This window comes from Agelaius phoeniceus, chromosome 7 (assembly GCF_051311805.1).
Source record: "Agelaius phoeniceus isolate bAgePho1 chromosome 7, bAgePho1.hap1, whole genome shotgun sequence".
In the NCBI taxonomy this organism is placed as follows: Eukaryota; Metazoa; Chordata; class Aves; order Passeriformes; family Icteridae; genus Agelaius; species Agelaius phoeniceus.
In genome coordinates, this window is record NC_135271.1 from 24,897,992 (window position 1) to 25,981,233 (window position 1,083,242).

General features: G+C 41.0%; 14 protein-coding genes, 1 long non-coding RNA gene and 2 other non-coding genes across 47 annotated transcripts; 6 read left to right on the plus strand and 11 right to left on the minus strand.

Moving 5' to 3' along the window:
* Positions 1-48,355: 48,355 nt before the first annotated feature.
* On the plus strand, positions 48,356-114,069 carry KLF7 (KLF transcription factor 7). 2 transcript variants are annotated; one of them, XM_077181295.1, is made up of 5 exons: positions 48,356-48,440; positions 48,714-48,967; positions 79,150-79,762; positions 99,172-99,295; positions 105,565-114,069. In XM_077181295.1, exons 2-5 carry the CDS (start codon positions 48,866-48,868, stop codon positions 105,614-105,616), a joined length of 891 nt encoding a protein of 296 aa, XP_077037410.1. In that variant the 5' UTR covers positions 48,356-48,440; positions 48,714-48,865; the 3' UTR covers positions 105,617-114,069. The 2 variants fall into 2 exon arrangements, with proteins under 2 accessions (XP_077037410.1, XP_054492614.1); XM_054636639.2 differs by lacking the exon at positions 48,356-48,440 and having other exon boundaries at positions 48,524-48,967.
* A 30,026-nt stretch (positions 114,070-144,095) lies between these two features.
* CPO (carboxypeptidase O) lies at positions 144,096-166,070 on the minus strand. The gene is made up of 12 exons (XM_054636754.2): positions 166,055-166,070; positions 157,948-158,061; positions 154,667-154,742; positions 154,135-154,259; positions 151,600-151,714; positions 150,458-150,559; positions 149,542-149,646; positions 148,932-149,042; positions 147,743-147,833; positions 146,959-147,161; positions 145,930-146,014; positions 144,096-144,729 (listed from the first exon to the last, which is right to left on the minus strand). Exons 2-12 carry the CDS (start codon positions 158,025-158,027, stop codon positions 144,461-144,463), a joined length of 1,362 nt encoding a protein of 453 aa, XP_054492729.2. The 5' UTR covers positions 158,028-158,061; positions 166,055-166,070; the 3' UTR covers positions 144,096-144,460.
* A 3,873-nt stretch (positions 166,071-169,943) lies between these two features.
* FASTKD2 (FAST kinase domains 2) lies at positions 169,944-180,566 on the minus strand. 3 transcript variants are annotated; one of them, XM_054636452.2, is made up of 12 exons: positions 180,484-180,566; positions 179,115-179,890; positions 178,604-178,707; positions 177,077-177,185; positions 175,603-175,726; positions 174,335-174,474; positions 173,881-174,053; positions 173,311-173,474; positions 172,611-172,829; positions 171,679-171,763; positions 170,536-170,650; positions 169,944-170,085 (listed from the first exon to the last, which is right to left on the minus strand). In XM_054636452.2, the coding sequence occupies exons 2-12, from the start codon at positions 179,772-179,774 to the stop codon at positions 169,966-169,968; spliced, it is 2,013 nt and encodes a 670-aa protein (XP_054492427.2). In that variant the 5' UTR covers positions 179,775-179,890; positions 180,484-180,566; the 3' UTR covers positions 169,944-169,965. The 3 variants fall into 3 exon arrangements, with proteins under 3 accessions (XP_054492427.2, XP_077037431.1, XP_077037430.1); XM_077181316.1 differs by having other exon boundaries at positions 180,497-180,553; XM_077181315.1 differs by having other exon boundaries at positions 180,102-180,543.
* On the plus strand, positions 180,557-189,233 carry MDH1B (malate dehydrogenase 1B). 2 transcript variants are annotated; one of them, XM_054636661.2, is made up of 9 exons: positions 180,557-180,658; positions 181,184-181,296; positions 182,225-182,359; positions 182,509-182,651; positions 183,354-183,856; positions 184,793-184,934; positions 185,881-186,044; positions 187,176-187,315; positions 188,001-189,232. In XM_054636661.2, exons 1-9 carry the CDS (start codon positions 180,637-180,639, stop codon positions 188,055-188,057), a joined length of 1,419 nt encoding a protein of 472 aa, XP_054492636.2. In that variant the 5' UTR covers positions 180,557-180,636; the 3' UTR covers positions 188,058-189,232. The 2 variants fall into 2 exon arrangements, with proteins under 2 accessions (XP_054492636.2, XP_077037432.1); XM_077181317.1 differs by having other exon boundaries at positions 180,621-181,296; positions 188,001-189,233.
* Positions 189,234-190,741: 1,508 nt separating this feature from the next.
* Positions 190,742-268,054, plus strand: DYTN (dystrotelin). Its single transcript, XM_054636791.2, has 16 exons — positions 190,742-191,280; positions 193,845-193,891; positions 195,925-195,999; positions 196,944-197,145; positions 199,192-199,277; positions 199,843-199,931; positions 200,608-200,679; positions 201,025-201,188; positions 202,045-202,156; positions 204,276-204,421; positions 205,987-206,155; positions 207,827-207,897; positions 209,900-210,059; positions 210,678-211,149; positions 211,695-211,842; positions 267,166-268,054. Exons 2-15 carry the CDS (start codon positions 193,873-193,875, stop codon positions 211,796-211,798), a joined length of 1,941 nt encoding a protein of 646 aa, XP_054492766.2. The 5' UTR covers positions 190,742-191,280; positions 193,845-193,872; the 3' UTR covers positions 211,799-211,842; positions 267,166-268,054.
* Positions 215,609-220,099, minus strand: FAM237A (family with sequence similarity 237 member A). Its single transcript, XM_054636010.2, has 2 exons — positions 219,685-220,099; positions 215,609-215,757 (listed from the first exon to the last, which is right to left on the minus strand). The coding sequence occupies exons 1-2, from the start codon at positions 220,097-220,099 to the stop codon at positions 215,609-215,611; spliced, it is 564 nt and encodes a 187-aa protein (XP_054491985.2).
* Positions 232,586-298,690, minus strand: ADAM23 (ADAM metallopeptidase domain 23). 10 transcript variants are annotated; one of them, XM_077181307.1, is made up of 28 exons: positions 298,268-298,690; positions 297,005-297,231; positions 287,954-288,030; positions 279,047-279,110; positions 276,872-276,954; positions 276,135-276,198; positions 275,072-275,144; positions 274,502-274,575; positions 273,569-273,634; positions 270,599-270,670; positions 268,052-268,218; positions 266,055-266,139; positions 265,197-265,287; positions 263,579-263,627; positions 261,954-262,053; positions 259,365-259,436; positions 258,540-258,626; positions 258,298-258,378; positions 256,320-256,370; positions 255,784-255,847; positions 254,437-254,542; positions 252,876-252,995; positions 251,750-251,918; positions 249,809-249,920; positions 241,613-241,703; positions 239,371-239,425; positions 237,553-237,637; positions 235,651-235,788 (listed from the first exon to the last, which is right to left on the minus strand). In XM_077181307.1, the coding sequence occupies exons 1-27, from the start codon at positions 298,419-298,421 to the stop codon at positions 237,587-237,589; spliced, it is 2,505 nt and encodes an 834-aa protein (XP_077037422.1). In that variant the 5' UTR covers positions 298,422-298,690; the 3' UTR covers positions 235,651-235,788; positions 237,553-237,586. The 10 variants fall into 10 exon arrangements, 9 of the variants coding, with proteins under 9 accessions (XP_054492592.2, XP_077037425.1, XP_077037424.1 ...); XM_054636617.2 differs by lacking the exon at positions 237,553-237,637 and having other exon boundaries at positions 232,586-235,788; XR_013183021.1 differs by lacking the exon at positions 241,613-241,703 and having other exon boundaries at positions 235,758-235,788; positions 298,268-298,689.
* Positions 298,691-318,949: 20,259 nt separating this feature from the next.
* On the minus strand, positions 318,950-334,140 carry ZDBF2 (zinc finger DBF-type containing 2). Its single transcript, XM_077181297.1, has 7 exons — positions 334,088-334,140; positions 332,272-332,378; positions 331,629-331,671; positions 330,996-331,047; positions 330,329-330,434; positions 329,360-329,487; positions 318,950-326,293 (listed from the first exon to the last, which is right to left on the minus strand). The coding sequence occupies exons 2-7, from the start codon at positions 332,371-332,373 to the stop codon at positions 323,473-323,475; spliced, it is 3,252 nt and encodes a 1,083-aa protein (XP_077037412.1). The 5' UTR covers positions 332,374-332,378; positions 334,088-334,140; the 3' UTR covers positions 318,950-323,472.
* Positions 334,141-345,939: 11,799 nt separating this feature from the next.
* On the plus strand, positions 345,940-359,478 carry CMKLR2 (chemerin chemokine-like receptor 2). 2 transcript variants are annotated; one of them, XM_054636583.2, is made up of 2 exons: positions 345,940-346,102; positions 356,706-359,478. In XM_054636583.2, exon 2 carries the CDS (start codon positions 356,722-356,724, stop codon positions 357,766-357,768), a length of 1,047 nt encoding a protein of 348 aa, XP_054492558.2. In that variant the 5' UTR covers positions 345,940-346,102; positions 356,706-356,721; the 3' UTR covers positions 357,769-359,478. The 2 variants fall into 2 exon arrangements, with proteins under 2 accessions (XP_054492558.2, XP_054492559.2); XM_054636584.2 differs by lacking the exon at positions 345,940-346,102 and adding an exon at positions 355,156-355,247.
* Positions 359,479-362,037: 2,559 nt separating this feature from the next.
* On the minus strand, positions 362,038-365,776 carry EEF1B2 (eukaryotic translation elongation factor 1 beta 2). Its single transcript, XM_054636220.2, has 6 exons — positions 365,618-365,776; positions 365,311-365,433; positions 364,093-364,216; positions 363,662-363,728; positions 362,886-363,011; positions 362,038-362,411 (listed from the first exon to the last, which is right to left on the minus strand). The coding sequence occupies exons 1-6, from the start codon at positions 365,695-365,697 to the stop codon at positions 362,257-362,259; spliced, it is 675 nt and encodes a 224-aa protein (XP_054492195.2). The 5' UTR covers positions 365,698-365,776; the 3' UTR covers positions 362,038-362,256.
* On the minus strand, positions 363,239-363,372 carry LOC129122835 (small nucleolar RNA SNORA41). The gene has a single exon (XR_008534621.2). It is a non-coding gene; the product is annotated as a small nucleolar RNA SNORA41 (small nucleolar RNA).
* On the minus strand, positions 363,801-363,880 carry LOC129122832 (small nucleolar RNA SNORD51). The gene has a single exon (XR_008534618.1). It is a non-coding gene; the product is annotated as a small nucleolar RNA SNORD51 (small nucleolar RNA).
* A 152-nt stretch (positions 365,777-365,928) lies between the features above and the next one.
* On the plus strand, positions 365,929-380,946 carry NDUFS1 (NADH:ubiquinone oxidoreductase core subunit S1). 2 transcript variants are annotated; one of them, XM_054636216.2, is made up of 19 exons: positions 365,929-366,354; positions 366,838-366,905; positions 367,139-367,230; positions 368,451-368,558; positions 369,565-369,641; positions 369,728-369,809; positions 369,918-370,048; positions 370,731-370,916; positions 372,535-372,669; positions 373,069-373,183; positions 374,163-374,308; positions 374,779-374,907; positions 375,908-376,037; positions 376,523-376,683; positions 378,288-378,442; positions 379,012-379,187; positions 379,910-380,044; positions 380,240-380,312; positions 380,594-380,946. In XM_054636216.2, exons 2-19 carry the CDS (start codon positions 366,842-366,844, stop codon positions 380,683-380,685), a joined length of 2,187 nt encoding a protein of 728 aa, XP_054492191.1. In that variant the 5' UTR covers positions 365,929-366,354; positions 366,838-366,841; the 3' UTR covers positions 380,686-380,946. The 2 variants fall into 2 exon arrangements, with proteins under 2 accessions (XP_054492191.1, XP_054492192.1); XM_054636217.2 differs by having other exon boundaries at positions 365,929-366,266.
* A 9,671-nt stretch (positions 380,947-390,617) lies between these two features.
* On the plus strand, positions 390,618-436,326 carry INO80D (INO80 complex subunit D). Of its 7 annotated transcripts, XR_013183020.1 has the most exons (14): positions 390,618-390,903; positions 392,170-392,239; positions 399,927-400,022; positions 400,130-400,376; positions 405,852-406,603; positions 409,666-409,774; positions 415,790-416,014; positions 417,922-418,031; positions 419,927-420,060; positions 421,509-421,726; positions 422,116-422,273; positions 423,233-424,425; positions 430,368-434,086; positions 434,850-436,326. XR_013183020.1 is itself a non-coding variant. In XM_054636212.2 (13 exons), the coding sequence occupies exons 4-12, from the start codon at positions 400,159-400,161 to the stop codon at positions 424,399-424,401; spliced, it is 3,093 nt and encodes a 1,030-aa protein (XP_054492187.1). In that variant the 5' UTR covers positions 390,618-390,903; positions 392,170-392,239; positions 399,927-400,022; positions 400,130-400,158; the 3' UTR covers positions 424,402-424,425; positions 430,368-436,326. The 7 variants fall into 7 exon arrangements, 6 of the variants coding, with proteins under 6 accessions (XP_054492187.1, XP_054492184.1, XP_054492189.1 ...); XM_054636212.2 differs by having other exon boundaries at positions 430,368-436,326; XM_054636209.2 differs by having other exon boundaries at positions 433,887-436,326.
* A 33,661-nt stretch (positions 436,327-469,987) lies between these two features.
* Positions 469,988-559,153, minus strand: NRP2 (neuropilin 2). 7 transcript variants are annotated; one of them, XM_054636203.2, is made up of 17 exons: positions 558,713-559,153; positions 546,854-547,031; positions 530,230-530,411; positions 525,815-526,045; positions 525,124-525,279; positions 523,094-523,263; positions 521,904-522,059; positions 513,346-513,490; positions 512,701-513,050; positions 511,430-511,574; positions 507,621-507,737; positions 504,913-505,065; positions 495,105-495,367; positions 492,893-492,989; positions 490,458-490,478; positions 474,055-474,123; positions 469,988-473,431 (listed from the first exon to the last, which is right to left on the minus strand). In XM_054636203.2, the coding sequence occupies exons 1-17, from the start codon at positions 558,783-558,785 to the stop codon at positions 473,127-473,129; spliced, it is 2,811 nt and encodes a 936-aa protein (XP_054492178.2). In that variant the 5' UTR covers positions 558,786-559,153; the 3' UTR covers positions 469,988-473,126. The 7 variants fall into 7 exon arrangements, with proteins under 7 accessions (XP_054492178.2, XP_077037419.1, XP_077037417.1 ...); XM_077181304.1 differs by having other exon boundaries at positions 469,988-473,380; positions 490,437-490,478; XM_077181302.1 differs by having other exon boundaries at positions 490,437-490,478.
* Positions 559,154-564,982: 5,829 nt separating this feature from the next.
* Positions 564,983-572,031, minus strand: LOC143694456 (uncharacterized). Its single transcript, XR_013182941.1, has 4 exons — positions 571,892-572,031; positions 567,733-567,970; positions 565,543-565,635; positions 564,983-565,095 (listed from the first exon to the last, which is right to left on the minus strand). It is a non-coding gene; the product is annotated as an uncharacterized LOC143694456 (long non-coding RNA).
* An 8,445-nt stretch (positions 572,032-580,476) lies between these two features.
* On the minus strand, positions 580,477-972,824 carry PARD3B (par-3 family cell polarity regulator beta). Of its 4 annotated transcripts, none has more exons than XM_077181319.1 (24): positions 972,499-972,824; positions 947,123-947,224; positions 857,304-857,472; positions 841,937-842,040; positions 811,142-811,233; positions 801,083-801,169; positions 797,622-797,747; positions 792,774-793,129; positions 790,966-791,105; positions 790,083-790,211; positions 776,078-776,263; positions 769,998-770,168; positions 766,529-766,658; positions 761,758-761,857; positions 759,568-759,683; positions 751,730-751,750; positions 747,914-747,958; positions 719,322-719,525; positions 718,137-718,365; positions 677,811-677,921; positions 661,994-662,290; positions 631,760-631,892; positions 611,618-611,697; positions 580,477-585,080 (listed from the first exon to the last, which is right to left on the minus strand). In XM_077181319.1, the coding sequence occupies exons 1-24, from the start codon at positions 972,616-972,618 to the stop codon at positions 584,726-584,728; spliced, it is 3,603 nt and encodes a 1,200-aa protein (XP_077037434.1). In that variant the 5' UTR covers positions 972,619-972,824; the 3' UTR covers positions 580,477-584,725. The 4 variants fall into 4 exon arrangements, with proteins under 4 accessions (XP_077037434.1, XP_077037433.1, XP_054492367.2 ...); XM_077181318.1 differs by having other exon boundaries at positions 631,760-631,895; XM_054636392.2 differs by lacking the exon at positions 751,730-751,750 and having other exon boundaries at positions 631,760-631,895; positions 972,499-972,823.
* Between the last annotated feature and the right edge of the window lie 110,418 nt (positions 972,825-1,083,242).

Below are 1,083,242 nucleotides of genomic sequence, written 5' to 3' on the forward strand. Positions count from 1 at the left end.
TTAACTATTGATAAAATAGCTCAGATGGGCACAGTGTAAATGACAGTAAAATTGGCATTTACAACAGCCCTATTAGACAAAAGGGAATTGGGCTGAGAGAAGCAAATCGATTTTTTTCTACTCTGTGCTTGAAGCAAAAACTGTGTAGAGAGGAATATACTAATTTAGAAAATCTTAGTCAGTTAATTGGGGTACAAATGTTTGCTTTCTCCCTCTGCCTGTCCCTCTGGGGGTGATCTCCCTGGGCCATAGGTGAGGGCTGTGCTGGGAAGTGGCCTCTAGCCCCCCCAAGGACCCTGTCTGCCCTGGTGTCCCCTCTTTGAGATGATGACCCTCAGTCCCACTGAAGTGACCCTCACATGCCACTGCTGGGAGCACACTCAGCAGCATTTCCAGCTCTGCCTGGGGCTCCTGGTGCTGCACCTGCCTTGTCTGCTGCCCCCAGCAGCCCCAGAGAGAGCTGGGGAAACAGCCCTGGGATGTCTTCGTGAAAATCTGCACCAGAAACCAGCACCTGAAAAGCAGCTCCTCGCCTCAATTTATATGCAAAGCATCCTTTTTTTTTTTTTTTTTTTGACAGCCCCTGCTCATATCATACAGCTGTAGAAATGCTTGTTTCCTTCCCATTCTGCAGTTCCCCCAAACCCCAAGGGTACAAAGGTTTTGTGTTTCCAAGCCCTCAGCCACAACCAATGGTTGGCTGTGAGGTGCTCCATGGGTGTCCAGCCATGGGCTGTACCTGCTGCCCAGCTGTGGGTGTGGAGCCATGGGATTCACAGCACCAGCCTGGCTGGGGAACAGCGACTGGGAGCTGGCTCTGCCTGCAGGAAAAGTAGAGGCTACTCACTGCAGATCCCCTTGGCAAGATATCTATTGATTGCCCCCCTTTCCTCCTCCCTTAACTGGTAAGGTTTGATATAAATGAGTTGCCATGCAGAGCTATATACAAAAGGATATTATACAGTGGGGAAAAGGCAGAGCCAAGCATTTGGCTGAGTTTAGGCTGTTCTGTGCCTTTCCAAGCACGATAAAATTAACAGAATTATCTCTGTGTGTGCTAGTGCTTGTGGAAGGCTAATGGTGTCAAAATGGCAAAAGAAAATGAGAACAGGTTTGGGAAGGCAGCAGTGTTATCTCTAGATGAGAAGATTTGTGGTTTAATTTGAATAGCTTCACCTTGGAAAGATTCTGCTCTGAATGGAGAGTAAGTCATTCTGGGAGAGGAACTTTCCTGCCCATTTCTGTCAGTAAGAAGAGAGTAAGAAGAACAGTGGGAAGGATGCTGCTGTATCTAGATGCAGCACAAGGAGAGCTGATGTTCCTTAGCAGAGAATATTTCCTCACTTTTATTTAGCTCTGGGGCATGGATGATCTCTAGCCCTGTGCCCATCATACCTGTCCCAATCTGCCAAATACATTTAGCTCTTTTGGGAACATAAGTACACAAGTAAAACCAATTTAAAGATGTAGTTTGTTTTAATTCATGGATGCTTTTAGCAGAGGAGGAACAAATTGGACACTACCTATCCAGGTTTCTTGCCTCAATTTGGAGTTTCTGCTGGACCTCATCTGGATGAGTCTTGATTTCTGCAAAAGGGAAATGCAGTAAGAGCTTTGTAGTTTGCAAAGCTGTAGTCAGGTCTGATATTACTCCTGATGTCTCCCACCACTGATTCCCATGGTGGACATGAGGCCTGCCCTGAGTTACAGCAGTTTTTCTGTTTCTAAGCTCTGAATTTCACCCTCCTCTCATTCTCTGGGCTTGCTGTCACTGTCACTTTGGTCATGGCTACATCAACTACATGTCCAAGAAGAAGGTGGGATAAACATCCCAGAGATGCTTTTGTCTTTGAGGCTTGGCCACCCTCATTGTAACTAATTTGAGAGGAATGGGAGGGATCATGAACTGTAGAATGAGAAAACAATGCAACTCTGCACCATTTCAGTGCCAAATTTCCATGAGTTGGCTGACATAAACATCTCAGCAAGGCAGAATGTGGGAGCCATGGGAACCTGAAAATGCAAGAGAAAGCATCAAACTAGAGCACTGACTCCTAGTGAACAGAAACAAGCTGTTTCTGTAAGCACAATGCCAAAGCTCCATCAGAGAGTGCCAACCACAGTCCATGAGGAATACCCTCAGGTTGAACAGCTGCACAGGCCAGATAACCTGGGGCTGGCTTTATTGCAGAGAGCAGTGGGCTGGGTGCCAGTTACTTAAACAAGTTAAAATTTGGGTGATGGTGTCTGCTCTGTTAGGCATGCTCACATGAACTACCCCAGGTCAGACACCTCTGGGGAGGAAGTCTGGTTTTTTCCAGCACTGATTTCTTTGTGCAGGACTCCTGCTTGTTAAGGACATCTCCCTTAGCATGGACTGCTGTGCAGCCATGGGCCCATCAGTGCTCCTGCCATGCCTACATTTGGAATGATAGCAAGCTGCCAAAAATCCTGATAACACCATTCTTTGATCATTCCTTTTCCCATCATTTCTCTCATGTCATCCCTGTGGGGAGGTATCTCAGGTGATGGAAGGTTTGTAGGAAGAGGTGGTTTTTCTGATCTGAATATCTGGGCATATTTTGGTGAAGTCTTCCTCCTGTGAAGGCTTTGGTGAAGCTGCTGTGCAGGGGTGGCTGTTGAGTGGTCTGTGGGATTCCAGTGGTTCCAAAACTCCTCCATCAGCTTTTGCCACAGCAGAGGGTCTAACAGAGGATATCACCTTTCCCTGCAGATCTGATCTTGCTTTTGGGATGGAAGACTGGGTTTGTGTGGCAAAGTCTTGGTAGTGGGGAGCTACAAGGGTGGCTTCTCTGAGAAGCTGCCAGAGGCTTCCCTTGTGTCTGATGGAGACAATACCAGTTGGTTCCATGATGGACGTGCCTCTGGCCAAAGCTGAGCCCATCAGCAAAGTCTGGTAGTGCCTCTGGGATTACACATTTAATAGCTACAGAGACACAGGTGTTACTGCTACAGGGAAGAAAAACTGCTGTGGAAAAAGGTTTGGTTAATCATTAGATTTTCTTGTGACTACCTGCAAGTAAAATCAAACTCTTGGAGTCCTGTTTAAGATGGCCTTAATGCAAGAAATATTGGAGTACCATGCCCAGAAGTATGTAGGATGACATAAGTATCTGGGGTTTGGAACAGCACCATGAGAAGCTATATGTGTACTTTGAGTTACTCTGATAATTCTCTTTGAGTGTGCCACCCTGCTGGGACAACAGCATGATTTCTCTACCCAGCCTGAGACAGCTTCTGGGAGATCAAGATTGTTATTTTTTCTCTCCTTTTAAATCTTTCTGAGCAAGAACTTATGTGCAGCCTGAGCAAAAAGTCCTGAGGCTGCAAATAGCAGAGAAAGGAGCTATAATGACCATATATGTTTAATGGCAGGTTGTAAATGACTGGTGATGTTTCAGCTGGAGGTCTTCAGCAGTGGAAGACTTGATCTCAGAGTGGTAGCTGCCACCCCTTATCTGCAATGAAACAAATGGAAAGACTTCTGTGTCTTTGCTTGATGCCTTTTTTATGTCCCAGGTTTGGAGATTTCCCTTATTCCCATGAAGCAGACTGTGCTGACAAAAAGGAGAATGGCTGGCAGCCGTCTTCAGTGTGGGAGTCATGCTGCTAGTGCAGCCTGCATGTTCCCAGACTGTTCTCTGGGGCCTGCATTCTGCTGCCCTGTTCCCATTGCAGTTGGGAAAGACAGAGCCAAGCTCCTTCACCCCTTGGTCCTTCCTAATTCCTTGTGTGGACAGTCCTGTCCAAGGGGATAACACTGGCCAGCTGCTTCAACTGAATGTGGGTGCTGGTGAAGGCATCTGCTGTAACCTTGGTCAGACCAGGTCATATCTGTTCCCTTTATCTGCCTTCCTATCTTTGACCTTCTGCACCTGGATTTGTGCTCATAAAGAAAACAGTAATTTCTCACTGGGTGTTTTTTTCCCATGCAGTCTGGGGAGTCACACAATTTCTAACCAAGTCAGGAGAAAGACGTAGTTCAGATCACTCTAGATTGTTTAGCTGGTACAGACTCTCATGGAGTTATTTCACCCTTTCTAAAAAATTCCATTTCTATCCAATGCAACAGCAAAAAATTCTGTTTTGAAGAAAAAGCAAAATATTTTGATGCCTTGCTCTGTCACTGTGAATGCTTTATGAAAGACACACTTCTGGGGATTTCAGATGATTTACCTATGGAGTGTTGATTTTGGGGTGGTGTCCATCCAGTGCAGCCAGCACCCACTCCTGACAGCACCAAGTGCTCTTCCTATGAGCAGCCAGGACAGGGGTCTGTCTGCCTGTGGGAGTCTGGGGGGCTGTGGGTTACCCAGTGTGCTGCCCCTGCACAGCCCTGCTGCAATGCATTATCAGGGCAGAGCTGAAGATGGCAGCAGGAATTTGGTTTCTCTTCCTGTATTTTGTCTCCTTGGGAAGCACGGCGCAGAGCTGCTGCAAATGGGGCTGTGATATGGGTTTAATGACATTGTTCCTGGGGTCACTGCAGAGCACCACGTGGGTTTGCAGTGCACAGCTAGAAAAAGAAGAAAAAAAATTCAAGACAAATCTGCATGTGCGTGCTGGATGCCTTGCATACCCACAGGGCTGCTGGCCGAGGGGCTGGGGGCAGGTGGCTGGGGAGGGGGCACTGCCAAGGGTCCTGGGGATTGGGGCTTTGCCTTCTCTGCCAAGGGGCAATCACAGCATAAGATCTGCTTATATTCTAGCGGTAGGCAAAGGAGGGATGCTTGGTGCTCTGCCAAGTTTGCAGTCATGAGCGCTTGACTGTCAAGCCAACAAGAGAGAGGCCAAGGAAAACAGCAGGAACTTTATTCTACATCTTAATTTATTGATGTTTCCTTAATCCTCTCACAGACCTCATCTGTTTGAGAAATCAGGTTCATATGTCACCTGTAATGTCTCCTTCCAGACAAATAGCACCGCAGCATCTGCAATTTTCATAAGTGTGTTGCACTTTGAAGACGAAGATACATGGGACACTTCAGCACAGATTGCTTTTAAGTGCTGCAGGATTTGCCTCATCAACATGAAGGTCTATTCACTGTACAGTGCATGCTGGTATTAGTTTCAAGTTGCTCAGATGCATCAAAAGCAGAAGAGCCCATTGCTCCAGGCAGGCACTGTCAGCTGATGCATTGCCCAAATCCTCATTTAGAAGGCAGAAATTGAGAGGAGGCCTCAAAAAAGGAAGGGGAAAAAAGAAAAGAAAAAAAGAAAAAAAAATAGCAACCCTGTAAACTTTACATAATTTTCTGGGTTTCATTCATTTTACTGTAATTTTACAGATGTCTTCACATTAAGAGCTTATATTGTCAGAGGAGCACTCAGGATAAGTAATGTCACTCAACGAGTCACAAATGGAAGCCATGTCGGCTGGCATAGCAAAATGGATCTATAACTGGCTTTTTGTCCCTCAATTTGACATGATTTAATTCAATTTCTGTGATTTATGGCTGGGAGGAGGATGTTTGCTGTTCCCCCATTCCCTCCATGCACCCAGGCTTGATGCCTTCTCCTCTTCTGAATATCCTGGCTTTTGGAGGTAATGAGTGCCTGAAAGGGCAGTGCCTGTGTGTCTGGCCTGAACTGATTTTTAAAGCAGAAACTGGGAGAGAGAATTTTTTTACCTGTCCTCGCTGACATCCCAGGATAACACGTATCACTCATGCCAGCCCTGAATTTGGAGATTATGGCGAAACTGCATTTGTAAGAAAAATGAATGAGGTGTTTGGGGTGAGTTATGGAGACCTGCAAGAATTTACTGCCACAGCATGGAGCTGCCAGCGACAGCAGTGGCACCCGGAGCCACACCAGGCCACTGCTGCTGGGAGCCTCCTCTGTGTATTTATTTACTCACTGAGCTCTGACACAAAACCTGCCACGTTGGGGAGTTTCCATGGGCTTCAGTGGGATCAAAGCTGTGACATATAACAATAAACCCTCTGTAAAATCTCACAAGATGCTGCCTGGGCAAAGAAAGAACCATTGCTGATTTAGCAAGAGGTGTTGCATCCCAGTATCAAACACAATTAAATTCAAGATAATCATGGACATATAGCAGAGGGCCAACACATTCACCTTTGTGGACACAGTGTGTTAAGGTCCCTGCAGCCAGCTGAGGCACTCCTGTTCTTGTTGCCACTGCAGAGGCAACACCTTTGATACACCACATGCATCTGAAAGCTGGGGCTCTTTGCAGCTCACCCCGACTGGAGGCTAGAGCACCAATGTATGAAATCCATTTGCTTTAACATCACCTCTTCCCCTGTGCCCCTGCTGGCCACTGCAATTTCCTGCCCCCTGGAGAGCAGCAGTGAGCCCCTGGCTCCCAGCTACCAGGTCAGCACCAGCTGTGCCACAGCTGCTTGCAGGCTGTGTGTCGGTGTGGTGTGCAGGGCAGGGGCCAGCCATGGGCTCTGCACTCACCTGGGCACTGCTGTGTGCCCCACACCCCTACACGTGTGCCCATGGGGGCACACAAGCACTGCTGCCCCAAACTGACCCCAGCTGACAGCACTGGCACGGTAAATCCACGCGGCCAATCTAAAACCTCTCTTCCTGCTCACGCATGCAGGGCTCTCCCTCTCTTGTGCTGTGACAGGTGTGAGGATGAGCTGCTGACAGCTGCAGGTCCCAGCAATGATGATTTTGGCACACAAGGAGGTCCTGGAGCTGCTGGGGTGGAAGGCACCCCATGAAAGGAGAGGTGATTATGCCTCACCTTGCTCATCCACAGACACTCATGTCACTAGCTCTGTGAACAGCCCCAGGTAAGCTCTGTCCTGACCTTGCCAGTTAGGATTTTAGGAAGAAAACACGCAAAGCTGCTGTTGTGCACCCTGTGCCCAGGCCATCCTCCAGGCCCCCACACTACACACCTGTAATATCTGGGCAAAATTTACTGCTGGCTGTGCAGTAGTAGGACAGACAGACTCCTGCCATGACCCTGGTGGGTCATTCACGGCTTCCTGGTACCCTCTCTCCTTGCTGCATTATGCTTGAGTCATGAATATATGTATTAACTACAGAATAGTCTTAGGCAAACATTTATCTTGCGGAGCAATGGCTGTTGTTAAAGACACTGGGGATGGATGTCTAGGAAAACAAGCCCATTCGAGCATAGCTCTGGAAATGAGGACGTCCTCACAATAATTTTTTCCTTGGGTTAACAGTTTCCAAATAAGCAGGTGAAATGGTCTGAGGTGATTAAAGCAATAGAGAAGATTAGTTTTGTTATATGTAATCACCTTTGCTTCTCTTTTATGTGTGGAGTGATTTTCTCAGCAGGATGCATTATCCATTTTAGGGAATGTTAGTCTTTTTGTTATTCCTTTTTTTTTTTAATGTAAATCAGCTTTTTAATCTTTTTGTGTCAATTTGATAGACTGTAATAGCAAGTCTGTTTGGTAGTAGATTCCCCCCTTCCCCAAGCACTTCTTTGCCTTTAATTGCCTTAATTGTTCTAATTTGAATAAATCTGGGATCACACCTCGGCTTATGGAAATTTCCTGCAGATCTACGGTGTTCTGCATGGAGCCACTCTTTCATATTTCTCTGTCAGTTCTCTTGGGTGGGATGGCAGGGGATGGGGGAAGGTGGAGAACTCAGGTGATGCCTGATCTTGGCAATGAGAGGGTACAAGTGCTCCTCTAGGCTGGGCTACATCTTCATCTCAACCCTGTTTCACTCCTGCTCCTACAGCGAGTGGAGACCTCATCCTGCTCCCTGTCTGCCCCCATCTTCTCAAAGAGATGAAGTTTTGGGTTAAATTAAGCAAAGCCCAAAACACACGGGCTTTTTTACTGTTGCAACTTCTTCCAGAGTATACGCAGTGCTGGGGCCCTCGTTTCTGCAAGATTTCCTCTCCTTGTGCCTTGGAGGAAGGCATGGATTTAAAGTGCTTATTTTAAGTGACACAAAGCAGTAGCGGCCTTTTTCAACAGTGTTTAGCTCTGTTGCCTCCAACACTCTCCTCATTTTGGAGTGAGGATGCTCCTAGGGGACGTTCCTGTGCTGCTCACTGCCTCAGGAACCTGCAGACCTTGAGCTGTCGCTTCACTTTGGATCGCAGACAGAAAGAAGGGAAAGGTGTAACCTGGCATCCTTGTGCATTTCATTGGTAAGCTGAGATAATTTTACCCTGACAAAAAAAAACCCACATCTCCGTCAATCCCTAGACCTAGGTGAGGTATCCTCACTGAAAGATGCAACAAGGAGATAATGTCTCCATCAGTATGGGATCTGATCACGGTGGCGTGTGAGCTGATACAGCCTGTCAGGTACATGACAGGGTGGAGAAGAGCCTGAGAAATTATTTCTTATAGATCACTTGGAAAACAGTCCCTGGAGCAGCCCAGATGAGAAGGACTCCCTTGGGAGCACTGGGAAATGAGTATTCATCTGTCAGGGATGTCTTCAGGAGGTGGAGATGGCTCTGGGCCTCCTCCTGTGCTCCCTGGCCCAGACATGGGAATGTCGATGGGTCCCTGCGTGTGGAGTGTTGCCTGCACTGGGAAGCTCCAAAATCAGTGAGGAGACAGAGGGGCTTTATTACCAAGGGAATTGTGCCCAGAAGGCACAGGGCAGCACAGAGGAGTCAGTCCCCCTTGCTCAGTCTGTCCCCATGACATCCAGCCCGAAAGCTGCCGGGACTGGGGGCAAGTGCTCTTGGATTCAGCTGCCACAGGGGCACTCGCCAGCTGCGGGGTCACTGCCTGCTTGCATGGAGCAGTTACATGTTATGGGAAGTAAAGAAGGAAAACCTCAGTTATTACTGTGGAGAAAAAAAGGTTACAGTAAAAAAGGAATTAAGGGAAAAGTAACAAGTTGACCATTATTAGGGAGGGAGATGCAAAGAGATAATGGGGGGAACAAACATCTAGTACAGTATATTAGACTTGGGTGCGGATGTAAGTATAAAATGCTCCACAAGTCCTGTAATTGAGAAAATCCATCAAATGTCCTGACAGCTGTTCCAGCATTTCCAGAAGCGATAAAACTTGAATTTATTTCACTTCTGGAAAGGGGGCAGTATCACCTTCTGGCGGCTCTAATGAAATGCCATAAAATTTGAGGAAAAACTGTGCTGTAAAGTAATAAAAAAGGGCAGTCAGCAGCGAGTTGTTTGCTGAGACACTGTCATAGGGGATGTGGCAGGGCAGACCTGCTCCCACTGCTCACAGCACCCATGCTGGGGGATGCTCTGGGCCCTGGCCCCGGTCCCTGCACCCATGGGGCTGGCAAGTGTCCATAGCAGAGCTGAGCACCCGGGTCTGGGCCCTGCTCAGGAGGCACTGAGGTTACAGAATAACCACAGCTTGTGCCAAGCTCAGGCAGGGCTGCAGAGGAGCTGGGAGAGGCTTGTGGGCACCCACCCACCTGGCTGGCCCCAGCACCTGGGCAGATTGGGGGCAGAGGAGGGCTGCAGAGGGCAAGCACTAAGGAAATTGTCTAATTTGGGTTTTTTATTAACTGAGTCATTTGGTGACAGCAGAGAAGGTCATTGCTGTTTACCTCCTATGGTAGCTGCTAGGCAATAATCTCGTTTTCCTATTTAATTCGTTAATTGAAACTAAATTTGTAATACAATGTTTAAGTTATTTGAAGGCTCTTGAGCTCTGTAATTTAACCCTAATTTGTTGGCAGGAGAACACACCTTTTGCATACATTTTTCTTTTTGGCTCACCATCATCTCTCACGTAATTGCTGAGACGGTTTTCTTCCATTGCCTAATTTCATGTAAATGCCGCAGGCACCTTGGGAGCCAGTGTTACTACCCCCAGCTGGCAAATATTAGGGATCTAGGTGATATATTTAAACAAGAGTGGGAGGAGACATCTAAAAATGAAAAGGAAGAAAAAGAAGTGCTGGTTGTGCAGAGGCACCCCTCTCCTCCTCACCACTGTCAGGGGTTGGGCATAGGGGTGACCGGTCACACCTTGTCTTCCCTGGGTGACACAAGGGAAAAGTGGCCAGGAAAGCAGACCAAGAGCCACCAGTTTGCTCCCACATAGAGGTTAGTAATGTAAAGTCCTCCATGGCAGATGAAAAGCTTTGGATGAGGCCATAAGGATGACCTGACGAGCAGTACGAGCAGTAAAGCACTGTGTACCACTGGTTTCTGTTCTGTGAAACCCTGTGCCCAGGCACTGTGGCCATGGTCAGTTCTGGGCTTCCACCAGCATCTCCTACTCTTGGACACCTCCTGTGGCTGATGGACCTTTCAGGGGGTAACTGGGACAACTGTAAGGGATGAGAAGTCTGTACTTTGGTCAGACTGTGGTTCCCAGGAGCTCGGCTGGAGGATGAATTGTGGGAGTCATGTGGGAGCAGGAGTCTGCTCGAAGGGGCCCAAGCTGAGGGAAGCATCTCATTGCCATTGTGCTGCTTGTGCTGTGCAGCATGCTGAGCACCTCACACCACAAACCAGAACATAAAGACAAAAAGGTGATCTGTGAAAGGATTATTAAATTCCTAAGTGGGCTTGTCCTTTCACACACTGGTGCATATTGGCCAAATTGGAGAGGCTGAGCTCTGCTGATAACCTGTGTCCTCAGACCAAGCCCCTGCTTCTTACAGAGGTGATGAAATGAGCAAGGGAACGATTGTCTTCAGTCCATCATGAGAATTCAGAGCCCTTTTCTCCCAGCAGGCTGCTCATGGTCTCTGTTCTTTTGCTTGGCACCGTGTGCAGTGGGAACCAGAGGCGTCCTGTGGTGTCTGACCAGGTGGCACAGACATTTCCTAGACTGCTTGTGGAAAAGAGCTTTCTCCACAATGAGTACTCTGGGGCAGTCCAGGACTTCCAGTAGGAATTACCTGAGTGCTAGGGAGAGGATTTCTCAAAGCTTAGGTGGCAGTGTATTAGAGGCAGATACTAAAATACCCTCTGGCAGGGCAGAGCAAACCCCTTTGAAGGGAACGGTGCTGGCTCTGCATGGCGGGGAAGCCCAGCTCCTGCCCAGCCATGGGAAGGATCCTTCTGATTAACCCAAAGTCCAGATTTCTACATGAGGGTTCCCATAGCAACCAGGCTGCATAGATTAAATATTTAAAAATATGGAAGTGTGTGAGGCGAATGCAAGAACTTCAGGGCAAGTGGTATCTCTCTGTTCCATCCACGTGGATGCGTTGTGGCCCACGCCATTGTCCTGCAGCCCAGCTGCTGCCATCTCACCTGGCAAGGCTTCTCCAGGCTGGGAGCAGCCACTCTGCCCATCATCCTGCCCATCAGCATCGCTGCCCACAGCCTCTGTGGGACAACCCCTCTCTCCAAATGATTTTCCACACCAAAAACTTCAGGACACAAAGCCGGCCCCTTTTGGCAGCTGCTTCCTTTGCTACCAGAGCTCTTTAGAAAAGAAAGATGAAAAATGCAATTTAAGTGCTGAACAAACCTTCCCCAGGCTTCTGCCCAGTGAAACATTATTTGTGGAGAACTTCAAAGTGGTTGCCAATAATTTGGGGTGGGAGGGAAGAGAAGCAAAGAACACTGCTGATTTGCCTTCATTGTACAGCTGTTGGAAAGCACTTGCTGGTAAAAAGCAAATGCTCTGTGGGAAGTGATCGGCTCAATGATATTTTGATGGAAGATTTCTAATCTACTAGAAAGAAGTAATCTGCTTTGACCTTGTTTTTTTTGTTTTCCACAAAGTGCATGGCTCAGGTGGCACTGGCCCTGCTCACTGTGCTAAGATTATTCTGCCAGCTCCAGCAGCACCATCCTGTGCTGAACCAAAAAATACCAATCACAGCAACACAGGATCTTCTCTGGGAGTTGCACATTTCAAGCTCAGTGTAGCCATGTCTTTTCCCACTAGTCAATGTTAATTTATTGATCCAGCAATTGAGTACTAGTGGCAATAGGGAAGGAGGGTGGTGCCAGCACTGGGACATCCGCAGGGAGGTGCAGATGGCATCTCCAGGCACGGCGGAGCCTTAACGGCACCGCAATTCCAGCTCCCATCTTTGGAAAAGAGATATCTCATCTCTAAAATGGCTGGAAAGTTAGGGAAGTTGAGTTTTTAATGGCACCCACCATACCTATATCCACTTTTAACATTTCAGCCTTGTCTCTAAGGTAAAGAAGAGTGAGGCTCATTAGAGCCCTTTTCTTAATTAGCTGCTGCAAACAGATTTTATTTTATAAATGCCTGAATGTAAAGTTATTTGTGTACCTAATTTCTTTTTTATGTTACATTTATTTCTAAGTGTTATTCACAAAGGCTTCGCATTTATAATTCTTTCAGGGGCATTACAAACAGCGATGCACATTTATTGCAACCCCTTAATTTGCTGCATTTTATTTCCATATGCTTTTGAATTGCTATTGAGCTTGTTTCATGCTCTTCCCATCGTCAAATTGTATTTTTTTATTGTACATAAATGGTAAATAATTGATACCTGCCATCTGGAGCTAATCATCGTGCCAGCCCTATGTCTCCACCCTGTCCTTTCATTCCTTGCTAGCCCTCCCCACCAGTTCTTCCCCTTTCTTTCCCAATTTTCTCTGCATCTTCACCCCTTTGCTCCCTGGAGGTGCTTGCAGTGATGTAGTGCCAAGAAATGTGCTGCCCTTCATCTCTGCTCAGTCCAAATATTCCTGACACCTTTCAGGGGAGGCAGTTTCCCTAGGGATACCCAATCTGCCATCCCTGCTCAAGCTCCCCTCATCCTCACAGTCTGTCCAGTCCCATCACCCAGGGATCACTGCAGACCCCTCAGTTGGAGCCACTCTGACCCAGCAGCGCTGGGCTTTGCAGCATATCTCCTGTGGTGTCCATGCCACTGCTTCCTTGCCAGCATTTCCTCCTGCATTAGACACCCCAGAGATGAGCACTGACTGCCAGGCTGGGTTTCTCTCAGTATAGACTGGGCTGGGTAAAAAAGCAGCCAGACATCAGAGATTAATAGCAGCAAACCTCCAGTGCTGGTGGTTTCACAGAGAAGCAGCAAGCCACGATGCTGTGACTACCTCCTGCCCTGTCACAAAGTTCCTCTGACTCCTGAGATTGCTCAGCAGTGAGTTACATGGGCTCCAAAAATCACATTTGCAAAGTATCCAGTTGCCAAAGTAGGGAATGCCCAGAGCTACCTAAAACGAGAGAGTGCTTTCCATGAGCAAAACCATTTCTTTGTCTTAGACTGAATCTTTTTAGACATAAATAAAACCTCCTTGTAGGCAGATTCTTGGGATGGAGAATGTCTGTCTAAATGGTTAAGAGTTCAGCAGCCTTGTGAGTAACCAAAAGCAAGGCTTCAAGATGGGGAATACTTGGGAAAATGAGGAGCCAGCATTACTACCAGCCCAGCCGATAATAACAGCTGGCACTGTGCAGATATGTGACCATCCGTGCTGAGCTAATTGTTGATAAAATCCTAGGAGTTATAATTAGCCCCTGTGGGACTCCTCATGCCACTAAAATGAAGCACATGCCTCCCTGTTTGCAGGGGAGAGCTGCAGGGCAGGGGGTGGCCCAGCACCCTCAGGGCATGGGCACAGCCTGGCCGTGCAGACTCTGCTGGGCACTGCTGCCCCCAGGGCAGGGAAGGCTGGGGCTGTGGGAGGGCATTGGGAATAAATTAACCAGCACCTCCCACCTTTCCACAAGATGGCCAAAAAGGGCTGTTATAGGACACTCTTTCCCTTGCCAGAGCACAAGCCCTCCCGCTGCAGGACACAGATTTTGGGATGCTGTTCCTGTGCGCTCATGTGTGCTGGGGCTCACGGCGAGCTCTCCAAGGGGAGGGCACTGCCAGCCGTGGGTCAGTGGCAGCAGCCTCTGTTGTGATGGAAACCCAGCTGAAGGCTAAAGGCACCACTCCTGAGGGACTGATGCCTGCAGTGTATTTAGTAAAGAACCAGGCTCCTTCCATACTGCCTGTATTTTAGTGCACAGAGAACAGCCCTACTAAATGTGCCTCGAGCAACTAACACCCAGAGAGACACAGATGGGCTTTGCTCTGTCCTGAAGCCTCCTTTTTGGCAATCTCACTTCACTGGGGGACCAATCAATCAATAATTAAAACACGGGGTAATTAAAATCTCATAAAAACCTTCTCTGAGTCTTCAAAGTGAAATATATCGGTTTTCCACTAGCTACGCTGCTTGTCCTGATTTTGTGACATCCCCCACACATGGTGATCTGACCACAGTTTCTCGCTGCTGTGGAGAGCAGGAGCTGACAGCCTCCAGGAGCACCAGTGGCTCCCTCCTGGGCCCTGATGCATTTCCAGCAGTGGTTGCATCATTTGCAGCGTGGCTGCGTGCAGTGTGGGGATGTGCTCATGTGTGTGGCATGCCAGCTTTTGTATGGCAAACAGGGCAGTTTTAGCTGCTAACATCTACCAGAAACCGCAAGCTCTGGGTCCCCTTGCAGCCAAATAAAGCCCCCACCAGACCTGAACAGAGTCACTGTGGGAGCACAAAGTGAAATCCCCCCAGGACAGAGGAAGACTAAAGGCATTTTACTGCCAGGTTAAAAGGTGACCAGTCTAAGAGCTGAACTTGTTACATGGGTCTGTTTTTTTATGTGTTCATAAAGCTAGTGATGGTAGTTTTCCTACAGAAGACACAGACCTTTTCCAGGCATCTAAGGGTTAAAACACATCAAGCACACTTTGAACCCTGAAAGAAAGCCCCTCTGCCCAGGGAGCTTTCCTGGGCGAATTCAGGCCTCTGACACACTCTGCTAAATGGCATTGATTAGTTCAGAGGAATTTCTTTAGACTAAAAAACCCTGTACTGGAGCCAGGTGCTACCAACGTGTGATTAATAGCAAGTGGTGGGGTCTGTGCTCGTCAGCCGAGCAGGCGAGCATGGGGGGATAGAAATCTCTTCCCAAATGTCTTTGGCACAAGCCTCAGCAGCTCTTTCTAAGCTTTTCCTGAAATGTAGCCCACTTGTGGGATTAAAAAATGCTGCTGCATGACTAGCTCTGCTCACGGGAGCAGGCGAGACACAGCAGTGGCATTTCGAGGTTATCCAGGCAGGACAGTTCCTGACCGGAGCTTTGCCGGGATGCTAACGCTGCCTGCCCGGCCGCATCCCTGGATCCCGCAGGCACGCAGGGGAAGGAGCTGCGGGATGGGGGACTTGTCGCCCCCCTCCAGCCCCAAGGCCACTCCTGCGGGTCCCCCGGACAGCGTCCCTGGGGCCGGGTCTGCGTGCCCTGCAGGCTCCGCATCCCTGGGGCCGCGGGAATCTGAAGAAATGGCTGTGACTGCCAGAGCTGCTGGTGCCCAGAGCTGGCACGGAGGCTGCTGCCACGTCCAAATCCTCCCACGCCCCCGGCGAGGCTGCGAGGCTGGCACGGTACCCGGCGCGCTCGCTCGCTCGCTCACGGGGAGGGGACGTGCCGGCTCACGGGCCTGCATTTCTCACTTGTGTCTGATGGGCTAATTATTATTGATTGACATTTCTGGAGTTTTTGGGGCACTTTGGGGAAGCGTAGAGTGTGGGAAGAGGAATATGTTGACAACTTTTTCACATAATCCTTTCCAGCCCCCTCATTTTTCAGTCAGCCATGGAACACGTCCAAATATCTGGGATTTTAATGAAATTAAAAGCAAGTGGACCCAAAATCCCTTGAAAAATGCAACAAACCGTACACAAATTTCTGTTTCCTTCCTCTCCAGCCCCCATACCATAAGGCTGGGATGGATATCCAGGGAGGTTTGGTGGTGATCTAGGGAGGCTGCCCTGGCCCTTGCTCCCAGCTGCAAGCTGTCCTGGAGCCATGGCACTGCATGGCCACCCTACTTGGGTGATCTTGTGGTCTTTGGTGAGAGCATCTTCCCCTCCCTCCATGCTCTGCCACCAGGTCCTGTGTTAAGGACTGTACTATATTTATGTGACAGTCCTGCCCATATCAAGAACTGCACAACATCCTCAATCGTGTTCCAAGGGAAGGTCCAGCACCCCTGTGTGCTGAGCTGGCTTAAGCAACCTTTCAGGAGTTACAGCTGCTGGTGTGTACTTATCCTAAGCCCTGAGTGAAACCCCACCGGGAGCTGCACCTCAGCGCACGCTGCTCAGGATCCCCAGAGGGCTTCAAGCATGTTTGTCACAGGAAAAAAACACAGCTCTTGATATTAATAAGTAACAGTCTAGCTTAACTGAAGTGAAGAAAGCAATTTGTATGGCATGTGCTGTAACAAAGCAGTTAAAGGTGGTTACAAGGGACGAGCAATCCCAGGCTGCAGGCAGCAGTGTCAGCACGTGCAGCCTCCACCCCGGCTGCTGGAAATGCGTTCACACAGGTTTGGCCACCGCTGCGGGAGGCAGCTCTTGTACTGCCTTATGAACAATGAAAACTGCTGTAGTAAATACCTCACTGGCAAGCTGGATTTTAAACAAATTTTCCTCGGAAATGGCATCCCAAACTGCCTGCATGGCTGGGAGCATTGCTGCTTCCTCGCTGCCGTGGCTGCTGGCGCCAGGCAGAGCCAGCATGGCGACGTCTCCAAAAGATGCTCCCGTTGCGTGCTAACACTGCGAAGGTACAATCCAGACACAGCTGGAGCTCTGGCTCCTACAAGATATTCAAACCTCAGCCTGCAAACACATAGTCTCTCTATTTTCCCCGGGCAGCTTGCTTAGCCCTTAGGCTTCCTGGGTTTTGAATTGACTCTGCCTTTTGAGTGGGAGTTTTAAGAAAAAAAACAAACAGCAGGTTGAAAGCAAAGGAGCTGGCTGTGCTGACTAACCTTTTTGATTTAAGGCAAATGAGGGGAATATTGAGGGGAGAAGCAAAGCCTGTGCTTTGTGAGCAGCACAACAGCAGTGCAGCACGCACTTAAAATGGATCCCAATACCTGCTGTCCTCAGCTCAACATTATTAATGTGATTTAACCTAAACAAGACTGGACAGGAGGATTTTCCCCCAGCATGGATTAGTGAGTCAGGAGAAAAACGAAATTCAGCAGAAATCCTCTTAGTCATTTTTATCAGGGGTAGATTTTCACATCTGAATCTCAGCTGCCAATTTGCATGGATAATCTCAGATTAGCTTTAGTCCATGGTTCATTTTTTTGTTTCTCCCCTAAATAAGCCCACTTTTGCAGCAACAAAGGAGGCAAGCAATTTTTTAGGAGAACGGCTGTGACATATAAATAACAATGATAAAAAAGTCCATCTAAAACCGAGCAGCTCGGCACTTTCAGCTCCCCCCTCTTCACTATGCATTATTCATGGTAGACAACAGGACCAAATGTGTATGCTCCCTGTGCAATTACCAGGAGAACATATTCAAAGACATATGCTAGTGCCTCTTAGTGAAAGGAGATGTGCAAGTACCCATTATTTACTAGGCACTGTTATAAAATCTGCAAGTTTGACTCCAAGGTTGCAGCTTAATTGACTCCCCCTGGTAGCTCTTGTCATCCATCTAATTCAAGCCATGTGAAAGCCTGGTTGTTGTTTTGTGTGTGTACAATACACTGGCTGCTTTGGCACATGCTGGTGGAAAAAATGTGGTTTGCATCAATTAACCTTTTTTATAGCAAGGAGAGTGGCTGAATGACAGGGCTTCTGAGAAGCGTGTAAAACTTCAGCGTGTCACTCACAGCAAATCGTCACTGAGGTCATCCCTGTTATCATCATGGCTGCCTTTGGCCCCGCTCCCCACCAGCACAGAAGCCTCAATAAGGATCATCTGCTTGGTTTATTGCCTTCTTGATCCAATAAATATATTTCCTGTGAGAAAACCCTTCTGTGGGATTTATTTAAATCAGCCTCCCCAAATTCATCTCTGCAAACTTCCTTCCTCTTCCTCCCACGCTGTTTCTCTCTGTGTGCTGTAAGCTTTAAGGATCTCTGCACTGATTCCTTTCCATATCCCCTTCCCAGGCAAGCAGTAACCTCTGTGCACATGGAAATAATTTTCCTCTAATCAGACATGGCAGTCCAGCTCCTTTTCATCCCACAGTGCATCCCTTGAAGATGCATGTTCCTTTAGAAATGGTGTGCTGAGGGCAGTGGGAATGGCCCAAAAGGGAAGTACGACAGTTTTGGGAAGAGACTACAATACTGTTCCTTACCCAGTCAATTTAACAGGAGAATCTGTATGGAAACCTTCATCTTAATTCTGAATAGGAACAAATTCAAATAAACAGGTGTATTTTGGAGAATATGTGTGGAATATGCACGCTTTTTCTCAGGCAGTCCTGCTCTCTGTGAGGTGAGGCATCACTCCCAGACTGGGAGCAGTGACAGAGCAGCAATCCGGTGTTCTTTCCACACTAACCCTTAATGTGGACATGCTGCAGCACCGCAAAAGGGAATTGACTTCACTGCAAATGAAGCAAGGCCTTAAGTGCTTTGTTGAACAGCAGCCGAGCTCTTTGGTAATGAACAGCAGTGACAAAAGAAATAAAGAAGCAAGCCGTGATAGCCCAGTGTGGTTGCAGTGGAGTAGCTGTTGCGATGGCTGCTGGCGTGAGATGACATGTGAACACAATCTATCTCCACACGCTGCTGCAGCCTTTCACCAGAGGCTACTTTAAAAACCTTGAAGACTTGGCAATTAATAGGACCTCTAATTGAAACAGAACAACGGTAGCATTTTAATTGCCATGCAGCTCCCCTCCAGAGCATCTTGGTCTAGTAGAAATTCAAGGTTTCCACAAGCAGGTTTAAAAGCAGGTTTTAAAAATCATATGGAAACCATGTCATGTGTGCTTTGCCTCAAGAGCCATTTGACTCCTTGGGGAAGGGATTAGTTACTCCACAACACCACACATTGGGGTAGAAAAGACACGTTGCTTCAGTGGGTGACATGTGCTCTGGAAACCTTCTTGCTGGAGGACACAGACACCAGCTGCAAGTACTAGACAATTTAAAATGCATTAAACCATGTGCTGGAGCCCAGACTGGAGCTTCCTTTAAAAAGAACACTGGCTGATAGTGATTATCAGCTGGACAGGGAAAACTCATTGGTGTCAGTGTCATGCAAACTGGGATGGTGGTATTCTGATGTGCCCTATGGGGGTGCTGCAGAAGTTCAAGTCATATAAAAAAAACCAAAACCAAAACAAGAGAACCAGAATTCTGGATATTCCTTCTCATTACCTGGATTATCCTACAGTTTGCTGGCATTGGCACCAGGCCCTTCAAGGAAGGGACATTCATTCCTCCTATAGCTGGGAAGAGAAACACTCCAGGTAGCACTTAGAATGATAATAAATGGGATTGCAGCAGCAGTCTCACCCCAGGGCAGAGTGTGGACAGGGACTCTTTAGGGAAGGAGGGAGATGCTGGAAGTGCTGGGAGCTCTGCCAGCTTCCCCTGTGGCGGGTGCCAGGGCCCGTGCTGGGCAGGAGCCGCTGGCAAGTAGAGGTTGTAATATATATTAATATACTTTTATAATTCCTTTCATTTCCAAGAGCCCCGAGACATGCCACAGCAGATAATCCTGCTGATTAGCCAAATCAAAGCTTTGTGAGCAAACCCCACACACTCTTTAGGGAGCTGTGCAACACAAAATCAATGTATTGAAGGAGCACTCTCCACAGCAAGTGCTGCTGATTCACAGCCCTCGTGTGCTTCCCGTGTCAGGGTAGGTGACATCCAAGGAATGGTCATGGTGTTGTTTTCCATTATTAATTATATGCTGGTCCTGATCTGTTGAGACGTGAAAGACACCATCCCTTTCCCAGGGAGATGAGAACCAATGCAGAGGGAAAATCAAGGCCAGGAGTGGAGGTTTCTGCTGTGCATCTGTGTGAGACACCCGACCTAGGCTGAAGCAGCAAATGTGTGTTAGGAACAAGTCTGCAAAAAGTGGTGAGCAGGTGTCTGGCACAATGAGGAGAGGAAACACAGAACAACAGATGAAGAATAAAGGTCTTTTCTCTACCCAAAAGCTGTACGAGGACTCTAAAACCAGTCAAAGCCAAACCCCTTGCTGGGAGCTGGGCATTTGCCGCTTGTTTTTCAGGAAACCCCAGTGTCAGGTGCTCCCGCCTGCAGCTGGTTCCCAGTGCTCGCTTCAAAACTTGATCTTGGTCCTCCCTGAGGGAAACAACCGTGCTGGGGGGAGCAGCACCCTGCAGGTCCCTGACACAGCCCCCCTTTTCATCACACCTGGGGAGGCTACAGCAGAACCCTGTTTTCATCCCCCCCAGCCCTGGCAGCACGGAGGCAACCTGACGCTCCGCTGCGGGAAGGACCTATTAGATAATTGACTGCATCCCCTGCCAAGGCAGCAGGTAGTCTCCTGACAGAGGCTGTAACAGATATTAAACATACTGCTCTTGATCTCAGCAAAAAAAGGCCACTGGAGTAATTTTTTCTTTAACCCACTAAGTAAAAGCTTTCTAGCTCATCTTAATAGGTTTTATCTGATGAAAACGGTACATTCATCATGGAAAGGCTTTGCTTTTTTTTCTTCCCCATTAAACTTTCGAAGAAATGTTTTATTTTTTTTAAGCTGTCATTGATTTTTTGTAAGCAAAAATGGACATGTTGAAGCAGAAAAAAAATCCATTCCATTGTAAGCCAATTTTCATTTAGAGGAACATTTCAACATACAATTTCCACTTTGGTCTCATCACATCCTCCTTGTCCTGCTGTTACACAGGTCAAAACATTACCAGAGATTGATAAAAGTGCAAAAATGTGAGCTTGTTTTAGCAGTAATTGGTACTTTTATACTTGTTTCCAGACAGTTTTGTCTAGCTGCTTTCCTCTTTTTCTGTCAGCCCAAGAGAATAACACCCTCAGGTAGCTGTGTGTGTTGATGCCAGGCCCATGGTGGGGAGATTTGTTTCTCTCCCATTTCTAAACAACCTCCTCAACCAGACAATGGAGTATGACCTGTATTCAGGTGAGCAGACACCAGCACACCAGCAAATGTGATGGCCAGAAAGTAATTAATTTCTCTGTTAAAATCAATGCCCTTGCTGAAACACTGCCTGTCCCACACTCCCCAAAGCCTTGGTGCCCTTGGAAGCCTTGCCCTGCTCCCACTTCCCATCTGGGGTTGTGGGGGATGAAGGGTGGGGTGCGGGGCTTCGGGGTAGATCCCTGCCAGGGTCCTGCCCCCACTGTCTCAGAAGCACGAGGTCACGAGCATGGTGAACCTGGATAACATCTTCTGCTGGGCTTCTGAATATTGCAGCAGCCCCTTGGTGCTGGCAAATGCCAGCAGCGGTGCCAGTGCTGCACCTTTGAGCCCTGTGCACCTTGTGGCCTCATCAGCCCCAAATTATGTCCAGCCAGGGACATGAACAAGCCAATCTCCAGCAGCCAGGGCTTCCTGTTGCCATCTCAGCACCTCTGCCTGCAGCCTCTGACACATTCTGCAGTCGTGTCCGTTCATTACCGACTGAAGGCAAAGAGGGAAAAGGTGAAAAGCAAGGAAACGGCTCCCGCATTGTTCATCTCCAAAGGAGGGAGGGAAGCTGCTGCTACAGCCCGCAGGGGCACCATCTGTCGTGAGTCAGCAACCAGCCAGATTTACTGCCAATTGATTAAATTAACATTTGTTATAAGCCAGGGAAGGGAGGAAGGGGGGAAGAAATCCTCTTCACTGCTCTTGAATTATTTATGCCCTGGAAGCCTCCATGCCATGCTCTGGGCAGGCAGCAGGGACATGAGCTGCAAGTCCCCGTGCAGAGGGACAGCCTGGGCTACTGCAGGTCCTCCTGACCTCTGACAAATTATAGCAACCCAGGGTGGTGTGAGTTGTGCAGGAGGTGCCATTCCAGAGGGTGTTTTCCTCACGTTGTTTTGGGCACAAGCTCTGTTTTCCCAATAATGGTGTGAGGGATGCTGTCCGTGCTGCCACGCTCCTCATGCCTGTGCTGTCTTTGTGGACTGGTGCAAGAGCAAGGGCAGGTTTGTTTGGGGAGGACAGGCTGGATGGCTTCACTCCACACCCCTGGTAGGTGTGAGAGAAAAAAAACAAGCTGAATTCCCACCAATTTGATGTGGTATTTTTTTCCTGGGTGCTGAGAGTGAATCTGGATGGAGTGGACTGGGTGCTCTTAGGTCTCATTGAAACAGAAACATATTGCCTCCATGTGCAGCGTGAGGCTGAATTCAGGAAAGGCTCCTGCTGCTCTGCAGGGGCTGTCTGGGCTTGCCATGTGCCTGGCCAGGAGGGGGAGAAAACGTGGTGGAACTGCTGAGAGATGAGTTACAAGAGCCGTGCCTGAGCGGGAGGGACCTGCCAGGAGAAAACATCTGTGCAAACCTGGGCACACAAGCTGCCGAGCCAGCGAGGAACAGGGACTGCAGCTCTTCTGTTCTTGTGGCTCTGAAACGGTGGGTTTCAGAGCCAGCCTGCCCCAATGCAAGGCCATAGCCCTGACCATCTCTCTGCAGAGCTGGCAGCCAGCCTGCGTGAGAAATAAGGCAACTCTTCCCTTCCTCCCGCAGACGAATATCCTCTGCAAACACAGCAAGGATGCGCTTTATTTCTGTCGGCCGGCCTGTTGTACGGGGATGAACAGGCCCTTGTGCCCCCACAGGGTGATGGGTGAGAAGCATGCTCCCCACAGGGATTGGGACACTGAGGACAGGGGAGCTGAGGAGGGAAAGGAAGAGTTGCCAAGGGGTGAAGGCAGCAACAGGGATGACCGTGGGAGCAGTGCCACCTCCTGTCCTCACCAAGCCTTCCTAAAGCCCAGTCACTGCGCGAGCCTTTGCAAGGTCTCACCCCACAGCCCATGCTGGCATGTGAGTTCTCCTTGAGCCCCCAAGGTCCTGCACAGCCTCCCCAGACCTCCCAAATCCCACGCTGCCACACAACTCCCTGGCTGGGATCAGGGCAGCCAGTGTGCCTGTACCAGAGAATGAATTTAGGTATTTAAACTTCTTTTTACAGTCAGCCATCAAATATTCATAGTAACAAATAAACGAGGAGAGGAGGGGCAAGCCTATTGCAAAAGGGCTGAAAAGGGAAATAACTTTTTACAGCCAGACCATTAAGTTATAAATCTGGATACATCCAGGATTTATTTACGGTGCTCTCTGGATGTAAGCACGCCGAAGCCGCAGCTGCAAGCGAGGGCAGGAGGTGTGTGTGGTGTGTCCAGCCCTAGGATGAGACTCAGAGAGGGTGGGAGGAGGAGAGGAGGCCAAGGAGGAGAGGAGGCTGCTGTTGGGGGTACAGGCAGAAAGTGAGGAAATCAAGGAAAGGCATCCCTGCACAGCCTGCAAGGGGACATGGGGGTGCATGGCAGTGGGGGGTGGCTGAAGGACAGATGTCCACTGATCTGGGGCTCCAGGCAGGTCTCTCCCCTCTCACTGCCCTGCTTTCTCCAAGTTCAGGATGGTGTAGTCCTACCTGCTGGGATTTAAGCTGAGGGCTCTGGTTGCTACTGCAGCACAGAGGAAGAAAGTAGAAAAAGCTGAGACAGAGGTGCAGGCCACCAAACACCTCCCAAAGGTTCCTAAAGAGCCATTGCCCATGGACCATTTCCCACCACTCTCCCCTGGGAGGGAAAAGACCTTTCTTCCCAATTCCTGCTGCAAGAAACAGCCCTTCTATCCTGGTTTGTAATGGTGCATCTTGAAATATTGTATTGAAAAAGCCATGTTCTTGACATGAAGAGATAAAACATGGCACCAGGGAGGGACCACATCTACTGTCACCAGCCACAAGATGCCCAGGTAGCCCCTCCAGGCCCACAGGAGTGGTTTGGGTTTCCAAGCAGCTGCTCAGCCTGAGCTCACCCCGCAGTGCCTGGAGAGGCACCATCACAACCTGTTTAGCAGAGTTCCTGTTACCAGGGAGAGGGCAGTATAGGAGGGAGCTGCCTGCTCCCTGCCCTTGGAGCCACGGGCACACCCAGGTGCCCAGCAGGTACACAGCAGCCCCAGCAGTCACCAGCAGACTTTTCCCCATCACTGACAGAAGAAGGAGCAGGTGGTGTGGGCAGGCTGCTCTCTTACCACACACCCCTTCCCCTGAGCCCTCTCCCTGTCCTCGCTTCCCCCAAGGACAGCGCTCACCATGGGGGCACTGGTTGGTCCAGGAACCTCGCAACAAAGTGGGGGCTTTGCAAGGCTTATTTGTGCCCAAGGATTTTCCCTCAGCCAGGCCAGGATTTCCTAACCCTGCAAGGCCCTTGGCTGTAAAGGTCAGGGCGTATCTGAGCAGCGCAGTGCATCCGGCACGGTGAGCGGTGAGCGGATGCCGGAGCCCGCTCCCGGTGGCCGCTCTGCATTCCTGGACAATGCTGCTCCGTGAAGCTCCAGGCCCCAGGGAGCAGAGCCAGCAGGGAGGGTCAGAGGCAGGCCAGGGGGAGTTCAGTCCCTGATGAAGTTTCCAGTCATATCCTATTTTAATGTTGAGATCCTCCATTTGTTCAGTTCTTAAAGGTGACCCACAAAGGAAAGTACAATTTGGGCCCATGCCCAGTGTTTGCTTCCCTGGCTGAATAAAAAGACCTGGAAGTAGGTATTTTTGTAAAGCTACTTTTTGGCATTGGAAATGTGGATCTTTGCTTTACCTCAATACCCTGGGGAGGCAAAAAGGCTCGCCTATGGTGTGGTTACAGAAGTGATAATGATGTGAGCTGAGCTGCTGTGGCATGACTGGAGCAGGCTGTTTGCTGTCCAGTGTTTCTGTTTGTTTTGTTATTAACATCACTTAATTTCAATGACCAGCTGACATTTTGGATAAAAAGCCTTTGTTGAAGCCTCAGCATCCTGCCTTCTCCTACATTTTCCATGGGTTATCCATTTTCCATGGGCTTACCCTCCATCTGCTTCAGCAAAACTTATCTACTGTCAGTTCCAGCAGCTAAACCAACAAATGGGAAACATCTTTAATAGCTTTTTCCCTCCAGGACTTTTGTCATACAGAGAAGATACCTAAACCCAAATAAGAAAAATCCAGTCTCAGGCCCCAGGCCTGCCCTGGCTGTGCAGGGCTCTTTGCTCTTCCATGAGCTGCAGGCAAAGGCTCTTTGCTCTTCCATGAGCACAGCACAGCCACCTCCTGCACCTCATTTTGAGGCAGAATTTATGGCTGTTCTGCCATCAGAGTCTGCTCATATGAAGCCTGTATAACTCCACACAGGCCTTTGTCTCGATCTGTGTGTGTGTCCTTGGGAGCTGTATCCCTGTCACTCCTGCATGGATGCATGGACACCCCCTCTGCTCTCCTCTCACCTTTCTCTTACTTCCAGACCCACTGTTAAGGGCTGGGGTCACTTCTGAGCCTGGGTGTATGCCTATACAGTTTACAGCAAAAGCACTTAGGGAATCTAATCACTCACAGAAACCCAGTTCCCATGGGGCTGACACCACTCTGATGCAGTGAGGTTTTCCTTGCCATGGCCCCACCTTTTCCAGTCCTTGCCCCGGGCCCAGGCTGCTGCCAGCCCCCGGTGCCTGCCCTGCGTGGGGCATGCCAGGCAGGCTGCAGGCGGGATGGTGGCACTGGTGCAGGGCTGGGGACGCTGCTGCGGCTCTGCCTGTGCTGAGTCACACCCACCGGATGCTCCTGCATATCCCTGCTGGAAAGGTACCAAGAGCATTAGCATTGCAAGCCCAACCTCTGCAAAGTAAGACAGCCTGATCGTTGCAGTAGCTCCTGTTACAGCCCGTGGCTCCCTGCCCTGTGTCCTCCAGCCATCCGTCCTGGCCGGGTCAGGCAGCCTCCCTTTGGTGTGTGCTGCCTGCCTGATGTTCAAAGCTACATGCTTGGGTCCTCTCCAAAGAAAGCCTACAGACCTGCTCAGCTGCTGCAATAGCTTATTTACAGACTGCTGTTCTCCTCCCGTGCTCCAGCCCCCCAGCACAGTGATGGCTCCTGCCTTTTTGCTCCATCCCGTGGTTCTGCCTAACTGCGGGCATCTCTGCATCTGTGCAAGCACCAGACAGACACCAAAGAGGCTTCAGCAGCACCAGAGACAGGGAGGTTGGCCTTTTGTCAGCCCTTGCAAGCACAGGCGAGGCTGGGAGGGACTGGCCTGCGCCCCAGAAGGCTCACAGCCCACGAGCTCTCCTTTCCTTCAGCCACAGGCAAGTGATTTATGGCTGTGTGTCTCCATTTCCTTGCCTGGGACCCAGACAAGCATCCCTCCCTCTCAAGGCTGCTGTGATGATGGCTGTGTTTAAACCCGAGGTTCCCGGGCACTATAGCAACGTGGCCATACAAACACTTCGGGCTGAGCCACTCTTTGTTTGGCATTCCTGGAGCTCTGCTATGACTGATGAGCTCTCATCAGACCAAAACCATCTCGAGCAGGCTCTGCCGGGGCCAGGCGCTGCTCTTGACGTCAGTGGGTTTTGGAGCCAGGCCCATCTTTCAGAGCAGGAGCAGCCAAAGCTGCTTTTCAATGGTGCTGCTTCTGCCACGGCAGGGAGGACAGAGGGGCTGCAATGGCACATCCTCCAGGGATGGAGCTTGAGCAAATCCTCTCATTGAGTTGGCTGACCCTTCCCACCACCTTGCCCCCAAGGCCCTGGGACTCCTGGTGTGGGCAGCAGACCTGGCACAATCCCTGCCCTGAGATCTCCAGCTGTTTCTTAGGCAGACACGGCTTCCTCTGCCCAGCTCCTCAAGCATCATCCATCAACCCTCCATGTTTTCCTTTCCAGCAAGGTGTCCTGAGGAGACAAGGTTACTGTCACCAAACTCTGCTGACAGCTGGGGGACTGAAAAGCTGCAGGATGAGCTCTGCTTGGCATTCACACTGTGGGAGACAGTGGAGAGACAAATTGCAAGGTGCCACAATCCCAAAAATGTCTCTAAGGCAATACTGCAAATGCCAAATAACCAGTAGTTCAGGCTGTTCCAAAGGGTCTTCCCTTCCTGTTGGGTACCTAAGTGTCTCCCTCCCAGTCTGAGTCCTTATTACAGTGTCAGAGACAAGGAGAAGGTCTGCAGACAGAAAGCAATCTATTGCCCATGGCATCTCCTCCCCAGCTTGCCCTTCCCATGCCCAGGGCTCCTGGCTCTGGCTCCTGCTCCCCCATTTTTGGTCTACACGGGGCCACCATCTCTGTGCTCTCCACACCCCGAGGCTCCTGGGGCTGCCAAGCCACCAGCCCATTTCCCCAGCTGCCAGAGGGACAGTGGGTGTCCAGGGGGGTTCTGACTGACACGGCACAAAGGAAGGGGAAGGCAGGGGTGCCATCCATGGAACACCTGCCAGGATTCATCCCAGACATTCACACAGAGCCAGGCTTCAGGCTCCATGCTCCACATGCCCAGGACAGACACACAGAGCCTTTGCTGATGCTCCAACCCCAGTGCTCCAGGTGCTCTGGATGAACTGGTGTTTGCCAATGGTGGTGCTCCTCTGGGCACGGCTTCCTAGCACCTGCTGCCCAGGCTGCTCCTTTGGCTCTGGGCCTGCCACGTGCCCGGGCTCCTGCTCCAGGCTGGGGTTGCTGGGCAGGATGGAGTGTAATTAACTGCAAATCTTCCTCCTCTCCAGATTTGTTCAGCTCCACTAGGTCTCCCTGCCGCTGTTTCCAGGCACTCTGTTTTCTCCTGGCTTCTGCCTGCTCACCTTCTTCCATCCCAGGGCTGCTCTTTGAATCCACCAAAGCTGCTACATAGGTCTTACACTAATTTTAACAAAGGCTCTTGTTTACCCTGGGGATTTTGTTAGTGTCTCTGTCAAAGCTGCCTTTGAAAGCTTTGCTATTCATGCTCACTAATAATTTAGTGTTTGGCTTCTGCATGGCTTCCTACTGTTCTTCTGGCTCCACCAGTCTCCCTCCTGCTTCACTCATCTTTTTCCTCATGCAGGTTGGGAGCAGGAACCAGTTAATATTTGATTTCCCCTCTTGACTGCCATGTCTGGAAGGCATCAGGGGATCAGCACAGCCGCCCAAGGAGGGAGCAGCAGCCCCCCAGAGCTATTTTCAGCCCTCTCAGATGTCTGACTTTGCTGCCTTTGTGCCCCTTGATGCCTCATCGTCCCCTCTTCCCTCCCCACACCCACCCTCCCAAGGTCTGTTCTCCCTGTTGATAATCCATTATCTACATTTAATGCCTCTCTAAAGTCCTCCCCTTTGTCTGATGGTGAAACCCTGACCAGATGTGAAACCTCTTCTGTTACTAATGGCAAATCCTTTTGCAATAGCTGGTTAGAAAACGGGAAACCTTTTAAACAAAATAAAAATTGAATCACCAGGCTAATTTTCATTCTGTGGGTCTCATCAAGGAGCAGTGTTTTTTTAGCATTATTTTTATCTTTTTACAGAAAATCACTTTTTAGAAGCGTGGCTCAGAAGATGGGTTTGTGTTGTCAGTATGCACACCACTAAATATTTCTTTTGTTGTGCTGGTGTAGATATTATTGCTCTCATGGTCCACTCAGCTCTGGGAAAAAAACCAAGAAAGGAAACAAGAGGTGGAAGGAAAAAAAAAGCCAATACTCTGCTATGGGTTCAGACTTCAGAAAACTGAGGCTACCAGTAGCATTTCCAGAAACAAGACTGCCCTCTGTGCCTGCTGAGCACACCCAGATGGATGCACAGATAGGCTCCAGGAAGGGGGTGAAGTGTGGCTTAAAGGAGGGTCTCCACTTAACCTTCAAACTGTGTTTTTATTTGGCATAATTTCCAGAGTCCTTTTGCAAACCTGCTTGCTGCTATAAGGTGTTAGGCTGTCTCACAAATGACCATTAGAATACAGCAGAGGCAGGTGCTGTGCAGCAGCAGAGCTTTGCAGCACCAGCAGCAGAGCTGCAGTACCCACACAGCCCCTGAGAGCCCACAGACACAGCCCTGCCACAGGGACCAGCATTTGAATGGAGACCCCAAAGCTGGGGGGATAAAATAAATAAAATGTCAGCACGTGACTCTTTCTGGCAGCCAGCACTAGCACAACATTTTGGCCTTGCATTTGGGCTGCATGTGCTTGGATCTGCATCATTTTTTGCTGAGACACGTGGTAAGAGGAGATCCTGGACCACAGAAACCATGAGCACTGCCAGCAAGCTGGGACAGAGCTGTCCTCCTGACCAAATGCTTATTCCCTTTACTGCACATGTGCCTAGCTATGTTTTTCCTTCAGATGCAAGCACTCATTTTTGCATGTAGTTAGAAATGCACTGACAAATGCCAGCCTGAAATCCCGAAATGTTTCATCTCCAGCTCAATGAACTGTCACTGAACCAAAAAAAAAAAGAAAAAAATTCACAAGGACATGCCTGCACTCCTTGTGGGTCTGCCCAGAGCCAGGATTTGAGAACTCCCCAAACTCACTTACAACATTCTTCCTCTTGAGAGAAGTCTAGCTAGTTAGCTAGTTTTTAAGTTTCTGTCTAATTCAGAAAGAATTTTTGCTTTTAATTTCTGGATACAGTGGCACATTCTGTGAACTGTAAAGTTTGTGTACTAGCAAAACTGTGTGCTAGATCTGTGGAGGTTCCTGTGTCCTGTCACTTGGGATAAAGAAGTTGATGAACTCATCTGATACCCCAAAGAGCTGAAACAATAAGCAAAATATGCACAGCACAGACACACAAGGAAAACCCTGAGAAATCCAGTGGGAGCTGGTGCAACAAAGGTGCTTGGCTGTGACTGTGAAGATGTCCTGGAGCAAGAAAAGCAGGCAGACAGGAAAGCTGTGAGGAATGGCTGTGAGAAAGTGCAAGAGCAAGCTGGCAAAGGAGTCTGAAGAGAGAAGAGAAGGAGAGGTGCAGGACCACACACCAGTAAAACCAGCCCTGGAGTTGCGAGCAAAGACATTTTTCCCCACGTGATTTTTCCCTGGCGCAAAGAAGTATTTTTTTGTGAAGGTAGAGGTTGGCAGCAGAAGTGTTTCCTCTCGCCATTGTTTCCCCTTTCCAAGGCCCAGAGCTTGCCAGCCACTGCCTCTTCTCTTCCCCACCATCACCAAGGAAAGGCAGACATACAGAAAATGACTGACTTAGTGAAACCATGGCTCACTGAACCACCCAGCTAAAGGTGGTTTTGGCCAGAAGGAAAAAAACCATGGAAGGAAAAAAAACCTGGAAGGAAAAACCCTTGGTACTGGTGACAGCATCTTTGCTTGGCTTTTACCCTGAAGTTGAAAGCAGTGATAGGAACACAGGACAGCCCTACCTGGGCATGCCATCCTTCAGTCCCTTCAGCGTGGCCCATGGCTGGCTGTGTTTTGCCCTTAACAGCAGGGCTGGGGGATCTCACAGGGTGAGATGGGCACTGCTGGCTGCAGGGTGTCAGCAGGAGAAATTCTTTGTTCCCCTTGCTTTTTGCATTTCCATGTTTGATTTTTTCCTCCTGGAAACTTTAGCTGCTGAGATGCCCTGTCCGTCAGCAGCAGAGCTATCCTGCACGAACAGTGCCACCAGCACAAGGCACACACTGGGCATTGCTCCACCACTGCGGAGCGAAGAAAAGTAGGTCAGGAAAGTAGGTTTGACAGAGCCAAGGACCGGACTTGTCACCTCAGCTGCCATTGGCGTGGGAATTGAGGAGCGGCAGTGCCGGCCAGCGGGCGGAGCGGAGCAGGCAGCACCTGGGCAGAGCGGGGAGCGCTGCCCCTCCCAAAGCACGGCACTGCACGCTGCCCCACTGCCAGCTGCCTCCAGCAAAGGTGAACATCATCCCCGTGCTGCACTGCCTGACTGATAATTGAACTACACTCCTGAGCCCGGAGAGAAGGTGCTAATTGCGAATATCTACTGCTTCTCTCAGAAGGAGTGGCAGGACAGCACTCTGCAGGCTGGTGTGTCACTCCTCAAGGGAAGGGTCTGCCACTGGTCACTGACAGGAGAACAGAAATCACTGCATGGGGCCCCCAATGCCCCATTGGTGGGTCAGAAAATCACCCACCACGCTGCTGCCCGCTGCTTTGGAAGGTGTGCTCCTTTGTTTAACACACTTTGTAATGGATGTGCTGCAGTCAGCTCATGTATCTCTGTGATGCCCACTCCAAAGGTCCTCTGAACATTTGGGGACCCCAGTACACTGGGCTCTGGGCTGGGACTGGGCTGTGCTGGTCAGGGCAGCAGAGAGGATTTCTTATCCCTGAGACAGATGGGATGGTGTTAGCACACAGCAACTTCCTGAGAACAGAAGTTACCTGTGATAAACCCCACATAAGGCAGAGAAGAATCGGGCCTTGTGATCTCCAGAGCAACTCAGTGCGGACACAAGGGTTCTATTTTGGCAGGCAGGACCCTTCTGCCTGAGGTGGGGTGGCAGCGGCAGGCAGCTCAAGAAAGACAGTGCCTATGGAAGCCCCTGTCGCAGGCTGCCCCCCTCTCTGCAGCTGCCTGTGCAACTTTTGGGGGCTGTACCCAGCGTCGCTCCCCCCTCGCTGCTGGCCAATTGCTTTGATGCGCTCAGAGCTCGCAGCCGGCTCATCGCTCACGGACCGGCTGGAGCCCCGAGCCGCGCCCCGCTGGCTGTCACACCGCGGGTGGCTGATGTGGGGTGGCTGGCTGTCACCGAGAAGGGTGACATCACTTCTGTGTCGGAGCCAGGCACGCGGGGCCCGGCAAAAGGCTTAGCCCACTTATCTTCCGATGTACACCTACAATTTTCCCTTTCAATCTCCTTCCAATCTGGCTACTCCCACGTGAGTTACTAATATAGGACACGCAACGGGGCTTCTCCCTGCCTGGCCTATCCTCATCTATTTGACTAATTAGCTTGGTTTCGCTGGGGGGGGTGTGGGGGTAGAGAGGGGGAGAAGAGATGAAAGGGAAGTCTTGTCCAAAATCCACCCTTCTGCTCCATCTTCCCTAATGCCTACCCTGGTCAAGCTGAGCACAGCTCTGCTAATACTGTCCATCAGGACCCACTGCAGTGCTCAGTAGCTCTAATGCCATATATCCAGTGCAAAACTGGGGGGGTACATTGGTCCCTTTGCACTCACCCTGCCAAAACACCTGCCCAAGCAGCCCTGCAGGTGCTGGGGCGATACTGCCTCTGCTCTGGGGAAATTACAGCCCCCAGCTGGCCATCAGGGCAGGGGAGAAGGAGAGAGGGGCAAACAACAGATGGGTAGCAATTTGTTTTCCTCCTACCCCTCCTGCAGCTTGTTCCTGAAGCAGGTCTGGGACAAACAAGAGTCCTAGGGACATGTCCCCCTGGAAGGGTGTCCCTGACCTCCCAGCACTGGTCTCATCAGCACCAAAACTACCTGGAACCGGACCTGTGGCATCTGAGAAGCTTTATGAGTTGTTCGGCAGGGAATGAGTGGTAATTACCATGTGCCACTGCTGTTAACCTCTGCAAATAAGTCTAATTATCACAGATTAATGAACAGAGCGCAGGCACATCCGAGGAGCTGTCGCTGAGGGTCTTTCTGGGGCCACATTTCATTATTTTTCTGAATGCTGCTATCCTGTCTCCCACCCTGCCCCCCCAGCCATGCATCCTACTGATGCTCCAGCTGCTCCCTGAGAGATCTGGCCCCACAACTCCTGCATGGTCACAGCACTGGAGAGATCCCAGGGGTGTGCCAGGGGAGGCACAAAATCAGGGTCTGGGACAGCTGCCAGGGCTCATCCCACAGACATCAGTGTGGCCCTACAAGGGTGCTTGCACATCAGGGCCATCTCCTTGCATGGTGTTATGGGGAGCCCCATGATGTTTGGGTTGTGCCTAGCCCAGAGACCCTAGCTTTTGTGGGTAAATAATCAGATGACATCCTCCTGTCTCATCTGGGAAAGAAAAAAAAATGAAATACAAAACCTAAAGCATGTCATTAGCTCTTGTGGTTGCAGGGAAAAGCTCAAGTGAATCTCCCAGGCTGAGAAAGCAGACAAAGAGAAAACAGATCGTGGTTATTGATTTTTTGTTTCTAAAAGTCCACTCTGCCCCAACTGCTGCCTTACAAGAGCCTGTGGCTGGGAAGAGGGGGATCCTGGCACCTGCTGAGGATGGGCAGCAGCCTGGGTAGGTGGCAGGGCACAGCTGTGGGACCAGGCTGAAGATGCCAGGAATGGCAGAAGGCTGGGGATGGTACATGATGTAGCCTTAAAGCGAGAAGCATTAATAAATGATCAGATTTTACGATCATGACAGGAAAGCTTACACTTCCAGCATTAAAATAAATAATGAAACATTTTTTTTTTAGCTATTCTGGCTTATTTTCAGCACTTGCTGAATGGCTGATGCTTTCTTATGGTTGCTTACCCAGCACTCAGGAGCATCCTTTCAGATTTGGACCAATTAGCCCACACTCACTTTGACAAGCACTGCTACAACACAGGCACACGACTGCTGTACTGAGGCTCCTGTGCCAGCAAATCGATGGAGCCTTTTTTTGTTACCCTTGGGAAGCTGATAGCTCCATCTTTACGTGTCTGACACCAGGAAGGGTTTGCCAGTGGAGAAAGGAGATCCACACCTGGGCACGTGCTGCCTTTGCAAGCAGCATCTGAGTGGCCCTGCAGAGTAACCCTGCTGGCCTTGAGTGTGCTGGGCTCGATGGTGTTCCTTCCATCACCTCCCTCGTGGCAGCTTCGCAGCTGAGCAGCACAAATGTGTCCCAGCTTCGACATACTGTCACGGGGAGGAAACCAGCAGATGCAAAGGAAGCTGAATGGGCAAATGAATGTTAAAATAATTGGAGCCACCATTTCAGACTTGATGAATATGTTGCTCAAATTACAGCTCTGCCTTGAAAACAAAACAAAACAAAAGCCCTGATGAATGTAACATTAATTTAATAATAGTGAAACTTGTAAATAATGTAACGCTCATTTAAATGGTTGCTCTTGCAATATCTCTTGAGAGGAGAGTAAGAGACTTTAAAATGTTGGGGCTGGGATGACACATGTTCTGTAAGATGTGATCTTTTATTCATCAGCTCCCCCAAGAGCTGGCAGGGCAGTGGGTCAGGGCTGAGGCACTCACCAGCAGCCCCCAGCCCTGCCACTGGCCACGCTGGTGCCCCCTTCCCCTCGCCAGTCCCTTGGGTTCCGCCAGCACTGTCCTTCCTTGTGCCTGGGCACTGGCATCTTCTCCAGGGCTCCCTCATCCTGGTGCCTGTCTGCCCCCTCCAGTAGACATCAGCGACACCCACACATCTCAGACTTCTCTCCTCCCTTTGCCAAAGCATTTATTTAAATGTTTCTCTTATCCTTCACCTTCAACTATGAGGCAGAATTAAATTCACAGAAAAGCAAAAAAATGCAGTTCACGGCCAAGTCAATAAACACCATCAAACCCAAAAAAAATCAGAGCAGAGATACCCTGTTCCACTCTTTGTCCCTTCAATTTTTTTTAGTTGCCCTTTTTATTTCTCTTTTACTGCTGTAAGAGCCTATTACCAGCATCTACAACTTCCTTTCACCAAGGACCTCTGGGTTTTTCCTTGCCTGCTTCCTCTGCTTTATTTATTGACATATTCAATAATTTAGAGAAATCTTATTTTAAATGCACAGGGCAGAACTCACCCCCAGGTTTAAAAAACAAATCCTGTCACATTTGGCAAACAGCTGCACACAGAAGGCAGACATCAAATATAAATATATCCAAATATGTAAATTCAAAGAATCAATAGATATGGTGTATTATTTTAATTTTTCATCCAGAAATAAAAGCTTATTGCTGTATTGATTTCCTTGCGGTAAGGATCATCCTACAAGATGTGATAAGCTTTCCTCCTGGATTGAAGGTCAGCCTGCTGCCATGAGGACTATTCTTACATGACCAAAAATACTTGATCAAGAGCTGATTTGCAAGGCTGGGCTCTAACCTAGTGTGACCAGCCTTCCTCCTCCTCCTCCTCCTCAGCGCAGGGGGCACCTCAGTGCCAGACACGGGAAGCCCTTACACACAGGGCTCTCGGTGTGAGCCCCGTGGCACTCAGTGCTCCCCCAGCAAACACTGGGGCCTGAGCTGGTCACACAGGGGCTGAGCCTGCAGATTGGCACCACCATTCATGCGTCCCCCAGTCTATACTGATGCTGCACACTAAATTTATTCTTCTCCAGTATGCTACTTGGAAGGCTCCCTCTCCTCTTTTATAGCCTGCAGTACACATTTTTTCACCTCTCTGGTGCCCACCATGTTACACAACCTCACAGCTGATCAGCGCTCTCCAATCAACACCTGCCATCAAACTGCCCCGGTTTATTTGCACATAATTGAGAAATAAATGTAAATGCATCAGGATGATGAAGATACACCCAGGTGGTGTCACCAGAAACAGGAAAAAAGAGTGAGCATTCAGTGCATTTGAGAGTGCAGCCTGTGCTGCTTTGTACTGACTCACCCCGGACCGTCAGCATCCAGACCATGCCAAAGGCAAAGAGGCTGCCTTGCAAAACCACCGGGCTGTGCCTCTGGGATTTCTTCATGCATTATCATTTTCATCTTGCTGCTGTTGGCTATAAAATAAATGTGTACATCAATACAGCAGTGGAAAGCAAGCGTCTGTTTTGAAGAGATGTTGGCATTGTTTTATAAATGTCAGCAGCTGAACAGCAGTGGGCTCTGTCACCTGCTACTGCTTCTATCACTTCCCTTCTATTAAAAATACATATTGACAATAAAAGCTCTGGCAAAAAAAAAAAAAGGTCCTTCCCTCCCCAGAAGAAAAACCTTACTCTGCTCTTCTTGGAAAATCTTTAAACATGTGCCCTGTGAAATGACCTTACACATCTTCTCCCCTCCTGTGAATGCCATTGAAGTATCTCTTTTAAACCAGGCAGTAAAAAGTGGGGCTCCTGTAAGTGGTTTAATAGCAGTGCTTCTCACAGCTGCAGCAGCAGCAGCAAATGTCTGAGCTTTCTACAACACTGTATTTTGTCCAGCCCTGGCCAGACTGTGCTGTGTCTGTTGGTGCACACAGCCCCTGACCCTCCCCACGGGTGCTCTGTGCCACTGGGCACAGATAGGGCTTGTGCCACAGGCAGCAGGCATGGACAGGAGGTGAATTATCACATGTGACCAAGGCACTGTGGGTGGCACTGTTATTGTTTTACAATGGTACCAGTTTAAATTATTTTTTCCTTTTTGGTAGGTAGGTTAAATTTTAATTGAAAATTATTTTCAAAAGCATTTATTTCCTTTCTAGTTAATACAGGAGAGAGAATTTAGAAAAGCATCCCATGAAAACCAATGGATTTCATTTCAGCCGTCCCTGCCTAACACCTCACTATTTGAGTTTCTGTCTCTTCTTTACTGCTTTCCTTCAGCAGGAGTCTTGAGGAAAGAAGGCCAGCAATGTTTACAGCACACAGCCCACTGGCTAATCCAGACTGTCACACATCTCTCGGGTTTGCAGTGGACATGCTGTAAAACACAATGGTCATGCCTGCAGTTTGCATTCCTTTACATCTCTGCATAGGGAACTGGAAAGCAGCAAGTCCCAATGCCTTCACAGAAATCCCAAAGAAAGTACTTTGTTCAGGAACTGAGCACATGAACACTGCCATATAAATGTCAATCACCATGAATCCTACACATTGGCCATTTGTAAACTATCTGACTGCAAGTCAAATTGTTTTATGGTTAGAGGAGCATTTAATATACTATCAACAGTTTAAAGTTAACATTTCATACTCAGAGTGATTAATGGTACCATATTGTATTTCAATTACTACGCGATACTTCCCCGTAATAAACGATGACAATAATATTCACATTAAGTCAATAAAAAGCATCTCCAAAGTGTGATGTATACATGCCATTACCACAGCCCAATGTGCAAGCATCATACAAGTTACAACAGTGATAACAGAAACCCCAGCACCCAAAGCAAGCCAGATGTCTGTGCCAGGCAGAGGCACTGCCCTCTACCTCAGGAGTCTGCACCACCTTCTCCATGGCTTCTGGGCACAACTTCATAAGTGCCAGCCTGGCAGCTGCTCAGATGGTGCAGCAAGCATGGACATCCTACAGTCATTTCCTAAGCACTGCCACTGCTACACAACAGGTCACACCAAAGCCTTTCATCCTCTCTTTCTTCTTTCACGTGAAGCCTCATTAACTGAAAAGGGAGATGATTTTTTCTCATACTCTTTTTAACCTGCTTGCTTGCTTTTTAATTGCCAGCTCTGATTTGACTGCCCAAGAGCACACTGACTGAAAACAGGCGATTTCCACAGTCTCACACCTAGAATATAGCTTCCCATCATGAAGTGGAAAACTTAAAAAAAACCCCCCAAAGTAAAACAAACCCCCCTCAAATTAACAAAAAACAAAAACAAAAAACCAACCAAACACCCTCCCCAAAACAACAACAAAAACAACCGAAGAAAAACGCCAAACCTCTCTAAAAACAAAGAAAATTTTTAGTTTCAATAAACATTGAATTGCTTTGCCTTGGAATTTAAACTTAATTTTGTTTCATTTGACTAAAATAAAAAGACACTAGGCTTAGATGTCAAAACATGACAGCATATATAAAAGAACAGATATTATATTAAATAATATCTAGAAAAAGATAGAGATTAATTACTAACTGTTTTGAACAGTGTGTTTATAGTTAGCAAAAAATGTAGTAAAATGAGAAGGTGGGAATAAATTTTTTTTTTTATCATGGAAATCAAAACAAGACATTTCACCATTATCAAAACAAGAGAAAAACCCAAATAATTCACTTTGACTTTCCTGTGGAAAATTATGTCCAGATTGGCACACTCTCATAAAATGCTTCAATTAGAAAAAACCCTGCGTGTTCTTCAGATGAACATTTCCTTCTGCTGGGGACCTTTACAGCCACTGCTGGTGAAGGGCTCGGGAGAACAGGTATCTCTCATCACACCTGGCACCTTGGTCCCTCCAATTAAGGGTTTGCATCCCCTGCCTGAGACCCACACAGTCCTTCTGCTTCAGTGGGGGATCACCTCAACAGGCCCCCCGTTTCTAAGGTAAAATATCAGCAAGTTTGTCTCCCATTCGGTAAAAAGCAAGGCTCACCCTTTGGTGCAACCCTAAGAAGCAATGAGCAATGCACCAATAACAGTAGTATTTCATAAAACTCTACAAGGAATTTTAAAAAATAATAGAAAAAGACAAAGGCGAGAGACAAAGAGAAAAACATTTTTCTTTGTAGGTCAGCTTTAATGCACCTGGTATGAGGATTGCAGGAGTGAGAAAATCTCAGAGGGAGTCATTATCTGTAGATCACTGCCTGGGCAGACCCTAATGGCCTCTCCCAAGCTGTTAGAGGCAATTATTTCAATAAGCATTTGTCCTGCAGTGAATGGCAAGACACATGGCGATGCCTGTCCAGCCTCCCTGCTGGTCTAGTGGGGAGGACATGGCCACCGGCCATGGGTCCCGAGGGGAAAGGAGTCCCTGGCCTCCTCAGGATGGAGCCCCTGGCCTCCTCAGGATGGAGCCCCTGGCCTCCTCAGGATGGAACCCCTGGCCTCCTCAGGATGGAGTCCCTGGCCTCCTCAGGATGGAGCCCCTGGCCTCCTCAGGATGGAGCCCCTGGCCTCCTCAGGATGGAACCCCTGGCCTCCTCAGGATGGAGTCCCTGGCCTCCTCAGGATGGAGCCCCTGGCCTTCTCAGGATGGAGTCCCTGGCCTCCTCAGGATGGAGCCCCTGGCCTCCTCAGGATGGAGTCCCTGGCCTCCTCAGGATGGAGTCCCTGGCCTCCTCAGGATGGAGCCCCTGGCCTCCTCAGGATGCCCTGGCCGGTGAGGACTGTGCTGGTGCCTGTTGCACAGGGGGGGTCTCGCCCTGCAGGGCTTTCCATGCAGCTGCACCCGTGGTGGCCAGTGTCCTTCTGAGACTGGGCAGCTGCCAGCCATGGGCACGTCCCTTCTGCAGTCCTGCTCTCCACCAACGTGCTCTGCAAAGCACGGCTGAGCTGCCCCACACCCTGCACAGCCACAGCCCCACACTACAGACTGTGCTGTTTTATAAATCCCTGACCAGCGGCTTTTACTAAGAAGGCCGGGCTAGAGCTCCCAGCACTGCCTCCTCATGCTGCAGCAGCCAAGGTCTGCCCGGGTCCTGCACAGACACACAGGGTGACCATGTGGACTAGGCTGGGGATCACAGTTGCTCTGAAACCCTCCCACAGTGCCAGCTTCTCTGGGGGCTTGGGGACTTCAGCCACTTTCCTGCAGCCAGCAAGAGCTGAGTCTGGGGACATGCACCGTGTCAGCCCTAAGGATCAACTCATCACAGCAACAGCAACAGCAACGCCATTTTATTAACTTTACTCTGCTCTGAAGAAGAAAATAACAGCTGCTTCAACAAGCCTCTATTAAGGGATTTCTTTCCAAAAACCTCCTTTATTTGTACTCCTAGACTTTTCTACCAGCTCGTCTAAAGCAGGAACAAAATACGCGTGACAAATACAGAGGCCATAAGGCCGGACACACACTCTGTCCAAGTCCAGTTTAAAGTGGAAATTACTGGTGGAAAACAAAGAAACCTCCATAGTTTATCAGTCCTAATCCCATTAATGTTAATAATATAGGTTACTAATAATAGTATGCAGCTCTCTTTGACACAAATCAAACTTGTACAGCTTAATGTACGGCTGAGAGATGGAGGCAGATGTAGCAGTAAAACTCAAGTTGAGTCTCCAGGTCAAACCAGGCCGTGTCCTGATCACGCCACCCCTTGCTTTTCAAGTTCCACATTATTAATTTCTTGAAACACATGTTCCTACTTAAGCCAATGGGAAATTTGCCATTGACTTCAAACGGACCCAGAGAGAGCTCCTGCAGCAGTTGCCCTTCTTAAGGAGAAGGGCTGTGCATCCCCAGTTTTGGCAAGGCATGAACAATCCTGCTGGCTTATAAAATCATACTTAACACCACAAGTGCTAGGTGAAAGTTTTTTCAGGAATACTCTGCTAACCTTCATCATGGCAACTTAATGAAAACCACTCCTGAATTTGTGCAGAATTCAGCAAACAGGTTAATAAAAATTATTTTAAAATGTATATACGCATGCTGTAGTAACTCTGCCCAGAAAGGGATTTGTCGTGGTTTCTCAGGCCACTCTCTGCAGCAGAACTACATGCTGAAAAATGCAAGAGGGCAGAGGTTCAGCCCCCACAGTTGGTCTCCCTGGGTGGCCCCTGGTGAACTGGAGGGTGGAGGAGCCAAAGAGTGGAAAGTTTGTGGCCGGTGCTTTTCCTTCTTACCCGAACAGGAGAGGGGTCATTTGCCACCAGAGTGGTACTGACAGCAAGGGCATGGCAGCTTTGTATGTCACCCATCCAGGCCACGAAAGCTCTTGAGACACCCCTGTCAAAAACTCAGTGATGTCTTTGTGTGTTACCACAGAGAAAAAGTGATGTCAGAGGCTGGGGCAGCCACTGAGACAGATCACCTGTTCCAAGAGTCTGTAAGAGTTTCTGGAGAGACATGTCTCCCTCACCCTTTGCTCCTCCAAAGCTCTGTATCTCTGTCTCTCAACTCCACTCCTGGTTTTAGAAATCAGCAGGGATCCATCTGGCATGAAAGGCACCTGTCTTCTGCTTGGCAAAGCTCTGGAGGGAATGATGAGACCCAGCATCTCTAGGCTTGGCCACCCACAAACCACCTCTCAAGGCAGAGTGTTGCACAACAAGACCCAGATTTTCTTGGCTACCACTTTATCACCTGTATAACCTCTTAATTTCTTTCCTCAGAACAAGTTCTCAGCTCAGCTTCTGCAGGCAATTTCCACTTTACAAAATTATTTCCCCCACTCCTTATAAAATAATCTTGTAACATTCCCTGTGGCTTTACCAGTAAGAACAGTTACACACTGTCAGCAGGATTTGCTATGGGTGCAAAGGGCAGGGATGACAAACTGCTTGCCCCCTGCTGAGCACTGTCCCTGAAGAAAGGACAGGCCAACAGAGCTTCCTCAACTACCAAATCAAGCTGGGCAGCCAGGAATGTTCCCCAGCCAGAGAGAGCTCAGAGGGAATCAGGTATGATAGCCACTCTGCATTAATCTGCAATTTTAGAGGATATAGGTTACTTTCTGGGTTCTGATGATTTGTCACTTTGGACTAAGCTTTGTCTCGCTCATGTTTAACCTGTGAACTCTGGTGTTCTGCAACCAACACCCCAGGAATAATGGAGTGCTCCTGGAGTTACTGCCTTTTTTCCAGCAGACAGGTATCTGTCTCATACAGCAATGCAGTATTCCACAGGCTGAATGAGTATGAGATGATCTGTTAAGTGCTGCTCATGCTATAGACAGAGCCATGTAGACCCTCAAGGGAAATCAAAGCCAAGAAACAAAGATTGTAGTGGGAGAGAAGCCCAAAGACTGACTCTCCCTCTTGAACAATATCTGTTTTCCTTTCAGCAGTTCACAGTTGCCCAGCAGACAAGGACTGAGCCCCCAGGAGAGTTCATTTGTGAGGAAATTTTTTTTACGGGTTATGTGTTGCAAAGCCTTGTTCAAAGGTCCCTCTTCAAGCAGGATGGGAGTGCAGAGAGGGAGAAGCCCTGAAGATGCAGCTGCTGTTGGGATAGGAAGAGGCTGCCCAAGGGAAAAGATGTTTCCATCTTTTTTCATAACAGGAGTCCCCAGTGAGGTGCTCTTTAGAGGGGGAAATGCTGTAGTAGCCAGGTGATGCTCCCGTGGCATGCCAGCAGAGCCGGCAAAGCCCAACCCATAAAGCAGAGCCAGCAAAGCTCAACTCGTAAACCAGAGCCAGCAAAGCCCAACCCATAAAGCAGAGCAGAGTTTGACTGCAGTATCTTTGTGTGAATCTTGGACACTGCTGTGCCAAGCCAGGTACTTTACTCTTCATGCACCTCTGTTGGGGAGCATAACAAGCTGGCCAGAGGCGAGCAGCATGGGCTTGCTTCCCTGCATGCCAACATTTCCTCATTAATGCACACATCCGCACTTGACTGTGAGAGCCACACCTTCAGCAGCTTCTCGTAGGAACAGGACTCAAGGGAAACCCCAAGAGGATGTGAAAACAGAACTTGGAGTCTTGCAGCTTCCAGCCAAAGACAGGCTTTGTTCTTAATGCATTGCATCTCCTTCCTCTGCAAGAAGTCTAGAGAGAAACCCCCAGTGACGCTGCTCTAAGCTTGCTTCCAGAGAACCTTCTTCTTCCACAGGCCCGCCATGCTGTGGGTGTTTTCTGCAGTGCCACAGGAGAGCTGTGCACAGCAGGCCTCCTCTTGCTGTGTATGCCACCTCTGCTGCAATTTCAGCTCTTTTTAACAGGGCTCTTGCTGCTAAAGCCAAGTCAAACCAGCATTTGTCCAGAGTAATACCTGTAATAACATAAGCCAGTCCCCAGTTACCATCTACTGAACCATGCCAATGTTCTCATATATTATGGTAAGACTTCCTATAACCTACCAAAGTGTGATGTGACCCCTTCACTAAAAGGGCACCACTCAGAGATGCAGCACCCAAGTGTGTCTGCTGACAGCTGCACAGCATCTCCCAAGGCTTCTCGGACCCCCAGCCCAGGCCGCTCTCCAGCAGCACCACTGCACAGCAACAGCAGCCCAGGTCTGCAGAGTGGACATCTCACATGGAAGCTGTAGGAGTCCAGCCTGAACTTGAGACTCAGAGGGCTTCTTTGCAGCTCATTATTATTTATTATTTGTACTGTAGAAGCACCTGAGAGCTTACTAATATGATCAGAGACTGTTTATGTCAAGTGCTGAACACCAACAGCATAGCAATGATAACTGCCCTTGCAAGAGGTTCAGAAACATACAGATCACTTTGGGCAGAAGGGAGGACTTGAAAGACAGCAGAGAGAATTGCTAGATACAGCTGGGTTCTGAGCTCTTGGTGGGACACAAAGGAAATTGCATTTCCCACTGGTTCCACTGGGGTTGCACCTCTGCCTCTGGAAGCTTTGCCCCACCATCATACACACACAACCACAGTGCTCTTCTTCAGCATGGTTTTCTGTCCTGGATTTGAAAACTGGGAAACAGAGACTGATCCTAATGCAAACAGCCACAGCCATAAGGTTAAAGTTATTACAAGAAATACAAAAACCCTAGAGCATGTGAACAAACCACAGCAGATGAAGACTCCTTCCCCACAGTGGAAACTCAATCTTGTTACATGCTGAGCATACTCATTGCCTTTCAGGACTGGGGGGGTCAAAAAAAATCCATGACAGATCTGGATCAGACCCATTCAACTATGATTTCTAAATTTCCCTTTAAGCATCAGGTTGTTTTTTTTTTTTTTCTTTCTTTCTTTTTCCTCAGCCCAGAGAACTCAGCTGGATAGTGTTTCTGCTTCAGGATGGCATGTCGTGTTTTCCCATCAAGCATCTTCTGCATTTGGCAAGTGATCAACTTGCAAAGTCCACTGAGACTTTTGGGTATCCTAAGCTATGATTTTGGGTTAGACCCATTCCATCTCTAATCCTGGAGAGCGCTCATTAGCTGCCCTGCAATTAAGCCCATTGCAATGTCCACAGGGCACTGATTTGAAAGAGAAGGTGCGTGTTTTCCAGAAGGAGGGGAGGCACAGGAACCTGCTGTGTCATACTCTCGTGTCCCCTTTTGTTGCTGAACATCTGGGATGTTTTTGTTGCTGAACATCTGGTTGGTCACAACCTGGGAACAGGTTGTGACTCACTAGAGACCAGGAGGAACCTCCACCCATTCATGCCCAGCACAGAGATGCCACCACCCTGCTTCAGTGTGTCCCATCCAGGCAGAGTCAAGTGCCACTGATGGCTGCAAGCTACAGCCATGCTGCTCCCCAGCATGGAGACAGGAAGGGCAACAACCTCTGTTCCCTGTGTCTTGGGCTGCACCTGCCAGAAGGAACAATGAAATACTGAACAGCCCTCCACGTCACTGAAATGTTGCTGTGCAGGCATGGGGCCAACAGCACTGACCTTTCGCCAGGAATATGAGGTCTGAAGGAGATGAGAGGTTTGGAAGGAGTGAGGTATCCAGCTGGAGGAGGAACCAGGGATTTCTGGGGTCTACAGAGAAATGTTTCACTGTAGGAATGGAAGTTGTCTCCCTTTTTGCTGCTTCATGCTTGTTTGGATTTTGTTTCTCATCAGATGTGGACATGGATACAGATGCACAGACACATTGGAGTATTGGGAAGGGGCAACACTGAACAGCAAAGTCACCTTTGAGCTCTTCCACTGTGCCTCTGACAGCCACCTGGCCATAAACCACCACCACAAACCCTCTAATTCCCCAGTAGCAGCTTTCTGCATCCACTTCTGGAGAGGCTGAACTGCGAATCCAAGCATGCTCCAGTGCATTTCTCAGTACTTTCCCCCCTCTTTGATCTTTGCAAGGCTTTACAACCAGTGGCAACCTCAACCCTACCAACCTGCAGGCACAACCTCTTCCTCTCCAGGAGGGACAGAGCCTGAAGAATCAACACCTCTAAACAACACCGTCACAGGCTCTAAGCACAGTGAAGCTGTATTAGCTCAGTCTGAGATGGAGGAGAGGAAGAGATGCAGCTGGCAGCCTAAATGCAAATGTGATGGTAGAAGGAACTGGTAGCCTGGACACCTGGGCCAATTTGTCCCTGCAGGAGAAAGTGCTTTAGCACTTCTGTTGACTATGCAGAAGGCCAAAGGGTTTACAATTGCATCATGAGCTGGGTACAGAGTTATCCAGTGTAGCTGTTGAAACATCATTGGTACCAAAGGAGGTGTATTCAGTGAAATGTTTACAGTATGAATTGATACACTCCCTGATTGCTTTATGGTATCTTGTCTCTGCCCAAGCCAAAGCAAAGAAACACAAAATCAACATCTAAAAATCACCTGCAAATCAGTGTTCTCTGGTGGGTCCCCACAAAGCATCCCTTGCCATTACTTCTGGGGCAGTAGAGACACAAATATCACAAGGGAAAGCAATCAGAGCAACCAAAATTGTGCTTCTGTGCACACCAGTGCCTTGCAGGGACCCAGCAAAGTGCTGGGAGTGATTTTACACTCCTTACTTGGAGAGGATAGAAAACATTGTTGCCAGAGGACCTATGGCAGACTGTGATAAATTCAAGCTTCTCAGAGGAAACAGTTAAGATACCTTTCCTCTTGGAGAGCAGAAGAAGCAGGGAAGTATTTTCTTTATTTTCACTAGGATTAACTACTCTCATTGCCCCTTAATGTAAAAAATATAACCACTTCCCCTTTCCAGGTGCCAAAGAGCACTGGTGCTATAGCACAAACAGCCATATCACTTCCCTGCATCTTCCTGACATTTCAGCAAATCACAGGAATGATGAAGTCTTCTCCTTGTGCAAGTTATTTTCTTTGCCTGTTACGTGACAAACCTGTGCTCTGGCTGAAATGCCCATCCTCACTCCCTGCAGGTCCAGCCTGCTCCCTTTGCCTGAATTTTTGTGTAGTCCTCTATGCCCTTGAGCCCAGCTGTGCAGCAGTGAGGAGATATGGCTCCTCCTCCACATCTGATTGCGTTGCTCTCCGTTATGGGTGGCGTGGTGGGCCAGGGCAGGGAAAGTGGCCATCTGCCAGGAGAAAGGTCAGTACAGCCTGGGAAACCAGAGCTTGGCAGAAATCGCCCTCTGCTACCTCTGGGTTAGCACAGGTAGATGCCCCCTCTGGTGCTGGACTAACAGCTTTATACCCAGCGTACCACACATTCTTTTTTTGTCTAGGCTTTTCTGCTTCTGCCAAGTGACAACCCCATTCTGCTTTCTCGACTGACCTCCAAAGCAGAGTATCTGAGACAATAAAAATGCAATGTCTGCCTGGAAACCACCCAGGCAAGCGGCCAGATCTGTAGCCCAGCTCTTCACCTCAAGGCTCACAGCCAAAATCCTGCCCTCAGACACAATTCCTCCTGAAGCCAGCCAGAGAAGCAGAGCAGCATCTGCTCATCAGATCTGGCCACCAGTTACAGTGCAGCCTGGGCACAGTCTGGGCTCTTTGCTGGTGTAGAGCAGCTGAGCTCCACAACTGAGAACAACCTCCTCCATGAGGGTGGAAAGCTGGCAGTTCCTACAGGGCATGCTTTCAGCAGAAAGTTCAGGATCAGATAGACAACTAGAAAGATTTTAATTGATTCAAATGAGAGCTTCTCAGTGGCAAGCAGAGGTGACTATCAAGCAGAGAAGACTCCTGGGCTGCCTGTACATCAAGCTTTGCAGTAAACCAAAGCATGAGCAACCCATAGCTTGCAAAGGCCAAGCTAGAGGAGAGCTTGGACATCAGACCACTAACATTTCTACATATTAAAATTGTAGTTATGCTAAACAAGGTCAGAAATAAAGCACCAAAATGTTTTTCAGCTATGGGAATTACCGAATTCAAAGACAAAAAAGCTGAAGACATTTAGATATTTAGGTAGCTGAGAGTATCAACATTCACTGCTTTTGTCCTTTATTTCTCTGCCTAGGTCAGAAAAGCCTCTGCATATGCATTCGGCCTTGTTCTGACAAGCTGTTAAGGATAAATGCTTACAGACAGCTTTTTCTGAAACAGGTATTTCTTGTGTAACCCTCTCAGTACAGGAGTGTGTTATGACACCGAAGTGCTGCTTCTTTCCACAGCTGACCACCTTTGTCAAGTTCTCTCCTCTAGAGTCTTTAAAAGTTTTCCCTTCCCAAGGTGCCCAGGGAAGGTGTTGCTTTGCCAGATTGAGGCATGCTTGGAATGGGTAACGATGGTCTGCAAGACCTCTCCAGCAGTGCTTGCTGCGCTAACCTTCCCTCTCATCTTCCCACTAACACATACATTTACACATTTATGGGTATATTTATGAGAAAGAGTAGTTTATTATTCATGTCCAGCCTCACACACAGCTTCTCTGCTAAGCTAAAGATGCCAGGAATGGTCCTGTTTGAGACAACCGATGGCTCCCCAGGTGAAGGCTGGGCATGGCATCGTTTTCACAAGCAGCTCACAGGAGACATTCAACTTCAAGGGAGCTGCCCCTGGACCATCCAGACCTACAGCCTCAGGTCAGCATCTGAGCAACAGCTCCTGCAAGTCATCCTGCTGTTTCTTCAATGCAACCACGGAGTGTTTTTGTAGTGGTGAGACCATTTATTTGAGAAAATTGCCCATGTCCGGTTCTTTCCTGATTACTGCAGTTCTTCACTAACAGCCTCATTTCCCCTTTTCCCTCTACATGTTGACTCCTCAGACTAGAGAGGTGCTTACTTTGCTTCATTCTTCACAGCATCTACAAGAACTTGGGATTGGTGCAGCCATTATCTGGGCTTTCTATAGAGGTTTATTCTGACAAGCCTTCTTCAAAATTGTTGACATAGACCCAGTTTTGGAAAAGGCAATTTGTCTTCATTGCCAAGAAACAAAACATACCATGAACTAATCAGCACTGACGAATTCTGTGGCCTCATACTTTCACATCAGTCTGACTGGGACAGCTGGGAAGAGATGCGTCTGTGCTAGTGGCATTTCCCCAATTAACACCAGCCAAAGCCTGGCCCTGGCACATTCATCCAGGTGCAAAGGGAAGAGGAAAGCAAGAAGAGATATTTTAGTCATGGCAAGGCAAGTGTGATGCAACTGCTGCACAGAGATAGTTTAGCAATCCCTGGCAGCATCTGCTTGCCCTAGTACCCAGTCCAACTTAGTGTGCTGACAACCTACCATCAAAGGACACCAGAGGGACCCTCATCCTGCAGCCTGGTGGCCAGATACAACCCTGGCAATGCAACCGATGGGACCATAGGGCCCTCTGAATTTGAGAGCAACAAAGAGAACATATTTCTTTTATTACTGGAAGCCCCTCCCCACCCCCATCATCTTCAAATGAGCACTCAGTTCTGCAATCCTTCTAAAAGCAGAAATGCAACTGTCCCCGGTGCCAGAGTGATTTTGGGGAAGCACTGCGCCACACTAACCATTTAAGGTCAAACAGCTCATTAGCCGGCCCAGACAAGCACTCAGAGAGGGCTCAGCTCACATCTCAGCCTGATTAAATGCCATGATAGGTGCCTTAGTAAGCACACGTGCATTTCTGGGGACGGCCTGGCTGGATCAGCACTCAGGGGCCGGGTTCCTGCGGTCTGCCCACACGGGCACCGTGCACGTGCTCCTGAGGCCGGCGGGCGTGTATTCGCACTCCTACTCCTTCCAACACCCTCATGAGCCACACATCTTTCTCAGGCTATCCTGAGCCCCAGGAACTCGAGCACTAGAGGCTGGGTAGAGGTGCACACGGTGCGGGAAAGGCAGCTGGGGGGGTGTCCGGCAGGCACCGCCTGCGGGACAGCCCCGGGCCGGGTCGCGGCTCGGCCGGCGCCCACAGCCCGAACACGAGCGCCCCGTACCACCCCTCAGCGCGCCGCGCTCTGCCACCACCACGCGCCTTGCCGCCCTCTTATATAGCGCCCTAAAAATAGCTCGCCGCGCGCCGCCTCGCGAGCCTCGGGGAAGGGGCGGGAGCAGCGCTCCCGGCCAATCGCCGCCGGCGTCTGCGCTCCGGCCCCGCCTCCCGCGCCCCTCGCGGCTCTGCCATTGGGCCACAGCGTCTTCAGGCGCGCGGCGGGCCCGCCCCTCCCGCCCCGCCGTTTACCCTACATGGCCACGCGCTGCCTGAGCGGGGCCGCGCGGCTGCGCGCGCGGGGGGGCCGGGCCGGGCTTGCTGAGGGAGGGTGAGAGGGAAGCGGGGAGGGAAGCGGGGCGAGGGGGGGCGGGATGTGGGATGTGGTGTCCCGAAAATAAAGAGGGGAGGGGGCGGCGGGGAAGGCGGTCGCGAACGCGCATGGCCGCGGCGCGGGGCTGCGCGGAGCGCGGCGGGGACGTGCCCCGGTGCGGCGGCCGCGGGGTGCTCGGTGCGCGCCGGCGCCGCTCGTCCTCCTCGGCCCGGCCCCCGAACCTCGCCGTCCCTCCGCGCTGATCCTCTTTCTCTCTCTCTTTTTTTAAAGTGTGACTGAAACAAAACAAAGCCAAAGGGACGCTGGATCTATCATTGGTTGATTTTCCTCCTCCTTTTTTTTTTTATGACCAAAAACAACCCCCCACCCGAGCAAACAAACACACACAAAAGCAGAAAGAAAGGGTCTTGCTCAGCAGCAGCATGGATGTCTTGGCTAGTTATAGTATATTCCAGGAACTCCAGCTTGTCCACGACACCGGCTACTTCTCAGCTTTGCCATCCTTGGAGGAAAACTGGCAGCAGGTGAATCATTTAAATTACTCCTGTAAATCTCTTAAGCGCAGACAGTCGATGCATTGAGGCTGCATTTCTGACTTTATTTTATTTTTGTTCTTTAATTCAGGGTTGGGTTTTTTTGGTGGTTCTTTTTTTTTTTTTTTTTTTTTTTTTTTTTTCCGCGTGGGTAGACCTTTAAATCTCTGTATTTTTTACCGTGACAAACTGAGCAGTCCATTCAAATCTGTCTGCCTTCAGTCCTTTCTGAGCACACCCGACAGTACCTGAGATCCGGTGGCATTCTTTAGGGTTTGTTTTTTATGGTGACTACTATTTATTTTATTTTTGAGCTTAGATTTTTTTTTATTTTTCTTTGTCTTGTTCTTTTAAACAATCCTACTGGCTTCTAGCCAGTGCTGACAACTGGCAGCTGGTGGAAATGGAATAGATCGTTCTTATTTTCAGGTAATTAGTATATGTCAATAAAAATCGTAGCTTAAGTCGGAGGTGGAGGGTGGGCAGGTGCCTGGAAGCACTAGCAGAAGCTTCAAGGCTAAGTTCAGTAACTAGGAATGTGACTTATTTTTCTTTTTCTTTTTTTTTCCTTTTTTTTTTTTCCTTGGAAGATGAGTAGAAACGCACACTTCTCGCTGTCTTGAAACAATGACGCCTTAGGCTGGTTCCAGTAAACCAGTGTGTTTTGAGGCACTGTAGGGTTAATATGCAGAATAAAGAGAAAGATGGAAATCAATTCTTATGAATGCATTAAAATGATGACTGGCAGCATGAATACAAGTAAGACCAAGGGGAAGAGTAGGTTACAGAGAAGAGCTGTATAAAATACACGATGCACCCAGTTGTTAACTGTAAATAGTTATCAGCTGGGATATTGAGAGAAAAGGAAAAACAGCATTTCTATTTACAACCAAATCTTGTGAGGTAGTCCTGTTTCTTGATGTGGTTTTCTGGCAGAGGTGATACACCAGGTGAAATTCTGGAAACTGGTGTCTCTTTAAAAGAAAAAAAACATCTGCTGGTGGGTAGAAATAGTGGAGTGTGGCTGGGATGACATGTGGTGCTATTGCAGCGCACGGACCGTGGCACTATCAGTGTGAGAATAATGAGCCACAGGATTTCATCTTGCCAGCCTTCACCTGAGTCTTGGCTAGTGTAAGGGTAGCCTGTCAGTTTTGGGATGTTCATTTAATTTTTCCTCAGAAGTGTGCATGGGTGGAAGCGTGGATGGCAGAGCTGCTGGGGAGTACTCGGGCTGTAGCTTTGTCAGCCAGCTGGACGGGGCTGGATCTTCAAAGCTTTACCCATAGTAGAATCATTCTGGCTTCAGCTTTGTATGAGCGTGCACACAAAGCAGAGCTTCATTGTCAGCTACAGGGTGAACACATTCAGGGTTTATTTTGCAAAATGACCGAACCAACTTTGCTTTATCCTCCAAGGGGGAGGGGATGCTTTTTGTTATTAATATTCAGCGCACACATCCATGATGGTCACATCTGCTTTCCTTTTATATTTTTAACATGCTAATTAAACTGAAGAGGTTAATATAATTTAATTTAAAAAATATTTCATAGGATCGTTCTTGGATCGGTTGCATATTACTAACAGTCCAAGCAGTCCAAAGCGACATAGTGTGTTGACATAGCCAGCATGCTTCAGGCAGTGCTGCGAGTGATACTCTGTCTCCTTCTGCCTTCTTTTATGTGTGGAAGAGCAGCAGTTTGTTTTATACAGTAGCATGTACCTACTCAATCCCACGGTTACCATTGCAGAATTTAAAGTCCTGCTCCTGGTTAAACCCCATTGATTCTCCATGTGTGTTAAAAAGAGAAGCTGAAAATAATTTGCAGCATTTTCCCTTATTTCCTCTGAAATCCTGCAACCAGTGCCCAATGTTTCATAATGCATCCTGTATTTACGGTTTGTTCCCCTGTTGCTGCCTGGACTCTCCTTGCAAACAACAGGCAGCAAAACTGATGTGTCAGTGGTGGGAGCAGCTGAAGCTGGCTGTGCAGACACCATGCTGTTACACAAGCTTGGCAGACCCACTGACACAGAGACCCCAATTCTTCTGAATCACTTGCAACGTAATCAAGTATTGGGGTTTACTTATTTTAGGCAAACTGTAGCAACTTGGAGACAAAGAATGTAAGTGTTTCTAAAATATCCTTTAAAACTAAAGGCTACAGTTGAGACTCCGAGGAAGAGAGCTGACAGGGTAGTGACTGATTCCTGTGGGATGTGTCAGGAGAGAGAAACAGCAGCTTTAATTTTGAGTAAAAACACTTGAACAAGTCCTGCCTCTGCTCCAGTGGTGCTACAGAGGCTCCAGAGCAGTGCTTCTCCCAGCAGCAGAGCAGCGCCCCAGGAGATTACTTAAGTCTCTTAAAAAGGCACGGGTTGAGGGGGAAAATAGATGTGTGGGTTAAGAGCAAGCTTCTTTATCACATTGTAAGCTCCAGTTTTGTGATTAGCAGCTACTAGTGTGTGATGTGCAGAGGTTGGTCAGTGCCAGGTCCTGCTCTGACAAACGATGCTTACTGTGGTACCATGAAAGATGCACCTGCCCCACTGAAAATCAGCGTGCCTTGGGGTGAAAGTGTTGACACAGTCCTGTCTTCCTTTTCTCCTGAGCCTGGAAAACAGTCTGGTAGCTGCTGGCTGAGGAACATACAGCTGGGCCAGTTGCTCGTATTTCAGATTGTGAAACACCCATTACTCACAGAGGGCACTGACAGCACAGGCAGGTTGGTAAATGCTTGCACACAGTCAGCTGATCTCCCGTTTTCCCTTCCCACTGCTAGAGGAACGTGAGCAAGTTTGGTATCTGTGCTTTTGACAATTAGCGTTGGAGTTGAATGAGTGCAACCCAGCAATATGTACAAAACAAACAGATTTTGTGGAGGAACAAATTGTCTCCTTTTGTGTAGGTTTCTGTTTTAGAAGGCAAAAATGCAAACAAAGAAACCCTTATTCCACCCTGGACATAATTTGCATTGTGGAAGTAGAAATACGTAAAGTGGAAGCTGGAAATGAACCTGTGATGCGTTTGATGTTTTTTAAAAACACAGTTTGGGAAGGGAGAGCTTGATTTTTAGGCAACAAAAGCTGAGCTCCTCTCTGATCTTTGGGTGTACTCCTTCAGGCGAAACACTTTTGAGGTGAGGAGGATTTTTCTTGGAGAGGGGATGTCAGAATCTAACAAGTAATCAATAGCACAATTTCATCAGGAGAGAGAACTTTGTTTAGTTTTTCCACAGTGCTGAGCCTCCATGGCAGTGAGGAGGGATTAAAGGAAGAGGTGGGCTGTGTGCATTGGGAAATGAGTCGTTTGCTCTAAGTCAGCTGGCTGGTACCTCGTGTTTCTGCCTGGTGCTTCATCCTGACTCTGACTGAACCGTCCTAGTTCTCTCTGTCCCTGTGAGCTGACTCTGCAGTTCAGGACAGGGCGGGGGGAGATTTCAGCACCTGGTGGCTGCTGCGCTGCTGCAGGAGGACCTCTGGCCACATATGCCATTGCTCTGGGGTGGCTGTCTTGTGTGATATCCCTGACATTGGAACCAGACTGCTGGGAGAGGCAGCACGAGGCTGAAGGGCACCTCATTACTCTGCAGAGGAAGGAAGTGGGTAGGAGGCTGGTTTTGAGGGAGATAACTCTGAGGAGCATAGCCTGTGCAGCTGCACGTGGTCCCACTTCGTGTGCCAGGCTGCAGAGAGGGGGAGAGCGGGGCTGAGAGTTTGGAAGGGGTGGACATGGGGCTTCCCTCTGTTCTTCCTGCTGGGCCTTCACAATGTCATTTATGGGATCATTGAAAGATCAGGGTGCAGAAGGCATCTTTTGTAATCAGATATGCCTCTTCCTAGGGGTGACATTTTAGATAGGCCTATTGTCCTCTGTAGGCCCCTTGGTGGACTCAGAACTCACTGTGCTGTTGTGAAACAGGGGTCTGATCAGGACGTTTTGGGGCTGTCTTCATATTCATGGGGAGCATAGGACAGTGTCTACCATTGCAGTTCCCATAATGTCAGAATATGGGAGCACAAAGAGCAGGTGGATGCACAGAGCCATCCTGTGTAGCTGATGCAGCTGTATGAAAGCAGCAGGGCTTAGGTGCCAAGCCCTGGTTTATTCCGGAGGAGATAGCCTTTCCCACGTGTCAGCAGGCAGCACAGGTCTAATTGGCTGGCAGAAGTGGAAATGGCATTATATTGTTTGCTGATAGCCATTGCCTGATAACATTTCCTTTTGCCTTGGCTGACCCAGCTGCTCTCAGCTGCAGCAAACAATGATCCTTTCAAGAAAGATGCACATTTCCTGTAAAGCATAGGCTCGAGGAAGCCTTTGTTTTTCTGTTGATCCTTTCATATAGCCTTCTTTGCCTGTTTTTAATCAATTCTTCAAGCCTCAGTTTCCCTCTTTTCAAAGTGACTGCCAACAGCAATGCTAAGGCCTAATGGTTTTTGTGGAGCTCAGAAGGCTGAGTTTTGACTTATCCTGGAAGAGGGCTTTGAGATCCCTGTGCTGTGTGAGAGCAGAGTATCCCAGGGTGACTAATCTAGTAGAATTCTTATATCTTAATGCTGACTTTTGTTTGGCAGACAGGGTCATTTTCAGGCCTATAGGAAAAATTTCCACTCCTACTGGAAAGGAATAAATCACACTGAAGAACATTCCTGCCTCCCCATCATCTCCATTGTTCTAGTTTAATGGCATAGTTGGCCACTACATAAACTAAACCATCTCTTTTAATATTGCTATTTCATCTTTGTTCCAGTCACAGTGTAACAGATTTCTTAAGTGCTTATAGTACATCATGCCTCTTGGGAATAACTTTCAGAAATGGTTGACTTCCAAGAATGGCCACATGTGTAATGCAGTGTATTTCAGACTCTGAACGCCGCTCCATTTATACCTGCCGTCCCTCTGCTTGTTCCATGTGCTGAAAGCATGCTCCTGTCACCTTACAGAAAGAGGTGGACAAAGAGAGGAAAGACAAGCTTGAAACTGCTGTCTCTGTTGTTACATGATTTCTTAATTATAGAATGTATTGTTAAAAGTGATTATTTTTTGGCATTCTGAAAGCATGGAGTCCTGCAATCCACGTTACAGGTCTTAAAATAGCAGATTATGTGAATGACTTGTATCAAGTGATTTTGAAATGGGGTAAATACCTTTAAGCAATGCACAATCATAATGTGGGTACTCAGCTAGAAAATATTTTCTCTTATTTGTTTGGGATGCTTAAATCTACCCTTCCCAAGCCTGTACATTTCCGTATGTCCTACTGAATAGGCAGTGCATAAATTAGAATAGGCTTCATGAAAATCATGATATATAGCTAGTCTGCAGCGTGGTACTTCCATGTAGAAATGGCAGAAGGTTTTCAGTTCCAGATAGTAATTTCATACTTAAGCTTTTCAGGGTTGAGGCAAATGGTATCTTCTGGATATTCTTAGGGGATATTTTGAGGGTTTGTCAAATGATTCTCCACTGAGAAACATCCAGCGTGTTGTTTCTCCATTCTGAGTTAGGAAACATTATAAGGAAACAAGAAGGAAGCTGCTTCTCTTTGATTGTAGCTGCATGTGAACGACCTTGATTGCAGTTGTCTTAATGAAACAAAGGGACTTTGCTCACTGACTGAGCAGTACTACTGTTTAGTACATTAAGCAATAGGTTAGTAGTACACCTTATCTCCTATCAAGTTTGTCACATTTTGCATAGGGAAGAAATATTGTAGACTTTTGATCATCATGCTCAAAACCTCACTAAAAGTTACGCTCAGGCATTGGTAATTGATGGTGGTTTTCTTTTTTGATGCTAAACCTGAATTTTTGGAGAGCTAATAAAGGTGTTTTCAAGAGTAGTCCTGAGTTCCTCTTTCTGCTTCCCTGGACTCTCAAGTGCCTCCTGTCCATTCCCTACATTTACAATGTCCCCACAGTTTCCAAACTCCTGGCAGCGCTCAGGAGCTGGGAGTGCCATTTTTGTGGTGTCTTTGAGACTGACATTGCAGGAATCACTCACCTGAATTACTGAATTTATTCTCCCCACATGGTCCTTTTTGTACTGTGGGTGCTTCTGCCCTGGTCAAAATTAGTGTGGATTCACTCAAACTGCAGAGTTCAGCGGATTCTGTAGCAAGCAAACAAAACAAACCTGCCAGCAAAAGAGCTTCCTCCCAACATTGCCACTGCGAGTTAAAAAATTGTGCCTGGTTCCCAAGACACTGAGATGGTCTTTAAAGTCACAGACCTTTTATTTTTAAATTTTATATTCTTTATACTTTCTTTGCATTTGAGCCACTGAAGACTTATTTTGTTGTCTTTTGTTATTAAAAAAAAAATCCCAAACATCCTTGGATTTCTGACTCTTCCTTGATTCCAGCAGCATTGAGAAAATGCAAGTAAGTGGCATTTATAGGTGTGTACATCAGAAAAAGCTTTGGTCACCAGGCTGTGTTTACCATTCCTGCTCTGGCAGCAGCTGGTGAGGAAGACTGCTTGGCTGCTCAGGTTGTTAGGCTGCCTGTGAGAGTAAGCTGCCTGTGAGTTCATGTTTCAGCCTTTATGCTCAAAGGTAGTTAGACATCTTGGATTTAATCAGGACACCAAACCTTTGCTTCTCAGTTCTTCAGTTACAAGATGTGTTGGCAGCTCTTGTGTTCTGATCTGCTGCTCTGGGGATTCCTGCTCTGGGTTTGTGGTGCTTAGGCACAGTGCCTGGGGCAGGGGAGGGTTGTGTGAAGCCATGGGGATGTGGGCTCCAGCCCCCCTGGAGCTGCAGGCCCAGATCCTGCCACACCAGCCACCAGGACAGCTCCTGGGCAGAGAAGCTGTTGGTGGGCTGGGGTGTTGCCTCAATGAAAAAATCAAAAGAACATTCTGGAAGGTAAACTTAAATTCCCCTTCCCAGGGTTCTGTGTTGTCTTTGTGACAACCTGTGTGTGGCACTGATTTGACCCTTCTCAAGTCTTTAATAGGGGTTTGAGTTGAGTGTAGGATGGTTGGGCAGAAGGTATTTAATTTTTGTTTCTTTTAAAGGTTTAATATATCAACTGTGATTTAGTAAGCTGCTCTGAAGCTGTTAATCCTTTTGAAGTAGGTACCCATCCACTACCTGTTCTTGTATGTGAAGGATCCTTTCCAATCCACAGCATTTCCACTCAATGCAACTGTGTATTCATTACATGTGTTACTTTTTGGAGAAGTGTTAAGAGGTATGTAATGTACTGTACAATGCACACCAAAGAGTCCCAGTCGTTTACACAGGGATGTTTACATCATTTATGCTTACTGAAGGCCCACCAACCATACTTAAATAAGTGTCATACTGGTTTTTTTGATCATGATGCTTACAGGCAGCATGTCACATGTCCTAATCCTCTTGTTATTTCCCAGCATTGTGGACCTGAGTGCAAAGCTGGAGTTTAAATCATACATGAGGTCAACAGCTCATACTCTGCAAGGGATAGAGAGGTAAACAGTGACACAGGCAAGCTTGGGAGATAGAGTGATTTATGGGAAAGGATGTGAAGGAGAAGGACACTGGCTTGTGAGAGGCTCTTCTAAGACATTCCAATTAGAGTCTTGATTTACAAATCCTGCCCTTTAAACCTGTAGCCTCAGAAGATCAGTTTTAAAGGGATGCTGACATAGGGTTGATGTTTGACCATAAAGGACCTTTGTAAGGTAGCATATTCTGACAGAAACTGCAGTCAATGGAAGTATCTTCACCTAGATAATCCAAAAAGCCCTGGAGATAGGGTTTGTGTTTTCTGGACAGGATTATCCAGCCCACCTTCTGCTTTGCAGCTCTGTCACTGCAGCCTTCTTCTGGTACCACTGAAGTGACTGGGAATCACAGTGAAAATAAATGTTTATTTAGATTGTGCAGTGAGGAAACAGGCATGTGTCAGGACAAGTAAATTAGATTTAAAAAATGCTTTCAGTACTAATAGGCTACTGTGGTGTTAGGCATTTGGTTTTAATCATGATTCTTGAGTGGGCAAAGTCAACTTCCATGTATAAGGAAAGCTCTTGGGTTCTTGGGAACATTTGCAATTTTTGCTGACTTGCCTTGCTCCAGCCCAGGAGGGGAATCAGCATTGTGCTGAATTGCTTTGTGCTGGTGGGGGTGAAGTATGGACTGCCTTTAATCGCCTGCCTTTGTTTTCCACCAGGGCTAGATGGAAAACAAAGGTTCTAGTGATCAAAGGCCACGGTGAAATTTGTTCTTTGGGTGGCAGAGTTGAAGGGGGTGAGAGATGCTGCTGTCTGCTTGCTTTTTACACCCAAAACACACATCACAGCACTTAGGTGTGGGACCCAGATTTGAGTCACTGCGTGGCTTGATTCAAGTCTGCCCTTACAGATTACATCTTGGATGTGTGACATTTCAGTGGATAACATGTTGACTCCAAAATGAATATATATTCCAATAAAAGATTGGGCAAAAATGTATTTCTTTTCTGAGAACGTTTGGTAGAAATCTTTCAATGAGTTGTACTTACTAGAATTTCCTGAGGGCCTGGCACTTTTCAGTGTGACAGACTCAGTTTGGGTGACATCTTCCACTTTGTTGTCAATTTTAGCTTTTCATTTCAGGTCTTGCACCCCTAAAAGTTGATTAATTTTTCCCAGCTATTAGCAATTTGGTTAGTCAAAGGTATCCAGACTCTCTGCATCCTGTGGCTGTTGCATCTTTGGAGAACTGCATCCACAGCATTATGTGATGCCAGGAGCAGTATCTGGATACTTCTGGTCTCTTACCTGGGTGTGTGCTCTCCCTTCCTCAGGGCAAGGCCTGTTGATACACAAGATACACAAAAGCAGTGCAGTCACACTGTTCCTTGTCTCCTGGCAGCTGCTGCTCCCTCCTCTCTCCTTTGCTCAGCTGCTGCTGCTGCTGAGGTGCTGTGCTGGTTTGGAGTCAGTGCAGTTGCCCTGCCTTGGCACCTCTGGCTTACTGCTGGATTCTGGATCTGAGGTGCTCCACATCCCTGGATGCAGGGTGGGCTGAGTGGCTCAGGGGCTTTGTTCTTTTCCTGTGCAGTGGTTTGAAGTGTGCCAAGCCTGCAGAGCTTGCTGCCTGCTCCAAGCTGGTGAAAAGTACTAAATAATTCTTGTTGGGGTTTTGTTTTTTCTTTTTTTTCTTTTTGCCTTCCCTGTCAGCCTGGAAATTTTGTGCTGCTTTGAAGAAAACATTTCGCTCATCTGCAACCTACTACAGCTGCTGTGTGAGTAATTAAGTATGGAAAGGAGGAATGCAGAGGGGAGAAGAAAGATGGGATCTAGTGTTTCATATGGAAAGCATCAGGCCAGAAGTGGCTTTGTTTCTGACACGTGGACGGTGGAGAGGCTGCATTTGCTGCGCAGTGGAAAATCAGTGCTAGTGGAAAAAGCCTCCCTCATTAGTGTCTACATCAGATGGGGGTGAACTTCAGTGTCTCTTGTTTTTATTTTTAAATTTGTCTACATTTTAAGGTAATAAGGGAGAAGCAAAGAGCAGTGGACTGATTTGAGAATACAGTCAGTTTGGGTAAAATACCTCTTTTCTGGCTCCACCTGATGCTGCTGTCCCAGTTCATTCTGATAGTGTCACAGTCCTCCCCCAATTGTTCATAAGCTATGCCAGCACCTCAGAGTGGTTGTGATCATCTGAAGGTTGCTGTCCATCAGATCCTTACCAAGGTATGTGTTTCTTCTATTTGTTTTTGCATTTTGATCTCTCAGAGTAGTGTTCAGTTATGTTTGTAGGCTTTCCTGGACAATCGAGGAAACTGGGAGCTTGGCTTTGGTGCTGAGAAAGGTGCTTCTGGTGTAGGCAGAAGTCTCTGAGAGTTGGGGTTCTAAGAAACCTGTGAAAGAGCAGGGGGGTTCAAGTCAAATAGAGAGAGTAAGGCATGTTTCTGTCTGGTCAGACCAGAGGAAGAAAGCATTTAGAGTTTTGGAGGTCTCCAGTATCTTGGAGGACAAGGCAGACTGCTTTAAGTGATGTGACCCAGTGGAAGAGCTTGTAAGGTGCTTTTCTTTCAGGGTTGAGAATCTCAGGGTAAGTGGATGTCACCTGGAGAAGTTTCCTACTTTTGACTGGAGGAAAACAGTGTAGACTTCCTTACTGGTGCTTCTCTTACCTCTCCTGTGTTTTTAAAGGACAAAGAAAGATTCTTTTAGGCAATGTTTGAAAATGGACGGACCTGGTTTCACCTGAGGGGCTTTTTTAGAGGGAATGAGTCAGTTAAGGTCAGTGGGAGCTTTGGTGCTTGTTACATTGGTTACAGATTGAAACCTTCCACACACAGGCTAAAATACCTGTCTCCAGTGCCTCCTGGATGAAGTTGTGTGCTTAAACCCCCTCAGAATCTGGGTATTTAAAAGATAGTACGAGGACCGTGGCACCACACTGTACTTCTGAGCTGGCTGCAGAGCTCATGCTTCTCTTCAGGCAGCCTTGAGTTCCTGCTCACTCAAGACAGTTTTCTGTTTTCAGGGAGTGATTTCTTTATTAATCTTTCTTGGATGCTGGCAAATAAAGGTGCCCAGTTTAAATACTCTTTACTGACTGTGCCTAGCTTGTCTTGGGCTTTCAGAGTTCTGGGGGTTTGTTTAAAACATGAATAAACCCCAGTAGTTTGAGAGAGAACAGAAGAATTCCAGTGTGGAGTTGGTTTTTGGTGTGAGAGGCTTGGTAGACAGGTGACTGTCTGGGTGACTTCCAGCATTGTTTCTGAGGGCTGAGAATGCCAGTAGGTGCAGAGAGCTCTACAAAGCTGCACTGGGATTGCTTTTTCTCACACGAGAAGTGCATTTCTTATAAGAATACATTTGAGGGAGACCAAGGGAAGCAAGGTGTGGGTGGCTTCTTACTCCCAAATACTCTAGTGTATGTGGTTCCAAGTGCTGAGTGCCCTAGCTGCACACTGAGTGGATGCTCTAGGCTGAAGGCTTCTCCTCCCTGAGACTGTCTCATGTGAATTATTTCATGCAGTGAGTGCTATGCCATATACCACTCAGTTTTGTTTGAGCAAGCTGCATCTCTGGTCAGGTGATGTTCCACTATGGTGTAAGATGGGAATTTCTGTCTCATTTCAATTTCTTTAAGTAGAAAAGGTCAGGGAGACCTTTGGCATTCAGTTGTGAATAGTTTTTCTCTTTGTAAATGGAAAGAATAGTATCCACATCACATTGGGGATTTCAGATCAGTCAGTGAGTGCAGATCTGCCAAAGTTACAGTGAGTTTGCACTGGCCCAGTGTCCACAAAGTCACTTGACACCTTTCAGGAGAATAGATTATACAAATCCCAGATCTTGTCAGGACTTGGACTAAATATCAGGATGTAGGCAGAAAACAGGACACCCATGTTAATGATCTGATTAAAAGAATCTTGCTGCTCCATAGCTCTCATAAATGTATTTTCACTGGTGTTGGGGAGGAGATACTCTCAAGTGCTGTAATGAGAATGCATTTTTAAAAATATTGCACAATAGGCCACTAAGTTGTGCTGTAGCTATATTGACTTACTCTGTTTTATAGTGAGCATGGCCTTAGGCATCCTATAAATACCATTTCTCCCCCGACCTTCAGCTAATAAATAATGGAAACTGTACAGAAAGAAATTTTCTTTCCATGAAGGAATGAGAGGTCCTGAGCTGCCCTCTATAAAACTGAAGGTGAAGCATGATTTGTTTTCACTGGTTTTATAAATGAAGAAAATGTGGGTGTGGGAGGGAACTAGAAAATGTCTCTAAGAGCTAAATGTGGCCTCCCCAACAGTGCAAGGTAGGATAATGTCTGGTGTAGGCACAGCTTCCCCCAGGACAGTCATACCCATCTGTGAAATGATGACAGGTGAGAGAAGTCTCTTGAAAGTCTCAATGCATGGATAGAAGGAAGGTTCCCATTCTGATTTTTTCCCATTCTGAAGGTTCCCAGACTTTCATATCTAACAGGGGAAACCAACCTGAAAGTGGTTATAAATGAGTGTTCAAGGCAGCTCTTTGTGCACTTCAGTGAACTATGTCATCCAGAGGTGAGACTAAATTACCAGAGTGGCCTTTTTTGACATTAAAATCCACTTCTGTACACAAGTCCTTTTTGAGGCCTTTTTGCTCTGTTTTAATGATGTTGAAGTGCTGCAGTATAAACATGAGTCATGAAGGGTCCCTCTGTGTGCACACAAGGATGGCCAGACATGTTTCATTTTGAGAACCCATCTCATGTGTGCTCTGTGTCAGGTTGGAAACGTGTCTCAGAGGAGAGACCAGGTTCATGGAAGTGGGGTCTTCCTCCTCCCCTGGCTGGAATCCAGCATGAGTCTGTGTCATGTTATGGTATATCATGGGGAAAAGGACACATTCACACTGCAGCTTGGTCTCTAAGGTTAGAGAAGGGTCAGAGAAGACCTTGTGTTCAGCACATGGGTTTTACTGGCTAATTTTGAAGGCAAATGAGATTCAAGAGCAGGGTGCACATGATGAAAAGCATTTTTGGTCTGTCTTCATCCAGCAGCAATAAACTGCATATAAGCAGATCTCATCCAGAAAAAACCAACCAAATTCTGGGAATTGGCATTGTTAGATCATGAAATTCTGCCCAGGTAGCATTTCTTAATGTATGTCTCAGTGGTGCTTTCCAATGTCCTTTGAAATCTACCTGGTGTGAAGCCTTGTATTCCTTGGAAGCCTGTGCTAAAACCTAATTTAGGGGAGGGATATCTAACAGACTCTTGTCTTTTGCTGCCCAAGTCTTTTCCCTCACATATTCTCTCTGTTCTCCATGAGCAAGTCCGTTGCTTTGTTGGATTCACTGTGTTTATAGTTGCACAAAGCTGTGATGCTTTTTCCCATCATCATCTATATCACCTATTTAATGGATTTTTTATCTAAATGTGAAATGAGACCCCTACTCATTGACTGGAGATTACAACTCTGACTGCAGAACAGATGTGATAAATAGTAATAAAGGTGCATGTCCCTTGGAGTTTTGTCATACTTTCCATCTCTCTGTTCCCTCCAGTTTTCCTGTGTATCAGATGCTTAGAATGTGTCCTCGAAGCTATATTGGTCTTCTCCGTGTTTTATCTGTTCTAGGACTCTTGTCAGCCTTACTGGATCTCTCCTTTGTGTTAGGGGTGCATGTTGTGTTGCTGTTTCTTCTATAAATGCATTAATTTGTGTTTTTCCAAATTCAGTCTCAAGGATTTATTTCCTGCCACTATGTGGTTTTCTTTATAAACTGCCTCTTTCTGCTGGCATCACAGAAAAATGTAGCATTTCCTCCTTAAGCCCTTTTCCCTGCTTTTCTTCATAATCAGAGCTTTTTATGAGTTTCCTTAGTTTTCCAATTTGTTTTTATTAAGCATGTTTTTATAACAAGGGCTGTGATCCATCAGAGTAAAGGGAAACAAAAAAAAATTATGCCAAATTTGTGTTTGTTTGTTTAATGAAACAGAATTTAAATGGGATGAAGTCAAATTGGTGTTGATGACTTGACTTGATGGTAGCTGGTTCTAAGTGCTGGCTTTTGAGAGTGAGTCATGAAAGATCTCAGCATTTCAAAGCACAAATATAACTGTGGGGTGGTATTAGTATTGGGGAAAACTGTTGGGGCGGCTGTGCATTGTTGACCTTTGTTTGGGAAAAAGTATCTGTGTGTTGGTTAGTTAGTTAAACAGCACAGGCTTTGTGGTGGATAGATTTGAAACAGTGTTTAACCTGGACCATAGTTGAAGAGTAAAGGCCCCTTGAATTTGGGTGCCCATCCAGCACACCTCTACCCTTCTCTTCACAGAATGACAGAGTGGGTGAGGTTGCAAGGGACCACAGTCTGTCATCTGGTTAATCCAGGGTCATCCTGGAGCACATAGCACAGGACTATGTCCAGGTGGTTCTTGAATATCTCCAGTGAGGGAGGCTCCCCAACCCCGAACTCCCTCAGCCTTTCCTCATAATAGAGATGTTCCAGTTCCTTGATCATCTTTGTTGCCATCCTCTGGACTGGCTCCTGGAGCTCCCTGTCTCTTGTGCTGAGGAGCCCAGAACTGGACACAGCACTCCAGATGTGCCTCACCAGGGCTGAGCAGCGGGGCAGGATCACCTCCTGTGACCTGCTGGCAATGCTCTTCCTAATGCACCCAGGATCCCATTGGCCTTCTCAGCCACAGGGGCTCACTGATGGCTCAGGAACAGCTCGTTGTCCACCAGGACCCCAAGGTCCTTTTCCACAGAGCTGCTCCAGCAGGCAGTCCCCAGCCTGTGCTGGTATGTGGGGCTGTTCCTCCCCAGGTGCAGGACCTTGCCTTTGTTGAACTTCTGATTGTTCTTCACTCATTTGAAATGCTGAGATCTTTATTGAACTTCTGATTGTTCTCCACCTCTCCAGCCTGTCCAGGTCCTTCCAAGGGCTGCACAGCTCTTCAGAAAGGGAGTTGCTCCAATGTGGGCAGGGAGCAGCCTGCCTGAAATGCTGTGTGGTCAGTAGTGGGGTCCCACTCTTGTCCCTCTGGAGGGTCCCCCCACTCTGCCACTGTGCACTGTAGTGGCCTTGAGCAGTGTGGCTCCCAGTGCCCTGGCCATGCATGTTAAAAGAGGGTTTGCCAAAGCCCCTCACATAAGGCAGAGGAGCCTGCCTGAGCCAGGGCAGGGATAGAAAGGGGACCCATGAACCTCAGCTGCTCTGGGCTGTGAGGTGCTCTCCATTTGCTTGTCAGGACACCCTGGACTCTGGGCCTTCCTGCTGTGTTTGTCAACTGTGCTTATCCTTTGAATCAGATTGGGCTGCTTGCATGACACAGAAATATTTTCCTGGTGTTTCAGAACCTTCCTGGTGTTTCTTTCCTGTGTGGAGGGAAGCTGCTGACTCCATGCAGGATCTGCTGGGGTTATAACAAAACAATGGGGCCTCGTCAAACAGCAGGGAGGCACACAGCTGGCTGCAGGCACCAGGGCTCTCTGGGTTCTTGGTTCTGCCTCTGTGAAAACTTTTCTCAAAAACTGTAGTCTACCTCCCCTTTATTCTAAAAGCTCTTAAGCTGCGGGTATCTGTGAGGGATTTTTGTGTGGAACATAAGGACTGTAAAAATACAGGTCCTAAGCCATGTGCCATTGCTAATGATTCTGCAGGCCTGTAAAAAGCCAAATATTTTAACAGAAATTGAGGAGTGAAAACAAAGGACCTGCTACAATGAGAGATCACATGGCACCATCCTTATGACTTGATCATGTGATTGCACTGGTCTGCATCCTGGGTATATTTTTTCATCTAATGGCTTCCTGAAAGAGTTGAATATGCAGAAAATTCACTGTCCTCCCAGATGCTAATCAGAACAAAAGTGGGAATTCAGAAATATGAATGACAAAATTGTGGGAAAGCAGTACTCTCTGCCTAACTCTTACTTCAGTACCAGAACTGTGCTGGCAAGTTTGAGCAGTCTGTAGCAGCAAAAAATCCTCAGCAGTACCCCAATAAGTCGGAGAGCCTGACACCTACAGTCTTGGAAGCAAAACTTGCAAGTTGACTTTTTAAAGATCACATTTTCCAAGAGCAATGGCAGAGCTGTTTCAGCAGAGAAAAATACATGCCCTTTCATCCAAGAGCTGGTGGTTAGAGCATTCAGATATCTGTTTGATTTGATGGCTGGGCTTTGAATAGATAGGATGCTTCACAGCCATTGTCCTCAGAAAGCAGAGAAGCTGTAGCATGCTGATTTTACAGGCTGGGAAACTAGGACACCCAAGCTCTCAGTTGTTGGAGAGATGAAGTCAAGAGCAGAGCTTGAAAAGGATACCAGCTCCCTGATATCCATTTTAATTAAATTATTTCTGCAATTGTCTTCCCTGGCAGTTTGACTGGTGGAATGTGGTCTAGCAGAGGAATTTTTGGCTGCAAAGTTTACAGGAATATTTTTCTGCGCCAGATCCTTGCCCAGTGTAAATTAAGATGACTCCACTAGCTACGATTATGGCACCAGCTATTTACTCCTCCCTCTGAGAATCTGTCCTGCTGTGCAGACAGTGGGCAGTGTCATATAAGTTGTTCTTTTTACTTTTAGTCTGTCTAGACACTTCTGCAGCACCCCTTTCTGGAAGAACTTTATGCCAGTAGCTCTAAGCAGCACCACACTTCTCTGGTGAGAAACACTTAGCAGATACAATGTGGAGGTGCTCTGGTGTGCTCAAACTCAGCATTTTTAACCTTCATGGATCTGATGGTCTCAGTGTATTTTGGTGGAGAGGTGGCAGAGGGAAAGAACAGCAGGATTTCAGAGGGAGCGAGTCTGTTGTTTTCTGGTTTTGACAATGTGTTGTCCCAGATGAGTGCTGGAGAAAGATGGCTGGTGCAGATGCACCATTCCTATGGCAGGTTTTTCCCAGCAGTGGGTGACACCTCTGTGGGTAAGAAGGTCTTTTTCATGGTTTTAAAGGCTATTTACTGGCCTTTTTTTATTATTAGTCAGTTCTTCCTCCCATGCAATTTACTACCATTTAACCTTCAGCTTCTCTGATACAGTTTGAGTCACCTGGCATATGGGGGTGGTACCTCTCCAGCTTTCTGCAAACTTGTCACCAGGCACACACAGGACCTAGTTTGTACAAAATTCTCAGGTTTGTTGGCTGTGGTGAAGCAGGTGATAGGCTAGGACTGTTTTTCTTTGCCTTCTCATTCTCTTGTCATTCCCAAAGTACCAGAACTGTCTATAAATGTGTTTCTCAAGAGCCAAACACAGAAAGGCCATGACTCTGGCTGGGGCTCAGAAGCAGCAGCAAGACATATGTATATGGATCTATATATGTATCTATATATATAGAGATATGCCTTTTTGCTACTAATACTTCTGCTTGAATCCAAATGAACTTAATTGCTAATTCTCATAATAATTTAAAAATATTTGCTAACCATTAAGTCCTACCTTCTGTTGTTAACCACCTACATTTGTGTCTGTACCCAGCCCCCACAATGGAGGGTATTCATGGCTGCAGAAACAAAAGCCTGAAGATAGAGATCCTAAGTTGTTGAAAACAAAATTTCTTTTTGAGAAAACCATAAAGCACATACTATTTCTAGGATTCCACCCGAGCTTGATCAATACTAGTGAAGCAGAAAAGCAAAAAAAGCAGCTCCCAAAAAAGCAGCTTCCATGAAAATGGGTAAGAGATTCTTTGTGCAGGCTTAATGATTTTGAGAGAGACGTTTCCCCTGTGAATTGTTGTAGGAGTTTGCACCCCTTCCCCCACTCTCAGCAGAGGCAAGAACATATGACTATCCTCATGTAAGGCAGTGCAGTGTTAATAATGCTGCTGTATTGATCAAATTGGGCTGCTTTGTCACCAGGGACATCTGGAAGGATTTATTCTGACTCCTAAGGCTGTGCCTCCTAAAGTGCATTTTCCAGGCCTTTCACTAGTAAAGGGTGTGCTGTGCTTGTTGTCTAAGCCTGCAGGAGCAACATTTTCAAAAGATTTCATGGTGTCCCGTCATCCACTGCCTCTATCACAGGGCTCCCACCTCACTCCCACTCACAGCTGGATGTGGCTCAAGTTCAAAATTGCATTGTGGCAAGATCCAGTTGTTGTTTGCCCTTGGAGAGCCCCTGGAGGAGCAGCCACTGATTGCTGGAATGTGGATAAACACGGGGTGATGGGAACAGGAGAGGCTTCCTCTTTGCTTAGAAAGTGAGCAAAACCTCACTAAAAAAACAGCACAGAAGGGAAAACATGTGCAGGATGGTTTTATTTCTCCTCCTGTGCCCTCAGCTGATATCCATGACCTTGTTGAAAAGATCACGCTGCTTCAGAGACTGCACGTGGTCATTTTTAAGTGTAGGGAGAAACCGAATGTGGCTTTTATTTTTCCATCTGATAAATTGCCAATTGCAGGTTTTACTTACAGAACACTCTTGAGTAGTCTGAGAAGAACACAATCACCTTGATATTATATTTATGAGTAAAAATGGTATGAGACAAAGAAAGCTCTTAGCTCACATGTAAAGAGGACTTTTAATGCAGTTTTTGCTTCCAGGAATGCATCATTACTCGTGGCAGAGAAGGGACACATTAGCAAGCTTGACAGGAGGACTGAAATGCCTGGGGGTACTCAGAGGCCTGGAGGAGCAATTTGCTATCATGCTTCTTTGACAGGTGTTGGGAGCTTGATGCTGGGGAGTGATGGGACATCTGCAGAGCAGGGAAGGGTTAGAGACACTTGAAATGGAGGAAGTCCCTTGTAGATGTGGTCATGGTCAGAGCACCTCCAAGGTGTTCAGAATTGCTGCCATGTATCCTGCAGGGGCTCAGGATGACAAAAGGCGTGCCTGGAAAATTATCCTGAATGCATAGGCTGCCAGTAGTGCTGGCTATAGCTAAAGAAACACACTTTGAGAGTGTTTCTGTCTCTCTCTGAGTTCCAGTTCCTGGACTACAGGATCTGAAGCAGATCACTCCAGCAGACTAGGCCACCACAAGGCTTTCCCTTGAGCTGTAATATAATGCAGCTGCTTGGGAAGTGCAACTGCTTGGGAAGCTAAGCACTTGGGAAGCAGAGCTGTTTGGAGGTGAAGCAGTAGAGTACTCCCAGGAATGTTCCTGTGATGCAAAGACTCAGCCTGTGGTCTCACATGTGGCTCCTCTCCCACCATAAAGGCTACCTTTGTATGTTTATAACCAAAATAAAATTGCAGTTCCTGAAAGCTGTAATTTGTACTTGGAGGAACATAATGTTTATGTTTGCAACTGCAGGGATTGTACCAAAGCATGGGGACAGAGGTCTGCAGTGTTTGGGATGACAGGAGCTGGCTGCAGACTCCACCTTTGAGGGCTACTAAAAAACAGCTTTAGATACACAGTGTTAATGATAAACAAAATGCCAGGAAGCATTGGCTGTACCATGAGAGGACCCCTCCTGCAGCTGGATAGAGGCTGTCCTTCCTCGGTTCCCACCCATCCCCTTCCTGCAAACCATGCCAAGGAACCTGGCTGTAGTCTTCCAAGTTGTGACATTGGAGACTTCCATCACATCTCAGAAAGACAATAGAGGGAAGGAGTGATATAAAGCCAACCCACAAAGGCAGGCTTATCTTGGGAGATGCTGTATGGACTTAAGTAGACTAGAAAAAGGAAACTAGGAAAAATAGGACACTTAAGGTAAACTAGCTACATTTTTTAAATGTCCGAGTTGGAAATAAGCCAGATAACATGTCCACTGCTGGGCTTATAATGACTACAATATGTTTCCTCTTTTCCTTGTTGCTAAGTGGGTTTTGTTTGTTTCCTTTTTTGAGTGTAGTGGGGGACTGCAGTTCCTTGCAATGCATTTTCAGTAGTGAGCTGGAGCTCTCTATGGTGGTTTAGTGGGTAATGCTGTAGTGCTGTGAACATGACAACTTCCAATTCCTGGCATCATCATCTGGTCCTTTTCCTCTTAGGGAAAGATGCAATGCTGAGTTTCATTCGGTTTGCTCAAGGAGGATACTTAAGGATGGGGCTGGAAAGCTGAAAGCCATACAGAGAGCCTCTCAGCTGTGTGGGTGCAGGCAGAAGGGATGCCAAGAGCCTTGCCTGTGGAGAGATGCCTTCCTGTGGTATCATTCCTGCAAGGTGTTGCTGAGTGTTGTGCTCAGTGATGCACCTGGAATTAATTTGGACCCTCCCATTTAATTTTAGGGGGAAAATTGCTAACACAAACGAGTCGGGGTCTGGTGTTTTCCACAGTATTTTTCAATACATTTCCAAGGATATTTTTCTAGGAGAAACAGAATCTTTAAAAGAGAACATGAGAGGGGACGGTGACTTGCCTTGACTATGAAACTCCTGCCCAAGTAAAGAGTGTTGTTGAGGAAATGCAGTATGAATAAACAAGGAAAGGAAAGAGTGCTGATAGGGAAAGAGAGGTTGAAAATTAAGAGTCTTTCTGAGGTCCTGGAGGCAACCAGGTTTCTGAGAAGGGCTTAAACAGGTCCTGTTCCATTCTTGTCCTTCCGGAAGAGTAGAGCTTTTCCTAACCTGTTCCTACTGATGCTTTGTAACAGCACCCAGCCTCTGCTTTTCACCAGCCTACTTAAAGTAACAAAGTACCAGCTTTTGGGCCTTTCTGCATTGTAGTCTCTGTGGACTGCTGCAGCGTGCAGGTCCTATGAAATTATGTCATGATGGCTTATCATGCAGTGACAAAAGACAGGCTTGTGAATAGGAAGATCTTGAATTAACCCTGATGGGTTCTTGGATGCTGGGAAGTCATCCTATCTTCCAGGAATGCCAAAACATTGCATTCCTTCTAGACTATTTTCTGGCTGCTTTGCTATTAATAACTTTGCCCTGAAATAGCACTTTCATATTGCAGCATATTAAAATCATAACAACTGGGTGGGTGTCCACAGTCAACAGACTGAAGCAAGTGAGCCAGAGTGCAAGCTGTGGTTGTGTCAATTGGCTCACAGAGGTGTGCTGACTCTGAGCAGCGGGGCTCTGACCTGCTGAGCTTTCTCCAGGCAGCAAATGGCAGGGCCCTCAATGGGATCTCCTGGCTTCCCGTGCCATCTGCAGCCGGTACCGTACAGCCTGCTGGGAGCTGAGCGAGGCTGAGCTGTGATCCTTCCACGGGGACTGAGCAGTGCCTCGTCTGGTTCTGACAGCACACCTTGTGATGCTAGTGATATCCACAAAAGGCTGTGCCAGATCCCCTCTCTTTTTTGGATCTAATGCATTTTGGGGATACAGATCTCAGATGCCTGTGAGCGGCTGCCTGGGTTGCTGTTGAGCATTTGAGCCAATACTGGCAGGCTCTTAACCAGTGTGCTCTCACAGATTGCTGTTAAAGAGGACCATGCTGCTTTTATCAGGGTGTGTAACAGCCTGAATCCATTGCTTGTGAGATTTCAAGGCTGATCAAAATCACTGGTGGCTAAGGGTTTTGGAACAAGAGCCTTGGCAGAACAGTGTAGAAATGAAAAGCAATGGAAAAACACCTTTGACTAATGTAGTATCCTTTGGAAGGTACCAGGCTTTAAAGTGAGATGCACCTTTACCTGCAATGGGATATTCAAGCATGGAGGCTGTTATTTCTGTGCACAGATGATGAAAACTCTGGCCTAGAAGTGGCAGAAACCAGTTTGTGAATACCTCTTAAAGAGGACCCAAACTTTAAAAAAAAGAGAGAGACAAGAAACAAATCCAAGCATCAGGATGTCTGAGAGTTGTTGTTTTTAAATTCTTCCTATTTTTCCATTTAGGTCACACTGTCCCTAATAAAGTAGACAAGATTTGTAATAGAAAATAACCATCTCCAGCCATCAAAAAACATGTTGAATTCTTTTTAATGTAAGCCACAGAGTTAAGTGGTGCTAACCAAGAGCAGCATTTCATGGATTTTGAGTGTTGGCAAGGTCCCAAGCTGATGTAAACAGGAACCATGAAATCGGGGCTGCTCTGTGCTGATTTACCCCAACTGAGAATCCGGTTGTGCTTTCCATCACTTTGTTTCTAGTCTGAATTTTTTTTTTCTTGGTGCAACAGCAAAACTCAAGTCTGTTGTCTTCTCTTTTCCTTGCCCAGATTGGCGTATTTATCACAGTAGCACACGCATCTTCTTGCTCTTGTAAGATAACAAATTGCCCAAATGATTAAAAGGAAATCAAAGAAAAAGGCAGCAAATGACTTTTTGTAAATGCACTTGGACAGTTGCTGTGCTCCCAATAAAGTCTAAACTTCAGGCAAACAGCCCACTGCTCCCCACATGGCTGGAGGCAGGCTTTAGTCCTATATGTTTATTATCATTTAGAAATGGTATAAATGCTCCTTTATTCTTTCTTGTTTGGCCCTTATTCTCCAACGCATTCCCCTCCTGCTTCCTGTTTCCCAGACAGGTCCCCACCTCTTCCTCCCCACAGCCAAAAATAATACAAAAGGGAACATACAAAAGATTTTTTGAGCCCTGAGATGTGATAATGAATGGGCAGGGTAGACACAGTAGTCCCAGCACAAAAATGTTGATCACGCAAAGTCAGTATGAGGAATTGCACGTTTGGGGTTAGGAATTCAGTGTTATGCATCCTCTTGTTTAATATATTTTTAGGTCAGAGCAGACGAGATGACTCACAACCCAGGGCTCTTAGGAAATGTGTGTGTACTGAGTGTATTGATCACATCTCCAGGTTTGGTTTAATAAGCTCATTGTGACAGACTGTGCTTATGAACATGCTGTTGTTGCCTGAGAGTGCGTGAACGCAACTGCTGTGTACGTTTGTGTCAGCTGTTGGGAAAGAAATGTTAAGATACCTCTGGATGTTAATAAAATGTCTCTAAAGAATACATTTTTTCATTCATGAACCTAACCAGAGTAATTACAAGGAATCCAATTCTGCTGTGTAACCTCCTTGCAATACTTTCTAAGGATGAATCTTAATTGAGGATCGAGACCTAAAATATTGCTCTTGCTTTGTACATTCCACAGTCGTCAGCATTTGCTCTTGCGTATCCATTTCCTGTGAGAAGTTTACCACACTCTGGGGCATGCTTTGAACCTGATCCTTTGATTTCAGTGGGAGCTAGGATTGACAATTCAAGGAACTAATTGTGGTTTTTTGCTGTTTATAATGCTAAACCAAAGCTGCTTCCAAACTGGATGACAACAGGTTAAATACAGGCTTGATGAAGTTTGGAGAAAAGTTTGCAGTGAGGGCCACTAGCCAGCTCACTGAAAGCCATCCAAGGTTGTTATATAAATAAATGCTCTCTTCAGAAACATTTTGAAACATTCTTACTTTATATATAATTTTTCAAATGGTCATTATATGGCTACTTGCTGTCTTGACTGTATGGCAGCATGCAGGGTATGTGATGGTGTGCCAGCACACATGGCTTTTATCATATTTTGATACTAGCACAATGGATTGCTTGCACTTTTGAATTCTTGATTTGGCTATCCTTAATCATTTGCTGACATTGATGCTATTTTTTGTTGTTGTGACTGGTCGCAGATATTTTTTCTGTCTTTTTTAAACGATCAAAAAAACCCAACAAAAGCCCTCCAAAGCCCTGGTTCAGTGTTTGCAGATTTCTTTCATCCTTTTTTTTTTTCCTATCTAGATGCCTATCAAATTCAGCCACGCTTAGCTGCAGTCCTTTGTTCAGTATCTCATAACCAGTGCACTGCCATTCTCTATGCTTAAGGCCCAAATACCACAGATTTTTATTGAAAAAATTCAGCTTGTCCATTCAAAAGAATATTAGTTAGATAAAGCTGCATTTCATTATCACCAAGTTAGGGAACAAAGCCTGATTTTTACTCCTTGGTCAGAGTTATGGGTTCAGACTTTTTTCCTATTTGAGACATTTGTTACCTCCCATTTCTGCTGGTGAAAATTGGTAATTTCTGGTAAAGTTGATTTTGATCTTTTGATCTTTAGAGTCTGATTAAAATCTTTGATAACCCTGGTTACATCATGCTCCAGAGCAACAGGAAAATGAGTCATGTTTATATGAAAGTAGTGATTCTGTCCTTTATATCCACATTTTTACTTTAAAATTATCTTTGCTGAATGCAGTTGAGGCTTCTGATTTCAGAATTTCTAACACACTGAAGAAGTATAAGAGGAGAAGATCCAGGGACAAAGCCATCTGGGTCATGGTAGGAGGGTTTATTGAGAGTGCTGTTGTGCATGAATAACAGTGAATGGGCTGGTTTGGCTAAATACACTTCCTTAACGGTTCATTCTTTGGGCTGAGACCAGGAGGGAAAATGGGCACAGGCCATTATTGTATTGAAGAAATTAGCACACAGAGACTTCAGTCCTGTGTAGAGGAGTCAAGAATTAATAGACTTGTCCATTTCAGACTGGTGGCTGGTGTGACCCATTCGGACAGTGTTAGGGAGGACTGGCCTGATGCCTGAGGCATATGTTGAAGTTACGACAGGAAAACAAGTCTTTCATATCATATGATCTTTCCTTGCTGACTGTGCCTGTGCCTGCTTTTTGCACTTGGCAAAAGCCTGTTTGCTGAGCATCCAGTTAACTTGATTTCCTTAGTATATACAAGGGATTAGGAACATGCATACAAAAATGTACCACAAGTGAGCTGTCAATAAGTATCTTATTGTGGTACCTGAAAAGTGGTTTTAGCTCTCTTTTTTTTCAATGAACTATACAACACATAGACAAGATGTGCTGTGAAGACATGTGACATGCAAGACATGCAAGACATGTGAATAGTTTTGTCTTAAAACGTTTGCAATAGAAATTATTTGCTATCGCCTGAAACTTTCTTATATATTTTCATTTCAGGCTGCAGTTTTCCATTTTTTCCCCAAGTGTATTTTGCAAAACTACTTATTTTAATACTAAAACTCTGTTTATTTTATTCTGTCCCAAATGTTAAGCTTCTGATGTGCTGCAGCTTTTTCATGACTAGCAACTGCCCAGTAAAAGTTGCCAAGAGGAAAAGCTGGAGGTTTTGGCAGCTGGGTGGGAACAGATGACAATCTTGGAATAGATGGGCAAGAGTACTGGGCTTTGTTGTTGTTGTTCAGGAAGCAATGAAGGCCTTTGGCAGTGGGAAGAAGATCTATCGTTCAAATCTTGTTTTAGGGTTAAGGATGAAAAATAGCACGGCATTTCAGGGGAGGCAGGTAAGTTTTGAATGTTTTATTCCTCTTAACTTCAGGGCTGCCCCACAACATCCAGTTCAATTTCTGCCTGTGGTATCAGCAATGGAAGTGTTGGTGTCGCTCAGAGCTTTTGCTGTTTTAGTGCACAATGAAACACTGATACTGGCACTGAAGCTGGTGCCACTGTTTGCTCTGAGCCTGAGTGAACAGCAGTGGCACTGACCTTACTGTTACTGTTTTGGGTTGTCTTCAGTTGGAGACACTTTATCCTCCAATGCAGTCTTGATATTTTCACCATTTTTTTACAGATGAAGCCCCTTTTTTACATGCCAGTGGAAAGCAATGGGGTCATGATGGAAGTTGAAATTTGACCTTCGCTATTGCATTTGTAACTCTGCTTTGCTTGTGTAAATTACAAAGAGAATCCTTTCAAGTATTGTAAACAGACCTGGTAGATCAGACTTGCTTGTCAGCCACATTAGACATTTTCATTTTCTGTCACAGCCTGATCTAAGTATCCAACTTCCTAATTAGGTTTTGGATAGCTTCCAAGTTCAGTGCTTGATGTCCAATTATATCTGCAGTAAAATGGCACTTAGAAGTAACTAGCACTTCCAGATAGGAACTTCTGATGATCTGCTAGAAAAATTCAGAAACAAGACATTATAAAATACTTCAGCATCAATAAAACAGAGGAAGCCAATGAACATATTGATACAGTGCCTTCCCTGATGTGTCTGTCCTCAAATTATTATAAGTGCTTGGCCTTTTTTTTTACCCTTGACAGAACTTTACTGTTGCTATATTGTCCTATCTTTACCTGTGCAAAGCACCCAGAAGTTTGAGTGTTTTAAAGGCTTCACAACATGGGCAGGTGCTTATCAAGCGACCTGTTATTTTTCAAAAGTCTGGATGGATGGATGAAATTCCAGTACATAACATGGCTGTCAACCAAGACTAGTTCTTTGCATTTCATTGGAGCAAGTTTAGATTCATAGCCTGAGAACTAGGTGTATATTTTGGTTCATCGGGTGGAATTAGGTTTTCCAGAGCTGTCTGGACCTGAACCTAGATGCCAAATTTGTGTCCCTGCCAAAGCTCCTGGCCTTTGGGCATGTCTTTCCCCTGTCATTCTCTAAAGGGGAGATACACTGCCTTGAGACTTGGCACATTGGTAATGCTGGTGGTCCCAGCTAGAACTTTCCTTCTGGTTCCTCTCTGGGGGAGAGAGATGAAGTCAAACATCAGCATCATGAGTGGTGACTCCAGTTCCTTCATGTCTGGATTTTGAATGTTCTGGATCAACTTTAAACTGGATAGCTGATAGACATCTTAAAATACAGACTCTGAACCAAGTCAAGTATCTGCAAGTCTGGGAGGGATGCAGAGTCTGAGGTTTGTTTTCCTTGTTGCAGTTAGTGGCAAAACAATCTTGATTTCTGCTGGCTGTAGAGTTAGGTGAGTACTAAGCTCTGCTGAAAATGGTACACATGTATCACATCTCTGCTGTCAGAGGCACACACTGGATTTCTCTTGAGTTGTATTTCATAGTGGTGAGCATACTCAATGTGTTTCATAAATAATCTTTACTTTCATTCTATGAGCTTTAGAGGTAAGAATCCAACTAGATTAGAGCTCATACCTTTCTCAATTGACAAACGTACTGAGCACTGAATTTTCCTGGACCAGTGACTGCCATCTCTGAAAGGACTAACAAGTAGGTCCTTAGCAGGCATAGGATAGCTCTACAGTGCCTGTCCTGTGTGAAGGATCTGGTACTGCACATGGAAGTGTCATGGTATGCAGTTCATGTGTATTCTGCCACTACATGTGCCCCAGAGGACTTGGATGATAGTGTAATATGGGGAGCAAAGAGATGTTTTGAATTACTGGGAGGGAACACACATTTCTTGCAGGTGATGGAAATGTTCCTTTGTTGGGGAAGTGAGACTTTTTGCAACTGTATCTGAAACTGAAAAATCAGACAAAGGCCTTGACAGGATTGTCCACATGCCAAACTGTTGGCCTTTTCTATCTGGCTTACTTCAAGTATGTGGGGTCTCACAAAGTCACATCCTATTATTTGTCAGCCATGAATCATCATTTCTTTTAACTGGTTAAACTGAGGAGCAAGGTGCAAGGAGAATGACCCTCATTAATCAGGGCAGATGGGTTGAATTAGTGGGTCACACTTTTTTATCCCTAGCCAGAGGAACTGGCTTGACAGCCAACAGTAGTCTTATGGCTCTTCCTCTTTTGTTCCTGAAGGGAGCCATTTTCTTCTTCCCTTGGCAATTTTTAGAGTCTTTATTGCTGTGTATCATACAGGCATTGGATAAAAAGTTTAATACCCACCACATTGCCTGCAGTGTAGCAACTAAAGGGCAGTGGGAATGCCTGTCCTGTGTGGTGTACTCCATCCTTACACAAAGCTCCCTCGCTTGCACCACTGGTGAGGAGAAGCTGGATGTCCAGCAGAACTTTGATAAGAGCATGACAAGAGCAGCTCACTCCTGTCTGAGATATTCTTGAACTATTTTCCTACCAGGCTGGTAGTGGAAGTGGAGATCTATAGGGATTCACCATCATTCAGCAGTTTCGGTTCCTGTCTCTGTAGATAGTGGTCCTGCTCCTCCCACAAAAAAAAAAAAAAGAAAAAAAAAATCCAAAACAAAACAACAGCTACAACAACAACAACAAAAAAACCCAACCCAGTAGCTTTTTATTGCTCAGTAGCAAAAAGCTTTGTGAGAATGATGACCAAAGAACTTTTCTGCCCCTCCTGCTGGTCTACCAGCCTGGAGTGGGGACCTTGGTGGTCTCAGCCTGACTGGTTTCTCTAGGTCAGTGCTCAAGACAAGGTGGTGGGCTTAGTTGGCCTAAAAATTGTCATGCCAGGGCAAGGAGTGAAGAAAGCAGGCTGGTTTCTAAACCCTTCCTCACCACTCCCTGGGAGATTGGGACCACAAGAAGAGAAGGTCACATAAGGTACTTGGAATAAACTGGGAAGTGCATATAGGGAAAGATTCTTTGTTTCTGCCACCAAAAAAAAGGTGCAGCAGCAGGTAGGGCCCTGGCGGGAGGTGAGGGAAGGGCTGTGGCCATAGCCCCTCGCCAGGCTTTGTCTGCCATGCAGATTAGGTGCGGGGCTTTTCTGGCTCAGCAGTTGCTAGGCTCTTCCCTGCTATTGACTTGGTGGAGAGGCTGAGGGGGGTGGGTGGGAGGGACTGCATTACATTGTTTCTTTGAGTTGTTTTTCTCCCCCCTTCTATGGGGAGATGGGCTTGATCCTCTGGTTTTGGATTTCAGAGGCAGAAGGCAAGACATGACCAGCTGGTGTCTTGAAATGGCACAGGTGCAGTGGCTGCGGGAGGGGGGAGCCAGGAATAATTACAGGTTTGTGAAGCATCAGGCTCTGCCTGAAAAGGGCTCATCGAGAAACCGCTCTTTATGGAAAATTAATGGTGAAGCTGGAAAAACTGTCAGGCCCACTATTGTTGTCATGGGGTAGTGATGCCTTAAAGGAGCAGCACCTCCTGCTCGCCTCCCCTCCATGGGCAGCCCAGAGCTGGCATGCAGCTTTCTGATCCCACAGCAATTGAAATTTCATGTCACTGTCATCAGATTTAATGGCCTTGAGTCCTTGTCTCTTCTCCCTGCTGCTGCCCTCCCCCTTTCCACCCCTAATTTGTGATTATGCTTGCTCTTTCCTTTGGAAGCCTTTTATTTATTTGGCCCCTAAACCTGTTTCTGCCCCATTGGATGAAGGCTAAGTGGACCAGAAAGCCCAAATTACATGATGTGAAGAACTCAAAAGCATTGCCTCTCCTGGTGGTGGGGGTTATTACTGAAAGACTATATGGCATGTTGGAAAGCTTCTCCCAAAACCCATTAGGATTTATCTGGAGAGAGACCAGACTCCCAGCTAAACCTCTTTCTCATAGTCCCAGAAATGCACCTTATAAAGAAAACAGAAAGGTTGCTGAGGCAAGTACAATTGATTGTGTCCCACACCCAGGCCTGTGTACAGACAGTCTCATACCTCTGACTATAACATACATGCTAAAGTGTAGCATGTCTCACCTGCATATCTTCTGTTCTCTTGCTTTTTGTCCATCTCTACAGATCAGATCTATAATCAGCTATTATTTAAAAAAGAAACAACAGTGTGGCAGATATTGTGGTGAACTTGAAAGCCATCCCACCACATTGTATCTCTGCAACCAATAGTGCTGTTTGTGGGAGCTTTGAAAGTAATAATCTCAAATTACCTGCCAGTTCCTAGAGAGCTGTCAGTGGGGCCTCCTTACATTCCTGTTGATGAGACCTTTGTACTCAGAAGGCAGAAGTCTCTGTCTCTCCTCTGGTCATATGAAGCTTTTATTTCTTGATCAGATGCTGGACTCTCCAGATTGAGATGTAGTTGGGTCACCAGCTCCCATAGATTAAAAATTTTCTACTAAAACCCCTTTCTTAATATTGGTAGAAGTGTTCTCTGAGGAGTAGTTTTTAGAGGTTTCTAAAATGTATTAGTTAGAATGTCTCTTTCTCCAAGCCCTGTGAAATCACAGTGGTGGTATTAAACCAGCTATCCTTTCAAGCTGCAAGAAATGAAAAACAGTGCTAATAAACTCCATTAAAAGCTCCTGAAACTACAGCAAATGGTTCTCTATAAACAATAAAAGTTTCTAGTGTTGGCTGTGGAGGACACTGGGGCAGTGCTTTGGTGGCTGAAGGTTTTATTGGAGCAAGCTCAGGACACTTCATAATAAGACACATTCACATAGGAGGTTCATCCCATCCTTGTGCTGATGATCACTGCTGTGGAGGTGCAGGAGCACATTTTTATGTGAAAGCATCTTTGACTGCAACTTCACCTACTTTTTAATAAAGGGGTGAGTGTGTGTTTGTGTGCAAGTCTGGTGTCCTGTACACAGGAAGCTCCGTTTGACCAGATGTGCCAAAACTCCCTCTAAAACTGACAGAAGTTAGGATTTTTTTCTGTCACCTTTCCTTCTCTCAGGCCCTTTAAACAAGCTGTGGTCTCACTGGAAGCTTTTCTACCTCCTGTCTTAAAATGTCACACTTCAGAATTGTGTTGTTCAAGGATGATTAGGTCCCAGCCAACTACACTGAGTTAAATTTGGAGAGAAAGTTAATGTTTGTGAAGGAAGAGGAAGCAGTTATTTGGAAAGGTGACTTTTTTGTTTGTAAGTGCCAAATGATGAGTCTATTAGGATAGTTTCATATGGAATTGACAGATTATACTTTAAGTTGGGAAGGCCCTGGTGCCCATGGACCAACAATGTACAGACTTTAATGAAAATGTAGTGGATACTTTCTGGTTGTTGATCTTCACTTCTAGTATAATACCTGCTAGCATATGTGGTTATTCCCAGACTATCTCTGAGCAGCCTCAAAGGAGTGCCAAATCTTCATGTCTCCCAGGGTGTGACTATCTCACTGGAAGATGCTGCTGTTGATGAGTTCTGTCTTGGAATGCCTCTGGACCATGTTCTGCCCTCAGTGGCAGCTAAGCTGCAATCTCTCTCTAACAGCGATTTCTCTCCCTCCCATCTCCCTTTCTCTTCTGCAGACATGCCTGGAGTTGGAGCGATACCTTCAGACTGAGCCACGGAAGATCTCTGAGACCTTTGGTGAGGAGTTGGACTGTTTCCTTCATGCCTCCTCAGCCCCAGATGCAGAGGACAATATACGGCGGCTGGAGCCCATCCTTTTACCAGTGGAGACGAGTACATGTGACAAAAGCGCCAACATGGACATCATCTTGTCCCGTGACAAGCTGCTGTCTGAGACGTGCCTCAGCTCACAGTCCACCAGCTCTTCCACAGAAGGCTACACAGCCGTCAACCAGGCCCAGCTCAATGCAGTGACCTCATTAACCCCCCCTTCCTCTCCGGAGCTCAGCCGCCACCTCGTCAAAACCCCACAGACTCTCTCAGCGGTGGATGGCACAGTGACGTTGAAACTGGTAGCCAAGAAAACTTCACTCAGCTCTGTGAAAGTGGGTGTAGCAACAGCAACTGCGGGGACAATAAAAAGTGGGCAAAGTGACAGTGAGCAAGGAGGTGCAGGGACAGAAGCATCCCCAGAAAACAAGAAGAGGGTTCATCGCTGTCAATTTAATGGGTGCCGGAAAGTTTATACAAAGAGCTCCCACTTAAAGGCTCACCAGAGGACTCATACAGGTACTTATGCAGGATGCTTCTCTCATCTTGTCCTGTCACCTACCCGTAACCATCTCTTTTTATTCTCATTTAGAAAAGAAAAAAAAAATCTCTTCTGAAAGTCCAAGCTTTTGTCTATGAAACAGAACAGTGGAAAATATGGTAGTCCAGCAAATGTACCCATTATTCAATAGAACAGAGGAGTTCACCATCTACCATTGACCTGTTGGGGTTTCATATGTCTTATGGGGCTTGATACAGAGTAATTTTAGGATACTTAAGGGATGTAGATGTATCATTCATGTTAAAACTATGTGCATGTCACTTCGGGTTTTTGGCACTCACTTCCCCAAGACAACTTTAAAAATGTAGAGTTTAGTCAAGTGTTATTTTCTTCAAATAGAAAATAGCGTGGGTAGGTTTTTGGTGCCTTTTGTATGGGAGAAAGAGAAATGTGTTTCAGATCTTAAATATGTGGTTGAGGAATAATCTGTGCATGAGGCAGCGTGTGCATATTCAGATGTGTAGGCATGCAGAGACACATACCCTTCAGACACTCATGATCTTGGACTTCTCCAGTGCTAAAATATAGTGAGAACAAATAAAAGAATGACATGGAGTTTGAATGAAATAGTGTAGGTAGAGAGGGAATGGGCTGTATGGATAGACGTGAGGCTGTTATTTTGGGTAACATTTACAAATGTTATATATATATCTGTGTGTAAGCTGGTTGAAGCATACCAAATTGGCTTAGGCTGGCTGTTCAGGTTCCCTCCTCTCATTTGTTCATAGTCCCCAGCAGCTCTTCAGCTGGTATTCATTGGCATTAATAGCTATGCAGTTCACACACGTTGCTGCTTTGTTCTAAGCTTCACACGTGATGAGAGATGATAAATTCCCATTAGCACTGTCTTATCATGTGATTATTCTTGTTTCCAGAGGGATTGCTATAATCAGTTTTCTCAATTTTACTGTAAAATGTGTGGTCTCTTACAATAACTGCACATTTAGTTCACGATCTTATCATGCAGGCAGATTCCTAGAAGCAAGGTTGTTCTTGCAAGGTAGAAAATAACACGTTGGACCAACACAGTAAATCAGATAAATATGTGGGTTGTTAAGAGAGCTGCATCCATCACATACTAGGCAGCACTGTAAAAGTTACATGGTCTGAAGTATAAATCATAGTAAGACATAAAAGGCATTGATCTTTTTATATGGGCTTTCTAGTGCTTTTACTGGGGATAGCTGCCTTGCCAGGAGTGACCTCACCTGTGATTCAGTGATCTGAAAGCAGTGAAAGTAGTGCAATAATTTTAAAATCAGCATCAACATGGTCAGAATGCTGGTTCCTTGTAGCGCCGATGCTGCTGTGAGGGCTTCTTCCTGCTGGGGCTGGCCAGTGGGACATCCCAGCCAAGGCCTTCCAGCAGACAATGGAGCTTCCATGAAAGCACAAATGAAGAGTGTGAGAGCTGTTGACCCGGTGATCTTGTCTCTTCAGATATGACCCGCATGTTCGTTCTCAGGCTGGAAGTGATGGGTCTTACACAGCTTTTCCTGAAGTTAGTCAGGGATATTTTACACAATAGTGTGGAAAGGGTGAACTTGTGAAGTTTTACAGGTGTAGTCATGCAAATGGGGATATGGACAAGGAATCATGAGGAGCACTTAAAATAACTTCTAATCTCTCAGCACCTCAACCCTTGCTGTCAAAATCTTGTAAGAGTTTGCATGCTTTTGATCCCAGCCTTAGGCCTGGTTGAATTTTCTGAGGCCCAAACCTTTCCCCTCTAACATTACCATATGAAATCTTACATTTTACAATTAATCCACAATGAGAAACGTTTCTCACTGGCCCTGTGATCTTTCTGTTGAATAGCCTTGGATTGTAGGTGGTGTCATGACGTGCTGAGCCTGCCCATCCACAGCAGTGTTTCATGTGGTGAGAGAGACACGTCTGCCTTTCCTTGGCAGAGAGGGAAGACCTTTATCAGATGATGAGACTGCAGCTGCCTGGGTGCAGAGCCCAGGCCTCCCATTCCCAGCACTTCACCTGGTGGGATCAGCTAGCTCTGATATTGCCAATTAAACTGTCAGTGGTTTAAACAGCCCCAAATTATGGCAGTGTTTCTGTTTCCATTCACCATGTCCTGAGCTGATAGCTTAGGTTGTTAGGAAAGCAGGAAGGCAAAAAACAAGAGGGAATACAAGCTTGGAATTATGTCTTCTCCTCTCCTAACGGCTGTAAAACCACCCTGCCCCTACCCATGTCCTAGATGTGCACGGCTTTGTGGAAAGCATGGTGATGAGGACTGAATGCAGCCTTGTTGTTAAAACACATCTCTGATGCAGAACCTGGGAGCAGGAAACCTGTCTCATTTTGTCTGTGGAAAGCAGGTTGTCTAAATACCTGTGAACATTTACGTCCTGGGAGCAACCTGGGTAAATTGAGGGAAGGAGTGTGATAGGCTTACCTAAACAGCTTATTTGAGTCTGGAGCACAAAGTCATTCAGACTCCTTCATACTGCTTGCGTGCTCTGTTCCCTAAAAACACACTGACTGCTGGATGCCTTAAACGAGAGCTGGTACAATCAAGACATCTAATGTGTTCACACTGACCTCTTCAGTGGGGTTCCCCACAGGCAGCTCCTGTCTCTGGTGAAAACATGGGACAGAGAGGAGTAGCTATGGATATTTGGGACTGAATTATAAATATCAGAGCTGTGTCCTTTCCCATGCAGCCTTCAGGGCATGGGACAAGGGACAAGGAGCCCTTTTTTCCATGGGTGCTTTGTTTTTTTCACGCCTGAACTGAGTGTGCTGTGGGTTGCAAATGCACCCAGCAGTGCCAATGGCTAGTAGCCACTTGGCTTAGTCAGTGGCTGAGCCAGAGGGCCTGAAATGATTGCAAGATATTTTCCTTTGGCTGGTGGTTTGTTAGTGTGTCATGCGAGAGCAGTGTGCCAGTGTGGGCTCTGTGGAACGAGTGTGAGCGCCCCACACACAAAGAGCTCCCAGTGTGGGGCTCCCAGGCACAGAGGCAGATGTGGGCTGGTCACTCAGCTTGCACGTGCGAAGTCCACTTGCTGGATCAAAGGGATTTACTGCAGTGCATGAAAACAAGCAGCCATGGGCTGGGGAGCGGCTGAGGGGTGGAAGGCAGCGGAAGGAGGCTGCATTCCTTTCATTCATATGTAAGGCTGACCAGACAGACGCTGGCTGCTGTTCCTGCTGCTGCGGGATGAGCCAGGCTGGGCTGCAGGCAATGCGGGCTGATAGCAGCTTGCTAGGTTGGGAACAATCCTCTCTTGGGGTTTTACTTTGCTGGGAAGCCCAGGGACCATCAAACCCCACATTTCACTTGGTGCATCTTCCACGTTACTTTTCCCACATGTCATCTGCAAGAGAATCAGGACAGCACTCTAAGGCCCATCAGTGGTCGAACTGGTTATGAAACCACCTTCTGGATGACCTTTGGAGAGGGAAAAACAATCATCTGTGTGGGAGAGAATTTAATCTGGAAGGGAAAGGGAAAAACATTGTCTGTATGGAAAGGGAAATGAAAATATTTGACTGAACTCAAAGCAAGCTGGGGCATCTAAAGTTAAGGGTGTGTGAAGGAACTAAGAGCAGTGGTGGGACTGACTGTCAGAGTGCAGTAAAGAAGCCCCTCGGGGAAGAAACAGTAGCTGGGCCTGTAAACAGGAAGAAAAGGTGAGCTAGAGGTTTGGGAAAACCACACTGCTAGTGTAAGGGTGCAGTAAAAATATCTAAAGAAGGAGCAACCAGGACTGTCATGGTAATTCAACTCCGGCACATTCTCTCACAGTTATTTGGGGAGCAGACATCAGTGCAAACAATGGCATTTTCTCTCTTTTGAGAGAGGAAAATTTTCATCCTGCCTTCACACATGCATGGAGATGAATTGTCAATGTAATGGAGAGTGGAGAGGAAAGGAATTCCAATGAGCCAAACCCCATGTATAATCGTCAGTACTTCCTAAATTAGAAAACAGGATATTGCTGGAGAGTGTTGAATGCAAATAAGTCTAAGGGTGAGCTGGCCTGTGACCTATGGAAAGATTAGTCATGGGATGTGACTGTCTCCCAGATCAGAGACTGCTGGAGATTTCTATCTCCTGACAAAACCATTCCTATCAGCCTTCCTTGCAGTAATTTGCAGGGAAAGGTATAAGATGGCATGGGTACTTTCTAACTGGGGATGATGCAGCACGTAAAAACTGGCCAGGAAATCCTTAAGATTGGGACTATGATTAAAAAAATTACCCTTATGGGGTTCTGCTAGGATTTGCATTTTACAAGTATCAGAAGGTTTGCTTTTTTTTTTTTTCTTTATCCATCCAAAACCAGGATTGGATACAACTGGAGCTTAAGTCTGAGAAACAACAGTTGGGCACCACAGATCTGTATTTAGGTTTCTAAGGGCTAAACAAGTGGGAAATACCCATGTAAATAGATGTTACTAGTCTACATGTGATCTTAAGATAGCGCTTCTTAAGTGGGGTTTGTTTCACATTGTCAGGACATCTTATTTTAAATTATAGAGTTCTTTGATCCAAAATGCTGGGTGAGAGTAACTAAAACAAACAAATCCACCCTGCAGGAAAACAAAGTACTACATTTGCAAGAAAAAGATGAGACACAAGAGATTAGAAAGAGCATTTACCAACAGAAGGTTTTTGAGATGGTGTATCAAATAATAGAGAAGAACTTTCACCAAGTGTTGGAGATGAAAGAGAAAATATCTGGAATCTGAAAATTATTGGAGGGGACAAAGTTGAGGAGAGTAGTCTGGGTGATAGGAAAGAAGATTAATACAAAGGAAAGGAATAACAGAGAAAATAAAGACTCTGTGTCAGTGATAGCACATGAATGGAAGCTGCATTGCTGTATTGTTTTAGTGTAGTAGCATCTGTGAACAGAAAGCCAATGAAGAGAAGGAAAAAGCAAGTAGCCAAGCACAGCACCAATTCTGCAGGATTCAAGACTGAATAATGACTTAGGGAAAAGCATTTGGGAGAACAGTATTGGTGACATAGGAGAAATTAAGGCCAAAGCCCAAGGTGTTTTGTTGTACAGAGACCCATGGCTTTGTGGTGAGTCCACAGCTCTGTGTGCAGGACTGAAACCTCCAAGGGGACATGGAGGGACATGGAGGATCCTGAAGCTCCAATGGCAGCAGCTGAAGCAACAGATGAATACACTGCTGGAAGTGAGAGACAGGGAATTGAAGGAGGAAGGGTATGTGAAAGACCTTCATTCAGGGCTGCATTTCTTGGGGAGTATGGTTGCTTAGCCACTTTGGAAAGATTTGTTGTGATGTTGGACTTTTAAAAAGGTTTTTTTTGTGTAAAAACATAACAAGTCTTTATCAAAGCTGATTAAAATAAGCCCAGCTTGATCCTAAACTCCCTATAACTTTCTGATCTTGAAACCTTTTAGCCATTTGGCAAGTTTGGAGGGGAGTGTTGTGACTTTGTTGTGGAGAGTCAGAGCCTCACTTCATTATTACAGCAAGAGCTTAGACTTAAAAAAATTATCTTTGAGAACCACCCAGGCAGCAGGAGGATGGCCCCTGCCAAAAGCAGCCCTTGCCATTTAAAACACCATTGGTGTTCATCCATAGGTTAGTTGTCAATACCTGAATTCTCACTCCTGTGTTTCTGCTCCATCATTTGCCAAATCAATAGCATGGGACAATCTTAGTGTTTGGGTTTGAAAATGTAAATAGGTGTTATTTGTTTGCCATGTGAGAAGATTTCTGGCACAAGGTAGACCTAGAAATTGATATTTTCTGTCTGTTCGGCTGCAGGAGGGCAAGTGCAGGTGCCTCCAAGTGTTACGGCAGTCTACCTTGGTAAGACACAGAGAAGCCTTCTTGAATTTGTAATTTGGTGTTTTCTTTATACTCATCCACCTGCTCCTGAGCCACTGTGAAGCACCCAGCCAGTGGGCAAATGATAGAGATCACAAAAAGAGACTCAAAGAAAAACCCACCAATTTGTCATCTGCCAGTTTCCCTTTGTGTTGCTGCTGTCCCGCACTGGTTAGAATTGGCAAGTTAACAAGGAGAAGCTATGATTTTCTTGTCCATTTGTCCAAAAGCACTGTCATTTCTAAACTATTTGAGGTCACACCAGGGATGAATTGGAGATGTGTCCTCAGAAATGCTGTTTTAGGCTGAGGTGGGCATGACTGGGAGACCTGAAGTGCTCTGGGCAGGAAAAGCCAAGTGTGCTACCTCTCATCTTAAAGGCAGGTGCTGGGTTAGAGGCTTTTCCTAAGCACAGTGTGGGTGTTTGAGTCTGGGTCATATCTGGGCAGATAGTAGCCAGCAGCCTGGATGGACCTCTCCCAGTGCAGAGCCTGTCTTTCCCACCCCATGTGGACACAGTCCCACACACCTGCATACCAGCAGCAGCAACTTGAAAGCAGGAGCAGATGGACTACAAGGCTTCATGGAAGCTGACCTAAATACAGCAGAAGTGTCCATGCTTTTGCCAAGGATGACAGGGTCCCAAATAAAACCATGGGCACAATGGCATAAGCAGTGCCCACCTTACGGCAAAAAACAGCTGCAGGCAGAGAACCAGCCTGATAGGGATAGGGAATGTGAGATACCCATTCAGTCCCATGCTCTCTGGTCAGGTGTCTGTGAGGCTATTTCTGAAATAAGTTCCATTGTCTGAGTCGGGTTCCATGCCACCACAGGACTTGCTTTTCAATGCCCAGGATGGTGTTCTGGGTAGTGGTGTGAGGCACAGGGTACGTCTCCAGCCATCCAGTGGTTGTATCCATCACTGTCAGCATCTAGTGCCTGGCTTGGTGGGTTTGTGGGAGTGTGATGTAATTGATCTGCCAGGCCTCCCCATACTTATATTTCAGCCATTGTGCCCTTATCACAAGGGCTTTATGCTTGGCCTGCTTGATTGCAGCACATGTTTCATAGTTACTGTCTGTGGTTAAGTTCACCCCTTGGTCATGAGCTCACCATGTTGCATCTCTTCCCTGATGACCTGAGCCATCATGGACCCACCAAGCCAAAACTAATTCACCTTTATGTTGCCAGTCCAGATCCATCTGAGACACTTTCATCTTGGCAGCCTGATCCACCTGTTCATTGTTGCAATATTCTTCAGTAGCCTGGCTCTTGGGTATGTGGACATCTGCATGGGGTACTTTTACAGGCAGCTTCTCTACCTGTGGCAGTGTCTTGCCACAATTCAGCAGCCTACATGCATGGGTTTACCTCTACGCGGCCAGTTGTCTAGGCAGTCCCACAGAACATTTGACAGGAACAAGGCATTAAAATTCCTTGGCTACAAGACATAGTTAATATTATTAATTAATTATTATTCAATCTTCTTTTGGTTAAATTATTTGTTCCTTTTGCACAGTCTTCTCCTTTTGAGTTCTTGAACCTGTGCACCGTGAGTCGATGATCATAATCTCCTTCTGCTAAAATTATCCTTTCCCTAGTTTGATGAGTTGGCATTGTTTTTTCCTTGTAATCTGGTCTTATCTTGGTTGTTTTGTCAATTGTCTTTGGTTCCTTGATTTAGAAGAGCACTTTCATGTAGAGGTGGTAGAAAAGCCTCATGGCCCTGTGGGGCAGGCTGGTTTTGGCCTCCACCCTGTAGAACAGTTTGGACCACCTCAAGGTGCTCTTTTCCCAGCAGTCTGTCCGTACTGAAGATGAGGACGTCCATCACCTTCCTTGTCCCTGAGGTTTCTTCACATTTCTCCAGATGCAGAAGGCAATACAACCCATGCTGAGCAGTCCCACAGGTTGCCAGGCTGTACAGAGCAACCAGCTCATGTCAAGGGGGAAGGTGGTTCCAAAACTGGCACAAAGGATAGGGCAGGCTGGAGGCGGCACTCTCTGGGATAATGGGCGATTGCTTCAGTCACTCAGGAGCGATGTCCAGCCTCTCCCTGACCTGGTGCTGGCATTTGCAAAGGCCAGTGGTGCTGGTCCATGCAGCAGTCATGCTCTTGGTGACAGCAGGCGGTTTCTTTGGACCCTCGGGAATGATGCCCATCCTGAACCTCACCCAGTCTGTGGGATTGCAGGGGTCTAGGCTGCTGGTGCATTCCTTGGCCGTACATGTGGAGGCAGTGAATGACAGAGACAGCCTGTGGAGCACTATGGTCAGGAAAACCACCAGGATGAGCCTCATTCGGGTCCTTTGCAAGGGTGACACCTTGACACGTGAGCTGCCTTGGCGTGCCATGTTGGTCGCAGCTCAGGCTGTGATGTTCCAGGCTGCCCAGTCTCCATGTGCTTGCATGTGTTGGCATTGTGACATCATGGGCCGCTGTCACACAGGGCTCCATGATGTCACAACACATTTTTCGCCTGGCTGGCAGGCAATGAAAGCCAAAATGGAGCTGGGAAGCACCTGAGCGGATGGATTTGGAAGCCTGTCCCACTGCTATGACTGCTGGCAGGCACTGAGCCCAGCAGGGGAGTGGCACTGTGTCCCACAGGATTTGCACTGTGAGCTGTGCCCAGCCTCCATCCAAGCTGCATTCAGTGCTGTGCCCCAGCTGGGCAGCCATGATATGTTTCCACACAAAATCCTCTTGAGGGCAAAGTGTCAACCCATCTTAAGAGGAAAGCCAGATTTCATGCATTTTGACAAAACACCTTAACCCCTCTTGAGCAGGGTCTTGGACCAACTGACCTGTAAGAGGAATAACAGATCATTCTCAACCTGCCATTACCTTTTACCCCACAATGTCAATTGGATACAGTCTACCATATAAAATTTCAAAGGGGCTTACTCCCTTCATAACACATGTTATGATTCAGATTCTCACTAAAGCAATAGGTAACACATTTACACTCTCCTTTGTGGATTTGCCACCCAGCACCCCTTTCTGCACAGAACTGTAAATAAGTACCTTGACTCTGTGTGTGGATCAACTTCTTGCACAGTGGGTGAAGCCACCTGTTTCAGGACAATGACAGCAGAACCAAAATCTTTCCACTGGTCAGCTTTAGACATGATAAGAAGGCTTAATAAGAATCAAAGTCTTTAAAATACTGCAGGCCAGTTTGCAATCCCAGAAGTCCCCATTTGCAGATAAGCACACACATGTTGTGTTAGGTAGATTTGTTCCTGAAGATGTCTGGCTTTCAAAACTCAGAACTGAAAATTGTGGCTGCAAAAACTGAATGCTGAAAAAACATTTGCAAGCATGCTAGCTAAGCTAATGATGACAAACATGAGTTTCAAGATAAAAGCTGATGCCCAGCTGAGTTCTGAAAGAAAGGTGTACTCAACTGTATGGCCGTGCACATTCAGAGGCTTAGTGGGGATTTATTCCTTCCTCCTGTACATCTGGACTCTCACCACACACAGAGAAGTCTTAATAGCTTAGTTAATATAAACTTCCATTTGTACATCTTGTAAAGTTTGCAAAGCCTTTCCTTCTTCAGAGTGAAATTTTCCACATTTGGGTTTTTTCCAGTATGGTTGTTGTTTGTTATTTTAGAAATTGGAGCATGTGTGTTGGAGAGAGATAGGGAGAAAAGAACTGTGCACAGTGTAAAAAGTTTAGCTAAAAACTTGGCCCATGTGGTTGAAAATAATAGAAGATTTCTATCTGTGAATATCTGGGTAAAAATTAATTTGAATTGATTAAGCTGTGATCCGTTGTAAACTGACTTCCATATGAGTGATATTTTATCTTCAATTCTTTGTGAGACCGGTACAAAAGATGATTTTTTTCTTGGGCTTTGCTTGGCTTTGAATGTGTGTTAGTAAACATGTTTCATACAGAAAACCTCTTTATTTTTTGATTTTTCTCCCTGAAGACACAGTGTCACCCAGCAACGGAATGTTGTAATACATTTGTGTTCTCCTTTGGTTACTTGCACTTACCTGGCAGCATAAATGATCTGGGTGCTTTCCAGGTGGTTGCATGTAACCCCCTTTAGAGCTAAGGACAGGTAATCCTTTGTGCCTTTTCTGAAATCCAGATGGGGAATCTTCCTAGCTGGTAAAATTAATTATCTTTACTCGCTGCCTTGTGCTCTTGAGATTAGTCTGCTTGGTTCACCAAGGGCTGCCCAGCAGCTCTGCCAAGGCCTTTCTGCTGAGCCCTGCTCAGTGTGGAGCAGCTGGGTGCCCCCTGCCAGCTGTGCCCAAGGACAGAGAAAGCACCAGGAAGGGTGGGATCTCCTTCAGCCCGTGCCTGCCAGCATGTAGGTAGCTCTGCCTTGGCACCAGAGCAGCCTTTAGTGAGAGAACTTGCCAGTGTATCCTTTAAACCCAGGTACATTATTTCCCATTTGCATCTATCCTTAAATCAGATTCAGTATCTGAATGATTGAGATCCTGGATCTTTTTCCATTTTTGTTGTTGACAAAAGTGGGAAATCAGAAGGAATGTATGTTCTTTTCCCCTCGTGTTTTATTCCTGTGCTGTCTCTGCCAGTCTGCATCATCTTTTGGGCATCTTTTCTCTGATTTTCTAGTGACTAAAGGAAGAAGATGGTAAATGCTGAAAAACATCATCACTGCAATAATTTGAATAAGCAAACTCATATTCATTAGCAAAAATATGGAGCAAAACCATTAAAAATGTTAGCATCTGGAAAAGGGGAGTCTGTTCCTCTTAAATTTTTTATCATTTCTCAACACAGTCCATGGTACATGCATCTCATATTTTTCCTGGTCTATTTGCCTTTATCTATAGTCTGGAATTTCTCAGAAACTCTTGACCTAAACTATAGGTTTCCAAGGAGCACATCTTTGATACACTGCTCTGGATTATGTAAATATGCACCATGTCCCTTAAAGGCTATCTCATTGTCCACCCTCTAAGATGAGTTACAGAAAACAAAGGGAAAAGAACATGTTTCAGAGTGCTGGAAAAATCTGATCCAGTGAGCTGCTGAATTTTTTTCCTTTTTCATCTGTTCCTTCTGCCGCTGCCACCTTGCTTTGCATCTTTGAGCTTGCAGAGCTCCACAGAATCTGAAACTAGACGCCCTTATTAGAGGACATTTTAAAAAATTTCTTGCTGCTCCTCTGGGGACCGAAGTAATGGCAGCTTGAAGCAGCAGAGAATGTGTAATTAGGGCAAACAGCGGTGCCTCGCGTGATCGGGAGGAACAGGAGGAGAGGAGGGGAAGCGCAACAGCGCGGCGTGCACAGGCTGTTACTAGGAGACCCCGGCACGAAATGCAGGAGATGCGGGGCGCTAATGGGCCGGCCCCGCCGCCTGGGTACCAGCCGGACCTGCTGCACAGCTGCCTCTGCCTGCCTGTTGCCAAGCAACTCAATTCCTTTTCCTTTTCCTTTTCCTTTTCCTTTTCCTTTTCCTTTTCCTTTTCCTTTTCCTTTTCCTTTTCCTTTTCCTTTTCCTTTTCCTTTTCCTTTTCCTTTTCCTTTTCCTTTTCCTTTCCCTTTCCCTTTCCCTTTCCCTTTCCCTTTCCCTTCCTTCTTTTTTTTCTTTTTTAAAATTTTCCTTCCCCTCCCCACTCACTTACTCTGGAGGTTTAATTGGGTAGTGTTGCTGCTGGTGTTGCTGCCGGGTGCTTGAATGTCCCTATTGCTCTGCTTCTGTCCCCAGGGCCCGGCCCAGGGGAGGATGTGCTGGCAATTAATGGGGCACAAGCTGGGCTTGTGTGCTCAGGCTGGCACCAGCAACTGTACACCAGCCCTGCTCCCCACCATGGAGGAGCTTCTTTCAAAGAGGAGCTGTGGAGAGGGGTTTGAACGGGGAGCACATTGCAAAGGCTTTATCACTCTCAATGGGAGTCGTGCTCAGACCCAAAGAGATAAAGCCGGGCGCTCCTCCCTTCCTTCAGGGCTCAGTATGGAGGGCAATGTGTGCTTGTTAAATGCAGCCTCTTGAGTAGAAAATGGAACATTTCCATTTCTTTGAATGTTGCTACATGCTTTGCTTTTCTCTGCTTTTCAGCTAGGCAAGTGGGCTTTGTGGATGTGTGTTAGGTGCTTGTGTGTGTGTAAGACATAATGCTGCAAAAATTGGATTCTTTTTGTGTCCTGAATGGCTACATGCTGAAAACTGCTGCTGGCTTGGTAGACGAGCCTTGGCAAGGCCCTTAGGAACTAATCCGGAGCTTTGAAGTTTGTAGAAAGACTGATTGGACATTGGGTCTCCTTCTTAACCTCTTTTCCCCCATCTCTAATATAAATATAATCAGAGTCACCTCTCTATAAGGGCATTTCTGACCTTTTTGGATTAAAGGAGCTGTACATCATTCATGGAAATGTACTGCTTTTACACTTGATCATCCCTGCCCTTCTAAAAATAGGTACAACCTTCTCACATTGTGTATTTCACAATCCTGTCACATTCCTCTTCTGCCCCATACTGTCTTCTGCCAGCTTTTCTCTTGTGCTTTGTCATCCTTTCAAAGGCTTTTCCATTTTTCCAGCAGGTGGCAAAACTGAATAAAATGCCAATTTTAATTTTTTTTTCTCTTTTTTTTTGTGTAGAAAACATTGGCGGACCAGTTAAGCACTCACCATTGCCCCCTCCTTTGCATTCCTTTTAAATAATAAAAATATTAATTAGGCTTTCTATTCTCCAACAAAAATCAATTAGGAGTATATTGAGGAATGAAAGGCTCAGAAAAGTATCTGAAATTGATTTTTGTAATTAGTTTTACTGGTTGATGGGTTGCATGCGCATACACTTAGATATTAGCATTGATCTCCAGAGGATGTGTGTATTAAATAGCCTGCTCTTCCTTTTTGCTAAAGAAATGAACTTATTAATCTTAAAAAGAGGCTGATATTGTTGTGCTCTGGACTGCAGCTGCTCACCAGCTTTTTGGTAACCTCCCCAGCAGAGCAGCTGCCTGAGCCATGTGATGGTAATGTGCTGAATGTGGTGTGAAAGTGGGGAGCAGGTCTGGGGCAGCTCCTCTTCTGTGTCTCATATTTGACAAAGTGTGTATATGTAATGAGGGAAGACAGGCACTGGTGTTAAGGAGACCTGTCCTGTTAGACTTCATTTTTCAGTGGTCCTTAACCCCAAATGTCCTTCTGAGATATGTTTCTATTAAATCTCATATAGCACTTGACATGGGAAGAGAGGAGTGACCAGTAACATTTTCTGTTGTGCCATGTGCTGTGTGCTGATGTTCAGCTAATTAGAAGAATTATGGCTTGGCTTCATTGGTATGCCATGTATGCAGCTTGTAAAGCTCTCAGGGACCCTTGGAGATGAAGAGTGCTACATAAATATAAAATATTGGTAATGTGAAGTTCCACATTAGGGTTCTCATTGTGCTGAGGCAGACTTTCATCATAAACTGCAGAGCAGCTAGGAATGCCTGCCTGGCATTTCTCTGCTCTGGGGGGCTGCTTCTCCCCCAAAACCACACCAGCTTCTGGCACTTCTGAGTGACTCCTGTTTGCAGCAGCAGCAGCATCCCCACAGGCACTGGCCTCTGAAGGATGCCTGGGTTCATCCTGCAGTGACACTGCTGCTCCTGCAACAGCATGGTCTCACTCCCCAGCCCAGGAGAACTCCCAAAGGAGTTTCTCAGGAAGGGTAGCAAGAAAAATCATTAAAACACTCTTAGGGTAGCATACAAAGTTATTAAAACACTCTTAAAAAGCACTTGATTCTTCACACATATCAGACCCCCAGAGCTTCCTTATAGGAAAAATACATGCAAGAAATCTTGCATTTAATCCCTTTTTTCAGTTATAATTTTATAATTTGTCTAGTTCTCTGGGAACATCAATCTTGAAACATGTGTAGCTAAAAGTGTCTTTCAATACATACTTTTAGAAATTGAGACTTTTAGAACTAGTTTCATTTTAAATGGTTTTTAAATTACAGATTATAAAAAGGAAGGAAATATTTGTGTTTCTTTCAGACAACTTCTTCTTGGATTTTGAAACTATATATGAAAAATTCTCAGTGGATTATAACACATGCTAGTTTTTTCCTCTTGTTTTCTTAAATCCACTTTCACATGCTAGCTTTGTGTAGCTGTGTAATATTACTCTTCATAATTTGAGCTCTTCAAACATAGTACAACTAATGTTTGCTTTGAATAGCCTTCAAAATATGCATATAGGCAGAATTTGGGGGTTTCCCTTCAGTTTCCTTAAACATTTTTGGCTGAATCAAAAAGGAGTGTCAAGGGACTAAAGGAGTCCCATGACACTACCACATTTTAGCACAGAGAAGTATCAGCAAGGATTTTGACTGTGATTCTCCTCTGAAGCTCACTGCAGGACTGGGAGCTTAAACTACTTGATTGTTTTACTAAGTGCCCTGCAGGAGAGTGCCCGGGAGGGTAAGGAAATAGATATGGATGGATGGATGGATGGATGGATGGATGGATGGATGGATGGATGGATGGATGGATGGATGGATGGATAATCATAATATCTTTGTTTCAATTCCATAAAGATACAGGGTGAAACTTGAGCCTAATGAATATTTTTCCAATGACTTGGATGGAGCCAGGGTTTCACCCCATCACACTGGAACTCTGTGATCTTATTGTGCACATCCCTAAATCTGGAGGGTTTTCTTTTTAAAGTCCCTGCTGTTGAAATTTGGGGAATAGAGAGCAAATTTCTTCCTCTGTATTTCAAAATAAATGTTCCTAGCCTGCAGGGCTGCAAAGAGAGGTTTAAAACCATGGCCCTAGGTTATCTACAAAGCAGAAGGCAAATGATGTCTGAATATTATTGTTTTCTTCTTTAAAATCTCATTATTTCTGTAGAAGAGTGCACTTGACTTTTTAACCCTTGGGACTGGCAATAAATAATGCAGCTATAAGAAGTATAATGTGCCCATTATGTGCTGTAGTTTTGTGGTTGTGTCCTCAGCTGATCTTGAGCAGGTACCTCTGTGTCCTGTAACCTAATGTTTCTACTAATCACTCTGCTGAAACAGCCTCTCTGAGATGTCTTAGCAAACACTGTCTTACTTCTTGGACAAGAAAAATCTGTCTGGGACCTAGAGGGTGCCTGTGGGATGTAGGTGGCAAGGTCAGGGGGTCTCTGGATCTTGAGAAGAGAAAACATCTCCATTGCTGTGTTTTGTGAGGAAATATTTGTTGGGAAGGTTTGTACAGGGTTTATAATTTAAATATGTGTTGGAGCAAAAACTTGATGTTCTCTGGTTTGTGGCTGGAGAGCAAAGATACCGGTGCACGCAGCTGAGCTGCTTGCCTGGCCCCCTGCACCATCAAAGCAGAGAAATTCACCTCCAATTCCAGACTGCCTGGGTATGATGTGTCACAGCCCACCCATGCCTTTGCCTCCCCATTAACTTGAAAAAGAATGTCATAGGTGGCAGTATCAGATGTTGGCTTTCAATATCTAGAGCTGCATGAGACAAAACTCACCAAGAATTTCTGAGGCTGGAAAACGGAGAGAGAAGGTCCAAATTCCGCTGTGGTGGTCATTAGAGAACCAGCCCTGCTATATCCATTGTGTTTTGCTAGAAACCTAGTGGGTGTTTGCCACAGGAGTGTAAATGGGATTGTGTGCTTGGCTTTTCATACTTCCAAATGATAAATATTTGGCTTTCAAGAAAAAGCTGTACCAATAATTTATTTCTGTAACTAGATGCCTAATATTTAGTCTTGCATTCATCTTAGTCACAAAAGGAACAGTGACCCGATTTCAGGGCTGCCAAAGTCTGATGGACTTTTTGTTATGATTTTATATAATTTTAGCTTCGCTATTGTGTGTTTCCCATAAATTTTCAAAGGTCTTTGTCCCCCAGTTACCAGATTGGACCAGGCTGGATGAAATAGAAGATAGAGGGCCAGACTGTACTGAAGTGTGCTTTGGGGGTACTTTAGAAGAAGAGCTCAGTTGGGTGAGGTGCCATAAACAGAAGTGGATCAGAGAGCCTACTCCCCAGGCATCCCAGTCTCAGGGTATAAAATGTACTCTAGGAACATGAAAAGGTTAAAATGAGGTATGGACCACAGGACATAGCCACAGGGAAGAGAGGCTGCTTCACAGAAGTGTGCAGTCATGATGGACTGAAACCCTAAAGTATATCTGAAGGGCTAATAGCATTTCTGTAGGACTGTTTTGGGGAGTGTGTTTGTAGAAATGTGGATTTATGGATTTGTTTAAGGACTGCATAGATCTTTGTGTTAGATAAAGGTGACTTAAGGAGTAGAGCCTCCTTCCTGGGAGTGGCTTGCAGGCACAAGTTTTGAATATGGTTTTTAATTTGAGAAATTAGAAAAAAGTCAGTGTGGCACAACTCCGTGATGTTCCTATTTTAATTGGATTTGCAGCTCATAATTAATTTCTTAAAAAGAGGGAGATCCTGGCCCTGTAGAAGTGAGTAGGAGTTTGCCATTCCCTTCAGCAGATTTCATCATCTATCTTTTTAGTATCACTAATCCTCTGAACAGGAGAAGAGCAGCCTAACACATGGAAAGGATCCTTCCCATTTTTCCTCCCTGCTATTGCCAGTAGTGAGGTAGGAGGACCCTCCCCCCTTTTTCATTCCTATGCTTTCTACATATGTGCACCTTGGCAAGACACACTTCCATTTCATCTTCATGTAAGGTGACAGCAGCCATTGAAGGAGCAGTTTGTTTTTAGTCTTCACATGCAGAGACAGGCAGGTCTCTCTTCTCCTTCCCTCTTGTGTTTTTGAGTAGCTGCAGGAGGGCAGGAAATTGAACCTCTTGGAGGTCTCTGGGTCAAGGAGCTGTCTGACATGGCTTTAAAGGTCACCGTGCTCCTTTGCATTTACCTTGTGCACTGGCAGCCCTGCTATGGCAGTGTGCAGTCTGCAGCCCTGAGAGGTACTGTCTGATGTTTTGCTGAACAGGGCTTGGGTTACAAAGGAGAAACAAAACTCAGCTCAGGGCTGTGCAAGGCCAAAGCTGGAACACTTGGGAGAGGAGCCCCTGCAGCAAGTAACAGAGATATGTGTCATTCTGTGGGTTCACCAGTAATTGTGCTTGGCTTTTCTGTCTCTTGTAACCTATACATATATATATATATATATATATATATATATAGCACTGTCTAGTTTCAAAGCTCTTGACAAATTTTAACAAGCCAAACTCCACTTCTGTCCTAGTAGCCTATATAGTTTCCCAGAAAGCCCAGGATGCTTTTTCTTCACTCTTCTGCTCTGTAGATGACTGTATCCTTCAGACAGGCTGTACCTGCCAGATTTGGCTGAGCAGTCATCTTCTGCATTTGCTTTGCAGCATGTGTGTGGCAAATGTGCTGCAAGGCAGTTTCCCTGCCTGGCTGTCTCCACTCTAAGGTAGGCACTAGAGAGCGTCAGAGAACCAAGGAACTACATTATCATCGAGGCTTGTTTACTGACAGCTTTTTAAAATAATCCATGAAATGTTCAGACAAACTGGTGCTCCATCACAGGCACAGGCACAGGCCTGAGAAATCCCTTTTTTCTGAGGAGAGCAGATGCTGCTTGACAGGTAGGGTGCAAAGGGCCCGGGGAGACTGCTGCAACTGTAGCTCCTGTGCATGGGGCCAGCACTGGTGACAGTGTTTAAGGTACAGTTGAGTAACCAGCCCAGAAACAAGACACCAGCACCCTGCTCACTAAGAACATTCTAACTTCTTATTTTCCTGAAGAAATCCTGTCCAAAGAATAAAGGAACAAGAGGTGAGTCTGCAGAAATGACCAAGCAGGCGCATTCAAAGTGGGGCAGTGTTATTGTTGGCTCAGTTCCTTGTCCTGTTGGGCATTTTCCCATGGGGGACTGTGACTCACAGCAGGGACATCCAGGATGGCCTTCAGGGACTGTGGGATAAATGGATATTTTGGTCTAGTCTTGCCAGTTGCTGCCCCTTCTTCACAACTTCATCCCAATGAATCCTTTAATTGAACTACTGAGCCAAATAAACTTCTCAAAGGCCAATAAAATGGCTCAACTTCAATTGAGTTCTCAGCCCATTCTGCTGTTCTTTCTGGGGCAGATGACCACTGTGCAGCAGAGCTGCCTGTGCAACACGAAGTCTGCAGAAACTCACAAACCAGAGAACAGCACTTTTTCATGTATTTTGATGCAATTTTCTTTCCCTTTTCACTTTTCTTGCTCTTTTTGCCTCTCCAGTTCATCATCATGATATACATAGGTTTCCCATATCCAGATCTCACTCTTATACTTGCTGAATAGACACACTAAATATAGCAATCTGTGTCTTTGCTGTGGTCAACTGATTGTTTCATGTGACTGGCCTAGAGATTGCAGCCTCAGTGTGGTCTGTGGTGGGTTTTTTAAGATTACCTTCTTAGCAATTTTAAGAACAAATAAATAAGTAATAATCCACTTAAAAGCTTGGTAGCGAAAGTGATTTCTGTCTGACTTTTATCTCAACTGACTGCATGGGGAAGAGTGACATGGAGTTTCTATAGGAGGAGATGCACTGGAGCATTTCTTGTGTGGGGAGATGTTAAATTTGAATGCACACCAATGCATGCGCACTGAAAAGGAAAAGGGAGTCATGATTTGGGATTCTTCAACAGAAAGTGTTAATGACTCCACAGATGTTACACCACGCAGACTTTGATCTGCAGAGACTGATGTGCATTAGGAGATAGTTAGATATGAGCACAGAATTATGAAATATCCTGAGTTGGAAGGGACCCACAAGAATCATTGAGTCCAACTCCTACCAGCAGACTAGAATCTCTCTTGTCTTACCACTACACCATTTCACTGCCTTCAATGGTATTGTTAATATTTTAGGGCAGAATAACAGCTGATGAAGGTGTAGTGCAAGAAGCCTGAAGGACCAGCCAATTCAAAGAAATAAAAATGTATCCTCTCACATAATTTCTTGGTCCCAGGAGTAGATTTTGTTGTCAGAAGCAAGTAAAAAAGGTGCAGTCCTTGGGGACAGCAGGCATGAATGCTTGAGGGGAGCAGATGTGAGGCTGGCCACACAAGGGGTAAACAGAATCACAAGGGGTAAATAGAATCGGGGTAAAGCGTGTGATGCAGTAGTGGTGGTCACTCAGCAGTAGTGCACTCAGTCACTCAGTGTCCAGGTGTTAATACAATCACTCAAATACTGCAGTAATACATCTGACAAGGTTGGAGTGAGCTGAAAAGCTGTTTGAAAATCAAGCTTCAACCACACAGCTGCTTAGACATTTGAGGACACTCTTAAGGCTTCTTCAAAGACCAGCTGGCTGGTTTTGTTAGAAACAAGATAAAAGGTTGTGCGAGAATTTTAGCTGTGGTAAAATCTGGACTGGAACTATCCCTAGTATACAAGCCCTAAGTTATTTGCATGCCACGATGACCATGAATTGTGTGAAGGGCTAACTGACTCGAATGGGTTAGAGGCAGGGTGGGAGGACACGGGGCTTTGAAGTTGAGTGCTCAGTAATGCTGCTGCTGCCGCGCTGACTGTTCTCTCCTCCCCCCTGCAGGTGAGAAGCCTTACAAGTGCTCGTGGGAAGGGTGCGAGTGGCGTTTTGCACGGAGCGACGAGCTCACGAGGCATTACAGAAAGCACACGGGTGCAAAGCCCTTTAAATGCAACCATTGTGACAGGTAATGCAGCTCCTAGCATGGTGTTCAAGAAACCTGTGGACTTTTGTGACTAGCATGGAGCTGCCAGCTCCTAGAGACAAGAGACCTGGCTCCCAGCAGAGCGGCCCCTTCTGTCCCACTGCCTGGACCCCTGAACCATGGAGGGACCCTCTGCTCAGCTCCTGTCCTCTCTGCCTTAGTGGCCAGGCAGGCTGGCAGATGGGGAATTCTTCCTAAGCAGTCTAATCCCCCAGCACACAACAACATGTAGGACCAGGTGTAGGCCTGACTGAACCCTGCTGGTGTCTGTTGTGGGCACAGGATTCAGTTCATAGGGCAGGTCTTGTTAATACTCTTAAAGCAGAGAAGACATCCAGAGGGCCTTAGACCATTTCAGTGATGGACCTCTCCACAAAGCATCTCCCCAGCTTTCTGTCTCCTGATCCTGTAAGCCTGCTGTGCTCACAAAGGCAAAGCTCCCTCTATTTGCTCTGCTTCAAGGACTACCCCAAGCACCACTGCTGGCTACCCACATTTTGGCAGGGTGGGCCTCACAAAAACATTGGTATATGGCAGGAGGAATGGGGAGTGTGTGGCTGTGTGCCACAAGTGGCCCAAATCTATAAGAAACCTTTAGGGAAAAAGCATTCAGTTTCCATAACATGGTTGTCTTCTCTCAGCACTGACTCCAGGGCTCCTAAAGAAAAGACAACAAAGGGCACCATTCTCAAAAGCCCAAGAGCGATTTAGACACATTTTACCGTTCAAGTTCAGGGGGTTGTTTTGTGAAGATCAATGATCTCTGCACATTCCTGCTAATTAGTGAATCTTTTCCTACAGTTTTAAATCTCACTCTTGACATCTCTTTGAAGTGGGAGATACTCTGCACCTTCATTGTGAGAGGGCCCAGATGTGAAAGCCTGACAGGTGCACGGGCCGAGGTTCCCGAGGAGCCTGTCAGCAGCAGCAGCAGCGCTCTGGGACTCGGAAATGTGGTGTGAGCTGAGCAGCTCCTGCCAGAGCCGCCCTTGCAGCTCCCACCGCGGCTCGTTGCTGCAGCCTCACCGCTCCAGCTGCTTCAGTAAATACTGAGCTGCTCTGAAAAATCTGCTCGTCCTTGCTTGGTGCTGAGCGTTTTTGAAAGCTGGGTTCTTTCAATTTAGAAACAAAACCAAAAGAACACCCTTTTCCACATCCCCAATCCCAACTGATAAGAAATCAGGGTGGAGCAAAAGCAATTACCCCTGTAATGACTCTTGACAGCACTGACAGCATCGAACAATGAGCACTTCTCCCCCACTCACCCCCCCAGCTGAAGATTGGCAGTGCCCTGGGTGAAACCTGGATCCACTACTGAGTAATCAAATAATGTGCTTGCATCTGAACATGTTATCCAGCTAATCCTATTTATATATATTTTTAAAAGAGGCTTAAGAAAATTACCCATCTTTTTAATGCAGCACTAAGGTTCTCGACTGTGATAAGGAAACGTTTTGTAATACAATAAAGCCTTTAGGAAGCCTGTGGGTTCACCAGACCAACAGAGAATATGCGTGGAGAGAGGATGTGTGGGACATAAACAAGGGACCCCATCCTTTTATGGGAAGGAAATTTGATCATTTTCACATCCTGTCTTTCCAAGAGCTTCATCTCCTTAAGTGCTCTTCTGCCCTTGTCTCCCCTCTTCCCGTCCCCCTTCCCCCAGGGAGGGCTTCCTCTTGGATTATCTTTTGTTTTATCCCTGGATCATCTTTTGTTTGCTTAGAATGAGGGACAGGATAAGCCAAGTAGGGACCTCTGCAGTTCTGCTTTTGTTTAAGCACTTCTGTGAATGAGAACAATTATATCCTCTGTTTTAAATGTAAAGCATTGCCTTTCTCTTTTCTTTCCTCGAGTGGCCCCACAAACACACACACACATACAGCCCTAGGGTTTCTGTGTCAGGACAAACAATATTTTTAGCAGAGATCTAGAGAAATACAGCTGGTATTTTCAACTCCTTGGTCTCTTTCAGCCATTTGTTAAGTGTTCATTATTCTCCCTCCACATATTATCCCTTTCTACCTGGCTTTTCTCTTTGGCAGCAAACTCAGTCACTGCAGTCAAGAGATATATTCCTGTAATCATCTAATGCATTTTTGCTCTTCTGCTGAATCTGTAGATGAAGGGAAAACATTATTAATAAAATTTAGAGTGCTGGGGATTGTGCACTGTTAAACGCTATGCCCGTACTATTTGTGTGTGGTGATAGGAGGCAGATTTGTCCTTATTCCCCCAGTTAATTGTTACAAGCTTTTAGAATGACAGTGCCTGTTCTTTTACCCCACTCTGCCATACTACTGTTTTTCATTTTTTTCTCATTCTCAGGCCTCTTTGCTACCACCTACTGCAGAGGTCACCTCAAGCAAGCACTGAAACATGAGCCCAAAACTGCCTTTAGCCATTTAGGCAGGCTTTTAAAGATGTGCCTTCCTGAGCCAGGGTTCCAGCTGGAGAACAGTTTCTCTGTATTTGAACTGCTACTCTTTATTGCACTCCCTGTTATCAGCAGAAGCTGTGACCACTCTCTCAGACATGCTGCCTTGTTAGGTTTTAAGGAGCTGATTGGAGCTGTTTTAACAACACTGATGTAGCACAAATCCTGTGCCTGTTGTTCAGAGCTGAAGGCTGTATCTTGGCAAACAGAGCATGGAAGGGGTGATTCAGATAGCAGAGGGGCATGATGTTCACACAGTCTGGCTGCAGTTCCCTTCCAAGACTGTTTTTAGATGTGCTTGTGTCTCTCACCCTCTGACCAATGTCAAAGGAGTATTAATGTCCTCTGTGTATAAGTAAATTTTATAACAAAAGAGATAAGATGAGATTCTCTTCTGCTGTCCCAACACCATGCAGCCCACAGATCACATTGTTAGTCACAGCTGGCAAACTACCACTGCTTTGAGTAACATCATATGTACTGCAAGTGGTGTGTGGCTTTGTGGCAGCAGGAGAGAAAAAAGAAAAGGCTAAAGTGGTGTGGAAGGCACCCCAGGAAAGTCCTTAGTGCCTTCCAGACGCCAGGGTTATGCTGGTTGTTAGCATTCCCCAGGAATTTTGCTCTTCAGAAATGCAGGCTAGGGTTGTTCCTCACACAGTGCAAGCCCTCAGCACTTCAAGGGGAAGAGTTTGACAGGGTAGTGGCACTTGCTGGTTCTGGATAAATAGGTGTTTAGGAGACAGCAGCTTAGTGCCAGACTGTTGGGATGCATATTCTTCTCTGCATATGTGCACATGTGCTCATGGTTTCCTTGTTGATAGCAAGCTGAGAGTGCACTTAGCTGGAATGAACACATCCCACAGTGGAAAATCTACAGCTGGTAGGAAAGATGGCTGAGCAATATATTCTCTCTCATTGTACTTACCTTCCCTTTTTCCTCCTTCAGAGGCTTCAGTGCCAAGCAGTATTGTGTTGCTAAGGAGATACAGCAAAAAGAGAAAGGAAGGAATCATGTCTGGGAGCAGGGAATTTGTGTATCACACATCCCTGCATGAGTTTTATAATTAGAGTGTCTTATTCTAGCATAAACTGTTCTTTCTAGGAAGAGCTAGACTGAGGGGGGATGATAGAGAAGGCTGTGATGGGCCCACGTGTGATGTGCAGAGCTGGTCTGGAACTGAAAGAGGTGTAGAGCCAGAGGTGCAGAGCAAAGTCTCATGCCATGGGCAGGACTAGAGACCAGCAAGCCCCTGTTCCTTGATTTCTGAAGAGTAGTTTCCTTTGACAGCTTATCCTGTGGAGCCTCTTCCACTGCTGCCTCTAGTCCCAGAAAGAAAAAAAAAGAAGTGTGTCCAGTAATCAATAGGATTTTTGACAGTGTGATTTAGCTGCAAAAATTTTGTATGGACTGTTTTACAGTTGAAAATAAATATCCACATCCACCAGCCTTACCAAGAGATAGAAATAATCAAATTAGTCAGCGGGAGAATGTGAAGAATTAGTATTGTACCACTTTATTAGCTATAAACTAGCAAATATGGCACCATTTTATTACCTATAAAAATATTATGGGTGCTAATATGGTAGTTACTGATGTGAAGCAATGTACTGAATCTATAATTTTAACAGATCTGGCTGTGGTGTGACTCAGCATACACTTTCCTGGGTTGCATCTGTAAAACAGACAACTGGAGAGGAAAAGCTGTACTTGGGTGGGGGTCTTATGACTAGTCCTAGGCTGAAGTGCCAGCTGGTGCATGTCTTTTTGGCAGCCACTCAAGCTGTTGTTTTGTTTTGGCAGCCCTTGTAGCCAGAGCATGCTGCTTTCTCAGTTTAAGACTGATGAGAGAGACATTGGCCCAAGGATGTATTTTGTCACTCTAGGGCTAGAAAATTCTCGCTGTGCAGAGCCTGCCGTGTTGAAAGCCCAGTGTCCAGTGTCAGATTCACGTGTGCCTTGCTGTACCTCATGTAGGACCTTGGGGGAATGCCTCCTCCATCCTATTTGAAGTCTCATTTTTGCCATTCTGAAGGTATTAACTCCCTTGCAAGCCCTGCAAGTAGAGAAGAGATGACTTGAGCAGAGCTATGCTCATTGCTCATTCACAGAAGATGAGTAAATGACTTTTCTTGTGGAAGTTGTCTTGTTTTAAGGTTTCTTTGTCTTAAAAATGTACCTCTTGATCACCCATTTCTGTATGTAGATGCTGATTGATCAAATGTGCAGTGGAATACTTCAGCAGGACAGAAATGAAACTATTTAAAATAGTTTCATTTTTATAGTTCTCTTTCTCAGCCTTTCTCTGCTTAGGTTGTTTATCCTTTGGGTGTTTAGATTGACTGTTCTTTTTTTAATCTATCATTATTAGCTTTTGGGGGGGGTTGTTCACTTTGTTCTTCTGCTTCTTCTTTCTGAAAACTACAAAACACTCAACTACTGCTTTTTAAAAAATGCACTTGGTGCCCATATATGAGCTATCTTGATTCTTACAATAAGCCATTTGGATATTCTTCAGACCATTATTGGTGGCTGCTTTATACTCTAGTTCTGTGGAGCACTGAAAAGACATGCCAGGCAAATCAGTTCTGTAAGTAGCTTTTCCTAGTGTTTTTGGAGCCTACAGAACCAGTTTACTCAAAAGCCACAGGTATATGGGGGTTGGTGTGATATTTGTAGTAAATGTTTTTAAAATAAATAAGCCAGTATCTTGTGGCTTAAGGTGGAAAGAAGGTAAGCCAGAATTTGCAGGGAACTTGAAAACCTCCTGATTTTAAATGCTCAGCTGAAGTTTCTAGTAGAAGTTTAATTTCTGAGTGTGTCTGAGTCCTGCCACTGTGACAGGCTCCATTTTAGAGCTGTGGGGTAGGAGCCAGAACCACTGCCTGCTTCTCCTGTGGTTTGCTGCCGGTGCTGTACTATCTGAAATGGCACTGTGATGGTGGGTGTAATGGATTGGTGCTTTCAATCCCATATCTAATGGCCATGGAGTCTATCTCATCAGGATCCAGCTACATGTTCAGAATTACAAAACATTTTGTTTTATTATGAGATGGGAAAGTCTTTGTGGATAAAGAACAGAAGTTGAAATCTCAAGTCCTGGCTTTCTTTTTTTTCCTCTGGTTTTACCACACCTGTGTGATTTACAGCTTCCTTGCCTTCTCTGTCTTTCAATTGTCACTCTTATAAAATAGGCATAATATTCTCTGTCAACATCCTTCAGGGAGATAATATTCATCAGAATCCACATATTACCACCCAGATTCCCAGCTGAGAGGAAGGGAGAGATATGAACCCTGATGGATTGTTAGCCTCCAAACTCTGAGAGACAGATTTCCTTCCAGTTTGGAGTTAGAAATGAGAATTCAGCTTTCAAAACTAGCATCATTCTTTGGTGCTTTTTGCAAGGAGTGGGCACTTGAGAAAGCATTCTTAAAAATGGTGTTGCTGAATTAAAGTGATTTGTTTTAATTATTTTTTTAATATGCAAACATATGCATGCTGAATATTTGGTTTTATAGTACAGCTGCATAGATGAGCACTCTTCCCTGATATCTGACTCAGTGAAAGAAGTGAGAGGGAGAGGAACAGGGAAGGTATAAAAGTCATCTCTTTAGGTGCTGAAGAGCCAGGATAGTTGCCTATCTGTGGTCACAGTGGTCGATCACACAGGTTTTGGTGGCAATCCATGGAAAGCTCCAGGAATGTCTCTAAACTGGGATATGTGTTTTCTTCTGTACATAACAAGGAAGAAGCAGAATCCCTGTTTTCCAGAATCCTATACTTATTTCATTTCCTGCTTGCTTTATGTTGCAGATGTTTTTCCAGGTCGGATCACCTCGCCCTCCACATGAAGAGACACATCTAAATATCAGTCAGCTTGGCATGGATGTCATCTGGGCTAAGTGTTGTGAGATGAAAGTGGAACTCAAGTTACAACGTGCTACCTTACAGGAGAAGAGAACTTGATCCCGTGTAACCCTCTGTACAGGGACCACATGCTCACAGTGTCATGTTCCCAGTTACACTTCAGTACCTACATCGGTTCTTTTATGCCTTGCCCCAGCTGGATGGGAGAAGATGCAGGCAAGGAAATGGTATAGAGGTGAAGTCAGTGAAAAAGAACAATTACTTACAGTACTTCATCCCTCTTGGATTTGTTTCCTGTTTTTGCCAGTGGAAATCAAAGAAAACAGAGGAGGCTTCCCTGCAGGTGGACGGCAGTAAGAGGGGCTTATCTAACTTGCTTCTCAGTGCAACTCAGTAGAAGAATATGTCGTCTTGAAGTTGCATATTTGTAGCACTAACTTTCTTTTTAAATAGATGGGGTGAAAACAATGACCTAGAAAACCAAATCCCAGTTTGGTAGCCAAAATTAACCTCTTGGTTTTTTTGTTCTTTCTCTGAGAATTCCTAATTTTCAGTGCATCAGACTTCTCACAGACACTTTGACCTGTCTTGGTTTTGGTTCTTCTTCCCAGAACTGAGCTGTTGAGATCCTTTTAAGTCAATACCAGTGGCCTTAATGGCAGTAGACTGTGGAGTGACACTTGTGACACAAACATCCTCTTTTTGGCCTGAGTTTATGTAGACTTCATGGAGGATTATATTTTTGTTGGTTGTTTTTATTTTTTTTTTTTTTTTTTTGGCAATTGCACAACATATGCACTAGGGACTCTGGAAGCTGCTGCCACGATGGCTAAGTAGCCAAGGGATAAACCCCTGAGATACAGCACCTAATATCTCTGTAAGCCTCACCTTATTGCCATAGCTAGGACTTCTTGTTTATTTTTTGAACAAAAAACTTTAAAAACTTGTTTGGAAGCTTAAACCTTTTTTCTCTTTTCTCCACAAACAAGTGATCTTCAGAACTCCTTGTCTTCACCTGGATATCAGTCTGGGACTGGCCACACAGGCATGACTACAGGATTCTTTCCACATCATGTGAGCAGATTAGCCACAACCCACGATGATTTAGTGGTGAATTATGTTGCTTTTTCTTGCAGTTCTTCTATTGACCAATTTAAAACATTAGCCTTTTGTTTCTGTAAAGAGCACCTGCAGATGTTTTAATTTAAATCTGTTTGTTGAGCATCTTACACACAAAAAACAACCCCCAAGCCAAAAATCCTACTCCAGTCTCTGAGTAGGAAATCAAGAACCTCTTCCAAGTACAATGGCTTCATTCAGCATTAGCCCGTTAAAGAAAATATCAAAGTCCTGCTTTTCTGTTCATCAAGTTGATGCTGTAGCCCACTCCTATATGAAAAAATGTAACCATGTGAGCGGTGAAGGAAGGGATTGGATTTTACATACAGCAGTGAGGCATTTCCAAATGATTGGTCCAAAGTATTACTAACCTAGAGGTCCATTTTGGCCTACGGTGTGAATCATCAAGGAGAAGTGGAGGTCTCATGCTCACCCTTCCGTCATATTGATAATTTGATTTCTTTGGCTCAAAGTGGATTAAAGTCTTCATTACAAAAGGAAAAAAAAACCCTAAAAAAATGTATTGCCATAACTTGTATTTGAACCTATTTGGCACTGGCCCTGACTCCAAAGACTGCATTTAGGACCATGGAAATGGCCTATGCAAGCAGGCAGGCGGTCATTAGGTTGTATATTTTGTATATTCTCGGACCATCCCTACAAGATGTGTCTAGAAATGAAACAAAATAGCGTGTGGTCCACAAATGGTTGCTGCTCTTTTATAATGTATTAGCCAACTGCCCTTCTTTGACTGTTTTGACTCATTGACTGTTAAATATTTCCCTTAATTTATGTTTTGGGAGGTAAAATTGTACTCCAAGGGGAAAAAAGAGCAAACAAGAAACTCAATAGATGTTTTTAAGAGCCGTCACCGGGATCCTTGGCACTTGAATTCTCAGCATTTTGCAACCTTTGGTTCCAGTGAGAGATTGAATTTATTCAAAAGATGCTGGTTTTCCTCACAGTTTTCACAAAACACTGTGACTGTCAACTGAACACTTTGGGGACAGGGGGGAAATACGATGTCTGGCCCATATGGCATGAAATATGGACCAAAATCTAACCATCTTTTAGGGGCAATGATGTAATATTCATGATAAGAGCATGAGAGAGAGTGAAAGAAAGTCAGAAAGAAAGAGAGAGAAGAAAAATTTGAATTTATTCCAAAGATTTAAAACTAACTATACTCTATATGTGTATATATATATGCTTATATATATATATATGTATACATTTAAAAATTGCAGAGCACTGCTTGCTGACAATCTCGTATTTCTCTACTTCTGTATTTGCATACTTCCTATGGCCATTCCACCCAGCTGTTCCACTGGGACTGAGGGCCCTAGAATCCAATTTGTGTTGGAACAAATAGAGCATCCTGCCAGATCACAGAACCACAGAGTGTCCTGAGTTGTAAGGGACCCACAAGGATCATCAAGTCCAACTTCTGGCCCTGTGCAGGACATCCCAAGAATCCCACCATGTGCCTGAGAGTGTTGTCCAAATGCTCCTTGAGCTCTGGCTGGCTTGGGGCTGTGACCACTTCCCTGGGGAGCCTTTTCTGGTGTCTGACCACCTTCTGGGAGAACTTTTTCCTAATGTCCAGCCTGAACCTCCCCTGACACAGCTTCATCCCATTCCCTTGGATCCTGTCACTGGTCACCAGAGAGCAGAGATTAGTGCTGCACCTCTGCTGCCCCTCAGGAAGATGTCTAATGGGAACTGAAACCTCAGCTGTGTGAAACTGTAGAGCATCCAGTGAGTGCATTAGATTAAAAAAAGTATAAGAGAATCCTTGAATTTCTTTACTGTAGTGTCCTAAAATTTATGCTCTCAAATTCTCCACTAGGATATTCATTGGCTGTGAACCTGTATAAATATCCTCCTTTGCTCTCTGAACACACCTGCCTTTAGGCGTGCTATCAGTAGTATACAACCTTAATTATTAAGTGATGCTTTAAGCGCCAGACTCTATTTAAATTGGAAAAAGTCAAGCAAGACTGTTTTTTAGTTCCAGTTGTCATTTACAGTCTTGTTGGCATCTTATTTAAATATACCAGAACAAGGGCCCCAAGGGAAAAAATGCTGAAATATATCTTTACTTTGTTCAAAAGGCAGGCCTACATCTAAATCCTGGATACAAATAGCCTAAAAAATGTAGAAAAAAGGGGGGTAAAAGGCAGATTTCAGGTTTCTCAGGCTTTGTAGCAGGTCTTCAACTCTGAAGCCAAAATTTGAGCTTTGAAACCACCTCTTATGTTTGAAAAGGGTGATATTTTTCAGCTGTATATATGGTGTACCCAGTCAATCTCTTGACTTTAGTTTTTGGGTGCTTATATGCAAGTGTTGTATTCATTATTAAAATTTTGAACCATAACTTCGGTATTTTATAGAAGGAGTCTCCATTTTGGAAAGGCATAAAGAGTGACACATTCCAGGATTGGGTTTTTTTTTTTGCAATGACAAGTTTTGTTTCTTTGCAGATATTTTAAGCTGTACACTTCAAACTTGTGTAGTCTGTTATAGCTAGTTCCTTTTTGGGCCTGTGTCTCCTTGCTAAAGTTGTACAGTTGTTCTCTCTCTGTAAATTATGAGTAGAATCAGGCTAAAGAGGAAAGGCTCTGTGTAAGGCTTCTTGAAAGCAAACCCATAAATTTGGTGACAGTTGAGGACAGTTATCCAGCTGTAGAAAGGAGAACCTTTACCTTGTTTCCTTCAATGTGAGATTTATGCCTATTTGCAAAAGAGGAGCCATTATAAGAAAATCAGATAGTAGTTTCCAAGGTTATGGAACTATAGGATGAAAACAGATTGACCTGAAAGTCTCCCAAAATAGTGTACACAGAGGAAGCAACTAAAATAAATGTGAGTTTTTGTGATTAGCTAAATAATATTTTGGATCAGAACAGTCAATCATAGAATCCTGCATGTGGAAAGGGGCCTCCAGAGGCCATCTTAGCCAACCTCCAACTTGAGCTGGTTGCTCATGACTGTATTCAGCTGAGTTTTAAATATCCTCAAGAATGGAAATTCTGCAATCTGTCTGTCCAAGCTGTTCCAATATTTAACCACTTTCATGGTAAAAGAAAAAAAATAATTCCAAAAATCTGTGTGTCAAGTAGGAATTTTTCATGTTCAAACCTGTTTTCAGGCCTCTTCCACTGTGCACCTCCAAGAAGAGTCTGGCTTCTTCTCTACAGTCTTGGTTAGGTATTTGGAGATAGCAATAAGATCTACACTTACCCTTCTCTTCCTAAGGCTGCATCATGTCTCTCAGCCTCTCTTCATCCATCATGTGTTCCACTGCCTTCGTGGTGAATCTCTGCTAGACTTGCTCCCATATGTCAATCATTTTAGTGACTGGGGAGACCAAGACAGAATATTCCAGGTCAATATATGCTTTGTATGTGACAGTGTTGATAAAATATATTTATTCTGGATTTTTCCATTATGTGAGACAACTTAAAGTCAAGATTCTATTTTGAAAACTGACCAATAAAAAATAATTTAGGAAGCACTGTTATAAGTAGTTTTCTAATCAAATTTGCCAAATCTGTGCATAAAAATATGCTTATAAAAATATACTTCTGTACCACCAGCTTGAGCCCTAGCTAGCAAGATTCAGTTTTTCTCGACATGATCATTGATGGTTCACTTTGAACTAAAAAAAAATATTGTTTCATTTTTACTATATCAAATATGAAGACGTGATGCTGTATTTTAGTCACTTCTTACACTAAAACTGCACTTCAGTGCATCTTTGTTCTGTTTGGTTTTCCCCTTAGGAGATAAAGAGCAACATAAAATATCAGATATATTTTATGGAGATTGGTCTAAAAGTGGATGGCAGAATCCAGAGTATTTTTCATTATCTCTGAGTTGTTCTTTTTCAGTAGCTAGTACTCAGTCTAGACAATTACATTACCTGGCTAAACTAGCAACTGAAGTGAAATTCTAGATTCTTTCAGTGTCTTGGACGAGGCCCTGAGCAGTCTGATCTCACTAAACAAAGGATTGAATGTTGGATTTGGTGACCTCCAGAAGTACCTTCCAATTTTATTTTTTCTGTATTTCTATGATTCATTTCACAGCTTTTACTTATTAAATGTTTTCTGGTTCTATTTCTTCATAGTCTTGTGCTGATGAAACAGACTGTAGGGCAGATCTGTAGGTTTTTTCTCGAATTCTGAGAGTTTCATCCTTGTTAAACTTTATAAGGTTTCTTCATGAGGGAGACCTAGAGAGGAAGAAATCTAAAAAGAACCCAAATCCTTAGCAAATCAGTTTGAAGCAATATCCTACCTTGATATGTGTCACAGCCAGATATTATGGAAACAAGTTTGCTAGACTGGAAGACCCATGTGATGTCTCAGAAATGGTTTCCAGGACCTGAAATCTGAAAGCCAACATATTTCTACAAGGGTGAACATTTTTTTTTTCATTCATTCTTCTTTTCCTCAGACTTTTTGGAATTGCTGTTTTTCTTGGGGTAGCACATTTTCACTTAATGCATGGGAAGCACTGACAAAACACAGGGAAGAAGAATCTGAATGCAAGAGGATCCCTCAGTCCTTGCTTTCGGAATTGTTTTAACTTCAGGCATAAAAAAGTAACTAATCACCAGGGTGTATAGCTAAAATGGAGTTGATCAATATGCTTGTTGCAGTGACTGAGTATATCTTAGTTGTGACCTTTCTGATATCTACAGAATCAGGCTTTCTCCCTTGTTTTTATCTGACCCTAGACAGTTTGGGGTTTGTATCTAATATAAAGGTTGCTCCTCCTATTTAACACACTATTTGTCGGTATACGAAAGAGGTGGTAATTGGTACTTTTGGCAAAGCTGATGAAGTCCAACTTCCTTAAGTGTTTCCCTTCCTCTTCTCTTAATGTATGTCAAAATCTTTAAATTAAAAAAAAAAAAAAGAGGAGAATTTTGTAAATAATTTAATGTTACAAGGCCAGCACTCAGTGGATCAAGGGCTTTTACTCTTGATTTCATTCAGGACTTGGCACTGTCAAGTGCAAGTCACACAATGACAATTCTGTCATTCCATCCAGTGAGACTGTTTTTGAGCTTTCATATCCTGGGCGATGCTCTAACCCAGAACTTCTGAACAACTTTTTGCTGATTTCAGATAGAATTGCACTTGTAAAAATATCTACATACCAAGAAAGAAAAACAATGCTTGACAGTAACTATTTAACTTTGTCTTGAAAAAAACAGAAATATTTTTCTCCCAACATTGACAAGTCTTGCCTGCCTTTCATTAGCATTTAAACTACACTTTAATGAATGATCTTTTCCAGATCAAGCTTGGATATTTTTCTTCCTTCTGTCACACTTGAGTCTCTTTTTATTAATAGTTTAGGGATGACTACTGCAGTCTTTCTTCTCCACAGCTCTGCGCAGCCTTCAGTGGCAAGATTTAGCATTGTGAGGACTGTAGAATCTGGCCTACCAGGTACTCAGATCTGTGTTGTAAAGCTGAGAATTTCCTCCTCCCTTAGAGTCCTCCCTTAGAGGAAGAAGTCTTGAGAATACTTGTGCTATATAAGTTATATATATAATGATATAGTTGTATATATAAATTATATACATAAAAATGTCGAGATAGGGAGTAGACTGCCTTTATCACCTCAAGAATGAGTTTCCCTACCTGAAAACTTTCAAATGCAGGCGTCATTTTAGAAACAGGGTTTTATAGTTTTCTTTAATGCTTGTTGATGGCATTTTTGGTGTAATAATTGAAGTTGCAATCTGTGATTTTCAAAATGAAAGCTTTGATTACCTTTTTTTTTAAAGTGCTTTGGTCCTAACTTCTATATACTGCCAGAAAACAGGTTCTCCACCCTATCTCTGTGTGGGTGTGGATGTACAACAGTATACTGTATATACCTACACAGAAGAGCAAACTGAGCTACTGACTTACAGTTTTTAGTAGCCAACTGTGCCTATTGCTTTCATTTAAGGAGGGCACTAGCTGTTGCCACTGCATTTGGGGAATCATGTCAGCTTCTGTAGGAAAGTTTTCAACAGTGCTGGGAAATACATGTTGCTGTGTACTGTGAATGAGTAGGCTGCAAATTTGGGGATTGGGAGGGGAGGTGGGAAGGGAGGGGGATAAGGGCTTCGCATGTACACACTAAAGGGAACTAGAATGGACAGAAACATGGGAATTTTAGCCTTTATTGTTGGGCTCTCGGGGAAATGAAAAGCTAACATGCAGTCCCTGGAAGGCCTGAATGGCTGAAGGGCTGATCTTTGTTTTGCAACATATGTTTTACCCATCACTCTGTATTTAAATCCCCAGACCTGTCAGATTCTGGAAGTAGATCAAAACACTGGTTTAAACACTACTTTGTTACCAAGGCCATGTCTCTACCAGGGAAGCTGTCCTGCATTAAAATCAGTCTAGCTAAATCACTTTGTAGCTGCACCTGTTATGTGATTGCCTGGATCAAGTTTGCATTGGCATCCTATGCAGTTAAGCTGAAGTGTAAGAAATGCTTCAACTAATTAAGATACCTCTACAGGATGGTTCTTGCACCAGTTTAAGTACCTGGTTTTGAAATCATATAAACCATAATAGCTTTTCTCTTAGAAACAAGGCCTTAGTTTGGCATGTCTGCTCATCTAGTTGAAAAAATAATAATGCAGGCTGAGATTTTTTTTTTTTTTGCTTTTCAAAGTGATTTGTTTTCCCTTTTGTTCTTTGAAACTTTTCTTGCTCTCTACCACACATTAGATTTTTGTTTGCGGAAATTTTGTTTAACAACAAAAACAACAAAATGTATGAATGCTCCCTATTAAAAAGAAAACCAAAAAAAAAAAAAAAGAAACAAAAACAAAAAAACAAACAACATTGCTTGAAGGACTTTCATTTTGCACTATAATTTTTCTTTTACCAGATGTGTCTGACAAGTGCATTTTGGAGATGCCCTCGGTCACGTTCTCTCAGGCCTACTCTGGTATTTCTAATATATCACAGAAGTACCCAATCTTGTAGCCCTCAGTTCTGCCTTTTTTTGACATTTTATTTTTTTTAAGCTTTTTATATATATATATATATATATAAATATATTACTTTGTCAGTTTTTTTGCTGTACAAAAAGTCTTAAGATTTAAAAATATTATTTGTATTATATGATGGTGGTATGTTAATGTTACAAAATTATTAATGAAGAAAAAATTTATTTTTGTTACTGGTCTGTTTCATAATTCTTTTTTAAATTGGTATATTGTAAGATATCTATGCAAAAATGTTATGTGACGCATTTTTATTTAAGAATGTAATATGTGTAATAAACTGTAGAATGTGTTTGGCCCAACAGTGTTTAGTGTGCCTTGTACATTATTTCTTTATGAAAACTTCTGTGAAGAGTGAAATGGCTTTTGGAGTTAAGGCTATGGTCCTGTAAACAGTTACTGACATATAAATACAACTTCTAAGTGTGCTTTAGCCCATCAGAATAATATTTCTGGATTTAAGTAATTTATTTTTTAATGTATTTTGTAACAGTTCAAGTGTTGCTTATATTCATGCTGTTTCACATGTTGCTTTTGGAAAAGATGCTCAGGAAGGAAGTTCTTATTCTTAAAAGCTGACCGAATTTGGCTTGTAATCCTGCTTCTTTTGGAGTCAGTGATTTCTGTTATTTGATAGTTTACACTTGTTGAAGACTTCAGCCAGTATTATTTTTGTAAAAGACACAGAGAACAGTTGTGTTTTATTTTCCATGCTTAGCTTTACAACATATGTCAGTCAGTGGTCAAAACAGGTCTAGACTTTGAGGCTCCCGAGAGCTTGTGCTGCGCTCTGGTCCGTGTGTCAGGCTGTCTCCCAGGAGTGCAGCATTGTTCTCTTTCCCCGCCTCGGTCATTTAGTCTCCCTCGTTAATGTCTGCAAAATTGCAAGCACAATTGAATCCACCTGGATGCTCAAGTACTAAAAACATATTTAGGCAGTAAAACCAGTTATTTTGAGCACAATTACTTTGCAGTGTCATGACATAAAATGAAATTACTTTTTCAAGACGAGCCAATATCCCTTTAGGTTTTTGCTGCTTGTGCTCACACACTGCAGCAGTGTCAATGGGGATGCAGCAGGACATTCTGTAGGGCCCATCTGATGCCAGCTGGCTGAGTTTCCTTTCTGGGGCAACATGCCTCACTTGCCCTGTTGGGGAACCTGCTAGGATTGCTTATGTCAGACAGACAGAGGGTAGGATTCCCCTCCTGACACCTGCCTCTAGAAGTCAGATGATCACTCTAGCCTGCCCATTTATACTTCCCTGTAGCTAATGAAGAGAGACATATCCAGAGGTAACTCACTCCAGGGGATGAGTTGAAGGCAAAAGGAACTGGGGTGTTGTTAAGCATTTCTGAAAAACCATATGGTCAAGTTGGAAGACAGTGAAGAAGTGATGCCCATGGCTGCTTTGGTTGCTCAGGTTGTACCAGGTGTTTAACGATGGATGTAATTTGTAGTATTTTGGTATATGTTAAGAAACAGCTCTTGAGCACTGAAAAAGGGCTCAGCACAGGTCCAAATTTTGGGCCTGTGTTACAAATGGTCAAAAGTGGATCATGTTCTGTCTGCTTCAGTGTAACAGTGCCATCCTCGTGTCACAGAGTTTGAGTGATTGAAAAGTTGTCATAGCTGAAAAAAATGATCTCTTTGTTGTGGATCAATTGGTATGATGTAGGTATGAATGGAGTTATGTTTGACAGAATTATTTCTGCAAATAGAATTTTCACATTATAACTTTTTTCCTTTTAAAGACAAGGTCTAGGTTCCTTTACTTTCTCTTTTCCTTGAAAACTTCTGCAAGCTTTTAGCATCTCACTACCTTGATCTGTCTGACAGTTACATATGTCTGTACATCTAGACAAAAATACTTCTAGTGTAATTTAGTCCTTTGCTCTCCACCTGTGAGAGGAACATCCAAAGACCTTTTGAAGGGCAGCACAGTGTGAAACCCAGCTGGAGGGATGATTATCAATTACAGGTAAGCATTTAAACTGGTTGTTTTCCAGGAAGTTTCAGAAAATACGATGCTTTGCTATCAAACACGTCCTCTTAGAAGCAAGTAGGTTATTAATCTGCAGGAGTAGCTGTCAGACACTCCCTGGGCTGAAGGCCAGGGAAAGGACAGAAAGTGAATGAACTCCTCCTCTTTGAAATTTTTCAGTAGCACACAGTCACACACCTTGGGCAACTCCTGATGTTGGGTACAGAGTTTTCTGAGGAAAGAAAAATTCATTTACTTCTAGGGTTAAACTGTACTTGAGCCTTCTGTTGAGCTCATCTGATGCAAACTCACCATGTGCAAACTTAGCACGACATAGAGTCATAGAATATGGTGGGCTGAAAAGGACCTTAAGGATCAACTGGTTCCAATCCCCCTGCCATTGGAGAGGATGTCACCCTCTAGGTCAGGTTAGTCAGAGCCCCATCCAGCCTGTCTTGAACACTGCCAAGCATCCAGATGGGGCATCCAGGCCTCCCAGGGCAACCTGTTCCAGTGCTTCACGACCTTCTGAGTAAAGAATTTCTTCCTAATACCTAATTTAAGCCTGCTCAATTTTAGTTTAAAACCATTACTGCTTGACCTGTCACTATCTGCCTGTATGAAAAGTCCCACCATGCTTTTTATGAGTCCTACCAGCTTTTTAAGGTACTAAAAGGCTGCAGTGAGGTCTCCCCCAAGGTCTTTTCCATGCTGAACAACCCCAGGTCTCTCAGGTTTTTCTCCCCTCTTTTTTAAATTTTTTTTTTTTTAATTATGATTTTTATTTTTGACTTTACTGACCTTTTTCCAATGAATGTAAACAAGGAGAGAAACATTAAATGTGAATGAAAGCAAAGGTTTGCCACCAGAATAATGTTATTTTACCTTTTTACAAATATTTGTAATACTTCTGGGTTTAATTGGTTTTTTAAGATGTCAGTTTTGATATGAAATAAACAGTTTTTCATTAACAGTTACTGACCACCTGGCTGGAAATCTTTCCAAAGGCCTAGTCACAAGCCATATCTACTGACTGAGAGCTCGAGTGCCTCATCATGTGCCTCTGTGGTACTGAGAGCTAACAAAGACCATTGGAACAATTACTTCCAGGGGCCTTCTGTGTCCGTGGCTTGTCCATAGACTTCACTTTCCTGGAAATCTCTTGTCTGAAATCATAACAGCCACATCCTCTTTTCACAGAGCTTTCCTCATGTACCTCTGTGCATGGTTTCAGATTCATTATCTGCTTCTGTTCTGTCAGTTTAATGTTTGCTGATGAGAGGCAATAAAACTGAACAAGACAAAGATGCTGCAGCTAATTAGTCTTGAGGTTAAAATCCTTCAGGGCTTTGAATCCTCTTCCAAACTCAGTCAAATTTACCTTTATCTGCTGAATTTCTGCTGGGCTTTTTGGAGGTGCAGACTGAACAAAAGTACCTCAAACAGGTAGAACAAGAATTCAGCTTGAGATTCCCAAGTAACATAGAGTGTGGGAGCTGGGAAGCAGAGTCCCACTCCAAGCAAATGTTTGCCTTCTAGTTTGAAGATCTTATCTAGTATTTCTAATTTACTGAGGTAATCAGGAGGCCCTTCTCTTCTCAGGATTCAGTCCAGGTGATGTCATGAAACCTAGGACTAGTACTAAGTCCACAAGTAAAGAGAAGTGTAGTTGAGTGACAATACCATTTTAAAAGTGTTCTGGAATATTAAGGAAGTATCTTTGAGAAATGGGAACTTTCCTGCCCTTCAACGAAAGCTTCTTACCCTTGCAAAATAAATACAAGTACCTAAAATTCACCAATGATAACCTTGGCCTTCTCAGGTGAATATTTTGGTCCCAAAAATAAATGTTACTTTCCACCTCCTTCCTGTGACCCTGAAATAGTGTGGCTGGCTTATGGTGCAGAAGGAACTGCTAGAAAGAAGATAGTTTGGAATAGGAAGGAGGGCGCAGCCCTCATGATCAAAGAAGAACACCTGATGCTCTGGGAAACAGTGAAAGCTGTAACCTAAATACAGTTCATGAGCTGTGGCACAGAACAGAAGGACTCAGCTACAGATCTTTGTCTCCATGTAAAGTCACGTACGGAGCAGCCAGGCATCACCTCAAACACCCTGCGATCCCAAGTAATGGTAATTAATAAACCTTAACTCTTTCCATTCTGTTTTTATTTTCTGATGCTTGTCTTGCTAGCGTTTCCCCAAATCGTCTCAGCCCACTCCTCATTTCTCTCCTTTTCCATATTTTCATGCTGCCAGAGGACAGTTTCCTGTCCCAGCCCTGCGGAGAGTGGGGCCCACGGCGGGGCCCCTCAGGCGCCTCACGGCCGGGCCCTGTGGGGAGCCCGGGCCCTCAGAATGGCGCCTGTCTCCCCTCAGGTGTCCTGGCACAGCCAGCCTGTCCTGTCGGGCACCTTTTGGCATTGACTGCGGGAGCCAGCCCTGCTCAGGGCCTCAGCAGCTGGAAGTGGTGCCAGCAGCAGCAGGAGCATTGAGGTGGAAGGGAAGCACAGGATGACATGTCCTCCTGTCAGGTGGGTCCTTTCCCGGTACACGGGAGCCATGCTGCCCTCTCTCGGCACAGTGATTCTGTCACCCCTCTTCTGCCACCCCTTACCTCACTCTTTTGGGGTCCCCATTGCAAAGCTTTCTACAGAAAGCATTATAGGCTTTTCGTAGAGCCCGGAGGGGGTTTATTTTCACCAAAGTATAAAATGTAACCAAAGAATTATAAAATGTTGCCATGTTCTTGGTGGCGGGCCTTGCTATTACCTGCTTGTCTACTTTTCTATCAGCATTCCTGATACTGGGTGCCTGTTCTCCTGAGCCATGGTATGGATTGATGTATGGCTGCCATCTAGGCATCCACAAGTCACATTTTCATTAATAAACAACACAGAGCCATAGTCTGGTTTTCACTACTGTTAAATTGTTGGTATGGCCCTGTCAGACAAACCCCAAATCCTGGGTGGGACCGAGGGCCAGTGGGTGCTCAAAGGCAGAGACATGGGTGCTGTTTTAGGAGATTGTGTGGGGAAAGATAAGAGATTTCAGTGGTGTGAGTTGTAAGCTGTGCTGAGCAGGCAGCCCCAGGAGGCTCCAGGTGTGTTTCTGTGTCCACATGAGCACTGCCAACTCTGCCACACAGCGCCATTCCCTCCAGCAGCTGCGTTCAGGCTCTCCTGATGACCACAGCTGTCTGTGAGGGGAGCGCCAGGAGATCACAGGAACTGTGTCATTGTGACCAGGTATTACCAAAATTAACTGATCTGAAGTGTGAGAGGTAGCTGCTCTGCTTTCTGAATGCAGCCCCAACAGCAACAGCTGGGCCACCTCAGCTTGGAGCCTCAGATGTCCAACATGGCGCTTCCAGGCGTTAGCTGTGCCAGCTGGGATGGCCGCCAGGCTGGGCAGGCCTCCTCCTTCCCCTGCCACTGCCTGCACTGGGTGTTCCTGGCAGCAAGAACTACTCACATGCTCCAGAAGGAAGCTGAGCTGCAGCAGTGGGCAGGTGAAAGAAACATCCAGAGGCTGAGCAATTCTGTTCAGCCCCTCAGCAAAAGACCAGCCCCTGGGGAGGTGCTGCCTGACAAACTTAAGGAGGGCAGCTTTCTCTTTGACATAAGTGGAGTTACTTATAGAGAGATCAAGAGGAGAATGTGCCCCTAATTAATCAGAAATCACTGTCAGTGAGTCACTATGTCAAAAGGATTTTGGCCGATTATCCTCCACTTTTCAGAAGTGTCCTACTTCTACATAGGGAAGAACTTTTCTGGAAGCTGCTTAAACAAATGAAAAGTAATCAACAGCTCTGAGAAAATTGCTTATATGTTTGTGTCAATTTAATAGAGAAATGTACACTCAGATTTAAATGCCTTACTGATTTTTGTATGTATATATTATTTTTACAGAAGAGAAAAGGAGGAAGAGGACAAAACATTCAGAGAAAACCTCAGCTCAAGTTTGATTTTGAGTAGAGCAAGATGCTATGAGGAGCTGTATGGTCGAGAAGTGTACGAGGATGTGGAAGAACCAGATTGTACCCATGCCACTGCAGATATTTTAGGTAAATATAAATAGCATAATTACAGAATGCCCATGGAATTCACTTGCTCCATGGCTCTAGCAGACACACAAAAAGGTGTTAATATCTGTGCAGACATTTTGCCTGGGTGATTCTGCTTTCCATGGCGAGACTAGAGATGGTACACTTAACAGAAGTTCAGGCATTCACAATAAGCAGTGGGGAAAGGGTTTCTACTGACAGTAGCCAAGCTCAAGAGGATGGTTTCAACTGTCATTTGTTAATTACTGAATTGTATTCTAAATCCACTTTCTAGGCATTTACAGCCTAGTCTGCAGGGGACTTGAGTTGACTTTGGCATCAAGTTGGGAATAGCATCTCTCCTTGACCAAAACCAATTCCATGTAACTCTAGCCATAGGTGCAATACCCTTTGTTATAAGTACAGCAACTAATTTTTCAGTAAGGCCTAGAAAAATTAAATTTTTCTTTGTGTTGATTTGTCTGAAAGGGATTTGTAACTGGTTTCAGAAAAATCCAGTAAAAGGATGTGACCCTCAGACTGTGCCATAATTTTTATCCATCTCATTATGGTGCCAATTGTCTTACAGTGTGATGGGACTGAAAACAAGGAGAGTCTGATGCTAGAATCACTTTATGAAGTTTTTTCTTTTGCTTTGTTTGGTGAAGAATTATGGCTGGTGAAAGCACTTGATAGGTCAAGGATGTTTATGGTTCTTCCTTTCTGATGATTCTGCCTTATGCCCCACAGCTGACCCAGAAGAAGTATTTGAAGTGGGACTAAACCACTTTCTGTACCACTTAAATTTAAGGCTCATTGATTGTAGCTGCTCTTAGCTATGCCTTGCATCTCCAGCTGTGGTGCAAGGGGGTACAAACCTATTAGGAACCAGACTGGCATGTATTTTGTGTGCTGGCAACTGTCAAAGTGGGCAGCTAGTCCCCATCAGCACCATCAGTGCTTTCTGTGTGACCCACATACACATATATGTATTTATAGACATGTGCACACACAGGTACTTAGGAATATTAAAGTTTTTATGTTCCCTCCTTACCTTTCTGGTGGTACCACAATCCTTAAGAACATTCTCCTACCCTACCCCTGTAGTTAAGCAATGTCAGTGAGGAGAGGAACAAAGCCCTCCTGAGTGTAATACAAGTGTGGTGTTAAGAAACCTTGTGTGTCAAGCCAGATACTCCTGTGCCTCTGTAAACCTGTCACTTTGGTCCAAATTCACAGTAGTGTTCAATACCTAAATATTTTTATTGGTATTTGGAGTCTTTAGCCTCCCATTAACTTCCTAAACCAGGGATGATAGCATTCCTCTACCAGACAGGGGTACCTGCATTAAAGAAATTATCAGATTCCAAAGACACAGAGGCTACAGACTGATTTCCCTGGTCTCACCTGTCTGCTAATCTGTTTACACTGCAATGTCATTCCTGGTTTGTATTGCCTTCCATCAAGGTACATCCTGTTAAACACCAAGTTCTCCCTAGCTGGCTGCCAAAGTGCCACACTGATTGCTTTAGTGGCAGCCGAGCCTCAGTCCCAGTGGGCTACAGCTGTGGAAAGCGGGTGAGCAGCATTGAAAGCAATGAGAGCTGGAGTGCCCAGGGGCACTGACCAATCACCAAAGGGAGCAGAGGGCACACAGGTGCCATACATGAGCATGAGGGTACAAAAAGCTGGGCTAAAAAGCAAGGAGAGCAGATGCTTGTGGTCCTCTGAAGTGGTGTGATGGTCCCCTGTACGGGCAGCTACCTGAAGCCTTCTGAAATGGTAAGGTGTTACTCTGTATGGGTTGGAGCTTTTGGAAATGGTATGGCAATACTCTGTGTATTGTGGCTGTCTCAACTGTGGCATGTGCTGTGACAAACTGCTGATACTGTAGGTGAAAGTATGGCTTGCTATGGTTCTCTCTTCTCCCTGCCTTGTTCTCTCTGCTGTGTTTTTTGTTGGAATTGTGTAATGCATCACTCGGGTACCACCTGTAACCTGGGAAGGGCCAAGCATGTACTTGTGAGTTGATGAGCTCTCTGTCTCAGTCATGCTTACTTCTTGTCACACAAAGACACATGAATATCAGGGTGCATATGTATTCAGTCTTGGCTGAGGCCATGCTGATGTGATACTGATATGTATTTTGTGATGCTAGTGAACCTCTGCTCAATCATCTGGAAAGGAAGCTGTGCTAAGAATTCTCTGTCAAAGGTGGCTGTGCAGATCAAACATTTTGAGGACAGGGCAAGTAATACTAAGAGTTGGGTTTTGGGGGTGTTTTTTTTGTTTGTTTGTTTGGTTTTTTTTTTTTTTGTTTGGTAGCAAGCAGATATTTTTTGCTGTATCTTTGAATTTCTGTTGCCATAAAAGACAAAAAAGTACCATGGCTATGTAGCTAACTGTGAGTTAATACACTATGACCCACTTAAGAAAAAAAAAGAGGGTATGTATGGAAGAGACTGTATGTGATACATCTTTGGGAGTGCTTAAGGGCATCAGGGCAAACTCCAGTCTCTTCCTTTGAAGAACTGTAAGGGTGCAGGTGTTAAAGTTTGTGGTCCATATATATTTAAGGAAAGAAAAAGGACTTTATTTAGGTAGCAGTTATCCAATCTGATGTTTATGGAAAGAGAGATTGCTTTCAAAGAGATGAAGATGTTAAGTTCCAATGTGGCTGAGTAGATAGATTTTTATGGAGCACTCTTCAGGGCTGAATGCAGAAAGAAATTCCTTTTTCTGAAGAGTCATCTCTAACCTGGTGTCTGAACTAAAGACCACTAAAGCTACTAGGTAGGTTTTCAACTTAAGTAGCACTTAAACTGCAACCTTAATTCTCAGTTGTGAGTGTGGACATCTTTTGATTCATACAGAACCTTTTGTGTTTTGCCATACTACAAGAAATATATAATTTTTTTTAAAGGGCACCAGCAAAAGTGCTAGAAGACAGCCAGTACAGTTTTAATACTTCTGTTGGCACCAATTCTTTTTGTCCCTTAAGTAGCAGGCTCCTGCTGTGGTTCTGCTCTTCCACATAGTTCTGATTTTAATAACAGGAGGAGGCATGTAGAGAACATAACATTTTTTGAAGGGGACCAGTCCATGCCTCAGCATTATAAATGTAGCAAATTAACAGCCTTCTCCAAGAACTGCTCCCTTGCCTGATGGCAGCCCAAAGTGCTTTATTTGCTACAAAACCATAGTTTATGAGCAATGTGCTGGTCAGATGTTACATGTACATTCATTTCAGTGATGGCAGTAGCAATGGAGACATTTTCCAAGCTTTACACAGACCTTTTCTTTCCATTTATTTTTTTTGAAAAATGAATTATCGGTTCATCTCAAGTACTTATTTGTTCCTCATCTAACTGTCCCCTGCCCCCTCCATGGCCGTTAAGCTGTGTGAAGTCTCTCCAACAAGACTTAGAAGCATGTGATATCCTCTTGGATTCATGTTTCATGTGGAATCTCAAGCTGAGAGAGGCCTCAGGATAGAGGCCTTACTGACAGGGGGGTGTCAAGGCAGTCAGGATTGTGTAGGCGTGCAGAAGTGAGGGACCAGGCCTTTCCAATATGTTTTTAATGAAACTAATAAATACAGCCATTGAATGAATAGAGCTGATTGATATGGGGAGTTCCTGGTTCTCCCCTTCCATCTGCAGTCTTTTCAGTAGCAGAACAGAATAAAGACGTTTAAAAGGAAATTGGGACATGTATTTTCAAAGAAACATTATACAAAATTGAAGCAAAATCCTGGATAAAAGAAAAATTGTTCTTTTGCTATAAAAAGCCTAGTAAGGTTTTTTCCATGTTCTTTCCACAGAAAAGAGTCAAATCCTCTCTCGCAGTTTCCAGTGAGCCAATGGAAGGTTCAGTAATGGAATAGCTAAAAAAAATTCAAAGTAGAAATTGTTTTTCATTATCATTTTCCTGACATGGAAAAACTTGCTGGGATAAATCAGCTGTCCCATTGCCTTAAAAAAATTAAAAAGGGGAAAAAAGAGAAAATGAGCTTTTGAGCTTTGAAATGTCTTGATGATAAATAGGGGCATTTCCAAAGGAAAATGCAGCCCTTGTCTAATTATGGAAAGGGGTCTGTGGCCACACAGCTCTGATCTCATTGCAGCATGCGGGATCAGGCAGTGAATTGTCTGCACTGGGTAGGATGTGGGTAGTCATGTCTTTGGGTAAAAGAATGCCTCCATCTCCACATATCTTCCCCCCATTAGCATCTTAACTCTGTATCCAGTTCTAAAAGGTGGGAACAGGGATGATGGATGACATTGAGGATAACTAAACTGAAATCACAGCAGTATATTCTGAAGCAGGGAGCTAAGCAGAGGAGTTGCTTAAAAATAGGTACATGGCTAAAAATAAGTAATATCAATGTCTGCATACCACAAGCTTAAAAATAATAACAGGTGAAGGCAGAGTGTATGACCATGGAAGGAGAACTTGATGTAATAGGTGCTCCTCAAGAAGGAGGGAGTGTTAAAATACAAGGGAATATTGTAACACTATAATATCTGGAGTGAGGACATGTTAGGGCCTGGAGGGAAGGGTAGGAAGAGGACTCTGCAGCTGCTGGACCCTTCTACGTTGATAAGATTTTAGTAGATGAATAAAACCAGATAGTAACATATTTATCTATTAATGGCTGACCAGAAACAACTGAAGTTAAGAGTAAATAAGAGGGACCACAGCATTGCTGAGCGACCTCCTCTGTGTAAGCAGCATGCCAAAGAGTAGCTTTCAAGTATTCATAAAGGAAGAATTTTCTGATGAAAAGTAAAAAATCAAATGGAGAAGTTAGTGAATAAGCTATGGAACTGCAAATAAGGATAGTCAAACCTTAGGTTGCACAAGGAAGTTTTTTCTGAGTAACTTGTAGTGATCACAAATAGCATACAGTAGGTTTTAAACTCCAGATGAAACTCTAATGAGGGCTTCTCTTTCCCATGATGTACCCTCACTTTACATGGAAATATTTTCTAAGATCTTCTTCTTTCTCCTAGTGCTTTTTATCTTCCTCACACAAAGCTATTATGACAATAATCCAGCTGTGTTCTTGCTACTGTGGGTATCTACAGAAGACTCCCACATCACTCTGTGGGTGATAGTCCAGAATGCCTCAATTGAGCATCCTTAAGCTGCTTAATCTTATACCTTGCACATCCTGAAATGAAGGAATTAAATCTGGGAGGTTTAGAAGGCTACTCCACGAAGTTTAAGGTCAAATATTGGACCAGTTCTTTGTAGGAACAGATGTCCAAATGTCATGGGAAAGTTAAAAAAAAAAGAAAAAGGCAAACCCTGTTTATTCATAGTCACACCAGAGATGATTTGCATTTGAAAAATTGTGGCATGGACCTGATGGACAATGGCTAATATTCTTGTTCCATAACTAGGTTAGTCTTGCTGGCTCTCCACTGAATCCCACCAATATCCACATTAAACTGCCGTAGTTCAGAACAGATTTTCTGCGACTCTCACTTCTCATTCTGCATCCTAAATAAATAGGTGCATGGTGTGCATCACATGAAGTGGACAGCAAAGTTGATCTCCAGCCAGTCAATGAGAAAAGCATATTTCAGGGTAAAATTCAGTGATGTCAATGTAAGATTTCTCTTAACAGTGAGAGTGGATCAGAGTCCACTCTGTTGTGAATGCTTGTGCTATTGATAGACTATTCTAGGATGATGAAGTTTTTTTAAAGAGCAGGAAAAGGAGTCAGGAAGAAAAGAGTAGTAGTAGCTTGAAAGAACACTTGATTCATTAACCCCCCTTCCCCCTTTCTTACTTCTTTTTGTTCCAGTGAACCATCTATTTAATCAGGGAGTGTTCATCAGATGAGTGGTTTTTGCAAACATAGGCACTTAGTTCACTGCTTGTCAGAAATTTGGCTATCAAATCTTGATGGTCTTCAAGATTTATTCCTCCTATGGACAAACAAGCTGGAAACCTTGTGATAAAAGGAATCTTTGTGAGTAACCCATATAAAAACATGAGATTATCTTTAAGGAAGTGACTAGATTCCTTTCAAGTATTGCAAGTGAAATACACCCGAAGTGAATCCTCCAGTTAATGAATTACATTTCTAGAATTTTGTTCCCTGGAACTCAGATCCAAAAAGCACCACTACAGCCAATGCTAGGGCTCTTTTTGTGCTGATCAGAATCATTGCATGGGCTTTACAGGCAACACACATGGGCTCTAAATGTCTGATTAAAATATGTGTGTTCTATTCAAATATTTTTAAAATATTGGCAATATTTTCCACGTTTGCAACATGTGGCTGCATTTTTGCCATGATCACAAACATTTAAAATTAGATGGGTATTCAAAAGATGTCCCAGAGACTTGGGAAGGGTAAAGTTTTTCATGGTAGTTTTATTTCTTCTTTTCTTTCGATTGCAGTTTTTGCAGCTTCTTGGTGCTTATTTGTGGTTTTCAGAAAGTGATGTAATTCATTTATAGAAGATAAACAATTAATTTAAAAGCTGGGTTCAGTCTTATGTGTACTTAGTCCTCAGGCCTCCAGAGAACTTTTATGTTTCAGAAATAAAAATTCCTGTTAAAAAGTTAGGAATATGCTGCTATTTTTATGACTTATTCCCCCACCATATAATTCAAATAATTTTCTCCTTTGCCCACCCACCATGTTTTGGAAAGAAAACTTTGCACAGTTGCATTACATATGACAGGGAAAAAAGAATAGAGGAAATGTTCATTAAAAAAAATAAAAGAAAAAAGGGAAAAAAAAAAATGTACAGCCACACAAGTATGGAACTGGAGAAAAGAAGATGTAATCTCCAATTCCAGAAAAACTTCCTGTTGCTAAAGAGGTGATTAATTGTGCTTGAAGATAAGCACACGCTTATGTGTCTTGCAAATTTGGGTTTTAGGAGGAAATTGTGTGCTGAGTAAAACATCCTGATCTTATTTCTTGAAAGGTCTTCTTGTTTTTGAGATCGACTGTTCTGTCTGATGGGAGAATTGATAATCACAGGGCAAAATCGATCAAGGCTCTGGAGCAACTGATTACCAGCAAGTCAGCTGAAGCATATCCTGCACTGAGGACTAATTGATGGAGTTTTCCAGTTGCTAAGGGAGCTGCTGGAGAAGACTGAAACCCAGCATGTGTATTTCAGACTCTATTAGTACTGGGGCAGAAATTGGGAACAGATCCTTGTTCTTTATGGCCATCCATACCTGCAAATGTCGGGGTGCTAGAAAAAATATTTATGGACAGATTCTTATTTACATTCTGGTACCTTTGTATAGCTGGGTAGTAGAGCTTTTATGTAAAATTAAGGGGGGGGAAAAAAAGGGCACTGAATTATAAAGTGGTATTAATAGCTTTTCTGTAAATGTGACTCTGACCTCAAGTATTAGGAGCTCCAGAGTGAAAGAATAGCATTGTTAAAAGATAACAGGGCAGAGAGGCTGAAATTCAGATACCGAATTGCTTTGCAGACATTAGGCATGCAAAAATACAAGGCAAAAACTTGTTAGGATGAGTAAGACAGTCTGATACATAAAGACATTTGCCTCCAGGTAAATCAGTAGTTCTCCTGTAATCAACACATTGGTGTAAATTGATCCTGGAGCAAGATAGGACTCTAAGATAACTTCTCAAATAACTTCCCCTAATAGTGGAAGGATTGTCAGCTCACCACTGCAGCACAAGAGGATAAAAGGAGAATGCTTGAGAACTAATTAACAAGTTACCAGCTGAGAGGGTCTCATTATTTTGAAATGTAAATACTTCTGTTGATTAAATCTGGATCATTAACTCTGGTCTTTGATAGAGGAAGTTCCATCAGAAGTGAAAAATGAGGATGCAAGGAACTTTGTGGTATTATTGAAATATCTGATCCTTTGGGAAGTGTCCCAAGAATGTCCAGAGAGCTGAACATATTGGCTTTAATATTTGAACTATCCTGTGTTGCTGGAGCTGTGAGAGGCTCCTGCTCTCTTCAGACTATGCACAAAGAAAGACATGACTTATGCTGACCAGCAGCTACCAAGCAGTTTAATGACAAAACAAATTCCTGTTTGGCAGGATCTTGGTAATGTTTCATGTAAATGTAAGCTCTAGCATAAACACACAAAAGTTTCTGGTCAGGTCCTTACCATAGATTTTTGTCTACTTCAGATGCTTGAAGTTCCTGTTCATGAAATCCAATTTCTGCACATGTAAAAGGATATATTTTGGATTTAAACACCTTCCCAATTGACTTTCATAATTAAATTAATTTCAACACCTACTGAAAGGCACAGTTTTTTGTATGCAAGGTCAAACTGTATCCTGATTATAGAGCAGGGTAGAGGAAAAACATTGAAGTGAGCAAAACAACCATGAGTAACAAAGCTGTCTTTTCAAAACTTCTGGTGCTGTGCTATGCATTTCTAGATCTGAGATATGCATTCAACTTCCAAACAGCCCTATGTCAGGGAGCCAAGACCATAGTATTTTGATTTTGCAATCCACTTTTCCTCTGTCTTCTTTCTGAGCACAGCAGGAGACTCCCCAGACCTATTATTACCAAAAATCACAGTGAACTTCCATCTGCCTTGGGGGGCTGTTATATGAAATACAGTTACCTATGTATATGGGATGAACTGAAGTATTGCACAGCTCTGCAGCTCAGTCACCCCATCAATTACCACGCTCTGGGTACTGCAACTTAATGCAAATAGTGAGCAGTGTTTTTCTTGAAGTTTGTGGAGAAGGCTTTGGGTAAGCTGACCAAACTTGCAATTATGGATTTATCTCCAGCTCCACTATTACTAATTATTGCTCATGTTCTGGATTTATCATGTGACTAGCAGTTGTTTTCACTGCAAAGTAAAATACAATGAAAATAGCACAAAGTAGGCATACAAGATGATTTTTATCTGGGAGTTAGTTAATACTTCTCAAGTAGAGTATTATCCAAAATGTCTTATACCCTCTCAAACAACAATACTCTAGAAAAAAAGCAAATATTGGCACTCCCATAATGTTTGCCCAGCAATCAATGAGTGGTATATACATCATTCAGGATGTCTTTGTTGCAAGTAGCTATTAGGAAAATGGAGAACTGAGGTTCTCCAGTTAAGATATATAATAAATGCCAACACAGAAGATGTCCACTCAGTGAATCCTTCTTAAGTTATGCATTTATCTTATTCTCAGTCAGTACTACTCCTATTCCAGTTGACTACCTCCTAGTATTCATACCTTCCATTTTAATGTTATCTCCCACATGTGAAATAAATAGATGTGTGACACCCTAAGTCCATAAAGCATCTGCTGCTTCTGACTCCAAAAATGATCAGTACCAGTTTTATCACAGGATATAGTCCTGCATCTGGGGAGATATTGGAAATATGCTGCCATGGAATGTTTCCTCCTATTCCTTTTAATTGCATGGTGTTCTGATATAGACTTCATATTCTTTGATTACATTACATCCATCTTCCTGTAAAGACTTGTTTCCTTCTCGCTGCTTGACTGAGAGTAGGATTTGTCTTCCTATGTACCAAAATGTTGAGATTTGAAAATAAAGGGCTGGAGTCTTGAGTGAGTTCTCCTTTACTGCTTTATGCTGCTGGGTAGGCAAGGGAGTCAACAGCACTCTTCAGACAGTGAGGGCTGGGTTTCCAGTTCTTTTATGTCTCTGGGGAACACAAAGCAGTCATGCTAGGGCTGCAAACCCCTCATGTTCAGTGAATGAAACCTGGTTCCAGTTGTTTGTGTTTGCAGTGCATGGGGTTTAGAACCTCCTACAGGAGAGATTCAGCAACCACTTTAAGCAGCTCCATCAAGGGCAGATTGTTTGTCTATTTCCTGTATGCTGTTTTCTGATTTTATTAGCATCCAGAAATGTCTCAATATCCAGCATTTTTCCATTAAAACCTGTATAATTTTTCACTGCTTCTCTCAGGACAAATACTTGCTGTGGAAAGATTAATCTGACTGGCTTTTCTTTTTTTAAAGATTGTAGCCTTTTCCTTTCCTTCTTTTCTTATAGCTTCGTTATTGTTTTTAGTATCTGAGTCACAAAAAGATGTTACACAAAGGGTATTTACAGTATAATGAGGTTCAATGGTATTGAGGTTCATTAGCCTCACATTTAAGACTATTAGAGCAGAGAGGCTGTAGTGAAGCATTGTCATTTGCACAATGTTTTTGAAGAGCAAACAGCACACATTCTCTGGACACTTACTGCCTTCCTTGCTATCCTTGGAGCTCATCCTCGTTGGCAATAGCGTCCGGTACTGCAGAATGGAGATTGATGGAACCACTCAGCACAGTGTCACAAGTGCACATCACCTCTGCTCTGACCATTGCCAAAGTCACCAGGGCATGAGTCAGAAAGGAATTAAGCAAAAGATGTTGTCGGTACCATAGTGACCACGCAGTTGCTAAGGATGTGATTAGCACTCCGATTGCAGGAATGGGAGAGTTAATTGCTGTGTCCTCATTCCATTTCTCTAGGGGAATACCTGTTTGCCAGTTCTACAAGACAAAAACCCCTCTGCCTCTTGATTTTACAGCATCTGAAGCCAGCACCTGGTTGACCCTGAACATTGCCATTATGAAACTGGAATATATAACTGTTATCCTAAGTACAGTACATGCAATGCCAACAATTGTCCTTTTACTCCATTTTTATTTGCTGCATTTCTCCTTCTCATGCAAAACATTCACTTACATTCATTCCCCTCTGGAAGTTTGATAGCTTTTTTTTTTTCCCTCTAAGTCTGAAATGCAGCTATTAAGCTGAAGAAGGCTCAGGGAAATGAACTAAAATGTCTAGTGGGAAGAAAAATGGCACTGTAAGGAAGGGATAAAAAAAAGCTCAGTGTAATAGAGATTGATCACTCAATCTGTCCATGCCCTCAAATAAAACTGAGTGAATTTAACATGTTAGGTTACAGTTAAGAAGCTGAGTTGTTTAGGTGGATAAAATATAGTTTCAGATTATCATGGGGATCCATTTATTTATTTTTGCATATGTGAGTTATTTAGGCAGTCCCTTTATGTGAGTGAAAATATGTTTATTTTCCTGCTCCCTGCTGGTGTGTGTTCTATTAATATCAGACTAGTTGCAATAGATGGATACACAAGAAACTATTTGGTGTTGAGTTTGTTTTTCATGTTGCTTTTTCTCTTATTTTTTTTCCTTCAGGCAGCTACTTTTATAAACCAGTTCAAAAACCTCCAGGCACTTTTCATACAAGTTTTCCTCCATTTTTAAAACAGGGCTTAACCCCACAAAAACAATCCACAAGGAAGCAGTAGCCTGTGTAAAGTCTGAGATGTTTTCTATCCCTTTCAAACAAGGTGAAGGTGATGGTGCCCAAGCAAAGCATTGGGTACTCAGAAGTGCCTGCACTTCCAACTGCTTCTATTTGATTAAAATAAAGGGGGGAAAAGGTAGAAGCTATCAAAAGATATGCTAAAATGAATGAAAAAAGGAATGGTGTTGTGAGATACACAACACATATCCTCACTAAGAAGATTCCTGATAGCTGCTGCCACAGCTGTTGCCCCTTTCCTCATGGCAGAAGGTAATGGGACATTGATAATTTATTTTCCTTTTTATGCTCCCCATAGCCTCTTGGAGTTGCTTTCTTTTTCCTCTGCCCTTCCTATAGCTCTGTTTGGATTTTTAGTAAATTATGGACACTCCAAGAAGGGATCTGGTGCCATGTCATGCTTGGTGCTGTATGTACAGAATACAATGAGGACACCGAAGAACTTATTATCTAATGAACTGAGGCACAACAGGTTTACAAAGGAAATCAGTGAAGAAAATGGATGTGAAGTGTTCCCAGCTGAGGGAGGTCACTGACAGATGAGAGCTCAAAGTCCAGGAGCTAGAGCCAGAAACCTGACTTTCAGATCTGACTCAGCTGTTCTTGCTTATGTTAAAATGAGGGGGGAATTAAGGCAACCATACTTGAGGAAAATTCCCTCCCTGTGATGGGGGCAAGGGGGTTGTACTGTCACTTCCAGGCAGTTATCTGTGGGCTCCTGAAGTCACATTGTGGTATTCTGCTGCCTGTAGCAAAGCAGGATGGCAATGAAAATGAAATCTGCTTCACATGCTCCACCAGCATGACCCAGTTAGCTTGCAGCAGACATCAATCAGGATGTTTGCCTCTGGCTGTGACTGAGCAATAAACCTGCTCTAGCGTCCCTGGCTTGGCTCTTGCTTTGCCCCCCATATGTCTCCCATTTGCAATGTGTCACTCTCCTTGTGCTGCACACTGTCTAGGTTGCAAGGTGTGTGCTATCTATAGGGAAGAGGAACTATCTTTGTTTTTAAATGTCACTATACCTTTTATAGCATGGCCCTGACCTCTTGGTATTGGTCTTAAGAGCTACAGAAATAGAAATTAATACATAAATTCTCCCACCTAACAATAAAGAAAGGGAGGGCTGGTCATGACCCTGAGGCTCCAAGGGTTGACCCAGAGGTTGTCACTCCACAATGGAGCACCCATTTTTAATGTAACCTCATCTGCTTTCTTCTTTTGGGAGAGTGCTTTTGTCTCTTTGTTTTTTCTTGATCATATATTTTGGTTCACATACAACCCATCTATGTCCTTGCCCCTGCCAATGGGAGGACAGTAATTTTGAAATGGCATTAACAGTCTTACAGTTTTGTCCATGCTTCAGATAGATCAATGAAAGTGCCAGCTCTTCCAAAGATACCACTGGATCATAAGCAAATGTTGTATAAAGGAGAAGAGCTACACTGGCTTAGGCAAACAGATAGGAAGACATGAACAAACTTTCTGGAGAGGGAATCTAAAGACAAGTCACAGGGAGCTACAGATAGGAAGAATGCATAGACAAGAAAGCAGGAAATTAAGAACAACTATATTGGTGTCAGTCCTACTTTCCTGAAGTCCAAGGGAGATGTGTCAGCATCTACAAATAAGAGCAAGATCAAGACATAAGAACTTTTCCCCTCACTGCCTGCTGCTTGCATTGGATGTGCTGATATTATCTGCTTTCTCAGTCACTTCATTCAGCTAAGGAAATAATCATGGTAAAATGTGTCATATGCCTTCCCCAGGAACAAGTTCACAACATCTGAGTTTTTTTTGATCTAGGACATAATTTTCCTCTGGTGTTACTAGTGAAATCAGTGGTATAACCTTATGAGTCATCTTGTACAGCAGAAGTTTTTGAACGTGTTCTGCTTCCTAATGCTGCATAACTTTTAATAAGTCTTTTTCCAAAGTCCTCAGGCCCTAGGAAGCCAATTTATAATACATCCTTTTTTAAATGCATGTGCCAGAAACCCACACTTTCAGCATGTCAAGAACAGGAGCCTGACGTTGATTTCTTAAACCTAAAATTAGAACTGAAGTTTTCAAGAGATTTGAAATCTAAAGAGCTTCAACCCATTATCAAGATATTACATATTTGGTCTTTTTAAAAAAGAGAAAATAACAAAAGACAGGGCTTGTAATGCAGGATTCATATTCTACCATATGTGAAGTGTTATACAGCATTTTTCACTGATTTCTTTTTAGAGTGATAGCCATGACTCTAGTCATTAGAAGACTGGACCAGAATCCAGGAGTTTTCAGCATCTCTTATTGTTGACCAGAGCTCATGGCTGCAGTTTCACCTTCTATAAAGTGAGATGTGGGAAGGGAGGATAAAAAATGTAAGGGGAAGGAAGGAAATTATGATGACCAGTCTTAGAAAGCAGGTTGAGATCTCCTGATGAAAACATGGCAGAAAAGTTATTGTGGGGCTTCATAATCATACTGAACTAGAATGTGTACTAAACAACCTCCCTAGGAAAAGAATTTGTTCTCATATTTATGTAGGGAAGTAAGAATAATCATTATAGGACTCCATAGTCCTAATGTATTGACAGGGAAATTGCTGCTCTGTTTTATGACTGTCTTCCAACCAACCCTCTGCCACAGAAGTCAGTGCCCAGTTACGTGAGTCAGCTGGAGAAACTTCTGTTACTGCTCCAAAGATGCAAAAAATAAACCTGTACCTGACTTTTGGAGACCAAACTCTATCTGTGCTAGAAAAATTACTTCCTTGGCAGCTATTTATACTAATACAGCAAGTTCCTTCTGTGCAGGCAGATCCCAGGAGGCAAAAGCATTCAGCATTCGATAAGTTGGATAGCAGTGTCATGAATGAGCCTTGCTGGTTTTTGGTTTGTTTGGGTTTTGTTATGTTTTGGCTTGTTTTTGGGTTTTTGTTTTGGTTTGTTTGTTTTGGGGTTTTTTTTTTTGTGATTTTGTTTTTAAATTTTGTTTTCTTGGTGGGGTGTTTTGTGACTAGGAATCTCCTAAGCAACAAAATGGGTAGGAGGAAAAATAGTAACTAGGCTAATAACAAAAAGGGAAATCCTCGCATGAGTCATTGTAGGAAAGGGAATCAGCAGTCCCTTTGAGCCTTGTGACACAGAAAAAGTTGTTCAAATTATCATCCTGTCATCTGATGAAGATATGGGGTATGTGTTTAACGGTTCTTCCTTATTGTTTATTCCCGCCTTGCCTTCTGTTTGCTTTTTATGAAGCTGTAGTTTAACATTTGACGAGTGAGACAGTCTTTTCAGCAGGAGCTAAACTTGTAAAAACTGGGTTTTATTTCCAGATTGCCTTTACATTGCCCATCATTTCTACAAGCTTGCTCTTTCTTTTCAAACCACAAATGGGAGCAGAATCTGACTCTTCAGTCATTTCCATAAGGGCAGCTCTTGTGTAGCTTATAGCTTCCTCATTTCTCACAGGCCTCATCTCAGATCTGTCTGAAGGATGTGGTTCCTTAGGGCTGATGCTTGCTTCATCTCTAAGCATTTATCTTGATGCTCTAAGCATATTCCTACAAAACTGAAACTTGCTACAGTGTTTTTCTACAGCATGCAATGGTCAGCTCTGAGTTAACTCTTCCACAGGAAGCCACAGTGCAATGCATGAGTTCTTTGAGTTTGTCCAACTTCCCAAGGGATCAAAGACCTCTCAGAATAACCTTTGGCTGAACTCAGGTATGTCCAAAAACATATACCAATTTATGAAGGTGCCACCCTTACTCTAAATGCCCTGCAGGCTCGCTCCTGTTTTTGAGGACTTTCAGCACATACATTACTTTAGTCAACCTACAGTGTAAGTCGTATGTTGATCTTGGCTCCTCTTCTGTATGACATTTTGCACAGTTTCTCAGTATTGGAGCTTCTTTTCTCATCATCCCCTTGTGGCTTTGTTAAGGCCTTTTCATGTTGGTAATGCAATTACCAGCTATGTCTAATAATCCTCATCATTTTTACAGAAAACAATAATACAACCAAGCAGCAGAATTAATGAAGTCTAGTTTTCTCAGAAATTGTGTCCCTGCCCACACACAGTCTGTAACCCACTTCTCTTCAGTTTCCATCAGAAGTGTGCCAAAAGGCAACCCGCAATTTCCTCCGCTCTTCTCTTGAAGAGTGCCCCCCCCCAGCTCTTTTCAAATGGGTCCTAATTACTGACCTCAGGGTGCACCCCTTTCCCTCTTAAAGGCACAAACATGGGGCTTGTGCTTCATGCAGCCACCTTTTCTTATGCAGCTTGCAAGAACTTCTTGCTTTTGTGACCTCTTTCACATTGCCAGTTTGGCTGAAAGCAGCCAGCTGGTTCACGAGTTATTAAGGAGAGGCTGAGAGTTAGACAGTATGATCTCTCAGGCCTTATTTCTTGAGGAAAAGAGGATAAAAACAGAAGGTGATTAGAGTCTAAGTGTTTATGTCTATGGCCCTGTGCTTTTAGAGGCATCTTTATAACCACAGACCTGGTGATTTTGTTGAGTAGTTATTATGTGAACTCCTGCATATTATCTAATCATTACATTTTATCATCATCCACTAAGGACAATATAAATGTTTTAGTATAATGGTTGATTTGTCTAGTTGGCTGTGAGAGACTGGGAATTTCACTAACCAAGACAACAATTCCCTTCTCTTTAAAATGGCTTGGAAGTTTCCAGGGACCTTGTCTGACTCCTGATTCTCCTCCCTTACTGTTCCCCGTCCTCTAAATTGGCACATGTTGCCAAAAGTGCTGCTGCCCAAGGAGTGGATGGCATGGCTTCCTGTAGGGCTGTCAACACAGTTCTTTTAATCAGTCAGGGATTTGTTGTTGAATGAAAGAAATCTCCCTCGGACATCTTTCAAGTGAATGGTTTCCACAGAATTCCCTACCCAATTTACCGTGGGAAAGTGGGTAAAAAAGTGTTTAGAAATCAAGCTGTGGACTCAAGTATGTTAGGATTTTTAGGGTCAGATCCAGCATTGCTAAGGCCAGGAGAAGTCTGACTACAGACTCAATGAGTGCAGGATTAAGCCCATTGCCACTCAGCTACCATGGTGACAGAAACCTTAGAAATTTCTTAGACACTGTTGGCGTGCTGGACAAATTTCAAGCTTAAATTTGGAATAGTACAGCAAGTTTAACATTGCCTTTTAAGTTATAGTCAGCTGTCTTGTGTTCTTGAACATATTAAACAATACTTATTTACAATATTTACATCTTGGAGGTACATTGTTGTTCCACAAATTATCTTCCTTTGCATGTAAAAAAAAATGACTAATCAACAAAGAGGATGATTTCTTCTTAAGTAGCTTCTGCTTCCACTCCTGGTATAGAAAACACTGTTCTTTAGTGAAGAGTCCTCTGAGAGACTTTGGATTTCTATGAGGTCAAAACTCCTTACCAGCTCACTGCAGCCTCCTCCTGACACAGCATCATAGTAATGCTCCTGCTGGGTTTCTCTCAAGTATTTGTGTGTTTTAAGCTGAGAAGGAGGTGGAGTCAGTAATTTCAAAGAATAATATGGCACCATGCCCATGTTTGGGTTTAGTCCTTTAAGTAAAACCTGCTGCACTGCATAGAAATCTAAGGTCTTTCAAAAAACAAGTGATCTTTAAGTAGGGTGTATTTCACTGGAATACCTGTTAAACATTCTATTAAATACTTTTCATGTGTTTTCTTTAGAAAAGCAGAATACAAAATTTGCACTACATTACTGAAAATACTTTGTGGAAGAACTGAGATAGGCAGAAAATGTTGATTTGCTCTAGGATGCTATGTATTTTCAGAGCAGATCCGAGCTTGGAAACAATTTCTTTTCCTTTGAAACCCTTTTCCATTTTAAAGTTTTGTGTCTCAGTTTGCTCCATTGTCCATGTTGCCAGGTACCTTATGTAAGTGGGATCTCTTTCCCTTCTGTTCACATGTGCTTTGTTGAGTAGTTTCACTTTCTACTAAGAGTAACACTTCCAGTAGCCATGTGGGCTTCACTGTGTTGGCCTCACTGGAGGTACTGAAGTCCCATGAAAAGAATATTTTTGCTGTTTAAATAGAACCCAGAAATAGTTCTGCAGTTGGTGTTGTTATATTTGATGTACAGGATGGTAAAATAAATGGTGTCTATCCCTGAAACTTTAGACCATGGGAAAGTGCCATGTTAGCTGATTCAGAAAATAAATAACTTGTTCTTTTCTCGTGAGTTTTCCCTCAACATAGATCCTCTAAGAAAACCTTCACCTGGGCTGAAGAATAACATCAGTGGGACTGACAAGACTGCCCAATTTGAGTGATCTTGCACCACTAGGTGTGGGGTTAGAATAATCATTGTCTCAACGGCTAGCTTAGTTAGAGAACTCAAATGGAGTTCCTGATTTTTCTTTGGCAGATAGTTGAAGAACTCAATCTTATGATATTATAAAGCCTACAGTAGATAAATATCAGATTGCTAGTAGGCTGGACAAAACCTATGTATTACTACTGAAAAAACCTTCATGACCCATCTTATCCATGCAGTCTAATGGAAGTGATAATTCCTGTAACTTATTCATTTTTAATCCATGGGACACTGTGTCACAAGATAATCAACAGGTGAAGCCAGTGGCTGTCCTGGATCTTTGGAAGTCCATGAAATCCACAGAAGTAACTAAGACAAGCAAACCTTGCTGAATGAACAAAACAAGTATAGAGATGAAAACTGTGTCTGCTGAACAGAGTCAGATGCATTGGAAAAGGTTGAAAACTGAAGAGCAAATGTACAACTCCACAGTTTGAAGGAGAACACAGAGGAGGAAAGCTTGAGACTTTGACTCAAGTAGACAACCACATCCAGGAATGTACCCCAAAGAGCAATCCTAGGAGATAGTCTTACATTTTCCATTTCTAACTTCTTTGATTCCACACATTTCCTTGTCCTTTAAATAGAACAGGACTCCTATCAATTTCTTGATCTGTTCTGCTGGCACACACAATGACAGTCCTATGTGCAGATGAAGCCATAAGGGTTTTACTGACATTTTTTCCCTAAAAAAATGTGTCCAAACTGCTTTTGGATTCACTGCTCCTCCACCTCATCATTCTGCTACTTCCCGTTTCTTTGCTGATTACCTTGTATGACTTCTCTCTCACTTGCAAGATATATGCTTTACTTTATAAAGTTTCTTATGCTCTAAAAAAACCCTCAGTCAAGCAGTTATCAGAGTGGGAAGGTCTTGCCTTCCTCCAACTGGCATAGCCATCATGTTAACTTTCAGTACAGATTATTGTTATGGAACTTGTATTACCTTGGCTGTTTGCCCAGCATGTCCTTGATAACTCAAAAAGTCACAAAAAGTGAGTTATACTCTGGTCCTACTCAATAAGACACAGGATCATCATGATGGAGATGGCCTTAGTGTTCAAGAATCCTTTAAATTTGGCACTCTATATGACAAAATGGTTTAGATTGCTTTCCATGAATAACTGCTATAAAACTGTATTCTTCATCTTGCTCTTCAAGACTGGTATTGATTGTCAGTTGCTTGGATGCTAAGAATATCCTTGGATAATATTTTGGGAGTTTAAGGCACTAACAAGTTTCTGAAATGAATGGGATTTTCTGGATAGCAGACAAAATACATCACGATAGATTTTTCCATGCACAAGTGGCTTACTACCTGTCTCCGAGATGGGAGCAATGCCAAGTAATGCATTTTGGCTATGTAGTCTTATGCAATCATGTCCCGAGTAGAATTATATTCTTCTGGTGTGGGATGGTTTGTTATCCCTGTGTGTGACCGTTTAATGATATTTCCTAGTCAAGTGTTTGATACAGAGCTGGCTTTTCCAGATTTCTACGTCTAGATAATGATGTGTTTTCACAATCACACTGTGATTGGTTCAGAGCAATGCCACAAGTAACTGGTGAAGCAAACACCAACAAATTCATAAGCAGTTCCAGTATCACAAGTGGTCAACAGCAAGGGACATTGTTAATCCAAGTGAAACTCATTTTTCAAGTGGAAGCTAAAGCATAAGCCCCCACAAAACCTGAGTAAAAAATATCTCTTTCATTTGTTTTTAACTGGGTAGTTCAGGGAAAAAACCTCCCAAGATGCAAATCTAAAGACTTTGCAGAAACAGTGACTGAAATGCGAAGATAAAATTTGGAGTAAAGTGGCCTTTTCATAGATTCATACATTGATCTTTTGTGTTTAGAAACTAGGAACACAGGCATAAACCACAAACGTGTTTTTTTGTGTGTTAGGTGCTGGCAGTGGATGGGGAATACTTGCTGCAGTCAGTTGATTGACCTGCCCTGGCACAAGCAGTAAATGACATAAAGGCAGTCTCAGGATGGGAACTTCTGTTATCTGTCTCTGGCAAATAGACTTTTACACCTAATTATCACAGAGTGTGTTACCTACTTGTGTGTTCCTTGCTGTCTGGTTATTGCTTGTGCTCAGTATCTCCTTCATTAATTTTACCCTTCTTCCGCCCTATGCCTCACTAATCAGAGATAAGTAACAATCATCAGTAATCCTTTCCCTCCTCAGAACTCTCCCAGGTAAAGCTGTATGGGTGTTTGAGAACAGGAAGAGTTTGCGCTTTAAGAACAAGGACTGTCTTTTCTAGACACTCATGCATAAGAAGCTGAAGCTAGGAACATAGCATGATTAGTCTGTCTGTGAGCTATCCATTTCCTCATTCCCGCAGCTAAAGCCATTGTACTTACATCTATGTCATCACAAGAAATATCCAACATTTCCACAAATGCTATCCCTCCTCTAGGGATTTTCCTTTGCAGTTGATTCTATGCAATCTTAACACCTCTCCCTAAATTACGTTGCCTTCATTTGAGGCATTCCCACACAGCAGAGTGCAGCTGTGATGGAATGGGCCTTAGGTTAGAGTACTGAGGTGAATGAAAAGGTGTGATGATGACATTGCACTTACTCTTTCTTCTGGCCACTTCTGAATAGTGCACTCATATTATTTACCAGCTTGCAGAAAGTAAATGAGTTTTATGAATGCCTACCATGCATATAAACAGACCCTGTGAGATTTGGCAGGCAGGAGCAAGTGATGACAGGTTGTTATCAAATTATTCCTTTATATTTTATACCAACAAGGATCATAAAGATTTGTTGGGAGACAGATACAAGAAATATAAAATGTGTTCTAGTCAACATCATTAAGAGTACCCAAGTTTACTAATCCTGATGCCCAATCATAACCCCTGGTAATTTTATCTTATTATTTGTCCCCTCTCAGCTTAGTGGTAATGAAAACAAAGCAGCCTTGGCCAGCCATTTATGAGGAAGGAAATTGTTAAAACAGCATGTCTCAATAAAGCAATGGGCTCTGCTGTTGTTTTTGTGTATGATACAACTGGACATCCCGGACATTCCCAGTCAAGGAAACCCAGCCAGAAGAGGACACGGGCAATGAGATAAAGCTTATCAGGACCATGTGTACATACAGATTGTTGCCTAAACGGAGCCCCAAACCAGCTCAGTATACTTTGATTTTCAATCAGACTCTGACCTTTCTGTCTGAAGTACGCCCCCAGACTACGTTTGGAAAATTGTCTGGAACACACTGAGAACTTTTGTGTTTCTGAGCAGGTTTGTTCTGGTTAAGACTCCTCCCAATTTTCATACACAGTGTAAGATATTTAAGTCTGAGAGTTTTTAACTTGGAATAGAATCTGCATGAAAGGATGATATTTGGAACATAAGCAGCTTATCAGGAAGTAACAACTTGAATTGCAAATGCTTCCCCGGAAGGTGATTTGCCAGAGGTGTTTTCGACCATCCTCTCAAAACTGTAGGTTTTTGCTCTTCTATCATGTGATGCTCTAAGAAATGAGGCTACACACATTCATTTAATAATATAGCTCCCTTGTGATATGTTCACTTTCCTTAATGAGGGCAGTGTTGCTAACTTGTTAGAGCCTGAGGACTGTATCAAATTAACATAGCATGGAGGAAAAATTAGCAGAGAGAGGAGCTCCTTGTGTGAAATGGAATGAGATCACTGATGGTCCTTTTGTCAATCTTTATTTTTGTACTACAGACAAAATGTTAACAAGAATAATATAGAACACTATTACTCGTAACTGGGATGCCCTTGTTTTTTTTCAATAACCTGAATGACCAAAAGTAATTAAACTTTCACAGTACTGATTATATAATAAAGCAGGCACAATACAGGTGCTTAACTGTGAGAAAGAAAGGGAAGGAGCATGGATCTTGGTAAAGTCATTGGGGAGAAATGACAGTGAATAGATGGATTTTCTAGTTTTTCATGACAACCTTTTGTTTTGCATGTGTTTTCATGAGTGAATCTACAGTCCCACTATAGTCTCAGTAGAATAATGCTGTGCTTCTGCTAATATACAAGAAACCAGAATGCAGCTCTTTCCATACTTCATCATAAAGCAAAACTCTCAAGGGCCAGAGAAGGCAACAAAGAAATGCAGGAGAGAGAAAGCTAGGATTCATGAAGTAAGGGGAGTTTCAGTAGAGACATCCACACTACATTTTTCTTTAAAATTTTCCTTTAAAAAACATGGTTGGTAAAATACACTGGCTCTGCAGTGATTTTTGTCATCTATATGTGTTGCTCTTGTACAAGCTCAACAGATACACAGAAGTCAGCAAACTGGGAGGGTATGTGAAATATAGAGCCCGTGTAAGATTTTAAACATCAGTTTGCTGCATCTTTTGCCTTTCAGTGATTGTGCCTTGCTTGTGCAATGATAATTCCTAAGAGGGGCTGTGAGCACTCCTGTGGGATGTCTGTTCTGCAGTGGCACTGGGGGCAAGGTGCTGCTTCCACACAACATTCATTTGGGGTTTCCCTGTGCAAAGGGGGTGAGCCATTGCTAACAGATGTAAGGAGCTGTACACCCAGGCATAATCAGCAGACATTCTTTTAGGTAATGATTATTGCCAAATATATATTTTTTTAATTTTTTTTTTTTCTGGCAAAGGCTTCCCCTCCACTTCTATAATTATTGAATGCTGGCAATGCTGGAGGTAAAATCCCCCTGTATTCTCTTGCCTCAGTGCGTGTTCAGGGATATCTTCCCATGCCTGATGGATGTTATTACAACAAGACCTAGTGAGGGACAGAGCCGTTCCACAAAAGCCTGCTAGTTAACTTTAGGACACACCTGGTTGTATCTTTCAGTGATAAGCATTTCTATCAAAAGATACAATCAGCAAAACTAGCTCACTTCCTCTCTGGCTCTAGGCATAGAAGCTGTGCAATATCTCTGAATCCAGAAAAGAAGCCCTGACTGGCAGCATTTTTCTACCAGTGTAATCATGGGTTAGGTTTGGAAAGCGTTTGGTGGCAACCCAGGCCGGGGTTGGCTTTGGCAAGGTCAGCGTGTGGGCATGGTTTCCCAGAGGGCACTGCCATCTGCTGCTGGTGGCACCAGGGAGCTTCACTGCAGCTCACCAGCAAATGGCTATGAACACTTGTGGTCAAGCCTCACTTGCTTAAAGATGGCTCACAGTCATGGGCCAGATGGACTTGTTTGGTTTCTTACAGTTCCAAAGACAGATTATACAAATATAAAGACTTACAAGTCACATCCTAAACTAAAAAGAAGTTTAGGGAATGCAGCTTCTGTGGGGAGAGGTGCTAATTAGTGACACCTACTCCAGTGCCCAGCAACAGACAGGTCTTACTGTAAATGAGTGGTGGGTCTGGAAGGACAATGCTCTGGGGAACCCACAGGAGTTAGGCAGATTTAGTTACACCAGTTGGTAATAATCTGTGGATGATGAACGCAGGAGTAAGACTTGTCAACTGTTAATACACACAAAATGACTAGAGGATGTGCTTTGGAAATATGACTGCAAGGTTGTATTTTTTAAAATTTTTTTAAAATGGTATAATGGTGAAGTGATACATATCCTTCTCTTGGCAACATTGGAAGAGAATTGGACAATATTCTCTTCCCTAAAGCTGGAAATTTTATTGAAAAATCTCTGGTTAGCACACTTTCCATTTTCAAGCACAATCTTGACATTTGCTAAGAAAATAATTTTTTTTTTTCCCTATTCTGGATTCTTCATTTTCTATCACAACAACCCCCCCCCCCCCCCCCATCTGTTATCTGTAGTAGCCAAGCCTGGTGGATTTCTGGAATGTAGGACTCCTGGATTCCAAAGCAGACTACAGGTTAAAATAGGCTTCCCCTATTTCAGTGAATGCCCTGCACCCTCTGGTGTTGGCTGTAACAACACAGAAGCTCTTACCTTGGCATTCCCTTTTGACTAGCTCAATTGGAGAGTCCCTACTCAATGGGCTGAAATATTTCCTTTCCTCTGCATTCCACTGAACTTCCAGTTTTGCATGAGGATCCCAGGAAAATCCCTGAAGGTTGCAGGCTCTCTCAAATGATGGAGAGCAGACAACAGAACCCACTTCTCTACAGTCAGCCCCAAAGGATTAAGGTGGTTGGTAAGAAAGAAACCTCTTTGTAAATAGACTTTCTTTATGTACAATCTTTAATGAAATCCCTTAGGAGTCTAAATCAAGGATGATAATTGTCACCATCAGTCAATTTTGGAAGTTGAAAATGCAAAAAAAATTTCTCTGGTCTGCTCTGTAGGAATAGCACCCCATCCTTATCTTTCTTTTCCCTTTTGCTTTCAAATTTTTGGAGGATCTGGGCACCTTCTATCTTCAGTAATCTGACTGTGTCTAAGTGACAGGGCCACACCTCTTCTCTGTCCCTATGTGCTTGCACCAATTCAACTCTTCAGCTTGCTTCAGACTGTTGTAGATGGTTTCCTGATCATGGCCTTTCACCACCTTTTGAGGCCCTGTATTTTCTAGTGGCAGACTAGGGAAGGAAAGTGGAGGACAAGGAAGCCATTCAGTTTTCTGTAGTGGGATTTTTGGACTTCTAAGTCTCACAGTTATCCTGCTAAGACCAGCAACACACAGAGGAGTCAGCAGGTTCAGGCAGTAAGGAATATTGTGACAGATCTGGACTGTGGCTGACAGAAGGGCTACACAGGCCCAGGTGAGCCTCTAAAAACATGCTCCAAAGAACCAGGGAGTAATAGTGCTCTGTCCCCATGGTTAGTTGTCATGAGTTGATTTTTTAAGGTCATTTAAAGACTAAGCAGAGCCAGCAAGTGAAACTTGGGGAATTGCCACAGCTCTTTATCTTTTCCTTCTCCCCAAAAACATAGCTATCAAACCACAAGTCCTTTTATTTTATGGGATGAGCTTTTATTGAAATACTTGACATTTAATTCCTTTGCTGATGTAACTTTTTATTTTTGAGAGGACATTATATTTTTCATGTGAGTCTCTTGCTGGGTCTCTAACCTGTTTTTAAGAAACAGACCATGTAAGTACAATACCCAGACAAAGGCTCAGGCCCAAGCTGCTGGAGGTCAGCACCACATCTCCATTTGTGAAGTACTTCTTATCAACATAGTCTATGATCATTGTCACAGCCAGCATAGTCTCCTCACACGTGGGCTGGATTTGGTCAGCGGGGAGAACGAATCCATGAGTGCCCGTGTCTCGCAGTTCAAATGTGTAGGAGAGTGGAATGCCAATCGTGTGCGCCCAGTCCCGAGAGGAGCCTGAGTTACTGTCTGTGAATTTAAAAATAGAGAGGAGATATTTGTATTAAGCATGGTTCTTTAAAATTACTTCTTGTTAGAGTTAATACAAGTTTATACCAGAATCCCTGAACTAAGCAGTAACCATATATCACTGTGACATGGAGAACAGTTTTTAGGTGCTGTAATTCTTAGCTATACTAAACGTATATGGAGTTTCCTAAGTGACACAGTTCTTCATAAGATGGCACTGTACAATAACAAGAGATGAGTTTCAGGGATTCTGTGTTTTTAGCATTTTACTATGACTAGTGTGGGGTACGAGGTGGATTGGACATTTATCTTGTTTTGTACTTAATTTTCTACATGGATACTGACTAGAATTTATACATATATATATTTTAAAGCATAATTTTGGTCAAATCTGAAAAATTTCTGGCTTCTCCCTATATCTCTGTTCATCTTCCTTGTGGATTGTTTTTCTTACCTGTTCAGTGTAAGTACAAACCCTGGCAAGTTGCATTACACTTACACTGCATTGCTCATGCAGTCTGTGCCTCTGGGACTGGCGCTTGGGGACTGGCAGAGACAGCCAATGGAATATGCAAACCACATGGGTTCTGGAGCCAGCTGCTTACTGTTCTCACTGACTAGCATGACTTATTGCTTACTGGGAAAATATTGGGTTTACCAGGCAGTCTCTAGGGCCCTCAATCCTCTTGTTAAGGCTGTCAACTTTTGTAAAGGCTGTCAACTCATATTAGCTATGATGTGTTTGTGATGTGGCCATCCAGTCTACTAGGAACAGGGCTGAAACAGATATACTTCACACAGAATTGTAAGCAGCTGCCATGTGATCATGTCTGATGAAGTAACTGTAGACCTGATTGGGATTTTAATTTTTGCTTGATTCCAGTGAAGACAAATAGGAGTTTTGCTGCTGACTTCAGCAAGGTGAGGATGATCTATCACCAATCTCCTTCTGTCCCCTGTGATGGATCTGTGAGGAATCCATGTAGGAACTAGCTTCTGATCAATGCTTCGTCCGTTCCTACAGTCAGCTTTATAACTTAGAGTTATCTTGTATTCAAATGACTGCTGCTGACATGTTGCACTGAACCAGCCCTTTAAATATTACTCAAAGTAGAAATTCAGCAAAACAGCACTTGCTGATGCATGTGACACAATTCTTTGAAACACAGAGCAGTCAAAGGGAAACATAAAAAAACTTACATAAAATTAAAGCAGTTGATCCTACTCTGTAGCTGGTCCCATACTTTCCTTTCAATGCAGCAGCTGCTTCCTTTGCAACTTGCATCTGGAAATTCAAAATAGGAACAGCCTTGGCATCAGTGGCACTACCTTTGGCAATTAGTTTGAGTGGACCAAAATTTTTGTCTATTTCAGCTTTACATTTACATATGATCGGCTTTAAGTTTTGATATTACTTCAGGTCTTTAGAGGAACCCATTAGAAACATTTGAACAAATTGTCCTTGATTCTTTTAATGCAAATTGTGTTAAAATTTTAAAGATGACTCTGCTACTAGATAGAGATCCTATTTGCTTTACTGTAAAGCTGCAGCCTGTATTTTGGAGAATTTAGAGTCTATGCTATATAACACACTGGTACTGACTACAGCAGTGATTGACCTCTTACTTGTTTTATTACCATAGACTCTGTATCCAACCATCCTTAGAAACTGATCTATAGACAAAATAAACGACTTTGCCAATGACTCATAAGAAGTCCAAACCCAAATCCCTCATGCTCTTGGACTAGTGCTGTACTGGAATCTTCATAAATACACACATAAGTGGACTTAAATCAGAACACTCAGAAACTGAGAGAAGAAATAACCAAGAAATAGGTATTTGGATCCCATTTTTCTGAGCATGTTTGGAATACTCTTTCTGGACACAATCATGATAACCATATGTGTATAATGTGCTAGCATCCTAAAGTGCAAATTCATTCTTGTATCCAGTGAAAGTTGGTGCTCTTCTCCACTTACCTTGCTTTGCATTAACCCTATCTGTAGTAGTTCAGTTTTCCTGATTTAAGATGAAGAATTAGGATTTCTGAGGCAAATAAACCTTACTGATGCTAAACAGAGAAGCAGTAACTCTGTTCAAGCCAAGTCCCTGAACAAGCTCAGCTCCTCTGAAGGAAAGGCAAGGCAAGAGTGCAAGTACAGTTGCACCATGTGCTACTGCCTGTATTTACTCTCTACAAAGGTAGAAGATAAATGTTTTGCCCTACCAGTTCTTCATTGTTACTTGGAGGTTTAGTTGTGGAACCATATGGGGTGAGGATGAGCTGTCCATAGGAGTGAATTGTTAAATAGCACAAAATGTCACTCTTCTTGCTTTTGATAAACTGAGCCACAGCTCTTGTCTCAGGCTCTGATTCTGGTCCAGATCCGCAGAAGACATCACTGCTGCAGTTAAAGGACACACCAACACCTGGGGAGGAATACAAACACTGAATCAATGGAGAAATATAGAACACCAGTTCAGAGGGAACTGGGAAATTTACCTTGGAGTGTTAAGGCATGTGTTTATGTGGGCAGGGGACTAGACAGCTCAGTGGGACTTTAGCATTACACTCAGTAGGTAGCAACTAAAATTTGATGCAAGACTAAAATATTTATTGCACATTTTCAGGATGGCTGCAATGAAAACACTCTGACACCACCACAGTGTACCACACTCCAGGGAAGCTTTGGAGGCTCCTTGAAATTCATGGCAAATGTAAATACTGGCTGTTAAGTGACTAACTCTTAACATTCCTGCCTAGAGCCGATGCTTGCTCCTGCAGTGAGTTAGAGGTATAGTTACATAAGAGAAATTTTCTGCTCACAAAAATAAGTGCTGGTGGAAAGTCAATGAGTTAGTACTTTGACAAACCAGGATTTTATTTTTACATATGTCTTGATGACAACAAGGTGAATATTCCTTTGTTATAGGACTACATTTTACTTCAGAAACTAGTTATTACTCTTGCTTTACTCTTGTGTTCATGATCTGAAATACTTCAAACTTACTGCCCCAGGATGAATTGAAGTTTCGGTTCAGATCAGTGCCATAGCAGGTGCCATTCTCATATGGAGAACGGCTTTTCCTCCACAAACGATCCTGAAGAAAAGTAACTTCTGTTACATAGTAAAAACTCAATGATCCATATGGCCCAGTAATTATATGGTGTAAATATCCCCCTTTTTTTTTTTTTTGACCTCAGCATTCTAACTAACCCTGGTATTGTAAGAGTACAACTCCGTGTACAAGGCTGATAAAGCTCAGTGACAGAACAATTAATTGGCTACAGCCAGGCTGTCATCAGCCACAAACCTGTGTGCACCCTAAAATAAGCCTCTGATCTTTTTATTTTTATTTAAGTATGCTTTTTCTGTAGTGCTCAACTGCTTCTGTGCAGTGTGGCACTGCTAAGCAAGGCATTGTGAGGGATAAGAGAGTATGTTTCAGATTCAGGAAGATAAATTCTTTTTTGTCAGCTAATCTTGCTATTGCTCCCTGGTTCCCTGCTACACTCCCAGCTCTACAGGTTCTGTGCAGACCTCACTGCACCACCTGCATGAGCTTCCCAGCTGAATTACCTGTGCATCCAAGTGCAGTGTTTGCTATGCCCCACACCTGCCTGGGAGCAAGGTGGGAGAGAGCCCAATCCACATGGTGGTAGCCATGGGCCATCCAAAGGTCCTGCATTAAACGGTGCTTCAACTGGGCATGGTGAGTGTGGCTGAAGACCAACATTTTGCATTATTCTCCATATCAGAATATTATTTGGGAGGGCACACCTCTTTCATAACTGAATAGCCTGATATTTGACCAATTCTCCTCCTCTGCTGTGCAAAGGTTCTAGGACCCATCTGCTACTTGACATCATTTATGAAAAATGAATAACTTCCAGACATACTGAAGTCCACCAACCAAACCTTGAGCTGTTATCAAAGAAGTAATCCCATCCTTAGAAACCTAAAAACAATTGATCTTGTGGTTTTGTCTTCCCAAGTCTTGTGATGTTTGCTAACAATATTTAGTTCATTTCAAGTGATCATTGATTTGCCAAAAGAAACAAAATCTCTGCCATGAGAGGATTTATGTGAATATCACTGTTTTCTGTTTAAGTATAATTGCTATGACCCTATCTAAAAGTAACAAAACATGCTGGGCACATCTAACTTTCAGTCTAGTTCCTGGATTTTCACTACTTACTTCTTCCCAGGAATAGATGTAGCCATCAATATTGAGGACTGGCAAGACATAGAAGTCCAAATTCTGCAGAAATCTGCTTATCTTTGGGTCAGTTTTATAATTTTGAAGAATCTGAAAAGAAAACATACAGAGTACTGAGCAGAGAATTTGGTGGTAATCACAGCAAAAAGTGAGTTTAGAACTATCATCAGGTGATTACTCACTCCTGGATATTACCATGGTACCCAACATCTACTTGATCCCTAGGTACTTTTTCTATACACATGGAACATTGCTATATCATAGATTAGGATTTCTTTATTTCAGGAGGACTGTGACTTTTTGATAGAGAGGCTTGATCTAACAGCCACTGTGAGAAAAGGAGAGGTTGATACCAAGTTTTGGGAAGCTTTGGAAACATTTAGGTGGAGGAATTGGCACACTAATATTGTCCCATATATCAAACCATGATTTGGACTTTGGTCTCCACAGATATCTGTACTATATACTAATTTTGCAAATCATATTTTAAGAGAAAAGCTTAATATTTGGTGCCACAATAGAAAAGATAACAGAAGCATCCAAAGTGATATGGTTTGGTTATTATCTAAATGGAAGAGTAAGGACTCACTTCTTTCACAAACCACTGACAGAAGGCTGGAGAGATCCATTCTCTGGCATGAATCCCACAGTCCATCCAAATTATCTTTTTGGTTTTATTTGATGGTTGGCTGATCTAAGAGAATGAAAATGTGACCATTTAAAAATTGTAACATTACAATAAAATAGCTGAATGTAATACAAGAAAGTAAAACATGTGCCATGATATGCCATTGACCCATCTGAGATTATTATTATTATTATTATTGGCATTTTTATGACAAGCTCTTTTTCCTTATAACCCCATCTTTATAGTATTACAAGGCATGAGTTTTAAAGTGTCTGTTGAGCAGAAGTGTCAATAGAACAGTTAATAGAATAGTTTCTTTCTTTCCTTTTCCATTTGTATTCATTATTCACAGGAGTGGTTGCTCTTAGTTGAAGATTTTTAAATTTTTTGTTTTTAGAAGGGGAGTAACAAAAAGGCAGGGTGTCTAATACTACTCAGTGATAGGAACAGATTAGGCAATAACTAACCCAGATATTAAGACTGTGGTTTTTGCTAGTGTGCCCAATAAAAAAATCATGGAATACTGCTAGCAGAAAGGCTATCTGCTGTAAAAAGTAATAAAAATAACAAACTAAAAGTCTTTATCCTCACACACAGCTGTTGCTAAGCTAGTTTCAGCTTGATTTGTATTTCTAAACAAGGCTTCAGTTAAATTTGTTGTTTTCAGTACATAATAGCAATAGCAAGCTCATAATGATAGTGTCTGTGAAAGCTGGCAAATCTTACCATAACATAGGGGAGTAAAACCATCTCCTGTTATTTCAGTGGGTTGGGATGAACGCTATCTTAGGAAACATCTGAATCCTCTCTTCTCCTGAGTACTTTTCTTTTTTTTGTTAAGATATGTTTTATTATTAAGGGAAATTTCCTCCCTTACCTGTAGGTAATACATTGTTCGATTCTCAAATGTCTTCCCCAGGATGTGCTGAGTCACCAGCTCACTGTTGTTCTTCTGGATCTGAGTCATCCATTGATAAATCTGAAATAGTTGCAAAGAATTCTTGTCCAAAGTGGGAGTTTCCTTCTCTTTCCCACTTCCATTTCCAGATTAAAGCATTTTCTTTTGTTTAGACAAGAAACATTTTCCTCAGAGTTTATTTCAGTCTGTGATGTCACTTACAGACATGGCAGGTGTTTCACATGCCTCTGTGCATGGCTGTATCTCACTGGGTGTTAAAAGGGGACATTGCTGCAATGCAACACAGATTCTCCATTCTGGATGTCATTCAACATGCCCATCCTATTGGGCATCCTCCTGGTGAGCTCACCAGACATGAAGCCACACCATCAACTCTTCAAAACAGTATTACAATCTCTTCTCTATCAGCACTGATTTTCCACATCTGGGTCAGCAGTGGTCATCCACAATGGGTAGCTCAAGCAAAACCTACATGAGGGTTGACTTTGTTCTCTCATTTTTATTATGCAGCTAGGAGAAAGAATTGCCACCACGCACTGCTTTTGTCCAGGTTTGCCAACTGGTGTGTGAAACATGGCACCAAGGAGTCATCACTGCCCACTCCTAAGACATTGTTTTCTCCTGAAGTGTCAAAACCCTGCCCTTAAATTACTTCTTTATACAGATCTCCCACTGTTCACCTCTTCTTCCCCACTGGGATTCCAGACACCACAATAGTCATTGCACTTCACAATTGCCTCAGCACCAAACAATCTGGGACTTAAATGAATAAATGCTAAATAATAAAGAATGACAGGGTAGAAAGGTAGCAAACCAGCCAAATGAAACACAGAATGTTATCTGCAAAACACTGCAGCTGCTTCGCACAGAGCATTTATATTTTGCTCAGTTAAGAATTGCAGATTTAATACAAATCAATGGCAAATCCATATTCAGTTCAACCAGGCTAGGATTCTAGTCAAAGAGTAAGGACTGATTCTTTAAAGAAGAAAGTTAGAAAGAGGTTCCCTGACTTTAGCTGAGCTTTCTGCAAACACCGAATTGCCTTTACAGAACAGAAAACAACAAAGTACACAAGCAGACTTAGGCTTTTTCTTTACCTCTTCCATTGGATGGTATTCAGTGTAGACATAACCTCCTGAGACCTGTCTGTGGCTGCTCCTCTCCCTTGGCATGCTCTGATCCACAAGTTTCTGCACATCAGGTATTAGGACTCTGAAGGATGGAAAAAGGGAAGATAGAAAACAATTCTGAACAGTTGCTGCAGAACTGTCATGGTGGGTTCATTGCTTACATCAGAAAATGAAAGGATTTAACTCTTCTGTTGTGATTTGCCTGGCAAGATCATCACCATCAGTATTATAGGTGCTTTCATGTAAAGCAAAGTTCCAAGTACTGAGATTTTCACAGGGTTTTAACAATAATTATTTTTACCAGATTGTTAAAGTTCCAATTTTCTACCAAGAAAAAAAGGTCAAGATTTATTTTCTTCACCACTTCTATTTTTGAGCAAAATTCCAAAAATACCACCTTTGGGAAAAGGAAGTGAAAGAGAAAAATTTAAGATTTTATGCTGTTTTATTGAGACATTTTGAATTTGCAAAATTTCCACAGAAATATTCATTGCAATTTGCAAAAATCAGAACAAACTCCTTATTTCCTTCAAATAGCTTTTTTTTGCTTTTTTAGCTACAAAAACAGCTCAGAAACTAGTATAAACAAAGCCATGATTCAGGGAGTCAATAAAACCTTTTCCTTGGCTTTAGTGGACTTTGGATGAGAGGCCATTCTCACTGCAATCTGCCCCTTGTAACTGCTGCAAATCTGTGCTCATTGTAAACCATTGTGATAAGACAATGGCAAAGGTAGCTTCAACCCTGTTCATCTCGAATGCTGGAAATGCTAACAGGCTTTTCTGCTGACAGTCGCACTTATAAGCATTTCTGGGAACCGCATGTAAGAAACTTTTTAAACTTTCACTCTGAGCTTTGATGTTTATTCACATCTAAACTTCAAACTAAAATTCAGACAGTGAAAATTTCCATGAAGTGAAACCACACACACAAAATACCTTATCAGTGCTCTGGAGAATTCAAACCACAGAGTCTGGCACAGTTGGAATATTGATGTCCTTATTATAGTTTGTCATTTATGTCTCTATCATTATATACCTGACTGCCATCCTGCCTTCCCTGCATTCCAGCTGCCTTCTAAAGGGTGGTTCCTGCTTTGAATTTGTTATAGGAACTTTGACTCTGTTATTGTTGTACTCATCTCAGCCTCTTTGCAATACACACCCAAAATTTTCATCATGACTAATAATTGCTACTCTTTCTTTAAAACTCTATATAAGGTAGATACAGTTCTGGCCAAGGGAAAACAAAGTTGAGAGGCTAATTTCAGTTTAGTATTTAAATTTCCACTAGAATTGGTTGAAACCATTAAAAAATGAAGAGTCTTGACATAAAAAAGTGGTTAAATATCTTCTGGAATGTTGTCTAAGTATCGAATAGCTAGATAATTTTTACTGGCTCCAACCTTGTATCTCTTCATCTCTGGTTGGCAGGGCATCACACTTACTAAAGGAACTTGTCAGGCAAGATGCAGGATGTCAAGATCAGCTTTAACTCAAAACAGCTTTGAAGTGACACCAATCCTTCTTAAACTCATCTTTGATTGGTAAATGTCAGTGTATGTCCATAGGCCATTTGTCATCAGCCCTGAATGACTACAGCATTATTTATATTAAATACAGCTAAATTAAATTAGATACTGGTTACTTGAAAAAGTCAGTTCCAAAAGGGAACAGGACTGTGTGAGGAATAGCTCTTATTTAATCCCATTTTCCTTTATAAACACTGTTTGTATCTGGATTAGATCTTCTGGTTCTAAGTAAGGGAAGACGTGGCTGCATAGGTGGTGGGTCCCAGTTGGGTGCATAGTGCCCACCTGCCACTGGGATCTTTGTCCCAAGCTGGGATGTGTCTCTTTGGGTGGATGGTGCCAGGAAATTTGCACCAGCCTGGTGAAGGGGATAGGGGTAGAAAAATGAAGCTTTTGAAGAAAGTGGCTGCATACTCACTTCAAAAGATCTCTTCTCCAAACTAGAGGAGTAACAAGAGACAGGAAAGGGAAAAGGGGAGCTAGACACTGTTTCCCTGCTGTGACACCAATTAAACCTTTGGGCTCTCCAGAAGTGGAAGGAACTTCCATTCAGATATCCATGCTTTCCAAGAGCAAAGCATGCTCTTAAAAGTAGTGGTTACACCGAGTTTGGCCTCTTGAGTTCAGACTAAAAAATTGAGTCATATATCTGAGTGCCATCCTCTCAGTGGCCACTGAGAAGGCCACAGCAGGAGACAAGAGAGATTGGGCTGTCTCAGGTTCCAGCTCCAGATTCACAGTCCAGGCTAGGTGGAAGGTAAATACATGGGGCAGAGGGGAATGGGCTTCTGAAGGTTCAATACAGCATCTCTGTGTTTGGCTGGTCAAGGTAAGTTGGAGGCATTTGGAACAAAGGTTGGGTCCTATTGCCAGTACTATCTGACTGTTTATCAGATGGGGCTTGGTCCTGTTCTGATAACAAGGAAGATTATTAAAGTCAGCCTTCCCCATCAAGGTATTAGAGATTGTACCTGTAAGAGATCATATGCTGAGCTAAGCTGTCTTTCATCTCCTGCACCAGAGGGGCTGGGACCCTTATGTGCAGGTCCTCCCCAGCCCTAATGTCTTCAGGCAGCAGGGGTTTCCACAAGTCCAGCTGTGCAGAGAAGAAAGAAATGCACAAATGAAGCTCTGTTTTCAGAATGAGAACTATATTAGAGTAGTTGCATATCAACAAATGAAAAAATATTTCCTTCAAATTGTCCTGGTAACTCTCCAGTCATCTGTTCATAGAGCACAGAGCACAGGCTTAGTGCCTTTATTGACTCAGGCACCACTGATAAAGAGCAGCATTTTCACACAGCCATGCAAAGAAACTAACGTTTTTCATATAAATTCCTTCAGGTGGTAGAAGGGCAATTCCACACTACATTAAAAAAAAGTTAAATAAAGCTTTTTCTAGTTTACTTTAACCTTCACTCCTATCAAAAGCTACATGCATATCTGTTTTACAGCCCAAGACTCCACTTTGCTTTTTGGGCACATGTAGTTATTTTTACCTACCATGAAAGTACTGCAAAGAAGTTGAAGATGCTGGACTTGCTGAATTGTTTCTGGTACAATATGCAAAACCTGATCCCTGGAAATTCAGTAGAGAAACAAGATTAATTTTAAGGTCTGTTAAAGTATCCATTATTTCAGAAGTCAAAAGAACATAATTTGTTATGTAGAAGGAAGACAGAGCATGTAACAGTGCTTTTAAGCATTTAACAAAACTCTAAATTATGAATTTGTGGAATGTTTCAGCTGCAAACAGGACTAAGTGATGTGACTTTTCTGTTGCTAGAGCATTAGCCACTCTGCTTCCTTGCCAGTGGCAGTGCTTTATTCACCATACCAGCTTTGCAGAAGCCAACTGCTTGCAGGAGCCCTCATGTGTGTTTCTGCCTGTGCAGGACCAGGGCCAGAATAAGGGCATTGGTAATACATGATAAAATGTTTATTTGATAAGATGTCACTTTTTTCCCCTCACATTCGGGATTTATTCAATTATTCCAGATTAACTTTGTGCTTGGCCAGTCTATTTCAGCATGCAGAAACTTTTGATAGTCATGATAAATGAACATTGATAAGAACTTGAGATGTCTACAAACTGCTTTTCATGAGAATAGCCAATTTATTCCAGAATAGCAAATATTGTTGTCTCCAGAACTGCATATTCTTAGTCAATTCACAAGAAGTAAAAAATTTCTAGTACAGAATCTATCATTTCACATTTCTAGAAAAGACACAGAATCCAGTGTCTATGTTTTCATAAGATCCCGTGAAACTTTCATCTACTACAAGCTATATCTGATGAAAATATTGAAAGTTTACAAAGAACAAATTAAAATGGATGGAAAAATGCAGAAAAGGCAAATCAATACATTCTGTTAAAAATGCCCTTGGAAGGTTTTTTTATAATATTTTTTCAGTGTTCCTTCAGATCAGCTTTCCAGGATTGACAGTAAGTGTAATGTTTCTAGTGAAAGGGCTTCAGAGTGAGGAGTGGATGTTGATACTACATTGCATTACTCAAAGGTGGAAGTCCAGGTATCCACTACTGATGAGAACAGAATAGAATGGGGAATATTAGAAACTTTCCTATTTGCTAGCAACCAGAAACTGCTTCACAGTCTCTTGTAGTGACTTCAATGTAGTCTTTACCAGACAAGAATAAAAAATGAACATTTTACATTTTAAAGCTTTTGTAGCAGAAATTCTTATTGCAAAAGTAAGCCATGGTCATTATAGTCATCAACATAATATGTTCTTATCATCTGAACTGCAACTGCCATCTTTTGTGCTTCCATGCAGGAATGTACAATTATCAGCTTAATATACATACAAATAGAATTCACTATTCATTCTCTTTATCCCCAGAGAAATAGAGGGATTTGTGGGTTTTTTTACATCTCTCTTGAACATATCACCTTTTCTGAGTAAGAACTTGATAGTTAAAACAGGCAGCTTACTACTGCTTTATGAGATGCCAATAGCCCCATATCTGTGGGGGAAAATGATTACACTAGTATTGCTCACAGGAATGGTGCAACAGTCATGTTGTACAGATTGGTACAACAGTCATGATGTCTTTAATAAACCTTGTAGATGCAGGATAAACATCTTTGCTAGCAGAATAAACATCTCAGCTGCAGTTCAGAGTTTATTCTCTCTAAATGCCTAGGCTTGCTATGTTCTTTGTCTATCAGGAAGGGAAACAATATTCTGTAATATCTTTCTATCCTCATTGACATTATGTCTTAATTACACCAAATCAGAGAAATTCCAGACAGTCAGATTGCTGCCAGATGGCCAGCTCTTATTTACTGATAAACCTTTCACAATAGCCAGTGTGGAGACAAACCATTTTTAATAGTAAATTAAGATTAGAAAGCATATATTTGTTTATGATTATCAACTGAGTTTCTCAGTGGAGAAGTGCAAAGTCAGCCTATGTGACCCCAGAGAACTACAGTTTTTAAAATTCTACAATTAAGCTTGCTTAACAAATTAAAGGACTGTTCTCAGCACAAGCTGTATGTCCTTGGATGCTCATAGATTGGATGTTTCATTTCATTGTTAAACAGAGCAGAGGACAATGAAAATGGGCTTTACTAATAATTTGGTGTTCGTGCAGGTGCTGCCCACCCAAAGTCACACTGACCATTCAGTACCTGTTTTTAAATTCCATGCAAGTACTAGACAGGTTCAATTCTGGACAATAATTAGAAACAGAAATGAAAAATACATTACCAGGGATCTGCTGAATTCTATTCACTGAAATCAGGCTCTAACTGCATCTCTGATACAAATCTAAAGACTAAATATTATCCAAGGGAATAATACATTTGAAGTAGTGACTCCATATGCTCTGCTAGGAGATTTTCCAGGAGAGCTGCTGAATGGGTACACTATGAGGGAACTTACTTGCTGTAGGTATTGCTTGATTTTCTGTTCTTTTCATAACTATATTCTAGGAATATAATTCATCTAGAGACATTCAGCACCAGACTACTTTCTCTGTTTGCTTTAGAAAATTCCATGTATAAACTTATATGGGAATAGGCGGCGTTCATGTTACGTTCATGCCCACCCTGCAAATCCCAGCTGCCACCATGGCTGCTACCTAGCTCCTTGAAAGTTGAGGGTGAATAAAACCAAAACAGTTTAGATAGGCAAACAGAATAATTTTACATCACTCATTTTCTGAAGTGCAACTGAAAATGGAAAATAAAGCATAACTAAAGATTTCATACTTTTCAAAACATTAATCAATAATTAAAAAATGTGATAATCTCATTAGCTGAACACCTTGGAGTGAAGGTTGTCTGGAATAACTACCTTAGCTTTTTTTTTTGTACTTGTTACAGATTTCCAACAGGTCATCATTATCTTTTTCATATAACCTAATCTGTCTTTTATTAATAGATATAATTTTGCTCAGTCATACCCCTTGCTTTATACTCAGAAAAGGCATTTTACTCCTGCAGCATCTGGTTTCAAAGTTCATTATGAAAGAGGCTAAGCCAAATGCATTTCAACTAATGGAAACAGGGCATCCTGAGATGCATTTGAGGACCATTCTGTGGCTCCTACAGCTGTAGCTATGTCTCTTTCGGCTTGGATTAAATTCACTCATTCTTCATTTCCCGTCTTCATGTTTTCTTTCCCACTCTTACCAAGCTTACAGCTTAGTAACCCTGTGTCCAGTTTTCCAGCTCATAATTGTTATTATTATTCTTACAGAGTTTCTGGGACTTCCACTGCATTCACAATTCTTCATGAAACCTGTTCACACTCACCTGTCATATTGCAATTTCAAGCTGAATTTTCCAGGAATTAGTATCCCCAGAGAAAAGATGATCCCAAGAGAAAGCCACATCTTTGTGCAAAGAATTCAGCACTGACAGTGCAGCCTAAAAAGGAGGAAGATAGATCTGGACTGAACACGTGATTTATATAATTATAATATACAACTAGACTTATCCTGTAAGGCAACCTGCGTTTATGAATCATTAGCTTCATTTGTAAATAGTTCTAGATGAATCATTAACTTCATTTGTAAAGAGTTCTACTTTTTCTTAATTCTTAAAAATCTCTTCCACACCCCAAAACACAAACACAATTAGCAACATTCTTACTGAAACACTTTTTCTAAGAACTAAGAACATTTTTCTTCATGTCACCTTTCTATCTTTGAAAATGTTTTGTGACAGAATTGGTAGAATTTAGAGAAAGTGTTACCTGCAAGATCTACAGCAAATCATGATGGTTAGCTTATAACAATCATAGAGATAGGGAAGTACAGGTAGTAAAACAAGCTCTATCCTTACTCCCTTTCTTTTTATGTTTGTGCCTTTATGGAACACTTCTGTGACCTCTTAAGTGCAGTTCTAATCACTTACCTAACTTAAAAGAGGACCTGAAAGAGCAACCAATGCTCCATAAAAGGAAATATTGGGACATCAGAGCCTCATCTAAACCACTCTCAGTTGGCCCAGATCAGTCTCTAGCCACAGACTTACAACTCTACACTGTCATAAAAAGTGGTTTTGTTATATACTTTTAAAAAGTGGGCTGGTTACTATCTGAAATATTTAATTTCTTATTTAGTTCACATGGCAAGTGTTAGCATTTGTAGAATGCAGTTAGACATATAGCACAGTTCTTCAGAAAGAAATTGTTTCCCTCATCCTCTCTCTTGGATTAAAACTATCTTGTGGTGATTTGATGAAGAAAACTTCACAGATTTGGGATGCAGAGATTCCAGTAAGTCAGTTTTTGTATACATATAATGGACAGGATACCATCCATTTATTGCTATAACTGTGGGATATTTATAGATTCTTCTCATCAAAGTACACAGTCCTCTTACATTTTTACAAAGGCTGTTATCAAGGAAACAAGCAGCAGAACTGTCCCAGTATAAAAGAGGAACAGCTAAGCTAAAAAGTATTTTCTCACAAAACCAGGATGCAGGCAGGAGAAGAATATGCTCTTCTTCATAAATCACACTAGACCCTTTCTGTTTTATTGCAACCTTCTCAACAGCCTGGGCCTGAAAATGTTGAGTATTCTCTCCATGTAGATATCCAGCCCACAATGACTTCCAGAAGAGCTGAAAGAAGTCAAGTTTACAGGATTAGATGCAGCTTCATTTGTGAGGAGTCAGCAAAATAAATTCATGTTGGAAGTTCATGTTAACACTCAGGACAGATAACCTTTGCTTTTGTTTCCTTTGTCTCCACCACTGCTATGAGGCAGTCTAATGATTTTAAGACTTCTGTAGTGTTGTCTGTGCCCTTTTAATAGACTTGGCTTTGAACTGGGGTTCAGTCCTTTGACAGGGACTCAGAATCTAGGGGGGAAAAAAATGGAGGCATAAAGAGAAATGGAGAAAATTATGATAAGTGCTAAAATTCAACTCCAGCCCAAAGTTTCCACCTTCACATTGAAAGCAGAAGCTATTTATTCTGTGGTGAAAACATCACTCCTATGATGCCAAATAGTTATGAAGATAGATAGGCAGGCAGACAGAGATAGTCATTTTGCTTAATGAATATAGAATTCAGAAGAAATGACAGTTGCTTGCTAGGTCTTTGATTCGGATTCTTTTGAAGTCTAGTTGATTTTAATGGCCTTTGGATGAAAGTCCTGTGCAAATAATTATGGACATTTCTCTGATTTAAGAAATGGACTTATTTTGGGGGATTTCAGCAGAAGATTTATTTGTAAAAGACAATACTTCATTTTCTACTTGCGTTGAGCTGGCAAGCAGTACTTCTGAATTCGAAATAAAAGCCATTAGAGACATTATTCTGCCACCAATGCAAAAAAAATCTTGGGATGAACAGTAAACTTCAGCAAGCCTATTGCCCTCTTGGGCATAAATAATGTGTCTCTCAGTAATAAAGTCTGTTCTTTGGTCAGGTTCTTACTGGCAGCTGCTTATCTTTATAGCAAATGTGGGAGGCAGCTTAATCCATTTATTCCCTCCTTGAAAATAGTGGGCAAAAAGGCATGGGACTTTCTGGGGAGAGGAAGGGTCATAAATATGTGGCACAAACATGCCACATGAAACCATGTGGTGTCCTTTTTTCCAAACAAGTTTACTTTGCACATCTTCTTTACATTCTTCTCAGAGCTTCAGAGCATATTTTTTCAGCATCAGTTTAGCCTCTCAACTGCCCTGTTAGACAAGAAAATATTATTTCCACTACTTAAAAGATTAAGAAAAAAAGGGGGAAAAAAGTGACTCCCCAAGGTGACATAGGAACATTGCTGCAGAGCCAGGAATAGAATTTGGATCTCCTGACTCCCTGTCTGGTGCTTCCTTAAAAATATATGACCATCTGCTCTACTGCTGGAAGTATAGATGCTATATGCTGACTCCAACAAGCTGGCTGCTAAGCCTGTTAGTTTATCCTCTTTTTATCCCATACTGATATCATCTCCAGCTAAGCTTTTGGCCTGGAGTCAAAGTGATTTCCAGTGTTTGAATGATTCGACCTGCTTGTTATTGTTTTAACCTTGCACCACACATATGCTCAGCTATTTGTGACTTATCTGCATACAGTCTGTGTAGCAACAGCCACAAGCTAGAACTGTTTTGTTTAAAGATTGCATACTGAAGCACACCACATGTTTTAAACAACTATCATATAGCAGGGAGTTTGATCCTGGTAGCTTCCTGCACCCAGATTTCCTACTGAGCTGCGTGTTACTTTCAAGGACAAAGAGCTTGCTAAAAAGATGACAAAATGTACGCACGTGTGTCTCTGCAAACATCAGTTCTTCATGTTAAGGTTTCCCACTTCACAGCTAAATCCCACACTGAAACCAAAAACCTAACTAAACTAGATAGAATTCAACATGATCAACATTTTTTAAATCATCACTGGGATTCAGAGAAAATCGTGCTCCATTTAATTTTCTTCTCTCTCTCATTGCTGCAGAAAACTCACTGTATGTGTCCAAAACAGAATCATCACTCAGTGGGGTCAAAACAGTAGCAGACAAATGTGCTTTAAATCCTAGACTTGTGCTCCACTGAAGAGGGGGGTAGATAATTCATCTATTTTACTAAAATATCCTCTGCTTATCACTGTAATTTTACTTGGGGGAAGAACACAATGAATTGACAGTTCTGTTTCCCATTGTCTTGTCAGAGGAGATAGGATGCTCTACAGGTACTGTCTTTTTCTGAGGCATTTATATAGTAAGCAATATGTTGTGTGGTCTGCAATGTGAATCATTGTTCCCCTCAGTATTCTAAGCCTTCAGCTTCCACAGCTCTGTTATAGAAAGGTTTTATTGAAAGTCTTTGGACTCCATTGTGATTTGACAGTGCTAAGTGTTCTCAAACCTCATTAGTTCCAGCAACAATCTTAGGATAAATGGGAATGAATATACTGTAAACTACGCTTACAATAATTTTGTTCTAGTCATCTTGCTGATATTTCCTTGCTCTCTCTATGTCTCAGCTATTATAGTGAAAACACCCCATTAACCTTACATTTGGGATTTAAAACAATCACAAACCAGGAAGAATTCCAGCCAACATACACTAGATTAGAATGACATTACTAGTAAACCTTAAAATTAGTTCCATCAAGCTAACTTAAATGTCCTGCAGATCATCAAGTGACACAGGATGCATAAGCTTTATCTTAGTGGAACTAATTTGACTATTGGCACGTGATCTAGCAATTGCAAGAAATACACATTTACAGACGCTTTCAAGGATGTCTCAATAGATTGTACAGCATTTGTGTACATGCATACTCACATATTTGAGCACAACCATAAAAACCTGTGTGTTGTGTCAGTGTGGGAAATTACACCTGCCTTTTCTCCACAAGTCCTGTGATGCAGCTTTTAGACAGCTCTCCTATCAGAGAGGAGCTTCAAGTACCCATTCAGCAAGCAGCTCCTTACTGAAATGGATGACACCAAGGTGACAAAACTTGTACTGGTCTAATTAGCCTGGCAGACCAACTTCCTCATTTTCCTTAACCAGGAAAGAAAAATATTAGTACTGAATTGTCTTTCCTTAACAATAGGTGGTCTGAATGGTTTTTCTTACTTCATCCTTTAGACAGCAGAATATCACTGCTTAAGGATCTTGAGCTTTAGCATACAGTCTGAATTCAAGATGATATTTGCCACGTGTTACTCAAAAGTAAAAACTCTTTTGGTTCTGATCTAGGGGTTAAGGGTGATCATGTTTACAAGGAGATGTGCACAAAACCCTGTAATCCTTATGTAAACATAATTCCTACAGGAAATTATTCTGCACAAGGACTGTACAATTAAACTTTAAGAAGTATTAGCAGTGGTTTTCAGGTGCAATGGTAAATTGCTAAACCCCAAGTCCACACATACAAGGCTGGCTGCAGAATATTGTTCTTGCAGTTTGATCAAAGATTCAGTTTGCTCAAAGATTTTAGTGTGCTTGGATCAACTGTCAGGAAAAGAAGTTTGGTTTTTTTTTAACTCACCTTCTTCAGTCCTAAAAACTTTGCTTTATAAGAATACCTTCTGATGACATGATTAGATCTCATGATTTCAAAGGTATTGCTCTAGGAGGAAAGAATTTGCCAAAGTGTTTGATCCGGTGTTGTTGTTCTGAGTGGGCAAGAATTAGGCAAAAATCCTCTATTTTGTGAAGATACAAAACTTCTTGTAAAGCTTTAGCTGTCAAAGTTATGCACTGTTTGTTTTAATTAGGCCTTTTTACTGAAGATATCATGTAACATTAAAAACATGGCTTGTATTTTTAAATAAAACAATTATCTATGTAGGTAAATAAATTAGTATTATATTATTCCTACTAGCAGAACTGTAAAGGACAGCACATAAGTCTCCATTATTGCTTAATGGTTAAACAACAAACTTACTGCACTGTATCCTAGAATAGCCAGGATTTTTTTTAATGATTTCTGTTACAAGCACTAAAATACTTTATGATTAGATGTGAATATGCTTGCATATGATTTCTTAAACACAAACAATACACACTGTATAGTAAGTAATTAGCTTTTACAGCTATAAAACATGTTCATATTAACCTTTGTCCTTCATTCTATCTACAATGACAGACACACTGAGCTTTCTGTGCAATGCCATCATCGTGGAGTGTAAATGTAATTTTTGCGGCCATGTAGTTATGTATGTGTGCCCATGAAAGGGGAGTAATGCTCCAGACCCTTCCAACCACTGTGAGAAACTGTTAAAATGCTTATGATATCCTTGAAGAATCTCAGGGATCATTAATGAGGTCAATGGTACCTGACAGAAGACCTCAAAGTGGATCTTGCCTGAGTCAAACAAGTCCATTCTGCGTAACTTACAGTAGAATTTCCAGCATAGTTTTGCAAATGAGCCTTAAAGAATTTGTAATCCACGTTTGAGGTGTGTATGTATGGGTGTGATATGCAGTAGAAACAGCTTGTATTTTGGTGAGTGATAGTGTTAAAAATAGTTGCTGCCAATATTATCTGAGTAAGGGACTGGGTAGTGTAGCTTTAAAGTGCTTGTGTGACATGACTGGGTAGGTTTGCAGTAAGGCTGTTGACGTGGCTTGCATTGGTCGCAAGCTTTGGGATTCTTCAGCAAAGGCAGCCAAGACTCTCTCCACTCTCATGTCTGAACTGTTCCTACTCTTTGTACAAGGAGTAGATCTGAAATATCAGCCAACTGTGCCTGGGAGAGCTTATAAATCCAAACAACTGAACATGGGGGCATCCCCAATATACAGACATGGAACACAGACACCTGGAACTGTGTCTCTGCTGCCAAACAAGGCATTCCTTGGAGTCATGCACTAATGAGATGGGCGCAGAACAGCAGGAATCTGGGTGTGCCCCAAGGACCTTCTCAGGGCCTTTCCTGTGAGAAGACAGATAAGCAGTGGCAAGCAGGGAGCTGAAGTCAGATTCCCTAGGTCTCTGACTACTACCTTAAAGTCAGATCATTTTATCTCTGTTCAGAGAGAGTGGTTTTGTGATACCTTCACTGTTCTCTTTTTCCCCCTTCAAATATTGAGTTATTAGGTTTAGCAAATTAATATCAAGCCTACAGTAGAAATTTTGGAAAGTTCTTTCTTTTTTCTGCATCAGCAGAAACCGAAACCACCGTCCTCAGTACTATCTTTTGGGGGGATTACTGCCTTCTGAGAAGAAACTGTTCTTGCTGCCCTCAGGGAGGCATTCACCATTTTGTACTGCTCCTTGAGCACAGACTGATACAGAGCAAATCTCCAAACACACTTTTTTTTTTTTGTCTGCTTTATGTTTCATATCTCCATCATGTTCCTTACATTTATACAGAAGTGACCCAGACTGAAGATTCATTTAGAAGTTGGCATGTCCCTGGGACAAATCCCTCATTGGCAAAATGAAGCATATTCTAAGGCAAGAAGTACAAATGCATCATCTTTGACCTCTTCCTGCCCCATACAATGCAGTGTGTAAGGGGTGTAGTTTTCTTTTGTATTTTCTGGAGAGTTTTGTGTGTTGAGGAACTGCTGTTCTGATAAAGCTGATATCTAACTGCTGAGCAATCACAAAGGGACCATACAGTATTGGTTTTCAATATATGTCTTTTTAAAGACTAAATAGTCTTTTATCATGTGAATGACATTTCAAATGTGGGCTCCTCCACAACAGGCCATTGTATATTTCCTGAATCACATCTCATCTGTGTCACCACAAATCAAGACTTTAGTGACAATTGTTGCTATTTACACCAGTGTCTGTGCAGTCAGAGGCCAATTCACCAGCTGCTCCCTACTGCAGAACGAGAAAACTGTGTTCACTTAACACTTGAAGTTTTTTGCTTTGAAGTTGTAGAGCCACTCCCTCAGCTGGTGTATATTTGCTGTAGCGCACTGACTTTAATCAAACCAGCTGAGGAGCCACTCCCCCTTTCCCCACAGTCCCCACATATTTCCCCACCTTTCTAAACTGTGATTGAATACAGGTGACATCTTATGTGCAGCAAAATCTGTACCATGAAAATCAAATGGGGAAATACAGATTTCAGAAGTGCCCTTTGTGGATTGAACTGATAAGAATAAACTATGGCACCCCCTCAAGAATCAGAAATGTTCAGTAAAAAATGCCCCTGTCTGTAAGCATGGATAGAGTCCCTTACCTATAGCAGTGCAAAGTGAAAATAAATTCTCCTGTTTATACAAAAAAAAAAAAAATCATCTTGCTTCATAAAGCAAGAGTTTATCTAGGTTTTAATAGGTGCCATGGCAACAATGTTACCAAGTACTCATAGGAGCATTTTTTGAGAGAGGAAATAGGATGAAACAAAAACCTCACTGGTTATCTGTGGACACAAGGACCTGCTGCAGACAAATACAAATTCTCCTCCTTATTATTTCTGGGTGGCTATTTACAATTGCCACCACATTCATATATTTTCACTTTGTTGCCCAGAAATACTGAAAAAAGGGGAAAACCTGCTACAACGAGGACTGATTTTAAACATAGTTCAGAATTCCATAGTATTTACATCAGTTAAAAGAGATGAAGAACTACTAAAGCCACTGTAGTTACTATAGCAAAAAACCCAATACCACAAGATTTACATGTGCAGTAAAACCTACACTTAACTACCACAGTCCCTTTAAAATTATGCATGTCACAACCATCAGATAACTATGGCTCTGGTTTTGTTCTAAAATAACTAATTTCAGCACATTTCACCTAGGAGTGAATGTTCCACCTTTTTTGAGCTCTGCAAAACACCTGCAGTTCTATTTTAATTCCAATATTCTCATGTCAGTAATGGGATATTGAAACTGGAACCTCGTTCATGCAAGCTTTCATGCACTGATATTTGTGTGCAAAGAGAATAGCTCAATATTAACAAATGGCAATGTACAATAATACTTACTGCAATGACCAGAAAGGGAGAGAGGGGGAGGGAGGGAGGAGCCAATTAGAGGGAAGTCTTAGTACTTTCTTCACTTTTGCAATTAACCAGAGCCACATCTTTAGCTCTCTGCCTACAAAGCATTACTCAACCTCTTGTCTATGCAGAAACTGTTGCACTACCTGAGAAACAGTCTTTAAATCAAGACCCAGTTTATTTAGATTCTGATTTCTTGACAAAAATCACACTCTTGCAATGAACTTTTAGTTCCTTTTCTCCAGTCACTTATTAATATGTTTATCATTTTGAGACCAAGGTGGAAATTTTAAAGAGAGTTCCTGTATGTTTGTTATGAAATACGTAGCCAGAATATTTAATACCCTGAGAAGGCTGGAGTTAGGGTTCAAAAGTAGTTTTAAACATGAAGAAATCCAAACTGGAGAGGACTACAGATCATCAGGGCCTGTAAATCCAGCTGTTTGTGGAGGAAATTTGTTTTTCCAAACACTCACTGTTCTTGTTTTACATTATTTCATAAAATTTGTTTCATTTTTGCTCAGATCATACTAGTTTATTTTTTGTTAATGCAAGAACCTTTGTGACCTTTGCAGCCCACATCTTCTGCCTGTTTCTTTCATTTTAGATCTGTTCACACATTCTGCAATGCTTAACATGGATCCTTGGGCCTGTGAAATTTGCTATATAACTTACATTTGTAAATCTTTCTCTCAATGTTTTCTTTTTGATTGTGTGATATATGAAAATGATGTAACCTTGTCACCCTTTTGCATGTATAGCCTTCTGATGACGTGGAGATTTCACAGGATGAACAGTATATGCATTATTCTCAAGGAAAAAAATACCAGATAATCCAGCTTTATCGTGGCATTTTATTGTTTTAGAATAAGACAAGATTTAGGAATGAAATAATGTCTAACAGCAAGCAGCATGTAAAAACCAGAAATCATAAAAGGCAGTATCTGTTTCTTTGAGATTGGCAGGACCAATAACGAAGTCCAATATTTCATAGCTCAGAATGAAGGAATGACATGCTTCTACTTTTCTGACTTCTTTGTGGCCCAGGAATAAAATATAGTGCCTTCCTATGAGAGTCTGGTTGAATAGATGGTTGCTTAGTGCAGCTGAGTCCCTTGTCCTTAAGTCGTAGATATATAATTACTCTAAGCCCTATACTTTCTTTAACAAGCCTTCAATTCATTGAAAATCTTCCCCTGCTTCAGCAATCTAGTTTACTTAATGAATTACTTATTTTCATTTCCCATTTGAGAACCTTGGCTTGCTACAGATGCAATACACCCTTGAAATACCTTCAGTCAGTCAAACATCACAGCAAATCTGGTTCCATCCATTCATAAGATACACCCATGGGCTGTATGAAATAAATCCATATGCAGCTTCCTTGTTTCTCACTCCTCATTGAGAAACAATTTCCAGCCACTGCACTTAAAAAGTGTTCCAAGTGTGAATAAAGGTTAGAAACACGTTCCTGAATCTGCAGGCAGACTGTAAAAATTGTAGGAAAAGACGCAGCTTACATCTCCAGTTAGCCTCACTGACAGGTCAGCTAAAATCATCCATTTTGTACCTGCTTGGCCTAAAAAGGGGATTTTGCACCTTTCACACCAAGCACTCCATGCAGTGACAAACCCCATAATTACAGATGCAAAATAATTATTGTTGATCTTCATTGTGAGTCTCCCACTAATTTTAATAATGATTCAGGAGAGGAGAATGGTATTCTAAATATAGATTGTAATGCACAAAACAGGGTATTAGATCTTCCTTACTACATGAATTGGACACCTGAAAAACCTGGATTTATTTTCAGCAGACTACCTTTTTAGCATATGTAAAGATCCAAGAAACCCACAGCTCTGAAGTCTCTGGCAGCAGCTTCATACAGCTTGGAACTCTGAATCAGTGTAGATAACATAAATTATTGAGAGAGCATAGAGCAAGAAACTTCAGTAAGCAAGGTGATCCATATGGAATAGTACTACACTTCCACCCTGCTTGTGTAAGTTTCTACCTACTCACAGGGAGTTTAAGAAAGAATATATAGTAATTAACTAATTTAATAACATGCTGTACCATTTTGTGCCCACTGCTGGTTAGTTCTGTCCAGGCTGCTGGCACCCCTGCCTGTGTTCTGTCCCTGAATTTTCACACCTATAACTGAGGACCTGACTGAAAAGGTCAGAGAAGCTGGAGGAAGCAGCTCCCCAGCCCACCCAAGAGCCATGGCTGACACCACAGCATTGGTTTGCAGGTTTCCAGCTTGAACAGCACCGAGTACCATCTCAAACACAGCTCTGGGTGCTACCTGGCCCCCCAGCACAGAATATTTTAGACACCCTTCAGTGCAGGCTGGGACCATGAGTCCAGCTCAGAACAACAGAATAGCACTGACCAGCCTGTTTCACTGTCAGTGCTTCCTTAAAGCAGAAGGTCCAAAAAAGGGAGCATAACAAACTCCTCATTGAGTCAAGCAAATGACCCCTGCTCTGGCTCTTAAGTTTTACAATTGCCTCAAATCTGTTTTTCTGCATGTGCTGCATTTCAGAGACTGAAATGCCGAACAGCTCTCTGCTTTTTATGCTGGAGAGAGGCAACCATGCTGCTTTGGTTACACTGCTTCCTTCATAAATATGCACTATATTCTATCTACATGTTCCACAAAAAAGTTGGGCAGTGAAGTTTTCTAAGCATATTGTTTCTTTCCACATTATCTCATTACCATAATGCCTTTTTAATATCATCATCGTAGTACCTTAACCATGTGTCCGCGCTACTTCAGAAAGACAAAGAACACAGTGCTTGTAGCTTAGCAAGTGAAGCAAGGGCTCCACGGTTAGGTGGCACACAGGCACTGTAGCAAGTATGGCTGTTTCCCTGCTTCCCTTCATCCCATGGGCCTGTGACTGTGCTACAGCAAAATAGTGAATGAAGATCTGATTACAGGGCAGAAACCAGCAAGCTGTTAGCAACCTGAGCAACTCCAGCAGAACAAAATGTGTTTTGTCAGTTACATGTTATCAAGAACAGAAAAGGTGTATCAGTTCTCTCTGCTCCTTCCTATCAAAGGTCCAAAGCTGCTTTGCAGCTCTGGAACTGCCAACATCATCAATTGCACCAGTACATAACAGGTCTGTGGAGATGCATGGCAGGGTATAATGAACAAATCTGAGTATTGCAACACCTCTATGAATAGTGGTGGAGCTGCTTATATCAGAAACAGACAGAAGGAGTCAGCTTATAAAGACACAGTAGATCTATGTTCTTGCACTGAGAAGCATCAAAATCTATTACAGTAGCAGTGAAGCAAAGGGCTCAAAAGAAAAAGCATAAAGGCAAACAGGACCATTACTGGCCTAAAGTTCTGAAAACTGAGCAAGATTGATTTTTTCAGGAAGTTTCCACATGACTGGATCTTTTAATATACCACTTAGGCTTAGTTATTTACTGATTTACCATATCTAGTTCTGCACAAAGAACTACATAGTTGAGAGGAAATCCTCCTAGTGCCTAGCTGTGAGCTAGGTAGCAACAGCACTTGAAACAGTTAAACTTGTATCTTTTCCCAAGCCCAGCTCTAGAGAAGAGAGAAATTTAACTAGGGGCATGCAGGAGGGGAAGCAAAGTACAGATTAATCTAAGACATTGTAACAGCAATAGATGTCAGGGTGCTTTCTGGATCAATTATTTCCTTCCATTAAAGAAAATCAGCTGCCACCTCACAAAAGAGAGCCCCTACTATCAGCAGGCAGTATTCATTTCACAACCATTTCTTACTCAGTAATACGGGTGGAGCAGGTGGTTGTATATAAAACTATTTATCTCTTCTGTTAAAATCCTTACAGAAATTACACAAGAAAAAGAGAAATCAGGAGACCCGAAACTCTTAGTTTATTTTAATTATTATCCTGCACAGTTGCTTCAGGAAAAGAGGAAGGATCTTCTGAATAAATTTTTCTTTTCAAAAACTCAACTGCATCTTCATTTTTCATTTCCTGAAACTTCTTGTTCTGGATCTGCAAGAAAGTAAAAGGACAGGGTACATTATTTCTATTGTCCAAACTACCCTGTCCTACAAACCAAGTGCTCAGCAATGAGAAGGCCACAGGAAGTTGTATTCTGAAAACAAGTTCACTTGAATCATTGTGTCTATAAAAATCAGAGAAATATGCCGAAGACACATAGGTTTCTCAGGTACAAAGCAATTTGTGGCTTGAATTTTTTTTTCCTTAACTAATAATTTACTGATAATGGTGTAGTAGCTTGTCTTTTAGAGTTCCTCTCTCTTTTCTCCCTAGTGACAGCACCACTATCCTCTAACTAGAAATTATACACAATTACCACTGTGGAGATAGCCCACCATTCCTGGTGAACCTTCATGCTTTGTAGAACAAGGCCTGATCTACCAAACATACTCATCACTGTGCTGCTAACAGAAACAGAGATAGTAGCAGGGCTCTTCTTACCAGAATCACATGATAGCCCAGTTTATTTAGATGCCTCTTCTTCATTGCCAGCTTCCCCTGGGGGTGTGTTGTACCCAGACAGAAGGCAGACACAGGAGCAAACAGAAAAGCCAACCTGCAACCAAGGAAAGTAGGGAAGACTTCACTGTACAAATGCAAAATAATAATTTATGAGACAACGATTCCATGATGTCCATTAGCACTGCAGAATATACATGTGTCATTCCGGTAGGCAAAAGTATCAGGACTGCACAAATTTCATTATCTTCTTCTTTCTTCAGGTTTAAGTAATTTAGACTCTTTTCTTCCATGAGCTTCACACAAGCACCAGCATCTACCCAAATACCTACAGCAGAATTAGGCACTTAGATCTCCACTTCTCCCACAATGAGAAGGAAATAGATCATTCAACATTCTCCATTAATTTGACAGGTTCTGCATTTACTTTGATCCTTTGTTAATGACATTCATAATCAGTCACTTCCTGCCATAATAACCTATTTGGAAGGCTGAGGAAAGCTGAATGCCTTGGAACACTGAGTTTCTGTTACACAATTCACTAGCTCTCCTTTAATCAAAAAGCAAACTGTACAAAATACATTGCTGTGCAGTGATCCAGCACATAAATGTTAAGCATTACCCAATTCTGCTTAAGCATTACTTAAATGATATATGTCCTGCTTCAGTTACTGAGAGGTCAGTCTTCTACACAAGATTAAATTGATCATCTAAAAGGTGGATATCATGATCCTTTTTATTCAAATTATATTTCAGTAGCTGAATTAACTAACATATCACTGAGATGCAAATTTTTGAGACTTGAGAGAATAACTGAATGTTTAATTGGACAAACACTTTAAAAAAATTGCTACCTGCATTCATTACAGGAGTATCAGATCACTGTGATGTTTCCTGCCTCTTTCTCTGAAATGTTAAGTGTTAGCCTCTGTTAGAAGAAGGTATCGAGCTGGATGAATTGTTGCTCTGCACTGGCATGGCAACTTTTGGATATTCTGGTGGGCACAAATAACAACTGAGCCACCTACTTTACTTCTGCAAATCAGTGAACCAAAGAAGTAATTGGACAGGATACATGCAAATAAAAAGCATGCTAGAAAAAATATGCAGTAAAAAAAATACCACCTCTGAACACGTGAGTCAGGATGATCATCTGTTGCAGTTATGGGGAGCACCTTCTTTCTGTCTGAATCCATTCTGATTTCAAAATCTGAAAACAAAACAACAAAACATTTAACTCTGCAAGAGGTTAAAATTAATGTTGTCATTTGAACCCATTAATTGTTCAAATTGTTCTCAAATGAACAGCTCATTTGAAAAAGTTAATAGACACCATCACTGGTCTACTGGTCTGTTTCTAATTGCTCATCTCTAATAATTGAATTATTACTGATAGCTTTCCCTCCCAACAATGAATATAAAGCTATGGCTTACCCATCTCAAGAAAAAAAGTATTTGTTTCTGGAAACTGCAGATTTGACCTTAAAGAGTGAAATCATTATTTAAAGGAACTACTCTTGATCGCAGTCTGTCATGCCTACTCAGATTTTCCCAAAATCCAATTCCTCATTAGAAATATTTAGGAATACAAAACCAAAAGAAGTCATATCCCATTTTAGAAATGAAAGTAGAGCCTACATCTTAGCCAGAACTCCAGAGAAGAAACAAGAGAACAAAAGAGAAGAGAAGAGCAAATAAGGCAGCTGCTGTTTGGCTTTCTTTCTAACATAATTTGGTACTAACATGTCAACTCTGTCAAAGCTGGCCACATTGGATTTATGTACAATTAACATCTGCTTGCTGATGCCTAAAAAAAAAGTCCAAAGCAGCTTTGTAAACAAGAGAAATCATAAAAGTTTTAGTAAATTGACTTAAAAACTTTAATAGAAGCATCCTTAGAAGTAGATTCATCAATCAATGACATCATTTGTTAAATTACTGTCTTCAAAGTGTTAAACTTTTAATCACTTGCACCCTATTCAAATTTATTTCCATCTCATCAGTTTGAGGATTATTAATCTGTATTAAAATAATATGACATTAATATCACTTCATACCAATATGATATCTGTATGGCAGCCGAACATTCTGCAGAAACATGTTCTCATCTCCCAGAAGTTCTATCAGTGCCTCCTGAGCCTTTTTGAGATTAAGAGATACTAATGAGGACATATTCTCAGTCAGCACAAAGGCAGGCTTTGTGAAAGAAGGGCTGTCAAGTTCCATACACGTTTTCACACAGCGAAGCATCATTGTGTTTTGTTCCTTAAGATCATCTGAAAAAGGATACAAAAAATATTACATGCAATATATTATCCCACAGAATTTTTCATTTCATTATCATCTATAGTCTAGCATAGCAAAATCCACTTGGCTACTCTAATAGCTGTACAAAATTGTAATGTGGAAACTAAATTCTCCTACAAACCACTGTAGCTCAGAGCATTCCAAATCCCACTTTTACTCATGACTCAGGTACTAAAGTTAGTTTGCAATGGTTAAGACTGCCTTTGTTTAAGTGCACACCTACTGTTAAACTGTTGCCACCATGGGGCCAAGACAATAAGCCTGATTCCCTAGAGCAGATCCAGATCACTCAGATCACCATCACTACATTAGCTTGTCTTGAGGACTTCAAATTTAATATTAATCATGCTTATGTTCTTTAATTTCTAATCTGCTGATACAATTACAACAAATTACATACACAGGCAGACATCCTGTTTAAAAGAAGAACATGACAAAGTAAGGTCTGACCTGGCAGTATAAGTTCATCCTTGCTGTCCTTTTTCAGCAGCTCATCAAGGGCATGCTGGGGAAGATATCCTAAGATGCCAAGTGAATACACTGCCTTCAGCAGCTCTGTGCTGGAAATCTGAGGCAGGCACTTGTTCAAGCAGCGATGAAGAATCTCAAAAAACCTTTTCCAAAAGAAGAAGAAAAGTATCTAAGTACACAAATAAGGCTATATGAAGTACATTTTTCTAACAAAAATACAACTTAGGAATCTTTATTATCTTGTATAATTGTATTTTGTGTTATCTAACATTAGTATTTGATTCTTATTTTGAGGATACAGCTACCTATCTCTAGGTAATTAGAATCTCTAGGATTTAGTAACCTGGTCAGTCTAGAACCTGTTTAGTCTTTCAGTTAAAGAAAAAAAATCATATTTAGAAAAAATACAAAAAGACACAGCAATTTACCTTACAGATGAATGAAACAGGATTATGAGCTCTTTCACAAATAAAATTAAATACTAGATGCCATGCATTACTCTGTAATGACTATCTAACATATTATCAGGCACTCTAAATGAAAACTTACAGATGCTTTTGGACTCTGGGAACATGGTTGAGTCGTGAATACACTCGAAGAACAGTCAAAAGGTTTTTCAAGTTAAGGAAATCAGGGTCTTCTGTCACCTTCTCAGCAAAAATATCCAGCAACTCAGTAGGCTGAAAGCCAAGTGCCTCACAGGCAGAGAGAAAAAGGATAATCTAAAATAAAAGATAGTTTTATAAGTCAAAAACCCAGTGAAGTTGATCCTACCTGTTGATTTCATAGAAGACATTTTTAATGAAAGCAAATTTTTCAAAACTTTTGTTTCTTTACTTATCAATAAATAGAACAGCATTTAAAAAATGCAACAGCTTCATCAGATTGGTATTCATAAACATTTGTTCTCCAAAGATCAAGCACAAACATAAAAAAAGGTAAGATGGAAGCATCAAATACTCTATTAGTACTGCTATAAATTATTTGGTCTCAAAAAATTTACCTGTCTTTTGTCCCAAAGGTAGGCAGTAGAATTAACATAGTCTGCTAATGCTGAAAACAGTTTCACATTACGGTACTGGAGAGTGTGACAAACTTCCAGAATGAGAATTAACTGCCGAAATGGAACATCATGGATGTTTTCTGTAACAGAAGATCAAAGAAGGACAAATGATAAAAAGCAATGGGAGCTGTAGGTTGGAGAGACTGAGACATTGTAGGAACAGTTTGGTTAAGGGATGGAGGAAGGGAAATATATGATAAGACACTGTGCAAGACTGTGACTAGCTAGGCAAAACTCAAATGAGCTAAAACATATTAAGAAACTGAGAGACAGAAGAAACCAAACTAAGCCAGAATCAAGCTACAATACATCAATCAGCTAAGGGGACAAATTAACAAAATAAGTAAGAAGATTGTGTTCCCAGGATGTCTTCTATTCCGGGATTTTTGATTTTCAGCATGCATCAAAAAAATGCTGCAGAAAGTCACTGCTCCCTCTGTGTATGCCACCTGGCCTATGTGCTGAGTGCAGTGGAAGTCCTATGGGAGAAGGCAGGATGTGCAATTAAACATTGTGTCCTAACATATATGAATGACCAGGACAAATAAAGACTGTACAAGCAGCCTCAATGCTTCTGGGTCATTTCTATTAAGAATGCTGTTTTGCTACCTTTGTGCTTTTTGAGACACAAATTCTTATGTATTTTAAGCATGAATCAAAACATACTGACCACATATGCTTAAGCAATGTACTGGAAAGCTATAGAGAGAGGTGAAAGCATTAGCTTTCATTTAATATTTTTGTGGGATACAGCATGAGGCTATTAAGCAGTACTCAATAATTAAATCCAGTAATCAAGGAAACACTATTTTTCCTTTAGTTTACCAACTAATTACACTAAGTCACCAATCCACCCTGTAAGCTGCCAATTTCCAATTCAGATTTGTTATAAAATTTTATTTGAAATCTCTTTTCCTTGCTAAAATGAAATTCTTTTTCTTAAATCCTGTGTACAGAAAAAATTAAAGAAAAATATGTAATCCAGATAAATGTTAAGAAGGGCAGAGATGACAAGAGCTATTTGCTTTTATTATTGATCAGTAATTTTCTGTTCTGCTGCTTGTCAAATGGCTCCACATAACTAAAATATCCTGTAAAACAAAAACGTTTCCTGAATTTTAAAGGAAATCAGAAAAGGGAGATGAGACAATAATTAGGAAGAATTTGGTATAAGGAAGGGAAATTTAATTAACATATTTTTTTCTTACCCTGGATCTTTTTACTGCAGGAATTCAGGATTGGAAGGGAACAATAATTCATTGCAGCAAGAGCCAAAAACATACGCAGCGCATTCGGAAAAGTCAAACCATCTATTTCTCTCAGAACTGCCATCTAAAGTGAACCAGAGTTTATTAAATCCTTCATTCTTCAGGTATATTATCATTGCTTTCTGGTGAAGACATTATCACCAAAACTTTCCCAAAGTCCTTAGTTCAGATTTATAGGAAAGAAAAAGAAGCAAAAACCAGTAAAAACACATAATAACTACTGTCAATTTCTTAATACACAATTATAGCAGGTCAAGTGCTCCAGAAATGTGTCACTACACAAGTTCACAGCAATTTGCCTTTATAAGGTTATTTTAAAAGAAAAAAGCCTCATTAAAGGTAATTTCCAAATACAGTGAATACACATCTTCTACCAACTTTTAAGAAAGAAGCAGAAATAAATTAGACAGAGTTAACTTAAAAGTTCATAGCAGTCCAATTATGGTTTTGCATGTGCATGAAAACTGTAAGCCTCCAAAGTGATTTAATAGTATGTGAGTGGCCTGTATTTTACATAAACACCCAGCTACGAATATGGACTGAGGCAGAGAGTCAGCTCTGATGCCAGAAAGGAGATTTCATTTATCAAAGCCATCATTAGCTTGATATAAATGACAGTAAAAATGAAACTACAAGTTATATTGACTGTTAAAATACAATATTTTCACTCACTGTATAGATATCAGAGGTTAAATACAAAATGCATCTCTAAGAAATTGCCCTGTAAAAAAATAGCACCCTGTGGGCTCAGAATATTAAGTGCTCCCTGTAGTTAACAAGTGCAAATGTTATTCTCCTCTCAGTTTTATAATGTTTCATGAATGCTATTAAAACCTCTGACGTCAGAACCCTACAGTTATGTGATGAAAACACCAGTAGGCCCTGTTTGAAAGAAGGTTTCCAAAAGGGTTTTTAAATCAGGGGACAAAACCCAGTAACCCTGCCATAATACCTACAGCCTGCTCCCAGCCATTGTACTTCCCGGGGGACCTACCACATACACAGGAAAGCAAGACCATGAGCTTGGGGAGTTCTGGCATCTCACTGCCACCAGTCCTCCTGCCCTGTACAGTTACTGGACACAGCCCCATCACAGACCAGTTTTCTGTCACCTCATCTTCAGCCACAGGCTGGGCAAGGGAACCAGGAAAGAGCCTGTGAGTGCTTCCAATGAAACACCATGTGGCCAACCCAAAGAGGTGAGGGCATTGCTGTTTCACTGCCTCAATTTGTTTTATTACCAGCCTCCAAATATAAGTTCCTCCTACAGATATAGCTGGACTCTGATGCATATAGCAAATACAGTTGCCTTTCCATTACATTTTCAGTGTCTGCAAAGAACCATACACAATTTATCAACTACACAAGAGCAGAGGCTTTGTGGGAGTAAAAATGAGCCTCCAACTAACTTTACCTCTAATTTCTTTTTCAGAAAAACTGGAGCATCTTTTCCCAGGCATTTCATCAGGTTTTGCAGAATAAAGATGTCTCTGATGCTTGAAATGCGCTGCTCCACTAGTAACCTGATGGAGAAATACACACAAGAGCTCTCCTCATTTCAGCACAAACAGGTAAGTACCCCCATTCTTCTTCACTGATGCAGCCCCCAGGTGAAAGCTATAATTCCTTGCTCTTCTCCTACCTTCCTTTTTTTGAAATGCTGACAAGTCTACATGACACAGCTGCGACACAGATATTTTACACATGGAAACAATTATAAATGCTTTCTTAGTGTTAATCCTGATAGATGAATTGTTGTTGCTGATACACTTAACAGCAGGGACACCAGAGCAGACTGCACAAGCGACAGTGCAAATATGAGTGCTGTTAAGCCTCAAGGAATTAACAATCTTCTGCAGAAAATTGCGCATTTTTATCTTTAAATCATCGATGCGCAGGCAAGTTCTGAAACAGACAGGAAACTCAGGAATGGACACAGACAACAACTGGATGCAAGTGAGGAACAAAACCAAACAAACAGTGCTGTGGGCTGAACAGGAGATAACAGAGACTGTCTGCACAAGATGAAGGTGCACCCCTAGCACCTCCTCTTCTGGCTCAGTGGGTGGTACTGTAATTGTTAGGTCTGAACCACCCTTAAATATACCTGCACAGGTAAACATACCTACAAAAATATTAAGTGTCACTTTCTAAGGCAGTGCACTGCCCTGAAACTCATCCCTGCAAATGGGCCAGAGCTCCAGACATCAGGACAGAAAAGTGTAGATGGCACTCCTGCTTTCCACCAACTTTTAAGAACTGTGTACCTGTGCTTCCAGGAGAACTGGTTTTTGGGTATCACATCCACTTTCTCAAAGCAGAACGTAATACAGGGTCAAAAGTACTAATCCATGGCAAGTTTTGTGATAGCCTCAGTAAAATCAATCTCATGGGAAAAGAGCATTTTTGGTTGCACACATAAATCACACAGGCCCAGAAAAAAAGCCAAAGAAGTTATTCTGATAAATCACTACACAGAGGGCTTGCTGGACACAACTAGTCTTCATCTAAGTTTTCAATTACTAAACTGCAAGAAAATATTCCCAGGCTGCTAAACAATGCTTTTCATCATGAAAAATCAGACAGGTCCCTAAATAAGATGGTCTCATTATCTCCCGTCTGCATACAGATGAAAAAGGGATAGATATGTGAAGGGACTTGATCAACATCACAAAAAAACTGCACTGGTGGAGCTGCAGTCAGAACACAATCCCCTGTGACCAGTCTAGCACCCTTTACCTCTGAAAAGCCTTCCTCCTTGAAACTGCAAAGACAGTGCCAAAATTCACTGTCCAACACAGCTCTAATGTCATGGGATCATTTAAATCCTAAAACCACAGAACATATTTTATGTGCAGACATACCCTGGATGATTTCTAACAGACAAGCATTTCAACAACATTTAAATATGAAGGACACGTGAAAGATATATTTTTCTCACTGTAATCCAGCTTGAAGAGCGCTCACATTCTTGTCTTTATCCATTCCTGCTAAAGTAGTTGCCAAAACTGAGATACATCGATTATCAAGTTGATTGAGCTTCTCCTGTTAAAAGTTTAGACAATGTCGCATTACTTCAAACCAGCAAAAGTTTCAGAAAAGAAAAACTGACCACTTTTACTCTGTAACTGCCATTTTCTTTTTCCCCCTGAAAAGTCAGTTTACAATCTTTATTTCTGCAGAACCCACAAGGTCTCACATCAGTCAAACTTAGTTGATTTGGAAGAGGTAATGATTTTTGAGATTTCTGCTCTCTTTTAAATCCGAAATCAGGCAGCGGTTTCAAAAGTTAAGGAAATTAGCAGCACACACAAATGAATTATGGGAACTGTTTCCATGGAACATCAGACTAAACCAGGGATGTAACCCAACTCTCTTTGATGCTGCACAGCTTCCCAGAATTACCTGCTGGTCATTCATCCCAAACTGAGGAGCGGGGTTTTCACACGTACCTGGCACACCCTCACCAGGGTCTGGAGCAGGAGCGTGTTCTGCGGCACGCCAAGGTTTACCAGGGCGTGCAGGCTGAACACCAGGTCCCCGCGCGTCATCCTGCGCGCGTCGCGCAGCAGCTGCTGGCACAACTTCACGAAAGCCGGGTGCTCAAAGATCAGCTGCTTCTCGTAGCGCTGCTGCTCTTCCGACAGGTTCTTGTAGAGCCTCCAGGCCATGGTCAGAGAGTTTGTGTAGTGCTTGATGGAAACAGCTGCCTCTGCAGCCAGGTCCAGCGCGTCGCAAGGACAGGAGCACTTCTGGAGGCTGGCAAAGAACGGGTCACTATGATCCACTGCATGCTTCGCTTTGAAGCTCCCAGAATCATCCAACTTTTCAACTTCCAAGGAGCTCTGGGAAGCCTTCTCACTCACCAAAGCCTCTGCACCTGTGCTATAAACATCTGTCTTTTGAGATACAAATCGAAGGGATGATCCATGCAGAGAAGGCAAAATATTTAAAAGTAATTTCCTGAAGTTCACATTTCCTAAGGGATCCCTGTATCTGCCAATCCATAAAACGTGTTTCCTTGTTGTGGCTGAAGATTTGAGAGTGAGCATGGAACTGTACCTATGCACACATCTGACAGTATTTAACAAATAACTTATTTTATTATTCATTTCTGCTAATGCCTCATGGACAGATTTGAAACGCCAACTCAAAGTAAGGGATCCGAGGATCCGATGACATTCTACCAGTGGAAACAGTCTTGCAGAAACTGCACAAGATCACACATCTGTAGAAACAATTGAAAATTATGGATTAGTTACCAGACCTTCAACTCCCACAGTTTCAATTGCCAAATCTGCACACTTTTACAGGAAGGGAGAAGATTTGGTAAAAGACCCCCGGAAAATGATTTGCAGAGAGGCTTTTATTTGGTCTCCTACATTTCAGTCAAATATCTCAGCACAAGGACAACTCTTGCTTCCTCCTTGCTGCGCTACCTGCCAGCTCTGCCAGGAAGCAGAGTCTTTTCCCAAAGGACCTTTCCCCAGGCACACGCGTCTCCCGACAGGGCTCTAGAGGGTCCCTGCAAGGCTTCAGCAGCGGGTAACGGGATCCCACCCGCCAGCCTGTCCCAGTCCGCCTGCCATCCCACGGGACAGCCGCCTTCCCGGCACAGCCGCGGGCGCTCGCTCTCCCGGTGCCAGGGAGAAGCCGCTGGCTTTCGGGATCACTTCCCGCTGGCCCTGGGAGCGCTGCCCAGCAGGGCGGGACAGTACACGGGTACAGAGGTCTTTCGGCGGCTCCGCAGCGGCTCGGAGTACGCCGGAGTAACGGCGGGGCTGGCGCCGGGCAGGGCCGGTCTCCCGCGGCCGCGGTTACCTCGCACACGCACCGCCGAGACACCGGGCCCGGCGCGCCGCCAACTCCCGGCAGGCCGCGCGGGACGGACGGCACGGGCCGAGGGACAAACTGCCACGGCGCGCGGCGCGTTGCTGAGCAACGCCAAAGCGACCGTTGGAGGGCGGTGCGCGCATGGCCAAGTTCGTGGTGGCGGGTGAGGGGAGAGCCGGGAGCCGGGCAGGGCCGCACCGGCGGCGGCGGCACCTTGTACCGGGACCCGGGCAGGCAGCTCCGGCAGCAGCACTTTGTACCGGGAGCCGGGCGGGGACGCACCGGCAGCAGTACTTTGTACCGGGAGCCGGGCGGGGCAGCTCCGGCAGCGGCACCTTGTACCGGGAGCCGGGCAGGGCAGCTCTCCGTGCTTGCAGCAGTGGCCCCTGTCTGCGGGCTCACCCCCGTGCTCCTTTGCGGCTCTCCGGGAGCCGTGTCCGCACGGAGCGCAGCCTCAGGCGGTCCCGGGTCAGCGCTCCCCCTCATCCCGCCGGTCAGGCGTCAGCATCTCTGCTGCTGTGTCCCCAGGAGTGGCCTCCTCGGCCCCTTGGACGCTGGCTCGGGAGTCTTTTTCAGCTGCAGAATTACTCTTCCTTAGCTGGCTCACAATAAACAATGTTTAGTCCTTTAAGCCCTTATCAGTGAATGACAAAACCATCCAATTGTGCTGCTGTTGCTATGTTTACAGGTAAGGCAAACTGCCCTTACTATGCCAAAGCTGAACTCCTGGCTGACTATCTCCAGACTAACTTACCCAACTTCAGGGTTCACAAGATTACTCAGCACCCTGACAAGTGGGAGGTAAGAGATTGTAAGTCAAGTCGCTGGTAGATGCTCCAGTGCTCTACAAACCAAGAAATATGCTTATCTGCCGTATGTTTCTTCTTCTCCTGTATTAGTGGTTTGCTGTGTAGATAGAGGTGCTGCAGAAGCATCTCTGGCTGTGAGAGCCAGCCAGAGGAAAGGTTACAATGTTTTGAGCAATTGACATCTCTGAGTTTTACTACAGAAAATGGGCACAAAGTGTGGACCAGCCTCAACTGTATTATGTCAATAAAAAGTTCAAGGTGTTTTTGCTTGCTTGCTTGGTTTTCTGGGGTATTTTTTAAAGTATAAATGGCTGTTCAGCCTGTAAATCTTTTGCTCACTGTGATTACATATACCTTCAGGGTTCTTACTTGTCAAGGGCCTTTGTGGAATTCAAGGGCTTTGAATTACAGTGGAAGTATGAAGTTAAATATCACATATTTGTTCACAGTGTGGATGGGCCTGAGTACTTATGTCATAGACATGCTGCCTATAAGGCTCTGAAAAAAACTGCAGCCTTACTCCATGAAATAGCCAGTACTGTGGTGTTTATTACTTTGTGTATTTTGCTTTACACCTCCACCAAGTAATTCAAGCAGTTAAGTGAAAAGCAATTAACCTGTTCACCTTACTTACCTTCCGTGGCTGACTAAGAATCCTCAGATTACTCTCTGCTTCACAACATTGCTGTCTTCTGTACCACTAAGACAACTAAGTGAAATCCAGACCTTGAGGTGAGCTATCCCACTGTATCACCATACCTTGCTTTGTGTTATTCCTGCATTTTCTACCCACTGGTAATTAAATTCTGGAGCACTTTGTAATTATATATTGAGAGGAAATAGTAAGAAATGCTTGTAGTTTTAATGTTTAAATGTTACCAAATGTGATGTATTAAAACATCTGGTGGGGATGTCATCAGCAGTGGCTTCATGACATTTGTGAAACAAATGGATGGGAACACAGTCAGTCTCCTATCATTTGGAGAGAACTGTTGGACCGTGGAGGGAAGGGTCAGCTTCTGGGAGGACTTAATGATTTTCTGGAATATGCTCAGGTAATAAGCTGCCTTTAATACTGTAAGCCCATGTTTTACAAAATTGTTGTTCCTTTTACCTCCTTCAAATGTAAAATAAAGCAATTGTTAATGTTACCTTGATGGGCTTGGACTGCCATTTGCTTAGAGATCATCCTTTTTGTTCTTAGAAGTATTATGGCATCACTTCAATGATGCTGAGTGAGGAAATGTTAGCCATTGCTGAGGAGAACCTGCAGGCACATCTTGAAATTGTAAAAGAGGATGAAGAGATTAAAAGTCTTATCAAGCCTATGCAGATCTGGATTACCAGGTGAGAGTGAAGAGAGTATCTGTGAACTTTTACTCTGTTCAGGAGAATACACTTTTTCTTATCACATATAACAGGTGTAACCATCTGAAGTTAATCACAAATCCCTGTAATTTCATGAATTGACTTGGTTCTGCACCCTCACTATTAGTATTTAACTTAGCAATTAGTATATGGCTTAGAAATAATTTATGGTTTTGTTATGTTCTACACCAGTTCAAAATGAGGGGTATGAACAGGCATCATTTAGCCCTCAGATCAGTTTAGGGAAAAGCAAGTACTTACAAAATAAGCTAGAAGTTTTATAGTGCAACTATCTTGCATTAAATGTTGTTGGAAATATTAGAGTAGGTAAAGAGTAGGTCTTTACTTATAGAAATTCCTGTATATTCCTGTAATTTCTAGTGGTCCTAATAGAGCACCTTAAAAATTGTGGTTCTATAAAGACATACATTTTAAGTGGTGGCGTTGACTGAAATGCACAGGATGGAGAAGCCTTCAAATGAAAGGCTTCAGAAATGAAAGGAGGACCCAACTCTTAATTCTTAACCTGTTAAAATGACAAAAAGAGCAGTAAAGGATACAAGCTAATGGTATCTTTAAGTGTAATCTAGTACAAAATAAACACCTTTGTGTTTATGTAATACTTCCAAACAAGCAGTGGTTCATTGTTAACTGTAACTTTTCTACATCCTCTCTTACCAGTGCATCAGTTCCAATCTGTTATCATCTGATCCCGCTGTTGGCAAATGGAGAAGTGTTTGGGATGACCACAGAAATCAGTATCCATTTGCTTGACACTGAGCAGTTTAAGGAGATGCTTCGTAGTATTGTAATGGAAGCTGAAGACATGGCATTCCCACTTCTCCGCAGTATTTCAGAGCACACAAAAACAGATCAGGCTTTTATTGATGCTGATATTATCATTGTTCTTGATGATGTCCTCTTAAACCTTGAAGTCCAATCCCTTGAGAACTACATCAGAGAAGTGAGTGAGATCTGCCAAGTGTATGCTCCCTTGATTGAGAAGAATGCCAAGAGTGAGGTCAAAGTCATTTCATCAGGAAAAACCTTTGCAAACCTTAAGGCAACAATGTTAAGGATATATGGCCCATCCATTAGGCCTGAAAATATAATCGCCATTTCAACATCCTGGGAAAGTGCAGCTAAAGCCATGCTGGCCAGGAAGCTGAATATGAATACAGCAGGTGAATGTTTATGTAGCATTTGGGGAATTCAGTGCACCTTCAAGAGTAGATATTTAATTCCAGAACAGTTGATGTGCATGCAGAAATGCACAGTGGTGCACCCACTGAATTTCTTGGCTGTACAGAATGCTGGAGTCTTTGCTTGCTCTGAGATGCAGCCCTGCCACTCTGGTGTGTATTTCATACTGCAAATATGCTAAGGAAGACAATTGTTTTGCAGATTGGGAGCTAGGACTTCAGGATTGCATTTGCACTCTGTAGTGCGTTGTTGTTTTGGAGCTGTGAATAAACATGACAACATACTGCTGTGCAGATAATGAGAGTAAAGTAGAAGTGTGTTCTAGTATTATTTTGAGGTTAATTAACTTTCATTTTCAGGTCAATTGTTATAGCTTCGTTTTATTTGCACAGTTCTGCACTGCATAGCAAAGGGGTGCTCTGACAGTCTGCTCAGCATCAAGATTCTGTAAGTGTTGCATAGCTAGAACTGGTCATTGATGACAAGTCTAGATATTTTGGAGCCTAATAAAATAAAAAAGCAAGTTAAGAGACTGAATAGTTTATCAGCAGGTTATTTGAGAAATCTTTTTGCACCAAAGCAGGTAGGTTTTTTAATGATAGTTTTTACTGATCTTATATTTATTTTTAGAGGATTTTAGAAGGAACATAACTGTATGTTTGCTATATGATTTGTTACTGTTTTAAGAGTTAAATATTTTCTAGATTTTGTCTATTATTTACAGTAACATGATATAAATTAAAGCTTTTTCAGCTTGTGATAAGGTTTCATATGTTAGGGATAACTTGGTTGCATTTTTTAGATCAAATAATTTCTGCTAGCAAGGCAGGGCACAGATTTAAATAATTCATTTTGAAAAGGATTTATGAAGCTCATTTTTCTGAAAGTATTTGTCTTTTCACTTTCCTTTGTTACAGGAGTTAAAGATGTGATTGTTTGGGGCAATATTACTGGGTCTAACTACATTGATTTGTCGCATGCAAAACTTTATGGATATGACTGTGCTATTCGGGGCCCTCCTAATTTTCAACGTCCTTTGTTGAGTATGATTTATGATAGGTACAGTACAGATTTATTTCTTTCAAGTAAAATTAAAGAACTGCTTTTAATCCATGCTTATCTGGATTGTCTAATAAAACATCAATACATGTTTTTGTTTTCAAGATTTGTCTTTACTGATTGGCACTGTACATAAAGGAAAACACAAATTGAGGTACTCCATCTGCAAAAGAAGTTGGGTATCTCCTAGTGCTGTGCTGTTGCACTCTCCTGCTAACTCTGTCTTTAATTATATTTTTCCTACATTTTAAATGTGTTTCTCTTATATCATGAGCAGTTTATAAGAAGTGATGGATGTCCAGGTAGTGATTTAGATGTCTAGTTTGCATGAAGGAACTTTGAAATAGTATTAAAAGATTTCTGAACCTGAATTTCATGGAATAGGCTTGAGCATACTAATGTTGTCAGTTTCCCAAAATAGATGATTTGGTAATATATGTGAAAAGGATATCTAGCAGCTAGATAGCTCCCTGTGGAAAGAACAGTAGCAGAGAAAGGGTGGGTGCAGTGAGAGGGCAGCAGATATTACGTACACCCAAGCCTGGCTATCTGGAGCTCCCACCCTAGTCTAGACTTAGCATTTACTGGAGAGCAGACATTTCTATGTTCTAGGCTCACAAAGGCAGACTGGTTAGTAGATAGGTTCTTACAGAAGACAGTAATATATAAATTACATATAAAATATTAAATTACTTATAAAATATAAATTACAATAATAATAAGTTAAGACTTGAGTAAATGACCTAACTTTCACAGGACTTGTAACTTTTAAAGCTACTTTTTGTTAGACTTTTTTCTCTGTCTGTAGAAATGCCTTGCTTTCAGCAGTGATGTTTGAGTAAGTTTTGACTATTTTCTTTAGTTTAGTTCTTTTTTCTCTAGGAAACTACTCTTCCTGCAGTCATCTTAGTTTGTCATGCTTTGTCTCTCCATGTTGTGTTGGTAGCGAATGGATCCATTCAGAGCTCGTGTCGGCACAGAGCACGCTGAGTTCCCGGGTGTCCCGTGGCACAGGAATGTTACCTGCGCATGCCGTAGCCACAGTGCTGCGGTACTGGTACCATGGCTCTCCTTCTGAGGAGATCATTTCTGTGGGAATACTTAGTGAAGGTAAAGCTAGCTGTGCTTCACATGTTCTCTTGTAGCTTTGCCCTGCATACAATAGCTTTTCCCCATCTATAATGTTATTTTTAATCAATATTTTTCATTTAATAAAATCTTGTAAAACAAATCATGTGAGGCTAAGAGTTTGTTTCATCATGAGAACTTCCAAATCTAACAGAGCTTGTGATAATGCTCACTTTTTAGAGGCATTTCTTGGGTTAATGTTGTCTTTTTGCAGATGATCTCTTAGTCTTTTCGTTTAAATGCTTTTCTGATGTGTTTTGTGCAAGAACTCTTTATAATTCTTAGAGCCTAGCCTATGAAAGTGTGTTCTTCTTGTGTAGTTATGTAAACCAATTAATGGAATATTTCACAGCAGCCATTTAACCCTTATGAAATCAATAATTTTCCCCCTTTTTTAAGATGTACACCTGATACACAATCGTGTAATTACAACACAGGAAAGACACCTGTTGGAGATGGTCCAGAGGAGGGCCTCACAAAATGATCAGGGGTGAATGCCTCTCTTATGAAAACAGGCTGAGAGAGTTGAGATTGTCCAGCCTAGAAAAGAAAAGGCTCTGGAGAAGAAAAGGTTCTGGAGAGACCTTATAGCACCTTCCAGTGCTTAAAAGTTCTTATAAGGAAGATGGGGACAAATGTTTTAGCAGGGCCTGTTGCAATAGGACAAGGGGCAATGGATTTAAAGTGAAGGACGGTCAATTTAGATTAGATATAATTAAGTTTTTTACCATGAATGTGATAAGACACTGTAACAAGCTAACCAGAGAGGTGGGAGACGCCTCAACCCTGGAAACATTCAAGGTCAAGCTGGATGGGGCTCAGATACATTTGAAGATGTCCCTGTCCATGGCAGAAGGGTTGAACTAGAGACCTTTAAAGGTCCCTTGCAGCCCAAACCCATCTGATGCTATGGTTCATGCACATCTAACTAAAGTACAAAGTTACAATAAAAGGGACATTCTTTTTTGAACTGTAGATTGGAAAAGATAGTCTCTGTTTATAATGAGATCTTACAGTTGTAGACATTTGCAAGTCTGTAGGATTTAGTGTTGACACTGGTGAGGATGTAATCAGAAATAACATGTTTTGTCCTTTTTTCCCCCTCTTCTTCAGGTCAGTTTTGCATTCCTGAAGGAATTATCTTCTCTATGCCAGTGAGGCTCCAGAATGGTAACTGGGAAGCCATGACAGAATTAGAAATTAATGAAACGACCCAAAAAGTTCTAGGGCGCTTAGCCCACGAGCTGGTTCAGGTGAGGGTTACTTGAGTCTCGTGTATGCACATTCTGCCACCTATGGGCACGTTGTGATACAACTTTGAGCACAGACCTTTAAGTGTTAGATGTACAAACTGCACACGTGCACTTAGGCATTGTAAAGAGCAGGTATTTATAAGTGTAAGGTAGTGTTTGTGTATTGAAATGAACAGACAACTGTTCTGCCCAAAAAGAGATGATAAAATGAGTTTGTCTATGTACATGTAGAATTTGCACTCCAAAGTTCTGTAGGCTTTGTGCAAAACAGAAATATTGCCTTTCATTTAATGTTTCTACATTCTATGTTGATTTTTTTATATGGTATTCAGAGTATTTCTATGCTAGAAGACATATCTTTTGGCATTTTATGGCTGTGATTTGCATGAATGAAGACCAGACCTTACTAGAATTAGGGATTTTTCAGAAAATATAAAATCATTGAGTACTATTTTCATAATGAACTTCTTGTCACTTAATGAGACAGAAAGAATTTATTTGTACTATTGAAATATTTAAAAAGACTGGTCCCAAACTCTACATTCCAGCTTTAATCAGGTTTTGTGATCTTCAAACTACTAATGTGTAAGAATTATTTTGTTTTAACGTATTTTAAGTTTGTGCTAGAAATTGGAGCAGATTAAAAGAATGGGTGATATTAAAATATGCTTTTTCTTCCATTTAGGAAAAGCTCGTTGCACTGAAGGAAATAAACGAAATGCATCCATATGAAGCAGAGTAAAAACTCCACATCTTCTCCCAAGTGTTTCTCTGCTGCTTTTCCTATTATATTGCTTTTCAAGTTCTGTCCTCATTCATCAAAATAAGAACAAATGAATACTAAAGGATGTTATAATTGTTTTTTCACTTTTTCTCTATTTTCAGGTTGTGAAATTCCTGCACTTTTCCAATGTTCTCACCATTTCTTTCTAATTTTCATTCCTACAGACCTTTTCCCTACTTTGTTTTCTTTCTCCCTTCCTTCAGATTCTTTCTAGTGCTTTTATATCAGCCTATTCCTTACTATGAGCTGTTCTTTGCCATTAAGGAAGGGCTGAAGAATGGGGAAACTATTCCAAGTTAGAGCCTCTACTGAGCACAAAGCCTTTTGGTTATCCATGCTTGGATTTTGGGAAAGGACTAAAGACACAGTAAGATATTCTTGATGAATGCAGAATTTAATTATTTTGCTAACCATGACCTTGTTTAACCCAGACAGGGAGTTCCCAATGAGATAAGAGCGTCGTTCCCTGTCTGCTCTCTAACTGTATGGCACTGCTGTTCTGTAGAGCTGTCCTGTTCCTCTTGTGTCAGCGTTCAGTGCTAAGCAGAGTCCTTCCCACTGCTAGCAGCAATGTGCTTAGTTGTGGCCTTCTCCTGTGACATCAGTATCAGGTGTTCAAGTATTCCCAAAGTGCCCTGCTTTATCTCCTTGCATGTGGAAGTATTTTAGGAGGCTAGGAAAAATAGCTCATGTTTTGCCTTTTTTTTCAACAGAAATGGAAACCTTACCTACTGGGTCACTTTAGCTAGAGTTTTCTGGAGGAGAAAATGCTGGAAATTCTCATATTAAATAAGGTTTCCATTGCCCAAAAGAGGAAACTACAAAGAAAGTCTAAGCATTGCTGTAGCTTTTGCAGTATTTTCCTCATTAAAAAAAAATCCGTGAAATCTCTAGGTGGAAAAAAATTTCAAAACCAGCATGAATGTAACATTTTTAACCTGTAGACCAAAGTAAAATTTCTACTGATCTTAATGAATCTAAGATTTCATTTGCATCTAACCACATGTTTCTTCAGACCAATAAACTATTGCAAAAACATAGTTTAATGCCTAAAATGTTCACATGAAAATTCTGACCACTGTCACATACAGAGTAGAAGTTTTGTAATTCCAAATATTTTTTTTCAGAGGTACAGAAACACAGTATTTTTGTAATAAAATATCTTCTTAGGAAAAATTGATTTTTAAACAAAAAATATGTTTATACATCTCCTTAGTGACAAGTTCATCTTTGTTTCCATGTTTTTCTTATTTAATGAGTTTCAAGAGAATACTCATGTGTTTTAAGTCAAACATAATTAAATTCTTGTTTAAACAGAATTGTTGAGGAACCACTTTTACTTGCATCTTTGGTGTCTTAAATGATGAAGATTGTGTTAATGACATTCCTGTACTTGCTAATTTTTTATCAGATATGTTTAAAACAAAATAGAAAGCTTCCTGTTCTTTGAATCAGTTACATATATTTACAATAAATTCATTATTTCTGTTCAAATGGAGGTTCAAGCTCTGAATAGGGGCAGACTTCCTATCTGAGGAAACGAAGATAATTTACTGGCTGATTAGGACAGGACTGGGAGGGATGTCTCACTGGTCTTAGAAAGAAGAGCTCAGAATGCTGGGGTATCACAAGGGGTCTGGAAAAATCTGGGGTTCTATGCAAAGTGTATATGGGAAAAGCAACATTTAGAGGAATTGAGATATTATTGTAAGTATCTTCATGGAAGAGTTCACATGGAAATTGTAGAGGTAGGTGTTGTAAAAAGTCTTGAAGAGAAGGGTTAGGAACCATTCATTTCATGGGAAGTAGTCGCCAGGGAATTAGTTTCCAGTAGTGTATGCACAGAAGATTGGCTGAGTTTCTGAGGAGCATCTGGAGGCAGATGTCTCAGGAGAAAATAGCAGGGAGGGATGCTACCACTAGTCTCTACAAACTGCCTGGTTTTTCTGTAATTCAATTTCCAAGATAGAAAAGTTAGCTTCTCTAATGTGTATTTACATTTGGGCTTTTTCTATATGAATAGGCTTTAGTAATCTTACTCTTTGAATTCCTTTATTCTGCCAGTGGAGATAGTTCAAACAACCTGCAGGTCAAGCACCAGCACTGCACAGCTGTTAATGAGAGGGAAAATAACTCTTCCTGCAATATATAAGTAGACCTATCTGACTTCTGAGTCACCAGCTGAAAACCTCTCTTCTCAGAAACTGGGAGCAGAAAGAAAAAGCTGCTTGGGATGTCTCACGTATCCTAAATTATTCTGACTGGATTTGCCTAGTGGTGTGCAGGGAAATTCAGGTCTTTCCTCATGGAAGCATTAGTGAATGGAAAAGCTTTTTTTCCTAGCTTTTGTTTAGGAGAAAAAGAAAGAAAAAAATAATAGGAAAGCTAAAATATGGTAGCATATTCAAAGTTGGTTACAGCTGTAAAACAGCAATTGACTTAGTCATCAGTAAGTTTGGGTTTTCTATAAGTAATAAGCAATTTCTGGGACACATTTTTTCCCAAGTCCCTAAGTCATGTTATGTATGCTGGATATTCATGGTATTGATGACTCCTACTACCTAGCTGTTATGGTAACCATTGAAAAATTTATGAAAAGGGCTTTAAGTTGTATGTGTCTTACAAATGTTATATATAGATTCCTCATAAACCCTAGCATTTGGGTGTACTGAAGAGCTTTGTGGTTAGTCTGAACAATTCTAGTTCTAGGACATTACCACTAGGGCTTACTATTTTTCTTCTTTGTGTAGCTGCCCCAACTCTTTGTTACAGCACACTGTGCTTTCTACCTTACTGTGTCAGCTTCTACCTCATTTTCAGTCTCTATAGCAACAGTTTCTCAGCAACTGAGAGATGCTTGGTAAAGGCCTCTCAATTTAGAAATATTGCACTCCAGCCATAAAAAAAAAAAAAGCTTTGAAACAAAGATCAAAGAAGTTTTATCTTTAATAATTCAGGATATTTATTACTAATTAATTAGTGTTCTCTGTTTTGACTGCTTAGACAATTACCTGATACTTTGATCTGGGCCTTTGCTAGGCATTTGTTGTGAGCAGCTTTAATTTAAAAGCAAAACCTTTAGAACTGTGTCTTGAAGTCAACTTTTAAGTGCTGTAAAACTACTGGACTTCTCTGGCGGTGTCATCTGACTTCTGGACCTTCAGTAAGTAATGAGAAGAAGGTAAGTGCAGCTACTGTATTTAAGAGGAGAAAATAATTTTGGCCTTTGAATAAAACATAGAATGTCTTCACCCTTCACAGGAAACAAAAGTAACTGTAGGTTCTTTTATGCATATTTAAGATGCTGATCATATGTTGTCTGATTTCAAAAGAAAAGTCTCTGTGATAAAGTTGATTGATCTGCTGGGGGGTTTCTGCCTTACTTCACGTGGCTCGTCTTCCTCTGTACTTTAATTTAATTATGTAGCATGCTTCAAAATGCATTTTATTTGCTAAAGTTAATATTCTAAGAACCTGTATGTCAAACAAAGCACATATAAGTAATCAAGTGTAACTTTTCTTTCACATTCCACTAAGAGTCAAGAAAAAGGCTATCCTTGTTCTGCACATAAGAGTCTTCATGTTAATGGGACCAGGACTGTTAACTGTAACAATTTCCTTCCTGAGTATTTGTACATAATTTTGTTTGTTTGTTTTCTTAAGTGTTTTTCACTATTAAAGCACACATGTAACTGAAATATAACACATTGGCTGAAATAGTGTATCAATGGGCAAAGTTTCTTCAGGTTTCATGGGCAGCAGATACTGCTTCTGCTTTCACATTGTGTTCATGTGCTAACACTGCAGTAGATTCTCTTTGTTTCACCCAGGCACTCCTACTGCAGTCAAGATCTGGACTGTCCAAAGAGTTTTGTATATGAAAATGTATACTGTACATACATTAATAATGTTTTCTGTAACTTTTTGGAAGGAGGGTTCATAGATATGATGTAATTTGGTAAAACACAGAAACACATGGTTGACTTTGAGACTATCAATACCCTAGTACAAGACTATAGAGTTTTTTTCCATATGGGTAATTTAAATGTTAGACATTGTGTTGTACTGGACAGAGATCTGGTCATCTTACAGTAAGTATCAAGCGCTCATATATTATGCATGCTGTATAACTCAGTAATTCAGTGGATGTGTTCTTATTTGAGTGAGCAAATTCTAATGAGTTCTAATTTAAGTGAGTTTAACCTGAATATTTTTACATTAATCCGTACATTCATTGTCCACTTTCTTTATTTTATGTACCTCTGGTACAGAGAAAATAAAGGAGGTAAGCTATGCATTTGTAAGTCTACCTTCTAGATTGCTACATGTAGCTTTCACCAAACACTTATGTTTAATTCATTGCTCTGTGTCTTCTGATTTCACTGATTTCCGTACATGAACTTTTCTGTCAAGTTATGCAGAGACTCCTACTACTGCAGCTATTTTAGGAACAGTTGTATCATATTTTCATATATATTGCATATGAATATATATCTATAGGCAAACTTATGTGCCTGTGTGAATGCTGGGCAGTGCTGTTGTTTTGCAGAACCTGTAGTAAGAATGAAAAAAATGCCATTATGCTTCTTTTCCACTATTATATTTTCTAAGAAGGACTACAGTAAAAACTGTGCCATTGTAGTTTTGAATGAAAAAGACTATCAAAACAAATCTGTATCTCAGTATTTTAAGCATCTAAATTCAGGTTATGGCTGAAATTTAGGGACTGAAACACAAAGTTGCAGGTTTCACCAATTAAAATGGTGAGGAGCATATTTATGGTAGACTAAATAATTTTAGATCATTGAATATTTATGCTTCATAAATGTCCAGTATTCTGTCATGTTTATGAAAAATGATCAATGATTCTAACTGAAAAAATGTAAGAAGTGAACATTTGTTTAAGTTCAGATTTAACACCAAATTTATTATTTAAGTTTTAAATAATTTCCAACTATTTAATTTTTATTTATTTTAGCAAACTTTCCCTTTGTTCTCCACAATAAACCATATAGATGGCCTTTGGAATCTTGTGTGACTTAGATCCATTATACCTAGTGCTTTGCAATTGCAGTGTTATCTGAAAGATAGTTACTACTAGTTAATTCATACTTACATTTCTGTGATTGGAAATACAATGCAGTACAGAGCATTAGTGAAATAAATCCTGAGGGAAGACATTCAGTTTCCACTATTACAGGGACATAACTACTTTTGCTTTCACAGTTGTTAATGTAAGTATGTACATGGTTAAGCTTTGTTTTCCCCTTCCATAGCAGCTCAATAAGAAACAATGTTAGCTCAGCCTAAAACTTTAGTTTTGCTTGAAAATTTTAGAAAATACTTTTAAGTAATTGCAATCAGTGAATCTGAGGAAGAGTCTGGTGCCCTCTGTGACCTGAAATTGTACACTGAACCATGTAGTAATCCTGCATGTAAACACTGAGATCTTAATAGTGAAAGATCTCATTTCCTGTACTTAAAACTGTTTTGAGGATTGGTTTTGCCCTGCTACAGTTTTGCAGTTACTTGAATTACTCCTATTTTATGCTGAGCAGAGAGCTTGCCATTTGCTGGCATTTCTCTGCATGTGGCACCAGAACTATTTTGTTTAATGTAATTCTGTTTAATTTAATTTCTGAAATGCATCCAGTGAATTGTTCAGATTAAAAGGTTTAATTTGAATGGTTCAATATGTCTCTGTCTAGAATATGTGGTTTTACACTTTGGTTTGTTTTGTTATAGAATGCCTAATGCCATCTGGTAATTTCAAATGGATCCAGACTTGCAGGGTAAGGATTTTTCTTATTTTTCCCCAACTTTTCTCAAAAGGCATTTCTGTGTCTTTTTGAACAGAAACTACTGAATTTTAATGAAATCATGCCACCTTGAGAATCTCTGTGCTTTAGCACGTAAATGACAAATTACAGAGCTGTGATGTCCTACCTTTATTGTTGGATGTGTCCGGGCACCTTCCTTGCCACTATCACATTGGCTTATGGAATGGTCAGGCACACAGGGCCATGATCCCTAATTTATAATAAATGCTAAGGTGCTTTGCATACTTTGAGATAGGCATGAAGATGGCCATACACTCCCTTTTTGAGTGCAAAATTTCAGCGGACACCTCATCTGCCACAGAGCACCTCAAAATGCAGAATAGCAGGTAATCAGCTGAAGATGTCAGGAATCAGCCCACTTCTCGATGTGCAGGAGCTCCTTTGTCAGCTTCTCTACAAAGGGCATTTATATTTCTTGAGGTGAAATTTGACCCACAGCAGAATGATTACATGCTGGTTTTCTGTCCAGAGGGGAAGCCCCTTTCCTACGAGAAATGAAAGATTTTAATGTCCCTAAATAGCCTCTCATCAGTAATAATTCTAAAATGATTTGCTATTTTACTTATGTGTCCCCACAAGTTAATTCTGGAACTGTGCTTGACAGGCACAGAATACCCTGCTTTGAAGCCACATTTTGTTTGTAAGGGTGGACTAGAATTAAGTAGCAGATGGCTACTAAAACAGATTCTCTTCAATTTGAAAATCATCTTGTGCATGGAAGGTGTTTGAGTTGAATCATGTGTATATTTCCAACATTTGTATTTGAGAATAAGCATTTGGAACTTAATCCATAGCCTAATGAAAACTGTGGGAGTTCTTCTGTTTCTTTCAAAAAGGCTTTGGATCAGTTTATTGAGGAAAGAGATCTGATGATGCGTGGAAGTCAAAACTCATTTTTTACATTCTATGACATGCTACACTGCATCGCCAAATAATATCACAAAACATAGTATGACAAGAGCAGGACTAAACAGATGGTATAGCAGTTATTGGCATCTTTCTATAGCTTAGGCAGCATCTGGGAACCAGAAGAGCCCATAATTTGCTGACTATTAATATTAATCTGTGGTATTTCTTGGAAACCATTGCACACAGATTGGCACCTTTCCAGACTGAACAGGTGAAGTATTTTGTGAGTTATTTCTACTCATTTATATATATTTATTGCTTATCTTTAGCCTTAATCAACTGTGTGTAACTCTCTCTGAAGTACAGGGAGAAAAGAGTCTCTGAGGACAGAAGGATAACTGATAAATCCCTTTCTAGTTTCTGAAGTTTAGTGAACAAGCCTTGTTTTTTGGTCTTGAAGTTCTAGGTATATCGGGTATAGGTCATGGTCAGCATCTCTTACTTTCCACTCAGAACAACATCCTTTCTTGATGTGAAATAAATAAGCTGAAATCATATAAGGGTATGGGATTTAGTCAAGCAGATTTAGTGGGTTTGCTAAACAGAGATGTCAAAAGTAATTTGCTCTGGTAAAGGGCTTGTCTTCTTCTGCAAGAGTCCCACATGTTGATCTTGACAGAAGATTTGTTTGGTGCTTGAAACAATACGCATCCAAAACAATAACCCTGTTGTGCAAACTGACAAACTGTTCCTTGAAGAAGAGCATCTCTGATCAAAAAACCAATTTGTTTGAAGAAATATTATTTCATTACGATCTTGGCTAAAAGTTTGTGCAGTGCATAACCCTCATAGGCCTTGTTCTGATATATGAATAAAGTTGATTCCCAAAGAAACAGATGTGCTCTCTATGTTAAATTCTGATTTTACAAGAGATGGTGTTACTGTTTACAAGAAGACTGTTCACCCCACAAAATTATTTTTAAAAAAAGAAAATGTTTTCTATTTGTTTTCTTTTTTCCCCCCAAATATTCCTTCAGAGTGTTGATCAACTTGAAACTCTAAATTTTGTTGTTTTGATTTTTAGTTAGTTTTGAATGAACCACTCCATTGTAATGTGTGTTTGCTTTCTTTCACAGAGGCCTTCAATGATGTTGAGAGCTCCGTATACAGAACAGCCCTAAAACTACGCTCAGTACAAAGTCTTTGCCAGTGTTAGTAGCCAAAGAGAACCCTATGCTTTTACAGGGAGGAGAATCTGTATCAAATTTGCATTGCTGTCACCATGAGTTATTATGCTACTTTGCTCTCTCATTTTCCATCTTGGAGTTTCAGAATGGATTATGAACACTTAAGTTCTAGATAGTGCTTCATATACAAATTGATTTTTTTTTCTTTTTGAATGTCAATGGACATACATTAGTGAAATTCTAAAATTATGAGAGAATCAAAGTATTTTTACAATCTGCAGCAATACTATGTAGATACAACTGACAATTATTAATCTATCTGTATATTATTATGGTCATGAAAAGTCAAATTCTAATGTGTTTCTTAGGAGCTGATTTATTGGAAATAATCATGGCTTATTGAAAACGCATTGACTGGACTATAAGAATTAATGAGAACAAAATAGAACATGATAGACCAGAAAACTCCTGGTTAGTATTTATTCTCCCTGTCTTTGAAATTAGGGAGAATTCAGTGCAAGCAACAGTGTTGCACGAAAGAGTTGTGCAACAAAGCCCTGGTCACCTAGCTCACTTTGAAATTACTGGATGTAAATTCCATATTGAGCTAAACTTCATGGAAATCTTGAATTTTTTATTTGTGCTGAAAATGCACAACATTGGAAATGAGGTCTTCAGGGTAACATATAGAAGGTGACTAGTTTGTTGGCCTTGGACATATTTTTCATTTGGGGATGATTTTCTATGAATACATTTAGTCTGGTCTCAGTCCTGATGGGGTTTATCTACCTGATGCTCTGTGTCAATGTGGAAGTACCACAGGTACTGGTTTTCTTTTTATGTGGTTACTGTTTTAGGCTTCATTTTACAGACCTGTCTTAGCTAGGGATTTCTGATGAAAAATAGTCATGCTTCCATTCATGAAAAGGCAGGGGCCCTCATTAATTTCTTCCTTCATTTTCCCACAGTGGATTTGATTGACGTTTCTCTGATTCAGCACATCCTATCAAGTGAACAAAGCCAGAGGGAAGAGCGGATTTCTCTGAACATGCAGCAAATCTCTACAATGCTGATGAAGTTGTTCCAAAGGGCAAGGTTAGAAAAACCAGGCCAGGTAGATCCAAGAGGTGCTGAATTTACATTGGGCCTGCTGATTGCCATGTATGACAGGTGAGAAGAAGAGGAAGAAATGTAGATCCATTGTGCAGTACCGTAGAGTCAAAGAATGTGTTTTTTGACAGGACCCTAAAGATCATATAGCTCCCACCCAAAGTATTGCTAGACTATCTGTTTCTACCACTCTCACACCATTTCTGTGTGAAATCTTCCCGTTTTGATTGGTTTTGCTTTGTATAAAAACTAGGAGTAGTTCAGCAGTAGGAATATAAGACAGAAAACTGCGTCAGAAACACGGTGCTCAAATGCTCCCAAAACTATCTGGAAATCCAGACTTTTACCAGTCCATGCTGGCTTTTTCTCTGAACAGCTTTACAGAGTAGCTTTTCTTCTGACTTCCAAGATATTTTGGTACACTCCTAAAAATGAATCCATATTTGCCTCTGGAGAACAGTAGCCATGCACAGGTCAGGAATTTGCCAGTCACTTTTTGTTAATCGTTTTCCTCAAGCTTAAAAAGTTAATCTACCAATTATGAAACAAAATTGATGCCTCATAACTAAGCTGAGCAGCTCAGTGAATAGCAAAGTTTCTGAAAATAATAAGGAAACACCTCAGAGAGTGTATTTTTATGTATTGTTTGTAAAGAATGAGTTAGTTCACTAAAGGCAGGATTAGTTTGGGATTGTATCAGATTTAAAAGACAGATTAAGTTCATTGTACAAGTTATTTACCACAGGTGAAATTTTTCCCTTCTACATCACAGCAAAGTTTTTACTGAAAGTAAATGAGATATAAGTGGTCTGCAGGACTTTTTCTTGAATCATTATTCATTACTCATATGATCACTACTTCTTACAATCCCACTTTATCAATTTTTTTTGTAAAAAATCAGTTAAGGCTAAGAATAAATGCTGAAGTAAGAAACAAAACTAGAAACATCAAGAGTATTTTGCAATTTTTGTGTGCTGTAGGGATATTATTTAGAAGAATCTTCTTAACAGTACTATCTTAGTCTTTTAGTCTGTTTTCTTAGGACTGTCTTGGAGTATCCTTTTATTTTTGCTGCTATTTTTTTTTAAAGGAATTCCACAACTTTCTTGACATGCATATAAGACAGAAAAAGCTTCTTGTAATTTTCTAATCATGCTTTCTCTATAGAGTGCTTTTCTCCACTATTAGCACTGGAAGGTATTTAATAGGAGGAGCACATAGGAATTTTCCATGTTTTTGTGGTATTTACTTAATAAGCTCACATAAACATCTTAAGGGTGTTTGATTGTGTACTTCAGCTTTAGTCTTGGACTTTTTTCTTTGAAATTTCTGGAAAAACAACAATTTCCCATGCAGTTCATACTTTAGAGTCTGTATTGCACCTTTACACTGTGTGGGTTTATCTAAAGACTCTTGAAGACACTTATGTAATGATATTTTGAATCTTTGCAAAAGTAATATCTTGAATATAGATTTCCTGATTTGTGGTTTCTGATTAATGTCTGCATTGTCTACACAAAAAAATTAGTGTTTTTCATTAGGTGCCCATGTCAAAAAATTTGGTTCTAAATCAATCTACATTATTATTATCTAACGGTCAAGACTAAATGTCCTGCTCCTGCATAGATCCTTTTGATTAAATTGATTTTCAGTGAAATTAAATGTAATCAGCCCAAGAGAAGCTTAGTGCAGATCTGAGGCCACAGTGGAGCTGCTTGATGATATATGCAAAATTTAGATTGTATCCTTTATTCAGTACTGTATTTGGGAAGGCTTCCCACAATAAAAAGAGCAGATTTTTTTTTAGGACATACATTGTAAATGTAAAATTATATTTTACTTGTAATGTGAAGTCTCTGAAAGAGATGTTTTCTTTTTGTTTTATGATTGCATGTTATCTTGGAACAGTTAACTCTGCAGTTATTTTCAGTTACAAAGCTTCTAGACATAAAATATTACTGAAATGTTACTTTGGTTACATTTATACATATAAAAGGATACATATTTTGAAGTTTTCTTCCTACATAGTAGTATTCCATTCTTTAGATGTTTCAGTCTTTATATTCTCTGTGAATGAGAATAGTGTAACTTATTTCATTTTCCTAGATCTGGAACAGGGTATGTCAGAACTAGATCTGCTGCAGCTGCCCTAATTTCCCTTTCAGGAGATACTCTACTGGCTAAATACAGAGGTAGGAAATGTATGATTTTATACACTATCTGAAACACTGAATACTGAGGAAAACTTCCATTGTAATTTTTTTTTATTTTAAAATAAAAGCTCTGCCATGAAAAAAGTAAATTATATTGACTGCTTAGTTGTAGAGAAAGCATTATTCTGCATCAGCCTTTCCAATCACAATCTGTAGCCATCTTTGCAATAGAGAGCCTCAGAAGAGGTTGTAGTGACATTTAAGTAGAGCTTCTATTTGCCTAGCAGAAAATAACAGAAACCCCATGGTTTTAAATTAGCAAATCACAATTTAAATAGAGCACATCTTGTATAAACATATTTAAATATTTTTCCTAATGTTGTAAGAATGAGTTCATTGCTTTTTTCCTTGCTTTCCTTCTCTTTCCCTCACTGTAAGGAGAACTATGGTCACAGCAGTCACTGAGAGCCTGTTAGGTACAAAATATAGTGAAACTTTCTGGAAGGGTTTCTTTGTTAGACTGCAATTACCATAGCAGTTTGAAGATAGCTTGAAGACAGTTCAGGCTCTGCCAGGCTTCCAGGGTTTTTTTCCTTGTTTTCAGCTTTCTTCCAGTTTTATGCTGTCCCTGATGGGAAGGAGACCTTGATTACCCGAAGTGCCCTGAGAAGCCTTCTAACAGACTTAAATCAGGTAATGTCAGTGCAGTCTGTTACTCAACAGATTTTGTAGGAGTGTGCTGATCTAGCAGAAGAAAACCCCTCATGGTTGATACCTTTTATGTTTGATTACCTTATGGGACTGAAGTTAATAGGACACTGTGGACATAGGGAGCTATCTTGCAAAGTAGGTAAGAGAATCAAATTCTGTCCTTTTTTTCAAAATAACCACTTTCATTAGTGAATGCCTCTGTGCATTCCTGTTGCCTGAGCTTACAGATCCTGGAAACAGCTGGATACAACTGTTCCTAAAGCAACTCCAAACTTCAGATGTCTGTACTCACTAGAATAGCTTGCAGTTGCAGCAAGTTGCCTTAGCATACAGGTATTTCCAGCTGAAATGGTGCTGAAAATGGGATCTGAAAATGACCTCTGGGATTTAAACTCAGTGTCCTTCAGGAGTATAGTGTGGAAATATAGTATGTTTATCCATTACAGTAAGTGAGTTGGAAACAAATCATTCTGACACACCCTGAACTGTGAAACTGCATACTGATGGCATAAATATGAACGGGCTTTCCTCAGAATAGTGTGTAAAATGGCATTGCTATAGATACTTCACCATCTGTGTGCTGTCACCATCGCAGCAGAGCATGATGGGAACATCTGTTTTTTATTGAGGTGTTTCTGAGCCTTTCTTCTTGATGTAGATCCCAGCCATTGTGGGAGAAGGCTGCACTCTGTCTTGTGTGGAAATTGCGATTCATGACTGTTTCCATGGGGTGAGTGAAATTCTGATGTCCTGGGAAATTATTCTGAATGTTGCTGATTGATTAAAACTTCAAGTGTATCACCACATAACATCCCCAAGTATCTACTTTTAAGAAGCAGGGCTGATTATCAGTCTCACAGTATGGGAGGATTTGTATAGATAGAAAAGATGCTCAGTAAGATACTACTGAGGACTCTCGCATTTATTCCACAACCTTTAGAACCCAGTAACATTTTACATGAATGGAAAATTTATGCCAGCAAAATCCAATATCAGAGCTTTTATTAGAGATTGTAGATGCACCACCAGTTTTTTTCAAGTGAATGTATGAGCTTGAGACATGTATTTTTTCTAGGTTCTGAATGCAGCTATTGTGGAAGAAAAATTCCTGTCTTGGCTGAGATCAGAGCCTGCTGTTCTCCTGTGGCTCCCTACTTGTTACAGATTATCAGTCACGGAAATGGTTTCTCACCAAGCTAGGTGCAGAGTCTGCAAAGTTTTCCCCATTACAGGCATCAGGTGTGTCAGTGGTCTTTAGCATCCACACAATTAGTTCTTACCATTGTTTGCATACCTTACAGGCTGTAACTGATGTACTAAGTAACAAGCTTTGGATGTAATCTAATTTAACCAGGAAAAGAAGGATAGAGAGAACCACTGTAGTCTAATGCTCAAGCCTTCATCCTACTTCTCTTTAGCTCACTAGCACAAACATCAAAACTGGCCACAGGTAAACTGGCAGTCCAAAGGTAAAGTCAATTAAACCTGTGTATCTCATTTCTTAGTTACTTTTCCTGTAACCAATTGTATTAACTGGCTTGTTAAGTTTTCCATCTTAGCATCTTTGTCATCTAATTAATGTTATATAATGGCAGAGTGGTGTAAAAAGAACACTATCCATTACCATCTGACCAGAATGCTCAGAAAAGCATTTTACTATTACTATATTCTCGCTAATTGTAAGCTTGCAGGTTTAGTTTCTTGCAATTTTAGTTTTTTGTTTATGCATCCTATGTCATTATTACAGTTCCATGGAAGCAGCAAATAGAGCTAAGTTGGTATGTAAGAAGCATGTGAAGCTGTAACTGCATTATGAAAAATGGGAAATGGTGCTAGAATAACAGTTTCTTCCATGGACTGTATTTCAATGCAGCAAACAAATAAGATCAAAACCACTGGTCGGTTTGGAGAAAAGTCCCCAATCATTTGGGAAAAATAACTTGAATTCAGAAAATGCTGAGGAAAGTCATTATTCTAACAAAGATGTTTCTTTGAATTTCAGAGCCTAGGGATCTGGGTTTCCAGTAATCAAGCTTACTTACACCAAGTTCTTATTTGTGAGGAGGTAAAGAAATCCTTTTATTTTCCCTCACAGGTATCGCTGTTTAAAATGCCTCAATTTTGACCTTTGCCAAGCTTGCTTTTTCACTGGCCGTCTCTGCAAACCACATAAGAGATCACATCCTGTTGTGGAACACTGTGTGCAGGTAGACTCCTATTGTACTGATTCATTTCCCTGTTGAGGTTCTTCATGGAGGCAAATAGGCAGTGGATTCTTGAACTACAAGCATTTCAAAGTTATCTGTGTATTAGCCATAATGGCCATGACATATTAGCATTATTAGTTTGGGAACAGGGAGATAGGGAAAGGACAAAAGAAGGCTTCTAACTTTAGAATGAGTACTCTGTTCTGAAGTAACTGAATAGAGCTATGAATATCCAAGTGCAAGTCTTCATCTTAAGAAGTTTTATGGCAAATTTTCTGTTAGCAGATAATCCTTAAACCTATGAAAATTCCCCTCAATGTCCCAATGTTCCTTCATCTCAATCCCAATGCAGACTCATCCAGAAATTCATTAATCCTAAAGTTATACAAACTCCTGCATGAAATGTCTTTCTTTTCTATCTTTTCTGAATGTCTTCATTTCCACTTTACTGTAAACATTTCTGACTCATTTGTCTCTGTCAGTTAGGGATACAGCACAAAGAGGCAACACGTGCCCAACTAAGATCACATGCCTGGACTCTGTTACAGGGGCAACTTGTGCTATCATCACACTAGTGGCAAAGTACACCACTAGGAATTTGTATTTGGAAGACCAGCTTCTCCTTTGAGGAGGAGATTCCAGATCTTGCACACAGCAGCAGATGGGCTTTTTGTGGATCTGTATAACTGTATCCTTCTGTTCCAGTAAATGAGCTGAAAAGTATTTAGGAAAGTTTCCCTAGAAACCTGTACTTCCTGTTCTCCTTCCCAATCCTCTGCAGTTAATGTGAAAGATACCTGGGTAGCCAGTGTTTGCACTAAAACTAAAGACTGTTAGACTGCTCTTGTAATCACCCTTTGTCTGGGGTAGCATTAAACTCTTGCCACTTCATTGCTCTCTTTCTGAAAACAAAACCCTGTTGCTAACATTGTGAGAAATTATATCTGGATGCTCAATATCTGCATTAAAAATAACAGTTCAGTCCTTCAAATATTCTTTCTCATACTCCATCTGTGAGAAAGTAGGGAAATCAAAAGTTAACTAAACTCCTCATGAAGAGATTTCTAAGTAGAGACCTTAAAATTAGTGTGGATTGAGAGTGAATGGGAATGTGTGTTTGTAGAAGCACCAGAAGGAAGGACGAGAGATAAACCAAGGCAGGAGATGTTGCAGCCTGGATTGCAGCCACATTGTTGCTGCAGAATTGCAATTGAATCACTGAATTTAGATTTCCTTTATGAAGCCCTACTCTAACACAAACTCTGTAAATATTACTTTATAGGCCAAATATTACAATACCGGCCAAAATTGATACCAAAGTTTAAAAGATAAGCTACTCACTATGACAGATACCATTTTTGTATCTGTTGTATGGGACATAAAATAATCAGCAGTAAGTTGCCATCCCCATACCTTCCACTCTTAGCGGACGCCGTCTTGTCTGGGTAAGTTTTCACACTGTCTTTATCAGAGATTGAGCTGCTGAGTGGGGGTTTGAAATACCATCAGTTTTTCCTTACCGTGCTGACACCTTGTGGTAATGTTACTACCACGTTGAGAAGCACTAGGAGGCATGCAGTGTGTTTTCTTTGTTTTCCTGTTCAGCCTGTCAGGGCTCACCCCATGTTCTGCAGCAGTCACCTGGGGCAGAACTGGTTGGTGCCCTCCAATAATACAGCTACTGAGCTTAGTTGTTATACATGAGCCTGACACTCCTGTGATAAATGGATGTGTATTTTACTGTATTCTGTGTGAGGAGGATGTGAGCCATGGAAGACTATATCTACAAATGCTTTCTACAAGTATAAAAGTATTTCTTCCTTTGATACTAGTCAGCAGAATTATTGTTGTGACTGTGAGCTTAATCATTGTAAGTGTTTAGGCATTTCCAGGCTGCCTGACTTTGATCCAGTCAGTATTTTGCCTAAAAGAATTGGAGCTGCTCTTGCCTGTGGTCCTGCAAGCATTACCCACCTCAGCTCCCCTTCTAGGGCTCAGATAGCAGCCATGAGCCTCATCAGATGATGAACAGATGGACCTTTGCTTTGGAATATGTCTGTTTCTGGGCAGCATCTGTTTGAAAAGTCACTTTCTTCTTTATTATCCCTTGTTCCAATAGATGTCCGCAAAGGCAAATGCAAAGCACTTTCTGCGCACCATCAGGAACAACCTGTTCCAAGAGTGCTGCAGAAGAAAAGAGGCTCAGAGAAGGACAGCTCTGGAGTCAGTGGAGGAGAGGCCCTTCCCTGCTCCCAAAAAGACTTTGTGAGTTTTGGTGTCAGATGAATTTATAATCTCTGAATGTCAGGCTGTGGGATATTGCTTGATTATGTCCTTTGAGTAAGGGATCTTGTTATGACAGATACCATGTCATGATTTTTCTATTAAAAAGGGAAAGAATAACTGAGAAGTTGCTGCACATTGTTCTGTAGCTTAACCTAATGATCAGTTGTCTTATAAAATATAACAGGCTTGTATTGTGCTTCCCTCCTTCCTCATGTTGTATTTTTCACTCTGTTCCATTTCTTATACTCAGTCTAGGGCCAAGCATTGCAAATATTTACTACCTTTACAACTGCATGGGTTCTTAAGCACCTCCTCTGTGACAAATCCATTGGAAATTAACTGTGAATACTTCCCGCATGTGACCCACAGTGCATTTACTGGCAGGCATTCTACTCAAGTCCCTCTAAATTGCAGACCTGTGGAATCGCTCACAATAGCGCATAGATGATCTCACCATTCCTCTTCTTTCAGACCAGTTTTTTTGTGTGCTTTGGTTAATATTTAAAGTCATTACTGTATTTCCACTCATAACAGTGGTTAATAATGAGCATTGAAGGTTATGTTGAGATTTTTCCCAATAACTTCTCTTTCCTTGCTATGAGATTTTGATTGATACTTCAGTATAGAAACTGAAGGGAATTATTATAGAAACATACAAAGGGTGAGATTCCTTCCTATTTGTTTAAAGATCTAGCAACTGTCTTGCATCTTTTGTTCTCCCAGTGAGGCTACAGTGAGGCTGAAATAGGGAAAAAATGGTCAGTCCTCTCTAAAATAATTAATTTCATCTTTATGTGAAGGAGGAGAAAAATCTATTCATTAATCTGGATTGTGCTACTCTGGTAGGTTTTCTGTTAGAAAACAATTTTTTATATACTATAAGACCAATGGATGATAGTTACAGTGATCCTCAGGGAGAATATTATTTCAGTGTTTGTTTTTAGAACGTGGTGAAATGCAAAACATCTTTTGTTGCTAATACTTCCTCTCCTGTATTCAGCAACAAAACAATATTTAATCATTTTGAATGTAATTTAATCTTTCTGGAATCAATTGAGATTTCTCTTAAATTCTGTGGGGGTTTGCTTACCTACTGCTTGGGTAGCAATGAGACAAAGAAGAATTTGAGGCTTCTGGTTACAGGTGTCACTGTGGGGCTGATAAATATCTAGGCTTTTCCTAGCATATGATGGACTCAACAGCAGGATACTTTGTTATTTTTTTGTAGTTGAATTTCCTAATATATTTAACTCTTGGCTAAATGGAGCAAAAAACAAAGCAGCAAATTGCACTGAGAATAAATGGGTGGAAAGAACAACCTGTTGTTGAGATTCTGTTGGGAGAGTGGAATTTGTTTTCAGGAATTTCATTCTTTTAAACAAAATATGCCAGCGGGCATAGCTAAACTTTACTTCTTGCTTAGTCAATAGCACATCTGTCTGTCTATTTAGACTGCATTCATTTTCTGCATTTGGGTCTTCCTGGGTAGAAAAACAATGAGTCCTGATCCCTTCCTTACTCATTACTTCTCTGTTGGTATACAGTCCTCCTGTGGAATTCAGTGCTTCATCACTACCTGGTCCTGAAAAGATGTCTTTCACCATGGACAGTTGTGTCCCAGAGTCACCCAGGTTCATACTTGAAAACAGAACTGTAATGCAGAAGAGCGAGAATAACAAGATGACACCAGAGCAAGGCAAGACAATAGCTCAGGTGAGCAAAACACGAAGCAGTAATAGTGCTAAAGCTGTGAAGGAGAGCTAGCAAGTTAATTATCTAATTGCCTTCTAATTTCAGTGAAAATGTAATGGGCAGCTTCACCTTTCTGTTAATTCCTCACTTACAGTGAAAAATGTGGAATTGGAAAACTTAGTGAAATTTGAATTTGTTGTCTTCCAAAGATTAGTGACTAACTCCTTGACTTTCATGACCTTCAGAAGCACCTGTAAGAATATTTGCTTTGGGGTTTTTTGAGATGTCGTAGAGTAGCATGCTAAAGTCTAGACGAGTCTGGAGTCCTCTCGCTATTCTGACAGTAAGAAAGGCCATCATGTCTTCTGACTGCAAGCAAATGTCAAAGAAGAATGCCTGAATTCTTATCAGACTCAGGCCATTTTTGTTACCATGGAAATAGCAAGAGGACAGAATGGGCCCTCTTAGGATAAACTCAGAGCAGTGTCCACTCCAACTAAAATAGCTAAAGCACAAAAGGTCTCTATTAATCCATTCCCAGCTTTCCTCCAAAGAAACAATGTTAAAAGAGTGGGTAGGACAGTGTAGCTAAAAAAAAGTACATACCAATTTTTTGTTTCTATATTTTTGAGAGGTTGGTAGCTGTGCACTTACTCAGAATACAGGCAACACTGGGTTGTGTTCAAACTAGTTTGTGTCATCCACTCATCTTGTTCTTCCCAGGAGCCAAGGGGTGCAGTAACACAATACTAGCCTGTGTGTATCAGGTCACTCCTTTGGCTGCTAATCCTGTGCTGCCCTTTGGAAGACCTGTCTTTTAGAATTCTGCTGCCCAGCTCAAGGTACAGTGCCAGCCAGCAGATATCTACACGAGATGTTGTGGGCAGACGTTTCTTAAACATAGAATTTTGACGGTTGGCATTTGTCATTTTAGAAAACAGCAGGACAGGACTTGCATCCCTGTGCTGGGATTCTGTCAGATGATTTGCTCTCTTGTTTATTTTCTATCTGGGCTGAGAATTCTTTTTGAGCAGTCTTATACTGATTTCTGGGATCTTATAGTGCAGATGATTTCCACTTTGATTGAAAAGATGTGGACAGTAAGTCCAATGATCGCTTTTAATAGAATCTATGAGTGTGGAGGTCCTGGGTGATCCAGCTCTTAATTTCCTGGCAGCCCTGATTCCTGCCCAACTTATATCATGGCTCAAAAGTAACCTAGCTGGAAAGTGTTTGTCTCCCTGACTTCTGGGCTACTGTTCTCTGCATGGTCCAGAGAATGCTACTTCCATTTAAAGACCAGGAGTTTCTCTTTTCTCTTCTACATACAGTCTCTTTCAACATCTTCTTGTCTCAAAGCAGCTGTGGGACTTGAGAGAGATTGTTCCCAAATCAGAATATTTGATTTTGCAGAAATCAGGAATATGGATTTTGTTCTATTTTCAAACAAATTCTCATACACTTAAATTTGTCATAGAACAAAGAATTTGTTCTATAGAATAAATTTTCCAGCCATTTGAAATACTTTAATGCATCAGTTGATTACAATACAATAATTAAAAAGGTTAACTAGTAAATCTGTAGATCCGCCAGATCCAAAATTTGCCATGCACTCCTATAATAAAACTTGCATATAAAAATGAAATGCTATTGCTGATAAAGTTATGAACAGATACTTCCTTTCGTTTTTAGGCAATAGCCTCTTTTGAAGCAGATGTGTTAAAAATGCATGAATCCATTAAAAGCATTCACAGCGATAGCAGGTAGGTAAATGCTGTAGTAAATTCACTGAAGACTGGTGGGCATTGCTGCGCCAGCTGGAGGACTAGAAGATAGATGACTTTTCCATACTCTGGAGATTTTTAGGCTTAAAAAATCCTATCAAATGAGGATGAATAATGAAACCTCAGCAATTAAAATTTTAGATGAAGATCACTGGAAAAACAATGGCAAAACAAAACATTTTTTGTTTCATCAGTGTTTCTGCAATTGCTAGTTTACATTTCTAAAAGGAATTTTTAGACAAAAAGATTCATCCAGATAAAAATGTCAGAATAGCATACTTTTTCAAATTTTTCTCTGAATACGGCTTAATCAAAACAAATTTCATAATTTGCATGAAGCTTTTAAATCAAAGTAGAATTTATTTCTAAAAAATATGCTGTACAACAAATAGAGATTAATAGGATGAATACAATACTATAGGTATGGAAGTTCCCTCTGATAGTCAAATCTTTGACACTGTAAAATATTAATTCCTAAATTAAAAATCTCTTGGGAGACTTGTTTGCTTGGGTGGCATGGCAGGGGGGAAGTTGGTGTGTGAGCTATGATGCTTACCTTTGACTTGCATTTTTGCCTTCCCCCTGTTCATTTTTGTAGTTGTATATAAATGTGCTCTATATAACCATGCCTATGACCACTGAAAATGATGGAATTACAGTAAAGTGTAGAATTCAATCCTGAATTTATTCTCTTTATTTCCTTCAGTATGTTCAGTTCTCTCTGTTCCTGTTCTGTTTCATTCCAAGTACAATTCCTGCTCCAAGTTCACAAAAGAGCACTCCAAGATTAGAGCTAAACAATTTCAATTTCATTGTGGGTCTGTTCTCACTTGGGAAAATAAAGAGATATGGCAAAGATCTTCAGCTTTCCTTTAGATTAGGAATCGCTGAGAGGATATTTGGGATGCCTGCTCCTATAATGCTGCTCTGACCCAGAGCTTATCATAGGACTGGGTAAATGAATCACATTACTCATGGGAAACTCCTTATTCTTGTCTGTCTTCCAGCATTCACCTGTCTGTTTTCAGAACTAGACTCTGAGTTAGTCAAAGGATGACAGCATTTTACAGTGAGGACCCCTTAAATGTTGTTATAAGGGACCACTGTAGTATTAATTTTAATTTTAAATGGTCTGACTTGCTGTCCTATTCAGAAAAATCTTGCATAATTCAAGTGATGGGGCTGTTGTCTCTAAGCCAAAGCATTACCACAGAAAGTGGATCAGGTGAACTTCTGAATGTAACTAAACATGCCAGATAACTATTTCAGATCTGTGTTGGTTCATTACTGTAGTGTTAACAAACTTTACTGTCTGCACCTCAGCTGTGAGGAAAGCAAAACTATTTCTACCCTGACTTCTTAGAGAAATCACAACTAGAACAGAATTATGGGTGGTATTTCTGTCGTAGTGTGCTCTGAGTAGGTAATTTCTAAATCTCTGTTGTACATAGGAGGGTGGCACTTCTGATTGCAAAAATTAGAGTGTTTTTTCAAAATGGCCTGTGCTTGAAAGCTATTGGAATCATTGAAGAAACTGCAGAGAATACCACCAGCAAGAAGAAATTCTATCAAAGGGGCAGAACCTGCTTTTACTTCATTGTTGCCCATGCATGTAATGGGAATCTTTTGCAGGTCAGGGAGTTGCTATAAGTAGTTTGCTTCTATGCAGAGAAACTGCTATTGTTTCTCCTGTTGCAGCCACCTTTGTGGGAAAGGTAAAACCCCAAGATGCAATGTTCAGATGTGGCCACAGTTCTACTCAGCTCCCATATTTCCTCATTTGGAATACTCATGTTCTTGCTAATTCCATGGATACAGTCCAGCTTCTGAAATATTGGCCTCTAACACCAAAGCTGACAAAATTTTCCTGAACTAGTAAAGGGGATAAAGTTTGTGCTAAAGTGTTTGCTCATTTCCATGAATGTATATATTTGTGTATGTCTGGTCTAGCAAAAATCCCACCCTCCTGTATCTCTGGTAGGCATATGAAAAAGAAGTTCAACAAATGGAAGGACAAAATGCAATTTCTTCATAACTGCCAGGAAGAAAAAAGCTGCAAAATAGAGGCAAAACTGCAAAGCCTGATTGTAAGCCATGAAAACCTGCAAATGACGCTGCAGCACATGAAGGAAGAAGTAAAGGTATAGTGATATATATATCAAGAATTGTCACAGCTATGAGCCATTACTGAACACTAACAACTGCTTTTCCTGTAGACCAGCACTCTTAATACCATTTCATACACCTTCCAATTGTATTTTCAGTCATCTTAGGCTCTTCTCTTCAGAGAAAGCAGATAAGGTCTTGGCAGTATGTATGTTCTTGTCATTCTGTGCATATCTGGCAACTAGCACAGATATCCATATTAGCACATTTAAATACTACTGCAATGAAAATAATGAATATTCCAGTAAGAGTTTCCAACAGAAGTGTTAGATACTTCATTGCAGTCTGTTCTTTAGAGAAGAGTCAAAGTGCTGGCATTGAATAAATATAATGTCATTCCTAATTGCTGTCTTTTACTGGGATGTAATACAGACATCTTATAGAAAATATTTTATTTGTTTTCAATTATAGTGATTCTTATCATTATAATTATTTCTGAGATTCTTAAAAGGCTCTTGTTTCACAGAAAATGTTTACATACTTTCCTCCTACAGCTTTTTTGTAGCATTTTCTGCAATACTATTTTAGTACTACTGGCAAACTGAAATACCAATTATTTTTACAATTTATTTTCTGTGTTTTGTCTATTGTAGACCATGTTGCAGTCATCAGAACATCCTTTTGCACAGTGTCATAATACAATGCCAAGAAATCCACATGTTCTGTTGGAAAGGAGAATGCAGAGTGAATTAAATCCTGTCCAAATAAGGCCTATTTTCAGAACATGTGCAGAATGGAAATCTTTGAATCCCCCAAACTCTGTGAATAGAAGGCAGCTTTTACAGACACCTGAGGTTCCTGCTGCAGTGGACTTCACATTCTCAGATGACCCACTGGAGTCAGTGTCCCTGCAGAGTGACAAACCCTTTATGGGACAGCATAAACAAGCAAAAGAGAAACAAACATATCTGCCTAAACTGACAGAAAACTCTCTTGGTGGAATGGGGAATACAGTTCTTATTCCCACTGCAATGCAGATACCACCTGATGAGAAGGAAGTGAGAAAGGAATTGGAACTACTAATGATGAAACTGAAGGACACGTTGTCTCTCCAAACTCAACCAGGTATAAGTTCTCCAGTCATCTTGTCACTGTGTTTTCTTACCTTCATCCCATTTATTCCATAATATTGTTCATAGTCATGTAACCCTCAGAGGAAACTCAGAATCTTCCTTTAGCCTATGTAGTATTATTCTATATAGTAAGGTAGAGCATATTCCAAATATAGCCCCTAATTTCAGACTGATTTGGAATTGGATGAGTCAAAGCTCCTAAGAGATAATGAGTCTTGGCAGTCAGTTAAGGAGCAAACTTAAACTGGTGAGGGCATGAGAGGTTTTTGCTCTTGCCACTTCTGTGACCTGTAACTATAACTCTAGTCCTAGGAGACTTCCAGCAGTACAAAATCCCTTCGTAATCAAAGGTCTTACACAGCAGAGCTTTGTTCAACATTCAGGATGCCTCACTTTTGATAATGAGGATGTAACATGGAATATGACAAAAAAAGCTGGTGCTTTTACAGAGTTATGTTAGAGATTCATTAAGAGTTTTCTAGTGCTCTGTCAGCATCCAAAAGCTTCGAAAGACTTAAAATTTATTCTGCTTTTCAGCCCAACAAACTGCTTTGCACCAGGAGTTGTTCTCTACAGCTGAGCATGTTTGCAGATCCTTTTCTGACCTCATCAACCAAGTAATTTCACCAGCTTGTAAGTGATGGAAACTACCATTCACCTTACAACTTCACTGAACTACTTAAAGGTAATTGATCCTGTGTCTCTTAAAAGAGATTCTTTAAAGTGTCTCAGATGTTGCCTGTAATAACACAGCATGACAGGTTTCTGCATTTAGAGCCTTCACCTGGAGGATTCTGGGGAGCTATATTCCTTTTCTGTTGGTGATTTCCAGCTGCTGTGCTGTGACTTCCTCAGCAGTGCAAACAATTGCCCATTTCTCTCTCTTTAGCTGTTGATATCACATAGTTGAGTTACTTCCTTGGAATGGCGCTCTATTTCTTGTTGATGCCAGCAACAAGGAAAACACTTTTTCCTGTAGTGTACAGAAGGATTTTAAAGACCTGAGAAATTGAAATTATTCAGTACCACTTCGGAGAGAAAAAAATGTACAGTCAGTTATTTACTATGGTTCTTTGGCAGGAGGTGCATAAAAATAGTAAATAACTATGTTTGTATATGCTCAAAACCAGTTAGGGTTCAAGAAAATTTGCATACCTTTAAGGATTTTAATTATGTCACTGAAACGATACCAGCTTGCCAAGAAAGAAAATAGCCCAAGTTTTTACAGGATTTTTTCTGTGATGACAAAGAAAATAAATTTCATTTGGGTAAAACCAAAATATTTTTGGAAGCTCTGGGACAAAAATTAGGTAAATTTTCTGAAGCTTTGTTTCATATATAATCAAAGAGTGTTTAGGCCGATGTGATTGAAAAGGCTAATGAAAAGCATAGGGCTTAAGAAAAGCTGCTTAGCAGAACTCTACACAGATTTTCCACATAGATTTTCCTTGTGTTGTATTTTTCAGAATGAGTTATAATCATCAAGATAAAGGGGCTGCCTGACTCATTAAAGAGGCTAGAAATCTTCTTTTCTGTTGGTAGCAGCTCAGCCATTTTCTTGAAAGACCTTACACTGTGGTAGTGAGATTAATGAACATTCCTCATTCTTTCTGCTAGTTTTGGTCAAAGGAGGCCTGAATTACATGTACTGCAAATACTCGAGAATTTGCAGCAAGAAATAATGGTATGCTATTGGAAGCTAACAAGTGGTTTGTCTGTAGCAAAGGTAGTGTAAAGAGGGTGAAAATTAAAAAAAAAGAAACTTATTGAGGGAGGAGGGAGGACCCAGAGAACAAATAGTGATGAGGTAAATAGAAAGTGGATATACTCATATCATAACATAAATAAATATACCGTGAGATAGAAGCTTGTAGCTTTTGCAATATGCCAGTGCCCAGAGACACACACAACAATCCAAGGAACCTACTTGTTGATTATGGTCAGCTTCTGATGAGGCTTTAAATCTCCTTCTAGTGTGTGCATCTGAATTCAACTTGGTTGGAAACAGTAGCAACTGACAAATGCTGGTTTGGTGTGAAGCACCATTAAACAGACCTGGAGCACAAATTCTTACAAATAGATACTCCTGAACTACCATGAATTGTTTTTTCATGTCATTATGTAAAGACTTAAAGAATTGTTTTCCATGCTAAGAAGCAGTTGTTTAGCTCACAGATCCCTGTAAGATGAAGGGGACAAAATCACAAGGTCTTTATTTTGCTGTTATTCAGTTCAGATGACAGTGAAGGAATTTCAGTCAGACATGTTCATCCCATCCTTCTTCTGACACACTCTCACTGAAAAACAGTAAGCCAGGAACAATATCTGTAAAAACAATCCTAGTTCACACAAAGATCTGCCATGAATTTGATAAGGAACAGTGGTAGGAGGTAATATCCTGTCTTTAAGCACAGTGACATTTTTAAATGTACCTGTATAGCAGATCTACTTTCATCTCAAACTGAGAGCTCTTGGTTTTTTTTTTTTAATATAGACACTCTTTTATCGCTTGCACTCTATCACTTGCAGGTTTACATGTAGTCAGTTGCATCCCCTTTTTTATTTCAGCACAATTAATAACACAGATTGCCTCTTTACATCAGCAATTTCCAAATGTTCTCCATAGTGTGATTATCCTAGAGATTGATCTGTTTTGTCAGTCTTGCCTCCACATCCTTTCCTGCCCATTGCCTCAAAGGCTGAATTTTGCTACAGCCTATTCATTAAGAAGCTTACTGAAGCAGAGAAGTATTGTGAATTCATTTAAGCTAAACATTGTCTTGGCCCATAGTGGTATTTCTGTCTGAAGAGAGGAAGAAAGCTGACATGAGCCATTTTCTAAAGGATCCTGTTGTTGCAGGTGGGACCTATCTAAAGTGGAATCACTAAGAGGTGCCCAAAGGGCCCTGTGGAAATGCATCTCAGTTAAACAGGACCTGTTCAGATAATCTGTCTGCTTTCACATTTGCTAGAGCTTGGGAGTGTATGGCAAGAGGTAACATCTGCTCTACTCCAATACCAATCCTCCTGGGCTGAGCATCCAGCCCTTCACACTCTTTGTCAGGTGCTGGTCTTGGTAGCTGTAGGGACTGAGTGAAGACTCTCTTCTATTGATACAGATTTGCAACAATAAGGCTTTTAGAGACAATAATATAATTAATGAACACCATCAGTAGAGGAGAGAGCAGATCTGTTGTAACAATGCTGCTGCTCTCCCACATGGCAGCAAAGCACTCTCATAGGCTGTGGCTGCAACTGGGGGTCTGTTGTTGAGTACAATAAACTGTGTGTTCCTGTGTTTATCCTGCTTTAGTGTTCTCTCAAACATTGAAATGGTTTGCTGCATGCTTAACTTGAAGCACAAATTCAGTGCCATTGAAGCTGCTAGCCTTCATACAGTTTTTTATTTTCTTCCTTAAGTCAGGATTTCCTCAATGGGACTGTGATTAAGCCTTATTTGTTCATGCCAGTAACCATTTCAATATTTCTTTACGTTTTGTGACTCGAACTTATTTCTGCAAGTTGAAGAACAACCAGGAAGCCCATTTTTCTGTGGGCATTTTGGAAAAAAAAAAGAAAAAACAAACCACCAAATATTGCTACATGCTCAAGAAAAGAAACATTGAATGAACAACTAAATGTAATAGCTCTGGAAAGATGAAATTCATGGTTTCATCCAGCCAATCTGGCAATGGAAATAATTTATACCATAAAAGCAATCAAATGTTACCAGCCATAAGTTGTTTTGCATTAGTTTAATCTCAAATTGCCTGCTAGGGTCATCAATAAGAGTCAGGAGAAGCTGGTTTTTCTACAAAGAACTTATAAACTAAAAAAGAAGCAAATGCAAGTTAAGTATGAGAATTTTTGTGATTAAACGTTTTAAGTGTGAAAGCAGAGGAGCTGATAAAATCTGTTAACCCTTTTACTGCAAAACTGAAAACATTCACGGAAGGTATTTTTCATGTAGAAATATGTACCATTTTTCTTCAGTAAGATGGTGTCTCTTGTAGTCTCTGAGCAGGAGTTGCTCTGTACAAGTGTACAGCTCTGCATACAACCAAACATCACCATCGCTTCTCTAATCCTGTCTTGTAGCCAGTGGAGGTTTTTTGACAACTTCCTTCTCTGCTTGTCTATGTTTTATTGAAGAATCAGTTATTTCCTATTTTGGCACCCAACAGACATTAGTTTGAACAGATCACATGTATTACAAGAAGCCCGATATACACACAGATTCAAGTAGGCAACTGCTTATAAATCATGCAGTTTAGTAAGGAGACTTAATTCATAGGTGATTAAGAAAACCCATAAGTCCAAATTAATCAGAGATGTCGTGCTTGAGGTTACATGCCTTTTTCCACCACATGAATTGACATCAATGGGGATTTTTTAAAATACAAAAAATAAATAGAAATAGTTTAAAATTATCCACAAATCAAAATCTTAGACTAAATGTGTAATTTCCTCTTTTTTCCTAGCTTTCCAATGACTCTTCCAAGTAATATAGATCTACTCTTATGTATATGGATGCTTATTAAATCTTCAAATGAGTCTTTCTTCTTCAGAACTGGTGACCTCTGAATATGAGAAAACATCCCTGAAAAGTGACATAAAAATGCATATAAGTAAATAATTTCCAAACAGCAAAGAGCAGCTGAATACTCAGTTTCCCACACCTTACATTTCCTCTGCATTTAGCTTCTGCTGGTTGTACTTTATCAGCATTGCCCCCAAGCCTCTTGCCCTGATGATAGCCATATCCCTCCCTTTGCATGTTGCCTTTCAGTGTCATGTCACTTTGATCTTTTCCCAGTATGGGCCTTTTCCTGTGGTCTTCCTATAGAACTCTTCTACTTGTAATTAGCAGAATCAAAGTGCTTAAGTCTGCTCAGAATCCTACTACCACACTGGCCTGTTATCAACCTCTCTGCGCAGTGGGTGAGATCCCTCACACTGCCTAGCAGCACATTTGATATTTCCTTGAGGAACTATGGGGTGTTTTCTTTGCAATGATCTCTAAAAGGCAGCTGGTTGCTTTTCTTTCTTTTAAACATATTTGTCTTCTGAAAAAGTAACTGATTAACACAATACCTGCTTATTTAGCAGACCTCAATTGTTCAATAGCATTTGCCCCACTACCCCACCCTGACACCCTGCAGAGTTGGGCCAGGTGCAAAGGGTGATCTGAGCCTAACCGTCTGCACCTGTGAGGGAGCTGGGCACAGCTGAGGTCACTGAGTGGTAAGGGGCAGTGGGACTGCTGGGTGAAAAGAGAAAGAAAAAAAGGAAAGCAAGAAAGGAGAAAAGAAGCAGAGGGTTTGTATCTGTAGTCTTCAGATGTTTCTAGGGAGGATGTGCAATGTGGCTTCTTGAGGAGGATCTCCTTGTACAGCTGCTCTTCAGGAAGATTGCTGTGAGTACAAAAGCTATGTTTTCTTGGTGGTTTTAAAGTCTTATTTTGGTTAGAGTTGTTGTAACTGTGGTGTAACTACAGTGTTGTCATAGATTGGAAATGCATTTATGAAACCTGCTTTTTCATGTTTTTTTTAGGGAAAAGGGATGAGTTACTAAAGATAGCTTGGCCAGGTATCTGAAAAACTTTCCCTACTTGTCTCTACTTACAGCTGATTAAGAATTCTCTGCAGAATATCTAGGGAAGTTGAAATGCTGCTGGGTAAAGTGTGATTTTAGGTTGATTGAGACAGTTTGTCAGATTACTCATATTCAACTGTTCTGATTTTGTAGTCTTTTTCATGGGTTGTGTAGAGTTTAAGAGTATCTTCAGACTGTGAATACAGTCTGAAGATAAAAGCCTGGACGGACTAGACTGATCCAGAAAACAGTGTTTGAATCTGTAAGTCTGGAACTGGGCTACTTCTCCCACTTCTTGGTGCACACTAGAAGAGAATTGTTTCCCAGGAGGATCAAGTATGGGTAACTTGATGATGAAAGTGCCTCTAAGATGTGACAAAGTAGGGGTTTTTTCTCCTTAGAAAGTTCCTGATTCTCAATCTTCACAAGTAGGGATTTATCCATTAGTTCTGAAATGTAAGGCTCATAATAACATCTTAACATCAGTATTTCTGTGCCAAGTTCAGATATCTGTCTTGCTTTTCCAATTCATTGATATGTTTAAGGAAAAACAGAGAATGCAGGTTGCTCCTCATTACTGATTTATGATCCTGTTTGCAATTAAAACAACAAAACAAACCCCAAATGTATTGAAATTTTAACTATTTAAGAGGAGTAAGATAAAAAACTTGAGTATGAAGCAATAAAGTTACCAACTGTTGCAAAAGTAACAGAATAAAACAAGAAAATTTTGCTTTATTTTTGGAATTCTGGAACAAGCCTACTGAAAGCTATTTATACCTGCTCATGTAGATGTGAAGTACACGAGGTAATTTAAGTGCTGTTAGTGCTGCTCCTGGGGCTGAGGAAACAGGCTTGTACCTCTATGCATAAGTGCAAATTCTATTCCTCATCATTTGCTATGGCATTTCTAGCTGCAATTATTACCAATTGATTTCTACTTGCACTGGTGAAATAAAGCAGTTGGACCACAGGTTACAAAGATTAAAACAGCTGGCTTTGTTAAGAAACTGTGAGACTTGGATGAGAAGTTAGATAGCTCCTCTAAAAAAAAAATAGGCTGTCACTGCTATAAGCTGCCTGTGACAAACTGATGTTAATCAGCTGTACAGAGAAACCAGATTAACTGATAACAATGCACAAAACAGAGGGTGTGAATACTTAGTAGTGCTTAAAATCCCTTTGTATAAGAGATAAGAATAGTCAGAATTTATCATAAACCCCTTAATTTGATTCTTCAAAATACATCTAACTGTTACTCTTTAATCTTGACTAGAACAAAAGCTCTTTGTATAGGAAAATCACAGTGTGATATAGATATGTAGAACCAGATGTAAGCAAAAGGCTAAGTGGGAGTTTAGACAGTGATATTCAAAGCTGCAATCCCAAACAAAAAATAATCTAGTGCTTTAACCTGAAGGGTTATCTCAGTTTTTGACAATACTACCACCGTGTGTGTCTAAAGCTGGATTCTATTTGCACCCAGAAGCACGTCAGTCTAGTAAGGACTGAGCAACTTGTTGCCTGTGTGATGTCCAAGACCACTTGGAAACCAGAAGTAGGCTCTGTGCTGCATGCCAACACAGTAAAGATCCAGTCAGAGCTCAGATTCTTTGCAGAGCAGGATAGGATCCAGTCCTTGCTTTTAAATTGCAGGTAGTGGTTGTTTGACTCATAGATTAGAAATTGACCCTGTGGGTGTGAGTTTTTCAGTCTGAGGGGATTGATTCAAGTTCAACTCCTATCTCAAAGTTCAGGATACTGCCTGTAGGTAATAGAGTAAGGACCTCTCAGTCCTTCCTATCCCAGATTCTAGCTTTCAATACTCAAAAAATGTTTAAGGTTTGTGGGCAAGAGTGGGATGGTCCAGTGGTGTATTGTCCCTGAGGTGCAAGAACCCTGAGATCAAGTCCAATTTTTAGAGACACTCTAATGGGTACTTGCTCAGAGAGGCTCTTCATTATTCCATGAACATTCCCCCTAAGCATCTTAATAATTAAGACACTGCCCTAGGAAGTGGAGACAAGGGTCTCAATCCATTGAAGTGTAAAGGCAGTTCTGCCTCTCACTGTGGGCTCATGCACTACACTGTTGGTGATGGAAACAGCACTTCTACCTCTCCATCAAAGTATAGCACCTACCTCTATCTGAAAGTGGTTATTCTCCAGGGAAGGATATATCTGTTGGTAGCAGGATCAGAACTGAAGCCTTGGAAGAGATTGAGATTTAGGAAAAGCTATACTGTGTCTCCCTTTTGGGAATGAGGATGGTAGTTGACAGGCATATGGAGAGGGGCCTGGGAACCTGGAGACAAGGAATTGCAGCACTTAGTGTCACAGGTAGTGATGTTCTTCCTGGAGCTGTAGTTGTGTCTGAAAGCCTGCATGAATCTAAACCTGAGATCTGTTTCCATTGTTTGTTGGGTGAAGTTACTGGTATGGAAATGAAAAATAGTGACTGGCTGCTAGATGGCAAGTAGACACACCTTTACCCTTCTGCTAAAAGGCTGCCACTCTCCCCAACAGCCCAGTGCAGTGCATTCCTCTCAGAATGGGGAATCCAGAGCTAGCCTGTTCGTAGCACAACTGTGGTAAAAATGCTGCTATGGAAGAATATATTGGTATATTCAGTTGCTGAGCTGCCTTCTTTGTTTGAAGCCTCCTGTATCACACTTTCTGCTGCTTTTCCTACCCTATCAAACTGAAACGTAAAAGCTGTTGTTAGAGGTCAGATTGTTTGGAGGTAAAATTTTTACTGAGATCACATTGAACATAAACACAGCTCTACGCTTCACTGGGAGGAGTTGGGGGTTTTTGCACGCACTGTCCTCTGTTTCTGTGTTATTACCACATAGCACAATAGGCCTCAATCTCTTTTCTTTCCACTAGACTCTAATTATTGCCCATGAGATGCATATTAAAGGAGTAGTGACCTTGGTTTCTCCCTGTGAACTGAGAACGTAGAGTAGCCGTCTTGGGGCTTCTGACAGCTTCTGACAGCTGCCTTCTCCCCAGCCCATGGGTTCTGGAGAGCACACAGTCCACATAGATATCCCAGAAGAGCTGAGCCAAGTCCCAGAACAAAGCCCCATGTTTCAAGTTCTCTGAGGATTTCAGAAAGATCATGAAGTCCCAAAAGCCACTGACAGAGTCAGAAATGCGAGGCTTCCTCATCTCCAGTAAAACAGCTGAGGAGGATTCCCAGCATTGGGGGTCTGCCCGCCCAAGAGCCAGTGGATCAACTTGACTGTGGCAGAGGAAAGGTGTCACACAGAACACTGCCATGAGTAGGAGAGAGCAGGTGAATCTCATGGTGCAGTGGATTCTTCCTCTGCTGCCAAGATCCATTATGTCACTGAAATATAAGAAAACCAAGAAAAGCTGAAAAAGTCTCACTCTTAGTTGCAGGAATAAAATCCTGTTGCTTTACATGATACGCAAGGCACTTAAATACTGTTTCTCTGCTCTTTAAAGATTTGTGTATGCTTTTTGTATGTACATAAATACTAGAGGAGTAACAATGCTCTGTGCAGCAGAAGCATGTGTAAAAATTTTTAATCATCTTCAGATCTGAATGATGAACTGTCTTATCTGGAAGTACTTAATACTGAAAGTTTTTTTGCCATTTTTGCTTTACAGATCCCAAATATTTTTCAGTAAAAATCCATTCCTTTTTACATAATTTAAGCTTTTAGCCAGTCTTGCTTTTCTCAACATTTTATGAGCCCTTTAAAGTAGTCTTCAGAATCACAAGGATCAGTGGATAGCAGGTGGAAAAATGTTGTTGAAAATGTGTTTTAATGGTTCTAATTATTGCAGGTTTCAGATTCATCCACTGACCAGGAATGGTTTAGGTGCCAAAGGACAGGACAGTTCTGAGAAGAGGGTATAGCAAAGCCATCACATAGCAGCTGTACTGTACAACATGTACCCATGCATATAGAATCATAGAACAGTTCAGGTTGCAAGGGACCTTTAAAGGTCTCTAGTCCAACCCTTCTGCCTTTGGCAGGAACATCTTCAACCACATCAGATTGCCCAGAGTCCTGTCCAACATGACTTTGAACTGTTTTCAGGAATAGGGCATCTTCCACTTCTCTGAACAGCCTGTTCCAGTGTCTCACCACCCTCATTGTAGAAGATTTTTTTTTCTTTATATCTAATCTAAATTGGTCCTCCTTCAGTTTGAAGCCATCGCTCTTTGTCCTCTTGCAGCAGGCCCTGCTAAAAAGCCTGTCCCCATCTTTCTTATAGGCCTTCTTTAAGTACTGGAAGGCTGCAACAAGGTCTCCCTGGAGCCTGCTCTTCTCCAGCCCCAGCTTTCTCAGGCTGTCTTTTCCGGAGAGCTGCTTCACCTTCCTCATCATTTTTGTGGCTCTTCTCTGGACTTGCTCTAACAAGTCCATGTCTTTCCTGTGCTGAGATGTCTTTGTATATATTTAAAAGTATAAATGTGTATTGCAGATCACTGAGAATTAACTGTTAAAACTCTGAAATTTGCTAAGTAGTATCAATAATGGATAGGTAGAAATTCTGAGAATGATTGTTTTGTGGACAGAAAGGCCCAGTTGTCTCCATCAGATTTCATTTCTACTACATACTTCTCTGTTGCATTTTCTAACAATCTTCTAGCTTTTCTGATATTGAACAAGTTTGAGGGGTTGTTTTTTAGTGTAGCTCATGATATATGGAGAACTTCCCATTTGTGGAAATCAGCTATCTCTGAGATCAGCATTTAGGACAAAATTCTGCTTAATGCATGTGCTGATCTGCTGAGTATTCATGCTTGAATGTTTTCAGTTTGGTTGTTGGGGGTGGGAAGCCACTTCTCTTAATGAGCTTGATAAGCAATTGGCTTTTTGTGTAGAAAGTCTCTTCTATGAGTGATCCTGAAGAAGTTTTCCTTTGCTATGTGAAGAAAAATGCCAAAGGCAGGATATTGATGTGCAGAGGAATTGTACATGAAAAGTAGCCTGTGTGTGAGACTAGGGAAGAGTAGTCTGCTTTGTGGAGTATATTTCTTTATAGAGCTAAAGGACTCTTCAGAGACTTCAGTCCTAGAAATGTTATTCTTACCTAGCCCCCTGTCTGGCTACCTGGTCAGGTTCTGGGAACGTTTTTGAGGTATTCAGACTATTCAGACTTTGTCCCCCAGCTGCCTACAGCCACTTTTCATTCCAAGTTCGGGTGTTGTGAGAAGAGCTGGCAATGTTCAGCCCTGGAGCTGAACATTGCATTTAAGGAACAAAAGAGGGACAGCTTGCTCTTCCCACACTGCACTGCCTAGTGGATGTCACTTATGACAGTGGTGGTAGTAATAGGGCTGTCCTCCTGCCGCTTCCAAGATCCCCAAGAAACATCATTCTTCTGTACCCTACTCCACAAGGCAGGCTTTGATTACTTTCTCAGAAGCAAGGCAAAAACATCCTGTGAGTCACTACTTTATTCTTATTTGTGCATCAGAGCCCTTCCACTGGGCACAGACACCTGTGTGCCATGCAGTATGCACGTATGTCTGTTTACCGAGACTTTTTCAAGGGACATAGTTAACTTTATCAAGTTTCTGGTTTTCAGAGCAGTTTAGCAGTCTCAAATATGACCATGAGGGTGAGGAGACAGACATGGGACAGTGGGTGGGGAGCCCCAAAAAATTGTTCAAGCAAAGGAATAATAGTAAAAGAAGCTAATAATACTAAAATCCTTTAAATGATGGTTCTGTGACTTTGACAGAGCCCATCTCACTTGTACAGGTTAAAAATGGAACTGGTTGCTTTGTATTTTCTGCTCTCCCGCACCTATTCTAAACTTTATATGTTACAAAACTGGCTAAGACAAGGGTTCTGGATTTGTCAAAGCAAGGGGACAGTCCTGGGCAAGGAGTTCATAGGGCATTAATATGAGAATCGGTGCCCTTGAAAATGTGATGTGCATGGCATTAGTAAGGGTCATTAGCAAAGGCCACTAGTCCTTATGGTCAAACTGGTCAAACTCAGGCAGCACTGTGCTGTTAGTCTTCCACAAGGTTCAAGATTTTGGTTTTTTAGATAATTGAGAGCTGGAAGGGATGCCCAGGAAATTGGAGATTTCATTAATCTCTTACCTGTGCATGTGGTGAATGCTTCCATGCAATTCCTCCTTACACCCTCCAATCTCTTGTTATTTCTGTCCATTCATTGAAGTTTGTGTGTGTGTGAGTGCTATTTACACTTCCTAGTTCTGACTTTTCCCACCCTCCCCCCTATCCTTGCTTCCCCTTGCAGTGTAGTCTCCTGCTCCACTCCCCGTCATGGATAATGCCTTACAATAATAATTTAACAGTTAATCAATTAATGTGTTACTATAATCTGACTTGAAGCTCTCGTTACGGCAGTCCCTCGGCCGTGCAGCTGCCGCAGCCGATCCCGGGCCGGGTGCCCGCTCCGGTGCAGCATCCCCGGGCGGTCCCGCGCGGCTCCCGAGGCTCCGGGCAGCGCCCGACTCCGCCGCCGCTCCCGTCCCGCTCCGCGCCCGCCCGCCCCGCGCCGCCCCCGGCTCTCAGCGCTTACCTCGGGCAGGCTCCGGCCAGGGCAGGGCTCTCTGAGACCGCTGCCGCCGCCGCCGCGCTCCTTAAGAAGCCGGAGCGGGCAGCCCCGCTTAGTTTTTACGTCAGGGCTCGAGAGCAGCCCCCACCCCCGGGCCCGGCCGCTGCTCCCGGGCACCCGGAGCTCCCGCTTTCTCTGAGCGGAGCTGTCCTTGCTGCAAGTCCGCTCCGCTTCTCCGTCCCGCCTGTTCTCCTCTGTTTGCGGACCCCGGTTCTCCCGGGGCAGCCTGGTGGCCGTGCTGCCTCTGGCCGAGGGGAAGGGGTGCACAGTGGGGTGGAAGAGTAACAGACCTGGCAAAGCTGCGGCCCTCCCCTTGCTGCACCGGCGGAGGGCAGGAGGGGAAGAGTAGAAAGCAAATCTGCCCTTGGAGTTCATATTGCCCAGAGCTGGCTCAGACCTCAGGTATCTTGCTTTATGTACTTGGCTGTTTCAGATCCTTCCATCCCAGAGCAGGAATCTGTGCGGCACAACTAGAGCTATTTGCTGGCTAGGGCTCAGCTCACATGGTGCAGCTCATATAAGTTGAAGCAGAGAGCCAGAGAAGAGCCACAGAAGGGCTCCAATTAAAGGCATTAGTTGAAGTAGTTGGGGTGTGCTGCCCACTGCAGCTCAATTTACACAACTTTATCTTAAGAGCTAACTTGGAGGGCTGTACGTTCTCCAGCAGAAGGGGATGGTCTGGCTCCATTTTCCCTTCCAAGAACTATAATGTGGTCTGTTGTTGTTGCATTTTCCCTCTGTGAAGTTCTCAGCTGGATTTTGACTTCTGTGTAGCAACTGGAAAACCTCTATGTGTTAGAGAAATGGGTTAAGCTAGTAGGGAAGCAAAAGGAAAGCACTGATGAAAAGGCTGTCTCCTGTTATGTGCAGCATGGAGAAAAAAGCCTGAGCACAACTCTGCAACTGACAAGTCTGCCTGTGCTCACTGTGCCTGCTGTGATCCCCTCACATACAGAAAACATACCACTCAAAGAGCTGGGGCTCTGTGACCGTGCTGACAACCAGTGGTGGGCAGAACTTGCTTAACACCAGCTATTTGAAGCGATAGGCAGATGAGAACATGCTTTTTTCTTTGTTCTGTAGTTTCTAGGCCAAATCGTGTAGCACCTTGCTGCATGTCTGAAGCCAGTGCAGCTCCACCAGTCCATACAGCTGGGCAGCAAATTATTTGTTTTTCCAAGGCTTCCACTGGCAGCTCACTTTTATCTCTGCATGTGGAATCACAATCCCTTCCCCAGAAGGGATTCAATAGCATAAGGCTTATCTTTGTTGAAGACAGTGGGGCTGCGCTGGTCACCTCAGCTGGAAAGTTGGCTTGAGACTCTGATTTCTCTGATGTTCATCAATACCTTTATAGTTTGCATTCTTTCTGTGCATCCAGTCCATGTAAATGGAGAAGGAACTTCTTTTACAAACCCTTGGTCTTGCAACATGCCTATGACAATAAACACTGCTTTTCTTTTGATATTTTATCTCCTCAATAAGCAATCCCTGTCCAAGTGTATTTTGTGTAAGTAATGCTACTGTTTAACAAAAGTGGAAGGAACTTTTTGGGGATGAGAGAACATTGGCTAGAACCCTTGTAAATAGCTGTACTGTACGACTTTGGCCAACTTGCAAGTGTTCCATTTATTTGGCTAGAAGTGTGAGTTTGGGAATGGCGGGAATAGTGGTCCTCAGCTGCTGAAACAGACTTCAGGATGAAATGAAGAGTGTAATACCTTGCAAGGGGCCCTTGCAACATGGTGGAGGAAACCTCTCTTATGTAGGATCTCCAATATTTCTTCTCTGTGCTATGGAATACAGGCTATTCCAGTAGACTTTCTTCTGGGTTCTAGAGCTGAAATGATCCTTAAAGATCAGGTTTTGGTTTTATTTGTTTCTTTTTAAAATCTGCTCTGTACCTGATTCTGGACCCATGTGCAATTTGGAGACCCCTTGGCAAGTGGGTAGCCAGTGTACTTCTCCTTGCCTCTGTATTTGGGGGTTGAACCAGGCAAAGGAGAGAAGGAAAGTGTGCAGGTAAGATCTGGGTGTTGCGATGGCAGTTCCTGGGTAGAAAAAGCTCTGGGGCTGCTTGTGTTCATGGTTGGCCTGGCTGCCCAGGCCAGAGCTGAGCAAGATTAAAACACCACAGAAGTGGTTTTTGCTGCTGTTTCTGTATCTGTGGTGTGTTGTTAAGGGTAGAGCCAAATGGAAAGGAAATGATAAAATGTTTCTTGTGAGTTGATAAATTTCTGTCAACCTGCAACCTTTGTGGAATCATTGTTAAGAAGTGAGTTTGAGTCCCATTCTGGGGTGCACTTTATCTGGTTTTGGATCAAGAACAACATTGGTTTCATTCCACTCAGAATCCTGGCAGACCCAAGGGTATTGAACCAGGGGCTCTCACAGAAATGAGAGTTGCTGCTCAAGGGAAATGCTGCTACAGATAAAATAGTTGCCTCCACAAATACTTCCTGAGCCTACTACATTCTGCTCCCTCTGAACCAGAGCACTTACATTCTATTTCTGGGAAAGAGGTTTTTGATAATTAGATTGATCACCTCAGCCTCCTAGTGGAGAAGAAATGTACCAGGATTGGCCATCTCATTCAGTTCCACATACTCCCTCAGTCAAGCTTTCTGTGTCCTTCTTAAGCTATCAATAATCTCTTTCATTGCAGCATATGATGTAGTCCCCTGGCAGCCAGTGTTCATATCTTCTGTGGGTCTCCATATCTTATGAATATAATTCACATGAACTGTAGATCATATCCAGAGTCATTTACAGAAGGATATTTTTATCAAGAAAAGTTGATTATTTACTCACAGATGAGACCGAGATTATTTACTCATAGATGAGACAGAGGTTTCAGATCATGTAACACTACAAAAAGGATGCTATTTCTACCAGAAAAAAACGCATAAAAATATAAAAATAAAACAAAAATTATCAGGATAAAGGGATAAGTAAGAAAAGTAGGAGGCCATTTCACTGGTATTTGCATTTTGAATAGAGCAAAGGTATAACTAACTAAATACAGAGTTGCTTTCTTCCTGCATTTGCTCCTGGCAAAACTTCTGGTGGTTTAAAATTAATTTTTAAGTTAATAGGCAGTGGCTTATGGTTGCTTGAGCTAAGTAAGCATTTACACATAAAAAAAGAGATTCAGCACTGAGGTTGAGAGACAGTAACATGTGATGGGATGCACAGCTTGCCTCTTACTTTCAGGTGTGGCTGCTTATGGAAGTAGTATTAAGCTTTTTAAACTGTCCCACATGATGAAAGACACCTGTTTTAGGCTTACTAAAAAAAAACCTTTACAGACATATTCTTAGCTGAAAGTTTGGGTTTTGCTGAGTTGGGTTCCAAATTATTCCAGCTTTGTGAAACTTGGCTAAGTGATGGCAAAGGCAAAATTTGTGATTCTCAGAGTGGGGGATACCCAAAGGTCTGTTAGCTTTAAATTCATAGTACCTGGAAGAGGCTTGATTTTTCTTCAAAATCCACAAAGGAAGAGTGTGGAATCCTACTTCCATTTTTAACTTTTCCAGTTCTCCTCTTTTAAGCAGAAGATTAAACTGTCCTTAAAACTGGCTCCCTGACTTGCAAGAGCTTCTTGGAAATGAAATTAAATACTTGATCCAAAGTCTGCAGCTATATTTTGCTAATTTTTAAAATTATATGTAGAGAGCTTTGACTATTTAAACCTGTTGGTTTTGGTTTTTTTTTAACTTTTGATATCAAGTTGTCTTCTTTTTTTTCTTTTGGTGGATTGAATCTCTATTCCCAAAGTGTTTGATGACCCCACACTGCTCTAAACAACCTTCTAGGTCTATTCTCTGTTGAAATGGCCAGCAGGAAAGTCACTGGGTGTGATGCAACACTTAAGCAGTTCTAACCCGTGGAAATATATAGTTACCTAAACATACAGTTCTTCAGTGCTGTACACTATTGCTGGTTACCTGAAACATTTCCATGGAGCTGAGAGACAAGACATGGGACAGGCGGGAGCCCAGGGTATTTCTGTGCCAGGAGCTGGAGCCCTGTGGACACCCTGGCATGTCTCTGGCCAATACTGAGAAGTGGCCTTCTGCTAGAAGGTTTGAGGAACTGCAGCTCCCCACTAGACTAGATTTGTCTTGCTGTAATAATGTCTGTGCCTACCAGCTGTTGGTGTGAGAGGCTCTGTCTCCAGTGCCATATTCATAGTGTTTCCCCAAGAGTAAATTTAGGCGACATGTCAGAAGTGTGAGCTGGTTTCATTGTTGAAGCCACTTTTTTAAATGAATGTGTGGAAGAGGTAACACTTCTCCTGGCAAATGTATTTAACACAAGCTTTGAAAAGACATGTGGGGCAGGTATTTTTACAAGTGTAAGCTAAGCAATGTTGGTTAAAAAATTAATATATATTTTTGAAAACATAATCTGATATGTGACACTATAAATGCAAATGACCTTTATAAAGGATGTGACCACATTTTTCTCTAGACTTAAGCATTCCAAGAAAATAAGAAAGAACCCCGAACTGATAGCATAGTACATTAAATATTAATCCGTGTCTTTTGGGCAAGTTGTCTCACATTAACCATTCAGTTAGAGAGCTTTTGATTAATTTTAATGGCATTCTGAGTATTTATAGCCAGACAACTATTAGTTTTTTAATTAAGGGATTCATTGCCATTTGGGTGCTGGACTGATATCAACATGTTCCAGAATAAAGTTGTTGGTTTTTCCTGACTCAGCCCTCCTGCTTCCTCATGTTCCCACAGACAATGGGGAAGCCCTTCTCACCTTCAGCACTCCAGGCAGACAGGAGAGTCACCCTGGCTATGTCACAGCTAGAAGAGCAGTTCAGTGAAACATGTTTTCATAAAACTGCCACTAACATCCAAGAAAGCAAGGCTGTTACAGGATCAGTTTCTCCCAGGGAGAAAAGCACTTCCACTGTGCATTCTTTCCTGAGGCTGAGCAGGATTGCAATGTGGAAGCTCCTACGTTTTCTCTTTCTCCGAGAGTGTTTCTTTCCTTGGGAGAAAAGGGTGTTGGAGCATGCTTGCCTCAGGGCAGCTCCTGGGCTATGCCAGTGGGCCACCAAGGAGGGGTCCAGCCCTGCCACTGTCACACTCATCCCACAGCACAGACACTCCCCTGGCAGCTGGGACCCCTTGCAGGGAGCCTGCATGTTCCCACTCAAAGTTGTCTGGGGATAATAGTCTTCAAGAAGAAATTGGAGAAGGGGATAGCAAATTATTTAGGGCCAAGAAATAGGGCACAGGAGATTCTGGAGAGGAATGAGGATATTCTGTCTCATGTGAAAGGGAACTGGGGGCTCTTTGGTTCTCCGTGGTTGCCTGCTCATTCTCAGATTCTTTGCTGGACCATCTGCTTTGTTCTGTGTTTTGCTGGTAGCTCCTACTAGGGTTCTTTGGCACTTGTAAAGAACTTCCAACTCTTCCAACCACAGATGTGAAGCCTTATAAGTACACTACTGCTGTTGTCAGAGGAGAAAGTTGGGGGTTTTTAATGTGCAAGATCTGTCACGAATAATTTATTGGCTGACAAATCTGCCTTCTTGATTTTCCTGAATGAAGTAGTACAAGTTCTGTCATTTAGAACAAATGAATAAAACCCATACATTATCAGTAAGGAACCATGTGATAGAGGCAGATAGAACACTGTTTTTTTTTTAAATTAAGTATATAGTTTATTTATTTTTTAACAGGTCAGGCCACTCAGCCTTTGAAACTCCCATTTTTATTTCACAAATGTACCCTTTGAAACCTATTCCCAAAGGAGATGTTACAAAGGTGATACTAGAGTGAATTTTTATGTAGTGAGTTTAATTTGGAACTTCTGTAAAAGATTATAGTTTAATTTAACAAGGTCCTTTATTTTATTTATTACTGCTGAGAGACAGCTGAAAAGTTGTATATTTCATGAAGATTTTAATTTTTTTGAATACCTGGGGAGGGGGTTTGTCTCAAACTTATCAGCTAACCAGCTCTGCCTAAAACCAGTGCTCCCTGGCCTGGGTGTAAATGTCACCTTTGTGCACAACAGTTCCTGCCCTAGAGATCATGTGTTTGAAGTCAAAGTGCCCAGCCAAATCAGAGGAAGGAAAACTGAAACAAAAATGTAATGGGACCTGAATCTTTTACCTACCTGCCCAGCCCTCTGGTCCAACAGCACACAGAGAGGGTTCTGTAATGTAAGGCAATTGTTTCTTTCCTTCTGCAAATGAGGCAATTTTCAGTCTTACGTTCAGGACCTCCTCATTACACAAAGCAGGAGTTAAAATCTTTAATTTCCTGAAGCTTTTCAGTGAATGCTGGAGGGCACTAGAATAGTTCTGTTTCTTGGAACTGCTTTCTCATGGCACAGAAATCCTGGTCAAGCATTCATTGTCTGTCAACTATGTTATTGTTAACAATATCTGTAAGAGTAACTTCATAATGGAGCAGGCCTTGAAATAGCAATACAGAGTTCAGATGTACATGAAAGGAAATAGGGGAGAAGTGACTGACTCCAAAGGAGACAGGCTTGCTTGTGTACCTTGCCTCCATCTGATTTCATTGTTGTGCCGCTCTCAGAGTGGGGCATGTTGACAAGGGAAAAGGTATGGGGAGGAAATGGATGGTCAGAATACGTAAAATCTCAACAAAAATATATTAATGGAGTATGGAGGTTTAGACTGTGGTCCTTGTACTTACTTTTAGAAGTAACATGAGCCTTCTCTTTGAAAGAACAGATTGAGACTGCTTAACAAAACCACGAGCACTGCTACTGCAAGTTCTGTCCATTTATTCTCTAATTATACAGTTATTAGTGTGCTTTGGAGCAAACCAGAGGGCTAGAAATCATGTTTTGGGAGGAGGTCCTTGGTAGGGAGATGAACATCTCTGTTTACATAAGCTCAAGAGAGGAGTGGAAGCATCTTTGTGTGACTGCACTAAGGCTGAAAGTCAGGCTTTGCTATAGACAGGTGGAACTTTAGGCGTCCCCAGTGCTGCAGCCACACAGCTGGGACCACTGCACAACAGGGCTGTGCTGTGCTGGTAGGGTCTGGGCACTTCCTTCAGCTTGACAGCACAAGGTGCTGTTCAGTACAGCTCCCATCAAGGGTCCTTAGGACCTTGTCAAAGCTGCAGGCTCACAGGAATATCAGCTGGTGCTGCTGGTGCCATTTTCTTCTGTAACCCTCAGGTGGATTTGAGATATTTAGACATTTTCCTTCATGAGAATAAACTGATCACCATCTCAGCTGGAGATAGGAAACCAGTCAAAAGCAGTTTGCCTGTGTCCAGGTTAGAGTGCAGGGAAGCAGCACGTGTTATGTGTGGGGACATTTTCTTTCTGCACAAGAGGCAAAGCAATGTTATAACCCACAGTATATTACTGGTGTGTAATGTAAGGGGTGTGTCATGCTCGTGCCTCTGTCACCAGTTAAATACAGCTGCAAGAACCAGCCCTTCTCTCAGCTGCTCTGTGTAGTGCAGGTGCAAACACTGCTTCACAGTCTCCAAAGGAAACTCAAAGCCTCCAGCAGCTGGACTGATGGCTGAGGAAATCTGTGAATGTATGATATACAGTGGAGCAGTGTTGTGCTCATGAAGTCTGACAACTGAACTTAGACCATGTAAAAAATACATTTAAGTTCCTCCATGCTCTGAGCTACCAGCTTTGATGGGGGGAATTCTTATACTGGCTCACAAAGTGCCACACTAAAGCATGGCCTGTTACAGTATTAGTGGTAAAGATGAGGGCTATCCCCATGACTTATTACAAAACCAAGCTTTTTTTAGAAGAACATTTTAATAAGAAAAAATCAGCTGACACTTGATTATGGGTTTTCTACAAATTAGAGCATTCATAATTACACTGCCCTCAGCAGTTTGTGGTTGCTCAGAAATAACACATCAAGTGGCTGGGGATGCTGGTCTGATGTGGAGTCCTTGTACTTATCTAGGGGTTATGTCACCTCTTGTGTTACCTGTTCCCACTAAATAACTTATTCCACAAACCTACAAGAATGTGCTTGCTGAGTTGTGAACAATAAATCACTGAACTGAATTAGAGTGTGTGTAGCTTTAAGATAATGTTTTTGTGACCTTTTGCTTTCAATTGTACTGGTTTGAGCATCTCTGCTGTTAAAATTCTCAAGTACTTATTTAATTTAAGCTTTCCATGGACACTTAGTCTCTGTGATATTACTGATGGATGATTTATGTTAACTTTTCAGCTCTTGTAGGTAGGAATCCATAGGAAGTATATTTGGAACAAAAGAGGCTTTTTTGGGTTTGTACAATGTGGCTTGGTGTTGTGTTGGTTTTGTTCATGATAGTAAGTGTCCCAGCAAGATCAATCTTCAGTGTTTGTGCTGGAACTGAGAATGTTTTCAAAAACAATTCTAAGAATTTTTTCTTGTGAAATCAAAAGCAGGTATGCATCTGTCTTTATATTGCTTTTCTATTCATATGCTGCAAAAGACAACTCCTGTTTTAAGGAATGTCTATTCTAATTATAGCTAAAATGCATGTTTATATTGAGTTTATGGATAAATCCTATATTTAAATGACAGGAAATAGATGTGGACAATAGTGGATCCATTAGTGAGAGTGTTCCCTCACTCTATCATTCTAAATGAGAAAGATGTTTTCATACGGGGTCTTGGGAGATACTAACACAAACGTGTATTTTGTTTCCCTGTCTGGAGCTGGAGAAAGCAAAACAATATCAGTAGTTATCTGGTAACTGTGGCATGCATGCATTTAACTTTCCCAGGCTGGCTTCACTAGAGTTAGTCTAAAAAAAGAAAAGGGAGATGGAGTTTCATACAGTATTCCATTAAAGTGATGGCCATAGTTTCTGGTTGTTATGATCTAATTATTTAAAGAATACTTCAAGGGTCTTATTTTGGACTTCTTGTAATTATATAATTCAGATTTTTGAGCTGGAAAAGGCTTCCCTCCACTAACAAAAACCTCCATGTGTCACTGAACTCAGTGTAGCCAGCAGCTGGGACTGAAGCAGGCTGGGCCCAACCTGGGTGCAGGGGCGCTGGTTCCATGCACGGCAGAGAGGCTGCGTGCAACGTCCTCCCACAGACACAGCCTCACTGTGAGATTTGACACAGTTTGAGATCTTTCATAAAAGAAAACTCCATTCAGTTTCCACTACTACAAAGGTGATGATTCTTTGAACACAGAAATTAAATTAAACTGAGAGAATAAATAAGAAAAAAAACAACTGAAAATTAAAAACTACTCCATTCCATGTTCATGACATTTTTAATACTCATCTTGCTAAGATGCAGAACAAGGACTATTGAATTTCCATTCATTAGCAGCCAACAGGATATGAATGAGTATTAACTTCAAACAAAAACTTGATTTATAACAACATCGAGTTGTGCACTTAAAAAAATAATTACAAAACATTTTTAAAAGGAAGAGTAACAGTGGAAGCAGTAATGAATATAAAACATGACTGATTAGGCTTAAAACATAACTTCAAGTATTCTATGGCATTTCCTCAGACATTTGTCTCATCTGTTTGTGCAATATCCATCTTTGCATAGTAAAGAAAAATTGGTTAGACTCCAGCCTTAAGTAATCTGTTTCTTGACCATGCACCTATACAGCTGTTAATTGGCCTGGCAGACTTCTCTTTTAGGAGTATCAGATCAAATCAGTGAGATCATGCAGCAGACTGGAATGAGCTATACAGTTACCACAGCTTCTTGTCCAGCTGAATAGGTAAATAATGGAGCAAATGTAGAGTGGATGAAATGGAGGCAGAGTCAACCTGGTCTTCGTTTGGTGATGCTTTGCGATGAACAAGTTACTGCTAAATGGATATGCACTTCCCAAAGCACAGCGAGGGCATGTACAAAATCAACACCTATCAAATCCAGCTTTTAAACTGTCTACCAGCACAGGAAGCACTTCAGCCTGTACCTACTCTGAGCTGTATTGTCACTTGTGTTGTGTGCACACAGGGCAGAAAGTGTGTTCTTCCCATACACACAATGGCTGAGGACTGGAGCATAAATTCAGTCAAGAAATCCTAATTGCTATGAAACTGCTGGTGTAAATAAAAAAGTTACTCCAGCACTGAACATATATACATAGTAGTTGGGGACCACTGTGGTCTGATTTAAAACATCACATCACACACTAACAATGTTGTTTGTGAAATGCTTCTCTAAGGTTTATTACACAGGTAGTTTATGTATATCCAGTTGACTTTACTTATTATAATTTTTGATAGCACTGGTGGTTCTGTTGTGGGTTATGTTTGCTTTGGAAACAGAACCTGAAAAAAGTTAGATGTTGTGTTCCCAATCACAGCATTTTTAGAGAAACATAATACAGTTGCAAGTATTTTTGGTTTGTCATCAGAGAAACGTCACTAATTTAACTCTGCTTAAAGCCAAGTAGGAAATTTTCAGAATAAGGTTTGTAATTTCTATTAATGTCAACTACCTGTGTGTGCAGCACCTTTAACTTATAATGTAGTAAGTGTAAATGTGATTATGTTAAAGCTGATTGAAAATATTTAGTAACAACTGTGAATCAAAACCAATATATTGAGACTGTTGAATTGAACATTATCATAATAAGAAAAATAACTGAAATGAGGTTTTCTAACTCACAGGAAAATGTCTGCAGCATTTTTTTTATGTTTTGGCTCTTAAAGCTAACTTGGGAAATGGATTTCCTCTGAACAAAGATGCAGGAAGTAGTGTAACTAGGCTTCTGTTCTTACTAAACTACAACTTTTAAAATATTTTGGATCTAATTCTGATTATCAGACACAGCAATTAAATTTTCAGTTACTTCACTTACCAAATGATTTAAGTCAAGATTAAAAGGATGAGCCAGACTGTCCAGCTCTGTACTTTGAAGGAGCCCTAAACTAGACCTCTTCACAAACTTTTCTCAAGGCAGCTGCAGCCAGGTGCTTCCTAGGGACACGGGACTGCTGCCTGGGACTACTCTGTAAAAATCAGTGTTGGTGCAGAAGGTGTCTCTAAAAGTAATGACAGCACACCTGAAATTACCTGGGATTTTGCACATATTGTGGTGGTGACTGGCTATCAGTAGCCAAGGGTCAAAGTATTAATCTTGCATTAAACTTTGAAAAGTGACATGCATCAAAGAGATACAGGGAGTGAGTTAAAAAGGTCAGTCACTTTTGCAAGCTGCTTTGAGTGGATGGGCAGAAGGCAAGAGAATAATAGCTCGTTCCAAGCTTTAACATCTTTTGAGTATTTTAAGGCTTATTTAAGTTTTTATTTTACAGGATCTAGGCAGGAAAAAAAGTAGCTTTTCTTAAAAGAAAAAAAAAGAGCTTGGCACTTCTGTGATTAGTTTGAGCATGTGTTACTTATATCATGGAAAAGTCTGTATAACAGCCAAAAGAAGTAATTCAGACTTATAGTCAATACATAGATATGCATTTATACATTTTAATTGTTTTTGGTTTCAAGCATACAAACTTTAGATCACATCTGTTTGGTGTCAGAACTCCCTGCATCTGCATGCTGTTATCTGCCTTTTTTGAGCAAGCCCAGAACATCTGCTGTACAACATGCTACAGAAAAAAAGGGGAAGAAAAAAAACCCAAAACCAAACCCAACATCAAAAATAGATTTACATAAAGAATAGAACCTTTTTATATGGAAATTCTTTTCTCTTGTATATATATATTTATATATAATCTGTGAAAATGATACATCAAAATCTTATTTCCATATTTACACTTTTTCCTTCTTGGAAGAATTCCATCCATCATTCTCTAGCTTCCATACCCAAGAGGCTCCTGTCCAAGGTGGACAGTGAGCTTGTGGAGCAGGGAACCCTCAAGTCCAGCAGCAGCATGCACTGCGTGGCTGGAAAAGCTGTTGAAGCCTGGCACTGGCTTCCCAGTGGTTTGTATTTATTGGGCTGCAGATTCTGCTTAGGGTCAGCTTGCTAATTTGGTTGTTTGTATGTGAGCCATGCAGGTTACCCTTTCAAAATTAGCTCCTCATGCCACTGGAGTTTGATAAGAAAAAGGAAGTCATGCGAACTCAAGTGAAGTTAGAGTGCCAGCAGGCTGGGAAAGAATCTTTTGCAACTCCGTTATTTTGGAACAGTTCTCTTATTGCACTTGGTCTGTGTGTCTCCTTCTTAATTTGAGAAAAGGAAAAATACACCTGATTTTTTTGAAGCAGTTTGCTTGTACCACTTGTCAGTTAATGTTAACAAGAGAAAGGTGAATAGAGGAAGTATTTCCAACTTATCTCAACATCCCAACTTTGTGTTTATAGTTACTGTTCTCATGTTCTTCCGTACTGATTTAGTTCCTGTGTAGCTACAGCAAAGACATCATACCCAAAATCCAGTAGTGCAAGAAGCAGCTTTTTGAATGGCATTTCTTCAGATAGGGCCTTGCTGAGTTGGATCGAACCTTCGTTTTTTGACATTTCTTCCAGGTTGCATCAAAAGGAGATGGAAAGAGAAAAGTGCAAGACATTAGTTAGGTATAACAGGAACAAAGCCATTGCTAAGGTCATAGTAAAGTAAAAGGCTCACACTGACAGCTTAACCAGGAACTTTTTCAAGGGGTAATTATTTAAGGAATTTGGTTGCATGATTTCTACAGCACGATACCAAGTACAGGTTTCCTTGTGCAGTTTAAAGATCATGCTGGCACACAGAAATCAAGTATTTCTGTAGTATTTCAAGTGGTGCTCTAAATTTGTACAACTTTTCAGCTCCCAGTAACACATGTGTGCGCTAGGCCAAGAATGCACGTTTACCTAAAGAGAATGAGTCACAAGTGCCAGGAATGGCAACACTTCAGCCAGCAGAGGCTTGAGTTCTCAGAGCAAGTGCCCAGCTCTGGCTACACCAGAATTTAGTTTGTATAATCCAGTGTGACAAAAGTGTGTGTGCCTTTGTGAGCTCTTACCACACTATTGACCATAAGTGCTGTGAATCTTAGTAAGGAGCAAAAGACAGCTGAGACATTGCATTCGAAGGAGACTGGACAGCTTTGTCAGTTGTGTGATTAGAACTGAATGTTAACAGTGGCAGCAAGCTGGGGACATCCAATCTCCTGCGATGTTGATGTCCTATGTCACACAGCAAGACATTAGGAAGCAACAACAAAAGTTGGGTGCGACCTCCCCAGTATCTGGCTTTATGTGGGGCATCAAGCAAGGGGCTCATGCATTTCGTTTTACCATTGGGCATACACACCACTACCACCACCAAACCAACATGCAAAAAATACAGAACAGGAATTCATATATTCCCTAAAGCTACAGACCAACCCCTGGATTTTTAATCTTCTGCAGCCCTGCTAACTTCTACCACTGCTACAATATTTATTCTATACATAAGGTTTAACTGGTGGTTTGGGACTAATGCAAAGGCAACTTCTTTTTGAGAGGGCTTCCAGAGGCTGGTAATTCTTGGGAATCCTTGACTTTGGTTTGTGATTGGATTTGTGCAAGATGAGTGCTTAAGAACTGCTAGTTTCTGAAAGAAGATTACTGTATTCATCTTTCAGTCTTTTCCCCTCCAGGATTACTGTACTAATGCTCCTTTGGAATAAGGCTGACATTATGTCAGTATCTCAATTCCTTGTCCTCTAAACTACAGGTAAATTTGAGATAAGGAAAATAATTTTAAGGCCAACTTGCAAAACTGCCAGATAGGAAGCATGAATATTACAGAACTTGGTTAAATGTGAGTTAAAGGCTGCTGTGTATCTGCTTGTCCTACCAGTTTCAATGGGAAAAGGACATGTCTGCTTCTTTTCCCCCATCTCCTTTTAAATACTGTCTAGCATACTTGAATTCAAGTACTACTGATAAACAACTAATTACTCAGTCCTTTTAAATCAACAATGCCGATGAAAAATCCAGGTGACATAACTTGTCCTTGAAGAGGACAAGTCCTTAAAACAGACACTGAATTACGTTGTTACCTGAGCTTATTTTAATTAAAGAAATAGACTTTATAAAGTCTTAGAACATGGTACAGAGGACAGATGCTATGCTAGCTTCCCAGTACAATCTAACAAAACTTTTGACTTTTATCTTATCTGCTCTCTTCTAACCTGTTCTTCACTGGTGTAGTGTTCTAGTACAAACCTCATCATGCATTCTGTCCAAACCACATATTTACTTATTTCCTAGTTTTATTCAGCAGAAATACAGCCTTTGAGGAACAAGATACTGACCAAACCACTGCCTTTCTTCACTTAGGATATTCTGCTAACAATGTTGTATGAGGGAGAGAAACATGTGAAGAACTAAAATAAGAGCCTGAAATAGGGAACATGAGGTACAGTGTCAATAAGGAAACAGTACACACATGCAAAGCTTTAACAAGAGCTGCCATTGTAGCACTTCAGAGGTGAGCAGGGAGGTGTTACCCTGCAGGAACTGAAATTCTGTTCTGATTACCTGACCTGCTTTAACAACTTCAGCCTGAATTACCAAGCATTATAATACTAAAATGAAGACAATTAGTCTAACTTAAATTGGCAAATAGAACAAGTTTCCCTCTTCCCCAAGAAAATTACAATAAAGTAGAGTAGGTGAGTAGCGGGTTCTGGATATTTCCTCCAGTTCTAGCTTTGAGTTATAGCAGTACAAGATTCCTTCTGCTATGCTTCAGTTAAATGGTAAGGGGGCAGAAGTGTCCTCTAGGGAAGGACACACCCTAAGAATGATGCTGCTTCCTAGTCCTTTGTTGGTTTATGTGGAAGATCTTAGAACATCAAAGTCTTTGCATTTCAAGTTTTAATGCCTCTTTACATAATGAGGGTCATTTCTGTCTGTAATCCAACCAGAAAAAGGGTCTCAAACAAAAAGAAAAGAAAGAAAAGTATAGGTTATTTTTAGTCAAAAAAGCACTCCATGCCATAGAACACCACTGCCTAACATGGTCATGTTTACATTTAAAAAAAATCAGAAAAGAAAAACTCCCTCATTATCAAGAAAAGCTCCTCCCATTATTAAAATGAGGGACTAAAAAAAGCAACTTATTTTAAGTTGACCTGACTGACCTCCCATTTCTTCCAGTAGTTTGGGGAAAATTTAGAAAATACCTCACATTTGATTCTAGCTGCTGTTTGTGCAGTGATGACTGGATTTTGGTCCACAATTCATGCTTGATGGAAATGCTGGTAAGGGACCCAAACCTCTTCCTCACGAAATTGCCACCAGCATTCCACTGCTTTAACTTGTGGAAACCTTTGGGGTCTAAATGCAACAGCCCAGACCAGTTCAACCTCAGCATCGGTTATAGCTGGGTAAGTCTTTGGTTCCTCCATGAATTTTCTGTTAAAGAAACAGAAAACCTTGCAGCTCTTTAGCTAAGAACAATTTCTGGAAATAGAATTGTGCCTACAATCAATTCTCTATCTGTAACTTTTGTATTCTGCTATAACAAGCAGCAGCTCTTCATGTACATTTCCACATCCCTCTTATTAGTATTACCTCTTAGCAGTGTTTTCTTACCAAAACTACTGTTAAAGTCAGTAACAAAAGCATTAATTGACTTGTATTACTGCAGTAGCTTAGCAGATGTGAGTGAATACATGCTAGGAAAAAAATTGTAGGCCCCTGAGCTACTCTAATGGTAAAAATGTCCTTCCTATGTTAAACACTGCATGTTAAAAGCTTGCACAGACTTGCTGCACCAAAATCAAGTTCTTACTGCTGTACTTAGATTTAAAAGTATGATGCAAGGCTCAACTGAGTAAAATCTACTTCTTAACAAGGTTTCTACCCACAGCCTTTAAGCCACCTGAAATGTCTCATGAGATTCTATATTCTGTAAAATTGTCAGTTAATATTTTCTTTCCTATTCTGTCCACACATTAACTTGATTTAAAATTAACCTTGGATTCATTCTTGAAACTGGAATTTGTTTGTTGAGCTGTTTTTCCTTTTTTCTCTCTGAACTTGCATCAATGTTTCTTTAACACTTCCCCTCCAACCACCACCCCCCACCTCAGTTCATGAACAAAGTTTGCTTAGTTGCAGCTTACGTTTGATATGGACTTGACACCACAGTACCGTATGTTCATATGAACATCTGATAACCTGTGAAACAGAAATCACATCTCCCAGTTTGTAAAGCATTAGCTACCTTCTCTCATAGTTGCAGAGACTAAATATATCACTTGCTTAAAAAAAGGAAAAGTTAAAATCTCTTTATTATCCTCATCTGTCCCTCCAGATCTATCTGAATCCAAATATCGGGGGTCTACATGTGCTAGCCCTCTTTGTGTACAAGCTGAAAAGCCTCTTCTGTTCCCCTCTGGCCCCCAGAAGAAACATGCACTTCAAGCTGTGAGCTAGGCCAGGCCAGTGTCTTTGAGGTTCTGCTACAGAATAAACAGTTGTATCTTGCTCCTGTGACAGGAGGAGCTCAGGAGGCATTTCCAGTGCACATCCTCTATAGGCAGAACAAGCTTCTTCCTTTGGGCAAACAAATGACACCAGGGTGCAAAGCTGATCACTTGTGAGAGCAGTTTGAGAAGTGTGAAACACAAAGAATAAATAATCAGTTACATGCTGTATTGTTTTAGAGAGGGAGGGATTGTTCTACTCCTTTCTTTCATGTAAGTTCTCAAGCTCTGTGTCTGTTGGGAGGCAGGGGCTGCAGTGCTGATAGCAAAGGGCAAAGATGGCCAGGGCACAAGACAGCTTGAAAAGACTCAGAGGAAGAACTGACTAATTATTTTATATTTTCATGACCTGTAGTTTGCTGAAAACAAAATATCTTATGCAATACAACCCTATCATCTAGGGATGCACACCCTGTTTCTGCAAAATCTGTGAATTGCTAAGTAATGGGCAAATGTCTCTTACTGTAGAAAACTCATCCAAAAGGGTAAGCAGACTTTTTTTCCCCCAACAGAATCTTGCTCGGTTAATTCCCATAGGCACCCTCCAAACAAGCACTGAGAGAAAAATGAATGTGGCCGAGTCTGAGAACACCAACAGTGACAGCCAAGGTAACAGGGACTAATTGCCTTGTCCAGGAGAAAGGGCAAAGCCTGATTTGCTGCTTTCAGCAGGCCTGAAAGAGATTTTGAAATATTTTCCTTCTATATGCATAGTTAATTAAGGCCAGCTGAAACTTCAAAAATACAAGAGTATAAACCAGAAGTAAAACATTTTCAGGTGACCTCTGAAAGTGAATTACAAGGTAAGACCTAATCACTAGCCTCTACTTTGATAACTGCCTTAATCAATTAGGGAATAATTTTTTCTTCTTAACTTTGACATGAAATATGAATAGAGGCCATAGAAAATTTTCTTTGAATTATTATTATTATTACTAATTATTCTTCTTGAAGAATTATGGCTTATTGTTGTATCATGGCTTAACCTTGATTCATATTATTGAAAAGAAACAGCAACTTTAAATGCCATGAGAAATCATTTCTACTTAATTACTTCCATGATCTGTTAGGTTATAAACACTGTGAGAGAGTTCTCCCTTCTAAAGGGAAAACTTTTTTACCAAATACAGGCTGTGCATCTGGGCAAAATGGACACTACAGAAAGGGTAGGAATTAAGTACCTTTGTACAAGACTCTCTGTTTGCTTTAACAGAGTAGTCAAGTGGAATGACTAATCTGTTTGTCCTTAGAGTTACAAAACACATCAAACTAGAATTGGGAGAGAAATGCTTTCATCTTTCAGGAAATAGCTCAAGATTTCAAAATGGTCTCTCTAAACCTGAATTTGTTTTTTAAAAAAAAAAAACCAAACTAAAAAAAAAGTCAGTAACCACAAACAAGTTAGGTCTACTATTCCAGAGTCAACTACGTCAACACAGTTGCTGCTGAAAACGACTCTGCTCCTTCCACCACTGACCATTTATATGACATCTCTTGTTGTCAAAAAGTTGAGTAGTTTGAAAGTACTACTACATTCAAAATATGACATGTATCTTTTGGGGGCTTTTAACCAATACAATCAGCTTTAATGCTAGGGACAGGAGGTGAAAAAAGACCTTGTTCCTTAAGTGTTAATTTAATTTTCATGAATTCACCTAATTCTTTTATTGTTATTCAACTTTGCACCCTGCTAACATTTGCTATTTTCAGATCCATTTCCTTCGCTTGTTTACTGCATGTATAATTTCTTGTTCAAAGCAGTGTGTTAGAGTCTGGGGGTTAAATTGGAACTCTTGTAGCAGGAACTCAAAACTGAGTGATGTAAGCAAGAAATAGAAATGCCAGAGCCACCGAGGAGAAGACATGCGGCATTGCTTACTTAAAGCCCCATCCTGTCCCCCCAAGGACAATTGCTGCTACCAGGATGGCACCAGCGATGGAGCCTATTATAAGATTGGTGGCACTAGGACCTGTGATAAAGGATTAGGGTAAGACAACATAAGAACCAACGACTTCATTCACATTTTGTGAAGCATCTGAAGGGTAGTCAAACAATTCAGGGAATATGGACAGCACACAAGGTGATGCCTCTAGACAGTCTCAACAAGCCCAACTTAGCTTACTTTTCTTTAACAATAGGAACAAACAAAGCTGTTGGTCTCTGCATTGTGCTATGCTGACTTCTACCATAGATAAAAACCTAGTATTAGACAGTGAATTCCATTGTAGCTTACTCCATTATCTGCTTCATGAACAGTCAGCTGAGGACACTAAGATAGTTGTGAATAATTCCTTAACTTAGAGGGAAAAGGATAAATGCTGTATGTTTTAAGACTACAGAAAATGAGAAAGAAAGAAGAAATCAAAAAGCCCTCTCTTTTTTCATGGAGCTCCTGAAAGGTGCAGATATTTTAATTTGAGCTGAGAGCATCCAGGCACCACTTACTCATCAGAATCCAGATACCCTACAGTTACGTCAATGCTAAATATACAATTGTTTGACAAAAGCAAAGGATTATATAATAGGGAACGAAAGTTGAAATAAAAGTTTATTTCCACTAAGCTTTCCAAACATCAAAGCATCTCTTCATCATCCTCAAGAAGCTACTGAACAACAAAGTGGAGAGGGGTGGAGCAGAAAAAAGAGCAACAAAAAGAAGCAGCACAAAATATGTTCGCGCAATTTTCTGAAGAGGCCAAGAGAGCACCTAAAGAAGATATTAATAATTGACCCTTAAGTGCTCTGTTTACACAGGACAGAGATTTCAGTAACATTTGCTCTATACAAAAACTTCCCATTGCAGTCTTTGATGTAAAACATTGCAAAATGAAAACAACTCAACAGTTCTTCTGCAGCATATCACGCACTTTTTGTTCAACCATTTACATATTCAGGAATAGCCTTCAAAAATAGATCTTACCCCTGTCCCACTCTTCCCAAACCAACACTTCTACACAGCAATTGAAATTTTCCTAATTAATTGTTCTGAGCGGAGTTTGGAAAACTGTCACACAGCTAATATAAGGAAGAAAGAGGAGCAGCCAAAGAGCAGCAAAGAAAGAGCAAGGGCAGCTGCAACAACTGAAAGTTTTAAGCTGTTAGGTCGATATTACAAAACCTCCTGCCCAACCCCACACACTGCAATAAGCACTTGCCCTAAGTTTTAAAATTTACTGCAGCCACCTAACTTTATTACTTCCGCTACAACTTTCTCACCTCAGGGCTTCTGGACATTCTGATTAGCTAAAAGAAAACAAAGTTTTAAAAATTGCTTCCTGCAGTTCCTACACAAAGAGTACTCAGGAACATTAATAGCATAGTTGGACTGAAGAAAAATTTAATGAGCTTTAGAGACAAACAGTGGACAAATTTGACAACAAAAATCAAAAGGTAATTCTGCACAATTTGGAAGAATGTATCTTATTTGGACTTAACTTTAAGTCACACCTGGCTCAAATTAACAGGCTTGAGCATGGTGGAGGGTGCATGCCATCCTACAGGCATTGTTGTTCCAATTAAGGCTTGCTTGTAACAGCAGCCTAATGAGCCACCATATCTGACTGAGATCTACTGTTTGCTCTGGATTTTATCAAATGATCTCACAGAACAAAGGACTGAAAACACAGCAAATGATTTATCTGTAATAAAATTGCCTTGAAAATCTATAATAAATAAGCCTTGAGAAGTTCTAAAGCCAATTTCTTCCTAGCCATAGAAGGCCATCTTCTCACAAAAGAGGTACAATGATTACTTTATAATAACGTAGTCATAACTTAGATAAAGATGTGCCAAATCAAAACTTTTACATCCCTCTTCTCACTATGTTCCCTGGTTGTTAATGCCCAGGGATGTGTATCCATTTCAAAGAGCACATCTAATCACCAAACATCAGTTTATTCTTTAAATAAAGAAAACCAGTATTGGTTTTATTTACTATAAATATTAAATAATTCAATCAATTTAAACAGAAGATGATAATATACTAAAAAATTAGGCTCAGGTAATAGAAAAGTACAAATATTTAAAAAATCAAGCCTGTAGAATAGGTAATATGACTGAAGAGCAACCACTTACTTATGAGACTGGAGTACTCTAACTGTTGAATCCCAGTTTCAAAATACAGAGATCTAAGAGGATCACTGATGGGTCATTTTAAAACAGACTGTGCACATAAAAGTACTTAAAATGAAAATGAGATTACTTTTATGTGTTATACCTTACTGTAAGGATCTATGCCTTATGTTTTATTAAGCATTACCAAATAAATTGTATTATTAGTACCCCAGAATTTTGCTACCAGTAAAGGGACGTTCATGAAGAAAAATAAAAATCCATATAAACCTCTCTAGTCACTGCACTCAGATGCTTGACAAACCAGAAGTAAGAGGCAGGTCTTAATAACCACCACACTGTGGGATCATTTCCCATCCAGACTATCACAAGAGGCAACACTTTGGTATGTTGTTCTTTCCACCACAGCATTGCCATAACCTGCAGACACAGATTTGTCAGGAGGAATCTCCTGCAGATTCCTGCCTGGCACACCTTCTTTTCCTGCAAGGACACTGCCCCAGCATGGCTCTTGTACCATCCCTGGCCATCTTTTAGGACCCTGATACAAATCCTACTCAAGGTGTTAAAGCAGAACACACCTGAAACTTCAGCAGACTTCAGACTATCCCCAAAATCTTCATCATCATCCAAGAGATTCTACAAGAACGAATACACACCATTTGAAACTCTGCCAGTATTAGAAAAGGCAAGCTTACTGCAGACTGTCCTGCAGGTAACAACAACTCTGGTGATCTGATGTCCTTTCTTGCCTGTTGTTTTGCCAGCCAAATCCTCTGGTTTCAGTTATCAAAGCTAAGTGTCCATTTTAGGTATGAAAATCCATTTTATGGTATGAAATCTGGAAAAGAAACTACTGCACCACTTTGTCCCCCATGATTTCTGAAATAAGTTCATAAATCATTAAGTAATTGAAGTTATTTCAGCACTTTGAACAAGGATTTACAATTTGCAAGTGAAGTGGTGAGGAAGGAGGAAGAAGGACAGGTCCTGGCATGAGGCTGTGATGCTCACACCCTCTCCTGCAGCCACACTGGTAATGGCCAGCAGGGCATTAGGAACACAGAGGGAATTTGCATTCCCTGTGTGCTTTCTATAAACCAACAAAACGTAGCAGTGGCTTGCCTTGAATGCACATTTGTATCTGAAGAAATCAGAGGACAGAAACATTGATGAGATGCAGGAAAAAAGAATGAATAGAAACAAAAACAATGAGTCAGGTAGTGAGTGATAAAAGCAGAGGAGAGATGAAGAAAAACTGGCATTGGTATAGAAGGATACAGGAGCAAGAACAAATGGTCAGGGACACTGGTCAGAGCTGAGTGGCTTGAGACAGCAGGTGAGGGAAGAGACAAACAGAAGAGAACAAGGCAGAATGTAAGCAAAAGGCAAGTGGTCCTCAACTTGCAGGTAAATTTTCTGCTCCAGATTCTGTCCCCCAAATCTCTACAACTTTCACAGTCTTCAGTTTTTGGCAAACAGTTGTAAAAGCTACCAGTGAAACACAGATCTGATCTTTCTCAAGGAAATAACCTCTTACCTTCTTCCTTCTATTTGTTTTCTAATAACTGTCCCCTGAGAATGCAAAGGTCTCTACTCTTCTGAGAATCTTGGATCAGTTTCACGCATGGACAGGTTCCTAGGGCTGCAGAGTCAGACACACACAAAGTGCTGCCTCACTGGACTAGAACTGTGTGTGAATGCCTTTGCACTCAGCCTGACTGGAAATCACAGACTGTCCTGCTAACAAGTCCCCCTTCAGAGAGGTGCCACTGTCACATGCCAGATGTCATATATAGAACTAGAAACATGGAGAAGTTGGAAATCTCAGAGCAGCAAAATGGCAGTCATGTCATCTGTAGTTTGCACAGTGAATGCAGAATGAAAATAGCTTTTACATGGGCCTTTTTATGTATATATATACATGAACACAAATATATATAAATCATAACCATTGTTAAAATTGAGGTACTGGGATAACACTTAGGATTACCATTTTCTAGAACTATGAAAAGACAATAAAAATTGCTCATACATATTCTTTATACATGGATACTACACTCAAGCACTGTGCTATCCTGAGGTAACAGAATCTTAGCAACAGAACCTTCAGAAGCTTTACTGTAAAACTACCTGTCTGTATGACTATCACCAGCTTTCATCTGCCTAGCTTGATCATTAGACTAAAAGCCCTGCATGTAATAAAACAGTTCACATTACTCAATCTATTTTGCAAAATAATCAAGAAATCCCTTTTTTCTTCTCCTTTTCCTTTTTTTCTTTTTTTGGTAATTTGGTGTAATGGAAACATTTAAACATTTAATTTTATGGTGACAATGTAAAAATTCACAAACGTATTGTTTTATGCCCCACATTACCCCAGACAGGAGAAGGTTCAACACTGCATGAGCAAACCACATGACACAGACACAGTCAAACACATGACAAATACGTCACCACAGGACAAAGCTAGGGGAACACAGAGGGCTCAGGTGCACAGGGTTACCTCACACACCAAGGCACCAGACAGAGAACTCAAACTGAGAAAAGTGCTTACTCTATTCCCCACCCTGTGCCTCCAAAAATCACCCCCAAGGCCAGAATGGTCCCTGCCACTGCACCTATTAGCCTGTTAGCGGCCATGCTCACTGTGTGGAGGGAAAAGGGAACAATTTTTCAGGAAATCATCACGTATATGTCTGAAATGAAAACATGAAATAATTCCTCAAAGGAATACTTTAGAATATAATCCACTGTTGGATAAACAATTCAAGTCTCCTCACAAACCTTTGTTTACCAAATAGTGTAGCTTTAAAAGTTCTGAAATGAGCTCTATTTGGTTTTCTTTGAATGCTTGCAAATATTTCAATGAGAAGTTTTCCCGTAAATTCCTTTCAGCTTGTGATTGTATTATTGATTCTAAAAAGGAACATCCTCAAGCTACTGCTTATTTAAACCAGCCAAAAAGTAAATAAATTGCCAATAAAAAACTTTCTTTTTGATTACCAGAAACTTACTGTATCCATTATGTAATTAAGAATATGAAAACTGGAAACAATTCCACCTCAGGAAAAAATAAAACCCCTCAACTTTTAAAGTAATTCCTTTACTAATTAGTAATATTTTTCTTTGTTACTGTGTTTATCAATAGGACTCTGTTTATCTATATGACCTAAAACAGGTAACACCTTTTAAATGCAAAAACCTACCCTAGAAACATGCTTCAGGTAACACTCTAGAAATTTTGATATGTTCAGATAATCTCTCAAGACATCGAGGCCTTACTTTTAATCCTTAGGAAGTTCCTTAAGGGAACATTTTTCAGGAAAAAATTCTGTACATCTCCTAGGTTAGAGATTAAAAGTTTGATAGATTCATGGAGTCACAATAGACCACAAGCAAGGAGATTAATTCCCTGTCAAATGGGAACTTAAGGACAAAGATTTTATAGACTCCATGCTGAGTGAAGTGTGTTTTAAAGTATCTGGGGATTTTTTATCCTGTTTCATAAATACACACGCACAAACACACACACACACACACTTGAGACATAAGTTCTGTATTAAAATAAACAAACAGTACTCTACTAGTCAAATAAAGGCCTAATTCTGCAAATTAAATTGCAAAGAAGAATCTCATGTGTATATGGAGTCCCACTGATTTCAAAACTGCTAACCCATGCTCTAAAAGTAATTCAAAGTCTCTGCAGTAACCAAAAAGTAACAGCAGAACTCTGTCTTCCCCAAACTGCTAAATGCTGTGTACATCTGCTAGTACAGGATACAGTAGGTTGCTGAGTATAGAGTAATTCAAGAATCATTAATTAATAGCAACATAATTAAGGACCACAAATTTTTTATCCTGAAATAGAGAATGGAGCCAAAAAGCAATTGATGGATGATGGAAAAGTCTGAGAAGTGCAGCAGAATAGCAGTCAATTGTCAATTATCACAACAATACATAAATAAATAGCAACACTCCCTAACTACATATATTCTAATTGCAGCAAGAAAAACGCTTGGAGTTTTGGTGTGAAAAAGATTAAAGCTATTAGATGAATTTTCACATCATGAGTGTTTCACTTCATTCAATCTTATGGCTAAGGAAAACCAACTATTTTGGTTTCCTTGTCTTAGACTTGTAAACTGGCATATGACATAGGGAGTAATAAGGGATAAAAATTAATGGAAGCTACTCTTGTATATGTTGGGTCATTACAACAAAGGAAACTACTGCTCCACTCTTCTGAAATCTTCTCACAAAGGAATTCCTCTGTAAGCACACAGAGAGATCATAGTGTTCAGTCTCTTAAATTCATTTCTAGGTGATTCAACATCAGTAAATTACTGTAACACTGTAAGAAAAATAATCCATCTTTTGAGATCATTAAGTCACCTTGAACAAAAGCACAGTCTGCCATTTTGCAGAGGACTCCACTGAAAAATGCAGTCTAAACTTTGCCTGTACCTGCTGGCAGAAATCCATGCACATACTATCCACTTAAGGCTTTTTCCCAAAATATTTCAACATTGATGTAATGATTTTCACTAAGGTATCTCCATTCCGACCTAGATGAGGCAATCTGACTTACAGTAATTTATCAAAGATAAGTGTATCTTCTGTGTTACCCTTCCTACAGACCTTTTCACAGAGGAGGGAATCATTTCTTACCTACCAGATTTGGGAATGAACAAAGTAAAATTTATATGCTCTCAGTGTCACAGCTGTAAATCCTGCTCTCCTCATCCACACACACAGAGAATTGAACAGCTCTGCAGTGTTGGTCTCCATAATTTTTTTTTAGACTCTCTAAGCAGCATTCCACTGTCAGGAAGGTTTTTAGAGGAAATGGAATGAAAAGTGGCTTGTAAGGCAGAGTACAAACCAGGCAGCTCTACAATGAGCAATGCTGGGACTGGGAGTCCAGGAAGCACCTGTAAAAATTCCTTATACAAATCTGGACTGGTCTACAGAGCCTCCTTCACACCAGTAACTTGTTTCAAGATGATCTCTTCAAACAGATCTTGGCAAAGGTCTACTGGAACCATTCTGCCAAGGGGTAACACAAAAAGGCACACAAGACAGATGTAGAGCCATTCCAGAGGGACATACCAAAATCCTGTCCTTCCTTGGAACCTTGGTACTTTCAGAGTAATTAATTAGAGTCTGAGTCCTCAGGACTACCCTTTTGAACAACTCATCTTTTCTCCATCTACCTTGCAAATGGAGCAGAAGAACCTGGAACTGGGGACTTTGTAAATGCATAAAACTGGATGAATATAGTCTGATGTTGAACAGTGCCCTGATGACAGGAAAGACATTTAAAAAAACTGGACAGCACAACTCCCAAGACATCCAAAGATATTCTTTGGCAGAGGAGTCGGAGAGAAACCCAAATACTTTCCTTCCTCTTTGAAAAAACTTTTGGATTATTTCCTCAATACCTCCCCTTTGTATTTGTACTTCATATGTAGTTGAAATACATACCAAGTACATAAGAACAAGCAACAATGATTGTAAGAATAATTTAAATTATCAAAAATCTTAATTTCTTTTTTCTTTCATTGCAATATGATTTCAAGGAATCTGATTTTACCAGGGACATTCCAGTTTTCCCTTTTTTATGCCACAGCTCTCTTAATTAGTTGACTAAGAAAACTGAAAATCACTAGTAAAATATAAATATTCTATTATCATATTAAAAAATAAGAGCTACACTAAGTCAGATTCCAATCACAATGAAAATGATCATTAAAAAACAGAGAATAAGGGACAAAGGAAAAAAACATTACCTGTTGAAATCTTCCCCAAATTTAAGTTAGAAAAGTAAAAGTTTTATCAATTCTCAAAGTAGGAAAATCTACTTCCTCTACATGAAGCAGAATTTACTGTCTGGGTCTAAACACAGCTGTACAATAGTATTTGCTTTTTATATGCGAATTCTGTTACCATCTATCAACAGAAAAACATGAAAAAACATAAAAACTGAAACAAAACACAAACCCTTGGGTCCTTCATCCTTCTTGCCACCAGTATCCCTGACAGGATCATCAATGCTGCAGTCTGTCCCAGCCCAGGAGAAATTACAAATGCAAGTGGCTTCATTACTACAAACCTAGGGGGGAAAGAAAGTGACAGCACTTAATTTCTAACTACATTTTATTAACATGTCACATTGTATTTATTAACATGTAATTAGACATTTAAATCAAGGTACAAAACGTACCTATTGATATATTGTATATATTGCACTGAGTGTTTGGAATGCCATAACACACCTGGAAGTTTGCCTCAACCCTCCTAATACTCTCACACGCTAGGAAAAGCAGAACTGGTTTTATCATCACGGGCACACACCTGCACAGGCTGTGAAAAATGACAGCCATTTAGCTAGACTAGATAGACCTTCAGCAGCCAACTATCTGGACTTTGAGCCTGGAGGCCCAGAAGGGGTACAAACATTTGCCTTTGAAAGGTTAAGGACATGGTCACACTTTCCCACCTCTCATTTACAGCCTTCTCCCATGTAGAACAAAGTCAATATATTCTCATTGGTTTTGTCAGCATTTTTCCTAAGCAGCAATGAGGAATGCTTGTATGGCTTCCAAAAGAGAGGGAATAGTTCTTCCTCAGTTTACATTTACCTGAATGACCTCTAAAAAAGAACTTTGCACTCTAAAATTGGCAGTATATTTATTAGATACAGAAAAATCTATCCAGTGGACAAAACCTAAACCATCAAATCGATAGTAAGAGTTAATAGCTGTAAGCTTCCCATATGAAAAAGAACATGGAATGGTGCTGCTAGAAAAGGTTACTGTGGAAAAGAGCATAACACAGGAAACAGACATAATGGATGAAGTTTTGATTATAGGACTAGAAATGAAGTCAATCCTTAGACAAATAGCTAATGTCTTTTGGACACTGGAACATAATCTGAAAGAAACCCAGGAAACAACCTACCCACACAAATGATTCTAAGTAACGCGTGATTTTTTAATTCAACTTTTATCATGCTCTGCTTTTAAGAAGCACTCACTGGAGAATCTTACCTAAGAACTTGAAGATAAACACATTTTATGGCAGGTTTGATCAACTGAAATACCCTTTTAAAATTAGGAATTGTAATAATCCAAAACAAACAGGTATGATAATTCACTCACCCTTCATGTCACTCTCAAGAAGTACCAAGATGATTTATAATCTCCTAGGTACTTTACTTCCAAATTTTAAAATTTTTATTCTTGATTTTGAACCTAACCCTCTACTTTGAAACAGAGCCAAGTAGAAACAACAAGAAGAAATAATCCATTCTTGTACAAAGTCTAACCCTTTAGGCACGTATTTGTCTCACTGAATCCCACAGTGGAAAGGTTATATTGGTATTTAAAACAGTGATCTGTTCATCAAAACAGACCAAACACCTTAGACAAATGAACCTGTGGGTAGAATAACAGAACATAATGTGTCTGAATGTAAAATGATATACCTTGGATCTGTTCAAGAACTGTTTGGAACTGTTCAAGAACTCCCTCTCTACTGAGGGCCCACAGTTTGGAATTTTAATTATTTAAGCCATGGGCTATAAATCTATGAACACAAGACCAACTTCATAAAGGTGTTAGTGTGCAGGAAAAAGTGTAATTCAAGATGGCAAGTAGCTTGAAATAAGGGTAGTACATTACAGAAGTCCTTCCAATAACTAATGTCAAAGGTCTTTCTGGCTACTTACAAACCCAATCCTTTGGATATAACTGCGGAACTGATTTGAGAACTTTCCTTTCTAAAATTTTTTTTTTATGCATCACAAAATGGCAGTCTTGCCCTGAATCCAACATTTGTAGTTTCAGATTAAAAGGTCTTAGGAAGACTTTCAGGTGTTAGGATCAGGCAGAGCAGAGAGAGCTGGGGAAGCTGAGCTGCCCATTCCCAGTACAGACTCACCCCATGACCAGAGCAGACTTTTCCATTGGAACCAATGGGACAGCTGCTTATGTTCAAGGACTGGATTGGCAGGCACTTTTTGTCCAGACACATCATCTGAGGTCCACATGGAGCTCCATCCTCCACATAACCTAAATCCGTATCATCATCTAAAAGAACATGAGCACCACTGGGAGAAAAGTTTTAAGACAGTATTAGTATTATGACTGGAATCTTTTGAAAATATTAAAAGCATGTTGGTGTAGACACTGAAAGCCCCACACCTTTCTTTTATTCAGACAGGCTGAACAAAACTCTAGAGTTTTTCTGTCTGTCCACAGCAATGACAGTGTTCCAGTTGTCAAAATAAAAATAAGTCTAGATTAGGACCTAAATACTCAAGAAGGGCACCTTAGGCTTTGGGGATTTTTTAAGTCTCTAACAGACCATTTCCTTCTTGTTTCTTTTTCTCCAAGTGCTGTGAAATATTATTGCTAGAAAAAACCCTAAAAAACTAACTTCTCATGTGATTTAAATAAAAACACTAGTGGAAAAATGGAATAATGGAAGAATTAAGAACCACTGTTCACTCAGGACTCAACTATCTAAGAGAGTACTCTTAGGGTGACAAAAACTGCTATGTTGCCAATGACTTCAAAATACAAATCCAGTATTGTGGACAGACCCAGCAGTGCAGGAGATTGAAACTCATTTATCTGCTCTTTAACTGAAGATCTAACCCTGCCACAACTCTGCAGTTTCCTCCCTCTCAGCCTTCACTTCACTACAGCTGCTTCTTTCAGTATTTAACACTCAAAGTCATTCTATTTAAAATATGGGTCTTTGGCAATCACAGACTTTCTCCACCCCTAGAAAAACGTAATGCTGAGTATTAAGTTCTGACTGAAGTTCTGCTATTGGAGGGATCAAGGGAGAGATTCAGGAGTATAATGCACATTTTACTCTCTTTAAATGTGGAATATTGGACTTTTCATGTTTTGGGGATTTTTTTAAATAGAGAAATATCACTCAGAATAATGATTTTGCTGCAATTACCCTAAAATTCAGACTCTCATATTTATGTCTCTCTGAATTCAATTAGGTTTGACAGAGATAAATCATGTTGGAACACTGCATCATCTTTTACCTGCAGTCCACTATGCGTCCTTGATGATAAAAAGAATTTGGGATAATTTCTCCTTGAACTTGACCAACTCGTGGAACTCTAGTAAGATTAGTACAGAGCAAAAAGCCACAGAAAACATCACTGGAAAACAAAAACAAAAATCAAAATATTACTGACTTAATCTGAGGTAAACTTACAAAAAAGAAAGTCTGGCAATGGTGCTGCTGATCACAGTAATATATTACCATAAGCCACATGACAGACTTTCAGAGTGCAAGCCTGGAAATAAAATATTATTTTATTTAAATGACAGAAAGCAGAAACAAGTCATGGTTCACTCCAATGCACCAGGGAATGCTCACATGAGCACAGAATGTATCTGTGCTCTAAGAACAATCCAGTACAACTAGGAGGAGCCAGACTGTACAAAGCTTTGTCAAGTTAGGCTGAAATGCTTTTCTCTCTCTCTGGCAGCTTACACACCACACATTAATGTCAAGTTTGAAATCTTCATTGCATTTTATTTCCTTTGCAGGACAACAGAACCATAACAATTTTTAGTGTGAAGTTGTGTGTGCCCAAGTTTTGGTAAAGAATCTGCTTTTTTAATGTTATTTTATATCTGCATATATTTAAATATATTTTATATAGCATATACAACGTATCTTTTAAATCTTCAATAGAAGGATATTAACTAATACTGATTGTCCTAAGTCACAGAAGCAGCTGAATGAATGCTGGAAATTGACTTTGTTAAAACTGAAAAAAACATAAATAGCCCGTCAGCCAGATCATTGTCCTGCATTTCTCTACCAACAAAGAAATGCTTTTATAGAATTGAGGGGTTTAACATATACATTAGAACACACTAACCTCATCTAAATTAAACAACTCCTTTCCTTATGATCCTATCTGAAAACTAATAATATTAAAAAATCCACTATACAAGCATCAAATAGTAAAAGAAGGAAAATGCTATTCCAAAACTGAAATTTGTATGTACATAACTAAAAATTACAAAACAGAAGTAAATCAGGAGAAATTTAAGTCTATCTACTAATGATCATTTACTTGAAAAATACATTTAATCAAATATTCAGCTAGTAATGATCACATGGAAATTAATCAGGCCTTTCTCTATAGCATCCAAATGTCTAATGGTCCTCTCTGGTCAAAATAAACGTTGGAACAAACTTGACACAGCATAATCTGGTGTCAGTCCCAGAGCAAGTCAACAGAGTGTGTGTATATGTAGCCTAATTTATCCCTGCCACCTGCTGAGGTGTTTTTATGTTATGAAATTGTGACTTTTTGCTGTCTTGTCCCTCCGCTACTCTGAAATATCTGAAGTCACAGTATATTCTTCTGAAAATCTAGAATGCTTTACAAATCTATTGCTGAGTCACTTATAGAATTGTCAGAGTGCAATTTTTTCAAGATGCAAACCTCATGAAGGAAAAGAGATGCAAAATAAGGCAAAACAAGCTGCTGAAACATGGATGAAAAAGTAGAAAAAGTAGATAATATTAAACCATTACCAATCTATTTAAATTACAAATAATCTCTACCAAACTGAACTTACTGTTTGCTGCACTGAATCCATCGGTCTCCATCCTTTCCACAGTTTCCTTTTGTTGTGCCTTCTGTATTTAGCTTTTCATAACAAAATTTGTCAGATCCTGAAGACTCTGTTGATGAAGAAAAAAGAAACATGCTTTTCACTAGCAACATGACAGCTTTGAAACTTGCATAATTTATTGCAGTCGTTCTCTGAATTTTTTTTAATACAAACCATCAATTTAAATACACATGTATGTGCACAGATGGTATTTTCCAGTGACTAAAAGGGAGAGCAGGCTAAACTGAAATTCCTATAGATATGTTCAAAATTCGCTCTGAACTTCTAAAAGTTGCCTCCATGGTATCTGCATTGTATTCTGCATATGAAATTTACCTGTGGTCTAATTTTGTTCACTTCATAACAGTTGCACATAGATTTAATCTCGTCGTTTTTCACTGTAATTTTTCCTGATCTGCATTTCAGAAGATTTTATATAGGACATTTATGATAAGCATATGTTCTGACATCAACTCAATGTTAATTTTATTCTATTTTTCAGATGTTCACAGGAAACCAAACTTGAACACAGTGTAATTTTTACTTATTTTTAGGAGTAAAATTCTGAACTAATAGGTTTAAACCCATAATTATTTACTGATGACCTTATTTGTTTTTTTCTGAAAATGAATCTAAAAAAAATAAAATAGAAAAGCACAACAATTATATAGAGGAAGATAAAATAATAAGACAGAGTGATCTCAGTGGCAGTTATGATTAGACAAAATGCACAAGAGCACACTAAAAGCCAGAGCACAGGACGTCCTGGGAGTCCTACTCTGCTCAATTGTCTCCAAGTCCTTACACAGAACATTCAGCCCCTCTCTGCTACAAGCAAAGCCCATTGCAATTGCAATTCTGTTTAACTCAACACCTCTGGACTTAAATCACACTATGCATATTTCAGTTCACACCAATGTACTAACTTTCCTGACTTGGAGGATAGTATAGGAAGGAGAGGCAAGGTGGAGCAGCTTTGGTATGAACCACTGATGGGATATGAAACTGGAGACTGTCTTTAAAGAAAAGCCCAAAACATCTGGTTTTGAACTATACCCAAAAATCCTCAACCCCCTCCCCCCACCAGTAGCATTTGCTGCCCTACCCAGAACTGCAGCCACATCATCACTCCCAGATGCAGAATTCCACTTGGCAATCAAGTCATTTTCCCACTGCAGTCTACTTACTCTACTGAGCAGAAAACTTTAACTTGTAGTGACAAGAACAAAAAATAAAAACATGAAAAATCCAAAGCAAAGGCAGGAATGAACTAGAAATAAAATACATTTAAGGTAGTTAAAGTCAACCTACTAGATCCCCAGATATATTTGCACTGATTATCTCTTGTCTTGCATTCACCATTATAGCAACGACCCTAAACAAAATACAACATGTTAGGAATGAGAAATGAAAACAACTTCATCTCCTTCCCCTCCCACAACAAATGTCTCATTGCCACCCTTCACATGCATGTTGGGATGTAGATTCCATGAATTTGGGTAGATGAAGTACACATTTTAGCCCAGATTCCCAAAGCCAGTTTGTGTCCAATACCCACTGACATTTAAGCAGTTGCTTTATACGTTTACAGAGCTGGAAAGAACTTATTAACATGCAGTGTAATAAAATATCTATGTATAAAATGTAGAGATACCAAGTGGATTTCACTCAAAGTAGAAATTATTACAATTCATAGAGTGCATAAAGCACAAGCAACATTGATGTTTAAAGGATAAAATTTATGAAGAAATATGGAACACGGGATTTTAAAAAATCAATGTCAAAACAAAACAAGAATGTGTTGATTTCTATTTGCTGATGTGCAGGGATTTTAAAACACTCCATACCTGATTAGAATCACAGGCATACCCATCTTGTTTATGAAGATTTGGTGGACACTGAAAAAAATTAAGAATCTTTATTGTCATGAGTACTGTAATAATACATCAGATTATCACATATGGAATTTTCCTGTTTTTAAGAAAATCGGACAACATATATAAAGGGAGTTGAAAACATAATTAGTGCAATAATCTTCATAGCTACAAAGAGAAACGAAAAATTAACATCTTGAGCCATGAAATACAATGTTCAAGTTTAACTTCCTGCATATTCCAAGAAGAAATTAAGGAGGTGAGGCAAAATGAAAGCCAATGTGTTCAGTAAGAGGACATTTGGTAGCTAATACTGGGGCCATGTTTGCAACACTGCCACCCCATGCATTTCAGTTCCACTACAACAGTGAGGGAGCACCTGGTCACAGCCTACCAGTCTATTGCTTACAGAGCTTCAGGGGCTTAATGATCTTAATTGTTATGTTCTCTTGGCATTGGAAATTCTTTCGTACAAACAAATCACTGGGTCCAGAAACCTCAGACTATTAAAGTAAGGACTCACTTTAAACCATCTTAAGGTTTTTCCTCATCTAAAAGGGACCTGTGAAAATTTGGAAAGAGAATGCTGCTGCACTGGACTGTGTTAGCCAACACTCTGAGGGCAGCTTGAGAAAGCCCTCCTCTCTCTCATTAAGAATGCTCTATCTACAGAGCAAAAGATTTACGATAAAATATTGGCAATAGCTACCTGTCTATGTATTGATGTCTCAGATGATAAAATAAAAGGAAGTTATTGTTAATTTATTGGCATTTATAACTACAGCCCATGTCCAAAGAGATTGTGATTTGTCCTGAATCTCATTTCTTCAAGGCTAAGAACTTGATGCAGTAGATGAATGCATCAGTTATGAAGTTCTTATACAAATAGAATATATAAACATTCAATATTGAAAAGGAGTGTATGTCACCTAAAACATCAAATTTGCTGTGAAAATGGAAAATGTACAGGATGTTGACTATTTAAAAGAAATAAAATTGAAACAACATTCTGGTTGCTGTTTATTCCTGTATTTTACATTAGCCAAATGTTTTCAGGACAAATGCGTAAGATCTGCAATTTTAAAATTTTCATACACGTGCACACTCTTAGAAAACATACCACACTTTATACAAGTCTTACAAGGAGCACTTTGAGGGATCTGGGGTTGTTTAGCCTGGACAAGAGGAGGTTCAGAGGGGACCTTCTCACCCTCTACCCTCTAATTCCCTGAAAGTAGGTTGTAGAGATATAGAAGTCAGCCTCTTCTGCTCAGGTAACAAATGACAGGATGAGAGGAAATGGCCTTCAGTTGTGCTGGGGAGGTTTACGCTGGATATTAGGAAAAACTCTTTCACTAAAAGGCCTGTCAAGCATTGGAACAGGCTGCCCAGAAAATCACAGGAAAATCACCATCCCTAGAGGCATGTAAAAGTGTAAAAGACATGTAGATGTGGCATTTAGGGACGTGGTTTAGTGGTGGAGTTGGCAGTGCTGGGTTCATGGTAGCACTCAATCTAAAAGGTCTTTTCCAATCTAAATGATTCTGTGTTTCTATACTCCTTTAGTTGTAATTTTCTACAATTCTATTTTAAGCCATTTTATTTCATAAAATCTTAGTGTTATTACCTTTGAATACATTCACATTGGCAGTGTATTCTTATTTTTTAAGTTATAGACCAGGCAAAGAATAAAGAAGGATGCCTGACACAAATATTATACACAAAACCCCAAGATTTATAAAAACCAAATAAACATAGAGAAGCCATCTTTTGAGTCCACTTAGATTATTGTTTTCCTGAGTTTACAATAGTTCACACACCATTATTACATCATCATTTTGGGCACATGACTGTGCAGTTTGTTAATACAATTTTCCTGTTAAATGCACACCAAAAAAAGATTGCAAACAAACATCAGCAGTGCAAGCAGAGAACATTTCTGTACACATACCTGTCCAGAATCCCCAGTGCAGAACTCTGCAATGTCACACTCATTCACTGCGTATCGACAGTCATAACCTCGTGGGAAAAACTAGAAAATTAAAAACATAGTTCAGCACTAAGAATACACCTACATATGCTGCACCTTTTCCTTCTAACTAAAACACACTCTGAATATAACTCTATAACAGGCTGCACATGACTGCCACAGACATCTGAAAAGAACAACTGATACATGGCAGCAACACTCACAAGACATGATGTATTACAGCACGGTCCATCACTACAATGAGCTCCATTAGAAAGAGAGCACTTCTTACAACAGTCTGCATAGCATTCCTGAAGAAAAAAATAAGCAAAAAGTTTAGCTTTCCATTTTAAACAAATTTTTTTCTTCACAATCTTTCCAACATCAGATTATTACATACCAGCAGACAAAAGATTCAGTTTAGCACTGATGATTTGAAATTATCAGCTGGAAGAAGCCTTTGCAATACTCAAATACTACGGGGAAAACAGTGACATACAATGCTATAGCAATACAGGGATTCACACCTTCTGAGGCCTGTGCCAAACTTATGCTGCTTAGCTCAATAGTATTCAATGGAGAAAAAACCTCCAACCTAATTACAAGTGCAATTATACTTAAGTACTAGAACGAGAACTCAAATCTAGAGGGCAGATTTTTGCAAAAACATAATTGGAGTATTTCTGCAATAGAGAAGAAAACAACAGTTTACTTGTTCTGTCTGAAAACAGGCACCAGTCTCCAAAGTATCAGTAAGTATCCAGATATGTTATCCAGGAAAGCCAAGAGGTAAGCACTTCTCCAGTGCAACTCAAAAACTGCTGGGAAACAGCTGTACCTTGTCATTGGTGTAACAGGAGCTTTCAGAGGACACTGTCTTTGCACTCATTGTCATATTTTTTAACACAGGCTTTTAACAAAATTGTTCCCAAACAACAGGCAAAACAAATTCATTTCCACAACCTTTCCCCCCTCTCTTACCAATCACTTAATTTACCTTAATAAATTTTATAAGAAAGACTTGTGGAGCAATCTATAACTCTACTTACCATTCGGAAACCACAATCACATTCTTCTCCTGCTTCTACATATCCATTTCCACACTCGGTGGCTTCAAAGAGCTGAAAGAAAAAAGCCCCCACCCCAAAGTAAGAATAAAACTAGTGTTAAGTGACTTCTGTGTCACATTTCTGCAATGCTACACAAAAATGTGCTGTCCCAGACAATGCAGGTGCCATGCCTCAGTGAAGAAAAGGCAGCGTGGTTTTCAAATGCTGCTCATCAGAATTTTTCACACATGAAAGGCATAGAGCCAAATCACAGGAATGCTGGTCCTCTTTAGGAGATACTGATCTCAGAAAAGCATGATAAATAGAGAGATACTACAATAATATTTTAGGGGTTGACATTTGGATTTCATTCCTGTTCCATGGACTCCCAGTTTTCTGACAATTCCTTTAAGAAACCAGTCCACAATATCATTCTTGGGATTTGCTCAGGTATCCACACTTCCTCATGCAATGAGCTACTGTCTGTTCCTCTGCAATGTTTGTGCATGAGAAGAATAAGTAGAAATAAATACTGCTAAAAGGAAGTCCTATGTGCCTTATTAGTAAGTTATACACAAGCACATACAAAGACTACTAAACAGCTAATCCTAGAACCAGATACATACAATGCAGATAAATTCTGCAGCTCAGGATGATGCAGATTCTACAGTGGTTTCACACATTGTAATTTTGATTAAAGGTACTTTTCAGTCTTGTCACAGAAATAATTCTGCAAGAGGCTTGTCTGTTTTCAATATAATTCTGCTTTAAAATCATAAGAATATCAGGAATCACCAATTTAATTAGAATATTAGCAGCAGAAACACATCCACTAGAACATGGTTGAAATTAAATTAGAAGTTAACAAGCTAAAATGTGAACAGATTAATCTAAGGGTGAAAGATGTGAGTAAACCTTTCTGCATGGGCTTAGTGGGAGTAAAGCTGTGGAGAGCTAGCAAGATATGAAACACAACATAAAATACAATACAAATTATATATGAACTTGTATGGAATTCTTCTTTGGTAGTTTTGGTTGGGGCAGGGAGGGGGAATCATAATGCCAAGTAAAAAAGAAATATAACATTTCACTTTTGTTGTATAAACCATATAGGTAATCAATAGCACCTACAATTTTGGGTGCCAGAAGCAAATCAATAGTGAAGAAATATCCATATGCACTCTTCTTCACCAGTAATGTTGACAGGATTATAAAAAGCATTTAATTTTTTTCCCCCCTCTGTAAGCTCCTGTCTCTACTACACTTTGGTGCAAACAGCAAGATCTCTTACTCTGAAACTGAAATTCATTTCTCTATCAAACAAGAAAATTACAGAACACAAGCAGGCACACACAAATTTCCTATGGCAATCACGAACCATTTAATGTTCATCTACATGTCAGAGCATAACTCAGGATATAATTCTTTAAATGGCATCATGGTGACTGCTTAACAATTCTGTTTTACTTACCAAAGGATTAAACACACAGTTTTCTACCTTATCTCCTGACCTCCAAATAAAAGCATTCTAAACATGGTATGATTATTTTTCCCTCCCAAAGTACTTTAAAGCTGTAAAGCACTGGCACAGATAATATATAAAGATAATTCAACCATTTCCCCATAAGCCTTTTCCTGAAAATAAGTCAGATTTTTATCCTGTCAACTTGAGTCAAATTGACAACTTCTTCACATTACTTTGCCTGATAACTGTCACTAAAAACTGAAGCTGTGTTTTTCCATTTCCCTATTTATTCCTTTGTGTAAGAATTCTTGCATTCTTATTCTATAAGCAAAGATTGCTACCCTGGGAAAAGATTCAAAACCACTTGAACAAGCAAAATTTTTTTTAGTTAATTGTGCAAGGTGATGGTCCACCAAAGGGTATAGCATAGTAAACAGAACAGCCTAATAGCCTCATGTGGTATTAAATTCTACAAGGACAGCAGTTTGACACTATGATTCAATAGAATATTAATGCTTTGGATTGCTCTTACTTGGCAAGAAGAGCCACATGGAATATTTTTATACTGCTCAGCTTTACAGGGATGTCAGGCTAACATTGTCTTAGAAAAAATTATGACCTTGGTAAGTTTTTAGGCAAAAAAGCAATGGCAGAAGGAAACAGCTATGAATGATAGCTCGCTAGATGTGTATTTGAAATGAAATGAAGCTAACATAAATGAAGTTGAGAACAACCAAAAGTTACTACTGTCTATATGAAATCAGCTATGGATTTCTATTTCCTAATGTGGTAACTGGCATTCTTTTGAACAACCTCAGACACAAAGTCCAAGAATTGAGTATAGGTGCATACACTTCTGGATTTATTTTGCACTACTTCCAGCTTAATAAGTGGTGCATTTATACTGAATTTATCATTATTTGAGTATGAAGAATTATGGAAATCAAGTTGCATTCCTCTCAATATTATTTTCAAATGCTAAAGGGGTTGAACAGCTAACTACAACCTCAAGAAAATACCCACAGAGACATCTGAATAAATTTGAGAAGAGATGATGTCAGTGAAATGATTACATTTTCATTACAATGTGTAGCAGATGTCTTGAGTACCAAGTTATTTATTACCTTTGTTGGCCTGTTAAAAAGACAGGCACCGCCCCCACGAAGTAAAAATTCTTTGTATTCTGCAATGCTGCATTTGGAGAATTTCCTGGAATGGTATACCCTAAAATGGTAAAGAACCAGGTGAGTAAATGCCTTGAAACATCACCAGCTACTGGAAAGGGGCAAAGGGGTCACAACCTTTTTCAAATACTGTAAATCCCAGTTTCTTGCAACCACTGTGTGCAACAGTATAACAGCTTAGTCTTATTCTCAAATAATAAAATCAGAACAAAAGAAAAATTTTAAAACATTTTGCCTTTTTTATATTTCTACTTTATGTACAGTATATAAAACTGTAGGTTTTAAACTTCTTAATAAGGTAAACCCACATTATCATAGTAGCTGCTATTCACCCTTTCTATTGCATGCATAATCCAGTATCCTCTCAGGTTTTTTTTAACACCTACAAGATGCTACAGCAAGAAGTTTCACAGCTTAATACAAACTGGTAGAAGAACGATTTCATCCCATTTTCTTCTGTCATATTTGCTAATCTCGTTTCATGTCTCCTTAGTTCTTATACTAGAAGAAAGAGTAATTATTTTTGCATAATGTTACAGACTTCTCTCATATTTCCTCAACTCAATCTTTTTCCCAGACTATTGAAAATGTAGTTAATTAGTAATTTCTCACTCAGAAATTGTCTGATATGTTTATTAGTCATGTTTTGAGATCTGGGAATGAGATCTATTCACACTATGAAAGATTGGGGTAACCATGCCATAAGGAGGTTTGCCATTCCTCTCCTAACAGCTCACTGCCACTGAGCTATTTCCCCACTGAATTATTCCATACAGAAAAAATGTCTCCTGACACTGATGGAGTTAAGTGAAAAGGCTTTAAAGTGCAGCTAATTATTCCCTCATTTCATTAGTCAGTCCTTTATCAGCTTCTACATGACCATCCTGGCTCATGTTTTTGGCTCCCGGTTTTTGTTTACTGTTAACCTTTTTTCCAGAGGAGGCTTATTCCACAGCCTCTTCTTCTGATATTTCCATGCAAGACCAATACTTTGATGAGTTCACCACATGAACTATCTATTCTGATCAATGCTTTACCTTGGATTCCAGGAGCAAATTTATGGAATGGTTTTCTGCTGCACTCCCACAGTGGCTGAGAATTACAAGGCTACAGGGAAGCCACAAAGTAACTCTACTGAGGAATCAATTTCCAAATACCACACAAAGAAACTAAGTTCCTTCTGTCTCATTTGTAACTAATTTTCTCCATGATTTTTGCAATCAAGCTTCCACAGTGAGCAAGATTCTGACAGGAAGTGATTTCTAAGACTCAAACCCCTGTATTTCAGAAGTTATCCTTTTCTACTCAATTGCTTACAGTATAGAGAAAAGAATCATTGGCAGTGTGTGAGGGTGGAGGGCAATGAAATTCCTCCCATATAGATGTGCTTCCCCTTCAGACTTCACTGACCATTTATTTACCTAAGGATTGAGTTCCAACCGTTTCTGGTTTTTGGTTTATTAGCACTAAAACACATGGATAAAACTGAATGCATAAATATTTCTGCCATCGTGTAAACTATGAACTCATTCCAGAGCCCTCAATTACTGATATTTATGACATACCCTGTTTCCTCCATGATGCAACCACCCCAGGATTCAGTGCAGTCACACTCTTCTCAGACAAGACCAAAATACAACAGAAAAGGAGAGAAGTTACAAATATGCTTACAAGAAATATAAAGTACTATAAAAATGGAGCTTGACTAATTATACAAAGATTTGATGGTTGCTTGGCTGTACAAACTCTACCCCTAAAAGGAAACCAGCCCACTTGAAGACATACTAACACCTTAATACAATACTTTCAGATTACCATATCTGCAGGTTCTTAAGACTCAATACAAAATTTCAGACACTACATGAAGCTAAAAATAGTTGGCAAGGTTCTTCCCTCCATGCTCTCAAAACAGGCAGCACAAGGCTGTCTGCAGTACACATAATATTGATGATTTTAAATGTTCACATTTTCTCCTCCCTAAAAATACAGAATACCCTGAAAGAGGATTGTTACTGGACAGGCCAGGCTTTTTCCCTTTAGCACAAAATTATTAACAGTAATATGTCAATCAGCCAATCAAATATTCATCCGAAAAAGTAGTTGAATGAAAATGGATTTACAGTTTACTTACAGCTATAGCATGTAAGTCAACAGTGACCAAATTCATAACATAAAAACAAAAGATCAGCACCTTAAGGTTGGTTAAACAGAAACTGCAAACTGCCCATAAAAATGATCTACCAAAGATAGATGTACTGTAGTTACTACTGGAAATCCAGAGTTTCTCCATGGAAAATATTTAGAAACCATTTATGTGGTTATTTCTACTCTCCCCAGGTCTTTCATTAATCTTTCTCTATAAAGGGCATCCAAATGAGAACACTAAGCTATCATATCAAAAACCTCTATTTTTCAGTTTAAAAATATTCTGATTTCCAAATTGTATGAACTCTGTTTTACCTGTAAAACAATTATATAGAAAATAGTTTAGCAATTTGCTAGTTTACACAATTTAAAAGTACTGCTTTACAAAACAATATTCCTAAGCATGGTTTCCTAATTCACAGATTTTTGAAGTGATTCACAATAAAGTCAACATTATCATTCACATATTTAAAGAGGAAACAAAGAGAGCAGGTAGCCAAACTCATTATAAGATGCAAGTGAAAAACCAAACAATTTTCTTTAGCCCTGAAAAGGGGTTTGCAGCAGTTTTTGTACCAACACCCTACACATGTTAAGGTAACACAAATCTGGTCGGACTGTGAAGCAGCAAGGTAACAAGTTGAGCAAATGTCACACTAGACTGGGTTTCAATTCCTTACCATTTCTTCAATTGTAAATCAGGTATTTTTGCATTTCAAGAAGTCAGAGATTGTTCTATTGGACTGACAGATTTCATGATGATAGACAATAAGTTCTAAATTAAATTAATGGTGTTTTTACCAATATACCTTTGAATGTTGATTATGAATCTAACCTTGACACAGGACATCACTGAGGTCATGCAAAATGCCACTAAACTGGCAGCTCTTATTTTGGTGAGGCTGAAATTTCACTACATATATTTCCAAAAGCAGCAATTCTTGTTCTATAGTTACAGCAATTTTAGCATTTCTCTCAAACACAATAAAGGAAGTGTTTGCATTTAGCTAAGGAAGACAAAAGACTCCATGTACATACTTGGTTTCCTGGCAGCTGGCTCCCATTGTATTCCAAGATTCTGAGCAAGACTCTGGGCTAGTTCCTGTGCCATGGGCAAAGGGAGGCCATACTGCATTCCAAGAGAAGCACAATTATAAAAAAACAAAAACCCATTAGTTATTGTAATGAACACTACACTGGCTCATTCTGCCTTACCACATATCTACTACTTCAATAATTCAGTGCAGTCAATCACAATTCTGTCTGCATATAAAGAAAACAAACTCAAAGTACATAACAGATAAAATATTCCTCTCCTAATCTCAGGCAACCTCTCCCCACTGGTTAATCTAAAGAAAGAAGTTTATTTGATATATATGCAGTACAGTTTTGTAATAGCAGGATTTAACCCACATAAAACCAGGAGAATTTCATTATCAATTTAACACTGCACTGAGGAAAAAAATAGCAATAATAGAAAAAAAATCAATACACAGGGACAATTTGTTTTCTAATTTCAATGTTAAAAATTTCAGGAAGAATCACAAGACATTGGTACTTCAGAAGATCAAATATCTTACAGTGGTAAGACAAAGAGTATTCAGTGCTGTGTTTCAAATACTCCTGAGATTTTTGGGTCTGAATTTCTGTTAAATATAATAAAAGGCAATTTAAGTTCTCTTTAAGAGAATAATGCAGACAGGAGAAATACTTTCTAAAAAGAAAGGTATTCTGAGCAGTAGTTTGATGATGATCAAGAAGGCTGGCTGTGAGAATCCTAACTTTTTAATATGTAAATTATATTTAAAGCCCTGGATACTGAAACATATGAACTCCTAAGATTATAATGTAGAGATTCTACTTTATTTCACTTTAGTCATGGAAAAAAAAAATTACCTCATTCACTCCTACTCCTCTGGCCACAGAGCAAACACCTCCAAAGTAACTTAAGCTGCTCCTTTTGTAATGAAATGTCACATTCCTTACAAACAAATAAAAATGAAGAAATTATAACACGTTGACATTGGGCACCAAGAGCTTATTGAAAGAGCATACTCTCACACATACTATGATAGATTGCATGTACATTCATCTATTTCTAGCATAACAAGCAACTGCAAGTTTACAAACAGAATACCAACACTGAAAGAGGTGGTTTTATGTAAGCTTTGACACAAATACTATTTTTCTCTTCTAGAGTCAGAATCAGTCTTAACCCACAAACAAACCAAGCACAGAAAGCTTGAGTGCCAGACTCCTAAGATAATACAGTAATAACATTTCTTTAAAAAGTTCACAATATATTCTAATTTATGATTTGTCGTGAAGGAATTCTCTTCTGAAATGTACCAGTACTGAGGACTTTAAAAATTATTATCTCAATCCAAAGCAATTTAAGTTTTAAGTCCCAATGAAAAGACTGAGAAGTACACCTAAAGGGAAAGTAATTTAATACTGCTCTTTATTTATTTATTGTTAATAAGCTCCAAATAATTTAGTTAAGTAATGTAATCTGGAAGATCTAAATTATTCAATAAAATGCCTATAAATTACTATGAATTACACCTATTTTAACTTCATAGTCATAACAATAAATCTACACAGCCTACAAACAACCTACAGCGATCCTGCATGATGTATAAATGACCTAACCTCTGAAAATTGATGGGTTTTTTTTAAAATGACAGGTTACCCCATACAGGTATGTCTTTATTTTTCAGAACATTCTAACAGCCATCAGAACTTTCAGATTGCAGCTTAACTAAATGCTTACAGCCAGGGGCTTTACAACAGACAGGATTGCAGGCACTTTTGGAAATGTTCTATTCACCTCTCCCCAGCTCCAAGGAGGCTCAGCTGGAGCATGCCATGTTCCACTAGCTTTGGAACATCTCCAAGCATGGGCACTCCATAGTCTCTCTCTGTGCAGCCCGTTCCAGCATCTGACCAACTTCACAGTGAAAGGGGTTTTTTGCCCTATGTTTAAATGGAACTTCTTGTATTTCAGGTTGGATTTGATATCTTTCACCATGAGAAGAGCCTGTTTGCTGGCAAACTCTTCAACAGGTGACACAAAACATGCATGGAAGTCACTAAGAGTGCATGTCAGCAGCACTGAGCCTGTATTATGAAGAACAAAATCAGCGTTGTACTGTGATGCCAGTATTAAGAAAATTGGAGGAAATTATTCATCCCCTATTTTTATCTTCTTCTGCAGAAGATGAACTACAGGCAAAAATACATTCACCATGGAAGACATTAGTTACTCCATCCTTACAGTATGTCATGCTGCTGGGAGACAGCTTAAGATCTTTCCCTGTGCTGCACAGGGGAGCACACATTTCCTCCTCTTTGCTTACAATGCCATGAAGGAAAATAATCCTTGCTCAAGGCTGAAGTCGTGCCTAGTGATGCAAGTGGAATTTCCTCTCAAAATCCTTTGTGTCTCAGAACAATTCATTACAGCTCTAAAGGAGACCTTCCATTAACAAATCATCACTGCAGCCACATGTGTGAATAAATTTACTAACTGGAACACTCTTGTGGCAACGCATAATGCTGTCAGCTCTGCCCTCTCCTGATCATAACTGGAAAAGCAGCACATGACACACCTGATTAGCAAAGCTAAGTGTCCTTAAGGGCTCATCTAAAGACACTTCACACATGACACTGTCTCCAGGTTGCAAAGACATTCAAATATCATTATAGATATCTGTCCACATGACCATGGTATATTCTACACCTATTAAAAACAGGTGTTCGATTAAGCTTCCTAAGAAAGGCATATATTGATTGATACAGAGAATACCAACCAAAAAAAATAAAAGAAGAGACAAGTAGAGAAAAGCAGCAGACAGGAGCTAACACTGTAAGCCACTGCCAAGGGTACATACGAGAGCAGGTGCACAGCATCAGCGTGCTGCTTGATGTAGTGCTGCCGGTACTTGGAGAAGTCGTGCAGCATCTGCAGAGGATCGGGGTGAATGTTAATGCGGTCTCTGTCTGTCCAGGTCTCCACAGCCACCAGCACCACCCTGGTGTTCAGCTGCTCCTTGTATATCTGAGGGCAGAGACAGGACAGGCACAGGAGTAGAACACTGGGTCAAACATGCACACTTAGCCAGTAAGAGTAAAGCGGAAGGACAAGAGGGATAAAGCAGGAGGAAAACATGGGGAAACAGTTAGCTGGCAATGCCATCATTTCCTAAAACTGATATTCTGATCCACTTAAATTTTATATTTTAGAAGGAAAAGAGCAACCCTTGTTGCCCTTTTTTTTTTTTTTGAGCCACTCCATTTGCTTTAAGATTCTCATGGTAAATAATTTTGTCACTGAGTTTTGCAGAAAACCTGTGCAAAAAATCAGCAAGGAAGAAATGTAAAGGTACACTGGGTGATCTCAAAGAAAAAAAACTATCTCCAAGAGTAGCCAAAAACAATTAAAAGTTTTAATTGCAACTTTTAAAGTTGCAATTAAATAATGTCTCAGTTTTTCAATAAATCCAAATTTAATTTATGCTTGATTTCCATTTATACAGTATGATCACTTAATTCTCACATTGCATGAGTGGAATTAAGGAAAAATATTTATTTTTCTATAAATGTTAATGTTACTGTAACAATAGACAAGGAAACAACAATCGGGCATTAATAATAACAAAACAGTTTTAAAATATGCATTTTAATATTGTGCATACTTGATTCTGACATAAAACTACTGCTGTCTTTGGCTTCAGTTCAAAAAATGCCAAATTTTAATAACTAAGGTTATGCAGAACTTGTAGGTCTACAAAAGATGTATTCTTTATCTGGCCTGACCAGAAACCCAGTTTTGTATCAGGGCAGAGTTATCCTTATGAAAAAGTCAATGTATAATATTCAGCTTAAAAAAAAAAAAAAAGAGAAATATAAAACCAAGAGATAGGAACCAGCTAAGCCCAGTTTTGTCCAAGACCTTGGAAGGAAAAGAGTATTAGCGTGCTTGAATCTCAGGGAGACAGGCTGAGAACATACACAGAAAATGGTTTACAACATGAGCAAACCCAATGAAATTAAACTGCCTGGAATGACATAGGGGTGAATCAATAAAGACTTTATTTCTGTTTGCCTGGAGGAAAACTCTATTTCCTGAAGCAAACAGCAACAAAAAAATGGAAGAGGGGCCAGAGAACCTGAAAACCTCTGAAAGCCATTATCCTATTCCCAGCAATAAATCAGTAAGAAATACAGCCCACACCCTATGGACACAAGGGAATAACAAGGCAGAAAATCCTGCTCTTTTTCATGCTTTATTTAAAGAAAAAAACCAGTATGATGTCATTTTGTAAGATCTCTATGAAGGGACTGAATTCTACACAAGAATGAAGCCTGTGTTTCTGCATACACACAGATAAAAATGGAAAAACCAGACATAATAGAGAAAGAAAAGGTGGATTAAATAACTTTTGTTAAAATGCAGAAGAAAGAGAAAGAAATAATTATCAGATGAGGAAAAAATAAAGATGCCACCTTTTCTTTGGGTATGTCCAATATAAATTGCAGAAATATTACAATTATTTACATTTTATATGCTCTAGTAATTTTTCAGATCATTACAGAAAAATATTCCAAAACACTTCTGGTATTTCATGTATTATAAATATATTCACCTAAATTTTGAATATACATCCAGTACACTTAATATGTAAGAACAAATACTGCACTGTTTCCTCCAAGTCAAACTGTTGACAATGTTTTGGACTGAATCATATCACACAGTTCCACTGGTATCAATAATGTCACATGGAAAAGGGACTCGGAGTCAGCATTTGGTACCCTCGTTATTCATTCCTACTAGAAAATCTACCTGTTTTCACTACATATAGAGCTCTTAAACATGTGTGATCATTATATATGTAGCAAAAAGAGAAAAAAAAACCCTCCCAAATTAATTTTACCACAAATATTACTTTTAATTTATATGCTGTATGCAAAATTGTTTTAAATTTAGCACAGATACAAGTATGGTATCTGTGTCAGTTCCACCCATTTATAAGGTAGCACAGTGGCATTTTGTTTCTTTTTAAGATATACATAGAGACTTATAAAGCAGATTATTTTACTCACACTGGCTTTTTCTTCCAATAGATACATGTATCCCTTCTGAACTATACTTGCAGTTTCAATCACTTGTAGTTAGATACAAATTTGATTAAATCTCATTCTTAATTGGTGACAGATAATGAAATCACCCCTGCCAAAGACAAACTCTGAGAGTTGCAAGCTTTAAGAAAAATGCCATAGTTTCTTATACATTCACCCCAGGCTATTCTTCTGCAGAGAAACTAGAAGTGCACTTTAAAGTGTAATTGAAATTTGGTATCTGAAAATGACAACATTTTTAACACAGTGCTAAAGTAGAAGGTAGTGAATCAGTTTTCAGAAGAAATATTGATACTTACAGCATCTACAAGGTTTACCACAGACTTTGCAAAATTGTTTGTGTATGCAGTTGAAGAACGGTGCCTTTTGAACTAAAAGAAGAGAAAGTAGAACACAGTGAGAATTTAAATATTTATTACTAATTCTTTATTTTTACAGCATGAAAGTAAAATTAATATTTTAAGAAAGAGTAAGAGGAAAACTCAAAAAACCTTTCAGATCACACCTTATATCTCACATTCAAGAATCCCTGGAAAATAGAGGAAGCCATACATGTTAAGCAGCCCTTCCCAATTGTAAAAGGAGCATTTAGCCAGAAGAAATACTGTGTTTAGAATCAGAGATCAAATGTTTGAGACAAAATTACAGGTAAACATGAACACAAACATGAGCTCAAAATTGAGAGGATGCTTTACCCATTAAAATTGCTTAACCTGATGAGTTACATATCAGACTGTAGTAGCCACATTCTATCACTTTAATTATAAGACATGAAGATGAAGCATTTACCACTTATCCTGTGCACAGCTCTTTGCAAAGGCCTCCTTTTCTACAACAGCACAATACTTTTGTGACATGTAGCAGTAGTTATAGGAAAAGGAAAAATGGAAGGGGGAGCACATGGTAAAAGTAAATATGTGTTTGAACATTAAAACAGTTAAGCTGAATATCTTAAATCCTAACTTCACTTTCTTTTTAATAGACCTAGATCAGCTGTAATACAAGTTCTGCTTCACAATGTCTGTGCATGTCATTACAATGGTTTCATGTCTTTCCTCATCCTGCCTCAAAAGCCCCTTTCTCTTCTAAGTCAAACTTTTTAAAGATGCAGCTATGGTATCTGAACACGAATCCATATGACTTTCAAGAAACTGTAAAATTATAAACCAAGATTACATTACAGAGGATGATTTGCAGATAGAAAAAATAGCTCTTCAAAATTTCACAGAAAATGAACATGAAATTGCTTAGAACAGGGGGAAAAAGCCTTTATCAAAAAACTTACTAATTTCAGCTACTGGTTAAAAGCAACAAGTCTCATTGCCTCACAGTGTCCCATGAAAGTGTCAGTTATTCTCCCTATGAAACACAGTACCTAAAAAGAGGCCTAGGAAGAAGAAACTCTTCTGTGAGCAATTGAGTAGCTACTCTCAGGTATGGTGCTAGTAGGTGCCTAGGATGCACACTGAGAGGAGCACTATACCATGGACTGCTCCCCAGAGAACAATGACAGTGGGGAAGGGGAAAGGGTACCTTTGGCTTTTTGTTTTGAGCCAATCCCAAACCCTTCCAGAAGTGGAAAGATAAAGTAATATGCTTTGAAAAATGTTCTTGGTTTTCATGAAAGAATTAAAATGCTAAAATCAACAGTAATATACCACATAATGTGGTTAAACACAGATTCTAAAAGAAATTAACCTAAACCAGTAAAAAACACAACAACCTAATTTAATGTGTCAAGATATCTTTATTGCTAGAGGAAAGGAAACGCTGTGAAAATACACAGTATTAACCATTTAACACAATGATCAAGGAGGTTTAAGATACTTCTTCCAACGAAGACCTTTGCTGCAGGGGAAACATGCCCTCTCCTGGTAAGCAGAAAACCTTGAAAGTCTATTTAGCGACTTCCTGGACTGGCAAGCTGTGACTCCTAACTGTGAACACTTTCCTAAGTATGTCCATTTTATTCTTTGAAAAGAATTACTATCTGTTTCTAAGTCACTGATGAGTATGAAGCTAAAAATCTTGTGCTACAAGTTCTAACAAATAAAGCTTTCAAGGAGACAACAGTGTCTGCAGTAAGTGTAGTGAGCACCTTCAAGCACATCTGCAGTACAAGAGGCCAGGGGAAAGAGACAGACATAGGAATATTTTCTCTTCATAAGGAACACCAAGCATAGACAAAATAGCCATAACTTCAGTTACGGTGCCCAATTGCTAAATAACCAACAACTGAACACTCTTAAGAGCAGTTTCCTACCAGGTGGCTTTACAAATGAAAACAGCTTAAGAAATTTCTGTCCTGCTTTTTCCACCCATGCAAATTCCCTCCACAGTGCTAAATTAACACAGATAAAATATAGGCTATGTTTGCCCAGACTACTTGTATGATTTATTAGACAGGTGAGGGGAGGGTACATTATCTGTTTATTCAGCATTGGAACAAGTATGAATTACTGCATCCTGTTCTGATATCTTCAATTTCTTGTTCTTAAACATAAACCTTTAGTGTTGACAACAGAGCCCACAACTCCATAAAGCACTGGGAAACTTGCAGCAGGGTGAGAGACATGAAAAGCTCTTTACTTGCAAATAAAATAAGTGAAAACTATTGTATCAGCAAAATTTGATTAAAAAAAAAAAAAAAGTTGTGCTTACAACAAATATCACTTAGTCTGACTTTTTCCAGTCATCCCTCAAGACAAAGGGGAAAAAATTGGGCTTTCCTCCCCGCATGCATGTTGGTTTCTTTAATGACAAACAATTTCTGAATCAAACAAACAACTTACCTTGCACTCCATTATCACTCCTGTTTATAAGTATGGAGTAGCCACAAAGAACAATCAGAGTTTTGTCTACATATTTTGCTGCATTAAAATTTAGATTAGTAAAACTAAACTCAAAGTAACAAATTCTGACCTCTTTCTATATAACTTCGAAGATGGGATGTAATTTTAGAACATGTAGTATGTTTCTTCTGGACAAAAATATTTTGTTGTTTTACTTTGTTAGTGATGGGCATATTGATTTATCCATATGATACCAAAGTGCTCCAGATTCATTTTGAATATATAATTGTCCCAGAAATTCTTAGGTAACATTAAGTTTCATTAGGTATTATGGCCTACAGTGTGTCTTACTGTACAAATGTTAATAGCTGTTGATAAATAAAATCCTGGGTCTAAAAATGGTAACAATTTATAGGCTGTACATCAGCCTACAAACTGTCACCAAAAGGAAGATTATCACTGAATTGATATACTTACCATTTTATGGTCATTTACTATCATGAGCTCCAGATACTTCATTTCTTCAAAGACACCACGAGATAACTGATGAATTAAAGAAATTCTTTGAGAAATCATGAAGATGTAGTTCTTTTCAAAAATAACTGCAGCTGATCTTCATTATATATACAAATAAAATATCTATTGTTTAGGGCATGTAAATCACTAAACAACTGGGTGAGAAATGCAAGTAGGGTAAAGGATCGTAGTTCCAGTAACTTAAACACTGCCTGAGAATCTGAGCCACATCACTAGGAAAGTTCAGGGTGTATCTTTTTGCTCCAGTGCAGACACCACCACTGCTTTCCTCCTCCTTACATTATGAACTATTCACCACAGATTTAATGAGGAAGGAAGTTACTAAAAACATAAGCACCCTCAAAAATATGGCGTGGATTGTACAACTCAGTGAAGAAACTCAGAATAATCTCCTTTAACTCATTTATTCCCCTAACTGATACATACGCACATGAAGATGATGAGGACTGCCCACTTAGGTTCTCCCAGTTCTGGGTGTCCTCATCTGGATTTTTGATTTAATCATGCTACTTTAGTGAGACAAGTGACAATAAAGTCAGATATCTATAAAGTAGCAAGAGTTCATTCAAAATTATTCTTTATTCTCAAGCAGACAAAAAAACTAAAATTCTAAATTAATTTCCACAACTAAATTTCGATTTAATTGATGCATAACATTGCTGTAACTTTAGAAAGTTTATCACCTTTCTTCCAAATTTTCTATTTTTGAAGAAAAGCCTTGTTATCTCATTTGATAACTGTATTATGGGACAATATTAGGCTTCTAAAAATACTTGTTTCCTAAATCCTATATCCTCTTGACATTAAAAAATACAGAAATTAGTGAGTTTGGTATTATAAATGGTCTTACATCAGGGTCACACTTCTACTTACTGCTCTCTTTCTTCTCCTTCTCCTCAACCACTGCAGTTCAGATAGAAAAGGCCATTCAGAACTAGAGTCGGTATCTGTAAAAATTACAATTTAAGAATTATTTTAAACTACTTATGTACACTGTCCAAACCAAAAGTAGATTAAGATAACAAAAATTAGAAACACCCTTGCTATTCAAAAGCTCATTTTTAAAAAGATATAAGACATACCAAAACCCAAGTAATTCAGAAATTTTAAAGCATGCAAGGAGAGGTGAAGAAATGATAACCTGGGCTTAGAATATACAACTTCTTCTATCTCATTGCCTCAGTAACATTAATATCACTGATTAAATTCAGTGATTTTCAGAGAAAAGCTAAATACAGGTCTGGAGATGAAAGTCATACAGCTGCCTTTTGAAAAATCTATATCCTGTGGCAATAATTGTTAAAAAAGGCAGGTAAATATCTATTTTTCAAGATTTTCTAAATAATCAGCAATTTTATAAACACTGCTAGCCTAATACTCAAATTTTCCAAGTTATATATACAATTATTTCCAATATTTAAAAACTCATCAGCAAAAACATACCAAGGTCCCGCAACTGCTTGGAGGTTCGTGTTCCATAAGTTCTTTGGATGATATGTGGCCTACTTTTACTTTCCTATAAAGAAAAATATGTGAAATTTTCTTCTACTTAATAACATCACATGAAAAATGTGGCACTTCTTTCAGTATTTATAATTGTCCAGTCACTACAACGTGTTGGTTCAGCAGCATTAGTTATTTGTCACATACTATACATATACTGTCAAATACAAGCTAGAGCGAGACAAGCTTGAGAACTGTGGCACAGCATCTGCAATATATCCCACAGACCAAGCAGGATACAAACCTTGAGAATTCTCTGTCCCAATGTTGCAAAATCATTTCACAAAAAATCACTCAGAAATATACCTAGTTTTACTACTGTCTGTGAAACTCTGTCAGCTGTAATTACAGCTGAAGTTTTAGAAATGGTTGTACACATAAAACATGAAATACAAAAAAAAAAAAAAAAGCAAAATAATTGCATAAATGCAGTCCTATATGCTGATCCAGCATAATCTTATAGTTGAATATGCTGGATCACAATCATTTAAGCTATACAACGATCACTGACTTAAGACATACAAAGTTTAAGATACCCAGATGTAATTATCTATTTAAATATGCTTTTTGTGGAATCATGGCAGACCAAGAGCAATCTGATGCAGCTATTTAGAGAGGAATGTACAAATGAGTTTTAGAGATCCTTTTAATGAATTTATAAACACTTTACTTCAAGTACTAGAGCAAATTGATAAACGCTTTTTGACAGTCCATAACCATGTGCTATGGGAAAGAAAGGATTTGTTTTACTTGTCTGTTCCCAGCATCTAAATGATCGACAGCAAGTAGGAAACAAAGGATTAAAGAAAAGCAGAAAAAATTGTAGGTAAATAATAATTACATAATTGCCACCTTAAACAAATTCAAATCAAGTGTTTTAAAATATTTTTCATTTTCATATGAATGCATGAAACACATCACTTATTGTTTTATTTTAATACTTTTATTTGGTATTCCTTGAACACTCTCCCAAAACAAATAAATTAGACAAAAATAAACTTACTGCAGTGTGGGTCAGATCCATTGGTTCTATCAAGTACAAATAAGTACTGTCTTCAAACATGCCACTAGAACATGGAGAAAAAGAAGTGATATTTAGGATTACAAGGCAATCGGTTTGACTCCAGTATATGAATTTTGATAAGACAAAACCTAACTTGGCTGAAAAACTGACTGAAATATTAAATATATGTTCATTACTACCACCTGTAGCTAAAGCCAAGACTGGAGGATTATTAAGATATCTGGCACTTTTTAATGGATTAACAGTAAATGTAGTGGCAATGCAATGATAAAATACCAAAAGGGGTAAAGACTTGACCTTGGAAAAAGGAAGTCCTACAACACACCCTGAGCATGCAAAATATAATCAACAGCTGAGCTGCCCTTAGCAGGAACTAATGCTAATATCTTGCATTTTTTCCTTGTACAATCTAACAAAAAGATCCATTTTTCTATGACAGAATCATATATGAATACTGAGCATACAAACTGCCAAAATATAATTCTTTTATATGGGAAAATATTTACCAGCACTTACTGTATTCAAAGGTTTCATGAGAAAGCATCAAAACACTAAGTCCAATGATAATAAGAAAAATCTCAAAACATAAAAAATATTTGAGCCTGTAGTGTTTCAGTTCCTTCTTGTAGGAGCGTCAACACTTCTATATTAAGAGACAATATTCAAGAATAATAATTAGTTATAGCCTTGTTTAAAAAATGAGAACATGCACTTACTGAAGTCCATTACAAGTTGAAAGAGCAACTTTGGAATCCTTCACACCTCTGATATTTCCATGGTAGTAACAATGCTCTCCCCCCTAATAATTTTTAAAAACAGACACACACACAAAATTATCCTGATTTAATGTCTGTTGCATAAAACCAATGCCAAAAAAATCAAACAGTAACAATACACATGAACCTCATTTACGTACTTGTCTTTACTGTCTATCAGCAATACGCTCAAGTAAACTAAAAATAAAAAGTTTGACTAAAAACCCTGAAGTATGGTTGTCTCTCAGCCATTGTTTGAAAAATCTACTATTCATCATAAAAATACTTTTAATTCTTGTGTCATGTCATCTGAACTCCAACATACATATTAAACCCATTCTTTATGTAATGATTATAACTCGAGACAGTACAAAAAATGTAAACGCTCTTTGTCTATGACAGCATTATTTCCATTTTGCATTTTATTTAATGAGTTATTCAGATTCTGATTTAAATTCCTTACAGGTTATTATATATAATTAAATCAAAGTACTTCACAGAAAGTAATCATTCCATGTTTACCCTTCCATCATTGAGAATACATAAAACATGCTTTTTAACAGCTAAATTTGATTTTTTTTTTCTTTAAAGATGATCACCTGAGTAAAGAAATTGCTCTTTGTTCTTCAGTCATTTTTGTAATTAACTACCTCTTTCTAGAAAATACAGTACTTTTCATTGAGATCTCACTTCTCTAGATCCACATCAGGAAACAAAACAACCTTTTACTTGGGCATAAAAAGACACTGCAAAGGACCAGAACACAGTCCTTATTTGACCTCCTACACAAATTGTGCGGGGTTCTGGAGTCTTTTTATTATCTCTAACGAAGGCTTGCACACATTAACGTGTCCTCAGGAGCTCTATTATCGCTTCTAAATGCAGCAGTTCAGAAAACATCCCCTAGGAAGTTTGGATCAAGTTACTGCAGCATGCAAAGGTAGCCCATTTGCTGAGTCTGAAGTTCTAACATAATTTTCCAGTGAGATTCATGATTCAGCAACCGCAGTGCTCAATGCTAGTGCTGCAGCTGACAATTGCATGAGCTAGTCTAAATGCCAGAGGGAATTGTTTTCTTGCATCATTTAGCATTTTGGCCTATTCTGCGGAATATTGAGTCTTAATGGAACATCTTCCTTTGTATGTAACATGAAACTGTTTTTCTTCCTCATGGAAGAAAACAAAACAGCATATCTCAGTAATTACATTGCAATGGAGTTGTTTAATTCTGCCCTAATCAGCCATTTATAATTTTGAGATTCTCTACAGAAAGGGCAAAATAATGAACCAGACACCTAATACTTGGACAAACACAGTCTGGACTTTCTGAAGACATGAACACAACCAGAATGCTTGCTTCCCTCTACTCTAAATACAGATATCATTCATACATAATAAGTTTGCAAGAAATATTCTGGCATTTCTACCAAATACAAAGAAAGTAATTTCCTACAAATGTAGTTTATAACCTTCCTAGGAACCTTCCAGTCCTCATTTTGTTACTACAAACAAACAAAAAGACTGGTCTGGTTCCCTTAGGCCTGAACTACCTTGCAGAACTTCAATCTGGCTTTGGATCAATAGCCTATGGCACTGAATTCAATTTGGGAGCTAGTATGACAAACAAAATTAATTGGATGTCTAGCAATATGCTGATTTTGTAATAACTCCAGAGGTTAGGGTTTCAGTTAAATCTTTCATTTTCTGTTTCATGACTGTATAATCCTTGCAAACAAAAATCACTGAAGACTTTTGGGTTTGTTTAAATGTCTAACGTTACCATTATTTTTTCTCCTCGCACTTTGTGCTAAGGACACAAATAGTTAATAAGACTAATCTGGTGGTGACTCCAACCCCTCCACCTCCTATATTTTACATGATGTAATTGTCCTGGCAGTAATGGATCATCTTCACTACTACCCCCTACAAATGCCTACTCCTCACCCCAAAACACAGCTTTTCTTTTTTGCACAATTCCTCTTCTATCTCTGAGATATCCATACACTATGAGATCACAGTTACCTTCAGAAAAACAATTCTGAAGTTTATAAGTCTTGCAAAACATTTTTTCTCCCTCTTTATTTTAACATTTTATTGGCATTGTTCCCTCAGAATGACAATTTAAGAACACAATACCTTAGAAAATTTTGGTTTTCCATCTTCATAGTGGATCTCCACATAATTGGAAGATAACAAATCACTGTCAAAGAAAGGATAAATAAAGATGAGAAAAATCTGAGTACTCTTTCAATTGCTATGGGTAGGTTTGAGGGGTTTTGTTACCATTTTCAAAGCATTTTTATCTTGCTTGTACTTTAGTTAAGTAAAAAATAAATCAAGCAGTTTATATTTGGTAAATGGTTTGAAGGTACACTGGAAGTGAGAGTGCAGTATAGAAGGGAGAATTTCATTCTGCAATCTAATTCCCTGTATTTCAGCTTTACAATTAGATTAGCAGCCTTCTAAATATGCAAAAAAAAATACCCCTTGGCTTCAAAACTTTCCTTGCTGACAGTATATGTATTTTAGTTCATCACCATTTTCAAAGAGCTTTTCCATTCTATCTTAAAGTGTAAATAGAATGTATGTAAGGCTGAACAAATAAATACACCATTGTTATGAAGACAGGAGTGTATAATCACTTTCACAAGCTGCAAATACTCGGGTTTTTTTCAAAAGCAATAATGTTCCTTGAAAGAAAACACACAATGCAGAACCCAAAACACACTCCATACTACCCCTTTTCTTACTTTCACTTTTTATTTTCAGACACCTTTCTCAATCTTATTTCCTTTCTAACTCTGGCAAGAAAATTTCAGAAGCATAATAATTTTCCATAATGTGTAATTTACAGTTTTGTTGGCTTATTTAAACTAAGCTTAGCCAGCCTGTACATGTCCTGTAATAACCTCAGTGCCCCATTCACATCTCACCCTGCTACAATCAGGGTTGCAGCATAATGCCCAGGGAGAGCAAAGCAATTCAAGACATTAACTGGCCCCACCAAATATGCAAGACAAGCATTTTATTTAATGTGATCCAGAATTCTTAGCATTTTTGAAGCCTCTAATGTACACTTGCAACTAAAAAAAAAGATTTAAAAAGTCATTAAAAGGTCTGATACTGGTACATATATCAAAACAAAAATATCATTGCTACAAATAAAAAACACCATTATGGAAGTCTGGTGTGGCAAAATAGCTCTGATGGGAATTCATGACTAAAAACAACCTATGATAATGGGTATCTCAAACTCAGATTAGGCTATTAGCAATCCTGATAACACTTTAACTCTGGGACTCCTGGCTCCTCAAATCAATTCTTCATGCCATATTTATCAGGCATTACACTCATTAGAGAGCATCCTGCAGAAGTCAGTTACCATGGTTCTCTTAGAAGTTCTTTCTCATGAAACTGGCACAGCACACTCTGGGCCTGCAAAACCAAGGCTAATAGCCGTGAATAATTACTGAAGTCTAATAATTTGTCTTAAACATCACTGTGAAGGCATTATTAAATGATTTTTTTGATTCAGTTGCATAAAATAATTTTAACTTTGTGTCATAGTAAGGTATAAGCTTTCTGCAGAAAATACAAATGCTGTATAAATAGTGTAAGTACTTGACTACAATGCAAATATTTATTTCTTCAACATGGCAAGACTGAAGCTTGTAAAAGGCATACACATACAAAACAATTAGAGTGTTGATAATGTCCTTTTACTCTTTGCATTTTTCATACTTGTTATGAAGCATGAAGACTACTGTTCCCAGTAGGGGATGGTACAGACAAGGCTACAGGTAACTGACATAAGTAAGAAAACTGAAAACTGTAATTAGAATACAAGTATTAAAAAAATTACTGAGAATGATTAAACACAGGAACTGTGTTAACATGATAGGGTCCTGACCAGATTCCAATTTTTACAGACACTTCTGCTTTAATTCATGAAGACCATTTGGTTTCCTCAAACTAATTCCTGGATCACCACTTATGTACCTGTTGCAAAATCAAGCTCACAGTTTCACACCTTCTTTTTGCCCTCCTTTAGTAACCTTACATGACTGATCTCTGAACTTCTTTCCATGCTATCTAGTGCTATTTGCATCTCGTAAGACTTGTAGTAAGTGGTATCCCACTGTGTACTGACTCACAACTAACTATAGTTTAATTACAGCATTTCTCTCAGATTTATCTTATTTTGTGTGACATAAGAGCTGCTCAAAACTTTAGTCTACCCTTTGCAGCACATTTCCAGAGTTTAGTATTCTTTTCTTGGATTTTGGTTGAGCTTCTATTGTAACCTAGTTGGTTCCTCATCTGACAACCTTTTCCGTTCTTTAGCATCTCATTAGTTCCAACTGCCAAAGAATTCCCAGTTGGGTTTTGTCCAAATACCGTGTCCCACATGATAGGATATCTAACATGGAGTACTTATGATGGAAAACTCCAATATGTATATACACAAACACTACAAGTACAAAGCAGGGATGCAGACAGTTTCCCAGTAGACTCCACACTTTTCTCATCTCTGACTTTCCCACATGTATGGGGTCTGTGTGGCAAGGTTTTGGTAGTGGGGGAGCTATAGGAGTGGCTCTCTGAGAAGCTGCTGGGAGCTTCCCCTATGTCCAACAGAGCTGGTGCCAGCCAGCTCCAAGATGGACCTTTGGCATCTGCAGGACACAAGGCACATCAGTGAAATTCTCCATGCTGAACAAATTCCCTCCACAGAAAATTAAGGCCTGCTGTTTGTGATATACTTCCCAAATGCTATGCTATAAACAAAATGCAACTTTGATTTGTGAAGCACCCTTTTGGCAAATGTAACACAGTCTCCACCACCTAGAAGGTGGAGTGGAAAATCTTTTATAAGACTTCCAGATTCCACAAAGTTGTCTCTCATGCAAGGCTGGACTAGAGTGTTTATCTCTAGTTTCTGGTCATTATTATGCTTTTAAGCTCGCCACACATAACCACCAAGGTCATGCAAGGGCGTTTTTCTCTTAACATTTCCCTCAGGACAGCAGGAATTTTGAACATTCCATTATCAAAAAAACAGTGAGCTGTTCCTTAAACTGTATGCCTCCCCCTTGGCAAGTACCTGATTTTTGTCAGGTACCTTGTATCACTTTGTCGCATTTCAAGTATCTGCCTACACTAGCAAAACATCCAAAAGAACACCTTGCTTGCAAACATTGAGAAAGACAGGAAGGGTAAGAAAATTTGTTCTACATTTTGCTAAAACTCTGGGAATAACAACAGATGTAAAAATATACATAGAACTGCTACTGCAAATTTCCCCTACAAAACTTTTACCTGTTATTAATGCTGACAAATCTGACAAAAGACAAAGTATTAAAGGGGGAAAAAAAAAGAATGCTTAACCAAAATAACTTTCAAACATTTTTTCCTACACAGAAGAGCATTGTAATTTCACCAGGAGGTGTGATGGGGCCCTTTATGTAAGTGGCATCAAAAAGAAAGGCCTAGAATACATTGATTAAGAGCTCATGTAGAAGAGCAATTGACTGAGGAATGAGGCACAAAACTCAGGCATAAAGTAGGGGTCTCCACAGTACAAAATAATTCTTCTTCCTTCATTATCACTTACAGAAGACCTAAATTTACCTCTGAAAGGCAAACCTGAGTCTTATGAAGTACATTTTCATCTCATCTACACTGGACTGTTTTGCCACCTTTGATCCGTTTTGAGCCATACACATCTTGCTTAGGGCAGAAATGCATTCAGCACAGCAAATTTGATTTTCAGTATGACAAGCACCAGAAACAATGCAAGCTTTAACTGAAATGAGTGTCAGTCATGATCACATCAGACAAAAGTCTGTTTAGGCACATTAGTATGATCCTTTGCAATGAACACACAAAGTTGCAACATACTGAATGAACTCATGACAAAATAATTTGTCTGCTGTGTCCTTTTCTACAGTTCCTTCCACTCTGCTTTGTTTATCTCAGATAATTGTTCTTATTAAGCTGTCTTGCCCCCTGACTCTTCTACCTGAGTTACACTGAGAAATGCAAAATAAGCAGCAAAGGGATATGCCATTCCCTGTAGCTGCTGCCTTTGAAGGCACAGACCAGCTGTTAAAGCAAGCAGCAGATGCTTTCTGAAGAACTCACATCCACTTCCCTGGCATGTACTTCACTGCTGATATTTTCATTAGCAGGAGAGCTGCAGAGTAAAAGTGGCTTACCTCAGCTGGCATCTAACTATCCTGATGAAGAGAATTAATTTGGGTAGGAAAAGGCTATGAAATTACCAAAAGATATCATATACAAGTGAGCAAATTACCTTCCAGCAACCTAGCAGACAGCCTGCAGAAAATCAGAGGTCAGCAAGAATTACCTTTCTTGCATACTTCTTAAATTATCTTTATACTAACCTATTACCAGGCAATACTTTATTAACTATTCTGAAATGTTTCAAGCTCAGTACCAGTGTCTGAGCAACCTAGTTTAGTTGAATTATTTAGCAGAACATCCATCAGATGTTTTTGTCCATTTGACAGATATAGTTTAGTAGCACATAAAGATGGGAAAAACAAAGAGACCTTGCTGCAGTATTGTTTTAAGACAATCAAAGCACGATCATCTAATGCAATGCCCATCTACAGCCTTGTTTATATTAACAGTTTCAATTATATTCACAAACTTTGTTGAACTCACAGTTTTTAGGTGAATTTATTAAATTTCTGTTGTTTATTTAAGGAATGTCATAAATACTCAAAGTTTCCTTCTGAAAAACTGTGACTAGCTTTCCCATTTGCATTTTTAAAAGAATTATGGAAAAACCCCAAGAATCAAGTAGTTTCTCAAATAATTAAGTTATTGCCCTACTGTTTTTTAAATTAGGTTAACATTGTAACCTCCTCTGGGACCATTCTCCAGTTAATTCAGTCTTACAGAAACATACACCACAAAGAATAAACACCAATTATACGGTTTAAACAATTAGATAAACTTTTCTCTTATGTTGGCTGCACTTCACAAAAGAAACTAACTTTCCACCACAGTCATCATATTTTAATATCTCAAATTGTTAAGTCATGCGGTCAAATGCAGTGGGGATGTTTTTTTCAGTTCATGTCAAAGATGCCAAATATTTTTTCTATGATATCTTCATGGAAAAGAAATCCATTTTCCTGGAAACAGAGTCTCCTGGAAAGATGGACCTCTACAGAGAAAAGAAGGAAAAGCTAAAAAATACAGACTGATTTTGGTGATTTCTTTTTCCTCCCCTTTCCCAAGAATCCTAAATATTGAGGCAAGTTATCCATAGGAAGGGAGAGAAATTTTTGTCTTTGGGTTTCCCCTCTGTTTCTGTCCATATTAATTAACTAATTTCCTATTCTTAGGTGTGTCTCAGCCCACAGTCCCACTGGGTGAAGGTTCCAGTACAGCCTCAGCCCCCTGTGCTGGAACTACACCATGGCTGTAAACTGCCAGAAAATACAGCCAACTTCCCTCCTCACTAAAAAAGCAGCAAGTAGACATTTTTAATTCACTGCTTTTGGTAGTACTGCTCTTTAATGTGTTTTAGTACTACACCAGAACATAAAGCCTGCTACCTTAAAATAGGACTTAAGGAGTTAGCTGCACAAACTCCTCTCTTTCAGCAGAAAAACAGCAAGTTAAAAGCCTTTTTACATGTTGCTGGAAATGAGATCATTAAAAACTAATTTTCTAGCACCTTGCAAACATTTGTTTGCGTAAATAATGCAGCAATATAATATAAGAAACTGGTCAGATATACTCGGATCATTGATTACCCAAATACAACGTTACAACACTGCCATTTGAGGACAAAAGTGAACTTACTGAAATAAGTGAACAAAGGTTCTTTATATAAATTGTGTTTTATGACACTGCTGCATGCTACTCATTGCATAGGAAGTTTATTGGGTTTGGGCAGACAATCTTAGTTGAATTGTAAGTCTAACTTTTCCAATGGGAGTGTTACCCCACTACCACATTACAATCATCACATTACAAATACCTTACAATCCTCCATTTTCATACTAAGAGTATTAACTAAAAACATTATTTAATCCATTACAAATTAATGAATTTGAATATCCCATTTTCTTCACTTAATTGTCAAGTTAGAGTATTTGCTGTGAAAAAAGAGCATCTGCAACAAAGAAGGTAGGCAATCACAAAGTTTCCAACAGTGGTAAAGAAAACCAAAAACTAGAACCTGTTTGCATGTAACAACCATCCTTGATTTTAGCTTTAATTACTTATAGAACATTCAAAAAAACCACAGGAACAAAACCAAAATGCACAGAATACATCCAGTGTCGGTGGCACTAACTCACCTTAGACAACTGATGCAAATATATATTCATCATATACAAGGGTATTCCCAATTGTTCTGCCTTTGCTTCTGACTAGACACTAGCAGTACCAATATGCCAACTACAACCCAACATAGTAGCAAAATGCTGCTTTTTGCTGAACACATAAAAATAACTGAAACACAAGAATGGGTCTTTTTCACATCATTGTCTACAGGTATTTACAATTTATGTTACAAATTTTATGACATACAGTTTTAAAGTATTATGTCCACTCAGAAGCTAGCACAGTTTTTCAAGTCATTTTCTGGAGCAGAACCAGCTAAAGAGTCAAATGTTTATGAGACAAAAACCATTAAAGAAGCTAGGAGAAAACCTAATGTATAAAGAGGTAAGCAGTAGGGATATCAGCAAGGCATCCAAACACCCTGTGCCTTATATATAGGCAGTAAGAACATTCCTGATATCACAAGAGCAGAACTTCTTCAGTTAAGGTGCACAGCAAATTCATTCCCTCTCTCTTTTTGAAGTGATAGGCGCTGCATTTTTTGATTGCTGAGAAAGCAGCCACAATTAGAAAAAATCTGTCATTTACTTATTTTTAACAACAAATGGTTCATAAGCAAGGACAAACAGCAGGACTGGAGAAGGGGTAACATTGCCAGGATATGGGGAATGTCAATGGGCTTGTGATTTTACTTGGATAGTAGCCATCCACCATGAGACTCAGACAGGAAATGCAACGAAACCCAAATCCTAATGAACAGAAGATAAGAGTTCTGGTCTTCGTTATTGTCTCTGTTAGGCCCCTGACCAACAGGCCATGGAAGAAGCCACTCAGGCATGGTCTTGAAGAGGTCCAGCCAGAAATTTAGAACAGATAAGAAGTGGTAAACAACATAATTTGTCTCCTGGGAAGGAACAAACTTATCTCAGGATGTCTGCCCAGACTTGTGGCTATGTGCAAACAAATGTGGATATCATTTTTATGGAACATTCAGGGAATGTGCCAAGAGTAGGAAAGGTGAATCAGGACATGGCCTGTTGGAAAAAGGAGAAGATGTGGCCTAAAAAGGAGTCACTAGTGTAAGCTGCAAGACAGTCAGCTTGTTTGGCATAGCCTGGCACCTGATCACTGCTGTCTGTCCTATGTTAACTCCTACTTGTAGTACTCTCTTTGTGACCTTGCTCTCTATTCTGCATAGGTGTGATCTGCAAGGAAACTTGAGAGTCAGTCAACAGCTATAGGGTGATCTGTATCTGGAAACACTAAGGCCTAAGACAGTGACCACAGCAGAGACCTCAAGCCTAGGCATCAGTATTGAATGAACTTAAAGCCTGTGTTAACATTTGTGTCAACAGATGTTAACGCAGGCTTCCCCTGGATCACAAGAGGGCTGGAGTACCTTTCACCAGCAAACTTTCAATTCTCATCAGCTGTGGAAGAACTTTATGAGTCTGTTTTCTTCTCCTCAGTGCTGTCAGCATGTTTGCATGGTGCCAGTAAAGGCAATGTTTTTTCTTTGTCACTGTCTGTGTGACCAGCCATACCCTACGTACACTGCCAGCTTGGGAATACGTGCACACACTCACTACTCGCTGGATGTGCAGACAGGAGCAGTGGAAAGCAGACCAAGAGGAGGAATTCCCTGTAGCTTAGAGGGCACTAAATATTGGTTCCCTTCACAAACATGTCATGATTATCCATTGGAATTACTATGAACAGTCCAACCCTCATAAAACAACACAGCCTTGCAATACACTCTAATTTTTCCAGAGCCTAGAGAACATCCAGTTATATTAAAGCTTTCTTTGTCCTTCAATTGTGTGACATTCCCGTAAATCATCTTTTGCCAGACACTCAAGACTTCACAGTTTAAGACCAAAAAAAGACCTCATATGAACCTCAAGACCAGAGGACTACTTTTTAAAATTGTTTCTGTAAATTTGTTTCTCCTTTTTTAAGTATGCTTAGCCTCAAGAGAAGGGGCAAATGCACTTTTGAGCATTACATTTTACCTGTCCAGTATTTAGTATGAATTTTATACTTCTACCTTATTCTTAAACTTCCAGCGGCCAAAAACAAGTCATTACAATTTTTAGAAAATCATAGTTCCACACCTTCAGCAGTGATATAAAAGCATGTGGGATATACACAGCTAAACCACCACTGCCCTGTATTACAAGTCAGTTCTTCTAGACCAAAGAATTATGTAAAATTGTCTGTCTTACAGCAAACAGACTCGAGCTGCACCTTTCAGCACAGCCACACCATTAAGAGTCCCATCTCATTAGGAACTTCATCACTGTAGTGACAAAAACATGATTTCCAGATCACTAAAGATGAGCTATTCATACAAGTATTTACAGTATTTCTGCACACTGACTTGAGCAACTAAAACATCTCATGATAATTCATCAATTAGTTTTTAAAAAAAGCACAAGAAAATCCACACTTTGCAAACACTACCAGTACTAGAATTTCTCCATCTATCACAATTTATTTTACCATGACCAATAAAATTTTAAGGGTATCTACTTTATGGGTGTCAGCAAGCATTACTGATATCTTACATAAAAAATGTTAAATGTTGTTTTGTATTAATAAACTTGGATAACAGCATCTTTTTTCAACAGATCTTGGAATGTTACATGCCCTGACCTTGTACCACAAGATGATAATAAGAGCAGGAGTGAAAGCAACCTCAAATCATGCACTTACTTATTCAGTGTGAGGTCAAGGATGAATTTAGAGCCAAAGGCCTCAATCTGGAAACTTGCCTGGGCCAGATGTACAGCCTGTAAACAGAAACACACAGTTGTCAAAATATTCACTGAGATTTAGATAATATACAACAAATGTGACTGTGAAAAACAAAGTTATGGAAAATATGCTTATTTTGATGAATCTCATGGGCATATGAAAACTTTTGCCCTTGTACCAAATTCTCATTCGAAAGGATTTTCCTTTTTAGAGGGAAGCAAACGGTACCTGAAAAGTGTACTTTGAAATACATACTCATCACTCACAAAAAGTAAAGAAAAAAAATGTTTCACAGAAATGTCTATATTTTGCCATAAGCAGATGGCTGTGTAACATAAGCAATGTAGTATACTGTTCTTTTAATTTAGTTATTGCAATCATTCAATCATTCCCTTTAAAAGGCTGAAATAATTAAAGCATTTGTAATACACACTTTCAAATATGAAAATCACAGCAAGGCTCCTATTACATATTATGAAAAACTCCTTCAATGTTATCCCTTCACAATTAATGGCTTTGTACTTGGCATTGTAGCTAAATCAGTATAAAGAATACTGATGCTGGTCAACACACAACAGATCAACATTAGCTTGTCTTGCATAGGGAGTTAAGTTTAACTTCAGGATATTCAGTTCTTGTCAGATAAATTGTATTCTTTATTTTTCTCTACACTGTAATAACTGTAGCCAAAGATGTTTAAAACATGCTTATGTTTTCTAGAAAAATGGGGAAATGATAAGATGATCCAAGAATTTCTTTTTGTGAAGAGCTGTTCTGGCAGGGTTGAAGAGATTAGATCTGAATTTCACAGTATCTTTCCTGATAATATTCTAATAAAATCATGCTTACTTATACACTAATTTGATACAGTATAAATAATTACACAAAGCTGGAATATTATGTCTAAGCCCATTAGTCAAAAGACAAAAAAACCCCTATTTTTTATTAAATACCACAATTAACCCTCAGGTATGTCACAGAAAATATATCAAGTTCTAGCTAGTTTACAGCATAACTTAAATAGTATGAAGGTTAGCTTTTATGGTTACTTCTGTTCTCTTTTGGAAATTTCTCCACAAAGGATAAGTTTTTTATGTTTCTCTTCCATTCTTGCACTACACAAAGTAGCACTGATTTTAATCTTCCTTCTCAGCAAAGTTATTAATCATCTTTCAGAAAATTCTTCAATATAATTTTTTTTAAATTGCTATTGTGACTAAAATCAGCTGTGACATTTCCTGTAATACTTTATCATTCTTTGCTGCCAGAATTATAATTTCCCTTTCAATAGAGTCACAGAGCTTTGTTGTTAAGCTTCTTTTTTAAAAACAAAAGTCGTGTACAAAAACTTTAAATACCTTTTAATGCCATTAAACAATCTTAGCTAAAGGCTGTTTTTCTTCATTAAAAAATACAATTACACTAAACGTGAATTAAAGAAATAATATTCCTAGCTGATATCTAAAATCACATAGAAGCAAACCACTACTAAGCTTTCTCTCTGTTCTATTTTTTGGTCAATGTGTATTGTTGTCTCACCAGTTCACCAATTTTCTAACACTGGCCTGGCAGATCTGAGTTTACAGCTGCTCTGAATCAGCAGAGCAAAACAGTTTAAGTATAAACACAAACAGGTGGCATGCTCAGAAAGACTGTGCTGGCATATTCATAAAAATAAAAAAAAAAAGAGGAAATGTCGGGTTAAATACACGCCTAGTAGGAAAGGCTTTTCAACCCCAAATCCACTTTTTTTTTTTTACAAATGAAATAAAGGAATAAGTATCACAAGGAGCTTTCCAAGCACCTGTTCATGACAAAAACCTTATTATGTTTTCAAAACAAACACATGTATTATTTTTTTTTAAAGTGTGAGAATTTGTTACAGGAAAAGGGCTGCAATTACTTTTGTGCCATAAGGATTCCACTTAAGAGATACAAAAGCTACTGCTTTGAATCTCCTCCACATGTAACATTTACCTAAAAAGATGTGTCCTCATATATATGCCACAAACAACATTTCAACATTAAATATCTGCAAAATTTACATGAGAATGAACTATTCCATTAAGATAATTCTGAAACATGAGAAGTCTCTCCCCAGGCATCAGCTACTGATTTCAGTGACAGCTAGATGGATGACTAGTCTGACCTGCTACAGCTTTCCTGTTGTCCAGCCAAGACTGTTCAATGCTATCTGTGTATCACCCTTCAAGCTTCTAAGCCATGAACCATCTATTCTTTATCTTTCTGCAATTTCAAATTATTAAAAGTAATTTTTATTCTTGGTCTGCAATATCATAAAACCCCTTCATCTTGTAGAATTACATATAGCAGCATTGCTATTTCTGAAAATATTTCTGTGTATAAAAACACTACTTGCTATCTATTAGTGTGACTCACTAGCAGATGCAGCCTGTACACAAAAGCAATTGCTGCAAAGCAGCTGACACTAATTTGATGACCTGCAGCAGGGCATGTTCTCCACCAAACTCAGCTGAAACCATGGCTTACAAAAAGATTTTAAATCCCTGCAGTTTAGCAAAAGCACTGTTTTGAAGTCAGGTGAATGCAATACACTGCTGCTACAGCAAATACAGATTCTCTTAATTCAGTTTAACTATAAATAACCACTCCCAAAAGCCATAAACCAGCTGAAGGTAATGAGACTAAATATCCTATCCTGAAACATTATTTTCCTGCAATAAGTTAGCATAGAAAGCAAATTATAATCAGGTGTTTTAAGCATTACAAGCATCATGTACCACAATAATAGGAGGAAGTATTTCAGAAAAGTATCTGCAATTCTGTTATCCACCTTATAATTTCACTGTATTCTGTCATCAACTACGGTGTAATACAAATACCCGAAGAATAATCTGAAATAGTGTTCTTCTCATTGGCATAGAAATATAAATTCAAACAAGAATATAATGCCAATCAGCACATATTTTGAATATAGATATTTTTGCAGGAAAAACATTAAACATCATCCTCTCGTATGGCTTGCGCACATGCAAATGCTCGCGCATGCATGAGTATTCTTTATTTACACAAAGAGGAGACCAAGTTCCTTTGTCTGTGTTTGCTTATCATCTAAAAACCTCTGCAGAGGTTCCTGCTTTGACAGCTAGAGCCTATTCCAATGGCAAAGCTCCAAAATTATATAAAGTTTTTCTTCAGCAAAGACTTACTGATGATGTATAGCAATGCGGGTTGAAGAAAGGTCTGAGTCTCTCAAATTCTTCCTGTCCTCATACCCAAAAGACCTTTTTTTTCCCCTATTCTGGGAGTTCAAATTACTGGTATAGTCATTGTAATAAGAGATTCTTCATACTAGGGACATTCTAAGAGTGTTATAGATGCTTATGCAAAGTAGTAGCTCTCAGGGTTTTTTCCAAGCTAAAAATCCGTATGTGTAAAGAACTCCAGTTTCTTTCAAATCAGTCATTAGGTTACGGTATTTTTCAATATAAAAATGGTTGTAACAGGACTCTCAGTTCTACTGATCTACGTCACAACTTGAATCCTTTCATTGTTTTCATTATCATATGTGAGCATCCTTTGTTGATAATTCACTTTTTTCAGACTTTTGGGAAATTTACAATCATCATCACCAAAAATAAACTACTATATTAGTTTTACTTTCTTCACAGTAAAACTATGCCCAATGCAATAATGTGTTATCCCTTCAAAAATACTTTCTGTCACAAGCCTTTGAACAAAAGGAACAGCCTTATTTAACTGACTAATGGTAGCTATGAGTCTTTTGCTATATTCATGCAGATACCATCTCCAAAGGACAAGCTCACTGCTTTTAGAAATCTATTTTTTCATACAATTCTGCTGACTAAAGTAATGGCCAAAAGTTACCTCTCTGAGTTTAGAAGCTGAGCAAGAGGTTTCATCACTCTCATTATGGAAATAGAAATGTAAGTCAGATTTACAATTTATGTTACAAAGATGGAATTTACACCATCAAAACAGTTTTTTGCTCTAGACCTCCATTCTAATAATAGCCTTAGTTTTGTCACAAGTCAACATGACGTACTACACATTAGTTCCTAATCCTGCTTTCAGCTTGTTGGCCTATCCTCAGATCCCATACAGAAACCATTCCCTCTTCTAGCATTTGGTTACATTCCACTGTGTGGCACATCCACCGAAACAACCTTCCACTACTCCCTGGAAATAAAGCATTTCATATTGAAACAGAATACATAAATGTCCCAGCAGCACGTGAAAACTGATGTTTAAAACGTACAGCATTTCAGAAAACCTCTTGTTGATGATTTGTCTCTGGACTTTAACAATAGAGGAGTTACTTTGATGCACTTGAACCCCAAGCCTCGAAGACTGTTCTTTGAAAGAACAGTCATGGGCATATGAAAAAAGACCCCTGGAAGCAATGCTACTGTTGTGTATCTAAACCCCACAGGACAGAACTCACCCTTCTCTCCCACCATGGCAATACTTAGATACCCTTCCGTAGTAACACCGGCCTCCAAAGCCATATCCCCCTTGAGGATTTTTTGGTAAGACTCTACAAAGTAGTGCATCCCTCTCTTGGGCCACTTTCCTGCAGTACTCAGCTTTCTGCAAATGCTAGAAAACCTATAAACTTCATGTATTTCTATTTCAGAACAAGGCATAGCAAGTACAAGTGTTGTGCTACCTAAAACTTAGGAAATTAAACCTTTCATAGGTTGTTGTGTGAAGCTCATGAAAGAATCCAGAAATACATTTAAAAAAAAGAACTTAAGAAGTTGTAGAAATAACATGACCTGCATTTCAGCTAAGAAACAAAGATCTAAATCTAGCTGAAGTTGGCATAAGGAAAATCTACTTGGAGAAACAAAAGACTGGAAGACCAATTTCAATCCTCCTGTTAGTAACTACTGAAGACACAGAGTCAAGATAAGCCTTTTGCATTACTATAAATTCAATATAGAATAGAAAAAAAAAAGTACACACAATCTTCCATTTACAAGTAGTGCAAACTGAAGCTGCACCACAGGGAAAAAGAAAGAAAAGACAAAGCCAGCTGAAATACCACAAAGATTCTTCAACAACAACAAAAAAAACCCAAACCTGCTCTTCTTTCAATACTGCTTCCTTTTAAATAGAAAAGAGTTGTTTTCCTTCATCTTAAGGATGTTTTCCTCTCAACTTTCACATGCTGCATACAAAAATTACATAGAGGACTGAGACAGCACTGTATCTCAACCTTTAAAGCAAGGCAACATAGCAAAAATTATTGCATCCACCTGGCAGGAGTATGTTCTTTATGTAAATGACAAACACCTGACCTGATCAGAAACACCTGGAGTTCCACCCCATGAAAAATAGCTCAAAATAAATCAAACTTTTTTAGGGAAGGGGGAATATCGTCATAGTCAAAAGTACTCTTCCTTATTTTTTCCTCTTTAGGATCTGCAAAACAGCTTTCCTAACACCTCTCTCCTTCCCAAAAATCACATTAACAGCTTATAATTATGCATGAAGAGATGGTTCCTTTACAGCTCCTGAAAACTTCTGATTCAGAAACTCTCCAGCAGATACAGTCAGCCTCCATATGAATCCAGTTTGAGTTATTTTCCACTCAAAATTTGCTAAGGTTGCCCTGGGCTCTGTTTCTCCAGCAATCCTATTATCTTCAAACACCTTGCATTGCAGGATTTTTCCTTCTGCTGGCCACTGTAAGGACTTGCTCCTAGCTTTTTGTAACAAGCTGTGCCCCACGCAGTCTTCCAGCTAGCTCCTAAAATCTTGTGCATGTAGCCTATGAAAATGAACCAAAGCAGTCATCCAGTTCAATAAAGAGATTAACAGTTCCTTCAAAATACTACATCCACCTGCAGAAGCTTAAAAAGACCACAGGTGACTCAGACCTCTTCATCAATTTTATGGATTCCTGTGAGTTTCTTCAGTGTGTTTTTATAAATAGATGTTCATTTTTGAGCATTTTGCACTAAAAATAACTTCAGAAGAACTCAAAACCAGCTACTCTTAATTCGACTATGAGGAAACAGGTACACAGAATTCAGAGTTTTCAAGCATCAAGTATTTAAAATCTGCCTTTTTAAGAGCACAAAGATAAAATAAAGTATATACTCAAACTCTGCCCCCTTGGAGATAGATCACTTTGTCAAAACTGTGGTGAACATTTCTTTCTTTTAGCAGTGATAAAAAGCTTTTTCCAAGAAGGAGGAATGCGAGAGGGTCTTGATGACAAACGCCTTCTCAATATGATGACATTTCACCAAAAGGGGATAGAGAAAATCAGTACTAAGAAAGTAACTTATTATTTATGGGGGCTTTATTCTCTGCTACACTGTTTCCAGTGGTTAATTTCTACCAACATTTCATGAAGAACATTGCAGACCCTTACTTTTGGGACATGATTTTTAAAAAATATTTTAAACAATTTTACATAATTATATTTCTCCAACTTCTCCAATCTCTTTCTTCCCATATGCACATCATTTCTTCTAGTCTCATCCTCTCCTTATAGTGACTCAGCATTTCTGAGGCATTCAGGCCTAATCCCAGAAACTTGCCATATTACATTATTCTGACCACTGTAGAGAAGTTCCACAGAAAGGAGTCTACGGAATATTATCAATAGTTAGGGACTGTTTCCACATCATATGCCTATAAATGGCATATTAAGGTTGACAAGAAAATAGAGGTTAAAGTGTATAGTCCCAAGAACAGTGAAAGAACAACAAAAACATTTTTTCCTCAAAATTTTCCACTCTGTACATATAGAAGGCTGTCTTAACTTTTTTCACATGTTATTAAAAAAATCCTAAATACAGATGTCTTTCTTTACCTAACTATATTTTGTTATTTGTTATTTACCTAACTACTTCTCTTAATTACCAATAAGAGACATCAAAATCTCACAGGTAGGATTTATTACCATATATATCTTATATACCTTTATATTACCACATATACCTTTATATTACCATATATACCTTATATACCTCATATATATCTTTATTACCATATATATCTTTTAATTTTGGGAAGGATAAAAGCCAGTATTGAAAAGAATCCCCCCACTAAGTCAAAGCCAACCCCTGGGTATCTTTCATAATCAATTGCATTGTTTTGTTTATGGGTTGTTGTTTGGGTTTTCTTTTTACAACATCCAGACTTCCCCCTGCCCCGATTAATGCTCTACAGAGAAGATCATAGCAAATCTTAAACAGAAGAAGATAATATAATACCAAGGAAATGCACAAGATGCAAGCTGGGGGTGAAGACGTCAGGTACAATGACCAGAAGCAAGACATACAAAACTCCATCTAGACAATGAACATAATCAACTCTTTCCTTCAATTAAACATAAACAATAAATACAAAACAATCGAAATTTCATGCCAGAAGAATGACGTCAATATAATGTCACTCTCCATGAAGGCCCAGGACTGAGGAACCCTTCTGTGGGAAAAACTGCAGCATTAGCATTCCCTGTGCTTAAAAGGGACACAGTGAGTAGAAAGAAGATCCACTTTACACAATAGTCAGCAGCAAGCATGCCCAAGGAAATCAATACCAATTCTGTCAGCACTGATTTCTGCAGAGCTTTACTCCAACACGAAGATACAAGGTAGGGCATAGGAAGGAACAGCAACGTTCTCGTGGGCAGTGCTGGGTAAGCACAGAGATTGGTAGACATTGTCCCCAGTGGATTTCAAACCAACATACAGCAACATGGAAGAAGCATTATTCCCAAAAGCAAGTCTGCAAGCACTTTTAAATCCCTTTCTTCCCAAGAGGGGAACAGCAAGACCTTGGTGTTCTAAGTGTATTTAAAAGAGTGGAGTCACTTGAAAGAATATTAGTTGTGAATGTAGTGTTCTCTTAAGTAGCTCCAGTTTCCAATAGAAAGCTTTTCTGTGCCAACCATAACATATTCATATACTGAGATGCATCCAAAAGCACACACCAGTATCCATGTTCAAGAAGCTAGGAAGCAACCTTTCTTCCTATTAAAAAATAAAAATTATACAGGTACCTCAACCTTTTTTTTTTAAGATTATTCAGTGCCTTCTTATTAACTCCACGTCTGAAATGGCACATAATCAATATCAGCATAAGGACATACCACACGTATTAAATTCACGGTCTAAAATTTCAATGGGTGGGAACTCCATTATAGCTAAGTCCTTCAGTAATATCATACACACTGGCTTGCTCTGTTGTCTCTTCCCTACCTCTTTATATTCAAACCATCTTTACCTTCACTTTATCTTTTACCCTGTAGGAAGAAATTAATTTTTTTAATTAAGATTTATAAAAATGGGACGAAATTAATTTAAAGGGTACTAAGTGATATTGTTTAGACAGGTTTATTTCTTTACAAAGTTATTCCCAAAACCAAAGTTTGTTCAATTCCATATAATTTCAGGAGGAAAAAAACCCCAAACAACTTACTAGGTGCATCCATACAAAATGTAATACTAGATCTTGCCATAAAATATGAAGAACGCAGATACTGTTTGACAAAAAATAGTAACATTTACAGTGGTCTTCACCGGCCATGCAGTGGCAGGAAATGAATGTTGCATTTATTAGGTAGTGCATGGCACACTCAAAGCTAAGTAATTTATGCTGCAAGTTTAGGATTCCAAAGAAGCTCCCTATGCAGGTACTTCTGCAGTCTAGAGCTATTTTGGAAGAAACATTTTGTTGATGGCTGTGTATCAAAAGTGAAGACACCAGAATCTAACGCTGATTAGTCAAGTCAACCTCACATAATTCTAATTTGTTTTATCTACAGTTCAGTTTCTGAACCGTTCTGGAATTCAAAATAATTATCTTTAAGTTAACACAAGGGAAATTACATTCTTGTTTAATTACATGTACTCCCTTAATTTCTAAAAATTGTGGTAGGGACCACCATTAAGGCTTGAATATCCTACAGACCAAAACAAACACAGTTTCACGTCACATATCACAGTTTTGAAAATTCTGCAGATGAGCCTCTTTTTACTCTACCTTGTCATGTTTCTGCTGGTGCCTTGCCCTGGTATCCAGGATATGGTAAGGGGTCTCAGAGTCTCTGTTGATGTAATAGATTAGTCTTGAAGGCAGTGTGATTTCTTTCTGGATTGCATTGCTGTAGCTGTTATTTTTACTGTTACTGCTGTTACTCTGTTGAAATGTACTCTCTTCATCTGCCAGTACTTCCTCTATACCACTTGCTGTTTCATTCCAGTGCAGGCCTGGGGAAGAAAGATATGCCAGCCATAAATTCCATGGCAGAATGTGTTTATTTCCATGAAAAAGCTACATAGTTCCTTGCAGTTTTCTAACATTTTACTAATTACTCAAGCAAACAAAAAGATAGCTTACTCACTGAGCTAGATTTGATTCATTTTTTGCATATAAAATGGTTTCAGAAAGAACATTATTTATTTAATTGCATTAATCTACATTTTCATATGCATAGATTATAAATATTTTAATACTTCTCAACCTTCAGGAGGAAAAAATCCTCAACTTAATGGATATGTAGTTACCCCCTACCTCCTCTTGCATAGCTAAATTCTTTCACCAAAAAAAAAAAATCTACAAAACGCTAAGAATACTCCCAGTGTTGCTAACATACACTGAATTCAGAGTCCATGTGCACTGAATGCTAAACTTCCTATTATGTAAAGGTAATTGATTTCTACTTCTTTTAACTTTGACAAGAGCCCTTTACTTCAGTAGCAGCCTTTGAAAAGAAATCTGGTATCTTTCTTCATTGAAATTTCAAGACAGTCAATCAACGCGATGTAACAACACAACAATATTACAAGGTAACGGCAATGTACCAACAATAATAACATGATGCACAAACAGACTGCATTCAGAGCATTCCACATGTCACCTATAGACAACCAAGCGCAAATAAACAACAAAGCACACCCGAAAACCCGACCCCAAGCAGACAAATTAGCGGATCGCCGTCCACACGCACCGTGACACATCCAAAGCCCACCGGAGCTTTTTGTGTCGCATCCCTCACGGGCAGCATCCCTAACACACTGCAGCACCGGCACCGCACGTCCCTCTCCTTTGTGAAAGCAAGCAAGCCAGCGAAACCTTAACTGAGCCCCGGGTTACACACGCCGACACAGACACGTACACAAAGCTGGGAGCGGGAAGGGAGGAAGGAATGGTTGAAGGGAAATGGATGTTGCCGGGGTTTATCGCGGGGGACGACGGCCGAGGGGCCGCAGACACCTCAAGCACCCGCACCCCCGCCATACCCACCGGCGGCCGCTGCAGCCGCGCGGGCCCGGGGGACAGAGGAGCCATGGAGGAGCAGGAGCAGCGAGACGAGGCGGCCGAGGAGCGGCAGGAGCGCGGGGCGGCGGCGGCCGCCGCAGCCAGGCTGCCGCAGGGAGTTGCTGCCGGGCGGCTTCATGGCTCATAGCGCCCCGGGGCGGGGGGGCAGCGCGGCACAGCCCTCACGGCCGGCGGGCTGTGCCCGGGAGGCGCGGGCGGAGCGGCGCGGGCGGGTCCCCGCAGCGGCACCGCCCGTGCGGCTCCTGCCGCCGCCGCCGCCGCCGCCGCGAGGGACACAGCGGCACCTCAGCGCGGGGGCGGGCGGGTCCCTGCAGCGGCACCGCCCGTGCGGCTCCTGCCGCCGCCGTGAGGGACACACCGGCACCGCCTCGACACCTCAGCGCCAGCGCGGGCGGGCGGCGGCGCGCGCGCACCTTCCGCGCCCGCCCCCGGCCGCGCGGCCCCGCGCACGCGCGCTCGCGGCGGGCCGGGCCGGGCCGGGCGGGGCAGCGGCCGCTGTCCGATGTGCTGCCCGCGGGCACCGGCCGGACGCGGCTACCGCCGCTTCCCCGGCACGCCCGCGCCCCGCCGGTCGCGGGTGCCGCCGCCCGCTGGGCAGCCGAGAGTGAGGTGCTGCCTGCCGGCGGGGTGACCGCCGCCAGCTGCGCGCAGAGCTGCTCCGGGCCGGAGCGGAGGGGCGCGGCCGAAAGGGCTGAAGCGGCAGCTGGGAGCGGGTGCGCGGCTGCCCGAGGCGTAGCGCTCAGACCAGTCCCCTGACGTGGGCACAGCTGCAAACAGCTGGGTTTGGGAACTGTTTTAAAGAACTTTCACGCAGGGTGAAATTGCTTTGAAATGCATCAGCCCTGAGCAAAGTTCGGAGGAGTCTCCGGAGCCATTGACCTGCAGCTGGGGCAGCTTTGCTCTCCTGAGAGCAGGGGCAGCGCTGCAAGTGGAGGCATTTCAGAGCAGGCAGTCCCCAGCCACTGCAGAGGGATGCACGAGCAGCCCCTGCTCCACGTGTTGTGCGGAGCTTCAGGCTCCCCCCTTTCCTCCCTCCTAACGCCTCCATCTCACAGCTCTGCTCCTTGCACCCCCCCGGCGTTCTCTTTGGTCCCTGGGCCCCGCTCATCCTCACTGACTGCAGCTAACTAACCCCTGCAATGAAGGGGGATGGAGGTGAGAACCAAATGCTACCAAAAAAGTGCACAGATATTACAAAGAAAACGGATATGTGCACAATAAACTAAGAGGAGGACTGCAGGGAGATGCATGGTCAGATTCTGACCTGGTGTAAATCCACTCTGCGGTGCTGTGTTCAGCAGCAGGCAGGCTGGACTACAAGCACAAGGACTGGTGCATTTCTGTGCAGTGAATAGCATCTCTCACAGCTCCAGTCCAGCATGCCTGGGGTGAACCACCAAGATGAAGAATAGTTGCAAAGATAAAAATAACTTCAAAGAGATATGAGAAGATGAATCTGCTGTTTTGTATTCATACTGTGACTTCAGGAGTCAGAAAACCTGAGTTCAGAGACAGGTTTAGATATGGATTTCTTAGCAAACATTTTGCCCAGCAGACTTCTAATACCCAGGAGCAGATATGCTTTATTTTGGTGCAAGTCTTGCTGCTGAGGAAATAAAGATGTTTCCTTTTTTTTTTTGGTCTGGATATAGTTTTTTATTTGTCAGTTTATACCTTCTAAGCTGAGTCTGCATACCACATGGATTTCCAGAAAGATAGGTAGTGTTCTGTTTCACATAATTTCTCTACATTCCAGCCTGACTTCATTATCCTTGTTAATTTAAAAGTATAAGCAGTTTTACAGATCATTACCATGCAGACTACTTCATAACAGTAGTGTTATTAGTTTTTAAAACAATTAAATCTGAATTATCATGCCAGTTAAATAGATGCTGCTTGTGGAAACTCAAAATCTAGGTGTGTAGCAGCAGACAAACACTTTGAAAAGACAGATCCATGTATTGCCAGGGGTAAAAAAAAAAAAATAAAACTGTGGTCTAGGTCTAATGAGAAAGCTATACCCATTTTCTACATAAAATGGTCTTCCTTAAATCTCACATTTCCAGGCATTTTCCATGCAGCCCACCCAGCCCAGCTGTTCCTCATCATTAGATATCACTAGAATATTTCAAACAACAGCAGCTCATGTTTCTCCCCATAAACATATAAACAGAACAAAGGATCAGTTATGTCAATGCATTCAAATCTAAAATAAATACAATTTTAGAAAATAATTTACTAGCAAAGAGAAAAAGAGTAGAATGACCATACAATTTTAAAAAATCCAGAAACTTTCATTGCACACAAGAAACAGTCTAGCAACAATGAACACTGGAAACACCTGCTGTCTGAAACTATTTGGTCCTGAATTTGCCAGCCAGATTTTGAGGGTAGAAAATTATTTCCTTTTTGTACAAAGGTGGTCTAGGGCAAAGATTTTCTCAAGTTTTTTTAACTCATGTACAAGCCTCCAGCAGAAACAATCACCTGAAGAACCATCTAAAGCATGCATGCTTACTCTCCAAAGCCCTGATGGACATCTAACTCAAGCTGTGCCTCATAAACCTGCTAGAAACCTTCAGATGGTCATATGCAGTTCACAGAGCATAATCAGCTCAAGATGAAGTGTCCTACTACAAATGACAGCTGTTTTTTGTTTGGGTTTTTTGTTTGGTTTTGTTTTTTTAACGTGCTTTCAACTTTGAAAGACGCTATGAAATAATCCCAGATATATTGCTCTGCAGATGTCTGAAAACAAAATACCAGAAGCATGTATCATTGCAGCATCTGTATCCAGTGAAAGAAATTGAAACATCTAAGTCAGAAGCACACAGGAAACAGCTGACAGCTGGAGCCTCAAGACTGGCTGGGGAGCAAATGTGTACCATGCAAGGTACACACATACTTTCCATCAGGGGGTTAAATAGACTTTACATCACAACTTCAGATGATTGCCCAGAGGTTTCCAATTCCTTCCTCCTTTTTCAGGGCGGGGGGCAGTGAGCACACAGGATGAAATTTCGTAGTGTCACAATTCAAATAAAAAAGGCTTCAGATGCAAAACTGCTGATTATAATCTTGGCTGTTTATATTGATACTCAGGTGGAAGATGTTGGTCCAGACTCTGCTAACCCAGCCATAAAGATAACAAACTTCTAACACAATCAAATGCCTTTTCTAATGTCACCTGAAAAAAGCCACCATATCACTTGTCCTGGGAAAATCTTTATGTAAAATATGGGTTTAAAGCCTAAATAATACTTACAAAGCCTAAATAATACTGATCTTTCTGAGTGAGCACAAGACAGTATCTTACTAGGAAACAAAGATAATTTCTAGATTTCAACAGTAGTTTTTTATCTAATATTTTTTTTGAGGATCAAGTAAGCAAGTAGAATATTCCTAGATAGTCCCACAGAGAAAAACTGGTTTTTGTTTTAACAGGAAGAGGACTATTTCTGTTGCAGATGGAATATGAAGAAGACAAATTCAGCAGATGAAAACATGGGTGACTGATTTATCAAAAAGTCTTTGCAAGGATGCCATAAACACAACTCAAATTTACAACAGTGATGTTCATTAGAGAGGAGTAAAGCATGAGCATAGTCTGTCACTTTGGCAATAACAGGTGATTCCAGCTGGGCAGCTCCAGACTGAGCCTGGCAATGAAAGGTATAAAAGCCATGGAGTGCAGGCAGCACAAACAGCATGGCAGAAGCAGATATTGCTGAACTCTGTCCCCAGAGAAGAGCAGAAGTCAGGTCTGGTTCTGATTTACTCACATTATTGCCACACTAGCAGGCTCAGCTAGGGTCCTGCTTTGCTCTGTGCTGTACACACAGGACAAAATGACAGACCCCTGTAAAGAGAAATTTCCTTTTTATTTGCAATAGCAAATAGCCCAGCCAATGCTGTAAATAACAGAAGAAATCTAACAGCTCTAGGAGGGCTACCAACCATGCTGCAAGTCTAAAAAGTGGTAATTACACGGGGGACTTTGAACAATAGAACCTCATTAGCTGGCAGGTAAGTAATGCACGCAACCTGTAATCTGCATGCAAAGAGGGTGATAGCCATTCTCTATTTCTCAACAGGGGGTTAACAGTGAAGACAAAGCTGTACTGAAACTTCATGCCACCCATATTTCCTTACTTTGTATCATATGCAGTGTAAGTATGGGTAATTTATACTGAGAAGAAACCTGGTAATTGCAATGAACAATGCACTGCATTAGCATAACTGGTTTTAATCATTCATATTTGAATACTCACCAATTCTCCACGTTCAGCTATTCTTAAAGAGCTCCACAGTAAGTAGAGTGAAAGGGAATATTGTTGTTAGAATTTTTTGTAATGATATGACCATTTCTTGCTACACATCCCACCACCTAACAATGCAGCAGCAACACAGCATTTAGTCAGAAAAATCAGTACTTTTCATTTATTCTATTTATTTTAGCCTCTTTGAATACTTTTCAGTAACTGAGGGAGCAGGGAAGCATTAAGTGATACAGTAATGTGAGAAACACATAAGACATTTTCAAGAAACAGAGCACTGACTCTAGATTGTTCAGAAGCAGACATCACTTTCCAAACTGTAGATCTAACAGAAATGGGTTTCCATTACCCTTCACTTTTCCATTTTTGTTTCAACCTCATACACTTTAGAGGAAGAGCTTTCTCCTGCTACTTCCTGGTTCCACAGAGCCCAAAAAACAGTTTTCCCATCTATGTACAGTAGTGGAACTATGTAAAATATTTGGCACAAAACTATTTTAAACACAGCAATACTATAGAATAAAATACAGTAACAAATGTCACTTTTTCCTCAGAACTGTCACTCATTTATTGAGATCTGTGTGCACATCTTCATTAATAACTCTGCTCACCAGTGGTACTGCACAAATGAACTCTTTTGTGAGCACTGTATGTTCCAGCACTCCAGGGTAGAATATACACAGTAATTAGGATATACTTGCCAGCCCTCTCCCCTTAACACTGTGAAATATTAATGTTAGGTCAAGTGAAGAAAGTAAAATGATAAAAGAATATATCTTACCAGTGTTCAGCAGGGAAGGAAAGGGAACACAGATGTGCTGCTAATAGCAAAGGGGTCAGAGAGTTTATTAATTGCAATTCAAATTGCATCCAGGTGAAATTTGAAATAAATTGTTTAATTCTGGATGCAGGAAAAATTATTTTGAATAAATGTGCTAGACTAATTTCAGAATTAATTCACTGTGTCCTCCTGTACAATTAACTAAGCCTTCACAACCGAAGTATTTCACAAGCTGTTTAGTAGGATTCCTACTAATTGTACACAAGACACCGCAGTGAGAGTTTATATTCTCATACTAAAAACGCCGATTATTCACCATATTGTCCAAATTATTAATGAGAGAGAGAACAGCAGCAGAAACATGTTGGTCAATGAGGCTACCTAGAACACATTTGTCAACTCCTCTGATACACATATACTTAGCAAGTAAAACATATGCCACCAGCAGGCAAAAAAAAGGCTGCTCTTCTAATAAGCAAGCACTTCTAACTCTGGCTGTGACAGCAGCCTGCTTCTTGCTAGCTTGTTTCACTCTTGTGTGGTAAAATGTAAAAATAGTGTCAAGAAAGTAAGATGGGGTGGCAGGGGAAATCTTACTTAGATATGTACTTTGATTTATATATCCTTCAAAAAAAAATACACGGAGTCTACATCCCAAGCACTTGCCATAGCTGATCAAACATTTCCAAGGGGTAGGTTCTAAAAAAGCTAGATTGCAGCTATTCCAGTGCAGCTTTGGAAAGGGGAGGGATGATGTCATCACTCATTCCCTGACACACTTGTGCAGGGGAGAAGGGGACTGCAAGAGATTTCTGGAATCATCAAGTCCAGCCCCCGGCTATTCCACTGCACAGTTCCTTCCATACACTGCCTTCAAGATTAACTGGGGAGTTTGTCCTTCTGCTACCTCTGGAAGGCTGTTTCAGAAGCTCATGGTTAGAATCGCTAAGCAAATCCTCTTCCTTCCCCGACTAAATTCATTCATGCCCAACAGAAACCCATTTTTTCTTGTGCCCCCCTTTTGTTCCTGAGGCAACACTGGCAGTAATAGCTCATTCCCTCTACTGGTAGAAAGGACCAGGCTCTCAATGCTTACAGCATGTAAGCCCAAGTGGTAGGTGAAAATTTCATGAGACTGAAGTTGGAAATACCTTTTAGCACAGAGAGGCCCTGAATAGTAAAGGCTGCATTAGCCTAAGAAGCAGAAGGAATATGGCCATGCCAGTACAACACACACTTGAGCTACTAAACCTCACTGGGAAAAGGAACTTACTATCTATAGCTGCTGCTGCTTGGAAGATGGTTCACTGGGTGTGGACAGCATTTAAAGGTGTTACAGTTGCTTTTCCAATGCTCACCCCAAAATAGAAATATTCTTCCTTCAATAATTGGCAGGTGCTGAGGTGCTGCTCAGGTACACAGTCTTGTGTTCAAGAGAGACACCTGTGCTGCAGCTGCTGCTGTCATCACTGCTGTCATACTGTGCTGTAAAAGGTGGGTAAAAATGCTGAGAAGTGGCAATGTTCATCACATGAGGAAAATCCTGGTGTTTCCAAAAAATGCAGCTCTACGAAACAGGTGGAAAAAGCCCCAGAAACTGTTATATCCAATTAGGCATCCTGACTTTTCTTTATAGACAAATTTGGATCAGTTTCCCTGCTCTTTCCCTAATTAGGCATAGGGATGAATCAGACATGAAACATGTTACCCTAAAAGATTCCTATTTGATGCTGTATCTAGGTATTGGCACTGATTCCCCTAAAGAGCCTAAAACATTTAACCATCATTTCTCTAGAGAGATGGTCTGAATTTTTAAGAAAAATCAGTGCAGAGTATTATCAAATTGTTGCTCTAAATCCTTAGGGTGTCCCCAACACATATGAGTTACTAAAATATATTTTTTATCACAAAAATAACTTGGAATATTGGACACGGATCACAGATTGGTGTGTTATGATCCCCACACCAAAGATCTTCTAAACTAAATTCCTTATAAGTTTTATACACAACCAAAGAAAGTCCTCTTTCAGCTTGTCCCTGACAGTCATTCTGGACCTATGGATTCCCAAATCTCAGAGATTAGTCAGAGATTTGGTCATTCTCGTGACCCATCTCCCTAAGAGAGTATCAACGTAGTTGTTTTGTAACATTGCATTGAAATTATGCACAGATCTCAGTGAATGTTTTGCATAATTTCTGCTATTAATTTCTTGCTTCCTAAGGAAGCTTGAGTAAATTTTCAATCTCTTAAAGCACAGAAAGGATCATGACCCAACAATATTTTACTGCTTCACCAGACTCGAGCTGCTGGTGCCATAATGCAGCAGATAGTTCAGGGGCTTGCTTCTTCTGCTTTGTCATCTTGGTACAAATGCAAATAAGATCCAAAAAGCCTTTCCCCAATGAGTATGAACCCCCTCAGGCTTCATGTTCATTTTCTGGACAAAAATCTCAGCCACGAATCTTTAGAGCACAAAAAAACTGAAGTCCTCACAACCATGAAAGAGGATACTCCTCTTTCACACCCACAGGAGCCACACAGAGCCCTCCCATGTGGATTGTCATGTCAAGAACCCACACCTGGGGGATGTGAAATTATGTCCTTTACCCCGCTGCTTTCATTTTTCCTTTCACCCACATGAACCCATGCTTAGTCACCCTTCAAAGATCTTATTATTTCTCCATAAGCATATGTTCCCCATGGTTTTCTGGAATTGCTTATCCCACTAGTTAACCACAAGTTTAAACACACATTATTATTTGTTGTTACTATGGAAATGTAGCATGTTTTTTAAGACATCCTTGGAAATTAAAGCATCACTATTTTATCCTGCATGGAGTATCTTTGTAGCATACATGACTGGAAAAAGTGCTACTTTTCTTATACCCCCCACTACCAAGAACAGGTTTATTATTCAAAACCTATAGCTCAAAACCAACTTTTTCTATTATTACTTATAATACTGCTTCTTATGAGGAATTAATTAATTTGCTTTTCTCTCTTAAATTCCACCCGTATCTTATGACTAAGAAATGCTCCAACATTAACTACCTTTCACTTTCTCTTCTCTTCATCCTATTTTTTACCTGTGGACACCAGAAGCCCCCTAAATAAAGAAGAAGGTTGCTTCTTTTCTCAAGGTTGTTTCCTTAAGAAACCAAAGGCTTCCATGTACAATGATGCCAGAACAATTTCTTGGTGCAGGTGAGCACAAGGGATGTGGCACAGCTGTCTGTGCACACAGGTGCCAGCTACTGCTTGGAGACAGGCATCACCAAAAGCAGTCCATACCCATAGTTCAGGTTTTGTTGCACCATCTACAGTATCACAGCTAAAGAATTTCACATAAATACTAAGAAAACCATAGGAATGCATTAACTTGCAGCAGAAAATGTTTGCTTACTACAAGCAGCTCCAGAAAATTAGCTGTTCCTACTTGTAGCTGAAAAGGACCAGTCTGCTGATAATCAAAACATTGCAAGCATCAAGTACCTAAACAAAAACCAAAATTAAAAAAAAACTCACTGCTGATGAAATTGGATTTCAGACCAAATAGTATTCCCATATCAAATGCATACACAAAACTTGGATCATAGGGCTGCAAAATAAAGTATTGACTCAGAGAAACTTGAGTTCCTTAATTTTTATTACAGTTCTCATGTGCTGATACTGCATGTGGAGCTTGGATTGCAAAAGAATTTCTTAAATAAATAAACTAATATGCTTCAGCTGGCAGAGCTTGGTGGATTGGAGCATTAAACAGCAGGGGAACATGCCCAAAGGTACAAAGCAGATTAACTACACAGTCTAAAGGACAGTCTGACCTCTGCTGGCCAAAGGCATTTCAAGGCCCTTCTCACTGGACGGTGTTTTCCTGCTGTTTTTGGGTTTTTAAAAAACATTATTTCAGCCCCATCTCAAAATTTATGGTGCTTTCCAATATAGTTGCATAATCCATGAAACCTCCATTTACCAAAGAGATCCTGCTGAGCACAAAATATCTCTTTTTGCTCATTCTGCTTACAGAGAAATTGACTTTTCTTGTAGAAGAGAAAACTGCTTTTAAACAGCCTTTACCATCCATTGATTCAGGCTCTGTTTAGGCAATACAATAGTATATCACAACATTATACCACCTACAAACTCTAAGAGGGAAATAACAGTAGATGAATGGATGCAGACAAGGAGTATCACTGCAATAAAATAATAAAACAATTCCTAGATCAAAACCAACGTGATCCAATGTATTTCTTTTGCATTATTTTGCTAAGTAACAGTCACAAGAAACTCATGCAATTATTTTTCTGCTTCAGGAAGTCTGGCCTCTCAATAATTCCATTCAAAATGTCAGCCTGTTTAATGCTAGCTAAAGAATAACTTTATTTTCTTCAGCCTAATTGTTTTAAACATGACTTTAGCTATCTACACTGCAGCCCAGCAGCCAGACCAGTGTAAAAGAGCACAGGTTACCTCCTAGGAGGTACCATGCCTGAAACCTCTCTCTCTCTGGTTTTCAAGTGAATTTAGTTATTTCTATTTTGAGAACAGCCCTTACAGATATGGGCATATGGTAACAGCCCTCAGTCTGGGCTTAGATAAGATACAAATAGTCTTCCAGTAACATTTAAATGCAGGTTTCTGGAACCCTTTTTGGTCACAGACAAATGTGTTAAGGCAATCAGTTGTAGAGCCAAAACTAGAATCTGTTCTGGAAGCACTAATGTGCTTATCCAGTCAGGGTAGAAAATGTTATTTGGCTGATATGAGCTGTCATGCAGCTGAACTGAGAGCTCAAATTTAAAATATTCATAATCATAATCCTAGCAATTTTATCATCCCTTCCATTCTCCAAGAGAGCAATGAAGAAACAGCCTTACATTTCCAGAGGTAACTGTTTAACAGAGGGAACATCTTTTGTTGCCAAGCCTGAGTCATCCCTACAGACTCATTTCTTGAAGAAGCGTGCACATAGAACTGACAGCTGATCACAAGCCATCCTCCAACTTCCATAAAATCTTATCGGTTTTAAAGCAACCTAGTAAAATTAAGACACAGTAACCTTTTCTTTATAGTGGCAAACATTAATAAAACTCTCTGTTACTGTGGTTATGAAGAGGGAAGACTTTTTTATTCATAAAACTAGGTCACTGAGGAAATAATGTGCTCACATAGCAGGGGTGTGCGGATAGCATATTTGCCAGCTTGTTACCACAGCTTGGCCTGCCCCATTTGCCTCTCAGCTGCTCCCAGTGCAGTTCTGGCACTGGGCCCTGCAGGGCTCCCAGCAGCAGTGACACAGGCCAGGAGCAATGACCCCGAGCCCAAGAGCTTACCCAGGCACTGCTGTGAGCAGAAATGAGGTCTTGAGGGGCAAGTGAAAAGAGTCAGTGCAGAAGCTTTAGCAGCTGGTATGTTAGAGTAATAAGATGGTAAATAGCAGGTGGTAACAACTTAAATTTCTAAAAAGCACAGATATTGGATAAATAATAATCTCCCTTTGGGGTTTCTTTTGGCTGATGCCGCCATACCAGCCAGACCAGTCAGTATTGCCCATGTAAACTGTGAGCAGGGTGATTCTCCCAGCAGGCCTATTGCCACAGAGGAGCTCCAGACTCCAGACAAGTGCCATCAACCTTCTGGGGACAGGCTTTGGCAGTAAGTTCCTTTTACCCAGGAACTTACTCTGCTAAACTGATTCTTACCAAAAAAAGAATGCCCTGCCAAAGGGCAAGAGTAAATTCCGGGGTAAAAGACTCTGAGGATGCACAGGAAAAAGTGCTAAACACCACACCCAAGACCTGCATGGTTTGGATCTGAAGGCCTTTGCTGGAAATACAAAAAGACAAAGCACACCTTGGGTGATTGGCTCCCTCCCACCAGCCCAGAGGGCTCCCCACCACAACTCACAGGTGGGACATGGGTCAGGCACTGAGCTCCTTCTCTGGCCCATGGCCATGTTCAGGCTCTTCTTTGGAGGAAATCTCACTGCCAGTGAAGATGTCAGTCAGCACCTCTCTGAATTTCCCTGATCCTGGCCAGATCAGGCAGGAGCAGCCCCACAGCAGAATCGCTGTTGTGGCCAGGTCACCTTTCACACTCACTGCCATGCTGAGTGCTGGGGCAGGAGCAGATAGGGCTCAGTAAAAGCAGGAGTTGGGCAAGGACAGCCAGGTCTCAGCAGGTGCTAGGGCAAGTGCTGTTCCTTTTGTCTTTCTCATCCCTTGGCTTCCTGTCATGTCGCTGCTGGAAATGAGGCAGCTGCAAACAAGGACCTTGGATCAGCACTAGGGGTGCTTTTCCTATTTGTACAGCTCTGGAAGGACCTGAGGTCTCCCAGTTACTTTCATGGTGGAATGTCTCAGGTTTCATTGAGCAATTTTCCCATGCTGGGCAAGCAGTTTTTTCTGACCTCTTTCTGGCTCCTTTGCTGCAATGCTTCACTGTCAATTCAATGAAACTGCAAATAATGAGACAAGAAGTGCCAAATGCTCATCTGGTAACCCTCCTACCACATCTTTCACAGGTCTCAGATGGCTGTGTCAGGAGGAGACAGAGATATCCTTTGCTGCCTCTCCTGAAAACTGATTCTGTTTTGATGAAAGCAGTTGTAATGTCTTCCCACTTATCCTGCCAAGCCCAAGCTCCACCCAGCATGAATCCTTGGTATGATCTGCATTAGGCTGCCAGCAAGGCCTATTTATTTTCCAACTGACATTTGGAGATAGTAGAGATTTCTTAATTTTATTTCTTTTGATTTTCACAGTAAAGATGTCCTCAAAGAATTTTCATGGAGATCTTTCCATTACGTTCTCCAGCAGACATTCCTGCCCCAATAGGAAAGGCAGCTGACTATCTAGAAGGCTCTTTGCTCAAGGCACATAGTAATTAGCATTCCTTGTGCCAGGAGGGAGAGGATTAGACTCTCTCCAGCCATCTGCTGACTATGCCTTGCCAATGTCAGAAGAGCATTTTGCTATATAAACAGCACAAAGCATATATCCACACACAATTTTGAAATTTAGTAATTTTCCATGGAAAATAAAATCTGTTTTTGCACAGTGCAAAGAGGAAAAGTGGAAATACAACACAGCCTAATGAGACACTGAAAGTGATGTTATTGAATTTTAAATTTTAATTTTGGGCACACTGACACTAGTTAAAAATGGCCATGTAATGCAAGTTCTCAGAGATTTCACAAACCACCTTCATGACATCTATACTTGTTCAGTATACTTTCATGATTAACCTTTTGAATAGAATTGGAACAGGCATGTGAAATGTAAAACAGGGACTTCTAAATTTATCTGGAAAAAGTAATGTGGTAGGGCCTTGGAGGAAGAGACACCCACGTTCTCTCAACTCTAAATTGTTACATCGTCCTTCACCAAAATATTTTCAGTTACAGACAAGTTGCACTCTGCAGAAAGGTAATTCCATTTTCTGGTGGATTTTGATATATTCTTGCATTTTATTTCATTACAGTTTGGAGCAAAACAGACCTGTTTTGTTTTCAGTTGCCTGCCAAAGAGGATGGAGCTACATCTCTGGAAAAGCCTATGTCTTTCCTGTCCAGAAGCTGAGCTGCTCAGGATCTGGCAGACATCATTACAGAGACTTCTTCATGCCTGACCACACTCCACTAGCCCAGGATTTGGAATTTATGGATAACAGATACATTGCTATCCTCCAGGTAAATCATGGAGAACTTGGGAGTAAGGACTTCCAAATACTTAGTTGACAGTAATCCACTTAGCTATGCCCCTACAGCTGGACTTTTCTCCTGCCAGGCCTTCAAGCAAAACAAGATTTCAGTGCTTCTCTACCTGCAGCCTCTATTTCAAGGGATAGAAAAAGCAGAAGAGAAAGAAGATTACATGCAGCCTACTGCCAACCCATGTCTTGTGTCAGGGCAGAAAATACTTATCAGTAAATTAAGATTTAAATACCAGTTTCCCGCTTGCTTCAATATACACAGCCTACTAGCCTTATCCTGAAATATGATAAAAACTTACCAAGAGCTGCTAAACAGCCTCAACATCCACTGGTTTTAGAAGCAAAATATCAAATGCACTGCAAAAACTAAACCTGGATGGAGCTTTATGCCTAAAAAGAATGTTTTCTATCTCTAATCTTTGTAATTCCTTTAAAATCAGTACAACAGCTCTGTTAGGCTTCATGAGCCTTGTCACAAGTACAAGCCTTCACATTGGCACATTTTAAAAATAACTAGTGAGTAAGATCCTGCTCTCATTTCTATAAAAACTCCCCTACCGATGATAAAAACTGGTTAATAATTTAACAAAGTAATCCAAGTGTTCTAAAAGTGGCACAGAGCTGTTTATATTTAAAAGAAAATGCTCATTATAGGAGATTAATCTGTGAGAGATGTCTATTATTTAATGCAGAAAACCCTCCCAGAGCAATTTGCATAGACTCCTAACATCACCTACCCATGTGGGTAACCACAGTCTACTGGCTCCCCATGCTCCTACCCTCATGTTCAGAGAATGGCTCTGCAGAGAAAAAGGATGGCTGCTTTCAGACTGGAATATTATCCACAAGCCTTAGTGTAGTTCAGCCTATGTAATCCAGATCTAAATTCCACAACTTGACCAGGCCCCTACAAAGTAGTAAGAAAAGTTGAGTCCTTCCAATACTGGTATATTGATCTATAAATCAGAAAGAATTGGAGGGTTTGTGTTTCTTTTGTGGATTTGGGAAGGTTGCTTAACACCACGTAATGAAGGATCTCCATTTATGTTAAAGGCCATTTTTATTGATACTCATTGCAGGTTCCCTAGGGCCTGATCCTCATAAAAATCAAGCAAATACTTGGACCAGCATCCAGACCATTACAAACTTCTAGCATTAGTCAGCATGCATTTTGATTTGAAACTGAAAGAGGTCAAAACTAGTGAGCACATTTAAAATGTTTCTCTCAAGCATTTTACCTTACATAAACATGCATAATACCAGTTTCTTAGTAAGAAATACTTTCAAAATAAACAGCTAATTGGAAATTATGGAAAATGGAAAAAAAATATTAATAATTGTATTAGTGCCTCTGCACATTCTTCCTGATTCATCTTACAGGTAAAGTATAAAAACATTTTAAATGGTTTTTGACTGATATCTATATCCCAAAATTTAATAATTTAACAGGGTTTTTTGTTTTGGCTTTTCCAATATATTATTTTTTATTTTTCAGACAAGTTCAAATTTTATAGCCAAATCTATGTATATGGAATACTGAACTTCTGGATAGCTGGCAGTGAAGCCTGAAAGAAAAATTACAGTTCCAAGGCATTTTCTAATTTGGCTTATAAATAGATGGTTTTGACATGCCACTCACAAAAACTAAGCTATAGTTAGCTTGTCTGGAGCAGCTGCACAGCTGGGAGGAGAACATGCACTGGCAGCCCGGCTGTGCAGTCCCCTGTGTTGTGATACATACTATCAAAGCACCAGTTAAGAGCACAGGAAGAATTAGCATTTTGGCTCAAGGCAGAGAGATAGGAAGTGGTCTTTCATTCTACACCATCCAACATGTAAGCCACTGAAGAATCACAGGCTAAATAGATCCTTAATTGGAAGCAGCAGGTAAGAAACTACACAAGTCAACTTCTTGGGCTAGGCAGGTAAACTCATGGTGAAATTACTGTGTGCTATAGTTGTAAAGCTTTTCCTCTACTGATAACTGTGCATCAAAATAATTCATATATTGAAGTAACTTGAACAAATATTCTTGGAGTAGGAATAGTGAACTGGATACCTCAGGGAATGGCACATCATGCTTGGGACCTGACCCAGGCTCCTGGCTGGCGCTGAAGGTCCTTGCGTTGACACCAGCTGATTTCAGCCCCACCACATGAGGAATATTCTGCTATACCTGCAGTGCTCTGGCTCTGAATCAGCACAAAATGTTACAGATTTCAGATAAGCTCAGAAGTAGGTCCCCTTGAACTGACGGAAGCTTGCTGAACACAGAAGTTAGCTCCTAGATGATCTGGGCTGTGACTTACTGGATTAATGTCCTATTGCCCTCCCTCAACTGGAACAGATACAGCAACACTAAAGTTTCTTTTGTATTTATTAAATTCACATATTCAAACTGCAAAATTAAGATCCACATCCAAACTTTCCAAAATCTCAGTTGCTTCAATATAATTTGTTTCAAATCCATCCTTCAATTAGATTCTTCCTAGCTGACAAATAAGCCCAGTGCATGCACAAATATGAATGCATAAAACCTTGACATCACATAGTGAATGCCATCATAAAGGCCTTTCATACTACATGCAACATTTTTTTTTAATCAAGAAGAGTGTTTCCAGCCTATTAATACTTCTTCCAACACTAATTTTCAATGTTGTAGACATGTATTTTGCAATTGCAAGAGAAATTCTATGTGCCTTAAGTGACATAATACCAAGAGGCTGAAAAAGAGCACGTATCCTCCTAAGGGCTGCTAACAAAAATGACATCTGAGATGCTCCATGATCTTTGCTTGCATCAAGTCCATTAAGTTTTAAGTTTTACTTTAAATAAAAATAAAAACTACCATAACCTTTCCTCAACCTAGCAGCCACACTTAGCATACAAATACCTTCATAATTCATCATTTAGAAAGAAAATTTTTCTTCCTCAAAAGTACAAAGCTGAGACTGTGATACAAATGGTAGTCCTCTTCACTTCTAAGTGTTAAAAACATGAAAAGGAAAGTTAAAATCAAATCAACTTGTGCTTGAATTTTACTACTCAGTCCTTTCAAATCCAGTTAGAGGGTGAGAATTTTGACTGCCAAGACATTGCTAAAAGCACAAAGTAGCCCTTTAAAACTGTGCTGAAGAAAGAGAAATGAGAAAAAGAACTCAAACCCAACACAACTTAAGTATTTCACATAAAATTTAAGAGCGAGTTGCAGACTCATGCTTTCCCCACCTCTTCAGATGTAATTAAAGAATTTACTAAGTTTCACACAAACTGATCATGGGGAGCTCAGATTTACAAGTTACTTTTTGACAAATGTTAATTATTTCCTCCTAAAAAGAGAAATAAGTATTTTAACAAAGAAAAGATACGGCACTCTCATTCTATCTAAGATGGACTAAAAGAACTTAGACTGATGACAGAGACATGCCACAGTATTCACACAAAAAGAAAATGAAAACAAAATTAAAGAGAAATCTAAGCATAAAAGGAGGGACAAATATCACAAGTTCTCACATTGGGAATGTTTGCAACATCATCTGATATCTGACACAAATTTATCAAGGTTTTGTTCACAGCAAATTTAGGAGAGAGCGCAGTGGCAAAATGTGCTAATCTAATGTTACTATTCTAGCTGTTCTACAAGATTTTTAATCTACATACCTATATTTTTACAGAGTTGACATCCCTTATTCTTAATAAAGGAGATAAAGTGACAAAGTGATAAAAACCTGGGTTTTTGCACAATGCCACTAGCTTGCTTTGGAGAAGGCAATGGCAGCACAAGTCAGCTCTTTTAACTCCTGTTCCTCCAGCCCGCCTCATTAAAAGCTATTTAATTATCAGCAGTGGGAAACCAAACAGAAGCTCTTTATGAACACAGGCAAGAAAGTCCATAAAAAAAGAAAGAAGCAAAACAAACAATAAAAAACTTATAGTGTAAAAAAGCTGTAACAAAATAAGCCACAGCAAGTTACCCTGAATGCCATGTTTGTAAAATCTTTATCAAACCAAGTTAATACTGACCCAGTTAGAGCAAAATCTTGGACACAGTGTAAACCAATACAGAAGTCTCAATCAAGAGCAAATGGAGCTAAAAGCAAACAGGAAAAAAAAAGGCATTGAAAGAGCATACATAAGTGTAGAGACTTGTAACAAAATTATAATTGCAGCACATAAGTATGAAGTTTTGGATTTTCAGTCAGCAAACCCATATAACTTCAAATATTCAAGAGAATAAAGGAAACATCTAGTGGGGGGGAACCAAAAACGCAAACACCCCAACTCCTGTAGGATAAAAAGAAGGATCAAGCTTTAGAAAGTTGGCTTAGAGGACTCAATTTGCTACAGAAGCCAGGTAAACCAAGGAAAACCAAACCTCACATGGGCCCTCACTGGCACCTTCACCTTCACCAGTGGGGAGCTGGGCTGCCTGCTTGAAGAAAATCTCCCCTGGAACAGCTGGGCAAGGGTGTCAGTGCCAGCTGTTCCCCATGGCCCCTGTGGACAGTGCCAGCACACCAAGGGACACAGGGCACGAGCACTGGGCCAGCTGCCACCCAGGGAACAAACGTGCAGAGCTTGGGTGGGGAAAGGACAAGACTGAGTGAGCACAAACTGGAACACATCTGTTCAAACACAGAGATAAAACCTTTTTAACAACGAGGGTGTGGGTAGCCAGGTGCTGGAACTGGTTGCCCAGAAAGGCTGTGGAATGTCCTTGCTTGGAAATGCTCAGAATCCGTGGGATGTGGCTGGTCCTGAGCAGCCTGCTCCAGCTGAGCCTGCTGGGAGCAGGGGACTGGAGCAGATGGTCACCAGAGGTGCCTGCAAACCTCAGCCCTTCCTGCGCTTCTGGGAGCTATGGGGAGATGGTGGGAACACAAGGCTTGCCAAAATAAGAAGTCAGAATTTTGTTGTTTCACCACACATGCACTAGAATGTGAGTATTACAAGAAAAACTGGTTGAAAATAGTTTAAATTCATTTTTTTCCTGTGAATTAAAAATGGTTGTTTTCCAACATACTGTAGAGCTCAATGAAATAAAGGTAAAGAGGGGAGCTGACCCACTGGCTGCATAAGGAGCTTGAGAAGGATGGGGTGGGCAATAAAACAAGACAGAAGGACAAGGGCCAGACAGAGATCCTTGGCTCCCCTTTATAGCTTCCATGAAAAGGCAAAGATAGTTATGAAGGCATATGCAATAACTACATAATTACATAAAACCATCTTCGTGATACAGCCGAATGACACTCATCACACCCTACTCTGAGAAAATAAAGATGGAGAACTCTGCATTGCAGATGAATTCTTATTTTAAAATGGTGGAGTGTGAGGGAGGAAAACAGAAATTTGCTAAGCACAGGAAAAGTTAATAGTCGCTGTATAATTGGAAATAAAAATACGTAAAATACTGTTTCATTAGTGCTCTCCTTTGAGCTCTAAAAATAAAAAATATTGTGCTTATCCATGACAAACACACATTTCTATTCACAAAAATATAAATGTATCCATGCATTTTTAAAAATAAACTTAACACTAATGTCTAAAATAAGAATAATACAAAAGATAATTCTTGATAATATTAAACACTTAAGAGTTCTTTACATCCACAGAAAGTGCTGCATGAACAATAACTAATTGTGGTAGGTAAAAATATGCTGACTTTGACTCCATTATTACCCTGACTCCAGATTCAATCAGAACTAGAGTGTGTTGGCAATAACTCAGGAAATGACATTTTGCTAGAACAGATCGAAAAATTAAAGCACTAGATACATTTAGAAATCTATAAAATAACTGTCACCAAAAAGTCAGTATGTTTACTTTTAATTTTATGCAGATTGCAACTAATGCCAATAAAATGAAAAGTGTTTCTATCACTATTTGGGCAACTGATTTATTACTCATCATTAGACCTGAATTTTAACAAAGCTCCTTTTGGCATGTGGAGAAATCTGCTGGTAGCCATGTATTGCCTTACAACTTTTCTCTTTAGCCTTCAAAAGGATGTACATGCACAACCTTTGTTATAAACATTTCCCCCCTCTTACCAGTGGCTGAAAGTACGAAACAAGCAGCAGTAAAGAGAAATATTATCCATACATTAAGCAAATAAAAGTAACATACCAGAAGAGTGAGTGACAGATTCTGAGCTGCACCACTATAGGAGTAGATGGATTTTGACAACTGTTTGCCAAGGTTCAGATAAAATAAACATTAAAAAACCAAAACAAAACAACCCCCCCAAAGCTAAATAGTCATTGATCTAGTTCCAATCTAAAACACATATTTAAGTCTTATGCATCACTTCTACCTCTCTCTTCATCTTAAAATTTCAGTGTAATAAAAAGCAAGACATACACATGCCTTGCATCCACAGCTTCAGCTTCTCTGCTCATTCTTATAGCACAATGTCCAGGCCAGCACAGAATTTAAGCTCTCTGCATGAGCTAGCAAGGATGGATTTTGATTCTGCAACTTTTTTGTGCAATATTAATCATAATTCACTAAGCTACAACCAATATTTTCAGATGCACCAGTGCCAACATTAATGCAGTATGACACATCAAATATGAGAAGCTGACCAGCTTTAAAATATTAAAGTACAATTATACTTGAGGATGCGTGAACTGAAAAACCTGTTTATGATTCCCAGAATTTGGGAAAAGCTGTATTTCAGTTTTCCTTAAGGGTAGAACACTGACAAAAAAAGAACCTAAGTTTAGAAAGGCTGAAACTGTTAAATCACAAACTTCAATAATGATGTGTTCGTACGTTTCATGAAAAATGCTTCTGCACTTCAATAAATAATTATGACTTTCAGAACCATCAAAAGACAATAATTATAACACTAATTACTCCAGTGAATCCCAATCCAACCAAAACTGTGCTATTAATTCCATCATAACTCTCAAACACACCAATTTGGACTGGATCTCCCTTCTACACTCTATAAGCCTTTTATTTTTATGAAAAATATTTCCCATGAAAGAGCAAGCACCTGACTTAAACTTTGGTTATAGTATCATGCTTGTAACTCCATGTTTAGATGGCTGAACAATTATTTCTTCAGTTAAATCACTATTTGATAGCACAGTATTAACTTCATTCAGCCAACTACATAATACATGGATATTTTCAAGTATGGACTGAAAACTGCAAAGCATGTCCTGAAATTTTATGACTTACTAAAGCCTCAGGAAACCACATGCCTCTGCTTCTCAGCCATTTACTGATCTGACACATCTCTGTGTGTTGCTCCTGTAAAAAAATCACACTGGTTTAAACAGGCACTGCTACAAACAGCAAATGACTAACAAATTTATAGAACAAGGTATTATACTGTGCAAGGCATTCCAGTAATCTGTTTACCATACTCCTAAAAGCATTGTTGCACACAGTTTTGAAAAGAGTTCTGCCTGCCTTTATTTGGTCTATGATTACAGATGCCAAACTGTTTTGCATAAAGTAGAAAGCTGCTTAAGACTATAATATTTCTAGCCCCTGCTGTCATATAGTAAGTGCACATTCTCAAAAAACTCTTAATGAGTAAGTGCTGCAGGCATCTGGCTTGCCATGTGGTTGGGGCTTCTTGGTTTCACGCTGCCAAAATGAAGTTAGACATTTTAAATGTATCTGTCATCTTTTCAATGCCATCCTAGGGTGTCATTGCTTCAGCTGGCAGAGAATAGGATGAATCTTGGCTTCACTGAGTCAAGATATCACACCATTGTTAACAGTTGTTTAAATTATGACTGTCTGCCTTCATAGTAGTAGCTTATTCCATAGCATTCTGTTTGTGTTCTTTCCACAACAAATTATAGCAAATAGCTTCAAGGTAAAGTCCAAGAATAAATAAACTCCAAAAGCACATATTCAGTCTTTATTTTATTAAAACAAGATTTGTTCTGCTGAAGGAATGAATGAATTTATAACTGCAAAACAAACAAGGAACAAAACCTTTGCTTCTGGGCATGCTCAGAACTATGCTATTACAAATTTTTCTGAAAAATATTATCAGGAATGCTGTAATTCAGTAGATAAAACATTAAAGGCAAAAATTCAGTGATTTTAGTTACATTAGTGAAAGTGATACATTTTGCTTTTCCTATCTGTCCCCGAAACAGCAAAAGCTGAAAACCCCTTATTTCCAGTATGAGTTCAGATTACTTTGTTCTCAGGCAGAGTGACCCCAAGGGAAGAAGAAAGGAAGACTGGCAAAAGAATCAAGAATCATCATCCCACTCCTGTTTCACACTATTCAGTGAGGTAAAGCAGACTCCCAAGCACAGGAGCACCTGTGCCAACCTGCCCTCTGCACTTCAGACTGGGACAACATCCTCTTGTCACCTGTCACTGATTTATTCCAAACAGAATGTACTGCCCTGAAATTTAGCTCTTTACAACATAAAAAAAGAAATCCAAATACATGACTCAGAAAAACAATGGAAACAACAAATCTGAAATAAAATGAGCAGAAGATACAGAGAAAGAACATCCAGCAACACCACTGAACCAGCCTGTAGTATTGCTGTATCCTTACAAACCCACATTGTGTCAAATGACCACAGACAAAAGAGATAGAGAAGCAGATAAAAAAATTACAATATCAAGCAAAATTATTGCAAAATACATAATCAATAACAACATGAAAACCACAAAACACATTCTCATTTGGGCACAAGTTCAGCATGAAACTTAAAACACAATTTCAGATGAAGCCATAGGCTCATTATAAACAGAAATAACCTCATTTATCTGAGTCCCAGAGAGGGGTACTTTCATAACACAATTACCAGAACATTGGATACAAACCTGTCAGAAATAAGAAGAGAGCAAAAAAATCCTATCAGAAAATTAACTGAAGAACTACAAGGTGCGAGTGTCAGATATCTGAAGTTTTGGGGGATTACTATTTTATGTTTGGTTAGCACCTGGCACAATATGAGAGAGTCACACTCATGATTCACAATCCTAAATGAATAATAAAAATCTATCTGCTTACAATAAGACTGTTTTGAAAGGTTTAATGAGTACTTTATGTGGGGAGAGACTTTTTAAAAATTATGAAATGCATAATAAAAACTACAAACAGGTCAAAATTGCAAATGTACTGAAGAAGAAAAGGTAACATTTTTCTCAACTATTAAAAAAGGTACTGGTTCTAACTGCTGCCAATTTAATTCATAAAGCATGACTTTATTCCTCTCTACTCCAGCTCTTTTCTTGCTTCTCTATGTTAAGACATGCAAAAATACTGACAAAACCTCTTTGCCTCTTTGTCCACTGATATTAAAAGAACCCAGTCTCCCCCCACAACCAAAAAAAAATACAAAAGGGAAAAAGAAACACATACAAAAACAGAAACAATATCACCCAAAAACAACCAACCCACCCACCAATTTTGGAGACAAAGTATTTCAGTTCTCAAGTTTGCCATTGCTGTAGACTACACAACCGTGTTTTGAAGTATTGGTCACGCTGCTAATGAAACAATGTTCTATTCCATAAGGGCAGAAACTCCATTACTTATCTAACAGGAAAGTGCTTGCCTATTTCTCAAGACCCCAGAATTTTCTCCTTCTTTGCAATATTTTGTTTTGCAAATATGTTCATAATTCTCATTCCAAAGCAGTTTCTGCTTTTGCTTCTCATATCACAGTATTTCCTCTTTTTCCTAGTGGTCATCGAACATGCACAGAAGAGGCACAGATTAACATCCAAGCCTACAGTAAACCTTATTTTGACAATGTCAACCACATAAATGTTTCCAGACTTGTACCTCAAGTCATAATTCTTCTAATAAATTTTTATGTACTTTTTTTTCATTTTTCTTTTTTTTTAAGGAAAATATATAGCTACTTACACTCTTATTTGAATATAACATTTTTCTTCTAAAAATCTCACCCTGATAAGAGGGTCTATTACCAAAAACAAAAGACATTACAGTCTAAAAACATTAGTAATTTTATAGTCCTCAACACATCTTTATTACTCAAGATTTCAAGGAAAAGTTGTGCACCGGAATAAGACAAATGTACAATGAATGAGTATGGAGAACAGTATTTTGACTCTAAACAATTAGTTAGTGTTCTTAAAGTACAATGTGCATTAAAACTTATTCACACACAGAATAATTCATGCTCTTCACATGTGAAATACTGTGAAAAATAAGATGGAAGAAGTTAGATAGGAAAACATTCTTGTATCATAAAAATATGTTAGAGTGGGACTTAACTATAATTAAAGCTTTGCTTTAAAACAAACTTTATTTAAAAATCTTCTTTTGCTTTATCTAAAAATTAGCTTTCTATAAAAACCATTCCTTTAAAACTTTGCTTTAAAAACATCAGTTTTATGTTAGACAAAATATTAAATTATACAGGCACAATTAGTTGAGGGCTATAAAAATTTATATTACAGCCCTTCATTTTCCAGTGACTTGCATTACAGTCATAAGATTCTGTGTCTACTGACAACCATAGGAAAATTCGTCCAAAGAAATCAACTTTTATATAAAAAATAAAATAAATTAAAATAAAACAAATTTAAAAAAAAATCTGTCAGACCATATTTGACTTGTAAAGGAACTTACTTTCCAGTTGACACATGCACATCTTTTATTTATCTTAGGAAATATGTATATACATTAAAAACATCCTCAAAACATCCTCAAAATATTCTCTGAACATGTGGTTCATGATGACAGCTTTTATATTTCCTTCAGATACTGTATATTAAAATAAACCATTTCCAGGTCCACCTTTATCTCAGCCCAAATCTGTGACCCTTGACACTTCAGAAAGAAGTGAATGAAGAATCAAGAAGGGTTTTATTTTCTGGGGGGAACATGCACAGATATTTTCAATGCCAGAGACGGCAAGGCCTGCTCTTTTCCACGTTTTTCTTGCGTTCTGAAAAATGTACTGTACCACTAGAGAATTTATGAAGACCTTCAATGTAAAATAGATTATATAATATATCAAATTGAAGATTTGAAAAACCAAAGCCTGGATTATGATGATGTTTAACTGCGTGCTTAATTTACTGGAAATTAACCATTAATCTTAGGTTTTAAAGCACAGAAACATCCGTGAGACTCGCTTTATGTCTCCTAAGCACATCAAATAAACTGTCATCATAACAACTATCAAAAAAAGAAAAAAAACCAAGCAACTAAGCTAAAACACCATGGGTTTGGGGGTTTTTTGCCATAAAACCATAGTAGATGGAACATCAGGGACCTAACTTGAATCTCTGTGGAATATAATTTTTATTCAACCAGGTTTTTTAACCAAATATTTGAACTCTAATACTTTTAGATGGATGCTGTGTTAGGTTTATTTAAATATTTTACTGAAAATTTAGAAAGAAAGTTTGCACTCTAGTCCATAAAAATTTAACCAACACTACACCAAATAAAGCCAGAAAAGCACAGAACCCCAAACTCAAGGCTGACGTTCTGAAACAACTTGCTGCTATTTGGTTTTTTTTGCATTATAACTTTTCCATCCCCCCTCACTAAGGAATGTAAAATTCACCTACAAACTTAATCAACAAGTTATTAAAAACAAACAAAGAAGCCCCCAAACATAACCCTGTATTTCTTTTAAAATTCAAGATTTCACCTCAGCTACCACCACTGAAACAGTTCCCTAAGGAGACATATTTCCTTACCAGCATGGTCCATTATTGCTTGATGAGAGCCCACAGTGACTTTCAGTTAAAAAAAAGAAAAAAAAGCTTTGGACACGATTTCAGGAACAAAGAAGTCAATACAAAAATGTGTAAAATTATATTTCATTTCAAGAAAGCATTGATTTGATCTGAATTGTATCATACTGTATTAATTTTAATGCCATTCCACAGGCAAGTATATATTATGTGTTGAATTAGGTGCACGTATACACAAACACAAAATACATACACAGAATTCAGCCCTGATTGATGTGTCTTCATTAAATTTCTAGCATAGCAAGTGAGTCATCTTCTGCACTTTAGAATTACGTGAAAAATTTTAAATAGGCACAATTAATTAACACAGCTTCTAGATTACCTTATTATAGTGCACTGTTACGCACTGATAATACCATAATAACAATATGATACCATTCAAGGTCATTTTGCTGATGTACAGGTGAAGACTAGTAAATATAAGTGCTTTTAAATCAAATCCACAACTTCTGCAGCTTTACACAGTAGAACAGTGCAATACATTGTCCCCATATTCCAGGAACAAGAGCTGAGTTTACAGTTGTATTTATTTCACATTAGACTGGCTCTGCAATTTCTGGAGCTCTAGCATTTCAACTGCATTGTCTATGGCCTTCTTTTTTCCTCCTTCCTTCTTCCAGGTGCTGGCTATAAAAAAAAAAGAAAAAAAAAGTTCTTTTGGTAGCTAGCTCTCACCTGGTAGTACAAGACAGTTTCGAAGTAATGGTACAGCAGAGGTTCTTCTAGAGGGCCGGTTCACAGTGCCAGGATGACCCCGATCTCCACTTACTTCCCAGCTCCTGACTTTGGAGGAAGCTTGCTCTGGTTTCTTGGGAAAAGATTCTGATGTGACTTTCTGCCTTTTTTCAGGAATCCCTGTTACAACTGTTGAGTTCAGAAAGGCCCTTTTTGGTTTCCTCCTCACCTTTAATTTTTTAGCATCAGGCTTTTCTTTCTTAGGGTGCTTTCCCACTGTAGTTTTCCTTGTCTGGTACCTATGGATGGAGAAAGCAGATTTCTGGGCACAAGGCTGAAGTTGTCTTCTCATCCCCTCTTTCTGCTGTTTTTTAGTTCTGGACGTTTGTTTGCCTGTGGTTACTCTGTTTCCTCTCCTCTCAAGAGTACATCTGACAGACTTAGATCCTGCAGCCTTTCTGGAAAAAACTGGTTCTTTGTTAGTGCCTTCTTTTCTCTTCCATATTGCTTTTGGAGTCTCCCTCTCTGACCACTCACTCCTGATGGAGGTCAGAGGAGTTTTGGTAATTCTATTAAATGGGATTAATCTATAATCTCCTTCTATCACAGAGTTCAAAGGTGAAATGATTAGGTGTTTAAAAGAGTTCTCAGATACAAGACAATCTGTTTTTTCTGTGGCAACAGATGGTCCATCTGCCTTTTGACTTGAGGCTGTCTCATTCCTTTTATCTCGATCTGGTAGGAAAGATGCTGAAGAAGAACTACAGAAGTCTGACCAATTGAGTGACTTTGATGGTGTGCTTTCTCTCTGTGTATCAGCTAGTTTCTTCATGTTTGTATCAAAGCTGAGACTTCTGAAAAGCTGGCGAACATGAGAGGGCTTTTTGGCCTTTTCTCCAACTGTACTCTTAGGAGGCGTTTTCAGAATTCGATTTGTCAGTGGGTCATAATATTTGAGAGAACACTGTTTGTATTTATATCTTACAGAGTCCTTGCTATCTGTGGAGTGATGATTCTTCCTCATTTTGGGAATATCTATAGGTTTACCTTTGCACTGTTTTACTTCTGGGCACGAGAGTACATACACCACTGTCTTGGGCTGTACAGGACTCATGATCTTGCTATAGGACTCTGGAAGTTTAAGGGCACATAGTCTAGTTTTCATGTTTGGAGTTTTTTCATTCTCCAGACATGCAACGCTTGCTTTCTGATCAGCTGGATCAGATTCCCTTCTAGACATTTTCCTTTTTGCCACAGGGTAGTTCAGCAGACTTGTTTGGGTGCCATGGCTGACTTTAACCACCTGACACCTTGAAGCCAGGCGCCATGTCCTTTTCCTAGGCATTTTTACAATTTGTGGGTTGCATAGTGTATCTGAGGCCAAAGACGGGTTATCAAAATCAGAGCCACCACTTAAAGCATCATTAAATTCTGGCAGTGCCTTAACTGGTGCATTTTCTGTTCTATTACCCTCAATAATATTGATCTTTTTTTCATCCTTCTGCTTTTTTTTCTTCATTCTCTTCCCTGTACAATTGGCTGAGGATTCACTGTTAAAGTAGCAGCGAAAACGACCTTCCCTGAAATCACGCACAAGTTCTTCAATTTTTATATCATCTTCATACATTATTTGAGACCAAGTTTTTCCCACAAAAGAAGGAGGCACGTGAGGCAGGGCTGGAAGAACTGGTTCTTCGGTATGAACTACGACATCCTTTTTCACTGCTTCTATTTTCTCTAATGACTCAGTTTTTAAAACAGAAGAGAGCTGTGTTCCATAGTCCTTATCTTGCAAACATACTTGGACCTCTTTCAGGAATTCTATATCTTTTATAGCTGCCTTGGGTAAATCTGTTCCTACCTGGATTGGTGCATCACAGTCAAAACTCATTTCAGAGCCCTCTAAATTAGTATGGTCCAGAAGTGATGAAAAAGGTACGCTGGGATTATTCTCTTTTTTGAAATAAATTTCTTCAGATGTAGTTTCATGGCAGTATTTCACAATTACATCTTCAATAGTCTCATCCACTGAACTTTCATCACCTCTGTTTGTCTTTATGTTTTTGCATCTTGCTAGTTGTGGGGATGTCCCAAGATCTAAGGAGCTGCTGATACCCACAGTATCCCTGAGATGGAGATCAGACACCAAAGTTTCATCCTGAGTTCGTAAACTATCTCGCTTTGAGAGAGATTGACCTGAGGTAATAAAGGAAGAATTGCTGTGGCTATGTGTAGGATTCTGATGAGAAACTGAAGGGCATTTTGGGTGAACCAGTGCTGGAGCAGGATTCAAGCGTGGGTTCAATAACACATCCCTACTGCAGACCTCCACTGCTCTTTCATCACATCCTCTTCGCAGAAACAGATTTGATGCTGCCAAATCCCTCACATTTTTTCCTGTTTTAGGATTAACAGAGGAACTGTGGCTTGTAGGACTGAGAGAAAACTGCTGAGGTACAGGGCTCACAGCTGTAGACTGACCTTCATGGCTATGACCTGCGATTCGAGCACGTTTCAGATTTACCCATTTCTTATCACTACAAATGCCAGCAGACTGCTGGGATTTCCCTGGAACACATTCCTGGCCTCTTTGAAGTTTTTGAAAACCTGCTTCTGTAACAAAAGTTTTCTTCGTGCCCTCCCGAGACAGGCATGGAACAGAAGAGCCTATTTCACGAATGGACTCCTGGTCTTTGCTGGAAATCTCCTGTTTCTCACTATTCCTCTTTTTCTGCATCTCTTCTGAGGACGGGCAAGAAATCCTAGGGGCCTCCAGAGTGACGGGGGATGGCATGTCATCATAGGTTGGTCTAAAGGGGAGGGAAGAGAAAAGCAGCTAAGATAAATACTGTAAATATGCTAAAAATGTTTCAAACAACAGCAGTGTGGGGGTTTTTTAAGAGTCATTACCTACACTGTATCACTTCTAATGAATAAACTGAAATTACTATTTCTGTTGTTCTATCTATCTCAGAGATATTCAATTTTTTAAAATTATGGAGGCGGAAATGCTCCACAACGCTAAAGATAACAATTTGGGCATTAGTCTAGCACCCTCTTTATGCAATCATCAATTAAGAATGGCCAAACATAGATTACAATGATTTCATAAATACAGCACAGCAGAAAAAGTAAAGATATTTCCTTTGTTTGAAGTGATAAGCCTATAAAGAGGTGATTTCACTGATCATACGATCATTACTTAAAATTGAGCTTGTAAAGAAATGGAACATAATAATAGGACACAGTATAAAACCATTGTTGAGTATAAATGCCCTTTAACCTACAAAACACGGCTGCCTGATAGGAACTCTGCACATGTGGCCAAGGAATTCCATGTTTACCGTTTCTCACAGACATACCACAGCTTCTGACTCACTCCTGCAAGAAGCCAAGTTAGGATAGCTCAGTCTTGCAGTGACAACAGGTTTTTATATATTCTGTAACTGGCAGTTCTGTCTTTAAGACTGCCTCAAACACAAGGGTTTGTGTCTTCCAGAATTAACACAGGTGACAGATATGGACTATTTTTCCTATGCAACACAGGAACCCACAAGGCTTTATGTGGAGCAGCCAGGCAAATTTAATGGAAACAATTTTTAAAATACGTAAATATAACTGAAGAAGAGAATATTGTGTTTCACTCAAAAATTATAACCATCTTGTGAGACCCAAACGGATGCTTACTTTAATACATGGCAGACATCAGCTAACAGAAGTATTGTGAACAAATTTTATAGTACAGTAATTTCCTTGGTTATATAACTAAGACTACATACAGTTAAGGGATATAGGACTGAGTAAGCAAGAGAAATCTCATATAATGAAACATTTAAAAAGAACTATTACTATATGAATGCAAAGTAATCAAATACATCAGATGATCAAACAATGCTTATCATCTGAAATGCTGCTTTGCCCTTGCATGGTCACCTAAGCTTGAAATAGGACCTAAAGGGACTGCCAGAAGCAACAGAATTAATCTTTTAGCTTCCTAACTTCAGGGCTCTTCCATCTTTGTGTGAAACATCTTTGCATCCTGGCACCTGGACCTTGCTGAAAGACTGAATATAAAATTAGATAGATTTTCATATGGAGAAACTATAGCAAACTCCTAGGTCTCTAGCTCAGTTAACAGCCTACAAGCACTTCTCAAAAATTACTCTTAAGCAAATGTCCCTGGGGGATGAGAACAGAACAACAGTTTTATATAGTTAATAACTTTTGACAGTTTTGCTACAAATTATCCCCTTAAGTAGAATGAAGATTTACTTTCTAAAATGCTCAATACTATTTCCTTAGGTAAAAAAATTACATACCAAGTGTTTGGAGGAAGGAATGATTTGGTGGTTTGTGGGTGTTTGGTTTTGTTTTGTTTTTTTACTGGGGGAGAACAACAATATCCTTTGAAATTCAGTATAAGGCAAAGCTCTGATGAATTTTTCCTTTTTCCACATAACTACTAGGTATACTGGTTCTGTAAAACAAATCAAGTCTTACAAATATTTCCATAGTCTTTTTAAATTACACATAAAGATCCCTTGTATGAATTCAGCTAAACAGTAAAAACAGGTATTTAAAGAACTGTGTGAAACTGCATATAAACCCAAGTGTTTTAACATGAGAAAGAAGAGAATCAAAATCTTACCTCAAGTGTCAGTTAAGATCATAACTTTCTTTTCAGAGCACGACCACAGCATAAATCTATTAATGCTTTCTTTTCCATCTTTGCTTTACTTCCTCCAAACTCTGTCTAGATTTGGGATTACTTACCACTCCTTCCTCCAACTTAATCTAGATTTTATATATTATTTTTCTCATTCTATTCCTTCTACCAACAAATTAGAGGAATCTGGGTAGATTGTTTTTCCTTGTTAGTAGGTTTCATTCAGCAAAGGTGTATTAGTGACACCTCCAGAGAAGCCCGTCTTAAAGTGAATCCTATATTTTCTCCACAGCAAAAAATGCTGAATGTTCTTGACAGTGCGATAAAATCTATTTATTTAAGATGGGAGGACAATTTATTTACTTGTGGTGACATGTACATCATGTCCTGGGCTAGTCTGGCATAGACATGCATATTAGCTAGTTCTGGCATATCCCTGATAATACCAATGAGTGCTTTCAGACAAAACACCCTTCTGCTTGTTTGTCAAGACATATAGCAGAGTTGCATATTGAGAAACACTGTACAGTGCTGGGATCAAACTGGGATTTTTGTCTGCCTTTCAAAACATTACAAATGAGGTTTAATGGATTTTCCTTCATCTACAGAGAAAAATTTAACACACTGATCCTCTTATCACTCTTGAAACATGCAAATGATAAATAAAGGGAACACTTTCCAAAATTTGAGCATTAATGAATTGGCCAATTAATGTAATTCAAGTATTAATTGAACAGGCAAACTGGAAGGATAATGAAAAAATAAACATGTAAATACTTACCTGACATAATCAACAAACCAAAATTATAAGCTCTTTCAAAACACGCATAAAATATACTGCTAAACATAAATATATAAATATATATATATATACACATATGGCCCAGAATTAAAATATTTAGAATAAAACATATAATGCTCAAATTTTAAGAATTTGTAAATGCATGTGAGATTGTACAGTCTGCCATTGTAAGTGCTGACCTATATATTCCTTCTTTTTCAGGTCTTCATATTTAAAAGCTACTAGTGGTGTTGTTTCAAATCCATACGTAGTGAAGTTTTGTCTTCATATAAACAGCATTTGTCTCCATTGAGCAAGTTTCACCTCAAATGAGCCAAATTTACTGCTCAGCAGTAGAACAAATACAGGAATTCATAACACATGCATTCCACTAATACAGATTAAAATAAAAAGCCTTCTGTATTATACCTGCTGTCATGGTATCTGTGGGGATGATGCTGCAAAACATCTTGAAGGAAACGCTCCATCAAGCTACTGGTACCCGTACGATTCCTACAGTATGTTGTAAAATGTCTGTGCTGGGAGCTGAAAATGTGCTGGGGAAAGATGCAACAGATGATTAGTCTAATACTACTGCTAACACACAGGCCTAGTCCTAAAAATTCCTTCCCAGGTTAAACGTTACACCATTGCTATGAAAATATTTAAATAAAATCTTCTTTTACTATTTGAAAATCTTAATTGAGATTTTTTAAGTATGTTTAGGCAGTCTCAAATAATACTAAAATGTATTGAAACATCTTTCTGAGTTGGAACTTAAATTAGTGGTTCTGGTAGCTGCTGACAAATCTCTTCTAACTAGTACAAATACTCTCACAAATCCAACAGCTGCTCACAAGTCTCTTAACCAGAACAAATACTATAAATGTATGTATAAATTACTTATAATATTCTTGAACTTAACATGAGCAAACATCCTGCAATTCAGTCAAATCAACAAGAATTTTCTTAGGTGCAGAAGATTAAATAGGCTTCTACTTTCTCATTTTTCTCATTAAAAAAGTCTGTAAGACAGGAGACTGACAAAAGAACTGAAAACGGTTGATCAAATGTCTCTAGCCTTGATATCGAAGATATTACTATAACCCTAGTACTTTAAAATATATAGAGATTTCAAGATTAAAGACACAGAGAAAACCATCATGGATGCAATGTGTGGCACTTCAGAAAAGCAGCTGTGTGCCACTCCATCAGCATCTTCTACAAGAGGTAACAAATAAGCAAGGGATCTTCCTGAGGTCACATATTGTGCAATTCACAAACAGCTCATTTTTCACTCAGTATTGCTTGTTTGGTGTAGAAACTGATATTTATGAGTTGATAAAGCCTTAGGTACTCCTTGCTATCTGCTGCTAAATTATGCAGAAGCTGTCTCACCTGCTCCAGATTACTGTAGTGTACATGGCAACAGTTGCAGTATCCTTGTCTATTTTGCACAGTGGATGCTGCAGGCCGAGGATGTTCTTGTCCTCTTCTGTGTAAACTGAAAGAAGCAGGTAATTTTGTCAAGACATGTTGTGTTGTTTAATCCATGTCCTTAGCATGGAAATTCTAAATATCTATCTTCCTACACAGATGGGAAAAACTTGCAAGATAACTGTTTCCATTTTAGAACTGTAATGGTGAGACTATGTATTTTAAAGTATTCTCAAGCAAATTTCACTAAAAAATTTTTTTCTTAAATGCAGAACAAAGGATAACAGCTTGAAGGCACAGTTAGCTGAAATCTGAAAATGACTGCTTCTAAAGAAAAAGGTAATTTTTCTTTTCATTCATCTGTTTGTTAGTATTTTGAAATAAAAGAAGAAAAGACAAAAAACACTTGACACCTACAGAGTAGTTTGGGGCACTACAACATGCCTTCCCCACAGTTTTTACCAGTACATGGGTGTAAGATACAAAGGATCTCCAATCATACATTTAATCCCTTTTGTGTCACTGTCATCCATTACACAAGGTAACAGACAGGCTGAAAAGCAGATTCTTCCCATTTTACTTTGGTAAGCAGTAAGCTGGATGCCAGTTATATCATCACCTAACTTACCTGCTACTGCTGTCCTGTCGTGGAGAGCCCTCAACACCATGTCTTTGGATTCCTACAGAAAAACAAAAACAGAAAAACAAAAACAACCAAGAAATAAACCAACCAAACACATAGGTACAAAACACAAAAACCAACAGAGTAACATGAAGATGGAGCATTTTACCTGCACCTAGCTACTTCTCTTACATTGCATTTGTCAAAACTACTATTTTAAAGGAAGATAAAAGGTTTAGTAAGTTCAAAAAGGCATGAAGAGATCCTTTTGTTCGTAAAGTTCATCCAACAACTTCATAAAATAAGCTTTACTCTTTCATAGCTGAGGTGAGTGAGTTTTTCTACTGATTTGTCTGGGTTCAAGACTAGGCAATCCACATTGGTACTGCAACATCCATGATTACTGAGATAAAATGTAAAGTGTCTCAAACAGCTTACAACAGGACAAGAGAATTACACCTACATGGAAACTTGGTGGATGATTCAGAAGTCACTCCTTCCATCTAAGTTCCATAACGAAACTTAAGAAATCAAAGTAAGCAACTGAACTACAAGATAAACTAATAGTTCTATTGATAGTTATTACGTTTTTAAATGTAACTGCAACAAAAACTACTTTGAACTTTTTCAAGTTCTTACCTTGTGCTGAAGAAGCAGAATCTCGTTTGATTCTCTCAAACATCTGTAAGTAAAAGAATTTTTAAAGTCAGTCCATCCTCGTACTCACTGTATCCTGAAGCTCCTCCTCAGTCCAAGCTACAAGCTCTTTAAAAGCTCTAAACTGTTTCAGCTACAGACCAATACCTGATTTAAATGAAGCTGCATTCTAAAAAGAAACTTCTGCTTTACTAGGTTACCCTAATATTACATTTAGCAGTACGTTTTAGCTTTGATAGAAGGGGCTAACTTTTAATTAATGAAGTCAAATACTATACTTATGAGCAGAGCACACACTCTGTTAGGTTATTAAGCAGTAACCTTGTCAAATTAATTTAATTACTTAATTTCCTAAGTTGCCTTAACAATTAAGACAAGAGATATATGTAAGAAAACCCATATGAGACCTATACCACACAAAGTAATTATCTAGGCTGGAAAAGTAAGCCTTATTTCTCAAAAGATCTGCCCATCGATTTTGAATCTCACAATTTTAAATAAAAATATGACTGCAGCAACAAGCAGTTATGTGCTCTAGGGTGTCCAAACACAAAGGACTTCCAGGTGTTACACAGGCCTTCTATGCTATGGAATGTAAACATTAAATCAGCTTTCTAGTACCTACCTTAGAGTCACCAACCTTCCTCATCCACCAAAGCTGACTCCAGACTAGCAAGCAATAAATGTCAAACAGGAGGCCATTTGCAGTGCAGGACACTTCTCTCATCCCATCTGCCAACATGGAAGTTAAAGAGCCTTTTAAAATAACATTAATAATGCATGTTTTCCATGCCCTAAGGCATGTAAATTTTTCTGTACCATTTTGCAAACAGTTTAACAAATGGATAAATCTTTTTGAAGTCTACAGCACACCTTTTTTTAATATGGAAGTAATTTTGACAGTCTTTCCTATATAAATGTTGACCATTCCTTCTGGAATAACTTTGTTTCTTCTTTCTTCCTCATAGGCCTTGTGTACTAAACATTGTTGTCCTTTCTGAGACTATGCACTGCTCATGATAAAATACTTGAGCAGTTATAGCAGTTATGGTCAGAAGGAATATCTTAACAGCTCAACTTTAAACAGCCTCTAACCCCCCAAAACAAAACCATCCACCAAAACACCAAACTCCTACTTCCGATTGTGTTACAATATATGTAATAATAATAAAAAAACAAAATAAACAAGAAACCCCAGCTGTTCCAATAAACCTTTTCATTTGGCAGCTGAGAAAAGGTTTTTGGCCAGATCAACTGATCTCAATAGTCCTGTTCTATTTCCTATACACTGCCAGGAACTGAAAGAAAGTGAAGGAAAACCACAGAAAACTATCCCTCATGAGTGATGCCTTATGTAAAATCACTTGTTCTACCTGCTTGAAGTCAACTTCCTGCTATTTTAAGTCTTACTGTACACATACAATGTTATGATAAAGCTGCAAGTGTAGCAACCACAGAGGAGACAACCCCACGGGTGAGGCAGTCAGGCAGCCCCACAGCCAGCAGGGGACACCACAACCATTCATCCCCACCCACTGCGCCAAAAGGAGATTAAAGACCCTCGACACACCAGCGTTTAGTTCCATCACAAAGATGCTGAGGAGTGGTAACTGCAGTATGTTGGAGAATGGAGGAAAATCTGTTGTCTTAGAGGAATTTCTTAGAGGAAAGCCTATTCTCTTTATATCAGTGTTTTGAAAAACCACTAGTGTACAGGATATACAGCTTGCTTATCATCTGAAGTCAAGCTTAATCCCACAAGCTAATAAAATTAAGGAAATCTGCTATGTAGATGCCTTATTTATGTTGCCAAAATCTGGATTGCCCAAGATCCTTACTTTTTTAAAACAGGGACTACAGCTATAAATCCACAAAGGATTTTTCAGATGTTCAAGGAAAGACTGCATAATTCTGCCTTAGTTAAGATATTTACAGTGGGAACTATCTTAAACTGTTGGATTAAGAGTCAATAAATACTATCTATTCAAGATAAAGCTTAAATATTTTACAACTAAAAAAATCCTTTAAATTGTAACAAATGTATAAACAACCAGTTACATACAGAAATATTTGATTTCGTAAAATTCGAATAAATCTATTTTAGCAGCTGTCTCTAAAACCAAAGCTTCGTTTTGGCATTCTGATAGTATCTGGGTGTCAAAGGCATCCGATAAAGTCTCCAGAGCTTCAAGAGGGACCCTCCAGACAGTGTCACTCTTGCACCGCAACAAGTAAAATAAAAAGGGTGCAAAAGCAATAAAAACTGCTCCTCGAAATACACCCCATAAACACCTCAGCCACCCCTTCACCTGCGCTGGGCAGGCAGGGGGAGAACAAGTCCCTCCCCTAAGCAGAGGCACAGGCAAGTGCCTTCCCACAGCGCAACCACATCAGGGAGGCGGCAGCTCCGCTCAGGAGCGGCCTCTGCCCCGTGGCCTCACCGCAAGGCGCGGGTCCGGTCCCATCCCGGCTGCACCGAGCCCGCGCTGCCCGCCTGGCCTCGCCCCGTCTCCCGCCGGGCCCCCCGCCCGGGGCGGAGCCGCCCGGCAGCCGAGGGACCGGGGCCGGCTGTGCCCGCAGCAGCTCCGCCCGCCCCGCCCCGCCCCGCCCCGCCGGGAGCCGCCACCCGCGGCCGGGCGCTGAAGGGACGCTGAGGCGGCCGCGCGCTCCTCCACCCGCTCCCGTTCCCCGCTGCCGGCGCCGGCTCACCTCCATCATTCCCCGCTCGCTCTCCAGTGCCGCCCTGGGGTCAAGGGACGCCATCCTCTGCTTCCTGCTCCGGGTCGGCGGGCCGCGCCCCGCGAAGGGAATGGCGGGAGCTGCGGTTCCCGGGCCGCTGCTCCCGGCCCGGCGCGGGCGCCTCCTTCCCTCAGCGCCGCGCTCCTCCCGCCCGGGATCCCGGCCCGCAGCCGCCATGCGGCCGAGCTGTCGGAGCTGGCTCGGCGCGCCTCGCACAGAGCCCCGGAGCCTCGGAGCCCCGGAGCCTCGCTTCCTGCAGCGCAGCCGCTGCAAAACTGCCCCAGAACACCTCGGGGTGGCGTCTTTTGTCAGCCCCGGCAGGGTGGTTTTGGTTACGGAAAAGTAACCTCTTAGCTAAGTTTCATTTCAACAACTGTACTAGTCATTTTCTCCTTCAAAACACACTATTTCATGTACTTGAAAGTAAGCTAAAGCGTTACCTTATTTAATTTTATTTTCGGCCATTAAAAGTAGTTTGCTTTACACGGTATGGATTGTTCAAGTAGGTTTTATCAGAACGTTAAAGTCTGACTTTACCAGACTTAATGCTAAAGCTGCTTTGCTTATAAGTGGGCTTAAGAATGTGACCTTACCTCAGGTTCTCTTATTTTCATTTATAGGGTTTTCAACGTTTATCTCATCTCCTGTGGGAAACCAGCCATTGCATATTTCTCTCATTATGCTGAAGCAGCAGGGTGTTTTCAGTAATCCAGGCAGACACAAAGTCAACACAACACCCTTATGTGTGAAGACAGGTGCAGATACAGACTTGGATTGTGCAATGGAGGGAAAACAATCCTGAATGCACTGCAATACAGAAAATTTAAAGAAGTTGCTGTAAAAAGGCGCTGCTGTGTGGCTATGTGATTATGAAACCATTGCTTAGAAATGTCCACCCACGCTGAGCAAGTAATTCAATACAAATTTCGTATGACAGAAGAGTAGGAGAAGGCCTCTCTTTAGGAAGGCTGGATTTAGTTGCTGTTGGATTCTTTTGATACATGCATGCCTATGAATATATCTTTCTTGCTGAAAAATAAATATTTATTATAAAACAAAAGTTGCCTGATGATATTTTGTTGCTTAGTATGATACACAACTTGGGAAAACTGGAACTTTTGGCTGAGAGCATTTGCACGCATGGAAGGCTCAGGCACGTGCCCAAATAATTGCACGTCACCAGAGCTTCATTATTTAAATATGTGGCAAACACATATATAGACATGTTATCTTAGGCTAAAATAGTTTACTTTTATGGTGGTTTATGGCAGGATTAGTGAGTTACTGTGCCTGTTGTAACTCCATAGCTTACTGAAACAAAGGAAGCTTGGTTACATAGCTGAGGCACTGAAGTTTTTTTTCCAGAATGGCTCCTATGAAACAGAAGCCCTTTTTAGCTATGAGAAATTGATGCAGTCTGTCTTATAATGCCATACAACATGTCCTCAGAATATTCCTGAATATTTTTGCAAGATAGAATGTAATATTCTATCTCTTGGACTGTAACTGAAAGATATCAGAATTTTGGCTTGTGTTGCCAAGTGTTTCTTAGCTTTCAACTCTTTCTGTATTTATGAGGTAGAGGTTGCACCTTGATTCAAATTCATGTAAGGCATTGAGAGAGATTACTGTCCTTCAGTCTCCTCTTCCCAGCTAGGGAACTACTCCTCACATATGACCATTGAGTAGGGCTGACAAACTTCCCTTCCTCTTAAAGAATTATACTTTCTCTTGATGTAAGCATCAGACTTTTTTTTCTCTTTGCTGGTGTCTTTTCTCATGTATTCAGATTTTAAAAACTGCCCCATACCTTTCACTGCACTGCTTTCTACTTTTACTTTGATTTGTTGTCGGTTTCACTTCTGTTATCCAAATGTAAGTCAAAGTTGTACCTATGAAATCATATAGACAAATTAACAGACTCTTTCCTAAAGAGTGTCAAATTGCTTCCAACAGCTGTGTTCAGATTGGAAAAGAGAGAATGTGATGAAAGGAAATCAAGCTTGGTAAAACTAGCTGGCAGGAAATTCTTGGCTAGGTTTTTAGTTTGTTGCATATGTACTTTATGCATTCTGATGTTATAAGCCTAATTTATCTTAAATCGTTGTTTTGGTAAAGTTCTTCAAAGGATCTGAGCTAAGTGTTGACTGACTGGCAGCTGAAGTTCTGAGGCTTGAGCCATGCAGAGGTTACTTTTGCCAAATGTTCCCAAGGATGGGTGGCTGGTTTTAGCCTGGACTGTAACAAGGCAGTGTGACTATGTGTGTAGATTTTAGAGAACTTCACATTCTGAGTAACCTTGGGGAAGAAGTATCTTTCCAACTTTACAGTTGAGTGGCAGTTCTATAGTGCCTGGCACTGTATTAAAACCTTTAATTCCTAAGAAGTAATTGTAGTCTTTCTCTGAAAAATCTGATGTTGGCCACTGGCCAATATCAGGTATGCGACTTACGGAATAATTATCTGGTCCTCTGTGGTATTCTAGTTTTCCACTTTATTATGAATTCTGTGATATTTAGTAAGGTTTTTCAAAGTAAAAGAAAATAATTCCTCACAAGTGTAAAAGGTAAGGATAATCTCTTCACAAAACAGAGCTTCTTGTTTTCTTTGCTTTTCTCAAACAGTTTGCTGGGATTGACAGATTACTATTACACATTGATTCTTCTCTATTATAAGTATTTTTCTCATTTTTGAATGAAAAACGTATGTTTTTAAAAAAAATAATAATGGTCTTTTATTTACTTGGATATGGCACTGAAAAGAAATGAAAACCAAAGCAATTTTTTTCTCTTTTTCCTAATTGTTTAATCAACCACAAAGCTTGACAGTTGTGTAATAATTGAAACATAATTGGATAGTGACCAAGAAAAAAATCTAATATATCATTTAGAAGCTTTAAAAGACAGCTTTAAAAAATCATTTTTGAAATGCATGGGCTGATCATTTTCTCCTAAAAATATTATTTTAATTTCTTGTAATCAGGTCTTAAATTTTTAGAAGGTGACTTGAAATACAAAACAGTTTGACTCTTTTTCCAATATCTTGTTAGAAGAAAATCCTTCTCTAGTCAATTTTTAATTGATATTTAGAAGCCATGCTGCTGCATTCACAGGCTTGCCTTGTCAGTTTTTGGGTTCTATGCACTTTTTTCCACTAAAATAGCTCTCTATTTTTTTTTTTTTTTGTATACATGTACAGAATATAGAGATTTTTATTATAATAGTGCTGAGAAAAATTCTGGGATGCACTGATCCCAGAGGGTTTTATTACTGCTGTTAGGGCTGCTGTTGCTGTTCATTTGCTGGCACAAGGAACAGCTGAGGAGACAACTCTGAAAGGATTGCTTTCAAAAGTATGGCTACAAAATGTATCCAAATCCAGTGCTTTCAGAAAGTTTCTGTATGATGGGCTTCTAATTATCTTACATTAGATTTCAAATCCATACCTTAGCTCTGCTGCAGTTGTTTTGAATCTCTCCATCAGCTTAAATTAACTTGTTTTTAGGGTGTTCTGTTCTAAAAGAAAATGCAAAGAAAATAAATCAGCAGTTGAGAAGTTTGTATGCTAAAGAGAATTCTGTTTTCAGAGAACACATTTTCATCATAAAATGCGGAATAGTTTACTGTTACAGTAATTTCTGTTTTCAGTTAATGATCAGTCAGTTTATCTCTCCAAAATAACTCTGCCTGATTTTTTAGGGTAGTGACATAAAGGAAGGGTCTGAGTCAGTAATTAGGCTGTAGGTGCCTGCTCATGAATTGCTGGATATTCTTTGGCCTTAATGTTGTACATGGAGTTTTTTTATAACTTAAAAAAACTATTCCTTAGAATGTCTCTGTTCTGTTTTCCATTGCTTCATATTTGCTTCCAAATATAACACCAATTTTAAAATTATCTGATTGATGTAGTCAGATTGACCCTTGAGAATTGCAAGATTTTCTCAAGTATTATTGTTGATCACCAAAGTACTTGGAAAAATATGATAATTTCTGACATGTATGTGCTGGAAGATGCAATGGAAAGTCATAAAATGACTCCATTTCCTCCATGCTGAAAGGGACTTTGCAGCCTGAGAGCCTTCAGCTCTGAAGGGAACACAAACACCAGAGGTTCTTGTGTAACCACAGTCGGATAATATGATGGAAATACACTTACACTCAGCACTGAATTAATCTGGTCTGCATAGCACAATGTTTGCTTTGGCCTGTTTTAAACCACCCATTTTATTAGCAGATAAGGTAACAAATGAATGTGGCTTTTTAAATCAGTTGCCAATGTGAGTGTCTTGAAATATTTTGAATAAGTATAGTAGATGACTAATACTCCCTTATAGCCTACCTCACATTTTGCCATAGTAGGAACTCAAGGCATTTTTGCATAAGTAAATATTAATTCCCATTACTCCAGAAGTCAATAATGTCTTTCCGATACAAAGAGATAATTTTCTCAAAGTTGCTTGGAAGGTTATTAATTCTGTTTATCAAGAATTTTCAAGCTCCCAGAAGTTTCAAACCAGCTTTTACCCCTTGTAATATTCTGAATTAAATGTTTATATACATTCATTTTAATGGAACTTTTCTGATTTTAAATAGATGGATATGAATTTAAGGTAATCTGGAATATAAAATGCTTCTGCAGCTTCCTTGTCTGTAGTGTAATTTATACAATTTTAGGAGTTCCAAATATATACTATTATGTTGAGTCAGTGGATGTTCTGCAGTTTAAGGTGGGGTCAAAATGTATTCCCAAGGAAGTTAAGTAAGTGCTATTTTTCTCTGCTCCGGCTGTTCTAAATAATGTTAAACTTTTTTAATGTTCCTGCAACAAACCACATAAGATATTCTCTTACATCTGAGAAAAAGTGGAGTCTCTACTTTGCTTTACCATGGGAATAATTTAAAGAAAGTTTTCTTTATCCTATTCAGGAAGCAAGCAGAAAGTTAAACAAGAGAAGTCCTGGGTTTTTTTCTCCAGGACAAAACTTAATTTTAGGCTAAGAATGCTGGTATGCAAAAACATTAGCCTTTGAAAAAAGTCTCTTTCTCTTATAGTTTGAAAACACAGAGGTTTTCATAGAAACATTTTAAAAGGGAGAAAAAGAACTTTTAAACAAAAAGCCTTTCATTTGATTTGTGTTTCTTCAGCATTTCACATAGTATTACTTTGGATCAGAGTTTAGCCTCTCTCTTTTTCTGATCTATATTGTAAGATTGTCTGTTTTAACAATACTGAATTAATTGGAGTTCAGTTTCTGGTTTGCACCCAAGGTTCATACAATTAGTGTAATTTCCCTTTGCCTAGTCTTTCAACCTGAAATGTAGAAATGGCTGCTCCCTTCTCCACAAGCTTCTCTTCTCTTCTCTTCTCTTCTCTTCTCTTCTCTTCTCTTCTCTTCTCTTCTCTTCTCTTCTCTTCTCTTCTCTGAAGGGAGTCTATTTGTCTTTAAAATACAAGTAGCAATTTAAATATCCTTTACATAAAATGCTAAATCCAATCTCATGGATTTAGCATTTTATGTAAAGGATATGGACTTCCAATTAATTTAAATTCCATATTGAAGTTCCTGCTAAGTGCTGAATTTGGGTCATATAGTTTTCTTTAAAAATAGATTGCAAAGTGAGGAGGATTTCAAATTAACCTTTATGTGTCTTGATAGAGCCTAAGAATCAGAACTAGAATGGACAGATATTGGGGAGTGTTAGCTGTGTCTTTGCTTAGATTGATATCCTATGCCTCATCCCCAGAGCCCACTAAAGATTTATTAGAGATGGTGTTATGTTTGCTTTTATTGAAGGCCAAGAAAGAGGGAAGGTTATACACTGAGCCCTTAACTAGCAAAATGTTTTTCAGAGCATCTAATAATTTGCTTTGCCTCTATCACAAGTAGCAGGTTTATAGGGATTTATCAGCTCCCAACTCATTCGAGGCTGAGAACTGGGTAGGATTTAGAAGCAAAACTGTTATCAGAGAGGACAAATGCAGAGCACTAGACAGAAACTTGCATTGGCTCTCCCTATCTCACATTCTTTTCTATGGATAAATAACTTAAGTCCTTGTGGAATAAAGGTCATGTTTCACAAAATGTGTTTGCATCCACTAAACAGAAAAATAGTCTGACAAATGTAGCTGATGATAAAAACCAACTTTAAAAATAACAATTAATGTGCATTGCAACCCCCAAACCAGGAGCATCTCAGAACATCTATAGATGATTGAGTTTGGTTTAGATTTGATTTGCATCAGCTTTGTACTTGGTATTCAGGAACCATTCCTCATTGCAAGGAACTACTGTCCAATCAAAAACTTTAGCATGTTCATAATTCCTAAGGAATGTCAATGGCTGATCAAGTACTGTAAAGAGTAACCAGCAGCCTCTACAATTTCACATGTGCCCAGGTGTTTCTCTTAGTTTAGATTTTGAGCATTAATGGTGCAAAGCCACAACCTTGCTTGATCACATGTGAGTCCTGTATAGGCACCCTGACTATTAGCATATATTTTCAGGGAACTGCCCAAATTTTGTATCAACACTCCGTTTTTCTCTGTGTCTTTTTCAGGGAAATGGAATCCTTTTCAGTTTCCCTGTCCCCATTTTGTTTGTGTTTAAGACCAGCTGTGTCTCGGTGATGACAGTAGCCAAGAGCAATAGTCTAGTTGTAGAATAGTGAGGGACAGGAACTGGTGATTGTTTCCTTCATGCAAATCTGCTTGCTTTTTGCAAGCATTGTTTTTCATCATAATAGTCTTCAGCAAATTGGCTGTGAGTTGTTAATAGCTGACTGCAAAACGTGAAACAGAAGCACCTCTTGGGTCAGGAGTTTTGCCCATTGTACCATCATAGTGTAATCCTATTTGAACCGTGAATTTGGGGATTTGTGCATTTTAATGCAAAGCCACATTATATAAAAGGTGGAAACTGAGTCTTTGCACTTTAAATGGAAAATAAGATCTCTGTTGTAAGCATAGTTGTAAACAATTATGCTGGGACTTGCATGCCGAGTGGGTAGAGCAGCCCCAATCCCTAAGAGGTGTGGTTAAAGTTCATCGCGGTGCTTTGGGTTTCTTTGAACCCAGACTGGCTAGGCTTTGGGCAGATTTTGAGACATATGACTCAATCCAAGGTGCAGTAAATTCTGGCTTCCCTCCTCAGACCGGTTTGCAGAGTAACTCTGTAGTTCCAGGTAATTTATGTGAGGTGAAAAAGAGCAAGTTGGTTAATTCGTACAACCAGTCCTGAAGATATGAAAATATTTTGTGAAATACGTAGTGAAACAACTGTAGTTTGCATAGCCTTATTTTTGTGTCTCTAATCTCTGTAGATCTCTCTGAAATAATTTTTCCAAACACTGACATTCCTTTCCATGGGAGGAGACAGCACTTTTGCTAAAATGGAAAAATACTGTTGTTGAGTTGGCTGGTTAGCTATCCAATTAATACAGTCTTTAGCATTCAATGACATATATCAGAAGTTTGGTTGTCAAGACACACTCTGAAAATTCCATGGATTTCAAGTCTTATCTGAGTGGCACATATAATCTCTTATATTATTGTCATATGAATTTAGAACTTGAATACCTGTGGTCTGAAAGGTATGTAGAAATAATTCCTACTTACTTGTGGAAAATGAGAAAAAATGCACATATAAAAGCAAAATCTATGGAGTAAAAAGGCTATTTCTAATGGTATTTTCCCCAGGTATCATATAAAAATACATTATATAATAATACTTTACATACATTATGTAATAAGATATAATACATACATCACATAAATATATACTATAATAAATTATTCTCTAATATTTATTATTTCATAGAATGTAACCCCCTGCTGACTGTGTTTGCAGGAGTTATATGAAGTGCTGCACCTTGAACTGGTATGTACATACATTCATATATAGATGTATAGCAATATATGCTTGTGTGTTTTGACCTGACTGAAGTAATGAGGAAAGATTTTTTCCTTCTGCAGAATTATTGAATTTCTTCAATGTGTTATACATGAGAATCTTTCAGATCGTTAATGTCAGCATAGACAGAGCTGCAGACCTGCCTAAATGAGCCAAAGCCAAACCTTCCTTCATCGTGTGGTTTGTTCAAATGTGTCGCTGGAGAATTTTGTCACACTTGCTGATTCTGGTATATAGTGGCTAGTTAAGCCACAAGTAAACATTACAGCTTTACCTAAAGGATAGGCATGAATAGCCATTAGTTTCACAGGAAGGAAGGAAATTACCCCTTTCCTGATTGTCAGGTAGTCAAACGTGGTCTTTCCAGAGTGGATTTTAGTCGATGAGGTATTCAAACAGTGAGGACAAAGGAACACTGAAGAATTACTTTTCTAAAAAAAGAAAAAAGACCTAGCTGTAAACAACAGTAAGTAGTTGCTTTCTTGTGTTTTTCAGCTTAAATTAACCCTGAGAAAAACTAAATATCTTTTGTTTGAATTAATTTCCAAATTCATGGTTTGTGTAATTTAACTGAATTAAGGAACATTGATGGGATGTTGATTAGTGCTGAGATTATCTGCACACGCTAATAGGTAACTTGATAAGATCTGGTGGTCCCAGGAGTGGGGATAATTGTCAGAACTATCAGGCAGTTGTTGGCAATCCAGATAAAAGTTACTTTTGGGGTTTTTTTAATGCTTTGTAATTTGTGCTTTGGTTAATACCAGTAAAGCATTTCTGGAAGTTTGTCCTCTGTATATTTTTTTTTCATACATCTTGTGCTTTTGTTTAGTTTTATAGGGTTAAAAAAGCCTCCAAAGAATCAGAAGTGCTTTTAAAATTAACTTGCTTTTCACTAGACCCAGTTTATTCACGGCTGGAAGACCCAATGTCTACTATCTGTATGTAAATCCTCTACTTTGTTCTTTTTCCATCAAATATAAAGTAGTATTTCCCTGCTCTGCAAGATCCAGGTGCACTGTATGCTCATGAATGCACATCCCTCTTCAGAGCTCTCTGGCATATTGGCTTTGATAACTTACCCAGTTGAAAAAGCACAAATAACACTGCAAAATGCAAATATAACTTCCAAATAGAAAAGAAGATATGAAAGTAAACAAGTTATTCTTTTTTATTCACTAATTTTTTTCCAAGCATGTAACTTTCACAAAATTATATGCAAAGATCACACTCAAATGATGTCAGTGGTTAATGGGTTGCAAAAAAAGTGTATCTTAAAAAGCCATGTAATTTGTGACTTGCCATTCCAGTTTCACTGTGTCTGAGCATAGAAAGAACTAAAACAATGAAAGATTTAGAGCCTAAGTGTACTTTCTTTAGGGGTTTAAGATTTCCGCTGTGGTTAATCAAAACTATGTATGACTAAAATGCTGCAGTTAGATCTAAACAGAAAACAGCAGAACTAAACCCTTTCAGATTGAATGCAATTTTATCTGTAAAAATCTGTTTGTTTTGTTTTTTTTTTTTTCTCCCAGGTATGTTACTATGCTGGTTATAGTGTGCCAGTTGGGTAATTTCTCATCAAAGCAAAAGTCCTTTTCCATGGAAAAGGGAAAAATGTCAGTAGGACAGAGAGGTAGAAAATTATTTTAAATGCAGTAATCTGCTATTCTTGGAAAAAACCCCTAATTTCCTGTGAAATTAGGAATTCATTCATCCATTCATTCTAACTTCCTCTGCAAAGTGACCTCTGGGCCCTTAGTGTTTGGTATTTCATATTTGGTGCAGTGGTAAGGAAGGGTGAGGAAAATTGCTATGTGGGGTTTAATCCTCCCTTGATTCTGAAGGATGGAAGAGCTGAGGTATCAACACCAGAATATGTTTCAGTAGTCACAAACCTGTTTTTAATTCATGGTAAAGGGAACAATGCCTTAGGGACAATCCTTCACTACCCCAAACTGCAAGAATCTTTTTCACTCTCCAGAATGCTCCCTTCACTGAGAAGGTGAAGAGTATTTGGCAAATTGTGACTGTTTACTGGGGGTTTTATCTTTTTTGTGGATCATGTCTGGGGGTTATCTACTGCATAATCTTCTCTTTTGTCCTGCTGAAATAGTACTGAGCACACCTTTGAATTGACTGCCTTACAATAATTAGATTTGGCAGAATACCTAGAGAGACACAGGCTCATGTGCCATTACAGGTGAAAAAACCCTCAGCAGATCTGCTGTTAAACGGTGCCTGTATTTACCCTATCCCAGCATTTACAAAAGAAGATAATTACTATTAAAAGAGATTTTATTAGTGAAGGTTCACCAATCAGTAACTAGAGAGAACAGGAAATCTTTAAAATACAAGAAATAAACAAGTGAAGTGCTTTCCTTGGGCAACCCCCTCCGTTTGTCCCCATATATTCCCAGGAATTCTGCTCCCCTGTGCTTTCCTTATGGCCCAGGGGCTCTGTGCATAATCCCCGTCCTCCTTTCATGGAATCAGAGGCTTTCCCACTCATGTACAATGTACATGTAAAACTTTAGTATACATGTATCACTTTCAGTGTTTAAAGTTATAATGGCAGAACAAGAAAAACTGTCATGGAGGAAAGACAAAGAAGACTAGTTTTGCTAGTTTTGGAGTTTTTGGTTCCTGTTAAGACAATCTGTGGTCTGTGAACCTATAGAGAATTGCTTAAGTGCTGATAGCCTTGTTAACCAGATGCTGAAATCCCAGTTTGGCTGATCTCACTAAGCACTTGACTCTTCTGTGGTTTTTGTTTTGTTTTTTTTTTAATGCTTGGTTGGTTTGTTGGATATTTTTCTTTCTATTTTTTTTTTCACTGGAATCAATAGATTTGCTATCTGGAAAATTTGGCCTTGACTAGATTCAGTTGGTGTTGAACGTCTTACATGTTTTGCATTAGTGGCAGCAGAGTACCACTATTAAATTATTGTTTCCACTGGTAGGGTAGACTGGCAGATGCTTAGTTGATATAAAATGGTATGACTAGTGTGATACCATTAGAGTCAGGTAAGCTGTGGTAGGTAGATAGTAGGGAAATAATATTTCCATTTTACTGACTGAGAAATTGAGCAACATGGAGATCATGAGGCCTGGTCATAAAACCTCATCAGGCTCTTTACAGAACTTGGAGTCAGGCCCAGTCACCTAAAATCCAGTTCAAATTCCTGGCCAGTGTTACACTATCTGACAGAGAGGGTCACTAATTAGTGTTTTGAAGATCTTTCTTCTCTCTTACATACAAAAGGAGATTAATCTACGAATCCTAAATACCAAATGAATGTATCACACTGTACAGCTACAAAATGATGCTTTCATTGTGACTTTTTAAACATCTTTCAGCTCATTCAACATTATTTTCTATAAACCAGAGTGCTTACAAAGAAATACTGTTCAACCTCTCCTCTGCAGAACAAAAAGCAGCCCACAACTGTAAGGTCTCTTTCCATTCATCAGCCACCACATCTGTTGCTTGCTTGGACACTGACCAAAATGATTCATTCAAATGTCTAACATTTATTTTTGGTGAAATACTGGGATTATACAGCGTGGCAATATTTCAAAAATGGGTCTAGAAAACCAAGGGAAGTTGGAAACAACTTCCTCAGCTGAAAACAAACACGGCGTTATATCATTCTGCAGCTTTATTAGAGGGAAGGCAGTGGCCAAGTGAAGCAGCTGGAATCACACTGAAGTGACTCTGAACTCTGCAGATCATTTCATTCTTCCCTCTGCTACAGAGCTCAGATCCCCGATTTACTGTGCCTTTTGTTTCAAAGAACTGAGCAAGGTAGGTCAAACTGTCTAATATTTAATATCTTTCTCTCCCTTCCCTTCTAAATAGTGAGCCTCTACAGCTGCAGCAACACTTGCAGGCAAATGTTGTAAGGTGGGATAGCATATACTGACTAAAAGAACTTCTTGGAAGAAATAATGTGATACTCATTTACTTCAAAGGTTACTTTGAACCACCCAGCACCAAGAAAAGGTATGAAAATATGCCTGAATTTAATTTTTAATTACTTTTGAATATGTTAATACACACTCCAAGGAGTGTTACCCTGTCAGCGAATGGTAAGTGACCCTGACTTAAATCTCTCTCCTCTCTGTGTTCCCTAGTGTGTTTGATTTAAATTTTATTTGCTCAGGGATAATGTGTCTTCTACAGCTACAGCAATTTCCAGTATAATTAGTTAAAAATACATCAGTTCTGATCTTAACAGATTCTAGAACAGAAACTGGAAATCATTTCAACTTATATAGCAGATTAACAGAATACTTCTGAAGAATTACAGTTCTGCAGAATTGAGTAAGATTTCTGTGATCTCAGCTGGAAAGTGTGTGTGTTTTCCCTAACCATTGTGGAATAAGGTAGGATATGTATCTAGCTTTCAGTAAGTGTATTGGAAGTGACAATAAGATTTGAAGCCTTGTATGCTACCACACAATGGCATGCATTCCAGGTAGTTCCACCTGCTCTTCACACTTAGTGATAACAGTGTCATTGTCACCTGTCACCTTTCCAGATGTGATCTTGCAAGCCCAACAACATCCCAGACCTGTTTTCATGGACTTAGAAAACATGTATACATTGAACATTGTCTGTGAATTAAAACACATTTGATTTCTAGCTGAATGAAGTCATATCACTGAATAATATAAAATGCTTTTTAATTCATAGCTAAGGAGAAGAGAGTGACTAGGGTATGTCAAGGTAAAGTAGTCTGTCAGAGCAGATTTGTAGAACCTGATTTCAGGATTAACTTACTTATGATAGGTTAGCTTACTTTCACAATCATGTTTTTGTTCTGCCTCAGAACTCAGAATATGCAAATATTTTGATAACCCAATTTAATTTTGTTTGATGTTACTGTAACTTCTGGCCAAATTAAAAGCATTATCAGCAATTTATGCCAGGCAGACAGCATAGAGGTCCTATCAACTTTAATTCAATCCTAGGGATTTTTTATGTGCCATAAGTGAGTCCACTTCTCTTGAACTGAGAATCTCTTTGATTGTGGCACAGTGGAAGTTATTTGACTCTGGAGAATGAATTATGGTTTGGATTCTCTAATTGCCTTTGTGGAAAAGTCAGGGAAGCTCTGTCTAAGGATTCCTAGGCAGGATATGATTACAGATTTTTACTGCATAGGGGAGGGCAGAGGAAAAGTGCAATTTCCATGTCCTGTGCATTATACATTCTTTCTTTTAATTTTAAGAATTTCTTTTTCTGCTGACAACCAAATGAGCAACTTCTGAAATGCTTCCATTTTTGTTCATTTCTGATAGATTGATTCAAGAAGAAAACTTGAATCTGTTTCCTAATAAAGCCAGGTGCCTTAAAGAATTTTCTTCTCCTTGTGTTTTTTAACAGACACTTGAAGTTTGTGATCTGTTATTCGATATAAATTTTGTATTAATAACTCTGCTATTCCAAGCACTAAGCAGCAGCTAGGTTTCCAGGGGATGGTAATCTATTGAATGGTCTTATTATTTGCTTATTTATTTATTTTGTCTTATGGAATGTGCCAGCAGTTCAGCTGTCTCTCTTACTGTGGTGGCTGCTTGTCTGGCTAATTTGCAGTCATTATTTCTGATAGTGGTTTAATTTGTGTTCATTCAGTTTGAAGCTAGCAGTTTCCCCACAGTGCTGGGCTCTGTTGTGGCTGGCTTTGCACAAGAGAGCTGACTGTGATGGGCAGTTCCTTGTGGTCTCAGCAGAAGAAGGGGATTGCTGTGACTGGGGCAGGCAGTGTCCAAGAGACATTGCTTCTACAGGGGAGATGTCATTATGTGGACATGAACTCTCTCACAATTGCTTTTACTTTTACAGTGTGCCCGGGGCTCCTGAGACACAAAGAAAAAGTTATGTGTCCTTCCTCAAAGGTAGCATATAGTACTTCCAGGGGAGCTCAGCTACTTCTGTACTCTTTGTGTCTTCAGTATGTTCCAGGGGTTGAGGGCCTTAAAGCAGGAGCAAAAATCCATAAATTAGCCCATGGTTGCTTTTTTCCAAAAGGAATTTCTGCTGGCTTGTTGCTCCTACTTCTATTCCCCTACCCAGGCTCTCTTCTCTCTTTTTGATACTTCTTGAAGGATGTATTTCAAGAATCAAAAGGCACAAGTATGAAGAACTAGCATATTTTCCCTCTATCCACTGAAGATAGTTATCTAGATAGCCTCTTTATTCTTTTGGCAAGTTATTCTGCTCCCAACTTTACCTTCAAATTTACTGTTTGGCTTTGGGCAAGATATGCCTCTTCCTTTCCCTACTCTTGTATGTGTTTATTCTGTTTAATTATAAACAAAGCAGGAATTGTCTTTCATTACGTGCTGTAGTGCCTCGATCCTGTGAGGCTTTGATCTCAAGGACTAGGGCCTTTGGGTACTTTCCCAACATAAAATACCTGCTTCTTTCAGCAAGTGTGAGCCTGGCACACAAGTTTTATTCCCTTCTGAAGCCTTCTAGAGGAGACAGAGAAAGTGATGTGTAGTAAGTCCTGTACAGTCAATGTATTGCCACTTTCTACGCTCCCATCTCTTCTTTCTAGTGGTGCCCTTTTAATGAGTTTCAGCCCCACATCACTTTAATGAGATATTTTGGGTATGTTAAGAACCATTGCCCATTTAAGAAACCTGAGTAATGTTAACTGAGGGTGTTGTACCATATCTGGCAGAGTCAAGTGAGAAGTGATTTGTAAAGGTAATATGGGAAGCCTGTAAAACCAGTATTTCCAAGCTCCTAATTTAACACCTTGATCATAGGTGCTATCTATTCCTATCAATGCTGGGGAGTGTTCCCAATACCCTGTTAGGTAAATGAATAAATATCAAGTCCTCCTGAAACTGTGTTTAACAATTTGAATTTTTCAGTTTTGCAGGAATAAAGCCAGTACTTACTATAGACTTGATCTTAAAGTAAAAAAATACTTGGCTTTGTATGGGTAGGAAAATTAGACTAACACTGATACAGGAGTAGACCCCCTTAATCTACTGTACACAGTGATCGCAGAATATTAACTGTGAGGACATAATAAAGTATGTTATCCAAAACATTCCAGCTGATATGTACTAGCAGTATTTTGGAATTGGATGTTCTGGTATGCCCATGCAAGTGTAACATAAGCATAGCAATATTACACTTATACTAGAAGAAACTGCTGAGTTATATAAATGAGGGGTAGCATAAACCTAGGAAAACAGAGATCAATTTAGAGGGCAGTACAGAACGAAGCACACTGTAATAAGGGACTAAGAAATTAATCTGTGAAATTAAATAGGATATAAGAAGGCATATTAGAAGAATGAGTTGTGGTTCTCTGGGGTTATTTTTTGACTCTTCTTTTTAAAAGGACTGTAAATATAGCAGATTGTAACCTATTTTTTATCTGTAATTCAATAGGTATTTTGTATCTTGCTGGAGAGAGTGTTACTTTGGATGTTTTCTGTAGTGACCTGTTGTTACCCTGCAGTGCCTTTTGAATGGCTGTTGTCTAACATATGTTTAATTGGCCTTAATTAGTCTGCCGAGTCAACTGCAGAAAAAAAATCTCTTCATTTACTCTGTATCCTCTACTCTCACTTTATTATTTTTTGGTTGGAGGGAGTTGTGGTTAAAGCATGTGTTTGTTGAAACAGTACAACCATTTAAAAACATGCTCAGAGCTGCATGATCATGTAATGATCACATGAATGCTAGTAAAAATATTCTTTCATCACAAATATGTGAAACAGTTGCAAAGTAAAAATTCCAAGTAATTTTTGCACGAAAACCTTAAAAAGCCATAATTAATTAGAAATGCAAGCATTCATTATCCCATCAGTCCAGGCACTGCGAAGCCGAAGCACTTAAATTTTTAAAATCAGATATCTCTGTTGCTCAAGGTATGTAGTTATTATGGTGGCTTTTAGCCAAAGAAAATCCTGCTGGCACTTGAGGAGGACTAGAAAACATGTGAAGCTTCCATGGAACAACACTTGATCAGTGTGTTAGCTCACAGCCAGTAGGATTCATGGTGTGCCTGCTGGCTCTGAGGTGTGTCCTGGCACTGCTGAGACACAGCAGTCTGTGGGATGGCAAGCAAAGGGTGCAAATCCAGGCTGCTTTTCTCTTCCCTGCAGAGAAAACGGACCAGGAGCAGTAGGGGCTGCCCAGGTAAGTGCTGCCTTCCTCCACCACACGGAGCAAGATGGCACAGAAGGGAGCCTCCCTTCAGGAAGGGAAAGGTCTCCCAGAGGTGAAGCTGTGGTTTCTGCCCTTCACCATGAGAGAAGGGACAGTGCTAAGTTTGAGAAGGTCGGACAGGGCTGTGGTTGAGCCACTAGGCAGGGACTCTGGATTTAGCACTTGGTTTGATCAGAGACTTCCTGTAGGTCATTCTCAGCATTCTACAGCCAACCAGACTGATTATACTTCTCACCTGAACCTCATTTCAGTAAGGGTTATGAATACTGAAGCATTATGACTGGTTATGTAAATACTTTGGCAGGGCTGACATATACAATACATCAGGCAATTTTTAAATCTCAAGTGTCACTGTTTAGCTAAATGTCTATATTTTTTGTAAGAATATTAGATTTTTTTTTCTCTAAAAATGGTGCTACTTTTAAGTGTTTCACAGATGTGACCCATCATTTTCCTGACTCTGATGTACAAATTTTGTGGTTATGTGATTTGCAGTTGCTACAGCCACTCCTTACATTCCAAAGAAATATTAAAAATTATATAATTACTTTTAGCTTATATTCTTACTTATAGCTTACTTTTAGAAGGGAATAAGAGCAGAAACAAGTGCTATCGATGGAGAGCACAAGTGTCCTCCCCTTCACCAGTGCATATCCTGGGGACTTCTGGGTTTCTTTGTCATTTTTGGGAATGGAAGACTTGGTGCTTGGGATCAGCTTGAAAATAAATCAGTTTCAATGAGATGTAGTTGCTGGTTGCAGAAATTTATCAGGTCTCTGATTGTGGAAATGGGACACTGCTCAATTGCAACCATTGTCAGGAAGATATTTTATATTCAGGCCAGAACTACTGTGATACTTTTCCTACTATAGCAGCCTTATTTAGATATAAAGTTGGATTTTCCATTTTTTTGTTTAACATTTCTGTGTTGGCAAAACTGCTGGTCTGAAATTGTAGATTTACCAGTATTAACTGAGTCTGTGCTATACGAGTTTGTTAATCCTGTAGCACTCACTTTGTGTGAAGTGTTTTCAGGCTATTATCTGGTCAAAGGACTTCAATCCCACAGATGAGGTGGCGTGTTATGACTAACAGGGTCATGTTTGGCCTTGCTTGAACAAAGTTGGTTTTGGCCTAAGTTCTAGGACATGTCTTGCTAGTACATTGCAAATACATTTCTAACACTGCTTTTCTGAGACATAATGGAGAATGATTGTTATTTGCATTCCTTTCTTATCTGCTAGAACAAATACATCTATATTGTGGCTCAAAAACAACATTTCCAGTCACATGTCGTATCTGTTTGACCCATTATTGAATTCAGGATGACATATGAAGTAATTAGGGTACCATATATCTAATCACCATTAAAAGGATGGTCAAAAACAATTGTTTGTTTACATCTCTGTGAAAGAGAACATAGGCACAAGCCTTGATTCTGCTTTTGTGTATACCAGTTTAAAATGCTCCTTACCTGGTAGCTTTGTCTGCGGGGACAACTCTAGGCTTAATCTGTAGCATAGCTCTGATTTAATTTTGTAGTATGAGTATATCAGGCATCTCCTGTTATAGGAATGTTTCTGCATAAAGGTAAGTGGTTATCTTGGCTTTGTCCTTTTGAGGGAGAAATGTGAATCTATGACAGTCTGAATTTCATCAATATTCCTTGTTTTCAAATGTATCCTATGTCTTGGTAAAGTGCTTACCATAAATACATGTGTACCTCTAATGAATTTGCTCAGCCTTCTGAGTTTTGAACTTTACAGATAAACTACCAGGTGGATTTCATGTTTATGTTTTTTGAAGCTAGATAAATTCAAAATTTGTCACCTCAAAAGTTCCAAGAAAAAATTATGAGGGCTTGCAACTGAATTCAATACCTGGATAAGCTTGCTGCCACAATATGACAGGCAGGCTCTAAGTGACCTTTTGTGAAACTAGTTGTTCTCCAGCTTTTGACTCTTGCAAATGAGAGAAGTGATGCAATCAAATAAGCTTTCCTTTAGCCACAGATAATACACATGGAATGTGATGTCCTCACAATTGTTCAAAAAGACATTGATAGGAGGGTTTGTGTAATATCTTTCCTCTATGAACTGAACTGTTGAGACAGCCAACCCTCCAAACCATAATTTTCCTAGTAAGTCAGGACCCATTACTGTGACCTCTGAAACCAATTTAGCTGGCCAAAGGCTTTAACACTGTTTGTCACCCTGAAAAAATAGATTTGGGGACTACCACTCAATTATTTGTGTTAACTTTTAACTAACAGAGACAATGAATAAAGTCTTCCCTTTGACCTTTCTGTAAAATTCAAAAGTGATGAGGACCAAATGTGAGAGAGAGAGAGGTTGTGTGGGCCGAGCTTGAATTTGTGGTAAAGCCTGCCAGTGTAATTCAGTTAGGTCCTAACTTGTGTGGTGCCCAGGGAACTTTGAACCCCCAGGAGGATTTTGCTTCAAGTGAAGTGGATGGAAATTGCAACTTTTTTGTTTGTTTTCTTCTATTTTAAACTGAAAGCCCAATGTAATTTAATTCCAAAGTCGTTGCAGTGACCTCAGGACTGAGGTGTGGAGGGGTCAAACGACTTCCCCTGGCCAAACAGGATGCTTGTGGCATTGCCATGAATAGGTTCCAAAGTACTGTCCCATGTCATAACTCTAAGGCCATTCTTAGTGTGACAAGAGCTGTTCTATTTTAGGCAGATCTAACCATTTCTTGAAGCTGTCATTATGGCTTAGGTATAATAGTGGCAGAGGACATGAACTCTAAGTACTTTTAGTAGAAAGCTGTGAATATGTCCACTGAGATCCAAGTCTGTAATTCCCTGCTGAAATTCAGAGAAAGACTGTTCATGCAACATGTGATGAAGTCTCTTCTCAGCAGTTCTGTGGCTTTGTATTTTAGAAATATTTCTGATGATCTGTATTTCTTGGTAATTCTGCTTTCTGTCCTAAGATCTAAAAGTCCCAAGAGCCATCCTGTTATATTCCTATAAAGTCATTTAGAAATTAACTTCTGTTTTACAGAAGAGGACAGGAAATGAAACCTCCTGGTCAACTATTTTTATAATTAAGTGACTGAATCAAGGAAGCTCAGTTTTCAGAGCTGCTTGTGGCTCAGCAAACAGGAATGGACTCGTCAAACAACTGCTATGCGTACACTTTACACAGGGTGTTTACTATTTAAAATAAAATTTAAAAAAAAAGGACAGGATGAAATCTAAACTTGGATATATTAATCCATATGCAATAGAACACTGTTCTGTAACCTGTGGCTGCTCCCAAGGCTTATTGGCAGGCCCCTAACCACACTTTCCTGTTTATTAAAAAATGTTTTCCATGCACTGGCTCCCCAGACCGGCAGACACTGAGCCAGTGAACTGCACCAAACCTCCCTTACCCTCACTAGCACTTGCCTTAAAGCCAAGCAGAAACTGCTCTCTGAAAGTATTGTTTTCTCTACTGAGCCTCAATTTGCAAACACATTCGTGAGAATTTTCCAGCTTGGAAAGTAAGCCATTTGTCAAAGATCATACAGGAAATTAGTGACAGAATAAGGAATATAACTAGATTTCTTCACAAGACCTAGACTTGAACTGCAAGACAGTTTTGACTCTGGAAATTTATTAATTTCAGAGTCATGTATTAAGAGATAATGTGTTTCAGGACCACAGAGAAACATCCCTGCTGAATTATGGTTAATGAAAAAAATCTGTGTCCTCACTGATGTAATCCAGTATAACTCCACTGACAATCACCTAATGCTTATCTTTTTTAGGAAAGGGCTTAACACCACGAGTCTGGCTATAGAAGTGCTTCATATATGTCAATGTCAGAAGTAAAAATTTCTGGGCTTTGCAAATGTAATTGGCAGTCTTTGCTGAGCCCTAGCCATAGAGTCTAATTTCAGCATCTGTGCACTGGGAGCAGTGGTAAACAATGTTCCTTCTGCTTTTTTACTCCCACTGTTAAAGAAGACTCCCTGCATTGAAGACTAGAGTTAGAGAGAAGGACAAATATAAGCCTGGAAAAAAAATTGCATTCTAAAGGTGTGCTCTTTCATTGGAGTTTTAAACTACAGGAGGCCTGGGAAATATTTGGTATTTATTTGGGTATGTGTTTTTTGTCCTGCGATACATCATCTTTAAAATGCTAAATAAAAAATTAACATAGTTGGGCAGTAGGCAAATGTTTGTCATTATAGTTGGAAATTTTTTTTTGTTTAGTTGTATAAATTTGATTTGAAGGTAGTATTTTGTATGGGCAAACCCACTTAAAAATCCAGTTGTTAATCTGACTGTCCTCTGAAACTGTCCAAATATAATGTTCCAGATGTTAATGGTACTGCTCCATGTTTATGCTCTTCTCTCAGCAGCTGTTAAGCTGTTTGAAAAAATTACTCAGATGGGTGGTAGTGGTATTTGATGCAGAATCCACCCCCAAGGGGCATGTAATTACATAAATGCAGCCCAATAAGTATCATTTATCAGGACAGCAAACCAAATAACATTCTTTCAGCCTGATGTAAATCACAAATGCTATTATAGCCTCTTGACAGAACAGGCTGTGCTCGCTCTTACTACATATTTTTTTAATCAAGAGATATAAAATTACACAACCTTTTTTTCCTTTCCCTGTCTATCCATCTACAAATGAGAAGTCTAATCCTGCTAATGGGTGTGCACATGCGTAGCTTCACTGGTGTGAGTAATCCTTTCAAACCGAGTGAGCTACTTTTTGGAGCAAAGGTAAGTACAGGAATACGAGTTTGCAGATGTGGTTGTGCAGGCAGTGTGCTCTGGAGACCCCTCTCCTGTTGTCCCTAGCATGCTGTAATTAATGGCATTGCAGGAATGCAGGGCTGAGTTCCAGAAGCACGGGCTGAATTTTGGTGTAGGAATGGAGATAGCGCTCCGAAATTCAGCAGTAAGATAAATCATAGTAGAACTAATTGACTGCTCTCAGGCACAGGTGTTAAGTGCTGCTGAGCCCAGCCAAACTATTCAGCTTTAAATGATAACAGAGTTTTGAAGAATAGTTTTTTGTTCTTTGCAGAGAGTTTTATCTGACTGTGGCTACCTGTGATGTGCTGCAGCTTTGTCTATACTGCAAACTAAACACAGTGAAATAATACTGTGAAATATCTTCTGACTGCTTTTCTTTCTGTTGTATAAACTCTGTTTCCTGTCTGTTTTCCCATTAATTTCTTTTTCCTCCCCTCTGTTTTGGTTTAAATTGCACTTTTCCTCCCCCTCACCTTCCCTTCCACCCACAGAGAGAATTTCTATGTGAAAAAATCATGCTGTACTTGCAAGTTCCAGAAGCTTTTGGAAGAGAAGAAAACTGAGAAAATCCTATAATTGTCTTAAAAAAAGGACACACAAATATTTCCATTTATAGCTCTTACAGTGTGTTTTTTGTTCATGGGAAGCTTTACTTTCTTTCATCTATTACCTGTTTCTCAGCTCACTAGTGGAAGGTATAACACACCATGATGTGTATTATACCTGCAATATGTTCTATGTATTTCTTTCTCCACATTCTTTGATGTATTAGGGAAATCTAAGATGTTAAATGGGCCTGAAAGTCATCATTTCTTGATACAAAGACATATATGAAAGAGATGAATAAACCCATGAACTTTTAGTTTTCGGAGAAATTGCTGTCTGTCATTTTGTTAACTATAATTTGAGGCAGGGTGGTGGGTGAAATTTTATAGAAGATGGCTTTCTGACATTTTAAGTGATTTTTTTTTCCTACATAGATGTCTAATGCTCCTCTGATTTTAGACAGATATAATGCATAAAACTTGCTTCAGATAGGAACAGAGCACTAAAGTACGAAACCTGACCAGAAAAGAACAGCACAATCCTACTTCAATAAAACTTTGCATCTGGTCTCCCAGAAATTTATCAGTGATACTGTCCTCAGTGCTGTCTGTTAAGAAATTAATGTAAGGAAAGCAGTTGTTGAATATCTCAAGTTCTTTTTTGATTTGAACATTTCTTGAAATGCCTGTGACCAAATTTCTTCAGGAGTTTTGTGCTAGCAACTGACAGATAAAAGTGACAGATAAAAGTGACAGATTTGCCAGACTAAGGCAATGTTTTTGGTTCATGATCAAAAACTTGAAAGAATTCCTGTTTACTATTTACAGTGCAGTAAAACATTTCTCCTTTGACCATTTAATTTCTTTTCTTCCCCAGAAAGCCACTCTGCAACATGACATTTGAAGATTTTGAGAACTACTCTTATTTCTACGATCTGTCTGAGGAAGATGAATCACCCCAGTCCTCCCTCAGCATTGCCCATATTATTTCCCTTTTCTTTTACAGTGTGGCATTTCTGCTGGGAGTGCCAGGTAATGCCATTGTCATCTGGTTTATGGGCTTTAAGTGGGATAAATCTGTTTCCACACTCTGGTTCCTGAATCTGGCCATTGCAGATTTCATTTTTGTTCTCTTCCTGCCCCTCTATATTACATATGTGGCAATGGGCTTCCACTGGCCCTTTGGGAAGTGGCTCTGCAAAATGAACTCATTCATTGCACTACTTAATATGTTTGCCAGTGTTTTCTTCCTGACATTCATCAGCCTTGACCGCTACATCCGCCTCGTCCACCCCGTCTTTTCCTACAAGTACAGGACTGTAAAGAACACCCTCATTCTCAGTGGGGTCATTTGGATGTCAGCAGCAATTATTGGTGGCCCTGCCTTATACTTTAGAGACACAGCCACAGTCCTCAACAATGTCACCATTTGCTACAACAACTTCCATGTGCATGACAGAGAACTTATTTTGCTGACACATCACATCCTCATTTGGGTGAGGCTTGCATTTGGTTACCTCTTTCCTTTAGTGACCATGGTGATTTGCTACTCACTGCTGATTATCAAAGTGAAGAGGAGAACTGTACTGACTTCTAGCAGGCTTTTCTGGACCATCACTGCTGTAGTTGTAGCTTTTTTTGTCTGCTGGACACCATATCATATATTCAGCATTGTGGAACTGTCTGCTCACCATGATGAAAACCTGCATGACTTACTGCAGGATGGCATTCCCCTCTCCACTGGCCTTGGTTTCATCAACAGTTGCCTCAACCCAATCCTCTATGTACTGATTAGCAAGAAGTTCCAGGCTCAGGTGAAGAGCACGGTGTCTGAGGTGCTGAAGCTGGCCCTGTGGGAGGTGAGCCGCTCGGGCACGGTCAGCGAGCAGCTCTGGAGCTCGGACAACGCGCCCGCGCGCTGCTGTGAGACTGCCCAGTGACTGCTCGTGCCGGCAGCTCTCCCCAGAGGAGCTGACAGGAGATTTGGAGGTGTTCTTGACTTCACATCTGCCAGTCAGATGTGCATCTTTGCACAGACAGTTTTCTGTAAACAGCTGGCTTCATTGCATTTGCTGCTTTAATGGAAAGGTTTTTAAGGCACGCATGATTTGGATGTGTGCCCTTGCAATGCACGTACGGCCTGAACTGAAAGTTATCAGCATAGGTGGAATTACTCTAACTGGGCTTTTGCTGAGGAATGTTGTTGTGATCCTGTTGGTTTGCTGTGGTTCCATACCTCATTGATATCAAAAGAACACATAATAAAAATATTCCTCCTTGCCATTGCTGATACAACTCTTGGTTGAGGCATTCTCATCCAAGAGGCTGTGGCCATACATCACCGGGTCATGAGTCTCCTCATTGCCTACTACTGCCCCAAGGAGGAATCCCCTGGCTATATCTCACCTAAATGAAGCTGTCAGTGGCTCCGCTCTGCAGCTGGAGAAGAATCCCAAGATGGAGAACACTGAATTGCTGCCTTCTATTGTCAAAAAAAGAAAAATATGGAAATAAAACCTGTCTTCTTCCACTGCTCTTTATCTTATACTCAAAACTAGGAGACCCTGTGTTTTGGGGTCACTTACTGTATTTTTAGCACTAGCTGGGTACAAAATACTGAGCAGATGTTTCATATACATATTAGGCTCATTCAAAATGTACAAAGAATTAGTGAAAATATTTCTTACAGTTTCTGTGCCACGTTTCTTTTGCTATGTTTAAAATTTTAGTCCTACAGAGGTTTACAACTATTGATGGCTCTTTATTCCTCTTTCAAGCAAAGGTAAAGAAATAATATAACATTTTGTTTGCTTTAATGTCAAGCCTAAAAAATGGGTGGAGTGAATTCATTAGTATTCTGTTCCAAGTCTGTAGCCAAATTTGGGCTTTTTTTCCAAATTAGAGGCAAGATAGTTCATCCAGGAAATGGAGTCCACTCCCATAAGAAAGATGAAGTAGTCCCAGTTATGCTGTATTCTGTTACAACTTGTTGCTTGCTGCAGAATCACACATGCACCAATGCAAATGTATATATGCTATGTGGAGTGAACCAATTTCTGATGCAATACCACTTAATTAAAAAGTTGAATGTGGGACAAAACTCTACTGCAAGTAAAAGCATAGAGCTTTGGGTAAATTTGAACTGTTTTTTCCTAGTTATTGGCCTAGGCATATAGAAAAAAACTGCCTTTCAGATAATTTACTTAGTTTATATGGCCTGCCAACACAGTAGCATTTATGCTATGATTGAGGCCTTATATGTAAATAGATTTGCTTTTGTATAAAATATATATATATATATTCATGAGCACATCCAATATTGGTAGCTGCACAAATAGAAACAGCCTGACTGTGGTCTGTAACTATTTCTTTGGTCTCTGGTTTCAGAGTCTGAGAGTCAGGCAGGATCAGTGGAATTTCAGTGTACTTCCCTTTGGGCTGAAAAGCTGGTAAGCAGCATTCTTCCTTTGAGTCATTTGCTGCCTGGTACATAGTTGCTCATCATAATATTTTGGCATTGTGCTGCTGTATGGGCCTAAATCAAACATTTTGCAGTTTTTCTTCACATGTTCCCTGACATCTTTCTAAGAATGATGTACTCTCCTGGCTGTAGTACAAGTGAAATAATAAAATTTCCTTGTTTCCAAAGAGCATAATCATTTGCTTTTCTTAGCAGCAATGTGTGGTGACTGGCTTTTCTTATAACAGCTCCTTCCCAAAGATTTTGGAAGGTGAAATCAAGTCCTGGCCCTTTCTAGTATGGGATTTAAGGATCATGTCAGGTTTCTTCAGCTGTGTGCACACACATGTTCCTATGTACAGCACAGAGACTAGATTTTCAAATGGGGGAGCATATATGTCCCATCTTGCATAAAGGATCAAAAAGTGTGGCCTGAAGCAGACAGGAGGAAGACGGAGGGTAGAATTGAAAAAAGCCAAAATCAGCCTTGATCTATGGCATTAGGTGGATTAATAATTGTGCAGTGTAACTGCTACCGTTCACACCAAGATCAGTTACAGAACTATCTCAATCATTTCTTCAAGAGTAATTCAAGATATCTAAACAAAACAGATAATGCTCTAAGTTTCAGTTTCCAAAAAGTCTCCAAAACAATACCAACAATTCTATGCTGCTTGGACTGAGGAATGCTCATTTGACTCACCACAATGGGAAAAAAGGGCCAGAAAAAGGAAAGGAACCTGTGACATCATGCAAAGAAATACTACAGAAATAGCTATTGACACATTTCATAATGGACAGGTTCTAGTTACTTTTATCTTCTTCCTGGACAGTTTGTGTTTCTGAAGGTTTTTATGTAGATTAGTTTTGTTCAAACTGTTTTCCCAGTATTCCTGTATAGAGCATATTGAAGTAATGGAATTTTCTACTGATCCCTCTGTTATGGGGTGCACTTGGGATACTTGCCTTATTTATTCCAGGGTGCTGATTTTTCATAGGCACAATGACACAGTAATATACCAGCTCATACCCAAACACCACCCAAAAACACCTAACACAAATATATGTGCATTGAGCAGAATACTCTTGCCCACACACCTACCTATATTTTCACTGGGAACACTGTGCTCTCTAGGGTTTTTTGATTTTTTTGTTTCTTTTGTTTCTGTGCAACTTTCTTTTTAATATCAGGATAAAAAAAACCTCTGCCAAAACCCAACACACACAAGAAATTTTAAGAACCAAAGAGTTTGTGTGTGCATGTTTAGCATAAACGTAAGATACATAAATCCAGTCTGGTAGGTCACATGGATGACTCAGTGCTGCATTTTAACAAAGTTATCATCTATAAATCAAACAATTTTATCCACTTAGGGCTTTAATTTGAAAGTCAAGAAAAGAGTATCAAGGTAAGCAGCACATTGAAGGGGAGGTTAGAAAAAGTGATGGCCAAGATAATAAAACCTATATTTTTGAGGCAGAATTTTTAATAATTTGCTTGTCTGATATGGTGCTTGCCAATTTCTTGCTTTTAACAGCATCATGACAGAATTGGTGAAACTAAGCTCCATGATTTAGCAGAAACAACAGCTAGAGAATTGCCACAGAAAGGGTACTGTTCAGGAATTAGGCTTATGGAAGGTGGCAAGTGAGCCTGTAACAATACTCACTTTCAGATCTTTAATCATGCTTTAAGCCTCTAGCAAGCAGATTTTTCTCTGAGACAAATTATAAACAAAGCTCTTACATAATCTGAAGTTGGCAGACCTTTAAACAGGGAGAAAGAGGACCTGCTGTGCCAGATAACCACACAGATGCTCTGTGAAAAAAACAACAAAAAGAGTTACTTAAGATGCAGCTGTCAGACTCTGACACTGGGCATCTTCATCTCAGAGTGACCAATGTGGCACATAAAAGGATTCCATTTCATAGTCACAATAAATCCTGTCAGTCCAATGCAAGGCATAGAATTATGAATTTGTTTAGGAGCTTCACAACTTTGATAGCTTCTACATTTGTATCATTTCTATAGACAGTTTTAGGGATTTATTCCTGCTGGTTCTTCAATCACTAAATGCAATGTCCAAATCAATCTAGAAACCAATCTGGAGCTGAGTAAACAACTCAAACTGCTGTTAATTTCACTACTTTTTATATCCTTTAATGTGTTTGCATTTTCAGCTGCTTTTTCCTTGTTTAAGCCACGAGCAGGAGTTTCTCGTGTGGGTGAAGCAGAGCCTGCGGTGGCTGCAGCCCGCGCACCACTCCCGGTTGCGCACCCGCGGCACCGCTGGGCTCGCAGCGCCCCCCGGAGGCACCGCCCGCACGGCAGCGGCTCCTCGGCAGCATTCCTTGCTGTTAACTAACACACAAAACTGCACGCAATTTCATTGCTAATGTTTCCAAGCCTCAGGAAGGGAAAAAAAAAAAAGTTCCAAGTCACAGAACAGGTGAGAAAGCAGCAGGGTAGCCTCAGGCCTTATCTCTAGGGCACTGCAAGTCACTTTGAACTTAGCTTCAGCTTCGTTTCTCTCTCTCACTGGGGTTTTAGCTGTCAACAAAGGCTGTGGTATATTTGGTTACTCACCATCCTAACTAAACAAAAGGAATTTATTACTGTTTACTCACTAAAAAATGCACTTTGACTGAGCCCTGTTCCTTTCCCTTAAAACCATCCCTCCCCTCCAGAGGAATCCCAGACATTTCCAAAGCAGCAATTTCCTCTGCAGATGGAAGAAGAGCATTTCAGTATTTTAAAATCATGGTCATGTTAACTCTGAAGTGATGCTCTGCTTGTGCTCCTGGATACTGCAGTGAGGTGTCAGAGCAACCTTAAAATTCAGTTTTGGCTTTTAGTTTATCCATTAAGAAAACCTTACATTTGTGAGCTGGATTACTGTAAGATTCTGAAACAAGCGCAGACACTGCACGTTTTTTGCAACAACATTTATTCTAGGTATATCAAGACTTAAATCTTATTGAAAGCAGCTACATCCATTGATTGTACATAATCTTCAAAAGCTGTTATTCTCTCTTCCAGCATATCTGTTCCAACTTTATCATCTTCAACAACACACTGGATCTGAAGCTTTTTGATACCATAGCCAACAGGTACTAGCTTGGCTGCAAAACAAAAAAAACCACCACATTTAGTACTCCTTTATTGGTGGAATCTCTTAAAGCAATTTGCAGGAATATATAAAAACAGCCTTTGGTCCACATTATGGACCATCTAATTAACAACCCAGTATTCATTATAACTGATTGAAAAAGCTTCTTTCTGTGGACCTCCACCCCTTTCCAAACCAGTGATGTGGGCAGGTAAAGGTGTTTGTTTGCTGCATCAGGAATTGTACAGGGAGATGCAGGAAAGCAGAGCTTAAGTCCTATAGCTTTTAAAACCTGTATTTGAATCTTTACCAGCCACTGCACTAACACACCTTTTCTGACCATGTAAAGACACTGAAGTACTGCAGTTCCCCCATTACAGCTGCCTACATTTCACAGATCAGCAGTGACTCCAAGTCCCACTACTCATACTCTATCCCAAGGGCCTGCCCTCTCCCTCTCCCTGCTTTGAAATCTCCCCACACTTACAAGACCCCCAGACCAAGCCATCCGCTTGAACGCTTCGGACACACTCCTCTAGTTTGGCCATGTCTGTCTCATCATCCCAAGGTTTCACATCAAGCAGGATTGATGACTTGGCAACAACAGCTGGTTCTGGGGGAAGAAAATCACCATGAAAAGATAGGCATCTTCCAAAAACCCATGAATATACTTGCAAACTGGTTTTACTAGAGCAGCTTATTTAATTTCATGAACAAGAACCTGCTCACATTGCTGTGACAGGCCTCTGGTACCCACACAGATTTCTAAGTACTGCAGCTGTATACACCTCAAGGTTCAATATGCAGATACATTATGTATACACAGATTTAAGTAGATGGCAGTGTTTGTTACAGAGGAAGTCCTTCTCAGATCATCTGAGAAGGAGCCTAATGCTGTGTAACAGTTTATTTTCCACAGAGGGAATACTGCAACTGCTACAGTTCTGAACAGTTCCAGACCAGTAGCTGTGGAGTAACTTGTGTACTGCAGCAGTTTCTAAACTTTTATCTCCATGTATGTAGAAAGCCCAGTCTCTGGAAAGAACAAGCAGGAGTGTATGAACCATAACAAAAAGCATGTTAACATTCCTATTTGCTATGGGAAGGCTGAGCTCACTGGCAATCCAAGTGAAGCTAATTACTCCTGTCTCATTCCAGTCAAGCTGATCTATTATTATAGTTAATTAGTCTTTCTAGCCATCCTGCCCCAATGCATTAAAATTAACTCAGGCATAAAGATTAGAAAGCTCTTAGCACACATACTTTTGGATTTCTTTGATTCATACTGGGCCAGACGCTCTTCCCTCAGTTTCTTTGCTTCTTCACTTTCCTGAAAGAGAAATTTGCAGTTACAGAAAAGCACCAAACCTCCACATCTCCAAAGCACTACTAAACTGACTGGCATCTACTCAGATAAAAACAAATCATCACACCTGTCAGCCGAAAGATGGTGATTTTTTGTTTTACTCATCATGTAACCAGTCAAAGTCAGACAGTTCACCCCACTCCAGCCCATTGCTTTCTAACTTTTGAGTTTTTACCTTCCAAGCTTTCCAATTCTGCAAAGATAGCTACACTTGAGAATTGCAAGGTCAGAAACGTAAGTAATTTCAACTAGGTCAAGGTGAACATCTGCCTATGTGGTTATTTCTGAAAAGCAATAAGCAATAATAATACAAAAAGGTCACAAGTACCTCCTCATCATCAGATCCAAAAAGGTCAATGTCATCATCATCTTTGCTATCTGTGGCCGCACCTGTGGTATCCTCAACATCAGCAGGACCATATTTTCCCAAAGCCTTCTTTACTCCTGGCAAGCTGAAAGAAAAATGCAGGTAATTAGGAACCTCATCAAATCTCAATATAATCACTGCCAGTTTATCAATGCACCTACAAATGCATTTATAATGAAAAACTTGTGCTATAAAGAGCAAAAATCTAATTCTGCTACTTGAAATCAGAACTTAGTGAAAGACAGCCCCCAATGCTCCTGACATGCCAGCCAAGTAATCTGTGAATATGGGATTTGCTGTAGCTTATCAAAGCTGGTATGATCCTGCCTAGTCAAGTACATGGATAGGAAAAGCTTTCTTGTTGGAATCCTTTATCTGCACGATATTCTGCCTAGGAGGAATTACCAACTACTTGTTCCTGGGTCCCTAGAACTACTTTCACTTGTTTAAAACCTAGTAAGTTACTGAAAACACATTACTACAAGGTAACTGCTATTTTCCTATGTTTTAACCAACACTTTACCCTAAAGCCTTACTCTCAAGACAAAGGACCAGAACTCCCTGAATTTACCTGCTCTAGCAGCTCACATAGACCTGCTATCTTACAATAACCTCATAATTGTAATGCTAATGTAAATGGCTGTTACTGAAGCCATAAAACTAGCTTTGGATTTCAGGACCCCTAAACAGTTTCCAAAAAAAACCACTCTGTGAAACCACTTGAGAATCTCAGTCTCCTTTAGGATTATAAAAACTTCAGAAGCGTACTGAGCCACCCACGTTTGGAAGTGTCTCCTTCGAAGAGGACTGAGGTTCAGATGAAGCAGGGTAGCAATACTGACCCTCCCTATGCTGTACTTTTTCAGAGAAGCCTGCAGTCTTCACGGATGTCAATACAGCACCTTTCATGAACACGTAAAACCACTAAACGAGAAAAGAGATACTATTTCCTTTCATATCTCTTCCTTTTGTTTCCATGTCCTTCGGTACTGCAAATCATTAATCTTGTCCTCCGTACTGACAAAGAGATCTGGCCTGCTTCTGGAGCTGCGTGTGCTCCACAGCACAAAATGCCACGTGGTGCCACTGGAAACCAGTTTTGCTTAAACTCGAAGAAACAATTGCAGTAACTTGTAGGCTAGTTCGGGGAGATATTGCAGCTTCGGAGTTTTACCATACCTTGCCTTTTGCTTTTCATAGGACTTAATGTGATTGTACCACCGGAGAGCATGGAACAATTCTGCAGGCGGCGGGCCAGCGATCGCTTCGAAGACTGCTATATCAGCCTGGGAAGGAACGTACCTGCGGAGAACGAGCCAAGTTACCTCCCTTGCTCAAGGAACACGTGGAGCAGCGGCGGCCACCAAGCAGCGCCGCCCGTGCAGCTGCCGGGGTGACTCGGGGCCCTCCCGCGTCCCCACCGCTTGGCTCCGCCAGGCCTGACTCACGTTCCCCGCACCCCGGCACCCCCTCCGCCGCCTCTCACCCCTCGATGTAGCTCTTATCGGCCAGGAAGTCATTGAGGACGCGGAGACCCGCGGCGGACTTCAGGTCCCCGAAGCCCATGGCGGCGGCGCGCGGCCCACACGGCGCGCCAGCCCCGACCGCCACCGCCGCGGGAAAAGGCCTCGGCGCGCCTGCGCCGGCCTTATATAGGACCGGTATTCCTGCGCGGCACTGCACGCCGATGTATTCCTCCGCGAGAGCGAGCCGCGAGGTAGCTCCTCACGGATCGACTGCTACAGCGCAAGGCGGGGAGCGGACGAAACACCAGGGGTGCGGGAAAGGGTCGAAGTAATAAAAGTGAGGCTGACTATAAACCCAAGGAAGGTTTGCGGCATTATACGGGCTTTGTAACATTGTACTGTCGCCACACCCCGCCCTGCTGGCCAAGCGGAAGTTGCCGGAGTTGAGCGAAGAAAGAGGCGGAAAGGGACGGAAACTGCCGAGGGAGGGCAGTGCGTGTGACGGTGGCCGAAAAGGCTTTGGGCTAGCGGCGGAAATTACGCGCGTCATCGTTCGCCTATAGCTTGCCGGAAATACCCGAAGCAGTTCGCTCCGGAGGTTGCCGAGCGCGGACTGACCTTTACGGAGATTGCCGAAGAAGGCTCCGGAGATAGCCGAAGGAGGCTGAGGTCAGTGGCGGAAAGGCCCGAGGCCGCCGCCGCAGAGGCCTTGGCGGAGCGCAGCCGTCCCGCGGCGCCGCCGCCCGTCCCGCGCCAGGTAACGGCGGTGCCGCCGCGAGCGGCTCGGTGCGCGCGGGTGCCGCTGCCCCGGGCGCCTCCGCCGCCGCCGCTCCCGGTGTCCTTGACGGGCCGGGCGGCGGGCTGGGGGCTGCCCGGCGGGCGGCGGCGCCTCCAAGGTGACCCCCGCGCCGGGTAGCGCGGTCGCCCGCCGTGCCCTCGGCTCCGGGGACGGCGGCACTGGGCCCGCCGCCGCCGAGCTGCGCCGTCCGGCCCGTGAGGGAGCGGGGCCGGGCCGGCGGAGCGGAGAGGCCGCTCAGTGACACCCTATGTGTGATGTATAGATTGGTAGAGAATCGTATCTTGCGTTTGGAGGAGGTAACTCACCGTCCCATAACTGTACATATAGGTGTGCATACGTGCTCCTTTGCAACTGGGGTAGAAGTTTTTACTCTGCCGGTTTAAAACTCGCCAGCAAACATCTGAACTGATAACAACAGTGCTGTTTTCTCTCTTACCAAAGCATCATGTTCCGACTGCTTGCTGTCCCCAGGACCTTAGCTGGGGTCACCCAGTCCTCCAGAGTATGTGGTAAGTGTCTGTAATTTATATCTGGGTCTCTGGTGATAAATTTATGTGCATTTGGTTATTGAAGGGCACATATGCGAACGTACTTTGCAGGCTAAGGGCTGCTGTGTTGCACTCTTGGTAGAATTGGGATTTTATCAGCACTCTATATAGAGAAAATCAGGAGTGGGGGTCTGATGGTTTCCATCTAGCAGTAAGTGAAAGTTGTTTTTGTTTTCTTTTTCCGTGTCCTTCAGGGCGTACAACTGCAACAGCAGCCAGCAACCAAATAGAGGTGTTTGTGGATGGCCATCCTGTATTGGTGAACCCTGGAACCACTGTCCTGCAGGTGTGGGGAGTGGCATTCTCAATGTTCTGCAACTTCCCATCTCGCTTCTTGGCAGCATTTTCTGTTCCATACAGCAAAAAGCCACTTGTCTTTACATTGTTTCTTGCAATTCTTTAGGGGTATTTTGATTGACTGTGATGCAATTTCAAGTGACAGAAATCCTTGGAGGAATTCAGTGTTTGAAAAAGAAAAATATGCCATGGTTGCTTGAAAGAAGATGCATGCAGCATCAATCCCAGCTGCAAAACTTTATTTAATGCAATAACAGACTTCAATAAATTCTGGTTGAACTTCTGTCTCTAAACACTATGTGACCTTGTAGTCCTTCAGAACCTGTACATTTTGTATCTTATTACAGTGTGTCTTGGGTAAATGAGGGATTGTCTACTTTTAGTTATTAGTTGTTGTGATTCAGAATGCTCGTCCTTAGCTGCTTTTATTATTCTTGGTGTGGGAAGAAAGGGAATCTGGATCTCCCAGCCTATACCTCAGTACGTTGTTACTTTTCAGGTTAAAATTTCAAGTAAAGCTTTTTTTAAGAAGCCATTAAATGAAGATATGGTATAATGGGTTAGAACATTAAAATACACAGTACAGTGGTATTTCTTCTGGCAGGCATAGCTATAATGCTGTAGCCCAGATCCCATTAGCTGTGGGGGTTTTATGCAGGAAAGGCTGTTTTCATCTGGTCTCTGGAAATCTGTTGGCTCTGCCCCTCTGTCTCTTCTTATATCATGTTGTCTTTGAGTTTGGGGTCTATTGAAGATTGACTGTGCTGGAGTACCTTTATACAGAGGATCTGTTTTGTTGCATTATTAGAAATCATTATGCTTATGGTGCTCTTCTTAGGTTTTTCAATTTTTATTTTGATGCACTTTTCTGTAAAGAGCGTATGTGTTCTTAAAAAAGTAATTTGTATTGCTAGTGCCCTCTTGCAGAGAATTCTCTCTATTATTGGAGGAAAGAATGAAACAGAGGTCAGTTAGTTTTTCTAACCTTTCTAAAGGTTAGAAAAATTATATTTGTAATTGATATCCTGACTTTTTTTGCCTTGTCACAATTTTTTATTTATGGTCACTTCTTAAGATGAAAGGTCAAAGTGCACTCTGTTCTTGAGCACTGACAGTGGTACTCTTTGAGAAGCTGTATAGTGTTTTCTGAGGTGGAACTGAAAAGTCTGACTAAGATTTAATTTTCCTTTGTTTCTTATTTTTTGATAGGCCTGTGAAAAGGCTGGAGTTCAGATACCTCGTTTTTGTTACCATGATCGTCTGTCTGTCGCTGGAAACTGTAGGATGTGTCTTGTGGAAATAGAGAAAGCTCCAAAGGTATTGTTTGTGTTTCATAGGAATTGCAATGGAATATGCAATACAGAATTCAGTAGGAATTTTTTGCTGTGCTTGGGCCTAGTTTAAATCTTGTAAGTAATTGTTTTCATTATCTTGGACATGAGCATTTGATAGCTGTGTGTTTGCTGTTAGATGCATTTTATGCTTTGTAGTTCAAGCTTCAGCACGTTTTCATCTGGAGCTACATAAATAATAAACTTCAGATGCTGCATGAATTTAGTTGTAGGATTAGTACATGCAGGTTCATTCTAAGGAAAGATTGCAGTTAGTAGTTTATATTTAATGCATTGATATCTGTTGTGAAATAGTTGATTTCAGGAGTGAGCACTGTCTTCAGCAGTACTAAGAAATCTATGCACATTCTTTTGGAGTTCAGTCTTGGATTACACATTTATACTCACACATAAAATTTTTTAACTCACCCCAACTTCAATTCCATAGTTTGAGCTTTGTGTCCCTGGATATGTTGGGTTTTCGCTAAAGGTGGAAGTCATGATGTGATTGAAAAGTAAGAGGGATCTGTTTACAGAGTGGGAGTTTTTGTTATTCTTGCAGTAATCTTGAGAAGAATTTTATTCCGAGACTTTATACAAGCTTTGTGCAAATAAATGTCTTGTAAATGATTCATACTCTGAATTTCAGTTCTAGAGGTTTTTTAGATGTCTGCTGAAGCTCTTTCGTTTGCATTGTATCTATTGCAGCTGACATTCTTAATGCTGTAACTGCTCAAATTGGGACTGGAAATTGTAGAATTTTATATTTTGAATAAATCATAACTCATTTTACCTTTTTATATAGCAGATTATTAACAAATATGGCTTCTAGTGACTTTATCTGTTAGACTCTTTTTTTTTTGTCCTTGCAGACCTCTTTATTTCTATTTAACAGATACCTGTGTTAGAATTGTGGGGGAGGAGGTGGGGGTTTGTGCCCATGCTGAGAAGAAATACATTGTGTTCATGCTTGCTTTTTATGGTGATTGCAGCCAGTTGCTGCTTGTGCCATGCCAGTTATGAAGGGCTGGAATATACTGACAAACTCTGAGAAGTCCAGGAAAGCAAGGTACCTTTCTTTTAGCCTCCTTTAACTGATTGGTTGTTGACAATGAGAATGATGTTGACATTAACTTCATTCTCTGAACCTAACAGAGAGGGTGTAATGGAGTTTCTGCTGGCAAATCACCCACTGGACTGTCCTATCTGTGATCAGGGTGGAGAATGTGATCTACAGGTACAACATCCAATTAAATTATGTAGACTTCTGTGTAATGCTCTTGTCTTGGGTGAGGTTGTGCTTTCCAGCAGCCTGGATATGTGTGTGTTCTATTGTCTGTTGTAGGACCAGTCAATGATGTTTGGCAGTGATAGGAGCAGATTTAGAGAGAGCAAACGTGCTGTGGAGGACAAGAACATTGGCCCCTTAGTGAAAACCATCATGACTCGGTGTATACAGTGCACTCGATGCATCAGGTAAAGTCCTTCACTTTCACTCAGGAGAGTACTAAGCAGGCATACTTGTGTCAGTTTCTTACTAGTGAAAAATAAACCCCATGAGGGGTAGTCAGTTTTTTTTAAAATTTATTTTCTGATTGTACTTAAAAATTTTATTTCTGTTAGTGACTGATAGCTGGTTTCCTGGAGCTACCAGACAGGAAATAGAGAAAGATGGCCAGTGCATGAAAGTGAAATCAGTGTTCTGCAAGGCAGAACTGGTCCCATGGTGTTGGTGCCAGAATGGATATGTGACTTCCTCAGCCACAGTTGTAAGATTTATTTATTTTTGATAGCCTCTGGTAGCTATATTTATATTGTTCTGTAGCCCTGAGATGCCGTACTGGCCAACTTGAGCCAGATGGGAAACAGTACTATGTACCCAACTAGTTTTAGAAAGAACTTGTTACTTAGGACTAATCTTGGACTCAGTTAGTGTAATACAGTGAGTATTGAACTGCTGTGTTTTTGATATACCTCCCCCTAGTTTTTGTAGCCCTTTCTGAATGAAATTCTTCAGATAGTCCTGTATGTGATGGTGCTGACAATGCACCTAAACAATTGTTTTCTTCTTTCAGGTGTATGAACTAATGTTTTATCTTAAGGAAATGAGATGAGGGCTGAAAAATGTTGTGTTGCTCCTTCTTTGTGCACCCACCAGGTTTGCTAGTGAGGTTGCAGGGGTAGATGACTTGGGAACAACCGGAAGAGGAAATGATATGCAAGTTGGTACTTACGTTGAGAAAATGTTTATGTCTGAGTTATCAGGAAATATTATTGACATCTGCCCAGTTGGTGCTCTTACCTCCAAGCCATATGCCTTTACTGCACGCCCATGGGAGACAAGGTAGGTGTCTTAACTCCTGCTGAAGACACAGCTTTCTCTGTTTGTTGTACGCTTTATCTTAGAATATGTCCATCTGTGATACCAAGGGTTTTCTCTGTTTTTTATTTTCTGCATTTTTGTTGTAGACTTTTCCATAGACTGAATCTAACACAAATTTTGTTACTTACAGCTTATTTAAGAAAAGGAAGAACATTATAGTTTGCATTATAGTTTGTTCTTCCCTTAATTTTACCCTAAAATGTTTTGGACTTGTAGGTTGTGCTGATTGCTTAGTAAGAGATGCATATAAAGGAAAATACGCATTCATTTACTCACTAATTGTTGAGGATATTATTTAAAATATCTTGTGCAACTAAGCTTTTCAGCCTCAGAGCAGATCTCTGTGTGATTTTCTTAAGTAGTTGTTTAACCCTAAACAAGACCTGAAACACATTCAGGAGACAGAATCACAGAACATTAAGGATTGGAGTGGACCTTGAAGGTCATCTAATCACAACCACTCCTGCCATGGGCAGGGACACCTCTCACTGGATCAGGTTGGTCAAGACTTTATCCAGCCTGGCCTCGAGCATAGGAACATGCTGGTTTGACCATCCCAGAGAAATTCAAAATCCCCAGAGCTGTTGTAAGTAGTCTGGAGGAGCAGGGGAAGGCGCAGGAAGGTGTCTCCCCACAGATGGCTCTCCGGGAAGGCGGAGGGTGTAGTTACCAACCGTGTCCGCTGGACGGCGCCCGAAGCACGGAGCGGCAGCGGTGCTGAGTGCGAGAACCGGCTCGGTCTCTCCAGCAGCGATTTCGTCCTATCAGAGACGAGTGGCACTCCGTGACAGAATGACATCCTTAACCCACCTTCAAGAGATGATAAACAGCAAACAAGGAACACATTGCAAGGTGTTACATAACACAGCTCTGAGAACGTGTGCAGCAACTCCCGAGAGCAGCACCTATTAAACTAGTACAATGGGCACTTATAACAAATTTGTTTTCACACTCTCTGGTCAGATCTGTTGTTCCCTCAACTCTTTGTGCCCCACACTGGATGCTTTAAAAGACTGTTGTGATTTAACTCAGCAGGCAGCTAAATACCACCTTGCCAGTTGTTCATTTCAGCCCCCCATGTGGCATAAGAAGGTGAAAATGGGGGGGGAGAAATGTAAAATTTGTGGGCTGAAATAAGACCGTTTAATAGGACAGAAGAAGAAAATTACAATAATGATAAAAGAATTAGAATGTTCAAAGCAAGTGAGGCACACTGCAATTGCCCAGCAGCAGCCTCCAGCCAGCTTTCCCCCTCATTCACATGCTGAGCTTGTTGCTGTGTGGTGCAGAACATTCCTTTGGCCTGTTGGGGTCAGCTGTCCTGCCTGTGTCCCCACAGCTTCTTGTGCCCCGCAGCCTCCTTACTGGTGGGAGAAGCTGAAAAGTCCTTGATGTGGTGTAAATGTTGCTTAGCAACAACTAGAACATCCCTGTGTTATCACACTACTCTCACCCTAAATCCAAAATACATCTCTATACCAGTTACTAGGAAGAAAATTGTCTATATTCAGGCCAAAAATAAGACACTGGCTGCTTATATATGAAAGACTGAAAGTGGTTTATTTGTTCTTCTAAACAGGAAGGTAGAGTCAATTGATGTTCTTGATGCAGTTGGAAGCAACATTGTAGTGAGCACGAGAACTGGAGAAGTGATGAGGATTTTGCCAAGGCTGCATGAAGATATCAATGAGGAATGGATATCTGACAAAACCAGGTGTGTGGATGTGCTTGTGCCCACGTGTGCCCATGTGCATGCAATAAAGGCACAGTGTGGAGAACCAGAAATGTGCACAGTAGCACTGACTTTGGTATTCAGCTGGTAATATTGTAAAGCTACAGTGAAGAAGAATAATTGTAAAATATGTTTTTTAATTCTATAATTGAAGTTGCCAAGTTTTCTAATGTTCTGATTTTTGTAACATTTTTTCACGGTAACTTCTATTTCTATTACTGATCATTTTCCAAGTTTTTGAGAAGGAAAAGTTACACTTTCAGGGGAAATATTTCTTGGTTTTCTCTTTTCTAAAAGCCTGCAATTAGAAAACTCACTCACAGAATTATACACAATTATCATTGTCTTTGCTCTTTAATGATATTTTTGGTGTTCACTTAGGTTTGCTTATGATGGTCTGAAGCGTCAGAGACTTACTCAGCCAATGGTCAAAAATGAGAAAGGAGTATTTGTTTATGCCTCATGGGAGGATGTATTACCTCGTGTTGCTGGCGTGGTAAGAGCAGTTTTCAATATAAGTAGTCTAAAATTAATTTCTAAAACTGGATGTAGTGCAAATATTAATATCAAATTAATTCTATTTAAAAGGATTTTTTCTTTAATGTTAGAGGGGAACCATTGTGTTTCCCCTTAAATGTCTTATTTTGACTAATATTTCCTCTTTCATGGATTGGACCTTTTAAAGAACTTTTTCTTATCATGATTTCATTTGGAGCATTGGGAGAGAAATTACTTTTATTTAAATAGGAAAGTAAACTCTTTCTCCAGAAATTTAGGAGGAAGCAATTTCCCCAAATACTCTGACCTATCTGAAGACATCTTTAAATTTATTTAAACTGTGATGTCACCACTTTTGCCATCAAAGACATTGAGTCTATATTACTTATATCTGAATTGTGCTTTCCTCAGTGCTTTTTCTGTGTGGTGATTGATTCTGCAGCTCAAATGAAGTGCTGCATGACTGCTCTGGATTTTGATTAAAAATTTTATGTGGGTGAAATAGAATTGAATAACTGTAATTGAACTTTCCTCAAGGATGTTTTTGTCCATTGTACTTCAGCAGGGTTCGTTACAAAAGTTATTTCTTCTCAGATAATACTTTTAAGTTTACTACCAGAGCTTGTGTTATGGAAGTTTGTATTCTGTCTGCACTGTGGCTTCGTTAAAATAAAAACATACACCAACCTTCCTCTCTCACCACACCAAATGAGAATTAGCTACATCTGAGTGATAACTCAAGTGGGAGAGACCTGCATAGAATACAGAGACCTCTTCTTTGCTTATCATGAGTTCTGAAGGAGCTGGAGCTGCTGCCTGGCAGGAATCAGACATCACTGATCAGTTTGTGCTACTCCAGGCGAGCAGTAGCACTCTTGGCTTTGGCATGCCCTAATATAACAAATATTTACCTGGGCTAAATAAGAATTTGTTTCAGCGGTTTCTTTTGTTTATGTTTATGCTTCCTTTCTCTGCAGCTCCAGTCAGTGGAAGGTAAGGATATAGCAGCAGTTGTAGGAGGGCTGGTGGATGCAGAAGCACTAATAGCTCTGAAAGACCTACTGAATAGACTGAATTGTGATACACTCTGCACTGAAGAGATCTTTCCTACTGCTGGAGCTGGGTAAGAGGCAATGTCTGTCTATAATTAGTATGTTAAGATCCAGTCTGCAGATCATCTCATGGCAATATTCTGAAATAGCAGGAATAACAATTGGTAATGCATTAGCAGGATTTATTTGAATTTACAGTCCTCACATACAGAGAGTATTTATGGATTGTGAGTTGATTTGTAGTCTCTACTCCAGCAGGGGTTGCACACTTACCCCATGTGGTACTGAATGTATGGCTGCTGCAGTTTGAGTCAGTCACTGAAAGCCAGTTACACTCTGTTGTGAGCTGGATAAGTTAGTCTGTTTCTATTTGTGGTGTGAAAACTTTAGTACATTTATGATTAGTAATTTGGATTGAGAAATCTCTTCTTTGTCTTTTCCTGAGATGAAAAAGCATTTTGAGCATTTACAATCTTTACTATTGCTTCTTTCCTTCCCTCTACTGAATCCTTATTCTCTTTCTTACATCTTTTTGTTATAGCACAGATTTACGCTCCAACTACCTGCTGAATACCAAGATTGCTGGGGTGGAGGAGGCAGATGTCCTCCTTCTGGTTGGCACCAATCCACGCTTTGAGGCACCGCTCTTTAATGCTAGAATTCGAAAGAGGTTCGTGTTCCTTGGTGGTGAATAAGCACGTGAATCCATCTGGATTTGATACGGTGCTCGGCTGGAGCTGCAGGCAGTAACTTGAGAGCATTCATTCAGATGGGATCATTGGATTTAGTTCACCTTTTAGTAAAGGGAATGGTGATTTATGTGTGGAAAAAGGGTAGTACCCTGTAGTGTAGAGCTAGTTCATTCTCACTTTGACATTTTACATTAAGTTCACCTACTCAGACATTTATTCATTTGTTACATTACAGAGATACCTCAGATTTTCTGTTTTATAGAAGTCTGTTAAAGCATATTCCTTAAAGATTTATTTTCAGCATCAGTTTATTGCTTTTTGCACTGTAACAAATCAGATGTGCTGAGTTTAGAAGCCATCATTCCAGTTTAACATTTTCTTTGCCAAGTAGTGTGGCTTTACCAAACTTTTGAACATAGCTAATTCAATTTTAATAAGATATATCAGTACAAGGCAAATGAGGTCTGTAAAAGCTCTGTCCTTCTTAATGCTGGGATCTTTGAAAGTACATGATTTTAAACAGTAATGGCATTGAAATTTTGAAAGGAGAAAATGCAGTGAGACTTTTGAATGTGTATTTTCATTTACTTTTATAAGTCTGTGCCATGAGAAGCTGCAAAAAAGAAAAAAATTCTAACCAGCTAAATTCTTCTGCATTTATCCAAGAAATAAGTGGATTTCTAAAACTGAATTGGCAGAAGCTTGGGGGGAGGAGCGAATTGAGTTATGAACTTATCATGTAAGGTGTGTTGCTGTACTGTTTCTGGAATATATCTAGAGAAATAATCTTTCTAAAAAACCTAGAGGCTTGCTTAACTGCCAGAATAAAGCTAAACTGCATCTTACCAAAACAATGAATGCCATTTAAATTCCTTTGCAGTCCTATTTTATGTCACTGCTGAAGTTCTAATTAGTGGCTTTGGTTGAGTAAAACTCTGTATTTCTTTAATTTTTATAAAATGTGTGTTGTATTTTCAGCTGGCTTCACAATGACTTGCAAGTGGCCCTTGTCGGCTCTCCTGTGGATCTGACCTACAGATATGAACATCTGGGAGAGTCCCCACAGATACTTCTGGAGATTGCTTCTGGCAAGCATGCCTTCTCCAAGGTACACAGAACTTAAGAGTGTGACTGTTAAATTCCACGGGTATTGAGTAATAATCTGAATTCCCCAGAGACAGATTTGAAGAAAAGTACCATCTTGTAGATGGGGTTATTTGCTTTTAATCAAATGCAGAGATGAAGTAATGATTAGTGTGCACCAAGTATGTATAAACTGTGTAATATATTCAGGTGTGTAAAACTTTGCAGTGCAGGAAACTCCTGGGATATTTCTTGACATAAAACAGGCTGTTCAGGTGCTGCTGTTTCCACTTAAATGTGTGGTTATTGAGTGTACAGTTGTGTACTGACAAGGTAGTTTCCTGCTGACAGCAGTTTCTCTTGGTTTTATCTCTAAGTGAAACAATGGCCATTTTGGAACCATAGATTTACATGGAAGACTTATGGAGAAATCAGGAATTTATTACATTATCTGTCCCAAGAATTGTCTTTGTAGCTGTGGAATGAATTTCTGGTTGTTGGCTTGCACAGGTCCTCGACAATGCCAAAAAGCCAATGGTGGTGGTGGGCAGCACAGCCCTGCAGCGCAGTGACGGAGCTGCCATCCTCGCTGCTGTTTCCACCATTGCACAGAACAGCAGGGCCACGAGTGGTGCTGGTGCTGATTGGAAGGTCATGAACATCCTACACAGGTTTGCTTAAAAACTTTTTGGGAGAGCTTGCTTGCACATTGGGCTACACAGGTTACCACAATGTATGTGTACAGATTGCTTCGTGTACACATAAGCAGCCTCGTGGGTTAAAACCTGAAGGGAATGTAAAAACTAGAAATACAAGGTAGCAAAAACTTCTTAATAAAAATGGGTTCCTTGACCCATGTTTAAATTCTTTGACATGTTTAAATTCTACATTTGAATATCATAAATTAATAGAATTTCAATTTCTAGATTTAGACATGGAATATAAGAGGGCTTAATAAATGTGTGGTTATTGAGTGTACAGTTGTGTACTGACGAGGTAGTTTCAGTACCACAGTAGGATGCACAGCAGACCAGTGTCGCTTGCTAAATGACTGCATTTTATCTAGAGGAAGAAAAACAAAATGGCAAGAGTATTTAAATAATATGGTTTCTTTAAGAGTATTTAAATAATATGGTTTCTTTGTTTGGGTTTTTCTAATACTCCTTTTACTGTGCTGCTTCTCAACTGAATAGTTAACAGAAATGCTTCAAAGATTTCCATTTGAGAGCTTTTTATCTTAGCTATTCAGTTGGTCAGGATATTACTCCTTTTAATAGACAACTTCTCTTTCTAAAATTCTGTGAAATTGACCATCTCTGTAAAGGAAAAATTATTTCACCAAATGTAATGGCTCTCAATTCTGGAGACTCAAAAATTTCTTCTGCCAAAAGCAGCCTCACTGATGTTAAAATAGTATAGTTAGAGCAGGGCTTGGGCCTCTGAAGGAAACTCGAATATAACATTCTGCTGCTGAAACTGAAATATTTAGTACCAAAATAATGATGAGTTAAAGAACACTCATGATACAAGTGTGGTTTGGCAGTCTTTCATGTTGACTTCCATACTTCTGGTGCACCATCCGTTCAACCTTAAGTGTAAAAAGCAACTTAACTTACTGAAACCTCTATGTCTGACTGTGTCAGACAAAATGAGTTACATTGGAAGGTCTGTACTCTAGAGAGGATCTTTTTTCTTTTAAATAAGACTGGCACCTGATTATGGAGGATTATGCAAAACTGTTGCTTTGGAAAAGGAAGACTGCAAGAAAATGGAATTATTAATTCATTCTTTTAAAAGTATTTTTATGTGTGAATAAATGAATAGTGATGAAATTGTGGCCTTAAGTCTTTGATGTTTTTGAGTAGCTGATGGCCCCAGTCTTTCATGTTCCATATGAGTGCCCTAAATTAAAGGCCTGATGAGTTCCATTCATAGCTGAAATGTCATCTGGAGCATCAAGCTTCACCAGTGAGCTGCCTGCTGCCTGCCACTAGGTCCTGACTTTCAATATCTGACTTTATTTTTGCTATCCCATCTTAAATAGGTGAGATTCCTTGTGAAAACTTTAAATGGTGTCAGCTTGTCAAAATGCAAAACTAACTCGATACTCTGTCAAAAATTTCAGCTGCTTTTGAGCTTCATGTTTGTCTTGTTACTATTAGGAACCTCTTGTATAGTTTCAAAATATTCAGTCAGAAAAATAAGTTAGGTCTGTTCTGATGGGAGAGGGAGAATTCTGAAATTACTTAAAGTCATGATGTATTTGTTCCTACAGGGTTGCAAGCCAAGTCGCTGCTTTGGACCTGGGTTTCAAACCAGGAGTGGAGGCAATTAGGAAAAGTGCTCCCAAAGTATTGTATCTCTTGGGAGCAGATGCCGGTGCTATAACACGTCAAGACTTGCCAGAGTACTGTTTTATCATCTATCAAGGTAATTAGTAGATGTAAATTAAGAAATGTTGCTATCTTAATAGTTGGAGAAAAAGCATAAACGGTGGCATTAATCCCTTTGAGGAATTTTTGTTTTCTGTCAGGAACGGGAACTTCTAACATAACTGAGATACTGGTTACCTATTTCTTAGGGACAGATGGGAAACTATTGATGAGTAATGAGGGAATATAAACCAGTATAGGGCTTCTGAAATATAGCTTCAGACCTGGCAGACAAAACAGCATTAGTTTCCAGCTGTTCTGTCATACCAAAACATGATCTTACGTTAATCTAAGAATCCTTGCTCCAAGAACCTCCCAAATCTGAGTGACTATAGAGACTGAAGTACCATTTACTCCTGCTCGTTCCATTCATTCTCCCTAGAGTATTAGCCAAGTAAGACCTCAGAACAGCCAGCCTCCTGGGCTTCAGATTACTGGCTAAGCAAAACTTAGAAAATCCTTTTTTTTCTGGGAACACAGAAATTCTGTCTTAGTAAAGCATTTCTTTTTATTTTGACTTACTTCTGTCTCATGGTTGTGTACTGTTTCCTCTTTCTGTGTATTTAGGGCATCACGGGGATGTGGGAGCTCCCATGGCTGATATTATTCTCCCAGGAGCAGCATATACAGAGAAAGCAGCCACATATGTGAATACTGAAGGTCGGGCCCAGCAGACAAGAGTAGCAGTAACACCTCCTGGGATGGCAAGGGAAGACTGGAAAATTATTAGAGCTGTCTCTGAGGTACTGTTGCTGTTATAAGTTGCTTCTAATAAAAGTATACTGAGAGGTTAAGTTCCTTTTTGTAAACATTTTCCAATGTGAAAAAAAGGTAGATTTTCAGGAAAACACATAGTTTTAAGAAGTAATGTTCTGTATTGAATCCTAGGTTAATTCTGTGAGTTTAATCATACCGTTTCCCTTTTGAAGATAGTTCTAATGTTGCAGTTGCTGTATACTGTTGGAATGCGTAATGGGTGAAGGTTTTCAAATTTTAAAGGTATTTGTGAAGTGCTTTAGAGGAAGCTGGTGGGAGCATGCAGTTTCTTGCTTTTTAGAAAGAAAACAGCATAGACCAGGATCTGGTATCATTAGATGAGGTCAAATATACGCTCACTACTTAGAGGGAACAAGATGCATTGATAATTGCATTAACTTTTATCTCATTTGGTGGTAAGCTAAGGAAAATGCAAGTATGGAAGGAGACAAGTGCTTCCTTTTGTTTTTATCCTTTGTATAGCAAACAGGACAGCCTGGTTTTTAACAGGGGGAAGTGTTGGCTATGTAGGCATCAGAGGCCCAACAGAACACTGACTTCGCTTCAGTTTGTGCATTCTAACTGCCTGTGTTTTCAGGAGTGTAGACTTTTCCTTATTTTACTTTAGAGATGTTAATGGATTGGTAATCTAAACCACTGTGAGTTAAATCCCTAGAGTTGATGGCATTTCTTTCTGTGAATCTCTCAGTTGGCTGGTCTGACCTTGCCTTACGAGAACCTCGATGAGATACGGAAGCGTTTAGAAGAAGTATCACCCAATCTGGTTCGATATGATGACGTGGAAGAAGCAAACTACTTCATCCAGGCAAATGAGTTGGCAAAGGTAAGCAAAACTGAAGCGCCTTGGCATGATTTAGTGCTGTTATATAGCATAATGCTTTTTGAAAAATCTTCATATGTGATACAAGGAGCATTTTTTGACCTACACTGAATGCACTTAATGCAGAATTCACTAAATAAATGCTTTGGTAACAAGCTCCTATCATAGAGGTGACTTTCTTTTCCTTTCTTACCACAGTTAGCAAAGCAACAGCTTCTTGCTGATCCTCTTGTTCCACCTCAGCTCACAATAAAAGACTTTTATATGACAGGTATGTATAGTATGATCTTTCCATTCTGAAATCAGAACATTTTACTTAGCTTTACAGTAAGGTTCTTATGATTCGTTTAAAGCTTTCCACTAAGATACATAGGATTTGAGTCTTTTGGAGAAACAAAATTTTTTAGTAAAATTATTTGGAATTTACATAAAGCACAGACTGTATTTTCAACTAAGTGATTTTATTTATCCTCTTTGTATCCAGTCTTGTAATAAATTTATTTTGTCTTGTGTCTGTGCACTGACATATTTGGATATTTATTTTTTTTACAGATTCTATCAGTAGAGCATCGCAGACAATGGCCAAGTGTGTGAAAGCTGTTGTTGAAGGTGCCCATGCAGTAGAAGAGCCATCCATCTGCTAGAGACAAATTAGACTTCCACCACCTTCTCCTAGGTTTTTCTTGCAGTTAACTGCTGTGACTGATACATTTTTTCCAAAATCTATTTGACAGGCCGTTATATTTTTTTTCCTTCCTTCATTCACATTTTCATCGCTTCAAATAGCCCCATCATACTGTAGGACTGTTGTGTCTGAGGGAACATGCAGCACTCAACTTACTGTACCCAAAGGCAGGGTACATGATGATTGTATACAAATAAATTATAAATACCAAGCCACCCCATTACCTGTGTAATTCATGTAGTTCATGCTTCTTCCATGAAAAGAATTCAGTAAGCAACTCAGTAAATCTTGATTTTCTAGGAAGGGGTTTACATAGCAAAAATACTAGATTGGCACTTCCTTCCAGAGTATCCAGGTATGTTAATATTAAACCCTGGTCAGAATGTGAGCATGCTATTTTTGTAATGTACTTTTAAAGCAAGTTGTCCCTCATACCTGGTTTATGCCAATGTTCAGACCTATCTCTGCTCTGGATACTTGTGTGTTTCTTCATTTAGTTTCAGTTGAGACTACTCTTGGAGGAAATACAAATCATTTTGATGTTGTGGAAAAAAAAGCAGTCTTCACACAGCTTCCTCATACTGAACTGCTTTAAAATTAGCAGAAAGACTAAAGGCCTTTATACCAGTTCAAATACAGAAAAAAATTCTCAGAATAGTTTCTCTGTGCATTGATCTTTATATAGCAAAATGGGGGAAGGGGTTGTGTGTGGTATTTTTTGGTTGGGTGGTTGGGAGTTTTTTATGCTCTAGAATAACTTCAGAACAGTGACTCTCTCCTCTGTATTATGCTGGTTAATGTAAATTTGGAAGAAGGATAACTTCCTTTTCAACTGGCTACTAAAGTTCAGTGTAGTTCTTCCAGGAATTGTGAAAATGGGAACAGTACCATAAAGCCATCACTTCCAACTGTATTATTTGAAAAAAAAAGTATTAATTTTGCATGAGGAAAAGCTACACTATTCAGTGTAGAATAATACTGAGTGTATGGGGGTGCTGCTGTAGAAGTCTTAGTTTTATAAAATTCCTTTTTTCTTCCATGCTTAAAATTTTTCAGTAACAAACACATAACTTTTTAAAACATTGTTTTCCTTTTGCCCAGGAAGAAGACTCTTCCTGGTTATCCTGGTATATCACAGTGTCCTCACAGGAGTTAAGTGTTCAGTGTTGGACTTGGTTTTACTCAGCCTGCCATCTCCAGTTACCAACAGGGACAGGGTCAGTTCTCGTGGTGGTACAGAAAAGGGTAACTGTTCATTTTACTGAGGTACTGCTATGCATGTTAGTGAGGCAGCGAGGGAGACTGCAGTCTGGTTTTAATGTGGCAGTTCACAGGCCCAAGTACAGCATGAAACCTTCCTGCTGTCCTTGTGGAATGTTACTTCTTTAGCAGGAGCAGGGGTTTATTAGCACATAGCAAAAGAAAAATGTGTGTGACGTATGCCAAAAGTAGGAAGAAAGGGTGTAGCTGAATCCTGTATTCAGAAAAACATTTGGTTCTCTGGCTCCTAAGATGAAAATCCTTTTTTCACCCCCCTGCCCCCATGTTGTACAAACACAGAGGAGTAATTTCAGCTGTGCAACAGGTCAGTTATCACTTCAGAATTTATAAAGGTTCAAAAGCTTTAGATTATTTTCCCCTTAAATGTTGTAGCATTACTTTGGGAGCTCTGGCATGCTTTTTGGTTTTTTGACAGTTCTATGTCCTTTAATTAGTATTTATAGTAGATTCTTGTTTCTGTTCAAAAACTGTCCAGCCTTTATCAAGAAAGGCAAGAAGGGGAAGAAGTACATGTGGTGCTCTCTGTCCTGTTTCTACTCTCCCATCTAACTAGTCAAGTACAGAATTTTTCAGCCAAACTTGGTAGCAGCAACAAGGCTCTCTCTATAAATTTGACTGTTGGAAACTAGATAGGAAAGAGAAATCTAAATTAGCATTCTTAACCACTGAGTTTAGAGCGTAGCCCACCCCTTATTCCTTCTGTTTGCTCTGGTGGCTGGACAGTTGGTGCACATAAGGACTTTTACCCAGTGACAAAAGCATAATAGGGATCTGCAAAGGCAGGGAAGTGACATAGGCTGGGCAAAATATTTGAAAAAAAATTACAGAAACAGGGCTATTCACACAACTTACCTCTGTTTATTTAAGAGAAAAAGTTTAGTCAGTGCTGCTTCTTGCTGTTCCTGAAGCTGCAACCCCTCAGGTTAGAGAATTATGAAAAGGTGGTGATGAAGAGCTGGGATGGTGGGAGATAACCACGCTCTGAGTATTGTTCCTGGTGTATGGTAAGGGCTGAGCAGGCAGGTGCTAACACTGCCTGAGCTGTCAGTGTGCTGATGCAGCTCACTCCACATGGGAGGCTGGTAGGTGCCTTTATCCCGACTCTGCTGGGGTGGGCAGGGGCTTTGTTAGGCTTTGTTTTGGAGCTGAGTGCAGCCCCGGAGAGCCGCAATTCCTGCAATTCCCCGAGTGCAGCCCTGCTTCCACCTGGTGGCCAACTGGCAGAACTTCTCAGCGGGTGCATCGCCAGTTACCTTCAGGCGCAGTAACCTTCATCTCGCCAGCTCCTGTGTGCTCCTGCCTGTACAGCCTGCCAAGGAACAGCAGTGTGTCTGGGGAGAGATGGATGGGGTTGGTCATTAAGTATCCTCCTCTCTGAGCACAGCCCGGTGTAAACAAGGCTCTTGTGAGCAAACTATTAACCCCAAGCATGACTTTGATTAAACCTTGCCTTTTTGTAGTCTTGTCTTCAGCAGGTGCATGTGGGGAGTAGAGAAGGCAAAGGGTGTGTTAATTCAAGGTAAGACCAGACTATGCAGTTACACTTTCAAGCAAGTTTAGGCCAGGTGCATTCAGATTAAAGAGAAACTATAACTGCAGACAGATTAAAGCATCTAAGCCTAAAGCTGTGACTTCAAACCAAACAAAAACAACAAAAACCAACCAAACAAAAAACCCAGAAAACAAAATCCAAATCTTGTTCAATAGCCACCTTACTGAAAGCACCAGAATCCCATGGGTGCATCCCTGTAGTTCCAAAGGGAGAGTGCTTAAAACCCTGGGCAGTGTAGTGAGCTGTTCAATAAAAAGAAACATAACAGAATTCAACTCAAACAGGCACGTCCTCAGCAAGACTCTGAAATGTCCAGCAAAGTTAGGCCAGTCATAAAAATAGCTGACTTATTTTTAGTGTATTTTGAAGCATAGCTCAAGGGAGAAAAGAAGGTGTCTGTAGCATTTCCCCAAGAAGTACAAGATTTTGGACCACTACCTCTTCTGAAGCTGATGAGATTCTTGCAAGACAGTTTGCTACATGCTTGATTGGAGGATATGCTGTATTTTTACAGCATGTATTTTAACTGTTGAAACCAACAGAAAAATAGCTCAGGGTCATAGCTCTAAAGGAAAAGCAGTATGGCAGACTGGCATCAGCCTTAATCCAAAGGGGAAAGGTAATATAACTTCATCTCTGTCCCCAGAACACCGCTCCTCATAATACTCCAAACAGTGGCTAAGCCAAAACATCCTCTCCCAAAACAAGACAGTCTCCTAATAATTCATTGTGTTGTCCTTCGAATATGCAGTAAGATGAAATCACCTTAAGTGCTGAAGGGCTGGAAGATGACAGGCACTGACAGGACAAACAGAGAAAGCAAGAGAAGCAAATAGAAGAGGACTTCATGGTGACTACCAGAATGGAAAAAAAGTAATAAGTAAATGGGGAACTCTGGAGAGTGGCTAAAAGCTAAGGACTTCCCTGACAACAGCAGTAAGTTTTTTATAAGGAATACGAGAACCGCACCAAATGTCAAAATGTGTAAGTTCTCCTAGAATTACGTGAGAAGTCTGAAAATTCCGATTTAAAAACAACAAAAAATACCAGAGCCAAACACAACACACAATTTTCAATTTATTAATAGATGTTAACAGATTATTATTATTATTACTTTTCATAAAATGCCAAATGGGAACAAGTACTTCTGTGAACAGAATACTGAAGCTTACAGAGAGACACAAGGAAAACTTAGTTCAGAAATGAACACCAAATCCTTTACTGTGTGTGTGGGCTTATACAAGTCATGGTCCTTTCTGTTGTGTAAGGTTTTATCCAAAAGACACTTTACAGTAACACATATTAGTTGATGGAATGATGTCAGTGAAGTGTCCCAAAGTACCCAGGTTGCTCCAACTCTCCATAGCTCAGGACCACAGAAAAATGGCCCAGAAAGACATAAATAACATATATAAAGCCTTGTAATTCAAACAAAATGAGTGATTCCATAATCAGCAAAGCCTGCTATGCTAAACACTGTTAATAATTATGTTTTCCTCCAGCTACGTGTACACATTTATTCACAGTGCCTAATGCTGAGAAGCCTACTGAGATTTAGAGGCATAAGAGGTAGTAGAGACATCTTCTCACTCAGCCAATGCTGAATTTTGAATATAATTAACTAATATTTCAAAGAAATAGTTTTATTTCTTCTTGTCATCATCTGTACGCCTGTGTTTATGTTTGAAATGGATCAGAGATGAGAATTATGTATCAAAAAGAAACATACTAAGAGCAAATACTAAGTGTTTGTAACAAAACACTTTCAAAATCCACTGGAATCTCATGATCCTAGATGCTAATTAAGTCTTTGCTTTGATGTTAGCTCAGCTCCAACTATTTTAGAAAAATCTTGTCCTGCATGCCCTTTACTTCTCAATTACCCTTCACAGGATATTTCACACCTTTGTTGGAAGCTACTCTCAGAAGACTTAAGAGACCGTTTATTTGGTCCAGAGCGGGAATTCTCATCTTTCCATCCTGCAGTGGTGACCAAGACCCTCTGCAACCTGAATGTAAATAAATAAGGTTGGACTAATAGCAGAGAGGACTGGTGATAAAGTGTGGAGCTTCTTAACCACTCCAATTACAGTTAATGAAATATCAATAGACAGAAGCAGATAGTAAAAATACAATAGTATACTTTGAATTAACAAAGGGCTTCCCAGTAAAATGAGATGGTATTACAGCATTCTGCTGGGACAGCTTATTCCATTAATTTGTCCTCTATTTAAAGAGGTCTCCACAGATGCCCAACATACTCTGGACAACCTTCCCACAATTAACAGTCTTACTGTTTTGTCTTTGCTGAGCTTTAGGAAGACAATACCATTTATTTAATGCAGATTAAAATACACATTGATAATGAAGAACAGATTAGTGAAGTCTTAGTTAATTACTATTTTCAGTACAGTTCACTATCAATTAATTATATTATCATGTAATAGCTAGCATACATCTGTTCCCAATTGGTTAAATACTTCAGCTATACTCCTACTGAAACCCACAGGAAAATTCCCATTGCTGAAAAAAGCTTTAATGAAGCTCCTAATACAAAACAAGGAAAACAAGGTTAGTCATATGTACATCCATGTTGCTTTGCTAGCATTTGGGGCTTTAAACTAGGTAAAGCAAAGTTACTCTGTTGTATATAGGGCTTGTCCTATAGTTTCAGCTGTGTTATCTGCCACACAGGAGTGCACTAAAGCACAGGTTTGAAGGAGTTTAGCAGCTGGTGTAAGCAGCTCAATTTATGCCATAACTTGGGAATATTTCCTAGAGAAAAATCCTCAGATCATGGGCAGTGTTCTTAACATAAGGACTCTGTGGTTTGGAAAAGTGGCAAAGAGCATGTGGATTATCAAATACATACAACTGCAGCAGAGTAACTGAAACCCAGATACGCAAGAGACAACCATTGCTATAAAATTTTCATGTTAAAGAATTGGTGAAAAATTACAATAAACATTTTTCAAGAATGTTAATATGCTGGGATTTAATGGTTAGCTTGACTCTAGAACTTGCCACTATTTCACAAACTAATACCACATCACAGCTGCTCAAGACATTGCTTAGAAGAATGTATCATAACTTTGGGTTTTATTTAATTTCTCACCCTTTTCAGTCTTTAAATGCCTAAAGACAAGATCTTCTATACAAATGTGGCTCTTCAGATAAGAAAATCTTGAATTAACAGCTATACACTTAGAGTTGTTCTTCCCCTTCACAACATTCACTTGCATTTTAAATAAATTGCTAATCCCTTTAGCAAGCATTTGAAGACCTTGGAACTGTTTCCTCAGTATGTGTCTTTCAAGAAATAATACCAAGATGCCGACATTGTAACACTATTTGGGGAGAACCTGAGAGTCTTCATCACATGCACAGAGTCTAAGGCATGCTCCAGAAATTCTTGAGGTCTGCACTCGGGGTGCGCACGACCTTGGGAGAAAGTCAAGGTTCATTTCTTGATGCACCCTCCTCCAGTAAGTGGTGTACAACCTAAAGCACCTATTTCATTGCTTTATCAAACTCACAAAGCTTATTCACTGCATCACTGCCCTGTCTCACTACTAACACAAGTGAGACACATCAGCACAGAATGCCTCATTAGCCAGAAAGTATGATTTACAGAACATTAATGTTCTCTGACCACTCTGTGCTCAAGTGTACAATAAGTTTACTGGATGGAGCAGTTGGTCCAGGGATGAGACTGACTTAAATCAAGGCAGACAGACCTGTTCTGAAGAATGGAAGTTTCAGAATACAATTCTGAATGCTGTACGGGGGACCTTTTGTGCTTGGGGTTTACACATTGTCCTTGTACAGAAGTTTCAGAGTCCAATTTGTCCTCCAGTGTAATTTCAGAGCACTGCTCTACCCATCAAAATAATGTATGTCCCAGCCTAAGAGTCTTGTCCATAAAGATAAGCAAATATTTTTTAAAAAATAATTTCATTCTACATTACTAAAACTAGCAGACTGCTCCTTTAGCTTGTTACCGTGTAACATTTTATTTTCAGCAAATTAAAATAATATTTGTATCTCTTAGTAAGTTAGTGAAAAGCAAATTACTCTCAGATAAATAAAGTTTTGTTAAATAAATTTATCCATCCATGAAGTACAAATTTTTAATTTCTCTGTTGAATGATTACATAATAGTCCACACAATCAAGATCTGGCAAATTTTTCCTCTTTATTTTCTCCTCCTTAAAAAGATTGAATTAATTTTTTTTTGTACAAGACACCAGAAGTATTCCATTTCAAGTTTTCCTATTCCAAACTTCCAGATTCAAAATGTTTCTCGTTTTCTTGGCATTAAGCTTCTGGCTTCACAATTAAAACACATTAGATAGATCTTAGGATGTCACCAAAATGTGTAATGCTGTTGTGATGCATGTTTAAATTTAGGCAGGCAAGTAATCCGATTAAAATCAGTATCTGCAAAGTCAAACACATAAGCCCAAGAAAAGGTTTAATATTGTTTCTGCGCTCAGCTTCTCAAGTGCATTCATAGCTATTTCTCTAAAATGTTGAATTACCTGCATCCCATTTAAAAAATACAGTTCCAAGATACTAAGTGTGCCGTACAGATATTCTTAAGGGTTCCACAGAGAGATGTGGCAGAGATTAGTTGTTCATGGTATGCCTCTCTTCCTAAAACACAAAAACCATCTAAATAGACCAATTAAGAGAACTTGAACTGTAGTTGAATTATACTGAACTACTGAATTAAGTTGAAAGTAGCAATTCTATTGTTTAACACAATGGTTAATACAAGAAATCACTTTGTACAGAAACTTAAATTTGGTACTTAAGCAAAATCCTACCGATTTGGGAAGAGTTTTATGCCAGGAACTACAGTGATCCTTCAAGCACTTCTGAATTAGCAAGTGTTAGTAAGGCCTGCAAGCATCTGCAAAAGTGGGGTCTGAGAATTTGGCCCTTTATCTATATATTTAGAATAAAAGAAAAGGAAATACTAGTTTATGCTGCATTTGTTGAATTCCTAAATTATTTAAGATAATTTATTTGCAGTATTTCAAAGGGTTTGCGGTTTTTCAATCATCCTATACCTGACCAATGTTTCTAATCCCTGTCATTCCTATAATGAATTCTAGGTATAGAATATAAAAGTAGTTTTTGCTGAAACAGCTTACAAAGAGAATAATCATACTTCATGCTCCAAAGCATACAATAATGACTGGTAAAATTATGAAGGACCCTAATTATTGCACTACTTCTATACAAAATACAAACTCTTTTGGAATACAATATAGGAGCAACATATTTGGGTTTTTTTGTTGTTGTTGTTTTCTAACATCAGCAGAACTATCCATTTGACAGATTAATAACTGAAAAACAGAAAAAAAATCAAATAACAGAAAAACACCTCCCATGCAATAATTCCATTGAATGCAACACTCCAGATTATTAAAAATGAGCTAGGTAGACTAAGAATAATCTAAAAAACTCTGCTAAACAAAAACAGTGTGACACAAAGATCAGCTGACTTTTAATTATACTTTAATTGAAACCTATTTATCTAAATGAAAAACCCACTATGAACACACGAGCTACCCTCACCATGCAGGCTGGGCAAACTCAAAGTATGTTTTGAAATGTGGATGTACCTAAAATACGGATTTTTTTTTTTTTTTTTTTTAAGATAACAAGAACTGAACTAAACCAATATATTTCAGATTTGGCAGGGGAGAGGAGGAGGGTGATAATATACTAAGTAATTCAGTACTTCATCCGTATGACCTTAGTCTGACTGCAGTTCAATTAGTCTATACCACCTGAATAATTTTTACAATGGAAAAAACATAATGTATAGCTCATTAGTTTCCTAATTATTTCCTCTTCCTTCGGGACAAATAAAAAGGCATCTTTGCAGCTCATCTCTGAATAGGGCTGTGCATAATACTACTTCAAGAAACATTATCACAGATCTGCTGAATAGTGATCAGTGTCTTCACCTACAGATACACCACAGCATCTGACACTGTTTTGACAGCACTTAATATATTTTTTACAATCTAATAAAAGAATCTGCAACAAAGAAAAGTAATATTAATTTATATTACAAGATACTGCAGTATAAATTTATAGCATTTCTCAACTATAAGTTAGGAATAATATTCATAAATATAAAGAACAAAGCCCCTAAATCAAAACAGTAAGTTAAAAAGAACCGAAACAGATTTTTAGAAGGCTGCAAAATGCTTTGAAAATATTAAGAACAAAACTCAACTGTTGCCCCCAATTTCTTGCTATGAGTTCTGTTTTTTCACATCCCATCCTGAAGGGCAGACAATGCTAAATTTATGACAGCACAATTTCTCAGATATCTATCATAGGTTCCTCTCACTCACATTAAATCCTTCATTGTTTCTCTACATAGCCTACTCTAGAAAGAAATAAAAAAGTAAAAATTAAAAAAATATGGGTTTTTTTCCTACCTGTATATCCAATTTTATTTACAATGCCTTGAGAGAGAGAAAGACGTTATGGTACAATTGCACCAAACTATCCGACATCAATCTCAGCTGTTTACTAAGACTAAGAATACCAAAAAAAAAGTTACACAAACTTTCACAATTACACACTAATTTTTAGAACCATCACAAAATGACAAAAAAGTTATCAACTTTAAAATACAGAAAAAAAATTACACAGCTTTAAGAACAACGAAGTTACTAAAAATATTTTTTTTACCATACCTCCTTTAATTTTTTTTCCAGAGTTGATCTTTACAGATTATTAAAAAAAAAATTCTTCAGCGACGAGCCTTTGTATTTTATTTTTATTAAAAAAAAAAAAAAAAGTCACACAAATGATAAAATATTTTGTTTTGGCCATTTGTCTCCCTCCTCCAAATGGACACTTTATAAAAACCTTCTGTACTTTTTTTCCCCCTCCCTCTCTCCCTCGCTACTACCTCCAAGATGGTAGGAAAGTTGTTGTTTTGGAGGGCAGAGGAGCCGCTCTCTGATGTTATGTCCTCGCAGTGCCTGTAGTGGTGCTATAGGAGGCTGCTGGCTCTCTTCTTGAGCAGCCCCAGCAGCCCTGCCTTCTTTGCTGGAGAATATATTCAGGGATTCCCCTTAATAATCACCTACCCTCTGAGCACTTTGTAGTTTTAAAATAATAAAAGAGCCCCCAAAGCTTCCTCCCCACAAAAAGCAGGATCTTCTCAGAGACAGGGGGGCAGCAGCTCCTCAGCACAGAGCCCGAGCACATTCCCAGTCCCTCTGCTGGGGAGGAAACTCTGATCTGTCAGCCCAACAGAGGGAAAGGGGGGAGAGGAGAGAGAGGAGGGAAAAAAAAGCAGCTGGAAAGGTAAGCCAGGCCCGGCCTGCATCCCCGGGCTCGCGTAGCGCGGCAGGCGGTGCGGAGGGTGCAGGGCGGGCGGGGAGGCGGGCTACTCGAGGCCGGGGATCGGTCGGAGCGGCGTAGGCCGCGGTAGGGGGTGCGGGGAGCCAGGGGGGTTTTTGAAGCTTTCGGGCGCCGGGAGGAGCGCCGGAGGGGGGTGAGACGGCCGCCGGGGCACAGCGGGAGGGTCGGGCGCGGCGCCTTTGCCCGGGAGGTGAAGGGCGGCGGGGGAGAACGGGGGCGGGGGGGCGCTAGGCCTCGGCGCGGCGCGGCGCGGCCCGGCCGCTCCGCTCCCCGCCCCGCCGGGCCCCCCGCGCCGGGCCCCGGGCCCAGAGCGGGCCGAGCCCCGCCGCCGCCGGGGCCGGGCGGCTGGGGGGAAGCAGAGGGGGCGCCGCGGTTGGGGCCGCTCTTCCCCCCCAAGCCCCCCCGCCCCCCGCGCGGGGCGAGAGGGCCGCGGGACGGGGGGACGGGGCGGCATTAATTTGCCGAAATGACTTTTAATGAGCGGTGCCGGGGTGGGGGGGCACCCCCTCCCCCAGCCCGGTGCGGGGCCGCCGCGGCGGAGGCGGTGCCGGTCCCGCGGGGCTGCGCCGGCCGCGGCCTGGAAAGTTTCGCAGCGTTTTTGGGGTGCTTTACCCCCCCTCCGCCGCCGCCGGCCACCCCCCGCCCGCGGCCGTGGGGACGGTGCCGGCGGGGCGGGGGCACCTCAGAATGCGGCCGCAGGTTCCCCCCCGCCCGTCCCGTACCCCCTTTTCCCCCCGTCGGTGACCCCCTTCGGCCGGGCCGGCGGTGGCTGGATTCGTCGCACAACTTTTTGGGAGGTAGCGGGGGGCGGTTTTGGGGGTGCGGGGAAGCCCTCGGAGTGTCCCCCCCCACGCCCCCCAGGCTGCCGGCACGTGGGGCCCCGGGCCGGCCCCCGAGCTCGGAACGAGGGGCAGGGGCGAGGGGCTGCCCGTGGCAGCTCCTTCGGTGCGGGGCACATGCCGGGGCCGGCGGCTGCCTGAGCCCTGCCGGGGCCGGGCTGGGGTCCCTCGGCCACCCGCTGTCCCGGGACCCGTTAGTGGGACAGGAGCCACAGCCACTGGCACCTCAGCCCGGGGAGGGGAGCGCTCGGTAGCCCCTACACGGCAATTGCTGTGTCTGGCCCCCTCTCATGTCCCTGTGTGCTGGGGGTGGTCTGTGTGAGGTGCTGCTGCCCCCCAGGAATGAAAATGAAAGGATCCTTTTTTTCAGGGAAAAGAAGGTCTGGTAGTTGTGAAGTGAGTGCACTGGAAGACCCATCATCGCACTTCACCCCGCACAGGTGAAATAGCTCCGGTTTCTAATGTGGGAGGTGGCACGTTTCGGTCAAATATTCCTTAATGTGTCTTTTAGGTCAAAAGTATAGTGGCTTTGTACAAGTAACCTGAAATGAATTTTAGAAGTGACAGTGACACTCGCCTTAAAGCCTTATATTATACCATCTGATTAAAATACATAGAGTTAGTTCTAACTTAGTTACTCAACAACGTGCAATGCAGGTTTACTTTAAGGCCTTTTAGTTTTTGAGGGTTGAGAGACTTAAAAATAAAATTGACAAAATTAGGGCAATGCACTGTTCCCCCGTAGACAGGTGCCCTCCCCTATGGGCTCACCTGTAGTGGCAGTGTTCCACGCTCAGGCCATACCCACCAGGTACCACTTCTGATGGCTGAACTGGAGAGCTCGTGTTTTGTATAAAGCTGTCACTTACAAACTGATGACATTCAGCCTTTTGCATGAACTGTTTGTAGTACATACAAAGATCACACAAGTTTTATTAATTGTAAAGCTAAATTATTTACTGGAAGCAACGCTAAATTTATGTACTGGGGGTTATTTTGATGTTCAGTAGTTTTGTGATGAGTGATTGAATTTGTGTGTAGGACCTGGTCCTACAGAACTGTGTGTACTATGTTCTCATGGTATGGTAAATCATCAGGAGGTACAAATTTATTTTAGGACCACACTGAAACTCCAATAGCTTATACCTCCTGAAAGGCTCCTCTGTGAGGAGCTCTGTTGGTTTATTTATTGAGTATTCCTACTGAAGCAAGAATGATATTGTATTGTGAGAAAATAAGTTTATTTGTCTTTGTAGTATTGGGACTAAAAATAAGACAAAGGTATTTTGTTTAACCTCATCTGGAAAGGTAGGCTATGTGTTATTTGACTAAATAAAAGACTTGGACTTTTTTTTTTTCCCCAAGTATAGATGCAAGGTGTGTTATGGTATGCTTAATCTCTACTTTATCTCAGGATATTGCTTTTGGTATTTTGAGATGTTTCTAAAGTACATTTCTGCCCTGTTGCAATGTCATAAAGGGTCCATTTGTTGCTGTATCTGAAGGCTGCTCTTTGCAGCCCTGCTCATCCTTGCAAAACCCAGGCCTGTTTATAATTGCATTGAAATAACCATGCGTGACAACCTCCCTGTGAGGATGTGATAGCAGGACTGGGGCCTGGAGACCTTCTGCTCAAATAGAGAAATCCTTGTTCAAAAAACTTTCAAGATACAGAGCCCATCTTGAACCTTAGGTCAGGAATAGCCATGTTTAGGAGATTACTTTTTGAAATCTGTAGGAATGTACTCTTGACAGTAGTTACAAATTTTCCTACGTAAGTTCTTTTTTCTTTACAAATCCTCTGAAGTTTCTAAAATTTGTAGAGTCTTAAATGTTTGTTGTTTTTTAGGGTTTGGGCTATCTTTGTCAGGTTTTCTCTAAGATACTATGAGGTGCAGATGAGTGAATCAGCTGAAATTAAAATTCCTGTTAAGGTTCATGTGGTGTAGGAAAACAAAAAGAACCTGTTCAGTTTGTGAGCAAAGACTTATTTTCCTCCTCATAGTTATGTTTTCTGCTCTTGATTGTAACCAGTTACAAGTCTGTAAGTTCTCTAGCTGTTGCTATTTTTAGGAATAATGCTTAAGTTTAATTCTGTATTTATTGTGTTATATTCTAAAACATAATCTGTTTTACCAGTGTTGCCTAAAACATTCTGCTGCTTTTCTGTTAATATATTGGACATCCTTATGCAATGTAAACTGCCTTTTGCCAGAACTGAAGTAATAAGCTTTCTAAAAAGGCAGAATGAGGGCAATATTGCTTCTTTCTTCCCAGGTAGATCTTAACATATGAAAAAAAGTAGTCCAAAATACGATTCCAGGTGGTAACTAAAAATATCTTGTAAGATCTTAACATGTTGAATGCCTTGATCTGTCAGGGTACCTGCATGTGTGTTGCAGTACCTGCACTTCAGAGGCCTTCCTGAGTAAGGACTGTATTCTAGTTCATGAAAGCGTTCTGTACAGGAACTCTTGTAGCTGGTGTTGGTTGCTTCCCAGTGTCCTCTGTCTCAATTTGAGTGCTTTTACTGACAAAAAGAGTCTTGTTTCCACAATTACAGCATTCTTGGTTTGCTAGCTGAGTGTAGTAGAGAATGGAGCTGTTAAAAGACTAGAACTAAGTGAAACTTATGGCTAGATCACAGCATAGGGACAGAAGTTACAACTTCATGATGTTGATGTTGATCACAATTAGATGTGGTACAGCTTCTCTTGATAGAACAAAACATTTCAAAGAGAGGTATTACTTGCTATGAAATAGAGAAAATGAATGTTTTAGATTCATACTTAGAAGTATACTTTTTACTAATACTGATTGAAAAGTTTTGCTATAAAATAGCTTTAAGTACCTGTCTTTTTGTCATGAACTTTATGGCTTCTGTTCATCTTGGGGTGGATGAAATTCCATGTTTCCAAACATCTTGCACACCGTGTGTTTGCTCAGTTTCAGGAAATGGGTCTGACAGTGACAGGTACTTGTTCTTTCTTGGTCAAGAGGAAATGACAAAACTACTATTTATGTTATTTGTGCTTGTGGAGAAGCTGAGATTCTTGTAGATCCATGTTCTACTTCTGGACCCAAGCTGATGGTTTTGGGAACCTATGGAGATGATTGTACCTTGTCTGTGAGATGTCATGAACACACCAAGCAATTTAACATGAAATTTAGGCTAGTATTAGCAAATGCAAACAACACAATAAAGACCTCTGTAGTTGTGGATTTTGTTTGGATGCAGTGTGTGAAGCTCTGAGCTCAGTCCTCTTAATTATACATCTTTTAACCACCAGCATATAATTGCCTTGCAATTTACAATGCATTTGGGGATTCCATTGCCTAAAAGGGTCCTACGTACATTGAATGTCAAGTTCTGAGCATATGTTTAAGAATGTTTCAACCCACATGATTTAAAATACTCTAATATTTTCAGCACAGCATTTGCGCAAAATTACCGGTCGGAGTTTTGAGGCTCTGGTGCTTTGGGCTTTCTGTTAGTGAGTAAGCCATTGCCTTCCCTGTAGATTACTCACAATGTCAGGTACCAGATTTCTGTATGACATAATGCTGCTACTTGGGTATGGTTATAGTAAAGATCATCCTCCAGAGTTTGCTGCTACACTGTTTTCCAGCCTCTCTGAAGGAGTGTTTAACTCTTTTGGAAGAGGGTGTGTGGAGTGCAGAGCTACAACTGTGTTGTCTTTGGAGCTGATGTGCACTGCAAGGGAGCTGATTATGCCTGTACTGAAAAGCCAGTACTAAAAGGAAGTTGGAAGTTGGCTTCTTCCAGAGGGTGATAGTAGGTGTTGGCAGTTGGACAGGTGTGTTCCTGTGTGTATTGAAATCTTTCATTTCTCTTTTTGCAGTCACTGTGCAAACCACCTTCAGTTGTCTTATGGACAACCAGTGGCTGCACTCAGCAGGACAAATAGCTCTGCTCTTAAGTGCTGATGTCTCAGAGTGTGACTTAGCTCTGTGTCCTGCATGTCCTTGCTATAAAGCCTTGCTGGGGTGCTAAGTTTGTTACTCTTCTTCACACGTCCAGATAGGACTTTAGCCAGAGGGAGGAGATTTTCTTCTGGTCAGCTGCTCAAGAATAAAAAATGGGACAAAGGGAGAAGTGAATGTGTTATGAAGTTACAAATATTAGTGATAAACTTATAAGAATGTGAAAAATACCCTGCTGGGTCAGATTACCTTGGATCCAACCTAATGTTCTGTCTAGGGCAGTAGGAATAAGTGATGCTACTTAGGAAGGGCATTAAAGCCCAGACACTTTTTTTGTGCTTTCTTCTCTTACTCCTCCACCACCCATATTTGTTAAAATGGTCATGCTAGAGAGTGCATCACTTATGTCCCCATTGTCCATGAACTTCTCTATTGCCTTTTTGAACCTGATGGTACTGTCTGCTTCCATAGTCTCATGTGATTGCAAGCTCCAGCAGTTCACTGCCTGTGAGTAGTAAAAATGAAGAAATACTTCTTTGATATGTTTTGAGTCAATCTCTTACTAACTTCATCAGGTACCTCTAGCTGCAATATTTTGTGTCTGGTATGGCTGCTCTGTATTTACCTTATTCCGTACCATGATTTTTTATTTTGCAAGGGCACACATTTTTGGATTCCCTTCTGTTCTTTGCCCTGTTGTTTCTTAGTAGCTCAAAATCTTTTATTTAGAATCAGTTGTTTAAGGAAAATCTAGGTTCCTCACGAAGCAGCTTCTGGTTTCTCATTCACGGGTTGTGGCTAAAGTTAGTTTGAGCACATGCAGGCATAATTTTTTTTCCTGTCAAACCTTCCTACATCTTCAATGTAGAGTATAAATGCAAAACTGAAAACAGCTTCCAGAAAGTTTTGTATTCTGATATTTTTATAGTGAAGTACAGCTGCTTAAGCATTTGCTTTTTCCAGGGGAAGTCCATGTTTCCGTCATCTCTTACTGAATCCTGTGGGACAAAAATAATTTCTCCCCCACCCACTATTTAGCTAAGTGTAGTTTCAGTTCTCCTCAGTTAAGTGACATGTGCCTATTCCATGCTTGTGCTACTTTTTACGTAGCAGCAAAAAGCTCTGATAAGAACTCCTGTAAATTGTTAAAAATAAAACACTGCATTAGATGAAATCAGAATGAAGAGACTTAAGTGTCTTTGTTATTTTTATATATATATATTTATATACACACACTCTCTCTCTTATATGGTATGCCATGGAAGTAAAAAAAAAAAGCTCTTCTTAGATTAAGTCCAACTTCAGTCTCTGTTCCTGGCAATGTATCCACATAGTGACATGTCTTTTGGGGAGTCTGTTTAAGAATTTACCAATAAAGATACAATTGCAAGTTTGAGAAAATTGCTGTGTTGTTTTTTTAATATTACATTGGTTGGCTACCATGTTTGTTGGCTTTCTTGTTCCTTGCACTGTAGTTGTACTGTCAGGATTTTTAATATGGCTATTTTTGCATGAGCTTCTTTTAGTGTATGTATAGACCCAAAAACTCACGTTCATGCTTATTGGTTTCCCTGGGGATTATTGTCAGTATTTTTGTGTGAGTGTTTCAAATGGCATTGCCCTTGTGCCCTGTATCTCTCAGACAGGAGAGAAGTGAAATGCTATGCCTGCCTTGACACAGTCAAGTTAAATGCAAAAATAAGACTTAATTATGAGTTAAACCCAAAAATAAGACTGTGGCCACAAGAATAAATCTAGGATTAGTGGCTGGGAACTGTGGAGCAGTTTCCTTACAGAAGCTTAACAGAGGCACACAAGGTATGCATTTCTTACTGTTTACTTTGGAACCATACTAAGGAACTCTTTCTTTGGTCTATTGCCTGCTAACCTTCAGAAAAGAAATACAGCTGGGTTGTACAAAAGAGGAGAAAGTTAGTGATCCATCAGAAACTTTGCAAAGCATGATAGAGGTAGTTTAAAAGAAGGTGAAAAATAAACCAGAAGAAAATAGAGAGCAACATGTGGGTCACTCTAGCTGCAAGATACACTTGATCTTTCAAGTTTTATGTCCAGTCCAGTGTGCCACCTAATCCAAGCTTTGATAAACTGAGAGAAGCAGACTCTCCAGCAAAAGGCTTTCTGTCAGTGTTGTGTGTGTGGGTCACAAGTAGTTGAGACTCATTTGATTACTTTTGCTGCCATAGTAATAGAGGAGTCCATCTCTCAAGCACCTGGGATACAAGCACTGACCACAACTCCCGTATGGTCATCGTGTTCCCATGAGATTTATGCGTTTTCTTCATGTTGTTGCTGAATATTGGAGGATATATCAGTATCTGCCTGAGCCAAGGTTACTGAAAGGAATATTTGGTCCTTAACATGCTAAAGAGATTGTTCCCTTTTCCCATTCTGTCTTTTTGAAGCAAACAGTCAACAATGAGCTTTCTTGTTCTTAAGACTGACATGTTGTAGAAAGTCATACTCCAGTGATTGGTTGATTTCAAGTATATGTGTGTGTATGTATATAGTGCCTTTGAGAAAAGCTGGGAAGGGGGATTGAAATTGGTCCAGGTGACTGTGTGTATGTTGTGGCTCTCTGGTGTAAGCAAAGCATGAGGCTCCTGCCTCTGGGGCAGGCCGCTTCCCTGTGTGCTTGGAAAGGGAAAATGTGTATCAAGAGGAAATACAAAGTTACCATTATTGTCAAATGATTGTTCAGGTTGCTTGTAGTAGTTACATTCTGTAGCACCTGTCTCCATTCATATGCTCGGTAATGCTGTGTGTGTGCATGTACAGCTGTTCCAAGAATTTTAAGTTTTTAAGTGTTTGTAAGTCTTAATACTCTTCTGTCTTTCTGCATTTACAGCTAGATATATGCTAATGAAGGCCAGATTTATGTTGTTTACTCTGTGGGATAGGGTGTTTTGTTTTGCCCTAGTGACTTAAAATTGTTTTTCTAGATCCCCCAGTGCTGTAGTGCTTTGTCATTTTCTCATGGTACTTTTTTACAGCAGAAAGTGGGGGCTTGTACCTTTACAAGAGGAAAGTACATCTTTCCTGCAAAGTCTGTGTAGGTTTCCTCCTTGCAATTCTGTTCTTGCCATTTTGGGCCTCAGGAACAAGTAATTTCATTGAGGTGGTAATCTGTACATTTGTCACATGCCTCTAATTTATTACATATTTCCTGAATATCATCTCTATGAATATTCCTTTCCTTGTTGTACAACACATATGAAACTGAACTGAGTGCTCAAAAGAGTTCATTCCAGTGCTTCAGGATGACCTTCCTGAATAAAAGCTACCTTTTGCAGGTTAAGCTTAGTGTATCACAGTAGCTGCAGAATATATGTACTATTATTTTTTTTTACACTACTTTGGAATGGTTTGGGAGTTTTGTTTGGTTTTTTGAAAAGATTATTGCCAAAGACATCCATAATGTTGGGATCTGAAAAAGTACCTTGTGGCTGCATGGATTTGCACTGTAGGAACCTGCTTTGGGAACTGTAGGAACCACTGTAGGATCCCAGCCTCTTGCTGAATTGACATTTCAGCCCTTCTGGCATTCATAGGAGTACTGACTGGTATTAATGCCTGCATTTCCCTAAAATAGGTACGGTGAGGTAGGATAAACTTTGAAGAACCATGATGACCTCAGGTAGGACTGCGTATGGATGCTTGCAGAAATTGTAAGCAGCTACAAAATCCGAAAGACTGGTCATCAGGTGTGGTAAAGAAAGCTTTTCTTAAAAAAAGCTTTGTTGCACTGATTGGCAAAGTAATTTTGCAGAGCAAAGACAGTCTGTGGTGGTTTTGTAAACAAAGATACCTTGAAGTAAACCCTCTGCAATCAAATGGGTTAATCATCTTTCAGCTTGATTTATGAAAGCAAGTGATCTAATCTGACACTTAACCTTTTCCAACTTGTAGCTTCTAATCACTTTCTGGTAGATGAGTGAAGTTCTGTTAAAGTGATTTAAGTGTGGTGGCAGTAGAATTTTCTTTCCCCCAGTAATTTCTTTAGTGTTTTCCAAGATCTGTGACTACTAATTGAATACTATTGTGCTGTTGTTTTATTGGATGCTAGCTGAACCACGGGCTTGGTGACTACGCGTGCCTGTTTACTTACTGTAGTAATATCTATTTTATTCTGACTGACAGTGACCCTTTTGATGTTTTCCTCAGACAATCTGCTTCATCTTGGTTCATCATCATTCCAAGATAGTGGTGTCCTTGGGGCTCTCTCTTAACACTGACATGGTGCAGAAGATTTAAAATCAGGTATTGTTTTGGATCCTTCTTTCCGGCCTGAATGAAACACACAACCTAGAACTGAATGCAGTTTTTCTTCCCTTATGTGATTTTTCTCAATATTTTGGTTCTTTCAGCTGATGTTCACAAGGAATAGAGTCACGTGATGTATGAAGGCAAACACATACACTTCTCTGAGGTTGACAATAAGCCCTTGTGCTCCTATAGCCCCAAACTGTGCAAGCAGAGGCGACTTAACGGCTACGCCTTCTGTATCAGACACGTTCTGGAGGACAAGACTGCCCCCTTCAAGCAATGTGAATATGTGGCCAAGTACAACAGCCAACGCTGCACCAACCCCATCCCCAAGTCTGAGGACCGTAGGTGAGTTCTGCTTTCCTCTCTGCAAAGTGGGAAGCGGCTGGGACGTTTTATTTAAGTTGCTGCCTGGTTTCAGGATGAGGGAGGGACTGGGCTGAGTCAATTGTATTCCAGGATGTTCCTTTGAGAATTTTGTTTTAAGACCAGTAAACTTTATTTTATTTTTTGTGAGAGTCAAGTACTCAGTGAGAGGGCAGTGACTTAATCCCAAGGAAGTTTATGGGAGAGTACACTGCTTTTCACAAATTCACTATAAACTGTGGATCAAACCTGCTACACAATATCAGCTGTTCTAACTCATTTGCTTTGTCACTCACAGTACATGCTCTTAGAAAGGCCTGCTTGTTAAGCCAGCAGTGCCAAAAGCACACTTCCATCTGCTTTTTCAGGACAAGTAGTTGAAAATGCTTATATTCTGGACACGGGGGGCAGTGACATGTAGGGACAAATCCAGGGTTACAATTCAGTGTTGGTGATATGGTACTGATCTGTAGTATTGTTTTACTGGAATAAAATAAGTATTAGTTGATAACAGATGAGCCAGCTGGGAAAGTGCCGCATACTCCTTTTCTTCTTTGCTTCCCTTATTTCTTTCCCCCTCCCTGCCCAAATGAAGATGCCCAGATAGCCTGGGTATTAAATTCCTTGCAAAATATAGTCCTTGAACTTGTTGAAAGCTGGGAATTAAAAGCAGATTTCCTGAATTGCAGCCCATACTGTAACCACAAAGGCATTCTTCCTTGCTCCTTAAGACTTCCTGAACACCAGTCTCATTGGTCGTGCTCAGGCTGAAATAGCAGAATTTGTCTAATCTAATGTATATGCCATCAATATATTTATTTTTCAGAGTTGTCATTGCAGGTATTGCCAGCAATGCATTGTTTAATTAATATGTGTGTTAACTATCTGAGGCTTGTTCTTGTAGAAATGCTTTTTTAAACCTAAAATATGAATAAAATATGCCAAAAAAATCAAGCCACTATTCACTGACCTTTCACATTATTAGCTGCCATTCACTAACCTTTTGCATTATTAGTGGTGTTCCCACTGTGCCCTACATATAACTTCCTTCTCAGCTCACAGCTCCCTCTCTTGTCTGAAACAACAGTTGGACTGTGCTCTAAATTAACTTGCACTTCACCTGCCATTTCAGCTGAGGAGACTGATGAAGTGAGAAAAAAACATGAATGTTTGTCAAAAGCTGTAGGGCAAATGCTCAAATGGCACAAGATGAATAACTTGAAGCTGTAATTTGACAGTCAGTGAGTGTTTCTTTGCTACTGTACAATTGAGGCTCTTTGGAAATAAGCTCACAGAAATGATCATAGAAATTGTTAGCACAAATGGTATGCTGTAATTTCAGATGCAAGAGCTGACTGAGAGAGTTCCTGTTTACCAGGGGTCATACTGAAAAACAATAGAAGTAATAGTACTTAATGACACTTTTTTATGTCTCATATGTTCCCATGGAATTTGTGATTTTTCTTTACACCTTGAATTGAGTTCACACTTTGTTCTTTTTGATTTTTCTCAAGTTAAACTGAAGTGTGGTCATGACATCTGGTGTATGTTATATTAGAATAATTCAGTTGCATGTCGAGTGTCACATTACAGTACTTGAAGAGGACAGCAGGTGTCTGAAAGAGAAAATAAACTTTTAATTTCAAATGAGAGGATGTGATAGTTGAAAGAATATTTTAAAAGACTGTTTCTCAGGGCAGAGTTTAATTTTAACAATAACATTTAATGAATGCTAGTGATAAGACTGTGACTGTTCTAAACTTCTTTTTGGCAGGCAAACCTGTATCTGTTTCTTAGAAGACTTTTTTCACACTCTGTTCAATATAAAGATGTTTGTAGTGTCTGAGTTCTTCACTCATAGCTTTTCATTTTCTGTGTACAGAATTACTGTCAGATGGTCATTTTGTCACAGTTTTAGACATGGAACTGTACAGGATCAGAAGCAGGCTGTATGATGCTCTGACAGCTATCTTCTTTTATACTTTTAGAAATTGTTAAAAAAAAGTATTTAAAGACAATGCACGCATTATATGCCAAAAGCTTCATAAGTCTTTCCACAGATAATTAAGAAGAATTATCACTTGACCCCAGACAAATGAGGTGCTACCGGCCACAAAGATGGTTAATATGATGCCATATTATTACATTTCTTATTAACCATTAACATTCTACAAATTAAATCTATTAATATATGTGATTTCATTACCTTATTTAAAGTCTGATTTTTCTATTCACTATATTTTTTTAGAGAATACATATATGTGGGATGATACACACATGGGTTTTGTATCTCTCTTTTCTCTGAAGACATCTACTTATTTCTTAACCAGCTACACACAAAGATAATGAAATGCAACTTGATTTCTAAATATAGGTTTACTACAATATAGTTGAGTTAAACACTATTTCGTCTCTAATTCTCCTCACTGAAGAGAATCTTTAAATTCTTTGTTAATATACAAGCTGCTCCCCAGTTTGTTTGGGTCTTTTTTTAAGAGGTGGAAATTGATACCAAACTGGGGTGTACTAAGAAGCAGAATGCATTTGTAGGTAGAAAAGCTGACTGTCTGAATTCTTGCCTTCCCCGTGGATGCAGGAAACAGTCCAGCTGAATTCTTCAGAGCCCATCATGTTTTGTGTGCTTCACTTTATGATAATTTTAATGGATATCAACCCACCATATTTGTGGACTTAATTTGACATAACCTGCACAGAATAAGTGCCTTTGGTGCTGATTGAAGAAGGGGACAACCCCTGTATTAGATACTTATTGTGATACTGTCAGCTGAGCAAAACTCACAGACAAGTTACAGAAGTGACAAACTGAGCCTCTAAGACAGGCTTGTTGGAGTTGGCTCTTGTAGGACCAGCTTGACCCTAATGGGTTTTGTGCTCAGAGCTATGTGAAAAGCACTGTGCTACTTGCAGGTTCAGTTCTGTCTTCCCAGTAACCTGACTTCCATGGGCTTGAACTACTAATGCAAACTCTGCAGCACCGCGTGAAGTCAGAGCCACTTTAGGTCAGGGCTGACTAAAAAGCCATCCTGGAATGTGCAGGATGAGGAAATGTGGGTCCATGCCCCCCTGGCTGTGTGCAGGGCTAGCAAGAGCATGACATGGTCAAGGCTGAAGTGGTGCTAGTGAGAGCTATGCCTAGCCAAAACTGCTTGTGTGAGTCTGCTTTACCCAGAGAAGACTAAACTGCTCTTTCTGGTTTCTTCTTGCTCCTGTTAGTCCAAGCTGGAACAGCCTTGGTTATACTGGAAGACAGGGAGTTGGCAGAGCCTAAAGCACAGAGCCAAGTCAGTGTGTACTGGAATCTGAATGTTGTAGCCTGGCATCTGTGGGTTTGTGTCCAGTGGAGCCAGTTGGCTCTCAGTGATGCAGTATGGTCAGCTGAAGAGCCAAAGCTTTATTCTCTGCCATATAAAAATGATTCTGTTAGAGTTAAATGAACTAGACAAGCCCTTACTAGCCAAAACTCAGAGAATTTTAGCAAGCTTATTACCTTTCCACAGACTTATTCACCTTTTCTATTTATTTTCTTACTGTTTTTGCAATGAAAACAGACTATGCAGTTCTACCTCCTCACATCAGCACAAGCACAAGATGACAGTAATTTAATTTCTGGACATTATAAGGGAAGCATTTGTGTTGAGCAGAACACTCGTTTTATTGGCATAAGAGGGAAAAAATTCCCTTGTGTTTGTTTAGTCTGTTTATTGGTTTTTTTCCTTCTGCCATACTAAGTGCCGTGGTAACTGTTCAAACAACGTATTTAAAAAGGGCTTAATTTTAAATATGGAAACAGTGCTTGTTGACTTTAAGGGAAGCTTTATTGAGCCCTCATTATATAATTTTATTTTTAGAAGTGCATCTCTCAGTATGAATTTACAGTATTCCAGTGTGTTCTAATAAGGACTGCACAAGTTGTTGGCTTTTAGCTTTCCTCATCTAGGTTTATTTTTTACTTAAAACATAATGTAATGAAGAAATTATTTAGTCAATAATAAGTAGCAGTGCTTTTCAGTGTTTTCTGATTTGTGAAATCTTAGGAGCGTGGTTCTTGAAAGAAGCTATACATATATGGAGACCATTAAACAGCATATATGAATTTGCTTTCCCTTTTAAGGACCCTTTAGAGCTGTTCATGCATTGTTTCTTTAAAAATGGGTCGACAAGTTGAAAGTGACTAAACAGAAGTGCTAAACCTTTTTGGGGGGTTATTTTGGGCTTTTCTGCCATTTTTTGCTCCATAAAGACCAGAATAATATAATTTTAACCTATTTTTTCAACAAAATTTACTGTTCTCAGATTCATACTGATCTGATTTTAAAGAATACCTTCATGGTATTCTATTCATGATCTTGTCCATCATTACCTTGATACAGGCATCACTCTTCCCTTGTATCTTTGGTCATCCATAAGCTGTAAATTTTAGATGGGATTCTGCAAGGGCAAATTTTGATTGTTGGTGGGTTCTACAGAGGCAGGAGTGTCTGCTTGTGGCGTACAGGGAAAGGATCACATCATGGTTCCTAAATTTCTGTCACATACTGATTCCAATCAAACAAAAGTTAATTGCTTACTTTTTAGTATTTCATCTGTGGCATAAATTGTAATTATTTTTACTTTTGTGACAGATATCAAAGACCTCGCTTTCTTTTTTTTTTAATAGCATGACTTTGAAAGTTTTTCGTATTAGAAGAACTTAAAATCCATGCTTTTGGATTGTATATATACATATTTCTGGCATTGTGTAAGTGTTTTCTAGCAGCAGAGAGTTTGTTTTAAGATAGATTTTTATTGAAGAATATTCAGCTAATCCTCTGGCTTTAAAATTCATCATGTTAAACTACTAAAACAGAATTTAAGTATTTATGCTACTCGTTCAGTAAGTGGAAATAGTGATCTTTCATAGCAGATAGATATGTACTGAGATTGTCCCTATAAGAAACTGCTCCCTACTACAGTGGAATTCATCATAATAATAATAATGTTTGCATTGATGAAAATGTTAACTACTTCCACTGAAAGAATGAGCATATGAAAGGAAGTAGTCTTCAATGTACTTTTTCTTAGGAGCTTTTGAACTGATCAGTTAATGGCTTGCATTCTTGCTACTTTTTATATCAGACTGTCCATTTGTTTTGTTCACTTTGGATTTTGACTGTTTACCCTATTAGAGAATTAAGATTTTGAATGACTGTACGTGATTTTCTTATGAATAATGAATGAAGAATATTATATCTTAAGATTAGAAATAGTTGCTTGTGTAAGTTGGTTTGGGAGCACCACAGTTATCTGTTGTATTAGAAGTTGTGTACAATTCTTATAAAACCTCTTCTGTTTATATTTGCTTGAAATGTATCTGTGAGTTTCTCCTAAGTGATGCCTTGCCTTCAGATTTTACTTAGGGAAGTTTAGTTAATAACTGACTGCTCTTACTTTTCAAAGGTACTGCAACAGCCACCTGCAGGTACTTGGCTTTATACCGAAAAAGGAGAGGAAGAAAAAGAATGATCCCATAGAGGAGGTAAAGGTCAGGCATCAGATGGATGCTATGGCCTTCGGTCTGACAGTGCCCACCCTGGCCTTGAAGATGCCCAATGGACTGGATGGGATGTCCCTCTCCCCTCCAGGGGCAAGGCTTCCTCTCCACTACCTGGAGGCAGAATTAGAAGACCCCTTTGCTTTCAATGAGGAGGATGATGACCTAAAGAAAGGGGCAACAGTGAAGAAAAAGTTGCAGAGCAAGTTGGCTCACAACCGGCAGCGCCAGAGAGAGACAGAGATTTTAAAAGTTCGCCAAGAGCACTTTAGCCCCATTCCTGCACCTTTGCAGCAGCAGCCTCTGCAGCAGCAGCAGCACTCCCATCTGCCACCTTCATCAGCTTCGTTAAAGCCGACAGGGCTACCGCAGGGCATAGTCTGCAAGTCACCTCAACCTCTGAACACCAGCCTACCAATGCAGGGAGTGGCACCCACCACACACACTATAGCACAAGCGCGGCAGTTGTCCAACAAGAGACCTCTGCCTCTCCTGCCACCCGCCAGGGCTCCTGGCACGGACCCGCCAAGGACTGACCGGGTCCTGATGAAAGCCACAGCCTTCCCTCCGCACTCGTCCTGCATGAGCCGGCTCCAGAGACTGGTGAAACTGTGCACTCGAAAACAGCAGCTGGACACTGATCTGTTTCCTCACTTAGGTGAGTAGGTCACAGATGCACTGCAGCCATATGTTTTAACCTGGAACCAAAAGACTGAATGGGAATGTCCTCCTAGCCCTGTCCTGAATTCCTGTGTGGTCCTTACAAAATAACCCTGAGCTAGGTAATCTCTTGGCATCTTGTTTAGCTCTATTGTCCATGAAGGGAATGCCTGGACCCATCCCAAATGGTTTATGGCGTTTTGGTTGTTTATTCTTCTTAACATTCTGTTAACCATTTGAGAAACCAAACTGAGGTGTAGAAAACATTGTTTGGGTTATAGAGACCTCACGTAGAAGGTTTGCAACTTGAGTATTAAATGTGACACAGCAGTACCTACATGAGTGGACAAAGTTAGATTGAGACATTAGGTGTGTGATAAGTGCACGTGACATAATGAATATAAGTGAAAGTGTGGCAATTTGGCCCATCAATCTCTGCATATTTGAAATTCCAGTTGACTTAATTGGAAAATTGGAACACATGAGAATTTTTCTTGACTGGGCTATATTTATGTCTATGGATGAACAGAAGGAAAAGACCACTTCAGGAGAGCAGCATTGTTACAGAAGATAGTTGGAAGGGTGAAGTCTTGTCTCCATACCATGCAGAAATATTCTCCCCCTTACATATAATGATCAATAGCTGCTTACGAAGATATGAGCAAATATAGCCAAATTGGTGTTATGATAATAGTGCTCTGTAAGCTTTGAAAAGGCAACTGACCTTATGGCTGGTTTGTCTTGTGAATATAGACCCAGGCACACCTATCTGTCCTTTTTATCTTCCTCACCCTCCCAAGTTACTTTTCTGCTTAGTTTTAGACTGTACATTTCTAACAAGTAAAATACTGGCAGGGAAAAGGAAATGTGACTCTGTGATATAAGTAGGAACACCATTTATGATGTTTAAAACAAAAAAAGACTTCAGATAAACCTGGACATTTCCTATATAATGTCTTATTTAATTGCAAACATCTGTAATTTTTGCAATTTCAATTAACTTTTTCTTAATTTGCTGTGAAGATCTGCCCTTTGGCACTCATGGGATAGTTTGACTATTTGTTCAGGAGATAATTAGCATCCAGTATCATGTCTCCAAAGGAAATTGTTCTTCAGAAAACAGCTTTGATGGTCCTGTATATAGTGCAGGTCTTTAGAGGATTGGCAGCTCTAGAGGCATTTCTGAGTGTCACAGTCCGCAATACCTTAGAAAGTGACCTGTGTTTTGAAAGACTGTAGAAAGATCCCTTTCTGTGCTTAATGTTCAACATTCTCAACTGGTGAAGAGAATATGTGCTCCTTTAGAAGAGGCATAGTAAAACTAAAAAACAGTTAGACCTATACATGTACAGCTAGGCAGGTGCATAACTATGTGGATGCATGTAGAACAGTTTATATTTAACAAAGTTAAAAGAATTTACATATTAATTACACAAAATTTATTTGTGGAAAATTTGTTATTTATTCATTATAAGCCTTAATATTAAAGACTAGGTATGCCAGATCAGAAAATTTCAGGATTTCTTTTCTATATTTGAGCAGCACTAGAGAATCTTTCAAAAGATTAAGCCAGTTTTATGTGTACCAACATCAGAGCCATGTAATTGGATATTAATGTAACTGCAGTCTTCAGTGTCAGTACAGTTGAATCTGGATTAGATTTTATTCCTCCCTTTTTTGCAGTGCCCAGGAGAAGCAAAACAACTCAGTTTCTGATTTTGTTTTTAAACTTAGGGTTTAAACAATTTGTTATGTGGTTGTCAATTGTGGACATCTTTATGGAATGATTAAGTTGTTTTTTCATTCTTTTACGGAAGAGACAACAGGAAAAAGAAACATTTAAGTTGAAAGTATAATTCTGGCATTTTATCAAATGTCTTAAGGTATCTTAATTTAGTTCAAATATATGTCTTAAAAAATAAAAATAAAAAATAAGTTTTTTAGGATGCTTAAGTTCATGAAAATTTGGGCTTCTGGTATCAGTGGTTTATGTTAAAGTGCTGGTTCTATATGATGAAGAGTTACCTGATAATTGTACTCCAAGCTTATGTGTGTGTGTCTCTAACTCTAAAAGTGCTTGACCAAGTACTGATGCATTTCCCAGATTCAAAGCATCTGACTTCAGAATCATCTCAGATATAGTTGTTCAATTTAGTTTTAGCAAAAATGAAATGCTCCTTAACTCTATCAATTTTCAAGGAGTGCACAAGGAAATGAAAAAGCAAAGAATGCTAGCTTGTAAATACAGGAATGGGATTTTATCCCACCTGCTGCAATAAAGTGGCGAGAATTTCACTGGGTGTGTGAGAGATAATAGGAAAAAAACCAAAAGATGAAGCTCCAGATAAAATGTTCCATCTGAGAACTTACTGGCTGCTTTCTGGCCAAACTGAGGCTGCTGGAGCACACTGTAAGTTGGTCATAGTGCATCATCATTAAGTGAAAACATGCTGCTTGGTGAAAGTGCTGGAGTGTTTGTATGTCTCCCTTTAGCTCTTTCTTCACACTAATATGTGCATTTGGCAGGCAATTACAGAGACTGAGCAGAGGAACATCCTGGGTAGCTGTGTATCTATCTCTGTCCCTGCTGCTGTGTCTTCCAGTTTTCATATTCTTCCATGTTTTGGCGCAGAAAAGGGGTCAGAATATAAACAGAAATGAAATTGGCCTATTTAGATCATACAGTATTAAAATTTCCAAGTAGTCAGTTCTTCATGACAGGGACTTCTCTCTTACTTTGCACTTGGTTATGAAAACTAGTATTTCTCTGCGGGTAAGAGAGTTGGTGATTTTTCTTGCACTGTTTATGGGTAAAGAAGCCAATAAGGATTTTAAAAGGAAAATTCAGTTATGATAAAAATCAGTGCATGCTATTTGCACACTGTAGTGGAGCTGTTACTGTAGCTTTTCCTGCATAATTGAGAATGCTGCATAATTTAATCAAACATAATTATGCTTGCAACTATATTGTACATTTATCTTTTGTGCCAAAGGTTGCTCAGAGGCTTATATGAGGTGGACGCTCTTTTCATCCAGTTTCCATATTTTCAATTCCCTTAGGGCTGGATTGGTCTGAAGACAGTGGAGAAGAGTTGGAGGATTCAGAGCAAACCTCCCCTTACCAGGTCGCGTGGTCTATCCGAGAAAGCCTCGGCTATGAGAGACCTGAGTGAGTATGATTCTTTAGTATTCATGCTGGCCTTGATGGAATAAATCATGTAAATGTGAGCTTCACTTCAAGTGGAGTCAGTGGAACCTAAGCACTTGTTCAAGTGTTTTGCTGAAACAAAGGATTGTTTGAACTCATTTGTTTGTAAGAGCTATGGAACAGCTTGTCGCCTTCTGTCCCAGTTTCCAGCTAACTTAGAGACCTTTGTGCAGTCTGCTATCAGAAGGATGCATCAGGAAAGGATTTAAGCTTGTTTGCCTGAATTTAATTGAGTTTAGTGGGATTTATTCATGAACTTGTGTGCTTTGATGATTGGAGGTGCTGAATTAGAATCAAATGGGGTTGTTATTGGTTTCTTGTCTTTCCTACTGGTTGTTAATAACTTTGTCAGTAAACTTGCTACATTTTACTCATTAATTCTTGTAATAATTATGCAGGCTATTGTTTTAATGGGGATTTTAAAAGGCCATGGTATTTCTTTTCATAATTAAGTTTTGAATAAACCTCTGTCAGTACTTGTGAGCATTGGAAGGAAGCTTGTGAGCTTGGGATCAAAAGGATAAACAGAGCAGGAATTAACTGCTGGTGCAGAAAGGCTTATGATGTTCTCTATATACTGCTAAGTCATAAATCTAAACTTAGAGCAGGATATGATAATATAGGTCTACTAATGTAAATTTGAAGGTGCACAATTAAAACAAAGCATCCCAGGTGTAATATTGTAATACTGTTGTATGTCATTAACAAAGAAATTGAGGTCTCACTAGAATTTGATTATAGTTTCTGTAACATGACTCTCATTCAATGTGCAACTGGACTATTTGATTCTACAACTTTCCCCTATTTTTTTAGTTTTTAGCTATCATGCTTAGAATAATGATGTTAATGAAACCTTATTTTGTTGTTACATTCTGAAAATTCTGAAACTTACTAGAATTTCCTGCCATCTCTGAAGATTATCCTCAAGGTGAACCACAAAGCTGTATCTCTCTCATCAGAACACACACCAGGATGCTAAGTATTAAGAGCCTTCAGTGAATCAAAGCTATTAAGCAGAGTGTAGACTTCACTTTTTTAAAATAAAGGAGTCTTTTTTTATTATGAACGACCGCCATTTTTTAGGGCATCAGCAGTTTTAGAGTGACCTTTCACAAACATTACTTCTAACTTAAAAGGCAACTTTTAAATAAAATGTTCTGGGAAATCGTGGACAGACTTTCAGACTTCTAAATCATACGTAATTTTTCACAGCAGATATATCTATTAAATAACTTCCCTTATACTCTTTTTCTTTGACATTTGATTTGATTCTTCCATAGATCCCTATTTTTTTGTGAACTTATAAAGGTCATCTCTGTGTGTTTTGTCTTCTATTTGTCTTAACTTCCTTTGGATTCTTCCTACTCTTTTCACATACTGAGAGAAAATAATACCTTGTCTTGACATTTTCTTTTCCATTCTAGCACTCTGTGCACCTCAGTTAAATGCTGTCTTAACTATCCATGATGGATAAATTTTTGAATGCAACTGGCTGCTTTTGTACTTCATCAGCCTGCTCAGTGTTAGCTCTTCAACAACCTTACTAATTTTGGCCATGGATAAGCAGTCACTTGATGTCAACCTTCTAAAACTTGAGTTCCTATTCTGCAAACTTCTGTAGTGGTTTTTATTACCTGAAATGTTTCACTTTGACACTTCTGCAGTGTGGTCTGCCTGCTGCTGAAGATGAATTAGTTCAGGCTGTTCTGGGGAGATTTGATTTGTCAAAATGACTCTGTCCTGCTGATCTGGTGGTACAGACTGGTGCCTCCTAAAGTCAACCAGTGACTTGGTACAGCTCTGAATTCTGGGGACTTATTTTACCAGAAAACTAATGGAGATTATTACCCAAAACTTTTTGGTTTTGAAATCTAAACTAAAGACCTAAACTTAGGGGATTTGCTTGCTGGTTTTCATAGTAAAATTAAAGCTCTTTTTTCTGTTTGTTTGTGTCTGAGCTTGTGGTCCCCACCAGCTGACTGCATTCTGTCTTTTTCCTTTTGACTGCATGGAAGACAGTGAGAGTAATGCTTTTCAGAATAGACTATTGAAAGAAAGTGAACAGTTAATTTCTGCTTCACTGTGCAGCTGCTTCTCAGCATTTCTGCTTGTGTGATTGTGGGAGAAACCTCTGTTGAACTTCTTGTGTGATACTCTAGCTGCTCTTAAACTCCCAAAAATTCACCAGATTTGTTTAAAATTAATGTCTTAACAGTGTCCTGGTTTGGGCTGGGATAGTGTTCATTTTCTCCTTAGCAGCTGGCACAGTGCTGTGTTTTGGGTCGGGTAGGAGAACAGCGTTGATAATGCTCTGATGGTTTGGCTGGTGCTAAGTAGTGCTAGCTCTAAGTCAGGGGCACTTAATTTCCCTGGGCTCTGCCAGAGAGGGGGTGCACCAGAAGCCATGAGGCAGCACAGCTGGGACAGCTGACCCCAGCTGGCCAAGGGGATACTCCACAGCCTGGAACATCATGGCCAGGACATAAAATGGGGGGAGCCAATTGCTGCTTGAATATCAGTCAGTGGGTGCTGAGCAACTGTATAAGGCACTTGTTTTTCTTGGGGTTTATTTATTATTTTTTTTTCATTACAATAAATAGTAGTAGTCTATTTTACTTTGTTTTCATTAGTAAGCTATTCTTAGCTCAACCCACAAGGTGGTTTTTTTCTGATTCCCCTCCCCATCCCACTGGTGGAAGCAGGGAGAGTGAGCGTGCAGGAAGAGGGAGCATGCAGCACTGTGGTACTTAGTTCCTGGATGAGGTTAAACTGTGACAACAATAGTACATTTTTTGGTTCACTTGCCTTCTGGCCTTTTAATCTGTAAAATTCATACTGTTGCAATCATCTGTGGAAACGCAGGCCAAATGTTTGCTTTTATTATTCTGTGCTTTAATTTTGAAAAATTGTGTTCCTATGGTCCCAGGAGTTCAGGACACAGTGCTTCGAGGCAGGCACAAATGTTTGAGTTCCAATAGCACAGGAGTTGGCAGTGGGCACGGTGCAGGCTGGATGCTGGCAGAGAAGGTTGCTGGGGTGGGAGGAATCCCTTGTGGGAGCAGTAATTTGGAGAGCAAGCAGGGGCTGTTCCCTGCTGCAGATTACTGAAGCTTCCCCCTAGATTGTTTGATTACTGACTCTGGTATCTTAGAAAGTGCTGGAAAACATGTAACTTTATAACAAAGTATTTTTTCACTTCATACTCTGAAATATAGATAAAGCAAACGTTTCAAGTAGCAAGTTTGAAAAAGGAGTATGAGTCCCTCCTCATACCACCTCCCTCAAAGGATTAAATATCAACATTGTGTTGTCAAAAGTTGGATTTAATAACTCCCGATAAGTAAAATAACTAAAAGAAAGAAGGGAAGATTCTTCAAAACACTCTGTAAGGAGGGATTTGAAGTATAGTTGCTGGGTTGTCTCAGAATAGAGAGCATGTTCTCCTCGTTCCCTGGTGGTGCCTGGCTGCTCACCCTTTTGCTCTTCCTTTCTGCTGCTTCGTGCTGTCTTTGTTTTCTTCAGGAACACTCAGCAATAATCCCCCTGATGTTTCCACATGACAGTCTGAAAGGGAAAGGTTGGGAGAAAGCATTTTGGATTATCAAATGGCTTCTGTGCACTTTCAGAATTCTTTGTAAAAATGAAATGCCACACGTAAAGTTGAACTTCAGAAGTTCTATATGCAGCTTAGGAAAATAAACTAAATAGAATTTGGCAAACTTGCTTATGAAAGAGCAACAATAAAAGTATCTTTCATTTTCATGCCTACTGAAGAAAAAAGGTTTTATTTTGATATTTTTAGGTTTCTTTGAACCTAAACATATAAATGTTTTGGCTAATCTTACTGGCCTGGGAACAAAGTTCTGGACAGGTTTTTAGAAACTGGCTTTTAGAAATTTTGGCTCAAAATAAGCCTTTGCACACTGCAGGCATGATTTCTTTCTATACCTTTGATATATGTCTTCATCTATTTTTTAAAAAGATCTCATAAACTGAGGATCAAAAATATTTTAGCATACAATGTCATTTTTTCTGGCTCTTTCAATGTGAGAGAAGTAAAAAGTTGCAAATATTGAGAAATGTATATTAAAAAACACTCTTTCACATGAAAGTAACTTCTTTCCCCTAAGGAATACTTCTGGTATTCTTAAAGTTAATTTTTAACCATATTTAAAAATAAATCAGTTACTTTGTTTAAAAGTCTTGGCCCAGAGCAGTAATGAAATATCTAAGATATTAAACCTACCAATAAATATATATGCTATCTATGTTTTCCTCCTTTAGTAATACATTGGAAAAGGAAAATCTATATTAAATAGCCCACAGTCAATTTTTTCTAAACAGGTAGTTTTCCCCAGTAATCATTCTTTCCTAAGAGATCTTAAAAGTGTATTTTATTTTAATTTTCAATGTAAAAATATTCTAAACATTGCATATGTTAAATATTTTTAACATAGATTGTATTTGCTGCTAAGCATGTAATTGCAGAGGTTAAGTACTTGTAATTTATGCTTCTAGAAAATAAGCTGTAAATTGTTTTAACAGACAAAATACATAGTATGGTTGACTTTACATGAATCTTCACAAAAACATGCATTTGTGTCAAAGGTTTTTGTGGAAAGCCTCAGTGGACATGGCTGCAGTCTCTTCCATTTGGGCTGCGTGTAAATAGAGTCAGAGTTTGCAGAGAAGAAAGTAGGTCTTCACCATACTGCCTTTCAGGGACAGATCTGCTGTCTGCATTTCTGGATCTTACTTTATTTAGTAAATATTATGGTTGGTATTTCACGTCTCTTGTGTCTCAGTGGTGGCCTCCTTTGCTGTGTGCAGGTTTGGGTGTCAGCTCCTGCAGTCCCATGGGCTCTGAACATTGCCAGCTTTTGATTTGCTTCATTTGTTTGCATTTCTCTTCTCTCTCCTGCCCTTTTTTTTTTTTTTGTGTTACAAATAGGAAAGTTGGCAAAAAGTTTCTCTGTTCTATGGGAAAAAAATTAGAGGAAAACCTCAGAGTTTTTAAAAATTAGAGGAAAGACAGAGTCTGCTTAGATTCAGCACATGCATTTTGTTGCTCCATGAAAAAAACCTCATTCTGCAAACTAGTGCTTGTTGTGGAGAACTTCTGGGTAGCTTCATGGACCTTGTTTTAACAAGTTCCAGTGATAATTTTCTGTTTCATTTAACTGACTTTTACTTCATTTAACTGAATGTGTTGACATGGTTTGATGGTCTTGTTTATATGTGCCTGGACATTCAGAGAGCCAAGATAAATGGAGAAGGGCTTTCTTAAGCCAACACAGAGTTGGATTAGTCCTTCTTCCGGTCATTGCTTAGCCCTGGTTTGATCTTTCCCTCAGTATCTTTGAGTTAAATATGAATTTCTTCTCTATTATTGTACCGTAACTCAACTGCAGCTCTGCAGCAAGGGGAAATCAGTATCAGCTGTCAGCTGTTAATAGTGTGTATTTTGGTTTAAAAAGGAATATACCACCTGGAAGAGTAAAAGGAATTGGAAGAAGTCAGAAGCTTAGGTACTTGTTAGAATTTGACCATCTTCTCCAGCATGATCATTCCCCAATAAATTTCTACTATACAATTCCCCACCCTTGTCTTCTCCATTAATTGCACTTTGATTTAAGATTGGTCTCATTTGCTGTGACATCTACAGTAAATAAAGGTTAACAGTATAGATTTCTTTTTGAACAGCAGGCTCTAGACATTTAAATGTGTCAGACTTGATGATAAATTGATGTAATCTCTAATAATGACATACTAAGAAGGGCAAATACCTTTAGAATTTGAAAGGGATTCTGCTCTTGCTATTTCTCAAGTAACACTGCCTGATTTCAGCATTTGGATGTTTGTGCGGCTAGAAGATGAATGCCGATTTAACAATTCTATTAGAATGACAAATTAGCTTAGCAGGGAAAAAAAAAGTAGTATCTTAAAGCATATTTGTTTTTATTTTCCCTTCTTCAGGTCCGATGATGACAATGCAGATGACAGGAGTTCCAGGGTGACCAGACTTTGCACTTACTTTCAGCAGAAATACAAGCACCTGTGCCGCCTGGAGCGGGCAGAATCGCGGCAGAAGAAATGCCGGCACACGCTGCGGAAAGCGCTGCTGCAGGCGGCCAGCCGGGAGCCCGAGCGCGCGGGGCAGCTCCTGCACGAGCTCCGGAGGGCTGCGTGCGCTTGCACCAGGTTAGACCTGCCCTGCCGCTGCACGGGCCTGGGGCTGGGCAGGGGGACGCGGGCTGAGCATCCCGCAGCTGAAATGATGAGCTCTGAAACCAACAACAAGGCAGGAAAACATGACACATAAATACTCCTCAGTGGAGTAAAAGAAACGTGGCATACAGTTTTCCATGAAGACAGGCCTTCTTCAGATTTATGTTGTAAAATGGGGATGGTTTGTTCAGCAGTTTCTGGGCCCAAATATCTGGTCCTTTACTGTGCCAGTAGAAGGTGTGCAGTCTGGTCTATAGTTCACTGCTCCAATTCAGATTTTGTTTTTCAGACAGCTTTTTTTGAAAATCTGTACCTCCTCTTAATTATCCTCCCAGCAAAGTTAAGCTCATGCTTTTTGTTAGATTTAACTCAATCTAACATTAAATAAAACTTGGCAACAAAATACATAACTTCTAACAACTTTGAAGGTTATCTTCTGTGGGAATTCTTTCTAGTTAATGTCAACATCCCTCTAGCTCTCAGCATATGGAGAGTTGGTTGATTCATATTCATGCAGGAACAGACTAAGTCTGAACCCTGGTGTTACATTTAGGGTATCAGAAGCATCCTTTTGCTGTTGGGGTTTTGCTTTACAGGACGTGTGACTGTGGGGTGCAGTGTATAGTATGAGATGCAGATTGGAGCTAGGTATTGAGAGTATATTTTGTTTAATGGGGATGCTTTTGTTCCTGGTTCAGTGGGATGTGTTCATGACAATTGAAGTGTTCATTGTTGGGGAGGTGGACTGATTCTGAAGAACTGCTCTGAGGTGTAATGTAGAAGTCCATTACCAGTTTACGAAGTCGTGTATAAATTTCTCCAAACTTAAACACTACAGCAAAAGTTCACCTGAACTGACAAGCTCTTGCTGGTTTTTTTTTCCCTATTATTTTTGCCTTTTGTTGAGCAAAAAAGTTTACATTGTTTTGGGTAGACCAGCAAAGCCAGGTATGCCTGTCATCACTGCTCTGGTCAATTTAAGTAACCACCGAGTCATTTCAGATAGAAAATTTTTCACAGGAGTAATACCACTAACTAAAACTTTGCTCAGTCAAAGTGCAGTTGATGACAGAAATGGCTGAAGGAAAACAGTCAGGCTACAGACAACTTTTGTCAACCTAGAAAACAACGTGTACAGAGGTGCAAGTGAGCCCTGGAATCGCCAGCTTTATCTCCATGAAGGTGACACGTGCCTGGAGAGCAGGCCACCCGAGCGAGCTGTGTAACGCTTCAGTGCCCGTCCACACCGCTGCCTGGCGCCTGCTTGCAGCTCAGGCTCAGAGCACAGAGGCTGTGCTGGGAGAGCCCCGGGCACCTGCTGGTGGATTGGGCTGTAGCACGTTGATGAAGGAGAGCTTTTATCCATGTTGAGCACGCTCAGGCTCTGCCACTCCAGAGCTCAGTCTCAGTTTGTCTGAGCACATGCTTGCATGTAAGCTCTGGGGATGCTCGGCATGTTTGGATTTATGAACAGGCTTGGAAGTGCACTTGACTCCCATCTAGGCATACCCAGTTCATTGAATTCTAAAGACTGACCTCATTTTGAGGGTCACCTGTGTTGACACTCACCTATTGCTGCCCTTTCTGTTGCAAGGTGTTGTAATATTTACATGGTAGTAGCACATAGCACCTCTCATTACAATTAAGGCCCTGTGAAATAAGAAATAATCCTGTTACTACAGTCACACCTTCACCTGTCATTGACATCTATTCTGTGTCCCTGTGTAGAGCTTGGTAGTAGTGTGCACCCATCTGGATCATGACACACACACGTGTGTTACAATTTTTCATCCTACTGTGCTACATTCAGTATAATAATTGTGTTAAGTAACCACAAGACTGGGGGGTTGTCTGTAAACTCTTTTATGCTTTCTTTTCAGCACAAGCCAAGCAAGGCAGAGAGATGCAGAACCAACAACCTGCAGTGGGACTTCGAAGGGAGAGCAGTGCACTAACAAGGCCCTTCCATTCACCAGGCACTGTTTTCAGCGTATCCTCTTAACTCTGTTTGGGAGTGGCATTCAGGCATGGAAGCTGTTCTGTTTTAGGGGATTTTTTTGTTTGTTTGTTAGATTTGTGCATGATAATTAAGTTTTCACAAAAAAATACCTATTTGTTAGTATATCATCATACTAACAAAAGCAACTCATTTGCTTTTAATTTGTCTGTGTGACTTAGGTGTATGGACACCGAGGATAAGTAGTCTGCTACTGGCATTTGTAATAAGAACATCATTTTACTTTGTGAGCTGTATTTAGTGTGGGCAAGAAACCTTTACAAAACGATCATCCTTCACAATGACTTGGTACAAACCATGTGCTTTTCAGCCTCCTGGCTTTCATACAGCTCTTAGTAGATTCCAATAGACCACCTTCCTGTGCCAGTTTCATGGAAAAAGGTTTTTATACGTAGTATAAAAAGAGGGCTTAAACTGACTAGAAAGATGGAAATCATACTTTGCGTTGTTTAAAGAAGCAGAATAGGAGTCACAGAACCTCTTAGTCCAGATGAGGAAGGGTTCCCTGTGCTTGGAATTTCAAACAAAGCCTGGAAAGAATGTTGAAAGTCAATGGCTGAAGATCTCAGAAAGAAGGGAGCACAATAGATGTGAGTTTTGGTTCTGAAGATTATAAAAAGGCAGACTTATGACTTGTAATACTTAAAAATTCTGGAGCCTTTTTTTGTTTTTGTTTTTAGCTGAAGAATTGTAGGTGCTTTTGTTGGGGTGACTCCTATTGTTGGAACTTTTGCTTTTGGTATTAAAAGTGACTTGTGCTGATGTACTCAGCCACTGTCAGACTGCAGCACCTTTCCAATCTTTTTCCAATCTTTTTGTTTTGCAGATGCCTTGTTTTTATTGTTTGATTTTTTGCAGGCTGCTTAAAAGCAGTTTGCAGAGCAGTTCCAAACCTCTATGAGAGAGCACCATGGCATACAGCAGTATTTGGTTCTGATGGGATTTTTTTGTTTTAGTAGTTTTTAATTTTAAGTGGTCTCGCTTGTTGGTGTGTATAGAGCAGGATAGTCAAGATTAGTGATTTTGCATGTATGCCCATTTTTTCTCTCTGCATTTCCTTCTCTAAAATGAACAGGTTCTTGGTTCTGACCCATCCATCCAAGTCTGCTGTCTGGATTGTTCTGCAGGTTTTTCATTTTCTTTGTCCTTTTTCTTTGTTTTAACATTTTATAAACATACATAGTGATGTTGAGGTCTGAGAACTGTTCAAGATGGAAGGAGTGCTTCTAGTGCTGTTTGAAAAAAGACACAATGAAATATCTGTTTGATTTGCTGTAAGTCTGGAAACATTTTTACTCCTGCTAAGGATTTTCTGAAGGAAATCTCAGCAAGCTTACGTTTGGATTTACTTGACCTTTCTGTCTGCTTGCACATCTTTTTTTTCAGAGGAGCAGGAAGGATCTTGAAACTTCTTTGTCTGTGCTCTAAAGATAAATGCCAAGAATGTACCTTAAAAGATTGAATTAAGAAATACTCTTTCTTTAATGTTTCAGTATGGATTGTCATTAGTCTGTAAGGAAATAGTCCTGTTGACTACACTGTTCCAACTGCTACTATTGATCTATTGATTAAGGCTCCAGGAAAAGGCTTCTTTTTGCTAAGAACTCATTAGTGAAATAGCTGCTTTTATAAAACTATCTCAGTATATAATAAAATCATTAGAGATTCTGCATGAATGCAGTTTTTCACTTTAAAAGTTGGGTTTGAGCCTTACCTAGCTTTGAACTTGAATAGCAAATTTAAGGCACTCATTAAAAATAGTATCTATGGACAGATAGAGTTGAAGGCTCTGATCTTTATCAGATTGATAAATCAAAGGGCGTTCCTCCACCACTGTCTTGTGTTATTCCTGATGCAGAAATGCACAGATATCTTATTGAACCGTTCTCAGCAGCTCTTCTCGAGTTGCACAGCCAAGTTTGCAGATGGTCAGCAGTGCTCTGTGCCAGTTTTTGACATTACACATCAGACACCTCTGTGCGAAGAACATGCCAAAAAAATGGTAAGTACAAAGCCATCATTGTATTTATTTGTGTATTGGGATGATCAGGAGTTTTAACCCCAGTATTCTTATGAAGTCTTCCTTGACCACTAGCAAGTTTATGAACTTAAGAGCTTGTTTGCTATTATTTTTCTTAAAAGGGTAAAACTAGACAAACATTCCCAGTTAGTATAAAGTATGTTGTGAAAATCTTTTATGTAGTTTTGAGGATATAATGAAGTATACATGGGAATATTCTTCACGGGAGGAAATTTGATTGCTGTCTTAAATTGAGAAATAGAAGATCATTGTGAGAGATCCTGTGATTTATTTGGGGTCACTCCTGGTCCTTGGATCTGAATGTAATATAAGTGTGATATTAATAACACTGCATCTTAAACAGTCTCAGTACACGGGGCCCAAAGTACTTTCTAAAGGTAATGTAAATAGCAATTACAAGGATGCAAATAATGGGTTTGCTACTTTATTTACCTTTTAGTAACTATTAGAATTATCTCGAACTTCCTTCAGGGATCCATGGATCCCAGAGAAAAAGCAGTGGCCTACCTCCCTACCTCAAGCTGAGAGAATGGAGAAATGATGTCCTCTGCTCTCCTTTTTATGATACCAATCTTCCAGAACAAAACCTTTATGATAATTCACAAACCCACTTCTTCAAGGCTTCTTGTCCTACCTTCAACTAGGTGTAAAACTACTTTTTTTGTTGTTTTGTTGGGTTATTAGAAGTTTTTTGTTACTGTTTTTGTCCAGCCTCCTAAAATTGTGAATTATGGAGTTTTTTTGGCTTAAAATGTGAGGGTTTGTGCTACACAGATCTGCGTGGGGTTTCCCCCTCTTCTAGGCAATCTTCAGTTTGTCCCTCAAGGTTTACCTCTGTAACAAGTATAATCCTCTGCCATACCCAGTATGATGGCAACTGAAGACTGATGATGGTTTGATTTATTTTTTAATGTGTCAGTGATTGCTGTTTAGAAGCAAAGAGGCTTAATTGTTTACCCACATCCTTATCCTAGTCCAGCAGTATTAATTTTGTCTCCTCTATGCTGTCCCTCTGTTATGTCAGCAGGCACTTGAGGATTGTGGCTTCAGCTGCTGCCTATTATCCACATTAACACCACCTCACAACAGCGTTTTGTCTTTAATACTTACAGGAGTGCTGCTAAAGGTTACGGTTTTGCACTTTTTAGTTAGGGTTTGCTATGATCATTTTTAAAGCGAAACTGCACAATCTCCAGTTTACAATATCTCATAACTTGGTTTATGTTATTTTTGCCATTGGGGTCAGTGAGGAAGGAAACAGCTCAATTTTTGAAACTCTGTCTGTGTGTAAGCTAACAGTTCCTCTTGCCTTACATTCCACATGTATGTGGAATGACCAGGGTGAAAAAAGCTAGGAAAGTAATACTTGTTCTTAATATGCTCCCATTGGTATTGTTTTGCTCCCAAAGGATAATTTCTTGAGAGGGGACAGCTCCCGTAAAGTTCAGCACCAGCAGCAGAGGAAACCCAGGAAAAAAACGAAGCCACCTGCACTTACCAAAAAACACAAGAAGAAGAGAAGGCGAGGTCCACGCCGGCCCCAGAAACCCATTCCTCCTGCAGTGCCCCAAGGGAACCTCACCATGCCTGCCACTGTCTCACTGCCAGTAGACATACCCCACATACGGTCAGTGCTGCTCCTGCCCAGTTTCCCACTGCTGGCCTGAGCGCTGCCAGTGAGCTCTGTACAAAGCTGCCAAGCAGCATCGGGAGCAGGGCTAAAAATTCCACCTCCATGTTACTGTTGAAAAAAACCTTTAGAGTGGGTCATTTTGGATTTGAGCAATGATTGGGTTTGATGGGTAAAATATCTTGCTCCTGATGTTGCCTCTTACGTAGTTAATGAGTAGCCTAAGTGTAAGCTTCCTAAAGACACTACCTAAAAGCATTTTTTTCCCTAGATAATGGAGGAAAAAATGTGTGGGGAAGCATCCATTGTAGATGGATGTGCACTGATAGTTGTCCTTTGGAGCAAGCTGAGTAGAACACCAGGGACTAATGTTCCTTTCTGTTCAGGAGTCCCTCCACTCCAGAGCTCAGTGCCGATGAGCTGCCTGATGATATCGCCAATGAAATCACAGACATTCCACATGACTTGGAATTGAATCAGGAGGACTTCTCTGATGTCCTGCCACGGCTGCCTGATGACTTGCAAGATTTTGATTTCTTTGAAGGTACCATTCTATTTTATGCTAGCATGAACACAGTCAGTGAACTGAAGAAGTGAGTGTTTCTAAACTGCATTTTGAGGAGTTGCTTGCTTTCCTACAGAGGTAATAAATTCTAGAGAAGGAAGTGTGCGTTTGCTCTATTGTTTGGGAGCTCTGAAGTAAAGCAGACTTTAAGAAGGCTGTGTGCATAGTTCTCTGCTTGCTCATGTAATTACTGCTCTGAGAATCATAATTGGTTTAGTATTTTAATAATTCATTTTACATTTTTACTGCCTGTCAGTGTTACAGTTTAATCAGGAGTGTTCTCAGTAATGGCATCTTTCTGCCATCGAGTGGGGCTGGAATCACAGTCAATGTTGGCCTTTGATAAAAAGAGAAGAGAGTGAGAATAAAATCTTTAAATACATTTTTGAAACTAGCTTTTGATCAGAAATGTGCTTGAATTTCTGCATTCTAAAGCTCAGTACCTATAATGTATAACAAAGAAATTAGAACAGCCTGGAGTTGGGTATGTGATTTCTTCGGTCATTTTCTGATATGTGACATCAGACTGTGTTTGAATTGAAATTAACCTGAATTATACTGTCTCTGTAAATTTTAGGCCCAGGCTGCAATGTGGTATGTAGAAAGAAGACCATGTGTTATTGCAGCATTGAAGATCTTACTTCAGCATTTTTACTTTTAAGTCTAGGAAGTTTAAGAGGCATCTCCTACTATAGTATGTGGAAGAGAAGGGGAAGAGGGGGATTTCCATTGAAGAGGAAGGTGTAATTTCATGGTTTTCTTACCCTGCTTGTCTAGCGAACACTGATAAATGATACTTTCTCTGTACTGCAAACCATGCTGGAAGGTTGTCATATGCAACTCTGTACTGAACTGTCTGTACATCTTCATCCTTTGAGTGCCAGGGCCAGGCTCACCTGAGAGCAGTGCACTAATTGGTGGTGTCCCTGTTTCTGCAGGTAAAAATGGAGATCTTCTTCCAACCACAGAAGAGGCTGAAGAACTGGAACGGGCCCTGCAGGCTGTAACTTCTCTTGAGTGCCTGAGTACCATTGGAGTACTTACACAGACAGATGGCGTGCCAGTTCAGGAGCTGTCAGATAGAGCGATAGGGGTGTTCTCTACAGGTGCTGGAGCTCCAGGAATGCAGTCCTTGAGTCGAGAGGTTAACACGGATCTGGGGGAGCTGTTGAATGGGCGTATAGTACACGATAATTTCTCCGCTCTGGAGCTGGATGAGAACTTGCTCCGTTCTGCTACCTTGTCCAACCCACCTACGCCCCTGGCAGGGCAGATCCAGGGGCAGTTCTCAGCCCCAGCCAACGTTGGCCTTACTTCTGCCACTCTGATAAGCCAGAGTGGCCTTGGGGAGAGAGCCTTCCCGGGACAGTTTCATGGACTTCATGATGGCAGCCATGCCTCCCAGAGGCCCCACCCTGCCCAGCTGCTGAGCAAGGCAGATGACCTGATCACCTCACGACAGCAATACAGCAGTGACCATTCACACTCCTCACCCCATGGAAGCCATTATGATAGTGAGCATGTGCCGTCTCCCTACAGTGACCATATCACATCCCCTCACACCACATCCTTTTCTGGTGATAACTTGGCAGCTACCTTCTCAGCAGAGATGCCCATGATGGCACAGCACTTGCTCCCAACGCAGCTGGACGTGCCACTTAGCGGGGTGGTCAACCCCAGAACTCACTGGGGAAATCTTCCTGTCAATCTTGGGGACCCCTCTCCGTTTAGCAACCTTCTTGGTGCAGATGGACACCTCCTGTCCACCTCCCTGTCCACACCACCTACCACCTCGCACTCAGAGACCACACAGCCTGCCTTCGCCACTGTGACCCCCAACAGCTCCAGTGTGCTTCCGGGGTTACCGCAGACCAGTTTCAGTGGCATGGGTCCTGCCTCCGCTGAACTCATGGGCTCCACCTCCCCCAAACAACAGCTCCCTCAGTTCAGCGCAGCCTTTGGGCACCAGCTGAGCTCCCACAGTGGCATTCCCAAGGACCTGCAGCCCAGCCACAGCTCCATAGCTCCTCCCACGGGCTTCGCAGTGACCGGTGCCACCGCTACCAGTACCAATAACGCATCCGCGCCCTTCACCACCTCCAACTGAGCTTGTCTGCCTGGCTCCCTGCAGGTAGATGGGGGACCTGTGTTTTCTATCTTTCCTTTTTTCCTTTCTCTTTATTTTGTCTGTCTTCTCTTCCCTTTTTTTTAAGAGGGGGTTGAGAAGAAAACCCCTGCTTTAGTACTGACCAGGGTTAGCCCTCTGTGAACCTTGCTGTAGCATTCACATGTGCTCGTTAGGCACCGGTGCTCATTTATTGCAGGCAGGTTCACTGTTCCCCAATAATTCCTTAAGGATGCAGCACAGTTACTGGATGTAAATGATATTAGCAGTAAGACCTAGAAATGGGAAGATACCTCAGATCACTGATGCATGTTACTGATCCCTAGGGTTCGGATCAGTGCTTGTCATCCCATTAGCATCTGGTAGAAGGTTTTCCAGTGGGCAGGAATCTCTTGATTTTTTTTTTTTTTTTAATTTACTCTTTTTCCAAAGGTAGCATTTGGCATAGAAAACTTGGCTGCACACATTGATTTGAGAGTGGTGCACTGAAGTCCTAAATCAAGATCACAATTCAAGGATGAGTTTGGCAGTTTCTTGAAATAGTCTCTTGACCTCCTCTGTGTGTGTGTGTGTTTGGGGTGCAGGGAGCAGCAATTCCTTTTCTTCTTTTGGTGAAGAAGTAGTTGTCCCCTTCCAGAACTGGTCACTGTTTTTACTGCATGCTGATTTTTGGGTTTTTTTATTATCACGATTTGTAATTCATTGAGTAACAAAGAGATCAGTTGACTGGTTGCCCATAAATTTGAAGGCTGTTATGAAGTTAGCCCAGGAAAACAAAAAGAAACAGAAGGATTGAAATATAGATCATGGATTAGAGAAGATTCCTGTGAGAAATTTCCTTCCTTGCTGAATTACTGTGGCCTTGTAGCATTGATGATTTGCCTTTTCAAGTGTGTCTTTGTCCAGAACTCTTTGCCTGACAGGCTGACGGGAATTTCCCAGCTGAAACAGGAAGAATTAGGTTGGTTTTCTGCCCATCCACACAAGTCTAGGTCAGACCCATTGTAAGTTTCAAATGGATGCATTTCTCACAATATGTCTAACTAGTGAGACTTTCTTGGACAGTTTTTAATCCTCTGAGAGCCATATAGTTTTTCCAACACTTGTAGGGTTTGATGCTCTGGGAAGCTGAATGTACGTAAGGAACTAGCAGGTACCTATCAGCAGTCATGGCAAACCAAAAGAGAAATCACTAATGCAAAATAGGTAACAATTCCTTCTGTCTGCAGGATGGTTTTGTTTGTTCTGATCACCTGCTAATGACAGTATTTACTCTTTGGTAGTAATTGCAGTTCCTAAAGAAAAGAGTCAGTTAGGTTTTAGATTTCTTAAAATAATAATTATTTTTTAATTTTGTTCTTTCAACCAAGAGGTAATTGCAGCAGAAATTCTGAGGTGTTCACTTGCATCTCCTTATCAAGAAGGAATTTGTTTATGACTCTCTAGGGCTCAAACTTGCTACTGTACCCTGACTTGGACTGTAAAAGTAGATCCTGTTTAATACAAGTCTCTACTCTTCTTGGTATGTTTCAGAGATGCAGATGAGAGAAAATAGAAAATTCTACATTTCAGTCTTGTACTGTAGATGATGGATTTTATTCTACCTGTGTGAATTCTAGTCTATTTCAGGAAATTAAGAGAACCAAGCACATGTAATAGGAAGGCTTAATACGTTTTCTGAGCAAAGGATCACTGAATGGAGTTTAGTTGCTATAGAAATTCATTTTGTTAGCAGTCAGGCACACACCAAAATATCTGACTCAAACCTCTCCTTCCATCTTCCTAAGGAACAGAGTTTAAATGGGATAGGTCTTGTGTCTTCTTACTATTGTAGCAATCATATTATCCCTCTTTTCTTGAATGATCTGTCCTCTTTAAATATAAAAGAGTATGGATGATGCATATGTCTTTTTCTGAAATTGCAGGTGTATGTGGGTGGAAGAAACAAAAATTATTTTCATGCTTCTGTTGTTATGAAGTCATTATTTCATACTTGGTAAAATAGATCTTAATAATATAAGCCGAATATTTTAAGTGGTGATTTAAATATGTTTGTAACACTTAAATGTTTTTAAACCACATAAAAAGTTTAATTGAAGCCTATGAAATCCTGCTTGTGATTGTCCTGCTGATTGAGGAATGCCCAGTGATATTGTGAATGAGGCAAATCTGACAAGGCTTTTATTTATTTTTATATTATGTTACCCATACTTTGTTGAGGAGACAACTGTTTGATTTGCAGATGATTTTTGTTGTGTTCATATACCTTCTTCAATGTGCTGGGATGTCTGACTGAAAAAAAGTGGAGAACTAGTATACCAAATGGTTAATTCCTTCATCTGCTTGTGTATTCATGTAATTTTAGAGGGTGTTAATTTCCATGTATTGGTTTCAGGACTTTGGTCTTGAAATGGTTCTTGTGCCCATCAAACTTCTAATGAAGCTGCAGCTAGTGCAGAGTATATTTGCCCCACACCACATTTCTCTTTCTTAGCAAATGCTTGGGGGAAGAGAGGATAATAGGAGCTGAGAGCCAAGTTCTGCTTGGTTGTGTTGGTTTAAATTACAGAGGAGCTTTCCAGTCTAAGGTCACGGTGAGTTTGTAGTGGTCTAACTCAGAACTGAACCCAGCTCCTCATCTGTGCATTGATTTAGACAGGGAATTTCAGAAGCTGTCAGAGCAATGGAGGTCCATGATTACTGTTTGAAATCAATGGCCTTTATGTGCCTGAGTTTCTTTAAAGTAGCTTGGGACATCAAGTCTTTTCCCCACTTAGATTTCAAACTTTGTGTATTGCTTGACAACTCTTCCCTCAAAACTGACTGCATTACATTTTTCCATGAGCAAACTAAGTTTGCAATAAAACTGCACTTTCAAAAATAAACTTCAATTTGTATACAATTGAAATAGGAATCTTCCTGTCCTGTCTGCCACAGTGTTCTGAAACAGGCTACCACTCTTGCCTTTTCCTGGTTCACCTCTCATTTTTTCACTACCACCGATTCCATGGTTACATGGCTGCCGAGCAGTTACGGGTCTTGATCTTAGCTTTACAAGGTGGATCATTCCAGGTGGGTTTCTACACCCCCACAGCATGCTGACTTCAGTGCATCAGTGTCTTACTGTTGGATGCAAGAGATCTAATTGAGAGGTATGTGTAGTCAGAGATATTTCACACCTCTTCCTCTGGGAAATCCTGCTGGCCTGGTTAAGGTGGTCCTCGAGGCTGTTATTTATGTGGTTTCCAAGTAGATTCCATGCTCCCTCACAAATGTTTTTGAGTATCAGCTCTTATAGCAATTAGCATTCTTGTCACCCCTTCACCAAAGAGCCAGTGTAGCAATTTCAGATGCTCAATACCTGTTGTGCCCTTTATGTGTTGACAAATGGAATAAGGCTAGTTGAACCTAAAAGTTAATTCCTTCACATAAGATTGGAGTTTTAAAGAATGAAAAAATTAGACATAATTTACATAATTTTGGCAATAATAGCACCTCAATTAGTCTCTGTGCTAAAGTATTTAACACAAGATGAATTTTGACAATGTACAGAGGCTTATCAGGAATAGCTTCATGCTCTCTTGGTGCATAAGGCATTCTCTAAGACATGCTTTGACGTTTCCTTTCACCCAGGAAGACCTTACACCAGCTTTGAGGGGAACCATATGCACTTAGATACCTCAAAGTTGATTTGTTCTTTGGCTTCATAATTATGATACAAGAACTCTGTATCCTCCTGCCTTCCAATTCCTCTGGGTTCTTGCTTAGATCCCTTCTCATTAGTAGCATGCTTCTATGTATGGTTGAGCATAAAGGCACTAAATTGATAATGCTGGGAGGTAGCACAGTTGCAGGTCTGCCTCAGGCACTGTGGGGAAAATGGCAACAGCTAGATTTCCAACTGAAAATGGGGATTTGCAGTTCTGGTTTGGAAAGCACTGAAAGCCCTGAGAAGCTTATTGCCTGCTAGGCAAAAATCAGAGAAAAGAAATTGTCAAAGAGGAATTGTACCTAATAGTAGGGAGAAGCCAAGGGAAGTGGCCTTTTATTTATTTTTTTTTTAATAAAAGGAAGATGAGTATTGAAAAATTAGGATATTCTGCTGTGAGCTGTCACTGGCTTTAGGGGCATGGCCAAGGAAAAAGACCTAGGACTGAACCTGCAAACCAGTAGCCAAATTCAGTTTGAAGCTTTGTCTTGCTGTAACCACATATAAATGCATTCTGGGTTTGAATCTGCTTGCCAAGAGAGTCCTGCAAAGGTGTACAGTAGACAGTGGGCATTTTTCTTCCCTGAGAAGCTGGCCCTGGTGGCTACCTATGCTGCTTCTGAGCTCCAGCTGCTCCCTGAGCTCCTGCAGCCTCCTTGCTGCTGGATATCCCTGTAGGCATTGTCAGGCCTCCACGGGTATTTCTCCCTGTCTTTGTGCTGCAGTGAGCTAAATCCGCTCATGAATTCTCCAGCAGTATGAGCCTTTGGGCAGAGAAGAGGGAGTTAACCTTTCAAGACTTGCAGGACAGTGGTAGGAGGTGCTTTCAGCCAACAAACAATAGAAAAGTTACCTGCAGTGACCTTCAGCAGTGAAACATTTGTGTGGCTGTCCAGGCAGTTTCCCTGGTGGAACTGGGGTATTTTTCCTTTTGTATTTCTACATGTGAAGGAGTCTCCTGTGCAGACCTCTTGCAAGGTCCAGTAGTGGCAGAAATAGTAACTGAAGGAATAGTTTGGGGCTAGTGTGCTGGCCAGATCTTTAGGTCTTTCTCACCTTCTGACCACAAGGTCTTTCTGATCTTCTGGGTAACGTTTAATGATGGGGATCTGTGGGCTACTTCTTGTACCTTCTTTATTTCCTTCCACTCCACATTCTTCATCATTCTTGCATCTGTTTTCCCATTCTCAGACACTTACTTTCCAATGTAAGTTATGCCAGCTGGTAAGTCTTCTGTGCTTCTGAGCAAATCTGACTGTAAGATGAACAGGAGGAGAGATTTCTGCAATTCATAACATATATTTGGATGCTAGAATGACAGTGCAATAGATCAAAGTATTTTTCATATCAGTGAGTAGGGAGATGTTTCACAGCATGCTAATATGTCATGAACTAGATGCTGAGGGTACAACATTGATCATGGGAGTGCATATGCTAGCAGTGAACGTTGAGGCATTTTTAGCAAGATTTTACCTTCTGAGAAGTTCCTCTTCATTTGAGATGTGTATCAGTAGAAAGTCACGAATTAAAATTTAAATTACTCTTTCTTAATACACTCAAGCCCAAATAAAAGTAAGGAGGGTTGGTGACAAAAATCTATATTTGTGTTCACTAAACTTCAACTTGGACTTCAGGAGAGGTCATAAGAGACCTTAGTTCTGATCAGTTAAACTTTTAGTCTTGTCTTTAAAACTAGACAAAAGCACTGTTGTTGGGAAAAAAAGTTTGGGGAAGGAGAAGGAGTTAGAAAATACGCATCTTAAAACAGTTCTCTCACTTGTGTCTTCAGCCTCTTTTTAAAAAAAATCCCAAACGGTATTGACTATTTTCCCTTTGCTATCTGGTACTTTGCTTTGCCCTGTTTTACTCCGCTCCTTTTGTAGCTACTGTGAAATGAAGTAGTGTAGTGGAAGCATGAAAGGACAAAGTGAGCGTGGCTGTAAGTTGAGAGCAATAGTTGGAAAAGGCTTTCTTTATCTGTCTCCTTGAAGTAAGTGTTGGCACCTTTTCAGTCTACTCTAGGTCATAGAATTTGGTCTGAAAGTGAATAGGATGAACCTTGGGCTTTTGACCATAAAGTGTACTTGCTGTAGAAAAACGCATTCTTCCTCCTCTTCCTCTCGCTAGTCCCCCAAACACACACACAGTGAGATGTCCAGAGTTACCCATGTGTCGACCACATAGGCATGTTGAACTTGGTCCAGTGATGCTAATGTTTAACCTGCTTTCTCCTTGTCAGCTGGTGCCCACGGAGATGAACTCTGGATAGGTAACGTTCCCAGATATCCTCTGGAAAACTTTAACTTTGGTGCAGATTGCTCTGATGTAGCTAACTGCGATGGCATTGGCTTCTACCTTGGAGTGGACTGATTTACCCTGAAATGACTCTCTAACCTGCATCTTAAACAGTGTAGTTGGTTCTGGTGCAAGTAGATTCATTCTGAAGTGATGGACATTTTGATTCTCATGCAAAATAGCTACATCCTAGAAGGGGTTGAACCAGTTTCTCTGAACAGTGATGACCTTCACTGTACAGTTTTGGGTATGTCTCAGGGATTCCTTGTGGAAATAAGGGCAGTTAACAAAAAAAGAAAAAAAAGAAAAAAAAAAGAAAAAAAAAGAAAAAAAGAAAAAAGTTAATAGTTTTAAAAGTAAATAATAATTTAAGTAGAGCGTCACCTAAGTGAGAGCGCAAGAAGGAGAAATCTCTGTTCAGTTTTATAGTCAACAGTGTCTGGCTTACGGACTCTTTCTCTTCTCGGGGCTCTCATCTCAACTTCAACATACAGAATCTTTTTCATCACGCTCAGCTTTAAACTTTTTATTTAAAGATACCCTTCCCCAATGAGCTTTCAGAATACTTATTGTAGATTTTAAGAGAAATGGTATATTAATTTATGCTATTAACATCACCTCATAAATTATAAGTTTTATACTAAAGCTGTATTGAGTGTAATGAATTATGTTGCATATGTGTTTTTAATAGCTATAAAATTATATACAAGCTTTTTTTGGAAAAACAAACTAGTGAAGCACCTTTTTACACTGGATCTTTGCCGTGTCAAGGTGTACAGCTATTCTTTGCTACCTTGCAGATATCTATATCTATATATAGATATATATATAAATAAAATAAAATGGTATCCTGTATCAACAAGTATAGAACTCTTTTTAACCCTTATATTACTGTTCCTATAACTCTTTTTAAATTTTGAGTGTTACATTCTGCAATAATTTATCCGTGGTTTGTACCTATGATTAGAAATTTAGTTACAGGGTAAATAGATCAAATTTAAAAATCCAACTACTGTAGCTGGGAGTTGTGAACCAAGTTTGTAAGACCTTTTCTTTTTTAAAATGTATTTATTTCCAGTTAGCTCTGTGAGTTGGAATTTGAAAAGTTGGAACATTAGGAATCTACAGTGTCTTATTCAGGAATTTTCCCCTCCTTTCCTCACAAAGGAATTCCCACTGTGACTTCTAAATAGAATTAGACTGCTTGTGTGCATGTATGTATTATATATACACACAAAAATATGCATTGGGGGGGGATGTATGTGTGATACGAATGTGTATATTGTATGTAGGTCATAGTTTTGTAAAGAGAAAAGTAGTCAAGAGGTGATGGAATGTATTGTAGAAACGTGATTATTTAGTAGGGGGTTGTTATGTCCTCACTGTTATATAAATAACTGAAACTCTCTACTATATAATCTTCTGTTATAAGGCTAACTCTGATATCATGTCAATTTTACTGTTTTTTCAAATGAGTTGCTTTGAGCCCTGTTTAAAATGCCATGAAAATACCAAGCTCCCAAAGACAGCCTTTAAATAAAACAAATGGGGGAGGAGGAGTGATGGAAGAAAGGAGTTTTCCAGGACAAACTGAATGGGAAGGTTTGCATTCAGTGGGATGGAGAGGCATGAGAATTGTTGTATCTTTGCAAATTAATACCTGAATCTCCTACGGTCTGACTTGGAAAATGTTGTCAACCAGCGTTTTCGTGTTTTCCAATTAGATTGTAAGGGGTGCTGTTTGTGCAGTGGTCTCCTTTCCATAAAAGGATCTTGTCTCCAAAGCAGAATTTTTTTCTCTTCTGAGGATATTTGTGTGTATCAATTTTGCCCCAAAATTTCTGTTGTGGGATTGCAGAAGAAAATATGCATTCAGTCAAGGGAGTTTCATTTAGGCTGTAAAATTCTGAATTTGATTTTGACCACTTACCTTTTTTTCATAATTGGAGAAGAAAGATTTCTTTATGGGAGCTCTCACTTGAAATTGTGAGAAGTCAGAAACGTTCTTCAGATTGGCTTACTCTTCATATTTTTCTATTTAGGCTGGAGAAAGCCTAATTGTTATTTATTCATACAGTATCACTTTTATGATGATCCCAGTGACTTTAAAAACCTTTTTAGAAAAACAGAGCTTCTAGTATTGAATGGAAATTTGAAATTTTTTGCAATTTTTCTTTTATTCCCTTCCATATCACGATGTTGATGCTCCCCCAGGCATCTCTCTCCCTTTCCTTCTCTCCACAATTTGTTTCTAGCACATATGCATAGAGGCAAAAGGGTAGGGAGGTGGAAGTTGTCAGAGGCCTTTTCTTCTGCTTATTTGGTGGTAATGGGAATTAGGAGCATAAATCTTTATGCCTTTATGGAGGAGAATAGACCCATTTTTGTGTACAGAGAGGTATATCTGTATGTGAGATAACAGAAGCATTTTGCTGAATGTGGACTTGGCCTCGTAATGTACAATAAATATGTATGAATGCAATCAATCTAAATCTATATATACATGCATACAGATTGATAGGTGGAATATACCTTGTATCACACACCTGTACATTAGCTGTAACACCAGTGAGTGTGTGAGCTAAAGAGAGGGACTATCCACATAACATATGTGTAACAGGTAAGCACTTGTGCCAGACAAGTTGTTTTAAATTCTTCTGAAGGGTCTGGATGACTCGGAGACTGATCTGAGCTTGGCCACCATTGGCTTGTGTTACCTCAGCCCTCACAGTGGAGTTTCCTTTCTGTGTCTCTGCTTTTGTTTTATATTTAGTCTCGTTGAGGCCTCTCGCAAAATGCCAACTTCTTCTGCTTCTCTGCTCCATTGCCTCCATTCCAGCTCCTCCTTGTCCCTGCATCTCTGCAGTTTCTCTTGCTAGCAGCAATCAGCTTTAATGGCCCAATCCAGCTCTGCTTATGCATGAGGGAAATTCTCTTGGTGACTGGAGTGGTAGCTGAATTGGGCCCTGAGCATCTTCTTGAACTTATGCAACTTCCCCAGCTTCAATTGTGATTCAGTAGGACTGTGATTGATTTGCAGATGAATACGAACTTTTCATGGAACCTGATGCAGAGCTTCCTAGCATATTAAAAGGTTAACCCAGCATTATATTTAAATGGTCAAAATGAGAAAACTGCACCCACCAAATACTACCTTCCAATTTTCAACCCTAGGGAGAAAAAAGAGGTTTGATTTGTATCTCCCATAACACAGGAAGTAAGCAGAAGGCAGCCCTGTGCTCTGCTCTGAGCAATGGGGTTGTCATCAAACATATCAAAAGAAACACAGTTTGTTACACTTTACCATAAAACAGATTTAAAATGGCGTGCAGAGTTGACCATTAACATGCTAGCACTTTGCATCTAGTTGTGTATTGGGTAATATTGCTTATGCAAGTAAATTATGGGCTTAAGTGTTTTATTTTCTGTTTTCTGGCTAAATGGAGCTTCTATATCCTTTTAGCAGAAAGCAGCTGTCAGCAACCTGCTCAGTCACATTGAAGTGCTGTGTATCTTAGGCTTCAGTTTCAGAGGAGAATGCTGCTCCAGTTCTGTCATCGAGCCATACTGGATTCCATGTTTTCAATATGGCTATGACACAATTTTTCTTGGCCACAATTCAGCCATGGAATTTTGTCTTCCTTGCATTTCTGTTAGAAAAAGGTAACTGGTGTACTGTTCCATCTGAGCTTTCATGCAGTCACACATGGCTTCTATGATACATATGTTGGGGCGTGTGTATGGGATGTCTGTGTACTGCGTGTGGACAGTGTGGATTGATACGCACACGCCTGTTATGCTATTTCAGTTTGTGTATGTGGAGAATGTACCTGTTGGTTATCTCCTGATATATACTCATGCATACCTATATTAAATATGTATATAGAGTGTAGATGTCCTGCATATACATGTGTATATGTTACGAAAACTTGGTTGGCATTTTTTTTTCAGTTTTTTTTTTTTTTTTTTGCAAATTGCTGTCCCTTATTACTTATTCTCACTGAAGCTGCATTATATAGAAGAAATGGAGAAATGTGTTATCAAAGTTTTATTTTAAAAAGGAGACTTTTAATTATCTAAAGCCATTTGTAATTGTCTTTTGAATTTTTACTAGAAGGGTTGTTATTTTAAAAAGGAAAAGAAAAAAAAAGGAAACAAAAAAAAACAAAAGCAAGCAGACAAGCCCTTATTCCCACCCTCGTTTAGGTAAAAGAAATGGAAACACAAGTTTCTAAGTATTTATTTCCTTCAGATGTTTCTGAGGCATACAGTAATTACATTCTGCCCCATCCCCCTTTTGTCCAATTATAATAAATGATTCATGATTTTCTTTTCCCCTCATTACTTTTGTAAATCATTGTTCACCTCCTACATTCAATAGTACTGATATCACTAAGGAGATTTCGTGTCCTTCTGTCCTTTTTAGGAGAAATACCAGTGCATCACTATTGTGTTTCATTTTAACATACTTTGTGGAGGATGGATGTTTTTATTGAAGATGTCTGTAACCCGTCTAACTTATTTAATGTGAGAAGCCTTCATTGGAATCTATCGTCTGTTTGTTTCCAACAAGTTCAAGTTTCTGCAACTGTTTTTTCACCAACATGTTAAATAATTCCCTTCTTACTTTTATGCCTGAGGTTTTAAAATTTGGGTTTGTTTTTTGGGATTTTTTCCCTCTAATTCCCAAAAATATTTATCTGCAAATGGAGCAAAACAGATGTCAGAAGCTCGACCAATATCCTTTTTGCAGTTCAGGGTAAATATATTTATCCTAGACTTAAGAAAATAAGGTGGCAAATGGACAATCTGAAGTGCTTAGAAGGAATGCTCTCTCTTTTTAAGGCTGTCTCCGAGAAGTTTGTGTTTGGTGTCATTTTAAAGGTAGCTTGATCATGCTTTGATATCAGAAACAGCCTTGTAACAAAGAGCCTCATACAGTTGTTCGGTCACTAGAGTTTAAAATGTAAACAAGTTGCAGTGGGAAAGCAAAGGTGAGGCAGTGTATTTTGAACCAGTGAATTGTAGCTTGCAAATGTACCTGATTTTGAAGTAACTGCATGGTAGCAAGGATTAGCAGTCTCTTACACCCCTTCCTTCTTCCCTCTCATATCTGACACATGTGTTCAGCATACCATACATTGGGAAAAATAAGCAACTTCCTCCAGCAAGGCTAATCCACTGAATGACTGCTTAAAGGGAACATACAAACGGGCACTGCCACGTCCCGTCTCATGGTATTAGCTGGAAGCCTGGCTAATACGCACAAACAGCCCAGCCCAGCTCGCTTCTGTGCATGTGTCCCTCGGGGACAGTGTGGTGAACAAGGGCTCCTTCCTTCAGGGGCCCTGGCAGCAATGGCAACTCACACCACCTCCAGTGCTGGAGGCTCACGGACAGCATTCCAGGGGCGGGGAGGAAAGCTTGTGTTTGTACTTTCCCTTTAAATAGGAAAGGTTGGCTCACATGTTCCTCATACTTCTCAATGAATGTACTGTATTACCATTTAAAAAAAAAATCAATTAAATGATAATAGATTGGTCTCCTTTTGTTATCTGGTCCTTGTTTAATTTGTTTAAGGGTTTTTGTATACAAAAGTTTACATTTTTATGTATATTTTTCTTGTGTAAAAACTGATGTAATATGTGTATAAAACACTGTATGTATTATCTGTATATAGTGTGACAAAATGATTTTCTTTCTTTCTTTTGGATGTATTAATAAATCTTGCTGTGAAGTAGCTGTGTTTACTATGATGAAACCCTCTTCTCCAAGCCATTTTGCCAAGTCCAAGATGTATGGATATTGCCCAGGATGAAATCTACTCCATTAAGTGATTTTTTTTCCTTTTAAAACATATCGTAAGTACAGTTATTAAACTGTCCTTTGCTTAGATTGCTGTAGAGTCTGAGTCGGCTCTTGCTTATTCTCTGTTGCTTTCTAATGACATTAGCTAATTAGTTTTGCTAACAACCTGGGGTCTTCAGTCTCAGTCCTGGTTCTAATTATACTGCTTTCTAGCTCTGGATCACTGGTCTGGCAACCAGATCCTCTTCATCCTGTTTTCCAGTTTGAGGAAGTATAATTTAAGGGGTATAGAATAGAATTTTCTCATGTATGTTGTTATGTTTTTTGAGATTTAAAAAATATGTACTTGCTTCATCAACAAAACCGGTTAAGTTGGAGTTTGGCGTTATTTGGTGATTAGCATGTGGATGAGAAATGATGTTGCTGTGGGGCTCTGCTCAGCTCTCAGGCAGGCTTACCAGGCCAAGGCATGGCTATGACCTACAGTGGTCAGACACTGGGAATTGCCACCACATTGTTCGGACACAGCTGCTGTTTGTGCCACCCTCGTGCCAGCAGGGCTGCCTTGGCTGGCACTGCCCTCCCAGTGCCAAGGTTGAGCTCCCAGAGTGGCTTTTCCACAGTAGCTTGAAGGATGTCCTCTCTTTAGGCAGAACTACCCCTTGGACACTTCACAGTAAGTAGATGGCTGCTGCATCTCCCTGTCATCATTTGTTTTGTGAAGTCTTTCTTCTCTGCTTCCTGACATAAGGGTTTGTGCTTCCAGTGGTGTTTGCTTTGCTTGTCTGTCTCCATCTCCAGCGTGTTTGAGGTTGTGACTTGTGGGGGAGCAGCTGTGTCCTTGGTGAGGTCATCTCCCAGGTTCTGTTTTTCATTAGCAGTTTCAATGCTGACCTGGTCATTGGAATAACAACCAACAGAGATTGATGAGAGAGAGATTCAGTAATTTGACTTCTCTTTTAATGAACAGTGGCCCAGCTATTCTAAACAGTCTAATTAGGGCAGCATTTCACAGTACCTGGTTGTAATTCAGGCTGAGGGGTAAGTAGTGTCAGTGAATGGTGTAGTCTTTCATGCCAACATGTGCTGCAAAGGTTTCGTGGCAAAGATGAAACTGCTCTAATACCTCGTGTTCCTGGGAGATGGGAGTGCACTGGAAGTGTCACATCCAGACCTTTGTCAAGACAGAGTCATGACAGAAAAGAACAGATGCTTAAAGCCAACTAAAGGAGAGTACAGCAGTGTAAGTTCAGTGCAGTATGGCTTGAGAAAATTACCCCAAAATCTACCCCTTGTCCTTTCTTGGGAATTCTCAAGGTTATGGGCCTGACGCAATTGGACACTCTAGGAGTAAGAGAGATGAGGCAGTTCTGATCTGTTACTGATGCAATTCTGGCTGTGCATGTGGATATTACAAAGCTGATCCTTCAAAGTGCTCCATCTCAAGTAGCACTCAAGAGGGCAAGAGGAAGAATTGACTCTTATGGAGAAAATACTTGTTTAAAATCTGTTTTTAAGAAAACAGCAACAGTAAGTTGCTGTTTGGTGTAAGATTTGAGGCTGTAATGGGGACTAAGAAGGTGGAAGTAAGGAAAATGGGGGCTCTTCTCTGGGGATGACTCCCTGGCAGAAGCAAATGTGTCCACTCTGGTCCTGAGCAGGACATTCCCCAGTGTGATGAGAGACTTGATGAGAGATGGATTGAGACTCCTCTGCTGACTAAGGCAGAGACTGACTGACCTGTGACTTTTTACCCCACTATTTTCATGAGCAACACAGAAATGCTGCTCTTAGAAAATGATTGCATGACTCTCAGTCTGAAATACAAAAGCAACTGGTCATTGTTCTAGTGCCACATTTCAAAACAAAAATAGGTTTTGTTTGAAGTATCAATTCAGGAAGAATGTGGTACATTTCTCTTTGTATTTTAATAGTCCTCTCAAGCTCCAACAGTAGCTTTTTAATAGCTGGCAATTATTTTCTCAGGAAAGCTCATTTAGCTTGTACTTGAAAAGCAAGTGACATTTTGTTACAAGAGCAAGTGTTGCTCTGGTATTCGGTGAAGCAATTGGAAGGAGAAACCTTTAATAAATTTGGGAGCTGGCTTCCTGCAGAGGTGAAGACAACCTGTCTCCCACCATAGTTACAGGCAATTGTCCCATCTGCAGGAAAGAATGGTGGCCATCTTCCACAGTCTCCCCTGGACCCTACACCTCAAGCACAGGGTTGGTACTCTGCAGCTTTCAGGTCTGAACTAGAGATACAGGATGCTTGCTTTAAGGGGCTAAGAGATCAGTATCATATTTGCTGGCATGAGGTTTGGCCAAGGAATGGCTGCCTTGTTTTATTGTTATTGCTAATTTATAAATTGTGGAAGGTGCCAGTGAAGAGTCTTGGTACCACTGAACCTAGGGAAAAAATTGAAGTATTGTGCTAGAAATGTCTCTGAAGGCAAAGTATCTTTGATATTCAGGTGAATTCTTGTATTTCTGTGGGGGAACAGTGGCACAGAAGTTCTGTATCTACATCCAATACCTCCCTTGACAGATGTTGTTAGGACCAAGAGACTCAGGCCTTGTTCACTGCCCACATTTCATTGTGATGGCAAGCATCTCCTCTCCTAGAGGAGAGTCCTGCAATGTAAACTCAGTCTGGCTCTGTTTCTGCTCAGCTTGTGCACGAGTTTCAGGTTCCTGCCTGTTCAAAGTGTTTACTTTCATACTGTGCAACTGTGGTGGAAAAACCCCCTTGTAATCAGCCAGCCCCAGGGCACTACTGCAAATCTGATTTGTGGGGCCCTACTTTGGTGCCTGCCAGGCAGCTGACGCTGGCTGGGCAGCTGGTGCAGCCCTAAATGCTGCCCCATTCAGCGGTGCCTCTCACAGCTCCCGTGTGTTCAGCCAGCCCATGTTTCCTGGGAGGGTGGCATGGACTTCAAACACTTCCAGCTTCCCCATTGCAGCTGTGCTGGATGTGGTGATGGCCCTTTGCAGCAGAAGAGAAAGTGCTCTGGTGACAGGGAAGGGGAGGGTCTTCCCAGTTGCAGACCAATGCCATGAGCCTGTTCTGTGACCCAGGGAGGGCAAAGGCTTGTGTCAGGAGCTGGCATCTGATAGGGCACCCTCCTGTCTGTCTAGTCCTGTGTCAGAGCATCTACAACATAACAGTGTAGAGCTCATGCTAAAAAGAACTTCACAGATGAAAAAAATCCTGTTTTTTTCTAGGGTTTTAAGTGTGTTAAACCTTTCTTCTCAAGCTGAAGCTTTCTTGCACCAAGACTTTGCATGTGCTGAGAGTGGCAGCACTCAGGAAGGAATGCATTGGGTCCAAACTCCAGCTGAAGGGGTAGCAACAACTCTTCCTCAGCCACCTTGTGCCAAAGGAGCAGCAAGAACAGAGAGGCTGATTTATGTCAGATCTGGGCCAGTACTCTGCCAAGGTTTGATTTCAAGCTGTGAGTCTCAGTTATAATACTGCCACTTTGGCAGAGCTGGCCCACATTTGTGCCAGTGGAATTTGTGCAGAACCAGACCCTGGAATTGTTCACAGAATTTCCCAAAGTGACTGTTGTTGCCATTTCCACATGGGACATGTGGTACATGGTTACAGCTTCCCTCTGTCTCTCCATGGTGGTTCCAATCCCTTTCAGAGTTAGGAGAGCTGCCTGAGTTCCAAGGGCATTAAAAGTTCTTCCAACCAGTTTTGGATAGGTTTAAAGATAACCTTTGTTGGATTTTATTTTCCATTTGCTAGGGGAAAATGTTCTTTTCCATCACCTCATTAGGAAGAACCCAGCTGGATGGCTAGAGAAGTTTAAGGGGTGATTCTTTATGTGCCCAGAAGATAGGGATGGGTGAAATCCAAGACACGTGGGGTTCTTCTCTGCATGTTCCTATTGCCTGTGGCTGCAGACATTTAAACTTGCTGCCTGAATCAAGAGACAAGTATTAGCATCAGCAGAGGATGTGCATTTTTCTATAATGTGTGCTCTCAGCAATAGGCATACATTTGCTATGGTTGCTTTAGTAAAAGAGCTTTTTTAGTCCAGTTGAGTGTTTAAGTCAGTAAAACCACTTGACTTATTTCTGAGAGCATGTGATTATTGGGTTTTTGTTGGGTTTGGTTGGTGTTTTTTTGTTGGGTTTTTTTGGTTTTTTGGTTTTTTTGTGTTTTTTTTTTTTTTCCCAACTGGTTTAATGCCTTGTTTAATCCTGCAGAATTTAATTTTTCTGTTTACCAATGTTTGCTCAGTGGAGCCAGCCAGTTTCCTCCATTAATAATCTCATTTTTTTTCTGTCCTCCCTTGCGTCCTACTGTTTAATATAGCTTTTAGATTGTTTTTTTCTCCTCCTTTTTTCTCCCAGTGTTTTGCTCATTCTATACAATGTTTCTGTCTTGTCCTCTCCATCTCCTTTCCCCTCAGACTGCAACTAAAATTGTTGCTGAAGAGATTCTGGTAAGCAAAATTAGATTCCTAGAACTCAGAATTGTTCCCTGTCAAACCTTATCCTCATCACTCGTCTCTTTTATCTCTACCAGCTCTGCCCAGGTATGAGACCTTACTTGGCAGAGCTATTCCTAATATCCCTAATTATGAAATTAGAATCAGGCAAGGTCTCAGCTGGCCCTTTCATAGGTGATAGGGATGAGGATGTTGACAAACAATCTCAGAAAAATTCAGTAAAGCTTCTGTGATATTTTGCTTGTCCTGGTAAGCTGGCTGCCTGTAGCAAATTTTCTGTGATGCCATGCCAAAAAGATGATGTCTTTATCAGACACCATTTCCCATTAGAAATGCTTTAAAGACTACCAGTCCTGCTTGTCCTGTGATGTCTGCTGTGATGTTGGCTGCTTTCACACAGGCCTGTGCTATGGGGAGCAAAGTGTTTCACCGAGGTCGTGCTGTGTATCTTTGAGTATGTCCCTGGCTTTGGGCACACTTTGCCCACAGGCAGCACTGATGCCATCTGCCTTTGCCAGGTGACAGAGAACAGGGCTGCTGGGTGGCATCTTAAATCTCAATTAATTGAATACTTGCAGGCACTCTTTTCCTTTCTTTCACCCCAGTAACACAGGATATTTATCCACAAGCTTTCTATCTGTCTCTTCCTGCTTCTTGCTGGATTTTATTCTCTTAACCAATGCCAAAATTCCCTTCAGGCTGGTCTAAGCTGAGTATGAATGAGACAAACAATGCATAGATGTTCTCATGACTCTAAATATAATCTAAGCTGTACAGAAAATGATGGAAGATTTAAGCAGAAAAGAGCCAGTGACTCAATGTAACTCAATCTGTTCAGAATCAGTGAGTGACACAAAAAGCCTCTCTTTCAGCTATCTTTCCATTCTGGTGTCTGCATGCACTTTGGAAGTCCATCTCAGAGGCTGCCTGTTGTCCCATGCACCTCAGCATCCCTGTGACCCCTGGCAGCACAACAGGCTTCACCATCACCTTGTGTACTCTCTGCTCCATATCTGCCTCCTTGTCTTTGTTCTGTCTTTGTGCTGCTCAGTGTCTGTCTCTGGTGGACACACTGCAGATTTTGCTGCCTTAGATCCCAACTTATCCCAGTGGATCCAGCCCTTGCTTGCAGATCTCTCTTGTCCAAAGCTCCTGTTTGCAGTTCATGCAGCTGTGACAGACTTTTAATTCTCTTGCTGCCTTATTAGGCCCCCAGCCCACATCACTTACCCTGTCCTATATGGGTGGCCATCCTCTTGTGAGACCTCCTGTCTGGAAAACTGGTGGGTTTTAAGTATCATGTCCCATCTGTTACACTCTGGTCCTGTAATTGAAATGTAGCCTGTGGTGCAAAATTCTTAAAATACATCAGAACTATAAAAGAAACTCCTCTTTTTAATTTGGTCATCTCTAATGCCTAAGAAAAATCATCCATATATTTCACAATTGTGAAATATGTGGATGATTTTTGTGAAATTGTGTTTTCCTTCTGCCTCTTGTTTTTCCATCAGCTGTTTGGGACTTGATTTGCAGTGGAAGATGGTGTTCAATAGAAGGGATACACAAATGACAGCAAACAGCTTCAGCCTCTTGGAGTATTAAGTTTTATGGCTTTCCCAATGCTGTAAAACCAACACAGGCCATTTTATTTTTCATTTTGGACATAATTCTGTTTATTTTTCTTGCAAGGTTTTATACTAAGATAAGCATTCTCAAAGGTTTTTGTTTACTCTGGGAAAATGGCTTGGCAAAGGAAAATATTACTGTGCAAGGCCCACAGTGTGAAATTGCTTATTGGCTGTAATTTTAATGTGAAAGATGCCAGACTGTTAACAATCAAGAATTAAGTTTTCTCCATTTGTTTTCAAACAGGTAATTTGCTAATTATTTACCTAGGGATTGTTCCTTGATAATGGCCTATCTGAGTATATGGCATCCCTCTAATAATCCTCTGTCCCGATCTGTGCAGGAGAGAAATGCTGTTCTTCAGGGTGGAGTGCAGAATGAAGGCAGTGGCGCTCTCCTCTGCAGTCACCCCAGCAGGGTGTGGTGGAGCAGGGCCCTGGTGTCCCAAAGGATGTCATCTGATGTTAGCAGTGTTCTCTGCAGAGATCCCCCCAGCTGTGGGGCAGGGCCTGGGGATCAGTGCCTGCTGCTGAGTTGCTCTCCAGGTGGGAGCAGCCTGCTTGTGCCCACAGAGAAGGTGCAGTGGTGGAAGAGTGCAGAATGCTGTCAGCACAGACTCACTACAGCTGAGGAAGGACTGTAGGATACTCTTGTTTGAGATTCAGGCTGAATGATCCTTGCTGGCAGGGGCTCTCCTGCTTAGTCCTTCCATGCCCTGAACTATACCCAAATGGAGCTGTGTCCTCCAGACCAGTCCTGTGCCAGCCTGACAGGGCTGTTTGAAGGGGCCTCAGAAGCATGGTCCCAGTAAGTGTGTGGGTAGTGCTGCACATGATGCTGGGCCCTGGAAGAAGCAAATAATGAGAACCCAGGTGGATGGCCATGGGCTGGGCAAAGATGCTGCAGTTTGCCACAGAGTGGGACTAGACCTGCTTTGTCCATCATCTTGAGTTTTGCATTCCTGATTTCATTTCATTGCCCAAACTCTGTAAGGAGCATTGTAAGAGGTTTTTATAAATACAAGTATAGCCTGAGTTTTTAATAATCAACCCAAGGTAATTGCTATCCTGTGCTGGGTTTATTCCAGAGTGGCCACGACAGAGCTGTCAGGAAGCACCTGCTGGCAATGACAGTGACAGTATGTATGTGACCTGTAGAGCTGGGGATGCTGACAAGCACGACAGGGCTCTCAGTTCCAATTGTTCTTTTCAAACCAAGAAATTACATCCCGCAGTGTGTGGCATAGTGTATGCAGAAGCTCACTTGTGAGCAGAATCAATGCTCCCCAAGTGATGTGAGATAAGGGAGAGCATGGGGAAGTGGAATATCTTTATTACTTTTTTCAAGGGGAGATTCTTTTTCACTTTTTCATTTCCTCTTGCATTTCCTTTCTATATTTGAGCTTTAACATTAGATTTTATGCTGTCATTATAGCATTCAGGCGAAGACAAACATATTTCGTTGGGATTGTCTCTCTTGTTTTCAGGACTGAAAGTCCCAAACAATATGGAGCAGTCACAGCCGTGTACACATCTGGAGTCTTTTCATCTGCTCCAAAGAGGCACTTTCCTTTATTCCTATTCACTCTCATTACTTAATTTCCTAAAGAGGCTGCAGCTTTTCAATGCCTGAGTATGTATGTCAAAATGTCTCACTAGGCTCTTCCACTATGTGGAACAGTATATCCCCTTGCCAGAGCTGAGGAAATACATTTCCTTTATTTTAGCTCATTACTATTTAAGAAATTGTTTTTCTTCAATTATCCCGACAACCTGGATTTCGACAGCTCCAGACTCACTGAGTGAAGCTCCTGCATCTCTGCAAACACCTTTTTTCCTTGAGACATCTCTATCATCTGTCATGTCCTTCCTAAGTCCCAAACTTTTATTTGGGACTTATGTCTACCACTGGAGGCTGGGTGTCAGCACACAATTTAAACACCGATTGCGAGGTTTTAAAATACATCTGGTTTACAGGCCCCTTTCTGAAAGGTAATGTGTGGCTTTGCAGGCTCATGGCAATCTCCACAGGTGAGCTTGTACTCACCTGTCCTGTGCTAATGTAACTTCTATGGCCAAGTTTTATAAAAGGACTCATCACTTGCATTGTTTGGAACAGCATCTTAAAGGAAGCATTAGCCCTTTGCTGGTGACACTGGGTAAGATGCATTAATTTGCTGGAAACTTGCAGACAATGTTGATGCTACTTCTTTCCTAACCACTGCTCTGAACATGTATCTCATTTTCAGGTGTAATGAACCTCTCTAAGCTTTTCCTTGTCTCATCTTCCAGTATGAATATTTTTTGGCAGTTACCCATGACAGTCTGATAGGAAAGAAGAGTGTACCACTTGCTGATTATTTTTTTCCTCTTTTGTGATGAAAAAGCACCCGTTGGGTATTTATCACCTCGTCTCTTCTTCAGAAAAGAGAACAGACTGGCTAGCAGCAGCTTCAGCACTAGCAGGCTGTCAGGTAAGTGGGTCTCATGGTCCTTTTAGGGACACAGCAACTGTGCCTGCCTGGCTCCACAGGTGACAACAGCTGCCCTGTCCTGCTGGGATGGCTCTTCTGCAGGCTTCATCAGCTTGCCTGAGTTTGATTCTGGGTTTTGTAGCTGTTTTGTCACTGATTTTAAGGCAGCCTCAAAACTGCAGGTGCGCTCTCCTGTTGACAACTCTCTTGCCTCCAGTTAACACCAGACACCAAACTGTGGGGAAAATTAATGGCACCTGCAAATTCTGTGCACTTAAATACTGAGATGCTTCATTTGCAAGTACAATGAGGTATTTCGGTTTCTGAGGCCTGTGCCTCATGTATCTGCATATCTTAAGCATGTAAACAGCTGGAATGTGCTCTGCAGACCTGCTGGGCTGGCAGGCAGGCAGGCTGGTGTGGCTGTGCACAGCGTGGTGGGGACGGCTCCTCAGCATGTCCAGCAGCGTGCATGTGATACTGGTGATCCCTGCCAAAACAGCAGCCCTTGCTCTGCCCCTGTCCTCCAGTGGCTTTGGGAACAGCTCTCTATGGCTCTCTTCAGCACACCTGATTATAGCTGAGGACTCAGAATCACCTTGAACCTCGCTCCAGAGTACCCTAGCCCAGTTCAGACCCTGTACCAGAGCCAGAAGGGAAACTTTAGGCCCAGGGGACCTGCCAGGCCCTCGCTGAGTCCGGAACAGCCTTGGTGACTTATGAAGAGGACCCATGTGCCCTCAGCCAAGAGTGCAATTTTCCAGAGCCCACCAGGGCTGGGCTTTGGGCTGGGCTTTGCAGAAGGGCAGTGTGTGCGTGGTGTGCAAGCAGTTAAATCAAGCAGAGATGTGCTTTGCAATCCCTCTCTGTAGTTTCCCTCCAGCGATTCTCAAGTCATTTTGAAAGCTCATATTTTGGTCTCAGTGTATATAGAAAACACAACAGCTCCAAACCCTCATCCCGACAGCATACAGGAAGGCCATTGCTGTGCTCTCTGTCAGCACACATGGCTTTCTGTCATGTCCTGGGGCTCGGGTCAGCAGGCAGAGCTCTCCTACAATGCTCCCAGGCTGACAGGAGCTCAGGCAACTCCAACACCCTCACAGCCCAACCAGTGGGATGTCACGCTGGGGGAATATGGGTGGAGTTTGCTCCCTGGACCTTTGTGCCCCTCAGAGACAGGCAGTGACAGCAGGAGCTTCAGCAGTGGGCTGGGGCAGGGGCGCATGGCTGGCCAAGGCAGCAGATTGCTGAAGCCTTGCCCACAGCATCCCCGAGATATTGCCCTGGGGCTGCTGGGGTGAGGCCCAGGGAGCCTTCCTGGGGAAATAGAAACATTGTTCTTAGGAAACAAAATTGTATTGTAGGCACCTCGGCTGCCAGGTTGCTTTGTGGGTGGGTGGCAAGGCTCATGGTACTGGCCTGTCTCTTGGGCTCTCTGCTGCCCAGCCAGGAGCCAGAAGCCCCAGGGACACATGGAGTACAACACATGGCAAATCCTAACTTTAATTCTAACATCCTGTTGCAGGAGCAGCTGCCTGATCCCCAAGCTCCTCTGCCCTCCATCCCACAGGGGTACAGCTGAAGAAGTGCCTGCAGTTCCTCGTGCATCAGAGGCTGGCTGGCTCCTGAGCAGATCAGCCCTGTGCCTGGCCAGGGATGCCAGCTGCCCTCCTTCGCCCGCCCTCACCTCCCAGAAAGGGCTGAGGCTGCCACCTCCTCATACTCCAGCTGGGGGCGGTTGCTCCGCAGGACAGATGGACAATGTGAAGCCATTAGACAGGCAGGTGAGCTGTGTCAGATAGAGCAGAACTGCCTGCAAATGCAAAAAAATCAAGGTTGTCAGGGAAAGCAGGAATACAGAAGGGATAAAGAACTCGGCATTAACCTCCTCTTGGGAAGAGTGTCAGGGCAATAATAACTTGCCAGGGCTTTGATTTCTGGTGAATGCCTACGATGCAAGTGATTTGTTCATTGCTGGTGGAAGATTTTGTTGGGAGTAAAGAGACCAGAGGAAGCAGCCCACGCTCATTGGCTCTCTCCAGATAAGGAATTGTTTGATAATGTGGCATCTCTGCTTTCTGAGCAAGGAGTGCTCATGGACACTGTACAGGCAATTCAGTCCAGCTGGCAGCCTGCAGGGTTCTTTATTACTGTTTCTTATGATTATTGTAATTTTTGTTATTATGATTACTGTTATTTGTTATTACAGACACCTGCCAAGACACACATGCTATTTTTTCTGCCTTCCTAAACCAGTACCTATCTTGTTAGCTGTGAATCCGTGGGCACATATTTGAGCAAGCCACAGTTTCCCCTGCCAGAGTGCCAAAGTGGGGCCTTCAGAGGGGATTTCTCAGAATGAACTGAGCCAGCTGTGTTGTGGGATGTGTGTGCACATCCATAAAACAGACTGTCATTTTTTATCTGTCTTGCCCTTTTCTTCATAAGACAATGTCCAGATCACATAAAATTAAACTTCAATACATGGAGAAATGTGTTTCTCCATACACTTTTATATGTCCAAGCTTGGCTGCAGGCTGTATTCTTTTGAGTCAAGTTCTTGATACCTCCTGGGAAAGCCAGAACAAAAAGACTTTAAACTGGTGATGTTTTCAGGTGCAGAAAAGCTAACTAAGACCATTTGGCATCCTCTGTATGGACCTCTGCCCTGGAGCACCAAATGCAATTTGGGAATCAGCTGCCCAACACTATTTCTAGAGAGAGTCAGAGCCAACCCTGCTGCAACAGGTGGGCAGCCAGGGCACAGGCAGGAGCATTGCTGGCAAAGCTTTCACAGCCCCTGATTTACAATTTATTCTGTTTTTTCTGGCAGAAGATGTAGGTGATGTCTGGACTCATTTGGTTGGCCAGGTGGAAGGAGCCGGCCACGGTGTCGGCAGTGCCTGAGGTCTGTGTGCCAGCACAGCACAGCACAGCACAGCACAGCACCCTGCTGGTTTGGCCATCGGCCCTCCCTGAACCTTTCCAGGTGCAGGTGGCACCGGCTCTGAAACACAGCAGGCACCATGGCAGGGGCACTGCGAGACCACGGAAAGCCTGGGTCGTTGATGAGGCTGTTAGCACTTTCAGTCCTTTAATGTCCAAGTCCTTACCAGAAGACATTGGCGTAATCTCAGCTCAAGTGGAAAAATGCCGATGACTGGAAATGTCATCAGCTGCCTGTGGGCCAGGCTGGCCCTAAGCTGATAAGGAGCAACACAAAATAAAAATGTCAACACAGAACTGGAGAAACATAGAGGGTGGTTGCAGCTCGTCTCCATCCTCTAGGAAGCTGGGCCCCTCTGTTACCAGTCTTTCTAGGAACTGAACTTTCCCTAAAGCCTCAGTGACCAACTCTGCTCTTCCTTACAAAAGGGAAAGATGGCTGCTCTCAATGCTGCAGAGAAAAAACTGAACTCTTGCCCCATTGATTTAAATAAAGAGGGTAAGTTAACTTCTGTTGGTTTCTTTAATTTTTTTAGGGCAAATGTCATGATGTTCTCTGCTGCAACCTTGTTTTCTTTAAGCCCTGGTAAATGGTGGGGGAAGGAGACCCAGTCAAAAGGAGGGCTGATCCACCTCCCTCTCATCTGGAGTATGAGCTTTGAACACCACCTGGACACTAGGTTTGGGCAGCAGCTCCTCTCACTCCATGCCAAGTGTGCTCTCAGGACTCCACAGGAACACCAAATACTGCAACCTTTGGGCAAAAGTAAAGCTAGAAATGACTATCTAGCCTTCTTTCTTTGGTGGGAGGGACGTGTTAATTCCTCATGGAGAATGGGATGCAAAAGCTCAGACCTTGTGACTTCTGGAGCAGAGCAGTGTCTGAAAATGTCACCTAGGCCTTGAATCTGTCTGCATCCCTTCTCTAAGTTTACAGAGAAAATAAAATCTATAAAGTCTAGGGGACTATACATGAACAGCCAGCAGATTATAAATGACTTACTCATAAAAGCAACATGTGAACTTTTCCATGAGTGTTTTAGTGAGAAATCTTTGAGAGAAAGAGCTCAGTTCCCTGCTCCTTTCGGCAGCACGGGCTCTCCTCTCCTGTCATTACGGGCTCATCTTAGAGAGTAACCCCCCGAGCCATCTGCTGGCTCTGGTCTCCTCTGCACGGACACGGGCCCTGTGGGCAGCCGAGTGGCGGCGGGGGCTCTGGGCGAGGGCTGGCAGCCCCCGGAGGCAGCGGGGTCCCCGGGGGGCAGCGGTGTCCCCGGCAGCGCGGGGCTCTACAGACGGGCCCGGCCCGGCCCGGCCCTGCCGGCCCCGCTAGATGGAGCTCGGGGCTCACGCACCGAGCGGGCCCCGCGCAGGGCCCGCCGTGCCCGGCCGTGCCGGCCCCAGAGCCCGCGGGGCCCCGCCGGTGGCAGCCCCACAGCCCGCGAGACCCCGCCGGTGGCAGCCCCAGAGCCCGCGGGGCCCCGCCGGTGGCAGCCCCAGAGCCCGCGGGGCCCCGCCGGTGGCAGCCCCAGAGCCCGCGGGGCCCCGCCGGTGGCAGCCCCAGAGCCCGCCGTGCCCCCCGCGGCCCGGCCGGAGCCGGGGCTGCGCCCTGCGCTCTCCGGCTGAAGCCGGACAGTCCCAGAGCTGGCGAGCTGGAAATGTCCGTGTGGGGCTCGGGGTAGGCAGCCACGGGGGCGTGGGCAGAAGACGGGTGTCGGGACAGCAGGGGGAAGGATGCGATGCTGAAGGTCAGCGTGACAAATGTCATGCTCGCTGTCAGGCACCGCCACGTGCCTTTGAAGCGCTGTGGCAGTGATGGCTTTAAGGAGAGATGCGTCGGCGCAGGGAAAGGTGGCCTGGCAGGCACCGAGCTCCTGATGTGCAGATGTAGGAGAGAAAAAAAAAAAGCTTTGCTGAAACGCTTGCTTTTTGAATGGATAATTTAATCAGTGACACTAAGTCCTTCCAATTATTTCTTTCCATGGGTACTTCCTATTTATTAATTTACTTCATATAAATCCATCAAGCAGTTGCCACACAGCAAGTAAACAAAAGCACCCCAGAGTTTTGCTGGGAAGGCATAAAAGTAATCGAAGAGGTTAATTATCACCGTTAATTAATTGCTTAACAGATTTGGCTGTGCACAGCATCTCCCGGTGCCCTCGGGAAGCCAGGGCCATGTGCTGGGGTGATGGCAGCAGCAGGGGCACCAGGCAGGGTGCCACTGGCAGGGCACTCATGAAGGGATGGGGTGGTCGGGTATCAGCGTCTCCAGTCTGGGACAAGGAGGTTTTGTGGAAGCCTCAGGACACCAAGGGTGTGTCCATCAGCAGATTTCCTTACCTTCCAGAGTGATTTGCTTAATCAGCTTTGGCTTCCTGCTCAATTAAGCAGCTCCTTTGGTGGGGCAATGGGAATGGAGCGGTTGCCAAGGGTTGCCTTGGGAGAGAAGAAGGTTCAGAGGTTGGAAAACTCTCTCTGAAGGGAGCCATGAAGGAAGTTTAAACTAATTTAGCATAACAAAGGAAAGGTTAAGAGGTGACTGGATCATCATCTCTAAGTACTTATTTAGAAATAAGCCTTCTGGGAGCAGAATGCCTTTAATTTGGAGGACAAAAGCATAACAATATACAATGCCTGAAAGATGAAGACAGATGAAAACGGGGTGTCTCCCTTGTTAATGCTTAAGATTCCCTACTAATGTATTTGGAATGATGGAAGAATTTCCATCTTTCAGTATCTTCAAATCCAGACTGAAGATCTAAGAGATAAACCTGGGGTCAGGCAGAAATTATGGGCTTGTGTTTCTGTGGCCTGTGTCTTGGAGGAGTTCACATGAAATTATTTTATCTGATCCTTTAGCCTTCAGATCTATACATCTCCCTGCAATAACTAACACTGCCACAAATGTGCTGATTCCACCTGGTTGTTTGCAGACCATAACGTGTCACATTTTGTGTCTGCCTCTCCCCAAATTGTGGTTCTGATGTACATCCAGGGCCTCTGTGCCATTGCAGACTGCAAAGCCCCCTGTGAGCCCCCTTTCCCTCAAATGGATTTCAGTGATGCAGTATTTTGTTGTGCTGGTTTTCTGTCCAGGGATGGCAGAAAACTTGTTGCTGCATAGTGTGGTTAAAACATGTTATATAGTCCAGACTCTGTGGTTCAGTCTGCTGAGGACTACTGAGGTATGCAGTATCCCATCATCTGCACAGGCCATGTGACTTTATTTCTGCTGAGCTCTGGCTACTCTGAAAAGTGACTGTCACTGAAATAGTGGGAACAAATACCCACTTTTACAGAAAATGTTACAGTTTGGGAGAAGGAGTTCTCTTCCCCCAAAAAAGTTCAGGTTTCTGCTGCTTAAGTCTGAATTTGCCTGATGAGGACATGAAAAAGCTCTCGGCTTCCAAATCCACCTGATTTAAGACAGCTGGCTGCATGGTTTGAATTTCTTCTCCTCGGAGTCCTTGAGTTGCTCAGCTGAGCGTTGTGTTAATGCTGGGCTTTGAATTTGCTATTGCTCCCTGAGTGGCTATGCTCTGCTGCCCAACCGTGCGGTAGTTCCTCGGCTGATGTAAATCAGTTTAGCTCCACTGCCTTTGCTCCTCTGCCACATCCCCCAGCTTACAGCACAGCCTGGCGCCCCAAGGCAGCCACCGCAACAACCTCACTTGCCCCCAGGGGCCGTGCAAAGGAAGGTGAGGTTTAGCTGGAGCTCCACTTTAAGCCCAGTTGGCTGAGGCAGAATTTCGGTGGAGCGGTGCTGTTGTAATCTTGGTCCCAGGGCCAGGGCTGGACGCTCCCCTCTCCCACTCTTCGGAACAGGCGGGTGAAGTGTTGCTCTCTGTCAGCCCCCTCGGTGCTGTGAGCAATACAAAGGAAGGCAGCGTCCCTGCACTAGGACCTTGACTTCAGCAGGCTTCCTGGTGGATTCAAACTTCCAGCATGACTCAGGGTATTGCAGTGAATCTTTAAGATAACATCTTTTGCTTGCCAGCATGTAGGCTGGCTGCCAAAGGTGGGGGAGGAGATCTGTTATGAGTCTTTTGTACGTGCTCATAGTAAATAGATACATGCCAAATTGATTACACTTGCCTTTCTATCTCTCCGCTAGGAATTGAAGGAAAGGAAGAAGTAGTCCCCTGTGGTCTGCCCCAAACCACTGCCTCACACACTTGGTTTCTTAGGTGCCTGTAGCTGCTCACTGCTGCTGCTGCAGCCAGCACACACCCCAGAAACAACGGCATTGGGATCCAGATTTTGCAGCATGGGTTGAGATCTCTGACCTGCTGGGCAGGATGCTCTCCCACTCCATGTTGGGATGCTCCCCCACTCCCCAGTGTGCTGCAGGTGAGAGAGTGCTGGTGTCCCTGCTCACAGGTGAGGGGAACCAGGATGCACAAGGCCAAGTGACTGGGGGTGCTGCTGGCTGGGGTCCGAGCTGCCCATGGCAGGGACACCCTACGTGGCTCAACCCCCATTCTGCAGAGCTCAGCAGCATGCTGGGCCAGCTCAGCCCCACCTCATGCCCTTGGTCCTTGCCTGCTTGCAAAACCCCAGGACAGCGTCAGTTTTTGATCTAGTCTCTCACTGCCAAATCATTAATTTTTCCAGTTTAAATGCTTAATACAATGGCCCTGTTTTGAAGTCTGCCAGCTGAGCTGCCTCTGAGCTGCTTAGGACTATCATTTCCAACTGTTCTCTGGCAAGATGATTTCTCAAATGATTTAAAAAAAATAATCAAAGTTCTAACCACATCTGTGGCTGCCTATATCTCTGGGAGCAGGGAAGATTAGCTCAGAGGCCATCAGGTGCTTTCTGAAATGGAAGTCTTCTCCTGCAGACAACACAGCTCCTGGCGGTGGAAAGACCAGCCGCTAATGTGTCTCTTGCTGAGATTTCTGGCACCAGTTTTGTGTGTGAGTGAAAAGAGCAGCCTAAAACCACCTGATTTAGGCTGCTATGATAAATAAACTGTGGGTTCTCTTCACACAGACCATCCAGCTGTGCTGATGCATTGGCAGGCTGACCTGGTAAGGAGATCTATAGTGTTAGTGAGTGGTTTTACTTAAATGCTTCTCTATTCCTATTAGTTCTTCCTTAGACTGCAGTATTGGTCCTTCACCCTTCCCTAGCACAGCTGGCAATGGAGGCAGCAACAGAGCACATTTGGAGCCTTCTCTGTGGCATACCAATGAGGTTCTACTTGTGTACTGCAGCTGAAGCTCTGTTCCCATCATCTCTAGGAAAAGTTGATTAGGTCCAGTGGATTGCTGACTTCTTTTATGAAGAAGCTGTAAAAAGTTTTTTTCTTCTGCTAGTGCTTTTCTCCAGGGAGTTGTTGGCAGAGAGAGAGAGGCGAGTGTCTCAGCAATAATACATTTCAAAGTTATTATGCCAGCAGAAAAGAAATACAAGGGTTTGAACTTGGTAATATATATTTTTTTATGACAGGACAGAACTCTAAAGGGGCCCTCCTGCTGTGCAGACCTCCCTGGGTTTGCAGGGCTCCTGGCTGGCTGCACTGCAGCGTGACAGCGGCTGCAACTGGAATCCCATTTCAGGCTGAATCCTGGGGGAGGCTTCTGCCACTGAGCTGGCTCCCACACTGGCTGGGGAAGATGGGGATTTGGAGGGAACTTGTCTGTCCCTTGGGCATGTCCCTTCTTCTGGCTGTGGACAGACAGGGGCCCTTCTACCTACACCTACCAGTCAGGCACCTACCAGTGCCACCGAGCCCGAACCTTTGTGCTGCTGTGCTAATGGTAGTGCTTTCACATAGGAAATGAGTGTTTTGTCATCTGAGACCTCTTCTTCTTGTAATGATTAACCTTTTGCTAATGATTTGATATAATATTGGGCGACATTGAGTGCTGCGATATTGATGTTTAATGTGTTCCAAAGCAAGGGCTCAGGAAGCAATAAAGATTTACTTCAGCTAATGTGTGAGGGCTGGGTTCTCCCTGGGCCCTGCACTCACTGATGGCCTGATATGTTTGCCGTGGTGTGGCAGCATCGTCTAACAGAAGCTGAATTTCTGGCTAATAATTTAATGAAGGCTTTGCTGTATTTCCAATTACTGGAAAAAGCCATGATTCTATTCTGATATGTGTTATAAAATCAGCCCTTCGTACTGGAAGGAGCCAGGGGAGAGCACTTCCTATCTCTCTTTTGGCTCTGACCAGTGCTACAACAAAGCCTGCCTGCCCCATAACAACATGTTGGGCCATACAGAGGTGCTGCCCATGACTCTGGGAGGCAGCTCCTAAGTGGAGGAGAGTAGCAGAGGCAGAGCGCCTTACTGGGGCACCCACCCAGCCCCAGGACCCTCCATGCCCCACACATGACTGAGGTAGATGGAACTGGCACAGGCTGACACCACAAATAAGATGGCGTGGGAGGAAAACTTGGAAGGACAAATTACTGTGAGTATTGATTCCCCTGACTGCTTGCAGAGGGATTTCATTTAGCAACACTGCCAATGACATTATGTGCAGCATCTTGTCCATGGCTGGTTCAGTGGCATTAAGAGAATTACTTTGGCCTAATGAATAGGAATAAGAATATTTCAACCTTCTCCCTGGAAAGTAATGGTGGATCATCAAGTGTGCAGCCAAGTTCAGGTCTAGTCACTTGCCAAGTGAATGCAAATGACAGGTTGTTTTATTTAATGGATGCCATGGTGTGTTGGCCAAAACTGTTGTCTCTTTTCTTTGTAGATTGGTTTTCCCCCCTCTCTTCTAAATCAGACTTTGTCTCTGCTCCTGATTGGCTTTTATTTTCCAAGCAGAAGACATTTTTGCTGACTCTTGCACTGAAATCTGTCTATAGATTGCACCAAAACTCCTCTATCAGCTGTATTTTATGCTGTGCTAAGGGAGGAGGCAGAAGCTGGTGTGCTGGTAGTGGTCACTGCCAGCCTGCAGTGGGCCACAGCTCCCGTCTCCCTCCAGCTCAGAAACAGTGAGATGCTCCATCGATGTCACTGCTGCTGTCCCATCACTGGGACCACGGGGACATTGTGGAGTCCCACACTGTGACATTGGGCCATTTGCTGGCATGGTGGCCTGGGAGCAGCTGGGCTGGGGTGCAGTTGGGTTTGTGCAGAGCACTTGCTCTTGCAGTGCTCCAGCACCTCTGCTGCCAGCTGCCATTCAGCCAGTGCCCCACAGCCACTCCCCTCCAAGGCCTTCCTCCTCTGGCATGGCTTGTGGAAGTGCTGCTGGCCTCAGCTGCTGCTGTTGTCAAGAGGTTTGCAGGGGTGAGAGGCCAGCCCCTCATCTGCTGCAGGCTCACTCAGCCCAAGAGCGAGGTGGCTGCTCTGGGCTGCAGGGTCTGGGTGGTGCTAAAGCACGGCTGCATCCCCAGCAGAGAGTCCAGCCAGCCAAGGCCAGGCATCTGCAGATGGGGAGTCCCATTCCATCAGGGCCTGGATTTAGTCCTACACATACAGTGACTTTTTGAACACAGGATGTGCCTCACCACAGCTCAGAAATTAGATCAGCATGAGACAAAATACCATCACAAACTAATATTTTCAGATGGGACATAGTGTTTTGCTTCATACAACAGTGAGGATTTGCAATGGCCAAGGGTGTACCTACTCTGTAGGCACACAGTTTGTGGTAATTGGGAGTGGGGCTGCAGCAGAGCCTCAGCCCCAATGGGCTACAGGTGAGCAGCTTTGAAGGTAATGAGCCATGGAATGCTCAGGGGCACTGACCAATCACCAAAGGGAACAGAGGGCACAGAGGTGCAATGCATGAGCATGAGGTAGAAAAGGTTGGGCTAAAGAACAAGAAGGGCAGACACTTGAAGCCTTCTGAAGTGATGTGATGTTGCTCTCTATGGGCAGATGCCTGAAGCCTTCTGATGGGGTATGGTGTTACTCTGTATGGGCAAATGCTTAAAGCCTTCTGAAATTGTATGGTGATACTCTGTGTATTGTGGCAGTCTCAACTGTGACATATGCTGTGACAGGTGGGCTTTTCCCCTCTTTTGTAAAAAAAATAAAACAACAAAAAACCAGAAAAGTGTTTGCAAAGTAAACTCTGACATTTCCGCTGCAGACTAGTCACCTTTCAAGCGAAATGGCTGTTACTGCTCACTGGCAGTTAATCCTTGCATGGAGATTTTTGTTTAAAGAGCTGGAGGGAGGTGGGGTTTTTACTTATTTGTTCAGAATCAGGGTTCTATCCTAATTAATTTTTTAGTTGACAGGTTTCTGCCTTGTTTCTCCAAGTGTTTTGATGTATGAGCAGAGATGTCGCACGGGATGTGTGTTTACAAAAGAGGCTGATGGGAAAGATCAAAACTGATTTGTTTTGTTTGCAGAGAAAGAGGCTCCAGATCTGTGAAACAGAGCAGGGAGTGTCTGAAGGCCTTAGACACCAGCATTTTCAAGCTGAAAATGCGGCTGTAAGCTGATGACCAAAGCCCTGCTGACCTTGCAGAAGCCACGATTTCATGTCAGATGTCTGTCACATCCTGCTGCCTCCTCCCAACCTGCTCTGAACAAAGTAACTCAGCGCAGACTTGGGGATGAGCCCACGGGCTTCTCCATCTCCAAGACTGAGCACAGCAGGGGCTGCTGAGCAATTTAGGAATGATCTGGGCTGGGAGAAATGCTAAACAGGTCTCTGACCGTTTGCAAATAAGCTGCAAAATCGTGCTCACAATAGGGCTGCGGAGCTGCCTTTTGACTGGAACCGTGCCTGGAAAATTATTTCCCAAGTGGGGACTTCAGCCATTACAAATCCCTGACTGATGTGGTCGAGGAACATGGCAAACACATGACCCATTACCATGATCCGCCAGGCTGCATCCTGCTAATGTGCTTGTTTAACCCTCTCCAGCACCACCCAGGAGCTTCTGCCTCTGAGTGTCTCCAGTGTCAGCCCTTCGTGGTGCAAACCCCCATCCCCACAGGCACAGATGGGAGCTCCCTGGAGGAGAGCTGGCCTGGCTGCTGGGAAAGCAGAGTGGAGAGCATGGGAACAGGCAGGGAGCTGGCTGCACTGCTCCCACAGAGCCTGGGAGTGAGTGCTTCCTGTGAGGGCTCATCAGGGCAGTGGTTTCAACGCTGTGTAGGGTGGGACAGGGGATTGTCACCTCTTTCCTGACGCCTGACTTCTTCTAAAAACTGTCAGTCTCCCTGGTTCTCTTTCTTCTGCCTGGTTTGCTTGCAGCCTTTGTCCTTCGTGGCAAGCTGTTGCCAGGATGGATGGCTGTGGTATGGGGTCTATGATGGGATGGATGGAGGTAGGATGGTAGTCGTATTTGGGCTCCATAGCAAAAGCATAAAGCATAGCTTTATGGGCATGGTGTTATGCTTTTGGGGACCCTTAAGGGCATGGGCACCATGTGAGGAGCTCCCTGTCCCACCTTGAATTTTGCTAAGCATGTTCACCTCCATAGGCAGACAGTGAGCTGCTATTGTCCTTCACAAGCTGTTCTAACTTGTCTCTAGCAGGGCTCCAAGAGCACAGTTTGCCTGGAATGATTGTCATCCACAGCAGCATTGTGGCTGGGCCTGAAGTTGGAGCCAGCTGAGGTGCTTGGCTGAGATGCACAGATGTGGAGCTGGGTGCTCTTGCCTTTCCAAGGAGCTGTGGCACTGTGTCCTGATGTTAGCATAGGCTGGCATTATGCTTGGTGAATTCAGAGGATGTTTTTACACAGTGGTGGTTGGGAAGGACTGAAGAGGGTTTCTTCATCTTTTTAAACAATAGGTAACAGCAAAATCCATCTCCTGCCTCTTTTAAAGACGGCTTCTTTTCCTGATCGGTAGATAGATATAATGAGATTCTCAAACTCGTAAATCTGCTGCGACTTTATTGCCTGCATCTGTTGGAGATGATGTGAAGAGAACTTCATACAGAGAGGACTCTTGAAAGGTTACAAAGGGAACCAGCAGTCTTCAGAAAATCTTCATCTAGAGAAAACAGCCAAGAAAATCCATGTAGAAGAAAGCACTTGAGCTGGATGAATAGGTGTCAGGGATGAATGCAAGCGACACTGGCAATGGGGCACCTTGTTGTGAAAGCAAACTGAAGCTAGTCCCCCATGTGGGGCAGCTCTGGTGCAGGAGCCAGCCTGTGGCTTCTGTGCACAGCCCCCAGCCCAGCAAGGGGCTGGCCAGCACCCCTACCCTCACACCTGACACCCCTGTGCTGACAAGGGGGGCACGAGTGGGGCAGAGTGGAAATGTGTTGAGGCTTTTTTATTTGTGCTCTGGTGAATGTTGCCCCCATTTCAGCCTCTGCTCTGAGGCACTGATGGGAGGCATCCCTGTCACTTAGACCCTTCTCCAGGCTGCTGGGTCTGCCACAGTGGACAGCCCCATGGGTGGGGCTGTCCACTGGCCTCATGGCCTCACAGATGGCCTCAACACCATGGCCTCACCACATCCCAATGCTGCTCCACCCTCCCTTTGGGCTCTCACAGGGTCACCCATGAGGCCAGCGATGTGGGAAGGGAAAGGGGTGCAGGAAATGGCCACAGGCATTAACTGCATGGTTAAGCTGGTTGGTAGATCAATAGGCATCTGATCAGCACCCAGGAGAGCTGGGGGCAGCTCTGTCTTGTTGAGGAGCCCTGGTCCAAGGACTGGCAAACACTGGAAAGATTCCAGTGGCTCCTATGCATGGTGACTATTTCTCAGCTGGGACAGCTTGCTCAGTGTGGCCGTGGCCAAGAGAGTGGAAGGAAAATGAGATGTCCCAGCCTGTGCCTTGCCCCAGGACCAGTGGTCAGGGAGCTGTGGTTGCCAGGCAGGGGACTGCAAATAGTGAGAATGGGCTGGAGATGGTACCAGATGGTGCAGCCTGCTCCCAGAGCACAAGCTGTCGTGCAAGGTCATGTCTGTAGTGTGATGCAATGATGTCCTCATGATGCCATAATGCACGCTGGCAGATATTTTAGTGGCAGAGAGTTAGACTTAAACCTTCATCTTCCCGTTGCAAGGGGCAAGATATGTTTGCTGGTTTTCCTGCCTCAGGTAGCCTCTACTCCTGCACCCTTGCTGAGACAGGAAAGCAATCCCGAAAGCAGAGCTGCAAGTGGGGAGAGAGCAGATGACATCTTTAAGCTGTGATCATTGAAGAATATTAACTGCTCTTGGGCTTTCTGACTGCCAAAAAGTGATGCTTGAGCAATGTGGCGCCAGGAATCCTGAAGTCACTTTTGTAGCCTTGGAAAATGCAGCTGCTTTGGGATTTCAGCCCAAGACGGCTGTTATTATCCACTGTGCAGAATGAAGCTTCTGTTGGGAGCTTTTACAAAGGCCATCAGTCTTCCCAAATAGTGGTTGTTTTTATCACCTGGCAGTAATGATACTCTCTGGTCCCTTTAATATCTGAGTGTGTTCCCAAAGTGAGACCAGGAAGCTCATTTAGGGCTTGCCCCCTCCAAGGGAAACAGCTTACAATTTTCTGCCAGGTAGCCCTACCGTTGTGAGAATGGGCACAACTCACCTAATAAAAACCTTGCTGACAGACACGACCTCCTGGAGGTTTATCTGAGCCGTTTGTTGTAGAGCAGAGCAACATATATCAGGGCTGAAATAGGTGCCAAGCAGCAATCCTAATGCACACCGTGGCTGCTGTAATTGATTCGCAGGCAGGACAAATACCCGGTGGAGAGTGAGAGGGGCCCTGCCTACTCTCCCAGCTAAAATGTTATAACGCTGTGTGAAATCGTATTGCTGAAGCCTGTGGCTAAAATCCATCTTGTGGGCTGGCTGGCTGTAAAGCTGCATCATCCAAAATATCCCCGTCCCTGCACACACTGGCTGGGGCACTTGGGCTCCAGTTCAGAAGGAAACATATTAAAAAATGGATCAAAAGTTATGACTCTTGCCAATAATGTGTGTGCAGCATTGCGTGTGCCTTGGCTTCCATTTTTTGCCTATGCTGTTTTATTGTTCCTCCAGGTAAATGTTGAATGAAAAGAGGAAGCCACTTAAAACCATGGGGAGTTGTGAATTTTAGCCATGGCTAACGTTGATGGGGATGGCTTGGTGTGGTAGTGTGGTGGTGGCTCTAGGAACATCCCAAATTCCTCACACTAGGAAACAGCCTTAAATTTTGTTGATCGTCTGGCATCTACTATGTACATGTGGGGCCAGCTGTGGTACTGCCTTCCCATTGCTCAGCTGGGGAACTTGGTGGGAGGTGTCCTTGGAGGGGTGTGAAATGTCACTGGACACCCCTAAGCAGTCTCCCCAAAAATATAGGCTGGCTGGGGGAGCAGGCAGCAGAGACAAGCTGCCATCTCCTGCAAGCTGCTTAATTTCATCAGCTGCACAGGGCTGCTTCACAACACATCCCCCCAGCATGGGATCAGGCAGAATTAGAGATTTGATCCTTGGGAAGGGCTGGGGGAATGTCTTACAGTGCAAAACTGGAGGAGCTCAGCTTGTTTAGCTTATTAAAAAGAAGATTAAGAGGTGACTTAATTGTGCTGTGTGAGGTACCTTCATGGGGAGAGAAAGGCAGGTATTAAAAGGCTGTTTAATCTAGAGGAGAAAGGCATCGCACGAGCCCGCGCCTGGAAGCTGAAGCCAGACAAATTCAAATTGTGAATCAAACAGACCTTTTAAAAAGGGAATGTTAATAAAGATTAAACTACCCAGGAGAGCCGTGCATTCCTTTGCCTTTGATATATTTGGATGCAGACAGGACACGTTTCTGCCCTGTACACTTGAGCCAAGCAGGAGTTACCAGGCTTGGTACGGAGTAATTGAATGCCAGACGAGGCCCTGCATCAGGGAAGGTCAGGTGAGATGATCTAATGGTCTCTGCTGGCCATCAGTGCTCCCATGCCTGGAGGCTGTGATTTGTGTGCTTGTGTCCAGGCAGCTGGCAGGGACACGGCTCTACCAAGAAAAATCAGTGGAGAAACACAAGGAACGTGGCACTGTGTCAGAAGGGACAAGAAGACAAGTGAAGACTGATGTGTATGTGCAGAGTTAGAATACTAGAAAGGAAAGGCTTTCAGCCAGAAAAAGGCTTTTCATGAAAAAAACCCATATTATTTCTGGACAGTAGCAGACATGTAAATTTTTTGTGCTTAGCTACCCCTAATTTTCCTCACAATTCATTCAAAATAAAACTACCCCTCAAGTTTTATGTTGACCAGGAAATCAAGGATTTGATATGAAAGCGTTATTTGGGGAAAGACAAAGACAAGTCACATCCCAATTTTATGTAAGTACATGAAACGATGTACAGTGAAACGATACCTGAAAACCTCAGAGAGGCCCAGGAGTGGCTCAGGAACCACTGCTCACTTGGCAATGCTGGAAAATGTTGTGAATTAATTTTTCTCTTTTATTTTTATGAGCCACTCCTCAGGGCTGGCAGTTGAGTATGGATGCAGAGAGGAGCTGCTGTGGGGTATCCTTCATAATTTTTAATAATACTGAGATTCAGAAGAGCTTATCTCCTACTCTGTGCCCTGAGACACTGTCCTGGCCCTGGGGATGGCCTGCCCAGAACAGGATTCTGAGATGCAGCACAGAAGTGTGGAGGGATGCACTGAGTCTCAGCTGCTCCAGGCGAAGTGATGGGCTCCTGCAGCAAAGGATGGAGCCCAAGAGAGGATCTTGCTGAGAAGTTGTTGTTCAAGGTGCTTTTCATAATATTTAAAAAATGTGTTTGCTTCCTCTTGCAAATGTTCAAACATCTTTAAAGTGTCTGTGGTGCCAAGCTGCTTCTCGCCCTGTTTTAAGAGAAATAAGCTTTCTTTAAAGAAAAGGAGCCACAAAAAGCGCAGCGAGCCCAAAGTTAACAGCGAGCAGACCGAAACTAAATTAACACCAGCAAGATTTCAGCTGCCCCTCCGAAATATTGTGTCTCACGGCAAAGGGCCTGCGAAAAGATGGGAGAACAGATTGCTTTAGCGCATCTTCATGGTGTCTCTGCGGCACAGATGAAGCTCAGGCTGGGTCCCCTTCCCCTTGCCAAGCCTGCAGTGGGGACTCACAGCCCCCAAAAGTGGACACTGGGAGGCAGAGGCTCCGCAGTGCCATGAACACCCATGGGTCCAGCACCACAAAGGGATGCAACTTGGGACGCTGCAGCCAGAGAGTTTAGAGAAGCATCACCTGCAAAACCAGAGTGTGAGCCCAAAAAAGAAGCAGTGGAGAGAAGGCAAGGGACAGGGAAGGAGAGCCTGGCCCTTCTCCACTGCCATAAATTGGAGGCAAGAGAATGGGAGCGTTGGTCGTTGGCCATGGTGTCACAGCTCCGTGTGGATTACATTGGCCAGCTTCAGTGATGAAAATAGGCAGCCAGCAGTGAGTTCCTCTTTGTAACAGAAAATAGTCAAAACAGCTTGAAAACTATTCATAATGAGAGCTCTGAGAACAGCCAATGCTACACACACAGAGTGAATACTGTCATTAAGCACTCTTTGGATGACAGTCCCAGCAGTTCATTATCCCCCATCACTGCTTAGGGAGGGCGGTGGTGGAGAGAGAGGGGTGAACTTTTTTTTAAATGATCCTTTTCTTTCTTTTTTCTAAATTAATCTCCACTGTAAAGCAGAACACCAAAGGAGCAGTACAAAGGCAGCATCCTGCCTTGCCAGTGACCTCTGAGGCTGGAGCGTGGGGCTCTTGCAAAAATCAGTGCCATCAAAACACAATCCCAGCCTTGATTTTATTTAATTTGCTAATGGATTGTATTTATCTTTCTTTTTTTTTTTTTTTTTTAACGATATAGTTTCTGGTTGTATCTTCTTCCTCTGAAAGTGCAAACAAAAGTTTACTTGTAAGACCCTAGCTAACATTTCTGACACAGCTATTAGGCAGTGTGTCCAGCAGCTGTGAGCTCCAGCCTCACCACCCATTCACCATGAATGATGCAGCAGCTGCTGGAAGCCTCCTTCTCCATGTGAGGATATTCACCTGCAGGTTGTGACTTCTTTGTGGATGCAGGTGGGTGTCCTGGGCTGTGTCTCTGAAGCCTCTCCACGAGGGGACTGTGGGGCAGGGGAACAGCCAGGAGTAACAGGTCTCCCTGCCCTTGTCCTGCAGTGGGCCAAATCCTGTAGTTCCCTGTGCTTAGGGAAGAGGTGTAGGATGCCAGGCTGGGTATGGGCAAAGGACTGGCAGCTCTGTCCATGTTTGCAGGCCAAGCCAAAGTGTATCCTGCCTGGGCTAAATGGGGATGCCAGCTGGAGGTGGTTTATAATTAGTTCATAATTAGCAGCTGGTTTGAAGAAGTGTTTGTTTCTGTCAGGACAGTGTTACAATGCACATTGGGTCTCCTAACCAGAGGTTTTTAGGATGTGAATATCCCTGTATGCCCAGAGGAGAACTCTGTGCCCTTGCCTGGTCAGAGGAGCCCAGAACCCTATTACTGCCATCCAAATTCATCAAGGCATCCCTTGGCATCAGGAGGAACACTTGCTAAAACTTGTGCTAATATTTCCCCAGCCTGCAAAGTCACCTGGGCAGCTGTGATGAGTCACTGTGGCTGTGTGTGGCTCCCTGCACATCATCAGCATTATCTTTCCTTCATCTCCAGTATCTGAGGAAAGCATCAAATCTTATTCCCGAGTCAGAATCTCTTCAATTCCAGCAACATTGCTGTGTTCACAACCTTGTCCTCATCCTGAGGCTGAGAACTTCAGGCAGAGGTGTTAATTTTTTAAGTCATTGAGCAATGTCCTGTTTGTGACACTGGATATCCAGAAATACAAGATACAGCAGCCCTTCCCATCCTCCCAAATCACCCACCAAACCCTCCACCATTCCAGCCAGCTTCACTGTCCTCCTCAGCCCTTGAAATAGATCCTGATTTAGAGCTGCTCAGCTGCAGGTCCCATTACAGCCCCCTGCTCCTGTGCTGTGGTCTGGCATTGTTGCATGGCAGGGACTGCAGATCACTCTTGGAATGGTTTTATCCCAGAGCAGAACACTGCTTGTTCCCAAGCGTGGCACTGCTCTGTTTTAATGAGCTTTAGACATGGCACTGTCAGCAGAGCCCTGGCTGTTTGATGATGGCCACTGGGGATAATTAATCCAGTGTGTGTGCCCAGAGCCCCATGCCTGCCTGTGGCCCTGGCTGGGGCAATGCCAACAGCATGGATGGGCTGTGGCTGAGATGTGAAACTGCCTTAAAGGGGCCTCTTACCCATCTCTTCCTCTTAAATTGAGGCTAACATTGTTTCTAAGCTCAGAGTCTAACTTCTTCCTTTGGAAAAAAAGAAAAAAAGACTATTTTTGAAAAACAATTCCAAGTGGGACTCTGTGACTCACTCCATAATGCTACCAGGCCCAGATTAGGATGCTCCTTGCTGATACCCATGTGTCTATACCTGGCCTCCACAGAGCTGGTGAGGACAAGGGTGGGGCTCCTCATCCCAGGGAAGTGGGCTAATGTGCTTTGCACCATCCCCTTTCCTGAATCCCCAAGGCACACAGCTCCATGGGGAAGGGTTACCTGTGCTGCTGCCTTTGCCTTTGGCCTCTTCAGCATGTTTCCTCCATGTTTGTCCCAGCTCTCTGGAGTGTGCTGCTGCTGCAGCTGGAAGGAACTGCTTGAATGGCACTGAGTACTTGTGTACTTGAAGTTCAGCAAAGCAAGAGTTACTGAGATGGCTTTCCCTTTCCAGGAAGAAAGCCAGAACTGGAACTGGCTTTTTCTTCCTCCTTCTTTCCTCTAAACCAAAACAAACAGAAGTTTTTAGCTGCTTCAGCTGCTTCAGGTAATCACTGCCTGTGTGTCAGAAAGAGCCATGGAAAACTCTCTTTGCTTCATAAAACTGAGGTGGCACATTCATCACTCTCCTGGACACAACTGGCCTGACACGTGTTGGCAGGGAAGTGGCACCTTCCCAGCACTGGGATTTTCCTGCAGTGGCAGCAGTGGGCAGTGGTAACAGGACAGCCTGGGGCAGGAAGTGGCACAGCTTCCCTGCCTATCCCCATCCTCATCCCTGCCCAGGCTGGGAGGCCTCAGATGTGCTTTTGGCACGGGGTGTTTAGGCAGGGTCAGCACCACCTGGGAAAGCACCCCCAGAAGGCTCCAGGCCAGGCTCCCATCACCCCCTGTGTGGGTGCAGGGAGGGATGTGGGGAGCACAGGGATGGGTGCCACATGTCCTTGGCTGAAGCAGTGTGTGTCACCCATAGGGAGTGCCAGGCCTGGTTTTCTATGTGTTTGCAGAATGTCTCCTCATCCAACAAAATAAATAAATGGATAAATAAGAATTGCCGGGCGAGATGTGGTGGCAGGGTGCCAGTCCCAGCACAGCCAATTCATTTTCAGTTCTCATTAATTTGGACTGACCTTTGCTCACATTTCCACCATGAGCACGTTCAAAACAAGGCAGACATTTAACTCTGTTTTGGGCAACGTTACTCTAATGTAGCTTTTTTTTTGCATAGCTCTCTCTTTTATGGTAAGCAAATGTACTGCCAACTTTTCTCTTGCTATGTACACCAGCGAAGGGAACCAGATGCTTTGTGTTTTCCTCCGAAATGTATCTGAATGTTGTTTTTTGTTTAGTGTTTCGGAGGGAGGGCTGGCTTACAGACAGCATTTCATAAATCCAGTCCTCAGTGCACACTGTTTCCCAACTTACAGCGGGTCCTGGCTGTGGATCCTGGCTGGATTTGCGGTCTCTCCTCACACAGTGTGGCAGCAGCCCCTGAGGCGCTGAGGGGCTGATTCCCAGCTGTCCCACTCTCAGTGGGGCATGGCTGCCTCGGGGGGAGACCCCCCTGGAGGGGTCCCCAGTGAGGTGTGGTGAGGGTGTGGGGCTGGGCAGGCTCATCCCGCTGGCTGGCTTCTTGCACAATAGACCATCCACAGCCTGGCCCCATGCAATGGCCATGGCTCTCGAGATCAGCCTGGAGACACATCCCAGGGGAAAAAAATCTCCAGTTCAGGAATGGGGTTTGCTGCTTGTGGGGGGCAGGATGTGAGGATTGGCCTGGTGAGTGCTGCTCTGCCTCTGGAAATGGAGGGGTTTCACTCCCAGAGACACTGGGGCCATATGGGGCTGCCTGTGCCCACCCCTCTTTGCCCGGGGGCTCAGAGCTGCTGTTCTGCGTGGTGGGGGCTGCTCCTCCTCCTCCTGTCTGATAAGACCTGAGCTGTTGAAGCCATCCCAAGAAATTCTTGCTGTGCAAGAAAATCATGCAGTATTGGGCAAGATTGTCAAAAATACCTACGCCACCAGGGCATTTCTGGCCATTCTAAATAATTTCTCTCCTCTACCTCCATCAGTACTTCTGCTGCTATTTTTATAATCACTCTTCTGCTTTCAACTCCTTATCTTTTTTAGCTTTCCCTCTCCTTTTCACACTTCATGCCCTAAAATCTTTTCATCACCTTTTTTTTTTTTTTTTTGGGGGGTCTGATTGGGCTTTATTTCTTCTCCTCCACCAGATTTATGTGAGTTGTCAAGTCCAGCAGCCGTTTGTCTCTGCCTGATGACAGACTTGTGTCCCACCCCCCTCCGAAATCAGATTCATGGCTCTTCTTTAAGGCCCTTTAATATTTTAATGCTTTGACTATAAATTCCATTTTCTCTAAGCTTCAATCCTTCTGCGGGCCTTCCCGCGGAGGTTGGGGGCGCCCCCCCGCTCCCGGCCGTGATTTGCGGTGTGTCACAGGCGGCGTTTGCCAGGGCTTTGCTCCGCGCACGGGAGAGGAGGGCAGGGGAGGGGAGCGGAGCAGGAATTCGCTTTTCCTTAAGCTCAAACGATTCTTCAAACCTTGACAGGAATTGACTTTTTTTTTTTTTTCTTTCAAGACATGATTTGTTGTGGGCTTGTTGTGCTTTTTATTAAAATGCTCTCGTGGAGTGCTTAGAAAGGTTGGCTTTGCACAGCCTCAGCTTCCTTCTTTAATAAATGCAGCCTCGGCTTACAGTTTTTCCCTCTGATGTGTCAGCTGGGGGACTCACTCTCCATCTCAAATGCACCCAGACTACTTAAATCATCCTTATTTCTCTCAGAGGGAAGAGAGACTTTTGCTCTCCAAAACTTTTCACACCCTAAGTTAATAAAACTTCTTTGCTGAAAGGGATGGATGTGACACTCTGCTCAGGATTTCATGGCCGAGTGCTGGATTATTGCTGTGGTGTAAAAGGCTCCCCAGCCTTGGTAAGCACATTGAATGTCTTCTTAAAATATGAGGTTGAAATGCATTTGGCAACGGCTGTGTTGCTCAACACAGCCCATCACCGAGGTGTCCTGTGCCTCTGCTGAAGCCACTCTGCTTCCAGGGCTGCACAGAGAGCTGGGCTGGGAGCCAGGGCAGAGCTACTCTGTATAAACCCCAGAGACCAGGAGGCAAAAACACTGCTAGAAATTTGGACAGTTTTTGTAGAGAAATCAAGTCTGTTATTAAGCATGAGGTTGGCAGCTGATCCAAAGGGTGACAAAGCAGCCCTGCACTGTGCCAGGAGGGACCTGATAGGAAATTATCAGCAACATCTGGGACAGCTATTTCCTCCAGGTTTGTAAACATTTAACCAAGGAAATGTTAGCAAAATCTATTGCAGCAAAGAGTCGTGAGCCACCAGCATGGGCTGGCTCACCCTGCAGCCCTCCAGCCACTGCTGCAGCACAGGGAAGCAGAGCTGTATCTCTTCCCTTGATTTTTGGCACCCGGGCCGAGGCGGGGGCAGAGCTGCTGAGTGTTTAATGCAGTGCTTTCCATTTTGGATATTAGGAGTGCAACTGAGTTATGACACAGGAGCTGAGAGAGGAGTCATTCCCTCTCAACGCATTCAGGATTAGTTATTTTCCCATTAAACTGCTTTAGACATGGTGAGTTTGTTGCCTTAAATGGGTCACTGCATGTAACAGGAGTTGATAGGAAAGCCTAGTCCTACCTGATCAGTGTGAGTGACAACATGGACCTATTGAATTCGATGCAAATTTTGCTACAGATGCTTACAGACCAAAACTCAGTGTCACCCTCTGTATTTACACCACAGGGCTCTGCTGAGCAGCCACAGTAAGGCTGAAAGGACACAGCAGTGGTGGCACTGGCTGCAGTCAGGTTCCCAGCGCTCAGCTCACCAGGAGTCAGCACCTGGGGGTTCACCAATACCTCTTGTGGCCAGGTGGGTTTGTCCATTTGGGGTGTAAAGGGGGAAGAAGTGAACTATTATTTCAGTGCAGCTATTGAACAGAGCCATCCAACTTTCATGGGAAGGGGCCATTGGAAGCTTCCCAATGGAGAGAATGTGCCTTTATGGGTGTTTGTCATCAGGGTTCAGGGGGCCTAGTAATTATGGAGGCAATGGACAGGCTCCCTGTGGTCCCTTCAGGGAGGAGGTGGAGCACCAGCCTCCCTGAGTTAGCCTGTCAAAGTCATTGTCCACAGCAGAGCTGGCACCAGGCTTTGCTCAGTCCTGTAGGATGGCTGGTGATAGTGCCAGGCTCCAGGAGACAGAGGCGTTCTTCGGAGAGACAGAAGAGAGTGAGGCAACGGGAGGCTCTACTTGCACCTGCCTGCAATTAATTAATTACGAATCCACTCATTAGCTCAGCCCCATGGCTCCCCTTACTGCCAAGCCCCCAGCTGTCCAGAGAGCAAGTCATTATTTGAAAAGATTTCCCATTAAATCCAAAAGAAAAGGAATATTTGAAAGAAGAAGGGGCAAGAGAAACAGCAAGGGTGCACACACGATTGCAATCAGCTGTAGAGGATGTGCAGGAGTGGCTGGATCCCCATCTTGGAGCAGCCCAAGAATGATGAAATAGATTTCATTAGCCTGAATCAGCCCCTGATTACTCTTGTGCCATGTGAAACACCCCCCATGGCTCCCCACAGTCTGACCTCTGCTTGCAGTGGGTACCTTTGTGTGCATGGCAAATGCACCGGGGCACTCCAGGTCCCACCCCATCCTGCTAGCTCCGCAGCAGCCCTGTCCATGTGCAATCCCGGCTTGTGCGGAAAAAAAACGCCTGAAGATTTAAATTTCCTGAAGTGGGTACCTGCCTCCCCTTGGTGCCCAGGCAGCAGCTTCAGCCCAGCTCACAGGCTTCTAACCTCAGCCAGAGCACACATCAGCTTTGTGGGCCGTGTTTCTATTGCCTGCTTTCTGCTGCCTGCGTTAGCTCCCTCTCACTGCAGTGATTTACAGGCGGTGTTACGGCAGGACAGCTCTGACACTGATTGAGTCGCTTATCTGCCGTCTCCGTCCTGCTCCCTGACAGCCTCTCCCCCAGGTATCAATCTGCACATCAGTTCTTTATTCCTAGGTGAGAGGAGAGCTGTCAAGGTTGCAGCTACACTGTCATCTTCATCTAAGCTGCCAGCCACCCTTCATCACTTAAAGACCCTCTTTAACACAAACGCTTTGGGAGGGGGTCACCGTGTTGGAGATGGCAGCAAAATTTCATTTGCTCTCAAGGTGCTCAGAGCTTGATGGATTGGCTCTTATTTGTCAGGGTGCCCATAAATAAACAAGAGTTTCCAGGCTGTAGGTTCAGCCCCATAGCTTCTCCTTTGTGCAGCCCTGCAGTGGCTCCTGGCTGCCTGCTACAGGGTACCAGGACCCCTGTGAGACACGAGGCCTCCCTAGGCCTGGGGTGCCACCAGGGCAGTGTGACAGAGAAGAGGTAGGGTGGAAAAGACAAGTATGTGGAGCAAGATTTGGCGTTGGGATTTGCCAGGAGTCCTCACTGTCTTTGTGATGAACAGGGCTGAAGCTGAACTGCAGAACACCACCCCATCACTGCCCACTTTAGCAGGTTCATAGAATCAGGACAGGGACATGCTGGGATACCAGCACCTGTACCCTGAGGTAGAGAAACTGTGACAGGCTGGCCCCCACCAGTGCACTTTAGTTCTAAATAATTTTTCTAAATTATTTTTAGCCTAAAACTGCACTGGTAAGAGTGATCCTCTCTGGGATCACTGGCAGCATTAGGCCATGGCACAGGGTGATAGGAAAGGACCTGCATCCACTTTGGGGTTTGCTCTCAGATGCTGCTTTTGGGCCAGAGCAGCTTCCAGCCATCCCCAGCTCTGACAGGAGATGCTGTGTGTGTGCACTGGATCTGTGTTAAAACACCATGTAACCTTGGTGTGCCACACAGCCTGGGGTAATCCAAAGGGACAAGCTGTGCACAGCAAAGGAGAGCAGTGGGCATGGTCCTGCGTGCCTCAAGTTACACCTCATTCTGCTGGGGCCTCTGCTACCCACAGCCCTCTTCAGTTTGGTTTCCTTGTTGCTGCTCTTTCATGAATAAACAAGCCACTGAAACATAATCTCTACCATAATGTTTATTAAATAGTAATTTTAAAAGGTTTTTATACAAATCATATAAACACAGTTTTATTTTTTGTTTTGTTTTGTTTGTTACACCAAAGAATCACAGTAAAAGCTCTTTAAGTCTGTAAGTCCTGGCTCAGCCAGTAAATGGTCAAATACCTTGAACTGCAAACCTTGGAGAATTTCCATTTCTGCATATAATTTCTTAATGGTTTAATTCCCATGCTCACCTCCAGCACCTTCCCACAAAATGAAGTCACCCAGAACTACAGCCTGCCCATTAGCAACATGTCCTGCCGTGGGAAGCGTGTGGAGGCAACAGCCCATTTAAGCACAGGCATTAATGCCGATTTTCTTTTTATTTTCTGAAGTTCACAGAGGGAATTGCAATCAGCAAACCTAATCTATTTGCAGAGGAGGATGCAATGAATTGAATGCACCAATGACCTTTCCCCCCTCCCTGTTGAAGTTACAATCAAACACAGTTTTCCATAGAACAGTAAAGCACCCGGCAGAGGTAAGTGAGGTATTGGCTGTGCAGCATGATCGGCCTTCTCTCGCCTGGCGAGCTCACACGTGGGCCCTGCCCCAGCTGCCAGGGGCCAGCGGGACACACGGGCTGGGCCCGTGCCACCTTAGTGCCAAGGTCAGCAGTACTCCCCTGCCCCAGATCAAGAGATACATTAACACGAGTCAGTCCCACAGAATAAGTCACATACACGATACATACAGAGAATTCACGTGCGTGTGCAAACACACTATTTCTGAATATATCTATATATGAACTCTTCTCTCTGTACGCCTACTAGACACCATAACATCACCTTTTTAATTATATATTTTCACCTATTGTTTGCCTAAGTTGGCTTTTCTACTGTATGGTCCTTTTCCATTCATCCTTCCCCTCTCTGGTGATTTGAAGGGAATGAAATCATTGAGCAGCAGCAATCCAGCTTTGAAATGGTCTGGTACATTTCCTCTCACTGCCTCTGTTTCTTTTGTACAGTAAAATAACACCCCTGTGGAATTTGTCTGTGAAAAACGCCAAAGGAAATAAGGTGATTCGAAAGGAGAATCAGAGACACATTTACTGCTGTTTTTGTCGGGTGCACAGTGTGAATTAGAGAAATGGAGGCTTTGTGTGCGCATCTCCGCGTGTGTACACCCACCGCAGAGGGGCCGATGACGCAGCTGCTCTGCCTGCTCCCCCAGCACATGTGCACCTTTCTCACAGCAGAGAAGGGGTTTTTTCCCTAAAATCTTATTGTCCGAGGGAGCTCTTCATGAAACAGTAGTCAAATGTTCCTATTCCCACAGTGCCAAGGAGTAGCTGTGGCACTGCTCATGTGTCCATGCTCATCTCCTCTCCAGATGTTGCTTGTGTCCCCAGACACCTGGGCTCCTGCACGATGTGTTTGTGGGCCTGGGCAAACTGAGCTTCACAACACATCACATATTTGTCAATAGCAGTTGGTGAGGAAAATAATGCCATCCCCACCCCAAACTACTTGCCAGGTAAAATGTAAAAACCAGGACATGCCAGGTATTACCAAAGAGCCCCTGGAAAAGCAAACCCAGTATGACAGAAAGGTTTCTAATTTATCTATGTGCAAGCTGATAGAGGTGATCCACCTGTACTGAGCTGGAAATGAAGGCATTGCTTTGGGGTTCAGCATTTCAACTCTTTTTTTCTCCATTCAGTTATTTTCATAACACTCCTGTCCCACAGCACAGTGGTAAGAGGAGAGGTACCAGCTGCCACACAAAGTAGCCAGACCATTTGAAAGTAGAAGGACCAGATTTCTGCTGGGGTCTAACCAGCAGAGAGTGGTGAAGAAGAGCATTTTGTGGGGAAGGATGAAGGCCTCACTTGCTTTTTGCTACAGCACTGATCATCAGCTGGAGGAAAAATACTTCTAAGGCACTTGTTCAAAGTAAAAAAAACAACCAAACAGCTCACAGATAGAACTTGGGGGTTTTGCTACTAATCAGGAGCAGCGCAGCTTTGCTCCAAAGGGGATGTGGTGGCAGCTGTTTGGTCCAGCAGTGCTGATGGCACCAGCTCACACCCCCCAGCTCCAGGGACAAGGGGAGCATCAGGAAGGTGAGGGGGTGCCAGTGGGCACCATGGCCAGGCTTCCCAGGGCTGTGGGCATGGCTCCAGCCTCCTTCCCTGTTCATTTTCCCTTCCTGGCACTTTGGAGAGGCCTCAGCACTGTGCCTCAAGTCAAACCCCAAGTGAAGCCCCCTTCCCAAAGCCATTGCCTAAGCGCCACCAACCCGACAGGCTCTCTCTTTCCTTTGCTGCAATTTTCTCATTATAGCAAAAATTAAATGGCAGGCTCAAGAGGGATGGGAGATTCAAATAAAGGCCTTCCTGATGAAGGCCTCTGCTGTTGCAATCAAAGATATGGATTTAATAAATGGCTCTTATTCACAAATCACTTTAAGGCTCTTCAGCTTTTCTCAAAGAGGTGCTTCTACACATAGGGTTTCCCTTCTGTTTTCTTTCTTAATGATTTCAGAAAGCGCTGTTGTTACTGTTGACAGTAAAGCCAGTATCCCACCTTTCCCCTGCTACCAGGAGAAGAAGGAAAGTTGAAGGTAACAACATGCTTCCGTTTTCAGGACCGCAAACTGCAGCTTCCTGTTCTTAGTGTGGAGTGCACAAATCCCTACAATGATATCTGGATGGAGTCTAAAATGGACAGGGGCTCCGTGTGTGTGTGTGTTATTTCTAAAGAAATCCCTCAGCCTTCTCAGCAACTTACCAGAGAAAGGAGGTGGGAAATAACAACCAACATTTAGTTTCTCACATCCAAAAGGTAAACCAGGCTCCCTTACCACATCCAGCCACTCACATCAGCAGAATATGAAGATGAACAAACAAACAAGGGGCTCAGTCCCCCCTCGCCCGGCACAGTCTGGTTTGCAGGAAAGCCACTCGGTCCTGGTGGAGTGTGACCCAGCAGCAAGATCTGATGGCAGGAGCAGTGCCTCTCCCCACTCCTGCTCCCCTCATTCCCTGTTATGGCATTCAGTTCCCATAGAAAATGGCAAAAAAGTACAAAAGTACCCCTCTGCCAGCCCACCTCACCGGGCACAATGCCAAGGGTGATCCCCAGGCACCCATCAGGCCTCCGAGCAGCACTTCTGGTGGTTCATCTTCACCTTGTGCTTGATGCCATCGTACAGTTCGAAGTTGTAGTTCTCCAGCGTGGTGGAGCTCCGCGAGGACAGCCCGGCGTACGAGCACGTGCAGTAGAGGAGCAGACCCGCGCAGATGGCCCCAAGGAGGACACCCAGGGAGCTCATTGCTATGATGGTCACCAGGATGGGATCCAGGGTGTACAGCCAGCTTTTCTCTTTGTCCAGCTTCCCGGTTCCTGGAGAGTTAGTAGAGAACAGTGTGTCGTTCCTATCCGATCCAAAGTAATCTGCAGTGGAACGGGCACTTATTATCCAGGGATCACTTTTTACTTCCCCCTCACCTTTTTACATTTCTAACTTGGAGCTGTGATGGCTTTACAAGAGTTAAAGTATATATAGGGGATTATCTCAACAGGATTCACTAACCCAGGTCTAGAAATCATGTGAAGCACCAAACTGGCAAGAAAGTTTGACACCCTGATTCACTTTTAGACATCAGACTATTGACATAGTGTGCAAGCATTCTAACCCACCAAAACTCTGGACCTTCCAGTGCCACTAGGTTCAAATCAATCTGTCACAGGTCTCAGACTTAATTTTCTTGATTTACAAGTCAAAATGCCATGCAAGCAGCAATTAATGCTTAAAAGATCAGTTTCACTCGTCCTAACACAAATACAATACATTGACTTCGCAAGGTTGCTGGCTGTTGGAAAACAGGAAAAGAAAACCAATGCCTTTGAATGCTAAGCCATCACTTCAATGTATGTTCTCAAGTGTGCTCTAGCTCCTAACAGCACTAAAGTTGAGATTTGTGAGTAATCTGAGCATCTGATACTGAAACACAGGCTGTCACAGCTGAATTGTCCACATGCATATGGACAATGTCCATGTCCATCTGCATACCAACCTGGATCGTCGTTGTCTTCAAAGTCTTGCTCAGAGCTTGGGAATTCATCCTCCATTCTCGGGAAGTTCACTAGAACAACAAAATGGGAAGCACTGTTTGTTAAAAGAGGCCTTCTGGCAGCATCATTGTCACTGCTCACTGGACTGTGAGACCAGCCAGAAGAAAGTAATTGTTAAACTACTACAAGGCTCTTCCTTGTGGAAGGAGTAGGAACTCATTATCTTCCCTTGGCCAAAGTCAATGAAGACTCTTGCACACTTGAGAGAAGAGGATCTTCACACTATGTCACATTTCATAACCACCAGATCACCAGCTTTTAAGAAGAAAAGAGAGTGAGCAAAAAGCAAAGAAATCCGACACCTTGAATAGCACTAAAATATTGTCATTGGTGCCTCCATAATGGCCATAATTCACTATTAACATGCTCATGGGTATTACCCTTACACCTTTGAGTAGGATCTTAGTGCCTGTCATTACTTGCCGCTAATGCTGGATCCATTTAGCACACACTCTACTTTTCATATTTTCCCATATGTCTGACTGGATATAGACCTTCAATGACCCAGTTCCTCTTTGGGTTTCAGATAAATTCACAGTAATTTGAGGAATTTATGTGTCTTCATTATATGTTTTAATACAAAAGCTGGTTGAAAGGGAGAGAGAGGCAAATGGTCATATCTAGGCCCTTATGTTAACATTTCCCTGATCCAAATTCCTTTTAGTGGTGACATCTCTTTCTATTGTTCAGCACAGACCAAGGACTAGCAACCAAATGCACATATTATAATCTGAGCAGAAGTAAGTTATTTTCCTGTGCAGTCTTCCTATCATTTTCTCTGCGTACAGTTACCATGGCTCTTTTCCACTTTTCCAAAAGAAAATGTCTTTTCATTTCAATCTGTGAAGAGTTTTCAAAGCTGACTGTAACTTGGGGTACTCAACTGAGAAGGTGTCTTGAAATGATCAGGAATGCAAAAAATCAGGGACTAGAAAGCGCTAGAAGTCACACCTTGGAAGTAGTTGTGATTGGAACCAAGATTACTTTATGCCTTGTGCCAAAATGGCAAGAAGAGTTTAAAGAGGTTACTTACAAATAACCAAAACTAAAGACTGTAGCTTGTACCTAAAAAGCCACATGCTAAGAAATTACTCAAAACCTTATAAAAGAACATTTCTGCATATTTGCATGGATATTTAGGACTTGAAAAGGCCTCCTGAATTGTCAAATACATTTTTTTGCTATCCCAGACAATGTGTCAGGCAATGCATGCCAGGGACATGTCAAGGTTCACTTCCAGAGCGGGTCTCTGCTGAAATCCATGCTGCCCCAACACCACCTGACCTCTGCTGGAATAATGACACCTTCTCATTCCTCAGGCAGAATTGTATCTGCACCCAAAGAATGAAGGGATTTTTTTGAATTTGCAAGTGAACCTGGCAACAGGAAGACTCACAGCCCAACACCTGCCCCTCCTGCCGATGAGTTCTGCATCGAGTGAGTCAGTTAAGCTGACTCAAGGCTGCTGGTACCTTGTCGAAGAAACACAGGTGCACACTGCTTTCTGTAAATCCTCACTTTAGCGGTGAGTTCACATGATTTCTCAACAGTTCTCGAACTGACAGGCCCAGATGGCAACATCTTAGGGCTGGGAGAACTGCCTGAGGGCCTCTTGCAAACATTTAGATCCAAACATGTGGAAAAATAACTTGTAAAGCATTTCACACGTGGAGACGTCTGAGCTGCTAGTCACCCATTGGAAGACAAACAGTGAGATTTGCCATCCGGGTCACCCACACAACCCTACAGAAACTGTTTGTTGCTCAAAACTGTATGAGCAGAGGTCAAAATTAGATGACAGTCTGCCCAAGGAGTCTATGTGTGGAGAAAGGCTCTTGGAAGTCATTTGACATTCCATATTGTAGCTGCTCTAAATTTTGTGTGAGAACAAGCTAGCAATTTGATCCTTTTGTAATTTCCCAGGGTAGCCTTGAGGGAAAAGCCAGAAATAAAAAAGTATTGGTTAATCAACACTTTCAAAAGAACACCAGTTCTTCCAGCCTGAAAGGAAGGAGCACTGGGAAAACTTGAAAAGAGAGAACATTTATACAAAAAGCCCAGCCTAGAATCTGTTTACTCTTCTAGTGATTTGCTCAATTCCCCATGCTAATACAACTCTTAAGTCCTGCTTAAATGATATCTTCCTACTTGCCTACTTTCCTTCCTCCTCAGGCCCTCATTCTTCTGTTCCCCACATGCCATTTCATTGCTATTTGATTGTATGTTATCATGCAGGGCTCTACACCCTCCGGAAAGCTTTAGAAAAATGTAATTCGACGTTTCTTTTTCCATACTGGGGCTTCTCGAGTCATTAACTGAATCAGCTCAGGCTGTGTGGGTGTCTGTGGGAATTGAAGCTGGTGGTCTCAGTTCAGTTCCTAGTGGAGATGATTTAGAATCCAGCCTGTCACAGAATCTAGCCTGCTGTTTGTCATCAGTTAGCCTCCTTTGGGACAAGTCCCAGCAATACGTTGACAAGTAGAGCAGGCCACAGAAGGCAACTCCCTTAGAAAGTGGTCCCCAGAAAAGCCCTGCAAGCTGGTGGGCAGAATGGGAGAAACATACATCAATCTGTGTTGTGGAAAGCTGCTTCCTTAAAGGGCAGATTTCAGGCACAACTTACCTTGCATTTTAAAAGGGAAAAAGTATTCTGGAGAAAGGTAGTCAAGAAAGTTAGGGGGAAACTGTAATTAAATATGAGGAATTATTTCTCCTGAGTGAAAGGCCATTTTTAAAGCCCATGTGCCAAATGATAGCTGTGAGCACCTAGCCAGTCCTGGCCAAAAGATGATATTAGCAATGATTTTGGAAACAGCCAGATGCCAAGAAAGGCTGTTATCTGTTGGATCTGAGAGCACTGCCAGCTAAAAGGCTAATTTATGGGACCTGGAAAAAGAAAGATAAAATTCTAATCAGACAAGGGCTGATTTAATACCATGTTTGTATGAACTCACATGGAGGGAGAGCAGGAGAGAATTAGTATTTATATAGAGATTAAAGAATTTCAGTGTACATCTGTTTTAAAATAGTAGCAGGGGTGGGAGGGATTGTGCCAGGGTGGATGACAGGGGCAGGAGAGCAGTCAAGGTTCTCTGGTGTCCCACACAGACATAGACACATGCCCATGGCAGGGAAGCTCTCCAAACCTGCCCGAGGCAGCTCACCTCTCCAAAGCTGAGCTCACCATGTCTCATGGCCTGGCACATACTTCCCACCACCACAGGTGCTCAATGCCAGCCCTCCTGCATGGGTTTACCAGCAGCAGCACCACCTCTGGCACAGACCCCCATGCCAAGCCAAGAACTATTGCTTTGGAGAGAACACCCAGCCCTGATTGCTGGAACCTGGACACATTCTTCCAAGGCAAATGACAACTGTCAAGAAAAATAATTGCTGTTTCTTTCCAGCCTGACTTTGTCTGGTTTATGTCCAGGCACCAGGTGCTGCCTCCTGCCAGGTCACTGAGGGGAGCTCAATCACCCTGGGGCAGAGCTCTATCACCTGGCATCTCTCTCTGCACACAGGCATTTGCAGATTATCTGTGGTGTCTCTTGGAGTCTTTCTGGCTGAACAAAATGAGCTTCTCAGCAGGAGATGCCTTTCCCAAACAATATATCAAACTTGCAGTAATTTCCAGATCTTTTTATTGCCTGCCTAGAGCCACTCTGGCACAGGATAGCCTGGCCTGGAGAGCACGCAGGATGCACTCCCACCATCCCTGTGCTCCTGCTCCCCACTTTCTGCAGGGGTCCACAAGCTCTGGGGCTGAAAGCCATGCACCAGGGGATGGGTGCTTTGTGAGCTCTGCTCCTTACAGTCTTCCATTCCCAGTAATATCTGTGGCTGTGCCTGATGGGACAAAAAAAGCAGAGTGTGTAGGAGGAAGAAAAACAAATTGCTGGTTTTGGGGAAATAAGCAGCACATGGTTGTTTCCCCACTGTGGAAAGGACTTGAGGGCAGCCAGCTACACGCTCACCCCTCTCTCCTGCTGCTACCACATCCCTCTTGGCCAGTGCTATCCTGCCCAGTGAAGGGAGTGTAGGAGGTACACTGCTGCTCTGCTGCCAAACAAGTGCCCGTGAGGGTCTGAAACATTAAATGCAGCCAAAGCTAGGAAAACGGGGTCAGAAATTGACATTTCCCAGTCTTGGCATAACGAGACAGAGCCCCGGCTCTGCTCTCATCCTTGCTTTTCTCTCTTTGCTCATTCCCAGTCCTTTTCTCTCCACAGCAATAGTGTGACTCCAACACACATCACTTTGTTTTGACACGGCGGAGCAGCCGCCGTGGCCTCGCCTTGACACCGCTCTGCTTGGCGCAGCGCTGCTCCTCTGGCTGGGAGCCCCGGGGCTGGGGGGGCACCTCCCACCCTCGGCAAATGGAGAGGCACCGCTCACAGCAGCAGCACAGGCTCCAAGCAGAAACACTCCCTCTCAATCCCCCATTGCTCTATTTCCAGCTGAAAATCCACCTCACTTCTCTCTTTCCCACTCCTCCAGAAACACAGGACTACTTTAGTTTACAGAAGGGATAAATCCCTGCCAAATTTCAAATTAAAACAGTGCTTTGGCAACAGTTGAGCATCAAAGAAAGCAAACAAGCTGCCACTCCCTGGCTTGGCCTCCCTCTGCAGTGCAGGAACTGCTGGACCTTATTCTCAGATTGCCTTGGGGCTGCCCTGGTGGCAGCCAACTGTGCACACCTCAGACCACCACAAAACCATTGTCAAACTGAGGGGCATGGATGATCTCTTGCAATCCTTGGGCTTCCCATATGAAGATACGGTGGGAAAGTATGGCTGGGCAGCTGAAGACCCCTCCACCAAAAGCACCTGGAGACATGGAGCCAGGCTGGGTGTTTGGTGTGGAGGTGGCCATGAGCAGGCAGCTATTTCCAGCCGTGGTGCTGCCCTCCAACATCTGGCACCTGGCCCTGCTGAACGCACAGCGGGTGGCCAAGGTGGCTACCCAAAATGAGTACCCTGCCAGTCCTCCCTGCAGCAGACACATCCCCCATTGCAGCCTGACCCCTTCTCCAGCCCTGCTTTTGCACCTCCCCTCAGCAGCGGCACCGGGCCAAGGAAACAGTGATGGTGGCATGTATGTGTATGGCATGACTGTGGCATTACACGGTGAAATCCTCTCCTCTCCCCCTCTCAGCTCTGGAGAACCCAGGTAAGGAGCTGCCATGCAGGTTCTGCACTCTGTGCTGAGCTCACCTACCCCAAACCGAGCGGCTCCTCGGCGAAGGGCGGCACTCGTCCCCGCTGCCACGGAGCTGGGGGAGAAGCTGGCAGCCCTGTGGCATCCTGGTATGTTTATCACCCTCCCCGTTGTTGCTGTTTGTTTTTACAGTGCAGTGGCTAACAACACGATGCCTCAAACTGGCAGTCACGCCTGCAGTTTCTGCTCAGAGCCGCCAAAGCCTGTGATGGAGGAGCTGTGGCAGGAAGCCAAGCGGCTGTCCAAGCTCGCCTCGGGGCCTCGCCTGCTGTCTGCACGCCTCACTCTGCCCCTGACACGGGCTAAGTGGGGGCTGGCCCTGGTAAAGTCAGCAGGTTTTCACAGGGTTTCTAGAGGGACAAAAATCCAAACACAGCCCCACACACAGCCCGGTTTCTACCTTGTTCCCTTGCAGGTGGCAGCATAGGCGTTTCCACCAGGCCAGGAAAAGCCAACTTCACCCCCACAGCCCGGGGACAAGCAGCTCTGGGCACCCTGTGCCAAGTGCCATCCTGCAGGTGCCTGCCCTGGCAGGAGGCTGACCCAACTGTGCGGCTGGTGACTGAGCTCTGCAGCCTGCTCCTGCCCGATCAGCCATCTCAGGCACGCTGACATTGCCAAGGCACAGCACCGCCTTTCCCACGGCACCCTTTGCTTTGCCAGGTCAGTGCTCCCTCTCTCACATCACTGTTAGGCACTGGCTTTGCCCCAGTGCTTACAGAGAGCGCCCATGGACCCCCTCTGCTCCTTCAGCACAAAACCAACTGCAGAGATAAGATAAAAAGATTGACACCATCACAGCACATACCACTAGGGAGCCACGCCCAAAGCCTCCCCGTGGCACACAGGACACAATGCTGTTCCCTGAAAAACAGAGCCCCCACTGCTCCCCCAAAAAGTTTTCCTCTTTTTTTTTTTTAAGTAGACACATAAATGCCTAAAGTTACTGGCAGAAGAGTTTGCATCAAAATCACACTAAGCTGTATTTATTTCCTTAAACAAAGCATGCTAATTTTAGCTGCTTTCTTCCCTAGGATGTGCTGCAGCCTGAGCAGCACCCAACTCTCCGGTCAATCTGTCTGTGGCGCACGTACGGAATAATTAATCCTGAACGATTTCTCCCTTTTCGTCTGTTTACTTAACAGAATTTTTTTCTTCCTTGTTGGGAAGCCATCAGTCACTCTCTCTCCCTCCCTGTTTTTCACATGTGCATATTTGTTTTGAATTTTGCTTGAACAGTCGCTGAAGTGTACAAAATGCAAATTACAAGTGTAATTTGCTTTGCTGTACAATTACAGGGAAAAAAAACCCTCTCCCAAAAAAGCAGCATGGGTACTCAGCTTTGCTTGTGTTTGAATAGCCAGTGTGAGGGATCACATTTGAATTATTTTTTTGTTGATGGCCTGAATTCCTAGTAAAGTCAGGAAGTTTTGTTGCAAAGCTGAGCTTTATGCCAGGGTAAAGAATATGAGAGAAGGAAAATAAAGAGGGAAGGAAAAACCTCTCAAACTTGCAGCAAAATATATTTCACATGAAATGTGATGCTGCTGACTCTGCTGAAGGGGTGAAGGGTGCACATAGGGAAGATGGAAAGCAGAACTGCTGCAGCAGAGGTCCCTGTAGTAACAAGTTGGGAGGACTCAGGTGGAGGGAAAGCAGGGACCTACACCTGTCCAAACACTCACACAGGTCCCCTGCACAGTCTGACACGCAGGAACAGGGACTGCACAGAAGAGGAAAGGAAAGCATTGCTGCTTTCATTATTAATTTTGCTAATGGCTTACCCATTTTTTGCTGAGCTCAGGGAGGGAGCATGCGGCTCAGCTGAGCTGGCAGCCAGGCCAGCCCCAGGGGCCCTGGAAAGTCGGATGTCCTGTCTCCAGGGGCCCCAGCTGGAGAATTTCTGTGTAATCACACTGAGCAATTTAGCACTTAGGCAACGCTGGTGAAATCCCCAAACAATCCCAAGAGTCAGTCCAGCCTCCCCAAACTCCCATAAGGCCTGGTACAAATGTAATGGATCTAAAAGCTGCTGTTAATACCCAATCCTGAGTGCAGCGAGGCAGGGAGCCCACAGCATCTGGGCTGCTGGGAGCTGGGTCTGCACGCAGCAGGAACTGGAGCTCCACTTGGCTAAAAGGAATAGTCCTGATGCTCCAAAGAGTTTTGGAACTCTCCTTTGCTTCAACCCACAGCGTTGTCATTAGCAAAGAAAGAAGAAGAAAGAAAAACCCCAGATATTTGTATAAAAATATCATCATTTTATTACATTCCACACAATACATCTTCAAAGAATTTCAAATTTCCACAAGATATTTTTCACACACAGGCAACTGGGCAATGCTGGGGATGTCAGGGCTCAAGGAGCAGGGGAGAACTGGGAGTAAAAATTGAAGTGACCTTCTGTTTTGTCTTTGGTGATTTTGGTTTAAAAGACAGGGTGCCACATTCTCCTCTCTGACACACCAATGCACACTTGCTAAGTCTGTGGGGGTGAACCTGGTCAAAGTGAAATCGTCTGAACTAGGGAGACTGAGCTGACTTTGGAAACGGGACAATATCATCTGCTGACATGGCTTGGGCTGACTTGAAAGTAAGCACATGCCAGTATTTCACATCTGTTTTAATTTGCAGCTGACCAAGGGGGATAGGAATCCACATCCCAAACCAGATGCACTGCAACACCAGTGCTGTGTGATGAGGAGGCTCACACTGAAAGCACTCTTACCCTGGAAACTCCTCTCCAGGGACCTTTCAATGGCACTGCCTTCCAGGTGGCAGGAGCTCCCTGGGTCTGTTCTGGCCCTGTGGGACAGGCATGTCCCTGCTGCTCTCCAAAACATTGTGGGAGCCAGGCCCAGGTGCCATGAGCACCCACCATACCTAATGTGCTCACCATGGCACATCACCCTGGGCTTTTCTGCACTCCTTGCTTGTTTCAGCCACTTGCTGCTGCAGCTGAGAGGATCCCACTGAAATCTGCTGTGAAACCAGCACGGGGAACTGAAACTGGCTGCACGAAATTAAGGCAAGGATGGGGATAGAGTGACACCCCCATTGACAGAGATCCCCTTGGGATAGGGCTATGCTGCAACAGAGGCCAATACCACTTCAGCACAGTTTGTATTTTTACTTTTTTTCCCAGACCAAAAGGCAGCTCAAGACTGCAGGGAAGTTAACAGAGCTGCTCATCTTGATTCATTTTATGCAATATTAATGGGCAAAGGAGGGATGGGCACTAGCAAGTTTAGAAGGGGGGAGGGAATCTGATCAGTCATCACAGATGGACACAAACAAGATGGAGAACCTTGCTCACTGGAGGTACTTTTTTTGCCTGCAAACAGATTAGGGTTAAAAATTCAAACCACTTTTGCATGTCATCATTCAGTAATTTATATAAGGCATTTCCACTACAATACACTGGGCCATTCAACAGTCAGAGGCATGTGGAGGCTCCTCCTTGCCTCCCCAGTTAAAGCAGCAGCAATAGCTGGGCCCCCCAGGTGCACTGGCTGGGCTTGGCTTGCTAGATGTTACTGGTGCTCTAAGAAGCAGAACATTAGCAAACGCAAAACTGACATTCTAAAAAGTCAACGGGCAATTTTTATGATTCAGCAGCTATGGATTGGGCAGAAGGAAAAAAATCAAACCCAGAAAAGGGAACTATACTTCTCCCTTGAACATTTCTAGCAGAAAGACAAGGAGGAGCCCTCTCCCCCTTCCCTGTGTAAAAGCAAAACCATCAGCACCCAAAGTGAGGATACTTATTAAATAAATAAACCTTCAATTCTCAAGAAACTACAGTATTTAGCATCCACTAAGACCTGCTGAAGTCTACGTGTTACCCTAAGGCTGGCTTTAACAGATACAAACAAAACATTCATTATGAGCTTCTCTGATATAAGGCAACTTTAAATAGATTCACTTGCAGGTGGGGGAAGAGGAGGGCTTCCCCTCCCTCTTCCAAACAATGGCTGTGTTTTCATGTTGGCTGCAGAAAGAATAAAATGGAGAGATCTCTTGCTTTTTGAATGTCTATGGACCTCTCTGGATTCTTCTAGCCACCTGAGGCGGACATTCCTACTGTCCAGCCTGGCCTTTTCTCAATTTGCACCCAAGACATTAACACTATCAAACAAGAAACCCAGCCAAAGCTAGATAAGGCAACAAAAAAGCATTGCTCTCTTCCCCAGGTAAACAAATCAGGGCATTCACCATAAACACGTCCCAGACCTTCCAGAGAGGAGGTGGGAAGGAGGGAAAATTAACAACAACAAAAACAAAAATAAAAGCATTCCCTGTGCAAGTAGAAGCAACAACAAGCAAATTAAAAAGGGGCTGTTTCTAAATATACATTCAGTCAGTCAGACACACACAGTCCCATGCACACTCACACACGCAGGTTTAGCACATGCACACGAGCCTCACACACAAGCTTCCAGGCTCACCATCAGGTTCCCTTGCAGGTTGCCTACGGGGAGGAGAAAAAAATCCCAAAACCCAAAGAAGCTGACCAACAACAAAAAAAACCAACTCCCCAAACAAACACAACAAAACAAAATAAACCCCCACCTGACACCCCAGGTATCTTTGAAAAGTAATAGAAAGGGAGTGTTCACTTTTGAAGTGAAGGGGCGGTGTGTCTCTTCTGGCGATCCAAGATGCAGCATTAGTTTAGAGTTTGTAAAAGATCTGGGGAGGGCTGGGGGACGGAGAAGGGATGGAGATATCTAAGAGTTCACACGTATGCTAAGTAAGGAAAAAAGTGCAAAACTGAGGCAACGTATTTGAAGTCTTAGTTTCTGTCTGTCTGTCTGTTTTGTGTTTTGTTTGCTTTCTCGTTCCTGTTCGGCTCTCAGCAGCGCAAGCTGGGGTCTTGCTCTAGTTTTATGGTTAGGGTGGGCTCCACGGCCACAGGGGCCCCGTTGGCATAGTGGGAGGTTTTGTAGGTGATGGAGTGATCACTCTTCTTGGCCGCATAGCGGAACCGGTGGTAGTGGAGCACAAGGGCCAGCGCGACGGAGACCAGCACCACAACAGCACCTCCGGCGGCAATAACGTAATACCAGTAGGCTGGGATGGGCTGCACTGACACCGTGTCCACTGTGGGCTCGGTCCCTGGCAGGAGGGTTGCCCCTGGGAAGGAGACACAGAACAGGGTTTCTAGGTGGGAGGCATGCAGACGCACAAAAAGAAACACACATGCTTTCAAGAGTACAGCACGGAGCAACACGAGGTCCCACAGCCGCCTCCAGATACAGGGCGTGCTCCTAGGGGAGGGCACAGACTGGCATTTGCTGAGCCCACATTTTCAAGGGCCTTTCCCTTCCCTTTTAATTAATCAGGCTGCCTGGAACGCAATACAAATTCCATATGCACTATTATTACTGTTATTTTTGGCATCAATGAATGTTTTTTCCCCTTCTTTATTTTGGCCATCTCCAGATCAGCCACCTGGTTTTGTCTCCACATGGCAGATGTTGTCAAGCAGTGACAGAACACATCACGTTCGTAATTGGAAGTAAAGCATAATCTCAGATGGCTGAGGAAGTTACCACAGGAGACTGGGAAAGAGATTACAGGGAGAAGCATTTGTCATTCTTACTGCAAAGACAGAGAAGAAGTTCTCTGTCTGAAAGTGCTCTGCACACAGGTCTAGTCTCACTAGGTGCCCCATTCACAGACCTACACAGATTTCCTTACTATTTCTTGAAGCAAGAAGGGATGGTAATAATTATTAATAGGGCACGGGCTGCAAAATTCAACCCAATATTCAGACAAGAAACTTATGCTCTCTTCAGCTTCAGCAAGCCAGGACTATGAATCATGCTGATAAAGCACCACACCTCGGGAGGGCTGGAGAAGCACCAGGCTCCCTTGAACTCATGGGCAGGCAGTGCCCAGACTCAGCCCAGCCACGGCCAGCCCTTCCTGCTCTTGCAGCTGCGGCGTGTTGCAGGGCAGGGCTGCTGTCCCTGGCTGGGTCACTTGGGGACATCCTGCCCACATCTGTGGCTCAGGGGGCCCACACAGCCTGCATGCACCGGCAGCGCCCACGGCAGGACCGCTCTGCACTGCTGCTGTTGCTCCCACCTCCCCGGCAGCACTCCCGGGGGAGAGCTGCAAATAACTAGGGAGGGAGGTATTTTTGCACCATGTTTATTTACTGGTTACTTCAAGGGGGCTGCAGTGCCCAGGGAAATTCTCAGGAGGGTTTGCTCTGCTGCTGGACACATTGACCCCCTTCCTGTGCTCACCCTCTCCTCCTTCCCCTGGCTGGCTAGTGAGGGGCAGCTCCCTGACTCGGTGCTGGCCTGCAGAACTTTGGGGGCTCCTGGGTTTGGTGTCCGCACATTGCTGAGCTCTGTGCTAACCAAACTCCAGCTCGGTTTCCTCAGCAGGCTTGGAGGACGCCAAGGGGAAAACACAAAACAGTGCAGGATGCGCTCAGCTTTGCCAGCAGCAAGGGCATCTTGCAGCACAGCCTCTGCCCTCCCCTACAAACACTGCCTAACAGCAGAGTCACTGGCTGGAAATTTGGGATGGCAACGACTTTGCTGCTAGTGGCACAGGAGATGAGGCAAAATGATGGTTCCTCTGCCACTCACAAGGCTTTTCTCCTCTCCCTATTCCTCAAAAACTGGGCACAGGGACTAAAACCAAGAATGAACAGTGCACCCAGATGAATAGCTACAACAACAACAAAAAAAACCACCTCAAAAGCTAGGAAAAAACCACACAAGCAAGACAAATCCTGCTTTTATAGAGCAGGAGGCTGGGAACCACCCACATATTTGTCATTGTAGGCAAGGAACTCGGATGTCTCAGGAGAAGCCTAACTGGAGATATGCTGCTCTCAACCTGTCTCACCCCAGCTGCCCCTCACCATCAGGAGCGGGGGTGGCCCTGTCCCTGCTGCCCCCCAACAGTGCCTGCAGAAGGGGCATACAGGCTGGGCTGTGCACTGAGGATGGCAAAGGTAGGGAGCAGGCAGCCCTCTGACCTCCTTCCCTAACTCCACTGGGCATGCTGGTTTGGGGAATGAAAGCATCACACCCCTGTGCCTCCCCAGCAGCTGCTGCCCCTCACCTGTCTGCGTGGGGGTGGCAGTGTGGGACATCCCATGGGGGCTGCTGCCAGCTCCCTGGGAGGCTGAGCATGTTCAGTGCTGCCTTGAGCCTCACTGATAACCCCCCACTGTCTCTCTCCACAGATCCAGCTGGCTGAGCTGGCCCAGACCCGAATGTGACCCAGCACCATCCCCAATGGATCAGCAACACCTCTCCTGTGCCTGACAGCATGGGGGTGCTGGGCTGACCCCCAGGGAAATCGTGGGGCTGATTGCTGTATAGAGGCCACTTGTGTTTACACTTGGTGACAGTCTCTGCTTACATAGCACCTTGTTTCAGTGAGAGATTTACAAACAAACAGCCTCTCACACCACTGATATGCACCAGGTCCCATGGTGGGAGCTGGGATGGGGAGAAGGGCAGGTGTCAGGGGTGACAACAGCCCCTGAGTCTCAAGAGAGTGGGAGGAAGGCTTCCTGCTGATGGTTGTACATTGCCCAGTGGGAGGCTGAGTGTGCAAAGGGTGGGTCTGGCCAGAGAGGAGCACGTGCCATAGTGCCCAGCCTGCAGCCCTTGCCCCTTCCCTGTGCATCTCTGCCTGCCTGGGGATGGAGGGAAGCAGCATGATGTACTGAAGATGATCCTGCTTGTGGGAAAGGTCCCTTGGGGAACTCAAGCTGGCTGCAGCTTCAGGACAGCCCCTGCTTGGCCCTGACCCACCCCAGATGTCCTAGCCAGGGATTCAAGCATGAGGGTGGTGCAGAGCCCTTCCTCAACTCCCGTTTCCACACTGCATGGTCCTGCTGAGGAGATAGCAGAAGTCTGGAGAGTTCATTTAGCAACTGAAGTCATTAAGGAATCACACTCAGTTGTCTCTAAGCCCTAATGAAGCCAATTCCCAGTATTAATGATTATTCTTCCTTACATTGCCAGACACTAAATATAGCTGCCCATCCACTCAACACACAGAGCTGATGTTATCTGCTCTGTTTTTACTGGCTCTGCTGCTCTCTGGAAGTTTTCTGTTATATTAGTGGAGAAGTTCACTGCTCAGGGAGATGGAAAAAAAAAATCCATCTTCTTAACTTAATAATTTTTCCACTCCCCTTTGCCTTCTGCCACACACACACTTGCCCTTCCTCATTTATTCACTAGTGCTCTCATCTTAATAAAGAACTGCCTCCTGCTGTTGTTGTCAAGTTTGTGGCTGCTGTGTTTATGGCACAGCTTGGAACACGAGTCAGTGGAAACCTGATTTAATCCCTAGAGGGTGGATATTTTACGTGGTTGTGCTGCTGGTCCTCGCACTTCCACCCTGGCCAGGTACTGCCCCATTCCCTTTCCAGTAGGGAACACTCTATAGGGACTAGTTTTGGAGTTTTGCACTGAGAATCAAAACCCAAAGAAGGAAAAGCAATAGTCATCTAGGAAAGAAAAAGGAGAAAATCCTTTCCAGAAAGCTGCCTGGAGGGCTGCCCGCCTTGCTCTGCCGCTGCCGTGTCACAGCTCATATTCCTGCCCGAAATCACTGACATTAACTGCTGTGGACAAGCAACACAGCTGGACTTTTCATAGATGACACAGATGAAAGCAAGTATTACACTCATCTAATCTGAATGCCACAAAACCAGTGTCAGTCTCAACCCCAAAACTGCTACCTGTCATTGCTCCAGAGAGATATCTCTATCTTGACTTTAGGATACCAGCAGGGAGAGAATCCACCAGTCCCAAAGGTAAATTCTCCCTGTGGTTTTTCTCCAAGGTTTTTCTCCATGCATTATTTGGAATATATCTTTTATTTTTCACCTGGTATTTATCTAATTCCTTGTTTCCAGACACTTGTTGTACCCTTTCTTTAAGGGTGGAATGCATCAATGCTCAAGGGCAGTACAGTTGAAGCACACTTTCCTGGTCCTGTAAGGTCCCAAACTACTAGGTGAAACATACTCCACCTACACAGATTCTCTTCTTATTATTTGCTTTGTGATCCTGGAGCCTGTAAGGTGCATATTTTCAGCTTTGCTCCCAAGCCAGGAGAGGAAGGATTTGCTATTACTTTTAATGGTATCTGACTTTTTCAGTTCATCATGTAATTGCAGGAGTGGGGGCTATAGAACATCTCAGTAATTCATACATGGTTTTTCCTCTCCAGCTCCATTTTTTTTCTCCACCCAGGGACTTCTTCCCCTCATTTTACCCTCCCCTTCTGTTGGGCATGTCTGTCTCTCCCTCATTTTAATTATCATGTAATTGCCTCCAGTCTTCATCTTCACTTCTCCATCTTTTCCTTCTGCACTTTACTTTTTCTTCCCAGGTCAGTCCATCCCTCTGTGCCATCTATTCCTGCCAACCATCCAGGGGAACCTTTTCAAACTTTTGCTGCAAATTGCAATTGCTCCCCTGTTACGACCAATGCTAGGATGTCCTTGAGGGAGCCAGGAATGGGCAGGAGCTGCTGGAACAAGCTGGCAAGTGCCTGTAACAGCATCTGCCTGTGGTGCTCAGGGACCTCACTGTTTCTCCCCAGCCAGTGTGCCCTGGGGAATACGATGGGGAAGTGGAGGCACTCAGGCAGCAGGGCAGGGCAAAGGGGAAGACAAGCAATATGAATTAGCAGGACTTTAGGACAGACTTTAGAATAGAATGTGAGGACCCAGAGAGGGGTTCAAACTGTAACAAGTCTCAAAAGACAAGGATGGTGTTTGTAAAATAGATACCAGACCAGGCCTAGGAGAATGCAGAGCAATGGTGGAAGTCATGAATGGTTGTGAGGCTTTAACTGCCACCTAAGAATATCACAGCAGCTTTCCAGTAACACCACAAGCCTGAATATCAGATAAATAAGCCTATCAACAAGCAGAACTGAATTCCTAGTTGTTACACTATGGGTGTGACTGTAAAACATGGTGTTGGACCCTGCACTTGTCCCTCACATTGGTAACACTCCACAGGCTGAATCCCCAGGGACAGAGTCGTGCATGTCCCCTCAGTCTCGGCGCCTACTTTGCCATCGCTCCCAATGCACACACCCAGGAGAGACAGCTCTGCCTACATGGAAATGCAGCTGCTTCTAGGATAGAGTCCAGCCATATCTTACAGTTCACCAGCACAGTACAGACATCATGTCCCAGTGAAAGCAAAGGGCATGTTGATTCAATTGACAAAACAACTCCCAAAATTAAGGGGAACTCCAAGTTTGCTCTTCATCACAACACAACCCCCAGACATATTTCTGAAGAAGCAGGCAGGAAAACAAAATCCAAATTTCAAAAACCCGTAAACCCCTCAGACTAAACTGATGTCTGCAGAAGTAGATAGTTTTTCCCACCCCAGAACAAGACAAACAGCACCCCCCCTGAAAAGAGAGAGGCAGTTCCTTGGAGTTCCTCACCTTTTCTCCTGCCCTGCAGGTTTGATCAGAGAAGTGTTGGTTTCTATTCTCCAGGCTAGTATTAAGCTGTTAAATATACCATTTTCACCTTGTTTTCCTTTTATTCACTGTCACCTTCAGAGCTTCTGATGGCAGTTTGCTCTCTCACTTATACCTCCCAACTCCCTTCCCCTTCCCAGCAGACTCACCCCACCCTCCTTTGCCAGCACTGAACATGCCACTGCCAGAGCATCTGTGAGCTAGAGAACCACCTTCCCTCACAACAATGTGAATTACTCCCACCAGATTTCACTTTTAACTGGCTACTCTTTTTTTTTCATTTAAGTCAGTTGAGAACTACTCTTTATTCTTCAGCCTTCCAGGCTTAGCTGCTCTTCAGGAGCTAAGTGCTTCTCATGATGGCAGGTTTCCTAACGCTATTCAGTCCCAAGACGGGGGACTTGCCTGCTTGCCTGTTTTCTGTCACCTAGCAGAAGTCAGAGGATGCCATCTCCTGCTGCTGTGGTGGGGGAAGTTTAGTACACACTTGCCATTTCAGTGCTCAGAACATTTGCTGTTTGTACAAGCACACACATTGCTTTCCTTCGATGTAAAAGCCCATGCCAGCAGAACAAAACCACCGAGAGAAGTGCAGTTTTACCTGGAAAGTAGGAGTTCTCACCTGGGAAAGCTGTGATGGGTTCTGCAGAGGAAAAACAAAAACTCATGTTAGAGAGGAGAGTATTACACCAAGCCCCCAGTTCACATCCTCATTGATTTGCAGTGGCTGAGTGAAGCAGGCTTCCACAGGAGCCACTCGCTGGGAACAGCACAGGGAGCCAGCCAACCTCAGCCAGGACTGTGAGAAACCTGGCTCCAGCTGGGGACCAAACAGACACAAAAAGCTTTGACTCAAACACACTTCAGAGGAAAATATGTCTGAGGTTGAGGGTCATTTGTATTCAGCCTGGTTGGCCTGAGTCATCCAATGACAAAGCCTCACCTGGCCCAGTGATGAAACCCTGAAACCCCCTAAATTTCCAAAAGTGGTTTTGGTTCTGGCTCAACTCTGGCACTGTTTCTCACACAGGAACTGTGTTAATTCTGGGCAGTGATGCCCTGCTCCTCTCTATCTCACAGTGACAAGAAACAAAGGCAAGTGATAGTTTTCCTTCTTTCAAGATACTTTGAAGATGTAATCTATTACAAATTACTGGATCTGAAAAGCAATAATCGGTACTTACTACTGATTACTTTCTTGCAGAAGTAATAGACTTCTGATTATTTTTAGATTACTTCTGCATTATGCCTGTGAGTCACAGAAGCAGACTCTGGCTCTACTGAGTGCTATGAAATCATCATTTGGGTTCAAAATGCGAATGACACATTTGTCAAAGGAAAAAATTATTGTGACTTATTAGCATTCTTTCATGCTAAAAAGGAATCAGATTACTTCCAAGGATTATATTTGAAAAAAACAGTAGCCTGTGCTGGAGTCAGCTATTCTCTGAAAGAAAGAGAGCAGCATGGTATTGCTACCATTTCATTATTATTTTGGTGAAACTGGAAATGACCCCTAAGTTATGTTAAAGTTTGCAGTGGGAACCCTTTGCTGGAAAAGTTTGTTTCAGAGCCATCTGAAACAAACAATCCTTATGGGTTTTAAGATCCACGTTCAACTTCCTAGACAGGGTAAAATAATTTTGTATAGCAGTTAGGTGTGTTTTTTGGGCTGAAAAATGCTTGAAACTTCATAATTTATTAATGCATTTGTTTTTGAAATATTAAGCTTTAAGTTCATGAGGCCCAAGATACAATAAGACTGGAGCTAGGTGAATTGCTGAGCTCCAAAGAAGTTAGATAGGAAATACTATTAGTGTTAATCATGGCTCTTGCTTCTCTTTAATGCCATAGAAGGCAAGAGATTAAAACACCACTGTCAAGCCTTAAATACAGGGAATTTGACATCTGAAGTATTAGCTCCTTTGACAGATGGGAGACCAGCAGAGTTCAAAGCATCAAAGAAATGGGGACTGACAGTGCTTAAGAGCCTCTCTGGGACACTCCTAGTCCTGTGTTTTATTATCAGTGCTGGTTTCTGCACCATCTTTACCCTCACCTGCCCACATAGGGTGACAAGCAATGTAAGCAGCTCTTTCCAAGCATGGTTTGTCTGGTGCTTCCTCCCCTGAGAAACACCCCCTGGGACAGAGTGTTTGTCCTGCTTGGGCTGGGAGGCACTGGGATCATCCCTTGGTGGGGGTAAGGAGAGCAGCTTCACTGAATGGGGCTTTTCAAAGCCCAAAAGGGAGAGAGGCTCTTCCCTGCTTTTTTCATTGGCTTCAGGATGGGTCAGACACTTCTTAGTGAAACATGCTTCTCCCAGGACATGCACAAGAGCAGGACCTTGCTGCTCTGGGCAGCTCTCAGCACAGCTCCCACTAATTAAATACTGCTGGTCCCATGCTCAGCTGGGATACCTCTAAATACACACCCAAGCAAGACAGCAGCCAGAGCCATCAGTGTGATTGCAATTTCCTCCAGCTAGAGGAAAAGTGCAGGCAGTGGCTCCACCTGCAAACTGCTGAAACACTTTTTTGCTCCTTTTTTTTCCCCAAGTCCTTTCTGTTTTTACCTGGCTTTTGGCCTGGTTTGGGGAATGGTGAATTCTAGGGCAAAAATTTCTTTTGTTATTCTGTTAACATTGCTGTAAAACCTCTCTGCAGTTTCTTTTTTTCTTATTAGAGAAGACTCCTTTTGAACTCGTTGGCCCCTCTAAGTGTGTAATACTGACTGACAGCTGGCTTCTTTTGTTCAGCACTTTCCTTTTAAATCTGATGTATGTCCTTATCACACAGAATAGTCCTCAGTAACCCTCAGCTGCTCTTTCAGCTTTGCGTGGCAGAGACATGTGCTCCCTTCTCCTCACACCAACGCAGGCAGAGCCCTGTCCCCCAGAGGCTGAGTCGCCCTCCTTTCTTTCATGGGCAATCAAAGTCCCAGCTGAGATCCAGAAGCTCCTGCTAACTCGGCCAGGGGAGGTGTGGCCCACTGACAGCTCGCAAGGCAAGGTGCCCCCTCCCTGCCTCCCTGCCCCCAGGCGGGATGCACACGTACCCATGCAGTTCTCCAGCGGGATGTCGGTGCCCAGCCGGATGTCATCCAGGGCCAGCTCTCCCGCATGGCCGTTGCGGATAAATCCCTCAAACACGATCTGTGGGAAATCGGGACAGAAATGTCACTGCTAAGTTGGGCGCTTCCCAGCTTAGAACCACCTACGGAGAGTGGCTGCTGCTCCCAGAGGAAAGGGTGGGAAATTGCTCCAGGCTTTCCCTACAGACCTGTGGATCACCTGACACTAGTCCTGCTTCCTTGCCCTGCCTCTGCCAGCCCTTTCCCAGGGAAAACTGCTGTGCCTGGACAGTTCAACAGAGAGATCTTTGCCTGGCCTGGCAGCTCCTGGCTTGCAATTTTTTCAGTTAAGTGCCTCTCATAAGGAAAAAAGACTCAGTGAATCCCCCCTAGCCCTTGCACAGATGGTGCAATAGCATAACTCTGAGTTACTGCAGCAGCAGCTTTGGCCCATGGTATTAACTGAGCTATGATCACAAAAAGGAAGGGAAGGACACAAAATGCACAGCTACATTAACTGTAAAGTGCTGTTCCTATCAACATTACATAAGAAGTATTGAAATGTCAGGGGAGAAGGGTCAGCTTATTCCTGCTTAATCACAGGCAAAATATATTTACAAAAATAAGTAGAGTCGTTAGCTCTAAGAACTGCTGAGTGGAGACACTTGCAATATTTACATAATGACGCCATTATTCAGCATGCTGGTATATTCACGTTTAGCACACAAAGTAGTCAGCCAGTGCCCATCATTCTTATCTGTAACCATATTGTGTTTCCTGGTATTTTATTAAAAAGCCAAACCCATACAAACTAGTCAGACAGCTCCAGCTTTTGCTTTATATCCCCCTGCCTACTCTGAAGGCATTGGAATAGGCTGCCAAGTGAAGTGCTGGAATTACCATCCCTGGAAGTGTTCAGAAGGCATGTGGATGTGGCACTTGTGGATATAGTTTAGTGCTGCACATGATGATGCTGCATTAATGACTGGACTTGATGATCCTGGTGGCCTTTTCCAACCCAATCCTAGTGATACTGGGATTCTAAGGGTACAAATGATTTCCTAGGGCTACGTACTTCACAAACCTCCTCTCCCAGTATTAGGTGTCCTCTTTCATCTAAGGTGCCTGGGATCCATGCCTGCCTTCAAGGACACCTCCCTGAAGGGCTGAGCATCTGACTGCACAGGCAATGGAATGTCTGGGCTGTGGGTCCCAAGCTCGGGCCGTCAACCCATGTGGGAGGCAGCAGTTTGGAGGGATCAGTGGCCTGACAGCAGCAGCTCCCTGGGTCAGGGTCAGGGCTGGGAGCTGGCTGGAGCAAGGTTCCCCACCAGGGTGGTCACTAAATTGCTGCCTCAAGCCTGGGAGTCCATATTTCCTTCTGCCTTGGAGGGTGCTGGACGCTGTGCTGATGCTCATTAACAAGTGGCAACAGTAGCACTGTCTCCCTGGCAAACGGCACGCTGCCCAGAAGGGACAACTGTGCCAAAGACACTCCTGGAAGCAGCAGCCTCTCCATGGGATGCTGGTACAGCTGTGCCAGAGGGGCTCAGGTGGCTGTGGCAAGGCACCACAGTTCCCTTCCTCCCTCCAGCTCATCCCTTCTCTTCCCCTGATCTCTGAGAGTGGGACAGGGCCATGATCCTACAGCCCGGCACCGAGCCCTCTGATCTAGGCTAAGGTATCAGAGAAGAGGATTCACAAACGAGCCTCCATTCCCTCTTCCTTCTCCTATGTCAACACTTGCAGCTGAGGCTGGAGAATGGCTGTTTGCTGCCCACCCTTAGGAGCTGGCTGTGCTCCCTCCCAGCTTCCCACTTCTCCTGGTTGCTGGGTTTGCTCCCTGAAGCTGCCTCTGGTCAGACTATCTGATGACCTTCACTTGGAAGGGGAAGAAATGCACAAAACAAAATGAAGGGAAAAAAAAGAAGAAAAAAAAAAGAAAAAGGGAGAATATTTGCAAAATGGGAGATCTGAGGAATATGAAAGGCAACAGGCTGAACAAAGGCCCAAGTCTGTGCAGAAGACAGGCACTCTCAGAATAACAAACAGTGTAGCTTAGTTACTATGGTAACTTGAGAAACACAATGAAAACAGCCACATTTCCCAATGATGAATGGGCCTGGGCTCTGAAACACTGGGATCAAGATGCTGGACAAGTCTACCTGGTCCAGCACAGCTTCTGCAAGCATCTTACCCGGTACTCCATGTCGTAGCTTGGCAAAATGATGCGGCCTTCCCTCCACTCCTCCCCTTGGTCCTCCGTGATGACCCACAGTGCCTTGTGCTCCTGGCTGGCTTCCCGCCAGACCCGCAGCATCACCCCATTGCTGCCCCATGCCTGGTACTGGAAAACCATGCAGACAGCACTCTGGGGCAAATAGATGGTGGGGCTGATGAGCCGGGCTCGCTGGCTTTCCCGCCTTCCGCTGCTTTGCAGTTGCAGGTAATTCTTGCCATCTGTTTAGGGAGAAAAACGCCATTCTATATTTTTTCTGCAGCCACTGGCAACAAGTGTCTCACCTACTGCCAAGTGGCTTTGGCAGTGCTGCATGGCAGTGCAGCCCCATGCCTGCAAAAGTGGGGTGTCACACCAGCACCCTTTGTGTGCTCATCCAGCTGAGCCACTGCTGTACCCTGTGCAGCCCAGGCAGGGCATCAAGTTGCACACTTCCCTCACCAGCCACCACCTTCTCCCTGGGTAGGAGACCAACAGCAGAAAGTGGTTAAGAAAAAGACTGACATAATTAGAAGAAGTGAAACAGCTGGAGCAAGTTACTGTCAGAGGAAGTGATGCCATGATAATTGCATTGGCAGGGGGTATGTGTGTTTATTCTACTGGGAGCTTCCTCAGTGAAAAAGCCTGAGGTGGGTTTTTCTAAACGCCAGTGCTGAAAACTCATCTTGTTTTGAGGATACACACAACAAAATGAAACTCTGGCTCTCAGTTTTTCTGTAATGCAGCAAAACATCCTCTAAAGCACAGCGCAGAGGAAGGACATGGACCCAATGCGTGAAGCATGCATAGGTGACAACTGGGTGGTTGCAAACTTGAAGGTAGCTGGAATACATACAACAGAGGATTCACTTGCTTTAATATTATATTTTAAGTGTGCCACATTTTTTGTCAGTCCTCAGGGAGGAGAGATTTGATACACTTGATATCCCAGGAGAAGTTCAAGGCTGAGGCTGGAACTGGAGATACTTGATCTGAATACCAATAGCAGCAAAAGCACATGGATACAAATCCCGAGGCACACCTGACTTTAGCTGGAATCAGTGATTTCCAGCCCTCTCTGATGAAAAGCCTCCTCAAGGAGTTTCCCATTTGCAGCTTGGATGTCTGAAGTCCCTTAGCACAGACTGAAAGCCCAGTGTGTAGCTGAAGTGATCTTTACCTGTCTCTCCATCATGACCAATGTCAGGATGGAATCCCTTGGGTCGCTCCGGCTGCAGAGCAAGGTGACCCAGACAGGCCAGCTACAAATATTGCTAGATTTTGCATTTTGCCCAACAGAGGGATGTGCACGCTTGCTCTTGCTGCACAGTGGGCAAGTGCCACTGGTGCTTCATGCCAGCATGTGCCAGCCCAGGCACAAGAGGATTATCTCTGCCCCAGAACTACACTGAAGGGTTGGCCAGTTCCTTCCCCCACATCTTAGCCTGCTGGGCCAAGCTCTGAGCAGCAGCTTGGCCCTGCCTGCCCTGCTCCCCCTGTGGCTTCAGTGCCCACAGCAGTGACAAGAGCAGTGTCTGTACTCAGAATGTTTACAGAGTGTGCTCAAAACACCTCCAAAACTTAAACCAGAGAGACCTGAACTTGGAATCCATGGTAAGATAGGTCCCAACAGAAAACAGCAGCTGACATCACTGCTGCTCAGCAGTCAGGTGACATCACAGCCCAAGGGAGATCTATCAACAGTGCTGGCCCTGCTGCAAGATGTCAGTGCCAGAGAGCAGAAACCAACCACTGTGAGCTACGCAGCCTTCTAAAATAAATTTAGGACAAGATAACAGGAATATTTGCCATCATTCTTCTCCTACCATGTGTGATCAAAGTACTTCAAAAGCATATCCACTCCTATGAACTTTCACTGATTTTGCTGTATGAAGGACAAATCTGTTCCCAACTGGCCACATAAAGAAACAGCAACATTTTAGCAAAATTTTCCAGCCCCTGTGAAATGTCCCTGTGCCACTTGGCACTTTATGCCAGCAAACAGTAGCAGAAAAAAAGGATGAAAGTGTGTTTGCCCACTCCTGCTTGAGTGAATCACTTGAAAAAGTACCATGCCGTTTTCTAATGGAGGAGTGTTCTTGTGATTTACCTCAGAGTGGTAGTAGTGGAGGAGGAGATGTGGGAGATAAACAAGTGGAAGAATTAAAAAAAGAACAAGCTGTACTCCATGCCTAAGGAGTGATAAGGCATAATAAGTCATCAAGGTCTCCTGAATTAAAATCCTCTTTTTGTAATTCACTACAAGCCTCTTCAAATAAAAAAGCAGCAACAAGAAAAGAACAGCAGCAACAAACAAGGGAGCAAATCAGACTGCAGTCATACACTTATCTCACAGCTGAAATGGTCTCACAGTCAAATCTTAAATAAAAGCACTAGCCAGGTTGAAGAATGATCAAATCCAGATCCTCAAAGTTCAGGACCAACCTTTGGTGCCAGTACCTAAGCTGTCTGACTGAGTGCAGGGTTTTGAGCTATCCTTGGATCTACCCATAGCCCACAGCTGACTAGAGGGGACTGACTATTCTAATGGTGCAGCTGGACACCTCCCATTATCCTCACCCTGAAAGCCAGTGGTATCCAGTGTGGCTGTCTTGCCACCTCAGCAGAAGAGCCTGTGTGCCTCTGAGTCACATCCCTCCTGCCAGGATTGACACTGACCTTCTGTTTGTTCCCATTCCTATCAAACTGTGAAATCAAAGAAACTCTTAAACTGCAGCCAGAACTAATGCTCCCTTCAGCAACACAGGATCTTTCAGAGACTTGGGAACCCCCCATCTCCTGTGCTCTCTGCCCAATTCTTGCTGGGGCTCAGAGATCTCTCCAGGACCTACTGTCAGTCCCAAGGAGGCTCAGTCTTTGACTGGTGATTCCAGTTGCTCCCCTGCAAATAGCAGTGGGTTTGGGCACCGTGCACTCTTGCTCCTGCTACCAGTACCAGTTTCTGGGGTGGAAAGCCAAGTGCAAGCAGGCATGACTTTCTATGTCATTTGAAGATGAAATGGCTGGATCATCTAATGGCTAGTTGGACCTTTGGAAAAGCCCTACAAATTTGCTGAGACTGACTGAATAAGGGCACTGTGGAGGTAATTGTTGGAACAGCATGTGGAAGCCTGGTGGTTCCAGTAGTCACTCTGTTTGATACAGTAAATGGAAGCCTTTGGCACAGAAAGCATCTGAAAGGCTGATTTCCCCTGTTAAAACACTTGAAGAGAGCTTTGCAATGATGAGCTGATCAATTCTTCCAGGATCAGAAGTGCATTTTAATCTCTTTCCCAGAACTTTGCTTTGCAGGCTCTGTTTCTAACACGATAGCTACATCCTCCACAGAACTGGCACTGCTAGTTCAAAGCGCCGGCTCAAAAAAGGCAGGAAAACCCACTCAGGCATTTTACCTCTGTTTTGCAACTGATGCTATGGAATAAATCTCATGGACAATTTATGGGATCATCTGGATGTAAGGGAGCCAGTAATGTGAACATGGAACCACCCCAGCCAGATGATGGCAGAGCCCCTCCTGTGTGCATGGCAGTGAGTCCTGGATAAATCACCAGCTGGGCTCTGCAAACCAACCATCTGGGCAATGTGGTTTTCTCTTGGCACACCTGCCCCCTCCTGCTAGGAAGCCATCTGAGAGGACATTAGGGGCAATGGGGGATGAAGCCTCACAGTTTGGGTCAGACTGCAAGCACAAGCCACAGCAGCCACCCCCTCTGCAAGGTCAGCCTGCCTTGTGCTTGGGTCCTGCACATCTCACACCCTCTCTCAAGGAAAGCACCTTCCCTCACGAATCTCAGCAGCACATCTGGAGGTGTTCCAGCAAAACATGTTGGGCAGCATGTACACAAGCAATTATTGAGATTTTAAACTCCCTCTGCATTTCCCCCTCTCTGGATATTGTTGAGTTACAGCTGCTGCTCCTGTGGAGGAACCACATTAATTGCCCTCACTTACATCCCTCCAAAGGTCACTGCACTCTCCTTTGCTGCACGGTGTGCTTTAGCTGGCAGCACGGCAGCCCAGTGGCAGCCACCTCTTGTCTGTCAAATCCCAGAGGTGACCACACTACTGTGGGCACTTCTGCTGCTTGCACAGCCCCAAATGCCACCCCAAGCACACTGTGTCATGGCTAAGTGGACATCCCAGTGAGGCATGAGCCTGCTGTTCTTCTGGGGCCTGTGAGGTGGAAGCTGTATCAGCTCTTGCCATTCCTGGGGAGCAGATCAGCTCGGATGCTCTCATGACTGCAGGGTGGTCGGGTAGCAAGGGAATGGCAGCTGCATGACTATGCAGATTGAAATTTGATAGCTATCACATTTTTAAATTTTTTGGCAAATCATGCAAATTCACCTCAAAAGGCTGCCACTATAATTTCATGACAGGCCTCTCCTCAATGACAGACTTTCATTTACGATGGGAAGTCAATCCTCCATAAAACTAATATTTATATTAACTAGATCACTGCATCTACTGGAAAATCCCCTCAATTTTGATTATGTGTTAATTAGCCTGCCAAGTCCTTGCCATTTCAGTCTCTAAATCAGCCCATCAAAAGGCATAAAATCCCACACTTACCCAGAACCAGGCTCTCAGCCTGCTCTCCGGACCCCTTCTAATGGACCCACCATTACATCCTCTCAATTAAGCCTCGTGCCCTCAACAGCACAGTGCAACTGTGAGTCCTGTTACCTTCCCAGTGAGTGCAGGGAGGGCACAGTGTCCCTGACAAATCAAATGCCACTTAGATCCTGCCATTTATGCTACGTGAGCTGCCAGCCACCAAAACTTGTCCTTTGGCAGCGTGGTGGGCACCCTGCCTGCCCCTGCATGAAAGGTGTGCACAGCCCCACCAGCCCAGCATCTGTGCCTGCACAACTGCAGAGCTGAGCAGGCTGGGGCTGCATGGCTGCAGAGCTGAGCAGGCTGGGGCTGCATGGCTGCAGAGCTGAGCAGGCTGGGGCTGCATGGCTGCAGAGCTGAGCAGGCTGGGGCTGCACTGCACAGGCTGCACACACTTGCTTTCCCTAGCCCTGCTCTGTGACCCACTGCTGTGAAGCCATGGGGTGGTGCACAGCTAAGGTTTGAGAGAGGTGTCTTGCTTTGCAGAGAGCATTCCAACCTGCTTTTTTAAGCAGGAATGTCTGGTGTTTGGGTCCAAAAAGCAACTGAGGCAAGCAGTGAGCCCCAGAGAAATGGTTTCTTTTCCTCTGCCTCCAGCCCAGCCCAAGCAAGCAGGAGCTTTGCTAGAACAGACCATGGCCATACCTCCTCCTCTCATGAAAGGCAGTATGGGCACATGGACAGCCAGAGCCTGGCCCTAGCCTGCAGCCAGGGAACTCACACTGAGCAGCTGACGCTCAGCAAACCTCTTGGGACTGGGGTGCTGGGGTGTCCCAGCTCTGCCATGCTGTGGGCAGCCAGGACATGAAGGACTTTCTAGCATTTGCTGTCCTCACTGTGCAAATGAGAGTCAGGAGAGACACGTACAGCTTTGCTGAGAGGCAATCTGCCTCACACATGAGGGGAGCGAAGAGAGACAGAGATGGATATATGGTCTCCTTCCCACAGTGTGCAGCTGCTCACTCATTGCACAGAAATGCTTGACTTTCATACCACCCCACATGTAAAACTCCTTCCTACTTCAAAGGACACAGGATTGACCCTTGAGGTCAAACTGTGTCCCCAAGGCGCAAGCCCTGAGACTCATGAGAGTAAGTGCAGACCCACTTCAGTTCAGCCCTGCCCTGTTAACACCATGAAAACCTTTTTGCTAGTTTGGACACAGTAGAATCAAGGCCTTCCAACAGCAGTTCTCATGGATTGCAGGAAAAATATGAAACTTTCCCTTTTAAAGATCCCATGGGAAAAACACAGGAATGGTAAGGGGTCACCATCAGCTTAAAAACAGCTTAACGTTTGTTTCTCTTAAAAAATAAGCTCTTACGAAACTTCAGAGCACTATAAACACTCCTCCGCCGAAAACACTTTGAAACAAATAAACCTTTCCCTGCAGTGCCTGCAACGCAGTTGAGCAGCATTCCTGACCCTCCAAGCCAGCAAGGCCATGGCCCACAAGAGAAGCTCTCAGTGGGTTTTTGCAGCCCAGCCCAAGAGCTGTGTGGTCAGGAGAGCGCAAGGTTAAAAGTGCTTCCTTTTCTGTGCACACGTACAGCTGCCAACATCCGAACAACACGGGGTTCACGATACTGCCAGGGCTCTGTCTGACCCTGATGCTGTGCTCACCCGCAGGAGAAGCAATACATGGTAAAGCTGCAGATCCCACAGTTCTCTTCTAGAACCACAAGGTATTTGCTTAAGCACTGCAAGAAAAGGGAAGGGGGAAAAAGTGGGCAAAACACGGAGATTCCATCTCTTCGGTACTGGCTTATTAGTGTAGCATCAGTGAGAGCAATACAATCACACTGACCAGCTAAGGATACAACCCAGGATCTTTAGACCCTTCAGGATCAAGACCCCAGTGAAATTCAAAGATGGTGAAAAGTTGAGGTGCCCAAGTTATTAACCCAGATTTATTTTCAGGTCTTAAGACCTTTATCTTGACACCAATGGCATGCTGCCATTGCATGCAGCAGGAGGAGGGATGAAATCTCATTGAAACCTGAACTTGTTGCTCCGTGAAGCTCGCTTGGTGCAGCTAAGGGGAATCTTTCTACAGATGGGAAGCATCTGAAAGTCCATAGAGGGAAAAATCCTGACAATCTCTTATGGGGGCATGGAAAAGGGAGCCAATGGTATTTTCTAGGCTTGCAAAGGGCAGGTAGCAGTTGGAACCACGCTGGGCTTCTGCTGAGCTGGGCACTTTGGGTCCACTTTCACCAATGAGGTCCCCAGACGTGTAATGGGAGCCTGCAGGAGAGGACGTGGAGTTAATCCATGGTGCTAAGAGCCCAAGGAACACAGGGCTAAAAAAAGAAATGCAGAGCTGCCTGAAAGAGTATCTTGGAAATAAAAATAGTGGAATGAGAGCAGTGGGTGTCTTGTCAGTCTTGAGAAGTTCTCCGTGCCAAAGACAAGGAGGAATTGCATGCAGCGCATAAAATGAAATTGGGAGATATCTGAGGAATTCAGGCCTGTCTCTCAGCAGACTTTTCTAATCAAGTGCCTCACAGAGGATATTTCACCATGGTCATTTCCTTTCCTCTCTCTTATGCAGACTGAGCCAGGGCTCTTCCTTTCATTATTATTTTTTCCTTTTTAATTTTAATTTTTGTTTTGCCATTTTCAAAAGAAGTTAAACCACATTCCACATAGCTCTTAAAGGCACAGCACACTTTCTTGCTACTGTGGAGCAGCCATGGCCTCTAGCCTGGGCCAGCACCTTTAAATCAGAGCAAATAGGGCTCCAGAAGCCTTGAGTTCTCCTTAACTTTTGCCCTGCCTCTAACCAAGCACAGCTGCTCTCCTTCACCCAACTGCTCACCCCAGGGTGGGGAATTCACAAGCAAAGACCACCCTGAACAACGGCTTTTCATTCCTTGCTCCCTGGAGTCTGAGCGTGAATTTTCTAACTAGAAACAAAGTGCTGGAGGGAGCACGAGGGAAGGGCAGGGGAAGAATGGGGGAGTGTGAACCAAACAATGCTTTGATTCTGTCCCCACCAAGGAGCTGGCATTGCCTCTTTTTCATGTTTCTCCAGTTGCCTTTAAAAGCTCCTTGGGGAGGAAAAAAGCAAATAGTTGCTTCTTTTTGTGTCATGTCTTCTTAATTTCTAAGAGCAGGACCAAAGAGAGGCATAGCAGTGATGCCTTTGAATTCCAACTCCTCTGCAGCCCTGTGGGGACAAGGCAGCAGATGCCAGGATGGCACACCCTTGCCTGAACCAGACAGGAGGCAGATCCATGGCAGTGCCAATGCTGACCCCTCAGCCTGTGTTGGTGTTTGCTGCTGGCTTCCCCCGCTGCTATGGGTAAGCCACTCCAGCCCCCTGGAGCCACCACCTCCTCCTGCTGGAGTTCCTGCCTGCACCCCCTCAGTGCTACAGTGCCTGACTGCACAGCACCCTAAGGGAGAGCTCTCCACACTGGCACAAAAACAGACCACTGAACTCAGCAGGACGACATTCCCCAGCCCCAACTGTGAAACTGTGCAATTCATAACTGAGAAAAAGGAGAAAGAGGAGAAGAGGGGAAAAACAAGGACTGCATGCTGCTGTCTAAGGCAGCACCAGCCTCTCCTGGGCTACAACAGGATCTTCTAAGAAACTATGGCCAACTAATTGTAGAGAGACTCAGGGGAGAGGAAATGAAATGAAAAATTGAGTCTGAGTTATAAAAATAAGTAATTTTTATCCTACTTGCAGGAGACTTATATTAATTAAACATTATTACAGTGAATGAGATGGGGAGGGTTATTAAGTCTGGGGCTGGCTGTAAGTGTTCTCTCCTGTTGCCTGAGGCTCCACTGAGCTCCAGATATTAATCTTCTGAAGCACTCAAATGCTGAAGAGATAAACACTTGAAATATGAAAATATTTTTCTCTCTAGCAGACACTGTATCCCTATGTCACGCCAAAGAATTTTTCAGATGTCCATATGGGCTGCACTTACAGCATTACCGTGTCTCTTAGAAAAAAGCTAAGCACCTCAGGAGCTGAAGAGAGAAATGATGTGTGCATTTGTGTGGGGGTGATTTGTGTGTGGAGATGTAGCAGATTCTCCTCTTCCCATATGTTTCTGGAATACATATTTTCCTCTTTAGCACTGCCTACCAGGTGTTGGCTGCACGGCTTTCCAACTGGCTGGCGGCACTGCCAATCTGGCCAGTGACTCTGCCAGGTGGCTAACAGGTTCGCCTGCATGTTTGCATTCTGAGACTCAACCTTACCCAGGGGAGGGCGAGGAGGGACTCACAGACACTCATGGGGATGGGACTCACAGACACTGGAATCACCAGGCATCAGGGCAGAGCCCAGGACAGGTAAGATCAGCCAGCTCGCCTGCAGGAGCCTTGACTTTCACAAGTAGTGACTGAGAGTGAAGCAGTGCTACAGTGACACAGCCTACTGTTATAAGGAAATTGGCAAATGCTCTTCGTGCCAGCCATGCCACAAAGTCAATGAGGGATAAGGAAAGCACACTAGTCCTGGCGTGAGTTCCAAGATGTGAAGCTGAAGAACTTGATCTATCAACCACATTGCCAGAGGCAGGCTCCCTTGCAAGCCATGCCAGCACATCTCAGTGAGGTCCTCCATAAATTAGGCTCTGTCACACTCATGCAAATCTTCTGCTTCCAAAGCACGAAGAGAAAAAGAGCAAAAGTCAAACAGCAAGAAGCTGGCATTTCCAGCACTCTTAGGGCTTAGCTCATCCTTCACTTGGAGGAGACTGAAATCCAGCCTCTGCAAGCCCAGAGTGCAGAGTAGCTGAAGACTATAGGCAATCTGAGTAACATATGGGAGAGGAAGAAATGCACTCTGGGGAAAAAGCACTGGATCCTACAGAGGACATTTGGATCAGGATGTGGAACAAAGCCTGGGCTAGCCTTCACAGTCCCATGGGATTCAAAGCCCAGTGTCTGATTCAAGTCCATCTCAAGAGGACAGTTAGTATAATTCAGTGCCAGTGGTCACAGTCCTATAAATAAGTCATGAACCATACAATAAAGCATCTGAAAGTTTCCATAAAAGAAGTTCAGCTCTGCACAGCCCTTGCAACTCATGAAAGCTGTGCAATAATCATTCATACTGTTCACATGGACAAAGACCCATCAGCTCTCTCTTCCCTCCTTTGGTTGGTATTAATCATCTTACCAGGCACAGTGTCAGGGCTTGGATCAGAGTTGCCAATCCAGGTGCCTGAAGGCTGGAAAGACCACGTATAGCCAGTTGCCAAGTCGTGTGACCAACCACAAAGGTCTTCAGGAAGATCAAAGTTGCAATTGAAGTTCGCAGGGAGTTGGAAATCTTACAAAAAGAAATAGAAGCAAAATAAAGTCAGATTAAAAAAATGACCTACCCATGAAGGGTTGCTATTAAAAAACAACCCAAAACTAAAATAGCTGGCAAGCCATCAAAACTGAAGAAAGCATGAAATCTCACTCAGACTGATGCTTTTAACCTATCTCACATTTCCTCAGCCCCAAGGATCAGCCTTAAGTTCTGTATCATCAAAATGTTCACTCCATGTCCTGTGGCTAATCCACCAAACTAAGCAAATATAAAAGCAAGAACCAAATGCTTCCAGACTCTAATCAGCACCTTTTCTTCCTCCCCTAGAGTGGTCAAAATTAAATGCCTTTTTAAATGTCAGTGAAGAGTCCTTCCTGAGTGCCCCATGCTCAGAAATTCCTGCCTGGTTCCAAAAGGAGAATCTCAAGTGCTCCAGAAACCCAGCTCCTGAGTGACAGACCAAGCCACTTGCACCAGACGGGAGCTGTCTGTCATCCTGGAGAGCTGTCACTCACTGCTTCCTACCTTCTTGTGGAAATGTTACCAGGGAAAATGTGGGGCCACCATGAGCTCAAGCTTTTGGATTCTGAGTGAAAGAAGCCAGCCTCTATTTCTAGCTCTGCTATGGACTCACCACATGGTCGTTGGGCGAGTCCTTTAACTTTCCATCTTGAAACAGGAGCAGAGTTAATTCCCCTGTGACAACAGCTTTGAAAGCTCTGGAGAGCTTTTCTGCAGGCTGTGGGCAGGCGGGCACATGCCAGGGGCTGCATGTGGCAGTGAGGCAGCTGCTGGCTCCTTGGGCTCAGGGAATCAGTCACGTGCCATGGAGGCTGCAGAAATGGGCTGAGTCCATACCAGGCACTCAGCGGACATGCGTGTCTGAGCCTAATTATAGGCCAGGATTTTCCTGAGCAAAGAGGAAGTTTTAAATCACAGTGCCCACAAAGTGAGCCATAGCCAGAAGGAGGTGAGTGACTCAAGTGATAGGCATCAGCAGAACTTCACTGCAAGGGGCAGCGGGCTTTTTTTACATGCTCCCACTCCAAAATAAAACAATGTGGATCATGGATCCTTTTATTCCAATCTAATCTCATACCCTGGAGAGCAGCATTGTTTCTGTTTGGCTGTCATAAATCTGATTGTCCAGAGAAACACACTCATTGTTTTATGGAGTATGAGAATGAAAATTTTTGCTAAATCTGAGGGAAGCTGACAGGGAGGCTGGTTCCACGCTCCACGACATACTCTGCTTGCTCTCTTGCCCTGGATTGCACCCAGGAATTGTGTTCTTGCAGAGACTGTTACTGGCCTAAATTTCCTCTCAGCACTTTCCCAAGTGCCTCAATGGTTGCAGGGTTGCACAGGCTTACCACTAAGGCAAAGCAATGAGAATCAGGCCCTTTGAGCTACTTCTGCAACTTGCATTTCTAGAACTAAAGTACGGCAGAATCCCCATGGGAGGTGTGAAAAAGCCAATTAATGTTCTTTTATAAATTTATTTATTTAAAAACCCATTAATTTTTTTTTTATCTGGGACTGAAAGCTGAAGTGACAGAAGTCCTAGGAGATATCTCAGAGGATAGTTTTTCCTTGTGAGATTCTTCTTGAAGTCCTTGTGTACATGCTCCAGTGCTGAGGCCCAGGCTCTGCTGTTGCGCCCAGGGGAATGCATTTCCTGATCGTTGCACTGTACAACTAACCTTGCACAGCTCTGTCAAGCCCTCTCCTCTTAATCTGGACATTTCACAACCTTTAGATGCACACATCCCCCTTGCAAGAAGCAGAAGAATATGATGTCTGCTTTTACAGACAGGGATTTGAGGCAGAGAAGATTAGCCCTCCCCCAGCACTGGCCCTTAACAAGCACAGCATGGAGTCTAAACTAACATTCAGCTTCTTCCATCCTCAGAAGTAGTCAAGTGCTACTGTTACCAAACCATTTCACGTACATCTGACAGCCATCTAAGGCTAGGTAGATGAAATTCTGTGTGGAGTTAGTGTTCCCCTCTCTCTACTGCCCACACAAGGAACCCAGACTGTCCTCCTAAATTTTAAGCTGCTGGTATCAGGGAAGATGATCCTTAGGCAGATAAGTGTTCAGGACATCAGTCTTTGATACATGTTGTGATTTACTTCCACAGTTGCGACTTCTGCAAAAGGAGCCCTGCATACCAGGCAGTCTGAATCACCTTCTGAGTTTATGATTTGCAGCCAAGAGGTGATCTGGAATGGAGATGGTTCCAAACAGGGCACTAAATGAGTTTCTTCAGGTCATGTAAGGAAGCTGGGAGACCAGCTCTTCATCTCTTGTACACCAGGGACCGAATTAGTTGCTATCTCTTGCTCTTCCATCCTTCCTTGATAGAACTTATCAGATTTTGGCAGATTTGTTTATGGGTTGGTTTCTTTTTTTTTTTTTTTTTTAATCCTGGCCCATCACTAATAATATTACTCTAAGCTTTCCAGGAATCAGCCCCATGTATTGGCACTAATGGGAAGATAAGAGTATTTTCCTAGCTCTTAACCCATCAGTTATTGAGATAGAGATGTGCTGCTCTGATACATACCCTCCTCTTCTCCACAGCTGTCACCACAGTCTGTTGCTTCTGCATCAGTAGGGTAGGGAGTGGTGGTTTCTTCACTCTTCAAAGTGGGCACCAGTGTCTCTGCAGTGGGCCTGACATCTGGAAAAAATGGAGTAGAGAAGCTGTTTGCAACAGACAGAACAAGAAGCCCAGGTAGTAGAAACAAGGCAAAAATCTTTTTCTTCATGTTCTTATAATGGCAGGAAGAGATAGAACAAGTATGCCATGAGATTTCCACATGCTACAAATGTCAGCATGGTTTGAACTTCAAGTGAACTGTCTTTCCATATGGGAGTTCTATGGATTTGGAGTTCCCACTGAACAAGCCTCTTCTCTAGACATACACACTACTTTTTCTCTTAATTTTTTAATCTACAATCTAGATGGGTAGTTGGAAATCCACTTAGCTGTCATTACTGGATACGTGAGATCACAGGCAGAACATCTTTTTCTTTCATAAAGCCATATGACACATTGAAAAAACACACACAACATTCCCACCAATTGTGCCAATTTATAAAACAAGTCACTCAAACCCACAAATGATGTAACCGCAAACGGACCCAGAGGATCCCCTAGTGAGCTCTGGCTCACTGCAGAAAGCATCTGGTTTCACACTCCAGGCTCCTGACTATGCTTTCAAAGGGTCTCTGTCCAATTTCCCTTTCTCTAATGTGGCCCATGTGTAACAACCTCCAAGCAGGTGTCAGGGGAAATTTAAGCAAGAAAGGGAAGGATATTAAGATCAACAGTAAATGACATTAGGTTCCAGCAAACTCTCCTTTTATGGATGCATTAAGTGGAGTACAGCAGACTTGATTCTTTCCACTTTTAGAAAGAGGCAGCTTTTCTCAGTTATGTGTGATTGCGTTTCTTTGTCGGCACCCTTCAGGATATCATTTAATAAAGCCAGAAGCAGGAGGAAATGGCTAAATACATTGAATATTTTCCATAGGTTCCTTTATGCCCTTTTATTTTCCTGTTATTAAACATGTTGTACATAAACTCTCTGGTTTTTTTTGGTTTTTATTTTTTTTCCCAATGGCTGTCTTTTGTTCAGGATAAAATACCAAATAGCCTCAAAGTCTTTTAATTTGTAAGTTCAAATTTGTTACAACCCCATAAAACTCCAAATGCAACCAAGAAGCAAATTGCAAGCAGCCAGGCACAGAAAAATGTCATAAAAAAAGAAAAAAAAAAGCAGCAGGTGAAAGCAACATATCGAAAGCTGGAACTTATTTAGAGTGGGTACATTTTTTTAGGTTGTTGTTCCTGTATATCAAGATTTATAGCTGAAATGTGACAGTGTGGAAGGACCTTGAAAGCAAGTCCCATATGGGACACAGATGCTGAGCGGATGTAAATCACAGTGCTGCACTGCCCTGGACTAGCCGCAGAAATATATCTTGAAAAATCAGTTACCATGGTAGAGCTGCAACACGATGGTTACAAGAGGTAATGAAAATAACAGGCAGGACAGCGTCATGTGTGAAATGGAAAGTGAAAAAGAGAGGTCTTGCTTGCTCGCTTTCTCACTCCTCCCTGGCCCTGCAAGTGTCTGTTCAACTGGTGGTAACTGCTAATCAAAATGCAAAGTCACTGAGCAATTGAAACCAGATGTTTGGATCTTCAAAGGATAGAAACCCAGCTGCTAGTGAACATTCATCATTCTCCACTCTTCAGAGGAAAAATTTTGGCAGGTCTTTGAAAGAAGCCAATTGCTGACTGCCTGCTTCCCAATTTTTGAGTTAGTAGCCAGCTAGTTTGTGAGCCCAGTTGCGGCTGTTACATGTTTAACTCAGTAATTAAGATGCTTGCTGCTGATAAGAAATAGAAACACCTGGGCAGGATGAACATGGGCTTAGACCCTCTCTTGAAAATATTTTAATCATCTTGTTTTAATCTATTTCTTAATCTTGTTCCCAAGCAAGTGCAATTGGCCTGGGTTTTTGCAGCCACTTTTGTAACATGCCTGGGTCCTCCCGGCAAAGGAGGGCCCTTTCTGGGGATTGTCAAGCCTGCTGCATGTAGCCAGCCTGGATTATGCATGCAGATAATGCCATGGGCTATCTCTGCTCCCCAGGTTGCATCAGGGATATAAATGCTTTTTATAACATGGTGAATCCACAAGATTACAAGCCCTGCTCTGATTACAAAGCTGAATGCCTGTAGATTAATAAAGCTAGGGATATTTATGACCTGGCAGCTGAGTTTTAAACATTACAATGTGCAAATTATTACCCAGACTGGGAAACGACCATAAAGCACCTTGCCTGGAAAAAACATGTGCTGTTGCTACTGATATTGAAAATGAGCATGGACACACATGTAAAAGAGAATTTGGGCCAAAAATAGCACAAGGCATTAAAGATGACAAACCCCTCATTCTCTAAGCTGGAGGAGTGCAGTGGAAGGGCTGGCATGCACATGGCTGGAGGTCCTGCCTCCCTCTATGGCAGCGATGCAGTGCTGTGATGCACCATCCAGCAACGGTCTGCAGAGATCTCGCAGCTGCAGACTCCTGGGAGCTGCAGGAAGCAGCAATGTGGGAGCTGCCTGACCATGTCTGCACAAAGCCCTCAGCTCCTGCTTCTTGCACCTGCTTCTCCCACAACATCCTAAGATGTCGTAAAATTTAAATTAAGATCTAATCCGATTTAAAGTTCAGATAATTTACAATGGATTGCCAGTCCAGGGGGATATTTACTATTGACTTCAAATGTGAACAATTATCATTATTAATAGTGTGTACATGTGTTGTGTGATTTGCTGTTAAGTGTTTGCAATGCATCTTGCAGCATGTCACAGGAGGAAATGCTACTTAAGACTGCACAAGAGGGTAAAAAAAGATCTGTGTCTTTCAAGCTTCCTAGAATGGGAATTCTTACAAAATATGCTTTCTACAGATCTGTTTTAAAAAATGGAAATCATACCTCTTTATCACTGACATCTGGACTCCAGATTCATATGTAAGCAGATTATTAAAAATAAAAGATTCAAAAAGAGGATAACTAGCTGCCGGCACTGCAAAGTTAGCATCAGACCAAATGACCCTTCAGGTGAATTTTTTGCTTTTGGGAATGAAACTGTGGAGAAATCAATCACCACTGAACCTCAGAGGGTCAGAGGCACAACCTCTACTGATCCCAGTAAGTGTGTGAAGTCAGTTTTCATCTCTGTATTAAAAATGGTGGCTGAAAGGCATACCATGTGTGAAAAACAGGTGGGTAAAAGTGACCAAGTTTCCTGGGTCCTAGGGATGTTTGTAGAGATGTTGTAGAATTAACTTCCCAACCTTGTCTGCAAAAAGGTTTCCACTTGGGTTCAGTGAGAGAGGGACTGTTGTTTTTACAGCAAAGCCTTGTTGTGGCAGCTCAGGATACGAAGTATTGGTCACTGCAACTCTGCTTCTCCTCCTACTTTTTGTCATATTATTTGGACTAAAAAGCCCAAATGTCCTCTAACATAAGAGGCTGTGAAAGACTGCACAATGTCCAGGTAAAAGATCTGAAAGGAGCGTGAAGGGAGTTGAGGACAAATTCTGCATGGGGCTCTGTGTGAAAGCTTGGAGTCCAAACATTGCTGCTACATCCTGCATCAAGGCCAGTTCTTTTCAAGGTGGAAATTAAAGGTGGGGCCAAGCCACCATACAGGTGCTGTCTTCATGGCTGCAGCCTCCCTGCCACAGCATGGCTGAGGTAGGACAGGAGGAAATAACCTGAAGTTTGCACCTTGCTGGTGTAGTGCCTGGCCCCAGAGCAGGCAGTGGGCAGAGGTGTAGGGGCTCCTACCTGTCCAGTCACAGCCCAGCACCTCCAGGCGCATTCCTATTCCCGCTGGGGACCACCTCTCCGGGTGCACTCGGACATACTGGGCAGGAACAGGGTCAAACCTCCGGACTTCAGGGATGTCGTAGTGGATGTTGCCTTCAAAAAGCTACAGAGAGAAAGAGAGAGAGAGAAGGCAAGAGATGTGTGCATTGTGAGCATTTCACATGCTCTCAACCAGACTTGATGTTTTGGGTCTGGCAGAATGTGGCCACAGTCTGACTGACCCCAGGCCATTGAGCCCAGCTGAGCAGAAATTGGGCTGTTTCTTCTCGGTTTCAAGAGGAGCAGCCAGGCTATTTCTGAGAAACTTGCACAATCTCTCCTGGCCTCTGCTCAGAATCCAGGGGTTAGATTCTGATCCAAGCCATGCAGGGGAAGCCTAGGGAATATCCACTAAATTCACATATAAATGAGATCAGATTTGTCCTGTGGTAAATAAAGAAGCTACTGCATGTTCTAGGATGGTGTAAATGGTTGGTTTTCCTCACAGTCCAAGTACTGCTCTTTTTCAGCTTACATGAACAAACTAAAGTCTGTGGGGAATAAACAGAGGCCTATAGGTAGCATCAGCCCTCATTTGAAGGATCAGGAAAAATTAAAACTTCCCCAAATTTTAGGCAGAGGAGTATGCATAAAAACAGAACAGGCAGTAGCAGGGAATTTATTTATTCCTCCTTAATCCCCCTGCCACTCCCAGAGCACTAAGCAGAAAGATTATGGGGAACTCCAATGATAAAGAAAAAATATGGGGAATTTCAGGGTCACACCAGTGTGGCAAAGGGACTTCAGATATAGAAAATTTCCTAAAGAGAAGTTGTGATTATCTTCCTCTTTCAGAGGTGCACACCACAACAGCCACACCTTTCCCCTTAAAATATGTAATTAGTTCATGTAAAACATAAATGTTTTACACAAAACATAATAAAACACACCATCTTTTGGACTCTGACCTGCAGGAGCTGGGAGAAGCAGCAGGTGATGTCCACATCCCCATGCCTGGTCCACAATAGAAAGTGGAAAGAAATTGCCATCCCTGGGGAAAGGTAGAACTTCTGGCCACCAGTACAGGTTTGTAGCAGCACCAAGGGACACAACCTGGGATTTCATGGTGACAGCCCCAAGCTCCCAAGGTCTCTGTGGGAGCGGACAGCCAGCTTCCCAAGACCCCATCAGGCAGACTGAAGCTAGTCAGAAAAATATCCTGTTTCAGAGCTGCTCCAGGCAGTGCCTACCTTGGCTTGCATTGTTTTGGGGTCCTGGATGAAGTCCCAGTCCTTCCCATTCATGCTGTAGGCCACCTTAAACTTCTTCACAAAGGAACGGGACTCAGTGGTGGTCACACTGTCCCCTCCACGAGCCCCCTGGATAATGACACCTTTGATGTTCTTCGGGACACCAAGGTCCACCTGCAGCCACTCCTCCCCAGGCTGGGCTTGGGGCACACGGGGAAACCAGCCCGAGCGGCTGCTCACCAGGCGGGCCATGCTGGGAGACCAGTCATAGCCTCTGATGGAAGAGGCAGAGATCTGTGAGTCAGGAATGAGGCCAGAAAGCATTCCCAGCAAGTTGGAGCAGGGTGAATCTGCAGGGAAGGAAAGGCCATGAACAGTCAGGGTAATTGAAGGGGCATGCTCATGGTTCTCCTCACAGCATTAAGCTCTGGACACTAAACCAACACCAAAGGGCGTTTACCCCTCCCTCCAGGAGCTGCAGTCCTGTCCCTCCAAGTGCATCCCTTGCCATGGATGCCTCCATGCTAGTCACAGTGTCACCATTCCCACCGCAAGGAGCCATGAAGTGGCAAGGGACAGCCCCCTGGGACAGGCTGTTGGAGGGACAGAGGAGCACTGAAGCCAGGGCGAGGAGAAGACTCTCACCAGTGATGCGGCAGCCATACAGCTCCAGCCTCAGGGCGATGCCGTTGTGCCAGGTCTGGGGACGGATGCGCACGAAGCGTGTGAGCACTGGGCTGTGGATCTTGTTGAGAACCACCTCTGTGGCATCCTCATTGGCCTGAAATGTCTGCAAGGGAAGGGAGGCACAAATGTACACTTGCACACACTGTTACATCCTCACCAGATAAGCAGTCAAAATAATCTCAGCAGGGAAAACCAAGGAAAGGCTTTCTGGTCAGGGCCAGCCTCCAACCAGAGCAAGCACCAGAGGCTTGCAGGGACATGTGAGCCACTGTCAGGACAGCATGGTGGATGGACTCACCTACCAGGCAGGAGGGCCAAGAGCTTTCTGCCTGACTGCCTCTCACAGCACTTTGAGAACCATGAGCACCTCAGACTATCAGGCCCCAGCTGCTTCAAGCTTGCCCCCAGACCTAGATCTGCTCCAGCACAAGTGACAAGATGCCCCCAAACAGGCGGACCCCCTGATGCATCCTTACACTGAGCTCCACCCGGAAACATCACGTGCAAGCCGTGGTGTGAGCAGGAAGGGTGCCCCTCTGCCTGGGGTGACAAGCTGCTGCCTCACTCAGCCCCTTGCCTTTGCCTCTCCTGTGCACATGCAGCCTGCCACATGGAGACAGCTTTTCAGGAGTTTATGATCCCACATGGTATGAAAAGGCTGCTACCTTACCAGATGGCCATAATCAATAACTACCAGATGGATGTTAGATCCACCTCTTCTGCCCATTTTTTTAATAGGCCGGACAAGGACTGGATACATGTGTTTCTATTTTAGGCTGCAAAGCCATAGTAGGAAAGAAAAGGGAGGGAAAGAGGAAATACCCAAGGGGAGGATAATTTTCAACCCTTTCTCTGCCCCAGCATAAAGCACTAGAGCTCACTGACCAAGGCTGTAGGCATTGCCTGCTTTCACTCTAAGCACTTCAAGACAGGGCTACACTATCCTCCCATCTCAGCTAGGAACCACATCCACACTGAGATGCTGGCTGGGTTCTTCTGCAAGCTCCCACAATGTGTATGTGTACTAAGCACAAGAGTTCCCAGTAAGTTTATCTCAGGAAAGCAGGAGAACGTAATCTCTGCCCCCAGTCTCTTGTGGGAGGCAAGAGTCAAACAACTGAGGACAGAAGAAGGGGTGAGGCAGTATTCTGGCCTCTTGCCTTGAATAGCAGCTAGGAAGCATTTTGTGAGCCTCCTGTGGCTCTAGGCTTGCAGATGGCACATGTTACTTCTCTTCTCCCAGGATCCAGCACGGCAGGGTGTGCAGAGGGTGTTTACAGGGCTGTTCATGGCACCCCAGCTATCTCTGGGCTGCCCCTGCACATCACCATCCACTCCTTCAGCAGTGGATGGAGCAGCCACTCCACAGAGGGAATCACTTGCAAATCTGGCTGGTAATTGGGATGAGGGGTTGATGTGAACTTGAGCAGAAATGCTAATCTAGAGAATATATATCATGCTGCTACCGTTTAACAACACAGCATGGTTTATGTGTTTTTAATATCCTATTTTATCCTGTCTGACCTCACTTCCCATCTTTTTCCTTGCTCAGCAGACACCAAATACCCTTTTTTTCCAGCAGGAGGGCTATAAGAAGAGTGGTTACTGTGAAACACTCTCCAGGCATATGTGTGTGTGTGTCTTGTAAACCCGCAGGCACAGACACACAGACACACACACAAACAATTTTAAAGGATATATTTCCACACCACAGCAGAGCCTTCAGCTTTATGCCAACACAGAAGCTGACACACAACACCTTATCTCTGAACCTAACACCGGAGGACAGGAAATGTTTATCTGAGCCAGTGCAACTATTTTAGCATAAGGAGCAGCATGTCAGGTCAGACCAAAGGTCTCTCTGTCCCAGAGGATGGCTCCTAATGGTGGCCCCAGCAGATGTCCAAGGGCAGCAAGTCCAGTCTTCTCCTGGCAACCTCTATTTGCTTCCCACTGTCAGCAGTGTGAAGACTTCATGAGCCAAAGGTTGCATATGGACCAGCATGTTTAACAGTCACTGACGAGGTTTGCTGCTCTTTTTGATTTAACATGTTTCAAGTTTTGTTCTTTTTTAGCTCACTTCACACATACAAGCATCAGGGGCCAGAATCCAAATTTACACCAGCATAATTTGTTGCTGACTTCTGCACAGTCAAGCTTGACAGAAAGCAGAAGCAGGACTGAGCCCAAAAACTTTATCACTGCTATAGGCATCACTGAAAACATCTCTTAGATGACCTTGGTCTCAATTACTTGCTTCCAAGAAGAGCAATTTCAATTCTGCTTTAGATTAAGAAATCAGCAACTTACTCAGGCTAGATCACATTCAACAAGCTATGAACTCTGAATCTGGGCCATGACACTCCAGACTGCCAGCTTGTGAGGGCAGAATTGGCACCTGACTTCCAGCTGTGCTGTCAGCTGCTCTGGTAGGATTCCATTGAACCTCGCTTCCGAACAGCCCCAACTGATCACGGCAAGTCATCGCTTCGCACCCTGTTCAGCATAACACAGAGGGGCCACTTTCAGAGGGCATGTGCTTGGTGCTGTTAGAGACCTGAGGTATTCCCACATGCCTGCTCTTTCAGCCTCCTTCCCAAGTGGAAATGCATTGTGAGTCTGCAGGTCCTGATGCTGCTGACCAGGATCTGACCCTGACAGTCTGGTTTCCCTGTACTGAAGTCCTGACCCCAGAGCCCCAGCACACTGTGGAGAGAGGCCCATTGACTTCAACAGGCTCCACATCCTGCCTCAAATTAGCACTCACAGCATAGGAAGAACTAGCAAGAAAATGTGTGAAATTGGGAGTGCCAAGAAAGCAAAGATTTCTTCCCTCTCTACCAAAATAGAACATTGCTATTCCTCCCGTCCTATCTGCTTCCCATCCCACTCAGCACATATTTTGAGCCAAGTCTTCGAATGGTGTAAATCAACATATCACCATCGAAGTATAAGAAGTCACAGTAATTTACACCAGCAGAAAAAAAAATACCTGGCTGTGATCTAGAGAGATAGATAGATAAATAGATATACACTCAGTGGAGAGCACACATGCCTATGCACATGAACACACGCTGAAGGGTGATGGAGCCAGAAGACGAATGGGAAAACCATTAACAAATTAAAAGCACCTTCCAAGAAACAGTCAAGGGAGCTCTCTTTCACTGCTGCATCAAAGAGCTGCCCATCTTCTCCTCATACACTGTATGTTTACTTCCGTTTTAGTCCAGACAGCAGGTCTGCATGTGAAAGTAAATTGATAATCAATGAGAGCCGACCTGCTTAATTAATTTGCTGCAAGAAAGCAAGTGGTTAGGGAGAGGCTGTAAAAGTAGGGGACATGATGTCTAGGCTAGAGGAGGACTGCAAAAGTTTTCCGTGTGCATACACATGCAAGCTCCACAGCAGCATTTACAAGTTGCATTTCTGACATGTTGGAACCATCATAGGGTGATGGGGGGGATTGCTGAAGCTACATTAGTTCCAGTGGATATGGGAACTGTGCCATTGACAGCTTGGAGTGAAGGAGATGAAGGACAGGGAGTGCCATGTTGTTGAAGAGTGAAGTTGAAGAGGCAGCGAGTCAGGGAGGGGGTAAGAGGTAACCTCTCTCCTGCTTTATTTGTTATGCTGCTTGGCCACTATGCAATTTCTTGGGGTGCTGAAGAAAGTGGCTGAGGGAGGAAGAGGAGAAGGCCAAGGACAGCAGCAGCCCTGCCTTCATCCATACGTATGTGTCTCTTTGGACCCACTAGATTTACTGCAGGATTATGTTACTCCTGTGGAGACAGAGCTCTGGAACAGAGAATGCTAACAGGATTAGGGCTTCAGGATTTAGACAGAGAAGCATGAAGGAGAAAAGTAGGGGAGATTATTTTCCTTGTCAGATAGGGAAGGCATAAAATGGGGCATGTTTGATGGTGGGAGGATTCTGGCTCAAGTGGAGGGTGGATAGTTCTGGATTTATTAAATCCAGGAACAAGGAGTTAAAAGAAAAATGATACTTGGCAACACTTAACAAAGCACTGTGTCTGGGCAAGGCACACTGTGCTGGGCTGGGCTTGCCAGCTCCGTGTCTTTGAGAGGCTCCACTCAGATTTGGGAGTCATCAGGGACACGAGGAGTGGTACTATGTTAGCCTGCAAAGGAGATATCGGGCCCAGAAATACAAAGCTGCAGCCTTGCTAGGAAATTCAGGACTGTAATACTCCCCAGGTACTGCACCAAGGGTGAATGCACAAGTCTGCCTTTGGCAAAGCCTGATGTCTTTGTCCTGCCTGTGAAAGCAGCAGAAGCAAGCTGGGACCTGGATGTTTCTGGGCAAATCCTCTGCACCATGTCTCTGCACAGAAACACTTGTGGCCCTCTGGCTCATTGTGCCAGCTTTTCCTTAGTTTTCCAGATAAAAAAGCCACAGGACTTAAAGTTTTTCTCTCCTTCCTCAGGTGAGTAAATACAGGAGACCTAAGAACTGAAAAGACAGAGGAACACTCCTAAGGGAAGGCACAAGGGTCTCCAAAGAGTCATCCTCAATATTCACAGCCAGCACCAAAAACCTCTGATGTTCCCAGCTGCAGTGTACAGCTGAGACCCTGCTCCTTGCAGCAATTCAATCTTTGTGCAGCTACCACCTGAAATGCCACTCAGGAAAGTTAACTAATAACAAGCACAAAACCAAAATAAGTAAGAAATGAAAAATACACATCAGCTGGATCTTGCTGCCATTTCTCATACATTGACTTCTACAGATTCTGAAAATTTTACACACAGATCAATGGAGGCAGTGAGAGCAGCACTCATCATGGCCCAAACCCACTCCAAATCCTGAAATCCATCCCATCCCCAGTCCCTTGCCACACTAGATGATTCCTATGAGTTCATCTCCACAGTTACTAAGATGGAGCAGCTCACAGCACATGGGAGCCGGAACCCAAGATGCTACAAAGAAGGAAGAGGATCAAAATGGATGAGAGCTTGGTTTTCTGATAAAATCCTCATAGTTGAGCCTGTCCAAAGAAAGTGGACAAAAATAAAAGGTCAAATCCTGCCAGGTGAAGAAAATGGCCAAAACCAAAAGGTCAAATCCTGCCAGGTGCTCTTTTCCTTCCTTGGGTTCAAATAGAGTTGTTGTTTTCTAAAGACATTTGCAAACCATTAGATAAGATCTGGCACGCACACCAGGGCTGATGCCTGGAAGATAACCTCAAACCTCAGAGGCCATCAGCCTGGTCCCAGGACCCAGGTCACAGGAGGTGGAGGAAAACAGGGTGGGCAAGAGCCAGACCAGCTTTTCTGCAGCAGGTTTGGTTTGGCCCTGTCCTCTGGTAGGGGCATGCTGGTGAGGATGGCACGTGGTGGGGGCCATTCTCCTCCCTGCCTCCCCTCTCAGGGACAGACAAGAAGACAGCACAGAACCTCTGGCCAGGTTGCTGGGTTGGCCTCCCACCCTGGCCACATGCCTGAGGGAAAGACAGAGCACCAACCCCTGGACAGGGGGATGTCTGGGCCAGGCTTTGTAGGGACTGGGCTGCCAGGAAGGAGGAAAACCTAGCAGGGATGGGGTGGGAAGGGGAGGGAGTGTGTGTGGAGCTCCACTCCTGCCGGCTGCCCTCCCACTGCCTCCCCATCCCAGAAACACAGCAGTGTTCGGCACGGAAACAGCCCAGCCAGCCCTGTCTGCTGTGAGCACATATTAATCACATTTTCCGCTGCTCCATCCTGCCTTTCCCGTTTCCCTTGCTGCTGAGTGCCAGCAGCTGGGGACTCAAAGGTGAGCCATCACATTTGCAGGGAAACACCCTGGCCCCACTGTCATCTGAAACACCGGAGGGAGGGGAAGCAGGGGGCAAAAGAGAGGCAGTGAGAGCTTCCCATCCTCTGCAGGGAGCATCATCCCCTCTCCACCCCCCTGCACTCGCTGGTTTTCTCTTGCATTAGCTCCTCGATGAAGATGTGAATGTTAGCTGACCTGCCTACACGTGGCAGAGCACTGCTTTTGGCCCACAGAGCTGGCAGAAATTCTGAGCAGTGCTTGGTACACCCCGTATGCCTATGCGTGCATGTGCATATATATGTGTGCATGTGCAGATATATGCATGTGCATATATGTATGTGTCTATATATACATATATATATATATATGTGTGTGTGTTTGTATCTATCTGCATGTATATAGAGAGTCCCTGTCTGTCCACACCTTCCCCTCCCTCCCTGCTCTCATGGCACCAAATCAAGCTGCGGCAGACTTGATGAATCCCTTTGGCATGGTTTGCTCCAGCGCTGCAGCCTGGGCTGCACCGAGCTCCGCGCTGATGCAGGGAGGGAGCTGCACCTTGAGCACAGACATCTGGGAGCTTGTTTAGCACAGGAACAGCAGGATTAGTGTGGGCACGGAATGTGGGACCAGCGCCCCCCCGGCACCAGGTCTGTGAGCAAGTGGCCTTGGCCTGGCCCTGCTGTAGCTCAGCAGCTGGCAGCCAGTTGTTTGGCGGGGCAGGAAAGCAGTCACCCGGATGCAAGGGGTAGGCGAGCCACCAAAAAGCAATTACTTATCCTCCAGCCTTGGGAGGTGTCTGGTACATTAAGGCCAGAATGTGGGAATGAATAGATACTGAAATAGAGGAGTAAAAAAGAAGAGGTTTGATTTTTTCCACTTTTTTAATGAAAAGAGAAAACAGAGTAGAAGAAAGCTGACAGAAATCAAGGGCCAAGTCCTGAAATGGTGACAATTCAGATGGTTGTAGGATTGTTTTGGATTGACACCAGCCAGGCTTTAGGGTCTTGCTGGAGCAATGTAAATTGGCTGAGCAGCGCTGAAACCAGTCATGCTGTCCTGCTCCACCCTGGCTGAGGGTGCAGTGTCCAATGCCCAGGACTGCAAGGATGGAATATTTATTCTCCTCTGCAACTAAAACCACCCTCCAGGCCAGATTTCTGCTCCAGATAAGATTTGAAAAGATAAATTTATTGCCAGTGGTTATTTGGAACACTGAGCTGTGTACGTAGCTCATCTCTCTGTCCAGCATGACGAGTATATCCTGCCTGACTCAGCTTACAGAAAAGGTCCCAATGAGACCCCAAACTCACCTGGGGTGAGGAGAGAGATGGCCCCGGTTCACAGAAAGGTCTGCTGTGACCAGTGGGTCCTGGTAGAGCACAGAGGCTCCACACCACTGCATGGGCACTGTGTTAGGGCTATACATGAGCTCTGCCATGAGCTACTGTCCTGGAGCCAGCGCACCCAAGATCTGGGGCAGCCCAGCTGAGGACTCCCCTATGTGGTGCTGGACTGCCCTGTGCCTCCATTTCCCTACTTCTAAAATAGGACTCACACTCCCTCACTGGCACACGAGGAGCTGAAAAACTCCAAATATTGCAGGTATGAAACCCTGATAGGTACCTCTGCACAGTGAGGACTCATTCTGGGAAGCAGAGGGAATTTGAACCTAAGACTTGTGGGGAAGGGGAAATCACACAGCCCGGAAGGGAAGGAAATGTCTGGATGAATCCTGGACAAGGCAGGCTACTGCATTTCGTGCCAGCAAAGGGAAGGGACAGCTAATTTAATAGAAGTGCTGAGCAATCAAAAATGACTGGGACATGTGTGTGGGGGGAGGTGTGTGGGACCCAGCCAGAGTTCACACAGACACACTATGGCACATCAGCAGGGAGCACCTGAACACATCAGCAGTGCTGGAGGGTGCCACAGAAGAGCAGAGAAGCACTTTCTTGAGGCACCCTTAACCAGGGAACAACCACGTGACCAAAGCAATAGACAGAAAAGCCAGCCTGGCACCATGGCTACCTTAACCCTCCTCTCCATACACTTCCCATGCAGACCACTCCAAGTTTATCTTTCCTGGCCACACACCAGCATCCATATGGTGTGAAACAGATGAACACTCATACCCTCCTTCCTCCTTGCTCCCACCTCTGTGGGTGTCCCAGAAACACAGCAAGAGCACGCACAGCTCCCAGGGCTCAATGCACCCATTCTGACCATGCCTGCTTAGCGCAGATCTCACAGCTCTGGCAGCCTGAATTGTTTCTCATTATTTATTGCTCATTTTGTTCTCTGGGATGGTGCAATTGCCTCTTAGGATTTGTGCCCTTTCATTTCCAGGCCTCAGTAACTCCTGAACTACAGTTTCATGTGGTTTTGTGATTGTTAACCCAGCATGCAGACGGGTCTACGACCACAAAAGCTCAATGAATCTTATATGGCAAAACACAGGCTGTGAAAACATTTTCTCCTTCATTTGCAGTCAAAGAACATACTCTCACCACCATGAACGATGCAGCAGCAGCCAGGTTTTCCAAGGAATAGTGTTTCCTCATTGCTGTGCAGAGGAGAAAGGACTATTTCTGCTCAGAGCATCATCAGTCTTTTAGCTGCCATCAGAAAAAGGGTCCCTCACAGATTAAACCCTCTGGGCCTGCAAAATCTCTGTTCTCTTCCCTCTTGTTGGCTGCAAGACTCACCAAGGTGCAGGAAGAAGAGACAAAAAGGACATTACCTTGTGGTTTTTCCCGTGTCGGTACATCATCCAGTCCTCCCCATTGGTGCTGACCTCCAGCTTGTAGGTACGCACATAGTAGCCCTTCTGGGTTTCTCTTGAGATGGCACCCTGTGTGGCAATGGCTGTGAGCACAGTCAGGAATTGGAGGTCCACCTTGCCAGGGGAAAAAGGGACAAGAAAGAGAGTGGTGACCACCTGAGAGTCCAGAGTGGCTAATTAGTTCCTCTCTCTGTCTCTGAAAAATTAAAAGGTGCAAATTCAGCCCGTCTCACTCTCTCTGGGTGCACAGTTCAACATCCACAACCCTTGCCAGGGCTGACTTCAGCAGGATAGAACCCTGGGACAAGAGTAGCTAAGGATCTTGATGTCTGTTTATATGGGACCATCACAAAGCCTTCTTCCTGCCTCAGACCAAGCAATAGGATCTGCACAGAAGAGCGCATCCATTAAAGCAGGACAGAGACTGACTTTTTCCATGTAAAATAAAAGCATAATATCCAATTAGCAAGTGCTGCAGCTCTTGGTTTTGCCCTGCTGGTTTTTTTTCCTGTTTGTTTTACAACATGGGTTGAGAAAGGTCAGCAGAGCTGGCTTAGTAGCCCTGCCATGAATGAAGAATGAGACGTCTGCTAGAGGCAATGACATTCAGCACCTCCTGCTCGTAGTGCCCTTTAGCAAGCAGTGTCTCCCGGCGATGTGACACAGCCAGAAGCTGTGTGTGGACACACTGTGGCTCTAACCAGCTCCCAGGGAAAGCCTTTGCTCTGTCAGCCCCCCGCCTGACATCAGCCTGCTCACGCTCCCTGCATCGCTGATGAGATAAATATTATTCTAGTTGTTTTTCTATGCACCCTCTGGAGACTTTGGTCCTCAGGCCAGTGGTGGAGTCAGTGGCCCTTGTAAGTGGCAGAGGTCTCTCAGTCTCTGTCAGTCTGATGGAAAGTCCATCAAGGTTTGGGCAGAAAGGAGGGGCTGGGAGAGAGACAGCGGATGGAGTCAGTCCTTGTGCGGGCAAGCTAATGGGAGAGCCAGCCTGCCACATTTCACCGAGGCACTGCAGCTCCCCTGCTGCTTCTCCCCATGAGCCAGAGGCAATAAAAAATTCAACAGCCCTTATGGTCAAGGGTCAGTTTAAGAGCGTGACACTCCATTTGGTGGGGGAAGAGGTGAGGGGGCTGGAAAGGTACCTGGAGGTACTCTTTGTTGCTGTCTACAATGGGGGTCCAGCCGTTGTCATCACTGTTGAGCCGGCTCTGCTGAGGGGTCCATCGCCCATCCGAGTAGGTGGAGGAGGCACTGATCTGCATGTTGGAGATCCTGCCAGACTCCATCCCCAGAGGCACATTGCACTGAAAGTCTAGAGCAGAAACACACATACACAGAGATTGGTTTACACTCTCAGTACTTCACCCCCGAGTGAAAGGCAGCTCTGAACTAATCTCTCCAGCTAACCCTGAGCAAAGCTGCCTGACTGGAAAGATGAACAGATCTGCACCATCTTGCAGGTTGTGTGTTCACAGATGGCACTGAAAAATTATAGATAGGGCAGCTTTGTGTTTGCGTGGCCCTCTGAACACTAATACAGTCTGGATCTTTGTCCCTTTCTCTATCTTCTTCACCTTTGTTCAGTTTTGACACAATTCTGTCCCTTGCCTGCCTGCACTCCACCAAGATGTTCCAAGTACCCTTGCCACAAAGCTCCCATTTTGAGGGCTGTAGGTCTAAGCACTGACAAGGCAAGGAATACAGACAGACACATAAGGAGGGTGCTTACTGTTGCCGGCAGGAACATCAAGGATTGGAATGGGCAGCTCTAAAGGTTTTGTGAGCATGTGAGAGCAGGGATGCACGTGTGTTTGTGTCTGTGTCTATCTGCATGCACTGTATGCGGTATCAGGCCCATAGGGATTAACCAGACAAGATTATGAAAGACACTGTTATGCTTTTGTTTGGATCTCCTCACTTCTAAGGCTTTAGAAGTCACAATTAGCTCATTTTTATGGCACATCTCATCTATTTTAGAGCAGCTGTCCTGTAAAAACAATACCAAAGAAATCAGTGATAGAAAATACTGCATGGGTGCAAACGTGCTTCTGCTGTAAACCAACGGGGCTCCACCAAACTGCCTGTGTTTTTTAATGTGGTCAAGTCAACCTTGGATGGAAATGATGGGCCAAGTTAGGATGTCAGTGCTATTATTAAACTTTCATTTTACACCACCATAAAGGAAAACAGGCCTGGCACTTTCACAAAGGCTCTGGTGCTTGATTTCTCAAGCTTTGTGTTCAACATTTTATTCGCAAATCCAGATCAGAAAAGGGATTAAAGAACAGATCAACTGAGTGTGGCAATAGGTGATGGTGAAGAGCTCATGCTTATCTGTAACTCTCACACCTCAGCAGAACAATCCTTACTCATAGAGTAAGAGATTGTAACCCTGCTGCTCTGGTGCTGCACAACCCCTACTCTACCCTGCTCTCTGTCACAGGCTTTCAGTGGCAGGTCAGGGATTCCCTGTCTTTCTCTGGGACTGAGGGTTGTCCTGGAGGCTCCTTGTGTTGTATCAGAGGTTTGCTGTGAACAGAGGTCAAGAACAGTAGCTCTGAGGCAAAAAATATCATGGGAAAACAAATGGAATCTTTTCTTGCCTGTGTTATCATAAAAAATCAAAATGCTCTTCATTCTCAAAACACACAACTTACTTTCTCACTCCATATCAATTTGTTTTATAACCCTTATTAAGGGTTATAAAACAAAATTTGGCTTGAAATTCTTAGAGCTTTAAGCAATCTTTAATTAGACAGCCAAGAAATTCCAATTTGTGGTTTGGGACTGTGAATTTCTGGAAAACTAGAGAGAGAGAGAGAGCGCGCATATTTTTCCCCATGCTTTAATGAATCTGCTGCACATGCTGGGCTAAAGTCTTCCCCTAAATCCTTTGGGCTCAGTACATACATGAAGGATGCTAACCCAAAAGGTATTGAGAAGACTTCACAAGCAAGTGAAAAGTCAAGAAAAGGTCAGAAAGTTAAATTCTTACTTGAAATCTTACTTCTATCAAAATAGAGAAGACACCTAAGTGAAACTGCTGTCTGCACTGCTGGTGGAGAACCAGTCCCTGGACACACTTCTGCCTGCTTTACTCTCACATATGCCAAATGAAAGATGGGAAACACAGGGGACACAACTAAGTCATACATACACATTTCCAACTCACTTTCTGGGACTTCCTGGTGGATCAAGTAGTACTGAGCAGAGAAACCATCCTTAGCCACTGCCAGGTCCGTGTGGAAGGTGAGAGAGAGGACGCCGGTGGTCGAGCGGATATCCGATGGCATATTGACACCACAATACCTGCCTATCAAGGGGCCAACTGCAAAAGAAAGAGCAGCAAAGGTAATGCCTGCTTTTCCACTGGCCTCCTGGGTCACCAGCTCATTGCTGATCAGGATAAAAAAGATAGGCTTTGGGGATGGGCTATTTTTTATATCCATTGGCCTGGTGCCATGCAGTGCAGAAATATCCACTGCAGCAGGCATTGCTCTGCAATTGCTGGGAAATGCTCCAAAATGCTCTGTTTCTTGGTTTTGCTATAAGGTAGGGAAGTACTCCCATCATTGCATGAACCCACTGCCCTTCCCTGAGGGAGAACTGCTGGTGTTTGGAGTGTCCCATGGGGCTTTTCAGATCAGTGGTTACAACAGAGCAGTAGTTTGTGGTTTAATGAATGCAGCCTTCAGCAGGCACACTGTCCCCAGGCTGGCCATGGTGTGCCCTAAAGGCAGGTTGCAGGCTGCAGCCACCTTTGAGGTTAGGCACCCTTGGTGTTCAGACAGAGACTGCACAGTTTTGGAGCTTTGTGACACCAGGAAGGGCCAAGGAAAGCAGTGCAGCACCCCACGGCTTACCCTGAGGGATGCCATCCCAGATGTCTAGCCAGTCATACTTGCAGTCTCCTTCCCCCGACTGCAGTGGGTCATGCTCGAGGTCAAAAAGCAGAAAGTGGAGGAGGATTTCTGTCTTTGGCTTGGCTATGATGGTGAAGATGCAGTCCAGGTTGTGTGGATACTTGTCAGGGAAACCTGGAGACTCAATAGTGCCGTTGGAGGCAGTGAAGTTTCTGGAGCAGTCCTCGGAGCCTGTAGCAGCAGGAAAAACCCAGAGCCTTAGCAACAACGAAGCTTAATGCCAACAATTTGGCACTGTGAAAACCCCATTCTGAGTTTAGGGTTGCATATTCACTTCTGGAAAGTCCTGCAGCTCAAGAGCTGTGGGAATAACTGCAAGAAGTGAGAAGGTGATTTTCAAAGCTTTCCACAGGTGGAGAGACAAGGTCCATGAGGTACTGTAGTGGACAACATGGTTCAAAATCCCTTAGACAGCTTTGCAGACATAATCTGTAAACCACTGCTGATCCTCCTGACAATTACCTCAAAACCAGGACTAGAAGAGTGATCCTATCCAAAGCCATTGCTGTGATTTGGCAGGACAGTAATGTGCCACATCCCTCACACCGGTGGTGGTGGACAGGGAGGCCACACCATGTTGGCCTGTCTTCCCCAGCTGGCACTTTCCACTCTAACCCACCCCCAGACTGACCTGGCAGACCTGTGTGCTGCTCCAGAGCCTGCAGAGAGGCTGGCTGGCACACAGGGAGCCTCCATCCACAGTAGTCATGACACAGCTGCTACCTGCAGCCATGCAGGCAAAGGTGCCACAGCGACCCCAGGACTGGTGGAGGAGCCCCATTTGGGGAAGGAGCTGCCAGGGATGGGGCAGAGAGGAGTATTGGGATGTACTAATTTTGGAAAGGCTGTTCCCATGGGCCAGTCTCCTGCAAACTCCAGCCTTCCAGCACAGATACGTGTGCCTCAGTTTCCCCTTGAGAAAATCCGTAAGCACAAATATTTACACAGTGTAAGGGCCTGTGGGAGGGCCTGTGGGAGGGTGCCAATGTCTCCACTGTTTGCTGCAAACCCTTGGGAAGTGCACAGTTAGCCTGCAGCCCCCACTCCCGCCCCAAAGACCCACACAAGGGACAGGGGCTAGCTCCAGCATACATCCCCACAACGTGGCCACATTAATAATGGGGATAACAGAGGCCATGGCAGGGGGGGGTCTCTGCTGAGAGCAGGAACAGAGCCCTCTTTTTCACAGAATGAGCCATCCACACCAGAAATGCAAGTTATTTCTATCCTTAAGCAAGACCTTTGCGTGGTGGGGAGGACAGACAATGTTGCCCCTTATTTATTGCTGACCTCAGCACTGGCCTCGGCTGCAGCCGGGCCAGCTCGGTGCCCCCTCTCATACAGCCAAGGTGCCTCGGGCTGCTTGGGGAAAGGGGAATTTGTGTCATATTCATGCCACGGTGACTTTGAAAGCCTTGCCAGGACAATAGGCAACAGAAATCTGCAGCCTGGAGCTATCAGAGGAGAAAGAGGGTGTTAGAGAGGCTGCTGGCCACTGCTGCAACCTGGCACTAGCATTCACAAAGGTTTCTGCTTCACTTCCATGGGACACTCTCCTCCTCTACAAACCCTCTTGCTCAGGCTCTCCCAGGCAGTACCAGCCTTCCCAGGACTAATGGCAGACTTGTTATTCAATTCAGCATTAACCTACGGAGTCAGGCCAGCAGCCTGCAGTAATAGCAGGATCTTGCACTGCATTATGCAGTGCCTGGCTGGAGAGCTACTCAAGAGAGGCTCTTAATTGACTACCTAATGAACCAGCCAGCTTTTCTGGTGTGAACCTGTGGGGTAAAATGCAGAGGCAAAAAAAAAAAAGCCAAACACAAATCACAGCATAATGCCATGAGCAGGGATAAGGGTGTACTTTGTACCGAAAGACTAACAGATAAATAGTGAAAATAACACAAGCTCTGAGCTAGGGAGAAAATGAAAGGCTAAACCTAGAGTCAGGGACTGTCTTCTAGCAACAGGCAAGACCACATTAGACAACAGTTTCCTCACGTGGCGTTCTTATCACATTTGGCATCTTTGTCTACATTTTGGCTAATAGCAGCAAACACAATGATTAGCTTCTTATAAGGAAGCTGCAGATAATCAACGGGAGTCATGCTGACTTCTGCAGCACAGGCCAGCCTGAGAGGAGACTTTGATGCCCAGCGCTGGAGAGCTCAGGCCCTGCGAAACTGACTCATAAAGGGAGCAGCAGGGAGGCTGGACCAGCCAAGGCAGGCGGCTCTTGTCAGCCCACAGACTGCTGGCTGATACCCATCAGGGGATTCAAAGACTGGTATGTGGTTGTTTGTATGCAGATTGCTTCTCTCTCACACTGTGATAAGGGAAATTTAGCACAAGTTGGGGAAATAAATGCTCCATTGAAAAGAGTTGTTTTTTTAGATCACCTTTAAGACAGAAGGAATCTGCAGCCACTGCTGCTTTTACTGATGAGGACAATGACAATCCGATGACCTTTAAAGCTGGTGACACCCTTGCTGGTTACCCTGACAGCTCAGATGGAAACTTGGCCCATGCCTGCCTGCCTGCCAACAAAAGGCAGGGTTTGCTTGTGCTGCAGGAGCCCTGCAGCCAGCACTGCCCACGGCCCTCTCTGGAGCCCTGGCAGGGACTGGGGTTGGGCAGATGTGGGCTGGGAGTGCTCCCGGATCACGGGCTCACCCGCACTCCTGTGCCAGAACCTGCCTTGCCAGGCTTGATTTCGTGGGCTGTGGTTGTAAGAAAGTGTGGCTGTATCTGGAGAGGATGGCTGCCTGCAGGGGTGGGGGTGGCAAAAGGAGCCAGCGCCACTTCAGCTCCAGCCTCCATCCACTACCTGCTCTCCTCCAGATGAGCCCTTGATTCCTCTCCCTCCCTCCCAGTAACAACTTCTCCTTCCCTCACAGATTTGGTCCCTTACTGGCTCCCAGCCAGACCAACAGGGTTCCTGTCTGCCACCCCTTCCCACAGCATGGCGAGGCCACCTCAGCCAGCTGGACCAGCCCACAGTGCCTCATGCCCTGAGTCAGGGCATGGATGGAGTATGAGGTCAGGCACAACTCAGCACAGCCTGCTGGGCTCACAGGAAGTGTGAGCAGGGTGAGAGACGCAAGGGAGGCTGAGGTGGGTCTTCTCACCTGTATTCTTTGCCATCCTTACTGATGGCAACTGGCCTTAGCAAACCCCAATATCTGGCTGAATCACAAAACTTTCAGGACTAATCTGCATCTTAACCATAAAGTAACAGTGGTGGTGAGCTGGCTGCTCAGCAGCTCAATGGCCAGTTATGCAGTCCAGGCAACCACCAGCAACAGCACTTTCCTCATGCATCTGAACCTTCACACAAGTCCTGTCCTCATTGATTCACAATGAATTTAGGGAGTCTCCTTCTCTTGCAGCAAAGTCTCTACATTCACATCTATCTCCAGCCAGGTTGTGGGCTCTCTGTGCACCTCTGCCTGCTGCACAGCTGGCCCAGGGCCCCTGGGCACTGCTGCCTGGGCTCCTCATCTTTTCTTTAGAGATGCTGGATAAACAGCCCTATTGTGATCCTTTTTGATTCTTCCCATGGCACAGACTTTTTTTTTTGGTGCTGGACACAATGACTGAAAGCCACGTGTGTTGTCTTCTAACACATCACCAAAGGACTGCGGGCACAGGACAGGTGCCTGTGTGCCCACACAAAACACTCTCCTGATCCCTCAGCATGCAGGCACACCTCTCTCACATGCACACAGAGCAGAGGCTATTTTTTCAAGCCTTTCTTCCCAGGCACAAAATTCTGGCAAATATTTTGACAGAAACACTACTAAAAGGGCTTTGAGCAGATTTTTCTTTCCTCAATAGTAATTAAGAATTAAATAGTTATGAACACTTCCTCTTATATCAGCCTGGAAGGGTGCTGCCGCAGACTTTGACAGCATTGCTGACAGCAATCACTTGAAGACTAGAGTTCCCCAGTTACAAACCCCCCATCCATGGAGAGAAAACACAGCATCACTGATCAACCCTGAATCACAACTCCACAGGAGGGGGAGCTCCATGCACTTCTAACAGAGGGACAACCCCCTTTTAGCCCTATCATGCCGGAGAGTAAAGATATATGTTTCTAGTCCTCGAATACAAGAGAAGATTTAAGGAGGAACCCTGCTTTAATTGCATCCTGTGATCCAAAAATTCACTGTCATGTGCCACTAAGATCTTTACCTTCTTGGAAATGTGACGCACAGACTTGCTTCACTTAAAAAAAAAGTCCTTTATCTCTGGAAAATATGCTAGAAATCACATTGAAAAGGTGGCCAAAGCATCTACAGACAAAGATAATTGTGTCAGTCTGGGAGACAGGCACTGACTCAGACACTCACCCGTCTTGTAGATCTCATAGCGCAGAGAGAAGCCGGCACCTTGCCGTGCGTAGTCTGAGGTGAACTTGATATAGAGAGAGGGGCCAGAAGAGATGATGGTAGGAGGTGCAATGTTCCCACAGTGCTTGCCCAGCAGGTCTGCTGCTTCGCTGTCCCCATCGCGGATCTCGATGTAGTCATACCTGCGGAGGCAGGTGAAATGGCAGGGAAACCATCTGTCAGGGACGTGCTTCAGGATGCCAGGCACAAACAAAAACCACTCTCAGTATCTGCATATTTCACAGAACGTCTTCCAGATAGGTACCTGGGACTCTTATTCACAGCACACCACACCACAGACCCCAAAACACTTTTGTCTGACTACATTTAGGTCCTTTCCTCTGCTGTCATTCACGTCATTAATTTGTTGTACGTACATCCGCTCACCTTCACAGCCAACATGCAAAATTTAGAACACGCTTTACCTCCATTTCCACAAAACTCCTTTGGCATGGGAGAAGCTCAGACACAACTCTCCTGAGGCTGCTCTCCTCCCCTGAGCTCTCTTCTGGGGTGCCATTGTGCTGTTTGGCAGAGCTTGCTTTATTCCAGCATCCATGTGGGATTTGGGCAAGTACATACCAAGTGAGACTGTCAGTGTTCAATCCACGTGAGCAGGTAGCTCTTTTGTGCACTGATATCACATTGGTCCTTTAGCAAGCATGGCAAGTAAACTCACTTAGCACTTGGACATTAATATTAATCCTCTTCTATCAAGTGCTAATGAAGATTTTCCATGGATGAGAAATTTTGTGTAAGAGCTGGGTACCTACACTCATTATCGCTGATCCTGTACACCCTGCAACTGCAACCTGCCTTTGCTAAACCCTACTTGAAGATGTTCCTTCTGGCCTGGGTATCTGACTGGTCTGGGGGAGGAATGCGTAGGGTTAGAAGAATTGCCTCCTGCTGCAGAGACAAAAGCTTGTTGCAAAGCTTGGCTGGAAGGTGAAACTGCCACAGATCCCTCCATATTTTCTAGGCTATGAGTAGGCAAGGTAGTAGTATCAGGCTCTGTGTGCTGTGAAGAAACAAACAGCTTTTATGTGTACATCTTGTTCTTCAGCTGCTTTCTAACACCCACGTCCTCCCCGCCCCTCTCCTCTGTGGCCAGCACGCTGCTATTTACAGAAACTGACCATCTCTCTAGGACTGTTTATTTGCTTTGTATCAACCTGTTTGAACAACATGCTACAGCTCTTCTTAAGGGGCCAGGGAGGAAAAAAGCATTTCCAGGCTGCCAGGAATCTGCCTTTCTTCTTTGTCACAAGATCTTCTGTTTGAGAATGGAGAGTTGAAAGGAGAAGTAGCTTGCTGGTTACAGAATGATCCTCATGTGACTCATTCCCATTCTGCAAAGCACATATCGGCGAGCAACAGCCTCAAAACAAACTTACAGGGACTTAGTGTGCTCCTCCACAAAGAAAGATGGCCCAGACAGCTTTGGTTTCACTCCTTTCTGGGATTAAATCAGGCTGAGAGCCAGAAGCAAAATGCCTGCAGATAAAATCCTGTCTACGCTGGACTGAGCACTCAACTAGCTGCAATTGCCCAGCCTTTAACTTCATTACAGACTCAATTGGCTTGGCCAAGGTGAAATCCAAGCGGTCTTGAGAAGTGGCACTCGAAGAGGAAGAGCATTTGGCTTAGCTGGTGTGTGGACACAACAATGCAAATGAAGATCTGCTCCTCAGATCTTGGCCTAGCCCCTATCACCTTGTGACCCCTTGTTACCCTGACACCAGTCAGCAGCACCCTGTGTGACTCCACTAATGTCCATCATGTGTAGCTTCATCCTACCATCTCTCCAGGGAGGAGGAACATAGAAGGCAGTGTTAGTGCTTCTTCTAAGTAGAATTTTTTCCTCCTTGTTTGTCTATTTGTTTAAAGTAGTACTGAGCAAACAGCGGGGACATTTTGTTCTCTAAATAACTACTTGCTTTCAGCGTGCTTGCAGCCCTTCCACATTTGAAGTGCACATCTGTGCTGCAGAACTACTGGCTACTAGTGAAATTTGAGTATGTGGCAAAAAATTAATTTGGCAAAAACATGAATGTTGGCAAAACACAGTTAATGGAGTGGACTGTAAAAGCTGCCATTTTCATGCACAGGCAGAGGTTAGCTGCATCCCAGGGAATCACATCTGTTTGTGCCCTCATAGGGTTGTTCCTCGCCAACACAGTACATGGCTTCAGCTGCTTGACTGCAATGATCACAGCTTCTGCTGTGGCCAGCACAACAAATATCCTAGTGCTGTCCACATGGCTCCTCAAGCCACCCAGTTCTGTAGGGGCCCTGGAATTTCAGAAGCAAGTTCTGGACCAAGAAATTTTTGCTTATTGAATGGGTGACAGACTTCCAGTAATACATACAATTAGGGAATATTGCAATCTGCTCATGGGCAATCTGCAAATGGAAAATTAAAAGAATGAATCTAGTAAGTAAATCATCAGGAAATATTTGCCTTTTTAAATTAAGCCCTATTTGGCTTCATTCAAGCAGCTAACTTAGCTTTCTCACACTGGAGCTAATCCTGAATAAATCAAATGTTAAAAACAACTGAAAAAAGCCTTTAAGAGAAGGTCAGGAAATAATTTTTTGCCAAATGTAAAATGAATAGAAATGTGTAAGAATTTTCTTCCCTAGTCAAAAAATCTTGGCCCAAGTCCTCTGCTCTGCATGAGGCAAAACCTTTTCTTTGGGTCATATAAACAGAGTGTGAATTGGGGAAGTACTACACTTGGGAGAAAGCACCAGTCCAGATGAGCAGGAGCCCCTACTTCCTTCTCCATCACAGCAATTAAGCTTTAGGCTTTCAAAATGAAACACTAAAGACAGCCAATCAAAACTGTTAAACTTCCAAACTTCAGCAAGAATGCCAGCTAATCCCTACCACAGATTGTTTTGGAACCATGAGCTTTAGGCATGTCCATGCCTTGGCCCTCCATCAAACAGATAAACCCCATTCTCCTCATTCTGGGTCAAGTTACAATCCAGTTTGGCCAAATCTTCACTCCTGTTAAGCTTAAATATGGTTTCTAGACTTTCTTCTTCCCTAGTGAAAAACAAGAAGAAAAATTGGAAGAAAACCCAACCATGCTTCCTACTCCAACCATTTCATTTTCAGATAACTATGGCCTAGGGCACAGCTGAGTGGGACACATTTATGCTGCAGTGGTGTTCAAGCTGTCTCATACAGTGCCCAGCAATTTGCATTTCACTCATATAACCAAATCCGTTGTTTCAGTCAACATGCACCAACATTCTTGTGGGCTGACCTCTCTGGCATTACCTCCACTGGGAAAGCTGCCATCTCCAAGCACATTTCATGGCCACCTCTCCACACCTAGGCATCGCTCCAACGAGCCAAGCATAAACATGTGAGGGCAGGGTGCAACCTCTGTAACCCACAAGTATAATGGATTGATTAACCAACTCTTCTTTTGCAGGGAAGGTGACCACACTTGGCTGCTCCTCCAATGGCACAGTGGCAAGATCTTCTGAGCTGCCACTTGAGTGACAATGCCAGTGAGTTGGTTTGAAACCACCTCAAACTGCTTTTCACCAGGGAGTTTTGAGGCTGGGAGGCAATGCTGAAGTGCTTTTAACTGCCCAGACAATGGAGGCTGAGAAAAAGGAAATACAAGGCTTAGATGGTCTTCTTGAAGTAGTTTAACAGAATTAAATGAAAAATGTACAATGCTTATAAATATTGCTGCATTTTTATTACAGATTTTTCAGTAGAAAGTGCTTTGCTCATGTTAAGAGAGCTTTTATAAACTAATTATAAAGCACTTCTACAGCCTGTATTGTTCATGCTTGTTTGCTTGCTTTTTCCTCCAGTCAACCTCTCTGCTTCCCAGGCTTTCCTTTCTCTTTTTCCCAAGTCACTTTGCTGCTGGCTTCCCAAATGAGGTGCAACAAAAGCAAACAAGCCCCAGCTGCAGCGATTATGAGAAGACCTCCAGCTTTTCAGTCCTTTTCTGCTGCAAAATAGGCAATCTGCTCCCTGACCATTGAGCTGTGCTCCATGATCCCCTAGGGCTAGGGCAGACCTCCCAGGTGCCCACCCAGGCACTGCTGAGCTCCAGAAATGCTACAACCCATGTGGGGAGCAGCACCAGAAGCCTGTGACATTCCTCTGGGTGCTCCTCTCCAGAGGGACACAACACAAGCAGTTTAGTGACCCATACTGCTGGACACAAAATCAACAGCCCCATTGACCTTCATCCCCAGGTCCCAAGAGATGTTGAGTCCTTCCCCCCTGAAACATGCTTCAGGGCATTACAGCTTAGCACAGGGAGAAACATGAATAACAGATTATTCATATGTTCACAGCCATATCACTAGTCCTCTGAATGCATAAACTTGTGCAAGCCTTGCTTCAAAGCCTAAGGAGGACTGGCCAAGCTCTGACCTAGCTGGCAGCTTTCTCTGTCTCTCTCTAAGTCTATGATTTGAAGAGGGTGAGGATTTGCACTCAGCAAAGCCCTGTTTCCAGTGCTTGCCAGGACTGGAGAGAGAGAGGCAAGGCTCTAACCTGAACCTCCCCAATGTTTAATTTGGAGCTATTATTTATAGGCGTTTCCATGGGGCTCATGACTGCAGCTGGCAAACAGTAATGATGGGATTCTCACGAGATCCTGGGAGGTAAGAAGGCAGAGAGGAGCCTTCTGCCCCAAGGTCACACAGGAAGTTTGCAGCACGGCCAAGAATAGAAGCCAGTCTTGACTGGAGAGATTATATTCTATTGGAGAAATCTGGCCTAGAGAGACAGGGAGACAAATAGGTACAGACTGCATGCCAACAACCCTAAATTTGGGAATGCCCAGGACTGACTTGAGCCTTCAAGACCTCTGATCTGCTTGAACCATATGTCATTGTGTCTTGAATACATCTGCTGAGGAGAGGTAGAGAAACTGCAATTATAGTGAAATTCATCAGGTGTTAATATTCTGCAGGTAGCTGGGCAAGGCCTGTGCTTAGCCACAATGGCAGCTAGTAAATACAATTGTTCCCCCTTTGAAAAGGTGGTGGGAGGTTTCTCAGAAATTCTTATAAAAAGCATGAGGTTTTTTGAACATTCTCTAAGAACAGACAGTTTCTTAGAAACTAAATAGCAGTAGTAGTATAGAGATAGTTAAGAAATGGTGAACCAGCATCTCTGTCCTTGTTGTGCAATCAAGAGGTGGCTAGAATTAATGTCCATTATGTGCTAGCTGGCTTAGTAATTTTTCTGTGTCACCACTCATCTTCATGCTCTTTTGTACACCACCTTCCAACTAAATCCTTATTTCATGGGTGGTTACATTGCGAAAGACAAAAAAAACTTTTCTGTGATGTTTACACGATCTTGAGCAACAGCAGGACATGCCCTTCAAAGGTTAAATTGTTCCAGAAGCTACTGAGGACTTTTAAATGATTTTTTTTTTTACAGCCATGATAGCAGAGGCAAGTACCACTGTTGTCTGATGAAACAAGAGCAATGAAGTTTGATCTTAGCTGCCAGCCCTTAATCAGAGTAATTAATTATAAATACAGCAGATGAATTGGATTCTCCTTTGACTTGAACTGGTTTTACACATGTGTAACTCATCATTTTAAGGGTAATCACTCCTAATTTATCCTGGTGTGAGAAGAGAATCAGTCCTCATAGACACAGGCTCTGATACGGATTTGTGCACAGAACTAAAAAGCCTGTACCACATCTAGGTTTAGCCAACGAAACATCCTCTACTCTCAGTGGAAGCAGATTTCTCACACCCAGCTTGGATTGGGATTAATTGTTCTTCTGCACTGACAACAGAAGTACTTTAAATCACTCTTACTGACTAGACCTGGGCTTTGGGTGTCTGAACAATGCAGAGATGAATCTGATCCCAGTCTGAACCTTTTGGGGCCATTTTTGCCTATGTTGAGGCAAAAGATGCTCACAGAGCTTGCCCTTGTTTTGCCCTTATGGAAATAACTGACTCTGGCAACAACAGAGAGAAATGGGCTATAATTGCTCTGAATCTGAAGGGATTTCACTGGATTTCAGTGACTAAAATGACAAAAATCCAAGCAGGGGGAGAGCTAGGCTGGTGTGGGGGGAGTGGGGAGCGATGGCACAGGCAAAACTGCTTAGGATTTCTCAGAAGTTTGTTTTGAATTTGTTGTATCCAATTACATCTTGTGTAATCACAGTATTGTGGGGGTTTGTAATCATTCTACTGTGCTTTGGATTATTTTCTTATCTCCTCAAAAAATCTGACCAGAATTTCTGAGAAATGAAAAAAATCCAGTTATCCAGTTAAAGGCAAAGAAAAAAAAATTAAAAAAAGGAAAGAGGGAGAGAAAAAGAAAAATAGAGAAGGAGAGAAAATAACCCTATTGGATTGGAAAACTTTTTCAAAAAGACAGAAAAAAAAAAAGGAAACTATAAAGAGCCTCTATTTTTTACCCTTTGGGTTGTTGTTTTCATCCCCTATGAGCACTGTGGATGGGAAGAGGCTTTCAGCAGTTACTGCTAACTCATGCGGGGGGGCCAGGGGGGGAAGGCAGCCAAAATACTTCGTGCAAAGAGAGGAATAAAACCTAACTGCAAAGTGCTCCCGAGGCAAGTTCTGATTCAGGAGGGAATTTCAGCTCCTAGCATGCTGCTGCCCTCCCTTGAGACAGGAGAGCAAAGGCTCCCCCGCGCTGTGCCGCTCATCCCAGGCTGCCTGCCTCAAGCTGCGCCGCCGGATCGCTGCGAAAAGGCGCCTTGGGGTGGAGGGCTGCTCTCATCTGGGGCTTGTCTGGAAAACCGACCGTTATATAAGAAAAGAGATGTGCTAATGTGCACTTAGGGGGTTTTCTGCAGGCTGTTGTTCAGGAGTTACACATGGCTGTTTAATTTTATTTCTGTCTCCAAAACCATCTCTATAAATTCCTCACTCTTCTATTTTTAGCTACAGGGGTCTTTTGTTGCAAGATGTCTTTGGTGTTCATTGGTGAGGGAAGAATCATGGTGAAATCAGGAATAAAATATATAAAGCATGCTCAGAATAAGCCCCCTTTCCATGGCATGCTGCCTTCTGTTGCTGTTCTAAGGGAACTGAAGCAACTCACAACCCTTTCATACCCCAAAACGCAGGACACTTGAGAAAATGCATTTGCACTTTTCTCCTTCTGCTACAATCCATCTGTGGAAAAAATTAGACTTTGGTTTCGATGTCATTTTACTGTCACCACTCACAGGCACTTGATCACTAACAGAAAGAAAAAATAAATATAATAAAAGATAACAACCACAAAAGGAAAATTTACTGCCGAAAAGCAGCAGAGCAGGCAGAAGGCAAGGGCAAATGCTCACTTTGATCTCTTTGCAGTGGGGTACAGATTTCCCTTTTCTGATGGGATCCAGTGCCTGACAGCCCAAGCAATAGGTGGGGACAAGCTTAGGTCAGGCTGTCCAAATTCTAAGGTGCTGATGAGGATTAGGGACCCCTCACATGGCCTGCTGTGCCAGCCCTAGTCCCAGAGGAGGGAGTGATGTCCCATCACACCTTGCTGGTGCAGTATCATCATGGCCTTAGACACAACATGCAGTGAAAAGCAAAAGGAAAGAGTAAAAACTGGGATCAGATGAGGATCAGAACTTGGTAGCTGGACTTTCCACTATCACTCATTTGCGCTGGCTTTTTTTCAGCACAAAACTGAAATAAACACCTCGTTAAGCACCAATTGTATAAAGGAGGTTGTAAGAACAGAGCCCTGACCAGCCCACCCTCACCCTCCTGGCTGTCTATATCCCTCATTAATGATGGATGGTCACCCAGGGACTGCCCCACCATAGCATGACTTTCTGACCCCGCATTTTCTCAGACACAGCCTGTTCACAGCCCAGATCCCGCCTTAGCTGATGCACAAGTGAGTAAAGCTTTGCTGCCAAGACTGGCCTGCAGCCTCCACTATTTGGGCATTCCCACAATTTGGCTGTGCCAGCTTGTAGTAGGAGCTGTTTCTGAGGCAAACAGTGCACCAAAACCTTCTTGATCCCTCCTTGCTTGCTGCATAGCACAGCTTCTCCTACCCCCTTCTCTCCTCACAATACGGGCATTGCAGCTCAATAGCTATCTGAACCAAACGGTGCCAAGTCTGAGCACATCAATGCCTGAGTGAGGGTGAGTGCTGTGCCACACCTGTGCCACACTTTGCTGTGCACTGGCAGCAGCAGTGACCTCCCACATAGCTCTCCTTGACAGCAGTGACTATCTGGGCGTGTGGGAGGAATTAGCTGCTGGCAGGGGCTGGTTGGTACCCCTTAGGTGAGCTCAGCCCAGGACAGCAGGTCAGAGAGGCAGCCACATCAAGATAGAAGAGGGAGACAGAGGCGAGGGAATGGGATGCTGCATGAGGCTGGTAGGTACCTTTTCTCCTTAAGGTGCTCTGGGAGCAGGGGGTTGGGGCTGTCCCTGTTTCTCCCACAAACAAGGACCCTGACACTGCTTTGTTCAGAAAGATTTTCTTTCAAGCAACCCTTGTGTCACCCTCCCGTTCAGCTGTGGCAGTGTGTCTGCTTTGTCCTGCCAGCTCAGCCATGGAGTGTTTACAAGCCTCCCTCACCCTTCCAGGCTCTGGTTCAGCTCCATTGACACTGAAGGCAACAGACTCCTCTCTTGGCGTGTGATGAATCAATTACTTCCTCTGACACTCTATTACTATAGCCCTTACATCTCCAGATTGCAGATGAAAAGACAGGCTGAAATGGGGGACAGGGAAGGGGAGAGGTCTCCTGAGGTCTCCTTCAATTGAGTTGTTGGACATCTGAAGAAATCCCCATCTGCCATATTTAAAGACAGAGAGATGTTTTGCTCCGGAATGGCAGAAAAATCAGAGGGTTTTCACAAAAGAAAACCTAAGAAATCAAATGGGTCAAAAAACTACAACAAGATGCAGTGAGCATAGATCAATGGTGAGTCAGTTACCTCTGCTGATGGAGATCCCAGACCTTATTCCCACCCATGATTAACAGCCAAATATTGGTATTACCAAAGAGACTGTCATTACACCTTCCTTCTCACTGCAAAATAACAATGTAAATGAAACCTCACACCAACACTCACAGAAGAGGAAGGAAGCTGAGCACATGCCTCAAACTCTCGTGCTGCCGGTGGAGGGGGGGGCACTTCTCCTTGTTGGACATCCATCAACAACCCCAGCTCTGAGGTTTCCCTGGAGGTTTCTAACACGTGGAGCACTTCCCATGCAAACACTCTGCATGCAGCATGGCCTCAGCAGGCACGGGGCTGAGAATAGGAGCTCTCCCATCACCAGTGGATGAGTACTGCCTGTCTCAGGAAAGCACAACTCCGCCTCAAAAGATTCCTCACGCAGTATCTTCTGTACTGCTGCAAGAAGGTGGGGGCAGTCACATAACACCAGCAGCCACCCTGCTAGTTTCTGTGCCACTTGTAACAGAATGAAGTCTTTGGCAGAGGATTTCTGCTGTCAGACCCCACTGCTTCATGCTCTGCTTCTAGGAATTCATTAAACAATAATAACCTCCATGTCTGACCCAGTGTTACTTTAAAACCACACCATACCACTGTACTGTGGTTGCTCACTAAGGCTGCATGTAGATCTCAAGAATTCCTTGGGATTAGCAGTGGGGTGGGGTGAGAAACCAACAGAAAATCCCTAGGTTATTCACTCTTTCTAATGACCTAATGATCTACTCACTAAGCCAGCATAAGGAAGGCTTTCTATGTGTATTTGAACTAATATATCAAAGACATCCTAGCTGTGATTAGTGGACCATGACTGCTATTAACTTATAAGGAATTCCAGGATCACCAGACTGTGGTTTGCAACATATTATTACCATGCCATTCAATGGTGGTGTGCAGCCACTTGATTTAAAGGAAATGGAGAACTTGCCTCAGACTAAAACCTAACCTCCCCCAATTCCTTCAAATATGTTCTATGCCGAGTTCTGGCCAAAAGCAGCCACAAATTTCTTGTGTTTTTCAGTCTGCTCTTTGCAGTCTGTTCTTTTTATTTTGCATTCATATTTAATTGCAGAATTCACACCCAGCCAGAAAAGACTGAGAATAAACTGGTCGTCTTCTGCTGCACTCTGACCTACTCCTGTGTGATGCTGCTGCTCAGCAGCCTTTGGAAGGGAGCGTGCTTTGCACTCTTGCTATCTAGACTGGGTTTTATGCCTGCAGATGCCCAGATCTTCTTTTCTTTATAACACAGGGAATTTTAAGTGACTCACCAAGGCAGGAACAATAAATCAATAGCAGGAAAGGGGAAGAACCCAAATCTCACAACTCTCAGAACTGATATTTGCTGGGGAGTCTGCCAGTCCCTTGTTACAGCCTGACAACAGGGATTATATCCATTAAAAAGGCTGCAAGTAGCTAAATCAAACAGTTGCTCACTAAAAGGCTAAACTAGCTCCTATGTAAATCAAGGTAAAAATCTCACATTTCCTTTACAGAACTTTGCATCTAGTCCTTAACAAAAATATCAGTCTAGAACTCTCCTTACATTCACTAAACCTTCAAACTCCTGCATCCAGACAACAAACCCATGATGTAGAAGAGCATTGCTAAGCCCTCTGTACCACACAAAAAAAGTGACCAAGACTCATAGTCCCACAGACATTTATTTAGGCTTCTGAGACCTCTTTGGGATGAGCCTCTGTGAAGGGTGTCACCTGGTGTCACATTGTGTGCTGGAGCACTGTTGCAAAGATAGTCAAAGGCCTCAGGCTCTGCTGAAACAGCAGGAGCACCTCAACACTGTGGTTATCAGGCATTCCAGTGGGATTACCCTACTCCTATCCTACTGCCTCTACACTGAGCAGGGTCTGCAAAGATGCAAAGGATTTAGAGCTGGAGCTTGCTCAAAAAAGGCACATGTTTCTGACACTTTTAGCTGAATTCTGAACCCACTTAATCAGGAGTCACCACAGCCAGCCCTGTGCTGGCTCCCTCTCCCTTGCTGTGAGGTCCTGTTCCTTCCCTTGCTGGACCGAGAGGCTGACTAAAAAGCGAGTACACCACCACGACTACCAGTTCCTCCTCAACAGCAGGAAGGAGGGGGAGAGGTCTCTGTCTCTAATCCTATTGTTCCCAGTGTCACCAGCTGGCCCTCAATTTGTCATCATGCCAACAGGAAGCAAGGTGCAAAACAAGATTTGATTCCTATGCGCCGGATGTTAGTGAGCTGGCGGGTCATAGGAGACCCCATGAGAGCGTATTTGGGGCCATCACCTTCTGCAGAGCCTGGAGCAGGCCTGTCCCTCCAGGAAAAGGCTCTGGGGCACAGAGGAGCACAGCCACAGAGAAAGCAGAGATGGGAAGCAGAGAAGAGGGATGTGAACAACCTTGAGCTGTTAACTCATGTGGCTGGTCTCATCATCACAGCTAACCCATTCACTGATGTTCCATTTTGGAAAATGACCCAGGCTTGATGGGAATTATGAACCATACAGCGGATGCTGGATGGAGTTAAAAAACAGTAGAAGCTCATTTGAAGACAAGTTGAGCTGCAGTGTCGTGTTACCCAGACTGAATAATATCCTGTACGTTAGAAATGTTGCTTCTGGCTACCCATGCCACAAATGGGTGAGCAAGCAAATGCCTTCCTTAACATCTCATCTTTGACTTCCCCTCACTGCAAAGTTAAAGCTCAACTCCCCCAGTACTTCAGGAGATGCAGTCACTTCCCCTTGCATCCTAGCAAAGAACCCCTCCAACCCCTGGCATTCTCTAGTGCTCCAAATGTATTTCTCTTTTCTAAGCATTTTGCCAATCACTAGATGAACTGCATTGTTTCTAAAATGTTTGCTAATAAGCTACTTATGCATACTTTTCAAAGCATTTACTAATTAGCTGTCCATGATTGCTGCCTTGTCTACTCTTAACCCTCACTGATGGAAGGATGGCTTCTCCCAATATTACACTCTTGTTTGAAGGAGATGGCAAGAGAGGCAGGCTGAAAGCAGCAGCCCCCAGCTGCCTGCCTGGCTTTGGCTACTGGGTCTGGATGCAGCTCTGCCTGCCACATCAGCTCAGAGGAATTTGAGCCAGCGGTTCTGTGGCTCTCTAGGAAGAATGCAGAGCTGTTTTCTTCCAGTGCTCAGCTTTTTGGCCGCTCAGGAGATGGCCATGCTGCCATAAGAGGCCTTCAGTGGCTGTCCAAGCTGCACGTGTCACCCTTTGTGCTGTGGCATGTTGCTGCCGGTGTCCCCTGGCCAGCAGTGCTCTGTGAGATGGGCACTAGGAACGTGCTGTCTCCCCAGCCAAACCTCGGTTCACTCTGGCCTTCAAGCTGGGAGCAGACGTGTCTCCTCCTGCCATGCCTGCCCTGTACCCAGCACACATCAGGATCATTCAACTCTCTTGGCACCATTAGGGCTCTTATGAGGTCACAGTGACCACTGCATAAATTTCCTCATGATAGTGGCCCCAGTTCCTGTTTCTTGAAACCTTCTGGGTTTGACAGGGGGACCCAAAGACAGGAAAAAGAGCCTGACTGCAGCTCAATTGCCAGTTTGCCTCCTCCAGCCTATTTGGGAGTCCCCAGCCCCCTGTCTGCAGAAACTTTAGCCAGCGTTTGGCATGTGCCACCAGAGGGGGCTGCGAGCCACGGCAGCCGTCCCCTAACTCCTTCCCAGGCAGGGACCCCACCGATTGCAACCCAGTTGCAGCATGTGCTGGAAATGGCTGCAGAAAAATCCACTGGCCGTGGTCTGACTACCAGTCGGGATTTTTTAAAACACCGTTCCTCTGGAGCAGATGTTATGAGTCAGCTGGAAGGTCTTCTGCTGGCAGAGGAAGCACGAGCACGTCCACTGCAGCCTGGAGGGAGTGTGCCTCTGCTGCATGTGCATGGCCCAGCCCAACTCTCTGGTAGGGTCAGCTGAGTGTGGCTGGGGGTGGCAGAGTCAGTAGCCAAATGCAGGAGGGAGCTTTTAGTGGTCCAAGGAGAAGACCAGCAGTGGGAGGGTGGCACGAACAAAAAGGTGGTTGGTCATAAACACAATGACTCATGCATAGCTGAGGTTTTGGACTTGGATTTTCCAAGCAAGCAGAGCACACAGAACAGCACAATGGCAATTAAGAAGTAGTGGACAGCTTAGCTACATGACTGCAAAAGCTGTCCCTGTTGCCCATCTATTGCAAATGGTTCAGGTCACTCGTGGGATCCCAAAAAAACTCCAGCATGCACAAGAGTGCCCAGTAACCCCCATATTACACGGAAGTGGAAACATTTCACCACAGCAGCAGCCTGTTCTTTTTCACTGGATGCCACTTCCCTGTTCATTGAGCAGATACCAATGATGTGGGGTGCAGTACCTGAGCTCCAGCTGCACTCACAGCACAGATGGGAACAAACAGCCAGGCACTAGAATGATCATTTCTGAATAGCTCGGCAGATCTTTTATCAGAGCATCAAACTTCCCTTTTGGCTCTGGCATTACTGCTGTGGCCCCACAGCTGCAGGACAGCACAAACAATAGCCCTGGCCCCTACTCCTTGTCACAGCATGCCCACCCTCCCTGCCACAGGGATCCCTGCTGGTACACAATAGCCACAACAGCAGGAGGAGGCCAATTTTCTCAACCTAGTGTGCTCCCAAAGCAAGACACTTCCTCAGAGCACAGACACAGCACTCAGAGAGAGATGTTCTGGGGCTTCAATTACACCAAATTACTCCTTTCATGATGGTGGTGATAGAGTGCAGTTACTTAATGCAGCTGGACACAGCTGAAAAATAAAAGCGCAGATGTGCTTCCAGAAAACAATAGCAACAAGCAGCACTGAGCAGCCACCTCTGTCTGCCACCTTGGGCATCCATCCCTGGCTGATGTTTCCACCTTCCAGGCTGCCAAAGCTGTTCTCTGAAGGCAGCTCTTGCTCTGGCATCTAGGCAGCACCACTTTCACAGGCCCCTTCCAGCCAGCTGCTGGCTGAGGGGAAATCTTTGACCTTTCCTCAGAGATCCCCAGGGTGTCAGGCACAGCACAAAACACAGGAGGAAATGCCTCCTGGCCCAGAGGGAAATCCAAAGCAGATACAAGGAAGGCCAGAAGGGACACAGCAAAACTAAAAAGACTTTGGAGACATTTTTGTAGGCTTTCAAATGGGTTTTAGGAATGTAAATGTTATGCTTTATGAGGGAGAAACTTTATCCTAATAAGGTAAAATGAAATGTTGAAAGAAGAAGCAACAGAGGAAGGGGTTATGGTGTTTACCTCTGGCAGCTGGAAGCACAGACTAGCCCCATTGTTGCTCCGATAGCAGCCAGGTAGCAACACTGGAGCAGGGGACCTTGTCTGCCCAGAGAGTGAGTGCCTCCATGGAGTCCATCTGCCTGTCACCTTGATGTGAATGTGCTCTATATTAATGATGAGATGTCAAAAGGAGGGCTCTGCCCTGAGACTGTCTTTGATGCTGATCTCCTGTTCCTGTTAAGGTTCACACCTGCAGCTGCAATGAGGTCCTTGCTTCTTCATAAAAAACCCTCTGACACTCAGATGAGATTTATCACTATATGGTGACCTATTATTAATGTAATCTATTAATGCCCAAGCTTTACGCAGTGTCCATATTTGCCTCCTCCTGGTCGGTCACTTAAAATAATCTCACTCCTATCCATTTCTTTCAGGCCATGTTTATCATACACTGTTTTCATTGTTCTGTTATGCTTCCTATCAAGCACTGTCCATGAAGCTCTTTCAAACCCACTCCTCTTCAGTGCTGGCTTGAGAGAGCAGGCACCCTAAGTCAGCTTGGCTCTCAGCTCACAGCTGTGGCCGGCAGAAGCTCAAGTGGATAAATCCTATTTCCCTTTAAGAAAAGTTTCCTTGTGCACGTACACGCAAAAAGGGAAATAGTGAGACCACACAGCAGCCACTCAGAAGATTGCCACAGTAAAGCAAAAAGCAGCAAAGGCATAACCAACACCCCCAGAGCTCAGGCAGTCCTGAGCACACTACTGAACACACCACCTGCAGCCTGGGACCAGACAATGCTCTCTCACAGGCAGCAAAGCATGGCAAAAGTTGCACAAGATGATCAGAGCTAAAACTGGCACCTTCCTACAGGTGGAGGAAAAGCCTGGTGCCCATGGGGATTTCCAGCTCTCTGACCAACCTGTTTTTGCTTGCCTGAGGCCTTGAAGAGGCAGAAGCTGGAGTCCCTCTGGCCCAGTTTGATCCCTGCCTTGCACACAACACTGTCCTGGCCCGTACATATGGCACACTCTTCAGACTGCAAATACGGGCCTATACAGCTTTTATTACCATGAATTTGGGGCAACTGCATTAGCTATGAGGAGGCTGTGCAGTTCAGCCTATGCAAGCAGCAATAAAATCTGATAGCATCTATCATTCTCACCTCCACTGCAAGGCCTTGTTGTGTTCATCTATGCCCACTTTAAGCCTTTCTGTACCTTCTCCCTTCTTTATCCACAGGCCTGATCCTGCAAAGCACTAAACAACTTGCACACACGGTGACTTCAGGGAGAGTTCATGGTGTTCAAAGCCTTATTAGCCCAGACTTTATCTGTAGGGGGTGACAAAATCCCCAATGACATCAATCAGCACACCTTCATTAGAGTTAGAGGAGCTATGCTGATTTATGATAGCTGAGGATCCAGCTCTGCACTTCATAACCTTCAGTACATCATCAAACCCATGCTGAATTCTTTGTTCTCCGCAGGACTGATTCTGCAGCCCCATAAACGCTTCCCCTGTTCCTTTGTCCTTTTTTACAAACAGAATTTCCCTCTCCATATGCAACCCCCTTTTAATCAACAGGACCAGTGTATTGAGCAGGACTGTTATGTCAGGCCTGTTTTAGGAGACCCCAAGCTCCTTCACACTCAGGCATCCCTGTAGCTGGCTGTGCATTCCAGATGAAACCCACAGGTTTCTATGTCTGCTGAGACCATATTATTAACTCAGCCTTTTATGGTGCCCTTTGATGCCTTTAATTATTCTTTACTAGTTGTTAATTGTTTTTCCCAGACATCTAGTTTCTGGGTCCTTTCTTAGAAGAAAAAGGGAATAAATGGCAAAAAACCCCATCTCCCCAGTTTACCAAACATAGCAGAAAAAGCACTATGGGAAATCAGATCCAGCCCAAACAGCTCAGACCACCATGTCTCCAACCTCACATGGCCCGAATCTGGGTCTCCAGCCACAGGGCACTCTGCCATACCTCTGCCTAGTTACACAGCAGGAAATTGCTCTGCTCTCCCAGCATGGTTTAAAAGAAGAGTGAGGCTACTTCAACACAGAAGTAGCAAGATCCAACAAACAGCTGCCTTTTAACCAGTTGGATCTTGCTTTCAGGTGGTATCAGGCCAAGTTAAGAACTACAAGTTCATTGCAGAGTAGGCTCATCCTATGTGTCCAAAGCAGCATCTTACAACCTCACAGGCAACCCTTGCTCTGGAAAGGCAAAGAGATGCAGCACTGTGGGGGCTCAGAGTGATGCTTGATTTCAAGTGGAAAGAAGTACAAGACCCATACCCAAGACTAGGTAAAAGCAGGAAGAGGGGGTAACTATGTACTAGAGAGGTAGAGGAAGGCTCTTACTTGCAGTCATGTTTTTCGATTTCGAAGTGAGGGTTGAAGTTGAGGATAATCTTCTGGTTGGATTCAGGGGTGTAGATGACCCATTCACAGTTCTGGTGGGAGGGGTAGTCATTGGGGTACCCTGGTGAGGTGATGTACCCAGCATCCTTGGAGTTCAGGCGACCCCCGCATGGCTGAGCTGCAGAGACACAGAAGGGAACAAGGCATTGAGAGATGTTCTGGGCATCAGGTGTGCACAGCAGGCCTCCCTGGGCCACTGATAGGAATGGTCTGATAAAGACCATTCTCCAGCCCATTGACATCCCTTTGGTACTCCAATATTGATATTAATCTCTGGGCAAGGAGAATTATTCTGCAGAACAAACATACTCCTTTCCCCTCCACCTCCTGCCACACTTACATACCACATTTCACACAGACCAGAAAAGAGAAATGAATGCTCTTGCCAAGGCAATTACAGAGCAATAAAGTAAGAGACAGATTGATATCAGATCATCTGTAGCTGCCTCATTTTATCCCTTCTTTTGCCTCCTTTGCAAGCTGTTCTGTGTCAGTCTCCCACAGCTGCCTCAGGAGACACCAGAATTTAGACACTACAAATTCAATCCAGCTGCAGGAGGGCAGAAAGCTGTGCTGTTTCCAGGCAAGGAAACTGAGGCATGTCAGGGTTGCTGGTGAGCCCAGACCCACCCACACTGTGTGGCAGAGCTAAGGACAGCACCTGTCCTTCCTGGCCCCAGCCTGCAACCCCATGAAAGCCCCTCTCCGTTTGCTGTGTCTCCCTCCCCAACCCGCCTGCCCCAGCAAACACATCTCAGCAGACTTGCAAGCTAACCCATGCACTGGAGCTGCAGACACATATAATCAGCAGTGGTGGTTTTGTGGGACTAGCCCACAAATGGCTGGCAATGGCTGCGTGGTAAGCAGAGGAAGCTCTCTCAGCTTTGGGCTAGAGCAGGCCCTAGAGGGTGATTTTGTAATCAAAAAAACATTTAATCTCATGAATGCTGCAAATCAAATTTATTATTGCATTACTTGCTGGGAGGAAAATCTCCATCACGGGGTCACTTGATAATGCACTACAAATCCCAAAGTCCCTTTCTCCATGGGCCCCCATTGTGTGTCCTGCTTTCCCCACTCCCCTGCCACCCCCTTGTATCAGCACCCAGGCCCACAAGCTGCAACAGCTGCCTCCAGAAGACAATATTGCCTCTTCATACCCAGAAAAACACACAAACCCCACCAAAATGGGCAAAACCCAACAAAGGCCTAAGTCCCTCCATAGGGCAGGCTGGCAGGCATATGGGATTACCCCGGTCCCACATTGTGGAAAGTTGTCCTCCCTGACAATAAGCAGTGGGTACAATGTGGGAAGCAAACCCTCGTGGGATGTTCCCACTGTCAGGTTAGCCCCACAGCCCCAGAGGATCCTGGACATGCAGGAGGATGCAACTGGGTTTTCCCAAGACCCACATTTGCACACCCTGAGATGAAGGCTGCAGCACAACCCACACCCCCAAGGGAGCCAAGGCACAGAGAAGCATCACCCTTGATATAGGAGGGTAACCACACATCCCAGCAGCTCCATGAGCAAAGGGTGTGTTCCACCGTGTTCCCCATTGCCTTGGTCCTGAGCGATGTTCCTCTCCCTCCACAGCAGCACTCACTGCAATGCCCCAGGCCCACCCAGGAGAAGCAAAGCAGTGCAGATTGTGTGGCCTCAGCCCCTTGCTGTGGGTCTGGCTCTGTTCCTCTGCCATAGGGTTTGCCAGGTCCCAGGGGTGTCCCCTGCCAGGCTGTCACAAGTCTACCAGCTCTCGGTAGGGACATCCCAGTCTGAGCTCATATTGCCCTCTTGCCAGAGCCAAGGCGAGCAGCAGGAGTCAGGCAGGACCCTCAGCAGAAATGCTTCCTGGAAAAAAAGCACTTTGAATAAACAACCTGCTGCCTGCACGCTGCCTGCAGAAAATGCACGTGTCCTGTGCAAAAACAAGGGCAACAGGAGGGCCCTTCATGGGCCAGCGAGGCTTCCTTTGCCGTGAAAAAAACACTCAGTTTCCCCCATGTTTTTCATGCCCTCTAACACATTCATTCTTCAAAATAACTTTCTTCGCACACACCCAAAGGCAGATCTGCAGCCTTCCCTTTTTCTTAAAATAATCCTGTAAGTATCCTGAAAAATACGAGGGGAAAAAATGCAGCACTGCCATGAAGAGCTGAGAATACCAAAAAACATCTGGTTTTGTTCCACAGGAGAGATTGCTCAACACACAAACATTTACAAACCTACATTCTTGCACAAATATCTTCTCTCAGGAAGGCATATTTGCCCACACATGTGTTTATGTGGGCTTGGAGGGAGGGAGAGAAAGAGACATTCACGTGGAAAGAAGAAATTCATGGACTTGTTGACATCAATGTACAAATAGATGTGTAATTCACACTTCACTCATGTACGCACTTTCACACCTTCTCATAAAAATTCACACCTCGTTTGCACACATGTCCACCCCCTCCAGCAAAGAAAAATATTCAAGCTGCAGATTATTTTTCTTGGAAAGGGCAAAGTCTCCAAACAATGAAAATACAGTCAATCCTTCCACACCTCGTGATTCCCTCCCGTCTCTCCAGCTTTCACACACATGCTACCCGCTAGGCTGATACCACCAACATCACCCCCCACTCAGAAGCTGCTAGCCCCTTACTCATGCCAGATACCGTGAACACCCTGTGAGCCCTTGCAGCTCAACCACTTGGAGGGGAACTGTCATGTGAACAGAGATGTCAGCTCTTCCCCAACTAATGAACCCAGGAGCAGAAACACAGTTCTACTCTGACCTTGAAACTTCTCCTTTGCCCTGCAAGGCCATCACAGTTCAGTGGGACTGAGCTAAAGAAAATCCTACTCTTGATCCTAATTTCAGGTCAGCTTGGTGCCCAAATTAGACTGTTGGTGCCAGTGAGGACAGCCTGAGTGAGAGGGGCTGGAGCCCAGCTCCCTGCAGCTGAGACCTCTCCAGCAAAACAGGACAAGCAGGTGAACCTCCCAAGTAAACACGAGCACCAGCCACACCCCTCAGGTGTTCAGATTTCACCAGGAAAATGTCACCATCTTCCTGGAGCAGTGAAAGTCTCCCACCTGCAGGAAAGCTTATTTATGTCTCTCAGAGAAACATTTTGTCCTATCATTCATTCCTACCCAAGAAGTCCACAGAAATGAAGGGGGCTACTTCAGTACAGCACTGCCTTGCCCACATGGTGGGCAATAGCATACCAGGAACTCAAGGCTTCTTAGAGTTATCTGAAGAGGCAAAATTACTTAAATATCTATGTAAATGTTCTGTTGGGCTTTTTCTCTTTTGAGTCACAGGTATCTAGCAGGTACCTGCAATGAGAACAAAAAAATCTGTCACCATGCCCACTGATGGGCATAGGGTTTGACTCCGCAGTCATGCCAACCACTGTCTTTCTGTATAAAATATGGCCTTGCTTTGTATACAGCAGAGGCTCAAAGTTCTATGTTAATGGGTTCTTCCAAACTGATGCATTGCATCCATGCAAAAGAAAAAAAAAAGGAAAGGTTAGGGGCATGGCTACTGCTCAGTCTGTATGCATTGGAAGCAAGACGTGTTCCATAGCTAATGGGCTTCAGCAGCTTTTGCCAGCCCTGAATTCACTTAATAAAATTAAAATTAAATTCTGAAGTACAAGCCAAGTCTGCCAGGTGCATGGGACATCCCATTGCTCAGTAAGCAAAATGCAGGCATTCAAAGCAAACTGCTGGGGCCCCTGCCAGTCCACATAGTAGAGGGGCCAGTGGAGTGCTGTGCCAACAACAAGGCCACAGGAGAGCAGCAGGGCTCCTCAAGGGAGGTTAGAGAGGTCAATACTCCTTGGCAGTGTTGGAGTAGACTTATGGTCAGGTTGGGAAATCTGCAGATCCCTCTTTTCATTAAGGCTCACCATAACACAAATTATCCCTGCAACTTCCTCCATGCATGGCCACCCCAACAGGGGAACTACATCAGAGGATGACAACCAAGCCACAGGAATGGGAAAAGAAGACCTGGAGAAGGTCATGAGGTGCAAAATTCTGCAAATGCTGCACTGCACAGTGCGCAGCTCCAAAGTTTCCCATGGAGATGGGTGTCAGCAGCTGAGCTCCTCACCCTTTACAAGGCAGACACCTCTTTCTGTGCCTTGACCTGCTGGAGACACCCAGCCTGATGAAGTCTCCTCCTGCCTCCACAGGCCACAAAAAGCGATCATTACTCAGAGGATCCAAAAAAAAAATAGCTAGGCCCCAAGAACCTTCACCTATACTTGGGGTTTTTCAGCTCTGCAGCTCATCAGGCACATCTGAAACCTTAGGCCGGGAGCAGGGCATTCTCCTACTTGAATTTCCTGCCGATTAAACCCCTCTGGATTTCCCTCACCCCAGGAGAGCAGGGCTCACTGTTATTGTTGGACCTTCCACACAGAAACTAAAGCCAACTCTGTCTGTAACAAAAATAATCATCACCAGAGAGGCCCGTTTCACAACAAACATACATACTACAGCCTCTCAGAGCTTGTAGTGTCCAGCACAAAACTACCATGTGTTTTGACCTGCTGAGGTCAGTTTACTTTTGGGATAGCTTTCAGGGCTACACACAAAAATTAGGGTGTTCTGGATGCCTTACAAGCAGCAGCAGCATCACTTACTGTGCTGCTGGAAAAGAGCAGCCTTTGAGGACAGCAAAGGAACAAGGGAGTGAGACGTGGGCGTTCCACAGCACGCAGATGAACTGCCTAGCCTTGTAATTTCTCTTCCTGGCATGAGGCCCTCCAGCCCAACTTCACACTCTTGTTCAACCACTGCAGAAGATTTCCATGTCCCAGGATTCAGCACTGATTCAGCACTGTCCCAGGATTCAGCACTGAGCAGAGGAGATTTGCCCTGTCAATCCCCTCACAGCACAGCAAAATACAGGTGCTGGCATACATGACCCACTTCTCTCAGAGCTGCTGCACTTGGCTCAAGCCCTTGTGCAGGAAACCCATGTTTCAGTTCTGTTCATCACACAGCTCTTCAGAGTTTTTCAAGGTCCATGCGTGTCCAAGCACTTTGCCAAACCCTGGTATGGAGGAGACAAACAGATCTCCTCTGCCAAGGATTCATTACCATTAACGCTTATCCTGCCTCCTTCCCTGAGCTCTGACCCTGGCTGGGCACAGCTAACATAGCAGGGGATCTCACCCCAAACCACAGAGCACAACTTTCACAGGAAGCAGAAACACAACATATGAACTCTCAGACTTAAATCATACAGTTTAACCATTGGCCAAGGAGAGAGACAAAGTGCAGGGGAAGCTAATAAGATTAGATGTTTTATCCCCAGTAGCATAGATCATTTTAGCAGAAGCGTGTTTGCTTTGGATTGCAAGATAAAGCTTCAAAGGCTTCCTGAACAAATTAATGGACAAACACACCCAAACAACACAAGGCTCTTACATGCACATTTCATTCCGGAGCACTACCCACATCCACATCTTGAGACTTCACACAATCAGGGAGAGTCTCCAGAACATTTAATGGAGGAATTTTACCAGGTTAAGCAAAATTTCACTTAAAAGTAGAGACACAGCAAAGTAGAATTTAAAGACTGCTTTTGTGATTTGAACTAGGATTGTGTTCGATTCAAAGTGTCTCAAGCCTGTCATGAGACAAGCTCATAAAACACTGTCTGGGCTTAAGCAAGAAAGGAACGCGCCAATCCATCAGTTGAGGAATGCAGCCATTTGACTGCTTCCTAAGGCAACAGGGAAGGGATGCAATATATTCATTTTATAGCACTGGACAGCAGTGAAAGGGGAACACTAGAAAGCTCAGCAAATGGAAGATTTTAGCTCTGAGCCTTTGCAAAAAAAAAGATAATTTCAAATTATTTTTAAATAAGAAGGGAATGTTGGAGGGAGGAAGAGAGAGAAGATTTGGAGACTTCTGATAATCGCATTTTTTCCCCCATGTTAATCCACAAAAGAATTAAGTAGAAACCTTGAAATAGAGACCTACTCAAACTTCACCATGGAAAATGAGAGGGCCAAATCTTGCCTGCAAATCCAGGTAATTTGCTTTGAAATCACTGGAGTTCAGCTGATTTCTACCCCTGGGGTTCTGAATAGCCGCCTTCCAGGGGCTGACATCGCTCTGTACACTTGAGCCAGTGACAACCCTGACCTTTAAATGTCCATCCTGTCCAACCCCTCTCTTATATCTTTGATGAGATTTTATATCCTGTTTATCCACCTTCACTAACTATTATTTTTCATCTTATATCAGAGGCAAATGCAATTCCAACAGCGTAACCAACTTAATAGCGATAGTCTCCCTATAGAGATGTGTACACACAATTCTCCCAGCTTGCCTGCAAGTATAATCTGTGGGTCTGGAATTACAACTCCTGGCTGCTCCAGTAATCATCCTGGGGAGCATGCCAGTGTGTGTGTACACATGCAAGGGAGGCAGATAACTGCATTTTGAACTTGGAGAAATCTTGCCTGCCTCTCTGTTAGGCTCTCAGGGGCTTGAAATCTCATGGAAACACACTGCCATCTCCCAGAAATAGGTGGCAGCTTTAGGAGACCCTCAAGCTGCAGGTCAGACAGTTTCTGAGTAAAACTCCCCAGTACTGCAGGCAGGGAAACAGAAGCTTGAACCTTCCTGCATGGCAGCCTGCCACCCTACCTATAGGCTACATAAGGAAAAAATATGATGGTGAAAATCTGCTGAGCCACCCCCATTAATGCTGTCAATAACAAACTCGTTCAAGGGCCATGGAGACAAGAGACATTTCTAGTTGTACACATGGAAAAAAGATTCCCCTAGGATTTGTCTCTAAAGAGCTCCAGGCTTGATGAAAGGTGTTCAATGCCTCTGAAATACTAATTAGTATTATTATTACAAAAATTCCAACAAGAAAAAAAAGCTTATCTCATCTCTCATCTCCCCCACACCCTCCCAGCTTCCTCACACCTTTTGAACTCATCTGTCAGGGTCCATTCTGAAACTGAATCCTTTTTTCCCCATCAGGCAGTGGCAGTTTACCCCTGACTCTTTCCCACAGCAGCTGGCAGAGCCTCTCAATCTCACAACACCCCTGGCTTGGCCCTCCCTCCCAGAGGCCCTGCTGGAGCCTCAGAGCACAATGCAGTGCCTTGGCTGCAAAGAGCCCCACAGATGGGAGAGGAGGGGAGCAGCCCCTCCTGAGCCACTCAGAGAGCCCCACCATGGGTGCCCCTGTGCACACTGCTGAGCAGTAGTGGCTTCAGCCTTTGGTGCTGGTGGTGAGGCTCAGCAGCAGCTGGATTTGAGCACGCTGTCAAAGTTATTGCACATTCTGGTGAATGTCTTAAACACATTGTTACCTGCTGAGCACATATTCAGCAGTCAAACAGAAAGGGAGAAAAGCTGCAGTGAGTTTGGGGTGTGCATGAGGGTGAAAGTTGTCAAGGGGCTCTGGGTTTGTGAGGGATGGCACAGAGAAGGGATGGATGCAGAAGTGTGCGTGTGTGGCAGCAGCAAGGCTGGTGTGACTCTGTGTGTAAGAGGGAAGGTAGAGACCTGTGTGCCTGTGAAGAGAGAGGAGGAATCAGGGAGATTATAAGTGTATGTGTCTACATGCAGATGGGGTTTTCCTCCTTCCTCTTTCTGCATGTGTTCCTTTAAAAAAAGGGGGTTCAAAGAAGCCTTTCAATAAAACATAAGCAGAATAAAAGGAGAGCATCCTTTTGGCTTCACCATCTTCCTAGAAGGGACATAGAAAAGGGCAAGCATTCAAGCCCTACACAGACAGCATTTCACAGTGACCGGGTGACCCACGAGAACAGCTGGGCAGATGTCTTGCCTTTGTCCCAAATGCACAGGGAGAAATGAGGGTAGGTTTCAAAGACTGGAACCCAGTACTTTATCTCTGGAGCCCATTTTCTTTGATTCATCAAGTGCGAAGACGGGGGAAGACACAGTCAGACATAAAGTCCTTACAGCTATCCACCCCTGCAAGTTATACTTCAGGCTATTTTGCATGCCAACCTGTTGCTTGTACCCCTTTTCCCAAACTGCTTGGAAAGAGGTCACCTCACCAAGGCTGTAGCTGGAGCCCAGCCTGCCAGCATTACTCTAGCTGTCCTCCCTGATTCACGGGCACTGCTTGCACACAGAAAGGGTTACAGATCCAAGTTGTGATTTTGAGTGTTTGGCCCCGTGCCTGCTGACCTCGTGCTGACAAACCTCTCCTCCGTGTCTGAGTTTGTGTCTTTTCACTGCACAGGCATCAAGCCTGGCTCAGGATCCGGCCTTCCGAGCTTGCGCTTTGGCTCAGGCAGGGAGCAGGCTGACCCTTTGATTCTGAGTGTGATTAAACCCATGCTACTGTAGCGCTAAGCCGTGTGCAACACTGTTAGCAACAGCCCTGATTTATGTTGTTGCTAGTATTGCGGTTTCCACCAGGGTGTAGACAGGGATTTCGAAAATAGCCCAGCTACCTCTTTGTCTCTGTGTGTGTATTATAATTAGAAATGTGTCAAAGGGCTGTTACAGAGTGAGGATGGAGCTGGAAACGTTTACACCCCACTTCTGCCCCCACCCCGTGCTGACACCATCAGCCCCAGCTTGGGTGTGTGCAGGCACATCAGCTCTCTGCACTTCCCGGATTAGACAACTGTATTCCCAAGGCTCCATGGGGGCACGGTGGTGGTGACTTCACCATACAATGGTGAACAAGTTTAACAGCTTCCAGTTTGCTCTCAGGTTGCTGCAATCTGCCCCCACCACTGTGGCTAAATGACAACTTTTTTCTATTTTGATTTCAGATAGGATCACGGGTCTCAGATGTAGACAATTTATTTTCCTAGCACAGCTGGTCTGTCAGAGGTCATATAATTTGGCAGCAATCCCAGTGCTTAAAAATTAATTTTTCCTTATTAATACAACTGGGGGTCCCACAGGATAGGATCCCAGCCTTATCTGAACCTGACAGCTTCCTAAACCCCATGAAGGATGCTTTCTCCTCTCAAGCTATCTGCAGTACAAGGCCACCATGTCCTGGTGCCTGGCAGCACTGGAGGTTTCTGCTAGGAAACCAACCCACCCTCCTGCCGGGACGGGAAGTGCTGCCTGCTCCAGCCCAGCAAAGTGGGGGGCTTTCTCTTTTTGACCTTCTAAAGCCACACACAAGGTACCAAACACAGAGAAGATACTGGTAAGGAGGATGGGGGGGGCAGAAGGAGCAAGGCAGGGAGATGGGAAGCACCTCCATAGAGCCTTCTGGGACCAATATGCATGCCTGTCACTCCAGACGCCACACACCATGATTTTCTGTAGCAGTAAAACTAGGAAAACAAAATGCAGCATCCTAACCTGGGTCAGAGCCCCCCACCGAGCTTTTATCAGTGGTTTTCAGTGATGCTCCGACAACTATCTGATTCCTAGCCTAAAAAAGCTTTTGTTTCCAGTAAGAGCCGAGTTAACAGCACACAGGCATAAGGCACTACACTCAGTGTTGTGTGGGTGTGTGTGTGCATGTTTGTATGTGTGGCCGTGCGCTTGCTTGGCAGCAATTTGTTTTGGTCCCCCTCCCCACCTTGCTACATCTCCTAAGTCGCTACTAAAAATAATAGCTTTTAAGTAAACTATTTTGAAGGCTTCAGAGTGAGCTTTGCTCAGAGCTGCATAAACATCATCTGAACGGCTCAGTACTTGGGTCACTCAAATCTGTTACTTTCTTACTTCATTGCTTTTTACGGGAAAATGAAAAACACACAGCCATCCAACCTTCAGATTTATCTTCACGGGTCTCCCACCCACTCTCCTCCATGGTTATCTCAGGGTTTGCTTGGCTACATACAAATTGGCAGCTGCACTGTTTATCTCTTACTGTAGAAATATTGCATGAGGTTTTTTTCCATGTGGATTATCATATTATTGTCTATTAAAAACGTCTCCCCTCTCTACTAACCTCCCTTAGGGAACCTAAAGAGGGACTTCCATAATGGGGGAAGGCTTTCAGATACACCAGACTGAAACATAAATCCATCTACCTCTGGCATGTTTCCCTTACTAGGCTGGCTAATTTACTGAAACTGAATGTAGCCTGATCGAGGTTTGCATCCCATTACCCCATACCTTTGCTCACTGTGTTGGCAATAAAGTCATTTGACCGGACTTGCAGCCACACATCATCATCTCAGCAAACCACCGCTGGTGTCGGCCACAGAGAGACAACTTCCTTGCTGGTTCCAACACCATGTGATGCTCTGCTTAGCCGGGAAAACCCCGCATTCAAATAAACACTGCTTACAGCGCCTGAATGGCCTGAGAGACACGGTTTGCTCAAACCTCTTCCTAGCTAACAGTCCTGATGCAGAGCTCACTCCAGGATAGAAGGAGGTGAACACATGGACGCAGGCACACATTCGGGCTCAGCGGCCACAGGGATCACAACCAGACCGGCCAGTGCACCCTCAGGAGCCAGCCTCAGGTTACAGCCCGATCTGCCACAGCACAAAACCTGCTCCAGGAGATCAGACACTGCTTCTGCAACGGGGTTCATCTGAAAAGATTGTTGCACTCAGCAAGGGCCTCCCAGGACACTGCCCTTTCTCTTCATCCCATCATGTGCCTATTCGCTTTCCTGCTTGAACAAAAGATGGGATTTTTTTTTTCTTTCCTTTATAACCGTAAGGAAGGAGGTGATGCCAACCGGCAGCTGAATGTTTATCGGCAGTGTCTGTGCTTCGCGCTGCAAAAGAGAGGGATTTTCTCAGGCATCAGAGACTCTCTCACTTCCCCTTTCCAAGGGGAAGCTGGGTGGCCACACAGCTCCGGGGTAGGAGAAGGGAGAATGCACTCTGCCATCATCTAACGCTGCTCGGGTCAGACCACAGCTCAGGGCCCTGAGCCACGTCCCGAGGCCCCGACTAACGGGAAGGCAAAGCCACAGCGCAGCAGCTGCTGGCTTGGCACTACCGTTCTGTGCCAGGCAGCTCCTGAGCACAGAAGGAGCCCCGAGAGAGCACTGGACGGCAAATCCTTTTCCTCCAGAGACTATTCCAGATAGGGACCCTGTTGCCCCCAGTAGCGAGATTCAAACCCAGTGGCCGGGGAGCATGGGGCCCAGCGTCAGCCTGCCCCACTCCTGTCTCCATGCCGAAGCAACGCAAAGACGGGTTTCATCCCTCCACCTCCTGACAGTCCAGCCTAGCCCGTCAGCGAGGAGCAGAAAAAGACACTCGCGTCCCAATACATGAACCCGCCTTGTCCCGGGACAGCCCAGCGTTTGGGAAGTGCGTACAGGTCCCGCACGTACCGCGGGCAGCCTTTCCTGAGAGTGCCGCCGCCACCGCAGCGCTTCGTCCGCTCCCAGCTCTGCACGGCCCCGGCTGCCTGCTCCCGCCAGACAATTTTAATTTCTCACCTAAAGTTTCCCGAGGTTGCAACCGGCGCGGGGCAGCGGATATTCGGATGCGGGTGTTCGACATGTGGCTGGTCCCTACCGCTTCCCCTCCCTTCCCCGCAGCTCCCCAAAAAACCAGCACGCAACTTTCCAGTGCGGCTCCATCCCCTCGCCCCTCCACGCCGGGCGCTGGGAGCCGCGCGGCTGCAAGCGCTGCGCTCCTTGCCGGGGGTGCGCCATCCCCGCCCCGCCACACGCATGAGCCCCTCCAAAACCCGTGCTGCGAAAGCTGCGTGGCGCGGCCGATCGCTCACGCATTCCCTAAATTTATTCCCACGCAAAGCATCTCTGCGTGAGACCGGGACCGCGCCCGGGAACCCGAAAGTTGGGCGGACGGGGACATCCCCCGTTCCTGAGGGCGCCTTACCTGTCTCCGCTGTGCCTCCAGAGCCGGACAAGCACAGCCCTAGAAATCCCCAGGCGAGAAGAAACGTATCCATCCTCCGGAACAAATTATAAAAAAACCCGAAACCCACAACGCAAGACCCGAGGCTGCGGGGCCGGGCTTCGCCTCCCTACCCCGGGAGCGCCGCGCCCCGTGTGGGCGCCCCACTCGCGACCAGCTCCGGCGGGGCTCAGCGAGGGGCGGCGGCGTTCCCCGCACCGGGGCTGCGGGGCGGGCGGTGCCGGCGGAGCGCCTCTCCCCTAGGGCGACCCGCGGGGCCGGCGCCTCGGCATCCCCCGGGGCGCGGCGGCGGTGGTGCGGGCTGGGGCGCCGTCTGCGCCTCCTCTCCCTCCCCGCCGGCGCCTCGCAGCCTTTTCAGGCAGGGCGGCATGTGGCTGTCAGCGCCGAGCGCCGGCGCCGCCCCCCGCGCCCCCCCGCCCGCCCGCGCACCGCCCCGCGCACCGCGCCGCCCCTGCGCCCCGCCCGCCCGCCCCGCCCGTGGGCAGCGCTGGGGGCCGGGGCAGCGCGGGGGCCGCGGCAGCGCGGGGCGCGGAGTGGCCCCGCGGAGCCGCCCCGCGGAGCCGGGCGCGCCCCCACCGCGCTGCCGTGCCGCGGGTGCCGGCCGGCCCCCGCCCGGGCGCTGACGGCCCCGCAGCGCGGGCAGGAACCAAACCCGATGGAAATAACGGCAAAAGAGTCGGCTGTGCGAAGGGAGACACCCAGAAATTGTCGGATGGGGGAGCATCAGGACAAGGATTGTCCCTGCTCGTGGGCTTCCGCCGCTGCCGGCCGAGACCCAGAAGCGCCGAGGCTCGACCAGAGCCGCCTGCGAGAGCGGAGGGAGGCGGCGGGAAGCTCACGCTGCCTCGCTCCTGGCACCCACGGTGCGGTGCAAAGTCTTCTGCAAGGGACAAATACAAATCCCCTCCGGGACTGCACCACAGTTGACTTCCACGCTCCAAACCCGTTTTCTCCGAGATGCTCTTTAAAAACACAAACCGAGAGCAGCGTTCACATAAGTCATCCTAGCATTGCTCCTAAAGTTTCGCCTTTGCCTCGTGAGGGTGGGGAGTCTCTGCCCTAGCTGGAACTGCTGGGACCATGCGTTTACTTGTTGCTTATATTCACAGACCACAACAGGCTTAAAAGCTGGTATCTGGGCTAACTCACACCTCCATCCTCTTTGAGAGGTGAAATTTCAAAGCGAGTGAAAAGACCCCTAAAATCCTGCACCAAAAAGCTATTTAAAAACAATTCCTTTATGTTGTTGATGAGTCCCTAGACTTTAGATTCCAACTTCCAAATAAACAGTAGACAAAACTATTAAAGCTATATTATCTCAGTTTTTTAAGTTGGTAATTAGTGAAAAGATACTGGCATGTGGCAGAAGTGAGATACATCATTGTGTGGGTGAGAGGGAAAGTAAGAACATTTCACTGGTATTCATTTAGGGTGATGAGACTAATTATTTTGTACTCTGCTGTCTATCAGTTACGAGTAGCATTACCAGCTCACGTCAATGAAATCACGATGCCAACCTGTTTAAGCACATTCACACAACACAAACGCTTAGAGTTCCTCTGAGGCCAGTGGAAGTTCATTGACAGCAACAGATTTGGCCTGACAGATAGATCTGATATTTCAGCCGTTACCCTTAGGGCTGTAGCATCCTTCTTCCTTCTGTGTGTTTTGATACCTGATTTTGCATCTTCTGTGGCTCAAATGTGCTCCAAAACCCGCTGAAGTCAATGCAAAGCCAGTGGCAACAGAGTCTCCTGTATTTTTTATTGTATTTTGGTGTGGAATTATGCAACTATTATTTACTACTCGCTTATAGTTAGACTACTATCAAGCTAGCGAAGTGCGATTTTTTGCGTGTATAAATAGCCTTTGCAAAACATAACACAGATATCAGAGTGTAATATAAACCCACAGCATGAATCATTCCTTTCTTAAGACATGCATGGAAAAGGAAGAGGTTACCAAGCCCTAATCAGAGACAGCCCAATCTCACGTACCATATGGCACAGGGGCAATTTTTCTTCCATTATGTTCCGTTTCCACTGGTTAAGGTCAATAGAAGAGGGCAAACAAAACCTTGAACTGATAACAGCTCTGATCTGTTACTGAATGAAGAGAAGATAACCCCAGGAAAGAAAATGGTGATGGGAAATGAAGTTACCTGCTGCTCCACAGAGGTTTCTCTCAGTTGCTTTTCAATTGCTCTCCACAAATCCAGCCCTGTGTTTAGTGTTGGATCTCAAGTCTCCTCTCCCCAACATGCCACTGTCAGGAAAAAAGAAAGGCACAACTAAAGAACCAGGCAGCACTACTGTAGTTTCTACCACTGCAAGTGTTCAGGACAGGATGATAATACAGATGGTGATACCTATTACTCCAGCTCAGGTAGAAGAATGTCAAAAATACTTAGTTTGGGAGCATGTAATACTCTGACCCTCTCTCAGGTTTGAAGGCACTGAGCACAAGGTGATGCTATGTACTGTGAGCTTACCTCTGCCTGTTTCCAGGGGCAGTTGCTGCCGCTGCTGCTGCTGTGGGTATTGCTCTGTGCTCCAAGGGAAGCTGGACTTCATCAACTCTCCATGCTGGGAAGTCCTCATTCTGCCAAAGGGCTCAGGGCTCTGCTCTGTCCTCCTGTGGGTTTTTAAAACCCACAAGTAAGCACTCACCAAACCCATTGGGAACTGCAGCGTTTTTCCATGTCTGCATGTCAGAAACATCCACAAAACCTCACTGAAAATGAGACAATATGTAATTTAATGGTACTGTAATATTTAACGTACCATCTGCATTAAATTTGGTTGAAGGAATTTTGCAGCCCAAGCATTAGTCAGAGCTGTGATGCAGTGAAATTTCCCCCATCTCTCCTCCCCTCCAGCAGAAAGCCTCCTCAGACACTGCCTAGTTCCCTGCTGCTGACCTGAGGGCCTGTGTACCTAGGGTTTTCCCTGGCACTCTGCAGATCTGCTCTTCTCCTCCCTCTAATTGCAGCTCCTTTTAAACATTGATCATGCAGCCTCATTTATTTTCAATCACAGCTTCCTCTTTCTAAATGAGTCCTTCTCTCCCCATGAACTGACCATCAGGAGGTGTCTGTAACGCAGGAAATCCCCAAGTTTTTCCTTAGACCCTTTCTCAATCCTGCTTTAAAAGAAAATAAAATTCAAACCAAGGCATCATGTATTCCTGTAACCTTCTCTGGGCTCCAGAGTAGTTGGACAAACAGGGTTTCTCCCCCAGTTTTATGTCAAAACATATTATTTCCAATGCAGATCTTGACAGCCTTCCAGAGAAAACAACACGGCAGGACTGAAAGAGGGCTAGGAATGAGAGAGGGGAAAAATGATACCCAGCCTAGATAAAACCATAAGTATTGTCAGTCAGCAGGAGAGCAGGGACTCAAACATTTTTGGCAGGGTATCCAAGGAGCAGGAGCGCAGGGCATGGGGGCAGACGGCGTGGGTTGTCTCCCAGTTCCTCACAGAAATGCAGACTTCTTGTTGCACTTTTCCTCCTCCAGACAGTGCTTTGAGATCCTCAGCTAAAAAGCTCTAAGTGCATAATATAAAATGTTTTTATTAGTCTATCAGGTGCATGATTACGAGATCTCGTTTTATAGCCACAAATAGCTGATAATTACCTTAGCATCCCATTAGCCATAGCCTTCAACCAGACTGTTTGCTGAGGAATTTGTCCATACTCAAAAAAAGCAGGCCACTACCACAACTTGGACAAAGCAGTTTGGCACATTGCATTCAAGTCCATAAACTTTCAGTCTAGAGGTGGCTTAATTAGGAAGCTGGCCTGTTAATTTTTCATGGGGAGTACCACGTCTGCTAATCTGCTAAGCAGCGGCTGCAGAGCAAGCCCAGAGGCTGCCCCTTCAGCTCCTGGGTGCTGTAGCAGGCAAGTCCTTGATCATCCCATTACTGCCCTCCCACCCCACTCCTGCCCTGATATTGCCCACTCACTCACCCTGTTATTTCTCACTTCCTTCTAACATGTCCCCCCCCATTTTTCCAGCTGCCAGCCTATCTTCCTGGCGGCAGGGAGCTGCTTTCTCCCCCTGCCTCTCCTGCACACGGATATTTGATACAGGGGGAGCACTGCTGGCGTGCAGTTCTCCCTCTGCCCGGCTGTGGTGTGGCCTGAAGCTCAGGCAGCCCCGCGGGTCCTGCCCTGCTGCGGTGCCAAGAGCTCTGGGCAGAGTACGGGAGCAGCACTGACTGCTGCAGGGGAAATGAGGGGAGTGCCGAGGCAGCCTGGAAAGGAGAAATGAGATGAAAGAGGGAAAAAAGCAGAGGTAAAAGAAGAGTGGAGAAGGAGGGAGGTGAAAGAAACAAAGATACAAAACAAGGGGATGGGGGGGGGAAAATGCATAAACAGGAAACAGGGAGGAAGAAAAACAGTGGAGTTAAAATCCATCATGGGATTAGCAGAGAGAGGGAGGGCGATTCCTGCCGGGTCAGGAGGTGCTGAGCCACGGGAGGGGTGCAGAGGTGCTGCTGGGGGCCTGCTCCGTGCAGCAGACCATGCAGGGGGGCAGTGGCACTGGCACGGGGGAGGAAATACCCTGCATCTTCAGAGTTAATAAAGAAAGCTTTCAGACCTCAGCAAGCTGACTAAATTAGGCAGAATATAAAGGTGCTGTATTATTTCTCAATACAGCAGTGGTATGAAAGGAGGCAGTGGGTTCTTTTGAAGCAGCTGCTGTGTAATCCTGGGCTTTCAGGTATACTTCAACCAAATGCTCTCCCGGTTTCAGCAGGTTAACTTCATTAAAGGCTCCATCTACCACTTTAATGTTCACTGAAATCCCACTGGGTGGGTATATTAGGCAGAAATAACCCCCACAAGATGATTGCATGCTGTTGTTCAGCACAGTGAATGGACCTGGAGGAGAAAATGGAGGAGGGGAGAGGGGCACACAGTGACCCAGGCTGGAAGGACAGATCCTGAATTGCTGTAGTGTAGCAGCAGGCATGTCGCTTTGCTAAGGGCATCAGAAGCCACTGCAGCAAAACCCCAAGCCTGAAGGGAGCCATCCCTCCTGACCCCATCTCCACACATAACCTACTTGTTTCCTCTCTGCTTTGGCATGCTCCTTCCCCAAACACCCATTGGTCCCCCAGCTTCTGAGGAGGCTGATGATTTCCACAACTTCTCCTCAGTTGCAAAGAGACCATGGAGCTGTAAAGGCCATCTGTTCCTCCAACAGACCCTGGAAATTCAGTGGGCTTTGCTACTGTGAGGTTTGACTGGGGCTTGAGTATCTTACCCCACTGTAACTGTTGGGTGCAATTAAGACTCTTGAAAAATCAAAAAGTTTCTGGTGTGAGGTGACTCTATATGTTCACCTGCTAAAAGCCCCCAAAATGGCCCACTGACTGTGGTTCCTACCCACAGAGCAGCACATGGGCATTCTGGAGAAGCTCCACTTGGACTGCACTCCAGTTAGGGTCAACAGCAAATTTTCCATAGACAGCATTAGAGGGGCAGATTTGTGGACCTCTACCTGCAAACCAAGGGCCTCATTTAAAGTCTGCTGAAGCTGGTGCGAGTTCATCCATCACCTTCCCTGATGGCTGGATGTGACCCAAGTGGCTGAGCCCTGCAAAGCCAGCATGATGTCTTTTACTGTAAGTGCTGCCGTTGCCTTTGCTGGGCTGGCTTCCATGGTGTGTCACGGTCTGCAGTGAGCACTCACAGGGCTGTGTGCTCAGTGTTAGAAAGGGCCACCCCACCAGTCTTACTAAAATGCCTCCTCAAAAATACACAAATTCTTAAACCAGCAAGTCACTTAGACACTCTCCGCCCCCCCTTTGCCTGAAACTTGGCAAAAAAAAAATTTTCTTAGCACAGAAGCTATTTCTCTTTTCATATAAACAAAATGCCATTACCATGCTTTGGCTGTTGGCTTGATAGATTCTGGCAAGAAAACACATGTGTGTATTTTAAAGGGATTTCTCTTTTTCTTATCATGGTTTAGCTTTTGACCTCACCCTTCTTCCCCCCCCTCCCTCCCTCCCTCCCTCCCTCCCCATCCCAGGCACATTCTGGCGTGACTTCAGTGGTGATACGTCACACAGCCCTCCCAGCAACTGGGGTTAGCAGTTAGCTCCCTCCAGCAGATAGCACATTTTTCTGGAGCACTGTCATGGGGGAAAGCCTTGAGCTGTGAAAGGTTTTCTTTCCCTTTTAATCTTTTATTTTCTTTGATGTTCGTTTTAAAATAAATTATTGTGCCTTGTATTTATTATAGTACCTGGCTGTGCAAGGACCAGGACCTCTCTTCTGTCCAAACACAGACTCAGAGACAGTTCTTGCCTCAAACAGTTTACAATCTGAAGAGACAAAGCAGACAAAAACCAAGAGCCAGATACAACATGGATGACAAGCTGGTGGATTACTTTAGCATTTAGTTACGTTGTAAACTGTTGAGGGCGAGATTGCCATTTGACTATGTCTGTGCAATATCAGAAGTAAGAACTTCTGATGCTGCTGAATTGTTGTTTGGAGATGGTTTTTAACACAGAACACTTAGGTGAGGATGTCAAGGGAACCATTGCTTTTTGCTTGACTTCACCTAGCATATGTCAGTGACCTCAAAAAGCAATCTCATAACAGAAAAAGCCGTGCATAATCTGCTAAGAAAAGACAGATCAGAACAGATCTAGAGGATCCCAGCTGATAGCTGTAAGCCATGCTGAGCTATGTTTTCACCACAGCCAAACACTCCTGTGTTTTGAGAGCATTTCAAAACATGTCTGGCACAGAATTTATGTACATACTTCCCCTCCTCCAAAGTTCTTAGTGGCACTATGGTCTTGCTGGAGACAGCTCTGCTGGATGTATCAGGCTGAAGATCATCTTCATAATCCTCCCTGCGACATAAGTGCACACCTCAAGTCAAACCTCGCATTTATGCCACTTCCTAGACAAGAAATCCATAATCTTGGGGGAGCCCTACTCTGCTTCCCTTCCCTTTCTGTGAATGTTTGGTGTCACAGTCATTACCCTTTCCTTCTAGGGATGGGGCTGCTTCCTTATCATTGCAGAGTAGATATTTTTTCCAAAGAAGGGTCACCTCTCTCTCCCCAGGATCCTTCACACAGACCCTATTGATTTTTTAGTGCAACTTCTTCTGGAAATCAATGGTGCTAAGGCTGCTTCACAGTCAATAAGGTGGCCATGAAGCCCATGCCTCAAATAACTGCACCAGATGGTCCTCCAGGGAACTGGGACTGCAGAACAACAGTCAGGAAGCAGATAATTTTCTGTCCAGCTTCTACAGCAGGGCAGTGAAAACACTCTTGTGCTCAGCTGCCTTCACAGGACATTAGGAGCACGTGGCTCCTCTGCAAATTCAGGGTGTGCTTCTCAGAAGTTCAAACCTAGGGCCTAGCAGCAAGAATCTGCTGAAGAGAAAAGGCACCCTGAAATGAGAGGTGCTTTTGTGGCCATGCAGCTTCAGATTTGGAGAGTCAGTGGGGTCTTTTGGTCATTCTGAGCCAGACAAGTGACCCAAGAGCTACCCCAGTGTAACCCTGTGGGTAGTACCATACTTTGTTTCCTTTCCATGTCAGAAAAATGGGACAGCTGATACCTTTTTCCTCCCACCCCTTGTCTGACTTTGCTTGATGTCGCACACCTGACTGGTCTCTCCCCATGCACAGCACAGTGGATCCAGTGGTTACTGTAATACAGACAATCCTCAGGTGCAGGCTTTTCTTTTGCCTCCTCAGTGTGCTGCATTTATCAGCATCAACCATGAGCCCAGCACAGTCAGGCTTCCCTTGCTCTCAGCACCTGAGAGCATTTGGGTTCACAAACCTTGCTATTAATAATACATTGTGCAAAGTTGGTACAGAGCTCAAAGTTTTCCATGTGTGTGCTGCAGTTTGATTTTAACTGTGGGTATCATTATCATCAAAGAGACTGAGGAATGGCAGCTTTTAGTTAAACAAATGGAAAGCTGTATTTAGTTTCTTTTGCCACATTGTGATAGGAAAGAATAAAGGCTTTTAAATATATTTTACAGCTGCTGTTTCTTAGGTTTTTCTATCTTACTACAATCTCTGTGGTTCTGACTGGGAAGTTGTTGCAAAACCTTTTTGTTTTTAAGGCTCCTATTGAAACAATACATATTTATTGTCTCATTCCTGAGTTTTTTGTTATGATGGGAATTTCAGAGTGGGGGTGGTGGAGGGACAAGCTGTAAAGCATCAACAGTTGAGAGAGGATGTTGTGGGTGACTAATGAGAGAGGGGGTCTAGATATCACACACACCTGCTAGCAAGGTGTGAAGGAGAAGAGGTGTCTCCCTGGAGAGTGAGAAGACAGCTGGCAGAGGACCCCATGACTCTTTGTAGGAAGTAGGGCAGAGGCAGAGCTGGGAAGGGGAGCTGAAAGTGCTCAGCAAGGAAGCCAAGTGAGAGCAGGGACAATGCTAGAAAAGAGCAGTATGAAACTGTAGTCTTTGACAAGAAGAGCTGGACTCCTCCTACTGTGGCCACCAGAAATGAAAATCAATGAAGCAATTAGTTGTGTGAGCAATGGAACAAATGAGTGCTGCTTTCCTAGAGGTGCTTAGCATGTGGCTGGATTCATGGATGTATAATAAAGGTCAAGCTCAGGTGTTTTCTGCCATGGTGGCACTAACATGGTCCCTTTATCTCCCCATCTGTTTTTAGAAATCTTGCTGGAGAATTCTATTTCTGATGAAATGGTTCAAAAGGTGCTGTGACAGCAGCAGAGAAACACATGGTCTTATACCACATATAAGCCTCTTCCTTACACACTTAACTAAATGTATATAGGTATATCCTAGCACTTGCAACACAGTGCTATCCCTAAGGGCTACAGGTAGTTTGGGAAAGCCATAGTGATTGCAATTACCCCCATTTTACATGACCCAACACAGAAATACTAGACCCATTGCAAGCAGAGCAGAGGTCCCCATCCTCCTCATCACCACTCACCTCAATCTTAGGTGCTCTAGGAAATATTTTGGCCTTTCACCTGCTGAAAACATGAAAGCAGTGGCTTTCTCTTCCAAGTGCTCTGACATGTTTGAATCAAAGGTGCCTAGAGATGTCCATGTGAGATCCCCCCTTCTCTTGGCTCAGTCCCCCAGCACAGCCACAGGTGGCTGTCACCCAGTGGAGACTGGTTACAGTGTTGGTACCAAACAGAAGGTGAGCAGCAGAGAAGCCCCATCTGTTAAACACATGAAAGGTGCATTGACGTGAGTTCAAGCCAAGTAGTGAAATGTAGCTGTGAATCTGAAAACTTTGTTCCAAAGAAACAAAGCCCCACTTTAAAATAAGTCCAAAAAAATCCCATCCTGCTTCTATTGAAGTCAATGGCAAAATTCCCACCGCTTTAACCAGGAACAGAATCAGGCCACTTCCAGACAGATTTACAGCCAACACATGCTGTAACGCTTGCATACTGCATGTGCTTACTTCTATTTCCAGCCATGTTAAAAAATTATAGCAAATGCCTATGGATTTGTGTGTATGAGTTATTGTGCTGCTAATGAGAGGAAGAATTACCCGAACATGGTTTAGATGGTCATCCGTTGCCAGCACAGATGAAATTGCTGGGTCACCCACTGGCCTCATATTGCTGTTCATCCCATTAGCATTTCCATTAGAATTATTGCAAAATGTAACTCTTTTTTTTTTTTTTTTTTTTTTTTTTTGCGGATGTGGGGAGTGACACAGACTGTGTTTGCAATTAGTGCTGCTAAGGAATTAGAGCTGGAGCCGAAGGCACAGTCCTGTGCCACACTGCAGCCACTAACATGACACTGCTCTGACAGGAGCATTTCTGCTTAACTGGGGCAGTAGGAGAGCCTCTAAGTATAGAAACAGACATAAAATTACTCCTTCCAGCTGAAGGCCTCTACACATAATGCATACATGCTTGTGCACTAGAAAGCTTTGCCTAATTCATTCCCACATGCTCCTTGCTTTGAATCCATCTGAATCCATCCCTCATAAATGTTAAGAAGTTTGGAAAAAAAAGATCTGTGTGAGGTTTAGACTGCTAAGTGCTGCCTGCAACCAGTGGGTTTCTCAGAAGCTGCCGTTTGCCAGCCTCTTTGGTAGCTAGACCCCATATTCTTTGAAGCTATCATTACAAAAAAGAATAAAATCATCTCATGGCTGAAGCCTCCCTCCCCTCACTCCTCCCACTTGGACAAAAACACCATCTATTGTTTTCCTGTAATTGATCAAGCATAAACATTCAGCTCTACAGTTTTACGACTAATCACTCTACTTCTAAGACACGTGTTTGCAGCTATGCAAGGCACCAGCTGCTGTCATTCCAATGGATATTAATTTATATTGTCTCCCACTCCCATCCTCCCTGTGAGGAAGCACAAAGGGAGTGGGGTGGTGGCGGGGGCTTTAGATGAAGACATCTGCTTGAAAGGCAGACAGTAGCCGTGCTGCCGAGATTGCACCTGGACTTTCACTGCAAAATCAGACACACTAGTTGCTTCCTAGCACTCCAGGCTTTGGTACTCACACAGGGCTTTGACTGCTGTTATTTACTTATTTACCTGTCTCCAAGGGAAATGAAATGTCTGGACAGAGGGAGTGAGGCAGATTTCAGAAGCAAAACAAAGCTGATTGAAATAAAATACTTCAGATGTGTGATGCAGCAGCAGGGGGGGAAGGTGGGTGAGGAGGGGGAAGAGGAAAGCTGGAGCCTCTAATTTTGTCCCCTAAAAAGATTCTTTCATGATGGTTGGCTATCCTGAGTTCCTCCCTAGAGAGGCTAGCAAGTGTCCGTGCTCTTGTGCTGGACAAACTCACGATCTGCAGCCTTGGGAGGAGGAGGTGAAGGAGAAGAAGACTTGTTGGTTGTCCTCCTGTTAGACCCCACAGAGAAAAATGGAGCTCAACACGGGTGGCTTGGGCTGGTGACCCTGCAGCAGCACACAAATTTTGTGTTCCCCTTACCTGCCAGTCACCTTCAATAACCAAACTAAAAAGCCTGGCACACAAATTCACAAGCTCTCCCTCTCTACAGTGTGATGGTCTCAGCCCTGCACACAGTGGGCACTTGGGAGGCTCCCAAGCCACCAGAGTCTGGCACAGATCTCCTAGGGACTGCTGCAGGCTGCTTCTCCTTCATCTGGCCCCGCTGGAGAAAGTCCTGTGCACAGGGACACACAGGGGGCAACGTGCCCTCGGAGAACAGCCCGTTCTGCTGAAGCATTCAGATGCCATCTCCCTGATAAAACAAAGCTGAGGGCTTGATTGTAGGGGATATGAAAGATTTCTTTCTCCTAAGAGCAGGGCTGTTTCCCAGTCGTGTTTGCTAATCAAATACCAATGTGACTGGGGTCACATTACACTATGGCTGTCAGCTCTAAGTGCATTCTGTATTTTTCATGTCCCATCCTGGTCTGCTGTGTTGTCTTGCTGTTTCACCCCAAGAGGCAGCACTAGAAGACTTTTCCTTGCTGATTGCTTTGTGATTTTGCTTGGACACCCTGATTGAGGCTCGATCTGGTGCTGTCACATCCCATGCAAATGACTAAGGAAATGTTTATTAAGCAAAGTCGTTGGTTAAGCATTTAATGCAGCATTTAATTACACAAGAACTGAGGAACAGTAATGTGCTGTTCAGATGTGAGGTGCTGTTTGCCCATGTTTACTGCAGTAATTTTTCAAAATAGACAGCTCTTCTCAAACTGGAGACATATTTCATTCTCTTTAAGGAACTTTTACTCTTGTCTTGTGTTCACAGAGATATAAAAGTTTGGCATTCTTTTTTATAATGTCTGAGCTAGCAGGGTTTCTGAGACAAATCTAAAAATCCTTTCTTGTTATTACATTACATGCCTGAATTCCCACTGCTATATACCACAAGAAGTCATTTACCCTCTGTGAGTTGGTATAAAATACTACTTCTGGCACAGAATTCATATCTAGGCATGTTTTATTTTTGCCCAAGGTAAATGAGAATGTGGGTGCAGGTTGGAAAGGACAACTTTCTTCCCTGTTTTTTTCATTAACTTAAGCTGAACCTAGTGATTCTTCTGGCAATCACCTTAGACCTGGTAGTTATGGGAGGTTACACAAGCATCTCTTTTTGCTTTGCAAAATTTTCTTTGCTCCCTGAGGTCATGGTTTCACTCCTCTACTCTCTTTGCAGGCTTCCAGAGATCTCTGTTTCCCCAGGGGTGTGCTGGTTGCAGAGCACCAGCCACGTGAAGTATTAGTGTTCCCTTTACATATAGACCCTCAAATAAGTCAAAATATTTTGGGACAGAAAAGTTATTTGCAGCATCCCTGTTCCTTTGCCACAGCCACTGCGAGGAGCACTGACCGCTGTGCCATTAGACAGTTTTGATTGACAAGTCCCAGTAAAAGACATGACTCCTCAAAGATGAAGGCAGGAAGTTACACATTTTAACAGACGCTCACCACCCCCTTCTTTTCTATAAACAGAGAAGACATCTCGGAGGGGCAGGCTGCAGATGGGATTGTTTGTCTCTTAGTGATACTCATATCCCAGGTTGAAGTTTCATGGGTAATTGTACCCAGGCCACTGGTAAGTCAATATCTCTGATGTGGCATCCATTTAAGGGACTGCTTTCTAGCTGCACTCTTGGGCAGAGACCTAAGGTCTTGTGGCAGATCAGGGAAGACTTGTACCTTGTGGTCTCATGTTCCCTAAAACTCTTCTGTTGGATTTCCCAGCCCATTACCCACACTTTCTGTCAAGGTTGTCCAGATTTCTAAGAGCTCTGAGCCAGATGATCCTGGGATGATTTACTGAGGGTGTGAGATGACAAACAGACTGGCAAGCATTTCCTTGTGGCCTTGGCCACTCAGACAGCTTGAAAAGTGCTTGGGGTCTGAGAGAAGCTATGAAGCATGCACAGCACAACTTCCAGTGCTCCAGCCTATTCCATCTATGTCTGCACAGAAATTGTCACAGAGCATACATATCGAAGGGAGAAGGAGATTTTTTTCATATATTAAATAAACTCTTAGATATAACCTAGGACCAGAATCTCAGAGCTTGCCCACCAATTGATCTGTATACTGCATCTATGCAATACAACTCTGTGTAGAAACCTGTATTTGAAATAAGTTTTTTTTCTTTGCTTACCTTGCTTTTTGGAGTACCAGTGATTTTTTGTTCAGCCAGTGCTCCCCCCTATATGGGAGATCAGCAAGGGTCTCTCCCACTTGAAAGGGTTGTGTTGTGTTTGTAAAGATCTTGGAGAACTCCAGTCTCCAAGTGCAAAATCATCTCTTTCTTGCTCTCACTTCCAAGCACTACAGCTCTGTGGGCCAAATACAAGTTACTTTTATGCATCAAACAGTCCAAGGGAAAGTAAAAGTACAGCTCAGATCTTCAAGCCCTTTTCTATACATACAGAGCCTTCCTGCTCTGGGGCTCTTCTGCAGGAGGGACTCATGTGGGTCAAGCTACTGGGGCACCAAGGTTTGGGGCCACCTGTCTTATGAAGGCACAGAACAGCTGTAAAACATCTACACTGAACACTTTATGCAGCCTCCATCCAGGACCATCAGTTCATCACAGGATGTACAGTTGCTGGCACCATTAAGAACCATCCCTTTAAATGCAGAGTCCCCAGGGTCTCTTATGGCAGGATGAAAGGGGGCAGCCCAACCTTCCAGGAGCCAGGAAAATCCCCAGGTGCCCATGACTATGGCCAGACCATCCAAGTATAAGTCCAGGAGAAATGGAACTGGAAAATTACCTTCTCTGCCCTTCTAACAATCTCCTGTCTTCCAACTGCTGCATCTCAGCATCCCTCTGCTTGCACCATGGCAAAAGGCATGCCATGAGACCAAGCCTCTTTCACTGGTTTATCCCAGACATGCAGATGAGCAAGGGGCAGAAGTAGAGCGATGTGCTGTGATGCTTGGCACTGAGAAGCTCAGAGTGGACATGGCCTTGCTGAAGCCAGGAGATGTTGCAAGGCAGGATCTGTCTCAGGAGGCTCCCACATTGCTTCCTAGACAGGGGTGAAAGACTGCAGAAAAGACAAGTGGAGGGCTGGGAGAGGGCTAGGCACTGTCCTGCAGTGGGACCACTGCCTGAACCTCTTCAGCCATGTTAGCTTGTATGCTTGACCCTGGCTGATCAAAGCCTCAATAGGACATTGCCCTCATCTTCCTGCCCTGCCATTGCCAGCGGGAGCACAAGTTATTTGTCTTTTGTGTGTGAGGACCTCCTCCTGGGGACCTTGTCTTCCCTCTAATCAAATAATCAGATGTGTTTATTGTTGTGGAAATCATGCCCTCCCCTGAAATGCCTGACCAGCAACAGCTTCCTGACTTTGTCCAAAGGCCTGCTGCCTGGATCCCACCTCTCTCCTGGTGTGGCCTGGGGGCTGCATGGGGGCAGCCAGCCACTTGCTCAGCCAGTCCTGTGTGTGCTGTGTCTCTGACAGAGGGGACCTCTGAGGGGACCCCCGCAGACAAAAGTAAAAATTCACCCACACCAGGGTTAACTCTCCAGGTTACTCTCTGTCGGGGGGGGGGGGGGGGGGGGGGGGGGGGGGGAATTGGCTACATCTCAAGAGGTGGTTTGCATTTGGAGCAGATACTATGTCACTGGGACACATGAGTAAGGGGAGAGGATGTTCACAACCATGGAGCTTCCCCTGCCTGTGTGGAAGTTGCCTGAGGAGGCTGGAGGTTCTCCTTACCAGCCCACAGTCATGGGGCATAACATGCCATCCATCCCCCGTGTCCCCAAGTGTGAGGAAAGTGTTTGCTCATGGCAATTGTACCCACCATGTGGGGCTGCCCATGTGGGGCTGCCCCTGAGGCCGGCTGGCACCGTGCCTGCGGGGCAGCAGCTCTGTGGGGCCATTGCCCACAGCTGCCCTGGGCCCTGGCTGTGGGTGGCCCTGCAGCCCGGCCCAGCCTCACCTCAGCCGGGCCTGCGCGGCCTCCTCGCCCACCTGCAGCCATGGCTTCAGGGACATGCTGGCACCTGCTGCTGAACTGTCTCCTCTCTCAGCCTCTCCTGCCCAGCCAACAATGGGCTTGATTTCTCTACTGACCCCCTTGCCCCCAACACACATCTCATAATGCATATTTTTAAACTCTGATCCCATATCCTGTCAGGAAAAGGAATGTCCTTACTGCACAGCACCAGCCTGAATTTTTGGGTGTTTTTTTTCTAGTCGAGTTCTTTTCCTGTGTTTACACTCTTACAGAGCAGAATTTATTAATTTGAGGATAAGGACAACTTAAAACATCTTGGCTTATGAAGGCTGACAGCAGGAGTAAAAGTAAACTGAGCCCATGCTCTGCTTAATAATCTTCCAGTGCTGACACAAAGTGCCAGGGCAACTCCATGGGGCCTGGGACCCCAGCACACAGCCCCTGGCAACCCCACTGCCCTCCCCTGCACACAGACCTGGCAGGAGCCTGCATGTTTGTCTGCCTGCCGCTGAATCACTGTCTCTGGAGCCTGCCTGCCCTGTACAGGCACCCACTCAATGTGCCTGTCTGTGCTTGGCAGCTGTTGGGACTATTTTGTATTTTATATTTGCACCCTGACTGGTGTTCCGGCTTGTGAGCTGAGGCTCCTGATATAGGATGTGTGGGAGAAGGGCAAGAAAGGAGCAGAGTGAACTAATTGGAAATGTGCAGTTTTTAAATAAATAAAGGATTTCTTAAAAATAAAAAGTCTTAGCAAATTAAAGCAGACAAGCAGGTTACTTGGCAGCTAGAGGATAAACTTGAACATCCTGGGCACACAATGCATCAAAGCATTCCCCAATACAGAGAGCCCCAAGAGCTGCCCTCTGGGCTTGGTACCCAGACCCATTCCAGTGAGGGTGTTTGCAAATTGTGTTTTCATTCCTGCTCCTGAGAGCACACTGACAGCAGGGTGTGCCCAGGCCAGTGCTGGCCCCAGGCTCTCTCTGCATGGGGCTGCTGATGGGGGTATTTGTTGGCACTCTACACCTAAAGCACAAATCCAGCTGGACTCAAGCTCATTGAAGTCGGTGAGAGAACAAGTGCCTTTTGTTCAGCATAAACATCCAAGAGGAGACGTGTAACCAAACAGCCAAAACAAAAACTACACTCCTTGAAACACTGCCCCAAACAACTACCCATGTGTGCCAAGGGTTCCTATTGTTCTCCCAGAGTTTGCAGGGCCAGGGAGGACCTGAAACTCAGCTGGCAGACATGCTCCCCTCTCATCTCCAAGGCTGGGGGAGCATTAGCTGAATGTCACTGCTGCTGGCCAAACCCATGACTGATACAAACCATGTTACAGGGTGACTTGAATTATTTGCTGGCATCCCTGAGCAGGCCCCTGCCAGCAGGACAAAAAAGTCCTACAGAAAATCCACTGTGACAGAGCTGGGGCTGTGACAGTGAGCACCCTGACCACGCTTTGGGACCTGCTGGTTGCACCCTTGCTGACCCCTGTCCCCCTCTCACAGGAATCCTTGGGAGCAGCTGTCCTGAGCTGAGGAAGCCCAAGTACATGGAAATCTCAGTGTGCCCTCCATAACTGAGCCCATGACTGCCCTGCTTCCTGGGCACCCCTATTCCAGACCATCGAGGTGAGTGATGTGTGTGTTACCCCTGACCTGGCAAGGGGTCCCAGGGCTCCCTGCTGCCTCCATGTGCAAGTAATCCCCAGGAAGGGGAAAATCCACAACCTATGTGAAGCCTCAAGATTTCCCATCTTTTCCTAATGCTAAACACAGAACAAAATCCACAAGAGAGAGCCTAAAGAAATCAAACTCAGTGAAGGCTGCCTCTGCTCTCAGGAAATTTGGCCAAAAGTAAATGTGCAGAGGAATGTAACCCTTGCAGAAGATGGTGCGTGACTTTTTAAATTCAAGCCCCTAATACACTGTGCTTTGGCTGTGACTTAGCATTTTTCTTTTTTTCTTTTCTTTCTTTTCTTTTCTCTTCTCTCTTTTTTTTTCCTTCCTCTTTTCTTTTCTTTTCTTTTCTTTTCTTTTCTTTTCTTTTCTTTTCTTTTCTTTTCTTTTCTTTTCTTTTCTTTTCTTTTCTTTTTTCTTTTCTCTTCTCTTTTTTCTTTTCTTCCTCTTCTCTTTCTTATTTTCTTTTTTCTTTCCCTTTTCTGTTTTGTAGCAACAGCAGCCTAACCACTCTCCAACCCATCCTGACCCCCAGCCTGGTTCCCTCACTGCTCCATCCACTCTGTTGTGCCATCAAAGCAATCTGAGGAACTGAGTTGGGAAATGATCCATGTCAAAAACAGCCCAGCAAAGAAAAAACAAATCAGTCTTTTTTTCAATAGCAGCTCAGTTTCCATTGTCCTTTCACAACAATGAAAATCCCTACAACTGGGGAAGGAGAAAGGACATGGGGATGGGGTGGGACCAAGTGCTAGGAGGGAGGGATGGGGCAGGAGTGCATTAAATGCCCACTGGACTGAGGCCTTACTGTTCTCTTGCTATATATAAAGAAAAATAACTGGCCTGGAGGGCTTATTTTCAACAGAGAGGAGAGAGGCACAAAGAAGGAGGGTAGGAAAGACATCCTTCATGGTGAGGAGGATGTGTGCATGTGCCTCTGTGAAGAGGTAAGAAACACCCTTCTTGAACCTAACACTCCACTAACTGAATTAGTTGTGATTAATTTGGCTAAATGTGAATGCAGAGTGGAAACTGAGCTTGCTTAGAGTGCCTTTGATTTCCTCTGCTTGCTGAATTAACCAACAGACTGTCAGGCAGCTTCAGTCTTAAGAGCAGCCCCACAACTCATACTCTGGTTTCAATGTTCTGGAAGTGCCACCCACCCTGCCCATCCTGGCTGGGCCTTGAGCGCTGCGGCTGCCCCATGGCCCTGGTGCCCACCCAGGAGCCCTCACCCACTGCAGCAGCCCTGCCAATCCTTTCCACACCTGGGGCAGGGGCTGCCCTGCAAACACAGCCCACCTCTGCAAATTGTCACTTACAGGGAGGCAGGCACTGGAGCGACAAGCAGCACGAGGAAATGCTGCTCTGAGAGCTGCCTCCTCGTTTTGCTTGCAGGGCTCAGCCGCTCTGCACATCCAGCCACTCATGAACCAAGTGCTTACCATTTATACTGCCTTCCTCTCATACATACATTGCTGTAAATACTGACTCCTTCAGGGAGAGCCTAGAAATAAAGTAAACTTGCTTTTAGATCAAAAGCAGCAATACCTAAGTGTGTGTACATATTCATATACATATACATTATGCATATCTATACCTAGGAGGAAGGGAAGGAAGGTTTATTTATTTTTATTTACCTATAAACAAATCTCTTCATATTTGCGCTGTTTTTTCTTCTCTTTTCATTCCTAGAAAAAATATGGCAAATCAAACCTCTTAACATCATAGCTTGCTGGTTTGAAAATCTAGGTTGCAATTTTTAAGTTTTTTTTTCCTTTTGTACTCTGGATTGAAGGATGTGATGCATGGAAACTCCAGTTTAACAGAGCCTAGAGACTAAATCAGATTGTGTAGGTAAGGTTTTGGCTGAGAAGCAGACACTTCCTAGTCAGTACCAAGAATTCAGAGAAGAACAGGATAGGTTTTAATGTAAGTTTACTTTCCTTGCCATGAATTTTAATGACAGTTTTCACGACTGCTTCTGCAATTCGTAAGAGAAAATTAAAAACCTACACCTTGAAACTTATACGACAAAGCTGCTAACATCTCGCAGCTTCTGGCATTATCTTTGAGAACCCTTCAGTCCTTTTTCTGTGCCACATTGTTTTCCACACAAATGTATTTTAAATATAAAACATTGAATGTTCATTGCTTCTTTATATCATTTGTATTCATTATCCACTAGAGGCAAAGGGCACAGCTTTATATAGAAGCCTCATTGAATGTCTCATTTTGCTATTTTACTGTACTGTACATATTTCCCAATAAATTATTTCTTTCAAATGCAGATATTCTTCTGGAAAAGCAAAACATCCTCTGCACAGAGGTTTCCTTTTACCATGAGCACAGCCAACTCATCTGGCTTGGGTTAGTTTGTCAGGCATATTTTGGGAACAGTTTGAGAATTAATTCTCCTTTAAAGACTATAATCACCTTTTTGGCCCTTGAAACTGGTTCAGGATTTTTGTACCAGGCCAGCAATAAAATAGCTTTTGCACATGTCAAAGGTTTGTTCTAGATGAGCAAAAAAGCAGATGAAATCTTTGTCTTTCTTACAGTCTATACCCACAAAGCACTGACTCAGAAATGACTTGTCCCTGTATGTAATGAAGGCACAGTCCCACCCCATACCATGTGGGGTGGTCCTGGGGACCACATACTTCGACTCTTTCAGGTGCCAGCAAAATTACTGGTGTTGGTTAGCTACACTCGCAGATGGCATGTGAGGCTTCTCAGCAGTGAAGGCAAAAGTTGTACTGAAGGTCAACGTGGCTTTGGGGACATCAGTGATCAGGGGGAACCACTGGATGAAAGAGGCAGTCAGGAAAGGAGACTGTGATGTTGGTGGTACCCAGGGAGATGAAGGGAAGCATGTGTGGAACAGGCTGTGAGATCTGGGTACCAGCATGTGATCTAGGGAGGGAGCAGGGATGTGTGATGGGTGTCTCTCTCCCCATACTGATTGATGGGTTTCCTCACAATCCCTACTTGCCCTTCGCTTTCTTGCTCAGGCACAAGGTAGCTTTGTGCTGCTTTGTCCCTGGTCTTGACTCTGGACACAGTGGAGGGATGTTACAAGTCTGGGATGCAAAGCAGAAATTGGGGAGTATTATCACAGAGTTCCACCTTCCTTGTTGGTTTGTGCATTTCACACACTGGGGACAATCCCCTCTCTTTCCCACCTATTTCCTGTTCAGGTCTGACACCTCCTGCCCCCTTTTTCAACCTATTTTAATTTCTCATCCCCTTTCCTTTGCTCCATTTGACTCTTCTTATAATTTCCCACTCTCCACTCCCTCACCTCTCCTTATCCATTCCCAGAGCAATCCTATCTCTCTGGTTGCCTGTGTCAGATCACTGAGAAAACCATCAGCTAAGATGTCCCCCCTGGAGCAGACCCCACACTTAGGAATTAGGATCCCTTCTGTCTTGTTTCCATCCTTTTCCAAGGCATGCCTCAGCACCTACATAACCTTCTCTGTAGGGATGAGCACACCAAGCAAAGGGAGCCTGAGTACCCTCCTCAGGAGACTTCCAGAGCCTTTGAGCCAGAATCCTCTGGGACTTACCAGAAGCCCTGAATGTCTTCTGGGAGGCTGCAGGAGCCGCTCAGCTCCACTTCAATCTTGATAATGGCATTTTGCTTCCCGAGAGCCTCCCAAGCAGCCCAGCTGCCACGTTCCTCATTCCTGAGAGGCTGTGATGCTCTGCCGTGGGTAGAGCACATTGCAGCAGGTCACTGCACTGCTGCTGGGGCAGCGCAGCTCCGAGAGCCTCCGTGCGGAAAGGCGCTGCGTCCCACTCTGCTTACAGCAGGACACCGGTCTCAGGAGGGCGCGGTCTTGTTCGTTACAATTAATGAACAGTCGAATGGCTCCACGTACTTCCTTACACAGATAGAGCAGTCTGAAAAACAGATTTTAACTTGAGCCCAGGTCCCGGGGAGCACTGTTGAGTGCTGTTGTGGGGAAACCACAGGAGACCACCAAGGCAGAAGGACTATGATCTCAAACTGTGGTCACCCAGTTTCCAGCTCTCAGTACACTCCTACTTTGTCTTTTGCTACTCTGTACAGCTCCAGCAGGAGAAACTGAGGTATCCTTTTTATTTGTTCAGTTTTCAGCTGTGAGTGCAAGTTATGACCTGACTGGGTCTAAAAATGGCATCTATGTGGTTTATAATTTAATACATGCTAAAATTGACTGACATTATCCATGAGCTGTCTTGGCTGTAAACACTAAGATCTGCATTCAAAATGTTTTGGAATGCAGTACACATGTATTTTTATTGACTCATTCCTGCCCTTTCTATTACACCTTTCTGTCTATTTTGTTCTTTTATTTTTTCCTTTTTCTTCACAGTAACCTGTAATTTCCATCTTAGGCTTCATTATTCCTTCTCCCTGTACTAATGCCTTTTCACTGAAGTATCTATTTTGAAAATTATTCCACCTAACATAACACTCTTGCCCAGATCTCACTGCAACCCACAGCCTGATCCTACAAAGATCTATCTTGTGCATAATGTGTGAAAATAAGAGTTACCAGCTTCAGTTAAATGACCAACGTACCTCATGTGAAGAGCTGTGCAGAACTTTCAAGGCATCCTAAATCTCTGGCAGGGGTCTCCAGCCCTCTCAGCCCTCTGGCAACTGCTACAGGCTGCAGAACACCTCAGCTGGTACCAACAGCATGAAAACAGCTCCATGTTGAGATGAAAGTGCCTGGGGAACTTCAGCCATAAACAAGCAGCTGCCTAAGCTGAAATTCTCTGAGTTGACAAGGGACTTTTTCTTGCTTCTCCTCTCAATCCTAGGGTATGGAATCAAGATTCAGGCAATACAGCTGAAGACAATGCAGATTTGAGACAGAATCAAGTTAAGCCCTGGGATGCCTTTTTTTTCCCTACAAAGTAGCACATGGCTGCTGTGGTTTTGTTTTTTTGTTAAAAAAAGTTATCTTACCAATTCTGATCCAGCTTGATCATGTATCATCCTCTAATATCAAATCATATCCACGGCTGAGGATGACTTTGTAGACACAAAGAAGGGAAAAACTCTACATACAAGTACATAATCATATATAGTCTTAAAGCCTTTATTTTAATGCAAAATAAACCAGGTAAAATTTATATAGCCATATGTAACAAAAGATCAAAATCTTTGACGTGGTACTAGAAAAAACCTGTCAAATTACGTGTTGAATTTCTCCCCCAAAACAATCACACATGATTTTTAAATCAGTTTCACTTAAACACACAGATATTGTCAGGATCACAAGTACCTCTCTCTCCCTCACAGTAACACAATAGTGTCTTACAAAGCCTTCTTTCCTATGCAGAGATAGTGAATAGCACTTCTGATTTTGCATGTAAGGCTTAAGGACCCTGCAGGACAACTGCAATGGGGAGCACAGGTGTGGGGCCTTTTGAAAGTGCAAAGCAGCCCCTGCTCAGAGCAGTGTCAGGATATGGCCCTGGCAGAGCAGTCGCTAGGATTCACTCGCAGCACTAACTCTGATAAACAAATCTGTGATGGCTGGGAGCAAGAGGTAGCACAATTCATCTGTAAAAAAATTAGGCAGCATGTGAAGCTATTTCTAGATCAGGAAGCTGGAGTGAATTGGAATTCAGGACTGTATGCACTTTTTCAAGGCAAGAGCCTTTTTTTTCTTCTCTATGCTTAGTTTCCCCCACAAAGGGCAGTTGATGATTCTTTACGCATTTGAGGGGTGCCTAGAGACTCCTGCATCATAATATATCACAGTGGTAATGTCGGCTCACAGGCCAAAATCATGGCTCACTAGTGGGTGGTCACTCAGAAAATCCACAGGCTCTTTTTTCTATCTCTTAATCTTTCAACTGCTGGGCCTGGCTGGCCCTGTGCCAGAGCCAGAAATGCAGGCTGCACACCACCAGCTCAGGAAATCAAAGCTTCAGCTTCACGTGAGTGCGGGCCTCTCTCCCTCGGTCTTGATGCCTGCTCACACACACACTTAGGGCTGCTCCCGTGGCAAACCCAGCTCTCCCTTCACACCCACTACGTCAGTGACTCTGCTGCTGGACTGGCACATTTTGGATGAGGGAGTGTGAGGCAATTACGTGTCAAGAGCATTTCAGACTCATAATTTTCCCAAACATATGGACATATGGGAAAAGAACAACTTGTTACTTAACGGCTCTTTTGGATTTTGCAAGTGTGTATTTTCAACCGTCAGTTGTAGCACCTCGTGAATTCTGCACGGTACATATTTTTCCACAATATGGTGCTAAAATCATACATTTTATACTGCAGAAAAGCTGACTATATATACTGTAGTTACACATTATACTTTTGAAAATACTGTACCTCTACCAGATATTAAATCAGGAAATGGCAATTTTCTCCCAGAACAATGGCACCAGAGATTGATGAGATGCTCTGTAATACTTTTTGGTCTTGCTCCCCCAGTTAGGTCACACTGTTTTTCCTCCTTAGCTCCTTACCTGTAGGATGCATCCATATATTATACTTACATCTTTTTTTTTTTTTTTTTTTTGATTGGAAGAAGCTCTCTACTGATTTCTGCTTACTGAGCAGAAGCATCATTTAATAACCTGTTGGGTAAGGTAAGATTAACAGCTTAGAAGGTGTTTGTTTGATTTGTCTGCCTCAACTGAGTGGAGCCAATACCATCAAGGGGAGCTCTTAAGGAAAGATTCAGGTTATGAGGAGACATTGGGCAGGTCCCTCAAAGGCTATAAATAATCTAGGAGCTGTTTCCATCCAGATTTTATTTGGCCCTGGCTCATGAAATACTGTAAATAAGTTCTGTTCACTGTGCTGTGATGCCATTTGAAGGGTTAGTTGAGAGTGATTTACAAAGGCAGTAGCTTATATTCAGAGCTGTTCTTAATTGTGGCCTGGCTTGATAAAGCCACTGTCGCAAACATTAGTTTCTTTGCAGCTGGATCAAATGTATCAGGGGTTATATTTCAAGGAGGGAAAGGAAAGTATTTTAATTTGTTTTTGCTTCGATTTCAACAGGCCTTTATAACACCAGCGGCTATCCTGTGGCTGCCAAGTCCTGGCTGAGTATCCTACAGCATCTAAAGCTTTCAGAGAGAAGTACAGGGCTGTGCAGAGCACGTACATGACAGGCACAGTTTCCTTGGGGAATGTGCCTTATTTATGGAAGGTACTGAGAGACATCCAGCTTTACACCCAACACTCCCTCCAGAGGTTTTTCCCTCCTACATTACTAGGGAAGAGAGCAGAAAGAAATGGAATAAGAAGCAAAGACTCTTGCTTCATAATCAGTTGCATTCCTCTTCCTCTCTCCCTCCCACCAATGCTTCCTCCTGACTGGATTTAGAGCTGTGCCTGCCCCTGCCCCAGGGAGTCCAGCCCTCTATCTGAATCATGGAGGTGCTCCTCTGCCATGGAAAACTGTCTCCTCTCTCCTGCTTCCCAGCCTGTGGTGGGTGGAGGCTGATGGGAATGCAAGCACTAGAGCCTGCCAGCCACTCAGACAGCTGCAAGTGCTCCTTGTGCCTGAGTGTTGTGCCAGGCTCTAACCAGCACCATCAGTGGGGAAGAAAGTAGGCTGGGATTAAATGCTGCTTCTCGTCAGGGCCATTACCTGCTAGCAGGACATACTCCTAGCAGAAACCCTCCTGATGGTATTTAACACCTGGGGAGTGATCTATGTGATTTAATATGTTGCATACCAAATGTGTCAAAATGACATCAAAGAAATCCTTTTGCTTAATCCTTGGCCAGGTCACAGTCTTTTCCTGATGAGGAGAAGAGGCCTAGTGGTTTAGTGACACTTCCAAAAGGCAGAAGTCGAGGAATTAAGGACACTTGGAAATAACATATTTCTAGGTCACAATACTGCATGGTTTCCTCCTGACAAAATCCTTGAGACAGATCTCTAAATGCTCAGAGCCCTCCTGGGTCAGGTCGCACAGGTCCCTGTGGCTGGGGACACACATTTCTGGCTGCAGAGCAAACTCAGGCTGTTTGGGGCAAATGACTGTGCATGTACCCCACTACCCTGTCCCCCCACCATGGCTCTGCTGTGCTGCTGACACCCCTTCACCACCCACACCTTCTCTCTTCCTATGCACAGCTGCAAATAACTTCCTACAAACAGCTCTTCTCACATCTTCCTCCTGGGCCCCAGGGTCTTGAAGCCCTTCCTGTTACTTTCCTTGTCTTTTCCCTCACCCCTTGCTGTGAAAAGCGCCTTTCCCCACAGACTTCATGGCCTCTGGTTGCAGGAACTCGAGTAGTTTGGCACTTGGGGCCCGGTGCTGCCCAAGGCTGAGCTTCCCTCGTGCACGGAAGGCGGCCCCCAAGTGCTGGCAGGCACTTGGCTCCAACACCGCATGGAGTGGGCCAGGAATGGGCTGCCTTGATGGAGCCAAGGCAGCACCTGACACAGTAACTTAATATGAATGATGGAGTCCATGCCCATAGTCACCCCCCTGGTCACTTCCTTATAGGCCAGCTCCACTGAAACCCCTCAAGCGACACTTCCTGACAGCAGCTGAGGATCTGTTCTCCAGGGTTTACATTTAAAGACTGCACACTGTATAACTAACCAACACTCACAAGCACACACTCCCCCCTCTACAGACACGGTTCTCAGGTGGATGCCTGTCCTCTGAGAGCCTGCCCAAGCATAGGGGATAAGGCTTTTTACCCTACTCCAACTGCAGCAGGTGCAATAAGAGAAGACTCTCAATACACAGACTGCAAAAAATGAAGGCAGCAAGGTAAATGCTGCCACCACCAAAAAGACAGAGGAAGACAGAGGCCAAATCACAAATCTGGAACTGCAGCATCCTTAAAGCAGAGCTTTGGTCAGGACGTGCCTGGAATGTGGCCACCATCTCTGTGGCAGTCCCTTGTCATGATCACACACTAGATACACAAGATGCCCAGCTCTGCAAGAAGTCCGTACTGCATGCTGTGTTCTCACTTAAAAGGCTCTACAACAGCACTCTGAAGTAAACTCTGGTGACTCCGCTGCCCTTACACAGACAGCTATGTACTGTAAAGGTGTAACTGGATTCAGTAAATAGCCCTGAGGTGTATTAAGTGTTGTGTTTCATTCCCAGCAGCCACTTTCTATTTTTAAAAGGAATTAAAAAACACTCAACTGTCTGGTACCTCACATACTCAAAACACATCGTACCTCACGTGGCTTTAGTTCGCCTGTTAGAAAGCACCTAGGCTGAGTCCAGCTCAGTAAGAACGACTCCAGGTCTCGTGTGCCATTCTTACAGGCAGCTACGCTTAGGAACAACTCTACAAGAATGATGTGCCCGAGTCCAGTGTACGGCTATACAGCTGCAGTCATGGGGTTCTTGTGCCTGGGATCCTGTTGCCTGTACTGGTACTGGTCTGGGCTGGTCCCACGGTGTCGGACCATTTCGCTGTAAGCTGGTGCTCGGTGGGACTGCGGAGGGGAAGGCGGCACGTCCTGCCGGAGGGGTCCTTTATGCTGGTTTGCCATGGGCTGGGCTGGGTAATACTGAGGATACCTCAGTTCTGCCACTCTTGTGTCCGGCACACGGATGTAGTTCCCCTTGGATGGGTGGATAACAGGCTGTCCGCCGTGGTAGTAGGGAAGATCTCTCTCTTTGTACGTTACTCGTGGCCCTGTTAAATATTCTAGTGGCTCTGCAGGTCCACGCCTGAGGAGGAAAAAACATAATAAAGCACATTAAAAGGCAGTCTACTAGCCCAGTGATACATTATTGTACATACAATCTATGTTTACTTTGGGAGAGGAAATGCCACCTCAAGCATGACAAGTCCTGATGAATGAAAAGAACTTCTGAAGGATAACAAGCTTCCCACCTGCATGCTACAAAAGTCTGTAACATCCAGGACACTTGAGGAAGGGTCCAGTACACATCACAGCCCTTTTACAATGGGGGAGCACTGGAGCCCTTCAGCTTCCAAAGTCAGTCTCCTGTGATCCATTTGCCATAATGGAAACAAAGCTCCTTTAAACAATGCATATTTGACTGAATCTTATCTAGCCTGAGGATAAACAGATGAGTTGGGTCTGCAAGTCTGCAAATCCCATAAGCTTTACATGCACAAATATTCATGCTTTCCAGGCCATTTCCCACTATTCTCTCCCAATATGTCAGCCTGTAAAACTTTCCAAACACCATAGTTGGAAAAACTGGGAAAGAAACACTGGGGATGTAAGGCTACAATACCTGTGTTTAATGGGCAAGTTGCCAACAAGGTTTCAAAAAACCTGTGATCTAAAAGGCCTGATATTACAACAGTCCTGTAACTTGTCTGCATCAGTATGGGTCTCACAAGCCCTAGTTCACGTGAAAAGCAACGTGTGAATATGTCATCCCCGAGGATGCGACATGGAGTCCTCTCTGTAGCCTTCTGCATCTTAATTTCATGATTTTCACTAATGAAGCATTGATATTTTTTCCTATTACAACTTAACTTGTGATACTTTTGAAATGGCAAAAATAATTGTTCTCACAGACATGTCACCAGAGCATCCCCAAAAGTTCAATTTAATTAGGAATTTTTGCCAGGCTGACTGCAAATGTCTTTGCACTTTGGACAAAACCCCTCATTGACTGCACAGGAAGCTTCTCTCCAAATGAGAGCTTAGGGAAGAAGACAGAGGTTTGACCCAAAAGAGGGGCTGGAAGTTGATCAATTATATAGATCAATTACACCTGCTCTGTGTCTTTGGGACTGAACTCATCAACTGTTTAAATATTCTTTGCATAGATTATGAAAAAAAGTCATCATTTTGGTACAGCAGATCAGGTGTTCAAAATTTGTCAATGACTCTCTTGTTCACACAGAGATTTTACAAGCATGCTCCTTCTTTCTTAACCTGGGCTCCCAGACTCCGCTGGAACTTGTTTAACATGTAGTAAAACAAAACATGTGGTTTTCTGCTGCACTCGTTTAAGCCCATGGGGTAAATCACGGACATAGGCAATGAACAAACATTATCTGCCTTGAAATGAACCTACAATTCTCCTCCTGGAATAACTTAGTGCAAATGTTTCCTGTTTAAAATGGAAAGAGCAAAAGGAAGCATTCCAGGCCATGGACTTTTAGGACCCTATGCTCCCCAGAGACTTTCTGCTTTAAAAACAGAACATTATAAAAGACAGGCACTCCTAGCTTCCCCCCCCACCTCCTGGTGAGACAGTCCAGACAAAGTGCTGAAGGGCCTGAAGCCACTCTCTGAGATACCAAACCACTCTTAACCGTACGTACTGAGACAATTACCGTCACTGCTCACACACCTACACCTTGCAGCAAAGCCTCATTTCCAGGGCAGGCCAAAGAGCTGCTCCACGTTTTTTTCCACATGCATGAAGGCTTGTTCACTAGTCAGTTCCATCACACTCAGCTTTAATGCCTCTGTGCACAAAAACATACTTCCAATCATAAAAGGTTCTGCTATGGTAGGAACTGCTTTGTGTCAAGCAGCACACCAAGAGGAACAAATGTCAAACCTACACCCATCACCTTTTAATAAAAGGATCATGCTCAAAATCCTGTACATTGGTTTTATAAGGTGTTCTCATCAGCAGCTATAATCAATGAAATTCTTGTGAATTACATTAAAAAAGGACTGAGCTTGGAACCTGACCCAGAATTCACTGAAAACCCAGCGGTAGCTTTTGGACAGAGCTCTAACTGTAAATTGAATTACTCTAAAAAAACAAATTCAAGATGAATTGGCACCAAAATGATGGCTGACAATGGGACTGAGCCACCAGCATGACATACTGAGCCTTCAGCACACAACTCATGCCTCAACTGACACCAGAGGCCTGCAAGATGCAGGAAAAAAGAGGGGTGCTTTGCCATCCAGTCAAAAGAACTGTTTCCAGGAAAATTCAGCCAGTCCAGTTTTAGGAATGAGTGTTACACTGCTGCCACAGAAGCTGTGACTGTGCAGAGGGTTGTGCACCCAGGCTGCTCTGGCCCAGGACAGTGCAGTGAAGATGGGCCTGGGCAATCAAAGCATGCCAGACCTGAGAAATGGCCCCAAGCTGCCTGAACTAATGCCATCAGATCCCCACTGCTGTTCCCTCTCCTAGCGACCTAAATCCACCATCGCTTCACGTACAGCTAACACCATCTGTGGCTGGGTAGACAAGCTGCAGAGCAACGTGTGGGAAGAGCAAAATCTTTCTTTAAAAGATAGAACCCCAAGTTGCTCACTGTCAGCACCAGTTTCCTTTCTCTGAGGGCAAAACACCCATAGCTGGTATAATTCTTGAGCGTCTTGCCCAGAGTCATGACTTAGCAGCTGGAAGGACAGTTTGTACACAGAGACCTGACGGGAATCCACTTCACACAAACCTTTTAGGAAAGCCCCAGGAAGACAAGGGTATATGAGTTATTTTAGCAGCCTTGGGGATAATACAAGCAGTAATATAGCCAACAATTAGCAGAATTTTTGCCTGAGTAAAACCTTGGGAAACACTGGTAACTGTCCAAAAGGCTGACTCTGGGCAGCATGACTGAAGGAGGTTTCCCAGAAGATATCCTCATGGCTGCTCCACACTCTCCAGCTCCCTTTCCCTAGAGATCCCAGCAGGTGTTACACTCACAGGTACACAAGCTACAATGACAACACTTTTTTTCCCTTTTATGGCAAGCACAGCGTGTTGAAGCCAGATTATTTCCCGAGGATTCATTCTTCCTCACCTACCACCCATGCCTGGTGAAGTTCATTCTCAGAGAGCTGCTCACACTGCAACCAACCAGCCTACAGAGTCTCCACAAACCTCTATCTGACCAGTCTTAAAAAACAGCAAAAAACTGCCCTTCCCTCCTCAAGCATGACAAATTAACCATCAGAAAGTTAATCTTTCTAAGGTAAAAGAAACAACTGCAAATACCAAGCTCTGCCTGCAGAAATGCTGTCACCATTAGCAGTAAGTCTGGGACACTGAGGGCAGTTCCCAGCAGGAAGAGGGCAGCTCCTCTGAACCAACAACCTTCTCACTCGATAGCTCACGGTGTAAAAGTACATGCTGTTGTTTATCCTTAAAGAAATTGCCAAAACAAACCAAACCAAACACTTTCTACATGGCAGTTCCTTGTAGATGCTGTGCTTGTTTCTGCAAGAAGGAAAACAACTCCTACCTTTTCCCTCAGCAGACACTGCCACCTCTGAGGAGGTCCTAATGAAATTCTTCTCCTCTCTGTACTGTTTTTGTTGGCTTCTGATGAGTTCAGAGTTCACAGGGCCATATCACACCTCCCCAGTGACCCATGGTGTGGGGGTCAAAACAATAATCTCAAGTGGAAAATCAGTGACCCAGGGGAGTGATCAAAAATCCACAAATTGGGTCAAGCAGGTCCAGCCACTCAAAAGGACCAGGCCAGGACCGTGCCCTCTGAGAGGACATGCTGAGTAGGAGCTGCTCTGACTGTCAGCTGTTTTCCAGATTTTTGGCCATTTGTTTGACCTGGGGATGCAGTGCAATTAATGGCAGGCAGAAGGCAGGGAAGCTGACACAACATCCTGGGAAGGAACTGATCTCAGAGCTCAAAACCTGGTTTTGCTGATAGTTCAGCTCTGCTGGGTCCCACTGGAAAGTGCATTATGGATGTGGGCCTAGCTAAAAGCAGAGGCTGCTGCTGCAGGAAGCAATTGAATGAAGGGAGAGAGAAGCACCAGGCTCCACAAAGGACTGAAACTGGTGGGGTAGAGTGAAAACACTTGTCAAAAATGTCAGGAGCAAGGTCCCCGTTAAAATGGTGCCCCTTCTGCTTTGAGGAAGCAAAGTCTCATCTTCTTTCCCCTGCAGAGAAATTACACATCACATACAGGCAGTTGTGAATGTGTTTCACTTCATATGCTGGTTTGCAGCTCTACCAGTTTATCTTTTAAAACGATTCACCAGTTAACAACTGTGATCCATTTTGAGCATTAGGAGCACAAAGTAGACTTGTCCAAGAAAAGCAGGTAATTTGTGACTGATATTCAATTAATGTGTTGTTATTTTCTCTATGACAGGTAAAGCCCAAACCAGGTTTGTTTTTCTATCTCTGCTTTATTTATCTTCCAAGCACAAAAAATAGAGTATCTTCTAGCTTTACTGCAGAATTTTTAAGAGCTTCTGGGTTTATTTAAAACTGAGCCACAGGATTTGGAACACTTAGGAAAGACTTCTTTTACCCAAAATATTATTTAGTCACAGGTATTTGAAGGTTTCCTCTTTTTTTTTTTTTTTAACCTCCATTTTAGTAATTCTTCAACTGTGGAAAATCTCACAGAGTAGACTGGCATAAATACCTGATGCTTCAAAAACCTAATCAGAAAAAAAAATTACATTTCAGGTTTACTGCATTTCATTGATAACCTCCATTTGCAGGTCACCTTTAACATCCTTGGAGACATGTGCTTGGGCTATCTAAAAGGAAAGGAAAGCAAAATGAAGGTCTAACTGCTGGTGCTGTGCCCCATCACGTTGGGGGTTTGGATTTCATTGTGACAAAGGGTTTTTCTTCCCTCTGTTCTATAGGGAAAGTCACAGAGGTCACCCTCTTAGTGCCTGGTAAAAAGCAAGGAAGGGAATGCTCTCTTCTTACATCACTATCTCCTCCTTGCTGCTGAGGGAGTATTTTGCAAGGGATATAATCTCACAAGAAAACCTGCCTTCTTACTTTGTTAGAGAGTACTTCTTGAAATAAACTTCAAAGACAGCCACAGACTAAGTAGCAAATGGAAAGCCCACATTTGGCTGCAGTCTCTTTCATGTCTAAGCAAGACATACAGAGACTTTGGGTGATGGCATCAGACAGCCCAGGCTGTGATTAAAGAACAGGAGAAAGCAACAAGATCCTATCTGTGTCCAAATTCTCAGTGAAGAACTCCACTGTATGCAGTGTGATTGTGTGATGTTTGTTCTCAGCCAGGAGGATCTACTTTTAAAGAAGAAAAGAGAAGCTGATGTAAGAATTAAATTATGCAAACAATCTTGAAGTATCAAATACATTACACTGTGTCTTTTTAAAGCTCTTCTCAACAAACACTAAAAACAATTAACTGAAAAGATCACGTAGTGCCTATCTCTCCAGATAAAGTATTAAAGATACTGCAGTGCTGTTTGTAGTCAGTGGCTCTAAGAACTCCTGTTGCTTAATATTCAACATGCATATAACATAAATAAATTAATGAAATTTCAAATCACTGCAGATTTCAAAGAAATCACTGAGATGCATTAAGGTGGGTCTCTGTATCTTAATAGGTGAGATAATCCTATAATAAATATTCTTTGCCCTTTCAGATCAATACTTCCCACAGCCAAATAAAGGGTTTGCATTTAAAATTCACTGGGAATCAAATTTGGTATCTTAGTGCTGGGAAGAATCTGCAGCACAAGGAAGTGCTCAGTGGCTGCTGTCTGTGAGAGAGGCTTGTACCCCACAGAAGAAGGCAGATGTCTTGCAGTGTCATACTAACCTCTAACACACCATACACACTTTATTTATGGGCTGAGCTGGTGGAGGTGCTTCCTTCTCCTGTTCTTTTATCAACAATACAAGGCTGAAAAATCAGATAACATAAACGAATACAATCCCTGGCTCTCATGTAGCACATGCCATGCAGAGAGAGCTGTTTTTAGTTTGAGGACTGTGTTTGGAATTCCTTCAGTGTCAGGTTTCCAGTTACCAGACCCTCTTCCCTGGGCCAGGCACGACTGCGGTCGGACTGGATTAGCAGAACACTCCACAATGTATATTACACAGCTCTGACTTCCACAGGCTTTGCAGACCCATAAAAATAATGATCATTTAATGACCTGCATTTCAAGGTGGGGGGGGGTGTGTGTGTGTGTGAGTGGTGGGTGTAAGAGTGGAAGAATCTCTCTACCCTTTTTAAAGAATTCCTATTTGGTTTTGGTTTGGAGAAGGACGAGTCCAGATAAGTTTGTTTGAAATTTGAGCAATACATTCCAGATGCAATGCAGACAGGCCTGATTCTCTTCTCTTGCATACACTTTTGCAAAGTCTAAAGTGGTGCTAAGTGGCCTGAATATAAGAGTTTATATGCACAGTTTCTCTCTCCCTTCAATATCACAGCTTAAAATATTTAGAAACAGTTAAAGCACCACAATCCCAGCAGGTAAGTGCAGAGAGGTGTTTATATTTCTCTAGTTGAAGTCCAGCCTTAAAGCAGCTGGAGAACTAAGTCCTTTATTGTTTGCAGAGGGCCACACCACAGAGGTGTTGGGCCCCAGCTGCTCCCTGGGCCATTTTTAGCAATTGGAGACATTCAGGTGTCACACTTGCTTTTACATCTAAGACCAAGTGTACAATTAAATCACATACCAGCTTTTCATGCAGGGGAGCAGACTGCAGAAACAATGGTAAGATAGGCAAGCAGTGTCTGACAGGCTTAAAACTTTACTGTAAGATTAGGTATGACTTCTTATGACAGCATGAACAACTTATTTTGTCTGCAAGAAAATAGATTGTTCTCAATCCCTAATGGAGCAAACTATGTCACAGATTGGTTAACATCAGAATTTAGAGTGCCATTTATTTAAACTCCCTCCCATCAGCAACCAAACCATAAGACAGTGTTGCTGCTTTGCTCCAGCATTAGTTTATTTTCCACAGCAAATCTCAGACCAGTTTCTGATAATCTCATCCTGCAGGCAAAGCTCCCCTTTCTCTCCTTCCCTAAATCCAACCTACAGATATAGGAACTGTGACAACCAGGATTAAAATCCCTGAAATCAACAAAAACAAAACTTGAAATGGTGCTGGTGCTCTATAAATGCCTAAAAAGCATTCACAACAACTAGTGCAATAATCCTTCCTACTCAATTCCTCACTTATTTTGTTCATATGCTCTCAGGCGTGGTACATCTCTTCTACCAGAAGGCATAAAATAAAGTAGCACCTATTGAACAAGACATTGCTATTCTGTGATCTCCTCAAGCTTAAAGGGATCTTAAGTAGATTGGTACTTTAAGTAGCGAGTCATTACAACATGTGTCATTTCAGATGTTCCTCATTATTCAGCACAACATAATGCCGTGTGAGTCATTAACCTCTGGGCACTGGTAACCCACTCTCAATGCTAAGCAGTCATGCTTGTTGCTCAGGAACCCCCATGCTCCGTTGGGGAGAGACCTGGTTGAGATTTCAAGGTCCCTTTGGTCTTTTGTTTTGCAGATCAGTGGGGACCAAAAGCTCTTCCTATAGACTAAAAGAGTTCTTGGCCTTTGGTCTTCTGAGTCACATTTCTGAGAAGATGCTGACCAAGTTACTTTGGAGGGGAGAAAACTTCTTTTTAAAGGACATATGCTTCTTAAGCCAGCAAGAGAAGCAACTGTTTAGGCTTCTCAGTTGAATTTTGCATTTAAATGCAAATTCAAACTAATAAAAAAAGTATTGCCACTACTGGAGCAAGATGCTGAAGTGAAAACTGTGCTATGGTAATACTTGCCCTGTCTTACCGTGTAGCAACTCCCAACAGGACCCTGCACCCCCTGCCCTGAGAACAGGCAGCTGCCTTCCTCAAGAGCAGGCAGTCTGGGAGAGGGCAGCAAGATGCAGAGGTGAGACTCCAACACGAGCTTCAGTGCAGCAGCAGCACAAAAGGCAGAAATACCACCCGGATCCCTTTGCCTCATCCTGACCCTTCTAGAGGTCTCTGCTTTTTTGAAGGCTAACAGAGTAGAAATTAAGGAGTCTGTGGTGGTTTAGGAGCTTTTAATTTGATTTAAAAGAAATTCTGTTGCCATAGTCAAAATTGTTTTTCAGAAGGAATTGATCACACTCCAGAAGAGCTCCTCCCCAGCAGGGAAACCTCTGCCCTTTGCCTGCCCATTCAGAGCACAACTGCTATCCATGCTGGTTTTGTGGAGTGCTTTCAGAAATGCATAAACCCAAATTCTACCCTGTTCTCATTTTTCATTCAAAATGAATTTAAAGCATGGTGATCATTCAGCTGTACTATTCAAATGATTTTCAACTAATAACAGAAATCATTAAAAGAATCTTCCTAAGTAATAATAACCTGTGCCCAGGTCTTTACTATTCAGCCACTGGGACCTTAACATGATGTCTGATCTTTAGTGGGCTAGTAAAAATCTGTAAGAAGTGGTTATTAATGTTATTACCAAGCTTTTAGGCTTTTTTTTTCCTCTTAGTGCATTTCTCATTTAAATTAAAGCACTCCTTGCAGCACTTTCTCCCATTGCCATGATGAAGCATGGCTGTCAATTCTGCCTCCAATGGCACAAACTGGGTAGTAAAACCATGCTTCAGTAAAAAAGGAATACGTAGCTGGTTATTTTTTCCTTCAATGTTTCTTTCAGGTCCAGACATTCTGTTAAACTCACTGTGTCATATCATTCTTTTTTTTTTTTCCCTTTGTAACAAAGGCAAAGCTCAAGACCCAGAGAAGAAGGATGGCTGTTTGGAGGGGGGGGGCAAGAGGGACCTTAAAAACAAGCAGCTCTTATTTCTTTCTTCAGGCAGTATTTCAGTCCCCATTGTTTCCCTACTGCTCATGTACTGATTTTCTCCTAAACAGCACAAACAGCCTGTAAGTACATCCTCCCCCCAATATTTTCTTTTGTTAGAACCTTTCATTTCTATACAGGCATTAGATTATACATTTCCTGGCTTGCCGCACTCCATTAACACTCTGGTAACCACCCATTTTCCAGCTAGCCATTAAACACCACCTTTCATAATTGAGATTTAAAGGCTCGGGGTATGATAAACAGCTGAAGTTATAACTTTACAGCTGCCTCTATAGAAGTGTGTAAATCTCCAGATTTGGATAGGCAAATCAGTTAATTAGACTTGCATTAAGCCACAAACTTTGCGGGTGCTCTGACAGCAGATGTCCTGAAGTTGTGCTTTAAATAACAAGGGTCAAACCCTCAATCCCAGGGGGCTGGGACAGACGGAAACGTCCCACCCGGTGCCCAGGGAGCGGTAGCGCTGAGCGCAGCTGCTGTGACTCGCAGCCGGCCCCAGCGCCCATTCCAGCTGTGTTTGTGCTGGCTCCTTCCTGCAGAGCTCCTGCACTTACACCAGCAGCAGCAACTCCCGGCTGCACCCGCTCTACCTGCTGCCTCTGCTGGAGGCAGCCCTGGGCTTATCACCCCACCTTTTCTGCCTGTCAGCCCACAGGCTGCTCTCAAAGCAGGACCCACGAGTTCTGGGACTGAGCAGAGCTTCCCCCTGCCCCTACCTGCGGCTGAGGACACTTCACTTGCATGACCCTGAGTCACTGCTGGCCAGTAAAAGCTCAGAACTGGTGACATTTGGAGCTGCAGCCACCGGTCTCTTTAGGGGCATGGGCAGTAAGAGGTTAATCTTCGGTCGTGAGGCCCAAGGGCCTGTGCTCCACCTCTGGAGTTATCTCTAGGTTGCTGCATTTAAAAATACTGTATGTAATTAACTGTTATCAGGTTGTTAAGCAGCGTGCTGAAGTGTGAACTTATCATTCAATTGTTTCCTTTATTTACGAAGCCCTGCCATTCTCTTAGGCAGCAGCCTGGGACAGGCTGTTGACTTGCTCAGATGAGGAGGGTTTGGCACGCCAGATCCTGGGAGCAGAAGCAGATTCTGGAGAAGTGAGACACAGACGAGAATCTGCAAACACCCCCTCAAGATGTCCTGTAGAACAGCTGTGCTTGAAAGAAACACGCACACATGGCACCACTGCCAAATACATCACTCTGAGGTTGCTTTGAGACCTGAACCACTGAGTATGGAGGAAACACACAATATAGCTCCCAACTGCTTTACGGGCACAGGTGGAGTTTTTACTCATGTATATGCTATTAGCTGTAATGCCTATAGATATACACAAATATGTTCCATTCCCACATGAAAACAATATAACTGCTGACTTTCATACACATCTGAGCTCAGTTCTTCCCTATTTAATTTGCTGGACATTGTTTCCTTAAGCAAATCTGGAAGTCAGAGGTCATCATGTTAGACCACAAGATGGAGGTGGGTGGACAGGACAACAGCACAAGATGCCACAGCCCCTGCTGTCCTCTCTGCCTCCTTCAGCAAAGCCTAGGCTTGGATTCCTAGAACCCATCACATTTTTTACCACTATCCCCTCCTGGCCTGGCTACTGTTTTCTTCACTTTCCATGCCTGCAGCACCAGCCCTGACAGCACCAGCCAGGTGTCCCAAATGACATGAGACATCATTAGATCTGTGTGATTTTCTTCCATGCATTCCTGGCCTGGGGCAGCACCATGCACCCACAGCAGGATTTACTTGCATGGTCCCTGGGCACGCAGCATCCTTTGCTCTTTAGGAACTGGTACAACCACCAATGTTGCTGATTGGTGCAATCCTACATGCATCCTCCCCAACACTTCCAATAAATGAGATGTGCAGCTTCTAAACAAACTTCTGTGCCATCTGCACACTGTGCTGCATGACAGACAACAAGATAAATTTTGCAACAGCAAAGACCTTAGAGCAAAACAACCTTTTAGAGAGAGCAAGTACAGGCTGTTGTAACAGTTCTATCAGCTTAGTCATGTATCTAGAACAGAAAACATCAGGATCCTGAAGCTGAAAGAGGAGCGCACAGCTTTAAAAAATGCTTTAAAGACACACCAAAACACTGCATCCTTGGCAAAGAGATGTCAATAGCTGGGAGTTAGTGATACCTGAGAGAGGTGACAGCATAGCACTTGGAATGCAGGGTAGAGGCAAGCCAGCATTGAGACAGAGAGAGGTTTTGGACAGCACTACCTGGTATAGACTTCAACTTATTTTGAAAGGACACATACATCATGTATCAAAGATCTGCAACAAAGTCTTACATGCAGGACTCTGTGGAGGCAGCAGCTTCAGCTGACATTACAAGGAACAGCACCACAATCATAAGAGGCATCCCCACCCCCCCAGGAAGGCTGCTGTGTGCCATCAGTGAGAAACAGAGAAGCAATAGTGTTTCCGGATATGAACCTGGTAAGAACCTGGCCAAGATTCTAGACAGCATGTCTCAATTTAGCTGGGAGAAAAAAAAATAAATAAAACCACCCTCTAACTTGAAACAATCTTTTACATAATGAATCAATCAATTATCTTTGCTCTAGTATGTTCAAATCAAGGGAATCATCATTGAAAATAACAACCAATTTATATAGCTCATTTAAAGCCACAGTAAGCTAGGCTGCTGATTCACTAATGAACAATAAAGGTCACTACTATAATATCTCTCCAAGTACTTTCAGATTGTGTGGTGTGATAGACTTGAAGTGGCAAGTTCATAAAAAACCCATCAAGATGCTTTGCAGGGGGAAGTAAAGACGGAAAAACATCTGTGCTTTGCCTGGATACCAGACTGAGAAAAGGGAATAACTTCAGTGCAATGAAGAACTTTGTGCCCCAGAGTCATCCAGCCCCAGCTAAAGCCTCTGGATGTCAATGGATGCATTTCAATGATCTTTGGATTGAGCTTTTGTATAGAATGGTATCTGCAAGGGGAGGAAAGGGCAGGGAGAGAATGAAACATCTGTATCCTGGAATGAAATCAGGAAGTTAAGGCTTGACAGCCTTAGACAGCAAATAAATTGTACCTTGGGTACTAAACGTAGGTTGCTGAAATGCCTCACTTCAAGTGGAAACATTCCTTTTCAGTTGTGTCTTTCAGGTATTCAGAGAAAAGCCTGACCAGAATGCTGCTAATTTATGTTTTACTTTTTCAGTGCCCATGATCTAGAAAATGGTACATACCTGCAATTACAAAGAAAGAAGATATTCTGCCAAGATGAACAACACACCTCTGCTCTGTGGATGTTAGATCCATGATCATTAACAGTGTGGCAACTGGGGCAATGTAGTGGAGTGTGCCCTAATCTGCAACATCATGTGTGGGACTATTACCAGAACCAGATGTTTCAGAGGAAGCTGCAATTCGTGGAAAATTAATAGTTTGCAAAGGTCTTACAGCATAAAAGAACCTCACCCTTCCTCCTCAGATGTTAACTCAAACAAAAGCAACTGTTGGTCTAAGCTTGGGTTTGCAGAAAGGTGAAGGTTTCAGAAACACAAAACACTTCATGACATTTCTATACTTGCAGATGTTGATATTAAAAACCCCCAAACATGATAATATTTAACCTTCACAGACCTACTATTTGAAGCCTATAGGAAAAAAGCACAATGGAGTAGAGAGAGCCTGTGGTGAGTTGAGAAAGATGTCTTTTCCAAATCCCAATGTTAAATCTTTAATGCTGACTTGGATTCCTCTTGAAAAAAAAAAAAAGAAAAAAAAAGATGTGTAATTCTACTGCCAGTAAAATAGGATTTTCTTTAAAAGAACTTTGCAACATTTCAAAGGCCCCCCTTTTTAATGAACAAAAAGTAAAAGAGAGAAACATCATATTATATCAAGCAGCTACAATATAACCTATTACTCAAGAACATCATAACAATTTCTAAATCAGAAAAGCACAAAGTAGCAATGTCATTTTGAGGATGCAAAATCATCTCTGTATACTATAAGTCCCTTGAAAAACTTATAAAACTTGTGGTATAAACTAGCACAACTGAAAATGAAATATCTAAGGAGGAAAAGACCAGGGTTAAGGGTTCTGTATTGATTTTTTCCCCCTCACATTGGGATTAAAGCGATTTCAGCTGGGACCCAGAATTACAGATGTAATTATAATTTCCATTTATATTTTTAGACTGTGTACAAAGAAGTGTAATAATGGACAGCTGAACATTTTCCATTGTTCATTAAAAATGAAATGTTTCTGATGAAATCTCTGTAAGACCAAGTACCACTGCAGCAATCTCTCAGTAACAGATCTTGCTTCAGATGTTTGGTGAGGAGAGACAAGGGAGAGTTGCCACCCCCTCATACAAAGAAATCAAACCAAAATGACATTAGGTTGTTGTTCCCCTCAATAATACTAAAGAGATTTCACGTTAAGATTAGTAACAAGTCTTTTCAAAGAAAAAGTCAAATTATCATTAAATAACCTTTGCTGACATTATTTACAGAGTAGGTAACACAAAGCATTGCATTAAGGAGGCATTATTTAAACCACATAAGGTGTAAGGAGTGAAAAAGAGGAATTTCTCCAAGTACCACTGCCTGTCTGCCATCCTTCTTTCATCCTTTACAATGTCCATTTAAGCCCAGGTTTCCTGGAGCTTTCTGATAGCAAATAACTGCTATTGAAAAGCCAATTGTATTCAAGGTAAAGCAGGTGCTTAAGTGCTCTGATGGATCTGGGCCTAAAAATTCAAGTTGTAAACCCCAACTCAATTTCAAATGACTAATTGAATTTGCCTTTCTTTTTTTTTTTTCTAATTCCCTTTTGTTTTAAACCGATCTGCTCTGTGCTTTCTGCCACAAAGCGGGGTGCAGTCAGTACCACAGCACAGCCCGTCCCACCACGCTGCTCCCTCTTGCCATTCCAGAGGGGCATCCATACAGAAACACTCAAAAATGCTCAAATCCAGCACTGGCATGTTCAGGCAGCCTAAATTCAGTCTAATTCCCAAGTCAGTGAGAAACCCAGATGCCTTCAGAGACCTGTACAAAGCTAATTAGAAGACTACCAGAAGTCTACACACAGCGAAGTCACATGGGTTTTCTGAGCACGGCTACTGGGATCCTCAAAGCTTTTAACTGATTCTGGAAATCTTTAATCGCTGAATGTACAGCTGTAAAGTGTGTTTGCTGTTTGAGCATCTTTGGAGGAAGGACTGTTAGCATCCTTTTTCCTACATGCTTTGTCCCAGCTATTGTGCTGGCTGGTTGAATTCAGTTCAAGACCATATCACTATTATCTCCTTAAAAAAGCAAAACAAGGGGAGAAACTGTGGCCATACCATGCTTCTAAAAATACGTTCTTTCTATACTGAAGACAAGTCAGTTCTCAGTAAACAAACATGCCTTTTCTTTAAAGCATAGGATCTCAGATTGAACAAAAACTCATAGCAAAAATGTTAAATGAGGGTCCAAAACCTGAAGACACATGGGTATATATATAGCAGTGCACTAACTAGCCCCTAGATCCAAGCAAAAATCCAGTCACATGAATTTTCACTGTGAAATCATCCTGAGATTGGTTTTTCTTGCCAGATTTTGCCATGATCTATGACAGACTGCTCTCAAAGCATCTCCCTTCACCTGTAAAACAAGAGCTATTTTTCTTCCTTAAATGAAGGAAAGTGCCAGCTACTCAATATCCAAGGACCCCTGTTGGCTTGGGGTTTTACTTGATAACCTGGGCTGGGTTTTGTTCGCACATTTCCTGCCCTCTGGATGGAACTCTGACTGCCAATTTCCAAGGCACTGTCTCAGACTATCTAGTGCACAGATCCAATCTCCTTGCTGAATTACATCTGGGGTGGAACAAAAATGGCAGATAATTCACTTTCTATTACAGTTAACACTCTCCTCCACTTGCTTCCCACGTATGTTATACAGTAGATGTGTTTGCATGTTCTGCTCTATTTTTTCAGCTGTTGCAAGCACATAAGCTATCAATTACACTCTATGCAGAGAGAAGATAGTGATTTGAGGAACGGCTTCCCGTTTATATAACTCCTCACCTCATCACTGCTCAAACATTTAAATGAATGCTTTTGGGCAAGAGGCCTGAAGTAGAGAGATTCCTTAGGTGCTCTCTCCCCTGCCATTTCCCCCCTCATTGAATGGTTAATCAGAGCAGCATAATTCTTTAAAACTAATATTTATTCAAACAGCTGCAGGATCCCATCTGCTCACACAGAACAGAGGACAGAAGCAGTGGAGGCCACAGCAATACCAGGCAGAAGCCAGCAGAAGTTGTGTCAATATCTCTATATCCAGCCTAAGTTATGTTTGGCAGACAAAGATTTCGAGTACAGTAAAGACATTACCATTACCCTAAAGATGTGGTTAAGTTTTTAGCATATGCATAATGGTATTTAATATATTTTCAAAATAAAGCTTGCTGAAAGTCTGACTAGTGGCCTATGTGTTATTTAAGACCAACCACACGCCTACAAAGCTTTGCCACTGTGTTTCTGGCATATCCATGACATGCTCAATAGCTCATGCATATTTTTCCAAATAAGCATCCACAAAAGAACAGTATCACTGTGCATCTTATGCTTTGTTTATGCCATATTTGAAAGAACTGTTCCAGCAGAAAATTTTGCACAGGTGCTAAATGACAAAATCAGTGCTAATTTACATAACTATTAAATGCTAGAACAATGCAATCTTTTCCAAGCCTGGAAATGAGGGTAAAGATTCTTAAGAAAGCAGGAATTAATCTTCTCTAACAGGGTAGAATAGGAATTTTAGCTCTATGCTTGCTCTTAACAAAGTTACTGTTCCATAACCACTAGTGATCTGAATGTTTGCAATTCTTCAACAACCTTGAATCACATTCATTTTTAAGGACTACTTTTATTTCACTTATATCTGTGATAAGATTGGATGGGCTGAAGAACCCATAGAGCAGGAAAAGATGAATTTCTTTTGCTAGGATATCCAAAATCTGGAGAAAAACTGCTAACATTGGTGGGCAGAATTCTGGGGGAAAACAACAAGTAACCTAATCAGTTTGTCAAATTACTACCAGATTGACCCAGACAGCAAAGAAATCAAAAAGTATGCTTCAGCAGTGGTTGCATTTCAGCCTAAACTGACTGCAATCATTAGGAACATCCACAGATTGCAGTGGTTCTGGACCAGGCTCATACCAGCTTCTAGTAGTAAATTTCTGGCTGTTCTCAAGCTGGATCAACACATCCAAAGCATGACTTTCTAAAGCATCACACTTGAAGAGCAACAAAAAAGCCTTTGGTGAATATGAGCAAAGGCATTTGGACAAAGCCCTCTAAAATTGAGCATTTTCTCCTGATATATTTAAGACTTCTGTGAAGAGAAATTAAATATGTCACCTACTTATGAAATGGAAGCAGTTTGGCTGCCAATTGTCTGAACTGTGTTGAAACAGCTGCTCTAGCAACTGTTTTTACTATTAAATTCTTCAGCAACTCTCTTAATCCCAAATTAGATACCTCTTTCCTTTAATCACCAGTTTATATAAAAGCTCTCTCCTCACAAGGCAGGGTTTCAGCAAGGATAACAAACAAGGGCAGGTCTGCTCAGTGCGCTGCCCTTGTGTTTCTGCACTCCTCACATCTCCCCCACCCTGCTTCTCATTTCTTGGTGGGTGGCACACGGAGTGCTCACGACTCTGTCCCCTACATGTTTGTAAAAGAACACAGAACTAGATTTGAGGTCTTAGGATTTCACAGCTTGTGATTATTTGCAGCATGCAATTAAGACTGTCCACATACAATCCACTTTCCTACTTCATCATAATCTTTCCTCTTTCCTAAACATGCACATAGGAATACCTGTAACTGACTCTCTTTAAATGGCATGCTATTAGAAGCTTGAAACTTGCCATTGTGACAACACACTGTCATGTAGGGCTGTGATTCTGGTGTGGGGTTTTTCTGGTTGTTCTTTTTTTATTTTCTTTTTCTTTTTTTCTGAGTCTGCCATGCAAAGCAAAGACTGGATGGAGACAAAGGAATTGAGACCTAACATGGAGAACTAAGTGCACTCTGCCACCGCAAAGCTGCCGTTTGCTCACAGGAACATAGCTGAGCAACGACACAGCATACAGGAGGTTCACACACAAAAATGAGAGCTGCAGGAAGCTGGCTCAAAAATTCCTAACCCAACATCCTCAAAAATAATACATATTTACACCTGATACTGTTGGCTTCCTAATTTTTCCTTTGTTAGGTGTTTTTAAAGCACGTTTGCTGACAGCCATCTTTCAGCTACACCTCCGGACGTGTTTATCAAGGGAAAGCCGAAGCCAAGAACTGCAGCAGAGTTGTCTTATTTCACAATGCTCTTTCTCACCTTTGCAGCCTAGAGCCCACACTTTTTGATGAGTTCTGAATTACAACTCAGCATAAGCAGCAACATTTTTATTCCAAATATCCATACCTACAAAGCAGCCAGCTGAGCTTCCCAGTCTGCTGGTCTCCTGAGCCATTTCAATATCCATCTAACAATGCAATGGATGTATTTGCATTTTGGAGCACACATCTTATTCCCCAGGTTTCACTCAGCACATCACTCTGTTGATGCATTCTATGGGATATATGCTTTTGGTTTTTAATTTAATCTTCTTCCTAATTTGCATTCACTTATCTTTTTTCCACAGATCCTTCATCTCAACATAACCATTCTGTACTGACACTTTTTTTCTTTCATTAATATTTTGTTCCCTAACATTTGTTTTGTTCTTTTACTCACTGGAGGCATAGTTAATACAGCTTTCTTTTCTGAGGCAATGTCTCCAAGACTTCATTAAATTTTATAATATTAATTCAAGCCCTTTTGTTCAAATGCAATATTTTCCTCCATCTCCCATATTTTTAAGCATAATTTGGAGCTCTTAGTTTGAGTGGGAGGTCCTTATGCCTGATTATACACTAAAATTCATACCAGATCCATGTTTTCTGTAAATGTGACACTCGAAAGTATTTTTATTTAGTCGGCATAGTATCTCCTTGCAAAAAGGCTGGCTGCTTAGTTTCAAAATATTAATTGACTTTTAAACTATTCCATATTGCATTAACTGGCTTTTTGCTATGAGGAGTTGACTGACTTATTAAGAAAATTGACAAACCCCATCCCTGTCTGCCTCCTTCTACACTTCCAAAGTATTCTTCTGAGACATCTGGCTTTTAGTGTTTTTTTTTCAAGCTATGTCCCAGTTGTTACAGACATTTTCTTTAGTCAATTTTCTTTAGTTATTCCCATGGAAATTATAGAGGTGGCCTGCCAGCTGCAACCATGATTTGATGTCACGAACCTTGACCTTTCTGACTTTCTAAAGTATACTTTTTCATTATTTAGACTTAATTTGGCTTGGATGGAGGCATCATGTTCATTTCAAGTGATATTTCTATTTTATTAGAAAGCTGGAGGTATGTTTTACAACTAAATCTCCTTCCTTTTCTATTCACCACAGAGATTTCTGAAATTGTGATCCTGTTTACAAATTTCTTTCCTCCTTTCAGTCAAGTCTTTAAAGACACATGACTATTTTTTGAAAGGTCTGTAGTACACTGACCCTTTTCCTACCTGCTCTGCCTTTTAATGCCTGAGATTCTCCCTGTAGAAGGTGTACACGGGTTATTTATGAACTCTCCACATTTTTGGACAAATGTATTTTGACATGATATATGAAATAAAATCTTCACACTTCACACATGGCACTGAGGTGATATTAGGTACCATGGCACACCTGAGCAAAGGGATTGAAACTGAGGTGGAACAGAAAAAGTTGCAACAGAGCACTTGCAGCTCTCTGCTGCATGTATGTGTCACAAATCTGCTGTCCTGCTAGTGATTTAGGCTCTGGCCTTGAAGTACAATGATTTCCCTGACACCTCCTAGAGGCCTGGGTAGTTTCTACAGTGATCAGTTATAGTACCTTCCAGAGTTAAGAAATGCTAGTTAGCTAAATCTTAAAACACTTTGAAATTGGATTTAAGCTAATCTTTTAATGAGCACCTCAGCTTGGTTCCCAAGCTTGGGCTCTAGCATATAAGAATGATCTCTTTTCTTTGCCTGTATTTCATCCTGGCTGGTTTATTGCAACGTATCTTGGAGGTCCTTGATCGTTATTTCCATTAAAACTGATTCTAAATTCACCTGCCAGCACTTAAAATCCATCTAAAACCATACATATATTTCATTTATAATGAGATCACCACACTGGAAGATACAGACAGACAAGATTTTGCTGCATTTTCAATAAAAGCACAGCTGTCAAGATAAAAATCATATTAAAAATATCCCTGAATTACTGATATCACTTTAGATGATTAAAACAGAAGAGAAAGTTAATAATCAAGTATACTGCAGAATATACTGTTTGAATATTATTTATATTTCACATGACTAGGGTGATGAAGTTAGTTGGGCCATTCATTTTAAGTTCACCCTACTTATTTCCAATCCTGTTTAAGACACCAAATTATTAAGTCTTCTTAGTTTTGAAGTTATGCCATGGGAATATTAAAAAATAGATGATTTATGTCAAAAATTAAAAAAGACCATTTACAATTGGTTCTCAAATATTCCTCTTGACCATCTCCTCTTATTTTAATCAGTATAAGAAACAAGGGAGATACAGACTTTATTCAGGCACTGTATTTTCCCATCAACTGCTTTTCACCCCTTTGGAGGGAAAATCCTGGGCATTACTAAAAATCCTGGGCATTATATTATGCACCAGAGGTTAACACGCTCACCTTGTAGTTGTGTACTGTATGTCCAATAACATGGTTTCACTGACAGACTAAGATGTGGGTGACTCTGGGCAGGGTTGATAAATTATTTCACTGCCATTAAAATTTTGGCACCCCTGGCCCCTTCCAAGAGACAGTAACTGCAGATGCTCTTTTTAGCCAGGTGAACAATGCTCCAATTTAAGCAGTATTGCAAGGCAGCAATGGTATTTATTCCCTGCAGTCTGCATCAGCATTGTCACTCTGTGTGCCATAAAGGACCATGTTGGGCCAATAAAACCTGGAGGAAATCACAGTTTCAGTAGACCCATGTAACACAGCCAACTGGTGAGAGAGCAGTGAGACACAGAGCAAGTCTGCTTCCAAGGAGTGTCCGAGCACCGAGAAGGTGTCTGGAAGACAGCCTGGCAGAAGAGCAGCTGTGTGATGGGACAGAGCAACACTGTCACTGAGAGCCCCTGGGCTACCACATGGCACTTGTCAACAGCAGCACCGGCAGGACGTGCCTCAGCTGATGGCCAGAACCATGGCTGCACTGCAGGGTCAGTGCTGTGACACAAACTGCTGTATGCCAGGCAGGAATGTAAATGAAGTATACAAAATAAGAAAGAGGACAGATTTTCAAGTGATGGAGTAGGTTCAATCAAAGGGGTTCCAAGCGAAAAAAAAAAAAACAAAACACCAAAAAACCCCAAAAAACCCCACAAAAACAAAACCAACCAACCAACCAACAAACAAACAAAAAACAAACCAACCCCCCCCCCCCCCCCAAAAAAAAAAAACCAAAACCCTGTGATTTAAACCAGCAAACAGGGAATTTTGATTTAAAGAATTCATTTTAAACCTTGCTTTTTCATCTGTGGTCCTTGGCTAGTCAATTCCCAGAGGCTGGGAATGCTCTGACAAGTTGATTTACAGCTAATTATAGTCTGCACTAAAACTGTGATTTCTTTTTTGTTAACCAAGAGAATACACTATATACATATTTAAGTAATGTCAGTATATTAATTTCAGATTCTGCTAGACAATGGTGAATGATGAGTCTTATTTAATAGACAATTAACTTTTTCTCGTGATTTGTGTCAAGTCACTTTCTGATGATGTTTTCAGGATTCAATTAAATTACAGAAATCTTGCATTTTGAAATAAACTCAGTAAAATAAAGGCAAGAACATTCAAGTGCAAGAAGCAGCTAATGAAACATGCTAAATAATCCATTTCTTCTGTTGGAGGAATCTTATCTGTTGAGGACACAGATATTACCAAAACTTTACTTTTGATTTGGAGGGCTCAAAATGTTTTTGCTCAACTCTAGAGGCTACCTCCTAAATTGACTGCATGGCTACTCTGGCCCCTTGAGTCAATGCTATTTTCTTGCTCTACAGTGTAAGACCTATGTGCTCAATCTATTTAATTTATTGAAAGGGAGGTGAAAACATAACATAAATGATCTCTGCACAGAAATACTCCAAGGAAGGAATTTTACAGGCTTGGCTCTTAAAATCTAGCAGAAAAAATATTTACCATAGTATCTAGAAACTGAAATTGGGTAATGTCAGACTTTGAGGGAAAAAATAGACATAATCTCTTTAAGAGGTAAAATAATTAACCTCCAAAGAATGTAATGAATTCTCCACAATGTGACATTCTAATTCCAGGTTAGATGCTTCTCTAAAGACATTTACAAAAGTAATGGGATGGATCAAAATTGAAATTTAGTTTGACGCAGAAATGTAGAAAGTCTTGGAGGGCTCAGACAAGGTGACCAAAAATATGTCCTTTCTGGCATCATACCTAGAAATGGAGAGTGTTCTGCTTTCAGCTACTGCTTTAAGAAGTGTGTTGGAAAATCCCAGCTCTACAGAGACAGGGCAACAGAGAGGCATTTGAAAAGATTTTATTCTGTTATCAGAATAAAGGGTGAGGCATAAGAGATGTAAAACTCAATGCCATTCTATCAGAAGCCAACCTATTTCCTGGTTATAATACCTTATAAATGCTTTTCAGCCTATTAGCTTTTGCCACACAATGCTGCTAATACTTCTTCCACCAATCCTCTATTATTTTACCCCACGTGGTCTTGCTACAATGCATCTTTAACAGTTCTAATTCTCCAAAATATCCAGTCTTTTTGCAAGGCCATCATTTGAAACTTGTTTCTAGTTCAATCTCTCTCCCAACAATGCCATCTCTATTCCACAGCCTTTCTAAGTCAGCACACTTTATCTCAGAGTTTGCATACAAATGTACAAGACTCTGAGAGCTTTCAGTCATATTTTGAGAATCCTTTACAAATCCATTTCTCACATCATGCAAGTTGCATGGTCAACCTGAAGAGAAGCTTCCAGCATGGGAAAACTACCCATTGCCACTGTATGGCAAGGCTGGCTCCTTAATCCATTTCCAAGCTTCCCAGTTTCAGGATGCATGTTACATTTAAGACAGACTTGTGAGCAAATTAGCAGTTTGCTCAGCAGTCTCGTCCCAGCCACAGCAACACAGCTGAACCCACCTACACAGCCTGAACTCATTTTTCCATGCTAGCAGTTATTTTCTAATGTTCTCACAGCCTTTCTGGCTCCCCCTGTTTTCTTGACATAAATGTGTTCTTCAATAATACGAGAATTCCAGAGAAAGTCTGAAGTACTACTTTTCCATTGGAATCAGCATTTCTTATTGGAAAGATGGCTGAGCTTTCTAATCCCCACTCATCTTGTCAACCAGCTGCCGTCCCAGTGCCTGTCAGTCTGCTTTTGGTCACAGCCAGCTTTTCCACCACCACAGAAAAGAACGTGTCCTTGAACACGAGGCTTCTCCAAACAAGGCTGCCATTAGCAAAACTGTGATTTACATTAAGACAGACTTCCATAAATGCAAGCTCAAAAATAGAACTATGAACAAACAGAGCAGCTTCAGCTTCATATCTGCTCCATAGCTCCATCAGGAAAATATTCTGAATTACATCAAGAAAGTATGCATTAAAAATAGTTTAAAAGATACAAATGTTTTTCTGGCTCCCACAACCTTGCCCTGCTCTTCTTCCCAAAAGAAGAGGTTAAGATGTGTAAGAATCAAGCCATTCTCCTAAGCAGGAGGATTTAATATTGCTTAATACTACTACTCAGCACTACTTAGCAATAGCCTCAGGGCAACACATAAGTATTGAGTGCAAAGAACTGTATCTCTCTTGCAAAGCCTCCCATTTCTGTCTCTCCCACTTCGCTACTTTTCTGCAGACAGCACAGCGCAATGCAATGAGAGATGAAGACCTGCCACTCTGCTGCCACAGCCACTTATCATTTAATTCAGATGTTTGCCTCTGTAGACATTTCCAAAGTAAGCCTACAGGCTGGAATTATTTTATGTAGAAACTTAACTATGTAGCTCAGCTCACCACTCCTTAGACCAGTCAGACAGAAAGCCTTTCTCCAAAGGCTGCTGCCTCCTGTTTCCCCTTTTAATTAAACATGTAACCTTACACAGGAACAGATCCTCCACTCAAAGGAAAAAAGGACATCACTGACTTCAGTGAGACCAGGACAGTAATTTGCTGCTGCACCTACTGAAAAGACAAGCACACTTGACAGCTTTCCTCAAATAGTGTTGATACAGACTTGTATCACTTAATTTGGCCCACAATATCTAGACTTAAATTAAGAGCTTCAGAGAAAAAACAGAAAAAAGAAAAAAAAAAAAAAAAAAGACAAAGCCACAAGGACGTTTCAAAGCTTAGAATTCTTCAAGCCAGCAGCAGGTATGTTCAGATCTGACTTCATGCAGGATGCATGCCATTGCAAAGGAATGGGACAGTGTCTTAGGGGCATCAAACACTGATAAAGATTTTGCTAGGTGAACATTCCTCCTTCTTGTCTGGTGGGGAGGAAGACCAAAGCTCTCTTACTTAATTTTTCCATGCCCACACACACTGGCATGAGTCCTGGTGGCTTTCAGGTGAGCAGAACCGTTTCACTGTGCTGGTCCCAGCTACTCTTGACACAGCATAGATCCCCTCCTCCCTCCTCATCCCGTGAAACTGGCTGCAGTCCAAGCACTTTCCTCCTTCCTCGTGTGTGCCACACCAGAGCGGCAGGCAAAGGTCATATCCTCCTGGACTCAACATAATATTGCAACAGGAGTTTGTTTCCCAGCATCTACAACCCTCATCTGAAGCCTCTGTAAGTATCTCTTATTAAACTGGGCTTAAATGGCTAAGTATGCAGACAGCTCCATATGGCATCTGTACCAATGTGGCTCAGTGGCCTCACCACACTGAGGACAGCACAAAAGAAGGGGAATAAATCCAAGGGCAGGAAACTGTGAACTAATACTAAAATGCTTGAGAGAAGAAAGCTATTCTTTTGAGGAAATACTACCTCTTCATTTCTTTCTACATATCTGTTTCTTCATTTCTTTTCCTTTTTTTTTTGGTTAATAATGCTGCTCATTACAGTAGTTTTCATAGATCCTCCACAGCCAAGAATTGGTTGGCAAATGGGTGGCTTTTACCTGGATTCCTCTATACTCCTGGGCAGTCAGCCATGAGAACAAAAGAAATCACTCATTTCCATTAGTGGCTGGCAATGAGACTGCATCCCCTTCATCTGGATTTAGACTTCACTGTACAATCTAGTCATTTGTGACTGCCAGGGCTTAATTACTGCAGTAACATGAAACTGCAAAACTTACAAAACTGAAGTATAAAAAGCAGCAGCCGATTGCTGAATTGTAGGCACGCCCAAGGGTGTGTGATATCCCAAAGCTCTGCTCCTGCCAGGGTGGAAACCCTCTGGAGACACAGCTTGGCCTGCGTGCAGCAGTGTAAATGTTTGGGTTGAGAAGCACGAACAGCCCTGCTGAAGTGCAGGTCTTCTCGCTCTCCAGCATAATCTCCTTAGGCACAGAGAGAAAGGACACTTTCACAGTGATCTTCAAAAGCTTAGGGAATATTTGGATGACTTTCTCATTGGAGATTTCCCACCAGTTAAATACTCAAATGTGTTCTAAGAGCTGGAGAGTTGTGTTTCCAGCAAGTTAAATGGAGGTTTGGGGAACAGTACTGTAAAATTCATTATCTTATTCAGATACATTTACTTAAAAAAAATACCCAAAAAAACCCCCAAAATAAAAACCCCAAAACCAACCAAACCCCACATAAGCACAGGTTGTAGAGATGAGCAGTATATACACCTAGGGAGCATGCTGAGGATGCAGCAGTTTGGAAAGGAACAGGACAGAAGGGATACAGAGAATGCTTACTACATAAAACAAGGGCATGTCTACAGCTGCACTGTAGTGCTCACTTCTGGTCATTCCCCTTGAAAGGAATACTGGGGAAATCAAAATAATTCTGGCTTATGGAAGTTACTTCACTGGGAAATTTTCAGTTTACAACACCTGAAAAAATATGGTTAATTTTCTTAAAGGGAAAATTAATAAAAGAAGACATGATATACAAATATAAAAATTGCTGTAGAGAGTTACACTGAGCATCAATTATGAATTTACTTTCTTGTAATCCACAAGGAAGTATTCAACAAAATGGATGTTCAAAATAAATAAAAAAGGAGTGTGCAAAATAGAAGTAGGCCTAACTAACACGCAAAAATCACTGGTAGAAGCATGATGGGGAAACGTGAGTGTTGGAGGACTGTAATAAAAGATGGCCATTTACCCAGAAGAGTAAATACCCACCATCAGCCAGGAAATACATGCAAAACACACTGTTGGAAAGCAGGACTCTGTCAGAAAAGCCAGTTACTACACAGGATGAATCTCCAAGAAAAAATGGCTGACAAATATAATTTGAAGGCAGGAAGTAAACTGCAGAAACATCCTTTGGTTTAGAAATCATATACATTAAAAATGCCTACAGACATCCAACAGTGCCTTGTGAGACAGTCTTTATATTCTGGTTAACAAAAGTAAAATATTCTTTGTATTTTCATCTGGAATTGGACACAGCATTACATATTTATCAATCAATCTTTCAGCGTTCACCTTTGAATGTAAATAGACGAGTAGAAAAAGAAGCAGCAAAAAGAAACAATGCACTGATTCCCTAAATGCCAGCACTACTTCACAATAAAAAAATCTCTTCTTGCTTATAGATACCCATTTTTGCTTTTCTTTTACAATTCAGCCTGCCTGTAGGTCCAAGAAGTGGACAGGACCATGTTTCCTAGGACTTGCCCAGCCCTCTAATGCTAAAGGGAGAATATTTTTCTGTTTTTGTTTTCTTCTCCCTGCTTCCTACTGTCTCTTCTAGCATCCTCTCACTCTCCTTTCTGGCTTGATTTGTGTTACACTCTGCTATTAAAACTCCCATAGAAATGGGGCTGAAATCCCTGAAATGCTTCCTTTTTGTTATACCCCACTGGTTTCAGACTAGAATTACTCTTCATTCAGTTGATAAGGATTAAAAATTAAAAAAAGCCCTCAGAGAATTCACTCACATTTCCAGAGCATTCAGTAAAAGCACAGAGATGTTCTCATGGAATAGACTGCAGTCAGACAGCCCTTGTAGCAACAGTGGGACTTCAGTAGCTGTGGCTGCTGTAGTGGAAGCTTTCCACAGCAATGTTCTGTCAATGCCAGCTGGGATTATATCACTACAAACTCAGTCATTTATGCCCTGCTACGACCTGTTATAACTCTTGCAGAGGCAGCTCCCTCAATGTCATGTTATATAGGTATGGATCATGACTCTTGCTGACATGTTCAATGAGAGACCTGTTTTTTAAAAATTCAGAAGTCCAAATTAATAGTACAGGTATAAAATGGCAGTAAATCAGCAGCAAAAGATGACAAGACAAAAGTGCAGAATAATCTCTCATATTAGAGCCGGACATTAGCTGTGGGCTGCCCTCCCCCCCCATGGGAAGGAGGCTTGGCGCTGTACCTGGGTAAGGATGCATACTGCCTTTCCACCCCTTCGAAGTGAAGATTGTAGGAGCTCCCATCTGGACCTTTTCCAGGCACCTGTGGAGAGGAGAGTAATTAGAAATGAAGATCAATTATGCAGCCCAGCTACTAACAATGCATCTCAAAATGATAAGCAGAGAACACATGATGCTACAACATGCCAAAATCAACAAAAGAAAGGCAGGGGCTCAAAGAAGCTTCAAATCCCATACATAATCTTATCACTGCTAACAAGAAAAGCTTCTGTATCAAAGAAGTGTTTAGAGCAGGTACAATCTTTATCACCTTTCCCTCATCTGCCTACTAGCTGGGATACTCTCTATTCTTCCCTGGCTGGCCTTTCTCCTGGAATCCAGTAACATGAGGACATCATTTAACTAAGCACACCACTTCTGATTACTGTGGCAAAACTACCTGAATCAAAGCTAACATCTTAGTACCAAGTCTGCTTTTTTTCCCCTCCACTAGCTTGTTTTGCTTAAGCATAAAATATGATACAAACAGGTTTTCTTTCATTCTTAACACGAATCCAGAAACTTTCCCGAACGCCCCTGCAAAGCTAAGTATCCAGCTGGGAGTTAAGTGCATTTATGATGCTCTGGTGCCATTTCAAAAGTGCAGCGTTAGTGCACTCAGTCAAAATGCCAGCGCTACTTGGTTTGTGTTCAAGATGGCAACGGGCATTGGCTGGGGAGCACAATTCTATCAGGAAGGCTCCAACCGGGTACAAACGGTGAACTTCAATGCTTTTAGCACACAGGAGCTCTCCCAATTTCACTCAATGCCTGCTGATGGCCCAAAGTGTTAAGAGCCTTGTTAAAATGGAGCTATTAGTCTTTTCTTCCATAAATGGAGGAGGCTCTGACTGCCTTCAGTGTTTCCTACATTAGTATGTATTCCTATTCCGGTGCTGCTAGAATCAGCAGTTTTATAAAGCAATATACTAAGAGGCCATTTAAAATCCCCTTCCCCTTTTACAGATTAATAGCAGAAAGGAAGATTTAATGCCTTTTCAAACATTTTTAACAATTCATTAAAAAGAAAGTGATAAATCACACCAAGCTTTTGGCAAATGCCTGATTAGAAGAAAGAGAAAACAAAAATTAACATGTTTTTTGCATTCTGCAGGTTAAAGTACATTTCTGTCAGTCCTGTAATTTATGCACAATACACCATTTTCACTGAACAGATGTATAAACCACTGCAATGAGAAAAGTTGTGCATTCAGGTGTATTAAGTGTTACCTACCTTTACAAAGCATTTCTGCGTACATTACATAAACCAAGTCCTATCCAAAGAGAGGAAGTATCATTTGCAGCTGCTAGGCAGGCTCAGAAATTATTCCAGACAAATTCTGTTATGCACCTTGGCACTCATCAAACATGCAAGATACTTGTAAATGAAAAAAATTATTAAGTACAGGCCTCTTGCAAGCTTCCTTTATCTCATTCAAAACAGAAAGGCACCCTCACAGAACTGTTGGCCACAAGAAAGAACCATCTCTGATTTGAAATGACCCATGCTTTAGCAGTGCCTGACTTTGGATGAGCAAAAAACAACAATAATTGCCCTACATTTCAAAAAGAGGGCAGTAGGCTAAAGGGATCATTCATTCATTTTTTTCCACGAGAAAAAGTAACATGCAGAGAGACTTTACAGAGTCACTTAGGTGAAGAGTCACAGCCACTTTGGCTGCTCTTACACTACTAATTTCATCAGGTTCATAATTTCCCTTAAGTTCCCAGGTACACTGGTAAGAGAAGACCCTCCAGATTTCTCCTGTTTTATGAAGAAGAATGAGGGGAAAAGAAACAAATGTATAATCTGGTCTCTCACCATAAAAACATGCAGTTTTTGATGGTCTACCTGTACAGCTGTAGAAAGGTTATTAATTATGTGCATGAGTCTGGTAGTGGTGTGAGTTTCCTGCACTCTCACACCTAAAGGGAGTAACAGCAGCCAGGCAACATGAAAAAACACAAACACTCAGAATTGTGCCAGCATCAAGCAGTAATCCCAAAACTTATACCAACCACCAAAAGTAAAAAATATTTATATCACAAGGCCTTTTTTCAGCCTGAAAACACCCTTTTTTTGATGATTTCCTGCAGACCAAATAGAAGGCAATAGCCCCTGCCAGGTCTGTTTGTATATATGATTTGAGAGACAGTTACCATAGAAACACCCTGGTGGCGGATACACAATTTTGCTAATTTGGATCCATCGAGCGGCTGAGTCTCCACACCCTATATAAAACCCCCAATGCACTGGAAAAGCATGCTCTGGCTCTGCACAGCTAATTAAAGGCTCAGCCATTTCTTCTGATTTTCCTTCTCCATCTGTCCATGCGACAGTAAAAGCGTATCATCACTCAGCCTGGAGTGCCAAAATGGTGCCTGGAATAAAATACTACCCTGGTGAAAAGAGAAATTGTGAAAATAGAAACACCTCCTCAGTAGAAGTTATTTATGTTTCAGAAAGAGTCAAAGCAAAGGGTTCCTTTGCTGCCTTCTACAACAAACTAAGCTAAAAATCGGTGTGAAATGTACTAATTAGTAAGATCAAAATATTCCAACTTCTCCTCCTTTCCTAAACAGGACATATGCAGCTGGCCCTCAGACCAGGTGTGAAAGTTTTAACACACAGTTAATAATCACAACATATTTAGGTGAAAAAACAGTTATCTGAATAAAACAGGATTAAAACCTGGAAGTGCTGTCAAAGCCAAATGGGTGGTGACCACAAGGTGACCAGCAAGGGAGCTGACAGAAGGTGCAGTGCTCAGCTGAGTCCCTACTGGAAGAGCTTAGGAGACCAACACCCCAATCAATAGAGAACACAGCAGCAGGTGAAATACACATTTCACAAATGTATGGTAAGTCATAACAGAAAAAATGAGCCAAAATATGCTCCTGTATTTTTAGGGTTTAAATAAACAACATCAACTTAAATAAGTGGCATCATTATGAACAGTTCATCTCTTAAGAGCGGCCTCAACTAACAAGCAAAACATGAATATGCAAAAATAATGGGCAGAGATAAACACAGAAACAGCCATCATCCTATCAGCGCAATTAAAAGAGCAGCACGCTTAAATCGAGGAAAGAAAACACTATCTTCATCAAAAAACAACAGCAAACAATTCCTGAAATGTAACTGTTGCAAAGTATTGGTATGGCCAAGGCCCTTGTGGAATGCAAAACAAATAAATACAAATATGAATCAAACCAACTAACATCTGGTTAGCAGGAGACAGTGAAGTCCTTGGCAGGTGGAAGAAAGGCAAGGCCTTGGAGAGCTGAATGGGAGAGCAGAACTTCTGCACCAGCAGGTTGTTCTCCTAATTGCCCCTTTGGGAATCCCAGTCACAGCAGTGGCCACACTCAGAGACAAGATACCAGAAAAACTGGCAAGACACTTGTAAGTCAATGCCTTCATGGTCAGGATTTTCTGTGCGACAGAGAGGTGTTTTTCACACGAGGCTAGTTAGTGTTTCTGTTGTTTAAGCCTCTCTTTTTAGAAACAATAATTTTCACTAGCTAACAAGATTTCTGTCATAGAAAGGTACCTCTTCAGAAAATATCCTGTAACACCTCTTCATTCTTAATTAAACCCCTGCCTGTTCCCAGCAGAAGAACCAGGCTGGTAGAAGTGTAGACTGAAGGACAGCATAGATCAAGCCAGAATCAAATATCTTAGAGCATTCAAAAACCTGCAAATAAATTTTAAGCTATAAATAGAGTATACCTGTGAGCAGGTGTCTTGAGTAAGTATGGAATTTGCCTACAGGAGAATTCTGGGGTTGCAGAATAACAATTCTTTAAGGGAAGAGAAAGCTGTACAGAAAAGTGCATGTGACTGTTTTTTCCCTGGGAGATCCTGCATTTCATTCCCTCTCACCTGTCTTACACTGCCTTCCTCTTGGAGCCTTTGCTAAAGGCTACAATTCTAGCTGCTAGCAGAAAAGCCTCCCTTGTCCCTTCCTTATGGGTCAAGGTGTTAGGGGCTGGATAGATGCTGCGGTACCAAAAATAACAACTATAGCAATCTTTTTTGAAGTTTAAGCTTCATGAAACCAGAATTGACTTTTTTTTGTGCATCCACACACAGCTCAAGGTGAGAGCTACCACACTGCAAATAGAAATCAGCAACAACTCCTTACCCCTACCAGCAGAATTCAGCAGGACAGTGTGTTTTAGCCTGGGGCTCTACTTCTTCTCACGGATTCCCACCTGACTCCCTGCTCAGTGTCCATCCTGAGTGAAGCCAGCACAGTGAAAACCCAAGACCATGGATACTGCTTATAAGGAAAATAAATGATGCAGAGACATTTTTAGGTTGGCTGTCTCATACAGTTGCAGTTCCCTTTCCTGCAGGTATTTAGACTTGCATATAGAAAACTTCATCATCATTGCAGAGGTCAGTTGGTTAAAAAAAATCTTTCAAAACTTCTTAACCAGCTACTCCTCTGCTCAGAGTCAAAAGTTTCCTACTGTTAAAAAAGAAAAATATACAGTGGGTGTTGTATTCAGGAGTATTAATTCTTCATATGCTAAGCATCACTATCCTTTTACTTTTCAGCCCTTTTTTCCTGACTTCTGAACAATAAGCCTCCTCCAAACATTTCAACTATCATTAAGATCAGAAAGAAAATTTGGACAGTGTTCCACCCACTAAGTAATATATAATATAACTTCCTCAAGGCTGATGGCATTTTAGCTACATGTTTGTGAATCCAGGGCAAAACACTGCTGACTCCACTTGAGCCACAAGTGACTTATTTAAAATGATGGGATATCAGAAAAAGCTTATGAAGATAGGAGTCCTGGGACTCCTAGCTTTTTCACTTATTCACTCTGTATGCTCAGAAAAGTCACTTGAGCTTGCGCACTGTGGTTTTCTACCCATAAAAATGGCAGGATACTACCACTGTATTTTATACGACTGACATGCACTATAAGACAGGAGACACCCCAGGAAGGCTGCAGATTGAAGCTTCTGCTCTGCCATCAATCCAAATGCTTTGAAAATGCCACCCACTTCTGCTTTTTGCCTGTGTATAAACATGACACATAGAACTGCTGCATTGCTTAGTGCATTTTTCAATAGTCTTGTGATCATCTGCTAAAGGACTTGATTCAGATGCTGTTTTGACCTCTGTTCTCAAAGCTCTTCTTTTGTCTGTGAGCGTTTCTAATCACATGGGTTGAGATTCAGCATGCCAAAAAGAGCTGTGGTATAACGGAATTTGCCCTTTAACCCTCAGGTCTCCCCTCTGCTGAGACACAGTTGGTTTTTGTTTTCAATTAAGTGAAAACTGAAGAAAAATGGAGAGGTAAAAGTGGATTTATTCCCCACCCTGGTCTCAATGTTTCATACACAGGTGAAGCATCAAAATTAACCCACTTATTTTTTGCATTTCAACTGTTCCTGGTTCTGGGAACTGCAAGTGAAATTTAAGAGCACAATTTGACTTGCTAACACTTTCTTTAGCTGCTGAAACAGAGGCAGGTGATGTAAGGCAGTGAACTGGATGGTCCATGTGAAATGGAGGAAATTGATCAATGGGGTCTTCTTAATTCCTCACTGCTGTGAAATCCTCATTACCCCACCCTTGGAGAGCTCCAGCATTTCTATAGAAAGCAAAGTTTCTTCCATCCAGGTTTTTTTTTTTTTTGTTTTGCATCAAAAGGTAAAGATTAAAAATTCTACCACTGTCTACAATTCAAAAGAATTTTCCTGATGTTTTCCATACATACACAAAGAGGGATATATTTTGCTTTCCTAGTTTTGCAATGAAAGTTGAAACAGTGATTTTGCGTTATTATAACACTCATCATTTCTCCCTCTAATTTAGATGGTTTTTAATAAAGCTCCATTGATTCCTCTGAAAGAAATCCCTCCTGGCAAAAGCAGAACACACACGCTGATTGCTAAATATGCAGCAATTATCATATTCAGCGGCGCACTTTAATATCTTATTTATAGATGTATCTATCTATAATTTGCTTTAATTAAGTTGCATTGATTTTAATGGCAGAAGTAGTCCTCGAAGAGGAGTCTAATGTTCTATGAGCCCATTGGTACTGCTCTACCATTGTTTGGATATAAGACAGCACCTTTAATACTTCTTTTTGATATTCTTGTGCTTTTCCTCTTGGCTGCAATGGCAAGCCAAGATGATGTTCCACAGGAGCTCTTAAAAGCACGTCCACCAATGAAGAGAAAGAGCACTTTCAACTTCTCTGTTACAAACTTGTTTGTTACAAACAAACTTATTCCCAAGAATAAGGAAGGAAGCAGTATCTTCCCAGCAGATCCTGAGACACCTTGTTTTTCTGTTCCTGCTCCATTTTACAGATATCTCAGGACTACAATTGTCAGAGCTTCTCAAATCATGGTCCAATGTCCTCAATTTGCTTTGGGTAGTGTGGCAAATGAACATTTTATATTTGTGTCAACAGAAAACACAGGTTAAATAATTTGGAAAGGTGAATCAATGGATGGCTCTAGATGCCTGTTCATGGCCCAATTACCAAGTCATGACCTTGCAGTCTCCTAAAGTTCTGCTTTTTGGGCTCAGTCCCAGGGAATGTTGTGCTTTCTTTTTTTAAGCACACACTCACTTTAAGCATTTTACACTAATCTGGTTTTGAGATTATTCCAAAGAACACTTGATAGTATTAGAACCATGACGAAGTTGGTCAAAAAACACCTTGAAGACCAAAAGCAAGTTGTTGCTCACTAGGAGAGTCACACAGCCTTGGTTTTTGCTGGGTGCCACCACATACCCTGGCCATGATTCAGAAAAGCATGCTTAATACTGAGGGGGGTTTTGTTTTAACTTCAACAGCATCTGATTCCTCTTGGAGGCATTCCTAAAGCTAACATATACCTGCATCTCTCAGTGCCTCCATCTCCTTTTTGAGCAAAAATACACAGGTAAAACATTTATCTCTCTGTATCCTGAACATGTCTTCACACATTTGAATACAGCAGTCCAGTGATGATTTTTGCATCTTCATCTCTTAAGTAAATCTGTAAGATATTACTGGTTCATATCAACTGAGACTCTATGTCAGAGACTTGCAAGGGAGCTTTATAACATTACTTATGCAGATCTTAATATATCATTCCCTGTTAGTATTTTTTTTCAAATGAAAAGTAAGTGTTGGCTTTTTAAATCACTGCCTTTTGGAATATATCAGCACTAATTTTATAAGAATTGTTCATGTTAAAATGCGAGGGCATGATCTCAAAGAAAAAGCACCGAAGTAGCTATGCAAGGACATTTTCAGTTTCTGGTCATCATTTTTCATTCACTGATTATCGCTTAAGTGTTGATTAATAGTTATGTTCATGCTGCTAGAATGCATTTCCCTTGGATGAGAAAAACACCCTTGTCCAAAGGAAAAAAGAGATAGTAATCAAACCAACCTTCCTCTTCCCTATAAGAAACACAGACACACACTCCAGAGTCACTGATGATCTTGGTTTTGCTGTTGAATAGGTTTGAAGATTTTCACTTAGAAAATCAGCTGTATGCAATCAGAACACTACTTGGTTGGTCCGATTGCAAGGCAATTAAATGCTCCCCTTCTGCCTGTCTGTCTCTACAGATACATACATATACATACACATGCTCACACACAAATGTACATACTCAGAGTCACTTGTCCCTTCTCCCTATGCAATGAACACCAGGAACACTGAAAACAGCAGTGTTCCATGATGAAATTAAGCAGGGCTGATTATCTCAGGATTTACTTTTCCTCCTCAGTAATGCCCTACCTCTTGTTCAAGGAGGTGAAACTAATGGTTTAGATTTAGAGGGAGCAGAAAATTCTCTATAAAGGCAATAGACTGAGGGAAATACAAACACAGATGGGAACTTTAAAAGGGAAACAGGCTGTTCCCATAACAGTTTAAAAACATGGCAATTGCCTTAGTTTTGTAGAAAACAAGCTCTCAGCATTTGCTGTATCTTGCAACACTAAAGAGAGAGAAAACAGCAAAGATGGAGGTGAAGCCAGAACTGCAAAGTGTTTTTACACAGTCCCACAAAGAAAATACTCTGCTTTCTGAACCCTCACTCCACGATCCCCCAGTTCCTGGTGCTGGAGAACTACGGTTTCCTTTGACCAAGCAAAATGAGATAATTTCCTGGCCTGTGTCCGTCTCTGTGGGTGGCTTCCTTTTCCATTAGTTGTATAATATGTTATGGTTAATTCTATCTCTTAATTGTCTTTAATGAGCACCAGATTTGCGACACCCTCACTTGCAAACCTATTCTCAAATTAGAGACAAACAGAAGTTTCCCTTGAGTTGAGAGAGAAACTTAAAAGCAGCAAAACAAAACTCCAAAAAACCCACAGCACCCATCAGCATTGATTCTTTCCTACTAGAAGGAGGCATTTCAATTGCTCTTACCCTGAACCAGGCCAAAGTAATTAATCTCTTCCCAGCCACTAAAGAGAGTAACTTAACCTGTCACGGAGATACACTTGTGATGCAATATACAGCGTACTAATCCATATGTGTGGATACATTTCTAAAGCAGATCTCCTTTAGTTGTTCTACAATACTGTGTGTAATTCCTCTCCCTCCATGAAACCAGTCCTCTGCTTTACCCTGTTTGATACTAAGCTGCTTCTTGTTCCTCCCAGTCTTGAATTCTTTGCTTCTCTTCTCACTGTAATTAGTTTACAAGACTACTTATCCAGATGATTACTGTTTTTAAATGACAGTCGTCTTTTCTTTTACTCCAGTTCATTGTAGTGTATCATTTTGTCTGGCTATCTGAATATCCAGTTCTCTAAAGCATTTTCTCATTATGTTATCTCCTGATATAAGGCATTTTGAAATACTTCATGAGGGACATTGTATGAAGTGAATTGAATTGAATTTTCTCTCAAAGTCAGGCTTTCAGCATCTTTCTCTAGCTAAGTCAGCAGAGTTCTTGGCACCAATGCCAGGGTGTAATGGCCATGCTTTGCAGCTCAGCTATGAGCTTGTGCTCTTTTTAGGGAAAATGAAATGACAGTGTCAGTACCTGGAAAGCAAACAGAGGACAGATCAATATTTCCATTTAAGATGAGGATGGCAAAATGAAAATGTTTGGTGTATTTTTGAGTGTTTTAACACACACATTGAGATAACACCATTTTGCTGTGTCTACCTACATCTGGTGTTGGTGCTGAATGTGTACGCAGGGGGTATATGCATGTGTATGTCAGAGAAGAAAAGAGGGAGGGGAGGGGGAAATAGCAGGGCATGGAACTAAATTGCAGAGCAAGTAGTGGAAATAGACAGTGAAAAGCTTCCTGCAGGCAGGCAGCTTCACAGGGGAGAGCAAGCCTTTCATTGTCTATAAAATCATGCCTTGCTGGAGGGTCCTCAAGAGTAGAAGGGGTAGCACCTAGAGGCACTAAATCTCTCACTGTTGTATTATTGCATTCTATGCACTTAGCTACTGTACAAACCAGCACACTGCTTCAAGAAAAAAAAGGAGGAAGAAGGGGGAAAATGACCAGAGGGAAGAAGAGGAAGACGGCAGTAAAATTGGAAAACAACCCCCTGCCTCAGCTCTCCCCAAGAATACTTCACATCAAAGAAAAGCTGCAGAGTAAATCCTCAGGGAGTTAAAAGTTAACTTCAACTCCTTCCATTGTGATTTGACACCACTATGGAACAGTACTCCTAGAATTTGAATGGTTAGTCTGTAGCACAGGGTATTAAATCCACCTTAATCCTGTTAAACACAGATGCCAATAAAGAGAGGCACTCTCTCAATGGCATCATGACAAAAGCTCTCCACACGGCAAATTCAATATGGTTAACAAAAAAAAAAAAAAAACAAAAACCAAAAAAACCACAAAGAAACGCCCCAAAAACAACAACCAAAAACCAACAAACCCAAAACCCCTCCCCAAACCTGGATTAATACTGTGCAAACAACATCAGCATAAGCAGGCTTAGAGACAGGAATTGCTTTCCATATGCTATGGCATCAGGTTCCTCCGGATCTTCAGATACCAGTCTGTAAATGTTACAGACATTGTTTCTCCTGCTTGCAACTGCTGTTAGGTGGTGACCTTCTTTGCTTGCTGATACCAATTTAGCAGTTGGTACAGTTTTTCTGTGATTTGGTACTGTCTGTTGTTTGCTGGTACCAGATGGATACCAGATGGGTAACTGTGGGCAATGGTTCCTCTGTGTTCCAATCCCAAAAATCACTGCCTATAGGGTCAGTCTTGTCAGTTGACTCCAAAGTGGCACTTCAAAGCAGCATTCTGAAAAACCTCAACATCTGTTCCTTACTCCTAATGACCTTAAAAAAATGTTGCAGACATACTTTCCTTTAGCCAGGAGTTACTGTGCATCTGCAGGAAAAATACAACCTTACAGATGCTCAGAGCCATCAAGCTCACTCTCGCTAATGGCAGCTCCAGGAGCCTCCACCTCAACTCTGAAAGTCAGCACCGAATGTGAAGTATAGTCAATATATTTTTTTCCATGGTAGCTCCAAAATGTAGGAGTTCAGAAATATTTCAAGGCATTTTCCAGAGAAGTACTTTCAGCAGTGAAGTGAAGTGAAAGAACAAGAAAAAATAAAAGAAGTGGCTTTGAAAGGCAGCAGGGATACCAGAGGGCTAAGTTTAAAGCATAGAGGGAAAGCAAGAAAAGATAAAGTGATGGAAGAGATCTGTTAACTATTAATTTCTGATTGGTCTTTCAAAACGTTGACCTAGTTGTCAAACAATAGACAGGAGCTGAAAGGTCAGTTAATGGTGTTGAATATTGCCAATTGCAGTTACCTCCTGTGTTATTCCATACAACTGCTTTTGTTTCTAAGAACAGAAAAAAGTTCATTTAGGACAGCACGCAAGTATTTTGGTAAATTCTCTACATGTGCTAGAGCAGAATGCTGTCTGCAGAAAAATATAGCTGACATCAAAGCATGTTCCCCACCCCCTGTCTTGCTTCATGGAGAAGTTATGATAAACAGGTTATGTGTTCCCTAAGGTTACCATGGAAACTCATTCTTTTCAGGCCATCATTTGCAAAGGTAAAATTTGCATTAAAATGTGATGGAATTTGATTTTGTGCATGTGTGTGTGAAACTCAAGTGGGGTCATGCTACCACACAGTATAGCTGTTATTTCAAACCCAGGAGCATACGCTTAAGAGAGAGATCTATTAATCCGTGTAAACACCTCTGTGACCAAATTACAGTTTAATTGCTAACTTGACAAATATCTTCCTAGCAAATTAAGAGAAATACATTAAAAATTAGCTTCAAACACAAATGTAAATGTTCATACTGATCCACTGGTGGGTATCACTAGATAGCATTTTGCTAAATTCCGCTATAATCACTGCACAGGAAAGAGTGAATTTAGATTGTCAGAATGACTTTGATGATGGCAGACCAGAGATGGAAGGCACAGGCAATTACTTCAAATTATAAATTTTTATCTTATCTTGAAGAAGTTATCATCAAATTATGACCTATAGAATATAATTTAATATAACCATGCTTACTGCATTACCAGCAACTCTTGAATCCAAGTGACTTCCTTCCTTTTGAGTCACACAGTAACTTCAAACTTTCACTCTAGGTATCTGCTAACTCTGACTTTTCTTGGAAGAGCTGATGGTGGAAAGCATAACCTGATCCAGGCTTCCCTAGGATCCAGGCTCCTTAAGAGATCCTGACATTGTTTGTTGTCACATGCAGCACTGGCATTCCTAACACAGAAGGGCATTATTTGCAATCATAATGTTGACAATCATTATTCCAGCCTAGCAAGAGAATGGATGAATAGACTAATCTAGAAAGATCTTATAATTGGTGACCAGACTGCATTGTAGAGGAGATACCTGCTGCTCAGTTGTATGCATTCACAATTTACATGCTAAATTTGATATAGCAAGACAACAATGTAGCCAGAGCACTGGCACACCTTTCTTTATGAAATCTATGCTACTCTGGGTTATTCACATATCATCTGTCCTGAGCAGCAGGACACCCTTGGAGGCAGCAGGGTCAGAACTCTTATTTCTACTTGCAAGGCAGACATTCCACTATCACCTGGATTACAGCAGACTCAATAACTCCTATCATACAGGATTATGACACATGTTCAGCTGGAATGACGCTACTTAATATTGGGCAACATGACATTTAACACAACAGTCAGGCCATCTGATGAGGAAAAAGCAGCAAAAACACATGCAGGAGTATGTGCTGTGCTTGCTTTCTTAGTGTTTAGCATCAAAAACACTTGTTTAACATAAAAAACTCCTTGGTTAGTGTCTCAAAAACACACCAAGAAAATCAAATCAAAATCAGCCCTTCAGATTAGGCTGCATGGTGCCATTCTGCATTGGGAAATTTCTGCTTGCAAATTCAATTTACTGAACCACACAAGAACATTAAAGAAGTTTTAAAAAACCAAGCAAAAACACTAAAGAAGTTTTAAAAAAGAAGTTTTAAAAAACCAAATGCAAACAAAGATTAAATTGATTACTACTTTTGCAGAAATTCTCAAACTCAGCACATCTCGTAGGAGGAATATGTTCCAGTCAGATTCTGTACGGAGCAAGGAAGAAGATTCTAGTGCTCCCTTTTATAGTGTTTTTTAAGAGCCAGACTTAGAGCTGAACATTGAAGAGAGCTGGCCATGAGCAGAACAGTCAAAGTTATGTTCAGCACCAGCCTTACGGGGTAAATGCAGTTTCTTTTTTGCCATATTTTGTACTTTATTTTAATGCAGTCTTGATATTAGATTAGCATCTGCACTACAGATCTTAGACTGGGAACTAATAAAGTTATCCACCCAATCTCTCTATGTCTGAGTCACTGACTCTCTTTTTCATTTTAAATAATTATAGCAACGTCGCCTGTTGAGAAAAATAGGGCCTTTATATATTCACAGATAATTGCAATACCCAACACCAGTGATACATTCTAATTACTTTTCACACCTTGGCTGTGAAAAACTCCTGAACTTTTTAGTGTTTTTCTAACTGCAAGACAACAATGTAGCCAGAGCACTGACACCCTGACTGCTGAAGCAGCACCTAGCAGTTCTGCTAATGCATTTTGCAGTGAGGAACTTCAACAAAACTCAAGAAGACCAAAGGCCTCCAGCTCAGATCTTGCACTGCAGGAATGAGAAGTGCTGTACAGTAATACAACAGAGGAACTCAATCCAGAAATCAAAAGTAATGAAAAGTCCATTATTTGAGTTGGCTTCTGTCACATAAATATAACAAATACAAGATCTGGGCTCTCTAACAGCCTCAATGACATAGTTGTATTACTTGACCCAGCTTCTTTCAAGATCAACCCTTGACCCCCAAGTTCTGCACACACTGGGCAATCATTGCTGTTTGCCTCACTGAGGTCATTCTGCTTTCCCTGATGTTAAATGAACAAATTTTGCAGTCCTTTCTCTAAATCACTCTCTGGTTTAGTGGGATATTATCCCTAGCAGGCAGAGCTGGACAGTGACTGGCATCTTCAGAAAAGGGGGTGCTCTCTGGGACTACAGTAGCCAGACAACTCTTTGGATCATAGGTATGTTTTAGGGAGGAGATTTCTTTTTAATCTGCAACACTGAACATGAACATGACCCAGGGAAATTAAGTAGTAAGAATTGAAAAAGAAGTCAACCATGACAGCATCTATTTGACAAATGCACCGGATACCTGGTAGTAAAGGCCAAAGCTTGTGCCTGAAGGGGATTGGGTTTGAGGCCTGATTTCAGGCCTGCTCCAATAAATAGCTAAGTGCATGCTTAGCATCAGACATGAATTTCAGTGGCATAACAGATTTGTCTTGTGATTAAAAAATGAGTGTTGTAACTGGGGCCCCCTTCCAGAAGTTGAAGCAGGCCTCTTACTAATGGCCTGAGGAAGAGGAGGTCAGTTTAAAAGGAAGCCAACTTTCCCCCCTCCCCTGCAGCCCGACCCAGGAGCAGCTGTATTTGATTCTATTGGTGTATGGGGCACTGAGCTGCTGGGGGCTGGGATCACGCTGTCACAGAGCAGGATCACTGAGGCTAAGTAAGGGAAGGAAAGCTCAGGGTGCAAAGTACTGGCTTTGGCAGCCCCATGTGATAAGAGTCGGTGTTAAAATCTCAGTCCTCATGCAGCTTTCCCATGTAATGCTGGCCTGAGATTTGGCAGAGTGTGCACATATGCTCAGGGAAAGTGGCCACACAGCCCCCTGTCTACAGAGTGACAAACAAGGAGACAGAAACTTGCTGAAGCCTATACTGGCAGGAGCTTGCCAAAACTGAAGCAAACTGCAAAGACCCAGCTACTACTGAGAACTGCAGTCAAGGCAGATTACAGCTAGCTCCAAAAAGGCTATTTGTGCCTACTTTTCCTGCCCCAAATAAAAAAAAAGCCAACAGATAAAAGCTGCAGAGCTGTGGGCTATATGCTCAAACACAGTAACTGTTCAGCATACTAAACTGCATGGATTACCTGCTCAGAGACTCCTCTCATCAATATAATTATCAGTTAGAGATTTGTTTCTTGCCTCCCTTAGCATACTGGCAAATTAGGCAAAATGTATACAATGGAAAACCTCTAGGGCCCTTCATATCATATCAAATTGATCTGTGGCAGCTGTCATGATCTCTGCAATGCCCCACTCTAATGCTCCATTTGGGCAATATCAGAAGAACCTGTCCTAACTGCAAGGGACATGATTGCTGGCACATTTGGAATCTCTCAGTACTGTGAGCCTGCAAAGACAGCCACAGCCTGGCAGCACCGCATGTTTTTGTCTGATTTCTTTCAGCAACTCGTATGAAATAAGAGAAATGCTTAGTGTTTCTCTTCCTCAGAATCACCCCCCTGCACTGAAAAACAACAAAACCCAGCTGTATGCAGAAGCACCTTGTGGAATAGATGGCATGATGAATTTCTGGAATTCACATAATTCACAGGGTATAAACAGCACCAATGAGCTTTGATAAGATGACATATGGTACCAGAACTGTTTCCCCTGGTAAATGAGAGCATGTAGAAAGTGTATGCCTGAAGACATGAGCATTTCAGAGTCCCCTCTGGTTCAGATAATCTGTGCCAAATCTAACCTTTCTATAAGTAGGAATGATTCCAAACAAGTTATGGAAGTCACTCTTTATTACTAGTATTAATGGAATTGAATTTGGCTCTCCTTGCATGTGCCATTTGGAATAGTTTATTTTTCACATGAGGTTTGGCGGGGATTTCTCCCAAATAATTTCCCCCCAAAACTACCCCCAAAAGCTGGCCTGTAAATTTCAAAATCACTCTGCTTAGCTAGAACAGCTCTGTGTAATACATCCCAATCTGAAGGCTTCATTAAGCAGAGATAATTTGGAACCATAAAAAGTTCTTGATCAGTAAGTTAATCATATATTCTAATAAAATGTTTTGAGTACTCTCTTAATTAGTATTCTAACAACAAATACTTCCGATCTGTATTTTTCAAAGCAGCTATACTTTAAATAAGTTATTTTATTTTTCTTCTTTTCTTTTTATTTAATGTTTTCTACTAATAGTCTGTGGACTCAGAAAGTCTGCAATTTGCATCAGTTTCTGCTATATGGTTTCACATAAAATTGTCAGCTTCTCCCATTGCGCTAGAAGACAGGAATGTTACTATTCTAGAAGTTGGAATTCTGGTTTCTAACCATAGTCCAACACAAACGTTTGTGTGTTTTAGGAACCTAACCTATTTGAAATGCAACATCCTGAACATGGAATTAATTGATCATGAAAAGTACAAACAGCTCCTTATTCATCCTGAAGGAAGCGCGGAACCCTTTGACACATTATGGAAAAATAATGCAGTTATTAATGCTCCTTTCTTTGTTCTCGTTGATTTTTAGGCTTGGAATGCTGCCAGGCACACAATAAAGTACGTGGCCTTTAACACACACAGGCATGATTCTTTTTTCCTACTCTCAACTGGAAACTGACAAAACTCAGTACATTACAGGTTTATTTCAATTGAAATGTTCACAGCCAAGATCCAGAGACAGGTTTTCTTGTATCTTTAGGTTATTTACAAGCTTGCAAATCCTATCTGCAAATAAGTAAATGGCTTTTAGAAACAGTTAACCCAAGGTATTTTATGGTGAAGCTGCTGTGGTCACTAACAGGTGAAGAACTATTTGCAATGTGGCTGGTGTTACATGTAGTCCTTGAATGTACATTAAAAAGATAAAGTTTCAAGGATTTACTGCCATCCTGGAGGAAAGAATTGATGTTTTAAGTAACTGGATTTGTACAAAGTCTGTAAGACAATCCAAGTAAATCCTCAAATAGATGATTAATTCCTCATTATTTAAATGCCCTTAAATACAAGTGCAGATGCTAACTGCATGGCTTTCTCTTGACAGCTCCTTAGCTACTTCTCATGATCTGCTATTAGGCTGTGACTCTAAAGCCCTGAAAAAGACTGTCTGTGGAAAACCCTTCCAGCTCCTAGAGAGACTAAGTTCTTGCAGCTTATTCTTACAAAGTTCTTTCAGAGTCTGACTGATACTGCAGCTATGATAATAGTACACAAACATCTGCCTCATTTGGGAGACCCAGATTAGGTTTTTATTGGGTATCTTCACGAGTGCTTTGAATATCTGATGTCCCACTAAGACATAAGCCTGTATGCACATGCCTAAACCCTTTTTAGAGCTGATACATCCCAATATTCCCTAGCTGTCAGAAAATTTTTGGGTAATCTCATTTTACACTGACAACAAAAGGCATTCATTTTCCTAGACAATATTTATACTTATTATCAGCCTGTCCTTTGGCTAACTAGCTGAGGTTTACTTTAAGCCTTGTGATCCACCATACAGAATTTGGTTTATCATTTACCCTAGTTATAAACCTGAAAAGAGGGGGTGGGTGATGCGGGGGGGGGGGGGGGAGGGGATGGAGAAAGTCTAAAGGATAAAAAACTTGACAACAAACCAAAGCACAATGGAATTGGAAAAGAATTTTAAAGGGTCAGGCTCTATAGCAGAGAGACATTTTGTCTGTTTATGGAGACACACTAAACTGAATTATTCAGTTTCTTACAAAAAGAAAAGGAATAGACTGTGGGGAAGAGAAAGCAGAATGAAGGCGCAAGAGAGCAAAAAATTCATCCAGCAACAGATGAGAAGAACAGAGGAGAATTGGAAAATGGATGCAGGGGGGAGGAATGGATGATGAGAGAATAGCAGGCCTATTTAAAATGAATTTTTGACCTTATTTTTAAAACATTTATGGATCCCAATTGCCTGTCATGAGATCATTTTCCCTTACAATGCTAGCTTTTCAGTGGCTCTGCACTTTAACTTGATTTATCCCACTTAAAAAAAGTAGATTGTTAGAAATACCCCTTCTATTAGAAATTCTGTCCCATTACAGTGTCAGCTAAAGGCCACTTGTCAATGTCAGCTTTATCAGATAGAAATTTGCTTCATGAGTTCTCAAATACTATTTTGGAGGACAAGACCCAGGGTCCGTTTTTGAGGCTGCTGATTTGCGATGGGATAGTGTCTTCTCAAATTATCTTCTGCATTTCCCAACTTATCTGTATGTTTCACGAGATGGTGGGAAGTGATTACAGCAGCTGCTGTACATTAGAAAGCCATCTTATAGGAAAGTTGGCTTAGGTAAAACAGTTGACTGAGAAAAGTAAGGAAAGGACTAATTGAGTCTTAAAAAGAGAGATCCGGCATCTCTTTTCCAGCTGCAGCTTCCCTGGTGCCATAACCTCACGTGGGAAGCAAGAAAACTTCTACCAGAAGGTTTTCCCCCTCCTCAGCTGTCTGTTGTCTCTCTAAAGAAAGACAACAGACATCCCGAAGATTAGAGTAAGTTTTTATTTATTTGCAATTATGCAATTAGTCATCAGCATGTCTCTTCAACTGATAGGTAAAGGTGCAAAAAAATCAGCTGTTGTTCAATCTGTGCTACCACAGTACTGCTGAGGGTCAGCTGCCTGAGGTGGGAATGATGGCATTGCTTAAAAGCTACCTTGAGTTAGCATTCTAGCAAGATGCTTTGAGACATTTTATTTTCTTTTTAATATTTTGATTCTATTTTTGTTCCTTCTTTTCTGTCTTTGTAGATTGCAACATTAGGTATTTTAAGGGTAAAACTACAGGCAGAAGCAGAACTTCCAGCCATGAGTCAAAAGACAGCAAGCTGTGGCTGCAGTATTTTCCAGACTAAAAGACAGTGGCTATGAAAGCACGGCTGGCTGGATCAATGGATGATATTGTTGCAATGAAGAGACCAGAAGTCTTTGAAGTTTATAAGCTACTTCCACAAGAAGAACTCTTGCAGCAACAAACTTCAGAGTACTAAAGCCCTCAAGGTAAACTGATTTTTGAGCAGACTGCCATTCCTCATAACAAAACCGTTTACAAATATTCTGCACTGGAAGGACAAAAACCAGCAATCCTGGTACCACTATTAGGAATAATTTAATGATTAAGGTACTTTAAGCACCCTTTCAGGTGCTTTGATTAAGGACAACATGCCTCATGGGAAAAGCAAAGCTTTGGAAATCAGTAATCTCTGGGCATTATGCCTAACAGGAAAGGCTTATAGAGGATTACCTAGAAGAAACCTTTGTGAATCTTGTGAAACTACACTGGATCACAAATCTCAACCTCATCTGAGCATTAATAAAGTTTAATCAGTTTCAGATAAGAGGTAGAAATCCTCAGGCTGCTGAAGAAGTAGCACTGACCCAGTCTGAGGCCTGTGAGGACACATATCACGACACAGAATTTCAACAGGAAGACATATTTGATGCATATTCTTATTTTAGTTTACAAAAGCAATTCAGAAGAAGAATGACAGGTACATTGACTCACAAATTTGGGTCACAAAATTTAAGGCAGTGGATTAAAGTTAGCTGCTTTAAGGAAAGAATTATTTTGCTGAAGATGACACTTTTGGTAATTGAATAAGAATAATATATACAACAACAGTTTTGGAGTTAATGAACAAATATATATGATAATTTATGTAAAAACACCCCTTTTAACTCTGCATCTCTCTGTGATTTCAATAAAGTCTACTCTTGCATAGGATTTTTTATACTATAGCAGTCATTGCAGATTTCACTTCAGCATTCACACCGATAGTTTGGAGACATTAAAACCAATGTTAGTTCAAATTTCAGAAGTATATACATTCTTAAGATTTGCACACAATTCTGTCTTTTTTTAAACGAAAATTTTGAATTTAGCATAAATTGCATTTTATCAAAACTACATTTTTGAATGCTGGTTGATTATAATTACCTCAAAGGAGACAATGTCCATGTTCAAAACTTCCTCAGGCAGAGCTCTTGAGTACCCATAGACTATGGCTGTTGCATTTATTTAAGAGATTCAAAAATCTGGCACTGTTGATTTAATCTCTGTTTTTTCTATAGGACTGGGGCAGATAATATGTCTCTGTGTAGTGTGAGGCCTAGATGTAAAACAGGGAATAGACCATATACACATGTATAGAACAAATACAGGTCTATAGTGTTCATAGAATATATTTTAAGAAATTGATGCAGGGGAGAAAATTATTACATTTTTCACTTTAGAAAAGTTACAAAGGCTGTAACGTGGCCAGATTGCTACTGTCCCATATGCAGAAGGAAGGGTAGGACAGACATGACTCTATTTCCTTCCTCTCACTTTGCAGCTAAGCACAGTGAGAGGCTGCTCTTCTAATGCTCTTGTTAACCCAGAGAATCACTGTATGAACAGCCAGAGTACCATAAATTCATCTGAAAAGCCTTGATGTTACCACACGTGACAAAGTCTGGCAGTGACTCTCTGTCTGGGCTTAATGGAGGAAACCTGGGCCCAAATCAGACACAGTGAATGGATGAGTTAATTTTAGCCAAGTTCTCATTATTAACCAAAGAGACGACATTTCTTTGGCATGTTGTCTCTTTGGTGGGCTGGCATTAGGGATTTCTCCATTTCTATGAAGATCCTAAATTCACGTTAAACTGATAGAGGATTTATGGAAAACACAAACAAACCAGCACCTTCTGCTACCTCTGAGTGCTGCCAAAGCCCTTAGGATCCCACTGAGGACCTACCCAGCGCTGGTCGTAGTCCGGCAGTGGCGTCCTTCCCTCGTCATCCTCGTAGAAGGGCAAGCCCTCCCGCCGGGCCTGCTGGTACTCCTTCCGCAGCCTCTGGATCCGATCAGCGTTCCCGCCACCTGTGCAGCTGCTGGGGGGAAACACAGCCGAATGAAACTCCTAACAACGCACATATCTGACACCAGGTACACACAGAGAATTGCCAGACCCGAGACAAAGGGATTGTGTTTGATTTTCCTGATTTGTGTAGTTCCCACTGGCCCCTATCAGCCTTATTTTTGCTTTCTTATATTGACAAAGCTGCTAATTGTGAACTTGATTCCTGTTTTTAAAAAAGGCTGTCCATGTCCAAAGAACTTAGCAATTCCAGTACAAGACAAGAGACAACAGATGGATGCAGACAGATGGGGGAGCAGAAGAAAACTTTTAACATTCCTGTGAACAGCTATAAATGACTATCATATTTTAATAATAATGATGATGATAAGTTGACAAAAAATGTTTCCTTTTGCTCCCATGCTAAATGTGGAATTTCCCTAAAATTACGTATGTTCTAGGTAAAGAATAAACTATTATTCGCAGAGAAGCACAAAAAAGTTTTGTCTCATAAAAAAACCACAAACTCCCTTGCAATTATACAAAGAACTCAAACATCAACCATGAAAATCCAGGGCAGGCAAGAGAGATGGGAAAGCACACTATTAAATCTTGACACTACAGTTTTAAAGTGGTAATTAAACAGTAATTCACTTAGTAATCCACAAAGACTCACTTGTATGCAGAACTGCATACACTGCAAACTGCTCTGGTAAATCTGGTGGAGTTGCTTAGTTTATCAAGTTGAACACATGCCTTTCTGTGGGTTTTGACCCTAGTGAGCCTTCTAAAACCTTACAGCTGGGCTTGTACAACTGTAGAAGCTCAAGCTATAACCAGGAACTATTAAATAAAATCCTGAAAATGGCTAAGAATTCAAAAAACGTTGTTCATATTTAAAATGAAAAAATTAAAAGTTTCCTGTAGATATTTCCAGCCCTGCTGTAGTCAGCACTGGGGTGAATACTGAGTGTATAGTTAAGTAGCATTTACTGGCATTCACAGGGAATTATTAATTATACAATTGATTTCTGGCTGCTCCTAAACTCAAACCATTGTTTTTGCAGCACTTCACTGTATATTCACTTAATCTATAACCTTAACTCTGCCTCACCATCAGTGGATTACAGAGACAGAGATTTGCTCACATGAGCACAGACTCAGTGGAGCATCTTGCTACATCACACTCCCCTATGAGTATGCCAGAATCTAGGGAAGCCCTTCATAGGTAGGATTTGCATAGCAAACAGAATTTGAACAGCACACACAAAATATTGGACACTAACCCATCAGTTCAATAATACTTAGTTTCTAGTATGTATCAGCAATCTAGACTGTTTGGAAATTAACTACCAATTTAGAGAAATTCCATGTAGGCTGCAAATGCAACTGAATATGCAGTTAGGATTGGAAATGGTTACTTACAGCATCAGTATGTTTCCATGAAAAATCAAAGGACTTCCTTTCCTGAAGCCTAAGTTATCCATCCACTCTATAAAGTCCCAGAGGTTTCAAGCTTCTCTGGCTGACTTACTGAAATCTTCCAGAGCACGAGATTTTTCTCATGATCTGCCAAGACAGTGCAGAAAGCTTGCACAAACTCTGTGGACTACTGATGGAAAAAAATATATATTCCCTCTTCACCTTTATTTCTTCCATAGATAAATACCTCTGTTCCTTGCAATAATTCTTGTAAAATAGTGAAGAACCATTTCCAGTTTGCAAAACACTGAAACTGAGGTCTAGCTAATGGAAACTATCACTTAGAACAGTGAAGCCTGGTCCATAGCTCATGAGCACTACAATACCTGTGAAATCCCCTGACATTACTGGTGAATAATGATAAAGTGTTTAATGAGGGCTGCTAACATACAGATAAGGCCCAAAGTATTGTCCCTGTTGCTTTGCCAACAACATAGCCCAAAGCAGCACTACTTAAGAGAGAAACACTGAAATACAGGCAATAGGCCTAGTTTGATTCCAGGCAATCTGGTTTCCTGCAGCTCTCTGCAAACTGTACAGCACCCATCACCAGTGGTCTAACCCACTTTGTACCACCAGGTACTTTGGCTGAAGAGACAATCTGAAAATACCACACACATTGGGTTTTCCCCCCCCACCTTTTAAAATTAAATCTGAGACTGATACATTGCAAGACAATCAGAAGCCTGTGCTCCACTGACTGTTGGTCTCCTGTAGATGAACTTCCTTCTGCTCAAACCCTTTGAGCCAGCAAGTGGAAGTGGTGCTGCAGAGTTCAAGCTGATTATATATATTACAAGACAGGGCCTGACAGATTTTGCTTTGGCAAACCTCTGCCACGCAGTATTAAACAACAAACCCTAGCCATGAGAATGAGTAGGAACATTTAAATGAAAGATAGCAGCACATGGAAAGTTATCCATCTGGATTAGTGTGAAAACACAAGCATAATCTCTGTGGAAACAAGCAGCTCCGTGAAGTCTGATTTCCTGTGCCTTTCTCCTGTGGGTTCTCTCGTGTCTGATAACAGTTCACACTGCAGTGCTTCTCCCCAGCATGAGCATTCATCCAGGCCTCTCTAGCAGGCTGCTTCTTTGCACTTACTGAAACTTTGTGCTCCAGTATCTCCTGAACATCAAGTCACCAGTCAAGTCTGGTCAAAAGGGGCCAGCAGGTTCAGAATTTGTTAGAAAAGTGAAGCGAACAGGTAGGCAGAGGGTTGGTCAGTACCTCCGCTTCATATTTTCAGGATACAGTTAAAGCTCCATAATTTTTTTTTCTCCATCGTTTACAGGCAAAAATGCAAAAGACATTGGCTTTTGAAAGAGCTGCATTCTAGCTTACCGTGGAAGTTTTACCCACTCCTGAGTAAAGTGAGATAAATATGATGCCCTGTGCAATGCTCATGAAACAGCTCTGAATTTCAACTTGGCTCCTGACAATTATGTGAATATATGAACCACATTCAAACTCACCAGATGAATTCAATCAGCACTGTGCAAATATCGCATACATAATCTATTAGTTTACCCCAAAGAAACTGAAGCATTGAATTCAAACAGAATGAAGTCATCAGTAATAAAAAAAAGAAACTGATAAGGCAATATTAAAAAAAAAAAACAACACAATATTCCAAGATTTGCAGAGAAGATCATACATTGACTGTAAACTATTCTCCCATCTGCCTATAAATACATAATTAAAAAATATTGGTTTGATCAGATAGCAGTTCTCAGACAGGGAAACAGCAGATGAATACCAGTTCAAATGCTTCAGATGCATGACTATTTATACTGTAAAGGAACCTGAGCTTACACAAGAAATATAGAAACAATATTCCAATCAAAGTCAGTGTATATTAAGGGCATTTACTGAAGGTTTTCAGCAAGCCTGGTAAGTACAGCAGACAGATTTCTTTTACAGTAGCTTTACATTTAATGCAGGGCTCTCTCCTTGAGGAGATATAAATATTACAGTCCTCATCATATGTACAGTTTTGTGCACGCTTGCTTCCCTGACATGGCTCTGGAGCCACGCTACACATTCTTCGGAGAACCATGCAACCACACTTTTACCACTCTCCCCACCATCACATGTTCCCAGCATCCAAAATTTAATGTAATCACTGACTTCTCTGTGTCACAAGACTGAGAGAACTGTTCACTCAGCATTTTCCAGTTGTTTTCAGAACAATTTCCTGAAATTGTGCTACATGTAAGGAGACTGATTCACAAGCAGCTGACACTGGGAAGTTCTAAAATAATGTCTGTGTGTAGGAATGGAATGAATCTCTGAGAAACTTCAAAAAGAGTTGTGAAGACTCAGGTGCTGATTTCAAACAATACTAACAAACATGCCCAAAATCCCAAGCCATAAACAAACTTAAGAGAAGTTCAACAGTTCTTCCAGTAAGCTGCACACACTGCAAGGTTGGTTTTTTTTTGGTTTTTTGTAATAGAAAAAAACCCAACAAACTCATGTGAACATTCAAAAGAGGAAAAAGTACATCCTGTAATCATTCTGTAGTTTTGTTAAACACACTCCTTATTGGGAGAATGAGGGCTTTTTCTGGCTTGGGAGAAGGAGAAAACCAAGTCTGTGCTATCGTTTGAACCAACACGATCGTTCTAGCCTAGCGGCTGGGGCTGTACCACCAACTGCACAAACAATGGCCAGAACTCACCCTCCCTCCCTGGGCCTGCACCTGCTGGAAGCACCACACAGAGCCCACCTTGCCCACTGCATGTGCAAAGGGACAGGCTTCCAAACAGCCTCTCAACCAATACAGCTGGAAGAGACAGTCCAAGACAAAAGGGGAACCAAGCAGAAACTGAGCTTCCAGCTCTCTGACATTATGTAAAATATGACTGTGAAATTTCACCCCATCACCTCTGAAGAGAGAGATGAACAAGCACCATAGCAATAATATTATATATGACAGACGTATTGAATAATATTCAATATGACAGACTAGGGTTTTTTTTCCAAAGAATTAGAATACCATAATCAGTATTTAACATGTATGGCTCAGGTTTTAGACAGTAAAATATCCTCTGTGTTCGTCCTCTGAATTGCTAATCTGTATTTCCATCATTCAAGTTCAAATGCCATTTTTTAAATTAGTGACTTCTTACTGCAGCTTTCTTGATAACACAAATTAAAAACAAGTGTTGCACATATGAAGTAAGATGAACCACTTAAAGCTATATATAAACATACATTTAAAGAGGCAATAAACATTTTGTTTCCAGTGGTTTTCTTAAACACATTAATATTGCACAGGGCTTTTTTGCCAGCCACTTCTTTCAAACACTGATTTCACCCAGCTGGCTGTCAGTCCCCTAAGCAAACAACTGGTGCTTCCAAGTTAAAATAAAACAAGCAAACAAAAAAGAAGAAAAAGAAAAATTATTCTTTTAGAGAATTTTCCATTAAAAAACAAATCCAAGACAAAACGTGATTCACAGACTGTAGAGAATGGACAATCTTCCATTCATGATCTGCTAAAAAACAAAACTAATTTTACATACTAAAAGGAACACAGTGGTCTACAAAGATACACAGTATAAGGGCATCCAACAGAGCATGTAAGAGTATCTATCTTTCACTGAAGATAAAACTTCCATTCTGAAGTTTTAACAAATAAATATTTGAGTAAGTTTCTCTTTCAGTTCCAGCCCTTGCATTTCTACCCTGTATGAAGATATTTTTGCAACCTCAATTATAAGAAGGAATAAAAAGAATAGTGGGAAGTGATAAAAAGAAAATCAATGGTAAGAACATAATTCTACTGTAATTCAGCTTTCATCTTTGTGACCACCAAGAGAAAGAGATTTTAGAAAGATATGAACATTTGCTCTTTTCATATGCACTTGAGTAAGGAAATGGTATTGCAAGGAAAGACGTGTCAGAAATGCCTTGCTGACATCCCTGATGTTGCCTTGCAGGTTCAGGAACCACCTGTGATATTCAGCCAAAGCCAGCCCGGGTTTTGGTACACACACCTCACACTGAGGACCCAAGTTAGGAATGACACCTTTCTAGGAATTGGAACTGTGCACATGGCTTCATTGGTCTCCACAATGCATTAGATGGATGTGTTTCTCTGTAGGTACATAAATATATATAAAGAATCATAAACAAACTGCAGAAAAACAAATTACACTGAAGAAGCCATTTACACTTAGTTGAACCTGTATATTAAAGTCCCCAAATTTTAATCTGTTTTACAATATTTTAAAAACTCATAACTGTGCTTCAGTGAAACAAATGCTGTCACCTTTCAATTCTTTAGGTGAACATAAAAGCAGTACAACCACTTCTGCCCAAAAGGTCAAAGCCTCCTAGGGCAGCACATGACTACCATTTGTCTGGAGGTAAATTGAGTCCTATTGACCCTGTAACATCACTACTGACCTCTTGACATTAGGAGCTTAGTGGAAAGAGAGAAGATGATATTCTCAGGTTCCTACAGACTCATTAGGAAGAAAGAAGGGAAGAGAACCTTGCATGATATGAATTAGCAATGTCATTAACCTTTTCTTTCCCCAAATAGCTCACAATATGTTTACAGAAACCTCAAAAGAACCATTTGAAGATTGAGACCAACAGATTTGTATCACTTTCAGTTTTTCCAAACTGTTTATAAAATATCTCTCAGTGGCTTGACACAAGGCAACCTTTTATGTTTCCCTTCCTTCGCATGACATACAACACCTTTTCCTGTTTGTCATGGCAGACAGCCTAGATATTCAAATGAGCATCATCTTTTCAAACCAGCCACTTCTCATCTCCATTACTCTCCTTTATAACTTATAGTTGACTACAACTGGACAGGAATAATGGGAGGTATAGCCTAATTTGTTGTTTTATGGAAACAAAATTGGCACACTGAAGTTTAACTTCACTGTAAGCTGATATGGTATATGCTACTCTAACAGAAACCTTATTTGCAATCAAGTAGAAAGGAAAGAGAAAAAGGCAGACATTTTCTTGTTTGTAGCCAGATTGTCATCTTTATTTCAGAGAAAGGTAATTTTTTTCCTTTTCTCTGCTCAATGTGCCTCATCAAAGAAGGCAATCACCAGATCTTAACTAATAATAAAAAAAGATGCCTTTCCAGTTTGGGTTGGTTAATGGCAATGTCTGTTTCTGGCATGGGACCAGTTTACTGCTGTCTTGTTGATGTGAGATGTGCACTTGTCTCTGAAGGGCTAGGAAAGCAGGGAGATTAGGGACTCGGCTGCTGACAACAACCAAACTCTCTATAAACAACACACAATGAAAATAATGAAAAACAGATTTTCCTGGTATTTTCAGTAGCCTCTAGACAATGCAACAGTTTCTGGTTTCTTCACTAAAGATGATATCAATTATGCCTTTTATCCACCATGCAGAAGTCACGTGTGAGGCATAATTGAAGGCCTTCTCTCCAAGGTAATTTCATCTGGATTTACGCGGCAAAGTGCCTTTTTTGGCACTCTATATTACAACACAGCTTGGGAGGGGGTATTTTACTTTACTGATGTAAAGCAGCTGGCATATTTACAATGGATAGGTCAAATCAACACAGAGCAGATTTTCAGCCCTCCAAACTCCATTTACAGCAGCTTTAACAATCCAACAAAGCAAACGCTGAATGCTAAACTCCAGTGTAGAAATGTAACTCTACTTCTTAAAGACTATCACACCTGCCTGGAACTGGCAGCTAGGTTTTTTTCACTTACAGGCTATTGCTTTTTGCACTACTGTTTATTAAACTTATCACTAAAGCTGAAATAATAACTACTTTACAAACTTCCAATGAATTAGCCATTCATGAGTCCCTCAGGAATTCTCTTTACCATACACAAAGCAAAAGCAGGAGGGAGAGAAGGTGACTATTCAGTGCAGCCTTAATTTCTGCACTCCCTTGTGAGAGAAGAATTGAGGATCTAAGAATTCCCTCACAGTAGATGCTGCTGCCCATGTTCCAAAACATACTTTGTTGAAAATTTCAAAGCCCAGAGTAACCATCTATTTTCTCTCAGAAATTACTTCTCCAAGTTTCACACTAGAGACTGTATCATCTGCTCTTCGTTACATACGTGCCAATCTATGCCACTGGCAGAGTGGCAGCAACTAATCCTCTATGTGGTTTGCTTTTTTAATACCTGGCTTAGCCAGAGAGGAGGTAGGCAACTCGACCTCAACTAAAAAAAACAAGTTCTCAGTGTCTGTAATTCTGTGGCGGATATAACTTACATTTTAAAAATGGAAAAGAATTTACATCATGTGCAAAGCATCAGGGTAAAGCACAGCTCTCAGAGCCAAAACACATCCTTACTATAAAGTTGGATTTTTTGGGGTATTTTTAATAAATGGTCACTACAAGAATAACATTAATCCAGTGTTAGAATTTTTATAGGAAAAAAAATACAAATGTAATTTATCTTTTTTAACTGTCAGCCACATTTCTAACGCTTTCAAATCTGCAGCTTCCAGCGGCCTTTTGTCTTTCTGCCATGGCAGGACTATCTTGGACAGCTGTAAGAGCTTTGTAAGCTATCTTTCTCAAAATCCATTAGCTAATTCAAGGAACCTAATTAGAGCTGCCATTTTGATGGAGCATATTGAATGCTCTGTATAAACTAGTAACACCATCAATGTTTATTAAAAATTGCAAGAACCAAAGCTCTCTGTTCCATATAAATATTAATGGACAGATACACAATATTTATTGAAATATAGACGGCATTATGAGCACAGAAATGCACACAGGTATACTTACAACCCCGTGTGATGCATTGATTCCCAAAGGCTGAAGTATGGAAGCAAAACCTAGGGACAATTTTACACAAACTGTTGAAAATTGACCAGCTTCCATTTACACTGTCCTTATGTGCATTAAGGGAAGCAAAGCACACTAAAGATGATTTGTTTCTTGTGTTTTTTCTGAGTAGTGTGCTGACAATTTGGAGTGCATTTTGAGCTTACCTCAAGAATGCACTCCAGCTGGAACCATTTTATAGCTCCTCTTAAACCAGCCACTCCAATCACTGTACTTTGTAGACGTTTACACATACTCCAGTACTATACTGTTTAAGGGTATCCAAAGATTCAAAGGGAATTTGCTCTGTAGAATTAAAACTCAAATTTTGCTGTAGACAGCAACAAAGTCGGTGAAAGGAGCCAGACATCTGGAGCAGTGCTTTCCTACTTTCTGCTGTGTAAAAGCCCAACCATAATGAAAAACCAGCTTGCAGACAATGATACAACCCATGAAATACTGACCATTCTAAGAATATATCGGGACCTAATTACGTTAGGCTGTACAAGCATATGCCTTTGGCTGCAGAAATTAAAAGTTTTCTGGCTACTTCACAGCTTTGTTTTTAACTTGATACTTCATAAATGGAACTGCAGAAAACCTCATATGTTACCATTTCAATCTGACGTTCACTTTCATATGCATCTAACAGTGCCTGGATTCTATTTATATGCACAACTAAATATACGTGCATAGAAAAATCATCAGATTTGCTACAGAAAGACAGCAGATGCTCTTATTAAGCCACTGGCACATGCAAGGTGAAGCGTGTAAGCCTTATTCAGAAAGCACTTAATGCTCCAACTACAAGCTAAGGAAAAGCAAAGACAACAAGTGAAAATTTTTCTAGCTCATTTTGTTAGATGTGAGTGCAAGGCACAGCAAAGCAGAAGCACTGCTGGGCGTGCTTGAATGACTCTTTTAACACACGGGGCTTCTTGCAGAGGGGTATAATCCATACACACTCTTCAGAACATCCTAACTCCAGTGCCATGATCTGAAGTTCGCTTATTCAGAATATATACTAAAATGACACATGAAACATTTAACAGATGTGCAAAAGAAACAGGCATAGTTATATTTTCTACACCGTAATAGTGCAAAGGGCTAAAAATTGTATGACAATCTCACCATGGGGACAGCCCTGAAGGCAAATGCATTTTGGTTCTCTGATAGGGCAGTATTTCCAAACTACAACTGAGATTTGAGCAGTTTCACAGGAACACACTCAAAAATCAAAACATCAGTTACCACTGACTTCTCTCTGGAATTATATATGGCAAATTTAGCTTGTGGTTATTGCTCAACAAAAACCCTGACAGATGCTGAAGTGATAGATGGATTTTTGCAAAGTTCTGCTGCCTCCAAGGCCACCCTATCTACCCTTCCAGCAGCCTTCCCCCTTGGGCACTTCCCTCAGTGCAGCTGGGTCTTGGGACCACTGTTTTTTCATTTGCATTCACAGACTGGGGAGCACACATTTCTTCAACACACTTCCATCACAAGCCCTGCATAAATAGACTTGACCTCTTTATAAGCCAAACTGCATTTTGGAGAAGTATTTCTGAACTTGGGGGCCTCAAGTTAGCAGTGCAACCTTATTGCTTTGCATTATGCAGGCCATGGAAGCTCCTGGACTTACTGATGTACATTGTTTTTCTAGCTCCTTCTTACAGCTGCAACTCCACTGCACTTCTGATAGGAAATTACTCTTGCTTTTCCACTTGGAGGACAGAGGTGTTTAAGACTGAAGGTAAGCCCTACTCCTTTTCAGTAATTGCTTTGAAAAATGCTAAATTCAAATGTAAAAAATTGAATAATGGAATCTTCAGACTCTACAGAACAATTTTTTTGGCATACCTTGCCTGGAAAAGGAAGATCAAACCTATCTCTCTGTGTTTGGCTGGGAGTCTCAGAAATGCTGGAGCAAGTGTTCTGGTTCAGGCTCACCTCTGCCTCTCCAGAATGATTCTCATATGCTTTCAACTGCCATGTCCAGAGACACACTTTACCAATCCTTTCCCAGCTGTTTTTGTCTTGCTGCCTCAATTCTCTGCTCTCATCCTGATGCTTGGGAGTCTTTCCCTTCCTTATCTTTCAGCCACAGATGCCAATTTCCTCCACCCATTATTGGCTTCCCATACAAGCAAATCTCTGTCCCACAGGCAGCTGTAGTACAGAAACACCTCCCCTGATGCACCTAGGTCAGCATGTCTCCTTCCAGCACTCCTTGAGACCCATCTCCCAGAAGCAACTCCCAAAGCAGCTGCCAGTGAGGATGGGGCTGCAGGTGGCATGGGACATCCAACAGCACCTCTTCCTTTTGGCACTGGTTCAGATGAGGTGCTCATGTCTGACACACCAACAGAGCATCAAACCTGCAGTACTGGTACACTTCTCTTTACTCTGAAGCATCCACAAATTGTCCACAACTATGGCCTGGCCCAGGACTCCCCTTTATTTTCCCCATCCTCTAGCTGCTCCAGCCTCTCCTCTGTTCCGATTCTTGTCCTATCCCCCATGGCATTTTTTAGGGCATTCCAAGCAGCTCACCCTTTTCCTCCCTGGAAGGAGGTGGGTGTTATGGCCTGAGAACACTGATCATCACTGAACACCCTGTTTACCTCACCCTTCATTCCTGCAGCAGGAGTCTATCTGGTCCCTGCAGCCAGAACCTGCTACTGGAAAAACATGTATCGGCTCTGGCAGCTCAGGACAAGCACTTTTGGTGAATTAGCAGCCAAGTTTCTATCATGTGTGTGGGAAGTACTCTAAATCTTATAACTTAGTCAAATTGTCACTGTTCAAGGGGTGGCAAAAGCCACAGTCTGGTGTAAGACTAGGCTGTGTTCCCTTCCAAAATGAAAAGACCCCATTCCAGCATATGGAAAGACTACAGAGTCATGTTGGAAGAATATATGCTGCCGCTTTTTACTTTTTGTACAGACAAAACAATCTCTTGTCATCTTCTCCTTCCAGCTACACCCCTTGCCCCCCAAAAAACCCAGCTGTTATCTGATTCCATTAAAATTCAGCTTCAGCACACTTCCTACATAGACAGTTTCAACCCAAATGGATGAAGATTGGTTATCAACACGTGGAAATACAGTTTTCCAATGGAAGTCAGGCCAGCAGCTCCCCAGGCACAAGTGGCACAGCCTGTTTCCATGGCTGTCCACCTCCCTGCCCCATAGGACTGCATTCTCCCTGGTCCAGCAGGTTGCTCCTGGCATCTGTGGGATGAGCACTCCTTAACAACTGCAACACCTCTGAGGGTACAGCCTGGTACACACACAGTACTCCTGCATGTGCTCCAGATTAAGCTGTAGTCAGCTTAATGAGAGACTTAATTGATGAGTGCTACTTCCTTCACTTGTCCATTAAGATAAGTACAGCACATGGACATTTCAACCCATCAAAGAAGAGAAAATGCATTAATTTTGGTTTTCTTAAAGCTGTTAATAAATCTGACACTGTCTGGCAGTTTTCTTCATTTCCTACCATTTGACAGATACTGTGATCACAAGTTACAGAAGATGTTTTTCCTCTGAAATTATCACTCTGGTAATACAAGCCAGAAGGAAACTTTATCAAGATACCAAGAAGCTGGGTATTGGTTTATTTTTAACTTTATGTGGCTGGTTTGTGAATATCTCAATGTGATAAAAAAATAAATTCCATCCGGTACTATTAAAAATCATACACACACACAGAGACACATTACAAATGGCTGTATTACAGCAAATAATCACACTGTGTATTTATCAGTAAAAGCCAGTATTCCTCTCATATAATCAGCCTGGCTCTACTTAGACCCCTTTACTGTAAGAGCTCCTGCAACTGTTTTCTTCCTCTTTCTCTCTCACAAATTGACATTTGTATGGAATCAAGAAAAATCTTCCTTAATAATTTTTCCTTACTAATGGCTTTTTTTGGTATGTGTATTTGAGAGGAGGGAAGGCAAAGGGCAGGAAAAAGGAGCTTTAAGTGCTCTGCAAATTATCCTCCTGAATCTGGGCCTCATAAATCCTATCAAATGTTATATTTCATCAATAGGCTGGAAAAGCTTTTTTCTCTGCAATGATGAAGCCTGGGTTTAAAATTTATGGTTTCATTTTAGAAATGGACTATAAAAAGAGTCTGACTTGGCTGTCCATCAACTGTAGCTGACATTAGCAAGTTAGGTGTGGACTTTCAAAGTGTGATATGTATTTTTTATTTATTATAGAGGCACATACATATATATACATATATGAGGACATGTATATCACTGTGGGTTTGTGCATGCATAAATACACAGCTGAATTGAAAAAAAAATTGTCTTAAACCCACATTTTCTTTCAATGCAAGAGGATCTGAGATATTCAGCAGATTAGATTGCAAAGTGATAAAAGTGTCCAGAACAGAGTTGGCTCAAGGACCTGCAGCAACACAAGCAAATTGCATTTTGCTGCACAAATGATCAAGATAAAGTAGTTTAATTTGTTCTCATTCATGGGGTGGCAAAATGCAATTCAGCAACGGCAGAGTAATGCTCATAGGGAGGCAGGGAAGATTCCAACAGGCTGTGAGGAGAAAAGGGGAGGAGAGCAGGCAAGGACCAAAAGATTTTAGGCAGGGGAAGACAATTAGCAAAGGACTGATAAATTGGGGAAGAGTGGGTGCAGAGATTCTGCACCTGTTGGGCCTGAAAAGGGTGGAAAGGAGACAGCTTGCCCCATCTCCATGCAACTCTCTACCTCTACTGCCTTTCTCCTCTTTTTCCAAGCTCCGGAAACAATTCTGACTCCCTGAAGAGCTGCTCCTACTTGCTCTCCTGCATTGCCGGAGGTAGGAGAGCACTGGATTATGGCTCCTATTCCTGTTGCTGCCACCACTGACAGGAGCCATGTGGGTGCCACAGCTGTCCTCTACAAGCCCAAAAGCTTCCTCTGGCAGCCACAAGAGCATTTTCCTCAGATGGAGGAGGTGCAATCTGTGCATGCTGCCGAAACACCCACTCCTCTCTTCCCTTACCCTCAGAACTGGAGGCCTGTGGTCAGCGATTATTACTTAGTTCCACCTATGCTGAAAGGCAACCCTAAAGACAACATCTCTAATAGAAGCATTACTGCTCCCCAGAATCCTCATACTTGTAAAATGAAACCACATTTAAAATAAAAGTCAGATAAATAAAGCGACATAACTGAAGTTGGAGAAAGTGAAGTTCCCTTCTGAATGTAGGGGAGCCCATTTCCCTCCATCTGCTACTAAAAAATGTCATTTTGTAACTCAAAGAATTAATGATGGATTATGTGAAAACAGCAAATCAGATCATGCTGTTGAGGCATTATATGAACTAAACAGAAGAGCAGTTAATCTAAATCGCATGTGGGATGGTTATTATTGTGTGCTGCCATCATTGCTGCTGAGTCTGGCTGTAATATTGGTTTTGGTGGCAACACATGGAAAAACCTGAACGTCCTGTTCCTCATTATAAAATGAGGAGAAATCTCACTCTGGGGAACATGGTCAAAGCTGACGAGTGAGCACTGCAGAAAAGGCTGGGCAGAGGCTGTGGTTAATAGCAAAGGTACTCTGAGTCAACACTAGGAGAGCAAATACCATCTTCCACCACCTCTATTTTGTAACATGAACAAGAGAAATAAACAAAGGAACCCATCACCCTGCTCAGGACACTTGTATAGGGTGGCTTCAGATCACGGTTGAACTCCCTGCTGAGAGGACACTTGGCAGGGCTCCTGTCAGCAGCACAGCCAGGGCCAGCGGGTGGAGGCTCTGCAGGGCAGGGCTCAGCTCAGCTCCTGCTGCAGGGACCTGCCCTGCTTACCCTGCACAGGAGGCACAGGGCAGGGACAATCACTGACCTGCTACTATCCAGCACGGATGGGAAGTATCACCCATCTGCATTCTGCAAATCAGAATGTGCTCGGCTTCTAGCGCTAAGTTTCCACTGGAAATACACAAAATACACTGTTCTTTCACCAATTTGTGGAAGTGAGAGGACATGGCATTGCCTCTATTTCCAAAAAAAGGTATTTGTGTTAGGAAAGGGTAACTTTATCAAGCCTTGCTCTACAGATGTCCTGCCTCTGGAATTGCACATTTTCTACTGAAAGGTGGTATACAGCAGTGTCACATCACACAAGCATAAGTTACTTAGAAACAAGAAAATCTTGAACTCTTTCAGATTCATACAAGTTAACCTAATTTAACAATGACATTCAGGACACTAAAGCAATACTTACATGGCAGCATTTTAAAGCGCAAATGCCCTCATCCCACCACAGATCTAGAATATTTCTAGCAGTAAATTATTTCCATGGTTTCCCTGCATGTATCTCCTTGAAGATAACCAAGAAATTCAACTTTCCCTGAAACTCTTGTAATTTTTCCAACCCAAGTTTATTCTTCTGCACAGATAAATATTTCCACCATTCTATAAGAGAACATCCTGTCACTGTTCAAATCCTTAATTTTTTCTCTTCTAAAATCTTTTAATCTGCTTTTCCCCTCCCCCCAAAGGATGTTTTGTTTATTTTTGTTATTCCTTCTTCTTTCCTTGTCTCCATTATTTCCTCACCTCTTCCCTGAGATTCCAGGGGTTTTAATTTTTTTTTAATATATATTTTTTTTCCTTGAGCTCTTGTGAAACCCTGACCTGCTTACAGAGGGCAACTCACAGAGCTTAAGGGCTAATGTTTTACCCCCTACTCACCATTGTGGATCTGGCTGCAGTCATCAGTAACTAGAATTCATCATCATCAATGGATTTTCAGTGACAGGCACTGTATTTGCTCAGATAATGGCCCCATATATTGCCTTTGAAATGAGGGTGTGACCACTACTTAGGATATTCTCAGGAGTCAGTAAATGGCATTGCTGCCGGTCATGTTTGCTTCATGTTTTGAAAGCAGAGCTGCAGAAAAGCAAGCTTTGAAGTTTTGGGGTGCTTTGGATGGTACAGTGCTCTCAGGATACACCAATGTTAACCAAAACACATCACGCTGGGACTGGAGCAGGCCACTGGCCAGCTGGTTTGACTGCAGGGGAAGAACCCGCAGAGGCTGCCTCTGAAACTGTCCTTGCAATAGGAACAGATGTATAATCCATAGACAGTCCTGTGCCCATGCAAAGCAGAGCAATGGAATCAGTAAAAGCAGGTGGGGGAGCACAAGATAATATGGAAACAACACTGGTCCAAAGGATGCCTGACAATGATACTTGATGTTTTAGGAAGGAAGCAAACATAACATGCCCACACAGGCTGCGAAGACAAATCCAGAGTCTGTGAGGCCTCAATGCTGTTTAAAGTCACTGTGGACAGAATATACACTTCTTTATGAAGAAGAACTAACAACCTGATAGAGCTATTGGACAATAGGACCAAGCTGCTTTGGTGTCAGGTAACTAACTGTAAAGAGTATGCACTGAACACCTGCGAGACGCAGCCTGCAAAATTACTATTTCTGGTGTGGGATAAACATCCCTTCACTTCCCCAGTTGTCAACTTTATAAGCTTGCCAACCATTACAAATGGGGATCACAGCCTCCATTCCTGAAGCAGGAATAGTTGGGTATGCTGAATCAAGTCCAGGTCTGTACACGTGTCCCACCAAGAGAGAGGAAAGCAAGCTAGCCCAATGAAAGAAAGAGTGCTTCCATCTGTTGCATTTTTCCTGCAATGAGCAAAGTTAAAACCCCATGGATGTGTCCTATCTCTAACTTAAGCACATTGACCATAAGATTTTTCCTTCCCTCATTTTTCTGCATTCAAGTATGTCCTCCACTAATGAACCAAACTACCCTTTTTCCTCCCCATCTAATTCACTGCTCCCCATGGGATAGCCACTAAATTTGATTCATGAATACAGTACATTTACAGGCAAAACTGGGAACACAGAAACCCCCTCCCCATCACATCTCTCTTCAAGAGGGAGTTTGAGACACATCAAACAAAGAAGCCTCAAATCTTCTGGCATACAGCTTAGAAATTGGAATGTAATTTCCATTCTGTATCTCTTGCTTCATTACAGAAGATATGGTCCCTAAAACAGGCAATTTGCTTTGGCCAGTAATGTTTAAGGTGCTAGCTTTCAGTTTTGTTTTTCTGTAGATTCCACACTGCAGCAGGCAGCTTCCCTCCCTCCAGTCCTGACCCCAAGCCCAGCTGCAGAGTGAAGATATCTAAAGGATTCAGGCAGCTGCAGAAAATGCAGGACTCCGGCTCTTGGGCCTCATCTGTGTTTCACTCCTTTCACATCCATCTGGATTTGACAAAGTCATGCTTATCAGTTAGATCAGCAGCAGATAGTCTCCTATCTGTGTTGTGGTGCAGAATTAGGTCAGAAGAGCATTCTGCCAGCTTGTGTTTTGCTGTTTAATCTGGCATAAGTAGTTGTGGAGACAGCAATAAAGAACATCTCATCACACAAACCACATTCTTCACCCCCTAATCCTGGTCAATTTTCCGACTTTGTGAGGAAAATGCCATAAAAATCACACACTACTACTATTTAACTGCCTATTCCAAGAGCATAAATTTTTGAGAATGCAAGTGAGGCCAGGAGGCAAGTTTATTTTATGAAAATATATCACGTGCAAAGGCAAATGGAATGTTATAAAAATAAAGTCTGAAGAATAGTAGTTCTTAAGTTTTAAGTTGTCTTCTTCTGTGATGCCATAGCTGGGTCTTCCAGCCGGCCTCACCAGATGGCCACGTTGGCCACCATCAGAATAGCAGTCTGGAAACAAGTGCCCTACAGCCTTGCCTGAGCATCTTGGCTGGAATACACTCTGAGGCAGCAGTTCTGTACTCACAACTCAGAGATATTCCCAGTGCGCTTGCTTAAGAATTCTTGAAATTTGTGAAGAGATTAAAGCCAAACTTCTGGTCCAGGACAGGTCAGGGAAAATAACAGAATGTTAGCTACTAGCTTTTAAATTGTAATTGTCACTTTTCACAGTAAAAACAACCCTTCCCCATACCAGCACACAGCATGAAAATCTGCTCAAAAATAGTAATCATAAAGAAAAAAAAGGATTTTTCTCTTAAACAGTAGGTAAGTTCAGCTGCAGAGTGTTTCAGCAGCTACATACAATTTTTTGTTTCATGGAAGCTGTACAACCATTCCTCCTCTTACATACAACTCTGCAAACCAGTGTGTTAGTGATGCTTTTGCAAAGAGGGTTTGACAACAATAGAGAGTCCCCAGCCTGCTAAATAAGAAGTGACAACTCCATTTGAAAGCTGTCTCTGGATGTGTTTTATGTGCAGAAATTATCTGTGACAGTTCAGATCAAAATAGAGTTTTCATTTCATGTGGGAGGTAAATGGACGATAGAATGGGTTACTTTAAATGCTGCAGTCTAGTCCAATTAATGTTTCAGACTTTTCTGTATTCTGTGCTCTAAACTTTGGGGTAAAAAAAGTAAAAATCATTTGTCTATAGCATGATGTAAAGAACAGGCCAAAAGGTAATAAAAGCGTTTAACAAAAACAGTCATGCAGACGTATGGCAGAAATGCTCAAATTTCAGTAACCTGGCTGTGAAAATAATAAGTATAAAACAGAAAAGAAAATATCACTTCATTCTTCCAGGGAGAACCAGGTAGGGGAGTCAATTCTGATTTCCCATCTCAATCAGCAGAGATTTTGCCATTTACTTTGATGGAAACAGGACTTGCATATCAGTTTTCTCTCTGAGCAGCAGACACAAATCCACATGCTATTATTTGCTTTTCAGATTGTGCAACATAAATTTACAATTTCTGGCTTATGTAACTATACAAATGACATAATTTGTACTTTAAAAAAATGTCAAATCCAAGGTGTTCACATTTGTTACCTGTAAATCTATCAGTTGTTCTCTGACTCATTTTAAAGAAACATGTTTCCTTAAAGGTTTGGACCTACTGCTGTGTTACTCAAGCACACCAGTGGCCATGGTGGGAACTGTGCTGATGCAGTGCCTGTATCTTTCTAAATATCTTTCTCAAAATTGGTGGGGAAAGCAGTAATTCATGCATGGCCTTTTAGATGTAAACCTTAAGTACTGTTAGTAGAAAAGGTATGGACCCAAAAGTGAGTGATCTCATCCCAAACAAGGGCCCACGATTCTTACATAATCTATTTTGTTTATGCCATGCTTTAAACAATGCATATTTTGATCTTTTCTGAGAAAAAGCATTTTTCTTGGCATGATTTTCAATTTCCACCCACTTGGAAGAGCAGGTGTCTTTGTGTATCATTGCTCAACACTGGGAATAAAGAAAACGTTTTAAAAACACATTAAAATTGTTTTCCTGAAGTCAAGGAATATTAATTTAAGGTTCTATGGGCATTAAAAAAGAACAGACCAGTCACTTTAATTGCACTGAGCTACGAGAAACACTAACTGAGACAAAGCATTCGAAAGATATGAGACCTCAGTATCTAGCGGCCAAAGACTGAACACTGGTAATCTTATTCCTCAGAGGCGAGTTTTAACACAAAAGAGAAATTAACATCTATCTATGCACTAGAGTCTGGAAAAGAAAAACAACAGAACAATGAAGCTGCTCAGACATCTGGTATATTTGCCACAGCTAATAGTAATGAGATAGTGGGCAGAGTGCAGATTAAAGGCAAAAAGGTATGAAAGAACACTTCTTTCAGAAGCCACACAGACATTGAAAAAATGCCTGTAGTCAGACTAATGAGTCTAAATTTTGGGAGGGATTCTCAAGCCCTATCACGTTTAGATTGATAATATATTTGTTACAGCATTCAAAGAAAGAGAATGAGACTTCTGCTTATTCACTTTTGGAGCCAGAACATGTCACTTAGAGCACAAGACTTTTCAAGCTCTGTAGTAAGGAGGTCAAAGCATCACCACCGATGCAGACAGTGGTATTTACAGAGAAAAGGAGGAAAAGATCAATCCCTTCCCCCAGTCCCCTTTACTCTCCCTTTCTGAAGCAGCTGCTGCTTAAACATTGCCATTGTATACAGAGCCACAGAATAATTGCCTCCTGGTTTGTTTTTTGGTTTCCTTTTTTTTTTTTTTTTTAAATCAGGAACAGCAGATGATGTTAAAGGAAGAAAACAATACGTTATTCAGGTGAAGGACTACAGACTGCTTGTCATTTGTGTACTACCAATCAATAACAACTAGGAACAGGTCTATTGCTCTGATGCTGTTCCCCAACCCTCCTCCACAGCCTCACACCCTTTTGCCACATTATGGAAGTTTCTGCTGACATGTAAAGCAGGGATTGCAGCCAGAAGAGGCCTCCTCTGACATGACCCGAGAGCAGAGCAGAAGCAGCCCAGGTCCCCTGGTCTGCAGCACACTTCCAGCACATAAGTGCTCAGTTAAAGCAATCCTTTCAGACAGTTATTGAGCACGATGGTGACTCAGGCATAGAAAACAGCTGCCCCCTCCCTGCCTCTCCACAGGACTCATCATGTTTTATTGTGCTTCCATTCCTCTGAAGATGCCTTGGTGCTTACTTTTCAATTGCCAGGCCATGTACAACACTTGCATTAGAAACATGTTCCACGCTTAAACTTACATGCCAGTCTCAAAATAATTGTTTTATATGCATTTATGTAAATACCACAATTATAATTTACAGTTTTGTCCCATTTACAAGGTAATAACCATATGCAGGACTAAGCAGGCATCTAAGCCTAAGGGCAGAAGTGTTTATAACAGATAAACTCCATGGCTGAAGGACATGTTCCAGCTAATACTGGTTTGAGAAGAAATGCCCCTAAGATACTATTATGCTGAAAAAAATTATTTAAGATTAAAATTAAGTGATTGGAGGCATTAAACCATAAATATGGGTCAAAGACTGAATGATAAGATGTTGTTTGAAATTTTAAAACATTAGTTGTCACTTCCTTATTCCTCCTTACTGCTACCAAGTCCCTGGAGGGAGGGGGCTAACAACCTCCCAGAGTGCATGTTCAGCAGAGGAATGTGACACTGCAAAACTGTCACACTGACCTGCTGGTCCACAGGCAGGAAACTGGAGAGAAACTAGGAGAAAAATAAATTAAGAGAACATTTATTGCTCTACAAGCACGTTATATTTATTGCAATTTTAGCACTTCCTAGAGGTATCTCACACTTACTCCTCTTGCATCTTTTTTATTGTGGGCTGTTTCTTTGTTTTTCTCCACTTCACTTTAGTGGAAAGGAAAAATGATGGCAGCTACCTGTTTTGCAGGCAACTGAAGAGTATAAAATCTTTCATGCAATAACCCTTCACTGCTTGCTAAAAATGCCCTCCAGACATCAAGGACAAGTTAGTGATAAAAAGAGATAACCAGTGTGGCTATCTGAAACAACATGGTTTTCTCATGTCTCTCTGTCCTAATGAAAGACCTCTCAGGTGCAGACCACGGTGTAGTTGAAGACAAGTTGTTTCTTTCATTTTCTATGAGAGTCTAACATGACTCTCCACAAAGCAGTCACAATTCTCTTAGACCATCCCAAGATCAATACTGATACCTTGATCAATGTCAACAAATGCCCTGCTGCTGCATGACCTGCCAGAGAAGCAGCTCCTTAGCCACAGTACACGTGGGCTCCAGATGGTGCCAGGTCCCCTTGTGGGAATGCAAGGGCAGTCACAGGGGTTCAGAGTATATACCAACTTAACTACATCAGAAGACTCGAGCTGATGAAACAATAAACTATTTCTTGGCTTACTATGACCCCTTGGATTACTGTCTGTGCTAGTGGATTTGTGATCATGGACTGAAAAACAGCACGTTTTAGAGTTTGTCATTGACTGTACACTCTGCACAGCTGTCAGACAATAATCACAATTATTGTCTTTTTATTCAGCATCCTGTTGCCTATTAAGTCATTTCCATCACATCTCATCATTCTTCCCAATATTTCTGCTAGCACAATATTGAGTGATTTTCAGCTTTTCTAACAACAACAGTTTTTACAGTTTTCTGCTAATCAAAAGATTGGTTCATGCTTTTGCCTATCCTTTCTGTCAACAATGTTGCCAACTAAGTGCTTGGGTAACTATTTGCCCCTGGCGTCTTGACACAAACAGGGAACAAGATCATGGATAATTTTTAGGAGCAGTCATTTTATCCTGCAATTAGATGCTTGAAACTTCCAGGAGAAGATTCCCACTGATTCATTCCGAAGTCAGATCTGTGCCCTCTTTAGACCTTTTTTATCTTATTATGCTGCAATTAGTAGTAAAATTTTCAAGATCTGCTGATGTAAACTCCAGGTGAACTGGGACTGCAGAAAAATCAGTATACAGTAAGAATTTCCTACATCTTATGGATACATAGAGATGGCAATAATTTCTACTGTGAGGCTTTCACTACACAGTTAAGCTGTATGAGTACCACACACTGCTGAGCACTTTGCCTGGACATGAACAGCCATGCTGAAAACCCTACCAGAGTTCCTGCATTGTTCCTGGTGGCAGCAGAACCTGGCAATGCTGGTGGATCTGAGGAGCACCCCAGGGCTCCCTGTGCTGCAGCCTTCTCACTGGGTGTAAGCAGCTTTCCTGGGGATCTAGGAAAACCAATTTATTTGAGCATGTATGAGAAATTGTGAGACGCTGCTTGAAGACTCTCAGGGCTCTGTTATGCTTCTCACTGCTTAATTAGGAGGAAGGCTGGGAATTGCTTTAACTGTAACTCAGGGGAACCTGTCAGCACAGGTCTCACTGACCTTACATAACCTCAAGCAGAAGTATAGACACTGAAAAAAATTCTCATGACTCCAGTGAGTCCATTCTCCCTGTCACATATAAGAGTTACTTCTCCACCCTTACTGAACAGGTATCACTACTCTCTTTACTGGACTCACTCAACATTTTGAAGCAGTCCAGTGATAACTCTTTTTTCTTCTTTCTCCAAATGTAATCCTTTGTTCATACTTTTAGACTTGGGGGAAATGATTCTTGTGTTCCACTAAACTTTGACTACTTTTCAGAATAGTTTGATCACTACTTTATCTCAATGAAGTGGAAAGTCAAGAAAGAGCCTGCTGTGAGCTTACACCCATCACCTGGAGTGTGAACATACAGGTGCTAATACACATGAACAGGCTCCTCATGGTCAAACTCCTCCACCTCCAAAATAGACACATTCATTCACAGACTTAAAAGTCAAGCATAAAAAACCCCACACCCTCACCTTCAGTTTTACTAAACCAAGATTATCTCTACAATGAAAGAAAGAATCCCCCTTTTTCCTATTTAACTAGTAGCAGCTAGGGAAAAAATGTAGGAGAGGATTTTTCTGAAAGTCATGATTTTGGATAGAGTGTGAGGTCCCAGAGGTCAGCAACCCAGATTCATCTTACAGTGGGCTACACAGCAAAGCTTGCACAAGGCCAAGTCATCAGGGTTTTTCTCTGAACTACTTGCATATCCAGAAGCTAGGAGATCGTATGGCAAAATGAGTATGTCAAGAAGCTGGGGAGACAACGGGAGATGGTTAATAAAAAGATTGGGAACTGGGCTGAGAGAAAGGGAAAACAAAAGAAAAACAAACAGTTTCTTGGCAAAGGACTTGCTGGAAGGACAAGCCTCACAACTGTGAGAAGCATAATGACCTTCTGCTTGTTTCTCTTCAGTCAGGGAAATGGGACTAGGCTCACATTCATCATTTAACCAGAACTGCAGTACAGAATAAACCTGACTCAAACATACTTCCTTTTCTTTTTTTTCTCCTTAGCTAGAGCAACTCTGCAAGGCTAATGATGGGGCCAAAGAGACCCATTCTGACAGAAGACAACCTGGAGCAATGAAAAGCTGGGTATTTTGAAAACCCTGAACTGTATGAAATACAACAGACTACTGGAGAGTAGAAAAGAGAAAGGGAAAACAGAATCACATCAGACTTAATCATGTCCCCTACACTTTAATTAAAGTAAGACTTAACAGTTTTATTTAAGATTACCAAATTCTCAGAGGAAATGCATTTCTCTCTATGTACTGCTACCAGAAAACTGTTAACTTGGAAGAAGAAAACACAGTACACAATGCTACTACCCATCCATCCTGTGGTATCCACTAAGATAACACCTTCTCTGTATTCACTAAGTCTTCTCAGTATCCACTAAGATAACACCTTCACCTTCTCTGTTAAAAGAAAATGTCTAGATACATTGCTTGTCTACTAAATGGGAATACCAAATGCTATTAGGGTTTGCACTTTCAGTATGGAAGTGGCTGGCCTATAAACAAGATTTTAACAGCTTCTCTATTAAACAACTCAGTTTAATTAATCGTCAGCCATTAACCCTTCATTTAAAATGCCAGTTACAAAATCTTAATTTTGCACATTATCAGCTGGTTCACAAATAGCTATCTATAAGCAGAAGTGTAATGATCTTCCTCTCTCTTTCTTGGAGCTTTATAGTCAACCTTACGGTCAATTCTGGCTTCTTAATTAACCACACACACATATTAGCATTTAAAATCAAATGGTGTTTTGTTAAAAAAATTGCACAGAGAAAAGTTAATATCATTCTGCTGCTGGTTAGAGAGGCAAGCATGAGCTTTTGGTCAAATTATATCCTGCACAAAACAGAATTTAGCATCTTCTGATCACACTAGGAAATACACAATGGCAGGAACACATGCAAGGCCATATGATTTCATTCCAGCTGCATGGACGATCTCACTTTGTCTTTATTTGTACATTTAAGAGGCTGACAACACCATCTGCATTTCACTACATCCTCTGCTATGGTCTCATCTTCCCAGTAACAGACCTGGCTTTCTCTTCAGGGACCTGACTTTTGCATTTGCATCCAAACGGCTGAAAGAATGGGACATTACCAGTATATATGCAGAATTAATGTAAAATAATTCCATAGAATAATATATCACATAAGAAAAGACAGAGCTGGAGGGAAAAACCCCAACCTAAACCTGAATGCCTAACACAGCTGCCAAAACTCAGGCTCCCCAGCATCTGCAGCAGAACACTCACAAGGGAGTTGTGGGAGTGCAGTATATAAAATTTTACACATCTGTCAATAAGTGAGGTGATCCAAATGCAAGCCCTAGCAGGCAGGATGCACGCAGGCAGATTTGTGACTATTCCTGACAGAATTTATTTCTGCTGAAGAATGCATGGCCTCAAACAAGCATGCACACATTACATGGCAGCAGCAGCAGTTTGATAACTTCCTTCTCCTTAGACACGCTCCAAAGTGCTCAGGGTCACCTGAGTTCCATGAAATCTGGGTTTTTGTGAGAAATGACTGATAGGGCTTGGGTGCCAAAGTTGGAAGATTTGGATGAGGAGTTCCTGGGAAAAAGCAGAGTGAACTCTAAACATTAAGTGATTTCGCTTGAATACTATCCACAGATTTTAAATTTTTTCCCCCATGTAGGTGGGAAATAAACTCAAGGCTTGTTTAAACATGTCTCCTCAGGCAGTCCAGTTACCCAACATTTCCCCTGATTGGCACAGTGAGTATGAAGCCTTTCTGAGGAAGAAAACAGCCAGTAGCATTAGGAGCAAAATACACAATACAAGTCTAACTCCAGTGGCACAGCCTACACTGAACTGGTGGCCAAAGGGCTTTCTGGACTACCCTGCTTCCAAGAGCAGGACAGCCCTACTGAGAGCCCCCAGAAACCATGGAATCTCTGCTGTACTGCCAATGCCACTCTAAATTTAACTTGTCAGAAATTTATCAGCCAGGACAGACAGTAAGTTGCCCAACACTACGTTTTCAGTTTTAACATTATGGGAAGCAGTGACCAGGTGACAGCCAAAGGTTCAGAAGGCCCTGTGGTATGTTTCAGAAAGAATAAATTCCAGAGGAATCAAAGGAGAGTCTTGGGATGTACAGTAGTTCATGTACAGTAGAAAAGGCACAGGTGATTTTAGGACAACAAGCAGAAGAGGCTCTAGGGTAAGAGAAACTATATACCTTGCTTGTACTTGTCAAACTTTGTAAATCAAAACATTCCAATGCATGACTATATTTCTCTTTCCACAGCAGTGCAAGGTACAGTGGCAAAGGGACATAGATATTACACAGCCTCATTCAATTTCCACCTTGCCTCCATGATATCCATCTCAAAGAATAATCTTCCCTGAGTAAAGGACCATCCATTCCTAGAGCAGTGGATTGCTTTTATGCTATTCACTGAGGAAAGGTTTGTAAATGGATGCACAATGAGCAATGCCCAAGGTGCCCTGAACTGAGAGCAAACTTCAGCTTCTGGCACATGAGACACACATGGCCAAATGCCACACCTGGGCAATCCCAGCTCACCCTTTTACAACAAATCCTTTTCTGTGCAGCTCGGGATTCCTATGGCTTTGGATTGAGAAGGATGGGAATGGCCCATACCTGCCCAAAAGACAAGCATTTAGTCTTTAAGTAAAAAATGCTTTTTTTGCTAAATTTTAAAACTCTGGACCCTTTTATACCCTCCTCTCTGGCTTACACATTGCTTACATTTGGCACTTGGTTCCTCAGGACATGCACAGCAATATCTTCCTTTGATCCTTTAGAGGGAGAGGCAGACTGCTTGGCATCTCTCTCCTCTCTCTGTCTGTTGACTCAGGCCAGCTCTGAGAGTGAGATGTGAGGGACACACAGGTATGGATTTAATTTTCCCATTTTCAACTTTGCATATTGCTCTACTGAGAATTCTGAAAGACTGCAAGTTGCCATAAGGGAACATTCATCCTGAAACAAGGAAGACCTATTTTTCAATTAATTAATTACCATTATAGAAATTAGGATCTTCCATAGTTGGCCCCCAAACAGCATCTCCAAAAAAACCAAAAAAAGCTGGATCAGACTTTGGGGCTTTGGACTTTACTCCTATGTAATAAAAGAGTTTTGTTTTTTATTGGTATTTTTTTAAACTGCAACAAGATACAGCTCTGAATCTATTCTTGCTAAACAAAGGAAAACTGTATTCGTTTTTGTCAGACCAGCACTTTGAAATTCCCCAAGATAAGTCACATAAATAAGTGAAGAATTATACTTGGCAATGAGTTTGGCATCAGACTTTAATGTTTCATAGTTCTGGGCTGAGAAAATAAGTTGAGCAAAGTCTCTAGAACCTTTCCAGAGATGTACTTGGGGTGTTTGGATATACTTGACAGCACCATCTTCACGGGAAGAAAAAAGACGAAATTGTTTATTCGAAATGCGAGAAAGGGTTTCACCGTGTGACATGCCTGACATTTAAGTGATTATAGTGTTGTGCATCTGCTCTTTTGGCTTTGGTCTGACACCTAGGCTCTGCCACGGTGCAGCTTAGCACTGTCATGGCACAGCCTTGATGACTAAACTCGGAGATGTGACTTACCACCCATTTCAGGAACATATGGGCCACAGATCACACAGCCTCTGCTGCAGGCTCGGAAAGGCACAGCGGCTCAGGCAAAGACCCTGTGAGTTCCCCAGCTGCACAAGGTGGCTGTGCAGGCTGCACCATCCTTAGGGATGCCATTTGCATTACAGAAAATTGTGGCTAATTAGAAATAAACAGAAAAATGCTTGATTTACAAAGAAATGTGTGATTTTGCCAGCTAATTTTTTTCCACTCTAACTTAAAATTCACAGAATACACTGATCATGCTAATGCTTTCCCTATATTCATTAATAAGGACAATTTACATTTATATAGCACCTCTCTTAGTTAAGAATTCCAAAGCTTTCAGCAAAATATACACAAAAAATTACTTCTATTTCACTGAATATAGTCATCGTTGGAATGAAAGTCAACAATTGTGAAGCAGTGCAGAAGAACATTACACAACAGTTGTAAATAAGACACAAAGCAAAGCCCCCAAAAACCCAAAGCAAAAAGCCCCTGAGATGCCAGATGCAACTGGAGGTAAATGGGACGTTAGTGCACAAAGAGCGATGTGAAGCAGATCTGTGTGTGCCCTGAGGAGCAGTGCTGGAGGCAGCAAACATACTTCATCCTGATTACAGCAACAGAGCCCATACATGTGCAGCCTGTTGCTTTCCTGCATGGTGAGGGACATTCTCAGCTTAAACTGTGAATCTACAGCAAAGAATGAACCAGGAATATGCAATGGATTCTGGTGATGAGAAAAGGGAAAGCATATGCAAAATGTGAACAGCTCTTTTCTGTCCACTAAGTTTCATACTTTTGCAAATGGCCTCCCATTTTTAAAAGGCATTAATTATGCTAATACATTATTCTGCAAAAATAATATAAAATAAAAATTAACTTCTTGTTTCAAACGATGAGTTTTGATTCTCAATCATAATGCTACATAATTGGAGCTCTCAGACCGAAATGAAGTAATCTATTCTCTCTGTGTTCAAATCCTCCTTCTATTCCTAGCCCCATTTACTTTAGTCACTGATTAAGTCTCCATGCACTATATTATAACTTGAGAGTCACATGTGGGAGAAAAAAACATTAATCTGAAGTAAAATTAACAGCAAAACTTTGAGAGAAAGCATGCATGTGCTAGCAAGAGCAAAGCATAAGTGTTTACATGACCAGTGTGTTGATAAATGTTCAGCCCCACAAACACAAAATAACCGTGGCTTGGCTTACAACCATCCATTATAACCCTTTCCCATCATTCTGAGGCAGACAAGGTAGTTTTCATACTTGACCCTTGGAAGCAGATTGTTTTCTTAATTAACGTGTTATCCAGGGATTTTTCTTGCCACATCTCTTTCTCCTTTCAATACTCTCCCTCTAGCACAGAAAGATTTCCTTGCCTGAAGTTGACACTTTATTCAACAACTGTTGGCTGAGACCTCACGACCCACTGCATAAATTCACATAGAATTATTCATGTTTGGCACATTTCTGCTGGTGAATAACAACACCATTTTGTCTCTCAGACAAAGAAAAGAAAGATTTAAAAAAAGAACAAAGACAGCCTAATAAGAATCTCGCATTTCCTATTTTTTTCCTAATCTGGTTACAAGCCTGAGAAATTCAACAAAGTGAAGTTGTGGACTGTTGGTCTTTCAGTACAGATGGAAGAGCCTCTCAAATGTGACTTCTGATCATGGGCTCAGCTATAAGGTAACTTTTCCTCCCTGCTTGATGTTTTGGGTTTAGTTTTTCCAACTGAGTTATGATGTTGCCATGCAATTACAGCTAAATCCACACTAAAATCCAGGATCCCAATACCAAATCCAAACTTGCTTGGTACTTCAATCTTGTTCCCATAGAAAGTCAAGAGTTCATTCAGTGTAGTCAAAACCACAATACAATCGATCTACTAGAAGAAGGCATTTCTTTTTTCTGCATGGAAAGACAAGCCTCATTTCAAAAGTGATGATACATTTAAATGTAAATCTATAAAATCCTATTAAAACTGAAATTACAAAGCAACTTTTATAATAATGTCTTACTCCAGCTGAGTTACATATATATATATATATATATATATATATATATATGTTCATATTTGGAGGATACACACACCTGAATTTAGACATCTTCCACTGGGAATTCTCAAATCTTGGTTTATTGAGTCAGCACAAACTTAGTTTCTGATCCCTTTACTACATGCAACTTTCGTTTGACTTCAGTTACAACTGCCTCAAGACTTTTCTAGTAAAGTGAAACCCCCTAGCTAGTAAAAAGCTGGGATCACTACCTCTTTTTTTATGCAGTAGGGGAGGAGTTAATGAGATGGAAGAAAAAAAAAAAAAAGCCCTGTCATTATGTTTGGAAAGAATTTTACCATACTGTATTTGGGTGAGAAAGAGAGAGATACTTGGCTCATTCCCTGCTATGAACATAGATTTACGTCAGAAAGTGTTTTATTATATTTATAAGTATTTATAACAATGACTCAGTAGATGTTTTTAAAGTACTATGATGCCACAAACTGGAAACACTCCTATATCTGTGCTGACATATTTCTCCAAAATTAACGAGTGTGGTATTACATGGCACGGATTGAGGCTATGGGGAGACACTACAGATTGTAACATGAACTCAAAGCATGTACAGTTCCTGAAGTCCCCCATGTCTGTCCTCTTCCTTTCACACAGACTTGCCCACACACTTGTACTTTGGTTTGAAAAAGCCAACATTGATATACTAATGCCACAAATGAAGTCTCATGTTCTTTTAGCCCCAAATTCCAGAAGTAACCAGTTTTAAAATCATCATAATGGTGGGTACTTATCAACTCAAAGGAATTTTTTGTTTTCTCTTTAACCCAGAAAAAAGCTTGACCAGCTTTCTTTAGTGCTGGAAGCTTGACAGTAAGGATTAAAAATTGTTCTTCCCTTCCCACTTAGTTATTGGAAAGGCTGTGAAAGGCAATCAGTCTTGTGGAGCCACACTTCACAGTCTGCATAAAAATGCCATGATTCTCAGTCCTCTCCCCAAACTAATTGAAAGTGTGTAATATCACGCAGCTGGGAAAATCTAAACCATAAACATATACAATATATCATGCTATCACACAAAACCTGTTACTAATAGACACTTGATGATCTACAGGATTGAAAGAGATCTGAAAACTGAGATTATTTTTGCTGCAGGGTAAGAACTTTTCCCGATTGAAAGAGGAAAAAAACACTCTTTCAGCAGTGCAGGAATTGGACTGCAGTCAGTTCATTCATTCTGTTTGTGAAATATGGACTTTTCTTTAATGATTTCTGTTTGACTGCTGTCTTGCTCAGATGCTCTGGGGTTACTGCTGCAGCAAATCTTGCTTTTGGTAAGAGGAAATTTATGGCTTTCTAGTCCGTAAATTCAGGGTTTTGGGCCATCAGAACAGTCCCATGTCTGACCCCCTGCTGAGGCCCAGGCTCCCTCCCCACCAAGCTGTCATTTTTTGTAATGCCAGGTGGCAATATTACCTGTCACCAGAAGTCTGTGGGTAGTGCTGCTTGTTTATTTTTGCATACAGTCCTTCCAAGTGCTCCCTCTCCATTGGTGCTGAGGAAGAATCCCGCAGATAAACAAAGGTTTCTCCGACTGCTGGTGATGAGGGTCTGTAGATGCTTCCTGGGGGATAAGCCTCACGGAAGTGGTTCACTCTGGCATAGTTTGGGTCCACCTCATCATCATCAATGTCAGGTCCTCCAGGACCAGCAGAAAAATCACTCAGGCCTCTCAGTTGCTTTTGCCGTAACTCCTGGTGCTTTGCACCAATCCTAACAATGAAAAGCAAAGAACAAATATAAAACAGGATCTGCTTTAACAGTAACCATCATGCAAATTTGAAACACCAACCCTGAACCCAACCATTTAAAGCTTTCAGTACACTGTGAAACTGGTGCCAGATAAAACAGAGTGGTTCATGCAGCAATTCTGTTCTTTATCTCTGGCAATCACCTTTGTAACCAAGCTTGGTCACCATTCTGATGAAAAAAAATTAATGCTGAATATAGTGAGGCTTTTCACAAGTGTGGATGCATGGACACATACAGGTTTAATTCTACACCTACCTTTCACATTGCAGCTGCATATACCTAACCAAATCCTGAAACTTTTTATCTAAATTAGCCAGTAAAATTGTTACTGAACCCTGGTTACTTGACCCACCTAGATTCTCCTAAATAGATTAACTTGTGAAAAGCAGATTAAATGTGAACATAAATGGAGAGACGGCACATTAAATGTGAACACAAATGGAGAGACGGTCTCAAATCAAAGTACCACAATTAATCTGTTGAAGATTTTATTTAAAAAAAAATGTATTTTGGGTAAATAAATGTGAAAATCACGCCTTATTATATAGTGGATAGGGACAAAATAAAACAGCAAAGAAATTAAAAGAAATTTGACAGAAATGAATTGGTACATATAAGTGAATTAAAAACTGTTACTGGCAGTATTCCACTGTGATAAAGCCTTAAGTGGTATTAAAAAATGCTGCTGCTAATCAGGGCCATTGTGTAATCTCTTTGGAATAGTAAAACATATTCAGGTAAATTTCAAGTTAAGATGATATTCAATGATTCAACATTCCTGCTGGAGAGAAAAAATACACAGCAAGACGGTGAGCTCTTCTGTTAACTGCTCAGCTACTCTTCAACAGAGTGTAATTAAGTGCAGTGAGATGGATCTGGCAGAATGCTGACCATGGTATGTAATAAATAGGATTTACAGAAAATAGAGGAGCATGGAAGAAGAAACAAGGAACAGAAGAAAGCTACAGAGATGCAATGCCTGACAGAAGTCAACATTTGCTTTTGACTGTAACTGGAAGTGCAACAGCAGTGTAGAAAGAACAGAATAATTTGTAAGGAGTAAAAGTGAAAAGGGTCTGGCAGACTGGATTATCCAAGTAAGGCTTAATGGGCTCAGAACCCTGCATATTGAAAAATATAGGTGTTCTAGAAAAAGTCTTTAAAAGGCATGGAGAAAAAGGTTCCATAGAAAAATGATGAGCACACTGGGAGCTTCCATCTGACAGACAGGAACTACTAAGTGCAGAATGGGATTCATACTACTTTTTTTGTTTCACTAGACTTGTATCATAAAACAAATGCTAGTACTTTGGAAATAATTTGTAGATAAAAAGGTTCACAAATAATTCTAACAAGAACAACACACCTTTTCTAGACACGTACTTGGGTATATTAATGTGTACCACTCATGCTTTCCCGTTTCACATTTCCATTAACTGTGCTGGGTGATGCTGGTTTTCAACACATAAAATGTAATCATACTTTATAGCAGGAGGAGTTTTCACAGATGATACAATTGTCAGGGGGATGGGTGCCCCCTATTCATTCTGCCTTCCCTCAGTGAAGCAGATGAGCTTTCTCCTCTCTGATACTCAAATCCTGTGTGCCCCACCTTGGGTAGCATATGCTTTGGTTGAGCTTTGGGTGCCTCAACATAAAAAGGACATCAAAGTGTTGGAACGTGTCCAGAGGAGGGAAACCAAGATGATGAAAGGTCTTGAGGGCGAGACTTAGGAGTGCAGCTGAGGTCACTCATTTTGTTAAACCTGGGAAACTGTGGAGTGTTTCACCCTCAATTAGAGACCAAAACGCCCTAAACATCGAATTCAGTGCAGGAATATAAGGAATGAGATACAAGTCCTAGGGCACACATGGGTAGATATACACACAGTACACAGGCAGAAAAATGGGTGCACACTGCATTTCAAGGAATGGTCGTATCACGTGTCAGTGCAGAAGGCACGGCACAGACCCGAGATGAGTCACAGCAATTTCTCAGAAAATGATGAGCCTTCATGTTCTCTGGACCAGTACATCACTGGTCCCCCAGGTATTTGAGACTGCTTTGAAAGCAAGAGTAGTGCAGCCAGCAGCATCACGCTAATCTTGCTTTCATGTCTGATAGGAAGAGTAATTTGTCCTGCTATCAATACTGGTATATTCTGCACAACAAAAGCTGGAATTAGGTCACCACAATTTTCTTTTGTTCCCGTGAATAAGCCTAGCTTCTTCAGCTTCTCCTTCTGAGCACAGTCTTCAATTGCTGCCAGTATTATAAGTCAAATCTTCTCAAAAACAATTATTTCCATTCTATATTATATGGACCAGTCAATACCTGGCTATGTGAAATTCTTTATGATCAATGTTTCATCCTTTCAATACATCTATTACAATTGCACTAATATTTCTTGTTTTCTTTTTACTCTTCTGCACAAATCTATAAAATTTGCTCAGTGATCTCTTTTTCATTTCAATCCAAATATAGGGAAACAAACTATCAGATGGCTGTTTTTTCTTTCTTTCTATTTACCTGTCCTTTTATGCCTTCTCACATGTTTTTCACCTGTGAAATTTCTCACATTTTTGTGAAGTTTCAAATTTCCGCACTGTATTTGGGCATCGTGTTTTCACACAGTTTTAAAGCAATCTTATCCATAGCACATACCAGTAGATCCCCAGGAATTCTTTAGTGAGGAAAAAAAAAGTACCGTTCGTTCCATAACTTCTTTAATGCTCTGCCAACTCTACTAAGCAGGCCATTTCTCTGTATCCCCCTCTAGTCATTCACCATTTCTCCACCTGCCTTTGAAATTCTCCCTATCTGAAACAGCAAAATCTTTATTCCCCATCCCAACCCCTGCCCCCCAAACCAACCTACCAACCTAAAAAACCAAGACTTTTAAATTAACACAACTGTAACTGCAAATAACTCATTGAACAGTTACTACAAGACAGCCCCCACCTTGCAGCGCTGGATGGGTCTGGTTAAACAACTGGTGTAAATTTGTGAAGAAAGATAAAATGCCCCTCAGCACTACGATGCTGGCAGTAAAACTAGAGCTAAGGAGAGGTACAGATCACCATCTCAACAATTTAGTGAGGCACTAAAGTTTCTACAAACTTCCAAATGAGGGAAAGGGAAAAGAAAAACTCATACAGAATAAAGGGAAACATATTTCCTTTTGTATCTTATATTAATTCTGCTTGCTCTCTTTGACCACCCGAACACTGTGCTCTGCAGTTAAACCCCTGCACAACTGCATCAACTCCCTTTAGCTGTGTTTCTGTAAAAACAGAGTCTTGGCACAGAAGCAGCCAGGACAGGCAACAGCAGTGCCATATCAGGAAATGCCCTTTCTTTTTTTTTCTTGTGACCCATCTTTTTCTCAATAGCATTCAAAAATGTATCCTACTCTAGACTTTCCCCACAACAAATAGTTGGGCTCAATGATCTCAAAGGTCTTTTCCAACCTAGTTGATTCTAGGTGAAATAATTTCAGAAAATATATAGTTTGATAAAAATATATATAACCTTAATAGAACTCCAGACAACTTTCTGAAAACATGTTGCATTTGTAGAAGTCAAATGAAGACAGAATCCCTATATATACTGTACTTCTGGAAGTGGGACACTGTATTTTGAAAACACTTCTGTACACCTCATGTACTGTTCAGTAGCACACCCCCAAAGCTATAAATCAAGGAAAGCTCTCATTTATCCCTCAAATACTCTTCCATTCTGACATAGCTGCTCAAATCATACACGGTCAGTTCTCATCTAGCAACACATGAAAAGCTGCACACACCTAGAGCGCAGCAGCCAGGAAAGGGTTAACAGCCCAAACAGCTCCTTCCAGCTGCAGCTCAGACACACGATTGAGTTACTGTGGCTTAACAAGTTATTGTGTTTCTGCTGAGCTACCGTCAATGACCACATATGTATTCACCGCCTGTGACAAACACAATGTAAAACGCTTTAGCCTGACATCGGTGACAGAGACACTGACAGGCAAAAGCTGGATTAAAAGACTGCAGAATACACAGAGCGAAGCAGCTGCAGCAAGGGATGTGAACTACCTCAAGAAAACTCCAGAAGAGCTGAGCAGAAGTGACTTTTGGAGAAGACCCAGAAATGCTTTTGGGAATGGAATGTGAGGGCTAGGAAAAGCTGTAAGAGATACTGCTCATCTCTTGGCCCAGCAGTTGTAAGCTGGGTGGGTGGGTGGATGAGTTGTGAGTGGGCAACAAGAAAATGCTGAAGCTTCTAAGACTCTGTGAAAATTAAAATACAGGACTTAATGTTACCGATTCAGTAGCCCAAAGAAGGCCAGGGTCATGAGAAGCTGTGGAGCCCAAAGATGGCCTTCAATGGGAAATAAACAGCAAGATACCAGCTGCGGCCCAACCTGCACTTCTGGGAGCCCAGCAGCAGCCCCAGCTCAAAATGAGCTTAGCACACCGAGGCAGGGGCTAATGAGGGTCACTGTGCATCAGCTCAAGACTCGGACACTCGTGTCCTCCTGACTCACGTCTCCCAGGCTGGAGACAGGGTGCCTGCTGCCCAACAGGAGACACCAGGAGCAACTCAGTGGCACTGAGAGCCACCAGGTCTGACCAGAGTGAAAACCTGCATGTTGCAAGCTTGGCCCAGGAGAGACCATGGTCTCTCTTACCTGGAGACCTGCAAGGCTGCATTTCACACCACAACAGCTGAATGTAGGGATAACCAAAACAGGCCCACAACAAAAAGCACAGTTTTGGAGGTGCTTGAACTCCTCCTCCATTGCACTCCCCATGAGCTCTGAGAAAACCCTGTTTCTTCTGACTTTCCAGTGAAAGAGTAAAAGTGATGTAACTTTTTTTCTTTTTTACCATGCATTGACCATGTACTTATTACTGAGCAGAACAGAAAGAATGACATGTTTTGAGCACCAAGGTGCATATCTAAGTAGTCAAATGCAGGACCCAAAAAAGTATTTGCTAACCAAAATAATGTATAAATAAAGGGACTTTGTTTATACTTCAAATGAATACAGTAAAATTTCTTCTATGGTGGTGTAAAAGTAACAGACTTTGGGAAGCATGAACAGCATGAATGAGCAAGATGCTGTCAAAGTCAATGAAAGAAGTTCCTGGGGGAGAAGAATGAATAAAAGCAGAGACAAAACATGTAAAAGAAACCGGGCCACAGGTCTTTAGGATAATTTCTATTCCATTTGCAATAAGAGGAGCAGAATAAAAGTAGCGAATTGAGTGTGCATACCACCACTTTAAAGTATACCTAAATGTAAGAGGACCTAATCATTAAAGTCTTTTGAGATGATTGAGATGCTAAACATTCTACTCAGTTGTTCCTTGAGAACAGCAGAATAAAAACTACTTTATAGCTTTTTTCTCCACTCATGTGACTCTCTCTGAGATCTACATACTCTAATGATTACTCAATTTACATCTGATTTAGTATCTGCTTTTGTGTCTCATTTACCTAATTCATACATATATTGAGTAACAGGTTGTCTAGAGGCATGCAGCCTATTTCTGCAGGAGGTCACTTAGATTTCCACTGGGTTTAATGTTTTAATTCCTTTTTAGCTGCTAGCAAAATATATTTTGGTAACTAAAATATTGTTTTTTCATTCATTTACATAATAGTGAAATGAATATATCTTTTCTTTAGACATTCATAAGCCATAATCACTGATGGGAATGGGTATATTTCAGTTGAGTATCAGAGGAGATAATTTCAGTACAGTGCTTTTGATTTTTTAAAATTTCATAATCGTTTTACAGACAGGCACGGCCTATAATGACATTAACAATTCTATTCAAACCTGCCTCTTTTATCAGGAGAACACTCATTTTTATTTTTTCAAACAACATCACCTAACGAAACTCAAGAGGCAGGCGAGCCTCATAGTTTAAAAAAAATAAATTAAAAAAACCCACCTCTTGCCAGTAAACAGAGGACATCTGATATGGACTCATGAAGAATCAAACAATATTTAATTTAATATTATCTTTCAGGTTATTCTACTGGAGCCATATTTGTCAGAAACATCCTCCCTTAAGCTATGCAAGTCTTTCTTCATTCCAGCTCATTCTATTGTGCTGGATTTGAACATCTCCCCCATAATTAGTAATTGTAATTGTAAACAAGAATAGAAACAGTCTCAGAAATAAAGAAAGACAAGCCACAAATTCAAGGGAGTTAGAGACTCAGGGTAACAAGATACAGCTCTTGTAGCACCATTAAATGCCCAGAAGACAAAAACCCACCAATCCATAAAATCTTGCCTGTTCCAGAAAACTACCCCGTGTCTGTAAAATCCTGAACTGACCAAAGAAGCTGCCTTTGGAGGGTTGTAAGAAAAGAAAGGGAGAACAGAAAAACCTAAGAAGGAGATAGAGCTATGGCAACCTTAAAATTTAAGATTATGAGAAACCGAAGATGAAACATAGCCCTTTCCTACCACAAAACGAGGAACGGGAGCTTTGGATAGACAAGACTGAGGTCTTAATGTTCTTCCATTTATTTCAGAGGTGACAAGGAGTGATTACCAGCTTACACAGGATCCTGCCCTCTAAAGAAAATCCTGGCTCTAATGAGGTCAGTGTTTTCTCCTGTCCTATGAACTTCAATGAGAACATGATTTTTACCCTTGCTATTAAATCAGAGAAAGTTTTTCTGCCTGTCCACATTAGTCGTACATTGGGTATGAAATGCAGCAGATTAAGAAAGCCAACTATCAGAAAAGCCAAGTATTTTATAGTCTATAGTTTACTGCATTATACAATTTTCTTTACTCACAACTACCCTGGAGTTATCATCTTGAAGTGACAATATCAGTAAAATTTAGATTGTAAGGAACTCTCTCTGAAGGTTATCCTGCTCAATCTCCTGCTGAAAACAAGGCTGACTGCACAGATCAGGTTTCTCAGTGTCCTGTCAAAAGGATGTTCCTTGTTTTGTGACAATGGGGATTAGGGAATGGAAACATTCCAGGTTTGTCAAAATTACTCTGACATCTTTCACCTGAGATGTTCTGACACCTTTAAGAACTCCCCCCTGCAAAATGGCCCTGAGTCTGCAGACTTTGCACCCCTTAGCTGCAGTTGCAAGGCCCAGCTCCCAGTGATGATTTAAAGGAACTCTCAGGTTGCTGTCATTTGCACTTTGGTGTTAAGAAGATATGTAAGGTGCTGTGCATATTGTACCCGAGTCCCTTTTGTGAAGATTAACTCATTTTGGAACAAACAGTCAGGAAAACAGACTTAAAATACAATACTCTTGGAAAAGAAGACTTAATTTTGTGTACACTTTAGATATTGGGAACTTAATGTCAGGAAGGCACACAATACCAATTGCAGTCAAAGCCACATAATCATCCCTCCAACCTCTCCAACTGACACATCAAACAAACTGTTTCAGAGAAGTTCATCAGATAAACAGAGAACAAGTATAAAGCAACCACAGTACACCTGCAGAAAAGCTATGGGGAGACAGAAACATCCACCTATGAACTGAATTGCTGCCAGTGACTTACTGGACTCCAGCAATTGCTGTAGCAGGTATCAATCAAAACCACTGAGGATTGGTAACACTGTCTTAAGAAAAATACCAGAGACATTGTCATGACCATGGGAAGGCACAACATTGATCTGACACCTCATGAAAACCCAACATTCACGACCACATGCAGTAACACAACTCGGGACAGACCCAGGAAAACTGGCACCTACTGAGTCCCCGGGGCCAGCTCTGTCACTAAGGGGGTATTCATGGGACATCTCCTGAACAGGTCCTTGCAGCTCCCCTTCCTAGTGACATCTCATGAGTTCACACAACCATCTCTGCAACTGCATAAACACTATGCCTTCATTTGAGTGAAATCCTAGCAGTGGAAGGAACAAGCCTAGTTTCATGTGATACGATACTCCATGCACATTTCATTATTCTACACATGACACTGAACCTAGAACCTATTGAAAAGAATTTCTCAGTACAAGAACAGGAACAGCCTCCATCTGTTAGTCTGGGATTCACAGGTTGCTTCCAATTAACATTCCTTGATTTGAAAGCAAAACTCAGCTTTGCCTGAGCAGTCAAAGCTTTAAGACTTTCAGGTATCTTAGTTTAAGATCACTATGGAGATTTACACATGCAAACAGATTTCCTGCCAGTCTATCCCCACGAGTTGCATTCTCATTTTTATGCTGTAGTAGCTAAGGGAGTCTGAGAACAGGAATTCTCTGCTGTGGCACTACTTCAAAGTGCATGCCAACGATTTATGATAGACTGTCATAAATCACAAATGGAAGGGCAAGGAATGAAATGCTGCTTCCAAGTAATTCTTATTGATTCCGGAGTGGGCAAGAGCTGACCTACATTCAGTACTGCATCAAAGAAATCCCTAGGCCAGGACAGTCCATCTCCTAGAAAGCACTCTTTTAGGCTGGTTGGCTAGCACCTGGGCCTATTTCACTTTGTTAGTTTGGCTTGTAAGTTTCTAGCAGCATTTCAGGTTTATAGAACCAAAACAACTTCAAGTAATAAAACTCTGATATATGCAAAAGAGAACCATGCATTGGCCCGTTTAAGCCATTGCCCCTGAGCTGCTCTGACCTCTTTAGGTGGACAGGTGGCACACCTTGTGAAAACATGTCTCCAGATCACACCAGTGCCTCAATGATGAGCAAAACAAGGATGCTAAATGGCTTGGATGAGAATTCCATGCTTACATTCTGAGAGCACATCTATGACACCTAGAAATGCTATTTCCATCAGTGTGCAATGCCTGGAATTGCGCTGTGACAATTAAAGAAAAAGGCCAATTCCATGTGCCACTTTGTTATCATCAGTTCTTAATGTTCTTAACCTGGACAATCTGGGACCAACTGTAGACCTAGGGCTGTCTTAAAAATGTCCTCCAGCAGTAAAAAAGCCGCATGAAGCAGCTCTGAAATTGCTGTTTGGCTCTAAAGTTACAACAAAACCTGTGGAAGTAGGTGAGACCCATCCACCTCAGCTACTCAAAACCAAACATCAATCTCCCAGTGTTCCATGGTAGGTTTTTATTACATGTTCTGGTATGCAGAGCAGCAGCAGATCTAAAATGAGAATCATTCAGAATCAATGGGTTGGGATTAATCTGTCCTCCTGTCCAGTGCAAGTGCTGCCACAGTAATAAACAGAAATCTGATAACTTCATACTGTCAGCACAAAATGAAACTATGACCTTGACCTGTGCAACAGCATCCAGTAATTTTTTCATAACTTCAACATACCATACTATACAGCTATGATCTAATAAAAATCTAAAAGTAATTAACTGGAATTTTTGAAAACTGAAGCCTTAATCAAATATGTATTCTTATCAGGGTTGCAAGCCAGCAATAAATTGGGACATTTAAAAAACTGGGATCCAATCCAATCTGTGATCTGATCAGGGTTCAATGGTTATAATAAATTGGGAGTATTAAAACTGGGATCACATCCAACACTTTATTTTGTCTAAACCACAGGACCTAGCTGTGCTGTAAAGTCAGGAATACTCAATGAACAGATATACCATGTTGGATTAACCCTTAATAAATAATGATGCACAAGCTCAGGTGTCCCAAAAGCATGTGGTTTAGAACAGAGCTTAATGGTGAGAATAGCAATTATGAGCATTTTATCAGAGATCAATATGAACTTTAAACAGCCATAATAATGCTTTTAGACTTGGCAGGTGGAATGCACAGGAACAAAAGCTACATGGGGTCGCCAACAATGTGCACGCGTATGAACGTGTGCTAAGATGCACTATGCATTTAAAAAAATCTTACTTTGATTTTTGCAACAGTCTGAATTTCAACTTTTGATTCAAAGCAGTTTGGCTTTTCTACCATACTGCCATATATCCATCTATTCTCATTTTCATTTTGGTTTCCAGTAACGTACAAACTGTTTGTAATTAAATATAATAAAACAAATGCTGACAGAAAGGGAATGAAGTTTCACTCCCAAGTATTCTCTCCTCTCTAAGTGGACTCTAAATGTTTTTATTTCTGTAAGATGCATCCCTTCGTGCAGGGATCTTGCAGCTGCAAAATTAAACCTCTGTTTGCCAAATATCAAAACCATATGTATTGATTTTTTAACTATGGGAACAGGCAACAAGCATCAGGGCTGATAAGACAAGAGAAATGCTCTTTAGTTGCTGGAAGGTTTCTGAAAAGTAAAGGAAAGTCAGTCTTTAATATAAAAACTGAAACCATTTAGTTTACCCCTAAGTGAGATACAGTATAACTTAAGCATTCAGTTCATACATTGAGAAAGCAGGGGCCAGATACTCCTTCTGCTTCTTTAACACTCTGCTCGAACCTCAATACTATTAAAACATTTTCCTCAATTAACTCCGATGAGGACTACAAAACCAAGACTGTTTTAACAAAACTATTCCCACAAAAATGTGCAGAGGATTATTTTTCACATGGAGTGTCTCCTCATTAACTAACTCTCATGCTACTTTAAAAAATCCTCCCATTTTCAACAAGGTGCTTCATTTTGTAAATTTTATTCTAATGTCAAGTAAGCGTTCAATTCTGTTGGAAGAGAAATTTAGGTCTCAGTAGGAAAATTGCAGTAAAATAATACTAAAGAAACAGGAAAAAATATTTTTCTTTCAATTGATAGTCACTTTATTTGCATTTAAAAGGCAAATTATGATGTGTAAAACTCATGCATCTAATGTATTTATCCAGTTCATTTTACAATGACTTTCAAATGTTAGAAAATGAAAAGAACCCGAAATGAGTGGGAAAAAAATGGAGGAAGAGATGAAATCTTTTTTGAGGGAAGGAAAAGACAAGGCCTCTTCCAGTATTTAATAATGTAGCAAACACCCTATCGTTAAAATGATAAATTCTGAGTAATTTACACTGAACACACTAAAAATACAGATTTGAGTCAGCTTGATCAAAATAACCATCAGATATAGCATTTGTTTCTTCCTTTTATGGGCAGATTCTCGACCTTTGGAGCACATGCTTTATTACAGCCAAACTCTTTGAAGCATGAACGAAACAATGAGTTTATTTAAAATAAGGCCTCAGTCCAATGAAGCATGTGACTTGTGTCAGGAAGGACAAGCCACCACCTCAAAGAACTGTACCCCCAGTTAAGCCAATACTCCTGAACTATCATGAGGCTCCTGTCTTTTCCCACTCAAAATTCCCTGACATTGCATAACCTTGGCATAATGAAAACTAAAGGAGGTAGGGGGAGAAGAAAATAATTTAAAGGAGGTGCTGAATTCATATTCAATTTGACACAGATAAGGCTATTACTAAAGAAGGAATGCCTAACATCCAAAGTTCCTATTCAGTACTTGAGGCTTGCAGAAGTAGTAGTTGTATAATAAAGTATTGGCTTTGAAAAGAAAGGAAGCCTGGGGCTGAGGTCTGGAATCAATTCTTAGCTTGACAGGGACTTTTCAGGAGCCTGGACAAGCAGTTGCACTGCCTGCATGTCACATTCCCACCCAGAGGACACTTTTTTTTTCCTGTCAGATTTTCTCTCTTCCACCTCAACTGTAAGTGCTTGGGGTCAGGCCCAAGCTTCCCTAACAGCAATGAACACAATGAGACCTTCATCTTGCTGAGGATTGCTAGGGAATACAAGCAGTAAAAAAAAAAAAAAAAACAACAAAAAAAAAGATATCAGCATTTCAGTGCAGGATGTGGGGCTGCTTCAGAGAACTGCAGCTACATGGCAGCACTGAGAGTTGTTCTGAAAACTGAGACTGGGACAATGTGGAATGGAAATAGAAATTACTAGGCTAGCAAAATTGTAAATTTATTTTCACTTTCTGAGGTTCAAATCCGAAACTTGGCAGCCCATAAAAAGAGTTGCCAGGCAAATTTATGCTGAGGACCAAAGTGCAAGCAAATCCTGTCCTTTTGGGAATCATCTGCATTACAGAGTGAGCACTGAATACTCTGTCTGCATACGCCCACTAGCTCTAACACATTCTGGATGTGCCAGACTTGTTGCACATGCACTGTTCAATTCCTTCTCTGTGCAAGCAGGAAATCCAACCTGTTCTAGGCACGATGGGCTTACACTCATGCAGCACACCTACACAAGAGCTGATGTTCCCCATCAGAACCAGAGTCATTGAGCTTGTACTGCACAGCACTGTGCACTGAACACATCTGACATTTTTGCATGTCTAAAGCTTGTCAAAATTTCTGGAAGAAGGCTGCAGTCTGTACAGAAAGCCTATCCCCGGGATTTTATGAAATATTGTTGTGCCTATCCAATACCAATCAAAAAACTGCAAAACTATGAGAGACAGCCTAGTCCTGTAAACTGAAAATGCACTTCCTACCAAAAAATATTTCTCAGCTGAGATCTTGAAACAGTATTCTGCTTTTTGGAGAGCTGCCAAGCATATATTGCATGCAAAACCAATATCCAAAACCAGGCGAGTTCCACAGCTGCTAAGATGCTGAAAAGCACTTGATCATTAATCCTGTCACACCCAGCCCAAAAATCAACTACTCTAACCTCTTCCACTAGTGTCCAAAATGGACAACATGGCCTCTGAAAAAAAGAAAACAAACAGATGACAAATCATTGTATCTTTTAGTATGATAGGCAGTCAGCATTTAAGAAAACTGTTTAAACAAAAAATCTCACTTTAGGATTGTAATAATTGAATTGAGGATCCGAACAAGAATTAGTTTTACAGCTAATCTCGGAAAAGTAGAATTAGATGTGCATTTAGTTATTCTAGAAAGGCTAAATGTTAGAAAAGCAACTTTAGCTTGTTCAAGATATTAAATATAGGATTTGATCACAGGTATCAGGGGACAAAACTTGCTGTATTTCTCTAGTATTTTCTACTATTACATCTCCCGTAGTTTTAACATACACTCATCTCACTCAACAAGAACAGATCTGAAAATATGAATGTGTTCTACAAATCTTCAGTTTTATAAATATGAGCCCAATAATGCAGGATTGCAGCTAGTGAAGTCATAGGAGCAGATGATCTATGGTGTGAATGTACCACACGGTTTTCTTTGCCAATATGTGCATTAAAATCTTGGACTTGAATTACATTATAGAATTACTAAATCTTGGGACAGAGCTGTAAAACTTGTCTTTACTGTCTTATTGAGCATCATCATTAGGTGAACAGTCAACAACTAAGCAAAAGGACTGATCTACATTCAAGTCAGGTAATGCTTCCTTAGTAATTTTAATCAATTTCCCAAACAGTTTTTACCCATACAGGAGAAGTAGCTTCTTTATATAATTTTTGTCTAATTAAAATAGAGCCTCTTCTATTTTATGACCAGCTCAAGAAGGGTTCAATAGTAAGACTGTAGGTAGTCTTATGTGGACAAACACACAGCCATGCTCTTACTTCATTTAGAAAGTTGAAGCAAATTGCTTGTTTTTATGGCTCATGTTGCATTCCTTTGAGGATAACATAGGGAAAATTTCTTCACTATTTTTCTGGGTTTTAAAAAAATTTTAATTTTAATCCCTCAGAGATAGAAGATATACTACCTGATACAAAAGTGTGATATTCCTATTTTTGTGCCTTACAGAAGAAGAATCAAATAAGTGAGTTAAAAATATCATCTTGGTTCATCCACTTCTCAACACACCTGCTGTTCTCCATTTCAGTCACAAGCTCTTCCAGGTCAAAACTGAAATCATAACTAGAGAAACCAGGATGAAGAAGACATTGAGCTGCCAGTTCCTAATGCAGCCGTACCAAGTTACTGTCAATCAGTGACTGTAATTAAAAAAAAGCACACAACGCTAAAGAAATATTAAGAACAATTATCTTGTGTCCAATTGGAATGTTAGACCTCTAGACAGAAGGGTTCATTCCTTCCAGCCTGCCAACATTTTAGTAAATGACACTGGCCCTTTAACAGATGGGATACATGCTTCTTAGCTTGCCAGGATCCTAATAAAAGACACTGGCTTCTTTAAAATGAAGGACACATACCTCTCAAATTGCCAGTATCCAAATTGGGAGTCAGCAGTTTAATATAAAGGCACTCATCAATCTGGCAAAAATCAAGGACACGGCACAGAAATTTTAAAACAAATGGTACAAAGTTTCTCCTGACACTACTTAACTTAGATGAACTAAATACTTAAGCACTGGCTAAGCATATCCAGTAGCAGTGCTGTAGTAACTAAATACCTTGCTAGCTTTTAAAATAGTAAAAATTAGCAGCAGACTTCAAGGGTTTGGACTGACTTTTTTCCCCAATCAAATCCTTTAGCTACCACTTACAGGCCTGACCACACACTGCATGACTCAAATGAAAGCAGGAGTCTTTTCCCTGGCACTAAGCAGTACCACAAAGGCTGACCCATGTGGAAACACTGCACAAAAGGAACCATGTCTGCTTCCATTCCCTCTCCCAGGAGCAGGATGCTCCAGTGAAGGAGAGAGACCTTTGAAAAGTATTCTGCCTGCACTGACAAAATGTATTACTACAACTTGTAAAGTTTTACAGCATCTGCAGACACTTCTTGAGAGCCAGAAACTATGGGCTCTTCAACTTTTCTGATAGCAGCCATCAGAGGGAAACAAAGACCTTTTTCAGCATATGAAGTACTTCTGGATGAGTTGGGGAAAGGGAAAGAGGAGTTTTCTGAACCTTGTTGACACTGACAAATATTTCCGGTTTCTGAAGAGCAAGCATGGGGAAAAGCAGAAAACTGTAAAATCTCTTAATCTGGAAAGATAAGGAATTCACTAAGAGCATAGAAAGGTGTATTTTATGAACAGGACAGACTCTCAGGTCTTACCTCAGAAATACAACAACACCTAGCAGGCACTCACCCAGCTTCTTGCCTTGCCCCTCTTGCCCACCCCACTGCTGGCAGACTCCTGCCTCTGCAGACTGATTTGAACCATCTGAACCTGCTTTCTTCCAGGTGTTTCCTCAGCATATTCAACATTTGTTGCATATTTATTTCTGCAACATGTGGCTTACCAGCAAACACTGTGCAGAAAAGAACATACCAAAGTATAACAACTACTATCTGATGGGATAGCCAGCTGAAGCCAAAGAGGTCTGAAGTGCTAGAAAACAATGGCAGAAACTGTCAGGAGAGAAGGGAGGAGGTTCTTGCTGTAGAGAAGCTGAGGAGAAAATTACTAAGTCAGCTGGCCTTGGGAATGGGCAGAGGTGAAACAGGTTTTGAAGGAACTGATTTTTACCAGCTAAAGCAGAAGCTGGGATTTGAATGCAACAGTGAAGTTCACAGAAACTGCAGAACAACAAGCTTCTGTCACACAGCAGCTCTGACTTGGCCAGGACAGCCTAATTCTCTGGCTTGCCTGGACCTGACTGCAGTGGGCATTGTCTGGGACAGGCTGACTGGCTGTTCCTCAGGAAACCCCTTGCTCTGAAGTTTCTCACTTGATGAACAAAGATGCTCCTGCCATTTACTCACCTTTCACGTTCATCTTTCATTTTCTCCAGCTCCTCCTCTTTAAGCATGCCTTGCTTTGGAGTCCCCTTCTGATCTGCCTTGCCACTTTTATCTTCTTTCTTCTTTCCAAATCTGTTAAAGATATCAAAGAAGGAGTCATGAGGAAATAATTTCAGAAGAAAAAACAGTACTTATCTATCATAAACCACAGAAATTTTAGGCAATCAAAACACTGAGTTTTTATGTTAGTGACTCATAAATTTCCCACATTGCAAGATATGGTATCAGTATTACCTGGGCCATAGGCAAGAAGAAGGACTGGTTACAAATTGATTTGGACTCTGTACTTTTGAAAGCTATTGCTTAAAACTTAGTTGAAAAGCCCCGTCAAACCTGAAGTGCAGGGCATTGCAGAGCTGAAATATTACATGGCACATTTTAAAGTGGCTGAAGGCTCCTCTTACCACAGGACAGCTCTCTGAAAGTCACCTGCAATGGCTGTGGTGCCAGCACTCAGACTGGGCCACCATTTTGCTCTTACCAGTAACTACTATCTCTCATTCATGACACCCTAATTTTAGCATTTGTTCTTTGTTTAAATGAGGATGCAATCAGAAAGAATAAAATCTTGCTTTGTTCTAAGAGTACAAACCTAGACAGTTCATAAGAGCTCTTTTTTAAACTTCTGGGGTTTTCTTTCTGCCTAGTAATATACCATCATGTAATATTTATGCTGTGAAAGTCCTCCAGAGGCCCCAGTGGGTTTGGGGCTTGCACTGTTGTTTTATACACTGTACAAATATGCATAACAAGGCTGCTTTACCCAGCCTATAAAAAGTGGCTGAACTGGGAAGCTACATTTAATTTCTGGTGGAGTTAGACAGAATACTGGGGTCAAATATGCTCATGAATTATGGACCAAATAAAAAGTTTAAAAACCTCCCTTCCTCTGCACAAATTTAAAATTCTCAGTTCCACAAGTAAATGATCAATCTGTATCTTCCACTGCAAATTATGCATGACAACAATGTAAAGAAAAGTAATTATTTCTTGATTAAATATACAATATTTATAAATATCCCAAACTAATTACTCTGACTCAAAATCTCAAACTCTTCTGTGAAAGTCTGCAGCATTGCCCCCGTGATCTTTCTTATACGCTTTTTACTTTTCATGTCAGCCCAAACTGCCTCAAGTGGAACAGCTGAACTACTGTGACTATACTTAAGCTGTAAATCATAGACTTTATGTTTCTCCACAGACAAAAGCAGAAATTTTGCAAATAGTCAGGCTCATAAGATAATGATCCAATTTTTTTGTGAATTTAATTAATAATTCTGAGCTTGTAGTCAAATGAAGTGACTGGGAACTCTGCAACAAGTCTTCCAGACAATAAGAATTTGGTTAGAAAGGGAATGATGGATGTGAGAGAGAGACACATAGCATATGGTACTAATCAAAAGGGCAAATACTACAGGTAGTAACATGAGATGCTTTATAGTGCCTCTGTCATGGACTGTGCTGGGGAGCAGAGAGCCTCTATGGTTTTCTCTTTTTTCCTATGTGTTGCTGTAGAGATAGATGGTGTCTTGTATTCTTTGAGGGATCCTTTGCTCAAAACACACAACTTGTCTACAAACAATCTTCAGTTCTTTTTTCATGGTCCCTACTCATTTCAGCACTTGCAGAAATACAGAATATACTTTCCATGCTTTTCCTGAGTGTAAAGCAGCACACTGATTTCACTGCTTCTTTCTGAGTTCCAGCAGTTCCAAGAGACTGGAGTCACACACCCCATGAGAAGGTGGTGGTGGCAGTGAAGGCAGCAGTCAGGAAACATGAGAGATACAGAGGTTGTACATAGAGTGAGGAGAAACAAAATAAGGCGGGTGCACAGGTATGAAATTACCCAGGTGAAAAAGAAAAGCCAAATGAAACTCTGCATATATTACTCTCTACAGAGATGTTGGGCAGCCAAACAAGAAATCACCTGGGTATGAGCACCAGGAAGCTGCTCCTGAAACACCTCTGCTTGCTGACACTTGCTCATGCTGGCAAGGTCTCACTGCAGTTTTCTCAGGAGGCCATATTAACACTTGCATCTTGGTCATAATCCAGCTCTGGTACTTTGTTTATATTCAGGCTGCCTGCTTTTCTCTCACAGTTTCAATTATAGGTTTGTGGAGTTTCATATTTGACTGCAGCATGTATTGATTCTGAAAACATTATTCTTGGGCATTTTGTATTGCTGCAGGGAGTTGAAGTTGGATATGTTGCATACTCAAGAGAAACGTAAAAAAAACAAGTCTTTAACACACGTCCCTTCAAGTCTAGATATTATTTCTTGCTTACTGGAGAAATACATTTAAATAAAATAAAGTGACAATTTTGATTGCAAGAACTGCCAACATGACAAACCTTTCAAAAACAGTGCTGTTCGCTGGTAGAATTGCTCCTGCCATAAATTTGGCAAGTTTCAGTGTAATTATAAACTGGGAATAATGAGTTGGTCTTGATGAAAACAACCTTTGTTGCTGTGCTGCATTGAAGGCAGTGTGGCCAGCAAGCTGAGGGGGGTGATTTTGCCCTTGCACTCCACTCTCATGGGACCACATCCTGTGTTGTGTTGTGTCTCTGTAAGTTGGACTGTTCTGTTCCCCCTATCATGTAATGGTTCTGCCCTGGTTCTCCCTTCCCTCCTTTATGCTGCCAGTTATCCCAACTCCTCCCCAGTTGCCTTGGAGATTATTGTGCCCTTTCTCAAATCCCTCCCCGGTGCCCTGTCCATCACTCGATGCTCCCACCCTTCTCTCTAGAACTCTCTAGAAGCTTCCAGCCAGAGCGTCGAGTGATTGGCTCAGGGGCTGGGGCCCCACCCTCAAGTTATCCCCATTGGTGCTCTCCCTAAGTCAATCTTTTGTATCCCACTCCCCTCTGAAACCCTATTTGTCCAAGGACTGACTCCTCCCCTGTGTCCCTCCCTCCTTATAAGCTGTTGCAACCCCTCCCTCCTTCTCATCGGTTGTCGGTTCCCCTGGTACCCAGTAAACCTGGATTCACCACAGCTGGAGGGTGCTCTCTTCTTTTTCTGCTGACCATAGCCATAAGCCAAGCCACGTCCTACCACAGGGTAGTGCTGCTGGCATAGCACAGAGCATTTGCCTCAGGTGCTGTCCCAAACCAGGGAGATTGGGATAATGCCCCCATACTGCTAGCGGTGCTGGATGGCCAGCCGGGACGTCCGAGAAGGACAATCAATCTTTCTCCAGCTGGACCACTTCAATCCTGAGTGCTGCATCCAGCTCTGGGGGCCTCCAACATACAAAAGGATGTGGAGCTGTTGGAGTGAGTCCAGAGGAAGCCACAAAGGTGGTCAGAGGGCTGAAGCACCTCTCCTATCAAGAAAGGCTGAGAGAACTGGGGTTGTTCAGCCTGGAGAAGTTCAATAAGGAGAGATCTTATTGCACCTTCCAGTACCTAAAGGGGGCTAGAGAAGAGATGGACAGGGACTTTTCCCAAGGGCAAGGAGTGATAGGACACAGGGGAATGGCTTTAAAGTGAAAAGGGGTAGGTTTAAATGAGATATTAGGAAGAAATTGTTCACTGAGCATGGTGAGGCACTGGAACAGGTTGCCCAGGGAAACTGGAGTTGCTGGAGGTGTTCAAGGCCAGGTTGGATGGGGCTTTGAGTAACCTGAGACAGTCGAAAGTGTCCCTGCCCATGGCAGGGTGGAACTGGTGATCTTTAAGGTCCCTTCCACCCAAACCATGATATGACTCTATGACTATTTCTTTGCAATTTTTTTGCTTCAGATAGATTTGTGTGGGCTTAAAATGTTGACTTGTTAAACTAAGTATGCAGCATATAGCTCAAGGCTAGGGAAATATTCAGATGTAGCTTCTTTTTTTTGGCCTGTTCTGCCCGTTGCTAAACATCCATTCTCTTATTATTACTATTTTTCTTTCCATTCTCTTATTGTTATGTTTTTCAGCTCAACAAAAATCTTGCACAAATATTAGAAAATAAAAGCAGCACAAAATTTAACAGCATTAAGAAAAGAAATATACACAGACAGCATTAAACCACAAAGAGCCAAGTATTATCTCTGCCTAAATTTATACACCCTGTCCTAAAAGTTATGGTCTGCTCACTGAAGTGTTCTAATTGCCATAGGCTTCTGATGATAAAATTAACTTCCAGCCATTGTAATTTTGCATGGGTTTGTGAGGTTTAATAGTCTCTGCTGCTTATTGGAACAACAACAAAAAAAGAGGTAGTAAGAGTACTTGCTGCATGATCAGATTAGGTTTCATCATATTATCAGTATGAGGGCCTCCACTGATTTCAACAAGAACAGGATAAAATCTATTGTCAAATTATACTATGGAATTAATCAAGTCCATATTAAAATTCTATGGAAACTGAATGGCTTTAGGATTTGAAAATGCCAATTCTCCAGGCAATGAATAATTGGACTGTGGTAAAATCTGCCTTCCATATTAATAGTATTGTCAGCAGAACAAAAACATTACTGAAAAATTGTATGGTACACAAATTTTTAAAATGTCTGTTTTGCTATACTGTGCACAGTCAAATTTGCTTCAACTTAATATCTGATTGATTCATTACTGTGAAAACCTTTTATAACAAATGGAGAAATATAACTAGAAGACCTGAAAACAAATGGATCAGCTCTATCTTCTCATTCTATAGCCATCTATAATCAATTTATGTCAAATGAAGCCACTGGTCATTGCAATGACAGTAAGGAAATAAATCCATGCCTTCCCAGGTTGAGTGAATGCCCCAGTTCTTTGATTATTCACTGTAAATGCCTGGGAAGCACAGTTAAAGATGTTACACAGCCCTGTTTACCTTAGTACACTTTTCAGTTGGGAAAGTTAATGTTCCAACTACTCAGAGGACAGTTCTCCTGTAAATAAAAACATAAAGGGTTTTTCTTTATGTGAACAGATCTTTGAGCGCTTTGTGCTTTTGGGAAAAGCCCATATGCAGCTGTTGGAAATATGCTGTGCAAGAGTGAGGCATTATCCTATTTCTATTAATTTCAAAGGGTGCCCTGCAAACAACTGAAATCGTTCCCCTCAGAAACATTAAGGAAATAAAGTCTCTGAATACCAAATGTATGTTGTCTTGCAGTATTTATTGCCATTCTATTTGCTATAGCATTAAAGCATATGTATGCTTCTTTCCAAGGATTCTAAGGGATAAAAATGAAAACAAACCTACTACAGACCTGCTCTGTTATTACTTGGGATAAATGTCTTGCATGCAAGACCTAAAGCTGTGGTCATGGCAACACTTCGTTTCCGTGTGGAGCCGTGGGCTTCCAGATCTCAAATGTGTTGATATTTGCTTCAAGGATTAAAAAGCAGGCAGGTCTATAGTCCCAGACTTCTAAGCAGCAGAAACATCTGGTGGGTGGAACCTTGAAGCTACTTGCTGACTAAATTCATAAATTTGGATTTCTTAGCTAATTCAGTTGCCCAAGATCAGGAGGTTCTACCACAGTTAACAAGGTACATAATGGAAGTACAAACATCTGTGGGAAAATAATTCAAGAGAGCCTATGACACAGTCAAGCAAGGCACAAATCCTAACACTGTCAGAAAATCTTGACATCTCCAGAAATGATTTGTAAAAACCAGAGCGATTTGTAAAGTACATATAACAAAAGCTCTGACTCTAAGTCATTTCACAGCAAAATGGGGAAAAATGCTGAGATTATTAAAGCAGGTCCCTTATGAAACGCTAGAAATAACTCTTAAAATTAAATTTAAATGTGAGTAAGAATGAATAAGTGAGAAAGAAAGATAAAGATACTAATAAGGTATGATTTTCAGGTCCACACAGGGACTATAAAAAGCTTATTAACTGCCACTACTGCGGTGTGTTTTAAGTTATTTTATCACTCAGCTTTTACGGTAGAAGAAATACTCTAGAAGCAGCGCTGTGCTTTGATTAATTGCTTTCATACATACACTTTTACAGAGTATTAAACATTGCTGTAAAGATCCTTAGTGAATCAGACTTGATGGTGATTACAGGCCAGGCTCATTTTACATTTATGTTAATAGCAGCATTAATGAAATACATCTCTCACATTTTTAGTGGCTCTCTAAATACCTAAAAGGTTTGTTACTAAATGTTTACTTACTGGGCAGAAATGTGCCATTGAGTATTACACCATTGGGATCAAGAGCTTTGCAACAGCTTAAAAAAAACTACAGAAAGAAAAGAACCTGTTTTGGTAAAACATGGAAAAAGGGCAGCTGGGTGCTGGGGGGCTGTGGACAGGCGGGGTTAAGCATCTCCTTGCCTGGTCCTCTGCCAGCCCCTTGCTCCCAGAGGGTGGATCCCATTCCCTCTGTGGAGGATTTAGCCCCAGCAACATGGAGATGCCCCTCCCAGTGTACAACACACATTACAGCAAAACCTCCTCACAACAGAGCCTTGCCCAGGAGCGGGTTTTGACCCAATCTCCCTGCTTTGGCAGGGTGAAAGGAAGGTGCCAATAAGATGATGAACACAGGTGAGGGTTATTTCAGCCCCTGATGCTCCCTGCTCCTGGGTGGGGAGTGCCTCCAATTCTGGGACAGTGCTCTGTACAACACCAATACTGTTGGGTAAATTGGAAAGGGAACTGGAGAATAAAGAGGAAAAAAAGGACTTTTTGGTGAGGTTTGATTGCAGGAAAGACTTTTGCAGCTGGGCTGCTGCCTCCCTGTTCTCCCATTACTAGGGCTCACTCCCAGGGCAGCAAGAAGAGGAGGGCAGCAAAACCAGCAGCTTTCCATGGCAAACAACAGGGCAGTGTAGGCAACCAAAACCAGCTCCCCTTGCAAAGGGAAAAAAGGACCTAACCTCTGATTTATTACATCACTGGAAGCATGGAACAAATTGTCCAAGTGTGCTATTCTACAATTATTATTTGTGTTTCACAAATGCAGCTGAACTTCATGAATGTGAGTATCCTCATATTTAGCTATCTTAAGATAATTTTCAGAGATATCCACATTATGCTAATGCTGTGATCAGAGTTAAAACTATTATGATCAGCAGGAAGAGAGAAGTTATGCAGAAGTTGCAAATATAAAAATATCCACCTTATTATGTTCCTGTACATCAAAATTAAGCAAACAAGTGCCATTTTTGTATTTTTTAATTTATTTTTTATTTACTGTATCAGACTGCTGGAGCTAGACTAAAATGACTGAACTTCCAGAACCAGTCTAATGGGAGTAAAACTTATCTTTTAAGAACTCTGATTAAACACAACCTCCCCCCACCCGTTTATTTCTTTGATGCCCAAATTAGCATCTTTTCTGCAGCATGCTGAATTAATTAGTACAGTGACAAAGAATTAGTCCAAATAAGATCAAAGCTGAAACCATATTTATCTGGAATTTGAAATTAAGAGCAGAGAGTATTAACCCTCAGCACTTCAAGGAGCTTTCCACATGGCACACTTAGTAAGACTTCTGTGAGTTCATTCAAAATAAATCAACAGTGCAATTTTTTTCCCCACTGAAGTTTTGCTAAAAGGAAAATAAATTTGCCATGAATTCTGCTACAATGCAAAACAGCCTTTAATGCAGACCCTGTACATGCTGCTCATTATGTAACTTGTAGGCATCAGTAGAACAAAGCAAACAAAGCTGAGAAAAGATACTTAATCACATTTGTATTAATGCATGGATCATCACATTGTTCACAGACTTAAGGGCTACTGAAAGAATTCCCAGCACGGAATCTGAAAAGCTGCCTGCTGTAACACCTCACAGGTAAATAATCTATAATCTTCAGTGGAGAGGGTCACACACAGAAATGATATGTCAAACAGAAGCCCTAAATTACACACTGAAGTTTCAAGTTTACTCTTAGAGTATCAACCATGTGGACAGCAATAGAGGACAATCTTCATTTCTGGTATCACTGCCTTGAATATTATCTGTGTTTCTGTACCAGGTAAGACTGGATGCTGTTTCCCATGTGACATGCAGGAGGCTGATCTTTTGCCTAGAAATTGCAGAATGGAGGCAATTTAAATAGCACCCCCAAAATCTTCTCACCCATCTTTCCAAAGCCTTTAAGCCCCCCATAACCTTATTTTTTAAACATAGAACCTGCTCTTAAAAAGATAGAGGTGAGTTACTGTAACTCACTCTGATAATTAGGTACTAGGAAATTCTTAACAGCAGAGCAGTTCTGCTCATCTGTACCATATGCAAAATCTTACTTGTGCAGTATAAAAAATGACCAAAGACAAAACCCAAGGGAATGTGATGGCACCCTAAGACTTGGGCCACCCGAGCTCAAGTGTAAACGAAGTCCATCTACTGAACCAATGGAATAGAATAAATCTCATCAACTACTGTGTTAACCGAGACAACGGAAGGCAGCTGAGAAGAGTCATCCTTCATACTTCAAGGACCTTATTTTTAGAAAACATGCTGAGGTAGTCTGAGTCCTGGAGGTAGCATTTATGAAAAGGGGTCATACTTCTATTATCTGACCAGGAAAATGGTAACGTTCAATGCCAGCTATACATCTGTTTCCATCAAATGATGTTTTAATCATCCAGCGACCACACTGCTAGTCTTTTTGGTCATGAGGACAAAAATTCAGCATCCTACGTTACATATATCACAAAAGAAAAATCTGCAGTAAACAAGGACAGCTGTGATTTACAGCTTGATCAGAAGGAGGAAAAAAAAAATCAATTTATGGTCTGTCCAATGCAACAAGCACTGCCCGTTTGCCCGCCAGACTGTGGAACTACCCTGTACCAAAGTAAGAAATTATTCCCATATATTCTTATTTGTCCCTGCTTCCATAGAGAAGCAGTTATTTCCCCCTCCTGGTTTCCCTTTACAGGCATGTAATTTCTTCTGAAGCGAATTCTAATTCTGTTCCAAACTGTGCAGAGAAACATTGCTGCACCTTCCCTGTAAGGGCTCTGTAAATGGCAACCTGCCAGCCCCAGGGGAACATGATAATCCCATCCATGTCTTGGGCATGGGAACTCCACATTCAAAACAAAAGGAAAAAAACAGACCTTGACTTTGCTTTCCTAATTTCCATTTCATAGTCTCAGGAAAAGGGAAGGGGAAAGGGAAAAGAAGTAGGCAGTTAGGCTTGCTATTAATTTTTCAGGATATTTGTTATTCTTTTCCATGCAGCAAAATATAAATGCAGTTTCTGACTGAGCTATTCCTCTAAAGTGCAGTCATTAAGGCAAAGTAGGAGACGCAGAGTGGCTATGCAGTCTGCTGAAGTTGCCAGCAGCCCCTCCAGAACCACTTGCTGACTTTGTGGTTTTCAAAATCCCGCAGTCAAGGGAGAGCCAGCACACCTCTATCCCAGCAACACCTGCAGCCCTCTGCAGGTAGCTGAGAGCCACTTAAAGGTGGGACAGGGAAAAGACCAATTGAAGGGAGCTAAAGGGTAGCTCTTTGGGTGCCAAACTTGACAAAAACAGGCTGCTGAATTTTTTCTTTTGTTCCAGGTTTTCTTCTGTGCTGGGTATCTCTTTTGCTTATTACCAGCCACATGACCCCAGACTTCACTGAAGTATCAGCTACATGTGTATGTATATACATTATGCATGTTTGTCAGAGAAGGACTTTTCATTTTTCTCATAACTCTCACAGTATTCACTGCTTTTCTTAGCATTTTAGATGCTCATGCACTTCATGAGAATCTCCAGTTGCACTACAAAACTTTTTGCTCAGCCCTCTTGGCTATGGAAAAACAACATAGAACTGTGACATTATCAGAACTGCAGATACAAAACTCATGAGGCAAATTAAATACACGACATTTGCAAAACGAAACTGAAAACCTGCTACATTTGCACTCAGAGCCATGATATTTTGAGGTGTCAGACTTGCTAATCATCTCACCACTGCAGGGCTCACCTTCTCACAGGCCTTCCTCCCCTTACATGTCACAGTGGGGATTTGTTGGGGCTTATCTGACTTTCATGAAGCAAACCTGCACATTACAGGTTCCAAAAAGATCTCCAAGGAATAACATCCTTGGAAATAGCAGGAATACAGAGGACTCCCCTCCCTGTTTCAATTGAGACAACATGCCAGTCTTCATGAAGGCTCCATTCTGTGGAATCTAGTGACTTTAATGAGTAGTTAATGTTGAGCATATATCATCATATCCATTCCAATATGAAGAAATTGAGTCACAAAGGGTAAAAATTATGTGCTCAGTTTAAAATGTCCTGTTCTCTTTCTCTTCTGATCAGCTCAGAGCTATGATTCCATTACCTCTGCATATCCACCTGCCTCATTTTCTAGCCCGTTTGCTATGATGCTTTTCCCCCTTGACTACATCCCCATCTCCTTTGAGTTCTCTTCTCATCCATTTCCTTCCTCTGCCCAACACACTTGCTCTCCTCCTTGCTCCACACTCCTTTCACATGCTCTACTGCTGCACTGTGGAGCTGTTTCTGGGGAAACAGCTCTTTCTGGGGATTTCTGATGGGGACTGCCCAAAGGGAATGTGTCTTGGGCACCAGCACTCTTGCTTCCAAGACACCGAGCAGCAATCTGCAGTGAGGACATGCAGAGACCTCTCCACTGGCACAGAGATCTCTCCAGAGAGATTTCTACCACTCTTACACAGCAAGATGCATTACCCTTATTTGAGCTCAGGCTCAGAGTACTCGATAAACTCTGAACTAAGAGAATTCACAGTAAAGAGATGCTTTTGAAGGGAGATATAAGAGGGAGAGAATGGCTCTTGAATAGGCAAGGGAGGTTGTAAAGGCAAAAAAAGCCCTACTTGCTTTTAGGTTTCATAATGGACCTCTAAAGATAAAGCAACACAAATTCCTCCTCTGTGCCTTTACTATAGCTGGCATTTTTACAAAGCAGTAGCATTCAAAACAATGCCAAAGTAAGAGAGGAGTTATGTATATGCTGTATTTTGAAAGATGTGTTTTGGCATAACAAATAAGAGATGTTTTTGCATTTTTAAACTGTCAAAATCAGTTCTTCTGATAAATAATACCTTCCCTCCCTGGCCTTGGCTATTGTACATTACTAATTAGACGTAGTAGTTTGTGGTTAATATCCTTCCCCACAGATTTATTATTAGCTTGTATATTCTTTTCAGTAGAATTGTGCTAATGGTGAGGTCTGCTGGAGGCCAACTGCATGAAGCCACTGGGAGGAGAAATCTGTTTGCCTGTCAAAACAGTGGCTATCAATTAGAACTGTAAATGTGATTCCTTTAAGTGTCTTGGATGGTAGCAGAGACTTCCAGTGATGGATTAGGGGGCTGAATCACTTTCATATTGCACTAAAGGAAGCTTTCAAGCAAACAGCTATCTGCATGAAACAAATTCACTTTTTTTTTTTTTGAGCAAGTCTAGAAGAACCTGTCTGACCTGCCAACATTCCCCTCTGCTGTTTTCCCAGAAATTCCCAGAAACACAGCACTTAATGTGGCACCCTGACAAAACTGATACTAGATTATTCTGTGGTTTTCGTAGGAAAGCTTGGCTTAGGATAGCTACAGCAATAGAAGAAAGAAACAATGAAGCTGCTGAAAGACACGATCCATAACAAAGAAGCAGTGAGACAATGCAATCCCACCGTTCAGTGACTGGGGATGCAGTCCTGGCACACAGATAGCAATTTCCCCTCTGACACAAGCACCCAGCTCTCATTAGCATCACTAAGAGTTGTGTGGACATACTGATGGGAATATGTCTCCCTGTATTTTACAGGAAATTAACACCACTTGGGGACTGAAGGAGGCACTGAAGGAGTCACTCTCAGACATACCCTCTGCCAGTTAATTAAGCAAAAACCTCTGCCACAAGTCTCAAGAGGAAGCTCTTCCCTATTCTCAGTACAGCAAACCTGACACAAAGCGAAATGTCAGGAGCAGGACCTAGGAAATGGGGATGTTCAGGGAAGGTGAACTTCAGCCTGCATTTGCCAAGCACTTCTGCCACCAGGTTTTGGTGAATTTTGAAAATAGTTATAAGGAATCAAATTGATTAGTTACGGCTGAATTTAAGCTTTAAGAAAATGTCTTCAGCTCTCATACATTGTGGCTTTTGGTTACTGGTTATTTTCAGCAAGAGTAATCCTACATAGCACATATAAAAACCAGGCAGCCAGACTAACCCTCCAGGACTCCACTGCTATTTTCATTCCAAGAGACAGTGACTAACCAATACAGGAGAAAGCAAAGGACTCAAGAATACTCACAAAATGTGGCTCTGGCAGCTACAGGACAATGGTTCAGGATGGGGAAGGTTTCATCCAGTCATTAAACAACAGACTGTCTCATCAGGCTGATCAGCTAAACTGAACCTACTAAAATCCTTTCCTTGATACCCCTTTATAAATTAAAAAAAAAAATCAGAACTAAGTGACTAAAAGTTTAGTCAATTATATGAACTACACAGCTCTGTCATATCTGTTTGCAATAGTATTGGTCATGAACTGTGAGCCAGAAAATTTCCTTGAAGATTTCAATGAAAACCTGGCAATCACTCCTGTTTCTTGACTCTTAGTAGAAGTAATTCTGGTACAATCAGATAAAGAAATACATTTTTCTGGACAAAGTCAGAGAAAATTGAACAGTGTTTAAACAATGAAGTACCTTTGCTGGCTACTAAAATCATGTACCTTGAAATTGCATGAACACCATCAACAGCCCAGATTCCCAGAACTTTTTCCTTCTTGCATATTTCTTGTCTTTCACATTGACTCCCAAACACAAATGTTCATAAAGTATTTTAAAAGTGGTTATTTGTTATTGCTGTTTATATTGCTAGACAGGTAACTTTTGTGTGACAGTGCAGAAAAATCTCTGCTTTCTTGTTCAGATACAGGAAGGCTTTGTTCACCAAACAAAGGCTTTGACTTCTTTTCTCACAGCTCCACACCTCCATGTGAATAAGGTTATATTCACTCATTCAACCATCTCCAATACCAAACGACTGGTGCTAATTCTACCAAGAGTCCAAATGAGAACAGAGACCTTAAGAATTCTGCATGTTACCACCTTAGCTCCAAGAAGTCACTCTAAAAACCATCTTCATTATGAGGGTGGTTAAAAAAAAGTTAAATTCAAAGCCCATAGTGGCATAGAAAGCTGAACAACACAGATGAAGTCTGTCTATCTCTTTCTCTCTCTCTGTAAAACTTCTGCCACAGGAGCTGCCAGTATCACTGCATGAATAAAAACTCAATGGTGTTGATAAAAAACTATTCCAGGCTGTGTAGTCATTCAGTGAACCTGAGTCTCTTTTGTTTCCAAACTGTGCTTGATACAATCACAGTTTCTCCTGAATGTATCAGACATTAGCTGTTGTCCATCAAACAATTCACAGGGAAAAATTCTGGCTTACAAGTTACCCATGAATTACTGAACACAATCAGTATTCAGTACCATGAACATTCTGCTTATTCATCATGAACTGCAACTGATCACATGCACTGTTTCTATTTCTTAACTTGATAAATCGTTTTTTAAAAACTACCTTCACAAACACAGGGGAGGAGAAGCCACTCTGCACTTCCTGAAAAACATGTTTTGGCAACGGGCCCAAAAATTTACTGCATTAAAAACCCCCACAACCATATGAACACAAATTGTACCACACGAGCGATCACAATTGATGAATTACATTTAGCTGAAAGTATTTAATCTGTAAAACAAACTAGAGACTTGACTGTGAAACAACTTAAGCATCTGCATTTCGATTTCTCTGCTGTATGCTTGGTCTCCTATGATAGGAAACAAAGAAAAGAGTGCCTAATTTATCAACTATATATACCACTCATCATTTGATCTCTCTATACCACTATTTATTTTGATTTATTAGTTACAACATTTAAAACAATTTTTTGTCATGATAATTGAGTTGTCTTTCTAGTCTTATTGTTGTGTATCTAGACAACTGCATTAAAGATGTAGAGAATTTCAGACAAAGTTGCATTATCGATTTAGAGTGCCACGATGATGTTATTTTGTTGTGTTCTTATAACTAAAAAGCCCAGTTGTCTGGCTTCAGTTTTTCTTCCCATGTGGGGAAAATGAAATCTTTTTACCCCTCTCCCAGCAGTCATATATCTTCCTGCCACCTCCTGTCTCACTTGTACCACTGTCTCTTTTCCAGCCGCTGCTGGAAACACAAGTATCACTACAAATACAGTCCAGTGATTCCGGGGGGAAAGAAAAAAAGCAACAGGATACAGGAATGTAAAGCAGATATCATGGTCAAATTCAAGATCCTGAATTTTCAATAACTGGAAAAAAAATAGCTGTACATGTGGAAAAAACCATTCCCCTCAAGTCCACTCACAATAGCTGGAATTAACAACTAGATCTTTTGTGCTGTTGGACATACTTCCTCTAGCAATTAGCTGGCATATTCTCTAAACAGGCAGAGTTGTAAAAGCCAGCTAATATCCTAGTGCTTCTATTGGAAATCTTTACCAAAAATCACTAGTCTTTAACAGATTGGTTGAAAACTGGTTTCAAATAGGGTACTTTCCTGTTTTACAGAGGACAGTGAGAATTTCATCTTTAGGTACCTAATGTGGCTAGTGGTGTTTGAAACAAATGAAAAAGGAAAAGTAAAGAAATGAAAGTGCCCAAAGGTTCTTATCTTGCTCAAGACATATCCAGAAGGTGAAATGGAGAGCCTAAAAAGCAAAAAGCTATGCACTAAATATCTTGACCTGTGAGGTGATTTTATGTTTGTTACCAGCATTTTCTAGAAATATATTTAGTTGACAGCACATTCCAATTAGACTTACTAGCACAACTAGTCAAAGCCAGATATGAACAGGGACATGAACAGCACCCCACCTGGGCATTCCTTCTTTTTCTAATAGCTGCTCCCTGAATTTGAGCATGGCCTAGGAGACAAGCTCAAGACATGCCTTCCATGTCATTGTGATTCCAATCACAGCCTATCCTAAGGAATGTTCATTTTTCTGAAGCAAGGCCAAAAGAGAAAGGTCTATTTCATTCCAGTCCATCTTTTTATATCCCCCAGTAGATGCAGAGTTCACCATTTCACAGAAACAGCAGCACAGAACAAAACTCAAAAACTCACAGTTGAAATTTGCTTATGTGGCTGGATTCTCACAGCTCTGCCTTTTCTACTCCTTCTACCTGTTACCCTCATCTAGAACAAATTAAATGCAAAAACTGAAAAAAAATCTTTCCATTCTGTTAACAAACTAAAGTTTAATCAATGTAAATTAAGTTATTGTACCAATTTCCACAACTCTTTAAAGCTCACAAAAGCCTGCAAAGCTAGAAAAACGGATGTTTTCAATTGGTTTTTGCCAGTGGTGTGAAACACATCCCTTCCACCCCTTCTTAATTTTGTTTACATAGCATGATTTCCAAGGGCCCAAAGTGTGGCCTCCCCAAAGCTGCAGAACCTGTCAATTCTATCCTCATACTATTCCATATGTTTTTGCACCGAAGCAGGAATGATTTTTTTTTTCCCCTGCAGTGTCTTACAAAAGTGATTAAGGACAAATGAGTGCTTCTGAACTGAAATGCATAGGACCCTATGCAAACAGATTCTTTTTGTATTTGAGAAGAAGCCTCATCAGCAAATCAGCAAAAAGCCCAAAACTCAAGAACTGACAGATGAAACTTCTTTATCTGGCTGGATCCTCACAGTTCTGCTTTTCCTATGGTTTCCACCTGTTACCCTAGAACAAATTAATTGAAAAAAAAAAAAGAAAACAGTTTTGTTGTGCACAAGGTCAGTCAGCAGGTCTCCTGATCACCAGGAGAATGGGATATCCCACAGGCTTCAGACAGCGACAAAGCCCAGAACTCCAGTTGGAATGCTGCAGCAAGGACTGCCAAAGAAGCAGTAGGATGCAAAGAGTCTGCCCCACAGTTTTTCTTCTGGACAAAGGCTGGAGGCCTTGAGGTAATGCTAAGGTTGAGGTAACAACCTATATTAGCTACTCTTAGATTAACCAATTTTCAGCTATGCTGCCTGCATTCTGATCCACCATTATCCACACCCCTCACCTCACCTCAGTATTGACAGAAGTCAGTCAGTATTGGAACAAATGAAACTGAAATCAGAATACACAGAATTGCTGTAAAATCTAATAAATCTGACATTTAACTGTAGAGCAAAGCTTGTTTTGTTCAATGAGAAAATCAGGCATACCAAAGTTGAAAAAAAAGTGAATATTGTAAATTTATTCAGAACATTTTTTTGATCCGATCTACTTTTACTTCAAGAGCTCCTCAGAACTTCTCATCTGAACTCTTAAAAAAAATCCCCACTCATTCAAGACCATATCTTGTACAACACCACACTCAAAAAAGATGTTGCAAGGCTGCTATCCAATTTTCTTTTTCAACACCCTTCTCCTAGGCAGAATGTGTTCACAGCAAAAATGTCATCTCTCCACTTATATTCAATGCCAGAAACGTACCTATACAAATCAAGAAGACCATAATGCTCTGTTTGACAATGTCTGCAGAGCAGGCAGACTTGATTATATTCCCTAATCTAGCCTAGCTAGTATTTTTTCCTGTTAGCAACTCATTGATGGTGTAGATTGCTCAAGAGCTGCAGAGAATCAGCTGCAGTTGGATAGAGGGGACCTCTCTCCCAAGGCTGTCCTATGAACACATTCCTCCCAGTTACCTCAGACATCACTGTGCTCTCTAAATGCTACAGTTGCAAAAAAACCCCATCCAAATCTTTCCCATCCCTATAGTCCCAGTATCTTCTCCTTTACAGCTTGGATCTGCAACCAGTAACCGTTACGAGTTCTAATTATTATTATCCTCTTATTGAAGCTTGCATTAAGTACTTGACCTTCCCTTCAAAGGATTCAAACCACCACCTGCCCAACACATCTCAGCCATTCTGCACAGCTCCAACCATGGCCCAGCACTGCAGAAATCAGGGCTGGCACAGCAGCCCTTGCTGAGAGGAGAGGAGAGGAGAGCAGGGCTGCAGCCAAGCTCACGGTGGGCAGGGGCCGCTGACTGGCACCATTGGCTCCAACCAACAGCAGGGCACACACAGGCACCTCCCACAGCCAGCTCTGCACACACAGCCAGCTGCAAACCCTCTCATCTCCCTTCTGAATTAAAAACAAACCAACTAGCCCAAAGCAGGCTCTGGGGAGAATACATCTAGAAAGTTGTCACTCCCAAGTGTCAGAAAGAAGCAAACATCTATTTTTCAAAACATCATTATTACCTCTTAGGTAGTCAGTCCTGCCCAGTATCAGGCACACAGGGAAGGATGGTAGACTGGCTTAAAAATTTAAGGAGTCACTTCTAATTAAGAGACGATCAGTGATCACTTAAATGATGATCTCTCCTGATCCTCGTGAATGCCAGGGTCAGGAGGTATGGGAAGTGAGCCATGGTGTTCCTCATGGCTGGGAGCTGCCTGCTGGCTGGAGGTGCAGCAGGAAGCATCTCCATGACCAGGGCAACAGGGTCCTTGTGTAGACATGATGTAAATGTGTGCCCACTTAGCTATACATGTATTTAAATATGCACATAATCATACCCATACGTAAACACACCACATTCTGCAGCACATACTTATTTAAGTATGTACCTACTTAAATAATAGAAATCTAAGTGGGAGTCTAACTTCCTTCTTTCTCTCATCACTGGGGGCCCAGCCCAATTCCTGATGAAACAAATAAGAATTTATAAGTAGTCTTCACTGGACATTAGGCCTCAGAAGTCCCCCGTTGTTCTCTCCTGTATAAATACTATGAAAATTCTTTAACAGCTTAATATTTCCTGTGGCTACATATTACAGTGATTAGTTCAGACAAGGGAATATCAGGACACAGGGCCTTGTGAGCAGAGAGGCCTGGGAGCTTCAGGCTAGTGAGAGAGGAGAGATTTCTGCCTGTGATCCTTTCAGCACATACTTTTTCATCAGATAAATATAAATAAGTAGTACAGCAGTTGTTTAGTGAGCAGCTTAGGGACATATTGTTCCCAGTGTCCTAATTTTCCTGACACAATTGGTAAATTTAGACATCTAATTAACAGTCTGTGCCATTTATCAGGTTACTTGTTGCTGATTTTTTTTAAGGCCGTCAATAAAGCTTTCCATACCTTTGACATATTCTTCATTTCCAGACTGAGTCCTAGGCCTCTCAGAATGATTATGAATGCTTCTAACACATCCCTATTCTGTTTATGTGGGCTTTACACAGTCCCAGGGAGATGGAACCAGGGTCATCTCTACAGCTAGTTTCAAAGTAATACTGTGACACCTGCATGTGTGGGATGGAGCAGCCCAAGAAGGAGAAAAAAGGAAAGAATTTACAGTTCATCTCTAAAAAGTCAGCTGGGGTACAAGTTCATTCACTAAGAGCCATTATAAAACATCTGCATATTTGTTGACATTTTCATAATTACATTTGCAACTCTCACATTTTAGGCCTTGCTGCTCTACGTTTAAAAATGCACATTTTTACCTTTGCTTATTTACCCTCTTTTGTCTCAGTAGCTCTTGCCTCTAGCACATGAGCTTTTCCATAGTGCAATATTTAATCCAAGTGGTGACATTATTGGAACAGGAGGAGAAAAGGAAAGTAAGAGAATTCAAACAAAAAGGAATATCTATTATAGATTCACTGCCACACACATACACAGAAATGGCTTGGAATGCTGTGACAGATACATATTTTGCTGGCAAAGTAGAGTCTTTGACCAGATCAATGCTGCAGACCTGCCTTAACGTGAATCCTCTTTACAAGCAGTATGGTTACTGTCATTTCTTTACCAAAGAGTAACTAACATTCATGTAGCACATAGAGCATCTCTCTCACTTGCTCTCCCCACACAGGTAAAGTAAAATGGGTCTTTAATTTGATGCTTAGCTAAGAAAATACAGCTAAATGTGCATAGGTATCAAGCCTCTATAATGATATTCCAGTTTGAGAAAGGTAGATACAGCATGAAAAAAAAGGCGTGAGAGAAAACGAAGCTCTCTTCACCCCAGATACTTTGCTCCTGGACCAGCCTGATAATTGTTAGAAAACCACTACCAGAAGCAGGCACAGGAAGAAAAAACTCTGCAGAAGTAGTATCTATTTGTACCTGCTCAAATGAGATGTGTTGCTTTACTCTGTCAGTAGTAACAATCCAATTAAGACCTTAAGGTAAATTACCTTCTGGATCCTGTGCTGACCACATGAACCCTGTTCACAGAAATACAGGACACTAGAATTCAAAAATGACTGCACTGAATGTTTAGTAGGAAAAGACAGTCCACACCATTATGCAGTGCCAAAGAAAGCTCTGCTGCACCTTTCTTTTTTGCACATGCATTAAATGTTCAATTTTTAGGGTGGAGTTGCTGTTTGCTCTGGTGGGTTCTATGAAGCCCCCCACAGACCCCTGCAGAACTGGAAGAAAAAAAAATCTGACAGAGATTTGTAAGAGATTTAACAACCTTGTAGTGAAAAAGCCTCTCTGACACCAATCTAACATCAAATAAAAAAGGCCTCCAACTGTGCCTCTTAGCAGATCACCTGACCTCCTGTAAGGAAGTCTGACCTTACAGCCTGCAGCTTCAGGGCAGACCAGCACTTCTGCTCCCCGGTATCCCAGACCCTTGGAAGGAGCCTTCCAGAGCATCCCCTGAGTAGTCTGCTGGGATGCTGCTGCCCAAGGAGATGGGGAGAAACCCAACCAGCCTGTCTCCCCCCACTCTCCTGCAGGCAGCATTGCTGCTACCCTGTGGCAGCTGCACCCTGCTGGAAGAAGCCAGGGCTTCCAGGGGCCTTATCTCTAAAACTGACCACTTCTGAGCACTCCAGGCTCCCTAGAAAATAGTCTCAGCGTCAAGGCTGGGTACTCAGGGCAACCAAACTGAGTTTTCAAAAACATCACTAATGCTTTTCACTGCCTTCCTCATCCCTCCTAGAAATAACTCTGGCTGGGTTGAAATTTCTGTATTGTGCCTGGAAATTAGGGTTCTTGAACATAATTCAGTAATAATAAACTGGACAGCATATGAGTTTTAAGGCTTTCTTTTGGTAGCTCCTTCATGCTATGGACAGATTTCTACAGGAAAAACTAACCCAAGTTTGCTGGAATTGTGTCACACACATGCTGGGAATACAGTCTGGCTGATATAAAAGAAATCTGTAGCATTCCCTATCAAGATATTCACATTGGAGATCATCACAGAACTCCAGAAATTCAGGTCACAGGGAATTTATTTTTCTGAAAGGGATCAAACATTAGGACTAAAATAGAAAAAGCATCTTACAAATTTAAGCACAAAGTTGTGACCAGTGGCTAGTGAAAATCTACACAATGTCTGTGAAGAAAATAATTATTCCTGGTTGCCAAGGTGAAAGGTAGCACCTTTGACTGAAGAGTAACAACTAACTTGGGTTAGCAGAAACCTTGATTGAAACCATTCTGTTTTACTCACTCTCTGAGGTTGATCATGCCTAGGGAGACTTCCTTCATTATATAAAGCGTGTAGGAGATAAATGGAACAAAAATCCCTAGGATAGTTAGGTCAGACAACATACACCACAGTGACACATTTTCCTCTATGAAGCCAGAAATTTCCAGTCTTCAGATGTGACAGATGTGTCAAGTTTACTTTTCAAGGAGAAGAAAAAGGTGCTGCTATAGTTCTGGCTAACCTTTGTAAAACCCTTAATTCACAGAACAAGTGTGGAATCTTGTTTGGGAAAAGCTCATCTCTCACTTCATGCCTTGAAGCAACTACATGCCTTAAGTACCCTGACAAGATTTTGAGTCAGACAATAAGGATGAAACAGAGGAAGAGAGTCTGTTGGGGCACCGAGAGGGAAGGAGGGGCAGGATGACAACAGCAGATGGTAACATTTGTTATATTTCACTTTTACAGTCCAAATAATTCTAAAACCCAAAGCAACTAAGCTGCTCCAATGTAATTAAGCACTTCACTAATGTGAAAAACCTTTCTTTATGACACACATCAGAGTACAGATGAAAGTGCCTCTGAATGGCCACTCCAAGAAAACTCACCCTAATCAAAGACATTTGCCAGCCTTATCAAATACAGATGCACAAAGTTAGGGGTTGGAGAACATCTCTGTTAGCAACAAAAATTGGCAGCAAATATTGCGTAGATTCAAGTACCTTAAAACAGAATTTAACTCTTCATCATATGGAATTCTAACTATAATTGGAGGTTCTTCAAAGTCCAAACACACAGAATAATGCTGAACACGTGTCTGTCTTCTGTGTACTTTTAGCTCAAACTCAAGCATTTAATCCAGACTAGCCCTCTCTAGTATGAGGAATGAGTATGAAGTACTGAAGTTAGTGGTGTGGGGGGGGGAATGCAAGAGCTGCAGAGAATCCAGATGTGTTCTCTCCACAAAGAAGTGCCCAGCTTCCCCAGCTGGCTGTTATGACCTCAAGAACATCAGTTTTGTAGAGTTACAAGCACATTTCAAAAACTTACATGGCACTGCATTTACCTCTACAGTAAGAGAAACTACCCTTTTCTTTGGAAAAGAAAACAAAATCAATTTTCTAAAACACATCACAGGCAAGACTTCATTCTATGTTATCTGTGAAGAATTAAGTACAGATACCCAGAGCACAAAATATAACTCAAAGTAATGGGCTCTGTGATAAATTAAGACGTTCCTTTCATAGATTATGAAAGTGCATTCCTGTCACATTAAGGCATTTTGAGCTAAAAAGCCAACCTAGAGATTGATTGGACTATTTTTTCAATAACTGAAGGGATTATATGCCAACATTTATATTCCAAACAGTTCCCTTAAACCTCATTGAGGATATTTTTCTGAATGTTAAAATGAAATAAAATCAGATTTATGATTAAGCACAACATTACAAAGTTAAACTTTGGAGCAATGCTACAAAGCATGAGGAACAGTGTTTGTAACTGACTCATACATTTGAAAAATAGTAAAAGTCCCACCACCATAAATGGTAATATTCAAACATTACCAAATATTCTCTGAATCCCTCTACCTCCCAGCAGTGTTTATTAATCTATAATCCTTTTTATGTACCTATGCAGAAATGAAAATAAATAACTGGTATTTATAAATTGACATATAGATATTTTTCACTAAAATTATTACAACACGCCGTCCAGAGTAGACTAGCTAAGTCTTAGATGCAGCTGAAAAAACCACAATAAAAAACCTACTACATATTTGCTCTTCAGCCCAATTCCTAATATCCACTAAGAAATTCAGCTGCCTGACCTCTGCTGCCCAAGTTCCCCGGACAAATACTTGGAGAGGCAAATAAACAACATAAAACAGTAAAGCTAAAGAGATTACCAATTTCTCTCTTATTTCCTGCTGATCATTGCCAGACTATGTTTCTGCCCCAAAGTGCAGGCTTCATTATTAAAGATGGACAGAATACAAGCATATTCAGCGGAGGCCGGCTGTTCAGGAAATAGCTATAATTTGGTAAATAGCATAATAAACACTTGAGCATCCTTGATGCAATGGGTAATGAGCCAGTGTAGTCCTAAGTATGTACATAACAATGTTAAGATTATACTGTATTTCACATTATATATCTACACACACGTGTAGATGTCCATATAATATTTCAACTACTATATTTGTTTCCCTTCTCTCATACATTTATTATTTTTTCCTCTGAACTCAACCAGTCATTTGTAAAAGAAAGCAACATTTTACTTGCATTCTTTGCTCTTTCCTTTCACTCCTAGTATACCTACATAAACCATCAGAAGCTTTTGTTCATCATAGCAAGTGAATGCATTACACTCTGAAGCACCAGAGATCCTGGAACTAAATGTAATCTCACAGCAAGTCATCAGCATGTCTATAGCCCATGCAGAGGAAGGCGATTTAAATCCCCAGTCTGTTCTCCTTGCCACCATGGAGAATAATGACAAACCATAACATATCCCATTCATCTAACAGCTGAAAGGGTAATGAATTACAGAGATAGTTCAGCCACTCATTATTAAAAGATTACAACATTAAAAATGAAGTGCTTTTTTTTTTTAAAGGCAAATGATCATGTTTTCATATAATGCAAGTGAAACAATACAGTATTATGGATTCCCAGCTATATTGTAAGAGGCAGCTTGTAACAAAGGCTTCAAATTGAATTAGACTTAAAGTTAGAATTTCTCTAGCCTCAAACTCAATCCCAGTTCATACTGTTTTACTCTAAATATCAATATTTTTTATTTGTAGTCTCTAGAATTTCTTGGAATTTTTCTCTGATAGCATTACCCATTTTCAGTGTAACTGAATGCATACACAGCCAGTTTTGGTTAATACTATTCTTTGTTAGGATTTTAAAAAAACCCCACAAAACCAAAAACCCATCAAAAAACCCCCAAACCACCAACAAAAATAAAAAGAGCCAAACCCCCCTTCCCCCCCCCCCCCAACAACACAACCACACCACAAAAAAAAAACCCTGCCCCGAACCAGTCTACATTACATGGGGACAACGATGAAATGCATAACTGGAACAAAGTCTCTACATGACATGCTGGGCTTTTAAGCTATGCAGCCCATGGTTCCAAGAGAAATATCAGTGGCTTCATTTTAGAACAAATCTGTTAAGTTTTAGCATCAAAAAAAAGTTCTTTATCAAACAGGCATCAAGGGAGCCCTTCCATCCCAGGGATCTGGTTATCCATAGACTTTTACAGGTTAATTCAGTGACAGATGAAATATGTACATAACTGAACCTGCTCAGAATGTACTATGGGTAAATGCATGTTTCCACAGGAGACTACTCAATCATTTGATGCAGGACACAGCATCATCTAATATAAAGAGACTTTTTAATATAGAACATCTGCAACCTTTCTTTCAGCTCCATCTAAATGCCTACCCAGGGTCAATTAAAAATACCTCCTAAGTTTGATTCATAACTTTTTCATTTTCCCAAATACATTTCTGCTGTTTGCATGGTAGGAATTGGGAGGTGGTGAGAGGTGGGAGGAGAATGGAAGGTCTACGAGAAAAATTAGGTTGTCAGAAAATGTCAATAGTCACAGCAAATCTTCTGTAAATGATTTTTGAAAGTCTGTTTCACTTTATGTACAGCTGAACAATAACAAGCATAATGCCAACTTTCATTTTGGAAACAAGTTGCAAAGGGCATCTGTATATGGACACAAACTGTAACCAGTTATGACATAGGAAAATCCTGCACTGGGACTTCTGTGGGGCAGTCTTTGAAGAAAATATATCCTTGGCTGGCATGGGCAGGGCAAACATGGAAAGCTACTGCTATGAGGCTCAAAGGAAAGGAATAAAAAGGGATTGTCTTATTCCTAACCGTATTTCCTTTATTCATTCATTCACATTACATAGTAGATTTCTTTGCAGAGACTGGGAAAAGCTACTGGAGGGTGGATGCACTTCTTTCACTGTTCCTTACCTAGCAGAACAGGGCACTGATGTCACTGTGAACACAGGGTGGGGCTCAGGGGATCCAGAGAGAAGAGCACTACTGAGGGAGCCCTTAAATCAGTATTCCTCTTCTCTTTAAAGAAGACACACAGGTCAGCCTCACTTTTAACAAAATAAGAGGCATAAAGGAGGGCAATGATATGCCTCAATTTTTGCATTTAGTATTCCCTCTCCACGCCTGGAGAGTTGCCATCATTCTTTAATACTCATTTTCATCTTATAACCTTTCAGCGGAGTGGCCTTCCATTGAGTATGTCTATTAGCCCAAGATGTTTGGTTTTACTTTGAGCAGGTTTCTTACTTTCCTCAGAGCACTCTGAATGCCACAGTAAATCCTACCAGACCCTCATGGGCTGCAGCTGGGTGTTGACTGGCAATCACCATCTGTTCCTCACAGCCATGAGTCAGTGCCTTATCAGAAGCTTATTATTACTACTACAGACATTTTTGGAATTGGGAGTTGATTTCACATAAAAATTCTTTTTAGCTCTGTTCCATGTTCTAGAAGTGTCACAGACCAGACTTAAAATTATTAGCAGCAATGACTATACAAAAGAAGTTACATTTTTCAGTCCCATCATGCACACTTTTTTTTCATGTTAAAGCTTGGGTACAATAATCACTCTATGGGCCTTTTCCTGAAGTACTATAAAATACCATTTCTCTTTCCTAGGATGGTACACTTTAGTTAGCAAGCAGACTGTGGAGGTTACTGGGTATTTGGAAAGCAATCTCTCTTTTTTCTTCAGTAATGTCACAAATGGTTTTTTTAAATTGTCAAGTTTTCTTGTATTTTCACAGTAAGTATTTTCACAGTAAGGAATTTTAAACAAAGTGGCTCTTCACATTAATATCCATCTCAGTCCTTATTAAAAGGCTCTAAAAACAAGAAGTGAGAACAAAAAAAGCATATTTTTAACTGACCCAACCCTTTTCTTTTTCAGAATTAACTGAATAGGAATACTTGTGTTTGGAAACTGTCTGAACACAGGCAAAATATTATAGGAATATCTAAAAATTCACAGGGACAAAAAATCCTGTTTCCTCTCCTACCTAACGCTGAGTGCTACACAGCGCAAATGGATCTGCTACTTCTGGGAAATCTGCCATATATTAAGTAAATAAACCTAGTTTCTCCCATTTTTTTCTAATTTGAACCCTAAACCCCAGCAAAGATAATATTCAAAACCCTGCCTTTTGTTCTTTTGTTTATGATTTACAAAAGCTAAATTCCATCTGTAATTATTCTTGTGAAACACAAGTAGAAACGATGGGATTGTAAAGATGCAGGTACAAGATTAATTTGGTCTCAGACATCTCTGTATATCAGTGACAATAAATGAGTAGCAGAAATGCCTCTAAGTTTAGACTGCAGTTTTCAGGACTATCAGTTAAAATATATTTCTGAAGGAAAAGAAATCTGATATTGAGTTATTGAAAGAAACTGAGAACTTCAATATACTGGTTATAGGTTCCCTGCTGAGGGAAGAAGTGGACCTTACAAGTTCTCAGTCTCAAGCTAGGATTTCCTCAGTAAGTCTGAAAAACTATTCACCACTCCCAAGTCCACACAGAACTGGGACTAGAGTTAATTCTTCCACATCCTTATAAGCCAAAGGAAAAAACCATTAATCACAACTTTATGCTGGCTCATTTCAACCTCCCTCCTGTTCGTACCCAGGAACGCTCTGTGGGTCTCATCCAGTACAAGACTTCCACAAAGTTCAGCAAGCTTTGACTGGAGAATTTTGCCACAAAGGCACTGCATGTTTGTATTTCTGTGGCTTACGACCGATCCATATCACTTTGGAACATCTGTTGTTATTTATTTCAGGAAGACTGACAGGCTCCAGGATGTTCTCCAGTATTTTGAAATGACTGTTGCTTTTTCAGGTTCCCCAACCCTTCCTTCTGATCACTCTGCTCTGCTTCACTTGGTATTTCTGCTGCACTTTCTGCAATCAGGTCTGATCACTTCTGCAGCTGATCCCTATTCCTTCTGTTTTTGCCAGAAGCAGCAAACATTTCTACCCTAAATCTCACAGCTGGCTGTGCAAAATGCAGTCTGACCACCTGGACTTTTTGTGCTGTCATTTAAATGCTCAAATGGTATCTCTGCTAAAGTAAGAGGTTATAAAACCTCAGTGCTGTTGTACTTTATTGTCATTGTTCTGTGTTTGAGAACTGCTACTGTATATTGACTTTATTAAAGTTTTGTTTTTTCAAGAGACCAATACAATTATTACAAATCCAAGTTCCAAAATGGACAGATACGAAACTGAAACTGCCGTATTAAAGGTCTGTAACGATCTTTCTTTGCTCTGCCAAATGGATTGTCATCTGTGTTGATTCAATGCAACTCCTCTGTGCCATTCAATACAATTGATCACAACATGCTTTTATAGAGCATTTGGTTATCCTTGAAATTTGGTACCCAGGGGTCCTGGAAAATGCCCACAGCTTGAGCGGTTTTTCAGTGAATACCTTTCTCTATAGCCAACAGTAAAATTGTTCTTTTTCTTATTTTGCTTTAAAATTCCCCACATGCATTCAGAGAAATTCTGTTTAAGTCTCACTGCCTCATTCTTGATAGCAACATCCACTTGGTAATTTCAATTAAATCTCATGGCTTCAATTATCTGTATACAGACACTGTATCAATTTAAGTTCCTTTCAAGCCTGGCTTTTTTTTCTTCTTTCCTGATGTTTTATTTTGGTCTCACTCTTCTGTTTGGTCAGCCTTTGAAAGTGGGTCCTTTAGAAAGCTACCAACCACAATTTTTAATTTTTAATTGCTTTTTAAATCTAATTTTCTGTCAATATTTACAAACAGAGTGAAAACCTCATTGTGATTTAAGCACTGAAGTATGAGATACTCATACTTCAGTGCTTAATTTACAATCTTTTCCCTTTTGCCTATAAATTAGTGCAACATTTTATGCAACTAATTTAATCTAGCATTTTTTTTCTCCTCCTCTGATCAGTGCTAAATATGAAATTTCCTCTGATTTATATTAGAGATTTCCATATCAATCTTTATATTGTAGACTTGGTTTAGGTCTATAACTACTCTGCATGGTGGATATTAAACAGAAACCTAGACGTTTAACATAATTTTCCATTTACTTATGTGAACACTTAAGGATGGAGCTGGTCTAAACATGGTTGGACAACATAAAACATTAGTCCCTGTAGACAAGAACTTCTCTGTACAGAAATCATTCTCCTGGTTTCAGTCTGACCTGCATTTTCTAGATACAACACATAAGATTCTTCACAAAGAAATCTGCATGAGTAAGGAGAGCCCAAATTGATCAAGGAATTTGTTGTTTTCTACCTGGAATGCTTGAACTTTCTATTGAGCTTTAATGATTGTGCAAAGGCATTACAATATTACTGCAGTAACTATGGTATCAAAGCCAGCAGACACCACTGCTATCTCAGGCAAACAGCCTCAGGAGAGTGACTTAACCTTTGACCAGCAAATTTGATCTGTTATAGGCAATTTGTGTCCCAAGGTACACAGTGAATGGCTGACGTACACAAAATAAACAAAGACTGAGAAAGACAATAAACTGACAGCCAAGATCAACAAATGATCTTGGTGTCCCATGAAGCCATTAATAACAATACTCTGTCAAACATGCTTTTTTCCAAGCATGGGCTGGTTCTGAGTGCCTATGTGACCTTCAGAAGATGAGGCAGATGTAGTGATGTGACAAGAATATTCTATTGGAAAGAAGCTCCTTTTAGCCTGTGTAGTCCCTAAGCATCTCCTTGCTCTCCTCCCCTAGAGTATTTATGTTATGCAAACACATAAATCCATCACCTCTTCTTCTAATATTTTGCTGTTCTTAATAATAGAGACAGAAATAGTTAGTTTGTCAAAAAAAAAAGAAAGACAGCCTTTTACTTGATACTCTGGAAACTAATACACAATAGTTTCAAAGATTTATGTGATAATACGTGAGTTCCATAAAAACAAAAGAATAAGGTTTAAAATAGCAAAGGTAGAAAATTCTGAGTTTCTTCTACACGTGAAGAGTGAATTATACTCACACACACAATCTACACAGACAAGAAATACACTTCCCAAAAGAGTTACTTAAGTATTTTAACTTTAGCCCTCTACTGTAGCCTTTTATTATGGTGTGAATGTATTGTTTTAATAAAAATCTAGAAAAAAGAGGCAGAAGCACATATAATACACCTGTAGTTGATTGCTTTATTCTGCTGGATTGAGGCCTTAACACTCAGGTAAATCTTATCTACTCACTTATTCTGAACCTGAATCCTCATTTTTTCTCCCCCCTACTCTAGAGGAATTGGTTACTTTTTTTTTCCTTCTTTTTAATCTTCTCTAGTGAAAGATCATTTTGTCTGTGCTCCGCTTTCAATTCCATACAAGTGCATGGACAGCAGTTTACAGTATAATGTAAGTTTTCCACAGGAGATCTAGGGCCAGCAGTGATCCTTCTTCCCACTATGACAGGAACATCATCTTTCAATTTCTTTAAACTCTAGCCTAAAACAAAAAAAGGATTAAACTCATTCTCTCCAATCTGAATATCCCCACAAGACAGAGTAAGCTGGTATTTAAACCAGAATAAATGTTAAGGATGAACTAAATAAATATACTTTTATTGGAGTAAGTTTGTTAGCATATTTTAGACTGTCTAAAATTTGGTGTGTTTCCAATTATACCACTAGGAACATATATTTTGTATGAGTGTGGCTTCCTTCCTCCTCTCCAAGCATGCCAGAAACATGCAAGTCTTTGTAAAATACTCCAATATCTCTAAGACACAGATTTTAAATAGTATTTTCCATGCAGGAGATGCAATAACCCATAATTCGCTTTGTTTCAGCACTGGGGACTAAAGCCAGTTATCCACTCAGAATGAGCAAGCTCACATTGCCAAATCAGTTTTCTCTACTCACTGGGTGCACAGACTTCCCAGGCAAGTCAACAAACTGTGCAGTTTGGAGGAGCAGCAGCACCAGAGGATTTAGAGGTTCTCAGAGTGGCCTTACAGACCAGGGTCAGCATTCACACCACACGTAGGTGAACACAACTTGCACCGTGCAGTTACTGAAATCAGCAAATATCTGACATGGAGGGAGAGAGCAGCTTACACCACTGCCATAGGCAGAGAGAATTCAAAGCAAATCTATACCTAGAAATTTCTCTTCCTATCTTCCCAAGCCATTTCAGCCCAGAGCTCCTGGAGCTCTGCCTGATCCTGCCTACAGCACCCTCCACTCCTGCAGATGACTGATGGTTTGGGAAGCTACAAATGACAACCAAGCTAAAATAGCCTAAGCAGGAATTAATTACAAAAGAGATGAGGCAGAGGTCTTCAGAGATGAAGAGGTACATTAACCTATTGCAGCACTTACAATCATGATAATCTGCTGTTTTAAAGGGAAGAAATATTTGCTAATTTATTTTTGACTAACTAACTCTCTGGTGTATCTATACACACATCTAGTCACTAAAATTAATCTGCAGCTGTATTGTGGAAATTTTTTCTCAGAAGCAGTGCAGTTTGGTTTTGTGAAGTCTTCATTTTGATGAAGATTTATTTAAAAACTTGTATTTTACACTGTAGCCTGTATCAAACCAAACAGACAAAAAATAAAATCACTAATTTAAAAACATGAATTGCTAAAAAGACTAAATGAATAAAAGTGAGCTTCCTTGAGCGTCCTTCCTTGCTGTCTGTCAGGGAAGCTGTCTGTTTGGGAGGCTGAGCAATCCAAGAATGTGTGAGTGAAAACAAACACTTCCAACCACAGATGAGGATATGGAAAGTGTATTTGCAGGGGGTGGGGGTGGACATAAAAAGGAAAGCTAGCTTCTTTGAATTGTTTATTTCCTCAATCTAATTTTAATTAAAACCAGAACATTAGGATGTCTGTTATACTGAGCTACTGTAATACAGATTTCCACACTAGAGGATAAAAAGCTAAACACAAAGATGACAGAGGTAGAATGAACAGTGCCTGACTCATTGCTCACTAGGTTTCTTTGGCTAGAAGGAAAATAGCAAACAACAATAGTGGCCTTCTGTCACCAGATGATAGCTTTACAATTCTATTTACACATTACTACCAACCAACCTGATGATAATCTGGGGTTAGTGTGGGGCCAGGTATTCACTGCTTTCAAATAAGGGACAATGAATGGCACAGGCACACAGTTCATTACTTCAAACCCAATACTGGAGTTAAATACTAAAGAGCTGATACTTAGTGGCTCATGTATCTTGTACTAAATATACACAGAATTTTTAACACACAGAAGGGGACAGGTTTTTTCATGTCAGCATTTGGCTAAAATTTTATATTTACCCTGGTTGCTTTTTTATTCATTATTCACTGTTTCTTCTCCACAACAACAACAAAATAAAGCAGAAGTGGGAAGTTGCAAAAACAGAGAGGGAAAAAGGAGAAGATCTCTTCATTTTCACTCCTAAGAATTATTCCAAGACCTCTTAAAGAGCAAGATCAAATTCTCTCACATGCACCAGGGCCAAGACAAGATCCTGGAGACTTCATTTTCACTGAATAAAGGCAGCAAGTGGGGAAGATTCTTTGAATGTAAACATTTTTGTGAGGGGAGCACTTGATAGCATAATTAAGTGGTATGGTAAATGCCAAACAGCATTGTGACCACTGAGAGATCAGAGCAATTGCTGCTCATGACAAAGTGCAGAGTAGAAGCAACTCACACTGAGGGCAGAGCCCAAACTAACTGCTGGGTAAGGATCAATCCTGCACCTTTGCATTCTCATCCAAGCAAATGAGGAGAGGTGGAGGTGAATGGGACAGAGCCAAATGCAGTGCAGAGCAGGAAGCTGTGAAGAGCTGTTCTCACTGCTGTTGGACAGAGATGGAAAGCAGGAGCTGGGCAGAAAGGATGTAAAGACTTTCTTCATCCTTCATTTAGCTGTGCCAGTGCTCATGCACACAGATGGTTTGCAGCAGAGGCAACTCTCAGGGAAGTTGAAAGCTGTGTAAAACACTTTGTGCCCAGACCCACTGCAAATGTTGCAGTAGAAGGAAAAATGCTGCTGGGACAGGCTGGCTGTGAGTGCTTGTGGCTGCTCCCAGCAGGTGACCACACTGGCCAGGTAACACAGAGCAGAGTGGGAAGGGAACAGAGCTGGAGCTGGTGCGGGTAGGGGGGAGCACTCAGAACCAGGAACCAGTGTGAGCCTCAGGAGAGACTCACATAATCTGGAAGCAACACAATCCAAGCAGAAAGGGAAGAAATTTCTGTGTGCTTATGTCTTCAGTGTGCTGTGTAGTAAGCCAGCAAATTTTAGACACTGCTCCACTGAGTGGATTTAAGGTTCATGAAAAGATGACATCCCACATAGGACTTTAGTGAAAGGGGGAAGATGCTGCCAGTCTTCATGATGACAGAGTAAAGCCAACAAGAGGAATAATCTGCGGAGGAAAAAATAGTTTGCCCATGGCAAATTTGAAACAATATATTTTTTTTTGTTTTTTCAAGCAAGAAAACATAAAATCAGGGTAGAAGACAGAAAGCCAGCTTTAATTCTAAGGCATTATATTCCAAAAAGCATTTCTGAAGGCGAGAGCATCTGTAGCTAGGAGGTAGTACAGAGAGAATGAAACCACAGATCACCATCACATGCAGTAGCAGCAGCAGGAATGGGTATGGAGAGGAAAATTAGTTTGAGAACGTCATATGAAAGCTTACTACTTTTTCATTTTCTTGAGAATAAAACTATTTCCCTGATACACTGTTATAGAAGTAACCAGACTGGTTTTTAAATGTATTTATAATTTTTAACAGGTTTAGCTGAACAATGATAATACAAAGCAGAGAAATGTTATTTCATTTTTTAGAAGCACAGAGGATAATTTTTGTGTAAAAACTAGGGCTCAGAGCAGTGGAGTTAACCAGTGATTCTTGAGAAATCAGTAGCAGAGCAGGCATTTGAAAGAAAGCCTCTCTCACAGTATCTCCTAAACCTTTTCCTATCTAACCCCAAACCTAAAACTTCTATCTCCTAAACCATCTCTTCTTCATTTTCTTTCAAAAATCCCATGTGGAAATAAAAAAGGGAAGAAAGAGACAGAGTAGTTCAAGGGGTCAGGTTTTTTCTAAAGCTAGCATACTTCATATGCTCTGAAATTGTGACTACCCCAAAAGGAGCTTTGTTCCTTTTATATGTCAGCAAAACAAAAGGTCAGCCTATTGAAATATTGGTCAGGTCTGACTTTCTTCTATTAATAACAAGTAGAGACACATTTTTTAAAGTAATAGTTAAATAAATGACCACATGTCTGCAATCATTTCGACTTAAAATGTCAACTGGATTTGAGATGCCATGTGCATTTAATCAATGACTCTGCACTATAATATAAATATTACTTTAGTTTGACTGTGCTGTGCACCATAAATCATAATTCAGTGAGATGAGTACATTCAATTTTCTCTACAGATGGCTGTTAATGGCAATACCTATTAAACCAGCACCCAGCAGCACTCTGTAGTTAAGGAATCTGTCAGGAGTCCCCTTCTGTATCATTTCTCTGTTAATTGTTGTCTCCCTCCCTAACCCCTCCATTTACCATGGTCATGTTACAAGAACTACTGATTCAGAAAATCAGCAAAAACCTGATGTTTCTTTTGTTATTAAGGTAGAACTTACACTCTACTTATATTCCTGAGCAAAACTTTGTATTCATTGGTTAAAATACAGCACAGGAAGCCTTAATTCAAATATTTGTGGGCATGACTTTAAACCCTCTAGGACCTTAAACCATAATGCATCTGTACTACCTACAGAAACACCCAATGTCCTACAATTTATACAGAAAACATGGAATTCAAGCTTTATAGATTTTAGGAGGATTTTAGAGCAAGGAACAGCCAACTCTAGTGAACGATGGATGAATACAGCACTGCAGTGTTCAGTATTCCCCAAGAATACACTTTGCTTTCTAGGACTCTTCTTGCAGAACACATTTCCTGAGAGATTAGAGACAGACACTTAGAAGAAATATGCTACCTCCAGAAAATACCTGGAGTTTACTTTTAGCAGTTATGGCATGCACAGAGGTCAATATTAAATAGGCAAGTATCCATTAAAGAAGAATTTAAAGTTAATCCTCACAGACAAAGCACACTGCCTTTTTTTTTCTTTTGCTTAGTAATGACTTGAATAATGATATTTCAACTTGAAGTGAACATGCAAGTTTTTCACAAAAAGCATGCTCCTTGCAAACAGTTTGCAATTTCAAGTCCTTTTAAATAGTCAGAGGGAACTTTCTGCTCTGATCTGTTAAGTAAATATAAATCTTGTTATCCAAGTTCAGTAATGAGAGTGAGGGGTCTATTCTTCACTGCACTTGCATACATCTAACGTTAATGAGATTTATGCATGCATATTAAGGGGAGAACAGATGCTTAATTAAACAAATCAGCCTTTAGTAGGCAGTCTGCATGATCATCTTTAGTACAAAACCCCCTTATTTTCTCTGCTTTAGTCTGACTATGAATGCAGCCAAGGAAGAATTAATATGGTGAGGGAAATAAAAAGTCGTACATGTAAAATGGAACGTTTGTTTTTTTAGTTTAAAATACTTGACAAATTTGCGCTAGATTAAATTGACTAGCTATATCCTCTCTCTCATGTTCTTATGCTCTTTAAAGGAAAGTGGAGTTTTATTTACCAATTTACCTAAATGAAAACTTTATTGTGCCAAAGGAAATCAAGGCCTCTAAATAACTCATCTGCCTCATTAACTGATGCTGTCTTTCAAATACACATCATCCATCTCAGATAATTTTGCAACTGAGAACAAAAAATCTAAAATAACTTTAGGCCTAATTAAAACACAATTTAATCTAGTTGTGGGTTTTTTTATCTATCAACGTCCATATTGATTTCCAGCATCATACACAGATAAATACATTAAGAAGTTAGATACATCACCTCTCTCCAACAAGTCACATCTTTATTATTTGCTCCTTCATCTACTGCTACCTTTTCTTCTACAACACTCAACTTCTAAGGGCAACAGAGTAGAAAAAAATTCTCTCCATAAGTTATCATAGTGCCACACTTAATGGAAGTCAATATCTGTATATTATGCTATCTACTCTGCAATACCATTACAGGCTCAACAGTGCTGGTTGTAAAAAGTATCATTCGGAGCACAAGGCCTATAATAGTAGTAATGAAAAAAGGGTCATTTCTGTCTTCCAACTAGAATGAAAAATTAAAATCACTAAGGCACTTAGCTCAAAGGAAAATTGGCAAATTAAAGGGACAAAAAATAAAATATTCATGGCTCATATTGTGAAATGGAAGGTAAATAATTTAAGATGAACTATTATGTGGGAAATTGCACTCTTTCCGAAGAGCAAAAAGCAAATCTAACTAATACACACACATATATATTCCTGCTTCCTGGGCTTGCAGTTATACATATATGTGCACAAATACGCAAGTCATGGTTGAAGTGGGGGATAGACATTTTCTCACCTATACTAATTTTTAAAATATTTTATAGTGAAACAGTTGAGTTGACAAGCACTGCTTTATATGAGCAAGGTTGGTTGTATTTTCCTCCTGAGTCCAGCCCAGAATTGAAGACTGAATGAGAGTGCTCTCCCACTGCACTTCACTTCAGCACAACTCTTTACTCCAAGTCACCAATTACATACTTGCTTTTAGATTTTTATGCCACACAAAAAAATTATGACTTCAGCCTCCTGGTCTCTGCCTGGGGGAGCTACCTATTAAAATGCCATTGGTGTGGCTGCAGTCCATTAGCTATCTTACCTTCATATCCATAAAACTGAAAGGGCTGCCCAGAATTTTTACAATCACTATTCTGGAAAAGGTAGAGAGAGCCATAGACTTATGTTTATTATACTCCAGCACTGTAACAACTGCTTTGGGATTAGGATACAGAACTGCAGAGGTCACATTTCCCTGGTGATTTAAAGGTTCAGTCTTCTGCCAACTTAATTTAGAAACAACAAAGCCTACCTTTGTTAGAAGACAGTATTTTGATAGTTTTTCAAAGCATGGCAATTCAATAACTATAGACCACAAATTTAAAATCTGAAATTCATCACCTAGCAAACCAAGGAATATTTTAAAGATTAATTTTATTAACCTCTTGGTTAGATCAGCTTTGCATCCTTGGTCCTAAGTGACAATCCATTTTGCATTAGTGTTCAGCATCAGGGATTTCTAACACCCTGCACCAATGGGTTAATTAACCCTTCCAAACGGCCTACAGAGCCCTCCTCACAGAGCTTTTGACAGTTCTAAGCAATGACACTACACAATACCTCTTTCTTCAAAGCCACAAATATGCTGTTTCACTACAGTGTTTCTCCTGAAAATACTGAACATCTTCAAAAAGAAGTACAGGGAAGCTCATTTGATGTGCAGCAGTCTTCTAAGACTCACGGTGCCTGGAAAGAATCAGTCAGCTCAATGTGAGAAAAGGGATGAGCCAAGAATTAAATGTGGCATTGTGCAATCTTGCTGCTCTTCTCTTGCACAGAACTCAGTATTATTTCTGTTCTGAAAAGATTCAGTGTAGATGCTAGACACTAGCCTGTGCCCGAGACTGAAGTACACCTTTAGTCACAGCTCCACTATTGAAAGTATTTAATGTACTTGTTTTCTTGATACACAGTATCAATTTACTGTTCAGTCTGTTGTCTAGTGATGGGTTATTAGTGAACAATGACAGCATGATGTGCCAGAAAACATCAAAAAGAAAAATATGTAAAATACCCCTCGGCCAATGTTACACAAAACCAGTTGAGACTCAACTTCTGTTGTTCTTTGGACAGCACATAAACACCTTCAGCACTAAGGCAGGCAATATATGCATCAGAATCAGCCAAGGAAACAAAGCACTGTGCAGTCAGCACCGCAGTGAAATAGTACTTTGGATTATAGAGATTTTAACCACTGTCATCTGCATTTCAAACCTCCAGTACATTAACCTACCTTGCCCAAATGCTACAGCCATTAATATGCTGCAGCCAAGAGTTTCAGTTAATACTGAGTGAAAAAACAGGTCTTTAAAAAAAAAAACAATGATTACAAAAATAAAAGCATGATTTCTTGATGGTCTCCCTGAATCACAGTCACCTAAATAAAGCTTCAATCAAGCAAAAGCTTAGCAGGAAAGCAATCATTCTTCTTTTTGTATGTGTAAAAAAAGACCAGGAACTACAAGTAAATAGCAGCTGAGCAACAGATGAGGCACTAAGTGAAATCTGTTAGCAACTGCTAACAGCTTTGCTATTTTCTGTTGTTAAATTTAAAAAAAAAAAGGCAAAAAACCAATGCAGTCGCAATTCCAATATATTCAAAAATCTCAGATGCAAAAGACTAAAGCTCAACAATTCTTGTACTACAGCTGAATACCTGGATTTGGTTTTAATATCTTGAAATGCTTTGTTATTGATTATAAAGCAGAAGCCAGCCAATTCACATAGCCACTATATCAAGGTAAAGCTTCTTACAGCTGTATGTGTGACCCAGCAAGCATAGCACAAAAATCCCACTGAAGACAAGTAGGACATTTCCAGCAGCTGTTTCAGCCTCACATTCTACTTTTTCTTTTGTCCTTTACACCTGACCCCATGTCATTCACCAGAAAATGCATGTGTCTTAATTAGCACTGAGCTTTCTGGCAAGATCCCTCATTTTCATTGTCCTTCTGGTCCTGGAGCTTTCACCACAGATGCTCAGTTCCTACTTATCTCAAGCCAATTTTGACATGGGTTCAGCAAGTCTGTTTTTCTGTTTGGATGCATCCCATAGCACAGCAGAACCATGCAGGCACAGCTGAAATAGCTCTGAACAAAGCTGCCCAGGAACTGCAAACAGCATGAACATACCAAAGTGGGGGTTCCAGCTCCCAGCAGGATTCGTCACATGGCTGCAATCACCAGACCAGTTGAAAAAATTCATGACATTGCCTGGTCCCAGGAATAGATTTCCTCTTCTCACCTCTGCCACTTGCTCTAATAACTTTTTTCATTTCTCTTGGCTTTATCTCTCCTGTCAGTCTAACAAGGCTTCTGTTCCTCCTTTTGGTGGTCTCATACATGGGGGATCACAGCACAACCACCACCATAACTATAAAATGCACACTACAGATTTCCTTTTCCACCAAGCTTTCTGCTCCACTACAGTGTTTACATTTCCAATGTCCCCCATGTGGCAGGTCCCCTTCCCAATTTAAATTCACCATGTCCAAAACTGGGCTCATCTCAGTTTCTAAATACTTCTCCCTACTTCTTTCTCTTAAGATACCAAGAATTAGTAGCCACCTTGCCTGCTGCAGAAACTCACAACTTTTGTCATCTTAAACTTCTCTCTTCCACAGATGTTCTACCAAAAAAACATGCCAATTTCATTCCCATAATGTCATAAAAAAATCTGGATGTTTCTTTCCATGCGTGTTGCTAAAATACTTATCATTCAAACCTGCTCCCCATCCCTCCAAACATTTACCCTTCACATCAGTACAAGACTCCAGTGTGAAAAAATATCTCTTGAATCTAATATTTAGTTGGTATTTGATCTGCTCTGAATTCCACTATTAGTTCCCTATTATTTCTTTTAAAGACATTCAGATCAACTGGTTTTGTTTTTCAAGTCATATGTGCCAGTTTCTGTCTGAAAAAATACCAGCCTGGATTTGCTCATCTTGCCCAGGACATATGCCCCCCAATTATTTCATAAATGCACACTGATTGCTCTTGTTCATGCTCTACTTTACAGGTCTGCAGCCTTCTTTCACTTCTATCATGGCTAGTATTCCCTAATACTCTCACCTTTTCAGGAAGGAATTTCTTTTCAAGTTTTATAAATTTTGGAAAGATACACCAACAAGGACACAGAACCTCTAAAAACCTCTCAGCTGAACTGTTACTTCTTACCTACTTCTCCTTCTCTCTTTATTACAACATGATGCTTCCATCTTTGCTGTCTTGTGGAGATTTTCAGTGGTGTGGGATAGAAATTCCCACTCTGTGCTGCCATACAGATAAATATTATTAACACTGTCAGCTGGGAAGACTATCTAAATCAAAGACAAGGTTATGGAAAGAGCAGATGTATAAACCTTGTATACTACCAAAATGTGGAATATATTCTGAAAGAGGGAATCACAACAAATGGTAACCTGTTGTTCCCAGCTTTGCATATTGACCATTATGAGAATTTCTGTCAACTACAATAGCTTGTTTTGGATTCTAATGTCATCCCATGTTCTTTCTGGCTCAGATATAATATCCCTGTAAGACTTTACAATTCAAACTCGGAATCTGCTATGTATCTTTGATACATTAAGCAGTACTTATCCTTTTGTCAGACCTCTGTGTCACTCCCCTCCTCTTTCCTACTCATGCCAAAAAGCTGAAAAGAAGAATGAAAAGAGATATAAAGCTTAAGACACACAAGAGAGTTTTTGAAGTCACCCTCCTAATTATTCAGTTTTTGACTACCCTTCCATGTTAAGTCAAATTTCTTTAAACAATATGAACACAAATGCATGTGCAATGCACAAGTGTGTGTACACACCTCCTCTGCTCCTGAAGAGCCCATTTGAAAGCAGACTGGTATAGCCAGGTATATCTTATGAACACTAACAACTGTTGAAATCATGCACATCTGGCACACAGGCATGCCTGAATATTTTTGACAGTGTCTCCACAGTGTTCAAAAGTTGATAGGACAATTGCTGATACATGGAAGAAAGTCAGCTAAAACCTTCCATATTAATATAACACAAGTAATTTTACTCTAGAGAACATAGTGACACAAAGTTGAAAGGCAAGTTCATACATTATATGTCCTAATGAACACCATGATCAGTGAATGATCTTGCAGCTGCATTTCTTAGATTTCTATTTAAATGCATCCTTGCCTAAGCAATGATTGTGGTTTTTGTATATATGAGTACTGTCTACAATACAGCATGACAAGAAACACCAACAGCATCCTAAAGCCAATATTAAGTGTTCAGTGCCATGAGTAACCACATGGTCCTTTGGTTTAATCTCCTCCATGTGACCAAAATTTTTCATCCCATACTCTGTATTAAATGCAAAGAGCTACTTCAACACTTAAAGACTCTACAGAGTCAACAGGTACTGGAGGGAAGGGTGTCAGCAATCAGCACCTGAAGCACCAAAGGCTCCAGCAAGAGCAAGGAAACAGCCTGAAGAACTCTGCCGACTCAGGGTTTACAGAGCCACAGAACAAATAGCCACAGCAGAAATCCAAACACTTGCATGCTGGGCAGGGAGGACAGTGAACTTTTGTTCACTGCAGGCAATGCCTGAAGCCACGAAGCAAAGATTTTATCATAGGTAGTGGCTTTCAGTGACTGCAAATGTTAGTAGACCTTTTGCAATAGCACAAGAATTCTGCTCTCCCTGCAGCTTGTGAAGGGAGCAGATAAGAAAGGGAAGAGAAGGCAAAGGTCTGGGCGTGGGAGCAGGATTTGTTTTACTCAGAAATATTCCCCACAAATCCTTCCCCACCGATACATGCTTGCTTTAAGCCTAAAACCTTGAATCTTTTCTGACATATGGGAATGCATTTCAAAGGCACAAAAAGACATTTTGTCTGCCAAATGTCTTCTGCCGCAGTTACAAGTTTGGTGTAAAAGTATAAACTGCTTTCTTTTTCAATAACATAAACATTATTTGAGTCCAAGTGAAATAATTTTTCCTCTACTTTATGAGAGCATCAGTTGTTTCCTATCTTATAACAAGAATGGGTGGCTGTTTTGCTTTGTAAAATGCCATACCTCAACATGACACCAAAGCCTTTCTTCTTTTTCTTTTCTGGATCTTCATTTTCTTCCTTCTTTTTCTTCTCTTTGATTTTAGACTTGCCCTTTTTCTTCTCTTTCTCCCTACTTTTTTTGTCCTTTTTTGCTTTGATTTCTGCATCTTCTATTTCAGGGTTCCCTGGAGGGGCAGATTCCACATTTTGAGCTTCTTGACCACAGTGAGAGCTCTTATCAGAGCCACCATCTGCACAGAATGAAAAAGAAGCAGTGAGGATGGCTACGGGCCACTGAAATGCAAACATGTGAAATACAGCAAGAGTGTCTACCAAGAGCTCAAATGACTCACACACTTACTCATTTAATTGAATAACTTAAAAATCAGACTAAGCAGATCTAGTGGATTCAAACAGATTTGTATTGTAAATTAAATGCAGAGCTATTTTAATGAATTGTTTTCTAATCATTGTTCCTAATATGAAAATCCTGATACAGTAAAGCACTTGTTGTCTTTGAAATCTAGCTTGTTTAACCACGTGCTGGGTTTCAAACATAGAGCTTACTTGAACAAAGATTCTGGTGACTGGCAAAATCAACCCATGGAACAAAATGACTTCATTCACTCCCTGGAATCTTTCTATTTTAGTGGCTGAACAAGAAATGGATAAAATGTACTGTCTGGCTGGAAAAGAGCCGTGTTCCTTCTGTGGGGGGGCTCAGGATCCAAGCACTGTTTTACACCCCATACTAAAGGAGATGTATTTCCAGAGTGGGTCTATAAAACCCATAGTGACAGAATGAGCAGCAGGGTGCTATCAATACACTGCCTTATCTACAACATGAAACAAATTTCCTGGCTGGAAAAGGGGGAATTGTAAAACAAGAGAGATAATTTTTAATGTAATCTGAAGAAAGCAGCTGCTTCTTGAAGTTGAAAAACATAATTATTTAAGGATTGAGTTCTAAATCCTCCAACCCACCCCTGCCCCAAAGGAGATCAGTGAAAGACTTTACACTAAACCCAGTCAAGGTTGGATGGGGTACTGCAAAGACAGCTCTATTCAGTGCAAGATGTGAACAGCTTTAAAAATGTGATCAGTTTCAATGGGACTAAATCACTGGCTCCTGGTGCTCCATCCAGCTGGCCGTCAGCAGTGCTAAGTGAAGGTGGCTCCCTCAGTCAGTGCCATCAGCACAACATACCCTCTTCATCCTCAGGTCCATCGTAAGACTTGTCAATGGCAGCTCGGAAGCTCTCGTTGCATCCCCGGCCCCGCACCACGTGAGGCCTGGGTCTGTGAAAAGGGAGTTCATTCTTCCTTACTTCAGCCACAGCAGTCTGAAGACTCTCAAGAGAACTGGACTTCTTTAATCCCAGAGTAGGACCAAAATCTTTGCCAGAGGAGTCTGGAAAAGAAATGGTTAAGTTTTTATACCAAAAACCAGACAGAGAAATTAAACTAGTCAGATACGTTTAATTGTGTACTTTATTACTTGGGGCCTTTGAAATAGTATGCAATCAATGTAATTTGTTCTAAAAATAACATCAAGTTAAACCTAGTTCAGCAGATATCCCCATTCAGACTTGGAGGGAATGGCACATAATTTACAGACCTGACAAAGCAATGGGCCATAGCTGGCTCACTCTGTGCCACTGCAAAGCCCACACCAGGGATGAGAATGGGGCTGCTGCCTCCACCTTTGCCAGTGATGTCCAACTGGACAGTGCTAACAGTCTCTGTTAGCGTTATCATTAGCACTAAGGAGAGCATTATCTTTAGACTCACAAAAACAAACACTGCTACACAACAAGTGTTTTGCTTTTTAGAAGGAGATAGGTTGTATGAATGGTTGATATTTTCAAACATATTTCTTCTGAGAGAAGATACATTATTTGTTCTAAGTTTTACCCAAACTTTTTCTTCAAGCTGAAACTAGTGCTATGATACCAACATGCACAGCAGCTTTTTCAAGAAACAAGCAAAGCATAGGTTAACATAAATGATGTTGCTGTTGCTGCCTCATTCCCTGATTACAGGCTTAAGAAAGCACTTCACAGAAAAACAGAGGAAATACTGAGTGTCCCAAACCTTCTCTCTCTTTAGATGCTTTGACTATATGATCTTAGAAAGGCTTTATTTTGTAGCAGCATTTGTGTTAATTAGTATTAATAAAATGATAGTGGAATAGGTAAAGAACAAAATTCAATGAATAGATGCACTCCAATCAATGAAGAAATTCAGAGCTTAATTTAAAAGCCTTTGTAACATCTACTTAGTTTTTATATGGCAGAACACTAAATGTGTCTTAGAAACACTGAGTAAGAGACTGTGCCTTGCAATATGCCTTCTGTCTTTGAGAACTCAAGTGCTTTTGCTTTCAACTTTTAAGTAGTACTAACAAAAGGAACAGGAGAACATAAGAGAAGCCCTTCACCTCCATGTCCATACTGTAATGCCTGAAGGGATTCAAGGGTCACAGAAAAGACAGATATGTTAGTATGATTTACTGTGATTTTAGCAATTCTAGAGTGCAAGTAATTCTGAACAGCATGTTCAGTGAATTCTTAAAAGTAAAAAAGCTGAGAATTGGCACCAAATAGAGACTTGTCAGTAGTGCCTACATAAAGCAATTTACACTTCCTTTACTTGCAGACTGATATGTAGCTGAAAACAAGTAGGGGATTGGGGGTGTGTGTGGAGAGAAACAGGTTTAAGGGAACCCTGGATGCTCCATCACCCAGTGCAACCTTCTTCTGTTCCCTAATTGCCATTCTGGAGACTACCATTATGGACAAATTAGCAAGTGCTAAAGCAAAGTTAGAGGAATGACCTGCATAGAACATAAAGGTGCTAAAAATCACTAAAATCTTGTGCATCAGTAGGAGGCACTGTGCTGCCTATCACAGGCTGAGAAGGAGAAAAACCAAGGGAAAAATAACGGTGAGGAAAAAGGCCAAGTGAAAGGCATTGATGATCAGAGGAAGCTCTCTCAAGTTTCAGTCACCAGCCAGCCTTGGTGGGCTGTTTGGCAGGACACAGGGCACAGCAACACACTGGCAGAGCTGCTGCTCCCGGGCAACCCAGCAGGCAGTCAGGCTGGGCTGTGCAAACCGAGGGGCTGGGGCTGTGGTCGGGGGCCCTGCAGGCAGTGGGTCCCCAGCACTCTGCTCCGAGCCTCCTGGGAGGAACAGCCACTGGGAATGGCTTCAAGGTGACTGCAGAAGGGCTGGGCATGTCCCTGCCTCCAGCAGGGCCATGAGGGCCCATGGATTCGGGAGGTCCAGCAGCCAAAGTTGACTCCAGACTGCTGCTACAGCTGCCTGGCTGGCCAGAAAAGTACAGAAGTGCTCACAAACACATCCCAGTGCAAGCTGTACTACACTCAATTACTGCTCTAAGCTCCATTACCTGGGAAAAAAGTCTCAAGTTAAATGCTGGTTACAGCCTGTTTTATACAAAGCTGAGTCAGTTCCTCAGACTGGAAGACTGCAATGTATGAAGGCCCTTCCTAAGAAAATCCAACCAACACCTGAAATTTGGAGGGAGGCACTCATATGACACATGTAAGAGACAGCAAGCTGAGTGCTCAGCCTCCCCACACACACTGGGACTCAGCCCGAGCACACTGAGCTGTCCTCATTTGTTCAAAAACTGACTGAGAACCCTCTCTCATGGATTGGTATTGAGCATTCAGTTGACCCATTCTAAGACTGTAACAATATGGTATGAAATTTCACTAACAACAGTGAGAACTTTTTATTTTTTTACAATTCAGCTTTTATTCCTTTCCCCCCCTTTCATTATAGAGCTGCAGTAATCACTTATTAGAGCACAGCTAAAGATACAGGAGCTAAAAAGCTTCCCTAAGCAGAGAGACCTGGCCCCTGCTTTCTGAGCCAGCATCTATTACTGGATGCTTTCCAGAAAAATGCAAAAAACTCCATAATGGACAAGGACTGCATCCCAAATTGGAAAATTGCCTTCCCCTGCCCACACCAGTACCTTTTTCATTTCTGCAGACCTTTAGAACTGCTGTAAGCCTGAAAATGTGTTTATTTATCTCATGGGTAAAAACCCCCAAACCAACAAATAAACATCAAAAACCTTATCTTTTACAAGTTATTAACAAACATTTCTGGGGACACATGGTGTGTGTCTATATCTAGCCTTACCTGGATTTTTAATACAAAAACATAATTTGAGAATAAGAAACTCAGCTGCTCACTGTGTTAAAATGTTTCTTGTTATGGATTTTATATTCTTGAGCTCTTCTTTTACTGCTTCTTGTAGCACAATGATAAAAAGCCAACTGAAGCATCCACTTTATTGTTTTTATAAATGGTGAATTACTTTACATATATCTCCTGAATTTATAAGAGAAAACAACAGCTGACAACACTACCTGCCTAGACTGGCTGAAATCAAACTGCTGGCTCTTAGATGTTATCTGTAACTGATCATCCTTAACTGAAAGATGGTGCTACACGTAGTTTAATTTTATGCTCAATGCCAACATGGCTAACACAGATTTTTAAATTCTTAATGTACCAGTTAAAGAAAATGTGCTTTCTGCTCTTTTACTACTACTATCATTAGTCAGGTCTTTCCAATATTATCTTTTTCCCACATCTGCACATTCCTTTCTTTTTTTTATAGCCTAGCTGAAGGAAATATGCCAAAAGCAAGACGTCAGTCATGAAAATCAAAGGGAAACAAATGACACAGCATTGTGGGCAATGCAAGCCACCCCAAAGGCACATACAGAGGGAATCAAAATGAAGAGAAGCCATGAATCACTCTCACTCTATACGAAATACAACTCCCAAGAAACCCTAAAGAGTAAACATTTTATATATTTATCATTAACTTTATTCTCTAGATAATGTTTCTTCTTGAAAACCAAAACTACAGAAATATGCCTAAAGGAGAATACTTAGAGGAACATATTTATGTGAGCTAGACTAACTTACTATTTACATTTTGAAAGGCACAGTGAGGTAAAGAAAAACTATAAAGGAAAAGGGAAAGCATTACTGAGACTGAGAAAATACAACAAACAAAAAGTTGCAAAAAATTATAAATAATTTGATTCTGTTTTTGCCAGTTCCCTAAACACACAGAGTGCTGGTTCCTATTGCATTGCACATAGTGGAGGTTCCTGTGGTCCTAGGGAAGAGAAAATAGACCCTATGGATACTGGGATGCTAGAGAGAACATTGGACTACTTTCAGCAGGCAAACAATGGTTTGAGCATGAAGCACTGATGGTGGCTTCTTCAGTGGTAGCACTCAGAGGGAGATAATCCAACAGCTTTGAAGGAAGCAGGTACAGCTCAGTGCCTGCTCTGCTTTGGACACACACCTCAGTAGTATTCATGATATTCAGCTTGGGCTCACTGAACTCAGGCCTACCCCAACCTAACAGACCAACTCCTCACTCTACAAGATTGCAACATCATATGGTGACTTAAATTACTTCATGTTCCATTCTTTCTTAACCATTTGTTTAATGTAGTTTCATTTATTTCTGGTAGGATTCACAGTATGTATAACTACAAAGGATTTTTTCCTCTCACTTATATTCTTATATTCAGATACTCCTTCAATCATCCACCAATTCAATGCAAAGAATGATTCAGGAAGGAGGAATCTGAAAGTCATTACATCTTTTAGCTTGTGATTTTCAAATGAAGAGCTTTAATATAACATTTCTGTAGAAAAGTCTTAGATCACATGGTAGCTTTTTCTTCAACACTAATTTATACAGGTGACATAGAAAAGATTAAGGGTTTGATGAAAAGCAAGAGAAGAATCACTATCTTGCACTTATATATTAAAGACAAGATATACAGTTTTGCTCATTTAATACCTCAATCTAAGCATTCCAGATAATAAGCAGAAATACTGAACACAGAACAACCCTGCAACTGACAGAAAAACAAAATCTAATAAAGAGAAATCAAAGCATAGGAGAATTTAACATGTTCTCTGATTGTAAGAGACAGCTACAGTCTTCAGATTTACAGATATTTCAATCTATTTTACTACATATAATGATTGCAATTTAGCCTGCATTTGCAAAAACTGCAATTTCAGCTATGAATAATGACAGATCACAATTGGGGCCCAGAAGGTATGTTGAGCCTTAGCCAGATGAAAAAGAAATGCTTGCAATAAGGCAGCCATTAGGCAAAAAGTGAAAATGCACTATTGTCATCTTAGAAACGTGAGCTGGTGTCGCTGTTTTCTACAGTCTTATCACTAACAAACAACAATGCTGCAATGAAACGTGCTACTATTTCAAAAAGAATATGTATGGCATTAAACATCTGAAAAATGCTAACAAGTTTCCCAGTGCAACAATATTAAAGCTAAGAATTAGAAGCAAAGGCAGAGGTTCAAGCAAAAGCCTCAGTGAAGGGGCACATGCACTTCCCAGGTTAGTGCTAAATGTCAGACAAAATGCAGCCAAGCTTGTCTTTGCATAGAAACCCTGTGATCTTATCTGCTGAAATAATTATTTTTCTTCATCTGGTTAGAGAAGTCTACCCTCTTACATAACCTTTCAGTTCACAGTATAGCTCTGCATCCAGTGCAATTTTCCTAGACATCTGACTCCCTCTTTCTCCAGCAGATTCCTGCCCTCCCTCTAGTTGGCACAAGCTGACGCACTTGCCCTCCAAACAGGTCCCAGTACAAACCAAGCTACTTCTCTTGTACAAAGCAGGAGCTTTCTCCTCAAGGATATTTATGTATAAACTGACTTGAGATATAGGTGTTACAACCTGCTAGAGGAAAACTGCAATAGGAGAAGCAATGCAGACAGGAAAAAGTCCAGTTTTTAGAAAACAGGATTCCCCAGTGATTTCAGGCACCTTGTAAATTGATCAGTCTGGAACTGAGTAGTAGCAAAAAAATTCACAGTGCCCTGTGATTGCTTTATTTCTACTTCCACACCTGCCCTCTGAAAAGGTCAAACATTTAAATCCAGCTTTAAAAGATTGGGAAATGTGACACTTTCTGAGACTAATTGATATAAATTATGCTTCTCAAACTAAACCAACATTTTTGTTCCCAGGCCAAAGTTTAACATGAAGTAAAGAGTCCTTGCACTAATATTTAAACAAAGTCACTTCTGACAGTATGAGGCTAACATCTAGAGTGTTACCTTTTGATCTGTGGGACAGATGGGGAAACTTCTTTAGTACTGGAACAGAAGAAAGCAAGCCAAAACTTACATTAAAATTATAGTTATGATCTATTTTGTTAAGTCTTAAGCCTACTTTGAAATAAACTGCTGATTTATTACTCAATCTTAGTCATCAAGCCTGAAATAATATTTTTAAAAATTACTAATTTAAATGAGAAGTAACAAATTCGAAGAATGCAAGAAGTTCATATTAAGCTTTGTGTTTACATCATTAATCTAAAGCTTTTTTGAGTCTTTACAAGTGAATGCAGAAAGAAATTTGAAACAATCATATTATTTATAATTCAAAGAGTGGTGTGTCATTTTTATGCATCAATTTTTGGCCTGGGCACATTTTTATAAATACTTACATAAACCCCACGTTAAAGATTAGGTGAATGAAACAAGGAAGCTGATTATTGTTAAAAAAAAAAAAAGCCAAGGAAGCAAAGAAAATACATTTCAATATCAGCAATTTAACTTGCAATTTAAAAAAAAATCTTCCTTATCTGTGAACCTTAAGACTAAGAAAAGATAGATTTTTAACAAAAGAACCAAGAAAAGAATACCTTTTGCTAATCATGGCATTGCTTCTGTACCTGCCCACACTTTGATCAGTGAATCCTACATGCCTGAGATATTTATGAGCTCTTTTTATTGCTAACCCCACCACCACCGAGCTGCCCAACAGCCGCTCTAATTTAAGATGCTCTAAATATTGTTGCCATGGGTGACACATGAACATGGAGTAAGGCAAAAGCTCTGCTAATAAAAAGGCTTTCACAGCATTTCAGTCCTTGCTCATAAGTAAAGTTAAAATTTATGGCTTTTAAAATACTGGATCTGAGAGAGGTCAGGTTAAATGGCTGCTAGTAATAAAAGGAATCAATATGCCACAGCATCTGAAGCAGCCAGCAAACTAAATAAACACTTCATCCAAATCCACTTGGCCCTGAATTAAAAGAACATAAAATACTGTATTTATTTTGTTTGCCCTCCACCAGCCTGTAGTTTGCATCACTACATCGGCTAGAATTCTACACAGAGCAAGCAACAAGCATATGTTGGCCAAATAGCAATTAAACTGTGTGTCAAGGCTAGGAGCAATTAACTGGGCATTAACCTTATCAGGGAAGCACTTCTGGATTAGCCAGCTACAAACAGGCAAACATCTCAGTCTGGGAAGATTCTGCAACATGTATTTACAAAGCTTCAGAGGACTCAGACTCTCTGTCTCAGGCCCTACAGAGTAAATGAGCCATTTCCAGTAATAACCCTTAATTCATAAGCCCTGAACAAAACCAGAATCACCTTTCCCAGTGATTAGTGCGTCCTATTAGCATAGGAATGCAAACCAATTTGTTCCTTACAGCACTTTATAACAAAGCAGACCAAATGAAGTAGTGAATTGCACCTTTCACTCCTCATCTACATTTGGTTTGGTTTATAGATTGAATTCCAGGAGAATTTATGAAAATCTATTTTCTTCTGTTGATCTACTTGTATTTCAAAGGAAAGTGCACAGGTTACTTCTCAGTGTAAGAAATTAATGCATGTTTTGCTTGAAGTTACCAGCAGATAACCTATAAAGAAGGTACACATACACCTGTAATCAATCTATCTCTATTAAAATACAAACACAAAGGCCATTCACAAAGTCATGCATATTTTTGAAATGGCTTTGTTTATGAGTTCAATAATATTTGTCTTCAAACAGTTTTGAAAAGTTCATTTAAAAAATCCAATTCTTAAATGGGAATATGCAGAATTTTGTCAAACCTACTATTAACTAACAGAAAGAGTTATCCGACATCTGACATGGTTGAGACTCAAAATCCCTGCAGAATCTGAAAGGATTATGGAGGTTTTCAGGAAAAGTCCTCAGCAAAGGTTCCTTTCTATTACCTACTGAGATTTTTAAGATCATTTGAATGCTTATAAAGTTGATAGCAGTATTTTATTACAGATTCCTAAAAGCAGAATCTATAGCTGTACTGATACTGGGACTTCAACTAAGCTTCATTTTATATGCTTCAACTTTTTTCTCTTTTTTCCCCCTCAAACCATCCTCTGTACTGAAACTTCTTCACTTGCGCTCATTACGGAGATGAAGATTATTCTTAGAAAAACAAAAAGCCTCTTGCCACATCAGAAAAACTAAAGTGGGAAAAATTCTTCCATCTGGGTAATAATTTTTTCCCCCCTCTATTCACCAATAACTCAAAATGGACTGAAAGGAAACCTTTCAAGCTTTATGTGCAAGTATGCTGTGAACCAGATCCTTCACTGCAACTTTTAGGAAGGAAAGCTCACTTTTCATATCTACATTCCGTGTTCTTCTAACATTAACCAGATCTGGGCAAACCTGTATTTTCAAGGCTTTCTTCCACAAAATGAGCCCTTAGGAAAAACAAGTCCAATTCGTGGACCTAATGGGAAGGGAGTTTTCCTCTAAAGAGCTCCAGCAAAGGATTTTGTTAAACTGTTCTGTAGTGTGCAGACATAGACACACACCCAGTAACATCTGGCTGTCTTCTGAATTTTTAACAGACATGAGTCACAACTGGATTACACTATTATGTTCCCAGCCTTGCTTAAGAAAACCCCAAAACCCAACAAAATACTGCTTTAGCCATACTGGTTAACTTTAAGGCCTAGTCTGTACAATTTACTGCATTACACTTTATATATGTTTCAGCATCTGTAAGAGGTTTGCAGCTCCCGTACTAGGCATGTCACGATGTGTCATTTTAATGGAAAGGTTGAATTTAAAAAAAGAGTACTGACAAGGATAAAAGATATTCTAAATAAAGACCATTTCATAAATCTGTGTTTTTTGAAAACTCGTTACAACCTTAGACGTTTAACAAATGTACACTTAGCCTTTAATATCCCCCAGGGAAAAGGGAACCTCCCCAGACCTCTAAGTTTAGTTTTTCCTGCAGCAATTTTCAGTATTCTCAAGATAAAACACTATTAATTACCAAGTTATGTATTTAGGATCTTTTCAATATTCAGTTCTGCATTGGTACAATGTGTTTAAATAGCAAATTAGAAAAAAACCAATAGAATTCCTGCATGGAGCAACTTTGAATATGATTTGAACAGCAAATCAATACAAACTTTTCTTACCCATTTGTCTCACCTGTGTACAAATAACATTCCTCTGTTCCCTTTCAGTAGCCCAATAAAAGGAGAGTACATGTGAAGTGTAATGCACACACATATGTGCCATGCACACACATAACATGGCACTAGACTGCAGAAATGTTGTGTCAAAACAGAAGAAAGGGTCATTCCAATTCTTCTTGGTAATGTCCCTTATCAACCAATGCAGACATTTCTGGAGAAATTACTCAACTTCCTATCCTAAATTATGATCAAAAATTCCAAATGTCTTCAGGATGGTAAGCAGCAGCCACAGTGATACTGCAACCAGGACAGCCTGGCTAAGCACAGTCAAATGACATTTTAATACAGACAAACCCATAGCATACCTTAGAAAAAGCAAAGTTTCCTCTAAGCTGGGACTCAGTATTACCAGAAAACACATCATTCTGCTCAGTGATCCCATATAATCTTGAAGAACAAACCAGAGTTTAGCTACAAGTAGATCAAGATAATCCAGTCCTTGGATAATCAGATGCTTAAACAACTCTGTCAGAAAACTGCTACAGTGCCATCGATCAGGTGCGAAACTCAGTGCCCAAATTCATCTCCTTCAGCTACTTGCTGGTGGATTCTTGAACGAAATTTCAAAATCTGGTACTACAAAGGCTACTTTTCTACAGAAACAGGCAGGTTTTTCAAATAGACAGCAATCCAATCAAAATGTATCAGTACAGTGAAATATCCTAAATTAACACTGAACTCTAATCTTCATGTGGAACAGTTGACAGCAACTGCAATTTTCAAGAACCTTAATCCAAGACTGAGGCCTACCTATGCTTAAGGGATTCCAGAAGTAGGACAGATTGGTTAATTTTCAGTCTGGTTCAAGCCTGGTGACCAAATCCTCAGCTGGAGTAAATGAGCACTTTTTTTACTTTTGTCTGCTATCTTGTACCAGCCTGTATCTGTCTTTTGATCACTGTACTCTGCAAGAGCCACATGTTGGCATTACATCCCTGCCCACAGAGAGGCCTGCAACAATAACTCATTTTACCCAAGTTACAGCATGAGTGTCAGATGTTAGTAAGTTCAGCCTGTAGTGGATTCAAAGTAGTGAACTGTAGATTAAAAAAAGCTTTTTGTTATTTTAACAATCCAGAAAGCCATCCTTGGCTACACCCTGGTCTTGCTAAAAGAGTAAGAAGAAACAAATGGGTTCATTTGCCTTTCAAGAGGAACCTGTTCACTCTTTGAAAGTGCTGTTTTCACTTAGTTCAAGGAATCAAATGTCTGGAAAGAAGTTAATAGCTTTAGAAGTATAAAGAGCACAAAGATGCATCATCATAGATTACCAGCAATTTTGAAACATTACTTCATCCTTTAAACACATCATCATGTGTGCATTCTGAGGCAAAAGCATCTCTGCCAACTAGAGTTCATAAGAATAGTTTGTCGCAGTATTTCCCCTGGGTTATTTTTTATCTTGTATGTCCATCTGGTGAGTACAGTCCAGTAAAAAAAAAAAAAAAAAATTAAAATAATTTGGAAGACACTTACCCACATTACAGCAGATTTTACTGTGTTCTTTTTCTAGCTCTACAGCATTTAAAGATTAAAAAATATTAACACATTAAAAAAAACCCACGCTTTCCAACCAATGTGCTTTGATTTTTTTCTTTTTCTTACATTAAGTAATGGTTTCTTCCTTTGCTGATGTTGTACTGGGTTTTTGGTCAAGATTGATGGAATCCATCGAAATATGCTAGATAATGCTAACTTCTGAAATAGTAATCTGCAAATCCTTAATCACAGCTTTGGTTTTCTTTGGGCCTGACAGTTTACTTTGGCAGGGCCTGCCCTCTAGGCAGAGCACCTTCATGGAGTGAAAGCAGTGACATTAATGTGCCAGGCAGGAGTTACTGTTGATCATCACCCAACCAGGACATAAATGTGTGTTCAAGAAAATGCTGTCAGATATACAGCACAAATAAATAGAAAGAACTGATAGTTTTATAAACCTTTTCCTGTTAGCCTAATTTGAGATTTAGACAGTAAAAGGCTTTCAAATTCTAATATGATATTGCAGATGACATACTGCCATTTAATACCCTGAATCATTTGCAACAATATCTTCCTTTCTATAGTAATCTCATTTTGAATTTTATATTTTCTTTTTTTAATACTTGAAGGATAGCACATTGATGTCTCTTTGCCCCCAAAACACAGATATTGTCTACAGTTTACTTACAAAGGAAGGCAAATATATTTGGCTATATAGAGTCATACAACATAAAGCTATAAAACTTCATTCTTCACAAACACATCACTTCTCCACTCATAAGAAGAGTGGAGAAGTGATGTGTTTGTAAAGAATGAAGTTTTATTTTCTATTCTGCTGCTTGCGTTATTAGTCCAGTAGCTTTTTAAAACTAAATAACTAAAACAAATAACTAAATATATCAGTTATATTCTTGAGATCATAAGCTTTGGCTCCAGCTACAATAAATGCCAGTTTCATAAACATCAAGAACAAACAGTTTGAACAATGTCACAGATATTAAGCAGCTCTGCCAGATTTCTCTAGCATTTCCATGAGAATGCTGTGGGAGACAGTGTCAAAGGCCTTGCTGAAGCCCAGGTACACAACATCCATAGCCTTTCCCATATCCACCAGGAGGGTCACCTTGTCATAAAAGGAGATTAGGTTGGTCCACACAACCTACCCCTCCTAAACCCGCGCTGGCTGGGTCTGATACCATGGCCATCCTGTAAGTGTTGTGTGATTACACTCCATATCAACTGCTCCATTACTTACCAGGTACTGAGGTCAGGCTAAGTGTCCTGTAGTGACCAGGATCCTCCTTCCGACCCTTGTTGTGAATGGGTGTCACATTGGCCAGCTTCCAGTCCTCTGGAACCTCACCAGTGAGCCAGGACTGCTGGTAAATGATGGAGAGTGGCTTTGCAAGCTCATCTGCCAACTCCCTCATCACCCTGGGATGGATCCCATCTGGGCCCACAGATTTATGAACATCCATATGATTATGCTAATTTTTTCTAGTGTATCAAGAACACTTGCATCTGTATTCCTCCCTGTGTCCTATTTTTCATCAAATATTTTCACTTTCTTTAGTCTTTTGACTGTGGACAAGTATTTTCTCCCCACTCAGAGGGAAAACTGGTTAATCTGTATAATGCATGCCATTCCATATCCTCAAAAACATAATGCAGAACAAGCCACACTGTGGCTGAGTATACACTTATGGCAATCAATCACTAAAGTATTAACACAATTCTTAAAACTTCACGCATATTAGCACATGGTTAATCAGAGCAGTTTGACAGACTCTTCTTCAGAGCTGCTTCACAGTATATCAACCCTAACATTGGAAAGTGAAACATACTATGCAATTTACTTCAGAGCAAAAAGTTAAAATCAGGTTTTGAAACACTGAGGCTAATGTTATTAGAATAAAAATGTAATGGCTGTTATACCAGATGCTTAATTGGCCCCCCTGCGAAAAAGCAGTCCCCCAGGAAGGAGCTGAAAGCTACTACTTGGGTTCAGATCTTGCTGAAAGAGTGAAAGAAAGAAACGGGTAATCAGTCATCATTTCTCTTCACAGCAACAACCCTGATAAACACTTATGTGAATAATTTTTTCTGTTGTTGTGGATACTAAGAGTTTACATATGCTAAAAGGGAAGTAAGAAAACTCAAGAGAAACAAGATCTGTTGAAGATTATCAGCTAAAAAGAAGCTATTCTTGCCTTCCGTCTTTAAGCCCCTGAATATCTGAAGGCAAGGAGAGGTCTTGGAGGAAAGGAAGACAAACTTGTCATATCTCAGTATTTCTCATTAGGCATTAGCATTTGATACTATCAGAAAGAGGACAGAGGCCATGCAGACTTTTTATCTGATCCAGTATGACTGTTAAACTCCTAGGATGTGCTACAGATGAAAGGCATCCAGAACAACATCCCCACCACCAAAAAGTGCTGCTGCTGCTTCCTGTTTCTATAAATTCCTCATTGCCTCCATTATGAAAACACACAGAACCATGGGCCAAAATCCCACTGCACTTGGTGTAATACCAACTCAAAAGAGAATTAATATTTAGCACCTCTGATAATTTCTGATCAAGACTACCCATATTCCTGCAATACTGGCTCACTTTTGAGTGGCAAGACTATAGATCTCAGCACAGAATTTCACTGTGTTCTCTTAAAATTTTTGCTATTTCTGCATTTCAGGTCAGTTCTAAGAGAATAGTCCCCTCTTGCATAGATGCTCTTCACAGAAGGCCTAATTTTTTTCAACATAGATAATTAAAAATCCAACAACCCTCAAAGCTGTTCTAGCACAGCAGCTCTCTGATTTGGAGTTGGTGTTTTGTGGCAGCTTTAATACAGTCTTGTTGCTATGACACTCTTCAGTGTCTGTAGTCTTAACTCTAGAGAAGACTTAGATGACATTCCTGCATGCTAAAGCATATTGCAAACATGCTTTCTATTTCATTCAGTTTGATCTAAACCAGCTACCCTGAGTAAGAACTAATATTGATATTGCCTGGTACCACATGACTCTTGAATTTTAATCACTAGGTTCTTATTCTGATTAAGCAATTAAATTGCTTAACTGAAAACTACAGGGCAATTGATTTATATGAAGGTACTAAGAAATTCTGTTTGAAGTTTAAGAACAATTCCTTACTAAAGGTTACAAACACATGAAAGCTCTAATTGCAAAAGTATATTTCAGTATTAGTCATTCTAGTATTGTTGGCCTTCTGATTGTTAATAGCTGCTATTTACTACAGGAGTTATTCCTGGCTTTCCTTTTCTAAAAATCACTACTGAAACAGGCACTCTCTTCTGCTAATGCAAATTACAGTGGAAGACTCTTCATATGCTGTAAACATCACTCATCATTAAACTTGAAGAATTATTGTTTCTGCTTCTTTAGCTATAAAAACTTCCTTAAAATGTCTAATTTTCCTTCTTCTAATTTGAATCATAAAGCATTTGCTGTAACAAGATCAAAGATAGAAAGAAAGAGGTGGAGCTTTTAGTGCCCAGTTACATAAGGTCTAAAAGGAGTTATTGTTGCAGATGGTGTCACCAAGGTCTGCGGAAACTGAAATCAGCAGGGCTACCTGTGAGGTGAGAAACTGCTCAAACAAACAAGGGCAGAGTTCGCTCTACATTTTGATCATTTTACCACCTTTTTACTCTAGGTGAGAGGATTCCTCTGTCTAGAGTTGACATGAAGCACAACACACACAGAACAATGTCAAAACTTCTCCAAAACTCCCCTAAAATACCCCCCAAACCACCATGAAAACAAGGTTGTGTTGATCTGTACAAGTGGTGCTAGGAAGTCTTCTCCTATGATGCTGGGGTTTTCTCATCAAACAGAAGTTAAATGAACACATTACCTGTCTTGAAGAAATCAAGTATATATACCCACATCTCTCACCACTGATAACATTCACTACTACATATACTTTCTCTGTTGCTTTGGCATCTCACAGGGTGAAGGAGCAGTAAAAAGACAGGTAAGCTAATCACTGACACATAGCACTGTGCTGACTGCTGAGTGCTCAGGTCAGAATTGTAAAAGATTACTGGTGAGCTCTGCCAGGAGAGGAAGAAGGGTGAAAAAGCAAAACTAAGCAAGCAGAGAACTCTGTGGGATTTTATAAAATATTAAGTACTTGCTCTCAGAAAATGAATGTTTTAAGGTTTTCAGATTCAATCTTGTGCCTCATAATTCATGACACCCCCCCCACTTTATTTATAATAGCTAAGATAATGAATCTTTTTATACTATCACTCTGTACTGTTCCAAATCCAGAGGTTTGGTCCAGCACTAGCTACTTAAACTCAAAGTGATTCTTTATAGCCTATGTGGTTTATAGACTACAGCAGGATTTTCAGCATAGTGTTTCTTATATTAATAAACATTTTTATTTGTTTACACATACAGTAATACTGTATCTACTACATACTAAATAAAATGCATAATTTATTTGCATTTTCCCATCTGATTTTCTGAAAAGGCTCATAAAATTTTAATGAAAGTAGTTAAAGCAACAGACTATGTATTAAAATCATATACAAAAAATGACCTTAAAAGAGTACTATTAAAATTGCAAAGTAAAGAGCTTAGGCTTGAAAAATGCTATAGCAGAGGTGTCCAATTTCTCTCTCTCTATGCACATTCTAATAGACTTTCATTTTATGTCCCAAATATATCATGACAATTTTATTTACAAAACTCCAGTTTCTCTCTTTCAGGAAAGGTCTAGTATTTTCTTCCACATGTAGAGCAATTCCCCTCCTCCATCTGTACTGAGCACAGTCTTTGATATCTGACATCAGCAGTAAACAGCCTTCATGCCTCTTTATCAAAGCCTTGGTAGCAAGGGTTTTTCAATAAACTCTAACGTGATGTCATTTTAAGACAAACACGCACAACCTGTGTCACAGCGACAAGGAACTGAAACAGGAAGATGAAGATTCAGGTTCCCAAGCCTTCAAATTTATATTTTTCTAACGAACAGAGTTTTTGTATATATTTTTCTACATGTGGGGTGTTGGTGGGTGTTTTTTGGTTGTCACTTTTTTTGAGTTGTTTTGTTTTTGTGGGGTTTTGTAGCTTTGTTTGTACATAAAAAGCAGTTTTCTGTCCTGCACACCTTTTTCTTCCCCACTGTCCCAGATCAACACAAGCTTGTCTCCCCCTCTCTCGCAGTAATGTCACCCTTTCCCACACTGCATCTTCTCACCTGCTGACATGCCCAATCTCCCTTTCTGCCCCATTCCCAGCACCCTTTTCTAGCTCCCCTCCACTTCTCCTAGTAGCTTCCTACCTTCCCAGCCTCTAGCTAGATATTCTTACCTTTTCCTCTCCTAAACAAAAACAAATATCAGAGTTATTTTAGGAGACAGTAAAAGAACAATCTCTGTCAAAGAAAAAGCAAATAAAACCCACGCTTCAGTTGACACTTGAATGGAAAGTTTTACTTCAAACGGCTCCAGTTTCATAGAATCTGTAATGGATGTGTCACGCATGACACTTAACAGGTGATAACACAGTGACTACTGCATACTACACCCATACTCCCTACACAAAAAGAGAACAGAAAACCAAGCCTGAGTAAAGGAGAGCAAAGGGCTTTCTTCTGAGACTTAATGAATTATCCATATTTCCTACAGAATGGCAAAAAAAGAATGACTGCAATAAATTGTTTTCTCCTGTAAGTTTTTTAATGTGTTTGCTCTTTCAGTCTAAACTCAGACTGAGAATTATTCTTTGCAGCTATTTTGTGATGGACTTATTAGTCATAAGCAGTGAGTTATTCCATGCAACTGCTGGCAAAATTTAGTCCTTCATGTAAAGCTCATTTTTTTGGTACCTTTAAAATTAAACTACTGTGCTATTTTTTAAAAAGGAATTAAACTCCAGAAGCTTCGATCAAACAATTTTGTCATTTTGCTTTCAGAATTAGGCATCTGAGAAGATTATAAAGCAATAAAAAAAGAGGCATCTGATTAACTACACTATATTGAATTTCTCTTTTATAACATCTCTGTTTGTCAACAGCAGCATTACAACTGGCAACCAAAAATACAACTCCTTTTTTGAACACAGGAATTTATGCCAACTGCAGATAGCAACAAGAATTGTAATTACATGAAAGACCTAAACAAATCAATGCCAGATTCTCTGGTCTGGTCCTTCCACATTGAAACACTTGAAAACAGCCATAGCAAGGTAATAGAGGTTTTTATTTGCAATATTTGAATGTGCAATCACCTTTCAGTAATGGCTGCAGACCTCTAGCACCAAGCACTAGTTCTGTTCTGCTCCTCTGTTTGCCAGGTCCTGACCCCAGCACTGGCAGGGCCACAGTCCATATTTAAGCTGCTAGAGCAGCAGAGTCAGGATATTGCTGCTGTTATGGCTCTAAGGAAACCAGCATTTTGAAACTGGGCAAACTGCAGAACTAGACTCTGACTCTCTCCATGGAATTCTCTGCTCTGCCCTGAGCCCACTGGTCTCACTGGATGAATGGTTCTTTCCTCCCTTCAGTCTGCGAACTGAGCAATACTAGAACAGGAGAAGTTCTACTGAGAAATGCTCTGCAGCCACAGTTCCTGGGACTATGCCCTGCATGCTCCCCCATCCTTCAGAACCTGCAGGTGAACCTTGCAGGTCACAGATGTGCTCTCCTCGCAACTTTTTTGGACTGAATATCTGTCTGTTTTTAGATAAGAGAACCAAGTCAAAGATGGGGGAAGGATTAAGGTTATTTTTCACAACTGAAGGTGAATAATCAAAAAGGGCAGGAATCAGATATAGATCAGCATCAGCATAGATGTCACACTACCTGGGGGAGGGAGGTATGGAGGGAAGGAACATACTAATTTCTTTTAAAAATCCCAAACAAACATAAATAAGTCTGATCTCATGTTAACAGGGATCTTCTGTACATTCATAGAGTTAAGGTACCAATCATTACGCTTAATACCTGTAGGCCAAATGAGAACCATGCGAAACTCCATCACCCATGCAAGACTAAACAAAAGCAAATGAAAACTTTCATCTATTTAAACATCGGGCAGAAAAATGGGTAAACACAAGAGGAGGTAAGTTTTGAAAGGGCAGCATGGTGCCATTGCCTGAGGCAAAGGGAAGGCACCTGCTGACAGTCAATGGTATCTCAAGGAAGTGCCTTCTACTCTTCTCCAATATGCTTTCCATTTGTCACTGCTATGTACAGAAAAACTCTCCTGCTCTGCTCTTAGGCTTATCAGACACTTAATTAGGGATGATATTCTCAGTCCTTCTGGAGTGCTCTGTAGGTAAGTGCTAAGCAGCACTGCTGTATTGAAAGACCCACTAAAAATAATGCTATTTTATGAGCTACACAAATAGCAATGTAATTCTTTTCTTCAAAGTTAATTTCTGAACCATATTGCACTGCACATCTTTTATTACACAAAAATGTGTATTAATAAATAGCACCAGCAACCCATTTTATATAATAAAGGCTTATTTCAAATGTTATCGGAAGCAAACATTGTACAAGATACTATTCCAGAAGTGAGCTGGACTAGAAATATCAATTACCTTCAAAGTCCTTTTTATTGACATGGCAACATGATGGGATTCAAAATAAAAAATGAAGGCAAAGAATCATTCAAAGTGGAGAATCCCCTCTCTGTACTCAAGGCTTAGAATATAATGCAACTGGCAAATACACAGTATAACAAAATTTTTAAAAACGTAAACAAGCAAACTAACCTCAAAATCAAAATCCCAAAAAACCCCACAACTGTTAAATTTTCTTTGGGACTACATAGTTTTTAACTTTCAGTCAACTAATTTAGAAAAAGAAAAGTGTACCCTTCCTCTCTTCAACCAGGAGCTCATTTAGTTCAGTGCTCTTCTTTCTATATCTCATACTTCATGCTCCAAAATATAAGTTAGAGGGCCAGATGTATTATCTGGGAAGTTTTCCAAATTCATTAACTCCTTGGCACCAGTGACTTCAGGATACCCACTGCCAGCACTGAATATCATGCCCAGCATAAAAACAGCTCCTGGAGGGAAAGGATTAATAAAATGAGGCATTCAGCAGTGGCTGCTGGTCTCTTCGGTCACAACAAGCAACTGAAAGAATCACAGTAGCTGCCAGCACTGATCACAGCCAGATTTCAGCACCTAATACTCTGAAGGTCTTTCCTGAATATCTGCAGATCATTCACCACAAATCTTGAAAAAAGCACAGGTATTGCTTAAAGGAACATGAAACCAATAGTCAGAGAAAAGACTGACAGGAAGGCTGTGACTCCAGTTCTAACTGCAGACGGTGGTAAATATTATGCAGGGGCATTAGAATCACATCATCACTTTCTCCTCAATTACAAAAGACACAGACTGAGGGAATTTGTTTTGCTTTCTGAAGAGGATGCAGTCTGGCTGTCAACAGCTAAAGGACTGACGACTGAAGAGCCTTACAGAGCCCTAAAAAGGCAGGAGACACGATGGATTCACTTGTTGTTCTCAGCTTTCTTCTTAGGGCCACGGAAGGAGCTCCATGATGGAAACCAGCTTACTATCAGTCATGTAGGCACTTTCATGAGCCATCTGTTCAGGCACCATCACCAGAGAAACTCTCTACTTTAAAGATCAACATACAGCAAGAGGCCCCTCAGATTTTAAACATTAAACTTGCTTTGCTGGCTGCTGTGCCTTCCTTTGAATCTTCACAGTTTTAATAAAAAGCACTGATTTATTTACATTCTTCAAATTTCAAATATACTGTTGCTTAACCTTTGCTTAGGCCTAATGCCTGTTTTTTGGGGTTTTGCCATCTCCAGTCACTTAAAATTTAGTAACAGTTCTTTGTGCATGTGATATGCCAGGATCCCGAGATACCAAGATGTTGTGTCCTAATGACCACATCTGGAGAACTGCAGTATCTATGACCCTGTGTGAAATTCTGCACTAACACAGTTACACTGCTTTTTCTTTCAGAAATAGCTTTATTTCTGCACTCCTCTTCTAGACACATCCACCATATTTACAAGCTCTCCCACGCTCGTATGAGTCAGAAACAACCTGGAACACAAGGCAGCAGGAAGCTCCAACTCACAGCAGAAACTTTCAGCAAAGACAAGAAATGTGGCAGGCTCAGCACAGACAGTCACAGTGGAAAATGTTGCCAGGTCTCAGGAAGAGAATGCAAGCCCCAAACAGCCCACAGCTGGTAACTCCAGCCAGCACTGCGCCGTTTCCTAGACAGGGAATTTCAGCGCACAACAGACAGAGCTCTGCAGGCACATTACTCCTCCAGCCCACTGCAGGTTGGCACACAATGGATTTATCCCAGACACATGACCACTTACTTCAAATACCAGCAGGGCTTATGTGGAGTGGATGCATTCATCACAACAATTAAAAGTCTACACTTTATTTCATTTTACACTGCTTACACATTCTGGATATTTTAATGCTCTCTCGACCTACTTCACTGAATTCTGCACAGAGCAATATTCAGCAATACTGACCTAGGGGAGAAGTGGCAACTGTGGAATGTGAACATAAGAACCCACCTCCAAGCCTCAGTTAATACAACAATATGCCCAGAATCACTTCAGGAAATGAAAGAGAAAAAAAAAAGTTAAAAAGTAGAATTAGTATTAATGCATGGCTGGAAAAAAATACCTGTGTGTCTGATTTTTCTTCCTAATCACTTTTCCCACTTCTGTATCATAATGGAGCTGTAACACTGAAGAACTGCTGAGCTTGAAATTTCCCAAGTCACACTAAACAAAGCTCCTATCCTTTTCTCTGCTCCTAGAGGAAAGAATATCCCCAAAGGAAAAAAGGCTGTGGGTTTGCAACCCTTGGATGCCAACGATTCATACTAAGTAGTACATAATTCCCATATTATTGAGATGTGATCGAAAGGAAGCAAATCTTTCACCACTATTGTTTATTTTAGAACACAGAAGTTTGGATATCTGCCAGATCAGGCCTTCTCCTCTGGGAAAAGGCTGTCCTTTCTGTTATGCACTTGAAGTTTAGTCACATTTAAAAATAAGGCATTCCTCACGCACAGAATCCCTCTTCGGCATCTTGCTCTAATAAACTCATGTCACAGCTTTAGCAGGCAGTTCCCTAGCTATGCATTCACAGGAGTACTTTCTGAAGTTCTTACTCACAGGAACTTTTAAGTTTTATTTCATGCTTGTCAAATGGAAATATCTTACTTTGGTCCCCATTCAGGGCACAAGATTCTTTCACAGAGAAGTCCAAGTTCTTTAGGACCTTGTTGGTAGATGTACACGCACTTTTGTTCTTGAAGTGAGAATATGAAAAGGGCTTTGCTGTTGAAGCCAGGGGTTGGTTTACTACCCTTTTATAGTACAGAAAATTATCACTTTCTGGGTGAGACAGAATGAAATAAATGCTTCTGCATAACTTAGGCCTTTACAGTGTCATTGGTTCTCTGGTTCAGCAGCTTTCTGTGATCAGCTGGACTGAAAGAAACCCCACCTAGGGTAGGGAACCTACTCCCTGTGATTCTTAACAAAACTGGTTTTTTTCTGTCCAAGCTGCCTGTTCACTCCATCTGGCCCTTACAAAAGCATCTCCCTGCTTGTCAGACCCAGATGCTTTCAAGGACTGCTCAATCTTCTCTCACTCCTTAGGACAGGACCCAGAGCACAGCAGCCCAAACAAAACTAAGAGACGGACATAGTACATTAAGAGCAAGTAACATCACACAGTCAAAAATACACAATAACAACTTTCACTGGCCATTGAGCAAACATCTCAGAAACTCACTTTCAGTTTAGTCCTCAGGACAATAAAAGAGACTCAAACTTGCTCCCCCACTTCCTTTCTTTCAGCACAAAGACATCTCTGAAGATCTGCAAATCTTCTTTCATCCACACTTTCTCCCTCAGATGTGTCTGCCTACCCCCTCCACCCCAGTCAACTTCTTCAGCTTAGGCTGATCCCAGGATCAAAAAGTGTCAGTTACAAAATCATTCTTCTCTTCTCCTGAACTTCTTTTTTTCTTGTTCCCTTGACTAAACCAGAAGAGTACCATTCTCTTTTGTAGAATTATTTTTCTGCTAGGTTAGCTTCCCACAACAGCTCATCATGGAATTATAGGAATAATAATGGTGGCATAGAGAGAAGGGGGGCAGAAACACATGGCTTGGCCTTTATAAGTACAAGGCTATTGTGGGATAACAGGAAAACATTCAGTCAACATGCGTTTTACAAAAACTCAATTAGACCCTTGAATTTGCATCTGCACTGCTGTTGGTCTAAATTCAGTTTTGCTCTAGATCCTAAATCCCACACAAGAACATGGAGGGAAAACAGGTTTCTCCTGCAAGCTTGTTATTGTTCTCAGCAGATCAGATCTATTCACTTTAATAACTGTAATTCAAAGAAAGATCAACGGGCACTGATCTGTCGTACCTTAATACAAAGCATACTAAGAGTCACAGAACACAAAGCATTCATAAAATCAAAGTGAACAAGTGAATTTAGAAAAGATTCTTGCATTCTAAGGATGAGACAGCAGGGATGCTCTTGTTCAGTTTGCAGAGGTTTACTGCCACTTTTTATTCCCAGGTCCTGCCACTGAGAAAGTGGTTTTATTCATGGCAAGTAAAACAGTGTTAAAAAAATTTAAAAATTAATGCAAGCTTGGCATTTGAATTCAATAAGGGTATCATTTGACATGGTAGATATGGTGATTTAGTAGACAGCTGCCTCACAGTTCTCATCCATCCACTTGCTGAATTTCCCTTCTTATGGCATGTAAGCTTGTCTCTCAAATGGGTGGTTCAAGGAGATAATCTCAGCAGTATTCATTTTGTCCTTCTTGTTTGAATTTTTGGCTGTCTAGTTCTGTTAACCATCTCACCAGCTAAGCTGTGGGACTGGAATAAAGAATGGAATAATGGGAACCATGCAGCTGCAGACAGGAGGCATGGTGCCCAAGACTGCTTTATTCAGCAGCAGCAAGCTTTTAGATCAACATCATAACATCAAACATCACCCTCAAGTGAGGGATTTTTATCGACAGATGACTTTCTCAAAACCTAACAAAAAAGGGGTCACAACAAATCATCATCACACAGTTAATAAAGTCTTCAAAAAAAAAAAAAAAAACCAAAAAAAAAAAAAGGAAAGAAAGCTGTCAAAAAATAGTTACAGCTGGTGAGTTACTGGGAGTATAAAATTATTCTTCTCAAGAGTAAAAATGAGTGGTTGTTTACTTCCACAGAGGAGAACCATCTAACTACATTATCTGAGAGCTGTTTATCAGCCACATAGACCTGGCAGGCATAGGGGACTGTAAAAAGACCCCTAGCCTGACATTCAGAAGGGATTTTGACTTACAGCCTGCTTTTCACTAAAATTCAACAATACAGTAAGTTCTGTTAATTTAGAATAATGGTTTGAATCACAGAACTCTAAATGTCCAGCCTTCCTTTTCCTGAGTCAGTCACAAAGCAAACTTCTCATGCACCAATACATACAATTTTTGTCAAACCAGCAACATTAATCAAGCCTCCCCATTCCCTCCCAGCTCTAACCAATGACAATAGCTACAACAACATACAGCATAATATATAACACTATTATACATGTTTAAAAGTTCATTTTAAAAGGGTAGCAAAGCCATATTTGCATTGAGTATTAAGTAAGTTAATGTATCCTCCTAGGTTCACTAGACAAGTTGTGCTTGAAGAAAAGAAAAAAAACAACAGCAGCAAGGGATTCAACGGAAGCTGAGTGTTTTAATTTTTGGAGTAGAAATTGTTTTAAACTCCAACAATACAGTACACTCAATGTAATATCCTTGACTTTATTCTTTGCCAGACATAAATAAAGGAGAAAACATTCACTCCACAAGTGACCTGCAGGAAAAAGGGAACCTTACTTTTTGCTTCTCAGCTGCATGAACTGATAGATATTCTCAGATGAGAATTTATTTGGAACTGTAACTTCAAAGCAACACTTGGCTTGGAGAATCATAATCAAAGTTGATGATGATGATAATGTTGATAATAACATGAACAACAACACTATCACAAGAATATAATTGCTCAGGAGAGATGCCCAACTGAATGTAACAGGCAAAGAGTGAAAAATTTTGCAAAAATATTCCCCACAATAAACCATCAAACATAACCCACAGCTTAATGATTCAAAGCTTACAGAGGCACGAGGTGTGGGTAATAGAGTCAGCTGAAGCATTGTAGAAAGGTACTTGTGTTTGTTTTTGTGCCAGTCACACCGAAATAGCACCAAGCATCACATGGGCTGAATGAAGGGAAAAAAATCATATTGCACAGCTTCCAGTGACACCACAGTTTGCTTATATCCAGTATCCAAGCCAAGACACACAGGTCAGGCTATGCTGCTATTGCTGAGGTATACTGCAGACTGTGAAGTAGACAAGTCCTCTTTACACTTGCAAGAATGATTGAAGCAGCCAAGTATTACATTCTTATTCTCAAAGAGAAATAAAGTAAACTAAAAACAACCTTTTCTCCTCTCAGAAATGCAAAGGTAAGGGCCAGATCCCGTATGATACACACTTTCAGTTAGTAGCAAGGCTGTTTGGACAGGCACTTCACTGCCTATGTCAGGCAGCTCAGCCACTTACATGAGTCTTTTCTACTGTGGACCAAGTTACTATATAAATCCTTATGAACTCAGTACTAAACCCAATGCTCCCCTTGAAAAGCTGAGCTTTAATGACATCTACAGCAGCAAGAAGGCTTATTTAATAAAATTATAAAGTCTGGCATCAGGAGAGGAGAACAGCACTTTCCCATCCACTTCTTCGACATAATTGTGTTCCCTGCAAATGAAACTTATTACAATGGCACCAGCCTCAAGCAAGCCCAGCAGAATGCACTAAGCTTTCTGTAGTCTTTCCTAAATCCACTATTATTCCCCACCAGATTCCTTGATTAAAAGGAAGCCTCTTGAGCTACAAAACTATGCATAAACCACTGGATTTTTCTGGTGTTCCAATAGCTCACGCTTAGCTTTAACAAAACCTCAGTAAAATGTCCTTAATGCAGAATACATCCTGGCATTAAAGAATGCAGAAATACACCAAGACCTTTAACCTAAATTATTCCAAACTAGCTCCACTTTCCATGTGAACTGCAGTTTAACCACAACTCAGTCACCCACACATGAGGTAGTACAGCTGTGATGGCACTCAGGCCCAAGGACAGGCTGCCCTTGCAGGATTTAGCTGCACAGCTGCCTCTCCAGGCCTTCCTTCCCAGAATACCAACCCTACCTACAAGGCTGAACAGCCATGTGCAAACTGCACTGGCAGCAAAATTAACAGTAAGGGGCAGAGCTTGACCAGAAGCATCCTTCCAACTATCCCAATGGGCCTTTTTCCTACTCAAGTCCTAACCCTATCTCTTGCCATATGTTGTGGTTTAACCACACAGCATTAATTCAAATTCAGCTTGGTAGCAGAAGTACCCCTTATCACTCAGCCTTGCTGGTACTAAGCCATAGCTCAGTCACATGTTCCTCACATAGCAGCCAGCAAGAAAATATGATCTTACTCATCTTGTTTCAAGACTGTCTTGAAACACAACCCCAGCCAAAAGCATGGTCTAGTGACATTAAAATAAAAATAGGAAAGCTTTTTTGACCATTTTGTTAATTAATATGTCAGAGCTCATAAAGAAAGACTCATCAGCTTTTCTCCAGCACTGCATCATCTGAAAGAGCTGTGTCAGCAGAGACCTCAGCAGACAGTCAATACATACTAAAGTGTTCTAAGCAGTAACTCAGAGCACAAAAAAGAATTTTAGTAAAAAAATTAAAATAGCTGCAAAAAATCAGTACTCAATTTCATTATTTGATATAAATCAGGTTATATTTGATATGCAATTCTTGCCCTTCTTTATAAAGGATATTCTCTTAACTGTCATAGAACTGCTTTTACAAGAACCTAGGAGTTTTATGAAAAACTAAGCTAAAGCTGCTGATTTTTCATCTTTGTGAATTTTCAAGGATCTTCTCTGCTTATACAACAGAGGCACCACTTGTCTGCTTCTCATTCTCATCATTGGTATTGACATACCATTGCTGAGCACACAGGAAGGCAGGAAGGTTACAGAGGACAAATTCTTTCTTAGAGGATTCAGAGAAGTTGTCTTACACACACACACACTCACTCATGCACTCTGAAATCTGTTTTTTTTCCAGAAAAGGACCAGGAGGCTCCAGTGCTTTTGCTGATGGCACTGCAGAAAATATTTTCAATAGTATTCTTAGTATTTTCAATACTAAGAATACCTGTAAGCACAGCAGGAGTCTTCCATCCAGTAGGATGAGATACAGGCCTCATATGAGAACCAGAATTCACAGGTAGATTTCTGTAAGGGTCATATATGTACTTGGAACAAAGCTCCAGCCACCTTTCCACAGAACATGCTTACAAGCTCAGGATATGTCCCAACATACTTCTAAAACCCAAATCTACTCTTTAAGTAAGGGGCGGGGGGGGGGGGAAGGAACCACTGCTTGTGGGTGCAGTATACAAAATGACAGATGGGGCTACAGCTACAGATCCTGCCTCAGTCTTGCAGAGAATTGTGAAAACCCATCTTGAAATTAATGCACACCTCTAACTCCTGCTGCTGCTGCTCCGTAACATGTGATATGTGAGGGATAAAGTAGCTGTTCCAAAAGCTGAGACTAAATGCTTGAAGAGCCACTGCCCAGAAGAAATAGAAAGGATATTTCCCTAGAGAGAATTACTCAGCTGTGTATTTTACAGAACAAGTCGTGTTGAAGGAGAGACAGGATAATTGCATTGATTGTTAGTAGGTGATAATTAATTCTGTAGAGAAGTACATTTAGTTTCCTGAAGTCTAGAATTGGATGGAAACTCCATTCTGTAATGAGAAAAAAACTGTGGTTTGCTCATAGCACAAGAAGCTGCAATGCCTCCCTTTAACGTTCTTAAGACACCTACAGGAAGGCAGCACAATGAATAATGTGAAAACAGAAGTTTTCACATCACTGTGACTAAACGTCACAGTGGTGGGACTAAATGTCAGACAATTGCACATATATTTCCAGAAAGCATAGAGTAAAAAGGGACCAGAAAAAAAGAACACCATGTTCTTCAACAAACCTTTAAATTAAATATTTGAAGGGAAAAATGTGGAAACCAAAATTGCAGCTTGATTTCCTTTATGAAGTGTTAGGAAATGGAACATAGAGAGGAGGAGAAATGTTTTTCAATGGTATTTGAACGGTATTTAAAGAGGATAGGACCAATAAAAATAATTTACATGCCAACTGTCTCAGAAGTTAGCTAAATTCTTTTATTCTTACAGGGAAAAAAAAGAGAAACAACTTGAGCAATCTTTGTATCTATTCCTTGGGTGATTTGTTGGCCACTGATTTTAGTTTATGAAAAAAGATCTTAGGTGTATGTAAGAGATCTGTGAGGAATAAGTAAAGCAAACAAGTCAAAGTTCAATAAATATAGGTCCACATGTTCACATAAAATTTGTAGGTGTCTTCAAACAGAAAACTTTTCAAAGTCAGTTTTCAAGAATCTGCAGAAGTGTGCAGAAGAAAGATCAAATGTTACTAAAAATTATAAAGCTTAATGTACCTAAAACAATTGACTGCCAAAGAGTTATAATCTTATCCCTCAATATTCTTTGATAGCAGTGAATTCCATTGATCTTTGGTAAACTGCATGATGTTGCAGTGTTTGTAGTAATTTTTCTGAACAGGTAAAAGCCCAAGGGCAACACCCTCAGGTTCTTCAAGTTGACAAGATCATTTCTTTGAAGCTTTCACATTCCCAAAAGAGAAAGTTGAAAGAATTTTTTTTCTTCCCAAGAGTGATAATATTACAAGACATATGAACTATTCCCTGATTCAGAAAGAGAATCCAAGAACTTCACAAGCTTAGGAAAGATGCCAAAAAATTTAAAAAGAATTTGTCCACTAAGTTCAGGAAAAGGTCTTCAGATAAGGAAAATCCACACCAGAGAACTAAAGAAGGACACCCAGCCGTACAGAGAAAGAATACCATAAACAATCAGGAATCTCATAGCTGACCTCCTTTTGCATGAATTCAGCTTCTTAGACCTATCCATGGAGTGGGAAAGGGCAGTGTACAATGTGGTACAAAGGGACAGTCTGAAACTTCAGGATTTCCTAACATCAGAAGACACTGCTGAATAACTGAAGTTTTCTAGGAAGTTTAAGGTTTCTCACAGGTTACCCACAGCTCATGAAAAATTACAATCTTATGTGACAATGCCTTGGAAGTTTTTTTAATACAACAGCTTCAAGTTGTACAATGCCCTGGCATGGTTGGCAGAACTTATTTAGTAAGCAAGTAGAGTAATTGCAGCACTATGGATTAATGTTTTTTATTATTATTGCCTGAAAAGTTTAAGAAAAAACAAATTATTTCTCCTGCACAAGCACAACAAAAGGAAAAGCTGTAACTTTTTTTTTTTTTTTTACTCTGTAAATTTTTTTATCATTGTCTTCAGTATTCCTGGTAATGGAAGTGTAACTCTGAGCAATAAGAAAAAGCAAATAAATACTTGTCGTTCTCAAAGTGTGTATTGTTTAAGTCTCTACACTCCATAATAGTGCACTTCTACTTGTTTGAAAGTGCATTTTCTCCAATTTACAACACCTGTACTGAAAAATAAAGTTACAGCTCTTCCTGAGAATGACTTGCCTACATACACTGCCTGGCTAAGAGCAACCCCTAATTCATCATCGTTCAACTTGGGAGTCAGTGCTTACAAAGTAATGCCTCAATTTGCTAGTGTCTTTGTCACCACAGTTCATGGAAGCTGACTTCATTTACTGCCCATACTACTTTCAAGTTGCTGACTTTTTCTCCAAAATAGGACAGCTTACCCGATTTGTGTCCGGCCAACAAACCAACTTTGCTTTCATCTGCCACTGGAGAAATAAAAGAAAAGACACAAAGATCAGAAACTTATTTAAATTCACAAGCCTTTGAAACACTGTCAAATTATTTCAGACACAGTATCCTGAATCTTTAAATTATAATAATATGAAAAAAAATCCTTTCTTTACCTAATCCACATGGGGTGCTTCAAAGTCCAAATATCTGAATCAAAGCCCTCTGAAACCAATAAAACGACTACCAGCAGTCCTTGTGGATTACAGATCAGGACCTCAGAACTTACACACTCAAAACTGAGTTGTCAGAAGAGCAATTGCACTTGTAAATAACTCATTTTGCCAGACAAATCACAGGGCATAGGAGAGTTGTAACATTTTCAGATCAAAGACCTCAATTGTAAAAAGAATCCAGATGTGGAAATCTTCCCATCTGCAAGACGTCTCACTGACTCACAAGACCTCTGCAGATAATAAGGTCTCCCAAACCCTGATCTTTTTAAAGGTTTATGCATTTTTTCTATGTTATATTTTGTCTATAAATTGTAACTTTGTAGTATTTCACATCATCTTATAAAGAAAGATGCTTGCAGTAGCAACAGTTTGCAGACAGTAGTGGAGGACCAAATTCTGAATGTAACAGGAATTGGAAGTCCTGTTCAGTAACTTCAGTTTATTGTCATATAACTCAAGAAACTAATTAAAATACTTTCCTGGAGGGTTGAGGGGAAGAGCCAATCACTATTTCTTAAAATGAATTCTATGAAAAAAACAGCAGTCAATGTAATGTTAGGGATGATAAAACAAGAACAGGAAATGAATGTTAGGGTTGAAAGCTTATCCTTCAACTCTGCCTACCCAAGCACTCCCTTATAACTCACCTTAAAACATAATCTCTTTATATGATAAAATAAATTGTCAAGTCATACCAAAAATTCCATAAATGCAAACTTAAACAAGTTCTGTACAGCAGTCACTATCAAAAGTTTACACAGAGGGTCATCTGCCATAATACCAGAACCTGCTATTTTCTACCTAGGAGAGAGCAGTACGGTCGTTACTGACATTTAGGAATTACTACTGGGAAAATAATGACAGTAAATATTTTCTTATATTGCCTCTCCACATTTAGGGAAGCTTTTACCCTCAAAAATCAACATCAAATTCAGGACTGGGATTCACAAGTGGAGTCATGAATCCACAAATGACCACTGTATTTCTTCTCTACTTCTGTGACCCAATTGCCACCTGATATCAGCAAATTGACATAGTGTATGGTTTTTATGGGATGTAGGCGCTAATAAAGGAAGACTAATTCTGCTTGCAGCATTATGTGGAGATTCTGCTAAACAAAATTGCAGTGAGACTAATTCAGAATTAGAAGTGCAACCAGAACTGAAGTCCTTGATTTTTCAACTTCTTTTTTGTCCCTGGAAATGATAACTATCGAACTCCTTGCTATGCAGTTTGATCCTACAATGCAAAATGACTGGACAAGGATTTACTATAAGGATAGCTCAAACTCCTTTTCCTGCTCCCTCCTCCTAAATTTCTCTCTGAGCAAAACAACTGAGGAAAACTTTGGTCCTAAAGGCTAGTGTTTTGACAAGTTATGATTGTGTGAAAACAAGGGATGATAATGGAAACGGATTCACAGCCTTAATTATAGCAGTCACTAGTGGCAACCAGTATAATGCATGGTAATTACTTAAAGCAGGTAATGTTACAGTACATAGGAACTTTAAAAAAAAAGACAAAACCCAAGGTTCACAGTAAATTTTTAAAGCTATGCTGATGACTTGGTTTGCCTGAAACTAAGTTTTACATTATTAAAAGGGATAAATCCATTTAACTTAATCATACTTTACACACCAGCTTCACACACAAAAATTAGATTTTAATACTGGAGGGAAAAAAGGAAGAATAAAATGATTAAAAAATGAAAAATAATCTTACCAAAATACAAGGTTAGCATTATGAGCTTAAGCACATACATGCACAAAACCTGGGAAATGCAAATATTAAAGTTCTATATCAAAGTTTGAGCAAAATACGTGTGCACCTCCACAGGGTAGTTTTCATTTCATGGGTTATTATGCTTAGGCAGGGCCTTTTAGGCTGGCCATCTTTCATTAGACTGAACAGAAGTAGCCCAGAAAAGTCCATTGAATAAGAACCCCATTGCTTCCCTTGTTTCCCCTGGCAACAAGGAGAAGACCACAAGAAAAAATCCAATAAAAACAAAACCAGAAAAAGGCTAACAGAAGATAAATACTTTGTATGCCAAGGTTGAAAACTTTGTAACCAAAGATTTCGTTTAGGAAGTACATGGGACATGCTGTTCCACAAAATAATATTTGAAAACACTTCTTTGCATGTTGTTCAAAACTGATACAAACATTCAGTTATGACAAAAATAGTCTCTCTCTAGTTCTTGGCCTTTGAATAAAGGAAAGAAGTAAGAGGAAATTTCTTTCCTAAAATTCTATTAGTTTTGGCCTGTCTTTGTAGAAAATCACATGAAAGATTTTAAACAAGAAAAAAATACCATCTACTCTTAAAACTCAAGTAAAAGGAATTCTAATTATTTTTATATTATATTCTAATTATTTTATATTGCAATATCAGAAAGTAATTACTTTGCAAATAACTGAAATATTTCAGCTCAAGAAGACCACACTTGGGAATGCACAAGTAAATATTTTTATGAAGACACTAGAATTACTGTATATTTTGAGCTAGAATTATTAAATGCATAACATCTCAAAAAAATAGAAACCACCTAATTTGGGACTCCAAAGAAAAAACTCAAACAAAAATCTGGGAAGGATTCAGACAAGAGAATAAATAGATTGACAAACAAGAAGATACTTCTCCTTTACTTGTTAATCAAATACTTCACATTTTGAAATGTCCCTGAAACCCCAGGGATTTGTTAGTTCATGAAGTTATTAATATTTGTCTGTGGAAATCATGCTAGCTCTTTTTAAGTTACATCTATTATTTAGGAACCACATTTTCACCACAGAAACCAGTTATGCATTCGCTGTCAGTACTCAAAGTAATTGCTGAAATAAAAGATGAAAGAAGTTTTGCAGCTACTTAATAAAATCATGGACATTTGGGGGCCTAGCAAGACCACAGATTATCAAAGAAGTAATATTACTAAACCAAACAAATCTGCCCAGCTGATAGCAAACCATTGATACTTTTTTTTAAACTATGCCAACAATCACTACAGAGAGTAAGAAATCCCATCTCTTTACGCCATGAGTTTTTTAGTATTTCCTACAGTAATACTCTGGAATGCTCTTTTGCTTCAAGAAAATAGATGTTGTTATTTAATAACAGTAGAGGTACCCAACATGCCTTTGTGTCCTTCCACATAAATGTTTTGACTGCCATTTCTGTGCCCTGCTCAAGATAGCCATTTCATTTGAATTGCATGACTTCCAATGGTTTAGTACACAACAAACTTCTGGACTTCTCAAAGTCTGTGCCAAATCCAGTCCAGGCTTACACACAGGCTAACAATCTAGCTCCAAACTGTGGTTTAGAGAAGCACAAATCAATGCTGCTGCCAATTGTCATAACCAATTTCCCCCCTTCTGCCCAGTTCAATTGCTGAACCATTGCATTATTTTTCCCCAAACCAGAGTTACTACCATTCACAAGATACAAGGTTCCCCTATTCAACTGAAGTGACTCTTTCATGAAGCATCAGTTTTGCACATTGACAAAGAGCTACTAAAAAATCTTCTAAACATCTGAAAGTCACGTGTTTCTGCTGGACAAACTGACACGTACCTTTGAAGACCGGCTGCAGTTCTGCACTCAGAAAAGAAGCAAACAAGGATTAAAATTACAATTAATGAGGAATAATAATATAAGACACTGAAACACAAAAGAATTTCCTAGAAAACAAATTTCCTAACAAATACCTTTGTTAATTAATAGGAAGCCAAATATAAATTTCTTATTGTTCAGTAATCAGTTCACAAGGGCTGTATTCCCAAACTATACATATAAATGATGCTTCCACACTTCTCAGAATCCATCAGTTTCTATGGTATAAACATATGATAAGAAAGCAAAGCCTCAAATGGGTCACTGTTTTTTCCTGGTGAACTCCATCCTTACTCAGCCCTCTCATCATAATGAAGACAGCGCATCATCAATTAGTTTTAGTCAGTGATAGTGCCAGGAACATAATTCTCCTGCCAGTTTTATTTTCTGGGTGAAGCATTTCCCCATCTAGGAGTGGCATAAATCACTTGGAGAAATGGTGTCAATTGTCTCACAACCACCACTTAGAAAATGTTGCTTACTGTTCTAGGTCTGCCCCAAAGTGCTATGTACATAGACCACAGGTTAATATCCACACTAGTGACAAAATGTGTGTATCAGGAAGGGTAAACCTGCACTGGCTTCAAATATTTCTGTTCAGTAATTCCCTTCTGTTCACCTTTCTTCCAAATAAGGGCATTAGTTCTGGGGAGACCTAGATATCCACCAGCTACTCACTCTTAAAGGTTTAGGAGTCCTTAATAGATTTCTGCTCACTTCAGTGTTGAAAAGCACAGAGATTACCAAAAAGCTTGCAAAAGGGCCAAGGAAAAATTATACTTATGAAGTAGGAAATAAAAAAAAAAAAGATAAACCTTTTCCAAAATGGCATCTAAGACAACATTTGGGATTTCCTGTTCAGCACATTTAAAGACTGGAATAAATCACATCCAAACCATGATTCTGGATTCTTTTTCTCTCCTGTACAAGGTTTTCTCTAATTAGATTTTTCAGAACAATTTTTGTTAGAACTGATTTAATACTTCAATTCAATTGTATTCAGAGAAGATCCTCAAGGGATATATCTTGTATGTCAGCACAGGAGAATGAAAACGCTTAAGCTTGCATTTGCTATTACTACTACTTGTTGAAGAACCAGAAGTACAGTTGAGGCTGTCCACTGAGCACATTTAGCTTTAAATGGAAGTTTTTCTCCTGGCAGAAAAAATCACTGTTTTACAATTTCCCAGCCAGCATGATATGAATTTCTTCACTTTCTAGTAGTGCCATAACTACTCATTCTTTAGGGTTACGCTGTTAATTGAGGCCATTGTGGCTTCTTTTACACTTTTGTTGTCTTTTGTAATCCTCTCTCACCTCTGTTCCAGAGAAACCACACTAGGCTAAAACTCCCCCGCTGCACGTCTTCCACATGTCATTAACACTTCTTCCAAATTCCTAGGGTTAAACTGCAAGTTCCTAATGTAATCTGTCAGTCACTGATTGAAAACATTGATAGGGAACAGATTTAAGACAAAGTTTAGACAACATATTTATACCAGTGTTCTTAAAAGTTACTTCATTATCATCCTTACTTTCTTTCTTACAGTAGCTATACATTAACTTAATTGCTATTTTCTCCCCCTAACACTTCAATAATCTAACTGCATTAATAGATCCACTCAAACTTACACTAAAGCAACCTAAAAAAATACCACCTCAAGCATGTGTTACCACATTCTCAGCTGTGTCACCATCACAACTCGTGTAACGCTCTCAGCCTGCTCCACAATGAACTTCCTTTAGTCCTAGAAGATTTCTACAAAACCAGTCCAAACAGTTGATAGTCTCTTTTGCCTACTTCTGCCTTTATGCCACAACTCACTGTCCCCTCAACTGCACTAATTTGGTGTAAAACAAAATTAGCCTTGTTAAAAGCCTCTCTTTTCATACAGAAAAAAACCCTAATTTCAGTCTCATTTCAATTCAGTTAACAGCATCCCTATCACTTAAGAAACGATTTTGTTTCATTCCTGAATTACAGATCTTACAAACAGAAATTTGAAAGTCATTTAAACTACGAAAACGGCATTGTGCTCATTTGTAAAAATTGATTCTACACAGAGCCTCAGAAAATATACATCTAATCTGATAGTACTAGAAAGCTACTCATGACATAAGTTAGAATCATGTTAAAATCTCTTTTGGCCCATGATACCAAAGATAATCACAGCCATAAGCAATACAGTTTTTCCTTAACCCATAACATTTTTGTTCTTGAAAAATCTCTCTTCCAAAGATGATTTTTTAATTACTAAGCCAGTAACATTGAATAGACTCTTAGAATTCTGATCCATCTTCTCCATTTCCTCATTAATGCTCTAACAAGCCTAACTAGCTCCTAAATGCAGTTCTGAAATTGGTTTCAAGTCAAAGCAAACAAATAATTGTATTCCATACACACAACATGGTTAACAAAACAATGACTTTAAAATACCAAACTACTTTTTGTCCCACTAATACCATAACTCTCACTAGAGACCTCCCAAATGTATTCTTTTAATTGTATCTGAATCCAAACATTGCTTGGACGACCGATCTTCATTAGCTCTGTCTGGTCCTCATTTGCCTATGTTTTAAGATATTTATTTCAGTTTACAGAAATTACACCCAGAGTAAAAATAATCTGCTTCAGAGCAAACCATGAAGCAGCTAATAGCATCTTGACTGCATTTTCCACATCCTTCTGGATATGGGACATGGGTTTCCCTCCATTTTGAGGCATTTTAAAAGTATGAACTGTAATTGAATGCATCCCTTCACTAACAAAGAAATTAGCATTTAGTTAAATATTGGCTTCCTTGCAGAATACTCTACCTTATACCTTGCACATTTACTTGCTAATTATTCCTAAATAAGTAAGCTGCCCGATATTTTAATAAATATGCCCCAAGGTTAAGGGATTCCAAGTATGTCTAATGATGTTTCAGCAAACAATATTTCACTCACATTTAAAATCAAGTAAAGGACATATCCATTTCTTCAGGCTATAGAGCTTAATCAGTTAAAATTTATGGGGTTTTGCCTTTGATGAGGAAAAGAAGAGGGAATTAAGCAGCACCTTGGGACAGTGGTCATGGGTTATTATACCAACATCCTCAAATATAAATCTACACAGTACTTCGCCTGAATTGATACCCAACAAAAATGCTACATACTCATATGATTCAATTTCATGTTGCTTCAGGTTAAAACAAGCTACACTTTCATGTGCTTGCACACAATTCCCATGGCTGTAGTTTTTACAGTACATTTATGCACAGTCTAAATCACTCCTGTGCATAAAGATTTATGGAAAGTAAGGGTGCTGGAGATAGATAATAAGACACCTTCTTTCCTTTCATTTTCATAGAGCACACTAATGTAACAATAAAAAACAATTTCACATTAACATTACAAAAATTTCCTTTTTAATATAGTTAAAAGAACAAACTATTGAAAATGGATTCTGACAAAATATTATATAGAAAGTCTCCTCTAGAGAACTGTGGTAATGCAAGGGAAAATGTGTGTGTACAGAAGGTTGTTAAAAGCAAGGAAAAATCATCCTTCCAATTACTTATTTAGAAGCCATTGATTTCTTAATTTTCAATCTGCTGTTAAGTTCCAAAAAAAGTGTTCCAGTTCAGTGTGAAGAGAAAACACAACATTTATTTCCACCATTTTTGATTTTGTTTTGCTTATTTTTAACACTATTCTCTAAGCACAAGCCCAAGCTTTGCATGCAGTGAAACTCTGGTCAGTACCAAGTCAGACTTTGTTTGGTTCTGCATAAATTCTTGAAGTCACAGTTATAATCGGGATCTTTGCTTTGCTAACATATGGATGACCATGGCTGAAGAATAAAAAAAAAATATGCAACAGAGAGGATGTGTCAAGTGCCAGAATCAGCAGAAGAAAACAGGGGGGTTGTGCTCTTTTTATCACCACCAGTTCAATATAAAAGTAGGCAAGGCAAAGAAATATCTACCATAAGACACAGGATGTGAACTCTGCCAGTGATCCAGAAAGTGCTGTCATTATCTCAACACAGCAGCAAGGAAGAACATTAAGACTTATGGCTGACATGGAACTAATCTGTAGCCTATTACTCTGAATGAAGCTGTAAATTTTGAGAAGCATTTGATCACTGTGGAAATGATGGATGCCAAAACAGAGAACCAGTCACCCTGCCCCCATACACTCTGCACAAGGACATCTGTACAGATGAGGCAAGTTCTGCTCATCTCTGCAAAACCAAAAAAAAGTATCATTACCACTACATGTGCTTTTTTCTTTTTTTAATTTCTACAACAGTAACTCAATAACATATGCCACTGATATTTATTTTCTTTTTTTAAAGTAGGTTAAAGCAAAAACTAATTCATCTGGAAAGAAACTGAGTTGTTGAAACACACCAACTTCAGGCAATGCTACTTTTGGGTTCATGCTATCTCTGAATTTGGCAGTTAAGAGTTGTGCCAGTCCACAGGACTCACGGCATGGCAGCCTAAACAAGCAGGTGGCAGTGGTTCATACCCTCTGCTCCTGTCCAGCTGCCCAGCCAACAGTCCTGACATACACCAAGTGTCAATAAACTAAACTCCAGCTGCCCCACTGGCAAGTAACCTACAGCTGGATGTGCCAAGTTCCTTTCACTGCAGGCTTTGCTCTGGAGAGTGATAACAACAAACTGATGCACAGTTAGCAGTATTGAACATTTTTTCATCATCCATCCTTATTACCTCATATTATTCACTGAGGATATTAATTTATAGAAATTATTATTTTGTAAATTGCTATGACTGGAAAGCAGATTAAGCACTCAAAGGGTTCTGGGCTTAAATATGTATATAACTGAAAAGAGAAACATCAACATTAAATGAGCCTCCATTGTGAACCTGTGTAATTATAGACTAATCTTTACAGATTTGCCTCTTGTATATACATCAGGCCTCATCAAAGCCAGGAAGACCCTTAATATACAATTTCACTAGCTCCCTAATTTAATGAATTTATCATTTTCACATAAGGTTCACAATCTATAGTAATATCTGGATTTTCTTCTGTTTAAAATGTTACCCACCTTCAATGATCCTTTGCATGGTGATGTGATTAAGCAATCCCGGCCTTTGTAACCTTGTAATTGAGCAATGGGTGCATTACACACATTTCAAGGTGAAGTAGAATGTTCCTAAGTGAGTAGCAGTACAGATTTCACATTCTTGCCCTGTATTAGACAAATTCTGTTGTCTGTTGAATTTGTGATTGTCATTCTGGGTCTCTACACCCAATCTCTGGGTGATTTCACAGATCTGTGGAGACACATGATTCAGAGGCAACTTGGTTTAAAAAGAAAGGAACTGCATCTAAATCACGTGTTCTAAGGTCTCACAGTTCTCCTCCTGGACTCCAGTTCTGTGCTTTTTTCTGTTCATCCTGTCAGATTTATTTCTGAGAGGACTGGCAGAACTTGAGAACAAAAGAAATGTACTAAGTGTACAGTGTCCCATGACTACTGGAAAAATAGGGCCTAGATCTTCTCAGAGAAAGAACATTTCTCCTTTTTTCTCCTTTGCTACCACATCTGATGGAAGATTACTTCCCTATTTCCTTTTTTTTAGCAGTGCATTGAAATCAGTACGGGTACACAGCTGCATGCTGGGGTGAGAAGTTACTATTGGTCATGACTGCAGTTAAGCAAGAAGCAAGCAAAAAAACCCCTAAGAAATAACTTTGCTTTCCCAAAAATCCATCCTGGAAAGTCTATTATCTGAATGCTCTATTTGGAAGCACATTTTTTTATATCAAACTATTGGGATTTTATTTGTATTTGAAGCACTTTATGTTGCAGTTACTTCACTTGAGATTTTCATGTTTCTATTCCATTTTCTCTTTCAAACAGCAGCTTCTGCTTAAAGTCTTTCAAAAGGCAGAAGGCCAAACATAGTACTTCACTGCTTGCTAGAGAATGATGGTAAAAGGTCCCAGCTTTCATCTTCCTCAGTTTCATTAACTGCCAAGCTATGTGCAAGGAATTTTACTTCATCTATTGTAATTTATAAAAAAAATATGGTGCAGATCTTTCGTGGTCCCTCAAACTCCTTATATGAGTGTCTCAAGTAGATTTACCTTCACACAGTCAATCAGACTGGTTATCACCCTTTTTATTTTTTACTTTTATAACACAAGGGAACTTTCCAACAGCTACCTTCTACAGGCAACAATTTTTGAACACTCTAAAAGATACATTTGTGTCTAATTTTTGTTTCATTTTTGCATCCAATTTTATTTTAGTTTTTAGCCACCATGATTTAGTGACTCATGTATATTCTCAAAGCATCGCTCCTGGGTGTCAGGAACAGATTGTGTATAGAACTTGAAGTATGAGTTACCTGGCAGTTCTGAATATGCTCTCACACACAATTGACTAATTTTACACTGGTGTTCATGAGCATTCTTTCCTGGGACTTCTGTGGGAGCTGGAAGCAAACCTTTCTAAAAGAAGGCTCAATAAAGCTGAACATTCATTTTTCTAGTAGACTACATGTAATATATGATTTGACTCGAGTCTGTAAACCTAATCATTTTTTGAGCAGCATTTTTATTCTTTAAAAAATACCTAATCCATAACTCTTCATTAAAACAAAGGAACAGAAGAGCAAATGACATGTTTTGCCCGGTCATGCAGTAGTGTTACAATTCTGCCTTAAGACCTTTCTTCAATTAATTCACATCCATTCTTAGGCATTTCAGGCATTAATAACTGCCTGGCTTTCCTTACACACCACTAGAGGAGTACACACATTTAATGTTACATCAAAATACTCTACTAAGATGACAACAAAAATCAACAAAACAAAAGACCAGTCTGGAAGACTTCATGGAAAAAAAACCTGCAAGTTAAGAAAAAGCTACCTTGAAACTGTATATAAAATGAATCACTTTCTATTAATGGTGTAGCAAATCTGATCCAACAAAGCACACAAATCTATTATTAAAGATATCCTAATGGTAGTCCTCAAAGTTTCCCCATCAACACTGGGAATTCAAAAAAAAACCCAAAACCAACCAACAGATAAAGAGTGAGTGTGGCCAAGAAGAATTAAAAGGAAAAAGAAAACCTTATTTGGTTTCCTTTGAGACTTAACAAGCTTTCTTGAACCCTCAGTAAAACATGGCTTGGTTTTTCAGCAGCAATAACCCTTCCATCTTCCACCTGCAAATGTTTTCCTGGTATTGAAAGAGCCTTTTACTTTCTACTTCACCCCCCTGCAAGATTTCCTGCACAGCACGGATGGGTAGAGAACCATAACCTTACACCCTTCAAGCATTTATAAAGACCTACTGCAACATTTTGCCTGTGTTTGTCATTGTCAATGAAGAAATAAACAACTTGTGTTAGGAACGTTACCCTTTGTCCAGTGTAGTTTTACAATCATTTATATTTTATAAAAGAAATTATTTTTGTGATTGCTGGCTTTGCTTTATATTTTAGACATACAAAACTTGTACAGAATTCTTTCAGCTCATTTTTCCATCATTCCCCCTTTTCTTCAGCTAGTATTTCAATACAATGGGCCTTTACAAAAAGAAAGAAAAAAAAAAAAACAACCAAACAAAAAGCCAACAAACTTTCTTCAGCTCCAATAAAAGTGTATTTGCAAATAGCTGCTAGAGGAGGCTGACCATTGTCCCCATCACTGTAGCTCCTGCAGAACTTACTCCCTGATGTTAAAGAAACAAAAGCAAGAAACAGAGATGGTGCAGATGGGCTAAGGCTAAAGAGCTGACCTATGTGTCACCCCAGCCCTTCTTACCTAGATCCATGCTTTTTGAGGCTTTCAGATTAATTGATTCAGACTGCTTGGCTGGTGTCAAAGATCTGAAGTTGATGTGCTGATCTGTTAAATGCACTGCTGAATTTATGATAGGGCTGTAGCGAGGAAAAAAAAAATTAGGTAAAATGTTAAGGTACCAGTTCAAACCACAAGTGAACTAATTAAAGAATGCACAAATATACATGTTTCTTTCTCCAGTTGCTCACAGCATGCATTTTTCAAATCAGATATCGATCTTCAACTTCCTTTTCTGAGACTTAACACTTTCACTCACTTGATTTCTCATCACAGAAAGAAATATAAATGTAAATGATCAGCAATAACTTTCTTTTCATTTTGCTAGTTCTATCTAACCACTGCATTTCCAAATAACATGCTACAGAATGTTGGAGAAATACTGCAACGTACCTGGATCAATTTTACTTCACCTGCTAATATAAAATTATTTTATAGCCCTGCACCACTTAAGCAGAGGCTGGAGGTCTTATGAAGCACGCTACAACTGAAGAATTCCAGGGTATTGTGTTTGCTTGCTTTGATTTTTACTTTGTTTTGGTCTTTTTTTTTTTATTCTTTTATTTTAAGGCAACTTTCTAAACATTTCAAAATTGCAACCTGAGTGAAACTTCCAAGTAACTTTCAGCTCAAAATGCAACAGCTCGATGCAATCTGAAATCCTATGTGTCTCTTTTTTGATTAGAAACAGAAATTATTATTCTTTGAAGTATTCTTAAGCAAGAAAGGATTTAGAAAAACAAAAATATTTAGTTTGAAATAGCTCAAAGGGTTTCATTTTGCAGTGTCAAAATACTTTCCTAAGTATTTTCCTATTCATTTTGTTGAAGTGCAATTTCAGTGAAATCAATGTGACTTGATACAGCAATTCAATTTCAGGAGAACTTTAGTTCTAAATGGAAAAACAATACAACACTGGAAAAATCAGGGTGAGACAAAGGACCTGTAAATTCATCACTGTTTTAAGACATCATTAGCATTTAGGAGAATGTTTTTCTCTGAGCTTGCTGGAAAAATTAGTAACATATTCTAACAACCAACTGCAGTTAAGAATGCAATGCTGAATTGCACTGATCTGTGTAGACTTGTTTGTTTATCATGTCATATGTACCTGCCTGGGAGACCAGAAATAACAAACTTATTTGAGTGTAATTACTCTATGTTAGCAAAATGAAAATAGATATGAAAGTCTTGTATAAAGCATTCAAGGTATCCATAATAAAATATATTTACTCTTTGATGCAACCAATCACTTAAGAGTATTTTTTACTCACACCCCAGCACACAAGGACAGACACATGGCTACATTTCCAGCTGAAATGCAAACTTCCTTAGCAGCATTGCAGTAGATGCATGACTATCAAAATTGAACACACAGCAAATGAGGAAACAATGTTCAAGGGTGCATTTCAGCATCATCATCAGGATTGGTTACATTCCTCATCATCAGGAGAGGCTGAAATTATGCCTTTCATTTGAATCCTGTGCTACTTGAGATAGAGAGAATGAGCCATTGTGAACTTCTACATGTTTACTCTTTTTTCTGCACCTCCAAACTTCTGTATTTACTAAGGAAATTGGAGCTTATAGCTGCTATCAAGCATGGCAGGCTTTGCAGAAGTATCTGAAAAATCAACCCAATACCTTTACAACTGGAAAAGAGTTCATTAAGTTTTCTCCTACACATTTCAATGTTCAGACTTACTGAAAATTCATTTTGTAATCTCAATAATATCTTCATGTGACATAAAGAGATTCAGTTTCTTACAAACTGTAAGAAACTGTTTGGCTTGGACTTTTAAAGCTTTAAGAGACTTCACACTGCATTTACACATTGCACCCACAGTACAGTTTTAAATTAACTTTTTATTTTTAATTGGAATTATGCTTCGAGATTTTTTTTTGTTTCACTGAACACAAGACAGGTATCATCTATCATGTATAGCAAGCATACTGCAGCTTATATACAACTGAAATGAACAACACACTAAATGCTAAAATAACATTCACAGCTTATGTTAAAAGACCTTAGAAGTGACTAAAGAAAGTGGTACAAATAAAAAAAAAAAGAGGTTTTATAATCAATTAGAACTATTATCACAACCACTACTGAGCAATTAGTGCTGTAACTATTAAGAAGAGTTAAAGTCCAACCTGTGATTATAATCCTCATTCAGCAGATCCTCACTAGGATGTGGTGGGAGAGGTGGAGGTGTTTCATTTTCACCATTGCCACGATCAGAAACTGGAAACTCTGAAACAAAATTTAGAAAGGAGTTAAATAACCTGCAGAAACAACTACATTACACCAGTTCACTGACTGATGACTGGAAGGCCTCAAGCAATGCTGAAGTAAATCACAAATTATTCAAATCCCTGAACTAACTAAACTAGAATTAAAATCACACCAAGCAGAAAATACACCCCTTGGGATTTTCCTGAAGAGCTGATTTTCAGATTTGCATATATATTATTAAAGGTAAATATAGGGAAACTTTGTGCTTATAGTGAAGTTGAGTGGAAGGCACAAATTGCTTTACTCCATTTTTAACTTCTCCATAGCTGCATTCAGACTGATTGTAGTTCATTATTTCAGTCCCTTTGATGGGGAGCATTTATCACCTTTGATGTACAGGAGAGAACCATATTCTCAGCAAAGAGATCAGAAGAAGAAAAATTTATATTATTCCACAGCAAGAGAATAAAGAGGCATTTCTTAATTACAGTCGTCACTTTCCTACTACTACTGCAACTCCTTTACCTTTACAAACAGCATCCAGCTAACACTAGAAAATTACTTTTTACAAAGACAAATATAAACTACTCAAACCATTCAGTGGTTTGCTAAGCAACAACACTTAAATACCTGCAATATTTAGTAAGACTGCTGTGCTCACTGTAGGCCAGCTCATTACTGTCCTATAAATCCACTTCTCAACCCAAAGGTACCATCTAAGAAAAAGTCCCTGCATTTTTCAATGTAGAATATGTCTTCACCCCTCCCAAACTTAATAGGAAATATGGACACTTCCTTGGGTTTCAATGGCAGGTAAGCAATATAATAATAATGACATATCACTTTAATGTGACCTGTTCTGTTGCATGGAATGTTGGCAGTCTTTTTGTACAAAATCCTGTCTGAAAGCACTAACCTAACCTGAGAGAAAAAGGGTTGGCAAGGAGGGATCAAAGGAGAAAGCAATAGATTATATTTATGTGATAAGAGCACTTATACAGCAAACAAAAGATATTGGGGAAAAAAATTCCAACCAAAAACTCCCAAAAAAAAACCAAAGAAAAAACAACCCCCACAGACCTATACTATTAGCTCAAGAATCCTATAAAATTCCTATTGGCTGGACAGCCTTCTAATAAAAGATAGTTCAAACCTTGTATCTCAGGAAAAGTGTGAGCATCATCAAAAGAAAGTGAGGATAAGCAGATGAGGAAGAAAGCTTTAATGAGACCTTAAAAAATGATTGTCAGTCTGATGTAAAATACAGGTATGCTACCTTACGTATACACATGGGCTTCTTGCACCTGAAAAAAAGGAAAAAAACCCCAAACCCACAAAAACCCCAGCAAACTAAAAAAGAAATAGAACTACACCACACTTACACTGTGGTTAGCCTTTCTGAGCAGACCCTTATAGCCATGGCAAGAGACTGAGCATATCATGTAGTTATACTAACTTAGATTCACAGTAATTGGTACATCATTTCACCAAGGCTGTTTGATCATGGGCTACCACTGGTATTTTTCTTACAGTAACAAAAGGATACACACAGAAAAACGTCAGACTTCCTCAGTGAATCGGAAATGATCACAAGGGATTACAGCTCCCAGTAAAATGGGACCAGGAGCCAGAGAATGAGAGAATTTAACCTAAGGGGCAGTCACTGGCTCCATGTTCAAGACCTCAGGAAATGACCCTAACAGATCCAGATAAATCTAAGTACTGAACAAAATGCATTGAATTTTCAGATATTAAATAGACTAAGAGAGTAAAAAAGAGTAACTCAGGCAGAGTAAAAACTGAGTCTGTCTATAAGACACGTGCAGCATTTACAAGGAAAATCTAAATGATTAAAAATTTCACTTAATTTTCTATGTTGATGTTACCACATATGTATGAAAACAGAGGTGCTTGTACAACCATGAGGATTCAGCAGTCTCTGGTAGTAGAGAAAGTTTGATTATTTTGCTACTTAACAGAGAGATGACAGCATTTTCCCTATAACTATTTATAATATAGGGTTATAAGAAATATATCAGAACCTCTAATGAAACACATTCCAGTAATCTTTCAACACCAGAAATGTAAAGCTGCTGGCACTGAAGTATCAATTCTCAAAGAGATTGTTCTAAAAAACACCGTGAAACAGCTTGGCAGCAAAAGAAGTGAGGACCTGAAGGCAGCAAGTGTTATTCATGCAAAAATAGAACAAACACTGGCATTTCAATATTGGATCACTATTCCCTCCCTCTTTATTTAAATATCCACAGGCAAGACAAAATTTAATGTTTTGGCTATAAGCACTTTTCCCCAGACATTAGTTTTTCTTGCTCATGTATAATAAAAAAGACTCTTAAAACAGACAGCAATATTAGCAGGCCAAGCTTCAGTGTATTTTTGCTGAGCTTTTATAAGAATTTTATTGGTAGGAGCAGTGAATGGTACTGGAAATAACTTATTAGAAAACATTAATTAAGAAAGTGACATTATATGAAACAGTTCCTACATTAAATTCTTACATCAGATCCCATATTATGTTAAAAATCTCTTCTCTGTTTTAGTATTCTTTGCAAAAAGGTACCAACTGCATTTCTATGTTCAAGATATGGATAGCACACTGTGAGCATGTATAAGGATCAGTTCCTGCCTGACACAAGAAGCTCACTAGGTCTGTGGCTCATGTCCTTAAATAGACATGCAACCTAAAGTTCATAAAGGAGGGTTGTGCACAGGAAAAATGTTTCACCCTTACAGATGCCTTGAAACACTGAGGACAAAACTTTTTAAGAAACAATGCAAAAAAATATTTAAACCAGTGATAAAAGGAAATAGGTGACAGGCTCATATGGAAAGCAGAATGAGCATTATCTCAGTAATAATTAATACTATGATTTCAAAATAAGATAAATTAGTCTCACACATTGCAGAAATGTGTTAAGCCCAAATTGTCTTTCACCAAAACAATTTCTTATCAGAGCTGTCCCACAGCCCTCCTGCTACAAGTGCCTGTACAGTTTTCCATTAAGATCACTGAAATTTTACTCATCAAACACCGAATCTTCAACAGAAATGGCAATACAATGATATCCTGAGCAAGTGGTAGCAACCTCTTTGTCATCTCTTGTCCGCTGACTCCAATTGCAGTCACTTCCCAAGCCACAATTGTGAAGACCCAGCCACGCCAAACCCTCCCTGTGCCAGCAGCACTCCAAAGCTTCCTTTTCACATCTCACACATTCTCTTCTGAGGCCATCACTTTTTTTGCTATAATGCCTTCTAACCATAATTCTTTAATTAAAAAGATGCCTATTTAAAATAATTTTATGACTGAGCTGAAAACTAGCCATCCTGATTTCTGGATTGCACTTGAAGAATCCTTATCTGAAATCCTCTTCCACATACTTTGTTTGGAATTCAAGTGACAGGTTAGCAGTTGCCATTCATCTGCATCAATGGCTTCAGAGCATTTGCTTTTATGATTTTTAAGGAAGCATTTACAGGTATTTGCTGCTTTCTGATATATCTTTGGTAATGCCCAGCTCTACAGAGCAGGCTAGTTCCAAGGATTGGACCCTTTTCCCCTGAAACTATAGAATGAGTGCAAATTCCATACAAGAAAAACATAACGCAGATCTAAGCAAAAGGATCTGATCTTGGAATATTTACAGTGCTTCAGACTATACCTGACTCTTTGCCTGGAGTTACACTGTGAAAATATTGAAGTCAACACAAATAAGTTATTCCTAAATTCTATGGGAGTTTCTCTTGAATTTTACAGATAAGGGCTCTTTGGTTTTGATTAAAAGTACCCCACACAGTCATCACAGCAGCCTATGAAATTACTTTTTGCAGGCTACCGTGATTCCACAGTTGTCTAGGAAAGTGGGAAAGATCATGCATAATTCAACTACATCAAAGAAAATCTTTTTTTCCTACCGAAAAGTATTTAGCTATGTGCTTGACTTGAAGAATGAGAGCACACTTAAAAGGATAGGGGTCAAGACCATCTCAAATACTTAAACTTTTCAAATAACTAGTACCTTGCTGAGTCAGGAGCAAATTGGACAGATAGTACCATATGCCATCAGAAATTAAAAAAGACAGGAAAAGAAGTGGCCTTAAATGCTCTTACTTGTATGCTTCCATATGCTCGCACATGTAGGTTTTCTTTGCACAATTTACACAATTACCTAATGCTTTTTAATGAGTTCATTAATATAGTTCCAATTTGTAAATTAAGGGAATGTTTCTAACCTTTGAACAAATTTTACCTTAAAGTCTAAAATAAGCAAGTGCACTTTTCGAACATCATGTTTTAGTATAAATTAATTAAGCTTATAATAACCTAGGACATAATCTAGAAATTAAATGTAAAAATCATTGCGCTCATTAAAGATATATAGAAAATAAACATTTTGACAACATATATTTTGCACTCATCACTTGTTTTTTATCCAGCCTTACGTGTTGGGGCAGCGAGCTAGAAACTGTTACTTAAACTGGAATTTGTGCCAGGAATCTCATTCACAACTTCTGAATCAGCTCTCCCACCCTCGCTGGATCCTCAAGCCTCAAAGTAACATAGTGTGCACTTACTCTAATTAACTGCTTTTGGTGGCTGTGGATTTCAGGAAAGAAAACCACAAAGCACTCTCTGTCTCAGCAAAGAGATAGATATGTAGAGACTACCTTTTATTCCTTCCTGAGGACTGCATGTTACAAATTGCTGGAGAATGGTATCATTGCGTCGAGAAGCAGCTGCGAGGTTATGACTCCCATCAAAGGCTGATTTTTGAAAGACTCCCTGGTCTGACCGTTCCTAAGGGAAAAACAGAACCACACATTGCAACACAAAATTTACATATTCGACAATGCAGAAGAGCATCCATCACTGCAAACAGTGCATAGACACTGTGATATAATGTGTTCACTGTATATTGCCTCCTCTCAAATGAGAAACTTGAGAGAGCTCTTCAAAACTGCAGGCTGGTTTTGCTCACCATGAAATAACAACATCCAAGCAATAACAACCATTAAGAATGATGCACAAAAACGAAGATTTTTTTTTTTATGACCCACAACTGGCTTCATTCAAATTCTCCATCTGGGAGGGCAGCTTGTGACATTGTCAACACAAGAACATGGGCAATGCCAATGGTATTTTTCTGCCAGCCAGCTGGTTCCCTTCTCCCCGAGACTGAGTGCATATGTTCTGATGATCACACACTAGAACAGTTTTGCAAGTAAGGAGTTACACCAAACTCCCAAACGCAGGTCTTCTGGCTAGCAGCTAAACAAACTCCTGTCACACCTCTAGTCAGCTTTTCTTTTGAGACATTTCCTACCCCCCACCCCCATACATGCCATAGTGCCTAATTTATTCTCCTGAGCAGTTGCTCAAAGGAAAAAAGTTGGGAAAAAAAAATAAAAATAAAAATCACAGTTTCTAAAGCTGGGACAGACCCAGAAAGACATTTCCGTAGTCATTACACAGGGAAAACCAAAAACCCACACACAAGAAATATTATGGCTAGCTTTCAAAGCAACCTTTATATGTTCTGTGATTTTATATCTGTTTTTTGAAGTGGGATCCAACTGGCTTCTATTTTTAAACTGCATGTTCATTATGTCAGCAAATGTTATACTAAGTATACATATTTTTAAATTCCATAGTCATATCTACAGAGGAAATGCATGTATCTAACCCATGTTATTTTTAAAATGATGCAAGAGGCTTGATATATTGGCAAGTGATTGCCTGCAAACCAAGACATAAGGAAGGACAGCATGTAACACCTCCTTCCAAACTGTTTTTCAAGCCTAATAACAAAAATAAAATAACGTAACTTAAAAAAATAAAAATTTAATAAAATAGTGATTTAATAAATACAATGAAAATAAGCTTAATAAAATGGAAAAATTGCACCTCAGAACAGAAATCAGTGCTGAGATACTCATGGTGACAATATGGCTTCAAATTTAAGCTTAGTGGACAGGCAGCATGTGTAAAATTCCCTTTTCCTCAGCGCAGAATCACCCATTTGAAAAGGGTATTTCAACCTGCATACAGAAACACACACACACACACCACACAGACATTGACAGTTGTGCTTCCTCTTGAAACTGGAGTCTTCAGTTTACATCAGCTTCCTTAGGTTTTAAAGTCCACGTTTACTGCTTTTTTAAACTATCCACTGGAGACACAGTGGGATAAGGAGCCTTGAATTAACAGCAACAACAAATCTACTTTTCCAGCTCTTTGATAAATGACACAATCAATATCCCAACAACTGATCAGTAACCAACCTAATTCGAGTATTCAGCTTATAAAACATAGCTGTCATGGAAGACCTCCATTAGTGTCCTGCCCAATAAAAACAATAATGCATTTCTAAACATATTGTCCTTCTGCCAAGCTGAGATGCAGTGCTCGGGTAGCTGTTTTGGGGAAAGGGAAGAATGGGCACCAACCCATTTCTGCTGCGGTCACCAGACTCAAATGGAATTACAATTGAACGCAAAGACTACCCTATAAAAATTAATTCCTGTCTAAAATGAATTTGATTCAATCAAGACCTCATTATGCATTCTTCATAGGGCATGAGTCAAGATTATTTACCTCTTTCATACATCTGGATAATATTCAAAACTATACACTTAACTATAAAAAGCAGCCTCATACTTTTACTAGGTCAATCTGATGTTTGATTGGAAGCTTTTTAAAAAGAAGTAGCTTCAGCTTTAGCAGGACTGAACTTTCTTTGAAGGTTGGCTATCTTTCTTATATTCCAAAACTGCACAATAAATATAACATATACTTCATAATTCTTCCTTACATAATTCATCCTTCCAGGATGCTGTCACATATAAAAGGAAAGCAAAAATGTGTTTTCCTCTAACATCTTCCAGAATTGCTAATGGACACTTTTCATATTTTCCTGGCACAATTGACATCATGAGGCTTTTTCAAAGCGTCCTCCCAACAAAGTAAGAGTGTAGTATTTGGGAAGTCATATTTCTAAATCCATTTCTCAATCAATAAATGATGGTAGTAAATTACATAGAAAGTTATCAGAAAAATATTTAAGAGTCAATTAAATTACAAGACACCTGCATCCTCTTCCGCCCTCTGGAATTTTATGCAAATACAGCCAGAAACAAGATTGTTTTTAAAATGTTCCAGTAATGCTCATTAAATAAGAAGCTTGAAATATCTTGGAGTTCTATAATGAGATTTATTACAACCTTTTACACCCCAAATCTACTTGTATGTACTTTCATTTTAAAGAACTCTACCAGTATTTAAAGCTTTTTAAAATATTTGCTCAAAGGTTAAAATTAAAACTGGGGTGACTAGAAAAGGCAGACAGTATACATGTATATTATCTATGTAAAGATGAGAAAAGAGTGCATGTGTGTGTGCATGCATGAATGAAAGAGGGAGCAAGGGAGATCATAAAATCAATCTTTTTCAAAATAAGAAGTGACTGGCAAACATCAATTTATATAATGTCTAGAAAACATAATAGTTAAAAATGCCTTTCTTTCCTTATTTTGTTACCTTACTTAAATAGATTTTATCTTACTCAACTCAGAATGCCATCCTGAAGAAATCTTAATCTGATGAGAAAAAGTAAAATATTTAATACCTTGAAGGTCAACACAAAAAAAAAAAAAAAAGGCAGTAAGACAAGTCCAGAAAAACACACTCAAAAAATACATTAAGTACTAATGAAAAAGAAAAAGCAAGAGTAAATCAAAACCCTAGTCATACTAAGATATTCAGGTCTCTGATTATAGCAACAAATGAAATCAGAATAATTTAAATTGCCTGTATCCCAGCAATTGCCTTGAGGAAGTAGCAGATAGTCAAAACTACATCAATATATTAATCCTAAATTAACTTTTTTTGGAATCATATTTTCTTTTGTTCCAATACCTGCTGAATCAAAATAAGAAGCAACTTTTAGTCTAGTCTCAACAAGCACAGCAAGACCAGGAGATACCAACCAGAAACAATTTGTGAGTCCTCTCTCCAGGGGAGAATTAATTCTGTCAGGAGAAGCTCTCTGTGACCAAGACTTAAGCCATCATCTCTGTGTGCAAAACCACTGGGACTGGAACAACACTGATCTAATAAATGCATGTACTGCCTCACCTCTGTGTGCACCTCCAGCCTGCGGAGCACGACCAGCTGGATCCTGCCCCGAATGTTGCCCTCCATGGACATGGAGCGCCTGAGGGTTTCCATGGCCTCGTGGTTGGACTTGCCCAGGAGCGACTCCCCGTTCACGGCTACCAGCTGATCGTTCACTCGCAAACGACCGTCCTGCCAGCGAAAAACAATGACAATTTCAGAAACCCCAGGAATTATTAAGCAGAGGTGCTACATATGGGAAAGCACGATGCAGACAATCAGACTATAACTTAATAAATAAAAGAATGGACAGTGCCAGAAATAACTTTCTTTCCAGTAATTGGCAATTGTCTCCCTCTGCTCACAAAACTTTTGTCAAGAGTTCATACTGCAAATACAAACATAGGCATTCATGCACAGACTGCTCTTTTTCTTGCACTTGCAGTTTATTTATATCAGTTAAAACAATTAAATAATTAAGAAAAAACCCAAACCAAACACGCAAAGCCAAAATAATACTAACCACCCAAAAAACAACCCACTCAACCCATCTTCAAAAAAAGGGAAAAGAAGCTTTTAGTTAGTTTAATGGGCCCACACTATAACTATTAGTACCCACACTGCAACCACAAAGGAGTGCTACAATGTATTTTTCATGCATAATTATCTGCTATTAAGATCTGGTAAGAAATAGCTCAAAAAATTTTGTCTTACAGTCTTATTGGTGTGTATCTTGTCACAATTCTCATGCCATCACATGGGCCAACATCTTCAGTACTGAATGGTCACTAAAACTCAAGCATCCTTACTAATTAATGCTATCCCTATTTTACAACATCCAAAACTGCTGCCAGTAAAAAAATTAGGGTTGAGCCATATCAAGTAATCTATGCTTTGAAAAAGTAATTCAGCTTCATTTGCCAAGGTGACATTTGTGGGTGCAATAAAATTGTGGACACTGCTATTTTGTGATTTAGGAGTCCTATTGCTGTTGTCATTATGATCTGTGATTTATTTCTTTTCATAAAACAGCATGCCATGGACGTTTCTCTCTAACCAGAAAATAAGGTCTATTTAATTGAGATATAGGAATTTCTTTCAAAGCTTGTCAAGTTCACAATTATCAGGCTAGCATTAGACCTCAAACAAGGAGGAGAAGGAGTAAGAAACCGAAGACATCTGATAGAAGGTGGTGAAGAAACAATAACAGGGAAGATCCTGCACAGAAATACAGTGCTTAGTTGAGTCTGATTCACAGGCTCAGCACTCATCCGAACTGTTTATATATTTCATGCATCTGAGCAGTACAAAATATATATACTATCAGATTTCTATTTTTTTCTGTAACTAAGATGTTCAATTCACTATTCTGCTACTTCTGCCAAGTCGAAGTCATTTTTGAGTGAGTTACAGTAGCTGTGACACACCCAGCTTTATTAAGTGTTATTTTTGTTGGAACGGCATATCATCATTACTACAGCAGAGTACAGACAACCACAAAGCTGAAAAAAAACAGTATATAACAAAATCCAAAATAAACTGGGATGGACAAGAAGATGGAAAGAAATAATTAGGAGATGAGTCACTTAGAGAAGGAAAATTAAGAGAGATAAAACTTTTCTTGAGAGGGTGTGGGAATGGAGGATAGAAAACGGAGAGGCCATTTGGAAGATATACTGAAACCTCTCCCACCTCTCTGCTGAATATTTTATGCCAACTTAAATGTACATACAGCCAAAGTCAGTAAGTTAACCTCACTGATCCTCTATATACAAATGATGCCATAATAAGAGCTAAAGTCTAGGGAGACAAGGGTTAAAATTGTTGAATGAAAAATTTTATTATTTGCACATGTTGTAATTCCTCTGTGTCCAATCAAAATTTGCTGAAATGAATGGAGCTATTCAGAGCAACAGGAGTTTGACGAAAACAAAATTTATTTTTTGTAAATTTCTATAAAACTTTGAAAATTTTACAGGTCCTCATGTCCTCCCCCTATGGTCCTACAGTTTCTTGGATTACTGTTTTTCCTTTCTGGAAAAAATACTATCATGTATTAAATATCTGTTAAAGTCTGTTTCTAAAGTCTATACAAATACAATGCCAAATGTCACAACTACATCAGTTGAGTATGCAACTGTCCTGAATATAGCACACATTTTTAAACAAATCACTGAGCCTCACAAAGTTCTCTATTGGCCCAATTTTTAATTTTTCTTGTAGTACTTTTGTATGAGACTTCATTTATATTTTAATTACATTACTTCTTAAAAAGCTTCTTTTGATACATCCGCCCTTCTTGCTCCTCTGTTATGTGCAGCATTTACATGAAAAATTCAATTTGAATTTGACACTTCAATTGTGATAGAAGAAAAAAAAATGTGCATCATTCATAAATATTGATCAACCACACTTGCTAAGTCACCTGTATCACCCAGGCTGGAAGACAGCTGGATGCTGTTTTCACACAACAGGCAGAGAAGTTACTTTACAGAAAAACCTTTCGCCTCTTTAGAGACCAGGAAAAAAAAAATCCCCACATCTAAACAGTTTCCAAACACAGATTTTCACATCCCTTGTGTTATGGCCTGGTTTGGAAGCCTGAACTGCATGAAAATCTGCTTGGCTCAAAACAAGCTAAATGTTGTTTTAACACGTTTCTTCTTTCATCTCTGAGAGGTAGGTTTCTTTGTGGCTTTTGAGCAGGAAAACAACATTTGGCATTTCAGCAGAACAGTTTTCAAATGCCATCTCTGGAACTGCGAGTGAGCTATTCTAATAGAAGCTGATGTTACTCTTCCCTCACTTATTTAAAAAATGCTGGGTTTTTTATGACAACTCACGGCAAGGGGCAGAATCTACAACCACATGGCTGCCATATTCTCACAGTCATTCACAAGACTCCCACTATTTACAGTAGAGCAGGAAGATATAATGCCATGATCTTCAGGGACTTATCTTTTTAATCAAGGCACAATAAGCTATTTCCCTTATCACACCAATGACATTTCTGTCAGAAATGCCCTAATGGCAATTATTGGAATTATCCAATTTCCCCATCCACTGCACACAACGAGCAATGTTTATTGCAGCACTCAGAAGGACCAAGGACGTTCAAACTAGATCACTTTCATTTGAACAAATGCAAACATAGAAAATATTACATTATTTCTTGTAATGGCTCTGTTTCATTGCAGCTGCAGTGGATTGCAAGTACCTGATCATCAGGAATGCATTTCAAATGAAAAGCCAAGATGTCTTGAGGTCAGCAAGGCTGAAATCCCCAAAGTTAGGGGGAATAATAATGCATTTAAACTCAGTCAACTGTTTGTTTTCTTCACATGAAAGGCTCTGCATAAGTACAAATATCAAGTATTCCAGTAACCTCTTTATCTTAGGGATGTTAAAAAATAGATGTTAAGTAGGGACATAATGGTACAATCAACAAAAGCAACTGGTGGGATACAGTGTTAGAGTACAAACCTGGAACTTTTAAGGCTTTTTTTTTGTTTGATTTTGTAGGCAGAGCATTAAAGAGGACTGAGTCTTACTGTAGCAGGTATGATGCTACATGCATTGACATTTTCTAAAACGTTTAGCTAGGACAAAAGAAAAATCAAAAAAGATAGAATTAAATACTTAAGTTTTCCATTATGATTTTTAAAATGTCCCCTACTACACTTTGCAATGCCACTAACACATTAGAGCTAGATTAATGTGTTTATCTATCAAAAAAATTAAACATATTAGCCTCTCTTCAGACCTTGGATCAAGCCAATAACAAGTAATGGTAACAAAAATCGATGGTCTGCATCTCACAGTCTACCCTTAATTCTAAGAAACACATGGGTAAAAGAAACTTAATGTCTCAAAACCTTTATACAGCATTAGAAGGATTGAGCAATTACTTATCAGTGAAACAAATGTGTTGAAATTCTATGTATTACATTTCTTCTTCTAAGGACAAGCAGTGACTATATAGACAAGGGGATAAAGTTCAATAGACACTTCTATTAGCATGATACGCCAATATAGAAAAAAAATTAAATTCTGAATGCAGAGGTGATAAATAGTGAAAGAATTCTCATGTCAGTGAGATTAAGATTTCCGCCTGTGACAGTTTCCCAAGAAAGCACTGTACACTGAACAGCAAATGCACATGTCTTAATCCATAATAATCCATTTCAGAGAATACCAATGAATAGCATGGGAAAAGGCCCTGGACAACTACCAGCTGGAAAGAAAGGCTTTTTATTTCAAAACTTGCTCCAATAAGAGATTTAAAATAAGGACAATAGGACAACATCTTTAAATATTTATGCACAAATATGTGCACACTTTTTAACTTGATACAAGAAATTTTATTAATTGTTAATACCCACTGATTAGGTTATGTTCTATGTAAAGGTCATTAGACAGAAGAAAGCCAGCTGTTCTCCATGCATTACACAACAGTAGACTGCAAGTCTTAAAACACTGCCAAAATAACTGCATTCTGTGAACACAGGACAGAGTCTCTGAACAGTTCTGGTTGAAGCCAGAGCCTCAGCTACTGTCTCATTTGCTCTGGAGCCTACATTCAGATCCATTACCACAACACAGGTCTAATTGCTGGAAAGGTTATAATGAGGTAGAATGGAGAACAGGTCACAGGACTACAGGCCATCACAAGACAAAATAATCTCCCAGTCATGGTGCCTGTTCACTCAGGGGTGAGCACAGAAGTCCTGCTTTAGTAGTCTGCAGACATCTCAAACCAAAATTAACTTCTCTGGAATGAGTCGCTGTGGGGGAATAGAGAGTAGCAGACATACAGAGAAAAGGTTTTCTTATGGGTCTGTGATGTGACAAGTCAGGCTGTCAGCCCACTAATATGAAATATGGCTCCACATCTTGGCTATCCAAAACAAGGAGTTTATCCATGGCAATGTACTGTCCTGCAATTGGTGTGGACATGGAGCTGGGAAAACAAAGAGGGCAGCCTCATTTCCACAGTAAAATGAGGCGTACTCTGCAGGAGACACGCACATGAATTGAGTTTATCCAGCCCTAATTTGGCCAAATGTGTGTTAACTCAGTTCTGGCGTAATCCAATCAGATGAAGATCCAAGCTATTTGAAATAACTGTGAGACTAGGAAAGGTACATAACAGAAGTAAGGAACTATTAAACATTCTTATGAAACCTAAAACCTTGATTATTGCTATTTACTAGCTGCTGTAAATAGATGAGCGCTGAATTTTTAATGCTGTGAATTGTCTTACTCAGCAGGCTGATGTCAGTAGAGCAATTTACATAACACTGAATTAAAAGGTATTTTTACAGAAGAGAGAACTGCAAGGAATTGCTGAGATAAAAGACAAAAATTACAGTATGGTTCTACAGGTGTTTAACATACTAGCTCTGAAAGATTAAGTAATTTGTTTCCAATTCAGAGAAGTTACGTTTTCCAAGTTTTATTTGGGGCAAAAAAAAAAATGCAGTCAACAGCTTTCCTAAAGATTAGACAATAAGTGAAATACTTTTTAATAATAAAATATACAACAGTCCTTGTACAGTGCTTAGAAAGAACAGAACAACTCATAATATTGTCATTTACCAATTTAATATTACCAACTCAATCCACCTCAGGAACAACTGATAACTTCTGCACAACTGATATCAAGCTCTGCCAAGACACATTTTTAATAAAGTAATAAAAATATTCTGAATAAAAAAATAAGAAAATTATGAGAGTTTTTTATTTATAAGCACAGTCATAGGTACCAACTTCTCCGTCACTGAGCAATCAAACTTTTCCTGTAGGCCGTGGGAAGGCTGGAAGCAGCCTCTACTCATATCTATCCTTCTTCCCCTTCCCCATTTCCTGCAGCATCCAAATGTTCCCTAAGGTTTGCACCAATTCATTTTCACCTTGGCAGACTTTCTTGCTTCGCACACAACCCCAGAAACCACGAGACAAAGTGTTATATTTGTAGTTCACCCAAAGGAATGAGTGACAAAGGTATTTATACCTAGAATGCTTCTCAAGTGAGATTCAGCCCTCACCATAGAAATGACAGTATTCTAACACATTCAGCTCCTGATGTGCTTCTTCCATACCTTAAAAGCAGCACCTCCGTGAATAACTGATTTGATGAAAATCCCAAGATCAGCTCCTGTCTCCCGAGATTTGTTGCCTTTCAAGCTCACACCAAGTCCAGCAGAGCCAGAATCATTCAGAGGAATCTCAAAGGTCAGCTGCTCTGTGGTTTCTGGAGAAAAAATACTGCAGTTTGGCTCTCCTTTCTGTTGGAGAAAACAAGCATGAAAATAGGGGTGAGAAGTCAGCATGAGTGGTGTCCACACAACTGTACAATAAGAAATAGTCCTCTGTTCCAGAAAATAGCTTGAAGAAACAGCTTTATAATCAACAGTGCATTTAGCTGACATTTTGTCACAAGATCTGGCTTAAAATGTTATTTTTAATGATACCTGGGAATATGCTTAAATAGAAGGTAAAATAGCTTACTTCCACATGATATAAAACTAATGTTGCAGCAGAATGTAGAAAAGACGTTTATACACAGCTGCATTAAAACTGTAAGCCATAAAACTCTCAACATCTTTACATGCAGCTCACAAACTCTAATGACAGTTATACTGTTAAATCCCATTCCCCTTTGAAAATTGAGTTTCATCCTTAAGAAATTATCCTTCCCTTAAACCTGTCTGCAGAGCAAAGCTGGTGTAACAAAAGCAAAGGCGAAAATTGAAAGCACAGTAACGTATTCTGCACTAACTCCCTTAGTACATACTTTGATTCCATAGAGGTTTGATTACTCCTTTTTCTTTCCGGTATCAGTTAATCCCAAGATTTTCTCTAGATTAGAGAGCTGTATACAAGACTGTCAAGTCAAGCATACACAGCTACGGAAGATCAGAAAAAACTTTCTTTTACTGTACATTGTATCTGCAGTTTTGTAGGGATTTCTGTTGCTGGGCAGAGGGGAAGGGGATGTGGTTGTCTTTTTAAAAGTAGTTGGAATCATAAAATTAAATAAAGTCAAAGTTTTGCCTGAATTATTTATATTGGCACACCTCAAAAATAAAACAAGGACAAGGAGACCTATTATGGAATGAAGTGTGAAGTGTTCATGGAAAGTGTTAGTGCAGAATGTTATGCAGCACATTCAATTTCATTCCATTTTTCCTTCTCCGTATAACTCTAAGACAATTAATAAGCTTTTGTTTCTTGTCATTGGGACATTTTCTATTCTTTGAAACAGTAGTATTAAAGAATTAATAGGAAAAAAAATTATGAAAAGGAAGCACACAGTCGATTACAAGTTGAAAGATGACTGACTGCTGCTTCCAAGGGTGTCAAATTCTTACATTACATTATCAAGTGGAGGCCACATACAAGGAGTGCAGTAGCTGGGCCACTCCTCCTCTTCCCCAGTGAGAGATCACCTCCAGGACCTAAGCTGCAGCAGAGGCAGTATCAATGCAATTGTCAGCAAAGGTGCCAGCAGTACAGATGTTTCCTCAGCAGTCTGAGTACACCTGTGCATTCAGCTATCATGCTGTCTGATCAACAAAAGTATGACCCCAGAACTAAGGGCAGAAATTAATATCCTGAAGAAACGGTAACACCCAAGTATACTTGCATTTATTTCAGATACCCTTTCACTATTGAGAAGCCACTGGTTAGAGAGGAATCACATCAGCCAGAAAACTGACTATCAAACTAAATCCCAATATGCACCATGTTTAAATTTTTTCCTGGAATGTAACTACATGACATTAAAGTCAATACAGTTTGCCTAACTGCCAAATATAAAAATGACAGCACCAATACTGACAATTGTCTTGATACCAGCATTCATCTCCAATACCAAAGTTACACATTTGTGTTTGTTTTTGTTCACCAGAAATACAGAGTTCTCAGCTACACATGTCTGTCACTTTTATTTCTTAGTTGGGATATGGACATCCTGAACATTAGCCCCTAAAACCTATAGATTTGTAACAACTGTGAGCAGTACAGAATGATAACTTGTAAACACTCCTCATCTGACTTCAGAAGAACCAGTGTAAGGAAAAAAAACCACTACTGGCCTTCTAACATAACCATTTTGTGTTTAACTTTCTCAAGGTTTTAGAGAAAAGATTTTCTGCCAAATCTTTTGATTTTTTTCAACTTGCACATATTCTCGTCAATTGATTCTGAACTCTTAGATCAGAACTCTACTCAACTGGCACATCCTGTCAAGAATTGGACAGAAGCAATTCTTCTCAGGGTCTCAGACATGTGATGACTCCTGCCTTTAGGACAGGACTTGTTATTACTTTCCTGTTTCCCTAGGCAAGCAGTTCCTGTGTCTTTCTGCTCTCCTTCCAGTTGAATCTGTGACATCTGCACTAGACTTGCCCCTTCTCTATGTCAATACTGTGGTTGTGTCTTTGCCCATATCCCAAGAAAGGCAGTGAGGGCGCTGTTAGCACAGGAGAAAGCTCTTGGTGCTCCTGCCTGTCTTAACCAGAGCAATCTCCCTTTTATAGCACTACCTCAGTTCAAACTAGGACTTCATTTAAAGCTGAATTTGGTCACCCAACAGAGTTGTTTAGTGTTCTCCATTTCCCAGCTTCCTCTAACATAATTATGCTGTGCACTAGAGCTTGTTAAGGAAGCTACCATATCACTCTATGCATGCCCAGGTGTGTTCAGCAGGACTCCACATAAGTACAGCAAACTTTTGTCAGTATTTCCTATGTTTTCCTTAGTACTTAAATTGGAATCTGTGACATTTGTCTACCATTTTCCTTGCTACAAAATTTCTATGAAATAGATCACTTAATCATATCAAAATGTCAGTAAATTTAATGTAAGCTGCTTTTACCTATTACTGGAGAACCCTGTAATATTTTTAAAGTCCTTCACAAGTTACTTGTTTAACATAGTCCAATCATCCCAACCATCTCTCCTTTTCTTTATTTATATTCAGCTTTATCCAAAGACCCAGCAAAAGCTGATTTTAAAATAACATTGAGCTTTGTCTAACAGTACTATCAAAAATTTGTTACCCACAATGGAGGCTGAAAGTCAATTCAAAGATTTCACAGGATGGGTAAGAGGAAAGGATATGCCTGTCTACAAGTCAGTGATTAAATTCACTGTACGAAAAATAAATTCCGTCTTTACTTGCTTAAAATTTTCCTCAGCTACTCATTGTACAGCATCTGATAGTAAATGCCTGGTAGTAAGTCTAGAACATCAAGACTATTTAATGCAAATACAAAACTGAAAATTTTATTTGTTGGAGCATGTAAGAAGCAGCAGAAAGAAGGAAAACCAGAGGAGAAAAGAAGGATGAACAAAACCTAGAATCTTGATTTCATCCTATAATTTCTAAATGTTTTCAAATAATTATCCTGATCATAATGCTCTTCCCAAGCAATACCTTTTCACTGATGACAAAAAGAGCTCCAGCCATCCTTAAGTTAACAGCTCATCAATTAACTGCTTCATTTGGGCAACTAATTTAATGAATGATGGCCTCTGTTCCTAGAATATGCAGGTATGAATATTAAATGCTGACAGTGACTCACAGAGCTGGATTCCTACTGCTTCTATTTCCCTGACTTTGCTAAAACATTACCCCAAGACATTAATACTTTACAATATAGCAACCACTATCAGCAGAATTATGGTCTGGTAAAGGAAACCCTCTCCAATACACTAAACCTTGAATTCTATTAGAAACACTTCTTACCTCAAGATCATCCTAGATTCTGAACTCACTCAAACACAGAATGGATGAAATGAGCTGCAACACAAATATGTTTCTAGCCCAGAAAAAACTTACAGCTTTATGTTATAAATTACCCAGTCAACAACCACATAATGTATTTTCCATAATATATATGTATCATACCCCAGCAGTTCAGGAATTAAATGATAGTAACCACTGAAGCTATTCCCTACAGCAGACATAGGAAAGTAACTCAATTGTAGCAGGATAAACAAGAAATCTTCACACAAATCGAAGTCCAGATAGCTAAGTGGTGATCCCTCAGGATGGTTGGAGCTTTGAGATGGCCTGGCCTACAGACTCTGGGACTTTCACACAGCCCAGAGTGGGTAAGGTTGGAAGGGAGAACAGTGGGTCATCAGGCCCAATGCCCCTGCACAAGCAGGGTCATCCTGGAGCACATAGCACAGGACTGTGTCCAGGTGGTTCTTGAATATCTCCAGTGAGGGAGGCTCCCCAAGCCCGAGCTCCCTCAGCCTTTCCTCATAATAGAGATGTTCCAGTTCCTTGATCATCTTTGTTGCCATCCTCTGGACTGGCTCCAGGAGCTCCCTGTCTCTTGTGCTGAGGAGCCCAGAACTGGACACAGCACTCCAGATGTGCCTCACCAGGGCTGAGCAGCGGGGCAGGATCACCTCCTGTGACCTGCTGGCAATGCTCTTCCTAATGCACCCGGGATCCCATTGGCCTTCTCAGCCACAGGGGCTCACTGATGGCTCAGGAACAGCTCATTGTCCACCAGGACCCCAAGGTCCTTTTTCACAGAGCTGCTCCAGTAGGCAATTCCCAGCCTGTGCTGGTGCATGGGGTTGTTCCTCCCCAGATGTGGGTCCCTGCACTCACCTTTGCTGAATTTCAGAAGGCTCCTCCCTGCCCATCTCTCCACCCTGTCAGGGTCCTTCTGAATGGCTGCACAGAATTGAGGGGGATCAACCACTCCTCCCAGCAAACATGCTGAGGAGGCATCTGCCCCTTCATCCAAGTCACTGATGAATAATGGGCCCAGTATTGAACCTTGGGGACACCAAGGCATCCAATGAGACCCTGTGCCACTGTTCAGCCAGTTCTCAATACTGTCCACTCACCCAGTCCACCCTTCCTGAGTTGGCCTGTGAGGATGTGGTCAGAGACAGTGCTGACAGCCTTGCTGAAGTCGAGGTAGACAATGTCCCTCATCCATCCAGGCACTTGTTTCATAGTAAAAGGCAATCAGGTTAGTCATGCATGATTTACCATTAGTGAATCCATACTGGCTGATTACCTTCTTGTCATCCATGTAGAGTTCTCTGAATCCTCCTTCTTGCCCTTTCTGAAGATTGGGGTGATATTTGTTTCCTTCCAGTCCTTGGGCACCACTCCTGACCTCCACGACCTTTCAAAGGTGATTATGAAAGGCCTCTACAGCTCTCTCAGCACTCGTGGATGCACTGCATCAGGGTCTATGGACTTTTGGATGTCAGGTTTGCCTAGGTGTTCTCTAACCCAATCCTTCTTGACCAAGGGAAATTCTTTCCAACATTGCTTTACCCTTGTCTCCCAGGACAGAGAATCCCAGAGAAACTCAAAGAACCCCCTTGTCAATAAAGATTGATGCAAAAAAGGTGTTTGGTAAATCTGTCTTCTCTGCATCCTCTGTTACCCTCTCCCTGTTATGTTTATAATGCCCCCACATTATCCTTGGTTCTCCTTTTGTTATGGAGGCATTTGAAGAAACCATTCTTGTTGTCCTTGACATCCTTGGCCAGATTTAATTCCAGATGGGCTGTGGCCTTCCTTATCTTGTTTTTAGTTACTCTGACAACCCCTCAATATTCATTCCAAGTGATCTGACCCTGTTTCCATCTCCTGTGTATTTCCTGCTTAGGCTTGAGTAATAACAGGAGTTTTCTATTCATCCATGCAGGTCTCTTGTTCCCTTTGCCCAATTTCTTGCTCATTTCTTTCCTTTAAGAGGGGTACATTGAGAAAGGAACACTCTAAAGTACTAATAAAATTTACTCAGCAGAGACACAAGTTAAAAACCAAACAAACACCCACAACCACAAAACTCCAACACAAAACTGAAAAACAACCCAACACTTCAAGAGTCAGTCTCCACTGCTTATTTTGTCCTTGCTAGGCAGGTCCTTCCTTCAGCTTTGCTAAATCTTAGCTGTCACCTTTCAATGGCTTCTACAGCTGCAGCAACCTCTCAACAGTCCCCTCCTGCTAATCACATCCCTGCAGCCCTAGTGATGTTTGTTCTCTAATATTTACAGTAGTTTGCCAGCCACAGCTGCTGCTCAAAGCTCCCTCCTGGTTGCACTATCCACCATGCTAGGCAGCTCCCCACCTCTCTCAATTGCTTGGGGAAGACAAATATCTCCTCCCTCTTTCCTGAACCAGAAGACAACAGACAGAAGTTATCTAAGAGGAAATCTTTTCACTTGCTGTCCAGATTTGGTGGTTAAACAGAGCAGAGCAAACAACCAAACAGGTACTACTATCCCTTCTCAAGGGAAATCAGGACTGGAATGTTTTTATCTACCGATATACCTGCATGCAACTTCAGTAAAATCAATTCTGACATCTACCAAATCACCAGAAACCAGACAGAAAAGTTCAGAGTAGAGTTTATATGAAAGTGAGAGAACAGAGAGTTTGCTAGATATGAAAGCAGAAAGCCCTAATAACACAGTACTAAATAATATTCAGCAATGCAGACTGAAAACCTGTATCTAAGGGTCTCATGATACATTTAATTAATCTCCTGCCAATGATTTTAATTTTTAGAAGCACATCTCTACCTCAGATATCTGATTTCTTAATTAAAATGTTATAATAAAGGATTATTAAAAATAATCTAAAATTTTACTCATCTCACCAATAAATTCTCAGTATTTTAAAGACCACAGAGAATATACTTTTAGCCCTCTCCTACTCCCAAAATACACAACTGCTAAGTCACCAGAGCAGTACAATCAGAACTACAACCTTTGAGAAAAATACTGTGCATTTTATTCTTCCACTTTCTACTTAGTCCATGGTTTTATCTACACAACATTGTGTCAATCCTCTGTCTACCATGGGACACCACTTTCAATTAGTCCTTTTATTTAATCATAAAATATCTGTTCTCATTGACCACAGCACTTTTAATCTGTGGATTTGTGATAACCTAATGCTAATCTCTCAGTGGAAAGGTTGCCTTATATATCCTTATTGTGTTTTCTGCCAAAAGAGAAGCTTACAAAAAAATTAGCTCTCACTCAGGCAGGAAGGAAATAGCATTTGTTTGACACAACAAGAGACCTTTCAGTACCTGTCTGGTGCCCTTGACCAACACACTAATATGGCCTCTCAATATGCTGACTGCCCCTTGCCTGGCTGCTCATTTCTGATAAGAGATGTCAACTCCCTGGGGTGCCATTCAGAGCCGACGGCAAAAGGCAAAAGACCCAGGAGGGTTATTTTCAAAGGTTTATAAAGGAAGTAAGACATTTGCATCCTTTTGCAATGACTTTCTGATAAAAATATTTACATTGTGGCACCACATACCTATAATTGGCAGAAAAGCTTGAAAAGAAGATACTCCCTATTTGCATCATGCTCCACGTTCTTTCCAGGCACTTAGCCACAATTAAGAAATACTTTGCTGACAGGTCAGTCATTAAGCCACTGCAAAATGTGCACTGTATTTTGCAATAGACATATTGTAACACTCTTAAAAGTAATACTCAAAGGTAATACACTGTTGTAATCTTGTCACAATCTAGTAAATAACTGAAATCATTGCTGCATGTATTCATCTTTAGCATTTCTGACATTTATATTGGCTTTAAAATTATCTGTACTCCATACTACAATAAAAACTAAATGGCCACTAATGGCACACCCTGCTAAGACAAGAAAGGCAGTAGCAAATCCATGGAGATATATGATAGCATGCTTGGATAATTTTAATGTTAACACAGTACACTACGAATTTGTGTCACGTTAGATAGAATGTGTCTGGTTTGAATTATGTAGACTCTCTGGAATTATAGCTTCAAAAACTGACAAAACTAGACTCAGCTCTTCATCCAAGGCAGATACAGTGCATTTCAGAAACGGAGATTCTTCAGTTTGCTTGACTTGCTTATTGAAGAATCCACCAACGAAATGGTTGGCCCTTCCAAAAGTTTTGCATTTGTTATTTAGTGTGCACTGCTCCTCAACATTTAAAAAAATGCAGTTTCACTTTACCTTTTAAGCTACATAACTGTAGGAAACAGAGGGAGAAAAAGTAACTAGTTCAGTCCTCAGTCAAGGTCAGCCTCACTGTGAAAACACCCATATTCAGCCCACGGATGGGGTAAGCCATGTGCTTATGCACCCCACTGAGCTGGAGCCCTGTGCAGTTAATACCCCTTGGCACCCAGAGCCTAAAATCTTTTCACACATGAAGATGGAAGGCTGCGTGGTATTTTCAGGGTGAATTTAAGGGTGCTGCCACTGTATCATTTCAGAATTCATTCCAGGCACAGGTCACAAGATGGTGACATACAAACTCAACTCTTTACTCTTTTTAATGCTTACTGTTTTAAAGGTATGGTAAACAAAGCAATAAGCAGGGTATAATTCTTTTATGTCTACTTCAAACACCACATGTGTATGTTTTACATTAAGTCAGCCTAGGAAAACTTTAAGTTATGTATTCTAAGAAAGATTTTAGAAATGTTCATATGGTATATGGAATAGAACTGGTGACCCTTGTAAATGGCAAGGCACTACATTTGTTAGCAGGATTTAAAAATTGCCCAAATACTCTGGTTTTATTAAATGCAAATGCTGTAGACCTGGGTAAATGTATCTAAAACATATGAAGACTCAATTTCTGTTAAGACCAGATTTTATATGCCTCTATTCTGATGTATATATACTTATGATTTCATACATTAAAGTGGGCTTCCAAATAATTTCAGGCAACCTCAGAACTAAGACTTATATTATCAAGTAAGCAGTTTTCACTTTGCAGTGTTCTGAGGCAGGGTTCCTAAATCTAGGAATTTTGGGCAGTAATCCCATAACACATCTTATGAATATATTATCTTATAATGCACGTAACATTATGCTTTTCTCTCCTTACTTGCATCCTCTCTAACCTATTCTTTAGTAGCAGGCAGAACACCATCAGAGGTTTTTGCAGGCAATGAAGGCTATGAACAGGTCTTTCAGACCATCCTTTTAAGGTTCCTTGTATTTGCTGGAATATAGGAACAGTGGGCTCTGAAAGGCAAATCATAGCTGGATCATAACACTCTGATGGGCCTGACAGAGAAAGCAACATTAGACTAGATGCAGTAAGGTCTCTGTGGCCTCAAAAAGGCTGACAACTGCTATCACATAGAAAAATCACATTTGCTGTGCTGGTACCTTTATGGACACTTCACTGCATATGAGAGCTCAAAACACAACCGCTTTTTAAAGGTACATGGATTACCAAGCAATTTATTCCCCTTTGGTAAATTAGGGAGTCACACACAAACCCTGGATAAAGAGATACTTTTCAATGTGACAGGAAAAATTGTCAGATTCCTTCTTAACACTGATCTCTCACTGAGTGTTGTAAAGAGCACAACAAATCAACAAACCTCAAAGTTTCTAGTACTCTAATGAAATAGAAATAATGAATAACAATAATGAAATAGTAACCATCTTCTGAAATACATAATGAAGCTGAAAACCTCTGAGAGGCTGCAGTACACAATGATTTGTCTTTAAAAATATACGTTTTGGTAGACACAACCTACACTCGCTTCTCAACTATTCCAGATGAAGAGGAAAGGTCAAAAATGAAACTTTTCTTTAAAACCCCCAGGATATTAAAAAATCTACATAGTTTATAAATGAAGAAAGGTGCCACGTACATTCACAATATCCTTGTCTTCATTACACAGAACACCTTCTTGTGTATGCTAATAAAATTCAATATATACTTCTTTTTTTTCCTATCCAATTCATCTCCCTTACAACAGAGGTAACACAATAGAGAAATAGTACTTGCTGGAATCACTTTCTGCCTGAAATTATTTGTCCATTTCTGGATAATTGAGCACTAGAATCATGGTTTTGAACTACAAAAACAGGTGCAAAAATGGTTAAGTCTAGGCTGCAATTTCACTTATTATTTCCTGCACATAAAAAGGCAAGCAACAATTAAAAGGAAGTAATAGAAATTAAGCTTTGAATATTAAAACAAATAGGCCAACTGGTTTTCCTTCAGGCATATAAGTTCAAGGCAGTGGAAGAAATTAATCGGGGGAAGACTAAAACATAAAAGTTAATCATATGGTAAGTAGAAAAAATGCTTAATTGAACTTGCCACTCATTCTGCTTCCTTCCATTCTGTATAATACACATGTGAAAAAAGACTTAAAGACCAATAACAAGTTTAGTACATTGTTGTTCATTTAACTATTGTTATAAAAATTATGGTTTGTTCCCTTTCATCCCCCATTCTTCAGGCATCAGTTAATATGCCAAGAAACCACAGAAATAGCAATTACAGTTGCAACTGTAAGTCAAAGAGATTTTTAAAACAAAAAATTAAGGGTATGCAAAAATTACGATGTATGTGCTCTAACTTACAGAAAAATGCAAGCAATTTTTCTTGGTGCTATACCATTTCTGGCAATTGCAGAACAGTCATATTCCTCTGCTGCTGTGCATCATACAAAATAAAGAATTGCAAAGGATCATAGCATAGAATGGGTTGCACTGGAGCTGTTCTCACTCAAGCAATATTCCCTTTTTTACCAATAAAGAAAGAGAAGGGGGAGTAAGTAATTTTTGCATCATTATTAAAAGAAATGGCACTTTCAGATCATACATTTCCCCTAGAGAAAAAACATGACGCAACAGACACACATGATTAAAACACTCTATTTCCAAAACACAATAGAATGATAGCCATAATGTGCATTCCATTCACTTTGAGACGAGATGGAAAATCTAAACCTATTCAGTTCAACCAGGTTTCTTCTGTAATATTCACCATCCTCTAGAAAAGAGTGTTACAGTTTAAAACCCAAATGCACCTTAAAGAACGCACTAATCACTGGCCACTCCGTAGATTGTGGTAATTAAGTGAATCAAGATCTTCCCCTGGAGTTTTGGAATCAGCTCCTTACTTAGCTGCTACATTGTCAACAGCTGGCATGAATTACTGGGAACATTTGGCTAACTGGATAATAAGGAGGACAGCCTGTGGTTGGTCCAAATTCTACTTCACTAATCTGTTTCAATATATATATATATATAAATCTCATTACAGCCTCCATATCTTTTTTTTTTAAAGGAGTAACAACCCTACAAATACCAGGTTTTCAATTATTTTCCTTTGTTATGCACAAACGCTGTAACTCTCAGATGCTGCAAGAACCAGTGTAACCAAAGCCCCAATTGCCTAAAACTTAATAATACTTTTCTGCAACACTGATTCATCCTCATCTGTATCCTATCTTGGCTGCTGTGACAAAGGCTTGCTATTCTGAATATATTTTTCTACTTGCTAGCAATCCATAAGCACAGATCACAGTAACAAAATACCCAAACTCTGTTCCCATCTATCATACTGGAGAGAAAATATTTGTGAGACCAAGCCTTCCCCAGGCTGCAGCTTTATTACAAGGTAAAGTCAAATTATATTATTACAGACCCATGCAACAAAATGCCACCCAGTGTGACTTCATTACATTATTTGCTTTGTGCCCATGCAGTTATCAAATTCTCTCCAGCAAATCCACATAAAAATCCTAGTGTTCTAGTGGAGCAACGTGCTCAGAGTGGTTTTGTGCATGGGTTCCTAATAATGGGTCCAGGCTCCAGATGTATCTTTGCCATAGGAAACTGTGGGGAGTGGGTTCATTTACTAGGTGGCCCTTCTCCTTTTGCTTTCAACAGGTAACAGGGAATCTAAAGAAAACAACTCAGATTACAGTCCCTGGAGACCTGCACAAAGCAAGAACAAGTCTGATAAAGCAATTACCATATTACTGCCAGGCATTAACAAAATCCCCAAGTATTTAGGAAAATTCTGCATGCACGTTACACTGTCAGGGCACTCAGTTACAGCTGTCCTTGAAAAACATTGGATTATCCACTGTTTTTCCTTCCAAAAACAAACATTTAAAGTGCTGGCATTTTTTCTGCTCTTTGATGAAACAGTACTGTAACTTTTGAGGTAGCAGAGGATTAGTCCAATGTAATATCATGGCTAAAGCTGAAACCAAACAAAAAAGCTAAATCATTTTTAAAAAAAAATCTTTGTTAAGACTATTCTCAGACACCTCATGAATTCTAACAAGCATTGTGCTAGCATCAACATCTGGTAGCTTAGTGGGATGGTAACTCACACTTTTGCTGTAAGCTACCAGATGTTGCTGAAGGGCTTTTTAATTTAGATGGCTGGTTCCATAAATTTATGTAATGTATTTCAGTAATTCTCATTTTTATTATGTTGCACTTGATTGAGATAAAGAGGAACACAGAGCAGTATTAGAATTCCCACATCATCACTGTTACAGTCAGGGCCATCGCTTGTGCATCATTCTATCACAGAGAAAGCAATCTAAGAGAAGGTCAAGCCAGCAGGATAAATGTGGCTACTTCCTGGATTTCAATCATGCCAGTCATAAGTAAATCACCCACTGAAAGGTAGTTAATCCTTGCTGTAGAGACTAAAATTTATTATCACACAATTGTGGCAGGTAGAAATTATAAACAGCCTTTAGGTTCTTCCAATCTTTTATACACACACACTACTACAGTGATTTCCAGAAGAATTCGCACCATGACAATACATAGTAAGTATAATATTGGGGGAACAGGAGAGAAAAGAGAAGAATGCATACTTTTTAAAGTACATTTTTTAAAGTAATGTGCTTTATAACTTAAAAAAACCCCAGAAAACACTGTTAATGGCTAGCATTCTCAAAAAGTAAGCTCTTATTTAGAAGAGCTGGTGAATGAAAAGAAATTCTACATAGAATAAATAATTTAGTACTTTAAGACTGAAATTTCCCTCTGATCCACACAGACACTGACTCTACAGCTCAGGGATTACTCAGCAGAGCAATTCAATGACCAACTTTGGTGCTTTGGCAATTACTGACAACAAATGCCCAATTACAAGGCTGAAAACCACCATTATGCTGCTTAAAAATCACACAATAAAAAGGAAAAATGGATACAAAAATAGTTTAGCTAAAACATTTCACAACTGCTCACAAGAAAAAGTGGGCAGCAGCAGCACAAGAGAAAAGACTCACATGAGAGAACCTGAACGCCCTTCCAGCTCCCTATCCTGTCATGGGCAACCCTGACCTCAGCAATGTCCGACTGGCAAGAGGGAAACAAGAGGAAAACTGTCAGCAATGTTCTGTGAGGAAACATAATGGAGTATTTCTGTAGAAGATCCTGACAACAGTCTAAAGGAAAAGCAAGAAGGCAGCATCTTAAGGAAAGGATGAAGGCAGTTTGTGTTCTTTGAAGGAGATAAAATGAGACAAAAGCAGGAAATGCTGTCCTTTCCTTATCCTGAGGACTTAATGAAAGGTCAAGTATAGCCATCAATCAAGATAAGGAAGAGGCAACCAAAGAAATGACCTTCTCTGAGGGGAAACAAGCATGTATCAGATAGCACTTTTACTCTGATGCAGTTCTCTATGTGAGAGAAAAGAGAACACAGTTTCATGCCAGTGTTAATAGAAAACAAAAGTGAAAATTAAGCACTTCAGATGGAAAAAAAAGACAACCAAAAGCCTATTAAGTCAAAGGCTAGCAGCCAAGGAAAAGCTTGCTTCCAAAATTTGTAAGGAGTGCAGCAGAATTCTATTCCTCGCCACTCCTGCAGCTGGGCACCTGACTTATGAGACATCTCCTGGGGGCAGCCACCCTCACTAGTTTGCCAGTGATAAGCTGCAGGCTCATTACATGCACTTTAAATTTCTAGTTTAGAGCTTGTTGCTTTTCTGAAAGAGAATAACCCATTTTTAGTTATGCTTGACCTCACACTTGCAAAATTAATTTACAGTATTCCCCTGTGAGTTATGCTTATGCTGTCATTTTTGGGGATGAAAAATCAGATTGTGTGGAATTGCATCTATAGTAGATAAAAATCAAACACCCTCAAAATCAAATTTGAGTATAAATACTTCTTGGATTCTTGGAAACAAGCCTTATGTGACTACCTTTTATTGTCATTTCTCAGCTGACAATTTCTATTTACTGGGCTAGTATTTAACCATGGAATTGTTTCAAAGTCACTCTTTGGGAAAGAATAACAAGTTTACCAGCTCTCGAGGTAGAAAGGCCTCCTCCTGACGAGCCACAATCAGACAGACAGTCTCGCCTTGCTTTGTGCTTCTCAGCATAGCTACAAGCTCTTCCTGGGTCTTGCCAGTGATGTCCCGTCCATTCACCTATCAGCCACAGAAGAACAGAGGACTGGTTTATTAGGTTCTCCTCACCTAACACAGGTGTCATTCAGTGACTGAGAGCAAAGAAGAATCAGCAACAGCTCCCACACTGCCTCCCCCTCTGGCCCCGCACAAATTACTTAACCTTTCTCCTCCTCATTTTCACCATCTGTTAAAGCAGCTCTGTAGTACTTACTCGCCTTGCAGGGGGTTTGTGAGGCTTAATTAGTTTGTAAAGCACTTTGAAGATGAAAAGTGTAGAAACAAGACCTTAGTATTAAAACTGTTTACCTTAAGAGCTTTTTGAGGTTAGTCAGTAGAAATAACCCATTAGATAATAAGATTTTAAGTCACAAGATATCTGAAAATTTTCAACAGACCAATTTGAGAAAAATTGCCTTAAAACAAGCACTTTACCAGCTTGATATTACCTAGAGATTTTTGTATATGGCTTAAGAGGCAAGACATGTTTTGGTCCTAAATCAACACATTTATCTGTTTTAAAACCCAAGATTTTATCAGGTTCCCCTTGTTCAAACACCTCAAGGACCCTTGTGAAAAGAACCATTTTTCCACCTCATGGTGTAAAGCACTTGTTGACAAACAAGTGACATAGAAATTGTGAGAATGACTTTTTAAACCAAGGGCAAGGACTGTAGTTCCATACATCAATAATATGTATGAGGAAATAGAACATTTATGACAAAGCTAGCGATCAATTTTAAGCAATGCAAATACAACAGATGTTTATCCTAACCTCCAGGATTCTGTCTCCTGACTGCAAACGACCATCTTTTACTGCTGCACCTTTTGGTAAAATATTCTTCACAAAGATTGGACCAGGACCATGTACTGAAGAGTCTCTGGTAACCACTGTGAAACCAAGTCCTTCTGGACCTAGAATGTCAGACAAAGAACATACAACATAAATTTCAACATGTAAACAATGATCATTAAAAGTAAGCAAACAATGTCAGCAAGATATCCCAGAGACTCATTCATGTTAACTCTTAAAAATCCTGGAGACTCAGTCATGTTAACTCTTAAAAAAAAAAAGAAAGTAAACAAAAAGCTGTAAACACAAGCCAATCTTCTGCATGGTCTGGAGAAGTCTATTGATGTCCAAACACATACCCAAACACTCTTAAAACAGCAACAGATGTAAATATTGGGTAAGCACATAATAATAAAAAACAAGAAAGAACTCTCTTTTTAAAGCATTTACCTTTTCTATAGGTCACTACAATATTAGTCTTCATTTTAATGTCAATCTTCATGGAATCAGAGGAATTGGAATTGTTTATTTATAATCATAAATATAATTTAGCAGGTTTTACTGAAATTTGGTAAATGGGAAAAATATCACATGATTTGAATGAAAAACTTGATGATGTGCAGTTCAGAAAGGACAAAGTGGTACTTTCTAAGCTTCCATTAGTGAAGTTGTTTGCTGCTTCGAAATAAACAACCTAAAGTGTTAACAGATATGTTATAACAAGTAATTAGGGAGTAAAATAAATATTAGCAGGTATTGCTTATAAGCCACTAAAATCACTGGGAATAGCAGAGTCCATAAAAATCTTTTTATATTGAGTGGTATTTCTACCCATGTGGTAGCTTTCAAAGATATCATGATGTCAGTATCACACTGATATAATTTCCAGAAATATAAATGTTTCAAAATCAAAAGCATTAGATCTAGAATAGGGACATTCTTAAGTGGGTTTTATTAACACAAAGCTGAAGAGTTCAGAAGTAAAAATGAGTGATTTAGGTAAAGAAACAACAAAAATTAAGAAGTGAGAGCTTGATTACATTCATAATGTGTTATGAGAATAAAGTTACAGACAGTTTCAAAAGGGCCACTTCTAGGATCAAATTTTAGTCTCAGCCAAATCGGAGACAGAAATCAAATAAAAATTACAAATGCTAATTGGAAATTTCTTAAGCACAATTTACTACATGTTCCTAAACCCGTTATTCCATTCAAAGACAGACAGCTGCATGGTGCAGCAATTAAAGTTATACACACACAAATTTGGCCTCCTGACAGCTGAATAAATACGAAAGAAAAAAAGAAAGTTTTGCAGAGAATAAAAAAGGGAAAGACAGGTAAATCTGTGGTCAAGCTCTTGGAAAACATGAAATGGCAGAGTAGATTTTTAAACATATCTTTAAAAGAATGTCATAACGCTGTTGAGGTCAATTAGTAGGTTAAATAAAATAACAAAGGTCACCAGCAAACAGTTCAAACTTTGATTCTATATATGTGAAAAGACTGAACTATCACTTAAAATAAAATTACTTGTTGCTAATGAAATTGCTTCCACAGTCAGTAACAGAGATGTCCTAATCAGTAAGTCTGCATAACACACCTCCAAAATTTATGAAAAAGCCCACTGTAGAAAACATTACTGTTTACACTGCTATACCTTCGGAAAGTTTTGGAACTTTTAAATGATAAATAACTTGTTTGTGTCTTCAACATCACTTGTTAAATTAAAAGTTAAGGTATTACTATAGAGAACATGATACCGAATTAATCATATCATCTCAAAGACTTACCTTTTTTCAGGTCTATCTTTATTTTCTTTGCATTTCTCTTATTGCCAAATCCCATAAGTGGAGACAGTGAGGGAGAAGGTGGCTTTCTACCCAGACGTGGGAGGTTGGGACTCTTAGCTTGTTGCAGTGCTCCCTGTACACCTGACTCCAAGATTGCTCCAGAAATATTAATAGTTTTCACAGCAGGTTTTGGATGAAGAGGAGGTGGAATTTTTGTTTTTGTAACTCCTTCTTCATTATTCAGAATACAAAGAGGAGCAATAGCAGACTTTTCATACTGTTCTCGGTTATATGGAGGAAGGACTTCCAAGATGACACTTTGAAATTTCATTGCCTGACGGAAGATGTCCTGAGCCCTTTAAAAGAAAGATAAGAAAATTTGTATGACAAACTAGAAAATGTGGGCAAAATTTGAAGTTGTTTACAGTGAATAAGATGAAAGTTTACCTAATGTTCACATCTATAGCATCCCTTTTTTAGAAAAATACACATGAATTAAGATTTCAAAACTACAGCATTTCCTTACATTTCAAGTAGGAGCAGCATATCTGTTGGAATTCCTATGCTATGAAAGCTATGAAAACGTACCAGCCAGAATAAACTGATGAACACATTTCTTCATGCAGAGCATCAGAAAGGGAAGGTCTGATGGCAAAAGTCTGCTCAAGATAGAGCTTGCTGCTTTTTTCAAGTGCTTGTCTGTTATGTATTTTCTTGCTGTCATAGACATCTACTCCAAGCAAGCTCAACTCTCCATTTTTTCCAAATCCAGTCTAATTGCTCCTCAGATTCCTTTGTAATCCCTAATGCAACTCCTGGCTGATACCACAGCAATAAAATAGGATGAGGGTATGGGATACATAGACACTAAGAAAAAATCTGATGATCAAAGTGGTGCAATTATTTGCATTTTTACATAAATGGATAAATAAATAGGCTGATATTACTCACATCTTTCAAGCAGTAACCTTTTGCAATGTGGATATGAAGATTTCACACAATCCGTGTTTTTACAGATGTGCTCAAATGCAGCACCAAAAACTGTGTTAGAGCATTTAATGGAACTATTCCCCTTGATACTGATAAGGCAATGGAGAATGGTTTCAAACAAAAAGAGAAAGATTTAGTCCAGACATTAAGAAGAAATTGTTTACTCAGAGGGTAGTGAGGTACTTGAACAAGTTGCCCAGAGAAGCTGAGGATACCCCATACTATGGGGCATCCTGAACAACCTGATCTAGTATGGGGCCCTGCACAACCTGATCTAGTATGTGACATCCCTGTCCATGCCTGTGGGGGTGGAATGAGATGATCTTTAAGGTCCCTTCCAACCCAAACCCTTCTATAATTCTGTGAACTGATACCATGGTAACAACATCATGCTCAGATTCCCATGCACTGTAAGGCAATTAAGACAAGTTGGCCAACAGAACTGCTCATAAAGCCTTCTCAGGATTTTAAATAACCTGTAGATTTGGACAATCAAGCCATGTTACAAACCTTGGATTCTAAAGGAACAAAGGAGACTTTCCTCTTTCTATGCTTTCCTCTCCTAACTTCTGTTGAAATGGATGGATTTTCTTCCATACTGCAAAAGACCACTTCAGTACAAACAAAAGAAATAGCTGAAGTGCTGTTTGAGAATTAAAAACTGAAAACTTCTGCTTAGCTGCATTGAGGCAAGAGGGGAAGTAATGGCTATACATTAAATTTTAAATAAATCATAGAGTCCTTCTAAGAACATTGTACTTATCTCCTACCCTGCTGTGGTATGTTTGTCAGTCTGAGTCACTATTTTGCTCAAGTCTTGGCTTTGGATTTACACTCAGTTATGTAACAGAATCAATGTTTAAAGTACTCCTGAAATAATTTTTTTTTTACACTAACACAGGAAGGAAGCCACTGCAAATATAAATGTCTTGAAAACACACCTACTGCTTTCCCAGATGAACACAGTTGCACAATATATCCACCTTGCAACAGCAGGTGGTGGAAAAGAGGTTGTTTTAAGAGGGTTTTCTGTAGCATGAAGACATTGAAGTCAGGGGTCAGTCCCAATGGGTACTGCTGAGGGAAAGAACCAGCCTTGCCACACTGACTGTAAGAGCATCAAGAATCAGAATAGCAACATTCACTGACAGGTGATGCTGCCAGAGAGAAACCTCAAATTTGGAGAAGAAAGGTAGCAGGGAGAACGTTGTAGGGAGGCATTCTTTTAGTATCACCCTCAAGGGTTCTGTTTCAGAGCTGTAACAGACTGGGCCCCAGTGTCTCAGAGGAGATTATAGGTTATCCATTCACCTATAGCCTGTCAAAGTTCTCAAGGACAGACCTTACCCTGATAATAGAAGCCATGGCACACTTCCAGCATAAAGGATGTAAAATGTTAACTCTGTTTCTTTCACACCCCATCTTCATCCTTGTAAGTAGCTGCTTGGTCTTATGTTACAAGGTAATTTAATAACTCAGTTTCAAAAGGTTAATATTTAAAATATATGCAAGAAAAAATATAAGATCTCCTTCAAACAAAAATTAGTGGAAATCACTCAAGACGTCCTATGGGAAAGTCTAAATGCAGTCTTCAGGGGCAAAATAACTGGCTACACTTCAAAGGGAAAAAATAATGAATGGAGAAATTTATATTTCTTGAGACCCCAAGTGCATACTTTAAAGAAGTAAGAGAGTCAGTTAAAAGAGGTGCTAGAAACTCTGCAGCACAACAGAATGTAATTGAATAGATTAGCAGCAAATGAAAAAGTAGACCAACAGTCCCAATATATAGCTATTATAAACAAGGGAATACAGAAAGTAGGCTGCTGCTGCTACAGCTGCAGAAGAAGCAATTGTCAGGAGCAATACTAGAAAGTCTCTGGTGAAATTAGAAAGAGACAGCATGTAACAGTCAGTGTTAAAACAGCTTTTACAAGGGTTATGAAGAAATGTCAATTTGAAACTAGCCAACAGATTTTCCTCTCGAAGGAGAATCTGATTGTTATTTCTGGGTCAACAGTCATTGGAACCACACTTTGTTGTAGCTTTCACAATTAGTGGATTTCTGTAACTTGGACTTCTGTCAGGTTAGCACAGCTATGTCATGCAAAATGAAAACTAAAAGGCATGCTCACAGAGATTAGTTTCAACCTGGAAAGAGTCTTTCTTTAGTCATTCTCCACAGCCAGGGAAGAGAGATTATGTAGAAATGTATTTTGGAAAATAATTCAGCAGAACACTGGAAGACTTGGGAACATGTTAGAGCTCATCTAAAATGTTCTCCCCAGTCCCCAAACAGACATTGAGCCCTCAATACCTGTATTTTTTCCGCAATTGCCACTGCAACCACACTACTTGGTTTTGTAACATAAGGAAACTTGGCCTAACAAAATTAGACTCTGCTCTGAGCCACCTTTAAATCACTTTTCTCTCCCAATAAGAGAGAGAGAGAGAGAGAGTCTAACAAGATTGATCTCTTTAAGCTAACTCTTATGGTAAATAGTCCTTCCAACTCCCAAAATTTTACACAAGCTTTTAGAAAGTGTCCTGCATGTTGCATTTTGAAGGAAAGCCTGACAGAGAACTAGAAAATTTCCTGAAGTATTTCTAACTGCCCCACAATCTAGAATTCTTACAGAAAAACATGCAGAGTCCTCCACTCCACAAACACCTCATGGGCTGAAAGCCTTTGGAGATCTAGTTACACTCAGAAGAACACACAGAAGAGACAACACATTGTAAAGAAAGGATCACACAGGATTTTGAAAAGAGGTTTTGATTCAAGCAAACCTTAATTGCAAAATTTCATTACAAAACTGCACAGTGGGGTAATGAATGTTTTAATAAGATACCAACAATTATGTTCTCCTATAATTGATATCTTATTTAGGAATTGCATGGATGGAAGAGAATGGCATCTATAGAGCCGTTCTGTAAAAGCAAAGTGCTTTTACCACCAAATATGCAGAAAGCTGTAACTAAAAAGCTATCAGGAGGGAAAAAAGCAGTCTCAGAAACAAGAATACCTATGCTACAGAACTACACTAGTTTAATGAAAACTTATTTTGCAAATATTTATTCCTAACTGTGAAATTAATGTATTTGATTTTAGTCTAAAAGCCTTGAACATTTGGCTTACTGTTTACAAAGTTAAGCCTTGACTCCCTTGACATCTCAATAGGTTTTTGTTATATTATAAACAATCATTCAGTTGTCTAAACATATGGATTGAGAGCAAAAACAAATTACTATTTAATTACTACAGCAAATATCTGTGAAATTTGAGAGGCTATTCTTTTGTGCAACAATGCCACATTAATCCATAGATGATCAAAACAACCTGTTAGTTAAAAATTATTTGAGATAGATAATAAATGTCAACAGACTTTTAATAAAAGTCATAAGAAGTGAGACTTTCCATTTAGCTCAAGTAATCATGGTCTGACAGTAGAAGTATTTTTTTTAAAAATTAATGCTCGAAAAGCTGCAGCACAATAAAAACATCTTATTTCATTTGCAAAAGAATATTAAACACCATGCTGTTATGTTGACTCATTCTGAAGGTCTTATGAAAAAAATTACAAAATGAATATGGTAAAAGTAATAGAAAAACTAGAAAGGGAAGATAGCATCTACAAAATTTAATGCTATTAAATTAGGTAAGCACAGTAAGTTTACTAAAACACTTCAAATTTCACCTTATTTGGAGGTTTCAGAAAGAAAATGATGAAGTTTCTGTCACATATCGATTTTATAGGCATTTTTTCTGAAATCAGTACTAATCCCTTTACAAATCATTTAAACACAGCGCTGTATAATATCCTGGCCAGTTAAAAGTGTTAATAAACCAGCACTTACTGTGCAAAGGTTTTGTCTGTAAGGTCCACATGGTTTATCTTCACAATGCATTCATTTTCATGGAAAAGACCATCACGCCTAGATCTGCTGTTTTCCTCAATACCACGGATGAAGAGTCCCAGCATCCTAAAAGGCAAAACATAGGTGCAAACTGTCCTTATTGTGCTGATACAAATTTAGAGAACAAAAAATAGATATTAATCTCTACTGTGTATGAAATGATCGAGTAGACTGCCTCTCTGTCTATGACGTGCTTAACCTAGAGGAAGGTTTCAGCTGACTTATTAATGAAAAAGGGGGGGATTCCAAAAAATACCATGAAAAATTGCAGTACACTAATGCTTTACTACTTGCAAGAACTTGGGGAGCATTAAATCTTGTAGGTCATACTTGGAGAAACAGAGGAAAACACCTAGACCGCTCTGCAGTTAAAAATGCCAGTATAGCTTATGCAATATTTTTCTGCCACTGCTTCAAGTAAAAGCACAAACAGATTAAAAGTAATTTTCTACCTTAACTACAACAAAATAAATAGGAGTTAGAATGAGACAAAAAAATAACTGACTTTTCTACTGAAAAGTCTGCTAGGAGCGCTAGGCTATTCCTGACCTACCTGGAACACTGCTGTGTTGCAAACTATAATTCAACATAGCTATAGCCAATGATACACTACAGTGTGCAAAAATTCCTGACAACTGCGCGTTTCTAAAGAACTTCTATAATCAGTCTTTGTCCACTAAATTTCCATACCACTTAAGCATCAAAGATGGTCATCAAGGATGACCTTTAGAGACCATTTTCTATTGGTTATACTTCATAAAATATTAATGTGCAATTTTCAATGTGCCAACACTCCAATCACAAAGCAGAAGTCCTGTATTTTTGTCTCAGATTCATGACTGCCCCTCATATCTAAGTCCATTCAACAGATTCACAGTATGCCATTAACTAATTCAAGTGACACTATATTCACTGAGCATCTGATTTTAGATTTACTCTCTAAGAACAATAAAAAATTTGTACTTCTGTCCTATCAATTACGTGAAAAACTAGTTCCTACTGAATATTAGTTCTTTGCAGTACCTAACAGAAAAAAGTGATTTAATAGCATACAGATTCTCTTGTAACAGGTGTTATCCTTCCCAAAGGATTAAAAAGGGTAGTGATGGTGAGGGGCCACAGCCCTTTTGATGACATCCAACTAGTGGCAATCAAAAACCTTAACCCTAAGAACTAACTAAATACAACTAGAACTACCTAAATGCAACTATGCTAAAATGCACACTAGTAAAAGTACAAATAAATAAATGAAATTACAAATTAAGTTGGTTGCTCACTAATCCTGTGTGCTTGGATACTGCATTCATATATGCAGTAGGATTGCCTACTTGTCTGAAACTTGTGTGTGCTGTACCACCCACGTGCCTTGCGTTACATAGACTGAGGCAGTTTGAATTCATTCCTCCATTGCTTTCTTCCACAGCCTAAATTTTACCATTTTAATGCACTATTAAATTTTAATTTCCTGTTTTTAATGGTATTTAAGTGCAAAAGAAAGGGGGACAATTATTTCCATAACTTTTGTAGTTCCTGTATAAACTAAGACTTTGTAAATTAATATGATGTTTTAATGACCTGTAGAAAAATTTTGGCCTGCAGCAGCACCATGCTAAAGCCAGCATTACCTTATTAGAAGATAACTTCACAACTGAAATACCAGACCCAGCTAGTCAGGGCCAGCATGTCCTCATAAATTCTATCATGTCACCAAAAGAAATAAAAGATGCTCTTCTGTACTTTCTCATGTTGTGATGAGTCACAATTTATACTCTAGTCTCAGGCTACATGAAAAAAATAGGGTCAAGCCATTTAAGTCAGTCTAGTGCTTTAACAAAGGTATCAGTACAGTTGTGCCAAGAATTGTCTTAAAATGTAAAGACAACTACCTAAACCAGTAGCTCACTTGTCAAAGACCTCCTCTACTCCAGCAGATCCCCAAAAGCATTTGTAAGTAAGGACACATTAACATGAATACAATGTAGACCAAGAACTCTTCTTCTTGCAGGTCTTTAAAAGCTGCTCTCAACACAGTGATAATTAAGTACAAAACTGCATTTCAGTCACAACGATTACTGATTTTAATAGCTTGCAATTTCATCAAAATTATTTTACTGAGAGATCTTGAAGTATGGTGTACCCACTACAACCTTTATGGCACGCCTATATCAAGGAGCTCTGGTCTGCATTTCAGAATGGGTAACAAATACAGGCGGCTTTCTCAAGACCAACAGGCAGCCCGAAAAGCCAAGGACACAACTTGGATCTCTGACAATTGCCACTGAAGACCAACTTTCTTGAGACACTGATGTCATTTTACAGGCAGCAGATGGACATCTATTTTCCCTTTTGGTAAATAAAACAATCTGAATTAATTTGGGTCCACTTACAAATTCAGATCTTGCCAAGAAAACAGACCTTTACAAGGTAACTCAATCCTTCACATTCTCTGTCCTACATGAAAGATGACAAGTAAAGAAACATTCAAGAATTAGACAATTTTTACTTTTGCAATAATTGGCTTTGTGTAACAGGCAGCCATTTTACTATAAAGCAGTGTCATTTATGGCTCTGGCAATTTCCCATCTCTTATTCACGGCTGCCAGTGTCAAATTAACTCTCTGGCTAAGCCTCTGTATGTCAAATTTCAGTCTAGATTTTTTTTTAACACATCCTAGTTACATAGCTTGGAAAACAGCTATAATGAAAACGCTGACGCAGTCTTAACTACAGCACATCAATATGAGCACACTGCTATAATAGGCTTTTGTGATCTCGATGGACTTTGTTAAATCATTTATAATTAAAGTAATTGTATTGTGACAAAGAAAGGTTCATGGTATAGAGCACATTTTATAAATGCTATGCAATCAAATCTGAAAGATGGCTTGAAAAGTATGAGGTGTGAGGAGGCAAGCAATTTCTCTGACTCTTCTTGTCTGGTATGTCACTAACGAAGAGACTATGCAGAGATATTCAATTAGGAAAAACAAAACAACAAACAAAAACAAACAAGCCCACAAGAGCACAAGAAAACCAACCCAACACCACACAAAACTACTAAGTCCAGTTTACTATAAAGAGAATAAAAGCTGGGACAATTAAAAGGGCATATAGGAATAGAGATGATAGTACTGACTGAGAGCAACTGGACATGGCACTTCAGGCTGTGGTCTAGTCGACAAGATGGAGATCAGTCAATGGTTGGACTTGGGTATCTTTGAGGTCTTTTCCAACCTAAATGATTCTATGGTTGCCTTATACAGAACTTGGACTAGTAAATATTTTGGTAATGGACGAGCGTCATATTTTTGTATTCCTTTAGGTAAATAGGCATTTTAAGATAAGCACAAGTGAAATCCTTTCATTAATATGCTTCTTGAGCAATGCAGAAACTATCTTACCTTCCACTCAAGGATGAAAAAAAGGGCACTACATGTATTCCCAAGGGTCCACCTTCTCCAGAAATCTCCACTGTTTTTGTCATTTCACTGAAAAAGAGCACATGGAAATAAATCTCATAAGCTTATTCAGAGAATTCTCCATAGTCTCTGAATATCTCTATATCTCCATATATCAATAAAACAAAGTCCTGATTGATCAGATAGCAGAAAGGGTAGAAAAAATATTTTACTCAGAGCTCACTAATATATGAAAATAAAATGAAAAGTAAAACGGCCATGAAATTATTTAATTGTTTTAGATTAGCATTTGTGCTTTTTAAAAGGGAAAGAAATCAAATACTAGACATTTTCGTAAGTTAACCTTCAAGTAAATTAATTAGAATACTAAATAATAAGCTTTTATGTGAGGAGAGACTTAATCATCAAAAAAAAAGCGGAGGGGAGGGTTATTTTACATGTTCTTAATTTAAGCTCCATGTGAGTTGCTTCGATTTTCCCATGTGGCCACATTATAAACACAAAGATCACACAGAAAGGACATTGAGACTTTCAAGTCAAATCATATTTAAATATACTGATTTCTTCCCTCAGTTGCATAAAACCTCTCTGATGAACAAAGAACAAAACAAATTGTGATCAGCAGCTCATTTTATCAAGAAGTTTCCTTCCTCTAACACTGTTATTAAAAACCTCTGTATTATCTCTGACAGACTTATGGTGTTTCATGGCATGTGCTGTTTCATTTCCTTTTGACTATTGTACACTGTCAGCCTTACAGTGACCTTAACTCTCTTTTGGGTGACCACGACTGGAAAAGGAAGGTACTTGAACTGGCTAGAACCTTAAAAATTTAGCAATGTCTGTATTTCAGTAGACCTTGTTCCTTCATTCCACAATCGTGTCCACCTTCCAAAATACTCCCTCCCCTCCCACAGTACTGAGCACCCCCAGCAGCCAGGATCAGTGGCCAGCAGACAGCTGCTGGGCACACCCATTCACAGCACCCAGCTGTGAGCTGTGTGTGCCTGCCAATCCTTCAGTGTGCACAGAACACGTGAAACTGAACCAAATGGCCACTTCAGATGCTGCCCTGAGTGAAACACTCAGTCTAACTGATCAAGTGCAGACTGCCAGAGAGAGAGAGTCTTCTGATCCTTCCCTGTGCACCAGATCTAGAGAGCACATGTTTGCTAGATAAGACAACCAAGCCGACTCTTTACTACCACCCTGCCCTCCCCACCTCAGAGGATTTTTCCCTAGTGCCACAACTTCCTCTGGCACCAGCTGACTGATCTTGCTGACCCATGGTCTTATGATCATTTGATTTGATGCAAGAATCAGCAAAAATGCACCAAAACCCATCAGGAGCCTGTGATTGCCCTTGAAATGGCAGCACAGTCACACCACATTAGGTACAACATTAACCCATGCGGCACAGCTGAGCCCCCTCACAAGGAGCACAATTACTCAAATGACCTTAGACAAAATCTGGCATTGCTTCCTAATAACACAGGAATATTTTTTTGTTGTTATGAACCTTTATCCAGTTGCACAATGATTAATGAGAAGCAATTTGCCCTAAATACAATAATTCTTAGCTTGATTGGCTAAATATAGAATAAGACTGAAAAGTAAGTTTATAAATTTTATTTTTTTTTAATTAGGGAACAGAGTGAGTTTTGGGGAGCTTTCATTTTTTGTAAACTGTTCTTCAAAAACTGCTGGCACTGTAATGAACTGATGTTCTCTAGATATTAAACAGAAAGACCCTGAATAACAAGCCACCACTGATCCCAAAGTAACAGATTTACATGTTCCTGTATTTATAAAACAGACACCATCAACAGGCATTTGTGGATTTTTCTTTCCTGTATTCACCCACTTCATTAATCAAATGGGGAAATCCTGACAAAATCTTCCTGTAAGATTTTTTTTAATACATTTTTTTCTGGTGAGGCTGGTTAGAAAAGCTAATCAGTGTGGTTACCAAAAACCTCAACAATGCATGCATAGGAAATTAACTCCTCTTTCAATTCCATCTTTTACTTCCTCCAATTCTCTTAACACACAAAGAAAGATAATTAAAGGGCTACTTATATTGTCTTTTGAACTTCTACAAAATCAAAATGCATAAGAAAATTAAGCAGCCAAGCCCTTTAGATTCAGAAAATAATCAGAAGTAGTTAGTGGGCTTTCATTTGCACAGGGAAAATTTAAGTAAGTTACAGCTGTCCCCAAATAACCCTGTGCGCTCTAGGGAGGAGTTGTCTTCCTAAGCAACTGTAAGAAAGAGGAGGAATTTTTTTGAGGGCTATCACAACAGACAGGTGAGCTGTCATATTAAATCAATGTAGTTACAGTTATAAGTAGGCTGAAAGCCAAAGAAAACATACAAACTTATTTCTAAACTGAACATGAAATCTACACACTAAGAAAAATAGGCTTCTTTGTGAAAACAAATAGCCCACAACACACATTACTTTAAAAATTTTTGGTACATCCTAAAACTTACAGATGTTCTAGAGTACTAAATGTTCAGAATAAGAGCACACTCTGTATACATGTATTAAGAACTTTGAAATTGCAATTTTAATTAAAAATCCATGAATCTAAATAGACTTCTTCTCAAACAAATGGGACTCTTAGTTACATGCATGAAGAAAACAGCCTTTGACACCAACTTTCATGGACCTTTGAGGTCATGTTAATTTTTGTATTATACCTATGAAAGCATGACAGATAAAAAATTTTAAAACCATAACATCTGGAATTTGATTTGGTTTTTTTCATTTGTTTAAGAACCTCCAAGATTAGAGATTCAGACACATTTGGTATCATTCACTTGTTCTGTCTTCAGGCAGGTTTAATCTGCCCACAAGGACAGCTGAACTCAGCACTGTACTATTTCATGCTGGCTTACAGTTTATACTGTACTGGAGAAAGTATTCAGGAACAGGGCATGGCTGAGTGAGATTCTAAATAGGATGAGCTCTAAGAATACTAATTACTAAACTCCAAAGGCACATGGGACACACAGGTGCCAGGACTCTTCAGTTTGACAGAGCTAGGTTAAAAAAATTAAAGAAAGGTGTAGGAGAAAGCAGAATTACTGTCTTACAGGCTGATAGCTGTGACAAAAGAATGTAATTTACAGAATTTTTGCAATATTCAACACATTTTAAAAACAAACAAACACCTTAATAGGAAAAAAATAAATTCCAGAAGTTAGTAACCTACTCATGACCTACTGCTCTTTGAAATCTCCCCTACAGATCTTAAATACCTTTTGCAGTAAAAAAGAACACAAGTCTGGCCCATCAAATCAGTATAAAAGATCTGGAGGATCCCTAGCTGGGGATGAGAGGCTGGGAGCATCAGTAGGCTGAGTATCTCCTGCTTGCTCTTCAAGGAACAGGCAGAACTCCTACCTCAGGAAATCTTGAAGAACCCACTCTCTGTGGAATGCATACAAATGCGTTCTTACAGGAGTCAAAAAGACCAAACTTTTAAAAAGCCTTTATGTCAGCAAAATTCCTCTGAAGTGCCAAGTTCACCGCAGCCAGAAACACAGCACTCAGGCTTCCTCCAATACATGCTGGCACCTCCCTTCTCCTTGCTGCACTGAAGGTACCTCAGGTCTCACTCAGGGGAGAACACCTGTCCAGCAGGACCTGATCCAAGATGCTATACTATTGATTTTTAACCTGAAGAGGCTGTCATCATTTACTATTTAAATTCTTCTTTGTTTGATATTATTGATTTCTGACAGATTCTTTACCATCTATTACATTTGTCAACAAGGCTTGCCATGGATATTATTGAAAACTCTGATAAGTACTGTTCAGCAAAGAGATAGAGGAAAGTGTACACATGAGTAGTGAGCATGCAAAGCACTGGCAACACAGAAAGCAAAATTTAAACAGAGTGCTGCACATTTAGTGGTCATATAAAGTTGTGACTCAATCTATTCCTCAGATTTGCAGTGTCCTGGCAGTGGAATACTATAGCTCCCTCTCCTGAAACCTGTATCAAGAATTAGCAGTTTGTGATTTACACAATGGGAAAAGATCTATTAGCTGAAAGCTTCTCTGCAGAACACTGAAGAACGCAAACCAACACTGAGCACACAGATGCTTTAAAGGGAACCCTCTCCAGAAAGAAATGTTATGCGTTGCTGCAGCAAGACTGAGTTCACTGAGGTGCTTTGACCTTCCCCAGCTACAAAAGCTTGGTAGAATTGCTCTTGAAGAATGCAGTACGCACAGCCTAAAGCAGATTAATTGTTTTGCAACACAGTGAAGACAGTACCTCAGAAAAGCTGCTTACTGCATGGGTTACTGGGCAAAACTTGTCATCATGTGTATGTCACAAGAACCAACTGCTTGAGTAAACACAAAGTATTTACCATTCCAGTGGCATTTTCCTTTGCAATTTTAGTCATATTCAACACTTTCTCAAGCATTTTTAAGAAAAGGTACCGATTAGTAAGGTGCCATATCTCAAAAAAATCTTTTAGTGCAGAATGTCAATATTTCCCTTGCAAACAGAAAAGCACAGCTGGTATTCTGAACATGCTATGTGGTGTTTTTATTGACCACAGCCAAGTAAAAGGCAAATTAAATGTAAGCCAGATGTAGAGAGCTCACAGATGCTGTTATTAAGCTGTATCTCCTCACTTGTTCTTCACTTGCACCTCCAGTTCCATGCCTCTTCCTCCAATGCTTCCATTCCAGAAGAGAGAGCATTCATCAACAAAAGATGTTGACTTTTGGTAGAGACCTAAGGCCTACAGGGCATGTCAAATTCCTACAGGGCATTTTAAAGAGGAAGCATGCACAGATTTATCCAAATAAAGAGTCTGATGACTCTGCCATGTACTTTTTTCATATACTAAACCAATACAGGTATTGATGATAATAAAGTATTTGTCCCTATTCATCCAAAGAAGGCTTTCAGAGTATTCAGCTAAACTAAACTTGTCACACTTCTCACCCACCTCCTCCTTTTCCACATATTTCCTTCCCTGTTCTCAACTAGGTGCTCAAACCTTTGCTTAAAATGTCTCGAAAGACCTGAAGAAGGAGCTGGAACTCAATATGTTATGTAGTGTGAACACACTCAAATGATGAAAATCAGAAAAATATCTAAATAGGGCTAGAAAGCACCCTACAAGGAGGAGAAAAAGCAACTCAACGTGCAGGCAAGGGTAAGTTTTCCAGGTACAGTTAAGGAAACTGGTCAATCTTTTGTAAGAGACAGGAACAGAGCAGCTGCTCCATTCTACACAACACTAAACAAACTATCCACAAAGTTCAAATATTTACTATGAAATAATGTCACCATCTTCCAGTTGCATGTTTGAAGAGGAAACAAATCACCTTCTCCTAACTAAAATGCATTAATCTAGTTGTTCCAGACTTTTTCTTTTCCCCAGTAAAATTAGTTAGTTCTCACAAGATTAACTCTGAAGTTTTAGAGAGAAATCAGATAGCTGGCAAGCACTGGAGCTTTGTGTCTTTTTTTCTTTAAATCAAATGGTTCAAATTCTCTTTTGTTAGACTAATGAAAGACACAGTAGGTTAAAAATAGGAAAACACAGAGAAGGAAAAAATGCTTCAGCTACACTTTAATTATGTATCTACAGTGCTTAAACCAAGGAACTGACCCCGACCTCTGCTAAAAAGAAGTGGGAAGACAGCAAAAGCGAACATAATGAAAACACATAATGAATTATCTATGCATAAATTACCCTTTGCGTTCCAACTAATCCACTGCTATTAAGCTAAACATCCACTTCCAAGCAGATTTGTGTTTACTGTTCCTTAACATAGTAATTTTACTGAGAAAAGCAAGCTTTTCAAAACCAGTATTCCCATGTACAGTGTGCTAAGGAATTCAGTGCTTTAAGTTGTGTTACCTGATCATCTATAGAGTATCAAGACCCTGCTCTTACTATGAAAATCTTTCAGAGCTAGTATAGAACATGAAAAAAGGCACAGAGAAATACAAAATTTTATACACTGATGACATTAGCTTGGCTTTCTTTACCCTAAACATCATCTTTACTTGAAAATCAACAACAAAAAAAGCCACGAATTTACAAGAGGATTGCCATTATTTAATCTATTAAAAAACATTCCAATGACCCAATGTTTTAAATCTCTCCTATAGTAAAATTCAACTCTCAAAATGTCAAATCAAAATTTTCAGACTCCCAAGGGATACAGTCCTGAAAAGTTTCCCAGTACTTCTGCAGTGAAATGTTTTAAGAGAATCCAGGCAAAGGGACTTCCCATTAACTTCTAAGAAGAGAAGCCAAAACCCCTCCATACTGACACTCATTTGTTCCATGTGCAATTGATTTCCTCTACTTAAATCAGCAAACTGTCTTTCTTAAAATCAAACAATTTTCCTGCTTGAGTGAGGAATGTAAAACAATCCAAGTCTAGATCTTAAAAGTTCAACTGACTAGGCTTCTTAATCATGAAATATTAATCATGGCACTCTTTCTCTGCTTCCCTCTGAAATACCCATTATTGGCTGCAGTTAAAAAGGGACCCTGACCTCAGACAGGTTGGTGCTCTGATGAGAAGGCTCAGATCATTTTCTCAGGTGACAAGCTGCTATTTTGTTCAAGCATTATAGGCCTTAAAGCTTACCAAACCCAGTGACAGGAAGGAAAGCAGGGAAAGCAGCAGAGCCAGTAGTAGTTTTCTTTCCTCCATAGCCCTTTGTCCATAGCATGGAGTAACTCACAATTATGCTGAAATATTACCTATACTAACATCTCTTGATGTGGCTTATTTAAACGAAGGGTTAATGACCTGGTGGTCCCTCATGGCCCTAAGGACTTTAAAATTCAACAAGAAAAATACCTGAATAAAGCAGAGTTTTGAGTAACACTTTCAGATAGGAGACAAATTAGATATTAAGATGTTTTTTTACTACTTGTGAAAAAAATAGGATTATTTAATATTTTTTTATTAATAAAACCTTCCTTACATTCAATCAAATAAAGATAATTGAGACAGACAGATGGTCTCTAGTGACTCATTATTTCCCTTTATAAACCTTCTACTCCTAATGAAAACACTTTTGGAATAACAGTTTAAAAAACTTGACTCACAAGAAAAGCCAAACAAAAATCAAATCACTGCTATAAATTTTAAATTCTTTGACTTTTGAAATTCCTGCGAATTTCACAAAGCTATGAACTAACTTTGCTTTACAAAATACTGCATTCAGAATGTCTCTCATGTTCACTGAAAAAGGGGAATATTTTACAAATACTCCGATATAGCTAACAATTTTGATGAAAAATTCCTCATAGTACCCATCTCAATTCTTGCAGGTAAAACAGTGTTTTTAAAAATCTCCTCAGGACACAGGAACCACAAACAAGGCATATTTTGGTAAAATTACTGTGACTATGTAAAACTGTTCCTCTCTCTCCATCTTGTTTTGATTTTTCTTTGCTTGGTTGGTTTTGGCCAATATTTTTCAGACAATGCAATTTCAATCAAGATTAAGACAATTCACCTCAAAAAAAGAAAATAACTATTACCAATGCAAAAAGGTTCTTGGGAATACCCTTTCCCAAGAAAGCTTTCCCTTTGCCAGCTTTCCCTCTTCTCCCTGTCTGTTCAACACTTACTTGATTGATACTCTGGCATCAATCAAGTGGGTCCCAATCTATATTCTTTATCACTCTTCCTTCCACGTTCCTATGTCAAGACAGTTTGCAGAATTCAGCAAAAACTCTAAGAGATCTACATGAACCTAAGCTTATTCTTGTCTGGTTTGTGACAGAGAAGACCTAGCCACTTCAGAAATGTGTAAAGTATCACAAGGGGTTTTGTCATTGTCAGTGTTTCCAAAGGCCACCAAATTATGAAGCAAACAAGTATCATAACCTCCTTCTGAAGAATCCCAAATGCAAGCAATGAATTGTTTAACTCGAAAAACAATAATATGCTCTCAGAAAATTCCTAAGAGGACATAGATAGCCTAAAACACCCTAGTAAAGGCATAAGGAAAAGAGTAAATATGAACAGAGTGTGCACAGAGCTTGATTAATCCCCATTACAAATTAACGGATCAAGAGACAAATGAGTGCATATATTTGGTGATGCATAATAATTACCTCAGGTGAAACAAGCTGTAGAAGTCTTTAGCAACATTCCACGAACAGAAAATATGCATTAGTGACTGAACTAAGTTCTATACCTGCATGATGAACACTAATCAGCAGGCGTGTAACTTAGAGGCCCAGCAGGTGCAGGGAAAGCTGGAAAAGCACTCCAGTTCTTTTTCATTATGAGACCATTCTAAAAATATGCATCAATATCGGCAGGCAGGAGAAGGAATTACAAAATGGCATAGGAACTAGGTGACAAGGAGGCCTTCAAGAGGGAGAAAAAACCCCAGAGAAACTGAGTTGAAAAACATAACTCTACCAAGATGATAAAATTGCCCATGAAACTACAGAAATTATGACTCAAAGAACAAGAAAAACTGAGAAATTAATTCCCTTAAAAGGAAAAGACAAATTTTTATTTGCCTCAAAATGCTGTGAAAGAAAAGGTGATCCTTCTCCACAAATCCTGGCATGGCCCAGACCACCAGCAATGTTCAAGTCCCTGCTCTTGCTAACTTCCCCACAGGCATGGGGTACATATTCATGCCTCTTTCACAGACCCCATGTAGGTAAAAAGAGAATATTAAAGGCTTGGTTTTTTCTCAGATGTTTGCAAGGATAAATGCTCTAAGATTAAGGCAAGCAGATACTGTTTATTTCATGAGTTTTATCTTATACTGTTTTGACAAACAACTATAAGCTGCAGAATTATAGCAAATGACTATCTGCCATCATTAAAATTGAAACAGATTAATTTTTCACATTTTAGCTGTCACATAGAGGTTTGTCATGTAACACTTCTTAATTTAATTATACAATATGCTATATATATATCTCAAGAGTTCTGCAACAAACATAAGATAATGGACAAAGTACTGAATTCCTCTACCTACTCAGAAAGGTGACTTCAGCACAACCTGAATCACCAGGCAAAACTGAAATTTAAGCTTATGATGAGATAGAAAACCAGCAGCATGAAAACACTCCAACACTACCAAGGATCTGACCAACTTGAAACTACGGCACCCTGGCTTGATAATTTGGTGTATCAAATGCTAACTACAAAAGCATTATTTTTTCAATTTAATTTCAACCATTTTGAATTTTTCCTTTGATTTCAAGAGCAATAAACATCGTTACTCATTACTGAACCTCTTGAGAACACCTAATTTCCTCTCCTCCAGTTTCCACTATGCAGCTCTCAAGTTTTATTCCACTGGTTTCCAATGGAGATTATATATTTATCTAAGCGTTGTTCAAAATTTAGACTGGTTAAAATAAAAGTTATTTCCTAAAATGTCAATGGGACCATGACCACATTCAGATACAACAGCACAGGCCATCTCTAGTTTGTTATAACTGCAGAGAAGAAAAGGATTTATTCCACCTGGCTTCTTTAGTGAAGGAATACACAGGGAAATATTGCAAATATTAGCAATGGTTTACACTGTGTATAAACACAGATACAAAATCTACTACAGGATATAGCAAAGTAATAACCTTACCACTCAATACTGGAGGTGACACTTAAAACAAAGGAGACAATTTCAGGATTATATGGTTCAGTTAAATAGTTATTTATTGAGATATATGATTACAAACATCCTCTATCTTAAGACATGAAACACTTGCAGGACCAAATAGAAACCAAAACCCAGATTTCCCCCTTACCCTTATAATACAAACAGCACAAAAATCATTCCTATTCATCAACAAGGCTAAGAAATTATCATGCTCAAAAATGTGCTCTGGTATGTGAATCAAATGCAATTTTAGGGTGGGAAAGGCAAGAGGAGGAGGAGATCATGGTGATAAGAAGCACAGTGCAGAACCAGAGGTGCAGCTGGAATGAGAAGTCAGTCTTGTATCGCATAAATTGACAAACCACACTTGAGCCAGCACCAAACAGAAGATGTTCCTACCTGCTAGGGAGCCGGGCCCTCTGAGCCAACAGCAGTTCTGTGGGTCCAGTGAGGTTCATCTCCCCATCCTGAAAAGATGCCTGGGAAGCACCCTGTTGAGAGATTTCAAAGGGCATACTGAAACTATGCACATAATAATGCATATAGAACAATGCTGTGTTTGTGTTTTAAAATCTGAAGAGAAAGCCAATCTTAAAATTACATCATCTCACTGACAGTGAGGACTAAAAGACCCATTCTGGATGGATTACCTGTGACAGCATTTGCAGAAACAGGAAGGTATCTGAAGTCCTGCTCCTTGTGCCAGTCCCACCACCCTTCCACTGGAGAAGCTTAATGTTGTAAAGTTGTACTGCTTTACCTTCTTCTCTGCCTATCTAACCTGAAGGTCATTCTCTCCCTCTCTGAGACACCTCCTTTCTCCCAAGAAATGACACAGACCTTGTGTAAACCCAATAGCTTTTTCTTTTGTACTCTATCCCTTGGCAGTGTTTATCCGGCAAAGACATATTTTCAGAGTAGCTTCCCAGAAAAAGAAATTATGCAGCCATTTGGACAATCAGACACAAAAATCCAGTGCACACAGAGTCCAGACACCAATGCTAAAGCTCCTGAAAACTATTATTTAACTTTCTTTTTGTGATCCTTGCACTCAATGTTTGCATTTTTTTTCATACTGGGAGAGGGAAATAGTTACCAATGAGATAAGACCACTGTCAGCAGGTGATGTATTAGCTTTAACATACTGTACTTCATGCCAACCCTTATGGCAATAACGTAAACAGAGCAAAATCTGTAACAAAGACCTTTTTTGGAGAGGTCACCTCTGTCAACTGTGCAACAGGAATAGAGCTGGAAGACATAAATCTTCAGCTGTCAACACACTAAGAGAATTCAATTCAGAGCCTGATCCTAACTAGATAAAGGCTAAAGTTAATCATTATTTTTCTGTTGTTGCAGTGGTACAGTTTTCCAGTGTATACACTTGCCATATTAAGTTGTCTCAAGGCAAAAGGTAGCAATGCTATAAATTAATTTCAAAGAACAAAGCCAACTAGATAGGCAGTTTAATTTTCAATAAAAGTTCTGCACCAGTTATTAGAAGTTTCAGCTTCTCTCAAAATATGAGGTTCTAAAGGTTTGGTGTTTCCAGTCCCTCAAAGATTTGTAGAACTTATTTTTAGTTTCTAAGTATCAAGAGAGTTGGGGGCAAGTGTCGGTTGCCTTGTGCTTCAAAATCATGAGCAGCATTGTAAGCAAACCCTTGAGATATAAACCAAGCTGGACCCTTTTTGGTTTGCATGGTGCTTCTGAACCCAGAATACTGGTAGTGATGCTCCTTGTGTGTTAATTAGAGCAGAAGCCAATGGACTTGGCTTCAACTGCAAGACCAATATAGTTCACTCAAAGTCAACTTCTGCCACTAATAAAGAACCACTTAGAAAAGCTGCGTATTGAGAATGTGCCATCTCTTCCAATCACTTTCCACAGTGGAATCACAGGTCAAGGAACAATTGTTGTTATATGAAGTATATTCCATACTAATCTCATAAATCAAGAGTTCGACCTCAAGCAGTGCATTACCAACAGAAATCAGACACACAGCCTTCCTATGTTACAACTCCATCTTGACAAAAGCTTTAAAAAAATCTTGGTAGCAGCAGATGTTGGAAGCAGACAAACCCTTAAAAATAATGCTCACAACAAAGCTAACCTCTGTTAGCCTGCCACTGAAAACACTGGTGCTACAAAGGCTCTTCTTTATGGAAAGTTAAATATAGTCACACCATGGGCAGATTCAGGGTTGTGATTAACTAGACCCTTTTCTCCCAGACACTGGCTGCAACACAGTACATGGCACAGAACATGCTACTCATGCCTCAGAACTGTTTTGCCATCTGAAGCCTCCCTTGCAGTCTACACAAGCAACATAAGCTATGCTACTTCTCTGTTTCTGGGCTTTTGGTTACTGGTGTTTTTGCTGTGCTGAGATTATATCTATGCTTGTTCCCTATCTCCCCCTTCTTGGAAAACAGATTTCACAGCAATGATAAACACAGAGGTTCATAATACAATCTTGTATCTTGTTTCTGTTGACTGATTCACAGATTTTTTGATCAGAAAGAAAAAAATTTTAATCAACAAGTATAATCTCACACTTCAATTTGCTGTATGGCACAGCACAACATTGCTAAGAGCACAGTTAGACTCCAAGATAAGCAAGAGGTCCTTACAGAAAGATGGCAACAAACAGCTTTCTTTTCTGCTAAAGGCCAGACCAGCAGAAAGTATCTTGAAGTTTGATAAGAGGATTGTTATCAATACTAGAGGTATCAGACCTTTGGAAGAGATCTTGAAAAATAGATTTATAAACATGTCTCATATGTTTCAAGGCATGATTGTTCCAGTGCCAGAAAATAATGGGGTAACCTTGTGAGGCACCTAACAGTCATATACTACCACATTTTAATCTTTCCACAAGATAAACCTTCAGTGAGGAATTACAGGATGAAATTTGGAGTCCATAACACTCACAGCTTGCATTTTTTTATTTTATTTATGGGGTTTTTTTGAGTTGGTGTGTTTGTTTATTGTGGTGTGGAGGCTTTGCTTGTTTAAACTTAAGGGTAAAAGCTTCTAAAGAAAATTATCCTCTCCTAACTGGAGAGAAGCATGCTGAAGGATTTCAGAAAAAGCTCAGTGTCAGAGGCCCCATCCTGCACACCACTGCCTGTTTAGATTTGCAGTAGTATAGTGCTCCCACATATCACAGATTATCACATGCTCAAGTCAATAAACACAAAGCCAGATATATTTGAAGGCTTAACTGATCAAGGAAACATGAATCATAACACTGACATTCTAAGTGAGCTCTCTGAGAATGACATTAGAGCTCCAGTCACGTAACAATCACTATAAATGGACACATTCCTTTCATACTTGAGCATTACATTAGAAGCACAGTAAATTTAAACAGATCATCTCCTGACAAACAAGCAGAATAACAGCAAACCAACAATGCACAATTAAAGACACTGTCAAAAGACAATGATCCAATACACACAAAAATGCTCAATCTCTTGTTCAATGTTAAAAGACTGATTGTCAGTTTCTCAATAGTAGCAGGATTAAGGACTGACTAACAAACCTTGACTCAAATTCAGCTGACATTGTAACAGATTTACAGTGACAGAATTACAGCATTCACTTAGGACACAGGAATAAAATGCAAAATGGTGTGGTAAAAACAAAAGCCAAGGAAGCATATGCATCTAAGAACAGTCTAAGTTTTTAAATTTATTTACATAGGGATAATTTGAATTAAGCAATTCTTCTTAGTGCTACTAAAAGCACGTTCTTCAAATTAGGTGTAAGTAGAAGAGACTGATTCTATTAAATAGCCCTCCACAAACAACTGCAACCCAAATGCCAGGAAGAGTCTTGTATTCATTATGTGACAGCTCTCAAGTTAGGTAAACAGGTACATGAGGCAGCAGGAGTGACAGAGTACGTACCAATAGTGACATTTTCTACTTTGTGAACATCCACTCTTCTCAATTCAACAGTCAGCATGGGCATATGTTAGCCTCAGCAATAAACTTGATGAGTCAGTTATAGTCTTATTGAGCTTAGGGAGTATGACCAAGTCTACAGTCTTTTTCTTTAATTTTTGAAAAGGCTTGTTTCATAAAACCCACAAAATATTGGAGGAGAAAAGCAATAGTGGCACTTTTGGACAGAGACATCAAAGTATCCATTTTTTTGCTAGAAAAAGAGAGACAGAATTGACTGAAAATGGTCAAACCAATCATTTGTATGTAAAAGGATGCAGCCCTGAGCAACCAACACAGCAGTAGCTGCCTCAACATCCAGGGTGCCCTCCAGTCCCACAGCTCTTTTTCTTCATTATCATAGCAACCCAAAAAATCTGGATTTTGGTATCTCAAAAAAAAAAAACTGTACTAATTTGTTACCATTTGTTACCTAAACTCTGGCTAGAGTGTAGTTTTGACTAATTTTAACTAAAACTAAATCTTTTGTTGAGGTTCTTCTGCAGCTGAAGTTTGTTCATTCACTCAAGAACAGACTATACCACCTAGCTCAGCAAGACAACTTCAGAAATATTCACAGGTCACCAGTGGCTATAGAAAGACCCCTAAATCACCTCAAGTCTGTCTGGCAGGCTGAGAACACAATTCATTCTTAAGACAAGTAAGTTTTTGGGTAGCATAAAATTGCCAACACATCATTTTTAGGAAAGCTGTGTAGCAAAAACCAGCCTATCATTGGAAAAAGCTTATTATACAACAGCCAACATGAGAAAAATCCCAAAATAGATACATTTAGAGAAAGAGGACTCTAAATAAAGAACTGGAGAAAATACTGATTGCAGGATACTCTTAAGAGTATAAAATGGTCATCAAACACTAGCAATAAACTTGAAGGAAATAAGTAAGATCTATTAATAGAAGAAATAAACACATCTACTCAAATTAGGACTCAAACAGTCTGGTATACCCAAGGGAAAGTATCTTTATCTGAGACTTTCTTCTAATGACAAAGTTAAAAGTGAAAATGTATGCCTGAAGTTCCAGTTTCCAGTACTATATTCCCTGAGGGCCTCAGCTCTTTAAAACAAAGGAAAAGTATCCAAATCAAAGAGCAGAAGGTCATGGAGCAGAGTGGCAGGCTGCAGAGCTCCCTCTCCCTGCTTGGCCAACAGCAAACCTTCTTCCAAGAAGGTTCGGTAAGAGTTCAGATCTCACCAACATAAACAGTGAGATGCAAGGAAACCTGGGGGTGAAAGGGATGCTTAGTTTACAAATGCAGGAAATGTCTCATCTACTGCTCTCACAACAGACAATTTTAATTACTGCATTTAAAAATTGAACATTTTTAGCAACACTTTCAGGATCATGTGAGCATTTTTGACAGTCAGAATGAGTTTTAAAAGCCATAGCACTATACTTAGCTTTAAAAATCAACACTTTCATAAATATTCCCAAACCAATTAGCCTGTGTTATAAAGTTGTTTACCTAGAACAACAAATGCAATACCTGACATTGCACAGAGAAGACCACATAACTCATGGAACACATACAGAAAGGCCCTTTGTTATTCTGCAATAATATAACCAAGCACAGGTTAAAATACGATAACCCCATCTGAACCAAAGTTAGACATTTCTTGCTGTAATGCCCAGCAGGAGCACTCTATGCTGTTTTCAAGTTCTGGCCAACTGTACATAGCTTTTTAGGTCGAAAAGGCTTCTCTGTGGCTCACTTGGTCTGTTGAGACAAAATATAAGTTGTGTGTTCCTGAAATGGCTAAGAAACTTTGTTCAACCACAATAACCACTGCCCTTCATTCTGATACTCTTCAGCCTCAGTTTGCAAAACGAAGAATGCATCACACCACAAGCTTTCAAAATATTCCAGACTGAAAATCAGTATCAGTATCTCCTCCTCCCTTTAGCCTTAAATTCACAACAGGCCTAATTGAAAATGTGGCACTAAAACCCTTCATAGAGAAAACATTTGTTTTATCTTTACAGAGTCAGACTATCCCTAGGCCAGGGAACAATCTGGCAAGGGAAATACATAACAAGCTTCCACTAAGTAGAAACCTGTACTATAACTGTAGCAGTAACACCTCTGTGTAGGAAAACACTTTTGTAACTGAGGAATCTTGGTTTGGACTGGGACAGAATTAATTTTCTTCCTAGTACCTGGCAGAGCACTATGTCTGGGATTTAGTAAGAGAATGATGTTGATAAACTACTGATATTTTGGTTGTTACTGAATAGTACTAGCCCTAAGACAAGGACTTCTCAGTTTCCCATGCTCTGTCAGAGAGGGGGTGCACCAGAAGCCATAAGGGAGCACAGCTGGGACAGCTGAAGGGTTATTCCACAGCCTAGAACATTGTGGCCAGGACATAAACTGGGGGGAGCTGGCTGGGAGAGGCCAGTCACTACTCAGTGATCAAGCTGAACATCAGTCAGGAGGTGGTGAGCGATTGTGTTGGGCATCACTTGTGGTTTTGGGTGTTGTTCACTCATTCAAGGATTAGATATGAAGTTGGTGTCAACATCTGCGTGTCATTTCCTTGACTAATCTTTCATTATCAAGATAATAACAGACTAACTTCCAATCTTCCAGTCCACACATCTTTACATAAAACCCAAAACTGCTTCCTAAAATATATGCAAGAATGGTTTAGTATTGCAAAGACATGCATAACAATACCTTAAAAAATTCCAGATTAATTTTTTAATTTAACATAGCTTTCCTCTTTTTCCTCCTAAATAAGCATAATAAAATAAAATTCACACTGCATTGCTAAAATCAATACATCAAGGGTGGAAACCAATGCAAAGGAGGCTAACAAAATGCTGCTAAACTGAAGGAAAAGTATTAATGTTTGTTACTGTGTATTTCTTATTTTTCCAGTGGTCTGCTTGATTGAAATCACTGTGCCATAGAACGTGGGAAGTATTTCTAAACAGCTTACAATACTTCCATTTCACTTACTGATTAAACTACATCATCCTCTCAACTATTCAGAATGAAATTAATTTGAAATGGATAATTGATGCAATTGTGCCGTATCTACAAATGCAATTAATCACTTGCTAAAGATGATTTTTAGGCAGCCAACTATTATGAAAATAAGAATCACACAGCCTCTTTCAATCTTGTCAATTGAAACGTATTCAACTGGACTGGTTAAAGATATTTTTCAACATAAGAATAGCTGTATGTCTTCAGATATTTTTAATAACATCCAAGTGGATTCATGTTTAATTAGCAGAGCACAAAGAAAAGCCATAATATAGTACGGCTTTTAGCAATTACATGACAGTTTCAGGAACCACAACAGCAATATTTTTCCCCTCAACTACCAGTGGATTTCTTGAATATTGTGGTGAGTTGTGATCTTGGCATTTAAAAGGCTATTTTAAACCAAGGCCATAAATGGACACTCTCCTGAGAATCAGCCTGGAGTAAGAAATTATTCCCCCAAATTGTTTGTAACAACTCTCTGCTGAGGGTCATCATTACAGCTGGACTGCACTGGTGGATTGCACACTGCTCAGGGCAAACACTGAGCTGCCTGAAATCCCAGTCCCCAGCATGTCCACGTACTCTCTCTGAGCTGGCACTGAAGCAGATTCAGAGCACCTGTATCATATATGTAGTCCAAGGGAGTGCCCAGTATCTTTTGGAACTGTGGGACAGGAACATCATGCACACACAGACACACATTTTCAAAGTCATTGCTTCTGCTTTAGCTCAGTGGTCCACAACTTCAGTCAGAATAACATGAGGGTAAATTCTCAGTGGCACACAGGATGTGCTGAGCCATGACACCAGGGAAGGGTACCCAGCTCCTGGGCTAAGCATGGAAGGTAACCGCCTCGACCCTCCTAATTATTAGTGGCCCCAAGCCAGCAGACACCTTGGAGTCCCTGCCTTCTACATTGGGAGGATACTGTTAGTATCAAACATAGCTCCCAGGGAGCACCAGAATCAGCAGGAACCAGCACCAGGGGAGCCTCAGTTCTTCAGGGACACAAGCTACACCAGCCAGGCTCCCTCCACTGCACTCCCACTGAGCTCTTCTGGACATGTTCAACTTCTGTATGTGAAACACACCTTGCCAACATCAACCTTCAAAATGCTCTCCCTGATCCTTCCTGCTATACCTACTCCCAATCTGTTTCATGATAATCATTCAAAAATATAGCTGAGAACCACTGTCTGCATGGAAAAAGCAATGCTCTGTTTCCTAAAGTCCTACATAAACAGTAAATTCTTCATTATTAAGAGAACCAAGGATTAATTTAGGCCTGGGGATCAAAATTGTTACACATGATTTTGGCATGAGAACTCCAAGAATCTTCATATGAAAAACTTCTCTATCACTGAGAAAAAAATTTCGTTAGTTGTAACAATACTAGAGAGTACACATCTTCCTTGCATGGGTGAAGGGAGGGAAGAGGTGCAGCTGGAATGCCTGAGTACTTCAATTTATGAAGGGCTGAGAAAAGGAGAAAAATGTAAAAAAAACCTCACCTAAAAGTCTCCAGAAGTAGCTTTCATACACATAAAACTCTGGACTTAGGCCCAAAATTTTTAACAATTTCTAAGGTGAGGTGTGAGCAATGCCTTTTCCAACACAGCAGAATGTTTTCATCTTATTGCTGGGGTTCCACACTGTTGTCTCCTTATCACAAAAGTTCCATACCTTCTTGGTGTTTCTCATGGGCAGCTCTCAGAGCACTGACTCTTTCTTCTTCACAAAGCAGCCAACTGACTCCAGTTCCCCTCTCAACCACCCACCCCACTCTCTTTTACTCTCATTGCTTACAGCTGTGGCCTGTTGAAGTCAGGCCTGTTCCTAATCTTTGCTAATTGGCCCAGCTGCAACTCCTTAGGGGTAAGATTACTTTCTACACTATCTTTATTTTCTTATATTCTATCCCCCTACAGCAGAAAGCTGCTTTTAAAAGCAGCATTGATAGCATATTGATAAATATTAGGATTTGGCACCTCTACTAGCCAAGAACCAATTCCTAAAATAAACAAAAATGCTCCAGTAAGGGTGAAAAAAAACTCCAAACCAAACAAGCCATACATACCAACACCAACCAAAAAAACTACTGGAAACAGAAGTAATATAGTATATGTTCACAACTTCAGGGAGCTGCCAATACTGGAATATTTACCTAAAGGATGCAGTTAACTGGCCAACCATATAATCACTGGCACCTTTAAAAAAGAGGATATGTTTATTAGCACTCTTCCCATTTATCATGCTGGTTTTAATTGCCTATGAGGTCTCTGCCTGCACTGCAAGCCTAGAGAGTCACTACAGAGCAGTATCAGAAGGATTTTCTGCCTGAGTCTGTAGTATTTGCATCTCAGCAAGATTATTAATTTGAACTAAGCCATACTTAGAGCACTTGAAATATTTTGGCTGACCTGCAATCTGCTAGGACATTATTTTCATTTTATTTACCTTGTGGTGTTTTTATTCTAGTTTCATATTTTAAGGACTGTTGCTAAATTTACTGTCCAGAAATACATGGGTGGCCTTTTATTTATAAAGAATATTTAGCAGTGGTATCAACAGTGCAAGGCACCAAAGCAGTAGGTGTTTCCGAGCTAAAATTTGTCTTTTTTTTCTGTATCATCCACTTAGGGACAAAAATATATAATTTTTTTAAGTGCATAAACTTTGGACATCTGAGTTACTATAGAAATTATTTGTAATTAATTATTCCCATGGCAACAAGCATAATTTAAAAGTGTACTATCATTAGCTCCACAAATGCACACTAGTCCCTTATTTTGGTTGCAAACTGCCAGTGGGCAATTAATATTGCAAAAAACAGGAAAGAAATTAATGTTTCTACAAGAAAATCTACCAAATTTTCTCAGACCAAGAGAATGCCAGTATGACCTTTCCTGGCTTGACTCACTGCTTGAAGCCTCCCAAGATCTTTAATTGACAAAACATTTTACAAGAGATTTGCAAACTACAAAGCTGCATTTTGACTAATTTCTTTTTCATTTAGAGAGAATCCACTTGTATTCCTTTTTTGAAGTAAAGAAAAAAATCTCTTAACCCACTATGCATTACATCAGGATAACTTCTTCGTAAAAGTAGTACTTAGAGGACATCTAAATCTTATCTAGACAATATTATTATGATGCCACATCCCTACTTCCCCCACAAATAAAATTTGAATTTTATTCCTACCACATAAAGATACTAATTCTGAACACTTAAAAAAAATCCCACAAACCTAACGCACAATAAAGGAAACTTTACATTTGTAATTGCACTACTGAATCAAAACTTTCTGCTTTCATTACAACAATATGCCCTCAATATTATCTGAAAGGCTTCTAAAAATGTGCATTACCTAAGAGTTCAATGTACAAGTGATACTTACACCTTGCATCTCTATTCCTTGCAATAAATTTTTTAATGACTTCACCTGTTTTTTCATCAAAATTAAATTACATGTGTCTTCCCCACCACCAATGACAGTGAAGATTTCCAAAATTTAAAAATCAAATCCAATTTCAAAGTTAAAATGGGTCTTCACTAAAGACTGCATTTGATACTTTGCTGTTAATTCCCTTTATGAATGGCATGTATAATGAGATGCCTTAAACACACTAGGTTGGTCAGCAGGAATCCACAGATCCATTGATTCTGTAACAGCAAGGAAAACCACATGGTTACCAGCAGCCTACCAAGCACTGCTCACAGCCGGCAAGAGCCAATGTTAAGCTTTGACTTGGATCAGAAATTTGTACTCACTGCTTTGGAACAGTAACATCAGTAAGATGCTGCAAAGGTATAAGAATGCTTTTTGTCTTACTTCAACAGCTGCAGCCGTAGCAATTTTAAGCCAAGAAGGCAGTCACCTCACTAACCAGCATGAGAAGAAACTATGAAAAAGCCTGCCCCATCTTGTCAGACATGCCTTTTTGTAACACCCCACTCATTGGGGACAGCCTGGCATAGTCCCTGTGCCAGTAATCCCTGGGTCACACACCCAAAGACCATCACAGTCCAGTCCACCTGGCCACCTCTTCTCCCAAAAGACAGAGCTGTGCCATGGAATGACAGGCCTGGCTGGGGCCATGCTCTGCTCCTGCTGATCTGCATTTGCCCTGTGCATGATGTATTATTATTACAGGGTATTATGTTAACTTTTCCTCAGTGTGCAATGTATGTTAGTAATTGCTAGTTACGTTACTTCTATTCCCCATATGGGATTATCACAGTGGAGCAACAGCACTGATTAATCAATTAGCATGGATTCATTAGAGATGAACGATAGGGCAATATAATTGTGTTTACTGAACAATGGATGACAGTGTGCTTAAAGCCCAGGATTTCTAATAATGATATATACATAACATCATGAATATTTAGAGCACCTTCACTGCAAAACTAGAGAGACAATCAGGATGTGATTCTGTGTGCAAGTAATGCTGGAGCCTGAAGATTGCATAGATGGGAGAGCCACAAGACAGATGGCACAGTTAGATGACTTTTTTAAGCTTTGACTAAATCTTTGTAGAAGAGCTACAGCATTTCCTGTACTCCAGAATGCACAGGCACGTCTGCACAATACAGTGGCCAACAATATAATCAGTCATAGCCCCAGGTGTCTCAGAAACATTAACCAAGCCATATTAAGCATAAAAACATGAAAAAACTGGCAGAGCCCACTCTATGAAATAAATAGAAGCATACAAGGTAACTTAAAACTTTTTCTCCAGATGTCTGAGGTGTACATCCCTTATTGTGGGTCCTTATCAATGGCTGAACACTAAGCTTACAACAGCCAATATGAACATGAACACCAAACTCTCAGACACATCTCTCAATATATAATAATGCCCTTTAGGTACTAATGCAATAGTCAGAGACCAGACCCTTCTTCTGTCTGATGGTGGTATACAGACACACCAGCAGTTCACATGGATATCAAGAAGTGAGACATGAGAATGATTAATTTTGCGAAAATATGGTGCAAAGAAGAGATATTGAAATATAGCTTTTGCTGCACTCTTCCTAAATGGAAAAAAAAAACCACTAAAAAGGAATGTAAAATGTTACAGGGGAAATACTTTGCTAAAAAGTTAAAGCAGAAAACATGTTCTCTATTATACTCCTGGAAATCAGAAATCTTCATCTAAGTCCAATACCTGGGTCCCATAAGAGAGTCAATCTACAGCATGACAAGGACCTGAATACTCTCAGATCACTAATCCAGTATTTTCCCAAGATGCTTCCACATTATCCCAGGGAACCACAGGCTGTGATTAGCATAGAGCTTCCTCAGCTGGGATCGCAGGCCTTGAATACAAGGTACTAAGAATTACTTTGCCTGTTTAGATCAAAGGCACTTTCATTCCTGCAGGGAGTTAAGTATTCCTCCTTAACTCTGTGGGCTGCAATTTTATTTACTTTGCTAAAGTTTCACATATTGAGTTAATTTAAAACTTATCAGTTTCCTCCAGTCTAAGGAACTTACTGAATCAGTGACTAACAGTATATTGTCCTGCAGACATCTTTATATTTAACCATTTGTTCCATATGCTTAGAGATGTTAAAGTCTCAAAAGAAACTTTTGAACTACATACATATATAAAAATATATCTGTGTGTGTGTGTGTGTACATATGTGAATGATGAAGTTGCAGATGAAGTTCTTCCAAAAATCTTAACTGGTCACAAAAATAATATGGAGGTCTCCCAATATATTTCAGTACAGGAAGGAATTATCTTTAAAAATTCTCTCCTTGGCTCTGGGCATTCTACAAACCAAATCACCCATCTTCATTCTCAACAAAACCTCCTCAACACTGTGGCAAGGAAAATAAATGATGGCCTAAGGAAAATGGAACACAAATTTGTCTTGCCAGCCTCCATTTGACAGGCAAGCCCTAGACTGGACATACTCCTAATTTCTCTGTTGCCACACTTTAAATCATATTTTAAAAAATAATTTGTCAGAGAAAAAACAAGCCATCTATTCTGAAGATTTTTATGAGAGAGCGTGAGGACATCTTAACCTACAGAGCACCAAACAAGTAAATAAGGGTTAAAATGTTGTCTGAATCTCTTCAAAGAATTGAGTTGCTTGCATCCAAATGGGAGAAAACACACTGTCCTACATAAACCCCTTGATCTCAGTCCCAATTCTCAATGGAAATTAAGGCAACTCTATAGCATTTTAATTCTGCTGAACTGTATACAAAACAGTATACAGTTGTTTTAGGATCTGAAAGTACAGGCATGGTGTTATCCTGAATTTATGAGTGAAAATTCATAATAAACCTGAGTTGACTCCTGTGAGCCAAGACATTACTATCACTGGCTTATCTTAAACCTAGCAGGCAATTCAGACTAGAGACACATCACCTGAGAGCATATTGTTATTTCCAATAAATCCTTATGAAGCATAGTGGCATTTTCAACCTCTCCTAGGGTTTTTAAAAGTCATCATAAAAAATCCTTCATAAAATGATCTGGTTCCATGATAATTATTAACTACATACTGAAACAACAGCACTGGTTAGTAAATAACTTGACAGCACTAAAAAGTGCAGTGTAAAAAGACAAGATTTATCACACAATTGAAAGGAAGCTGGGTGAAGTAAATATCTCAAGCAAAGATATATCAGCATATTTGCTGGGAATAAAATAGAACAACAATTATAAAACCTTACAGATTAATTAAGCTCAGGACATTTTAATGAGCACAGTTCCATCCACTAATCAGATTATGATGGAGACTCTCACAACCATGGGTTTTTTTTAATTATTTGAAGAGAATAAGCAAACAAAATCTCATGGGTAATTTCAATTTCACACTACAAAGTTATTATCACCAGAAACAGCTTTTTTAAGGTTACAGGTGGCCTTAATTGTACTATAGTTGTTGACTAAGAGCAACATCTCTAATTGCAAGAACAAAGGTCAGAGAAGACATTTTTGTTGCTTAGGTGAGCACAACAGGTGACGTAGACAAATGAGTAACTCTCTAAAAGACAGAGAGCAGCAGAAGATATCAACTATCCTATTCCTTGCATGTGCTCCTGGATAAACACACTATTTCAATTCAATGCCTGTTTTGTTGCTTTTGAGAAAAATACAGGGAAGGTGTACCAACAGAAATATTGGTAATAAGAAGGCATTTGAGTAAAATTCCCATTTTTTGTTTATTCCTATTTTAAAATTTTAAAAAGTGATTTCCTAGAAACAAAATGTCACAGAGACATATTTAGTACATAAGTGTTCACCACAAAGTAGAAGGAAATAGCTATAACCTGTCTCCTTGCATGCCTTTGTGAAGCTCTAACATTTCCAACCCCTCCACACAAGATGCTCCAGCTGGTTTCAGATACACAGAGAAACTACACTGAGACTTGTTCCCAGTTCCTCAGAACTTGGAAACTGAAAGTATGGCACCAAATAGCAGAATAAATCAAGTCTGGCTATCTGAAAGGGCCAAGGTCAGCTAAGACAAAGTGAGGAAGGTGACAGATGCATGAGTGACAAGGTTCAGTACATCTCAGTTCTTTATGAGGCTTCTCAGCTAAGACATGTGAAGCCAGATTGATTTAAACATGAGTATTTCCTTAACTTAAAGTTCCCTTATTTTAAGAAATGTGTTGACAGAAAATCTGAGTGGCCTGAAAAGTTAACAAAGTTTTTATACATGTGAATTATTTAAACTTTAAAACTTCAGTACAATATGCTTAGATACAAAGCACAGTACAGTTTTATATACCAGTGAAATATTTCAAGTACTATTATTTATGAAGAAATTCAATGTTTCTCATCCAGGTCAGATGGTAATTAAGAATACTTCACTACCAGAAATGCAGGGAGACTGGCAGCATGCTGGGTATAAGGGTGTGGGTTGGGGTTTATACATTTTTTTATTTGTCTCACTCCTACTACCTATGCCAAGTTCATCAACATTTACTATTTAGAAAAACAAATTTAAAAGCATTTCGTACAGTCGAGTTTCTTCTGCTATCACACAGAAAAGCAAAGCTTTTTTTTCCTGAAGATTTTATAATTGCATTATAATAACCCAAAGCAGTGTAAGCTATAAGAGTTTGCTTGCATCTTTCTTATATTGAGCACTACTGATCTGCATATTTTGTGGCTCCACATCACTGTAATGCATTCTGGGTACTTAAAAGTAAAGATATTACCTTTTCTTCTAGAAAGAAAAGGTAGAAAGGAATAGCTTCAATGAGTTACTTTGTGAAGAAAAGAACAAGGTAGACTTCCTAAAGAAAAGCCTCTCATTCAGAGATGAACTTTACCAAATTCAAAAGCAACTGAAGGAAGCATTCACTGCTTTCTTCTGAAAATGAGCTTAATAGTACAGGAGCTGATACATCCTGCAGGCAAGAGCAATACATCTTAGACAAAAGTTGCCCCAGTAGAAAAGAAGATCATGGAGGGAATGGCATTTTTTCAAGTGTCTGTGCATAATCTCATGCAGGGCTTTAAATTTCAACAAAAAAAACCCACTGCAAATTAGGTATAATATTTTAATAGAAACTACTGGATACATGAAACAAAACACTGAAATAACAGGGTAATACTGATCTGTGTTGCAAAACTGATGTACTGCCGCATTTTAAGCTACTCAGAGCTGCAATTTACATTCACTCCCGTACAATGGTAATGAAGTGATCAAGCCTGGAGATCACAAATACAAGGGCCTGGGGAGCTGAACTCCGGCTCAGAACCTAGTCTGAACAGTTTCCTCAAGCGTGAGCTGACTACAGCACAGTGCCTTGAGCACAGAAGGAGTCCAGGTTCTAAGAGGACTGAGATAAGGCTTTTTATTTGCTCTGTGGTCTCCCAGCAAATAACTCTTTCCTGTTTAAATGGCTACAAAATCCAACAGAGACAAGTTCAGTCAGTGAATGGTCACCAGAACTTAAAACAGGAACCCAACCAGAACACTTTCAGGTATAATTACACTTAATCTGGACTAAAAATTAGTTTATTTCCTTTGTGCAAGTATCCCCATGGCTGTATCCAATACCAACAGCTGCAAGTACCATCAAGTCTGGAAAACACAAATGGAAGGATTGAGGGAGCTGAGTGCAAACTGAAATAAAGTTTGAACAGTATATTCTTGTTTATTTTTTTCCCTTAAGCCTGAACTGTCTTACACACTGGTAACAATCAAACTGTTTAGCATACGAAAGAAAATATTCTGTTGTTATGGCTATTTGGACATCTGATAGCCTCAGGCAACCCAAAGGGGCCCCAACAACAACAGCTCAGCTTAAAAGACAAAGGGCAGATACCTTTGAAGTGAGAGATGACAAAGAAACAGCAATAGACCTTGAAGTTTGGTCTGACAGAAAGAACGTGAACATTTCAGAGTAAATAAATTCTATTCATCCTCACAATTCTCTTGAAGGCAAAATAGGCACAATGATGCTGAATGCCAGAAAACCTAAAGGCAAAATGCTCTCCCCACAAACCCCTCCTGTATGGCAACAGGAAAGACAACCAGCATTTCAGGGGGGATCAGCAAACAGCACTAGGGAATAATTCTTGAAATTGCTAATATTTTGTGACCTAGCTTTTATTTTATTGTCTGGTAAATGCGAGCAATAGGAAACCTCTGTCAAAGAAAACATTAGCAGTGTCTAGTAAGAGGATCCTTTGATTCTTTAGCATCCAGGCTGAACAGGCATAAAAGTTTTTAGATAAGAGTGTGTGAAGACTACTGCTCATGACCCTGCTCAAACTAGTGGAAAAGACAAGACGCGCTTTCCAGCTCTGCAAGTGGACAGATTTTTAGAGACTTACAACACAATTCAGGACACAGATAAGGTACAGTTTAGAATACTGGGTTCTAGAAGCAAGTAATTTCAAAGTGGAAGCTCACAGCTGTGTCTCCCAGATCTGTACCTGAATCCTGCATTGGTGATAATACTGAATGGCACAGGAAAAACAAAATGGAAACTACCTTTCTGCTGGGAAAGGGGAATACAAGCCACTCTCGCACAGGTAAGACTGTGGTATTGGGAAAGGACCTCACCCTCCCCCTTTGGAGAAATCAGGCTTGTTTGGGTAATTCCTGCTTCTCACCAGTGAGGAGTCGTGCATTAATGTGGATAAAAGGCTTCCATAGGGATGTAAAAACTGTTACACATTACATCATTTCAAAGCTGCTCTGGGGACAAAGACTTGTCATTCCCCTTTAAATCAAAGATTAATAGTAACTGTGCACCCAAGACTTATAACAGTAAGTGTGTACTTGCTACTGGCATTTTTTATTTTATTCCTGCAGACAATGACTTCAATTTGTGGTCAAAAGACCTCGAAATTCCTTGACTACTTTTAGAACATCATAAAAAGAAACTATGAAGATCTAGCACAAGATATGTCTTCACTGGAAAGTTTTTGGGAGTCAACAAACCAAAAACAGTGAAGTGATAAATCACACTTCAGATAAGTTGGTTGGCATTTCTGGCATTGACAAAGACAATTACTTTTTTGAGTGGGTATTTTTAGTGAAGGGACAGAAAATTCCTGGCTTTTGTTTTTCAGAGATAAAACTGAAATGTACCAAGGACTACTGATGGTTTTTCTCCTGGATTCACTTCTGATTTATTTATAGGAGGGCTTTCTACCTTTACCTGCAAATGTCACAACTGAGCTTGTGACTTTTATATAGTTTCTTGGTTTAATAACTATAGTAGGTACAGCAAATGTTCTGCCTCTGCCCCTCTCCAAAAATAAACAAAACCTAATCACATCTAAAAACTAGTTTATATCTCACTGTTCATAGGAAATAGAAAGAGTTGGGCACAGATAACCTAATTTTCACCTGTTTCTGCTTACTCCATACACACTAACTCAATTTAGATTGATCTGCTAATGTTTGCAGACTTACTACAGTGGCACAAGGGTACACACCCATTCAGTTTATTCTTAAAAAAGACAAACCAAGATGAAATGTTGTTCATACTCCTTTTTAATTTTATTTTAGCTCTTTGTTTATCGCTTCACTTCAAAGCACTTCCAATATGAGGCACAGTTTCAGTGTGACAACTTTGTAAAATTAAAATAGAAAAAATGTGCCAGCATCAATCTGCTTTACATTGGAAAGCACAACAGCCTTGAGACAGAAATGACGACTTGTGAGAGTAAGCTATAATGAACCCAGAAGTGCTATCTGTAGTAGGAAAAATATATTAGACTGGAGTCTGAACAGTCCTGAAACAATTTGTCTTCCTCAATAGGAGTCTCCTATTCCCCACTTGCAGTGTACAGCCAAGTCTGACTCCAAAAGCAAGGAAAAATTATCAATATGAATCCCCACAATTCTGTTGGCTAACATTTCTTATTTGACTTAGAGCTACTTAAAGTCCAAATTAAAAAAAAAATACAGCCCAGAATAAAGTTGAGTCTGCAAAGGAACATCCCCCATCTGTGACCTGTCAATGGCTGGGCAGGAAGGCAGGACACCACCCTGGCAGCAGGAGCCCCACAGGGCGATCCCACCAGCCCAGGGGCAGGTACCCACCTAGGGCACAGGCCCAGAAGGGGGGAGCTGGGGCTGGGCAGCAGCTGCACAGATAACAGGGTAACAGATGAAGCTGAGCCAGCCTGTCTGCCCTAACCCCAGGCCTCTGCACCAACAGAGGAGGGGAAACAGCCCGGCACACAGAAGGACGCCAAACCTGCCAGCTCCATCCCCAGCTCAAAAAACCCAAAGTCATGTCAGGACAAGAAATAGTTAGTAAATATGGTCCCAGTTAAGAGGGAGGCTACAGAGGGTCAAGGGGCTGATCCCAACAGTACCAGTCAAGATCCGTGGCAAGTGTGCCCAGGTAGCCAGGCCCTTCTCAAATTGCAGTGTTGCTAGAAAATAAGCTTTACTGTCTAGTGAGCTGTATTGTCAGATTCCTTTGCACAGACATCCTTTCATTACCTGTGAACTGCAATATATTGGTCTAGTTCCTATTCTTTTCACAACAATGTACTTGAGGTGCCAAATTTAGTTAACTTAAAATACATTCTTGGCAAAGGGCATCACATGAATTTATATGCTACATATGGATGTATAGAATTAGTGGGTAGCATTACTTAATATTGCTTTCCCAAAGACCTGATTTCATGCTAAAAGGACCTTCCAACAGGCTCCCCCAATACATACAGACATTTTTCGGTCTTCTGCTTGAAAATTACTTTTTTATTCCTTAAAGAGCTGGTGAAAGCTATGAACTTGCTTTCTAATTTTAATGTGTAGCTTTTAACATAATACCCGTTCATCAAAAGCCTAGATATTTTAAGTACTTTAAAGTAAAATAAACCTGTTATCAACTGCATATCTTACACCAAAGAGTATTTTTCCATTTGGTATTTGGTGTCCAGACTGAAGAGAGCTGCCAACCAGCCCTGAATGTGCAGGTTTGGCTGTTACAGAACAAAATACTAGCAGCAATGGAAGAGAAAGCTAGACCTGAATTAATCTTGCTTATTAAACAAAGAATAAAGAAGTGTTTATGTGGTAGTCACCATCACATTCATATGAATATAAAATTATATGTAATAAATTCTAAATATTGAATGATTTCAAGAAGAAAATTTAAATTGCTATAAATCTAGAGTCTGCATGTTGCTCCTGACCTTAACAGGGAACCAACACATAAGACACTAGAAGCCTGATTACTATAAAAGCAATTTCAACGGAACTAGCATCAACAATTAGATGTTTTAGACAATTGTTTAGTATTAAAAATACATCTAATTGGCAGCAGATTAATTTCCCAAAAGTCTTACAATCTTTTGGTATACTGCCAATATAATTTTTTTTAAAATCATTAATTTATGAATGCATGCATCTGGTTCTAATGACCTAACTTTACCTGTAAACATCAGAGTTTGTGTAGCTGATGACATTAAAACAATGAAGTTATCAACATGCCTTTCAAAACATCCTTTTGAATATGGCAAAAGTAGACAATGAAAGGTAAAAATGCAGCAAATCACAGCCAGATAGTAAGCAATCATCAGGTTCACTGTTTTGTAAACTCAAGGATAGCTTTGTTATCATTAACATGGTAATCCCTAATCTTACAGTATTTCTTCTGTTCTGAAGTGCTTCACAGAGAAAAAACATACCCCATAAATTCTCTTGCATGTACTAACCAGACTATCAATTTGACCATGGTACAGCATCCACCTCATACCATCCTGTTATCAATGGATGGACTTGCCTATGGACAGCAATCCAACTTCCCTTCTCTTCTGGATGATAGGATGGAGCATTTCCCAAGCTTAACAACAGCCAGAGATAGAATGGTCTGAAGTGGAACTGACTTCTTTTACCCCACGTTAATTCTGCTATTTAGAAATTTACAGTACAATTAATAAATAATAAAAATACTGTATAAAAACTCCTCTAGCCCATTCTATCTCTGCTCCCCTGAACCTCCTTGGTAGGAATACAAGGACTTAAAATAAGGAATTTTGCATTTTTTCCACAAGGAGCAAAACACTTTGATTCTAGGTGTTCTCACCACTATCCAGCATACCATCTCAGTCACCAACATTTTCAGGGTACTTTCTGTAGAATATTCTTCCATCACATGTACAACATTACTGAATTCCCTCTGACAGAAAAAAATCCCAAAACATTCAAACATGAAGGAAATGCAGATACATTTATACATCAGTCACACTGATCTCATAGCTGGTATTTGTGCCACAGAGTTTTCACCAATATCATTAATTAAAAATACCCACAGCTTTGCAGAAGCACACAGCAATATGTGATACCTAGGCAGCCATGGTGATGCTACACAATCTGAGGAAAATATTCTTATGTTCTTTTAAAACAAATATACAGTTGAGACTATACTCCTTGGCTGAAAAGAATACCACTAAAATGTCTGAGCAAAAAAACACAGCTGTCTGTAAGAACTGTGATATTTCACAGCCTTGACTGATGTATTTATTTATTATCCACATTTTGGCTACGTCTTTTAAAATCAAATTGAAGGGAATATCATTCTAGCTGCTGATAAAGAGATTGCTTTTTAATTTGTGACTTAAAATCCATTTAAATCTGGTTTTGTTCCCTGGCCTCTCCTCCTTTTATCATGCTTACAATTTCTCATAGAAATGTTTTATAAAATTCCCCTTGGAATATGCCTCTTCTGCCTATTCTGAAAGAGAATTCATTTGGTCTTTTATGTAAAGTGTCAAAAAATGATACAACAAAGACTAACTAGCCCTTGCTCAGTAATGCTGCTTTGCAGAACTTACTTTACCCCAAAACAATGTATTTCTGTTTGATTCTCATCCTGCTGCTTGAAGGACAGAAAAAGGTAAGCAGATCATAAAAGAAAAGGAGGGTCGGGGGTGGAAGTGAACACCACATCTGAGGAACCTTCACCATATTCTTTGACTGACATGGGACTAGGTGAAAACAAGGGGGTTCCTTTTGTTTCTGTAAAGCTGACAGATGTACCGTGAACTTGACTGTACTTGGTTATTCTAAAAGGCAGAGGAAAGAAAAAGGAGGAGGCCAATTTATCTCCCCAGGTGTTAAAACGTGTAATCATCTCGGATGTACCCAATTAGGTCAATGGAGCAAGCATGCTGCAAGAAACAGCAGCTCTTTCATTTCAGGTCCAAGTTCATGTCACTCTAAGACAGCTGCTACATAGACAACAGCACAAATACCAACCCAGAGAGTAATTCTAACTCCAAGATACCGTACATGCTCTCAAAGATATCACGAGATGCTTCAGTGCAGTCACGTTACATGGTACGGTTCAAATACTCAAATACAGAAAAGAGGGTGTTACAGCCTCCCTTGGGACTGACACAGAAAGAAACTTTTGACTTGAATCTTGGAGAAGAGCTTGAGAATCCATATTGAAACCTATATTAAATCAAGATGAATTAAAGGCCAAACTTATTGTTACTAGTACTTTAAAGCAGAGAATTAAAAAAGCACAAGCCACTACTCAATTTCTTCAGAAAAAAACCCCCTAAATAATCTTACAGGAACAACTGTTCCTATAAGGTCTCTCTGGGGGGCATTTTTTTTCCTTTATGGTACTGCTTGGAATGTGTAACACTTTGAACTGACAAATATGGTTCTTAGGATCTGGAAAATGTCATAAGAACAATTGTTCCAAGTGAGACGACAGGTATGTCCATCTTTGAATAGCAGGCTGCCTCACAAACTGCTAATTATTGTCCCTTATAGTACAGAAAAACAGTGGCAACAATTTGCTCTTGCATCAACACATTTATTCTACAGTCTAATCACTTTCTCTCAGCTGAAAATTTGCATATTTGTTTTTTGCATACTGTTTGTTTTATTTTTATTTATTTAAAGTTATATCAGAGAAATTACACCGCTGACGTTACAACAAAAGGTCACATTAGAGGCCAGAAGCAATCACTGCAATTACTGACAAAAATCACAAGTGAGATGTTTGTTCAAAATCCTGAAGCTCACTGACTCACCCTTACTATTTTAGTCTACATTCACACTGGTCTTAGTTTATTATTCCTGACTCCAATATGTCAGAACACCTGCAACAGCAAAAGGACACAGTACACAGAACCACTAAAATATTCCTCCCTTCGTTTCAGTTGTCAATGTCAGAAATTGTTTCACAGGCACGGACAAAAATCAGGACCTGCTGCCAAAAAAAAATTCTGACGCAATGTGCAAGTTTCAGAGAGACCTATATTATTATTATCACAGCTCAAAAACCTGTAAATCCAGATTAGCTGAGACACTAGCTACACAGATGAACAAATCTCCAGATTAAAGTGTCTCCAACAAGTTGGGTAATTTAGTGATGAAGAGGTCTCACCTAACAAAATAAAACCATAAAAAAGAAATCCCATCTCCTTAGAGTGTGAATAACTGTCAATCCTGTAAGAGAAACAAAGCCACACATCTGACTTTTGGAGAAACACAAATATTAACCAAACAAGAGTAGAACTTCATACACCTGCATTCCAGTGCACTGGAAGAGGACACATTAAGAAATGCAAAATTTTTTTTTTCCCTAATGTCACAGCAACATTTCTGTCTAGGTAAGTATCAAAGATCTCTACCATTATTCCTAGTTGTCCATTAGCTCACTATATTTATGGAAACAGTTACTTAGTAGTAGGCATTTCAGAAGAACACTGACTGAGAACCTATTTTATTTTAGCTAAATGTTTCTAGAGCTTGACAGTAAATGATATGCATGAGCCATGTTGACTGTCATCTTCCACTTTTGACTGTCAGACATGGAAGTAACTTGCTAATGCTTGATTCCAATTTCAGCACCATGAGCCTGTTGCATACGCTGCTTGCTAAAAGCTGTTCCAGATGGAATGACAGTATTTTGTAGGACCCCAAAGATGTAGCTATAGAGATGAATATGTGTCAACAGCACTGACAGCATGACCTTTTTTCCCCTTTTTTGTCAACTGTTCTTATTTCCACGCTTTAATTCTTCTACATTCCCTGTAAGACAGGCAACTTAGGAAAACAAAGAGTTTCAGTCTCTCGGCCATCTTGGATCACCTACAATCTTACTGACCTGACTGAACAAGGCAGAGGACAAGGGAGGAAAGTGTATAAACAGTAAGATATCTTCAGAATTACAGCCAAGGCCCAAAACTCATTTTAAAGAGGAAACAAAACCCACTCCCCTACTAACATAAGAACGATGAAGAGCTTTGATGATTTTCCGAATGAATAGTCATTAAAATGCTGGTACTCCTCACACTGGAAACAACCTGTTAACAATGAATAACAACTTCTACTGATTACACCATTTTTACTGATAATTTATATACTATGTTAACATCACAGAACATTCATTATTTGTTCTTATTACAATAAATCACAAAAAATCTACTTATCCTGCTGAAATAAAAATTTGTAAATTACACCCGCTGCTCATTTTAAACAATACAGGTAAAACAATACCATTTCTCTGACACACAGGCTGTGCAAGGAACGAAAAGAACACTTCTCCACACACACACATATGCTGCTCTGCACCCTCAAAAGAGGAAATTATCACAGGGCACTTCTGTCCTTTTTCAGATGCACAATTTAATATTCTGACAAACATTTAATTTACATTTTTTAGTTTTTCCTCTACAATATAAAATAATTTCTTTTTGATGCAGAATGCCACAGCACACAGTACAAGAAGGGAAAAAAAAAAAAGCAGTGGAGGGTTGTAAGGCAGCAGAGAGAATTGAGAAGGAATGGCTTTTGTTATTTCGACAGCCCTCAGCTCGCTGCATAGCTGGATTTATAATATGTTCTTTAAGAGCAGCAGTTTTCATGGTGTAAGAGTGCCACACAGCTCTGGTTCCTGCAGTGCTCACACCAACAACTTCAAAACTAACTCACTGCAGATGTCCCTATGATCATCTAATCAGACATCAAAAGCAATATACTGACAAGCTCCTGTGCTGATTAGAAGTGTTCTATATATGTTTCACAGCATAAACAGACACACAGTAGTTGCTTTATAAATGGATTCACCCACATCAGAATTCCCTTTTAAAAAATTCCAACTGTTTGGAACTCCCCAGCTGAATGACAGAAAAATCCTTTTAAATCTCCACAGATCTTCTGTTCCATTCCAAATTGCAGTATTTCAAGAGCAAGAGTTAAATTATTAATAGGAAAACTTTTACCAGAAAAAAGTAAATGCCTTCCAGAATTAAAAAAACCTTGATGTTCTGAATGACAGCCTAAGACCATACCAGATCAGGGAGGCAGCCTGGACTTAACCCTCCAACACACATGGTAATATCTAAAATCTATTTCCAAATCTACTTTGATGTCTGATTATTATACATCAACAAGCATAGATTTAAAGCATTACAAGTGCACCAGCACTGCCAGCTCCTGAAAAAATCCTGTGTTTCTCCCAATATGTGGTCTCCTCTGAGTCTACTTCCTGCAACACTTAAAGAGGACACGTATGAAAGATGGGGACAGACTTTTTAGTTGATAGGACAAAGGGTAATGGTTTTAAACTAAAAGAGGACATATTTAGACTAGATAAAAGAAAGATGTTTTTACAAAGTAGCTAAAACACAAACAGGCTGCCTGGAGAGGTGGGAGATGCCCTGTCCCTGGAAACCTTCAAGGTCAGGCAAGCAAGGTCAGGGGCTCCGAGCAACCTGATCTAGTGAGAAACGTTCATGCTTACAGTAGGAGGAATGAAACCAGATGACCTTAAAGGGTCCCTATCCAACCCAAAGTGTTCTATGATTCTACCCCATAACTATGAGAGAATTTCATACTGGAATTCTAACACGTACAAAAGGACAAAATAAAACTACCTTAGTCCAGTAAACATAGTGGACAAAAGTTCTATCTTCTAAAATCAGACAGACAATACAACCCTCGTGGCAGTGCAGTCTCTTAGCTCAAGTCTTAGTATAAATCTGCTGAATCAAGTTATAAACTCTATGGAATTATTCCACCACTGTGCCAAAAAAGGTATTTTCTACCCTGCCCTACTTTTAAATAGTATGACATTTCTAATATTTCTGGGTGGTTTTTTTACGAAAATACTCACACATTTTGTTAAGTACTACTCATAGCCAAATTTGTAGCATATCTTTACGTTTACATTTGTATATAATACCAAATAGAAATGGAACAACTCATGAAGCTGCATCCTTACATATGTGGACATTATGCTAATTCACAGTCTCCTAATCAGAAAGGCTAATACACCACAACCATAATTAACAGCCACAAGAACCAGAGGAGGTTTTGACCCTTTTTAACAAGAGCTTGAAACATAAAAATGTTCTAATTATATATCAACCTTATTCAAAATTGCAAATTACACATCCACAATGCATAAAATACAGCCAATTTCAAGTCATATCTAGACAAAAACTGAAACTGTATTGAGCCACTGGAGCAGCTCTTCAATTGATCCAGCATCTCATTGTATCTTTAAATATGGATAAATACAATTTAATCCGCCAGTCCTATTGATTAACTTCAAGATAACCTAGGCATTTGTCCAGGAAACATGTAACTATAAAAGAAAGTAATGCAGAAAATAGCATTCTATAATAATCAGCAAGTTAACAAGAGGGGGTGAAACCTTAGTCCCACCAGAATTAATGTGAAATTCTTACCAATTCAAATAGGATCCTCTAAATGAGTCTAAAACTCATGACAAATCAAGTCTTATGATAGTAGAGGAAGTCTGTCCCTGGGCAAAAACAGAGACAAGCTGAAATAACAGCTCCAGAAACAAAAGTTCAGATGTTATATACATTATATACATTAGCAATTACTACCTGAGTAAACTGGACTGAGCAGAAGCAGAAAAATGTATTCTTTTCCCTAATACCAAACCAACAGAGCCACACAATTCAGACTTTCTGCCTTGCTGCATCTCATCCCTACCATGTTGGGCAGAGGGATCCAGTCAGGAACTTCTGAGCTGGTGAAGAAAATCTGAAACTGCAGCTCCACTCAGCTATCTGGGGACAAGTTTTGAGCAAGTGTTAAATTCCCAAAGAATGTTTGTTTCTTCTGGAAGGTTTCAACCATCTCAATCCTGCTGCACTCCAGAGCAGATCTCTGGCTGAGGACTACATGCCCACTGCTAAACTCACTTGGTGATGCCAGGCTATTTGCAGCCAGAAAGCAGCTGGACCAGCCTTTGGCCTTTGCCAGAGCAAAGCTATGGGCACAGAACTTTTCAGAGAAGTAGAACCACAGAATCCCAGAATGGCTTGGGTTGGATGCAGCCATAAAGATCACCTAATCCAAACATCCCTAATACAGGCAGGGACAACTTTCACTAGACCAGGATGCTCAGGACCCCATCCAACCTGGCCTTGAACACATCTAGGGATGGGGATCCAGTTTCTCTGGACAACCTGAGCCAGGGCCTCACCACCCTCACCATAAAGAATTCCTCATATCTAACCTAAATGTCCCCTCACAGTTTGCACCCATTATTCCTTGTCCTGTCACTACAGTTCTGTGGTCATCTTATTGCAGGGGTTCCACACTGTTGTCTCCTTATCTCAAAAGTTCCATACCTTCTTGGTGTTTCTCTTGGGCAGCTCTCAGAGCACTGACTCTTTCTTCTTCACAAAGCAGCCAACTGACTCCAGTTCCCTTCTCAACCACCCACCCCACTCTTTTATAGCACTCTTCCTCTCATTGCTTACAGCTGTGGCCTGTTGAAGTCAGGCCTGTTCCTAATCTTTGCTAATTGGCCCAGCTGCAACTCCTTAGGGGTAAGATTACTCTCTACACTATTTTCTTATATTCTGACCCCCTACACAGTCCCTGTCCCTCTACAGCTTCCTTGCAGGTCCCCTTCAGATACTGGAAGGTTCCATGAGGTCTCCACACAACCTTCTCTTCTCCAAGCTGCACAGTCCTAACTTTCTCAGCCTGTCTTCAAAGAGGAGGTGCTCCAGGCTCCTTACCCGCTTCATGGACCTCCTCCGGACTCACTCCAAGGTCCACATCTTTCCTGTACTGGGGACCCTAGAGATGGATGCATCACTCCAGGTGGGCTCTCATCAGAATGGAGTAGAGAGGTGGAATGCCCTCTCTAGACCTGCTGGTCATGCTTTTTTTGCAGCCCAGGGCCCAGGTGACTTTCTGGGCTTCAAGTGCACATTGCTGGCTCACATTGAGTTTTTCATCAGTCATCACCCCGCCAGTCCTTCTGTCCTTCTCCACAGGGCTGCTCTCAATCACTTCTCTGCCCAGTCCACAAGTGTGCATAAGTACATTAAACTAATTTTGTATCCCTGAAGTCCTCTCTGGATACCTAGGGAAGGAAGTTTTCATTCTTGAAATCCTGGACAGGGCTCTAACTAGGCAGAACAGCTAAAGAGTAGCTTTAATAAAGTAAAAAAATCATCAACAAATACTTTTTCTTCAATACAAACAAAGAACAAATTCTGATGTGTGTTACCCCTATTTTTCCCTGATTACTATCTCTAAATTTTCCAGTGGCAGCTATCACAATAAGGAAAGAGAGGTTTGGATGAAAAAAGAAACTCAAATTTTGTACCATCTGTTAAATGACTTCCAGTCTGAGGGAACAGATGCTGGACTTCACTATCAGTTTTTGATTGATCTAGAAGTACTTTGTTAATTGGGGCTAAAACTACAGCTAAGATGTGTCAGAAAATAGGAAAGTATAGCTCAAATTCTCCTCAAACTACCTGGCTACTCAGAAGAGGTTTTGTTATTTTTGTAATCATCATATAGCATTAAAAAATCAGATCTTTCTTTGAATAAATGGGACAACATCTGACAAACAGAACACATGCTCTGGTTGAACACATACTCTGCCATAAATACTGTGAACAGCTCAAATGGTTCATCAGGTTCTACCAGTTCACCTAAATGGGATTGCAAAGTTCTTTTCTTGTATTACTGCATGTTTGCTGTCCTATTTCATGCATTACTCATTGTACTACTGAAGCGCACTTTCCAGAAGGTAAATCAACGTTGTCTTCAGAGAACCCCATGGTAGTCACCTCACAAAAATCTACTGAAGCACTGGTGTATCAGTGTAAGGTGTATGGATATTGCTACACAGAGCCCACTGCCAGTTCCACATGTACCAAACGCCAGAAGTGCCAAAAAAGCTCAATTAATTATGAAAGTCAGTTTCAATTACAAAATAATTACTAAGATAATTGTGGCATAAATACAGAGACTTAATTTTCACTTACATGCACATGTTTCATCTAGCAACAGCTCTGGGTTTTCTAATTTGCATGTGACTAAAGGAAGCAGCTCAACATGAAAAAAACTCTGGTTTGTGGCAAGGGAAATTCAGTATTAGTTTTAAATTTTCAGCAGCAATGTACAGAACAAATGATTTTTTTCTAAATAGTGTTTTAACACTTGAAAGACTATAGTTATTTTCAAAATGCAATGTTCAGTTATTTCTGCCATGTTTTTTCATTTGTCAGATATTGATTTTTCTGCATGTTTTAAAACAATCTGTACCTAATTTAACCTATGTTATTTAAGCTTTCTGTGTTTCCTAGAACATTATGCCAAAGCATATTTCAGTACGATTGACAATGAGGCTTTTAGAAATGGTACGGTTGCAAAAATAAGAGTTAGAGTAACGTATTTTGCTGTAATAAATTTTTGCTTTCACAAAAAAAAACCAGAACAACACCAAACCACAACTTTGAACTTTCTGGGCCTCCCCCGCCTCCCCTTTACATGATATATTAAAAAAAATCCTTCTCCACCCCTGTTACTAGTCCAGTTTTGACTGTCACCGCTGCAGCTGACAGATGAATGCTCTGTATTTGCGCACAGGGAATTCCTTTAGGCTTAGAGGACTCTTTTGTACTGATGCAAGTCAGTGAAGCATGATGATGTTTTAACCTCCAAGTATTACTGCAATCCTCATGTAATGGCATAAAATGCACTTGTCACCACTAAAATTACATAAAAAACCCAACTCAACAAAATGCTATTTTTGTCTTCTTGATGGTCTATAAAGCATTCAAAATACACCCTGGAATGAAACAGATTTCACTTATTTTTCCAATTTTTTTTGCCATTTTCATGGTTATAAAATACCAGGGGTGAGCATTACGTACTGACATACTCACTTTATATGTTTCTCAGCTTTGCCAAGAGTGTAAGATCTGCACTGTTAACCAAGAATTCTTCTTTGTACTTTCATTTATCAGACTAAGTCAGTATTTCATTAATATGTAAATGCTTGCAACAAACATCAAGAAAAACCTCTCAACTCAAACAGGTCTGACAAATGATGCAGAACTTTGACAAAGTTCAGCCCCATGTAACATCATAATGTACTCGGAGAGTCACTGAGACTTTTAAAATTGCACCACTTACCAAATAACACAAGCCGTTGTAAAATAAGGTGCATGCAAAATATTTAGATGCACATGCAAAGAGAAACAATGAACACTCAACTAAAATCCTGTGCTGGCCTTCAGAATTACAGTGTTAGAGTGAGACTCCTAAAACATTATTTGCATGCAACTCAGCTGACTGCGTATTTACTTCCTTTATTCCCATGAACTTAACTGAAAGTTTGGTCTTAAATGCACTGTCAGCTGAAAGGCTCCCACCTCCAGCACGTGTCGCTGAACCCCAGCTCTCTCCACCTACTCCCTAATGTGCCAGCACAGCCATTTGTGAAACCTTGCTCTAAACTAGTTGTGATCTAGTCTGAAACATCCCTCCCTGCACCAAACAAAGACCCAGAGTTTCTGGGTCTTTGCTTTGTTTTGAAATAAACCAGCAACAGATTGTTTTGCACAGCTGGGGACAGGGAGTGAACTGCAACATTGCATAGAGAATCTAAAGGGGAAAAGGCATAAATATTACAAACAAATGAAAACAGCAGCATCATTTAAGCCAGAATTCATGTGGCCTAAAGAAGAGCAGATCCAACAGACCTTTCTAGGCAAACACTAAAAAATAGCTTTATTCTGCTCGAGACACTTATGTGTCCCAGCTGACATTCAGAGATTCTAAAGAATGTCATTAGTTTATAAGTAATGTAGGGACACTTTCCCCACACACAAAGCTTCAGGTCTTAATACTGCAAAGTAAAACGTGGCCCAAGCGTGACTAAGACAGCATCACTTTAAGATTAAAGACAGTCTGCAAAAACATATGAATATGTTTTTGCTGCATTTTCACTAATTGTGGCTTTGCAATAGAACTTAGTAATAACTATACTGAAAACAAATTTGTCCTCAAAAGGGAAGAGTCTGGTAAAACAGAAAAGTGAGATAAAGAAGAGACCATGCAGGACAATAGCAGGGTACCTAAGATGACAGAAATGCCATTAGAAAACGAGAGAAGTGAAAAAGGATGCGAGACCAAAGAAGCAATGGTAAACTGGACAACATAATACTGAACAAATAAATAACTGCTGAAAGTTCAGTCCATATTCCAATGCCTTATGACACTATTGAATTTTATGTAAACCACTTATTTAAAATATATATATATATATATATATATATATAGAACCACTGGTAATTGATTGTATCATCTAAAATAACTACTTTTTTCCAGAGGAAATTCTCTACTTTACAGAAAACGAGTATGATGCATTTTGTTATAGATCCAAATACATACTGCTATATACCAACTGGTAAGAAAGGTTTTGGTCTTAAAAAGGTGAGTTGCATGACACCTACTGCCACAACATGCTTGAGAGCGTGGTCACTGGGATGAGAAGCACTTGGGAAGTCAGGTGCGCCCAAGGCTGGATCACTGCTCCTCCGTACCAGGAGTGGTGTGCCTGTGAGAAAAAATAGAATTCAAAGGTTCAGGGATGCTAAATTAGCACAAGGGAAAGCTTCATGTGGTTAAATAAGAGAAGTGTGCAGCACTTAAATATAAGCTTATCTGTGGTAATATCCACCTGTTAAATTACTAGATTTGATAGGGTTGTACCGTTTCAGATTTATTTAGCTAAAGAAATAATAACATTTTTATGCACTGATGTAATAGACCTCCACCCATGAGCTACCTAAATTAGGTAAAAACAGCTGACTAACAGGAGAAAAAGGCACCTCCTCAAAAAACCAAATGACTGGTTGCATGTATCTGTGACCACATGTACCATCAAGTGCGCAAAACTGAGATTACAGCTGTCAGTTATAATACTAATTACAGTGGCTGGGACTGATGGCAGCCATAATTACTAGATCTAGAAAAGAAGTTTGAAAATGCAACAGTTTTCTTGTTAGATGCTAACAAAGCTGGAGTGATTCTACCACATTCACTTTCAGCACAACGTTGTCAATACAGCTGGAATAAATACTTAATGTTGATGAGGGGCAACCAGAGAACCTAGTGTGCTTAACCCTTCCTCATGGTGAGCAAGTTTTTATATGCAGGCAATCCCTTCTCTGCTCACTTCTGCAGGAAACCAGTTAGAAAAGCAGAAGTAAGACTTAAAATTGTGTCCTGGTATTAAGGGAATGCTTGAATATCAGAATGTAAATATTGGTTTTTCTGCCAGGTGATTATCATCTTAGTACCAAGAGCTATCCATGTTTTTACAAGGTGGTTGGGTAGAAAAGAACTGATCACCAAATTTTGTATGATTTTCCAGAAGTGTCAATAGGTCAAAATGAACCAAATCTCTCCACCCAAATATGCTTGTTCTTCACATGAAGCTGAGGAGAAATTTGTTTCTCCACTAGACTTATCTGGTATAAAGGTGTACAAAAACTAAATAAAAGTCACTGCCTTCTTCAAGATAAATAGCTATACCTTAAAATAAGTTTTTCTGTGTATGGCTGAAGTTTCTGGTGGCCTGTATCCGATTTTTTGTCTGTCTTCAATACAATAGTTTGAAAACAGATGCCGAAACATTTCTGTGGGATTCAACACAACCTGGTCTCCAACTCCTTTTGACATAAACATGAACAATGCAGAGAAACTATTGAAAACCCTTTGCACTGGTACTTTTATTTGTAAAACTTGCACAACTCAATGGGCATACACTTTCTTACACTCTTCAAGTCATTATCCCAGCCCCCTTCCTCATTTCTGTCCTCTTTTTTTCCAAGGTGAGAAATCCACAGTAACTCAAAGAGGGTACAAAAAATTCCCCACAGTCAACTTAAGAGGACAAAGATGGGAAGGGAGTGGAAAGTGACCCCACGCAGAAAGATGATTTATATCAAGTTCATCCTCCGCCCAAAGCCAACACTCTGAAATTAGATTTCTTCTTTTTTCCTGAGCTGTCTTCTACAACTAATTCCTCATTTCTCTGGCTGAGAGAAAGATGAAGGCTCCCAACCCTGTGACTGCTGGGAGACAAGACCCCTGCTTATTCCAGGACCTTCCAGCAGCTACACGCCAGGTGAAGAGGTCTCCTGTATCACACCCCTTCGGCTCTTCTGTCTGCTCTCTGTAGTGACTGCTTCAAGATCCTCCTTCTTACCACATTCCCCATCCTCAGTTCAGAAGATCTCCTTTCACTTGCTTTTTTGTCAGTGTTTTTCAAAGAAACAGAAACAAAATTTACAACTGTCTAAATTTTGAAACCAAAGTCTGCAGAAGCAGCAGGATTGTAGAGAATACTATTCTCCACTTCGGGAAGATGGCCTTGCAGCTATTTTCTTTTTATTCCTGCAAATTTTTACTTATTGCCATGAAACAATGAAATTTATGGTGATCATCTGGAATGCTTCCCTACTTGTAGAAAAACAACTGGACTTTTTGGCTATTATACATGTTTTCTCTTTTCCCAGTATGTTGTAAATTTTAGGGACCTACAGATCATTTATTTGAGGACAAAGCCAGAGTCTATTTTCTTCATTTTTTAAATGTATTTACAGACATGTAACATAATTTCTTGTACAGAAATATCACACATCATAACATTTCTGTGAAACAAGTCAGCTGTAGACTTTAGCTAAAATTATACAAAACAGTCCCTCTGGCCTTTATTGTCTTACATGTGCACACCACAAAAACACAAAAGGAACCTTTTATTAGACAAAGACAAACTGAACCTAAATGTTCTTGTTAATAGGAGAAAATCCACAGCAAAGAGGACTACTGGATGAAAGAGATGAGAAGAAGCTGTACTGCCCCTCCTTTTCAAGAGAGTCCCTTATTCCCTTTCATGAGACAGCAATTCTCAGCAGCTCCTGGAGCTAATGAACTCTGCTCCATCTCCCCTCATCTCCCGTGTGGCTCGGCTGTTCCCTGCCATACGAACACATTCCATGCTGCTCGCTGTGTTCCAGCCTGCGTCTGCCTCTCCCACAGGTTCCTTTCTTTTTCCAGCCTTCCCCCACCTCCTCTGCACTGCACACTCAGGTCTCTTGAAAGCAAGCACGCTCCCTTGCATTCCCAAAGAGAAACCTCCCCACATCTACTGCCCCAGACTGAGCCTGATTCAGGAGCTGGACCACATCCACTATCCATACATACCTTGAATTCATTCATCTTCTTCAGCCATGAACAAAACGTACTGAAAAACCATCAGCAGTACTGCTTATTACAGACGTGCTGTAGAAAATTACATGCATTTTCTTAAGAGATTCTGTCATCCCTTTTCTTCTGTCAGGAAACGGAATGCTGCCTTTTCCTTATAGCTTTCCTTTAGTCAGGCTGTGTTTCCACATTATTCCACTCACGCTCTTACATTTGTGCTGAACATTTATACCAACCAATGTAAGTTCAAACACAAAATCCATCTTTCCCTGCATGATGAGAGAGAAAGAAACCCCTTCCTGCATACCAAGTTTATCATAGAAACACATTTTTTAATAAACACTACTGTTTTGTGCCAGAGTAGCACTTCGTATTTTAAACTTAGGAACTCAGTTCTAAAAATTAGTTATCCTCATCTTGCAGCACTGCATCAAGAGTTTGCAGACAACAAAAACTGAAACTCATGTCCCAAAATTTTTCTCATAATGACAGCCTTTAACCTCCCATTCTGTAAAAATTTGCAGAGTACCTTTTATTATTTTATTATGGTACCATAGCACCTTCTAAGCACATGTGTCAGCCTTACAACACATACTCTTAGATAAAGTTGATGAGGAAAAAGTCCTGCAGTTATCCTTGTTTCAAGTCTATCACTTATTTTCAACCTATGTAGATCAATCTTTTCTTTTGCTAGCATCACCCTCAAAAATTAGTATCTACACAGACTCATGGTTAACAGTGTATTTCCCCTGAACTCTTATGTTTTGGAAATATTTTTTTAACTGCAAATATGGTTGAAACAAGCATATGGTAGAAACCACACTTAGATTTAAATTGGTTGCATTAGGGAAGGAAAAAAAACAGAAGACAGATTTCTGCCATTTGTGTACAATTAGAAAGTGAAAATTTTCATAACACAATGGCAGAAGAAACATCTCCATACCAGATGTAACCCAATTGTCCTACTTTGTTTTGCTAGTAATTTAAAGTTCACCCAAAAAGCTGTACACAGACATTAACACATACCATGACCAGGACAGTGTGCTCTGCCTCACTGAAGCCCTCCAATAGTTCAAAAATCAGCATCTGAGGTTTGGGGGACCCTGACAAACCAGAAGTGATGTGTTCAAGAATACTGTGCAACTGCAGGTAAACCATGCAAGGTCTGGATTTCCAGACACGAACATGGTATGGGGAACTTTGGAACCCCAGCTGCCCCTGCTGAGATCCCCCTAAGCTCTACAGGGTTTCCAGACTCTGAGTTCTAGCATCGGATTTCAGGCCTACATTTAGACAGTTGAGTATCACTCAAGATGACCAATATCACAAAAAAATATTATCCTTTTATCCTATCATTTCCTTCCTTCATTTCATTCATTTGTTCTTATATCTCTTTGCTCAGGAAAACACAGTCTGCCTCCAGCCTGAAATCCCTTTATTCTTTGAGATTTAGATTGTAGGTTGCTGAAAAATGCTAAAGACACCCAGACTTTATCACCCATGACAATTTTTGGCAGGCTGATCTATCTATAATGCAGTCAAATCATGTACTAAAATTTTAGCAATGCTTTGGATGCAAACACAGATGAGTTTTAGGTAATCTGACAAACCAAGGAACACAGGAAACACAAGCACAGGTGTATTGTGCTGCTGCATCAGCGACAACTAACATGGTTGGTTGGTTTGTTTTTCTAGGTAACAGGGAAGGATTATTCTAGAGCAAAACTAAAGATACACTTGGACAGAATTCTATAAGTGGGAAGAAAGAGATTTACAATAAATCACCTAGGCAGTTAAAGCCATAATTTAAAATTCTGCTCCTGAATATAAAAATGCTGACCATATATGATGGGAAAAGAGCTGTCCATCAAGTGTATATCAAACTCTCAGCTACTGAAGGCCATACCAATGACAATTACTCTGCTGCCTTGCTTCCAAATTACCCCTGCCTGGACAGACAAACAAATGAATTTCTTACCTGCAGATGCCTCCAAATATTTTTTCAGAACTCCATCTGAGCAAATTACAACATTTCAAGCCAGTTGAAATAAACACCTAAATACTATATGCATATACACACAAATGTAAAATTGCACCTCAGCATGGACAGTTCTTGGCTAGCAGAGCTCTGAACAGACACAAAACAAACAACGACCATTTATATTGAGAAGCCAAAATTGCTTTTAAACTGGCCTTGTCATGAAACAGGTCAGGCCCTGGGAAAAAAGTTACAAGCAAGCTTTTAGTTCATATTTAAATGCATAAAAGACTAATATATGTGCCTATTTTTCTCCTTTTATCAGACAATTTTCACATTAACAGGCATATAGACAGTTCTTCCAATCAGCACTTTTTGAGAGCACTAAGCAATCAGTGTGTGTAAATCAGTGTGTGTAAAACCCTCAGATGTATTGCTTACCACCACCTGAGGCATCATGGATGGCTCTGCCATGTAGTTCAAATGTAGCTGACACAGGCTTGTATGTTCTACCTTGTGATGGTACTGCACAGCTTTTTCTCTTTTAATATTCAGTGCTATGATGATGTGACTTCTATGTTTAAAGCTAACTCAAATTGCTTATAATAGCACCTATCTATACAATTTCAAATCTACAGCTGTGCTTCCCAAAATGCATAGTACACTTCTTAAATTACTATGGATAGAAGATTAATGAACTAGGATGGCATCACAGTTAAGACAATTGACTTAAATCTACAAACAGGTGAAAAACCAGTTCCAGCAAGAGCTGTCTTTTACACATCAACCCAGTAGAGAGTACTTCCTTATCACTCCAAATGAGGTGCAATTTTTCTTACAAAAAAAACCAGAAGCAATTGCCTACAAGTAAAATTCAGGAATGGCTTCAACAGGTATTGTTGGGGGGTGATATTTTTCAGTATCAGTTATTTTTTAAAAATTGTTTTCTCTTGGTTGGATGTGCTGTAATGTATTAAGTGATGTTTCAGTTATGAAACACAAGAACTGTTCTCTCAGTTTTTATGACCAGAATTGAATTTCTTTGGTGTTAACAGGGTCTAATGAAACAACTGTGGAATATTTCCATTTACAGCTTTGGCAGTTTCCAAGATGGACATTTAAGAATCACCTACACATATTATTTGAATCATATAAATCCTGTTTTCAGGATCAAAATCCACATCCATACAATAAGAAGTAAATCACTTCTCAAGGCACTAGCACATATCCACCTACAGAGACTGTACAAATCGTTCTGGTACCTTCTTTCCATTTAAACATTTTTCTCAAAAGAGCTTCCAGATGGACAGGACTTGAGTTTGGGCCTTAACAGGGTACATTTGTCTTTCACTTAAGGTCACTTAAGGTATGCCAGATACAGAGTAATTCAGGATCTTCTCACCTCTATCAACACAGTGTTCCTATTTTCAGCTTCTCATCAGACAGACAGGAAGCACCCAGACTTACTGCAGTCCAGGGAACAACGTGACTCTGCTCCAAAGGATCCTGGCTACAGGTACCACATGGAAGAGACTGGGTAAAGGGGGGGGAGCTACAGCAGATTCCTGGAGCAAGGATTGATCACCTCACAACAAGCAGTTGTGATCCCCCCCCCCGCCCCCAACTTAAACTCGAGCAAAACATGCAACTCCTTCCCTTGCTGGGCAAACTGGTCATGAGTTTTGTGACAGTTTCTAGCATTTTCCAGTATGGGCCAGGCTTTCTCTTACTCTTGTACAAATGAAGCATCTTCATAAATCTCAGTATTTTTCATCTACTGACTGATGTACATCCCACGATTACCATATTTAGACACAAGATTAACAGTTACAGCCACTTCAAACATGCTATGATTTTCAATAAGTATTTTGAGGGGGAAAAGTGTTGTGCTCCATTAGAATTTTCCTACACACATATACACAGGGTGTTTTGCTTTGGTGTTGATTGTTTGTTCAGGAGTTTTGTTTGGGTTTTTGCTTTGGTTGGTTATTTTTAAATATCCTTTCAATGGCATTCAGATGTCAAAAGAAACTGAACTCCAGATATACTTAAAACACAAGTTGTCTTAGTCATCCAATTTGCTGAACACAGCAAGAAGTATTCATCTTAATAAAGACATTGGGTTTTTAAGCAGCATATTACCTGTAGTTACTGAATTTAAATAAATCACCTTATATCCTATAAGACTTGAAAACTAATAGATCTTAGACTCTCGCACCTTATTTTTATTCACAGATTGAAAGGTGAAAATAAGTATTTCTTCTATTTCAATTCCCAGCCCATTTCTCAACTTCAAATGAAATACTTAATGAACTGTACTAGTTGAATAAACTGACACAAAGAAAATATTCTGTGCACCTGCAAAAGAGGCCATGCTGCCAAAAGCTGGTTTAGCACTTCAGCTAACATCAGTTACAGGTGCTTATGCAGTCACTTTTCCATGGTTCAATGATTTAATTTTCTTTAAAACTTTGGCAGCTCAACTGTACAGCTTGAATATCACTTTGGCAGCATTTTATTGCAAGCAGTAGAGTTGCAAAGCAAATTTTTTGAGTATTTTAACTGTATTTTAAAGGATGATCACAAATTACAGCATTAGTACACATTTCTTCATAATTAAATATGACCGGTGTTTTACATATCTAATTTAAATTAAGAACCTTTTCTATTTTGACGTTTTCATAAAAAGAGATGTCTTACTATTGCAGATACTATTTTCTATTCTGGTCGTGGTAAATTAGTTTTAGTCTTAAATTTCAATCTTGTTCCTGACAATTTTCAAAGATAAAATAGTGAAACCTCCTGAACCTGAAACTTTCTGTGAGGTTGCATGGAATAAGAACCTAAGAGGAGCTGTATTGGGTCTACCTCACCCAGTATCCTGAATCTAACAGTGGTAGCAAAGACTCAGGGACAAAGCCTAAGAGTGTTGTATCCTACCAGGCTGCAAAAAACCACCTTTGAAATATTTCCAAATCTGTGTGGCATCTAGACGACCACATTTCAAGACACTGATGAGCCATGTCCTGTGAATTTGTCTAATCCTATTATAACTCATCAATCTTTCATGTTTAAAATCAAGTTTTATAGTTTAGTTGACTGCTTCATAAGAAAATCAGTGTAGGGTTGTTTTGCTTTGCAATTTGTTGAACAATAGTTGTGTTTGATACTCAAGTTTTTTACATGGTGAGGAAATGGAATAATAACTTTTTATTGATCTAATACCTTCAGGCCTTTAGCTGGAGTCTCAATTGTTTTAACTTGAACAATTTAAAACTATCCATCAGCCAGGCGTAGCAGGCTCATTTTCTACCTGAAATACACATTTTGCCATTGCCTCAGAGCTAATATACCACAAGTACTGTACAGAATTATAGACATACTCTCCTCTGTCTTGCTCAGCACTAAAGGGTACTGACAAAGACTGAACTACAGTTTTAAAGTATGATATCACACTACAGCCTTTGAAAACCCTCAGCTGCAAATACTTAGCTAAATGGGTTAGTCTTTTTCTTTTTAAAAGATACTACCTCTAAAACCAGCTATGCATCACATTACAAAAACACCAACAAAACCAGCAACATCACAAAATCCCTAAAAACTGACAAAATCTGAGTAAAAGCACTGACATCACAAAGAGTTTGTCAAAAAGCACCATTGACTTTTATAATGGAATTCATTCCATCATTTTAAGTCCCATTCATTACCTTCCCCAAAACCTTCCCCAAGGCAATAAAAGGTTGGAAATCAACATCCCAGCTAGAGAGCTACTGCACAAAAGTGTCTAACATGTGATGGAAAAATATTTTTCTCTCTAGTTAACATATTTTCATGGAGATACCCTTCTTACTCCATAGTAAGGCATATTAAACAAAGTCCAAAGGGAATAGAGACAGGCAGAATAATTGATGAGGAACAATCTTTTGGGAAATCAGAGACAGAAGGGCTATTAAAAAGAGAAGAGATACTTTAGTAACAAACTATGCACATAAATTTATTACCTACCCCAGCACTAAATTCCTGGGTACAGTGAAAGGAAGTAAGGAAAGACTGGCTTGTTTTGTAAACAGGCAGCTCAAAGACAGAAAAACACATGGAAATTTTATATAGATCTTTACAGAAACCATTAATGCATTATTCTGCTGCAATACAAAGATAAAGCAAAACTCATTTCCATGAATCAAGGACAACTAAATAAGACTAAGCTTAAGTCATGAGGTCAAAATATACCAGACTTTCTCTCTGACTGAAATGAAAAGTTATCTTCAAACCTTTAGCTTGCCTGAGAACAGAAACAATTTGTTTTAGAAATGCAAGTAGACTTGAATTGATCATCACAATTCTTTTAAAGCAGATTACACTGGATGCCACAGAGGAGAAGAATCTATCAAGTACAGCGTCATCCTCACAACGCCTATGGCTAACAGCAGAGAACAATACTTGATATCATTACCAGGAGAGGAGCCATCCAGTGCACTGAAAGAAAACACAGCCATATTTCCTTAAGGAAATCAGCAGTATTCCCTCAATCCACAGAAAACAGCATGTTCTTCCATAATGCATTTCTTTTGAAATGTACCAATTTCAAAATGTCAGTTTTTCCAGGAGATCTTACAGGAGAGAATTGAGACTTGAGTACAGTACACTCCATGTACTGACAAACATCAGAATGCTCAGCCAATTAACTGACCTTGCAAGATTAAGAAGAAAAGGATGGCTTTCATGCAAGAAAAAGGGTCTTTCCGACTTACTCTTGTATGCTATATATAAGGCGTTAACAACATTTGGTTTATCAGATTAAAAGTTTCACATTGTATGTTTTCACAAATTTTAAAAATACATAATAATGTGGTTTTCTCTGTATTTAAAAACACAGTCTGCATATCTGTAGTATCTCAACTCCAACTTGAAAGAGGACTAATCAAATAAATGTTGTTTAAAATGCCCCCAAGCCTAGTTACAATGCTTCCACTTCAAAGAGGATGAGAAAGAAAAGAAATTCCTTCCGAGCTCTGAAGTTACACAGAAATTGTCAACATCCGTACCCTGGAGGTAACAATTTAATCCCTGACAGGCTATCAGGGCAGAAACTTCCAAAAACTCGGGGAAGAAACCTTCCCTTCAATTCCCTTAGACTTCAAACTAAGACACTGCCAATGAAAGCACCTCTGCTGACTGACTTAGCAACCCAAACACATAGGGCAAATCAAAGTGTTCTAAACAATTCCATGAAGCACAATTTATACTAGAAAAACCCCAAAATCACAGGAATACATTAAGCTAGTTGAGTATATTCTGTCTGAAGTACCTTCAAGGCAATTCCATAAGAGTACAAAATAACCTTTCCCAAGTGTCAGAAAGACCTAGCCAGAACACCACCAACTGCATCAAAAATAGACAATGAAAACCTTCTAGGCTACTACTCCTATTATCCCACACTAACTAGCCCTTCTGTGGGTTGAAACATTCCCAGAAATCTGTCTTCAGGGGGAAAAAATATTCACTGAGAAGATACTACATTAACTGTCCAGAACCAAATGAACTGACTGCCCAAAAGCACAAGTGCCTGCATGTAGCTTTAACTCCAACTACCATTAGCATTTGTAAGCTTATTTTAGGAGAGAGACTGTAATCAGTCATTCCAACCATTATTTTCACTTAAGTCTTCCACTTGCCTAGAACACTGATCAGATGTGCAGTCATGTACCTATAAAAGGAGAAAATCTCAGGGATTTACTATAAAACAAAGTCATGCAAATTTTGAAATACTGAAGTTAGACCTTTCAATGGCAAAATCAAGACACTGCCCTATTCAACTGTGAAAGCTTGCAAAGGGAGAAGTTAACTCCTGTAGTTTACAAGAGTATTTTTTAACCTGCTATCAATAACTGTTATAAGGAATTATTTCTTTATCTAGTCTCAACTTTAAATGAAGTTACTAGTTTACACTAATAAAGGTATCAATTGATTAAGAGCATAATTTTATTGTAATAGCCAACAAAGTAATTTAAGTGTCTCTGCTTCCAGACAGTACTCAGAAAACAGCTTCAGATTCTTCAAACCAATTCCCAAATAAAGGGAAAAAGAATAAATAAAGCAACAGACCAAAAAAAAGAAAATCATGGAGATGCCTACTTTAACTTTACTTTTTCCATACCTTAGTTTTCAAAATCAACAAGCATCTTTGAATGCTGCATGTCTTCTTCCGGACAAAATACTGACTACTTAACACCAAGGAGATGAGCAAGACAAAAGCAACAACTAATTTTGTGTGTAGTCAACCATCATTTACCAAATGAAGCAAACAAAACACTGAGCCAGTCATGAGGGCATTTCCAGCTCAGAGTGACTTGTCCATAAAATGGATCCTCGATAAATAAATTAGTGCTCTCTCCTTCCTGCCCATATGGACTGAAAAGGAAAAAACAAATTGACATAATGAAAATAAGTCCCCCCTTCCTGTTCCATGACCCACCATGTGGAGAAAACCACTAGAAAACAACAGTAAACTACAAGGGGCAAAAGGGAAACAGAAGCACTACTGGCACGCTTACAGGTGCACGGAAAATTAAAAGACAGTTAATAAGGGCCATAATCTCTTTCCCTGGGATGTGTGTCACCTTACACTCACCATGGGCTGAAGTCATGCAGTTACAAAGTATTCAACACACTGTGATTTCACTGCTCATTGCAGGGTTTTGTCTATACACAGTTTTATGATTCAGAAACATGGTACCAAAAAAAGACAGTGAAGAATTTGCAATGGTATTTGGGGTTAGAGATGTTGAAGTTTATCTCCAATACATTTTTCAAAAGTACTTCAGCTATTTCAGCATTTAGTTGCCTGTATCATTCTTTGAAAACTGTTGTCATGGCCACATCATTATTGTACTCTGGCAAATTCTGCTCACAAGAAACAATAATATAAGACAAGCTCTGCTGCCATCGTAGCAACTGTCTCAATGCTCTCATATCTACAGAAATAACAAAATCAGTAGATCAATTTCTTCCCTGTTTCAAACAGCTGCCTGAACACATTAAACAGTTGTGTGCTTCTCTAAATTTTGTCATATATATTAGCAGGTGCTTTATACCATTTGTATTGTAGCATGAAATGTTTTCTTTACCCAAGTGCAGATTCTGTCAAATTGGGATTTTCGCTTTTTCACTATTAAAAGACACTCCCAGCAACAGCACCTGATAATTCAGTGATGTGTGGCAGGGAGGGAGGCACTTAAATCTGTTTGCACCTCACCTTGTGTTATGGACGCAGAAGATGCCATGTCCATGAACACTTGAAGTCTTCCTGCATTTTTCTTAAATTAAATATAAGAACCCACAATTACACTTGTTTGGGAACAAAGCTAGCTTTAAAAGTAGAGCAGTGTTTATTTCAGGGAAAAGAAAACAAATAGCTGAATAATTTCCTGAACTGTTTTAAGGAAATACATACTAAGAAAGTAATTTGATATCAAGTAAATGAAACTTACTTTTTTGCTCTAAATTTTTGCCAATATATGAAAGCAATGTAAAATATAAGTTTTTTTTAGCTTTTGAGTCAAATATAAGATTGTTTTTATTCTGGCTTACTTTCAGAGTTACAGATGATAAAAGGAAAAATAAAGGTTAACCAACAACTACATAATTGAAAATCTATGATTTCAAACAGTCAAGCTGATCGCTCTTCTAGAATAACAAACAGAAAAACACCCTCTAAGAAGTAACCATACAATAAAAATACCAGAAATTAAAATTATTGCCATCTCTATCTAAACAAGAAGGGTTTTTAAGATTTGGTATAATACACAGTTAACCTAACTAGGTCACATATACAATTTATAAAAGACAGAAATGTTTTAAGGCACTATCTCATGTGTCTGCTCTAATCCAGTGGCAATTGTCTCACGTCTGACAGTAGCAGTATTTAGTTTCACGTGCTTATTAAGCACCAAGCACTAAGTATTACACAAGCAGATCATTAGCCAGGTATTGTTTCTACATAAAAACATGGATTTGATTTCATAAAATACAAAATATCCAACAGAAATTGACAGGCAAAATTGTTCCACAATCTGAGAATTCACATAATGATGCATTTCCCTCCTAAAAGCATTCTGGAAAAATACTCAGAAAGGTAAGTGCATGACAGTTCTTGAAGCACAGCTCAACCATGGAAAGCAACACTTCTTTCCTACATATATATTCAATCACATCCTTGCTCTCAAAATAAGAATAGCTTTATAAATTAATATTATTTATTTCTGCTAGCAAGTGGGAGTCAATTCAATAATCAGACAGGAAGCCAGACTACTGTGGTTCATGCATCAATGATATTGATGCAACCAAATTGTTCTTCTATTTCTTCATTTACTTTTCAATTTGCCTCTAATGGAAATAGTCACATAATTTAAGGACCAGGCACTTGCACACAAAAGACAAAGGCAAAAATTATGTCCAAAGAATTGTAAACCATGAAGTAAAATCCAGAAGAAAAAACAACTACATTTCAGGGTACAAACTAAGTTACAGGACTAACAGGTAGAAAATCTTTCACTTACCCTGTAAAATAAACCAATTCTGAAACAGAACTGAGGAGACAAACCCACTACATTTATGATCTCTTATTTTAAGAAGCAAGCATCATTTTAACTTCAAATATATATTAGCATTGCACTGAAAACAAAAATAGAACCCTAACTGCCCTTTCCACATTATATTACATGTCCTTTATGCTCTTCAGTAGGATTTCATAACCACTAGGAAATTAACTATATGGTAGCTTACTGAAGAGCTCAAGAGCTTGAGCACTTAACTTCTTTACATGAAATTGTGTGAAGCTGAAGAACTCCTCTCTCCAAACCTCAACTTCTGTAACAACAGTATGCAAGATTAAACACTTTTTTTTTTAAGTAGTGCTCAGAGGTACTTGGAAAACAATCTCTACTTTCTGAAACATGCTAAAATGTGGTAACAGAACAATTTAAAAATATGCAAAAAATTAAGTGGCAAAACTTTTAACCACTGAACCTTAAGCTACACGCTATTCCATATCTCATGCTTACCAAACACAGACAAATACATGCAAGTTATGCGAATAATAAGTCTTGTCTCAAGATATGAGTTATGAGAAATTCTTGTGTGTCATTAAATATGGAAAAATATTTTTCTGTTTTAGAATATGGAAAAAAACAGATACAATCCATTAACACAAATTTTACTCTAAAAATTCTCATGCAGCTTGAATTTTAGAATTTTCTACAGTAGGCACAAAAATGAGCACAGACTTCTGTTGGAAGTTAAGTTATACAGCTTCATCCAGTGAACTTGAGTTGAAATTTTTTTAATTAGCTTTTTCCTTTAAAAATGTAATTAAAATAGACAAGTGAACATTCCATTTCTCAAGTAGTAATCAGACTACTCCGTGAGAGTAGCACAGCAGAGATAGAACTTCTGCCATTTCCCCAGCTGCTTACACTCAGATTTTATTGCACAGCACTTGGAGACTGCCAGCAGCGCTCAGGAACACAGGCTGAGCTGGCCAATGGGCACTGGTGGGATGCAGAGCAGGCTCTCCTGAGCAACATTCATTTACTTTACAGGCAGACAGTCACAGCTTTCACCTTCATTCTAGTTTTGAAAGCTTCTATTTTAAAAGTACTTAGGTGACAGCTCAGCCTACTCTCAATCCAAGAAAGTTTTTCAAACTGCTTTGTGTGGAACATACAAGACTCCAGTTGTTTGCAACTGGAAACCAGTCTCAACTCCTGGCCATCCAGGCACACTTGAACAACACAGGGCACCAGAGTTGCAGCAGTTCATGCAGTACCCTCTGATGTAAGAGGGAATTAAGCATCAGCCTTTTCTAATCACACTCTGCTCACTTGAAAGTCAGAAAGGCAAAAGGGCCCAGCTGTGCAACTTCTTCAAAGGCAAAGAGCTGAAGTGTTTGCAACCAGCAGATCCCTCTTCCCACCTCCCACACCTGAAACAGGGCACTAGCTCAGCTAACTGGTCAAAGTACTTGCATATAGCAGTTTTACACTCATTGAACTCAGGTTCCTCAAAAAAAAACCCTGGGTTTTTTTCCAGTGGCTGTGGTATTTGAATATACTTATCAAAGGTTTCATCTTGTACTCTTTCAGAGTACTATGGTAGATTGTCAGCAACTCCTGGCCCAGCACAGGACACCCCCAAGAGTACGCTAAAGAGAGTTGTCCAAATGCTTCTTGAACTCAGGTTTGGTGCTGGGGAACATGTTCAAATTCCCAACCACCCTCTGGGTGAAGAACCTTTTTCTAATATTCAAGTTAAACATCTCCTGACTCAGCTTCATGTCATTTTCTTGGGTCCTGTCGCTGATCACCAGAGAGATCAGTGCCTGGCTGTCCATGTCCCCTCACAAGAAAGCTTTAGACCACAATGAGGTCTCTCTCAGTCTCCCATTTCCCAGGCTGAACAGACCAAGTGACCTCAGACACTCCCCATATGGCTTCCCCTCAATGCCCCTCATTGAACTGCAAGGCAAACAATGGGATGCTAAAAAAAAATATTAAAATATATAAAAACAGATTACAGATATACAGACATAAAGAAAAATGAAAGAAAAAAACTATACAAGATATACATACCCAGTTTTAGGGCAGAAGGAGTCACTTCAATCTCACCAATGGGCTGAAAGGCAGCCAGCTGAGTTGCTACCTCTGTCTCAAAGGAGTCTGGGCTGTTTCTGTCTGTCAAATTCCCATTGGTGCCATCAATCTTACGGGGAGCTTCTTGTTCATCATAAATGGCAATCAGCTATCAAAACAAAAGATAATGTAGTTTATATAAAGTATTTCCAAACTTCACTCTTTAAAAAAAACCCAAAAGCTTATACTTCTTTAAAGTACAAAATTAATGATCTTATTTCAGAACAACGAACAACAAACACAGATTCCAGAAAGCACAGGCATTTGTGTTTAGATACATTGACTTCAATATGACTTAAGTATATGCTTCAGCACTGCCCTGTGCTGACACACGTTTCTCAGAGTTAGCATGCTACCATTAGTGTGCATTTTACATTATTTCAAAACACTTAGAGATGAACACGTTTAAAAACACAGAACAGCATTTAATTCCTGGGGGTAGAGGCTGTTATTAAGTCTAAAAAATTTTAGTGCTACTGACTGACATGCTGCACAAAGGTAACACAACCACAGAAGTTGCTCTGAGCGAGCAGATGCACGTTTTGTTTGTAAGAATAAAATAACTGCATTCCAAGGACAAGATCCATCCAGCACACTGATACAGCATGAGGTCTCCCTAGCTGTCCAACCTGTGTTTCTCTAAGGATGAGTTTCATGGTCCAGCATAGCACACTCACACACATACACCCAGCACTTCTCTACCCACCACATATCTGCCCCTTCCTCCCATCCTGCCCTGCAAGCCTGGACCAGGTACAAGTTTCTGAGAACTGTCACTCAGTCACTGGCTCCTACACCGCTCCAGGCACATGGGAAGGCTCCAAAGTCTGCTATCCAAGGTCACACCAGTGTGGCCATGAAAATGATAAAAACACAACAATAATTATTTTTTGCCTCTGTTAACCTAGTCTTGAACAACGATTATCCTTTTGGTCTCTACTAATATAAAGTGATCAGACTGTGATTATGCAGCCTCACCAAGAATTGACTCACACACATGTAGCTAGGTGTGAATTGTATTAAAGTTCCAGGAAAACAGTTAAGCATGTTACAGCTCTGGGAAAACAAACCAAAATACAATTAAAACTAAATAGAAGATATGATGTTCTCAACTCTGGGATGCTTTGCACTCCAGAGTCCTCTCCAAAAACAGAGGAGGTAAGAGTAGCAGTTTTCCCTACCCCACCACCTGATGTGACACAGTTCTGCCATTTAAATGGCAAACACTTTGCCTAAGGTGCTCATTTATTTTACTTTTTCTGCACTCCTTCAGATTATCCTATTGTTTTCCCAGCTAATCATGAAAAATACCACAACACACACAACTGGTTAGGCAACATCAAGATACACACAGAAACAAGTTTAAAGGATTGATTTACTACTTTTTATCTCTCTCTGTGTTATTTTAAGGTATACATATGCTCTCTCCTATGAATATATTAGTACATCAAATCTCCTCTGACACTTCCAGGAAGTGTCAACAATTATATCCTATGAAAAACAGTATACTGAAACAAACGTTTAAACAAACTCATTTGCCCAAGGGAAGAAACGAATGTATGAAGGAAAAGGAAAGAAAAATCCTCAAGTGCTTCTAAAAGGAAGAAACTGACATTTTCAGGTCTTCCACTCATTTATAATTTGGTTGCTAGAAATGCGCCAGCTCACATTTACCAAGACACATTTCAGAGACACACAAAACCCCTTAAATAATTCGGTAGAAAACTTGCTATCTTTTTCCATGTGGAGCATGTTTCCTTTCCATGGCCGTACAAAGTTTTTACAACAGACAATTTGCTTTTTACTTGTCCCAAGCATATAGAAGATTCACTCCAGTAACAAAGACAACACTCTTTGTAGTTGATTCCTGTATAACATGTAAAGTACCCAAGTGTTCACACTGCATTAGTTATGACCCAAAATTACATATAGCCAAAACGGCTGACTGGGATCCAGATATGAACAGATCACAGCAATTTTCTCCAGTACCAAGAAGAAACAAATCAAAACCCCCATCTTATTCTATCTTTCATTTGTTTCTGAAATGACTATTCATGTTCCTGCTATTATGGCAGCTCATTCTGATTCAGTAAGTTCCAGCAACACTGTACACCAAAAGGGTTGTTTTCTCAGTCTCACTTTTGCTGTGGATATTTAATTTCTGCAAGAGGCTGTTACTAATGAAGAGGAAATTGGAGACTGTGTAGGACTGTGGCACTGAAAGCACTTTAGGCAATAGCAGGATACAAAGTTCATTTGAGCATCTACAATGTAGAATGGACTAAATGGAACTTGGTTGTGATTTGATGGGAACAACTGAGTTCCTCAACTAGACCAAGCTGAGTTTCCCCTTGGTTTCACACCACAGAAATCATATTAGCTGCTATATTACTTTGGAATATTCTACGCTTACTGCCCCAGGATATTGCAGAGGTGAAACACAGGAATTGGGAAAAAAAAAATTAGATGAAGTCATGGAAAACCAGGAAGAACAGTTAAACAGATAGGAACAAGCACTACCTCAGTCTTAGAAGCCTCCAAAACATGTAGTAGTATAAACCAGAAGGGCAAGCCAGGACAAACTGATGGTATAATCACTCTATTTCTATGTGCTTTCTGCAAGTATTTCCCACTGGTCACAGGCAGAGACCAGGGCAGCAGCCACATACTATTGCATACTGTGGTTTCTAAGAACCACACCTTTCCTCAGTCCTCAAAAGTTCAAATGAATCATGTGCAGAAATAATAATATAAAATTATTTTAACAGGCAAGTCAGGTCACAGACTCCTGACACTGTCAGATATGGCAGACACCTCACCCACCTGCCAGCCCTGAGAGGCAAACTGCATCATTGCCACAGCACAGCCATTTCCCTGCACTCCCAGCAAGGCTGCTCCTGCTCCTCACCACAGTCCCCTGTCACTTCCCCAGGGTGGGTGACCACGTCCCCAGAGCTCCTTTGGAAGGGCCCCTCAGTGCAGGGGGTGGGTGGGCGCTGTCCGCGGGCTGAGGGAGTCCTGCATTCAAAGGCCCTGCACAGGGCCAAGGGCATCAGCAGTGCCCACCCCACCTGTGGAGGACTCAGGTCAAAGTTTTGATTGCAATGCCAATATCCTCATGTCACTGAGGGTCCCTAAAGCACCTGCCCTAGCACTGGGTGACACTGCCCAAGAGCTGAGGTCACCAGTCAAACACCTTCCTCAGCACCTGCTCAGGAATGAGCCGGGTGCAGGCAGGTTGAGGGGCCCTCAACCTGAGGGACCTGTATATTTTAGTGGCTTTTCTGTACTGAGGAAATCACAGTGCCTGAGTGTGGGTAAAGCCCCGCACATCTTTGCCTTCACGAACACATGACTCGATGCTTCTGTCAGCTCTGCCCCTTGATGGACCTGCCACTCTTGTTCACCAGACAAGAAGGTTCAGCACATGGAGATATGCTGGCTCCTCTCCTCCCAACTCCTGCAGCAGAGGCACGAGAAGAGATGACAACACTACACCCCTTCCCAATTGTACCCACACCAGCACTCTATTTCCAGACTCTGAGTCTGAGCAGACAGGGCACAGCTGCAAGCCAACACCTGCAATAGAGCCTGGCAAACAGCTGGAAGAAGATTCCACCTGAGCCAGACCACATAGGCCCAACACCTGCCTGAAAACAGGAAACCTCTTACTGCTGACATTCTGTGACTTCTGAGAAAAACCCACAGTTCCTTAGTCTACACCCAGGCACTATTTTGACAGACTAAACAAAGAAAAAACCAATAAAAGCCTATTTCTTTACAGAATGGACCACACCAGTAATTAAGTTAAACAATCTAAACTCCCATTTTTTACAGAGTGTAGAAAGGAGATGCTACAGTACTGCCTGTGGAGGTAGCAAAGATGTGATGACTTTCCTCTCCAGTGAAATAAACTTTGTTTTCTAAAATGTTTATCTGGGAGAGAACGCCTCAGGACCACAGTTGCAGCAGCATCTTACCAGTAGCAATTCTAACACAAATACACTGCTAATCAATCAAAGTATTATAAATATCTGCTTTAGCCTTTCAAAGGGAATTAATACAATTAAGGTTATGCAAATTAACAACTCAAAAATAATTTTCATAATTGACTTCTAATTTCCAGTACAGAAAATTCTTTAATTGGAACAGACTGCCAAAATCTTCTGATTGAAAATAATTTCAGGATGGATTAAGAAATTCCCACAAACATATCAATAAAACACACCACTGCTGGCAACACTAGTTTATTCTTTACCGGTTCAATATTTTCAAATATTGAGAATTCAGAAAGTCAGCTGATTGGGATTTTCTTAACACATCAAAATATTACTGTAGACATTTGTAAATTGAGCAATTTGTACAATTTTGTACACTTGCTGTAGTCAGGCATCTTTTTTTTAAATGTTATTTAAGGAACATGAATATTTATTGTGAAAGATATATATGTATTTCTGTATAGGTGAAATGGTTCTACAGCCGTTATTATTGTTATTGCAATATCTATTAATATCCTACCAGTTACATAGAAAATCAATAAATTAGCAAAATTTAGTACTTATCCATCATTTTTGGTTACTGAACTCTCTTTACCAATACTGAGTCACAACACAAGGCAGCAATAATGAACACTTCTATTTTATTAGCATTTTTTGTGGTATCTTATTACAAGGCACAGTGATACAGCCAAATTTTAACTTTGTATGCTGCCCAATGGCACAGCTCTTCCAATACTTTACTGATATTTCAATTGCAAAGCTTCAGAAAAGTAAAACAAGATTATGTACAAATTATGTGACTCCATTCCCCAACACACTCATTGGATTAAGATCCAGCAAAGGGCACACACTGCAGCCATGCCTCCCTGGGCATAGGGAGGGACACCACACACACAAGAGGTATTAAAACTCCTTCCAAATTAGTACTGCAACAGTTTGTTTCAGTCCTCACTAATTAAACTTAATTAAGCATAACTTTATGGAGTTTCAGAACTCTTAAGAAAAACATCCTCACCTTTGAACAAATAGTAGCAATTTAAGGCACTTGTTTGTTAAGTCAGAAACAGCTGACTTTACACTGCCCTACACACCATTTTAAATAAAAGGTTTCATAATTATTTCTCTTCAAACTACACTTTTGATGACTAGATTATTGTTAATAAGATTAAAACCTGTATATTTTACTAGCTTTTCTGTACTGAATTAGAAAATAGACACCACTACTTCCCTTCTGACCCCAAACACCAGGCATTTACATGAAGCACTAAGGAAGAAATGGCAAAATGCAAGCTTGTTTGCAATTAAATTAATCAGCTTTCAATTACTGTCAGGATAAAATCACTAAGACAAGTTCTCCATCATAGGCTAGCATTGGTACATGATTGAAAAGATACAATTTTCAACAGCTGAAATTACATATTCAAAAACACAAAATGCAATTAAATGCTCAACTTCTATTAAATTTTTCATTCAAGTTAGATGCAAGTTTTTCCTCCAAATTTCTTTTTTCCACATTCACTTTAGATTCTTCTCTCACTTAGGGACAACCAGCAGCAGTAAAATTGTGGATTTATTCCAGACATGTTTGTTTCCTGTTCAGGTACTCTGTCCATGATTTCAAATACCCATATAGGAAAAAAAGACTTGTTTTAACAATATCTTTGTTTCTGATCGCCAGTGCTCCAGTGAGAATGGTTCTCAGTTGCTCATAAAATAATGTGGCTAAAACATGCTCCCTTTTTGGGGCTCATTAGCAAAAGACTTTTCACAGAAAGCACTGAATTTTAACAAAGAGCTTCCAGGAGTGAATGAAAAGCTCAGTGACTATTTCATTGAGCTTCATGGCATAAGAAGAAGTGATGGCTTAAACTACAGCAGAAACTGATGTTTGCCACAGGAGCGACCACATTACCTTGCTCTCTGGTCTCAATTTGGGATCTCTAGGACTCATCTTGCATTTGTACCTCTGCATAGGTAACAAAGAGATACAAAGATACACAGTGTCCCTGTATGTGACACACTGATACCAGAACACAGCAACGTTCAAAATAACATTTAAAAGTAATTTTAAAAATCAGAACTTCAATGAGCTATACTTTTAACTTATGCCCACGAGGGGACAAGAAGACTTTACACTGAGACAAGAAGACTGAGAGCAAAGTGTACCATATGTTGAACCAAAAAAAGAAGAAAGTATTCACAAAGACACTGTGAAAGTTGCCTCACTCCACAAACCAATTAATGTAAAATCAGGTTTTATATATTACTTATGAAAGACTCCTGTTCAAATGGTTAAAAGATGAAAGCCTGGTAACAGTGCAACATAGAACTAAGGTAATTAGGGTGCCTCAAAATGGATGAAAGCATTATTTAATTTTTCAATTTAAAACTTTCCTGGAGCTCTACAACCTTTCTTCAATATTCTTTCAAGGTATTCTTGTGGTATGTACTCATGACTGTTTCAAATTATATTCTTGCATAATAGTATGCCTTGGAATTCCTTAAACTTAAAATAAAGGCTGTCAAGGAAAAATACCAATATACACACCATATGGCAAGCCTTCCTTCACACCTACATATGAAAACAAATTACAGATACATTACATAAAAGCTACAGTGATTAGCTCATCTTGTTTACCTACATGCCAAAAAAAAAGTACACCAAAGTGTCTTCCCAAAGACCACCTGACACTTTTCCTATCCTTGTTATTCAGAGTTTTTGGTACTGGCCAAAAGCAGCCAAGAACAGACTCCTACTACACACATACAAACACTGGTAGCCTCTGCTCTGAAAAGTTTCCAAATATACAAAAATATTCAATAGGAAGAGAAGCAGCATGCCTAGCAGCTGCCAGGCCTAGCTCAAGACCCAGCTACTTCAGAAAGAAGGGAAAGGAGTTTTTCAAAGGTCATTAAAAAAAAACCATTGCCTGATTGATAAGCCCTTCTATAATTCTTCTTCCTGTCCAACCTATTCCTTCGTGGGCACACGTGACTGTACTTCAAACAATGCAGCTGATTGGGTACTTAACGTTGATATTTGTGGCAAAGTTTGATGAGCCCTTCAAGCATGACTGAGATGTAATTTTTTAAGCCACTTACTTACTTGAGAGCTGTTATGGAGATCCATAGTACAATACAGACATTCCTTGAGGGTTGACTTCGGGTAGCTTCCCTGGCAGATATAAATGCTAGTGCTAAAATGTCAAGGATTTATAATTATGATGGCGGATGCATAAAACACATAAAACAAGCCTTATTAGGATTGATTGAAGTAAATATACCAAAGGACATTTCTCCTTTCTTCTGTAAAAGATTCATGTTCAATGCTATTTGTAGCCTGTCACACTCATTATGCTTTCATGTGAAATAGCTTCTGAGTTTTGCTAGATAACAAATGCCCTTTGCTTTTATTCTTCCTCTATCCAAGTGAAAAAAAAACAAATTGAGGAAGGATTGTGGAATGCAAGACTGATTATTTCCTTTCTGCTTAACTTGAAACTGAGTACTTTCACCTATATGGACTTTACAGAAGATGAGCTAATTTTGGAGAGTCCATTTCAAATGGCACTACAAAAATGTAGATAATTAATACCAAAGACTGCATTATTAACTAGAACCATATTTGTCAAATGCACTTATTGGAATCAGTTATTGAAAAGGAAAAATTTACTGTGCCATGAAATAAGCGTATACTTAAAAATGAAAGTGACATCTTAGTTACAATATTGTGAGTAAGTAGCAATGAAAGTTCACTCTCATAATATGAATTATAGTAACTTCATAATATGAATTTTACCTTAGAATACTACTTCAATGCTAAATTAACTGCTTAGTTACACAGCAACCAAACTCCACCCAACAGAACAAGCATTTTTATTGAGAGAGAGCCCAGCAACTCTGGATACTCCAAGTCACGCACTGACATAATGAGGCAGGGGGTGGAAAGCCAAATGAGGAAAGCTCAAGCTACTCCCAGCTCCAACTGTGGCACAGGCATTCCCACTCCTACTTTCAGCAGGCACCTTGCCTGGCATTCAGAAGAATTCTCACCAACCTCTTCCCACACCTTTCTACATGCTTTTCAAGTCCTGATCTTGCTTCAAATGACCTTTGGATTATACAGGCATGTGAAAATCCTCAGAAATTTAAACCCAAGTAAATTGTGGTGAAGAGGCATTATATCACTTCAACTAAGACCAGAAGGCATAACTGAAAGCTTTAGGAATTTGCATGGCTGTCCATACTCCCCACAATGATTTATGATGTTAAAAAAAACAATTTGTATTGAGCACTTCAGCCTTCTTATATTTTCTAGATTACAATTTAATGAGGGTCCACAGAACAATTCAATTTGAAAGGGAAGTCACTGGTCTAATCTTTCACTCAAAGTAGGACCATACTGACAACTTGGCTCAAACTTAAAGTTGTCTCTGGTTGCTCAGAGCCAATTTTTATGCATCTGAAAGGATGAATATTTCACAAGTCTCTGAGCATCTGTTTCAGTGCTTGACCACCCTTGTAGTGCAAAAAAAAAGTGTCTCATATCTTCACAGAATCTCCCTCATGGCCATTTTATGTCCATTACCTCCTCTTTTCTCACTGTGGACTTTCAAGAAGGTAGGATGTAGTCTCCTCTACACTCTCTCTTATCCTATGAAGTTCACTCACCCTTTCTCCCCAAGTCTCATGTTCAATCCCTGATCTTTCTGGTGATCCTGTGCTGAGCTGGTTTCAAACATGTCAGTGTCTTTCTTGCACCAAAGAAGACCAAAACTAAATACAACAGTCCAGCTGTGGCCTCAAGTGCCAAACAGATGGAATTGCTTCCCTTGGCTACCATGTGTATTCAGCTTTCTTAGATGCAAACCTGAGACAAACCTAGAACAAATTCTACCAAATTCACTTTCTTATTTTCTCTCTTGTTGACTTGACAATATGCATCATGTGCAAAAATAATTTTTGCTTTAGCCCCAGTGACTCAATGACAGCATATGAATTAGCTGTTTGTTTGGTTTAAACAGCTTTGAGCTTTTTAGAGGACATTACAGGATGGGGCAATGGAACTTTAGAAGTAGGAAAAAAAGCAAAACAGTACCAAAAATGCTTGAATTGTAAAACCCATCAGAAAGTGTAAAACCATCTGTACAGCATAGCACACACAACAACTTCCATTAGTACAAACAGGCTTGATAAATCTTGGGATGTTGCCACACGTCATGAAGTTCTCACACTGTGTTTCTGTCTGTGCAGAAAAACATTTCAGTATTTCCAACTGCCAAGAGTCCTATTCCTACTGATGCCTTGCTTAGTGAGACTGCATTATTTGCCCCATCTCTGACAGTTTATATGTCAGGCTCTAGAAAGGCAAAAGTAAGCTTACAAAACTGGTTGTCACCTTGATGAGGAAAGGTCTGTCCCTAATGATAAACTAATGCTATCAGTCTCTTCTAGTTTGTTATTAATTCTGTCAATACACAGCATTCCTAGACACTTTCTAGTGCATTATAATAAAGTATGCACAGCCCTTTGAAAAAACTAAAAAATAAATACTTTTTGCCTTTCACATAGTGACCTCATTTGCAGAAGTAGCATGACCCCATATGCTTCAGCAGCAGAAGTCAGCTGACCTTCACCTCTAGTAATCATATCTCTAAAGAAAGCTCCTAAACAGCATCATGATGCTCTTATGCATAAAATTTGAGACAGAGGAACATGAGGAGAGGGGAGAGACGTTCAAAAGAAATGCAATGGAAGTATCACCAAGTTCCTCAGAATGTATTTAGTAATTGGCTAGCTCACATGAATTGTTTCTCCACGCTCATTAATAGAAGACTACAAAGTAAATCATTGTCACTCACAGAAGAATTGTGTATTCTTTTTTAAAGATAAACCAGTTTATGAAGACTGCAGAAACTGAAGAAGAAACCTACAAAGTCTGAGTCTCAGAAGATCAGTAAAAGGCAAAATTGTGAAATATTTAGGAACTTTAGAAGCAGCACAATGGTTCCAAACACAAATACATATTCCCAAATGAATTACAAGAACAGAAGGGCTAGAAAAAAAAATTATTTTGACTTGACACTGTAATGCACCATTACTGTGAAAACAATGAAACTAAAAGTAACATTTCTAGAGATAGTCACATCCCTGGCAATAACAAAAAACTCTTCAATAAGAATTACTCATTTCAGCAATCAGTTCGTAACAGACATCCTACTGCTGCCTTGCTCATTATACTCCTTAAAAGAATGATCTACATATTATAAATTTCAGTCATTTCTTTACCCTAACATTAGCTGCCCACAGCATAATTGCATAGATAAGTTTCTTAATTTCTTAATAAACAAATGAAATGTTGGCATGTCCAAAATGCACAGTAAATTAAAGATACCTTTAAGCTTTTCTGAGCATTAAAATTTAGAATTCAACGGCGCAAAATGGTATTTGCAAAGTTAGTAGCAGCTAGGCATGTGCACTGTTACACACACCTTGGACACGAATGTGTTTGCAAGCAGACAAGATATCACATAAATATCCTTCTACTACCCATGGAGTCATCCTTATTATTCATATATGAACACATCCCATTAAACCAGAATGCACAAGAAAAAACACTCAAAAAATTACAGTGTCCTTGTACTTCCACAACAGGATAGGATCCAAAAGGTAAAACCAAGCATATTTTCTGTGACACTGTAATTGCTCATTTGGTTGATTTTGACACAAACCTCACTTTTATGGCTGAATTTCAATACCCTATTAAGTACACTGTTGAACATTTATGTGATGCAAAGTTTTGTGTAACATTTAGCTATAAAAATGTGGACTGCAAGTCTAACCTCTGAGCAATGATTAAAATTATCTTAACATTTCTTAAGGATACTATTTTCTGCAAGGAAAAACCTTGAAAGAAAAGGGAACTTTTTTGTTATACTGAATAAACTGCAATATACAGAGTATTGTTTCTTACCTACCCTAATTAAGCTAAAAATTTTTAGTAGATAATAAAAAACAGTGAAGAATACATTTAGCCAAGATGTAGAATTCAATTAACAGAGTCCTATCACTCCAAATGACTGGTTCAATGTTACCCAAAGCTTTCTTTTTTGGGAAAAAATAATCTTCATGCTAAGGCATAGTTTAATTTTGATTAAAGTAGTTTGAATATTCTGCAAAACAGTGATATGTCTTGGGAATAAATGATTTCAGACCATTCAGATCATTACTCAGAAATTTCAAACGTGATTTTTCAGAGAGAAGCTTGTTCATCCATTTTCCAATCCTCATTACAAATGATTAAATTATATTCATAAAGCAAATCACTTTTATATAAAAACCCTCAAAGTAAATGATATACCAGGCTCCACTTTCAAAAGCTAAACTACTTAATAAACAACACAATGGGAAAGGCGTAAAATACTTTCAGCTAATAGAAAATTCTCTTGAAATTTTTCAGTTGGCCTACATCTTCCAAAATCTTGAACATCACAGAGTCATCAAAACTGAAGTCAAACAACCAGCTCAGTATTTTAAGCACCTACAGAAAAGTGATCATGGCTATTTCCTGACCTATCCATGCTGAGGTCTCATCAGACCTTGTAACAAAGAACTCGTGTTTTTGCAGGTGTACTGCTACTTGAAAGGATTCGCAGGAGAAACACATTTGCCTTCCTCACTGCCACATCACCCTGTTACCCAGCATTATTCAAAGGCTCTGAAACACATGAATGTTTAAGTTGTTAGAAAAAGCTAACAATACTGATTCCATTCTTTGTCAACTTACATGGAAGATGTTTTTAACATTTTTCTTCCAGTGTGGGAAACAAAACCAATACCATATTATGAGAATGACATTGTTGCTCCTCTGACTCAGTTCTTGCATGCTGATTGCTTTCTGTTCTGCTGTGGCAATGCCACACTAAGCATTCAGTCCCCTCCAGGTAAGCCTCACCTTCATAATGTTAGCATGCTGTTCTTTGAGGCTTCTGAGGCTTTGGAAAACCCAAGGGGGAAAAAAATCCACACAGAAAAGTTCCAGACAAGTTGACAAATTTATTAATTCTGCCTTGAATCCTTATCCTCTAGTCAAATTATTTTCTGTCCAAGAGACTAAAAGAGTTTTTTCACAGTTAGCTGAAATCAAGTCTCAGGGGTTTCTATCCAATATAAGTTAAATAGCTTTTTATTAGTAATTCACCCACACACACTGCAGAACTTGACACTGATCTTCACATAGGCCCCTGAAAGTACCTTTACTCCTAATTTAAAGATCTACGTGCCTGTAAAAAAGAAACCAATCCAAAACCATACCTACAAACATACAAAAAAAAGCCCAAACCAAAACTTGATACGCTCCATTAGTAATGAATGGGAGCCACAGCTGGCAAACCCCAGGATGGCCACTATTCACTTCACCACAAATTGGAGAGAGATGTTTAAGACAAAAAAATGGCACTCCTTTCTCTCCCAGGTTGTCATTTGATCTAGAATTTAAATCAGGGTACCACACAGGCTGATGCTGCAGCCTGGTGCCCAAGGCCAGGCTCAGTTTTGCTGTTCTCAGTAGGAGCTCCATGGTCTAACATTGACATCACACCAGAATGGCATTAATGGCATTTCTGACAGCCTGCCCCAGAAGGTCAGTGCTCAGGAGAAATACATCCCCCATGTATCCCTTGCGTGGAGAATCACAGTGTGCAAAAAAGCTGAGAAACAGAAAACAACAGAAACTCATCTACTCTTCAAAGACACTACATTACAAAGTAAAATCTGCTGAATATCTACTACATGGGATATATCAAAACAGAACTGAACACTGTGCACAGATAAAAGACATTTTTTGCCTACATTTCAACTTGGAATTGATTTTAAGTAAGTTTGGCTAACACAAGTGGAACACAAAGACATTATAAAAAATGTGACAAGGGATACACACTCTAAACAGAAGTTCTGACCATATTTGTGATAAGACTTTTTTTTGCTCTTTGCATTTTCCTATACTTGGTGCTTAGGTTACACGGGAATAGCACACAGTTTGGAATCAAAATGAAGTTGCAGAGTTGTGCTTCCAAGTCTACTTGATCAGTAGCCTACTAATGACTCTTTAGTATTTGGCCACTTGGCCTTCAGAGCTTTAGTACAGGGAAGAGGCAAGGAGGGCAGCTCCATCCTCTACCCTGGGCTCCAGTCCGAAGTCATCACAGTAATTACAAGGATGCTTCATTTTGCCTCCTCTCTCATTCCATGCTTTCAGACTATCAGGAAACTCTACAGCTTCTTTTGACTTATCTGAGGCATCAGTCATTGGACATGTCACCCCATTCCACCATGATTCTGACTGTATACTAATAATTTCCAATCTACACTTCAACCACAGCTTGGCAGCATGAGACAGGTAGGCTGCTGCATCATCTGTAAGGTAATGCAAATTAGACTGAAAAAATAGGAGGAATTCCACAGTCAATTCCTACCCTCCAAAGACCTGCCCAAAAGAAGCACATTCCTTCTTGTGCAACATTTGAAGGAAACTCACAAGAGGGGAAAGCAGAGAGGAAGCCTTATGGAACTAGAGCTTTCTGAAGAGATAAAATGATGAGCTCCCAAGAGCAGTAGATGACAATTCTTGGCAAAGTGTATATTCTAATTTCAGTTTATCTAGGCAATTCAACTCAAGAAGAAGCACATTCAATTTGAAAAATCATCTGATCACTACAAAGCAGGGAAATTTACTAGTCTTACTTTTTTACAGCCTCTGAAAAACAACTGAATGCAAGAACTGAGCTCCATTTATTCCAGGAGCTCAGAAATTCCTCCTGGTCTCATCTCCTCTATCAGCTTCATAGTCTATCATGCATCACCTGCAAACTGCTTCTGTTCACTATATGAGCTTCAAATTTAAAACTCTTCCCAGCACACATACAGAATGTTTTCCATTTTTTATTGACTAAAATTCATTTTAGTTCTCCATAGCTTTAATTGAACTTCAATTACTGAAACTAGCCTGACACAAGCCATGAAGAAGGAATTAATAGTCTACTAAATAAGAACTGTCACTCAGCATTTCCTAAGCTAAATGTAAAAATTAAGATTGAATAAATGTATGCTAAGTATCATTGCATAAATACGCATATAATGCATTTTCCTCTTTTTAAAAAGGTGTTAAATTCAATGTAAAGACATTTGATTGCACATCAACATTTTAGTGGGGATCAATCACTGAAAATCAATTATTCTTTTAAATAAATGCAGAAATATATTTAATTGAAATCCTATTACTTTAAATGCATTTTTGTTTACTTTTCAATCACTTAAGACTTCAAGCAGTTCCCTCTATGGTTAGGAAACGGGATCTCAGGACATAACCCGCTAACTACTAAAGCATTTTTCCTTTCTGCAATCAACACAGTTGTTACACTGAGAGTGAAATAGAACAGCAACCCAAATTTCTCATCCAAAAGTGCATCACTGAGGGTTTGCCCACACTCAATCTCTTCACAGGCTTTTTTATGCCATTAAAAGATTCCAATCCTATTAGAATGCAAATATAAAAGGGTAGAGAGAGCATACATAATACCATTAACATTCAAAGATTTCTTGCTCCCCATTATCAGATATTAATTCTCACATTAACTGATGTTTTGTTAAAAGAAAAAACCAACAAAAAAAACTGAATCCATTAGCAGCTGCATTAAAAGCCAACAAAAGAGGCAACAACTGCTGATGTGATTATGCACCTAATCCTTTCTGAAAGTTTCCTATCCAAGAGCACCAAACAAGCACTGCTTCAACTTTCATTTCACACCAGGTATGTAAGTACATGTTACTGAAAAACAACCTTAACAGGGTTTCCTGCATACCAGTATTTTTAGCAAGCTTTGAAAAACTATCACTCATTTTTAGAAGTCTCTAGATGGTTTCCTTTAAGCTCTTTTAAAGACACAATATGGCACGTCTGGGGGGAAGAAGAAAAAAGGCTTTTTTATCATATAAGCAGCATGTTTCAGTTTCAACTGCACCAAGGTGGCAGCTGCCAGCCAGAAGCCTGCCAGCAGATGGAATAGCCCAGCTCAAGCAGGCACTTGGAACACTGTCAGCCACCAGACCTGGTGCACCCTTCCCTTTACATGCTTCTCTCTACTGCATATAATGGCACGTGGTGCTGTGAGTGGGAACAGCCAGAGCAGCCTGACACTTCATACAGGAGAGAGAGGCCAACAAATGCTACACTTCAGCTACAGGCATACAGACAGCACTTGTCCACCCCTGCCACTTCATGCCCAGACAAACATCAGCAAATGAAAGGGAATCCTAGGTGATACATGTTCATCACAACTCACATTCTCTCTTTAGAAATCCAGGAGTCCAAAATCCTCAGATCAGTACTATGTAAATAGAAATCATGTAAATTGACTGTACATCTCTATATTAGTAATATCCCCACTCACACCTGCAGGACTCTACCTCATCTTCAACATGTGCTGACCAACTTGATTAGTCTACAAATCTCCCCAAAACAAGGTCACCCAAAACACTAGCAGAAATGTACAAGATGTACTGCACATCCAACCAGATCAGAGCTTCATCAACATTCTTTAGTTGAGTAAGTCACTCAACTAATATTTCCTCAGGCATTATTAAAAAACACAAGTTAAATCATCTGAGTCACTAACAGCAAGTGACTATTGTGGGTACTTTCCTCCACATCACATGAACATGAAGCCTACCAACCAGTCACAGTCCCTCTGAAAAGGCTGGCACTTCCACTATTCCCTCACAGATGTTCACATTACCAATTAATCATCACCACAGGGAGTCTCCGCACAGAGGCTAAGGGTTGAATAGACTCACTTCAATCTTACTTTGGAACTCTTTCAGTATTTTCCAAATCAACAACAAAATATAAATGAAATAAATCAAAAAAATCACATCCACACCTTAATATATAATGCAGCACAATGAACTGCCCTATAATTTTACCTAAATGGGGTGAAATGAATTTAAGGTACCACAAATCCCATCTTCAGTTCTAGCTCCACTATAATGATATAGATTTAGATACCTTTGACCACCTAAACTAATATTTTTGGAAATTTAAAGCAGATACAAATACTGTTGAAGCATTCTAAAAATGAACACGAACAAAAAGCCAGCAGCTCTGCTAATAAACAGGAATTGTTTTGTATTCAATTATTTAAAGAAAAACCCAAAATGCTGAATTAACGTCCTACCAAAAGTGCAAGACAATATGAAGAACTTCCCCATATTCTCAGTGGATGATATGCTTATGTTATTAAAAATTTTCCATTTGCACGAACAAAAAAAAAATCTCAAGAGCTACATTCCAATTCCTTAATTTCAACTGAAAGATCCTAATGTCCAGAAAACTGCCCAGGTTTCACTAAGCTTATTTGCTACTAACAGCACACTACCTATGCAATCACAATGGAAGGTCACAGAAATCACCAAATACAAGAAGTGCACTGCGTGTAAACACAGATGTGTGGTACATGTATGACACATGAAGACTTGTGAAGTACCACAGAATTATCCTTCCTACTCCACCAAGAGAAATAAATGCACAAAGAAACCAATTTATCAAAGATCATACACAACATCCATGACAAGCATGGACTTCAGTCTACTTCTTTCAAGTGAAACAAAAATATCTTTTCTCCTTACTAACGTTTTCTGTTAACAGCTCAAGTACTTCATGAAGTCTTGATCTTACTTTTCCATACAGAAGAACTGATGTGGTACATCAAATCACTTACCCACGACTGGCCACAAAACCAATGAAACATCTCAGAACTGAAGGTCCCACTCCCTGTGTTATCTACCAGGACACAAAACCCCTGCAGGTTAGTGTCAGCACTCTTACTGCAAGAAGCAGAAAGGAATTTTAACCTGTTCTTTTTACACGGAAAGAATTTCAACATCATGAGCCATGTTGTATGAAAGATATTTGAAATTAGAATTCTTTATTTAGGATTTCAGGTGAAGCTACAGTTTTCAAGAATCCAGAGCTCTCAAAGAACAGACAAAACTGCCTTTTGTATGAAATCACTTTGATAGAAACCTCCACCAGGTAATGACTTGCACTTTAATTACTTGCCAAGATGCTTTATTGGGAGCACATAAAGTCTGTCTGCAGAGACATGCAAATATTGTTAAGCAGAATTCACGTGCTCTCCATAAAGCTTGTTTTCCAGCTTCAGATTTCTTTGTGCGGGAACAGAATTGCCATACCAAGAGATGGAAATTTTAGAACTGCTGATTCACTTCACAGAAACTCTTACTCCTAACATCCATATGCAATCTAAAATAAAGACTGAGCTGCAAGGCTCATCTGTAGACACTACTGCTAGAAAAAAAATCCTTGTCTTTGGGGCTGACAAGCACACATTAGTCTGAATTTTTTCATAAACTACACATTTCTCAAAATTCATCCATTTTATGACAAATCAACACTACATACTTTCCCAAATCTCATATTTAAATGCACTCTTTCAAAGGGAGAATAGATTTGAATAGCCTCTAAAGCAGTTGGACCTTTCACAAGCCATCATCACTGTTTCCATACAGCAGCAGAGGAGTACACAGCAGGATTTTGGAGTAGACAAAAACATGCAGAAACCAAAGAACATGCGTAATTCAGTAGGTAAATAGTAGCAAACCCAAAATCCTGATGTGCACTATAGGGACCTATAGTTTCAAGGTGTTCCAAAAACATGAACTTTTCTTTGTTGGGAATGAAGGATTTCAAAACATATCAATAAAAAGCATTACCAGGTACCTGGGAAAAAACATACTATGAAGTACAGTTTCAATACATTTAAGCAAATGCATTGCAAACCTACCTTTTAGGAGTTAGGAAAGGAACACCAACAGCATGCTCTAGTTTTCAATAACAGACTACTGGATCTTACTGAAATTGTAAATATTCAGGGCTCAGTTAATAGGAGCATCTGCAGAGATGTATGAACAGTTTTAACAGGAAGTTGAAACATTCCAAAGGAGTAACTGAAAGACTTGAACACTCCCACTAGAAGTCAGCATATATGAAGTGTGTCCCATGACTTGAACCAAAAAAAAAAACCAAACCAAACCCAAACCAGAACAGGAAACACCCTTGTATTTAAAAAATGGGGAGAGGAGGGAAGAATAGAAGCAGTTTCTCATAGTTGATCATAAAGAATTACATCTTAAGTGACGCCATTTTAATGAAGCAAAACTGATAATTTTTTTTAGGAAAAGGTATGCAAAACCAACAAAGAAAATGCATCAGAGCTTGATAAAGATCACTGCTTTAGCCTTAATGCTATCTATGGCACATCTGCCACACTGCATTATCTTACTACTCAAGCATCATTTTTGCATTCTAATGTAGTAGCTTCATCAGATTAATGCCCAAGACGTTTCAGCTGTGTTTCAAGTAAATAAGTGGACATACAGGAATATTATGCATGGCCTGTAACACTGACACTAAGCAAAGAAAATGTGATTAGCACCAAATTGCATCTGACAGGGGAACCAGAAAGCTGTCAAACACAATGACACGGATTCAGTATTTAGAAAGTAAAAGGGGGAATAAAGAAGCTGGCCAGTCTGGCATTGAGACAGCAATAAAACACAACAGCTATGATAAATTAATTCATTTACTTATGAAAAATTAGAGGCTTCAACATGCAGCTCTCATTTATAATCTTGTCAATCTGGCAGAATAAATAAAAAGCCTATACAATGCACAGTGGGATGGAGGGGGGGAAAAACAAAAGAGGGGGGGAAAGAAAAACAGATTTTTGCATTTAGGCTAACAGAATAATTTCTTACATTAAACCACACTGGATCAAGCCTTTGATAGCAGTGACTAATGCAAGGATACATTATAGGAGGGATTACTGCGTTAACAAGAGACACACAGCGCTAAAACAACAGGAAGGCTTGAGATCAAACACTCTGTAGCCACATAAAACAAAATGAATTTTTCACATGCAAGAGATGCAATGACTAATAGTCTATCAAAAGGATACCAGGAAGAGCTAACGGGGCGAAAGTGGAAGGAAACTCAAAGGACTGGTCCTTGGGATAAGAAGAGGCACTGGAAGGAGGCAATATCCTCCCAACAGCTGCCTCGTGTGGCCATTAACACCAGTCTGCCTTGGAAATCCTTTCCAGGTAAAACAGGCTCTGCAACATCCTGCAGCTCTGTCTCTGCAGTGCTTTTCAGGATGTTCTTCTGGGATCCCTAGGCAGACACAGCAGCTAATACCTCAATAGCAACAGGGAGATGGTAATTTTTCCCTACTGAGATAACTGTCACAACCAGGAGATGGTCTTTCAAAGGAGTCTTTCAGTTCTGGCAACTGCCAGTAGGTGAGTTCAGACTAGAAAATGACGTATTTCCTTATAATGAAAAAACCCTATCCATACCTTAACAAAACATGATCTATCACCACCATGAAAGCAGCAGCCAGGCCAACTGTCACCACAAGCACAGAGGCTGGATTTTAACCTCCCAGCATTTCACACTATGACTGATCACTGCAGATTATTCAAATCTTACCTATGATGAGCAACATATCTGGACCACAAAGTGTTTAGGGTACAGTCTATTCATACACAGCTCTGAATACTGGAGAGATTGCTCCAAAACCCAGCAAAAAGAGCTGCCCTTACCACTTGCTAGACATTTACTCTGCAGCAGCCTAGGAGGATCCCAGGAGATCAGACAACCACTGAGCCCCAGAAATCAGTTTTGATGCCCACTGCAAAGGCTGGCATCAGAAGACAACCTAGTCATTAACAGCATTCTCCCACTATTAATGACATGTCCAGCTTACAGGGGAGTGATAGATAAGGGCAGAGAAGGCCCTTGCTGACAAGCACACCAGAAGTCTGTGGCAGAGCTGGAAGTCTAGCCCATCCTCATTTAAGACAGGACTGATGGCTCCAGAAACACCCTTCTCCCTATCAAGTGTAGTTCAATCTACTCAACTTTTATTTTTATCAGCACATGTGTGGAGTGCTGGAAGAAAAGAATGAGGAAAAAAAGTGTCACCTCTAAGTCAACAGACAGCCACAGAGAGCCAGGTCTGTGGCACACAACCTTTCTGTCAGCCTTGTGACTAATGCTAGTGTTACTACTTGTGTCCTCACCTCCACAGTTAAAAACAATTAGTACTGATACAGGGCTATTTTGAAATCTGTGAGATACTTGAGAACAGATACTTTCTAGTTCATTCAGAAGAATCAATTAAAAAACCTGTTTTCATAAAAGTATTGGCCATCAAGGTTTTGACTTCTTTACCTTTGCCACATACCTCTAACCACTATGATGATTTTTTAAATATGCATTATTTCAATTAAAGTATTTTCATTTTGGTCTACAAAGTACTTTGTATCCAATTCAATATATATACAATTCAATGCACATATACATACTGTTTGACACCTTCTGTTGCAAATCCACAGATTACAAGTGTTGCAAGGCCAGCTGGGGCTTACTTGTGAATTTCTGCAAGATTCTGATTTTTTTTCCCCCCATCTAAACTTAAGTTTGCAGCCCTTATGTTTGAAGGACCAGCCCTACAAATTCAGGCTTTATCCTGGTTATATAAGAAGATTAAGAAAACAAAGATGGCCATGGCTTAAATGTCTAAGACAAAAACAGTTAAGCAGGACTAGAGGCATAATTGATCTCCTACCTGTTCACATTTAGAGGCCCAGTGAAAATTAAATGGTTATTTCAATAACCTGTTTTTCCCCAGTGTTCTACATCTCCACAACAAAACCAAACCAATCCTGTAATATTCCTGTAGTGGAATAATTACTACATACATCATATGGAAATGATTTTTTTAATACAAGAGTACAAACAGTAGGGGTTTAGGATCAGCTGGTACTTTAGGTTCTCTGCCAATTTGTGGCCTGCTTTGCTTTTCCGTTGCCAAATTTTACTCAACCTTTTGAGAAAGACAATCTTCATACACTTTATAATCCCAACACTCAAGGCCCAGAAGAGGGCACGAAATGACCCTGAGGAAGCCATAGGTCAGGCTACCCAAGAACATTTATTAACTGACCACTCAACCTTTCATCAGTCAAATTCACAACCATAACCTCAAATGAATTTTTAATTATTTCATATCTGATTTTTACAAAGCTTTGAGAGGGACTATTTGAAAGGCTGCACTGTATGTATTACCTGCAACACAACCAGAGGAAAAAACCAAAATTATTAAATGACTGCTACATCTAAAATTTTAACATCCAATTTCAAAATTTTGGCCAATTTCAAGCCTTAAGTAATGAAAAATGTGCATATATAGAAGTTTACATGGCCTACATGAACTCACGGCATAACCAGAGTAGGGAGAAAGGGGAAAATAACAAACCTGATGCTTCTGGGTGACACAGAAGTTACAGGAAATACTTGATGCCTGGCTCAATTCCCACACCATGTAGCTGCCCTTTAAAGCATTTTAGAAGTATAGTTTTCAGCATAAATACATTTTTATTTTGACACTACCTGCTCCACTATGAAAATGCTGTATTACAGCTCAGAACCATACCACAAAAGTCTGGCTTATGATTTAATTTCTTGTACTGTAGTCTGGAGCAGAGTTTTTGTGTTGTTGTTGCTTTTAAAGCACAGTGCTAAAGAAAATAAAATACCTTACTAAACAAGCAAGTTAAAAAAATAACTTCTTAAGACATCTATGTTAAAAAAATAACTTCACAAGACATCTATAGCTGCAACTGCAAGAAAACATAGACCAGATCTGAGAGTTCGCAGTTGGTCACAAAACAAAACATCATCAGCTATAATTCTTGTTTGAGCATTTGCTGCTCAATCAAGACAGATTTTGGAAACATTTTTCTATTTTCTTTTCATCTGCACTATTTCAAGAGAGCAATTTTAAGGTACAGAGCTGAGAGGAGAAGCAGATCATAGACAATACAGCACTACTGAAACAAGCATTTGGTCTAAAATTCCAAGAGAACCATGGATATTAAAGCATACTTCAAAGTACTGAAAGTACTGACTTGCAGTCTAAGTAACTTGCTTTCATTTCTAATCTACAGGTTCAAGTAACCTAAGCAAACATTTAAGTATTTTGAAATATTTAAATCTGAAAGTGGTGTAAACCCACAAATTTCGATGTTAGTTCAGTCTAGGCACAGGCTAGACCCCACATCCTGCAGCATTTGGCCTATTCAGCTACATTTGGGAAATTTGTCCTGACCTACAGGGGCATTTGGGGAACTGCCTGCATCAAAGATGGCTGGGGATTGCAGCTTCTCAGAGTGCTGTCAAAACCACTCTAGCAAAAAGGCTTGTGTAATTCCCAGTAAGATGTAGCACAGCACAGTCCATTGTCATACACAGCCCACAGGAGGCAAAGTAAAAGCACTTGGCAGGTGACTTTCTGCAGAGGGCCCGAGACCTTTGCTGCTCACCAGGAAGCAAAGCAGAGCTGCAGGTTGGAGCTGCTCACTGATGCTGTCAGAGGGCAAGAAGAGCATCCCTATGGCACAAATGCTCATCCAAGCTCTTGTGTGCTTGAGCTGCAGCTGCAATCTGAAGGCCAGTGGGGGCAGAGAGGACTAACGGCATCACAAGGGCCCCAAACAGCTTTAACCTTGACTCAAAATAAATTTCTCTATATTCACTCTAAGAACCACTTCTTACCCATCCTTGTCCATAACTGACTGCACCCACTGTCTTCCCTCATGTTTCCTCAGCACTTAAAGCCACAATGATATTAAAGAGATGCCACTGCTGAGGACTAGGAAAGAGAAAACAAGGAGGCTACAGGTGTATCTGAAACTGTAACTCAGCATAATCCCTAGTGAATACATGGAAGATTAAACAAAACAGATGATCCCAGCTTTGGGCAATTCTGTAGGCTAATAAACACCTGGTACTCTAGAAGTTTAGGATGTAAGGTGGGCTCAGTGGAGTATCAACATGGCACCATCTTCTTCTGCAGAATCCACACTATTTAAACATGCAATTTTCCCCATATTCCAAAATCATTCCAATATTAAGCATTATGGTACCAAGGGTGACCTGCACAGACAAATCACTTTGCCCTCAATAAAAGTGTCTTAAAATTTTTATTCCAGCAAAGAATTTAGAGTTTATTTTACTGAAGAAAGGCAATGTGACAGTTCTTTTTAGAAATGCGCTAATGCAGAAGTAATGACAAGGAAATTGTTTACCTTGTCTGGTTTGCAAACATTTCTTTATATCTAATACAATATTAGCTAAGAAATTTCTGTGATAAAGTATCTTTCATTGAAATCACGTGTATACAAAGTGACTGATAAAATGGCAGCCAAACCAAATATTTAGCTTTAAAGGTGAAACATGGCTGACAAAAAAAAAAAAAAAAAAAAAAAAAAAAGAGAGAGAGAGAAAAAAAGAATTCTAAGTTATCTTCACTTTTCAAGTAACATCTAAACTTCAAGTCCCACTACCACTGGACAGCACTTTCCCTGAGTTTTCTTAGGAGTGAAGGAAAAAGTCCCACTTCCTGAGCAGCAGTTAACAACTGAAAATAAGTGTTCCACAAAAGGGTAAAGAATCAGCACCACATAAAGACAGAAAAAGTCAAACGAATTGTTTTTAAGTAGATTTGAATACTCCAAAAACAATTTAAAATGTGATTAATTTTTCATAAAATAAGTTCACTTTGTATTTTAAGAAGCAAAATCTTTAACCTTTTTTTACCTACTTGGAGCAACTGAGCAGATACAAACACCTTAATAATGATAATCATCCAACATATAATGCAAAGAAATTAACTTAAGAATAATTCCATGTCACAAATCTGGAATACAGAAATATTTTCCAAACACATTCAGATATTAAACATCCATTAAATGGACAAATCTGTCAAAAGTTATCCTTAATACAAATATAACTATCATAAAACTTAAAGACCCACAAGAACAATTCACAAACAAACACTGGCTTGGGAATGGAACTACAGATCAATCACTCCTGAGGGCACACTGGGCACCTGCAAACTTTGGATAAGCTGGTTTTTAACACTTTTAACATTCACTGCAAATAAGCTAAAAAGTCTGTATCAGAACATATACTGACCTTGCAGACAATAATGGTTAATTAAAAAATTAAAACCATTACTGTAAAAATCTTTTAAGTATAAGCTCTCTCTAAAAAGCTTTATTAGAATTTATCAGAAAATAATTGGCAAAACTATCAGTTATTTTCAGGTTTAGATAAAATTTAAAAGACTAAGAATGCCACTGAGAAATCACAGGAAGCACCTGAAATATTTAAATTGTCAAAAGCAAACACCATACTGCTACTAAGAGTCTTCTGTCAATCAGAAATTGTTGAAAAACATGCTCAACATGTTGCAATGCAGATGAATCACTTCACCATCTCAGGAAGTACTACCTATATATTTTCAGCAAGTTGAGTCACTTCTCAATTAGTCAACATCTGGCCAATCTCTACTGCTTAGGTAAAGCTACACATTTCTCTTTTGCATAGATTACTGATTTCAAGAGTTTCAGGAGCTTGTTTTCTAGAACTCACTGGAAAGCTGAGAAATTAGGAAGAGTTTAAAAAAACCCTGTCAACAGCTGTTTCTATAGAAACAAATACTGAACCTGCAATAACAAGGTTAAAGTTATTTGCTTAGTGGACTGTGAGAACTGTATTTAAAAAAGAAAGTTCACAGGGTCCTAAAACCATCACTTCTCAAAACAGAAACTGAAATCCAGATAGCTCATTTAGATTTTCATTTGACTTTAAAAAAAACAAGTGCACCTTAAGATATAAATCCCAAAGCTTTTCACAATACCGAGCTTACATACTAAATACAAAAAGCATTAAGAGTTCTGATTTAAAAAAACCAAAACATAAAACTCTAAAACAAAACAAAAAAAAAAACCCAACCAAACAAAAAAAGCCAACAAAACACCCTAACAAGCCGAGCCAAATAAAACAATGTGGGATTTAGCCCTTGCAAAGCCCATGAGCCCCAGCTGTGGGCACTGAGCTGGGGGAGCCACCTGCCAGCTCAGCCCTGGATGCCAGAGCCACAGCCACAACCAGCCCTCAAGGCAGCCCAGAAAGAATTAACACAATCCAGCACATTTTTAAACTATAGCTGCTGTAAATTTGCTCTTCAAATATCTTAGTTCAATAAAGCCTAATCTCCACAGTAGCTCCCACAAATTATGGCATCTCTCCAGCATTCACCCTGGGAATTACAACATCTCAACTTGGTTTGACACCATAAATTTACACACCAGAGTAAGTTTTGGTGAGAAGGGAGATGGCAGCATGAGAACCCGGTTTGCAAGTCAGCAGCAGATCCACAGAAAAGTTAACCCACACTTATATCTTTATTTTAGTACTTGGGGTCAAGCATAATTATTTGAAAGCAAACACACAAAGAAAATTGTGGTTTAGAAGCTACCCTGCCAACAAAATCTGACAAATCTATGGGAAGCAAGGTACACCCAGTATTTCACATACAGAGTACTTTAGTAGTTCTTTGCACAGAATAAAAATCTGCTCAAAACAAAGATTAATCGTACCAACTGAAGAAAAATCTCAGACACACACCAAATATGCATTAGATCAAGCACCAAAACTATATTTAAAATAATTAAAAAAATTTCCCAGCAAATAAAAACATATTAAATATGTTAACTTTAAGTCATTAAACCACCAGACCAAAACTTGTGACATGGGATGGTATGAAAGCATCAAAAAAAAAAAAAAAATCATTATCTGGGTGAAGAAACTGAGTTAATGGAGAAATTGAATTTTCACTATTTAAAAGAGGACACAAACATTCTGCTTTGGCATCTGTTCATAGGTTCTACTGCAGCAGACAACCAGAAAACCACCAGAATTTTAGCTGTCAAAACAAATCCTCAAATTAAAGAAAGGAGGAAGAAGTAAGCACTGAACAATTACACGCTTCCAGCACCACAAGTCTAGCATTTAGTCAGGAAAAAAAGTATGCAAGAAGGATGGATGCAGTCTTAACACTCAGCCAAATGCTAGGAGGATGACTAAATTGGAAAGGAACTCAGACACCACACGCCCAGTTTTACAACAAAGTGCTGAGATCTATGAAAAAACCTGGACTGAGACTCAAGTGTTAGTTATCACTGCCAGGGCATCTAAACACATGCTCAGCTTCAGGCACTCCAACAAAATCCCCTTGGTCTGGAGACAAGGCCCCGTGCTGAGCACCTTCTTACATGGCTCTCTGGATCGGTCGGTGCAAGGCTACTCTTCTGATTTATAACACTGAAACAAGGCACTGATGTTGAAAAATGGTTACAGCAAAGAAATGAGACACTTTCACTGCAGGAAGGTACAGAACCCCTTTAAGAAATGTTCATTTATTGCTGAATTGAAAATCCAGCTTTATTTATCACTAAATGCAATTATTTCTTCTACACAGAATTTAACATTTACATTTCTTTTCAGTTTCAATTTTACATTCTGCATTGTAATCATCCCTTTATTTAAAGTGTTTGGCAAACTGCAATGTTATGAATTTGATTATTTTATTTTAAAATAAAATTTTAAAAATACACACACACTTAATGTAATTGCCTTCATGAACAATCCGTATGTGGGTTTTAAGAAGTTTCTTCAAGGGGATAACCTGGGAAAAAGACACTTGTGGAAAGGTCACAGCACCATAAATGAATTGGGACATCAAGGGCTGAACTACCATTTAATGTCCTAGTAAATACTGAACTGGGACGCAAATTACCAACCCATCTCGCTCTCAAAGCTTTTGACATCACAGAACCCAAGACCATCACACTGCCTTTGAAGATGGTCACTAGAGACCAATTTGAAAAGAACCCCGCTGACTACAGCTTTAAACAGATTTTTAAACTTCAACAGGTGATGTTCCTGTCATCTGAGCTGATCTGACTTCCAAAGAAGACTAGGACACCACTGCAGTAGCTACCACTACCACTGAAGAGTTCAGAGATTAGAGAATCTACATGCAAGCAAACAAACAACAGTTTTGGAATCTGAGCCTGCATTCCCTGCATTCCAGCCTACCAAAAAAAAAAAAAAAAAAAAAAAAAAAAACAAAACAACCACAGAAGCAGAACCTAGATTTTCAAAATACTGGTCAAATCTTTCTTTTGACGTGTTGTAAACAATATTTTTAAAAGGAAACTGTCATAAATGTAACTGAAGGGAATTCAAATTCATTGGATTGTAAATGAACTTGAATTGGAAAAACCCCTTCTCAAAGTTTTCTAGTTTTCAAGCATCATCTAAGAACTACAGTTGGTATCTGAGGAATACAGCATCGAGTCACATCAATATCAGGAACTCCATAAGGGCACATGACTAATCAGACCAGCTTGAAATGAATTTTCCCTTCTGTAGAGACTAAAGAAAGGAAACAGTTGTTGAAAGAACAGACTCTTCTACCAGGGTCTATATTTTAGAAATAAAATACTTTCTGTTCATACGAATGATTAACTTCTTTGCATATATACACATCCTTTCATAGATTTGCTATGAAATTGAAATTTCAATACTGTCATGTTATTAATACCCAGCAATACCTACAATCAGCAGTTACTACTGGATGTGTAAACAGGTGCAAGTTAGTGCATATTTTTCCATATTTTATGAAATACATTCCATGATACTAAGGCAGGTGGGTAAATCAACTGCTCTTCTTCACAAATTGAATTTGATACCAGACTGCTGGCACAAATTAGCTTGTGATCCGATCCAAAATGTTTCTTATTAAAAATGGAAAATTCCCAACAGTACTTCAGTTTTCTGTATAACTGAACCATACCAAGCAGACAGGAAAGAATGCTTTTCTGTTTAACTGATCAAATTAAACAGGCAAATTTAGTCTGAAAATAATAGCCTGAAAAGTGTAACAGCCATTCCTTTTTGCTTCACCATGCAACATGTCTTTGCCTATAAAAAGGGGAAAATTCACAATTAAGAAGCTGCAGTTCTTGACCTTGAACACAGAAAGACCAGTCATTAAAAAGAAAGTTTATTTCATTTAAAATCATGTTGCGTTCACAAAGGTCTGAAATGAGCGCTGGACTCAAACATCTCATTCTTCGCCATCTTCCACATAATCATCAATTTAGAAAACCTCTTTCAGATTCTAGGGCCAGTTCTGCAGAACTTGTAACTTGCTGCTTTTTTCCCCCACCCCTCTTCTTCACTCTAGTCTTTTAAGAGCAAAGTTTTAGTCAGCACCAGTTGTTTGGGTTATTTGTTTGCTAGTGGCACGAGGAGTAACACAGAACGGACCTCATGCAGGAAACAATGAGCCATGTCAGAAATCATCCTTGGTGGTCCCTGTGCTCCCCAACTTTGGGAGCACATCTTCCAGCATGCCAAACACCGAGGGCATGTCCCTGGCACCAGCACTGCCCGTGCAGGTGGGAGCAGGCAAAGCAGTGGATGGAGGCACAGCCAGAAGCTCGTCCATTGGGACAAGCTCAGGACCAAAATGCAAGTAATTGCAATGGCCTTTGCTTTAAAGGTGCAAGTTTGTCTTTCAGCAGTGTGTTCCCAAACTAAGTGCCCGCTCCAAAAAGGCTGCCAAAGATGGTGCTGGGCTCAGCACTGCCCAGAAAGCCCTGGCAGCGCATCAGCAGCAGCTTGCCCCCCTGCCCAGAGGGCACAGCTCATCCCCCTGCCCAGAGGGGGGAGCACAGCTCCTCTCTGGTAACCTCCCTAGCAGGGGGGACATCACAGTTCAGCACCAACACCCCACATCTTACACGGGCTGAGCCCTGGAAGAGCTCTCCACATGACACACCTTAGACAATCAAGGGGCCTGCACTAAAACAGATGCAGCCAAACAATTGTTTCTGAAGTGGGGGAAATTTAAGTCCTTTCTTCCTTATGGAATTTCAATAAGGCATTCTACTCCCTCATTCATGGTAATTTCCTATCAGCCCTTCACTGGAAAATCCAACAAAAACACTTTACTGCACTTACTTACATCTCTTCCCAAGTTAAGTTAAAGAAAAGGAATAATTCACCACCAAGTCAAATTATCCAGAGATCAAGATTTTAATAATATATGTAGGTAGCCTTTTTATCAAAAACAATATTGAAAGAAGTGTTTGTTTTCATGTCTAATAATACTTCAATCTTTACTACACTGTTGGAATTGACTCAACATAAGGCTAACTATGAAACCAAGATTCAGATCTGTCTTGGGGAAAAAGATGTGTCTTTCAAAAAACAATTAAAACAATTTATGTCAACCCATCTGACCATCCTCTTCAACACTGCAAAGTCAAACTACCCATAACTTGCTGTGAAATTTGGCAGAAAATAACTTAGCTCAAAAATCTGCTGTATTTGCTGTTTTCATTATAGAGACCTTTCCCACAGCCTATGCAACATCTATGTTTACCCTGGGTGCCCATATTACTAAACATCAATACAATCTGTGTTTATATCATCTCCACTCTAATCAGATCGATTACATCTGATATATTGCCCTGTCCCACCATCATAATACTAATCAAACAAATGGAGCTGCAGGGAGAGGAAGCTGATATATAGGTCTTTAATACTGCTTATTTCTTCTTGGTTTTTTTGTCATGCTCATGAGCACCACTGCCATAGGAAACAACTGTCACAGAGCTGCCAGCAAATCACAGGCACTACTTAAGTAGCACTGCACAGCTTTGTTAGGGGACATCCAATCAGAATATAATCCAGCAAGTACGATAAAAACAACCTTGAATGAGAAATGAGGCTTCTACTCTCACTGCAGTTCTGAGAGAATTAGAACATGCTATTTGAGAACTCCCCAAGAGTGCCTTAGGGTAACAGCAGGACACTAACAGCCATTTGCCTGGTCAATCCTTAAAGAACTTTCTCAAAAGACATACAGAGATAACCTTGCAATAAAAAAATGTCTTTATAAACATTACAGCTTTGCAAAATTTTATTACAGCAAGACTCTTTCACAGTTAATCACTGTCTACTGTGGTATTCCTGCACAAAGAAATTTAATTTACATAAGTCATTATCTTTTGAATTCCCTTTCATCTCTAGAAGCAACCAACATTATTTCTAGAGCATTATTAATCTCATTTACAGCTAACAAACCAAGATATAAACTGTATGCATCAGTGAAACATACTTTATCTATTACAGAGCTGTTAAAAGCATTCCCGTTCATTTCTAGGTCTACTGAAGCCATACTCCATCTTAACATATAGAATGAAAAACTAGCCTACAAAAACTTCTTTCCATGGTCCAAAATGGACTGACAAAGATAACAGGGATGTAAATACATAATTGTTTTTGAATGCTCTCTGATCTAGCTTTATTGCTTTCTTCTGTGTGTGGAAATACCAATTAATAATATTTTTTGAAGAAATTGTTCTTTTCAAAGGTTTTTTCTATTTGCTTTTTTCTTTCAAACAAAAAGAGTTCTTTGTAATAAAATCAACATTTATACGGCATTTTCTGTACTCTGACATCCTGTTTCCCCGATGAGAATGGTGTGAATTCTAACCACTGGCACCCTTGGAACAGTCCAAGAGTCCAACTCACAGAGGACTAACAGCCTACCAGCCCATAATGACATAGAAATAGGTTATTCCATGCAGACGTCAAAAAACTTTCATAACTTTCCTATCTTCCATAAAAACAGATTGGTGCTTTTCTTATGGAGCTACCAACAGAGCTGCTATGCAGGCAGATTGGTCTCATCAAGCAGAGAGAATTGTTGACCAAGAGGCCAGGACAGGTATGTCAGGTTGCTGTGTGCTGCTGGCTCACGTTTCAGTCCTCTCTGAGCTGATGGTCAGCACATCCACCACCTGAGCAGAACTGACAGCCAACTCCACTGCATAAGAAGGTCATTCAGGACAGGGCTGAGATGAACATACAGAAAAGAGAAGGAGTTGCTGGCCAACATCTCATTCAAGTTCCAGGGAATGCAGGGAACTAACTCTATGCTGAATAACTTGTGTTCTGTGTATGTTAAAGTGGCTTCTTTATATGAAAAGGAGAAAAAAGATATTCAAAAAACATGGAATAAAAAAGCCTTACTGTACCATCTATAGGCAAGAGCCATAAATATCTAACATATTTACTGTACTGAGTAGTTGACTCCATTGAAAAAAATAAAATGTGGGTTTTTTTGTAAGCATACATTAGTGCTGTTACAAAAGCATTATTACTAATTCCAAAGTACTTGACTTACTCCATCTGAATAATCTTTCCAAAAAGCCCTCTAAGCAACCATAAAACCTGAAAAGATCAGTCTGGTTCTACAATTGCTTAAGCTAAATACAATATGACAATGAAAATTCAGAACATTATTCAGAAATTATATATAAAAGCTAACAATGATTTCTTAAAAACACATTTACAGAAGCTTTAAATCAAAGAAACCCCTAGACTGTGTCCTTTTTTACATAAATGCTTCCAAATTGCTGCAGCAGTCAACAAGCTGGCCAGACACTATTCATTTGGGCCAGAGGAGTAAAAAACACTCCAGAATACTCCCAGACCTCAAAAGAACAGTAATATAGAGAAACCATTCAGACGAAGACAATATGTATGTCTGAAATCATGAATTCTTTCACTAAAGAGCTAATGAAAGCCAACTGCACCCTATCTAATACATGTTTCTTAAAATGAGAAGGCACACAGGTCTGCTGTGAACACCAGAGCCAAACATGGACAAATGCGCTACAAAACTCCTGCAGAGGAAGAAGGAACCATAAAAATTCTGGGCTGCTAAGCCACATGTTTCACACAAAGAATTAGTAAGAAATCAATATAACTGCATGAAAATTCTGCTACTCTGGATTAAATTTTAGTGGTGTGTTTCTGACTCTTCCCTCTCCTTTATTTTTAATACTGATCACTCCAGCATAATGAGACATTTGCTACTCAAGAGCTGATCTAATCCTGCTGCTTATTCCTCACCTAATATCTCAGCCTACCACAGGACCATAATTAGGGCCATGGAGATGATTAGGTTCAGTCATTAGGACTAGAGCAGGGCACAGCCTGACAGGCTGGGGGGGAGACAGAGGGAGCGCTTTCTCATGAGTCGCCTGTTTTACTTTGCTGCATACAAAGCCTTCCTCTGTCTACAACACTTCATTTTGAATCTTGCCTCAGTTCCACACCAAAACATAGATTAACACAAATTTGGTTTAAGATGATTAAACAGGGCCTGAAGTTTCGGGTTCACAGGAAAATCAAGCAAATTCCTTCTAGCTCCATTGTGCAAGTTGAACACCACTCTAATTACACTGTCAAGCTGAGGATTGTGAACTCTTAATACACAGAGACCTGTTTTCATGCAAATTTTGCTAGTAATAAAAGGATAGAAAGAAAAACACGTCAGCAGAATTGTTCCAGTAAGCAAAATGTTTTTCAAATGCTTTCCTGAGTTGTCAGCAGCTCTAAGTAAAAACAGCTACCAGGGTAAAGTTTTGCAGTAGCAGCTGAAAGTTTTCAGTCAAATGTTCTACTTGAGACCAGCACAGTGGAAAGCCAAAGGTAACAGCATAAACACAGCCACAGTGGTCTGCGTGCCAGACCTACACAGAAGCAACACTTAGACACGAATGGCTTTATTCCCATTAAACTGCATAAACTGGGGCTGGGGGGGAGAGCACCTACAAACCCAATCCAGCACACACATTCCTTCATTTGTACAGATCACCCACACTGAACACCTCCACGCTCTGCAGGACACAGCAGAGGGCAACACATCCAAAGCCAGTTCTCAACATATTCACCCAGCATTACTAATGAAGACTGGGGCTACAGCAGAGTAAGTGCATTCTTAGAAGACAAGGGCAAGACTGCCATAGAGAAGTCTCATATTTATTCCAAATAATTCTCCCACCACCACGGTGTAAGCTGAGGATGCCAAAACATCCAAAGAATAAGCAAAATAATGCCTTCTAATATAATCTGTGGCATCTAGAGCACACAGTATTGCAGAAATTTTTTGTTTTTACCCAGAATTAATAACAACTTACCCTAATTTAACAAAGAACTTTACAAAATATTAAGGTGCAGATCACCAAGTGGGACCAGTGAGCCTGCAAGTCTCAGGGCTCCCAACTGCTCTAAGAAACAGCAGTGAAGAAAGCATTTACCTACTGCACAGGGGTGCAGTTGACAATTAATTAATGTTTGTAAAGTGCACTGAAGCTGAAAATTACATGATACCATGCTAAATATTAATTACCACAACTACAACATGGAACCAGAACTGTCATAGTGCTCTCATTGTAAACTCCACTCATTAAACAAGCTGAAAAAAGTTTTCAGCAGCAAGCTGAGGTGAGCACCTTCTATAAAGATATATGAACACCTTTGCTAAGCGTGCTGTGCATGGCACCTTCCCAGCCAGGTCCCCTTCTGAGCACACTGACACAGGCCCATGTGCACGGCACATGGACTCGCTCCTGGCAGCATGACCCGGCTGACGTGCACAAACATCTGGCTGCAGTTCGTCATCTGGGCCTTGCTTCACGTCACTACGGAGTTACCAAGAGGCTGACAGCGGTTTTCCAGGATCCCAACAGCCAGAGCAGTCACCAGAGAGCACTGACTGCTCGTGATCCCCTCTGCAGAGGTGTTTTGGGAAAGAAGGGGACTTTTATAGACACAAGAGTTCTAAATCTGGTGGAAACTGTTTCATCATAGTTTTACAGCTTCATCATCTTTTTCCTTTCTGACATATAGCTCTTTCAAAGGGACTAAAATAAATATAACAACTTAAAAGTGAAGAAAATGGCATCTTTAAAACAGATAATAAGCAAGTGATGCAAAACACATGAAAATAAGGCATCTACCAAAATATTTTGCACTGTCACCTCTTTGGAATACTTTAAACAAAACAAGTTCAAAGGGAAGACAAGAAACGCCCCTGGATCTGGATTAGTAGTTGCCACATGTGCTGCATAGAGAATGCAGATGATGATACTCAACAAATCTGAAAATTCTAATCAATACCACATCCATCTCATCACCAGCTCTCCAGACTGAAGGAAATGCTGCAAACTGTTTTTTCTCAGCCAACCACAGGCATAAGTATAATCAATAACTTGCAGTGATACGAGGTCAACTCATGCAGCAGAGATACTTACAAGTAGGGTTGAAAAAAACCACTTAACCATTCTTGTTAAGTAAGTGAACAGACTACTTTGCTTCTAGCTCAGTCACTGGGTATTTTTTTTAAATAGGAAGATGATAATAAAACATTAATTGAATGTGTCAGAAGAAGGATGTCACAAGAAGCATATCAATATAGAGAGACATTGCAGCACATGTGCTTTAAAGTAATTGCAGGATGCTGGCTCGGCTCCTAAGTAATTATTACATCAGTTATCTTATTCCCTACAGAGTTATGCAAATTTATTTATTTATTTTAAAAGACAACTTGCCCATGGGAAAGTAATTGCTGTGCAGCTACACAACAGCTGTAAGTTTCTGAAAAATAATGATGAGTTTTACTTCATTGGTTGTAAAACATGCATTTTGCTGTCTTCCAAAAATACTCCATGTAACACTCAGGCTACTAGTCAAAGATCCAACTCCACTGATGTCCTACGACTACATTAAACATTTTAAAAATCTCCCCCAAGTCTTTCCCTCACAATAAGAACAGCAGTCTTCCATTTATACACTATTTTGAATGTCCTGTAATAAAGCAGAACAGGGGCAATCAGAAAATTTCTCAGCTGGAAATGATAGAGAAGAGAAAAGGAAGCAGTTTGCTAAAGGGAGGTAATAGCCCACACCCTTCCTTTCTACTGAGAGAAGAATTTCTTTCCAGATGGGATTTTCTACTCCACATAAGAAGTAAAATGCATCCAAATAGTTACACAATCACCACATCTTTTCCTATTAAGGCAAAGAAAACACTGCAGTTTGACTGTTGCAAGCAGACAGACTTGTCACTCCCTCTGCAAACCAAAATCCCAGCTCACATCAGTATGTGTCCAATTAAACATGCACTGTGCCTGGCCTTTGTATATGGCTGGCACAGATCCCTCTCCAACTCGTCTGGTACTGGCAACCAAGAAGCCTGTGACAGGCACGCTGCAGAGCTCAGGCTCCTGAGCCCCACGATGCACAGCAGCCTCTACACAGGTTTCTCTTCTTCCATCTCTTAAAAATTAGTAGGGGATGCTCCTCAACACAGACCCATAGATCATCAAGAGCACATTGTAATCCTATCAGGATTTCATCAATTACAACTAACTGGCATACCTGGATACCTACCAGATGGTCTTCCTAGCCTTGTGACAAGGCAGTAATCCTTCCTTCTGCAGTGCGAGACGCATCCCGCAGGGAGAAACCTGTTCCTTACCTAAAGCAACTTGGTTGATCCATTCCCACAGATCTCCATTCACTCACCTCTCTTGAAACGCCATTAGAAAAAATGTATTTAAGCAAGCTATGAAACCACAAAGTACTTTTTGTATGCATTTGAACAATACGCAGAGTCACTAAAAATGGGATCTAACATTCATATACAAGAAACTAGAACCTAATAATCACAAGTGACAATGTTTGAACTTGTAAAACCTATGTGTTATTGAATAGTTTTTATTTCCCTTTTAGGATATTTCACCAAATATTGGAAGCTTTTTTAAATTCCCACCCAGTTCCTCCCTCTAACTGGAATCTACCATAAGAGACAGAACAGAGTCTTTGACTCAAAGAGTTGCCAGCTCCCAAAACACATTAGTGCATATCTCACCATAATTGATCTTATCTCCAAACTTCAGCTGAGCTGTGGGATACATTTTAGGAGATGAAAGTTTCAGCTTTGACTTAAAGGAAGTTTGTTACTTTTTGCAATCTGAAGAAATACTTCCAGTCATGAGGGTACATCCCACCAACCAGCAAATTTACAAAGCAAATGAAGACACTGCTTTCTTCTTTTCATGTAATTTGAAGGCACATCAATCTCATGGCCAAGGGATGGATTAAGTGCTGAAAACAGAAAACTTTGAGAGTAGGTGACAATACATTTTCTAAGAATGGAAGTTAAGACAGCATTTGCAGGACACAGATGTACGTGTACATTCACACATGCATTAGAAAGACATTAGAGATTTCTTCATCTCAGAAAGAAATAAACAGCACAAACAATCACAGTAACAATGCAGCTTGACAGTAGGAGTACACAAAATAAAAGCTAACTATTAATAAAGTATCATTAACTCTTCTTCTGAGCATCTTCCCAGCTCTAGACAGCACATTATCACTACATTAATCTAGGAGTACTCATGCAGCAGTAAATCACTTTGCTGATTATCCATTTTTATCTGTTCTCTATTATTTCTCTTCCACAATAGAAACAAATAGCCGATGAACAAATTCCAATTTCCTTCTTTTCTAGCCTTTGTATTTAAAGAAAAACAAGCTTAAGTATCTTGTTAAAATGATACAATGAATTTCCTTCATCAATAGACATTAAAAGACCCACTGCCCACTTAACACACCACCCTATCCAGAAGTCTCTACCAGCATCTCAATCTTTCGGTTTTTTCAGACAATGCAATGACCAGCTGTGCTCCTCTAAGCATCTTGGAAAGCTATCTGACATTGTACCATAAATTTTGCTCCAGTATGAAGAGAGCTTGCAAAAAAGCAAGCTTCAGGATACCCAGATGGAATATGAACAAATGTATAAAATGACTGAGAAAAGGAGGAACATGAGGTCTGGCAAGTGCCATTAAAGATATTGCTAAAGAAATAAGGAAATGCAGCTTCATTGCCTCTCTCTTTTTATTTTGTGGCCAAAACACACCCTTGCCCAGATTCTGCTAGGAGAAAACAGAGCAATAGCTGGGCCTTCCTTATCTCACACACAGTTGCTACCGCCCCAGAGGTGGCTTTGTGATGCACTTGCCCACAATCCAAGAGAAGGTGCTTAAATAGGGACTCTGGCAGTTAAATTCAGTTAGCCATGTTCAAAGGGCTTGGCCAATCTTACTAAGGAAGATGCACTTTCCTGAGCATGTGAAAGTTAAAGACATGAGCGCATGCACAAAGTTATATACCTCATAATACTAAAGGGAAAGAAAAAGCTTTAGCTGTCTTTGTTACAGGGGATCCACTTAACCTACTTTATAATATCACATTTTAAATGCTAAGGTTAAGATCTCTGTCTAAAGTGACAAACTCTTCCAGCAATCCCTTCAAAGTACATAATTTACTAGGCTTCTAACACAGACAAATAGAAAAATACTCACTTTCCCATGGATGCAAACACTTTTTCCCATAAGATAACACTAAGTACATTTTGAAGCAGACACAAACTTTAAATAACAGCAGATGGTGTCCATCCATTTCAGACATCTCAGTCTCTCTCTACAATTCAAGACAAATATATTCAGAAAATACCCCGCTGCCCTTGTTCTTATCCACATACTTGGTCAGCCAGCAGTGCTACAACACACCAGCTAAAAATCTCATCTGTGAAAGAAAATTCAAGTTTTATTTGTTGTTTGGATCAAGCTATTCAAAATGCACTTGTAGATACTACCATGTTGAAACTTACAGAGGAGCTTCTTGAATGGCTTTTACTCACACAAGAGAAAACTAGGGACTAGCTGAAATTTCTCCTATATATAAAAAATTACAGAAGAGCTCTGTTCCAAATGAAGCAAACACTAAAGATGCTCAGTGTTGTAATATCTGCATACAGTAATCAACCCATATACAGCAATTATGTAGAACCTATAATACTTAAATGTTTAATACAATGCTACAGTAGTTTGTCAAATATCTTCATAAATTGAATCATTTTATAGTCCATTCATTACTGTAAATACTTTTTAAAAATCTAGCAGCCTAACTTCAAAGTGGAATATAAAATATGTATAGATGAAAAGAACCGTGGTTCCATTGAAGAATGAAAACATGTAATGAATACTATGTACATTATGACATAAACCAAGCACTACTTACAAAATTATTACTAATATCTTAACCCAAAACTAGGGAGAAAGAATTGCTTGATTAGGATCAGGATATAAAAAAGATCCCAAAGCGCTGGCTTTTGTTCAGTGTCCTGTGACACAGTGTCCTATGCAACTCCAAGCCTCACTTCCTCAACAGCATTTCATGCCCCTAAAATAAGAGCAATATGTTGCCACAGTGCAGGAGTGTCAGGGAAAATAATCATTACAAACTGTACTCTTGTGAACACTATACAAATGTTAAGAAATACAGGAACAAGAATCCAGAAAAGTAATTCCTATCTTCCAGAAAGAAACTGACAATTTCATATTCCAGATGAGCATAAACACAAAGATGCCAATGCTGATGGTTCTCTGCCAGCAGACCTACTGCAGACTGGAGACTGAGCCCCTCATTCAAGGTGATCACTTCAGAGGTGATGAGCATCACTTGGAAAAGATACGACTGCACTACCATTCCCTGGAGTGCTGCCTGTTTTCTACAGATAGAAATGCAGCCTTTGGGCCTGTCAAGATAGCATCTTTTGCAATACTCAAACCTCATAAATTTGGAATTCAGAAAGTATGTTTCTATTCCTGTGTAGTCCCCCATGCCTGTCCCCAGCAAAGTCAAAATGACAGCCAGATAGAAGGAAAAATTAAAATAAACAAAATGGGGATTTTTAAAGAGTTTAAGCAGTCAATAAACTACCTAACTGATTCCAGTGGTGTTTGAAAACTCAAGAAATGGTGGTGCTCACCATCATGATTATCTGCATACGTTAACAGCTAAGGACCTGAGCAATCCTGCTAGAGTATCCAACACACTAATTTATTGCAATTAACTACTTCAAAGGTGACCTTTATTGAACCATCTTACCAATATACAGGATTATTGAACAATAAACAAAAAAATTTAGCACTTCATGTTCTTTTCCTATCTATCATGCATTGGCAGCACAAAGCAACAGCACAGTTATGACAAGAGGAGAAAATAATGGGGAAAGCATAAGTTAAAATACTCGGGCATTATTAAAAATTGGCTACTAGCTATTACATCCATACATTTGTGCAGAACTCAATCCTGTAAGCTACACAGACTCCTCTATGATTACAGGATCTTCAGCAGATTCACTAGGTTCATCACATTTGTGATCCTTTCCAGTATCATTGACACTTTATGCAGAGTGTCTTCGTGACACCTCAGCTGACAATTTTAATAGCACCTTGATGGCCCAGAGGAGCAAGTTTCAAATGAAATTTGTGCATTTCAAGTAAGACAACAGTTGGCTACAGCCACAGTACACTTACATAACCAGGCCTTGGTTAAACGGTGCCGCCTCCGTTACTGAGCATTTTTACGTTACATGCGCTCAGTCTTTGTAACTCCTCAACAGACAACAGCAGCCCAAAAGCTAACACAGAAACTTGAGAACTTGGAAGAGTCCCTAGCACTGTACCTATTGACAGAAGATCTTATAGCTCCATCTAGCTCTGTTCGGTGGAAATCACTGGGACACCTAAGAAAAAGCAACCAAAAACTCAAGGAGTCTCAGTCATCACACACACACACTGATGTGGGATAACACTGCCTGTTATATACTAGTTCTTAAAGGGTAAAGTAGTGACCATTCTTAAAGGTAAATGATTTAACCACTTTTATGCATTCTCCATTGTGACCATTCTCTTCTCAGCTATGTGGTTCATTTAGCAGAACCAGCTCACTGTCAACAGATGAAACAAAAGGGCTGTGGAGTGGTAACTTTTTGACCTGAAATACCTCTAACTGTTACTGTTTCCCACGCATTACAGCTACAGGCTATCACCTGAAAAGAGGCTTCAGTTCTTATCCAGAAATCCCAGCCATATGGAAGCAAGGAGGTGCAACAACGACCTGTAGCCAGCCACAGGCTCTGTCCTACAGCTCAGCTGACACCTCTCCAAGCAGCTGCAGCTCACAACAGCAGGAAGAGATTCCTGCTGATCCCACACGGGGGTCACCCGCAGGGGAGGACAACCAATTTCGATGGAGAGCTCCTCAGTATTGTTAAACAAGAGGGTACATACTCATTTACATTAGGACAAAACATTAGCAAGGCAAATACCAAGTCATAATTCCCGTCCTTCTGTGAAAAAAGATTAACTTTTATAGCTGAATAATTTCACAAACTTTGTGCCTAATCTAAAGTACTATCATTTTGACTCTTTGGAGTGAAAACACACAATACTTGAACATGTAAATAAGAGTACTTATAAAATACACTCTGTCAACGTTTTTCCTCAATTTATGTTGATGCCTATTTAATTAACATCATAAATTCAGCTATTTGAGTTCTCATGTTAGATTCTTTAACAAGTCATCAGAGTGTGTACTTGTATCAAATTTTCCTGCCACAGGGAGAACCATATTCATTACAAATCCAGAACTCAAATTCAAGATCTGGATAAAATACTAATTAAGATTAGCTCAGATAAAAAAAGAAATAGAACTGCTAATTTTCAGTAGGACACATGGCAGGTAACTGGGTATTGCCGACTATGCATCAAAAAAACACATTCGCCCCCGCAATGAAACAAATTATCTTCATTTATTGATATGTAAAATTTCAATTCAAGACTACCTTACATGTACAGCATATTTATTCACTACCAGAGTAACATTCTTATATGTTACAATACCAAATATCTCTACCCCAATTGTGGAAAAGTTTTGATCACAGATTAAATTGACAACATCTGACCACTGTGCTAGAATGACATGTCAAATGTTAAGAATACACTTAAAATTAGTAATCCTCAGGTGGAAAAAAAAAAAAGGTTTTTAGTACCTATTAGTCTCTCTTTTCTAGCATCCTTATGATTTGGATCTCATGCTTCTTAGATGCTGTGTTTACAAGAAAAACAGTTCTGTTAAGCCCAATGAAAGAAATACTAATCTTCACAAATTCTGAGAATGAGCTGACACCACTGAATTTAGCTCCACTGTAAAGCCTACATCAAAGTCCTGGATGAGGATTTTTCAACATCCAAGAAGACAGTGCCTTTATCAATACAGACTGAGCTAAACAACAGCAACCTGGCCATCACAAGACCCCTGCCTGTAAAGAATGGCTCTAAGTGCTACAGGAAGCAACACTGAAATAACTCCAGTGTCCCAGAGAGATTGTATGAGCACAGACATGTGACCAGATCATCTTCATCTCAATTTCAGAAAGTCTTAGCACAGATGAGAACAACTTATTTTGCACCACCAGTCCAAGCAAAATTGAGGAAAACTAAAGACCTATTGAAAATTTAATCTGCTTTTATACCCAAAACTGCTGGCTTCTAGAATTTGATACTGCTGATGGTGCTGTCCTCAGTCACAGGACAAGGAAGCAGGGAAACCTGACCTCACATTACACTTAGCTCCCTTTGGAACAAAGCCAGAACAGGAAAGAAACTGAAATCTACTACTAAAAAAATTCTCATCTCTGACTGTGTACTCCTGAGTCAATTACGGAAAACTCTCCCATACTATCTTTGTAGCCCAGTTTCACACATCCACATGTAAAAAATTTTCACAAAATAAAACACTCAGATTAGATTTAATTTTCCACAACATTGCAAACACAAACACAACTTTCCTTTTAATCTTCTATATTTAGTTTCTGAAAGAACTGAAGCTACCTCAAGATGCTCATATGCGCTCATTGTGCAGCATGAAACAAGTCCTTCCATACTTGATCATCTCAGTTTTTGGGGGTTTTTTCCCCATGAACTCTAGAAGGACACTTATAGAGCAGCCTTTCACCCCTCTTTACTTGCAGGATTCCACATGTGTAAGCTAAGCTACTGCCCGTCACCCACCATCCAGAGCTGAAGGTACTACCAAAAATAATGTATATCTGCTTTCTGAACTGCATAATCTCTGCTTAGCATTAGAAGTGTTAAAACAAAATACTTTGACTAAATTGTTAATGTTTATTCCATGCCATAGCTGTATTCTCAGACAGCTGGGTTTTGGTTTTTGTTCCTTAGCTGTTAGGAGAGAAAAAACAAACACACATCACTTGAAGTAATAACAAATAGCAGTGTGGACCTGCTCTACAGCCAAACCTAACGGGACTCAGCAGAAGACACACAGGATAAACAAGGGAAGACACACACACACACGATCATATTGTTTTCTTAAACACCAAAGAAAGTTCTTTGAGGGATAGAGTCACTACCTAAGTGGTAGCAATCCTTTATTTGCTAAAGCCTTCTCACTCTGTCTGGGTTTACATTGTAAGAACCAACACAATGCTGCAGAGAGCAAGCCCTGGCAGAACTTTCCAGTGCAGAAGAGATTCACAACTGCTAACTGCATACCTCTCAAAAAGCACCCTGGTGGCTCATCTTGCTTTTCCCCAGCATCAGATATGGGGGTAAAAAAAGATAAAATTGATACAACATCACTCAATAATCCATCAGCACTTTTTGTTTGTAAACTTCATTTATATACAAGATTTAAACTAAATTATTTTTCCCTGCTACAATTCTCCTTATTTCGGTTTCTATTCTTATGACTCTTTGCAAGTCCTGTGTGCTGCAAGAGCACAAGTTAATTGCCTCAGTAAAATGCATCCTTTTCTTCAACACATCCAGTGAGTTTTTGCCCAACAGCCCACAGCATCCTGCTGCACTCTTCCCTTCTCCCAGTGCTGTCTGCTAGTCCTTGCACTGTACAGTCCTCTTCACCCTGAGACCACCTTGCCACTCCAAAAGCTAACTAAAAACCCTGCAGAGGTGGGAACACAGCCCAGATCAAGCTGTTCAAACACAGCCCAGAACAAGCAGACTTGTTGTATCTGATTTTCAAAAAAGTAAAACACTATAAACCACCACAATGAAAGAAAGCATGTTTGTTGTAAACCTTTAATAAAGACCTCAAAATAATTTAGACAGCTTTACTTTACTGAGGATTTTTTTACATAAACTAAGGAAAAATACTTGACTAGAACTACTGCTGAGGTTTAATGTACATTTTACCCGAACAAGTGACTTTTACCTAGACACTGACAACACCATAAAACCTGATTCAGGTTGAGCTCTGCTAGTCTTCATATTAATCTTCTTAAAATTCCTGACTTTAAAGAACAAACAATGTTCGCATTACAGGCTTAAAATAATGTTAAGCTTGAGAAGTTCTATTAATACCCTCCCTAAGGCTACCAGAAAATTCCTTAAAGCAAGAGATTTTTTTGCTTTGCTCTGGATTATGCTCTAGGGTAGTTTATTGAAGCTCCCATAAAATGATGAGTTTATCTTATGTCTGCATCAGCAGCCCGTCTCTTTTCAGGGCTGAGATGCTCATCAGGAGTCACAGAATAAGTTAACAGGAAAATCTGGAATCTTGCCATATTCACTCTCTATATCCTGCACATAAATTAAGTTTTAACTGACTGTCAAGCATCTGATTCATTTGTGAGAAATAACAGTTTCATCTGTCTAAACTCCAAATACTCAAGAGCTGAAGTCCTTAAGAAAAAAGTGGTGATCTGTTGTAATGGATCCATGATAAGTGTCTGCACAGAGTTAATGCCCTAACGCATTGCTCTAGTTTGAAATGAGTAAAATCAGGGTCACCCTCCTTAAGCAGTACTTCTTGCATTTATTTTGTTAATGCTTCTTCTCTACCACAGCCATGACATTTGGAATTTTAATCAAAAAAGTTGCAATAGATATGCAACTCTACATGAACCGGAAAACTGAGGTACCAGCTTACTGTTAAATAAAATAAAACACACCCTTCTCTTCAATTGCTCAGATCACTGCCTGAATCTCATGGAGTTACTGAAAAACAGCTCCAAAACAATTTATTTCAGCAGGGTTATTAGCAAAGTCCAGAGCAACCAAGAGAATAATCTCAAAAGCCTGCAAATAAAACAACTGAGCAGAGCTTAACAGAGCCTGTCAGCTCAGCTGGACTGCGGAGACACCTTAGTGAGCAACACATCGCTATTTTAAAAAGTGCAATTCTGTGTATCCACAACTAGTAATTGTGTTGCCTTGTTCTGCCATCCAGAGGGGATGTCTGTAACTATTTAAAACAAAAGAATGGTTGCTGAAGTGCTGCAAAGGAAGGAAATTGGGTGTCTACAAATAAAGCAGCATTTGCTTCTACTATGTGATGAATGTGAAGTGCAGCTGAGCAGCTCCCTGCATCCAGGGATGGGAGTCAGCTTTCAGTCACATCCATAGCTCAAGAAGTACCCTGGGAAGAGAGAGATTGGTGGTTGCTAGTTTAGGGCAGGGGGGATGCCAAGGGTGGTGGTGTTTGTTTTTTAAACTAAACACTGCATTTGTGACTTTCCCTGCCTAATTTTTTTGGTCCATCATATTAAACAGTACCTGTGATATGGCACTTTTAATAAAAAGCCTGCTAGACTTAGTCATTAAAGCAATTCAATCTGCATGAACATTTTCCTTTTTTTTTTCCCCAGGAATAAAATGTTGGGACACGCTAAACACTTGGCCATGATTCATTGAAAAGCCATGGTGATATTAGAATTGTGTTCCCAATAAAATATGAACTCACTGCTACAGACCACTGGCCTTAACTACTTAGTTGTGTAGACTTTCTAAGCAGTGTTCAATTAATTCACTGAAATCTCACTTCAAAAACATTTTTGCACAAGGGCTACTCATATAAACCATATACATTACAAATGTGCTCAAGCTTTACTAAAGGTATACCAAGTTTACTCAGGACACCTAACATTTTGTGTTGGTTTACTATTTGGAAGTCTATCTTTTCCAATTAGAAATCAGTAAATACAGTAAAAGGGGAAACTTTCCATGCTGAAACAGTAGTCTAAATACTCCAATTAAGTTTTGCTCTTTCTTCTTGCCTAGTAAATGCAGTGTTAACTAATGCATGTATGAAACCTATTACAATTGCCCAAAAGAATTCACTGTTTGTAGATAATGTCTGGCAAAGTTATAATCCAATCAAAACCCAAAGAATCACCCGGCACTGTGTATTTTGTAATATTAACACTGTGTCAAGAAGTATCAACACTGCCAAAGCACAGACCAAACTATAAAATATAATTTACCTATATATATATATATATATTCCTGTTAAAGGAACATACTGCTAACTTTTTTCAACTTTTTAAATTTTTTTTTTTACCCAAAGTTATTGTTTTCTTCCTAGAATAGCAGCAGAGAGGCCATTTCTTTCAGTGATAGTTATTTCATCAATATTTCTATTTGTGGTAATTTTGGAAATTCTATTCAATTTAGGGCATGTCCAAGTAGCTGTCAATTACTCCTCACTCAACACTTTTTTAAGGTACTTTCTAAGGTACCTTCCATATTTAAGCTGTTGATTAAATAGTTTTAACTAAACTGATGAAATTCTTAGTATGCTAATTCTATTGGGAAGCAGAAAAGCATCTCCAATATCCTTTTAAGCTAAATGTACATTCTACAGTTAATAACTGAAATTATTAGTGCTCTTTTTCTTTCATGAAGATTACCATCATCATAAGCAGGTGTCAGAAAAACTTCAGACATCTCTGCTTTGAGTCTTTGAAAGCTTCTACACCAGAACACAATTTTGAGGCACGTGTAAGAGAGAGGCCACTCCTCGAAACCAGCTTTCCACAGAGACTCACACAAGAGCAGATGTGGTGAGGGGAACACAGGCTTGAAATCATGACATCTCTCTTGGCCTCAGCTTTCACATTACTTTCCAGCCTTTTATACCAGGCTTGTGGTACCAGAGGCCCTGACCAGCTATCAACAGCCAGACAATGATCTGAACACCTTACTCGGACATGATTTTCAATACCAAAGAGCATCACTTTGTTAAATTTTGTGTAATTTTCACTGAAGCCTTGTTCAGTGACTATTGATGCCATCTCAGGAGGAAAAGCACAGTACAGTAAGGCAACTTGCAAACATTGCAGTATTATTTTAAAAAACAACTATATTTTAGCAAGTGAAACACTAAATCTCTTGCTTTCTTAGCATGTCCTTAATTCTATCTTTTTAAGTAGCACTTGTGAGATTTATTTCCTTCATTTAGATTCATCCAGGATGTTCATACCACAATTAAGTTATATGCACAACTTATTTAAGTTAGTAGTTAAAAATGGAACAATTAGAACTTTTATACAATTAAGAATCAGGATCCTCTAGAGGACAATCTGTCTGCAAAACTACTACTTGTCACTGTTATATTAAGGCAGAAGCCAAAGGCAAATTGCCTTCACCTTCTGGGAAATTTAACGATCCCCAGAAATTCTCTGCTTAGACTCAATTTTTGTTCATTAATTCCTTATTCCTGAAAAAAGGTTCTGCTCTAGCTTCACCTTTCTCTTCTGCTCATATCATCTTCTGATGACAAATTAATTTCCAAGATTTCATTTTTTGAAACAATATGTGTGGGTCAGAGTTCTACGAAGATTTGCCAGGTTCAAACAGTTTCATATTTAAAGGGACTTTTTACAGCACTTCAGTTGCTCTCTCACAGACATGGAGCAGTACATTCTGCAGTAAAGCTCTTTTGCTTTTACTTTTTAAGAACTGCATTCAGAAAAACTAGTGACCCAGTTTTAGTGAAGCTTTGCACAATTGAATACAAATACTATATAAACTGTAGGGATAGTGATGTCAACTAAAAGCAGCACTAATGTGAAAGGAGAAACTGTAAGTTTAAAGTAGCCAGTTTAACAGAATGCACAGCAGTCCAGCGCTTCCACAGAGCTGCAATGCTGAGAGCAGCATTCACTGCTGACAGCTTCATATTTTCATAACTGTTCCATTTTATCACTGGTTAGAAAAATTAAGAAATCTAGTTCAGGTTCATTGTCTAGTAAGCTGTTTCTGTCAGGCTGCCAAAAAGTATGTCAAATGTAATGGGAGGCAGAAAGCACACTGGGAACGCTTACATGGGAGCAACGGAACTGAAATTTTCAATTCATTTCAAACATAAATCTTTCTATTAAAAGTCAACTCAAATAAAAAACTGTTTCAAAACTAAGCTTAATGCCACATTTTATGATTGCAGGTTCTATTCCAACTTTTCAAGGCAACATCATTAAAAATTACGCAAATAATTTCATAATTTCTCTCTTTTACTGGCTTTGGCCAGTAATGGCACAAATAACAGTGATCCCTTTGCAACAAATCCTCTGTGGAAATGTACCCTCGCTTCATGACCCAAGATCACAAAAGTGATCATCATCCTACCAATAACTTGTCTTTCTGACTTGCAAAGTGGAGTTTGGCGTTGGAAAATGAAACGTAGGAAGATATTTGAAAGGTGTTGAACATGTCTTGTCTAACACCACAGATTTACACAGTATTGATTTAAATAAGACTGCACCTTTTAAAGCTCCTTCTTATAACTCAATTAGCTCTGGAATGTGCTTCCCCAGTTTTGCACTGACTAAATCTGAATTCTAAACAGGACACTTTACAAACTGCAGGGTGATGAGATCAGGCTAAAAGCATAATTACAGGTCGATTAGAAAAATTGTAATGATGCTCAAAAACTTGCCTCCACAGCAACTGAGCAGCTCAGGCCGTCAGCGTGAGCTGAATGAACAGCTCTGGAGCCAAGGCACCAGGACATATTCTGCTCTGTCCCAGGGGACCCTGTGGTGCCAGCTGTCCCTAAGCCATCCTCCTGCCTGCACTCACACTGAAGGCAGAGCAGAACCATCACAATATCCATCCACAGAACACTGTTCTGAGCCACAAACCTTAAAAGCAAAATCTTCCATGAGAATACTGCTTCTCTTTAACCAAGTATACAGTCTAATGAAGCAATAATATTAGAATAAATTCTTCTCAAGATCCAGATATGTAACAGTTCTTATTATAGAATTACTATATTCATTATTCTTATAAAAGTGTTTTAAGAACCTTTATTAATCTTTAGTTACTTTTATAAATTTTAAAAACTTTGCATTTACAATATGAAACACTCTTCCTTTTAGATCTACACAAATTATTACTTTTTTAAATTTTTGCCTGTTTCAGCTAAAAAAGGAATTTGACTCTACTACCCTAAAAGTGATGCCAATGAATGCTTCAATCAGTAAATAGTAGCTTTGAGCTTCACCACTGCTGAAGAGCCTCAATATTCTGTCATACACAGTCCAAAAATTAGCCAGGGACAAGAGCACAGAAACAGTGAAGAGGTCATGAGACCTCTGGTTTAATCCCTCCACATCACATCCTGCTGCATGCAGATCACAAACTGCTCTCACCTTCCCACACATTAAACAAGAACACTTACTACTCGAATGTGTCTTGATTTCTCTTACTCTCAAGCTTCTAGTGCATCTTATCACTATCTTATTTTTTTATTTTTTACATTTCCATTACTCTGGTAGCTTGTTCTTCACACAATAACACCACATGCTTATCCTGGGGGTTTTGTTTGTTCTCCTTTTGGGAGAGTCTAGAACTAAAAGCGGCATCAAAACAAATGGTTTGCACAGGGCATCGCTAAGCTAAGCTACCTGGATAAATCACAGTATTATGAGGCTTTGTTATCTTCACATATGCAAAGCAAAAAAAGGCTTTTTTCCACAGCAAGGATTTATTCATTTGGTGAACAATTATTCTCTTTCATATTAATCAAATCATTAGTGAATTCAAAAGCACAGCATTGCATTCTTCACCTGATCTTGAGACCTTGATTTTGTTAGCTGGATTTTTTTTTTTTCCTAAATCTAGCATCAGCCATCCATCCTACAATTTAAAATAACTTCTACAAAAGATGTCAATAAACTGAACTCTCTCAAGCATTAGAATTAAATTCTGGCCATTTAAAAGAATATCGCTTTAAAAAGAAGAAACAACTAGATCTGCTTTTAATTTCATATCATATAAAGCAAAGATACACAAGCTTTCAGGCCTCTTCCTTCTCTGTTAATTCTATCAACACATTTAAAAATTAAATAGCCACCCAGAGGTTCTGGCTCCTGTTTTATAACTCCAGAAACTATGCTTAATAGGCAATGAGAAAAATAAATGGTCTATTATTTACATTTCTGAATTATGATCATCATAGCATGGAATCTCTCTGCAGCCTTCACAAATTACCATAAAACTTTCTGAAGTAATAATTTCTAAGTTTTTTTGTCTTCACAGTGAGTTATTCACATATTAAATTTCCTATGAAATTAACATGACTTCTGGAAATGCAGCATCTTAAACTATATTACTTCACTTATCTATATGCTTCACCGTGCTTTATGCATTATTCCTAACAACTTCAGAATATAAGGAAGTTAATTTCTAAAATTACTGCATTTTATTATTAATGTTGCTACACTAAAATAAAAAGTATTTAAGTGAAAATATGATTCTCTGTACAGTTTTCTAACTTTCTGCATGGATTTCAGCTGATAAAATTAAATCAAAGGGTGGCTCTTTTACTTTAGCTGGCCTGGCAGCCTTTGAAAGGCAGGAGGGGACTGTCAGTCTGAAGCCAGGTGGAGTCAGGCAGATAACTCCAAGCATGTGGATTCCAGCACACAGGAGGCACAGCCAAACACATTCCCTGACTCCTACTAGAAAGCTAAGAGCTCACCTAAGGAAGCCTGGCCTCATATTCAATCCGTATCTTCAGAAAAGGATTTGTGCGAAGGACTAGGCTCATAAAACAAACAAACAAACCAACACCCCAACCATGAAATCCTCAAAAAACAATCACAAAGGGTAGTATCACCCCTACTCCTCCTCAGAACTATTCACATGATCATCATGGGAATATTCATGGGAACAGCTACAGCACCAACACCAACCATAACACCCTGACTTCCTGGCACATACAAACTGCATGTGCATGCTGAGGCCACTGCTACTACTGGTGGCATCCTGCAGATACAGCAGGACTATTAAACTTACTGAAATTTTCCCAAGTAAAACTTCAAATGCCAACAGATCTTAAAATGATCCTTATTGTCAATATCTACAGTTGAGTACCAATCTCCCAAGCAGAAACATTGGAGTGCAATCTAAGGAGCAAGAGCTCATTACCAGACAATGAATTCAGGAGAGACACCAATTTCAGGCTCAAGTGTTCTCTCCTTGAAACAAATGTGGCTTATCTCATGCTTTACACTGTCTGCTGGAAAAAGACCAAAGTTCAGAATTTGAGTAAGTTTTAAGAATGAGTTCTGAAACTGATAACAAACATGGTTTACTTAATATTACCAAATAGCACTTCAAAGTTCAGTTGTGGACTATTTATTATTAATTGTCTGTTCTGTACCACAAGCACTGAGTCAATCCAAAAAATCATGTAATTGCTTCAGTAAGATGTTCAAGGCACATTCAGAAACTCAAGTTTAATTTAACAAAAAATGCTTTTTGACCTTTCTTTTGAAAATGAAGCAGATACATTTTGAAATCAGGGTTTACTTTCTCCTTACCAAGCTTGACACATATGTAACAAGTCTTAACCCAATTAGTTGAAAACTGATTTATCCATATAACATATAGGTGAAAAACAGAATAAACTATTGCAGGCAAGGAACATGAAAGGCCTAGGGGGGATCTCACCAAAATGTCCACTATTTAATTTTATTTACTCGCTTATGTAACAGTAAAGGACTTACCGACCAGCACTCCAAACCAATTGCTTCCTGTGCAGCCCTGCTCATCTTCAGATGTCAATTTTTATCACTCACCGTGTCTTAAACTCATGCTCTTCACTGAAGCATTTAATTCAATGCAAGTGTTAACTCTGATCTAGAGAGAACAGCGGAGTAGGGGAAGTATCACTGGTAACACACCATGTTACTTATCAGTAGAAAAAGAAATGGAAACAGCTTGTAACACAAGCAAGCTCACTGGTGTGTTCTGAAAACCTATTTCCTTGCTATTCTCTCCACACTTCAAACACAGACACACACAAGGAAGCTATGCCAGAATTCCTTTCCAATGCAGTGCAAAGCTCCCCTACCTAACAAAAATTATGGGTTTTTTTGCTCAGGTTTTCTACCTTCACCCTCAGGGCAATATCATTTGATATGGCATAACACAGCATAAAATATATATATGTTCAAATATCAGAATAATGCTACAGAATGAAATGCAGGACATATTGCTTTAAGAATATCTGTAATGGGCTTTAAAAAACCAAGTCCTGTACTGCAATAGTAAATTTGTCAATAGTGCCAAAAATCTATCAATTCTGGGTCCATATTGTCCTCTGACAAAAAAAAGAGCTCAGACTGTGAAGTCAAGACATTGTGCTGCTGCTCTGAGAAGATAACTCACTATCTGGTCTTCCAGTTTGAGAACACTCTCAGTAATACTGCTTCAAGAAACTTTGTCACAGATATGAGATATACATGAAAATCAAGACCAGGATCCTGAACTGGGAAAAGTAAAGACTGTTAGTATTACTTTACTGGCTTTTATATTTTGATTAAAAAAAAAAAAGTGATGATTAAACACTAATGCAAAAAAAAAAACCCAAAAAACAACAAAACCACAAACCAAAAAACAATCAGCAGTGAGAAAATTAGGAGCACTTGCAACCTACTCTTTTGACAGCAGCTGCTGACATAAACTCCATCACACCCTTGCTAACTCAGACATCCCATGAGACATCAACCTACCAGAATCACAAGCTTAAGAAACCAGTGTGCAGCAACTGGAAATAAGACAAAAAAAAGCCTTAAACATTTAAAGAGTTTGATGCCTCCTCCTTTTCCCTTTTTCTTTCCTTCTCCACAGATTTTTTTAGATGAACAGTGGCCTTTTGATAGCCATATTTGCAAACTCCTCAGTCCAAGTCTCCAGAGCCAGGGGATCACAAGCACCTGTGAATTCTCAGTATGCTCTGATCCAGCACATTAGTCCTGCTGAGGAAGCACACAGGCACAGCAATGGATGACTGGCTTTATAGGAAACACCACACAGGCTGAGGAGAATCAGCAAAAAACTCTGCAGAGCCCCCAACAGTGAGAAACAAACACACACCATCTTCTTACAGGCTGCCATATATACATGTCTACAAACTGATACTCACTGATGTTACCAGGAAAAGGCAAACGTATGAAATTGTAGAAAAGAACTACAAAGGCAGTTATAAACATTAAAAAGGAAGGAATCAACAAACTGAATATTCTTTCTATAATGCTACAACCAAAAAAAAGGCCCAGAACTATTCCATAAACCATGTAAAAGAAGCAGTTTATGGTATTTACTGTATTTGAATTTCTAAGATAGGTCCTCATGCTAAACTTTGGGAGTGACTTGATTTCCTTTCACACTGTGATCCCAGAACCACAGAAGTCACTGCAAGAACAGCAGGTATGAGGAAACTGGCACCTCCATTACAGATGGTTTTACTGCAGAACCCACAACCTGCTCCCACTGAGCAAGGACAGCACAGGGACTGCTAACATGCAAAAGAACACAGTTCAAAGACGGACACTTGTTTCTTTTAAACTAATTTTATAAACTATACTCCCATAGAAGTGCAGGATACTTTCATCTAGTAAAGCAGATACCTTTATGATCTATCATAACAGATATTCACGTTACAACAACCATCGTCATGAGGAGCCAAAGAATAGTGTACTGGAAGTACAGATTTGGACAGACTCCTTCAAAATGCTGTAAGGATGTATTAAACCTAATCCTTAGGGGGGAAAGCAAAGCCTGTAGTGCTCTGTCATGTTAGATTTTTCTTTTAAGAGGTGAGAACATGACAGTTAAATTAACTAAACAAAAATATTTGTGAATATTCAAACATTTCAAGTGATGTTCAAGGAGTACCTTAGACACACTGCAGAAAAAGAATATATTCAAAGACAGTATGAAGCTACAAATAAGCTTTAAAAACTAATATGTACTATTTGTCAAATTGACAGTCTAAAGTGGCTCACTTGTGAGAACTCATGCACACTGCACAAAAAGCCAGAATATTAAAAACCAGCGAAGAATCAAACAATAAATTACAATATATCTGAACATCATACTTTTGCCCTTCCATCAAAGCATACTATCTGTTATGCTTACTCTCCACCCCTTACAATGTTTTAAAGATAACATCTGTATATGATTAGGACTAACCTAATGATTAAGTACCAGCGGGAAGAAAAGGTTAAAAAAAAAGACAAGAAACTGGTATAATATTCTTTCATTTCCTAACCCAATAGTATTTTCCTACTCTGTGAAGCATTTGAGAAATTGAGCAAAGCATTATCTACACTAACTATGATATTGAACATACCATGGGTCAAAAATTTATTGGTAAAATGAAAATTTTGAGCTTATATGTATCATGCATTTCATTTATAGTCTATAAACATTAATAATAACAGTAAAAAAATAGAAGTACTTTGTATCAAGTGAAATAAAAGGAATTAATGGGAAGAGTATGGATTTTCAATCTACAAGTCAAGAACTTCACTGAATTCTTCTAAATTAAATGCCTAAAGACAACAGAGAGAAAGGAAAAGCTACAAAGTTTTAGCAGAAAGTTCCATTTACATTTTTAAGAATATAAAATCAGAGCTTGTACACAGGTATTGTTTAGAGTAGTACCTCTACCATAAACTCCTGTACTACTGCTTTTGCTGTGAGTTGAAGATAAATGTGAAATTGGCTAGAAGGAAAATGTACCACTTAATGCTGATTCTAATAAGGAGACTCAGCAATTAGAATTAACCTGGTCTTATGCTGATTACAGGCTTGTTGGGTCACCATGACAATCCTGTAACCTTTTAAAAGAAACAATAATATTCTCAGCAGTGATGTCAGAATCAAATAAAAAGAAGGGGTGAGTTCCTTTTGGGGAATGATGACTCCATAGCTAGAAAACTTCCTTGCCTAGCAATTCATGTGTTCTTATGTGCCACAGTATTTAACTTTGCTTTCATTGGAAAAAATCACGTCCCCTGTGTAGACAGAGTCCCAAAAGGCCTGCAAGACTCAGTGCCAGATTATAAATTTCTTCAATAGTACGTAAGCATGATCCTGAACTCATTTTGTCTTGGGGAAAAACATCACTGGGCAGAAAAGCTTTATTATTAATGAATTACAACTTTCCTACAACTGCTGGTTAATGCTTACTTTAGTGGGAAAGTATGAAGATGTACAAAAGCCAGTATGCCCTTCCTTCACAACAAAAGGTCTATTTAACTCTTCAAAGAAAGTCTGAAACAAGTATGTGTCATTGCCTTTTGGCTGATTTGTGTTCTTAAAGCAATGTTTTGCTCCTTCCCCCTTTCTCCCACCCTCCACTGTCTCACTCCTTAATCCCCACTCCATCTTGACTATAAACCACATAGAAATTGATATGAAGTATCAGCAAAATTTTACCTTTCCCAAACCAGCAAATCACCATCTCGTTCTTTGTAAAAATAGCCACCTTTTTCCTAAGACTCCAGGTATTTATGGGACCATGCCAAAATCCTTACTTGGGTCAGTCCTTACCAATAGTTTACGTAGTGGCCAGCTGAAGTTACAATCTACTTGGGATGGTATCTGGGCAAACACCATGAAATCAAACAGTCTCACTGGAAGACAGGAGCCATCATTTTTAATTTGTTTTCACAAACTCAGAGGGCTTAAAAGCAGAGTAGTACATCTACCATAAATTCTTGAACTGCTTAGCATAAAAAAACTAAAAATTACTCTTACAGGTATAAATACATTGGCAGGTATGAACTGAGCATTCTCTTACAAAGATTAGAACTTGAACTAGCTCTAAGAGACCCTGCTTTGCTCTGTGAGTGGCTATACATGGATAGACTGACAACACAAGAGACAGCACAAAGGTGGAAAGCCACTTGTTCTATTTCCCATTAGGGGCAGAGAAGAAATCAAGGAAGCTACAATGGTAGTAAAAGAATAACTAAAACTTTTCTGTATTCAAGATATACTCCAAAAGGCACTTCCTTTTAGTATCAGGTTTTGAAAAAGATTGCATAATTGATATTATAAAGGAAGACTTTTGCACAGGCCACAGTTACCTAATACATTTTAAACAAACTAAAGTCCTTTAAAAAGTTACTGTTGACTTTTTCAAAATACAGCTACAATCAACTTTGAAATTATGTAGTGGAGCACTTGAAAAGTACGTGACCAAAAAGCCTGCTGAAACAAATTGCGAAAAAAGAAAACATGGTCATTCTCAGGTTAAAAAAAAAAGTCTAAAGAACATTCTGAATCTGGTCTGGTAAGCCATACGAAGTTTGAGTCACTTGTAATCTGCCAAATCAAAGTCATGTACAGGAAAGTATATTTTGAATAAGTTTATTATGTTCTCCAGCTAATATGGACACCCATTTTGACCAGATGGAATTCCACCATCTCTAGATGCACCTGTACACAACTGTTTGCCAAGCATTCTATTCTGAAAAAATTCAAAGGCATACAATTATTCAGGACAGTGAATAGAAACATTATTCTTAGTCAGAGCTGTCTCTTACTCAACAAGTAAAAAAAGTCAGTTCTGATCAATGTGATTTTATATGTAAACTCTACATATAAAAATATAAACACTATAGAACAGAGGTTTGTAGCAGTCACTTGCACAAACCCAATGTTTAGTAACCTCATTTCCTGCACAACAGTGAATACTTATTGGACTTCCCACAGTCCATGTATTTATTCCAGCTACACAGAAAAGCCTGAAAAAATATTCTAAGACACCATTAACATGAGATTGCTTGCATTAGCTCTAGATACAGTAACTTCTGGGTAATAGGAAGCATGAATCATTGCTTCATTCACAACTTACTTCTTTAACCTCATGTTTCCAAGAAATAAACAACCACCTAAGATAGTTACTAGTAAAATTAGTGACCCAAATATACAGACAAGGAAAGCTATAAGAACTGAGATTTGCACACAAACCAATCAAATATTAAATCTATCCTTGAAACTTCATTAAAGCATCTACACATTGTCAAAACTATGTGAGGAGGGTGTTTTTTCCCATTAATGCAGCAGCTTTCCTCCTTCAAATGAACAATGCCAGCTTTCTCACCCCCATCTCAGTGCCTCTTCACTCTACAGTTTTACTGCCTGGTACCAAATCTCTATTGTGCAGCTCTGAACATCTCCTGTCAACTGAACTAAGCTTCACTGAGGTGCTGGAGCATGTCCAGAGACACAGCAATGAAGCCAGTGAAAGGTCTGGAGCACAAGTTTTTTGAGGAGGAAGTGAGGGTGTTGCGCCTGGAGAAAAGGAGGCTCAGGGGGGGCCTTATCCCTCTACAACTGCCTGAAAGGAGGGTGTAGCCAGGTGGGAGGTGGTCTCATCACTCAAGTGAGAAGCAACAGCACAAAAGGGAATGGCATCAAGCTGTGCCAGGGAGGTTTAGATTGTAAGTTAGCACTGAATAACCCCAAAAGGGTTTTAAAGCATTAGAACACGCTGTTCAGGCGAACTGTGAGGTTACCATCCCTGGACGTATTTAGATGTGTAGATGTGGCATTTAGGGATGTGGTTCAGTGGTGAACTGGGCAATGCTGGGTTAATGGTTGGGCCCAACAATGATGGATCTTTTCCCGCCTAAACAATTCCATCATACTATGATCATCTATCTCATTCCAAAAAACACCTGCCTGCATGACACATCTGCATTTAATATAACACAATTTAAGCCAGAGTCTGAATAGTGGAATACTTTATTAGAGGGAATACCAAAACTGCATTAATAAACCAATATAACCATTTCTGCATCTCGTAAGTACAATGAAATTCTCAGAGCTACACAAACACATCAATGAATCACCTCTCTCACCCAAGAAAGTGCTGACTACATAAGTTACAAACTGCAAAAGTTCAAAGAAAAATAGTCTATGGGGAAAACAGCCAAATTCAACATAAATTTAAAAATAAGGAGTGAAAGAATAACTAGCTGGTGAGGCACAGGCCATTTTCACATGATAGAAAACCCAATTAACAATGTTTTTCATTTATTTCCAACAGATAATTATACCATCTACTAACACTTTCTAACCTAGTTCTACATCTGTTTAGTAATAAAACTTTCCTCCAACAGAACACCGTTTTCCATAAACTATAATTTACATGGACAGGTACTTGTGACATTGTTTTTGACAGCTATTTAAACAGTTAAGCTTTTCTTAATAGGCAATGAGCTTATTTTGTCAGAAGTCCAAGAATGAACTGAACAACACTAAGCAAGAAACAAGAAAGGAAAAAATAATATCTGTACTTTCCTGAGGGAAAAAAAATCTTGACACTACCATGGCAAAATAATGAACATAAGAAATATATTCCAAGGTAGCAGTAAAATTAAAAGAACACCAAATAGACACAATATAGGCATATTGTCAACTTGAGTAAGTGATACAGTATTTCCAAACAAGATTCAAGTGAAGGACACCAGCTACTAAATGTAAAGTTTTTTCTTATTATTTTAATGAAGGGAAAAGAAAAGCTATCATATTTCACAGATGAAGCCATGTCTTTAACAGCCTAACACATTGCAGAAGACTATTTGGTTGCAATTCATGGGATAAGGTCAATTCACATGTACAGCTAATCTGATATCAATCTGTCACAGTCAGCTTTTCCACCCCGGGTTACCCTTCAGTGGATCAGGGAATCCAGCTATCACACAGCCAAGGAAGTGCAACTATTTAAAACTGCCTTCTCAGAAGGAAAGCCTAGCAGAAATCCTTTGGTGTGTGGAAGCAATCCTGTGCTTCAGTCTTAGCCTTCAAAGATGCTGTGTTGGAACACACAAGTCTTTTAAAACCTCTGCCTATGGCTTCCATCCATAGAGCAAAAAGACACTCAAAATCAAACATTCCATGTAACAATCAAGGATTTTTACGAAGGGAAGTCCTCATTAAAGCAGCAATCAGAAGTGGCTAACCCCTTCCCAAATCAAACTATGCATTAACCACAGCAGTCAGAGACATGACCTTTTTTCTTCACACGACATGGCTACCTCTCACTCTGCCTGATTCAGAAGCAGCAGAGATGCTACCCTCCAATTGCAATATCCAACCTTGACTTGATATTTATCTCCAGGGAGGAAAATAATTGGATGTCACACCTGCTAACTCAATTTCATTCTGCTAATTATTCTTTAGTGATTTTTTTTTTTTCTTTTTCTCCCTTCATCACTGCATTCTGAATAGGATTAACAGAGTCACTGGTAAAATTATTTTGAAGACTATTGATCACATACACACAGTAACTACCCCCTCAATATCTCTTCAGAAAAAAAGTAGTATATAAAAAACAGATCAGGTTTGATATTCATATTGTAGTCTTCAATAAAGAAGATCTAACATACCTCACTATCTAAATTTTTACTTTAAAAATGCTTAAGATGTCATATTTCTACACCACTGCAAAAAAACCCCAAAAACCCAACTGTATAAACACCAATGAGCCCACTTCAATTCAAGAAAACCAGTCCTAGTTTCTGCACCACTCACTTCCTCACCGCAGCACAGGCTCCTCCATAAGGCCTGTTTTTATTCAGTATGGTTCTCCAAGAAACCCAGAGAATAAGTGCCAAAATCTTCAATGCCCTTTCTATTACTGAGAAGGTATGTTCACAGAAAAATACATCTATCATTAATGTTCTATGTCAAATATGTACTGGATTCAAGCTTTTAGAAGTAAGAATGTGACTATTTTGTCAGTTAGCCTGATTATCCAAAGGCTGAACTGAGAGCAGAGAACATGCCTTACAAAGAAAATATAAATTGCTGTTGTTTTGCTTTGGGTTTGGTTTATGGGGTTTTTTAAAGTAAAGTTTTACAGAGGGTTATAACATAAATAAATCTTTACACAATTCTAATGATGATCCAATGCCTAAATACTATAGAATATTTAACATACACATGCAAGTGCTAATTAACTGCTGCAATGTTCAACTCCAGAAGGGCTGAAAGGCATAAAAAGCAGCAAAACAAAGACTTGTTTTTCAGACAATGTGGACATAAGGAGGCCAGATTCAACAGTTAAAAGGTCCATAACAAATCAGTCTCCTGATTTTACAAGTTACAGGTGTACACAAAAAAAACCACACATGCATGTCACTGCGAATTTGCAATTACTGTATACCACTATCCCTCCCAAGGGTTTGACAGGTCAGTAGGATAAAAGGCTCCCAGGTGGACTCTCCTGGCTGCTGCATTTCATTTTAGGCAGCCTGTAAACTCACTGAGCAGTGGGTGAGCTGTGCAGAGTGCAGGAGAGGGCAGGCAGCTGACAGAAACTTCTGCACCTCCCTCTCCCATCCCCACAGAGTCTCCACCACGGGGAATCCAGAGGCTGAGCCTTCCCAAGGAAAGCAGAGAGAACACACACACACAAACCTTGGAGGCAGCATAAAAACTTTCCTTTGGCACTCAGGATTCCAGAGTATTTACTGTTATCCAGGGTGGCCTTAAGGGCTGTTGAACCAAAAACAAAGCTAAGAACTGGGTGCAGCAGAGTGGGGTTTAGGGAACTGCTCTACCAGCCTTCCTCACATTCTGCTACACTCCATGCCTATATTCATTCGTTTATATTCATTCCTTTTAAACACCTTCACTATTCCAGGTTATGTTGTACTAAAAACACAGCTTTTGAGATCCACAGTTCTGATAAACAGATTTCCCTTAAAATGCTGGCAGTGATGAAAAATACTACCTGCAAACTTTGCCCAACTTCATATCCCATCTCACATTTATACATGTTCCAGTTATTAAAACATCACTATAAGAGTAACACATCCGTAAGAATTAAGTTTGTCTCCCTCAACATCAGTTCAGGAAGGCAATAATTTCATTGTACTTTCACACAAAGTATTTATGTGAAGGTACCCTGGAGACACAGCAGCTAAAGGGACACCTTTGTCAGCAGCCAGCCCTGTCTCAGTAAGTCAGTGGCATCCTGCCAGAAAAACACCTGCAGACAGAACAACCTGCAATATAATATGAGATACACAGAGAGAACAGAAAAACAAAACAATGACAGCATTAATTACTCGAACAGCTCAATGACTCACAAGTGGGACAACACTGATGCCAAGTTAATGCAAGCGTTTCTTCCCACTGGCTAGTTTCAACATTCTGATGCTGCCATCAAAACAAGTTTTATTTCTGCCCACTGCCTTCCTCCCTATATCCCAATTACTCACAAACAGAGAGGAAAGTCTTGCCCAAATAATTTATCTGGTCCAAAGCACAATGGTTTGGGATTTATTTCTTTAAGAACAACACCACTGCTGAAACAAGTTAGTTTCTCTTTCTCTCAACTAGGACAAAATCCATCCTAACATGTGTGAGCAGCACCTTTATTTCCTGTTAGGGTGTTGTGGTACACTCTCCCCTGCATTTTCCAGCTCCAGCAATACAGAAATCATCATGATTATCACTGCTCTATTCCAGTAACCTACCTCCCCACACAGGCCTATGCTGTAAGTATCATGAAACAGCAATAACATCTTTGAATACTCCTACCCTTCAAATCGGGTTTCCTTCTACACTTCAGGTAATTTAAACCATTTACACTTCAGCAATTTAAACCATGAAGGACTGAGTTGGGTTCCCCCTGCCACAAAAAGAGTACCTTTATTTTTTCCAAAATTCAGGCTGGTAACAACTCCATCTCACCAGCTATTCCTATTTTCAAACCTGCTATTCCTACAGGCCCTAATGTTGTACAACAATGTTCACATTTGACATTTCTTCTTTTCCCCTTCCATTTCAGCAGCACTTACTCCTACCACTGTTTTGCAAACTGACACAGAATTTCTTTCAGTACCTCAATTACCAGTGTAAATCAAGTCTAACATGAAGAAATAACATATATTAGAAATATACTGAAAGCAAAACAGAAACACTAAAGACATTTTATTTGCTGTTTCAGTAAATTTTATCTTTAAATTGTGAATCTGGCATAAAGGGCATGGGCATAATGTTTCTACACGAAAGCTTTGGAAAATGTGCAAGGTATCTAAGGACTTTTTTAGTGTTGTCTAGTAACTCATGCAAGTATTCTATAATTCTTGAACTTGTGTGAATTGATAGTCCTTTTATCACATTGCTACTCAAAATTAAATAACCAGAATTTTACAATCTTCATCATTTTAGACACCAAAATTATTAGCTGCTGACTCTGGCCAATAATCATTAAAAATATGAACTCCATAATTTAAGCTAATAACTGTGGTTGGTGAGGTTTCTATAGTTACTCGTGAAGGGGTCACAGCTCTCTGAAATACAAGCAGGCTCTAATAATAAGCTCCACCACAGTATGCTAACAACCTTTAATGATTAATTAGGCAAAGACCAAGTTCCTGGTAAAGCAGAGAATTCCAATATATTCATTATCTAGTGAAGTAGCAAACAAAACAACTTTGTATTTTCAGATAAATCTGTGACTCTAGGTGGCATCTTTGCATTCTGGCAAGAGCAAATGCCCCATGTCCATGAGCTGCCCAGTTTGCCACAGCCCACAGCAGCAGCCAGCACAGCAGAGCTCCCACCTGGGAGACACCTCCTAATTTTCCCATCTTTCCTCTCCAATGCCTCCATGGTGAGTATGATCTTGCATTAGCCTCCCTAGAACTTTCCAGAAGACATGACAAACAAAATAAGTATCTGTGCTGTGCAGAACACTTGGCAACAAACTGCTAGAGTAGGTAAAAACTGCAGTTTATCAGCAGATCAAAGTATGGGACAACACCTGTCAAGAGAGCTAACACATTAAAAAAAAAATGCACTTGTACCTCTCTAAACTGCTGCTCTCTTGTTGGCATCATGATTTTCTGTTTTCCTCTTATGTTTTTCTTTATTTTGCATTTAACTGAACCACATAGAATAATACATCACAGTAACTACCATAAATCACTCCCAAGTATTATAATGTTCCTATTGCTTGGGAAGAAAATGGAAGAGTATTGTAGAAAATATTTAAGTAGGTAGAAGTTTAAAAATTAAAAAATGCAGTCAGGCTATAAATCTAAGGAAATAATAATAGACCAAATTTGAAGTCAATGTTAATTAATTTCTTAAACTCTCTAGGATAAGGAGGTAAGTTTGCTTTGCCTATGAATTGCTCTAAATATTAGTTTTTTGCTTGTCTATTGGGACTAAATCAAACACAGTTAAAATGGTTACTGTGGTTACAGTGAAGGATAAAGAAAAAATAGAAAAAGTTACTTAACCCTCAAAATACAAATGAAAAGCCTGCAAAAAACAGCAAAGCACTACTGGCATTTACGCAACAAAGAAAAATACAGATCCACACTTCATGATATTTCAGAAAAACAAGGCTTGTGATCCCAAATCCCTGAGAGCCTGAAGTTTTTTTCTCCAATATTTATAAAATACAAAACATTTATACATTTTTTTCCGGAACACAAGCATAAATATATTATTAAATCTTCTTCATTTTATTCAAAAATAAATTGTTTATCCAACTAGTGAGGGAGGGGAATAACAGTGGCAAAATGGCTACTCAAAAGATAAAGGAATATGTGAGGGGAGACAAGGGACACACAGTAGATACAGTTTTTATGTAAACCTGCTGAAGGTAAAACATTCTTAGTAGAGTTTTCAAATGAAATTACACTGCGACAAAATAGTCCATATGAACAGTTCTGCACAATCAATGGCATTGCTCACACAAACGGCACTAAGGAAAACAGCACAAATCCACAGCTGTGGAGCAAGTGCTGAAAAACCAAACCCCAGCACCCTTGAAATAGTTTCTTTATAAATGAAGCAGCAATATTAAACGGTTCTGTAACAAACTGTAACCACCCAGTAACCCACACTTAGTAGTGGCAAGAGAACAACTCTCACACTGGGCTGGTTTCCTAGCAGCAGCACTGGCTAAATCAAAGAGAGCATGTGCAACACCACCTAGCACAAGGGGCAAAGACACACCAGAGCTCCTGAAGTGCAGCCAATCCAACAAAACCAAAACAAGGGAGGAAGGAAAAACTGAGCGTATTTGAAATTAAAGAAATAAATCAATAAAATACTGTATCTATTTTAATAGCCATTACAGCAGTGACACATTAACTGAGGCTGGATTTTCCCATGCCTGCAGACTAAACTCTGCTACTCCTTGTGGGTATCTACAAATTCTACCTAAGACTAGTTACTTACTTGACACTAATCTGGTTGACAGAACTTCATTTTTTATCTATTGCATAGACCATTATTTTATTTCAAAATAAATGTCCTCACAGAAGTCTTACAGTTCACATTTTTAGTAAAATGCAAAAAAATACAGTGCCAAAAAACTGTAAAGCAGATTCTTTAATACAAAAATGTTCCTGTTTTCTGTGATGCATTTTTGCTTTAATTCGCATGGTACAAGAAGGGGAAAGTCAGCATCCACTGCTTCTCATAGTAGAGTGTGCTAAAGAAATAATCACATTCATTACACTTCCAAAAAAGCTGGAGGACCAAGGATCTAAGAGACATATAATAAGCATTAAATAAACCCAAATACCGACAACCTCATGCATATCCAAAGAATTTTCATAAAGATTTGACATCATCTTCTATTGCATTTTGATTTCAGGGGTATTAGCGTAGCCATTCCCTGTCCCACTCTCCTGTAGAAGGAAAGAGTTTCAGCTAACACACATCTGAAGCTTGGCCAGCTTCTCAGAACAATCTTGCAGTTTCCACATACACATGGAACAAGACAGTCTGCGGAAGTATAAATATTTCAGTAAACTCCAGTCTTTCTAAATTATATGTATCAGTCTGTCATCCAAGGCTGGAGCTGCAGACAGCTATCTGCAAACCACCTATCCTCAAATTTGAACAGAGGTTCATCTAGCTCCTACTAAAATTCGGTGTGTAATAATCCAAGAATGGTGTCAAGTGGCTGCTTGTGCCTTATCAGCACAACATAGCCTCATGCATCATGAAGCTTAAAAAAAATCTCAGTCTGCTCTCAGAACTTTACCTACCTCATTAGTCTTTACATTTTGTCTCTACAGACTTAGCAAGTGACAAAAATATAGATAAATTATTAAATGCATGCTATAGAGGCTGTGGGATTGCACTTCAAGCCCACATTTTTTTACTGCCTGATTATATTGAGAAGACACAACTTTTAGACAGCTCTATATAGCTGTGTTTCTAATATTAATGTGCTTGTTTTGAAGATGAGCCTACCCTTCTCTTTTACTATTGTCTAAAGCAAATATTGGATATTGAAATAGAATCTAATAAATTATTTCTAGTTTGCTAGTATGGAGAGAAGAACAGATCCAGAAGTCTTTCACAAATAGGGAAACAATTGTAAATTCCCATAATACAATCTCTGTCCTGCTGCACAGTTATATCTAAATCATTGTCTGTTTCCATCTGCCTAGGTACCATTTCAAGTTTTTCTAAGAAAAGACCTGATGTCTTCAAGCAACTTGCCATGTTCTGAGTCACTGTGACAGAACATTCTATAGGAAAGGAAAATACCTAAATCACTTGACATAATGTGCCTTTTTGCTTCCGAGTTCATTATTTATTGCATATGCAAATGATGCTTACAGCTAACACTAAAATTAAGTTGTTCCCACTGCAGCAATATCTACTATTCTTAGGTACCAGTTATCATCCACAACATTCACCAGTCTGCTGGAATTCCATTAACCAGCATATCTCCAAGAAGGGCAGAAGGATGTATTCATTTTAGACCAGACATTTTACAGACACTGAACTGTTTCTTTCATTATTAGTTTTTCTGCTGCCTCAGGACAACTGTCAAGAGTTCTTTCCACCTCTCACTATTTCTTCTAGGAGTAAATATAACCTTTCAGTGCTTTTATTTTCTACAGAAATGGAAGTCTATGAAAAATGGAAAAATATAAAGGAGAACATCACTGCTGTCATTTTGAAGCAGCCCAGCAGCAGAAGCAGTAGAAAAGATGAAATTAGGTGCAACATGGCTGTTTGGACCATCGCTAGGGTAGGACATTTACTGCATTACAATGGGCAAAAAACCTCCCCCTTTTCCTATTCCTCTCCTAACACTGTCAAAGCCCTAGCCATAAAGAAAAATTTCCCATGAAATAACTGGCTATTTCATTCAATAGGCAATAGTTTCACTTGGTACAACACACAATCTTCACTTTGTTCTCCAGTTGTAGCAAAAATCCAATGTGATTTCAACACAAATGAACCCACAGCTCTGGGTTATGCAAAAGTCCTTTCTATTATTTTTTTAATATAAATACAACATGGAACATTTGCAGGTTTTTCAACAGATTTTTCAAAGGTAAAGAAATCCTACCCAAAACACAAAAGTAAACAACTGCTTGTCTCAGGGAACTATTTAAATGAAAAAGGAAATATGGTAACAAGACTATGTTGAAGTATTGGTTACACGAGTGCTGACTCAATCTACTTGGTCCAAAATAAGCTCCTATTGGGCTTTCCTTTATGATAAATTTAATTAACTGGAGAGAACCCAAGCGAAGCAGAGAAAGTACACACATAAGAGTATACTAAAAGAAAAGCCCAGTTCACAGTCCAGCAATTTTAGACAGGTAGGACCAAAGACTATGAAAAAAATCTCCTCAGGGACAGCAAAACCACACAAAACTTTCACCCTAAGATGCTGATTCAAGACAAGGAACAGGGCTAGCATAAGAATAATGTAATAGAAGAGCTTCTAAAACTCATTTTTGTTATTTGAAATATGATCCCAGGATTAAATATTCAGATTTATAACCAGCTGCATGCAAGTTCATTTAAACAACAGTTTAGAGTTGCATGAGATTTGAAATCTCTGGGTTTTCTTGCAAAAGGGGCAGATACGGAATTCGCAGGGTCTTTTGCCATTACTGTAAGGTTCCACAGGAATCAATTGCCAACTTGTAACATAATAACAGTTTTAAAGGTGAGTCCAATGCTCTTGTCATCCATCATTCTGCAAAGTATTTTAAACTAATTCATCGAATCAGTGAAGACTGTATAAACAAAAACTCTTATTTTTTCAAGCCAGTGTTCTTTAGACACACATACGCCTGCAGGCTGTGATAAGCTACATAACACCTTTGTGAGCAGACACAAGGAGAAAGTGCAAATGTCTCAGTGTAGTCGCTAGGACACAGGGACACAGAGTGGTAACAATGGACAAGACCCAGAAAGCAACGCTGTTCCCAAGCCAGCTGACTCTGCCACCAAATGGCAACGTGCTGCCCTCCCTCACAAACAGAATTTCCCTAAGCTACAGCTAAGACCAACACCCAATAGAAAGAGCAGAGTTATGAGCTACTGCAACACTAGTGATTCGGAAAGCTCATGAAAATTAATTTGAATGATGAAATTAATTATGGGCAACCCAAATATCAGTTAACTTCTGTAAAGAAGACATCAAAGACCTTCATTAGCTCCCTCATTTTCCTTGATGATTTTAAGAAATCTCTCAGGCAAATAACCAGTGTTCAGCATAACACAAATCAGCTTTAGTAACACACTCCAATTAAAGGGCCTAAGTTCCCCCGATGACACTTTGAGGTTGGGCTGTGTTACAAGTGTTGAGTGGACAGAGTAACAGACTGGATCCTGCCAACAGCTTGTGATAACCCAGAGGAGAGGCAAGGAGAGATCAACTAACATCAGAGAGTCTAGAAGGAAGAAGAAGAAAAGGCTTATGTTTGACTCAAAGGAGTCTGACATACCTCTCTCTTCAGTGGCAACACTTTCTCCCTCTGATCTGCACATGAAAGCAAAGTGTATACATAGCAGGAAGGGAAATCCAGAAGGAAGAAGAAAGAACTGAATCTACACAAGCAATTGCCTTTACATTTCTTTAAGCAGTGACTCTGATTAGATGATCCTTCAAGAAACTACTCCATTTTCCACACTTGGCAACATACAACAACAGCTCTAAAAACAAAGGGTTCCTTGTGTCATACAAGAAAGTGAAAAATACTACTATGTCAGACTCCAAAGAAAACAAGTCACCAGTTTCTTCAAATTCCTACCCCTGGTAGAAGATAAATTTGACCATGTCTACTTCAGCACAGACACAGAGCAAAATTTATTTAAGGGATAAAAGCATAAACTTTATTTCAAAGTTATTTAGCCTACACCTTTCACTTCCTCCAAGACAAAAGAACACACATACAACAGCCCACTGCCTCAAAATTGAAAAAAAAAAATGCAATGACCATGAGACAACTGTACATAACAGCTGACAATAAGACACCATAAAAAAAGCTATTCCTATGAAAAATGAAGTTTTTTCCACTTTCCATAGGATTTTCTCTCCCAATTCTCTTCTCATTCCTGTCCTTAAAAATAACATTCAGTTAATAGACATTTCCACCATTACCGAACTCTGACTAAATATTAAAACAAACTTCCTGCTATATCATTTCCAGAGTAAACATCCCAAATGGTAGGTACCCTTCAGTCATGTATTCTTACATTAAATAAAGAAAACTTGCTTACAGAAAACACACAAAATATCATCCTTCCTGTGGAAAAGACAATTCCTGGATCCACCAAGCATTTTATTATTTACATACATTGTTCCCATGGTAGAGAACTCCATATAGCCAGATTTGACACTGTAGCTTTTTTTTTGTTTGCAAATACTCTCCAGCCTATATCAAGTTTTCTACACCTATCCTGCAAAAGCATTTGAAAAACAGGACACATGAGGAATTAATTCTTTTCCTTCCTTTATTAACACAACTTGGTTTGTCTTGTCTGTGCTCAAAGAAAGATCTCACAGAAAATGCAACTGAAAACTCTGTTTCTGATTATAATAAACTCTACAAAAATTTCCAAGGTTGTAGCTTTCCTTTGCAACTCCAAATGTTCAAAAGTTGGGGAGCAAATAAAAATGAAAAATTAGAATTTCAAACCCATGGCCAAAGTAAGGAGATTGCTCAATTCAGGAAATACCTGTCTGTAAAAACATCTTCAGCTTGTATTTATTTGTCATTCTCAATACCAAGGCACAGAGGTGGTTCAGGATACTTGAAGAGAAATGGAACAGACCAGACTTTAGTTAAAACCTATCAACACATTTCACAGACTATCTACTCTGTTCCAGAAGACCCACATAACCTAAAGGATGTCAATATAATCTGGTAAATATAGGGGGTTTTGCATTAAAGGTAAGTGAGCAGCTACAAAATAAACAGAATAATTATATTTAACATGTTACCTTGACAAAAGTTTTCTGAGAGGCTTTCAGCTTTTTCTGTCTTCTCTTGTTTTGCTAGAAATATCTAGATACAATGGTATTTCTTTAGCTGTTCTCTCATCAGGACAGCATTACAACCATGCATACTGGTTAGTTATTCTTCTAGGCATGTCCACACACCTCTAGAATATTGATATTCTACACAATTACATATGGAAACTGCTGTTGAGGTTCAACAAAACCTATGTTTCCAACCCTTTACAGGTGCTGCTTCTAGATTCTCACACAACTCGTCTATAAAGAAACAAAAGAGCAGGATTTTCCCATTTTGTCATAAAATACTGATTCTTGGAGGACAAAACCAGAAGAAAATGCCACACAAATGTGTCTCAGATGACAGAGTAAGGAACAGGGCACAAGACTCCATATATGGGAGACAGAAGCCATTCCTAACTCATCACTTAGTTCTGTTTTCAACACGGCCCCCATCTGACTTACTGTGAACTTGCAAAACTTGCAGAAGGGTAAAATCAGCATATTTAAGCACCATTCTCAAGGTGAAGACTCAAATGCTGAAGGCTAGGGAGCAATGCTTGTATCAGGACGTACTGCATATTAAGAAAACTGTAGTTCTTAAAACACATGTCATAAAGCAGACGTTTTCCCTAAAAAGATAGAGATACCAGTACAAATCAGTCATATATGGGCTCCATCAACTCCCTCCCTCCAACAAGCTTTGCCTTTCCATTGCACAGTAAGATATGTATTCTCCATACTTCTGTTGTCTGAAATACTGATTTTTATTATATGTGCTTAACACCACAGCCTGCTGTCAGCAGAAATCAACACAGAACAGATCAACTTGTGCCTTCTGCAAGCCTGCTGCTTCTGAAAATAAGTTGTGACATGCCTCACGTGATTTTTTTTCCTTCTCTAAAACTGGCTTATGTGCAAAATTAGACTGATGTTTAAACAGTGTCAGGCTGTCAGAGGGAGAAAATGACAGTGCTACTGTGACACAAAACATGACAAGGAGAAAGATTAATCACTTACTCAGAAGTGAAAAGTTGAATACAAAACGCAAAACCATGTGTCTCAAATTTGTTATAGCAGGTGAAAGACTGAACGCTGATCCCAAGATATGCTTCATAAATTCCAGTTAACTGAAAAAATGAGTTTATTATAATAGCAAACACCCTTTGAAAACAAAGATGATGGAGTTGAAGGTAAAATTTCCTAGTGCAAAACCATTTGCTTCAGGGTTAAAATACATATACATACACCTGAAGTAAGTTAGCTTCCTACTCAGCACAGGAAAAAAATATCCAAATAGGAAACAGTTCCACTGAGAACAGAGGGGATAAGAACTCAGCCGTAAATAAACTCAAAAAGAGAGTCACAGCCACAATCCAAGAATTTCAACTGTTTATTCCACTATTTTACATCACCTGTACTACAGCATGATGTACACACCTAAATGTGACCTCTGTTTCCATCACATATCCATTTCTCCCTGAAATCCTGCATCCTTCTGTTGGGCACCTTTCAGAATAATTTCTCAGGTTCTGTGCATGTGGGTCCTGCATTAGTTTATTAATGAGACATGTTTGAAGCCTGAAGAGGTTAGTCAGCAGTGCTGTTAGTGAATAGGTTGGCAAACTGCTGGGGAAACAAAAAGGGAAATAGGAAAACTAATTAAGTGTATTTGTAATGATGTGGTAAGTGGTAACTACAACTTGATGATTAAGGATTTTTAATTCTTCAGGTGAGAGAATATTGTGTTCCTAACTGCAGTACAGCTGAATTACTCACTGGAGCGAGAGGCATAAAAGCATGGAAATAGTAGACGACTTACTCAAAAACAATGCAGAAGAAACCAATATAAAAATATTTTCCCTTTTAACAGAAAGTTCCTGCCTCCCTGGCCCAAGCACATCTAACAACTTCATTTTGTGCTCTGTAGTTAAACTCCCCTCTGAAAAATAGTTCCCTATCAAACCTTTTTCCCTTTCACACATTTCAACCCAATTAAAGACAAGAAAGATTAGTGTGAAAGAGACAGTTAATTTTAGAAAATTTATGCATAGACCCAAATGTGTTTAATTACTTCACTATTTCCCACATGTAGGAAAAACGCTTTTAAGTAGGCTGCAAAACAGTGTTTTAAAAAGCAAAAGCTGTGTACTGGATTGCTCCTGTCATTGACATCAAGTGGATAACAAATGAAAATGTAGCTTCTTAAACACTTACTTAGTTTTTCATCAGATTTTTAAAGAAAATCACAAAACATACCCCAAATTTTTCACTTTTGTCCTTATGATGAGGACTCCATAAAACTGTAAGGAGTTTTAAAATTGAATTATCTTCTTCTGTCCGTTTCCCTTCTCCCAAGAAACAAAACACAGACACCATCCTTGAGATTAAGCAAGAAAAGCCTAGTTCAGCTTGCCCCCATCCATCTCAGCCAGAGTCCAGTTCCAGAAACCACAAGTACCCCGGGACAGGAACACAGCAGTGGGGCTGAAGGATGCACAGAAACATTCAGACTTTTACAAAACAGACCAAGACTGTGCATTGAACATCCAGAAAGTCAAGCACAATAAGATTTAAGAACTGACAACTTTAGGATCATTCAACATCATTTTTTTTTTCCAGGAAAGGAATAAGAAAAAGAGGAAAAGACAAAGAAGACTACATCCAAGCTCAAAGGGAAAATCCAGTACTTCTAAATAAGGTTTGCTGAGCCAGAGGCTTGAAGGCTATGTATCCACACATTAGATTTTATATGGAACCAAACCTGTGAATGCCAAAATTAATGTTATACGTACCTGGAGAACTCCACAAGTCTTGCCAATTTAATTACTCATTTTCCCACAATTAAAATACATATGCCATATATTCTTGTATATGTAAGCATACACAATCCTTTGAAGTTGCCTCAACACTGTAGAAAAGAGAAAGAACACCTTAACAGCTGTTAAACACTTAAATAACTAGGCTTAAATTACTGGGAATCAGGAGCTAGAGCATTTGGAAGCCTGTTTTTCAGCCATGTATCATTAAGACAATAGAAATGCATCTTTTGTTCAAATATGTTTTCATCTTTTGTTCCTTCATCACCAAAAGCACTTCCAAGGGCCTTTACTAGCACAAAGTCCCCCAAGTTACAACACAGTCCTTAAATACTTTGCAAGTCCTGCTGGGCAGCACTTCTTTCAAATCTCAAAAACAGTATATTTAAAATCTATGGGGAAAGGAGCACGTGCTGAGGCACAGTGCACAGCACAGTAACTGTCCACAATAATCCACAGCCATTATCCAAAGCCATCACACACAAGGGCCAACTGATTCCATGTTCAAATGATATCAAATCTAGGAAACAAAGTATTTCAATTCACCTTAGATTTTTCCTTCAAATGTTTCTGCATTTTTCAAAGACAAGTCATCTATTCATGTGTTATCCAAAAAGCTCCCTTAGTTCAGCTTATTCAGTCCAAGCTTTAGCTGGAGCAGAGGTTTTCAACTGAAATATATAGCACAAACTCAAAACGATAGGTAATTACATAGCAAGTCACTGCAGACAGAACAGCCTTCTCCAAACACTGAAATTTATCTAGATAAATAAATGAAGAGATGCTGCCTTGCTATAAAATATAGTAAAAAAACTCCAAAAGACATTATCTAAATTATAGAAAGTATGTGATCACATTGCTGAACTAGTAAGTTTATTTACATTTTGCACTGCTGAAAGCCAATGCATGCAGTAACAAACAACTGAACTAAATAGAAATTGTTTAAAGTGCCCTTTGCAATTAACAACTGGGAAGAAGACATCAATATCTAATTAACAGAAGAGGCAATTCTTGTATAAGTTCAAAAACCTGTCTCTTAGATCCACTCTAAAAAACTTTGTTACAAATTTCTCAGTACTAGCCAGCTAACAAAACACTAGCTACTAGAAATTTTAAGAAGTGCTACATGATTCCAATCTGACAGTTCCTCTTCCTTCTCCTGAAAATGTTTAATTGCTTAAAATGTCAGTGCATTCAACATGATGATTAATATTCTACTGCTTTACTGGCTTTTCAAGGCTTCTTTCACAAAATTTTCTTTTTGAATAGACTACATGTACAAAACCATTTTAAAATATGATGCACCATGCCTCTGCCAGAAGTACTACATAACCACTAACACTGTTAGCTAATGAATGAAAGGAGCAAGAGTTATGATTTCACTAGCATTCAAATGCCACACACCAGGTTACAAAGGGATGGGAAGAGAACATGGGAGCAGCAATCTGCTAGAGAAAAAAGGAACAGTGGCACAAGACATCCATAAACACATAAAGCAACAGCACAAGCTCACCACACACTTTTCACAAGGGCATTGACCACATAATCAGCAACAGAGCTGATGTAGGTCAAAGACTTAAAATGATGGAGCAACATACTTCAGCAGAATCTGCACTCAGCCCTTAGATGTACAAGATGACAGAACCCTGCCAAATGATTTAGCAGTGCTCATCACTCAGTAGCACACCATGGCCAAGCCCAGGGCCCACTGGATGCTGCCCAGCCAGCTGGACACCCATCCCAGTACCACAGTACCCTGTGCTGCTCACAGCCCGGCCAGGGAGGCAGCCAGGGCAGGACAGAATTCCTCTGCAGGCAAGGTGGCAATGCAAAGAGAGACAATGTCCCGGGGCAAGCTGGGCTGGGGCAGGACTCATCCTAACCCAAGCACAGTTCTGTGGTATGGAAGACCCACAGCCCTGTATGCTGCATTTGTGGCTGATTTTTTCCACTCACAGTAAATTTTATTATTACAAATGCTCTCAAAGTTATTATTTCGAATATTCTCAAAAACTCTCTGGCACTTGCAATTCATTCCACTCTACACCTACAGTCTTCCACAAAGCACAGGTGACAAGGTTTAATAAATCTGTTGTTTGTGAAGAGAAAATAATAAATACATATATACACACACAAATTTTTAAGAAGTTCCTTATGTGCTCCAGTACTTTGCCAAGTTTTAGAGGAGATTGCCAAAATAAAGCAATCTCAGCTTGGATAAGCAGTTGTTTGCCACTCTGACAGAGCCTCTCAGACTTTGTGTTAGACTTCATTAAAGAAATGGTCTTGTCTGCAATATGCTCATCCAACCAACTGTCCTGTATCTATTTTTCCTGGCAAGACAGCAGCTGGAAACAGGGGAATTAATGGAAAAAAGTTATCAGGAATAAGGAATATGCTTTGCACATTTGGAAGTTCTCTGAAAAACATGATTTAAAGGGATTTAGCAATGGTAACAGACCAGTCAATGAGATTGCAGTTTCTACAGCTACTACTTTATATCATAAAGACCATCTAATCCTTTAGCCTTTAGCTGTATAGAAGAGCTGATGCAATGAATATCATTTATACAATTAGTAAGATAAATACAAGTATAACACATGCAGTTCTGAATGTCACACTAAAATGTGTAGGTGTAAGCCTGTATGTAAATGCAATCAGACAGAATGAAGAAAGAAATGGAAAATGGCTGCAGGTTAGAGTGAAGTGAGTGTCCAAGTTCAGCCCATTTAGCTTCTCCAAAAGTTCAGAGCTGATGACATTAACACGTGTTTTCTCAGACCACTTACACAATGTTTGCTTATCAAAAAGGAATCAAAATTGAAAAAGCTCACAGTGGGCACGTTCAAACAGGTAAGTAAAAGAACCCATTTTAACAAGTGACCGTAGCCAGTCCTTTGCCCAGATTAACGTACCCCTTTCCAAACCATAAATCAGGAATTGCCTAGTAATTGCACCCTGAACAGAATACTGGAGGTAGACTGGCAGGCAGAAACTGCAAAACAAGCTCTTGGGGTTGGTTGTAAGATTATGATGCAGAGATGGAAAACACTGAAATGACCCAATCTGCAAGCCACTGTTCCCTAGTCCAGCTAAACAAGTGCTGCTGCTACTATTTCCATAATGCAGTAGTGGTTTGGAGTGTTTCCTCGAGGCTCTTTGCTGTTGGCTTGGCTTTTTCTCTCACTTTTTGGAGAAAGGAATCTGGGGAGACAGGACATTGAGGAAGCTAACTGTATGCTGTCAGTCCATATTTTGGTTTCTAGGTATAGACAAACAACCAAAAAGGCTGTCTTTTGGTTTTGATGGGGGTTCTTCATTTGTTTGGGGGTTTTTGGTGGCTTTTTGTTTGCTTATTTATGAGGCTCATGAGATGGTTTACTCTCTCCTTCACCTTCAGTATATGATTTTTTCCTCTGTTACATCAAACATCATTTTGGTAAATTCTTGAAATAGATTGGCAGCTAATAGCATCCTGTTTCATTATACTATGGCTTTCCTAGATCTGATTCTGTTGGCACTTAGGTCAATCACTCTTCAAATCCCGCCTTATCCCTGATGACAAAAACCTTAGGTGCCTCTGCCTAACACAAGAACTAAGAGAGGAAGAAAGGATCTGCTCTCATCCCTAAATAGTAAGGATATTCTATTCACTACCCTCTCCACACGAGGCCAAGTACTGCATCTTGTTCCTAATTTCCCAGAGAAAATAGAGTACGTTGTTAGGTCAAATGGGAAGGGTAACATCCAGTTCCAGCAATTAGGGGCAGCAAGCAACAATACATAAAGACCATAGAGGGCTAAAAGATGCTTTGGTTTTTCTCGGGATAGAAGCACTCTAGGAATTATATTTACAAATGTCTGCACTTACAGAACAATGTACTAGAAATAAGCAGTTCCTCAGTTTTAAAAGATAGTTCAATTTTCTCTGCATCAGATTCAGTCAATAACGTGTCTTCCATTAACTGGATGAAACTGTTTTCTACTACTTGAAACTCTACTGCAGAAAAATTAAACAGGCAATTAAGACAGTGTTTATAATGTGTTCACAGTAGAAGTCTGGGTTTAGTGGGTTTTTTTCCTAAGAGTATGGAATAGACTGGGGAAAAGGCCAAGTACTGGAAGTCCCAATAACACCCACTGTTTATAATGCAATCAAATGTTAACTCAAGATAAAAATACCTCAAACGCTGTTTGTTATTCTTCCTCAATTCTATTCTATATTACTTGAAGATATTTAAACTATGTTTATATTTTCAGCTATCCTCCACAGAGTGGCTAGTGTTACTAAGCAGACAGCCAACAGCAAAAGGAATCATTGGAAGTATTTACTCATGTGCTTTAAGCATTTGGTACAATTTCAAAATTTCACTTCTGAAGAAATACATAAACCACAAGAAACCACTTCTCACCTGAATTTTCAATAGTTACACCACATTTTTATCTGTATTAATACAGGGGTACAGGTTGTACATGTAGGTCTAAATGGTCTGCCATGCTTGGCCTATCAGGAAGCTGGACATAATCATCCTCAACTTTCCTTTTCTACTCTGAGGTTACCAGCCAGGTAGGTCCTCTGCAATATTGGTGCACATTAACTTCCAATCTCAGTTCTACTACCAAAATATGATTAATTAAAGCAGAAAAGCAGGCAGCCCACAAACACCTGATGGCCGACATTTATAATGATCCAGAGCATTCTGAACCTTTTGACATAACTCTCCCAGTGTCTGCTGACAGGAATGTCCAAGTTTGGATTTTTGAAACAGTTGTTGATCAATTAAGTATCACAGCACAAGAACACGCTTTTCAGTCCACCCACAGTCTTTATTTCCAGGTCTTGTACTGCTTTTTAGACCTCCAAACTGTAGAATTATTCATATCCTCATTAGTTTTAATGAAGGAAAGTTGAAGTTCCAACTGCTGCAATTATCAGGTTTTCCTCCCCTATATGGTGACCAATCATCAAGTTTTCTAACCTTTGAAGCAGCACAGCTAATCAGCATAGCTCCAAAGCTCTTTCTGCTGCAGCATAATTCTCCAAATTTTTTTTTCTTGGTCCAAGGAGGTGAAAAATAAGTCCTCTGCAATATTTTTGACTTCATGAAATACAGCTTCTTGGTTGCCAAACTACATTTGGATGAAGCAGTGTACAGCTTTTTTTTAAAAAACGCCCACACACCTGTCCTAAAACCTAATTCTAAAACCTCTTTAAGAGCCAGACCTGCAGGGCAGGATGAGAGGCTATGCCAGCAGATACCTTCCTCCAGGGGAACAGACAGAACTTCCAAGCAAACTGGATACAAGAGCAACAGCCAGACCAGGAAGGTACATGAAGTGGTATAGGACAGTTCTTACTACATGTTCAATCACTATTTCTAAGTTACTATATAAATTATTCATATATTCCCTGCCTTCCAAGAAACAAATCAAATTTCCTTGACCAGAGGACAGTGGCAAAAATTAGACTGTGAAATGGCAACAAAATTTCTGAAACCTGTGAGCTACTACAGCAAAGAAAGCCCAGCTCAAAAAAGCTGCACAGTCAAAGGAGCGAAAGATGGTCCTATTTTCTTAAGGACATTTATTGTCCAATTCTAGTGCATTATTGCCTAGCAACACAATTTGGAACTGAAGTTCTTCCTGTAATGATTGCAAACAAAGAGCAGGACTCAACTCCTGAGGTACCACAGCAGCATGGCCACTTCATAAATGCTATCAGCCAACACTTTGCCCTACCCAGAACCGCTGCCTCCCACCACTTCTGGCAAAAACAGAGCCCACAAAAGGAATTAGTTTGGAAAACAGTTCTGGGTAAAAACAACTAGATTTTATGCTTGTGTCAAATTATTTTAAATGTAGAACTGCTCTTGTATGGTTCAGAGGGCAAGAGCATCAGGACTGGGTGGGGACAGACAAAACCATATATTTGAAAGCAAATGCACACTTAGGTTGGCTCAAGACTGCCACCAAACCACAGCTAAGGTAAAATTAAGCCTACGAAACATTCACTGTCTATGAGTGCCTCTTCTGGAAGAGAAGCCTTCAGCTACCAAAGTAAAAGCCTCTTTTCCAGAAACAAAGGAAACTTAAAAGGCTACAGAAGCACAGCTGTACACAACTGCTGCCACCTTCACTTTTGCATGAGAAGACTAGGACAGTACTCTAAAATGGTTATAGGGAAATGGGAATGTGAATCACTTATGTAAGATGTAAAGAGACCCTATATAGCTACAAGTCCTTTGCTGTATGTATCCCAGGCTAGCTTTATGAGGGCTGGATGGAACGGGGAAGGTTTTTGAGGGAGGGATTCTAAACACAAAAATGTTTTATCTTTGTAGGCTTTCATCTTCACAAAAAAAAATCTTGTAAAGAGGAAAAAAGAACCAATCTTTGCTGAAGTGCACTTCATATTTTATTTCTTGGATTAACTACTACTCTGTCCAAATAATTTACTTTTCCAGGTTGTGTTTATACATGAGACTCAATAGTATTCTAGCTGTGAAGGTGTGAAGGTGTTACTTAAATAGCCATTAAGTGAATGCTGCTACTATTCAGAAAAACAAAATAGAAGCCGTTATCCAAAGGGAGAAATTGAAATTCTTCACTTCTTTATTTAACAGTTACTATAACCAGTTTGCAGGGAGGAGGCACAGAAATATGAACTACAGTGCTATACAAGGATTACAAATAAAGCCAGTGGGTAGTTTTAGCTTCATACAAGATCTGGTAACTTGAAAACTAAATACACCACACATGGTGATCAAAGCTCCTTATATAATACATTTCATATCTACCTTCAGCAGTTTAGCTCCAATGTCACAAAGGGACATAAAGTATGTTAAGACACCTAATTCCTGTTGCTGCATTGTTTGTCCATCTCACTGTCATTATTCTACACTGACCCACAGGAACTTCTTGATCATACACATTATTTCCTTGAGGCTTTGACTGCTACAGGGAGATATTAGATATAAAGGAAAGTTTTGGAAAAACCTTCCTTAAAGGCTGAACATAAAACGATCTAAGAAACATGTCTTCTAAGAAAAACTTTCAGAAGTGTTAATATGAAATGCATTAGCACCATATGAAAGATTCCTCAGATTTTAAACACGTAAAACATTAAGATCAGGAAAATCTCAGTACTCTGAAATTCAGTTCTTTGATTTCTTATCAGTCAGTAATCTTTGTGTAGTCCCAGGAAGGCAAGCAATCATAACTTGAAAGTGCCACTGGGTCAAGCTTAACCTAGCAGCTTAAGCTTAGGACCTCAATCAACAGCAAATGAAGACATTTCTTCAGCAAAAGAAGAACAAGTCTTCATCTTCTCTAACAGAAGTTCTTCCAAGAAAATTATTAGCAACTTGATTACATTAACTTGATTGCATGATCTACCGTGGTGCATTTTATTATGCTTGAGAATTATACCTTAAAGTTAAAAATGCATTGGAAAAGGTGTACTTCAAAAAAAAAACCTAATTACTATAATTACTATAACCTGCTAAATAATTACATAAGCATAGAACTTGAGTTCATTGAAAAGTTAGCTCTTATTTTGTTTGAAAAAGCAAAGAAGACATGAAATGGCTCCATCAGGAAGATAATAACCAAAAAAATCCCCTATGAACTGAAAACTATCTAGTTTTAATTAGTAAAAAATCACAAACCACATAAAGAAATGCAACTCTGCAAAAACAATGGTATAACACAATGTACTATTTGAATGCTGTTCTAGGAAATCACATAATGCACATCTGTATTTGGCTAGCTCTTCATGCATTTTGACTATTGCTAGTCTTCAACTCAATTTTCAACAAAAAGCAACAGAAAAAGCATCCACAAATGAAGCTTCAACCAAGGTAAAAACAAATCAACTCTATTTTTAGAACTACCCTTTGCCATATATTGTTTGCAAATCTAACGTCCTTTTACAAACATAAATGTATTTTAAATAGATGGGAAGTAAAGGCTATATTTTACTCAGCTACAATTATCCTGCAGTGCTTTATCAAATGTTTTTATCCTAGGGTTCTTCTGGTACAGGAAGCCAGGAAGAACAAGCTAAAGGTAGCCTAGATGTCCTAAATTCTTTCCTCCAGTTCCAGCATTCTGTTCTGAAAGAGGGAACAGTACATGACAATCTCTCAGAAGTCTGCATTTCTGCAGCTGCTCTGTGGCCACAGGAGAAACTGTGTCACTGCTTTCTGCTGTTACCTTAGGTGGTAAAGGAACAGCAGAAAGCACTGGCACAGTTGCACTCAACAGTTCTCAGGCTGGTCTTCCTCCAGGAACCCAGACTTTTGACAGCCAGAAACGTCTGTCCTCCTCTGTGAACTCAGTCCGCCACCAGCTGCTCTGGAGATACATTGCTTCCTTCTCCATGACAGTCCCTGTCCTCAAAGGCAATGGTAAGCCTACTCTAAAAACCATGTTTAACATCTTTGCTCTTCACACCACTTCTTTCACACTTGTCCAAAATGATTCCGAACAACAAGCAAATTCCAACGATTCTTAAGATTCAAGCATCACATACTGATTCACAAATCTGAGTGATTTGCAAAACCTCTTATTTTCAGATAACATAGTAACGTCCTGAAAGCTGGAAACCCTTCAGACAGGAAGAAAATATTGTTGACTTTCCTTCTTTCCAACAGCCACTTTCAGTTATATGAATAGACAGGTATACCACTAGAAAATAAGAGTTTGAGCATGAGCTAAACCCCAACAGAAAAACTAGACAACCAAAGATATATGTAAAGAGAAAAGCATCATCCACTACTGAACAGAAAAGTAAACTTAAGGAATCATCTGGCATCCTTTGTGGATAGCTTTACTACACAAACCAGAAATTAGAATAGCCTTTATACACTTCAGAACACACACTGCCCAAAACTGTTAGCATGTATTCAAAATGTTTTTCTTATTTCTGCTTCTTGAGCTTGTGACTTCTGCATTACCAGGCACCTCGCCAGGTAATAACAGGGAAGGAATCTTCAAAAACAACGATGCTGTCAAATGTCTCAAAAGACTAAAAAAGGAAGGACTGGACTACCGGCACAACAACGAGAGAACAGCTCTTAATAGCTTCATCTGATTTTGAAGAAAAAAAGGCTCAAAATCTCTAAAGAACAATTACATGTGAAGTCATTATTGAACAAAATCAGTAAAAGGGCTTGTAGAAGGTGTCAGCACAGAAAACATTCTCATTCTAGAAAGTTCAGAGTATTTTAACATTACATCTTTTTTTCAACTAGACTACTTACTCCTGGATATGTCTTCTTACAATATTTTTCTGACTGCACATTTTTATTTAAGGAAATTTTTTTGTGTGGATTTTTTTTGGCTAACTAGCTTAACTTCAACCATGTAGTGGTAGCATTCTATCTTGACCCTTAAATATGTAATTGTGAATAACTTGAATATTTTTTTTTACTCAAGTTCTTGAACTACTGTTCCATCTGTCTTTGAAGAAAGAGAGGAAAATCAAAATCCCTCAAGACTTGAGCCTTTAAATTAATCTAACTCACTTTTACTATTAACTCCATTGTCACAGAATAAGAGAACAAGAAAGCACTAATACTGAACAGAATTATAGAATAATTTAGGTTGGAAAAGACCTTCAAGATAACAGAATCCAAGCATTAACTCAGCACTGCCAAGTCCACCACTAAACCGTGTCTAAGTGCCACATCTACACACCTTTTAAATACCTTCAGGGATGATGTCCCAACCTCTTCCCTGGGCAGCCTATTCTAATGCTTGACCACCCTTTTGTGAAGAACAATCTCAATTTTCCATGGTGCAACTTGAAGCTATTTCTGCTTGTCCTATCACTTGCTACCTGGGAGAAGACATTGACCCACCTTACTACAACCTCCTTTTACAAAGGTGTAGAGAGAAAAAAGGTCTCCCCTGGACTTCCTTCCAGGTAACATCCTCCATAAAACTTGTAATTAGTTTATGAACACAGTCAGTATTCTGGTGCTTTGCAGAAGATATTCCTATGCTTTCAAGAAGATAAAAGCATATTCTCTTATTTCTACACCTTCTCAGAAGATATTTACTGTACAACAGGTATATTAAAGGTCTATATGTCTCTATCCCTACAGCCTTTCACACACATCAGCCTCTCCACCCTGCAAGGAAAGAACTAACTCACACTTACTTGGCACTTCCAATCAAAGTCCACTGTGCTTCAGCCACAAAGCTGCCTCCTGACCTGAAGTATGGAGCCAGTGCCCTTCTCTGACTTTTCAAGTTAGACTAAGGTAGACTTGCTGTTAAACTCCATATTACATACATCAAGAAGTTGGCACATGTATGCAAGGTTCTATGTGTGCATTTTCAAAGGCAATTTACTACATATATTCCTCAAATATGGCCACTACACTCTAAATAAAATAAGGGTTGATGACTCAAACCTGCACACAAGAATTGAGCTGGTTTTGTTTTAATATTTGTAGGAGGTATTTGCTTTCACAATAGCAGTGGTATTAGGCATCTCCCTAGTACACCAATCCCATTACAAATTGTTTGAAATATAAGTGAGATTTCTACCAGGGTTTCAAAACTTTAAACAAGCTTTAACTTTCTGGAGAGAAGAGACACAGGACTTAAAAGAACAGAACTTGGTACAGGAGTTGTGTACTGATCTAAAATAAGGAAACCTGACTATACTAAAGCATTTTCCCAAAACTTCAGTACCCAGACCAACATCAATTCATTGGGCCAGAGCACAGTCTAAAAAGGAATGAAACACCAATACAAAACTTCTCCTTCACCACTGGGAAACAAAGTATTTCACAGTGGATGTTTAATTCCTTGTACTGAAAGAATCTTTGGAGCCCCAACTGTAAAAGGGAAAAAAAATCCATTCCCTCATTAAATCTAAATAGGACATGTGCTACAGTAGTATCATAAATAGTTTCAGTTGCAAAGGACCTTTAAAGGCAATCCAAGTCAACCCTGCTGCCGCAGACAGGGACATCTTCAGTTACATCAGGTTGTCCAGAAACCCATTCAACTTGATCTTCAGTGTTTCCAAGGAGGGGACATCTGCCACCTCTCCGAACATCCTGCTCTAGTGTTTTAGCACCATCACTGTAAAAATTTTCTTCCTTCTCATCTAGTTGAAATTGGCCTTCTTTCAGTTTAAAACCATCACCTCTTGTCCTATTGTAACAGGCCTTGCTAAAATTTTGTCCCCACCTTTCTTACAGGCTCCCTTTAAAGTACTGAACAGTTGCAATGAATCTCCTCGAAGCCGCCTTTTCTCCAGGCTGAACAAACCCAATTCTCTCAGCTTCCAAAACATATTGCAATTAAACCCCTATGTCGAAGTATTTAAGAGCTCAGCTTACTTTGTATAGCAAGACAAACCACCAAATCATCTTAACACCACAAGGCTACAGCATTTTACAATGCATATTACTCCCTTGGTAAGCATTAACATATGTGTGTGCTTAAAGACACTTAAGTATCAACACATGTATACATAATTCCAAATATTTGTTACATCAATGAAAATCACTAAGAAGGAGTAACTCTTCCACCAGGTTATGTTTACACAAAGAGATATTAAGCTTCTTTTCATCAGGAAATTTGAATGTTCATTCAGTTCATTGTGGCCACATGCACTTAGAACGACCTCCCTCACTCCCCTCCACCCCTTTCATTGTGCAAGAAACAGAAACCAGACAGCCTCACTTGTCAGACCACCAATTAGCTACAGTACTTAGTGCCCAGATGACAAAACACATTTTCAGGTCAAGAGAAAGTGTCACAGCTGTACAGCTGAATACTCCCCAAAAACTAAGAGATCCAGGTCCCAAACCTTCTGCGTTGCTCTGTGTTTTTAATATTCTAAAGAGCCAAAATACAGATCAGATAGAGGGATCAAAAGAACACCAAACTAGAAAAGCACAAGTTTACATCAAGATTTACATGAAGAGAATTTTAACTCCAAAACCCCCCATTTAGCATTTAAATAGAAAATCTTATTCCAAAACTATCAGGAATTTTATTAGTGTCACAGATCTACTGTCACAGTTATTTAACTTATTTTTAAATCTGAAACAAGTAATGGAATACTTATCACTTTTTGGAAAAAAATCTGGTAGTTACAGATGTTCAGACAAAGAGTTCACAGTTCAGAATGTTCAAACACAAACATTCCACTGGAAAAAACTAAAACTGAGGAGTCCATCTGGTAGGAACCTTCATGCACACACTACTGTTGAAGTAGGTAGAACTGAAATAAGTAACCATTGCAAAATGTTACAAGATATCTATTTTAAGAAAAAATACATTATACATCACTAAATTTGTAAAAACTTATAAATTCTTCTAGGATAAACAGGAGGCAAATTTATGCATACAGGCACCATGCTACAGCTCTGAGTCTATAAAACTGAATTTTCTTTAACAACCTAAGCAACATCTGACCATGTATCTGTTCCTAAAGCTATGAACTTATCTTGAAGCATATTGCTAGACCTGAAGTTTATAACAAGAACGCTTCCAGTAACCAGAAGCACATGATAGTGTAATTGCACATCCCAGAATGTAATACTACATTTAAAAAATGGTTATTTCAATGATTACACTAATGAGTTCTGAACTTCCAACCCATGTGCATACAGTTTCATAATTACACAGCTTGAAATCCTCATCAGCAAATCCAAATGCTCCTGAAATCCAAATCATTTTATAATATTGAATAATGCATGGCACCTCTGCAGCAATAAATTAAAACAAATTTCATAAAAATGCAAAGCTTCATAATCTGTGTTCTAAAAGACAGTGCATTACTAAAATAAAGTGTTGTTTAGTAAGTACTAATGACAGTGGTTTGTTGACCCCTCCCCCTGGTATTTACAGTTCAGACCCTATGTCAGAAATAAACAGACCAACTCCTACCAAAATATCCTTTTTTATATGTATTTATATGTATATGGTGGCTCACAGCATATCCTACTACAGAGAGTGAAATCAGACATCTGTTTCTTAAAGAAGCACTGGCTCAAAATTGCATGAAACTTTTTCCTCCTGAAAAGCGTGAAAACATGTTTTTAAAAATAGGCTGCAGCTTGACTGGTTTACATATTATTTTGTCAATAGCAAAACCAAAACTCCGTCTTAGTTCATTGAAGGGCCAGCAAATCAAGGTCTACAGTTTCTCTATAAGAACAATCCCAGCCCCAATGCCTTTTTTTGATTGATTTTGAACTATTGGTAAACCCTAGACAAACTCAGTGGAAATACTGAGCAAGCATCAGTGCTGTCCTTTTGAACAAGTCCAAAAGCCTTGTCAAGATGACAAGAAAAGTCATTATTACAATCAATGAAAAATCATAGAATGGTTTTGGTTGGAAGGGAACATAAAAATCATCCAGTTCCATCCCCCTGCCGTGGGCAGAGACTCCATCCACCAGACCAGGATGTGCTCAGAGCCCCATCCAGCCTAGCCTTGAACACTTCCAGGGATGGGGCATCCACAGCTTCTCTGGGGAACCTGTGCCACTGCCTCACCACCCTCACATTGAAGAATTTGCTCCTGATATCTCATCTGTCTCTTCCTTTACTTTAGAAACCTTCCCACTTGTCCTGTCACTATGTGCCCAAATCAAAAGTTTCTCTTCCTCATTTTTATCATCTTTTAGGCACTGGAAGCTTGCAATGAGGTTTTCCTGGAGCCTTCTCTTCTCCAGGCTGAACAAATCCCAACTCTCTCACCCTGTGTTCACAGAATAGGTGCTCCCTCCCCCAAATCTACTTCGTGGCCCTCCTCTGGACCCTCTCCAACAGGTCCACATCTTTCTTGTACTGAGGAATCCTGACCTGAACTCAGTATTCCAGACTGAGTCTTGTGAGAGCAGAGTAGAGAGAAACACCTCCCCCAGCTTGCTGGCAATGCTTCCTTTGATGCAGCCCAAAAGGATTGACACCCTGTTTTGTTCTTGGATTTTCTTGTATCCCACATTTCCACAACCCTCAAGGTCTACAGAGTCAAATCCAGGTCAAAAAAAAACTGCTCTACAGTGCTAAACCCAGACAGCCATCACTCCCAGTGACTAAACCTGCCTGCAAACAACAGAAAAGTTCCAAATCCACTGGCAGAATACATGCCTTCAGCATATTTTTCTACCTGAATAAACATTTCTTTTGTATAATTATATCAGTTTTGAAGTTCACATCTGCTTCATTTTTATTGCTTTGTTGAAAAATCTTCTCCAAACCAGCCTCACGCTTGCAAAATCATCACTGAAACTAAAGCTACCTGCAAAGGCTTCTGTCTGAAGTAGGGCTTCAAAGAGTTACTTAGCATGTGTGACGAAAGCTTCAGCCAGATCTTGAGCTTCTTATCAGGAGATGCATGGGCCCAATAGCCATTTTGAACAGCCAGCAGCTGATTTTCCTAGCATTAGGAGACCATCCAGGAGACATGTTTTTTCAATATTGCACTTCTGCTGTAGTGAGCTCAGAAGAAAGAATTCATCGATTTTCCTATTTAATATTTCATTAAATGCTTTGCTAAAATAGGTATCTGAGCTACACTTAATTCATACCATTTACCTGATATCATCATTAGAAACAGTTAAATGACAGTTGCAGTCACTACAAATCTTGATACAGTGTCACTATTTCAGCATTTCATTGACGTTGCTTTGTGTCCTTCAAAAGCTTCTGCTGCTGTTAAAAAACCCTACTCATCTATATTTAACAAAGAAGATACCCAAGAAGAAACTAATTTCTAAGATCATACTGTTATCCTGCTATTTCAGTGTCAGCACACTGCCCATCACAATGCCTTTTTTTATTCCTTCCACTTCTGAAAAAACCACCCCATACCACAGAACACCCCCCACCGTTAGCAGCGGAGCTGCCGACAAGTCTCTGGAGAGCTTAAAGCCACATCACCTCCTAGGATGACATGCCTAATCTTTCACCATCAACACTGATCAGAAAATGTACCTTTACAAAAATGTTCAGCAGCTTTGTTGACTCAACTGCAGTTACTGCAATACTGCCCTTGCAAACACAGTCTTAGAAAACAACACCCAAGATATCCACAAAAACCAAAAACTACCAAGCAACAAGAAAAAGACACAGAAGCAAACAAACAGATGAAAAAAACTCTACAAAAGAAAATGAAAACAACCCAAGAAAAACCCAGCACCCTGATAGCAGACCACCATCTCCTACTTCAGAAGGGCTCTGTTGAAAAAGCACACCTGTAAACATATTTTGCTTGTATTTAATCCTGTGAAAATATGAACACATATATACATATAAAGTTTGATGGAAAGTCTACTTTCCCTATAGACCTCTACATTTATTCAGAAAGCAGAACTGTTCTGATTGAGGAAGCTTGTTGTCCTATAAGCAAAGCAAGTTTTAACTTAACACAGGCTTTCATTACGTCTTCTTAGCCTCCCCAGGTGTTTGCTAGTATATGAAAACATGATTCCATGTAAACATCAGCAGGAAGTCTAGATGGTTACATTCAGTTTATGCATTTCAGACATGTGCCAAGCACAAGGCTCCATGTACACAATGCTATCAAAGGAAACATTTTGTACTCTTATCTTTTACACAGTAAAGAAATTTTCTCAGAACATTTTCTTGCTGAAGAGTTCATTTCAAGTGGGAAATCTGTTAAGAACAGTATACAAAGAGGACTCTATTTATAGCTTCAACATTAAAATCAGACAATTTAAATAGCACGTTCTTATTCAACTGACAAAATTTGGGGATTTTAATTAATTCATCATTCAGAATATCAGGACATGAACCAATTGCTGGAAAATGTGCTGAAAACAAGCTATTTTAAAGCTATTCTACAAAACTATGTCAACTAGCCTTGGACATCCAATTTAGGTCACAGATTATTGCTGAGGCAACAGCAGCAAGAGAGTCTCTCGGCCAGCAGAATTTCCAAAGCATTTTCATGTGACATGTTACCAAGCATATGTAATACTAATTTAGATCTTTTTTATAGGCAATTAAAAAAATGCCACTCTGTCCAGCATAACTGCACAGTTGAACTTTGATTAATCTGGAGTTCAAGAGGAAGTCAGGAAGTTAATGTAAGCAGAGCTCAAAACCACTGCCACTCCCAGTGATGGGCATTACACATTCCAGTGCCATTACTTCAGGGTTGGAACTTGACCATTTACTCTGTTTTTTAGTTCCCTCTCATTTGTTCACTAACCCATCACAGCACTTGCTGCTTACCTCATGAGTAGTTGTGTCTCTTTAACAGTCTATTGTTAAGGACTGTCAAAAGCTTTTGAAATTCCAAATAAATTATATCTGATAGCACTCTCCCTGTTTTGTTGTCACAGTGAAAGAATTCAATAGATTAGCAAAGACATTTTCCTCTGAAGAAACTGTGCTAATTTACTGCTATCAAAGTATGATCTAGAGCAGATTATCTCTTAAAAGGCAGCAGTGTTTCCTCTGCCACTGAAGAAGAGCTTGATGGTAAGCAGTGCCAAACACACCTTTGGTTAAAGGCACTGAGGTTAAGTGCAATCTTATTTTTATAGAGAGTGACTGATTTAATGTGAAACTAATGTCACTGGCTTGGATGCACAGCAAAGGATGACAAGGAAGCAACAAATCTGTGGCCTATTTATCTACTGCATATACAGATAATCATAACCAACGACAAGCAGAGCACAGATAAACGTACCAAAAATTCCTTCATCTATTCAGGGCCTTTAAACACCAAATAAGATAGCAGGCAAATCTGACCTGAGCATCTCCTCCCCTTCTTTGCAAAGCTTAAAGATCCCCTAGTAGAGATTCTCAGTGTGAAATAACACTGGTGAAGGCTCAAAGACTAACAGGCCACAGTAAAGCTATCAAAACTATTTGTAAGCCTTCTATAGGACTGGTTCTTTGATATCAGATCATATCAAACTTTGTAAGTAGGTAGTATGGACAGCTCCTTACACATGCTATGGCCCAATTCCACTCTCAAATGAAAGAATTTTCCAACCTCTCAGACCAGCAGATCCCTTACAACATTCTCCCTTACTTTAATCAAAAAAATCTGATTTTTCACTGCAGCTGCTCTGTTCAGCAAGTCTCTTATCCCTGTTTCACCAAGCTACTCTGAAGAAAATAAGATGACAGTGATACATCCCCTGTAATTGAGATATCAGAGGAAGAGAAATTGAGGAGTTTGCTGTATTCCTAAACCACACCAGACCACTTCAAAGAGTAAGATTCAAGTTTCCCAGCGAGTTTTCCCTAAGGCAGCCTCAGAGCCTCACTTAGCACTGTCATAACTGAGGAAGCTTAGACCCACAGCTGTGACCTAGAAGCTTATTCAGCTACACATACTCAGCCAGTGACAGCCACTGACAGGGTATAGCAAAGGCTCTGGTCCCAAGTTAAAAACTACATGGCGTATCAAATATTCTGCACATTGATGCTCACATTTCCACAAGAGCTCCTCTACCAATACTTCAGAGAAAATCCTGGGTAAATGTACTAATTTTCATTAACTGATGAGACCAGCAAAACATTTCTCTTTGATGTAATATCTCATTTTATGACATCTTATGCTTTTGGTTTTATTCTTTATACATAGCTGTTCAATTTCAGAACTCAATCTTTTGTCTCCAAACACTCCTGAAAAAAAAGTCTTAAGGTGTGTTAAGTGTACTTTCAATAAATATGGACAAGCAAGAAACACAAATATGATAAAAAGAATATATAACAGAGTTCCACTGTTTTTAAAAATTCCCACACAAACCACCCTAAAATGACACTGAAGTACACCCTAAACAATTTTCTAAGATACAAAGAAGCAGCATCCCATTAATCATAAGCAAAATGTTGTTTTGTATTAAGTCATTGAAGAATCAACACAGCATACAAAACTAACAATTCTGTTTGCAATATAGTAAATTACTTTTTAAGTCGTCAAGCATATAGCACCTTAAATAGACAAAGCAATTTGTCTAAAAGCACAAGCATATCCCCTATTTGGATCTTCAGTTTAAAGCCATTAATTTTTTTCCTCTGATTTTATGAGGGAAAAAAAAAGATAAAATCAGCAAAGTTTCATAAATACCCCCCTTCTCTATGCTGAATAAGTCACCAGTAAGTTTCCCAAAATTATATTTTTCTGACAATCAAAAATAAAATTAAAAGAGGTTTCTCTGCAGTTACTACTACCCAGACAAGAAATTTTATTTTATTTGAAATTTATTTTATTTATTTTATTTTAATTGAAATTTAGAGACTCACACCTTTTAAAATTAATAAGCAGCCTACTCAGACTTTCACTAGCAAATCATAGGAACTCCTCCCAAAATTTAACAGGTCAAGGTGCTGTTCTTGTCATCACAGGATTTGTCTATTTTGTCACACTCAACCATGGCATTTGAATGATTCTCAAAAACTTAATTCCATGCAAAGGAAGAGATTATAGAAGATATTTTACATGGTATTTATTTTTAAGTGACATAAAAAAGAAAAAAATTCTTGCAAAATCCGCATTTTTCACCATGGTATTTGAATACAGAAATAAAAAGAAACACAGAACTACTTGAAAAGGTTAAGCCCTAAGTGAACCCTGCTAGGCTTCTCTTCTCACTGCTTGGGTCATATTTCCCACTCCCCCATTCTACTCCAGAAGGGAAGAGTTACAGCAGTTATGGGCAGATGAGTTTAAGAATATTTAACATCCATTTCACCTGCCATAGATCCAAGAAATGAGAAAGCAGCATTTGTTATTTGAGAAGACACAAAACATTTTCATACAAGCTTTACCTTATCTTTGTCTTCCACAACATCTGCCAGCACATCATCTGGGTCCAGGATTCCTCCATCTGTATACTCCAGGTGGTGAATATTTACCCAGGAAGCTGGATCCTGTAAGACAGATACAAGAATTCTTAACCTACCTTTGCATGATTTCAGTGCTATCAGACATAGCAGTTGTGTGTCCCACTTATTTGCCACCTACTTCCCTCTCTAGTCATGAGGTAGAAAACTGGAGCCACTACTCAAAATTGAAACTGAGAGCAACTGAAAACTGCAGATGAAAAACAAGGCAATACCTACAGAACACTACACAAAAAAAAAAAAACCTTTAAAACATGCATTTTTATTTCCTTATCAATCTTTATCTAATTTGAATAGTAAATTTAAAACAATAAAAAAAAATTTGTTTTGCAATACTTTAAAGATAGAATATTTTGGTTATTATCAGCATAAACAAATAAATATATATATATATATGGATTGGCATGTACCCCTCCTGACAGGTTGTGGGGAGGTATATCCATATATTTTTAGACATGTAAAACACATCCATCATTTCTTTCTCTGAGGAGGCAGATAATCCTATTGTGGCAAAAAATCCCAAAAGAATAAGTAAATTCCAGTTTGCTTTCACAAATAAGTACTCTCAAATTCCAATGCAACACTGAGTACCATATTAACAGGGATCAGATTAATTCTCCAAAACTAATGCTTTCTTCATAGATTATTAACTCCTTCACTTCAACAACCAAGAGTTGAGCCATCACTCCACTGACCCTGAAGCCAAAAGGCTCAGAGTGTACTGCTCAACAGCAAATTCTCCCTGACAGGAAATAGAAAATGAGAGAGCAGACACACAGCCTGTAGCCACTGCCCCCAAACTATACCAGCTACCTGTGTACACAGCTTCCAAGTGGTATTTATGGCTGAACTGCCTTAGTTAAGACTTATCCTCCTAGGACCAGTTCTTGTGGTTTAATGAGCACATGGCAGCTCAGTGAGTCACAGTGATGTGTGAGTTCTCTGAGCTATCAGCACTGATGAACATTGCATCTGCTGCAGCACAATGAAGAAAGAAAACATGCCTGGTTAGGATTATAAAGCGTATTTGAGTCCTCCATCAAATATTATGAAGAGTGGCCAGAATATGCTAAAATTAAGGGCCAGGAAAGGGGCATGCACACACATAGCTTTGAGAAATGTTTCAGAAATGGACAAAAAAAGGATGACAACTGATCACCTGCAACTGAGGGTTAAGTGTAGTAGATACAGTACAGCTGCGTAACAACCACACAATTAAGCATCTAAAAGTATTTCTATTTGTAACATGTCCATTTAATCTCTAATTTACCTCTTACTACAGTTATTTAATTTTGCAATGAAACCACCCATTTGTGAAACAGCAAATATTTGTTCATTCTAGGTATTACAAAGTTTAAGAGTATCAATTAATATGCTTTTTCCTCTGCAAAGTGACAAAGTGTGGAAAACTATTATAGCTCAAATTTCTATCTTTAAGCCCAGGGCTCAGATGTTTTTACCATAACCATAAAATTCTAAGACAAAAAAGCAGAAAAGAAACGTACCTTTCTGCAATAAATAAGCAGGTTGAGATTATACAATTTACCTAATGCAGTTATTAGTTTGACCCTACCAATAAAATTAGAAAATATGATACTCTAAAACCAGAACACATCAGTAGCTACAGATGTTCCACCTGAACCTTTTAACTAATGCAACCACAAAGCTTTTAATAGTTAACAGCATTAAAACAGCATAATTGAAAATCACTCCTCTTAACTGGATAAACTTCTGTGGCTAACCTATTTGGCTGAAGGTACATTAAAACCCGCTGTATTATGGTGTTGAAGTGTTAAGAATAAAGTTGAAGTTAAAAAATACACAGCTGATTAGAAAACTTTACTTTCAGTGTTCACTTCTATTTGTGATTCGGTAACTGTACCAACCGAGATGAGTCATTGAAACAGAACAAAGAAAAAACAAGTGTAAAACCCTCTTGTCCCAATAGAATGATGCAAGTTGGCAGGACACAAGCTCAAGACACACAGCCACCCTAAACTACATTAAATTTAACAAATTCTTAACCCTCTTTTACTTTGGGCCACAGCAAAAACAGTAATTTAATTATTTTTATTAGTGGCAATATCAAAAGAACATCTCTAAAAGTCTCAAAGAACAGAAGATGCCATTCCTCAGCAATCTTTTGGAACAAGTGTAGCCAATGCAATATTCTTTAAAAGAAAACAAAGACAATTCACACTGAAATACAAGAACTAAAACTGGGCAGGATTCAGAGTTTGTTTTGAAGAAAAATACTTAATGGCTTAGACACATGCTGTGGCTCAGGTACACACAGTATGAACACACTACAACCTTCAGTTCTCAAGGACTCCCCAGTTACAATAACCAGCATAGACTAGAGCAAGACTGAATACTTGCTGCCTCAGAAATAAAAATGTGAATGGCTTATATGAACTTCATCCCTGAAAGCTAAAAGCCCATGCTGGGAGCAGGGAGCTTTTCATAAACTTGTTTGATGAAGCAAACAGTAACTACTGCTAGATAGCCCAGGTTATCATCCACACAGTCACAAAAGTAACAATCGTTCATCTGACCAGCAAACCCACTCGGCCATTCAAAAAGATTTCAAAGTCAGAGAACATTTTCTCTTCTTTCAGTCAACTCCAAACACTGCCATGCATTGGATACAAAGTGTCCATACAAAAACAAACAAACAACAACAAAAAAGACCAAAAAATCAACAACAACTAAAATCTATATATGTTTGTTTCTTCTGTGTTTCTTTGCCTGCACCAGGAGTCCAGACAGCTTCACTAAATAAAACATTAACATTTTAGAAGACTCATTACTTAAAACAAGCTGTTTTATTAACTGTTGTCCTCTTATTGCAAAAGCTCCCATACCTTCTTGGTGATTTCTCATGGGCATCTCCTCACAGCACTGACTCCTTCTTCACCACACAACCAACAAACTCCAGCTCTCCTCACCCAGCTAACCCACTCTTTCATAGCACTCGTCTTCTTATTGGACACAGCTGTGGCCTATGAAGGGCAGGCCTGTTCCTAATCTTGGTGATTAGTACAGCTGCAACTCCTCAGGTGTGAGACTACCTTCTGCACTATTCTCTTACATTCTATTCCTCCACAATTAACTACCAGCAGACATAAAAGTTGAGTATCTAAAGTTCCAAACAGCACCGTATCCACATGCATATGCACAAACTCACATTTTGCACATTATTTAGAGCTCAAAAGGAGTAGAACAGATCCAAAATATAACCCTGGTACACCCAAGAATCATTATCAGAGAAAATGAAACCTGCTCAGGAGAAGGACTGTCCTATTTTAAGGTTCTTATGCTTTACTATGATAGAACAATCAAAAGGGGCATCAAGAACACTTCAGGTTTCCATGTGTTTTAAAACTCCTAGGCAGGAGATAGATTGCTTCTCTAAAGTAACAGAGTAATTTTATAGCTCATAAAGTATATGACTGAAAGCCTTGCAAAACAGAGCTTGCTGATTCTACAGTGTCTCCTGAATGGTCAAAGTCAGAACCCAGTAACAGAGATGACAGGCTGTGCAAAGGGTCAGCACCAGACAGCTTCAACAAAATAACACTTCTTACCTACTGAAAGCAGCAAATGCTGGATGACACTCCATTTTTGATCAGGGAAGAGATTAAGAGAATACTTGTTGAGAAGGCACTTGCTGAGAACCTATGAATTATAAAGGAAAAGAAGTCTAACAACTGTATTCTAAAACACTAGGACAAATTTTGGGGTGGTTTTTTAGATGATTGATTGTTGCTCCTTTAAATTTCTCTAGCTTGAGATTGAAATTTTATTCTAATGAATGACAGTGTCTAGAACGATTCTTCACTGTATCTTCTTAATCATCATGATTAAAACTTGACATGCTTTAAGTTTTGAAAAATAAAAAAGCCTCTTGTAAAAATAAAGCACTAATAGAGTCTGGAAGCTCAGGGCAGCAATCAGGTATGATTACCTGATTCTATCTGTGCTCCTAAATGCTCTCCTGTTAGAAAGGTCATCTTGAAGAAAACACAAACTACAGTTCCAAAAAATCCTAGCATCACAAGTGGGGAGAAGCTCTCTCACAGCACAGTACATAACCCCTAGGCCGAAATTCAGCTGAGGTACAAACTTGTAACAATCTACGTAAAGAAGACGTATGACTAAGTTACCTGGTATAATTCATAACAGCACTTGGCAAATGAATATTGAACAGTTACTCTGATGTGCATTTTACCTTAGGGCTGCAAGTCATGTTTGCGTTTAACATCAAGCCACTTAAAAGCTGTTTATCATCATTTCCTTTATGTGTGGGAGAACACTTGAGGAATTACTATGCAAATATTTACCAAATGTTAAATTAAAGCCAGGTCACACGAATGCACAAGTGCAATGTAGGCAGAGAAGTGACATAAATTTTAAAAAATGGGCTTGACATTCATTTTGTCACAGAATCCTGACTTAGCTCTTGCCACCTAATACAACACCATCACTGTTCAAATAGTCTAAAACAGGTTCAAGAATTCTACACATTTATTTTCAGTCAACATACACACTCAAATGAAAAACCAATCCATTTATAATTAAAGCACTCCCATTTATTGTTAGGTTTTTAAACAAATCAATAAATTCACATTTTTTTGTATCAGAAAGTTGGAGTGCATTCTTGATTCTTTTTGTTCCCAACTCCAATAGAAAAGTACCAGTCTCCTTTTCTGAAAGCTAAGCAACATAGCTAATAAATATTACAATCCACACTGGTATTTCTGACTGTTAATGAACAAGAGAATCCAAATGAGTTTAAATATGTTTCAGCTGACCATCAATAAAATAAACACCACCACTTAATGATTTCACAATTAATTATTGTTTGATGCTGTATTTTGTTCCACTCTGCAGAACGCGTAAAATTAAGAGCAAACCCTCTACTGGAATTTTTAATTCAATATAGTAACAATGGGATGCACTTAAAAAAAATCAGAAATAGGACTGACTTAAAATTATTCCTCGTCCTGATATTTCTGAAGTACCTCCACATCAATGCTTCACTAGAGCAAACAGACTTCAACGAAATGCAGCATTAAATTGGAAATAATATATGCCTGTTCCACATACACAACAAGGGAATAAATGTTAGGTCAAACTTGGGGGAAGGAGAGGCCTCTGGTCATATTGTTTTCTGTCACTTAGACAGTAAAAGTAAAACTAAAAATCCCATAATCATAAAATATTTTCTGATAAAGAGATATTTTAGGTTAAGGTCAGTAAAAGAGGTATTCTACCCCTTAATCATTTTTAGATTCTAAATTGCAATTTGATGCATTACCTCAATATATTAAGTAGTATTTAATGATTTCTATAAGCATTTTAAGGCTACACAGTGTAGCCTCATTACACATAGCCAAACAGCACTAAGTATTAGTTACTCTCGGACCACAGCTTGGGCAGCAGAGCACAAAAAGCAGCTTGGAGAGGAACATATGGATGAGATTGGTCACAGCCTCAAACCTGATCTCAAAATCCTTCTCAAAGTTTATCGCTGAATTAGAAGAGCCTTAAGCATTTTTGGTTCGCTCACCAAAACCACCTCCAAACAAGCCTGAAATGGTACTTTATTCAAATTTCATCTCAACTGCCACCAACAGGGATGTCATCTTCAACTGTAGTAGAGATGGGGCTCTGTTTCTACAGCAATATGAATACTGAGTTTCCAAAATCAAGAACTGATCACAAAGCCAACATTGCACACTACAGACTATCGCAATCTGGAGCTGAACAGTTAGAGCTCAGCAACAACATAACATGCATGCATTGATGTCCTTGTACAGCCTAAGACAAACCCTAAGGAAAAAACCAAATGCCCCAATATGCATCACACCCCATCCTTACAGCAGGCAAACAACCACCACTTCTACTCTCTTCATATGTACAAATGTAGAATTGTATCATTGCATACAATAGTGTAGGTTACAGACATAACATTTTTATGGAATAAAAGGAGCCACAAGAAGTTTCTCTAAGAATCAAAGATGAACAGCTATCTGCACAAGAGATTAAGTCTGTTCCAGACATTACTGAATGCAGCAATTCCTGGCATAGACCTGACCTGAATAAACCTCCCTATACGAAGTACATGAGTATACATCATACACACATATATATATTTACACACACACTTGGAACTGAGTACAAATTGGGTCTTTTCACAAACTTCAAAAAATAGAGATAAAGCAATATTTAGGTTTCACTGCTCAGGAAGCTTCCAGAGTTTAGTTTACATTACACATAACAGAGGACGTTACAAGCTCATATTTCTAGGTCTCACGGTTGAAAAAATAAATTCTTACCTCTAATTAATTACATTGTCTTTATAGCATAACATTAACCAACACATTTTTAACCCTTTCCAGTTAGAAATTCAAAAGCAGCAGAAATCTTTAAGGTAGTACAAGGAAGAGAAACATGCTACAACACAGTGAGATAGTAAAATAAAACTCCTCGTGTATTTCATAGTGCTATTGCTCTCCTTCACCAACACTCTGACTCTGCTTGTATTAGAAGTGAAAATGCTGCAAGATGCTAGAGAGAAGATAAAACTTCTTTATAGCCTTCTACCAGCTGGAGTGACACACATTCTCTCAAGTTATTAATATTAAAGAAAGATCTATACCGAGTGAGCTCAAGGACAGAAATTAAAGCTGAGGCAAGGGCAAAGGACAAGGTAGTCTGCTCTGAGAGAAACTACTTTTAAGCATCCAGAAATAAAGCTACAGAAAACACAGAAGGCCATACAGCAGAAATAGTCTTAGAAAGGTGACTGTAAGGGATGCTTCCTAATCTGTCCTCCAGATGAAATAAAGTACTATAAAAATAAAGCCGCACAGGAAAGGATCTTCGGAGAGGAATTCACCCTTAACTGGCGGGGTGATGGGGAACAGAAAGAAGTTCATTGCAAGCAATCAAACTTGTGAGTACATGGAAGACAAAGCTCTTCCCTTCTCACAATAAATTTAGCAGGTCTAACAAGCTTTCAAACCTCATGCCAAAACACAATCACAAGAAGTAACGCCAGTCTAAGTTGTTATACCCATGATACTTTGCTTCTGACCAAAGCACACATTTTGATTTTTTTTAGATCGGTTAGGAAGTTTTCTTCACACAGTAAGATAACACAGAAGAAATTTTACTCCTAAAAGGAATAAATTAAATATTCAAGAATGAGGTGAATTAAAGATTATTTTCTTCAAAAAAACCCAATTTCTCCTACTATTTAGAAGGATCTCTTTTCAAACTATAGTAGAGGAAACTATTCCCTGTAAACAAGCTATTTAAAAAATTAAACCTCATTCTATGTATTTTCACACATACTAAATTTCTGTTCAGAGTCATTCATTTTATCTATTAATACTAGTTGTGGAAAATGTAATCTTCCCTCAAGCACTTCTTTCTTCCAATCATGATGAGATGTGATATAGCCAAATGGTAGAAAGTAGAAAAGGAGTTCTGAAAACAGTAATTTACATAAGATCACTTTAAATATTCAATTTTTAAAGTTTCTGTCTTTGAAGGCACTAAAAACCTGATGTCAAAAGGGGAACTAATCAGATTGGGTCAGCAGAGAAACATTCATCTTTGTCAGAAACATTGACTTTATCTCAGGGCACTTACAGTTTTTGCACAGTCTGGTCACAGTGCCTTGCTGGCCCTTAAGGATGGCAAGAGCACAAAACAGACAACCAAACAATTCTTGCATGAAGCTAGTGGACTACCAGAGATTTGTGACAAAAACAATCTGTTACCAATCCCGAAAAAAGCCGAAAAATCTTCTCTTGCTCTTCCCAGGCACAGTGAACAAGCAAAAAGCAGAGCTTCCTTTTAGTCTTTGAAATGAGGCCTAACACAGCACAAGTACAGCTCACCACCAGCTTTATCATTGACATGCTAAATGGTCCAAAATACCATTAGTCAATCCCTAGTCACCAGAGGGATCCAGAATATTTCTTCATCTTTAGCCATCTTCAAATTATTATGCTCTGAGAAATTAACAGGACCAAGTATCACCATGACTAGAAGTCAAAACACAACAGCAAGGACTGATGATCACTTCTTTCTGTCTTCATCTCTTCTCTTCACACCACCATATACCAAACTTCATTTTGGAGGTATAAAACTCATCCTTTTTGCACTTCTTTCCTTCTGATTCATTTTCATGTACAGTTAACACATTGTGTTTTCCTTGGGAAGACAGAAACTCAAACAAGTACTGGTTATAAGAGCCACCTCGTTACAGCAGGATGGGCTTAGATATCTAACAGAGAGCTCTCAAGGTCAAGATGCGAGCTACAAGGAACCTGGTACACAGGTTATAGAAACAGTTGCAACTGTTAAAAATGTCCCAGATTACACTTGAAGATAAAGATCCTGACCTGAGACCCTAGTAGACAAACCACAGAACATGAATACAGTGGAGGTTCCTCACACAGGCTATAAAAACAAGGGGAGCACAGCGAAAAGGTCCCTCCCACTTGAGTCACTCGACACTTGCATACTGTAGGTCAAAGCAGAAGGAAGGACAGTGAGTCTCTTCTGGCACTCCAAGATAGTTTTGGCAAAGAGGGACTAGAAGATTTCTTGTCCTTTAGCCATCTTTAAATTATTATGTTTTGAGAAATTACTAGGACTATGTACTAATAATAAAGTCTTCATTTTCTACAAGGCAGAGAAAGTACTTCACTGTAGTCAGAAAGGAAAAGGAAGAGAGAGTTGGCTTATCCTGACAGTTGAATATGCAGGGGGCGAAAAATACCACTCTCCCATATTCAGTCTGAGGAAGAAAACAGAAAAAGCTGCTTCTAATCCCCCTATCATGGAATTCTGTTTGTCAGGGTACAGATATATAAATCCAAAAAGATTTATATATCTGTACTCTGACCAACAGATTATTTCAATTGACACTCCAACTTGTCCTTGACTTGCAGCACTAGAGAACCCTTCAAAAATAAGATCATTCTTATTTTATACTGAATCTGAATGAAAAACCACTCTCTGAATATAGCTGTCTGAATATTACCTGAATAAAGCAGGATGCAGAGAATATATCAGCAGAGGATCACATAGCCCACCTTTACATTACACTCCAACATTTAAGAAGACCACGTAAGCCTGTTTTAGTTTTACAAAGAAAGCTGGAGATACACATTTAGACAGAGGTCTACACACTGCACTTGTAACAACCAGCCAAAACCTCCCCTTCAAAGCCTCAGTTAAAAGTGGAGCACACTGTATGCCAGGCACTGAATCCAAGACAACTACACAAATATACGACTATAAGTACAAACTGATCTTCAGTTATCAACTAAGAATATCCTTTAGCTTTTCAAGTCCATTAGATTAGACAGCTTCAACAATGCAGAAACACAAAAGACTCAACCTTGTGCAAATTAACACAAAAATTCTAGAACAAAACACCTCTAAATAAACCTACAAGATTTGAAGGCTTACCTTTCATATCCCAAGTCCTCCATGTCAAATATTATCTACAATATTCAGAGTAGTATTGTTATGTTAATAAGCAAACTGCTTCTCAGCTCCAGGCACCTGGCGAGTAATTAATTAGCACTGCATCTGGCTTTTTGTTTGATTACCTAAAGGTAACACTGGGGGGGCTAAGACCACAGGATGATTTCTTGAAATTCAACATTAAGTGGGCAGACAGAACTATAAAGCTACTCCTTCAAACTATCATTTTTCACATAGAAATGAGAAGGGAAAAAAACTTAAAGAAAGGCACATGTGTAAGAGCAGCGTATTTCAGAAGTGAAGTCCAGGTTAAGTGAGTGAACAATGCTGTTATTCTGCCAACAAAAACTGATAATCTTTTAAATTCAAATCATTCAGTACAGCTACAGATAAAAACAAGGCTGGCTGCAAATTAACACAATTCAAGCCTGTAACAAACTCAGCACTGAAGGATACGAGATTTTCAACAAAAAATGATAAATGATGCGCATCTCCAAGGGCATCCAGCACTTCAGCACTGCATCTAGAAACCATCTAAGATTGTTTTATTTACAACTGTTGGGCCTTTCTTTGACAAAGTGATTAATGCATTTGCACCTGACACAGGACTGCTTATCAGAAGCAGCTGAGAGTTTCAAAGATGTGATTGAGTAACACCAGACTCTAAACAAAACTGAAAACAAATGCTTGTTAGACAATGCAGACCAAGCATGCTTGAATCCTGTCAAACTTTTAACATAAACTGAGCTTTAGATAAAGGTCAAGTGAGAAAAGAATTGCAGTAAACGATAGGAGCATATCCTTAATTCCTTATAGAAAGCCATTGGGCATTTTTGGGAATTCCACAGAGAACAGCAAGACTTTTCTGCTGGAGTACCACCCTATTTCCTGCATGAGTCAATCACCAACCAGACACTGGGGAGGAATTTTGCCAAAGACTGCCAGATTTGCAGTGTCAGTAGGAGGAGTCAGACTACCACTCCCTTCTCACACATCCAAAGCTGTTCCATTTCAGAAATGTCACCAATTCCCACTGGTACCACTGCCCATATCAACCTAATCAACTCTCCCCATGGTACCTCCCAGCAGGCACAGCTCACTGCTATCCTTATAGAGGAGTTAAGTGTGGACCTGGGGTCTCTTTGCTCACTCAGAGAAATTACATGACCTTTCACTACATTCAGTGACTGTCTTCCAAAATCAAGCCATAAGGAACAATCATAGACCCAGTGCTGTAAAGATGCTGAGACAGCCAGGGTAGTTTTAAATTTTCAAAGCATTAGAAGATGTAAGTAGACTCCCTGTGAGGCAGAAGTTCATTATAAATGAAAACAAAAAAGAAAAAAAAAAAGAAAAAAATTAAAGGGTGGTAGTGAAAAGTAATAGACTCAAAATTGGTTGTGCAGGGAGGGAAAGAGAGGGGTTTAACCATACAGGTGTTGGAGCAAGGTTTGCAGATCGGTACTAGAGGACGCTGTAAACCTATTTCCTTCTCATGTGAAACACTAAATGAACCAGATTCTCTCCTCCCTTTACTTCTCAGGCGAAAACACAATTGGTGGGGGGTCAATAATATTCTCAAGGCACAACAAACAGTCAAGCACTGCCTAATTCCATAAAGCCTAGTCAGCTTCAGTGGTTCTGACTATTGTTTGAAAGAAAATAATCTGGAAGTTTAAGAAGTAATATAAATATTTAGCAGTTCAATATTACACTGTGGGGAGTATTATATAATCTGCCATATTTTGTGCTGTATTAATAAAATTCATATCATCACAGTACAACATGGGTAAGTTTTAGTATTTGACTTCCAAGATACAGCAAATATACCTGGTAAACAGCTGAAACAACCTCTACCTTTAAACATAATATTGCCAAAGCCAAGTGATGGAACTGGATGAAACCCAAACAAGGCTCCTGAGAACAACTTCCACCTTCACCTGATTGATATACAGAACATGCCAGAATAACTACGTCATCAAAACTAAATGCCATATGCCTAACCTCAACACATGAAGGGGATTTTAGCCAGATAAAAAACAGTGAAGAAAGTGAGATTATCCACTTTTTCATTGTAATTTAATACTACTAATTAAGGGTGCATAAGGGTTTGCCCTGCCCTTATCCCAAAGGGCTGCTTTCTTCTGGTATTCAAAGAGTCTTCAGGAAAACAGAATCACAAGAGCTGGGAAGAAACATCTTCACAGGTTTCAGAGGAAAAAAGAAGGCAGCACCAAAGTTACTGCAAAACAACTGACAGGTAAGTCTAAGTAGGTCAAGTTAACATTTAGCCCAAATGTGAAAAATGACACCTGAGGCACATGTTCCACTTACTGTTTGGTAGCAACTTTCTCCAACCCACAGGTTGCAAGGGGGCCACATGGAAAAAAAACCCTCATTACAGAAGTTTAATCCAGCCAGTACAGCCCCACAATAAAGCAAAAATGAAAACAGCTGGTAAGCAAACTTGTTTAAATGCTGTACTTGCATATATTTTGCATCAGTCCTGAGATGCCATTACAAACTTCATTTTCATTTGCAGCTTGATGTCATCCATCATTGCTGATGAGGCCAATTTACTTTTCAGTCAGCTACCTCATTCATTCTCTTTGGGCTCCAGAACTGTACCCACATACCTTAGCTCCACATATTATGCCATGCTCAAGCACCAGCAGAAATAAGAAATAAAATAAAACAACGATCTACTGAAAATGCCTACAGCTAAGTGGACATAACATAGCCATTACTCACAAGAATGCTCAACCCTAAGCATGTTACAGGAACATTTTACCACAATGCACTGCCAATAGGACTTGCAGAGTAACAGCTTCCTCCTCAGTCAGGGATGATCAGACCTTGTTCCCAACTCTCACACACAAAAACAGGTAGAGAGCTGGTTGGTGACAAGTTCAGCCACAAGATGCTGAAAGCTTTTCAGCAAAGTAATTGGATCTACTTCCACTAAATTTTATCACCATATGCAGTGCCTGAAAAGGAAACCAGCATATACAATGAAGCAGTCCATTCACTTATTTAAATGGTTACTAAGGACATTGCCAATGTCAGTTAATAAAAAAAACATATAACATCAGTATTTACTGGTCTAATGCTCACAAAGTAAGTGATTTGGACTCCTACAGAACCTGCAACAGTTTTGGCTGCATTATTAAAAAGGTATCTCTTACACTAACTATGACTTCAGGTTCAAAAACAAAAACACACAGAAAACTCCAAGAAAAACAGCCTGGAAATCCACTAAGTGTGCTTCAGCTTACAACACTATTTAACAGCTTGATCATTAAACTGTAGCTTGTATCTTTCAGTATGAACTCAAGCATCATGAAAATACATGATTCAACCTCACCACTCGAAAGTTAAGTCTAGCTTTTTTCCTCCCAGTTAAAAGAAACTCCATTCCACAAAGCCTCCTTCATCAAAATTTTTCTTGCCAGATTGCAGAATAGTATTTTTTCAGTAACAAGAACCACTAGCATGAAACTTCTCACACACAAGATGTTTCAAAACTGAAGCAACAACATTTTGCAGAATGTTAATAGTCCACTACAATCTATTTCAAAACTACTTTGGTCTGCACCGAGACCCTCACTGTCAAGTCTGCTTATGAACACCAGCATCCTGGATTTTGCTACACGATCAAGCTGGGTTTGTTTTTTTTTTTACTCTAAAATCCATATTGATAAACCAAATAGTTAATCTCTAAACACACAATGCATAAAAGGGATCATTTCAAACCAGAAAAATGGAAGACACTTATAATCACCACAGCATTCACATTTGAATGACAGCTAAACATAAAGACACATCAAGCATTCAGCCATCTGGAAAGAAGATGGGTTTTTTTCATATTGTGTATTCTCAAAGCCTTAAGGCAAGAGTCAGAGGTTGACCAAGACTTCCATTTAGTGAGATGCTCATTTCCTATCTCCAGCCATTAACAAACTGCACTACAAACAATAAGCCAGACCCCTCCACTTTCACTGCATTCAAAGTTGTGTCACACCAGGACAAACAATGTGTTCATACTGCCAGATGTACTTTATATTTGGAACATAGAAAGTTACCAAAAAAAATCTACCTAGTGTTTTCCTAGTGTCTTTGAATACAGCTTATTTAATAAAATGACTATATCAATTAATATATTTTGTTACACCAGACAAGAAAGAATATGATACATATATAACTGCAGAATTCCTGATACATAAATGAAAACAACCAAAGTATGTATTCAGACACTATTAAAGAGTTAAATGGTACTGAATATTGCTGCAGCAAAATAATCAAAAAAATCACACTGCAAGCACAGCTACCACAGACCTGAGGTGACCAGAGAAAGATGCAGTCCAGCTTTAGCATTACATTTTTAATAATACATGAAGGGCCTAATAAGAAAAAAGCACCCTGAATGTACAAACACAAACCATCTACTCCTTTCACATTCTCACTTGCAGCAATTACTCCCCCACAACATACAAAATTCAATTTAAATGGAAAACTACCTAAACCAGCATTTTCCAGACTCAGGGTATCAGGTAACAGTTATCAAGGAAGAAAACACCCTTAGAAGTAATATATTTAAAATGCACAGGTCCTGAGTGTTCTTCTAAGCATTTATGAGGCATAATGAGTTTTCAGAGCAAAAATTAAGAATTCATTTTGCTCTTCAGGAAGTCAGTGAACTGGTTTCCTTGAGGATTTCTCAGGTAAAGTTAGTACCTCCCATCAGTCAGCAGCTGAATGAGAGCTATCCAAATAACTGCTCCTGAAACATTAATACAGAAGTCTTCCCTGGATTTTTATGTGCAAATTTTCTTGCCTCACAGAGAAGAGTCATAATTTATCATTGAAAAACCCTAACACTAAATTTTTTTTCCACACACATGTACTTCTTTTCCTAAAAAAAAAAAATACATCTCCCTTTTTTATTGCAATCTAAACAACACCTGCATCATGACTACTACTATGCAAATGCTGGTCTTTATGCACAATATTGAAATGTCAATGAACCTTCTCCTTTCTGTCACCCAAAACAACTACTTCAGGTTTCCAGCTCTTCAGGGAGTTTTCTTTTTGTATCTCATAATGCCAGGAACTCCTGAAACATTTGTTCAGGATACATTTATTACAGCCAGCAGGGGAAAATTAACTGTGAATTGGCAGCAGCTTGGTTTTTCAAATGAGCCTAATTCTGTAGAGGCTGAGCATGCTAACTCTCATCAGTCCTTGAAAAATTTCAGCAAGTCCTTCCACCCTAAAAAAAACATGGGAAAATCCAGTTGAAGAGAGCAATTGCCTCTCCAATGTTCCATTCTTTGAGCAGACAAAGAACAGGTTGAGAGGCGTCAGTAACAGAAGATGACAGTCAAATTTCCAGTATTACTAAAAAAAACATATCTGCTAAATAAGGCAACTATGAGAAACAGACTTTCAAAAAATATGCAAATTAAACAAATTTTATGTATTAGTACACTGTTGTAACCCATTCTATAGAACAGGGAGGGTCAGGGGGGCAACCTGGAGAAAATACTGAATTTCTACAGAAATCCCAGTAGAGTGAGTAACCTAAAGAAAATACAATTAAAACCAGAGTCAAAGCAAAGTATGATACTTTTCTGACACACCAGAATAGACCAGATATTTCCATAAATCAACTCGTACTCAGTAGTAAATAAACTACCTTGCAAAAATAAGCTAATAAATTGCTGACAACCCCCTACTGTAGCCAATTATTTTATTTTTTCAAAAAAAATCATTATACCTTAACAAAAATCATTGTTACTGCAAATAACTTTTTAACTCAGTCTGAGTAGAAAGAACGTGATTTGGAGGCAAACAGCATTTCACAGAGCTCCCAATATATAAACATTTGATTGATGTATTCAATATTTCCCTCATTTTTTTTTTCCTGCAAGCTTAACAAGTACTGCACTTTTTTTTTCTAAAAGCAAGCCCTCTGGAGTCTTTACTTAGCAAAAAAAATTCCTGTATGACTTCTGGTTTCCATACAGGCTTTCAAGTAGACTAACCCACAATTCAAATAAAAACCAAGATAATGAAGAAAACTTCCTTAGAGAAATAATTTAAGGAGGAAATGGAAGACTTTGGGAATATGTATTTCAGAAGCAGAAGCTTGTTTCAGTTTAAAAAAAATGTACAGGTGAGATGCAGCACCATCCCCAATTTGCTGATGATGAAGTATGACACAAGCTAGAGGAAGTCATTTGGTTTTGCCTGGGATCGAGTGAGGCACAATTTTCACTGCACAGCTGCAAGGCCCCGACTACCTTTGAAAGAGAAAGGCAGCAATGAGCATTCTAGACTGAAACTGCTGCAACATTGCCTCAGTCAGATTTGCAGAACCCCTGAATTACTTCTATTTCAAGAAAAGCTACAGACACACTGTCACAAGTAGCTTTCTTTATTGCTTACCCTACTCGGGCACCGTTGTATTTCTGTCCTGCCCTTGTTGTGTTTAATATCTAGGACTGATCAAAAAAATTCTGAGATGAAACTTCTCCATGAAAATCCTTACTGAAATAGTTAAGAAAGCCTTAGAGAAAAAGTTGCAGCTGGAAGAGAGAATTTTAATAGCTGTTCAACCAGGAATCCATAGGAAGGCTGTTCTGCAAGGACTTGCAGGGTGAGATGGCACACGGAATTCTGACAAGCTCTGCACGAAGTTAGTTAAGCAGAGTTCTAGGTCGCATTCTATCTTCTTTGTTCATGAAACTCACCACTTACAAAGGGTCTGTATCCCAAGCAGCCTGCAGCCAACACTACCAATAAGAGCAAAGCCTTTAGAGCTTTAAATTTGTAGTCTGGTTACGCTTCTGGCTTGTGGTCAGAAATAAAACCTGCCAAGCAAAGAATGTTAGTGAAAATCTTTCTAACACTGAACATACTACCCACCAACAGACTATCACAGAGCATTTAAAAAAATTATCATCATCATCATTTTAGGCAAACTGTACCACAATGAACTGCATTCAACAAAAAAATGCTCAACCTACAGGAACTGATGTGACCAGTGCCTACATTTAGCAGTAATAAAACTCTTTAAAATATTGAAAAACCATGGAATTATCCTCAGATATACACCATGAAATTCTGGTCTTATCACCATTAATGACATCCAGCATTGCAAGACTAAAAAAAAAAAAAATGAAGGCTAGGAAAGACTAAACGGCTTCAAAACTTGTAGTTGGAAGAGAAACATAAATAGGGAGCTACTTTACTATGGACATCACCAAAATTTATAAAGACACACTGAAGTCTGCCTGTGCCCCTGGCACACCAGCCATGAGGACAAGCTACAGAGCAGGTACAAAAAAATAACCCTTAATTGTAAGATGGCCGACAAATGGGTGCTCCAGGGTTTGGATACAGAATAAATACAGCATATACACGGGATGTGTATGTAACAAATATATCATATACACAGGATTAACCCACCAGGATTTATGACTCATCTCTCCTTCAAAGGTCCAAACTTGGACCTGCTGAATTATAACTTCTTTTCAGCCCGCTGAATTATGACTTCTTTTGAGCTGGAACTACTCTTACTTGAACAGTACATTGTCACTCAAAAGAAGCAGGAGACGATTATATAAAGGATTTTTTTGTCTCCTCTCAGAGAATCTATAATTCAGATGTTTAGATTTGCCAAAAAAGACCAACTCAGCTGTTGATGGATTGATGAGAATGAGATAATACCTTCTACAAAAATATGAAGGTCTTTTAAGGTTTTAGGAATGAGATACAAGTGGAGAAACTGATTAGTCAAAGTAAAAAAATAAAGACACACAATTTTCAAGGAATGCAGGTCTCTGCTCTTTGGATTGCATGTAATTCTCCTTTAAGCAGTCCATTTTCTTCTACTGATTGAAGAATTACTGAATTTTTGTAAAGGAAAATTATAGAGAGGGTGTGTATTATGATTTACCAATCGACAGTATTTTATTGGTAATCTGAAAAACATTCTATTCTACCAGACAAGCTGTACTGCAAAATCATTTGGCTTGATGGAGCCCCATCTTTTAGGTCTTTTCCTAGCCAGGAAAAAGAGTGAGTCCAGTGCCAGCTGTTAGCTTCTACCCATCAGACAGCATTCTGTGATTCCAGCTCTCAGTCTCTGCAGAGTACAATCATCCATATTCCTCCCTATCTACCCTCCATTCCAATGCTATCCTTATTATAGGCCATAAGAAGCACGTTCATTCAAGCATTCTGTAGTTTTCTTTTTCATGCACACAACAGCCAATAAAGAAAAACACTGAGGTAAGAAGTCTCCCTGTGGCAACAAATGTTGCATTCTTGGGAAACCAATGAGCAACTTGTCTGAACCTCCCACCTCAGGAGCGCTCCAAAGAGCGAGCCAAGCGCCTGAGCAGCGCTGTGGCACCTGCCACAAGAAAGCCAAGTCATCAGTTCTGAATGGATGTATTTAGTGGTGACATAACAATTACAGGTTTACACTGGAAAGAAGAGACATTCTGATTACATTAAAACATTACAATAGCTCCCTTGATGGAGATGTCTCTAGCACAATGATTAGGCATAAAGAGGAAAAACAACCCAAAACACTTACAAAATCAAGTCTTACGTACTTTCTCTTTAAAGTGAGGAAAACAGTCCAAAAATGTCCTATCCAGTGCAAACAGTAATTTGTTATAACACTAAGTTTCCTTTACAAATAAGTTATTGAAGTAATCCAATGGAAGTAATAAAGTACTGACAAGAGGGACAAGAGGGCTTACAGAACTACCACAGCAACATATACCCTGAGGGTAAAAAAAAGTGCTCTTATTAATCACAATATTACACAAATACTGCAGAGTCTTTTTTCCCAAAAGTTCTTGTAACACGGTGATTTTCTGAATTTCTCATATGAAGCAGCTTTCTCAGTTTAACAATGTATTCAGGGCACTGCCCACTCCAGTGGAATTTACAAGACAATTTCTAGCAATAAGCCATTCACATGAGCCTGTCATTTCTGTTCAGTCACTTCCCCAACATAAAATGGGTATATCCTTATGCATAAGATTCAATAATGGAATACGAAAATACAAAGCAGAATCTGTTTTCAATGATACTAATTGCTCAAGACCTTTAGTGTTATCATATTCATTAAGGATGAAACACAGGCATGTTTAGAGGGGGTTAGAGGGAGTTTATAATAATGAAGCAATAGGTCTTCATGCCTAGGAAAGCTGCAGCTCTGACATTCGAATCATTAGGAAAGCCTAAGGAATGTTCTGCTCAACGGGGGAGGAAATCTGCTGCTACAGTAGCAGGATGCCAGACAGCACAGTATGTTGCAATTCAACTGACCTATCATGCTGAATGAGTAAAGAGGAAAGTAAAGTCACACAACATAAAACATTACGCCCAAATGGCTGTATCTGCTAAACTAAAGACATTATGTTTTTCAGAAAATATCAGAAAAATCATAACCCTCGATTTTCAGATACTTAAGCAAATAAAACAATTAAAACTGCATTTTATGCAGCAAGCAAAAGCACCTCCCAGTTCCATCCCATGCCAGAAATACCACTTGAGGTTTGAATTCCTTCTTCACAAATTCCTACAAGTCTACTCAGAGTTCATCTTCAACTTGGCAAAGCGCAACAGCAAGCAGTCGCTGCTTAGAACTCTGTATTGCTCTTTAGTGGATTCCTCCTATGACTGATTTAACATTCAGTTACTACACCAATCTTCGCTGTATCTCAATTAATAACAGCTGAATAGTGTTCAGAATTTGATAAATACAATCTGGGAGAAAAAAAAATAGACACCCACTCTAATCACATACACTGCAGGTCAGGTTACTCTCATTTTGCCTATTTAATTTCCAGCAGTTTTATCCAGCTCTACCTTCAACTGAGCTCCCCTGAAACACATTAACATCAGCTAACTCGGTATTCAGCCAAAAGCCCATTACTGGCAATAGTCAAATTCTTATAAGGAAAAAGGTGATCAAACTTTTTTTTCATGTTATGTAAGTACATAATGCCCTAGAAGACATTTTCTATGACAAATCTAAATTCAATGGCAGTTTTTCTGTAGAGATTATAAGCAGCTGTGAGAAAAGGAGCCCGAAAATCTACCAAAAATGTCATTACCTCAACACTAGTGGCTATGATACAACACAGCAGCAGATACTTGACACAAAAGTGATTAAACTTTTGTGATTAATCACAAAAGTCATTAAAAGGCAGGCACTTTTTAACTCTCAATTTTTCTGAGTCCCTGTAAAAGTGATCCAGAAAATTTTTAAGGATTTAAAATTTTAAAATTTTTAACCCAAAGTTCTGCCACTTGAAAGTTGTTCCCAATCTCAATGAAATATCACCACTAGCATTTTTAGGTAAACAAGGAGTTTCTGAATTCATTTGTCTCCTTCCATTTTCTTTCCCTTCCCTATTCATATAGCCTGTATTCCTATATATCAGTCAGTTACTCAAACTCATACAATAGTAATGAGAAAGCAGTCTATCAAGTTTTATTCTCATTTTTTACTAGAGTATCATAGTGACAACTCCAAAGGCTGAATGCAGAAATGATAATCAAGCTGTTCATTGAAATCTATCAGTTGCCAAAACAATGTATAAGCTCATTAACATACTGTAGCTGATTACGCATACTAAGGAAAGTATGGGAATCAAGAGCTAAAATAATTTCTAGCAAAAAAAATACTTGAAGACAGAGCTTAGAATTGTTTTGGTAAAACAAAAATTATGGATTCACCCCATGCCTATTAGATCAAAAAATAAAATAAACTGAAACAAGCTGGGATAGGGAAAAATACCAAGCCTAGAGACCAGGTCCAAGACAAAAGTACACAAGAGCCACACAAATACAACTCTATTACTCTGCCTTTATGAAGGACTAAAAACTTACAATTTGCCCAAAACAGAAAAAATGTCATAAAAAAGGACTTCTTTCAAAACATTTCACATATATCTTCTGAAAAAGTCTTCTGGTTTTGCAAACATCTTTTGTTAAGCATTAGAGTCAAAAAAATTGTCATTCTCCCTATCCCAAATATATTTAGAGAAACTACAGGAACATTTAGTTCTCCTTCTGTTTGCTGGCTGATTTACAACAGCAATACCTAATTCCAGAACACTAATTGTCATGTGGTCGGCAAGCAGGAGCAGAAAGAAACTGAGAAAGTATTTTATTAGTAGAACTCACAAAATTATATAAACAATCAACCTGCAGCACTAGCTCTCTAAATGAATCTAATTTGGGAAGCATCATCAATACAACCCAAATCACCTATTTTTTCTCATTCTAATCAAAACCACACCATTCTTGAATTAACCTACTATCTTACTGCTTTCTGCTCACTCTGACTGCAAATCAAAATACTCATCACCACTCCAGAATTAACTGGAGTTAATCTCTGTATGTTCTCATGAATGGAAAGACACGCTCCTGTTGCAAGTGGAGATCAAGTTCCAGAAAGACAAGGCAACTAATATTTGACTGTCTCCATCCCCATTCCCAAAGAAAGCTCACAAAGGCTGTTAAGAGTGAGCCAGTCAAGAATTTAACTGTGCCTAAAGGGACAAATTTTAAACCACAAATACAGTGATTATTAATTTTGCTACATGACTTCCATGTCCCACTCACTCAGCTGGCTTCCAAGAACAAGACTGCAGACAGCCAAAGTAGTCACTTCAATCAAGCCACGCAGGTAAGCGCCATATATGCAAACACTAGTAAATGAACACAAGATGATAACCACCACTTCCCTGTCTCTGGCTCCTCCAGAGAGATAAAGAACATCTGGAGCAGCAAGATGTTTTACACATTTCCCTCAGAAAAGTTTCACTGCAGCTTAAGAAAAAGCCACAGTGGATTTCACTTTGCTAGCCTCATTTCCCTGGGCAGACATCACTTTCTGTATCAACAACATTCAAGGCCTCAGAGACAGCAAGCAAGATCTCCAGCTGAGCCAGGTCTTCACTGCAAAGCTGGAAATTCAACTGTTGCCTCAAATGTGGGAGAACGGCATTTCCAAGGGGAGAGATGTGTGCACAACAGAGCATCTACCTTGAGTGCATTTAACCTCATTGCATTTTAAGGAATTGCTTTCAACAGGACCATGCAAATCCTAACATCACAAGAGCCCATGGAACCCTCCCATGCTGACCCAGAACTTTTTCCTCCCATTCATATACCTGGGGGAGGGGGAAAAAAGCCTCTGATAATTGACTGAAAAACAATCAACAAGGACTTGCATCCAAGGCTATGTCTTACAGCTACAGAGAAGCAAACCCAGGATCAGGCACAGCAACTCAACTCTTTTACAATACATCTGTTCTCACTCAAGCAAAGAATCCTAAATGCAACAGATGACACACAACTGCTCCCCAAGGCACCAAAATATCAAGTTAGGGGCTAGGCTGATGATAAGGAATCATTAATCCTACTGCATCTACCTGTCAGCAGGAAGCCTTAGTGTACATTACTAAACAGCAACAAGAGAAGATCCTGGGTCACAAGAATTCCAACAAACTTCATTCTGCTCAAGTCACTTTTCTGAGATGATAGTGACTTCCCTGAAAAATTATTTATAATCCTCACAAAAGCAGCTGATTGAGAAACAATTTCTTAAACATCTATGACTATTCACATCACAAAATCCTAGACCACAGAAATCTCTTGGTTGATACTATAAGAAATAAGTCTTCATTCCAGGCAGTTATTGTATCCTCCAGTGAAACAGACAGGATCTGCCCATTCAGGAACTACTACAGTACCTCTAAAAGCCACTAAATTCAGTAGCATTGAGAAACAATTACTGTCTGATTTCTCAACTTAAATTGGTCCAGTGTTCTGGTTCAGTTAACAAAGCAATTTCATTAACTGAGGCAACTGAGCCTTTGTGACCAAACCTTGCCAACACAGTCCCGTCAAGAAACCAAATCAAACTTGCTAAGGAAACACAGGAGGCTACATAAGCAACTGCCCACCAAGTTCTCAGCTATCTACCAAAAGTCTCACAGAAACCAGAGACTTAACCATTTACTGCATCAACTTTCCTCTCATTACAAATATAAAGAAGTGTAAAGTAGTTTAAACCAATTCAAAAGTGTTTATTTGTATATGTGTATTCAAATATTTTACAGTATACATGAATTAATAGTCTAATCTTGTATCTTCCCCTTTGCCAGACAAGTGGCTTTAGTGTAAGAGCAGAAATAGACATCCAGGACAACTCCCAAAATGCAGAGCCTCTCAAACCTTTTTGTGGTATTTGACAGTACCATAACTAATAAAAAGTTCCTAAAGTTTGTATCCTAGCTACCTTTTTCATTTTCCCTTCTACAACTATGAAAGATATTCCTTCTATCAATTCTCCCTCCCTCTCCAAATACTTCAGGCACTTTAACAATAAAATTTTCCACTTAGTTCTTTTAAAACATTTTAACACTTCAAAAAAACTTACAAAAAGAACACTTAACATGCCAACAGAAAAAGCAGCATTCTGTCACAAAGTATTCCAAACATTCTAAATATTTTGAAAAGAAAAACAAATATTCAGTTATCTTTAGCACACACCTGTTTATGTGCACACCTCACAGCACATTTTAGCTGATTATCTTGAGATAATCCCATTCCCATTAAGATTTTACATTTAAGAAAGTTAATTTCAGAAAGAGCAAAGAGAAGGAAAGTGGCAAACACCCAATCCATCATTTACATCAGACAAAAAAGACTCCAAAAGGTAATAAAATTAAATGTTTGAGACATCTATATGATCTATTTTACCAACCTCAAATTTTCCCCGAGGAAAGCAATCTAATGCTGAATGATGCTTGTCAAGATAACAAGAAATTTATCTTTTTGGCCAGTTGCACTGCAAACCTTGTAGATTGGAAGCCAGCTAATCAAAGCACTACAAAAGAACTGTTTACATTTCCAGTGAGCAAGGGGGAGGGAGAGAAGATGCACAAGGTACAAAACTTTTTTTATTGACTTGAATGAAAACCTATTCTGCTTTTCAAGTCCTTAGGCTGCTCCCCCACTCTGCCTCTTTACACATCCTTGTGTAAACTCTAGCTCTGAAGCCATTACTCAAAGTGATCAGCAATTTTGGAACAAACTGGCCCATACCCACTTTGTCCACCTATGATGCAGAATAAGGAACTCAACATTTCTATAAGAAAATAAGCCAAAAAAAAAACAAAAAAGAAAAAAAAAAAACCAAAAAAGCCACCAAGCTTATTTGCAAAGGAAGAAATACAAGGTCAGAAACATGGACTCTGGCCTCTGGCTGTTCTATAAAGAAGGCTGATGATTTTGACCTCATACCCAAAGGGCATAAGAGAACACAGGAGATTATTACTAGACATTAAAAAAATTCTTTAGATACTAATTAATAGCAAATTGGTTACAAATGCATGAGAACAGCAGTACACTTAAGTGTCTGGCATTTATCTGAAGCTTTCTCACACTGTTGGAATTTCTATCCTATAATTACTTGTTGAGCCTTCTAGAACAGTCAGGGCTTCACCTAGAAAGGCAGGCACCCTTCTACTTCTTTCTAAAGGAATAAAAAGTAAATAAAGAGTAGAGGAGGAAAGGGATTTGAACTACTTATACAAAGGCTTTGTAGGCCACCTTTAAGCCATCATCATGAGACTAATTTCAATGTCATCACAAGCACAAATCAGAAGCTGAAATCAATTTGTAAATTTCTAAATTCAACACAGCTGAAAGTAATTCTGTTTCTGATAAAGCAAATCTCTTGAAGATAAATTTCAGTACTCTCAACCATAGTTCAGTGCAAAAGATCTCACTGACTGTTGACTCTAACAGCACCAAGAATTCTATAAGCATTTTGTAGTTATTACACACAAACAGCATCATTAGGAAAAACTACTTTTAACACAAAATATTTGTCAAGCTCTATGTGTCTTAAGGCAGGTTAAAGTATGACACTTGCTCAGAGGGACCAACATGGAGACAATAGCAATCTCTACTAGATCAGTCTCAGCTGTTCATGATGTATTTAACATATCAGTAGCAAGTTTTTCTCAAACTAAACCTGCAGGAACAAGAATTTACTTCCAGTTTTGCATTCAGGATATCAAACAGTTGACTGGGCCCATAAGAAACTAGCACATGTCACAAAACAGAGCCCTTAAGATGTTGGCTGTACTTATTACTCAGACATTTTAGGAAGATGAACACAATACTGCACGTCCTTAATTCAGGGCTTGTAACTGGAATCTCTTCCACAAAGCAGTATTTGCAACACTAGGCCTTTAATCAACACTGAACAGTACCCCATTAGCCTTCAGCACCTGCCTCTTGGAGAAAAAAAGAAAAAATATTTTTATGCTCAATTAGCTACAGCCAAAGAAAAACTTAGAGCCCCTTTCATGTAAAGGAAATCACCTTCCCATGCAGATAGCACCTCACTGAGCAGCTGATGCCAGAAAACACAAGCTTGAATGAAAGTGACTTATTGTTATGCTCTTGTCTGTTTCAAGTTTGTTAGTCAACACGCACAGCAGTAACAGCCATGCCGGCTGGGCAGCTGAGCGGGACACGCTCCCCGCCCGCCGGCATCAGCTGCTCACACAAAGTACCTGGCAGGGGGACAGTGTCCGCGTCCCCGCGGCCGCAGGGCCCGGCAGCCCACCCGCCCCTCCGCGCCCCTCCAGCCCGGCCGCCCCCACGCCGGCCCCGGGCCTTCCCCCCGCCGGCCCCCTCCCCGGGCCGGCTCCGCGCACGGCCCGGCCGCCCCTCACCTTCTCCTGGGCCTTGCGGTAGCGCTGCAGCGCCTGCTGGGTCAGGTCCCGCACGCGGAGCTGCCCGTCCTTGCAGGGCACCACGATGCCGGTCCGCCCGAAGCACACGGTCACTTTCATCTCAGCGCGCCGCCATGCCCGCCCTGCCCGCCCACGAACGGCGCCCGGCCCGGCCCGGCAGCGCCGGCAGGTGCGGCTCGGCGGCCCCACGGGGGCGGGCGGCAGGTGCTCCCGCGGGGCTGCGCCTCGGAGCGCGGGCAGCGCCGGCAGCGAGGCCCGGCCGCGGCCTCTCCTTCCGCCGTGCCCGCCCCGCCCCGCGCGGCGCTCCGGGAGGCGCGGGCCGGGCCGGGCCGGGCGGGGCGGCCGCGGGCGGCGGCGGCGCTCGCCCGGGGCACGGAGCGCCGGGCCGGGCTTAAAGGGGCCGCGGGTCAGCGCCCCGGGCAGCGGTGCCCTTGCCGTGCGGCCGGAGGATGGGTGTCCCGTGCACGCCGCACAGTGCGGAGCGGGCAGCCAGGGTGCACCCATGCCGCAGCACCCAGCCCGGTCCGCGGCAGCGACCACCGGCGTGAAATGCTGCGCTGTAGTGAGGGGCTCTGCCGGGCACGGAGAGTTGTGTGCCCCGCTGGCCGAGCAGCCCTCCCGCCAGCACGGCGCTGGGCTGGACCGCGGTAGGCACAGAGCATCCCTCACGCTTCGAGCGGGCCCTGTGGCACACAAAATACACCTGAGAGAAAGTGTGTCCAACCTGCTCGGCTGTGCAGCGACCGGGGCCACAGCACAGACCTTGCCCCACGAAGCTGTGAAACACCTGCACGCAGCTGCCCACCCCGAACTTCAGACACTGACCCGAGACCTCACGCACACCTTGTCACACCATACAGAGACCTTCAGGCACTGCCAAGCACCATATCTGCTCTGCAGGAAACGCAGCACGCAGAGAAACCCATCACCTCAATACACTGACAGCCCATACTCTTCAAGCCGTGGTACAGCAAAGCCACACAACCTGCATAATGGGGTGTGTGGCTCTGCAGCGCTCCCCAAACAGCTGCTCTTCTGCAAAGTACCCTTTTCTGTACTACTTGGTAACCAAATAGTGTTTCCTGGATCTTACCTACCTAGACCACATAAAACATAGTACAAGTACTCGATGTTCTCACCATCATAACAGATCAATCTACCCACCGAGGTGTGTATTACTGAAAATCACTGCAAAGCAAAGGCAGTATAAAAATACCTCTAAACCACAGCATGACATCACACAGCACAAGGGGACTATTACTGCAGTAAAACTGCCCCACCAGTTCACATTAGCATTCAAATAGGCAGTCCAAGCCCTGTGCTGTGTGACGTAACCAAATGACAGTACCAGAGATGTTGCAGTGGAAGTGGGCCAGAACAGCATAAGCTGAAGGTTGAATGAATAGAGAGGTTTTGGGATGAGATGAGGACAGAACCACATAAACTCCAGCAAGTGGAAAGTTCATACTGGTTCCTTAGGAATAGGCAGTAGTGGTGTGTGGGACTGATGCAGGTAATAAACAATTCCTCCCTGCCTTTTCAAATCCAGAAGTGTCTGCCACCAGCCTGCAGCATTTCAGAGCAAATCACAGGGAAATAATCTATTAAGCCATATATAGAACTTTTCCTGGGTGTGTACGTGTGTTTGCATGTGTAAGTGAACAAATGTGCATCCCATATGCTTTGAGCCACGGAAAAATTACTTTTTTTTCCCTCCAGGAGCAAAGAAGCAATACAAAGAAACAGGAATTTTCTGTTTCTTCAGAAAACACCACAGCTAGGGTAGCACAGCTTGTAGGCCAGAAACACCTCCAGAGCAGCTAGGATGGTGCTGGGGACACCTGGTTCCCTAGAGTCAGGCCATGTGGCCTTTTCAGATCCACCACTGTGCTCCTGCCAACTCAGCCCCAAGCCAGCTCACTGCTGGCTCCCAATAGCAGAGGTTTCAATGGTGTCTTGTGGATCAGCACCACTGTAAGCATTTATCATGCTAAATGGGCATTCCTGCCAACTGCGGGAAGGACCAGCAAGTCAGATAGGCTACAAAAGTGTTACACATGAAAAGTAATCAAGGAGGAGAAAAATGGAAGCTTTGGTATAACTCCTAGCCAGTTCTGTAAACTGGGTTTTGAAGGAGGGAGAAATAGGAGGGGTAGGGAGCAACAGCTCCTCACTTCCTTCTTTGCTCCTGAGCAATGATAAGGGGGAGCAGTCCCACACAACAGCCTCAGAGCGAGCAGGAGGCAGGAGGAGTTCAGCTAGTTCAGCTGCTGATGTGCTGGTGGGAAGTCTGGGTCCCTGTGCTTGTATGGTTTTGGTTAGTTAAGTTAATAATTGACTGTGAATGTAAAGGCTTCTGTCTCTCTGTTTCTCTCTCACTTTCTCCCTCTCTGTTTATAAGCAAGTCTGACACACTGAGGAAAAACTGTGGTATGATTTTATTTTTCCTCAAATTCTGAAAAGTGCAGGTGATTTGCACTGTACCTGGAGTTGGGTGGAGCTTGTTGACAGAGAAAGTGAGTTGTGTTAGACCAACTGATATGTCAGAAAAAAAAAAATTAAAACATTTTTTCCCCAACACCATACCTGAAGCATAAGCAGCAGGTTTCAAAGTTTCTATGATTAGACTATAAGGACCTATAGATGTTCCAGAAAGAAAGGAAATAAAAGGTTGTCTTTAAATGTGTGTGCTTAGTATCTTACAGAAACAGAGTTGTATTTAATTATCACACATCAACAAGGGGGAGTGAGAAAAGGTTACAGAGGAATCACCAGTGTGTTTACTGTCTGCCCGCCCATGTTTGTTTGAAAGTTATGCATGGTATTGCTAATAAGACATTGTGTTCTTCTGGGTGAATTACACATTTGTTTATGCTGAAACAGTCTGAAAGTCTTTGAAGCCATCTGGTAACAATTAACACCTACATATCAGGGTTTTACCTGTAACTATCCCTGAGACTTCAGCCTGTACAACTTTCTGAAAAGAAATCCTTTCTTCTCTCAGAGAGTTGACAATTTTTTTCCTCAGGGATGGGGAACACTTTTCCAAAAGCAAGTTGCTCAAACGCAGGTAACAGCATGACAAGAAAAGCTGTCATATTTGGACAGCTAAGAAGCCAAATATGGGGGGACCAGGAGTATTGAACTAGAATTCAAAGAAAACACTTCTTAAGAAACTACAGCATGAGTTGCAATATGGTGAAAGAGAGAAGAGAGTAATCTCTACTTATCAGACCCCTACACCATTTGCTCCTGAATGAGATCATCAGGAATCATGACCAAAAAATACTTTCCTGGAAAAGAATACCTCATGGACTTCTGTGAGCTGAAGGCTTCCAAATCCCAAAGTTCCAAACCCACTTCTTGTTGGGCACACAAAACCTCTAAGAATCAAGTCATCCATATCTCCTTTTTTGTCCAATTTAAACTTACTCAGAGTAAATTACAGCAACTTTTAAAACTGACTAATAATGAGCTCTTGTTTTTACTATACTTTTGTGCATTTAAGAGGAACCTGCCTGCTTGATTCTGTGACAGAAATCTAAACCATATTTCATTTGAAGTATATCATCATCCAGCTAATGCTGTAAGCAGCATAAACTGGCTTTGCCCCCCAGAGGAGGACTTCTGCTCCCTCCTGGCCCCAGCTGTTTGTTCCCGTCCATTCCCTTTCATGTGCCAGCACTCACAGTTGTAGGTCTGTGCACTGAGATGCTGTGGAAATTAATTTTTTTGCCAGATTAGCTTTCAGCCAAATCAGTTCTGCAGAAACCAGAAAATCAAGATAAATCAGAACTCAGTTCTGTAATGGGGTTTAAAGCCTATGCTGGCCCAAGGGAGAACATGGCACAGCATGACAGCAGCCTTTTTCTTTCAATTTGTATGAGGTTACAGTACTTTGCAGGCAGCCTGGTTATGAGCTTCAGACAAAAATACATATCCATGAGATAATATTCATAACATTCAGGTATCAGTTTCATGAGAGGGGATGAGCAGATTTAACAACTCATTCTCACTGAGGATTACTACTCTTGCCTGTCTCCCTTTCCTACCTGATGCTTCTTGGATATCTCTGTGAGCCATTCCAATGCATCAGTCTGGTAGAAAACTAACACAGGAAAAGGGAAAACATTGTTTTCTGCTTTGTTGGCAAGCAAAGGCCACACAGGGAAGGTTCTGACACATCCCAGAGCAGGCTAGAGGGCAAGGGCAGGGCCCAACAGCTGGGAGCAGAAGGGGAGTGGACAAGACCTCCACTTTCATCAACCACAGTAAGTTCTTTGCCCAAATGACTGCCTCAGCTAATTTCTTGCACTTTTCACGTGAGTTTGTCCTGCAATTGACTGGTCTGCTGTCCCCTCTGGCTCCTCTCTACACAGGCTGTGGACTGTCAGATCTGTACACACAGTTCCTGAGCACTGAATGGGAAACTCTACAGACACCACACAAGGTGCTGAGCAGGTGTAAGCTCACTTTACAACATCGCCATCCCTCCCCGTGAAAGCACAGGGCTCCCCTCCAGCCTGTGATGTTTCACAGGTCAGCAGTGTGGTCACAGCTCCATGCCTGACCTAGGTCACATTGGTACTGCTGGTAGTTTCCTGATGGGCAGATTCTGTGCCAGCAACACAGTGTGGTCATTATAATGCAAGAGTTCTATTGTCATTATATTGCAAGGGTTCCATGTTGCTAGAGTTTTGTACCTCCCTGATGTTTCTTGTAGGCAGCTCCTCTAGGCACTGCCTCTTCCTTGTCCTCACAGTAGCCAACTAACTCCAGTTCCTCCTCAACCAACCAATCTACTCTTTTATAACACTTTTCTTATTGGCTACAGGTATGGCCTGTTAAAATCAGGCCTGCTCCTAATCCTTAATAATTGGCTCAGCTGCAACTCTTTAGGGGGGTAGGATTGCATTCTATACTACCTTTACTTATATTCTATCCCCCTACAAGACAGCCCCACTAACACCCCTGCCCTCCCTACTGACCGTTCCTTCACACAGTGGCTTTAATACAGTGCCAGCCAGAGGAATAGAATTTAAAACTTGTGAAATAATATTTTTCTAAGTTGAATGGCTCTTACACATTCTCTACTACAACTGGAAATTGCAATAAAGATAATCAGCACTTTGCTTTTATATCTGTGAGGCTTCATCTAAAGATTCCAAAACAATCAGCAATTGTCAGTGAAGATTTGTAATCACTATGCCAGGAGACATGGACTGGTTAAGCAACCTGCCTAAAAACACAAAGGAATTTTTCCTAGTTTTGCTGCTAACAAGACAACACAAGTGCTGACATTTAGGTTTTGGCTCTGAGCAGTGTTTCCTTCCTACACCATCACCCATTAGACAATTAACTATTTGACATCAGGAGCCAGGGTTGCCAAAGAAGATGCTCCTAGAGCACTGTTGGCTCAGCCCCTTTTCTGCCATTAATATACTGTGTGAGAGGAATACATTAAATCTGAGTTCAGGAACTTGAAAAAGCCCTAAAAGAGCCTTAAGATGTTATTACTGCAGGTATGTTTTTTTCTGGGGTTCCAGAGACTGGAATGGATTTGGAGATAAAGTTGAACCAGATGAAAAGAAAATAAAAAAACTTTATCATTTAAATCAATCTCATAATCCCTGGATATCTGGTTTGTGATTTTTCAAACTTTTTTTCTGGTAACACAGTAAAATGTATTTGTTTGCTCCCTACTGAATGTTGTTACCAGTAAACCCTTCAATTACTAAAGGCAAAAAGGGTCATAATTTCTGCTGTTTATATTTTGCATTTCTCCCAGCTTGAATAATGAAAATCAATAAAACCACTTTCACAGCCAAGTCTCAGTGGTACAATGTTGGTGAATAAAGGGAAAGCAAACTAACAAATATTCTTGGAAAATGCGGTAGAATTTTTAAAAATACAATATAAAAGATCTGTTTACAATCTATATAAAATCAGGTTCTCGCCAAAGTTTGAATTGGAACCTAATTTAAAGTTGAAATAATAAATAATGAAATTGTGAGACTTGCAAAGCAAGATGATTCTCAGTTTCCATTCATGATGCCACCCCTAGTTCACCCTGGATTTTCTTTCTGCTCATATAACTATATTGATTTAGTTCAAGAAAAACATATTTTTTTTTTAATATCTGTGCTCTATAAGGATATGAAAGAAGAGCATGCTTGAATATCCAGTATTATACTCCCTATAATATCAAAATAAAAGTCTGGAACCAGACTGGAGAAATCCACTTTCAGTTAGTCTAGGCAGAATCCTGATGTGCAAGGATCCCTGCTCCCTGCTGGCACTCCAGGGCGGTATGGGAGCGCTGGCCCAGCCCTGCCCTGAGCTGGGCAGCCAGCCGGGCTGCACCAAGCCCTGCTGGCATCCTTCAGAACTGGGCATCCTTCAGCTGCCATGGGCAGCACGGGGTCCTGGCAGTGGGTGCACGCCTGCAGGAGAAAAGGCTGAGTGCAGAAGAGCTGAACACTGTGGGCCGAACCCCACCCCGCAGTGTGGAAAGGAATGTTTTGCTCATCGGATAATGATTTGTTTACAGTTAATTAAGCATAAGAGCTGTTGATAACAAGCTCTGTTTACAGTGTGGGCAGGAGATGGCTCTGTCTAAATAGGTCCAAAGGATATTAACATTCTTAAAAGTTTAGCAGGTGTAGAAATTAGTCCCTAAAATAACCAAAGTTATGTTCAGAGAAATCTAGAGGGGAAGGAAAATCTTAATAAGACCTAGGGGATATTTATGTATAAAAGTTACATGTTTAAAGACTTCTTCAAAATGGTCCTCAGCCACAAAGTTATGTAAACACCTTAGTGATACAATCTCTACGACATAGAGAGAGAGAAAGAAAAGCCTTTTGAAGCTAACTTAAAAGCATAGGTGGATATAATCTGAGATTTCTTTTTTATTTGTGTTCACATATATCAAAATAATCTTACTCACTGTTTTCATTTTGACAACTAAATTCTGTTTCACTCCAATCTCCATCTCATTTGGCATGAAGGGTGCTTTTGTGGCTCATGACCACAAAATGACAGCACACTAAGGTCCCATTTATTACTTCATCAGAGTTTCATTCTTGCTCTGTGATGTATCTTTCCTAGGATCAACAAGATGTTTCTTCAGGACATCCAAGAAGGACTAAAGTCCTCTTCTGCTCTGCAGCAGCACAGAAAGATGTAGCACTATGTGGAAGACATGTTTTGTGACAGGGAATGTTATCGGCCAGTGAGATGGTAGAAAGTATGTCCAGCTCTGAACTATCCCTAGTTCTCCACAGTCATCTAAACTCAAAGGAGAGGTTTATTAACTCTGTGATAATATCAGCTGTGTACTATCACCTGGGATTTGGTCTGAGCCACCTCTCCATGACAATCTTGCTCATCCTCCAGGCAGCAAAATGTACAAACAGGGTATATGGTAAGTTGAGGTTATGCAGGAGCACATAGGCTGCCCTGAAAATCACTTAGGCTTAACTTTTTCCTCACAGGAATTTGTGGACAAAAATCTTTAACAGTTGCACAGGAGGAATTCTCCTCTTGAGCTGGAGAAGAAAATGAAGGTTCAGCCCTTTACTACAGCACTGATCAAGGACATTTAGTTTAAGATCCTGAGGTCTGTCAAATTAGTTCTGATACCAAACATCTTGTGTTTTAGAGCCTGTGTCCATGGGATGCTCTCATGTCCCATGACAGCTTTATAGTGATGATTTTCTCTTCTAACACCAACACTGTCACCCTTCCTTAGGAGAGTGCTGCTCACTTCCCAGGGTGGCTTGGAACTGCTGCACAGCAGAGCTGCCTTTGCTTACTGATCTGAGCAAGGGGGTGTTACACGGGCTCTCTGTTCTTCCCACCCTAAGGCTACTCCTGTAGCAATGCAATTTATTCATCTCTCCTTACTCAAAGCTGTGCCTAAAGGCACAATATGGCCTTTGATTATCCAAGAAAAAAAAGTGAGCTTTCAAGGGCCACCACTGGCTTCTATTTAAGAGTATGTAATTTCTAGATTCTGTTTACTTCTAGCTTTTAACACTAATTTCTTTTCCTTTGGGTTTCATTAGTTGCTTTTTGTTTTGCTTTCTTTCTGTTTGCAGCCATTGTTTGTGACTGCTAATGGCAACATCTATATGGGTCGTAATCTGGCCAGTATCTATAATTTTAATTAATATATGTGATTTTTAAATGTCTATTTCAGCACAAAATCCATGAGAAGACCATTTACATCACAGCTAAAAGTGCAGGCTTTTAAAAAGATTCTCATAAATTCTCAGCTGTTTACTTTCTTTTGCCTTTTCCCTTTCTTCCTTTCAGTCTATTTTATACTGTCCAGTCATATGAGCTACAGATGCTAGAAGTTTTCACCCATTCATTCCCCAAAGCTGAAAGATTTGCTTTAAACATGGAAAACCTGTGGGGTCCCAGGCCAGATCAGCCTGGGGGGATCTCAAAGAGAGAGGAAATTTTGGTCTCTGAGATCACAAATCAATCACTGTGGCAATAGGGTAGGGAGGAGAGAGGGCTCAGTGGAAAGAGATGCTGTGCCTGTTGCCAGCTGCCAGCCGCATTACCTTCAGCTGCGGAAGGAGGAGGGTGTGTAAGTGTCTGTTCCCGTCCCCTGACCACAAAGGATTTATTTAAAATGCATGCCAGAAGGAGGATTAGAGCAGAGCCCTCCCTCCTTTCCTTTGTTCAGGAGGAGAAGGGAGCATAGCCCTTGGCTACTGGAGTCTGGGCTCTCCTACTACTCACAGCCTACTTCCCTCTGCCTTCCTCTTGTACTTTGCCATCACTTTTGAAAAGGATTGCTTGATATTCCAAGAATGACATTGTGCTTTACAGGAGTATCAGTCTCCAGCCTGCTCCATAAATTGTGCTCTACTTATGTAGACTGTGCCTACAAAACTATCTGGGTCAGGCATGCACAGCAGCCTGCCTTTCCTTTAATGTTTTACCAGAGCCAGTCCCTCGCATGATCCTTTTACCAGATGGTCCCTAATCCTTGAACACATCCAAAATCCTTCAGCTATGATTTCTTGATCTCTTCAACAACAGATATTTTTCTTTAGTGTATACAATACATAGTGTGCTTTCTGCTTCTAAGCACTTCACAGTATTTCCCAAAAGCATTTCAAAATCTTCATTCTTTTCCATTGTATTCCAGCTTTCACACCTAAGGCAACAGCTGAACACCAGTGAGCCAAGCCAACAGCATATCAGCCTGAATTATGGTAACTGATACACACCTTTCCTTCCAAGAAGCAAGTCATTTATGCAGATGTTTTCTCCAGCTGTTTTTGGAATAATCACAGATTCATTAAGGGGAAAATCTAAACAACAGTGATATTCTCTCTCTCCCATCATAATTAGTTTCTGCTGATGAAACCTGAGCTTCCCATTTGCCCCAGTGCAGCACATGTACAGCTGGAGCACTCCCAATGCCTCCATTACCAGGTACGGAAAGAGTGGCCTCCATCCATCAGCAGGGGTTCAAGCTGCCTCTGGAGTGTGTGAGTCCGCTTCCTGTGGCTCCAGCTGGGCCTTGGTAACCAGCATGGACATGTCTTTATGACTGCAGACCAGTGCTCTCCCTGGAGCTCCTGGGGCCCCAGTGGAGGTAGCAGCCTATGGACAGTAGGATGAGTAATAAAGCAAATACTACTGAGACAGTTGGTACTCTCAGGACTGGGTTTGGATGGAGCGTGGCCAGTAGACAGAAAAAAGCTCGTCCAGACATCATACTCAGTATTTCGGATGACAGATGAATCTTCCCATTTAAAAAAAAAAAAGTCCTATCAATAGTTAAACTTGCTCTTATTTTCTCTAGGGTTAGGATTCAGACTTGCATATTTACAGCTACTCAGCATTCTGGCTGCAAAGTGTATTTTGCTGCTCTTTGTGTGGTATTCAATATCCTGTCTTTTTTATTCTCACCTCCTTCCCCTTTCTTTCCAAGAAGCCAAATAACATATTCTCCTAACAAGCATATAATTATTTAGTTATTGCACTGTTTTATGATTGCATTGTTGGTAATTGCTCAATATTGCAAGTGATTTATTAGTAATTGCAGAGTTTTTCAGATCTGCCTTCAGTAGGAGAACAAATAGCACCTTGCATCAATAGACATCAAAGTCTTCAGGAGGGATTTTTCTTTAATGATCTTTTTTAAACTACCTTTCCTACTGCAGCCCTGAGGGCCAAAGTTTCTTTCTCTCTTTACACAATAACTCGAAGTTTCACTCCTGCCCTGCAGTGGGAAAATGCATTACATCAGTTCTTTGAATAGGATTTTATTCTGTAGTCCAGCTATCACTGCCTTGTAATTTCATCTGCATCTAAAGGGATTTTGCTGTGGTGATATATATTCAGACTGTGTAACTCCTCCGCCACTCATACTTCTTCTTAGAGCTTTTTGACAATAATTAAACTGCAAGTGGTTTTCAGATATTCCTGCCATTAAGGCCTTCTCACATTGACTTCAGTTGGGATTCACAGGTGGAATAGATGAGAATTCAACTTTTCTCTCATTAATGTATGCCTTCTGGTTACAGCTTGCCAGCCTTTGTGTAAAGCCCTCTATCATTTTATCACTCTCTTCCTCCTAAGGGATTTCTCAGCTTTCTACCAGCTATAACAAGAAACTCAGGTCATCTAAACTTGTCTGTGTGGAAATCAGGAGATTTTCCAGCTCCTCTCAGTGTGCCTGGAACTGTGCCCCTAGTTTTCCTCTGCCTCCCACTTACTGCTGCACCTTCTCCTGCCACTGGTGCCTGCTGGGAGCCCAGCCCTGACTGCACACTGTGAGCACAGAGGCAGCAGGCAAGACAAACTCTCCCCTCTCCTCAACAGTCCACATGCACCTTCTCCTTGGTTATATCCACCCTCACCCCACCTCAGCTGTCCCAAGCTTTTCAGGATGAGCTGGCAGCTAGTACAGACTAGACTGAAGAGGCCATTCAAATCAGCCTCATCCCTGAACAGCCATTCCCATGCTTTATGGAAAATATGAGGAGTGGAGGGACACCATCACCAGGAGTTACACTGTGCTTAACTGGAGGGCAGTGCACAGGGCTTGACTTAAACCTGCAACTCAGACTCCTGGCAATGACAAGAAGAATTTTGAGCTGGACAGAAGAAATGAACCCTTCACAGATGGCTGCACAGCAGTACTGTACTAATTTCCTGATTAGCCAGTGTGGGTGGCTTTAAAAAAGCAGGTAAGCATGTGGATGGACAAAAGATAAATAAATAAATAGATGCAAGACATAAATACTTCTGCTGACAGTTTTCTCCCATCTCCCAGTAACAAACTGATCTTTCCTGTGCTAGGGAAGAAAATAATTTCCTATTGAATTCACTGGCTTCAAATGAAAATCATGTTTGTCATGGACTCTTCCAAAACTTCTTTGCAGAGGATCCCACACTGCTGACTCACCCTGCGTCTGCTGGGGACAAAGCTGCCCCAAGTCAGCTTCTGCAAGGCTTGAGGCAGCCAGCTTGGGTGCTGTACATAACAGAGAGGGCAATGGACCAGACCCAGACACCTGTGAGGAAAGGTACAAAAAAGGAAAAGAAACCAGAACAACAGTCCTCCACAAAGCAAACCTACTGTCCATTTTAGTAAATGTTACATTTGAGGCAAACAAGATTTTACCTTTCTTATCATTTAATAGGATGGAAAAGAGGAATCTGAAATTTGGAAGTAAAGTGCAAGTAATGTTCTTGTTAGCTACATGCAAAGCCAAAGGGTCTTTTCAGAAAATAAATGAAGATTGTACCTGTATAGACAATATCAAGTATATACCAAGTGCTGGATCTGTCCACAAAATAGAAAAACTACTCCTGTGCTACTATTCACTGCAAAGCCAATGCTGGAGGCCATAACATTGATATTTAAAGTAAGACACACCATTTAATGATAAATAATATTTTTCAGCTATAATTCCTTTTCCCCAACATATTTAGACACATTGCAGAGATCAATAAGGATCAAAAATAAAATCTTATACATTATTTATATTCATTATATCTAAGCAGTAATTAAGGACGTGGCAATTTAAGCAAATATTGTTTAGTGTTACCCATTAACATCATGCTCCTTGGTTTCTTTTCTTTAATCTCACATGGAAGAGGCCTGATTTTCAGGAACCTCAAAGATTTGGGAAGCACAAATGCATATTTGCCACTTCCCCAAAGTGGGAGTTGGAGGGGAAGGCTTGAAATTTGGGGTTTACTTAAGGCTTGAAAATCTCGGTGAATTCTCCTGGGATGAGAACATTACCCTGATAAACTCTGCAGTTAAACCCTGCACCATCCTCTGTGCACATATTGACAAACACAGAGGGCAAGTTTTCATGTTGGAATTAAGAACACCTTCTCACTCCTCCAGAACTCAAATAGATGACAAAATGCTCTTTTTGCTCTCTACTAGGCTTTGGGAATGAAATACACCCACTAGTTCCATAAGGAAAAAAGCAAACAAACATACAAACACATGCTGATTTCTTTTCCTTGTTCTTTTCCTTGCTGTTTCAACAACTCATTCATATTTTTAAAAATAGATTATGATCTAGTCATACTAATTTTGTTTGTATTTGGGTTCACCATTAAATAACTTTTAACACTGAATAATCATTAATAATACTATGAAATAATGTTATTGGTGGCCTTAGATTCTTTCCAATTAATGCAACAAAGTGTGGAAATTCTAATTTTTCACTCTAACTGGCCTGTGAAGTCTTTTGCTCCTTCTTCCTGTTTTCTATAGCATGGATTTTTCATTATAATGTTGGCAGTTAGTTTTCACTCCAATCTCCACCTCAACTGTTTCCACAGTTTCCTGCAGCCGTTACAATTTTGACCCCAACATTAATTTTATGGTCACATGAAAGTCTGTTCCTGCAAGGTCTGGGTGCTCCTTGCTCAGCAGAAGGATTAGGGTTTTTATAAGGTGCTGTAGAACCTAAGGGTAATTTGGGGTGATGGTTTGATGCCATTTTGCAGTAGCTCCAAGGGAAGGCATCCCAGAACCTGGTGCCGTGTGCCAAGAACTGCCACAATCTTTGCAATGAACCGCAGACACTCAGCGCCTTTGCAGCCCGGCTTTGAATCAAAGCTGCTTCTTCAGCAGGAAAACCACCTTCTTATCACTCTGCTCCTCAGCTTGTTTTCCCAATCCATGGAGGCACAAAGTATGAGATGGGCTCTGGGACACAGGCGGGCCAGATGTGAGGCAGTGCTGCCTGCGCCGTCCGGATCCGCAGCGCGCAGGCACAGAGGCTTCACCCCAGGTGGAAGGTGGGGAAGGTGCCTGGCTGCCAACAGCCTCTGCTGCCTCCTCGGCTCCGCTGAATTCCCGCAGCCTCCCAGCTCCAGCCTGCCTCGGCAAGGCTTGTAATTAGAAACATCTTTTAGCTTCAAAACTCAATCCTGCAGGGTGGAAATCACTGGCAGAGACAAACAGAGGCAGACCCTCTGTTGCCATTTCGAGAGTCAGGAACACCCTCCAGCCAAGAGCGAGCTTCTCCGGCAGCCTCCAGCCAGCTGCAGGGCTCAGGTAGTGATTTGCATTCTTGTGAGTGCAGCAAGGACAGGAGTTAAGGCGCAGAGACACGACTGAGGCTTTCTGCATTCTCCCCCACAGGACTTTAAGGAGGCTGAACTTGGTTTTGTTTGAACTTTTTCAAGCTGACAGCGAGAGATCAGCTCTGGAAAGCCCCAAAGCGTGGAAAATTCCAGCTCTGTTGTTTGCAGTTTTATTCAAGTTCAGGCTGTTTGGGAGCACTGGATTCTTTTTTCACTAAAAATTTTGCAACTTCGGTTACAACAGCTGTTACCAGGCAACAGACATAAATGGGAACAATTTGAGCCAATGAAACAGAGAGTTTATTCGAGTTGCTTGGTGCCCAAATACCATAATCATGAGAACAGCATTAAATAGATAAATAAAAGACTACAGGAGACAGGAGAGCAAGGAGTCGGTGTGAGGAATGGGTAAAAAAAAAAAAAAAGGCAAACCTGACTGCAAGGGGGATAAGAGGTAGGAACCTACAAGCTTGTGTGTAACACAGCAGGAATAGGAAGGGCAGAAGACCTGGAAAATAGCAAAAAACCTTGTCAAGGAATGACAGCCTGAGGAAGTTGCTAAGCCAAGCCATGTATGGCACCCTGGTAGTATGGTCCTTTGTCCCAGTTTTCTCTGCTTTTCCATTGATTGTGTGGGACAGCAGCACCATAAATGTGTCCAGCTTTGCTGTGAGAAAAGCCATCTTGAGCATATGACATGGGCAATGAATAATAGAGCTGGAGCCTTGCCCTGCTGTCACAACCCATGTGGTACATATTGCCCATTACCTGATGTTGGAGCAGCAGCAACATTGCAGAGCCTCTCTCCCAGAAGTTTTCCTCAGGACTGGGATCTCACCTTGCCTGATGGCTGTGGTGAGAATGGTGTGATGGGAGAAATGCTTGGGGCTGCGGCTGGGACAGACATATCAGAGACAGATTTAGTATATGGTGTTAGATAATTTAGTATTTGTGGACACTGTTACTTGAGCAGTGTGTCATGCTTTGGATGTCCACACTTCAAGGTGGCTGTTGAAAACTGCAGAGGCTTTAGAGGAGAGCTCAGAAGGACTTCAGCAGTACAAAACCTACGTTGTTGTCAGAGACCATGTAAAGTCATTACACTGAAGAGGCAGGACCATAGTGATCTAGCACCTCTGTGGCAAAGAGAGAAGAGACAGCTCTTTATTTGAGCCGGATGAAAGTATGACAGGACCCAGTGGGCAGAAGCGTCATAGCATGTTACCCATGAAATGCCAATAAAATAAAATAATGATTTCTCCATTAAACTTCAGCTCTCCTAATGGAATACATTACAGTAAAGTCAGTTTTGCGTAAGAAATCCGTAGGTGTTGTATTAGGAGGTTTCTCATGCGGTGCCTCACCGTAGGGAGTTCACTTCAGAGTCTGATGACATTATTTAATTATGCCAGTGTGTCACTGTTCTCTGAGTTACCTGAACAGAGTATTAATGTTCTGCTTCCCTGCATAGGTTGCTGTGCAGGGGAAATGGCACAGTTCAGAGTACAAGGGCAACTGCAAACAAATATTTTTAGCAGCACTGTGTAGAAAAATGGTGTTAATGAGCAGTGATTAAGCACACAAACCATCAGAATATAATTATTAGAGATTTAGAAGCAAACATCAAAAGAACAAAAAGCAACATTTAATATTTTGGATGCTGCAAAATGTGAACAATAACTTTTCTGTGATATTTTTTCAGGTTTTTAATGTCTGCTACGACAAGTGAAACATGCCACGGAGATGGTTTACATTTTTCTAATTCATTTGATAGTTTAATAGGGAATTTTTTTTTTTTTTGGTCATTAAGATTTTTGAGGGAATCTATGACTCCAATCAGATCATTTATGCTTCTTTGAATTCTTTTGTTGAAATTTTGAATTTACTCAATGAATTTTAAATAGGATATTTTGAATAAATTTAAAAACATTTACTTGAAGATTTTAAATCAGATTACTCTCTTTTTATAAAGAATTTCCAGATTAATAGCTGGAAGCCTTAACAGACTTCTTAGCACTTTTCCACATAGGATGCTCTGTTTTCAAGAGATCCTTGGGAAGAAGGGCACAACCACAAAGTTGTCCTAACATACATGGGTCTTTCAGAATGTCTCTGAAAGAAGGGTGCTACGAACAATTTGGTATATTTATTGAAGATACTACAGAAAATTGTGCCGGAAAAGTAGTACCGGTCACCGGTCAGCATTATGCAGTCTCAAGAGCTGTTATCTCATTGTTAAGTCTTGAAGGGAAATTTCTATTCAGATATGTCCATTTCCATAGCAGAGTTCAGTCCTGTAATCATCTGCCCCATCTGTGCTCCCTTTGGATCTATTATAGCATTTAGAACTGTGTCTTCTTTTATTACTCCTTGCATTTCTGGCAGAGGCAAAAGCTTATGAAGCCACAGGGATAACTTTAAAAATAAAGTATTAGTTTGCGATAGATGGTGTGTAGTGCTCCTGATCCAATGGGCATACTTGAGATATTGTCAGGTAACTTTCTTTCCTTGACTTAGTCAGTTTTATGGTCCTGACCTCACAGCTAATGCAAACTTCTCCCCTGTTGGCTGATAAGCTCAATTTAAGATAAAACTGTGAATGGGCAAAACTGTATCTCGTGATACTTAATACCATCCTTAGAGCCCAGCAGATGGAGGCAACTTACACATAAACATTTCAGTTTTTGTTAAAAAAACAAGCAAGCAAGACCTGCATTTATTTGGGCCAGAGACTTCTTAAATCATATGTTGTCACTGTAAAGATTCACAATCCAAAAGAACATATTTCTCTTTTTTTTTTTTTTAAATTTGAATTTTAGGACATTTTCCAGTTGGGATCCTCTTGCTCAGTTTTAGAGTTGTAGCATTCTTTTGCTTGGCTGGGGGCTTTCTGGCTTGCTTTTATGTTTGTTTGTTTTTTTATTGTTTGTTTGTTTAACTTCTGCATTTGTTTCAAAAGAATCATCATTTCAAGCAAGTCAGATAAAATCATGAGTTACTGTAGTCAGTGGTGATGTATAAATAAACCAATTTATGCATGCCTAGATGACAGCTAAGGGCTTTGCTGTAGAACAGCATAACAGAACACCACCAGCAGCAGAGCATTTGCATCTGCCTCCTCCTCTGCCTAAAAGTAACCTGTGCCAAGCCTTCTCGTCCTTCTTCAGCTTTGGTCCTAGGGCAAGTCAGTGAAAGTCACTTCCCTTTCTCTGTAAATAGTATAAATAAAGTTCAGTTTGTCAGAAATGAACCCCCTTTCCACCAAGCCTGCTCCTGGAAGGGCTGCAGCTACACAGGACATTCCTGGGGGCAAGGAGCCTTCCACCCTTGCTGCCCTGGCCATGCTTTGCTTTCCTGCCTCGGCTGGAAACAGCGCAGCCTTTGGGACCAATCTTCCCGCAGGCCAAGTTCTCTTCAGCTGCAACAAGCTGCAGCAAGGACATCAGAAACTGCTCTGCTGTTACAAAAATCAGCAGCTTTGGCTTTTGAGGCCCTTTGACTTTGAAGGTAATTCTTGCAAATCCGTTTCCCCTCCATGGCACGCTGCGGTTCAAAGGGAAGAGAAGCAGAGTGCCTCGGAAAGCGCTGCATTACTGCCTCCCTGCTGTGGGTGAGGTCTCGGTCCTTGGCCTCTGGCAGACTGCAGCAGCCACTGTGCCACGGCTGTGACCCTGCTGTGGCCCCGTTCCCACCGTGCAGATTAACTACATTTGCAGGTCTTTTTTTCCTGTGTGTTTGCATGCAAATGAGAGTAGAGCACCTAAACCTGAGCCCAGCACAATTAGCATTTTTACAAATGCAGCATGTCTCTCTGCTCCTGTCTGTAGGCCGTGCTTCCAGGCTCTGGCACAGCCCACAAAGGAAGTAGTGAAAAGGATCACTCGTGTGCCCGTTTCTACAGATGTGGCAACAGCAGGCACATGCCCCAAGGTCATACTGAAACTTCTGAGGAAGACTTAGAAATGCATCCCACATCCAGCAGACATCCACAACATAGCCAAAAGCAGAATTTTATTTGGTGCACTGATGGATTTTCTGCTTTTTGGAGAGCACCATGCAAGCACAGTGACCCTTTTCCAAATTCAGCCTTGGTTCTGCACCCTCTTCACTGTGACACACACCACTTTGAAAGGCTGGCTGTGCTTGTCCTGCATTTCCCCAAAGATTAGAATGTCATCAGAATGTCAGCATAGGGACATGTTGAATTACTTTCCTGATTTTATCTTTACATTTTTTTCAAAGCTTAGCATATTCCAGACATTCATCTTCTGTGCTGTCATGAGGCAATGTGGTAGAAAATGCTTTGTCAGCTAAGGTTGTGGCAAAAATGCCAGGCATGACTTAAAAAAATAAATAAAAAGGAATCACTCCCCCTACAACTCTTATTTCCCATATATGCTTGAGGTACCTGTTAGTTCAGCCACAACACTTGCAGTCTTTACAGACATCTAGCAAAGCCATTCATTCCTAGTAAAATAGGGCACCCATGGTAAATTTACAGACAGACACATGAAGCAGCTTCCAAAGAACCCTCAATACACAGAGGTTAGCTTTCATGAGCAGGGAGCACTCCAATGGTGTCAATGCCTCTGAAATTCAGACCCCACCCTGCAGCTGAGACCCGATTTGGGCTCAAGCAGGCACCAGTCTGCAGAGCACCTCTAAGAACAATGCCAGGCTGAGGATGGCTGGTGTGCCAGAGACCACCTCACAGAGCAAAGGCAGGAGATGAAATGGTGTCATCATTACCTGCAGCCACCCTGCATCTCAGCTTCTGTCTGAGTGTGGAGTGGCAGCACCAGCAACAGAGGAACAGGAAACTAAAAGGTTCCCCAGCTTCTGTTCCTGGACAATAGGCCCTCACGGGGGGACAGAAGGTGGGGACTTGTTAAACTACCCCAGTAAAAATGCTGGGCCTCAGCAGAAGTGACCCAAATGTGCATCTTGCTCCTACTGTGTTTAGTGCTTTATATGTCAACATAGATATTGACAGTTCCTAAATCCTTCACGCTGCAGACAGCAAACATGAGGCATGTGCTCAACCAAGCAGAAAGAAGCAATCCTGAAGATTAACAGCCAAATCTGGCACTCCTTCAATGGCCATGCTCTATCAAAGCTCCTATCAAAATCAATACCGTTTTTTAATGGGGACTCAATCATACTGCTGCTCAGAGTAAGGGGGCAGCTTATCATCAGAGCTGCTGGAACAGAGCAGAGCTGCTGTAAAAGTCCTGATGGCAGTTACTAGAGGTGGGAAGCTCCTGCGTGTCAAAACCTTGTGCATGCACACTCAGCCCTACACTGGCCTCCCTCTATTAGAGCACAGTATCAGAAGTCTTTATGCTGCAAGGCTTGTCCTAAGGAGCAGAGTGCAGGAACCATCATCCCTTTTGACTGTCTTGGGTATAAGATGCAAGACTGTTTGAAATAGTTGTGGCAGTTGCCCATTCTCACAAACAAAAATAAGATGTGTGGAAAAAAAAAAAAGCTAGCTGTAGCTTTTGGGAAAAGCTACACCCAAAAAAGCTTGGGTGTAGCTTTTCCCACTATGCTGCTACCTGTAGTCCAGGAAAGTGGTGATCAAGGCTGATGGGGCTCTGTGCTTCCTAGTGCATCTATGCAAAGCACCATGTGACCTTGTTGCAATGAAGGAAATGGAGGATCAAGGCCCTGCTCCATTCCCTGTGCTTTACAGGTTATTTTCCACGTTTCCTCAGGTGAGGTGAATTTTCTCTGAAATGCATGTAAAGAAATGCTGTGTTCAGAGGCTGTGGTACTGCACAGTGAATGGGGTTACCATTGCAGACATTGATTGCCACAGAAACTGTCACAAAACCAGCATTTCAGTGGGAGAAGAAGAAGGGACTCATTGCAGAAAAAGCCCAGGAAGATCAGTGCAGTCAGCTCAGGAGATCCTAGAGGAGCAGCTGCACCTAGTGAGAAGGGGAAAGCTACGGCTCTTTTCCAGAGATACACATCAGAACCTCACATTCCCACTCCTCTAACACCTGGGTAAGAAACTGTTAATTTAATATCTGAAGTTTTGGGTTAGAATAATATCATTCACTGGAGAATAGCTGGCTTGGGATATAATCCCTGTGATTGAAATGCAATTGCAGGGAACAATTTCCAATAAGAAAATTATTTGTGCAATTTTGCACGTGTCACATTCAAACCTGAAGTAATCCAGACAATGTCAGGTGTTAAGCCAAATTCAGGGGTGTTTTCACTTAAACTTTGACTCTGAGCACCTCCTGGAAAGAAAATATAGACAGAAAGTCAACCATCTGCTAATGTGCACAGGTAGCTTTGAAAGTGAAATCATGAGAAAAAGGCAGACACTAAACAGAGGAAATGTCAGAGAAGTGAGTAGCACAAGCAAGAGTGACACCCACCTCCTGAGATTGCATCTGTTTCCTCTCATGTGCAGAGTGTGCATTCCTCTAGGAGAATCACACTTCCCTGCTTTTATATGCTTTAATGTTTTAGCAACTGACTGACCCCACTGGCATCTCTGCCAACAATTACAAATCCCTCCCTCCCTACTAGGGACTTGGCATGTCTAGGACACCTGCTAGTCCCAAGATTAAGGTGGAATCAGTGGGCAAGTATCAGCTATGATATAACTTTCCTTTCATGTTTAATGTCCCTGAAACCACTGCGCAGGCTTTGCCTCAACAATACAGTAAAAGCATAGGCATTCAGCATGTATAATTTAGAAACTGAGGTTTTCGCCTCCAGGGCCTTGCTTAGCTGATGATAATCCATTTGACAGGGTGATTTTTTCCCTAAATGATTCAGCATATCACATCCCTTTTGTCCTGCTTATTCAAGGAGAAAATACCTAACTGCAACGAATAGCTTGTGGGGTGAGCCCAGAATGCCTGGCTTTGGTTCCCTCACAAGGAAAGGGACCTTGCACAGAATATCCAGCCCTGCAGAAAGGCTGTCTCCAGCCATGCTTATTTTACCTGACATGGCTATGCCCTGCCTTTCTTTCAGGGCTGTAACTGACCCTGTGGCCAATCACAGCATTGCCACCCTCTGCCCTGGTGAGTAAAGGTTGAGGGGTGCCCTCCCCAGCCTGCCTACAGTGATTCTGCATGTACATGCATTGGAATGCAGCTGGAGCCGCATGGAAAAATCTAGTGGCTTTCAAGCAGACAGTGGGGGCAGCCCATGAGCAGTTGGAGTGGTTCTCGTGCCCTATTCCTTGCTCTTCAGCTGTGTCTAGAGAAGAAAGAACATCATGCTGGCTCCAGGGCAGCAGATGAGCTGCTCGCATTGTCCGAATTCAGCCCAGCAGCCTTGGATTTGTCCCTCCTATGCTGGTGCATTTCTCACAGTGAGCCCTATCTTATTTTCCTCTGCCATAGTGTTCACACAGATTAAGCCTTCTGTAAAACTAACATTTCAAGAAAAAACCACTTTCCTCCCTTTCTGTCCTCTCCCAAAAGACCAATGCAGAATTACTGAGCAGGTTTAAGTGTAAAGATGTGTGCCTGTGAGCAGGCTGATCCAGCACTAAGCAACTCAGCCATTTTGAAGCCTGGGGCCCCTGGGAGACAAGCTGGGCTTTCTGTTTTTGCAAACACTGCTTTCTAGGCTGTGTTTAATAATTTCTGTTAGATGTATCTCCACAGATGACCCAGATTCGTTTGAAAAGCCTCTTTGTCTTAGATTGTTATGCACATATTTAAAGATGGGCTTAACGGCTTTCTCAGATCAGGGCCACATCAAAGAGTTTTGTTCCTGAACAAGTAATGATTGCCTGCATTTGAAGTAGCTGTGCACATCACATGAAGCTTGTCTACAAGGTGCAAATTCATCTAGGGATTCTCTTGGTTGCTTCTTTGCCACTTAAAACGTACATCTGACGTAACCAGCGCTTTTTACTTTGAAAAATCCCTGTTGGAGCAAACATGAAACTTTGAAGGCTTCAGCCTGTCTCATGTGATTTGTCAGATGAAGGGACCACACAGCATCCTCCTTCCATGGCAGCTTGCTCCTCACAGACATGGAGTTCCCAGCTTTGTCACGTTTCCTACAGTTTCAGATGACTGTGCTAGACTGAGGTGTCAACTACAAGAACTGGAGGAGGGATAGCTGTGTGTGCTGTTGCCTTACTATAAATGTGAAGCTGAATCTGGATACTTTACATTCAGTTTACTCTTGGAAATAGATGGCTGTCTCTCTTATATTCCTTCTGACTATTTTTCACCTTTATACAGTGGACTTGTTACACAGTGATACTGCCATGCTCCAAATTCTTTCCCTTCATGTGATATTTCAGTTACACTTCTTACCTGGCCTTATGCCATTTCTTAACTGTTTCAAGGTGTGGCTAGGAAACTTAACACATTCCCTAAAACAGTACATGTGAAATCTAAACAGCTAATATTCATGCCAAAATATTGCTATACCCATTGCTCATCTTTCCAAGGCTGCATTAAGATAGCTACCAGATATGCACTGGTGTGACAATTGGCTGCAGGGTGTGTTTTGGCAAGAAGGGTGATCTGTTAGTCAAGTTGGAAAAGGAGCAGCACAGTATCAGAACAGAGGGTCTTTACAATTCTGCTAATGAGTGGTAACATTGCTGAAAGTGTAGCTTCACCCAGTCAGCATAAAGAGTGCCACTAAAAATACCTGATGAAAGAAGAAGAAGAGAGAGGAAAATCAGAATGAGGAAAAGATGCAGTTTTGGTCTTCCTTTTACATAGGGATGCAAATGATGCAGAATACAAAAGTATTCTGTTCTTTGCCAGAAAAGACACCACAAGTTCCACATCCCAAGGAAGGAATTGTCACTGGAGAAGATAATTTTTTTGGCATAGTCCTTTTTCCAGTGATATTTTTATTATATTCAGCAGAAAAAATACTCTCTGGGGCAAGCCTCAGGCATGTGCTCTAACCAAGAGCCTGTGGAATCATCCTCCACATGAAACACTTCAGCAGTCCCTACAGCTGCAATCCCATGAGAAGGGACTGAGTTCGTGTTCCAAGTACTTACAGCCTAGTTAGAAAACCCACCTAAAAGAGGTTCCTGCTTAAAATTTAGCAGTTCTGAGAAGGATTTGAACCAGTCTCTTGACATTCAGGGAAGGGTTCTTAGGCACTGAGCTACTGAACAAGAGGAGAATAACAACATCTTTGCATCCTCAAGCAGTTTTCTGAATTGCAGTCTTTGTCTCCTCTTTTTGCAGATTTTTTTTTAATTGAACTAATGAAAATTTTGGGGAAGGGAAAAGAAATAATTTAGTTAAGCAGGACAATAAATCTGATCTAAACCAATTATGAAAATTGGATGCCATCATTTTTTTAAAAATCAATTATTCATGTGGCTCTAATCATGAAGACATTTTCTAAACTCATCATTTTCAACAGTTACAGTGTTCCAATAAATCTCCAGGTGCAAATTTAACTGTCTAAATCAGCATCCTGATTCTTTGTCATGGCTACAGAGTTGCTAAGAATGCTGTAATTTCTTTGGCAAATAGGATTAGATTTGGGGGCTAAAATCTGTGAATGCAAGCATCTAACTAAGTATATAACTGAAAATATTAGCCTACAGGAATAAACACTGCATTTGTGTGTTCCTTTGCACATTTATTAAAAACAAAGCATTTTTTCCATGCACATCTTTTGGCTAACTTGGAATATTCCCCAGTCAGAGCCTGGGGGGTGATGTGCCGAGAGGGAGGATGATTGTGTTGTAGCTGTCCTTATGAGCTGGGTTCAAAACCACAAGCACTTATACTTATCGATGCCAAGAAGCTTACAAAAGACATTTGAGATTGTAACAATTCACTACAAAATTGGAAACACATTTGACTCCACCCCACAAGATAATCAAATAAAAACTTTAAATGCGAAAGCACTGGAAAATGTGATTCAAAGCTTCTTGCTATCCACTTGACCTACCTACCTACGCTAAAATATTTAATGCAGGCAAAATGGAGAATAACTGATTTGTGTTGTTTTATCTGTGGGAAGGTATTTAACTTAAGACTGCAAAATAAGGCTGTAAAGTTATTCCTAAATAAACTATGGCACTGTATTGAAATGAGTTGCATATGCATGAAGCTAGATGAATTCATTGTAGAATAAGACCAAATAATTCTTTAATATTTCTCTCCAAAATGTTGCTATCAGGTGATAGTTTATACTAATCTATGGGTTTTATATAATTTAATAACATTACTGCTATTTCTTCTTTAGAGAGGGTATAGATAAAACAAAAGGGCTTTATTTTGTTAAATCACAGTTATTTTTCTGTAATTTACATGTATCTTCTCATTCTACAAAGGTAATTTGATTTAATAACATTCCCAAATAGTAACATAAATCAGGACCTATTCTTGATAGAAAGACCTAACACACTAGTAAGATTTTTTTCACCTAAAGGCATTTTTTGGCTCAGTTTTAATAACACAAGAAGGAATGACTACATAGCTATGAAGCAAGGAAGGAAACCTTACTGTACTTATAAAAACAGACAAAATATATTTTAAGGAAAAACTAGTTAAAATGAAATTCTTATACTATTTTTCCTCATTTCACAAAATATGCCCTTAGCTGGACTATGGAATAAAATAAAGATGAATCTCATTTTTATTATTGAACAAGCTTTCACCTCAGGAACTCATAAGTTCAGCAGTGACACAATATCACTGTGGCATTGCTATTACTGTCCCCAAGAGGCAAAGGGTCACATTGAGAACCAGCCTGGAGAAAGTATCTCCCCTATATTGAAATGGACATAGAATGTCATCATAGAATCCCCAAATGGCTTGGGGTGGAAGAGATCTTAAAAATCATCCAGTTCCACCCCTCTGCCATGGGCACAGACACCTTTCACTAGACCAGGATGCTCAGAGCCTCAGCCAAGGTGGCCATGAACACCTCTAGGGGTGGGGCATCCACAGCTTCTCTGGGCAACCTGTGCCAGTGCCTCACTATCTATATAGTGAAGAATTTCTTCCTTATATCTAATCTAAATATCTTTCAGTTTAAAGCGCTTGTCCTATCACTACATGCCCTGGCAAAAAGTCCCTCTCTGACACCCTTCAGGCTCTAGAAGATGATATAAAGTCTCTCTAGAGCCTTCTCTTCTCTGAGCTAAACAACCCCAACTCTCTCAGCATGTCTTGATAGAAATGGTGCTCCTGTTCTCTCATCATCCCTGTGGCCCTCCTCTGGACCTGCTCCAACAGGTCCCTGTCCTCTTTTTGGAGGCCCTAAAACTGGATGCAGTACTCCAGGTTAGATTATTTTTGAAGCAGTTTTGTTTAAGCTCTTTACCATTTAACTGTAATTTATTGTTTTTCTAAGAATTTAAAGATATTGATTGATCACTTCTTTCTGGTCATCTTAAAAAACTCCAGTCCCAGTAATGGATATGGGCAGATCCAGGGTTAGAGTAGATTCCTTTTTCCCCTGTAGCCTGTGGCAGCTGCTCTCTATCAAGGCCAGCCCCATCGGTGTGGACCCATGAGCAGGGAAAGAAGCTCTGCAGTGTGGCATACAGCCTTAGAGGAAACGCCCCACACATGGAGAAACAGTGGGTGGGTGAGTGAGGCAGGCAAAACAAGGGCAAGGCTCAGGGCATGGCAAATCCTTTGTGGACACACTGTTCCAGTATTTCAGGCGTCACAGGCCTCAGAGAAGAGCTGCTTTCCTCAATATCCGTGGTCTCTGAAGCTCTCTTGCTTAAGAGACCACTAGAGAAAGTAGCTGTGAATTACTCTAATTCACAGCTCTGTTTTATTTTCAATGCTCTGAAAAGAAACCGTCAACAGCTACACACTATAAGGCCAAGGAAACTTCAACAAATACCTAAGGAGATCTCCCACACAATCAAAAAATTCCTGCTGTGGATACCCTCCCCGAGCAATACACGAACTGTGCAACTTTCATAACAAGAGTGATATAGTGCTTATTTTCTTTCAAGAGAGCCTTAAGGCAGACAGATTATGGATGTAGGCCTCAGAAACCTCTATGAGGTAGTTCTTAAGAAAAAAGTAAAGAAAAAATGCCATTGGGCAGATCAGCACTTTGTCACCATTCACTATTAAATAAGGCAGGAACAGAAAATATAAAAATTGTCAAATCAGTCCTCTCCTAGTCCCAGTCAGATGCTTTATAGTTTCCTTGCACTCTGGCAGCCCTTGTATGGCTTGTTATGCTAATAGCTTTTAATTGAATTCTATCAGTGGCAATGCCAGCAAAGCGCTTGCCGCATACAATTGAGTTACCATGCTCTGCAGGTCCTTCAGATGTGACCAGATATGGTATCTTTTCCTGTTGTTCTCATCTGTAAACTTTAGGTTATCCATCAATGGCAAAACAGATAGATCTTTAATGTAGTCTGTGTGGAATCAGAGGTTTTTATTTCCTACTAGCCTCCAAATGACCCTGTGCCCAGTGGCAGGCAGGCTGCAGCCCACTCCAGAGAGCACTCTTTCATCTAATAACACCCAGCACGGAAAGTCCCAGACTAAAGTGGGTGTTCAGCCAACTGCTTTCTGTCACTGCAGAAACAGGTCAAGTAACATGTCCCTGGGTGTGTTAGTTCATTGCCTTTCTCTTCCCTCTGCTTGCAAACACTGTGTGGGCACTAAATGCCTGATGCAAAAGACCCTCTTCTGTCTGTGAGAGCCTTTACTGATTAAACTACACTGCCTTCACGTCTCAGGCTCACAGCTCAACCTGTGCCAGGGCCAAATTCAAACTTCTCAGGTGAGAAAACAGGGAGAGCACAAATCGTGCATTACATTGGTTCAGAGCATGGGCCCAAACTGCCTTTCCTGTAGTTTGAGCTATGTCCAAAGGAAGGGCTGGCTGTGCTGCAGGCTGTCCAACAGCTGAGACTTGTTTTCCTTGTTGGCACTGACAAACTATGTATGAATTATTGTGGGTTCACTACTGCAGAACATGGTCTGACATCCCTCATATTTAGGTTTATGTTGCAAACATCACCACCTACATGTAATAAACTAGGAGTTAAAATGTTAAAGTACAAGGAAGACAGTGAGGGCTATTTTCTTAAGACAAGTTCACCTTTTCCAGATTTCAGCTGCAGGCCTTTTTTAAAAAAAGCTTCGCTTTCATTTTCTTGAAACCTTGGAGTGTTGCAAGGCAAAACCAAAAAAAAAAAACCACCCAAAACCTATAAAAATAATGAAACTAGAGATGGAGGTATGTTTTACAGCACATTGAATCATGAGCAAATAGTGAAAATAAGGAAAAAATAAGGGACTACAGAGTGCTTATACAGACAAAGCAATGTTTTCCTAAGATCTGAAAAAAAATCTGCCTAATAATAAATGACAACTTCCATCCCACAGCAAAGCAATAATTTAAAACTAAATTCACATTGTAATTAGCATTTCAAAAATGCAAAGAACTTCAATATAGATGTCCATTAATAATCTCACTGCTGTTGGAAAGCCTTTTCCACCCACACACAATACTTAATTAAACTCAGAGTTCCGCATTCATACAAACAGACAGTTATGAAGAACAGGTGGTTCCTAATTTGAAGATAATGGATAAATGAATCTCAGTATAACTTCAGAGCCTCAGATTATCTCATTTCATATTTTACTTGTACTTTTGAAAATTTTACTTTAAGCTCAGTTTTGTTTCTCTTACACCAGTAACATAGCATATCTATAACAGTTGATGTTCATCTTTTAATAAAATCTCTCAGATCACTTTCAGAGCTATTACAATTGCTTAAAATGAGCTCAGGAGTTGCAGCTCAACCTGTAACGTTATATTTTTGATGTGACCACAAGACTGTTGTTCACTCACACACGTGTGGTAGATAAGTGCTTGGACATTGTGAAAGTGCTGAACATTTCGACCTCCTTTCCAGGCTCAAGAAACTTCTATTTCCAAAGAAAAACTTGCTAGGGTTGCCTTCTCACACAGCAACAAGCCTAAAAAATGTCTTTGAGATGGATCTAAAGAAAAGACTTGAGGGCACTTTCCTACCCTTATGTGGCCAGTCCCACACAGACTGGCCATTTGCAAGACAAGCTCCAGTTCTATCAAAGGCCTCTGTGCCACAGATGATGTGTAGTGATGGCAAGGCTGGTGTACAGCAGAGGTTTCTAAGGCTGCTTGCAGCTGGAAAGTTCCCTGCTGCTCTGCAGGGGAACATATTGAGAGTAGCCTCAAAAGAATCAGTAAAACTTTAGCTGGCTGGTGGGAGGGCTTTGTACTGTCAGCGGAGTAGTGAAGGCAAGAGAGAGGGGTCAGGAGAGAACAGATGTGGGCAATGAACAAAGCAGTGCCCAGGCTCTGTACTGGGTTGCCAGACCCACAGTCAGCCATCAGGCTGCTCTGTAGGGATACCCAGGTGTGGTAAAATCCCGTACAGCACACTCAGCACTGCTCCCACTGTTTTCATGGCTCCCTTAAATGATGTCAGAGTCTTGTGTCAAGGCAAGCAGCAATCTCAGGCCTCAGGCCATGCAAGCGCTGCTGAGCTGGCTCCGGACAGAATCAGTAAGGATACCCCTTAATTAATTAGTATTCAGTCTAATTAATTAACCACATGATGGGTTGTCTGTGGGTTGATAATGTTCATAGGCTTCACAATATTTATAGGGAGCTCTTTGCCTGGCAGTTTCTATCTAGAGAGAGCACTCAAACCTAGAGGAATAGGCTTGATTAAAGGGAGTTTTTACTGCCACCTGCAAATTTTAAAGCACTTTATGTGGGGTTTCACTATCTTCAGCTGACAGTGCATGAAATGCTGGAAGAAAGCAAAGCAGGATCAGGAATGACTGAGACTCAGGTCTCCAGACACCCTATTTATCTGATAAAAACTACTTCACTTGAGCTGAAGCCTTTTTGTTTGTCTCTGAGAATTTCTGGTGCTGCAGAGAGTTAGGTTGCATCTCTTACAAGGGGGTGACAGTAATGATTCTTAAAGTCTTCGTATAAGATTTGGAGGTTTCTGTGGAAGGCCATTAAATAAAGAGGAGAATGACTGAGAAGATAACTCGCAAATATCACCCAGAAAGGCATCACATTTGGCATTTCAGCTGTGCAAACTGCAATGACTAATTCAAAACAATGAAGCATTTAAAGAAAGAGACTATCTATAGCAGAAACAAATGAGTCTTTTATAGCCAATTCTAACAGCTATTTAAAGAGAAAATATAATCACAGAATAATCAATGGAGTGAGTAATATTTACTGGTTGATGAATGTCTCTCTCTGGAAAAAGGAATATTTTTATGTTTGACTTCTGACAGCTAAGGTAGCTGTAAGATGCAGTCTGAAATAAACAGCTTTTATTTTAAGAAAGCAAATGATTCAAATAGTGTAGGCAAAGATACAGTAACTCACACCTCCACTAACAGTTTATTCACTACCCTACTGTTTCTCTTGTTAAATTCTTGTTCTACCTCACACTGTTACTGACACAACTTTTATTTTTCAGTAAAACTTTATTACAGGCTTGCTTTTAAATAAAAAGGACAAAGATGTTAAACCACAGTGTTAGAGGTTACTGCCTGCCGGCCATCAGTGTGCACAGTGGTGGTTTGAACAGGAAGAAGTGCCCTCAGTTGCACTGCTGCTTTGCACAGCTTGGCTGAGCCAGGATCCTTCAGCATGGGCAGTTCAGCAACTACAGAGAAAGTGCCATTACTCAACTGTGTGCCAAGGCCAGCTCCACTGGAGCGGCTGATTTTTATGTGATGAGACTCTTCCTTACTTGCATTTATACAGAGGAATATGCAGATAAATAATTTGTCATATTGAGTTTAAAGATGCTCTATCAAATAATTCAATCATGAGCAAGTGGAGAACACATATACCATAGAAACCACACACACCACACATGTGTGCAATCTGAGTTAAATGAAAGATTGTTGGAAGTTTTAGGGCTGGGGTTTTTTTTTTGGGGGAAGAAAGACTGTACTCAGAGGTATTTTTCTTAGTTATTCTAAAAGCCCCTTGAAACGTGCAGCACCTATTTCATGTCAACGATATGGAGGCCTTTACCACCATCCATGTAGGCCCCATCCATGGCCTACACTATAATTCTATATCATCCATCTTTTAAAAATTCAAATAATCCTCTGGCTATACAGTACTTGGAAGAGAGATAAAAATATAACAGTTAATACTAGTAGAGCAGATGTTGTATATTCAAATTCCACTACTGAACCATAAGCGTATGGCAAAGGCATCAAGAACAGATTGTCTCCTTCACCTTAAATTAGCTGTATGCTCCTCAGGTGATCTGTTCTCTGTTCTTTTATTCCTACTCACACTCTTCTCTTCTTCCTAATACTCAGCCTCATGTTTTGCCTCATAGTTTTGTTTCTCCTGTTTGTGTAGCCATACAACACAATAAAGACAGCTGGAAACCTCCAATTCAATTACACAGAAATAAGAAAAATCAAATGAGAGGTTTGGGTTTGCAAGATCCTTTAAGCCCATTGTGATGTTTGTTGATGGAGACGTGTCTGCTGCTATCACTCTCCTCTATCTAAACATACATTCGACATTCCTCCAGAGTGCAAAATCCTCATGTTAAAGTCCATACTTTACAACAGTGGTACAAAGAGTAAGCAATTAATTTAAGGAAGTAATGAGTTTAAAATGTGTGAGAGTGGAAAAGGTGTGGATTTGTTTTTCTTTCTGTCCAGGTCTCCAAACAATGTTACTAAAGCCTTGGAGAAAAGTTCATGTGCTTGAAAGTTCATCTGCCCCCTCCCCACCAGCATAGTGGTTTATTTAGTGAAAGGCAGCACATCTCCCTGCAAGCCTTCTTACTCTGATAGCCAGTTTCTCCTGAACCTCTGGCATGAAAACCCTAATCTCCCACACACACATTTTATTACTTTGCTGACTTTGACCCTGCTGAACACAAACTACGAGGCCTCTTGCTCTCCTGCTCTTACATTCCTGTAGAGTCCTCCTTCTCATTGTGTCGTTATGTACATCTCCCTAAGGTCTATGTGCCCCAGCCCATCAGATGTCTGACTTCATGCTTAAACACTACCCTGAACAGAAACTCTTTCTTGAGTAGGGGCCTCATTTTGGGACAGCCCCAACTTCTAGTCCAAGAAGCTCTTTTCTTTCTTTCAGAACCCTCTTTCATCTAAGCGCTCATTTCATGAAGCTTTCTGCAATCAATTTCCTCCTCAATGTCATCTCCAGCTCCCCCTTTGTTTAAACTATTGCCCTCTTTTTTGCTTCAGTCAGATTTAGAGTGTAAGCACTGTGACCAGCTCTGCATGCCTTGATGGCACTAATAATGTATCATTATATATAATGATGTAATCAGAGAAAGTTCAAGAGGCAGTTCAAGCATGGGGAGGCTGGAACTAGCCCATCTTCAGAAGCGTAGAGCCTGACATATGATTTGAGATAAAGGGAAAATATGTAAATAAACAGTTAAAACTATGTAGGGGAAAAGCAAGGGGAAAGCCATGATATTAGCTTTATATTAACACCATATATATTGTGGGAAGAGAGAAAGGAAAGTGGATCTGAAGTTTCCAATTCCTCCAAGTAGTGCTGTATCACTGAAGATTTTGCATGAGACTATTGTGTAATGGGAAAAGCTCCTGCTTGCAGGACACATTCCAGCAGCAGCCAGGAAGAAAGGCACATTGTTGATGGAGACTCCTTCTCTTGCTATATTCCCTGTTATTATTTTAGGAAGGCACAATTACAGGCTCAAAATTTTCATAGATTTTTTTTGAAAAATGCCTCATTGATTAGATTTTACAAACTGCCCAGAAAAGGAACTCCAAAAATTAATGGCAGGCTGACACAGTCTATATTAGTGAGTTCACAAAACCTCTTTGTAACTGTCAGCATGTGGACCCCATGGCTGCAGGATACACTGTCAGTTTCTTAGAAAGATGGAGGAACATTGCCAATTCATTTTTCTTTGTCAAACATTTCATTTATTATTGAGCCTGTATGCAAGTTAATGTCTCTCTCCTGTGCCAGCACTACTGCAACAATAAGCATTTTTGTATTTCTCTTGCCAGCTAAGTTTGTGCTACCCATGCTCTAGTACAAAAAAAGATGTTCATGGCAGTATGCACTTAATGAATGAGCATAATTAGCATGAAGATGTCTCATCAGGCTGGTGAGGTGGCAGCACACTAAATTGCTACATAACTTGTAAAATGAAATACTCCCACACCTGGACCTGATGATAAATATGCTTGACACAACACAGTTGCTGGTCTCTTAACATGCCAGTTGGAGTTCACTTTGCTATGGACTGGAAACTGGGAAAAGCCATGTAGGTGCCCTTCATCCTGCATCCCTGGACTCGGTGGGCATAGTTCCCTAAGCAAAGGCCTTGTAAGCAAAGGAGACTGTAAGGATGTCAGTGAACTGCCAGTCCTTGACACAAAGGGCTCCCTTCCCTTGTAGTGGATTTGGGAGAGTGGAACAGACACTGTGTCTTCAGCAATTCCACCTTAGTGTTTGCCAGCTGAGAACAAATCTCCTTTTGCTGATGATCCAAGGCAAGAAGCTGCAGGCAGCAGTGGCAGCCTGGGGAGCATTTACACTATTAAACCTGTCACATAGAGAGTGACCTCTGGTGGGACAAATTGCTTGAGGAATAACCATCTTGCCCCCCAGAGGCAGGTAGGCCGGAGTCCCTGTGGTGCTGGTGATACTGGAAGATTAACTAAGAACAAGAAAGGTACACCTCTGCTACCATAAATCGTGCTAGCAAAGGGAAGGCACCTTTATTTGCATTTGCAAACATTTCTGGGCTTCTATACCATGCCTGCTCCATGACTGTGCCTCCAGCACCTATGACTGCAGCTTTATATATGCAAAGCTGAGCAAGAGGAGATTGATATAAATAAAAAAAAAGAAAGAAAAAATTAAAAGCTTTGCAGGTACTTATTGACATGAGAACTGGCAAAACAGACACTGGGATCTCTTCATTCTTAAAGACAAAAGAGAGCTGAAATGAAGCTAGAGCCTGTGTTTCAATGAAGATCTGTATTTTGCAGCCTATTACAGGTTATTCAGCATGCAAAGGGATGTTGAAATAGCTTTAGTGCTGTCCAACCCGGACAGTTTATTTTGGGTTAGAAAGTCAGTGTGAGGGAGTTCTGTGAACACACCTACAAAAGGAAATAGCATGGGTGGGCATGTTGGCTTACAGCTGTGTCAGAGCATTTCCCTGTGCTGCTGTGCCCCCAGCTGTGCCATGGGGGAATGAGCTGGATTGGACTTTGCATCTCACAGACTCAATCACATCCACAGTCCTCAGTCCTTGTTACGAATGATGTTGTAATAAGCATAAAGAATGCAGCTAGCAGTTTGAGATCCCAGGATGAATTTGCAGTGCTGACAGCTAGAGAAATCATCTCTTGATATATAATCAGAGGGAATTTGATACAGGAGTCACTGCGAGAGGATAAATGTGTCATTTTTAGAGTTGATTTGACTATAGCCCCACTTTAATTGCAGAAAATACAAAATAAGTGCCAAATGGAAGTATGAGAAGCAATTTTTTCTGTTCATTACTGACACAAAATAAGCCATGAGCTTATCCTTTCAGACTCTGAAAATTCAAAACACCCTCTACATTTTAAGCCCTATTTCCCTAGAATGAGAAGTAAAGCATATTTGCATATTGTTACGATTATAAAGCTATAGGAAAAAATCTTTCTTTTCTATAAGTAAGATTGATAGGCATTTTCCACAAAACTTAATTTTGAATGAGAACATAAATTAGAATTTTTATGTATGCCATGCAGTATGAATATTTTTTAGTCAGTATGGACATATTTCATATTGTTCAGGGGAGACAAAAGAAAACCACAGCCTCTAACAAGAGTTTTACTAGATATTAGTTTTTCCAACTCTATTTTGGCAAGCAGCTACATCTTGCAGAAGTCAAGTAACCATGGTGTCTAGTCATCCTTACATCTTCTGAGATCAAATGCAGTTTAAATAACCACAGTTAAAACAACTTTCTTTGTGAAAATAGTAAAATTCAGGGAACACACGTTTCTTTCAAGACACCTTCTTGTATTTCTATACATCTATAAAGCTGCCACCTTTGACATCTGCAAGAGAATTTAAACTACAGGAACTATATATTAGATAAGATACTTTCTCTTTACATAAAGTATCCTACAGAAACTTTATCTTTGGTAAGATACTAAGTTACTGTAAGATACTATCTTGACAACTCAAGTTTTACACTTGTTTGGATTCAGAAAATTGGAAGTGTATGTATCAATTAAGAATGAATTAATGTGACATTCTAGCACGAAAAGAGATGCTTGGAAACCAATTGTAAAATATTCAGTTTAAAATGCCACAGAAATTTAAAATTGCTCATAAAAGTACGAGTGGTGAAACTTGGCCTTCAATGAAGTCAGAGAGATCCTTAAACCAATTTCAGGTTAGAGTCAGGTTTGCAACTATAAGTGTTTCAACATTCGCCCTAGCTTGCTCTCTACCATTCTTTGACAATCCTTTTCCTCCCTATTTAGCTCATTTTTTTCAAGCTTGTTTTCAAGAAAGCTCTGACCCTGGAAAAGGACGCACGTTTGCACCTTAAACTTCACAGATACACTCACTAAGGCCAAACCATCAGTTAGCCACACTTACTTACTCTTCCCTACTCCCATCCCACCTTTCCTCAGTTGTCTCTACACTTTCCTTCCTGACACTCTAATTGGGGGCTTTAAACTGTTAAGTATTCAGGATATAAATTATATCATCTTGCATGTTTGTACATTGCCAAGTACAAGAATAGTAACCGCTCGCCTTTGCTGGCAGTCCTATGACACCTTTGGTAAGGGGGTGGAAGCTCTGGAGGGCTAATTAAATTTCAGTGTGGGTGATCATATTCTGCTTTTCTAAATTCCTTCTGCTTATCTAAATTCCTCATGTAGTTACAACCTGATACAATATTTCTCTTCACTTCCCACTCCAGCTTGCTGTGTAGCTTGACTTTGTGCTTTTCAGCAGCTGCCGCAGTCCTCCCGAGAGCTGCCTTTCATTAGTGGCTAACACATCTTCTGGCTGTGTCGTCTGCAACGTGAAACACACAGATCGCTGTGCCTGTGGATGTGTGTGTTTGAGAGAGACAGAGTATTTTATTAATATGGATTTCTTTAAAACACAGAAGACACTGATCCTTAAACTATGCTCCACGGAGCACTTGTGGATGGCCCATTACGAGCTGGTATGTCACATGGTGTTCATTTGCTCCTTGTTTCCAGCTGCTAAATTGCACTGTGACTCTCTTAAATATACGTTAAATGCTTTCCTAATGTTACTTAAGCAAGTAAATTGCTTCCACTGCCTGAAGGAAATTCTGCAATTGCAAGCATGAGGAGAAAGGAATGGAAAGGGTGATCAACAAGAATCTCTCTTTAAAATGTCATCCTTTAGGTTAATGTGATCCACACAATAGTGGATTCCTGCTCTCAGACAGAAAACTGGCCCTTCTCTAGCAACATTTTGTGTGCTGTTCAGGGCTGGATCCCACTAGCCAAACTGTGTTTTGGGCTAGGTCTCTGAGAAGTGCTAGTTCTCTGCTTTGCTTTTAATCAGACACACAAAGCTTTCCAGGATGCTTGGCACATAATTATCAAGTCTCTTCAGGGAAGGGGATCAAAATCTTAGCTATAGGCTGATGTACCTGGAATGTGATGGGTTGCCTGGAAACCTCAGGGTGTAGGGTGGAAGGGTCGTATAGTGCCAGTCGGCAAGGACAAAAGTCTCACCATTTTACAGTAGACTGGGTAGCTGAAGCCAGAGGCTGTGCCCAGTGCTCAGGAAGTGAAGTGTGATATTGCAGTCTCTTGTAACACAGTGCTCACGGTACATGTCTATTTATTTAATGAATCTCAGCATTTCCAAGAACTGATGCCAGAGTCCATATGCCATTTTCTTTTTCTCTCTGTTTCTTTTTTTTTTCTTTTTCTTTTTTTAAAGCAAACGAACAGAATATAAAATTAGAGTTGCAACGCATGCTCTGCTTATATTGCTGTGACCCTGAAGATAACATGGAAAATGTCGACTAAAAATGTAATAAGTGAAAGCACTTCTACACACACCTTCCTTCCCACCCCACTTATATAAGGACTAGTCAGAGGCAGAAAATAAGGGACTTCTTGCTACTAGCCAGCCTATCATCTTTGCCCCCAGGCGAACTCACAGTATCTACAGGGAATTTCTATCATTGTGAACATAAGGCTGTGCAAACAGGTTGTTTGCTACACAACTGTGCAAACACACGGACATGGAAACAGTTTAGCAGGGTCATGCCATGGCAGCCAGGTTGTGCTAGTGGGCCACGTGTGCTTGGACAGAACACAGCAAATTTGGTTGACTTTGGCAGGCTTGTGCTGCTCTCTGCTTGCATTAGCATCAGAATATGTAACAGGCTGTTCAGAATAGCTGTAGAAGTTGTTGATTTTAGATTTCTACTTCTAAGTGAGCAGTTGGGGTTTGTGTCCTGTTGCAGAACAAGGACCACGGATCAGTAACACAAGTATTTGAAGCTTGTACACTTCCATTCTCATTATAGTGTTTGTCACAAAGATGAATTAATGTTGTGCCATTTTCAGTTCTCATTACAATCTTTGTCATGAGATGAAATATTAGACTCTTAAAGTCTCTATGAATCATAGCAGCTTGCTCTATTATGTTGACCTTTTCAATATTCTGTGTTTGGACTGGCTGGCATTTCCTCTCCTCTTCCTCTGCAATAGCCACACTAAACTTGTGGGCAGGCTGCACTGGGTTTACCAATGAAAATGCAGAATACTGATGTAGTCAGCATTGCATAGGCATGTCTGTATTTTGAGAATTTCAGAATTTGAATTCTGTTTACCATGCAAAAGGAGGGACTATATTATATTATGAGGATAATGGGTGTCTGCAACTGCCTCCACATCCCTGAAAGTATCTCACCCCAGCTGAGGGCAAAAAGTGGGAGATTTCTCCTTCCTGCAGGCGGCCACCGTCCTTCTGGGGTACATCCAGCAAATGCAGTCTCACTCCATGAGCCAATGCTCAAGGGATGGAATCTTTAACCTTCTTTTCCTGACCTCTGTTGAATTCCCTTTTCCAATCAGGATGCAGGGCACTGACAAGAACTCTTGAACTTGTGGAAGACAGTACCAGCCTCTGCCTTAGCATTTAATTTCTTGGTCCAGCAGTGTCACACAGTCCTGACCCTGATGGTCTGACAGCACATATTCCCTTCAGGCAATCCTATTGTGAAGTGCTGTGGTATAATAAGAGAGAACTTGAACATAAGAATCTCTTAAACCAGCCCATCCAACCACCATAAGTCACAGCATTTACTTCTTCCACTCATGACTTGCACACTGGCAGCAGAATGCAGAAACTGAATTAAACTGCAAAGCAGCAGTAGCAAAGCAATGCCATCAGATCCCTACACAGAAGATGAGACTGCTGCTTCCAGGTGCTGGCCCAGGCAGTCCAAGAGCTTTCACATTAGTTCCTTTTCGTGAAATACTTACATCAATAAAACCTCTCCTATACATAAATTCATGTAATTCAGAGGTACCTTTTGTGGGCAGTATATTCTCATTTCTCCTTAGGGAAGTGTTCCTGTGTAACAGGTGCATCAATACACTCATATACCTGCCCAGCCAGAATCCTTGTTCTACATATCTAATTCATAAGTATGGACCAGGTTTTGAGAGCAAGGACATTTTTGCTGATGTCTCAGACTGTTTCTGTCTCCCAAAGAAGTCACTGCCTGGACTTCTTAGCAGTCACTGCTATTCACAGGACTGGGCTGAGAATCTGGGGGGCACTGGTTTTGAAGGTGATACATGGACACACATGACAAACATAAATGCCTAAATCAATACTCCATATAGGAAAGCTGTCTCATCCTCCAGCTGTTAAAGCAGGCCAAGTGCTGCTATTTGGTAGCCCAAGAGATTGGTTTACAGAAGTTCCTTTTAGAGAGAAAAGGGCACTGACTTCCATACCCACACACAAAGATACTACAAAAGCTGAGTTCCTCCTCCACCTGTAGGACTAACAATGGGAGCTCACACAAGGCCCCTCCAGCTCCACAGCAATATTTTTATTTAAAATCCAAACACGCAGCTCAGTGCAGCACTAGCTGTGAAATAATTCTTTCCCCTTAAGCAAGCTCCATTAGTGTTTTCCTTGTTTAGTGGTAACAGACCTGAACATATAAACAACCTCATGGCACACTCTGGGTTAGTCAGTGCCAGTCAGTAAGAGCCCCCCTCCGAGAAGACACTACAGAAAGGAATACTCCTAATTTAAAATCCTTCTAAGTGCTGGAGACATTTAAAGCATTAAGCAGCAATTAATACAAATAAGAAACTCAATCTCTCACATCATTAATACTAATTATGCTTTATAGTTACATTTTCTGAGTGAGATGACAGACAACATGCATATGGAGGAGGCTTCTTGACAGAGGTGCAGAAATGAGAGGCAACTAAATTGATGCAGAAAGCAGTGTCAGACATATTTTAAAGGTCCTTTGGCTTCCTCAAACAGGGGAAACCATTTCTAAAAAAGCTGGAACTGGGCCACAGAATGTTAAGGAGCTCAGATGAAGTGCTACTCAATATGGTTGTCTCTCAGTGTCTCACAGTGCTGGGCAGCCACTCTTGACATGCAGTGGTTGGTGTTTGCAGTGGGATGGCTGTTGTGGATGTGGGTGTTTGACATCCCTGGGACTAAGACCCAAGGTATCTTCAGTTGGATACCAAGCTCCAGGGTCATTTGGGGAAAAGCTGAGCTCAACTTTTACCACAAGGAGTATAACACTGGTGACTTTGAGGACGTAAGTGATGATGCTCAGGACAACTGGACTGAAACTGTGCCAGTATTTTCACACTCTGCCTCTTTAGCAATGTATTTCCTGTCCTATATGGTGAAAGTCACCAAATACCACAAGTCCCTGTAGAAAGAGTTGCTGTATTTTACTGGAAAGGTGAGAATTTTATTTCTCAGTATGTTTACATGTGAAACGATGAGTGGCACAAGGACTACTGGAAAGATCAGTCTGGAATTAATGTGCTTGCTGACAAAATTGCTATATCCAGAGAATCAGGAGTCAATTTCTACTAAAGCAAACAAAACACATACTAAAGATTGCGTGAATTTGGCCTGTTTTCTCAGACTAAGACTATTACCAAACTCAGTGTCACACCTTAGTGTTGTCACCTGCTCTCATTTTGCACCTTGTACCTTTCATGCTGTCATTACATACTCCTGTGCTGCACCACGTAGCATGCAACTAAGCAAGGATGAAAGGTCCAGGCCTTAAATCAATTACAATATGCATGAAACCTCAGGGTACTAGTTAAAGGAAATCTGAACTGTGCTTAGGACAAATGCTTGCTGTTTGAATTCCCTGTTGCTTCCTTTGACATGGTTCCAGCTGCTTGTCCTGTCAGGGGAAGACTTCATTCAGAAAAGTCAGCAAAGCTGGGGAAGTCATTAGCAGGGTTGTCCCTGTCATGCCTAGTGTTGTGCTAAATTATACTTGTGAGGCTACAGAGACATTTGTCTTTACTTATTTTACTCCAACATGGAAGCCAGACCTGGATTAGCAGTGGCAGGGCATCTTTACTGTAAACTCTTAAAAGATGGCCTTACACAAACATATTTCGAGTTCCCATGTGGTCTCTGGACTCCCTGTGCAAAGGAAGATACCCCTTGTATCATGAATAAGATGCAATGAATAAAAACAGCACAAGAATTTTGTCAATCAGTAAAACATAGCTAGCCTAGGTAAGAGGGAAGGAGAAAGGTCATCACTTTTCACTGTTGGCAAATACTGGCTAGTAGTGATGACTTGAAGAACATTTCTTGTGCACACAGCCCCTGTTCTGCATCAGAATATGCCTACTCCTCAGGGCTGCCAGTGAAGATCCAGTGCCAGGGTGGTCACACAAACTCTCACTGCAGTGCCCTGTGCTTGAGCCCTGCCAGAGCTATGCTTGGTGCTCTCTTGCAGGAAGTACTAGCTGTTGTTCCATGGCACAGCTGCACTCTGCTACTAGCAGCAGCCCTTCAGAAGGCTGAGAATTTCAGCCTCAGAGAAATTCTGTACATAGCTTTAGGCAATGGACATCATGCTGGCAAGAAGTAGCAAGGCTTCTTATTCTTGGCTCCGTCACTGACCTGCTGTGTGACCTCAGGCAAATCACTTCACTTCTGTGTGCTTCTTCTACTTTCCGTCTTTCATCTGTCTTGTCTGTTCGACTGCAAGCTTTGGGAGGGGGATGAGTATGCAGCACCAACCACAGGAGAGCTTTAATCTCTGTTGGGACTCTGAGTACAGTACAAAACCTACAGCTATTCTGTAGTCCATACTGTCTACATTAGCTCTTTGCACGAAAGTATTGCAGAGTGGTCAAAATGGGCCACTACTGCAATATTTGTCACATCAGCACTTCTGATATCACCTTGCACTCTGTCCACAGAGCAGGAAAGATATTCCACATAGCAGGCCTTCTATATTTTCATTTAGATTGTTGACTGTACATGAAAAGTGAGATTATAAATAGGGCTGCTTTGCCTTGGAGATATGCTTTGAATGTGTACTTTTTGACAATGAAACAGGCATGCTATAAGAAAGTTGCTGCTTCTGTAAATGAACATGTGAAGTGCAAGGAAATGGACTTTTATGTTTTGAAAATGATTATTAACAAACTAATGAGTAATGGTGCTAATGTGATGAAAACACCCCATATTTACAAGGTACAACAGAGATGCATAGGCCAAGGAAAGACCTGACTGGTTGATTTCCTATTGGGATGGGTTTCATTGGCTGTAGAAGGTGCACACTCACCACCAGTTTAGTTCTGACTATAAATGAGTGAATGGATGTCTGTATGTGTGTGTGTATATGTGTGTGTGTGTGTGTGTGTGTGTGTGTGTGTGTGCGTACAGAGATGAAACAACAAAGAGAATGAGACTGAAGACAATGTGTCAAAGAAGTCAAATAGTGGGATCCCACAGATAGAATAATCCAGTTGCTATGTAGACCTGTGCTTACCAAGTTTTTAAAATACATCATTTCTTGCAGAACCATAATCTTTTGGCATTCATTCTTCCAGTTTTCTAGGACAAAGAATATGTTTTGCCTCCTGAAAATACTCCTTTATGCCTGGAGCTGACTGAAAGATCAGGTAGCCTGAATCAGCCCCGTGGCACTTATAACACTCTCCCTGAAGAAACTCTCACAAGGCAAAACTTTCTCCTCTTTTACTGCATGCTTTTTGGAATCTCTATACAAGATACCCTTGTTCCAATTGTAAAGCAGCTTTGGTAGAACCTGTAAGGAGCAGCTGTCAGCAAAGAGAGCGGATCATGTTATCACACAGCACGATGCTCTGGAACATTATCATTTTGCAAGTTCTGCTGCTTCCTGTTGTCCCATTTGTAAAGGTGCTTTCTGGCTTTCTCTCCCTCTATTGTGACAGCTTTTGTCTTTGCACCACTGGTGCAAAACTAAAGAGATCTAACTGAACAAGGGAGCAGTTTTGTTCTCCTGCAATAGAGAGATATGTCAGGCTTTTTAGATGAAAAATAAAATATGGACATGTTTTTGAATCCCCTTTTGTTTTTCAAAGTTTTACAACCTTACTTATCTGTAAACAAAATCATCATATATTTTTTTTCCTAGCACACTGCATAAATACAACTTCATGCATCTGGGAAGGTGACAGCTGCCCTGTGAGATAGATTGTGACAGTTTAAAATCAGGGAATCAATCACTGAGATATAGTGCCTGGATGCTGTTCCCACCAGGATGTATTGCAGGATCCAGGAGCTCGCTATTTGAGATATGCCATCATAACTCTGATAGATTAAAGCACCACATCCAGGAAACAATTGTGTAAGAAAAAAATGGTGTCATAGATCTGCCAGGTTACAGCACAGACTCCTGGAGCCAACCAAGGGAGGGCAGGGCTGTATCTCTGCTCCCAGAAGCTGCCAGAGCAGCATGATGACAGTTCTGTTCTCAAACAGCCCCATTATGACCTAATTAGCATATATGAATTGCAGATTTAAAGCATTAAAGTGATGTACAAATCATTAATTTTTTGTCAAATCCATGTCAGCCTTGTGTATGCCTTCCTATTTTAATGTTGCATGACAGTGGAAAGAAGTCTAATCCTCTGTATATAAAGAGGAGAGATCTGGTGTAGCTGATATAATGAGATCTATTTAAACACTGGATGTTTTGCAGCTTTGAGTGTATCTGCTCAGAGAAGAAAAAAAAAAGCCACATATGTCCCATTAGGGTTAATTGTGAAAGGATGTAAATATATTCAAAGCCCCAAGGGCAGTTCTGCATGTTGCCTGTATGAAAGAAAAGATATAAAACTTGTTTTCCATCAAAATTTCTTTTTAGTTTTGCGACAAATAAAAGGAACCACCTGCTCACACAAGATGGACCTGCTTTTCAGAGGAGATGAACACTCAGAAAAATCTAGCTCTCACTTTGGAAACCAAGTTTTAGCCATAGTGTCAGGAATGGCATACAAAAAATTCAAACAGATATAAAAATCAAGTTCACATTAACTCCAATGCCTGCAGAGAATCATTGCAAAAAGGGAGGACAGCAGCTTTCACGTGGAACTTCCTAAACTTCCTATTAGAGCTTCACAGTGATGCTGGGAAGGCTAGGTATCACCTGCAGGCTGTGGCTGGCTGTCTCAGCCATCACAAACTGTTCATATATCAGGATGGATCCCCATCTATTCTGGCCTCATGGGTTTACTATTTTCTTACTGTCCCATTTCATATCTCTTGTTTTCCCTCCCCGGCTTTAAAGGGATCTCTTGCATCCATCTCATGCTCAGAATAGAGGATACAGCTGATGTTCTGAGCTGAGAGCACTATTCAACACCTTTGGGCAAACCCTTCAGCCACCTGATCAAAATGTCTTCCAAGTCCCTTTTCAATGAGCAAATTATTCCTCGACAACAAGTGGCATTTCACAGGCATGACCAAACATCACATTTCCATCAAACAGGCTTGCATATTAGACTGACTGAAATCCAGATGCGTGAACAGAGAGGTCTTTAACAGTCTACTCCATCTCTCACACAGCCTGGCCTGGGGATGGATTGAATTCCAGGGAGATGCACAGGAGGTAGGTAAGAGGAATAGTCTTGACAGTTATGTTCAAGTATTTTATGCATCAGAAGAGAAGAATATTGGTGGCATAATTGCAATGAAGTACATATTCCAGATGTATAATTCCAGATGCTGGCCGAGACTTTCATTACAGAGCTTACATTACATTTATTAAATGTAATTAGGCACCCACTTCCAATTTGTTGTCCATGGGTACTGCAATCTTCACCCCTGCACCCTTTTGAAATCACCTGTAATCCCAAACCAGCAGGTTTGGTGAAGTTGTTTGTGTGTGTCTTTGTTTTAGACCTGTGTGTTTCTGCAGTTGACAGCACTCCTGGGCAGATGATTTCTCTCACAGTTCAGTAGAATGACTTTCCCAGCAGCAAATAATCAGCAGTGTAGCTCATCTTTTCTGACAGGAGTTGAACACAGAGATGGCTCTCCTCAGGCTAGGAAAACAAGGATATAGAGGAATGAAAGTGCCATTGAGAAACATGTTGAACTGAGAGTCAGCCTGTGTGAAAGCCTTTCTGCTCCATACCTGGACAGGTGCTCAGCAGTTACCTCTTGAGTGTCATTTCAGTAGCTCAGAGGGTAAGTTGATAAGGAGTCAGCCATCAGCACATGAGATCCCCACACTTCAGATGAGTTAAAGAGTGTGTCTTACAGAGACACTTGGGTGCTCTCTTTCTGCCCAAGGGTATTAGCTTTGGGGTTAAGGAGGAAAAGAGCAGGTGAAAAGCTACACTAGGAACAAGGTTTGGGAGGAAAACCTATGAATTTCATTTTCCCTTCAAATCTTGCCAGAATTTGGGGAGGCCCCAAATACACTGCAACTCTCCTGGAATGATTTTATGATTCTATTCTATGATTTTCAGTCTTTACAGTAGTACTGTGTTTTAAAGCAAAATGTGGGAATGAAAATTGCATGGATTCAGAGACTGCAGGGAGAGCAGACACCATCTCTGAGCAGAGTCAACACTCAGCAGTAGGCATAACTCCAGGAGCTGAAATGAAAGAAGTCTCAAGGTCCTTGTGAAATTAATCCCTATGTGAAGGGCTAAGGCAACCAGGCCAATGTTTTTTGCAAGAGCCTTCCTGAGATCCTTGAGGGACTTTGGGAGCATGTAGGGCTTGCTTTGGCCTTCTTTCACAACCTGGAGTCCAAGGGAACACAGTTGTAGGGACTTTCTCCCTGAAGACACAACAGCTTTGAAGTGTATTGGCAGAATGCAAATGAACTCTGAGCCATGCAGACCCAGCTTTGGCCTTGCTCCTGCTGCTAAGGCCAAGCTGCTTGGCTGCCACAGAGCAGTGGTTTCATTGCTTCTTGCTGAATTCTCTACCCTGCTCACCATTTTTTTTCTCTGCACTTGCACATGCAGAGCATGGTACAGGATCTAGCCAGGTAACCTGGCAGAGCAGCTGCAAAGTCTTTCAGGTGCTTGCATTTCAGACCTGACCTGCACCTAGTTCAAAATTTCTGAGCTGAAATAGCTCCTTGGCTGCAAGCTCCTGAGTTCAGGCTCTTAGGGAGCTATGGGAGAACAGTCTGAGCAAAAGGTCCACTAATGAAGCAGCAAAATCAGCTGGCTCCAGGGACTTGTTTAATTTCATTAACTTGAGAGTTGATGCAATATCTCTTGCAGTAATTGGTATGTTGATCTTGTCCCTGTGCTATGAAAGAGGGAAGCATAAGATCTTCATTTCATCCCAGAGCTCAGATGAGCTAGCCCTACATTGCACTCTGTTAGTGATCTTCAAAAGGCATTATTTATAAAAGTAGCTTTCTGGGATGCTGTTCAATCCATGCCCATTATCCATGCAAATTCCTCAAGCTGTATTGGGTTAGATAGCTGCTGGTATTGCTGGAAAACCAACCAACCTGCAGAAATCTTTGCTTAGTTCTTTATTGAGCACAATGTGGTCGGGATTAGTCAGTCATGGCATTGGATTAGCATTATTGGTAGCCATGGCAATTTCCATTTGTGTGACAATCCATGTAACCTTTCCCATTAAAATTCAGCTTAAAATACCTATGAGAATCCCACAGTTCTCACTGAATCCCAGGAATATCATATGGCATCATTTAAACTAGGATAAATCCAAATACATCTGAAGCTTTATTCAAATGAGCTGAAACCACACTAAGTTCAATTAAAGAATAAGAGCATTAAAAGCCTGAAAAATAGGCCATGTACATTCTAATTCTGATCTGGGTCTTGCCATGATTAATTACACTTCTAAGTCTTATAGTTCCTTTAGACAAATATGGGAATTGTTCCCTCTTGTTCACTCAGTAGTTAAGCTTGCGAGGTCAAGCTTTCATCTGAACAGAGGTGAAAATTTCTGGTGAGGTCAACTCCATGCCTGCTAAAAATGCTGCACACATCTGTTAAGGTACCAAACCTAGCTGTACAAGACCACACCACTGATCCTGGCAACCCAGCTTGCCACGCCCCATTATCAGTTCCATGTTCAATTTGGAGGTATAAAGCAGGGTTTTCTTCACCTCAAGCCTGTTACGTTTTTCCTCATTTTGCATACTCACTAATGAATTATTATAACTGTGCTACCAGAATTACTGCTGCAGGGGCAGAATTTAGACTCACTGAACGCACTGATTGTTAACAGCTTAAATATGGAAGTAGAACAGGAGATGCCATCCTTCTGCCCAGGCTCCAGCTCTCTGCTCCCTGCTTACTGACCTCCAGATGAAGGGCAGTAACAAGCAGCTGGAACATACTCACATCTTGCACTGCTGTTTGCAGCTGACCTGCATGGCTGCATCCTTTTACAGCCAGGGCCAGGTAGAGAAAAAAATAATGAATTCTCACTCTTGTGCTTCCCATTGGGATACATTGCCTTAACACAGTGTGAAAGGCCTCTGGTGTTGAGCTCTGCCCAACCAAAAGATCTTGTTTTAAAATGCATCCTGCTAAATCTCTACACACAATAGCTTCATTAAAAGGTTGGAAGAAAAATAATAGGAGTGGTTAGATCAAAGTGTATAATAAGCAAACACAGTAACAGACATTTTTATTCCATTATTTTGTGTGCTATAATATCCCAGTTTTATACACTGGGTCTCTCTTAGGGAAGCAAGTGTTCTGCTTGGCAAATTTTTCCATGTGAAGGTGTATCCATTAAAATTTAAACTATGGTTTTACATTTATTATCTGTCCCTGAGTTATATCTTAGGTCAGCAGAGGGGAAGGCCTGAAAAATGAACTTTGCACACTGTTCCCTCCTCATTCTGAAACACTTCTGTTGAGAAGATGTTGGATTATGGTGCTTAAAAATTCAATACATCTGTAATAAAATGAAATAAAATGAAAAAAAATATAAAACTGTGTGTAAAAAGATATCTGTGCACATGAACAGTGAAATGATTTCACACCTTATCTGGGTGTTCTTTTTTCCATGACAGGGAATCCAAAGATGCTGCAAATAATGCTGAGGACACTCATAACAAAGTCTAAATTTTTCCTAGGCACCTGAGAGCCAGGGGTACTTCCAGAGTTTCAGTCTGAAGCAAGTGAGGGTGTCCTGCTTTGAAGAGCTGTAAGCACCCTGTGTCATTCCTAGAAATATGGCAGGTTTAGTCCTAGATGTGAGATCACAAATTCAGCAGGTTTTCAGGTGTCCATTTCAACACACAGCCTGCTCATTTCTCATGCACAGCCTGTATCTGCCACACTGCAGTTTGTTCTTGGTTTAAGCCTTGAACTTCACTTCCCTGCCACTGTGTCAATAGCCAGCCTTCACTTGTACAACCTGAACCTTTTATCATGTTGTGTCATTGCACATAAAACCCTTCTCATCCAGATCTTTTGTGAAGATGATTTTTGTGGTTCTGTTGATAGAAAAGTCTTATGCTCAACTATAAGCTAAATAAAACAATTTTCTTGCCATCAAATATTTAAACCCGCTGTGCTGGCACGGACTCAAAGTGAAGGAGTGAAATATGCCTGAGAAAAAAATGGGAAAACTGAAACCTTTATCTTACAGATACTTCCATCAATAACTTAAATTATGCAGCTGTCCTCAAAATAGATCAGACTCACAAACAGCGTTGCTTTTAGATGCAGAGAATACCTGATGAATATACATTCATTTGAAAATATAATTTCTTTGAGTCTTTCTAGATATTTTCTGAAGCCTAGGACTGTCTGAATCACTGTGAGAGGTTAGAGAGCTGTGAATGCTTTTCTTAAGTTGCATGTGAGGTACTGGGGAAGTTGATATGTTATGTACTCAAATGAAAGGCTTTTTTGAAACTGAACTCAAGTGAACTGCAAATTCAAGTCAGCAGGGTGCCAGTGCCCTCTGTGTTTGCTGTCTGTGTCTTTAAGAACACAGAGTTAAAGACTTCCAGCAGAGACACAGGAACATCATCTTCTCACTGCCTTCTGCACTAGCAAGGGATGGTGCCTAGTTGTAAAACCTGTGTGTGTCTTCCCAGGATGCTGGAACCCTCTGCAGGCACCTCAGCTCCCTCCCCCAGCACACCTGCTGCCCAGGGCCCTGGTGCACAGTGCTGTCAGCCCCCAGCTGGCAGAGGGCCTGCACTGGGCTTCTGCAGCTTAATGTTTCCAGGGAGCTCCAGGGCAGCTCCCACCTGCAGGGAGGCCAGGATGTCCTGGGTCACCTGAAGCTCTGGTCTAGGAAGAAGCTGGCCAGCAGTTATTGCTGGGCTGGCAAATTGTCCAGAGCTACAAGGAGTAGTGGGACTTATTCCCTTCATTGACCTCATTCTGAGCATGTCCCTGCTCTTTAAGGACAGGGGGTAGGTCTGGTGGTTCCTGACTACAGAAAAATTCTGGCAGGTGATGTGCAGGATTGGCTCTCCCCTGTCTGCATGTATTAAGGCTGTGAGCACAGAAGAGACCACACAAGTTATTTCTATACAGTTAAATGCAGATCAGTGAAGCCCACTTTGTGTCCATTCAGAAGCCACTGGGACACACTTGCTCAAGCTCTCAAGCTGTTCAACAACTACAATGCCTCTGGGCTTTTTCTCTGCAGTGTGCCAACTATGGGACAGAAAGAAAGAGAACCAAATATCACAAGTCTTCTAAAACAATTACAAAGGCTGAGAATACGATGGGGGAATATAGATGCAACTCAAAGAGAGAGAGGTGAGGGGATAAAAGAAAACTCCTGGTTTGCCTTCCAGTGTTTTGTCAGAGAAATGAATGTTGGACACAGAAAATTGCACACTGTGTCTGAGTTTAGCTTTATGATTCAAGAGCTTTTTTAGTGATGCCATATGTATAGTCTGAAAAAGAAAGGACTGGCAGAGCTACAGGAACAGTGTTTATTTTTTGTGCTGGGGGAAGGAGGGGCATCCCTAGATACTTTTATTGAACCTGGGTAAATTATGCTATTTTATTCTGAAAATGGACAGGAGATTATATGCATTAGCTTAATTTGAAGCATCCATTTAGGCTTTTTTAACAGAAAGCATTAGTTACTTCTTCAAGGAAGAGTTAGTCTATTAAAAGGACATGAGAAGATCTCACCTATTACCATTCAGAGACTAAACGTGTCCAGAGCCAGCTTCACTAGCAAACACATTTTGGCTTTTACACCTCTACTATGGTGACATGAAGATACAAGAGTTTATGGCTGCTTTGCACCAGCACATGCCAGCCCACAGACCAGTAAATCTGACATTCAGTATATACAAAACAGCACTTGGAAAAAAATTTAAAAATGAAAGACTATGCCAAAGTATCTTCTTTGTGGCATTATTGATATCTGTATAGTTATCAGACTGCAAGTAAGTTTGAATCAAATGCAGCAGCACTTTATGAAAAGAGAGTGTGTATATCAATGTACATTGTGTATAATTGGTGCCGTTCAAAATGATGAAGTGCTACTAACTGATCTTCATAAAATAATACTTTGCATTTATATAGTGCCTTCCATCTGAGATCTCAGAGATCTTCACAAACATTACTGAATTAACTCTCTCTGAGCCCTTCAATTTAGCTATTGCTCTCCTTAACCTACAGATGTGGAGAGCAAAGGCAAAGAAAGATGAACATCACATGAGGAAACCAAGACACTAAGGGCAGGCACTTCTTGCCCTGTAAAGAAACTCACAGCCTTTCTTTTTTTGAACAGAAGCTGTAAGCTTTCAGCGCCTCTGAAAATCAAGCCACTTTTGGATGCAAATGCCCAATTTAGCTTAAATGATTCCTTCAAAATCCTCCAAGAAATGTGTAGGAGAACTGACAAAAAAGATCCAGAAAGCTTGGCTCAGGGCCTTGTGTTTTGGCTGAGGGACTGTTCTCTGCATACCGCCTGACCACTGTGACCACAACTTGTGAAACCTTGCTTTGTCTTCTTACGCTTTCCCTCCTTCCCACAGTTTCCAGCAAAGAAATAAAGGCAAAAGATATATGCAGCTTGCCAGAGTAGTGCTGAATACACTTTAATGGCACAGGAGCCCAGGATCTATGGCAATAAGAGAAGGCTGACAGTTGCAAGCTCAGCAAACTGGTGAGGAACTTCTGAAATCAGATCAAGTCAAATGGATTAATCTAGTCAAATTAATTTCTCTGGCTAAAAACTCTCTCTGAAGAAATTATCAGACCGATCTGGGATGGTCTGAAAGAACAAAGCCAGATACCTCCTTGGTGGTATAAGGATGGGTATGGAAAAAGTAGCTGGAGGAGAGCTGGAGTGATACCAAACCCTTAATCTGTGTAAAATGCAGCCAAGGCAGTAAATTTGGCTTCACAAATAGCCCGGGACTTTGCCTTCAGGGCTGCATTCAGACATCAATGCCCTGACTTAATGCCTCCTACTCCCTAGCATACACTGCCTTATCCAGATCACTGGAGACCTTTGAGATGTGTCTCCTCTCTCATCAAACTGGATCAAGGACATAAAGCCACCACTTCATCTCAGACACTAAAATACAGTCCTGAGACCTCGAGGAGGCCTGTAGCTGGATTCTCCCCTCTTTCCAGCACTGATATTGCTGTGACTGCAGAGAGCTGAGTTTCCCCCACATCCTGCAAGAGAGGAGCTCTGTGATGGGAGTTTGCACTCTCTGGCCAGGACTTGAAGGCAGGCAAAGAGGCAAGCAGGCAGAGGAATGCTGATTAAGCCTCCAAAGGAAAATGCCAGATGCATCACTTGGTGAATCTCAGAACAAGCTGAGTTGGAAGGGACCGTCAAGGATAATTGAGTCCAGCTCCTGGCCCTGCACAGCAACATCCTGCATAGCATCCTGTATGGGAGTTACATGAATGGCTGTTACCATAATTTGCAGTGCTGCACTGGCACTTTAGCCTCAGCAAGGAATAATCCCCTCCTCACCAGAGTAAAGATAAATGACAAATGATCCCACTCCAGAGAGAACATGCACTCACACAGGGAATCAAGAAATAAAAGTAAAAAAATAAAGTTAACGATAAAAAATAGTAAAATACTATAACTGGGCATGTTCCATTCCACGCTGTATTAGGTATAGAGCCTGCCACTTTTTTATGGGACCTAATGCATTGATCTGTGTCAAGTGATTTTGGCCTGTGGTTTTATTCTAACTTGCCTCTATTGTCTCCTTTCTTTTTTGAAAAGGATAACAATGAAGGATGAGAATGCATTCTTTGTCTTGTTTCTCAATTTATTGTTTAAAAGAAGTATTTATTAAGCAAATATGAAATGCTTCAGAATGCTTTGCAAAGCTGCCAAGAGGTCAAAGGTCTGGGACAAAAATGATGTTGAAACAATAATTAATTAGCTGACATTCTCTGAGAAAATTTGCTTTGGGAAAAGCTATAGTAAATCAAGACAACAAAGTGACAGAAAAAATGAATAATGAGGGAAAGTCGGATAAGAAGAAAGAAAATCCGTATGGGTAGATTTATTCCTTTTTGAAAATGATCTGATTTTTCTCAGCCATTGTTCTGGCCCCCAAACAAAAATCTCTTCCAATAAATAACTTCAATCTGTTTTCAGTGACTAAGCCTCAAAATGTTCCATCCCAAATACATTCTTATTTACTGCATGTAAAACTGAGTAACATCCCTCCAAGGCATTTGTAGGACTTCTGGTCTGTAGAGGCCATCTGTTTAGGGGAATTTTTGGAACAGTAGTGTCACCTCTCCAGTAGGACTGCCAAGAGGCCTGAAATCTTCAGCATACTGTATACACAGCTGTATAGATTATTCAGGAGCTACTTGGGCAAAAGAGAACTTGTGCAACTCACTGGGTAAATATGTAATCTCTGCCTACATAGGAACCTTTTCTAAGTCTTTTATCCCACATCACCTGTTAATTTATAATGTTACCAAAACCTATCTGGAAACAGCATGTGCTAAAGCTCTGTGGGAATCTATTTGCTTTGCTCCTTGGAAACCTGTCTTACCTGCCTTCATACTCTGTATACCCTCCTTGGACAGAATGGCAGTTTTTGAGATCAGTAAATATACTGGGGGGAAAAAAGAGAGAAATTGTGTTTGTCCTTTAACTACTCACTGAGTTGGGATGAATTTGCATGAAATCCCTGCAGACAGAGCAGAGGTTGTACTTCTCAAAGCAGAAACATGTCTAGACCTACTAAGGTTTCTGCCTCAAAGACCTCTCCAGATCTGCATGGTTTGTATGGTGATCAACATAAGACATATAGGACATAATGGCATCAGAGGGAAGGAAAGCAAAAGATAGGGCCATCAGTGAAGTGCTGATCTCAGGATATTTTGAAAGCCCCTACCTGTGTATCCTCCACAACAGCACATAATTCATTGGCCAGTCTGAAAATGAAAAAGGAATGGGAGAATATTACAGCATTCCTTTGATGGCAGTACCCTCTTCCACTGCTACTGCCCCAAGGCCGAACTGCAAAGCACCAACTGAGAGGCAATAAACTGGCAGCAGGAGGGTGAGTTTCCAACTCTTAGTGTGGATGCATGCTTGTTTGTGCCTAGGAAACTATTCAAGGTCAAGTTTTCCCCCTGCTGAGGAAAGCAGAGGGGTCCCATGAATAGTCTGGCTTCAGTCTATTCAAATCCCCCAGCTTTTCTTGAAAATGGAAACTCAGCAGCTCCTGAGGATGTCTGACCAATATGTTCAATTATTTATTTTTTTAACTTCCTCCTATGCTTTGTGACAGCAAATAGATATAATAAATACCATTCTGTGAAAGAAAAGCAAGGAATAGATACACTTGGATGACATTCTGCATGGATATACAAAAACCTACTATGATTTTGAAGCTTAAATATGCCTTAACATCCTGCAATTATTAAGCCCCAGGTATAAGTGAAAACACATCTGCCTGTGTTGCACAGCTGAATTAGTGAGACAGTTTTCATGTATTTTTTAGACTTATAGATGTGTGTTGATACTTAAAAGCAAGTTGTCAAAAGCACTTTTTTTCAAAGGTGGTATTTACAGCTAATAGGAGAAAAAATAATCCAGATATTGAAGGTCTAAATGATGAGACTTACAAAGCTGTCTCGGAACTCTGTGACATCCTCTTCCTATTCAGGATGAATGTATGAATTGTAAAATGCAGCAAGGGCTTGAACTTCTTTAGATTAGGGGGATGATCCCCCATCTTAGCTCAAAGAAGTTTCCTCCAGAAGACAAGTGGAGTTCTGTATGGATTAGGTGTGTGGAACCAGTCTGACAGGTTGGTTGTATACAATGGGTTTTAGGTTTTGATATCCTCCATATGGCAACTGCAGCTTTTCTGTCTCTCTCTCCATAAGGATTCCCAAAAGAAGCCTATCTTCACCTGAGTAAATATTCTGCTCCTGCCTTCATTTTTATGTGAGCATTCCACTTTGTGCTAGAAACACGCTACAGTAGCAGCACTCTGGGGATGCTGCTCTAATAGATTCACAAGGTTGACTTCTTTAAGTGGGATTTCATTGTATTACACAGAGGATTTTTTCCTAAGGATGTGATTATTCCAGGACTGATCCTACTGCTGTGATATGACCACTTTTGGCACTGTGCATGCATGGCATGGGATTAGTCATCTGGCACGGTATAAAATGACTTAGACGTGTTGTCTTACTTATTAGCATGTGGCATTACAGATCACTTTACAAAGGCAACAGCTGCAACTATTACTCCTACAGTTAGGTCATAATTTGGTATGTCAAACACCTCTGGATAGTGCAGGCAAGAGGAACATTTATTTGTCTCATTTGTCAATACATTTATTTCTGTCATCTTATGCTTCTCCTTTTTGCAGTAGTAAAACAATCCACTCTCCATACAGCTAGCTTTCCTAGGAGCTGATGAGAGGCTGCCAAAAGAAAGGTACTCAGGAGCCATGAACACTAGCACCAGATTAATACAAAGTAACATTAGGAGCACCATTGCTCTCACTGCCATGAAAAGTACTTCAGCTTTTCTCTGTTCAGCAGAATTATTTTTGTGTTTGGTACACCACAGATATTTGGCCACATTTATACCAGTCAATTGACTCTGACTTCAGCTTCAGGGAGCCAGGATCTCTGAGCATCTGACTCTGCCCAACGGCTCAGGGCAGACTGAGGACTGAGGGGGAGGACTCAGCGGGGACTGGATGCTCAGTCTATAAGGGAGTAGCCCTGCTGGCTGGTGGGTTCCCCACCCAGTTAGTTCTGAACCATGACACATTATTCCAAGCTTCAGCATATGCAAACCTTGACTAGTCCCGGGCAGATGGCTGCTGTTCAAATAGGAACAGTTTATTCAGACAAAAGGGCTTCTCTTTGGGACTCCAAGAGGAGTGCTGCATGAGTTGTGTCTGCAAGACATGAGCTAGCCACTTCTGGCGTTTACACCATGCCCTCAGCCTTTCTCAGAGCACCTTCTGCCCTACAGCACCAACCACCCAGAATCCAGACTTGCTGAGGGAAGGATAACCAGCTAGTAAACAGTGCCTGAGATTATACTTTCCTTCAATCTCTCTTCAAGTAATACAAGTGCATGTAGACACAGGTTCAGTGTGGCCCAGCTGGGTAGGAGTCTAACACAAGGTGATCTCAAGGAATGGGAAGTGGGTATGAAGCTTTCCTCTGCCTTTCTATAAAATCAGATTTCTGCAGGAGGTTAGAGACAATCTTGCTGGACAAGTTGATGCTGCCTTGTCCCTCTGCAACAAGCTGGCTCCACCTCAATCCCAAATCTTTATGACCATCTCCCTGCTGCTGGTGAGAAGCACACAAAGCTTGGCCAGATAAGCTTTCGGTGTGAGCGCACCTTTGTCTGCATTGGGAAAATGAGCTGTTCCCAGTGTAACCCATATCAAAGCTTTCACCAAGGCAGCCAGCCCCCTCCAGCCTAAATGGGCAAGGAGCACTCACAGAAGACACCCACTGGCAGATCCAAGGAGGGGCACTGTATCAGACCAAACCCCAAAGAAGCAGCTGGGGTTTGGCCCAAAGTGACTGCCACTAGAAGAGACTGTGTTTTCAAGCCATCCATCCTCAGAAGGAAGCTGCCCCAAAGTTGTATCTAGTGGATCACTGCAAGAGACAAACTCATTATGACTTTGGAGGTGCTGTTGAGAGAACAGAGATTCTGCCTTGAGCCCTCTCACAATTTATGTTAGCCCAACATAAATCAGCACAAGATGGCATTTTGCAGCAGTCCTGTCCTTTGACACACCCCTCCTCCCCATGAATTATATATTTGCTTTGAAAGAAGGAAGAAGGAAGGGAGATAAGGGGAGCGGAAGGGGATCCAGATTGCAACTTGCAGCAGCTGACGTTTTTATTGTCTTTTAATTAAATAAGCCTCAGACACAAGAGCACATGCAAATTCCCCTGTGTGCCCACTCCTCCTCCCCTTCCTCTTAAAAACTCATTAAGTGAGGAGACCATAATCAAACCAGGAATGCAGGGTTACCTCTCCTACTTTCAGGACTTCATCTGCATTCTTTGCCTGGAAAAAAGGTCATTGCAGAACAATGCAAGATGTCTATGGCTGCTTTTTTGCCCGGTCGCTAAAAGGCGTCAGGAGAAATCCAGTGTAAGTCTGCCTTTCCTCTGCCGTCAATGTGCAAGTGTGTGTGGGAAGTGTGCAAGTGGGGGGAAAGTAGCTTGTGCTTTCTGACATCCTCCTTTCTTCTCCAGTTTGGTAATAGCCTAGAGTATCTCCCTAGATCCACTGGAAACCACAGCTGAATAACAGGTAACTGCATTTTTTTATTTTTTTTTTGCAGTGTCCTCTCATGAATAGCAATGCCCAGAAGGACAGTGAGCACAGAAACTGATGCCCACCTTACTCATCTTTTCTAGCCTACATCTGGATGACAGGTGGGATCCTGGCTGTGAAAAACACCTTACTCCATTGCTTCATGGGCTGCTGTTTTTCTTCAAGGCATTTTCTCTGTAGATTCAAGGGCTTTGAAGTGTTTAAAGGCCTCTCCTTCCTCTACACACAAGTAAATGGGATCTCTAAGATCCAGCTCAGCAAGAAGAGAGGAGCTCCATCTGTACAGACCCTGTAGAGGTATGCAGTTGTTAGTTACCTCCCCTTTGGAGGTAAGTTAGAGCAGTAGTTCTGTTAAAATAAGGCTTGGGATATAAGGGTAAGCACTTAGCTAATTTGATGGTATACATACACAAATATGTGTGTGCATGTTTGTGGTGGCCTTTCTATACCTTGGTTACTGTGACACCTCTGATTTTTAATCCTACCTATGCTTTTGTCTCATGGAGGTTCTTGTGGGATTGGGCAGAGACAAGAACTGCTTCCAGTTCTCTCTGTCAGCAGTTCATACCAAGGCTGCTCTCTGTCAACAGGTGTTGCTCTTGCATAAGGGAAAACCTCTCCCAGGAGAAGACTGACCAGAGGTAGAATAGAAGGATGACCTCTGAGGGGGCCCAGCACAGTCCCTGAAATGATCTGTCAGCATTTTTCTCTTCCACCAAGGATCTCTGGGGAGAAGGCAGGGGGTCACTGCCTCACTGAGAGGCACTCTCCTGCCTGCCCTGCGGAAACACTTGAGGGCCAGGTGAATTTATTTGCTATTGCATCATTTTTCCTTGCAGATCTGACAGCTCATAATACCTCTGGTGCCTGACAGCCCCACTCTTTTCCAATTGATAAATAATCTCTTCCTGATCTGAGCAACCAAGGAACATCTTGAGCCTGTCACACTGGAGAAGATCCATCAGGCTCTCGTGCCACAAATGAGGTGTTTGAAAAATGGTGTTTGTGCAACTATTCTGGGGTATTAATTCCTGGCATCCCACTTGTATTTTGATTGCTTCTCAAAGAACAACAACGTATTTTAACTCTTTGCAAATGAAGCAGCATTCTGTTGTTATGGTAACTCAAATTCTAAAAATAATGTAAAGAAAAGACCACCTTTAATTGATATCACAAGAAGTTGTTATGGTAACTGGAATTTTAAAAGTAACTAGGTTAAACTCCATTTCTTTTTTATCCAGAGCTTTGCATAAACAAATTCTGATTAAAATATCAGGTTTAATTTAATCAGTTAATTAATGTCACTAAATGTCATTTATCTTGTAACTCTCATTTATATTCAGTGCAAAATTACCTAACTTGCTGAGTTCAACTATTCAGCCATCCATCTGGTAGTCTGGAAGAGGATGACTGTACAATTTATTTTTGGTCATGGAGTGGTTAAAATGGAATGCACTGCTTTTATATCATGTGAGGGGCCTGGTTTTTTCCTCAGTAGCATGGATGTAATGCCATCAGGTAAGCCTGTGATTAAAGTCAAGCACGTGGTACATGAACGAAGGCTCATGCTTTGCTGAGTTCTGTATTCTCCAAAGCAAGTATCCTTCAAACTCTTCTCTACTGTCTGTCTCACTTCTCTTTCACGGTGTCCAGACTTTCTATCTCTGCACCCTCTCCCCCAAGGCTGTCTCACCTTTCTGCCCAAATTACTCTCTCTTCCCTTCTCTGTCAGAACTGGCAAATAATTTCTCACCATAACCCCCTAAATCAGCAGTGACATTTCCTCCAGTGTGGACTCATTTTCCTCTTTCAAGAGCTGCCTGTCACTCCATTGCACAGTCTCTCCCATTTGCACCAGTAATAACCTCCCTGTTCTCTTAGAATGTCCCACATTGTTCCACAAGTTCTTCCACTGAGCTCTGAGTTACTGCAGCCAAGCCCAGCTTTCTGCCCATTTTTCTGGCAGATTTCTTTGCAAATTCCTTTTACCTTTTCCAGCAAATTTAATAACCCTGTTCTTGCTATCCTCAGTCTGAACTGCAGAGGACCTGGTTATCTGTCAACGGTCTGCTCATTTTTTTCACAGATTAATAGAGTGAAAGGCTAGGCAACGTTCATTATGAGCTTTTAGCCTAACAGGCCACAGAATTTCATCCAGGAATTTCCATGTTGAACCTTTAACTTCAGTTTGAACAATTAGTGTGTCTTTTACAGAGGCACCTAGTCTTGATTAAAAGACTGCAACTAATGGAGAACCTTCTACATCCCTAGATAGCCTGACCTAAATATTTAACCCTCCCTGTTAAAAAGAAATGCATCATATCTTTAATCCAAATGTGGCTAGCCTCAGCTGACAGCCCTTGGACCTCTCTATGGACTTTAACATCTGAACAATTCACCTCAAGGGAAAAAATTACTGTGGGTCAGCTTCCCTGAAGCAATCACTCCTATTCATGTTCTTACCTACAGCAAAGTACCGTAATGCTGAGGTTATATGTAAGGGGAGCCTGTCTCCCAGGGTAAGAGGTGTAAACATACACGTGCATAGAGGGGACAAACAGCTCCTGTAGAGAGCAACTAGTATAAGGCAATCTATTTTTTCTGATACTTTGTATGCCTTCCTTTCTGCTGCAATTTCTTTCCCACAAGGAAGGTCAGCATCAGAAATGCTCTCATTATATTGATTCTTAAACATCTTAGTCAAATTACTTCTTAACCTTCCAGTGGATAAGTTAGAAAATAGTTTAAGTCTCTTATTGATAGATATAATTTGCTTCAGTTGTTTTTGTAGTGCTTTTCCAGTTTTCTGTGTATTTTCTGGGTATCTGAGCATGAGCACTAGCACTCCCTAGCCCTACTAAATCCTTTTATCTACCACAATCTATCACAAGGATTGCATCAGCCCCTGTAGCACCAGCCTCTCATTGGGAATTCACACTCATTTGTTCATCCAAAACAGCCCGTACACTGTTTCCAGAATTTCTGCTTTCTAGTTCCCAGTCTGAAACTGAAAATATAACTTGCATTCTTGGTTTGTGTGTGTGTGACCTTCCCAGAGGCTGTGTGTATACACCAGCTTTCTAAAAAAGTCCAGCTTACCAAGCAGTCTAGATCTTGCCTCAGGAATGCTCTGTGCTTATTAACATCACTTATCATGCCAGAGAAGTTTATTTAATCTGCAAAGTTTACCAGCAGTGCCATGTTCTTCCACCTCAGTTGTAACTTCTTTTGCATTTTGCCTCCAAGCTTTCAACCTTGCTTCTTTCCCTGCTCTTACATCTCCAGCTCTCTAAATCACAACTCTGAAGTGATAATTTCCCAAAAGCAATGAGCCTGCCTCCAGAGCCGAGCGAGCAAATAATAAAATGGAAGAATCCCCTTAAAAAAGAAATCTCAGAAATTACCATCTGAGGGAAGCACATGGAAAACTGCCCTGTCAGTCACAGCACATCCCAGTGTGCTGCATCCATTCTTTAATCAGTCCCTGACTATTCTCTAAACTGTTTCAGTCAGGTCCCCGTTTGCAAAGCTTTTGCATAGAGTTAGTATTATCAGCATATTATTATAAATCATACTAACAGCAAATACACATGCAGTATGTGGTTTGTAAGCACAAGCATGCTAACAGCTATGAATCAATCTATTTGACTTTTTGATGTCCTGTAATCAATCTATAATCCACTTGTGGAAAGAACTGTGTTTTGTTCTTCAGAAATTAAAAATTCTCCAAGTACAAGTGCTTTAACATTAAATGCTTCTCTAAAAAATAAGGTTTTAATTTAATAACATGAATTTAAAAATAAAAAAATCTTTCTCCCTCACAGCTGTCAGCTAAAGAAAAACAATTTTTATTTTAAATCTAAAAAAATCCCACAAACAACAACAACAAAAACGCTGCCTTGTCTTCCCTTTACATGTTTGATTGCCACTCATGACACAATTTGCTGTAACTGTCCTGCTTAGCTCCCTCATTGAAATGGACATTTCTAAATTTCTGGTGACCTCTGTACTCCTTGCTAATGTCAGTTCTGGTATTTTATTTTGCTTTCCCTGTATTTTATTTCGCTTTTCCCATATATGGTCTTCAGTGAATACAGATGGTGTTACCTGCTTATACCAAGAGTAGAATATTTTTCACTGATGAAATTCACTGAATAGCTGAGGGGAAGATGTTAACTGGAGACCTACAAATCTACACACCAAGCATTGTCTATTATTGTTGTGGAGTTCATGGAGAAACATCTCTTGTGTCACTCTTAAAAACTGACCTGAAATCCTTAGTCACTGGATTTATGGAGAGGAATTTTCTTGTGTTAAATGACAGAGAAGGAGTCACCAGATATTACCAGTTAACACTAATGAATAAAGAGTTTTGGAAAATCCCAGATCACCAGACTTTCTCAGAGGTCCAGTTAAAGGTTTCTATTTTCCACACCCACACACCCAGAGTGCCTAGTTCTAGAAAATCCCCGTGAGTTTAGAAAATGCAGATGATTTTTAATATTTTACATTTGAGGTGCATATAGCAAAGCAATGTGCAATCCATTTTCTAAACAGTAATTAGGTTAACAGAACATATTCATCATTTAATGTAGTCATTAGAGATGACTGAAATTAATCTTTTTCCTAGAAGCTTTTAAGAACTTTCCCCCTTTATCTTCTTCATAGAAGTTACAAGTTTTTAGCAAAAAAATCAACCCCTGAGTATTTGCATTCTAAAACACCTCTTGGGTATTTGTGGTATAAATATCTCTCACTCCCTTCCACTCTGCCCCTTCTGCACCATGGCTATATTCCAAGTGTCATGGTGTCTGCCACCACTTTCCATGATAATCCTGTTGTGGGGATGTGGCTCTGCTGCTGTTACAAGCACAGTCTCAGCCCAGGGCCAGCTAGAGAACAACAGGTTTGGTGTGGGGCATCACAATCTTGCAATTAAGACAGCTGGGACTTCTTTTTGACAAATAACAGGAACTTTCTGTTGAAAGCAGTCACCTTTTAGCTTTGTTTGAGTGTAATTTTCTTTCATAAAGGAATTTTCAGGGAAAATTCATGAAGGAGTTTTGGCAGTCATCACATAAAAATTTGATAAATGCTGGTAGAAAAAATGGTCTTCCTTCCTGGGCAAGCCAAGCCATGAAAGTATGAGATGAGGTACATATGAACCTGTCACACGGGACTCTGGTTCCCACAGTAGCAGTTTGCTGACCCAGTGCTCTGAATGAAATCTTTAACTTACAGCTATTAAATGTTTGTTCATAGCAGAGTGCAGATAGTTACTATATATTTTTCCCAGTCCACACAGGAAGAGGTTTGAAGTCCTGGCCCAGCCAGATTGTTATAGCAGAAAAATATTTGGAAGTATAGATCCAACTGAATGAAACTGCAGCCAGGCCAAGGCTGCGTACAGCAATTGAAGTTACTAGGGGCACAACAGCTGGAGGACATGCAGGGGAAGCCAGAAACTGCTCAGCTGAATTCTCTGCAGACCATGTTTGACACATTATTTATCTTCTTCTTTTTCAGGTGTCTCCTGCCAAGTAAGTGGGGGAGAGAAGTATAGCTCAAAGAGATATTTACTTTCCTGTTGAATGAACAATGTTGAATGAGCAAGATCAGTCTACAAGGATGAAAATGCAGCCCTGTCTTGCTAAAACAAATAGATAAGAAATTAGCTCTTCAAAAGTTTTTCTAACTCCAGGAGAAGCAGTGGAGCTTAATTTCCTCTGTCACTCACTCCCCTCTCAGGAGGGGACATTTTATCAGCCACCAGACCAAGAGGCTCCACATCAGACAAAGCCACTATCTTCAGAAGTGACATGCATAGATGTGTGTGACTGCAGCATTCACAGACAAGCCACAGCTTCTGAGCACTCTTCAAATTGGTTGTATAATGGCACAAAACCTCTTCCTCCCTGTGCCAGCATGTACTGTGCATTAGTGGGCATGTGGGATGAGGACTAGCCAAGGTTCTGGCCTCTTTGCCTGTAATGCATTCCCTCTGCAGGGCCACATCCACTCTGCAACCTCAATGCCTGAGGCAGTGCTAGCTTTGCCTCTTGGACATGGGCACTGGGAGAACACAGAGGAGACACTGGGCATGTGACTTACACTGGGACTCCAAAAGGTATGCTATATAAAAATTATATATATATACATAGTATAGCTATAAAAATAGGACATACTATATTAGATATTGTAATATCTAATGATAATCTGTGTGAATATTTTGCAGTGTTTTGCAGTATTCTGCAGGTGTTGAGATTATTCTTTCCCAAAATATCAAGGTTAAAAAAGATTCAATTTTGCTGTAGTTCAGCTTCCAGATTCCCAGGGAAGTCTAGAAAGTCCTAATTGCATATTGTAGTTCTGCTCAGAACATTTTGCCCAGCAGTTATATTCTATTGGGAAAAGGTTCACAAAGTTCAAGGCAGACACAGTGCAGCTCCTGGACATACACTGGGAGCGTATGTGCTGGCTTCCTCAAGCCCAAAGCAATCCTAGAGCAAACTTCCTGCAAAATGGACTTCAGATTCCTTCTGGATTTGGGTTAAACTAATCTATCTCTTCCTTTGCTTCATTGGCAATTTCCAGCCAGCTCCCAACCCAATTGCAAATATTGGAAAAACAACTCCTTGTATTTACAGGGAGTACTGTCAGCAAGAGAAGCATGAAGTTACATAAAGGAATTCCATTCCTTCAGAAATGAATAATGAGCAAGATGAGCTACCCAACAGAAAGAATTGCCCTTGATTCAGTGCATTAATTTGCTCGATAGCATGAAATAAGACAATTTAAAGGAAATCAGGATTAATATAAAACATTTGTCTTCAGATACGGTTAAACAATAACATGGAAGACTAAATAGTCAATAGGATATAGAAAGACATTTAGATTATAATACTGCTGACATCTTAAAAAAAAAAGTTTGATGCCAGATATTGCATCTGTTTTTTTTTCTTATCACAACACAGTTACTATATAGCTAGTGGTTAGCCACACAACTTTCTTATAGAGGCAGACTGACAAACATACTTCTGTTTATGATTTTACCTAACCTGTTAGGAGCCTTTGCTTTTGAGTAGCACCCAGGAAGACAGGTCATACAGAGACTGGCTTGCTATTTTGCTACACGCAGACCACAAACACTGGTCTTGCCTATGGAGAGTTTACAGTGTGCTGCCTCTTCTCACTCTCCCATGAAGTGCTACATCTGATGGGGAATATCCACAGAACCATTTCATTTTTTCTCAGGATGTTGCTTTTAAAATCCCACTGCTGCCTTTTTCATTGTTCTATTATGAGGGACAAATCTCTAAGTCATAGGTCTTGTCTCCTTTCTCAAGTCACTTTTCTTTGTTCTTTGCACCTGTTCTGTCACTTGGTCAGAGGATGACAGTCTCTCATGGGCCTGCATACAAAGAGTGGTAGAAATAAAGCTCCAGGGTCTCTGGTGATGTGCAAGTTCACATTCCCACACAGGTAGGTGACCTGAATCCATAACTAGCCCTGGCAGCAATGGGTGATGGATTGCCTTGAGTGCAATATTACCACGGCGCACATGCTTCTAACACTGTAAGTTGCTCTTTGGCCACTGTGAACATGGCAGAAGTGCCCATATGACCTTCTCCTGCGGAAATTAGGTCAGGGGATAAATCACTATGGGTGGGCTTTAATGAACTGCCTACATTTTTAAAGTCCTGCTGCCTAGCGAGTGGTTGTCCCTGGGCATATTACCAGCAATATTTATGTATGGATGGACATGCTCCCTATAAATATCATTGTTCACGGTTAAGTGGGTAAATGTTAGAAATAATAATGATAAAGAAACCTATATGAAAAGATGACTCAACCTAATCATATTCCAGACATTTGGGACTCAACATCTCAATGAAATGACTGTATGATGGCTCACAGAGTAAGAGAGTAGAAGAAAAAAAATATACATTGTTCCTGCTGGCTGTAGCTCATATCCAGCATTTCAGCAACAGGAGGATTCACAACCATGCATTGTGCTAAGGGCTAGTTTCAAAGAGGGCTTACACCACACCCAGAGGAGCTAACCTAAGTGATCCAGCTGACTGCAGCTGGACAACAGATTAACAGATCAGACCTTGAATGGGGAAAATATCATTTATGGGTTCTCTGCTGAATATCGTTTTTGCATGCAATCTCAGAGAAAACATGGAGTGGCTCTCTGCCTGCAGCCCACATCTCCTGTATTACCCATGATGGCTGGGGAAACCTGCTCTGAAGAGAGCTGCAGGCTTGGCTCTTTCTGTTCCCCAAGTGCTCCATGACTGGCCATGACACAATGGGTTACACAACCCCCTTTGAGAGCTAGCGGGGGGACACCCTACCTGGAAGCAGCCAGTCCTTCATAGCAGCCTGGATGGTGACTCAGAGTGGCAGGGACATCTCACTCTCCTGGCTTTCTGTGCGCTGAACACTCATGTCCTGGGGCTTACATCTCAGCTTAGCACTGTAGAAAGGGAGCAAGCCTCTTCTGGGGCTTTGAAAGGGGTGGGGGTGTAAGCATACACCCCTCTCTCCACTGCTAAATTAAACCAGTCCCCAGCTCCATCCTAGTAAGATGGGGCTGCGGTGGAGGGATGTGACCCAGGCTTGAGGAGGGTTAAGAACTGATCTATGGCTGTTACTGGCTGTGCTTTGCTCTCCCAGCTGAGGGAATGCAGTCAGCAAAGAGATTTTTAAACTTCATTTTCTCTGTCTACAGGTGCCTGTCTTCCAGTATTAGTCTAGGGAACTGCACACCAATTACCTCATATATTCACTGAAAGTGCAGTACAATACAACTTATTGTTATATAGTGTCCTTGATAGAAAGCCCCATGAAATGCTTGACAGTACTATTGGGTCCATAAAAGTGTGCGTGGTCATGAATACATGTGAAGGTTCAGTCCCTTGCTCTTGATTCCTGTTCTCTGCTGGAAATCACTCTGTTACAATTCTCTCAATTTCAGCAGTTAGACAGGTGGAGGAAGGGAATATCACAGTTCTGTGTCACTGTCTGCAAATGCATTAGGACACAGAAGGGCCATCCTGCTAGACCTAAGATAAATGGACCTGAGGGACACATAAAGACATGCAAATACAGAGCCAGGAATTCTGACCCACAGCTGAGCACTGGTGCCTGGCCTGACCCTTGGCACCATTAGGCTTCCAAAGTGAGGAGCTCTGTGCTCAGTGCTGCAGCAGAAGGGACCAGATTTTCCGTGGCAGTGTTTTGGCTCAGTCACAAGCACTGTACACAACAAGCTTAATCTAATCTTTGCAGCACTCAAATGAAGAGCATAATGTTGCATCATGAATCACCTGTTTTCTCCAGCACTGAGCCCACAGGAAAAAAAAGGGATTTTTCTTTCCAAAGTTCAAATTATTTGTAACCATTTGACTAAATCTGCTTCTAAAAAACACAATAAAATGTCAGTGTAGAAGTTCTATCTCAAGACATCTGGGGCTGTATTTAAGCAGCCAACTGTGAGTTTGAAAACAAACTTACCTGTCTAATACAGCACCTATACTGAAAAAAAATTGTGATATATTCATGGTGTGCCTGACTTTTAGGGCTGCTGGTTTCAGAGTTTCTCTGTACAGATAGTGGAGAGGGATAGGCATGAAAACTAACAAGCTATTGGAGGATCCTGAGGTGCATGAAGGCCCATTCAGCAGGGACAAAACAGTCCACCCAAGGAGAGGTCACCCCACTACCAGGGACTCATCCATGCCTGGGAACAACTATCCAGGTAGGAAAAGTCAAGACAATGTAAGGAAATGGGTTGCCCCTTCCCACTTGGAGAGCAGCTCCCTACCTCCTCCTAGACAGAAACCTCAAAGTGATCTGGCAGTGACATTTTGTGGCTTCTGAGGGGCAGCTTCTTCTCTGGCTGTTTCAGACACCATTTCAGGTCTGAAGAAGGTCAGTCAAAGTAATTCTTTCTGTTGCAGGTTAGCATGGCTGCAATTACACCCACGTGCCACTGCTCAGACTTAGGGATTTCCCTTGGGTTTGTGGGAATATTTTGCAGAATGAGACTGGTGAGTAGTTAGAAAAAGTACCCAAATACTTTGATTTCTTCTTAATTGGCTGTTCTCCCTTACAGCCCTTAAGTATTGTTTGCAATAATCAAGGCACAGACAGAAAAAATAATCCCAGACTTAATTAGGCCTGATTTTCATTAAAACCTTATAGAAATTCAAGAAAGACAGAACAAAAAACCAAGAAAGCTAAAACCACAAAAATTTTCCCATAACTAATCTTCACATATTGTTATCCACACAAATAGACAGTCATCTCTCAAATGTTTACACAAGCAGTAGTTAATGAACTGTATTGCAGAGCACTGACAAATCTCAGGTAGAATGACTTGATGCCATTTAAAAAGAAATCACAATTCTCTATGTTATGTGGTGCCCTGAGTAGTGCTGGGAGCCCCTAGTACCAGGAGATATCCAGAAAGAGGGTCTGCCTTGATGATCTTATAAGACCCAAACCCTGCAAAGGGTTAGATGTCCTTCAGTGCCTGGGAGGTGCAGAAAGGAAGGGTGCACTGAAACTAGAGTTAAACATTGATGTATTAGCAGTTTCAGGGGAAAAAGATGGGGTGAAAAGACTTCTAGGCTGACATTAAGTACAAAAACATTGCTGCACTGAAGATTGAAAGAAAGTTTGGTTTGGATTGAATAAAAATTTGTATTCAAGCAGTTTTACTGATCTGTACATTGTGTAAACAAAATCAAAATAAAATGGAGGTTCAAAAATAAAAATGTCATGCTGATAACTGAAAATCAAAATGTTTAATTAGGGATAAAATACCAAACGGAGATAATTTGAGCTTTGGGAATTTTTTTAAACACAGCTAGAAAAATCAAGATTTATTTGAAAACTACCCTGCTGCTGTGAAATCAGGACATATAATTCTCACTTAGGGAAATATGTGGTCCTGTGTGACTCAAGTCTAGGGCTTTCATCTCTGCAGCTGTGGGGATGGGAGACTAAGCATACCACTGTGCCTCTAGAGAGCCCTGCTTCTTCTGTATCCATCCAGTTTGGTCCTTCCCAATGCCATCACAGTGTTCTTTGAGTGGCTTGGAAATGGTTTGCTTAGTCATGGAACCCTCTCACTTGTTTCTGTGGTGGCTGAGACTGGATCCAGCAGTTCTCAGCTGACCAACCTTCTCAACTTCAGCATGGAAAAAGCAAGGTTAGACTCTAATATCTACCCAGTGCCCTTTAATTTCACTAGTCTGGTGCTCATAATTGAAAAATGAGTATTAGACAGGCATCAGAGGGTGGCTGCAATGTACTGGATATAATCAGCATGTCCAAGTTAGTCTTGTCTTATTTTAATTCTGGTAGTATTTCTGTTTAGAGCCAGCTCATTATGGGCATATATTCAAAGGCTGGAGACTACATCCAAAATGAAAGCAGAAAAAAAGAAAAAAATTAGCATAATGGCTTTTCACCTCCCTCTGCTTCCTTCCTTAACAAATTAACAGCAAAGACCTTTTAAACCACCTCACGTAGGCAACCTTGTTATCAAAAGTGTCCTGCTGGTGAGAATCAGGCCCTGGGCGCCGATGCAGCGAGGTGACTCCCAGTGCCGGATCGATGGCTGGCACGGCTCCTCGCTGAAGGAGCTGACAGCGCTCTTGCAGCTGCTGCTTGGAACCATCAGCATCCAATTCCCTGCCGCATGCAACCCCGGGACCAGGGAGATGGGGCACAGCACAGCGCATTCCTCCCTTCCTCTATTTCTGGAGCCCTTGTTTACATGCTGAGGTTCAAAAGGAATTTCAAAATGTCGGGGAGCAGGAAAAGAAAAGGAAGGAGAGAGCATTATATCCTGCCTGTCTTTATTTTATAATGTATTTATGTGGTAATGGAAGGGGGGTCCTGGGGCATCACTTTGTATCTGGTTTGAAATGCCTTTTTTCCATAAAGAGAAAGGTTTCAGAAGGAGAATGCTAAGCAGAACAGAGAAATGACACACTATTTATCCAGGTTTTGTTAAATAATGAGCTAGATTCCTCAGTGATCAATCTCTTCCCTTCAATTAACAACAATAAATTCCTCATAAAATATTCTAAACAATGCCGGACTTTCTTCTTGCTTTCCATTATTTATGCTGCATGTTTGCTATTCTTATCCTTAGAGCAATTTTATATATTATGTCTTGTTTCTCAGCCAGAAAAACAACTTGCCCCTGCGGAATGATGCCGGCAGTCGGTTCTCCCCGCCCGGCTGATGCCAGCCGCTCAATGCGCACACACACACTGCCCCTTAGAGGTGACATCCACGCATGGCCACCGGCAAAAAATCACAGCTATTGAGATGTGTTTTGATTGCAACGTGTTTGTGCAATTTTGGCCAGCTGTCTGGCTTAGCAGAAAGAACTCTTTTTTTTTTTTCATTTATAACGAATGTCCATTTTTTGATCTCAAATAAGCACTGCAAATCTTGCATAGCTCCTTTGAATTTCAATACTGATTTTTTACAATGGACATACCTGGTGTCAGATTCCTGACCCCAGCTTCTTTTCCTGAAAACTCCGTTATGCAAAGATTGCAACTTCTGCCACTGTGCCTTTCCAGATGCTGCTGGACATGGCCATGTTTGAAATAAAAGAAACCCCACAGTGACCAGAGGCAAATTGACATGTTGCCATCCACCTTAACAAATGAGTATGGAAGTGATGAGAAAGGAAACAGCAGGCTAAGCCTTTTACTTCATCGATTGCTGCAACAGCCACCAACCTTAATTCTGCTCTGCTCTTGTCCTCATGGAAAGCATGACTGTGACAACCCAGCCAGGCCTCAGACACCTCCAGGGACACTCTCTCATGTCAACTGCTTTGCTGTCTCCTGCCCTGATAGAATAATGAAGAAAATCTGTCTCATTCTTTTCAGCAGCAGCTTCCTCTGCCCTCCTGAGCCAGGCAGGGCTGCACACAGATAGAGAGAGGAGGAAAGGAAGAGCAGCAAACAATTTCTTGTGTCCGTCTGCCTGATCTGATGGCAATTTTCTAGCTAGAATTTTATATTAAGCAAAGCAACGCATACATGTCTCCAGTGCAGGGCTGGAGGTAGTGAATGAGCAGTGAACTGTGTGGGACACAAAGCCATCATGTAAGCATGCTGGGAGATGAGGCATTTAATTTAAAATAAGCAGAACTATGAGCTCCAGACAGGCAGGAATTGCAAGCCACTGCCCCAGAAAGAATTAGCAAAGCATCCTCCTGGGATGGACTCAGCACTGAAATTTCAGCCTGCCTTTTAACACACTGGCAAGGAGCAAGCAGGCATTCAGCAGAGGGTTGGTGTCACTCTTCACTGAAAGGAAAAAGATTCCACAAACACGATTTGCCCCTTTCCCCTTTTGCTCCTTCTTTTGACACCTGTTAACTCCAAATGCTTGCATACTTCATTATTTACCTGTGGTCTGCACAAATTGATTTGCATCCCAGGCAGAAGACCTTCAGGAATGAGATGACCATTTCTCTGGGCTAGGGACCTGAAGCAGGAAGATGTATGAACTGAAATGGGGACAATCTCCAGGGCTAAAGAGTGATCCATCACAAAGTCATGATCCAAGAGCAGGAAAACCATGGGTTTGTCCCTGCTGTATTTGGAGGGGGGGGAATAGATCTGCTGAGAGATGAGAGAAAGACTATGAACCAACCAGGAAGAAGGAAGACCTGGCTCAATCTTTGCACAGGATGCCAGGAGGTGGGTATGTAGGAAACTGAGCTGCAGTTTGTCCTCTTATAGCTGGCCATACTGGGATTTGGGCCACTCTGAAATGGAAAGGAAAAGTACACCCCCAACAAGGTGCGACACAGGTCTTTTGGCAATGAAAGTCAATGTCCTTGATCTACAAATTAAAATAATGACCATTTTGCAAATCATTATTGGAATTATTCTGCCTGGCTTCAGTGGAAAGAAGTGGGATTCATTAATTCCTGTCTGACATTCCCTTTTATCTGGTGACTGGGGTCAACCCACAAGGGGAACACTCAGCCAGACATTGACAAAACAGGAGGTGTGCATGTGTTTGTAAGGGAAGAGTGAGTTATAAAAATGATATTTTCCTCTGGAGAGAAACTTGCTACAAGAGATTTTTACGAGTAATTTTGTTTTGGAGACTGTCCCTCTACACAGAATTAACCCAACAATGCTAGAGATAGAGGTCGAAAGAGAAGTCCTCTCCACAGGTGTTCCCTTTCCCTCAAGGGAGTGATCATGCTGGGTGGATGGTCATCCATCATGCCTACAGCTGGATCAAACTGTGGATCGGTGTGGCTGAGGATATCCAGGGCCTGGAGTTCAGCAGACCAAGACAGTGCCACAATAGGTCCCTCTGTCCTTGTAACAAAAGCCTCTACCAATCTTCCCTTATCCCATCACTGTGCTTTCCCTTGTCTTCTCCCTTTAAACATGTGGAGGTCTACCCTGCAGAGACATTTCCTGCAGAGATACACTGTGGGAGAAACCTTGTCCACATACACTCAGCTTCAACAGAAGGCTCGAGGTTTCTGAGGGAGATAATGCACTGTTGCCATGCACAGAATTCAACAGACTTCCACATTGAGGGATTTTCATCAGGCCTGACCAGAGGAAGGTATATTTCTTGGGCTGCTTTTTTTGAGTGCCATCTGCATGTCCTCTTCTGAAAGCAGAACAGTAGTATGTGCACTATGGGACTACTTGAGAAGAATGATCTCCCAACACCAGTGAGAGAATGAAAGAGCCAAGTCACTGACCTAAGCCCATGCTTGCACAGGCAACACCACTACACAGATCTCTCCAGTAAATACATCAAACCATTTTAAAGTGATAAAATTGTTTTCCAGTACCTCTTGTAATGATGCCGAGTGTAGTACAAATACACCAGCTACCATCCAAACTCTCTCCCCTACAACAGCAGCTGCAAAATTTTCATTGTGTCTTGCAAAGGAGCAACTGAATGCAAAAAACCCTCAAAGCTCCCTGTGAGGCTGTGCAGGTCACACCCCAATTCCCACCCTTCCTCCTCCTCCTCCTCCTGGGGAGAACAATGTGGCTTTGTCAGCATCAGGAGTAGTGAGCACTAGCAAAGCACAATGGCCTTTTTAATCCTAGCTTCAAGGCATTTGTGGTTGGAAAAAGGAATGTATTCATCCTGTGAGACCAAGGAATATCTATGTTAGAATTGGGCTTTGCCCACAATTCTATATTTGATCTCCAGGGAATAGATCTGAACAACAATCACAGTCAAAATGTTTTAGCCTACTCCTCTCTCTTTGCTTCTTTTTATTAATTTTGAGAGACAAACTTGTTCCTTTACCTGTATGCTAATTGCAGTAGTGATCTACTTTCTAATGTCTTTAATGTCCTCCCTAGCTTGGGGTACTTAGTAATGTCATCAGTAATACAGGTAGAAACACAGGCTTGCTCACTGCTCATGAACAAACCCATCTTTAATTCTTGAGGTCCACTTACATAGGAAAGAGTTAACATCCACACCTTCCAGTCAACAAATTGGCCCATCCAGGAAAAAAATCCCAGAAAATTGGATGTCAGTAGATTATCCTTCTGCAGATCCATGGATTAGTGTGCTTGGAGAGGGTATCCAAGTGGAAAAGAATGTAATAGCACTATATGTGAAGGAAGAGGCTTCACCTCCACTCCAGCACAATTACACATTTCTCTTATCACAGATATCACATGACACCTAACCTCATCCCTTTTCTTGCTTAAATCTATTATTGCATTTTTATAAATATTGGAAAGCCTCTTGAAATTTTGAAGTTTCTCACTGCAGTGGATCAAATGCTAGCCAAATAATTTTGTTTCCTTGGTTGTCTCCCACTCTGCTCATCCAACATCACTTCCTTATTTGCCTAGCTCCTTGTGTTAAGTGATTGCAGCATCCATCCTCCCTTCATTTTTTTCCATGATAGACACACTTGCAGGTATTCAAATACAGCTTAAGGCCAAACTCATCTCAGATTCTCTCTGGTCAGCCTAGAGCGAGTACCACAGGCACAAATATTTGAGGAACCAAATAAATGACTTTGGGCTTCCTGTAGGCTAAGGGCAGTTTGGAAACCAGAGAGAAAGCAGAGAGAAACCAGAAACCAATATAGCTGGTCCCAGCTGTGCCTCGAGTGCCTGGTCCTTTTCCATAGAAGAAAGGGTGAAGTCAAAGCCAGAGTGGCTGGATGGCGATGTCTGAAGTGATTTATTACAAGTATTGTGTCAACATGACATTTCTTCTCAGAGCCCTGGCCTTGGGCTCCAAGGGCTTGTCCCACATTGTCTTTTTCTTCTCTGGTCTTTTGTATTTGGGTTTTTTTTCCTTTCTTGTTTTTTCCCCCATTTATTCTTCGTATTTATGAAAACAAGCTTTAAAAAAAGAATTGAACAGATTTAGTTTGAAAGTGAGAGGGTGATTAACACAAGGAGAGGATCTCTATCAGCTTGAGGGAGGTGACCCTTCCCCTCTCCTCAGCATTGGTGAGACCACAGCTGTGCCCACTTCTACGCTCCCCGGGTACACAGGCATAATGGAGTGAGCCTAGCAAAAGGACAAAGAGATGAATCCAGGACATCTACCATACAAGGAGTGGCTGAGAGATCTCAGATTATTTAGTTGAGGGCTATCTTATCAGTAGGTATAAACTCCAGAGGATGTGGAGTGGACTCTTCCCAGCTGTGCCCCGTGGCAGAATAGGAGGCAGTGAGTACAAAATTAAATACAAGAAATTTCATTTCAACATAAGGAAATATACTGAGAACTGGCACAGACTACGCAACAAGGCTGTGGAGTCTGCATCCTTAGAGATATTAAAAAACCTGATTGGGTACGTCCTGGAGCAGGCTGTTCTGGCTGACACAGCCTTCAGCAGGACTGGGGGATCTCCAGACATGCCTCCCAACCTCAGCTCTTCTGCAATGCTGTGATTCTCTAACAGGGTGCCAGAATTATGATTTTAAATATTCATTTCTGGCTTTAAAGACATTTACAATTCTGGGAGAGGGATCTCATTTGTTCCTTTTCAGGATCTTTGTTGGCAATGTTATGTTTTCCTTGAGCTCCAATCCTCCCACTTAAGTAGGTGGAAGCTCTATGACCAGCCCTGGACATAAACTGCAGGGCATTAGACAATCAGCTAGAACTGATGTTCACATTCTCAGGTGAGATGTGAACATCCCTTTAAGCAAGCAAGGATGGAGCTCAAGCTCCAATGCCGAGATTGCAATGCTAGGTAGTTTCCAGTGTGTCTTGTATGTTTCCCTGTTTAAACAACCACACATGGAACTGAACCTAGAGGTGGAAAACAAGGAAGAATGCTAGACATAAATTTGTTTGAAGTTTGTTTCAGAGATTTGAGGAGGATTTTCATTAGCAGTATTGACTTTTAAGGGTTTTGCATTTAATTTTCAAAAGTCTGATAAAATTAATTAGTAGCTGTACTTATTTCTTTCATTTTTTACCTGTCTGCTGCCAACTGAGATTCAAAAATCCCACCTTCCTAATATAAAACAAAAATTTAAAAGCACTAATAAGTCCCATAGAACTACTGCCAAAAAAAAAAAAAAATCAGACTTGCCTCTTCTTTTTGACCATCTCACATCACAAACTCTTTAAAAGAGAAAGTGGTAGAAAATATTTTGAGAGGTTTATGTTCTTCGTAGTGCAATGCAGAGAGATCAATCTCAGAATCATAGAATGTCTTGGCTTGGAAGCAACCCTAAAGATCTTCTAGTTCCAACCCCACAGGCATGGATAGGGGTGCTACTCACTAGATAAGGTTGCTCAGAGCCCCATCCAGACTGACCTTGAAATGACAGGAATAGGGCATCCACAACTGACAGGAATAGGGCATCCACAACATCTCAGGATAATCCATTCCAGCGCCCCACCACCCTCACTGTAAAGAATTTCTTCCTGATACCTAATCTAAATATCTCCTCTTCCAGTTTAGAACTGTTCTTTTTTGTCTTATCATTATCTGCCCATGTTAAAAATCACTGTCCTTCATTTTTTTAGGTCCCCCTTAAGTACTGGACAGCTGCAATGTAATCTCTCTGAAGCCCTCTTCACCAGGTTGCTCAGCCCAGAGAACAGAATATTCAAAAGAAGCTGATCAAGTTATGAATAATTGGGGAACTTAATCCTGTATTGGGTATTTGATTCAAAAGAAGAGGGACACTTTTAATTAAATAAGTATATACACCTACAAAATGAGAAAAGTCTCCTGAGTTGATATTGCTCAGTTCCCTTTATACCTGCTCTGAGATACTGGTTTGATTTTCAGCAAAACAGGCATTGCTGGGGAATTGTCCCTTGAATACTTTATGCACTGAATTATTGCAGAAGAATATTTCTCCCTCCAGACACATGCTGAGTAATAATTTGCTCATAGACTTGAAATTGCATTTGGAAAAATTATTCTAAACAAGGATAAGAATGGAAAATACTTTGGCTTCAATTAGAAGTTCAATACTGAGTGGACAGCTGTGATTATTATCCTATCTTAGCAATAAACTACTACTGTACACTAGAATTGATTAAGAAAAATGTAAGGGCTTATGGAGTAAAAAGGAATTCAAATTTTCTTTCCTTTATTTAACCTATTTTTATTTGTGATCTCAGTCATTTTTCCTCTTTATACTTGATCTCAATTTTGAGTAACATGATTCAACTGTCTGTCTTAAGACACTTAAAGCATAAGGAATGCCTGTGTATTAGGATGCATTCTAGACTTGCTACAGGCACTAGAGAAGTTTACTGTAGAATTGAGTGAAGTATCTTGAAAAGAAATGACACTATCTGGTAATCCCATCCAGACTGTCAGAAAGAAGCTCAGGTAGGCTCAGGTATCTGTAGTCACTATTGATGGAAGTCACAAGCTTTTTGGAAAAGAGGGACGTTTCTCAACATCTGCAGCATACTAACTATGCTGTTTGCTCCCAGTAAACAAATAATTTGAATAAAAAATTGAATTGTTCTAAATATAATGTTCCACAATGCTTACAGAGATGCCATCTGCTCTGTAAGGTAGAAAGCTGGAGCCTATAAAAACTTCCATGTATGCTTAATTTTACACCCTCATGCAGCCCCGGAGCCATTCAAGTACATTAAATTGAGCAGATACATAAACATTTGCAGAGCTCCATAACTGATAATTTTGCCAGCACTGTATTTTTCAAGGATCTGGAAAGTAGTTCAATGGCAGAAGGTGCCCTAAGGGTCAACAGAGATAAGCTGTGGACAGCTCATTTCCACTTTTATTCTAGTGCTTGGCTTAATTTGTCTGTCTCCAAAACTCACCCAGTTTGCAGTGGAAGGATGGTACATTCCCAGCCCTCTGGCATCTGAGAAACATCTCACTCCTGCTTAGAGCTGGAAGTGAAAATAGAGTGTGAGGAATCCAAAAGGAAGTTGTTGAATGCGTGGCAGATGTTGTTACATTTGGCCTAGCAGTACTCCATGTGGTGGGCACACGACGCGTGATCTTCGCCAGAGAGGTTAATAGCGATAGCGCTTCCACAGGAGGGTTTTCTTTCAAAGGAGAGTGGAACAAATGTTGTAAGTGAACTATTAATGGCAGGAACAATATGAACAAAATATTAAAATAAAGGGAAGGGGGGTCTCAGAAATTATGGCATGTCGGCTGGGAAAATAGTACATCAGCAGCAAAGAAGAAACATAAAATCAAGATGATAATTTCATGGTAAAGTGGGTTGAAGAGACATCTTAAGACCACTCTGTGTTTCTCCATCCCTTTTCCCTGAGTGTGGCTGGCACCCACATCTCCTACAAACAAATTCAGAGTGAGGAAGTGATACACACTGGTATGAATCATGGATTTCTAGGCCATCATTCATAACAGGAGCCATGCCTGAGCAGAGGTGCATTACTTGCATATTGAAGATGATATATGTGGGTTTTACATAGCTTTTGGGCTTTAATTATTCACTTGATTATCAATAAAAAATAAGCAGTGAGTAGTACAGAATGTTAACATGTCTGAAAGGGACATGCAGCTACTTGTGTGAAACAAATGTGCTCATGCATGAAGGCATTCTTTCCTGTCAGTGCCAGGTATGAGGACAAATTCACAAGCAGGATTAGCACATTTATTTTCTTTCTCTTCCTCTTCAACATCCCCTCCCCACCCTTTTCACAAACAAAACCTGCCAACCTGTTCATCAGCTCTGTGATGGCAGACAAATGTTTCAGCAAAACATGTGCCAAATACCCATGATACTGGCTGAAATTCAATATGATGAAATGAATTGATGCTGGCATCCCATTTGGTGCAATGCAATATCTGATCAATAGCAAGTAATTGGACATCATTTTGTGTAGGATAGAAAGCTGGGGCTGCTACATCACTCTGAGTTATGGATCATATTAATCACTGCCTAACTGTTTCATCAATGTAATTTCTTTTCATCAACATGCTGTGGCATTTAGAATGTTGGACATAAAACCTTGATACTGTATTAAGTAGAAATTAAAAGCTGTGCAGGCCAATGGAAACGAACATCATTATCATGGGTGTGAACAATGTTCTCACATCATAGCATGAAATTATACAATTGGCACCTTTAACAAGCAGAGTGAAGTGACAGGAAAAAAAATCAAATAGCAAGAACTCATCTGGACTGGGGAGCATATGCACTCATTTAAGCCTTACCTTCTTCCCCCTCTTAATTGCAGTCAATGCAAGACCATCAGGGAGAGAAATACAGGTTTCTTTTAAGCTGTTGCTAGCTCACAGGTGTTCTTAAGTTGAGGACATTTTAGCAGGGCAGGTCTGGCAGAGGATGAGGTACAGTCTCTCCATCCCCCTTCCTTGCATGGAAATATGCACACAGGTGTCACTGATCACTGAGATTCCTATTGTTCAATCTATGCTCTTTACATTTTAGCCTTCTTCAAGCCTTTCTTTGTACTCCACCAGAGGTACATTTGTGGAGGTTGTACCATCACCTTCTATCAGATGATTCAAAGTCACTTTTCTTTCCATTTCCACTCTAGCAGGCATCCATAGTCAGCCCTTGGCAGTAAAAGAAAGATTTTAAGCCAGTCAGTTGGAGAACTAGTGCCATTGGCTCTGCCACATCCAGAGAAGAGAGACCATGGCACAGTCCTGCTCTGAGTAACAAAAAAGGTTTTTGAGTGGTACATTTCAGACACCTGCTCCGGCTACTAACTGCAGTCTGGCACTCCACCACTGAGCCCAAACCTCATAACATATACTGCTGTTTGCAATGAAGTCATCACAGAAAACTAAAAGTAATTCTTCAGTCAGGCTCATCCTTGCCTTTGTGCTGGAGGAAGACATAGTCATACATATCCTCATACTCTGGTTTGTGTGGGAAATAAACTTGGAAAAGTAAAAAGGTGTTTCAGTCAGACCCCTCTTTCAGACCACAAACACAGAGCACTCAGTTTATGTCTTTCCCAGAGGCAGAATGACCATGTCTAAGCCCATAGATGAAGCTGGCAGAGAACAGCCCCGAGTCTCCATTATTATTACATCGAAAAGCAGTGGGACTGTGTTCTGAAGAGTGAACAAGAAGGCAAGTCAACAGCAGAAAAAAGCTGACAACTGGGTTTTATTCTTAGAGCACCTGCATTTCCCACTGATAGCAGAGCTGTGGGTGCCTGGTACTTCTTAAAATGTAACCAGCTTATTCATCCTGTCTTAGGTGAGAGATTTTCTCTGTTCTCTGTTTGGTGTGAAGCCTGTTGGGAAAGACAAGATGAGAGCAGATGATAATAATAATAGTGTTTCAACATCTCCAGCTCACAGTTTCTTGCCATATTTGGTGATTGTTTTCTTTAAAATCCAAACTCTAGGTCTGTGGGAATCTCAGCTTTCTCTTATTAAAATGCTTTCTGTTCTTTTTGATGGGGTAAAGAAAAGCCTGAAAACCTGTCATCCAACAAAACTGCAAAATTATAAAACTAAAAAGAACCTTCAGAATGCATTACTCTTAAACATCTGGATTTTTAACAGTGACCTCTTGACTTTTAGGAAAGTTCTGTTACTAGGTTTTAAATGGGGGAAAAAATTGACTCTCACTATGGTTTGCAGTTTGAACAAAGAGAAATACTTGTGAGTGCCACTGGTCAGAAAACAGACCTGAATTATGGCAAAATGGCTTTTATGTGACATTTTCTGTGCTTTGTCTTTTCTATACTTCCAGCTGGAATTAGAAACACAACAAACTTAGGTCAGGGGTGGAGGCAAAAGGGAGACAGATATTTCTTTATCCGCAACCCTTTTAAGGAGAATGGATCCTTACATGATTAAATTTAAGTATGCACCAATATCCTAGTACCACCTGACTTCATATTTCAAGTATGTCAATAGGAATGTTTTATTTATGTGGAGGAAAAAGAAAATGGCGTGACTACTGCTTGCAGAGCTAAATTATGCTGGATCTCCAAATAAACCCTGTAAGGAAGTATATGAGTCCAGCTTGGTCTCGCTTTTAGCTAAAGAAGTCAGAAGCCCATGTTATTGTTGAGTTGAGACATTCATTTTCTCTGCCCTCAGTGGCAAGCCTGTACAGTATTGTGTACAGCAGGAGCCAGTCCCCCGTTGAGGCTGCATGAGCCATTTCTTCACCGAGTCTGCACATGAGACATTTTAAAAGTATTTCAAGATCAGACAGTGCCTGTACCGACAAGAGCACAGGACTGTAAGGGAAAATAGCACTGTTTTTTTCTGTCTGTGATTCTTAGGAGGTTTAAGCACCTCTGACCAAATCTTCATTTCCGTCTCCCCATTTCTGCTGCTGACTCTAGCTGTTCCTGCCTTCAATGATATATGCCAAATATGTAAATGTGTGCCTGTGGTTTGTGTTTTTTATTCATAGTGTTCCATTAAAGCTTAAAGTGATCATGAAGCCACTCTTTAGGGAGTACTCCCTCTGAGCAAAGTCCATTGTAGTCACTGTCACAGAGCAAATCATCTGTGCACGCATATGCACTTATACACACAGCTATCTCTTAATTTTCCACCCACCACTGCTGCCAGTAGCACCAGTAACTCTCTACTGGTATCTGTTGATGCATTGCAATCTAGATCTATTCATGATGTTGGTAAAACGAGAAGATGCCTCTATAAGCCCCACAGAAAATCAACCATAATTGTTTCATAGCTCCACCTACTTGGTTCAAACTCCCCCTCACCCTCTGTCTCTGCTTCCTTTAATCTGAAACAAGAGTTATTCAGAGTGCACAGACATTTGCTCCTTGTCTGTGGAAAATAACTCCTCATAACCCTTTTGTGTGTTCATGTCACTCAGAGGATCCGCCACATCCTCTCTTCAGTGACAGCTCTCCAAGTGCACCTGCCTTCTGCTCCATTCTTTTACTCCTACATTTAAGTAAGAATGACTTATCTTAGCAACTAATTATACTGACAGCCATACAAATATAGGCCCAAAACAACGTAAAACCACTTAGAGAAGGGAAGTGAAGACACTGTTATCTTAGAAGGAAGGAGTCTACTAGTAAATCCATTGATGTTAGCCTGCTGGGGTTACCTGCCAGAAAAGGTCAAGATTTAATTATGATGGGTGTGTTGAGTATACTGTATCCCTAATGCATTAGAATCTGTTAGGTCTAAGTATTTTAGCAGTACCCAAGACAGATTAAAGCAAAGTAAATGGTAAGGTCCTACCTAGGGGATGATGGTCAAATATTCTGCAGGGAGAGCACACCCTGGAGTTCTGAAGCAAGAATCTGGTGCCTTGAGATCTCCTCATTTCACAGTGTATTTACTCAGGAGTACACGGGCAGCTGTGCTACTCTGTGCTCAGCTCCTCACATAGAGATGTCATGATTATTTCATCCTACCAAATTCTTGGAAATCTAACAGTAGATGTCACAATGTCAAAGACTACTGTGCTCTTTGTGTATTACTTCCTTGTACAAAATGAGGCTTCTATACTGTAATATGGTGTTGGTATAGCACTCATCATCAGGGTATTTGTGCTTCCTACAAAACCAGACATTCAACAACCTTTTTTCCCCTACAACCAGCTAAACCCTTTTTGCAGGCATTCAGAGAACTTGAACACTCCTGTAATTGTTTCCACATTGTCCCTGTCATTCTTTTGGTCATGATCAGGAGCACAATTCACTTCTCCCAGAATTAATGAGTAATAAATAATTCATACAAAAAATAAAAGACGCCTAACAAAAGAGACATGGGCATACTTCATGTGGTGACTGCATTTTCTAGTCTGTGATGTCGATTTCTGTGGTAAAGCCCTGTAGAATCTAAGGGAAAATGCTAACCTTTCCTTACATTTTGAACAACCTATAGAATAGAATATAATTAACATCTTTGTCAAATAATATAATCTGGTAGGAAGGCTCGAAAAGCTTGCAGAAGACAGGACTCTATTTCAACTCCAGAATAGAGCACTGTTATACTTCTATAGACTGTTACAGGTTTCATCCCTCTTAACTTCTGCAGGACTTTTCAGAGGGTTTGCACATGAAATGAGAAGAATAATGGGAGAAAAATTACTGTAGAGAGACACAAAAATGTCTGGTCTAAATTTACTGCTGAAAGCTGTCTTGGGAGGCTTAAACATAGTGTGACTATTCAGCTTCATGATAAAGGGGTCAGGTGTATTCCAAAGAGAGTCAATGGGATAAAACCAAACAACAGGGCAGGGCCCAGCAGATACACTGTTTAAGTGCTTTACCTGCCTAATTGTGAGAGGAGGAATACAAAGTCTCTGGCTACGACAATTGCCCCTCAGCTCAGCAGAAGCAGCAACCAGCCATTCTGTGGAGCTGCCAGCTGGAAGATTTCATAGCCTGTGAAAAGCTCCCTCACCTTAGGGATTCAAAGGGAACATTTGGTCCTTACATGAGAGCCAATTGAATTATTTTGAGCATAGAAGGAATCCATCATTTTTGTTCAGTTAGCATGTATCTATCCTATGTAGATGGGACCTTTCAGCTATGTCCATGCCTACACTAGCCAAACCCTTCCCAGTCAATTGCCTTCTAACAACGACTCCTGTTTTGAAGGTATCTCCACATAAAGGATAGAACTTGATTTTGTGTTTTTCTGTGGCTGCTCATCTTTATTGTTGTTTTTCATGACAGTGGCAAAATGAAACAGAAAATACTAAATTTTTGTTGTTCATTTTCCTATAAGCCGATGCTGTAGGGAGTTGATCATGACATGACCTAAGCTCTAAGATGGATCCTGTGTTGTTGGGCAGGGGGGACTTCAATGCAGTTAGATAAGAGGGGTGAAATGAAAGTCTGGTGGGCATTAGAACACAAATGCTTTTTTTGTTCTGACAGACAAACACAAAAGTTAAAAACAATCCCTTGAAAAACAGCAGGCAGCTAAGACAGCAAATTTAAAAAACACACAGATATGAGATGTCAGAACAGTGCAACCTTAATTAACCCTCCTGTGTGCATGCATTATCCAATTGCATAAGCATATATTATTTCTCCCCAGAGGGCCTGTGTCTCACAATGCAAGGGACAGACTAAACCCACTGTGTGAGAAGCTGCTCAATATTTTCCTTTCCCCTTCTGTTTATGTGGTCCCAGGTTATTTACTGAACACTATTCACTTCATGCTGAAGTTAGGATTACTCATCTTATCATGGACATTCTTGTCACATTCCTGACTTTAGCAGCTGTGGACCTCACATAAATTAACACATTTGTTTTCATTTGTGTAAAAGCAGGGCTTGGCATTATCCCCATTTAGCTGAGGAGATCACTGATGAGCAATTTCTTTGAGAAATTCAATTGCTCTTTCTAAAATGCTTAAAAAAGCTAATGAAATATGGTTTCACCATGAAGAGAGATGCTCAGTTTTAATAATAAGTGATTCTACCAGTCCTGCATTTTTATCCAAACCAATGTAAGCACAGATACCCTCATTATTCTGAACAATAATTAACCTGTTTTCAGAATCTCACCAACTCCTCTGATTGAACAGCCATTGTGAGATGGACCCAAACAACAGACTTGCCTTACTCTGCCACAGAATTATCAAGACTTTAGCTGACCTGAAACAAAGTCCTTTCCATCACTGAGGCTGACTGTCTTAAACTTTTGTTAACATCTTTGTCAAATAATATAATCTGGTAGGAAGGCTCGAAAAGCTTGCAGAAGACAGGACTCTATTTCAACTCCAGAATAGAGCACTGTTATACTTCTATAGACTGTTACAGTCCTTGCCACACTAACTAGTTTTATTTGTCTTCTTCAGTCTCTCTTTCATGGCCTTACTTCAAGAATTCTTCTATTTTGGAAATATGTGCCACAAGGGGAAATATATTGTCTTCCTTTAATTTTAAAACCCCAGTTTTTAGAAACACCTGTCCCTGTTTCCATCTCTCCAATCAGTGAGCAGTGCGGGTGTCTCTCTCAGTGGGAGATGACAATTTGATGACACTTCATCAGTGTGGGACTCCTGCTGAGAAGAAGATTGAGACAAAGAAAATGCCTCTCGGCATTGGAACAAATAAGAAATCAGATTTTGCTAAGTTATTGTTCAGTAAGTTCAATTTCTTTTATTTTATGAAGGAAGCCTGCATGTGTGTGTACTGGCATCAGTATTGGCCAATTCACTCCTGTTTCTCTCTCTCCACTACATAGGCATTAATGCCACCAGCAAAATGACAGTCTTCAGAAAAAACCACCATGCTGAGATTCAAGAGCAGTACTAAAATGCTGGCCTCACCAGAGATTTTCTGCGGAGCTCAGGTAAGGTTTCTTTAAGGTCTCAATTCACTGAAGAATAGAAGCCTAGAGCAACAATCTTTTCATCAGAAAGTTTATCGTGTTCCTGGTGGTATGTGTGTTCTGATTTGTATTTTCAAGGCTGTCTGCTTTATCAGAAAGGACACATATACTTAAGAAAAAGAATAAAAGAAGGCCTTTATTAAATTGAAAAAAGAATGTGTTAATACTGCAAAGCAGGGAATGTAAAATTCAGGGCAAAAGATTTGGGGAGGGAGTGAAAATCCGACTGCCCTGAAATCAGTTGAAGATGACAAATCAAAGGGAGCCTTGCCACTCAATCTTTGGAACAGAATGCCCTATTGCCTCCTAGATTGCTCACAGAGAAGAGAGTCACGGGCTGTCTGCAGGTTGACAGAATATTCACTGTATGAATGGCAATAAATGCTCAGACTCAGGCCATATTGAGAATAGCTATTTGATGGAAATAGTTGGAAATCCAACTATTTCAACCCCATCATTCAGTGTGTTGGGGTTCCCTTTTCTTGCATTATGGAGCTGTGTGAAGTTGCATAGCAGAGAGATTCCAGGCCATCTGCAGCCAGCATCTGGAAAGTAAGCAATAGGCAAGATGAGTGGTAGGGGTTGGTCATATTCATGGCGCTGCAGGGTTACAGAAAGCAAGGTATGTGTGCTCTTAGGGTGATACAAGTGCTCTTTGTACTCCTACACACAGGGAATGAACTGGGCCTGGCTCCTCTTCCCTATTAGGACAGTTTCTGTCCCTTTGGTCAGGCATTGGGCAGCCCTCAATAACCAGGACTAAGCTGGTACAGTGTAGAGAAGAAAAGCTATTTTTCTGGGAATTTACATGCCACTGTGGCTGATGGAAGTCCAGACTGGAGGGGGACTTTTTACAAGAGCTTGTAGACAGGACAAGGGGAAATCGATTCAAATTACAAGAGAGTAGGTTTAGATTAGATATTAGTAAAAAATTATTTACTCTGAGAGGGGTGAGGCATTGGATCAGGTTACCCAGAGAAGTTGTGGATGCCTCATCCCTGGAAGTGTTCAAGGCCAGACTGGATAGAGCTCTGGTCTAGTGAAAGATGTCCCTGCCTATGGCAGGGGGTTTGGAACTAGGTGATCTTTAAGTCCCTTCCAACCTAAACCATTCTATGATTCTATTTTAGGAATAACACCTGCCCACTTCTAGAGAGACTGTGAGCAGCCATTTCTGGGTCTTTGAAAAGCATGTTGCAGGGAGGATGCAAAAAAGTCCTTCTCCCTTAAATGCATCTGTCTCCTTTCTTCCTCTTCTTAATTCTCCAAGGTACAGGGACTATTCTCTCCTGGTGTCTCCACTCATTTCAACAATCTCATGTAAAGGATGAATAGAGGTGGTTTGATTCTAGGCAGAAGCATAGTTCATGCTGCATTTCTTCTGCAGGCAGATGAGTCTCTCAGGAGACCATGAGTGAAGAGTGTAGCACTATTAGCATCAGTTTTGCTGCATGGTAGAAACCTCTCCTGCACCTCCATGTTGTGATGTCTTGATCCTGCTGACCCCCAGCCCACACATTTGCATTTCTCTGCAGCTTTGTTGTGCTCCCTTCAGGTCCCTCAGGGATGCCAGGTCTTTAACAGCCCACAATAAAAACCATAGCTCATGATGTCCAGCTGACTTTTACTGCCATAAACAGGCTGATATTTGTTTAATTTAGTGAAATAAATGCCTCTCCTTGTAGTTTGGAAAGCAAATCCCTCCTTACCCTCCAGCTGGTATTTGCTGTACTTGAGTGAGCCTGGTAAAAAGCTCAGGTTGTAATTTAATGCTGCTCTGTTTGTGCAGAACCAACAAGCCTCTTTTAAGGCCTCTTAGGGTTTTTTAAGCCAAGGAACTGCTCTTTTCCTTGACAGAGTTCTCTGGTGCCTTAACAGCATTGCACACAACACATCTTCAATCAGGGGCAGCAAGAAAACAACACATTTCTTGCAGCAACACACACTGCTGAGAATAATAAATTGATGTAGGACCTTAATGAACTTTCAGAAGTTCCATGAGGAACAGGATCACACAGAACCCCTTTTATATTATTTACTGTGATGCATTTTCCCTGCCTGGATGCCAGGTGCCCGCCAAAGCCGTTCTGTCATTCACCTCCTCATTTGGACAGAGGAGAGAAAATATAATGAAAAGACAGGTATAGGACAGGGAGATAAGAACAAGGAGAGATTATTCACTGGTTACTCTCATGGGCAAAAAAGAATCTATTTGAAGAAATTAGTTAAATTTATTAGTGATCAAATCAGAGTAGGACAATGAGAACATAAAAACCTTAAAACATCTTTCCTCATTCCTAGACTCAATTACTACCTCCTCATTCCTAGACTCAATTACTACCTCCTCCTTCCTAGACTCAATTTTACTCACAAATTCTCTGCTTTGTCTGCCTGAGTGGTGGAGAGTTATTCAGTCCCAGGGGCTACAGGGTGCAGTCCTTCAGGAATAGACTGCTCCTGCATGGGATCCTCTCTCCACAGGACCACAGGTCCTACAGCCAACTTGCTTCAATGTGGGCTTCCCAAAGGGTTTCAGCCTCCTTTGAGCACCCACCTGCTTTGGCATAGAGTCCTCCATGGGCTGCAGGTGATTATTTGCTTCTCTGTAGTTCTCTGTGGGCTGCAGGGGGACAGCTGCCTCACCACAGTCTTTGACATGGGCTGCAGGGGAATCTCAGCTCTGGTGCCTGGAACACTTCCTCCTGGTTCTCTCACAGGTTCCCACTCCTCTATCTGACTGCAAATGCCTCTGTAGGCTTTCTTTCCCTTCATTAAATATGTTAACCCCATGGCATTACCACTCTCGTTTGCCCAGCGATGGATCCACCTTGGAGCCATCTGGCATTGACTCTGTTGGACATAGTGGAGGCCTCTGGCAGCTTCCCAGGGAAGCCACCCTGTAGTTCCCTGGTACCAAGCCCTTGCCATGCAAACCTAATACCATTTACTGACAATGAACTGCTTGTCAACCTCCTAGGATGGTGCTACTGAAGGGCAGGGGCTGTCGCTCTGTTCTTTTCCATGGGTCTTTGCTATAATCCTGAGGTGAAAAATTTGGACTTTACTGTAAGCAGGCATCAACACACCTCTATTGATATCCCTGTTGAATGACTCCAGAGAGATTATTTATGATTCCAGTGCTTTTGAGCACAGTGATGGTCTTGCCATTCTTTTCAGCTATGCCCAAGTATCAAGACAAGTTGTGGAGATACAAGGTTAGTATAGGTGGTGGTTAAATGAGTGGAAGCTTCCAAAGAGGATAAATTCCTAAAATTCCAGATTTTTTAATCTCTTCCCAATTAGCACTGCAAGCTCAATTTATAGAAACACACATGTTTTGGAAAGTAGTATGTATTTCCTTATTTCAAAATTTGTATTTATCTACTAATTTATTATTTTTCATGATATCAAGAAGAATTCAGGTCAGCATTATACTGCATTAATCATTTGCTTTCCAAGAAAAATCTATGCTGGGGCCAAGATCTATTCCTCTGCTTATAGTTTCCCTAATCTTGTGTATAGTCAGTCCCATGTGCCCTCCACTCTCTTCTGCTTTCATTCACAGTTCTCAGTTCATGTTAGTGAAGAAATGTACATACAGGAGTGAAAAATTAATTGAAAAGGAATGATTTGTAGCCATGGTCTCAAAAACAGTAAGGTAATAGCTTTGACAAGGAACAAGCAGTGTTTGTGGTTTCTGGGGTGCCAGCTACCTGAGATAATTTGGAAGCAGGTGAAGTCCTCACCTAGAGTGTATAAACTGAAAAGGTACACATAAAACAGAAAATTATTATTTCCTTTTACCCTTGTACATAGAATTTTCACAATACAAGCCAAGAGATGGGAAAACACAAAACACTGTGACTTTGCTTGAGAGTGAAGAAATCACTCAGCCCTCTCATTTTAACCATTTTTCATTTAGGAAGTAAGAGTGCACACATGAAACAACATCAATAGTTATGCAAAGAATTGTGTTGTTTATGTGTGAAACATTTACTATAAATTAAAATTACTTCTTTCTGAAGAACTCTCTTTGGAAATGAGTACAGCCTGCTGGGCTGTACAACATGCAACAGTTGTTGCATGAAAACATTCCAGAAGACCACCACAACTTTGGCCAATATTTAACAACTCACTGTGCCTCCAGGATATAACTCTGATATATATTCTAGAGAGCCCACTAGTGCCATATCAGAGAGTAAATCATGCTTTGATTAGTCTGTCTTATAGCCCACTGCAGAACAAGGAACATGCTTTGCCAGGAGCTCTTATCAGTATTCTTGGAATTCTTGACTGAGATCATTGAAAGCCTAATATGAGAACAAAAAGCTACAAATTATTTCCACAGTAGGTAAAAGTTAAGACATAAAGCTGTAAAATAAAGAGAAATCTCTCTATTATATAGAGCTGTCTCAGAGTCACTTCTTCCTTTGGAAATCATGATCTACACAGTTTCATAAATTGATTAAAAGGTTTTGACCATTAAAGTTAATTGATACTGAATTTAAAGGCATGAACTTAAATAATTTTGCTATTTTCTTTGACAATTAATTTTTGGCATTGCATTTATCTCTAACACTGTGTGAAGCAAAAAATCACAAGTACTGAAGAAGCAAATTAACATGTACAAAAGATGAAGCACTGTGGAAGCGACATCTGGGGCAATGCAAAAGATGTTTCAAGGAGTGTAAACAGGCAGAAGTAAAAACAGAAAATAAAACCTGACTTTTAAGTAAAATTAGCAACAACTTGGATTTATATAGAGCTCCATATGTTCTGGCTGAATAACACCCAAGGCGTTTTAGAGTGAAGTAAGGTAAAAAGCATGCTTGAGGCGAGAAAGTAAGAAAATAATTAAATTTCTTGAAAATGTTTTCAGCTCTGAGTTGGTGCAATTCTTCCCTTTAGATGGCTGTGGTAATGGTGCCGAGGTGCTGTTGTTTTACATAATTGGCTTTGGATAGGAGCCATACTGCAGTGAAAGAGCAAAGACTGCTTGTAGTTGAAATGCTCGTTTTATTTATTCTTATTTTTTTAATTTAGTGCTGCAGCAGAATTCTGATTGCTTAGAAAAATCCAGCTAGAGAAAAGCAAAACATACAGCTGTTTGGAACTATCATTGAGCTGGTTACAAAAGAAAATAGATCTTGGATGGGAGAGGAAAGCAGAAACTGCACGCTTTCCCCCGTTTTAGTGGGGTTTTACCAAATCTATTCACACAGGGGTAGATTAAGAAAATGCTTCTTGATAATTGTGCCTAGGTGGGTTTCTCCAGCTCTGAGTATAGTGAAGATTACAGCAACGTTGTTGTAATATCTACAATAACAAAAGACGGCAACAAAAATAAATCTGGCACAACATAAACCGCTCTTTAACAGCCTTGAGCATGAAACACGTACACAGGTGATACATGTTTTGTCATTTTCCAGAACAAAGATTTGCACAACTATGATACAAAATGAAGTCTTTCCTTTAATAGTATTCACTAAGAGCAGACCACCACATCAGCCAAAGTTCATTGAAAGAGGTGCACATTTGCTACCCCTATCCCATTTCTTCAGAAGAAAAATGCCATGCTTGAATCACTCTTCCACCTTCACTTTACATTTTTCACAGGAGAAAAACTCAGCGAGTCAGTAATTTGTTTGGCCCATCATTGGAAAACTGCAGGTAGGTACATATTTTGGATATGGATATTTTCTTAATCTGAAACTCTCGTTCTGTCTCTGCTATGAAATTTCCCCATGTTTTCTGGCATAAAAGTCATGCTCAAACACTGGGTCACTAATCCTGGAGGCCTGTATGGCTGGAACCTCAAACACAGGTCTCTGAATAAAATTTAGATTTGTCAGACTTTTGTGGAATTCCCAGAACAGTGGAACAGCTAACAATTTCACTTGTTGGCTACATGCCAACAGTTAAAGTTTTACAGCTTATTAAAGTAGTCATCATGATCATCACTTGAATTTATCAGCTGCATTGTCCTGAAGGCCCAGTCAGAACTGAGGTCTTTCTCAGATTTTTTTTTTTATGGACAGCCAGAAGATCAAGATTATATTTCAAAGAGACAAAGATTTATGCTTGAAATAAGTTACCAATTTACTTCTGTCTTGGAAAAGAACATTGATAACCAGTATTCAGACTGTCCAGCTGGCTCAAGGGTCCTTCCTGATTTGGAGGAAGGAAACTTGCCAGCTCTTGAAATTAATATATTATTATTACTGGTATCTCCTTTTTAAATCCTTCACTATAAACCAGAAGGGTGTGCACATACTGCCAAAACATTGTTAGAAAAAAATTCTTGGCTAAATTTTTCAAAGCTGCTTGAAAGAATTTCCTGCTGACTTCAGTCCTGTAAATGCACCCTTTGCTGCACAAAGATAAAGGAGAGGCTACTCGTCAGCATTGATTTTGCTTTATGATCAACTTTCATTTTCCCTTTAAACTGGGGAACCTTAGGGTCAGAGCTTCCTTTTTAGCAATGACTCGGGCTGCTGACTGTGCCTTTATGTAAGAGTTAGAGCAAAGGCAAGTTCTATCCACAGTCCATTGTATAACAGAGACCTGCAGATTGTCACAATCCTCAAGGTTCATCTGACGGGCTGAGATGTGCACCATAGTCCAGCTCCTAATGCCAAGGAAAAATTCGCCATCAGCAAGTACCCATCACATGAAATATGCAGCAAAAGGTGACTGAACTGTGTTTTAATTTTTCATGCAAAATAATACACAGAGGAAGAGTAATAATGACAATCCAGATTAGGCCAGTAAGGCAGTGATTTTGTGTTTATGTTTATTTAGCATGTGAAGCAGATATAAGGTCAGTGAGAGGTAAATTTTTGGGATGAACTGGAAGACTTCTAATCGCCTGATTCACCTCTCCAAGGTATTTCTGTTGAGTCTCATATGCTAAGTATTTCCATTAACATTTCTGGAAATTACTACTAAGCTATGACTTCTGATCAAGATGCAAATGAAGCAAAAAAAGATTGTTCCTCAGGGCCATGAAGAGCGAAGAGAAGGACAGTCTTGGAAAAACCACCACAGATGAGCAAAGCACATAGAAAATAGTAACTTAGATTTATGTCACAATCTTACTTGTGATTCAGTAATTAGGTGCTAGGAAGCATGTGAGAATCTTGTTCTACTCCCCATCAACTTCTCTGAGCAGCATATCAGACTCCTAAGGCAGTTTATGATGTTCTGCTCTAAAACAGAATTAGGCTCTCCTAATTCTGGCAAAGAACCAAAAAGCAAGGCACATTAGTTACAGAGTCAACAGTGATACTAAAAAATTAGCAACCTAAATTGCCACAAAGCAGCAAAACTGCAATTTCCAATAAGCCATAGACTTCAAAGCAAGTGCTACAACACCTTCCCTGGAACATAAGCCCCTGCTCCTTAAGCTAGCTGGAAGAGAAGCTGAAGTATGGTGTTGCATAGAGCCAGTAACTGTCAAAAAGGTAACTTCCATAATGCAAAAAAAACCACCATACACACCACCCTATAAAATGAACATTTTGAAAGCCAGGTTTTGTCCTAAGGGCATTCAGCACTGTACATATCCCTTATACTCCCTATCTCTCTTTTTTGGCTCAGTGGCTGCAGCCAGCTTTCTCTTTGTTCTTTTCCTATGTGGTAAGCAAGGATAAAACACATCCTCCTTTACAAAGAGAAACTTTTTTCTTTCTTCTACACACACTGTGACACTGACCATCCACTTTCACCTGCAATGCATAACTCAAAACAACAGAAATATCTCTGGAAATATTCTCCTGGCCTCCACTCCTCCATCAGTTTTTCCTATTGCAGTTACCCGAGCTGTGAGAGAAGTTGTGGAAAAAGCAAAATGGTTTATGCTCTTTGGCTTCTTCTTTTCTAGCCAGCAACACACTGGCAGTAATCTTTTCACCCATGGAGATAAAGACAGATAATTAAGATAAACTAGACCTGCTGTTGTGCTCTCTGCTGGGAGGTATTAAGAAGGAAGACATGCTGGCCTCTTTCAAAAGATTTGTGAGGTACAGATCAGCTTTACCCTTTGGGGATGGAACAGAGGTTTTTGATGTGTTTTACTTAGAATAATACAACCATATTATTTTAGGTTTTTGGGGGTTTTTGTTTCTTTGGTTTTTTTCTTAGTTTTTTTCAGGCCTCAGTGATTGCACCTAGTGTTGACCTAAAAGCTTTATACTTGTGTGCTGGAAAAAGGGATCAGGGAAGGGCTACTTTAGTACCTAGGGAAGGAACAAAACCCATATGATATTAAATGCATTAGGAAATGTTAGGTAGTTTAAAACTTCCTCCTGCTTTCCAAACTTGCTTCTTGTGAGATGTGATAATGCAGGGTTTTAAAATATTTAACAATTTGCATTTATCTAAAAAAAGAGGTAACTAATGTACAAAGAAAAACACAAACATGTTCAGAATGCCTACCGCCAGCAACATCTTGGCATTTGCCAGTACTTAAAGGTTATGTCTGTCATGTTTAGAAGTGGCATAAAGTCTTTCACCCTTTCCCAAATAATTGGACATCATACTGATAGGTAAAATTGAATGTGTTATGAACAACTCTCCTATAGACTTGCAGGGCTTATTGACAGACAGTGCTTAGAGAGAAGGCCTAATTTTATGCATGAACATGTCATGCTGGAATAATTATGCAACTGCCTGCTTTCCTCGTGCAGTACATTGTGAAAGCCCACGATGGTTCCTGGGAATTCATACCTTCCTCTGGTTTTGCATAAACACAACTGCTGTAGCTAACAAGGGGAAATACATTAATAAGGTATTTAATCACGAATAAAGATCTGAATAATTTGTCTTGCTTTCAAAGTGTATGAAAGTGACATGAACCTACATACCTTTTGTAAAGAGCAGCAAATGCAAAACTGGCTCTCATTGGGGAATCTATGCTCATTGATTTTCTTCTCCTACTTTGTTGTCTGACTGATGTGTGCAAAAATTCAGGTAGTCTTTCACCTCTGGTAAGCCTAACTTGTGTTTTTTGGGTTTTTTTTGGTTTTTGGTATTTCACTTATGACAAATTTAATCAGTATGAAGTATCCCTTCTTAGTCTAAAATAAGAAATCCTTGTGGATCATTGCTGAAAATTATTGACAGCTGACTATAACCTTGCCCTCACATGAATACAATAACTGAAAAATTACGATTTAGGGAGGAAAATGTTGGAATAGGGAGGACATCTCTTGAGCTGAAAAATGGTGGGTGCTGGGAGGGTCGTATTAGGGGGGATGAATTAATATCCTTATGCTTTCTCTGTTCCTATTCTCTTCAGGCATCTGGTCACTGTCACAGTACTATCTATTTTGTTGTTTTTTCCTTAAACTGGTACACAATGTTCATGCCTATATTTCACATTTGGAAATACATATTTAAAACAGCAATAAAAAGTATCTTTGAAGAATTTATAATCTCTAAAAAAATGACAGCACTATTGCTACTGTTTTCTTTCAAAATACAAATGTGACTGCCATATTGCTGCTTCTGTTTGTGTGGTGAGAAAAGTTAATTTTTTTGTGAGTGGCATGAATCATAGTCTCCCTCTTTTGATTTCTTTATCATTTAGATTCTTAAGCTTGCAAACCTCTTGAAGAAAGATGCCATGAGTGCACAGCTGTCTCATGACATCCAGTCTAGGACAGAGCTAAAATGGTTTCTGCATCATTTATAGCAGAGAGGAAGCCCTTGAGTTGCTGAGTGTGTGGGTCAAATAAGGTCTGAAAACCATTCTGTGCCTATGGCTGCCCTGGCCACCCTGCTGTTGGCGTCTCTGTCCCTCTCTGTGGAGGGGCAAGTCTCTATTGTTATTTGTTAGCTGTCATGTGTTATCAATTGCTTGCTGCAGAAATATGTAGTACAGTGAACCCCTTGGCTCTTCACTTGGGAGGAAACAAATGTGTTTCCTAATCAGGATTTATCCGTGTTAAATTCCCTTCTTTCACCCTATTCTTAAGCAGATTTGTTAAATTTGGGATCATAGAGAGATTGCCTTTTCTCAGTGAGCTTGCTGCTACTTTTGACCAGGTTTTCTGCTGGTGCATTTACCCCTCCTCCCTGAGTGGCATGCTAGGCTGGCCACTTCATTCTTCCCTGCTGTTGAGGAGGCAGCATGTTCATGTGCTCCTTCTGTGTGATTGCTTTGCTGTATGTTCTGTGTCTGTGATAGTTCCAGCGTTTTCCTTAGTCCCAGCCATGCCAAATCTAGGTCTGACTGTGAACTGCACTGGAGGGACCTTTGGGTTGGAACACAAAGGTAGTTCTTATGTCCCTGTGACATGGCATGCATCAAAAACTGTCTCGTTCCTGTGGTGTCTTCATGCTGCAGGCAGAATGCCTAAAGTTGAGCTTTTCTTCTGCTGTCAGTCTGTTTCAGCTGTCCTTCTTTCCTTTCATTCTCTGGTACACTCTTTTGGATCCTCTCCAGCGTGGCTGGCACCAGCTGCAGCACTGCCAGAACACAACTTCTTTTAGCGTACCCAGCGTGAGGTAAAACCATGTCCCCTATAGAGCTGCAGCTCACCCTGTAAACGCTGATTACTGCTGGCAGACAAGCAGAGACAGCCGTGAATGCTCATGATGGGTACCTGCTCATAGTCATCTGCTGCTAAGCTGCCTGAGCAGCTCTGGGGTTATAGGACGGGGATCCCCCTTGTCTCTGTATGTCCTGCTTCTGATCACATTCAACTTACCCTTAGCCTCAACTCCCTTGTTTGCAAATTTGGCATTTAGTCATTCTGGGCTCCAGGGTTGGGAAAAAGTTGGAGCATCTCTAACTCCTGCTCCATGGTGCCTAGGGTCCAGTGAGTTCCACCCCAGAGGGGAGCAGTTCCTTCAGGAGGCAGCCTGGAGCTACACTTCTCAACTATGGCCCAGTGTTCAAAACCACATAATTTCCAGTCCAGTCAGACTCAAGTTGCATTGATGATGACAGGAGTGAGCCTGTTCTTGCACAGTTTCCAACCAACGAGTGGCAGGTAAGTCTTTAAATTGAACCCCTAAAGTAACAAGATTGTTTGTTTAGGGTAATCAACTGAACCTCCTTTCAAGTATCCTGCCATGTGAGTTATCCCTAGTAGTGCAAGCTAAACAGCATAATGCTTGTTCCTTCCTTTTCCCATTAGTTTTGAAGCACTGTCCACTTGTCATGCGTTCATTTTTTCCATTTTCTTTTCCTATTTGCATTTATTCAGCAGCAGCCATATCAGATCAAATGGAGCATATCCATTTTTGACATTAGTTAAAAAAATGCTGTTAGTTGATGACTATTAATCCTGCACAAATGCATAAGAAGATAAGTTTTCTCAAAGCTGTTTGCTCAGGGGTAGAGGCTGTTCTAATGGTCTGTTTATTGAACAATGATTTATCTGTTGCAATTATTTGGCCTTTAGGGCTGATGATATTAGGGTTTGATCTCTACCGGCACCTGGATCCCTCCTTGCAATTAGCAAAGTGATACACTGTGTCTGCCATTCTGCTGCACACCCCCTCCTCTTTTACTGCTTCCAAACAAAAGGATGAACATAGCAAATCTCACCCTAAAAGCAGTAAAAAGAAATAATGTTGCTCAGTACCTGCTTCTGGATTTAAAGGAAAGGACAGATTACTCAAAGAGAATGCAAGAACACTTTCCTTACATCAACAAATAATTCATGATGTGTATATGGGTATCCAGCAACTATATTATTGCAGTAGTCTGACAAATATTGTGAAGGGGGCAGCAAATGGGACATATCATTCTACTGTCTTGACAAAGATTATAACAGGAATGGGAAATGGGACAAATGTAACTCATCCTGGAGACAATCCCTGTAATCTCATTTGTTCTTCAGCATGAATTATACAGCAGTGCAGAGGATGAGAAGGTGATTTTCACCATTTGTATATTTTAATCACTTTTCTTTGCTACTAAACAAATAACTCACGGTGAAATGCTAATAGATGGGTAATATTAGTTTTTGAGCTATGCACTAAATGAGGAGAAGGCAGCTGTAATATAAGATTTCTGACAGTTGTATTGAAATTCAAAAAGTATAAAATTCATTTCAGGTTTGTACAAAACAAATTCCTGCAGATTTCTGAGAATCATTTGCCATGTCCCAGACAGGAGCTGGACCCATGCCCTTGCCTTCCTAGGCTTGAGATTGAGTCTTTTGGAAATCATACCATAGCTGGAACCCACAAAAAATGGGTGCCTGCTTGGTGGGAAGTCTTGAGATGGGAGCTATGGTGGAAAAAATTATGATTGCTAAGTCCCATGAGACCTAATTCTTCTGGCAAGAAGAGAAGGCAGCTTGACTGTTGTTTATGCCAACAATTGATTTGGATGCTGTTTGGTGTGGAAAAGCAACATTTGAAGCTTCCCTAGGTGTTTAATCCAAGGTTGAAATGTTTAAATAATCCATTCTGTAGCACAAGACAACTAGTAAGATCCCTTAGGTACCAGTGGTTTTCCAGAGGCTGACTACTGGGTAAAGGTGACTTCCATGAAAATCTGTATTAGAGAGGAAGAACTATTAATTTGTGTGTAAGTTATTTTTAGTGTAACTTACTGTCTCTTTAAAACCCCTCTGATTATAAAAAATTCCTTAAGTCTCATATGCCTGTTGTTCAGTGCCAGACTGAAGAATGTGTTTTCTTTTCTTCAGCATTGTGCTTGCTGCTTGTAACTCGAAGGCACCATGCGAGGGTGAAGGGCTGACATTACCACCCATGAATTAGGCTGCCATGACAGCCAGCAAGAGGAGAGAAACAACCTGGGCCCTGAATTTATGTAAATGGAATTTCCATGTTCCAGGTGGCTGGAGGGCTTGATGTGACAACTAATCCTTCATTTAGGTAGATGAGAATATCAGGAGTCCCCTAGTGGGCAAGCAGTCATGGTATATGTGAGAATGCTGGAGACAAAGTTTTGATTTTGAATCTGAAGTGCACTCTAATGACAGTGCAAGCAGCGGAGTGGTTTGTGTGCTTTACAAAGGAGGGCATGCTAGCAATGAGGAACAGTCTGAGCTGTTTCTGAATGTCAGAGGTCAGTGGGTTTAGTGACAGGAAATCGCATTTGGAAGCCTTAGGAACTGAATGCTAATTTTGTCTGTCCTGTAAGAATGGGGACAAACCATGACAAATATGAGTTTTACCTGAAGTTCAAACCTGATTTTAACTTTTAGGACCAGATTTTCAAAATCTGTTGAACATAATTGCATGCTATGTGCCAATGCTTCTGCACAAATCCAGGCTTTGTTGTAAATTCCTTCAAACTGTCCATCCAGTTTCTACTGCCTGGCTCATCCTCCTGGCTTTAGTGGAGTTGCTGTCAGAGTTAACTGAATAATGCTGTAAACCAGTTCATCCTTGCTGGGTAGCAGCAGATTCTAACATGCTTGATGGGAATTGAGGGACAAGAGAATTCTTTTGGATGAGGCTTTTAGATGAACATGCTCAAGTTCTGCTGGAGATCCCAAGTTACACTTTTATTTCATCAATTTTCCAAGACACCTTCTGAGACTGTACCAGCAAAGGAAAGATGAGGAGAAACTTTGCTCTCAAGTTGAAAGGTTTGGGGAGAAAATGGAATGTATTAAAACTGGACATCTTCTCCTATATTTTTTATTGTATTTTGAATTAATGAAAAGGATTTGGGCTAGGAGGAATGCTTCACTACGCACAAATTTTCTGTCCAACTGTCCTTCCAGGAAAGAGGTCATGGACGACGTTCAGTGTCTGAAACACCACAGTGGTTAGCTTCACATGAGTGAATTAAGAGAGGTTATTTGTGATTCATAGCTGCTCTAGGTCAGACCAAAATTTATTAGTCTAGAATTGTAATTCCCTTGTCTCTAGGCTTCAGTGATCTCAGTTTCTCAGAGGACAGATTTGAAAGCAGCATGGCTCAAATAGTGAAATATTAAATTTCCCTTATTTAAAGAAAAAAACCCAAACAGAACCAAACCCTCTTTCGCTCACATGGCTGCCACAAGATGCATCTCTCTACCCTGTGCATAACAGCTGTACTTGATGGAGTCCAACAAGCCTGCACAGCCAGAAGTCACCTCCTTAGAGAGGAAACACCTTTCCCTTCAAGCAAAAGGCACAGAATCTATTTCCAGGGCAGTCTGCCACTCAGCCATGCCTGAAAGCAGGTAACAGAACTGAAATAAGCTCAACACCTTCCTGATGTGAAAGGCTTCCATCTCTGAGCTGGAAACAAGGAATAAATCAGGATACAGAAGACCACAGTGTGATGAGTGGCCTGAAGCCATCTTGTGGAAGAAACAACCCCTGGCTGGGCAGTGGGCAGTGGGAGTGGGAGTCATGCCAAAGAGCTGGCATGAGCCCATCTTTTTCAAGAGAAAGTATTCAGAGCTCTTGAAGCCTTTCTTTGACAGAAAAGTAACAATGTTACTTGTTTCCTGTCAAAGAGAAGAAATCATGAGAAAAGCTTTAATGAGTGTGATCACTTCAAATTTCATCTGAGTTCACAGCCATTAGGTATTGGATCAGGATTCTTTTACTTTCTGCATTGCCTAGTAAGTCAACTGATTCTAGGCTAGATTACTTATGTATAGGGACAGTTTATACTGTCCTATGGTGCTTAAGTTTTTGCAACCATGACCAGGATCTGAATCTCAGTGGCTGGGGCAAACACTAAGAACAGCCTGGGATGGAAGAAGCAGCCACTGTGTTGCCTTTACAATGGCAACAGCCTTGTGTCTTAGCTCTGAAGCACTAGGGGTTTGGGTATACTGTTTGAGATAACCAGGGCTAATTTTTGGCTATCATAGCAGAATACTACTTTTCCATTCAAAAAAAATGCTGATGGAAGGATGTTGTGTTAGAATAAGAAATCTGTCCATGGTCTGCCTGGTGTCCACATGCCCTCTGAAGACAATGGTGAAACAAGATGATACGGTAGAAATGCTATTTTGTAATTGTGTTTTTCCATGTTTCAATTCCAAATCCTCTGATTTCACAGTCTGGCTGAAGTTTGGACTCCAAAGAAGAAGAGCTCAGCATAGTGCTGGCAACGCATTCAGTTTTCTCAGTCCTTCTAAAATGTGTTCCCAGTGGGTCGTGATGAAGGATCCATAGGCTCTTCACATCTCTGCTAAGCAGCCTACCCAAATGCTAGCTGCTGCTCCTCCTCTGCCCCCAGGTCAAGGACAAAAGCACTTGAGAGAGGTCTAAGATAAGAGAGGAGCACAGTCCCAGCAAGCCAGGCTTCTGCTCAGCAGCAGACAGAGAGTGGTTTCTGCATTGCTATGTGCTGTTTTCACTCTCTAAATCCTCTGTGTTTGATATCAGGAGAATTTGGAGACTGCACAGACACATTAGTCCTTTCACCCTTCCTTGCTATCTGCTCCAACCTGCTTTTGGTCACTTTCATTCAACTGTCCATGGCTTGCTGCCTGGATTAATTTCTTCATTGACTACATTCCCTTGTGTGAGCAAAATCTGTGACACATAAGTAATGTGACTCATCAAGAGGCATGGGAATGCAACGTTCCAGCTACTGAAGGACATTTAGAATTCAGCAACTTGTCACCTTTGTGTCACTCCTAAAACACTGTAAAATGTAAACACACAGATCTAAAAGGAGATGCAGAGTACAAACTTGCACAGAACTCTGCTTGTTTTCTTTCTCAGCTTAAATAAGTAAACTGTAATGAAATCTACTTGACAGAGTTTTGGCAGTTTTGATTTACATTTTCTGTGAGGCCCAGTAATTATTTCCTCGAGATCTTATGTGGGATTAAAAATATTTCTGTGTTTCAGCCCACATCTCTGAAAATGTCAAACATTTCATCTACGGTTTGTGCAAATATAGCTGTTTTTTCCCTCTTTTATTATGAAGACCTTCTGAAAAGAGTATTCACATGTGACATTAATATCTTGTGAAGGGTGCTGAAGTATACTTTTTGAATAAATCACCTGTCCAGCCTAAATGGTGGGTCACTCTTCCAGCTACAGATAGGAAAACCCCTGGTTTTGAAAGGTAAAGCAGGATACCAGGTGAGCTGTGCTAATCCTGAAAGTATGACTTTTCCCTGCCTTACACACCATAGCTTCTGGTTATGTAGAACAAATATCCTGCAAAAATTCAGTTCATATTCTGCAAGTTTTGAAGGTAGCTAGCCTGAATTACTTGCTGAGACACAGCCAACATGCCAGCTAACTTGGCCAGAGTACTTCTTCAAGGAGCAAATGGGAGCTAATGGACCAAGGCCCAATAGAGAAAACTGCTTTCATCTCGCAAGGCACTAAAGAAGTGGGGAGAGGCTTCTTGTATCTGCATACACTTCATCATAGTCTGACCCTAACCTTTGTTTCTCACTACAAAATTTACCATGAAGCTCACAGATACACAAATTACCCTGAAAAGTCAGAAGAAATTTGTAATTTGGCTTCCCTTCCAAACCAGTCACTCCAGCAAGAAAATCAACCAGTCTACTGAGACTCTCACAGATTCTTTCTGGGGATTTCTGATGTCCTCTAGAGAACTTGATTCCTGAAACAGAGTTTCTTCTTTGACATGGGCTGCAGAAATGGCTTTGGGGTGTGCCAAGCTCAGCTGTGATACCCTGTGACAGACTTCCTAACTGTAACTGGGCAAGCTGAAGACAGACTGTCATTTCATCATTTTTGGACAGAGATCCCCCCTTTAACACTTAAGTATTATCCACATACTGGTATTCTGGCAAGCCTGCTCTCCTGCTAATCTGTTAGGATGGTCCTGTTCCCACTCATAATGTGGCACAGCATGTGAGCTTCAGGCAAGCAAGGATGCCAGCCTCAGTTGGATTGTGAATAGCCTGCAGAAGAGGCTCCTGCTGGTGGAAGAAGTGCCAAATTAGGCCACATGCTCTCTCATTGGGATGTATTGTGCCCAAAGCTGCTTTGGTATCAGTTATGGAGGAAGCAACACCTTTTTTCAGAAAAGAACCGGCTAACCCTTTCACTTTGTGTGCTCTGCCTCTCCTGTTCAATTTCTATCAATTATTTCTGGGATTTGCCTGTATAAACAAAAAAAATATATTCTTCCCTGACAGCTAAGGAAAAGGTTAGACATGGCTGTTCAGAATATGAACCCCAGCTGTGTTTGCTGTTGAATTTGGAGTTGTCTCTTGTTAAACCATTTACTGTTAAGACAACAGCACAGGGTGCTGCACAGACAGTAGTTCCAAAGGAGGTTTTGACCCAGTGAGATTTCCATCTAACTATTCAGCACCTCCTTGCAGAAATCCAGGTGTCCTGTGTTCCTGAACATCTTGACTCCCCCCAGAGTGCTGTTGAGTAGGTAAGAGACATGCTCTGCTACATATATCCCTCTGACCAGCACTTTCAGGAATTGCCAGGATTCACAAGTGAAACATTATTTGGGACAGAAGAGTTTCTGCAACTGCCTTTTTCTAATCAGGATGATTTCTACAGCTTCTGGCAGGCAGCTTCATAAGTAAGAATATCTTACCTATCAAACTAAATGCTGCCTGCCAGCCTCAGCATAACATCTCATCAACAGTCTTGCGCTGGTGCTGGATTGTAACATTTTTCCTACAAACTCATGCTTCCTTCTGCCTTTCCAGCTATGATGCTGTTTGTCCTTTGTGTCAACACCCACCTTTTTTGAAAGTAATATGAATGGGGAATAATATACCGCCAGCTAAAATGGCTGCCTTTCCACCCTCGCTCACCACAGGAACTCTTTCATCAGCAATGTCAGCCAGGGACAGAAATCTCACAGTTGAGAGATAACAGTTATTTGCTGGCAACTTCTTGTATGATAAGCCAAACAACTGGGTGATTACACACTTTCTCAAATAACACAAGAAATGCCATGCTACATTTCCAAAAATACATGTTGCAGCATCTGGAAGCTGCATAAGAATATTTTCAAGATATATTCTCCTGTTTACTTTTTTGGTCCTCTGAAATCTGAATGTAATTTTTACATTCTTATGCTATCCACTAGCTTTTCTGCAATGAAAGGCCTCATAAAGTGTATAAAGTCAACTGTACAGACAAAGTGTAATTGATTAATAGCAGAGGATTTCTGCTATAACTAGGCTGCTTAAGGTCGCAGTTAAACAATTTTTCATAGCTGTTTCATCTACTGAGCTGCGCTTGCATGGTTTCACTGCTAGTTGAAAAGGAAATGAGTGGGTACATGCCTGTTGAGTTAATTATTAAAATACATACAATAGAGCAACACTTTTTCTGGGAAACCCTGCTAATGAAGTGACAATGCCTTTGCAACACTGAAATTAGTTTAAAGTAAACAGGCAAAAAAAAAAATTTCTAAACACTGACAGAGTGTTTATAAGGTTTAGAGGAGAGATTTGTGAAATAATAAGGTTAATCTGAGTCCCTCCAAGTACTGTTCCTTCAATGACATCTGCGTGGTGCACCTTTATAGTTGTGTCACTCTATTTGGGTTGGTTTAAATGTGAACCTATGTTTCAGCTACTCTTGTGGTTCAAGCCAGCCCAGTGGATGTTCTCAGACTTCTTTCAGCGTGAAACAACAGTTTTGGGGCTGTTGTAATGTGAAGGAGCATCTTACATGCTGTGCCTACCCCCAGGTCATATTGTCACTGGCTGTCATGCTGGGCAGCTGCGGGGCCTGTTCTTGCATGCAGGATATCAACTGCCTTTTCTCCATTGCAACTGCACAGGATGGATACAGCAGTCTGAAGAACAAAAAGACCTGAAGGGTCCCAAAATGAGGAAAGAAGCCACAGTACTGCTCTATCAGATGCTAAAGACAGGTGAGAAGAGTGATGATTAGGATTTAGAAGAAGATCCTGTATTTTGTGTGCAGGACCTGAAGGATCTGTTGTTAATTTGGCTTCCTTTCCAAACCAGACACTACAGCCAGAAAATCAACCAGTCTACTGAGACTCTCAGTATATCTCAGGGGTCTGAGATATTCTTGAGATTTTTATCCCAATCACAGTATTTTGTGGTACTTGTGCCACCTCCACTGGGTGGGTCTTTTGTGCCTAAATCTTGCATGGGAAACTTTTAAATTATTTTGGGGAAAAAATAGTCAGAGCTGTTATGGTTTTGTATTTAAAATTAAGGTCACTTTCAAACAAGGGTAATTAAGTCAAAATGTCCTTTTCTTCTTAACCTGGCATAATGAATAAGGTCAGAGTTCATGGTTTCTTTGTTGGGCCTCTGTGTTGGGGACAATGAGCGCAAGCGCAACCAATTTTTTAGCATTGGGTTGCATTTAAGTGAGGAGAAAGCCATCCAGATTATATTTCTTTTGCACCTCCCTCCTGTCAGATATTTATTTTTCACTTGCAATAGCAACAGCAGGTGCTTTTGCGCTTGCACTAGGAGGAAGAAGGAAACAGAGTTACCAATCTGTTGAATTTCATGGTCTGGTTTGCACAGGTGAGAAGAGAAATAAACATTAATGGAACTTGCATGTTCTCATCTCCACCTTACTTCTGTCCTGAAATTGAAGAAAGTCATTCCCTTTCTTTTCCTTAGTATTTATTGACTTTCTTCTTTCTCCATGCCTTCACTTCCCTCTTCTTTCCTTCCTCAAGCTAGATGCTGTGAAACAAACCAAGAAGGACCCTGTGTTATCTCTGATATGAGTTTATAGCACAATTGACCATGCTAATGCTTCCTATAAAAGCTGAAATTGGGCACTTCTCCAAAACAGCACATAATGTAAACATATCCTGGCAACTTTTTCAATAGCTCCAACTAGACTCTGACTTTCTCCCTTTCTCTCTCTGGAGAATGATCTTTAGTGATCTTCATACACAGTCTTCAGGTTTTAGTCTACAGGTAGTGTAAAAGGAAAATAGGTCTGGAGATTGCCTGTGGAGATTTAAAAGAAAACCACAATTTGTCATTCAAAAGACTTCTTTTTGAAAGAGTAAATCTGCATTTATTCATACTGGGTGAAGCAGACAGCTGGCACTTTCTGATTCCAAGACCAACAGATCCTGTGGATTTTTCTGGCTGAAAAGAAGTTAATACCCCAGAAGTGGAAATCCACATAACAATGAAACTTATATCAGAGAAGTAAAAAGATTTCAAGTGTACTGTCTGTTTGCCTGGCAGATTCTGATTTCATTTAGCCAACTGACATCAGGTTAGTGAGCATGTAAACAGACATATTTCAGACTGGTTATCTGAGATCAAAATTTGACCTTACTGACATCTGATTAGACAAGTATTTTTCCTCCTTTCCATATACAGCTACTTGCTGTCTTATGTTATTTTATATGCTGAATGTTCATCTTCTCAATAGTAATTTTCAGAGGTTTTTACTTCAGAAGAATACTTGCCCTTAGCAATAGATTGTGAAGCACTATATGAGTAAGAAATTCTGTAAGAAAAATATGTGCTTGGCACATATCTTGCAGTTCCCAATAATGACTTTCCTTAAAAAAAACCAACACTACAGTAACAGAAACCTTCCTCTATAAAGTGACTTGTTTTTTAATAAGACTCAGAATGTGACTGAAATCTACATAATTTCTCAGTTTCTCATCCTCTCTCTCCATCTGTTAGCCTCTTGTCTCCTGAAGGACAATATCTTTGCCTTGTATGAATACTGCTCAAACTTCTATAACTTAGTTGGGGATTGCTAGGTGCAATGTAATATCAATTAAAATTATTATCATGCAGTGTTTGGCTTGATTAATGTTTGTGATTCGCAGACAGAATTCTTACATAAGAGCTTTGAAATTGATCCTCACCAGTTTCACAGAAAATTCAATAGGTGAAACATTGCAACTTAACCTGACATATGGAGGACTCGTGAGTTTGGAAATGAGGCAGAACATAGCATGGAAATATTATTCTGTTTCTATGCCAATCAATATACTAGTCCTCTGAGTTAACATGGTGTAACTGGTACCTTTTCTGAGGTCCACTCAGAGGCAGAACTGATCTGACATTCATGGAAACATTAAGCTGACAAATGGTTTGTATTGGGAGAGCAGTGCTTATCTTTGCCAGAGAAATCACCCAGCAGGCACAAGAAGACTCGTACTTTGCTTGGTGTGTTGTTTGGTGTCTTCAGTGGACAGCCTACAGAACAACATGGTGTGGCAGAAAGGGTCATGTCATTCCAAAGTGTCCCATTTTTCTTGAGTGATACACAATTCGAGTACAGACACGTCTTATCTTCAGGTGGTGCCACAGCTCCTGCAACTATGCATTAAAATATGCATCAGTAGCATATTAGGCTTTTTAAACAGGTTATTTGAAGTGCCTGAATATCATGGTGATAGTATTGCTACTGTTATGAAAATTGAACAGCTCTGCTATTTCCATAAAAATGGTGAAGCCAGTGAAGAGCTAGAATGCAGGTACACAGTTTGTGGCAATTGGGAGTGAGGCTGCGACCGAGCCACAGCCCCAGTGGGCTACAGCTGTGGAAAGCGGGTGAGCAGCATTGAAAGCAAAGGGAGCTGGAGTGCCCAGGGGCACTGACCAACCACCAAAGGGAACAGAGGGCACACAGGTGCAATGCATGAGCATGAGGGTACAAAAGGCTGGGCTAAAGAGCAAGAGGGGTAGCTGCCTGGAGCTTATTGAAGTGGTGTAGTGTTACTCTGTGTGGGCTGAAACTTTCTGAAATTATATCATGATATTCTGTGTATTGTGGCTGTCTCAACTGTGATGTCTGCTGTGACCCTCAAAAGCAAGGTACTGGCTCTTTTTCTTGCCTTTGTTGTTTGATGCTAAATGGCTTGTGTGATTTACTGTGCTACGGCCAGCAGCTTGTAGGTTTGCCCAAAGAGGTGCAAGAGTGGTGAAGCTGTTCTGCCACGAGGGTCATGATGTGCTGCTGAGCAGTCAGAAGACAAATAACTGCACAAATCAATAAATTTGTGTAGCAGATAGGTGTACATCAGGAATGACGTGTGTTCTTATTTACAAAGGAATCCAGATATATGCCTTCAGTTGCTGAAATATATATTGTAAATAGTGGTCTGACCTAGCCAGGAATGCTGGCAATTCCCTACAGGAATGACCATCTTGGGCTCTAGCATGTTCCTTTTCTTCCCATCTATGTTTGCTGTGCTTCTAGTGTGGCAAGATATGTCTCTTACTGCTTACAAGCCTCCAGTGGTAAAGCTATTACCTCTGCCTGTTGGCACTGCCTTCCCCCAGATGTGCCAGAAGAGTAGTGCACTTGCATGTGTGCTCTCTGACTGGTTCCAGACTAAACCAGCTCAGCTGACAGGTGCAGTGTGAGCACCATGGCACACTCCATGCAGAACAGGGAGCAGAGACCCACGCTGTCCCTGTGGCAGAGGCATTGTCAGTGCCTTTCCAATAAGGCTGTGGGCTGACAGCTATCTAGGGCATTAAATGCTTCCATTCTGCAAACAATGGTGATAAGTTTGCTGGACCACATCAGAGTGTTGCAATGATCTCTAGCATCCTCCTGTTTTGGTGATTGGGCTCCTTTGCTGCACAATGAGGCTGGGAAGGGTGTTAAGGTTGCTGCTGAATGGTCCATTAGGCGTCACTTGCCTAAGATCAACAGTCCCTGGGTAAAGCCAAAGGAAGAAACTGAGACGAATTCTCACCTTTTCTTCTTTACCCTCTGCCCAACTCTTTGCAGCCCTACCTTCGACTACCCATCATGGTTGCTTATGGATCTGCTGGCCCTTTCTACCTCAAACAGATTGAAACATGTAGGGAGCCCTGATCATATGCAGGGAATGATGACTTCCTGAGGCAGGCTCTGCCCACCTTGCTGCTTCCTTACACTAAATCAGACAGGTTCCCTTCTATCCAAGGACTTTACTGCACAAGATTTGCCCTGCAGCCCAGCCTATGCTGGAAGAACTACATTTTCAATGTGACAGCCTTGTTGTGTTGCCATTGCTTCTGTGCAGACATGTGTCAGACAGGAGAGCTCACTCTCTTTCAATAGCCTTTTGTGGCTCTTCCACCTCTTTCTGTTGTGAAAAAAAATAACTCCCCGAATCTATTTCACCTCATCTGCCTGCAAGAAAGCATCTTGCTTTAACCCTTTCCTGGCTTTTTATCAATATACAGTCTTGGTGCTGAGTGGCTCCTCTTCATGGAAGTGGCAGCTGTGTCCCTCCTTGTGGGTCTGTTGCTGCCCTGGTCTGTGCCTTTCTATGAAATGCTTTCAGAATCCCACTTTCCTGGCACTTATGGCTCAATTTGTGCAGAGTGGAATTACACCAAGGCCTGTGAGTGAGAGATGCAACAGCAGAAGGCAAAGCTGGGAGTAGTGGGAGCAGGTGTCTGGCACCTCATAGAGTTGGAGCTAGTTCCCTGACATTTAGAAGGGATAATGGCTGTGCTGTTCCATGCCAAGAATTGGGAGCATGGGATTTATCCAGCCTATGCCCACCTACTTTCTGCATGTGGACATTTGTTCCCCCACCCACCTAATTAGGAAAATAGAGTGTAGAAAATGAAGGGGCGGATTTGTTATTTTGTTGTGGCTGTTTGAAAGCAAAGTTTGTTTTGCAACCTCATATTACTGTCCATGGAAGGACAGTATTGTCTCCAAACCTGGCATTAGTGTTGGCTTTCCTCAGGAAGTCTAATGGGAGAAAAAGCTATGCCACAGACTGTCATTGTGGCAGGAAAAAGGATCAGTCACTCCAACAAGCATCCGTACTGATAGTGAATGCCTGGGAGAGAACTGCTATTGGAGAAATAACCCTGGGGTAAACATGGAAAATTGACACTCAGCAGAGTATTTCAAAACAAAAAAAAGCCAAAGAGTTTTCAATACACTATGCCACAGTCCAGTTAACATTTAAGTTAACATTTTTCAAGGCAGCATTCAACTGCCTTGAAAAAAGGAATTTTATATTCCTTTAGCCATTTCCCTTTATCCAGTAGTTACTTTGTTTGCCTCTTCTGTTATGGCCCCAGATAATTTGTTGTCTAATGGTAAGACAAAGCTTATTTAGGTGTCCAGGGAAAACCTATTTATGTAATTTACCCTGCTAGCCATTGTCCTGTTTCCTTCGTCCTTAGTTAACTTATTAGGCTGCACAAGCAAGTAGTAAATAGTGGGTTTGTTTCACCCAGGACTTCTTCAGCAGTCAGGATCACAGGATTGCAGAAAAAGAGGGCTGGAAGGGATGCTGAGAAGGCCATCTCTTGCTCTAGGGCAGGATTTGCTGTAGCTACCTCATTACTGGCAAAAGACAGTCTAATTTACTGTGCAACAGAAGAGGCTGAGAGAGTGGTACATGGTGGAAACCTCTGGTACGTGACAGATTACACACCAGTTGATTTTTGGCCTGAGGATTTCCCCCCTTTCTTCAGTGCCCCCTCCCATAGAAAGGGGCCTTGGCTAACAGACAATGGGTTATGTAGAAGTGGGGTATTTTTGGAATCTCTCCAGGAGATTGTGAATGTTTGTGGGTTCAGAGAGATCACAGCTTTCTAACCTAATGTACAAAACACTCAACATGAAGCTAGGCTTTAATCTGTTCCCCCTTATTAGTTTTTGAGGAATGATTGCCCAAATCTGAGGTAAGCTTGCCAGCCATTTTTGAGGCACTCTTACACTGGTGATAGTCTCTTCTATCACCTTGCTGAATCTAATCTTCAATTTCTTTTGCTTTTCTCACAAATCCTTGAAAATAAAATATCCTATTTTGGTTCTGATAGGGCACTAATACAACCCAAAAGAAGGATGATGGATTTAAAAACAAAAGCTTTGGTTCAATCCAAATAAAATAAAATATTTATGCCTTCTTTTTTTCTGGTTCAGCTGCTGAGCTGAAAAATCACTTTTTTCAAGCCCTTGATAACCATTGGCTGTCCCACTAAATTTGTGTCAGGTGGTTGCTCCTATTTCTCTTCCTACTCATAGTCATAGAACTGATCTTGTCACAGCAAAAGGGTCTTTTCTGCTTGCAATTCTGCAGAGCTGTTTTGGCCTAGTCATAGCAGCAAGGTAGAGAAGAGGTAACTTTATTCATCTCTGCTGATAATCTAAAGGCTTGTAATAGAGCATGCATTGTAGCCTCTCAGCTTACTCAGCTTTAGGCTGTTTATAAAGTCTTTTTTTTTTCTGCTGGGAGTAGAGTTATGTCAAGCACTGGTAGTTTGGCTGGCAGCATCTCTTTCTCAGGAGAGGCCCTCCAAACCTGAGCGTGTGAGGTACAAGCCATCAGTGTGTGGGTGAAAGATTGCTCCTTGAAATTCATCAGAGCACAGAATTGTGTCAACATCTGGGACACAAAGATGTAAGAATTTACAGCTTGTAATATCACAAATCTCACAGAGGTACCTATATTCGTTCTGCAGTATTCACTCAGAAAGAGGTATCCCAGAGAGCAACTCACAAAAGCCAGAAAACTGGAGGTAGATGTATTTAAATTTTTATACCTTTCTAGAACTGAGGTACCACATTCAGCACTGTCAGATGAGAAGTCTGCCCACTTAGGCTTTTTGCATCTGTCAGTTGTATTTTTTCTAGCAGCTTCTTAATATAATGTAAAGTAAATAATAAAGTCTTACTGTAAAGCCTTTGGTGAAAGAATGAGGACTGATGTCTGCTATGTCTCAAGAAACTTCCCTGTTCCTTCGATCAAATTCCTCACTGCTCATGGCAGTCCTGTAGTTTGAGCAAAGGTCTTTTCCCGGAATTAGCCTGATGGTTAAATCTGTTCCACCAGAGAGCTAAAGCCTAACGCCTCTCATACAAGGATTGGAGTTGAATCCAGAGTCTCTACAACTTGTGTCAGTGCTTTGAACACCGAGAAAACAATTGATTTTTCTTCCATATAAAAGGAAGGCAACTTACAGCTACATTTTCTGTGCATACAAGTACTCTGGGGTGCCAGTGTGAGTGCTGTAAAATGGAGTACCAAGAGCCTGGAGGCAGTAACACACAGGGATTTCAGGTTCATGATTAGTGTGTTTAGTGAGTTTGGGGGTCTAAGTCTAAGGAATTTTCTTTCACAGCCTGCAGGAATGTGCGGTTCCTGCTGGCTCTCAGCTGTGGAAGCAGAGCTTTGTATTTATGCTGAAGAGAGCTGTCTTGGAGATAGAAAAGTTACATTAAGATTAGCCTGGGTACCAAGCCTGCTTGTGGCTTGCCATAGTTTGAACTGAAGGATTTTGCAGTAGAAGGCCTTTTGTAGTATTTATCCTCCACCCATTTCTGAAATTAAATCCAGCCTGTATGAAACTAGTTGGCAGTGATTTCACATTTAGCAATAATCAGACCATATTGGGACAAAATATTCAAAATATGTAGCAATGTGGGACTTGGGAAAATATCAGTACTAAAATCATGGTTTCCAGCAAGCTGGTGGATGTGCTGGAGCTGAATACCATGGTTTTTAATGAATGAGACTCTGGCTGCACTTCTTGTTTGGCATTGGCCTGTCAAAGAGTATGGTCTTTCTTAACATCTTTTTGAAGGGGTTCCATTGAATTTCTAGCTATTGGTTTAAAAGGGTCATTAATAAACCAGACTATAAGTCTGACTGAATGTAACCAACTCCTTCTGCAAATGTGCTGAATAAAGCTGATGTGCTCAGGTAATTGGCAAACAGGCCACCTGTTGATTTTCTTGTCAGTGTTCTTGCTACCTGGAGTATGATTCTGGTCAAAGAGAAAATAGGGTTCTTTTAATTAAAATAATTTGTGCAATGTCATTTCACTTAAAATCGATCATGGCTTTTAAAAGAAGATTGAAAACTGTCTGTTCAGGCCTTGATTTGGGTCCTACAGCAGGAGGAGAGAAGCAGATTATCAAAGGGAGTTTCACAGGGCATCTGTTAAAGAGCTAAAATATAGGTGTTAACCTTGGTAGTGGAAGTTAATGAGCAGCCTGATGCTCCAGAATGGTTCCTTTTCTGCAGCTGTAATTGCATGAGTGCTCAGAGCTGTTTCTTTCTGTGAGTCTGGGGTATGTGTCTGTGTTTCCCTTAAGTCTCCTGGAAATAGCAGCTGTAATCAGCACCATCCAATTCCAGCTTATGTGTGCTCAGACACTTTCTACAGCCATTGCCTAGGTAACAGTACAAACCAGGAGCTCTTGCCCAAAGGAGTGTTTGGTCTTCATGTAAATCCAACAGTCTTCCCTAAATTCACAATAGAATGTTATTTGAACATGTTTGCAGAGAGCTTTCTGCAAAGAACAGTAATACTGTATGTGCATATAGCATTCTCAACTCCAACACATTCCCACAAAAGTGTCCCAAGGTAGCTGCCCTGTGGTTACCTGACCATGCTAGCAGTTGGATTCTAGGAAAGAAATAGAAAATGCAACAAAATACATCAGTTAAATGTAGGCCATAATGAGATGAGCAATCAGGATGCAGTGATCAGCATTTCTGTCTTATAGTGTGGAACACTGCCAGCTTGAATTCAATGGTACCTCAATCGATCAAAGAATGTGATTCCTGAATATTAAATCCAGGGGAACCATGAATATATTTATGTTCTCAGCCAATAGGGGAAGCAGGTGGGAATGTGAAAGCAGAATTACTCAGCATCTAAAGTGAGTATACTTCAAACACCACTTAGCACCTAGTATAGACAAAGACAGGCATGTTTAAAATAGTCTTATCTTCTTGTGGTTAACCATGGTTGTTAATTGTGGGTTTTCCCAGTGCACACCTATTTACAGCTTTACTGGGTTTGGAAGGTGCCTTTGTAAAGGGACTGCAGCTTGAGAAAGGAAAACTTGTCAAGGAAGATAATGATCAGTACTCATTGATATGTCTAAGTAATACCCAGTTTCTGCATCAGAAGGGGAGAGCATGCTTTGTTGCTCTCCCATTCTTGTGGAATGGATTTGAGAAGGCAAATGACATCATGGGAAGAGGAACTGTGTGCGATGGAGTGACATGAGAAAAACTAAAGCAGTTCAAGTGGAGGATTACTGAAGAATGGAGCCACCCAGGCAAAAGAAAGTCAGGAAGCTGGCAAACTGCAGGCACCTGAAATGCCTTACACAGAGAGAATAGAAACAAATCAAATGCTCCCTTCTGCTGCCCCTTGTAATTTTCCAGAAACCTTCTATAATTTTCCCTGGAGTTCCAAGCTGACAGCTGGCAGATGCTGAATGAGAGAGGGTCCCCAGAATGAATGATGGCAAGGTCACAGCTGGAATGCCTATGAAGATACTGATGTAGTGAATCGTAAGCAACTTTTGCTGCCACATAGTGGCAGAGAGAAAAGCTGCCATATGACGGTTCCTCCTTTGTGGTCTCAGTCCAAGGGTGATGTCTTTATCTTTTTATTAGCCTTGTTCTCTGTGAACAGGTGTGCTAACTCTAGAAAGGTAAAGGGAGAAATTGGAAGATCTCAAGCAATACAACAGACTTTATTTAGTCACATTTAGTGTGCAAACCACATAGTATTCTCCTCTGTCACAGGTTTATCAACAAGTGTTGCTAAGAAGGTGCTTAAAAGCTTGTATTTCAGAGACTGTGTATGAATAGTACCTCTCACTGCTGTGGTTGCTATAGTAAACCCTTGTTCTTAATTGAATACTACAGTAAATAATACTTTAAAACTGGAGAGGAAAATAAAAAGCAAAAACTCCATTAGGAGTTCCCTGAGCTACTTGAAATTACTGCTCCTTTTTCATGTACTACAAGTATGGAATTCTTGGTGTAGAGGGTTATAGAATAGCAGCACCTGCATAAACTGTGATGCTTTCTCTGCACAATTTCTTGTTCCTCAAAACTTTACAGGATATTGTGTGGTTCAGAGCAGTTATGTCAAAAAGGAAAAGAGCAATTAGTAGGATTAAAATTAGCCATTTTTCCCTTAAAATTTTATATGTTTTAGGCCAAATTTTGGAGGAAAAGAGGATGCAAAGGGTTTAAATAATCCCTGAAATCTATCTGTGCTGTAACTGTTGCCAGTGGAGTTACCCTGGAGATAAATTCTGTTAAGCTTTCCCTTGGTGTTAAACTGTAATAATCCATAAGCATTGAAATTTGAGAG

Coding starts and splice junctions, on each gene's coding strand:
- NRP2 (XM_077181302.1), bottom strand. CDS start 558,785: ATGGATACGTTTCTTCTCGCCTGGGGATTTCTAGGGCTGTGCTTGTCC. Junction 522,060..523,093: donor GCAACAAAGAGTACCTCCAG/GTACCTTTCCAG, acceptor TCCCCTGGCAAG/GTGGACCTCCAATTCCTGAC. Junction 513,051..513,345: donor GTATGGCTGCCGCATCACTG/GTGAGAGTCTTC, acceptor CCTTCCCTGCAG/ATTCACCCTGCTCCAACTTG.
- NDUFS1 (XM_054636216.2), top strand. CDS start 366,842: ATGTTCCGACTGCTTGCTGTCCCCAGGACCTTAGCTGGGGTCACCCAG. Junction 370,049..370,730: donor CAGTGCACTCGATGCATCAG/GTAAAGTCCTTC, acceptor TGCACCCACCAG/GTTTGCTAGTGAGGTTGCAG. Junction 376,038..376,522: donor GCAAGCATGCCTTCTCCAAG/GTACACAGAACT, acceptor TGGCTTGCACAG/GTCCTCGACAATGCCAAAAA.
- FAM237A (XM_054636010.2), bottom strand. CDS start 220,099: ATGGATCTTGGCAGCAGAGGAAGAATCCACTGCACCATGAGATTCACC. Junction 215,758..219,684: donor GTTCACAGGGAGAAACCAAG/GTCACTACTCCT, acceptor GTCACTTTTCAG/GGATGTTTTCTCATATTCAG.
- ADAM23 (XM_054636617.2), bottom strand. CDS start 298,421: ATGAAGCCGCCCGGCAGCAACTCCCTGCGGCAGCCTGGCTGCGGCGGC. Junction 279,111..287,953: donor CTTGACCTCACACTGAATAA/GTAAGTGCATGA, acceptor TTTCTTTGACAG/TGATTTGTTATCTTCCAATT. Junction 274,576..275,071: donor CAAGCAGTTGCGGGACCTTG/GTATGTTTTTGC, acceptor TAATTTTTACAG/ATACCGACTCTAGTTCTGAA.
- PARD3B (XM_077181318.1), bottom strand. CDS start 972,618: ATGAAAGTGACCGTGTGCTTCGGGCGGACCGGCATCGTGGTGCCCTGC. Junction 801,170..811,141: donor AGGGCCCGGCTCCCTAGCAG/GTAGGAACATCT, acceptor GCTCTTTTTCAG/TGAAATGACAAAAACAGTGG. Junction 662,291..677,810: donor ATGAAAGATGAACGTGAAAG/GTGAGTAAATGG, acceptor TTTCATTGTTAG/GATTGGTGCAAAGCACCAGG.
- INO80D (XM_054636212.2), top strand. CDS start 400,159: ATGTATGAAGGCAAACACATACACTTCTCTGAGGTTGACAATAAGCCC. Junction 409,775..415,789: donor CTCGGCTATGAGAGACCTGA/GTGAGTATGATT, acceptor TCCCTTCTTCAG/GTCCGATGATGACAATGCAG. Junction 422,274..423,232: donor AGATTTTGATTTCTTTGAAG/GTACCATTCTAT, acceptor CTGTTTCTGCAG/GTAAAAATGGAGATCTTCTT.
- DYTN (XM_054636791.2), top strand. Junction 199,932..200,607: donor TTCTAACAGACTTAAATCAG/GTAATGTCAGTG, acceptor TTCTTGATGTAG/ATCCCAGCCATTGTGGGAGA. Junction 200,680..201,024: donor TTCATGACTGTTTCCATGGG/GTGAGTGAAATT, acceptor TATTTTTTCTAG/GTTCTGAATGCAGCTATTGT.
- EEF1B2 (XM_054636220.2), bottom strand. CDS start 365,697: ATGGGCTTCGGGGACCTGAAGTCCGCCGCGGGTCTCCGCGTCCTCAAT. Junction 363,729..364,092: donor TTGGATCTGATGATGAGGAG/GTACTTGTGACC, acceptor TTTCTCTTTCAG/GAAAGTGAAGAAGCAAAGAA. Junction 363,012..363,661: donor TGAATCAAAGAAATCCAAAA/GTATGTGTGCTA, acceptor TTCTTCCCCCAG/AACCAGCTGTTGTTGCCAAG.
- FASTKD2 (XM_054636452.2), bottom strand. CDS start 179,774: ATGAATAATAAAATAAGTTATTTGTTAAATACTGTCAGATGTGTGCAT. Junction 173,475..173,880: donor CCCAGAGTCCAAAAGCATCT/GTAAGTTTTCAT, acceptor CTTTTGGAAAAG/GTTTTTTGAGATTCTTCATC. Junction 170,086..170,535: donor TGGGCTATCATGTGATTCTG/GTAAGAAGAGCC, acceptor ACTTTCTTGCAG/ATCCAGAACAAGAAGTTTCA.
- CPO (XM_054636754.2), bottom strand. CDS start 158,027: ATGTGGCTTTCTCTTGGGATCATCTTTTCTCTGGGGATACTAATTCCT. Junction 149,647..150,457: donor GAACAATGTATTACCTACAG/GTAAGGGAGGAA, acceptor TCATTCTCTTAG/ATCAGCCAACCATCAAATAA. Junction 147,162..147,742: donor CTTCAATTCATCCTGGGGCA/GTAAGTTTGAAG, acceptor ATTCCTCCCCAG/GTGTTGGTGTGTCCTTTAAC.
- MDH1B (XM_077181317.1), top strand. CDS start 181,141: ATGACAAAACCATCCAATTGTGCTGCTGTTGCTATGTTTACAGGTAAG. Junction 182,652..183,353: donor ATGCAGATCTGGATTACCAG/GTGAGAGTGAAG, acceptor CTCTCTTACCAG/TGCATCAGTTCCAATCTGTT. Junction 184,935..185,880: donor TTGAGTATGATTTATGATAG/GTACAGTACAGA, acceptor TTGTGTTGGTAG/CGAATGGATCCATTCAGAGC.
- ZDBF2 (XM_077181297.1), bottom strand. CDS start 332,373: ATGAGAGAAGTGTCCTGCACTGCAAATGGCCTCCTGTTTGACATTTAT. Junction 331,672..332,271: donor GGAAGGTTGGTGACTCTAAG/GTAGGTACTAGA, acceptor TTTTACTTACAG/ATGTTTGAGAGAATCAAACG. Junction 326,294..329,359: donor CACAGATACCATGACAGCAG/GTATAATACAGA, acceptor CCTCCCCTTTAG/ACCAACCTATGATGACATGC.
- KLF7 (XM_077181295.1), top strand. CDS start 48,866: ATGGATGTCTTGGCTAGTTATAGTATATTCCAGGAACTCCAGCTTGTC. Junction 79,763..99,171: donor TCACCAGAGGACTCATACAG/GTACTTATGCAG, acceptor TCCCCCCTGCAG/GTGAGAAGCCTTACAAGTGC. Junction 99,296..105,564: donor AAATGCAACCATTGTGACAG/GTAATGCAGCTC, acceptor TTTATGTTGCAG/ATGTTTTTCCAGGTCGGATC.
- CMKLR2 (XM_054636583.2), top strand. CDS start 356,722: ATGACATTTGAAGATTTTGAGAACTACTCTTATTTCTACGATCTGTCT.